Source organism: Loxodonta africana, chromosome 2, assembly GCF_030014295.1.
Source record: "Loxodonta africana isolate mLoxAfr1 chromosome 2, mLoxAfr1.hap2, whole genome shotgun sequence".
NCBI lineage: Eukaryota > Metazoa > Chordata > Mammalia > Proboscidea > Elephantidae > Loxodonta > Loxodonta africana.
The window spans coordinates 51,661,355-52,786,306 of record NC_087343.1 but is presented as its reverse complement, the minus strand read 5'-3'; the positions used below and the strand labels follow the sequence as shown (position 1 = coordinate 52,786,306).

The following is a 1,124,952-nucleotide window of genomic DNA, read 5'->3' as shown; positions in this document are numbered from 1 at the left end:
TGACAGGAGTAGCTAACCCAGTAAGCATGGTAAGCATGGGTTTACTGGTGCTTACTTACTAATCTGTAGTGAACAGTTTACCCATGTGGAACTTCACTACAGGTTAGTAGTAAGCACAAGTAAGCCCATGCTTACCTTGCTTATTGGATAATCCACCCCTGTACTTTAGAATCATGAATTATAATATGTACAAGGGGAATGATGTGGAGGGATACACACCAGACTGTTAACGCAGGTTACATACGGGTGAAGGTGTAGCGTGTTAGGGAAAACCCATTAACCTTACTCTCTACAACTCAACATTGTTTCTTTTGTTAGAGAAAGAACATATTTTATCATAATTAGAAAACATTAAATCAAAGAAAAATTGAGCTCTCCTTTCTGCAAAAGACAATGCAAAATTACAACACTATATGTATAAAGGCCTAATGGTCTTTCACTTGTACATATTTTCATCTGATTTTTAGACTAAGATTTTTTTTGTAAGTAGTCAACAAAACGATGAATCAGGTAAATAGTATAAAATTCTAAGCTACAAACAGGTGTATTTGAAAACTACATTTCCCTGAGTGCCTTGCCTACTTTCGCTCTCCAGAGACCTTGGCAATTATCAGTTGGTGCCTTCATGCAGGGGTATTTCAAATCTATGCAAGTGTTTCTGAATGCCCATCCCATTCCACACAGAGGGTGGCATTCTGTGCTCAGTGTCCCACACTTAGCTTTACTGCTATAACAATATGTCCAGTTATTCCATATAGAGGTTTTTCCTTCCAAATATAACCAAAAAACCATTGCCGTGAAGTTGGTTCTGAGTCATGGAGACCCTGTGTGTTACCAAGTAGAATCGCATTCCGTAGGGTTTTTAAGCCTGTGACCTTTGGGAAGGAGAGCACTAGACCTTTCTTCCAAGGCCCCTCTGGGTGGGTTCAAACAGCCAACCTTTTGGTTAGTAGTTGAGCACTTAACCATTTGTGCCACCTACAGACTCCTTTCCTTTTAAATAGCTAAATATTATTCCCTTCTCTAGATGTTCAACCATTTATTTTATAAGTTCCTAGTTGACTGCACTTGCATTGCTTTTAATCTTTTCCATTTACAAATGACTCAGAAATTAATATCATTATGCATTCATTTAGCGGCTCATGTAAGAGTATATGTGTGAAATGGAATGGTAGAAATAATATTTCTTCATTAAAAGATATTGACATTTCAAATTTTGATAGATATTGTCACATCTGCCTTGAAAATTATATCAGTTTACTTTCTCACCAAGAATGAAAGAGCCTGTTTCCCCACATCATTGCCAATAGATCAAATTTTTGATCTTTTTTAATCTGATAAGTGAAAAGTGGTATGCATTTACAGTTTAATTTGTATTTTTTTTCTTTATGAGCCAGGGTAAGCTTTTTTTAATACATTAAAATGTAATGTGCAGATCTTGTTGCAAACAACAAAATCCAGTTTGGCTAGTTGAACAAGAAAAATAATCTCTTAAAGGTTATTAGGTACTACTTGGCATTGTTGAAGAAACAGATTTAAGGATAAACTTCCAGGAACAAGACCAAAAATGATGTGGCACACTGGCTTGATATGGATACCACTAGTGGCTCCTCCATCAGACATGAAATGCCAGGCACCCAAAGCCTCCACATCCATCATTCCCTCCATCACTGATGCTATTTCTGCATCAGGAATTTGCCCTTGCAATTGCTGCTGCCAGTTGTATCAGCAAAATGGGAGCACTAATCTGCACAAAGCACATTTTCTCATGTTGCTTATCTCTGAATCAAAGTCTTTCCTGGTGTGTCTGTTGGAGGAAGGCTGGGTCCCATACCTGACTGCTAGCTACAAGAGAGGCTGGTGTTTGAGTTCTGGCCATGACAGCGGAAGATGGGACTCATAACATGAAAATCCCCCCAAACATAAAAAGATCTGTTTTGTGATTCCCTATCTGGGCTTGCCATAAAACCCACATGGCCTCTTTTCCTACCTTTAATAAATCAGCTAAGTTGTATGGATCAAGAAGCAGGGCAGCTTATACTACAGCTTGGATCTGTGGTAGAGACCTTTCCTGTCCTGGACTCCCCTTAAAGCTGGCAACATTTCACGTTACCAGATTTATGGGTAGGGGAAGTTTTCTCAGTTACGGAAAATGCTGCCAGAACCTGCAGAGAACTACCAGACCTCATGCTTATTTTTGGAAGATAAAAGCTGGAATAAATGTGTCCTCTATTTTGGAGTTGATATTCTGGCAGATCCTAGATCTTTGGAAACCTTATAATTAAACAGAAGTGGTGGGCCCCTGAAACTTCATAGGTTTATCTCTCACTCAGTAGAGTATAAATGTTTTGCCAAGGTCTTTAACGTATTCACCACTTCTAGCTTATCCAGTTTGATTAGTGTGATGTTATTGATATAGAGGACTAGTGTGATATTCTGAAAGATATTTAGCTAGTATCTTCAGAGTATATTATGGCTGAAGGGGGAGAACTAAAATAGTACCAGGACAAGATGGTGAGTATATACTGTTATCCATTGCAAGTGAATTTGAGCTCTTTTTTTTTTTTTTTTTTCTTAGATAGGTAGGGAGGGAAAAGGATGCATTGCCAAATCACTAGGTATATACCCTGTAAGTGAAACTATGATAATTGATTCTAGCAAAGATACCACATCCGGCACAGCAACTGTAATTGGGGCTACTTGGTTAAGTTTGCAGTAGTCTACTGCCATCCTACAGAAACCATCTTTTTTGGGGGGGAGGGTAGGGGAGCATGGACAAGCTGGTAAACTTAATGGGATGTATTGAGGATCACAACTACTGCATCTTTTAGGTCTTTTAAGACCTACATTGCCCTGGAATGTGATATTAGCTTTGATTTACTATCTTGACTGGTGTTAGGGGGAATTTCAAAGGCGTCCACTTGACCTTCTCTGTTATAAATACCTCATATTCCAGAGTCCAAGAATCTAACATTGTATTGTGCCAAAGCCAAGGAAGTATACTCCAGTTATGCATTCAGGGACTGAAGAAATGATCGTGGAATAGGTCTTCACAGCACCAAATGGGCACTCACAGTGAACCACACTTGGACGAGGGTTTCCTTATTACCTAATCCCAGGTAATAATCCCTGGACAAAGGACCTTGACTTTTATTGGGGTGACTGCCCTCAGCCTCCTGATCATCTTCGATTTCTTTTGATTGTACAGATTGAATATCCTTTTTGAAAGCCTATCTATTTTGTCTTAGGGGTACCTTGTTCTAACTATTCCCATAAATCCCTGTGGGTCAGGACCCTTGGATGCTTCTGCAAACTTGCACTTCGTTGTAGTAATTGCATCCACTCAGCTTCTTATGTTCATGTGCTTTAATCAAGCTTCTGTTATTTCAGGTAACCCTGTTACTAACAGTGAACCTAGTTCTGTAATGGCCTCTCTTATCATCAGTCCTGACTTAGTGAGGAAAGCTATCGTTGGACATTGTTCATGCTTTAATACTTTGATAAATGGTGTGCATACCTTCCAGTGGAACAGTCTGAGTCTGATGGTGGGTTTTCTGGTTTAGCATATCCAAATGTCTGAGTCTTTTATTCCATCCTTCCACCATCAGCCATGAAAATTTTATGGCTTTCTCCAAATTTCTAAGAACTATCCTATTAGAGTATTTGCACAATCTCCTTGAGTCTGTGGTGAGGCATTAAATCCTTTGTCCCAAGAGAGTGCTCCCTAACCTAAAAACTCTCCTTTACCCAACTTTATAATCTCTCATCCCCCATCTTCAGTCAAGAACCCTCAGGATCCAGCTTCATGTATACTTCTTCAGGTACATGCTAGAAATATGAATCTTTTGTTCATGTAATTTACCTGAGTCTTCAGGGCTAAAGCTTGGTCATTTTCTTTATTGTTTTACTTCCAAAGTGTATGTACTTAAATATTATAGTTTAGTTTCCTTTTTCAAAAGCATATTTTTTAAGTGTTTTATTTTCTTTTGATTTTTCCAAACATATTTTTTCTTGTTTCCTTTTCTAATTTAATGTTGAAAAAATGGGATCATTCACCTTGTAGTTTCCCCACAACTGGATTTTGTTGATAATTTCTTGGAGTGTAGTGTAACATTTTCCTCCATCCTCTGTAAATCCCGTGAAGTGGTAATCAGATCTAGCGAATTAATCAGTTTCACCTTCCCCCCCTTTTCTCTTGACAAGATTATTTTATGGGTGATGGAGTACTCTTTTTCCAGAGACACGTAATTCTCTTTTTATGATGTTGGTAGCAGTTGATACAAATTGCCTAGATCCACAGATTTGTTAGGGATTGCAGTAGTGTATTCTATCTTTATGATTTCATCTTCGTTTATTTGCTGGGATTCTTCTATAAAGAGAAACTTTTTCCCATCTACTGTTTGGATAGCCAGTGACATAGTGAGCACAGGAAAGGAAGAGAACATGCTTGATTCTTTTCCCTTATTTACCACCATTTAAAAGAAAAAGTTGTCTCTATGTATCCTCCATGAGTGGGAGATTTTATATATATATATATATATATGTGTATATGTATATTTGTATATACAATACATATATATTTTTTTATTTTTTGGTAGGGAGTTGGAACATTTCAGGATTTTGTACTGATGTCTCAAATTCAGAACTACAGAATGTTTATTTAAATAAACAAATTCTCTGTCAAGTCTATATCATCACGTAATCTCTATGGGTTCTTAAGGAGTAAGAAAACTGGGAAGGATAGAATTCATATAGCACACAAACACACACTACACACAAAGTGTTTTTATAAATATTCAGTAACCCACAATATGGTTACTGAAAACAATTATAACAGTCACCCCATTCTCTGCCCACTTGTTTTTCATTTGTTTGTTTGTTTTTACAGCTGTACTGTTTAAAACTCTCAGAGCATATGGTACACTTGCTACTCTTTCTCCTATACTCCTTTCAGCTATAGAGATTTTAAGGCGGTAAAGATCACAGTATTAGATCTTTGTGATTTTGTTAATGTTGTAACAATACCTTTCTTCAGCATGCCTATTAAAGGGAGTAAGAAAAGAACAACAGCTATGTTGGCAGAGGACCAGTTTTTCAAGCAAACGAATGTTACATTAAGAAACTGTTGATAGAGCACTATAGTTGATCATTTAAGCTGTTTTATATATTGGACTTTTCCCCAGTATGTAGCTTCCACATTTTTTTTTTCCTTTGTGGCTAATAGAACATTCCAGTGTACCAGTAGAAAAAAAAATCGCTTTAGAAAGGTCTTCTAATATAGAACTCACATGCCAATTCATAACATCTGGGGATTTGAATGCAGTAAATGTGACTTGGAAAAAACATGATGAAGTACTTGAGAATAATTGCCTCATCAACGCAGTGAGAAAGGTACTATATACCCAATACAAGTGAGTGTAAAAATTGTAACCCGTTTTTCTAGCAGAAATTAGTTTAATTCTGAATATTTTTACTGACTTGGCGTTCTTGCCTTTGCATTCACTTGAATGTTATGCTAATGGTCTGCTTTACATATTTACAGAAATGTTTTTCTGTGTTTGTAAATTTTTGATTAATGGACAAGTCTTTTCATTTTCATTAAGAAGTTTTTTGGGAATTAAGCCTAAACTAATTTGAATTATCTTTAGGTTCACGGTCATTAATAGCAACCAAATGGGAAGTTATTCTTGTTTCTTTGGAGAGAAAAAGGAACACAGGGGCACATTTCATTTCAAAGGTCAGTACTAATAAATTGCAGAATAATAACTTCATTACTATGTTCTTAGAATTCTAAATTCTCCAAATTTAAAATTATTATTACAAACATAAACATAATGCAGCTGAAAGAAAATTATATGCTTCCCATGGACTCATAAGTAGGGAATTTGAAAATGCACCTTCCCAGTGTTCTACCCAGTGGCAGAGCTGGCAGCTCCCAGTCTACTCCCACTCCCACCTCAGTCCCCATTTTAAAGTACGGGTTTTAATTCGAAAGGTTAGGTTGACAGGTTCTTTGTAAGCCATATCAGTGTCTTGAACTAATTAATTACACTATACTTCAGATATATGAGTTATTGCATCTCCCAGACTTTGAGAATATGCCTCCTAGGCTTGGGATTTTAGGGAAAGGTAAAATTTAAAAATAAGTGGAGATGCACCAAGGATAGCCTACTTGGTTTCTTTTTCTTTTTTTCCTCAAGTAAAGATTTTAAAAAATATACACAAATGCCAGAATATAATCCACAGCTCTGCCTATGAGGACGGACAAGTCAAACTGTTCTACTATTGCCATCATTAAACCAGAATCTTGGAAGGTCTCAATCCCATAATAAAGCCAGATTGTTTGAGTTGGAGAGTTATGTTAATGACAAATCCATTATTTTGTGCTAGATTAGAGAACCACTGTTCATGCTGGTATTTGGGAACTGCCATCTGTCCCCATATTAACTACTTTGGGTTTTGCATCACATTAAACCTTCCCTCCCCTCCCCTCCCCTGCTCTCCCTCCCTCCCTCTCTTCTTCTCTTCCTTTCCTTCTTCCATTAAGCTAAAAGAATATTAAACACACACATACACAAGTACAGCCCAAAATCTCAGCAACATTTTGTTGAGACTCCTTTAAATATATAAAGAAGGCCTGTAGGTCCTGAAGAAATGCTCATCAAATTTTAAGACTTAAAGTACTTCCAGGAGATTCAGCTCTAAACTTTTTTTTTTCCTTTAGAAAGCATCACTGTCTTAATTATCTAGTGCTGCTATAACAGAAATACCATAAGTGGATGGCTTTAACAAAGAGAAATTTATTCTCTCACAGTCTAGCAGGCTAGAAGCCTGAATTCAGGGTGCCAGCTCCATGGAAAGGCTTTCTCTCTCTGTCAGCCTTGCAGGAAGGTCCTTATCATCAACCTTCCCCTGGTCTAGGAGCTTCTCCACGCAGAAGCCCTGGGTCCAAAGGACGCTTTCTGCTCCCATTGCTGCCTTCTCAATGGTATGAGGTCACCCTGTTTCCTTGCTTTCTTTTCTCTTTTATATCTCAAAAGAGATTGATTTAAGACAAAACCTAATCTTGTAGATTGAGTCCTGTCTCATTAACATAACTGCAGTTAATCACACCTCGTTAACATCATAGAGACAGGATTTACAACACATAGGAAAATGACAACAGTTGACAAAATGCTGGACAATCAAACAAGACTGGGAATCATGGACAAGCGAAGTTGACACACATTTTTTGGGGAGACACAATTCAATCCATAACAACTGCTGTCTGGAAGGAGCCCTGGTAGCACAGTGGTTAAGAGCTCAGCTGTTAACCAAAAGGTCGGCACTTGGAATCCACCAGCTGCTCCTTGGAACCCTATGGGGCAATTCTACTCTGTCCATTAGGATTACTATGAATCAGAATTGACTGAATGGCAATGGGTTGGGTTTGGTTTTGGCTCTCTAGAAATGTGTACTAGTCACTCCTCCTTAAACTGTAAATATTGGACATATATTTTATCTTATTAGGTTTCTATCATGATAATTTACTTGAATTATTATTTGGAAGTGATCATTCTTGCCTTTAATGTGAAGATTAACAGACACATTTTACTTTTCAACTTACCAATAAATCTAATGTCAAATATTCTTAGGGAAGGCCTCTTGATTGCTTACCTATTTTGAGATAACTAAGCCGATGTTCTTGGAAGAAGTACAGCCAGAATGCCCCTTAGAAGAGAGGATGGCAAGACTTCGTCTCATGTTCTTTGGACATGTCTTCAGGAGGGACCAGTCCCTGGAGAAGGATATCATGCTTGGTAAAGTAGGGGATTGGTGAAAAAGAGAAAGTCCCTCAATGAGATGGATTGACACAGTGGCTACAAGAATGGGCTCAAACACTGCAACAATTCTGCAGATGGTGCAGGACCGGGCGACATTTCATTCTGTTTTACATAGGGTCACTATGAGTTGAAACCAACTCAGACACCTAACAACAACAACAGCAGATGCTGGCTGCTGTCAGGAACTCCAACTCCAGGCCTGAGTTTTAAATCAACTATTCGAGGAATGAAAGGAGTCACTGAATATTACTACTGTTTTTTTTTTTTTTTCCATTTTGATTTTCTAGCTTGCTTGAAGTAGTTCAGTTCAGTTCATTAGTTTTTAATGCCCACCTAACATTAAGGCGAAGAAGAATGGGGCATCAGTATTGGAGGAAGACTCATTCACAACCTGTGACATGCAGGTGACACAACCTTACTTGCTGAAAGTGAAGAGGACTTGAAGCACTTACTGATGAAGATCAAAGATTACAGCCTTCAGTATGGATTACATCCTCAATATAAAGAAAGCAAAAATCCCCAGAACTGAATCAATAAGCAACATCATAATAAACAGAGACAATATTAAATTTGTCAAGGATTTCATTTTACTTGGATCCACAGTCAACACTCACGGAAGCAGCAGTCAAGAAATCAAATGATGTATTGCATTGGACAAGTTTGCTGCATAAGACCTCTTCAAAGTGTTAAAAAGCAACTATGTCACTTTATGGACTAAGGTGCGCCTGACCCAAGCCATGGTATTTTCAGTCGCCTCTTATGCATCCAAAGGCTTGACAATGAATAAGGAAGACTGAAGAATTGATGCTTTTGAATTATGCTGTCGGTGAAGAATATTGAATATACTAGGGAATGCTGGGAAAATGAACAAATCTGTCTTGGAAGAAGTATAGCCACAATGTTCCTTAGAAACAAGTATAGCGAGACTTGGTCTCATGCAGTTTGGACATGTTATTAGAAGAGACCAGGCCCTGGAGAAGGACGTCATGCTTGGTAAAGTAGAGGGTCAGCAAAAAGGAGGAAGACCCTCAATGAGATTGACACAGTGGCTGCAACAATGGGCTCAAGCCTAACAACGATTGTAAAGATGGCACAGGACCAGGCAGTATTTCTTTCTGTTATACATAGGGTCGCTATGAGACTGAACCAACTCCATAGACCTCACAACAACACACATTAATGTAATTTTTAATTATGTGCTATATCCTGAATATACTTATAAAATTACATAGTAAGCTGGCCTCTTCCAGATCTTCTTTAATAATTCTCTGTAATTCGTTTGTATTGAATATTGCTTGCAGAAATAATTTCATTTGAGTCCAATTTAAAGATATCCATAACAATTCATATTGGGGTTATTAATTAGGTCTGCCAGGTATATAGAATAGTGTTTTTTTAATAAATTTACAAACATTTATTTTTATCCATATTCTCCTTTTATACACTTTCTCCACACTAGCTGCTTATGGTTTTTGCTGAGAAGAGGAACTATCTTTCCTTAGCAGCACTAGAATTGAATGTGGATGAAAAGCCTGATTTATCCTCTTTTAAACTGAGTCAAAAAGAAATTCTGCTGTCGTATACATGAGTCAAGTGTAGTGTGTGAGCCTGAGTCCTCAGAACTATTCATCAGCAAAGTCCCTGCTACTGCCTTTATGGGAGCTAGTTGATTTATTACTACAAGACTGTAGAAGGGCCTCAACATCACTGATTAGTATGAGGCAAAAAAAAAAAAAAGAACTTGCCGGATATGTGTGTTTGGCTGTTGATGCAAATACAGGAGAGATACAAAAGTGCACACTGTAAGCTTAGAACTGCTAGCAGATTACTGATTACTTTCACTCAAGAGAGATGAGTAATGGGCTAAAATTTTTCTCAGTAGTGAATCAAATAATATGAGGCCATTGCTGAAAACTTCTGCAATATTCATCAACATTAAAATCTCTTCGTAGAAAACATATTGAAATTTAATTGGTAAAGGACACGTAGTTGGACATGGAACTTTCTGGAAGTCATAGTGAGATTCGGACAGTATCAAGTGTGCTAAAACTTGTCTTGACAAGCCATCCTTCTTGACTGGGTAGTATCCAAGAACTGTGGAAAAACAGCAGAATAGGATCAGCTGGGACTTCTGCCTCAAAACCCAGTGTTGAAGTCTGGTTAGCTGTTTTTGACCATGTGGAAGAATCTTTTCCTAATTTGATAATACCTAAATATCCTTGAACCAAAAAAAAAGACATTTAGGCCTACTTGGTCTAGTTCATGAATACTCAAATATAAATCTCCAACCTTTACCACTTCAGAAGGCTTTCACTTTCACTGGGTAGATCCTGGATCTTGTCTAGATGGTAACATGAATCAGGAATTTCACCATGTTCAGACCAGATTTTTCCAACCACAAGGCCCTCGTGTGTCCTACTTTATCCAGAGTTTCAAAAAGTCAATGGGGCACATGAGAATACTATATCACTGTCCTTATGTTAATAAATATTTCCAAACATAATCAATAGCCCAAAACCAACTTCGACCCCTAGAGAAGTTGGAACAAATTGTTGTTCCCTGAACCCAGTGCTTTTTATAATTAAGACCCACATTGCTATTATCGGCCATATAGACCATAGTGGAGCAATGATTATGCAATCTTGGGGAAGGGGCCAGTGAAGAAAACAGAAGAGATGGAAAGAACATGGTATTTTGGTTTCAGCTTCTCCATGGGATCACTCAGTCAGTGTCCATTATCTGCAGTTTACAATGTGATGTCAACATTTAATTGGGATGATTTAATAGTGTAACCATGTGTTCCTCATCCAAACCTCATAGACTATCCATGATTTTCTTGAAAAACCCATTTCAGCTGCCAGTATGCCTTGCAAGCCAATGTACCTTAGAGTTTTACTGAAAAACAATGAATCCACTGCTGTGTTTTTCCCTCAAATGTTGCCTTTCTTCCACTTTTGATTTTTTAGCCTGCGGCTAAACTTCAGTAGTTTGATCATATTCCAACATGTATTCTGTCCTTCAAAGCATGACCTAATTTCCATAAAGAAGCATGCTAAGATAGAGAAATAAGATATCTGGAGAATAAACAATCTAAATTTTATAAAACAATTTATAAACATTTATTTTTATAAATGTTCTTTTCTACACTTTTGTCCACACTGTTTATGGCAATCTGGAAAAAGAACTATGTCCCTGACTAGTGTCCAACACAGCCAGTTTCAAAGTCAAAGTCTACACTTCCAGTTTCAGCCAAGCTCAAATCCACACTTGATCTTCAGGCCTTTAGTTAAACCCTTGAGACTTCTGCTAAAATAGCTACTTTATCCCTTAAAAGCTTGTGTAGTCACATATTTCAGAAAATTGTTAAAGCCACGCCAGGTGTTGGGTACAGTCATCCTTCAGTATCCATCAGGGATTGGTTCCAGGACCTCTTTTCAGATAACAAAATCCACAGATGCTTAAGTCCCTTATATGATGTACTGTTTGCATATAACCTACGCACATCCTCCCACATACTTCAGATGATCTCTAGATTACTTACAATACCTAATACAATGTAAATAATATGTAACTAGTTGTTATACTGCATTGTTTAGGAAATAACAAGAATAAAAATCCTTTTTTTTTTTTTTTAATATTTTCGCTCTGCAGTTGGTTCAATCAGCAGATGCAGAGCCCGTGAATATGGAGGGCCAATTGTATATTGGAATAAAGTGTTATTAGAAAGTGGTATTGAGCTGATAGTCTTTGGTCAGAAAATAGAGTCTTCTTGCTAGTCCAGTCACTTCACCTCACAATAAAAATCGTAGATATGGAAGTATGCACAATAAAAACGGAAACCAAAGCAGGCCTTGAACACAAACCCAGCTGTAGAAATCCCATAGGAGGCTTGACCACAGGAAGGGCTTTTTTTCCTCAGTTAGGCTCTTAACTAACCTTAAACCAAAGCATGTGTTTAACATTATCCTATTCCTTCAAACCTCAAACTCAGTTTGATACTTTTAACTCTAGAAAGGAGGACATACCCTTCTGAACCAGAAAAAGAATGCTGATCTTGGAACTAAGTTATTTATACCTCCAAATTTCCAGCCTTAGGAACAGGGTTCAGTCAATGCCCTCACATAAGTCCCATCCAGGACAATCTTTTTCTCTAGGGCTGGAAAACGAGGGCTGAATGAGAGGATAGAATTTACATAGAGGTCAACAGGGACCTCCATCCACAGCTCACTGCCCAGACTTCTATTGCGTCAGCCTCCAATATCTAATGAAGAAATTGGCTGTAATATAAAAAAAAAGATACAAAATGAAATGATCTGTGATTCAGCCTAATTTAGGTCAACATTTTGTCATTTAAACTTATTTTCTTGTTTCTCAAGAACTTAAAATATATTTAAATTGCACTGTCAAGATAGATGGCCAACCTATTCTTTTGAATGCTAAAGTTGCTTCCAGTTTTCTTATTTTCTGTGTCTACAAATGACGAAGCTGAAGGGGTAGCTGCAGACTGAGAAAAGAGAACCAAATTAACAAAAGTAGCTTGACTTACTCGGGTGGAACACTTACGTGAGAGACACCTTCTGAATTATTTGAAAACAAGGTTGTAGTATTTGGACAGAAATTACCCCCTTATTTAAAAATTTAGCTCATGATAGTTTCAAAGTGTTGTTTGCTTTATTCTGCCTTTTCTTCTTAAAACCATTATGTTATGAATGAGTCATTTCCTTTTTATCCTAAGGTTCTATAATAATATATAAAGTTATTATTCCATGTATTCTTTCTGCTCCATACACTGCGTAGGCCTGGAAGCAAGATTTTCTTTTTCGAATTTTAACCTATTTCATTTCTTTTTATTGGTAAGGAGCAATTATTTGGCACCTTGATTTAAGTCATTTAATTTATACTTACATTGTAATGTTTATACAAACATAATCTTATTCCACTGCTTTAGCTAAGCAGTTGAATGCCCAATTAAGGCGGTAGAATTGGATTTACAGTTTCACTTAAGAGTTGCTTAATACATATTATTAAAGGATGGATTGGTACAGTACGGCACCTTAAAGTTGCTGCTTCTTCGTTCTTCTCCCAGACCTTGTCGCCTGTGAATTCATCTCCTGTTATTCATCATTTTTAGTATCTTAACCTTCTTTTTCAGATGGGCTGGGTGGTCCATAAGGGACTCAGTTTAGAGCCATTTCCTCTTTCTTGGGTGTTTTTACACATTCCCCTGGTTTTGAATCCTGTTCAAATGAACTTCCAATTCCCCTTTTTATTTTAGGTCTTATTTCTTCTCTGCTCCGCATGGCTAGCTGGCCTAGAAATCATTTCTTCCCATGAAGATAATCCATCCTTTTGGGTTGGCTAATGACCACTATGTAGAAAGGCCATGACATTACAAATTGGAAGAAAGCTTAATTAAGAAAACAGTACATGATCGATCACAACGTAAGTTTGAACCTTGGAGTGTTTACTATGAACAAAGCTCCTTACACATTCTCTTCTCAGCACTGTAGGTTGGGTATGACCTATGCAAGTCCCTGAAACCAGAAAGACTGAAGCTGTAATTCTCAGATATTTCCTGGATCCAAATCGCATCTTCGTCATCACATTCTGTTGGCTCCTTCTAACGGTCATGACATTACCTTCGAAACGAACATGTATTAACCATAAGGCTTTTAATGCCCCTCAGCCTAACAGTGTTCATAGGGAGTGTAAGACACTTGTAGCCCCTCAGAGGAGTGCTTGGAGTATCTCCTGGCCAGTTCAGCTCCCTAATATTTGCTGACTGAGGGGCTACAATCAGGCATCCTTTGTTAGAAACTCCTAAAGAGATCAAGCTACTTCTATATACTCACCTTTTTTGTCTCCTCCTTCAGGGGCGCCCTAGTGGTTCCTCATTAGGTGTCCATAGAATATTAATGGAGTGATTGTAGATCCTGATTGGTAATTCATATCCTGATTAATGTAAAATTGTAGATCATTCCATTGTGTCAAAACACGATTCGTTTGTTACGAGAAATATGGGAACCACGGACTTATAGTTTGTTTTGTCATCTTGCTTGTGATAACTTGAAGCACATATGCCCTCATGGCTGACACATCCTTTTCTTATTTGCATCTCTTTATTATTAGTGGTGCCTCATTTAACACTCTGATGGTCAGCAACACTGATGGAGAAGGTGATTATGTAATTTTATTGGAGCCTACTATTTAGGACCATTCGATAAGAAAAAAAAATGGTAAGAAAAAAAGAAAATTTTCCAGCCCTCACCATTGTAATATTACTCACCTAAGGACAGGACCCATAGGGAAACCCTGTTCTCTAACCCTGTTTTTACCACTTCTGTTGTGGTGATATAAATCAAAATTTCTTTTCTGCTTATTACCAAATAGTTTTTTTTTTTCTTTGTCTTCACAATTCATACATCTAGCAAAGCCCTAGTTACTTTTATATAGTGGAAACCAAGAGCCCTTGGAAATATGTGTTTAGTCTAGAAACTTAATTTTAGTAATTAAAATTGATCCTCCCACTTGCCACTCCCTATAAAATAGAATATTTTATATTGGAAGTTTTATTTTAAGAATTTAGATATTGTAATTTCAACCATTCTCTCTCTGCTGGTAAACCAACCAAACAAACAAAACAAGTAAAGGCAAAATGCAAAACAAAAACCTGCTAAAAATAGGAAAATAAAAACAAACACAACAGTAATCTTTGATCAGTGTACATCCCCAGTCGGCTATTAAGGAGGTAGATAAGTGGATATTTTACAACATGTTCTTTGGGGTCACTAGAGACAACTGGTTCCACCATATAGGCTATTAGTTGGCTTTTTATCTCATTGTTCATGTTCTTATGTTTTAATTTTCTTTACTAACTTATTCATATGCTCAAAATTAATTTTTTTCTAAATTCAGTGCTAATTTTTATTCTGTTACTGCTTCAATCATTCTCAATTAACAAATTTATGATGATGAATATCATTGTATATATGGGGGATTCTACTATCTCGATGTGTAAATGCCAAGATTGTTTTCTTTAAATTGGATCCGGTACTGTAGTAATGGGAGTGTACAGGCAAGATTAAATGTCTTTGATTTGAAGAAACTAAATAAAAACTTTTGATTCATAAGTAATGCTATTATAACAGATTTAAAACTCTTAGGGCTATTTATGCCTCTATTATCTTGCTCTTTAATATGTATTCATAAAGAAAGGACAGTGATAAATGCAATTGTCATCTCAAATTGTAAGCATATTACATTACACAACTAAAGTTACTGTGAATGTTTTATAAAAGTAAGCTGTTACTTTGTTTTTTAAATTTAGCATTTTATTTAAATTGTTTAAAAGGAAGTCGCAATTCATTTTTATTCCACTTAATTTTTTGTGCTGAGTAGTTTTTCTTTATAAATTGTCTTTTCCTCTTTTTCATTGTTGTTGATTTCGTTTTTGCTGAGTCTTTATGTTTTTCTTGTATTTTATTTCGATGTGTAGGATTGTTAGCCCCCTTTGTGATTACCTTATTATTTACCTCTGTTTTTCTAACTTAAAGCCAAAGTTTCATCTCTCTATATCACCTTGACTTCCTCTCCATATGAGAGATCTATGTCTACATTTTTTAGTCCCTCTTTATTGATTTAATTTTGTCATCTTTTACATAATGATGTCTCTGTTTCCCAGTTTTGAGTTTTTTTTTTTTTTTAAATCTTGATTTATTTTTGTGATTTCCCTATCTGAATTGATATCTGGTTGCTCTGTCCTGTGTTCTAGTCTTGGGTTGTTATCAGATGTTATTGATTTTCTAACCAGAGGACTCCCTTTAGTATTTCTTGTAGCTTTGGTTTGGCTTTTGTAAATTCCCTAATCTTCTGTTTATCTAGAAATGTCCTAATTTCACCTTCATATTTGAGAAACAGTTTTGCTGGATATATGATTCTTGGCTGGCAATTTTTTTCCTTCAAGGCTTTATATATGTCATCCCATTGCCTTCTTGCCTGCGTGGTTTTTACTAAGTAGCTTGAGCTTAGTCTTACTGACTCTTTTTTGTAGCTGACTTTTCGTTTATGCCTAGCCACTCTTAAAATTCTCTCTTTATCTTTGGTTTTGGCAAGTTCAATTATAATATGTCTTGATAACTTTCTTTTGGCATCTACCTTTTGTGGGGTTCGATGAGCATCTTTGATAGATATCTTCTCATCTTTCACAATATCAGGGAAGTGTTCTGCCAACAGATCTTCAACAATTCTCTCTCTCTTTTTTTTTCTGTTTTCTCTCCCTGTTCTGGTACTCCAATCATTCGTAGGTTATTTCTCTTGATAAAGTCCCACATGACTTAGGATTTCTTTATTTTTTAGAATTCTTTTACCTGATTTTTCTTTGAATATATTGGTGCCGAGTATTTTATCTTCAGTCTCACTAATTCTGACTTCCATTTCCTCAATTCTGCTCCTCTGACTTTCTATTGAGTTGTCTAATTCTGAAATTTTATTGTTAATCTTCTGAATTTCTGATTGATGTCTCTCTATGGATTCTTGCAGCCTATTAAATTTTTCATTATGCTCTCGAATAACCTTCTTAATTTCCCTGACTACTTTATCTGTGTGTTCCTTTGCTTGTTCTGCTTTTTGCCTGATTTCCTTCCTGATCTCTTGAGGAGTTCTGTATATTAATCTCTTGTATCCTACCTCTTGTAATTCCAGGAATATATCTTCACCTGGAAGATTCCTTGATCCTTTGTTTTGGAGCTTGTTGAAGCAATTGTGGTTTGCTTCTTTATGTGATTTGATATTGACTGTTGTCTCTGAGCCATCTATAAGTTATTGTATTAATTTATTTTATGTCTGATTATTGTGTCCCAGCTTCTTGCTTTGTTTTCTTTTGATACACCCAAATAGACCGCTCAAGTGAGCTAGCTTGATTATTGGAGCCTTTGAAGCTCTAATGTCCTGTCACCAGATGGCTAGAGCTGTTACCAGGTATATGAGCCTAGGAGTCCATTCATTTTTCTTGTATGGATTCAGCTCAGGTGTCCCGGTAGTTGGTCACCAAATGTGTGATGCAGGCTCTCACCTATGGTTTTAGAGGTGCAGTGGTGATTGGTGTATGCACAGGTTTCTGTTTGCAGCAAGGGTCACACTCTGAGCAAGGCAGAGAGCTGACAACCTTCCCCTGAGTGTCTGCGAGGAAGGCATCTTCCTGTTCTCTACAGCACACAGGTGGTTGGTCTCTGCAGCCATACCATAGGCATCCAATGCTTTTAGCTGTAAGGACTGGGGGGCAGCACTTATGCTTGGACCCCTGTCGAGGGTAGCTAAATAATGTAGTTGGAGCCACCAGTCCTCAGGCCCCTGATGTGAGTAGGTGAGTACCCTGCTCAATAGGCAGAGTGGTGTTAAACATCAAAAATCCTCCTCTCCACCACAAAGCTAAAACAGTAAAATCAGACCTTAGTCACATATACCCTTGCATTCTGTCAACAAGGGCCTAGGTACTGAAATGGGGCCACACAGGTCCATGCAAGGGTGAAAGGCATTCAAAGTCCATGGGCTGCTTGTGCCTGAACAGGAGCTGCTTCTGCCCTAAGTTCCCAGATTAGGGGAGCTGGCAGATTATTTTTTCCCAGTTTGTTAATTTGTTCCTTCTCCAAGGCCAGGTGAATGGCTCAGGGTGTACTGCAGGACCTATCTCAGGCCCAGGGAAATAGACTGTCATGGAAGCTGGCTCAGTGCCTGAGGAAGAAGGGGGAGGGATCAGATAAATGGGAGAGAGTTCTTTTGAAAGGGGTGCTATTTGATCCGTGTGGTAAATTAGACACGAAGGCTTATCTTTTGCCGCTCTTCTTCGCTGATTCTGGAGGTATGAGTAGACTCCGTGCTGTTGGCTCTCTGTGGCCAAGGAAACTGCATCCTAAAGGCCACCACCAGCCCTGCCATGGTTGCTCCAGTGGATCGGGCCTGCACCACTCACTCACTCTCTTTTGCTTGAGGAAACCATGTCCCAAAGACTACCACCAGGCCCGCTGTGGTTGCGACAGGGGATTGGGCCTGCGCCACTCACTCACACTCTTTTGCTGAGGAAACTGCATCTAGAATGCTGCTTCCAGCCCTGCCGCTGTCGCTTCAGGGGATCATGCTTGAGGGGCACTGATTCCCTCCAAATCAGATCTGGCAACTCCTTGCTGCTTCTGAACCATCTCTCCAACCCCTGTCACTCAGTCCAATTTCTTAATTTTGCCTTTGATGTTCAGGTCTCCCAGCTTGTCACATTTATAATTGATTCGCTTGTTTTTTAAGGTCTTTGTTGTAAGAGAGACCACTGGAAGCACCTGACTACTGTGTCATCTTGATCCCGCCTTCCCACAATTCATTTTTAGTTGACCATGTTCAAAATATTCTCCTCAAAGAAATTTGATTTCTTATTCTGTGAAAGTAACCAAAAAAAAGCCAGTCTTTTCCTGTTTCTGTCTTCTAAAATATCTGTGATAAATGCAATGCAACTGCACCCTTTGAGGAAAGAATATATGTAGAAAATTTGATGACTTCAACTTAGATCTTGAGTTCTATTAGTGTCTTTTTTTTTTTTTTTTTGGCCTTCTGTAACGTCCACCACACATCTGTCAGTTTGTCATAATGTGGGGGCTTGTGTGTTGCTGTGATTCTGGAAGCCATGCCACAGATATTTCAAGTAGCAACAGGGTCACATGTTGTACACAGGTTTCAGATGAGCTTCCAGACTGAGACAAACTAGGAAGAAGGACCTGGTAGTCCTTCATTTGCTGATGTGGCATGATTAAAAATGAGAGGAAACAACTGTAAACATCCATTAATAATAGGAACTTGGAATGTACAAAGTATGAATCTAGAAAAGTTGGAAATCATCACAAATGAAATGGAATGCATAAGCTTTGACATCCTAGGCATTAGTGAGCTGAAATGGATTGGTACTCTTCATTTTGAATCAGAGGATCATAATGTCTATTGTCCTGGGAATGACAAATTGAAGAGGAATGGCATTGTATTCATCGTCAAAAAGAACATTTCAAAATCTATCCTGAAATACACTGCTGTCAGTTATAAGATAATATCCATATGTCTACAAAGATGACCAGTAATACAACTATTATTCAAAATTACCCACCAACCACTATGGCCAAAGATGAAGAAATTGAAGATCGTTACCAACTTCTGTAGTCTGAAATTGATAAAACATGCAACCAAGATGCATTGATAATTACTGATGATTGGAATTCAAAAGTTGGAAACAAAGAAGAAGGTTTGGTAGTTGGAAAATATGGCCTTGGTGATAGAAACAATGCTGGAGATCAAATGATAGAATTTTGCAAGACCAACAACTTCATCTTTGTGAATACCTTTTTCACCAACATAAATGGTGACTATAGATGTGGACCTGGCCACATAGAATACATAGGAATCGAATCAACTACATCTGTGGAAAGAGATGATGGAAAAGCTCAATATCATTAGTCAGAACAAGGCCAGGCACTGACTGCAGAGCAGAACATCAATTGCTCCTATGGAAGTTCAAGGTGAAGCTGAAGAAAATTAGAACAAGTCCAAGAGAGTCAAAGTACAACCTTGAGTATATCCCACCTGAATTTAGAGACCAGCTCAAGAATAGATTTCACACATTGAACACTAATGACCAAAGACCAGAAGAATTGTAGAATGACATCAAGGACATCATACATGAAGAAAGCAATAAGTCATTAAAAAGACAGGAAAGAAAGAAAAGATCAAAATGGATGTCAGAAAAGACTCTGAAACTTGCTCTTGAATGTCAAGTAGCTAACGCGTAAAGGAAGAAATGATGAAGTAAAGGAGTTGAACAGAAGATTTTAAAGGGCAGCTTGAGAAGACAAAGTAAAATAATGGAATGGGAGCCCTGGTGGCATAGTGGTTAAGATCTCGGTGCTAACTAAAAGGTCAACAGTTCAAATCCACCATTTGCTCCCTGGAAAACCTAGGGGGCAGTTGATGGCACCCAGCAGCGACAACAACATAATGAAATGGGCAAAGACCTGGAGTTCGGAAACCAAAAGGGAAGAACATGCTCAGCGTTTTTCAAGCTGAAAGAACTGAAGAAAAATTTCAAGCTGTCAGTTGCAATATTAAAGGATTTTACAGGGAAAATATTAAACAACCCAGGAAGCATCAAAAGAAAATGGAAGGAATACACAGAGTCACTGTACCAAAAAGAATTGGTTGACATTCAACCATTTGAGGAGGTAGCATGTGATTAGGAACCAATGGTACTGAAGGAAGAAGTTCAAGATGCACTGCAGGCATTGGTGAAAAACAAGGCTCTGGGATCTGATGGAATACCAACTGAGATGTTTCAACAAATGCATGCAGCATGCGATGTGCTTACCTGTGTATGCCAAGAAATTTGAAAGACAGCCACCTAGACAAACGACTGGAAGAGATCCATATATGTGGCCATTCCAAAGAAAGACAATCTAACAGAATGCATAAATTATCGAACAATATCATTAATATCACAGTCAAGTTCAATTTTGGTAAAGATCATTCAAAAGCAGTTGCAGCGGTGCATCAACAGGGAACTGCCAGAAATTCAAGGCAGATTCAGAAGAGTAGGTGGAACGAGGGATATCATTACTGTTGTCAGATGGATCTTGTCTGAAAGTAGAGAATACCAGAAAGATGTTTACTTGTGTTTTATTGACTACACAAAGGCATTTGACTGTGTAGATCATAACAAATTATGGATAACATTGCAAAGAATGGGAATTCCAGAATACCTAATCGTGCTCATGCAGACCCTGTACATAGACTAAGAGGAAGTCATTCAAACAGAGCAAGGGAGTACTTCATGGTTTAAATTCGGGAAAGGTTTGTGTCAGAGTTGTATCTTTTCACCAGAAGTACTCAATCTGTATGCTGCACAAATAATCCAAGAAGCTAGACTATATGAAGAAGAATGTGGCATCAGGATTGGTCGAAGACTCATTAATGTCCTGCAATATGTAGATAACACAACCTTGCTTGCTGAAAGTGAAAAGGACTTGAAGCACTTACTGATGAAGATCAAAGACCACAGCTTTCCATATAAATTACACCTCAACATAAAACAAAAATCCTCACAAATGGACCAATGAGAAACATCATGAAAAATGGAGAAAAGTTTCAAATTGTCAAGGATTTCATTTTACGTGGATCTACGATCAACGCGCATGGAAACAGCAGTCAGGAAATCAAACAATGCATTGTATTGGGCAAATCTGCTGCAAAAGGCCTCTTTAAAGTATTAAAAAGCAAAGATGTCACTTTACGGAGTAAGGCGTGCTTGACCCAAGGCATGGTGTTTTCAATCACCTCATATGCATGCGAAGGCTCTGCAATGATTAAGGAAGATCAGAGAAGAACTGGTATCTTTGAATGATGGTGCTGGAGAAGAATATTGAATATACTGTAGACTGCTAGAAGAAGGAACAAATCTGTCTGGAAGAAGTACAGCCAGAATGCTTCTTAGAAGCCGGGATGGTAAAACTGTGTCTTAGATACTTTGGACATGCTATCAGGAGGGATCAGTCCCTGGAGAAGGACATCATGCTTGGTAAAGTAGAGGGTCAGTGAAAAAGAGGAAGACCCGCAATGAGATAGACTGACACAGTGGCTGCAACAATGTGCTCAATCGTAACAATGATTATGAGGATGGCACAGGACTGGGCAGTGTTTTGTTCTGCTGTACATAAGGTTGCTATGAGTCAAAACTGACTTAAGGGCACCTAACAATGACAACAACTAGTATAACAGATTCCAAATTCCTAAGACTTTTATACTTCTACTATCTTCCTATTTAAAATGTGCCCATAAAGAAGGAACAGTGATAAATGGAGCTGTCATTTCATATTGCCAGCATATTACATTATACATCTGAAGTTACTCAGAATGTTTTGTAAGCTGTTACTTTGTTTTTAAATTTAGCAATTTATTTAAATTCTTATAGAAGGAAGTCACGATTCATTTTAGTTGATCGATTTGAAATACGCTCCTCTAAAAGATTTGTTTTCTAAATCAGTTTAAGTTACTAGGAAAAAAAAAAAGCCAGTCTTTTCCTGTTTCTGTTTTCTAAAATATCTGATAAATGCAATAAAACTGCACCATTTGAGAAAAGAATATATGTAGAAAATGTGATAACTTAAACTTAGCGCTTAAGTATCATTGACATTTTTTGGCCTTCTGGAGACCTAAGAGAAGCCAAATAATTTTAATTCTGATTTATTTAAGAAACATGACCATTCAAAGAGCTGATCTAACAAAAACATTAGTATTCAATAAATTATGTCTAGCTTTCCTCCTTCCTCCTAATGACAGGGAAATTCAGGACATTGTCCCTTAGGCAACACCCTTCTTTTACCCTGGTGTTAATAAGCATTGAAATTAAAGCCTTCTTAAAAGCAAGTTGCAGTGTAGTGGTTAAGTGCGATAGCTGCTAACGAAAAGGTCAGCAGTTCGAATCCTCCAGGCACACCTTGGAAACTCTATGGGGCAGTTCTACTCTGTCATATAGGGTCACTGTGATTTGGAATCGACTCGATGGTAACAGATAAGGATTTTTGGAAAAGCAAGTTGTAGTTCTAAAAGGAAAAGTATGGGATACAGTAGATGTTAAAAAGAGATATTAAATTCCTTCTTCAACACAATTGATGCTATGCTAGGCTGCTGGAGGATGACAGAGGAAGGACATAGAAAGCATAGTGTCTGATTCTGTGGTAACATTGGTTTAATTTTTTGAGAAGTGGCTCCAAATCACGTAGGTGTAAACTTAAACCATTAACACTTCAGCTTGTCTCTCTTATTGGTGACTAGAAAAGGCAATCATTGTTTACCTGTATTTAAATATTTCTTTTAAAAAGTAAATATGTAAAAATAAACAAATTTTGTCATTTGAGATGCACAACATATTTTATTTATGTATATGTAATATCAGATGAAATGTAGACTAAATCTAATTTATCTTCTAGTTTTAGAATACAAACTTACGTATACCTGTACTTCTCCACCAGCTATGCTAATTCCTTTTAATTTGGCCCTAAGCATGGATGACATTAACCCACCAAAACCCAGTGCTGTCATCAGGATGTGAATAAAATGCAGAGGAATAAGGTACAGAAACCCTCAATCAAGTATTTTTCAAAAAGTAGACTAATGATCTGTGTCAGAAACACCTGTGGCGCCTATACAACTGCAGGACACGTACTTGTGATTCACTAGCTCTGATTTAGGGTATATTTGTAAAAGGCATCCCAGCCAGTTTGCTTTAATATTTTGGCAAATTACAAACTCAGACAGCTCTTCATTAGATAATGTCTGAGAATACTGGTATGCAGACAAGCATTTACTGAGCAGTGCATTGGAGTAAGAAAACAGTGAAGGCATCAAGTGGCTTGAAAATAAAATTTAATTTCAATAGATTAAATAAGAAGCCCCAAGAAGTATCTTGGTATGGCTCTTGAGAGGGTGAAGAAAATTCAGAGAATCACAGCAGCCAGTCTGTTTGAGAAATCAGAAATGAAAAGACCAGAAGGTGTGCCTATTACCATTGCCATGGAGTCAATTTCGACAGAGTAGTACTGCCCCGTCGGGCTTCCAAGGCTGTAAGTCTTCATGGAAGCAGACTGTCACGTCTTTTTCCCACGGAGCGGCTGGTGGGTTCAAACTGAAACCTTCCAGTTTGTAGCTGAGTGCTTAACCACTGCTCTACCAGGTCTCTTTCAGAAGATATGCAGACCCACATGTATGCCAGGGCCAAAGGGGGCTTGTGCTATTTCTCTGCACCAGCTCCAAAGGCCTAAAGATTTCATCTTCAATTCCCATATTTGGATGTCCCATCTTCAGGGGGTGAGTGCTCTTCCTAGATAAGAAAGATCAGATTTAGTAGCTTCAGGGGTAGGTATTTTTCAGTGTATGCCTGTGATCTATGAAGGAGAAAGTGCTTTGACTGAAGAAGTAGTTGAGAACTAGAACATGAAACCCACATGGCCGGGCTTTTTCTCTATTTTTTTCCTCATAAAATATTTACCCATGATGATCTGCTCACTGCAGTTTTAAACATTCAGATCTAACACCCTAGAGAAAAGTATACTTTACATTGTTTGCTATCTCTAGGAGATCAAACTCTAAGACTTAAGCTCTGTTATATATAAGTTCTCACAAATTTTAATATGCTAGTCCATGCCTTTCCTAGTAAACAATTTTCCTAGCACCATTGTACAGCTGTAACTCAAAACCTGATCTTATAGGACATGTATCTTTTATGTAATATGATAGTTATGGATTTTAGGGTCTCCTTCTACGAGGTCCCTGATGACATTCAAATGAATAGTAAGTTCTATGTGATCATATGGTAATGTAACAAACCCAAGATAATGCAACTTTCAGAGGAAGATCGGGCATCTTACTGGTGCCATGCAGTCTTCCAATTAGGCGAGAGTAAAATTCCCATTGTCGTGCTGAGCTATTTGGTGCCCCTTAAACCATTCCTTGCAATAGTTGCTGAGGTTATTCTTTCAGTGGCTATTACTCTGCTTTGTGAAATGTATACCCCAAAGAATGTAAGAATCACCCAGGTAGGAATTCTTTTGTTTGATTCTATAAAGCTGTCACATTATGACTTAATATATTATAGTGGCTTTGAGTTTTGGGGAAAAATTCAGTTTTTCTTATTTGGAGTGGTATTTATGTTAGTAACAATGGTGACAGGGAGCTATGAACTTGTATTCATGTACTTCCTAAAAAGGTTAGTATTAAAAATACCTTTCTTGTCTTTTCTTTGGTTCTAACTAGTGCCTGAGCACCAATTAGGTGATACGAGTTTTGGTGCTGGATTATTAGAAAGTTCTGGCAAAGTTTAACATAAAAGATTGCAAAGACAAATAATTATCCTTTCACTGAGATAATTCATTTTTTATGAATGTTTCATCAAACATTCTGGAGTTCTCATACAAGAGACATTCTTATGTCAGTTTCCTATTTTTTAACTTGTGCCTGATAGATTATGAGTTGAGAAACCAAAGGTCCACTAAGAAAATTAATCTTACATTCTGTATTTTTTAAACCAAAATTTAATAAACATAATTGCAAATTCATCATTTCTTTTTGTTTTAAAATCCCCAGGCACTAAATTATGCATGGTTGAAAATGTGGGTAAGGTCTGGAGAGCCTGAGGAAGTCATGACAGAAGTGTTGCCATCTAATGTAGAACGTTCTCCTTCATTCCAAAGAGGGAAAACAGCACAGAGCGTTCTTAACTTGGGGAACAGTGAAGTGAACATAGACGTTCCATAACAATAGTAAACCAATCTCAATATTTAAATTATTCTTCTGTTACACAGATGATGAGAAAGAATTTGAACAAATTGAACAGCTGTATTATTGTTGACAGATTTTCAGTTGAATAAAATACAGATAAATATGACATTAAATAAAACAATTCCAGTTGAAAAAAAAGCTCAAGGGTATATTATATATGCCTTATTTTCTGTATCCTTCCGTGCTGTGGTGAGCGTGACGTCTGGAGTTAGCCTGCCTGTGTTGGAATCCCTCTCCACCCTTGATTACCTTTACCTCTCTGTGCTTCTGTTTTCTCTTCCTTAGAATCATTTAGTAGTAGTCCTTGGCATGTAGGGCTGTTGGATTACATGATATTGTTTATGTAAAAATGCTTAGCAAAGGCCTTGAGGCACAGGTGTTCAATAATTTGTTTAAAGGGGCAGTTCTCAGCCCTGGCTATATTTTTGATCACCTAAGGAGCTTTTTAAAAATCCACTTGCTCAGACCTTAAAGAGTCAACTGGATCAGAACTTTTGGGAATGAGGCCTGAGCATTTGTATTTCTTTAAAATGTCTACCAGTGATTTGAATTCTCTGTCATGTTGAAAACCACTGGCATAGAGTTCTATTAGTCTTTTTTTTTTTAACGAGAACGTAATTTGTGGCATTGGTTCTCTTACAGTTCTCTTTGTTTGGAGTTGAGCATGAGGGGCGCTGAGAATAAAGTTACCAGAGAGGTAACTGGGTTTGGCAAAAGCTGGAAGTTCTCAGTTCTTCCAAACCAGAGAACTGAGTATGGAGGCCACACTGGAGGTGCCCAAGACTAGCATTAAAGTCTGAGCAACAGAGCCAAGGACTAAAAGCCAGGAAAATGAGACCAGATTAAAGCAGCCAAAAGAAATCCTGGAAACGAGAGGCCTAAACAATTGTACCAACACAAGTGACACTTGATGTTCATTGTTATTGGCTACCAGAGGCTCTGCAATGTGTGTGCTGTAAAAAAAAAAAAATTTTTTTTTTTTTTTGCACTGTGGCTAGGGTTAAAAAGCAGGAGTGGGCAAACAGCTGTTATACAGATTATACAGATATTCATAGAGATTATTCAAATAGTTATTTTTTCTCAATTCATGTAGAGCAGGTTAAAATAAGTCAACCAAATATGAGCTTTTAATTTAAGGGCACATGATGATTTTTTTTTTTTTAATGATTATATCAGAAAAAATTAGATCACACAGAAGGGAAATGGAGTGTTGTCTTAGCATCGTAGACGCTCATAGTTAGAAGGGAATTGAATACCTGGCAAGGTAGCCCACTCTCTTTCTGAAGAGCTTGAATATCTGGCTAATATTTAACTCATTTATTGTTCCACTTTCTTGCACTTAGGGTCCTATAAAACACAGGACAACCATTCAGATATTTTAAGACAGTTATATCCTCGCACACATTCTTCCACTCTCCCAGTTCAACCTCCCCAGTGTCTCCAACTATTCCTTTGAGTCTGCATTTGGAAGTTGCTGTTGTCTCAGTGAATTCTGGTTTTCTTAATACTCTCTTTGAAAAGATGGTGCCAGAATACTGTAGAGTGGACTGTTGGTTCTAAATAATTTAATTTTTATTTGTGCAGCTTACCTTATTCTTCAGTATCTTTTCTGGATTATTTTATGAGCATTGTCAAGCAGATTCAATCTATAGTATAAAGAATTAACTTTCCTTTTTAAAACTGGGATATTATACATTTTTTCTCTACCCTATTCTGTTCCACAGAGATCACTGACAGTGCTTCAGTTTTCTCTTGATTGGGTTATTTTCATATCCTTAGGTTTAATTCAAGTGTCAAGGTCACTTGAACTCATTTAGCACAACCCTTTACCAATTCTTGTTTTGGAATATGTAGTGAGAAGGTGGAAACCCTGTTGGCATAGTAGTTAAGTGCTACTGCTGCTAATCATAAGGGTCGGCAGTTCAAATCCGCCAGGCGCTTCTTGGAAACTCTATGGGGCAGTTCTTCTCTGTCCTATATATAGGGTCACTATGAGTTGGAATTGACTCGATGGTAGTGGGTTTGGTTTTTTTTTTTTTAGTTAGGAGGCAGATTTTTATTGGAAGAGAATAAATGTTATCATTGTGTTTTATGTATAATGTTCGTACCAGTGATTCATAGAGTTTCTTAGTGAAAATTATTTTAAAAAATAATACTAAATGTACAGCATAAGAACAAGCTAGTCGCTTTAAATAATTCAATAAGGAGCTCATTCATTTATCTGATTCACTCCAATATTTGATCCACACAACACCTCCCTCCCCCAATTTTGACATTATTAAATGGCTGATTTTTTTTTTTTTTTAACCTGTGGTGATAATTAGTTCAAGCAAGTCCATAAGACTTAGAAAGACGTTCATTACATACCCTTGTTACCTAGTTTAGCCATTCTTCTATTGGGAATCTGAAGTCCTTATTTGCTGTCTTGTTCTGATGCACATTGGATGGGTAAAGAACCATGTTTCCCCTCTAATTCAATATAATAAACACGTTAACTCATAACACCTGTATCCCACATATTGGTTAAGCTCCCGATTGGCTTTTGCCATGCACATTTCAAAACAATGCATGAGTGGTGGCCATGTACTCAAGCCCGCATTCATGCTTCTTGTTGTTAGGTGCCATCTGGTTGATTTTGACCCATAGTGGCTCCTTATGACAGAGTAGAACTGTCCCATAGCATTTTGTAGGCTGTAAACTTTACTAGAGGAGATCACCAGGTCTTTTTCACCCAAGAAATCAAGTGAGAAGAAATTCTCCTTCTGCATAAAATGAACAGAGTCTTTGTCATCATCTGTGGCAACATTTCTTCTCCAATATAGATAAAAATAAATAAATAAAAATAAAACCAACATTAAGAGTAAAACATTTTTAGGAAGAGTGAATTCTGCTTGCATTGACTTTTTACAGTTAAATCTGATAGCCATGATATAAATTGGTATACTGAATTCATTTTATGTAATGGAAATATGTAGTGATTTTCCTTTTTTGTTTTCTATACAGGAAATCAGACAATAGCAGTAATGGTATAGAAAATAATGCCCTCTTGGCTTACACACAAAAAGAAAAATCTTTGATAGTTACAAGGGAGGGGAGAAGTGGGGATGGAAAAACTCTTAATAGACAATAGATAAGTGGTAACTTTGGTGAAGGGTAAGACAGTACACAATATGTTGGAAGCCAGCACAGCTTGTCCAAGGCAAGGTCATAGAAGCTCCATAGACACATCCAAACTCCCGGAAGGACTGAATTACTGGGCTAAGGGCTGTAGGGACAATGGTCTTGGGGAATATCTAGCTCAATTGGCATAATGTAGTTTATAAAAAAAATGTTCTACATTTTACTTTGGTGAGTAGCATCTGGGGTCTTAAAAGCTTGTGAGCTGCCATCTAAGATACTCCACTGGTCTCACTTTGTCAGGAGGAAGGGAGAATGAAGCAAACCAAAGACACAAGGAAAGATTAGTCCAAAGGACTAATGGACCACAACTACCATAGCCTCCATCAGACTGAGTCCAGCCCAACTAGAGGTACCCTGCTACCACCACTGACTGCTCTGACAGGGATCATAATAGAGGGTCCCGGACAAGCTAGAGAAAAATTTAGAACAAAATTCTAACCCACAAAAGAAGACCAGACTTACTGGTCCAACAGAGACTGGAGAAACCCCAAGAGTATGGACCCCAGACACCCTTTTAGCTTGGTAATGAAGTCACTCCTGAGGTTCACCCCTCAGCTGAAGATTGGACAGGCCCATAAAACAAAATGAGACTAAAGGGACACATCAGCCTAGGGGCAAGGACTAGAAGGTAGGAGGGGATAGAAAAGCTGAGGATTGGGAACCAAGGTTTGAGAAGGGAGGGTGTTGACATGTCGTAGCAGTAGCCTTCCTTACTCTAGTTGAACGAAAGGCCTTAGGCTACATACAACTTCGTAAAGGCCCCAATGTAGTAGGACCCTATGGCCTCCTTCAACCTGTTGCAGACGCAATAAAACTATTTACCAAAGAACCTATCTACCCACAAACCTCCTCAAAATTCCTATTTACCATTGCCCCAATCCTGGCCTTAACCTTAGCCCTAACAATGTAAAAAAAACCAATGTAAAAAATAATATGTGTACTAATTGTTTAATGAGAGGCTAGTTTGCTCTGTGAACATTCATCTAAAGCACAATAATAAAAAAAAGGAAAATAATAACTATAAGAAAATCAGAAAAGTATAGAATTTGAGCAGCCTGAATCTCAAAAAAAAAAAAAAAAAGAAGAAGAAGAAAGAAAATAATGCCCCAGGTACAGAAAAAAATCAGTTGCTTCCAAATGATACTCCAAAGAAAAGGTAAAATACAGTATACATAGGCTATATATTAATCCAGTTGCTTTTTTTAGTTTCATGACTAGGACTAGAAGACCTAATCATTCACTATGTGCTTGAATATCTTTGTATATAATTGCAATCAATTTAAAAGTAAATCTCCTTTCAATATATATGTTATTTCTTTTGTCACCACAGGCTAGCTTCTTTTACAACTTTTCATATAGCCTTATTTTTCCCCCTGAACTTTCCTTGATCCTTTTGTTAATTTATTCTGATATATTCGGTGCTGTGAACTAGTCCATATTAGTTGTTTCTTTATTGTTTAGATTCAAAATTTTCATAGTTTTATCAACTTTTTTTTGAGTGTGTAGAGTAGGCGTTCTTTGTTTTGATTGTCATTGGATACCTCTCCCAGGACTGTTTGTTTTGATAAACTGATAATATGTTGTTGTAGAAGAACCAGAACATGCTAACTGTGTTTCATTATGCTTCATTTAACTCAGGAATCTGTAAGCCAATGAATGAGAGACATCATGTCAAGAGTCATGGGAAGACTCATCTAGAGTTTGTATTTCACCTTTGTTTATGCTTCCTATTAGGAGCACCCGAGTTTTGGTTTTGAAAGGATGAAAAACTCAACATGCTCAACAGTAGCTTCATAAATAATATTGCTATTTCAGAACTAAAGATTTATTTTCATTCTGTAATTATTTTACATTAATGTAAGGTATATTGTATTAAATGTATTTTATGAGCTGTAACACAGGATAGGTAATTAATGCTGGTCCTCAAGGGACACACAGACTCCATGGAAACCGGTTAATAGTTTATAGGGCAAATGTCACTCAAGGCAGAGTTATAACCAAAGACATCATTTAAGAGAAAGCCTTTGCCATTTGTCTTAAAAAAAACTCCTTCCTCCAAAAAAAAAAAAAAATATGCCTGCTACATATCAAAGGAAACCCTGGTGGCCTAGTGGTTAAAAGTTACGACTGCTAACCAAAAGTTCGGCAGTTCAAATCCACCAGGTGCTCCTTGGAAACCCTATGGGGCAGTTCTACTCTATCCTTTAGGGTCACTATCAGTCGGAATCAACTTGATGGCAATGGGTTGGTTGTATATATCAAAGAATTTGTAGCAATTTCGATGTAAAGCTTACCTTTCTGTGATATTGAAAAGTAATATCTTAACTAGGAAGCGAATACTTTCTACCTTTGATAATGATGGTTACTTTACAATCTCCACAAGAAAAACATGCTCTTCATCCATAAAAATTGGTTTAAGGCAAGTAAATAAAACACTTGCCCCAAATCTCCATTACTACAAAAGCAAATTTTCCAGTCTTTCTTTCCATTCATCTCTACTTCTCTACTGCTTCCCCACACCAGGCAAAAGTGCTGCTTAGTCTTTCACAGTTTAGAGCTTTTTGTCTTTTTTAAAGCTATGCATTTTAGACTTCTTAGGGTATACCTGTTGTTAATGTTTTAGGGTGCAGGTCCGTATAATCATAATGCAATACTGCCACAGAGATGCTTCTCTGGTTCCTGTTAGCTTATATCTTTGATTCACTGTTCAAGGTCAAGTTTTTCCACACTGGCTTCACTTACTCCACATGCTTTCAAGCTCAGTTTTGGTCAGTTTGTGGAAAACAATTCCATGGCTAAATAAATGTAGAAACACACAAAATGCTAGATTACATGGGAGATGATGATGTAAAACCTTGATGCTGGTCGTCCAAAGTTCCCACTGCTCAGAGGACCACAGGGTTCAGGACAAGGTCAGAAGCCAAGAGGGAAGAGTGTGGGATGGGGCAAGGAATCCATGGCTCTTGGTGGCTAAGGGATTAAAAGATTGGGAAAGAGGAGTTCAATGATTTGAAAAAAATATTATAGAAATTTACATGAGGTATGGACTGTGAAAATTATAATAAAATTCTGGTTGTGAAAATTATATGACGTCTTAACCAATGTTTAAAATTTTTCAAGTATAGGTAATCCCTGATAATATAATGTAGTAACTTGCAAGCTGCTCATTATTTTATTAAGGCAGTATTTTGTTGTAAAGAATGTTATCTACATATATATGTTTTGTCAAATACATAGCATTTTGTTGAATACATCCCATGAGTAAAAGCTGACTTCATTTTATTCTTGGCCTCAGAACCATAAGCGATACATTTCATCTGGTTTCATTATCACTATTCTATTCATCTGATAAAAATTATCTTGGGTGATCTCTATCTGATGGCATACAACCAATGAGTTAGCTTAATTACTCTAAACAATTTGAATTCAGTGAAAAATTAATGAAATCTGCTACTTGATGAAGTTCATTTCAAAAGAGTATATCGGTTTGTATGTACTAAACCAAAAACAATTTGTAGCTCATTTGAAGTATGCGTCCTTCTATTTTGCCACAATTAATTATTTAGGTTAAAATAGTTCTCAAGCAAGAAAAAATGCTGCCCTGCACGAGCCCTGGGGCAGGGACTGGAAGGCAGGAGAGAACAGGAAAGCTGGTAATAGGGAATTCAGCGTCGAGAAGGGAGCGTGTTGACATGTGGTGAGGTTGTTAACCAATGTCATACAACAATGTGTGTACTAACTGTTTGATGAGAAACTAGTTTGTTCTGTAAATCTTCATGTAAAGTTCAATAAAAAGAAGAGAAAAAAAAAAGAAATGCTGCCCCAAGGTAAAATAACCTGAAATATTTATACAGTAAATTGGATTTTAAAATGGCAATGCTTGCTGTTTATTTTCCTAGGAAAAACAATTTGCTTCAGTAAATTTAAGGAGAAAAATGTTCATTAAAATTAAAGTTGAATTTTGGCTTTTCAGAGTCTCTCAGGGGGACTTCTCGAAAATTACTTCACTGTTGTTAATTAAAAATGGGATGTTTCCCTTAGTTATCCTCATGGAGATGATAAATGGATTAAATGGTAATGATGACCAATTGTAAACTGACTGCAAACACTAAGCAAGCAGAAAAGCCGAAATGGGAAAATGACTCTGAGTTTATATATTAGATACCTTGGGAAACTCTATTAATCTTTCCAGCTAACAAGGATTTTCAGCATAATAAGTAGATTTAATGATGTCATAAAATTCCCAGATGCTTTCGTATTCAGTTTATACTCAAATATAAATCTTCTCCCTTTGCAGTGTTTTCTTTTTTTTTTTTCTCCAGTGTCTAGTTACTCAGGCCAAAACCTCGAACTCATTGTAAATTTTCTTCTCCTTTATTAACTAGTAATGGTCATGAATGCCTGTTCTTTTGACCTCGTCAATAGCTCATTAATCCACTCCACAGCCTCCACACCCACCCCTCGCCAGCTGCAGCAGCTTGTTGTTGTTGTTGTTAGGTGCCCTCGAGTCGATTCTGACTCACAGCAACCTTACGCACAACAGAATGAAACACTAACGGGTCCTGCGCCATCCTTACAATCGTTGTTATGCTTCAGCTCATTTTTGCAGCCACTGTGTCAATCCACCTTGTTGAGGGTCTTCCTCTTTTCCACTGACCCTGTACTCTGCCAAGCATGATGTCCTTCTCCAGGGACTGATCCCTCCTGACAACATGTCCAAAGTATGTAAGACGCAGTCTCGCCATCCTTGCCTCTAAGGAGCATTCTGGCCGCACTTCGTCCAAGACAGATTTGTTCGTTCTTTTGGCAGTCCATGGTATATTCAATATTCTTTGCCAATGCCACAATTCAAAGGCATCAACTCTTCTTCGGTCTTCCTTATTCATTGTCCAGCTTTCAGATGCATATGATGCGATTGAAAATACCATGGCTTGGGTCAGGTGTACCTCAGTCTTCAGAGTGACATCTTTGCTCTTCAACACTTTGAAGAGGTCCTTTGCAGCAGATTTACCCAGTGCGGTGCATCTTTTGATTTCTTGACTGCTGCTTCCATGGCTGTTGATTGTGGATCCAAGTAAAATGAAATCCTTGACAACTTCAATCTTTTCTCCGTTTATCATGATGTTGTTGCTCATTGGTCCAGTTGTGAGGATTTTTGTTTTCTTTATGTTGAGATGTAACCCATACTGAAGGCTGTGGTCTTTGATCTTCATTAATAAGTGCTTCAAGTCCTCTTCACTTTCAGCAAGCAAGGCTGTGTCATCTGCATAATGCAGGTTGTTAATGAGTCTTCCTCCAATCCTGATGCCCCATTCTTCTTCATATAGCCCAGCTTCTCGTATTATTTGTTCAGCATACAGATTAGATAGGTATGGTGAAAGAATACAACCCTGATGCACACCTTTCCTGGCTTTAAACCAATCAGTATCCCCTTGTTCTGTCCGAACGACTGCCTCTTGATCTATGTAAAGGTTCCTCATGAGCACAATTAGGTGTTCTGGAATTCCCATTCTTCGCAGTGTTATCCATAGTTCGTTATGATCCACACAGCTGAATGTGTTCGCACAGTCAATAAAACACAGGTAAACATCCTTCTGGTATTCTCTGCTTTCAGCCAGGATCCATCTGACATGAGCAGGGATATCCCTGGTTCTACGTCCTCTTCTGAAACCGGCCTGAATTTCTGGTAGTTCCCTGTTGATATACTGCTGCAGCTGTTTTTGAATGATCTTCAGCAGAATTTTGCTTGTGTGTGATATTAATGATATTGTTCTATAATTTCCACATTCGGTTGGATCACATTTCTTGGGAATAGGCATAAATATGGATTTCTTCCAGTCAGTTGGCCAGGAAGCTGTCTTCCATATTTCCTGGCATAGATGAGTGAGCACCTCCAGCATTTCATCTGTTTGTTGAAACATCTCAATTGATGTTCCATCAATTCCTGGAGCCTTGTTTTTCGCCAAGGCGCCTGATCATATGCCACCTCTTGAAATGGCTGAATATCAACTAGCTCTTTTTGGTATAATGACTCTGTGTATTCCTTCCATCTTCTTTTGATGCTTCCTGCATCATTTAATATTTTCCCCATGGAATTCTTCATTATTGCAACTCGACGATTGAATTTTTTCTTCAGTTCTTTCAGCTCGAGAAACACTGAGCGTGTTCTCCCTTTTGGTTTTCCCCATCTCCAGCTCTTTGCACATGTCACTATAATACTTTAGTTTGTGTTCTCGAGAGGCCCTTTGAAATCTTCTGTTCAGTTCTTTTACCTCATGAATTCTTCCTTTTGCTTTAGCTGCTCGACGCTCAAGAGCAAGTTTCAGAGTCTCCTCTGACATCCATCTTGGTCTTTTCTTTCTTTCCTGTCTTTTCAGTGACCTCTTGCTTTCTTCATGGGTGATGTCCTTGATGTCATTCCACAACTCGTCTGGTCTGTGGTCACTCAACTAGTGTTCAATGTGTCAAATCTATTCTTCAGATGATGTCTAAATTCAGGTGGGATATACTCAAGATCATATTTTGGCTCTCATGGACTTGCTCTGATTTTCTTCAGTTTCAGCTTGAACTTGCATATGAGCAATTGGGGGTCTGTTCCACAGTCAGCCCCTGGCCTTGTTCTGACTGATGATATTGAGCGTTTCCATCATCTCTTTCCACAGATGTAGTCAATTTGATTTCTGTGTGTTCCGTCTGGCGAGGTCCATGTGTATAGTTGCCGTTTACGTTGATGAAAGAAGGTATTTGCAATGAAGAAGTCGTTGGTCTTGCAAAATTCTACCATTTGATCTCCAGCATTGTTTCTATCACCAAGGCCATATTTTCCAACTACTGATCCATCTTCTTTGTTTCCAACTTTCGGATTCCAATCACCAGTAATTATCAATGCATCTTGATTGCATGTTCGATCAATTTCAGACTGTAGCAGCTGATAAAAATCTTCTATTTCTTCATCTTTGGCCTTAGTGGTTGGTGCGTAAATTTGAATAATAGTCGTATTAACTGGTCTTCCTCATAGCCACATGGATATTATCCTATCACCGACAGCGTTGTACTTCAGGATAGATCTTGAAACGTTCTTTTTGACAATGAATGCAGCACCATTCCTCTTCGAGGTGTCATTCCCACCATAGTAGATTATATGATTGTCCGATTCAAAATGGCCCATACCAGTCCATTTCAGCTCACTAATGCGTAGGATATCGATGTTGATGCATTCCATTTCATTTTTGACAATTTCCAATTTTCCTAGATTCATACTTCGTACATTCCAGGTTGCAATTATTAATGGATGTTTGCAGCTGTTTCTTCTCATTTTGGGTCGTGCCACGTCAGCAAATGAAGGTTCCAAAAGCTTTACTCCATCCACGTCATTAAGTTTGACTCTACTTTGAGGAGGCAGTTCTTCCCCAGTTGTCTTTTGAGTGCCTTCCAACCTGAGGGCTCATCTTCCAGCACTATATCAGACAATGTTCCGCTGCTATTCATAAAGTTTTCACTGGCTAATGCTTTTCAGAAGTAGACTGCCTGGTCCTTGTTCCTAGTCTGTCTTAGTCTGGAAGCTCAGCTGAAACCTGTCCTCCACGGATGACCCTGCTGGTATCTGAATACCAATGGCATACCTTCCAGCATCACAGCAACACACAAACCCCACAGTACGACAAACTGCAGCCGAGGTCTTGATTTTCCAGCCTCGTTCTCGTCTTCTATCAGTCAGTTTTTCACCCTGCTGTCTGAGTCACCTGTCTAAAACACAGACTCACTACAGAACTTACTCTGGCAGGTTCCATGCCAAACCTTTCCAGGCTCACTTTTGCCATTTTTTAATACTGCATGTCTCCCGGTCACTACTCTCTCCAATGTCTCCACCTAGACTCATACATATTCTGCCCAGAATCCTTTCCTCCTGCGTACCTTCTGCCCCTACTTGACTAACTCAAGTTTAGCCTTTATGACTTTACTCAGATGTAATTTCCTGGACGATCCCTCACGTCCTGTGGGGTGTGTATCCTCCTAGGTGCTCCAATCACACCATATTTCTTTATAAAAATACATGATAATCTGCCTGGATTCTCTTTCTGGATTCTGTCTTTTATTCCTGTCCTCTGTACCAACCACAGTGAGTGGCACATTCGAGACATCAACAAATGTGTGTTGAATGAATGAATGTATAAATAAAAATCAGCAAATTTCATACAGTTGCACTTATTTTTAGAGGAACAATTTATACTGTGATGAATCAGAATAAAAAAAATTTCAGGGAAAAACAAGTTTTTATAACTTCGATGTTTTTTCTATTATTTAAAAACAAAACAAAACGATAATAGAATAAAAGGCCTTGTCAGAATTTTTTAAAAATATTGTATTAATGTCTATTGAGCAAAGGGAGTTCTAATTACCTAAGCTATTGTACAGATTATTTCCCTTTCAACTTATCTAAATTCCTAATTGTCCTCTATTTTTTATGGGCAGTACAAATATAAATCTTATTTTTATCCTTTGTTTTAATAAGAGAACATATTAGCTTTAAATATAAAGGATTTTAAAATTTGTATTCCTTTGAAAGGTACTGTAGAAAGTGTTGATATTTGTGCCTGTTCTAGTAACCCCCTCATTCCTTCCTCCCTCTGTGACCTTAACAATTCCTTAGAATATATTAGAATCCAGTTCAAAAAAAATTTTTTTAATTGTACTTTAGATGAAGGTTTACAGAACAAACTAGTTTCTCATTAAACAGTACACATATTGTTTTATGACATTGGTTAACAACCCTATGAAATGTCGACATTCCCCTTCTCAATCTTGGGTTTCCTATTACTGGCTTTCCTGTCCCCTTCTGCCTTCTAATCCTTGCCCCAGGGCTGGTGTGTCCCTTTAGTCTCGTTTTGTTTTATGGGCCTGTCCAATCTCTGGCTGAAGGGTAAACTTCAGGAGTGGTCTCATTACTGAGGTGAAAGGGCATCCAGGGGCCATACTCTTAGGGTTTCTCCAGTCTCTCTCAGGCCAGCAAGTCTGGTCGTTCTTTTTGAGTTAGAATTTTGTTCTTCATTTTTCTCCAGCTCTGTCCGGAACCCTCTATTGTGATCCCTGTCAGAGCAGTCATAGGTGGTAGCCAGGCACCATCTAGTTGCACTAGACTAATCTTCCCCTTGTATTTTTAGTTTTCCTCAGTCTTCCTTGCTCTGAAGGGGTGAGACCAGTGGAGTATCCCAGATGGCCACTCACAGGCTTTTAAGACCCCAGACACTACTACCAAAGTTGTATGTAGAACATTTTCTTTATAATCTAAGTTATATCAATTGAGCTAGATGTTCCCCAAGACCATGGTACCCACAGCCTTCAGCCCAGCAATTCGGTCCCTCAGGGAGTTTGTATGTGTCTATGGAGCGTCCATGACCTTTCCTTGTACAAGTTGTGCTGGCTTCCCTAGTATTGTGTACTGTCTTACCCTTCACCAAAGTTACCACTTATCTATTGTCTATTTAGTGTTTTTCCATCCCCACCCCTCCCCTCCCTCATAACCACCAAAGATTGCTTCTTTATGTGTGTAAACCTTTTCACTAGTTTTTACATTAGTCGTCTCATACAATATTTGTCCTTTTGTGATTGACTTATTGCACTTAGTATAATGCCCTCCAGATTCATCCATGTTATGAGATGCTTCACAGATTCATCATTGTTCTTTATTGTTGCATAATACTCCATTGTGTGTATGTACCACAGTTTGATTATCCGTTCATCTATTGACGGGCATATAGGTTGTTTCCATCTTTGTGCTATTGTTTAGGCAACTGCTTTGGCCCTGGTCCACTTGGATTCACCTCTCCAACACTGGCCAGGTCCCTGAGTGCCATTTGTCTGTTGCTGATGTTGTTTTTTGATGTTGTCTGTATCTTTGTTGAGCTTCTTTTTAGATGCTCTGTCCTTTACCTAGAGTGGTGTGTTGAAGTCTCCTACTATTATCGTGGAACTGTCAGTCTCTCTTTTCAGTGCTGTTAGAGTTTGTTTTACGTATTTTGGAGCCCTGTCATTGGTTGCATAGATGCTTATTATGGTTAAGTCTTCATAATGGATCACGCCTTTAATCATAATATAGTGCCCTTCTTTGTCTTTTATGATGGATTTTGTTTTAAAGTCTATTTTATCTGAGATTAATATTGCCACTGCTGCTCTTTTTTTGGTAATTATTTGCTCGATATATTTTTTTCCATCCTTTGATTTTTAATAAATTTACATCTTTGTTTCTAAGACGTGTCTCTTATAGACAACATATTGATGGATCCTGTTTTTTTTTTTTTTTTTTTTTTATCCATCCTGTCATTTTCGATTTCTTTATGGGTGCGTTTAGGCCATTTACATCCAGTGTAATTATTGATAGGTCTGAGTTTATTTGTAGTGGTTTTTTTTGTGTGTGTGTGGTCCTGACATTTTCTTTGTTCCTTTTACTCTCCTGTGCTGAGTTCCTTTTGTTTGTGAATTTCTTTTTCATTTCTTATGTTTTCGTAGATTTTGTTTTTATTGAGACTTTATGCTTTGTTTATTTTGATGAGTAGGTAGTTAACTTTCTTTGTGTTTACCTTGAAATTTAACCTTATCTTCCTAGGTTTGAACCAGCCTATTATTATTTGATGTTGCCTTGCCTTTCTCTCCATTAGAAAGTTCTATAGCTACACCGTTTATTCCCTTTTATTGTTCTGACAATGTTGTCATTTACAGAGTAAGCTCTCTGGTTCCCTTTTGCAATACTTTCTGTTTTGAATAGTCCTTGAGAGTTCATTTCCTGGGTTGGTATCTGGCTGATACAATCTTGTGTCCTAGATTCAGGCTGTGGTCTGATGGTGTTTTTTCTCAGACTGAAGGACTCCTTTTAATAATTCTTGTAAGTTTGGTTTGGTTTTTACATGTTTCCTTAATTTCTGTGTATCTGGAAATGTCCTAGTTTCACCATCATATTTGAATGAGAGTTTTGCAGGATCTATTTTTCTTGCTTGGCAATTTTTTTCTTTCAAGGTTCTATATATGTCATCCCATTGCCTTCGTGGTTTCTGCCGAATAATCAGAGCTTAGTCTTATTGTTTCTTCTCTGTATGTGACTTTCTGTTTTTCTTGAGCTGCTCTCAGGAGTTTTTCTTTGTCTTTGGTTTTAGCAAGTGTGATTATGATATGTCTTGGTGATTTTCTTTTGAGGTTCGTCCTATTTGGGGTTCATTGAGCTTCTTGAATGGCTGGCTTTTCATCTTTCATGATATTACGGAAGTTTTCTGTCAGCAATTCTTCAATGATCCTCTGTGGGTTTTCCACGTTCTCCTCCTGTTCTAGAACTCCAATCACTCGAAAATTTTTGCTTTTGATTTTTTTTTTTTTTTGCTTTTATAATTCTCAGGGTTTCTTCATTTTTCTTCTTTCTGATTTTTCCTCAAACAAAGTTGTATCTAAGTATCTGTCCTCAGTTTACCTGACCTTGTCTTCCATCATTTCAAACCTGCTCCTCTGGCCTTCTATGACACTGTCCATTTCTGATATCTTGTTGTTTATCTTTTGGAATTTTAATTGTTATTTTTGTGTGGTTTCTAGTTGTGAATTTATTTTTTGGCATTTTGTTCCTGTATTATCTTCCTGAATCCTTCCATTTTTTTGGTCTGTATTTTCCATGAATTTTTCTGCCTTTCCCATGAATTTGTCTATTTTTTCCTCATTTTTGTCTGCTTTTTGCTTCAACTCTTGGTTAACTTTGAATGTTGGAGATTTGAATTCCCTGTCAGGTAATTCTGGTGCCCTTTCTTCTACTGGAAAGTCATCTTGTGTTTTATTTTGGATGCCTACTGGTACCAGGTTTTGATATTGTCTGCTGTCTTCTGGACATTCAGTAGTTTCTTTCTTCATTTATTGATTGTATATCTATTTGTTTTGTCCTGCATTTTTGTTTTATTTGGTTATGTCTGAGCAGGCGGGCTATGCATTGTTTGTTGTTTGCTTGTCTGGGTCATGATAGTTTTCACCTCCTTGTCCAATGGGCAGGGCTAGTTGTTCAGCTATGGTGCAGCAGAGCAGGTCCAACTGAAGAGGAGGGGCTGAAATGGGCTGTTTGTGGCACATACTTGGGCTGACAGAGTGGGCCAGGAATCAGTGCTTGTGCTGTTCAGGGGAGTGATTTTCAGTGCATGGTGCAGGTAGGCAGGAAGAAGGGGGGAAGTTATGATGTGTGGAGCTAATAAAGGTATGAGAAAGAGAAGAGAGAGAAATAGGAGCCAAAAACAAACAGTGCTAAGGGTGCTTGCTGTTGGAGTGGAGAGATGAGAAACCGAGAAATGGGGAAAAATAAAAAGGAAAAAAAAGAAAAAGAAAGAAAAAAACTAGATAAAAATCTCTGGAAGGAAAAAAAAAAAGAAAGGAGGGGAGGGGAGGGGAGGGGAGGGGAGGGAAGAAGGGGAGGGGAGGGGAGGGGAGGGGAGGGGAAGGGAAGGAGGAAAGGAGGGAAGGAGGAAAGGAGGAAAGAAAGAAAGGAGGAAAGAAAGAAAAGAAAGAAAGGAGGGAGGGAGGGAGGAAGGAAGGAAGGAAGGAAGGAAGAAAGAAAGAAAGGAGGAAAGAAAGAAAAGAAAGAAGGGAGGGAGGGAGGAAGGAAGGAAGGAAGACAGACAGACAGACAGACAGACAGACAGACTCCCAGAAGTCCCACCAGTGCTGCTGCGAAGCCTGGGGAAGTGGTTCCCAGGCTGCGCAGTATAGCTTGGTTGGAGGTTACACAACACCAGGTATTCAGGCGACAGGAAAAGAAGGTAAGTATAGAGAGACAAGAACTGAGAAATGAAGGAAGACAGAAAGGAAGAAAGAGAGAGAGAGAAAGTAAAAAGAAATGCCCCCAGGGGCTGCATAGACTGGGGAAGTGGCTCGTAAGCCCTGCACTGCAGCCTGGCGAGAAGGGGCTCCCAAACTGCAAATAGAGAAAGAAAACAAACAAACAAAACAAAACCGAACAAAGCAAAACAAAACAAAAGCCCCAGAGATCCCACCAGCATGGTGTTGCGGGCTGATGGAGGGGTTCCCATGGAGCGGCCTTTCACAACCTTTCAAGAAGAAGCAAAGATGGCTCACGGAGCCAGGTGTTTGAGAGAAAGGAGGGGGAAATGGTGGGAGGCACAGAAGAAACCAAAAGAAAAGGAAAAAAGTCAGCAACAGACAAATGGCACTCAGGGAGCCCGATAGTGTTGGTGGGGTGAATCCAAGTGGCCCAGGGCCGAAGCAGTTGCCTCCCCATCAAGACACTGCAGCCAGTGGGAAGCAGAGGAGGCTGAAGGGGAAGGGAAGAAGGGTGGGGACTAGGAAAGCTTATATTGCTGGTTACCGGGTGCTCTGTCTCCTGCTGGGAACTTCATGAAGCTCATTCCTCATACTCCCTGTCCGCGGATCTCTGATGTGGGTGGGGCGAATCCAAGTGGCATGCACATTGCATTTCCCAGCCGGCTGAGCCACAGTAGCCAGCCATAAGCACGGAGGTGGAACAGTGGATAAAGGATGCGGGGGTAGAAAAGCATGTATCGCTGGTTACCAACTGCTGCCTCCTGCTGGGAGCTCCTGAAGCTGCTTTCCCGTTCTCTCTGTCAGCCGAACTCAAACAGGAGTCCATGATAGTGAATCTATTCTCCGCTAGCTGATGGGGACCTCCGCATGTATCTCTTCTCATTCTCTGTTCTCTGTCAGTTTATTATTCCATTTGGTGCTTGGCTGAGTTCTTTATCTCTTCATTTGATACTTCGGGTACCAGGAATGACATTTGTCTCTGTTTTACTTAGCTTTTTAGGTCTGCTGTGGAAGGGCGGTGTGGTCCTTCTGTCTATGGTGACATGTTGTCTGGAAGTCCAATTCAAAATTTTTATTTTAAAGAAACAAATATTTAAAAAATATTTCATTATTTAGTTTTGATCACTAAAACCTCGTCTTCAATCAAATTCATCACAAGAAAAAAAGAAGACCTTTCCACTTGCTTGTTCCCTGGGTCTTCATCTTTGTGGCACTTAAATACATTTACACAAAATGATTTACTGAATGAACATTTGCTATATTTCCTTATCAGAAAATGAATCTTCTCTAGTTGAGCAAACCTTTGCAAAAAAAAAGTAGTCTTTATCTCCACTAGTGTTAATCATCTTTGTGTGGGAGTAAGTTCAAGTATGTGTTGGCTTTGGTGGCTCAGTGGTTGAAAGTTTGGCTGCTAGCCAAAAGGTTGGCAGTTTGAATCCACCAGCTGCTCCTTGGAAACCCTATGGGGCAGTTCTCCTCTGTCCTATAGGGTCTCTATGAATCGGAATTGACTCGATGGCAACAGGTTTGGTTTTGTGTGTGTGTGTGTGTGGTAGTATTACTTAAAAGCCACTGTGATCTACTTGTAGCATGCTCTAAATAAATATTTATTGAATGAATAAATAGAGACTTAATTGTTTAGGAATCTTAAATTATACATATTTATAATTTTTTTTTTATATATATATAATGTCTGCTTTGGTTTTAATTAGTTAGTTGGGAGTTTATCCTATCCTGGGAATAGACTGCCTATGTGCACTTCTTTCATATTATATTGAGAAATGTGTTTGTACTGTGAGTTACGTGCTTTATTAATTGATTTCTTTATTGAGTGCTTAGCATGTGTCAGGTATTGTGCTAAATGCTTTGATATGAATTGCTTTGCATTATCCTATGCTAAAAAATTTTTTTTTCTATAGAAAACTATTAGTATATGTCTTTTACATATGAGGGAGCTGAAGCTTAGAGAGACTAAGTAAATTGCCTAATCACCTGGCCTGTCAGTGTTGAGAGTTGCTGTTGAAATCCAAGAAGTCTGCCTCAATAGTCTAGACTTAACATTGAATAGCTTCGACTTGCTAGTTACATGCTTGTTAGAAAGTGAGGCTATTATCTCTTTATTATCCTTTTTTTTTTTTTTAATTTCAATCTTAGATTCTCAGTTAAATCCTAAGCTCCATGATCATAATATTGACGTTTACAGGACCCAGGCTTTGGCAAACTTGTGTCCCTGCAGTGATGCTTGGGAATCAACACACTATTTGTTGGGGGAGTTTTTCATTTTTTCCTTATTTTTACTTATCAGTAGCAGGGGTGGCCATATAATTTATAATCCAAACACTGATAATGAAAGAAGATGCTGTTAGTATTTCAGAAGGACACATGCAGAAAATGGACCCTATGGTCACTCATAGCCTACAGGGAGGAACTAAATACTTACGGATGTTCCTTCCCAGGCATAGCAGTAACACCTGCAGCAGGTTTATATGAGAAACAGAAACTAACTTTAACGGAAATAGCTGTGTTTAGCATATGCCACATGAGTCTCACTATGGCCAAGTAGACAATTTAGTGAGCTTGAAGATTACTAAAGCATCTACTATTAATTAATATTTATTAGTACAGTATTCAAAGTATGATACCCAAATTATAAGAGAAACTGGAAAAGAATATCATGGTTTCGATGGCCTGTGAAATGAACTGGACAATTCTTTGAAATCTTTTGATTAATGCACCATAACAGGTATATAACTATAATATCTGTGTGATTCTCAATGAATCAGGAAGCTTGCTGTTTACGTGTGCCTTTACAATAACATTTGCTTATGAAATCAGTGAAGTCCACTCATGTATAACATTGTCAAAATTACTTTTAATCACATGATTAACCGGTGACATCTGTATTTTTAAATCTCTCATTTCCCGAATAGGAAAATGGTAGGGGAATCCACTTAGGGTATTGGTTAAAATATACATATTATTTTGGTGTGTTATCTATTATGCTTAATAACTTTTGTTCATAGAAAGTTGATTTTGTTGTTTAATTTATAATTTACTTCATAAAATAATTTAGCATAAATCTTTATTTTTCTAAGGTTTATTTGATAAACTAATAAAAATACTAGATTTTTACACATATAATTAATTACAATGCTATTTAATGCCACCAAATGGATATTTAAAAATATGATTATATTAATTGCTTTTGTACCTCTATCAAGATAGAAATTTGACCATAAATTTTACTTTTTAAAAAAATTAAGAACTATGGATTTATTGTGACATGCTTACTAATAATTATAATGTTTTCTTTTTTAGTATTATGTCTAAACTCTCATCAATGCCTTTCTGTATTGTGTAAATAGCATAGAAGATATCTGTATCAAAATGTTTTTAAATGTTTTTTCTGTTGCATAGAATACAAAGATATGTCTACTATGCAATTAAACTCACTAAAATTTATTCTGTAATTAAAAAATTTATGTGGATACTGGATAAAATATTCTGAAAAATTTTAATTACTAATAATGGTTTAAAAGTGAATTTACAAAGTCAGTAGATAATAGAAAACATCAATATTTTTTATTTGTATATATTCATAAGAAATTCACTTTTCATTAAGACCTATCATCCTTCTCAAGCTCACCTAAAAAGTGCACCTAGAACTGAAACTTCATATTTTGACACATCAAATAGGAAGTCAGAAAGGAATTTTCAAAACATAGCAGGTATGTTTAAAGGGAAACTATGACCTTGATATCAATGGGCATTTAAAATGAAATTCATGTAGTAAATTGCCTCAAATACTGCATAGAACAGAGCCGACAGAGAGAGAAAGCCTTCCCCTGGAGCTGACGCCCTGAATTTGGACTCGTAGTCTACTAGACAGTGAGAGAATAAATTTCTCTTTGTTAAAGCCATCCGCTTGTGGTATTTCTGTTATAGCAGCACTAGATGACTAAGACAGTTCTGTATCTTGGTTTAGGAGAATATATGAATCCACCGATGTGCTAAAAGACAGATCTGTATGCACACATTATACCAATGTCAATTTCCTTGTTCTGATATTATACTACTATGTAAATTGTAACTATTGGAAGGAACTGGATTAAGGACCTCTCTGTACTATCTTTGATACTTCCAGTCAATCTAAAATTTTTTCAAAATGAAATGTTAAATAAACCAATGTTTGACTTAATTGAGTAGCCTAAACATTGTATGATTAGAAAAGAAAATGATGGAGATTTTACTTAAAAAAAAAAAATTGGTTCAGGTAGAAAATCAACCTAAAAGATCAGCTAGAACCATTGGTGAAAAAGCAAAGTATAGGGTCGGTTACAATTCCATGTGCTTAGATTGTTGTTGTTAAGCGCCACGAGTTGGTTCTGACTCATAGTGACCCTTTGTACTACAAAACGAAATACTGCCTGGTCCTGCGCCATCCTCACAACTGTTGCATCCTCTAACTCTTGCACCTCCTCCCCTCAAATATGTTTTTTCTTCCTATTTAAATAAGAATACACATTTAAAAGTTCCTCCCCGTCATTGAATAATTGACAATATTTATGTACAAACTTGAGAAAGAACATCTGAGCATAAAAATCTTTATTCTGTGTTATTGTCTCTATTTAAGGGGTAGAAATTACTTATATTAAATCAAATATTTTGCTGTACTTATCAATAGCAAACATATCCACTGTGCTATATGTGATATTTTGGAAAAAAAGACATTATTAATGGTGAACCAAAATTTTGCACATTTACAAATATATATCTGAACACACAAAGTACCAGATTCATATCACTTCCCAATCATAATCATATTTACTCATATGTTTATTTTTTTGAATAGGTGTTCTGGAGCTGTGATACTAGCCACAATGTGGAGCAGCAACTAAGCGTGATCACTCAGTATGACAACGATCTGCAGAGGCAGGAGACAGCTTGTGGATAGATACAGCATTCAGCAGCACATGTTTACAAGTCAGACAGTCACCAACCTCTTCGATGACAGCCTGTTTGCACCTTTAAGAGTGAGGTAGCTAAGGAAGCACTACAATTTGATGCTTTTAAAACTACTCTTAATACTACAAAAAGCTTGTCAAATTATCCTATAATTCTGCTCTTAGTGATGATCTGAAGGTTAGCTGAGTTGGGAGAAACAAAAACTTTTAGCCTAAGTACAAAAGAAGCTTGTTTTAGAACATAAGTACATTTTAATTAAAGAAAGACTAAAGTTTATTTTTTAATTTTATTACAGTCTGGAAATTCGTGACAGAAACTATACAAATCTATTTATAGAGGAGAAACCAAAATTAGAAAAATTAATGTTCAACCATGAAAATTAAAGTTCTATTCATACGCCTAGTAAGTAGTGCCTTGCTAATCCCCATGGCATTATTTCAAGCTTATAAATTCACTGTGAGAGAACAGTTTGAGCTCATGATCCAAAATCTTGTCCATTAAAGCCAGTCATAGAAAGAAATGGTCATGTTCCCTTGTGAAATGGGAACAGACATCATCTTGTTTTTGGCTCTTAATCTGACTTTAAGCCACATGAAATTCATCTTTTTTGCTTTGCTGTTTTAATCATAGAAATTTGCCAAGTAATAATTCCTTCGTATCTCTCTCCCTGCCATTGTCCACACAGACTAAATGGACTTCAATTAATGCAATAACAAGTTTCACAAAAGCAATCAGTATCCATTGGATCAAACTTAGGCTGGAAGCTTTTCAGCCTAAATGATAGTTATTAAAAGACAGGAGCTGAAAGCCCCTGCATTGGGCTCACTTAAGAAAGAATGATGCCAAAAGTAGGACCCACACACAGCTGAACATTTGTACAATGCTGGGAGCTGTGGCAGCAAGTTTTACTTTCATGACCTTTGAATTGCTGAGATCGTATATAAGAAAATATGTTCATTTTGTATTAATATTCCTTTTACACTACACATAAGAGAACGTGGTACAGTTTACTAGGTTATATCTGCCAAAATTTTTGCTAACCAGGATATGGTGAGAGAGAAAGTCGGGTGTCAGCCAGTATTTTCCTTTGCTATAGCCTCAAAAATCCCAATCACTTTCATTTGCCGTAGGAAGCTAAGGTATCTAGAGAAATAACAACTGATAACCAGCTGGTTTTCTTGGAACTGAGTGACAGTTAGGCTAAGGAGGAAAAAAATGCTTTTATTTCTACCAGGTGGGTCTCCAGAACAAATTCTAGTTTTGCGGTGGGTTTGAAAGACACAATAGGAATTGCAAAATTGTGGGCAAGAAATTCCTGAATTTAAATTGTACAGAGCATCTTTTTCACCTCACTAAACCTCCTTTTTTATGACGATAACCAAGTATTTTTGCAAAAATGATATATTGAAACCATGTAAGCCAAAAGGAAGTCAAATTAAATATTTAAAATACTGAAAAAAAAAAAAAAACCCAAAAAACTCTCAGCCAAGAATTCTGTATCTGGCAAAGCTTTCATTAAAAAATGAAGGATAAATTATGATAAAAAAAAAATTTTTTTATATTCCCAATAAAAACAAGTAGAGGGAGTTTTTTGTTTTTTAACCAATAAACTCTCCATTCAAGAAATAATTAAAGGAGTCCTTCAGATTAAAATGAAAAGACATTAGAAAGTAATGTATGAAGAAACAAAGATCTCCAGTAAAGGTAATTTCATGGGACTTGTTATGTCCTACAAGACATAAAAGACAAAAACATAAAAATATACAGTTATATTGTTGGGCACATGATATGTAACGATATAATTTGTGACAACGACAACATAAAGAGAGTAGTTGGAACTGTAAAGGAACATAAATTTTGTATAATGTTGAAGCTAAATTGGTATCAATTCAAATGAGGTTGTTGTAAATTTAATATGATAAATGTAATCTCCTTGGTAACTGAAATGCAAGTATGTTAAAAATTACACCAAAGAAAATGAGAGAGAATCAAAATGGGTCACTACAAACAAATCAACTAAGCACAAAATAAGGCCAGATGGGAAGAAATAAAGGACAGAAAATGTGTAAGACACACAGAAAACAGTAATTACTATACACAAAAGAGGATATTATTGACCCATAAAAAGAAATGAAGTTCTGATATATGTTATGACATGAATGAATCTTAAAAAATATTGTGCTAATAAAATAAATCAGACACAAAAGGAGAAGTACTGTATGACTGCACTCATATGAAGTATCTAGAATAAGCAAATGCATAAAGACAAAAGTAGGTAAGTGGTTACCAGGGGCTGCGGTGAGGGAGGGACAGGGAATTGTTGCTTAACGAATACTGAGTTTCTGCTTCCTCTGGCGGCGAAAAGGTTTTGGCGGTAGATAGCGGTGGTGGTTGTACAACATTGTGATATGTAATTAATGACAATGAATTGTACACTTAAAAACAGAATGGTAAGTTTTGTGGTATATATATTTTACCCCAACAAAATTACAAAAAAAAAAAAAAGAAAAAATGATGAATGTCAAACCCACAGTTGCGAATTAGAAAACATCAGTTTCTTCTGACAGCATGGCTTCTTTTTAAAATTGAAATTGGCGTCCAAGCTCCTAATTATGTTTCATACAATGGTTAATCAAAATAGAAAATATTCATGCTGTGAAAAAAAATTAGTACTTTAATAATTTAAAACTTCCTATGTTTTTAAAATGACTCTTAGAATGCATATGAACTATTGTAGAAACTTGAGCTTGATAATCATAATGTTTACCAAGAAAAAGATCACCACACATTAGCAAAATGCTAAGTGTGAGCTCAATTTTAATTACTCACAGATGATTGATGTAGTTGACTGTATTCCTTCCACAGTGACTGTCTTTTGAAAGAGATAAAAATATACTCTTGCTTGTATGTTGCTTCTGCTGATCCTTCTAAGTGTTATAGGTCTCGGGGGGGCCAGTGGCTACTAACTTGATTCCTTTCTTCATAATCGTATAGTAAATATTGAACTACAACAAAGAGGAAAAGACAGAAATACAATGGACAAATAATATTTTTAACCAGTGAGTAAGTTAATCAAGGGCGCTTTTGGAGAGGAAGGAGGAGGAGGAAAGGTAGACAACTGAGAAATAAAAGGCGAAGTCCAGGGATGCTAAGAACTGTGGCACAGATTAGAAAGAAAGATAGAAATGGGGCACTGGGAATTAAATGTTGGCCAATGAGTCTGCAGAAGAAAATTGAGCTATATTGTGAAAGATCTTGACAAAACCATAAGGGATTTATATTTTCTCCTATGCATAATTAGGTGGTTATAGATGAAACACAAAATATAATTCTTTAAGTTAAATATATTGACTCTGTATAACCGAAGTAATGGTGGCCACCTAAATCCAAATTTCCCAACACATCCTTCAAAACTGTAACTATACAAATCAACAAGAACAACCAAAAGAACCCATACAAATCCCAAACCTTCAATATAAGCAGAAAACAGAGAATATTACAATTTTTAATTCCTCTAAGTAGAAAAATAAACATGACTTTTTACTAGAGCTATTACTTGAACTACCACTAAAATGTTGTAAAGAGTAGAGGCTTAAGAGTCTGAAAAAACTGTGTGGAAGATGGAAGAAGAGAATAGAACTCTTAAGACTGAATTAAAATCACCTCCAGAACAAGAATATCCACATTAAATGTTAAAATACTGAAAAAGAATCCTGATTTATCAATGCGTTGACTATAGATAAAGGACTTGAAAATATGTGGTCTTGGAATGTTACTGCTTCTAGAAAAAAATAGGGCAAAAAGGAAAAGAGAAATTGACTTTGGAAATTGTGCAGTGAAGAAAAAAAAAATCAAGTAGGCGGAAATTTAGAATACCATGTGATAAAAATAAAAATAAATCACAGGACACAAAATCCCTGTCTCCACTGTTCCCCAAATGCCATACATTAGGAAAACTATATTTTCCTACACTGACAAAGCCTAGGGGTGAGGGTGGGGGGGAGGGGTGGCGAGAGGTCACTCTTCAACTGAGAATATTCTAAACCACTCCAAACCAATAGCCCTTTATATGAAAGGCAAAGGCACAAAAAATTTTCATTTCTACAAAGATAAAAATATTTCAGCTTACAAAAATTTCCAACACACACACACACACACACACACACACACCCCAGAAGGAAGGTGTAACCAACATTTTGAAATAGATTAATATTCTCAAACATTTAGTGATATAAAAACAAAACGAATAATTTTAAATTAGAAATTTTAGAAAAACATTATTTGGGCTTGTTGCTGTATCCTCTTCTCAGGGTCTTTCGTAGAGCAAAGATTTATAATTTTATGGCATCTATATATCAATTTTGTTTCACTTTTATGGACCATGCTTTTGGGGACAAGTCTAAGAACTATTCCTCTAGGTCTGAGTTCTATAGATTTTTACAATTGTGTTTGCAAACTGTGTATCTGACAAAGAACTTGAATTTAGAATATGTAAAATAAAACTCTCAAAATTGTAAAAAAACAAAAAATTCAATTAGACAATAGGCAAAGGCATGAATAGACATTTCACTGCAGAAGATATACGGATGACCAATAAGTACATGAAAAGGTGTTCAACATCATTAGCCATTAGAGAAAGGCAAAGTAAAACCAAAACGAAATATCACTACAAGGCTATCAGAATGGCTAAATTAAAAAACAAATGATAACATCCAATGCTGATGAAGATGTAGAGAAACTGAATGACTCATACACTGCAGGTGGGAATGTAAAATGGTATGGTCACTCTGGACAGAATTATGTCAACTTTTTATACAACTGCTGTATAGCCTGCCCTTGAACCCTTGGGCATTATCCTAGAGAAATAAACTTATGCCCACACAAAAGCCTGCACATGAATGTTTATAAGCAGCTTTTTTCATAATAGTCAAATATTGGAAACAATTCAGGTGTGTTTCAACAGATGCATGGTTAAAGTGTGGCACATCCATGCCGTGGAATACTACTCAGCAATAAAAAGGAATGAGCTATTGATATTCACAACTTGGATAAAACTCAAGGTGTTATGCTGAATGAAAAAAGCCAATCACAAAAGATTATCTATTGTATGATTTCATTTATATAGAGGGATTTCCAAAATATGTACGTAAGTTAAAAAAAAAGGAAAGAGAAAAATATTAATCACAATATGCTACCTTAAAAAAAAACCTTAGTGTGAGAAAAAAGGAGAAATAAGAAAATACAGATATATTTGCTTATAATTACAAGCACAAAAAAAAAAAAAAAAAACAGGAAGAAATACCAGAAACTAGTGGGATTCTTTACCTACAGGGAATGTGTGCAACCAGGATGTAAGAATTAAGGTTGTGGGAATGGGTGAAAGGGATGAGGGAGAACAGTGATAATTCTCTGAGTACATTTTTTATGTAGTTTTGACTTTTGGAACCATGTTAATATTTTGCATTCCAAAATGAATGAATGAATGGAAGAATTCAACAGTGATTGAAGAAAAAAACATAAAATAGAATACAAACAGGCACAAGTGAATTTAATCGTATTTCAAGTGAATGCACACATACATATACATATAAACACTGAAAGGAAAACAAAACAAAATTAACACAAGTAACCTTTGAACACAGTACTTTAAGTATATACCCTGAGACTAAAAGAAATAACTAGCCTAATACTAAACTCCAGTTACTAGGTTTTCAAACCACAGTGGGTTGGGGTAGACAACTTTGAAACTAATTTTGATCTATTCTATCATTGAGCAAATAAGTGAATATTTTGATAGTAATCAGTTTCAGATATATCTGCATTGAAAAGAAGAGTCATAGTGAACATGGTACAGCTTAGGACTGAAGGAATTTCTCCTGGCTACTGCAAGTGCTGCAAACTGAGAGCCCTCAACTGTCAGCAATCCATGGGAATTGTCCTTGGCTAGCCTAATATAAAGGAGCCCTGGTAGCACACTGGTTAAGTGCTTGGCTGCTAACCAAACAGTGGGTGATTCCAACCCGCCAGTAGCTCCATGGGAGACAGATGTGGCAGTTGGCTTCTGTAAAGTTTACAGCTTTGGCAACCCTAGAGGGCAGTTCTACTCTGTCCTATAGGGTTGTTAGGAGTTGAAGTTGACTTGATGGGTTTAGCCTATTACAGAAGGAACCCTGGTGGCATAATGGGTAAGTGCTGGGCTGCTAACCAAAAGGTCAAGTGTTGGAACCTACCAACCACTCCATGGGAGAAAAGACCTGGCGATCTGTTCCCATAATGATTTTAGGCTGGGAAACCCTATGGAGCGGTTCTACTCTGTCCTATAGGGTCGCTATGAGTCAGAAATGACTCGACAGCACACAATAACAAGCCTATTATAGAGTGTGTGATCCAGCAGTACAGTATCCTGCATAATGTAACATTAGACCAAGGGACCCGATCCACGGCAAAGAAAGTGCAGCAGTGGGCACATGATCACGGGAATCAATTGTCCATCACAAACTGCACCACTCAGAAGTACTGAACAGATTGACTGGTGGAACAGGTTTTTGAAAGTGCAACTAAGTGCCAGCTTAGAGACAATGAATACTGTGACAGCTTGCCAGAACGCCGTGGTTGTGGGCTGGAATCATCTGCAGGCTTATTCACTCTTACGACACACTCAATGGATGGTTTCAGCTGGGAGTGTCGCCTGGTACACTTACTACGTGGTTACTTAATGTGCTTTGGAATTCTTAATGCATGTTACTGAATTCTGAGAAGGAGTGTCTTCAGATGGAGTGGCCAGAGAATAACCATTCCAAGAGAATAGTGGAAGTTACATTGCTTTTTATGATTTATTCCCTGAAGTCACATTTTAACACTTCCACAGTACACTATTGGTGAAGTGGGCACAGATTCATCCAAATTTAAGTGGAGAGGATATAGATTCACCTCTCAATGGGAAAAGTGCCAAAGAACTTGGAGTACTCTTTGAAAACTGTCACAGGGGCTAGAAGTAATAACAACTTGGTAGCAGTGAGCAAACCTGGAACCCAGATATTGGTTTCTAAATATCAGTCTCTATTAAAAGAGACTAGGGTTTCTTAGAGAAATGGCCCATTTCAGGGTTGAGGCAGGAAACTGTAGGATAAGCCCTGAATATCTCATTGTGCTAGAAAGCAATAGGGTGTTGAAAGAATGACAGAGATATATCAAAATGACACAGGGCAGCTCATTGGGCTCTCACTGGCCAAATATGGTACAATCTGAGCATCAGAATAAATAATAAAAATAATCGATTATGACCCATTACATAAAACAGTAATCCATAGGTACAGATTAAATGAGGACAAAAACAAACAAACAAACAAACCCCTCCCTAGGATAAAAAAAGAAGAAAAACCCATCACCTTCAAGTTGATTCCAATTCACAGTGACACTACAGGACAGAGTAGAACTGCCCCATAGGGTTTCCAAGGAGCAGCTGGTGGATTCAAACTGCCAACCTTTTGGTTAGCAGCCATAGGTCTTAACCACTGGACCACTAGGGCTCCCTTCCTACAATTCTGACTAATAAGTGTAGAAGGAATTGTCGAGTTAGAAAACCACCTGTTCAGAAACATTCTAAGAATCATCATTCGATGTTAAACTAGTTGGTGAAAGTAGACAAGAAGTAGGATATCTACATACTTTCAAAGAATCTCCCCATAAAATACCTTTTTCGTAACAAACGGAAAATAGTGATTTGACATGAAAAAACCTTGGAAGTCACCACTTTACCCAGTAATCAGAGTTAATTTTACCAATAATGCTACAAAGCACTGAGAAGGACATCACCTCACTTTTGTAGAATTCTTGCCAAAAATGTGAAGGGTTAATCTAAGGATGAAAACACATCAGACAAACTCAAATTGAGAGACCTTTTATGTAATAAGTAAACTGTAACCTTCAAAAAATATCAAGGTCTTGAAAGACATTGGAGAATTGGTCCAAGTTAAAGGTAAATAAAGAGACGTGAAACGTGATACTGAAATTGATTTTTAACCGAACATATTTTCTCCTTATAAGCAGAATACTGGGGACAATTTGCTGAAAATGAATTAAGTTTATAGATTTGATTATAGTTTTGGATCAATGTGAACTTGATAATTTTACTGTGGTTATGTAAGAGAATGTTCTTTTTTCAGAAAGTGCACACTGAAATATTTAGGAGTAAAAGAGCATCATGGCTGTGATGTACTTTAAAATAGTTAGGGAAATACACACACACAGGGGAGAATAAATGATAAAGCAAATCTGATAAACAATCGCAGTTTTGTTAGCAACTGGGAAATCTGGCGGAAGCTTTTTGTATTATTCTTGATTTTTTTTCTGTAAATTTGAGATTATTTCAAAATAAAAAGTTAGAAGAAATACAATGACTCTTTTATATGCCTAGCTCAATGCCTTATACACAGTGAGTACTCAGTACATAACGTAGTCCCAAACCTCCAAGAAAAATGGGAAAAAAATATTAAGAAGGAGTAATCTAAGTTATAGAGATATGGAGGCACACACACACACACACACACACACACACATCTATTAAAAAGATTGAAACTGTTAGTTTCTGGGAAACAAGAAAAGGTGAGGAGAGAGGAGTTAGAGAATTTTCTTTTCTCCTTTTGGCAAAAAGATTTATAGAAACCATTGATTTTTAGTTTATGCAATGTGTATTTTACCTTTGGTAAAAAATACTGTTAATCAGATATTTAGAATGTATGACCCACGGGTCAAATCCAGACTGCTGTCCGTTTGTGTATCTAAAGTTTTATTGGGACACGTATTGTTGATGGCTGCTGTCTTGCTGTATCTGCAGAGCTGAATAGTTATGACAGAGACTGCAGATCAAAAAAGCCTAAAATATTTCCTATTTGGCCTTTTCTAATAAAAAATCTGACCTCTGGTCTAAACTACAATATCATCAATTTAGGTATTACAAAATAACGCATCAAGGTAAAAGGACTGACAGAATTAAGTCAACTAAATTTTTATCATGTCTTCTGTAATAAAGAACAACAAGGACTAACCCATTCAACTGGCATTTTATTGATCGGTGAAGTCGGAATTTTCAAACGTTTTTTCCACGGAATATTAGTCTGTGGATATTTCTTAAAATGGTAATGTAGCTAAACAAGTTTGAAACACGCTAATACCATTCCCTGTCTGGAAAATCCGCATTCCTATTGCTATATTGGGGCCCTGGTGGTAAAGTAGTTAAGAGTTCAGCTGCTAGCAAAACGTCGGCGGTTCGAATCCACCAGCCGATCTTTGGAAACCCTATGGGACAGTTCTGCTCTGTCGTACAGGGTCGTTATGAGCCGAAATCGACTCCATGGCAATGCGGTTCTTTTATTTATTTTTCTTGGTTTATTGCTCTATTATTCTTTTCGGTTTATTGCTGTACTAAAGGGCCTTGGTGGCACAGTGGTTAAAGCACTCGGCTGCTAACCAAAAGGTTAGCAGTTCATACTCACCAGCCTCTCCATGGGAGAAAGATGTGGCAGTTTGTTTCTGTAAAGATTTATAGCTTTGCAAACTCTGTGGGGCAGCTCTACCCTGTCAGATAGGGTCACTATGAGTCAGAATCCACTTGACAGCGGTGAGTTTTGTTTTGTTTTAAGCAGCCAGACTTCCCATTTTCTTTGTGGGTAATGGGAATAAAAAAAAAAAAAAAGGAATATGTACTTATAATTTGGAAGAGCCCTGGCGACACAATGGTTAATTAAGTTAACCGAAATGTTGTTGGTTGGAACCCACCACCGGCTCCATGGAAAGATGTGACAGTCTGCTTCCACAAAGACTTACAGCCTTGGAAACCCTATGGGGCAGTTCTACTCTGTCCTAAAGTGTCACTATGAGTCAGGATTAACACGATGGCAACGCGTTTGGATTTATAATCTAGTTGGAAATAAAACATGTACAAGTTATGATTTGTAAAAGTTCATAATAGTACAAAAAGGGAAAACAATAATAGCCTCTAACTTCCTTGTACAAATTATTTTGGAGGAATTAAAAACAATAATGAAAAGTATACACAAATAAGAACAGAAAATTAACAGTATGGAAGGTTATATGATTAAATTGTAAAATATAAAAATCTCCTCCCTCTGCTTTCCACCATACCATTCCTCAAAAATAATCATTGTTATAAGTTTCTTCTCCATTCTTCTATTTTTTAAAAATTATTTAAAAAATAATTTTTAAAATTTAAAAAATTTTTTCTATTTCTTTAAAATTATTTTTAAAAAAGAATAAAAAAGAAAGCAGGTGTATCTACTTACATGTTGTTTTTGTTGTGGTTTTTTCACACTAGTGGAAGATCATATGATACACATCATTTTGTGCCTTGAGTTTTAAATATGTACTTTTGAGAGCTTTTAAAACTTTTTTTTTTTTAATTTTCTATGGTGGCTGTGTTTTGGTGGCTATCACAAAACTTATTTAACCAGCCCCCTGTAGATATAGAAGTTTTTTTTATTTATAGTATTTGTTATTTGTTTCTATTTTTGCAATTACAAGAATGCTGAAATAAAATCCTTATACAAATATTTGATACAATTTGTATATACATCATACAGTAAAATCCTGATACTGAGATTTCTAAGTAAGAATTTAAAAATATCGCCAACTTAGCTTCCATAAAATTTGCACTATTACATATTCAACAGTGAATGGGGTGTTCTTCCCCCACATTCCCACCAGCAAGGAGAATCCTTTTATTTACGAAGTACTTTTAAATACCTCATACTTGAAGAAATTTAGCATTTTATTATAATATTATAATATGCCTTCCTCTTATGATTTGTATTATACTCAGAAATGAACATGTAAATAGTGCTTCCTTATAAAGTATTTATAAGGTCATTTTTACATAAAAAATGTATCACTGGGTTCAAGGAACTAGAAAACTAAGTAGTAAAAAGAAATATTTCAGTTAATTGTTGACAAAGTTACCACTTTGTGAGTATTAAACTTACCAGTAGAGAACTCCTAAGAATTTCCTTTCCAAAAGTAGAGTGGATCAAATATCAGAGAAAGTATATTGGAAGCGTCCTGTAGGTGTTGTTATTTTTATAAATACTTAATTTGTTTGCTAGAGTCAAATGGCCAGGGACTTGAAACATATCCAAATGACCTCCATCTGTTTTCCTGTTTGTTAGGTAATAATCCTATTGAGTATTTTAGATTTCTCTCAGGAGTATCTTGTTTACACTAGCCACAGGTTAACAATGAGAAGTTAAAAAAAAAAAAAAAAAGTAAAGGGAAGAATCAGGTGCAGGTTGGGACTATTGTGATTTCACAGTGAAACTCCAGCAACACTTTTGGTAGCTGCAGGTCTGAGAGAAAACTAGTCTCTTCCAAAATGGAGGCTCACTGGAGCCTAAATCCAACTAAAATGCATTTATATGATATATGACGCTCAGTATATGATGTATGAGGCTCAGAATTTACATCTAAAGGAGACTGTAAAATCTTGTAGCCATTGAAAAGTTGGCTTCTTCTCTGTTTTGGAAGGTTGAAGTGTTCTCTTACCTACAGGTGAGAAGAACCAGATAATCTCTTACAGTTTGTTCCCATTCTATGATTGTATGATTTTGTAATACAGTTGGCTTGACTGGCTGTTTTTATTTTTCTAAATTGACTCTTTTCTCAATATTTCATAGACCCAGAATCAAGAATTGACTGAAAATGGACTGAAAATTCCATATTTACAACTGTCAAAAGAGTAACAGCAAAAGACATATTTAATCACAATGGAAAGGTATGAATGCTGTTTAGGCTGGTTTTCTTGCTACTTAAGGAAAATATCATGTTCATTACTAAGCTTCTTTTGGCTCTTCTCCCCTATCCCCAGCTGGAACACTTTCTTTTCTCCTGCTCTTTATTCTGAAGGTAATCATACAGATGCAGCTAAATACTCCTTATGGAATCATTCTCTAAAAACCTCAGAATTCATTGTCAGACTCTCCTCTGAGTTTCATGGTGTGTGCTTTACACTTTTGAAGACATTTTATTTCAGTTGATTGCACAATCAAATATGCGATAGGCACATTTAATAGAAACAGAAATCTGTTTATCTTATAGATGAAAATAATGAGGCTCATAGGTTAAATAACTTGTGCAAAATTGTCCAACCAGGGAAGAGTTTTGATTCTCCAGAAGTCTAGATTTCTGGATTTCATGGAAGTTGGGGTAACCCACATAGGCCATTGCCCTGATGTGTCCTTTTGAACCTTCAGCCTTGATAAAACCGGTCCCTAAAAACCACTTTTGAGACAAACAGTGGTCCAGATAAACTAGTAAGACCGTTTGCTTTTGGGCATTGTGCCTTTTTGAAGAATTCAGTCTGTTTCAGGGGAACAGATTCCAAAGGTTGGACTGAGATCTATGTTTAGGGTAAATCAGTAATTATTTTAATTGTTCTTGAAGACAATGCTTTGTAAAAATCCTTCCTGACCACAGATTTATCAGTTCTGTTTCAACCCTTTTTTCAATGGCAATGTCAGTAAGATTTGGTATAAGAATTTTGGAAGTTTTTCTCATCTTTGGAACATTGGAACATTTCTGACACTAGTAAAAATGCTACCCTGATTTTCAAATTGTGTATTCAATAAGCTTAAATCAATTTCTATTATTGTCTTAATATGATTTTTGTTTTAACATCAGTAAAAGGTAAAGCTGGGACTATAGCACAAGTGTCCATTTCCCACTCCAGTGGGTTTTTTTTTTTTTTTTTTGGTCTCACCATGCTGCCTATTTAATATAATAGGATTTATTCTACAATTGTTTATTGACACTGGGCTATGTGCTTTGCAGTCTCTCTGGTATTTAAAAGGGGTATAAAAAATGTAAGACATGCCCTGAGTTCCTCAGGTACTTATAATGTACCACAGAAACCCATGTAGTTGAGTATAAATAAACATATGCAAAACAATTGCGGAAAAATGCCAGATAAAGCCATGTTGAGAGGGAAAAGAAAACCGTGACTCAGAAAGGTCAAAAGTCTTTCAAGAATGAGATGGGAACAAGAAGATGAGCAGGGTGAATTGTTAGAGACAAGTATCTGATGTGAGAGGTACTTTTCAAAAAATATCTTATCTTGAAATTGTGTTTGGTGTTAGGAAATGAAGTACAATTGGCTGTTAAAAATGGAGAACTAGAACTTGAATGCAATGGACATGTGTTCAGTTCTCCCTAACACTCAGTTCTCCTTTCTGTTGCCCATAGTATTCAGAATTTCCCTTGGTGAGTTCACTTCTTTCCCATTCTCAGCTATGAGGTTTTGGTGTATTTAACTTTACTTAAATTGTTGAAGTGAATAAGTTTATACTATCTTCTTGTTATCAATCATTAGTAAAGTGTTGGGAAAATAAGGAAATTAGAGTCAATGAACAGTGAAAAAAATGTTTGCTGGGGCTATGGGAAATGGTTAGCATCTTTTTTGGTAAGGTTTTCAATTTTGATAGCCATTTTCCTATCTCAAGAGAAGAGTTCTCATTGATAGTCCAGAGAAAACTAGATAGAATCTGAGGATAAAGGTGACACCTCAGCAGATAGGGGGAAGAGCAAGGAAGAAGCTTGTTCTTGGTGATATAGTTTGAACTGGATCAAGACTTGCCTGAAGATATCTCTCTTCTTTTACATAAGACAATAAATTTCACTTTCGTTAAATAATTATGATTTTTTAAAAATATTTATTTCTCATCTTATTTGCTTTGTTAATAAATTTTTTATTTTGGAATAATATTTCATTTACAAAAAAAAAAAAACTGCAAAATAATTCAGAGAGTTCTCTTATACCCCTCACTCAGTTTCCCTTAATGTTAACTTCTTATATAACAATGGCACATTCGTCAAAATTAAGAAACCAACATTGGTACATTAATATTAACTGAACTCCAGACTTTATTCGGTATTACTTGTTTTTTTCCTTTAACATCTTTTTTTTTTTCAGTTTAGAAATTCAGTCTTGAATATCGCATGGCATTCACTCTCATCTTACTCGGTTTCTTATGAACATTTGATTCTGTATACTCATCTTAGTTACCTACTGCTGCTGTAACAGAAATACCAAAAATGAGTCGCTTGAAAGAACAGAAGTTAATTTTTTCACAGTTCTAGAGGGTGAAAGTCCGAATTGGGGTCTTCTCATGTTGATTCCTTTCCTAAGATCGTCACATGATGTCTGTCTTCTCGTGTGTGTGCGTATCTAACCCGCTTTTTTTCTGTAACTCAGAAGTAAGTGAATTTAGAACTCACTCTACTCAGATATGATCTAATTAACATAAGAAAGAAAACTCTATTTCCAAACAGAATTACATCCACAGGTATAGGGAACACAATTTAATCCATAACAATATCCCTCCCCTCTATAACACTTTTTTTCCTTGCCTTTCATGACTCAAATTTTCTTGGTTACCCTCCTATCACTTTGGTTATGTGTCATCAGTGTTTTTTTGTCACTCCATTTCTCCTTGCATAGCCATTAGTTATTGGCATTTCTCAAGATGGAACTTTTCACTTTAAATGCTTTCCTAGGTAATGTCAAACAGGCTCATAGCTTCTTCTATAATATTTCCTAATATGATATTTCAGCTAAGCATTATTTTCTATATACCATATTAGTATATTTAATTACTGAACATCTTTCCTATTCAAGGAAAGCCATAGGAGGTGTTAAATAAATTAGCCATAGGAGGTGTTAAATAAAACAAATGAAGTCCTAATCCTTCTTCTTTGATTCTGGTTCTCTTTCGATGCCCCTATTTCAGTGAATAACACCAAGATCTAATGACACTTCCTGTGCCTCCCAAGCTGCCATTATCTCTTGCTTTTCTGTTAAAAGAATCGATATTTAATCCAATTAGTGCACTGAGATATTGCGTTCTCGGGATCTCTATCAGCCTCAGGGGAAGAATCATTTTTCGGATAAGTCGGTAATGGTGACCGATTCTCCTTTGCCAGATAATTCCCTTTTCAACTTCATTTGGAGCTAAGAGAGGACATCTGGATAACAAAACGCAAATGGAAATTTGCTGGGGTGGGGTTTGAATTTTATCTTCAAATAAAGATACAGCCTTCTAAAGAAAAATGGTTTTACCTTGTCCTTTCCTTCTTGCGTGCTATCCTAGTATAAGGATATAATGCTTCTCCCCTACCCATCAGCTTTTTAATATTTAAACGTACGTTAGCTTTTCCAACTAGAGCAAAAACTTCTTCATGGTAGATCTCTTCAATTATATTTCTTAGCAATGAATTTAATGATGGGCTCAAACTAAATTTTCAACACATGTTTTTTGAAGATAAATTTCTGGATGCCCTGTAGAAAGGCTAAAATTTGGTTCCTTGGTTGTAAACTTGGTCAGTCATTTAATGATACTCTTTATTGTGTATCATAAGGAATTTTTATGGGCTGGCAGGAGAACAGCTCATTGCCTTTCCTATAAACACCGCAATGTAACCTTAAACCAAAAGTCAGTGTTCAGCAGTGTGACAAGATATCAGTTTTTTGGTCCAGGATGAGTCAGAATGTTATTCAATGACATCCAAAATGCATAATTTAATTCTAGGTATATTGTTCCACCTAATAACAAATGGGACTCAATATCTATCTATTAGATGAATATCACAACATCATTCCTTCTGGTTGATTTTACTACAAGAAAGTAAACTTTGTGTCTAAGTTTGCTAATGCTGCCATAAAAGAAATACCACAAGTGCATGGCTTTAAAGAAATTTATTTTCTCACAGCTCTGGTACTGAAAGTCCCAGTCAGGGTCTGGGTTATGTCGATTCCTTCCTCGTTGGTAGCCTTGGGCTTTCCTTGGTTTCTTGGTGATTCTCACATGGTATTTTTCTTCTCCAGTTTGAGATCTCCTCTGTATTTAATTTTTTCTTTCTATAATTCAGAAGTAATTAGGTTTAGGACACTAATATGTCCTCATTAACATAACAATCAAACAATTTTTAAACAGGATTACATTTACAGGTACAGGGGTTAGAATTTCAACATATATTTTACGAAGACACAATTCAATCCATAACATTTTTTTAAAATAATTTTTATTGTGCTTTGAGTGAAAGTTTACAAATCAAGTCAGTCTCTCACATATAAACTTCTGTACACCTTACTACATACTCCCACTTACTCTCCCCCCGAGTCAGCCCGCTCCCTCCTTCCAGTCTCTCCTTTCGTGACCATTTTGTCAGTTTCTAACCCCCTCTACCCTCCCATCTCCCCTCTAGACAGGAGATGCCAACATATAGTCTCAAGTGTCCACCTGAAACAAGTAGCTCACTCTTCATCAGTATCTCTCTCCAACCCATTGTCCAGTGCAATCCATGTCTGATGAGTTGTCTTCGGGAATGGCTCCTGTCCTAGGCCAATGGAAGGTTTGGGGAACATGAACGCCGGGATTCATCTAGCCTTAGTCAGACCATTAAGTCTGGTCTTTTTATGATAATTGGGAGTCTGCATCCCACTGTTCTCCTGCTCCCTCAGGGGTTCTCTGTTGTGCTCCCTGTCAGGGCAGTCATCGGTTGTGGCCGGGCACCATCTAGTTATTCTGGCCTCAGGATGATGTAAGTCTCTAGTTCATGTGGCCCTTTCTGTCTCCTGGTCTCATAATTACCTTGTAACCTTGGTGTTCTTCATTCTCCTTTGATCCAGGTGGGTTGAGACTCATTTTTGCATCTTAGATGGCCCCTTGTTAGCATTTAAGACCCCAGACACCACACTTCAAAGTGGGATGCAGAATGTGTTCTTAATAGAGTTTATTTTGCCAATTGACTTAGATGTCCCCTGAAGCCATAGTCCACAAACCCCCGCCCTTGCTCCGCTGACCTTCGAAGCATTCAGTTTATTCAGGAAACTGCTTTGCTTTGGGTCCAGTCCAGCTGAGCGGACCTTCCCTGTATTAAGTGTTGTCCTTCCCTTCACCTAAAGTAGTTCTTATCTACTATCTAATCAGTAAATAACCCTCTCCCACCCTCCCTCCCTCCCCCCTCTCGTAACCACAAAAGAATGTTTTCTTCTCAGTTTAAACTATTTCTCAAGATCTTATACCATATTTGTCCTTTTGCATCTAACTAATTTCACTCAGCATAATGCCTTCCAGGTTCCTCCATGTTATGAAATCTTTCACAGATTCATCATTGTTCTTTATCGATGCGTAGTATTCCATTGTGTGAATATACCATAATTTATTTATCCATTCATCTGTTGATGGACACCTTGGTTGCTTCCATCTTTTTGCTATTGTAAAGAGTGCTGCCATAAACATGGGTGTGCATATATCTGTTCGTGTAAAGGCTCTTATTTCTCTAGGATATATTCCGAGGAGTGGGATTTCTGGGTTGTATGGTAGTTCTATTTCTAACTTTTTAAGGAAACGCCAGATCGATTTCCAAAGTGATTGCACCATTTTACATTCCCACCAGCAGTGTATAAGAGTTCCAATCTCTCCAGAGCCTCTCCAACATTTATTATTTTGTGTTTTTTTGATTAATGCCAGCCTTGGTGGAGAGAGATGGAATCTCATGGTAGTTTTAATTTGCATTTCTCTAATGGCTAATGATCGAGAGCATTTTCTCATGTATCTGTTTTTAGCCACCTGAATATTTTCTTTAGTGAAGTGTGTGTTCATACCCTTTGCCCAGTTGGGTTGTTTGTCTTTTTGTGGTTGCATTTTAACAAAATCATATAGATTTTAGAGATCAGGCGCTGGTTGGAGATGTCATAGCTGAAAATTTTTTCCCAATCCGTAGGTGGTCTTTTTACTCTTTTAGTGAAGTCTTTAGATGAGCATAGGTGTTTAATTTTTAGGAGCTTCCACTTATCTGGTTTCTCTTCGTCATTTTTAATAATATTTTGTATTCTCTTTATGCCTTGTATTATGGCTCCTAAGGTTGTCCCTATTTTTTCTTCCACGATCTTTATCATTTTAGTCTTTATGTTTAGGTCTTTGATCCATTTGGAGTTAGTTTTTGTGCATGGTGTGAGGTATGGGTCCTGTTTCATTTTTTTGCAAATGGATATCCAGTTATGCCAGCACCATTTGTTAAAAAGACTGTCTTTTCCCCAATTAATGACACTGGGCCTTTGTCAAATATCAGCTGCTCATATGTGGATGGATTTATATCTGGGTGCTCAATTCTGTTCCATTGGTCTATGTGTCTGTTGTTGTACCAGTAACAGGTTGTTTTGACTACTGTGGCTGTATAATATGTTCTAAAATCAGGTAGAGTGAGGCCTCCCATTTTGTTCTTCTTTTTCAGTAATGCTTTACTTTTTTTTTTTACTTATCCAGGGCTTCTTTCCCTTCCATATTGAGTTGGCGGTTTGTTTCTCCATCACATTAAAAAATGTTTGAATTTGGGTCAGAAGTGCATTGTATATATAGACGGCTTTTGGCAGAATAGACATTTTTACTATGTTAAGTCTTCCTATCTATGAGCAAGGTATGTTTTTCCACTTATGTAGGTCCCTTTTAGTTTCTTGCACTAGTACTTTGTAGTTTTCTTTGTATAGGTCTTTTACATCTTTGGTAAGATTTATTTCTAAGTATTTTATCTTCTTGGGGGCTACTGTGAATGGTATTGATTTGGTGAGTTCCTCTTCGATGTTCTTTTTGTTGATGTAGAGGAATCCAAGTAATTTTTGTATGTTTATCTTGTAACCTGAAACTCTGCCGAATTCTTCTATTAGTTTCAGTAGTTTTCTGGAGGATTCCTGAGGGTTTTCTGTGTATAAGATCGTGTCATCTGCAAATAGAGATAATTTTACTTCTTCCTTGCCAATCCAGATGCCCTTTATTTCTTTGTCTAGCCTAATTGCTCTGGCTAGGACCTCCAGCACAATGTTGAATAAGAGCGGTGATAAAGGACATCCTTGTCTGGTTCCCGTTCTCAAGGGAAAATTTTTCAAGCTCTCTCCATTTAGAATGATGTTGGCTGTTGGAAATGCCCTTTATTATGTTGAGGAATTTTCCTTCGATTCCTATTTTGGTGAGAGTTTTTATCATGAATGGGTGTTGGACTTTGTCAAATGCCTTTTCTGCATCAATTGATAAGATCATGTGGTTTTTGTCTTTTTTTTAATTTATCTGGTGGATTACATTAATGGTTTTTCTAATATTGAACCAACCTTGCACCACTTGGTCATGGTAATTATTTTTTTGATATGTTGTTGAATTCTATTGGCTAGAACTTTGTTGAGGATTTTTGCATCTATGTTCATGAGGGATATAGGTCTGTAATTTTCTTTTTTTGTGGTGTCTTTACCTGGTTTTGGTATCAGGGATATGCTGGCTTCATAAAATGAATTTGGGAGTATTCTATCCTTTTCTATGCTTTGAAATACCTTTAGTAACAGTGGTGTTAACTCTTCTCTGAAAGTTTGGTAGAACTCTTCAGTGAAGCCATCCAGGCCAGGGCTATTTTTTTGTTGGGAGTCTTTTGATTACCTTTTCAATCTCTTTTTTGTTATGGGTCTATTTAGTTGTTCTACTTCTGATTGTGTTAGTTTAGGTAGGTAGTGTTTTTCTAGGACTTCGTCCATCTCTTCTGGGTTTTCAAATTTGTTAGAGTACAATTTTTTGTAATAATCTGATATGATTCTTTTAATTTCAGTTGAGTCTGTTGTGATATGGCCCATCTCATTTCTTATTCAGGTTATTTGTTTCCTTTCTTGTATTTCTTTAGTCAGTCTGGACAATGGTTTATCAATTTTGTTAATTTTTTCAAAGAACCAGCTTTTGGCTTTGTTAATGCTTTCAATAGTTTTCCTGTTCTTTAATTCATTTAATTCTGTTCTAATTTTTATTATTTGCTTTCTTCTGGTGCCTGATGGATCTTTTGTTGCTCGTTTTCTATTTGTTCAAGCTGTAGGGACAGTTCTCTGATTTTGGCTCTTTCTTCTTTATGTATGTATGCCTTTATCGATATAAATTGACCTCTGAGTACAGCTTTGGCTGTGTCCCAGAGGTTTTGATAGGATGTGTTTTCATTCTCGTTGCATTTTATGAATTTCTTTATTCCGTCTTTAAAGTCTTCTATAACCCAGTCGTTTTTCAGCAGGGTATTGTTCAGTTTCCAAGTATTTGATTTCCTTTCCCTGATTTTTCTGTTATTGATTTCTACTTTTATGGCCTTATAGTCTGAGAAGATGCTTTGTAATATTTCGATGTTTTGGATTCTGCAAAGGTTTGTTTTATGAACTAATATGTGATCTATTCTAGAGAATGTTCCATGTGCGCTAGAAAAAAAGTATACTTTGCAGCTGTTGGGTGGAGTGTTCTGTATAAGTCTATGAGGTCAAGTTGATTGATTGTAGCAATTAGATCTTCCATGTCTCTATTGAGCTTCTTAGTGGAAGTCCTATCCGTCTCTGAAAGTGATGTGTTGAAGTCTCCTACTCTAATTGTGGAGGTGTCTATCTCACTTTTCAATTCTGTTAAAGTTTGTTTTATGTATCTTGCAGCCCTGTCATCGGGTGCATAAATATTTAATATGGTTATATCTTCCTGGTCAATTGTCCCTTTAATCATTATGTAGTGTTCTTCTTTATCCTTTGTGGTGGATTTAACTTTAAAGTGTATTTTGTCAGAAATTAATATTGCCACTCCTGCTCTTTTTTGATTGTTGTTTGCTTGATATATTTTTTTCCATCCTTTGAGTTTTAGTTTATTTGTGTCTCTAAGTCTAAGGTGTGTCTCTTGTAGGCAGCATATGGACGGATCGTGTTTCTTTATCCAGTCTGAGACTCTCTGTCTCTTTATTGGTGCATTTAGTCCATTTACATCCAGCGTAATTGTAGATAAGTATGAGTTTAGTGCTGTCATTTTGATGCCTTTTTGTGTGTTTTGTTCACAATTTCACTTTTCCACTTACTTTTTTGTGCTAAGTTTTTCTTTGTAAATTGTATGCTCCTCATTTTCATAGTAGTTGAATTTATGTTTCCTGAGTCATTATGTTTTTCTTGGTTTTTATTTTGAATTATGGAAATGTTAGACCTCTTTGTGGTTACCTTAATATTTACCCTTATTTTTCTAAGTAAAAACCTAACTTGTATCATCCTATATTGCCTTGTTTTCCTCTCCATGTGGAAGATCTATGCCTCCTGTATTTAGTCCCTCTTTTTGATTATTGTTATCTTTTACATAATGACTTCAATGATTCCCTGTTTTGAGCTTTTTTTTCTTTTTAAAGTTAATCTTAATTTGTTTTTGTGATTTCCCTATTTGAGTTGATATCAAGATGTTCTGTTCTGTCACCTGGTGTTGTGTTGGTATCTGATATTATTGATTTTCTGACCAATTTCCTTTAGTAATTGTTGTAGCTTTCGTTTGGGTTTTGAAAATTCTCTAAACTTGTGTTTATCTGTAAATGTTTTAATTTCACCTTCATATTTGAGAGAGAGTTTTGCTGGATATATGATTCTTGGCTGGCAGTTTTTCTCCTTCAGTGCTGTATATATGTCATCTCATTGCCTTCTTGCCTGCATGGTTTCTGCTGAGTAGTCTAAACTTATTCTTATTGATTCTCCTTTGTAGGAGACCTTTCTTTTATCCCTGGCTGCTTTTAAAATTTTCTCGTTATGTTTGTTTTTGGCAAGTTTGATGATAATATGTCTTGGTGGTTTTCTTTTTGGATCAGTCTTATATGGGTTTTAATGAGCATCTTGGATAGATATCCTTTTGTCTTTCATGATGCCAGGGAAATTTTCTGCTAAAAGATCTTCAACTATTCTCTCTGTGTTTTCCCTCCCTGTTCTGGAACTCCAGTTGCATGCAAGTTATTCTTCTTGATAGAGTCCCACATGATTCTTAGGGTTTCTTCATTTTTTTTAATTCTTTTATCTGATTTTTCTTCAACTATATTGGTGTCAATTGCCTTATCCTCCAACTCCCCCGCTCTGCACTCCAATTCCTCAGTTCTGTTCCTCTGACTTCCTAAGGAGTTGTCTAATTCTGTAATTTTACTGTTAATGTTTTGGATTTCTGAATGCTGTCTCTCTATGGATTCTTGCAGGTTATTAATTTTTCCACTATGTTATTGAATAATCTTTTCGAATTCTTCAACTGCTTTATCAGTGTGTCCTTGGCTTTTTCTGTAGATTGCCTTATTTGATTTCTGAGGTCATTCCTGATGTCTTGAAGCATTCTGTGTATTAGTTTTTTATATTCTGCATCTGGCAATTCCAAGATTGTATCTTCATTTGGGAAAGATTTTGATTCTTTAATTTGAGGAGTTGTAGAAGCAACCATGGTCTGCTTCTTTATGTGATTTGATATTGACTGCTGTCTTCGAGCCATCTTTAAGATATTGTAATGAATTATTTTATATTTGCTCACTGAGTGTTATCTTGTTTTGTTTCAGTATACCCAGATGGGCTACTAGATTGCGCTCTCTTGATTGTTGTAGCTTTTGACTCACTTATGTCCTATTATCAGCTGGTTTGGGCTGTTACCAGATATGTAAGCCTAAGAGTCCATTCACTATTCTTGAATAGAATCAGCTTAGGTGTTCTGATTTTGGGTCACCAAGTGTGTGGTGTAGACTGTCACCTATTAACTTAGAGGAGTAGTGGTTATAGTTGTGTGCAGCAGGGGGTCACACTCCAAGGAGGGCAGGATGCTGACAGCCTTCCCCCACATGCCAGTGAGGTAGGTGTGTCTCTATTCCTAAAGCACTTTGGTGGGTGGGCTCTGCAGCTGTACCTTAGGCACCCAACGCTTGTACCTCTAAAGATTGGTAGGTGTCAGTATGCTCAGACTCCTTTGGCAGGTGGCTACGTGGTTTGGGTGGAGCTTCAGCCCTCAGTTCCCCGCAGTGGATCAGTGAGGGCTCTGTTTAATAGGTAGAGATATCAGAACTGGAAAATTTGTCTTTCCGGTGCTCTACTAAAACAATTACAGTCAGATCTCTATGAGAATTGCCTTTGCATTATAATAGCCACCTTCTTTTCCCTGTAGGGATGAAAGCCCAAGACTGTGGATCTCATATGCTTGGCTGGAGCTGGTTCTGTATTTTTATTCCAGTTTAGGGAAGTCAGGGAAGGATTTTTCATCCCCAGGTTGTTTGTTAGTAGCTGCTTCTCTCAGGCCAGGAGAATGGGTTAGGAATCCTCCCTCCCCCCCCCCCCCGCCCCAGTACTTCGCTCCCTGGCCCAGGAAATTCCAATGTTAATGAAGCCGCCTGGGGCATGGAGGGGAGGGATCAGATAGATAGGAGAGAGTAGCACCCAGCAATATAGACAGTTACTTATCTTGCTTGGTGATGACTGTCTTATCTGAGATTCCCAAAGGGCGTGTAGCCTGTGTGCGCTGCCTGGGTCGAGATTGCCCCAGAGGGTCAGGCCTGCATTCCGTGCTTGTGCCGTCTCAGGAAGCTGTGATCAGCTCCTCTGCTCCTAGTCCAAAGCCCAGTGCCAAGGTGTTCTGGCTGGGATGCTGCACTCCAGGCTCCAAAACCAGTCGCTGGTTCCCGGTGATTTATTCTCCTGTCAGCCGAGTCGTTGTGCAGCCTGCATGCACGGGCTGGGTTTCCCCCGAGTTTACTTCAGGGGGCTAGGGCTGTGTCCTGTGCTTGCGCCATCTCAGGAAGCCATGCTCAGCCCCTCTGCACTTAGTGCAAAGCTCAGTGCCAAGGTTTTCTGACTGGGAAGCTGGCTTCAAGCTCCAAAAACAGTCAGTGCTTCCCTGTGGTTGCTCGTCCTCATGTCAGCCACGTCAGTGTGCAGCCTGCTTGCGCTGGCTGAGTCTCTACCGAGGTTACCCCAGGGGGTTAGGGGTTAGGGCTGTGTCCCGTGCTTGCTCCGTCTCAGTAAGCCGCAATCAGCCCCACCACTCGGCACCAGGGAACTGCGAGAGCTCAAGGCTGTGGCACGGGACGCCGGTTCCAGAAGCAGGCACTGCTTCAGGGTGCGGCTTTTTGCTTCCCTGTTACTCAGGTCAATGCTTTAGTTCTGTGTTTGATGGTCAGGGTTCGTAGATTGTCATGTATGTGATCGATTCACTTGTTTTTCTGAGTCTTTGTTGCAAGAGGGATCCGGGGTAGCTTCTACCTAATCAGCCATCTTGGCCCCACCTCAATCCATAACATTTTGCATCATGGAACTTCATGACATGACATTGTCATTTAAAGCATTTTTATTGAGTGCCTGTTCTGTTCCCTGTCTTGAGGGATTCAGCAGTGAATAAAACAGAACTGCTGCCCTCATGGGAAGTGTTCAAGGTTTTTCCCCCCGAAGGCAAATTGTGTATTGACAACAAGTTTTGAGAAGCAGGGATAGTCGTTACTATGAAGACAAAGAAAATATGGCTCAACACATCATATGTGACAGAAGGCATGTGTTTTGATGCTAGATCAATCATTCATTCTTATATACTATGTTGCATTTATATGTAGTAGTGATATGTACATGTATACGTATGTATTTGTGTTTCAGTACCTCTGGATTTGACGAAGAAGCAAAATATTAAGTATAGCTCTATAGTAAAAATAGTAGTGGGTGAGAATTTCAGTAGTAGCCATATGTCCTTCTATGCACTGCTTTGATAACCACATCCTCATACGACCATCTTCTATCCCTCTTTCCATCTTTCATTGCATTCTTTTGAAGAATATGAAGAGGGAGAGAAGAAGATAAAGGTCATTGGAGAAAAGGAAACAGAAAACATAAAAATTGTGCACATAGTTTAAATGTTTACGGAATCTGCCCTGTTGCAGTCAGTCTTTCACATCTTTGGAGGATAAGCTCACAGAACAATACCTACATTTTCTTCCAGAGGTATTCTCTCCCCCATATTCACAGTTCTTAGATGGCCACTTTGATTTTGTCATTTTGATGATTTTGTCCTTCAAACTGTGGAAAATTCAAGTGTCATCCAAACATCATGGGTTTGAAATGATTCACACTTCCTTGGACTGTGCGGTTGGAAGGCCCAGTGAGTGTAGCCGAGTGCAGACTCCCAGACACAAATGAGTATACCGTGACTCAACTATCACTTAGTCATTTCTTGAAAAATTTGAGAATAAGAAAATCAAAGTAGTAAGCTGCTAATAAAACTACATTTTTTAAATATAAAGAATTGTCCTTGATGTCTTTCTTACATTTTGTCACAATATCTTTCGTTTTGTGAAGTGATGGTCAAAAAAGGTAATTTCTTAAAAAAAAGTCTTTACTTGGCAAAATAAAAATTTGGGAACTATAAGTCTAAGCTTGTGTGTGTGTGTGTACAGTGAAAAGTGGAAGGCTGTTACAGGGTTCACAGGATGTGGTAAGTCCTGCTGGCAAGCTGTTTTCTTCCTGTCAAGATCCTTTGTAGAACCTCCCCCAAGCAAGAGTGTAAATCAGATAGCAAACATTTGGAGACAATGAGAGAGCAGAGTCCAGCGGAGAAGAAAGTTTTTACTGAGGTAAAATGTAGTAGACATTTTAGATGATAAGCAAGTCTCCCAAATCTTATATTTTATAGGTCTCAGTGGTAGTTATAAGTCTTATGAATAACTAGAGTTCTTGAAATACTGTTGTTAGGACTGTACGTTGTGTAGTTGAAAACAAAGCCCTGAGTCTATCTAGATCTATTCTTAGAAAGTCAACATGGGACAATAGCAGAGACCACACTGTGTTACTCAATTGGAGTTTTCTCCTGCAGCCCTTCTATCAGGCCTAGTACTACGGGAAAGAGATAGCAGATATCACTAAGTAAAATAAATGATTGCTTATCTTTGAATTTCAAACAAGACATATTAAAGTTTCTAATATGGTAATAGTCTTGAAGGAGGTTGTTTTTACTTGGAAATCCAAGACTGAGTCTTTACAGATCAAGAATAATTGTTTGGAGGCTTGACCATAGAGTAGCCATGTATAGGAAGAGGAAAAGAATCTGACTTAAAATAGGGAGACAAAAAATCTGGGACAAGAAAAAAAAGGAATTGTATAGTCTCTTTGTTACAACTTGCTACTCCCCTGCCCCACTCTCCGCCTCCCATAAGGATGGATTAAGGTCTCTGCGTGGTACAAATGGTTTGTGCTTGAGTGGTAACCTAAAGGTTGGCTGTTTGAACCTACCCAGCAGAACCACAGATGAAAATCCTGGTTATCTTTTGTTAAAGATTATAGCCAAGAAAACACTATGGAACAGTTCCACTCTGTAACACATGGGGTCACCATGAATTGGAACTGACTTGACAGCAGTGGGTTTGCTATTTTATAAAGGTAGACTGGAAGCTAACAGAATGACTCAGGAGGCACTTTTAGTACCTCAGAATGCCTTGAGGTTATCATCATGAACATTTATTATCATGGTACTAATCTTGCATAACTGGAAAATAGCATCTTTTACAACATTGAGTTTGGACAGATGATTTATTACAGTTAAGTCCCAGAACATTACAACTGGAAGGAACATGGGGAATATAATATTTATTTATTTTTATTGAACTTTAGATGAAGGTTTATGGAATAAACTAGTTTCTCATCAAACACTTAATACACACATTGTTGTATGACATTGGTTAACAACCCCGCAACATGTCAACACTCTCCCTTCTCAACCCTGGGTTCCCTATTACTAGCTTTCCTGTTCCTTCCTACCTTCCAATCCCCGCCCCAGGGCTAGAGCGCCCCTTTAGTCTTGTTTTGTTCCATGGGGCTGTCTAATCTTTGGCTGAAGGGTGAACCTCAGGAATGGCCTCATTACTGAGCTGAAAGGATGTCTCAGGGCCATACTCTTAGGGTTTCTCCAGTCTCTGTCAGGCCAGCAAGTCTGCTCCTTATTTATGAGTTAGAATTTTGTTCTACATTTTTCTCCAGCTCTGTCTGGGACCCTCTATTGTGATCCCTGTCAGAGCAGTTAGTGATGGTAGCCTGGAAACATCTAGTTGTACTGGGCTCAGTCTGGTGGAGGCTGTGGTAGATGTGTCCTTTAGTCCTTTAGACTAATCTTTCCCTTGTGTCCTTAGTTTTCTTCATTCTTCCTTGCTCCCCAAGGGGTGAGACCATTGGAGTATTCTAGATGGCCACTCACAGGCTTTTAAGACCCCAGGCACTACTTATCAAAGTAGAATATGGAACATTTTCTTTATAAACTCTGTTGTGCCAGTTGAGCTAGATGTTCCCTGAGACCCTAGTCCCCGCAGCCCTCAGCCCAGCAATTCCGTCCCTCAGGGAGTTTGGATGTGTCTATGGAGCTACCATGGCCTTGTCTTGTACAGGCTGGATGGCTTCCCCAGTACTGTGCACTGTCTTACCCTTCACCAAAGTTACTGCTTATCTATTGTCTATTAAGAGTTTTTCCATCCCCTCCCTTGTAACCATCAAAGATAGTTTCTTTTTGTATGTAAGCCTTTTCATGAGTTTTTTTCAGTAGTGGTCTCATAGAATATTTGTCCTTTGGTGATTGACTTATTTCACTCAGCATAATGTCCTCCAGATGCACCCATGTTATGTGATGCTTCGCAGATTCATCGTTGTTCTTTAGCATTGTGTGACACGCCATTGTGTGTATCTATCACAGTTTGTTTATCCATTCATCTGTTGATGGGCATCTAGGTTGTTTCCATCTTTTTGCTGTTGTGAACAACGCTGCAATGAACTTGGGTGTACACATATCTATTCATGTGATGACTCATTTCTCTAGGATATAGAGAATATATGATTTATTATTCTCATTTTAAGGAAAAGAAAATTGAGAGTAAGAAGTTTAAGAAATTTTCTTATGGTCACAGGGCTAAAAACTGGGATTTGAATTCACATCTTCTGACTCTAATTTCAATATTCTTTTTAACATACTGCACTAGTTCTAATATTTATCAAAATTTACTGCTGACCTTTTGGTTAGCAGCCATAGCTCTTAACTACTACATCACCAGGGTTTCCAATTTTTAGTGTCACAATAACATTTCAATCAAAATTTTTGATGATAAGTATAAAATTGTTAAGGAGCAAGGTCAGTGTGAAACCATGATGATGTGAGAAAAAAACAAAATCACTTTATAATTTTGTCTAAGCAAAGAAAAGAAAAATCACTGGGAAAAGGACAAAACACTCCAAATCCTTTAATATGAGTGATTGCTGCTTCTTTCTCAATTATGGCTTTAGTATAGTTGTAGCATGCCCTCCTTTTAGCTAAGATTGATTACGATAGCTAATCATAGAATTGTCCCTATATCTTGACAGCACCCAATCCATAGGGAACCCTTGCTTCCTTGGATCCTCCTCCAAACCACCTGACTAAAGCCCATTTCTAAGACACTTGTAATGAATTGCCCTATATTCCCCATGGTGTCTGTTCTCTCTTGCTGCAATGAGTAATAAATGACTTCATGTGTGTTCCTGAGAGTCTTTGATTTAATTTTATGTACTAATCTTTTATCCTGCAAAGTTGCTAATGCACCAATTAATTATCCTAGTTTTAATGCAAATTCTATAGAAGTTTCTGTAGAGACTATCATGTTGTGTACAAATAAATTGTGTTACTTCTCTTTTAATAATCTGAATGCCTCTTATTTTTTTCCTTCCTTATTTCACAGGCTAGAAACTGTGAGGTTGAATAGTAGTACTGAGAGTTGAAATCCATACTTCTAGTCTTATTGTTGTTGTTGTTAGGTGCTGTTGAGTCAGTTCCAACTATTATCAACCCTATGTACAACAGAACAAAACACCGCCTGGTCGGGCATAGTCCTCACAATCATTGGTATGTTTCAGCCCATTGTTGAAGCTATTGGATCAATCTATCTAGTTGAGGGTCTTCCTCTTTTTCTCTGACCTTCTACTTTACCAAGTCTAATGTCCTTCTCCAGGGTCTGGTCTCTCCTGATCACATGTCCAAAGTACAGAAGATAAAGTCTAGCCAGCCTCGCTTCTAAGAAGTATTCTGACTGTACTTCTTCTAAGGCAGATTTATTTTTTCTTCTACCAGTCAATGGTATATTCAATATTCTTCACCAGTTGTTGTTGTTAGGTGCCGTCAAGTCGGTTCCGACTCATAGCGACCCTACGCACAATAGAATGAAACACTGCCCTGTCCTGCGCCATCCTTACAATCATTGTTATGCTTGAGCTCATTGTTGCAGCCACTGAGTCAATCCACCTCGTTGAGGATCTTCCTCTTTTCCGCTGACCCTGTACTGTGCCAAGGATGATGTCCTTCTCCCTCCTGACAACATGTCCAAAGTATGTAAGACGCAGTCTCGCCATCCTTGCCTCTAAGGAGCATTCTGGCCGTACTTCTTCCAAGACAGATTTGTTCGTTCTTTTGGCAGTCCATGGTATATTCAATATTCTTTGCCAATGCCACAATTCAAAGGCGTCAACTCTTCTTTGGTCTTCCTTATTCATTATCCAGCTTTCACATGCATATGATGCATGTGATGTGATTGAAAATACCATGGCTTGGGTCAGGCACACCTTAGTCTTCAGGGTGACATCTTTGCTCTTCAGCACTTTGAAGAGGTCCTTTACAGCAAATTTGCCCAATGCAATGTGTCTTTTGATTTCTTGACTGATGATTCCATGGCTGTTGATTGTGGATCCAAGTAAAATGAAATCCTTGACAACTTCAATCTTTTCTCCGTTTATCATGATGTTGCTCATTGGTCCAGTTGTGAGGATTTTTGTTTTCTTTATGTTGAGGTGTAGTTCATACTGAAGGCTGTGGTCTTTGATCTTCATTAGTAAGTGCTTCAAGTCCTCTTCACTTTTAGCAAGCAAGGTTGTGTCATCTGCGTAACGCAGGTTGTTAATGAGTCTTCCTCCAATCCTGTTGCCCTGTTCTTCTTCATATAGCCCAGCTTCTCGTATTATTTGTTCAGCACACAGATTAGATAGGTATGGTGAAAGAATACAACCCTGATGCACACCTTTCCTGACTTTAAACCAATCAGTATCCCCTTGTTCTGTCCGAACGACTGCCTCTTGATCTATGTAAAGATTCCTCAAGAGCACAATTAAGTGTTCTGGAATTCCCATTCTTCACACTGTTTTCCATAGTTTGTTATGATCCACACAGTCGAATACCTTTGCATAATCAATAAAACACAGGAAAACATCCTTCTGGTATTCTCTGCTTTCAGCCAGGATCCATCTGACATAAGCGTGATATCCCTGGTTCCAGGTCCTCTTCTGAAACCAGCCTGAATTTCTGGCAGTTCCCTGTCAATATACTGCTGCAGCTGTTTTTGAATGATCTTCAGCAGAATTTTGCTTGCGTGTGATATTAATGATATTGTTCTATAATTTCCACACTCGGTTGGATCACATTTCTTGGGAATAGGCATAAATATGGATCTGTTCCAATCAGTTGGCCAGGAAGCTGTCTTCCATATTTCTTGGCATAGATGAGTGAGCACCTCCAGCGTTTCATCTGTTTGTTGAAACATCTCAATTGATATTCCATCAATTCCTGGAGCCTTGTTTTTCGCCAATGCCTTCAGAGCAGCTTGGACTTCTTCCTTCAGTACCATCGGTTCCTGATCATATGCCACGTCTTGAAATGGTTGGATATCGACGAATTCTTTTTGGTGTAATGACTCTGTGTATTCCTTCCATCTTCTTTTGATGCTTCCTGCATCACTTAGTATTTTCCCCATGGAATCCTTCACTATTGCAACTCGAGCCTTGAATTTTTTCTTCAGTTCTTTCAGCTTGAGAAACGCTGATTGTTTTCTTCCCTTTTAGTTTTCTATCTCCAGCTCTTTGCACATGTCATTATAATACTTTACTTTGTCTTCTTGAGAGGCCCTTTGAAGTCTTCTGTTCAGTTCTTTTACTTCATGAATTCTTCCTTTTGCTTTAGCTGCTCGATGCTCAAGAGCAAGTTTCAGAGTCTCCTCTGACTTCCATCTTGATCTTTTCTTCCTTTCCTGTCTTTTCAGTGACCTCTTGCTTTCTTCATGGGTGATGTCCTTGATGTCATCCCACAACTTGTCTGTTCTGCAATCGCTAGTGTTCAATGTGTCAAATCTATTCTTCAGATGATTTCTAAATTCAGGTGAGATATACTCAAGGTCATATTTTGGCTCTCGTGGACTTGCTCTGATTTTCTTCAGTTTCAGCTTGAACTTGCATATGAGCAATTGATGGTCTGTTCCACAGCCGGCCCCTGGCCTTGTTCTGACTGATGATATTGAGTGTTTCCATCGTCTCTTTCCACAGATGTAGTCAATTTGATTTCTGTGTGTTCCGTCTGGTGAGGTCCATGTGTATAGTTGCTGTTTATGTTGATGAAAGAAGGTGTTTGCAATGAAGAAGTTGTTGGTTTTGCAAAATTCTATCATTTGATCTCCGACATTGTTTCTATCACCAAGGCCATATTTTCCAACTACTGATCCTTCTTCTTTGTTTCCAACTTTCGGATTCCAATCGCCAGTAATTATCAATGCATCTTGATTGCATGTTTGATCAATTTCAAACTGTAGCAGCTGATAAAAATCTTCTATTTCTTCATCTTTGGCCCTAGTGGTTGGTGTGTAAATTTGAATAATAGTCGTATTAACCGATCTTCCTTGTAGGCATATGGATATTATCCTATCACTGATAGTGTTGTACTTCAGGATAGATCTTGAAATGTTCTTTTTGACAATGAATGCAACACCATTCCTCTTCGAGTTGTCATTCCCAGCATAGTAGCCTATATGATTGTCCAATTCAAAACGGCCAATACTAGTCCATTTCAGTTCACTAATGCCTAGGATATCGATGTTTATGCATTCCATTTCATTTTTGATGATTTCCAATTTTCCTAGATTCATACTTCGTACATTCCAAGTTCCGATTATTAATGGATGTTTGCAGCTGTTTCTTCTCATTTTGAGTCGTGCCACATCAGCAAATGAAGGTTCCAAAAGTTTTACTCTATCCACATCATTAAGGTCGATTCTACTTCGAGGAGGCAGCTCTTCCCCAGTCATCTTTTGAGTGCCTTCCAACCTGGGGGGCTCATCTTCCAGCACTATATCAGACAATGTTCTGCTGCTATTCATAAGGTTTTCATTGGCTAATGCTTTTCAGAAGTAGACTGCCTGGTTCTTCTTCCTAGTCTGTCTTAGTCTGTAAGCTCAGCTGAAACCTGTCCTCCATGGGTGACCTTGCTGGTATCTGAATACTGGTGGCATAGCTTCCAGCATCACAGCAACACACAAGGCCCCAGAGTATGACAAGCTGACAGACATGTCTTCACCAATAGTGTAACTCAAAGACATCAATTCATCTTTGTTCTTTCTTACTCATCGCCTATCTTTGTCATGCATAAGAGCGATTGAAAATACTGTGGCTTGGGTCAGGTGCACTTTAGTCCTTAAAGTGACATTTTTGCTTTTGAACACTTAAAAGAGATGTTTTGCAGCAGATTTCCCCAATGCAATACATCATTTGATTTCTTGACTGCTGCTTCCATGGGCATTGGTTGTGGATCCAAGTAAAATGAAATCCTTGAGTACTTCAGTCTTTTCTCCATTTATCATAATATTGCTTACTGATGGAGTTGTGAGGATTTTTGTTTCCTTTATGTTGAGGTATAGCACAAACTGAAGGCTGTAGTCTGATCTTCCTCAGTAAGTGCTTCAAGTGCTCTTCACTTTCAGCAAGCAAGTTTGTGTCATCTGCATATGGCAGGTTGTTAATGAGTCTTCCTCCAATCCGGATGCCCTGTTCTTCATATGGTCTGGCTTCTCAAATTATTTGCTCAGAATACAGATGCAATAAGTATGGTGAAAGAATACAATTCTGAAGCACACCATTTCTGATTTTAAACCATGTGGTATCTTCTTGTTCTGTCCCAGTGACTGCCTCTTGGTCTATATACAGGTCCCACATGAGCACAATTAAGTGTTCTAGAATTCCCATTCTTCAGAATGTTATTCATAATTTGTTATGATCCACACAGTAGAATGCCTTTCCACAGTCGGTACAACACAGATAAATATTCCTCTGATATTTTCTGCTTTCAGCCAAGATCCATATGACATCAGCAGTGATGGCCCTCATTCCATGTCTCTTTTGAGTCTGGCTTGAATTTTTAGCAGTTCCCTCTTGATGTACCGCTGCAACTGCTTTTGAGTTATCGTCAGCAAAATTTTACTTGTGTGTGATAGTAATGATATTGTTCAATAATTTCTGCATCCAATTTGGTCCCTTTTCTTTGGAATGGGTTCAAATATGGATCTCTTACAGTCTGTTGGCTACTTAGCTGTCTTCCAAATTTCTTGGCATAGACAAGTGAGCCCTTCCAGCACTGAGTCCATTTGTTGAAACATCTCAGTTGGTATCCTATCAATTCCTGGAGCCTTGTTTTTCACCAATGCCTTTGGTGCAGCTTGCACTTCTTTCTTCAGTACTATTGCTTCTTATCATATGCTACCTCCTGAAATGGTTGAGTGTTGAACAACTCTTTTTGACACAGTGACTCCGTGTATTCCTTCCATTTTCTTTTGATGCTTCCTCTGTCATTCAATATTTTGCCTGCAAAATGCTTCAGTATTGCAACTCAAGGCTTGAATTTTTTTATTGGTTCTTTCAGCTTGACAAATGCCAAGTGTATTCTTCCCTTTTGCTTTTCTAACTCCAGGGGTTCACATTTCATTGTAATACTTTGTCTTCTTGAACCACCCTTTGAAATCTTCTGTTCAGCTGTTTTATGTAATCATTTCTTCCTTTTGTTTTAGTTGCTCCACGTTCAATAGCAGGTTTCAGAGTCTCTTCTGACATCTATGTTGTTCTTTCTTTCCTGTTTTTTTTAACAACCTTTGACTTTCTTCGTTTATGATGTCCTTGATGTCTTCGGTCATCAGTGTTCAATGCATCAAATCTTTTCTTTAGATGGTCTCTAAATTCAGGTGGAATGTGCTCAAGGTCATAGTTTGGCCCTTGTGGACTTGTTTTCATTTTCTTCTACTTCAACTTGTACTCGCATGTGATCGGTTAATGGTCCATTCCATAGTTGGCCCCTAGCCTTGTTCTGACTGATGATATTGAGCTTTTCCATTGTCTCTTTCCACAGATGTAGTCAATTTGATTCCTGTGTATTTCACCCAGTGAGGTCCCCGTATATAGTCTCCGTTTATGTTGTTGAAAAAAGGTATTTGCAGTGAAGAAGTCTTTGGTCTTGCAAAATTCTATCCTGAGATCTCCAGCATCATTTCTACCAATAAGACCATATTTTCCAACTACTAATCCTTCTTTGTTTCCAACTTCCGCATTGCAATCACAGTAGTTATCAATGCAACTTGATTGCTTGTTTGATCAATTTCAGACTGCAGAAATTGGTAAAAGTCTTCAATTTCTTCATCTTTGGCCTTAGTGCTTGGTCAGTAGCTTTCCTTGTAGGTGTATGGATGTTATTCTATCACAGACAGGGTTGTACTTCAGGATAGATCTTGAAATGTTCTTTTTGACCATGACTGTGAAACCATTTGTCTTAAATTTCAGGATTCATTATCAGGATAGTAGACCATATGATTATTCCATTCAAAATGGCTCATGCCTGTCCATTTTAGCTCACTAATGGCTAGGATATTGATCTTTAAGCATTCCATTTCATTTTGGCAACTTCCAGTTTTCCTAGATTCATACTTTGTACGTTCTATGTTCCTATTAATGGATGTTTGCAGCTGTTTCTTCTCATTTTGAATAGTGCTACACCAGCAAATGAAATCCTAAAAGTTTGACTCCATTCACATCATTAGGGTCTACTCTACTTTGAGGAGGCAGTTCCACCCCCTGCCCCTCAGTTGTATTTTGAGTGTCTTTTAACCTGAGGGACTAGTATCTTGGCACTATGTCAAACAATATTCTGCTGATATTCATAAAGTTTTCACTGGCCAATTTTTTTAGAAGTGGATTGTTGGTCCTTCTTCTTAGTCTGTTTTGGTCTAGAAGCTCCACTGAAACCTGTCCACTATGAGTGACCCTGCTGGTATTTGGAATACCAGTAGCATAGCTTCCAGCATCACAGCAACATGCAAGCCTTCACAGTATGACAAATCAACACACACGTGGTGGAATCCTAGTCTTAGAAGGCGAGAATCATTGTTTTTCACCGTTAAATATAATGCTAGGTTTCAGTTTTCATTGGCGGTCTTTATGAAGTTAAGGAAGTATCCTCTTACCCTTAGTTTTAGAGGATTTTTGTCAGTAATGGTTATTGGATTGTTTGAAGTGTTTTCTGCATCTATTAAGATGCTCATACACTTTTTCTTTTTACTAAGATAAATTATATTGATTGAGTTTTGAATGTTAAACCAACCTTATATTTCTGGGGTAAATTTCATGTGATAATGATGCATTGTCCTTTTAATATAATGTTGTATTTGATATGTGGAAATTTTATTAAGAGATGTAGTTTTCATTTATTGTAATATCTTCTTCCAGTTTTGTTATTAGGGTAGTATTGGTCTCATAGAATGTGTTGGAATGGAAACGATTGGAAATATAAGTCTCTCCATCATAAATAGCTTTACTTTAGAATTTGAATATATTTAATATCAACATTAAATGTCCAAAGGAACATTCATCTTTGAAGTTATTTTCAACCTCTGATGTGTAAGATCAAAAACATTTATTTTAAAAGATAAATGTTTCTATGTATAAAGATATTTTTTCAGCATACTGTATTTTTATGCAAATAATGCATGTCTTGTACCTTTATTTGCCAACAGCGCCCTTCCCCAGAGAGATATTTTCAGAAGTTCTGCTATCCCCATTTTTGTTTTTACATGTTGCTGTAAAAAAAATTAGCATAGAGAGCTTACAAAAATATCTCCCAGAGGAAGGGAGTGGTTGGTAAACAAATGTAGAAGATGCTTGCTATTTGTGTAAAAATATGGTGATTTTGAATCAAGCAAAATTAGAAATGGTGAGCACTTAACGAACAGGAGATGAATAGGTAAATCAGGATTTACCCAAAGTAATCATGAAAAATAAAGATGATATTTCCCAGCATAGTGGACCACATGATTATCTGATTCAAAATGGCCTATATCTGTCATAAAAACGTAAAAATTCTAAATAGATTATGATAAGCCCAAAGATCAAAATTCCCACATAATGTCATTTTTATTACAGTTCTGCTAAGCTGAATATTAGGTATGGAAACTGTTGTTGTTGTTAGATGCGTTTAGCTGGTTCTGACTCATAGTGACCCTAAGTACAACAGAATGAAACACTGCTGGTCCTGCGTCATCCTTACTATCATTGTTATGCTTAAGCCCATTGTTGTAGCCATTGTGCCAATCTATCTCATTGAGGGTCTTCGCCCTTTTCACTGGCCATCTACTTTCCCAAACATGATGTCCTTCTCTAGGGACTGATCCCGCCTCGCAACATGTCCAAAGTATGTGAGACAAAGTCTCAACATCTTTGCTTCTAAGGAGCATTCTGGTTGTACTTCTTCCAAGTCAGATTTGTTCTTTCTCCTGGAAGTTCATGGTATATTCAATATTCTTCACCAACACCATAACTCAAAGGTGTCAGTTCTTCGTTGGTCCTCCTTATTCATTGTGCAGCTTTTGCATGCATATGAGGCAACTGAAAATATTGCGGCTTGAGTCAATCACACCTTAGTCCATAAAGTGACATCTTTGCTTTTTAACACTTTAAAGAGAGATATAGAAACTACTGGTTTATATTTCTGAGTGAAAATATAATTTGTAATTTCATTGTCAAATAAAAAGAAATCCAGACTTTGTTGGGAGAAGCTTTAATCAGAAATAAAAGAGGGCAAGAGACAGGGGCCGTTGTAGTAGTGAGGAAGGGAACTTAGGGGAGAACACTCTGAAGTACAAGATGTGCAAGCATCTGGAAGAATTCAGGAAAAAGTGTTTTTCTTTTATAGAAAGTGAGAGTAAACAAGGATGGAAAAAGCCCAAGTGCTAGGAAATGGAGTGAACTGGTGACATCTTTGGATAGTAAATCAGAATGTTTTACACTGAGGTCAGCCTATTCTCTGGGGTGGACCTTGGTTAGGGGTAGTATGTTGGCTCAATGAGCCCTGGTAGCACAGTGGTTAAAAGCTCCGCTGCTCACCAAAAGATCAGTTATTCCAACCCACCACCCACTCTGCAGCAGAAAGATGTAACAGTCTGCTTACATAAAAATTACAACCTTGGAAACCCTATGGGGCAGCTCTACTTTGTCCTTTAGGGTAGCTATGGGTTGGAATTGACTCAACAGCTACAAGTTCTGTTCAGTTCAGATGCTGGCTTATGCTGAGGGTGGTCCGAAGTTCAGGGGCTTGGGGGAAGTAGAGAAGCTTAAACAAACTTGGGTTAGCAAGCACTTTGTTTCTGATCTATCAGTGGGAACAAGCAATTCAGTTACTCATTCATGGGAATTTGGAGGGCTTTGTTATAGCTAAGGAGCCCTGGTGGTGCAGTGGTTAAGTGCTCAGCTGCTAACCAAAAGATTAGCAGTTCGAGCCCACCAACTACCCTATAGAAGAAGGATGTGGCTGTCAGCTTCCATAAAGATCACAGTTCTACTCTGTCCTATAGGTTCACTATGAGTCAGAATTGACTTGATGGTAATATGTTGAATGAGTCATAGGTAAACAAGGGTGAATCCATGAGTCTTATTTAAATCAGATAGGAAGGGTGGTTATTTGCAGCAAGCCCTTTTCTTGAACACGAAGCGTGGGGAAATTTCTTTAACCGTTGATGTTTTCCATTGTCATAGGGTTCAGGTAAAATTCAACATTAACAGCATGGTGAGACAACATTCCTTCAAGTTTTAATGTTTCAAAAATAATTATTTTGGTAAAGTTTTTAAATTATTTTAAAAGAAAAAATTGCAAGGACATTTATATTTACACTTAGTTTAAGTTATTTTCCTATGATAGTTTTTAATAAAATTTAAGTAATATGAAGTATAATTTGTTCTTTTTTAAACTTTTATTGAAAATCTAGGCCCATCATTTCATTTTCAAAGTCAAGAAATATGAAATGATAAAAAATGTATTCTTTTAAGAAAAGTAAACAGATCAAAATGCCTGAAAAAGAGACCATGGACAATTTTTACCTCACAAAGGCACATCGAGGCTCCTCTTTTCTTATTTTGTAAATTGAAATTAAATTGGTAAATTTGTGGAACTGTTCTTTTGTGCAACTTCATGTGTAGCCAGCAGGTGTCAGTCTTATACTATCTTATACAGTATTACACATTCATACCACGCAAGTAGTTGGTATTTTATGACTTATTTTTTGACATATTAAATAAATTAAATATAAAGGGGAAAATCACCCAAACGTACAGTACCATTCTAGCTATAGGTGGACAAAAATATTTAAACTATTGTTTAAACTATTGGTGGGTTGTCGTTGTTAGGTGCCGTCCAGTTGGTTCCGACTCACAGTGACCCCGTATACAACAACGAGATACTGCCTGGTCCTGCGCCATCCTTACAATTGTTGTTAAGCTTGAGCCCATTGTTGCAGCCACTGTGTCAATCCATCTCGTTGAGGGTCTTCCTCATTTTCGCTGACTCTCTACCAAGCATGATGTCCCTCTCCAAGGATTGATGCATAACATGTCCGAAATATGTCTCGCCATGGCTTCTAGGCAGCATTCTGGTTGTACTTCTTCCAAGACAGATTTGTTCATACTTTTGGCAGTCCATGGTATATCCAGTGCTCTTCACCAACACCACAATTCAAAGGCGTCAATTCTTCTTCTGTCTGCAGAAAATGTAAACCATGCTTTAGAAAACACTATTTATTCACTGATTCTAAAATGGCAAAGTTAGAAAAGTAATTTTGTATTATTTATCAAAAAGTGAGGTAAACAAAAAAGTTCATACCGTTTGTCTACTTATACTTCTAAAAATCTGTTTTAATTGAATGAAAGTGAGACAAATAATTATGCAGAAAATATGAAAAGAATTTCTTAAAGTACTGTTCATTGGAAAAGAACAGTACGTAATTATATATGCATCATAGGTATGGCAGTTGATCCACCCATATATCTATATCACAGTTTTTTAAAGTGTATGTATTAAGGGCTATCAAATTGTTAACAGTGGTTGTTTGCGGATGGTGGTATTATGTTTAAATGTTTTACTTCTCTGTACCTTTTTATGTTTTTAAATTTCTATGATCACTACACAATGCTTATTACCAAATACAGAGAGTAAGAAGACACATTTCTCTAAATTATTTCTGCTAAATGTGAACTGCTGATTCATTCCGGTGGTGTAATCTGATACAATTATAATGACATTTTTTTTATGGGACTGAAAGCTTTTTAAAAGAAATGCAGCCTAGAGTGGTGCAGTGTTGAAATTTCACACACGCACTTCCTTACCCTGCTCTCATAAAGTTTTATGTAATATGTGTCCCATCTTTCAGCATAATGGTCATGTTTCTTCTTTTGTGATATCACCTATTTTTCTTTTTTATTTCTTGTTTCATTTACCAAGTACTTAAATAGTACAGATATTGACTTATTTAATTCATATGGCAACCTTAGGAGGTAGATGCTATTTTTAATAAATTATGAAACAGAGGCATAGATAACAGAGCTGGGATTTGAACTCAAGCAGTCAGATTCCATGTTCTTAACTCCTCTGCTAAGCTTCAAAATGGCATATGGATGGAAGGTGACCTTTTAAAGTGATGATTATTTTGAAAATTATGAAGATATAAATCTCAGTCCACAGAAGTTAGATGTAAAGGAAATATAGCTTGATGTTGGTTTTGCCTCTTGTACTACTTTGGGTCTAGTGGGTCTCTCTGCTTTGGTATGGCGTTCTTGTGGGCCTAGGAATCCCTAGGCTGCCGCCGTGTCTCACCAGGGCAGGGAACTCTCTCTGAGGAGGTGGTCTGCAGCCCTGCCTATCCATGTGCCAATAGATATCTATTCTTACCCTTGGGTCTTGTCGCTTCTCCAGAGTCTCACTCCAGAAACAAGATACACACCCCTTCTATTATCCATGGTGTTGATTCTTTCCCAGAGTTCTTTGAGTATTGGGGTACCCATCTCCTGCTTCCCAAATCCTCTGATTTCTCTTACCTGAGATCTCTTTCTCCTTAGGAAATGAGCACACAGTAGCTGAGTAGCTTGAACACAGAGAAATTAAAAGGAGGGTGTGCAAGAAAATACCAGAAAAAAAGGATTAATATTTCCAATCCATCATGAAATATTAAAAGGAGAAAATTAAATTTAAAGAATTAATTGTGTAACTATTACGCCATGCAATTTTTTTTAGAGATCTTACATTGCATTATTAACTCAGAAAAAGATGCTCATAAATTCTAAAATGTGTTAAAAAAGAAGAAGAAAAAAAGAAAAACAGTTGCCTTTGAGTCTATTCCGACTCATAGTGATCCCATAGGACAGAGTAGAGCTGCCCCATAGAGTTTCAAGGAGCGCCTGGTGGATTTGAACCGCCGACCTTTTTGCTTAGCATCCTTAGCTCTTAACCACTATGCCATCAGGGTTTCCCTAAAATGAGTGGATATCCTTTATTTGCAACTGTATGAATGATAGCCATGTGAAAACTATCATTTTTTAATTTCTCCTTATTTCTTTGTTTCATAAAGCTTGAGAGAAAGAGAAAGAAATTTACTAATGATTGCTCTAGAACAAATAAATCTTGTTCCAAATTAATCTTTTTCCAGCTGCTGCTATTTCCCAGCTTTCCACTGTTTGGAGCCATTGCTTTGTACTTCAGTAGGTCCCCTTACTGAGTTCTCTTTTAACTTCTGAATGCTTAAAAAATATATATATATATATTCATCTTCTTAGCAGTTTTTCAGGTATGCAATCCCAGGCTCCCATTAACATACGTCTTTTCAATGGAATTGGCCTTTGGCATATAGCCCCTACTCTGATTAGAAGGATGAAATCAGCTTCTGTAGATGACTCTGACTCACTGATCCTAGGTAAGTGTGTAGATCACTAATGAAACTATTAAGAGGTTGGCATCTGAGGGATGGCAGGCAGTCTTAGCCTGGGCAACATTTCTCAATTAGCTAGTGAATCACATTACTCCATTTTGCCTGGGAATCAACATATGCATATATAGTCACATTTTCTGTTTGTTTTTTGGAGCTGGCTAGATATGCACTCTGGAATAAAAGGTAAATGTGTTGTATGTTACTATAGACGTGCAAGACTATGGTGCCCACACAGTTCTTGCTAGAGTATACTTTCATATCTGTTGAGATGAAGAGATGTGGTTAAGCATGGCCCAGCATTCTTCAGGAATAGAACATATATTCCCAGCTATGGGTATGAAGGAAACCCTGGTGGCGTAGTGGTTAAGTACTACAGCTGCTAACCAAAGAGTTGGCAGTTCGAATCCGTCAAGTGCTCCTTGGAAACTCTATGGGACAGTTCTACTCTGTCCTATAGGGTCGCTATGAGTCGGAATCGACTCGACGGCACTGGGTTTGGTTTTTTTGGGTATGGGTATGAAGAGTGCTGATTTTGGAGTTAACGACACATATTATTTGTCACAGAAGAAACCAAGGATAAAAGTACAGTCCCTTCTCTATATCTTCCAGAAATGCTTGTCCAAAATAAGTCATTTATGTATTCCCTAAAATAAAAATAAAGTGCTGTTATTGCTACTATCAATGACTCAAAGGCTTTTAGAATACTTTTGCCTTATATAAGTAAAGCTCTGAAAAGAGCTGGCCATTTTTCAAAAATGTAATTGAGAAGGGTCTAAACTGTACACACATACCAAAAAAAAAAAAAAAATACAAAAAAACACACCAGCTATTCAAGCAGCTATCAGCTGTGTAGACATGGTTTTCAGTCTCCTGTGAATGCATGTAATCAGTGCATCCTTTATGTTAAAAAATCCATTAAATATTAGAAGTAGTTTTAAAGCATTTTCCATTTCTTTTAAAAAATTACTGTTTTTTCTTTTCTTTGTAAATTGTGTTGCTTCTTGTGAGACTAAATTTCTCTGGTTTCAATTTTAATCTTGGCCTGGAATTAATTTGAAGGTAAGTCTAAAGTATTCTAAATAATTTAATAACTATTTCAAGTATTTTAAGTTTTACCTGAAGTTATAACGATAGCACTCTATGAATCTTATTATGACAATGTAATTTGCCCCCATGCTCCTGATGACAAAGAGTCCTGAATGAAAAGAAAGTCTTCATAATGGTCACGAGGGAAAAACAAAATAAAAGAAATGTATATACTGGTAGCGAGAAGCCAGCCAGCAGTGAAGGAAGAAAACACATAGAAGAAAAAAGAAGGAGAGGGAACTATTTATTTTATGAAGGTTGATCATTCTTGTCAAGCCAGTGTCTGAAGACTCTGCATGGGACTGAACAGCGCAAATGGTTCCTTGAATGTATACTGCTTGCTTAGAAAGCAGCTCAAGCATGGGGTCATCTCGGGGAAAAGACAAGCATGTGTGACAACTGGATAACCTTCCTTTTTTTCTGAAAACTATGGCCAGATTCTTGGATGTTTCTACTATATCTTGATGACTGCACTCATTAGTACTACACAAGGATGCTTTTTCCTTCTAATTTTTTTTTTTTTCCTCATGGAGGTTTATGGAATGGCAATGGCAGAAAAACATCTAAGTATTATTTTGTAGGGAAAGATCTTTCCAAGGAACAACTGGCTGTAAAACATGTAAAAAACACCTCCTCCTTCTCCAGAAAATTGGTCCACCTTATTGATTCCACTTATGGTCCACTTTCACAAGTTTTTTTTTTTTTCAATTGCTATATTAACATCAAATATTTGTGTATGACACATTATCACCAGAGGCTGTCTGAATGGTCTCGAGCTCCATAAAATAAAATCATGACTTGTAGTTCTCTAACTTTGTCTAATCGTATTGTATACAATATGTTATAATATTGGAATCCCTGGGTGGCACAAATGGTTAAGAGTTGGACTACCAGCTGAAAGTTTGGCGATTCATATCCACCCAGAGGCACCTCAAAAGAAAGGCCTATTGATTTACTTCCAAAAAATCATAGCTATTGAAACTCCTGTGGAGTGTAGTTTACTCTGACACACTTCGGGTTGTCATGAGTCAGAACTGGCTCTGCAGTAACTGGAAAAAATTATATCATTATATATATAATAGATTCTATATTTTAAAAGTCCTTGTTGAATACCAAACAATTGATAGAATTCTCTTTTCTATGGCATCCAAAGGCAACTTTTAACCGGCTGCTAATAACGCAGTTTTGGGACTCTGAAATTAATGGCTTGACATTGTCATGTGAATTAAAAAGACTGTTCTTCATTGCATGTATCTAGAGTTGTCTGAAGCCTACCTCATTGTTTCTATTACTCTGTTCAAGAGCCCATTTCTGAAACGTTAAGGAGACATTTCTTTCCCACGAACAAATTTCCTTAACTACCTAAGTCCATTTCTCCAAGGTCTGTGTATCTTGATCCCAGTTTTGGCTTTTACTCTTCTTTGTGTTTCTTAACTTTCTTCACGGTAACCGGCATGTTTCAAATCATTATTATCCTCCGTTGTTGTAGACTGGACATCAGTTTAGGAAAACAATATTTGCTGAGATGAGGAGTAAGCTTTTTGTCGCATACCAACATGATTCTTCCTTAGGTTAGTTTCTAGTAATGCTAATATTTTATTTCTCTCTTCACTCTTTCTTCTATTCGTTTGATTCATCACATTTATAGATTGGTCTGATGGAATCAGGGGCACACTCAACAGAATACATTCCCTGAGTGTAAAGACTGACCCTGACTAAGCACTGATTTCTCCTTAAATTGTGGCCCTGGGCTTGGCTAGCACTGAAAAAAAAAAAAAAAGTTTTTTTTTTTTTAACTAAGCACTTAATAATTGTTTAAATGAATGACTGCATATAGTTACTGGATGAGGACCGAAGAAGCTAATTGGTTCACCAGGGAATTGAACTTGTAACCTCAGCTTCATTAATATGTCTCTATATTTGAATGTAATTGTCTGGATTCAATATGTTTTGTAAAGACACTCTTAGCAACAACAATTTGAATGTTGTGTATCCCAAATATCACTTTTTAAAAATTGTTTAGAAGATCAAAATGTAGAAACACTTAAAAAGAAAAATTGAGCTCAGGCAAGAGGGTGTAACCATGCTTGCCAGTTCGCTGAATTAAGGCTGTGCTTGTAGTGTGACAGAGTAAGTGTTCTCTTGAGCCCGAAAGTTGTTGAAGCTTGAGAATACATCCTTCCAGGGAGAAATTCAGCCACAGATAGCATCTCGCTATGCAGGGACATCCCTTGTTGCTGAGGGGAGACAACATAGTGAGCTCAATTGCTGAAAGCCTCTATTTATTTGCTCCTAATTTTTTTTTTTTTAATTTTAAGCCACAAATTATTTGAGAGTCTACTTGTCTATAGTGACTTCTATTTATGTCATACAAAGTCTCTTTTTCCATAACAGCACAGACATTAAATAAATTCCCAGCCTGAGATCTAGAAGTTTCCCAGTACTCGATCTTACCATATTATATAGAAAAATATCCCAAATGCAGTATTTCTCTTCTTACTGCAGTAAAATCTCTGGGTTCTCAGAAATACCCCACCCTCCCAGGAAAACCATAGTGCGAACTCAGAAAATGTGACATTTGGATAACAGATTCCTGTTCATTATTTATTGCACCTGGAAAGAATAATCTACCAGATCAATTTAAATTACTTTTGAATAAGTACAAAGTTCTAATGTTTTGTGATTTTAAAAACAGAATGATATTCTTTAATGGTTGAAATAATGATGGTCATCAATGTTTATTGAATATTTTCTATATGACAGACACTCCTCTAAGTAATTAACTTGCTTTATTTTATTTCATTTTCAGAAATGACTGTGAGGAAGGCATTGATTGCTATTACACCCCATTGACAGGTGGAAAAGGAGGCTAAATGATAGAAATTGTTAAAACAACACTTCTGGGCTAAGAGGGCAAATTGTAACTTCTTCATTGAAACCAAGCTGCCCCCACCCCCCCGCCAAAAGGGGAGGCACACACACAAAAAAATAGCTAAAAATATGAGTAAAAAATGTATTTTTATTTGCTAAATCTGGCAACCCCAGGGAAGTGGGATGCTTGGAATATGGCAAATAACAAAATCCCCGGGATAGAAACAAAGAAAAAAGCAAAAAAAAGGAAGAAGGAAAGAAGGGATGAACGAAAAAAGGAAGAAAGAAACACGAAGAGCAAAACAGAGCCGGTTAAGTCTAACAAAGACTAGCTAAGCTATATTAACATAGGAAACCCTGGTGGTGTAGTGGTTAAGTGCCACGGCTGCTAATCAAATGCTCAGCAGTTCAAATCCGCCAGGTGCTCCTTGGAAACTCTACGAGGCAGTTCTACTCTTTCCTTTAGGGTCCTTACGAGTCCAAATGGACTCAAAGGCAGTGTTTTTTTTTTTTTTTTTTTATGTTAACATAACAGTGTAACCAACAGAAATGTTTGAGGTGTTTGAGGGAAGGAAGATGAGAAGTGCTGTGAGAGTGCTGAACTCCTCGTCCTTTAAAGCAAGGGATCAGTAGAAATAGAAACTGTAAACATCTGTAGACCATTAATGCTTTGTTTCTCATTTCAATCTTGATGAAAGTCTTTAGGAAGTAATCTTTTTTTTTTTTTAATTTTAATGAAGAAATACTCTAAGTTCAAATTTTTTAAGTTTGATTCTTAAATCAAGTAAAAATAAATAGAATATTTTAAATTAAAGTCTCTTTAAATTGATCCCATTTTTATAAAAATATTTCTAACATTTACTATCTATCTACTTATTGATATACCTACCCGTCTATCTTGCACATGACCATTTTTCTATCTCTAAATATTCCAAAACATCTTTCTGCTATCCTCTGCTTTCAACAGGGTCCATCTGACATCAGCAATGATATCCCTGGTTCCGCATCCTCTTCTGAATCCAACTTGAATTTCTGGTAGTTCCCTGTTGATATACTGCTGCAGCTGCTTTTGAATGATCTTCAGCAAAATTTTACTTTTGTGGGATATTAGTGATTTTTGTTTTTGATAATGTCCGCATTTGGTGGAATCACCTTTTTGGGAATGGGCATAAATATAGATCTCTTCCATTTGGTTAGCCAGGAAGCTGTCTTCCAGATTTCTTGGCATAGATGAGTGAGTACTTGCAGGGCTGCATTTGTTGAAACATCTCAGGTAATATTCCCATCAGTTCCTGGAGCCCTGTTTTTCACCAATGCTTTCAAAGAAGCTTGGACTTCTTCCTTCAGTACCACTAGTTCTTGCTCACATGGTACTTCCTGAAATGGCTGAACGTCAACCAATTCTTTTTGGTATAGTGACTCTGTGTATTCCTTCAATTTTCTTTTGATGCTTCCTGAGTTGTTTAACACTTTCCCCATGGAATCCTTCAATATTGCAACTTGAGGCTTAAAATTTTTCTTCAGTTCTTTCAGCTTGAGAAATGACGAGCGTGTTCTTCCCTTTTGGTTATCTTTGCATATATCATTATAATACTTTACTTTGTCTTCTCCAGCCACCCTTTGAAATCTTCCGTTCAACTCTTTTACTTTGTTACTAATTCTTTTCACTTTAGCTACTCGACTTTCAAGAGCAAGTTTCAGAGTCTTTTCTGACATCCATTTTGGTCTTTTCTTTCTTTCCTGACTTTTTAATGACCTCTTGCTTTCTTCATGTATGATGTCCCTGATGTCATTTCACACCTTGTCTGATCTTTGGCCATCAGTGTTCAACGCATCAAATCTATTCTCAAGGTGGCCTCTCAATTCAGGTGGGATATCCTCAGGTTCATACTTTGGCTCTTGTAGACTTGTTCTAGTTTTTTGCAGTTTCAACTTGAACGTGCATAGGAGTAATTGATGGTCTGTTTTGCAGTTGGCCCCTGGCTTGTTCTGACTGATGATATTGAGCTTTTCCATTGTCTCTTCCCACAGATGTAATTGATTTGATTCCTGTGTATTCCATCTGGTGAGGTCCATGTGTATACACACCATTTATGTTGGTGAAAAAAGGTATTTGCAATGAAGAAGTGGTTGGTCTTGCAAAATTCTATCATGCGATCTCTGGCATCGTTTCTATCACCAAGGCCATATTTTTTAACTACCCCTCCTTGTTTGTTTCCAACTTTCGCATTCCAGTAGCATCCCGATTGCATTTTGGATCAATTTCAGACTGCAGAAATTGGTAAAAGTCTTCAATTTCTTCATCTTTGGCCTTAGTGGTTGATGTATAAATTTGAATAATAGTCGTATTAACTGGTCCTTCTTGCAGGTGTATGGATATTATCCTATCACTGACAGCATTGTAGTTCAGGATAGATCTTGAAATGTTCCCTTTGACAGTGAATGCAATGCCATTCCTCTTGAAGTTGTCATTTGTGGCATAGTAGACCATGTGATTGTCTGATTTAAAATGACCAGTACACAGTCTATCTCAGGTCACTAATGCCTCGGATATCAATGTTTATGCGTTCCATTTCATTTTTGACGGTTTCTAATTTGCCTAGATTCATACTTCATACATTTCATGTTCTGATTATTAATAGATTTTGCAGATTTTTTTTTTTTTTCATTTTGAGTCCTGTCACATCAGCAAAGGAGGGCTCTGAAAGCTTGATCCCACCCATGTCATGAAGGTCAACTCTAAGAAGGCAGTTCTTCCCCAGTTTGCATCTTGAGTTCCTCCAACCTGAAGGGCTCATCTTCTGTCACTGTATCAGACAATGTTCCACTGCTATTCATAAGATTTCCACTGGCTTATTCTTTTCAGAAGTAGACCACAGGTCCTTCCTTCTAGTCTGTCTTAGTTTGAAAGCTCAGCTGAAACCTGACTGCTATGGGTGACCCTGCTTGTATTTGAATACTGGTGGCATAGCTTTCAGTATCACAGCAACATGCAATCCCCCACAGTAGGACAAAATGACATGTTTATCTGTGTTTTATTTACTATGCAAAGGCATTCTGCCATGTAGTTCAAAACAAATTATAGATAACTTTGAGAACAATAGGAATTCTAGAACACTTAATTGTGGTCATGAGGAGCATAGATCGAGAGGCAATTCTTTGAACAGAAGAAGGCGTTACTGCATGTTTTAAAGCCAGGAAAGGTGTGTGTCAGGTTATATCCTTTCACCATACTTATTCAATCTGTACACTGAGCAAATGTCATGGATTTGATTGTGCCCCCCCCGCCCCAAAATATGTCAACTTGATTAGGCCATGATTCCCACTATTGAGTGGTTATCCTACATTTTGTGATTGTGATTTTTCCTATGTGTTGTAAATCCTAATCTCTGCCTGTTGTTAATGAGGCAAGATTAGATTATGTTAAAGAAGATTAGGTTGGGATTGTAACACCCTTACTAAGGTCACATCCCTGATACAATGCAAAGGGAGTTTCCCTGGGGTGTGGCCTGCACCTCCTTTTATCTTACAAAAGATGAAAGGAAAGGGAAGAGAGCAGAGAATGGGGGGCCTCATACCACCAAGAAATCAGTGCTGGGAGCAGAACCCATCCTTTGGATTCAGGGTTCCTGCATGGAGAAACTCCTAGTCCAGGGGAAGATTGATGAGGAGGAACTTCCTCCAGAGCTGACAAAGAGAAAGCCTTCCTCTCGAGCTGATGCCTTGAATTTGGACTTCTGGCCTACTAGACTGTGAGAAAATGAATTTCTCTTTGTTAAAGCCATCCAGAAATTATGGTATTTCTGTTAAAGCCATAACAGAAATTGTGGCATTTCTGGTATAGCAGCACTAGATGACTAAAACAGCAAAGTATCAGAGAAGCTGGATTATATGAGGAAGAACAAGGTATCAGGATTGGAGGAAGACTCATTAACAACCTGTGATATGCAGATGACAGTGAAGAGGACTTTAAGCACTTACTGATTAAGATCAAAGACCACAATTTTCACTATAGATTACACTTCAACATAAAGAAAACAAAAATCCTAACAAGTGGACCAATAAGCAACATCATGATAAATAAGGAAAAGATTGAAGTTGTCAAGGATTTCATTTTACTCGGATCCACAATCAACACCCATGGAAGCAGTAGTCAAGAAATCAAAAGACGTACTGAATTGGGCAAATCTGCACCTTTTTAAAGTGTTAAAAAGCAAAGATGTCACCTTGAAGACTAAGGTGCCCCTGACCCAAGCCATGGTATTTTCAGTTGCCTCATATGCATGCAAAAGCTGAACGATGAATAAGGACAGCCAAAGAAGAACTGACTCCTTTGAATTATGTTGGTGATGAATACTGAATATACCATGGACTATTAAAAGGATGGACAAATCTGTCTTGGAAGAAGTAGAGCCAGAATGCTCCTTAAAGGGGGGGATGGGAAGACTACATCTCACTTAATTAGGAGGGACCAGTCCCTGGAGAAGGACATCATGCTTGGTAAAGTAGAGGGTCAGGGAAAAAGAGGAAGAGCCTCAATGAGATGGATTGATACAGTGGGTGCAACAATGGGCTCAAGCATAACAATGATTGTGAGAATGATGGAGGACTGAGCACTGTTTCACTCTGTTGTTCATAGGGCCGCTATGAGTTGGAAGCAACTGGTGGGCACCTAACAGCAACAACAACAACAAATATATTACAGAAAGTTAGAACCATGTTCACCTAATGGTAATCATGGTAATTTTATTTCTCAGTGTTTTGGGGTGACTTTTAAGACTCTGTTTTTGTACTTTCCTGCATTGCTTGATTTTTCATAATGAGTCATAATCAGTTTGATGGAAAAAGGTTTGGTTTTTACATAATGGTCATAGAAATAAGACACTGAAAATGGGATCCAAAATTACAAGATGTAAAAAGTGGATAAATGTGGGTGATGAGTAACCGTTATTTTCTTTTAGGTCCTTTTTTTATTAAAAAAATAGAGCTAAATAGTAAGTTAGGAAAAAAAAGAAAGTAAGCTTATGAAATAAGTAAACAACTGACACAACTTAAGGGCTAGGTGCTATAGGGTTGTTATAAATCGGAATCAACTTGATGGCAACTGGTTTGGTTTTGATTTTGTTGGAGAGTGGGATTATCCCAGGATAGGATTGTTAAATTTCCATCTAATTGTCCTCCACCCATGGAATTTGTTTGCTGATTACAGAGAAGCTAGGAGAGTTAGACACTTTCCCATCCCAAATTTCCACTTTCCTTAACTTCTGTTGAATGTTCTATTCAGAGTGAGAGATGGATAGAGTTGTGCCTGGAGATTGACAGACAGATGGTTGATGATCTGGTATTTCCCAGACAGCCCCTCCTCCATTGTTAGGATATTTCTACTGACTGACTTTCCTGGACCTTGAACTAAAATCAAATAAATTATTCCGAAGCATTGGCTATGTTATCAGAGCCATCATTAATTTAAAATGTTAACTAGAATATTAAAATATCTTTAAATGGTTAAACTAGGAAGTAAACAACTGAAACAACTTAAGGGTTAGATGCCATTTTGTCATTTTTACTTCTAGAATCAGTTGTACAGTATGTTTTGGCCTGGTAGAAAAAATATTGGAGATAGGATATCTTGGGAACCTCTGCTACTTTTTACAGTACGTTGGCCAAGTGACTTAAGACATATGTACCTCAGTCTTTTAAATTGATTCAGTTTAAGATTCTCTCATATCACTTTCCCCCATGAGCTCCTGAATTCCTTTGGTGGAATTGTGGTGAACGTATTTACAACACATTTTTACTTAAAAATTTTTTTTTTTTTGCCACATGAAAGTTGTTTACATTTTTAATGTGAAATATTATATCAGATTTAAAAAAAATATACTCATTCTATAAACCAAATGATGAACCTGTGCTAGATCCAGATTGATCTAATAGACTTAGAGAATGCCTTTCTTAAACACAACAAAATCATAATTTAATCACGCAAGACTCTCTATAGAAGTGAACACCACTGCTAAGTTTTAACATATTTGTAAGACTTAGCTAGGCTCTAACTTGCTGTTATGGAGATACTCAAATGTTAGGCAAAGTTATAAGGGGGACATGGTCTTTTTCTCCTGTGGTACTTAACATCTTTCCAGAGGGTAATAAAAGGTATTTAATTGTTTCTGATCAAATTGCTTGAGAAAAAAAAAAAAAACCTTAAAATGTTAAAAGTTTTTTAACTACCAAGCTGGTATAGGAGGCATAATACGTTGACCACTAACCATCTTTAGGAAACATGGTATTTTTAATATGCAAATAGTGCCAAGTGATCTGAGGACATAGTCCTATGTGGACCACAGGTCTGTATGAAGTCTGAAAATTCATGTCTACACAAACTTATGAGATATACAGTTCTTGAATTCAGCTATAATATGTTTGATTTCCACATAATTTGGTATTAAAGGATATATCTGTAGCAGTGTCCAGAAAAAAATTACCTGGTTTCTACTCAGCTTTGAAAGTTATCTAAAAAATTAAATAACTGTAAGATTAAGTCTGACTCCATTGTCAGCTTAACTCTCAGAATTCTTAGCAAGACATTTTAGAAACAGAAGTTGTACACACTCTTGACAAATGAAGTAAAAAGAGGGTCTTTTAACAATTGAAGTGTTGGAGGAAAATAATCTTTTCTTAAAAATATCTTTAAAAAATGTAATTTAAACAAAGGTCTCTTTAATAATATTTATACACAAATAATGAATTACTGAAATCTGGAATTTCCAAACCAGTACAGGCTCATCAGGAAGTTTAGGGACAAGTATATTATTGTCTTCCAGGACAAGCCAACTGGGAGTTTATGTGTTTTCCAAATCATAGGGATAATCACTGTTTGCTCCAGATACAATTTACTCACTTAGTAATCTCTGGTGTCAACAGACTTTCAGCTTAAACAGATAACAGGATGGAGATGTCTGCTGACTTGTGTCCCAAGATCCAAACATAGGTTAGGGGATGGAAAGAGAGCAGAGTAAAGAGAGAGAGTTCTTCCAGAATATCTATTTACAGGCTTTAGGGAGTACTTTGGATAGAACAAGGGGATACTGCATGGGTTAAAATCAGGAAAAGTGTGCATCAGGGTTGTATCCTTCCTCCAGAGAAAAAAAAACCCAGAGAAGCTGGACTATATGAAGAAGAGCGCAACATCAGGATTAGAGGAAGACTCATTAACAACCTGCATTATGCAGATGATGCAACCTTCCTTGCTGAAAGTGAAGAGGACTTGAAGCACTTACTGATGAAGATCAAAGACTACAGCCGTCAACATGGAATACACCTCAACATAAAAAAAATAAAAATCCTCACAACTGGACCAATAAGCAACTTCATGATAAATGGAGAAAAGATTGAGGTTGTCAAGGATTTCATTATACTTAGATTCACAATTAACACCCATGGAAGCAGAAGTCAAGAAATCAAATGATGCATCACATTGCATTGGGCAAATCTGCTGCAAAAGACCTCTTGAAAATGTTAAAAATCAAAGATGTCACTTTGAGGACTAATGTGACCTGATCTAAGCCATGGTATTTTCAATTGCCTCATATGCATGCGAAAGCTGGACAATGAATAAGGAGGACTGAAGAAGAATTGACACCTTTGAATTATGGTGTTGCTGAAGAATATTGAATATACCATGGACTGCCAGAAGAACGTAGAAATCTGTCTTGGAAGAAGTACAGCCAGAATACTCCTCAGAAGCAAGTTTGGCGAGACTTCATTGCATTTACTATGAACATGTTATAGGAGGGACCAGTCCCTTGAGAAAGACATCATGCTTGATAAAGTGAGGGTCAGAGAAAAAGAGAAAGACCCTTAACAAGATGGATTGACAAAGTGGCTGCAACAATGGGCTCAAAAATAGCAATGATTCTGAGGATGGCACAGGACTAGGCAGTGTTTTGTTCTGATGTACATAGGGTTGCTATGAGTTGGAACCAACCTGATGACACCTAAAAGCAATAACAGGCAGAACACATTCTTTTCAACTGACTGATTTCATTGCCTAGATTACATTACAGAAAGTGATTGATTACATTATATTGCGTTAGGTTACATTATGAAATAGCAACTGGACTACTGTTTGGCCAAACCATTAGGAACCATAGCCTAACCAAGATGACACATAAAATTAACCATCACACTTATTGGGAAGCAGTAGCAAAAAAAAGAACTCTGTGGAAAAAGACAGGCTTGGATTTGAATCATGGTTAGCTATGTAACTTTAGCCAGATTACATAGCTGGATTACAGATTACATATCCTTCTTTTCCTCACCTGTTAACATGGAAATAAAACTACCTTATGGGACACATGGAAGAATTACATGAGTAATGTAATTACACATACACAAACATTTGCTTTCATAACTTTTCTAGTCTAGTGCCTGGTTGTCATTCATTTACCCTTTTGACACGCAATTATCAAGCACCTACTATATGACAGGCATTATTAAAGTGTACATAGTGCCAGAATTTAAAGGATTTATGTTCTAGAGGAAAAGATATAAAAATAAACAATAAAAGTTAGCATTTAGAGATGGCTTACTATGTGCCTGTTGCTGTTCTAAGCACCTTGTGTGTAATAGTCGATTTGATCTTTATAATAATCATGTTATTACTATACCTGCATTGAATCAGACATATTATAACTAATTTGCTCAAGGTCACACACATTGTAAGTAGTGGAGCCATGGTTTGAACTCAAGCACTGGTAAATTTGAGGGTCTGAATATGCTTTCCAAAGGAGGTATACCTTATGCTAGGTTACGAAGACTAGCAAGACTCTTGCGTCTCTTTTCTTTATCCTATAGCGTCTTGAACCAGTTTACTATCTCTCAGCACCTGATGTTGCATTTTTGACATCTAAAGTGAGGATTTTTTTTTTGTGAAAACAAAGCATTAATTCTTTTTTTAAAAATAATTTTTATTGTGCTTTAAGTGAAAGTTTACAAATCAAGTCAGTCTCTCACATAAAAACTTATATACATGTTGCTACACACTCCCAATTACTCTCCCCCTAATGAGACAGCCTACTATCTCCCTCAACTCTCTCTTTTTGTGTCCATTTCACCAGCTTCTAAATGCCTCCACCCTCTCATCTACCCTCCAGGCAGGAGACGCCAACATAGTCTCAAGTGTCCACCTGATCCAAGAAGCTCACGCCTCACCGGCATCCCTCTCCAACCCATTGTCCAGTCCAATCCATGTCTGAAGAGTTGGCTTTGGGAATGGTTCCTGTCCTGGGGCAACAGAAGGTCTGGGGGCCATGACCACCAGGATCCTTCCAGTCTCAGTCAGACCTTTAAGTCTGGTCTTATGAGAATTTGGGGCCTGCATCCCACTGCTCTCCTGCTCCCTCAAGGGTTCTCTGTTGTGTTCCCTGTCAGGGCAGTCATCAGTTGTAGCCAGGCACCATCTAGTTATTCTGGTGTCAGGATGATGTAGTCGCTGGTTCGTGTGGCCCTTTCTGTCTCTTGGGCTTGTAATCACCTTGTGTCCTTGGTGTTCTTCATTGTCCTTTGATCCAGGTGGGTTGAGACCAATTGATGCGTCTTAGATGGCTGCTTGCTATCGTTTAAGACCCCAGACGCCACTCTTCAAAGTGGGATGCAGAATGTTTTCTTAATAGATTTTCTTATGCCAATTGACTTAGATGTCCCCTGAAACCATGGTCCCCAGACCCTTGCCCCTGCTACACTGGCCTTTGAAGCATTCAGTTTATTCAGGAAACTTCTTTGCTTTTGGTCCAGTCCAGTTGAGCTGACCTTCCCTGTATTGAGTGTTGTCTTTCCCTTCACCTAAAGTTGTTCTTATCTGCTATCTAATTAGTGAATACCCCTCTCCCACCCTCCCTCCCTCCCTCCTCTTGTAACCACAAAAGAATGTTTTCTTCTCAGTTTAAACTATTTCTCAAGTTCTTATAATAGTGGTCTTATACAATATTTGTCCTTTTGCAACTAATTTCACTCAGCATAATGCCTTCCAGGTTCCTCCATGTTATGAAATCTTTCACAGATTCATCATTTTTCTTTATCGATGCGTAGTATTCCATTGTGTGAATATACCATAATTTATTTATCCATTCATCCGTTGATGGGCACCTTGGTTGCTTCCATCTTTTTGCTATTGTAAAGAGTGCTGCAATAAACATGGGTGTGCATATATCTGTTCGTGTAAAGGCTCTTATTTCTCTAGGATATATTCCAAGGAGTGGGATTGCTAGATTGTATGGTAGTTCTATTACTAAATTTTTAAGGAAGCGCCAAATCGATTTCCAAAGTAGTTGTACCATTTGACATTCCCACCAGCAGTGTATAAGTGTCCCAATCTCTCCACAGCCTCTCCAACATTTATTATTTTGTGTTTTTTGGATTAATGCCAGCCTTGTTGGAGTGAGATGAAATCTCATTGTAGTTTTGATCTGCATTTCTCTAATGGCTAGTGATCTCGAACATTTCCTCACATATCTGTTAGCTACCTGGATGTCTTCTTTAGTGAAGTGTCTATTCATATCTTTTGCCCATTTTTTAATTGGGTTATTTGTCTTTTTGCAGTTGAGTTTTTGCAGTATCATGTAGATTTTAGAGACCAGGCGCTGATCAGAAATGTCATAGCTAAAAACTTTTTCCCAGTCTGTAGGTAGTCTTTTTACTCTTTCGGTAAAGTCTTTGGATGAGCATAAGTGTTTATTTTTAGGAGCTCCCAGTTATCTAGTTTTTCTTCTACGTTCTTTATAATGTTTTCTACACGGTTTATGCCATTTATTAGGGCTCCTAACGTTGTCCCTATTTTTTCTTCCATGATCTTTATCATTTTAGATTTTATATTTAGGTCTTTGGTCCATTTTAAGTTAGTTTTTGTGCATGGAGTGAGGTATGGGTCTTGTTTCATTTTTTTGCAGGTGGATATCCAGTTACATAACATTAATTCTTAATAGCTGTGCAAGTAGAAATTATACATACTATTTTCATCTCTGGCCTCCAAAACTTTTAGCACTATCCTCCACATTCCCTCCTTCTCCTTCATGGACATATTACTAGGGAAGGAGCATAGGACTTCAAATGACTGTCAAGAGTAGAGCTGACCTGTATGGAACAGTGACATGAGTGAGATGTGTGTGTGCATGCTTAACAGCAGACAGGATTGCTTATAAAAATATTACAAAGAGAGAAAAGTCCGTTCTCTTATGATTGAAACAGAGAATGTTCACTATTCATTTCAGAAATAAGACAGTAAAGAAATTAAAAAAAAGCAATAAGTTAAAGTTAATATTTTTTGAGAAGGCAACGCTTGAGTGGTGGGACTTAGAGGAAGTGGTTTAGCAGAGAGTGAGTTTTGGAGATATAAATTATTGAATAGAATCTTAGTAGGGGCTGAGGATCATGGGGGGGGATTCTTTGCCTTGTAAAGGAACAAAGACTCTTTTTTTCCCCTTTTGACACAGAGGTCTTAAAGGTAAGGTTTGGTAAAAACAGATGTATGTAAGAATTAAAGTTAATAGATATGTGGGAGTTTATATCTGATGGATCCCCCATGTATCAGTTGGTCATACTGTGGGGCTTGTGTGTTGCTGTGATGCTGGGAGCCATGCCACCAGTATTCAAATACCAGCAGGGTCACCCATGGAGAACAGGTTTCAGCTGACCTTCCAGACTAATACAGACTAGGAAGAAGGACCCAGTGGTCTACTTCTGAAAAGATTTAGCCAGTGAAATCCTTATGAATAGCAGTGAAGCATTGTCTATTACAGTGCCAGAAGATGAGCCCCTCATGTTGGAAGGCACCCAAAAGATGACTGGGGAAGAGTTCCCTCCTCAAAGAAGAGTTAACCTTTATGATATAGATGGATTCAAGCATTTGGGGCCTTCATTTGCTGATATGGCAAGACACAAAATAAAAAGAAATAGCTGTAAACATCCATTAATAATTGGAATCGGGATTGTATGAAGTATGAATATATGGAAATTGGAAATCATCAAAAACTAATGGAATGCAAAAACAGCAATATCCTAGGTATTATTGAGCTGAAATGGACTGGTATTAGTCATTTGAATCAGGCAATCATGTGGTCTACTATGCTGGAAAAGACAACTTGAAGAAGAATGGCACATTCGTCATCAAAAAGAACATTTCAAGATCTATCCTGAAGTACAACACTGTCAGTGATAGGGTAATATCCATACACCTACAAGGAAAACCAGTTAATACAACTATTATTCAAATTTATGCACCAACTGCTAAGGCCAAAGATAAAGAAATTGAACAATTGTTACCAGCTTCTGCAGTTTGAAACTGATCCAACATGCAATCAGGATGCTTTGATAATTACTAGAGACTGGAATGTGAAAGTTGGAAACAAACAAGAAGGAGGGGTAGTTGAAAAATATGGCTTGGTGATAGAAACGATGCTGTAGATCACATGAAAATTTTGTAAGATCAACGAATTCTTCATTGCAAATACCTTTTTTCACCAACATAAATGGCGACTATACACATGGACCTCGCCAGATAGAACACACAGGAATCAAATCAGCTAAATCTGTGGTAAAAGATGATGGAAAAGCTCCATAGCATCAGTCAAAACAAGGCCAGGGGCAGACTGTGGATCAGACCCTCAATTACTCATATGCAAGTTCAAGTTGAAACTGAAGAAATTAGAACAAGTTCACAAGAGCCAAAGTATGACCTTGAGTATAAAAAAAAAGAGTATATTCCACCTAAATTTAGAGACCAACTCAAGGATATACTTGATGCATTGAACACTAATGACCAAAGGCCAGGTGAGTTGTAGAATGACATCAAGGACATCATACATGAAGAAAGCAAGAGGTCATTAAAAAGACAGAAAAGGCCAAAATGGATTTTAGAAGAGACTCTAAAACTTGCTTTTGAACATTAAGTAGCTAAAGCAAAAGGAAAAAATGATGAAGTAAAAGAGCTGAACAGAAGATTTCAAAGGGTGGTTGGAGAAGACAAAGTATTATGATGATATGTGCAAAGACTCAGAGATAGAAAACCAAAAGGGAAGAGCATGCTCAACATTTCTCAAGCTGAAGGAACTGAAGACAAAATATTCAAGCCTTGTGTTGCAATATTTAAGGATTCTACAGGGAAAGTATTAAATAACTCAGGAAGCATCAAAAGCGGATGGAAGGAATACACAGAGTCAGTATACCAAAAAGAATTTGGTCAACGTTCAACCACTTCAGGAGGTAACCTATGATCAAGAACCCATGGTACTGAAGGAAGAAGTTCAAGCTGCACTGAAGGCACTGGCGAAAAACAAGGCTCTGGGAATTGATGGAATACCAACAGATGTTTCAACAAACAGATGCAGCACTGGAAGTGTTCACTCATCTAAGCCAAGACATTTGGAAGACAACTACCTGGATAACTGACTGGAAGAGATCCATATTTATGCCTATTCCCAAGAAAGGTAATCCAACCAAATGTGGAAATTACCAAACAATATTATTAACATCACATGCAAGCAAAATTTTGCTGAAGATCATTAAAAAATGGCTACAGAAGTATATCCACAGGAAAATGCCAGAAATTCAAGCTGGATTCAGAAGGGAGCATGGAACCAAGGATATCATTGTTGATGTCAGATGGATCCTGGCTGAAAGCAGAGAATACCAGAAAGATGTTTACCTGTGTTTTATTGACTACGCTAAGGCATATGACTGTGTGGATCATAACAAATTATGGATAACATTGCATAGAATGGGAATTCCAGAACACTTAATTGTGCTCATGAAGAATTGTACATGGACCAAGAGGGAGTCATTGGAACAGAACAAGGGAATATTGTGTGGTTTAAAGCCAGGAAAGGTGTGTATAAGGGTTGTATCCTTTCACCATGCCTATTCAATCTGTATGCTGAGCAAATAATCTGAGAAGCTTGACTATATGAAGAAGAACTGGGCATCAGGATTGGAGGAAGACTCACTAACAGCTTACATTAAGTGGAAGAAACAACCTTCCTTGCTGAAAAAGAAGAGGACTTGAAGTTCTTACTGATGAAGGTCAAAGACCACAGCCTTCAGTATGGATTACACCTCAATATAAAGAAAACAAAAATCCTCACAACTGGACCAATAAGCAGCATCATGATAAGTGGAGAAAAGATTGAGATTGCCAAGGGTTTCATTTTACTTAGATCCACAGTCAACACCCATGGAAGCAGAAGTCAAGAAATCAAAAGACTCATTGCTTTGAGCTAATCAGCTGCAAGAGATCTCTTTAAAGTGTTTAAAAGCAAAGATGTCACCTTGAGGACTAAGGTGCGCCTGGCCCAAGCCATGGTGTTTTCAATCACCTCATAGGCGTGCAAAAGCTGGACAATGATTAAAGAAGACAGAAGAAGAATTTATGCCTTTGAATTGTGGTGTTGGTGAAGAATATTGACTATACCATGGACTGCCAAAAGAACGAACAAATCTGCCTGGGAAGAAGTACAACCAAAATGCTCCTTGGAAGCAAGGGTGGTGAGACTGTGTCCAATACACTTTGGACATGTTGTCAGGAGGCTCCTGTCCCTGGAGAAGGAGATCATGCTTGGTAAAGCAGAAGGTCAGCGAAAAAGAGGAAGATCCTCACTGAGATAGATTGACACAGTGGCTGCAACAATGAGCTCAAGCACAGCAAAAATTGTGAAGATGGTGCAGGACTGGGCAGCATTTTGTTCTGTTGTGCACGGGGTTGCTATGAGTTGGAACAGACTCGATGGCACCTAACAACAACAACAACACATCTGATGATACTATTTTTTTGATGAGGCAGTGTTTAAATTAATCTTCTGAGAGTGAAGGGAGCAGGGTTCATGGCATTTTACGATTGTTATAATTTAATGAATTCCACGTTCAGGCATGCATTCAGATTTATAAACCACAAAAACAGACTTCTGTAATAATTTTGCAACTTTACAGACTATATCTCTTGAAACAAGACCTAATTTATTTTATTGGATATTAGGTAGTGACATTAACTGGATAACTCTATTCACTGAACATGCTTGTGAGTACAAATGCTTTGCTTTGAATGCAAGCATTCAGGGAACCATATTCATTCTCTTACTAGCTCAGCCAAAAGCCAGAAGTTGAAATAGGAGTGTAGAAGATGGGACTTTAATTTTTTTTTTGTTCTTTAGATGATGAGTGAAATTTCACAACCATCTCTGACTTACCTTTACAGGTCGTTATACTTAAGGAAACTGTCATTTCCCTAAAAGGACTGGTGAGTCAACAGAAATTGCTCAGAGCAACTGCTTCCCCTTATTCCCTAAGGGAAAGGTAACTAGCAATGAGTCAGACACTATACCTGTCTTTGCACAGATGGTACAGTGTACAGTTTAGCAGTTCATATTTGATTTATCTGCACACTGCTCAGTAGAGCTTAGCATTAAAAAAATGTAGCATTAGGTTAGCAAAATTACTTGTAAAAGTAGACCTAAAGAAAATGTCTGAATTCCATCTGGATTTCCATTCAAGCTTGTTAAATGCTGATCCACTGGCAGGTACTACATGAACACTTGATATTGTTCCTTGACACAATCTTGGACTAAAATAAACCTTTCTTTGGGTTTTGCAAACTCTATGGGAAACTACAAAATGTGGTGCCAGACGCTAAGATCAGCAAGGCTATAAAAGGACAAACTGAGCCCAATGTACCAAATACTTCTTCTCTGGTTGGAAATTCTGCACAGAGCTTGAAAGATGAAAATGAGATCAGGGATGAGCAAGGGCAATATGGGAAAAAATACTTGCAGCATTTTAAAATAAAAGGTAAATGTGAATTCTCCTATATTGTCACATTTTTATTGCTCTACCTCCAGACCCCTTCATTCCACCAGTGCTTTGTCAACACTCAGGGCTTAAGCAAATGACCCTGGCATTCAAGCATTTTGGAAAAAAATACTCTCAAGGTAGTTGGGGAAATATTTTTCTTTCTTTCTGTCTTTTTTATTGTACTATAAGGTTTACAGATCAAATTAGTTCCTCATTAAACAATTAATATACATATTGTTTTGTGACATTGGTTGTCAATCCCACGATATGTCAATGCTCTTCCGCCTCTCAACCTTGAGTTCTCGTTACCAGCTTTCCTTTCCCCTCCTGCCTTCTCGTCCTTGCCCCTGGGCTGGTGTGCCCCTTTAGTCTTGTTTTGTTTCATGGGCCTGTCTAATCTTTGGCGAAGTGTGAACCTCAGGAGTGACTTCATTACTGAGCTATAAGGGTGTCTGGGGGCCACACTCTTGGGGTTTCTTCAGCCTCTGTCAGAACAGAATTTTTTTCTACATTTTTCTCCAGCTCTGTCTGGGTCCCTCTATTGTGATCCCTCTCAGAGCATTCGGTGGGGGTAGCCAGGCACCATCTAGTTGTGCTGGATTCAGTCTGGTGGAGGCTGTGGTACTTGTGGTCCATTCGTCCTTTGGACTAATCTTTCACTTGTGTCATTAGTTTTCTTCATTCTCCCTTGCTGTTGTGGAAATATTTTGAAGGAAATTTTTAAGAAATGATTTAACAGTATAGGATAAAAACATTTTGGCTGTTGACATTTCTATCTGAGATCTGTATGAGTTTATTTTCTACAAAGCAGTTGTTCCTTTGTGTGTAGTTTCCTGGCACTTTTTTGTCTATATATTTTTTAAGTCCTTGATGTGAAATAAATTCATGTTTATCTAAAATGCAATTTCTATGATCCAGGCTAGGTATGCTAGACTGCTTGTGATGAGGATTTGGAATGAATATATATTAAAAGGAGTCTCTACAAAATTCCATACATCACGTGGAAATAACAAGTGAGAAAAATTTTAGTTCATACTATTAGGTAGAAGAAGCAGGCAGTTTCTTGTGTGGTTTGATTGGTTTTAAGGAAGAAAGACTCTACATCAGCCCCTGGGATTAAACATGATTTATTGTGTTATTCAAGGTAACCCTTTAGTCCTTCGCTAGTGATTGGTTTAGTGGTGGGTGACTGACTCTGTTATTGCCAAAGAAATGTAAAGGCAAGTCTGCTAGAGGTGAGGGGTCTTCTGGAAAGGGTTTGCTTTCCTGGTAGCCATGACAGATATGGCTTCCTTCTTAACCCCATTCTTCCACCTGAAGCTACAGAGCTGTGTTTTGACCAGGGGGCAACAAGCAGAAGGATAAAAAGTCAACAAATTAAGGATGATGAAATGAAAATTGAAAGTGCCTGTGGCCTTGACAGCATTATTCAGCAGTTAAATGTAAATGTAACTACATATTTTGAAACTTCCTATATATGAAAAGTAAACTAGCCGTGGTCTTGTAACTCTACCCAGGTGATTGTGTGATAGGGTAATTGTGGCCTACCAAGAGGATTGGTCAGTTTTGCCTTAAAGGAGAGCCAATTCCAGAGCAGAGGGCAGAGCCCACCACCACCACCAAGGAGAGGCCTGCAGCAAAGACCAGCAGCAGAGACCTACAGGAGATGTTGCAGTGGGCTTCCCAGCCCATGGAGTGAGAAAGCTGAGTGACTTTGGGCAATGACTGAGGGCCAGGGAGAAGTCTACATCTGACCCACAAATTTGGGACTTGACAGCCTCCACAACCACGTGAGCCATTTCGTTTATATGGTTCGTGAGTTCTGTGAGATGTTGCCGGGAATTAGGGAATCCCAAAACAGGAGAGACAGTACTGAGGTGAGAGGAAGTAGTTGATGGTAGAGATGATGGCGTGGTACAGCAACTTGCAAAAGTTAGATATTTGGGACGTCTTTAACCTCTGCCTCATAGGAACCAGCTTTGTGCTGGTCCTTATAAAAGAAATTATTAACTTACCTAATTATTTAATATTTTTGGAGCTATTATATATTTTTTTTTAATTCAGTTTCCAATTGTTCATTGCTGGTATAGAGAAATAAGACTGGTGTATATTGTCCTTAATCTTGTGACCTTACTCATTAATTCTTTCTAGGAGTTTTTAAAAATATATTTATTGTGATATTCTACATAGATAATCATGTCATCTATGAATAGAGTTTTATTTCATCTTTTCCAATCTGTATGCCTTTTTATTCTATTTCTTGCTTTATTTCAGTGGCTATGACTTTAGGTATGATGTTCAGTAGGGGTGGTGAAAGTGGACAATCTTGCCTTGTTCCCGTTGTTAGGAGGAAATCATTCCGATTTTCACTTTAAGTAAGATATTAGCTGTAGATTTTTTGAAAACAATTTTTTTTTTTTTAGGTTGAAGAAGTTCCTTTCTACTCCAAATTTGCTGAGATTTTAAAATTATGAGTGGATTTTTAAATTTGTCAAATAGTTTTTCTTCATTAAGTGATATAATAGTGTTTTTATTTTGCTTTAGACTATTAGTGTTGTGGATTGCACTGATTGATTTTTAAATATTAAGCCAAGCTTATATTCTAGGTATAATTCCCAACTTGTTTGTAGGTCATTGTGCTTTTTAAATATATATTGCTAGATTTAGTTTGATTATATTTTTACCAGTTATTAATGAGAAAATTGCTAACCAGTTGTTTCTTCTTATTCTGTCTTTGGTTGTAGTGTTTGGCTGACACTGGCTTCATAAAATGTTCTTTAGTCCTACTTTTTAAAGATATAGAATTGATATTATATGTTTATTAAATGTTCCATAGAAACTGCCAATGAAACTATCCAGGCTTGTAGATTGATTTTTTTCAGAAGGTTTTTGACAATGGACACAATTTCTTTAATAGTTATAGGACAATTAAGATTATTTAATTTTGGGTTTGTTTGGATAGTTTTTGGTTTTCAAGGAATTTGCCTATTTTATCTAAATTGTTGAATTTACACACAGAGAGTTGTTTATAGTATTCTCTTATTGTAATTTTGATGTCCGCATGCTCTGTAGTGTTATCCATTCCTTCATCCCCAATATTCTTAGTTTGTGGCTTTTTTTGGTCAGTCTTGCTAGAAATTTATCAAATTTATTGATCATTTCAAAGAAAGAACCAGTTTTTGGTTTCATTGATTTTCTTTATTTTTGTTATTGTTTTCCATATCATGATATTTACTTTTATTTTTATGATTTCTTATTTTCTTTTTTTTTTCCTTTATATTGCTCTTCTTTTTCTAATTTCTAAAGGTGGAAGTTTAGGTTATTGATATGAATACTTTTTTACTATAAATATCTAATGCTATAAATTTCCTCTAAGTACCGCCTTATTGGCATCTAAGAAATTTTGATAAATTGTATTTTCATTTTTCATTCAGTTCAAATTATTTTCTAAATTCCCTTGAGGCTTATGTTTGGAACCATGGGTGACTTAAAAATGAGTTGTTTATAGTTTCCAAGTTTTTTTTCCTGATATCTTTTTGTCATTGATCTGTAGTTTAACTTCATTATGAGTAGGGAACATACTTTGCATGATTTCATTTCCTTTCAATATATTAAAAGACCTACTTTATGGTTCAGTATATGTTCTATCTTAGTGAATATTCCACGTGCATTTGAAAAGAATAAGATTGTTTCTTTGCTGGAAGGAGTGTTCTATAAAGGTCAATTATATCCTTTTGGTTGATGATATTGCTCAGCTTGTCTATAACCTTACTGGTTTTCTGTTTATTACAGAAAAACCTGTGAAAGCTGGAACCTGTGTAAGGTGGAAGCCTGTCAGAGAAGGAAAACTAAAATATTTTCCATTAAAACTAGCAATAGAAAAGTGGTAAGGCTGCACCCACTCAAGAGTAGAAAACTTGCAAAACCCAGTAAAACAAGGCTGTCTTGTTGAGTTCTGGCTCTCACAGTTTCCACTGTAGCACTGTTGATCATCGGAGAAAGTAGTGTTGAAGTCTCCAACTATATTGGTGCTTTTGCCTATTTTTTCTTTCAGTTTTGCCAGTTTTTGCCTCATGTATTTGAAGGTTTTTAATTAGATGAATAAGATTTAGGATTATTAAGTATTCTTGCTGAGGACCTTTTTAACATAGTGTAATGGTCCTCTTTATTCGTGGTAATTTTCTTTGCTCTACAGTCTACTTTGTCCGATATTAATAAAGCCACTCCTCCTTTTTTTTTTGTTTTATTAGTTTCACATGGCATATCTTTTTTTCCATACTATTACTTTTAACCTGGGACCCTGGTGGCGCAGTGGTTAAGAGCTTGGCTGCTATTCTGAGTAATTTGGGGTTGTAATCTGCACATTTTAAATATTAGGCTGTGAGACACTAAGTATTTTAGAATTCTATGGAGAATGTTGACATTTTTGTTTTAACAGGAAAAACACTTAAAGACATTCAGAGATCACAAGTTCCAACCAGCATTCTATAGGTTGTGGTTACGATATGAATTCTATTTTCGAAGACTTCTCAGCGCTGCTTAGGTTTCCTCCCCAGTGTGCCACCCAGTGGCCAATCTGAGACACAAGTACTGATCTACAAGTTAGTTCAGTTTTTAAACAAGGTCTAATGTCAAAATCACATATGCGTGGCTGAACAGTGAGCTACGAAGTTCACAAGCTAATCATAGGGCTGCTTTCCCAAGCTTGTCCATCTTTGAAATTCCCTGAATACTTTCGGTTCCCTGGAAATCCTCTGGTCATAAATAAAGGATTTTATTTACCCTGCTCTGCCACTCTCTTCCCTCACAGGTGTTCATGACTAGAATCAAGCAACAGAATAGAGAGGGGCAAAAAGCAATGAGAGTACACATCACATTTTGAGGTCTTAGCTCCTCTGATCAGAGGAGATGTTTCCACTCCCTCAGAGTTTTAGGCACCTGTGGGCCATCATGGACTAGGGCAAGATACAACAATGAAAAAAAAAAACAAAAGGGGGGCAGGAGGGGAGAGCTTTCCACCCCTCTTTCTGAGCATTATGAGACCTTTTCCTAATCCTCAAGCCAGAATTGAAGGCTTTTCTGGAGCTTCCTGTTTGTGCTGATGCCCACTTGCAGGTTTAGGACTTTGTTGGAATCAGGCTGGGAAATATTGAAGGACATAAAAATGGTAGACATGCCACCCAGTCAAAGTACTTCTAATTCTCGTCTTCTTCCCCAATCCACCTGCAACTCTTTACTTTTAGCTTCTTCAAATAGCCACTCCCTGTGTTTTGTTCAGGTTTCATAGATTCATTCAGTGGGAGAGGAAGGATGGAGGGTGCTTGCGGTCTCTTAACTGGAACATAATCTCATTATAGTAACAGAGATTTTAATAACAGCTAGGATTACTGGTGTTTACCATGTACACAGCTCTGGTTAAGTACTTTTCTTAGTTTATATCATTTTACCTTTACTTATTTACTGTATACAGTTGAATGCTGTTATCTTAGATGAAAAAATTGGAGCTTAAGAATTTAAATAATATATCCAAGATCATACAGTTAGGAAAAAATGTGCTACCAGAATTCGAACCCATGTTATCTGACTCTAGCATTTATTCTCTTGGTCATTCAGTGATAATCTACCTCTCACATAAATTATGCTAATACATGAGAAGAATCAAGCTACAGATTACTAAAATTACAGTGGAGTAAACTCTCTACTAAATTGTATAAAAAAAGTTAAGGAAAATTAAATATACGGGGTTGATAGAGAATTTTCATGTTACTGGAATAACCTCAAAATATTGGAACGCTTCCTTATAGAAATTTTTACAAAACTTGACATTATATTCTCGATATAGAATACATTAGTTAATGCTTGCTATATAACCAGGGTTTGCTATCTTTTTTTAAGCCTTCTCCAACTTACTACATTAAAATTCTCTTTTACTATATTTTTCTTAACACTTTTAATATGTCATGTGCTGTCTGTCACATCAATAAGAAAAGGTAATAAAGATGACTAGTATAACTTGGTGTGATATATAACTTGACACACCGTCTTCAAAATGATTTTGAAAATTCTAGTGAGCTGAATGGCTGCACAGTCATTCAGGTTTGTTAACCACTGATCTCTGGGGGAAAATCTAACTGGGGGGCTTTACCTTTTTCAGAGTCTACCTTCTTTAGGAAGACATTGGCTAGAAGGAAGAAAAAACTGACCTTCTGTATAGGCCCAGTCTCTCTCCCTTTCTCTCTGCACACAAACACGAACTAGCAGAATATCATTGTTACTCATACTGCAGACATTATGGTTGGACCACCTAGATTTGAATCCCTTCCTAGTCATAAACTAGCTGGTGACCTTGAGCAAGTCATTTATCTTACTGAAATGGCATGGTGGTTCCCTCATCTATAAAATGGAGATGATGTTAATATTATCTTCCTCATAATTTTGGAGATTAAATGCCATATTACATGTGTACAACACTTGGCCCCGTCCCTGAATATTGTGTAATTTTTATGACTATCATTATTTATTTATTTTGGTCGTACATATATGTCTTCTGTCCTAGAATTTTATGTTGCATTAAAGAAAACCAAAAATCCACTGTGGTGGAGTTGATTCCAACTCATAGTGACCCTATAGGACAGAGTAGAATTGCCCTCTAGGATTTCCAAGGAGCAGCCCGCCTTTTGGTTAGAACATTAACTCTTAAACACTACGTCACCAGGGCTCCTTTATGTTGTATTGTGGTTGTTATTGTTAGGTGCTGTCGAGTTGATTCCGACTCATAGCAACTCTATGCACAACAGAAAGGAAAACACTGCCTGGTCCTGCACCATCGTTGCACTGGTTGTTATACTTGAGCCCACTGTTGCAGCCACTGAGTCAATCCATCTCGTTGATGGTCTTCCTCTTTTTTGCTGACCCCCTATTTTACCAAGCAAAATGTCCTTCTCCAGGGACTGATCCCTCCTGATAACATGTCCAAAGTATGTGAGACATAGTCTCGCCACACTTGTTTCTAAGGAGCGTCCTGGTTGTACTCCTTCCAAGACAGATTCATTTGTTCTTTTGGCAGTCCATGGTATATTCAGTATTCTTGTCCAACACCACAATTCAAAGTCCTCAATTCTTCTTCCATCTTTCTTATTCATTGTCCAGCTATCCCCCGCATGTGAGGCAACTGAAAACACCATGTTACGTTATGTTGCATAGGTATACATTTTTACCGTTATGGAGTAACACATTAGTTCTATGAAGGAAAATAATTGTATTTATATCTATGAGGTATGATGGTAATTGAATGAAAAGAGAAAACTTTGTTATTCCTTGGGGATTTGTCTAAGTCTTGGGTCAAAAGTTCAAATGCCCTCAGGAATGTGCCAGGGATGTAATGGATATATGTGAGACAGGCTAGAGTAAAAAATAGGAAGTGATACCACTTGTGGCAAGCTGGTGCATTAATGACCCTCTTAAAGGCACTCAATATACAGGCACATCTGGCTGCAAGCATTCCACTTATAAACCTTGAATTTGTGACTCCTGGTAGTAGAGCAGTGGGAAATCCTTGATCTACACAATCAAGACTGACTATTGGTAGGACATTGGAAAAAACAAACAACAACAACAACAACAAAAAAAAACAGTGAAAGAAGGGAATCATAAAAATGATACATGTGGAATGTAAGCCTTTTACTTTAAAATACACAAATGTGCCTGTGTTTCCAACCTTTTGGTGTGTGGTCATGACCTCTCCTCTGAGTGTGCAAGATGTTGACTTGCCATCTTTCTGACATAAAACATACCGTCGTCTATAAGAAACTACATCTTTTAGTTTTTTGGGAGTAAAATGAAAATTGAAGGCAATTTTGAAGTAACCTGAGTCCAGAATCTTTCCAGATATTTATGACTTTCCTCCCTATATTATTGACACCTAGTTTAGGGCATTTTTGCTTTTGTGTTTGCATTTGTCAAAAATATCCAGAGATTCCAGAAGAGTTTTGATAGAAACAACACTTTTTATTCTGAAGATCACATTTATTGGTTTTAAAATAGTTAATTAAATTATATCATTTCTGTAACAAGTCAAGAGAAACAAACAGGTTAGGAAATAAATACAGTTGCCTCTTTGCACACATGTTGAGCACACATAGGCAGACATAAGAAATAGAAGAAGCAATGGCAAAATACAAAAGGGAACATTGATTAAGGTGAATTCTGTTTCAGTACTAATCAACTGATTAATTTCTAACTGATTAACTAGGTATTTTGATTTTGTGTGATGAAACCTAAAATTATAATTTTTTTGTGTTAATGCAGAGTGAGAGGGTCTCAAGTTGATAAGAAATATTAAATATTATTAATTCTGTTAGGTAATCAGTCCTCTTTTAGGCCTGTTATAGTGTCCTAAACTACTAAATGAAATTTTATCCTTTTTCAAAATGATGCTAAAATTGTCTGTGTTTCCTCATTTAACCTAGTTTAGGGACAAGGGAAGGAAACAGAAAAGCTAAGATACATAGTTCCTGAACCTTCTATCCTTGCCAAGATGCCAATAATTTGATTCATAAGCAACTCAGGGTAATTTTATTCTACCATCATTATCCCCACTGTTCTTTGGCTGGTGTTTCTATAATTAAGAAATATTAGGTCATATTTTCTCTAGAATATAATCAAAAGTGAGAAGCTGCTACTGCATCTACTTAATGACGACCACATTCTCCTCAGCACCGCAGGAAGCGTTGATTACTTTCCTTTTCTAATCACAGGTCCTATCTGGCCTTGTTAAAATATTGGATGTTCTGTTTAATGGACAGCAACAATGTACTGTAGAAACCAGCAACTATTACAAAAATAGTGTTTAGTAGTTAGAGACATGATTAGTTGACCTTGTCTTTCAATTAATGAGATGAACTTTTTGAGTTACAAAAAACCCCCCCCAAAACAAAAAAATCTTTCAAATGTCTTCATTGAAGTTAAATAAAGAAATCACTAAGGTGACAAATGAATCTACATTGCAGATCCTTAATTAACGTCAATGACGAGGACATTGTAGATCCTTAATTAGCATCAATGACGACATAGATTTCCATTCACTCAGTTTCACACTCTAAGAAAATAACATTAAAATTTCTTAGTCGCAGTTTTATTTACCCTCAAATTTCTAAAAACAATATTTATAAAAAGGCTCTTTCCTCTTAAAAACTTTTAAAATTAAAATTAATCCTATTTCTCCTAGTAAATATGTAGTCCTGTCAGGCCTTACAGAGTGCCCCATGGACTTAGAATGCTAAGCCAATACCCTAGATGGCAAAGACAGATATCAGAATGAGAATACTGGAGCACCGAGGAAGTAAAGAGTCAGGCTCAATAAGCAAATTTAAGAAGTAGTCCTTTAATACCTGAATAGAAAAAAAAAAAGGCACTACAAATTACATATATATAATATATATATTATTTATGTATATATTTATACATATTTTATACATATATAAATTTACTAGGAGTAATAAGAAAACTGGAAGACAATGTAATTTTCATTACGTATCATTTACATATAAGTGTGTATATAATTTACATATATATATTTAGTAGCAGTGGTATAGAAAAGTAGATATTTACTGTTCTTAAGAACTCTTGTCCTATAATAATGAAACATGAAGTCAATGTAAAATTCCACATATTTTAACTTGAAGCTTTGAAAGTCACAATAATTTGAATTCTCTTTTAAAGACTTTCCATTTAAATTTAGGGGGAAGTCATGGCAAATTTATTTTAAAACATTCATTTCAACAGGTTTGTTCTTTGGGTTTATAAGACTTGTCAGTCAGTCAATAAACAATATTTTATTGAGTGTCTCCTCTGCTACACACTCTGCTCTGGGCATACAAGAGTGAATAAGTTAGAACAAGCTCCTGACCTCATGGAACTCACAGGAAGAATGTTATTAAAGAAATGTTTACAAGAATTATGTATATATAAAGGAAAAATACAGAATGACTTGGTAGTCTTAAACTTGATAGTTGGAAGGGATCTGAAAGGCTGAATCCATTCCCTAAATCTCTGCCAAGTGGTCTTTCTGTGACTGACTTCCACGTGATGGAAAAACCACAGTCTATTTTGTGTCCCAGTCCATTTGCTCCTGAAGAAAATTGACAATCTGTAGCTGGCATACTTGGGGCACCCCACTCACATAATATTTTAGGACAGAGTTCAAATGAGTTCACATAATATCTTAGGACAGAGTTCTGCTTAAGCAGAACTTATGTACCATCATATACTTGTGGTCCTCAGATACCTTGGCTCTCAGGGAGATGAGTTTTCATTCCTAAAGGCAATTCTTTGTTCTTGGCTGAAAACAGAGAATACCAGAAAGATGTTAACCTGTGTTTTATTATTATTGTTAATATCATTAGTGATTAGCCATTGATGTCTAGAAAAAAAAAAAAAAGACATTTGCTTAATCTTGCAACCAATCAATATTTAGTTAGGACCCAGTGGAAGTAAGAGAGACATCCTCTTTGAATCAAGTATTCATTAGATGAAGTCGAAAGTACAAATGTTTATCAATTTAGAAAAGAATTATGTACGTACATAAACAGAGTAAGTCAGTCAATATTGGGGTGTCAAGAAAACCTTTCTGAGAGAGCAGTGGCTGAACTGAGATCCAAAGGTTAAGTAGGAGTTTAGTAACTCTTTTTTTATCTCCCCAGTACTCTTCTCTGTTGTCTTATAACAGTACCTTTCCCCATCTTAGAAGACTATTCTTCTCCACTCCATTTACAAGACTCTGGTTTAGATTTCCAACCACAGTTTCCCATACATCTGGCTATTATGGAGCCTAAAACCCCACCGTTTTATGCTGGTGGAATCATGAATTCAATTTTGGCCCTACCACTGTTGGTATAGAGAAGAGCATGAGCTGAACTGGAAGATTTTTGCATTTCTCTGAAATTTTTCTTAGTTTAACTGAAGAGTATAAGCTTGCTCTCTTTCTTCTCTGATCTCAAAACATGAGCCAGTAGTGCCTGTACCTGTTTCTCCAAGTACGGAAGAAAATCTAAAACTTCCACAGAATTCACTAATTGAGGAGCAGGCAGTCCTCTGTCTCTGGGGTCCCTCAGGCCTCAACATTCTCCTCAGCTCTGTGTTCTTCACACAGAAACCTTGAGATTGTGTCTAGGTCATGTTTCTCATGCTGGGTCATGTGCCAAGAGATATTTAGAAGTACCCTTAGGTATACACAGCTAGAAATAAGTGTGACCCGTCTTTGAGGGTATTGATTTTATCTGAAGATTTATGAAAAGGGTTAATAATTTAACTTGTAGATAGCTGAAACCATTTTTACATTAAAAGAAACATTGATATATTAAGGAGCAGAATGAAAAATTGCAAGCATTTTTAAAGGTTCTGCTGGCACTTCAAATATTTCAAATTATGGATGACACTTTTGGGCTCTGCCTGCAGGCTCCCTGAAGGATATATTACATTTTCTATGCCTTGTACTCAATGGAAAAGTTTAGGAAGATTGTCCCAAGTGCTCCATTAAAAAAAAAAAAAAAATCCAGATATTTTCATTTTCCACTCCAAATCCTGGTTTTAAGTAGTTAGAGACCTCCATGTTTCTTCTCTGGCAGCGTTGACAATTTCTGTGTTCCCCTCCAGAGGTGTGATCAGATACTGAGAGCCTGAACAGTTACTGTGGGCTACAGGCACAACTTAAGTAATTTTCCATTACTAATTGGTAGCTCGGGAATTCAAGTTGGAAAAAGTCTAGCAGATGTTCTAGTTCCTCCGGAGGATCTAGTGTAAAAGTGTTTACTAGGGACTTTACGGTTATTCACTATAAAGTTTTCTAGTTTCTTATCCTTTCTTTGAATGCTCTCCCAATAATATTTTAAGGAACTAAATTTAGGCATATTTTCTTGACTCCTAAAGTTCCCCAAAGCTTTCACCTAAGTATACCCCTTAGTCCCCAAAGTGTTATATTTCTTTGATACTCGATCATAACCATACAACTATAAGCCATCGATTCCATATTTCTGTAAGTTAGAGAAAGATTAAATAAAGAGTAACATGAAAGCTAGATAAAGGTTGAAATCTAAAAAGTGAAGCTACAAGGGTTCATGTGATTAGGAAGATAATGCTACATACACAGCATTTGTCAGAAGGTAAGGAAAGCTTAAGATATACTTTCTTACAGTAGTCAGTATATACGCTTCAGGAAGAAAAAGATTGATGTAAAAACTCAGAAAATTGAGCCTGGAGACACAACCAAACTACTCATTCACTGACTACATTTTAACAGGTAAATATCAGTCTAAATACAGTATAAAGAGGATGCCCCCTACCCCGGTGCCGTTGAGAGAGGGCCCAAAACAAAAGATCAGACAACATTGAAGGTATAGTTCCCTTAATATAACAGGTAGATTTCAAAAATGCAAACAAAGTACACACTGAGGCATCGTTTCTATTTTGCATCATCATTTCAGTGGGGTCTTGTTTTTATTTACTCTTGGTGTCTACAATCATGTGGCTCCTAACAATTTCAGAGAATTGTTTGTGCATAGGCTCCTAGTGAGTAGTCAATTATCTTTGTACAAAAATCCTCAGTGCTTGTGAGTAGAGTAGCACACAAGTAAAAATTCTGTAGAGTTAATAATCTTTTAACAATGTAAATAATCATCACTAAATTATCTTTTTCTTTGGCTTAATTTTTAACCATCTATTTGCCTGCCCAATTTTCTTAAATGATACATAGGTATCTCTATCTCTATATAAATCCTTATCATTAATCACTTTCACTGTGTATTGGCATAAATGTGGTATACTATTGGGGGCCCAGTTGCTTACACTCAACCCCCTCAATCAGAAAAATCAGCCGTGATTGTCTTTAAATCCAAGGGAAACTTTGAAGACATCTGTACATGACGGTAACCAAGAAGTTGTTTTGACCCTGGAGTTTGAATAACTGCTCATTTGGGAGTTTGTTGATCCATAAGCAGGCCATTCCCCTCCTTACAGTCCTTCCATGGGTTCACATCGCTAACATTCTCTGCTTCTTCATATCTGATTCCTGGCCTTTGCGTGGCTTTCCAGACTCATTTTTCACTCCCTTCCTATTTCCTTCTCAGTGGTGCAGCCACCCTGAGTCCGCTCTTCTCCACCTCTTTCATGCAGATTCATTCTTCTGCAATCATGCCCATTGCTTGCCTCTGCCGAGAATGCTCTCTGTTATGGATTGAATTGTGTCTCGCAAATTACAGGCTGGAATTCTACTCACTATTCCCTATACCTGTGGATGTAGCTCTGTTTGGCAATAGGGCTTTTTTTGTTAAGTCGTTACTTTGGAGTTGATTCCAACTCATAGCGACCCTATAGGACAGGGTAGAACTGCCGCATAGGGCTTTCAAGGAGGGATTGGTGGATTTGAACTGCCAACTTTTTTGGTTAGCAGCTGAAGGCTTAATCACAGAGCTCTGGTTAAGTGTTTAGCTGTTAACCAAAAGATTGGCAGTTCAAATCCGCCAGCCACTCTTTTGGAAACTCTGTGGGACAGTTCTACCCTGTCCTAAAGGGTCACTATGATTCAGGATTGACTTGATGGAAATGGGTTTCTTTTGTTAGTAAGGTCATACTAGGATAGGGTCTGTCCTAAACCTAATCACTTTTGAGTTATAAAAAGAATAGATTAGACACAGAAGCAAGTACAAACTGGGGAAAAAGTATGCTGTGTGAGGATCTTCAAGGTACCAAAAAACATCCGGGCTACCAACAAAGAGGGGGTCGGCAAGGCAGAGATCTTGATAGGAACTTTTAGCCTCCAGAACTATAACAAAATGAATTTCTGTTCTTTAAAGCCACTTACTTGTGGTATTTTTGTTACGACAACACTAGCTAACTAAGACTCATTCCCTGCTGACTTATTTTTTGAGCCTTATGCAAGTGTCAGTCCTGAGAAATGTTAGCCTGACATCTTTAGGCAGAATTGTTCTCTTCCTCTTCTCTGTCCTCAAGGATCTTGCTAAGTCCTACTAGTATTACATTCATTACAAATTACTTACATACCTTTAATTAGACTACTGAACTATGAAGTCAGGGATTTTTATTCTTATTGCAGCTTCAGTGCCACTGTCCTTGGCACATAAGATTAATATTTTCTCAGCATTTTATTATGAAAATACAAAAATGTGGAAAAGATGCAAAAATTGACATAATGAATATATGAACCTACAAGATACCTTCAATAATTTTATGCTTTATATTTGCTTTGTTTATATTGATATCACTTATATCTATCATTTCTCTCTCCGTATATCTGTATATGTATTTTTTGATTGGACCATTAAGAAGTTTCAGATATCATGAAATTTTACCTATAAATACTTCAATAAATACTTTCCTAAAATAAAGACTTTTCCCTATAAACTACAATGTTTTTATTACACCTAGAAAGTTAACATAATTTTGTAATCTCTAACACCCAGTTCATAATTAAAATTTCCCAAATAGTTCTGAAAATGACTCTATAGCTTTTTTATACCAACATATCACTAAATTTTTGATCAAATAAGTGAATCTGGAAACCCAATATTGGCACAGTTTGAATGTTTTTTTAAGGAGGGAAATAATGGAATGCATATTTGATATTTGAGATTCTGTTTCCTGAAATGTCAGATTAAAGCTGTTATGGTAATTGGCATGAAGTATGTAGGATTTAGATTATAATTGAAAGTGCTTAATTAAAGCAAAGGCAGTGTAGCTGCACTGGCCCTTATTGCAGCAATATTAAAGCCTCTGAAAGCAGCCCCATTAGGAGAGAATGGTATGAATCAATTCTACTAGTTACAAAGGCATCTGGTGCTATTGTGAGGACATGAGGCCGGTGGAAGGTCACAGCTTATACACATTAACTAGCTAAGCCATTCTTATTTAATGCTGTACCATGAAATTTCTAGGCCATATATAAATTGCAGCAGCACGTGCAATCTCTCAAGTCATTTTCTACCACTGGCTGACATAAAAATTGCTTACCGCAGTTCTATATTCTAGATCATTGCCATCTAGTGATGACTGAAGAAAAACTGTTAACAGAGCTATGTGTAAAATGCTGTGTAGCTCTTAAGGGAAACTTTAGTCTTAGTCCCAGAATTTTCCATTCCAGCCCCTCCATAGTCTTTGCTATCATCAGCAGATGCTCTTTGTGATTCTCCCTTTCTTATTTTTCCTACTGGTCTGACTCAAGGTGGAAATTGCCATCGCATGGTAACCCTGCTAGAGGAAAGTACCTCATTAGCAATATTTTCCTCAGACACCAAGATAGAATAAAGGGAAATCAAAACAATATATTACCAAGGTTTGTAGTGAAACTGCATGACATAAAAAAATATAAAAGCTGAGGTAGTAGAAGCATTTACTTTGGGACAATGCCCTTGGACAAAGCACTTCACTTCTCTACACTTCAGTTTCCTCATCTGTAAAATGAAGTTAGAGCACTTGTATTGTCCATAATAATTACAAGGAAGAAATCAGATGAGGCCTATAAAAGTGTTCTGTGAACTACAGCTTTTTACATATACACAAAAAAATGTTATCAATTTATTTCTTGGGACATAGAGTCTTCTTTTTTACTCTTCATCTGTTGTGGTCCTGAGACATGAAAGGGAAAGTCTAAATTGTCCCTTTAAAAATAGTTGTGTAAACCAAGCTTAAGGGCATCAGCAATTTAATTTTGGAAGCTCTTCAGAGGAGGTAAGCAGATGGTAACTTTTCTCCACATCTCTTCCTGAATCGTGTACTTGGGTGTTCTAAGTTATCAGAAAGAATCTATTTGTTTTATGTTTTAGCTGTCAGGAATATTGTGCTCAAAGTCAAACCCATCTGTTTCAAATCAAAGCACATACTTGAAGCTGTTGGGACAGAGCAACAGCAATGTCAGTTTTATTATTAGTCTGTTTGCTTGAATCTCGATTGAGATGATACTTTTGCCGCATGGGTATCATCCTTGGGTGCTTTCATAGAATGCATGGCTGTTTACTCATTTCTATAATGGACTGGTTACTGCATTGTTCTCAGCTAAGAACAGCATGGGTTCCAGAAGAAAAACCATCATGTAACATTCTTAACCCCAAACCTGAATAAAAATCAATCTTACTGACTTAACACATACAATGAATGGTTTTCTATACGGAGATAATTGGTTAAGTGCCTTAGGTGAATTCTAACATAAAGAAGACATAGGCCCTGCCCTCAAGAGATTTACAGTCAGGAGGGGAGGATTATATACATAAACAGGTAAGTGCAAAACATGAACTATTATGAAGAGTTATGTAAAGAGAGATTAAACTTAGTCCTTTCAAAGAAAAGTTCTCATAATTTCTACTTTCTATGCTGAAAAAATCCTCTTCAGCTAGCCCTGCTCCTCTCTTTATTTAAACCAAAACCCATACCAAACAAGTTGCCGTTGAGTCAGCTCTGACTCATGATGATCCCATGTGTGTCAGAGTGGAATTGTGCTCCATAGGGTTTTTTTTTTTTTTTTTTAGGGTTTTCAAGACCATGAGCTTTCAGCTTCATGTGTGTCAGTAGAACTGTACACCATAGGGTTTTTGAGCCCATGACCTTTTAGAAGTCGATCTCTAGGCCTTTCCTCCTAGGAGTCTCTGATGAGTGAGTTCGAACCACCAGCTTTTTGGTGAGTAGTCATGCGCTTAACCGTTTGCACCACTCAGGGACTCCTGATCCTCCTTTTACTGCATTTCTAATCCCAAACTTCCTGAAGGAATGTACTAAATAGAGGAAACCTAATTGCTTCCCCTGCACTGGACACTCCCATCATTTTGCTAACTTTTGATGTGGAACAGAAAGTAAAGGCATAAGGAAGAGTGAATTTGGAATAGGGCTTGCTCCTTGGAATAACGGTAGCTTTCAGGGCTGCGGTAATGGGTGTACACAGTAATATTTATTGAGTGTCACTTTATGTTAGACACGGAGCTGCCTCATCTGGATAGGGTAAGAAATAAATTCATGTTTACTCAGTAGTATATTTACATTTATGGAAACCCTGGTGGCATAGTGGTTAAGAGTTTGGCTGCTAACCCAAAGGTTGGCAGTTCAAATCCACCAGATGCTCCTTGGAAACCCTATGGGGCAGTTCTACTCCGTCCTACAGGGTCGCTATGAGTTGGAATTGACTCAACGGCAATGGGTTTGGTTTTTGGTTCGTGGTGCAGTGGTTAAGCACTCAATACTAACTGAAAGCTTGCAGGTTTGAACCCACCAGCTGCCCCACAGTAGAAAAGACCTGGTAATCTGCTCCAGTAAAGATGGCAGCCTAAGAAACTCAGGTTAGATTTTTTCCTAGGTATTTTATCCTTTTGAGGACTACTGTAAATGGTATTGTGTTTTAGATTTCCTTCTTGGAGTTCTTGTTAGTATAGAGGATTATAACTGATTTTTGTATATCAATCTTGCACCCTGCCACTTTGCTGAACCCTTCTGTTAGTTCCAGCAACTTTCTTGTGGAATCTCTGGTATATTTTATGTATAGGATCATGTCATCTGTGAATAGGGATAGTTTTACATCTCCCTTTCCAATTTGGATGCTCTTTATTTTCCTTTCTTGCCTTATTGCTCTGGCTGTTGAATAGGAGTGGTGATAATGGGCATCCTTGTATAGTTCCTGTTCTCAAGGGGAATGCTTTCAATCTCTCTCCATTGAGTGTAATATCGGCTGTTGGTTTTGTAGGTATGTTTTTAATTATGTTAAGGGATTTCCTTCTATTCCTATTTTGCTGAGATTTTTTATCAGGAAAGGGTGTTGGATTTTATCGAATGTCTTTTCTGTATGGATTGAGATGATCATGTGATTCTTTTCCTTGGTTTTATTTATGTAGGGAATTACACTGATTGTTTTTCTAATGTTAATCTTGCATCCCTGGTATAAATCCCATCTGATCATGATGTATTATTTTTTTGATATGCTGTTGTACTCTGTAGGCTAGAATTTTGTTGAGAATTTTTGCATCTATATTCATGAAGGATATTGGTCTATAATTTTCTCTTTTTGCGGTATATTTGCCTGGCTTTGGTATCAGGGTTATACTGACTTCATAGAATGAATTAGGAAGTATTCTTTCCTATTCTACGTCCTGGAATAGTTTGAGTAGAATTGGTGTCAGCTCTTCTTGAATGTTTAGTAGAACTCTCCACTGAAGCTATCTGGTCCTGGCCATTTTGCTGGGAGTTTTTTAAAATTTCTATTTAATGATATCTTCAATTTCTTCTTTTGTTATGGGCCTTTTCTGGTTTTCTACCTCTGCTTGTATTCATTTAGGTAGATAGCATTTTTATAGAAATTTATCCATTTCTTCTAGATTTGAATGTGCCTTATTAATACGGCTTTGCTGCCTTCCATAGCACAAACCTGCCTGCTTTTGCTTCTAATGTTCTACTGTTCTGCCATCTTTCTTAGCTTCCTGCCCCTAAGTATAGAGCTTCCTGAAAGGGCAATCTTTGCTCTCAGTTGCCCTCCTCTGAAACAATGTTCAAAAAGAACTTATGCTCAAAATGTGGACTTTTACAGTCTTTTTAACAAATGGTGCTGACATAACTGGATATCCATCTGCAAAAAAAATGAAACAAGACCCATACCTCACTCCACGCACAAAAGCGAGCTCAAAATGGATTAAAGACCAAATATAAAATCTAAAACGATAAAAATCATGGAAGAAAAAAATGGGGACAATGTTAGGAGCCCTAATACATGGCATAGACAGTATACAAAACATTATTAAGAATCCAGAAGAAAAACTAGATAACTGGGAGCTCCTAAAAATCAAACACCTATGCTCATCCAAAGACTTCACCAAAAGAGTAAAAAGACTACTACAGACTGGGGAAAATTTTTTAGCTATGACATTTCCGACCAGCACCTGATCTCTAAAATCTATGTAATACTGCAAAAACTCAACTACAAAAAGACAAATAACCCAATTAAAAAATGGGCAAAAGATATGAATAGACACTTCACTAAAGAAGACATTCAGGTAGCTAACAGATACATGAGGCAATGTTCACGATCAGTAGCCATTAGAGAAATGCAGATCAAAACTACAATGAGATTTCATCTCACTCCAACAAGGCTGGCATTAATCAAAAAAACACAAAATAATAAATGTTGGAGAGGCTGTGGAGAGATTGGAACACTTATACACTGCTGGTGGGAATGTCAAATGGTACAACCGCTTTGGAAATTGATTTGGAGCTTCCTTAAAAAGCTAGAAATAGAACTACCATATGATCCAGCAATCCCACTCCTTGGAATATATCCTAGAGAAATAAGAGCCTTTACACGAACAGATATAAGCACAGCCATGTTTATTGCAGCACTGTTTGCAATAGCAAAAAGATGGAAGCAACCAAGGTGCCCATTGACAGATGAATGGATAAATAAATTATGGTATATTCACACAATGGAATACTGCGCATCAATAAAGAACAGTGAGGAATCTGTGAAACATTTCATAACATGGAGGAACCTGGAAGGCATTATGCTGAGTGAAATTAGTTAGATGCAAAAGGACAAATATTGTATAAGACCACTATTATAAGAGCTTGAGAAGTAGATTAAACTGAAAAGAAAACATTCTTTTGTGGTTACAAGTGCAGGGAGGAAGAGAGGGTGGGAGAGGGGTATTCACTAATTAGATAGTAGATAAGAACTACTTTAGTTGAAGGGAAAGACAACACAATACAGGGGAGGTCAGCATAACCAGACTAAACCAAAAGAAGTTTCCTGAATAAACTGAATGCTTCGAAGGCCAGTGTAGCAGGGGCAGGGGTTTGGGGACCATGATTTCAGGGGACATCTAGGTTAAATGGCATAATAAAATCTATTAAGAAAACATTCTGCATCCCACTTTGAAGAGTGGCATCTGGGGTCTTAAACGATAGCAAGCAGCCATCTAAGATGGGTCAGTTGGTCTCAACCTACCTGGATCAAAGGAGAATGACGAATACCAAGGACGCAAGGTAATTATGAACCCAAGAGACAGAAAGGGCCACATAAACCAGAGACTACATCATCCTGAGACCAGAAGAACTAGATGGTGCCTGGCTGCAACCCAGTGACTGCCCTGACAGAGAACACAACAGAGAACCCCTGAGGGAGCAGGAGAGCAGTGGGATGCAGACCCCAATTCTCATAAAAACACCAGACTTAATGGTCTGACTGAGACTAGAAGGACCGCGGTGGTCATGGCCCCTGGACCTTCTGTTGGCCTAGGGCAGGAACCATTCCCGAAGCCAACTCTTCAGACATGGATTGGACTGGACAATGGGCTGGAGAGGGATTCTGGTGAGGAGTGAGCTTCTTGGATCAGGTGGACACTTGAGACTATGTTGGTATCTCCTGCCTGGAAGGGAGATGAGAGGGTAGAGGGGGTTAGAAGCTGGCGAAATGGGCACGAAAAGAGAGAGTGGAGGGAGAAAACGGGCTGTCTAATTAGGGGGAGAGTAGTTGGGAGTAGGTAGCAAGGTATATATAAGTTTTTATGTGAGAGACTGACTTGATTTGTAAACTTTCACTTAAAGCACAATAAAAATTGTATATATAAAAAAAATGTGGACTTTTACCTACTTTCGTCTCATTGCAAACCTCCAACAGTATCTCCTCCCAGATGTTTCAGTATCACCACAAGGCTGAGTTTCTCATTCGCCACCTTAAAATGTGTTTTTCTTCCCTTATAGGTTCTATTATAAAAATTATACCTGAGAGATGCTGTTTTCTTTTTTTTTTTTTGTACCTAGAAGGGTCACTTGAGTGATGTTTTTAGTTTTGCAAATATAAGGCAAATAGACACCTGGTGGAAGATTATAAGTCACCTTTTTCTTATTTATTTATTTTGTGCCTGAAGGCTTAGCACAATGGATCTCAAAGTGTAGTTCCTGGACCAGCAGCATCAGCATCACTTGGGAACTTACTAGTATTGCAAATACTCCAGACCTATTGCATCACAAACTCTGGGAGTGGAGCAGACAATCTGTCTTTACTAAATCCTCCAAGTATTTTTGATGCATACTAATGTTTGAAAACCACTGCATCCTACCCCATATACAGAACTAGTTGCTGCTTTCATTTGCGTGAGAAGCCTAGGGTGAGCCTTAGAAAAACCAAACTAATTGCCGTTGAGTCAATTCTGACTCGTAGCGACCCTATAGGACAGAGTAGAAATGCCCCACAGGGTGTCCAAGGAGCAGCTGTTGGATTCAAACTGCAGACCTCTTGGTTAGCAGCCAAGCTCTCAACTGCTATGAACGAGAGAGGAATACTGAGATTCAGAGGAGTGTCACCGAGGTGGGGATTACATGAGGCTCTCAAACTAAAATTATCAGGCAAAAAGATTGAGCTGGTGATTTGTGCTCAGCTCAAGGTTTTTTTTTTTTTTTTGTAATTTTATTATTTTAAATAATAGCTTTAATGAGATATAATTCAGATACCATGAAATTGTACCTTTTTAAAGTGTACAATACAATGGTTTTTAATATACTCTCAGAATTGTGCAACCACTATTTAAAAGGGTTCATAAAATGTGACTGATAAAAGTATGTAGTAAACTATGTGACTGATGCTTGAATTTCATACAAGCCAGAATTCCTAACCAGTTACAGGGTTTGGGAAAACAGTGGGTGCACATTTGCAAATAAACTCAGTGCACTTTAAAGACGGAGTACAAGAGGGGGCACCCACAACAGAGGCAATTAGTGTGTCCCAGAAAACTGTTCAGAAAAAATATTCAGCAGAAATCCCGTGTTGCAACAAGAAGGAGCACGGGAATTAGTTGATTATACCTGTTTGCAAAGAACATGTTCAATTTGTACATGTCATCCTAGCATAATTATTAATAACACACCCCTTCACTCCCAAATTGTACCTGTCAGTTTGTCTTACTGTGATTGCTTGCCTGTTGCTGCAATGCTGGAAACTTTGCCCATGGTATTTCAAATACCAGCAGGATCACCCATGATGGGCGAGTTTCAATGGAGCTTCTAGACTAAGACAGACTGGAAGAAAGTCCTGGTGACCTAATTCTAAAACTTAGCCAGTGAAAACTTTATGGATCACAGCAGAACATTGTCAGACTTGCTTGCTTTGGGCACATCATCAGGACGGATCAATTGCTGGAGGACAACATCATTTTTGGTGAAGTAGAGGACCAGCAAGGGTGAGAGAGATCCGCAGTAAGATAGATTGGCACAATAGCCCCAAGAATGGCCTCGAACATGACAGCGATTATGAGGATGATGCAGGACAGGACATCATTTCATTCACTTGTACACAAGGGCACCATGAGTAGGAGTCAGCTATGTATCTATCTATCTGCCATCTATCTACCAATCTTTCTATTTCTCTATTTTTTCTCACTCCCATAAGTGTTATTATCATTGTATGGTCATCTTAATTATACCTCCTATTTCTTGCTCTCTGGCAACCTGCCCAGCAAATTGCAGCCCTGTTAGGAGCCCCAAGTTCTAATTTCTGCCTCCAAAGCTCAGTATGACCATCATGCTCTGTTTGGATTATCTGTCCATATAATTCTGGGACTCACGCCATTTTTTCCCTTTTTTCATGAATCACAGTCCTTTCCTTTTTCTTGTCCAGCATCTAAAATATTATATCACACATTTTAGTTCCAACGTAGAGTTCTTTACATTGGGAGGGCTAGTCTATTACTAATTATCCCTTTAAGACATTGTCTGTGAGATTTTTTTCCACACCATTGCAAATATTAGTAGTTCATTCTTTTTCTTTGTTGTTTTGAAATTCCATTGTATGATTAATTAACAACGTAATTTGTTCACTTGCTGATGGAGCTTTTGGTTGTTCCAATTTTTGATGATTACAAATTGTACAAGTTTTTTGGGGACATATGCACTCATTTCCAATAGACATATATCCTGACAGAAATTTTGAGATATAGGCAATGTTTATCTTTTCTAGATACTGAAATATTTTTCCAAAGCCTTGTAGAGTGTTCTGTTCTACCATCAATGAGTGAGCACTTCAGTTGCTCACATCCTTACCAATAGTCGGTATTGTCAATTGTTTTAATTTTAGCCGTTTTCACGGGAGTGTTAAAACTTCACAGTTCTCAGTGCTGAACAATTTATTCTCTGTTTAGTAGAAAAGATATTTCACATTCAATAGTTTTAACTTAAAGTAAAAGTTATATCTCTAAAATGTACACCCAATATCTAAGTTAAAATCTAGATCTGTAAGACTTAAGATCTATTTCACGCCCAATCTCTTTAAATTTAAACAAAAGATTAAAAGATATATAATATCTTATTTTATTGTATGCATTATGTTAAATGCTGGAGTTAGACTACATTATTTCTAAAATATTTTCTAGTTTTAAAGTCCTTTAAACTTAAGTAACATACTCTGCATTACACTGAATTTTTACCCAGTATTTTCAGAAGTTCTTAGTCTTTTTAACATTAAATTATCATACTTCAACATACTACATCTACTAAATTCTTTAAATAAGGAGCAGAATTCACTGATTAATGTTTTTGGATTATCTGTTGTGTGTGGCGCTATGCAGAATACAACAGTGAATACAGAGATGAGTAACACATGGTGATTGTTTTTCAAAGCGTGCATTCTCAAGCCAGGCGTTAAATGAATACACCAATGGTTATAAAAAAAAACATTTCTCAACTGTTTTCCAAAGAACATCTTGCTTAAAATGATAGTTTAGGTAAAAAAAAAAAAAGAAAAGTTCTGCTATCAAATAATCTAATGAAACAATGCTATAAAATAAAGCAGAGTGTAATAAGAAATACCAACTAATATGGATTTCAGAAAACATGGAGCGCATATTTACTGCAAGGGCCCCTTGGAGATGGAAATGGTTTATAGTCATCTACTAACCGAATTTTTTTTTTACTAACCTACAGGTTGACAGTTGAAACCCACCCAGTGACACCGAAGAAGAAAGGCCTGGTGATCTGCTTCTGTAAAGATTTCAGCCAAGAAAACCATATGAAGCAGTTCTATAACACATGGAGTCGCCATGAGTCTGACTCAACTCTGTGGCACTGGGTTTAGTTTTTTGGTTTTAATGAGAAATACCAAATAATATGGATTTCAGAAAACAGAGAGAGTATATTTACTGTAAGGGATCAAACCACTATCTCTTACAAATATTGGTATGCACATAATGTGGTTTAATAAATGGAAATTTATCTATTCCTGAATCTTAGTGTATGGCTTACAAACTCATCCGTGATTGGACACCTGTGGTGGGAATAATACAGTTTAGGCTTTGGTATTTCTTGACTTTTCGTTATTTTATTTCATCCACAGTGTTTAGTAAGACTGCCTGGTTAATTTTTATTACCTTTATACATTATTGATATTGGTTTTTCTATCTGTTGGGAAATCTTTCCTTTTTGTTATTATCGTAGACTAAAATAAAATAATATTGTCAAAATTGCATGAAAATGTTCTTATTCCATTAATGTTGTATGTGGTGGTGCAATGGTTAAGTGCTTGTCTGCTAACCGAAAGGTTGATGGTTTGAGCCCATCAACAGCGCCATGGGAGAAAAGACCGGGCTATGTGTTCCCATGAAGATTACAGCCTAGGAAACCCTAAGGGGCATGTCTGCCCAGTCCTATAGGATGTCTATGAGTTGGAATTGACTTGATGGCACACAGCAACAACAACTATTCACTACATGAAGAATCTCTTCGACTTAACTAGGTCTTTTCTTGATTTCTCTCTAGATTCCAGTGGTTGATAATGACATTTATAAAGTTTCAAATAAAAAATTGTGTCTGCTGATTTTAAAAAGAGCCTCAATAAATAAAATTAATAGTTATATTGTCATAAGGTTGATATATTCTACATTTGCCTAACAAATAGAATGGCTCAATGTTCTAAGGAATCACTTTACTAAGTAAAGCTTTTATTTCGGTTCAATTTAATTTGCTCAAGCATTCCTCCTAAAGCTACTTGTCCAGTAAATAGTGGATCTTACTTTAATATTTTGAAGTTGGTTAAATACTTTTATTTATTTTGGTATTATAGTTACCACTTTATATTGACAAATATTTTTAATCTCCTAAGGTACTTTTTTACATGTCGTGTATTTCAAATAGATTTATTTTTTGAAACTCAGAACAACTCTGTGACTGATAGGACAAAAATATTTATTCCTATGTACTACAGGAGGGAGCTGAGTCATACATTGTTGGCTGATTTACAAGTTTGCATAACTAATTAGTGACAGTGAGGACTATAACAATGGTACCTAGCCCATATTTTGATTAGATATTATACCAGAAGAAATGGTCAATTTGTTGTAATGAACAATTAATAGTAGCAGTGTTTAAATGAATAGATATTTTATGCAAGAGGAAATTTAATGAGTTTTTAAAAAAGCTAAATTTGGTTGGAAGTGATTTTAGTTTAAAGGCCCATTGGGGATTAATGCATGGCCAAGCTGTTTTCTCAGGAGATACATTTCTGCAGCAAATTCAAAACCTCAGTATACTAAAAATGTGCTTATTTTCCAGTCTGCTTTTATTTAATCAGCTGTATGGTTTTAATTACTTCTAAGAAAAGAATTTTGCTTCTTACTATTAAAATCTCAGGACAGTTAGTGTTTGAAGTAAAATAAGACCAGAAAGATAAGTTTCTTACATCATGCATGAGCAATGATATTATTTAATCTCACCTTATTTGTGCTTCAGTCAGTGGTATCTGTTACTGTCGTGATGCCCTTATCTAAAATTTCAAAATGTTCGTTATTAAATGTAGAGGCTACAATCTGAAGGAAGGTATCCTTTTTTGGAGGCCTGCCTTTTTCAGGCCTCATCTGTGCTTCATTCATTTGTGAGCTCTGACTCCTTCCTTTCTCATTCTCCCTTCCCTAACATGCTCTCTCACAACAGAGAACACTTGCCTACAGGTTTCCAGGTAGGTTTATGCAGTGAGAAGTACTAGTGGCAAATGGACAGCTAATGGTGTCAGGGTATTTCTTGCTCTCTAGCTGTGCCTTGGAGGCCCTGGGTAGTGCATATCGTTAACGTGCTTGGCTGCTAACCCAAAGGTTGGAGGTTTGAATCCACGTAGAGGCATCTCAGAAGAAAGATCTGAAGATCAGCTTCCAAAAAATCAGCCACTGAAAACCCTGTGGAGCACAGTTTTACCCTAACACTCATGGGGTCGCCATGAGTCAAAATCAACTCAACGGCAACTGGTTTAAGTTTTACATTTGCATTCCTCAACCACATATTTACAAACCATGTCTTAAGGTGATTAATTTCCACCAACTACTAATTATATATACATTAGTTTCTGGTAATGTTTTTACTATTTTCACAGCTTATTTGTAAGTTTGGGATACAGCTCCCATCAAGAAGCAGTTGGTAGGTTCGAACTAATGACTTTTTGGTTAGCAGCTGTAACTCACCATAGCTTTTAACCCCTGTGCCACCAGGGCTGCACAATTTGAGTAGCAGACAGTCTTAAATAGATTGAGTTTATTACAGGAAAATTAAATATGAGTCTTTTTTAGTAAATAGGGGTACAGCAAATTTCAGAAGAGAAAACCAAAAGACATTTTCTTTATATATTCCCATAGCACTTTGAAAATTACTAAATTATATCATCTGTCACTCACCACCACCATGCATTTGTCAGTCTGTTGTACGGTAATGGCTTCGGTATTGCTGTGACACTGAAAGGTTTATCATCAATATTTCAAATACCAGAAGGGTCACCCGTGGTGGACAAGTTTCAGTGGAGCTTTCAGATTAAGATAGACTAGGAAGAAGGACCTGGCAGTCTACTCCTAAAAAAAATTGGCCAGTGAAAACATTATGAATAGCAGTGGAACTTTTGTGATATACTGCCAGAAGAGGAGCTCCTCAGGTTTGAAGGCACTGAAAATATGACTGGAGAAGAGTTGCCTCTTCAAGGTAGAGTCAACCTTAATGATGTGGATGGAGTCAAGCTTAGGGGACCTTCATTCGCTAATCTGGCATGACTCAAAATAAGAAACAGCTGCAAGCATTCAAAGAACGTGGTATGTACGAAGTATGAATCCAGGAAAATTGGAAGTCATCAAAAATGAAATAGAAGGTATAAAGATTGATATTCTAGGCACTAGTGAGCTGAAATGGACTAGTATTGGCCATTTTGGATCGGACAATCATATGGTCTACTGTGCCGGGGATGACAAATTGAAGAGGAATGGCGTGAAGTTCATAGTTGAAAAGAACACTTCAAGACCTATCCTGAAATACAAGGCTGTCACTGATAGGAAAATATCCATACAACTAAAAGGAAGACCAATTAATAGGACTATTATTCAACCAATAATGCCAAAGTTGGAAAAATTGAAGATTTTTACCAACTTCTGCAGTCTGAAATTGATCAAACATGCAATCAGGATGCATATGTAATTACTGGTGATTGGAATGCAAAAGTTGGAAACAGAAGAACAATTGGTAGTTGGAAAATATGACTTTGGTGATAGAAAGAATGCTGGAGATCACCTGATGGAGTTTTGCAAGATCAACGGCTTCATAGTAAATACCTTTCTACACCAACATAAACAGTGACTATACATGCGAACCTCACTGGATGGAAAACATAGGAATCAAATCGACTACATTTGTGGAAAGGGACAATGGAAAAGCTCAGTATCATCAGTCAGAACAAGGCCAAGGGCCAGTACGGAACAGACCACCAATTGCTCATATGCAAGTTCAAGTTGAAGCTGATGAAGATTAAAACAAATCTGCAAAAGCCAAAATACAACCTTGAATATATCCCACCTAAATTTGGAGATCACAACAAGAATAAATTTGATGCACTGAACACTAATGATTGAAGAACAAATGAGCTGTGAGAAGATATCAAGGACATCATACATGAAGAATGCAAGAGGTCATTAAAAAAAACAGGAAAGAAAGAAAAGATCAAAATGAATGTCACAAGAGACTCTGAAACTTGATCTTGAGTGTAGAATAGCTAAAGCGAATTGAAGAAATGATGACGTAAAAGTGCTGAATAGAAAATTTCAAAGACTGTCTTGAAGACAAAGTAAAGCATTATAATGAAATGTGCAAAAACCTGAAGTTTGAAATCCAAAAGGGAAGAACATGCTCAGCATTTCTCAAGCTCAAAGAACTGAAGAAAAATTTCAAGCCTCGAGTTGCAATTTTGAAGGTTTCTATGGGCAAAATATTGAATGACTCAGGAAGAATGAAAAGCAGATAGAAGGAATACAGAGAGTAATTGTACCAAAAATAATTCGTCAACTTTCATTTTATGAGGTAGCATATGATCAAGAATCAATGGTATTAAAGGAAGAAGTCCAAGTTGCACTGAAGGTATCAGTGAAAAACAAGTCTCCAGAAATTGAAAGAACTGAGATGTTTCAACAAACGAATGCAGTGCTGGAGGTGCTCACTTGTCTATGTCAAGAAATCTGGAAGACAGCTACCCAGTCAACCAAGTGGAAGAGATCCATATTTGTACCCATTCCAAAGAAAGGTGATACAACAATGCTCATGGAAGCAGCAGTCAAGAAATCAAAGGATGTATTGCACTGGGCAAATCTGCTGCAAAAAACCTCTAAAATGTTATAAAGCGAAGATGTCACTTTAAGGACTAAAGTCCACCTGACACAAGATGTGGGGCTTTCAATTGCCTCATATGCATGTGAAACCTGGACAATGAATAAAGAAGATTGAAGAAGAATTGCCGCCTTTGAATTAGGGTGTTGATGAAGAATATCGAATATACCATGGACTGCCAGAAGAAAGAACACATCTGTCTTGGAAGAACCACAGTCAGAATGCTCCTTAGAAGCAAAGATAGTGAGACTCCGTCTCACGTACTTTGGACATGTTATCAGGAGGGACCAGTCCCTGGTGAAGGACATTATGCTTGGTAAAGTAGAGGGTCAGTGAAAAAGAGGAAGACCCTTCATGAAATGGATTGACACTGTGGCTGCAACAGTGGGCTCAAACATAACTATTGTGAGGATGGCACAGTGTTTTGTTCTGTTGTGCATAGGGTCACTATGATTTGGAACTGACTCTATAGCACCTAACAAAGACAAGTTTTAGTTCTTTAGGAGGGCCACAGTGGTGAAGTACTCCCTATGTAAAAGCAAGGAAACAAGAAATAGCGTGATATACTCTGCTTTAGGAGCCCTAGTTATGCATCGTTTAAGCGCTTAGCTATTAACAAAAAGGTCTGCAGTTTGAACCCATCAGCAGCTCTACTGTAGAAAAGACCTGGTGATTTGCTCTTGTAAAGATTGCAATCTAGGAAACCCTATGGGACAGTTCCACTCTGTCCTATAGGGTTGTTATGAGTTGGAATCAACTCAACAAGACACAACAAGAACAACTCTGCTTTTGCACCATGCTTTCTTCTGGGAATCTAAAGATGAACAGAGCACAGGGAAAAGGTAAGCAGGTTGTGTAGGGGTGGAATGGGAGTAGGGGTGTGACAGTAGAAAGGGACACAGGAGTCAAATCACATCAAGAGATATTAACAAATGGTCTTATGAGATAATTAGATATGGGGTTGAAAGGTGAGAAATTAAGCAATTTAGAGTTGAAGGAAGAGAAATGATGCAAAAGGATGATTTGTTGGATTTTGGTACCATGGACTAAGTGGGAAAAACAAGCAAAGAAGTGGGCTTTTGGAGAAAAATCAAGTTTTGTTTTGAACATGGTGAGTCAAATGTATTGCCTTCAGAGGGAGTCTTATTAGTAAGCGTTTGGGCACAAAGAAATGGCACTAAAGAAAAAGGTAGGGTCCATATCCATGTGTGGGAGTTATCAGAATGTAAGTGGTAGTTGATAAAAGAAGTGCAAAACAGTGAGCCAAGTTAAATATGGTAGAATGGGGAGAAGTACAGAATGAAATTCAGACGAAAAATAAACTCTATAGGATACATTATAAAATACCTACAAAGGGAACTAAGATGAAGTGATCCGGAAATATCCAAATAGCTGTTGAGACAGCTGTATGATTAATTAAGGGGAAAAAAATCAGGAGAAATAGAGAGTGGTGGCTAGCTTGGGAATTCCCACTGCAGCTAAAATAATGGACTCTGATTTCTCTGGAAAGAAAGCAGACATAGAAATCAAAACAAGGAATTTAATGCGCATTCATGAGGAACTCCCAAAGCCTAGAATTTCTACAGAAAGAGATTTTGTAAGAGAATGCTCATGTGTTCAGACATGAAGGTATTAGATATACCAAACCGAACTAAACCCATTGCTGTTGAGTCAGTTCTGATACATAGTTACCCTATATATTAGTATACGGTTATGGTGAATTTGAGCAGGAGAAAACAGAATAAAATCTTTGAAGTTCCTTAAATTATTCCAAATGGGATTCATTCTTATGATTTGGGACCTGATTTTCTTAATTCTCTGGTTGCAGTTATACATAAGATGGTTAGAGGTTTTCATGAAATTGATACATGAATGGAAAAGAAAATTAATAAATTACTGTAGAATTTACATAATCTTGTTTGAGTTTTTCATCTATTTCAATTGTATTCGTGATAAATACATAGCTGTATACTGTTTTGTATAACAGTGCTCTAATGTTAAGTATTTGCTTAATACAAAACATAGTCTTGATTTATAGCCTGAATCTTTCTCTGTTTTAACAGGAAATAATGAAGAACAGCACAAAAAATAGTCTTGTAGCACATTTGAATGACACAGAACACTTTTCTAATGACTTGACCAATATTTCATAATAATGATTCATCATCTAGATTCAATCGAATGCCTAGCCTGAGAAACAAATCTATGGGTCTGGGTTATATTATTCTTTGTAAAATGTGCCACTGCATAATGATTAAAAACATATATTCCGAATTCAATCTGATCCCCAATTTTGGCATTACTATTAAAAAGTTGTGTAATGTGAACAGGTCATTTAACCTATCTAAGATCTGGCTTCCTCATAAGTATAATAGAGGCAATAGTAATACCTTCTTCATAGGGATACTGGGAATAATAAATGAGATTAAAAAAATATATAGTCCCTGGAACATAGGACTGGTTATCTATAATGATGATTACATGATGATGATGATCACGCAATACTTGTTCTCTGATTTATGTCTAATTTTGTTGCTTTCAAGGCTGTGCATTGGCACACATCCATATACCATTACTCTCAGTGACACAATCAAAATCAAATATTTTGGCAAACCCAGAAGGTACACTGTGTTCAATTTTCCTAACCCATACTGTGTAATGGAGTCATTTGTATATCATCATCTGAGTCATCCTAATTCAGAAGCTCCTTCACTCCTTATTTTATGTGAGCCCTTTACACACAATATATGCTAGAAATAATCTCAGTAATGCAAGTCGTCACAAAGGAAGAGTCACGTCACTGAGATGAGAAGTCCTGAGACACTTGCAGGAGTTTTCTAATGGATGTGTTTAAAAAAAGAAACCCTCAAAAAACTAAAAAAAAAGATTTAATCAGTGGGGAACTTTTTCTTTATGAGTTGCTATTTGAATAATCAGTATTCTTGGCTTATTCTCTGCTACTCTTCACTTTCAGTTTTAGTTTCTTTTTTTGCTTCATGAGATCAGAAATATTGCATTTATCGTTACAGAAATGCCATCTAGTACTTTGTGGTGGGATAATTTCTAAGTGAGGCCCAGGTTATGAAATGCTTCCTTTTCTTTTTTTCAACACAATGACTCAATGAAACAGATCACTAGAACTCTGAAAACTCTGAATAGGATGTTGTCTTCTTAGGAATATTTTCAAAGGAACTTGAAGTGAAGAGTATACTTTTCCTGTATCTCTGTTTTCTTCTATAAGATTCATTAATTCAAGGTCAGGAATCACAGCTTTTGACTGATATTAGAAACTGAGGTAAAGCAAAAGGAGAGTAAAATGGTGTTATGGCCAGAGATCCAGGGATGCCTGATTCTGTCTTGACAATCACTCTTCTCCCTGTGAGGTAGCTAAGAAAGATATAAACCAAAGGAAATGGCCAAAACTGTAGAACAATTTCTTGCTATTATATGCATGAATTTCCAATACTTCCAAAGCAATGTTCTTTGGTGACAGCTCTGTTGGAGAACTTCTCTGCACCTGAAGTCTATATGGGACTTTACCTTCTCTTGTGTCTAAATTGGATCTTAACAGTTTCTGGTAAATCACATAGTAAAAAAGACAAGTTATAAAAATTATGTAAATGTGCAAAGGAAACATTCTGTCTGATCCACAGAGACCATCAACTCAAAGAAGTAGGCTGGCTCAACTTACTCATCTAGAACAATACAAGGAGAAAGCAGAAAGGTAAAAGCAAGATAACTAGTTCTCTGAAGGCCCAGGTATGGGTCACTTTGCTATTTTGACACTGTGGAGGTAGGAAACAGAAAAGAACCACATAGTGGGTGTGTGTGATCTTTTAAATACAGTGTCCTTGCCTCCTAGTAAATACAGCCTAGTAAATTCCTCTAAACTTACTGAGCAGGTGACTTCTACCTGTTTATTTAGAGATAGGGAAATGAGGATATACTGAGAGGCAGATGGAGGGGCAGAAATTTTCTGATTCTAATACAACAACCAGAGTTGTGAGATTGTAATATAAAGTTCTGTTTTTGTTTTTTCCTGTGTTTTAGGGCAAGTAAACTTTTCTTCGTATAACGCATTCATTCAACCAGCCTTTCTTGACTCTGCTTTACATGCCAGAAACTATGTTAGGTGTCCCCCACGTGTCCGTTAGTGTGTTTTATTGACTTTGCAAAGACATTTGACTCTATGGATCATAACAAATTATGGATAACATTGTGAAAAATAGGAGTTCCAGAACACCTAATCATGCTCATTGAGGAAACTGTACATAGACCAAGAGGCAGTTGTTTGAACAGAATAAGGGGACACTGCATGGTTTAAAGTCAGGAAAGGTGTGTGTCAGGGTTATATCCTTTCATAATACCTATTCAATCTGTATGCTGAGCAAATAATCAGAGAAGTTGGACTACATCAAGAAGAATATGGCATCAGGATTGGAGGAAGACTCATTAACACCTGCATTATGCAGATGACACAACCTTGCTTGCTGAAAGTGAAGAAGACTTGACACACTTACTGATGAAGATCATAGACCACAGCCTTCAGTATGGATTACCCCTCAACATAAGGAAAACAGAAATCCTCACAACTGGACCAATGAAGCAACATCATGATAAACGGAGAAAAGATTGAAGGTGTCAAGGATTTCATTTTACTTGGTCCACAATCAACACCCATGGAAGCAGTGGTCATGAAATCAAACAACACATTGCTCTGGACAAATATGCTGCAAAAGACCTCTTTAAAGTGTTGAAAAGCAAAGGTGTCACCTTGAAGACTAAGGTGCACCTGGCCCAAGCCATGGTGTTTTCAGTCACCTCATACACATATGAAAGCTGCACAGTGAATAAGGAAGACCAAAGAAGAATTGATGCCTTTGAATTGTGAAGACTATTGACTATACCATGGACTGCCAAAAGAATGAACAAATAGGTCTTGGAAGAAGTACTGCCAGAATGCTCCTTAGAAGCCAGGATGGCAAGACTACATCTCACATAATTTGGACATGTTATCAGGAGGGATCAGTCCCTGGAGAAGGATATTGAGCTTGGTAAAGTAGAGGATCGGTGAAAAAGAGGAAGACCGTCAACAAGATGGATTGACACAGTGGCTGCAACAAGGATTTTGTGGATGGCACAAGGCCTGGCAGTGTTTTGTTCCATTGTCCATGGCATTGCTATGAGTCAGAACCGACTAACAACAACAGCAACATGATATGTATTGGAAATACAAAGTTGATCAGTTCAGCGCCTGCCCTTAGGTATCTTCAGTGCATGAAAAGCAATGTAAATAAATAATTTCACTGGTAGGTAATGTTGTTGCTGTTATGTGCCATTGAGTCGGTTCCAACTCATAGCGACACAATGCACAACAGAACGAAACGCTGCACCATCCTCACAGTTGTTATGTTTGAGCCCATTTTTGCAGCCACTGTCAATCCATCTCATGAAGGGCCTTCCTCTTTTTTGCTGACCCTCCACTTTACCAAGTGTTATGGATTAAATTATGTCCTGAAATGTGTGTTGACTTGGGTAGACCATGATTCCCAGTATTTTGTCATGCAATGTGATTTTCCCATGTGTTGTAAATCCTGTCTCTACGATGCTAATGAAGTGAGATTATTGGCAGTTACGCTAATGAGGCAGGACTCAATCTACAAGATTGCGTTGCCTCTTGAGACAATCTTTTTTGAGATATAAAAGAGAGAAGCAAGCAGAGAGACAGGGGGACCTCATACCACCAAGAAAGTAGTGCCAGGAGCAAGTGTGTCTTTGGACCAGCGGTCAATGCACTGAGAAGCTCCTAGACCAGGGGAAGGTTGATGACAAGGACCTTCCTCCAGAACTGACAGAGACAGAAAGCCTTCCACTGGAGCTGGCACCCTGAATTCTAGCCTCCTAGATTGTAAGGATACAAATTTCATGCTTTTAAAGCCATCCACTTGTGGTATTTCTGTTATAGCAGCACTAGATGACCAAGACACCAAGCAGGATGTCCTTCTCCAGGGACTGGTCCTTCCTGATAAAATGTTCAGGGTACATGAGTTGAAGTTTCACCATCCTCCCTTCTAAGAGCATTCTGGCTATACTTCTTCCAAGGCTGATTTGTTCATCCTTCTGGCTGTCCATGTTATACTTGATATTCTTCGCCAACACCACAATTCAAAGGCATCAATTCTTCTTTGGTTTCCCTTGTTTTATTTAGCTTTCATATGCATATGAGGGATTTGAAAATATCAAGGCTTTAGTCAGGTGAACCTTAGTCCTCAAAGTGACATCTTTGCTTTTTAACACTTTAAAGAGATCTTTTGCTGCAGATTTGACTAATGTAATATGTTGTTTGATTTCTTGACTGCTGCTTTCATGGGTATTGATTGTGGATCCAAGTAAAATGAAATCCTTGACACCTTCGATCTTTTCTCCATTTATCATGATGTCACTTAGTGATCCAGTTGTAAGGACTTTTGTTTTCTTTATGTTGAGGTGTAATCCATGCTGAAGGCTGTGGTCTTTGATCTTCATCAGTAAGTGTGTTAATAAGTGTTCCTCCAATCCTGATGCCACATTCTTCTTAATGTAGTCCAGTTTCTCAGATTATTTGTTCAGCATACAGATTGGATAAGTATTGTGAAAGGTTATAACCCTGACATACACCTTTCTTGCTTTTGAACCACTGAGTATCCCCTTGTTCTCTTCTAATGACTGCCTCTTGGTCTATGTACAAGTTCCTCATAAGCAGAATTAAGTGTTCTGGAATTCCCCTTCTCTACAATGTTATCCATAATGTGTTATGATCCACACATTCGAATGCCTTTGCATAGACAATAAGACACAGGTGAACATCTTTCTGGTATTCTCTGCTTTCAGCCAGGATCCACTTTACATCAGCAATGATATTCCTCGTTCTGCATCCTCTTTTGAATCTGGCTTGAATTTCTGGCAGTTCTCTGTCAATGTACTGCAACTGCTTTTGAATGATCTTCAGCTCAATTTTACTTGTGTATGATATTAATGATATTGTTTGATAATTTCTGCACTCTGTTGGATCACTTTGGAATAGGCACAAACGTGGACCTCTTCCAGTCAGTTGACCAGGTAACTGTCTTCCAAATTTCTCGGCATAGACGAGTAAACACTTCCAGTACTGCATCCATTTGTTGAAACATCTCAGTTGGTATCCTGTCAGTTCCTGGAGACTTGTCTTAAAGCTCAGTGAAATTTCTTCTGCCTGTGCAGGGCAGAATTTCACAGCTTGTTCTTTCACTAACCTGTGGATACCCTAAAGAATAACTTATCCTCTATTTGGTTATGTTACCTAGGCCAAGCAGGGAGGCAGACAAGTAGGACATACTGAATAAGGTTTGGATAAATTAATAAATGAATAAAATACAAATAAACAAATTGCTCATTCTTGTTTTCAAGAAAGGCATTTAGTGCAACTCTGATACTTAGTCTTTGTTGCATTATTCCTTTTTTTAATTAAGGCAGTTGTTTTTATGACATTTAGCCATATTTTTAATTCAAACAGGTATACTTTGACCTTGTAAATTAAGAGATTAAAACTAAGCCAAACCAAACCAGTTGCCCTTGAGTGGATTCTGACTCACGGTGACCACATGTGTTTCAGAGTAGAACTGTGCCCCGAAGGTTTTCAATGGCTTAATTCTTTCCCATGTAGATAACCAAAAGATTATATATGTATAATCATAGAAGTGTAAATTTAAGAGATTTTAATTAATCACATCTCTGTTGGTTGAATGAATAAATAGGCTCAGTTTCTGTACTTTTTATTTCCATCTCATTTGCCTGATTAAATTTTTTAAGTGAAATATATTGATATTGTATGATATTTATTTAATATATAAGTATATAGAATAAAATTTGAGAATTTCCTCTTCTGTTATCACCCAGGTCTCAATTCTTCTCTAAGGGTAATGGCTTGGTTTTTGTATTTTCTTTCTTTTTTTCTATGCATAGTATGAGCAAAGTTGTGTGTTTGTATGTCTCCCTTTCATAATTTTTAATTAATGGCACTTCTTAGAGGTTGTTCCATATCACGTAAAATTATTTTTTATATTCTTCACTTGGCAGAATATTCCAGTATATGGTTTAGATAAACTCTCTTCTATTAATGGACATTCAGATTGTCTCCAACTCTTACACACTTCAACAAACAACCTACAGTAAGCATCTTTATATACTTTTGAGGAGATTACTGGTAGTTATACATATTTAAGCCTTGATAGATATTATGATATTGCTCTCCAAAAAGCACAGATATCTCATCGCTGTTTTAATTTGTATTTCCCTGGCTTCCTTGGCACCATTTTCACACATTTTTGGCTACTTGTGTAGTTTTTGTAACTTACAAACCACAGTACATTTTTCTGTTGGGTTGTTTGGTTTTTGCTTATTGATACTTTAGAAATTCTTTACATATTCAGGATAGTAATTTTTTTTTGCTACTTATGCAGAAGAATATTTTTCTTTGTTTTTTAACTTTATTCATGGGTTCTTTACTGTACAGAAGTTTTAGATTTTAAGTAGTCAAATCCCACAACTATTTCACACTTTCTAAATTATACTTAGAGACCTCCACAGAAGGCAAGAGGGTTAAGTTCTCTAATTATAACAGTATTTATTTGGATATAACCTTGTAGTTATTGTACTTTTAATTTTAACCAATTTTTAAATTGATTCATTCTAGTGAACATCTATGTGAGATAAATAAGGAAATCATTATTATCCATATTTTATAGCTGAGGAAACTGAGGATTTCCAATATAAAATAAGACAAATAAACACCTAGAAATTTCCATATATTTTAAGTGCTCAGTAATAATTGGATATTGTCAATATAAGACAGGTTTTTATTTGTTATTCCCTTGACCAAGAGATTTTAGACTTTTTCTTGACAGGTCTTGAGAAAACTGAAATCTTGAAGATTGTAGTATAGTCCAGTAATGAAAGTAGTGGTAAACCCAGTGGGGACAACCTATAATGTATCCTGACTGTGGTAAAATGTTGCAGTCAATTAGTGAGGGTAAACTTTCAGGTCTGTTCCATACTTGTTACATACTGGAGCAAGACTCATATTGCTTTCCTCATTGATATCTGCGTATACCACAAAAAAAAAAAAAAAAAATACACCTGGGCTTAATGATTTTGAGCACATTTATCATTTTAAAAAGTTATATTTCATGAATTTCATTTTTGTATTTTTCATACAGGCAATGTGAACTGCCTTTTTAAAAGAAAATTTTAAGTGGGTTGGCAAAATTTTGCAATTATTCTCATCTTTTCATGTCCCTATAAGAAGTGGGTGAAGTAGTGGCTTTTTCTGAGGACTAAAATGTAGGTGGAATTTTCCATTTTCTGTGAGTCTGTGTTATGAAATAATAGTTTTTGTTATTAGCATTTGAATATCTACTTAAAATGCTATACAATGCTATTTCTTCTTTGGAACATGCTCTGACTCATTTTGCCAGGTTACTGATTCCAAACTCAGAGAAGAAATGAGGTATTATAATGCACGTGAAAGCATTTAGAAAAATATAAGCAATATACATTATTGTTGGCCTAATTGTTGAACATTTAGCTTTGCATATGTACCTTTGAATATAAGTTTGGTGCCTAGATTTAAAAAAAAAGTGCTAGGAGTGATAGATTTTTAAGCATATTTTTTCTTTGGCATCTGATTTAAGACAGTTGGTGTTCTCAACAGACTTCAACATCTTTAGCTAGAACTTTAGAATATTGTAATGTCAGTTGGTGCCCTATAATATACGATAAAGTTTAAAATAAGGCACTTCATTGAAATATACATGAAATTGTAATTGCTTCTTCAAAGAGGATCATGCTATTTCAACATTTGCAATTATCACCTTTGTGGTACAATTCAAGATAGAACCCGAAGCTCCAATAAAAATGCAAAATATGGCTTGACCAATTAAAAAAAACAACAAATGTCTCTTTTTTTTAAGAGACCATTTTGCCTCTACCAAATTAAAACATTTTCCTTAATCCAATAAATCTAAGTACAGACAGCTGGGGGCAGTAAATATTCATTATCTGCAATTCAAATTCAGGGAATTAATTCTTTCTATTAAAAATGTGCTATAATTACAAGAGAAAGATAATAGGGACTCCTTACCATCATTTTTTCATTTAGAGAGGAAGGCATCGATTCAGACATTTTACACAATAGCAACAGTATTCCCAGCCTTCTTTATTTCTTGTACAAATGAAGAAGTGGTTAATTTTTCCCCTTGCCTACACATCTCTTCTTGCTGCTTGTATTACCTATGTCATGGCTGTGTCATCACAGTTATGGTACATAGCTACATTGCATTGTACACACTAATGAAATATTCACAGCTTTTAATGAACTGAAATCTTGACTGATTAATATGTTACAACCCTGGAATAGTTTGTCATATTAGGAGAACTATATACATGTGTGTATTTAAAAAATCATATAACACCATCGGTTTTCTTTGTTCTTATGTCATACCTTCCTCACCGCCCCCAAAATAATTCTTATCTTGACTTAAGCAATTAAAAATGATTGAGACCAGATTGCCAAGTCCATAAAGGTACCAGGAATATGTATAATCCTCTTTTCTCACTTGACCTGATTCAACCTCATCCTAATGAACAAGAGAAATTTGGACTTAGTAAAGTGCGGTTCCTGGTTTGAACCCACCAGCCACTCTTGGAGAAAGATATGGAAGCAATTGCTTCCATAAGAAAGATTTACATCCTTGGAAACCCTATGGGGCAATTCCACTGGGTCCTATGTTGTTGTTAGGTGCCATCAAGTCAGTTCTGACACACAGCGACTTCTAGGCACAACAGGATGAAACACTGTCCAGTCCTGCATCATCCTCGCAATTGTTGCTATGCTTGAGCCCACTGTTGCGGCCACTATGTCAATCCATTTCGTTGAGGGTCTTCCTTCTTTTCATCGACCCTGTATTTTACCAAGCATGATGTGCTTCTCCAGGGCCTGATCCCTCCTGATAATATGCCCAAAGTGTGTGAGATATAGTCTCACTATCCTTGCTTGTAAGGAGCATTCTAGCTGCACTTCTTCCCAGACAGACTTGTTTGTTCTTTTGGCAATCCATGTTATATTCAATATTCTTTGCCAACATCATAAAACAAAGGCATCAATTCTTCTTTGGTCTTCCTTATTTGCTGTCCAGCTTTCACATGCATATATTGTTGTTGTTGTTAGGTGCCGTTGAGTCAGTTCCGACTCATAGCGACCCTATGCACAACAGAACAAAACACTGCCCAGTCCTGAGCCATCCTTACAATCGTTGTTATGTTTAAACTCATTGTTGCAGCCACTGTGTCAATCCACCTCGTTGAGGGTCTTCCTCTTTTCCACTGACCCTGTACTCTGCCAAGCATGACGTCCTTCTCCAGGGACTCATCCCTCCTGACAACATGTCCAAAGTATGTAAGACGCAGTCTCGCCATCCTTACTTCTAAGGAGCATTCTGATTGTACTTCTTCTAAGACAGATTTGTTTGTTCTTTGGCAGTCCATGGTATATTCAATATTCTTCGCCAACACCACAATTCAAAGGTGTCAATTCTTCTTTGGTCTTCCTTATTCATTGTTCAGCTTTCACATGCTTATGATGTGATTGAAGATACCATGGCTTGGGTCAGGCACACCTTAGTCTTCAAGGTGACATCTTTGTTTTTCAACACTTTAAAGAGGTCTTTTGCAGCAGATTTACCCAATGCACTATGTCTTTTGATTTCTTAACTGCTGCTTGCATGGCTGTTGATTGTGGATCGAAGTAAAACAAAATCCTTGACAACTTCAATCTTTTCTTTGTTTAACATGATGTTGCTTATTGGTCCATTTGTGAGGATTTTTGTTTTCTTTATGTTGAGGTGCAATCCATACTGAAGGCTGTGGTCTTTGATCATCATCTGTAACTGCGTCAAGTCCTCTTCACTTTCAGCAAGCAAGTTTGGGTCATCTCCCTTATGTAAGCTGTTAATGGAGGAATTCATATTCCTCCAGTCCTGATGCCCTGTTCTTCTTCATATAGTCCCACTTCTTGGATTATTTTCTCAGCATACAGTTTGAATAGGTATGATGAATGGATACAACCCTGATGCACACCATTCCTGACTTTAAACCATTTGGTATCCCTTTGTTCTGTTTGAATGACTTCCTCTTGACCCATGTACAGATTCCTAATGAGTACAATTGTTATGGAACTCCCATTCTCCACAACGTTATCCATAATTTGTTATGATCCACACAGTCAAATGTTTTTGCATATTCAATAAGATATAGGGAAACATCTTTCTGGTATTCCCTGCTTTCAACCAGGATCCATCTAAAATCAGCAATGATATCCTGGTTTCACGTCCTCTTCTGAATCTGGCTTGAATTTCTGACAGTTCCCTGTTGATATACTCCTGCAGCCGCTATTAAATGATCTTCAACAAAATTTTGCTTGCATGTGATATTAACAATATTGTTCAGTAATTTCTGCATTTGGTTCAATAACCTTTCCCTCTCTGTCCTATTCGGCTGTTATAAGTTGGAATAGACAACAACAGCAGTGGATTTGATTTTTTTTTTAATTCTAAGGATCAGGAAAACATGTCATGATAATCAGAAAAGGTACTTTTAAAAGGTTAATTCAAACATTTTTGTATCTTACAGCTTATTCAAAATCTTTTTCTTCCTTTTTTGGGGGTGGTAAATAAAAGGTAGTATCACCATTATTTTTCACACTTTTGGACTCTTTAATGTGTTTCCCAGACAGTATTTCTCAGAGGATAGGCTCTTGTAAACCTACAAAACAACATTGTCTTTGATATGTACGGAAAAGATAGCACTATATTCTGTAGGTCTGATTGGTTTCTATGCCTTTGGGGGTGCAGAGGACATAATGAGCATCTTGTCTTAGCATTGAAACAATGGTTTCCAAAGACTTGCTGTTGGTTTTCTTCAGTTGTGCAAAACACCTACACTATTTTGCTGTTGTCTAGAGCTTGCACCTTGGTCAGCAACATCATCTCAGTGTTGACCATGATAGATTTCAGAGGGCAAGCAACAGACTTGGAGCCTTTTTTCTACTCTCAGAGAACATGATTTATTTCCTCTTCTTGCAGAGAACACACCCTAGAGGAAAATTAGGAAGAAAGAATGATAGAGTTCTGCTTGAGGAGATGCTACTTGGATCAGATCGTAAGTCTGATCATTAGAACAGTGCTGAGCTTACTACTGTTTTCTGCATTAAGCCACTTATGATTTCACACGTTCTTGTTTTGGAAATTCTACCTCTGTGTCAGTCTAGCAGCATATAAATTTTTATAAGACCATTCAGTCTCTAGTATGGGGTTCCCCTCTCTATGTTTCTACATGTATAGAATGTACTGTCTTTAAATATACACGGTATATTCTAAATGGTGGTTAATTAATGGAGACATTTTTTTTTACCTGGACAGTTGAAGAATCTCCACATTGACCTGGACTACAATGAACAGATGGCCATTTTTAAAGTTCCTTTTATACTTTTTAAACATTTGGCTCTAGTTACCGAAGAAGGAACACATTTTTTGCCTATCTTTTTTTTTTTTTTTAGGCAGATAAGATGGACAGTTGAGGTAATTATCTGGTAAGTTAAGCAATGACCACTCTAACCTCCTTATAGTTGCAGACATGCAGGTTTTGTGACCTGATTTAACTGAGATCTAAATATCTAAGTTGATCAGATTCGGTGGATAAATGCTAAGATTTGTGCTTCACTCTGCACTTTCAGACAGGACAAGTGAGAGGACTGAAATAGAACATAAGAAGCCTCTCCCCTAAGATTTGCCAACCTACCCTGTAAGGTCTCTTATTATTTTTTTCTGAGCTCCTTTTAAAGAATTGCCTGCTTTTAAAATATTTGCTCTTTTTTTTCTTTTGAAGAGACATGTTAAAGGGCCAGTTGGATACTCAAGCATGAAAAATAGTACTTGGTGGGGCTGGTGGTCCCTATAGTTTGGATTTTCAGCTTTGTAAAACCAGAAATTCAATCCCATCATTACACACTGACTTGATCTGACTCAGAGGAACTGACTCATGCTACTGAAACTCATAAAAGACTCATGATAAGCCAGAAGGCTAGTTCATTAATTCATAATTAGAAATAGATCTGCCAAGAGGAAGGAAATACAGCTGGTCAGCACTTTCTCTCCCAGGAAGAAAATTTACATGTAAATGCAAAAACGTAGCTTGCTGGACACGTAACTAGTGTAAAGGAAAATGGATAATGTTAATGGGTAGTTTTATCCAGTTGCAATAGCTTCATATTCCTTTTTCCTTACAGGCCTCCACCAACAAAGGGACTGTGGTTCTCATTTTCACTGGCCAGAGCAGTTTCTGAGCTGAAGGGACACTGGCCTGAAATTGCTCTTTGAATCATCTTTATGTCAGTTAGGTTACAACGTAATTGAATGAATAATGTTATTTTACATTGACATGTTATAGCTATAGTGTTCTGTGAATATAACCTGATCTTATTGGTGGAGACAAATAAACTTCATTTCAGCCAGCGACAATGTATTTGCAAACTACCTCTAAACATGAGTTACTCTGTGTGTGGCTATTTTCTTATTTTAGAGTGAGTTTAACTACTTTCAATCTCAGAGGGTGTCTTCTTCTAACCTATGTCTCCATATCCCTAAAAGGACCTTTATTCCTTTTACTGATTTATGTTGACATGAATAGCCTGTATCAATAATCGGCCCCAATTAAAAATAAATGAAATATCACAGTCAATGTGCTGGAATATTTTAGGGATTTGGAAAGAAATCGCTCACTAATTTGGAGATTCTGGGCATCTTCAGAACTTTTGTGATATTCTTCTTGTAGCATGAAGAAAGACAAAAGTGACCGATGTGGAGAGTTTAGCTTCCTTATCCTGGCTGGTGATTATTCCATGTGTGTCCAATGAGCATTGACTATTAGTGAGGTAACAATGATAAGGTGGGGTTAAAAAGGAATGTCAATCTTATTACTTATAAGGAGTTGACAAATATATGGTAATGTGATTTTTTTTCTGTTTAATAAAATTACACATATTAAAATTAAGCAAAATATAATTTTCTCTCTTTGGTGACTTGGACTGCCCAGGGCCAGTGTCATTAATATCCATCATCACTTTAGGGTATGGCAATTTAATAGATATTAGACAGCATGCTATACTTAAAAATGTACTATAGAGATATCAAGCAGGAAGAGAAATGGAAAAGTAATTATATTTGTAGATAGCTTAATGGTAAGTTCTAACATTCAAAATTGTTTCATGAATGAGAAACACTAATAAATGCCAAGACGTTCAGTTCTGTCTCATAGAAATGTTATTGTGTTTAAAAAATAAAATTATTCATTTTTGGAATCTGGTATACTTAGAGAAAAAGAAATGTTTAAAATAAATTTTGACCATAATTTTGACCATGATTTCCTTAATGAAGATAAAAGGTTGGATGAATATTTTATTTAATATTTTATAAAAAAAATAGTGTCTTGGGAATAATTTGCCAGATTTTTTTTTCCTTAAAAGTGCTTTAAGCACCTCATTTGGCTATTTGCTGTTAGTTGTCATCAAGTAGATTCCAACTCGTGGTGACCTTATGTATAACAGAACAAAACTTTGTCTGGTCTTATGTCTTCTTCATGATTTTTGGTATGTTTGAGCCCATTGTTGAGGCTATTAGGTAAATCCATTTTGTTGAAGGGTTTCCTCATTTTTTCTGACCCTCTACATTACCAAACATGATCTCCTTCTCTAGAGATTGATCTTTTCTGATGACATGTCCAAAGTAAGGAAGACAAAGTCTCACCATCTTTGTTTCCAAGGAGAATTCCAGTTTTATTTTTTCTAAGACCAATTTGTTCTTCTAGGAGTCCATGGTATATTCAATATTCTTCATCAACATCACAATTCAAATGGATCAGTTCTTTGGTTTTCTTTTTCATTGTCTAGCTTTTGCATGATCTTGAAATGTTCTTTTTAATGATGAATGTGTGTCACTTGTCTTCAATTTGTCATTCTCAGCATAGTAGGTAATACGATAGATTCAAAATGGCAAAGACCAGTCCATTTTAGCTCACTAATGCCTAGGATATGAATCTTCAAGCATTCCAGTTCATTTTTGACCACTTCTAACTTTCTTTGATTCATACTTCATAATTTTGTGTTCTGATCACTAATGGATATTTACAGCTATTACTTTCATTTTGAGTTGTTACACATCAGCACATGAAGACCCTGAAGACTTTACTCCATCTGTGTTATTAAGGTCAACTATAGTCTGAGAAGGCAACTCTTCCCAAGTCATATTTTGAGTGTCTTCCAACTTGATGGGCCCATCTTCCAGTAGATCACCAGGCCTTTCTTCCTAGTCTTAGTATAGAAGCTCAACTGAAACCTGTCCACGATGGATGACTGTGCTGGTATTTGAAATAGCAATGGCATAGCTTCTAGCATTACGGCAACAGACAAACTATCACTGTACAACAAGTGGTGGATTTAGCTACTTAGGGCTAATCAGTTTTTTACCAGAGAAAATTATTGTACATGAGTCCAGCTTTTTTTTTTCCTTAATGGCACAGCCTAAAATTCTAGAAGATTTTTTTATTTCTTGAAAATTCCTCTTATCCATTCAGGTTTAAATGGTGAATCATGGATAATATTTTCTCTCTATACATCTATTCTATGAACTCTTTTATTAAATGAGAGCCCTGTGGCAGTTACAAGCAAACAAATGCTTGCAGTTACTAGCTACCTATTCACTTTGCTCCAGTGAGGAAAGAGTGGTCAAAACAGAGGGAAAGAGCAATCAAAGGCTGTACCTGAGAGAGACCACATTCCCGGTGAACCTATGTCCTATCCAGCTCCTACACCTGCATGTCACAGCCCTAACTCTGTGCTCTGTGATATCAGGTGCCAATGTTGGTTACTCTCCCATGTTAAAAGTTCTAGATGTTTTGGTAAAAGTCCCTGAGATAGCAGAAATGTCGTACTGGATATATGTTTTAAAGAAGAGTATAATGTGGCCAGTAAGTAGTTCTATTAGTCTTCTGATTCATTAAATAACTAGCAAAAATTGTGTGGGGAAACTCTAGAAAAGGTTCTTTAACGTTTACTATGGCCTGCCTCCTCTACTTTCATTCCCCAAACTCCTAAGGAAAAAAAAAAATTTTTTTGTGTGTGTATATTTTGCTCTTGTTTTTTGGATAAAATATTCTTTTCTAAATTGATGCATGAGAGGTTGTTGTTGTTAGGTAATGTTGAGTAGGTTCCTACTTATAGTGATGCTATGCACAGCAGAAGGAAACAGTGTTGAATCCTGCACCACCCTCACGATCTTTGCTATGTTTGAACCCATTGTCGTTGCAGCCACTGTGTCAATCCATCTCACTGGGGGCCTTCCTCTTTTTTTGCTGACTCTATACTTTGTCAAGTACTATGTCCTTCTCCAGAGACTGGTCCCTCCTGATAACTTGTTCGAAGTACATAAGATGAAATCTCACCGTCCTTGCTTGTGAGGAGCATTTTGACTATATTTCTTTCAAGACAGATTTGTTCATTCTTCTGGAAGTCCATGATATATTCAATATTCTTTGCCAACACCATAATTCAAAAGCACCAACACCATAATTTGGTCTTCCTTATTCATTGTCCAGGTTTCACATGCATATGATATGATTGAAAATACCGTGGCTTGGGTCAGGCACACCTTAGTCCTCAAAGTGACGTCTTTGCTTTTTAACACTTCCAAGAGGTCTTTTGCAGCAGATTTGTCCAATGCAATAATACATCATTTGATTTCTTGACTGCTGCTTCCATAGGTGTTGATTGTGGATCCAAGTAATATGAAATCCTTGACAACTTCAATATTTTCTCTGTTTATCATGCTGTTACTTATTGGTTCAGTTGTGAAGATTTCTGTTTTCTTCATGTTCAGAGGTGTAATCCATACTAAAGACTGTAGTCTTTGATCTTCGTCAGTAAGTGTTTAAAGTCCTCTACCATTTCATCAAGCAATGTTGTGTCATCTGCATATGAAAAGTTGTTACTGAGTCTTCCTCCAGTCTTGATGCCCCGATCTTCTTCGGATAGCCCAGCTTCTCAGATTATTTGCTCAGCATGCAAATTGAATAAGCATGGGAAGCACTTTGGTTTAAAAGAAGTCAGCAATAGCAACAAACACTGTGTATATGCTCTGTCATAACAACAAATAAACACTGTCACTGCTTCTGGTCTCTATGGCATCTGAATTTTGAATTGAGTTCTCACACCACCATATACATTTTTACCCAGGTCAAAGAGGCAGTGACTCCTAAAAAGAAAGTTCATCCCTTATCCTTAGTCTAGACTATAGAATTCTAACCAGATTACATGGATTAGCAAACAATGATGCTAACTTAATAATTGTTAAATCCACTTAAAGAGTGAGAGTCCAGAACTTCACATTTGAGATTGACCTAAGAAAAGATTGTTTATAAATTCATACACAGTGTAATTATTTACCCGTGGATGAAACCCACCACCCACTGCTGTCAAGTCGATTCCGACTCATAGTGGCCCTAAAGAACAGTAGAACTGCCCCATAGAGTTTCCAAGGAGCTCCTGGTGGATTCAAACTGCTGACATTTTGGTCAGAAGCTGTAGCACTTAACCTCTACACCACCAGGGTTTCCTCTGGATGAAGGGACACTGTATTTTTTTTCATTTTTACAAATATAGTTTACAAACAATTGGAGTTTTTTTCTTAATCTCATGTTTTATATTGTTTCTATTTTTGCAGAAAGATTGAGGAACTTTATTGATGAAAAAAAAAAAAAAACCAATCAGTACCCTTTCTCAAGAAAAAGGTAAAGTTCTTGGTGATAGAATGGATTTTATCTAGAAAATGGTACCTTGTTATAACAATGATATTGCAGTAAAGGCAGAGAGAGAGAAGAAAGGAACAAGGAGGGAAAACAAGATAGAATTAAAAAAAAAATGCTGAGGTGTTGAGGCTTGCTGATAGATGACTCTTGGGAGCTTAGATACTCTCAGAAGTTTGTCCCAGGCAAATAGAGTGGTAGCCCATACTGTGAGAATCCACTGTACTTTGCTTTGTATATGCACTGATGCTTAACAAACTGCCCCAAAATAAGTGGCTTAAAAAACTGGGAGGTTCTCCCTTGGGATTTCTCATGTAGTTACAATCACGGCAGCTGAGGCTGGAGTTATCTGATGGCTTGGCTGGGCTAGACATCCATGATGGCTTCTTAGTCACATGTCTGACACCTCAGTGCCTCCCTTTCCAGCAGAGATTTCTGGGACTCTTTTTGTTTGTTTATATATATTGGGTTTATATCAGTCAGAGTCCTCCAGAGGAACAGAACTAATTGTGAGGGGCTGGCAAGTCTAAAATATGTAAGGCAGGTAAGCAGGCTAGAAGCGTGGCAGGAGCTCATGCTTCAGACATGAGGCAAAATACCCGCCTCTCCAAGAAACCTCAGCAAATTTTACTCTTCAGGCCTCCAGCTGATTGGATGAGGTCCATTTACACTAATGATGGTAATCTTTTGGAACCCTGGTTGTGGTTAACCAAAAGGTCTGCAGTTTGGATCCACCAGCGGCTCTTAGGAAACCCTGTGGGGTAGATATACTCTGTCCTATAGAGTCATTATGAGTAGAAAGCAACTTGACAGCAACGGGTTCGGTTTGGGTTTTTTTAATATCCTTTTAATGTCAACTGACTTTAGATGTTAGCCTCATCTGTAAGTTATCTTTACAGCAACACCTAGATTAGTGCTTGGTTAAATATCTGGGCACTTTTTTTTATACCCTAGCCAAATTGACACATAACAATAACTGGCACAAGGTTTAATTTACTTAGCAGAAAAATCACCTGGTGCGTTACGTCACCCCTGAAACTTACCTTGATCCGGTTTTTTTTAAGGCAGAAACTTAGGTATTGCTTTGAGATTTTGTTTCATTTTTGTTTTTTGATACAGATGTTTAAAACTATACATTTCTCTACAAATACTAGTTAGCTTTATTTCATAAATTTTGTAAGATTTTTTCTGATTTTTATTCAGTACATAATTTTTTTTATTAGTTTCTCATTCAGCAATTTTACACAAATTGTTTTGTGACTTTTTTTGCAATCCCTGTGATGTGTCAACCCTCTCACCTTCCACAACCCGCTTCCCCGTTCCTATCTGTCTATTTTTCCTGTCCCTTCTTGCCTTCTCGTCATTGCTTTTGGGCAGATGTTGCTATTTTGGTCTTGTACACATGATTGACTAAGAAGCGTTCCTCCCGCGTGTTATTGTTTGTTTTACAGACCTGTCTAATCTTTGGCTGAAGGATGAACTTCAGGAGTGGCTTCAGTTCTGATTTAAAAGGGTGTCTGTAGACCATAGTCTCTGTTAGACCAGTAAGTCTGGGTTTTTTTGGGTGAATTTTAATTTTGTTCTTCATTTTTCTCCCACTCTGTCTGGAATCCTCTGCCCTGATCCCTGTCAGAGTGGTTGGTGGTGTTAGCCTGCTACCATCTAGATCTTCTGGGTTCAGGCTGATGGAGGCTATGGTACTTGTGGCTCATTAGTCCAATATTTTTTAGTTTCTAAGCAATTATTTCCTTGGCCAAAGGATTATTTAAAAGTGGTTGTATAATTTCAAAATATTTGGACTATTGCCATATTAATTCTGTTTGGATCAGAGAATCTACACTGTATTATTTGTCTTTTTAAATGTATGGATGCTTGTTTTGTGACCCGGTTTATGGTCTACATTGGAGAATATCTCATGGGTACTTGAAAAGAATGTGTATTCTATAATTGTTGGGTGCAATTTTCTATAAATGTCAGTTATATCTATTTGTTTGAATTTGCTTGATCCTGTTGTTCAAGTCATTCTCATTATTTGAGAGTGTGGTATTAAAATTTCCAACCATTACTGTTGTCTCTTTCAATTATGTCAGTCTTTACTTCATGTATTTTCAGGCTTTGTTGCCATTTGAATACACCTTTATAATTTTCAACTAGGATTCTTACATTGTTGCTCAGGGTCTAAATGACAGAAAGCAGAAATTTCCAGTCCTCTTGAAGACTAAGCCTTGCACTGGTATGGTACAAATTATATTTTTTTATTGGTTGGAGCAGTGACAGGCCAATCTAGATAACCAGGTCATGCAGGAGTACACCTTACCTTTCAACGTGGGAGGTCTTTGCACCACAGTGAGTGAAGGAATTAGTGGAGGTAAAACTTCGGAAGCAAGTGACCACATACCTTGAGGCTTTATATTTTTCATTTATCCTAAGTGTTAAGTGCTGATGGATTTCTTTGTTGTTATCCTTTGCTTTTTCATTACTCCAGCTTGAATCTGAGTGTATGCGGAAACAAAAAGAACTGTCCAGATGCAGTTAAAATTGTCTAGAACCTTGCTACTTAAAGTGTGATCCAAGACCTGCAGCATCACCATAAATTTGGAGCTTGCTATAAATGCAGAATCTTGGCCCCTACTCTAGATTTACTGAGTCAGAATCTGCATTTAAACAAGATCCACAGTAGATTCATATGCACTTTAAAGTTGAAGAAGTACTTATATAATCTTTCAACCTTTATAGGTTGGAAAAGATCATTGATTCATTATTCAGAAAGTAGACTTAACTACAATTTTTGCAGTAACATTTATAATATATATACTTAGAAACCTTGCAGTTTCTATAAAATATGAAATTCACTCATTCATTTATCACAGCAGTCTCCTGGATTATTTCTGTCCTAGGAAATGTATCTCAGTCCAAACCATACTCCAAAATGTGGAGCATAATCATTACTACTTTTTCTTTGATTTCAAAAAATATATATACAACATTTTCTGACTTAAGCATTGGCAACTTCATTGTTAAAAAAAAAACAGTTTATTGAGAAATAATGTAGGTATTGACATAATTTATCATGAGAGGTTTCATGTTTCTGGATTCATTGCTTTCATATATATGATTGTCTATTCCAGATTGTTTCATTTTGGAAAGATGGAAAATATTATGAGGTAACTTTAAAAAAGTTAAGAATTGACTTCAGCCACAGGCCGTGAAAGAAGGGGTTTCTCGGAGTGAGTCTTTAACTATAAGATAAGATTTAGAGTCAAGAAATAAGACTTCCACTTGCTTAAGCTGTGATTAATAATAAGACCAAAGAAAAATTGATGCCTTTAAATTATGGTGCTGGCGAACAGTATTGAATAGACCACAGGCTGCCAGAAGAATGAACAAATCTGTCTTGGAAGAAGTACAGCCAGAATGCTCCTTAGAAGTGAGGATGAAAAGATTTTGTCTCACTTACTTTGTACATGTTATCAGGAGGGACCAGTACCTGGAGAAAGGACATCACGCTTAGTAAAATAGAGGGTCAGCAAAAAAGAAGAAGACCCTCCATAAGATGGATTGACACAGTGTCTGCAACACTGGACTCAAACAGCAAAGATTGTGGGGATGGCTCTGGATCAGACAGTGTTTTGTTCATTGGAACCGACATGACAGCATCTAAAAACAACTCTTATAGCCACTGAGTTGCAATTGCTTTCCTTATCTTGATGTGTCATATTTAAGCCCTATTTTGGCAGTGCTACTTAAATTCTGCAGATTTAACAAATGATGATATTTTTATAAAAATCAATATGGGCAGTACGCTTACCATCTTTTTCTGTAAAAGTATCAGCAATGTCAGCACAAATCTGGCTCTTTTGACCATTGCCTTGACACAGCACTACCTCACCTGGCAGTAGAATATTTTAATGTTGGGTTCTATATCTTTGATGGAAGGAGAACTCGGAGATGCTGTATCAAAAACAATTTGTTGACATTCAACCATTTCGAGAAGTAGCACATGATCAAGAACTGATGGCACTGAAGGAAGAGGTCAAGCGGCACTGAATGCGGCATTGGCAAAAAACAAGGCTCCAGGAATTGACTGAATAACAACTGAATTGTTTCAACAAATGGATGTAGTGCTGGAGGTTCTCATCTTTTTTTTTTTTTAAGTGAATTTTTTTTTTTTATTGTACTTCAGATGAAGGTTTACAGAGCGAACTAGTTTCTCATTAAACAGTACACATATGGTTTTATGACATTGGTTAACAACTCCACAACATGTCAACACTCTCCTCAACCTTGGGTTCTGTATTAACAGCTTTCCTGTTCCCTCTTGCCTTCTAGTCCTTGCCCCAGGGCTGGTGTTTCCCTTCAGTCTTTTTTTTTTTTTAAATAATTTTTATTTTGCTTTAAGTGAAAGTTTACAAATCAAGTCAGTCTCTCACACAAAAACTTATATACACCTTGCTACCCAAATTTGCTACATACTCCCAAATACTCTCCCGCAATAAGACAGCCCGCTCCCTCCCTCCACTCTCTCTTTTTGTGTTCATTTCACCAGCTTCTAACCCCCTCTACCCTCACAAAACCCCTCCAGGCAGGAGATGCCAACATAGTCTCAAGTGTCCACCTGATCCAAGAAGCTGACTCCTCACCAGCATCCCTCTCTAACCCATCGTTCAGTCCAATCCATGTCTGAAGATTTGGCTTTGGGAATGGTTCCTGTCTTGGGCCAACAGAAAGTCTGGGGGCCATGACCACTGGGGTCCTTCCAGTCTCAGTCAGACCATTAAGTCTGGTCTTTTATGAGAATTTGCAGTTTGCATCCCACTGCTCTCCTCCTCCCTCAGGGGTTCTCTGTTGTGTTCCCTGTCAGGGCAGTCACTGGTTGTAGCCTGGCACCATCTAGTTCTTCTGGTCTAAGCTGATGTAGTCTCTGGTTTATGTGGTCCTTTCTGTCCCTTGGGCTCATAATTACCTTGTGTCCTTGGTGTTCTTCATTCTCCTTTGATTCAGGTGGGTTGAGACTCATTGATGTATTTTAGACGGCTGTTTGGTAGCGTTTAAGACCCCAGATGCCACTCTTCAAAGTGGGATGCAGAATGTTTTCTTAATAGATTTTATTATGCCAATTGACCTAGATGTCCCCTGAAACCATGGTCTGCAAACCCCTGCCCCTGCTACACTGGCTTTTGAAGCATTCAGTTTATTCAGGAAACTTCTTTTGGTTTAGTCCAGTTGTGCTGACCTCCCTTGTATTGTGTGTTGTCTTTCCCTTCACCTAAAGTAGTTCTTATCTACTATCTAATTAGTGATTACCCCTTTTCCACGCTCCCTCCCTCCCCCCTTGCCCCTCTCATAACCACAAAAGAGTGTTTTCTTCTCAGTTTAAACTATGTCTCAAGTTCTTATAATAGTGGTCTTATATAATATTTATCCTTATGCAACTAATTTCACTCAGCGTAATGCCTCCCAGCTTACTCCATGTTATGAAATGTTTCACAGATTCATCACTGTACTTTATTGATATGTAGTATTCCATTGTGTGAATATTCCATAATTTATTTATCCATTTATCTGTTGATGGGCACCTTGGTTGCTTCCATCTTTTTGCTATTGTAAAGAGTGCTGCAATAAACATGGGTGTGCGTGTATCTGTTCTTGTAAAGGCTCTTATTTCTCTAGGATATATACCAAGGAGTGGGATTGCTGGATCATATAGTAGTTCTATTTCTAGCTTTTTAAGGAAGTACCAAATAGATTTCCAAAGTGGTTGTACCATTTGACTTTCCCACCAGCAGTGTAAAAGTGTTCCAATCTCTCCACAACCTGTCCAACATGTATCATTTGGTGTTTTTTTGATTAATGCCAGCCTCGTGGGAGTGAGATGAAATCTCATTGTAGTTTTGATCTGCATTTCTCTGATGGCTAATGATCGTGAGCATTTCCTTATGTATTCATTAGCCACCCGAATGTCTTCTTTAGTGAAATGTGTATTCATATCTTTTGCCCATTTTTTAATTGGGTTACTTGTCTTTTTGTAGTTGAGTTTTGCAGTATCATGTAGATTTTAGAGAACAGGCGCTGATTGGCAATGTCATAGCTAAAAAATTTCCCCAGTCTGTAGGTACTCTTTTTACTCTTTTGGTGAAGTCTTTGGGTGAGCATAGGTGTTTGATTTTTAGGAGCTCCCAGTTATCTAGTTTTTCTTCTGCATTCTTAATAATGTTTTGTATACTGTTTTTGCCATGTATTGGGGCTCCTAACATTGTCCCTATTTTTTCTTCCATGATCTTTATTGTTTTAGATTTTATATTTAGGTCTTTGATCCATTTTGAGCTCGTTTTTGTGCATGGAGTGAGGTATGGGTCTTGTTTCATTTTTTCGCAGTTGGATATCCAGTTATGCCAGCACCATTTGTTAAGAAGACTGTCTTTTCCCCATTTAACTGTTTTGGGGCCTTTGTCAACTACCAAGTGCTCATATGTGGACGGATTTATGTCTGGATTCTCAATTCTGTTCCATTGGTCTATGTAACTGTTGTTGTACCAGTTGCAGGCCATTTTGACTACTGTGGTGGTATAATAGGTTCTAAAATCAGGTAGAGTAAGGCCTCCCACTTTGTTCTTCTTTTTCAGTATGCCTTATTTATCTGGGGCCTCTTTCCCTTTCATATGAAGTTGGTGATTTATTTCTCCATCTCATTAAAGGATATCATTGGGATTTGGATTGGAATTGCATTAAATGTATAGATCTCTTTTGGTAGAATAGACATTTTTATAATGTTAAGTCTGCCTATTCATGAGCAAGGTATGTTTTTCCACTTATGTAGGTCTCTTTTGGTTTCTTGCAGAAGTGTATTGTAGTTTTCTTTGTATAAGTCTTTTACATCTCTGGTAAGATTTATTCCTAAGTATTTTTTCTTCTTGGGGGCTACTGTAAATGGTATTGATTTGGTGATTTCCTTTTTTGATGTTCTTTTTGTTGGTATAGAGGAATCCAACTTTTGTATGTTTATCTTGTATCCCGACACTCTGCTGAACTCTTCTATTAGTTTCAGTAGTTTTCTTGAGGATTCCTTAGGGTTTTCTGTGTATAAGATCATGTCGTCTGCAGATAGAGATAATTTTACTTCTTCCTTGCCAATTTGGATGTGCTTTATTTCTTTGTCTAGCCTAGTTGCTCTGGCTAGGACTTCCAGCACAATGTTAAGAATGGTGATAAAGGATATCCTTGTCTAGTTCCCAAACTCAAGAAGAATGCTTTCAGGCTCTTTCCATTTAGGATGATGTTGGCCGTTGGCTTTGTACAAATGCCTTTTGTTTATGTTTAGGAATTTTCCTTCTATTCTTATTTTGCTGAGAGTTTTTATTTTGAATGGGTGTTGAACTTTGTCAAATGCCTTTTCTGCATCAATTGATAAAATCATGTGATTCCTCTCTTTTGTGTTTTTTATGTGATGGATTACATTAATTGTTTTTCTAATGTTGAACTATCCCTGCATACCTGGTATGAATCCCACTTGGTCATGGGGATTTATTTTTTTGATATGTTGTTGAATTCTATTGGCTACAATTTTGTTGAGGATTTTTGCATCTAAGTTCATGAGGGATATAGGTCTATAATTTTCTTTTCTTGTGGTGTCTTTACCTGGTTTAGGTATCGGGGATATGCTGGCTTCATAGAATGAGTTTGGTAGTATTCCATCCTTTTCTATGCTCAGAAATACCTTTAGTAGTAGTGGTGTTAACTCTTCTCTGAAACTTTGGTAGAACTCTGCAGTGAAGCCCTCTGGGCCAGAGCTTTTTTCTGTTGGGAGTTTTTTAATTACGTTTTCAATCTCTTCTTTTGTTATGGGTCTATTTAGTTGTTCTACCTCCGTTTGGGTTATTTAGGTAGGTAGTGTGTGTCTAGAAATTCATCTATTTCTTCTAGGTTTTCGAGTTTGTTAGAGTACAATTTTTCATAGTAATCTGATATGATTCTTTTAATTTCAGTTGAGTCCATTGTAATATCACCCATCTTGTTTCTTATTTGGGTTAGTTGCTTCTTCTCCTGTTTTTCTTTTGTCAGTTTGGCCAATGGTTTATCAATTTTGTTGATTTTTTTCAAAGAACCAGCTTTTGGTCTTGTTCATTCTTTCAATTGTTTTTCTGTTTTCTATTTCATTTAGTTCTTCTCTTATTTTTATTATTTGTTTTCTTCTGATGTCTGAGGGTTTCTTTTGTTGCTCCCTTTCTATTTGTTCAAGTTGTAGGGATAATTCTTTGATTTTGGCCCTTCTTTTTGTATGTGTGCTTTTATTGATATAAATTGACCTCTGAGCACTGCTTTTGCTGTGTCCCAAAAGTTCTGATAGGAAGTATTTTCATTCTCATTGGATTCTATGAATTTCTTTATTCCATTCTTAATGTCTTCTATAATCTAGTCTTTTTTGAGCAGCGTATTGTTCAGTTTCAAGTGTTTGATTTCTTTTACCTGCTTTTCCTGTTATTGATTTCAACTTCTATGGCCTTATGATCAGAGAAGATGCTTTGTAATATTTCAATGTTTTGGATTCTGCTAAGGCTTGCTTTATGACCTAATATGTGGCCTATTCTGGAGAATGTTCCATGTGCACTAGAAAAGAAAGTATACTTGGTTGCTTTTGGGTGGAGTGTTCTGTATATGTCTATGAGGTCAAGTTGGTTGATTGTGGCATTTAGATCTTCCATGTCTTTATTGAGCTTCTTTCTGGATGTCCTGTCCTTCACTGAAAGTAATGTGTTGAAGTCGCCTACTATTCTTGTCGAGCTGTCTATCCCATTTTTCAATGTTGATAGAGTTTGTTTTATGTATCTTGCAGCTCTGTCATTGGGTGCATCAATATTTAATATGGTTATATTTTCTTGGTATATTGTCTGTTTAATCATTATATAGTGTCCTTCCTTATCCTTTCTGATGGATTTTACTTTAAAGTCTATTTTGTCAGAAATTAATATTGCCACTCCTGCTCTTTTTTGATTGTTGTTTGCTTGATATATTTTTTTCCATCCTTTGAGTTTTAGTTTGTGTCTGTAAGTCTAATGTGTGTCTTTTGTAGGCAGCATATAGATGGATCTTGCTTTTTAATCCATTCTGCCACTCTCTTTCTCTTTATTGGTGCATTTAGTCCATTTACATTCAGGGTAATTATGGATAGGTATAAATTTAGTGCTATCATTTTGATGTCTTTTTGTGTGTGTTGTTGACAGTTTCTTTTTCCCACTTAATTTTATGTGCTGAGTAGATTATCTTTATATATTGTCCTTCCCTGATATATGTTATTGTTGAGTTTGTTTCTGCTGAGTCTTTATTTTTTTCTTGTATTTTATTCTGATGCATAGGAGAGTTTGTCTCCTTTGTGGTTATCTTATTTTTTACCCCTATTTTTCTAATTTTAAAACTGACTTTTATATATTTGTATCATTGTATCTTCCTCTCCATATGGCAGATCTATGATTACATTTCTTAGTCCCTCTTTATTGTTTTAATGTTGTCTTCTTTCATATAATAAAAGGGTAATCACTGTTACCCTGTTTTGAGCTTTTTTGTTTTTCATAATCTTGCTTTGTTTTTTTAGATTTCCCTGTCTGGGTTGACTGCTGATTGTTCTAGTCTTGGGTTGATACCTGATATTATTGGTTTTCTTACCAAAGAACTCACTTTAGTATTTCTTGTAGTTTTGGTTTGGTTTTCATGAATTCCCTAAGCTTCTGTTTCTCTGGAAATGTCTTAATTTTACCATCATATTTAAGAGACAGTTTTGATGGATATATGATTCTTGGCTGGCAATTATTTTTCCTTCAGTTTTTTAAATAAGTCATCCCATTGCCTTCTTGCCTGCATGGTTTCTGCCTAGTAGTCCAAGCTTATTCTCATTGGCTATCCTTTGGAGGTGACTTTTCGTTTATCCGTTGCTGCTCTTAAAATTCTCTCTTTATTTTTGGTTTTGGCAAGTTTTTTATAATATGTCTTGGTGACTGACTTTCTTTTTAGATCTACCTTATGTAGAGTTCGACGAGCATCTTGGATAGATATCTTCTCATCTTTCGTGATACCAGGGAAGTTTTCAGCCAACAAATCTTCAACAATCCTCTTTGTATTTTCTGTCATCCCTCCCTATTCTGGTACTCCAATCACTCGTAGGTTATTTCTTTTGGTAGAGTCCCACGTGATTCTTAAAGTTTCTTCAATTTTTTAAATTCTTTTATCTGATTTTTCTTCAATTAGTGCCAAGTGATTTATCTTCAAGTTTAGAAATTCTGGCTTCTACTTGCTTAATTCTGCTTCTTTGACCTTCTATTGAGCTGTCTAGTTCTGTAATTTTTGTGTTAATCTGAGTTTCTGATTGCTGTCTGTCTATGGATTTTTCCAGCTTATTAAACTTTTCATTATGTTCCTGAACAATCTTTGTAATTTCTTCAATTGCTTTGTCTGTGTGTTCCTTGGCTTGTTCTGTGTATTGCCTCACTTCCTTCCTGACGTCTTGAAGAGTTCTGTATATTAATCTTTTGTATTCTGGCTCTGGTAATTCCAGGAACGCACTTTCATCTAGAAGATCCCTGGATTCTTTGAGAGCTTGCTGGAGTGATCATGGTCTGTTTATGTGACTTGATATTGACTGTTGTCTCTGAGCCATGTATAAGTTATTGTATTAGTTTATGCTTGCTTACTGTGTTGTAGCTTTTTGCCTTATTTTGTTTAATATACCCCTATGGGTTGCTTGAGTGAGCTAGCTTGATTATTTTCACCTTTGGAGCCCTGAAGTCCTATCCCCAGCTGGCTAGAGCTGTTATCAGGTATATCAGTCTAGGAGTCTACTCACTTTTCTTGTATGAATTCAGCTTAGGTGACCAGGTAGCTCATCATCAAGTATGTAGTGCAGGCTCTGTCCTATAGTCTTAGAAGGACAGGGGTGATTGGTGTATGTACCGGTATCTGATTGCAGCAGGGGGCCACACTCTGAACACAGCAGGGGGCTGAGAACCAACCCCGAGTATCTCTGAGGAAAGCGCATCCCTGTTCCCTAGATCGTGCAGGTGGTTGGGTTCTGCAGATGGACCATGGGCACCCAAAGTATTTGGTTGTAAGGACGGAGAGGTACCAGTTATCCTTGCACCCCTGTCACAGGTGGCTGGGTGACCTGCGTGAAGCTACCAGTCCTTAGGTCCCTGATGTGTGTAGGTGAGGATCTTGTTTAATAGGCAAAGCAATGTCGAATATGAAACACCCACCTCTCCACCCCACAGCTGAAACTGTTGGCATTTGCCAACAATGGCCTATTCTCCCAAAATAGGCCCACACAGGTCCATGCAGAAGGGAAAAGTACTCAAAGTCCATAGACTGTTTATGCCTGGACAGGAGCTGCTTCTGTTATGAGCTCCCCCAGTGAGTGGAGCTGGCACATTATGTTTTCCCCCAACTGCAAATTTTTTCCTCTCCATGGCTGGGAGGATGGCCCTAGGCGCTCAACAGGGCCTATCTCAGGCCCAGGGATTTCAGCCGCTGGAGATGGCTTGGGGGAGGGGGCACATTATAATATTCACAACTACTTAGCTTTTGCCGAGAGTGCCATTCTTCTCAGGTTCTAGAGGTGTGAGTAGTCTGTGTGGCTGGCTGCTTCTCCCTGAGGAAACTGCAGCAGAATGCTAGTACCAGCCTGCCACCGCTGCTCCGGGAGTGGTGTCTGAAGGCTCCCCGCGATTCAGGTCCGGTAACTCCTCTCTGCTTCTGAACCGTCTCTTCCTCCCCTGCCATTTTCTAAGCTTGCCTTTGAAGTTCAGGGCTCCCAGCTTGTCACAAATACACTCATTTCACTTGTTTTTTGGGTCTTTGTTGTAAGGAGAACTCGCCAGAAGTGTCTGTTCTGCCATCTTGGCTCCGCCTCCTGGAAGTACTCACTTCTTTATGCCAAGAATTTGCAAAACAGCTACCTGGCCAACTGACTGGAAGAGATTCACTTTTGTGCCTATTTCAATAAATGATGATTCAACAGAATGTGGAAATTTTTGAACAATAACATTAATATCACATGAAAGCACAATTTTGCTGAAGACAATTCAAAAATGTTTGCAGTAGCACACCAACAGGAAGCCACCAAAATTCAAGCCAGATCCAGAAGAATATTTGGAGCCAGGGATATCATTGCTGATGTCTGATGGGTCTTGGCTGAAAGCCGAGAATACCAGAGAGATGTTTACTTGTGTTTTGTTGACTATGCAAAGGCATTTGACTGTGTGAATCGTAACTATGGATAACATTGGGAAAAATGGGAATTGCAAAACAATTGTGCTGATGCAAAACCCGCAGATAGACCAAGAGGTAGTCGTTCGAATAGAACAAAGGAATCCTCCTTGGTTTAAAATCAGGAATGGTATGTGTCAGGATTGCATCCTTTCACCATGCTTATTCAATCTTTATGCTGAGCAAATAAGCCAAGAAGCTGGACTATATGAAGAAGAATAGGGCATCAGGAGGAACTGGAGGAAGACTAACAACTTGTGATATGCAAATGACATAACCTTGCTTGCTGAAAGAGGACTTGAACCACTTACTGATGAAGATCAGAGACCATAGCCTTTAGTATGGATTACACCTCAACTTAAAGAAAACAAAAATCTTCGCAGTTGGACCATTAAGCAACATCATGATAAATGAAGAAAAGACTGACTTTGTCAAGGTTTTCATTTTACTTGAACTCACAATCAGCACCCATGGAAGAGCAGTCAAGAAGTCAAACACTGTATTGTATATGGCAAAGTCTAAGGTTTGCCTGACCTTAGCCATGGTGTTTTCAGTCACCTCATATGCGTGAGAAAACTGGACAATGAATAAGGAAGACCAAAGAAGAATTGATGCATTGGAATTATGGTGTTGGGGAAGAACATCGAATATACCATGGACTAACAGAAGAAGGAACAAGTCTATCTTGGAGGAAGTACAGCTAGAGTGCTCCTTGGAAGGAAGGATGGCAGGACTTCATTTCAAGTACTGTAGACATGTTATCAGTAGGGACTATTCCCTGGAGAAAGACACCATGCTTGGTAAAGTAGAGGATCAGTGAAAAAAAGAATGACCCACAACAAGATCGATTGGCACAGTGGCTACAACAATGGGTTCAAACATAGCAATGATTGTAAGTGTGGCACTGTTTCATTTTGTTGATCTCAGGGTGGCTATGAGGTGTAACTGGCTGGACAGCACCTAGCAACAACAACAACATATTTTTGATAAGTGAAGGTAAATATGACAGCAACAAAAGCACAGCATGTTATAACAAAACCATATTTAAACACTCTGTGGTAATACTTAGTTTGGGTATTTAGCATTTGTCACTACATTTGTCAATGTAACAGGAATACCCTATATAGAAAGCCAAAGATTTACTGAGTTACTACCGATACCGGTTGCCACGGAGTCCACTCGAACTCATGATGACCCCATGTGTGTCAGAGTAGAACTGTGATACATAAAGTTTTCAATGACTGATTTTTCAGAAGTATATTACCAGGCCTTTCTTCTGAGGTACCTCTGGGGTAGACTGGAACCCCCTTTTGTTTAGCAGGGTGTTAACAATTTGCATAACCCAGGGACACCATTGATTTACTAGCAGGCATTAAGTAGACCCATGAGACCAATGTATAGGTTTGGCTTTTTGGACACCTGTTGGCACAGTTCCTGACACATAGTGAGTGCTCCATTAAGGATTATAGAATAAATAAATAATTGAATAATGAGTAAATGAATTAGTTATTGAATGAATTATTGTTAGATATTGAAAAGAATAAACCATGAGGCTTCTTTTCTGAAGCAAAATTGGCAAACTTCCTATTCTATCTAGGAGACAGGAGGAGAATCGAGGTTATGATGTTGATCAGTGTTTAGGTGTCAGAACAGAAGATGATAAAAGCTAAACTGGGTGAAATATCAGAGTCAGAGTTGGGAAGAGAAGCCAATGGTAACAAGCAGAAGAAGCAGAGAAGCTGGCAGGAGGTGCTTAGGAAGTAGATTTGGGATCACAAAATGAACTTCTGGAAAACCACGTCTTACTCATATGTGACCTACATTAAAAGGTAGACTTTACGTCTTTCTGAAGACCTTCCCTGGATCTTCCATTGAGCAAGCAAACCTGTGAAACCAGTGCTATCCCATGCTTTTATATCGGGAAAGCTATTTGGGAAGAACTTTTCCAATGTTCTCCATGATCAGCCTACCCTAGCAAATCTATTATCTCATACTGACAATATAGTTAAAAGTCCACATTGGAAGATTCCACCTCATTCAGAGCAAACCTGCTGCAAAACCTATACAGAAGGTTCTGGTATCAACAGACATGTAGAGAGAGATGGATTTGAGGGAAGTGGCAGTTGTCTCAGCAACCTTGAAGGTGCAACAAGAAAGTAGTTTTTGTTTCCACTTGTGCATAAGTTCACTCTTTATGATTAGGAATTTATTTTAAAAATGTCAACTTTTCAAAGAAGTTTCCTGAATAAACGCAGTGCTTCGAAGGCCAGTGTAGCAGGGGAGGGGGGCTTGGGGACCCTGGTTTCAGGGGACACCTAAGTCAATTGGCATAATAAAATCTGTTAAGAAAACATTCTGCATCCCACTTTGGAGAATGATGTCTGGGGTCTTAAATGCTAGCAAGCAGCCATTTAAGATGCATTAATTGGTCTCAACCTACCTGGAGCAAAGGAGAATGAAGAACACCAAAGATACTAGGTAATTATGAGCCCGAGAGACAGAAAGGGCCACATAAACCAGAGACTACATCAGCCTGAGACCAGAAGCACTAGATGGTGCCCAGCTACAACCGATGACTGCCCTGACAGGCAGAGAACCCCTGAGGGAGCAGGAGATCAGTGGGATGCAGACCCCAAATTCTCATAAAAAGACCATACTTAATGGTCTGACTGAGACTAGAAGGACCCTGGTGGCCATGGTCCCCAGACCTTCTGTTAGCCCAAGACAGGAACCATTCCCAAAGCCAACTCTCCAGACAGGGATTGCACTGGACAATGGGGTAGAAAATGGTATTGGTGAAGAATGAGCTTCTTAGATCAAGTAGACACATGAGACTATGTTGGCATCTCCTGTCTGGAGGAGAGATGAGAGGGCAGAGGGGTCAGAAGCTGACCGAATGGACACGAAAAGAGAGAGTGGAGGTAAGGACTGTGCTGTCTCATTAGGGGGAGAGCAATTAGGAGTATATAGCAAGGTGTGTACAAATTTTTGTATGAGAGACTGACTTGATTTGTAAACTTTCACGTAAAGCATAATAATAATAATAATAAAAAGCCAGCTGTTGACATGCTAATATAGCCTACTCATTGGCTAGCTAGGAACCAAACAGAAGTGGAAAGAATTTTTGTAACAGACTGAATGACAGCATAGTCTAGTTACATGTACAATGTAGAAATATATACTCTTTGGCACTGGGATGTGAATTAAACTCAGTTTAGTTTAATTTTACACTATTTGAGTTACACTGTCTTGGTAGAACTAAGAAATATGTGTTCATACAAGATATTTTTAAATTTTTTTAGAGTCATTGAATGTACTAGAGAATATAATTTCATGTATATTAATTTATTGTATATATTGACTAATATTTGGGATTTTAGCAACAAATGTTATTTGTTTTCAATTTGTATTGCCTTTATGATTGTTACCTTAAAATATGTCTCCTTTTTTTTCAACACACTAAAATTCAAAGTGAACATATGCCTTTGTAAGTAAACATAAATCCAGTTCTCCAAAAATGTCTGTGTTAAAGCTAAATATAACCTTACTTTTCCACCATCAGATGTTTGACATCTGCACTGTTTTTTACACTAACAAACTGCATATTTCTTGGAAAATTCACACCTAAGAAAGTGCTACATTTGAAAAGACTTAAAATTTCTAGTGTTTAGGGGAAAAGGCAAGTTTATACATGATAATTTTCTATTTTTGACCACTTATTCTGTTCTTTTCATAGCTCTGTTTTTAAGGTGAATTTTTTTCTCTTAATATTATTACTCATATCCACTTTGATAATTAGATCAACTTTCATTCCAATCTCATTTTTACAATAAGTAGTACTATTGTAAATAATCAGTTTTGGAAATCCAAGAAATTAGCTACTAATCCAAGATTACGAAAGAAGTAATGAAAGTCAGTTCACTCTCTAATTTCAAATATGCTTTCTCTATTTTCCACTGGAAGCTGTTCTTAGCTAAGAAGAATATTATCAAATGAAAAAAAAAGTATGAGCGACAGTTTTATTCAGAAAAGTTCCTTTAATGCCCTTTGAGAAAAATATACTTCCTTCTGCACTTTTTTTCTCTGTTGGACTGACTGACTCTCAGTTCAACTAGTAAAGTATACCATTCTTTGTAGCTTTGAGTTTAAATCTTATTTCCTTTTTTTTTCTGGATTTTTCAGTGCTTCTCAAAGTTTGTTGTTGTTGTTAGGTGCCCTCCAGTTGTTTTCATTCACAGTGGTCCCACGTGGTAGAGTAGAGCTGCCTCATAAAGATCACCAAATCTTTCCAACAGCCAACCTTTCAGTTAGTAGCCAAGCCCTTAACTGTTGCACCACCTGGGCTCCTTCTTTCAAACGTTACTGTGAATATATTTCTGAAACCCGGGACATATATATCTTTGACATTTGAATGGTTCTAAAATCTAAAATATGCACTACAGTTGATTTTAACATTAAATTTGGTAGATTTTCTTATTCTCCTAAAGCTGGAATTCTATTATTTTATTTAATTAGCATTTGTAACTTCCTTTTGACCAGACTTTTTTCTTTTGGAACTTTTTTTCACAAGGTGACACTTTATTTGCCCTTCTAACCCTATGGGAATGCCATTTTTACTTGCCTGTCTAATCTGGCCAAAATCAGGTTAAGCATTTCATTTAAATTAGACCAGTCAAAGCTCGGTCCCAAATTTCTTTTTCAAACAGGAGCTAGACCTGGGAAGACAGTGAAAGAGAGAGTTAGAATTGGTGGCATTTGTGTTTTTTCTTCTATTTCCTCCAAGGCTTTGCTAGACCTCTGCCATTCCTATGGTTCGATTGATGAAGCTTTACTTCATTATTCAAGATACCCCGATATGCTTCTGATAAATTCCGCTTTTTACAAAGGGGAATATGTAAAGGATCCAACTTCAGAAGCTGTTATTTAATGGGTGATGTGTTTTATAATCAATGTCCTTGCTGAATTGAGGAGGAGCCCTGGCCAATAGAAAGCCTGATTATAAACATTATAGTAAAGTAGAATTATTTATCTATAGTTTATTTTTAACTGTGTTTAAAAATTTTAGTAAAAATGTATTTATTATAGGTTAGTTTACATATTATATTGTAAGATCATATCAGTAGGCCAGCTACTCACCTAAATTTTGTTTTTCCTAGGACAATTTCTCTCTTTTCTTTCTCAGTTTCACCTAGATCCATGTTCTGTGTTGTAAATACAAATCTATTAAAAAAAAATATTATCAAGATTGAATCTCTTGTTTCTTGGCTTTTTGCTATTCTAACCCGGCCCTGTATTGATAGACTAGAATATAATTTCCAAAGTGATCTGAATTCACTACAAAATGGCTGGAAAATAGACGATGAATTTAGTTTTAAAACATATAAACATCTTTCAGAGTCCATTATGCAAAATCAGAACAGCTTGTATGCTTCAGCATCTCCTTTTCTGTTAATATCATGTATGATTCACTACCCTCTACAATATTCACTCCTGACAAAAAATACACTTATTATAAAAAAAATGGCAAACATAAATTAGAATGTAGAGAGACTATGTTTTAAAAAAGAGTAGGTTTGGGGCTGAAGAAGTAGAACAATTAATCCTACTGAGTTCAGTAAGGAAACTGCAGTGTACACCTTTCAACAGGAGAATATCCTCCCATGACCTCCACAGCATCCCTCAAGCACCACTGTGGCTGCATGAGAGAATCACCTCGAGTCACCGAATAGTCTCTCCTCCTTTTTTATACCATTCTCAACGTAAAGTGAGCTCAGTATAGCATTCTGAGTCAGTGGCATATTTTCTACCCTATATCACATTTTAAGTATTAACATTTTCAATTACTGGAAAAGATAATTAAAAAAAATTATTTTATTTATTTTTGTTGAGAATATACACAGCAGAACATACTCCAAATTGAACAATTTCTATGTGTGCAATTCAGCGACATTGATTATGTTCAAGTTGTGCAACTATACCCACTGTCCTTTTCCAAATTGTTCCTCCCCCATCAGCTTAAACTCACTGCCCTTTAAGTTTCCTGTCTAATCTTTCAAGTTACTGTTGTCAGTTTGATCCCATACAGACAGTTCTTAAAAGAGCACAATGTTCAAGGCAGGCATTCTTTACCAACTAAACTAAGTTATTGTTTTCACTCTCCATATTGTTTGGTTTAAAGAAGACTTCAGGATATTTTTGGTTTATGGTTTAAATACTATCTCAGGGAAATAGTTTCAGGTGTTCATCAAGCCTTAATGGCTCCAGAAAGTCTGGATTCCAAGAGAATTTGAAATTCTGTTCTGTATTTTCCCATGTTTGGTCAGGATTCTTCTATAAAATGTTTGATCAAAATGTTAAGCAATGTTAACTGGGAACCATCCAGTTCTCCTGGTCTCATGGCAAAGGAGGCAGTTGTTGCTGGAGACAATTAGTCACACATTCCATCAATTACTGGAAAAGATAATTTTATAAACATTATGCTCAAAACAAGCTGTTAAAAAAAAAAAACACATAGTACTGTAATGGTAGGGTCTGTAATTTTTAAGGCAGCTCATACCTTGCAGAATTTGACTGACAACATGATTAAAAAAAGAGGCATATTTTGGCTTAACCACTTAATGTCTTGTTTTATTCACTTATTCTGGAATCAGTTTCTCCATATGACTATTTATACTGGCTTTTTAGCCTTAGAATTAAATTCTTCATAACTAATTGAAATAGTTCATTTTCCGGCATTTTCTAATTAACTTAGAATGTAAAAGTGGGACATGATACTAACATTTATAAGTATTTTTTCTTTGCCTTATTTGCTTGTCTAAATCTTCAAATTCTTTAATGACAAATTTTTCAAGCTTCTTGATGTAGACAAAATGTTAAGATGGTCCTCATGATCTTTGCCCCTAGTGTTACATTGCATAGCAAGAGGAATTTTGAAGATTTAATTAAGATTACAAATCAGTTGACCTTAGGATAGGGAAATTATTGGGATGAGGCTAACTTAATCATATGAGTCCTTTTAATGGGCTAACTTCTGTTTGTTTACGTTTTGTTTTTAGATTGTGGCTACTGACTTCCTACTCTAGAAAATAGAAAATAATGTATTCCTCCTACATTTTCCTCATTTTCATGACAATTTGAAAACCCATGTTCTTCAGTTCTAGTAAATTTCCTTAAATAATTTTTTTTTTCTCTCTGTTGAGATCTTATTATTTGGATGTTGGACCTCCTCAACTGACTTTCTAATTTTCTTATATTTTCTCTAAAAATTTCCATCTCTTGGAAATTTTTCCATTAAGATCTCATTACAGGAGGGGCCAAGATGGTGGAGTAGTCAGATGCTTCCTGTGGTCCCTCTTACAATAAAGACCCCCCCCAAAAAAAACACAAGTGAATTGATTATATATGACTGTCTAGGAGCCCTGAGCTTCAATGTAAAGTTGAGGAATTGGACTGAGCAGCAGCGGGAGGGAGATACAGTTCAGAAGGAGCAAGGAGTTGTCAGATCTCTCTGGGTGGGAACTGGCACCCTGCAGGCCAGATCGACTGTATGCTGTGAGTCAGTGGTGCAGGGGATGCATTTTCCACATCAGGAGAAACCCAGCTGTGGAGAGTCTACTCATGTCTCCAGAACCAGTGAAAAGTGGCGCTCAATCAGCAAAAGATAAGTACATGCATCTAACCTACCACACAGATCAAAAAACATGACTCTGGGAAAAACCTCTCTCCCATTTATCTGACCCCTCCCCACTCTGCACTGGTCCTGAGCTGACTTCAGTGATAGCTGAGTCCCCTGGGCCAGAAGTAAGACCCATGGAATGTCCTGAGCCATTCTCCCAGCTTTGGAGAGGGAACAAATTAACAAATAGGAAAAAATAATCTGCCAGCTCCCCTAAACTGGAAACTCAGGGCAGGCACAGCTCCTTTGCCTAGGCACAGGCGTAAGGGGGTCCACAGACTTTGAATGCCTCTCACCCCTGCATAGATCTGTTTGGGTCCATTTCAACAAAGTAGGCCATTGTTAGCACATTACAGCAGGGTATATACCTGAAGCCAGACCTTGATTGTAACACCTATATGGCAGAGAGGCAGATTTGTGACATTTGACACTGCCCCGCCTATTGAGCAGGGTCCTCACCTACCCACATCAGGGGCCTGAGGATTGGTGGCTCCACCCATACCACCTAGCCACCTACGACAGGGGTCCAAGAATAAGTGGTGCCTCCCTGTCCTTACAGCCAACAGCATTGGGTGTCCATAGTCTGGTTGCAAAACCCACCCACCTATGTGCTGTAGGGAGCAGGGACATGTTTTCCTTCCAGACACTCAGGGGTTCCTGTCAGCCCCCTGCCTTGCTCAGTGTGTGACCCCCTACTGAGGCCAGATACCTGTGCCTACACCAATCACCTCTGCCTGTCTAGAACACCACACACTTTGTTACCAACTATCTGGACACCTGAGATGAATCCATACAAGAAAAGTAAACAAACTCCTGGACTCGCATATCTAGTAACAGATAAAACAACTTGGGGACAGGACATTAGAACTTCAAAGTTGCAAATAATCAAACTAGTCCACATGAACAGGCTATTTGGGCATACCAAAACAAAATAAAACAAGAAGCTAGGACACAGTAAGCAAACATAAAATAAATACATATAATAACTTACTGATGGCTCGGAGACAACAGTCAGTATCAAATCACGTAAAGAGGCAGACTATGATGGCTTCAGCAAGCTCCCAAAACAAAGAATTAAGATGTCTTCCAGATGAAGAGAATTTCCTGGAATTACCAGAGGTAGAATACAAAAGATTAATATACAGAGCTCTTTGAGAGATCAAGAAGGAGATCAGGCAAAATGCAGAACAAGCCAAGCAACACACAGACAAAGCAATAAAGGAACTGAAGAAGATTATAGGAAAGCATAAAGACAAATTTAACAAGCTGCAAGAATTCATGGAGAGACAGCAAACAGGAATCCAGAAGATTGACAATAAAATTTCAGAATTAGACAACTCAATTGAAAGTCATAGGAGCAGAATTGAGGCAATGGAAGTCAAAATTAGTGAGAATGAAGATAAAGCACTTGACACGAAATTATATGAAGAAAAATCAGATAAAAGAACTAAAAAAAAAAATAAACTTTAAGAATTATGTGGAACTCTATCAAGAGGAATAACCTATGAATGATTGGAGTGCCGGAACGGGGGGATAGTAGAAAATACAGAGAAAATTGTTGAAGATTCGTTGGCAGAAAATTTCACTGATATTGTGAAAAACAAGAAGATATCTATCCAAGATGCTCATTAAACCCCACACAAGGTAGATCCCAAAAGAAAGGTACCAAGACATAGTATAGTCAAACTTGCCAAAATCAAAGATAAAGAATTTTAAGAGCGGCTAAGGACAAATAAAAAGTCAGCTATAAAGGAGAGTCAATAAGACTAAGCTTGAACTACTCACAAAAATCATGCAGGCAAGATGGCAATGGGATGACATATATAAAGCCTGAAGGAAAATAATTGACAGCCAAGAATTATATATACAGCAAAACTGTCTCTCAAATATGATGGCAATATTAGAGTATTTTCAGATAAACAGAAGTTTAGGGAATTTGAAAAAACACAAACCAAAATTATAAGAAATACTAAAGGGAGCCCCATGGTTAGAAAATCAGCAACTTCAGATAACAACTCAAGACTAGAAGACAGGACAGAGCAAGCAGATATCAACCAAAACAGAGAAGTCACAAAAATAAGTCAAAGCTAAAACACTAAAAATAGGGAAATTTTTACTTGATGTTATTATGTAAAAGATGACAACATTAAAAAAGAGGGACTAAAAAATATAGTCATAGATCTTTCATGTGGAGAGGAAGTCAAGGTGATATAAAGAAATAAAAGATTGGTTTGAACTTAGAAAAATAGGGGTGAGTATTAAGGTAATCACAAAGGAAATTAACAATCCTACACATCAAAATGAAAAACATAAAGACCTAGCAAATACAAAAGCAACAACAATGAAAAAGATGAAAAGAAAATACGTAAACAACTCAGCACAGAAAATTCAGGGGAACAAAGAAACTGTCAACAACACAGAAAAAAATACATCAAAACGACAGCACTAAACTTATACCTGTCGATAATTGTGCTGAATGTAAATGGACTAAATGCATCAATAAAGAGACAGAGTGGCAGAATGGATTAAAAAAAAAAAAAAAACAATCTCTCTATATGCTGCCTATAAAAGACATACCTTAGACTCAAAGACACAAAAAAACCAAAACCCAAGAATAGAAAAAAATATATATATCAAGCAAACAAAAATCAAAAAAGAATGGCAATATTAATCTCTGAAAAATAGACTTTAAAGTAAAATCCACCACGAAGGATAAGGAAGGACACTATATAATGATAAAAGAGTCAATACACCAGGAGGACCTAACCATATTAAATATTTACGCACCAAATGACAGGGCTCCAAAATACATAAAACAAACTCAAACAGCATTGAAAATAGAGATAGACCGCGCCACAATAATAGTAGGAGACTTTTACATACTACTTTCAGTAAAGGACAGAACATCCAGAAAGAAGCTCAATAAAGACATGGAAGATCTAAATGCCACAAGCAGCCAACTTGACCTCATAGGCATATACAGAACACTCCACCCAACAGCAGCCAAGTGTACTTTCTTTTCAAATGCACATTCTCTAGAATAGATCATGTGTTAGGCCATAAAGCAAGTCTTGACAGAATCCAAAACATTGAAATTTTACAAAGCATCTTTTCTGACCACAAAGCCATAAAAGTAGAAATCAATAACAACAAAAAAAAAGCAAGGAAAATAAAGTCAAACATATGGAAACTGAACAGCACCTTGCTCAAAACCTTTTGGATTATAGAAGTAATTAAGGATGGAATAAAGAAATTCTCAGAATCAAATGAGAATGAAAATACATCCTACCAGAACCTTTGGGACATAGCAAAAGCAGTGCTCAGAGGTCAATTTATAGCAATGAATGCACACATCCAAAAAGAAGAAATGGCCAAAATCAAAGCGTTAACCCTACAAATTGAACAAATAGGGAGCAGCAAAAGAAGCCCTTGGGCACCATAAGAAAAAAATAATAAAATTAGAGAGGAATTAAATGAAGTAGAGAAGAGAAAAACAAGTGAAAGAGTTAACAATAATAAAAGTTGATTCTTTGAAAAGATCAACAAAATCAATAAACCACTGGCCAAATTGAAAAACAGGAGAGGAAGCAAATAACATGCATAAGAAATGAGATGGGCGATATCACAACAGACCCAACTGAAATTAAAAGAATCATAACAGAATACTATGAAAAATTGTACTCTAACGAATTTGTAAACCTAGAGGAAATGGACAAATTTCTACAAAAACACTACCTACCTAAACTAACACAGAGTTAGAACAACTAAATAAACCTATAACATGAGATGAGAAGGTAATTACAGAACTCATAACACCAAAAAAATCCCAGGCCCTGAGAGCTTCACTAGAGAATTCTACCAAACTTTCAGAGAAGAGTTAACACCAGTACTACTAAAGGTATTTCAGAGCATAGAAAAGGACATAATACTCCCACACTCATTCTATGAAGCCAGCATAACCCTGACACCAAAACCAGGTAAAGACATCACAAAAAAACAAAATTACAGACCAGTATCACTCATGAACTTAGGTGCAAAAATCCTCAACAAAATTCTAGCCAATAAAATTCAACAACGTATCAGAAAAATAATTCACCATGACCAACTGGGATTCATACCAGGTATGCAGGGATGGTTCAACATAAGAAAAACAATCAATGTAATCTATCACAAATAAAACAAAAGACAAGAACCACATGATCTTACCAATTGCTGCAGAAAAGGCATTTGACAAAGTCCAACACCCATTCATGATAAAAAACTCCCAGCAAAATAGGAATAGAAGAGAAATTCCTCAACATAATAAAGGGCATCTTCCGACTCGATGGCACTAGTTTTTTTTTTTTTTTATACAAAGAGGTAGCATATGATCAGGAACTGATGGTACGAAAGGAAGAAGTCCAAGCTGCACTGAAGGCGTTGATGAAAAACAAGGCTCTTGGAATTGAAAGAATACCAACTGAGATGTTTCAACAAACTGAGGCAGCACTGGAAGTGCTCACTTGTCTATGCCAAGAAATATGGAAGACAGCTTCCTGGCTAACTGACTGGAAGAGATCCATATTTGTGCCTATTCCAAGAAAGGTGATCCAATCGAATGAGGAAATTATCGAACAATATCATTAATATCAGCAAGGATCCATCTGACATCAGTAATGATATCTCTGGTTCCACATCCTCTTCTGGATCTGGCCTGAATTTCTGAAAGTTGCCTGTGGATATACTGCTACAGGCGCTTTTGAATAATATCCTTGTCCTTCTCAATTTGCATTCTATCTTCAGAACTTTATCCTTAGTGTGGAGATTTGTCCTATATGGTAGGTTTTGCTGATTAGTTTTTAGAATTTATAAGAGCTATCACTTGACCTTTCCATGGACCCCTTTTACTCACCTGCTATTGTGTCTGAAAATCCATCTCACTTGTATCTCTTTTACTCAAATTTCCTTGTTGAGCTATCATTCAAGTGTATATGACTTTTTTAAGTTTGCATGTTTATCAAACAATGTATTACACTTTGTTTGTCTTCCTTTTTCACAGTTAGTAACCCAAATGGGTCTTGTACTTATCGAAGTTTGTTGCTGCCTCTTATGTTTTAGGGTATGTGGGAATATCTTGTCACCTAGTTTTTATTTTAGATAATGTCTGTGGGAGATTTTTATAAGAGGGGATAAAGGTAAAGAGCCACGCCAGCTGTGTCTATTCCCTTTTAAAGAACTTTCATGATAGATTCACAACGTGATTTCACTGACTAATTGGTACCCATATATTCTCATTATATTCTCATTTTTCAGATGTTCAAGTACGTATGAAATTCCTTATTTACTGAGTACACATACAGTTCTTGACAGATATATAGGTTGCGGAGCTCTTTGCTGTACATCTGTTACATCTCCAGACAAATTATGTCTAAGGAGTTAGTGATTTAGTGTCTTGAGATTATTAGTATTTTATTTTCATGAATTATTTACATATTTTCCCTGAACTGAAAAAGTGTGAGGTTTATGCACTAAAAAAAAAAAAAGGGTAGGCAGATCCTTTCCAACATCCTTCTAATATCCTAAATAAAAAAAAAAAAAGTTGATTTAATTTTTTATCATTTTTGCCTTAAAGGCTTTACCAGGCTCCATCAGAAATCTTATAAACATATTTACCTGTCAACATTGAGTCAATTCCAGCACATAGTGACCTTATAAGACAGAGTAGAACTGCCCCATAGTATTTCCAGTGTTGTAATCTTTATGGAAGCAGACTGCCACATTTTTCTCCTGTGGAGAGGCTGCTGGGTTCAAACCGCTGACCTTTCTGTTAGCAGCTGAGAACTTAAACACTGAACTACCAGGGCTCCTTGTAAACATACTTACCCATTGCTGTCGAGTCAATTCCGGCTCACAGCAACCCTATAAGACAGAGTAGAACTGCCGCATAGAGTTTCCAAGGAGTGCCTGGTGGATTTGAACTGCTGACCTTTTGGTTAGCAGCTGTAGCTCTTAACTACTACACCACCAGCGTTTCCTAGCCATACTTAAAGCCCATAAAATATTCCTGCAGGGTTTAAAAAGGCAAATTCAAGAATTAAGATGAAGGATAGACAATGACTTACATCAATAAGTTAGGTAAAGTGCTTTCCAAAATCTAGTTGTCTTTAATTTTAGGATTGATGTATGTGATATGAGTCTTAGGTAATATGGTTGGGTTTGGAAGATACATTGAGAAATCAGTGCCATTAATTTAAATTTACGCTTAATTTACCCAAGCAACAACTCAGTGTCTTAGAGTTGTTAATTATGTTACAATTTGAGGAAAATGTGTCTTTATGAAATGTACCTTCACTTCCTTAAATGTTTTTCTGCTTTCTGTTTTGTTTTTTTTTTTCCAGTGTATTAAGGAGATTCCTTAGGAGAGCTACCATAAGCTCCAATATACATGGACAGGACAGAACCTGAGAATAGGGTGAGATCAGGTGAACAATGTCATTGTTACACAAGAAAAGAGAGACAATGTCAATTAACAAAGACATTGTTATGCATATTAAATATGAATATCTGTATACCTAAATGTGAACAGTGATTAACTATGATGTATGCAATATAGAGACCTGTCAAATGAATCTGATCATAAGCAGAAGCCTAGAAAGAAATGAGCTCATTAGATTATACATGGATACATGTCTATTTAGTCCCAATATGATATCAATATAACTTCACTTCTTGATTGACAATGTTACCCATGTGTAAAGACAAGGGGTCAAGATATAACAGTACAATCATTAATAGGCCTGATGCTATAAATATTGTAGACCAGAATTTTTTATTTATAAAATTATATCTAACTGTAAATAGAAAGTTGACCAGAACTTGACCTTGTCAGAAGATAATAAGAGAGTAAAGCTTATTGAACATATTTTTCCCTGAACCAACTCACACAGAAAGACATCAGTAATATTTTCTCATGGAACATATGTGTTAATAAAGAAAGAAGGCTAAATAGTATGGACCTACATACCTTTCTTGTGTGTTTATAACACTTGCCATTTCTTTCTTTAGTTTCACAGTGCTTGTAATGTATAGTAGTCTTCCAAATGTTTTCCATTTACTGGGCATAATAGTCTTGTCATCTACTTTCAGAAAGCATGCAAAATACAGTGTATTAAAAAAAAATTGGTATTATCATTAATGGAGTCTTTCAAATGAACCTCCTCACAGAGGGTGATAGACATGCCAGAACATAAATAAGGGAAGAAGCATTTTATAACTTAAGAGTAACTACTGTGGCTTTCAATCACACTGTGCCTTTAAGATGGACAATATGTGACTTATGTACATTGTTGCCACCATCAAACCCCTATACACACTTCCTTTTTAAACCATATCAGAAAAAGTTTTGCTTTAGTAGAATTTATTGCTAAAGGAAATGGCATAACAATAGTCTAATTTTCCAGAGACTTAAGCCTGTTGCTTTTTCCATATTGAACTGTCATAGTAAAAAATTAGCTTCTTTTATTAGTTCAATCTCTTTTCCAGCTCAGTTATTAAAAATAAAATCTTGTAACAATTTTGCTGCTCCAGGATTTGCTTTTAGAAATTAACAATCTCATTAAGTAACTGTAGAAGTGAAAATATTTAATGCCATTAATATAACATGCATATTTTCACTAATTCTAAGGAAAGTTATTGTTATGGTCAGAAATATTGCATAATAATTAGATTGGTAATGCTGCTAACAGAATTGAAGAAAATTAAGGAAATTATCAGTGCAGAAAATAGATTATTGTTACATAGAAAATGCTGGAGGAAGAAAGCTTGATGATCCAAAAATTTGGCCATTTCCATATCTCAGTTGATCTCCACTGTGGGTGATTTTGCACCTCCCCCTACCTTCCCTCAGGGAAACATTTTGGTTGTCATCCTTGGGGCGGGGGTGGGGGAGTGGGGGGAGGTGTGTAACACTGGCATCTAATGAGTACAGGTGAAGAATGCTGCTAAAGAAACAAACAAAAAAAACCAGGCGAAACACCCTAAAATGCACAGTCAAGCTCCATCTTCAAACAATAATTATCCAGCCCAAAATATCAACCTTGCGAAGATAAAGAGATCCTACCTATCTATTTGCTTTTTGTATTGCAAGAATATGATCAGTAAATTACAATATTTATAATGTTGTACTACTGATGTTTTGGATAGAGGCCTTCTCTCCAAATATGACTATTAGCTTCAGAGAAATTCTTCCACAAATACATCTTTTTTTTTTTTTAATAACTTTTATTAAGCTTCAAGTGAACGTTTACAAATCCAATCAGTCTGTCACATATAAGTTTACATACACCTCACTCCCTACTCCCACTTGCTCTCCCCCTCTTGAGTCAGCCCTTTCAGTCTCTCCTTTCTTGACAATTTTGCCGGCTTCCCTCTCTCTCTATCCTCCCATCCCCCCTCCAGACAAGAGTTGCCAACACAATCTCGAGTGTCCACCTGATATCATTAGCTCACTCTTCATCAGCTTCTCTCTCCCACCCGCTAACCAGTCCCTTTCATTTCTGATGAGTTGTCTTCGGGGATGGTTCCTGTCCTGTGTCAACTGAAGGTCTGGGGAGCATGGCCGTCGGGATTCCTCCATTCTCAGTCAGACCATTAAGTTTGGTCTTTTTATGAGGATTTGGGGTCTGCATCCCACTGATCTCCTGCTCCCTCAGGGGTCCTCTGCTGTGCTCCCTGTCAGGGCAGTCATCGATTGTGGCCGGGCACCAACTAGTTCTTCTGGTCTCAGGATGATGTAGGTCTCTGGTTCATGTGGCCCTTTCTGTCTCTTGGGCTCTTAGTTGTCGTGTGGCCTTGGTGTTCTTCATTTTCCTTTGCTCCAGGTGGGTTGAGACCAATTGCTGCCTCTTAGATGGCTGCTTGTTAGCATTTAAGACCCCAGACGCCACATTTCAAAGTGGGATGCAGAATGATTTCATAATAGAATTATTTTGCCAATTGACATAGAAGTCCCCGAAAACCATGTTCCCCAGACCCCCGCACTTGCTCCGCTGACCTTTGAAGCATTCATTTTATCCCGGAAACTTCTTTGCTTTTGGTCCAGTCCAATTGAGCTGACCTTCCATGTATTGAGTGTTGTCTTTCCCTTCACCTAAAGCAGTTCTTATCTACTGATTAATCAGTAAAAAACCCTCTCCCACCCTCCCTCCCTCCCCGCCTCGTAACCACAAAAGTATGTGTTCTTCTCAGGTTTACTATTTCTCAAGATCTTATAATAGCGGTCTTATACAATATTTGTCCTTTTGCCTCTGACTAATTTCGCTCAGCATAATGCCTTCCAGGTTCCTCCATGTTATGAAATGTTTCAGAGATTCGTCACTGTTCTTTATCGATGCGTAGTATTCCATTGTGTGAATATACCACAATTTATTTACCCATTCATCCGTAGATGGACACCTTGGTTGCTTCCAACTTTTTGCTATTGTAAACTGAGCTGCAATAAACATGGGTGTGCATATATCTGTTTGTATGAAGGCTCTTGTATCTCTAGGGTATATTCCTAGGAGTGGGATTTCTGGGTTGTATGGTAGTTCTATTTCTAACTGTTTAAGATAACGCCAGATGGATTTCCAAAGTGGTTGTACCATTTTACATTCCCACCAGCAGTGTATGGGAGTTCCAATCTCTCCGCAGCCTCTCCAACATTTATTATTTTGTGTTTTTTGGATTAATGCGAGCCTTGCTGGTGTGAGATGGAATCTCATCGTAGTTTTAATTTGCATTTCTCTAATGGCTAATGATCAAGAGCATTTTCTCATGTATCTGTTGGCTGCCTGAATATCTTCTTTAGTGAAATGTGTGTTCATATCCTTTGCCCACTTCTTGATTGGGTTGTTTGTCTTTTTGTGGTTGAGTTTTGACAGAATCATATAGATTTTAGAGATCAGGCGCTGGTCGGAGACGTCATAGCTGAAAATTCTTTCCCAATCTGTAGGTGGTCTTTTTACTCTTTTGGAGAAGTCTTTAGATGAGCATAGGTGTTTGATTTTTAGGAGCTCCCAGTTATCGGGTTTCTCTTCATCATTTTTGGTAATGTTTTGTATTCTGTTTATACCTTGTATTAGGGCTCCTAGGGTTGTCCCAATTTTTTCTTCCATGATCTTTATCGTTTTAGTCTTTATGTTTAGGTCTTTGATCCACTTGGAGTTAGTTTTTGTACATGGTGTGAGGTATGGGTCCTGTTTCATTTTTTTGCAAATGGATATCCAGTTATGCCAGCACCATTTGTTAAAAAGGCTATCTTTTCCCCAGTTAATTGACACTGGTCCTTTGTCAAATATCAGCTGCTCATACGTGGATGGATCTATGTCTGGGTTCTCAATTCTGTTCCATTGGTCTATGTGTCTGTTGTTGTACCAATACCAGGCTGTTTTGACTACTGTGGCTGTATAGTAGGTTCTGAAGTCAGGTAGGGTGAGGCCTCCCACTTTCTTCTTCTTTTTCAGTAGTGCTTTGCTTATCCGGGGCTTCTTTCCCTTCCATATGAAATTGGTGATTTGTTTCTCTATCCCCTTAAAATATGACATTGGAATTTGGATCGGAAGTGCGTTAAATGTATAGATGGCTTTTGGTAGAATAGACATTTTTACTATGTTAAGTCTTCCTATCCATGAGCAGGGTATGTTTTTCCACTTAAGTATGTCCTTTTGAATTTCTTGTAGTAGAGCTTTGTAGTTTTCTTTGTATAGGTCTTTTACATCCTTGGTAAGATTTATTCCTAAGTATCTTATCTTCTTGGGGGCTACTGTGAATGGTATTGACACAAATACATCTTTTAAAAATAATGTTTATGATGGTAAAATGTATATAAACAAAATATTTGTGATTTTAGCCATTTTTAAGTGTGTAATTCAGTGACATTAATTACATCAATATGTCGTGCAAACATCATCACTATTCATTTACAAACATTTTTCATCTCCTCCAACAGATACTCCCTCAACCAGAGTGAGTTCTCAGATAGGCAACCAATATGAACTTTTTGCTTCCATACTTCAGACAGCTCCCAGGCAGGCTGTAACAGACACTCAATAATTTTCAAGTGAAGTCTGCTCTGCTCTGTCCAGAGCTGGAGACCAGGCTCTTTTGGCAATGTGGTCCACTCTTGCTTTAAAATGGCCACTCTGAGATGGGGAGGGAGTGGGGCACAGGGGAGTAGAAAACCAAAGCCTTCCTATCATTTAGATGGTACCTTTTAGTTGCTGTAACTTTTTGACTGATTTCCAGAGTTCTGATAAAGTTGGTTCTGCCAGTTTTCTTTCTTCTTCTTTTTTTTTTTTTTTGGAGTTTTTGTGGGTGTCCAGAAGTGTGAAACTGCTCATGCAGCTATCTTGCTTGGGACGCCCAACAAATGCATCTTTGATGATAGTTTTCTTACATAGGTGTGCTCAATAATTATAAGGAAAAAAAGAAAAACCAGAATTTGAGAGGTAGACGTAACCTGGATCAACTGAAACCTGTTTTTCCTTAATAGGCAAGGAAACAGTTATCTAAAGAGTTTCCTTGACTTACCCATATCACAGATTTGGTGGCAGGGCTGAGCCTCCTACTCTGTTGTTCTTCAGACTAAACTGAGAAAATTGTTTTACCCATAGTTTTAAAAATTTAAAATAATTTAAAAAGTATGTCCTAAAGAAACAGGATACCTAGTAATCAGCTGAGAACGGGAGGGTAGAAATGGTTTTAGAATGGTTAAATTATTTTCTTCATGTACATAAATTGATTTATATAAAATGTGCCCTTTGACTAACGCTTCAGTTCAGAAATATCCAATAAATATTTGTTTCCCAAAAGGATCTCAACCTGAAATGAAGAATATCACAAAAGTCGAAATGCTACTTCTATTTTAGAAAAAGCAATTACAGAAACTCATAGACAGCCTCAATCTTTGATATCGACTTGTAATTATTAAAGGGTTGGTTATCTACTGTGTGAAACGTGAAAGTCCTTATTCTCCTGATAGTCTTATTTTGTTACTCATTAGCACCTGTCCTAGGGATAGAGAAAGAGCAAGGAAAGAAGATGAAGCTCTAGGCAGTCAATGTTTTTACTTGTCAATAATAACAGAAAGGGAGAAGGGAAAAACTAGAAATAAGATTTTTATCATTCTCCATGAATTTAGACATGACTCACTGCAAAAGACAGAGGAAACAGAGCAGTGCTTCACAAGTCCTTTTCTTAGGGTATTATTCAATTGTTAAATGTCCTGTCTCTTCAGCTTATTAATCATAACTAAAAACATACATTTACTATGTTTCATAGGTTACAAGTAACTTTCACTTTTCAACATTTATATTATTGTCACAATACTTCTGGAAGGTAAGCAGGGACACATCAATATTTTATACAGGTAAAGAAGCAAGTTCAGACAAAGTGATTTTTTTTTTTTGAAGATATATGCCTGGAAAATCAATCTGAGAATGAGATTAGGGTCTTCTGACTCCTTACCCAGATGAGGAATCTTATTATTATTGTAATCAGTCCATTCAATATAGGTTGTTAAGTGGGAAATAAATTTTTTGTGGAGCATATTTTTATAAAAAAAATTATTCTAGTAACTTTAATAAAGGTACTAATGTGTGCTTAACTTTACAGTTCCTTAAAAAAAAATTCCTTAGAGACCAAAAAAAGATATTTTGGGAAAATTGCTTTTGTCGTTAGGTGCCATTGAGTCAGTTCCCACTCATAGTGATCCTATGTACAACAGAACGAAACACTGCCCAGTCTTGTGCCATCCTCATGATCGTTGTTAGGCTTGAGCCCATTATTGCAGCCACCATGTCAATCCATCTTGTTGAGGGTCTTCCTCTTTTTCACTGACCCTCTACTTTACCAAGCATGATGTCCTTCCCCAGGGACTGATTCCTTCTGATAACATGTCCAAAGTATGTGAGATGAAGACTCACCATCCTTACTTCTAAGGAGCATTCTTGCTGTACTTCTTACAAAAGAGATTTATTTGTTCTTTTGGTAGTCCATGGTGTATTCAATACTCTTTGCCGACACCATAATTCAAAGGCATCAATTCTTTGATCTTCCTTATTCATTGTCCAGCTTTCTCATGTATATGAGGTGATTGAAAACACCATGACTTGGGTCAAGCAGACCTTAGTCCTTGAAGGACATCTTTGCTTTTTAACACTTTAAAGAGGACCTTTGTAGCAGATTTATCCAATGCAATGTGCCGTTTGATTTCTTGAGTGCTGCTTCCATGGGCGTTGATTGTGAATCCAGTAAAATGAAATCCTTGACTACTCGGGAAAATTGAGAACCTTGTATTTTGGCTTGTTAGTTTGTTTTCTTTTAAAGTAAATTTGTGGTGAAGATTGTTTTATAATACCCTCCATAGATATTCTAATCACTTCCCAGCAAACAGCTTTCTCCAAATGGTAAGATCTTTGAGAACAAGGTGTCTAATGCAATGTGACATCTTCTGGAGTAGCATGGTGTCTGGCACACAAGAGACTTCAATGTGTACAAGAAGTGGATAAATTAAAGAACAAATGGGTGGACTGTGTGTGCATCTTGAAAAAGTAAAAATAGTAATATAATTTTGCTAGTATACAGGGGGACTGGAGTTCTGCAACAGAAATGTCACTCTCTGAGCTATCTTTAAAAAAAAAATAGGACTGGGTTTATTATCCTTCTGGGAGTGGACAAAAATGCAAAATTCATTCCAAGTGAATGAAATCTGTGTCTTTAAGTTAGGATCTGCCATCCCTCTTTAGGACAATTCTCAAAGTCAAAGGGACTTGATCTCTAGATAAGTAGATCAATTTAGAATTATTCCAAGCAGGTAAAGTGTTGAAAATATATATACATAAACAGCCTAGTTTAGAGCAATCACTTTTCCCTGAGCCACCTTTCCCCAAAGAAATCTAGATAAATTCAGAGGAGCAAAACATGCCAAAAAAAATTTTTTTTTAATAGAAACTTGAACTTAATTCATGAAGATTCATTCATGAATTCATCTTGTAAATTCATGGCAACTAAGAACATTATTATAATCATCCTGAGGCTAAGGAGAACTTGAGTTCATTGTAGGTCATCTAAGAGACTTTAGGATAGAAGCCTGAGGTTGAATAACTTCAAATAATAAGTCTTAGATGAAGGGTATCATGGTTGGTATTTCAGGGAGTAGAGCTGAACGGGAAACAGAGATTGTCCTTAGTGTTTAGGTCAAAGCCAGGTAAAATCCAGCAAGAGATGGCATACAGCCAGCAGCTTACGCTCCTGGGGAATATCCGTCAGCAGGTGAAAATGGGTTTGTTTTTCATAAGAATGTATGAAAGGAAGCATTTACCTTCTACAATAATTTTTCACAAAGAATAATAGCTCTAAAGAAAACTGACAGTTTTACTGATGCAAACATAATTCTTCTCCACTGAACTGCTAGAAATGCATTAACTAATCAACAAGCTGAAAGATTTGTTTGTTGTTATTTTCATTTCTGAGTTCTGATTTTTGATTAAATAGCTAAGCTAGCCTTTCACTAAGAATCAATGGCCTTAACTTTCCTCCCCTATTTTCTACTTGGATAACAGTTATTCACATTTGTAAGCCACCTGATAGTTTCACATATTCTCTCAGGGAAGAGACTGGGTCTTGTTCATCTTTGTTTTTGTCACCTCACTTCACAGAACCTTGAGTAGGGAAGATATCCAAGAGATGTTTGCCAAATAAACAAATGAGTGAAAAGGACAGAGTGCAGAAGGCAGGGCTAGGAAAATGGGTAAAGAATATCCAGGACTGTTTTTGGATAAAAGCTCGGCTGCTAACCAAAAGGTCTGCATTTCAAATCCACCAGCTGCTCCTTGGAAACCCTGTGGGGCAGTTCTACTCTGTCCTATGTGAGTCAGAATTGACTCGACAGCAACAGGTTTGGTTTTTGGCTTTGCTGTTTAGAAATGATTATTTTTGCACTTTCTGGGACTGAATAGAATCATAGAAAATTTGAGCTCAAGGAGATTCTAGAAATCACTTGATCCCACCTTAGAACCAAACCAAATCAAAACAAAACTCGTTGCCATGCAGTGGATTCCAACTCATGGTGGCCTCATGTGTTACAGAGTAGAACCAGGCCTTTCTTTTGTGGTGGTGCTGCTGGGTGTGTTTTAACTGCCAACCTTTATGTTAGTGGTCGAGCACCAACGGTTTTTGCCACCCAGGGACTGTTAAGAGAACCAGTTAGTGGGAAAATGTATTCCAGTGCCTGTCTCCTTTTCCCCAGTGTATTATTTTGTTTTCATTTAATCAAAATTTCACTGACATCTTGACATTATTTTCGGTACAGTGTCATATTTGTCTTAATATTGAAGCAGAGAATATTGATGATCTTGTACATAATGAGTAGATAGAACAGTCATTCTCAAGCTTAGGATGCACATAAAAATCACTGGGTGGGCTTGTGAAAACACATACTGCTGAGACCCACCTCCAGAGATTCTCATTTTATAAGATCTGGGGTGGAGTCCACAGATCTGCATTTCTAACAAGTTTCCAGAGGATACTGATGCAAAGGAAGGGCAGCACCTTGAAGACCACTGACCTAGAGTTTTGCTTTACGTTGGTGATGGGAGTGGTGATGGGGGTGGGGGAGAAGAGATGCTACCTTCCAGGTAGAAAAAAGAACTGTTTATGTGACATTTCTTGTCTCTTTCTATTTAACTCCATGAGCCCTTCTGGAGGTGGAGTGACTTACCTCGTAGATAAATGCTCAAAGGTCAGCTCAGGATGACTCTTCTCCTTCTTTCTGCTGTTTGGCCTTAGGGAGAATGAATTCACTTCAGCATCTCTGCCCCTTCTATGAAATGTCTTCTTCTAGGATTACATGACTGAGTAGAAAGTGTTATTCAGGAAAAAAAAAAAAAAAATTTTTTTTTTTTTTTAACAAGTCGTATTGGCCAAAAAATTAACATATCTTACTGTTCCACTTCTCAGTAATAATGGCGAAGTTTTCATCTCTATATTGACTTCGTTTTATTTCTTAACAAAATAGAGTTTAGAAGGGAAAGGAAACCTTTACTCTTTGATAAAGAGCAATTTTTAAAATTAATCAAGCATTGCAGACTATACATTCATTTACATATCCTCTAAAATTTTTAAGTAATTTGATGAGCATAGTAAAATTTGTTTCTGGGTAATTAACCATGCACCAACAATCACAGGCTTTTAATTTTGTATTTTGTTAAAGAAGAAGTCTGAGGCCATATTGTCTGAAAGGCACTTAAGCTCTCTTTCCAGAATAAATCAGTATAATCCACAGTCCAATTCTTGCTTGCCAGGTTAAAAAAAAATAGTTATGGATAGCTCATATTTTTTTGGCATGAGTCAAACCTGAAGTATGATACATTTTTCTTATATCCTGTAATGCAAATGATCTGCATAAATTTGTAATAAGATGTTTTATCCAAGTTTATACTTTTTATCAATATTTAAAAATAAATGACATAAAAATATATGAATGCATTCATACTGTGAAAAAAATGTATAGCGAAAAATAAAATATTACTCTATCTTAAACCATTCCCTTCTCCAGAGGTAAAAATTATTATAAATTTGGTGTGACTTCTAATTTTTTTTATTACGCATCTAAACACAATTTGACTTTGTATTTTCATTGAAACAATAATGATGTACTTATTGTTTTGTTCCTAGATTTTCAAATGTTTATTTAATGTAATATTTAATAAGCACAAAAATGCACATAACTGTCTTGTGAGTTATGGAGAGTATTATCTAAAGAACTAAAATATTATCAATATCACTGAAGCTAATTGTATGTATCGCTCCCATCATCCTGCTACTTTCCCCCTAGAGTTAGCTACTCTCCTGAATTTTATGTTCTTTATTTTCCTGGTTTTGAAAATTATTTTTACCACACATATGGATATCCCTAAACAATGTACTGTTTAATTTTGGTGATATTTGAAGTTTATAAACATGTTACCATAACATAAGAAGATTTCTACAAGCTTATTCTTTATGCTCAACATTGTTTTTATTATTCATCCGTATTGCTGCATGTAACTATATTTCATTCATTTTTAGTGACATATATGTGTATATATATGTATGTGTGTGTATTCTTTTGTTGAACAATATTTAGGTTGCTAATAATTTTGATTTATCATGGACTATGTCACCATGATAAATCAAAGCTGTTAGCAACCCAAGTATTGTTCAACAGAATAGTACCAAAAGAAGATGGAAGAAATACACAGAGTCACTATACCAAAAAGAATTGGTCCATGTTCTACTATTTCAGGAGGTAACATATGATCAGGAACCGACGGTACTGAAGGAAGGAGTCCAAGCTGCATTGAAGGCATTGGTGAAAGACAAGGCTCCAAGGAATTGACGGAATACCAATTGAGATGTTTCAACAAACAGATGCAGCACTGGAAGCTCTCACTTGTTTTTGCCAAGAAATTTGGAACACAGCTACCTGGCCAACGGACTGGAAGAGATCCATATTTATGCCTATTCCCAGGAAAGGTGATCCAACCAAAAGTGGAAATTATCAAACAATATCATTAATATCACATGCAAACAAAATTTTGCTGAAGATCACTCAAAAGTGGCTGCAGCCGTATATCAACAGGGAACTGCCAGAAATTCAAGCCGGATTTCGAAGAGGACATGGAACCAGGGGTATCGTTGCTAACGTCAGATGGAGCCTGCCTGAAAGCAAAGGATACCAGAAAGATGTTTACCTGTATTTTATTGACTATGCAAAAGCATTCGACTGTGTGGATCATAGCAAATTATGGATAACACGGATAGCACTGTATTGGGCAAATCTGCTGCAAAAGACTGCTTTATGGTGTTAAAAAGCAAAGATGTCACTTTAAAGACTAAGTTGTGCCTGACCCAAGCCATGGTGTTTTCAGTCACCTCATATGCGTGTGAAAGCTGGACAATGAATAAGGAAGATTGAAGAAGAATTGATGCCTTTGAATCGTGGTGTTGGTGAAGAATATTGAATATACCATGGACTGCCAAAAGAATGAACAAATTTGTCTTGGAAGAAACACAATCAGAATGCCCCTTGGAAGCAAGGATGGCGAGGCTGTGTCTCACATGCTTTGGACATGTTGTCAGGAGGGGTCGGCCCCTGGAGAAGAACATCATACTTGGTAAAGTAGAGGGCCAGCAAGAAAAAGGAAGACCCACAACAAGATGGATTGACACAGTGGCTGCAACAGTGGGCTTAAGCATAGCAACAATTGTGAGGATGGCGCAGGAATGGACAGTGTTTCGTTCTTTTGTGCAAAGTGTTGCCATGAGTTAGAACTGACTTGAGAGCACCTAACAACAAAACAACATGTCACCATGACCATTCATATATGTATATCTTGTTGACATGTGTATGAGTTTATTTAGAATACATACTTAGGAATGTAATTTCTGAGTTTTACAGCATGTACGTATTAGGCTTTACAAAATAATGGTGAATCGTTTTCCAAAGAAGGGGTACTAATTTGCAGTCCTATGAACAGGAGATAAAAGTTTCCAATGCTCCACATCCTTGTCAACATTATCTTCAATAACCGTTTTGTGGTAAATCTCTCTTCCGGACTAGCTATTCCATCACGTTGCTACTTGTTACTGTCTCTTTCCATGTTCCTTAATGACCTCTCCTAGTTGCAACAGCTTTATAGTAAATCTCTATATCTTGTATGACAGTTTCACCTACCTTATTTTTCTTCTTCTGGTGCATCTTGATTGTACTTGTGTCTTTGTTCTTTTACGTACAATTAAGATTTGTCAAGATCCTCAAATATTCTTTTTGGATTTTCCTGAAATTGTTTTGAAACTGAAAATTAATTCAAGGAGAATCACCTTTAAATACTTGAACTCTCCATCAATAAACTCGCCATACCTTTCTGTACTAGATTATATTCTTTCTACTTCCTCTTTCCCAAACTAGATTCCAGGAAGCAATGTACTAGAATTTGCATGCAGGCTAAGACCACTCCCTCACTACTTCAGTCCCCAAATTCTTTTTATCCCTTTGGTACGAATGACTAAGCAATGTATCGTTATTATACATATGATGGTCAGGTAACATCTGGATAGGTATCTTCCCTGGAATAGAAAATAGCTTGTCTTGCAAACAAGTTATTAGTTAAGAGGAGACGGCCAGCTAGGGGGAAACACACACACACACACACCTCTGAGAATTCAGAGGGAATCATGATGTTCTGCCTGTCTCCCTGATAGCCCAGAGATATCAGAGTAAGAGAGAAAACTCTCTGAAGCAATAACAAAATCTAATTTAAGAAGGAAGCAACATAGTCATGAGAAGGTGAAACCTTGCTGTCTTGAAGCGGAGTAGATCTACTTATTGTTACTTTCAATATTAAAAGTGAGAATTCAGAGAAGTCAGTATTATGCAGGTGATTAGGCTGCATCGACATTACGCCTTAAGATACCAACATATGTCTTGGCTCTCTACCAAGATACTCTTGTCCTAAAAGTACAGGTATTAGCTTCCAGATGAGCCAGTGGATAATACGTCAGTGACTATCCATGTGATTTCTCCACAACACTGATTTGGTCTAAGGTACTTAAGACATTTTATATAACTTGAATTTTTTTTTTTGTTGTTAACTTGAAAAATGCAAAAACAGAAAGTGAAATATGTCTGCCAAATTATTGCAATGCTTTCTTTTCACTTTTAAAGGGCCAGAAGCAGACGCTTTTCTATTAATATCTTCAACAAATCTCAAACAAGGATTATTGGATGTTCTCACCAGGAGTCCAATTCAGAAAGACCAATCACTTCTTCTTTACCACCCCTGGACCTTATATCCTACCATTTCCTACTTTAACTATTATTTTCTCTGTGCATAAAATCTGACTGCAAAAACCAGTATGGCACTAGATCTTCATGTGTATTGATTATACGGCTAGCACCTTATTTCTATTTGTTTCGTTACCTGATGTTTGGCGTGATGGTTTTGTTTAAGGTCAGGTATAAAAAATACCATGCCAAATTTTCTATTATTGAAATTCTAAAAAAACATAAATAGTCCATTATCTTTTACTTGAAATAGGAGTTAAAGGGCAGAGAGAATAGTGTATTTTGGCTTTAGGGACATATAATGAAAAGGCAGTGAAGTTTCTTTTTTTTTTTTCTTAAATAGGTGACACACCTACATCATAAAGCAAATGTTATCTCTCGCATGTTTTCCAGCAGCTGTAACAAATAACAACACGTATTACAGAGCAATGCTTTGTAGTAGCATTGGAAAAAGCACCAGTTTATTTTTTGCACATTCTATTTACCCATGATGAAACTTAGCAAAGAAAGACATTCTTCTTTACAACTATAGATAAAAGAGGTAAAATGTTAACCTGGAAAAAGAAAAGCCACCCAGTAAGCCCTATCATCTGCCTTCTTTTCTTAAAAATATAAATACCACGTTTGGGGATTATACAGCATATTCTATTTAGCTTGCTTTCTTTTTTTATTGTTGTAAATATGTGGATATACAACATTTACCAATTTGACATTTTTCACATGTACAATTTGGTAACATGAATCACATCATCATGTCGTGCAACCATCACCAATATCCACCTGCCAAATTTGCCATTCCCATAAACAGAAACTTGGTGCTTCCTAAACTATGATTTCCCCTTTTCCCTTCCTTCCCATCCCTGCAACCAGTATTAAACTCTGATCTCTATACATTTGCCTATTCTAGATATTTCGTATTCGTGAGATCATATAATATTTATCCTTTTGCGATTAACTTACTTCACTTTTGAAGCATCCTTTTTTAGAGAATTATATCCAATTTGGCAAGAATTCAACAGAGATATACCATTCAAATAGGACAGTGATAGCTGTTCTGGACAAATTGTGGAAGTATTGACTTTTTGATCTTCATATTACTCTCTTAATGAATAGATAAGGCAACATGGTATAAAGAGTAGGGAAATTGACCTAATACTTCTTAAATATTTGTCAAGCATTATGCTTGATAGTGTTAAAAACAATGAAAGTAGTGTAGAATTGTTTCAGATGTGATCTAAATATGGTCATTATCACAGACATGTTATCAGGAGAGACAAATCCCTGGAGAAGGACACCATGCTTGGTAAAGTAGAGGGTTAGTGAAAAAGAGGAAGACCTTTAGCAAGATGGATTGACACAGTGGCTCCAACAATGAGCTCAAACATAACAATGATTATGAGGGTGGCACAGGACAGGGCAGTGTTTTGTTCTGTTGTACATTGGGTCACTATGAGTTGGAACCCACTTGATGGCACCTAACAACAACATAATACGCTTGTTTGCCTCATCCATTGGAATACAGGGACTCAGTCTAACTTGTTAATCCCAATCACAAAGAAAATTCCAGAAATTATTTATTAAATTACTCAATTAATTGATATAATGCATGTACAACAGTTAGCAATGGAAACTATTGTTAACTTTAACCACTGAGGTTAAGGGCAAGCATGATAAATATGAATTCTTGCATTATATTTTTGTCTAAAAAGCATTTATTAGGTGAATTTCGGTTTGACCCTGAGATAATAAAATTACATTTTTGTAAATGATCATCAATATCATTCCTAAAGTATACTTTATGTGATTAATAATCACCTTGCTAGTATTTAAGGACAATAAGAAACATGGACTAACTTTTTTTAGGTTTTATATTTCTAGAATGCATATTTTTATTAAAAACTAAACAACTAAAGACTTGTACTTTCATCTGTGAAAGATAGATGAGGAAATCATATGGGAAAATGAATTCACTATTTTTGAAAGCTGTGTTTAAAAAACAAGAATCAGCAAGAGTGAATGATTTTCTCTTCTATAAGTTAAATTTAAACTTTTTCTAAGTTTACCATGAAGAAAGCTAAGGATATTGTTACCTAGCAAAAACAAATTCAATGTCATTGAAATTTTTAAAAGTTAATGAAGTAATACATTATTTGTGGAATGAGTTACTCATTTTAAATGAGTTTTCTGACTGACTAGAGCTTACGTTTACTCTGTTAACACCTATACACGCACACACACAAATACAGAAACTTAACTGAATTCCTTATCCTTCTTATAAAGAATATACTTAGCTGAATTAGGCTCAGTTATCCCTGCTCTGGGTCAAACAAGGACAACACTGCTTGTGTTGAGAGACTGGCAAAGAACTCGGCAGCAAACAAATGGGAATGACAGAGCAGAGCATAGTGTTAGAAAAAAATTCTTGGCAGAAGAAACAGAGAGAAGTCCATGAATATAGGGAGTGAGAATTAGGAAAATTAGTAGTAAACAAGAGTTAGATGAACAATCAGTTTGCAAAATTATGGAGAGTATGACAACAATAGAAACAGTCAGAAACTTAGTGTTCAAGATATACATGTCATGGGTCAGACCACAGACCCAGAGAAAATGGGGTAGGATAGAAATCTCCAGATGGGGAGGAATGAGGTAAGATAGAAATCTAGGCAAGGATAGAGGAGTAAAGAAAATATAGTCATAAGAGCCACAATTTATTAAATACATGCACAAGAAACAATCTAAGTGCTTTATAAATATTCCCTCATTTAGTCTTTGCAATAATCACAAGAGGTGGGCAATATAACATTTTTTAAGATGAGAAAATTGACACCCAAAGAGGCTCAATAATTTGCTCAAATTACAAAACTAGTGAGTAGAGGAAACAGGATTTGAACCCAGGAAATCTGACTATAAAGACCACATCCTAAATCAGTAGTCTTTACTGCCTCCCTCTGTTTAAATTAATAATGAATAAGACAAGACAAAGACAACAATAAGTATCGAGTGTTTACTGTACCCTAGGCACTAAACTAAAGAGGACACATCGGTTGAAAGGTCAGTGTTACTTATACTAGGGACAACAGTGAAATATAGCGCAGACCAACTAGCATCAATGTAAGAATGATTAAGGAGAGTAAAATTATCTATGTTGTGTTTTAAAAGGCTGAAATGTTCTGAAGAAATGGTCTAGTTTAATTATTAAATGTTTAGTTATTTAACCAAAGGCAAAAACAAAACAAACAAACAAAAAAACCCAGCTGTTTGATGTTCAGATGTGTGTGGGGCAAACTAATGTGTACTTCGTGAAAAGTAAAAGAGAACTCCTGAGTTGTCCCCAAGCGCAGACTCAACTGGAAAATGAGGCCAGAACCAGGTCTAACAGTGAAAAGTAAGCCAACATGCACTGTTTAAAGATGAAGATTCATTGGCCCCCTATAGAAACTTGTAAATAACATAAAACAACAGCAGACTATCTCCAATGAACAACGTTTGTCTTCCCAAGCATGAGGGCAATAGATTATAATTATCAGTGTGAATGTAAATGAACATATTCAGTAGTTGTTGCTGTCGAGTCAGCTGCTACTCATAGAGACCTTATGCATAACAGAAGGAGACATTGTCCAATGAGGCACCATCCTCACAATTGTTGATATGTTTTAGCCCATTGTTGTGACCGCCATGCCACATCTCATGGAGGTTTCTCTTTTTTGCTGACCCTCTGCTTTACAAAACATGATGTCTTTTTCTAGGGACTGGCCTTGTCCAATGACGTGTACAAAGTAAGCAAGACTTGCTTCCTAAGAGGCATTCTGGCTGTACTTCCTCCAAGACAGATTATATTCAGTTACTTATTAAAATGCTAGCATCTATACACTGTGTCATTTTAAGTCAATTCTCCCTTCACAGCGATGAGACAATTCCCTTTTGTGAAACAACTTCAGCTTGACCGTTATTAACAATGAATAAAAACCGTTACCGTCAATTCCGATTCATAGTTTGTCTAATTACAAAGGGAAGAGCATGAGGATCACCCTGGTCTAAAGCTCAAATATGTGGCAGAGTGGTTCAGGGTGGCTAGGGCAGAGGATACTTTGGAAGGAAGATCAGAGATGATGCTAGGAAGCTAGGAGGCTCCGGTCAAATGGTTATTGTACTCATATCCCATAATTAGAAGTTGGAACTTTAGCCTACAGACACTTAAAAGAATATGAGCAGAGAAATGAGTCATCAGATCATGTTGGTAACAGTAGGAAGGATAATTTGGAGATTGATAAAATTGAGGCAGGCAGGTCAGTTAGCAGATAATTGAAAAAATATGGCACACAAATGACCTCTTGATGAAAGCCATCACTGTACAAAATATATGAAAATATCTTTTTATTTGCTAGATAGGAATATACATGTTGGTATATACATGTGGGAGCTGATGTGCCTTTCTTTAATATGTTAAAATTTCAATGTGAGTGAAAAAGACTCTATTACTGATTTGGAGCTTTCTTGTCTTACTACCGATTTTACAAATTAGCCTTATATTTGATTCTCTTCAGTTATATCGCACAAAATTTCCATTAGGAGATAGATTAGCTGTTATATAATGTCCTCTTTAAAAGCATTAAATTCATTTTACCATTAGACTTGAATAAATTCCTGTAATTTTCTCCCATCTCCAGGCAGAGATATATAATTCTCCCCTTAAGATGACCTGCTGCTTTACAAAGGAAGGGAAGGTCACAAGCCACTTTTTCTCTTCTACACAGCAGAAAGGAACTGGCTGTAGGCATCTCCTCAGGATGCATTTCTAGAGAATAGATGGTTAATATCATTGCACTGCTTGGTCAGGACCTCATTTACAACTTTTCATTCTCCTGAAAACTTTAGAATTTGCTCAACTTTTTCCCTGCTCAATTTATAGTTCCAGGTGCTGTTATGAAAACTGTCCTTATACTGGATCATCTTGCTGGCATGATTCCCCTACGAAAGAGATAAAATTATTACCTATTTTATAGGGGAGAGAGCTGAAGCCCAGGGTGATGAAAGGCTGCATAGCAAGTGGTGGAGTGAAGATATACATCTGGATGGTCTAGCTCCTACTGTGCGGTCTTCACCTCAATACTCAACTGCCTCTGTTAGGTAGTCACTTAAATTTTTTGTGTTGGTTTTCTGGTCTGTGGAATGAGTTCTTAATCTCTCTGGTGCCTTTCAGCCTGGTCTGCCTTGTGTTTATGATATGGAGGTCATTCTAGTTTTTTGACAATGACCATTGACCTTTATATGTGACTGTATTAGCCTTCAATTTTATGGAGAGCAGAGTCCCAATTTTTGCTCTAAATAGCACCTCCCAGGACACACTTGCTGCTGGATAACTTCCATTTGCCCATTCAGATCGACTGTCTGCTTCTTTTCACCATGATCTCTATGCCAGGAGACTGACCATATGCAACCCCTGATTTCCTGATGGGTTTGGCCAATGAGAGCCACAGCTGAATATCTGAGGGAAGAAGAACAGTTAGCATATTTATTTTCCTTGATTTCTCTGAGATAGATAGTCCTGGCCTAGACTGATGATCATAGCTCATCTCAAGGCAGTCTTCTGTCCATGACCCTCTCCCTTTGGATTTTGGTTGGTAATTGCTCCCGTGTGCAGTCATTAAGCATTTGACTGATAACCAAAAGGTCAACAGTTAAGTCCACCAACTAACCCTTGGAAATCCTAATGGGGCAGTTCTACTCTGACCTATGGGGTTACTATGAGTTGGAATCGACTCAATGGCAATGGGTTTGGTTTAGTTTTTTGGTTTAGTCTTTTCTAGCCTAAGGTGATAGTAGCTCCTTTTCTGTTACTAGACCAGGTTACTGTATTCTGTTGGAACTCTGAATAACATAGACACACAAACACACACAACACTACATGCACACATACACTTGTTCAGTTTACATTCTAGTAGGGAAAAAAAAGGGCAAGAGTCATGGGCAATGAGCGACGTGTGTGCCTAATTCTGTGCTTGAAACAGAAAGTGGTAAAACTTTTTAATCTCATTATTCAGAAATGAAAGATAACTCCATATTATTATTAAATATGTAAACACACAAATGTAAGGAATAATAGGAAAGTATTATAAACATAAAATGATTAAGTGCTTTGTATCAAATTGTTAAAACAGCAGTGTGCAATATTTTGCACATAGTACACCCACTTAAAAAATACTTTAAAAAGAATGTAGGTAAAAAATTAAATGGTAAAGAAATTTACCATTGTTTCAGATTTCTACTTGGGTAATTGCATCCATTTCAAATTTGAGTTCTCTTATTGTCCGACCATCTCTTCCATTTTCTTTTGGTTACCTTGCTTGCTTGGCTCCAAGAAATCTGCTCAGCTGTCCTGTTTTCTTTCTTGATTCTTCTCATTGAGTCATGTTGGCCTGTTAATTGCTTCCACTTTTTTCACCATGTTGCTTCAAAATTTCCACATCCTGATTTCTCTATGTCTTATATCTTTTTTCATTCCATTATCCCTTTATTATTGCCTTCCTTTATGTTATTTTTAGTGTATGATTCTAATTTCCTTGTAATTTCTTATGTTCTTTTAAAAAAATTGTTTCTTAGTAGTTGACATGGGGATTAAAATTCACATCTTAATTTATAACAATCTTGTTCAAATTAACAGCAATTTAATTTCAATAGTCCACCACTTGTTTGTCAGTTCGTTGTACTATGGTGGCTTGGGTGTTGCTATAATACTGGAAGCTATGCCACTGGTATTTCCAACACCAACAGGGTCTCCCATGGTAGACAGGTTTCAGCGGAGCTTCCAGAACAAGATAAACTGGGAAGAAGGACCTAGATATGTACTTCTGAAAAAATTGACCAGTGAAAGACTTATGAGTAGCAGTGGAACAATATCTGCTATAGTGCCAGAAGATGAACCCCTCAGTTGGAAAGCATTCAAACTATGGCTGAGGAAAAGCTGCCTCCTCAAAATAGAGTCACCTTTAATGACACAGATGGAGTAAAGCTTTTGGGACCTTCATTTGCTGATGTGGCATGACTCAAAATGAGAAGAAACAGCTTCAGACATTCATTAATAATCAGAACATGGAATGTACAAAGTATGAATCTAGGAAAATTGGAAGTTGTCAAATATGAAATGGAAAGTATGAAGATAGATATCCTTGGCATTGCTGAGCTGAAATGAACTGGTATTGGTCATTTTGAGTCAGAAAATCATATGGTCTACTGTGTTGGGAATGACAAATTGAACAGGAATAACATCATGTTCATCAAAAAGAATATTTCAAGATCTATCCTGAACTACAGCACTGTCAATGATAGGATAATATCTATATTCTTATAAGGAAGATGCATTAATATGACTATTATTCAAATTTATATACCAACCACTTGGGCCAAAGATGAAGAAATTGAAGATTTTTACCAACATCTGTTGTCTGAAATTGATTAAACATGTGATCAAGATGCATTGATAATTACTGGTGATTGGAATGTGAAAGTTGGAAACAAAGAAGATGGACTGGCAGTTGGAAAATACGGCCTTGGTGATAGAAATGATGCTGGAGATTGCATGACAGAAATTTGTAAGGCCAATAACTTATCATCTTGAATACATTTTTTTAAACATAAACGGCAACTATACACTTGAACTCACCAGATAGAATACACAGGAATCAAATAGACTACACCTGTGGAAAGAGACGATGGAGAAGCTCAATATCATCAGTCAGAACAAGACCACAGGCTGACTTTGGAACAGACCATCAATTGCTCATATGCAAGCTCAAGCTGAAGCTGAAGAAAATTAAAACAAGCCCATGGGAGCCCAAAATATGAGCTTGAGTATATCCCACCTGCATATAGAGACCATCTCAAAAATAGATTTGCTGCATTGAACATTAACGACCAAAAACCAGATAAGCTGTGAGATGACATCAAGGATATCATACATGAAGAAAGCAAAAGGTCACTAAAAAGACAGGAAAGAAAGAAAAGACCTAAATGGATGTCAGAAGAGACTATGAAACTTGCTCTGGAATATACAGTAGCTAAAGTGAACAGGAGATATGATGAAGTAAAAGAGCTAAACGGAGGATTTCAAAGAGAAGCTTGAGAAAGCAAAAAGTATTGTAATGAAATGTGCAAAAACTTGGAGTTAGAAAACCTAAAGGGAAGAACATGCTTAGCATTTCTCAAACTAGAAGAACAGAAGAAAAATTCAAGCCTCGAGTTGAGATTTTGAAGGATACTATGGGCAAAACGGGGTTTTATGGACAAAATATTGGAACGACACAGGAAGGATTAAAAGAAGATGGGAGGAATATGCAGATTCACTGAACCAAGAGCAATTGGTTTACATTCAATCATTTCAGGAGGTAGCATATGATCAAGAACCTACGGTACTGAAGGAAAAAGTCCAAGCTGTGCTGAAGTCGTTGGTGAAAAACAAGGCTCCAGGAATTGACAAAATATCAGTTGAGATGTTTCAGTAAACAGAAGCAAAACTAGAGGTGCTCACTCATCTATGCCAAGAAAATTGGAAGACAGATACCTGGCCAACCAACAAGAAGAGATCCATATTTGTGCCCGTTGCAAAGAAAGGTGATCAAATAGAATACAGAAATTATTGAAAAAATCATTAATATCACATGTAAGTAAATTTTTGCTGAAGATAATTCAAAAACAGTTGCAGCAGTACATTAATAGGAAACTTCCAGATATTCAAATCAGATTCAGAAGAGGATGTGAAATGAGGGATATCATTGCTGATGTCAGATGCATCTTGGCTGAAAGCAGGAGAATACCAGAAAGATGTTTTCCTGCGTTTTATTTACTATGCATAGGCATTCAACTGTGTGGATCAAAACAAATTATAAGTAACTTTGTGAAGGATGGGAATTCCAGACACTTAATTGTGAATGAGGAACCTGTGCATAGAAGCAAGAGTCAGTTGTTTGAACAGAACAAGGGAAGCTGCAAGGTTTAAAATCAAGATATATATGTGAGTCAGGGTTGTATCCTTTCACAATACTTCTTTAATCTGTATGCTGAGCAAATAACCTGAGAAGCTGAAGAAGAACGTGGCATCAGTTTTGGAAGAAAACTTAACAGAAACCTGTGATATGCAGGCGACACAACTTTGCTTGCTGAAAGCGAAGAATATTTGAAGTACTTACTGATGAAGATCAAAGACTACTGTTTTCACTATGGATTACACCTCAGCATAAAGAAAACAAAAATCCTCACAAATAGACCAATAAGCAACATCGTGTTAAACTAAGAAAATATTGAAGTTTTTAAGGATTTCATTTTACTTGGATCCATAACCAGTGCCCGTGGAAACAGCAGTCAAAAAATCAAATGATGTATTTCCTTGGAAATCTGCTGCAAAAGGCCTTTTTAAAGTGTTAAAAAGCATAGATTTCACTTTGGGGTTGGAGGTGGCCTGACCCAAGCCATGGTATTTCAATCACCTCATATGCAGGTGAAAGCTGGACAATGAATAAGGAAGACCAAAGAAGAATTGATATCTTTGAATTTATGGTGTTGGCGAAGAATATTGAGTATACATACCATGGACTGCCAGATAAATGAACAAGTCTGTCTTAGAAGAAGTATAGCCAGAATGTTCTTTGGATATGTTTTCAGGAGGGACCAGTCCCTGGAGAAGGACATCTTGCTTGATGAATTAGAATATCCGTGAAAAAGAGGAAGACCATCAATGGCTGCAACAACAGGCTCAAGCATAGCAATGATTGTGAGGATGGTGCAGGACCAGCTAGGGTTTCGTTCTGTTATACATAGCGTGGCAATGAGTCAGAACAGACTTGATGGCACCTAAGAACAAAAACAATTTCAATAGTATACAAACCCTTACTCCTATTTCTCTTTCCCTCACCTTTCCTATGTGTTGTGATTTTTATACAAGTTACATTTTTGTGTATTGTGTGCCTGTCAACTCAGATATATAGCTACTACTTTTTCTAGTTGTCTTTAAAATCAGTTGCGAGAAAAAAAGTGTTACAAACAGAAAATGTCTTTTACATTTACTAGGTAGCTAGTACCTTTGTTGGTATACTTCATTTCTTCATTTTAACTCTTGTTACTCTCTAGTGTCATTTCTTGCTGGGCATATTAGGTAATGATAGATTTCTTTAATTTTTGTTTATCTGGAAATGCCTTAAATTCTCCTTTGTTTTTGAAGCAACTATACCCAGTTTTGCTGGATATAGAATTCATTGTTGACAGTCTTTTTCTTTCATCACTTATGCCATCCAACTGCCTTCTGGCCTCTTTGGTTTCTAATGAGAAATCAGTTGTATGTGAGGAATCACTTCTACAGTGTTAATTATAATATTCTCTGTGCCTTTCAGCAATTTGATTTTGATGTGTCAAGTATGGAAAACTTTGAGTTTATCCTACCAGGAATTTGTTGAGTTTCTTGGATGTGTAGATTAATGTTTTTCTTCAAATTTGGGAAGTTTTTCAAATGTTCTTCACCTTTTCTCTCTTCTCTCCTTTGGGAATCCCATTATGTATATATTATTATACTTGATTGTGTCCTGCAGGTCTCTGAGGCTCTGTTCTTTTTTCTTTATTACTTTTTCTTTTTGTTTCTCAGACACAGTAACTTCAATGGACCTGTTTTCAAGTTTGCTGACTCTTTTTTCTAACTGCTCAAATCTGTTGTTTAACCCCTTTAGTGAATTTTTTTTTCAGTTTTCATCTTTTTTAACTACAGGATTTTTATTTTTCATATAATTTATATTTAAAATAAAATAATTTATACCACTTTATTGGTATTCTCGACTTGATAAGACATTGTTCTCATACTTTCCTCTAGTTCTTTGGACATAGTTTCCTTTATTAAAGTTAAAATAACTTATTTAAAGCCTTTGTCTGGTAAATTCACTGACTGAGTTTTGCAGGGACACATTCTAATGACTGCTTCCACTTCCTCCATGTATGTGCTGTACTTTCTTCTTTCTTTGCTTATCTTACAATTTCTTTGTGGAAAATTGGACACTTAAAATAACATAATATAATAACTTTGAAAATAAGATCCTCCCTGCTAAGAAAACTTTGCTGCTGTCACCATTTGCTGCTGTTGTTTGTTTAATGACCTTTTTGAAGTAATTTTATAAAGTCTATTCTTTTTCATGTGTGGCCACTAATATTTCTGTTTGGTTAGCTTAGCAGTCAGGTGGTGACTATGCAAATATATTCTTATATGTCTGGACCCACTAAGTTTCCCAATTTTTGTCTAGGGGCTCTGTGTGCATATTGGGGCATGCCTTCTATACTCTTCCAGGCAATTTACAATTACTCTGCCTTAGCCTTCTAGATTGACAGAAATATGTTGGAGCTTTTGTGAAGTTCCCTATGGATATCTCATTCCCCAATTTTTCCTTTTAAGCTTTTCATTTTTAAGCCTATTATTTTTTATTTACTACCTCAGGCAGCAGCAGTAATATTCAGTAACTGCCTCTGATTGCAAGTGGGGTCTTCCAAGCAGGTTAAATAACAATGATCCTCTGGGAATAGAGATTTGAAGGAACTTGAACTCATTCTGCTTCCTCCAATGTTGCCAGGCTGTTGGTTTTTATTGTAATTGTAGGCTGTTGGACTTCAAGGCTATAGAGGAGCTGGGGAGTGGAAGGAGTGGGGACAAGGCAAGTTAAGACACCACAAAAGTTACTATTGTTTCTGAGTTTCAGGATTTTCCTTGAATTAATGCTCTGTGGGTTGCTGCAGCCTTTTAGACAATTTCCATTCTGAAAATTTTATTATTTCTATTTTTCACAGTGTTCTGATTGCTTTTATGGAGAAGAGAATTTTTAGAAGTGCCATTTTTAAAGTAGTTGGGCTCTGATATCATTTTATTGTATCAGATTTCCTGTTTTATTAATCTATCTGATAAGCCTGTTACACCTAAGTTGGGACCATATCTTTCCCCCAACTGTCCCAGGGCCCGAGGCAGTATGACATAAGAAAAAGTGAATCTAGTTTAAAGATAGAAGGCCTGAGGCTGAATTTTCACTCACATACTTGTTGTTGGGCTCAATAAAAGCATATATATATTTTTTTCACATTTAGTTTTGACACAATTTTAGCTTACCTGTACAAATATCCCTTGGCATATCATTTAGAAAACAAAATTATGAAGGCAATTCATTCACCCAAACTGGTAACTAAACATTTAATGAGCATTGAATCTGGAATTCTTTCCTCCCCCCTTTCCCAGGAGAGGTCAGTTATTATTATTATTACTATTCTTATTGACATTTCATTGAATAATCTCAAGATCTCCATCAAACATTAATTATGTATTCATGACATAAAAATATTACTCTTTTATTTAAACATTTAAATTATTTTACAAAGTATTTATTGTTTCCTTACTAAACAATAAAAATTCTAATGTATTAAATGGACATTCTATAATCAAAAGAAAATAGCATGAATGATCTAATAATATAACACAGAGACTTCCAAGTCACCTAGTCATGGGAGACCCTCCTGTATGTTAATAAATGGGTTGTATGATTTCATTCTCTCCCACAAAATGTGACTCCAATTCTGTCTACAATATTTTCACTGATTTCCAGGACAGCTTGCATCACCCTCATCATGCTTATTATATTTCTAATATACATCTTCATAGATGCTACCTACATTAAGATTCCTTTTTGGCATCACACTTTATAGCGTGAATATGTATGTCTTCTTTCTTTCTCTTTATTTGCCAATTTGCCACAATGTTGTCATGTGTAGCAGAAGTTTACTAAAGATTTGCTAAAGGTTTGAGGAAAACAGAGAGTAGTTACACCATACACACACAAAAAAAAACTTTATATTTGATGTCAGATGCCATTCTTCATAGAATTGCTTTTGTTATTTCCTTATTAAGAGAGACTCTAATGGGAGTGTTCCTCTGAAGACACCCTGCTATGAAGAGTCACCTCTCCTTTATTCACTATATCATTTTTTTCTTGGGCTCTTATAGCTGTCTTTCATGCTTGCAGTGAGCAGGTGACTTTCTAATTAAGAATATTATACTTTTATTTTTAGGCAGTAGGTGATGGAAGGGCTTTGCCTTTTATCCCAGTGCCGTTGAGTCGATTCCGACTCATAGCAACCCTATAGGACAGAGTAAGAACTGCCTTTTATAGCCAAAGAGAATTATCTAATTATTTGACTAGACTTTGATAAAAAAATTATCATTTTTTAATTTTTTAGACTTTAGTATACTAAAACTCTCCTGAATTCTATCATTCCCTTAAATGGTAATTTGTTTTTAATTAATGCTATTTTTTTTTTTAATTTTTAAAAGCTTATTTCAGGCATATCAACTATTTAAATTAGGAGGCCATGTAATTATTTGGCTCATTTTTGGCTTTGGAGATGGCTTATCTATGGGTAACATTTTTCAAAGGAATTCCATTTTGAAACTTGGTATTCCTAAAGATATGATAGGCAGTATCTTTGAAACTTTGTCAGAACAAGTAAAAAGCAGTAATTATATGTAAAAAAAATGAAATTAGCTTAAGTACCAAGTTACACAGAAAACTTTGAAGATAGTTTTTCAAATGACATTAAAATAAAGCATAGGTAAAAAACTATCTGGAAAATATTACCAACTTGTTTATTTTAAGGAAAATAAATGCATGATAAAGATGATTGTAAAATATACTAAAAATATCCTGACTGTCAAAAATTTCTCTAAGATAGACTAGTACGAGTTTATAGCACTATTCCTTGACTATTTTGATAATGAAATATATGCTTTTTTTTTTTTACTTTACATTTTAAACATTAGTTTTGTTCTATCTCATGTATATGACAAGCAAATGGCCTAAATCCATTTAAATATATTGGTATTAATTATTTAAATGAAAATTTTCTAATTTGATTATCAACAAAGACTAGTCTCCACATTTGCAAGAACAAAACATTTCTAATTCAGAGTTATAATTTCAGCTGTGCTGTTTTAATAATGTCAACATATTCATAAAAGAATCCAAAGGAAAAAATGGAATATTTCAATTATTATCTCAAATGCCTTTAATTTTTTTACACCTTCTGGAAAACTAGAGCTTTAGAGAGCAGGTAAAATGTTGGAGAAACAGTGTACTTGAGTATAGGAAAGCTTATGTTATCTAGCAATCTCATTTAAATAAGCTTACTTAGTGACTTTCAAATAGCCACAACAATGGCTCAAGCATACCAATGATCATGAAGATGGTGCAGGACCAAGAAATGTTTTGTTCTGTTATGCATAATGTCACCCTGAGTCAGAGCCAACTGGGCAACAACTAATAACAACAATTAAAAGTGACTTGGGGCAGTTGTTAAAATGGAAAATCAAAGATACATTAATAAATAAAGCAAATACTTTTTATTTAATATGTATTCTATCTACAGTTATAGTAGAGAAGACTTACTCTGATTTATTAACTTTTCAAGTGATTGTTTTTCCTTGACCTTGTGTAAGATTCACTTTTGGAAGGTTGGAAATTTCTGATAAAGTCTTTTCGCAACAAAGAATAGAGAACACATACCTACACACACATTTACAAAGATTTAAGAAAATAAAAATTTTCAAATCCTGGCTTTTAATGGCTGTTTTTAAGAAATCAGATAACTTATATGGAAAGATCATCCCTTGAAGCAATAACTTATAAAATCTTAGAAACTGCAGGGAAGGAATAAGTGTGGGTTTTTTTTTTTTTTTTTTACATGATCTCAGTGATGTAGCTTTAGAAATCTTGACTTTATGTTTTTCCCCAGACCACATAATCAGTCACAGAATTGAATATCAGTTGCTATAACTTATATAGATATAGAAGTTATATATAGATAAGTATATAGATAAGTTATATACATATATATGTATACACATACACAGACGCATACGTGTAGTCCTGGGAGGCACAAAGTTTAAGCACTTGGATGCTAACTGATAGGCTGCTGTGGTTTGAGTCCATTCAGAGGAGCCTTGGGAGAAAATACTGATGATCTACTTCCAAAAAATCAGCTACTGAAGCCCCTGTGGAGCAGAGCTCTACTCTGACACACACGGGATCACCATGAGTTATAATCAACTTGATGGCAACTTACGACAATGTAAATATATTAACAAAAACCTAAAAACAACAGCAACAACAACAACAACAACAAAAAATGACTGCCATGGAGTTGTTTACAACTCATAGTGACCCTATAGGACAGGGTAGAATTACCCCATAGGGTTTCCAAGGCTGTAAAGGAGCTGCTGGTGGGTTCAAATTGCCGATATTTCAGTTAGCAGCTGAGTGCCTAACCACTGCACCACCAGGACTCCCTCTCTCTCTCTATATATATACCCCAAATCAAACCAAACCCACTGCTGTCAAGTGGATTCCAACTCATAACCACCCTATATGACAGAATAGAACTGCCCCATAGGGTTTCCAAGGAGTGCCTGGGGTATTTGAACAGACAACATTTTGGTTAACAGTCATAACTCTTAAGCACTACACCACTAAGGTTTCCATACACACGTATATATATATATAAAAAAAAAAATTTTTTTTTTTTTATATATATACACAAACATATATATATATACACACACATATATTGTCGTTAGGTACTGTCAAGTTGGTTCCAACTCATAGGCACCCTAAGTACAACAGGATGAAACACTATCCGCTCCTGCACCATCCTCACAATCCTTGTTATGCTTGAGCCCACCTTTGCAGCCACGGTGTGAATCCATCTCATTGACAGTATTCCTCTCTTTTGCTGACCCTCTACTTAACCAAGCATGATGTCCTTCTCCAGGGATTGGTCCCTCCTGATAACACATCCAAAATACTTGAGACAAAGTCTCGCCACCCTCACTTCTAAGAATCATTTTCACTGTGCTTCTTCCAGGACAGATTTGTTCACTTTTCTGGCAGTCCATGGTATATTCAATATTTGTTGCCAACACCGTGATTCAAAGGCATCAATTCTTCAGTCTTCCTTATTCATTGTGCAACTTTTGTATGCATATGAGGTGATTGAAAAGACCACGTCTTCAGTCAGGTGGACCTTAGTCCTCAAAATAGCCTCTTTGCTTTTTTAATACTTTAAAAAGAAATGTTTTGCAGCAGATTTGCCCAGTGTAATGCATCGTTTAATTTTTTGACTGCTGCTCCCATAGGCATTGATTGAGGATCCAAGTAAAATGAAATCCTTGACAACTTCTGTATTTTCTCTGTTTATCATGATGTTGCTTATGGCCCAGTAGTGAGTACTTTTGTTTTCTTTACCTTGAGGTGCAATCCATACTGAAGGCTGTGGTTCTTGATCTTCATCAGTAAGTGCTTCAAGCCCCCCTCGCTTTTCAGCAAGCAAGGTTGTGTCATCTGCATATCGCAGGTTGTTAATGAGTACTCCTCCAATTCTGATGCCATGTTCTTCTTCACATAGTCCATCTTCTCAAGTTATTTGCTTGGCACACAGATTGAATAAGTATAGCAGAAGGGTACAACCCTGACGCACACCCTTCCTGACTTTAAACCACGCAGTATCCCCTTGTTATAGTCCAATGACTGCCTCTTGGTCTATATACAAGTTCCTCATGAGCACAATTAAGTGTTCCGGAATTTCCATTCTTTGCAATGTTATGCATAATTTGTTATGATGCACACAGTCGAATGCCTTTGTATAGTCAATAAAACACAGGTGAACATCTTTCTAGTCTTCTCTGCTTTCAGCCCTGCTTCATCTGACATCAGCAATGATATTCCTAGTTTCACATCCTTTTCTGAATTCAACCTGAACTTCTTGCAGTTCCCTGTTGATGTACTGCTGCAACCATTTTAAAATTATTTTCAGCCAAAAAAAAAAAAATATATATATATATATATACACACGATTCCACAAGTCCTTTGTTTTTATTTCATTTAGAGTTAATACATCAAAAAATAGGTCACAGCAAAACAAACCTGTTCAAACTTACAAAGCCAGTGTGCTAAAAAGGAGATTCAAGAGATTCAAACCCATAAACCTTTCATCCTGTGTTCATCCTTAGTCCATGCTGCCATGCTGTGTCTTGTACCAGTTATTTTTATTGACTTGACTGACTAAGCCAGTTTCAAGAGTTGAATTTTATTTCTCCACTCAGATATTTCCCACTTATTCCTGTGCCATGAGTTAGAGTTTAGCATATGATATCTGCTAATTAGCATCTATTTTATAAGTGAAATGGAAATTTTTATGGCCATATTTCTTAACCATGGGGGGGAATCTCTTTTAATATGAATCTCAAGACTCTGGTGAGTAATCACAGCAAACCTGTCGTCAGTATGATAACACTCTTTTGAAAGTTGTGACTTTTTCAAAAGACTATCATAAAAAGAATCAGTCTTTTTAAACTTCATGTGATGATGTCTCAGTGGCATGACTCAGCAGGTATTCTTATGACTCCCTGGGTATAAGACAGGTTTGAAATGATTGCATTAGATCTTCAAATTCAGTAAACTTCTAAAGAAATTATTTTAAAGTGATTTATTTATATTATTAAATAGATTCAAGAGGTCAAGTTCAACCTGAAATAAAATCAGAACAGGTGATGTGTGTGTTTGTTTTGCCAACTTTATTACATCTTTCTTTCATAACCTTTTCTCCAATTATCCCGTGTTTGCATACCTTGCCAAGTTTCTCCTATAACAGGAAAATGAGGAATAGATTAACACATATTAAGATGTGCATAACTATCAAAATAACATGCTCAAGAAGATCTTTCTTTTTCTAACCCAAATAATGAAAACTCTCTGATGAAAATATCAGCATGGAAAACTTGTGTAACTGCCAGGATACCTTTCCTTGCTCCTTCTCCTCGCCTCCGACCTGTGTAAATGATAATTTTTTCCACTGCGGTAGTAGAGATGTAGTGGAAAGGTTTACCTCATGATGCAGAACACTGTCTTTCTCACTCTCAGTCACTACCACTCTAAGACTGAAGTCAAAATTTTCACAGGCATCACTCTTGTCAAAACAGAAATTATGAGTTATTGTATAGTTGCTGTTTAGGAGACTTTTTTTTTTTTTACAAATCATGGTTGGTTTATTTGCATGTCTTCTCAGTGTAGGGTTATGTAAGTTGTTGTTGTTGGTCGCCTGAATCAATTCCAATGCCTGGTGATCCACATGTGTAGAACAGAGCCACTACATAGGGTTTTTAAGGCTGTGACCTTTCAGAAGCAGATCTCCAGGCCTGTCTACCAAGGCATCTCTGAGTGGGTTTGAATTACCAACCTCCTGGCTAGCAGTCGAATGCTTTACCGTTTGCGCCGCCCAGGGACTCCTATATAATTTGTTAAACTCCCCTAAATTAGTTTTTCTCTTGCCTTATTCAAAATTGTCCTGGTTCTTATTCTACATTTCTACTTTATCATTATTTAATTGCATGTGCTCTTGTTGAAAGCCATCTCGATTCTATCATGAAATTAAAAGGTAATATAGATAATTATTTTAATTTTTTTTTTTTTGGAAGTTAAATTCTATGCACTGGTGGAGATAACACTAAAACTCACACCTTTGGGCTCATATGCTATTAAAAGAAACAAGTTCAATATCTAACTAGGGCACAGGGACTTCTCCTACCAAACTGGTGCTTATTACTGTCCAATTGTGAAGATGGCTTTCCATAGATAACTTTAATCTTCTCTCTGATTCCCATATGGAAGCTGGCCCTATTCATTTCTTTCCTATGAAGCATCTTTTGTCCCAGTCTCTAGTGCATGAAGCTTCCCTCTCAGCTTCTCAACTATTATGTTCCATCTATCTCAACACCTCCCTTGATTTTAAAAATGTGTGTTGGTTTTTTATTATAAATTAGTATATGCTTATTATAGATTTCATGTCATTACACAAAAGACTAATATCCTATTATTTAGAAGTACCATAGTTTATTTAAACATTCTGTAACAAAGTCGTAGGTCATTTTCACTTTTACTTCAAAATTATAAATAACCCAAGAAAAAAATCTTTGTCCATAAATTTTTGACCATGCATCTTAAAGATTATTTAGTTCAATTAATAATAAATGATACTAATTGCTCAAAGGATAAGACCGTATTTTTTAAGGCTCTTGGTAGTAAGTCTCCTGATATATACTATATACATGTATATCTATATACACACATTTATTTAATATATCTTTTATATTTTAATATATTTTTTCACCTTATTTTGCAGAAAGCGATCACCATTAACACTCTGCCCTCCATACTGTATGGGATTTTCCTTCTTACCACATTGTACAATTTTGAAAATTCCCGCCCATTTGACAGATAAAATTAGTACAGAAGTAGAGCTGTTTTTCAAGTGGCTATTGCCTGATTCACTTTTTGGTAAGTGAATTTTCTTTCCTCAATTTTCTATTCATAATTTAAATTTTTCTTAAACTTGTAGGATATTTATATATATTAAAGTTATTAATGTATATAGCCTTAATGTATAGATTGTTGAAAACTTTTTCCATTTTTTTTTAATATTATTTATGGCTATGTAAAAGTGTTTAAAAGCAAAGTTGTTACTTTGATGACTAAGATGGGCCTGACCCAAGTCATTGTCTTTTCAATCACTTCATATGCATGGGAAAGCTAGACAATGAAAAAGGAAGATCAAAGGAGAATCGACACATTTGAATTGTGGTTTTGGTGAGGAATATTGAATATAGTGTGGACTTCCAGGAAAGCAAACAGATCAGTTTTGGTGGAAGTATAGCCAGACTACTCCTTAGAAGTGCAGATGGCAAGGATGGGGAGATTTCATCTTGGACACGTCTTCAGGAAAGACCATTTCCTAGAAAGGGACATCATATTTGGTAAAGGATCAGCAAAAACAAGGGAAACCCTCCATAAGACGTATTGACACAATAGCTGCAATAATGGGTTCAAACATACCAACGATTGTGAGGATGGCACAGGATCTGGCAATGTTTCCTCTGTTTATACAGACAGTTACCATGAGTTGGAGCTGACTCGAAGGCAAGAAACAACAACAACAGTTTATTTTATGTAACCTGATTTACAAGGTAAGTACCAATTCTCTTGATTTTTCTTTTGTGACTTTTCTATTAACAAAAGCAACTTTAAGGTAATGACTGTTTAATAAGTAATTTCAATTTTCCCATTTTGAGTATCTTTCCTGGTAAGTGAATCCTTACCAGAGAACCCTCACCAGGGTTTTATTCTTATATGCTCAGGCCATACACCAAATCACTAACACTGCAGAGAGGAAGAATGGTCTTGAAAGAAAAGATTCTTTTTTGCAAGATTTTAAAAAATAGTACAGATCACACTAAACTAAAAAAAAAAGTTCAGTCACATAGAAGTGTGCTATTTGTTTTTTCTGTCTCATAATATTTAGGAAAACATTACATTCAGTACTCAGAATGTAGAACCTGAATTGCAGTGAAAATACCAGAGACATAAAGCGTAGCATGATTTTTATTTCCTTTTAAGCCCCTACAGAATATTTTCCTTCTTGTCTTCAGATTTCTTTACTGAGAACTTATTTATTATTGTGTTAATCCCAAAGATTCCAACTCATAAAAAGGTGAAGTCACCAGTTGATTACTTTTGCATTATCTTTCTTGTTTTATCCATGAGTCACTCCTAAAAACTTCTTTGAGCCCATTATTTAGGAAAATCATTTCATTTCCTTTAACACTTACAGGAAGATCACCTTTTTTTTAAATAGGTATTTTACTGTGAAAGGTTACGCAGCACATTAGGTTCCCATAAAACAATTTCTACACAAATTATTCAGTGATATTGGTTAAATTTTTCACAACGTGTCACTATTCTCATTCATTTCATTCTGATCATACCATTTCCAGTACTCTAGTTTCCCTGTCCACTTACTTTCTCATCTTTGCTTTAGAGTAAGTTTTGACCATTTGGCCTCTTATGGATGATTTTTCTTAAAGAAGCTCATTACTCACAGGTGATAGTCTTTATCCTATTAGGCAATCTGTTAATTAGCTAAAGGTTTATTATATATGTGAATATACATGCATGCACACAAATATGTACAAATTAAGCAAACCATCTTTAAGATTGTTGTTACCAAACTGTTCTTGCTAAATTTCACTTGAATTTAGTCACTGTAATTATTGAAGTAATATTTTCAAAGCAAGAAATATTATCCAACTTGGCTGTTTTTGTAAAGATAGTTCAAAAATCTAAAAATAGCATTTACTGTCAAGTTGTATAATTACCAAATGATCTAAGCCCTTTTACTTCACCCGTCCTTTCTATATCTGAGACTCTTCTCTTAAATATCACATCTGAGTCTCAGTGATTAGGTTTAAGGAAGGTCAAAGAAATGGTAATTTAAAAAATAAGAGTAATGTTATTATGCTAAAATGTCCCCAGGTCATTAAAATCACATGAAAGTTCTATCTGTTTCAGAAAACATAGATGAAGTAAATTCCTAGAAAGTCTGAAGTTACTAAAACTCACTCAGGAAGAAATATAAAATTGGAATAGACCAATAACAAGCGGAGAAATTGAATTAAGTAGTAATCATCACACACTACTAGTTATTAATTCAGAATCATCCCACAGAAAACCCTGGAGGCGTAGTAGTTAAGAGTTTGGCTGTTAACCAAAAGTTTGGCAGTTTGAATCCACCAGGCACTCCTTGGAAACCCCATAGGGCAGTTCTACTCTGTTCTGCAGGGTCTCTAAGAATCGAAATTGACTTGACAGCAGTGAGTTTCTTTTTGTTTTTTCAATCATCTCACAAAGAAAAACCCAAGGCCAGATACCTTTTTTGGGTGAAGTCTATCTAACATTAAAAAACAAACAAACAAACAAAAAGTACTTCATAAACTCTTTCAGAAGTTAGAGGGTAGTGGATACCTCTGTACTCAATCTAGGAGGCCAATATTACCCTGATACCAAAGACAAACAAAGATATCTCAAGAAAAGAAAACACAGGCCAATATTTTTTTATGAATGTAGACGAAAAAATCTTCGAGAATATTATTAAACTGTATCCAGCAGCATTTAGAAGAATTCTATATCATGATCAAGAGTGATTTATTACAGAAATGCAAGGTTGGTTTAACCTTAACCTGTTGAAAATCGTTGCCATTGAGTTGATTCTGACTCATAGAGACCCTACAGAACTGTCCCATACAGTTTCCAAGGAGTGCCTGGTGGATTTGAACTGTTGACTTTTTGGTTAGCACATTAGAAAATCGGTTAATATATTCCATTAAAACCAAAAAGCATGATTTTCTTAGTAGAAAATCTTTTGACGAAGTTCAACACCTATTCATGATAAAAACTCCCAAGAAAATAGAAATAGAGTGAAACTCTCTCAACCTGATAAAGGGCATCTATTGAAAAGCTACACCTAACAGTTTCATAAATAATGGTGAAAAAAGAAATGTCTTTCACCTTAAGATTAGAAACAAGGCTGTGTTGAGTTATTGTATGCCATTGAGTTGATCCCAACTCCTAGTGACGCTATATAATAGAGAAGAACTTTTTTTTTCCCTATAGGGTTTTGTAGGCTACAATCTTTATAGGAGCAGATCGCCAGGTCTTTTCTCTCGCAAAGGCTGTGGTGGGTTTGAACTGCTTTCAGAACCAAAACCAAACCCACTGTCGTCGATTCCAACTCATAATGACCCTATAGGACAGAGTAGAACTGCTCCATAGAGTTTCCGAGGAGCGCCTGGCGGATTCAAACTGCTGACCTTTTGGTTAGCAGCCGTAGCACTTAACCACTACGTCACCAGGGTTTCCTTGAACTGCTTATGTGGTACATAACAGTTCAAGGACAAGTGGTAACATAGAACACTCCAAGTGTTTTTCTCAGGTAAGTATTTTTGATTCATCAATTTATTTGTTCATTCTGTACAAATATTTCTTGATACTTTCTTTTTGTCAGGCACTGTTCTAGGCTTGGTGATGCAGCAGTAAACCAAAACAGGCAAGAATCTCATAGAGTTAGGAGATTCAGAAGATGTTACTGTAATTTCTCTTTAGTTACATCTGGATGGCTCAATGTTATTGTCGTTAGTTGCTGTCGAGTCAGCTCCAACTCATGGCAACCCTATGTACAATAGAACAAAATGCTGCCTGGTCCTGTGCCATCTTCATGATCATTGACAAGTGAGAGTCCATTGTTGTGACCACTTTGTATTTTGAGTGCCTTCCAGCCTAGGGGATCATCTTCCAGCACTATATTGAGCTTGGTGTAAGGTAAGGGTATAGAGTCATCTTTTTGTATGTCAGTATTTGGTTATCCCAACAACATTTGTTGAAAAGACTATCCTCTTCATCATTAAATTGCCTTGGCTACTTTGTTGAAAATCAATTGATCAGAAAAATAAGAGTCTATTGATGGATTCTCAATTCTGTTACATTGATCTACACCTATGCTTACACTGCTAACACATTGTCTCAATTAGCTTAGCTTCATACTAAGTTTTTAAATAGGCAGTGTGAAAGTTGAAGGAACTCCTCAGCAACATGTAAAGCAACTGTGGTTTCCTGCAGCTGCAGGATGGAAAAGCTTAGAATCAAGCCTAGGATTTCATTATAAGAGTACCCAGCCCACATTAATGTGGAATGTTCAGCCTCAGCAAGTCTACTACACCAAGAACAGGTCCTGGAATGGCAACTGCAGCAACCTTGAGAGTATCTCCTTAAAATTTGTACTCTAGGCGCCTCACTTGCCTCACCCTAAACTTGCTTTCTGAGAATAGAAATCCAACTGTCTAATGATGGTGGCTCTGGGTGGGGACATGATGAAGCCACTTTTACAGGTATTGGAAGAAATTGCAACTGATGTTACAGCAAGGAATTCCTGCCATAGTAAAGAATCATTGCTTGAGTGATGATCAAAAGAAAAGAAAGCAGACAGGAACCCCATAATAGCAAACGGGAAAAGGAAATCATTTTTTCTTCTTCCAGCCTTAAAGTCTCTCTAATAAGCCATAATCATAGGTGCTAAGGGGAAGTTAGTGGATATAGCAGGAGTGTAGTGTTCAGAGTCTCAGCAGCAGCATACAAAGCTGAAACAACAAAGTTGAATATGGAAGGATGAAGCTGAGAGACAGTCACTTAATAGTTGCTTTGGTAGAATGAGTCTCTGGGTGATGTGAATGGTTGATATGCTCGGCTGCTAACCAAAAGTTAGGAGGTTCGAGTTCGCATAGAGGTGTCTTGGAGAAAAGACCTGATGGCTTACTTCTGAAACATCAGTCACTGATAACTCTATGGAGCACAGCTCTACTCTGATACATATGGGGTCCTGCCATGAGCTAGAATTGACTGGATGACAACTAGTAACTAGTTGTAGAGTGGCCTAATTGTAGTGGGTAGGACAGAGAATTGGAAGACAGGAGTTGAGGACAGTGAATATATGAAAACCTTCAACTTTTGTATGAAAAGAGACATAAAAATGGGTCATTAACAGAAAGGCATGAGAAATCAGGAAAAAATATTTTTAAAAATAGAAGAAAAAGCAGCATGTTTATTTGCTGATAGGAACAATTCAGTAGAAAAGAGAGAGAAAAGGAATGCTTAAATATAAAATTGGAAATTTGCCAGAGTAGTGCTGTTGGTTGGTAAAATAGGGCAGCGGAATATTTGGCCTTGGTAGAGGCACAGAGGATTTGTACATACCAATGAGGATGGCTGAGTAGGTTAGAACTGATGTAAGTGGTTTGTAAATATGGTAGAGGGAGCATGTGAATGTTCTGACTGGTTTCATTTTCTCATTGAAGTAGGAAGCCATGTTACCACTGAAAATGAAAACAGGCAGGGGAGTAGATTTAAAAATGTTTTTAATATTTGTTCAGAAGTAGGAGAATGAGACAACCAAATAAAAGACTCCTTTGAGTTTAGTGTTCAGGAGTTTAAAATGAGATGCGTTAGCATGGTTGTGTGTTTTATAGAGATATGGTGGAGGTTGACATTTCGATAAAGTTAAGACTGGGATTTTGAAGGGACAGAGGGACAAGGAAATGACTATAATAAAGGACCATTGAAACTAAGAAAAAGTAGTAGTAAGAATAAGAAATATGAGAAAAACAATGGAAAGATTTTATAGTGACTGGATTGTAAATTACATCAAAAGAGTGATGGAATGATAGAGCATGTCGAAAAGAAAAGTTCATTATTAATTAATTTTGACATTCTTTACAATCCATTTTGGAATGAACCATGATAAAGATACAAATTTTCACACAAGCAAGCAGGTATTGAGCAAGCAAGTGTTAAAGTGGTTTTTAAGAGAGAAATAGCTTTTCTCTTTATTGGTAAATGTTTACAATGTTAGGAAGAAAACAAAGTGTCTAGATAAGCAAGTTTATATGATTCAGACCAGTAAAGATGCCAGATATTTGTCACAGGCATATAATATTATCTCTTATGTAATAAGAATTATGGAAGCACTGGTGGCGTAGTGGTTAGGTGCTTTGGCTGCTAACCAAAAGGTTAGCAGTTCGAATCCACCAGGCACCCCTTGGAAACTCTACGGCACAGTTCGAATCTGTCCTATGGAATTGCTATGAGTTAGAATCAACTTGACGGCAGCGGGTTTTTTTTTTTTTTTAATAAGAATTATGAGAAAACTGAGCCCCTGAATAGTAGCTCTAAAAGCATTTAACTGAAAGAGTTTGGAATGTTAAACCTCTGCCCATTGAGAACTGAAACCAACATACATTCTTTTATTATTATTATTAGTTTTATTGTTGTAAAGATATATATATAATACAACATTTGTCAATTCTTTTCACATGTACAGTTTAGTGACACTAGTTACATCAGTTGCATTATGCAATCATCACCAGTATCTATTGCCAAATCTTTCACCACCACGTCTTTTTCAACATACATGCTTATGCCTGTGCTAAAGAATTCTGGGTAAAGTATACTCTTTATTTAGCCAACATGAACAACAAAGAGAAAATAGATGGGGGAAAAAAAAAGAAAAATGAACAGAGCCTCAGAGACAAAAATAAGCCAAAAATAAGTTGAGCTCCTTGCTCCAAGAAATATTTGCTCTTGGAAGATACGACTAATTAAGTGTGGTTGGGAGACTTCTAAGATGGCTCCTCTCCCACTGACCCACATCCATGTATAACCTCGTGCCCTTCAGTGTAGATGGGAATCTACTATAATTCACTTTTAAACAAAAGAAAATGGCAAGATGATGGTGTAATACTCCTGTAATTATTACTTTTTATGGCAAATTAATTATATTGCATTTATCTTTTACAGATGTTAATTTGGATCCTGAATCAGTTGACTCTGAATTAATCAAAAGAAAGTGTGCTACAGTGAATTGCTTTTACATGGCCTTTCCAGTCATGGTCTTGTAACTCTCACAAAATGATTGACTAGAATTGCACAGTTTACTATGCAAATAAGGTGAATGTAGCCTACCAAGAGGCTTGGTCAGTTTTGCCATCCTGCTAGGTTTATGAGGGCTAATCCCACAGAGGTTGAGGGGGACCTCACTATCATCAAGATGGAGAGTCTGGAGTGGAGTGCACCTTTTGGACCAAGGACCCAGGTCCCAGTGCTGAGGACCTTCTAGACCCAGAAGAAAGCAAAAATGTTAAAGACATCAAGAGACAGTGTTGGTGGGCCTGCCTGGCCTGTGGAGTGAGAGCTGAGCACCTTCAGATAGGAGGCTTGCTGGTGGAGCTAAAAGAGCTGTAACAATTGCCTGTGCAGGGCAGAGGCTTGAGCATACCTTGTGCAGGGGTTGCACACTTTCTCCCCTGGGCAGCGGGGCCCAGGAGGCATGGTGACAGGAGAGCCACTTGGGTCTGGGTAGCATGGTGGGATCCGGCAGCAGAGGCTTAGAAAGGTCCAGTGGCAGGGGCTTGGGAGATCCTGTGCAAGGGTCTTCCAACCAGCAGCAAGGCTCAGTGAGGACCAGCCTCAGAGCAGAAGCCTTGGGAACCGTGCAGGCCCATGAACAGTGTGGAGGTGGCCAGAGGCAGTGGTGACATGAACACAGCATCTGATCTGAACCATGGCATGCCTGCACAGCAACATAAGAATGGACTGAGGTAATTTTGGGAAGGGTAAGTGGTAGCCCTTTCAAGAATCTGTTGTTATTGTTTACTGTTTGCTTTCTATAAATAATTACAATGGCTTTCACTTTTCCAACACTGTGTGTCTTGTGTGTCTGCTGGATCACAGATGAAGGGAGCACCCATAGAATGGTTGATGTCAATAAGTGTGTGTGTTTACCTTCTGGAAGTCTTATAGTTGCCTGGACATTTGAAGCACAGCCTGTCTACATGAGCAATGCAGATAGAAAGACAAATACATATAGACAGATCATCTTGAATGGGCCTGATCTAGTCAGGTAAGCCCTTTAAGAGAGGGACTGGGGCCCTTTGTTATATCAGAGAGATTCTCATGCTGGCTTTGAAAAATTAAGCTGTCATATACAGAGAGGACATGCAAGATGGTCTCAAGGCAAGGGACTGTGGGAGCCTCCTAGGAGTTGAGAGTGGTCCTAGATAACAGGCAGCAAGAAAGCAGGGAACTCAAGGAACTGAAGTCATCCAGTGAGCTCAACAATGATGTGTACTTGTAAGAGGACCCCAAGCTCCTAAAAGAATGTAGCCTGTCTGACATTTGATTGCAGACTTATGAGACAGTGAACAGAGAATCCAGCAAAGCTGTGCCCAGACTTCTGACCCATAGAAACTGTGAGATAATAGCTGTTGTTTTGAGCTGTTAAGGTTGTGATAATTTGTTAAATAGCAATAGAAAATTGATACACTAAATATCAGCATCTTTATCAAGTTTAACCCTTTTCTCATTAATGTTTGTATTACAATCCATTGCTTACTCTACCCACCAACCCAAAGTTATTTTATCATAAACTCTGCCCAACCAACCAATCCCTTGCCTTGCATGACCCACCTTAAAAACACTTACACAGGCTCTAAAACTTCGTGGATATCTTATATTTACTTCCCCTTTCAGAGGCATCACTATGGCTGTCAAAATGATGTTCACCTTTACTGTAGTAGGTTTTATAAACTTAATTTTGCTTGTGTGTCAGCTTTTCTGGTGGTCTTTTTTGGACTCAACATTAGGCATGATAAATAGTTTAGCATCTAAGGTTCTAAACAATGTTGATTAACAAAATGATTAGTTGATCAGATAGAAGTATAAAAAGGAGTATAAATGCCTACTAAATTAATAAATACATATGTACATAAACATAAAGTGAACTAAACATATGCTATTTTTTTTTCTTAAACATTTTTAGAATGCTTCAAGTTCTGGCTCATTATAGGTAGAATGCTAAAGAGTTACAGTCTAGAAATATGCTGTAACTAACCTCCTCGTGTTCATTTCCATGAGGATAATTTGTTGAATAAGGATTTATTTTCCACAGGCACCAAAATAGAAAATGTTCCAAGCTGCCTATGTGTCCCAGTTGGTTTTTAAGGCAAAATAAAATTCCCAGTTGTTACAACAGAACTCGATGTTCTCAATGTACAGAAATAAATTATTTACTTTGTGCTGCTTTCCAAGGATGCAAATCTAAAGACGTAAAACAATCAGATAAGTAAAATTTATCTGAATCCAAATTATTGCTATTGTTATTCCATTAGTTCCTTTAGAGGCAAGATTTGAGACTATTTTAAAAATTGAAATACATAATCAATGAATGCTTTGATAAGTTTTCAAACAGTCCTGTATTTACCCATATAATTCTCACCAAGTAGGTAGAGATGGATAAAGATGGAAATAAATAACCCTGATCTTAATTAACTTCATTAGTCCACGGATAACATTGTGAGGAATGGGAATTCCAGAACACTTAATTGTGCCCATGTGGAATCTGTACATAGACCAAGAAGTAGTCGTTCAAAAAGATCAAGGGATACTGTGTGGTTTAAAATCAGAAAAGGGGTGCATCAGTGTTGTATCCTTTCACCACACTTTTTCAATCTGTATGCTGAGTGAATAGCCTGAGAAGCTGGAATATATGGAGAAGAATGTGCCATAAGGATTGGTGGAAGACTCATTAACAACCTGCAAGATGCAGATGATACAACTTTGCTCGCTAAAAGTGAAGAGGACTTGGAGCACTTACTGAAGAAGATCAAAGACCACAGCCTTTGGTATGGATTACTCCTCAACATGTAGAAAACAAAAACCCTCACAACTGGACAAATAAGCAACATCATGATAAATTAAAAAATATTAAAATTGTGAAAGATTTAATTTTACTTGGATCCACAATTAACAACCATGGAAGCAGTGCTCAAGAAATTAAAAATGTGTTGCATTGGGGAAATCTGCAGAAAACCTCTTTAAAGTGTTGAAAAGCAAAGATGTCGCTTTGAGGACTAAGGTGCACCTGACCCAAACCATATTTTCAATCACCTGGTATGCATTCAAAATCTAGACAATGAACAAGGAAGAACAAAGAAGAATTGATGCCTTCGAATTATGGTGCTGATGAAGAATATTGAACATACCATGGGCTTCCAGAAGAATGAAAAATCTGTCTTGGAAGAGTACAGAGTGCTCCTTGGAAGCGAGGATGGCAAGACTTCATCTCATGTACTTTGTGCATGTTATTAGGAGGGACCAGTCCCTGAAGAAGGACATCATGTTTGGTAAGGAAGAGGGTCAGCAAAAAAGAGGAAGACCCTCAACAAGATGGACTGACGCATGTTTGCAATAATGGCTCAAGCATAACGATTGTGACGATGGCACAGGACCAGGCAGTGTTTTGTTCTATTGTACATAGTCACTACGAGTTGGAACTGACTTTGTGGCATGTGTAACAACAACAGTCCAGAGTAGGGAGTATGTTTCTTTTTCTTAATGCATAGTTGAGAGCATACTTCTATTTTCTCACTAATAGACAGTAGAGAATATACTTCTTCATTAATACACAGGTTAGATGATATACTTCTATTTCCAGAAATTATGATATTAAATAAACACATTAGTGCATAATTTGATGCCACAACTAATATTTATTGTTTGCCTGTTCTGTGAAGGGGCCTCTCTTATTTATCTAGTGCTGCTGTAACAGAAATACCATAAGTGGAAGGCTTTAATAAACAGAAATTTATTCTCTCACTGTCTAGGATGCTAGAAGTCCAAATTCAGGCCATGAGCTCAAGGGGAAGGCTTTATTTCTCTGCCAGCTCTGAGGAAATGTCCTTGTCATCAACCTCTCCCTGATCTAGAAGCTTCTAAGCAGAGGGACCTCAAGTTCAATGGATGTGTTCAGCTCCTGGCTCTTCTTGCTTGGTGGTAACGAGGTTCCTCTCCTCTCTGCTTGCTTCTCTCTTTTATATCTCAAAAGAGTTTGACTCAAGATATAATCTGATCCTGTAGATTGTGTCCTTCCTCATTAACATAACTGCCTCTAATCCTGCCTTATTAACATAGAGGTTAGGATTTGCAACACATAGGATAATTACATCAGATCATAAAATGGAGGACAATCACACAATACTGGGAATCATGGCCTAGCCAAATTGACACATTTTGGGAGGACACAATTCAATCCATAACAGCACCTATATTAAATAGAATGATACAGATTAAAAAAAAAAAAAAACAGATTAGGCATTGGAAATCTGTAGCCTTTGGGGCAAATCTGGCCCACTGACTATTTTTCTGTGATCTGTGAGCTAAGAATAGTTTATACATTTTTAAATGGTTCTAAAAAATCTAAAAAGAAAAATATTACTTGACACATGAAAATTATATCAGATTCAAATTTCAGTGTCTAAAAATAGAATTTTATTGGAACAAAGCCACTCATTCATTTACATGTCACATACAACTGTTTTCATCATTAAAAAAAAAAAAAAATTGCTGTAGAGTGGATTCTGACCCCTAAGCAGTACTTAATTCAGTTGTAACTCAATGGCATTTCAAGTGCCAGGTGTGTTGCCATTGCTTGATGTTTTATCTTATTTTTTATTACGTGTACCTGTTCATTATATCAAAACAAGAAAAGAAGGGAAAAGTGATCTTTGATATGACACATTTAAGACAGAGTGGAGTGTGGACTATTCTGTTATTAAATTAAATGCAAAGCACTGTATTTATTAGGAAATGACACTATAGTTGGGTTAAAAGAACATTACAAAACTAAATACCTATCATACTATTCCCAATTTATAGGAAAACAATGGCCAAAGCAATTAGAAAATTTAGAATAGGCCATATTATCAGAGCAGGATTTTTTTTTTTTAAGAAAGAAAAATGGGGTTGCAACCAAAGTAAGCTTCTAAGATTCTCATTTGTTAGCCAAACAAGGAAAGTCATTTACCAATGGTAAACAAACAAACAAACAAACAAAAAGACAAACTCATTGCTGTCATGTCGATTCCAACTCATAGTGACCCTATAGGAGAGAGTAGAGCTGCCTCATAGTTTCCAAGAAGCACCTGGTGGATTTGAACTGCCAACCGTTAGGTTAGCAAGTGTAGCTCTTAACCACTATATGACCAGAGTTTCCTTACCAATGGTAGGTTAAAATTAAATTTGTTTGATTGCTAAAGCTGAAGAAATGTGTCTAGAGAAAATAAACATACTTAAGGATGTTAGTCTTTAGGCAAGAATACTTGTTCAAATTGGTGAGGACATTGGGAGGAACATTAAAAGGCAATTTAAAAACAAGATAGATGATTTTGAGTGGTTTCTATCAGTTCCTGATGATTGATGAATATTTCCAATACTGTTCAGTTTTTTCTTTAAAGACTCAGTGCTGAGTTTCAGTGACTGAAGCATTAGCCTCTATGAATAGTCCACAAGAATATTTTCAAAGAAGTTGAGATAATACTAATTCAGTACAAACCGAAGTTGGACCTGCTAAAATGTACTCTTACCGAAGGTGTGAAAAATACATATACAGGAGAAAACGACACAGTTGAACAAATTTAGAAAGCTTGTGAAAAATATTAGGAATGTGAAAACTGTGATTATCTATTGTATTAGCAGTTACTTTATGAAAAATATTTGAATCTATCATGTGCAATTAAACTAGTAGTGTTAATGATGAACTTCATTCTCTTATGGACTTAATCATCAACAATTACATGAACTTTTATCAGAAATACATGCCGAATATCCTGAATTGCTCTTCTAAATATCAGCTAGATGGCTTAGCAGTGGAAAATTTTATTGCCTTTTTTTTTTAGCTTAGGGCCAAGATTAAAATTTTTCTGAAGTAGAACAACTCTCAAACTCTACTATCAAATACCAAATGGGTTTGGAAACTAGCTTTTGATAAACATTTGATAATGTTTCTTAATGAATTCAACCTCAAATTATAAGGCAAAACAGTGCTTATCTGTGAAATTTATATTATAGTAAAGCTCTTTCAACAACAAATATTTTTGAATAACAAGTAATGTTGCACTGTTTTTTACATGGTCTCCCATATCTAAATTTTTGCTTATCCTTCATTACTTTAAATGTTCCCTTCTTCCAGATGTTTTCCCCAACTCCTTCAGGCAGAATAGAGAATGGAAAAAAGATTCAACATTGGAGAAAGACTAATATTGCATCATAGCAGAAAGAACACATTTCAAGAACATTGTCAGAAATTTATTGTGGAAGCTCAAAGAACCTGTAAATTTTGTGAGTTCTAAAATATAAAATCTTAAATTGAGAAATTAAACTTTCACATCATACATTCACTCTATGGCTCCAAAGAAAGGAATGGAAAACTCGATTTTTAAAAAATTTAGTTTTAATGGATGTTATGGGCTGAATTGTGTCCCTCAAAAAGATATGCTGAATTTCAGAACTTCAGAATGTAACCTCCTTTGGAAATAGGGTCATTGCAGATGTAATTAGTTAAGGTGCAGTCATTAGGGTAGGCCCTGACTTATATAAATAAGACTGATGTCTTATAAGAAGAGGAGACATAGACACAGAGGGAAGGTGGCCACGTGAAGATGGAAACTGAAATTGAAGTTATGCTGCCACAAGACGAGGACCATATAGAAAACTATGAGAAGCTTGGAGAGAAGCATGGGATAGACTCTCCCTCGAAGCCCTCCAGGACTGTGAAAGATGAATACATTCCATTAAAATCAAATGCTCATGGATTTATGTCAGTATTTGGTGGTATCTAGATCTAGTTTCTTAGAGCCATGGTTACTAATAAAATGAAGGAAACAGCTAGATTTATGAATGGAAGCAGCAGAAATTGGTGGTATTTGCCACTTTGTCATCGGTGGTATTTACCACTTTGCCACAGTGGTAGGAGACTGATATGTTGGGAAATATATGTCAAATGTGCCACGCCAATAATGTCACTGATCAAAATAATAACATTTATTTTTTTAACAAAATGTATGAGCAAGGTAAGAATGTTCCAAAAAGCATGTCTCAGGATATTATTCAGAATATTAATAAATATTTACACACACACACACAATTTCTGTAGTCAATGCTTCCCAAACTTATTTGACCATGGAAAATTTCTCCCTCCACCCCACCCGCATGGAATCTCTTGTGTGTGAACAAACAACGTTTTACAATACAAAACTTGGAATTTAAACACCAGAACTCATTCATGCTGACAACAAAATTGTTGAGGCTTTAATTCACTCTTAGATATCTGTATTACTAAAGCCTGACATATGGGCCAAAACATTTGACCCTCACTTGGCCCAATATAAAAGCTACACCTATATTAATTTACCTTTATAAATGAGAAAACTGAAGGAGAAGAAAATTTGTAATTCATGTGTCCAAGGATCAGGGGAATTAAATGGCAGATACCTCTGACTAGGACTACACTGTTGTGCTACTCCAGGCGACCACATAGATTACAATGGGCATGGTACCCTCAGGCACAAATTGAAGAAACGTTTCACATAGAGCACCATGTGAATGATGAAATCCTAAAGTGTGTCACACTGTGTCGCTGCAAAAGCTGTGTAGTTTCCATCCTCTCTTTGGACAAGGTGCCCGTCTTAGTTATCTAATGCTGCTATAACAGAAATACCACAAATGAAGTTTATTTTCTCACAGTAAAGTAGGTTAAAAGTCCAAATTCAGAGTGTTAGTTCCAGGGGAAGGCTTTCTGTCTGTCAGCCTTCTCATCAATCTTCCTCCAGACTAAGTGCTTCTCTGAGCAGGGACCTCAGGTCGAAAGGACGCACTGTGCTCCTGGCTCTGCTTTCTTGGTGGTATGAGGTCCCTCTGTCTCTCAGCTTGCTGCTTTTGTATCTCAAGAAATTGCCTCAAGACACAATCCACTCTTGTAGATTGAGTCCTGTCTCACTAGCACAACTGCCACCTATCCTCCCTCATTAACATCATACAGGCAGGATTTACAAAATACAGGAAAATCACACAATACCGGGAACCATGGCCCAGCCAAATTGATACACACATTATTAAAACACACATTATTGGGGGGGGTGCATAATTCAATCCATGACTTTGCCCTTGTTTTTCCATCCTCTCATGGCTCTCTGCCCCTGGCAGAAGTAGATTGGTGTAAGGGGATCTCAGTGGATATTTGTCTTGGTTGAGCAACAACGAGAAATTTATTCCTGCGTAATGGAACCTTTTGAAGTCTTGGCCATTTCTGGACCATCCAAGGATTCTGTTCCTTTTGCATTATCTCTGACAGACACAGGAATATGGTTCTGTGGTACAATTTTTGGTCTTTTCAAGAAGTGCTTCTCAAACTTTACTATGCATGTGTGTTACTGCTGAGGGAATGGAGGCCTCTGAACTCAATGGGCCCTTATCTTTCTCTTGTAAGAGCATATGGAGGAGAAAATTTGGGGTTCAGCTTTAATAGGTTTTATTTTACTTGTGACAAGTAAAAGGAGTCAGTGGGGCTTATGCCTCTCCAAAAGGCTGACTTGGAAAGGGGAGGCAATACTAGGGTTTATATGGGTTTGGTGGGGACAATAGAGTAATGAGTATTTAGTAGGTTTCTTTCAATGGGCAGGTACTTCTCACAATGGCAGTGCATACTAAATTAGGTTGCACATGCTTCTGGGATCCAAGATGGAACCCACTAATAATCACGTTGCAGTCCTCTGGGCAGGCCTTGGTATCACTTATTATGGGATATAGCGCAAGCACACTGATCTTCGGCAATACATTGCCGTCTTCGGTGGGCTAAGGAAGGTTAAACAGCGGTCACAGTTTGTTCTTCTGTGCATGTAGAGACTGTAAAGGGGGAAGGGACTAGAAAAACACTAAGGAAAAAAGGAGGTAGTAATTCACAGGTTGTTTGAACCTTATCTCATGTTGACAGGGTGTGGTTCCTATTTACCCAACTTCTAGATGGTAATCTTTTAACAGCTCTTCTGTTCTGCCAGCACAGTTAACCCTACCTATCTCTTATTGATTATTTGAATTGAATATAAAATTCAGGTTCTGACTCACTAGGTCTGGGGTGATATACTATTTCTAATAAGCTCTGAGATGATGCCAATACTGCTGGTCTGTACACCCCCTTTGGGTAGCAAGGCCATAGAATATATCGAAAATCTACAGGGACACCACTGCCTCAATCTGAAATTTAGAATATTTTCATACACTTTTTTTTTATTGTGGTATATATATATAGAGAGAGAGAGTACATATGTATATAAGTAATCGATACTTCTTACTATGATAAATGAGAACGAACTTTCCTCCAGACTCACAGAATCCTGAGATTGCCACAAAACTTAGTTGTCCCAGAGTTGTGAGGTCACAGAAGCTCTTAAAAACTTTGCACCAGGTTGTCATCACGACTTGGAGCTTGGTTTTATATATCGATGGCACTGGGTGGGTTTATATATATATACATATATATATATATATGATTCTCAGGTAAAAGATTAGAGGAAATTTTGATAAAATATTTGAGAAATTTATTAGATTTGTCATATTTCAAACTAAAAATAAAAACAGAACAAATAGGATTATTCAATTCATTATTATTTGATCACCTACTATTTTGGAGATAATGAATGCAAATATTAATAAGATAGCCCTGTCCTTACAGAGGGCACTATCTGGTAGGGATAAAAGATAAATGAACAACAGGTAATTATAAAGCCGTTGAATATCTATAAAACAACATTGCTAAGTATAAAACACTATGGGTATAGAGAAAGAATGTGAAACTGGTTCTATGGGGAACAGTCAGGGAAGCCTTCACAAGGGATGTAACTTTGAACTTGCCTCACAAAATGAGGAGAAAAGGTGGTAGAGACAATTCTAGACAACCAAAGGGCATAGTCGACAACATGGGAACAAAAGTACAAATGGTGAAATAGTGGTTAAAGCGATCAACTGCTAACCGAAAAGTTGATGGTTCAAAAAGTTGATGGGAGAAAGATGTGGCAGTTGGCTTCCGTAGAGATTTACAGCCTTGGAAACCCAATGAGGTCGCTATGAGTCAGAATCGGCTGGATGGCAGTGGGTTCTGTTTGGTTTTTCGTATGTATTTTTTTTTTTTATCTAAAAATCCAGCTTGGGATTATGATAGTAGAAAATTGGGTAAAGATAAATTGGAGAGGGAATATAGAACCACATGTAGAAGGACTTTGTATATGATACTAAGTAATATTAACTATCCAACTGGCAAGACAGTACCATTGGAAGTCATCAGGTATCAGTAGACACAATGAGACTTTTGTAATAGACGGGATGGATGACCCAGTAAGAAAGGTAAGCAGGGGTTTACTTGTGCGATGTGGAGAAACCCAGGTGAAATTGTTCACTACGTATTAGTAAGTAAGCACAGTAAACCTGTGCTTACCTTGCTTACTGGATCATCCACCCCTGTCAGGGACTATAAATTTGAAAAGAGACTTTGATTCTGTTGGAAGGTGCTGTGGGGTTGGGAAAGAGAGAGATGCCAGCTGTACCTAGAAGCAGGCTCTTTGGTGTTGTGAAAAATGTGAAATTATTCACTGTAGATGATCTGGTAAGCAAGGTAAGCACTGCATTTACTTTGCCTATTGGGTGATCTGCCCTTGGTAATAAAACCAAAAACCAAACCCACTGCCATCGAGTCAATTCCCACTCATAACAACCCTATAGGACAGAGGAGAACTACCCTGTAGAGCTTTCAAGGAACGCCTGGTGGATTCGAACTGCCACCCTCTTGGTTAACAGCTGTAGCACTTAACCAATATGCCACCAGGATTTCCAAACCCAGTGCTGTCGAGTCGGTTCCGACTCACAGCGACCCTATAGGAGAGAGTAGAACTGCACCATGGAGTTTCCAAGGAGCACCTGGTGGATTCAAACTGCCAACCCTTTGGTTAGTAGCCATAGCATTTAACCACTAAGCCACCAGGAAAACCCTTGGTGATAGAAGTGTGTAGTTCTGGGGGAAGAGTCCGGTGGGTAACTTTGGTGGACATGACAGAAGAGAGACTGGAGTCTGGGAGACCAGTTACAAACTATTGTGATAAGAACAATGGAGCCTAAACAACAAACAGTAGAATGGAGAGCAAGAAACAGTTTCTAATTCAGCGAATGAGGAAGAGGTCCTAACTGAGGACGTGGTGTTAAAATGAAACATTCAGCCACTTGATAAAAAAGCGTATTTTATCCTTAGAGCTTGGAGTGATTACAAAGAACTTTTGATTAGTAGGATAGAGCTCTCCGTGTAATAGCACATTTTAAAAACATGCACTGGCGTCTCAATTTTAGGTTGCACTTTTTACGACCAATGGCACAAATGCAGATTCGCTTGTCCTTTCAGCCCTCTTTGCATGGACACTGGCTGTATCCAGAGAAACTGTTTTGGGTTATAGTGACACACAGATAAGCTGTCCAAGCCATTGAGAGAAAAATGCACGCCATTTCAGGCCTTCTAGGCCAGCTTGACCTATAATCCACCTACATGAATTCCTGATTGTACCTTTCTCTGCTTGTGGTATTTCTTGACCACTCGGGAGGCAAACCTACTCTTCATGCAGACAGACTTCTGTTCACAACTGCTCTTTCTCAGCCTGTGGCATAATCCCTGGTAATCAATACCAAAGAAGTCTCTCTTTGTGTGCTTACTTCTCCAAGAAAGAAGGCAGACACAGATGAATTTCCAGATTGAGGTTTACATAAATTAAACTTTATGGTGTCTCTTTCTGGAGTCACTAAGCTAGAAGTACTGAATGATATGTCATCTATTTGATAGAGAGGCCCTTGAAACTTTAAAAGATGGCTTTTGTTTTATCACTTTTTCAATTTAATAAATGCCCTTTGTGTTTTGGAAAAAAAGGATTTTGAACCCTGACGGTACAATACAAAAAAAATAAGGTACAATACCAGGTCATATATCTGAGGAAACTGAAAAGATTATGACAAATTCTGGGAAGAATATAGTGTTTGGTTTGGAATTTTGGATATAAATGTTGTACAGTCAAACTACTTGATCCCACAAATATTTGTTGAAACAATTTTATGTATACTTCACTGAAATAGATTCTATGAGTATCCCAAAACAAACAAGACAGGGCTGCTAGCCTTGATGACTTTACCTTTGTTGTTATTGTTGTTAGGTGCCATTGAGCCAGTTCCGACTCATAGCGACCCTATGCACAACAGAACAAAACACTGCCTGGTCCTGCGCCATCCTTACAATCATTGTTATGCTTGAGCTCATTGTTGCAGCCTCTGTGTCAATCCACCTTGTTGAGGGTCTTCCTCTTTTCCGCTGACCCTATACTCTGCCAAGCATGATGTCCTTCTCCAGGGACTCATCCTTCCTGACAACATGTCCAAAGTATGTAAGACGCAGTCTCACCATCCTTGCCTCTAAGGAGCATTCTGGCTGCACTTCTTCCAAGACAGATTTGTTTGTTCTTTTGGCAGTCCATGGTATATTCAATATTCTTTGCCAACACCACAATTCAAAGGCGTCAACTCTTCTTCGGTCTTCCTTATTCATTATCCAGCTTTCACATGCATATGATGCGATTGAAAATACCATGGCTTGGGTCAGGCGCACCTTAGTCTTCAGGGTGACATCTTTGCTCTTCAACACTTTGAACAGGTTCTTTGCAGCAGATTTGCCCAATGCGGTGCGTCTTTTGATTTCTTGACTGCTGCTTCCATGGCTGTTGATTGTGGATCTGAGTAAAATGAAATCCTTGACAACTTCAATCTTTTCTCCATTTATCATGATGTTGCTCATTGGTCCAGTTGTGAGGATTTTTGTTTTCTTTATGTTGAGGTGTAATCCATGCTGAAGGCTGTGGTCTTTGATCTTCATTAGTAAGTGCTTCAAGTCCTTTTCACTTTCAGCAAGCAAGGTTGTGTCATCTGCATAACGCAGGTTGTTAATGAGTCTTCCTCCAATCCCGATGCCCCGTTCTTCTTCATATAGTCCAGCTTCTCGGATTATTTGTTCAGCATACAGATTGAATAGGTATGGTGAAAGAATACAACCCTGATGCACACCTCTCCTGACTTTAAACCAATCAGTATCCCCTTGTTCTGTCCAAACAACTGCCTCTTGATCTATGTAAAGGTTCCTCATGAGCACAATTAAGTGTTCTGGAATTCCCATTCTTCGCAGTGTTATCCATAGTTTGTTATGATCCACACAGTTGAATGCCTTTGCATAGTCAATAAAACACAGGTAAACATCCTTCTGGTATTCTCTACTTTCTGCCAGGATCCATCTGACATAAGCAATGATATCCCTGGTTCTACGTTCTCTTCTGAAACCAGCCTGAATTTCTGGCAGTTCCCTGTCGATACACTGCTGCAGCCGTTTTTGAATGATCTTCAGCAAAATTTTGCTTGCATGTGATATTAACGATATTGTTCCATAATTCCACATTCGGTTGGATCACCTTTCTTGGGAATAGGCATAAATATGGACCTCTTCCAATCAGATGCCCAGGAAGCTGTCTTCCATATTTCTTGGCATAGATGAGTGAGCACCTTTGGTGCTGCATTCTTTTGTTGAAACATCTCAATTGATATTCCATCAATTCCTGGAGCCTTGTTTTTTGCCAATGCCTTCAGAGCAGCTTGGACTTCTTCCTTCAGTACCATCGGTTCCTGATTATATGCCACCTCTTGAAATGGTTGAATATTGACTAATTCTTTTTGGTATAATGACTCTGTGTATTCCTTCCATCTTCTTTTGATGCTTCCTGCATCATTTAATATTTTCCCCGTGGAATCCTTCACTATTGCAACTTGAGGCTTGAATTTTTTTCTTCAGTTCTTTCAGCTTGAGAAACTTCGAGCGTGTTCTTCCCTTTTGGTTTTCCATCTCCAGCTCTTTGCACGTCACTGTAATACTTTACTCTGTCTTCTCGAGAGGCCCTTTGAAATCTTCTGTTCAGTTCTTTTACTTCATCAATTCTTCCTTTTGCTTTATCTGCTTGATGCTCAAGAGCAAGTTTCAGAGTCTCCTCTGAAATCCATCTTGGTCTTTTCTTTCTTTCCTGTCTTTTCAGTGACCTCTTGCTTTCTTCATGGATGACATCCTTGATGTCATTTCACAACTCTTCTGGTCTGTGGTCACTAGTGTTCAATACGTCAAATCTATTCTTGCGATGGTCTCTAAATTTGGGTGGGATATACTCAAGGTCATATTTCGGCTCTCGTGTGCTTGCTCTGATTTTCTTCAGTTTCAGCTTGAAGTTGCATATGAGCAATTGATGGTCTGTTCCACAGTCGGCCCCTGTCCTTGTTCTGACTGATGGTATTTAGCTTTTCCATTGTCTCTTTCTAAAGATGTAGTCAATTTGTTTTCTGTGTGTTCCATCTGGCGAGGTCCATGTGTATAGTCCCCATTTATGCTGTTGAAAGAAGGTATTTGCAGTGAAGAAGTCATTGGTCTTGCAAAATTCCATCATGCTATCTCCAGCATTGCTTACCTTAGGGTTAGATAAATAAATGAAGATTTGATTCAAATATTGGCACAGTATGTGAATGTCATGTGACTGTAAGCATATCCAATGAATGGTGGAACCCAGGTGAGGAAGATTCCGGAGTAGACTGGTAGAGAGCTCTCTATGGAGTAAGGAGTCTTTAATCTTCCCTCTTATTTTGTAATATTTTTGAAATCCTGGTTTATTATGCATTTTATTCATCAACCTCAGAACACTTTAAAATATATTTTAAATAACTTCTCACAAGCACATGTCTTGCATACCCTCTTCATCCACTCAGTTTCTATTTCTGCCTCTCCACTGTTTTTTGGTTGCATTTTTGAACGAATCCCTCTTAGGAAAGCCTCATTTCACATTATCTTTGCGCTTTCATCCATCAGAAAGCTTCCACTTCACCTTGGCAGCCTTGGCAGACCAAGACTGATTCCACTCCCTTTCATAAACCACAAGAGTGCAAGCTGCATGACAGTAGGGGTTGTTTGTGTTTGTCATTTGTCATCCTTGACCTCAAGGATTATTCACTGACTTCTGGTTTTTCAGTTTCTGCTTCTGGTTATTTCTTCACTCACTACAACCCAAAATGCATTTGTTCCTTAAAACATAGATATTTGTCCAATGTAAGCCATCCTTGCTTCCAAAGAGCATTGTGGCTGTACTTTCTCCAGGGCAGATTTGTTTGTTCTCCTGGCAGTCCACGGTATATTCAATATTCTTTGCCAATACCACACTTCAAATGCTTCAATTCTTTTTCGATCTTATTTTTTCATTGTCCAGCATATGAGGTGATTGCAAATACCATGGCCTTGGGTCAGGCTCACCTTAGTCATCAAAATGACATTTTTGCTTTTTAAGATTTTAAAGAGGTCTTTTGCAGCAGATTTGCCCAATGCAATACCTCAGTTAATTTCTTGACTGCTGCTTCCATCGGCATTGATTATTCACCTAAGTAGAATGAAATCCTTGACAACTGTGATTTCTTCATCATTTATTCTGATACTGTTTATTGGCCCAGTGAGGATTTCTACTTTCTTTATGTTCAGGCGTAATCCATACTGAAGGCTGTAGTCTTTCATCTTCATCAGTAAGTATTTAAAGTCATCTTCATTTTCAGCTTGCAAGGTTATGTCATCTCCATATCACAGGTTGTTACTGAGTCTTCCTTCAATTCTGATGCTATGTTCTTCTTCCTATAGTCCAGCTTCTTGAATTATTTGCTCAGTATGTAGATAGACTCCAGTTGTAGTTGAGTTGATTCTGACTCACAGTGACCCTACAGGACAGAGTAGAACTGCCCTATGGGGTTTCCAAGGAGAGGCTGGTAGATTTGATCTGCCAACCTTTTGGTTAGCAATTGAACTCTTAACTACTTCACCATCAGGGCTCCATAGATAGAAGAAACCAAAAGGAAAAAAAAAAAAAATCAAACCCATTGCCATTAAGGGTATGTCTTAAATCAATCTCTTTTGAGATAATAAAAGAGTAGATTAAGCAAGCAAGCAATCAATCAAGCAGAGATGGGGAAAGATAGATGCCAAGCCACGTGGAAATTGCCAAGGAACCAAGGAAAAGAAGCTGAAGAGAGACAGGGACATTTCTCCAGAGCCAACAGAAAGAGAAAGTCTTCCCTACAGCCAGGGGCCTGAGTTTGAACTTCTAGCCTCCTAAATAGAAAATAAATTTGTGTTTAAGGCCATCCGCTTGTGGCATTTCTGATACAGCAGCACTGGATAACTATGATATCTGTCAACTTAGCTCTCTACAGAACTTCTGAGTTCTTAGAGGGCAGGTCTTTGACTATCAGAACAGCTTTTATGCAATGCCTGGCAGAACACATCAAGAGAAGTATTCACAGATACTTTCTAAAATAAAAATGCTGAAGATGACAAAAGCTTTCTTCTAGAAAAAATGTTATGGCATTTTACAAACGAAGAAACTATGATAATTAAAATTTATTGGACTTATACAGTGAAAGTAGTAGAAGTACCTTAGTTTTATTTTATTTACTACTCCATTTCTAAATACATTTTTCAAAACATAAGCATTGCTAGGAATTTTCCACCCTAACTATTACCCTTGTTCACCTCCATAAAGATTTATCATTTTCTGTGGCATAACATGCAACATAGCATTCTTTCATTTCTCAATAATACACTTGGGCATTCTGCGTTGAGATATGTGTGTTCCTTTACCAAAAATAATGTTCTAAGGAAGTTTTTATCAAGTTTCACAAGGTCTAGAAACTTTTATTCGTCTTCCATTTGCCTTGTTAAGTGATACTTAAAAGAATCTACTTCACAGTCATGAGTTTCTTGGATTTCTCACTCTTGTGTTACCAGTGCCAAGACTTCTAGAATAACTAAACTAATCTCATGTAAATAGAAACATGCCCCACAGTGCTCTGCAGCTGCTATCAAGATGAAAATACCAATCTTTTCACCTCACTCTGCTTACACCCAACTAAGCAGCATCTGTAGCCTAACCTTTTCTGCCTCCAAAGAATTTTAATGATTCAGTCAATTTTCACAAAGTAGGCTTTCTTTCTTGTCTCTCTCTCTCTCTTTCTTTCCCATTTCCAGAGTTGTATAAAGTATTTTTTATAAAGTATTAGCAAGATCGGATATTAAAAAGTCATTTTGTTCAATCCTCAAGTAACTCTTCTAAATTTGAGCTACTGTACTATAGGGTGGCTGTGAGTCAGAATCAACTCGACGGCAATGGGTTTGGGAGCTATTGCACAATACTATCACAGCTGGCCAGTACTGGCGCCTTTGGATGCAAGGTATCAGTGGACATATTCCTAATCCAGCTCTACGGGTACACTATGGGATGTCATTCAGCTGGGATTGACTCTGGATGCTCTACTGAGTGAGAGAGAGAGAGAGGTAAAAACTCTGGGCATTGCTATGGGAACTGGGACTCCTCTCCCAACTGAGAATTGCACTTTGGTGATAACCACCAAAAATATGAAATTCCAGTGTTATTTCAGAATAGAGCTGGTATAAATTTTCAGAGAGAGAACATATTATTAGAGCTGAGAACAGAAATTGAAGGAAAATCCAGTGCAGCTAGTTACGTAAAGTTTCAAAGTCTAGAATGAGTGTACTATCTTTGGTAGAAATTTTTTTTATTATTATTATTTCATTTAAAACTATATACTTAACTTCACTTGAAGTACCTGAATGTCAACTCAAATAAATTACTTCACAGTTAAAAAGATTAATATAAAAATGAATATGACTCAGAGCTAGGAGTGGGAAGTGTGAGAGCAATAGTTTGAAGACAAGAAGTGAGTCTGTTAAAGTGTCTTACATAATGGTCATAATAAAAAAAAATGCAGGGTAATGTACATATTATTTTTATAACTATTGATGTTAATATATAGGAATAATTTGTATAATTTTAGAATAAAGATTGCATATATTTTTCTTAGTAAAATGCCACACTGGGATATGCATATTCAAGCAAGCATACCTCTTTCTCTCTTTTTTTAACCATAGGTGTCTATGTCTCTGTTATTATATCAATGTATAGTTTTGTTCTAATAGCAGAGAATTCTGGGAGTCAGTCTAGGGGAAAAATGAGCCAAAATGAAGGATTAAACCTAGCAGTTACAGAATTGGACCTTAGATTTAACTTTGAATTTCTTATAGTGGTTTTTAAAATTATTTGCAAATATCTGTTAATGAAATGAAAAGCTTTGATGTAGAATTTTCACATAAAATTACAGATCATGTGTGCTAAAAAAAAATTCAAAGTGACAAAATGTTACTTGTTTTGGAAGAAATGTTTTTAAAAATGAAATAGCATTTTAGATTTAATTTGTTGATAGTTTTCAAATTATTTTCATTTTTCTTGATTGTGACAGGGAGAATTTTAAAATGGCCCTCAAGATTTTCCATTCCTGGTGTACACACCCCACGTGGTTCCCAGTACCATGAACCTGATGGATTTTACTCCTAGGATTACATTTTGTTATATGGGATAATTAACCTCAAGATGTGGGGGTTATCCAGGTGGGCCTGACCTAATCAGAAGAGTCCTTTAAAAGCAGAGAAATTTTCTCTGGCTGGTCTTAGGGTCACCATGAGTTGGGATCAAGTTGACGGCAATGTTTTTTTTTTTTTTTTTTTCCTGGTCTTAAAAAGGGAAGTCAGAGAGACTCAAAGCATGAAAGTCACTAAATATAAAGGAGGATTTTCCTTGTGTTCTGTTGCTGATACGGAAGGGACTATTTTGGCAAAGACCTAGTAGTGACCTCTAGCAGCTACATCTACCAAGACAACAGAAACCTCAGTCCTATACCCACAAGGAAATGAATTCTGCCAATAATCGGAACGAGTTTGGAAGTGAATACTTCTCCAGAGCCTCCAGGTAGAAATGCACTCTGATTTCAGCCTGTGAGGCCTTGAGCAGTCTCACTGTGTCTGAACTCCAACTGCAAAACTGTGAGCTGATAAGTGGGTGGTGTTTAAAGTCATTAAGTCATAATTTGTTATGCAGCAACAGAAAAAAAATACGCTAAAACTTTTGTCAACATGATTGTTTTTGTGCCCAGTCAGAGTCAGAATCTCCAAACTAGACAAAAGCAAAATAAGAACAGTATGGGTCTTGAAGTAATCTCTTTTCATATTTTATAGGTTTGATGCAAGAGAATGAAATATGTATTGTTTTGCAGAATAGTTCAGAATACTGTTTCTTTTATTAATTGGAGATTCTAAATATCTGGAGCCTTGGTGGTGCAGTGGTTAAGAGCTACGGCTGCTAACTAAAAGTTTGGCAGTTAGAATCCACCAGCTGCTCCTTGGAAACACTGCGGGGCAAATCTACTCTGTCCTATAGGTCACTATGAGTTGGAATCCACTTGACAGAAACAGGTTTGGTTTTTTGTTGTTGTTTATTAATGATTATAATTTTAAAATTAATATTTTTTCAATATATAACTTTTATACTCTGAAGTTTGGGAGGAAGATAAAGGTGGAAAAAAATGACTGAGTGAAAAGGGTGAGAAGAGAGAGAGGGAGGGAGAGAGGAAAAGGGGCAGACAAGAAGAGAGACAGAGACAGAGATATCATGAAGCCAAAAGCCTCTTTGTAATAATGTAAAATGGATTATTTGCAAGGTAGCCAATGAAGCAGTGGTCTTACACATATTGTCCAATCTTGTTTATGCAGTATTTCTTCCCTTTAAACAATGTTACAAAAGTATATATATTCCTGTTTCTCTGTTAGTTTTAACTGAATATGGATTCTATAATTGTAACCCAAGAAAAATCAGATTGCAGTACAAGAGAAATTTTTGTGAGGAAGTAGAAACATTTGTTTATTATCGCTAAATTATTATTGATGATATATTAAGACAGTGCCATATCATTAATTATAGGTTGTAATTTATTAATGCTATACTTTCTTGTCCATTTTAATGATAAAATTTACTGTATACAGAAGTCCTGTAGCCATGGTAATTTTAACACATCAACAGCATTAATTTTGCAGCCAGTAGAATATGAAAATGTCTGGGAAAATAACAAGTTGCCAACTCTAAGTACAAAGCCCTTGATCATTCTTTAAAGATATTAACAGATTTGGACATTTATAACCTGTCTATAAAATTTAATATATTCTTAATGCTCAATTACCTTTACTTTTAACAATCTATCCCCATAAACATATTTCTCAAAACCAAAAACAATGCTGTCAAGTCAACTCTGGTTCATAGCAACCCTCTAGGATAGAGTAGAACTGCCCCACAGTATTTCCAAGGCTGTAATCTTTGCAGAAGCAGACTGCCACATCTTTCTCCCGGGGAGCAGCTGGTGAGTTTGAATCACCAACCTTTCAGTTAGCAGCTGAGCGCTTTAACCACTGCACCTCCAGGACATATTTCGCACATAATAAAACTACCGAAGTACCTAGAATTTATATTAATTGAGGTAGACTCGATGGCCAAAGAAACTGCTATAAACAAAATTCGCATTATATTATATTTAGTTACTATTTTAGACATGGCAAACCCAGATGGCATAGTGGTTGAGTGCTGCTGCTGCTAACCAAAGCGTCAGCAGTTGGAATCCACCAGGCACTCCTTGGAAACTCAATGGCGCTGTTCTACCCTGTCCTACAGGGTCGCTATGTGTCGGAATCAACTTGACGGCACTGGGTTTGGTTTTTTTGGTATTTAATTCAACAAACCTTTCTTGTTTTCATTCATTCATTCAAAATATGAAATGAATATGTGCTGGGTGCCAGACCCTCTTGTTGGGTTTTGCACAGAGAATGAGATAGATAATAATCCCTATGCTCATGGACTTTACATTCAAGTAAAAAAGACTGACACTAAACTCTTTAATTTCAGCTGTGTGCTTGATACTCTCCGAAATACAATGGTGAATGAAACATAATCCCTTCTGGTGGTAATTTGGGTCCTCCAAATGGTATTAGATGTACGAGACATTTATAGCGGGGAAGTCTGTGAAAGATAAAAAAGGTGGAGTTAGAGAAAGTGGGGAAAGCCTTGAGAGTATGACACAGGTCTGATACCTTTGAGTTAGAAGGGCAAGGAAAGAAGGTTGGAAAGGAACAGTCTCACACTGGAAAATTAAGAAAATTTTTATCCAGACTGGTGGGGAATTTTAAAGCCTTATTCATTTGATAAAGAAATCTAGCACTGTGCAGGAACAGGCCTCAGTTAGTATGTTCGCCATGTGAGCAGTCAACAGGGAAATGGCCTCGGCACAAACTTGAGGGTGGAACCAGAAGGGCAGCAGCTGGGCTGCTAGACAATTATGCTTTGTGGACAGGGGTGCTGAGTGGTGAATTATATTGGCCACTAGATCTACTTCTTTAAGTAGGTTTGGGGAGTAGCTTTCCTCTGCTTCTTGTGGGTCTCCCTTCCTGAGGGAGAGGTTAGTTATTGTTGAAGTTCATCTTGAGACTGCTAGTGGTACTCATCCTCTTTCTCCTCCCTACCCATTTTATATTGCTCTCACCCTTAGTTATCACCTCAGCTGGCTTACCTCACCAAAAAAACCCACTGCTGTTGAGTCTATTCTGACTCATAGCGACCCTATATGGCTTACCTCAAAGTATGACTCAAACTTTCTTCCTGAGAGGACTGATCCCTTCCAGGCCAGGTTGCTTCATGTGTCCATTCATAGTTAAGATGGAGCCAGTTAGAACCAGGAGGTGCCCAAGTCTATCCCTTCAGTTCCATATGTGTAAAGCAGCTTCTTTTCCTACTGATCACAGTCCATTACCCTTGCCACAATGATGGATCCAATGATGAATCAATGGCGCTCTTGGTAACCTGTTGTTGTTGAGTCAATTCCAACTCATCGCAACTGCCCCATAGCATTTCCAAGGCTGCAACCTTTATGGAAGCAGGCCGTCACACCTTTCTCCCATAGAGTGGCTAGTGGGTTTAAACGGCACACCTTTTGGTTAACAGCCAAGAACTTAAGAACTGCACCATCAAGACTCCTTCCTCAGTATGCAACGTGGCAAAATTATGCTTCTTTTGGTGACCAGGTTCTCCAAAACTGCAAAAATTAGAGTTGCAGGAACAGAGTTGTAGGATTAGAAGCTCAAATTCTCCAGTAGGTCATTGGGAGGGATAGCAGCTGAGGCCACTCCTGCTTTCATCTTTTGTCTCTGGATCTATGTATTCTTTCTACTGGTGAAAAAGTGCCATATAGAATTCTCTGATTTTAATACATGTACTGTATCCTGAAGGATGGCACACCATCCTTTTAAAGCATTGCCTCCATGGTGACTAATTTACTATGCCTTTAGAAGGCTGTTTCAGTGTTCAACGAGGCCAGTTTGATTCAGGATGGTGTTATATACATATGACTTGTGGATCCCATGGCTATGTGCTCACTTCAATGCCAGCTGGTCAGACACTATATTGGGTGGAGATTTCTTGTTCAGAAGATATATCATGTAGGCATCTATGTCTATGCATAAGACATTATGTCAGCCTGTGGACATTGGTGCTGGCTGAGGCTTTGTGAGGAAATCTATACCTGGAATATGTATTTATCCCTGTGGGGACAAACCTCTGATTCTTTTAAGGGAAGAGACCAGATGTAATCAACTTGCTGCTTAGCGGCAAATTGGTGTTCTTGAGGAGTAGAATAGGGTTATAATGGGGCCTTAGTGTTGGTCTCTGTTGCTGATAGGTTAGGTATTCAGAGACATCAGTAGCTAGATTGGCCACGATAAACAGAAGTCCATACTGCTGGATCCGTATGTAACCTAGATCTCTGCCACTGTCGACAATCAGTTCACTTTCCCCTCGTGCCATTTTGGGAGGAAAAATAAAGGCGAGCTGCTACCACCTGTCAGAGTCATTATGTCTACTTTGCTTTTCAGTTCTTCTTTCATTGTGGATTCTTTCTAGTGGGCATTAATGTGCAATATAAAAATCTGCATACTTTGTACTCACTTTCATATGTACATCTAAATCCTCTCTGATATTCTAGTCTCTTTCTTCCAGGCTTCTTACCAGATAGCCAAATTATTAGCAAAAACTAAGGAATCTCTATGTATTCTAACCTCAAGCCCTACTAATTTCACACTAAATGGATGACCAGGTGAGCTTCTAGATACTCTTGGCCATTAGGAAGTTTTTTTTCTCCCTCTCCACTTACTTTTCAAGCTTAATCCCCTCGTATCAATTTGGGAAATACGTGAAGGGACATTCCAAACAGAACTGTCTATAAAAGATGACCCAAAACCTTTGTTGAGCCTGCAACAGAGTTCAACATTCCTCCTTCCCCAGTCCTTCTTCCAAGTTGTTGTTTTCATGTTGATGTTAGGTGCTGTCCAGTTGGTAACAACCCTATGTGCAACAGAACAAAACACTGCCTGGTCCTGTGCCATCCTCACTATCATTGCTATGTTTGAGCCCATTGTTGCAGCCACTGTGTCAGTCTATCTCATTGAGAGTGTTCCTCTTTTATTCTGATTCTGTACTTCACCAAGCATGATTCTCTTCTTCAGGGACTGGTCTCTCCTGATAACATGTCCAAAGTATGTGAGATGAAGTCTCGCCAACTTCACTTCTAAGGGGCATTCTGGCTGTATTTCTTCTAAGACAATTTTTTTTGTTCTTCTGGCAGTCCATGTTTTCCAAGAGAGCTGCCAAACAAACCTGTGTGAAATTTCAATGCCTATGGAAGTAGTAGTGAAGAAATCAAATGACATATTGCATTGGGCAAGTCTGCTGCAAAGGACCTATCATGACAGAGTTCAAGGCTGCCAACAAAAGGCCACACACATGCTCTAACAGTGTGTGGGAAACACTTGACACACATAGAGAAGAGACAGAGAGAGATCACCTTCAGTAGCGGGCACCAGTCCCCCATGGCTAGTAGGGTCATCCTGCATACAGTTGGCATAGGGCAGATATCTACGTTCAGCCCTTTTGTTCCATAATATGAAAGACCCCATTTCCTTTCCACTGGGAACAGATATAGAAGTGGGGTTGACTAGTTGCTACATGGTGCCCATATATATATGCAAAAGACAGAGAAAGTTACTGTGTGCCCAGAATAAGGGGAAGACTTCTGTGATAAGGAGAAGGGACTGGGAGAGAGTGAGAGACTCAATTCACAGCCTCCTTATCAGAGATGTTCTGGGCCCAAGACCTTTGCTTGAGTGGCCTGGATGGAAGGTGCAGAGGTCATGACAGACCATTTCCCAACAGAATATTTAAAATATTAAATAGCAAAGACATCACATTGATGACTAAGGTGCCTGACCCAAGCCATGGTGTTTCCAATTACCTTATACGCATGTGAAAGCTGGACGATGAACAAAGAAAACCAAAGAAGAATCAACACATTTGAATTATGGTGTTGGTGATGAATATTGAATGTATCATGAACTTCCAGAAGAACAAACAAATCAATCTTGGACAAAATACAGCCAAAACGTTTCTTAGACGTGAGGATGGTAAGACTTCAGCCTGCTTATTTTGGACACATCATCAGGAAAGACCAATTACTAGAAAAGGAAATCTTGTTTTTTAGAGTGTCAGAGAAAAAGAGTGAAACCCTCAAGGAGATGGATAGACACAATAGCTGCAACAATGGGCTCAAACATACCAATGATTATGAGGATGGCACAGGACCTTATGTTATACATAAAAAAAAAAATACCAATGATTATGAGGATGGCACAGGACCTTATGTTATACATAAGGTCACTGTAAGTTAGAGCCAACTCAAAGGCAACTAATAACAAATGCAAATTTCATAGTCTCAGAGTCTTGTTCCTGAGGAATCTGATGTATTACATTACTGTAGTAATTTTTCTAATGGCTCATTTTTTTTTTTTTTCCTCTTAAACTGTGGGCACTTGGATTAGAGAATAGGAAACAATATTATTTGGATCTCTAGCATCTGGTATAGCAAACAATAGGTAATCAATATATGTTTCACGAACAAATATGTTGGAACTACTTAGCAAATTATATTCTGCAAAATGCATACATCATCCTTAATATTCTTTCTAATCTTTATAAAGACCTGAGCTACAGAACCACTTTATTTTATGTCTTCTACTCTCATTATACTGTTTCCTATGCTTGGTGTTCCTTTCCGCATATATGCTCCGTGTGACAGCATGTACCAATGGGAATTATGGAAGCAATTATCATGGCGATATTAAGGATTTTGCTACTATGCTCTGCTGGGTATACATTCTCCTCTTTATTTTTTCAGGCTTCCAAAACTTAAATAGGATAGTATTGCCTATCTATCTTGGCTATTATATAACCCGACTACCCACGTTAGGAAAAATTTCCCGTTATATTAGCACATCCTCCACATGTGGAAAGGGATGATGGAAAAACTTAAAATCATAGTCAGAACAAGGCCAGGGGCTGACTGCGGAACAGATCATCAATTGCTCATATGCAAGTTCAGGTTGAAAATTAGAACAAGTCCACAAGAGCCAAAGTACAACCTTGAGTATATTCCACCTGAATTTAGAGACCATCTCAAGAATAGATTTGAAGCATTGAACACTAATGACTGAAGACCAGACAAGTTGTGCAAGGACATCATACATGAAGAAAGCAAGAGGTCATTAAAAAGACAGGAAAGACCAAAATGGATGTTAGAAGAGGCTCTGAAACTTGCCCTTGAACATCGAGCAGCTAAAGCAAAAGGAAGAAATGATGAAGTAAAAGAACTGAACAGAAGATTTCAAAGGGTGGGTTGAGAAGACAAAGTAAAGTATTATAATGACATCTGCAAAAAGCTGGAGATAGAAAACCAGAAGGGAAGAACATGCTCTACATTTCTCAAGCTAAAAGAACTGAAGAAAAAATTCAAGCCTCAGGTTGCAATAGTGAAGGAATGATTCTATGGGGAAAATATTAAATGACATAGGAAGCATCAAAACAAGATGGAAGGAAGACACAGAGTCATTAAACCAAAAAGAACTGGTTGAAGTTCAACCATTTCAAGAGGTAGCATATGATCAGAAACTGATGGTACTGAAGGAAGAAGTCTAAGAAGTCTAAGCTGCACTGAAGCCATTGGGAAAAAAAAAAAGTCTCCAGGAATTGACGGAATATCAATTGAGATGTTTCAACAAACAGATCCAGTGCTGGAAGTGCTCGCTTGTCTATGCCACGAAATTTGGAAGACAGCTATTTGGCCAACTGACCTATTCCCAAGAAAGGTGATCCAACCAAATGCAGAAATTATCAAACAATATCATTAATATCACATGCAAGGAAAATTTTGCTGAAAATCATTCAAAAGTGGCTGCAGCAGTATATCAACAGGGAGCTACCAGAAATTCAAGCTGGATTCAGAAGAGGATGTGGAACCAGGGATATCATTGCTGCTGTCAGATGGATCCTAGCTGAAAGCAGAGGATACCAGAAGGATGTTTACCTGTGTTTTATTGACTGTGCAAAGGCATTTGACTGTGTGGATCATGACAAATTATGGATAACATTGCAAAGATGGGAATTCCAGAACACTTAATTGTGCTCATCAGGAACCTGTACATAGATCAAGAGGCAGTTATTCAGACAGAAGAAGGAGATGCTACATGGTTTAAAATCAGGAAAGGTGTGCATCAGTGTTGTATCCTTTTACCATACTTATTCAATCTCTATGCTGAAGAAATAATCCAAGAAGCTGGACTATATGAAAAAGAAAGGTGCATCAGGATTGGAAGAAGACTCATTAACAACCTGCATTATGCAGATGACACAACTTTGCTTCCTGAAAGTGAAGAAGACTTGAAGTACTTATTAATGAAGATCAAAGACCACAGCCTTCAATATGGATTTCACCTCAACATAAAGAAAACAAAAATCCTCACAACTGGACCAATGAGCAACATCATGATAAATGGAGAAAAGAGTGAATTTGTCAATTGTTTCATTCTACTTGGATCCACAATCAACAGCTATGGAAGCAGCAGTCAAGATATCAAAAGACACATTGCATTGGGCAAATCTGCTACAAAGGGCCTCTTCAAAGTGTTGAAGAGCAAAGATGTCACCTTGAAGATTAACGTATACCTGACCCAAGCCATGGTATTTTCAACTGCATCATATGCATGTGAAAGCTGGACAATGAATAAGGAAGACCAAAGAAGAATCGATGCCTTTGAATTGTGGTGTTGGCAAAGAGTGTTGAATGTACCATGGACTGTCAAAAAGAACAAACAAATCTGTTTTGAAAGAAATACAACCAGAATGCTCCTTAGAAGCAAGGATGGAGAGACTGCATCTTACATACTTCGGACATGCCAGGAGAAATCAGTCCCTGTAGAAGGACATCATGCTTGGCACAGTACAGAGTCAGAGCAAAAGAGGAAGACCCTCAATGAGACAGATTGGCACAGTGGCTGCAACAATGGGATCAAGCATAACAACTGTTGTGAGTATGGTGCAGGACTGGGCAGTGTTTCATTCTGTGGTACATAGGGTCTCTATGAGCCGAAACTATCCCAACGGTACCTGACAACAACGACAACTTTAGCATATACTTTGTAAAGTCATTCTGGACATTATCACAATTTAACTAGTCCTTTATTTATCTCCACTGACAGCCCATTGTTAGTAACTAAGCTCCTTCATTTCCGAGCCTGGGATTTGAAAATTTCTATTTCTTTCTGCTTGAAAGCTCCCTGCACATGGAGTCAAATGGTGTTCCCAAGAGTGATTGTTTTATTGTTTATTCCATTCTCTTTTTGTTCATCTGTTCTATAAATTCCTCAGTGTTTTGGCATAAAATAATTGCTCTTCATTGTTGTTATTGTTGAAGTAGATTCTGACTCATGGTGATCCCATGTAGAGTACAACTGCTCCATAAGGTTTTCAAGGTTGTGACATTTTGGAAGCAGGTCGCTTTCAAAACCTGTCTTTCGGGTACCTCTCGGTAGGTTTGAATTGCCAGCTTTTTGGCTAGCAGTTCAGCGCTTAATTATTTGCACCACCTAGGGACTCTTGAAAAAAAAAAAACCTGGCAACCCCATACGACCCCTATAGGACAGAGTAGAACTGTCCCATAGGGCTTCCAAGGAGTGGCTGGTGGATTCAAACTGCAGACCTTTTGGTTAGCAGGTGATCTCTTTACCACTGCACCACCGGAGTTCTACCCAGTTCCCTTTTTAGACTTCTACTAATACTTGTTGTTAGGTGCCATTGAGTCCATTCAGACTCATAGCGACCCTATGCACAACAGAACGAAACACTGCCCAGTCCTGAGCCATCATTACAATCGTTGTTATGCTTGAGTTCATTGTTGCAGCCACTGTCAATCCACCTTGTTGAGGGTCGTCCTCTTTCCCCTGACCCTGTACTCTGACAAGCATGATGTCCTTCTCCAGGGACTCATCCCCACTGACAACATGTCCAAAGTATGTAAGATGCAGTATCGCCATCCTAGCCTCTAAGGAGCATTCTGGCTGTACTTTTAATACAAATTTGTTCGTTCTTTTGGCAGTTCATGGTATGTTCAATATTCTTCACCAACACCACAATTCAAAGGCGTCAGTTCTTCTTTGGTCTTCCTTATTCATTGTCCAGCTTTCACATGCATATGATGCTATTGAAAATACCATGGCTTCGGTCAGGTGCACCTTAGTCTTCAAGGTGACATCTTTGATCTCCAACGCTTTAAAGAGGTCTTTTGCAGCAGATTTACCCAATGCGGTGCGTCTTTTGATTTCTTGACTGCTTCTTCCATGGCTGTTGTTGGTGGATCCAAGTAAAATGAAATCCTTGACAACTTCAATCTTTTCTCCTTTTATCATGATGTTGCTCATTGGTCCAGTTGTGAAGATTTTTGTTTTCTTTATGTTGAGCTGTAATCCATACTGAAGGCTGTGGTTTTTGATCTTCATTAGTAAGTGCTTCAAGTCCTCTTTACTTTCAGCAAGCAAGGTTGTGTCATCTGCATAACGCAGGTTGTTAATGAGTCTTCCTCCAATCCTGATGCCCTGTTCTTCTTCATATAGTCCAGCTTCTCGGATTATTTGTTCAGCATACAGATTGAATAGGTATGGTGAAAGAATACAACCCTGACGCACACCTTTCCTGATTTTAAACCAATCAGTATCCCCTTGTTCTGTCCGAACAACTGCTTCTTGATCCATGTAAAGGTTCCTGATGAGCACAATTAAGTGTTCTGGAATTCCCGTTCTTCACAGTGTTATCCATAGTTTGTTATGACCCACACAGTTGAATGTCTTTGCATAGTCAATAAAACACAGGTAACCATCCTTTTGGTATTCTCTGCTTTCAGCCAGGATGCATCTGACATAAGCAATGATATCCCTGGTTCCACGTCCTCTTCTGAAACCAGCCTGAATTTCTGGCAGTTCCCTGTTGATATACTGCTGCAGCCATTTTTGAATGATCTTCAACAAAATTTTGCTTGCATGTGATATTAATGATATCATTCTATCATTTCCACATCTGGTTGGATCACCTTTCTTGGGAACAGGCATAAATATGTATCTCTTCCAGTCAGTTGGCCAGGAAGCTGTCCTCCATATTTCTTGGCATAGATGAGTGAGCACCTCCAGCACTGCATCTGTTTGTTGAAACATCTCAACTAATATTCCATCAATTCCTGGAGCCTTGTTTTTCACCAATGCCTTCAGAGCAGCTTGGACTTCTTCCTTCAGTACCATCAGTTCCTGATCATATGACACCTCTTGAAACGGCTGAACATTGACTAATTTTTTTTTATAATGACTCTGTGTATTCCTTCCTCTTCTTTTGATACTTCCTGCATCATTTAATATTTTCCCAATAGAATCCTTCACAATTACAACTCGAGGCTTGAATTTTTTCTTCAGTTCTTTCAGCTTGGGAAACGCTGAGCATGTTCTTCCCTTTTGGTTTTCCATCTCCAGCTCTTTGCACATGTCATTATAATACTTTGTCTCCTTGAGCTGCCCTTTGAAATCTTCTGTTCGGTTCTTTTACTTCATCAGTTCTTCCTTTTGCTTTAGTTGATTGACATTCGAGAACAAGTTTCAGAGTCTCCTCTGACATCCATCTTGGTCTTTTCTTCCTTTCCTGTCTCTTCAATGACCTTTTGCTTTCTTCATGGATGATGTCCTTGATGTCATTCCACAACTCATCTGGTCTTCGGTCACTAGTGTTCAATGAGTCAAATCTATTCTCAGATGGTCTCTAAATTTGGGTGGGATATACTCAAGGTCATATTTTGGTTCTCATGGACTTGCTCTGATTTTCTTCAGTAATACTAAAGAATATATATTTATTTTATTTTTTTTGAATATTTCAGTAGTAAGCATAAAGGCTAATTTTATCTTCTTGGAACAACCACAACAAAAAATTCAGATTTAGAATACTTTATACAGCTCTCTCAAATATAATACCTGAATGATATTGGAGTCATTTTGAATACAAACTCATTAATATATTAAGTTGACATCCTTAGGATATTCAAACTTTTCTTTAAAAACATTGTACAACTCTCCAAGCATTTATATTTTCTATCACATTTCTGGAAACCCTGGTGGTGTAGTGGTTAATAGCTATAGCTGCTAACCAAAAGCTTGGCAGTTTGAATCCATGAGGCATTCCTTGGAAACCCTATAGAGCAGTTCTACCCTGTCTTATAGGGTCACTATGAGTCAGAATTGACTCGACAGCAACGGGTTTGGTTATGATTTTATCACATTTCTAAGTAATATTTTTGAGAAAGAGTTAAGTTTCGTAGGCTCTTTCTTTCCATTGTCCAAGGTAATTTCTTATTTTAAGAAGTATCCTATGAATATGGAATTAGTAGTTAAGTCAGTTATACAGATGGTTAGTTTCTTAAATCTTTTTAGTGTTACTATTGGAAAACCAAAGTGACAAGGAGAGACTTGGTGCTATTTTTAGCTGTTGAATCCAGGGGATATTGACATAATTGGAACGTACAGACACAATCTTTGACAGGGTTTAATCAATTAAATCCTCATCTTCTGCATCCCAGGGTGCTTCTCCATGGACAAAATAGAACTGAAGGTTCATGGACAAAGAACAAGAAAAATTTGGCTATAGCATACTGATGGAATATCCATGACCTAACCAGAATTCTGTTACTTTTAATTCAGGTAAATAAAAATTTAAAATAGTCTAAAAATAATGGAATGTTATTTACACTGTGGCCACTAAATTATAGTGATTATCATTTTTTATGGTTTATTGAACATCATAGTGTCTTAGACTCAGAGGAGTGGAATTGGGCCTTATGATAAGGATGATAAGCTAGACTTGTCAGAGAGGCACTAGTTGTGTAATGTGTCTTCTCACTAGAATGTACATTCCATGAATGCTCAGTTTTTTTGTCCATTAAGTTATGGATAGTATCTCCAGTGCCTTCAGAATACCTGGTATTTAGTAAACACTCAAAAAATTTGTTGAATAAAAGAGGAAGTTATCCTGATTATTGCCAACATATTGGAATATTGTCTATTTTAATCTTTTGAAATAGAAATACAAATTTATTATAGAATGGGCTTAAAGAAATATACATTTAGCTTGCAGAGAAGATATAAGATATATAATTGAAACCCCAGAATTTCATTTGTAAGTAAGTAATCAAACAGTGCTTGCCTTTTCCACTTTTTGCACCACTGCCATTTTCAACATATAAAGCATTCTTTAGAGACAGAGGCTTTGTGGGAAGAGAAGGCATAGTATTCCTAACCTATCTTGCATGTAAAGGAGTCCTGGTGAACCCAGGGATGGATTACAAAGATATGGTGAAACCCATGTGAAATTGTGCACTACAGATTCATAAGTAAGCACAATTAAGCCATGTGTACCTTACTTACTGCAACCTTGGGTTTACCCTAAAAAAAAAAAAACCCAAAGCAGAGCCAAGATGGCCTAATAGTCAGATGCGTTCAGTGGTCCGTCTTACAAAAAAGACTCTGAAAAAGCAAGCAAATTGATTATGTATGACAATCTAGGAGCCCTGAACATCAAAGACAAAGTTGAGGAGTTGGACTGAGCTGCAGGGGGAGGGAGAGGCAGTTCAGAAGGAGGGAGGATTTGCCAGACCTGACTGGCACTCTGCAGGCTGGATAAGCCAACGTGTGCAGGATGAGGCAAGCAGTAGTGCTCAGGATGTGTTTTTCACATCTGGAGAAACCGAGCAGTGGAGAGTCTGCACAAGCCTCTGGAACCAGGGGGAAGCAGCACTGGATCTGTGAAAGATAAGTGCAAGTGTCTAATTTACCACACGGGATCAAAATAAACACTCAGCCATTCCCTGCCCGCTCTGCTCTGGTTCCAGTCTGGCTTCAGTGATTGCCACATCCACTGAGTCAGAAGTAGGATCCATCACATGCTACAAGCCATTCTCCCAGCTTTGGGGAGGGAACAAATTAGCAAACAAGAAAAAATAATCTGCCAGCTCCCCTAAACCAGGAGCTCAGAGCAGGTACAGCCTCTTTGCCTAGGCACAGGCATAAGAAGTCCACAGACTCTGAACATCTTTCATCCTTGTCTGGACCTGTGTGGGCCCATTTGAACAGCGTAGGCACTCATTAACATAACACAATGGGGTGTATGCCTGAAGCCTATTTTCAACTGCAACAACTAAGGTTGAGTGGCAGATCCATGACATTTGACACTGCTCTGACCATTAAGAGGGGTCCTCACCTACCACATCAGGGCCTGCGGACTGGTGGCTACACCCACTCTACCTGGCTACCCACAACAGGAGTCCAAGAATAAGTGGTGTCACCCAGTCCTTACGCTCAACAGCATGGGGTGCCCAAAGTCTGACTGCAAAATCTGACACACTCTAGGGAACAGGTACATGCCTTTTCACCCAGGCACTCAGAGACAGCTGTCTGCCCCCTACCTTGCTCAGCATATAACCCCCTACAGCAGCCAGATACCTGTGCCCGCTCCAATTACCCCTACATAGCCCTGCCTGTCTAGGACTGTAGGTGAGGGTCTGCACCACACACTCAGTGGCCAACAACTTGGACACCTGAGCTGAATCCACAAAAGAAAAGTAAACAGACTCCTTGGCTCACATACCTAGTAGCAACTCTAGCTACCTGGTGACAGGACATGAGAGCTTCAAAGACTCCAATAATCAAATCAGCTCACACTACCAGCATACTCGGGAATATTAAAACAAAACAAGAAGCCAGGGCATAGTACTAGTACTACTAGGTACTAGTAAGCAAACATAAAATAAATACAATAACTTATTGATGGCTCAGATACAACACTTGATATCAAGTCATATAAAGAGGCAGACCTTTAGGAAGCGACTAAAGGAAGGAACCAAGAAACCTCTCAGAGAAAGAAAAATTCTTGGAATTACCACAGGTAGAATTAAAAAAAGTAATATACAGAGCTCTTCAAGAGATCAGGAAGGCAATCAGGCAAAACAATAAAGGAACTTAAGAAGGTTATACAAGAGCAAAATGACAAATTTAACAGGCTGCAAGAATCCATAGAGAGACAGCAAATAGAAATCCAAAAGATTAACAATAAAATTTCAAAATTAGACAACTCAACAGGAAGTCATAGGAGCAGAGTTGAGGAAATGGGAGTCAGAATTAGTGAGATTAAAGATAAAGCACTTGGCACCAACATATTTGACGAAAAATCAGATCAAAGAATTAAAAAAAAAAAACCCTAAGAATTATGTAGTACTCTATCAAGAGGAGTAACCTATAAGTGACTGAAGTATGCAAATGGGAGGTGGGGATGAATAACCGAAAATACAGAGAAAATTGATGAAGATTTGTTGGCAGAAACTTCCCTGGCATCATGAAAGACAAGGGGATATCTATCCAAGAAGCTTATCAAACCCTACACAGGTAGATCCCAAAAGAAAGTCACCAAGACATAGTATAATAACACTTGCTAAGACCAAAAATAAAGACAGAATTTTAAGAGCAGTTAGGGATAAACGAAAAGTCATCTATAAAGGAAAGTCAGTAAGACTAAACTCTGACTACTCAGCAGAAACCACGCAGGCAAGAAGGCAATGGGATGACATATATAAAGCCTTGAAGGAAAAAAAAAAATTGCCTGCCAAGAATTGTGAATCCAGCAAAGCTGTCTCTCAAATATGATGGCAAAATTAGGAAATTTCCAGAAAACACAAGTTAAAGAAATCTGTAAAAAACAAACCAAAGTTACAAGAAATATTAAAGGGAGTCCTACGGTTAGAGAATCAATAAAACCAGATAACAACCCAAGACTACAACACAGGACAGAACAACCAGGTATCAAACCAGATTAAAAAAAAAAAAGATATAAGTCACAAAAACAAGTCAAAGCTAAAACACTGAAAATAGGGACACAGAGACATCAAAATGTAAAAGATGACAACATCAAAACAAAAAAGAGGGACTAAGTAGTATAATCATAGTACTTTCGTATGTACAGGAAATCAAGGTGATATCAAGAAATAAAAGATTGGTTTAAAGTTAGAAAAATGGAGGTAAATTTTAAGATAACCACAAAGGAAAATAACAATCCTACACATCAAAATAAAAATGAAGAGAAACATAAAGACTCAACACATATAAAATCAACAACAATGAAAAAGATGAAAAGAAATTACGTAAAGAAAAATGACTCAGCACAGAAAATTAAGTGGAACAAAGAAACTGTCAATAACATACACAAAAAACATATCAAAACGATGGCACTAAATGCATACGTATCAATAATTACTCTGAATGTAAATGGACTAAATGCACCAATAAAGAGACAGTGACAGAATAGATTAAAAAAAAAAAAAAACACTGTCCATTTATATGCTGCCTACAAGAGACACACCTTAAACTCAAACATACAAACAAACAAAAACTCAAAGGATGGAAAAAAATATACCAACCAAACAACAATCAAAAAAGAGCAGGAGTGGTAATATTAATCTCTGACAAAATAGGCTTTAAAGCAAAATCCACCACGAAGGATAAGAAAGGATACGATATAATGATTAGAGGGTCAACACACCAGGAGGATATAACCATAATAAATATTCATTCTCCCAATGACAGGGCTCTAAAATACGCAGAACAAACTCTAACACCATTGGGAAGAGAGATACACAGCTCTGCAATAATAGTAGGAGACTTCAACACACAACTTTCGATGAAGGACAGAACATCCAGAAAGAAGCTCAATGAAAATATGGAAGATCTAAATGCCACAATCAACCAAACTGATCTCATAGACATATATAGAACACTCCACCCAACGGCAGACCAGTATAATTTTTTTCCAATGCACATGGAACATTCTCCAGAATAGACCATATATTAGGCCACAAAGCAAGCCTTAGCAGAATCCAAAACATTGAAATATTACAAAGTATCTTTTCTGACCATAAAGCCATAAAAGTAGAAATTAGTAACAGAAAAAGCAAGGAAAAATATCAAACACATGGAAACTGAACAACTTTACTCAAATCAAGGATGGAATAAAGAAATTCACAGAATCAAATGAGAATGAAAACACATCCTACCAGAACCTTTGGGAGACAGCAAAAGCAGTATTCAGAGGTCAATTTATAGCGATAAATGCACACATCTGAAAAGAAGAAAGGGCCAAAATTAAAGAATTATCCCTACAACTTGAACAAATAGAGAGCAGCAAAAGAAGCCCACGGGCACCAGAAAAAAGGAAATAATAAAAATTAGAGCAGAAATAAATGTAATAGGGAATAGAAAAACAATTGAAAGAGTTAACAATACCAAAAGCTGGTTCTTTGGAAAGATAACAAAATTGATAAAACATTGGCCAAACTGAAAAAAGAAAAACAGGAGATGAAGCAAAAAACCTGAATAAGAAATGAGATGGGTGATATCACAACAGACTCAGTTGAAATTAAAAAGAACCATAACAAAATCCTACGAAAAATTGTACTCTAACAAACTTGAAAACCTAGAGGAAATGGACAAATTTCTGAAAACACACTACATACCTAAACTAATACAAACCAAGGTAGAAAACTAAATGACAAAAGAAGAGATTGAAGAGGTAATTAAAAAACTCCCACCAACAACAAAAAATCAGGCCTGGACAACTTCACTGGAGAATTCTACCAAACTTTCAGAGAAGAGTTAACACCGTGTATTTTAGAGCATAGAAAAGGATGAAATACTCCCAAATTCACTCTGCAGCCAGCTTAACCCTGATACTAAAACCAATTAAAGACACCACAGAAAAGGGAAATTATAGGCCAATATCCCTCATGAACATAGATGCAAAATCCTCAACAAAATTGTAGCCAGGAGAATTCAACAACATACCAAAAAATAATTCACCGTGACCATGTGGGATTCATACCAGGTATGCAGGGATGGCTTGACAGTAGAAAAACAATCAATGTAATCCATAACATAAAACAAAAGATAAGAACCACATGATCTTATCAATTGACACAGAAAAGGCATTTGACAAAGTCCAATGCCCATTCATGATAAAAACTCTCAGCAATATAGGAATAGAAGGGAAATTCCTCAACATAAGAAAGGGCATTTATACAAAACCAAGAGCCAACATCATCCTAAATGAAAAGAGTCTGAAAGCACTTACCTTGAGAACAGGAACCAGACAAGGATGCCCTTTATCACCACTCTTATCTAACATTGTGTTGAAGGTCCTAGCCAGGGCAATAAGGCAAGAGAAAGAAATTAAAGGTGTCCAAATTGGTAAGGAAGAAGTAAAAGTATTCCTATCTGCAGATGATATGATCTTATACACAGAAAACTCCAAAGAATACACAAGAAAACTACTGGAACTAATGGAAGATTTCAGCACAGTGTCAGGATATAAGATAAACATAAAAAATCCGATTGGATTCCTCTACATGAACAAAGAAAACTTTGAGGAGGAAATCACCAAATTAATACCATTTACGAGAGCCCCCAAGCGGATGAAATACTTAGGAATAAATCTAACCAGAGACGTAAAAGACCTATACAAAGAAAACTATAAGATACTACTGCAAGAAACCAAAAGAGACCTACGTAAGTGGAAAAACATATCTTGCTCATGGATAGGAAGACTCAACATTGTGAAAATGACAATTCTACCCAAAGTGATCTACAGATACAATGTAATCCCAATCCAAATTCTAATGACATTTTTTTTTAACTAGATGGAGAAACAAATCACCAACTTCTTATGGAAAGGGAAGAGACCCCAGGTAAGTAAAGCATTACTGAAGAAGAAGAACAAAGTGGGAGGCTTCACACTACCTGATTTTAGAACCCATTATACTGCCATGGTAGTCAAAATAGCCTGGTACTTGTTAAACGTCAAATACATAGACCAAGGGAACAGAATTGAGAATCCAGACATAAATTCATCTATGAGCAGCTGATATTTGACAAAGGCCCAAAATCTGTTAAATGGGGAAAAGATAGTCTCTTCAACAAACGGTGCTGGCATAACTGGATATCCATCTGCAAGAAAATGAAAAAGACCCATAACTCACACCATAAACAAAAACTAACTCAAAATTAATCAAAGACCTAACTATGAAATTTAAAGCAAAAAAGATCATGAAAGAAAAAATAGGGACATCCCTATGAGCCCTAACACACAACATAAACACAATGCAAACCATAATTAACAATGCACAAACATCGGAAGAAAAACTAGAGTAAAATGACAACCTAAAAGAAAGCCTACAGACTGGGAAAAAAAATTTGGCTACAGCACATCTAATCTCTAAAATCTACAAGATACTGCAAAACATCAACAACAAAAAGACAAACCAATTAAAAAATGGGCAAAGAATATGAACAGGAACTTCACCAAGAAGGCATTCAGGTGGCTAACAGATACATGAGGAAATCTTCATGATCATTAGCCATCAGAGAAATGCAAATCAAAACTACATTGAGATACCACCTCACCCCAACAAGGCTAGCACTAATCCAAAAAACATAATAAATTTTGGAAAGGTTGTGGAGAGACTGGAACACTTATACACTACTGGTGGAAATGTAAAATGGCACAAACACTTAGCTAGAAATAGAAGTACCATATGGTTCAGGAATCCTGCTCCTTGTAATACATCCTAGAGAAATAAGAGCTGTCACACATATAGACACATGCACATCAGTATTCATCACAGCACTGTTCACAATAGCAAAAAGATGGAAACAATCTAGGTGTCCATCAACAGATGAATGGATAAATTATGGCACATACACGCAATGGAATACTATGAAAAGATAAAGCACAATGATGTATCTGTGAAACATCTCACAACATGGATGAATCTGGAAGGCATCATGCTAAGTCAAATTAGTCAGTTGCAAAAGGACAAATATTGTATAAGACCACTATTATAAGAACTCAAGAAAAGGTTTAAGCAAAGGAGAAAATATTATTTGATGGTTATGAGGGTGGGGAGAGAGGGAGAGGGGAATTCACTAACTAGATCATAGACAAGAATTATCTTAGGTGAAGGGAATAACAACACACGACACACGGAAAATCAGTACAACTGGACTAAACCAAAAGCTAAGAAGTTCTCTGAACACAACCAAACACTTCAACGGACAGAGTAGCAGGGTCTGGGGCCTGGAACCATGGTTTCAAGGGACATCTATGTCAATTGGCCTAACAAAGTTCATTAAGAAAAGGTAGAACATTTTCCACTTTGGTGAGTGGGGTCTGGGGTCTGAAAAGCTTGTGAGGGGCCATCTAAGATGCATCAATTGGTCTCAACCCACCTGGAGTAAAGGAGAATGAAGAACAGCAAAGACAAAAGGAAAATACCAGCCCAAGAGACATAAGGGCCACATAAACCAGAGACTCCATCAGCCTGAGACCAGAAGAACTGGATGGTGCCTGGCTACCACCAATGGCCTCCCTGGCAGGGAACACAACAGAGAATCCTTGATGGAGCAAGAGAAAAGTGTGGTGCAGAAGCCAAATTCTAGTAAAAAGACTAGACTTAATCTGACTGAGACAAGAGAAACCCTGAAAGACATGCCTCCCCAGACGGTTAACTCGGAACTAAAACCATTCCTGAAGCCAACTTTTCAGGCAAAGACTATAAAACAAAATAATACTGGTGAAGAGGGTGCTTCTTAGTTCAAGCAGACACAGTAGATTAAATGGGCGGTTCTGGTCTGGACACAGGATGAGAAGGCAGAAAGGGACGAGAGCTGATTGGATGGACATAGGAAACCTGGGGTGGAAAGATGGAGTGTGTTGTCACAGCACTTTAAAGGGATTGCAACTCGTATCAAATAATAATATGTGTATAATTTTGTTTTTATGAGAAATTAACTTGACCTGTAAACTTTCACCTACAGTACAATTAAAAAGCAAACAAACAAAAACAAAAAAACAACCAAGCCCTTTGCCATTAAGCTGATTCTGAGTCCCAGCGACCCTACAGGACAGAGTAGAACTGCCCCATAAGGTTTCCAAAGAGTAGCTAGTGGATTCGAAATGACAGTCTTTTGGTTAGCAGCCAAGCTCTTAACCACTGCACAATCAGGGCTCTGTGTGTACCTTGCTTACTCACTAATCTGTCCCTGCTTGTGGTGTAGTGGCTAAAGCCCTCAGCTACTAACCAAAAGTTCAGGGGTTCGAACTCACCACCCACTCCATGGGAGAAAGAGATGCCATCGACCACAGAAGGAAACACTGCCTGGTCCTGCTCTAGCCTCACAATCATTGTTATGATTGAGCTCATTGTTGCAGCCAGAGGCAATTCTCCTTGTTGAGGGTCTTCCTCTTTTCCGCTGGCCCTATACTTTGCCAAGCATGATGTCCCTCTCCAGGGACTGATCCCTCCTGACAACATGTTCAAGTATGTAAGACGTTATCTTGCCATCCTTGCTTCTAAGAGCATTCTGGTTGTACTTCTCCCAGGACAGATTTCTTCGTTCTTCTGGCAGTCCATGGTATATTCAATATTCTTTGCCAACATCACAATTCAAAGGCATCAATCCTTCTTCAGTCTTCCTTATTCATTGTCCAGGTTTCACATGCATATGATGCTATTGAAAATTCCATGGCTTGGGTCAGGTGCACCTTAGTCTTCAAGGTGACATCTTTACTTTTCAACACTTTAAAGAGGTCCTTTGCAGCAGATTTACCCAATGCAATGCATCTTTTGATTTTTTGACTGCTGCTTCCATGGCTGTTAATCGTGGATCCAAGTAAAATGAAATCCTTAACAACTTCAATCCTTTCTCCATTTATCATGATGTTGCTCATTAGTCCATTTGTGAGGATTTTTGTTTTATGTTGAGGTGCAATCCATACTGAAGGCTGTGGTTTTTGATCTTCATTAATAAGTGCTTCAAGTCCTTTTCACTTTCAGCAAGCAAGGTTGTGTCATCTGCATAATGTAGGTTGTTAATAAGTCTTCCTCCAACCTGATGCCCCATTCTTCATATAGTCCAGGATACAGATTGAATAGGTATGGTGAAAGAACACAACCCTGACACACACCTTTCCTGACTTTAAACCAATCAGTGTCGCCTTGTTCTGTCCGAACAACTGCCTCTTGACCTATGTAAAGGCTCCTCATGAGCACAATTAAGTGTTTAGAATTCCCATTCTTCACAACGTTATGCATAATTTGTTATGATCCACATAGTCGAATGCCTATGCACAGTCAATAAAACACAGGTAAACATCCTTCTGGTATTCTCTGCTTTCAGCCAGGATCCATCTGACATCAGCAATGATATCCCTGGTTCCACGCCCTCTTCTGAAACCAGCTGAATTTCTGGCAGTGCGCTGTCGATATACTGCTGCAGACATTTTTGGATGATCTTCAGCAAAATTTTGCTTGTGTGTGATATTAATGATATTGTTCTATAATTTCAGCATTCGGTTGGATCACCTTTCTTGGGAGTAGGCACAAATATGTATCTCTTCCAGTCAGTTGGCCAGGAAGCTGTCTTCCACATTTCTTGGCATAGACGAGTGAGCACCTCTGGTGCTGCATTTGTTTGTTGAAACATATCAATTGATATTCTGTCAGTTTCTGGAGCCTAGTTTTTCACCAATGCTTTCAGAGCAGCTTGGACCTCTTCCTTCAGTACCATTGGTTCCTGATCATATGCTACCTCTTGAAATGGCTGAACGTCGACTAATTCTTTTTGGTATAATGACTTTGTGTATTTCTTCCATCTTGTTTTGATGCTTCCTGCATCATTTAATATTTTCCCCATAGAATCCTTCACTATTGCAATTTGAGGCTTGAATTTTTTCTTCAGTTCTTTCAGCTTGAGAAACACCAAGCATGTTCTTCCCCTTTGATTTTCTATCTCCAGCTCTTTGCACGTCATTATAATACTTTGTCTTCTCAAGCCGCCCTTTGAAATCTTCTACTCAGTTCTTTTACTTCATCATTTCTTCCTTTTGCTTTAGCTGCTTGACGTTCGTGAGCAAGTTTCAGAGTCACCTCTGACATCCATCTTGGTCTTTTCTTTCTTTCATGTCTTTTCAATGATGCCTCCCTTTCTTCATGTATAATGTCCTTGATGTCATTCCACAACTCGTCTGGTCTTTGGTCACTAGTGTTCAACACATCAAATCTATACTTGAGATGGTCTCTAAATTCAGGTGGGATATACTCAAAGTCATTTGGCTCTCGTGGACTTGTTCTGATTTTCTTCAGTTTCAGCTTGAACTTGCATATGAGCAATTGATGATCTGTTTCACAGTCGGCCCCTGTCCTTTTTCTGACTGATGATATTGAGCTTTTCCATAGTCTTTTTTCCACGGATGTAGTCAATATGATTTCTGTGTGTTCCATCTGGTGAGGTCCACGTATAGTCGCCATTTATGTTGGTGACAGAAGGTATTTGCAATGAAGAAGTCGTTGGTCTTGCAAAATTCTATCATTCTATCTCTGGCATTGTTTCTATCACCAAGGCTGTATTTTCCAACTCTCGATTCTTCTTCATTTCCAACTTTCACATTCCAATCATCAGTAATTATCAATGCATCCTGATTACATGTTTGATCAATTTTAGACTGCAGCAGCTGATAAAAATCGTGAATTTCTTCACCTTTGGCCTTAGTGGTTGGTGCATAAATTTGAATCATAGTCATGTTGTCTGGTCTTCCTTGTAGGCGTATGGATATTTTCCTATCACAGACACTGTTTTATTTCAAGATAGATCTTTAAATATTCTTTTTGATGATGAATGCAACACCTGTCCTCTTCAAGTTGTCATTCCCAGCATAGTAGACTATATGATTGTCCAATTCAAAATGGCCAACACCAGTTCATTTCAGCTCACTAATGCCTAGGATATCGATGTTTATGCATTCCATTTCATTTCTGACTGTTTCCAATTTTCCTAGATTCATACTTCATACATTCCAGGTTCCAGTTATCCATGGATGTTTGCAGCTGTTTCTTCTCATTTTGAGTCATGCCACATCAGCAAATGAAGGTCCCGAAATCTTTACTCCATCCACATCATTAAGGCTGACTCTACTTTGAGAAGGCAGTTCTTCTCCAGTCTTCTTTTGAGTTCCTTCCAACCTGGGGGGCTCATTTTCAGGCACTATATCAGGCAGTGTTCCACTGCTATTCATAAGGTTTTCATTGGCTAATTCTTTTCAGAAGTAGACTGCCGGGTCCTTCTTCCTAGTCTGTCTTAGTCTGGAAGCTCACCTGAAACCTGTCCTCCATGGGTGGCCCCACTGGTATCTGAACACTGGTGGCATAGCTTCCACCATCATAGAAACACACAAGCCCCCATAGTACTACAAACTGACAGAGAGATGGAGGCTGTAAAGATTACAGCCTTAGAAAACCTATGGGGCAGTTCTACTCTGTCCTAGAGGGTAGCTATGTATTGGAATCACTTGATGGCGACTTTTTTTTAATATATCTTGCATATGCAAAAATATCTGCTGAAAGTCGTGATTCATCTTTGTAAAATGACATTGGTGACTAAAAATTGTTGTTTTGAAAGGTCAAATTATGGTACGATTCCCATTTTCTAATTTTCTCACCATCTCAGTTGGAATCGCCATCTTTTTTGTTGTTTTTAGATTTGCAAATGTGCATTCTTACCTCATCTTTGATTATGGACTTTAGCAGTTTATTTTAGGTTAATTTCACAAAAGAACACATTATCTTTATTGCTTTTTGAAAAATGCATTAGGAATAAGTCATAACTTGGCTTATGTCAAATGAAGCAACTCGCAGAGAGAAATAGTAATTTGAGTTACAAAACAGCACCTATAAATGTCCATGGGCATGTTCATCAATAAATGAGTAAATCTCACTTATTTAATAAACACTGCATCATTATAACTGAAGCATTATAATTCCACACAGATTGATTCTTAATTTTCAAGAGGATTCAATGAGTTGGATGCATATAAATACATTCATTCATTTATAGCTTTGTAATCCATTGCTGATTTGGTAAGTAGCATTCAGTCCCATTGGAAATCATTTGAAGAACTATGCAGAATTTATCTGAGAATTGTCACTCTAAGAGACAGGTAAACTAAGGTATTTATCCACAATTAGAATTCATCTTTGAGTTTTCCCTGAGTTATTGGATTTCTAACACTTCCAGGACGTATTATGTGCAAGCTGCGCAAACTCTATATAGCATCAGAGAAAATTCCCAGCCAGAAAAGCAAAGAGTTATGGACACTTAAGTGGGAACCTTCAGTGTGCCTATCCACCATTGGTACAGTAAATCAGTGCTGGGCACAGTATATATGGATCATGAAATCATCACTGTGTACTTCAGTCCACTCTTTACTTTCACTGCTCAAATCTGCTTGTCATTCACATTGAGACTTCTGTTATTAATAATTCAAGATGTTGACTAGCCATGGTCTCTGTTATGAATTGTGTTCCCCAAAAATGTATGTCAACTTGGCTAGGCCACAACTCCCAGTATTGTGTGGTTGTCCTCCATCCTGTGATTTGAGGTAATTTTCCTATATGGTGTAAATCCTAATCTCGGCCTGCAGTTAATGAGACAGGATTATGTCATGTTAAGAGAATTACCAAACAAAAAATCAAACCCAGTTATTACTATTTCTCTCTGCGAGTTGCTTCATTTGACATAAGCCAAGTTATGACTTATTCCTAATGCATTCCGACTCATAGCGACCCTATAGGTCAGAGCAGAACTGCCCCAAAAAGTTTCCAAGGAGCGCCTGGAGGATTCAAACTGCTGACTCTTTGGTTAGCAGCCGTAGCACTTAACCACTACACCACCATGGTGGGATATAACACCCTTACTCAGGTCACATCCCTGATCCGATGTAAAGGGAGTTTCCTTGGGGTGTGGTCTGCATCATATTTTATCTTACAAGAGATAAAAGAGAGAAGTGAGCAGAGAGATGGGAACCTCCTACCACCAAGAAAGCAGAGCGGGATCCCTGTGCTGAGAAGCTTGTAGACTAGGGGGAGGCTGATGACAAGGACCTTCCTCAGAGCCCACAGAAGAGAAAGCCTTCCCCTGGAGCCGGCAGCCTAAATTCAGACTTCTAACCTTTTAAACTGTGAGAGAATAAATTTTTCTTTGTTAAAGCCATCTACTTACGGTATTTCTGTTACAGCAGCACTAGATAACTAAGTCCCCCCAAAACAAATACTCCTCCTTGCCTTTATCATTTAGTAACTAATATCCACAGGAAAGTAGGATCAATATAGTAACTCCCTTCTGTGTCTGCTGAGCTATCAGCATGAGGAGCATGACATGACCAGACAGCAACCATCCATTTAGGTTCATTGGAAACCTGGTTATTTCTCCTTGTGGAAGCATCTTTCCTTTTCTCCCTTCCCACACTTCACACTTCCTCCCCTCCTCACCCTTGAATAAGATCTTTAATCCCTCAGAATTTCAAGTTTCAGACAGAGAAGCAAGAAGTGTCCTAACAGGTTATTGGAAGTGACATATGAGAACCCAATCTTGTTTCTACCACTTGGTTCTTGGAACGAAATATTTTAGCCATAAGAAGTTCAGAACCAAGTGATGGTCATTGCTTCAAAGTGTATCTGGAAAACAGTGCTGTAAATTATCCGTGAGTTTTACACAGACAGGCATGGGATATAATCCTCCAGTAAAGGAACAAAATGCCCACGGGATTTTAAGCATGAAGCTATACTTACGTGTAGAACTGTCCTATAAAGCTGCAAGTGAACTCAGAGGTTGGCCTTGGTTAATGAAGCAGAGTATCAATAAAAAAATAGTACCTGCTAAATCAAGTGGTAAATGCATTTTTATTGAGTGGCCAGTACTTACTTACAGGATTCTTTTCTGATCATTGAATCAATATGTGTATGTTTGTATATATATATATTTAATTTTCAAAATGCATGATTTAATTCTACTGCCAATATTCTGTTAAAAGTTGTCAATATAAAAATATGAAATATGGATATATCCTTAATTACATTTATTTCTTCTGGGTTTAAGAATCATTAATAATTAATAGCCAATTAACTATAGCAACGTTCTTAAAGAGATACATGCTAATCTTTCTAATTTATGTGGTTGAAAGACAGGGAAATATAAAGAAATGGTGATTTTTACTCAAGGTCAAGGGAAAAATGGATAAAAGCAATCATCTTCAGGGTGATATATTTAAATATTTTCTTGAATGAACTGCAAAGCCTACCTTACAAATATAAGAAAAAATATGTTATGGGAACACCGAAGAATTTTTTCATATTTTGAATATATGAATATACATTATTATACAATTATATACAACATATGTAATTTCTCGTCTGTCAGTTTGTTGTACTGTGATGGTTTGTGTGTTGCTGTGATGCTGGAAGTTATGCCACTGGTGTTTCAAATATCAGCAGGGTCACCCATAGTAGACAGGTTTCAGTGGAGCTGCCAGGCTAAGACAGACTAGGAAGAAGGACCTGGCAATCTACATCTAAAAAAATTATTATATGTAACATATAATGAACATATAATTAAGAGTTTTATGTAGTGGTTAAGTGCTATGGCTGCTAACCAAAGGGTCGGCAGTTCAAATCTGCCAGGCGCTCCTTGGAAACTCTGTGGGGCAGTTCTACTCTGTCCTGTAGGGTTGCTATGTGTCCGAATTGACTCGATGGCGCTGGGTTTTTTTTTGCTAGGTTATGTAGTATGGTCTGACTTAGTTGCATTATTTGACTCCAATGCACCATCCATCTGGGATTAGCCTGTGTGTGTGGTTTTTATCAGTATTCAGCCTGTCATGGATTGAATTATGTCCTCCAAAAAATGTGTATATCAATTTGGCTGGGCCATGAATCCCAGTATTATGTGGTTGTCCTCCATTTTGTGATTGTAATTTTATGTTAAAGAGGATTAGGGTGGAATTATAACGTCTTTACTAAGGTCACATTCCTGATCCAATGTAAAGGAACAAAATGCCCATGGGTATTTTCCTGGGGTGTGGCCTGCACCACCTTTTATCTTACAAGAGATATAAGGAAAGGGAAGCAAGCATCGAGTTTGGGACCTCATACCACCAAGAAAGAAGCATCAGGAGCAGAGTGGATCCTTTGGACCCATGGTCCCTGTGCTGAGAAGCTCCTAGTCTGGGGGAAGATTTATAAGAAGGACCTTCCTCTAGAGTTGACACAGAAAGAAAGCCTTCCCCTGGAGCCGACACCCTGAATTTGAACTTATAGCCTACTAGACTGTGAGAAAATAAATTTCTCTTTGTTAAAGCCATCCACTTGGGGTACTTTTGTAATAGCAGCACTAGCTGACTAAAACACAGCCAAATATTACTTCCACAGGCAAATATTTGATTTCTACCTTACCTGTTGCCGTCCAGTCAATTCTGACTCATAGTGACCCTATAGGACAGAGTAGAACTTCCCTGTAAGTAGCTATTCAGTTTATCTGCTTGAAATTTAGTCGCAGTCATGATGCAATGAGATACTCTTTTGCCATTTGTTCTCATCTGTTCTCAATTGTAGGAAGGCTGTTTTCTTTTTCTCCCCATGATGTAGTCTGTAAATACAGCTGTCATACACACCAATTAATACAAAACCAAAAAACCTATTGCTACTGAGAGTCAATTCCCACTTAAGGCAAACCTATGTGCTTCAGAGAACTGCACTCCACAGGGCTTTCTTGGCTGTAATCTTATGGAAGCAGATAGCCAGGCTTTTTTTCCCACAGTGCCACTGAGTAAATGTGAACTATCAACCTTTTGTTTGTAGCTGAGAGCAAACTGTTCGGATCACCCAAGGACCTTCACAAATTGATACAGAAAGCAATAAATTCTATTTCAGGTATACACTAGATAAATTCTTAAGACTTTTTTTTTTTTTCTCTTCTATGCTATGATTTTCCGTCATTCCTCTGATCTCATAGTGTCTGCTTCAGGTCTTCCTTGCTGTTATGCTGTTCCCTTTGACCTGATTTCCTTGGCTTACCTTCTCCTTTTTACCTCTGAACTCAGTTCGTGGCTTTGCTCTTCAATTTAGTTGTTACCCACCAAGTGTATGCTAACTTATGACCTGCCCTCTTATCTCCACAGGGAGCAGGATCAGGTAATTCTCATTTCTCATTATATCTATACAACTGGAAAAACACATCCAAGGAAACTAAGAAAAAACAGTACCACATCATTAAGAATAAACATTCTTTTTTCATCTTGATGAGTAAATTAATCCAGTGTTAAGTACCAAATCATTCTCTTCTAAATAGATAATCAAGCTCTGCAGCTGGTCTGGTTGCCATCTCAATGAACACAGCAGAGCAATGAGTTTGCATTTCACTCATTGCCAGAATAAGTTATTTGCATTGATATGTATTTAAATTTGTCTCATAGTATTTATGAGAAGTTCATGTATTCTCCCCAAGGCTTGAGTGAACTTATAATACAATTTGATTCCAAGCATTTTAAATAAAATAGAAACATGATTGAAGACATTCTAAGATCCAATACACTGAGTGGTTAATAATCTTCACGTAACATTTCCTAAAGTAAATTATGTTGAGATAGGATTCAATGATTAGGGCAATTTTGAATGCCGCAAAATTGATACACCACATTTCATTTGGACTAGAAAATTAAATTGTCAGTTTCTTCTCTAACGAAATCTTTATCTGTAGGCAGATGCATAGTGGAGAATACAGAGGCAGGCTTTTTTAATTACACTAAGCCATTTAAGTTATTTTGTGAGGACTAAGTTAAAATGCATTCTAAAACTTATGTCAATTGGAGTGGGAAAAATGATTTTTAGGTAGTGATTTTCTACATAGGGACAGTGAAATATGTTTTGTACAATTAAGAGAAAGATTCTTAAATTTAAAGAAAAGATAGTATTCAAGGTCTTAATTCACCAGTGTGAATACTTTAGTCAGTTACTCCTCCGCTACTTTAACATTATTTTCTAAAGATGAAATTTGGTTCTTCACTCTTGAGCCCCCCACTACCCATTCCCCCAAAAAAACAAAAACAAAAAAACACTGCCATCGAGTCAATTCCGCCTCATAGCAATCCTATAGGACAGAAAGTAGAGCTGCCCCACAGGGTTTCCAAGGAGTGGCTGGTGGATTCACACTGTAGACCTTTTGCTTATCAGCTGAGCTCTTAACCACTGTGCCAGCAGGGCTCAGGACCCTATCCTTGTGGCTGTCGTGTGGTGCCTTCCAACCTACGGGTGCCATCTTCCAGCGCTATGTCAGACAACATTCTGCTGTGGTACTAATGTTTTCATTGGCTAATTTTCAGAAGTGGATCACCAGATCTTTCTTAGTCTGTCTTAGTCTGGAAGCTCCACTGAAACCTGTCCACCACGGGTGACCCTTCTGGTATTTGAAATATTGGTGTCATAGCTTCCAGCATCATTGCAATATGCCAGCCACCACAGAGCAACAAACTAACAGATGGATAGGCAATAGTGGTTTTAGATCTCTTTATTCTGAGAATTATTTTCACAGTTCTGAGCATTTTGAATTGCGAAGTGTGAATGAAATAAAATTTATACTGGCTACTTCACTCACTAATCATAAAGCATCAAGGATGAAAGTAAGAGTCTGGGCTTACAAAAGAATCCCATACCATTCTAAGGAATAGTTTTGCACTGGGAAAAGTTCAGAGTATGATAAAACAAAATTGGTTCAAGTAGCTATTAATATGGTTAGGGTTCAGGCAGAGAATTCTGCAAAAAAATGTCCAAAGGAAGCTTTCTTTTCCTCCAGTACCAATTCCAATCCCCTCCTGAAAAAAAAAAAAAAAAAAAGATGTTTTCATGCCAAACAAACCCAAACCCATTGCCATCAAGTCAATTCTGACTCAAAGCGGCCCTACAGGACAGAATAGAACTGCCCCATAGGGTTTTCAAGGCTGTAATCTTGATGGAATCAGACTGTCATATCTTTCTCTGTGGAGTGGCTAGTGGGTTCAAACTGCCAATCTTTTGCTTAGCAGCTGGGCACTGAACCACTGTGCCACCAGGACTCCTTGTTTTCATGCCACCTAAGGAGCCCTGGTAGCACAGTGGTTAAGAGCTCAGCTGTTAATCAAAAAGGTCGCAGTTCAAATCCACCAGCCACTCCTTGAAAGACCTATGGGGCAGTCCTACTCTATCCTATAGGGTCACTGTGAGTCAGAATTGACTCTCTGGCATCTAACAACAATTTATAATAGCAAAACCTGATTTAAAAAAAAACAAAGAAAACACCAAATCAGCTGCCGTCAAATCAATTCTGACTCATGGTGACCCCATGTTTGTCAGAGTAGACCCATCTTTCATAGGGTTTCCATGGCTGTGCCCTCTCAGAAGTAGGTGGCCAGGCCTTTCTTCTGAGGGGCCTCAGGGTGGGTTTGAACTGACAGCTTTTGGGTTAGCAGCTGAGTACTTAACCATTTGCACCATCAGGGGCCCTTAAAACCTCATAAAGGCAGTGAAAAAATAAAAGCTATGGACCAATTCCCTCTTCAATATAGATGGAACATTTTAAATAAAATATTTCCAAATAAAATTGAAAAATATCACTCCCAGGGAGGGTACAAGGGCCTAATGGGTGTTATCATATTTGGAGAGGGGATCCTAGTTTTATGCTGTGGGACTTACAAGTTGTATAATCAGAGGAAGCATTAGCCCCACCCCTGGCATAATCAGGAGGCAGGGCTGGTGTCCACACTTCATTGTTACAGCTGTGTGATAAAGGATAGAACATTAGCCCTACAGCCTGTTTTGCTTCCTCAAAATTCATAGTCAGGGGAAACGCCTGAATTGATTGCTTTAAGCCCTCAGCGGTAGCCCATTTTCTTTGAGTTTTTCTAGGAGACAAGACTTTTCTTCAGAGAGCCCAGGTGACACAGTGGTTAAGCACTCGACTGCTAACCAAAAGGTCAGCAGTTGGAACCCATCAGCTGCTCTGTAGGAGAAAGATGTGGCAGTTTGCTTCCATAAAGATTTATAGCATTGGAAACCCTGTGGGGCAGTTCTACTCTGTCCTGTCCTGTGTACATCGGCAATGGATTTGATTTGGTTTTGGCTTATTCTTCTTTCAAGAGGTCCAGTCTTCCAGTGACTAGGCTTAAGCAAGTTAATACTAAGCTCTGAAAATGCAGTGGACAAAGTGCTTCAACTGTCTAAAATGCAGCGCATAATTTAAAAAAAAAAAATGAGTTCTAAGGATTAATGATTAGATTTGTCAAGGTGAGGTCATTTGTCACCTTGATGTGAGCTGTTTCAGTGGGATAATTCTGCCAAAGCTAGATTGGAGGGGGCTATAGGGGGAATGAGAGGATAGAAAATGGAGAAAAATGAGTAGAGAAAATATTTAGAAGGGTTTTATTTATAAAGTAAAAAGAGAAATTAGCGATAGTTCATGTGAAATCTAAGGAGCATTTCCTCCTTCTCTCCCTTTCTCCCTTCTTTCTTCTCTCACTTCTTCCCTTCCTCCTCCCTCGTTTCCTCCCTTCCTCCCTCCTTTCCAGCCTTCTTTCCTTCCTTCTTGCTTTTTTCAAGATAGGAGCTATTTCAGCACGTTGTTTTGATGAAAAGGATGTATTAGAGAGTGAGGAATTGATGACTCAGGAGAGAGCGCGGACAGCTACTGGAGTACTGTCTTTGAGTGGATAAAATAAGATGGAATTCAGAGCAGAAGTGGGGGAGTTGGTCTGAGATAGGAGCGCTGGTGATTTTCTAATAATAACTTGAGTTAGGACAGAGCGATGTGCACCAAGGCAGGTAACTTGATAGCGTGGTGGCATTCTGTAGAAAATCTCTTCTTATGTCTTCTATTTTCTCATCAAAATAAGGAGCAATGCTGTCAACTGAGAGTAAGCAGAAGGAGAAGAAATTGTAATGTGGAAACTTCAAGAGGCTGATAATCAAATCGGATTATATACTTACTTGGAGAAAATAATATTGTTTCTATTTTGTGCTCATTTACTGATTTTAGGACTATATAAATTTCATTCTGGTTTGAAAAGATTCCTGTTTAAGAACTGGACGTTTATTTAAGATTCAGGAAAAAAAATGTGTTTTATTTCATTTTGAATTGATTCCTCTTTTGTTCTCATTTCAGATAACAGCTACTCTGGACTTACATACACATGTCAGGTCCTTCAGTTACTATTATGTAGGGCCAAATGAACTAAGTGACACAGTTGAGGACAAAACTTGACCTGACCAGTCACCGTCAAGTTGATTCCAACTCGTAGCCAGCCTATAGGACAGAGCAGAACTGACTCATTGAGCATCCAAGGAGCACCTGGTGGATTTGAACTGCTGACCTTTTGGTTAACAGCTGTAGCTCTTAACTGTTAGGCCACCAGAGTTTCCAAAACACTCTCAGTTAAAGAAGAGAGAAAAATAGCATCTAGTTGAAGAAGATACAGAGAGATCTCTTAGAATAAATGACATTTCAACTTTGATCCATAATTAAGCATGAAATTGATAAAAAGACATCACATATGAGAGAAACAAGATAGAACCTTAAGAAACATTTATAATTAAAGAATTGGAAGAAGGAAGAAGAAATGACTGGAAAGAGAAGAAGTCAAAAAGGTAAGAGGAGAATCAAGATAGTTCAAGTCATCCAGTTATCAAAACATTGCTCTAATGACAGGCACTGGGAACATAAGCGATAATTGACTGTCTAACAAGGGAGTTGTAATTGGATGTATCCCCCATGGTTGGGTTTTTTAGGTTACAGGAGCCCTGAAAATATGTTTTTAAGAAGAAAGAGTCAGAAAACTATGGAGGAAACTATTATACGGTGAAGCATGAGCTGTTTAGTCTAAACAGATATTTATTAGCACGTAGATTAGTAAAACCTGGTTGAATTCTTTTTGTTTAAAATCTGCTTTACCAAGTACATGTAGAAATGACCTTGCATTGACTACTTTGAATACCCAGCCTTTGTTTCTACTGGCTGTATGGTCTCAGGACACAGTGGCTTCTTTAGCTCTGCTGCTGTGAAAGTTGTATACACACTTGTTGGGCTGATGGTACTGGCTAGAAGTAACCTTTGAAATTTTGCTATTCAGTGGGGCATGAAGCTATTAAAATGAAATTCTCTTAAGGCAAGCTGGGAACTATTGATGAGTTGCATAGGTCAGAATTATTACTGAACTTCATTTTCTTCTCTACCAAGGGCCTTTCCTGTTGCACAAACATGTCATCATACTTAACTTGGTAAAAAACATCACTCCGTAAGTTGGATGTTTACATTTAGTTGACTGAATAATTCAAACTAAAACTTCACTGAAAATTGAGTTTTCCTTCATAAAACATTGCAAATTATTTTCTTTCTCTGAATTATAATTAATGATGTATAGAAAAATCTTAAATCTGTTATCAAAAGAATATTACAGGCATATTAATATAAATTAGCTAAGATTTCTTGGGTAAGATTTCTATATGAGTTCTCATAATGTTTTCAGCTTCTCTAATTTTCGTTTGGCAATCCTTACAGTGGCAGAGGTTTATGCCAGTTGGGGCAAACTTCGTGTTTGGTTTTGGGAGTTTCTGTCTTTAGACATTGTTGACAGGGCTGCTGGCATCTGGGCTGTGGCGTAACTGAGCTCTGGATGTTGAAAGTTGAGCTCAAACCCAAGACTGATAATTCAGCTGGGGCTTACAGTGTATACCAGTTACTATCGAGCCAACTCCAACTCTGACTCACGGTGACCTCATGGGTGTCAGAGTAGAACTGGGCTACATAGTGTTTTTGTTGTTGTTGTTTTTTGACTGATTATTGGAAGTAGATCACCAGGCTTTTCTTGAGAAGCACCTTTGAGTGCACTCAAACTTCCAAACTTTCAGTTAGCAGCCAAGCGTATTAACTTCCCCGCCAAAGGACTCTAAAGTGTACATTGTTCTCTTACTAAAGTAACTTTGTATCCTCCTTTATCAACTGGAGGTATACGTTAAGATTGCATCTATCTTAAAAGTTAAATTAAGCAACCCTGAACTACACACCCCATCTCTTTTGAAATATCTTTCTCCCTTGTTTCATCAACACCAACCTGGTAGCCTAGTCCTATCAACTGTCTTCTTAACCCTGTGATTTGGTGACAAAGTCATAGTTGCTCATCTAGCAATTTCTTAGGATACAGAAGAGAAGGAAAAAAACCATCTCCCTTATTGTTATGCTTAGCTGTGTTCTCCCCATGCCATTTTTTTCACCACAGGCCTAGACTCCCCATGTTTCAGTTCTTTACTGAAATAGCTCTTTTCATTTGTACACACAATCAGTATCCCTACAGTGACAAGGAGGTTGGAAAAACAGGAATTGTGTTGTGTGTAAACCAGCCCTCTCTACTGACAAATTAGGTCCCAGTATTGAGTCTGAGTTTTTTGTCCAGTAAAGACAAGTGTCCATTCTCATGAAGAATTTACCTTCCATAGCCTCTAGTGCTTTTCTGCTGGTGACCTCAGATATGATCACCTCGATTTGTCAGAAATATTCCATTTTCATTTCAAGGCATAAGAAACTGGCATTTTGTTTTCTCCCAGGAGGATTCTTTGTTTCCTACATAAATATTTTTATACCTCTCAACAATCTTTTACTAATTTCTTTAATTAAAAAACAACTGTAACAAGATAAATCAACAACAGAAAAAGAAAAAAATTATATCAACACTCCATCCCAGTAGACATGCATTGAGGCATGGAAATACCATATTTAGAGTTTCCACTTCCTTGAAGGACTATAGCAAGAACATGTTGTTTTTAGGTGCCATCGAGCCGGTTCCAACGCATAGCAACCCTGTGTAAAACAGAATGAAATACTGCCTGGTCCTGTGCCATCCTCACAATTCTTCCTATGGTTGAGCCCATTGTTGCAGCCTTTGTGTCAGTCCATCTGATTGAGGGTCTTCCTCTTTTTCACTGACTCTCTACATTAGAAAACATGATGGCCTTCTTCAGGGACTGGTCCCTCCTGATAATGTGTCCAAAGTATGTGAGATAAAGTCTTGCAATCCTTGCTTCAAAAGAGCATTCTGACTGTAGTTCTTTCAAAAAGATTTGTTCATTCTTCTGGCAGTCCATGGTATATTCAATATTCTTCACCAACACCATAATTCAAATGCATCTATTCTTCTTGAGTCTTCCCTATTCATTGTCCGCTTTCACATGCATATGAGACTATTGAAAACATCCTGGTTTTGGTCAGGGGCACCTTAGTCCTTAGACTGACATCTTTAGTTTTTAACACTTTAAAGAGGTCTTCTTTAGCAGATTTGTCCAATGCAATACATTGTTTGATTTCTTGACTGCTGCTTTCATGGGTGTTGATTGTGGAGCCCAGTAAAATGAAATCCTTGACAACTTCAATCTTTTCTCCATTTATTGTGATGCTGCTTATTGGGCCAGTTGTGAGGATTTTTGTTTTCTTTATGTTGAGGTATAAACCATACTGAAGGTTGTGGTCTTTGGTCTTCATCAATAAGTGCTTCAAGTTTTCTTCACTTTCAGCAAGCAAGGTTGCACCATCTGCATATCGCAAGTTGTTTATAAGTCTTCCTCCAATCCTGATGTCACATTCTTCTTCATATAGTCCAGCTTCTCGAATTATTTGCTCAGAATACAGATTGAAAAGGTATGATGAAAGGATAGAACCCTGACGCACACCTCTCTTGACTTTAAACCATGTAGTATCACCTTGTTCTGTTGGAATGACTGCCTACTGATCTATGTATGGGTTCCTCATGAGCACAATTGAGTGTTTGGGATACTCATTCTTTGCAAAGTTATCCATAATTTGTTATAATTCACACTATTGATTGCCTTCGCATAGTCAATAAAACACAGGTAAACATCTTTCTGGTATTCTCTGCTTTCAGTCAGGATATATCTGACATCAGAAATGATATCCCTGGTTCCACGTCCTCTTCTGAATCTGGCTTAAATTTCTGGCAGTTCTCTGTCAATGTACTGCTGCAACTGCTTTTGAGTGATCTTCGGCAACATTTTACTTGTGTGTAAAATTAATGATATTGTTCAATAATTTCTGCATTCTGTTGGATCACCTTTCTTTGGAATGGGCACAAACATGGACCTCTTGCGGTCTGTTGGCCAGGTAGCTGTCTTCCATATTTCTTGGCATAGACAAGTGAGCACCTCCAGCGCTGCATCTATTTTGTGAAACATCTAAATTAGTATTCTGTCAATTCCTGGAGGCTTTTTTTTTTTTTTTAATTTTTATTGTGCTTTAAGTGAAAATTTACAGATCAAGTAAGTCTCTCATACAAAAATTTATATACACCTTGCTATTTTTTTTTTTATATACTCCTAGTTCCTCTCCACCTAATAAGACAGCACAGTCCTTCTCTCTACCCTCTATTTCCCTGTCTATTCAGGCAGCTTCTGTCCTCCTCTGCCTTCTCATCTCCACTCCAGACAGGAGCTGCCCACATAGTCTCATTTGTCTACTTGAGCCAAGAAGCTCACTCCTCACCAGTAACATTTTTTATCTTATAGTCCAGTCCAATCCCTATCCGAAGAGTTGGCTTTGGGAATGGTTCCTGTCTTGGGCTAACACAGGGTCTGGGGACCATGACCTCTGGGGTCCTTCTAGTCTCAGTCAGACCATTAAGTCTTTTTATGAGAATTTCGGACTGTATCCCACTGTTTCCCTGCTCCTTCAGGGTTGTCTGTTGTGTTCCCTGTTAGAACAGTCATTGGCTGTAGCCAGGCACCATCTACTTCTCCTGGTCTCAGGATGATGTAGTCTCTGGTTCATGTGGCCCTTTCTGTCTCTTAGGCTCAAAATTACCCTGTGTCTTTGGTGTTCATTCTCCTTTGATCCAGGCGGGTTGAGACCAATTAATGCATCTTAGATGGCCACTTGCTAGCATTTAGGACTCCAGACGCCACTCCCCAAAGTGGGATGCAGAATGTTTTCTTAATAGAGTTTATTATGCCAATTGACCTAGATGTCCCCTGAAACCATGGTCCACAAACCTGCACCCCTGCTACCCTGGCCTTCAAAGCATTCAGATTATTCAGGAAACTTCTTTGCTTTTGGTTTAGTCCAGTTGTGCTGACCTCTCCTGTATTATGTGTTGTCTTTCTCTTCACCTAAAATAGTTCTTGTCTACTATCTAATTAGTGAATACCCCTCTCCCTTCCTCCCTACTCTCATAACCATCAACGAATATTTTCTTCTCTTTTAGAACTATTTCTTGACGTATTATAGTAGTCTCATACAATATTTGTCCTTTTGCAACTGACTAATTTCACTCAGCATAATGCCTTCCAGATTCTTCCCTGTTATGAAATGTTTCACAGGTTCATCATTATTCTTTATCGATGCACAGTATTCCATTGTGTGAATATACCATAATTTATTTATCCATTCATCTGTTGATGGGCACCTTGGTTGCTTCCACCTTTTTTGCTATTGTAAACAGTGCTGTAATGAATATGGGTGCACATATATCTGTTCGTGTAAAGGCTCTTATTTCTCTAGGATATATCCCAAGGAGTGGGGTTGCTGGATTGTATGGTAGTTCTATTTCTAGTTTTTTGAGGAAGCACCAAATCAATTTGCAAAGAGGTTGTACCATTTTACATTCCCACCAGCAGTGTATAAGTGTTCTGGTCTCTCCACAACTTCTTCAGCATTTATTATATTATGTTTTTTGGAATAATGCCAGCCTTGTTGGAGTGAGATGGGACCTCATTGTGGTTTTGATTTGAATTTCTCTAATGGCTAATGATCATGAGCATTTCCTCATGTATCTGTTAGCTACCTGAACGTCTTCTTTAGTGAAGTTCCTGTTCATATCCTTTGCCCATTTTTTAATTGGGTTGTCTTTTTGTTGTTGAGTTTTTACAGTATTCTGTAGATTTGAGAGATCAGATGCTGATCAGAAATGTCATAGCTAAAAACTTTTTCCTAGTCTGTAGGTAATCTTTTTACTCTTTTGGTGAAGTCTCTGGATGACCATAGGTGTTTGATTTTTAGGAGCTCCCAGTTATCTAATTTTTCTTCTGGTGTTTGTGCATTGTTAGTAATGTTCTGCATACTGTTTATGCCATGTATTAGGGGTCCTAATGTTGTCTCTATTTTTTTTCCATGATATTTATAGTTTTAGATTTTATATTTAGATCTTTGATCCATTTTGAATTTGTTTTTGTGCATGGTGTGAGGTATGGGTCTTGTTTGATTTTTTTGCAGATGGGTACCCAGTTATGCCAGCACTATTTGTTAAAGAAACTCTTTTCCCCATTTAACTGACTTTGGGCCTTTGTCAAATATCAACTGCTCATATGTGGACAGATTTATATCTGGATTCTCAATTGTTTCGTTAGTCTATGAATCTGTTGCTGTACCAGTACCAAGCTGTCTTGACCACTGTGGCTGTATAATAGGTTCTAAAATCAGGTAGTGTGAGGCCTCCCACTTTGTTCTTTTTCAGTAATGCTTTACTTATCCAGGGCCTCTTTCACTTCTGTATAAAGTTAGTGATTTGTTTCTCCATCACATTAAAAAATGTAATTGGAATTTGGATCAGAATTGCATTGTATTTATAGATTTCTTTTGGTTGAAAAGAAATTTTTACACTGTTGAGTCTTCCTATCCATGAGTAAGGTATGTTTTTCCACTTATGTTTCTTGCTGTAGTGTCTTGTAGGTTTCTTTGTATAGGTCTTTTATGTCTCTGGCAAGATTTATTCCGAAGTATTTTATCTTCTTGGGGGCTACTGTAAATGGCATTGATTTGGTGGTTTCTTCTTTGATGTTCTTTTTGTTGGTGTAGAGGAATCCAACAGATTTTTATATATTTATCTTGTACCCTGATACTCTGCTGAACTCTTCTATTAGTTTCAGTAGTTTTCTTGAGGATTTTTTAGGGTTTTCTGTGTATAAGATCATGTCATCTGCAAATGGAGATTCTTTTACTTCTTCTTTCCCAATCTGGATGCCTGTTATTTCTTTATCTAGCCTAATTGCTCTCTGGCTAGGACCTCCAGCACAATGTTGAATAAGAGTGGTGTTAAAGGGCATCCTTGTCTGGTTCCCGATTTCAAGGGGAATGCTTTCAGACTCTCTCCATTTAGGATGATGTTAGCTGTTGGCTTTGTATAAATGCCCTTTATTATGCTAAGGAATTTTCCTTCTATTCCTATTTTGTTGAGAGTTTTTATCATGAATGGGTGTTGGACTTTGTCAAATGCATTTTCTGCATCAATTGATAAGATCATGTGGTTCTTGTCTTTTATTTATATGATAAAAAAAATATGATGGCTTACATTAATTGTGTTTTCTAATGTTGAACCATCCCTGTGTACCTGGTATGAATCCCACTTGGTCATGGAGAATTATTTTTTTGATATGTTGAATTCTATCAGCTACAGTCTTTTTGAGGATTTTTGCCTCTAAGTTTATAAGGGATATAGGTCTGTAATTTTTTTTTTTTTTGTGCGTGTGTGTGCCTTTACCTTGTTTTGGTGTCAGGGATATGCTGGCTTCATAGAATGAATTTGGGAGTATCCTACCCTTTTCTATGTTTTGAAATACCTTTAATAGTAGGGATGTTAACTGTTCTTCGAAAGTTTGGTAGAACTCTCCAGTGAAACCATCAGGGCTGGGGATTTTTTTGCTGGGAATTTTTTTTTAATTACCTTTTTCAATCTCTCCCTCTGTTTTGGGTCTGTTTAGTTGTCCTACCTTTGTGTCAGTTTAGGTAGGTAGTGTGTTTCTAGAAATTCATCCATTTCTTCTAGGTTTTCAAATTTGTTAGAGTACAATTTTTTGTAGTAATCGGATATGATTCTTTAATTTTGGTTGGGTCTGTTGTGATATCGCCCATCTCATTTCTTATATGTGTTATTTGCTTCCTCTCCTGGTTTTCTTTTTTCAATTTGGCCAATGGTTTTTCAATTTTGTTAATTTTTTCAAAGAACCAGCTTTTGGTCTTGTTAATTCTTTCAATTGTTTTTCTGTTCTCTATTTCATTTAATTCTGCTCTAATTTTTATTATTTGCTTTCTTCTGGTGACTGAGGGTTTCTTTTGTTGCTCTCTTTCTATTCGTTCAAGTTTTAGGGATAATTCTTTGTTTTGGCCCTTTCTTCTTTTTGTATTTGTGCATTTATTGATATAAATTGACCTCCAAGCACTGCTTTCGCTGTGTCCCAAAGATTCTGATAGGAAGTGTTTTCATTCTTATTGAGTTTTAAGAATTTCTTTAGTCCATCCTTGATGTCTTCTATAACCCAGTCTTTTTTGAGTAGCTTCCAAGTATTTGATTTCTTTTCCCTGCTTTTTCTGTTATTGATTTCTACTTTTATGGCCTTATGGTCAGAGAAGCAGCTTTGTAATATTTCAGTGTTTTGGATTCTGCTAAGGCTTGCTTTATGACCTAATATGTAATAGGGAATGTTCCATGTGTGCTGGAAAAGAACGTATACTTGGCTGGTGTTGGGTGGAGTGTTCTGTATATGTCTATGAGGTTGAGTTAGGTGATTGTGGCATTTAGATCTTCTGTGTCTTTATTGAGCTTCTTTCTGGATGTTCTTTCCTTCACCAAAAGTAGTGTGTTGAAGTCTCCTACTATTATTGAGGAGCTGTCTATCTCATTTTTCAATGTTGTTAGAGCTTGTTTTATATATCTTGAAGCCCTGTCATTGGGTGCATATGGAGCCTTTTTTATTACCAATGCCTTCATTGAAGCTTGGAGTCCTTTCAGTACCATTAGCTACCTCCTGAAATGGTTGAATGTCAAACAATTCTTTTTAGTACAGTGACTCTGGGTCTTCCTTCCATCTTCTTTTAAAGTCTCCTGCATCACTTAATATCTTCCCTGTAGAATCCTTCTATTTTGCAACTCAAGGTTTGAATTTTTTCTTCAGTTTTTTTGACTTGAGAAACACTGACTATGTTCTTTCCTTTTGCTTTTTTATCTCCATGTCTTTGCACATTTCATTTTAATATTTTACTTTGTCTTCTTGAGCTGCCCTTTGAAATTTTCTCTTCAGCTCTTTTACTTCATTGTTTCTTTTATTTGCTTTAGCTACTCTATGTTCAACAGCAATTTTCAGAGTCTCTTCTGACATCCATTTTGGCTTTTCTTTCTTTCCTGTCCTTTCAATGACCTCTTCTTTTCGTCATGTATGATGTACTTGACATTATTCCACAACTTGTCTGTTCTTTGTTCGTTAGTGTTCAATGCATCAAATCTATCTTGAGAAGGTCTCAGTTAGTAATAATAAAATGCCCAGTTCTTAGAATAATTTTACAATGTGTTAATAATTATAGAATAAACACATTCTCTTAAAAGGGAAGCAAATATGTGAAATCTGTTTTAAGTTTCAGAAAACTTACTGTTACTACCTGTCTTTTGTATACTTGGTATAACATAAGGAAGAGGGAAAATTTAAGGCTTGTAAGTTTTAAATATACTTTAATGATGTCATGATTTACACTTTAATTATTACAACAAAGTAAAGGGTGCTTTCAGCCTAACTAAAGTCCATATATATTTTGACCAGTGTCTATGTAAGTAAAAGGCTTCTTCCATTGGAACATTTCATTTCTTTATCTTCTCATGACAGGATACCATAACGGACAAGAGTGTAAACTACAGCCTCAGACTGCTGGATTTAAATTCTGCCTCCACTAATTACTTCCTATGAGAGCTTGGGAACGTTAAACTCAGTTTGCTGATCTATGAAATAGGAATAACAATGATAGCAAGATCATGTAAGTTAAGTAATGTATTTCATTCAAGTTGCTTAACACAATGCCTTGCATAGAGTAAATGCATTATTGTTTTTAGTTATTATTATTAAAAAAAAAAACTATAACAAGCAATAGGGGTAGGAGGAGGGATTTTGTGAGTAATTTGGGTTCTGCCTTGAAGGTTTCCTTTTCTTTCTCTGAGCTCTTGGTATTTTATAATTTACAGAATCACAGAACTCATGCACATGTCCAGGTTGACACCAAGGTCATTTAGTTTCTCTTCCCATGTCCAGCATCAAAAAGCTAGATAACATAAAAAAAAGGTGGAAAGAAAAAGGACAACATCTAAGACAAATGACGGTAGAATTTATAATTGGGTAGACTTGGTTAATAGATAAACAAATGCCAGATAGTAGATGTTTCCAATAGTTCCTAGTGCTGAAAAATATAGGGAAACATCCAAGTCTTATGACACAAGATCCTTGCTGTTTAACTAAGAACCCAAAGTGGATCCTGGCCAATTCAGATCTCAACTTTTCTAATCAGAATCAACATAGTAAATCAGATAAAATTTATAATTCTTAAGAATAATGCAATCTGCAAATGTATTTAATTACCCATAAATCACAATTTATAATAAAACTTAATGTGACACTTGCTACCAGAGAAACTTAGTCAATTTATCATTATTTAAAATTTGTTTATCCTTTGAAACAAATGGCAGAGTTCGTCTTATAAAATACTGGGCAAATAAGATGAAGTAATAGGTTTAAGAGTGTATGAAGTCAACAGTTGGAACAGAACTGAGAAATCCTGATTCATAGCCTTTCTCAATTCTCAAATAATACTTTGCATTGTATCTTTAATGACATGAAAATTCTTTGTTGCTTTTTTTTAAATACCTTCCAATGTTTGATTATCTGATTAATCTACAGACAAAACTATCAAGATAATTATGTAACTTCAAAAAGAAAAGTAATTTGATTCTAAAGATTTTCCTGGATTTACCAAATAGTTTTTATAATCATTATAATAATAGGTATAGGTCTGTGGTGGTACAAACGACTTGTATTTTACTGCTAACCTAAAGGTTGGTGGTTTGAATCTTCCTGGTGAGTACTGTGGAAGAAAACATGATCTGCTTCCTTTAAGATTATAGCCAAGAAAACCCTGGAGTAGTTATACTCTATAACACATGGCATCACCATAAGTCGGAATCTACTCACCAGCAAATAACAACAACAACATAAAAGATATGGTATTTAGCATCTGTTTGGTCAAGGTACTGTTCCCCATATCCCTTACTCTCAGAGCACTTCCAATTTTATTAAATATGTTCCTGGGTTGGGTAGATGCAATTAATTGATCCTACAACATTATAATGCAGATTCTCCAAGGGTTATCTGATAGACATAAAATAAGCACATTTAGAAGTTGCTTTACTTTTATAGCTAACGAAATTAATACTAGGATTGTTACAGCAGCCACTGTTTTTCAATCGTGTACAATGTCCTAGACACTATATTTTAGGGCAGTTTCTCACTAAGCAACCCTGAGATGAGAATCAGGTGCTGGTAATTTATTAGGCAAGTGCTCCTAGGTGAATTTACTAAGCAAATGGAACAAGGAGGACAAAAAAGATTGGGATGAGAATGTGGGTGGAAGCAAGAATGGATGCAATTTAGGCAAAGCTCTATGCCTAAGGCTCTTTCTTGCTTTTAAGTGAAGTAACTGGGCTTTCGTATTATGCCACTAGTTGATTAATGATTAGCAATCACTTTGAGGGAATTGCAAAGTCTCAGGAACTCCGGACTCCACTTAAGCAAAGCCCCCCGTAGTCCAAGGGCAGTCCTCTAAAGCTGGGGAATGCGTGCAAAGTAAGCATAAAAAGGATCCACAGAATTGTCTCTACTCTTTATATAAGCTAAAATTATTGTTCCAAATTTAGTTAAGGAAAAAGACATTGAAAAAGATTTACCAATTTGTTCAAAATCACACAATAATAAAACTCAGAGGTTAATATGAATATTTTTTTATTTCTTCCCAATGATAATTGTGTCTATGATTCACAACAATAAGTTGATTCTAAGGCAATGAAGTAACTTTGGTTTTCAAGCACCTCAAAAGGCTTCAGCATATAAGTGAGAAAGTGATAATATATGACTTAATACATATTATTCATGACAAAACATTTTCAGAGAAATTAAATCTAATTTTTCATATTTCTAAGTAAAATAGCATGAAGTAGCTACATTTAATTGTGTAGAAATTGTCCTGAGAAGAATTTCAGAGGACCTTTGGTTTTAGAATTGGTTTATGCTAGCAATCATTTTTTTTTTTTTTTAAATCAGATTTGAAAAAAATCTACTAAAAAGTACAAAACAATGGTGCCTGGATACACTACTGGAGATTCACTTTCCTGGTTTAAAGGGCAAGAGTCCCATTTAAAATAAAAATACCCCCAGGGGAACTACTAGTGCTTTAGAGTTTATGAGGACTCTTCATATCTCACTTAATATTTTCAGTAAAAACCAAAACCAAACCCAGTGCCGTTGAGCCGATTCCAACTCACAGCGACCCTATAGGACAGAGTAGAACTGCCCCGTAGAGTTTCCAAGGAGCACTGGTGGATTCGAACTGCTGGCCCTTTGGTTAGCAGCCGTAGCACTTAACCCCTACACCACCAGGGTTTCCAATATTTTCAGTATTTCATTTAATTCCTATAATAACTTTCTGCTGTAGGAATTTTTAGTATTCTTATTTTATAGATGAGATAGTTTAGGGGAAAAAAAAGGTTAAGAAAATTTCCCGAGTCATTCAGCTAATTGGAATCATGATCTGAACCTAAGTATTTTGACTCAAGAACAACCATAGTAGAATCTATTGCACATAGACTATGATACAAAATATGCATGCTACATAACTATTATATTCAACATGCCACTAGATATTTCATGCATCTTGTATGGGGGGTGATTACAGACTCATTTAAAAATTTGATGAAAGCCAATGGTTTTTCTCTTCCGAGAAAAATTCACAAATATACGTATGCGTATATATATTTGCATATAATTTCAGCTGGTGACTTCCGTGAGTCTGTAGACTGATAGTCCTGTTTTATGAGATTCTTCAAGGTTATAAACATCTTAGAGTAGAATGAAGTGGGAGATAAATGTCTAAGGAGGCTTTAATCTTATGGTCCACAGTTGTGAGAACCCAGGAGCTCTGGAAGAAGAGAAAACCAAAAACCAAATCCTTTGCCGTCAAGTTGATTCTGACTCATAGTGACCCCTAGGACAGAGTAGAATTGCCCCATAGGGTTTCCAAGGCTGTAATCTTAACAGAAGCAGACTGCCACATCTTCTATGAAGTGTCTGGTGAATTTGAACTACTGACCTTTTGGTTAGCAGCCAAGCACTTTAACCACTGTACCACCAGGGAACCTTGCAAGAAGAGAAGGAGGTATAAAAAATGCCAGAAGTTTACCAAAGCCCAATTCTCGTGTTTTGTTTGTGCACAACGGTGTTCTTGTATATTCTGTCATTGAATTTTTGCAATGAGCTGGTCTTGATCTTCTGTATTCTCAAGAGCATAATGTATTCTAATTTCTCCAATATATAGAATCTCTGTATCCTGATCACCCTACCATGTACACACTTCTCTGTCTCTCCCCTACTCATCTCCAAGGTCATGTGTATCGGTAGGCATTCCAGAAGAAAACCCATGGCAGACTATATTAGAAGCATTGCATTTATTACATGTTTACAAATATTTGGGCAGCGTATGCAGAATCTGCAAAGAATAGTGTAGTACTCTAGAATTAGTAACAGTAGGTATTATTAACCTTAGGTCTGGGGGTAAAGTGTGGAATACTTACTTGGAAGGAAAAAGTTGCGTGGAGAAGACTATGTTAACAATAGCTGTGGGATGGCGGAATAGACAGACACTTCCGTCCAGCCCTCTTTACAACAAACACCCGAAAAAAACAAATGAAATGAGTGTATTTGTGACAAGCTAGGAGCCCTGAGCATCAAAGGCAAGCTTAGACAACAAACTGAGGGGCAGGGGAAGGAAGCGACCATTCAGAAGTGGAGAGGAGTTACTGGACCTGAATCGTGGGGACTCCTCAGGCACCATTCCTGGAGTGGTTGCAGCGGCTGTCCCTAGCCTTCTGCTGCAGTTTCCTCAGGGAGAAGCAGCCGGCCACACAGCCCACTCACACCTCCGAAACCTGAGCAGAAGGGCACTCTTGGCAAAAGCTAAGTACTTGCGTATATTTCACGGCGCCTCCACCCCCCCACCGCCAAGCCGGCTTCAGCAGCTGAATCCCTAGGCCTGAGATAGACCCTGGTGAACACCTGGAGCCATCCTCCCGGCCTTGGGGAAGGAAAAAATTTCCAACTGGGGGGAAAAGATAATTTGCTAGCTCCGTTTTATTAACTGGGAGAGCTCAGGACAGAAGCGGCTCCTTTCCAGGCATAAGCCGTCCATGGACCTTGAGCACTTTTCCCTTCTGCTTGGACCTGTGTGGGCCTATTTTGGGAGAATAGGCCCTCGATGGCAAAATCCAACCATCTGAGTGGTGCAGTGGAGAGGTGGGTGTTTGACTTTTGACATTGCTTTGACTATTAAACAAGGTCCTCACCTACCCACAACAGGGACCTAAGGACTGGTGGCTCCCCTTGGGTCACCCAGACACACACAACAGGGGTCCAGGGATAACTGGTACCTCCCAGTCCTTACAACAAAAACTTTGGGTGCCCATGGTCCCTCTGCAGAGCCCACCCGCCAGCATGCTGTAGGGAACAGAGAGGCGTTTTCCTCAGAGACACTTGGGGGTCAGTTCTCAGCCCCTGCCTTGTTCAGAGCATGACTCCCTGCTACAATCAGATGTGGGTATATACTCCAATCATCCCTGCCCCTCTAAGACTGTGGGACAGAGCCTGTACCACACACTTGATATCAGTTACCTGGAAACCTGAGCTGAATTCATACAAGAAAACTGAATGGATTTCTAGACTGATATACCTGATAACAGCTCTAGCCAGCTGGGGACAGGACACCAGAGCTCCAAAGGCAAAAATAATCAAGCTAGCTCACTCAAGCAACCCATAGGGGTATACCAAAACAAAACAAAACAAAGCAAGCAGCTATGACACAGTAAGCAAGCATAAACTAATACAATAACTTATAGATGGCTCAGAGACAACCGTCAATATCAAGTCACATAAAGAAACAGGCCATGATGACCTCAACAGGCTGTCAAAACAAAGAAACCAGGGACCTTTTAGATGACAGTGCATTCCTGGAATTACCAGATGCAGAATACAAAAGTTTAATATACAGAACTCTTCAAGACATCAGGAAGGAAATGAGGCAATACACAGAACAAGCCAAGGAACACACAGATAAAGCAACTGAAGAAATCAGAAAGATTATTCAGGAACATAATGAAAAGTTTAATAAGCTGGAAAAATCCATAGATAGACAGCAATAAGAAATTCAGAAGATTAAGAATAAAATTACAGAATTAGATAACTGAATAGAAAGTCAGAGGAGCAGAATTGACCAAGTAGAAGCTAGAATTTCTTTACTCGAAGATAAATCACTTGGCACTAATATATTTGAAGAAAAATCAGATAAAAGAATTTTAATAAACGAAGAAACCTTCAGAATCCTGTGGGACTGTCAAGAGAAATAACCTATGAGTGACTGGAGTACCAGAACAGGGAGGGATAACAGGAAATACTGAGAAAATTGTTGAGGATTTGTTGGCAGAAAACTTCCCTGATATTGTGTAAGATAAGAAGATATCTATCCAAGATGCTTATCAAACTCCACATAAGGTAGATCTTAAAAGAAAGTCACCAAGACATATTATAATCAAGCTTGCCAAAACCAAAGATAAAGAGACAATTTTAAGAGCAGTGAGGGATAAATGAAAAGACACCTACAAGGGAGAGCCAATAAGAATAAGCTCGGACTACTTGGTAGAAACCATGTAGGCAAGAAGGCAATGGGATGACATATTTAAAAAATTGAAGGAAAAAAATTGCCTGCCAAGAATCATATATCCATCAAAACCGTCTCTTAAATATGAAGGTGAAATTAAGACATTTCCAGATAAACACAAGTTGAGGGATTTGCAAAAACCAAACCAAAACTACAAGAAATACTAAAGGGAGTTCTTTGGTTAGAAAATCAATAATATCAGGTATCGACCCAAGGCTAGAACACTGGGCAGAGCAACCAAAAGTCAACCCAGACAGGGAAATCCAAAAAAAAAAAAAAAATGCAGGATTAAAAAAAAAAAAGGCCCAACACAGGGTAAAGGCAATGTTATTACATAAAAGAAGACAACATTAAAATGATAAAGAGGGACTAAGAAATGTAATCATACACCTTCCATATGGAGAGGAAGATACGGCAATACAAAGAAATAAAAGTTAGTTATAAATTTAGAAAAATAGGGGTAAATAATAAGGTAACCACAAAGGAGACAAACTATCCTACTCATCAAAATAAAATACAAGGGAAAAATACAGACTCAGCAGAAACAAATCCAACAACAACAAATATGAGGAAAGGACAATATACAAAGAAAATCTACTCAGCACATAAAACCAAGTGGGAAAAAGAAGCTGTCAACACACAAAAAAAGACATCAAAATGATAGCACTAAATTCATACCTATCCATAATTACCCTGAATGTAAATGGACTAAATGCACCAGTAAAGAGACATAGTGGCAGAATGGATTATGAAACAAGATCCATCTATATGCTCCCTACAAGGGACACACCTTAGACTTAGAGACACAAACTAAAACTCAGAGGATGGAAAAAAATACATCAAGCAAACAATCAAAAAAGAGCAGGAGTAGCAATATTAATTTCTGACAAAATGGACTTTAAAGTTAAATCCATCAGAAAGGACAAGGAAGGACGCTATATAATGACTAAAGGGACAATAAAAAAAAAATTTTTTTTTTTTTATACCGAGAAGATATAACCCGATGACAGGGCTGCAAGATACATAAAACAAACTCTATCGGCATTGAAAAGTGAGATAGACAGCTCCACAATAATAGTAGGAGACTTCAACACACCACTTTCAGTGAAAGACAGGACATCCAGAAAGAGGCTCAATAAAAACACGGAAGATCTAAATGCCACAATCAACCAACTTGACCTCGTAGACATATACAGAACACGCCACCCAACAGCAACCAAGTATACTTTCTTTTCTAGTGCACATGGAACATTCTTTAGAATAGACCACATATTAGGTCATAAAGCAAGCCTTAGCAGAATCCAAAACACTGAAATATTACAAAGCATCTTCTCTGACCATAAGGCCATAAAGGTGGAAATCAATAACAGGAAAAGCAGGGAAAAGAAATCGAACACTTGGAAACTGAACAATACCCTGCTCAAAAAAGATTGGATTATAGAAGAAATTAAGGATGGAATAAAGAAATTCAGAGAATCCAATGAGAACGAAAACACTTCCTACCAGAACCTTTGGGACACAGCAAAAGCGGCACTCAGAGGCCAATTTATATCAATAAATGCACACATCCAAAAGAAGAAAGGGCCAAAATCAAAGAATTATCCCTACAACTCGAACAAATAGAAAGTGAGCAACAAAAGAAACCCACAGGCACCAGAGGAAAACAAATAATAAAAATTAGAGCTGAACTAAATGAAATATAAAACAGAAAAACAATTGAAAGAATTAACAAGACCAAAAGCTGTTTTTTTGAAAAACTGACAAAAGCAGGAGAGGAAGCAAATAACCCAAATAAGAAATGAGATGGGTGTTATTACAACAGACCCAACTGAAATTAAAAGAGTCATATCAGATTACTATGAAAAACTATACTCAAACAAATTTGAAAACCTAGAAGAAATGGATGAATTCTTAGAAACACACTACCTACTTAAACTAACCCAAACAGAGGTAGAACAACTAAATAGACCCATAACAAAAGAAGAGATTGAAAAGGTAATCAAAAAACTCCCAACAAAAAAAAAGCCCTGATCCAGATGGCTTCACTGCAGAGTTCTACCAAACTTTCAGAGAAGAGTTAACATCAGTACTACTAAAGGTATTTCAGAGCATAGAAAAGGATGGAATACTACCAAACTCATTCTATGAAGCCACCATATCCCTGATACCAAAACCAGGTAAAGACACCACAAGAAAAGAAAATTATACACGTATATCCCTCATGAATGTAGATGCCAAAATCCTCAACAAAATTCTAGCCAATAGAATTCAACAACATATCAAAAAAAATAATTCACCATGACCAAGTGGAATTCATACCAGGTATGCAGGGATGGTTCAACATTAGAAAAATAATTAATGTAATCCACCACATAAATAAAACAAAAGACAAGAATCACATGATTTTATCAATTGATGCAGAAAAGGCATTTGACAAAGTTCAACACTCATTCATAATAAAAACTCTCAGCAAAATAGGAATAGAAGGAAAATTCCTCGGCATAATAAAGGGCATTTATACAAAACTAACAGCCAACATCACCCTAAATGGAGAGAGCCTGAAAACATTCCCCTTGAGATCGGGAACCAAACAAGGATGCCCTTTATCACCACTCTTATTCAACATTGTGCTGGAAGTCCTAGCCAGAGCAATCAGGCTAGATAAAGAAATAAAGGGCATCCAGATTGGCAAGGAAGAAGTCAAAGTATCTCTATTTGCAGATGACATGATCTTACACACTGAAAACCCTAAGGAATCCTCAAGAAAACTACTGAAACTAACAGAAGAGTTCAGCAGAGTATCGGGATACAAGATAAACATACAAAATCAGTTGGATTCCTCTACACCAACAAAAAGAACATCGAAGAGGAAATCACCAAATCAATGCCATTTACAGTCGCCCCCAGGAAGATAAAATACTTAGGAATAAATCTTACCAGAGATGTAAAAGACTTATACAAAGAAAACTACTTTACACTTCTGCAAGCAACCAAAAGAGACTTACATAAGTGGAAGAACATACCTTGCTGATGGATAGGAAGACTTAACATTATAAAAATGTCTGTTCTACCAAAAGCGATCTATACATTTAATGCAATTCCGATCCAAATCCCAACGACATTCTTTAATGAGATGGAGAAACAAATCACCAATTTCATGTGGAAGGGAAAGAGGCCCCGGATCAATAAGGCATTACTGAAAAAGAAGAACAAAGTGGGAGGCCTTACTTTACCTGATTTTGAAACCTATTATACCGCCACAGTAGTCAAAACAGCCTGGTGGTGGTACGACAACAGATACATGGACAAATGGAACAGAGTTGAGAATCCAGACATAAATCCATCCACATATGAGCAGATGATATTTGACAAAGGCCCCAAATCAGTTAAATGGGGAAAAGACAGCCTTGTTAACAAATGGTGCTGACATAACTGGATATCCATCTGCAAAAAAAATGAAACAAGACCCATACCTCACTCCACGAACAAAAACTAACTCAAAATGGATCAAAGACCTAAATATAAAATCCAAAACTATAAAGATCATGGAAGAAAAAATAGGGAATATGTTAGGAGCCCTAATACATGGCACAAACAGTATAGAAAACATTATAAAGAACATAGAAGAAAAACTAGATAACTGGGAGCTCCTAAAAATCAAACACTTATGCTCATTCAAAAACTTCACCAAAAGAGTAAAAAGACTACCTACAGACTGGGAAAAAGTTTTTAGCTATGACATTTCTGATCAGTGCCTGATCTCTAAAATCTACATGATACTGTAAAAACTCAACTGCAAAGAGGCAAATAACCCAATTAAAAATGGGCAAAAGATACGAACAGACACTTCACTAAAGAAGACATTCAGGTAGCTAACAGATATATGAGGAAATGTTCACAATCACTAGCCATTAGAGAAATGCAGATCGAAAGTACAATGAGATTTCATCTCACTCCAACAAGGCTGGCATTAATCCAAAAAACATAAAATAATAAATGTTGGAGAGGCTGTGGAGAGATCGGAACACTTATACACTGCTGGTGGGAATGTCAAATGGTACAACCACTTTCAAAATCAATTTGACCCTTCCTTGAAAATCTAGAAACAGAACTACCATATGATCCAGCAATCCCAGTCCTTGGAATACATCATAGGGAAATAAGAGCCTTTACACGAACAGATATATGCACACCCATGTTTATTGCAGCACTCTTTACAATAGCAAAAACATGGAAGCAACCAAGGTGCCCATCAACGGATGAATGGATAAATAAATTATGGTATATTTACACAATGGAATACTATGCATTGATAAAGAACAGTGAGCAATCTCTGAAAGATTTCATAACATGGAGGAACCTGGAAGGCATTATGCTGAGTGGAATTAGTCGGTTGCAAAAGGATAAATATTGTATAAGACCACTATTGTAAGAACTCAAGAAATAGTTTAAACTGAGAAGAAAACATTCTTTTGTGGTTATGAGCGGGGGAGGGAGGGAGAGTGGGAGAGAGGCTTTCACTAATTAGTAGATTAGAACTCCTTTAGGTGAAGGAAAAGACAGCACACAATACAGGGAAGGTCAGCACAATTGGACTAAACCAAAAGCAAAGAAGTTTCCTGAATAAACTGAATGCTTTGAAGGCCAGCGTATCAGGGGCAGGGTCTGGAGACCATGGTTTCAGGGGACATCTAAGTTAATTGGCATAATAAAATCTATTAAGAAAACATTCTACATCCTACTTTGAAGAGTGGCGTCTGGGGTCTTAAACACTAGCATTCAGCCATCTAAGATGCATCAATGAGTCTCAACCCCCCTGGATCAAAGGAGAATGAAGAACACCAAGGGCACAAGGTGATTATGAGCCCAAGAGACAGAAAGGACCACATGAACCAGAGACTACATCATCCTGAGACCAGAAGTACTAGATGGTGCCAGGCTACAACCAATGACTGCCCAGACAGGGAACACAACAGAGAACCCTTGAGGGAGCAGGAGAGCAGTGGGATGCAGACCCCAAGTTCTCATAAGACCAGACTTAATGGTCTGACTGAGACTAGAAGGACCTCTGTGGTCGTGGCCCTTAGACCTTCTGTTGCCCCAGGACAGGAACCATTCCCGAAGCTAACTCTTCAGACATGGTTTGGACTGGACAATGGGTTGGAGACGGATGCTGGTGAGGAGTGAGCTTCTTGGATCAGGTGGACACTTGAGACAATGTTGGCGTCTCCTGCCTGGAGGGGAGATGCAAGGGTGGAGGGGGTTACAAGCTGGTGAAATGGACATAAAAAGAGAGAGTGGAGGGAGAGAGCAGGCTGTCTCATTAGGGGGAGAGTAATTGGGAGTGAGTAGCAAGGTGTATATGTGTTTTTGTGTGAGAGACTGACTTGATTTGTAAACTTTCACTTAAAGCACAATAAAAATTTATTAAAAAAAATGTAAACCAATATCAAGAATATAAGATACTTAGGAATAAATCAGACAAAATATGCACAGCATCTGTTAAATAAAAACCACAAAACATGGTTAAGAGAAATTAAAGAGCTGAGTAAATAGACAAATATATTGTATTCATGGACCAGAAGATTGAATATTTTTAAAATGCCAGTCCTCCCTCAAATTTATCTGTATATTCAAAATTATCCCAACCAAATCCCCAGCAAGATTTCTTAAAGAAAAAAAAAAAAATAGCTGGGATTTTTTGTTTAGGGACATTGTTAATCTGAGGCTATCGCTCTGCGTGGGATCCAAGGGAGTAAATATCCGATTTCACCCTTTTTTTTTTTTAGTCCTTCTCATTATCTGCATGGGCTCCCCATTGGAGAGCTAAATTTTTGTTTGTTTTTTGAGTCCTTCTCATTATCTGCATGGGCTCCCCACTGGAGAGCTAAAATCAGCCTGAATGGTGAGATAATCGTTTGCTGTAGTCCATTCAGATCATTCTTGTAAGGTAGAAATCAAGTTAAACCAAAACCAAACCCCTTGCTGTCAAGTCAATTCCAACTCGTAGATACCCTATAAGACAGTAGAACTGCCCCATAGGATTTCCAGGGAGTGGTTGGTGGACTCAAACTGCTGACCTTTTGGTTAGCAGGTGAGCTCTTAATCACTGCACCACCAGAGCTCCAGAAATCAAGCTGGAGAGGGGTAAATTCTAGATTCAAAGGGACAAACAAAATATATCTAGCAAAGAAAACACAAATGCATGTGTACACACACACCACTTGCCTCAGTCAAGCTCTCAGTCTCAGTTACTCAAGGTAGAATCACAAAGCTCCTCTTTCAGGAAGTCTCTCCTGATGCCCTCCCATGCTGAATTTAAAGCAGACCTTATTTTATTGAAAAGGCACACCACTTTGAGCTGATGCACTATTCTGGCTTTTGATCTACCCCTCCACCTTATTTAAAGAATTATTAGTCTTTGGTCTTGTGTTTTCTATTAGGTGAGAAGTTTCTTAAATGAAGTAGTGATATTTTATACAGCTTCGATTCATCCCCAGAGCTTCAATACATGTTTGAACAATAGACTGAGGGCTCTGGGAACTTAGTTTTCCCTATCTTAAAGTGAGGTATAACTTCTAATAATTTTCCTTTTAAAATATATATCTCACTTTTTTTTTTTTTTTACTTTTAAGCTTGCCAGATGAAAAACATTTTATCTGGGTTGCTTGGATACTAATGTTTTCTTCTGTACTTTATGAAAAGACTTCATAATGTCTTTCAAACAATTTGTTCAACCTTTTAATTTCTCAGGCATGGAAGACATAGCTGGATACATTCTAATTTTGATTTCGTTACTCTACCTAAATAAGATCAACCCAGTACGTTGTTACGTATTAATTTATTTATTCCCTCATTTAATACATACTTTAAAATGAGATACATACAGATAATGATAATCAAAGACAGAAATCATTAAGTAATTGTAAAGGGTACAGTATATTCCTGGAGATCAGAAAGGGAGAGGTTACTTCCCATGGGGCCTGAGGAAAGGCTTTCTGGGTAGTTATGCTGGCAGAGCGTACTGACAGAGGCTTTGTGACATCAGTAAAGATGAACGAGGTGATCCATATTGTGCCCTTGGTGATACCAAGTTTTTACTCCAATTCTCCTTTGATCATATTCCAACCTCCTTTCTGTACCCACAGATTTATACATGGTTAGTCTCAGAAAGGACCTGTTTGACTAATTGGTGATGAAAGTGCTACCCAGGGAACTGAATTGGCCCAGGGATATTTAGCCAGTTCGGATCTAGTTTGGTTTAGAAACCAGATCTTTTCCCTTCCAGACCAGTGTTCATGTTGTTCACCTGCTCTCTGTGCTGGAGATATCTGGTTGACCTTAAGAAAGCTGAGCGAGAGGCACGAAAGCTATTGATGTTGCAGAGGAATATAGGGAGTAAATACTTCAGAGAGCTGACATGAACAAATCTATAGACATACTTGGTTTCTTAGTACAAAGCATGGGCTATGTAGACTCCAAAAGTGTTTTAAGAGATTCTAACAGAGCAATAAATCATGACAAGAGGTTACTTTTTCATGCTGGAAACAAACAGGTTTCCAATCTGCTCAGAGACTGGGAACCTGGAATTTAGAGAAACTGTAAATGAAGAATAGGATTTAGGGCCGAGTGCACAATTCAAATATTGCAAGTGAGAAAAAGCATATTATGGAAATAGAGATAGAGAAGTATAAAACATGTGGCTTGACACTGCTATGAAATGGAAAATGGATGTTTCGTACATGGCAGGGCTTTGGCAAATACGGAAACATTGTCTTATTTCCTAAACTGATTGCAGGTAATTAGCAATATGATTTACACCATCAAGTCCAAGTTGTAACGTACCTGAAACCATAGGGTATTGTTTATAAAAGTGGAAAAGGCGGCTACATATAATATACAGATAAATATTTTATTACATTTTTTTCTGCATTTATACCAGAAAGCAAAATTCTCTTTTTTGTCAAATCATTGAAATGGCTTATACTAAAAACTGAAATGGCATTTACAACATCCCAGTGATTATAATATAGATCTGTAAGGTGAGGTGTCATGTTTGAGTCAGGAAGTTCTAGCCTTTTTTTTCTTCTAATGCATAATGCATACTTCATTTATATTCTCTTAGCTTTTACCTAATGTTCTTCTTGTGTTCCAGGATCCCATTGAGGACACCACATCACATTGTTTGTCATGCCTCATTGGGATCCTTTTCTTGCCTTCATTTTTGCACGGCATAAAATCTTCCTCTGTAGCTTAAATTATTTTCAAATGTTCTTAACTGGAATAAGGAGGATAAACATAGATAAAAAGTGTGAAGATCAGGATGACAAGAACAAAATTATTTATATTTTATGTTTATATTATACTGCCTCACTAATTCTGTGCCTTGGCTTTCACTTTCTCGTATTTTTAATATGCATTGAATTTACAAATTGATTTCACTTTACGGATGTGTTACCATCTTGAAACATAAAAAATCACATGTGAGGAGGCTGTATGTGTGAGCCAGGAAGTCCCAAATGAGAATCTCTATGTCATGGAAATGTATCTTAGCAATGTTCAAGGTTTTTATTGAATCTGCCAATTATGTATTAGCCTCTGGGGTCATTTAAAAGTACCACAGGAAAATAGTTCTTGCCAACATAGCTAACAAGACAGAATTAATACATGGCATATTAACGACACTTTAAAGAGCATTACAATTGTGACACGATGTTCAAAGCAATGATATGATATAAAATTCAGTGGGGGAATACTTTAATAGAGTTATTTGCTTTGGGGGAATCTAGAACTAATTGAGGATGGCTTGGAACACACACACACACATAGAATGTACACAATGTATGAATAATTTCCAAGGATCTCTGGAATAAGAGAATACAAAAATGAATTATACATGATCTTTACCTTTAAAGGAGCCTATAACATAGTGAGTAAGGGGCATTACACGTGTGCACAAATAATGAATGAGGCAGTATTGTGAAAGAGAGTGCTGAGTGTGAGCTGACTATGGAAGTGGTCACCCTCCAATGTTTTAAATGTCGTACCCTCTATGGGGAGGCCCCTCTTAAATTCTACCCCAGCCCATCACTGAATTGAAAAAGCAAAGCAGGATAGAACAACCAGGGGGCAACCTGCAAGAGGGCAACCTGCAAAGCATGCCTTTGGGTAATAAGTCCTACTTCTTTCATGAGTATCAAGCCTATAGGGATCGACTAAACATCCCCGAGGCCTGCCGAGCCTATCACCATCACAATACAAATGATAAGGGAATGGCCAATTTTGACTGTGTAGTGGGTATTGACATATTTCTTGGTCTCCTAGTAAGTAATGTTACTCATTTTTTTAAATAGTTGACTTTCTAACTTCAATCTTTTCTCCATGTATCAAGATGTTGCTTATAGATCCAGTTGTGAGGATTTTTGTTTTCTTTATGTTGAGGTGTAATCCATACTGAAGGCTGTGATCTTTGATCTTCATCAGTAAGTGCTTCAAGTCCTCTTCACTTTCAGCAAGCAAAGTTGTGTCTTCTGCATAATGTAGATTATTAGTGAGTCTTCTTCCAATCCTGATGCTGCATTCTTCTCCATATAGTCCAGCTTCTCGAATTATTTGCTCAGCATCCAGACTGAATAAGTCTGGTGAAAGGATACAAACCTGATGGACAACTTTCTTGACTTTAAACCACACAGTATTCCCTTGTTTTGTTCAAACGACTGCTTCGTGATCTATGTACAGATTCCTCATGAGCACAATTAAGTGCTCTGGAACGCCTATCCTTCTCAATGTTATCCACAATTTTTTATGATCCACACAGAATGCCTTTGTATAGTCAATAAAACACAAGTAAACATCTTTTTTTGGTATTTTCTGCTTTCAGCCACGATTCATCTGATATCAGCAATTACATACCTGGTTTCACTCTCTCTTCTGAATTCAGCTTCAGTTTCTGGCAGTTCCCTGTTGATGTACTATTGCAACTGTTTTTGAATGATCTTCAGCAAAATTTTACTTGTGTGTGATATTAATGATATTGTTTGATAATTTCCACATTCAGTTGAATCACCTTTCTTTGGAATAGGTATAAATATGGATCTCGTCTAGCTAGTTGGCCAGGTAGCTGTCTTCCAATTTTCTTGGCGTAGTCGAGAGAGCACTTCCATTGCTGCATCTGTTTGTTGAAACATCTCACATGGTATTCTGTCAATTCTGGGAGCCTTGTTTATTGCCAATGCCTTCGGTGAAGCTTATGTCTTCCTTCAGTACCATCAGTTTCTGATCACATACTACTTCCTGAAATGGTTGAACGTCGACCAGTTGTTTTGGTATAGTGACTCTGTGTATTTCTTCCATCTTCTTTTGATGCTTCCTGCATCATTCAGTATTTTGCCCATAGAATTCTTCAATATTGCAGCTTGAAGCTTGAAATTTTTCTTCAGTTCTTTCAGATTGAGAAATGCTGAGTGTGTTCTTCCCTTCTGGTTTTCTAACTCGAGGTCTTTGCACATGTCATTATAATATTTTACTTTGTCTTCTCAAACTGCCCTTTGAAATTGTGTTTCAGTTCTTTTACTTCATCGCATCCTGCATTCACTCTAGCTACTCAACATTCAAAAGCAAGTTTCAGAGTCTCTTCTGACATCCATTTTGGTCTTTTCTTTCTTTCTTGTCTTTTTAATGACTTCTTGCTTTCTTCATGTATAATGTCCTCAAAGTAGAGTTACCTTAGTGACATGGATGGAGTCAAGTTTTGGGAACCATCATTTGCTGATGTGGCATGACTCAAAATGAGAAGAAGCAGCTGCAAACATCCATTAATAATAGGAATGTGGAATATGCAAAGTATAAATCTAGGAAAATTGGAAATCATCAAAAATAAATTGGAACATATAAATATCAATATCAGAGGCATTAGTGGGCTGAAATGGACTGGTATTGGTCATTTTGAGTCAGACAATCATATGGTCTACTATGCCAGGAATGACAAAATGAAGAGAAACAGTATCGCATTCATTGTCAAAAAAAAATTGCAAGATCTATCCTGAAGTACAATGCTGTCAATGATAGGCTAATATCCATACGCCTATAAAGGAGACCAGTTAATACGACTATTGTTCAAATTTACGTACCAAAAACTATTGCCAAATATGAAGGAAATAGATTTTTACCAACTTCTGGAGTCTGAAATTGATCAAACATGTTCTCAGGAGGGATCAGTAGTTGGAAAATACAGCCTTCATGGTAGAAACAATGCTGGAGATCTCATGATAGAATTTTGCAAGATCAATGACTTCTTCATTGCAATTACCTTTTCTCAACAATGTAAGCAGTGACTATACACGTGGACCTTGCCATATGGAATACACAAGAATCAAATTGACTACATCTGTGGAAGAAGCTGATGGAAAAGCTTGATATCATCAGTCAGAACAAGGCCAGTGGGCAATTGTGGAAAATATTATCAATTGCTCATATGCAAGTTCAAGTTGAAGCTGAAGAAAATTAGAACAAGTCCACAAGAGCCAAAGTATGACCTTGAGTATATCCCACCTGAATTTAGAAACCATCTCAAGGATAGATCTGACACATTGAACACTAATGACTGAAGACCAGAGAAGTTGTGGAATGACATCAAGGACATGATACGTGAGGAAAGCGAGAGGTCATTAAAAAGACGAGAAAGAAAGAAAAGACCAAAATGGGTGTTAGAAGAGACTCTGAAACTTGCTCTTGAATGTTGAGTAGCTAGACCGAATGCAAGACACAATGAAGTAAAAGAACTGAAACACAATTTCAAAGGGCAGCTTGAGAAGACAAAGTAAAATATAATGATATGTGCAAAGACCTCAAGTTAGAAAACCAAAAGGGAAGAACACACTCAGCATTTCTCAATCTGAAAGAACTGAAGAAAAAATTCACACCTCAAGTTTGAAATATTGAAGAATTCTATGGATGAAATACTGAATGATGCAGGAAGCATCAAAAGAAGATGGAAGGAATATACAAAGTCACCATACCAAAAAAAATTGGTCAGCGTTTAATCATTTCAGGAGGTAACATATGATCAGGAACTGATGGTACTGAAGGAAGAAGTCCAAGCCTCGCTGAAGGCACTGGTGAAAAACAAGGCTCTGGGAATTGACAAAATACCAATTGAGATGTTTCAACAAATGGATGTAGTACTGGAAGTACTCACTTGTCTATGCCAAGAAATTTGGAAGACAACTACCTGGCCAGCCAAGTGGAAGAGGTCCAGATTTATGCCTATTCCAAAGAAAGTTTATTTAACCAAATGCAGAAACTGTCAAACAATATCTTTAATGTTACACACAAGTAAAATTCTATTGACAATCATTCAAAAGCAGTTGTAGCAGTACATCAACAGGAAACTGGCAGAAGTAGAAGCTGGATTCAGAAGAGGACGTGAAACCAGGGTTATAATTGCAGATGTCAGATAAATCCTGGCTGAATGCAGAGAATATCAGAAAGATGTTTACCTATGTTTTATTGACTACGCAAAGGCATTCTACTGTGTGGGTCATAACAAATTATGGATATAATTGCAAAGAATGGACATTTCAGAACACTTAATTGTGCTCATGAGAAAACTGTACTTAGACCAAGAGGCAGTCTTTCGAACAGAACGAGTGGATACTGCTCGGCTTAAAGTCAGAGAAGGTGTAAGTGAGGATTGTATACTTTCACCGTACTTATTCAATCTATATGCTGAGCAAACAATCCAAGAAGCTGGACTGTATGAAGAAGAACACAGCGTTGGAATTGGAGGAAGACTCACCAACAACCTACGTTATGTATATGACATAAACCTTGCTTGCTGAAAGTGAAGAGGACTTGAAGCACTTACTGATGAAGATCAAAGATCACAGCCTTCGGTATGGATTACACCTCAACATAAAGAAAACAAAAATCCTCATAACTAACTAATAAGCAACATCATAATTAATAGAGAAAAGACTGAAGTTGTCCAGGATTTCTTTTTACTTGGATCCATGATCAACACCCATGGAAACAGCAGCCAAGAAAGCAAATGACGTATCACATTGAACAAATCTGCTTCAAAAGACCTCTTTAAAGAGTTAAAAAGCAAAGATGTCACCTTGAAGACTAAGGTGCACCTGATCCAAGTCATGGTGTTTTCAATCACTTCATGTGCAAGTAAAACTTGGCAATGAATAAGGAAGACTGAAGAAGAATCGATGCCTTTGAATTATAGTGTTGTCAAAGAATATTGAATATACCCTGGACTCCCAAAAGAACAAACAAATGTGTTTTGGAAGAAGTATAACCAGATTGCTCCTTAGAAACGAGGATGGTGTTCGTGTCACATACTTTGGACATGTTATCAGGAGGGATGAGTTGCTGGAGAAGGATATCATGCTTGGTAAGTTAGAGGGTCATCGAAAAAGACAAAGACCATTAACGAGATGGATTGACACTGTGACTGCAACAATGGGCAAGCATAACAACAAACATGAGGATGGCACACTACTGGGTAGTGTTTCGTTCTGTTGTACGTAGGGTTGCTATGAGTGGGAACTGACTTCATGGCATCTAACAACGACAACGACATATACCAGAGCCCAGGGTGACAGTGGAACGAGTAAATGTTTAGAATTTTGTTGGAGAAGTTCACTCAGAATGCATTTCTGATAATTCTTGTTTACTTTCTTCGCAGCTCGCTGAATCTCTATAGCTAGTTGATATTGAGTGGGGATGAAAGTTGGAGCATATTGGCATATAATCTGGATTGATTATCCTTATGTAGATGTGACAGAAATTGCTCCAGCTTTATTTAAAATCATTTTCTTTTGTAAATTTAAAATAAAGTTGGATGCACCATTCTGAACTGGGCTTTTATTTTCAGGTAGGAACAGAAAACAAACAATGGATATCTGTTTTATCATTAGGTTTGCATGGCATAGACATTCTACACAATAAATACAGGACAGTCAAAGTGCTCAAATATGAATATAAGAAGAATATGTAGTTCATTCAGAAGAACCTTGAACTTTGTATATAATTAAATGCATCAAGATTAGGTTTATCATTAAATTCCTAGAACTATGCACTACGTTCTTCCTATAGCTCATTGTATCTTCCTACAAGACACACTAACATCTATGAAGTTCATGAAGTTTAATAGTGCTGCCTTTTAGATGTATACAGTGGTGTTAATGACTACTACCAGCAATGAAACTAAGCAGTGGCCATAGTTGTCACTGACGCAAGGCAGAGAAGAAAGAATAAAAAAGCAGGAAAAAAATACTGAAAAAATACTATGAAGATCACAGAGAAAAAAAATACAGTGAGGAGAGTTAACTTGCCAGATAACATCATTCAGGTACTAGTCTGTAGCACCCATGGCCAAAGAAACAAATACCTATTCATTTTAGTGTTTAAAATGAAAGTCTTATAAGACATAAGTACACATTAAAATTTCATAACGAATCCTTCCTCTAAAAATAGCACACTCTAGAATGAGCTCATGCAAAAAACAACACAAATAACCCAGAAGATAAATTGAGAAAATGACATGAATAGGCACTTGTAACGTTTACCATTTTAAACTTAATTTTTCACTCTATTGACAGATATTTAATTGAATAGCAAAGATTGGTAGGACCTGTAGGTATGGAGCTGACTATGATGTGTTTCGTCTTTTTGAGGAACTCCTAGTCATTTTGTGAGAGACAGAAGTGTAAACGGACAACTTAGATTACAAAGATACTGCCACTGAGAAAAGGCAGGGGAGGGTCTCAGGAGAACGGGTCTTATAAAAAGTTATCAAATGGTCAATAACAGGAAAGGATATTCCAGGTAAAGAGAGCAACATAATCACATACATTTGTCTTAATGAATGTGGTAGCCTTCTGACTTATTCTAATAGTAGCTGCTTTAGACTTTTGATTCCCTCCCTGTCTCCCTCTCTGTCTCTGTGGGTATCTATAAATAAGACTAGAAACCTAGCCATGAAAAGATGACGTATTACAATCTAAATCTTCATTTCCATTTATACCTAAAGTATGTAATGTAGATGTAAGAAGGATAGAATTTTAGTAAAGTGATTATTTGTGACAGTTCAAATATGATTATGGAAGACATCTGGACCATAATCGTGCCAGAAATTTCAAAACAGTATAACTACTCCAGTATGACAGTGTATAATAAAATTGCACATGGTTGGTGATATTTTCCAAAACAAAATTTGGATCTTGGATATTTTTTGGAAAAAAAATCATTTCATATCATAAAATCAAGAAATTGTTTCATACACTTTATGATTTTCAATTGTTTCCAAAAGAGGCAGTATGTCAAGTTTCATAGTACAGTATTTGTGGATATTTCTTCCAAAAAAGGAGTTTTATGAGTCCCAAAGTAGCTGGAGGCTATATATGTAATTTCACAAATAATGATTGTGTATATATGTATAGGCTATATCTTAAAAGTTAAACATCACTTTTCTTTGGGTACTTTGCCTGCTTATATATCTTCATGGTTCCTCAAAGGTATGATTAATTACTTCTACCTCCTCCTTTCCTTTCAAATATAATTGTCTGAAATAGCACTTATTCTGGTTGTTATAGCCTGAGTTGGAGGATAATTGAAATGGAAGTAGGTTGGAATTGCTGTATGAGGTTTTAGGAGACAAAAGAAAATTCTTAAATGTGATTTTGCTATAATTTGAGGTCAGAACTTTCGTTTCCTTTACCCAGGGGCATTACTTCTTCAATTGAGTAATGAAAGCAATTTAAAAAAAAACAGCTTCAGCTGTCATTTTAGTTGCACATCTCTACACCCTCAATTTTGCAAAAAGAAAACCTCTTTTCTATTACAGTTTAGAATCATATGTTGCAATTCTGATAATCTATAACCCCTCCCATATTATGGGAGTTTTTCTCACAACCCTTTCATCAAGAGCTGATGCTGAACAATGTTCTCATGCATTATGGGTCTACCGGCTACCCAATAAAGAAATTCCTCCCTTTATTTATTTTTAATGATATTAAATGATGGATACATATCATTAATTTCATTTTCTGTATATCTTGCTTGCTGATAGATGTAAGAAATTAATTTCTGAATTCCCTTAAAATCCTCCTTTCTAATTTGAAGCTGTTCTCTAAAGATTGACACAGCCCTAGGTTATTGAACCCAAACATATTCAACTCAATTAGGTTGCCTGATGCAAATTTCAGATGTTCCTGATGCAGATAGTTAAACAGCTCTGTACAGGCTGGAAGTCCTAAATGCAAGCCCTTGCCCCAGTCCTCCCATTTTGAGTTTCACTATTCATCAGAAAAAATTTCCCAACTGTCTTGCTCTTTCCTTGGGTATGTGCCTCCAATTTTCTAAATACCATGTTTATAATTATAACTTGATTTTTTTTTTTTCCAGTTTTAGATAGTATTGACCTTCTGGAGATCTGCTGGCTCTATGGTTAAGTTATACAGCTGCTGACCAAAAACTGGCAGTTTGAATCCCACAGCGGCTCCTTGGAAACCCTATGGAGCGGTTCTACTCTGTCCGATAGGGTTGATACGAGTTAAAATCAACTCAACATTAGAGGTTGGTTTTGTTTATTGATTTTACAACATGGAAGATGTGGATATAGTTCATTTGTACCACCACTCCTAAACAAATACACCAACAAAGTTCTTTGTATTTTTCCATTTTCCCAATGAATTTTAAATCACAATTGAGACTAGATCGCACTTTTGAGTTCTAGTGACTTTTTTTCTACTTCAGAATCCCATCCAGGATACTATATTACAATGGTAACAGTTTCTCAGAATTTCCAAGTTTATTTATTTTTTGCTTTTTCCTTATTTATTTATTAATTTGTCTATTTTTATTGTGCTTTAGGTGAAAGTTTACAGCTCAAGTTAATTCCTCATACAAAAAATTTATACACATATTGTTTTGTGACATTAATTGCAATTCCCACAATGTAAACAGCACACGCCCCTTTTCACCCTGGGTCCCCTGTGTCCATTCGACCGGTTTCTGTCCCTTCTTGCCTTCTCATCCTACTTTTGGACAGGGGCTGCCCATTTGGTCTCATGTATTTGATTGAACTAAGAAGCACATTCCTTGTGTGTATTTTTTGTTTTATAGTCCTAACTTTTGTCTGAAGAGTGGGCTTCGGAATGGTTTCAGTTCTGGGTTCATAGTGCGTCTGGAGGCCATAGTTTCCAGTGTTCCTCCAGTTTCTTTCAGGTCATTAAGTCTGATCTTTTTACATGATTTTGAGTTCTGTTCTACATCTTTCTCCCACTCTGCCCTGGACTTTCTGTTGTGTTCCCTGTCAGGACAATCATTGGTGGAAACCCTGGTGGCATAGTGGTTAAGTGCTATGGCTGCTAACCAAGAGACCAGGAGTTCAGATCCGCTGGGCACTCCTTGGAAACTCTATGGGAAAGTTCTACTCAGTCCTACAGGGTTGCTATTCGTCGGAATTGACTCGACAGTGGTGGGTTTGGTTTGGTTTTGGGCACTGTCTAGTTCTTCTGGTCTCAGGCTGGTGGAGTCTCTGGTTCATGTTGTCCTCTATACCTTTGGGCTAATATTTTCCTTGTGTATTTGATTTTCTTCATTCTCCTTTGCTCCAAGTGGGAGGGAACCAATTGATGTATCTTAGATGGCCGTTCACAAACTTTTAAGACTCCAGACACCACTCACCAAAGTGGAATGTAGAACATTTTCTTAATAAACTTTGTTATGTCAATTGACCTAGATGTCCTCTGAAACTATGGTTCCCAGGCCCCAGCTCCAGCTACTCTGTCCCTCGGAGTGTTTGAGTGTGTCTAGGAAACTTCTTAGCTTTTGCTTTGGTCCAGTTGTGCTGAATTCCCCTGTATTGTGTGTTGTCCTTCCCTTCACTGAAGTTGACCCTTGTCTACTATCTAGTTTGTGATTTCCCCTCCTCGTCCCTCTCACCCTCATAACCATCAAAGAATGCTTTTTTTTCTGTGTTTAAACCTTTTCTTAAGCTCTTATAGTAGTGGTCTCATATAATATTTGTCCTTTTGTGACTGACTAATTTCACTCAGCACAATGCCCTCAGATTCATCCATGTTGTGAGATGTTTCACATATTCATCCTTGTACTTTATCACTGCATAATATTCCATGGCGTGTATGTACCATAATTTGCTTATCCATTCGTCAGTTGATGGGCATTTAGAGTGTTTCCATCTTTTTGCTATTGTGAATAGTGCCACAATGAACGTGGGCATGCATATGTCTATTCGTGTGACGGCCCTTATTTTTCTCCGGTATATTCCTAGGGGTGGGATTACTAGATCACATGGTATTTCTATTTCTACCTTTTTAAGGAAGGACCAAATTGTTTTCCAAAGTGGTTGTTCCATTTTACATTCCCACCGGCAGTGCCTAAGAGTTCCAATCTCTCCACAACCTCTCTGACATTTGTTATTTTGTGTTTTTTTGGATTAGTGCCAGCTTTGTTGGGGTGAGATGGTGCCTCCTTGTAGTTTTGATTTGCATTTCTCTAATGGCTAGTGGTCATGAACATTTCCTCATGTGTGTTAGCTGCCTGAATGTTATCTTTGGTGAAGTGTCTATTCATATTCTTTGCCTATTTTTTTAATGGTATTTTTTTGTCTTTTTGTTGTTCAGGTGTTGCAATATCTTATAGATTTTAGAGATTAGACCCTTACTGGTTATGTCATAGCCAAGAATTTTTTCCCAGTCTATAGGTTCTCTTATTACTCTTTTGGTGAAGACTTGCGATGAGCATGTTTAATTTTTAAGAGCTTTCAGTTATCTAGTTTCTCTTCTGGTGTTTGTGCATTGTTAGTTATGGTTTGTATACTACTTATGCCATGTACTAGGACTCCTAGAGTTGTCCCTATTAGTTTGTCTTCCATGATCTTTATCATTTTAGATTTTATATTTAGGTCTTTGATCCATTTTTGAGTTGGTTTTTGTGTATGGTGTGAGGTATGGGTTCTGTTTCATTTTTTTTTTGCAGATGGATGTACAGTTATGCCAACACCATTTGTTAAAAAGACTGTCATTTCCCCATTTAATAGACTCTGGGCCTTTGTCAAATATCAGCCGCTCATAGGTGGATGAATTTACATCTGGGTTCTCGATTCTGTTCCATTGGTCTATTTGTCTGTTGTTGCACCTGTACCAGGCTGTTTTGACTACCCTGATGGTATAATCGGTTCTAAAATCAGGTCATGTGAGGCCTCCCACTTTCTTTTTCTTCTTCAGTAATCCTTTACTTCTCCAGAGCCTCTTCACTTTCCATATGAAATTGGTGATTTGTTTCTGCATCTTGTTAAAACATCTCATTGGAATTGAATCAGGATTACATTGTATCTGTAGATCGCTTTGGGTAGAATTGACATTTTCACAACGTTGAGTATTCATATCCATGTGCATGGTATTTTTTTCCACATACGTAGGTCTGTTTTGGTTTCTTGCAGTAATGTTTTCTAGTTTTCTTTGCATAAGTCTTCAATGTCCCTGGTTAGATTTGTTCCTAAGTACTTTATCTTCTTGGGGGCTAATGCAAGTGGTATTGATTTAATGATTTCCTTTTCAAAGTTCTTTTTGTTGATGTAGCAGAATCCAACTGAGTTTCATATGTTTATCTTGTATCCCAACACTTCGTGGAAATCTATTAGTTACAGTAATTTTCTTGAGGATTCTTTGGAGTTTTCTGTATATAAGATCATGTTATCTGTGAATAGGAATACTTTTACTTCTTCCTTACCAATTTGGATACCCTTTATTTCTTTCTTGCCTTATTGCTCTGGCTAGGACCTCCAGCACAATGTTGAACGACAGTGGTGATAAAGGGCATCCTTGTCTGGTTCCTGTTCTCAAGGTGAATGCTTTCAGTGTCTCTCCATTTAGAATGATGTTGGCTGTTTGCTTTGTATGAATGTCCTTTATTATGTAGCGGAATTTCCTTTCTATTCCTATTTTGCTGAGAGTTTTTTAATCAGGAATTGGTATTGGACTTTGTCAAATGCCTTTTCTGTGTCAATTGATAAGATCGTGTGGTTCTTATCTTTTGTTTTATTTATGTGATAGATTACATTGATTGCTTTTCTAATGTTGAATCATCCTTGCATACCTGGTATGAATCCTACTTGGTCATGATGAATTATTCTTTTAATATGCTGTAGAATTCTATTGGCTAGAATTTTGTTTCATGTGCATAGGGAAAGAATGTATACTTGGTTGCTGTTGGGTGGAGTGTTCTGTATATGTGTATGAGGTCAAGTTGATTGATTGTGACACTTATATCCTCCATATCTTTATTGAGTTTCTTTCTAGATGTTCTTTCACCGAAAGTGGTGAGTTGAAGTCTCCTACTATTATTGTGGAGCCGTCTATTTCTCTTTTCAATGCCATTAGAGTTTAATTTATGTATTTTGAGCCCTGTCATTGAGTGTGTATATATTTATTATGGTTATGTCCTCCTGGTGTCTTGATCCTTTAATCATTATATAGCATCATTTCTTATCTTTTATGGTGGCTTTTGCTTTAAAATCTGTTTTGTCAGAGATTAATATTGCCACTCCTGCTGATTTTTGGTTGTTGTTTGATGTATTTTTTTCCATCCTTTGAGTTTTAGTTTGTTTGTGTCTTTGAGTCTAAAGAGTGTCTCTTGTAGGAGGCATACAGAAGGATTGTGTTTTTTTGCCCATTCTGCCACTTTCTGTCTCTTTATTGGTACATTTAGCCCATTTACCTTCAGTGTAATTATTGATAGGTGTGAGTTTAGTGCTGTGATTTTGATTCTTTTTTTTTGTAGTGTTGACAGTTATTTTGTTCCACTTGATTTTCTGTGCTGAGTCATTTGTCTATACATATACATATTTTTTTTCATCTTTTTCATTACTGTTGATTTTGTGCTTCCTGAATCTTTATGTTTTTCTTCTTTTTTATTTTGGTGGGTAGATTTGCTAGCTTTTTTTGTGGTTACATTAAAGTATACCTTTTTTTCCCCTAAGTTTAAACCAATCTTTTCTTTCTTTATGTCACCTTAACTTCCTCTTCTTTTGGAAGCTCTGTGACTACACTGTTTATTACATCGTTTCTTGTTTTGATATTATCATCCCTTTTATGTTAATATCTCTGATTCCCTATGTTCAGTCTTTTAGCTTTGACTTGTTTTTCAACTTCCCTATCAGAGTTGATAACTTGGTGATCTGTCCTGTGTTCTAGTCTTGGGTTATTGCCTGATATTGTTTGTTCTCTAACCATGGACTTCCTTTAATATTTCTTATAATTTTGGTTTCCTTTGTACAAATTCTCTTAATTTCTGTTTATCTAGAAGTTACCTAATTTCGCCATCATATTTGAGAGACAGTATTGCTGGATATGTAATTCTTGGCTGGCAATTTTTATACTTCAAGGCTTTATATATGTCATCCCATTGGCTTCTTGCCTGCATGGTTTCTGGTGAATAGTCAGTTGTTGTTGTTGTTGTTAGGTGCTGTCGAGTTGATTCTGACTCATAGCGACCCTATGCACAACAGAACGAAACACTGCCCGGTCCTGAGCCATCCTTACAAACATTGTTATGCTTGAGTTCATTGTTGCAGCCACTGTGTCAATCCACCTTGTTGAGGGTCTTCCTCTTTTCCGCTGACCCTGTACTCTGCCAAGCATGATGTCCGTCTCCAGGGACTGATCCCTCCTGATAACATGTCCAAAGTATGTAAGATACAGTCTTGCCGTCCTTGCCTCTGAGGAGCATTCTGGCTGCACTTCTTCCAAGATAGATTTGTTCATTCTTTTGGCAGTCCATGGTATATTTAATATTCGTCACCAACACCACAATTCAAAGGTGTCAATTCTTCTTCAGTCTTCCTTATTCATTGTCTAGTGTTCACATGCATATGATGCAATTGAAAATACCATGGCTTGGGTCACACGCACCTTAGTCTTCAGGGTGACGTCTTTGCTCTTCAACACTTTAAACAGGTCCTTTACAGCAGATTTACCCAATGCAATGCATCTTTTGATTTCTTGACTGCTGCCTCCATGGCTGTTGATTGTGGATCGAAGTAAAATGAAATCCTTGACAACTTGAATCTTTTCTCCATTTGTCATCATGTTGCTCATTGGTCCAGTTGTGAGGATTTTTGTTTTTGCAATCCATACTGAAGTCTGTGGTCTTTCTTAGTCTTATTGGTTCTCCTTTGTAGGTGACTTTTCATTTGTCCCTAGCCACTCTTAAAATTCTTGCTTGATCTTTGGTTTTGGCAAGTTTGATTATGATATGTCTTGGTGATTTTCTTTTGGGATCCACCCTGTACGGGGTTCATTGAGCTTCATGGATAGATATCTTCTCATCTTTTATGATACCGAGAAGCTTTCTGCCATCAAATCTTCAACAATTCTCTCTGTGTTTTCTGTTATACCTCCTGTTCTGGTATTCCAGCTACTCATAGGTTTTTCATCTTGATAGTGTCCCACGTAATTTTTAGGCTTTCTTCATTTTTTAATTTCTTTTCTTCTGATTTTTCCTCAAATAAATTGGTATCAAGGGATTTACCTTGAATCTTACTAATTCTGACTTCCATTGCCTCAATTCTGCTCCTGTAACCTTATATTGATTTCTCTAATTCTGAAATTTTATTGTTAATCTTTTGGATTTTTAGTTGCATGTCTCTGTGTGATTTCTATCAGCCTGTTAATTTCATTGTTTTGTTCTTGTATTGTTTTCCTGAATTCCTGTATTGCTTTGTCTGTGTGTTCTTTGGCTTGGTCTGGGTTTTGCCTGATCTTGTTCCTGATCTCTTGGAGAGCTCTATATATTAGTGTTTTGAATTCTTACTCAGGTGGTTCCATTACCTTATCTTCCTCAGGCAAGTTTTCTGCTTCTTTATTTTGGTCACTTGCTGAAGTGACCTGCTTTACCTGCTTCTTTATATGTTTTGATATTGACTGTTGTCTGCAGCATCAATACATTATTATATTTATTTATTTATTTATTTTATGTTTATTTACCGGTCCTAAATTTTTGTTTTGTTTTGATATACGCAAGTAGGCTGGGCATGTGCGCTACTTTGATTATAGGTATCTTTGAAGTTCTCATGTCCTGTCTACTGGTGGTTAAAGCAGCTACTAGGCATGAAAGCCCAGGAGTCTGTTCACTTTTTTTATGTGGGTGTGGCCCAGGTGTTCAAGTCATTGGTCACTAAGTTTGTGGTGCAGGCTCTCACCTACAGTCCTAGACAGGCAGGGCTGCATAGGAATGTCTGAAGCAGACACAAGTAACTGGCTACAGTAGGGGGCTATTTGTGGAGCAGAGCAGGGGGCTGACAACTGTCGCTGGATGCCTGGATGGAGGGTGTGTCCGTGAGCATGTAGTGGGGGTATATTGCACCAGTCCTTGGGCACCCAGTGCTGTTGGCTGGAGGGACTGGGAGACACCACTTATTCTCAGACCCCTGTCGTGGGTGGCTAGATGCAGTGGGTGGTACTATCACCCTCAGGCCCTGGTGTGAGTAGGTGAGGCCCCTGCTTAAAGGGCAGGGTGGTGTCAAATGTCATGAATCTGCAGCTTTCCCTTGGTTGCTGCAGTTGAAAATGGGCTTCAGGTGTATACCCTCCTGTTTTATGCTAACAAGGGCATATGGTGTTTAATCGGACTACACAGGTCTAGGCAGGGGTGAAGGGTGATGCAAGTCTGTGGACCCCTTATGCTGGTGGCTGAGCAAAGGGGCAAGGCCTCGCAACCTGCCCTGAATTCCTGGCTTATGGGTTGTGGCATATTTTAAAGCTGCGAGACTGATGTGGCCATGGAAAGCCCTGAGTTTCAGGCTTAGGTAATGTGGCAGTTGTTGAATACTGCTGGACTGGTGTCAGAGTGGAGCGGGGTGTGGAGGTGGGTGAAACTCTGAGGGGGAGTGGTTATTTCGCTCCCATGTGGTAGGTTAGATCCTGGCACTTAACTTTTGCCTGTGCAGTGCAGCTTCCATCCTGCTCCGGAGGTGTGTGCAGACTTGCTGCCGCCTGGCCTCACCCGATGTGGTGAGAAGTGTCCCAAATGCTAGTGTTCACCTCAGCCCACATGAGCCAGCTGACCCAGGCAGCAGGGCACTGGCAACTTTGGGACTGGCACTTCACCACAGCTTTTGAATTGCCTGTCCTTCCCCCTGCCGTTCAGTCCTACTCTTCAGTTTTGCCTTTGCTGATCAGGGCTCCTAAATTGTCATATATAAAGGATTCATTTGTTTTTCCAAGTCTTTGTTGTAAGATGGACGACAGGAGCACCTGACTATTCTGCTGTCTTGATCCCAACCTCAGAATTTCCATGTTTTTTATCACAGTTTTGAGGGTATTGGTTACATACTGTATAGTATAAATTCTCACTTGGGATTTGTCTAATGTTTTTCTCATATAAAACAGGGATGATGTGTGTACACCAGTATCGCACTGCCTTGATTAAAGCTGTATAGTAAGTATTGAAATCAGGTTGTGTGAGTCCTCCAACTTTGTTCTTCTTCTTTCATATTGTCTTGGCTATTCTAGGTCTTCTGCCTTTCCATATAACTTTTAAAGAATTTCATCAATATTTACAAAATATTTTTTAATTGGAATTTTGTGGAATAAATTTAGGAAGAATTAACATTATAACATACACTATCTCTCCATTTATTTAGATCTTCTTTGATTTTTTTCATTTGATTTTTGCAATTTTCTGCATATAGATCCTGTGCATACATTGTTAGCTTTATACCTAAGTATTTCAATTTTTTTTTTCTTTTTGGTATTATAGTAAATGGTATTGTTTGTGTGAGTGTGTATTTTAATTTCAAAATCCAGCTGTTCATTGCTGGGTATGGGAAAGTGATTAATTTTTGTATATTAACCTTCTGAAAGAGTGGTAGGTGGTCCAACAGAAAGAGGAAATTATCAAACAATATTATTAATATCACACGCAATTAAAATTTTGCTGAAGCTCATTCAAAAGCAGTTGCAGTAATATATTAGCAGGGAATTGCCAGAAATTCAACCCAGATTCAGAAGAGGACATGGAATGAGGAATATCATTGCTGATGTCAGATGGATCTTGGCTGAAAGCAGAGAATACCAGAAAGATGTTTACCTGTGTTTTATTGACTATGTAAATGCATTTGACTGTGAGGGTCATAACAAGTTATGGATAATATTGCAAAGGACGAGAATTCCAGAAAACTTAACTGTGCTTATGTGGAATCTGTTCATAGAACAAGAGGCAGTTGTTCCAAAAGAATAAAGGGATGCTTTGTGCTTTAAAGTCAGGAAAGCTGTGAGTCAAGGTTGTATCCTTTTACCATATTTATTCAACCTGTATGCTTAGCAAACAATCTGAAAAGATAGACTATATAAAGGAAAACACACATCAGGATTGGAGAACGCCTTATTAACAACCTGCGTTATACAGATGACACAAACTTGCTTGCTGAGAGGGAAGAGGACTTGAAGCACTTAACTGATGAAAGTCAAAGACTAGAGTCTTCACTATGGATTACATCTCAACATAAAGAAAACAAAAATCCTCACAACTGGACCAATAAGCAACATCATGATAAATGGAGAAAAGATTGAAGTTGTCAAGTATTTTATTTTACTTGGATTCATAATCAATGCCCATGGAAGAAGCAGTCAAAAAAAAAATCATTATGCTGAGTGAAATAAGTCAACTACACACACACACACACACACACACACACAAAACCAAATCTGTCGCCATCCAGTTGATTTCCACCGATAGTGATCCTATAGGACAGAATAGATTTGCCCGATAGGGTTTTCAAGGAGCAGCTGGTGGATTTGGACAGCTGATCTTTTGGTTAGCAGCCATAGCTCTTAACCACTACACCATCAGGGTACTATGTCAATCACAAAGGACAAATATTGTATGAGACCACTATTATAAAAACTCAAGGAAAGTTTTACACACAGAAAAAAACCTTTGATGGTTACGAGAGAAGTCAGAGGTGGAGAGGAGAAATCACTTACTAGACAGTAAATAGGAGTTAACTTTGGTAAAGCACAGTGAATTAACTACTTTTGTATGTGGCCTTTCTAGCCATGGTCTTGTAATTTGCATCAAGGTGATTATGTGATAGGGTAATTGTGGCCTACCAGGGGAATTGGTCAGTTTTGTCTTTAAAAAGATCCATTTCCAGAGCAAAGAGTAAAGCCCACCACCACCAAATAAAAAGAGACCTGCAGCAGAGACTGGCAGCAGAAATCTACAGGAGACAGCATGGTGGGCTTCCTGGCCCACAGACCAAGAAAGCTGAGTGCCTTTGGACAGAGCCTGAGGACAAGGGAGAAGTCTACACCTGACCCATGAATTTGGCCCTTGCCAGCCTTTGCAACCACTTGGGCCATTTCCTTTATGTGGTTCATGAGCTCTGTGAGACATTGCAAGGAAGTAGGGAACCCAAAGACAGGAGGGAGAGTACTGAGGCAAGAAAGAGCAGTTGATGTTAAAGATGATGGAGTGGTACAGCAGCTTGAAAAATTTAGACATTTGGGACACCTTTAACCTTCAACTTACAGGAACCAACTTTGTGCTGATCCTTATAAAAGAAATTATTCATTTATGAAGAGAAAGACAGCACACAATGTAAGGGAAGTTAGCACCACTTGACCAAGTTAAAGTCATAGACATTTACTAGACACATCCAAACACCTTGGGGAACCAAGTTACTGGGGACCTTAGTCTCAGGGAACATCTAGGTCAAATGTCATAACATAGTTCATAAAGAAAATATTCTATGTCCTACTTTGGTGAGTGGTACCTGGGGTCTTAAAAGCAGCCATCTAAGATACATTTATTGGTTCTATCCCTTCCAGATCAAAGGAGAATGAAAAAAACAGAAGACACAAAGAAAATATTACTTCAAAGGATTAATGGATCACATGAACACAGCCTCCAACAGCCTTAGCCCAGAATAATTGGATGGTGCCCAGCTACCATCACCAACCACGTTGACAGGGACTGCAGTAGAGGGTCCTGGACAGAGCAGGAACAATATGTAGAACCATATTTACATTAAAAACAAACAAAAAGACAAGACTTACTGATCTGACAGAGACTGGTGGAACTCATGTGTCTATGGACATTGGACAGCCTGCTGACTCAGAAATGAAGCCCCTTCAAAAGTCCACCTTTCAGCCAAAGATTAGAGAGGCCTATAAAACAAGTGTATGGGCTATATGAAGAAAAATATGGCATCAGGATTTGTGGAAGGCTTATTAACAACCTGCAATATGCAGGTGACACAATCTTGCTTGCTGAAAGGGACGAAGACTGGAAGTACTTAGTGATGAAGAACTAAGATAACTGCCTTCAGTATGTATTATACTTCAATATAAAAAAAATAAAAATCATCACTACTGAACCAACAAGCAACATCATGATAAACAGAGAAAATATTGAAGTTGTCAAGGATTTTGTTTCACTTGGATCCATAATCAAAGTCCATGGAAGCAGCAGTCAAGAAACCAAACGACATATTGCATTGGGGAAATCTGCTGCAAAAGACCTTTTTAAAGTGTTGAAAAGCAAATACGTCACTTTAAGGTCTAAGAAGTGCCTGACCCAAGCTATGATGTTTTCATTCATCTCATACGCACATGAAAGCTGAATGATGAATCAGGAAGACTGAAGAAGAATGAATGCCTTAGCACTGTGGTGTTGGCAAAAAATATTGAATATACCATTGTGTGCCAACTTGGTTGTGTGTCAACTTGGCTGCACTGTGTTTCTCGTTGATTTAACAGAAGCCCCACAGTACATTCCTGACAAGTGGAGTAAGGGCTATTATGGTAGGAAAAGCCAAGTGGAAACCATTAGAATTGCCTATACCTAGGAAAATAGTAAACCAAAGAAATACCGTATTCTTGGAGGGGTTTGCAGAGATCATGGCCACCATCAAGGACCTGAAGGATGCAGAGGTGGTGATTCACACCATATCCCCATTCAACTTGCCTATTTGGCTTGTGGAAAAAACGTACGGATCTTGGAGAATGACAGTGGATTATCTTAAACTTAACCAGTTGGTGACTCCAATTGCAGCTGTTGTTCTAGACGTGATTTTATTGCTTGAGAAAATTATATTTTACATTTCCTGTTGTGTGGTATACCGCTATTGATATGGCCAATGCCTTTTCCTTGATCTAGTTTTGAAGGAATATCAGAAGTAGTTTCCTTCAGCTGGCAAGGCCCATAATACACCTTCATGTCCTACCTCAGCAGTATATCAATTCTCCAGCCCTATGTCATAATATAAGTCCACAGGGCTCTTGATCACCTTTCCCTTCCACAGGACATCACATTGGTCCACTACATTGATGACATGAAGATTGGACCTAGTAATGAAGAAGTGTCAGTGACTCTGGACTTATTGATAAGACATTTGCATGCTAAACCAAAAAACAAAAAACCCACTGCTATCGAGTCTACTCTGACTCATAGTGACCCTATAGGACAGAGTAGAACTGCCCCACAGAGTTTCTAAAGAGTGTCTGGTGGATTCAAACTGCTGACCTTTTTGTTAGTGGCTGTAGTACTTAACCACTATGCCACCAGGGTTTCCATTTGCATGCTAGAGGGTGGAAAATTAACCTGACAAAAATCCAGACACCTTCCACCTCAATGAAATTTCTAGGTGTCCAGTGATATTGGGCACGCCAAGATATTCCTTAAAAAGTAAAGGATAAACTATAATATCTGACCCCTCATAAAAAGGGAGGCACAATGCCTGGGGGCCTCTTTGGATTTTGGAGGCAATATACATCAATTTTGGGTGTGTTACTTTGGCCTATTTATCAAGCGACTTGAAAAGCTGCTAGTTTTGAGTGGGGCCCAAAACAAGAGAAGGCTCTATAACAGGTTCAGGCTGCCTTGCAAGCCACTCTGCAACTTGGGCCATAAGATATGTCTGATCCAATGGTGCTTGGAGTGTCAGTGGCAGATATAGTAGCGTGGTTTCCCCTTGCCACTTTCAGTAAAATATGCCACTTGTAGTAAAATACAAAAGACAAGAGATGGTCTTAAAAATGAACTGTGCAATATGAAAACAAAACTTAAGGATTTGGATAATTCTGTTGTACAAACTAAGGACACATGTCCCAGAACCAAGCACATGGCTACGTAATTTTTTGTTAAAAAGATTAAGCATGTTATTGATGGATCTAATCAACTGCAACAGCATAAAACCCGTTAGTTTAGACTGAAGGTACAGAGACAAAATGGATGGCAGGAAAGTTGTCTGCCTCTTGGAATTCTTTAGGTTTGAATCAAGCCAAAGGAGCTACAACTGTTGTCCTCCAAGGAAAGAAAAGGACCATCACTAGAGCAGTTTGGAGATCAAAAGAACTGTTGGAAGGAGCATGGGAAGCAAGACTGCCTTGGTTTCAAAGAGTTGAGCCATGGTCTCCTGGATCTCAAAGGGTAGAGCCCACAGTCTCTTAGACTTCAAAGAGTTAGATCTACATCAACTCGGTTCTGGAATGTGGGGCTACTATTTGTGGACAAAGAGGATCGGTCACTGCCTTACAGCTGAGGAGGCAGAGCTGCCATGTCCAAGGGACAGGAGAACAGAGTCTGCCAGGACCAGATTGGTGTGTGGCGGGGGGGGGGGGTCACCACTCAGGTGGACTAGGAGAGTGAGGCCTCCACCAAGAATCCAGACAGCATGGCCAGTACCCAGTGTCTATTGGGTAGGCTCATTTCCCAGATGGCCCTGGAAAACAGAGGATTATTTTCAAGCATCGAGAGTTAATGTAAGGCTGGGTTTTGGACTTGCTTGGTGCCCATTATCCCTTCTTTCCCTCCAATTTCTCTCATTTGTAATGGAAATGTCTACCTTGTGTCTGGTCCACCATTGAGCTGTGGAAACAGATAACTTGTGAATTTCACAGGTTCACAGAGTAAGAGCGTTTTTATCCCAGGTTGGAATATGCCTAATGTTTCACCCATATTTTATTTAAATGATTCAGAAGTTGAGATCATGAACTTGGAGTTGATTTAAGACTTTTGGGATGATGTGATGTGGTGAATGTGTTTTGCATGTGAGAAGGACATGAATTTTGGGAGACCAAATTGTGGAATACTATGGATTCAATTGTGTCTCTCCAAAATATGTGTTGTAAATCCTAACCCCTATAGTGGTTACTATCCCATTTGGGAATGGGTTTTATTTGTTATATTAATGAAGTAGTGTTAGCATAGGGAGGAGCCCTGGTGGCGCAGTGGTTAAGAGTTTGGCTGCTAACCAAAATGTTGGCAGCTCTGCTTTGTCCTATAGGTCCCTATGAGTCAAAATTCACTCCACAGCAACAGGTTTCATTAGTGTAGGGTGTGTCTTAAATCAGTCTCTTTTGAGCTATAAATGAGTAGATTAAGCAAGCAAACAGAGACGGGGGAAGATAGATGCCATACCACATGAAGATCACCAAGGAAACAAAGACTAGGAGCTGAAGAGAAACGGACCTTCCCAGTCGACAGAGAGAGAAAGCCTTCCCCTAGAGTCGGTGGCCTGAATTTGGACTTCTAGCCTCCTAAACTGTGAGAAAATAAATTTCTATTTGTTAAAGCCACCCACTTGTGGTATTTCTGTTATAGCAGCACTTGGTAACTAAGATACTATCTCTCTGTGATTCATTCTCTTTTTTTTTTTTTTTTTGTGGCTCTCTTCTTACTCAGTTGTTGCACCTATTGAAGTTTCTTGTATTTTTTATTTTCCTTCTTAAAAAAAATTTTACCATTGTACAGAAACCTCTTAAACTAAAATTTTTGGTCAATTTTTGAGAGTTGAAAAGTATATTTTGAGCACCTTCTTTGAGCTGTACGTATCCTGGGCTCCTTACATGACCTATTAATATTTACGTATACAACTGAGGTATATCAGATTGAATTTACAGTTTTAAACCCACCTAGATTTTAGATGGAAGCCCTGGCCACACAGTGGTTAAGAGCTACGGCTGCTAACCAAAAGGTTAGCAGTTTGAATAGGACGTGTGATCTCAGCTACCTTTTTATTCTAATTCATTTGGAATATCAAATGTTTCTCTAGTAAAATGAAGGCAGTAATGAAAACAGACCTAAATTCCTGGGAGAGATTTTTTTTCTATGAAATAAAAGCAGAGTTTCTGTGTGTGTCTACACAACCCCTTTGGTGCTAGAGTTCAGTCTGTCCTTTTAGCCATTAGGCATACCTCCTCAAATCAGAGACCCTTAGTGGATACTTTTAATTTAATGTGAAATGATTTAAAATCTAATGTATTTTAGGTTTAAGAATTTATCCATTTTTAGAGACTTTGCCTTTGATCTTTCATGAATAGTCACATTTAACAATGTGCTTTGAATTTAGAGAAATAATATAGGAAGGATTGTGATTCAAATTTGAACAGTAATTTGGACACTTAGGAGCTAAGTGTTTGAAATTTGTAACAGGATTTGTGCCCTTGAAAATTGCACTAGAGCCTATCTGGGCTTCAATTTTATTGCATAGAGTAAAATGGCCTATTTTGGGAAGGTTCTAAATTTTCCCCAATCTATAAAACTCAGATCTCAGCTAATCTATTATGCAATTTTTTTTGGCACTTAATATGATGCTGGGTATATGACAATAGCTTTTCCTTTTTTTCTTCTTAGTTTTAGTAAGGAAGTAAGGGAAGATCCTTGTTAAACTGATGTAGGTTTCCTCTCCTCTAAGGCTGCTCTGGGGTAGCTGCCTCTAGCAGGTTTGACAGTGGAATTAGTGGCTTTACCTTCAGAATCTATATACTCTTTAGCTTCCTTAACTCCACTAAGCCATCTCTCTGTCTCTCCCCATTCTCTTTTATGTGTGATCTGCTCTTACTTCCTTTCATTTCTTGTAACTTTATTTCATCTACTTTAAATCCAATCTTGTTAATGTTACTGCGTATGGACAAGCATAGAATTTTCTACTTCTGTATTTCAGAGCTGTTCCCAATTCTCAAGTTGCCTGTGGACATCAACATGAAAGTAATTCAAGAGAGACAGGACACAAAAATCGGCACAGTGAGCTCACTAAATAGGATCAATTGCTCATAATCCACAGTTTATAAAATGCAATTTAGATCCTTTGTAAATATGACATTTATATAAATCATATTGAGTGCTTTTAGGTAATACAGAAAGTTTTCTTTTTAAGGGGGAAAAAATTAAAAATAAAGCCAGTGTCTATTAGGGGAATCAAAAGTTTAAACTTAGAATATTGAGTAAACAAACATGCATTCTGAATAATTGCTTCTATTATTTTCAATTTAGCCGTTAAGTGGCTAGTACAATGCTTGCCCACTCAGTTTTTTTTTTTTTTACTTTCATATCTTCCGAGTGGGATAGCAATATTAATTTCCTTTGTAGGTATTAAAATTTCCTAAAATATCTTGCCTGAGCCAGCAGTTCTGAGGGAGTTTATTGTAATATACAAGCAAAAAGGGAGCCTGGCACGATGGAAATTAAATAAGAATTAGAATACCTGCATTTATTATTCAATTTCACTATCCTCTTGCTAGATGAATTAGGGAAAAGCATTTTATTTTCCTTACCATTTCAATTTTCTTTTGTAAAATGGGAAGGCTATTAGTGTTTTTTGATGATGCCTCTTATACATCAATTTTTATGAGCACAGAGTGAAAAAAGCATAGCATAAATTCACTGTATTTAGACATGTTTTTCTAATGCTGACCTACGGCCAATTATGCTAGGTCCTTTTGAAAACTGATTTCAGCCTAGCAAATTTATGTATTTCTGTTGAGTAGGAAGTAACTGAGCAATTTGTTGGGTAGCATTAAAATGAATTCTATTTTGTAATAAGGAATGTAACTAGTCTCCTATATAGCTAAAAAATATTTAATAAAAGTGATTCATATCTTTTAGGAACTGCAACCACTACTTTTAGATTCTCTTTAAACAATATTACAAAAACAGAACAACAAACAAAAAAGAAAGAAACAAGATTGCTGGATTGTTTTAAACAAGTGCATTATTGCAGATCAATTCCTTATCCAGGAAGCTAGAATAGTCTCATCACTTGATAGCGTTATAAAGTGGCACCATACTGAATCTCAACTTGCAAATATATTTACAATAATGTACCAGAAAATTATTAAAAAAAATACATAAATCTGCAACAGAAAAATTACAGAGACATGAAATTCCAAATTTCCTACTGACCCAGTGTCCATCTGCAAGGAAAATTTCCTGCTTTCAATCCCTTGATGAGTTTTTCTATTGTGATGTTCTCTGTGAACCCCTTTGGATCTGTTGCAGTAACCCATGGGCATTGCCCTACAGTTGAGCTATACCTTTCCTCCTTTCTGTTGGTGTGATTACTTTGGTAATGGTCTACCATGCTGCCTCATATGGACTGTCCTTTGCTGGTCCTCTTTAGGCTCTCTCCTGATGGGATAGTTTGATGTGTTCTCATCTCTCATCTACAAAAAAAAAAAAAAAAAATACTGTGGAGTTTTGGTTTCCTCTTCCACTAAAGTTCAAAATTCCAGCATTGGTGTTGGATGAAAGAGTCCTTCAGAGTAGAATTGGATGACCCCATTTTAGTTTATTTTTCTCTGCTCTCTCAGAAGTTCACTCACGAAAAAGATCATTGTGTATATCACAGAGCAATAACCTTTCTATGGACTTCATCTTCTTTTCTGATCTTCGTAGAATGCGGGTAAACCGGTATTTATTTTTGATCAACGTGAATGAAATTTATCCCAATTCTAGTATCATTCCTACCTCCAACAAAAGGATGTAAGGGTCTGCTCCTTTCTTCTACAGAGATATGGCTACCGTTTATCAAGCATTTATGAAGTGTTATTCAATATGCAAAGAGTTTATATACATATTCCTACTTATCTATCATAATCACACTATTTGGGGCTATTTTTATCCAGGAATTGAGTAATGTTAAGTAATTTTGAGTCACATTAAATACTTTGGTCAAGGTTTAAGAGTTAGTATATGGTGGACGCTTGATTTGACTCCAAGTCTCTCTTTTTGTTTAAAACACCACCTGCAAGGTAAGGTGCTAACTCTACAAATTCCTTTTCACAGAGACTTATCTGTAACTTTGGAATGACAAAATATGGTCTTTTCAGTGGTAAAAGATGATTGCCACTTTATAGCGCTTTGAATCTGTATCTCAGAGGCTTGCAGCCCATTTCTAGAAGGAGGAGGTAGGTCAGGGCTATGATTTTTCTAGTTATAAAGGTCCCTCTTTAGTATGGTACAGAGACCTTGAAGCTATCTACCCGTAGAGACAATCAAGATAATCTATTTGAGAATACCAAATGGGGAGGTACAAACAAGAATATATTTTGGGAAAGCTAATTGGAGAAAATTTCAACAAGTGTTTGAATATAGCCCTTTGTAAATTTATCAAGGAAAATATTATGGATGTAAGAGAAAGGAAAAGGCAAAGTGGAGAATAAAAGTCTCTAATTATTGAGCTAATAGGGTACTTTGAATATAATTTCAAATAATTTGTAATGAATCAGGTTATTGGACATACTAAAAACAAAGCAATAACATGACTTTTATTTCCATTTTTAATATATGCTTTTAGCACTTCCTGGATACAATTTGAGCAATATAGTAACGAAATATACTACAAATCAAGAAATTATTTGATTTGGTTTAATGAATCACAAAATCAAATGCTAAATATTAATATAAATGAAGTTCAGCAAAATAGCTTAAATTTGGCATTAAAACAATATTTCCAGCTTGATTTTTATTGATGCTGTTATGTACATCTAAACTGAAAATAAAAGTTTCTCTCTTTTGGTTATATTGTTTTGTTATTTTGCCCCACAAGACTTGAATATACTTTCTGAGAGGCAGTTTAATGGTACACAGAAGCTACCACTAACAAAGGAAGAAATATGAATCATTAAAGTGGAAATTTCCAAAAAAAAAAAAAAAAATGAAATCTTCATTTTGCTGTATATAATAAGGTGTGTGTGTGTGTGTGCGCGCGTGGCTGTTTAGTAGAGGGTGTTAGTTTGATTTTTGTTTGTTTTTTTATCCACATATGGTTTATGGCAATCAAGTTAAAGTATTACACTCTGTGTTGTGTAGTATGGATACATTTGCAAAAAAAAAAAAAGTATATGCATATTATATTACAAACATTTCTAAACTAACACATCAGATTGATATAAATAGTAATCAATTTGAAATATATGTGTGGCAGATTTCGGTAATGACCCCAAATCATTTCTCTTCTCTGAATCACTTTGAATTAGACCACATGATTTGCTTTGGAAAAAAAAAAAAAAATGCGGAGGGGGAGTATAAAAGTGACAGTGTACAGGTTTCAACCCTAGGCCTTAAGAGATATGTTTCTTCTGGTTCTCCTGGGTTGCTTCTATTGTTTTGTGGAGAGTATAGCTACCTACGTTATTTGTATAAGAGATAAATAAAAGCTATGCAGAATGGAGCTGCCCAAGATGAGCTTAGCCTATGAAAACAATACTCAAGTCCTCCTGCAGATGCATGGGAAATAGATGAAAATTCCCAAATCTGATAAAAAGGGTATCTTGAGTAAACCCAGAGACAACATACTATCAAATGATAGAATACTGAACAATTTTCCTTGCAATAGGGAATGAGACAAGAATGCTTGTTTTTTTGCCATTTCAAATCAATATTATCATGGAGGCCTGAAACAATGCGTAAGGGAAGGAAAATAAATAAAAGTAATGAGGTAGAAAAGGAAGGAAAAAAATAAAACAACTTTCATTAGAAAACTCTTAACCTTACCTGGGTGAATCAAAAAGTCCTTAGAGAAGAAACATTTGAAGTGGATCTTAAAAGTTGAGTAGGACAAATGCAGAAAGAAAATTGCAGGAACAACATTTCAGTTAGGAGGACAAGCATACGGAAACATATGGAGTCATGAAATGGCCTTTCATACTCAAAGATTAGTATTAAATGAATTACAGTTGAGGAGCAAATAAGGATATATATTATAAAGCCTATCAGTGGTTTTTTTAATTATATATATATATATATATTTTAATTATATATCTTACTAGAAAGTATGAACTTTGTCATAAATGGTAATACTGATTATCTGGTAACTTGTAAGTCAGCCTAGGTGGCGTAGTGGTCAAGGGCTTGACTGCTTACCAAAAGGTCAGCAGTTCGAATCCACCAGGTGCTGCTTGGATACCCTATGGGGGCAAACTACTCTGTCCTTTTATGGTCGCTGTGAGTCAGAATCGACTTGACAGCAGGGATTTGGTTTGGTTAGCAAGAACACAATGTATAAGCTGTTTTTTTTTTTTTAATTAAGATATTACTCTGCAGAGTTACAACTCCAGGATAATTATAAATATGATTTTTAACATTTGACTGTGAAGTATTTGTCTACAGACTACTTACATAGAAAAGTTCAGTTATATCTATTTATTATCTCTCTATCTCCTGATTCCACCTTCACTTCATCAACACACACACGCATCAGCATAAAATTTAGCTAAAGTGATTAGTGGAATTACCCAAAGGAAGTAGATAGTGTAAAAATAATCCTGAACAACAACAATGATTAAGGGGGCACGATAAGATGGAGAAAACAACAGAAGAGTTTGAAAACATAAAAACAAAGTCTCTAGAGAGTGTCATGAAGTAGAGTAGAGTAAAGTAGAGTAGGGAGTATTCAAGAGTATCAAATTATGCAGAGAATAGGGTTAGCATAACAGTAAAAAATAGGTAATAGAATTTGTAAGACTAGTATGGCTGGAATAGTATAAGTGTAGTAATAGGTTTCAGAGAGAGATTCGAGGGTGTGTAAAGAGTTGGCGTAGATTATATCCTGAAGATGTTTAGTAGTGAATGGGAAGACATAATTCAGCCTTTTGAAAGTAAGATAGCATCAAAGCAAGAGAATGCTTAGGCTAATGGATTGGGCCAATTTGTAGGCTAAGGAGGAGAGCAATGACAAGGAAAGACTTAAGGGAAAGACTATTCTAGAAGTAAAAAAAATACTCTAGAAAAGGATAATTAGCAAAGTATGATCCAAAGAGGGAAAAGTTCAGAAAGTAAGAGAGTTAAATTTGGAAAGCAAGAAAAGCACCTCTGAAAAAGGCACTATGAAGGAAGTAAGGAGCTGCTTAAGTTAAATATAAACGTAGGGAAACAGGAGACTGAGAGTGTAATATCTAACATTGCTGTTAAGAATGGTCTGAAATACCATTTAATAAAAAGTATAATAGTAAGCTTCATATAATTATACTCCATGTAGCACTCATTCTCTCCATTCTTCTTGGTCTATCCCCTCCCGCCCCCAAAAAGCCAAACCCGTTGCTGTCAAGTCAAATCTGACTCATAGTGACCCTATAGGACAGTGTAGAACTGTCCCATAGAGTTTCCAAGGAGCACCTGGTGGATTCGAACTGTCACCCTTTTGGTTAGCAGCCATACCACTTAATCACTATGTCTCCAAGGTTTTCTCTTGGTCTGCAGTGGTAGCTTATTCTTTCTCAGTTATAATTTAACGTGCTGTCTTTATTCTACAAAGTTTACTTATTCTTGCAGTGATCCCTTCATTGTCAGGGTAAAACCAAAAAAAAAAAAAACAAAAAACACCAAACCCATTGCCATTGAGTCAATTCTGACCCATAGTGACCCTGTAGGACAGAATAGAACTGCCCCATAGGGTTTCCAAGGAGCATCTGGTAGATTTGAACTCCCAACCTTTTGATCAGCAGAGGTTGCTCTTAACCACTGAGCCATCAAGGCCACGTCAGGGTAATAGAAGGATCTAAAGCCTTCCTTCTTACCATGCTTTAGTTTTCTTGATTTCCTTATTTCCAACCTTATCAACATGAAGAACCAGTTATGCAATTCTCAGCATAGTAGTTTGACTACCCAGGAACTGGTTGAATGTACTAGGAAACTATATAACACAAATGATTATGTGTACATAGACCAAGAGGGATGATGTGTGGTTTCAAATCAAGAAAGGTGTGTGTCAGGGTTGTATCCTTTCACAATACTTATTCAATCTGTATGCTGAGCAAATAACTCCAGAAGCTGGACGATATGAAGAAGAATGTGGCATCAGGATTCAAGGAACACTTATTAACAACCTGAAATATGCAAATGACACAACCTTGCTTGTTAAAAGTAAAGAGGACTTGAAGCACTTGCTGTTGAAGATAAAAGAGTACAGCCTTCAGTATAGATTATACCTCAACATAAAGAAAACAAAAATGCTCACAACTGGACCGAAAAGCAGCATCTTGATAAATGGAGAAAAGATTGAAGTTGTCAAGGATTTCATTTTACTTGGATCCACAATCAATGACTGTAGAACCAGCAGTCAAGAAATCAAACAACATATTGCATTCGGCAAATCTGCAAAACACCTCTTTAAAATGTTAAAAAGCAAAGAAGTCACTTTGAGGACTATGGTGCACCTGGCCCAAGCAGTGATATTTTCAGTTTCTTTATATGCATGCAAAAGCTAGACAAAGAACAAGGAGGACCGAGGAAGAATTGATGTCTTTGAATTATGGTGTTGGTGAACAACATTGAATATGTTATGGATTTCCAGAAGAATAAACAAGTCTGTTTTGGAAGAAGTACAGCCAGAGTACTCCTTGAAAGTGAAGATGGCTAGACATTGTCTCATATACTTTGGACATGCTATCAGAAGGGATCAGACCCTAGAGAAGGAAGTCATGCTTGGTAAGGAAGATGGTCAGCAAAAAAGAGGAGACAGATTGACACAGTAGCTGCAACAGCAGTTGTGAGGGTGGTGCAGGACTGAGCAGTGTTTCGTTCTGTTGTAGAGAGGGTTGCTATGAGGAAAAATCAACTTGATGGCATCTAACAACAACTTGTATATGTATTAATATATTTTATGTACTAAAACTGTGAAATTTCTTTATGTACGAATTATTTAAAATGCCATATTGAGCTAGAGATGTCCTATAACTTTAATGCAGTACATTTTCTAGTGCAATGCCAATCGTACATGTAATACTTTAGAACAGCATGTTAATCCATGAATGGAAATTCTATTATCTCTAATAAGTAATTTTAATAGTAGACATCCTAGAATGCTATTTAATTTATATGCATAGAACATACTGAACCGTTATTCTAGTTCATATTTATCAATTATCTATTTGTTTTAGAACATTTAATTGAGCTATTCTTCTAAATTATATGTCCTTCAAAATCATTGTTGTTTTTATTTAAATGATGTGGCATTTAAAAACTAGGAGCAATGTATAAAATTTACTTATGAAAGATCAGGGTGTTCCAGACTCTTTTTTAAAATATGAATTGATAAATAACTGTAGTTAACATATAAATTCAAGGTTATTTAAATATGAAAATATACTATTGATGTATACAAAAAAAACACCTTATACAGCAGTTCTACTCAGTCTTACAGGGTTGCTATAAGTTGGAATTGACTCAACGGCAATTTTTTTTTTTTTGCAAATACTTTTTTTCAACAACATAAACAGTGACTATACACATGGACCTCACCAGATGGAATACACAGGAATCAAATCAACTACATAATAGAAAGAGATGATGGAAAAGTTCAATATCATCAGTCACAAAAAGGCCAGGGACCGACTGCAGAACAGAATGAAGAAAATTAGAACAAGCCCGTGAAAGCCAAAGTATGACCTTGAGTATATCCCACCTGAATTTAAAGACCGCCTCAAGAATAGATTTCTCTCACTGAACGATAATGACCAAAGGCCAGAAGATTTGTGGGATGACATCAAGAACATCATACAGGAAGAAAGCAAGAGGTCATTAAAAAGACAAGACAGAAAAGACCAAAACTGATGTCACAAGAGACTCTGAAACTCATTCTTGAACACTGAGTAGCTAAAGGAAAAGGAAGAAATGATGAAGTAAAGAAGCTGAACAGAAGATTTCAAAGGGTGGTTCAAGAAGACAAAGTAAAGTATTATACTGATATGTGCAAAGTCCTGGAGTTAGAAAACCAAAAGATAAGAACATCCTCAGCATTTCTCAAGCTGAAGGAACTGAAGAAAAAAGTCAAGCCTCGACTTGCAATACTGAAGGATTCTACAGAGAAACTATTAAATGACACAGGAAGCATCAAAAGAAGATGGAAGAAATCCACAGAGTCACTATACCAAAAAGAATTGGTTGACATTTAACCATTTCGGGAGGTAGCGTATGATCAGGAAATGATGGTACTGAAGGAAGAGGTCCAAGCTGCACTGAATGCAATGGCAAAAAACAAGGCTCCAGGAATTAACGGAATACCAATTGAGATCTTTCAACAGGCGGGTACAGCACTGGGAGTGCTTACTTGTCTACATCAAGAAGTTTGGAAGACAGTTACCTGGCCAACAGATTAGAAGAGATCCATATTTGTGCCCATTCCAAAGAAAGGCGATCCCACTAAACATGGAAATTATTGAACAATACCATTAATATCATGCACAAGTAAAATTTTGATGAAGATCAGTCAAAAGCTATTACAGCAATACATAGACAGGAAACAGCCAGAAATTCAAGCTGGACTCAGGAGAGGATATGGAACCAAGGGTATCATTGCTGATGTCGTATGGATCCTGGCTGAAAGAGATTAAAAGCAGAGAATACCAGAAGGTGTTTACCTGCATTTTATTGACTATGCAAAGGTGTTCAACTATGTGGATTATAACAAATTATGGATAGCTTTGCCAAGAATGACTATTCCAGAACACTCAATTGTGCTCATGAGGAACCTGTACATGGATCAAGAGGCAGTTGTTCGAACAGAATGAGGGGATACTGTGTGGTTTAAAGTTAGGAAAGGTGTGTGTCAGTGTTGTGTTCTTTCAATGTACTTATACAATCTGTATGCTGAACAAATAATCTGAGAAACTGGACTATATGAAGAAAAATGGGGCATCAAAATTGGAGGAAGACTCACTAACAACCTGTGTTATACAGATGACACAAACTTGCTTGCTGAGAGGGAAGAGGACTTGAAGCACTTACTGACGAAGACCAAAGACTACAGCCTTTGGTATGGGTTACACCTCAACATTAAGAAAACAAAAATTCTCACAACTGGACCAATAAACAACATCATTATAAATGCAGATAAGATGGAAGTTGTCAAGGATTTCATTTTACTTGGATCCACAATCATAGACCGGGAGCAGCAATCGAGAAATCAAATAGCATATTTCATTGGGAAAATCTGCTGTTAAAGACCTCTTTAAAGTGTTAAAAAGCAAAGAGATCCTTGAAGGCTAAGGCGTGCCTGAGCCAAGCCTTTGTATTTTTAGTCACCTCATATGCTTCCAAAAGCTGGGCAATGAATAAGGAAGATGGAAGAATTGAAGCCTTTGAATTATGGTATTGGTGAAGAATACTGAATACACAGTGGACTACCAAAAGAATGAACAAATCTGTCTTGAAAGAAATACACCCAGGATGCTCCTTCAAAGCAAAGATGGCGAGACTACGTCTCACATACTTTTGGACGTGTTATAAGGAGGGATCAGTCCCTGGAGAAGGACATCATGCTTGGTAAAACAGAGGGTACGCAAGAAAGAGGAAGACCCCCAATGATATGAGTTGACACAGTGGCTGCAGTAATGGGCTCCAATATAATAACAATTGTGAGGATGATGCAGGACCAGGCAGTGTTTCATTCTGTTATACATGGGGTAGTTATGAGCCAGAACTGACTCAATGACATGTAACAATAACAACAGTAATCTTTATTGTAGCTGACTTCCACATTTTTCTCCCATAGAGAAGCTGTTAAGTTTGAACTGCCAACCTTTCAGTTAGGAGCTGAACACTTAATCATTATGCCACCAGGGTTCCTCATTGATGTATAGTTTATAAACAATATCACTTGGTCTTTAGATAAAATACACACCCAGCCCAATACCTGTGTAAATTTAACAGTATAACACATAACTGGCAGGTTTTTTTTAAAAAAGAAAAATAATGTTTAATAATAAGTAAATGCATACTTTAAATGCAGTATGCACAGTGATGCTTCAATCCATTGAACTGATAAATTAGTAAACAAGCATAAAACATTCAGAATTATGTGTCATCTCTATGACCAAACTTTGAGTCTAAAATCTCCGTTTTTCTTTTTGCTGAAAATCTCTAATTCGACTTAAACAGGGAAACCTTTTCTCCATCCCTATGGACCTCAGCTAGCCTGTGTAAAAGAGGTAATAAGTAGTAGCAGCAATCATTAACAATCAACAAAACCTTCACAGAAAGGTGGGTTTGCAGCTCAGTTTTGAAAAGGAGGGACACAATTACTGTGTGTGTGTGAAGCGAAGCGGAGTGGGGGAATTAGTGCATTTTCCAGATGTGGAAGACATAGAAAAAAGCAATTCACTCATTTATTTACTTAGATTTTTTTATTATTCCAGTTGAAAAGAAATTGTCGCTGAGAAAGAGACTTGCATGAATAAATTACATTGTGATTTTTAATTTCCATAGTGAAGAATACCATTATGGCTGTGGCTAAGATGGGGTTGGGGTCAATGTACAGTTGATGGAAGGCTCTGAAAGACAGGAAGGGATATTTGAATTTGATGTGACAGTCTTCTACAGGTTTGGGGAGGTTGGAAGCAATAAAAATAAGGTGGGAAACAATTACTTAATTTAACTTTTTAAATAGATTTAACAAAACATGAAAATATTAATTTTTATACAAAAGTGGTGGCTTTGGGAAATACTGATAATCAATTATAGATAAACCCTTATGTAACAGTTTGGGTCCACTCAAGAAAACAAAAACCATACTAGGTATTGTGACAAAGAACATTTAATATAGAGATTTGGTTAAGCAGATGTAAGAAGACTAAGAAAAAAAGTAACACTGAGTTAACACAGAGGAAATAACTGTGAGAATCGGCTATTACTCCTAGAGCTAGGAAACAAAGTGGTTGAGAAGAAAAGAACTAGAAGAATATGAGATGGGCCCCATGGTGCTAGAGTGGGTCTCTGAGCAGGGAACAAGGTACAACCTCCACAGGTCCTTCTGAGGTGATGTCAAGAGACTGTTTCCAAAAAGAAGGTGGGATATGGATTCAACTAGCACTGCCAAGGTATGATGACACTGACAAGAGCTGTTGGGAAATAAGAAGCTTTTTTCTTTATCTTCCTTCCGCCATAAGGCCTCCTATTGACAAAATTTAAAAGGAAGCCAACGGGCAAAGGAGAAATGTAGTTTGAAGAGTCGCGGGCCAGCATCACAAAAGAGGGATGTAAAAGAGTGGTTTGGAGCTGAGAGACAATGGCTTAATAATCGCATAATGTATCAGTAACATAACTGAGAAACTATTTAAAATGATAGCACAAGGGCTATAAATTGGATATGCTAGAATAAATTTTTAAAGAGTAAAATTTACACATTGAAATGGGTCTGTGGAGACTGTGAAAAGGAGCCCTGATGGCGCAATGGTTAAACACTCAGCTGCTAACCAAGAGGTTGGCAATTCAGACCCACCCAGCTGCTCCGTAGGAGAAAGACCTGGTGATCTGCTCCCTTAAAAATTACAGACTAGAAAACCCTATGAGGCAGTTCTGTTCTGTCATACAGAGTTGCAATGAGTTGAATTCTACTTGACAACACCTAACAACAACAATAACATGCTTAATAAAAAAGATATTCAGCTGGGAGCCAACATGGTGCTATAGACAGAAGCATCATGTTGTCCCTCTGCAGCAAAGAACCAAATAACTAAGTAAAACAGATGCAAACATTGATCCTGGAACCTGAACCATCAAGTGAAGGGATAAGGAACTAGATCAAGCACCAAATGGAAGATGAAACTGATAGAGAACAGAGAATGAGGACGGCTATGGAGTAAAGGCCCCTGACAGCTAACATGACACAGCTTCGTCATCTTGGAGCTCAGCCAGCAATGACCACGGACAGGGAGTACATGAAGGCGGTTTCACACAGTTCCCAATAGGAAACAGAACCCTGGTAACCAGAGATACATGCTTTCTTACCCCTTACTCTTCTGCCCTGTACACTGCCTCTGCTGCTTTCCAATGTGCCACAGTCACTGGAGAGACACCAGCTCACTGTTGCCCTAGGTCCACCCCGCCCCCACCAGCTTCCTTTCTTTCCCTTCCTTCCTTCCTTTCTTTTCTCCCACCCACCTAGCCCCATACGCTGCCTCTGCCCCTTCCTGACAGGTTGTGCTTTAGTGCTAAGCTAAAGAACCTCTGGCACACAGCCTCCCCTGGTCTGCCCTGCCAGTTCCTGCCATGCTACCATTTTTTTTTTTTTTGCTTTTGTTTCCTTTCATCCCTCTTTTCTTTCTCCTCCCCCACCTAACTCTGCATATTATATCCTCTCCCTTCCCTCCTGCCTCTCTGTACCAACTGCTGAGTGTAGCACCCACAAGTGGCACCAGCACAGACTCTTGGACCACTGGACCTCAGTGCAGGACCAGTGCAGACCTCTGGATTCCTGTCCCTGCCACATTGCACCACCCCCAGACCCTGTTTCATGTTGAAGACAAACAACCCGTTACCACTCCCCCACCCCCCAACTGGACATACCATGCTGCACCATAGCTGAGCAACCATCTCTGCCCATCTGGACAAGGTGACAAGAGCTGTCATGTCCACAGATGAGCAAGGAACAAACACACCCAGACAGCCTGCCCAGAAATGACCAAATAAAACAGGAGGACAAAATAAATAAACCTACAATCAAAAAATGAAGAAAGTAATTCCTGAATGTCTTGGAGACAGCAGACAATGTTGAAACAAATTAAAACAAACAAACAAAACAGGACAGGATGGCTTCAGGAAGCAACAAAAATAAGATACCAGATGACTATGTGGTAGAAGAAAAGGTACTGGAACTACCTGACAGGAAATTCAAAAGTCTAATATTGGGAGCTCTCTAAGAGATTATAGATCAAAGAAAAGAGGCAAAAGTAAGGAAAAAATAGACAAAAATAGTGGAAAAAACAGACAAAATCAGGGAAAACACAGAAAAAGCAATGGAAGAATTCAGGAAACCAATATGAGAACAAAATTTCAAAATAAATAAATAATTAGAAATCATACAAAAACAGAAATTAGGAATCCAAAAGGTAAACAACAACATTTCAGAAGCGGACAATGCAACACAAGGTTTTAGGAGCAAATTTTAAACAATGGAAGGCAGGGTTAGTGAAATTAAAGATAAATCCATGAATTCTACTTTGAGGAAAATACAGGAAAAAGAATGAAGAAAAATGAAGAAATACTAAAATGTATGTGGAATGAAAAACAAAAATTTGTGTGTGATCAGAGTTTCAGAACAGGGGGAGTAAATAGAAAACACAAAGAGGATCATTGAAGATATTGTGACAGATAACTTCCCTAATATCATAAAAGATGAAAAACTGACCATCTCTTATGGATTGAATTGCATCCCCCCAAAATATGTGTCAACTTGGTTAGGCAGTGATTCCCAGTATTATGTGGTTGTCCTCCATTTTGTGATTGATATAATTTTCCTATACATTGTAAATCCTAATCTCTGCCTGTGGTTAATGAGGCAAGATTGAATTATATTGAAGAGGACTAGGATGAGGTGTATCATCCTTGCTTAGGTCACATCCCTGATTCAGTGTAAAGGGAGTTTCCATGGGGTGTGGCCTGCACCACCTTTTATCTTACGAAAGATGAAAGGGAAGCAAGCAGAGAGCAGGTGACAACATACCACCGAAAAAACAGTGCCGGGAGCAGAGTGCCTCCTTTGGACCCAGGATTCCTGCATGGAGAAGCTCCTAGTCCACAGGAAGATTAATGACAAGGACCTTCCTCAAGAGCTGACAAAGAAAGCCTTCCCCTGGAGGTGATGCCCTGAACTTGGACTTCTAGGCTACGAGAAAATAAACTTCTGTTTGTTAAAGCTATCTACTTGTGGTATTTCTGTTATAGCAGCACTAGATGACTAAGACAGAATTTGGTATGAGAGAGTGGGGTGCTGCTCTAACATTCCTAAAATGTGGAAGCAGTTTTGAAACTCTGAATGGATAGAGGACGTACAAGGAAGTGAGGAGAACTGTTAATACTGGAGAAGGTGCAGATGGTGAGAAGCAGCAGCAGAGGACTGGCAGCAGCAGAACATGAAGACCAGTGCAAGGAGCCAACCCATGGCACAAGAGAACTGAGTGCTTTTGTGCAGGAGGCTTCCTGGCAGAGTGGGGTGCCTCCAGGCACTTACCAGTGGACCTACAGAGCTTTGGACCACTTGCCCTAGCATGGCAGATGCATATGAGGCCTGAAGGGCTGAAAGATGAAGGAACCAGGAAGCAGAAGCTAAAGAGACAAGGAACACAGGAAGTCAAGCTGCCTCAGTCTCGAAAGGTATGACCGCGGCCTCAAAGGTATGACCACGGTTTCAAAGGGTGGAGCTATGACCTCTGGTGTTTTTAAGGGTGAAGTTGCCACTCAGATGGACTAGAAGAATGGTGTTCTTAAAGCCAAGGGAGCAGAGTTGCTGTCCCAGTGGGCCTGGAAGGCAGAACTGAAGCCCAGAGCTAAGGGGCCTTCACTCAGAATCTGGAAAGTGTGGCCAGTACCTAGGCTCTGGAGGGCAGGGCTGTTGTGTAAATTGTCTCAGAGAATAAAGGATTATTTTCAAAGCCTTGAGGGCTAATGTAATGTGTTCTGCTGACTTGTTTGGCACCTGTTATGCCTTCTTTCCTTTCAGTTTCTCCCATTTGTAATGGAAATATCTAGCTCGTGCCTGCCTGTCGAATCATTGTACCTTTGGAAACAGATAACTCGTATTCTAGATTTCACAGATGAAGAGGAATTTTTGGATTTTGGACTTGGAGCTGATTTAAGACTTTTGCTATGATATGATGGGGTGAATGTGTTTTACATGTGGCAAGGACATGAATTTTTGGTGGTTAAAGGATGGAATGTTATGGATTGAATTGTGTCCCCCAAAAATATGTGTCAGTCTGGTTAGGCCATGATTCCCAGTATCACGTGATTGCCTTCCATTTTGTGATTGATATAATTTTCCTATGTTTTGTAAATCCTAATCTCTGCCTGTGGTTACTGAGGCAAGATTGGATTATGTTGAAGAAGATTAGGGTGGGATGTAATACCTTGTTCAGGTCACATCCCTGATCTAATGTAAAAGGAATTTCCTTCTGGTGTGGCCTGCACCACCCTTTCTTTTACAAGAGGTAAAAGGAAAGGAAAGTGAGCAGAGAACAGGAGAACATGTACCGCCAAGAAAGCAGTGCCAGCAGCAGAGTGCATCCTTTGGACCCAGGGTTCTGTGTGTAGAACCTCCTAGTCCAGGAGACAATTGATGATAAGGGTCTTCCTTCAGAGTGAACAGAGAAAGCCTTCCCCTGGAGCTGATGCCCTAAATTTGAACTTCTAGCCTACTAGACTGTGAGAGAATGAACTGTTTGTTAAAGCCATCCATTTGTGGTATTTCTGTTATAGCAGCACTAGATGACTAAGACACCACTCAAGAATCTCCATAAAACCCATATAAAATAAACCCCCAAAAATGTCACCAAGATATAATCACACTCATCAAAACTAGAGGCAAAGAAAGAATCCTGAGAGTATCTCAAGAAAAAAAAAACAAAAACTCGGGTACAAAGGGAAAACAATAAGACTAAGCTCTGTTTACTTCGCAGAAATCGTGCAGACAAGAAGGCAATGGGATGACATATATAAAACATTGAAAAACCAACCAAGAATTAAAGGTCCTGCAAAACTCTTAATCACATATGATGGTGAAATTAGGACATTTCCAGATAAATAGAAATAAAGGGAATATGTAACAAACTAAACTTACACGAATTATTAAATGGAGTCGTTTAGTTAGAGGAAAATCAACATCAGAAAACAACCTGAATCTAGGACACAGGACAGTATCACCAAATACCATCCTAAGTAATGAACTCTCAAGGATAAAACAAAACTAAAATATTTACAATGGGGAACCAGAGACATCAATCTGTAAATGACAAAAATATCAGAATAATAAAAGGGGGAATAAATGGTGTAGGTATAGAACTTTTGAATGGAGAGGAAGTTAAGGTGATATCAAGAAATAAAAGTCTATTTCAAACAGGAATATAGAGGTAAATATTAAGGAAACCACAAAGAAAATTAACAAACTTACTTCTTGTAAAGAAAAATAACATGAAGTCTCAGTAAACATAAAATCTACGAAAAAGAAAGAAATGAAAAGAAATTCCACAAACAAAAGGAACTCAGCACAGGAGAGTAAGAGGAACAAAGAAAACATCAGCAACACACACACAAAAAGGAGTACATAATGACAGCAATAAACTCACACCAAATAATAACCACATTGAATGTGAATGGCTTAAATGAACCTGTAAAGAGAGAGTGATAGAATGAATAAAAAAAATGACACATCAATAAGCTGTCTACAGAAGACATACTTTAGAAACAAAGACATAAATATATTAAAAATCAAAGGATGGAAAAAAGTATATCAAGCAAACAGCAACCAAAAAAGAGCAGGAGTGGCAATGCTAATCTCAGATGAAATAGAATTTAAGGGAAAATCCACCATAAAAGATAAGGAAGGGCATCATGTAATGATTAAAGGAAAAATACACCATGATAACTGTTATGGATTGAGTTATGTCCCTCCAAAATATATGTCAACTTGACTAGGCCATGATTCCCAATACTATGTGGTTGGCCACCATTTTATCATCTGATGTGATTATCCTATTGTAGTAAATAATAACTTCTATGATGTTAATAAGGCAGGATTAGAGGCAGTTATGTTAATGAAGCAGGAGTCAATCTATAGGATTAGGTTGTATCTTGAGGTAATCTCTTTGGAGATATAAAAGAGAGAGGCAAGCAGAGAGACAGAGGGACCTCCTACCAAGGACATCCTACCACTAAGAAATCAGAGCCAGGAAAGGAATGCATCCTTTGAACTGAAAGTCCCTGCAGTTCTACACCCCTAGACCAGGGGAAAATTGATGACAAGGACTTTCCTCCAGAACAGACAGAGAAAGAAAGCATTTCCTGGGAGCAGGTGCCCTGATTTCAGACCTCTAACGTCCTAGACTGCGTGAGAATAAATTTCTGTTTGTTAAAGCCATCTACTTGTGGTATTTCTGTTATAGCAACACTAGTTGACTAACACAATGACATAACCATAATAAATATCTATGCACTCAACAACAGGCCTCCAAAATGCATAAAACAAACTTAAACATCACTGAGAAGAGAAATTGACAGTTCCCCAATAATAGTAGGAGACTTCAAGACTCCACTCTCGGTAAAGGACAGAACATCTAGAAAGACACTCAACAAAGATACAGAAGATCAAAAAGCCACAATCAACCAACTTAACCTCATAGATATATACAGAACACTCCACCCAACAGAAGCGAAGTATACATTCTTTTCCAATGCACAGGAAACATTCTCCAGAATAGGCTGCATCTTAGGCCACAAAGCAACCCTTAACAAAATCCAAAATACTGAGATAATACAAAGCATATTCTCTGATCATGAGGCCATAAAAGTAGAAATTAATAAAAGGAAGCACAAGAAAAATAAAAACAAGGAAACTGAATAGCGCTTGCTTAAAAACCACTGGGTAACAGAAGAAATCAAAGATGGAATCAAAAAACTCCTAGAATCAAATGAGAATGAAAACACATCATGCCAAAATCTTTGGGATACAGCAAAGGCAATGCTCAGAAGTCAATTTATAACAATAGATGCACATATGAAAAAGAAGAAAGGGATAAAGTCAAAACATTAGCTTTACAACTCGAACAAATAGAAAGAGAACAGCAAAAGAAGCCCACAGCCACCAGAAGAAAGGACATAATAAAGATCAGAGCAGAAGTAAATAAAATAGAGTATTAAAAAAAAAAAATAGAATCGACAAAACCAAAAGTTGGTTCTTTGAAAGGATCAGCAAAATTGACCAACCACTGGCCAAACTGACAAAAGAAAAATAGGAGAGGATGCAAATAACCCAAATAAGAAATGAAATGAGGGACATTACAACAGACCCAACTGAAATAGGATCATAACAGAGTACTATGAAAAACTGTGCTCCAACAAGTTTGAAAATCTGGAGAAAATAGATAAATTCCTAGAAACACACTACCTGTGTAAACTAACAGAAACTGAGGTAGAAAATCTGAATAGACCTATAACAAGAGAAGAGATTGAAAAGATAATTAAAAAACAGATAATTAAGAAAAAAGCTCTGGCCCAGATGGCTTCGCTGGAGGATACTAGCAAACATTCAGAGAAGAGCACACACCAGCATGACTCAAATTATTTCAGAACATAAAAAAGGAAGGAATACTTCCAAATTAATTTTATGAAGCCAGAATAATGCTGATTCCAAAACCAGGCAAAGACACCACAAAAAAAAAAAAAAAAGGAATTTTTTTTTTTTTATCTCTTATGAATATAGATGTAAAAATTCTCAACAAAATTCTAGCCAATGGAATTCAACATCGTTATGAAATCAATTTTTTTGGCATAGACAAATGAGCACTTCCAGCATCACAGCTGTTAGTTGAAGCACCTCAACTGGCATTCTGTCAATTCCTGGAACCTTGTTTTTCACCATTCCCTTTAGTGCAGCTTGGACTTCTTTCAGTACCATTGGTTCTTGGTCACATGCTACCTCCTAAAATTCTTTTTGGTACAGTGACTGTGTATTCCTTCCATCTTCTTATGATGCTTCCTGTGTTGTTTGATATGTTCCCCGTAAAATCCTTCAATATTGCCAGTCAAGGGTTGAATTTTTTCTTTAGTTCTTTCAGCTTAAGAAATGTTGAGCGTGTTCTTCCACTTTGGTTTTCTAACTCCAGGTCTTTTCATATTTCATTACGATACTTTATTCTGTCTTCTCAATTCTCACTTTGAAATCTGGCTAGCTCTTTTGCTTTATCATTTCTTCCTTTCGCTTTAGCTACTCGATGTTGAAGATCAAGTTTCAGAGTATTCTGACATCCATTTTTGCCTTTTCTTTCTTCCTGTCTTTTAAATACCCCTTGTTTTCTTTTTGTATGATATCCTTGAAGTCATTCCACATCTTGTCTGGTCTTTGGCCTTTAGTGTTTGATCCTTGAGGTGGTTTCTAAATTCAGGTGGGATATACTCAAGAATGCTTTGGCTTTTGTTGACTTGTTCTAATTTTCTTCGGATTCAGCTTGAACTTGCATATGAGCAATTGATGGTCCATTCCGCAGCTGGCCTCTAGCTTCGTTCTGACTGATGATATTGAGCTCTTCCATTGTCTCTTTCCACAAATATAGTTGATTTGATTCCTGTGTATTCCATCTGGTCAGTTCCGTGTGCATAGTTGCCATTTATGTGGGTGAAAAAATGTATTTGCCATGAAGAAGTCATTGGTCTTGCAAAATTGTACAATGGGATCTCTGGCATTGTTTCTATCACCAAGGCCATATTTTCCAACTACTGTTCCTTCTTGTTTCCAACTTTTGCATTTCAAGCACCAGTAATTATCAATGCATCTGATTGCATATTTGATCAATTTCAGACTGCAGAAGCTGGTAAAAATCTTCAATGTCTTCATTTTTGGCCTTAGTCGTTGGCGCATAAATTTGAATAATAGTCATATTAACTGGTCTTTCTTATAGGCTTATGGATATTATCCTATCACTGGCAGCACTGTACCTCAGGATAGATCTTGAAATGTTCTTTTCAACAATGAATGCAACACCATTCCTCTTCAATTTTTCATTTCTGGCATAGTAGACCATATGATTGTCTGATTCAAAATGGCCAATTCAGCTCACTAATGCCTGGGATATCGATCTTTATTTGATCCATTTCATTTTTGGCAATTTTCAATTTTCCTAGATTCATACTTTGTACAATCTATGTTCCAATTATTAATGGATATTTGCACCTGTTTCTTCTCTTTTTGAGCTGTACCACATCAGCAATGAAGGTCTTTAAAGCTTATGACTCCAACCACATCATTAAGGTTGACTCTACTTTTAAGTAGCAGCTCTTTTGCAGTAGTGTTTTGAGTGCCTTCCAATCTGAGGGGCTCAACTTCTGGAAATAAATCACACAGTGTTCTGCTGGTATTTATATGGTTTCCACTGACTAATTTTTCATAAGTAGACCTCCAAGTCCTTCTTCCTAGTAGTCTTATTCTTAAAGCTCTATCCATTACATGAGATACCATCTCACCCCAACATTACTGGCACTAATCCAAAAAAAAAAAAAACAAAAAATAACAAATGTTATAGAGGCTATAGACAGCTTGGAACTCTTATGGCCTGGTTGTGGGAATGCAAAATGGTACAACCATTTTGGAAAACTATATGACACTTCCTGAAAAAAACTTGAAATAGAAATACCATACTATCCAACAATCCCACTTCTAAGAATATATCCTAGAGAAGTAAGAGCTGTCACATGAGTAAATATATCTACACTCATGTTCATTGCAGCATTATTCACAATATCAGAAAGATGGAAACAAGCCAAATGCCCATCAATAGAGGAATGGATAAACAAACTATGGTTATTGTTATTAGGTGCCATCCAGTTGGTTCCAACTCATAGTGACCCTAGAGGACAGAGTAGAACTGTCCCACAGGGTTTGCAAGGAGTGGGTGGTAGGTTTAAACTGCTGACCTTTTGATTAGCAGCTGAGTTCTTACCTCCTATACCACCAGAGCTCCCAAACAATGGTACATAAACACAAGCGAATACTATACAATGATAAAGAACAATGATGGATCTGTGAAACATCTTACAACATGGATGAATCTGGAAGGCATTATGCTGAGGGAATTAAATCAATCACAAAAGGACAAATACCATGTGAGATCACTATTATAAAAACTCATGAAAAGGTTTATACACAGAAAGAAACAGTTTTTGATGGTTATAGGGGAGGGGTGAAGTGGGGAGGGAAAAACACAAACTAGACAATAAATAAGTGCTAACTCTGGTGAAGGGTAAGACAGTACACAGTACTGGGGAAGCCAGCTCAACTTGACCAAGGGAAAGTCTTAGAAGCTTCATAAACACATCCAAACTCCCAGAAGGAGTGAGTTACTAGGCCAAAGGCTGGGTACCATGGTCGTGGGGGACACATAGCTCCTTTGGCATAGCAAAATTTATAGAGTAAATGTTCTATATCCTACTTTGGTGAGTAGCTTCCGGAGTCTTAAAAGCTTGTGAGTGGCCATCTAAGATACATCTACTGGTCCCACCCTGTTTGGAGCAAAGGAGAACGAAGAAAACCAAAAACGCAAGCGAAAGATTAGTTCAAAGGACTAACGAACCACAACCATCACAGCCTCCGCCAGACTGAGTCCAGCACAAATAGATGGTGCCCAGCTACCACCACTGGCTGCTCTAACAGAGATCACAATAGATGGTCCCACACAGAGTGAGACAAAAAAATGTAGAACAAAATTCAAACTCACTGTCTTAGTTATCTAGTGCTACTAGAACAGACACAATCCAATCGTGTAGGTTGAGTCCTGCCTCACTAACACAACTTTTGCCCATCCTCCCTCATTAACATCATAGAGGCAGGATTTACAACACATAGGAAAATCAGACAATACCAGGAATCATGGCCCAGCCAAACAGATACACACATTTTTGGGGGGAACAGAATTCAATCCATGACATTCCGCTCTTTGGCCCCCCCCCAAATCACATTCTTGCAACATGTAAAACATATTCACCTCGTCATATTATAGAAAAAGTCTTAACTCTAAGTCCAAAATCCAAAAATTCCTCTTCATCTGTGAAATCTAGAATACAAGTTATCTGCTTCCAAGGATACAATGGCAAACAGGCACAAGCTAGACATTTCCATTACAAATGGGAGAAACTGGAGGAAAAGAAGGCATAACAAGTACAAAGCAAGACAGCAGAATATGTTACATTAGCCCTCAAAGCTTTGAAAATAATTCTCTGTTCTCTGAGACAGTTTACACAATGACCCTGCCCTCCATACTCTAGGTATTGGCCACATTCTCTGGATTCTGAGTGTAGGCCCCTTGGCCCTTGTCTTCAGTTCCACTTTCCTGGCTCACTGGGACTGCAACTCTGCTCCCTCGGCTTTAAGTGTACCATTCTCTTCTTCCACCCTTAGAAACACCAGAGGCCATGCTCCCCCTTTTGAAACCCCTGAGATCATAGCCACACCTTTTGAGACTGGCGCAGCTTGGCTTGTGTTCTTTGTCTCTTCAGCATCTACTTCCTCGTTTGTTGCCCTCTTGGCTCCTAGGGCCTCAGGCCCACATCTGTCCTGCTGGAGCTAGTGTTCCAAAGCTCAGTAGCTCCACTGATAAGTGCCCAGAGGCACCCCACTCCACCAGGAAACTTCCTGTGCATAGGTACTCAGCTCTCCTGCTCCGTGGGTGGGCAAGCCTGGCTCCACCGATAAGTGCCCTGAGGTACTCCGCTCCATCAGGAAGCCTCCAGGGCACAAGCACTCAGCTCTCTCACTCCGTGGGTAGACTCTGGCATCATCTCCCACTAGTCTCTTGGTTCTGCTGCTGTTGGTTCTCTGCTGCTGCTGCTTCTCTTCTGCTGCAGGTTCTCTGCTGCTGCTGGTTGTCTATCCATTCACAGTCTGAAAACCACTTCCACATTTTGGATGTCCATTAGGGCAGCACCCCACTCTCTCGGTACCAAATTCTGTCCTAGTTATCTACTGCTGCTATAACAGAAATACCACAAGTGGATGGCTTTAAAAAAGAGAGGTTTATTTTCTCTAAGTGAAGTAGGCTAAAAGTCCAAAATCAGGGTGTCAGCTCCAGGGGAAAGCTTTCTCTCTCTGTCAGCCTTCTTATCAATCTTTCCCTGAACTAGGAGATTCTCAAGGCAGGGACTCTAGGTCTAAAGGAAGCATTCTACTCCCCACACTACTTTCTTGGTGGTATGAGGCCCCCCTGTATCTCTGCTCCTTTCTTTCTTTTATATCTCAAGAGATTGCCTCAAGACACAATCATATCTTGTAGGTTGAGTCCTGCCTCACTAATAGAACTTCCACTCATCCTCCCTCACTGACATCATAGAGACAAGATTTACAACATACACGAAAATCACACAATACCGGGAATCATGGCCCAGCCAAATTGAAAAAACACTTTTTGGAGGGACTTAATTCAATCCATGACAATTACCAAAAAAAAAAAAAAAAAAATAGACAGTAAATAAGAGATCGGCTGCTAACCAAAAAGTCAACAGTTTGAATTGACCAGAAGTTCCTTGAAAACCACATGGGGCAGTTTTTTTCTATCCTATAGCATCGCCATGACTCAGAATCGACTTGATGACAACAGGGTTGGTTTTGGTTTGGTTAGTGATCTGAAAAAGACTGGAGATACACCAAAAGTGTGGCCCCTGGACACCCCCTTTTTTTTATATATAATTTTTTTTGTGCTTTAAGTGGAAGATTACAAATCAAGTCAGCCTTTCACACAAAAACCCATATACACCTTGCTACATACTCCCAATTACTCTTCCCCTAATCAGACAGCTGGCTCCCTCCCTCCACTCTCTCTTTTTGTGTCCATTTCAGCAGCTTCTAACGCCCTCCACCCTCTCATCTCCCCTCCAGGCAGGAGATGCCAACATAGTCTCAAGTGTCCACCTGATCCAAGAAGCTCACTCCTCACCAGCATCTGTCTCCAACCCATTGTCCAGTCCTATCCATGTCTGAAGAGTTGGCTTCAGGAATGGTTCCTGTCCTTGGCCAACAGAAGGTCTGGGAGCCATGACCACTGGGGTCCTTCTAGTCTCAGTCAGACCATTAAGTCTGGTCTTTTATGAGAATTTGGGGTCTGCATCCCACTGTTCTCCTGCTCCCTCAGGGATTCTCTGTTGTGTTCCCTGGCAGGGCAGTCATCAGTTGTAGCCAGGCACCATCTAGTTCTTCTGGTCTCAGGATAATGTAGTCTCTGGTTCATGTGGCCCCTTCTGTCTCTTGGGCTCATAATTGCCTTGTGTCCTTGGTGTTCTTCATTCTCTTTTGAACAAGGTGGGTTGAGACCCACTGATGCATCTTAGATGGCTGCTTGCTAGCGTTTAAGACCCCAGACGCCACTCTTCAAAGTGGGATACAGGATATTTTCTTAATAGATTTTTTTATGCCAATTGACTTAGATGTCCTCTGAAACCATGGTCCCCAGACCCCTGCCCCTGCTGTGCTGGCCTTCAAAGCATTCAGTTTATTCAGGAAACTTCTTTGCTTTTGGTTTAGTCCAATTATGGTGACCTCCCCTGTATTGTGTGCTGTCTTTCCCTTCACCTAAAGTAGTTCTTATCTACTATCTAATTAGTGAATACTTCTCTTCCACCCTCCCTCCCTCCCCCCTCTCATAACCACAAAAGAATGTTTTCTTCTCAGTTTAAACCATTTCTCAAGTTCTTATAATGGTGGTCTTATACAATATTTGTCTTTTTGCATCTAACTAATTTCACTCAGCATAATGCCTTCCAGGTTCCTCCATGTTATGAAATGTTTCACAGATTCCTCACTGTTCTTTATTGATGCGTAGTATTCCATTGTGTGAATATACCATAATTTATTTATCCATTCTTCCGTTGATAGGTACCTTGGTTGCTTCCATCTTCTTGCTATTGTAATCAGTGTTGCAATGAACATGGGTGTGCATATATCTGTTCGTGTAAAGGCTCTTATTTCTCTAGGATATATTCCAAGGAGTGGGGTTGCTGGATCATATGGTAGTTCTATTTCCTTTTTAAGGAAGCTCCAAATCGATTTCCAAAGTGGTTGTACCATTTGACATTCCCACCAGCAGTGTATAAGTGTTCCAATCTGTCCACAGCCTCTCCAACATTTATTATTTTGTGTTTTTTGGATTAATGCCAACCTTGTTAGAGTGAGTTGAAATCTCATTGTAGTTTTGATCTGCATTTCTCTAATGACTAATGATCATGAACATTTCCTCATATATCTGTTACCTACTTGAATGTCTTCTTTAGTGAAGTGTCTATTCATATCCTTTGCCCATTTTTTAATAGGGTTATTTGTCTTTTTGTAGTTGGGTTTTTGCAGTATCATGTAGATTTTAGAGATCAGGCGCTGATCAGAAATATCATAGCTAAAAACTTTTTCCCAGTCTGTAGGTAGGCTTTTTACTCTTCTGGTGAAGTCTTTGGATGAGCATAGGTGTTTGATTTTTAGGAGCTCCCAGTTATCTAGTTTTTCTTCTACATTCTCTATAATGTTTTGTATACTGTTTATGCCATTTATTAGGGCTCCTAATGTTGTCCCTATTTTTTCTTCCATGATCTTTATCATTTTAAATTTTATATTTAGGTATTTGATCCATTTTCAGTGCGTTTTTGTGCATGGAGTGAGGTATGGGTCTTGTTTCATTTTTTTTGCACATGGATATCCAGTTATGCCAGCACCATTTGTTAAACAGCCTGTCTTTTCTCCATTTAACTCTTTTGGGGCCTATGTCAAATATCAACTGCTCATCGGTGGATGGATATATGTCTGGATTATCACTTCTGTTCCATTGGTCTGTGTATCTCTTGCAGTACCAGTACCAGGCTGTTTTGACTGCTGTGGCAGTATAATAGGTTTCAAAATCAGGTAAAATAAGGCCTCCCACTTTGTTCTTCTTTTTCAGTAATGCCTTATTTATCCGGGACCTCTTTCCCTTCCACATGAAATTGGTGATTTGTTTCTCCATCTCATTAAAGAATGTTGTTGGGATTTGGATCAGAATTGCATTAAACGTATAGATCACTTTTGGTAGAATAGACATTTTTATAATGTTAAGTCTTCCTATCCACGAGCAAGGTATGTTCTTCCACTTATGTAAGTCTCTTTTGGTTTCTTGCAGAAGTGTACTGTAGTTTTCTTTGTATAAGTCTTTTACATCTCTGGCAAGATTTATTCTTAAGTATTTTATCTTCTTGGGGGCGACTGTAAATGGCATTGATTTGGTGATTTCCTCTTCTATGTTCTTTTTGTTGGTGTAGAGGAATCCAACTGATTTTTGTATGTTTACCTTGTATCCCAATACTCTGCTGAACTCTTCTATTAGTTTCAGTAGTTTTCTTGAGGATTCCTTAGGGTTTTCAGTGTATAAGATCATGTCATCTGCAAATAGAGATACTTTGACTTCTTCCTTGCCAATCTGGACGCCCTTTATTTCTTTATCTAGCCTAATTGCTCTGGCTAGGACTTCCAGCACAATGTTGAATAAGAGTGGTGGTAAAGGGCATCCTTGTTTGGTTCCCGATCTCAAGGGGAATGCTTTCAGGCTCTCTCCATCTAGGGTGATGCTGGCTGTTGGCTTTGTATAAATGCCTTTTGTTTATATTGAGGAATTTTCCTTCTCTTCCTATTTTGTTGAGAATTTTTGTCATGAATGAGTGTTGAACTTTGCTAAATGCCTTTTCTGCATCAATTGATAAAATCATGTGATTCTTGTCTTTTGTTTTATTTATGTGGTAGATTACATTCATTGGTTTTCTAATGTTGAACCATCCCTGGGTACCTGATGTGAATTCCACTTGGCCATGGTGAATTATTTTTTTGATATGTTTTTGAATTCTATTGGCTAGAATTTTGTTGAGGATTTTGCATCTACATTCATGAGGCATATAGGTGTATAATTTTCTTTTCTTGTGGTGTCTTTACCTGGTTTTGGTATCAGGGATATGGTGGCTTTATACAATGAGTTTGGTAGTATTCCATCCTTTTCTATGCTCTGAAATACCTTTAGTAGTAGTGGTGTTAACTCTTCTCTGAAAGTTTGGTAGAACTCTGCAGTGAAGCCGTCCGGACTAGGGCTTTTTTTTTGTTGTTGTTGGGAGTTTTTTTTTTTAATTATGTTTTCAATCTCTTCTTTTGTTATGGGTCTATTTAGTTGTTCTACCTCTGTTTGGGTTAGTTTAGGTAGGTAGTGTGTTTCTAGGAATTCATCCATTTCTTCTAGGTTTTCAAATTTGTTTGAGTATAATTTTTCATAGTAATCTGATACGATTCTTTTAATTTCAGTTGGGTCAGTTGCAATATCGCCCATTTCATTTCTTATTCGGGTTATTTGCTTCCTTTCCTGTTTTTCTTTTGTCAGTTTGGCCAGTAGTTTATCAACCTTTTTTGAGTTTTTTAAAAAAAACAGCTTTTGGTCTTGTTAATTCTTTTGACTGTTTTTCTGTTTTCTATTTCATTTAGTTCAGCTCTGATTTTTATTATTTGTTTTCTCCTGGTGCCTGTGGGTTTCTTTTGTTGTTCTCTTTCCATTTGTTCAAGTTGTAGGGATAATTCTTTGATTTTGGCCCTTTCTTCTTTTGGATGTGTGTATTCATTGATATAAGTTGGCTTTTGCTGTGTCCCAAAGGTTCTGATAGGAAGTGTTTTCATTTTCATTGGATTCTTTGAATTTCCTTCTTGCATCCTTAATGTCTTCTACTGTCCAGTCTTTTTTGAACAGGGTATTGTTCAGTTTCCAAGTGTTTGATTTCTTTTCCCTGCTTTTCCTGTTATTGATTTCCACTTTTAAGGCCTTATGGTCAGAGAAGATGCTTTGTAATATTTCAGTGTTTTGGATTCTGCTAAGGCTTGCTTTATGACCTAATATGTGATCTATTCTAGAGAATGTTCCATGTGCACTAGAAAAGAAAGTATACTTGGTTGCTGTTGGGTGGCGTGTTCTGTATATGTCTACGAGGTCAAGTTGGTTGATTGTGGCATTTAGATCTTCCATGTCTTTATTGAGCTTCTTTCAGAATGTTCTGTCCTTTACCGAAAGTGGTGTGTTGACATCTCCTACTATTATTGTGGAGCTGTCTATCTTACTTTTCAATGCTGATAGAGTTTGTTTTAGGTTATCTTACAGCCCTCCTGGACACCCTTTTAACTTAGTGCTGAAGTCGCTCCTCATGTTCACCCTTCATGCGAAGATTAGACAGGCCTATAAAAGAAACAAAAATACAGGTAGCTCAACCATGTATAGGAGACTAAATGGGCACACCAGCCTAAAATCAAAGATAAGAAAACAGGAAGGGACAAGAACTGAACAAATGGAAATGGGGAGCCAGAGGTCAAGAAGGGGACAATGTTGACGCACCTCGGGGTTGGCAATCAATTTCACATTACAATTTGTGTATTCGTTGTTTATGAGTTACTAATTTGCTCTGTAAATGTACAGCTAAAGCCCAATAAAAATCAATCAATAAATAAAAAGATATTCATGCATAATCCTTCTGGGGAGATTTTTAAAAGCAGAAATAATCTGAATTTGCTGGGTTATTTACAACTGTCCTATCTGATGGCATAGTGGTTAAGAGCTATGCCTGCTAACCAAAAGGCCAGCAGTTTTAATGCACCAGGCTATCCTTAGAAACACTATGGGGCAGTTCTGCCTTGTCCTATAGGGTCACTATGGGTCGGAATCTGCTTGATGGCCATAGGTTTGGTTTTTGTTTTTTATCTGAAAATAGGGAAACTTATAATTTTTCATAATTAGGATTCTAAATCTTTAACACATGAGTTTGTTAACTAATAGAAATTTGCCTTTATTGATACAATAATCTATTGATTTAATTAATACATATCCTCCTAATATAAGCAAGAGAATGTAATAGATGTAAATATCCTACATAAACTATGACTTCAAGATATTTAGCCTATCATATGAAGTCATGTGTATCCACAAGTAAATAAAATACAATATATTATATTCGCCAATTAGTTTCTTTCTGGTACAAGTAATAGAGCATCTGAGAAAGTTGTTTATTTAATAGAAAAAAAAAAGTCTTGGCTCAAATCACTGAGAAGTCCAGGGTCTGCTGATTTCAGGAATCCAAACCTGCCGGGAGAACACAACGTTGCTTTATCTCTCAGCTCCTCTTTGTGCAATGTTTGCTTCATCTCAGAGATTCTAAAATGGTAAGAAGGCAGTCAGAAACTTCAGTCCCATATCACACCAATAGATTTAATAAAACTAGCATCAAGTCTCAGTCTCATTGTTTCTGATTGGGTAATGTAGCCAACTATGAACTACACACTATAAAAAAGGAAAAAAGAAGAAGAAGAAGATAAAGCAAAAGAATGTTACACTTTAATTGGCCAAGTCATTTTCACATACTCACCTTTGGAATCAGATATTAAGTTAGATCCACATGAAGAAAATGGAATGATATTGGGGGAATCATGGTTTCACAAAAGAAAATTGGGGTTTTATTACCAGAAGAAAGATAAAGGAATGTTTGCCAGTGAGACAACAGATATCTGGCATATGTTATGTCATAATAAAAAGACATAAAAATCTATAAGTTTCAAAGTAAGAAGTTACTTCTAATTTAAGTCATCAGGAAGATGGTATATGAGATGAGCTCTGAAAGATAGAAACTTTGAAATACAGTGATGTGGAAAAGTGCATTCTCAGAAAATTAGTGGGAACAGATACAAATAAAATAAAGTGATATATGCATGAGAAACATTGCAGAATGAACAGGGAATAAGTCATTTGAAGGAAAATACTACAGGCTAAGGAAAATAGTGCACATGAACATAAAGAAAATGAAAATTCTTACAACTGGTCCAGTAAATAACATCAGGGTAAGTGGTGAACAAAAATTGAAATTGTCAAGGATTTCATTCTACTTGGATTGATAATAAATGTCCATGAAAGCAGCAGTCAAGAATGAAGTGACACAATTTACACTGGGCAAATCTGGTGAAAAAGACTTCTTTAAAAATCTTAAAAAGCAAGATGTCACACTAAGGTGTGCCTGATCCAAGCCATGGTGTTTTCAATCAATCACTGCATATGCATGAAAAAGCTGGAATGAAAAAGGAAGGTTGAAGAAGAATTGACATGTTTGTGTGGTTGGTGAAAAATATTGTAATACTATGGATTGCCAGAAGAGCAAACAAACCAGTTTTGGAGGAAGCACAGCCAGAATACTACTTAGAAAAGAGGATGGAAAGACTTCACCTTGGTTACTTTGGAAAAGTCCTCAGAAAAGACCAATTGATGAAAAAGACTTCGTGCTTGGTAAAGTAGAGGGTCAGTGAAAACACGAGAATTCTTCCATAAGATGAATTAACACAATAATTGCAGCTATGGACTTAATGGCATGGGATGGGTAATGTTTCCTTCTCTTGTATATAAAGTCGCCATGAGTCAGAACTGACTCAACAGCAAACAATGACAATAACAAGAAAAAATAAATTGGCAACAGTTTATGGGGCACTCTGATTAAGTCTAAATAATTCAGAGTTTATTTAGTGAACAATGGGTGGCCACTGCTTTTTTTTTTTTTTTTTTCAGAGGAGTGATGTAATAAAATTCTGGACTACGGGAAATCAATCTGATAATGGCAATATTTAGAATTAATGCAATTGGAGGAAAACAGACAGAAAGACCAGTTAAAAAGCTGTTAACCATAATCACAGCAGGAAATGGTGAGACTTGAACTAATAAATACAGTAAATTTCGATTAAAAAAAGAAAAAATGGATTCAGAGACGTTGAGGATTATAGGAAGCAGTAGGATTGAACTTGGATGGCAAAGGAAAAGGAAGAAATAAAGATAATCAGTGGTTGTGTATCTGAATAAAAATCTTTAGTAGAACAGCAGAACACATAAAGCACAGCAGACTTCGCAGAAAGATAATGCATTTTATTAAATTGACTTTTCAATTAATGTGCCTGTTAATTCATATCAAAGACAGAAAAGGTAATAAAAGTATGATATTATGCTATATGTGTGTGTATATATATATACATATATAAACCAAAAACCAAACCCATTGCCTTCCAGCTGATTCCAACTCATAGCGACCCTATAGGACAGAGTAGAACTGCCCACACAGAGTTTCCAAGAAGCACCTAGTAGATTCAGACTGCTGACTTTTTGGTTAGCAGCCGAAGCACTTAACCACTACCCTCCCCCCAGGGTTTCCATACATATATATATATGCCATTGAGTTGGTTCCAACTCATAGTGACTCTAAGCACAACAGAATAAAACACTGCCCAGTCCTGCACTGCCATTCTCACAATTGTTATGCTCGAGCCCATTGTTGCAGCCACTGCGTTAATCCATCTCATTGAGGGTCTTCTCTTTTTCACTGACCCTCTACTCTACTAAGCATGATGTCCTTCTCCAGGGTGCTGGTTCCTTCTGATAACATGTCAAAAGTATGTGAGACAAAGTCTTGCCATCCTTGCTTGTAAGGAGCACTCTATCTGTACTTCTTCTAAGACAGATTTGTTCATTCTTCTGGCAGTCCATGGTATATCCAACATTCTTCACAAACACCACAATTCAAAGGCATCAATTCTTTGGTCTTCCTTATTCATTGCTCAGCCTTCACCTGCAAATGAGGCAATTGAAAACACCATAGCTTGGGTCAGGTGCACCTTGGTTCTTACAGTGATACCTTTGCTTTCTAACACTTTAAAATGATCTTTTGAAACAAATTTGCCCGGTGCAATGCGTCATTTGATTTTTTTTTTGACTACCACTTCCATGGGCGTTGATTGTGGATCCAGGAAACATGAAATTCTTGACAACTTCAGTATTTTCTTTGTTTATAATGATGTTGCTTATATGTACATATATGTTTGTTTCTATCGTTACTGTAACAAGTTACCACAAACTTAGTGGCTTAAAACAATACAAATTTATTATCTTATAGATTTGGAGATCAGAAACCCAAAATGTGTTTCACTGGACTAAAATCAAGGTACTGGGAGGGTTGCATTCCTTTTGGAGGCTCTAGGCGAATTTTTTTTTCCTTGCCTTTTCCCAGCTTCTATAGGTTGCCAGCATTCCTTGGCTCGTAGTCCCTTCCTCCATCTTCAAAACTGGCAGAATAACATCGTCAAGTCAGTCTCTCACTCTGGCGATGTCTCCTTCATTCACTCATAAGGACTCTTGTGATTACATTTTGCTCACTGGAATAATCCTGCTTATAATCCCCCATTCTTCTGAAGATTCTTAGCTTACTTACATCTACAAATTCTCTTTTGCCATGTAAGGTGGCATATTTATATATTCTGGGAATTAGAGAGTGGACATCTTTTGTTGGGGGAATTATTCTGCCCATCACAATATATAATGTGGTTTGTTGTTAGGTGCCATCAAGTCAGTTCTGAATCATAGCAATCCTATGTACAACAGAAAGAAACACTGCCCAGTCCTGCATCATGTTCACAATCCTTGCTATGCTTGAGCCCCTTGTTGTAGCCACTGTGTCAATCCTGTTAAATTTGTTGTTATGCTCTTCTATAATCTTCTTAAGTTCCTCTGTTGCTTTGTCTGTGTGTCTCTTGGCTTGTTCTGCTATTTGCCTGATTTCTTTCCTGATCTCTTGAGGAATTCTATATATTAATCTTTTGTATTCTACCTCCAAGAATTGCAGGAAGTTATCTTCCTCTGAAAGATTTCTTGCATTTTTGTTTTGGGAGCTTGCTGAAGTCATTATTGTCTGCCTCTTTATGTGATTTGATATTGACTATTGTCTCTGAGCCATCACTAAGTTATTTTACATGTATATGTATATATATGCCATCGAGTTGGTTCTGACTCATAGTGACCCTATGTACAACAGAATGAAACACTGCCCAGTCCTGCATTGCCATTCTCACAACTGCTATGCTTGAGCCCTTGTTGCAGCTACTGTGTCAGTCCATCTCACTGAGGTGCTTGCTCTTTTTCACTGACCCTCTACTTTACCAAGCATGATGTCCTTCTTCAGAGACTGATCCCTCCTGACAACATGTCCAAAGAGTGTGAGACTAAATCTTGCCATCTTAGCTCCCAAGGAGCATTCTGGTTGTACTTTTTTAAAGACAGATCCATTCATTCTTTTGGCAGTCCATAGTATATTTAATATTCTTCTTGAACACCATAATTCAAAGGCATCTATTCCTTTTCAGTCTTTCTTATTCCTTATCCAGCTTTCGCATACGTATAAAGCAATTGAAAACACCATGGATTGGCTCAGGCACACCTTGCTGATGTCAGATGGATCTTGGCTGAAAGCAGAGAATACCAGAAAGATGTTTACCTGTGTTTCATTGACTATGCAAAGGCATTTGATTTTGTGGATCATAACCAATTATGGACAACATTGGGAAGAATAGGAATTCCAGAATATTAAATTTGCTTATGAGGATCCCGTACATCGACCTAGAGGTAGTTGTTCAAACAGAACGAAGTAATACTGGGTGGTTTAAAATCAGGGAGGGTGTGCCTTAGGACTGTGTCTTTTCACCATACTTATTCAATCTGTATGCTGAGTAAATAATCTGAGAAACTGGTCTATATGAAGAGCAGAGTGTCATCAGGATTGGAGGAAGACTTGTTAGCAACCTCCAAAAGGCAGATGATACAACCTTGCTTGCTGAAAGAGGATATTACTTGAAGCACTTATCGTTGAAGATGAAAGACTAGAGTGCTTGGTATGGACTACACCTCAACATAAAGAAAACAAAAATAACAACTGGACCTATTAGCAACATCATGATTAATGGAGAAAAGATTGAGTTGTCAAGGATTTTATTTTACATGGATCCACAAAGACCATGAAAGCAGCAGTCAAGAAATCAACATATTTCATTGGACAAATCTGCCATTAAAGACCTCTTTAAAGTTAAAAAGCAAAAAAGTTACTTTGAGGACTAAGGTGAGCCTGACCCAAGCCGTGACATTTTTAATCACCTCATGTGCATGTGAAAGCTAGACAATGAATAAGGAAGACCAGAGAAGAATTGATGTCTTTGAATTATGGTGTTGGCAAAGAATACTGAACATACCATGGACTTCCAGAAGAATGAAGTCTGTCTTGGAAGAAATACAGCTGGAATGCTCTTTGGAAGCGAGGATGGAGAGAATTACTCTCACATACTTTGTACATTCTATCAGGAGGGATCAGCCCCTGGAGAGGACATCATGCTTGCTAATATAGGGGGTCAGTGAAAAAGAGGAAGACCCTCAACCAGAAGGATTGACACAGTGACTGTAACATGGGCTCAAGTGTAATAAAGATCTTGAGGATGGCGCAGGACCAGGCAGTGTTTTGTTCTGTTGTACATCGGGCTGCTATGGGTCAGAAGCGTCTTGATGGCACTTATGAGAAACGAAAGTGAGAACAAACGAATCTGTCTTGAAAAAAATATAGCTAGAATGCTCGTTACAAGGGAGGATGGAGAGACTTTTTGTCTCATATATTTTGGACGTGTTATCAGGAGGGACCTGTCCCTGGAGGAGTACATCATGCTTAATAAATTAGAGGGTCAGTGAAAGAGGAACACCGTCAGCAAGATGGACTGAAACATTGGCTGCAATGACAGGCTGAAGGATAGCAAGGATTGTGAGGATGGTGCAGGACTGGGCAGTGTTTTGTTCTGTTGTACACAGGGTGACTATGAGTCAGAACTGACTCTATGGCACAACATATTTTTATGGAAATTTTATTCAAAGAAGTAAAAACACTTAAATGTCATATGTCATAGTCATTCATCATTATATCACTTCTGTGAGGCTACTCAGAGACTGGCTTTTTTTCACATATAATGTTACCTATACCCTGGAATAATTAGTTAAAGTAAAAAGAATATCCCTGAATGAGATTATCTAAATATTTTATACAATGTGTATTTGTGTTTTGTTCTAATGCATATACACATGCGTAATATTTATACACATATGTACACATATTTACTCACAAAAATATTTTAAGTGACTCTAACAAATTAAATCACAGCTTGAAAGGCAATAAGGCAAAGTAAAATACAACGAATACACTGTGAAGAGTGCAAATAGACCCAATAATAATTTGTCCTCATTATTGCACCAGCTTCTTTACTATATCTTTTCTTCCAATTTCTACCTTTGTATTTATTGTTTACATTTCTTCTAGAGTAAGTTATCTAATTTGCAAATATGATCGCTTTATTGTTGTTAGTTGCCATTGAGTTCGCTCTGGCTCATGGCGACCTTGTATGTAAGAGAATGAAGCATTGCTTGGCTCTGCTCCATCTTCCCTATCGTTGGTATGTTTGAGTCTGTTGTCACAGCTATTGTGTAGTCCCTTCCAGCCTAAGGGGCTCATCTTTCAGCTTTATATCAGTCAGTATTCTATTGTGATCCATAAGGATTTCACTGACTAACTTTTGGAAGTAAATCTTCAGGCCTTTCTTCCCAGTCTGTCTTAGTCTGGAAGCTTTGTGAAAATCTGCCTACTATGGGAAACCCTGCTGATACTTGAATTGCCAGTGGCACAACTGTCAGCATCATAGCAAAACTAAGCCACCACTGTATGATAAAATGGCAGGCGAGAGGTGGATGATCACTTTACTACCCTACTTAAACCACTGAATGAGGCTTTCATTTTCTATTAACTTCGAGGTATTTTAAAACTTATGGAGAGATTCTATGCCTCCAACAAAATAGCTCCTGCCTAATTCTCCTATCTCATCTTCCACTGTCCCTTGTATCAACTATAAACTCTGGATAAACAAAACTACTAATTATTTCCACATTCATTCCAATGTTTCAAATCTCTATGGTTTTGCATACACTATTTTCTCACCATCAAATACTTATTTTCTTCAATTTGTAAATCTTCCAAAATTCAGATTAAGCATTTTTTTTTCTCATGGAAATCTATTCTGATCTACCTAAGCAGGGCTAATCACTCTTTTTTCCCCCACCAATTTATTAATTATTCAGTTAATAAGATGGGGTGAAGAATATTATTGAACACACTTTTTATAGAGTTATTTGTCTCCTCCAATGGATCATGAGTGCCCTGGAAATAGAAATTTATTCATCTTTGTACTTAAAGCATCTAACAGAGTCACTGGCATATAGGAGGCCCTCAATAGAAACTAATTAAAACTATTTTTTAATTCAAATTAAAGTCACAATCAAGATATATACAAATACATTCTTTTTTTATTTTTATTAACATTTATTGAGCTTCAAGTGAATGTTTACAAATCAAGTCAGTCTGTCACATATAAGTTAATATACATCTTACACCTTACTCTCACTTGCTCTCCCCCAATGAGTCAGCCCTTCCAGTCTCTCCGTTCGTGAAAACTTTGCCAGCCTCCAACTCTCTCTATCCTCCCTTCCCCCCTCCAGACAGGAGATGCCAACACAGTCTCAAGTGTCCACCTGATATAATTAGCTCACTCTTCATCAGCATCTCTCTCCCACCCACTGTCCAGTCCCTTTCATGTCTGATGAATTGTCTTCGGGGATGGTTCCTGTCCTGTGCCAACAGAAGGTTTGGGGACCACGACCGCCAGGATTCCTCTAGTCACAGTCAGACCATTAAGTCTGGTCTTTTTATGAGAATTTGGGGTCTGCATCCCACTGATCTCCTGCTCCCTCAGGGGTTCTCTATTGTGCTCCCTGTGAGGGCAGTCATCGATTGTGGCCGGGCACCAATTAGTTCTTCTGGTCTCAGGATAATGTAGGTCTCTGGTTCATGTGGCCCTTTCTGTCTCTTGGGCTTTTAGTTGTCGTGTGACCTTGGTGTTCTTCATTCTCCTTTGCTCCAGGTGGGTTGAGACCAATTGATGCATCTTAGATGGCTGCTTGTTAGCATTTAAGACCCCAGACACCACATTTCAAAGTGGGATGCAGAATGTTTTCATAATACAAATACATTCTTAAAACATTAGGATGAACAAATGTATTACAAAACTAACTTTGTTTTCCTTGATCTTAAAGTTAAGAGGAAAACATAATGAGTCTCTTTGCCTAAAAGAAGGATGCATACTAATGTTTCACAAGAAATAACTTTTCAAGTTTACCAATACAGTTATTGAGAGAAATACTGCACAGTCTTGAGTTTTCCTACTAGTATAACAAGGATATACATTACAGCTACTAAATAGCTTCATCCTTTATTCTTTTATAATTCTAAATAAAGCACCTTAAACTCCATGTATAAAAACTTTTAGTAGCAAAACTTGCATTGAACCAAACACAAAGGAAGTGTAAGTAATAAATTTTGTGATTTTATAGTCTTGAAAAATCACCATCTTTTCCTGAATTATTCTAATAAATTCGGTTAAGACAGTATTTTTAATCTTTATTATTAAATTAATCAGCTTTTAGTTACAACTGTACTCCATAGGGTTTTCAACAGCTGGTTTTTTAACCGGGAACCTAAGAACTATTTGCAACTTCTGTTTGCTTAATTTCTTACGAAGTAAACTTCCTAAGAATTCTGTTATGAGTACTCACCTCACATCTCATTTCTTCAGTCATAAGACAGATCAGAAAGAGTTGTAGTTTGGAGATCATGAGAAACTAACCACAGGTATTAACTTCAAACTAATTTTCTTTACAGTTGCATTTGGGCATATGAGACCACATGTAATTTGTTTGAGGCAATTGATGCTGCTTAGTTATTTCATGTACCTATTTATGCTAAATAGTATTCAAATTTGAAGTTCAATACTCAGTACAGTGGTACAAGTCTTTGAGGTAACTGCCTATAAAACTCAACCATTCACATTAGTCTCTCTTCTTGTTAGAATCACCTCCATGCATTTGATCTTCCTCTTTTAGTGAATCTCTGAATCTTTACTACTTTAACGCTATCTTGATGTCCATTAAAATTAAGAGTTTGCCCCAGTTAACAGATAGTAGAATTTCAGGACATTGGTTTTTACTATTTTATTCTCAGTTCCACAAATTCAAACGACCTACTCCAGACACACCACAAATGAAGACAAATTAAAATATTCTCCTTGTCATATTTGAGTATGTAGGAAGTTTTCATTCTTCCAAAAATCAATATCACAGAGCAAGATACTCCTAAATGAGTAACTTGATGGTAAACAAGTGTAGTAGCATTTCATGCTGGCTGGTCTCCCAGTCACTCTAAAAGATAGAATCTAATAAAGGAGCCCTGGTGGCACAATGGTTAATCAGTTGGAGGCAAACCAAAATGTTGGCAGTTCGAACCCACCCAGCCACTCCGCAGGAGAAAAACCTGGCGATCCACTCCCATAAAGATCACAGCCTAGAAAGTCCTGTGGGACACTTCTGCTGTCACATTGGGTCTCTATGAGTTGAATATAGACCCAATGACACCTAACAACAACAGCAACAGTAATGGATACATTTCAAAATAAATGGTATCTGAACTACCTAGATTGTAGGAAACTCTAGGAGTACAATGTTCCCATGCAAAGCACACACACACACACACACACACAAAATCCAAATATCTTCAAAACCACAACTTTCTTAAGTCCCTCAGACAGTTGCCTACTCAAGGCAACCAGGGGAACTAAAGGCTGAAATCTGACTTGGAAGAATGAAAGAACATGTGAACTAGCAGAGCAAAGGAGGAAGAAGAGGCTGCCATGTAAGTAAGACAAAGACAACATAAGTTTTAACATATTCTTAGAAGATGAGTATATGAAACCCAATTTATTATTCTTGGGAACCCTACAAGGCTCTTTTCAACAGACCTCTACCATGCGTACTCATATGAAAGATTGGGGGCAGGGTAGGGAATCTGAGAGAGCGCCACTACCACCACATACACAAACACTCAGCAGCACACAAATAAAATTCCCTGTCCATTTCTTGGACTCTTGTCTCATACAAAGCAAAACCATTAAGGCAATGTAGGAGGGGAAGAAAAGCCTCCTATCTACATGGTCTTGGCAAAATTCCACTGTTTCTGGGGAAGAGTAGAGACAACCAGCTACCTGCCATCAAGGTAGGAGTAAAATGCTGCCCAGCATCCAGTCTTGGGCAAAGATAAACTTCTGTTAATGGCAGGGTAGAAGCAAATGTTTGCCCAAGAGTGAGGGGCAGGAAACCCTCTGCTACCACCACAGACTTGCACCATGTAACAAGTAGCAAAATTCCACTGCTGATAAAGAGGCAAGAAATCCCCCTGCCCAAAGCTCCAGGTAAAGGTATACTGCCACTGAAGTAGGAATGGAAGCAAAGCCACTTGCCCTTGAGAGAAAAATGGGGAAATTGCTTGGACCCAGGATCCTGCATTGACACAAATTAGAAGTCTTCTATCACTGAGGGAGGGACAGCAAACAGCTTTATTGACAAAGATTCCCGTAGACATAAGGCATTGTTTGACAAATTTCCAACTATGCTGATCAAGGAAACCCCAGTGGTGTAGTGGTTAAGAGCTATAGCTGCTAACCAAAAGGTCGACACTTTGAATCCACCAGGCTATCCTTGGAAGCCCTATGGGGCAGTTCTACTCTGTCCTATAGGGTCACTATGAGTCAGAATTGACTCGATGGCAATGGATTTGGTTTTGGTTTGATGCTGATCAAAAAAAAAAATTACAAATATAAGGAATAAAGTAAAAATATAAGAATATTATGAGTTATTTTGTGCCAATAAATTCAACCAATTAGGTGAAATGGACAAATTTATGAAAACACATAAACTAACAAAATTCGTTCAAGAGTAAATGGATTATCTAAATAGCCCAATACATATTATAGAAGTTGAGATTGTAGTTCAAAGCCTTCCCAGGGAAAACAGTACGCCCTAATGGATTCATTGGTTAATTGCAGTAGACATTAAAGAAATATATATTGTCAATTCTTTTCACTTCCCAAAAACAGAAAGGAAGGAACCATTTCCAAACTCATTTTATGAGGCCAGCATTGCTCTGATACCAAAACGAGGCAACCATAGCAAAAAGACTACATACCAATACTCTTCATGAAAACATATGCAAAAAACCTCAGAAATTATGAGCAAATCAAATTCAATACACCATGGAGTTAAAACTAGGAATCTGAGGTAAGCATTAAAAAAATCCACCATTTAATTCATCAAATAAAAAATTTAAAAAACACTGATTTTTTTCAATAGAGGCAGAAAACAAATGACAAAATTCAAGATCCATTTATAAAAAATATTCTCAGCAATGTAGAAAGAAAAATTTTAAACCTGATAAAAGACATCTCTATAAAACCTATAGCTAACATTATACGTAATGGTGAAATACTGAATGGTTTCCCCTTAAGACTTGGAACAAGACAAGGATGTTCACTTTGAGAAGTTTTATCCAACCATTGTATTGAGAATTCTAGTTAGTGGAATAAGATAAATAAACAAAAGATCAAAAGATTAGAAAGTGAAGAATAAAACTGTCTTTTTTCACAAATGACATGGTCACCTACATAGAAATTTTTCAAAGAGTCTACCAAAAAAGATACTAGCTCTAATAAATAAGTTTAGCAAGGTCACAGGCTACAAAGTTGATATAAAAAATTGAATTGTATTTCCATACAAAAATAAGAAGTAATTGGAAATTGAATTAAAACATCAATAGCATCAATATACATAAAATACTTGGGGATAAATATAACAAGACATGCGCAAGGTTTGTACTTTTAAAAACTAAAAGTATTTCAGATAAGCATTAATGGAAACCTAAGCAAATATAGACAGATGGTAATTTTATGGAACAGAAGACTCAATATTGTCAAGACATCAATTTTCCTCAAAATTATCCATTCAATTAACACAGTCCCAAACAAAACCACCCGAATTTAGAAACCATCTGAAGAACAAATTTGATGCACTGAACACTAGTGACTAAAGACTGGACGAGTTGTGGAATGACATCATCCATGAAGAAAGCAAGAGGTCATTGAAAAGGCAGGAAAGAAAGAAAAGACCAAGACAGATGTCAGAGGAGACTCTGAAACTTGCTCTTGAATGTTGAGCAGCTAAAGTAAAAGAAAGATTTGATGAAGTAAAAGAACTGAACAGAAGATTTCAAAGGCCATCTCTAGAAGACAAAGTAAAGTATCATAATGACATGTGCAAAGAGCTGGAGATGGAAAACCAAAAAGGAAAAACATGCTCGGTGTTTCTCAAGCTAAAAGAATTGAAGAAAAAATTCAAGCTCCGAGTTGCAATAGTGAAGGATTCCATGGGGGAAAATATTGAACGATGCGGGAAGCATCAAAAGAAGATGGAAGGAATACACAGAGTCATTATACCAAAAAGAATTAGTCGATGTTCAATCATTTCAAGAGGTGGCATATGATCAGGAACCGATGGTACTGAAGGAAGAAGTCCAAGTTGCTCTGAAGGCATTGGCAAAAAACAAGGCTCCAGGAATTGATGGAATATCAATTGAGATGTTTCAACAAACAGATGTAGCTCTGGAGGCGCTCGCTCGTCTATGCCAAGAAATATGGAAGACAGCTTCCTGGCCAACTGACTGGAAGAGATCCATATTTATGCCTATTCCCAAGAAAGGTGAGCCAACTGAATGTGGAAATTATAGAACAATATCATTACTATCGCACTCAAGCAAAATTTTGCTGAAGATCATTCAAAAACGGCTGCAGCAGTATATCGACGGGGAACTGCCAGAAATTCAGGCTGGTTTCAGAAGAGGACATGGAACCAGGGAAATCATTGCTGATGTCAGATGGATCCTGGCTGAAAGCAGAGAATACCAGAAGGATGTTTACCTGTTTTTTATTGACTATGCAAAGGCATTCGACTGTGTGGATCATACCAAATTATAGATAACGTTGCCAAGAATGGGGATTCCAGAGCACTTAATTGTACTCATGATGAGCCTTTACATAGATCAAGAGGCAGTTGTTCGGACAGAGCAAGGGGATACTGATTGGTTTAAAGTCAGGAAAGGTGTGCGTCAGGGTTGTATTCTTTCACCATACCTATTCAATCTGTATGCTGAACAAATAATATGAAAAGCTGGACTATATGAAGAACGGGGCATCAGGATTGGAGGAAGACTCATTAACAACCTGCGTTATCCAGATGACACAACCTTGCTTGCTGAAAGTGAAGAAGATTTGAAGCACTTACTAAAGAAGATCAAAAACTGTAGGCTTCAGTTTGGATTGCACCTCAAGATAAGGAAAACAAAAATCCTCACAACTGGACCAATGAGCAACATCATGATAAATGGAGAAAAGATTGAAGTTGTCAAGGATTTCATTTTACTTGGATCCACAATCAACAGCCATGGAAGCAGCAGTCAAGAAATCAAAAGACGCATTCCATTGGGTAAATCTGCTGCAAAGGACCTCTTTAAAGTTTTGAAAAGCAAAGATGTCATTTTGAAGATTAAGGTGCGCCTGACCCAAGCCATGGTATTTTCAATTGCAGCGTATGCATGTGAAAGCTGGACAATGAATAAAGAAGACTGAAGAAGAATTGACACCTTTGAATTGTGGTGTTGGCGAAGAATATTGAATATACCATGGACTGCCAAAAGAACAAACAAATCTGTCTTAGAAGTACAACCAGAATGCTCCCTAGAAGCAAGGATGGCAAGGCTGCATCTTACATTCTTTGGACATGTTGTCAGGAGGGATCAGTCCCTGGAGAAGGACATCATGCTTGGCAGAGTACAGGGTCAGCGGAAAAGAGGAAGACCCTCAGCGAGGTGAATTGACACAGTGGCTGCAACAACGAGCTCAAGCATAGCAACAATTGTAAAGATGGCTCAGGACTGGGCAGTGTTTCATTCTGTTGTGCATAGGGTCGCTATGAGTTGGAACCGACTAAACGGGCATCTAACAACAATGACAACAACACATCTGCTAAGCCACCCTTCCAAGTAAAACCATTAGCCTCTTCACCACCATCTGATTAGATTAACTCAACAGTGTCCGAATAGACTTGGTCTGAGTCATTTTCTAGTGCATCTCCTGAAGCAGATGCCTTACAAGATAATGCTGAATGTTTTCAAATCACCTCTATCACCTATTTTGGCTTCTAGACCTATAACTAGACTTACGTTTCAGTGAATCCCTAAAGGTAAAGTACAAAATGTGACCCAGGAGGAATTATGCTACACTTGAAAAGAACTGCTTGACTTTTCTAATATGTACTAACAGAAACCTGGGGAATATGAGTAGGAATGGCTTTTAAGGGTATGGGATAATAGTGCAAGGAACATAAAAATTGATCAGTCTGGGTTTATTGATATGGGCCTCTTAAGCACAGTTTCTTCATTCAGTATTTTAGCTCAAGATGTTAGGAAAGGATCTAGCAGTTTCTGAAGCATGGATTAGTGTATGGCCTACACTAAATCAAGTTGAAGTACCAGACCTGCCTTGGTATACTGTAAAAGTAGGTATCAAACCCACCAAAAAACCCACTGCCTAAGCCTTTTGATACCTACTATGAGTAGGTACTATGAGTAGGTATCAAAAGGCTTAGGGAAATTGGCATGCTAGAGTGGATTTATCAGGTTATACCCAAAGACCCACACATAGAGTGCCCAGAAGACACACCTTTTACCACAACAGTGAGGAATAAATTTATGGAGGGAGCCCCAGCGTCTTCGAAGTTTCTTGTGATTGATATTTTACGTAAGTCAGATTTGACAGTGCGAATTGCCCTAACTAAATTAAGACACCAAACTACAATGGAGTTGATTGGACCCCACGGTGGTAGGGGCCAAGTGTCGGCACTCAATCAATAAAGACAAGGTCGGCGTGGATACCACAATGGGCAGAGAAATCAAAGCAGTGATCAGAATAGTCTGAGTTGTATGGGTTTATGGCTTTGTCTACTTAGTCATCGTGTCCCTAGGAGTGAGATAGACAGGAAATCTACTAAGTATTAACTTGATCTGTACAGGCAGAAGAATTCTAGGTCAAGTGAACAGCAGTCTGACACAAAATACCAGAATAGCGAGTCACAGTCTCTCAGTCAATTCCCAGACTTTAGAGAGCTTAAAGACCAACAACACCTTGAATAAAGGGGAGGCCGAGTCCCCTTGAGGAAGAACCCTACTACACTGCCAAAAATCTATACTGTTAATCTTCCCCCACCCTTCCCTAAAGGGATCTACAGCCTTTTATGAGAGTGACTGTTCTTTGGGGAAAAGGAAATAATCAGCCTTTTCAGGGATTACTGGATGCTGGCTCTGAACTGACACTAATTCCAGGAGACCCAAAATGTCACTGTGACCCAGCAGCAGAATGGGGGCATATGGAGGTCAGATTATTAACGGAGTCTTAGCTCATGTGTGTCTCACAGTAGGTCCTGTGGGTCCCTGAACCCATTCTGTAGTCATTTCCCCAGTTCCAGAATGCATAATTGGAATAAATATACTCAGCAATTGGTAGAAGCCCCACACTGGATCTCTGACAACTATAGTAAGGGTTATTATGGTAGAAAAAGCCAAGCAGAAGCCATTAGAAAGGTCCCTACCTAAGTCCCTACCTAAGAAAATAGCAAACAAAAGTAATATAACATTCCTGGAGGGATTGCAGAGATTACTGTTGCCATCAAAGTCTTGAAGGATGCAGGGGTGATGATTCCCATCATGTCCCCATTCAACTTGCCTATTTGGTCTGTGCAAAAGACATTTGGACCTGGGAGAATAACAGTGGATTATCAAAAATTTAACTGAGTTGTGACTCCAATTGCAGCTGCTCTTCCAGATGTAGATTCATTGCTTGGGCAAATTAATAACATCTCCTGGTAAATGGTATGCAGCTATTGATCTGACTAATGCCTTTTTCTCCATACCTGTTTCGAAGGACCGCCAGAAGCAGTTTGCCTTCAGCTGGAAAGGCCAGCAATACACTTTCACTGTCCTACCTCCAGATATATCAACTTTCCAGCCCTATGTCATAATTTAGTCCTCAGGGACCTAGATCACCTTTCTCTTTCACAAGACATCACACTGGTCCATTACATTGATGACATTATGCTGATTGGACCAAGTAAGAAAGAAGTGTCAATGGCTCTGGACTTACTGGTAAAACATTTGCATGCTAGAGAGTGGGAAATTAATCCCACAAAAATTCAGGTACCTTCCACCTCAGTGAAACTTATAGGGATACAGTGGTGTGGGTCATGTCAAATATTCCTTTGAAAGCGAAGAATAAGGCATTGCGTCTGGCCGCTCCCATAACTAAAAAGGAGGGACAATGCTTAGTGGGCCTCTTTGTATTTTGGAGGCAACATATCTCTCATTTGTGTATGCTACTCTGGCCTATTTATCAAGTGACTCGAAAAGCTGCTAATTTTGAGTGCGGCTTAAAATAAGAGAAGGCTCTGTAACATGTTCAGACTTCTGTGCAAGTGGCTCTGTCACTTGGGCCATTTGATCTGGCTGATCCATGGTGCTTAGAATGTCAGTGGCAGATAGGGATGTTGTTTGGAGTCTTTGGTAGGTCCCTTTTTGTGAATCATAGGACAGACCATTAGAATTTTGGAGGAAAGCCCTGGCACCCTCTGCAGATTACTACTTTCCTTTTGAGAAGCAGCTTTTGGCTTGTTACTGGGCCTCACAGACTGAATGCTTAACCATGGGCCACCAAGTCACCATGCAGCCTGAGCTGCCTATCATGAACTGGCTATCGTCTGATCCACCGAGCCATAAAGTTGGACCACACAGTAGTACTCCATTATTAAATTAAAGTAGTATATACAAGTTTGGGCCTGAGCAGGGCCTGAAGGCACAAGTAAGTCACATTTAAAGTGGTCCAAATGCACATGGTCTCCATTCTTGTCGTATCACCATCCATCTCCCAGCCTGCACCTATGGCTTCATGGGGGAATTCCTTATGATCAGCTGGCTGAGGAAGAGAAAACTGGAGTCTGGTTTACAGACAGTTGTGTGCAATATACAGGCACCACTCGAAAGCAGACAAGAGGCAGCACTACAGTCCCTTTCTGGGACCTCCCTGAAGGATGGTGGTGAAGGTAAATTCTCCTAATGGGCAGAATTTTGAGCAGTGCACCTGGTGGCTCACTTTGCTTGCAAGGAGAAATGACCAGATGTGTGACTGTACACTGAATCACTGGCTGTGGCCACTGGTTTGGCTGGATGGTCAGGGATTTTGAAGGAACGTAATTGGAACACTGGAGACAAGGAGATACGGGGAAAAGGTATGTGGATAACCCTCTCTGAATGGGTCAAAAAAATGAATATATTTGTGTCTCAAGTGAATGCTTAACAAAAGGTCACCTCAGCAGTGGACTATTTTAATAATAAAGTGGATAGGATGATGCGATCTGTGGAAACCAGCCATCCTCTTTCCCCAGCACTCCTGTCATTGCCCAGTGGGCTCACAAACACAGTGGCCATGATGTCAGGGATGGAGGATTCATATATGGGCTCAGCAACATGGACTTTCACTCACCAAGCCCAACTTGGCTACAGACACTGCTGAGTGCCCAGTCTATCAGCAACAGAGACCAATGCTGTGCCCAGTACAGCACGATTCCTCAAGGTGATCAGCCAGCAACCTGGTGGCAGATTGATTACATTGGACCACTTCCATAGTGGAAAGGGAAGTGTTTTCTTCTTACTTGAATAAACACTTACTCTGGATACAGATTTGCCTTCCCTGCACACAATGCTTCTGCAAAAGCTACCATCTGTGAACGTACAGAATGCCTTAACCACCGTCAAGGTATCACACACATCACCTCAGATCAAGGGACTCATTTCACAGCAAATGAAGTGCGGCAATGTGTCCATGCTCATGGAATTCACCAGTCTTACCATGTTCCCTATCATCCTGAAGCAGCTGGCTTAATACCAAAAAAACCAAATCCATTGCTATCGAGCCGATTCTGACTCATAGAGATCCTATAGGACAGAGTAGAACTTCCCCATAGGGTTTCCAAGGAGCAGTTGGTGAATTCAAACTGCCAGCCTTTTGACTAGAAGCCAAATGCTTAACCATTACACCACCAGGGCCCTGTTGACTTAATAGAATGATGGAATGACCTTCTTAAGACACAGTTATGGCACTAGGTAGGTGGCAGTACCTTGCAGGGTTGGGGCTGTGTTCTCCAGAAGGCTGTACATGCTCTAAACCAGTGCTATCCAATATATGGTGTTATTTCTCCCATAGCCAGAATTCATGGGTCCAAGAATCAAGGGGTGGATATGGGAGTGGCACTACTCTCTATTACTCCTAGTGACTCACTTGTGAAACTTTAGCTTCATTTCCCTGCGACCCTGTGCTCTGTGGGTCTAGAGGTCAAAGGAATGCTTGCACCTGGAGACACATCATCAATTCCAAAGAACTGGAAGTTAAGAATGCCACCTGGTCACATTGGGCTCCTCATGGCTCTGTATCAGCAAGCAGAGAGTTACCATATTGGCTTGTGGGATTCATCCTGATTACCAAAAGGAAATCAGAGTGATAATACATAATGGAGGTAAAGAAGAATGTTCCTGGAATGTGGGAGATTCCTTTAGGCTTCTCGTGGTACTACCATGCCCTGTGATTAAAGTCAATGGAAAACTACAGCAACCTAATTCTGACATGACTACTTATGGCCTAGACACTTCAAGAATGAAGGTTTGGGTCACCCCAGCAGGCTAAGAACTGCAACCAGCTGAGAGTTGGGTAAACACACCAGGCAAAGAATCACAACAAGCTGAAGTGCTTGCTGAAGGCAAAGGGAATACGGAATTGGTGGTGGAAGTACGGAGTTCTAAATGCCGGTTATGACCACACTGCAGAAACAAGGGCTGTAATTGTTATGAGTATTTCTTCTTTGTATGGGCGTATCAAATATTTTTGTTTTCTTCACCTATATAATATGAGATGTAAGCAATGCTAGTGTGTTTTGGTCATACACGTGTTAGTTGTATCATGTTAGGCACAAGTACAACTTTATAAAAGCCTTTATGCAGAGATTATGTATGCTTTAAGGAGAAGAGTACAGGTGACAAGTTCACGAGAGGTGGACTTTAATCATTAAGGTTGTGTGTCAACATGGCTGGGCCATGATTCTCAGTGGTTTGGTAGTTACGATGTAGTTGGTGGTCATATAATGATGCAATCGCTTCCATGATGAGATCTGAAATAATGTGATCACCTCCATGATGGGATCTGCTGTGAGTATCCAATCAGTTGAAAGGGAGTTTCCTTGGATTTGTGGACTGCATCTAGTATAGCTGGACTTTCTGGCAAAGCTTACAAACTTTTGCTTACTCTGGATACTTCACATAGCTCCTGTTTGTCTGACCTCCGGTTCTTGGGACTTGAGCTAGCAGTTCTCCTGCCTATCTTTGGATCTGACAGCCTCCACAGGTCTGGATCTTGGGTTCCTCAGCCCCTGATGTTATGTGAGTAGGGTGTAACCTCCAGCCTGACCAAGAGACTTAGGACTTTCCAGCCTCCACAACCACATCAGCTATTTCCTTGATATAAGTCTCTCTCTCTCTGTATATATATATATATATATATATGTATATATGAATATATATATATATATTTTGTTGTTAGATGCCATAGAGTTGGTTCTGGCTCATAGTAACCCTATGTACACCACAACGAAACACCGCCCGGTCCTGCGCCGTCCTCACAATCGTTGTTATGCTTAAGCTCATTGTTGCAACCAGTGTCAATTCATCTTGTTGAGGGTTTTTCTCTTTTATGCTGACCCTCTACTTTACCAAACAATGATGCCCTTCTCCAGGAACCGATTTCTCCTGATAACATGTTTAAAGTATGTGAGACATAGTCTTGCCATTTTTGCTTCTAAGGAGCATTCTGGTCATACTTTTTCTAGGACAGATTTGTTCATTCTTTTGGCAGTTCATGGTATATTTAATGTTCCTCTTCAACATCACAATTCAAAGATGTCAATATATACATACATATATACATATGTACATATATATACTTGGAGCCCTGGTGGCATTGTGGTTAAGAGCTTGGCTGCTAACCAAAAGGTCAGCAGTTCAAATCCACCAGTCACTCCTTGAAAACTCTATGGGGTTATTCTACTCTGTCCTGTAGGGTCACTATAGTCAGAATAAACTCGACAGCAATGATATTTTTTTTTTTGATATATATTTTTTTCATATATATATATATACATAAAACCAAGAAAATCAAACCTGTTGCCGTCGAGTCAATTCTGACTCATAGTGACCCTATAGGATAGAGTAGAATAGCCCTATAAGGTTTCCAAAGAGCAATTGGTGGATTCAAACTGCTGGCCTTTTGCCGTAGCTCTTAACTCTTAACCACTACACCACCAGGGTTTCCACACACACACTTCACTGGTTTTGCTTCTCTAGAGAATCCAGCCTAAAGCAGAAGTAATGGTAGCCTGGCGCCATCCAGTTGTTCTGGTCTCATGGCAAAGGAGGCAGTTGTTCATGGTGGACAACTGATGTTTGATGAAAGAGCTGAGATTATTCAATTGGGAAAGCACAATCTTTTCAATAAATGGTGATCGGACAATTAGATATCCATATGCAAAACAATTAACATTAACCCTTACTCTAAGCCATATACAAAAAATTACTCAAAATGGATCGTATCCATAAGTTTAAGTTCTAAAGCCATAAAACGTCTGTAAGAAATCATATGACAAAATCTTTATTACATTAGGTTAGACAAAGCTGTCTGAGACAGAATATAAAAAGTCTAAAAAATAAAACAAAGTTGGTAAATGGATTTCCTCAAAGTTAAAAACTTCTGATCTTTGAAAGAGACTGTTAAGGAAATTAAAAAAAAAAGGAAGGGAAAAAAAGAAAAGACAAGCCACAGAAGGGGATAAAATATTCAGAAAATGCTTACGTGACAAAGGACTTGTATCCAGTATATATGAAGACGCCTTTCAACTCAATAATAAGAAGACAAACAACCCAATAAAAATGTGCAAATGAAAGAAAACTTTACCAAGTAAGATGTATGTATGGCAAATAAGCACAAGGCAATAAATCAAGTTCATCAGTCCTTAGGAAAATGAGATACTGCTACATACCTCCTAGAATGGTGAAGTTAAAAAGCCTGGCAATATCAAGTACTTGCAAAGATGCAGAGCAGCTTGAGCTCTCATGTGGTGCTGATAAAAATACAAAAAGTTAAAGTTGCTTTTGAAAATAGCTTGGCTGTTGTTGGAAGATATAATAGCCATAGACTGTGAGGTTCCAGACACATTCCAGCGAGGATGCTAAGAATGCAAGTTTCTTAACATTTCTTAACCTTTTCATCGGGTTGTGGTTGCAGTGAGCAACCTGAAGGCTCAGATAATGTCTCCTTCTGGAATAAAGGGTAGGCATGCTTACTGCTTGCTACAACAGAGGTGGATTGCCCAAGCGCAGTGTTTGTCTCCTGTAACTCAATCTGCTTCATGTGGAGGCCTCCATCTGGGTCATCCGCATCTCTCCCCAGGGACTTGGGAGATCAGGAGAGCTGATGCAAACAGCTGCTGCTCATGCCACTTGCTGTAGTGTGAATAATAAAGTCCTTTGTGTCTGATCCAGGAGTCTTGTGTATTCTACAAACTTCCACGAAATAGTTTAACAGACTGATTTGTTATGCTGCAAGAAGGTTAAAATTAGTTCCCAATCTGATAACAGTTTTTTGAAATGTTCAACATACTCTTACCATATTATACAGCACTCTCACTCCTAGGGGCTTTTCCAAGAGGAATGAAAACATATGCTCATACAAAGACCTTACCAAGCTTTTATAGTGGATTTGTGTATAATCACCCAAAGTTGGCAAAGACCCGCTGTCCTACTCAATTTTAATGGATTAAGAAACTCTGGTGCATCCATAGATTAGAATGTTTTTGTTGTTGTTCCTTGCCCTTGAGTCAGTTCCAACTCATAGTAACCCTATGTATAACAGAAGGAAACATCGCCTGGTCCTGCACCATCCTCACAATCTTTGTTATGCTTGAGCCCATTGTTGCAGCCACTGTGTCAGTTCACCTCCTTGAAGGCCTTCCTCATTTCTACAGACTCTATACTTCACCAGTGGAGGCTTAGGGGTGCGGTTGTTAAGCATTCAACTGCTAAACAAAAGGTTGGCAATTTGAATCCACTGGCTGTTCCTTGGAAACCATGTGGGGCAGCTCTACTCTGTCCTATAGGGTCACTATGAGTCTAAATGGATTCAATGGCAACGGGTATATACTTTACCAACCACAATGTCTTTCTCCGGGGACTGGTCCCTCCTGATAACATGTCCAAAGTATGTGAGACAAAGTTTTGCCATCCTTTCTTCCAAGGAACATACTGGTTGTACTTCTTCCAAGACAGATTTGTTCATTCTTCTGGCAGTTCATGGTATATTCAATAAACTTCACCAACACCTTAATTCAAAGGTGTCAATTCTTCTTCAGTCTTCCTTATTTGTTGTCCAGCTTTGGCATATGAAGCAAGTGAAAATACCGTGGCTTGGGTCAGGTGCACCTTAGTCCTCAAAGTAACATGTTTTTTTTTTAACACTTCAAAGAGGCCTTTTGCAGCAGATTTGCCCAATGCAATGCATCTCTTGATTTCTTGAAAACTTTCTGTGAGCTTTGATTGTGGATTTAAGTAAAATGAAATTCTTGATAACTTCAATATTGTCTCCATTTATCATGTTGTTATTTATCGGTCCATTTGTTAGGGTTTTTGTTTTCTTTATGATGAGATGTAATCCATACTGAAGGCTATAGTCTTCGATCTTCAGCAGTAAGTGCTTCAAGTCTTCTTCATTTTCAGCAAGCAATGTTTTGTCATCTGCATATCGCAGGTTGTTACTGAGTCTTCCTCCAATCCTGCTGCCTGTTCTTCTTCATATAGTCCAGCTATTTGCTCAACATATAGACTGAATAAGTATGGTGAAAGGATACAACCCTGACACATACCTTTCCTGATCTGAAACCACGCAGTATCCCATTATTCTGTACAAACAATTGCCTGTTGGTCTATGTACAGTTTCCTCATGAGCACAATGCTATCCATAACTTGTTATGATTCACACAGTCGAAAGCCTTTGCATAGTCAATAAAATAGAGGTCAATCTTTCTGGTATTCTCTACTTTTAGCCAAGATTCACATGACATCAGCAATGATATCCCTCATTCCACTTCCTCTTCTGAATTAGGCTTGAATTTCTGGCAGTTCCTTGTTGATATACTGCTGCAGCCACTTTTGAATGATCAGTAAAATTTTACTTGAGTGTGATCTTTTTTTTTTTTTGCAGAGCGTATGAAAATTTTTACTTCACTTGACATCACCAAGGAATGTATTTAGTATGTGTTAAGTTTTTTTTTTTTATTAACTTTTATTGAGCTTCAAGTGAATGTTTACAAATCAAGTCAGTCTGTCACATATAAGTTTATATGCATCTTACTCCTTACTCCCACTTGCTCTCCCCCTAATGAGTCAACCCTTCCAGTCTCTCCTTTTGTGACAATTTTGCCAGCTTCCAACTCTCTCTATCCTCCCATCCCCCCTCCAGACAGGAGATGCCAACACAGTCTCAAGTGTCCACCTGATATAATTAGCTCACTCTTCTTCAGCATCTCTCTCCTACCCACTGTCCAGTCCTTTTCATGTCTGATGAGTTGTCTTCGGGAATGGTTCCTGTCCTGTGCCAACAGAAGGTTTGGGGACCATGCCCGCCGGGATTCCTCCAGTCACAGTCAGACCATTAAGTCTGGTCTTTTTATGAGAATTTGGGGTCTGCATCCCACTGATCTCCTGCTCCCTCAGGGGTTCTCTGTTGTGCTCCCTGTGAGGGCAGTCATCGATTGTGGCCGGGCACCAATTAGTTCTTCTGGTCTCAGGATAATGTAGGTCTCTGGTTCATGTGGCCCTTTCTGTCTCTTGGGCTCTTAGTTGTCGTGTGACCTTGGTGTTCTTCATTCTCCTTTGCTCCAGGTGGGTTGAGACCAATTGATGCATCTTAGAGGGCCGCTTGTTAGCATTTAAGACCCCAGACGCCACATTTCAAAGTGGAATGCAGAATGTTTTCATAACAGAATTATTTTGCCAGTTTACTTAGAAGTCCCCTTAGAGCATGGTTCCCAAACCCCCACCCTTGCTCCGCTGACCTTTGAAGGGTTCATTTTATCCCGGAAACTTCTTTACTTTTGGTCCAGTCCAATTGGGCTGACCTTCCACGTATTGAGTGTTGTCCTTCCCTTCACCTAAAGTAGTTCTTATCTACTAACGAATCAGTAAATAACACTCTCCCCCCTCCCTCCCTCCCCCCCTCGTAACCACAAAAGTATGTGTTCTTCTCAGTTTATACTATTTCTCAAGATCTTATAATAGTGGTCTTATACAATATTTGTCCTTTTGCCTCTGACTGATTTCGCTCAGCATAATGCCTTGCAGGTTCCTCCATGTTATGAAATGTTTCACAAATTCGTCACTGTTCTTTATCGATGTGTAGTATTCCATTGTGTGAATATACCACAATTTATTTACCCATTCATCCATTGATGGACACCTTGGTTACTTCCAGCTTTTTGCTATTGTAAACAGTGCTGCAATAAACATGGGTGTGCATATATCTGTTTGTGTGAAGGCTCTTGTTTCTCTAGGGTATATTCCGAGGAGTGGGATTTCTGGGTTGTATGGTAGTTCTATTTCTAACTGTTTAAGATAACGGCAGATAGATTTCCAAAGTGGTTGTACCATTTTACATTCCCACCAGCAGTGTATAAGAGTTCCAATCTCTCCGCAGCCTCTCCAACATTTATTATTTTGTGTTTTTTGGATTAATGCCAGCCTTGTTGGAGTGAAATGGAATCTCATCGTAGTTTTAATTTGCATTTCTCTAATGGCTAATGATCGAGAACATTTTCTCATGTGTCTTTTAGCCGCCTGAATATCTTCTTTAGTGAAGTGTGTGTTCATTTCCTTTGCCCACTTCTGGATTGGGTTGTTTGTCTTTTTGTGGTTGAGTTTTGACAGAATCATGTAGATTTTAGAGATCAGGCGCTGGTCTGAGATGTCATAGCTGAATATTCTTTCCCAGTCTGTAGGTGGTCTTTTTACTCTTTTGGTGAAGTCTTTAGATGAGCATAGGTGTTTGATTTTTAGGAGCTCCCAATTATCTGGTTTCTCTTCGTCATTTCTGGTAATGTTTTGTATTCTGTTTATGCCTTGTATTAGGGCTCCTAGAGTTGTCCCTATTTTTTCTTCTATGATCTTTATCGTTTTAGTCTTTATGTTTAGGTCTTTGATCCACTTGGAGTTAGTTTTTGTGCTTGGTGTGAGGTATGGGTCCTGTTTCATTTTTTTGCAAATGGATATCCAATTATGCCAGCACCATTTGTGAAAAAGACTCTCTTTTCCCCAATTAACTGACACTGGGCCTTTGTCAAATATCAGGTGCTCATATGTGGTTGGATTTATATCTGGGTTCTCAATTCTGTTCCACTGGTCTATGTGCCTGTTGTACCAATACCAGGCTGTTTTGACTACTGTGGCTGTATAATAGGTTCTGAAATCAGGTAAGGTGAGGCCTCCCACTTTCTTCTTCTTTTTCAGTAATGCTTTGCTTATCCCAGGCTTCTTTCCCTTCCATATGAAGTTGGTGATTTGGTTCTCTATCACTTTAAAAAATGACATTGGAATTTGGATTGGAAGTGCATTGTATGTAGAAATGGCTTTTGGTAGAATAGACATTTTTACTATGTTAAGTCTTCCTATCCATGAGCAAGGTATGTTTTTCCACTTAAGTATGTCCTTTTGAATTTCTTGTAGTAGAGCTTTGTAGTTTTCTTTGTATAGGTCTTTTACATCCTTGGTAAGATTTATTCCTAAGTATTTTATCTTCTTGGGGGCTACTGTGAATGGTATTGATTTGGTTATTTCCTCTTCAATGTTCTTTTTGTTGATGTAGAGGAATCCAAGTGATTTTTGTATGTTTATCTTATAACCTGAGACTCTGCCAAACTCTTCTATTAGTTTCAGTAGTTTTCTGGAGGATTCTTTAGGGTTTTCTGTGTATAAGATCATGTCATCTGCAAATAGAGATAATTTTACTTCCTCCTTGCCAGTTTGGATGCCCTTTATTTCTTTGTCTAGCCTAATTGCCCTGGCTAGGACTTCTAGCACAATGTTGAGTAAGAGCGGTGATAAAGGGCATCCTTGTCTGGTTCCCGTTCTCAAGGGAAATGCTTTCAGACTCTCTCCATTTAGAATGATGTTGGCTGTTGGCTTTGCATAGATGCCCTTTATTATGTTGAGGAATTTTCCTTCAATTCCTATTTTGGTGAGAGTTTTTATCATAAATGGGTGTTGGACTTTGTCAAATGCCTTTTCTGCATCAATTGATAAGATCATGTGGTTTTTGTCTTTTGTTTTATTTATATGGTGGATTACATTAATGGTTTTTCTAATATTAAACCAGCCTTGCATACCTGGTATAAATCCCACTTGGTCGTGGTGAATTATTTTTTTGATATGTTGTTGAATTCTATTGGCTAGAATTTTGTTGAGGATTTTTGCATCTATGTTCATGAGGGATATAGGTCTGTAATTTTCTTTTTTTGTAATGTCTTTACCTGGTTTTGGTATCAGGGAGATGGTGGCTTCATAGAACGAGTTGGGTAGTATTCTGCCATTTTCTATGCTTTGAAATACCTTTAGTAGTAGTGGTGTTAACTCTTCTCTGAAAGTTTGGTAGAACTCTGCAGTGAAGCCATCCGGGCCAGGGCTTTTTTTTGTTGGGAGTTTTTTGATTACCGTTTCAATCTCTTTTTTTGTTATGGGTCTATTTAGTTGTTCTACTTCCGAATGTGTTAGTTTAGGTAGGTAGTGTTTTTCCAGAAATTCATCCATTTCTTCTAGGTTTTCAAATTTGTTAGAGTACAATTTTTTGTAATAATCTGATATGATTCTTTTAATTTCAGTTGGGTCTGTTGTGATGTGGCCCTTCTGGTTTCTTATTCAGGTTATTTGTTTCCTTTCCTGTATTTCTTTAGTCAGTCTAGCCAATGGTTTATCAATTTTGTTAATTTTTTCAAAGAACCAGCTTTTGCCTTTGTTAATTCTTTCAATTGTTTTTCTGTTCTCTAATTCATTTAGTTCAGCTCTAATTTTTATTATTTGTTTTCTTCTGGTGCCCGATGGATTCTTTTGTTGCTCACTTTCTATTTGTTCAAGTTGTAGGGACAGTTCTCTGATTTTGGCTCTTTCTTCTTTTTGTATGTGTGCATTTATCGATATAAATTGACCTCTGAGCACTGCTTTTGCTGTGTCCCAGAGGTTTTGATAGGAAGTATTTTCATTCTCGTTGCATTCTATGAATTTCCTTATTCCCTCCTTGATGTCTTCTATAACCCAGTCTTTTTTCAGGAGGGTATTGTTCAGTTTCCAAGTATTTGATTTCTTTTCCCTAGTTTTTCTGTTATTGATTTCTACTTTTATGGCCTTGTGGTCTGAGAAGATGCTTTGTAATATTTCGATGTTTTGGATTCTGCAAAGGTTTGTTTTATGACCTAATATGTGGTCTATTCTAGAGAATGTTCCATGTGTGCTAGAAAAAAAAGTATACTTTGCAGCAGTTGGGTGGAGTGTTCTGTATAAGTCAATGAGGTCAAGTTGGTTGATTGTAGCAATTAGGTCTTCCGTGTCTCTATTGAGCTTCTTACTGGATGTCCTGTCCTTCTCCGAAAGTGGTGTGTTGAAGTCTCCTACTCTAATTGTGGAGGTGTCTATATCACTTTTCAGTTCTGTTAAAATTTGATTTATGTATCTTGCAGCCCTGTCATTGGGTGCATAAATATTTAATATGGTTATGTCTTCCTGATCAATTGTCCCTTTTATCATCATGTAGTGTCCTTCTTTATCCTTTGTGGCGGATTTAAGTCTAAAGTCTATTTTGTCAGAAATTACTGTTGCTAGTCCTCTTCTTTTTTGCTTATTGTTTGCTTGATATATTTTTTTCCATCCTTTGAGTTTTAGTTTGTTTGTGTCTCTAAGTCTAAGGTGTGTCTCTTGTAGGCAGCATATAGACGGATCGTGTTTCTTTATCCAGTCCGAGACTCTCTGTCTCTTTATTGGTGCATTTAGTCCATTTACATTCAGCCTAATTATAGATAAATAAGTGTTTAGTGTTGTCGTTTTGATGCCTTTTTATGTGTGTTGTTGACAATTTCATTTTTCCACTTACTTTTTTGTGCTGAGACGTTTTTCTTAGTAAATTGTGAGATCCTCATTTTCTTAGTGTTTGACTTTATGTTTGTTGAGTCGTTACGTTTTTCTTGGTTTTTATCTTGAGTTATGGAGTTGTTATACCTCTTTGTGGTTATCTTAATATTTACCCCTATTTTTCTAAGTAAAAACCTAACTTGTATTGTTCTATGTCGCCTTGTATCCCTCTCCATATGGCATTTCTATGCCACCTGTATTTACTCCCTCTTTTTGATTATTGTGATCTTTTACATAATGACTTCAATGATTCCCTGTTATGAGCATTTTTTTTTAATTAATCTCAATTTGTTTTTGTGATTTCCCTATTTGAGTTGATATCAGGATGTTCTGTTTTGTGACCTTGTGTTGTGCTGGTGTCTGATGTTATTGGTTTTCTGACCAAACAATATCCTTTAGTATTTCTTGTAGCTTTGGTTTGGTTTTTGCAAATTCTCTAAACTTGTGTTTATCTGTGAATATCTTAATTTCGCCTTCATATTTCAGAGAGAGTTTTGCTGGATATATGATTCTTGGCTGGCAGTTTTTCTCCTTCAGTGCTCTGTATATGTCGTCCCATTCCCTTCTTGCCTGCATGGTTTCTGCTGAGTAGTCTGAACTTATTCTTATTGATTCTCCTTTGAAGGTGACCTTTCTTTTCTCCCTGGCTTCTTTTAAAATTTTCTCTTTATCTTTGGTTTTGGCAAGTTTGATGATAATATGTCTTGGTGTTTTTCTTTTTGGATCAATCTTAAATGGGGTTCGACGAGCATCTTGGATAGATATCCTTTTGTCTTTCATGATGTCAGGGAAGTTTTCTGTCAGGAGATCTTTAACTATTTTCTCTGTGTTTTCTGTCCTCTCTCCCTGTTCTGGGACTCCAATCACACGCAAGTTATCCTTCTTGATAGAGTCACACATGATTCTTAGGGTTTCTTCATTTTTTTTTAATTCTTTTATCTGTTTTTTTTTTCATCTATGTTGGTGTTAATTCCTTGGTCCTCCAGATTTCCCAGTCTGCATTCTAATTGCTCGAGTCTGCTCCTCTGACTTCCTGTTGCGTTGTCTGATTCTGTAATTTTATTGTTAATCTTTTGGATTTCTACATGCTGTCTCTCTATGGATTCTTGCAACTTATTAATTTTCCACTATGTTCTTGAATAATCTTTTTGAGTTCAACAGTTTTATCAGTGTGTTCCTTGGCTTTTTCTGCAGTTTGCCTTATTTCTTTTCTGATGTCTTGAAGCATTCTGTAAATTAGTTTTCTATATTCTGTATCTGATAATTCCAGGCTTGTATCTTCTTTTGGGAAAGATTTTGATTCTTTTGTTTGGGGGGTTGTAGAAGCTGTCATGGTCTGCTTCTTTATGTGGTTTGATATGGACTGCTGTCTCCAAGCCATCACTGGGAAACTTGTTTTTCCAGAAACTCCGCTAAAAAAAAAAATGCAGTCAGATCCCTATCAGAACTGCCTTTGGATTATAACTGCCACCTTGTTCCCTGTAAGGTTGAAAGTCCGAGATTTGGGTCATATATGCTTGGCTGCAGCTGGTTCTGTGTTTTTAGTCCAATTAGGGGTGGATTTTTGGTCCCTGGGTTTTTTGTGGTTCCTTCTCTCAGGCCAGAAGAGTGGGTTAGGAAAAGACCAAAAAAAAAAAAAAAAAAAGGAAAAAAAGGGGGAAAAGCAATGCCGCCTCGGAGCAGGAGCTGTTCTCCCTCTGGCTCAGGAAATTCCAGTGTTAATGAAGCCGACTGGGGAGGGTGGGGGAGGGATCAGAGAGATAGGAGAGTAGCATCTCGGAATATAGCCAGAGTTGCTTGTCTTGCTTGGAATGACTATTATATCTGAGATTCCCGAGGAGCGTGTGGCCTATGTGTGTTGGCTGTGTGGAGATTGCCCCCGGGGGTCTGGCCCGCTGAAGCCGCGGTCAGATCCTCCGCTGCCAGTCCAAAGCCTAGCGTCAAGGTTCCCCTGCTGGGACGCTGTACTCCTGGCTCCAAAATCAGTCGCTGCCTCCAGGGGATTTCTCGTCCCGCCAGCCGCGTCTTCGTGCCACCCCCGCAGTCTGGCTGGGCCCCCTCCCGGGGTTAGTTCAGGGGAGTAGGGCTGTGCCCCATGCTTGCGCCGTGACAGTGCCCAGTCAAATGCTTGGCGCCAGGGTTCCCCTGCTGGGATGCAGCACTCCCGGCTCCAAAACCAGTCACTGCCTCCCAGGGAGTTCTCCCACCAGCCGCATCGCCACGCCGCTGGCGCAGACTGGCTGGGCCCCCTCCCAGGTTCAGTTCAGGGGGGTAGGGCTGCACCCCTTGTTTGCACCCTCACAAGATTTATGAGTTCAGCTCCCCTGGGCCCAGATGCCCGGTGCCAAGGTTACCTAACTGGGACGCTGGCTCCAGGCTCCAAAAACAGTTGCTGCTTCCCTGTATTTGTTCATTTTCCGTCTCTAAATCTGTGTTTGTTGTTCTGGGTTCGTAGATTGTTACGTATGTGATCGATTCACTTGTTTTTCTGAGTCTTTGTTGCAAGAGGGATCCGGGGTAGCGTCTACCTAGTCCGCCATCTTGGCCCCGCCTCTTGTGTGTGATCTTAATGATATTGTACAATAATTTCTGCATTCTGTTGGTTCACCTTTCTTTGGAATGAGCATAAATATGGATCTCTTCCACTTGATTGGCCAGGGAGCTGTCTTCCAAATTTCTTGGCATAGATGAGTGAGCACCTGCAGCACTGCATCTGTTTTTCAGAACATCTCAAGTGGTATTCTGTCAGTTCCTGGAGACTTGTATTTCTGCAATGCCTTCAGTGAAGCTTGGACTTCTTCCTTCAGCACCATCATTTCTTGATTGTATGCTATCTCCTGAAACATTTGAATGTTGACCAATTCTTTTTGGTACGGTAATTGTGTATTCCTTCCATCTTTTGATGCTTCCTGCATCATTTAATATTTTCTTCATAAAATCCTTCAGTATTGTAACTCGAGGCTTGAATTTTTTCTTCAGTTCTTTCAGTTTGAGGAACACTGTGTGTGTTCTTCCTTTTGGCTTTCTAACTCCAGGTCTTTGCACATTTCATTGTAATACTTTACTTTGTCTTCTTGATACTTTCTTTGACATCTCCTGTTCAGCTGTTTTACCTCACCAGTTCTTCCATTTGCTTTAGCTACTCTACATTCAAGAGCAACTTTCAGTCTCTTCTGACACCCATTTAGGTCTTTTCTTTCTTTCCTGTCTTTTTAATGATCTCTTGATTTGTACATGTATGGTGCCCTTCATGTCACTCCACAACTCGTCTGGTCTTTGGTCATTAGTGTTCAATGTGTCATATCTATTCTTGAGTGGTTTCTAAATTCAGGTGGGATATGCTCAAGGTTGTATTTTGGTTCTCATGGACTTGTTCTAATTTTCTTCAGCTTCAACTTGAACTTGCACATGAGCAGTTGATGGTCTGTTCCACAGTCAGCCCCTGACCTTGTTTTGATTGGTGATATTGAGCTTTTCTGTTGTCTCTTTCAAAAGATGTAGTTGATTTGATTCCTGTGTATTCCATTTGGTGAAGTCTATGTAAGAATTTTCTTTTTTTTATGTGTATAGTCACTGTTTATGCTGGTGAAAAAGGTATTTGCAATGAAAAACTCATTGGTCTTGCAAAATTCTGTCATGTGATCTCTGGCTTCATTTCTATCATCAATGCCATATTTTCCAATTACTGATTCTTCTTTGTTTTCCACTTTCACGTTCCAATCACCAGGAATTATCAACGCATCTTGATTACATGTTTGATCAATTTCAGATTGCAGAAGTTGTTAAAAGTCTTCAATTCTTCATCTTTCTCCTTAGTGGTTGGTGTGTAAATTTGAATAATAGTCATATTAATGGGTCTTCTTTGTACCAAAAAACCCGTTGCTGTCCAGTCGATTCTGACTTATAGTGACCCTATAGGACAGAGTAGAACTACACCATAGAGTTTCCAAGGAGTACCTGGTGAATTCAAACTGCCAAACTTTTGGTTAGCAGCTGTAGATCTTAAACCACTATGCCACCAGTATTTCCTGGCCTCCCTTATAGGCCAATGGATATTATTCTACCGCTGACAGCATTGTACTTAAGGAGAGATATTGAAATGTTCTTTTTGAGGATGAATGTGACATCATTCTTCTCCAATATGTCATTCTCAGCATAGTAGACCCTATGACTGTCCAATTCAAAATGGCCAATACCAGACTATTTCAGCTTACTAATGCCTAGGATATTGATCTTTATGTTGTTCATTTCATTTTTGACAACTTCCAATTTTCTTAGATTCATACTTTGTGTGTTCCACAATCTGATTATTAATGGATGTTTGTAGCTGTTTCATCTCGTTATGAGTTATTGCCACATCAACAATGAAGGTCCCAAAATCTTGACTCTATGCACATTATTAAAGTCTACTCTACTTTGTGGAGGCAGCTCTTTTCCAGTTGTCTTTTGAGTGCCTTCCAACCTGAGAGTCTTATATTCTGGCACTATATCAGACAGTGTTCCGATGCTATTCATAAACTTTTCACTGGCCAATTTTTTTTCAGAAGTAGACTGCCAGGCCCTTCTTCCTAGTCTGAAAGCTCTGCTGAAACCTGTCCACCATAGGTGACCCTTCTGGTATTTGAAATACTGGTGGCATAGCTTCCAGCATCACAGCAACACACAAGACACCACAGTACAACAAACTGACAGACAAGTCGTGGTAGATTAGAATACTACTTAGCAATAAAGAGAAATAAGCTATAGACCCAGGCAACAAACTTGATGAATCTCAAATGTTTTATGCTAGATGAAAGAAGCCATATGCAAAAGGCTCCATACTGTATGATTCCATTTATAAGACGTTCTGGAAAGTGATTGCCGGGTTCTGGGGGGATAGATGAGGGAATTGAGTGCAAAGGAACATAAGGTAACATTGTGGGGTGATGAAATGTTCTTAACTCGGTTGTGGTGGTGATTATACAACTAACTACATTTGTCAAAACTCATCATACTTTACACTTGAAAAGGATGAATTTTGCTGTATGTTATTTATACTTCTAGAAAAGGAAGCATTGGCTGAAATTTCAATTAAAAGTTTTTGTTTTTAAATTTAAGTCCATATCCTTGTTAGAACCTTAAATATTTGACATGCAAGGAGAAATGATAATGTAAGGTTATTACCAGTCAATAGGCAATTTGCTATAGGGGAGAATGAACATAATAATATCTATATTCAAATCCTGGCTTTTCTATTAAGCATGAACCATGAGACTCCTAGAATCTGAGTTACTTGAGAACTAAAAATCATAGGCTACAGATTGTTTCTGAGGTGACTTTCAACATTAAATCATTCCTGTTAGATTTGGAACCACTCATACAAACCTTGTCTACCCAACAGTTCTTGTCTACAAAATTCTTTAATATTCACTGCAATACAGAAAACTATATCTGATAGAGTTTAATGGGCTAATTGAGAGATTTACGTAATTGTTTTAAGTAAATGTTTTGGCTTACCTTAGGCATTATAAAATTTAATTAATGGTCAAGAGCTAAGGCCCTTTCTGATAATTATTCAGACTTTACCAGTGGATGTCCTGATACTTTCCTTTCTTGATTATAATTGCTAAGTTTGGCTCTATGCCTAGACACATTTTGTTCACTTTCTCAGCAGGGAACCTGAGCACTTCCCTCAGATGCGGTGGAATACAAATTCGGTGAACTGTCCAGCTCTCTTTTCTCTTGTGTAAAATGAGACTCTTCATCAGGATTCACAGCTGCCTACTAATGCAGCTGGGCACAAGACTTAAAGGGACTCAGAACATGTTTGTAGCTGAAATTAAATTTAGTTGCGTACTCTAAAGAACAAAGGTTTTACTCTCTGAGATCTTTTCTAGTGGAGATGCATTCACTGAACTACTGATGTATTCAAATTGAAGTTACCACTCATGTTAATTTTATTCTATATAATCTCTGCACTGCCTAAGTGCTATATTTAAACAAAATAGTGTTAGAATCTTTTATGATATTTTATACTTCATTTGTAGGTTAGTAACTTCTACAAATGGTCTACTAATTCTACCTCTTCTACGTATCCTGTAAGAGCAAGGGTATCAAATTTAAGTTTTTATAAAAATCACACGGAAGATTTATTTAACTAAAGATATTTGAACCTCATCCTCAGAGAGTCTTATTAAGTATTTCTGAGATAGGATCCGAGAATCCTTTTAAGCAAGCCTCTGGTGAAATTGGTGGAGATAGTCTTTTGAACACACTGAGACTCTGCCTCTCAATATATTCACTTTAAAAGGACTTCTGGTACTAGCAGGGGCTTCTGCATCTCCTTTGACCCCACATCCAATCAGCTATCAAGTTCCATGGATGCCTACTCTTCAATGATGCTCATTCCCATTAATCTTTGCATTTCTTGATGACATAATGGTAGCACAAATATTTGACTGTCCTCATTGTAACCATTACAATAGAATCATCTTTTTTCTTTTTTTATTGCAGTAAATATATACATAACAAAACATTTGCAATTTCAACATTTTTCATGTGTACAGTTCAGTGACATTAACTTGTTTCATCATGTTGTTCAACCATCACTCTTATCTGTTCCCACATTTTTCTATCACCCTTTATAGAATCTTATTGTCCCTAGGCATTGAGTACTTTCTCAATCCCCACTGCCTACCCCTGGCAACTGTTAATAAACTCTGGTCTCTATACACTTGACTATTATTTAATATAAATGGGATCAGACAATATTTGTCCTTTAGTGACTAACTTATTTCACTCAGTGTAATAGTCTTGTCTTTTCAAACCATCCCAAGTATGATTACTTGTTTCATGACACACCTCATTTAAAAACCTTTCAAATCCCCGATTCCTACTTAGTAAAGTTCAAATCATCATTTAAGGCCCTTTATGATCTAAACTTGTTCTGAATATCCAGTGTTATGCTATATTTCCTTTGCCTGGAAAGTTGTCTTTGCAATCTCTACCTAATAAATTCCTACTTATTCCTCTAATCTTTAATTCAAATACTTTGTCCTCCCAATCCCACAAAGCGTAAACCTAAACTTTCAAACCATTTTATACATGTCTATTGTGTATTGTACATAATGTAGCTGTTGTTTGCCGTCTTGTCAATTCTGATTGATAGTGACACCATGTGACAGAGTAGAGCTGCCGCATAAAGTTTTCTTGGCTGTAATCTTCACAAGAATGCAGATTTCCAGGTCTTTCTCCCACAAAGTTGTCAGATGAGTTTGAACCACCAATCTTTTGATTACCAGCTGAGTGCTTAACCCTTGTGCCACCAGGACACCCGAACATAATAGATACTCAATACTCAATAATAACCACTTCACCAATCAAAAATATTTATGTGATTAACTCCAATTGCTATGACTTTGTCTCTCCTCATATCCAATTAATCATTCAGTCATGTTGATTTTTTGACGTAACACTTCTTAAAGTATAACATAGATACAGAAAAGTGTAACCGTATAAATTTTCATAAAATGAGCTTAGAACTCAGGTTAAGAAACAGCACATGACCAGCATCCCAGAAGCAGCCTCATGGCTCCTTCTAGCCCCTATCCTGACTGAGGATAACCAGCATCATGACTTGTAACACCATAAATTAAATTGCCTGTTTGTGAACTTACTATAAATGAAATCATATAGTATATACTGTTTTGTATCTGGCTTTTTGGTTGTATTTTAGAAATGGTTTCTTTATACTCATTGCGATGTTGCAATCCATTATATGAATATACCACAATTTATCTACTCAGCTGTGGATGGCCATTTGAATTATTCTTGGGTTTTCACTCTTATAGATAGTATATTATAAATATTTTGTACATGTCTTTTGATTGTGTGTACAGTACATAACTTGCTGAGCACACAATTAAGGGGGAACTTGCTATTCAAGCACCATTGATTTTAATTATTAAGTATTCCCTCAATCCATCTTCTTCAACCTCACTTCTAATTCCTGAATAATTTCTTATCTGGATTAGTAAAGTGATTTTTCCATCTCTAACCACCACCATCATCCATTTCCCCAATTTTAGCAGAGTTCTACCTTGTGTGATATGGTTGCTTTGTGTCACAATCAACCCATTGGCAATGGGTTTGGTTTTTGGTTTTGGAATCTGTATAAAACATAGTTTTCATCATGTCTTCAACTGCTTGAAAACTTTTTCAAATTCCTTGTTACTTAGAGAGTAAAACTGGAGATTTATAACTGACATATTATTTCCTTCATGATCTTGTCAGTGCTATTTTTTTCTTTAGCCTCATAACCTCTATATCTTATTATCATATTTAGTATTTCATTTCAGTAATCTAAAATTTCATTACAACCACTCTTCATTTATTTAGTTAACAGAGACTTTGACGTGTGCATGAAAGTGTTTTATTTCGGTTGATTCCTAGTGAAATTCTTCTTGGCCCAGGAGTTGCTCCCATTGAGTTCTGGCCTCCAATTGCTATGTAGGCATTGGATGACTCTGGGCTCAAAAAAGACAACTGTGATATTCTTTGAACTATTTAACAGTTACTGTTGGAGACCTTAGTCCTTCAGTTTTAATCACTGAAGGTTCAGAATGCTGTGTTCAACCTTTAGTGGTGGAACAATATTGACCTAGGAATCCTGGTAGGCTGAATCCCCAGGTGGGATTAAGTAGTTCAGATTGTAGAACTACATAAAATTCCATGAAAGAGGTCTGCTAAATAATTATTAGAAATGCCAGGTAAGAGAACATGACTGGGCTTAGGGGTTACAGGAAGCAACAAAAGCCTTTATCTTGAGTTTCCAGAAATTTTTTCCCATCTAAAAGACATTTTCCTCAAGCAATAGTGACTGGAAGGTAAAATTCATGATTATTTATGATAGAAAGACTGTTCGATGACAAACTAGAACTTTGGAAGTTAACTGAACTGGAAAAGCTGATATAAACCAAGACTTGGAATTCATCTATGAAGTGGGGAAATAGAAATTATAATAGAATAAGTGGACCACTCCAACGAGGTCAATGAAGCCTGGGGGGAATAAGGTAGCATATGTTCTGGGAGGCAGTTGTTCAAGGTTATGATACTGGGAAAAACAAAAAAGAAAATCAGGTTAAATGATAGAAGAATAAAAGGTCATGGACCTAGTTTAGAAAAAAAAAGAAAAGAAAAAAATTGGACAGCAAGAATTCAGAATATAGCTAATGTGAATAAGTCAATATGATTTCTCACAGAGCTACAGTCTATTTGAACAAAAATGTTCTTAATAAGATACTCTTCTGCATGGAGACAAAGCCAATCTTCTCAAAATATGGGAGTTCTGAATCTGTAGAAAACAAACATAAAGAGCTAACTAACTGAAATGTTACATGGTGGGACTCAGAAGCGTTGAGACACATAGAACTCCTTCGAGTCAAAGACACTTGATTTTATAGGATTTGATCCAATTATCTGCCTCTATATTATCATCCCCAGTTTGTTTGTTTTTGTCTTGGAGTGGGGAGGGAGAATAAGCTTAATATTACATTATTTTAGCAAGTGTTACTGGGTTATTAGTCTTCTAGAATACGGTATGGTCTAGGTAGGCCATTCATGAACAAATATTTACCAAACTATGATTCAAGAATCACCTTGAACACTTGTTGAAATGCAGATTTGGAGGCCTTTCCTCAGATCTGATTGACTTGGAAATCTTCAGAAGGTGGAAGCGTAGAGAACAATCAAGAAACTAGATTACACTCATTATAAAATAAGCAGCCTAGGAATCATGGGCATATTTTCAAATTGGAACTTAGGTTGAAAAAGAACTTGCACTCTTCTGTGACACTTTTGCACCTGTGGGACTGAGGAATCCTCCCAATTCCTTCAAGAGCTTGTGACATTCTCTTCTTAGGGATGACCAAGTCTGAAGCCTGGTAAGAATAGCTACATTCCTGACGGTGACTATTCATTTGGTGATGAACTTGGTCCTTTGCTTCATAGCATGGTTCACTGTGTGCATCTATGTGTGTGTATATATTTCTAACCCTCCTCTTTCTTGATTAAAGAAGCCCTGGTGGTACAGTGGTTAAGTACTTGGCTGCTAACCAAAAGGTCTGCAGTTTGAACCCACCAGCCTTGGAAAACCTATGGGGTAGTTCTACTCTGTCCTATGGAGTCGCTATGAGTTGATATTGACTCGGCAGCAATGTATTTGGGTTTTTTTCTTCTTCTTCTTCCTTGCCTATACCTTTGAATTTTTTCTGGGTTGAAGCTTTGACAATGATGATGTTAGATGTTTAACATAGTAGTTATTATATTTATAATGCTAAAAGAACCCTTTTTCCTAATAATTTATTGTATATTATATAAAAGCAGATTTAAAGATCTTAAAGAAAAAAGGATTTTTTTTTCTTTGAATAAAAATCAGGGAAATTTTTGCAGTATGTTTCCTTTATCTCCATTTCCTCAAAATCTCTTGGCTTTTTCCTTTTGTCTTTTCCATTTTCTGCTTCCTGACATAAGCTACTTGTGAAACATTTGTGTTCATTTGACACCAGGAACAACTATTTCATCATTAATAATTATTAAAATATTAAAGTTTTTTTTATTATAACACATTTAGAAAATTAGTCTGTTGTCTGGGGATATAAATCTCATTTACTTCAATAATTATTTCTGATGCCATTTTAATCACCCTAAAAATAGTTTATCAACTGCATCTCACCATAGGATTTTCCAAAATGTTTATTTTTTAATATCTATCTTCTAGTTTTTTTTTTTTTTTTTATCTTCTAGAGTATTAAAAAACAACTTTACCAGATTAAGCTTCTATTTTGTAATTAATAGAGCAGTTCCTATCATTAACCACTGGGAGGTAGCACATGTATTGTGTTTTTATTATTTTACGGGAAAAGTTGTGAACTAAGAGTCCATCTTACCTGAAGTTAATGATACTACTTATATTATTTGCCTTAAATTAGTGTTAACAGAGATGACTAATGACTATGATCAAATCTTCGAAGAGAAAAAGCTAAACAACATAAGAAAACAAACGCTATTTAAGCTGTGTTAGGGTACGAGTGTTGCTATTGAGGAAAAATACATACATAAAATACAGAAAATCTTAATATTTTGCCATCTTTATGACTTCCATAAAACTAAGTAACAGGAAGTGTTAGATTTATTTATCTTCAATTGAAAATATTTGAGAAACAAAAAATAGTAATTATTACATGCCTGAGTTAGAAAATAGCATTCACTACAGGAATCTAATTTACAGGTCTGCATACACAACGTCCCAGTGTAAACAGTGAAATCTTTGCTTTTCATGGATTTTCTTTTAATACCCATTAAACTGTTACTGTTACTAAAGTGTATTCCTGGGGATTTGGACAGTATAGATCTATTGGAGACTGACTGCAGTGAGTAAATTTCCTGCTCATAACATGGTATTTCAAGTTTTATTAATGAAGAAATTAACTATAAAGCATTTTTTTTTTCCTGTAGAGGTTGTTTTTAAAAGTGTCCAATTTTTTTTTCCTAATTTTAAGTATGTCAAAAGTTTTATTTTCTAAAAACATTTGGGGTTAAAATTTGACTAATATTGAATAAAATCCAATTATTTCTAAGTATTAGGTTATAATTCAGTAATATATATAATAGAGATTTTAATTGAAAAACCAAATTTTATCAGAAATAAGTCATGTTTCATTGGAAAAACCACAAAACTGTTAATCAAATATAACTAATTCATTGTGAGCTAAGTCACTAGATATAGCCTTTAACTGAAATAAAACCTTAATTGAAATAGACTGCCGTTATTTTACACCTTAACCAGAACAAACCAGAACAAAAAAAGAAAGAAAAGAAATGAGAAAAAAAATAATCCATTTGGTTGCTTGAGTAGCAAACTCCTGTACACTAGCCCATGGTTAGGAAATTTTAGTGTGCCTTAAAATGATATTTAGAGGCTCTTTTTCCTTGCTGTTGCCTTGGCGTTCTAGAAAATTTGAAAAGTAATATTTATTAAATATAATTTTATAATATTAAATTTTATAATACCATAGCTACTATATTTCCACTGTGAATATATATTTTGTACTTGTTTATCCAAGTTTATAAAATCCTTGACTATTACAATAAATCAATCTTTCAGAAAAGAAGTCCGAGAAGTTGGTTTTGTTATATGACAGAGAATAGCATCATTTTGTATTTTAATCGGATTATTTTTCCTCTCATTCTACAAAGCTGCCTACAAAAATACTGGAGCAGCCCCTTCTAGCTCTTCAGATTACCCCAGAACTGAATTCGAACAATTCAAGATCAAATATATGATAACCAGAATTAAAGCAGCAGCTCTCTTAACCAATCATCACCTAACTTATTCACTACTTCATTTAGTCTCTTCATTCCTTTGAAAACAAACTGACCAATCTTTCTGACACAATGAACATTCACAACAAATTGTTCACCCACCTAATAAACCTGAAGACTTCTACACTTATCTGTTGTTCATTGGTTTTTCTATTGTGTCTGCCAGGGTCACTGTTGTGGTTAGGTGCCTTCAAGTCGGTTCCGACTCATAGCGACCCTATGTACAATAGAATGAAACACTGTCCAGTCCTGCGCTGTCGTCACAGTCATTGCTGTTTGAGCCCACTGTTGCAGCCACTGTGTAAATCCACCATGTTGAGAGTCTTCCTCTTTATCACTGACTCTACTTTACCAAGCATGATGTCCTTCTCCAGGGACTGCTCCCTCCTGATAAGATGTCCAAAGTATATGAGATGAAATCCCACCATCCTTACTTTTAATGAGCATTCTGGCTGTACATCTTCCAAGGAGTTCATTCTTCTGGCCGTGCATGATATATTCAATAGTCTTCACCAACCCCATAATTCAAAGGCATCAATTTTTCTTCACTCTTCCTTATTCATTGTCCAGCTTTCACCTGCGTACGAGACAATTGAAAACACCATGGCTTATGTCAGGTGCACCTTAGTCTCCAAGGTGACATCTTTGCTCTTTAACACTTTCAAGAGATCTTTTGCAGCAGATTTGCCCAATGTGATGTGTCCTTTGATTTCTTGACTGCTGCTTCCATGGACCTTGATTGTGGATCCAAGTAAAATGACTTGGTGGGCCAGGGTAGTCAGTTTCCTTGAATAGAGCCTCTACTGGTGTGCTTTAACAGAAAATTTATTTATTCAAAAGATTTTATAGCTAACAGGACATCCAGAAAGGCCAGAATCACAGGCTTTGAGGCAGGACTGCTTCTAACATCTGCAGCAGTGGGGCGATGGACAACAAGGAGGACTCTGGTGAAGCCCATGATTCAGGTGTGCCCTTTCCTTTGGTTCTAGGGATGCCTCATTGCACAGGGAACGGTATGGCCAAAACAATGCACTAGAAGCCAGGGTATAAAGGTGGCATTGTTTGGAGGCTGTGCAGTCAGAAACACTGGAGCTATTGGCAGTCAATGTTAATAGTTGGCAACCCAATGTCAGAACCTCTGCTACTGTTCTTCAATGCCGGAAATTTTCATCACCACTCCCATTAAAAAAATCAATTTTTGTTGCCACTGCTTCTCAACAGAGAGAAAATATAGGTCATTTAACTCCGTCCTAATTTACCTGCATCTTAACTGCAAGGTATGCTGACCAAGAAGATTTCTAGCTTCTATTTCAGGGAAGCATAACTCATTAATGTGAGAAATTCCCTAAACCTAGGAATAATGTTCAATATTTTTGCACGGCCCCAAAGACATTCAACATTCGCTACCGTTAGAATTAACTGTGTTTTTCCTAAAGCTGTTTATGCCAACTGACTTAGTTTGCAATTACATAATTTAAAGAAACGTTATGCAAGCCGTTGAAGATAAAATGCATAAAAAAGAAAACTGTGTCTTTTAAAACTTTGTTGAATACTTTGGGAAAACTTGATGAAGGTGAGTTGCTTTTAAAATGCTATTGAATTAGGTGCCAGTGGAAAAAAATCATTATACTCTAAAAAAGACTACAGTTAAATTGCTTCTCAGGTGATTTTACATCTAGATTCTACTTTGAAGAAAGCAAAACTGGAAATCAATTGGCTATGGCTCATTATGGGTGTGGATAGTGAAAGATAACTTCAGTCAGCAGATTCATGTTGAAATAAAAGATGTTGACCCTACATAAAATGACTGTTAGCACAGCATTTATCAGCTAATTTGAAAATTGGAATAGAGAAAAAATTATGACATTGAACCTTACCGGAAAGTTATCTATTTATCAACATGGTACTTAAAATCTTACTGAAGCATTGAAGCCACTTATTGATTGAGAATAATGCCACAGTATAAGTAACCTTATTTTAAGAGTTCTTGATTCAGCTGACTTTTTTAATTAACAAACTGATTAGTCTTGATCCCATTCAATAAGATGGTTTCTTCAATGTATCCAATGATTAAAGTCACTGCCGTAACTTGAATATTTGTGTTAGGTTACTGTATGTTTGGTATACATTAGTTTACTGTGGATTCAGTTATACCATATTTAAGAAAATAGGTGAAACAGTAGCCTCCACATTTGTACAGATAAAGTGAAATAAAATGGAAATTGTTACATTTAATTAATTAATTAAAACCACTAAAATGAAGATGAATTGACAACTTTTAAACAATGCATATTATATATCTACATTGGTTTAAGTTACTACTCATACAAAAGGCAACTGAAGCAATTACGCAGCTTATTATCACTTTTCTTTTATCGTGTTCTACACTATTGGGATCTGTGTCCCAAGATTTGTTTGCTCTTAGTTACCTATATACCATCTCATTCAGCTGTTATCCAAAATTAATGAAATGTATGGGTGCATTCTGCTTTTAAAATGAGGCTTTCATGGCATGGCTGTCTTACGTTGTTTCCTTTTGTACATTTAGTACTGGTCTTAATTGTCATTTCCAGTTCCTAATATTTACTTGGCCTCAGCCTTCTCACTTTTCTTTTTTTCCTAGGCCTTTTCCAAGTCATTCACCCTGTTAATGTCATTAATCTGGTTTAACAATCTGTGCTAAAAAACCAGTGATGCTCTTAAGGTCAGCTTTTATATGCAGAACCCCCTTTCCGCCTTGATGATCAGATTCTGGGTCGTAGCCCAGCACAATTCATGACCATGGCCACCACCTACCTACTCTTCTGTATCCTATTTTGTTGTAACTTTTCCAATTCTAATTCCTTGCCTTTCATTAATCATCTGCTGAAGCTAAATACCTAGTATTTTCAAAGGACTTAACTATCCTAGTTAAATATAACTATTAATCCTCTTTGGTTCTTGGTATCGTTTGTCTTTCCCTTAAATGCTCTTCTATACATCTGTGGTCTTAGAACCCCTGAGGGAGAAGGGGAAGAGTGAGATGCAGACCCCAAATTCTCATAAGACCAGACTTAATGGTCTGACTGAGACTAGAAGAACCCCGGTAGTCGTGGCCCCCAGAACTTCTGTTGCTCCAGGACAGGAACCATTCCCAAAGCCAACTCTTCAGACATGGATTGGACTGGACAATGGGTTGGAAAGGGATGCTGGTGAGGAGTGAGCTTCTTGGATCAGGTGGACGCTTGAGGCTATGTTGGCATCTCCTGCCTGGAGGGGAGATGAGAGGGTGAAGGGGGTTAGAAGCTGGTAAAATGGACACGAAAAGAGAGAGTGGGCTATCTCATTAGGGGGAGGGTAATTGGGAGGGTGTAGCAAGGTGTATATGGGTTTTTGTGTGAGAGACTGACTTGATTTGTAAACTTTCACTTAAAGCACAATAAAAATTATTTTTAAAAAGCCTGCGAGTGGCCATCTAGAATACTCCACTTGTCTCACCCCTTCAGGAGCAAGGAAGAATGAAGAAAATTAAAGACACAAGAGGAAGATTTGTCCAAAGGACTAGTGAACCACATCTGCCATGGCCTTCACTGGACTGAGTCTAGTACAACTAGATGGTTCCCGGTTACCACCACTGACTGCTCTGAGAGGGGAGTACAATAGAGGGTCCAGGACAGAGCTGGAGAAAAATGTAGAACAAAATTCTAACTCAAAAAGAAAGACCAGACTTGCTGGCCTGACAGAGACTGGAGAAACCCTAAGAGTATGGCCCCGTACACCCTTTCAGCTCTGTAAAGAAGTCACTCCTGAGGTTCACCCTTCAGCGAAAGATTGGACAGGCCCATAAAACAAAAGACACTAAAGGGGCACACCAGCCCAGAGGCAAGGGCTGGAAGGCAGGAGTGGACAGGAGAGCTAGTAACAGGGAACCCAAGGTTGAGAAGGGAGAGTTGTGGGGTTGTTATCCAATGTCATAGAACAATATGTGTACTAACTGCTTAATGAGAAACTAGTTTGTTCTGTAAACCTTCATAAGTACAATAAAAAAGATTAAAAATTAAAAAAGACGCTCTGCTATATTAATTTTCCCAATTTGTTTTTATCAACCTATATTTCTGAGACCAACTGATTTTACTTCATCATTTCGTAGCTGAATTCCATCCATCGTACCTTAACATTTTTATCAGTCAAGATTGCATTCAGATACATAGAAAACCCGATTCACAGTAGCTTGAATAATTAGTCATTTTTCAGTTATTCTTCCTCTACTACAAAAATCCTGGCATTAAGAGGTCCGGAGTTCAGTGTATTAGCCTGGATACTATCAACAGGGACCCAGATACATATCTCTTCAGCTACCTCAAATAAATTGGCCTGTTACTTTTGTTTTCTTGGTGTTATGATGGCTACTTTTGTTTTTAACAATTTTCCAGCCTCCTTTTCTCTTCACAAAGCACAAGTTTTGTGCCTTTGGACTTTTTCAACAAGTTTATTGACATACAATACACTGCACATACTTAAGTATGCAATTTGATCAATTTTGACCTATATATTTAGTCGTAAAAGCCATCACCACAATGAAAATAATTAACATGCCCAATAGCCCCAAAGTCCCTATATGTACTTTGTATTCTCTTCTTCCTGCCTTACTCCAAGCCAAAGCAACCCCTGATGTGCTTTCTGCCACAAAAAATTAGTTTCCATTTTCTAGAATTTTATGAAAATATGAAGTATGTAATCTTTTTTCTAGCTTCGCTCACTCAGCATAATTATTTTGAGATTCATCCATGAGGTTGTGTGTATCAGTAATAAATTCCTTTTTATTGCTGAGCAATATTCCATTGAACGGATATACCAAAATTGGTTTATCCATTCACCTGCTGATAAACATTGGGATTGCTTTCGATTTTTGCTTTATTACAAACGATGCTGCTATGACCATTGGCATGGGTATGTGATTTCATTTGTCTTTAAATGACTGGATCATGTGGTAGTTATATGTTCAATATTTTAAGAAACTTTCTACTTGTTTTCCAAAGTGATCGTACCATATTAAATTTCTACCAGAAATACATGGAAGTTTCAGCTCCTCTATGTTCTCATCAACACAGCATGGTCAATCTTTTTAATTTTAACTGTTGTAGGAAATTTATAGTGGTATATATTTGTGTTTTTGGCTTGTATTTACCTAATAACTAATAATTTTGGACATCTTTCCATGTGCTTATTTGCCATCCTTATATCTTCTTTGGTAAAGTGTCTGTTAAAATCTTTCATTGATTTTTTTTTTAATTGGGTTATTTCTTTTCTTAATAATGAGTTTTGAAAGCTCTTAAATACCCTGGATACAAGCCTTTTATCAGATACATAATTTCCATTATTTTTTCCCAGTCTATGGCTTGTCTTTTTGTTCTCCTAACATTGTCTTTTGCATAGCAGAAATTTTTAGTTTTTATGAAGTCTAACTTGCTAATTTTTCTCTTATATATAGTGCCTTTGATCTCATACCAAAGAATTCTTTGACTAATCAAATATCACACAGATTTGTCTTCTGTTTTTTTTTTTTTTTTTATAGTTTTAGATCTTACATTTAAGTCTATGATCATCCATTGTGAGTTTTTTTTTTTTTATGTGATGAGTGATATGGGTTGAAGTTTATTATTTTTTTAAAACTTGGATTTCCAATTGTCCCAGGATCATTTGTTAAAAAGACTGTTCTACCTTCGGTGAATTGTTTTTGCACCTTTGTTGAAAATCAGTTGGCAATACATGTGTGAGTCTATATCGGTAATTTATTTTTTTCCATTGACCTGATTATGCCAATACTACACTGTTTTGATTGCTGTGGTTTAAAATAGTGTTAGTTTTTCAACTTTGTTCTTTTTCAAAGTTGTTTTGAGTATTTTAGGCTTTGCATTTTCATATGGGTTTTAGAATCTGTTTGGCAACTTCTACAAAAAATATGTCAGGATTTTGATTGAGATTACATTAAATCTATAGATCATTTTGGAGAGCATTGACATCTTAAAAATAGTCTTTTACTTCATGAACATGGCATATCTCTCCACGTATTTAGATCGCTTTAAATTTATCTCCTTAATGTTGTATAATATACATGTTTTGTACAGTAAGATGGTCAGTTCTCTCCAAGCACTGGAGAGCAGATGAATAATACTAATATATACCAGTTGCTAAGGAGCCCTGGTGGCACCGTGGTTAAGCACTTGGCTGCTAAATGAAAGATCGGTGGATAGAGCCCACTAACCACCCCATGGGAGAAAGAGGTAGCAGTCTGCTTCCATAAAGATTACAGCCTTGGAAACACTATGGGGCAGTTCTACCCTGTCTTATAGGGTTGCTGTGAGTTGGAATCAACTCGATGGCAATGGGTTTTGGTTTGATACCAGTTGCTGTTGAGTTGATTCTGACTCACGGTGACCCCATGTGTTTCAGAGCAGAATTGCACACCATAGGGTTTTCAATGGTTGTGAGCTTTTGGAAGTAGATTGCCAAGACTTTCTCCCAAGGCACCTCTAGGTACATTCAAACCTCCAAACTTTTTGTTAGTAGCCAACTGCTTAACCATTTGCACCCACCAGAGACTCCAGATGAAGAGAGGGAGCACTAAAATTCTATTCATAAACTTTTTAAATGAAGAATCTGAAACTACATCTCATTGGCCAAAATTATTCATATACCAGACAGTAGTTGCAAGGAACTCTGAAAGGATGAGTACTTCTGGTAGTTATAATGGAAGGTAAAGACAGTGTGGATGGGATGATGTTTGTCTTAGTTTCCTAGGGCTTCCATAAAAAATACCATAAAGTAGGTGGCTTTAAAAACAGTCATTTTCTCATAGTTCTGGAGGCTAGAAGTACAAATTCAGGGCGTTGGCAGGTCTATGCTTTCCCTTTATTGGCTCTAGGGAAAGATCCTCCTTTGTCTCTTTCGTTTTCTGGTAGCTCTGGGCATTTCTTGGTATTCTTTGGCTTGCAAACAGATCTCAACATGCCGTCTTCCTCCTGTGTGTGTGTTTTTGTGTCCATGTCTGTTCTCCCTTTTTACGAGACATCACTCAGATGATATCAAGACTAGGACCTACACTACTGCAATATAACTTTAATAATATCTTTAAAGAAAGACTTTCAACTTGCAAAGAAAACTAAGCAGAACTTAGGTGCTCAATGTTCCCAGCTTCATCAGTATATTCTCACATCCGCATTTCAGTTTTAAGGATCCCATTTCTTCCCAATATATGCCCTCACTTGAACATCAGATGCCTTGTGAGGCAGGGAATTCAATTTGCTTTGTAATTCAACCACTCATAGAACCAAATTCTTGAGTTTAGTTTTCAACAATCTCAGTTTTGTGGCTACTAGATATAACGTTCCTTTCAGGACACACATCACAACTTTCAGGCGATCTATGCAGTGTTTGAATCAAGCTTATTATTTTCTTTCTCCACCTTTCCGAGCAAAATTAGGAGTAACCAGCCCATGTCAATATAATTGCCAGTTTGACAAAAATGTTCTAAGATATCAGGGTTCTCTAGAGAAGCAGAACCAATTATAGATACACTGATAAATAGATATTTTGAGAATTGGCTCATGGAATTGTGGGGGGTGCCAAGTCCAAAATGAATGCCAGGCAACAGGGTGGAAATTCCAGTGGGCTTATGTCCCTAATTGGCAGGTGAAGTGATGGTGTGGGAGAGAGAAATTCTTGTAGATGTCTATTCATAGTCATAGTGCAGAATCCTCCCTTGGGAAACCACTGGTATATTCTTAAGACTTTCAACTTACTGGATGAGGCCCACTCACATTATGGAGGGTAATCTGCTTTACTTAAGGCCAACTGATTTAAACGCTAATCACATGTAAGTACTTCATAGCAACATTGAGGCTAGTGTTTGACCAAGCACCATAGCCTAGCAAAGTTGATACATAAAATTAACCACCACAGTGCTTGAGTAGCTGATCCACAGGGTTTTTCAAAACTTCCTAGCCATTTTATTTCATGTTTTGGAGTAACAAGAATTTCCTCATCATCAAGATACTAGGTAGGTTTCCCTTTACATTGGATAAGTATTTTAGGTTCTTAAAGAATATTGGACCTGAAGTTGTAACTTCTTTAAGATTAAACAGTGTTATAGCTATTTAGCCAGAATTTCTTTATCTATTAAATGCAGTTACCTAACTATACGTTTTATTGGTTTATTTTTTGTAGACTATTTTATGCCTATTTTATCATAGGAAGGATCCAAGTAATTTTATTAGTTCTGGTTTGGTGAATGGGGCACAATTATCAAAATTTCTAGTAATACCAGAATATTGGATTAGATATCATAGGATACCAACTACTCATAGAAAGAAGATGAGAGAATTGTTTCCAAATAAAGGGTAGTAAATTTGTTCAGGCAACTGACTGTTATTTAAACTGATATATTTCCAGTCCTTTGTCACACAATACGAGTGATATTGGAGATCGAAAATGGAAAAAAATGTAAAATTTGCACTGTGGGATTCTTGTGACCACATAAGTAAGGGATTGTGACTCTTTAGCTTTATAGAGAAATAAAACATTCCAAATTATTGCAAAGCACATTGGTCTTTGTCTTTCTTAAACTATCTTAGACTTGAAATAGGCAATAACTACATATAAATGCCTACAACTATATATTTCATAGTATACTGATTAAAATAATATTTTTTATTCCAAAGTTCTTCCTTGGTGTACACTAATATAACCTAAGATAACCCAGAAGCAAAGTGCAGCAAGAAAAACATGATCTTGCCACTGAAGTGAGGAAAAATGATTCTTTTTCAGGAGTTATTTTCTTATGCTACTAGAAATGTACTATTGTACAGTGAAGAGAATATAGGATGTTATGGAATTCTAACACTAATTCTGACATTTATCAGCAGTATGAACTTAAGCAAGCAGTATTATCACACTTGTTTTCCTAATATGTAAAATAGAAATATTTTATAGTATTGTTATAAAAATATTGATAACATTTGTAGAATCTTATGTGTAGTAAAAATTATTAAATGGGAAATGAATGTAAATATGAATTAATTAATTTAATTATAGGCATAGTCCATACCCCCCATTGTCATCAAGCTGATTCCACTCTAGTGACCCTATAGGTTTCCAAAGAGTGCCTGGTAGATTTGAACTGCTGACATTTTGGTTAGCAACTGTAGCTCTTAACCACTACGCCATCAGGGTTTCCATAGGCATATAAATTTCAATTGCTTTACTTATTTCTTTAAAGCAAAATAAATGTTGAACACTCTGTTGTTGTTGTTAGGTGTCTTCGAGCTGATTCCAACTCAGAGTGACCCTATGTACAACAAAACGAAACACTGCCTGGTCTTGCACCATCCTCACAATCGTTGTTATGCTTAAGCCCATTGTTGCAGCCACTGTGTCAGTCCATATCATTGAGAGTCTTCCTCTTTTTCGCTGAGCCTCTACTTTACCAAGCATGATGTCCTCCTGAAGGGACCAGCCCCTCCTCATAACATGTCCAATGTATGTGAGATGTAGCCTTGCCAACCTTGCTTCTAAGGAGTATTCTTGCTGTACATCATACGAGACAGATTCGTTCATTCTTTTGGCATTCCATGGAGTACTCGATATTCTTTGCCAACATCACAGTTCAAGGTGTCAATTCTTTGGTCTTCCTTATTCATTGCCCAGCTTTCACATGCATATGAGGTGATTGAAAACACCATGCCTTGGGTCATGCAAACCTTAGTCTTTAAGGTGACATATTTGTTTTTCAACACTTTAAGGAACCCTCTATTTCCTTGTATTTAAGAGAAGATAGAAATTTACATCACCTGTTTTTCCGCCTCTTTAACCTATCCTCTCCCCTAAGCATTAATGCTTCAGGTGCAATTTCTTAATAATAAGGATAAAAGTAAAGCATGGAACAGAAAATGGATGCTGAACTGCATGAGCTCTCTGTGGTTGAGCTTTAGTAAAAAATCATCATTCCTTTGGATGTAAGGCCAGAGACCTTAGGAAAAATTGTGAATTTAACTAATCAACAAATTTAGTGTATCTTCTCAAACAAATAGAAACCCATAAAAATACTTTCTGGAGCTACAAAATGACTTTGACTTAGATATGAAGGCATTGCTACTTCATGAATTTTGTACAGTTGAAATCTGTGTATCTAAATATTCCTTGACTTGACATTTTCAGCCACTGGGGCTGCCAATGCCCCATTGTTCTGATGGAAAATGTATTTCAAAATTTAAATTTAGTATGATAAGTGTTATTGGAGATTTGTAATAAAATACTTGAAGGGAAAGTAAAGAAAGCTCTGTGACCACTAACATAAATAACGTAAGTACACTGTTGAGAAAAATGGCATTCTATATGTCCTGACTCATTACTAGGACCAATACTCATTATGTGGTATAAATCAAATCTTGTAACATTTAACGTTAGTCACTACCGCTTGGCCAATTAACTAAAATTTCTTATTCCTTGACTGTGAGAGAGTATATATAACCTGGTGCCTCTAGTGTCAATCTTGAGTTATTGTTACAATTAGTCTTAGTGGACCCAGACAATTCAGACATGACGTGTGCTCCTTTTGTTTGATATACATACAAAAGCTCTGTATCAAGACTGCTCATTCCTTAAACATTGTTATTCTTCTCACAAATGTACATGACACATAATAAAAACTAGTGACTGGAGAAGGTGGGACCAAGATGGTGGAGTAGTCAGATGCTTCCAGCGATCACTCTTACAACAAAAACCCCCCAAAACAAGTAAAACAATTATATTTATGACAAGCTAGGAGCTGTGAAAATCAATGGCAAAACTAGAAAACTGACTGAGTGGCGGGGGAGGGAGAGATGGTTCAGAAGCGGAGTGAGTTTCTGGACCTGAATCACCAGGAACTCTCAGGCACCATCCTTGGGAATGACTGTGGAGGGCTGGTGGTAGTGTTCGGCTACAATTTCCTCAAGGAGAAACACCCAGCTGCACAGCCTACTCACACCTCCGGAACCAGAGAAGAACAACGCTCTCAGCAAAAGCTAAGTACTTGCGTATATTTTACCGTGGCTCTTTCTCTAGCCCCAGAGCTGGCTTCAGTGGCTGTTGATTTCCCTGGGCCTGAGATAGGGTCTGCTGAGCATCCTGAGCCATTCTTGGGGCCTTGGAGAAGGAATAAATTCACAAATGTGGGAAAAGATAATCTGCCAGCACCACTAATCTGGGGAGCTCAGGGCAGAAGCTGCTCTGTCCAGGCATAAACAGTCTGTGGACTTGGAAAATGTTTCTCCCCTGCATGGACTTGAATGGGCCAATTTCAGGAGAATAGGCCCTTGTTGGGAGACTGCAACTGTTTCAGCTGTGATGTACAGAGGTGGGTGTTTGATGTTTGACATTGCTTTGCCTATTAAACAGGGTCCTCACCTACCCATATTAGGGACATAAGGGCCAGTGGCTCCACTCAAATCACCCAGCCACTCACAACAGGGGTCCAAAGATAACTGGTACCTTCCAGTCCTTACAACCAAAAGCATTGAATGCCCATGGTCCGGCTGCAGAACCCATCCACCTGCGTGCTCTATGGAACAGAAATGCGCTTTCCTCACAGAACTCAGGACGGTTGTCAGCCCCCTGCCTTGTGTGCAGCATGACCCCCTGCTGCAACCAGGTACCAGTACCTACACCAATTACCCCTGCCCCTCTAAGACTATAGGACAGAGTCTGAACCACACACTTTATGACCAACTACCTAGACCTGAGCTGAACCCATACAAGAAAAGTGAAGGGACTCCTAGGCTCATATACCTGATAACAGCTCTAGCCATCTGGGGACAGGGTGTCAGAGTGTCAAAGGTAAAAATAATCAAGCTAGCTCACTCGAGCAACCTATTTGGGCATATCAAAACAAAAGCAAATATAAAATAAACTAATACAATAACTTATAGATGGCTTGGAGAAAACAGTCAATATCAAATCACATAAAGAAGCAGATCATGATCACTTCAACAAGCTCTCAAAAGAAAGAATCAAGGGATTTTCTGGATGAAGGTGCCTTCCTGGAATTACCAGATGCAGATTACAAAACATTAATATACAGAACCCTTCAAGACATCAGAAATAAGATTAGGAAGGAGAACAGGTAATACACAGAACAAGCTAAGGAACACACAGGTAAAGCAGTTGAAGAAATTAAAAAGATTATTCAAGAATACAATGACAAATTTAATAAGCTGCAAGAATCCATAGAGAGACAGCAATCAGAAATTCAGAAGCTCAGCAATAAAATTACAGAATTAGACAACTCAATAGAAACTCAGAGGAGCAGAATTGTGGAAGTGGAAGGCAGAATTAGTGAGACTGAAGATAAAACACTTGGCACCAATATATTTGAAGAAAAGTCAGATTAAAGAATTTAAAAAAATGAAGAAACTCTAAGAATCATGTGGCACTCTATCAAGAGAAATAACCTATGAATGACTGGAGTACCAGAACAGGGAGGGATAACACAAAATACAGAGTGAATTGTTGAAGATTTGTTGGCGGAAAACTTCCCAGATATTGTGAAAGATGAGAAAATATCTATCCAAGATCCTGATTGAACTCCATATAAGGTAGATCTTAAAGTCACCAAGACATATTATAATCAAACTTGCCAAAACCAAAGATAAAGAGAGAAATTTAAAAGCAGCTAGGGGTAAACAAAAGTCACTTACAAAGAAGAGTCAATAAGAATAAGCTCAGACTACTCATCAGAAACCATGCAGGAAAGAAGCAAGGGAAATGACTTATATAAAGCATCGAAGGAAAAAAAAAAAAAAAAAACTTCAAGCCAAGAATTAAATATCCAGCAAAACTGTCTGTCAAATATGAAGGTGAAATTAGGATATTTCCAGATAAACAGAAGTTTGGGGAATTTGTGAAGACCAAACCAAAGCTACAAGAAATACTAAAGGGTGTTCTCTAGTTAGAAAAGTAATAATATCAGATATCAAGCCAAGACCAGAACATAGGACAGAACAACAAGATGTCAACCCAGATAGGGAAATTACAAAAAGAAATCAAGATAAAAAAAATGCTCAAAACAGGGAAACGGCGATGTCATTATGTAAAAGAAACAACTTTAAAAAAAATAAAGAGGGACTAAGAAATGTAGTCATAGATCTTTCAGATGGAGAGGAAGACAAGGCAATATAAAGAAATAAAAGTTAGGTTTAAACTTAGAAAAATAGGGGTAAATATTAAGGTAACCACAAAGGAGATTAACAATCCTACTCACCAAATAAAATACAAGAAAAAGACAGAGACTCAGCAGAAACAAAATCAACAACAATGAATAAGAGGAAAAGAATATATAAAGATAAACTTCTCAGCACAAAAAATTAAGTGGGAAAAAGAAAATGTCAACAACACACAAAAAAAGACATCAAAATGACAGCACTAAATTCATACCTATCCATAATTACACTGAATTTAAATGGACTAAATGCAGCAATAAACAGACAAAGAGTGGCAGAATGGGAAAAAAAACCCACAATCCATCTGTATGCTGCTACAACAGACACACCTTAGACTTAGAGACACAAATAAAATAAAACTCAAAGGATGGAAAAAAATATATCAAGCAAACAACAATCAAAAAAGGGCAGGAATGGCAATATTAATTTCTGACAAAATAGGCTTTAAAGTTAAATCCACCACAAAGGATAAGGAAGGACACTATATAATGATTAAAGGGACAGTATACCAGGAGGTTATAAACATATTAAATATTTATGAACCCAGTGACAGGGCTGCAAGATATATAAAATGAACTCTAATAGCATTGAAAAGTGAGACAGACAGCTCCACAATTATAGTAGGAGACTTCAACAAACAGCTTTCGGTGAAGGACAGAACATCCAGAAAGGAGCTCAATAAAGACATGGAAGATCTAAATGCCACAGTCAAACAACTTGACCTCACAGACACATATAGAATACTCCACCCAACAGCAGCCAAGTATACTTTCTTTTCCAGTGCACATGGGACATTCTCTAGAATAGACCACATATTAGGTCATAAAGCAAGCCTTAGCAGAATCCAAAACATCAAAATATTACAAAGCATTTTCTCTAACCATAAAGCCATAAAAGTAGAAATCAATAAAAGAAGAAGCAGGGAAAAGAAATCAAACACTTGGAAACTGAACAATACCCTGCTCAAAAAAGATTGGGTTGTAGAAGACATTAAGGATGGAATAAAGAAATTCATAGAATCCAATGAGAATGAAAACACTTCCTATCAGAACCTTTGGGACACAACAAAAGCAGTGCTCAGAGGTCAATCTACATCAGTAAATGCACATATAGGAAAAAAGGGCCAAAATCAGAGTATTATCCCTACAACTTGAACAAATAGAAAGAGAGCAACAAAAGAAACCCTCAGGCACCAGAAGAAAGCAAATAATAAAAATTAGAGCAGAATTAAATGAAACAGAGAACAGAAAAACAAAAGAAAGATTTAACAAGACCAAAAGCTAGTTCTTTGAAAAAATTAACAGAATTGATAAACCATTGGCCAAACTAACAAAAGAAAAACAGGATAGGAAGCAAATAACCTGAATAAGCAATGAAAAAAAAAAAAGCAATGAGATGGGCAATATTACAACAGAGCCAAGTGAAAATGAAAAGAATCAAAAAAAATCATTTCAGGTTATTATGAAAAACTGTACTCTAACAAATTTGAAAACCTAGAAGAAATGGATGAATTTCTAGAATCACACTACTTACCTAAACTAACACAGAGGTAGAACAAGTAAATAAACCCATAACAAAAGAAGAGATTGAAAAGGTAATTTAGAAACTCCCGCCCCCCCCCCCAAAAAAAAGCCGTGGCCCAGACAGCTTCATTGCAGAGTTCTACCAAACTTTCAGAGAAGAGTTAACACCACTACTACTAAAGGTATGTCAGAGCGTAGAAATCGACGGAATACTCCTAAACTCATTCTATGAAGCCAGAATATCCCTGATACAAAAACCAGGTAAAAACACCACAAAAAAAGAAAATTACAGACCTATATCCCTCATGAACTTAGACACAAAAATCCTCATTAAAATTCTAGCCAATAGAATTCAACAACATATCAAAAAAATAATTTACCATGACCAAGTGGGATTTATACCAGGGAGGTTCAACATTAGAAAAACAATCTAAAATGTAATCCATCATATAATAAAACAAAAGACAAGAACCACATGATCTCATCAATTGATGCAGAAAAGGCATTTGACAAAGTCTAACACCCATTCATAACAAAAACTCTCAGCAAAATAGGAATAGAAGGAAAATTCCTCAACATAGTAAAGGGCATTTATAAAAAGCCAACAGCTAACATCATCCTAAATGGAGAGAATCTGAAAACATTCCCCCTGAGACTGGGAACCAGACAAGGATACCCTTTATCACTGCTCTTATTAAACATTGTGCTGGACGTCCTAGCCAGAGCAATTAGGCTTGATAACGAAATAAAGGGGATCCAGATTGGTAAGGAAGAAGTAAAAGTATCTCTATTTGCAGATGACATGATCTTATACACAGAAAACCCTATGGAATCCTCAAGAAAACTACTAAAACTAATAGAAGAGTTCAGCAGCGTATCAGTATACAAGATAAATGCGCAAAAATCAGTTGGATTCCTCTACACCAACGAAAAGAACATCGAAGAGGAAATCAACAAATCGATACCATTTACAGTAGCCCCCGAGAAGTTAAAATACTTAGGAATAAATCTAACCAGTGACGTAAAAAACCTATATAATGAAAACTACAAGACACTACTTCAAGAAACCAAAAGAAGCCTACATAAGTGGAAAAACATACCTTGCTCATGGATGGGAAGATTTAACATTGTAAAAGTGTCTGTTCTACCAAAAGCCATCTATAGATACAATGCAATTCCGATCCAAATTCCAATGACATTTTTTAATAAGATGGAGAAACAAATCACCAACTTCATGCGGAAGGGAAAGAGGCCCTGGATAAGTAAAGCATTACTGAAAAAGAAGAACAAAGTGGGAGGCTTCACTCTACCTGATTTTAGAACCTATTTTACCGCCACAGTAGTCAAAACAGCCTGGTACTGGTACAACAACAGATACATAGACCAATGGAACAGAATTGAGAATCCAGACATAAATCCATCTACATATGAGCAGCTGATATTTGACAAAGGCCCAATGTCAGTTAACTGGGGAAAAGATAGCCTCTTTAACAAATGATGCTGGCATAATTGGATACCCATCTGCAAAAAAATGAAACAGGACCCATACCTCACATCATGCAGAAAATCTAACTCAAAATGGGTAAAAGACTTAAATATAAAATCTAAAACGGTAAAGATCATTGAAGAAAAAATAGGGACAATGCTAGGAGCCCTAATACATGACACAACAGTATACAAAACATTACTAACAATGTACAAACACCAGAAGAGAAACTAGATAACTGGGAGCTCCTAAAAATTGAACATGTATGCTCATCCAAAGACTTCACCAGAAGAGTAAAAAAATTACTTATAGACTGGGAAAAAGTTTTTAGCTATGACATTTCCAATCAGCGCCTGATCTCTAAAATCTACATGATACTGCAAAAACTGAACTAGAAAATGACAACCCAATTAAAAAATGGGCAAAGGATATGACTAGGCACTTCACTAAAGAAGACATTCAGGTAGCTAACAGATACATGAGGAAATGCTCATGATCATTAACCATTAGAGAAATGCAAATCAAAACTACAATGAGATTTCAACTCACTCCAACAAGGCTGGCATTAATCCAAAATACACAAAATAATAAATGTTGGAGAGGTTGTGGAGAGACTGGAATACGTATACACTGCTGGTGGGAATGTAAAATGGCACAACCACTTTGGAAATCAATTTAACCCTTCCTTGAAAAGCTCGAAATAGAACTACCATATGATCTAGCAATCTCACTCCTTGGAATATATCCTAGAGAAATAAGAGTCTTTTCACTAACAGATATATGCACATGCACGCTCATTGCAGCACTGTTTACAGTAGCAAAAAGATGGAAGTGACCAAGGTGCCCATCAACAGATGAATGGATAAATTATAGCATATTTACACAGTGGAATACTACGCATCGATAAAGAACAATGATGAATCCGTGAAACATTTCATAACATGGTGGAATCTGGAAGGCATTATGCTGAGTGAAATTAGTCAGTTGAAAAGGACTAATATTGTATGAGACCAGTATTATAAGAACTCAAAAAATAGTTTAAACAGAGAAGAAAATATTCTTTGATGGTTGCGAGAGTGGGGGGGGAGGGAGGAAGAGGGGTATCACTAATTAGATAGTAGACACAAACTATTTTAGGTGAAGGGAAAGACAACACACAGTACTGGTGAGATCAGCACAACCGGACTAAACCAAAAGCAAAGAAGTTTCCTGAATAAACTGAATGCTTTGAAGGCCAGTGTAGCAGGGGTGGAGGTTTATGGTCCGTGGTTTCAGGGGACATCTAGGTCAATTGTCATAATAAAATCTATTAAGAAAACATTCTGCATCCCACTTAGGAGAGTGGTGTCTGGGGCCATAAATGCTTGTAAGCGGCCATCTAAGATGCATCAATTGGTTTCAACCCACCTGGAGTAAAGGAGAATGAAGAACACCAAGGATACAAGGTAGTTATAAGCTCAAGAGACAGAAAGGGTCACATGAACCAGAGACTACATCAGCCTGAAACCAGAAAAACTAGGTGGTGCCTGGCTACAACCGATGATGGCCCTGACAGGGAACACAACAGAGAACCCCTGAGGGAGCAGGAGAGCAGTGGGATGAAGACCTCAAATTCTCATAAAAAGATCAGACTTAATGGTCAGACTGAGACTAGAAGGACCCAGTAAGTCATGTTCCCCAGACTTTCTGTTAGCCCAGGACAGGAACCATTCCCAAAGCCAACTCATCAGACAGAGATTGGGCTGGACTATGGGATAGAAAATGATACTGGTGAGGAGTGAGCTTCTTGGATCAAGTAGGCACATGAGACTATGTGGGCAGCTCCAGTCTGGAGGGGAGGAGATGGCAGAGGGGTTCAGAAGCTGGCCAAATGGTCATGAAAACAGAGTGAAGAGAAGGAAAGTGCTGTCTCATTAGGGGAAGAGCAACTAGGAGTATATATCAAGGTGTATATAAATGTTCGTATGAGAGACTGGCTTGATTTGTAAACTTTCACTTAAAGCACAATAAAAAGTAAAAAAAAAAAAAAAAAAAACTGGCTACTGAGGTACCAAAAACAGGAGGCATACAATAGTAGGAAAGGCAAGGTCTGTGGAATAAGTCCCATCTAGATTCAACTGTCAGCTCCACCATGGATTTCTTACCCCAACATTAGATTTAATGTTTGGATCATGGTCAAGATCAAGTAACCTCCTAAACTTCAGTTTCCTTGTCTGTAAAACTGAGTAATAGTACTTATCTCACAGAGCAGTTGGGGGTAAAAATGAAATGCCTGACAGATCACTGTGAAAAAAAATTGAAGCTATTATAAGTGGTTTTACTTTGTACTATAGCTTGGTCTTACTTAGAAAGGGTTGAATAATTTGAAATAACTGATATTTTCTTTTCCAATTTACATATATTTGGCTGGCTATGAAATTATGCATAATATAATGTGCCTTTCTATCACACTTTAAGCGGTTTCCGTTATGGAAGCCAAGGTACTAGGAGGTATAGAGAGTTGTTAAAAAAGTTTGGTGCTGTAAAATAACTCCGCCCCCCCGCCCCCAATGAATGGAGGGATCTACATTGTGGAATAGAAAAGATGGACAGTTAGAAGATGAGTTAAAGAGAGAAAATATGAGCATTTACTGTAACTCCCATTTATTTCTTTGACTCTACTGTAAATGTTGTATCATTGGAAGTATACCAAAAAAAGTCAATATGTGTGCATATGAGTGTATGTGCAGGTGTGAATATTTGGGTGAGTGTGTGAAAGTATGTTCATAAAAATTAGAAAAAAAAAGATATTTATTTCTTTACCTTTTAAGATTTTTTTACCTTTCCTCTTTTATCTCTCCAAAAAAGTATCCCCAAGAATATAACCATTTATGTATGAATGGACACAAAGGTTCAGCCCATGTTTAAAATAACAACACCAGCAATATCATATTAGGGACATTTTAAACTCAAGAGGGCTATTTGCTCTAGTTGAAACTGCTCTGACCATTCGCTGGCTAGATGAATCTCTAGGGTGCTATCTTTGACTTTAGCTCCCAGGGATTGTGCAAAATATTGTTTTAAGCCCAAGGAAGAAAACATCTTTAACATAATAGCTATATTCATCTAAACCCCAAAAAAGCAAAAAATTGCTAATTCAGCTAAAAAATGTTTTCATCTGCATAAAATGCAGTTTTTGAGTTTGTTCTTCGTTTCTGAAATAGAGAGCACGGATATACACATTACAGAACAATAAACCACATTTAATTTAAACTAACAGATTTTATTTAATCCCTTCATTTTCTCAAAACCATCTTGTACTGTAAGGGATGAAAGCATCAGTGCATGAAATTCAAATATTCTCAAATGATTTCACACATTTAGCAGAGATTCTGGCTTCGAAATTGTACAAAATAGTTGAGCTTGAGGCCATAGCATTTATAAGCTTTTGGCAAATATTTTGATAGCATTAGGCCATGAACAAATTTGAGAACTCTTTTCACCCTTTCAATTCAGGCAATTCAAATGCTGTATTTGCCTGTGAATATCATTTTAGAAATCGTTAGAACTAGAGAAGTCATATTTTCAAACAATAGAAATATTCACTGCAAAGGACTATTTTTAGATATATGGAGACATGTTTTATTATAGTATGTTCCAAAATACTCATCCATTTCATTTTACGGCCGATGATTATAACAAACTTTGCTAAGTAGCTGGAGTGATCACTTCTCTATCCCAAAACCAATCTTCCCTCTTCTTTCTGAATTGACTGAAGCCGCAATAAAACATCTAATTCTTTTTTGAAATGTAATGCATATGTTCATCAAGCTAATGAATTAGTCATAAAAGCTTACCTATAACCTTTTAAGAGTATCATCGCATTTAATAAAACCTTAGAAAGCTAAGCTGTATATGAGACATGGTTTTATCTTTATATGAGTTATATGAACATCTGCTTTTGCATTTCTGATTTTTAATAGTAAAAATTGTTGTTGTTGTTAGGTGCTGTCGAGTTGGTTCCTACTCAGAGGTACCCTATGTACAACAGAACGAAACATTGCCCAGTTCTGTACCACCTTCACAATCATAGCTATGTTTGAGTCCATTGTTGCGGCCACTGTGTCAATCCATCTCATTGAGGGTCTTCTTTTTCACTGGCCTTTCTACTTTATCAAGCATGATGTCCTTCTCCAGAAACTGCTCCCTTCTAATAACATGTCCAAAGTATGTGAGACCAGGTTTCGCCATTCTTGTTTCTAAGGAACATTGTAGCAATACTTCTAAGATGTGTTCATTTTTCTGGCCTTCCATAGTATATTCAATATTCTTCACCGACACCATAGTTCAAAGGCATCAATTGTTTGGTCTTCCTTATTCACTGACCAGTTTTCACACGCATATGAGGCGATTGAAAACACAGTGGTATAGGTCAGGCACACCTTAGTCCTTAAAGTGACCTCTGCTTTTTAACACTTTAAAGAGATCTTTTGCAGTAGATTTGCCCAGTGTAATGTGTCTTTTGATTTCTTGACTGCTGCTTCCATGGGTGTTGATTGTGGATCCAAGTGAAATGAAATCCTTGACAATTTCAATCTTTTCTCTGTTTCCATGATGTTGCTTATTGGTCCAATTGTGAGGATTTTCATTTTCTTCATGTTGAGGTGTAATCCAGACTGAAGGCTGTGGTCTTTGTTCTTCATCAGTAAGTACTGTAAGTCCTCTTCACTTTCAGCAAGCAAGGATGTGTTATCTGCATATGGCAGGTTGCTAATGAGTCTTCCTCCAAAACCAATGACATGTTCTTCTTCACATAGTCCAGCTTCTTGGATTATTTGCTCAGCATACAGATTGAATAAGTATGGTGAAAAGATACAACCCTGTCACACACCTTTCCTGGCTTTAAACCACATAGTATCCCCTTGTTCTGTTCAAAGGCCTGCCTTTTGGTCTAAGTTCAGTTTCCTCATGAGCACAATTAAGTGTTCTGGAATTCCCATTCTTTGTAATGTTGCCCATAATTTGTTATGGATAAAAAGTTCTCATTCCACACAGTCAAATGCCTTTGCATAGTTAAAAAAACACAGGTAAACATTTTTTCTGGTATTCTCTGCTTTCAGTTAGATCCATCTGACATCGGCAATGATATACCTGGTTCCAAGTCCTCTTCTGAATCTGGCTTGAATTTCTGGCAGTTCTCTGTCGATGTACTGCTGCCATGTTTTTGAATGATCTTCAGCAAAATTTACTTGTGTGTGATTTAATGATGTTGTTTGATAATTTTTGCATTCTGTTGGATCTTCTTTCTTTGGAATGGGTACAAATAGGGATCTCTTCCAGTCGGTTGGCCAAATTACTTGGCATAGAAGAGTGAACACTTCCAGAGCTGCATTCATTTGTTGAAACATCTCAGTTGGTATTTCATCAATTCCTGGAGCCTTGTTTTTCGATGGTGCCTTCAGTACAGCTTGGAACTCTTCCTTTGGTACCATAGGTTCTTGATCATATGCTATCTCCTGAAATGATTGAATGTCAACCAATTCTTTTTGGAATAGTGACTCTGTGTATTCCTTTCATCTTATTTTGATGCTGTCTGCTTTGTTTAATATTTTTTCTGTAGAATCCTTCACTATTGCAACTTGAGGCTTGAATTTTTTCTTCAGTTCTTTCAGCTTGAGAAACACTGAGCATGTTCTTCCCTTTTGGTTTTCTACCTCCAGGTATTTGCACATGTCATTATAACATTACTTTGTCTTCTTGAGCTGCCCTTTGAAATCTTCTATTCAGCTCTTTTACTTCAACATTTCTTCTTTTTGCTTTAGCTACTCTATGTTCCAGAGCAAGTTTCAGAGTATCTCTTCTGATATCCATTTAGGTCGTTTCTTTCTTTCCCGTCTTTTTAGTGACCTCCTGCTTTTTTCATGTATGATGTCCTTGATGTCATCTCACAACTCATCTGGTGTCCAGGCACTATTGTTCAGTACTTTGGCTTTTGTGGATTTCTTCTAATCTTCTTTAGCTTCCACTTGCATATAAGCAATTGATGGTCTGTTTCACAGTCTGCCCCTGCCCTTGTTCTGACTGCTGATACTGAGTTTTTCCATCCTCTATTTCCACAGATGTAGTCAATTCAATCCCTGTCAATTCCATCTGGCAAGGTCCACGTTTATAATCACCACTTATGTTGGTGAAAAAGGTATTTGTAGTGGAGAAGTCATTGGTCTTGCAAAATTTAATCATGTGATCTCTGGCATCATTTCTATCACCAAGGCCATGTTTTCCAACTACCAATCCTTCTTCTTTTTTTCCAACTTTCCCATTCCAATCACCAGTAATTATTGGTGCATCCTGAATGCATGTTTGATCAATTTCAGGCTGCAGAAGTTGGTAAAAATCTTCAATTTCTTCATCTTTGTCCTTAGAAGTTGGTGTGTACATTTGAATAATATTTGTATTAATTGTTCTTCCTTGTAGGTGTATGGATATTATACTATCACTGACAGCATTATACTTCAGGATAGATCTTGAAATGTTCTTTTTGACAACAAATGCAATGTCATTCCTCTTCAAGTTGTCATTCCTGGCATAGTATACTATATGATTGTCCAATTTAAAATGACCAATACCAGTCCATTTCAGCTCACTAGTACTGAAGATATTGATCTTTATGCATTCCATTTCATTTTTGATGATTTCCAGTTTTCCTAAATTAATAGATCGTACATTCCAGGTTCTGATTGTTAATAGATATTTGCTGCTGTTTCTTCTCATTTTAAGTTGTGTCACATCAGCAAATGAAGGTCCTGAAAGCTTGATTCCACCCACATCATCAAGGTCAACTCTACTTTGAGGAGGCAGCTCTTCCCCAGTGGCATTATGAGTGCCTTCCAACCTGAAGGGCTCATCTTCCAGCACTGTATCAGACAGTGTTCTGCTGCTGTTCATAAGGTTTTCACTGACTAATTCTTTTCAGAAGTAGAACACTGGGTCCTTGTTCTTAGTCTGTCTTAGTCTGGAAGCTCATCTGAAACCTGTCCGCATGGGTGACCCTGCTAGTATTTGAATACTGGTGGCATAGCTTCCAGCATCACAGCAACACCCAAGCCCCACAGTAGGACAAACTGACAGACATCTGGGGTGGAGACATCTTTAGGAAAGATCGATCTCTAGAAAAAAACATGGTCAGTAAAGTAGGGAGTCAGAGAAAATGAAGGAATCCCTCAATGAGATAGATTACCATCATAGTCAAAACAATGAACTCAAACATTTGAACGCCCATGAAGATGATTCAGGACAGGACCAGGCAATGTTTCGTTCTGCTTCATACAAGGTCACCATGAGTTGGAGCTGACTCAACAGCAACTAACAACAAAAACAATTATGTAGTGCATTTACATTTAATTGACTGAAATATCATAATGTCTCAGGCATCTTCTTTAGAAGAAAATTTGGCGTTTATTTCATTGTCTAGAACCTAGGACGCTTTTGTATGTCATCAATTCTTTTAAGCCACAGTACAGTGCCATTTCTATATGTGGATATATTAGATTTTAATGGAGAAATGACCATGATATAATAAGGTACTGTGAGAATTCTTTTTTGATAGAAGTATAGCAAAGTAAAATAAATTTTGTCTGATAACAAAGCTAGAGATTACTGTCTTAGGTAAAAAGTGACCAGTTCAATTTTTTTCTTTGAGTTCATGATGCAACAAACAGCATATGCTTACTTAAGTGTTGAAAGGAGAGAATGCTTTGTTTACTTCTGCCTGTTTTCACTGAAATCATTCTGTCCGTATCAATTTGTTTCTGGAAAGCCAATGGAAAATTGATGGAGTTCCTTTATATTTTCCACACTAGAAACGAGATACAGAAAATGAAAAAGGATAAATAATTGAAGCACAATTCATATTGGGCATTTTGATGTCTTTTAATCGTACATCTGAATGCGGATTTCTTCGTTTTTTGAGAATTCAAATAAAAATTCTTGAAATGCTACTGCCAAATTTTGAAACTGCGGATTTGAAAGAGTAAGAACATTATCTTTTGTTTCCAGTCTGCCACACTATTCATAATTCTTTCTTTATCATATGTGCATGCTCCCTGCTGGTAATGTATGGTATCTCCTCTCAGACTGATCCAAAGCAATAGTCTATGCTGAAGTGCTTTTTAAACAATAGGGTATCTCTGGGTCTTGTTGTCTTAGACTGATGTGGCAATTAACTCTTCATATCCAAATGACTCAACTGTTTGGCTCTTAGACTGAATATAAAAGGATTCAACAAAAAATGTATCACCTGCTTTGATAACTTATGCAACACTGGAAAACCTATAGCCTTCCTGTGGATAATTTCTTAGACCATGAGAATAATCTCTAGATTGCAATGGACAACTCAAAATTCTATGATTAAAGAGCTTGATACTGCATAATTCCTAGCTCTGCATTCCTTTCCTCATTTTGGACTCAACAGGAAAACTAACATCTCAACTCCAAGAATGAGATGGCACCTCAGTCTAGTCTTGAATCCTCTGCTAAATGCTTAGGAAAGCACTTGTCTCCTTTCATGCATAAAGCTGTATATGACAATGTGGCTTTGTGCTAGTGTTTATCCAACAAGCATTTATTGAATACTTGCTAGGCATAGCGTGGCACCAGAATCAAGTGTAATTTTTAAAAATGTGTACAGAAGGAAGAGAAAACTTCACGTGGGGGATTCTCAGGGAAGAGAGGAAAACTTTACACGGGGGATTCTGGGAGGGTCTCACAGAATAGGTGGCACTGAAAATTGATCTTCAGTGCTTAATAGAAATAAAAATAAATGCATTGAATAAAATCTAGAAAAACAAAAATTAGGGCTTCCAAATTAAATAGTGTTTCAAATAGGTACAATTTTATATTATTAAAGAGTACGAACAGAAGATAGTCCACTAGATTTCACATTTCAAAAGCCCCTGTATAAGTACAAAAGTCTCACCATCCTCACTTCTAAGGAGTGCTCTGGCCATACTTCTTCCAAGACAGATCTGTTCATTCTTTTGGCGGTCCACGGTATGTTTAGTATTCTTAGCTAACACCCTAATTCAAAGGCATCAATTCTTCTTCAGTCTTTCTTATTCATTGTCCAGCTTTTGCATGCATGTGAGGTGATTGAGAATGCCATGGCTTGTGTCATGTGTTGAATTGTGCCCCCCGAAAATATGTGTCAACTTGTTTAGGCTATGATTTCTAGTATTGTGTGGCTGTCCTCCATTTTGTGATTGTAATTTTATGTTAAAGAGGATTAGGCTGGGATTGTAACATCCTTATGCAGGTCACATTCCTGATCGAATGTAAGAGAGTTTCCCTGGGGTGTGGCCTGCTCCACATTTTCTCTCTCAAGAGATAAAAAGGAAACAGAAGCCAGCAGAGAGGGGGGCCTCATACCACCAAGAAAGCAGTGCTGGGAGAAGAGCTTGTCTTTGGACCTGAGGTTCCTGCACTGAGATGGTCCTAGATCAAGGGAAGACGGATGACAAGCACCTTCCTCCAGAGCCAACAGAGAAAGAAAGCCTTCCCTTGGAGCCGGTGCCCTGAATTCAGACTTTTAGCCTACTGGACTGTGAGAGAATAAATTTCTCTTTGTTAAAGCCACCTCTTGTGGTATTTCTGTTATAGCAACACTAGATGACTGAGACAGAATTTGGTACTGAGAGCAGGTGCTGCTCTAAAAGGTACCTAAAATACAGAAGAGGTTTTGCAACTGTGAATGGATAGAGGAGCAGCAGCAGCAGAGGACCAGCAGCAACAGAGAACCTACAGTGGCAGAGAACCAGCAGCAGCAGAACCAGAAGACCAGTGCCAGACAGAGCTAGAGCCAACCCATGGAGTGAGAGAGCTGAGTGCCTGTGTGCAGGAGGCTTCTTGGTGGAGTAGGGTGCCTCTGGGCACTAAATGGTGGAGCTAGGCTTGCCAATCCATGGAGCAATAGATCTGAGTGGCTGTGTGCAAAAGGCTTCCTGGTGGAGTGGGGTGGCTCCAGGCACTTATCGGTAGAGCTACAGAGCTTTGGAACACGTGTGCCGGCAGAGCAGATGCAGGCATAAGGCCTGAGGAGCTGAGAGGCCAGCAAACCAGGATGCAGAAGCTGAAGAGACAAGGAACACAGGAAGCCAAGCTGCCTCAGTCTCAAAAGGCATGGCGATGACCTCAGGGGTTTCAAAGAGTGGAGCCACAGCCTCTGGCATTTCTAAAAGTGGAGTCACCGCTCAGGTGGACTAGGAAAATGGTGCACCTAAAGCCGAGGGAGCAGAGTTGTTGTCCCAGTGGGCCTGGAAGACCCAGAGCTGAGGGGCCTTCACTGAGAATCCGGGGCGTGTGCCCAATACCTAGATTCTAGAGAGCAGGGCCATTGTGTAAATGGCCTCCGAGAACAGAGGAATATTTTCAAGCCTTGAGGGCTAATGTAATATATTCTGCTCACTTGCTTGGTGCTTCTTATGCCTTTTTTCCTCCAATTTCCCCCATTTGTAATGGAAAGGTCTAGCTTGTACCTGCCTTTGGACCATTGTACTTTTGGAAGCAGGTAACTTGTATTCTAGATTTCACAGATGAAGAGGAATTTTTAGATTTTGGACTTGGAGCTGATTTAAGACTTTTGCTATGATATGATGGGTGATGTGTTTTACATTTGGCCATTTTGGCGGCCAAAGTATGGAATGTCATGGATTGAATTGTGTCCCCCCAAAAATCTGTCAACTTAGCTGGGACACGATTCTCAGTACTGTGTGATTGTCCACCATTTTATATGATTTTCCTATATGTTGTAAATCCTATCACTCTGATGTAATAGGAGCCCTGGTGGCATAGTGTTTAAGAACTCAGCTGCTAACCAAAAGGTCGGCAGTTCAAATCCACCCGCTGCTCCTTGGAAGCCTTACAGGGGCAGTTCTACTCTATCCTATAGGGTCACTATGAGTCAAAACTGACTCGGTGGCACCTAACAACAACAAAAGCATGATGTAATAAAATGGATTAGTGGCAATTATATTGATGAGGTCTACAAGATTAGGTAGTGTCTTAAACCAATCTCTTTTGAAATATAAAAAGTGAGAAGCAAGCAGAGAAACATGTGGACCTCATAACACCAAGAAAGAAGCACGGGAGCAGAGCGTATCCTTTGGACCTGGGGCTCCTGTGCAGAGAAACTCCTAATACAGGGGAAGACTGACAAGAAGGACCTTCCCCCAGAACCAACAGAGAGATAAAGTCTTCCCCTGGAACTGATGCCCTGAATTTGGACTTCAGGCCTACTAGGCTGTGAGAAAATAAATTTCTCTTTGTTAAAGCCATCCACTGGTAGTATTTCTGTTATAGTAGCCCTAGATAACTAAGACAGCTTGGGTCAGGTGTACCTTAGTCTTCAAAGTGACATCTTTGCTTTTTAACACTTTAAAGAGGTATTTTGCAGCAGATTTGTTCAATGCAATTGATTTCTTGACTGCTACTTCCATGGACATCGATTGCAGATCAAGTAAAAGGAAATCCTTGACTTCAATATTTTTTCCATTTATCATGTCCCTAATTAGGTTAATTCCTTAATATTTTATCAATTGGTATTATCAAATGGATAATCTTTGTTAGTGTAAAGAAACCCAACTGATTTTCATGTGTTGATTTTGTATCCTGCAACATTGCAGAATTCTTGCATTAGTTTGGCAGTTTTCTTGGAATCTTTAAAGTCTTCTATGTATATGATTATGTCATCTGTGAACAGAGATAGTACTATTTTTTCCTTTCAGTTTGGATACCTTTTATTTCTGTTCTTGCCTTGTTACTCTGGCTAGTACTTCCAGTAAAATATGGAATAAAAATGATGATAAAGAGCACCCTTGTTTCATTTCTGTTGTCAAAGGAGAGGCTCTCAGTCTTTCTCCAACTCTTCTCTGACCGTTCAGCAGGAATCTCCAATGTAGTCATCTGGGCTTTCGCCTTTTTTATTGTAGTCAGGTTTTTTTTTTTTTTTTTTAAATGATATCTTCCATCTCTTCTTTCGTAATGGGTCTGTTTAGATTTTCTACCTTTTTTGTGTTAGTTTAAGTAGGTAGTGTGTTTCTAGGAATTTGTCCATTTCATCTAGGTTTTCAAATTTGTTGCAGTACAATTTTTCATAGTAATGTGTAGTATGATCCTTTTAATCTTAGCTGGATCTATTGTAATATATCCGGTTTCATTTTTTATTTTGGTTGTCTCTTCTTGTTTCACTCTTTTGTCAGTCTAGCCAGTGGTTTTGTCTATTTTATTGACCCTTTCAAAGAAACAACTTGTGATTTTGTTGATTCTTTGTACTGCTTTTTTATTCCATTTATTTCTGCCTTGATCTTTATTATTCCCTTTTTTCTTATAGCTTTAGTCTTCTTTTGCTCTTCATTTTCTATTTGTTCAAGTTGTCGATTTAAGTTATTGGTTTGGGATCTTCCATCTTTGTTGATGTAGGCATTTCTATGAATTTCCCTTTGAATACTGCTTTTGCTGTGTCCCAAAGGTTTTGATATGTTGTGTTTTCATCTTTCTTTTCTAAAAAATTCTTAATTTCACTTTTCATTTCTTATATGGCCCAATAGTCTTTTAGTAATCATTTATTTTCCAAGTATTTTTTCCCTTACTTTTTTCCTATTGTTGATTTCCAGCCCCAAACCATTATGGTCAGAGCAGATGTTTTGTATACTTTCAATCTTTTTTAATTTATTGAGTCTTGTTTTGTGTCCTAGCATATGGCGTATCCTGGAAAATGATCCATGTGTACTGGAGAAAATTGTGTATTGTTCTGATGATGGGTCAAGAGTTCTATATATATTAAAACCAATCCACTCAAGTCTAATTGCTTTATAGTTTTATTTAAGGTCTCAGTGTCTTTATGGATCTTCTTCTTTTTTTTTTTTTTTGTTCTGCCTAGAATTAAGGGTATTGTGTTGAAGTCCCCAACCCTTATTGTGGAGTTGCCTATTTTCTTTTCATATAATTCAGTATTTTTTCATGTATTTTGGAGCATTGACATTAGGTGTGCATATATTTATAATTGTTATGTCTTGTTTGTGGTGCTGGTGAAGATTATTAAATATACCATGGATTACCACTGCCAAAAGAAGGAACAAACATGTCTTGGAAGAAGTATGACCGGAATGATCCTTAGAAGCAAGGATGGTGAGATTGCATCTTACATACTTTGGACATGTCAGGAGGGATCATTCCCTGGAGAAAGACATCATGCTTGGTAAAGTACAGGGTCAGAGGAAAAGAGGAAGACCCTCAATGACATGGATTGACACAGTGGCTGCTACAATGGGCTCAAGAGTAACAATGATTGTAAGGATGGCACAGGACTGGACAGTGTTTTGTTCTGTGGTACATACGGTTGCTATGAGTTGGAATTGACTCCACAGCATCTAACAACAACAACAAGATTGTCTTCTTGTTTGATTGGCACTTTTATTATTATGTAAGCACCTTCTTTTATCTCCTGTGATATATTTCGATTTAAATTTTATTGTATTTGATAGCAGTGTGGCCACCCCTGGTCTTTTTTATTTACTGTTTGTATGGGCAATATTTGCCATCCTTTAAAAAAGTTTTTTTATTTTCAGTGTGTTTTTGTCCTTATGTCTTAGGTATGTGTCTTGTAGACAGAAAAAGGATGGATCTTTTTTTTTTAATTCATTCTGCCAGACTCTGCCTTTTGCATAAAGAGTTTAGACCATTTATGTTCAATGTTACTGTTGAAAATGCATTGTCCATCTCATTAATTTTGCCATTTGTTTTTTGAATGTTTCATATCTTCTTTGCCTTTTTATTATCATTTTTCTGTTATTATTTATGTTTGGCTGCTTTCTAGTGATGAGCTTTTTTGCTTCTTCCATGCATTTTTTTCTAGGTGATTTTCTTAATTGTTACTACACATATTACATTACACAACTTGAAATTGTGACCACGTTTAACATATGAACAACAGGTAACATACATTAACGTATTAAGTCTATTCCTGATTTACTTCTTAATCCACCATTTCTGTTAGTGAGTCTCCATTAACATCATTAAATATCTAATATCTCACAGGTATACTTTGTACTTATTTCTTGCCAATTTGATGCTGTGTTGCCTGCAGAATTAAATTATTGAGCTCATTGCCTGAAAATATTATACACTTGGTCCTTATAATTGCCCATGTTGCTGCTTTTTTTTTTGAGATCTTTCCCTCTTTCTCTCCCTTTTTTTTCCTGTCTATACATTTGTGGTAGAACAACCTTTTATACATTTGAGTATTTATTTAATGCTCTTGTCTTTCCATTTGTAGGATTCCCTTGAGTGATACTTGCAGAGCTACTCTGGTAGTGGTAAACTTCCAGAGCTTATGTGTATTTGGAAATGTCTTGATTTCCTTCATGTTTTTGAATGACAATTTTGCAGGATAAAGAATTCTTGGTTGACAATTTCTTTTGATCAACATTTTATATATGTCACTACATTTTCTTCTGGTCTCTAGAGTTTAAGGGGAGATGCCCACACTGATTCTTATGAAGGATCCTTAGTACATTATATTGTGTTTTTCTCTTGCTGCTTTCAGAATTCTCTTATTGTCTTTGGTTTTCATGAATTTTAGTAGCCCATGGCATGGGATTGATCTTTTTGTATTTCTTCTAATTAGAATTCACAAAGCTTCCAACATTTGCAATTTTGGTTCTCTGTGAAGGTCTGTGAAATTCTCTATGATTATCTCTTGAAAAACTATTTCTATACCTTAATTATTGGCGTAGTAGAGGGTCAGCCTTTTATTATTTGCATGGTAGAGGGTCAGCGAAAAAAAGGAAGATCCTCAACAAGATGGACTGACACTGTGGCTGCAACAATGGACTCAAGCATAACAATTGTGAGGACAGCACAGGACTGGGCAGTGTTTTGTTCTGTTGTACATAGGGTTGCTATGAGTCAGAACCGACTTGACAGCAGCTGGCAACAATGTTATTGGCATTGTGCTTTGAAATTCCAATAAGTCTAATGGTAGATTTCTTAATTAGTCCCAAGTTTTCATTTGACTTTGCTCACTTTTCTTTCTTCTTTTCTCTTTTTTCTCTTGTGACTTGATAAATTCAGTTTACCCTGTCTTCTAGTTCACATAGTCTATCTTTCTGTTAGACTCTATCGTTAAATGTTTCTCTTGCGTATTCAAATTCAGTTGCTTTATACTTTGGTTCTAGTAATTCTCTTTGGGTTTTTTTGATGTTTTCAATTTCTTTATTAAGTTTCTCATTTTGTTCCTCAATTTGTTTCCTGATCTTTGTAAGTCTATTGTCTATGTGTTTTTTGCTTTCTTTAGATATATTTAGCACATATGTTTGGAAGTTTTCTTTTCTTTTTTTTTCCACTAACCTGTTCTTCATAAGAGAAATTTCTTTTTCATGTTTTGCTTTTGATTGATCATTTTATGATTGTGTGTCTTTCCATTTTTTGTTGAACTTGGAAAATTTTTATATTCTTTTTTTAATATTTTAAAATCTAATTTTTTGATTTCAAGGGAATTATAGATACAAAGGTGGCTTGAGCAGACAAAATAAATTATAATGAAATATACAAATATTTGAAGTTAGAAAACTGAAAGGGAAAAACACACTGGGCGTATCTCAAGCAGAAAGAAGGGAAGAAAAAAATCCAAGCCTCAAGTTGCAATTTGGAAGGATTCTATAAGCAAAGTATTGAATGATGCAGGAAGCATCAAAAGAAGATGGAAGGAATATACAGAACCACCGTACCAAAAATAATTTGTTGATATTCAACCATTTCAGGAGGTAACTTGATCAAGAACTGATGGTACTGAAGGAAGAAGTCCAAGCTGTACTGAAACATTGATAAAAAACAAGGCTCCAAGAATTGATGGAATACCAATTGAGATGTTTCAACAAACAGATGCAGTGCTGGAGGTGCTCACTGGTCTATGCCAAGAAATTCGGAAGATAGTTGCCTGGCCAACCAACTGGTAAAGATCCATATTTATACCCATTTCAAAGACAGGTGATCCAACTGAATGTGGTAATTATCCAACAATATTATTAACATCTCATGCAAGAAAAATTTGCTGAAGATCATTCAAAAATGGTTACAGCAGTACATTGACAGGGAACTGCCAAAAATTCAAACAGGGTTCAGAAGAGGATATGCTGATGACATATGGATCCTGGCTGAATGCAGAGAATACCAGATAGATGCATTTTATTCACTATTCAAAGCATTAAACTGTGTGGATTATAACAAATTATGGATAACATTGTGAAGAATGGGAATTCTAGAACTCTTAGTTGTGCTCCTGAAGAACCTGTACATGGACCAAGAGGCAGTTGTTCAAACAGAAAAAGGGGATGATGCTTGGTTTAAACTCAGGAAAGGTGTGTGTCAGAGTTGTATCTTTCACCATACTTTTTCAGTCTGTATACTGAGCAATAATACAAGAAGCAGGACTATATAAAGGATTGGTGGAAGACTCATTAACAACCTTTGATATGTAGATGACAGAATCTTGATTTTTGAAACCAAAGAGGACTTGAAGCACTTACTGTTGGAGATCAAAGACTACAGCCTTCAGTATGTATCACATCTCAACATAAAGAAAATAGAAATCCTCACAAATGGACCAATAAACAACATCATGATAAATAGAGAAAATATTGAAGTTGTCAAGTATATCATTTTTACTTGGATCTGCAATCAACACCCATTGAAGCAGCAGTCAAGAAATCAAACAACATACTGCACTGGCAAATCTGCTGCAAAAAAAGAAAAAAAAGTGTTGAAAAGCAATTATGTTACTTTGAGGACTAAGGTGTCCACCTGACTCAAGCCACAATATTTTCGATTGCCTCATATGCATGTGAAAGCTGGACATTGAATAAGGAAGGGTGAAGAAAAAGTCATGTCTTTGAATTACGGTGTTGGTGAAGAATATTGAATATACCATGGACTGGTAGAATAACTAACAAGTCTGTCTTGGCAGAAATATAGCTAGATTACTCCTTAGAAGTGAGGATTGTAAGACTTTGTCTCGTGTATTTTGGGCATGTTATCAAGAGGGATCAGTCCCTTGAGAAGGACATCATGCTTGGTAGAGTAGAGGGTCAGCAAAAAGGCGGAAGACCCTCAATGAATGGATTGACACTGTGGCTGCAACAATGGACTCAAACACAGAAATGATACTAAGCTTGGTGCAGGACCAGGCCATGTTTCGTTCTGTTGTGCATAGGTTGCTATAAGTAGAAACTAACTCTATGGTACCTAACAACAACTATCTTCTCATAAGGACCACTAGATGGGACTCTTGTCCTTAGATTTTTTCAGCATTGAGTCAGGAGTTCTGTGTGAGGTTTTATCTTTGGATGCTCCAACCAAAGTCAGGTGGCTAACTTTGCTGGTTTGTTAGTTCCCTTTTTCTTCTGAGGTTTTGGCTGTGGCCCTGAGTGTTCTCCTGGGGTTGGTTTCCTTTACCTCAGTACACAGATTTTGGGAAGGCTTAGCCTCAGCTGTTCAAAGTGCATGCACAGGGGCTTTTCGCTGGCCACGATATGGACACACGTGGTGGGGGTTGGCTTTCCTGTGGCAAAGGTGGGGAGAGATTTATGTCTTTCCCTCATGTAGAAAAAAGGCATTAGCCAAGTCAACAGCTACATACCATTTACTAGGAGTTGTATTAATTTGCTCAAGCAATAAAACCACATCTGGAACAACAGCTGCAATTGGAGTCACCACCTGGTTAAATTTTTGATAATTCACTGTCATTCTTCAAGATCCATCTGTTTTTTGCACAGGCCAAATAGGTAAGTCGAATGGGGATGTGGTGGGAATCACCACCCCTGCATCCTTCAAGACTCTGATGGTGGCGATAATCTCTGCAATCCCACCAGGATTCAGTATTACTTTTGGTTTATTATTTTCCTAGTTAGGAGCAGTTCTCATGGCTACTGTTTGGCTTTTCCTACCGTAGTAGCCCTTACTCCATTTGTCAGGTAACCAACGTGGGGGTTTTGCTGGTTGTTGAGTATATCTATTCTGATTATGCATCCTGGAACTGGGAAAATCACCTCAGGATGGATTTGAGGACTCAATGAACCTACTATGAGATGGACATGAGCTAAGACTCCGTTATTAACCCGACCTCCATATGCCCTCACTCTGACTGGTGGGCTGCAGTGACATTTTGGGTTTCCTAGGATTAATGTCAATTCAGAACCAGCATCCAGTAATCCCCAAAAAGATTGATTATTTCCTTTTCTCCAGTGAACTGTCGCTCTCGTAAAAGGCCGTTGATTCCTTTGGGGGCAGTCTGGGAGAAAGATTAACAGTATAAATTTTTGGCAACGTAGTGAAGTCCTCCCTCAAGGGGACCTGGACTTCTCTTCATTCAAGTGGTTGTAGATCTCTAAACTTGTTCAAATCTGGGAATTGATTGAGGTGTCATTACTCTCTATTCTGGTGATTCAAATTAGAATGCTGTTCACTTGACCTAGAATTCTGCTTGTGTAGATCAAGTAAATATTTAGTAGATTTCCTATCTATTTCACTGCTAGGGACACCATGACTAAGTAGGCAACACCATAATTCCATACGACTCAGACTATTCTGATTAATGCTTTGATTCCGCTACCCTTATGGTAAACACACTCACCTTGTCTTTGTCTATTAAGTGCCACCACTTGGCCCCTACCACCACAGGGTCCAATCAACCTCATTGTAGGTAGGTGTCTTAATTCAGTTAGGGCAGTTTCCACTGTCAAATCTGACTTACATAAAATAACAATCACGGCAGTCTTCAAGGATGCTGGGGCTCCCTTCACAAATTTCTCACCATTGTAGAAAAAGCAGTGTCCTCTGGCCACTCCATCTGTAGGTCAGTGGATCTAACCTGATAAATCTACTCTAACATGCCAATTTCCCTAAGCCTTTGGGTAACTTCTTCTACAGTATACTAAGGCAGGTCTGGTAATTCAACTTGATTTAGAGTAGGCCATCACAAAATCCATGCTTCGGTGACCCAGTCAAAGAAACTATTAGATTCTTTCCTAACCTCTTGGACTGAAACATTGAATGAAGAATCTGTGCTTAGTGGGCCCATATCAGTAAACTCAGACTGATCCATCTTTATGTTCCTTTCACCATTATCACACTCTTAATAGTCATTCCCACACATATTCCCTAAGTGTCTGTTTGTACATGTTAGAAAAGTCAAGCAATTCTTTTGGAGTGTAGCATACCTCCTCCTGGGTCACTTTGTCCTTCACCTTTTGGAGCTTGCTGGGACTTAAGTCTAGTTATAGGCCTAGAAGCCAAAATTGGTGGTGGGTGAGTGTGTTTTTAGAACATTCAACATTGTCTTGTAAGGCATCTACCTTCAGCAATGCCCCACGTAATAACTCAGACAAAGGTTCTTCAGACACAGATGGGTTAATATCATCATATCGGCATGGAGGGGCTAATGTTTTTACTGGAGAGGGTGGCTTAGCAGACGAAGATGGGAATAATCTCTTCAGATGGGAGTGAGAGAGCTGGTTCTGTTGGCAAGAGTGATTAAACAGAGTTTAGGGGCTCAGTGTCCCCAGCTGCCTGATTATCTGCCCATATATTCCCGTCGCAAGTTCCAGGATCCCCTTTCTTTCTAATCAATGCTCTCACTTTAACTTCAGACGCCACTCGAGTTTGGGAATTGAGTTGGCATTGTAATTCAGCCACTCTTATGCTAAGACTCTGGGTTTAGTTTTCAGCAATATCAGCTCTGTTAGTACAAGAAATAAGACTTTCTTTCAAGGCAAAGTGGAGCATTCAAGGTCATTTATGTGGCACTTGAGCTTTAACTCTGAAGCCCTGAGTGCATCTCTTTCTCCACTTTGTCTAGCAAAAGTAGAACTGACCAACCAGCTTCCTTTTACTTCTCATTTTGACAAAATTGTAGAAAGGTATCAAACATGAAATCACCTAAAGCCTTGCCTCTCATCAACATGTGATCTATTGGTGGTGATATTTTGCATGTTTGTATTGCTACCTCACATTGTAAACTAGTAGTGCCCTCCTTACTACTAGAAACAGAGTTGTCAACATCTTTAACCAGATTTGAGAACCAATTTAGAAATCTTATAATGACAATTTTGTTTCTCTAAAACCACTCTGGCTACCAAATGTTTTAGGGTGGGTTATCTAGAGGTACAAAACCAGTAAAGCCTGTAAGTATATATATATATATAAAAGATAGATTTATATCAAGGAAATGGCTCACACAGAGGCTTCTCCTGATTCATATAGCTGCAAGGGCTGGCAAACCCAAGACTGGCAGATCAGACTGCAGAGTTCTTGCTCACAGCCTGCAAAGATCGACAAATCCCAAGATCAGTAGGCAAGACTGCAGGTAAGGTGCTGGTTCAAGTCCCAAGAACCAGAGGTCAGATGAACAGGAGTAAGCTGCAGGATCCAGAGTGAATAAAAGCCCATGAGCCTTGCCAAAAATTCCACTTACATTGGATGCAGGCCACACCTCCAAAGAAACTCCCTTTCAACTGATTGGCTACTCGGCAGATCCCATTATGGAGGTGATCACATTATACCAAATCTCATGGAAGTGATCACATCATTATATGATTACCAAGCTACATTATAACTGCCAAGCCAATGAGAATCATGGCACAGGCAAATTGACACATCACCTTAATAGTCACCACTTCATCAGCTGATGTGGCACTACTCAAAATGAGAATAGCTAGAAACATCCATTAATAATTGGGACATGAAATGTAGAAAGTATGAATCCAGAAAAATTGGAAGCTGTCAAAAATGAAATGGAACGCTTGAGGATCAATGTGTTAGATATTAGTGAGCTAAAATGCACTGGTATTGGCCATTTTGAATCAGACAATTATATGATCTACTATGCTGGGAATGACAAATTGAAGAAGAATGGTGTCACATTCATCATCAAAAAGAACATTTCAAGCTATATCCTGAAGTACAATGCAGTCAGTGACGGGATATCACTACAATGAAGACCAGGAATATACGCCTACAAGGAAGACCAGTGAACATGGCTACATAGGCTGTACAGAATATACTCAATATGCATGTGCTTCAAAGCTGAATAATTTATTTGGTTTGTGTAGTAGATGGGGGTGGTCAATTATCCTTTGATAAACTATAAGGAGTTATTCATTTATAAAAATGTCTATGTGAGAATATAAGCCATGTCTATTTTCATGCTTCACATTACCCGTGTTTCTCAGTCCCTGAGAGGAACCTAAGAACACATTCGTTCTCAGATAATTTGCATTTCTCCAGACAGTCACCTACATGGTAGGGAGGCTAGTCTACAAGCTCTTTCTCCTGGCCTGTGGAGTAAATCAGGCAGACATTTTGCCACCAGAATCAGGTGTGACCTTTGGAAAATAAAAATACCCTATTGAAGTAAAGTCTCAAACAAAAGAAAAAGGATAAGGAGAAAGAGGAGGAAGAGAAGGAAAAGAGGAAAAACGTAACTATAGATATAGATGGATATGTTGTTGATTTTGTTAGGTGCCATCAAGTCAGTTCCTAATCATAATGACCTTATGTGCAGCAGGACAAAATGCTGTCTGGTCCTGTGCCATCCTCATAATTGTTGCTATGTTTGAGCCTATTATTGCAACCACTGTGTCAGTGCATCTTGTTGAAGGTCTTCCTCTTTTTCACTGACCTTCTACTTTGCCAGGCATGATGTCCTTCTCCAGGGACTGGTCCCTCCTCACAACCTGTCCAAAGTACATGAGATGAAGCCTTGCCATCCCTGTTTCTAAGGAGCATTCTGACTACTTCCTCCAAGACAGATGTGTTCATTCTTCTGGTAGTCCATGGCATATTCAATATTCTTTACTAACACATAATTCAAATGCGTCAATTCTCCTTTCATCTTCCTTATTCATTGTCCAACTTTCACATGCATATGAGGTGACTGAAAATATCATGGCTTTGGAACATCATTCCAAACTACTGGGACATAAATATCACTTTCACAGGTCAAGGATGACTGTATAATCATGTATTTTCAGGGGTTAGAAGCTGAATTACTCTGTTTTCGGGCAGCAGGACGTCTAGTAACTTCTCAAAAGTAAGCAGAAAACCTAATCAGGAGTGTCCTTTTGCCTTCTTCCTTCTGAGAGCTGGCAAAAAAGAACACAGAGCTCTCAACCTCCATTCCAAATTAAGGGGCAGCTGAGAGCTGACAAAGTCCAACCTATTGCATGATGGAGAGGCATGGATTTTTCACCACATCACAGCTGGCTTCTTGAGTTGTCTCATCAGTGTCACCTATGGAGCATTCCTTGACTAAGATAATTTGGCAGAATCTCCCACCCCAGGACAGCGGAATGCAGCCAATTTCTCAGCTTGGAAGTTAGCTTGCAAAAAGCCCATACGGCTGCTGGATTAGATCTGCTTGAAGCAGGAAGGTTCTAAGCAATTTGGATTGTAAAACCTCCTACAGATATGATAAGTAATCACTCAAGATGTTGGAAGCAATTCATACTGTCAGAAAGTAAAAATCACTACAGATAATCTGATTTTGCTTGTGTATTATATTTTTTGAAGGATAGTTGCTTTAATGACATTCATTCAATAAAAAGTTTTGCACGGGGGGAGGGAAGGAGGGTGGGAGAGGGTTTTTTACTGATTAATTAGGAGATGAGAACTGCTTTAGGTGAAGGGAAGGACAACACTCAATACATGGAAGGTCAGCTCAACTGGACTGGACCAAAAGCAAAGTAGTTTCCGGGATAAAATGAACGCTTCAAAGGTCAGCGGAGGAAGGGCGGGGGTTTGGGAACCATGGTTTAAGGGGACTTCTAAGTCAATTGGCAAAATAATTCTATTATGAAAACATTCTGCATCCCACTTTGAAATGTGGTGTCTGGGGTCTTAAATGCTAACAAGCAGCCATCTAAGATGCAGCAATTGGTCTCAACCCACCTGGAGCAAAGGAAAATGAAGAACACCAAGGTCACACAACAACTAAGAGCCCAAGAGACTGAAAGGACCACATGAACCAGAGACCTACATCATCCTGAGACCAGAAGAACTAGTTGGTGCCCGGCCACAACTGATGACTGCCCTGACAGGGAGCACAACAGAGAACCCCTGAGGGAGCAGGAGATCAGTGGGATGCAGACCCCAAATTCTCACAAAAAGACCATACTTAATGGTCTGACTGAGACTAGAGGAATCCCGGCGGTCATGGTCCCCAAACCTTCTGTTGGCCCAGGACAGGAACCATTCCCGAAGACAACTCATCAGACATGAAAGGGACTGGACAGGGGGTAGGTGAGAGATGCTGATGAAGAGTGAGCTAATTATATCAAGTGGTCACTTGAGACTGTGTTGGCATCTCCTGTCTGGAGGGGGGAAGGGAGGATAGAGAGAGTTGAAAGCTGGCAAAATTGTCACAAAAGGAGAGACTGGAAGGGCTGACTCATTAGGGGGAGAGCAAGTGGGAGTACGGAGTAAGGTGTATATAAGCTTATATGTGACAGTCTGACTTGATTTGTAAACGTTCACTTGAAGCTCAATAAAAGTTAATAATAAAAAAAAGTTTTGCTTATTTCATTACATTTTACGTTGTCTTCTCAAGTCGCCCTTTGAAATCTTCTGTTCAGCTCTTTTACTTATTCATTTCTTCTGTTTGGTTTAGCTACTCTGCACTTAAGAGCAAGTTTCAGAGTCTCTTCTGACATCCGTTTTGTTCTTTTCCTTCTTTCCTGTCTTTTTTTTTATATATAATTTTTACTGTGCTTTCAGTGAAAGTTTACAAATCAAGTCAGTCTCTCACACAAAAATCCACATACACCTTGCTACGCACTCCCAATTACTCTCCCCCTAATGAGACAGCCCGCTGTCTCCCTCCATTCTCTCTTTTTGTGTCCATTTCACCAGCTTCTAACCCCCTCCACCCTCTCATCTCCCCTCCAGGCAGAAGATGCCAGCATAGTCTCAAGTGTCCACCTGATCCAAGAAGCTCATTCCTCACCAGCATCCCTCTCCAACCCATTGTCCAGTCCAATCCATGTCTGAAGAGTTGGCTTTGGGAATGGTTCCTGTCCTGGGGCAACAGAAGGTTTGGGGCCCATGACCACTGGGGTCCCTCTAGTCCCAGTCGGACCATTAAGTCTGATCTTATGAGAATTTGGGGTCTGCATCCCACTGCTCTCCTGCTCCCTCAGGGGTTCTCTGTTGGATTCCCTGTCAGGGTAGTCATCTGTTGTAGCCAGGCACCATCTAGTTCTTCTGGTCTCAGGATGATGTAAGTCTCTGGTTCATGTGGCCTTTTCTGTCTCTTAGGCTCATAATCGCCTTGTGTCCTTGGTGTTCTTCACACTCCTTTGATCCAGGTGGGCTGAGGCCAATTGATGCATCTTAGAAGGCTGCTTGCTAGCATTTAAGACCTCAGATGCCACTCTTCAAAGTGGGGTGCAGAATGTTTTCTTAATAGATTTTCTTATGCCAATTGACATAGATGTCCCCTGAAACCATGGTCCCCAGACCCCTGCCCCTGCTACTCTGGCCTTCAAAGCATTCAGTTTATTCAGGAAACTTCTTTGCTTTTGGTTTAGTCCAATTTTGCTGGCCACCCCTGTATTGTGTCCTGTCTTTCTCTTCACCTAAAGTAGTTCCTACCTACTATCGAATCAGTGAATGCCCCTCTCCCATACTCCTCCCTCTCCCCTCTCGTAACCACAAAAGAATGTTTTCTTCTCAGTTTAAACTATTTCTTAAGTTCTTACAATAGTTGTCTTATACAATATTTGTCCTTTTGCAACTGACTAATTTCACTCAGCATAATGCCTTCCAGGTTCCTCCATGTTATGAAATCTTTCACAGATTTCTCTCTGTTCTTTATTGATGCGTAGTATTCCATTGTGTGAATATGCCATAATTTATTTGTCCGTTTATCCATTGATGGGCACCTTGGTTGCTTCCACCTTTTTGCTATTGTAAACAGTGCTGCAATAAACATGGGTGTGCATATATCTGTTCGTGTAAAGGCTCTTATTTCTCTAGAATATACTCCAAAGAGTAGGATTGCTGGATCGTATGGTAGTTCTATTTCTAACTTTTTAAGGAAGCTCTAAATCGATTTCCAAAGTGGTTGTACCATTTGACATTCCCACCAGCTGTGTAGAAGTGTTCCAATCTGTCCACAGCCTCTCCAACATTTATTATTTTGTGTTTTTTGGATTAATGCCAGCCTTGTTGGAGTGAGATGAAATCTCATTATAGTTTTGATCTGCATTTCTCTAATGGCTAAATATAGTGAACATTTCCTCATGTATCTGTTAGCTACCTGAATGTCTTCTTTAGTGAAGTGTCTATATCTTTTGCCCATTTTTGAATTGGGTTATTTGTCTTTTTGCAGTATCATGTAGATTTTAGAGATCAGGTGCTGATTGGAAATGTCATAACTAAAAACTTTTTCCCCAGTCTGTAGGTAGTCTTTTTACTCTCTTGTTGAAGTTTTTGGATGAGCAAAAGTGTTTGATTTTTAGGAGCTCCCAGTTATCTAGTTTTTCTTCTGCATAATGTTTTTTATACTGTTTATGCCATGTATTAGGGCTCTTTACGTTGTCCCTATTTTTTCTTCCATGATCTTTATCCTCTTAGATTTTATATTTAGGTTTTTGATCCATTTTGAGTTAGTTTTTGTGCATGGAGTGAGGTATGGGTCTTGTTTCATTTTTTTGCAGATGGATATCCAGTTATGCCAGCACCATTTGTTAAAAAAAATGTCTTTTCCCCATTTAACTGTTTTGGAGCTTTTGTCAAATATCAACTGCTCTTATGTGGATGGATTTATGTCTGGATTCTCAATTCTGTTCCACTGGTCCATGTATCTGTTGTTTTACCAGTACCAAGCTGTTTTGACTACTGTGGCAGTATAATAGGTTCTAAAATTGGGTAAAGTAAGGCCTTCCACTTTGTTCTTCTTTTTCAGTAATGCCTTATTGATCTGGGGCCTCTTTCCCTTCCATGTGAAGTTGGTGATTTGTTTCTGCATCTCATTAAAGAATGTCTTTGGAATTTGGATCGGAATTGCAATAAATGTATAGATCTCTCTTGGTAGAATAGACATTTTTATAACGTTAAGTCTTCCTATCCACGAGCAAGGTATGTTCTTCCACTTATGTAAGTCTCTTTTGGTTTCTTGCAGAAGTGTACTGTAATTTTCTTTGTATAAGTCTTTTACATCTCTGGTAAGATTTATTCCTAAGTATTTTATCTTCTTGAGGGTTACTGTAAATGGTATTGATTTGGAAATTTCCTCTTCAATGTTCTTTTTGTTGGTGTAGAGGAATCCACCTGATTTTTGTATGTTTATCTTGTAACCCGATACTCTGCTGAACTCTTCTATTAGTTTCAGTAGTTTTCTGGAGGATTCCTTAGGGTTTTCTGTGTCATCTGCATTTCATGTTATCTGCAAATAGAGATACTTTGACTTCTTCCTTGCCAATCTGGATGCCCTTTATTTCTTTATCTAGCCTAATTGCTCTGGCTAGGACTTCCAGCACAATGTTGAATAACAGTGATGATAAAGGGCATCCTTGTCTGGTTCCTGATCTCAGTGGGAATGTTTTAAGGCTCTCTCCATTTAGGGCGATGTTGGCTGTTGGCTTTGTATAACTGTCCTTTATTATGTTGAGGAATTTTCCTTCTATTCCTATTTTGCTGAGAGTTTTTATCATGAATGAGTGTTGAACTTTGTCAAATGACTTTTCTGCATCAATTGATAAAATCATGTGACTCTTGTCTTTTGTTTTATTTATGTGGTGGATTACATTAATTGTTTTTCTAATATTGAACCATCCCTGCATACCTGGTATGAATCCCACTTGGTCCTGGTGAATTATTTTTTTGATATGTTGTTGAATTCTATTGGCTAGAATTTTATTGAGGATTTTTGCATCTACGTTCATGAGGGGTATAGGTGTATAATTTTCTTTTCTTATGGTGTCTTTACCTGGTTTTGGTATCAGGGATAAGGTGGCTTCATACAATGAGTTAGGTAGTATTCCGTCCTTTTCTACGCTCTGACATACCTTTAGTCGTAGTGGTGTTAACTCTTCTCTGAAAGTTTGGTAGAACTCTGCAGTGAAGCCGTCCGGACCAGGGCTTTTTTTTTGTTGGGAGTTTTTTTATTACGTTTTCAATCTCTTCTTTTGTTATGGGTTTATTTAGTTGTTCTACCTCTGTTTGTGTTAGTGTAGGTAGGTAGTGTGTTTCTAGTAATTCACCCATTTCTTCTAGGTTTTCAAATTTTTTCGAGTATAGTTTTTCATAGTAATCTGATATGATTCTTTTAATTTCAGTTGGGTCTGTTGTAATATCTCCCATCTCATTTCTTCTTCAGGTTATTTGCTTCCTCTCCTGTTCTTCTTTTGTCAGTTTGGCCAGTGGTTTATCAACTTTGTTGAGTTTTTCAAAAAAAACAGCTTTTGGTCTTGTTAATTCTTTCAATTGTTTTTCTGTTTTCTATTTCATTTAGTTCAGCTCTAATTTTTATTATTTGTTTTCTTCTGGTGCCTGTGGGTTTCTTTTGTTGCTCTCTTTCCATTTGTTCAAGTTGTAGGGATAATTCTTTGATTTTGACCCTTTCTTCTTTTGGATGTATGTATTCATTGATATAAGTTGGCTTTTGCTGTGTCCCAAAGGTTCTGATAGGAAGTGTTTTCATTTTCATTGGATTCTTTGAATTTCCTTCTTGCATCCTTAATGTCTTCTACTATCCAGTCTTTTTTGAACAGGGTATTGTTCAGTTTCCAAGTGTTTGATTTCTTTTCCCTGCTTTTCCTGTTATTGATTTCCACTTTTAAGGCCTTATGGTCAGAGAAGATGCTTTGTAATATTTCAGTGTTTTGGATTCTGCTAAGGCTTGCTTTATGACCTAATATGTGGTCTATTCTAGAGAATGTTCCATGTGCACTAGAAAAGAAAGTATACTTGGTTGCTGTTGGGTGGAGTGTTCTGTGTATGTCTACCAGGTCAGCTTGGCTGATTGTGGCATTTAGATCTTCCGTGTCTTTATTGAGCTTCTTTCTGGATGTCCTGTCCTTCACCGAAAGTGGTGTTTTAAAGTCTATTATTATTGTGGAGCTGTCTATCTCACTTTTCAATGCTGATAGAGTGTTTTATGTATCTTGCAGCCCTCTCATTGGGTACATAAATATTTAATATGGTTCTATCTTCTTGGTGCATTGTCCCTTTAACCATTGTACAGTGTCCTTCCTTATCCTTTCTGATGGATTTAACTTTAAAGTCTATTTAGTCAAAAATTAGTATTGCCACTCCTGCTCTTTTTTGATTGTCGTTTGCTTAATATATTTTTTCCATCCTTTGAGTTTTAGTTTGTTCGTGTCTCTAAGCCTAAGGTGGGTCTCTTGTAGGCAGCATATAGGCAGATTTTGTTTTTTAATCCAATCTGCCACTCTCTCTTTATTGGTGCATTTAGTCCATTTACATTCAGGGTAATTATGGATAGGTATGAATTTAGTGCTATCATTTTGATGTCTTTTTTTGTGTGTTGTTGACAGTTTCTTTTTCCCACTTGATTTTATGTGCTGAGTATGTTTTCTTTATATATTGTCCTTTCCTCGTATTTGTTGTTGTTGATTTTGTTTCTGCTGAGTCTGTATTTTTCCCTTGTATTTTATTTTAATGAGTAGAATAGTTTGTCTCCTTTGTGGTTACCTTATTATTTACCCCTATTTTTCTAAATTTAAAACTAACTTATATTTCTTTGTATAGCCGTATCTTCCTCTCCATATGGAAGATGTATGATTACATTTCTTAGTCCCCCTTCATTATTTTAATGTTGTCTTCTTTTATGTAACAACATCGCTGTTACCCTGTGTTGGGCTTTTTTTTTTTTTTAATAATCTTTCTTTGTTTTTTTGGATTTCCCTGTCAGAGCTGACTTCTGGTTGCTCTGCCCAGTGTTCTAGTCTTGGGTTGATACCTGATATTATTGGTTTTCTTACCAAAGAACTCCCTTTAATATTTCTTGTAGTTTTGGTTTGTTTTTTATAAATCCCTCAACTTGTGTTTATCTGGAAATGTCTTAATTTCACCTTCATACTTAAGAGATAGTTTTGATGGGTATATGATTCTTGGCAGTTAATTTTTTTCCTTCAATTTTTTAAATATGTCATCCCATTGCCTTCTTGCCTGCATGGTTTCTGCCGAGGAGTACGAGCTCATTCTTATTGGCTCTCCTTTGTAGGCAACTTTTCTTTTATCCCTAGCTGCTCTTATAATTCTCTCTTTATCTTTGGTTTTGGCAAGCTTGATTATAATATGTCTTGGTGACTTTCTTTTAAGATTTACCTTATGTGGAGTTCGATGAGCGTCTTGGATAGATATCTTCTCATCTTTCAGAATATCAGGGAAGTTTTCTGCCAACAAATTCTCAACATCTTTCTCTGTATTTTCTGTTATCCCTCCCTGTTCTGGTACTCCAATCACTCATAGGTTATCTCTCTCGATAGAGTCCCACATGATTCTTAAGGTTTCTTCATTTTTTTTAATTCTTTTATCTGATTTTTCTTCAAATATATTAGTGCCAGATGATTTATCTTTGAGTTCAGAAATTCTAGCTTCTACTTGCTCAATTCTGCTCCTCTGACTTTCTATTCAGTTATCTAATTCTGTAATTTTATTGTTAATCTTCTGAATTTCTGATTGCTATCTGTCTATGGATTTTTCCAGCTTATTAAACTTTTCATTATGATCCTGAATAATCTTTCTAATTTCTTCAGTTGCTTTATCTGTGTGTTCCTTGGCTTGTTCTACTTATTGCCTCATTTCCTCCCTGATGTCTTGAAGGGTTCTGTATATTAAACTTTTGTATTCTGCATCTGGTAATTCCAGGAATGCACTTTCATCTAGAAGATCCCTGGATTCTTTGTTTTGGGAGCCTGTTGAGGTGATCATGGTCTGTTTCTTTGTGTGACTTGATATTGACTGTTGTCTCTGAGCCATCTATAAGTTATTGTATTAGTTTATGCTTGCTTACTGTGTCGTAGCTGCTTGCTTCGTTTTGTTTTGGTAAACCTCTATGGGTTGCTTGAGTGAGCTAGCTTGATTTTTTTGGCTCTGGAGCTCTGGTGTTCTGTCCCCAGCTGGCTAGAGCTGTTATCAGGTATATCAGTCTAGGAGTCCATTCAGTTTTCTTGTATGAATTCAGCTCAGGTTTCCAGGTAGCTGATATCAAGTGTATGGTATAGGCTCTGTCTTACAGTCTTAGAGGGGTAGGGGTGATTGGCTTATATACTGGTATTTGATTGCAACAGGGGGTCACGATCTGAACAAGGCAGGGGCTGAGAACTGACCCCCAAGTGTCTCTGAGGAAAACATGTCCCTGTTCCCTCGAGTGTGCTGGTGGGTGGGTTCTGCAGAGGGACCACAGGCACCCACAGTTTTTGGTTGTAAGGACGGGAGGTACCAGTTATCCTTGGACCCCTGTCACAGGTGGCCGGATGACCTGAGTAGAGCTACCAGTCCTTATGTCCCTGATGTGGGTAGGTGATTGCTTGTTTATTTTATTTTGCCTTTTCTTAAAAATTTTATTTTATTGATATATAACTCCTTGAAATAAGGGAACTCCTATCAGCAAAAGAGTCTGGCAGAACATAAACCTGAGTGTCCCAAACAACTCTGAGTCTGAAAATAGGGGTACCCTATTCACAAATTACAGTACTCTTCCATCTTGGCCCAACAGCTAGCTAGTTGGGCAGTATTTTGGTATTTAATTAAGGATAGTATCTGGGAATCACTAGCCAGCCTACTGATATCACCCTCAATGCACCTTTATGTTTACAGAGAAAATGGTGTCATGATACAGACTTTATCTTTCCCAAGGTTAAATAAAGAGAGCTGTTTCTGAAGAAATTTACTAATATTCTTAGGCAAACTGAGGCTTCATGTGTGAACCTTGGAATCACAGAATAAAGCTCTGCTTGTTGTGGAATTGGGGATGACCTAAATTGAAGCCAGCCAATGAAACATCCTTCCCATATGTACAGAGAAACAGTCAATATTACAATTCAAATGAAAGGTATGTTAGCAGAGAAAGTCCACAAGTGCAGACTTTCACATCAGCTATCGTATTAGTAGACCATGTCCTTTGTCACCAGACAACAACATAAGAGAGAAAAGCCTAGAAGAACAAACAGGACAAGTAATATTAAAAGAAAACGGAAATTACTTTGAGACTCAAAGTAAACAAAAAAATTAAAATTTCTAAACTCAGATTGGTTTGAATAAAGGGTTCATCCATTAAATACAATGGACTGCTGTCAAAAAGAACTATGAGAAAACAAGAAAAAAATCATTTCCAAAAAACAGTGGTTACAAAAAAAAAATCACAATTAATAGCAGAATTTAAAGACATAGAGGAGGAAATCTAAAACGCAAATGCAACAATATCGAGATAGAAAACAGAAAAATTTAAGAAATGTGGAAAATTAAACCATGAGACCCAGCATCTTTCTAATAATAAATCTAGAGAAAAGAAAAAACTGAGAAACGATGAAGAGAAAAAGGTAAAGAAATAATAGAAATTATCTTAGAGAAGTAAGAGAGGAAAATATGAGCTGTAGCATATTTATCAGTCCAAAAGGAAAAAAAAAAAAAAGGTGCAGAATGACATTTATAATGTGTTACCATTTTTAAAAGTTCTGTAATATGCAACATTACAGTATTGCAAGATTATGACAAATAATATTACAGTATTGTAAAATCATAGCAACCCTATAGGACAGAGCAGAAGTGCCTCATAGTGTTTCCAAGGCTGTAAATATTTACTGAGGCACACTGCTGTCTTTCTGCTGCAAAGCAGCTGGTGGGTTCAAATTGCTGACCATTCGGTTAGCAGTTGAGTACTTTAACCACTGCACCATCATAGATCCTCTTGTATAATTATAGTATGTATATATTATTTGTGGATATTTTTTAGATATAGAGTAAAATTATAAAAATGTACAAGGGGATATTTTTGTTGTTGGATGCCATTGAGTCAACTTTGATTCATAGTGACCCCATGTGACAGGGTAGAATTGCCCCATATGGTTTTCTAGGCTGTACTCTTTACAGGAGCAGATCACCAGGACTTTCTTTGGCTAAGCCACTTGGTGGGCTCAAACTGGCAACTTTCAGTTAACAATCAAGTACTTAAACGTTTTGACATCAGGGTTCCTTACAAGAGAATGATAAGAATCAAGGGAATAATAAGCATCAAATTCATGGTGGTAATTACCTCTGAGGATGAAGGGAGGAGAATGGTTTTGGGGAGGGGCTTATGAGGGTCTCAAATAAATCTGCAATGTGGGGGCGGAGCCAAGATGGAGGACTAGGCAGACGCTACCTCGGATCCCTCTTACAACAAAGACACAGAAAAACAAGTGAATCGATCACATACATAACAATCTACGAACCCTGAACAACAAACACAGATTTAGAGGCAGAGAACGAACTAACACGGGGAAGCAGCGATTGTTTCCAGAGCCTGGAGCCAGCGTACCAGTCAGGTACGGCACAAGCACAGAGACCTGCTCCACCCTCCTGAACTAACCCTGGGAGGGGGACCAGCCGGTTCCACGGGCGGCGTGGGACGCAGCCGGTAGGAGAAGTCCCCGGGAGGCAGCGACTGGTATTGGAGCGGGGAGAACAGCGTCCCAGCCGGGACACTCGGTCACGGCACAAGCACGGGGACCTGCTCCACCCATCTGAACTAACCCCGGGAGAAGGCTCAACTGGTTCTTGGGGCGGCACGGCCACGCAGCTGGAGGGACGAGAAGTCCCCAGGAGGCAGCGACTAATTTTGGAGTCGAGAGTGCACCGTCCCAGTAGGGGAGCCTTGACGCTGGGCGTGGGGCTGGAAGCGGAGGATCTGACTGTGACTCCAGCGGGCCAGACCCCCCGGGGGCAATCTCCACACAGCCAGCACACATAGGTGACGCGCCCACGGGAATCTCAGATATAATAGTCATTCCAAGCAAGACAAGCAACTCTGGCTATATTCTGAGGTGCTACTCTCCTATCTCTCTGTTCCCTCCCCCACCCTCCCCAGGCAGCTTCATTAACATCTGAATAGCCTGAGCCAGAGGGAGAACTCTGATAGGGATCTGACTGCATTTTTTTTTTAGCGGATTTTCTGGAAAAACTAGTTTCCCAGTGATGGCTCGGAGACAACAATCCATATCAAACCACTTAAAGAAGCAGACTGTGACAGCTTCTCCAACCCCCCAAACAAAAGAATCAAAACCTTTCCCAAATGAAGATACAATCTTGGAATTATCAGATACAGAATATAAAAAACTAATTTACAGAATGCTTAATGATATCACCAATGAAATTAGGATAAATGCAGAAAAAGCCAAGGAACACACTGATAAAACTGTTGAAGAACTCAAAAAGATTATTCAAGAACATACTGGAAAAATTAATAAGTTGCAAGAATCCATAGAGAGACAACATGTAGAAATCCAAAAGATTAACAATAAAATAACAGAATTAGACAACGCACTAGGAAGTCAGAGGAGCAGACTCGAGCAATTAGAATGCAGACTGGGACATCTGGAGGACCAGGGAATCAACACCAACATAGCTGAAAAAAAATCCGATAAAAGAATTAAAAAAAATGAAGAAACCCTAAGAATTATGTGGGACTCTATCAAGAAGGATAACCTGCGGATGATTGGAGTCCCAGAACAGGGAGGGGGGACAGAAAACACAGAGAAAATAGTTGAAGAACTCCTGACAGAAAACTTCCCTGACATCATGAAAGACGAAAGGATAGCTATCCAAGACGCTCATCAAACCCCATTTAAGATTGATCCAAAAAGAAAAACACCAAGACATATTATCATCAAACTCACCAAAACCAAAGATAAACAGAAAATTTTAAAAGCAGCCAGGGAGAAAAGAAAGGTTTCCTTCAAGGGAGAATCAATAAGAATATGTTCTGACTACTCAGCAGAAACCATGCAGGCAAGAAGGGAATGGGACGACATATACAGAACACTGAAGGAGAAAAACTGCCAGCCAAGGATCATATATCCAGCAAAACTCTCTCTGAAATATGAAGGCGAAATTAAGATATTTACAGACAAACACAAGTTTAGAGAATTTGCAAAAACCAAACCAAAGCTACAAGAAATACTAAAGGATATTGTTTGGTCAGAGAACCAATAATATCAGATATCAGCACAACACAAGGTCACAAAACAGAACATCCTGATTTCAACTCAAATAGGGAAATCACAAAAACAAACAAATTAAGATTAATTAAAAAAAATAAATAAAAATACACATAACAGGGAATCATGGAAGTCAAGAGGTAAAAGACCACAATAATCAAAAAGAGGGACTAAATACAGGAGACATTGAACTGCCATATGGAGAGTGATACAAGGCGATATAGAACAATACAAGTTAGGTTTTTACTTAGAAAAATAGGGGTAAATATTAAGGTAACCACAAAAAGGTATAACAACTCCATAACTCAAGATAAAAACCAAGAAAAACGTAACGACTCAACTAACATAAAGTCAAGCACTATGAAAATGAGGATCTCACAATTTACTAAGAAAAACGCCTCAGCACAAAAAAGTATGTGGAAAAATGAAATTGTCAACAACACACATAAAAAGGCACCAAAATGACAGCACTAAAAACTTATTTATCTATAATTACCCTGAATGTAAATGGACTAAATGCACCAATAAAGAGACAGAGAGTCACAGACTGGATAAAGAAACACGATCCTTCGATATGCTGCCTACAAGAGACACACCTTAGACTTAGAGACACAAACAAACTAAAACTCAAAGGATGGAAAAAAGTATATCAAGCAAACAATAAGCAAAAAAGAAGAGTAGCAATATTAATTTCTGACAAAATAGACTTTAGACTTAAATCCACCACAAAGGATAAAGAAGGACACTATATAATGATAAAAGGGACAATTGATCAGGAAGACATAACCATATTAAATATTTATGCACCCAATGACAGGGCTGCAAGATACATAAATCAAATTTTAACAGAATTGAAAAGCGAGATAGATACCTCCACAATTATAGTAGGAGACTTCAACACACCACTTTCGGAGAAGGACAGGACATCCAGCAAGAAGCTCAACAGAGACACGGAAGATCTAATTACAACAATCAACCAACTTGACCTCATTGACTTATACAGAACTCTCCACCCAACTGCTGCAAAATATACTTTTTTTTCTAGCGCACATGGAACATTCTCTAGAATAGACCACATATTAGGTCATAAAACAAACCTTTGCAGAGTCCAAAACATCGAAATATTACAAAGCATCTTCTCAGACCACAAGGCAATAAAACTAGAGATCAATAACAGAAAAACTAGGGAAAAGAAATCAAATACTTGGAAAATGAACAATACCCTCCTGAAAAAAGACTGGGTTATAGAAGACATCAAGGAGGGAATAAGGAAATTCATAGAAACCAACGAGAATGAAAATACTTCCTATCAAAACCTCTGGGACACAGCAAAAGCAGTGCTCAGAGGCCAATTTATATCAATAAATGCACACATACAAAAAGAAGAAAGAGCCAAAATCAGAGAACTGTCCCTACAACTTGAACAAATAAAAAGTGAGCAACAAAAGAATCCATCAGGCACCAGAAGAAAACAAATAATAAAAATTAGAGCTGAACTAAATGAATTAGAGAACAGAAAAACAATTGAAAGAATTAACAAAGCCAAAAGCTGGTTCTTTGAAAAAATTAACAAAATTGATAAACCATTGGCTAGACTGACTAAAGAAATACAGGAAAGGAAACAAATAACCCAAATAAGAAATGAGAAGGATCACATCACAACAGAACCAAATGAAATTAAAAGAATCATTTCAGATTATTATGAAAAATTGTACTCTAACAAATTTGAAAACCTAGAAGAAATGGATGAATTCCTGGAAAAACACTACCTACCTAAACTAACACATTCGGAAGTAGAACAACTAAATAGACCCATAACAAAAAAAGAGATTGAAACGGTAATCAAAAAACTCCCAACAAAAAAAAGCCCTGGCCCGGACGGCTTCACTGCAGAGTTCTACCAAACTTTCAGAGAAGAGTTAACACCACTACTACTAAAGGTATTCCAAAGCATAGAAAATGACGGAATACTACCCAACTCATTCTATGAAGCCACCATCTCCCTGATACCAAAACCAGGTAAAGACATTACAAAAAAAGAAAATTATAGACCTATATCCCTCATGAACATTGATGCAAAAATCCTCAACAAAATTCTAGCCAATAGAATCCAACAACACATCAAAAAAATAATTCACCCTGATCAAGTGGGATTTATACCAGGTATGCAAGGCTGGTTTAATATCAGAAAAACCATTAATGTAATCCATGACATAAATAAAACAAAAGACAAAAACCACATGATCTTATCAATTGATGCAGAAAAGGCGTTTGACAAAGTCCAACACCCATTCATGATAAAAACTCTTACTAAAATAGGAATTGAAGGAAAATTCCTCAACATAATAAAGGGCATCTATGCAAAGCCAACGGCCAATATCACTCTAAATGGAGAGAACCTGAAAGCATTTCCCTTGAGAACGGGAACCAGACAAGGATGCCCTTTATCACCGCTCTTATTCAACATCGTGTTGGAAGTCTTAGCCAGGGCAATTAGGCTAGACAAAGAAATAAAAGGTATCCGGATTGGCAAGGAAGAAGTAAAGTTATCACTATTTGCAGATGACATGATTATATACACAGAAAACCCTAAGGAATCCTCCAGAAAACTACTGAAACTAATAGAAGAGTTTGGCAGAGTCTCAGGTTATAAAATAAACATACAAAAATCACTTGGATTCCTCTACATCAACAAAAAGAACACCGAAGAGGAAATAACCAAATCAATACCATTCACAGTAGCCCCCAAGAAGATAAGATACTTAGGAATAAATCTTACCAAAAATGTAAAAGACCTATACAAAGAAAACTACAAAGCTCTACTACAAGAAATTCAAAAGGACATACTTAAGTGGAAAAACATACCCTGCTCATGGATAGGAAGACTTAACATAGTAAAAATGTCTATTCTACCAAAAGCCATCTATACATTTAACGCACTTCCGATCCAAATTCCAATGTCATATTTTAAGGGGATAGAGAAACAAATCACCAATTTCATATGGAAGGGAAAGAAGCCCCGGATAAGCAAAGCACTACTGAAAAAGAAGAAGAAAGTGGGAGGCCTCACCTTACCTGACTTCAGAACCTATTATACAGCCACAGTAGTCAAAACAGCCTGGTATTGGTACAACAACAGACACATAGACCAATGGAACAGAATTGAGATCCCAGACATAGATCCATCCACGTATGAGCAGCTGATATTTGACAAAAGACCAGTGTCAATTAACTGGGGAAAAGATAGCCTTTTTAACAAATGGTGCTGGCATAACTGGATATCCATTTGCAAAAAAATGAAACAGGACCCATACCTCACACCATGCACAAAAACTAATTCCAAGTGGATCAAAGACCTAAACATAAAGACTAAAACGATAAAGATCATGGAAGAAAAAATTGGGACAACTCTAGGAGCCCTAATACAAGGTATAAACAGAATACAAAACATTACCAAAAATGATGAAGAGAAACCCGATAACTGGGAGCTCCTAAAAATCAAACACCTATGCTCATCTGAAGACTTCTCCAAAAGAGTAAAAAGACCACCTACAGATTGGGAAAGAATTTTCAGCTATGACATCTCCGACCAGCGCCTGATCTCTAAAATCTACATGATTCTGTCAAAACTCAACCACAAAAAGAAGTGGGCAAAGGATATGAACACACATTTCACTAAAGAAGATATTCAGGCAGCCAACAGATACGTGAGAAAATGCTCTCGATCATTAGCCATTAGAGAAATGCAAATTAAAACTACGATGAGATTCCATCTCACACCAACTAGACTGGCATTAATCCAAAAAACACAAAATAATAAATGTTGGAGAGGCTGCGGAGAGATTGGAACTCTCATACACTGCTGGTGGGAATGTAAAATTGTACAACCACTTTGGAAATCTATCTGGCGTTATCTTAAACAGTTAGAAATAGAACTACCATACAACCCAGAAATCCCACTCCTAGGAATATACCCTAGAGATACAAGAGCCTTCATACAAACAGATATATGCACACCCATGTTTATTGCAGCACTGTTTACAATAGCAAAAAGTTGGAAGCAACCAAGGTGTCCATCAACGGATGAATGGGTAAATAAATTGTGGTATATTCACACAATGGAATACTTTGCATCGATAAAGAACAGTGACGAATCTCTGAAACATTTCATAACATGGAGGAACCTGGAAGCCATTATGCTGAGCGAAATGAGTCAGAGGCAAAAGGACAAATATTGTATAAGACCACTATTATAAGATCTTGAGAAATAGTAAACCTGAGAAGAACACATACTTTTGTGGTTACGAGGAGGGGAGGGAGGGAGGGTGGGAGAGGGCTTTTTATTGATTAATCAGTAGATAAGAACTGCTTTAGGTGAAGGGAAAGACAACACTCAATACATGGAAGGTCAGCTCAATTGGACTGGACCAAAAGCAAAGAAGTTTCCGGGATAAAATGAATGCTTCAAAGGTCAGCAGAGCAAGCGCGGGGGTCTGGGGAACATGGTTTGTGGGGACTTCTAAGTCAATTGGCAAAATAATTCTATTACGAAATCATTCTGCATCCCACTTTGAAATGTGGTGTCTGGGGTCTTAAATGCTAACAAGCGGCCATCTAAGATGCAGCAATTGGTCTCAACCCACCTGCAGCAAAGGAAAATGAAGAACACCAAGGCCACACGACAACTAAGAGCCCAAGAGACAGAAAGGGCCACATGAACCAGAGACCTACATCATCCTGAGACCAGAAGAACTAGATGGTGCCCGGCCACAATCGATGACTGCCCTGACAGGGAGCACAGCAGAGGATCCCTGAGGGAGCAGGAGATCAGTGGGACGCAGACCCCAAATTCTCATAAAAAGACCAAACTTAATGGTCTGACTGAGACTAGAGGAATCCTGGCGGCCATGCTCCCCAGACCTTCTGTTGACACAGGACAGGAACCATCCCCGAAGACAACTCATCAGACATGAAAGGGACTGGTCAGCGGGTGGGAGAGAGATGCTGATGAAGAGTGAGCTAATTATATCAGGTGGACACTTGAGATTGTGTTGGCAACTCTTGTCTGGAGGGGGGATGGGAGGATAGAGAGAGAGGGAAGGAGGCAAAATTGTCAAGAAAGGAGAGACTGAAAGGGCTGACTCAAGAGGGGGAGAGTAAGTGGGAGTAGGGAGTGAGATGTATGTAAACTTATATGTGACAGACTGATTGTATTTGTAAACTTTCACTTGAAGTTTAATAAAAGTTATAAAAAAAAAAAAGGTTGCGATTGGCCATCCAAAGCACAACAATTGGTCTCTATTTGCCTGGAGCAACACAGGAAGAAGGAGAGTCAGGAATAAGAGGAGGGTATGGATTGTGTAGCTAATTGCCTCCATGAACAACTGCCTCCTTTGCCACGAGACCAGAAGAACTGGATGGTGCCTGGCTACTGTTACTGAATGTTTTTCTTTTAAAATAAATAAATAAATAAATAAATAAATCTGCAATGCTTAACTTTATTTAAAAAAATAAGCAAATAAGGCATTATTTTAAGACGTGATAAAGCTGAATGATGCCTCCAGGAGTATTCGTTACATGCTATATTTTTATGAACTTTGACATAATTCACATAATTTTGAAAATAAAATCTTAACTACAGATATAGTTATGAACTTCCTGAGAAAATGCCTTTCAAAAACATATCTTATGTAAGTAATGTGTCTTCTTCTCTCTTTATTGCACACTGATGTGATAAATTAGAAACGACAAAGATTATCTTGAGGGGAAAAATGAGAACAAAATGGAATTGAGGAAATTGTCACATTTATAAGAAGTGGCAAGTATTTTTTAAATTTATTAGGCTTTAGTGTGGAATTTTGCCTACATAGAGTGGGAAATCTTTGGAGTGTGTTATGGATTGAATTGTGCCCCCCAAAATATGCATCAACTAGGCTAAGCCATGATTCGCAGTACTATGTGATTGTCCACCATTTTGTCATCTGGTCTGATTTTTCCTATGTGTTGTAAATCCTAATCTCTATGATGTTAATGAGGCAGGATTAGAGGCAGATATGTTAATGAAGCAGGATACAATCTACAGGGTTTTGTTGTATCTTAAGTCAATCTTTTGAAATATAAAAGAGAGAAGTGAGCAGAGCATGGGGGGACTTCTTACCACGAAAAATGAAGAACCAGAAGAGGGCCACGTCCTTTAGAGTCAGAGTTCCTGTGCTAAGAAACTCCTAGACCAGGGGAAGATTGATGACAGTGACCTTCCCCTAGAGCCAACAGAAAGAGAAAGCCTTCCCCTGGAGCCATCACCCTGAATTTGGACTTTTAGCCTTCTAGGCTCTCAGAGAATAAATTTCTCTTTGTTAAGCCATCCACTTGTGGTAATTCTGTCATAGATAGCAGAGCTAGATAACAGATACAATTTAGTACTGAGAGTGGGGTGCAGCTGTAACAGATACGTAAACTGTCGAAGCAGTTTTCATACTGTAAGTGGGTAGAGGATGGAAAAGTTTTAAGATGCCTAATAATAAAAGTCTATATTGCCTTGAAGAGACTGTTGGTGGAACTATGGACATCAAAGACAATTCTGGTGAGGACTCAGAAGGAAGTGAGGAAAGGTGTAACACTGGAGATGGTGCAGATGACTAGAAGTAGTAGCAGAACCAGGATGATGGGTGACCCAAGGAGCAAGAGAGCTGAGTGCTTTTGCACAGGAGGCTTCCTGGTGGAGTGGAGTGCTTCCAGGTACTTATTGGTGGAGCTAGGCTTGCCAACCCATTGAGCAAGGGAACTGAGTGCCCTCTGGCCTAGGTTTACTGGTAGAGTGGGGTGCCTTCTGGCACTTATTTGTAGAGCTAAAGGGTTTTGAAGCACTTGCCTGAGAAGGACTGATGCCAGCTGGCCCAAGGACCCAAGGTGCTGAGGGGCCAATGAACCAGGAAGCAGCAGCTGAAGAGACAAGGAACACAGAAAGCAGAAGCTGAAGAGACAAGGAACACAGAAACCAGAGTTGCGGCAGTCTCAAAGGGTAGGCCCATGACCTTTGGAGTCTCAAAGGGTAAAGCCATGGCATCTGGAGTTTCAAAGGGTGGAGCCACAGGCTCCTAGGTTTCAAAAGAGTTAGATTTTTACCACCTTGGTTCCAGAATGTGGAGTTGCCTTTCACGAGCACTAGTAGAATGGGGCTGGAGCTGCTGTTTAAAGCTAAGGGGGCAGGGCCATCATGCCCAAGGGGCAGAAGAACAGGGCCTACTGGGGCTAAAGGAGTACAGTCATTATTCAGATGGACTAGGAGAGTGAGACCACCTAAATGCAATGGAGCACACTTGCTGTTCCAATGGACCTGAAAGGCGAAACTGAAGCCCAGGACCAAGGAGCCTCCACCCAGAATCCAGGTAATATGGCCAATACCAAGAGTCTGGAGGGCAAGACCTTTGCCTAAATGGTATCAGAGAACAAGATTACTTTCAAGGCTTGAGAACTAATGTAATGGGTTCTACTGACTTGCTTGGTGCCTGTTATCCCCTTTTTCTCTACAATTTCTCCTTTTTGTAATGGAAATGTCTAGGTTTTGTAATGGAAATGCCTGTTCCACCATTGTACTTTGGAAGGAGATAACTTGTATTCTAGATTTCACAGATGAAGACGAATTTTTGGAATTTGGACTTGGGGTTGATGTAAAACTTCTGCTATGATATAATGGGGTAAATTGTTTTGCATGTGGAAAGGACATGAAATTTTGGGGGCCAAAGGATGGGATGTTATGAATTGAATTGCATCTCCAAAAAACGTGTCAACTTGGCTAGGTCATGATTCCCAGTAACCCACATTGTGATGTGATGTGATTTTCCCATGTGTTCCAAATCCTATCTCTGTGATGTTAATGAGGCAGGCTTAAAGGCTGTTATGTTAATTAGGCAGCAGTCATTCTAATACATTAGGTTGTATCTTGAGTCAATCTCTTTTGAAATATGAAAGAGAACAGAGCAGAGAGACAGAGAGACCTCCTACCACCAAGAACAAAGAACCAGGAGGGGAGCGTGTCCGTTGGACCTGGAGTCTCTACACTGAGAATCTTCTAGACCAGGGGAAGATTGATGACAATGACCTTCCACCAGAGCCAACAGAGAGAGAAAGCCTTCCCCAAGAGCTGGCATCCTGAATTTGGACTTTTACCTTCCAAGACTGTGAGACAATAAATTATTCTTCATTAAACCCATTCATTTGTATTTCTGTTACAGCAGCAGTAGGTAACGAAGACAAGGAGTAAAGTCAATCTGTGTTGATGAAGTTTATCTGTTCAGAAGTGAACTATCTAATGAATTAGAAATGAAGAGACTACATTGACTTGCTCTAAAGAAATGCACACTTTCATCATGATTTACCCAGAACGTTATAGGTCTTCAGAATTGCAGTTAGTCTATGCATGTAATAATGGAAAATTTTAATAATTTTTCTAATTTCAAATAGAACATCCATTACATTCATTATATATCTCTATTCGTTTTCAATAACAGAAAATGAAAGCTGAAGGAAGAGGACCTGTCAATACAAGTAAATGATCTGTATTGAGCAATTTAATGGACTTTCCTCCTGCCCTCAGGAAGCCATATGTAGAATGTTCTGTATAAATCTTGATATATCGTTATGCCATGTGAAGTGGGCCAACCAATAAAGATTCCACAAGCATACAGATAATGATAGATAAGATAGGTGATAGAGAGATAGATAGATAGATGATAGATGTGTGTGTGACACATGTATCTATTCTTTCATATTTCTAATATTGACTATATATGAGTGTCATGGATTGAATTGTGTTCCCCCCAAAATATGTGCCAACTTGGTTAGGCCATAATTCCCAGTATTTGTGATTGTAATTTTATGAGGATTAGGGTGGGATTGTAACACCATCCTTACCCAGGTCATATCCCTGATTCAGTGTAAAGGGAATTTCCCTGGGGTGTGACCTGCACCACCTTTTATCTCTCAAGAGATAAAAGGAAAGGGAAGGGAGGAGAGAATGGGGACCTCATACCACCAAGAAAGCAGCACTGGGAGCAGAGCAAGTCCTTTGGACCTGGGGTCCCTGCACCTGAGAAGCTCCTCGACCAGAGGAAGGCTAATGACAAGGAATCTTCCTCCAGAGCCAACAGAGAGATAAAGCCATCCCCTGAGCTGACACCCTGAACTTGGACTTGTAACCTACTAGACTGTGAGAGAATAAATTTCTCTTTGTTAAAGACATCCATTTGTGATGTTTCTGTTCCAGCAGCACTAGACAACCAAGACAATGAGTTATTTTAAGGAATATTTTGAAAAACCCTCATGAACTTAATCAAGTTACACCAATTCAGTCAATGAAGTGGCATGTTTAATGACATGGTAGTGGGGAAATTAAAGGGTAGTTTTTGGAATTTCTATCTTCTCTGACTAAATCAAAACTCTGGGTATTTGAGGTTTGACTTTATGGTTGGTTGTTTGGTTTTGTTGTTGTTGTTGTTTTTAATTATCTCCCTTCATCACCCATCTCTGTCCTCTTTATCCTCTATATTTTCAGTTTCCTTGTGCTGCTGCTGAATACTCCTCCCTAGATTATTGCATGTTTGTTCTCATCCAATGAATTGTTTTTAATTTATATACCCATTTATTTATTCATGAATTAATTAATTCAAGGATACATATTAATTACCTATAGCAAGTTCATTAGGCCTTGGGCATATTGTGGTGAGAAGTGTAGACATGGTTCTACACTGTGTGTGATGATTAATTTTTTTGTGTCAACTTGGCTTGGCTGTGGTGCTCAGTTATTTGGCCAAACACTAGTCTTAATGTTGCTATGACGGTATTTATATATGATTAACATTTAAATTAGTAGACCTTAAGTAAAGCAGATTACCCTCCATAATGTGAGTGGGGCTCCCTCATCCAGTCAGTTGAAAGATTTAAGAACAAAAACTGAGGTTTCCTGAGGGAGAAGGATTCTGTCTCAAAACTGTAAATAGATAACCTGCCAGAATTTCCAGCCCAATACTTGGTCTACTGATTTCAGACACAAGACTTTTGGACTTTCCAGTCTATTTCCTGACCTATGAATTTTGGACTTGCCAGCCCCCACAATCAAAAGATTGAATTTTTTTAGAACAAATCTCTTTCTCTCTCTCTGTCTCTCACTCCCTCTCTCTTTCTTTTTTTTAGTAGTTATACAAAAAAAGTAAATAGCTATAATCTCTATTTAATAGATATTATTTTTTTTATGGTTTATTCCAGTAAAATAAAAAAAAAGATTTTTTTTCTGATGAAAATTATAGTTATGTGGTAATCTAATAAGTAGACTCTTCAATATCATACTCACTGTATTAGTTTCCTATTGCTGCTGTAACAAATTACCATGCACTTAGTGGCATAAAATAACACGAATTTATTATTTTACAGCTCTGCAGTTCAGAATTCCTGGTTACAATCACTTTCTAGAGAGAAGAGAAGAGAGGAGGGGAGGGGAGGGGAGGGGAGGGGAGGGGAGGGGAGGGGAGGGGAGGGGAGGGGAGGGGAGGGGAGAAAACCTGATTAGAGTACTACATTTTTGTTATAATTGTGCTTCCCACGTGGTTGCTATCAGAAGCAGCATGATGTTTTAGTGGATAACTTGCTGCATAAGTAATAAACTTTTATCAGTATAGTAGGTGCTCTTTATAACCAGTTCCTAATTAACCAGCCTGTCAGAATAATTGAAAGTCTTCATTCCTTCTCTAAATCATGCCCACAGTATTGGATTTTCATGGCTAGGAATGCATTCTCTAGTAAACTCATACACCTTTGCTACGTTCCATTGAGTTTATATTTACCAAGAGTTATTTTTATATTCTCTGAAACATGTTTATGATAGTTTTAACTGGTATATTTAGATCATTTAAATATTTTAATAAACTAATAAAATTTGGGAATTAGGAAAAAAAAACAATGGCCATCGAGTTGATTTCGACTCGTAGTGACCATAATAGGGTTTCTAAGGAGTGGCTGGTGGATTCAAACTGCTGACTTTTTCATTAGCAGCCAAGCTTTTAACCACCACACTGCTTGGAGATGTTGTTGTTGCTGTTAGGTGCTGTCAAGTCACTTCTGATTCATAGCGGCCCTATGTACAACAGAACAAAACGGTGCCCAGTCCTGTGCCATCCTCATGACTGTTGTTATGCTTTAGCCCATTGTTGTAGCCACCGTGTCAATCCATCTCATTGAGGATCTTCCTCTTTTTCACTGGCCCTCCACTTTACCAAGCATGATGTCCTTCTCCGGGGACTGGTCCCTCCTAATAATGTGTGGAAAGTATGTGAGATGATGTCTCGCCATCCTTGCTTCTGAGAAGCATTCTGGCTGTACTTCTTCCTAGACAGATTTGTTCCTTATTTTGGCAGTCCATGGTATATTCAAAATTCTTTGCCAGCATCATAATTCAACGAGATAATTCTTCTTTGGTCTTCTTTATTCATTGCCCAGCTTTCACATGCATATTAGGCGATCGAAAACACCATGGCTTGGATCAGGCACACTTTAGTCCTTGATGTGACATTTTACTTTTTAACACTTTAAAGAAGTCTTTTGCAATAGATTTGCCCAATGCAATACCTCATTTGATGTCTTGACTGCTGCTTTCTTGGGTGTTGATTGTGATCCAAGTAAAATGAAATCCTTTACAACTTCAATATTTTCTTCATTTATTGCAATGTTGCTTTTGGTCCAGTTGTTAGAATTTTTGTATTCTCTATGTTTAGGTGTAATCCATAGCGAAGGCTGTAGTCTTTAGTCTTCATTAGTATGTGTTTCAAGTCCTCTTCACTTTCAGCAAGCAAGGTTGTGTCATCCACATAATGCAGGTGGTTAATGAGTCTTCCTCCAATCATGATACCATTTTTCTTCATATAGTCTAGCTTCTCAGGTTATTTGCTCAGTATACCGATTGAATAAGAATTGTGAAAGTATACAACCCTGACTCACACCTTTCCTAAGTTTAAACCATTCAGTATCCCTTTGTGCTGTTTGAGCAACTGCCTCTTGGTCTATCTACAGGTTCCTCATAAGCACAATTAAGTGTTGTGGAATTCCCATTCATTTCAATGTTATTCATAATTTGTTATGATCCACACAGTTGAATGCCTTTGTATAGTCAATGAAATGCAGGTAAACATCTTTCATATTCCCTGCTTTCAGCCAGGATCCATCTGATATCAGCAATGATATCCCTCATTCCACATTCTTTTCTGAATCTGGCTTAAATTTCTGGTAATTCCCTGTCAATGTATAGCTGCGGTCACTTTTGAACGATCTTTAGCAAAATTTTACTTGGGTGTGATATTAATGATGTTGTTCAATAATTTCCACATTTGGTGGGATCACCTTTCTTTGGAATAGCCAAAAATATGAATTTCGTCCAGTCAGTTGGCCACGTAGCTATCCTCCAAACTTCTTAACATAGAAAAGTGAGCACTTCCAGCACTGCATCCATTTGTTGAAACATCTTAATTGGTATTCCATTAATTACTGGAAATTTATTTTTCGCCAATATCTTCAATGCAGCTTGTACTTCTTCCTTCAGTCCCATGAGTTCTTGATCATATGATGCCTCTTGAAATGGTTGAACGTTGATCAGTTCTTTTTGGTGCAGTGACTCTGTGTATTCCTTCCTTCCTCTTTTGATGCTTCCTGTGTCATTTAATATTTTCCCCATTGAATCCTTTAGTAGTGCAACTCAAGGCTTGAATTTTTTCTTCAGCTCTTTCAGCTTGAGAAATGCTGAGCATGTTCTTCCCCTTTGGTTTTCTAACTCCAGGTCTTTGCACGTGTCATTATAATACTTTACTGTGTCTTCTCGAGATGCCCTTTAAAATCTTCTGTTCAGCTCTTTTACTTCATCATTTCTTCCATTTGCTTTAGCTACTCGACAACCACGAGCGAGTTAATTTCTCTGAAAACCGAAGATACTGCTTTGTAAATACCTGTAAAGGTGAATTGGCAAAAAATAGTTTGTTGAAAGTTACATATGGGTAAGATAATTAAGAGACTTGAATAAATTTTTAAAAATCTAGAAATATTCTACAATATGATTGCTCTTCAAGTTCCACTTATTTTTCCCATAAATGAAAACTAGAAATCATAGATAATTTATAATGGATGATATATATATATCAAGCCATACAGCAAAAAAACTTCAGCTAACAGACTATCTTAAAGAAAGTGTCTTAGGCTGTTATAACACAATGAACATTTGTAAATTAATAAATCTTGAGTTAAAGTAAAATATTTATATTCTAACTAGCAATGTATAAGCATTCATATATATCTCTACATCCTGGCCAACACTTGTTATTTTCCCATTTTTTAAATTAATGTTATCCTAGTAGGTGTAACCACCGCCTGTCTATCAGTTTGTTGTGATGTAGTGGCTTGTGTGGAAGCTATGCCACTAGTATTTCAAATACTAGCAGAGTCACGCATGGTTGACAGGTTTCAGTGAAACTTCTAGAGTAAGACAGATTAAGAAGAAAGGCCTGGTGATTTATTTCTGAAAATAAAAGAGTTAAAACCTTTTGGATCACAACAGAACGTTGTTTAACTCACTTGTTTTGAACAAGTCATCAAGAAGAATCAATCTGGAGAAAGACATCATGTTTTGTAAAGTACAGGGCCAGCAAAGGAGAGGGTGACCCTCAGTGAGAGGGATTAGGACAATGACTATAGCAATGAACTTGAACATACTGGTGATGGTGAGGATGAAGTAGGACTGAGCAATGTTTCATTCTGTTGTACATAAGGTAGGTCTTTATGAGTTGGCCTTGACTCCACAGCTGCTATCTATCTACCTAGCTCTAGCTCATTGGTGGTGCAAAGTGATGTCTCATTGGGATCTGCCTTCTTCATAAATCAGTGTACATGTCGTTCTCCTGGCCTTATTCTTCCATTCAGCCCATCTCACTCAGAGTAAGATTGAAGGCACTTACCATGTCCACGAAGCCCTACATGATCTGGCTCTGGTTACCTCTAGGATCCCATTCCTTACTGCTTTTTCACTCTTGCTCACTGTCTCAGCATGAAACATATTCTCTTTTGCCTCAGAGAGCTGCATTTTCTGTTCCCTCTGTGTGGAATATTCTTCCCCCATATTTCTCATGACTCTTTCTTGTGTTTATTCATGTATCCATTCAAATACCATCACCTTTTAAAATGACCAGTGTAACTGAACAAATATCCTCATGTTATTTTACATCCCCTTATTCTGCGTTAATACTCCTTTTAGCACTTATCAGCTGACACACTCTACATGTATTGAATAAATGAATGAATAGAGGAAATTCATTGCTTCCTGTGGACTTCAACTTTCTCATCTAAAAATAAAAAAAAAAAATAGGAGAGTTAAATCCATTTATAGGATCTTGTCATTAGCCATGTAAGTTTATAGTGAAAGGACATTTTGTACATTAGTTTAGCAGCATTAGTTTTAGCTTACTAAACAATCACATTTTTCTAAACTTCCTTGGTGAATTAGTATTCTCACCCCAAGGTTTAATGATACTAATGTGTTCTTTTTGAGATAAACATGCCATTTGAGAAACCCTTTTGTTTCATATTGATAGGAAAGGGATATATGAGATGATAAGATAAGCTACAGGCCCTCTCCCATTTCCAGAGCAAAAGGCAAGAGGCCTACAAATATATTTCTAAGCATACAAAAGTTGTAAATGGAACTATTCTCATGGCCCAACGAATTCTCTCTCAGTTTCTCTGTCCCAATTCACCTTTCAGGCTGTTCCCTCAGGGTCTGGAGTCTAAAGGGGCAGCAGTTTCCCCAACCAACTTTGCTGTCTAGAAGCCTAAGTGGTAGTAGGGGCCTGGTGTGGCAGAAGCACAGCCTGGATAGGATAGGACATGCCTGAACCTGAGACAGGGACTGATCTAGCCAAACTCCACAAAAAACCAGAAAGAGCAGATTTCCTCCTCCACACATCGGTTTTCTGACTCAGAATTTCCAAGCAGTTCTAAGCTATGCCGCCCACTTCATAGATTTTGGGCCACCAAACTTGAACAAAAGCAGTCATTCTTTGTCAGTTTTCTCCAAAGATTATAATTTTCTCATCCCACCACCATTCAACACCATAAGCATACGTGCACACACACACACACACAGAAATACACATGTATCTCTTGGTCTAGGCTGCCCAGTTCAGCTCAAGTGTCCCTCTCCTGATTTTTCTAAAATGTGACCAAAATTTCCAAAACTTTTCTTACAAGATTGAAAATAAAACATAATTATCTTTGTGCATTAATATTTATGACACACAGGGCCCTTTCAGGCTTGGGGTCCAGAGCAAAGGCCATCTTGCCCAGGTCTGAGCCCAGGACTGGTAAGCTATGCCATACCAATTAATGGGAGAATTGGTCCTCAGAGTCCCACTGACTCACTCTGGCTTTTGGACATACCACTTAAACTCTCATTAATGCCATTTCCCTTCTGTATAATATTTTAAAACTATTATTTTATGACCAGGACTTCTGAAATGAAGAAAATGCATTGGTCCCCACCTTGGAAGGTCACAGTCTAGTGTGGAGACTTGACTTAAGGAAATAAAAGGCAGAGTTATTATTACTTCTCCCACTATTACAAGGACACATAAAATGTCAGTTTTCATGCTTAGAGATAGCTTCCTGGGAAACCCAAAATAATTGAGAAACAGTGGATATAAAAAATAATGTTCCTCTACCTACTATATAGAAACAATTTGTGTCTAAAAATTTTTATTGAATAATGTGCAATTTGTATTTAACTTCATATAGAAAAGAAACTTTCTTTAAGTGAATACAAATTCAATCAAAAATACATAATAAATAGAAAATAGATAAGTAAACAAATAAGAAATAAATTAGTTGGTAAAATATATCATTCAAGTCATAGGCCAGTTGTCATTGAATAAATTCTCATTTAGAATAATCAGACTTTCTTTCTTACAAGAGCACAGATTGGACTATTGCATGTCCCAAAGCTGAAAGAGTATGAATGGAGTTGAGTAAGACAACTACGTTGACAAATAATATTTGTTATAATAATGAATAATAATAATAATAATATAAAACCAGAAATTTATAAACACATTCCTTACAAGTTAAAGGTGTTAGATACAACAAATTTTCATAGAAATATGGCATGTTAACACATTTATTAACTTTTGTTGTATTGAAAAATTGAACCTAAACAATAAAAATATCAACATATTTACCAAGAACCAATTTAGATTAAAGCATAGTGCTAGGTGGGTAAGACAGTTCTTGATCCTAAGTAGAGTATACTAAGACAAGTGTATAAGTTAGTATACTATAACTCAAAATATGATTAAATAATATGGGTTTTTAGAAACAAATTATTCCCAGCTAAGATTTTTTTTTTAAGAGATCAGCAAGTGTTTTGCAATGACAGTGCTATTATTTTGGATGGCCCAACAGTATCCAGCAGAATATGATTTCTATTAAAAATAAAGAAATCTAAATAATATTTGCGTTTATACATATATTTAAATATCTTTGTGTGTGCGTGTGTGTGCATGCACATGTGTGTGTAAAATTTCCAATTTTTTTTTACATGCATTATCATAAACTTCCTAAAAACTGCATAAACTTCTCATACTATTAACAATAGTATGGATAAGATCATGACTTGACCGCTGTCATGAGTTAGTAAATGAGAGGATTGACATTGGATCTGTTAAGTCTTTGAATTCCAAATTGGGTGCTCTTTCAATCACATGATATTTTCTTTTCTGAATGAAACATTTCATTCCAGCTAACCCTCTATTTTCAACTGATGACAGCTGATGTTACCAGAGAAATCAAGTTTATTTTAATATAAATCTAAACAGCATTTTTTAAAAATAATTTTTACTGTGCTTTAAGTGAAAGTTTACAAATCAAGTCAGTCTCTCACACAAAAATCCATATACACCTTGCTACACACTCCCAATTACTCTCCCCCTAATGAGACAGCCCGCTTTCTCCCTCCACTCTCTCTTTTTGTGTCCATTTCGCCAGTTTCTAACCCCCTGCACCCTCTCATCTCCCCTCCAGGCAGGAGATGTCAGCATAGTCTCAAGTGTCCACCTGATCCAAGTAGCTCACTCCTCATCAGCACCCGTCTCCAACCCATTGTCCAGTCCAATCCATGTCTGAAGAGTTGGCTTTGGGAATGGTTCCTGTCCTGGGGCAACAGAAGGTTTGGGGCCCATGACCACTGGGGTCGCTCTAGTCCCAATCAGACCATTAAGTCTGGTCTTATGAGAATTTGGGGTCTGCATCCCACTGCTCTCCTGCTCCCTCAGGGGTTCTCTGTTGTGTTCGCTGTCAGGGCAGTCATTGGTTGTAGCCTGGCACCATCTAGTTCTTCTGGTATCAGGAGGATGTAGTCACTGGTTCATGTGGTCCTTTCTGTCTCTTGGGTTCGTAATCGCCTTGTGTCCTTGGTGTTCTTCATTCTCCTTTGATCCAGGTGGGTTGAGACCAATTGATGCATCTTAGATGGCTGCTTGCTAGCGTTTAAGTCCCCAGACGCCACTCTTCAAAGTGGGATGCAGAATGTTTTCCTAATAGATTTTCTTATGCCAATTGACATAGATGTCCCCTGAAACCATGGTCCCCAGACCCCTGCCCCTGCTACGCTGGCCTTCGAAGCATTCAGTTTATTCAGGAAACTTCTTTGCTTTTGGTTTAGTGCAATTGTGCTGACCTCCCCTGTATTGTGTGTTGTCTTTCCCTTCACCTAAAGTAGTTCCTATCTACATCAAATTCGTGAATGCCCCTCTCCCATACTCCTCCCTCCCCTCTCTTGTAACCACAAAAGAATGTTTTCTTCTCAGTTTAAAACTATTTAAACTTAAGTTCTTATAATAGTGGTCTTATACAATGTTTGTCCTTTTGCAACTAATTTCACTCAGCATAATGCCTTCCAGGTTCCTCCATGTTATGAAATGTTTCACAGATTCCTCACTGTTCTTTATTGATGTGTAGTATTCCATTGCATGAATATACCATAATTTATTTATCCATTCATCCATCGATGGGCACCTTGGTTGCTTCCAACTTTTTGTTATTGTAAACAGTGCTAAACAGCATTTTTTTTTAATTTTATTGTTTTAGGTGAAACTTTACAGTGCAAATTAGTTTTTCATTCAAAAATTTTATACACAAATTGCTTTGTGACATTGGTTACAATCCCTGCTTTTAAACACTATTGTCTTAAGTCAATTATGAATACCATGAGCAGGATTAAAATCAGGTTATTCATGCTCCTTTCTAAATGGGAGTTGACTCATCTCAGGGTCTTTCTCAGGCATTACTGAGGGTGCATGAAGTTTCATTTGTTCAGTGGGTCTATGTTTTATAAGGCAATTAATATAGGGCTTGCACTTTGCAAGTGCTCAGTAAATATTAGCTGTTATTATTTGTAGGCTCTTTTTGAGTTCTTCAGAGAGCCAAGTCAATTTTCAGTTCAAACAGAAGCTCTAGGTAGCAGACTCCATGTTTCCTGCTCATTAGGGGTTGGGGTCAGACATGTCACAAAGCCCAGAGCTAGGATGCTGCTGGTGAGAGGCTGGTTGCAGCAATTGGCTTTCATCAGAAGTCACTGATAGTTAAAGGGAGAAAGACAAAAGAAGAAAAAGGAGGAACCCTTGACATACTGTGCTAACAACTGCCTGTTTCTACCTAGTATCACTTCTGACTCAGGTGAGGGAAGTTTAAAAATTGGCACTAAATTAAAAAGAAATGTATCTCCACCTCAGGAACCAAGCAGCTTTGGCCAACAGAGACAGAAATCAAGCACAGGGAATCTCAGTATTGCTAGTTTACAAATACATTGTTTGCAGAGGAAAAAAAAAATTGAGAGAGCATTGTTCTGTTATGCAATACAAACACTATAACAAACACCAGGAAAGAATCCATTGAAAGTTGAAAAGAAGGCATTATAAGTATGAATTTCAATTTGCAGATTCTACAAAGATTGGAAGAAGATTATAAGCACAGATAAAACAATTACATTTTGTGTGTTAATAAATATGCCTCAAAACTGAGAATCAAAACGTTTCCTAGTGGCTGTGGTATTCTTTGTAAGATACAATTTTACTTGCTTGTTTTGAAACCACCAAACGCTTCACGTGACATGGGGGAGTTTATTTCTGGTCCATCATTTTCTAGCTGCTGGAAGAATATAATACATCAGAATGTGAGGTTTTGTGTAAATTGTAGTTGCAGGACAGATGTCTAAAAATTGAAGTTTGTTTTCAGAATCATGCACATATTGACCTCATTCTGAACCTATGCGACTTAAATGTTTATCCTCTGTTCACACTGGAGTGGTGGAAGTCAATGTATTCCTCTCCCAGAGAACAATTCAGTCTGTTATACTTTAACCAGTGTCTATCTCTTCTTAACTGTCAATCGGTGTTAAATAAAACATTAGTTTTAATAAATAGATGATTTGAGTAATATTAAAACAACCTAACTTGTTTCTTCATTGGAAAGGATTTATTTTAACATTGTTTTCACAATGAAATTTTTGTCACTGTAAATCAAATAATCTGTTCAGGTATACCAGAATCCTCCGAATTTTTTTAAAGGTAGGACATTAGGTGGTCAGTTCTTCCTCTCCTCCAGTTTTTTTTTTTTCTTTTATGCCCTCTTTCTTTACCACCCTCGACTTGTAGAAAACTACACAGTATTTTCTATATGGAAAATATTTACTAAATATTCATCGAATTAATCAAGAAATGAATCCTAACAGAAAAAATTTATTTGCCCACGGCTTTTTCTTTTGATATCTGTTGATAATATCTATTTAAATATCTATTGATATTTAAATTGGCAATTTGATATCACTCTGTCCTTTATTATGAGGGCCATTTACTCTGTCATCATCCCAGGAACTGGAACTATATCAAGGTTTTCCTAGGCTACCACACCTATTTCAACTAAGTGTCCACATGCAGATTATCTGGGATACTGGTCTTCATCCATTCTGATCTAGCTCATTAGAGTCTTGCATGAGCTATGCTAGAATTGCTGGATCAGGACACCCTGGAAGAAAATCAAAACCCTTAGGAGAAGAGCTGGGAAAAGTAGTGCATGCCAGAAACAGGTGGTTCTAAATTCTCAATATTCATTGAAATGTCCCTATGGTTACAAGATAAGTTGAGAAGCAAAAATAGTCACAAGGCAAAATAATTCATGAGTGAATTGATCACTTGTAAAATTAGTCCATATTCAAATTTTCTTCCTCCCTACTGTTTATGTAGGCATTTCACAAAACGTTGAATGCTTGCAACGATATAATGCAGTGCAAAGTGAATTGATTGCAAAGTGAAATTGGTAATGTCCAGATTTCTCGAAGCCAATCAAATTTCAGCGGAACAATTGCGGAAATCTCACGCCAAACCATTACTCAGTAAAGGTCTAATGGAGTTAGAACAGACACACTCCCTTCTTTCTCCCCCCCCCCCAGAATCACTAATTCTTAGTGCAAACAAACAAAATGAAAGAAGTGTGTGTGTGTGTGAATAAAGTATATTTTTGGACAAAATTGTATGAAAGCACAGAAGGTGCTTCAAAGGAGAACATTTTGACCATTAAAGAATTTGAATACCTGATGAACATATATTATCCAAAAAATGTAATTTTTTGAGGGGTAATTTAGCCATGAAGCTCAAATGTAACATGAAAGCTGTAAACCTGTAACATTATAAAATTTTGTCAGAAAATCATTTCTCAATAATCAAAGAAAAACAAATATTTATTCTTCCTTAAAATAATAAACTCATGATTGTAATTATCTTATCTTGGTAAATATGAAATAACCACCACTAAAAAAAAACTTATAAAACTACGTTTTATTTTAAAATCCAAATCAAATTATTTTTTAAATTACCTGTATGAGTACCCAATTTAAACGCTCATTTTTCAGTATTATTTACCCTCAAACCATTTTTATATTTCTAAGCTGAAGGTTTCTAAAGTACGGGCAACTATAAGATAGACATTTTTAACTCCCACCCTCAACCCAAGAGATGTTTTCTCAACTGAATACACACAGACTTTGACACCAGTACAACCTCAAAGTGTGCAGAAGTAAGACAGAAGTCAGACATAGTCCAAAGCCCAAGGTATTATTAGCGTATAAAAATTAGTTGGACAGCAATTTGTCCAGTACCATGACGCAGGAGTCACACCTATTTCAATTTACAGAAGTGTTTCTCAAAGTGTTGTCAAACCACAACCACCACCAGAAATCATGGAACCCAAAATCTCTGAGTTTTATGCCATGGAATCTGCATTATTCTACAAAGTCTAATAGATTCTTATACATACAAATGTTGAGGACTCACCTTACTTATAAATATTGTCCATATTTGTCTTAATGTAAATTACTTTGTCTTACCCCAAATTATTATTCTTTGGAGATGAACAAAATGCTTTCATATTCTTTTTTCCCAAGTATCTTTGATTCAATTCTGAACATGCCAGTCATAAGCAGACTCTTGGGACCTGAGTTAAATTTTTGTCCATAGAAACAAAGGAGAGGTTCCACCTTATCACGTTTTTGTAATTAGTGCTATCATTGTTATTATGGCATCATTTGGCATTTTACACCACTTAACATAAAGTTAGCAATTTTCTGTCATCTCAGGAGTACTAACAGCCTCTATCTGATTCTGTGTGCCATCTGTTCTTTTGTTTTATTGCAGGTATGATATCCATTTGTGTTTTTATGGTATCTTTATAAGACAAATTTCATGATGCTCCCCAATAAAGGGTACCCACTTGTCAGTCTAACACACATCATTTGGATTTAAAATTACCAATAGAATGATATCTCCCACTTTCTACTCTTTTTTAAATCTTTTATCTCCTTACAATTATTTTCCTATAGCTTATAATCATGCTATGTCCCTCTTGCTGTAAAAACAAAAAACCTTTGTTGTTAATGGAATTATCAAAATTTTAAAGAATTTTTTTTTTATTGTGCTTTATGTGAAAATTTACAACTTAAGGTAATTTCTCAAACACAAATCTATACACATACTGTTACATGACATACTAGTTGCAATCCCTGTAATGTGACAGCACACTTCCCCTTTCCACCCTGGGTTTCCTGTGTCCATTCAACCAGCTCCGGTCCCTTCCTGTCTTCTCACCCTGCCTCCTGACAGGAGCCGTCCATTTGGTCTCATGTATCTACTTGAACTAAGAAACACTCTTCACGAGTATTATTTTATTTTTAAACTCCAGTCTAATCTTTGAAGAGTGGTCTTCTGGAATGGTTTCAGATCTAGGTTAACAGACAGCCTGGGGGGCATGTCTTCAGGGACTCCTCCGGGCTCAGTCAGACTGTTAATTCTGGTCTTTATACGTGAATTTGAGTTCTGCTCCACAACTCTTCTGCTCTGCCAGGAACTCTCTGTTGTATTCCCTGTCAGGGCAGTCATTGGTGGTAGCCAGGCACCATCTAGTTCTTGGGGTCTCAGGCTGGTGGAGTCTCTGGTTTATGTGGCCCTTTTGTCTCTTGGGGTAATATTTTCCCTGTGTCTCTGGTGTTCTTTATTCTCCTTTGCTCCAGGTGGGTTGGGACTAATTGATGCATCTTAGATGGCCGCTTGCTAGCTTTTAAGACCCCAGATGCCACTCTCCAAAGTGGGATGCAGAACATTTTCTTAATAAACTTTGTTATGCCAATTGACCTTGATGTTCCCTGAAACCCATGGTTCCCAGTCCCCACCCCCAGCTACTCTGTCCCTCAAAGTGTTTGGTTGTTTTCAGGAAACTTCTTAGCTTTTTATTTAGTCCAGTTGTGCTGACTTCCCCTGTACTGTGTGTTGTCTTTCCCTTCACCCAAGATGATTCTTGTCTACTATCCAGTTACTGACTGCCTCTCTCCCTCCCCACCCTCATAACTATCAAAGAATGTTTTCTTCTGTGTTTAAACCTTTTCTTCAGTTCTTACAATAGTGGGCTCATCAATATGTGTCCTTTTGCAACTGACTAATTTCACTCAGCATAATACCTTCCAGATTGATCCATGTTGTCAGATGTTTCTGGGATTCATCGTTATTCTTTATTGTTGTGTAGTATTCCATTGTGTGTATGTGCCATAACTTGTTTATCTGTTGGTCTGTTGATGAGCACCTAGGTGGCTTCCATCCTTTTGCTATTGTGAACAGTGCTGCAATGAACAAGGGTGTGCATAAATCTACTCATGTGACAGCTCTTATTTCTCCAGGATATATTCCAAGGAGTTGGATTGCTGGATTGTATGGAACTCCTGTTCAAGGAAATGCCAAATCAATTTCCAAAGTGGTTGTATCATTTTACATTCCAACCAGCAGTGTGTAAGTGTTCCAGTCTCTCCATAACCTCTCCAACATTTATTATTTTGTATTTTTTGGATTAGTGCTAGCCTTGTTGAGGTGAGATAGTATCTCATTGTAGTATTGATTTGCATTTCTCTTCTTTTTAATGGCTGATGATCATGAGCATTTCATCATGTATCTGTTAGCTGCCTGAATATCTTCCTTGGTGAAGTGCCTTCTCATATCCATTGCCCTTTTTTTTTTTTTAGTTTCTTGGAGTTCATGGTTTAATTTCAACTGTAAAAAAGAATCTGAGTGTTAAAAGAGCTTTCCTATTCAGAAAGAAAAAAGGAAATCTTGAATCAAGAGTGTTCTCTGCACATGAACTAGAAGTTTCACTAGTGTCTCAAGGTAAGCTAACGATTATGATACAAACTATTCAAAACCAAAAGAACAAACCCATTGCCTTTGAGTCATTTCTACTTTTCAAGGGTGGGTAAAATCCCAACTACATCAAGTAAAGTCCTGACAATGGGCAGAAAAAAATTAATCATATTCCAAGAAGTTTATTGAATGGGTACAGAACAGAAACACCATTCTCCAATAAATGTAAACATTCCCTAGAAGTTCTAGTCATTTTGTTCTAAATTGAAGGCATTTGCTTTCTGGTTAGATGTTGGAAGTTTTTTTTTTTTAATAATTTTTATTATGCTTCAAGTGAAAGTTTACAAATTAAGTCAGTCTCTCACACAAAAACTTATGTACACCTTACTACATACTTCCAATTACTCTCCCCCTAATGAGACAGCCCGCTCTCTCCTTTCACTCTCTCTTTTCATGACCATTTTGCCAGCTTCTACCCCCTTCTACCCCCCCATCTCCCCTCCAGGCAGGAGATGCCAACATAGTCTCAAGTGTCCACCTGATCCAAATAGCTCACTCCTCATCAGCATCCCTCTCCAACCCATTGTCCAGTCCAATCTATATCTGACGAGTTGGCTTCGGGAATGGTTCCTGTCCTGGGCCAACAGAAGGTTTGGGGGCCATGACCACAGGGGTCTTTCCAGTCTCAGTCAGACCATTAAGTGTGGTCTTTTTATGAGAATTTAGGGTCTGTATCCCACTGTTCTCCTGCTCTCTCAGGGGTTCTCTGTTGTGTTTCCTGTCAGGGCAGTCATCAGTTGTGGCTGGGCAAGGTCTAGTTCTTCTGGTCTCAGGATGATGTAGTCTCTGGTTCTTGTAGCCCTTTCTGTCTCTTGGGCTCGTAATTACCTTGTGTCCTTGGTGTTCTTCATTCTCCTTTGATCCAGGTGGGTTGAGGCTCATTGATGCATCTTAGATGGCTGCTTGCTAGCGTTTAAGACCCCAGACACCACCCTTCAAAGCGGGATGGGTTTGCCCATTTTTTAATTGCATTATTTGTCTTTTTGTTGTTGAGGTTTTGCAGTATCTTGTAGGTTTTAGGGATTAGACCCTGACTGGATATGTTGTAGCCGAGAATTTTTTCCCAGTCTGTAGGTTCTCTTTTTACTCTTCTGGGAAATCTTTTGATGAGGATAAATGATTTTTAGGAGCTCCCAGTTATCTAGTCCTTTTCTGGTGTTTGTGCATTGTTATGTTTGTATTCTGTTTATGTCATGTATTAGGGCTCCTAAAGCTCCTAGTGTTGTTCTTATTTTTTTTTTTCCATATTTTATTTTAGATTTTATATTTAGGTCTTTGATCTGTTTTAAGTTTTTGTACACGGTGTGAGGTAAGGGTCTTCTTTCATTTTTTTTTGCAGGTGGATAACCAGTTATGCCAGCACCATTTTTTAAGGAGACTATCTTTTCCCCCTTTAATGGACTTTGGGCATTTGTCAAATATCAGCTGCTGAAAGATGGATGAATTTATACCTGGGCTCTCAATTCTGTTCCACTGGTCTGTGTGTCTGTTGTTGTACTAATACCACACTGTTTTGACTACTTTGGTGGTATAATAGTTTCTAAAATCAGATAGCGTGAGGCCTCCCACTTTGTTTTTCTTCTTCAGTAATGCTTTCCTTATCCAGAGTCTCTTCACTTTCCTTATGAAGTTGGTGATTTGTTTCTCCATCTTGTTTAAAAATGTCATTGAAATGTGGATCAAGACTGCACTGTATCTATATATATCACTTTGGGTAAAATTGACATTTTCACAATGCTGAGTCTTCCTATCCATTAGCATGGTATGTTTTTCCACTTATGTAGGTCTTTTTTGGTTTCTTGCAGTAGTGTCTTGTAGTTTTCTTTGTATACATCTTTTATATCTCTGGTTAGGTTTATTCCTAAGTATTTTATCTTCTTGGGGGCTATGGTAAATGATATCGTTTTGGTGATTTCCTTTTTGAAGTTCTCTTTGTTGGTGTAGAGGAATCCAACTGATTTTATATCCCTACACTTTGCTGAAATCTATTAGGTCCAGTAGATTTTTTGTGGATTCTTTAGAGTTTTCTGTGTATAAGATCATATCATCTGTGAATAGGGATACTTTTACTTGTTCCTTACCAGTTCGGATGCCCTTTATTTCTTTTTCTTGCCTTACTGCTCTGGCTGTACCTCCAGCACAATGTTGAATATGAGTGATGATAAAAGGCATCCTTGTCTGGTTCCCATTCTTGAGGGGAATGCTTTCAGGCTCTCTCCATTTAGGATGATGTTGGCTGTTAGTTTTGTATAAACGCCCTTTATTATGTTGAGGAATTTCCCTTCTATTCCTAGTTTGCTGAGGTTTTTTCTCATGAATGTATTTTGGACTTTGTTAAATGCCTTTTTTGCAGCAATTGATAAGATCATGTGATTCTTGTGTTTTGTTTTATTTATGTGATGGGTTTCATTGATTGTTTTTCTGATGTTGAACCATACCTGCGTACCTGATATGAATCCCACTTGGTCACGAAGAATTTTTTTTTTGATATTTTATTGAATTCTATTGGGTAGATTTTTGTTGAGAATTTTTGCATCTATGTTTATGAGGGTTAAAAAAAAAACTGTAATTTTCTTTTTTTGTGGTGTCTTTTTTTTTTTTTTACCTGGTTTTGGTATCAGGGTTTTCCTGGCTTAATAGGAGTTCAGGAGTATTCCACCCTTCTGTATGCTCTGAAATATTTTAGTAGCACTGCTGTTAACTCTTCTCTGAACATTTGGTAGAATTCTCCAGTGAAGTCATCAGGGCCAGGCCTTTTTTTTAGGGGCGGAGTTTTTTTTTTTTTTTTTTAACCTCTTCAATCTCTTCTTTTGTTACAGGTTTATTTAGTTTTTCTACCTTGATTTGTGTTAGTGTAAGTAGGCAGTGTGTTTCTAGAAATTTGTCCATATCTTCTAGGTTTTCAAATTTGTTGGAGTACAATTTTTCATAGTATCCTGTTACGATCTTTTTAATTTCAGCTGAGTCTGTTGTCATATCGCCCGTCTCATTTCTTATTCAGGTTATTTGGTTCCTCTCTTGTTTTTCGTTTATCAGTTTGGCCAATTGTTTATGGATTTTGCTGATCTTTTCAAAGAACCAGCTTTTGTTTTTGTTGACTCTTTCAATTGTTTTTCTGTTCTCTATTTCATTTATTTGTGCTATAATTTTTATTATTTCCGTTCTTCTGGTGTCTGAGGGCTACTTTTGTTGCTGTCTTTCTATCTCTTCAAGATGTAGTGTTACTGTTTTGATTTTGGCCCTTCCTTCTTTTCAGATATGTGCATTTATTGCTATAAATTGACCTCTGAGCACTGCTTTTGCTGTGTTCCCAAGGTTCTGGTAAGATGTATTGCCATTCTCATTTGATTCAATGATTTTCTTTATACCATCCTTGATTTCTTCTATAACCCAGTAGTTTTTGAGCAAAGTGTTGTTCAGTTTCCATGTATTTGATTTTTTTCTTTGCTTTTTCTGTTATTGATTTCTACTTTTATGGCTTTATGGTCAGAAAAGATGCCTTGTAATATTTTGATGTTTTGGACTCTGTTAAGGCTTGCTTTGTGGCTAATATGTGGTCTATTCTGGATAATGCTCCATGTGCACTGGACAAGAAATATACTTGGCTGGAGTGGGTGGAGTTGGGTGGAGTGTTCTGTATATATCTATGAGATCAAGTTGGTTGATTGTGGCATTTAGATCTTCCGTGTCTTTATTGAGCTTTCTGGATGTTCTGCCCTTCCCCAAAAGTGGTGGGTTGAAGTCTCCTACTACTATTGTGGGGCTGTCTATTTCACTTTTCAATGCTGTCAGAGTTTTGTTTTATGTATTTTGGAGCCTTATTGTTAGGTGTGTATATATTTATTATGGTTACGTCCTTCTGATATATTGACTCTTTAATCATTATACAGTGTCCTTCCTTATCCCTTGCGGTGGATTTTGCTTTAAAGTCTATTTTGTCAGAGATTAATATTGCCACACCTGCTCTTTTTTTGATTGTTTTTTGCTTGATATATTTTTTCCATCTGTTGAGTTTTAGTTCGTTTGAGTCTTTGAGTCTAAGGTGTGTCCCTTATAGGCAGCATATAGACAGATTGTGCTTTTTTAATACATTCTGCCACTCTCTGTCTCTTTATTGGTGCATTTAGTCCATTTACATTCAGTGTAATTACTGATAATATATGAGTTTATTGTTGTCAAGTCAAAGAATTTTTTTTTTGTGGCGTTGGCAGTTTCTTTGTTCCACTTAATTTTCTGTGCTAAATTGTTTCATGTATTTTCTTTTCTTCCTTTTCATTATTGTTGATTTTATATTTGCAGAGTTTCTTTTTTTTTTCTTTTTTTATTTTGTCATGTAGATATGTTAGTTTCCTTTGTGGTTACCTTAAAATTTATCTCCATTTTTCTAAGTTTAAACCAATATTTTATTCCTTGATATCTACTTAACTTCCTCTTGTTAAGAAAGTTACATGACTACACTGTTTATTTCCCCTTTTTGGTTTTAATGTCATCTTTTACATGTTGATGTCTCTGTTTCCCTATTTTCAGTGTTTTAGCATTGACTTATTTTTGTGACTTCCCTGTCTGGGTTGATATCTGGTTGTTCTGTCCTATGTTTTAGTCTTGGGTTGTTATCTGATATCATTGGTTCTCTGGCCAGAGGACTCCCTTTAGTATTTCTTGTAATTCTGGTTTGGTTTTTGCAAGTTCCCTTAACTTCTGTTTATCTGGAAATGCCCTAATTTTGTCTTCATATTTGATAGACAATTTTTCTGGATATATAGTTCTTGTTTGGCAATATTTTTTTCTTCAAGGCTTTTTATATGTCATCCTGTTGCCTTCTTTCCTGTCTGTTTTCTGCTGAGTAGTCATAGCTTAATTTTCTTATTGACTCTCCTTTGTAGGTGACTTTTCATTTATTCCTCGCCACTCTTAAAACTCTTTATCTTTGGTTCTGGCAAGTCTGATTATAATATGTCTTTTTGACTTTCTTTTGGGATCTACCCTATGTGGGGTTCGATGAGTTCTTGGATAGATATCTTCTTGTCTTTCTGGATATCAGGGAAATTTTCTGCCAGCAAATTTTCAACAATTCTCTCTGTATTTTCTGTTATCCTCCCCATTCTTGTACTCCAATCACTCATAGGTTATTCCTCTTGATAGAGTTCCACATAATTCTTAGAGTTTCACCATTTTTTAAAAAATCTTTTTTCTGATATTTCCTCATATAAGTTGGTGTCAAGGACTTTATCTTCACTCTCACTAATACTGACTTCCATTGTCTCAGTTCTGCTCCTCTGACTTTCTATCAAGTGGGCTAATTCTGAAATTTTATTGTTAATCTTTTGGATTTCTATTTGCTCTCTCCGTATAGGTTTTTGCTGTTGTTTTTAGGTGCCATTGACTCTGTTCTGACTCATAGCAACCCTATGCACAACAGAACAAAACACTGCCCAGTCTTCTGCCATGCTTACAATCATTGTTATCCTTGAGCTCATTGTTGCAGCCACTGTGTCAATCCACCTCCTTGAGGGTCTTCTTCTTTTCCACTGACACTGTACTTTGCCAAGCATGATGTCTTTCTCCAGGGACTGATCCCTCCTGACAACATGACCAAAGTATGTAAGAAGCAGTCTCGCCATCCTTACTTCTAAGGAGCATTCTGGTTGTACTTTTTCTAAGACAGATTTGTTTATTCTTTTGGCAGTCCATGGTATATTCAATATTCTTTGCCAACACCACAATACAAAGGCGTCAATTCTTCAGTCTTCCTTATTCATTGTCCGGCGTTCACATACATATGATGTGATTGAAAATACCATGGCTTGGGTCAGGCACATCTTAGTCTTCAAGGTGACATCTTTGCTCTTCAACACTTTAAAGAGGTCCTTTGCAGCAGATTTACCCAATGCAATATGTCTTTTGATTTCTTGATTGCTGCTTCCATGGCTGTTGATTGTGGATCCAAGTAAAATGAAATCCTTGACAACTTCAATCTTTTCTCCGTTTATCATGATGTTGCTCATTGGTCCAGTTGTGAGGATTTTTTTTTTTTTTTATGTTGAGGTGCAATCCATACTGAAGGCTGTGATCTTTGATCTTCATTAGTAAATGCTTCAAGTCCTCTTCACTTTCAGCAAGGAAGGTTGTGTCATCTGCATAATGCAGGTTGCTAATGAGTCTTCCTCCAATTCTGATACCCTGTTCTTCTTCATATAGTTCAGCTTCTTGGCTAATTTGCTCAGCATACAGATTGAATAGGCATGGTGAAAGAATACAACCCTGAAGCACACCTTTCATGACTTTAAACCGATCAGTATCTCCTTATTCTGTCCAAACAACTGCCTCTTGATCTATGTAAAGGTTCTTCGTGAGCACAATTAAGTGTTCTGGAATTCCCATTCTTCACAATGTTATCCATAATTTGTTATGATCCACACAGTTGAATGCCTTTGCATAGTCAATAAAACACAGATAAACATCCTTCTGGTATTCTCTACTTTCAGCTAGGATCCATCTGACATCAGCAATTATATCCCTGGTTCCACGTCCTCTTCTGAAACCAGCCTGAATTTCTGGCAGTTCCCTGTCGATATACTGCTGCAGCCATTTTTAACGATCTTCAGCAAAATTTTGCTTGTATGTGATACTAATGGTATTGTTCTATAATTTCCACTTTTGGTTGGATCACCTTTCTTGGGAATAGGCATTAGTATGGATCTCTTCCAGTCAGTTGGCTGGATTTTAGTAGCCTATTAAATTTGTCATCCTGATTTTTTGTAGCTTTCCTGAATTCCTCTCTATTGCTTTGTCTGTGTGTTTTTTGGCCTGATTTCCATTTTGCCAGTCTCCTTCCTCATGTCTTGAAGAGCTGTGTATATTAATCTTTTGAATTCTACCTCTGGTCATTCTAAGACCTTCTCATCCTCCAGAAGTTTTTCTGATTTCTTTGTTTTGGTTATTTGCTGGAGCCATCACGGTTTGCCTTTTTATGTAATTTGATGTTGACTGTTGTCTCCGAGCCGTCAATAAGTTATTATATTTATTTATTGTATGTTTGCTTATTGTGTCCTAACTTGTTGTTTTGTTTTGTTTTGATATGCCCAAATAGGCTGGTCATGTGAGCTACTTTGGTTATTGGCGTCTTTGAATCTCTCACATCTTGTCACTAGGTGGTTAGAGCTGCTACTAGGTATATGAGCTCAGGAGTCCATTTAATTTTCTTTTGTGGATTCAGATCAGGTGCCCAGGTTGTTGGTCACTGAGTGCATGGTACTGTCTCTCATCTACAGTCTTAGATGGGCAGGGCTATGTGGGGGTGATTGGAGCCATCATTTGTTAGGCCTCTGATGTGTGTGGATGAGGACCTGCTTAATGGACAGGGTAGTGTCAAATGTCATGAATCTTCCACCCACCCTTAGCTGTTGCAGTTGAAAACAGGCTTCAGGTATAAACTCTGTTGTACTATACTAATGAGGGCCTATGCTGTTCAATGGGCCCAAACAGGTTTAGGCAGGGGTGAAACGCATTCAATGTCTCTGGATCACTTATGCCTAGGCAAAGGGGTAGTGCCGGCCGTGATTTACCAGCTTAGGGGGTGTGGTGATTTTTTAAAGCCACAAGACTGGTTTAGACATGGTTTGTCCTGAGTTCCCAGCTTAGGGGAGCTGGGAGTTTCTTCTGTTTGTTTGTTTGTTCTCTCCGCAAAGCTGGGAGACTTGCTTGAGCATGACAGGTCCCACTTCCAGCCTAGGGGGTGCAGCAACCACTGAACACTGCCAGACTGGCACTGGACCATAGTGGAGAGGGGGCAGGTGAGGGGAAGAGTGGCACTTCTCCATTGCAGCAGTCCCAGAGGGGAAAGAGTTGTTTTGATCTTGTGTGGTAGGTTAGATGCTTGAACTTAACTTTCATAGATCCAGTGCCACTTCCCCCTGGCTCCAAGGGATTGTGCAGACTCTGCTGCTTGGTTTCTCCTGACATGGTGAAACACGTCCAGAGCACTACTGCTTGCCTCAGCCTGCGTGTGCCGAATGATCCAGCCTCCAGGGTGCCAGCTTTGTCAGGTCTGACACTTCTTCCCTGCTTCTAAAGTGTCACTCCCTCCCGCTGCCACTCAGTCCAGGTCTTCAACTTTGTATTTGATGTCCAGGGCTCCTAGACTGTCATATATAATCAATTTACTTATTTTGTCAGGCCTCTGTTGTAAGCCAGATCACAGGAAGTATCTGTCTATTCTGCCATCTTGGCCTCGCCTCCAAAATTTTAAAGAACTTTGCATGGTATCTAAAAAAAACCCTTAAAATTAACAATTTTTTTATTGTATTATTAAATTAATATTGACCTTGATAATTTGAGTAAATTACCAAAGAGCAATTTATATGTGTTTGTGTATATAAAAAATAAATAAATAAATAAATAAAAATATATATAACTTTTATATATGTGTGTATGTGTGTGTGTGTAATATGTGTGTGGAAACTCTGGTGGTATAGTGGTTAAGAGCTACAGCTGTTAACAAAAAGGTCAACAGTTCGCATCTACCAGGTGCTCCTTGGAAACCCTACGGGGCAGTTCTACTTGGTCCTAGAGGGTCGCTATGAGTCAGAATTGACCCAATAGCAACAGATTTTTAATGTGCGTTTGTGTATGTGTAGATATGTATGCACACACACGTGATCATAATTTAAATAGTTAATTCATTGATTAAAATAAAAATTAAAAAATACAAAATAAATATAATAATTAAATTAATATTTCAAACTTATAGAAAAGTTGTAAGAACAAGAATGGCACAAAGAATCCCTGTACTCTTTATGCAGATTAACCTTTTGTTAACCACGTTATCTCTTTCTCTCATATCTATCTGTCTATATGTATATCTGTAAACATATCTACCCACTTGTCACTTATTTACATGGTTAGGTTCCAAAGACTAGGTCATTACATAAAATTTGGTGTTATACAAAAATGGAGGATGACCACATCAGATCACAAGATGGAAGATGACTACATTGTTACAGAACTTCCAAATTACATCATTCCAGAACTGCCAAACCACTGAGAATCATGTCCCAGCCAAGATGACCTTAATAATCACAGCCAGTATTATTCTTCCTCCCAAACCAGCATTCTTTACTGCTGGATGTATGTCATTAACATGCAAAATAGCCAGATAGTAGATCTTTTGCTATTGTCATAAACGTGAAATGTTGAATATCAAGATAGTCAATAAGTGAGTAGTAGGTATATAGACATATAGATATAAGTACATGTGTGTGCACATATATTTTTAAAATTTTGTTCCATTTGATAGTATACATGGTTGTTTCAACCTAAATACTTCAGTGTATATTTAATAAGGATATGGATAGTCTTTGGCAGTTATCAATTTCAGTAAATTTAATATCAATAGAATAGTTATTATTTAATCCACCAAAAGTATTCCAGTTTTGTCAATTGACTCTATCATTAATTTTCATAACAGCATTGTTTTTCCTCCTGTACAAAATCTATCCTGGAATAAATTTCTTTATTTAGTTTCTATGTATTAGTCTCCTTTAATCTGCAACATTTCCACAGTCTGTCTTTCATGACATGGGCATTTTTGAAGAATAAATTCTCTTTTTTTTCTTTCAACGATTGTTCATCTTTTGGGGTTTTTTGTGTGTATCTCCTCGTGATTAGACTCAAATTATGCAATCCTGACTAGAAAGACACCTACATGATCAAGTGTCCGGTGCAGGGAATTAATTCTGGAGGTATATTGTGTCCATTTGTCCATCATTGGTGTTGATAATTTTGATCACTAGGTTAAAGAGTTAACTGATTTCTCCACTCTATCGTTACTATCTTTTCCTCACAACTACAGTAAAATCTGCAAAAGCCAGGATCTGTGTAAGAAGGAAACTTGCCAGAGAAGGAAAACTAAAATATTTTCCACTAAAACAAGTGATAGAAAAGTAGTAAGACCGCACCCTGCCAAAGGTGGAAAATTTACAGGACTTGGAAAAACAAGGTGGTCTTGTCAAGTTCATGTTTTCACAGATTTTGTTTTAATAAGTACTCTGTAAGGAGTTTTTTAAAAATTATTATTATTTTCTTTTTATCAACCTTTAGGTGAAAGTTTACAGCTTGTTAATTTCTCATTCAAAAATTTATACACATATCATTTTGTGACATAGGTTGCAATCCCCACAATGTGACTGCAAGCTTCCCCTTTCCACTCTGGGTTCCCTTTGTCCGTTTGTCCAGTTCCTGACCCTTCCCCCCTTCTCTTCTTGCTTTTGGACAAAAGCTGCCCTTTTAGTCTTGTGGGTTTGATTGAACTAAGAAGTATGTTCCTCACATGTGTTATTTTTTGTTTTATACGCCTGTCTAATCTTTGTCTGAAAAGTGGGCTTCAGAAATGGTTTCAGTTCTGGGTTATCAGAGTGTCCAGGAGCCACAGTTTTGGGAGTTCCTCCAGTCTCTGTCAGATCAGTAAGTCTGATCTTTTTACTTGAATTTGAATTCTGTTCTACATTTTTCTCCTGCTCTGACTAGGACTCTTCTGTTGTGATCCAGGTCAAGGAGGTTATTTGTGGTAGCTGGGCACCATCTAGTTCTTCTGGTCTCAGTGTGGGGGATATTTTAGGATCATGCAAGTATCCTTCTTGTCATCAAAACTTCCCCCCCAACCCATATTTGGCATTAATTGGTGATTCTTACCCATACCATTATTTAGTAAGATGATTACAAAACAATGGTTTAGTAGTTCACATTTAAGACCCGTGGGTGATGCATATGGTTTGTGCTCAGCTATTAACCTAAAAGTTGGTGGTTCAAATCCAGCCACTAGTACCATAAAAGAAAGCCCTGGTAATCTTCTTCCATAAAGAAAGCTCAGATGATCTGCTTCCATAAAGATTACAGACAAGAAAACCCTGTGGGGCAGTTCTACTGTGTAGCATGTAGGGATGGCAACAGGTTTGTTTGTTTTTGTTTTCTAGTTCAGATTTGGTATTTTATCTTAAACAAAGGTCTTCCTCTCTCCCACTCATGTGTCTATCTATCTGTTTGGTTTTTTTTGCAAATAAATTTATAATTTTGTTTACTTATTTTTATACTCAAAGTGACCTAGATATGGGCAACAATAGCGTCTTCAAGCTGACTACTGTGTCCTTGTAACAGGCCATGTAATTTTTTGAGAACCTTTTGCCTCAATTTCTGGTATAATAAGATATTTCAGGCTTTTCTTCTAGCTTTATTGCTCCAGCTCTCCATGTTCTTTCAGCACTTGTGACTATCTTTCCAGTCAGTTGTGAAGAAGTACAGAAAATTGTAGTGCTAAGAGTAATGACTTCCCAGTCAAATTAAGTTCTGAGGCCCAAACTCACCACTTGCTAGATAAGTAACTTCTCTCAGAAGCCATGCATACTTATCTAGTAGAAACATTTATTCTGTAAATTAAATAAATAATTCATGTAAACATACTTAGCCTTGGGCCTGGCACATTAGAAGAGTTTAATGACCATTAGTTTGTATGAGTGCTCTGTAAGTTGTGTACCTGCATACACAATTTAATCCACTTAGAGTCCTAGAGGAGCCCTGGTGGCCCAGTGGTTAAGAGCTTCAGCTCCTAACCAAAAGGTCGGCAGTTCAAATCTATCAGGCGCTCCTTGGAAACCCTATGGGGCAGTTCTACTCTGTCAGATAGGGTCACTATGAGTTGGTATCAACTCGATGGCAACGGGTTTGTTTTTTTGGTATTTAGTCCTAGTGCCTCATTCAAAATTATGGCATTATAATTCCCCATTTTAACTGTATTTCATAATTGTAACCCACTTAGTAAATTGATCTTTCAGTCTCACAGCCTTTAATAAATAAGCAAATCAGTTTCTAATTTCTTCTATAATTAATTTATCATCAAGTAACTCCATCATTTGCATTTTCTGAAAGTCATAATGTTGCCTAGTTTCTAACTAGCAGATATATACATCATTCTTAAAGTATATCCAATAAAGAACTGATCTTAAAAACAAAAAGGTTGTAAAGTCTAAAATAAGAAGGGCATATGAAAGCTATAGGTGAGAGGAAGTTGGTCCATAAAATGCTGACCTTTCATCAAGTACTGATTTTCCTGCTTTCCTCTGGGAGCATTAAGGAGGGAGTGATCTCATAGATTTTCACTAATGCCATGACCTATAGCTGTAGCTGGAGATTTCTGCCAATTATTGAGACTTTCCTATGGTCTTGGTGATGTGCTTACCCGTTTTCTTATGCTAGGCTGACAGCTTGTTCGGTTCTCCTGGCCTTGATCTTGGCTTTGACATCCACAGGAGGTAGGCAGGCAGGCTGTCAATACTAACATCAGATTAGTGCAAAGACAATCTGGCAACTAGAATCTGGGACAACTTTGGCAGCTCCTGCAGATTTGTATTTTCCATGTGATTATTCAGCTTTCTCCCCCCACTCTAAGACGTTAGAAGGCATCCCAATGCTAGAGGTCTAATATATGTAATTAGAAAGGCGTGGTTTTTGCTATTCCCATCCCATCTGCAACAGCCTGAGTACCACTGCATTACTCATTAGGAGTCATAAGCCCCGACCTACTGGATACCCAAAGGGCTCAAAGGCTAGGGGTGGACAGCTTGGAAGAGAGCCAACACTGCTTTTGACCTTGGGTGGTCAAATTAGCCCAAACAAAATTTATATTCTGCATTTTACATTTTTAAAAATATCCTAAAAGTTTCCTTTTTTATGTGTTTCCATGAGACTCTATTTTTAGCTATTTAATTTTTTACATGTTTTAAATTCAGAGAGCAGTATAAGTGTGTGACATACTCTGGCAAATTAATGGTTTCCAAAAAAGGTTCAAAAAGTCAAAAAATATGAAAATGCATATTGGAAAAATAACTTTTAGTCATCATTTTCACACTAATAATAGAATACGCTAATGCTTATTGTTAATAATTAGGACTAAAACACAAGTAAAAGAGACTCAGAAAAATTAAATTTGCGGCACTTTTGTTTCTTTCTGGCCAAGTATTTGGGAATAGCTCTCATGTAACTGACTTTATACTTTGGGGAACTTGGTACTCTGAACAAATCAGGTGGCGTGCATGAAAACAGAAGTAGAAAGACCCTTGCTTTGAAATTCTTACTGCTGTTGTTATTGTGTGCCTTTCAACTGATTCTGCTGCATAGCGACCCTACAGGACAGCATAGAAGTGTCCTGTAGGGTTTAGGGTTTCCTAAACTGTAATCTTTACCCATGATATTGTCCAGCCTTTTGTGCTGTAGTCTGGTGGGTTTAAACCAGTGACCTAAACATTGCCCACCAGGATTCCTTGAAATTCTCACTATTACAAAAACAAACAAACAAAAAGAAAACTGAATGACAAATGAAATCTTCCCGACAATGTCTATTTTCACCATAATCCTGATATTGAGGGGAGTCTCACAGGATATTTTTCCAACAGTAATACGATTGAAAGTTCCCCTCATCCTCTATACTCTAAAATCATGACCACAGCGATATCTAAAAAAGGACAAATTTCCAGGAGAAAAGTTGAGTCTGTGGGGTATTAATTGATTGGACACTGGAGTGCATCCCTCCTTAAGCCAGAATGGATGATGGCAAATTCCTTCTTGTGATATGCTATGGACCAACAGTGATTTTGAGATTTCTCTAAATTCTTTCTTGAGCTGGGATGCAAGGGAAGAAACACTGAAAGTACAGAACTATGAAGAAACTTGACCTCACACCAGTATATATATATATACATATATATACATATATATACATATATATACATATATATATATACACACATACACACTGACCACACACACACCCAGTGCTGTTGAGTGGATTCCGACTCATAGTGACCCTATAGGACAGAATAGAACTGCCCCACAGAGATATGGAAACCCTGGTGGCATAGTGGTTAAGTGCTATGGCTGCCAACCAAAGGGTCGGCAGTTCAAATCCACCAGGAGCTCCTTGGAAACGCTATGGGGCGGTTATATTCTGTCCTATAGGGTCGTTATGAGTCGGAATCGACTCGACAGCACTGGGTGTGTGTGTATATGGAAAACCTGGTGGCGTAGTGGTTAAGTGCTACAGGAGCTAATCAGAAGGTCAGCAGTGTGAATCCACCAGGCATTCCTTGGAAACTCTATGGGGCAATTCTATAAAGAAAAGGCAGAGAGGAAGGAAGGAAAAAAGAGAGGACAAAGTAAATGCTTAAGAATGGAATAGAGAAAGAGTACAATGAAGTAGTTTTGTTTATTTACTTGGTACTTATTAAAGTTTTTCTAAAGAAGCATGAAGTCAAGTCACACAGAATTGGGAAGAAAATTACCTGCTCTTCTCCCAAAAATAAAACCTTGCTCTTCTTGGAATTTCTTATCTCGGTATATGCCAACTCATCCTTCCAATGGCACCATTCAGAGACCTTGGAATCATTATTGGCTTCCCTCTTTTCTTATATTCCACATCTAATCCACCTGCAAATCCTATTGGCTTTACATTGAAAAATATATATTAAAATTATATATTAAAAATTATACATAATATATATACACATATATAACAAACAAAAAAAAACTAAACTTGTTGCCATTGAGTAGATTCCAACTCACAGCAACTCTAAAGGACAGAGTAGAACTGCCCCATAGAGTTTCCAAGGAGCAGCTGATGAATTTGAACTGCCAACCTTTTGGTTAGCAGCCAAGTTCTTAACCACGCTAGGAGTGGGAAGCGACTCGATGGCAAGTTTTTTTTTTGTTTTTTTTAAGTATCATTCTGGTATAAACTACTACCATTTTGGATTTTTGCTTTAGCCTCCTAACTGGTTTCATGTGTCCACCTTTGCCATTTGCTAGTCAAAGTCTCAGTAGACTAGTTAGGAACATTCTTTTAAAAATATGTCATATCATGCCAGTTCTTTGCTCAAAAAAAAAAAAAAGAAAGAAAAAATCTCTCATGGTTTCCCATTTCAGAGTAAAAACCATGGATTTTGCTGTGGCTTACAAGGTTTTACCTATTCAATTTCCCTATCTCAACCAACTGCAAGTACACCATAATTATCTTTATGGACTCAACTGCTACTACTATTCCCTCTTTCTACCTTGTTTACTCTGTTTAGCCATTCCTTGATTGTACCATATATGTTCTTGTGTCAGGAACTTTGTACTTTATGTGACCTATACCCTTTCTCAGAAAAAAAAAACAAAAAAAAACCTTGGTTTGATAACTTTATATCAGTGAGGCTTCCTCTGATCATTCTTTTATTAACATTTTTTTTTTTTTAAGATACTATACATTTTACTCAATAGCTTTTTAATTATCTGCCTCACTTTTTTTTTCACCACTAGAGAATGAAAACTCCTGGAGAGCAGAATCTGCTGGTTTATTTGTTTATTTACACTCAATTCCCAGAGCTTAGCAGTGGTTGGATTCAGGATATAATCAGCATATAGTAGGCAATCAGTAATTACTTGTTGAATGAATTAATGAATGAATTAGGCTGAAATAGTAATTTGCATTATTACAGAAAAAAATGGACATAGACAAAATTGTAAAGGACGCCTAGCTCATTTTGCTCTTCGTTTATCTCCTTTCATTCTTTTACTGGGAGGCTGGTGGCAGTGTGATAGAAAGACATGGAATTTAGGATCAGAAGAAAAAGTTGGTTTTTCTCTTCCGTAAAATGGGAGTGATAACCTTGCCTTGTACAACTGTTACAAATTTTAAATTATATTAAGCATAAGGATAGCCCACTACAATTTTTTGGTACATTGTAGGCATTCAGTTGATGTCTTTTTCTCTCTTTCAGCATCTCTCCTTCTTTTTGTGCTTAATGCCACCTGAGAGTCCACTGGGAACACATATCGTGCTTCAGGGTTTGGCAGGTCCAGAGCTCTCTAGAGCTAATGAAGTCTTATAGCACCTGTTTAATTTATTTTATATTTTAATTTATTGTGGGAAAATATATATAACAAAAAGTTTGCTGTTTTAATTATTTTTAAGAGTATAATCCAGTGACATTAATTACATTCACTCTGTTGTGCTACCATTACCACTACCCATTTCTAAAAGTTTTTCTTCATTGTAAATAGAAACTGAGTACCTCTTCTGCAATAACTCTCATTCCCCTTTCCCCCTTAGTAATCCCTAATAAACTTTTTTCTTTATGTATTTGCCTATTCTGGATATTTCATACAAGTGGGATCATACAGTATCTGTCCATTTGCATCTGATTTATTTTACTCCACATAATGTTTTCAAGATTCCCCCGTGTTGCAGCATGCATTAGAACTTCATTTCTCTTTATGTCTTATAATATTCTATTTTTGCATATATTACTTTTTATTTATTCATCCACTGATGGACACTTGGGTCGTTTGCAACCTTTGGTTACTGTGAATAATGCTGCAGTGAACATTGGTGTGCAAGTATCTGTTTAAGTCTCTTGGGTATACATGTAGGAGTGGAATTGCTGGGCCATGTGGTAATTCTATGTTTAATATTTGAGGAACTGCCAAGCTGTTTTCCATAGTAGCAAAAAACTAGTGATTTTGTTCTTATATTTAAGTTATTGATATATTTTGAGTTAATTTTTGTGTATGGTGTGAGGTATGGGTCCAACTTCGTTCTTTTGAATACATAGATCCAACTATCCCAGCACCATTTATTGAAGAGACTATTCTTTCCCCCACTTAACAGACTGGGCAATATGGATTGAATGGTGGCCCCCCATTCAATTTTTTCTTTTCTGGGTTTTTATACCAGTGCTTATAATCCCATTTGGGAATAGGTTTTCTTTATTATGCTAATGAGGCAGTGTTAGTGTAGGATGTGTTTAAGTCAATCTTTTGAGACACAAAAGAGCACACTAAGCAAGCAAACAAGCACAAATGGAAGGGAAGATACACACCACTTGACCACCAAGGAATCTAGAAATAGAAGCTGGAAAGAGATATGAACCTTTCCCTAGAGCAAACAGAGAGAGAGAGACTTCCCCTATAGCTGGTTCCGTGAATTTGGACTTCTAGCCTCCTGAATTGTGAGAAAATAAATTTCTGGTTGTTAAAGTCACACATCTGGGATAATTCTGTTATAGCCCAGCCCAGCAGCTCTAGATAATTAAGACACACCCTTTTGGAAAATAAATTGGCCAGAGATATATGGGTTTATTTCTGAACTCTCAGTTCAGTTCCATTGGTCTTTACGTCTATCTTTATACCAATACCATGCTCTTTTGATTATTGTAGTTTTATAGTGTGTTTTGAAATCAAGCAGCTGCTTATTATTATTTTTTTAATTGCTTCAAACTGAGATACTAAAGATGTGTAACCCACTCTATGGTGGGCACTCTCAGGGATCTGCCCAGATTTCCTCAGAGGACTTCTACTACTTCTGTGCATCCCTTCCCAGGTTTCTGTGTGCTTCTGGCCAGTGTCTACTACACTCTTGGAAGGATTGTTCTTGTGCTACCAAAGCTGATATGGACTTAAAGAGCAGAAATACCTAGAGGTTTATATACTTCCACCCCACCTCATGGTTCTTAGCCATTGACTGATCTAGACACAAATGACAAAAAAAAAAAAAAAGTTCTGTTTCCTTGCCTTTGTTGTTGTTAGGTGGCATCCAGTCAATCCTGACTCATAGCAACCCTACGTACAACAGAATGAAACACGGCCTGGCCTTGTGCCATCCTCACATTCGCTGTTATGCATGAGCCCATTGTTGCAGTCACTGTGTCAGTCCATCTTGTTGAGGGTCTTCCTCATTTTCGCTGGCCCTCTGGTTTACCAAACATGATGTCCCTCTCCAGGGACTGATCCCTTCTGATAACATATCCAAAGTATGTGAGACAAAGTCTCACCATCATTGTTTCTAAGGAGCATTCTGTGTGTACTTCTTCTAAAACAGATTTTTGGTTATTCTGGCAGTCAGTGGTATATTATTCTTCACCAACACCATAATTCAAAAGCTTCAATTCTTCTTTATTCATCATCCAGCTTTCATATGCATATGACGCAATTGAAAACACCATGGCTTGGGTCAGGCACACCTTAGTCTTCAAGGTGGCTTTGCTTTTTAACACTATAAAGGGGTCTTTTCCAGTAGATTTGCCCAATGCAATGCATCTTTTGATTTCTTGACTGCTGCTTCCATGGATGTTGATTGTGGATCCAAGTAAAATTAAATCCTTGACATCTTCAATCTTTTCTCTGTTTATCATGATATTGCTTATTGGTCCAGTTGTGAGGATTTTTCTTTACTTTATGTTGTGGTGTAATCCATACTGAAGGCTGTGGTCTATGATCTTCATCAGTAAGTACTTCAAGTCCTCTTCACTTTCAGCAAGCAAGGTTGTGCCATCTGCATAACACAGGTTGTTAATGAGTCTTCCTCCAATCCTGATGACCCCTTTTTCTTCAAACAGTGCAGCTTCTCGGATTATTTGCTTAGCATACAGATTGAATAGGTAAGGTGAAAGGATACAACCCTGACACACATCTTTCCTGACTGTAAACCATGCAGTATTCCCTTGTTCTGTTTGAACAACTGCCTCTTGATCTATGTACAGATTTCTCATGAGCACAATTAAGTGTTCTGGAATTCCCATTCTTCTCAATGTTATCCATAATTTATTATGATCCACACAGCCGAATGCCTTTGCATAGTCGATAAAACACAGGTAAGCATTTTTCTGGTATTCTCTGCTTTCAGCCAGGGTCCATCTGACATCAACAATGATGTCCCTGGCTCCACATCCTCTTCTGAATCCAGCCTGAATTTCTGCAGCTGCTTTTGAATGATCTTCAGCAAAACTTTACTTGTGTGTGATATTAATGATATTGTTCAATAATTTTCACATTTGGTTGGATCATCTTTCTTGGGAACAGGCATAAATTTGGATCTCTTCCACTCAGTTGGCCAGGCAGCTGTCTTCTAAATTTTGTGGCATAGATGAGTGAGCACTTCCAGGTCTGAATCTGTTTGCTGAAACATCTCAATTGGTATTCCGTCAATTCCAGGAGCCTTTTTTTTTTTTTTTTTTTTTGCCAATGCCTTCAGTGCAGCCTGGACTTCTTCCTTCAGTGCCATTTGTTCCTGATCATATGCTATGCCCTGAAATGGTTGAATGTTGGCCAATACTTTTTGGTATACTCCGTGTATACCTTCCATCTTCTTTTAATGCTTCCTGTGTTGTTTAATATTTTCCCCATAGAACCCTTCACTATTGCAACTCGAGGCTTGAAGTTTTTCCTCAGTTCTTTCAGCTTGAGAAATGCTGAGCATGTTCTTCTTTTTTGGTTTTCTACCTCCAAGTCTTTGCACATCTCATTATAATACTTTACTTTGTCTTCTTGAGACATCCTTTGAAATTTCCTATTCAGCTCTTTTACTTCATCATTTCTTACATTTGCTTTAGCTTCTCGATGTTGAAGAGCAAGTTTCAGAGTCTTCTGATATCAGTTTTGGTCTTTTCTTTCTTTCCTGTCTTTTTAATGACCTCTTGTTTTCTTTAAGTATGATATCCTTGATGTTAGTCCACAACTCATCTGGTCTTCAGTCATTAGTGTTCAATCCATCAACACTATTCTTGAGATGGTCTCTAAATTCAGATGGGATATGCTCAAGGTCGTACTTTGGCTCTCGTGGACCTGTTCTAATTTTCTTCAGTTTCAACTTGAACTTACGTATGAGCAATTGATGGTCTGTTCCACAGTCGGTTCCTGGCCTTGTTCTGACTTATGATATTGAACGTTTCCATCGTCTTTTTCTGTAGATGTAGTCGATTCTATTCCTGCGTATTCCATCTGGTAAGGTCCACATGTATAGTCACCATTTATGTTGGTGAAAAAAGGTATTTGTAAGGAAAAATTCTCTGGTCTTGCAAAATTCTACCATGAGATCTCTGGCATCATTTCTACCGCCAAGGCTATATATTCCAACTACAATTCTTCTTCGTCTCCAACTTTTGCATTTCAATCACCAGTAGTTATCAACACACCCTGATTAGATGTTCGACCAATTTCAGACTGTAGAAGTTGGTAAAAATCTTCAATTTCATCATCTTTGGCCTTAATGGTTGGTAAATTTGACTAATAGTTATATTATCTGGTCTTCCTTGTAGACATATGGCTGTTATCCTATCACTGACAGCATTGTATTTCAGAATAGATCTTGATATGTTCTTGACGATGGAATGCCATTCATCTTCAGTTTGTCATGCCTTGCATAGTAGGCCATATTATTGTCTGATTCAAAAATGGTCAATGCCAGTCCATTTCAGCCCACTAATGCCTAGGATATAGATGTTTATGTGTTCTATTTCGTTGGTTTTCCTAGGTTCACACTTCATGTGTTCTATGTTCTGATTGTTAATTAATTAATTCTGATTATTAATACCCCTAAAAAAAAAAAAAAAGATACCTCTAGTTTGGATAAATTCTGAGATGCCCTGAAGACTAGGATAAATCTTCCCTCCATGGTGTTTTACCTGAAATTGAAAATTTCCCTGCTTTTTTTCCCACCCCATCCTGCTTTCACCATTCCCTTGTTAGTTTTCCGTGAGAGCATTTCCTCAGTAAATCGCTTGGACACAAACCCTCATCCCAGCAGCTGCTTCTGGAATCTAGATCTAAGACACTCCTTTAAGTAAATGTTAGAACAATGCACAGATCAGTTAGAGCCTTGGGTTACTTTCTAGTTGTTTTTAATCTGAATAGTACTTTTCTAATCCTTAATCATTCCACTAAGTAATTTATATTATCTGATGAATTTTGAGGAGCCCTGATGTTGCAGTAGTTAAGCGTTTGGCTGCTAACCAAAAGGTTGTCAGTTCAAACCCACCAGCCACTCCTTGGAAACCCTATAGGGCAGTTCTGCTCTGTCTTATAGGGTTGCTATAGGTTGGAATTGACTCGACGGCAACTGGTTTGGCTTTTTGATTTTAATAAATATTGAACGTTCATATAAGAAAAGAGTATACACTTACCAAAGGGACTTGAATTTTTAAAGTAAAACCACTTTTCTTTATTCCCCATTGTTTTGACGATGTTGAGGTAGAAATAATGTTCTGGAGTTATACTACGTGTTCGCTTGGTTTGACTTTTTTTTTTATTCCAGTGTAATTTTAAACACAATCCTCTAATACTCAGTGGGTTTCTTATTGTTCTTCCTCTTACCAAAAAGGTCATCTGTACTTACATAAATTAAATTGTTTCCTAGTATACAGTTCATAGATACGTGAATTTGGCTATACCCGTTGCCACTGAGTTGATTTTGACTCCTAGCAACCCCATAGGATAGAGTAGAATTGCACCATAGAATTTCCAAAGCCATAAATCTTTACGGAAGCAGACTGCCACATCTCTGTCCTGCAGAGCAGCTGTTAGGTTCAAGCAGCCAACGTTTCGATTAGCAGCCCAGTGTTTAACCACTGTGCAACCAGGGCTCCTTAAATGGGTTATAGTTTTGGTAAATCATGGGCTTAAAATGAAAATATCCATATCTATGATATTTTAGGGTTAATTTTTTTTTTATATATAGTTATAGACTTTCACCACACTACTGATATAAAGGATATCTGCGTGTGTAAAATAGTGGATATAATGATTTTCAGGTCTTATAAATATTAGATTTTTCCACCACTGAATCCACACATTCTGCTAAACCATAGAATTCTTCCCCATGCCCTGAGGAAATTTATCCAGTGACAGTTCTTATTAAGGTAAGCATAGTCTATCCTCAGAAAAGCTATTTAGGGGCAAGAAAGAGCTTCATTCACCAGGGTGTCCAGGAAAAATTGGTTCCAGTAATTTTATGTGGGACAAGCATTTGGTGTCTATGTCACATTAAACTTTATTTTAAACACTCAGAGTGGCTGGTGGGAAATTTTGACGTTTCAGTGTACACTTAGATAAGATGAACATTACAAGGACAAACTTTAATAATACTATCTATTTGTGAGTATAATAGTTGGAAACTTCTTTAAAATCATTCTAAAATAAATCCTGTCTTTACATTTTCTATTCTAAGTAAATAAACTACCTCACAAAATGTTCTTATTTTTTTAATTTTATTGTGCTTTAGGTGAAAGTTTATAGCTGAAGTTAATTTCTCATTCAAAAATTTATACACATATTGTTTTGTGACATTGGTTGGAATCCCCACAATGCGACAGCACACACTCCCCCTTTCTACTCTGGTTTCCCTGTGTCCATTCATCCAGTTCTTGTCCCTTCCTGCCTTCTCATCCTGCTTTTGGACAGGAGTTGCCCATTAGGTCTTGTATATTTGACTGAACTAAGAAGCACATTCCTCACATGTGTTATTTTTTGTTTTGTATACCTGCCTAATCTTTGTCTGAAAAGTTAGTTTTGGGGAATGATTTCAGTTCTTGGTTAGCAGAGTGTCTGGGGGCCATAGTTTCAGGGGTTCTTCCAGTCTGTCAAACCAGTAAGTCTAGTCTTTTTTTTTGTGAATTTGAATCCTGTTCTACATATTTCTCCTGTTCTTTCCAGGACTCTGTTGTGATCCCTGTCAGGGAGGTCATTGGTAGTAGCCAGGCACCATCTAGCTCTTCTGGTCTCAGACTGAGGGAGTCTCTGGTTCATGTGGTCCTTTAGTCCTCTGGGCTAATATTTTCCTTGTGTCTTTGGTTTTCTTCATTCTCCTTTGCTCCAGACAGGACAGGATCAATAGATGTATGTTAGATGGCTGCTCATAAGCTTTTAAGACTCCAGACACTATTCACAAAACTGGAATATAGAACATTTTTTTTATGAACTGTGTTATGCCAATTGACTTTGATATCCCCCGAGACTATGGTCCCTGGCCCCTAGCCTCAGCTATTGGGTCCCTCGAAGTGTTTGAATGCGTCTAAATCAAAACCAAACCCATTGCTGTCGAGTTGATTTTGACTCATAGAGACCGTAGGATAGGGTTTCCATGGAGCGCTCATGGATTTGAACTGCCACCATTTTGGTTAGCAGACATAGATAGCTTTTAAACACTATGCCACCAGGGTCTCCTGAATGTGTCTAGGAAACTTAAAAATATGGAATGCTTCATGAATTTGGGTGTCATCCTTGTGTGCCCTGCTAATCTTCTCTGTTTTGTTCCAATTTTTGTATATGCGCTGCTGAAGCAAGCGCACAATTTTTTTCCCATAAAACTGCCTAATAGAAAAAAAAAAAATTTTTTTTTTTTTTTTGCTGTATAGAATTTGTGGCAGCATGTAAAAGAAAGAGAGAAAACATTGAAAAACTGTCAGAAAGAGTGACATGTTAATTATGTGAGAAAAATGGTATTATAAGATTCAATTTTCTAAAAATCTGAGTCTTTTGTTTAAAAACCTCCTCCCGTTGATCTGTGATTTATGAGGGATAAAAGTGTCACACAGAGGAAAGGAAAGAGGATCGGTTTTGACTTAAGTAGTTTCCTTAATACAAAGGGTATTAATGTTTATTACATGGTGTCATGAATTGTGTCCCCCAAAAATATGTGTCAACTTGGTTAGGCCATGATTCCCAGTATTGTGTGGTTGTCCTCCATTTTGATTGATATAATTTTCCTATGTATTGTGAACCCTAATCTCTGCCTGTGGTTAATGAGGCAAGATTAGATTATGCTAAAGAGGATTAGGATGGGATATAACACCCTTGCTCAGGTCAGGTCCCTGATTCAATATAAAGGGTGTTTCCCTTGGGTGTGGCCTACACTACTTTTTATCTTACAAGAAATAAAAGGAAAGGGAAGTGAGCAGAGAGTGGACATCTCACCTACTAAGAAGGCAATGCCAGCAGCAGAGCTTGTCCTTTGGACCTGAGGTTTCTTCGCAGAGAAGCTCCTACTCCGGGAGAAGATTGATGACAAGTACCTTTCTCCAGGGACCGCACAGAAAGCCTTCCCCTGAAGCTGACACCTTGAATCTGGATTTCTAGCCTACTAGACTGTGGGAGAATAAACTTTTGTTTGTTGGTATTTTTGTTATAGCAGCACTAGATGACTAAGACACATGATTTGAAATACAGTGTCCCAAGTGTTAGTCTGGGTTCATACAAGAGAGTGAAAGTGATCTAGTTGGCACACAAAAAGTCAATTGTCAGCTCTTTTTTGTAGACAGCACATAGCATGAATCCCTGTAAATATCATAAATTTATTTGCATTTAATGTGCTACCATCATTTGGCTGATAAATTATTTTTTAATAGTGATATAATATATAGCTTTAGTACCTCATTAAATGGGCAATTTTTTTTTCACTTGTGGGGAAGCTGCAAAAGAGGTATTAATATGTTGTATAATATTCTCACATTTATTAGTTGACTGTGACTTCTCAAAAATCCCTCAAGAGAAGGACAAGGCATGTTTATTTTTAAGTTAGATGAGATGCTATTGTATATATAAGTAAGGATGGTCTTACAGCTGGGCTAGGAGTCAGAAAATCTAGGATGTAGCCCTAGCTGTCACTAATCCAAAGCTCTCTTACTCTAGGAAAAGTCACTACAACTTTTCAAAATCCAGTCTCCTCATCTATAAAATACAAAAGTTTCTTCATCTAGTAATATTCCAATAATGCTCTATGAAGCCCTGAATTTCTTGGAGGCACACCAGGTTTGCCCCAAGAGGCCAGGACTTTGGGGTCTTCCTCTTTTACCTAGATTCTGCCTGGTTATAAATCAGAACTCTCTATGATATTTACTTCGGAAAAAATAGGTTCTGTTCTTTAAAAAACAAAGTTAGGAAAACACAGAGGGAGATAGTGGTAAGTTAAAAAAAGAAAACCCTTAATCAGAACAAAGAGTCTAGATTTCTACTGTACATTTAGAACATAAAATCTTAGGGTTTTTTTTTTTTTAAGTGACAGGAAAGCTTGAGTGATTCATTTTAAAAATGAGAAGATTTAAGGTCACACAACTTACATGTCTTGCTCTTACTTTTAATTTGAGCCAAAAGCCAAGTGTGCACCAAAGTCTCCCACAGGAAGCCACTTTCTTTTAAAAGAAGCTTTAATTAAAACAAAATAGGATTCAGTGAGATTTTAAGTAAAGGTAAATCAAAATTTACAGAAGACTTATCAAGTGTATCTCTTTAGATGAGCAGCAGGCCTACTCTGTGACCTTGGCTTCTAAATACAATTATTTCTAAAAGGGATCAGAGTGTCTGAGATAAGCCACTGATTACAGAAATGGGGCAGGGGATGTACAAGATATGCCTGAAACATCTTGTCACATCAAGGAAGAAAGCAAGTTCTCAAAGATTGTTGAGAACATGTAGATAAGACTCAGGAGCCAATGTGAAGAGACACTTGTTGGGCAATAATGGAACCAGTTGAACAATAGTAACAACGAGGTTTAAAAAAAAATTTTTATGGATTGAGACATACCAAATATGTATAAATCTACAAACTCATAACAATAACCCTCCACCACAAGAAAAAGAATCTCTTCCTCAGTTTTGGAGGATGCTAGTGAACCAACTTACTATTTTGATGACTAGTATATAAAAGGAAATAATTATTTATTCCACATGTGTTGTTGAGGGACAGTTGCTCTGTTTTAAAATACTCCATCCAGCTAAAAAAAAAGAAGGAATTATAAGAATATCATCATTTTTCCACATCTAATAAAATAAGAGATCTAGGCATTGGTCATAAATGGCTGCTAACATCATAAAAAAGAGTAATAGCCAGCTATGTGCTCCTAATGAATATACACAACAAAATCTGTGAATTAGCTTTGCTAGAAAGGTAAACATGAATCTGGACAAGCCCCTGGATCTAACTACTACTTTACAAGGTATACAGGAGACAGGGGAACATGAAAAATGACATGTAGTTTGCAAGTGGAACTAAGACATCCCTTATTGAGTGGGGGGATTGAAGCCCTGCTAAGACATCCTTGTTATTTTACCTGTTGGTCTCTTTTTCTGAGGTGGGAAGGTCTCTGGAAGGCTGCAAGTGGAACTAAGACATCCCCATTAGGGGGAGTGAAGCACTACTAACACATCCTCATTACTTTTCCCACCACTCACTCTAGCAGACAGCAGAAAATGGGCAACTTAGTTTCTAGCTGACCTTGGTTAACTTCAGGTTCTGGTTCTGGCTCTGGCTCTGAGTGAGTGTGTGTGAATGAAATGTGGGAAACCAACCTAATGTTACCTTATTTTCTTTTGTAACACTGCCTGGTCCCAGTACCTGTTGGAGTCCATCTTACTGTTAAATCCGTTTTGTAAAAGAGGGAAAATGGGATTAAATCCCCTATGTATGTCTCTCTGGCAAGATAAAAACCTACAAAAATAGTATAAACTAACGGTGCTGGGGGAAAAGGAAGGAGAGAAAAGCCCCACCTGGAGAGGCCTGGGGCTGAAGCCAGGCCAGAGAAGCAGGATGGTTGATAGGGGGCCAGGGTCTTCTGGTTCCACCCAGCCAGAGGCCCAAAGTCATATGTATATGAATGGGAAGGTGGTTAAGGTGCAAAGAAGACAAAATTGAATGCCTTAAAAAGGGTATTTGTTTAGGATTATATGTTTATCTGAATGTATTATGGACATTGAATGTTTCAGACCTAAATGCATGCTAAAAATTAATGCTGGGTATTATATATTTTTTTTTTTGAGATTACAGAAATGCTGGCGGCATAGTGGTTAGGAGCTACGTCTGCTAATCAAAGGTTGGTCGTTCCAATCCACCAGGCACTCCTTTGAAACTCTATGGGGCAGTTCTATTCTGTCCTATAGGGTCACTATAAGTCAGAATCGACTCCACTGCAATGAGTTTGGTTGGTTTGAAATTACAGTTACAGAGAGCGTGTAACTCTGCCTTAATTGGATATGCTAAAAGGGGAACTGGAATTTGCCCAGGAGTAACACAAGCTTTTAGTTTCAAGCCAGTAGCCCTGCATATAGAGTGGTGGTTAGCCTATACCTGGAGGTATAGGTTCCTGGTCCAGCGGCCCTTGTGCCCACTGCAACAGTGGCGACCGCTATCCCTTTGGTGGAATCCTCTGACAAGTTGCTCACCAGCCCCTAATGAATCAGAAACTCCTGGTTTTGTCCCAGGAATAGTACCCCCAGCACATGTCCATAGTGCAGTGCAATTTGCCCAGGGATTCACCCAAGTCTCCTCAGGGCAATTTCTACTGAGACAATTTCTTGCTGGACTGGATCATAGCTGACAGCTTAGAGGGTTTATCTGGGTCCATATACCTTTCTCCACCTCTGACCTGTATAATTGGAGTATGCTTTTAACTCCAGAGGAAAGGAAGATGGTCTTAGAAAAGGCACTCCAAGAGGCTGACAGATTGCATAACCTCAACCCTCAAAATGGTATTAGACTCCTGGCAGCCCAAGCTGCACCTGCCATAGATCAACACTGGGACCCAAATGATCGGCTGGGGGCAGGACAGCTAGAACGCTATAAAAACTGTGTGGTAGTTGGTTTTCAGCAAGGAGCCCCAAAACAGAAGAGCCTTAGAAAAGTTTAGAATGTACAACAAGGTCCCAAGAAAAATCCCCCTGGCTTCCTAGAATGGGTATACGAAGCATGTCAGCAGTTTACTGATATAAAACCTGAAGACCCAGAGAAAGCTAAGTTAATAAATATTGCTTTCATCAGCCAGAGTGTCCCTGACATCAGACGGAAACTTCAAAAGTTAGAAGGAGGCCTAGGAACGAGTACAACTTGTTGAGATTGCCTTTAAGTTCTTCAACAACCGGAGTTAAGTACCCATAACATAGCTCCCACAGCTGTCGGCAGATGACTCAGACTAACAGAGCCCAGGGACTCCCCTGCAGCCCCGTACACCCTGAAAGTGCCTGATTTTGTCTGATCTTGGAAGCTAAGCAAGGCCATGCTTTGTTAGTACTTGGATGGGTGACTGTTCTGTCTCCCACAAGGAGCCCTGAGTTACAATGACTGTGGGCAGACAACTTCAAGTGTATTCCAGCAGGCCTGATCTGTCTGGCCAGCCCCTCACTAACCCCGACTTACATCTGTTCACAGACGGAAACAGCTTTATACAACAAGGAGTCAAAAAAAATTGGCTATATGGTCTACTAGAGATACTTTTTCTAATAATGTACTATAGTCAATAGCTATACACTGCCCCAGACACCAGAAGGGAGAGTCTCAAATAATTAAAGGATCAAGTGGCCAAACAAGTGGCTAGAACAAAAGCCCCTGCCACTCGCCTAGCTTCATAAACAGAGCTTGTGATTGGGGCTTTGACCTTAATAACAGAGTAGAAGACGGTTGGTTGTACAATTCCCAAGGACAGGTGTTAATAACAGAACACCTGATTCACCTGATAATAAAGGCAGTTCATAAGAACAAACGTTACAGTTGGGGTGCTATGTTTCACTGGCTAGCCAAACTGATTAAAGGTCCTAGTCAATAATGTGTCACCTGTGCGAAAAACAATCCAAAAACAGGATCACCACCTCCTAGGCCTGGGGTGCAAGCCCCAGGGGCCAAATCTGGAGAGGACTGGCAAGCAGACATCACTGTTATACCAACAGCTACAGGAGAGCCAAATATCTTTTAGTGTTTGTAGACACTTTTACCAGGTGCAGAAGACTTCCCTGGCTGAATGGAAAAGACATCCTCCAAGGTAAGCAAAACTCTCCTTAGTGAAATTATTTCTAGATTTGGCCTACCCATCCTATAGGGTCATTATGAGTTGGAATCAGTTCAACAACAATGGGGTTTGGTTTTTTTTTGGTTTAGTCAATTTAAAGTGATAATAGAGGAGCTTTTGTATCGAATGTTACCCAAAAAATCTCAGGACATTTAGGAATTTGTGGAAATTACATGCTTTCTGGAGGCCATAGTCAACTGGAAAAACAGAGATGAACTCTGCCTTAAAGACCAACCTGCCCTGGATCCAATTGCTACACATTTCCCTGCTGAGAGTCCAGATGGTCCCTAGAAGCAGCCGCCATTTGAGACCCTATGAAATGTTGTATGGGAGACCTTTCCTTAAGGTAGCCTGGGGATATAGTGCTTCAGGTGATCCTCAAGCAGTCCAGAAACTTAGTGTTTCCAGGTATCTTAGGTCATTATATGTAACTCTGAAAGCTATTACCAGTCATATGTTCTTTCTCTCAGATAGCTCTCTGCATCTCTTCACCCCAGGAAACCTGGTCCTGGTAAAGTGATACAACCATCATCTTGAAGCCAGTTTCAAGGCAAGTAGACTAGTCCTTATGAAGTTCTCCTAGTTACCTACTCCTTGGTGAAGGTAGCTAGAGTCAAGCCTTGGATGCACTACACCAGGGTGAAGTAAGCACTCACTTCTCCAGATGAGCCCTTAAAGACTTCACCCACCTGCATTGGCCATCAAAGTGCAGACTATTCATGGGACCACAAAGACAGCCAAATCCTGAAACCCTTAAACAGAAGTGGGAGTGCAAGCCTCTAGATGACTTAAGACTCAACTTACAGATAAATGACCCACGTGTACCTCTTTCTGCTAGTAGCCTCTTCCACCTTTTAAAATTTGACCTAAGTTCCTAAAACTCTGCCTCATATCAGTAGGAAGTAGCCAGATAAGTTGCTGGCCCTTATGCCTTAAGATTAAGGAATTGTTACAACTCAAGAGGGTATTGTAACCTGCATTACTCAGAAAATACTGCCTTAAGCTGGCCCAAGCCAGCTTTGGCCCACCCCACATGCACAGAAGTGCGAGCTATAGCCATTAATTGACCTCAAGAGCAGACACAGCAACAGGTGGAATGAATCAGAAGGAAAACCATCACCCAGACCCCATTCAGAAGCAAGAAAGCTCACAAGAATCACGTCACCTCCTGACTCCTGGCTGCCATAATTCCTGCAACACCTTCCTTCCAGAATTTTCACTCCCCAGCACACCTGCATGGCTGCCATCTTGTTGCCCAAATCATATATAAGCCCTGCTTCCACATAGCTCAAGGTAGGGCCTGAGGAGCTTCCTCCCGGCTCCTTGTTCTGCACATTGCAGTAAAGTTACTTTCTCTTTCTCAAAGACAGGTGTCCAGATTATCGGCAGGTCTGAGTGCACTGGACAAAGACCCACCTTTCCAGGTTTGGCAGCAATAGTATTATAGTTATGTTTAGTATTTTTCTTTTAAAGATACATAATAAACATTTGTTAATGATATTATTTGATATTTTGGTTTTTATTCAAATAATTTGGGGGGGTGGTGAATAGGAGTATGAATGGAACAAGATTGCCCATAAATTGACAATTTTAGAAGCTGGGGGAGGCCAGGGGTATATTTTATCATTCTCTAAACCTTAGTATTTGTTTGAAATTCTCTGTAATAAAATTTAGGAAATATAATTCGAAGTAAGGATTTGTTCTGAACTTTAACAACCTTATGCTGAGTCATGGCCACTCTTATTGTCTGTTTAAGCCTCCATATGTAGGTGATTTTTAGAAGAAACTTCAGGCCATTCCCAAATTCAGAGCTAAGCTGCTAAAACAATACATAATAGAAACATATATTCAGTCTAGCATTCGACTTTTCGTGTTGCAAGTGCTATTCCGCATGTCAAACTCTCTTTCCTTTTATTTATAAAACAGCTTGTGAGTGCCTGGGAGGATCTTTTGGTGGTGAGATGCATGAAGTGGTTCACACAAGTCAAGGCTTTACAAGTCAAGGCTTTCACACAATCTTAAGAGTAGACAGTCATCTTACTTCTGGACCATACAAAGATTGATTAATATGAAGGTATCCGTGACTCCACAGTCAAGAGATAACATGGTCTCTCAGCCTAGACTTGCTTTGTCTCTCCCTCCTATGCTAAGGCTGGTCTGTAGCACTGTCTCTCTTCCTCTCTTGTGATGAGTCCTTAACTGCTTAGCAGTCTTCAGAGGCTGATCCAGATTTTCTACACCTAGTTATCTCATGTCAGGACCCTGTTCTTCAATTCATTCCTCTAAGATAAGCACAATCCCCAATCTGTGCCCGCAGCCGAGGTCGATGGTCCTTTAGATGATGGAAGGAAGGGGCATTATTCTCCTTTAATCTCCTTTTCTATTTTATCATTACAGTCCCAACCTTATGCCTGACTTCTTGAGCATTTTGCATGATCCTTCAATGCCTGGTTTGACAGTGAAAAAACTAAACATGAATTCTTCCTTGCTTTTCACCCCCAACCCGATTCCCTTGTGACAATCCTAATACTCTTTGAACCAATATAGATGACTCTTATGGACTAAAGGAGAAGCAGAGAAAAGAAAATAATAAAGTTTTGTATTTCAAAATAATGCCTCACCATATCAGAGGCAACCTAAAGAGAATGCGTTCAAGATCAGAAAGTAGGATTACCAAATAGTGTTTCACTGTAGCCTATTGACATTTTTTGCTGTTGTTGTTTGTTTAAAAAACAGACTCCTTGCTATGCTCTAGGAGTGCAATAGGAATGATACATGATCCTTGTCCTTGTAGATCTAATAGTCCAAGATACTTCAGAGTACCATGCAAAAGGTGTGCCCAGAGTGAAATGGTAATTCTGAGAAAGAACTCTATAACTCAGCTTTATGAGAGGTGTACTGGAGGCAAGGATGCTGAAGCTGTGCCTTGAAAGATGAGAAATATTGAGCCAGATTTAGGAAGGGGCATCTCTCATTGAGGGAGTTCAAGAATAAACAAGTAGGAGTGAAGTAGGGGGCTCTGGGGCAATAACTGTAAGCAGAAGCGTTGTGTTATTTGAACATCAAGTAGAAGCCAGAAACTATAAGAGATAAAGCTGAAGATGGTACAGGTTGTACACTAATGAGTTTTGGCTATGAACAGTTTTGAGAAGGAGAGTAACAGGGCCCAACTTATTTTTTAGATAGATTTCTCTGTGTGATAAATGAACTCCAGGAACAAAACAGGGGTCCTGTCACAACCTCTTGCAGGCCTGAACCAGAGCGTAACTAGGGAGAGACGAAGAGAAGGGGATACCTTCAAGGAAGAAGCTTCTTGGCAGGTGTTCAGAAAGAGCCTGGGAATTGTGCGTACTCTTCATAAGATTCTCTTCCTGGCCTCTGCATCACTAATGACAAGAATGAATAAGAGACCTCAAACTTTCTCTTGCTCTTGGCTAGAAATCCTTACTCTTTCCCCCATACCCAATATTCTCAACTTCACTAACATTATCTGTGTTGAAACCAGCAGTAAAAATCACCTTATGCCCTAGAGGCAGTTATGTTAATGAGGCAGGACATAATACACAGGATTAAGTTATATCTTGAGTCAATCTCTTTTGAGATATAGAAGAGAATCAAGCAGAAAGGATATGGACTTCATAGTACCAAGAAAGTAGTGCCTGGAGCGAGGCATGTCCTCTGGACCCAGGGTCCCTTCACTGAGAAGCTCCTAGACCAGTGGAAGATTGACAACAAGGACTTTGCTCCAGAACCAACAGAGAGAGAAAGCCTTCACCTGGAGCTGGCACCCTGAATTTGGACTTCTAGCCCACTAGACTGTGATAGAAAAAATTTCTATTTGTTAAAGCCATTCACTTGTGGTATTTCTATTATAAAAGTAGTACTAGATAACTAAAACAGCCCTTTGTCCCCATTTATATCAATCATTACAAATTTGGGAACTAGAAGGTCATTCTTCATCCCTAGATTCTAAATCCCCATCTTACTCTTTTGAGTAGTGAGGCTCTCTGCTTCCTTCTGACACTTTTTGTACCCATTTCCTATTTTATTTTTCCTCAAAGCACTTATCACATTCTGACATACTACATAATTTACTTGCTTATTTGATTGTCTACACTCACCACATAAACACACATCGGAATATAATATCCATGATGACATTAATTTTTGTCTATTTCTTCATGGATATTTCCCCAGTGCTTAGAATAGTATCTGGTACAAGAAATGTTTGAGGGAGTAAATCCAGGAAGTAGTAAGAAGGCTTGGTTATCAACTGCATTTGAAGTAAGACAAAGAGAGCAATTGAGACTGAAGACTGAAACTGACGTCTTCACAGAGATTTAAGCATGACTATTTTCAGTACAATGCAGTACAACAGAAACAATTTTCTAATCCCATTTTTTTTCTCCAGAATATGGAAAACCATTAATTGAATGTTAAATGTTAGGGGATTTCAGGCTGTTTGTGGTGTTGTTGTTGTTGGGTGCCATCAAGTCGGTTCTGACACCCCTATGCACAACAGAATGAAACACTGCCTGATCCTGCACCATTCTCACAAGCATTACTATATGTGAGCGCATTTTTGCAGCCACTGTGTCAATCTATCTCAATCTATCTTTTTTGCTGACCCTCTACCAACCATGATGTCCTTCTTTAGGGAACTGATGCATTCGAATTATGGTGTAAATATACCATGGACTGACAGAAGAATGAACAAATTTATATCGGAAGAAGCACAGCCAGAATGCTCCTTAGAAGCAGGGACAGCAAGACTTCACCTCATATGCTTTGGATAGGCTATATGTAAGTTAGGTTTTTTACTTAGATAATTTGATAGCATACTTTTAAATATTCACAAAATCAGAGGTGGTTTCCCTCTAAATGTACTAATTTTGGTTCTTTTCTTTTTTGTACTTTAGATGAAGGTTTACAGAACAAACTTGCTTCGCATTAAACAATTAGTCCACATATTGTTTTATGACATTGGTTAACAACTACATGACACATCAACACTCTCATTTCTCTACCTTGGGTTGCCTATTGTCAGCTTTCCTCTTCCCGCCTGCCTTCTAGTCCTTGCCCCTGGGCTGGTGTGCCCCTTTAGTCTTGTTTTGTTTTACGGGGCTGTTTAATCTTCGGAGGAATGGTGAACAACAGGAGTGACTTCATTACTGAGCTAAAAGAGTATTCAGGGGCCATACTCTTGGGTTTTCTCCAGTCTCTATCAGGCCAGTGAGTCTGGTCTTTTTTGTGAGTTAGAATTTTGTTTTACATTTTTCTCCAGCTGTGCCTGGTACCCTCTATTTTGATCCCTGTCAGAACACTCAGTGGTGGTAGCCAGGCACCATCTAATTGTACTGGACTCAGTCTGGTAGAGGCTATGGTAGTTGTGGTCCATAAGTCCTTTGGAATAATCTTTCCCTTGTGCCTTTAGTTTTCTTCACTCTCCGTTGATCCTGAAGAGGTGAGGCCAGTTGAGTATCTTAGATGGCTACTCACAGGCTTTTAAGACCCCACATGCTACTCTCTGAAGAAGAATGTAGAACACTTTTTTTTATAATAATTTTGATTGCTTTAATTTTGGTCAGAGAACATTCCCATGAAACACTGAAAATATGCCATGGTTTATTTGTTACGACAGATGAAATTTATCTTTTGGGAAAACTTTACAGAAATTTGAGCATGACTAATTTCAGTACAATACAGTACAGCAGAAACAATTTACTAATCTCATTTGTTTTCACAAAGAGTGGAAAACCATTTAATTGTATGTTAAATATTAGGGGACTTCAGGCTATAAGCATAAATTTGTTCAAGTGGTGTATTGATATAGTGGTACCACGAAACAAGAGAAAAAACAAAGGAGAAGGAGGAGGAGGCTTGGAGTTCAGAGGAGGAAGATGAAGAGAGGTTTTTTGTTTGTTTGTTTTGACATTTCTTAAGTAAGAGAACATTGCAAAGAGCAGTAGAAAGATACAGAAACCCAAAAAAATTGAGGTAAAAAATTGACACATGGCATCAAGCCCTGCTCAGATAAGATTATCTAATTTTGGTGCACATTTGAAGCTATTATTTTATTATTCCCTAAGAAATTATTCAATTCCTGACTTTTCAAGAAAAAGCAACCTCTAATGCCCATTGCCCCATATATACATTGTATTTGCCAATATATATATGGCCCAAAAATACATACACCAAATCTTCTCTGAAAGATTTTACATTTGGTCTTCTGACTTACTTTAGTTACAGAAGAATCATTACAGGTACTTAAATATAAATGGGTAGGAAATTGTTGTTGTTAGGTGCCTTCCAGTCAGTTACAACTCATAGCGACCCTATGTACAACAGAAAGAAAAACTTGCCAGCCCTGCACCATGCTTACAACCATGCTATATTTGCACCCATTGTTGCAGCCACTGTGTCAATCCATCTCTTAGAGGGTCTTCATCTTTTTCACTGACCCTCTACTTTACCAAGCATGATGTCCTTCTCCAGAGACTGGTCCCTACTGATAACATGTCTGAAGTGCATGAGACGAACTCATTCTCACTTCTGAGGAGCATTCTGTCTGTACTTCTTCTAAGACAGATTTGTTCATTCTTCTGGCAGTCAATACTATTGGCCAATACCATGATTCAAAGGCATCAATTTTTCAGCCTTCCTTTTTTATTCACTGTCCAGCTTTCTCATGCATATGAGGCAATTGAAAACACCATGGCTTGGGTCAGGCACACTTAATCCTCAAATTAACATCGTTGCTTTTTAACACTTTAAAGAGGTCTTTTGCAGCAGATTTTCCCAATGCAATATCTCATTTGATTTTTTTGTCTACTGCTTCCATGGGCATTGGTTGGGGATCTAAGTAAAACAAAGTCCTTGACAGTGTCAATATTTTCTGTTTGTCATGATGCTACTTATTGGCCCAGTTGTGAGGATTTTTTTTTTCTTTTTCATTTTGTTGAGGTGTAATCCATACTGGTCTGTGGTCTTAGATCTTCATCAGTAAGTGCTTCAATTCCATTTCTCTTTCAGAAAGCAAGGTTTAGTCTTCTGCACATTGCAGGTGGTTAATGAGTCTTCCTCCAATCCTGGTGCCCCATTCTTCTTTATATAGTATAGATTCTTGGATTTTTTGCTCAGTGTATGGATTGGATAAGTATGGTGAAAGGATACAACCCTAACATACATTCCTTCTGATTTTAAACCATGACGTGTCCCCTTGTTCTGTTCGAAGGGCTGTCTTTTGTTCTATGTACAGGTTCCACATGAGCACAATTAAGTGTCCTGGAATTCCCATTCTTTGCAATGTTATCCATAATTTGTTATGATCCACACAGTCAAATGCTTTGCATAGACAATAAAACACAAGTAAACATCTTTCTGATATTTTCTGCTTTCAGCCAAGATCCATCTGATACCAGCAATGATATCACTCTTTGCATGTCCTCTTCTGAATCCAGCTTGAATTTCTGGCAGTTCCCTGTCAATGTGCTGATGCAACTGTTTTTGAATTATCTTCACAAAAATTTTACTTGTGTGTAATATTGATAATATTGTTCAATAATTTCAGCATTCGGTTGGATCACCTATCTTTGGGATGGGCACAAATATGGATCTTGTTATGGAACCCAGGAAGGTGGGTCCTTGTCAGGCATGCTCAGATTTGCCAATTATCTGGACACCAATCTTTGAGAAAGTGAAAGTAACTTTATTACAGTGTGCAGAACAAGGAGCTGGAAGTTCCTCAGATCCGGCTCCTTGAGCTATGGGGAGGCAGGTCTTATATGTGATTTAGGCAGCAAAATGGTGGCTGTACAGACGTACTGGGGAGGGAAAATTCTAGAAGGTGGCCTGGAAACAGGAGGTGACTTGGTTGTGGTCGGATCTCTCATTTCAGAATAGGGTACAACTGATGATTTTCCTCCTGATTCATTCCACCTGTTGCTGTATCCTCTGTTGAAGTCAATTAGTGGTCACATTTGGACCTTCTATGCATGCAGGGCAGACCAAATCTGTTTTGGACTAGTTTAAGGACTAGTGGAAATTTATTGGCATTCGTAGGATCAGGTTACAATCTCTTCCAAGAGGTTGGCCAAGTAACTGTCTTCCAAATTTCTTGGCATGGACAAGTGAGGACTTCCAGTGTTGCATCCATTTGTTGAAACATGTCAATTGGTATTCTGTCAATTCCTGGAGCCTTGTTTTTCACCAATGCTTTCAGTGCAGCTTGAACTTCTTACTTTAGTACCATCGGTTCTTGATCATATGCTACCTCCTGAAATGGTTGAATGTCAATGATTTTTGGTACAATGATTCTGTGTATTCCTTCTATCTTCTTTTGATGCTTCCTGCATCGTTCAATACATTGCCCATAGAATCGTTCAATATTACAGGCTCGAATTTTTTCTTCCTTTCTTTCACATTGAGAAATCCAGAGTGTGTTCTTCCCTTTTGGTTTTCTAACTCCAAGTCTTTGTACATTTCACTATAATACTTTACTTTGTCGTTTTGAGGACCTTCTGAAATCTTCTGTTCAGCTCTTTTACTTTATCAGTTCTTCCTTTTGCTTTAGCTACTCTTTGTTCAGGCACAGTTTTCAGAGTCTATTTTGATGTCCATTTTGGTCTTTTCTTGCTTTCCTGTCTTTTTAATGACCTCTTGCTTTCTTCATGTATGACGTCCTTGATGTCATGCCACAACTCGCCTGGTGTTTGGTCATTAGCATTCAGTGCCTGGAATCTATTCTTGAGATGGTCTCTAACTTCAGGTGAGATATGCTCAAGGTGGTCCTTTGACTCTTGTGAACTTGTTCTAATTTTCTGAGCTTCAGCATGGACTTTCACAGTAGCAATTGATGGTCTACGTAGCAGTCGGCCTCTGATCTTGTTCTGACTGACGATATTGAGCTTCTCCATAATGTCTTTCCACATATGTAGTAGATTTGATTCCTATGTATTTCATCTGGAGAGGTCTATGTGTATAGTTGCCATTTATGTTGGAGAAAAAAGGCATTCGCAATGAAGAAGCCATTTGTCTTGCAAAATTCTATCATGCTGTTGCTGGGTGGAAACCACAGATTCTGCTTGTCATAGCTTATGTTGTTGTCATTCGCTGCTGTCGAGTCGGTTCTGACTCATAGCGACCCTATGCACAACAGAACGAAACACTGCCCGGTCCTGCGCCATCCTTACAATCGTTGTTATGCTTGAGCTCATTGTTGCAGCCACTGTGTCAGTCCACCTTGTAGAGGGTCTTCCTCTTTTCCGCTGACCCTGTACTCTGCCGAGCATGATGTCCTTCTCCAGGGACTGATCCCTCTTGACAACACCTCCAAAGTATGTAAGACACAGTCTCGCCATCCTTGCCTCTAAGGAGCATTCTGGCCGCACTTCGTCCAAGACAAATTTGTTCGTTCTTTTGGCAGTCCATGGTATATTCAATATTCTTTGCCAACACCACAATTCAAAGGCGTCAACTCTTCTTCGGTCTTCCTTATTCATTGTCCAGCTTTCACATGCATATGATGTGATTGAAAATACCACGGCTTGGGTCACGCGCACCTTAGTCTTCCGGGTGACATCTCTGCTCTTCAACACTTGAAAGAGGTCCTTTGCAGCAGATTTACCCAATGCAATGCGTCTTTTGATTTCTTGACTGCTGCTTCCATGGCTGTTGATTGTGGATCCAAGTAAAATGAAATCCTTGAAAACTTCAGTCTTTTCTCCATTTATCATGATGTTGGTCATTGGGCCAGTTGTGAGGATTTTTGTTTTCTTTATGTTGAGGTGTAATCCATACTGAAGGCTGTGGTCTTTGATCTTCATTAGTAAGTGCTTCAAGTCCTCTTCACTTTCAGCAAGCAAGGTTGTGTCATCTGCATAACGCAGGTTGCTAATGAGTCTTCCTCCAATACTGATGCCCTGTTCTTCTTCATATAGTCCAGCTTCTTCTATTATTTATTCAGCATACAGATTAAACAGGTATGGTGAAAGAATACAACCCTGCCACACACCTTTCCTGACTTTAAACCAACCAGTATCCCCTTGTTCTGTCCGAACAACTGCCTCTTGATCTATGTAAAGGTTCCTCATGAGCACAATTAATTGTTCTGGAATTCCTATTCTTTGCAGTGTTATTCATAATTTGTTATGATCCGCCTTTGCATAGTCAATAAAACACAGGTAAGCATCCTTATGGTATTCCCTGCTTTCAGCCAGGATCCATCTGACATCAGCAATGATATCCCTGGTTCCACGTCCTCTTCTGAAACCAGCCCGAATTTCTGGCAGTTCCCTGTCGATACACTGCTGCAGATGTTTTTGAATGATCTTCAGCAAAATTTTGCTTGCATGTGATATTAATGATATTGTTCTATAATTTCCACATTCGGCTGGATCACCTTTCTTGGGAATAGGCATAAATATGGATCTCTTTGGAAGCTGCCTTCCATATTTCTTGGCATAGACAAGCGAGCACCACCAGCGCTGCATCTGTTTGTTGAAACATCTCAATTGATATTTCATCAATTCCTGGAGCCTTGTTTTTCGCCAATGCCTTCAGAGCAGCTTGGACTTCTTCCTTCAGTACCATCGGTTCCTGATCATATCCCACCTCTTGAAATGGTTGAACATCGACTAATTCTTTTTAGTATAATGACTCTGTGTATTCCTTCCATCTTCTTTTGATGCTTCCTGAGTCATTTAATATTTTCCCTATGGAATCCTTCACTATTGCAACTCGAGGCTTGAATTTTTTCTTCAGTTCTTTCAGTTTGAGAAACGCCGAGCGTGTTCTTCGCTTCTGGTTTTCCACCTCCAGCTCTTTGCACATGTCAGTATAATACTTTACTTCGTCTTCTCGAGAGGCCTTTTGAAATCTTCTGTTCAGTTCTTTTACTTCATCAATTCTTCCTTTTCCTTTAGCTGCTCGATGCTGAAGAGCAAGTTTCAGAGTCTCTTCTGACATCCATCTTGGTCTTTTCTTTCTTTCCTGTCTTTTCAGTGACTCTTGCTTTCTTCATGGATGATGTCCTTGATGTCATTACACAACTCGTCTGGTCTTCGGTCACTAGTGTTCAATGCGTCAAATCTATTCTTGAGATGGTCTCTAAATTCAGGTGGGATATACTCAAGGTCATATTTTGGCTCTCGTGGACTTGCTCTGATTTTCTTCAGTTTCAGCTTAAACTTGCATGTGAGCAATTGATGGTCTGTTCCACAGTCAGCCCCTGGCCTTGTTCTGACTGATGATATTGAGCTTTTCCATCGTCTCTTTCCACAGATGTAGTCAATTTGATTTCTGTGTGTTCCATCTGGCGAGGCCCATGTATATAGTCACTGGTTATGTTGGTGAAAGAAGGTATTTGCAATGAAGAAGTCATTGGTCTTGCAAAATTCCATCATTCGATCTCTGGCATTGTTTCTATCACCAAGGCCATATTTTCCAATTACTGATCCTTCTTCTTTGTTCCCAACTTTCACATTCCAATCACCAGTAATTATCAATGCATCTTGATTGCATGTTCGATCAATTTCAGACCGTAGCAGCTGACAAAAATCTTCTATTCCTTCATCTCTGGCCCTAGTGGTTGGTGCATAAATTTGAATAATAGTCATATTAATTGGTCTTCCTTGTAGGCGTGTGAATATTATCCTATCACTGACAGCGTTGTACTTCAGGATAGATCTTGAAATGTTTTTTTTGAAGATGAATGCAACACCATTCCTCTTCAAGTTGTCATTCCCAGCATAGTAGACTGTATGAGTTTCCAATTCAGAATGGCCAATATCTGTCCATTTTAGCTCACTAATGCTTAGGACATCGATGTTTATGGGTTCCATTTCATTTCTGATGATTTCCAATTTTCCTAGATTCATACTTCGCACATTCCAGGTTCCGATTATTAATGGATGTTTGCAGCTGTCTCTTCTCATTTTGAGTGGTGCCACGTCAGCAAATGAAGGTCCCAAAAGCTTGAGTCCATCCATGTCATTAAGGCCGACTCTACTTTGAGGAGGCAGCTCTTCCCCAGTCATCTTTTGATTGCCTTCTAACCTGGGGGGCTCATCTTCCGGCACTATATCAGACAGTGTTCCACTGCTATTCATAAGGTTTTCATTGGCTAATGCTTTTCAGAAGTAGACTGCCGGGTCCTTCTTCCTGGTCTGTCTTAGTCTGGAAGCTCAGCTGAAACCTGTCCTCCATGGGTGACCCTGCTGGTATCTGAATACCGGTGGCATAGCTTCCAGCATCACAGCAACACACAACCACCCACAGTACAACAAACTGACAGACATGTGGGGGTCATGATTTATATCAGCCAATAAATGAGAGATCCAGATGGGAAAGCAGAAAGATGCCTGTATTTCCTTGTGCAAGGAAAGGAGGCAGGTGGGGCTGCTGCCGCGAAGACTGCTCCTCGTGTGTGAGGGAAAGAGTTCATTTTAAGGGCTTTACAAGTAGAAAATTCATACAAGTTACTTCAGCAACATTGTTAATAATACTACACAGGTGTAATTCGGGTTACATATAATTTCATGCTTTGCCAAGATTTTAATGTAAAGCTACAGGAGAGACCAAGCAAATGAACTAGAATTCTAATGCAAAGTTATGGGGCAGGCTGAACAAAGGAACCAGGATTCCAATGCAAAGTTACAGGGCAGGCCAAGCAAGCCACTTGAAAAGAAAAAGAAAACAAACAAACCCACTGCCCTTGTGTTCATAGCAACCCTATAGGACAGAGTAGAGCTGCCCCATAGAGTTTCTAAGGAGCATCTAGTGGATTAAAACTGCTGACCTTTTGGTTAGTAGCTGTAGCACTTAACCACTGCACCACCAGGGTTGGTATTTTCTGCAGCCTGGGAGCTCTGTCTTAATGCAATGTCCGACATCATTTCTGTCATCAAGGCCATATTTTCCAACTACCGATCCTTCTCCTTTGTTTGCAATTTTTACATTCCTATCATCAGGAATTATCAGTGTATTTGATTACATCTTTGATCAATTTCAGATTGCAGAAGTTGGTACAAATCTTCAATTTCTTCATCTTTGTCATTAGTGGTTGGTGCATAAATTTTAATAATAGTCATATTAACTGGTCTTTCTTGTAGGCATATACATGTTATCCTATCCCCGACCACATTGTACTTCAGGATAGATCTTCAAGTGTTCCTTTTAATGATGAATGTGACACCATTCCTCTTTAATTTGTCATTCCTGGCATAGTAGATCATATGATTGTCCTATTCAAAATGGCCAATACCAGTCCATTTCAGCTCACAAGTGCCTAGGATATTGATCTTTATGCATTCTATTTCATTTTTGATGACTTCCAATTTTCCTAGATTCATAGTTCTTATATTCCATGTCCAATTATCAGTGGATGTTTGCAGCTGTTTCTTCTCATTTTGAGTTGTGCCACATCAGCAAATGAAAGTCCTGAAAGCTTTACTTCATTCACGTCATAAAGGTTGACTCCACTTTAAGGAGGCAGCTCTTCCTCAGTTGTATTTTGAGGGGCTTCCAACCTAAGGGGCGCATCCTCTGGCACTATATCAGATAATGTTCTACTGCTATTCATAAGGTTTTCACTGGTCAGTTTTTTTTTTTTTTTTGTAAGTAGATTGACAGGTCCTTTTTCCTGGTCTATCTTAGTCTGGTTGCTCTGCTGAACCCTTTCCACCTTGGGTGACCCTGCTGGCATTTGAAATTCTGATGGCATAGCTTTCAGCATCACAGCAATGTTCAAGCCACCACAATATTACAAACTGACAGATGAGTGGTGAGGGCAGGAAGAGAGAATGATTTAAATAGTATATAGTCAATCATCATGTAAGTATATAACTACAAGCAGAATGCTCCTTGGAAGCAAGGATGGCAAGACTACATCTCACACACTTCGACATGTTACCAAAAGATATTAGTCCCTGGAGAAGGACATCAGGCTTGGTAAAGTAGAGCGCCAGTGAAAAAGAGGAAGATCCTCAAGGAGATGGATTGACACAGTGGCTACAACAACGGGCTCAAGCATAATAATGATTGCGAGGATGGCCCAGGACCAGGCAGTGTTTCATTTTGTTATACACATTGTGGCTATGACTCGATGGAACCTAACAACAACATAGTCAGGAAAAAAAGTCAAGTAGAGTAGGATAGTGGGCAATAGAGCGCTCAATCATTGAGTGACTTATTTTGTCACATTCAATACGTATACGCTTTAAACATATTCTCATTTAATCATTACCACAATCCTAGAAAATATATATTATTTTCCTTGTTTTACAGGTGAGAATAAAAGCCATTAGCTGCAAGCTCAAGGAATGGAAATCTAATCCATGTACTCTGACATTAAATTGACTATTCTTTATTATATATTTCATACAACATCTTAAAAAATAATTTATGCGTATGAGGTTCTAAAGGCCTAGTTGTGCAAAGTGAAGATCATGGTCATCATGTTTTAATTGCCAGCACTCCCATGCTTTGTGGTCATTTATAAAATTCTACTAAATTCGGCTTAGAAGCAACACAGACACTACAAGGGAGCAGTTGTTTTGTGAATGTTTGGGGAGGGAGGAGGGAAAGCAAGAATTCACTGTGGGAGTGTAGACAAAGGGCAGTGTTCTTAATGTGCAGCGGTGATGGGGAAGATTTCCAGTTTTAGAAAAAGAGTGGGGATGATAAAGGAATAAACAAGATTTATCTCCATTATGCTAAAATTTCCACCATATTTATCATGTTCAAATACAGGGAAAATTCATATTAGTGTGTATATATCTTATTCACTAACATCAATCTATTTATTCACTGTCTGAAATTAATACAGGAAAAAAATCAAAAAGCACTTTTCCATTTAAGAGGAAGAGCTGATAAATCATGCTGATATACATTTAGGAGAATGGAATGATGCCATTGAGCTGTCCAGTAAAAATGTTACCAATATTATTCTTCCATTATATTGTAAATTAATAACTGACCTAGATGATATTTATTTTTGGCATGGTGTTCATGGCCTTATTTTATTTTCTAAGTTATAGACTACCAGCTTGACAAATTAACTTCAGAGATATAAAAATTTCTAAATGTGAGTTTGTCTACAGTATAAGCTATTTTTTATGACAGTTGAAAAAAATGTATATAATACATATAAAACACAACATTTGCCTTGCACTACTTACATCAATCATGCTGTGCAATCATCATCAAAATCCATTGTGATAAGCTCTTATTGGAGTCAGTACACACCTATATATAGCAGGGGACCCAGTTATCACACTGTTTCAAACCAACTCCTTTCTTGGAGCAGTAGAAAGGGTTTTAATGTGTCTCTGCTACTTCAGGGATTTAGGGAAATTACATAGACTCTGAGCCTCATCTCTAACATAGGATGGTTGAGAGAATTAAATAAGAAAACATACAACACACCTAGCTCAGTCTCTGGGATCTCAAAGTCATTCAATAATGCTAATTATTCTTCTTGTCTCTTAGCTATTCCCTGGGAAGTAAGAGATGAATGAAAAGAAGTGAATAGTAAGAGGAAGCAAGAGTGCAAGATTGGGGGATAAGATAGGCATGCAAAGTGTTCTTATAATGCTTCAGTGAAGAGACCATTCGATTTCATAAAAGATGCCCATACAATTCAAATCGTTAAATGAGTGACCTTTTTATTTTCCATGGGAACGCAAACAAATGCTAGATGAAATGTGTCAACTAAGTGCCATTACTTTCCAGAGATGAGTAAGTCTACAACTTTTCAATGTTGATCAAACATCCCAGGTGGAAATAACTCCGCATTTTTAATATTCTGTGGGGAAAAGAAAATATATTATAATTAGAGTGTTGGTATAAATTAACCAATAAATACTGTTAATATCTTAATTAAAGGACTTTTGAAAGTAAAAAACAGTTGTTTTTGACTGTATTATGCTATCAGATTTTAAATCAATACCATTGTATAGTCTTTAGGAAGACATTTCTGCAGAATTTCAACTATCTGAATATCTATAAGTAATAAAGAAAAATGTGCCTTGATTTATGGATCAAATAGTCCCCCAAAATTAACAAATAAATTCATTTTCCTTTTAAGAATTGTTTATTGAAAGAGTAAAACTATACATTAAGCACCAGGCTTTCAGAATAAGCTTAGTAATACCAGGTCTTTTTAATATGATAAAACCATAATAATTTTAAAATTATGGATTTTTTATACCAGAAACAAAATTCCCAGACATGAGTATATATCTACTGTAAAGCCTTCCAGCTAGATGGAAAATTTCCCCCATAGAATCTTAATTTGGCACAGAAGACCCTACAGTAGAAATATTAGAAATGTAAGAAATAATTTAATATTTCTAAATTTTATTCCTTTGGGAAGTGGCTATCAGGCTTCTAGCAGATTTAATCACAGTATTTTCTGATGGCCTGTCGTTTATGAAAACATGTTCCTCAGTCAATACAAAACTGAAAACATTACCGCTCTTTAATAATTCAGGCAGGTTTGTACCCATAATATGTTAATTAACTTTTTTTTTTTTTTTAAAACATTTTGCATAAGATTTCTATTCTCCTGGGAGGAGAAGACTAGACTGGTGTTGTCCTTCCTCATTTCTCTCCAGCATTTTCAGTCTCTGAAACCTCTAGTTGCCCCAAGTATGAAACTTATTAAATAAAAAGATAGTGAATAAAAGAGAGCAGTTTTAGAGATTTCAACCCTTTAAGGAAAGCCAGAAACAACAGATATCCTGCAGAATTCTGCAGTAGAAGGAAGTTCTGGAAAAATTTTATAAATAAATATGAGATGAGCTATTTCCTTTGTGGTAGTTGGAAAATGCTTAAAGCATAAAAGACATTTTTTCTTTTTAAATGAATGGGAGGTGAGAAATGGAAAGGGCTAGTTTCCTGCAATGTAGGAGCTAGTGTACTGTGAGAAAGTGGGAGTGTTAACCATAAACTAGCTTGATTTCTAAAAAAAAAAAAAAAAAACTTAGCTAAATATAAGCTAAATATTAAAAGACTGTTCAAATGAGCTTTGTCAAAAATCCTCTTTCCTTTTCATATGTGTTTCAGTAATATTCCTCTAGAGAGTAATGACAAACTTATTGTGGATGGTGGCAGGGGGACAAGAGTGCAGGTAAAAGGAGATACTATGCATTCAATATTTCATCTAGAAGAGAAAGGGCAAATATGTTTTATATTGTTTCATACCTATGACCAGTTGGTAGTCTTCCCAGAGTGCTGTTAAAAAAAAAAAAAAAAAAAGGTATTTGAGGCCTCACCTGGATTCAGCAAAGCAGAATGCCATGATCCATTAGTAATGTCTGAAGACATCGGTGAAAGGAGTTACTGTGCATTTGCTAAGTGTTTGCCACTCCTGACCTAGAACATTGCTGGTATTTAATGAACGTTGAAAATTTCATGGGACAATCAGGATTTGTTATTAATGGCATTCAACTTTTTCTAAACACTGGGTTTGGAAAAATCCAATTTTGAGGGTTTCTTGTTATATTATTAGCTATTAATTCTTATGTTGTCTAATGATTATGATTTTGATGATGCTTTAGAATGATGAAATGAAAAACTGAATGCCTCTCCATAGAGAAAAAAATAAAGCAAAAAAATCTGTCCTACTTTTCCTCCTGAACTTCTCTCCTTTTGCTCTCTTAAGCCTACCATCTCCTCTGACCTCGCTTCCTTTTTAAACAATATTATTTTGAAATGTCCTTATCTTGGAAGCAGCTAAATTTGAAATGATGCATGCAGTATATCAGTTCCAAGTTTATCAGCAAATACTCAGTAGGGAACTACCCCTCCGAAGTGCCAGTAACTTCCTGTTACTGGCAGCCACTATGCTTTGGAAGCCTTCCTTCTTTTTTTTTCCCCCCTTGGTTAAAAGATGCCACCTGAAAAGATGAATGCCACTATAATTTCTGTTGAGTTGGAACACTAGCCTTCAGCTAGCACACTATGATTTCATGAAAGCCTAAATCAGACCCACGAGATAATATCTGAGTCAGCTGCTCCTTGTTTTGTATTGAATCCAATCAAATGCATGAAACAAATGCTTTCATACATTTTCTCATAAATAAATAAATAAATACTAAGTCAGAGAACTGGAAGATAAGGCAGTTGGAATGACAAATAGATACTTTTATCCAGGAGGGCCTTGATCAGCTATCTAATATCCAGAAACCCAATTTAACTAAAAGTAGCATCAAATATGCTCAACATGTTCAATATTGAAGGATTTGAATTAGTACTATGAGAAGACACTAGGGTGAGAATTTACCATATAAATCATACATGTATCTAATGTTATAGGTATGCTTTGATAATCTCTCTCTGATCAGTGTTTTTCATAGTTCATGATACATGGTAATATTTAAAATGCTTCTGTGTAATGAAGGCTATGTCAGAACACTGAGCAATATGTGACTTACATAATAGTAAATGCTGATGATACTTGCAAGTGTTGTGGCTACTAAAGCTAAGAGGTGCTGTTAGGACAGTTGTGGTTTCTTTGACTTCTTGACAGTGCCACAGCTGAGAATGCAAATCCCTGAGGTTGTCATTTTCTTTCTGTAAATTTTCCGGTGCAGTCAGAAACAACTAACCCAAATATTTCCACCCACACTCAGAGTACCATATTAAATTAATAGTTTACAAAGTTAAAAAAAAAAAAGGAACTCATCAATGTTAATCTCTGTTTGTGATTTGTGCTTTATAATTCCTACGATTTATAATTTATTATTTTCTGACTATTTTACCAAATTTTTGATGCTAAAACATTAGGACACCTCTCAATTTACTTTCATTTGTATTCAATATCAACTTCATAAAATGTTTGTATGTGATTACTCCCATTTTACCAAGAGCAGCTTGGTGATTTTATGGATCTTGCAGGTTTCAGCATGGCCATGGCACAGAGACCAGCATATCAAGTGGCTAATAGTGGCTGCATCATTGCCTGTGTCTTCCACCTCCACTGGAGGCTTGAAGGAGTAAGGTGTCCCTAGCCTTTCATGTCTAAGCATGCTTGTTTTTTATCAGTGGTTGCCTTCATGCTGTCCTTGAAACTAGGAGTTGGATGCATCATCTCTGGAAAATGCTGGTGAAAGAGTAATTTCTCTTTGTTGAAGCCATCCACTTGTGTTTACCAGCACTTCTTTTGGGTAGATAACTGAGACAGAATTTGGTAACAGGCATGGGGTGCTGCTCTAACAGATACCTAAAATGTGGAAGCAGTTTTGAAACTGTAAATGGATAGAGGCTGGAAGAGTTTTAAAGTGCTTTATAGTAAAAGCCTAGGTTGCCTTGAAGAGACTGTTGGTGGCATTATGGACATCAAAGGCAAGTCTGGTAAGGACTCAGAAGGAAGTGAGGAAAACCATTACAGTGGAGAAGGCGCAGACGGCAAGAAGCAGCAGCAGATCCAGGACACCAGTGCAAGATAGTGCTAGTGCTGACCCACAAATTGAGAAAGCTGATTGCCTTTGCGCAGGAGACTTCCTGGTGGAATAGAGTATCTCCAGGAAACTTATCGGTGGAGCTAGACTTGCTGACTCATTAAGCAAGAGAGTTGAGTGCCTTCTGGCCAAAGTTTACTGGCAGAGTTGGGTGGAGCAACAGGGCTTTGGAAGGCTTGTGCCATCAGGGCAGATGAGGGTAGTGAGGCCTAAGAGCCTGAGATGCCAAGGAACCAAGAAGCAGAAGCTAAAGAGATAAGGAACACAGGAAGGAGTGCTGCCTCAGCCTCAAAAGGTGGAGTAGCTACTCATATGGAGTAGGAGAATGTGGCCACTCAAAGCCAAGGGGGTAGAGTTTCCATTCCAGTGAGCCTAGAAGGTGGTGCTAAAGCCCAGGGCCAAGAGCCTTCACTCAAAATCTGGAGAGTGTAGCCATACCTAGAGTCTGGAGAGCAGGGCCATTGTATAAATGGTCTGAGAGAACAGAGGATTATTTTTAAGCCTTGAGGTCTAATGTAATGCGTTCTGCTGACTTGCTTGTGCCTGTTAGCCCTTCTTTCCCTCCAATTTCTCCCATTCGTAATGGAAATGTCTAGCTTATGCCTGTTCTACTACTGAACTTTGGAAGCAGATAACTTGTATTCTAGATTTCACAGGTGAAAAGGAATTTTTGGATTTTGGACTTGGAGTTGAATTAAGACTTTTGCTATGATATGATGGGGTGAAAGTGTTTTACATGTGGCAAGGACATGAATTTTTGGGGGACCAAAGGGTGAAGTGTCATGGATTAAATTGTGTCCACCAAAAAATATGTGTATCAATTTGGCTAGGCCATGATTCCCAGTATTGTGTGATTGTCCAACATTTTGTCATCTGATGAGATTTTCCTTTGTGTTGTAAATCCTATTCCTATGATGTTAATGAGATGGGATTAGTGGCAGTTTTGTTAATGAGTCAGGATTCAATATACAAGATTAGATTGGGTCTTAAGCCAATCTCTTCTGAGATATAAAAGAGAGAAGCGAACAGAAAGAAATGGGAACCTCATACCATCAAGAAAGTAGTACCAGGAGAAGAACTAGTGTTTTGGACCCAGGGTTACTGTGCTAAGAAGCTTCTAGTCCAGGGGAAGATTGATGACAAGCACCTTCCTCCAGAGCAGATAGAAAGAGAAAGGCTTCCCCTCGAGTTGATGCCCTGAATATGGACTTCTAGCCTCTTAGACTGTGAGAGAACAAATTTTTCTTTGTTAAAGTTATCCACTTGTGGCATTTCTGTTATAGCAGTAATAGATAACTAAGACAAAGAGATACAGGTTATTTCTGGTTATCTGGCAGATTTAACCATGTGTTAAAATAAGAACTCAATTTATTGCACAGGTACTTCACGTACTACTAGGGAAGCCCATGGCAGATCTATCAAACCCTTCCTGACTTACTGCCATGCAAATATTGATGACATACTTTTTCCTTTATTAAAAAATTAAAAATTCAGGACAAATACTGAATCTAAAAGTACATTGGGGCAATAAATATAAACCACTGTCTTGGGCTAACAGGGACTTCTGGCAACAAATAGGAATTGGGTAAATAATTAAGTTCATGGTTTACTGATATATGGACTTGTTTTAAAACTGTTTCTCATCTCTTCAAAGGCTGATTCTAGTTTTATGGGGCCTCAAGGTTATGCAATTTGAAGAGCTATCTTTAAGAAAAAGAAGATAAAATTATTTTGTTTTCAAATTTTGCAAAAATAGTGACAGCGTGCTAGTGTCCTCCCAAGGATGAGCAGGTGAAGGGCCCTGATGTTTGAACCTCTTGGTGATTATGGTGAATCTACTTGTGATTACCTCGCTACCATCAACCCCATGCTGATCAATTGACACTTAGGTTGTCAAATCTCCAGGAGTTGGGTTTGTTTGGAAATGACTGTCAGGGGACAAAGTAGAGCAGAAAGAAGAGAACCATTGTGTAGGTGAAGACATAAGCAAGCTAGCTGACATATTCAGAAGATCAGACACCATCTGTCTAATAAGATCCAAAATTTAGTTCTGCATCACTGGGTGAAGCAGTTAACTCACTCAGCTGCTAACCAATAGGTTGGTGGTTTGAGTCCACCCAAAGGCCTGGAGATCTACTTCAGTAAAGGCAGCCATTGAAAACCCTATGTAGCACAGTTCTACTCTGATACACATGGGGTTGCCATGAGTTGGAATTGACTAGACAGCAAGTAGCTATTTTTTTGTTTGTTTGTTTAAGTGTTTGCAGTCTCCCCTTCACTCAAGTAGCTTGTGGTCTGTGAGTTGGCTCATGTCTGGGAATTGCAGACCTGTGGATTTGTTGTTGTAACTGAGATTCCTGCACATCGGGATCTTGCAAAACTACAACTGAATTTCCCTCCTTTTCTCTCTACCTCCTTCAATGTTGGAACTTCTGAGGAAGGGGTCCTCCTCAACTGGTATCTCTGAGAAGTGATGATGGAGATATTATGGGGTAGATAATCTGCAAACTAGAACAAACTGCTGCTACTGGAAACACTGCCATTGCCAGGGTGAAGAACCATTCCTGTAGTTATGGTGACAGGAATAGGAAACAAATAGAAGAAAAGTATTTCTTTTCCCTATTCCAACTTTCTAGTACCTTCTAGTACCACCCATTGGAACAACCAGCTGGCAAAAGAGAAATGTGGTTGGCAGACTTCCAGACCCAAACATAGAAGGGTAAGTTTGAAGCTGATAGTCAATGGCCTCAAAATCAGCACACCATCAGTGCAGACATACTACTGTGCTGTTCTAGAATTCTTTTATTCACTGCACATATATTTTTTTAACACCTACCATATACCAGGAACTTTATATTTTTTTAACACCTACCATATACCACAAACTTTAGAGAAGTTAGAGTAGTGAGAAAATTGGGCTACCTCTCTGCCCCTCATGAAGTTTGTAGTCTTGTGGGAAAGGCTAATAACAGCCATCTTAAGTAAAAAGAACATTTCAGATAATGATAAATCCTGTGATGACAATAAAACAGAGACTACTTATGTTTATATTGTTTCATAGCAATAGTTACCTAGTTCTCTAGAGTCTTTCTCTCAGTGAACAATTGCTTCTAAGTGACCACAGGCAAGCACTTAATTAGCTATTTTGCCACTTGACCTGGTACTGAGTTTCTAGGTTCCATTACAAGGATAAGAATGCAAGTTTCACTGCTTTATATCTATCTCAGAAATATAAGCAATTTTAATTACCCCATGTTTCCCCCATGGTCTATATTTAAACCCAACTTCTGGTACCACTTTCTGTGTCAGAGTATTTGGTTGCAAGCCACAGAAACTTAAGCAAAAAAAAAAAGATACTTAAAAAAAAAAAAAAGGAAAACTTCAGCAAAAAGATACCTCACAAGATTGAAGAAAAAGCCAAAGAACACAGCTCACAAAGCTCAGGAACCAAGTATCTCTGGGTTATATTGAGGCAGGTAGAGCTTAATAGTCTTATACATGTGCCATTGTTGGAATAAATAAGCAAAGTCATCTATTTCTTTCTTTCCTTATGGTTCTCTGATTGGGATTCATAAACTCTGGAGAGAAAGGGATCAGGTCATGTGTTCATTCCTGGGCTCTCTTTGAGTGTGTGGGAAGAGTGATCTGTTTAATAAGAGCCTCTGCCTCATTTCAGATTTCATAGGGGAGGAGAGTGAAGCTTAATGCAGTGTACCAGTAAGACAGCTCATAATCAGAAAGGTCTCTACCCAAAATTAAATAGAAAGGTGTTAGGTATGAGAGTGGACACTGCTTGTGCATACTGTACCTGTTGCCGTTGAGTTGATTCTGACTCATAGAGACCCTATAGGGCAGATTAGAACTGCCCCATAGGGTTTCTAAGGAGCAGGTGGTGAATTCGAACTGCTGACCTTTTAGTTATTAGCAGCCTGAGCTCTTAACCACTGTGCCACCAGGGCTCCAAAAGTCAAAAATCATGAAAGTCAACCTCATCGTGTAACTTCTGTCTCCTAATAGTCCAAATAAATTAGGATGGACTGGTTGTTATTTGCTGGGTTTTAAATTCATACACACACATTTGTAGGAGAGATATTACTCTCTTACTAATTAAGTGAAATAATTGAACGGCAGAATTTCTATGCCATTCTGTTGATCCAGATTTTTTATACTTATACTTACGCACATTTGAGTGAAGATACATGTGTTCAATAACCTTAATGATACTGCAAATCTTTGCAGTCTTCATGTGCTGTTGTTTTTATTTGAGGTAAGGGATTGGGCCATGTGTATATCTGAGAGAAAAACTTTTAAGGTAGAGGGAACAGAGCCTGCCAAGGCCCTCAGGTGAAAGTGTGCATGGTTGGTTTGAAGAAGAGCAAGAGCATTTATGTTGCTGGAGCAGATTTTGGGGGATGGGTAAGTAGGGGATAAAATCAATGGGTTAGGAGGCCACTGCGAGGACTGTGGCTTTTACTGAAAGAGTTATCCCATGAGAGGATTGGGATTAAAGGAATGATCTGGTCTGGCTCCTATTGTAAAAGATTCATTCTGCTTTTTAGTTAAAAGTAGGCAAGGTAATGAGAAATGGTCAGACAGGATGTGGAGAAAATAGGAGTTGCTCACAGGTTGCATGTATGGTAGAAGTCTTGAAGAGAAATCAAAGATAATATCAATTTTTTTTACCCAAATGAATAGATTGTATATTAGATATATAGTTGATATTTCACAAACATTATTGAAAAAATAAGTGAGTTAAGAATTTTTCTTTCTAAAAACTAGTTCCACTGGATAATATTCTTAGAGAGCATATACGGAAGTGTCTGTGTGTATATATATATACATATGTGCCCACATACACATGTATATTTAATATGTTCACATATATACATAATGAAAAATAATTTTGATGAATATATTTAGTTGGGTAGATAGGTGGATGAATGGATGGAGGGATGGAGAGAGGGAGGGAGGGAGGGAGGAAGGGAGGGATGGAGGGATGGATGGATGGATAGCTGGGTGGATGGGTGGATGGGTGGATGGATGGATGGATAGATAGATCAATTTATCTGTGGGTCCTTTGGTATAGAAAACAGGTGCCAACTCAGACAAAAGAATTTATTAGAAGTATATTGAGAAATTTTCCAAGTCAAGGTCCTGACAAGGACAAGATGGCACACTCAACTCTTAGTGACTAATTGAAGATATTTTAATGAAGAGACTATTGACAGAGATAAAGGGCAAAGTTAAGGAATCTGACAAGGATGTGAGGCACCCAGGAGAGAATCACAGCAGAAAGCCATTGCCATTTCTAGGTTTAAAGTGGAAAGGAAGATGGAGTTGTTAATAAACCTGGTAAAAGTTGCAGCCATGGAGAAGGCAATAGAAGCTGTGACCATAGAAGCAAGTAGTCGGAGCACATAACCGTGGTGAGAAAGGGGGGACATGGGACAAGAGGAATAAAAACCCTCTTCTATTTCTCTTCCTACTCTTCCATCTTCTACTTGTGCCTCTTACTGGACTACAGAAGTCAGGGTATAGGGGAGCTCTGGTAATACCGTCCATGGAAGTCAACCTCGGGGACACAGAAATGGAAGAGCGGGAGAGAGAGAGAATCTGAAGGGACAAATGAAAAATACACAGCACAGAATTTCAAATAATGTAAGAAACATTTAAACACCAAGACACAACTGATGGGATCCAAGTAGGAAACACTAAGTTTGTGCTTCTAGGATTTTCTTACGGGAAACTCAGCTCCAATATCTCTCTTTCTCACTTAGCCTGGGCTGAGACAATAATCTTGGTCTGGCTTCTGCTACATGCCCATACTTGTGATGGGAAGGGAAGGCAGGGTTCTGTGATTTGAGCCCAATTCCAGCCATGTGGAGTTTAGAAGAGGAAGTATCTAAAGGAAGGGATTATAGATAAATAAAATCAACAAAGAGCTCCTGCAATATTAAAATATTTATACCAGATATTTACGAAAAAAGAGAGGTATATTTCTCTAAATGGATACCAATATATCAGTTCTTGATTCCAATAAGGTCAAAGCCCTGCTTTTTTATGGAGTTATTTACCCTCTTTTTTTCATTCAAAACTTTATCCCAAATTCCAGATCATTTATTTTGAAATGGAAACTTTTGTTTACAAAAGTTTCAAGAAGAAAGGGTGTGAATAAATCAGTGTAAATAATTGCCACTGTTGGGGGGAAACAAAACAAATAAAACCTCAAACTGCAGAGTTTTATCAGTGTTAGGAACAAAAACAATCACAAAAATTAAATTCCTTTAACCCAATTTATGCATCCTAATTGACTCAGAGGAAAAAACAATAATTGTCTCAAAGGAAAAAACAATAATTGTCTCAGAGGAAAAAACAATAATTGTCTCAGAGGAAAAAACAATAATTGTCTCATTTACTACAGCATGTGACTTTATTTCCAGACTTTCTCAGAAATTTCTTGCTAAGAGGTGGAAAAGGTCAGCTCTGAGACCCAAAATTGATCAATGGCCTCTTTGTTGGGTACAGTATTCATGGCCTCCTCTCTCAGATATGTGTCATGAGGTTCGGCTTTGGCAGTGAAAGGTTAAAGGGGAACATGACTTTGAGAAGGAAATTAAAATTCATCAGTTGTATTGGCAAACCATTAACCCTATTACATCTTGTTCATTCATTCATTCATCTGGTCATGAGACGTTTACAAATTTTCAACGCCAAGAAGTGAGTTTAAAAAGATGTATACTTTGCACTAAAATAGAAAGTATATAATTTTAGTTAGGAGCTCAGGTGGCTTTGGAGCCAGAGGTGAAGAGGGAGCTCTGCCACATAAAAGCAACGTAAATTTTTTTTATGTTAATAAGCTCTCCAGCCTAGTGTATAAAACGGAGATGATATTTGCCTTACAAAATTATGGTGAGGTTTAAGTGAGATATCGGTGGAGCACATAGCACAATGCCCAGCAGAGACTGAAGTGATATTATTGCTAGAAATTATGGAATTAATATCACTCACGCTGTAGTGTATTGTATGCAGATCAGTAATGAATGCACTGTGATAACCCCAATGGTAGTAATATACATGGTGTTATGTGCATAGGGTGCTCTGGGAGAACAAAGAAGGAGATTCTAAATCAAGTGTGATGATTCTACCTTCTTGGAGAAGGTTTGTTGACTCATTCGTTCTGCCAACAACAGGACCGCTCCTTTGTATCGGGCAGCATTCTTTACCTACAGTGGTGAACAAGATAGGGAAGGTTGTTGCTCTTGAGCTTTCTGCTGAATTAGAAAAAAGCTAACAGAGTAAATGTGCAAGTTTAATTCAGAAAGAATAAGCATTATTTAGGAAATAAAACAGAAAAAATGTAATGGCAAGGAGGGAGGGTGATACTTTAAATGGAAGAGTATGTCAAATGCATTAGTCTCTCTGGATCCACTGTCCATCCTCTACTCTTCTTTCTGCTCCAGAAACTATTTTGAATATATGAACAGATTTCTGAGCTCTGAGGCTTCCAGCTGTGCTAGTCTAGAGAGGAACCCCAGAAAGAAGTTGAAGGGAGAAGGAGAGTAAGGAGAGGGTTCCATTTTGAGATTAGGATCTGTGCCTAAGCATATTAAACTAGATCGAGGTTTATGAAGGAATTTTTTTACTCTAGAAGACAGCAACAATGTCATTAAAATGTCATAGATGTCAAAAAGAATTCAAGATTTAAAATACATTTGGTTAAAATATACACACGCACACACGTTTTAGAATGTTTTCTTTCAAATGTGACCTATCTTTCTTTCTGTTTATCTATTTTGAACAAATAGCATAATATTTAATGTTAAGACACTGAAGTATCCCAAGAATAATCTTTACCAGACTAATTTAATATTTTTACATAAATACTGACCAATAAAATTAAGAAGATGACAAAATAAAGATAGAAAAATAATGGCAAAAAAGACAAAATGCCCGTCATTTGCAGGTGACATAATTGCACACCAAGACAATGAAATACACTAAAAATATAATGTCCTGGAATACAGAATTTTTTTTTGTTTTTTCTGTTCACTCCCTAATCTGTGGGCCTTAAAGAGTGTTTCGTATATGGTAGGTGTCCAATGAGCCTTTGTTGAATGAATGTATAAGCAATTCAGTAAGATAGCTGGTTATAAAATTAAAACATAAAAAGAAACACCAAATTTCCATTTTATGAAATAAAACAAACAAATGAAAAAGTTAGAATTTATACTGGAAGAAAATCTATTCATATTAACAACCAACATACAGAGTACTTTGAAGAAAACATAGCACTACTAGAAAATAATTGTTACATGAAGAAGGCCATGAAATTCTTCCAAGAAACATAAACCAGAGGCTGATTAAATAGGAAGTCATGGCAGCGAGTGGCTCAAGAGGGCAAACAGAACATTCACCTACCCCCTCTTTGGATTAAAATTCCTTAAAATTATAGAAATTATATTTTTAAATAAATGGAACAAATATTCTGGGAAAAACAATAAAGATTTCTGTCAGCACACTAGAAATTTCAGGATCTGCTAGGAATATGGAAAGCAGATGTTATCAGATTTACGGAAGAGAAAATTTTACAAATAGACAAATAAAAGGCAAAATAACTAAAAACAGGAGAAGTATCACAAGGAAAAGGCACAGCAAAGGTAAATCTTTTCCAGAGATACTTCACACTCACAATATACAGAAATCAGTTGCAGGAGCAAGCTCTGGGCAATTTTCAAAACACTTATTTGAAAACTGAGTTCAGAAGAGGTGGACCTCTTGAACCCCTCAGAAATTAATGAAACTTGAAGCAGAAAAAATACTTGACTTGGTCAACAAGATTAAAAGTTAATTACTTTTTAAAAAGTCAAATGAAACAGATGAGCCTATTGCATTCTCTTTAAGACCAAGAAAATGGCATTTGGAATGAGATAAATAACAAAATTACAGACACAGAGGACAGTTTTATTGTTAAAGAGAATACAGTATAAAAATTCATATCACACATCTCAAGCTTGGATGAATTGGAAAATTTTATAATAATAATATATATTATTAAAGTAAATTCAATGAGAGAAACATCAAATAACCCAATAGTTATAGAAGAAACCAAAAAACAAAAATAGTCTTAAATGAACATGCAAGTTCTATGTAAACTTTGAAGAATATATCACTTCCATGGAATATAAATTGCTACAGAGCAGAAGAAAAAAAAAAGCTTCCAGACACTCAGTTCATGAACAACTATCATAGTCAAAGCTGGCCAAGGACAGCAAATAATAAAAATGATTATCATCATCATTATTATCAGCCAAAGATGTATTAAATGAATAGCCTAGTACAACTAAGCAAAATTTATTGTCAATAAAGAATTGTTAAGTACATTTAGTAATATAATTTATTACATTAGAAATTAAATGAGAAAAAACCAATCATCTTGACAAATGGTAAAAAATAATAAAATTTATCAAGTTATCATTTCCTCATTAAAAAATTCTTAGTAAACAAAAGGAAAACTGCCTTGATATGATAGTTATCCACTGGGTATTTGTAGCAAACACCATATGATTAGAAACATTAATATTAAATGTCAATATGGCAACAGTGCCAGCTACAACTATAACTGCTACTTAAAAAAACTACTACTAAAAAAAAAAAAAAATTTTTTTTACTAGTCAACACTTAATTGGCAGTCCTTGCCAATGCAATATGTCAAGCAAAAAAAAGTGTTATAAAATTGGGAAGAAAGAGACAAATACATAGTTAGTAAATAGTATGATTACCTACTTAGACTATAAACAATAACAAAAGATTATTTTTTCTGTAAGCAAAAATAACCAACTAAAAAGCACAATGATTAAAAGATTTTTTTCAAAAAGATCAGAATACTTACAAACTATGTAGCAACAAAGTTTTTACCAATTCAAAATTCAAATTTTCTGTTTTTTTAACTTTTATTACTTTGATTTCATATGTTATTGGTTATCATTATGTATTTATTAGATACTTGGATTTCTTCTCTGTTGAATCACTGATTCAGGTTTTTGTTTTTTCTCCTACTGGAAAAAACCCATTGCTATCGAGTAGATTCTGAATCATAGTGACATTATAGGATCAGTTGGATTCTTCACTATAGGACAGAGTAGTACTGTCCTATAGGGTTTCCAAGACTATAATCTTTATAGCAGCAGACTGCCACATCTTTCTCCCAGGGAACAGCTGGTGAGTTTGAACTGCCAACCTTTCAGTTAGCAGCAGAGCTCTTAACCACTAGGCCATCAGCGCTCCTTAGTTGTCTTATACATAACTGTTTACATATGAAGGATATCAATTCTTCTTGTGATACATATTTTGCCAACATTTCCTAGTTTGCTCTTTGTCTTTAAAAATACCTATTCTTTTTTGAAACACAAGTTTTATATGTAATCAGATAAATCAATATTTTCCTTTGTGGTTTCTTTGCTATCATAATTTGAAGGTCTTTCCAAAGGTATGGTTTTATAAGCATTTACCTGCATTTTTACCTATCATGCATTTAGTATTTAGTATTTACATTACAATATTGAATCATCTTAAAGTCATTTTAGTAAATAACATAAGATTAGATTCTACCTTTCTTTATCCTTGAATCATTAAGTAACCACCTAGCACCATTTACTGTACAATATACCCTTTGTTCATTGACTAGAAATGACACCTTTGAGATATAATCAATGCTAGAGTTTATTTCTGCTTTTTTATTGCACTACATTGACTTTTCTGTCTCTGTCATGGCTTGAACTGTGCCCCCCGAAAATACCTGTCAACTTGACTAGGCCATGATTCCCAATATTGTGTGATTGTCCACCATTTTGTCATCTGATGTGATTTTCCTGTGTGTTGTAAATCCAATTTCTATGTTAATGAGGTGGGATTAGCTGCAGCTATGTTAATGTATGTTAATGGGGCAAGACTCAATTTATAAGATTAGGTTGTGTTTTAAGCCAATCTCTTTTGAGATATAAAAGAGAGAAGCAAGGAGAGAGACATGGGGACCTTATACTAAGGGGGAAAAAGAGCCAGGAGAAGAGCATGTCTTTTGGACCTGGGTCCCTGCCCTGAGAAGCTCCTAGACCAGGGGAAGATTGATGATAAGGATCTTCCTCCAGCTCCTGGAGTTGATGCCCTGAATTCGGACTTCTAGCCTAGCAGACTGTGAGAGAATAAATTTCTTTTTGCTAAAGCCATCCACTTGTAGTATTTCTGTTACAGCAGCACTAGATAACCAAGGCAGTCTCTTTTTTTTTTTTCTTTTTTGTTTTTGTTTTTCCATTCCCACTTTTCCCCTCCCTTGTAACCATCAAAGATTGTTTCTTTTTGTGTGTAAACCTTTTTATGAGTTTTTATAGTAGTGGTCTCATACAATATTTGTTCCTTTGTGATTGACTTATTTCACTCAGCATAATGCCCTCCAGATTCATCTATGTTGTAAAATTCGTCACAGATTCATCATTGTTCTTTAACATTGTATAGTACTCCATTGTGTGTATGTATCACAGTTTGTTTATCCATTGATCTGTTGATAGGCATCTAGATTGTTTCCATCTTTTTTGCTACTGTGAACAGTGATGCAACGAACATGGGTACGCATATGTCTATTTGTGTGATGGCTCTTATATCTCTAGGATATATTCCTAGGAGTAGGACTGCTGGATCATATAGTATTTCTATTTCTAGCTTTCTAAGGAAGTGCCATATGATTTTCCAAAATGGTTGTACCATTTTGCATTCCCACCTGCAGTGCATAAGAGTTCCAATCTCCCCGCAGCCTCTCCAACATTTGTTATTTTCTGTTTTTTTTTTTATTTATAACAGTAACACCAGAGTGAGATGGTATTTCATTGTGGTTTTGATTTGCATTTCTTGAATGGCTAGTGATCGTGAGCATTTCCTCATGTGTCTGTTAGCCACTTGAATATCTTCTTTGGTGAAGTATCTGTTCATTTCTTTTGCCCATTTTTTAATTGGATTGTCTCTTTGTTGTAGAGGTGTTGAATTTTCCTGTAGATTTTAGAGATTAGACCTTTGTAGGATTTGTGATAAGCAAAAATTTTTCCCAGTCTGTAGGTTCTCTTTTTACTCTTTTGGTGAAGTCTTTTGATGAACATAAGTGTTTAATTTTTAGAAGATCCCAGTTATCTAGCTAACCTTCTGAAGTTCGTGTGTTGTTAGTTATGGTTTTTATCCTGTTAATGACATGTATTAAGAACTTTAGTGTTGATCCTATTTTTAATTCTATGATCTTTATAGTTTTTGGTTTTATATTTAGGTCCTTGATCCATCTTGAATTAGTGAATTAATTTTTGTGTATGGTGTGAGGTATAGGTCCTGTTTCATTTTTTGAGGATGAACATCCAGTTTTGCCAGTACCATTTGTTAAAAGGGCTGACTTTTCCCTATTTGATGGACTTTGGGCCCTTGTTGAAGATCAGGTGACTGTAGGTGGATGGATTTACATCTGGGTTCTCAATTCTGTTGCATTGGTCAAAATATCTGTCATTGTACCAGTACCAGGCTTCTTTGACTACCACGGCAGTACAGTATGTTCTGAAGTCAGGTAGTGCAAGTTCTCCTACTTTATTCTTCTTCATCAGTAGTGCTTTACTTATTCAGGGAGACTTTCCTTTCCATATGAAGTTAATGATTAGCTTTTCCATCTCTTTAAAGAATGTTGTTGGTATTTGGATCGGGATTGCATTGTATTTGTAGAGTGCTTTGGGTAGAATTCTCATTTTCACAATGTTGAGCCTACCTATCCATGAGCATGGTATGTTTTTCTATCTATGCACATTTCTTGGTTTCTTGCAGTAGTGTTTTGTGGTTTTCTTTGTATAAGTCTTTTATGTCCCTGGTTAGATATTCCTAAGTATTTTATTTTTTTATTTTCTTAGGGGCTATTATAAATGCTATTGTTTTCCTGATTTCTTTTTCATAATTCTCTTTATTGGTGTATAGGAATCCAACTGATTTTTGTTTGTTTATCTTGTATCTTGCTACTCTGCTAAGTCTAATAGTTTCAGTAGTTTTCTCATGGAACCTTTTGGGTTTTCTATGTATAGTATCATATCATCCACAAATTTAGGGACAGTTTTACTTATTCATTACCAGTTTGGATTCCCTGTATTTGTTTTTCTTACCTTATCACTCTAGCAAGGACTTCTAGCACAATGTTAAATAGGAGTGGTGATAAAGGGCATCCTTGTCTTGTTCTCAAGGGGAATATTTTCAGCCTCTCTCCATTAAGTATGATGTTGGCTGTAGATTTTGTATAGATGCCCTTCATTATGTGGAAGGATTTCCCTTCTATACCTATTTTTTTTGAGAGTTTTTATCAGGAATGGGTGTTGGACTTTAAGACAATCTCTTTCTGTGCTAAGTGCTACATTAAAGAGCTCTAATACTTTGGGAACTCCCTCATTACTGTCATTTTTTAAGCCCTGGGATATTGACTATTTTGAAAACAATTTATGAATCCAAATAAACTTTAAAAATATTTTATCATGTTCTCCCCACACTGAGAAAATCCTAACACAAATCACACAAATTTGTCTGAAATTTAAAAATCCATTTGGGAAGAATCATTATCTTTATAACATTAAATCTTTACAGATAATAGGTTAATGTTGCAATTTTAAAAAGACTTTTTTTTAATATATATTTCTTAATGGTTATTGGTAATCCTTAGCAAAATATTGATTTTTTCATATTGACTTTACTCCAGTTTTCTAAATTATTTTATTAATTATAATGGCTATCCAATTGATTCTTTTGTTTTTTTAGAGAGACAATATTATTAACGGAAAAATACCACAAATTGCAGAAATGCTGAGTATGAGCGTCTCGTTCTTGACTTTCAAGTTCTAGTATTTCACATTAAGCATGATGTTGACAGTTGCTTTTCAGGTAGATAATCAAATTTGCTTGTATATAAGACACAGAGAGACTATGAATTGCCTTTGGTGACCATTTCCTTTCAGTGTTCATTACCATTGCCTTCTTCAATACAGATAGTTTTTATTATTTTATTTCCTTACATGTAAAAGTGTTTAACATGTTCTGTCCTACTCAGAGGACCAAATTGTTTCATCCCCTAAACCTTTAAGTTTCAGTGAGAATTTTCCAATGAGCTGTTAAACTTTAAGTCTTCCATCTATCTTTTTTGTTTCATTTCACATGTGCTTGCGTCTGCTGCATGGAGCTTTTATTTTAGATTCATATTAATCTTCTGCCACTGTTGGCAATTTGATTTTAAGCAGAGTATTAAAGGAGACAGGGAACATTTTAAAAGACACACGATTCTTGTATACACTGAATGGCACTCATTACAACTACTGATAGGACATTCTCATGAAATGAATTTATAATTTATATTCTCTGATGAGTCCACAGAAGTCTAATTCCTCCAAAATACAAGGCACTTTGATATCATGGGCATGTAATGATGTGGTATGAAACATAATGGTAATCCTATTTCTTATACGACTTTGAAGACAACATGAATCTAATTTAGCCTAGTGGATTTCAGCCTGAGATAGTTTGTCAATGGACACACAGTGGAACATGTTAAGAAGAGATTATCCTCAAGGCTCAGGCCTGTTCTGGGACATGGTGCATATGTGTTTGGAGGGGCCAGGAAGAGGAAAGGAAAGAAGGTATAAGATGCTGAAGAAAAGGAAGTGACAATAGGAAAGTAAAATTTAGGTCTGGGGCTGGAGAGTGGTAAGATAAAGAAAACAGGAGCCCACCTTGTTCTTATCTCCCCCAACCACACTCTGAGCAAATATCTGGTCCTTGATTTCTATCCAAAGTTCCTGGGTGGTGTAAACAGTTAACGTGCTCAACTGCTAACCAGAAGGCTGGAGGTTCAAGTCTACCCAGGGGTACCTTGGGAGAAAGGCCTGGCAGTCTACTTCTCAAAAATCAACCATTGAACGCCCTGTGGCACACACTTCTACTCTGACACACATGAGTTCACCATGAGTAGGAGTTGACTCCAGGACAACTGGTGGTGGTGAAAAAATCTAACTCATGTAATAAATTCGGAAATGCCACAGAACAATTGAAACAATGAAGGAAATATTGTCTCTCCTTGCCACAGAAAATGAGTTTCATGATTTGGCCAACTTTTATAAATACATTTTCTCACGTTCTCATTTTCCCCACAATTTCTTGCTCTTTCAGTTATCTCTCTCTCTCTCTCATTGCTTTTATCTTTTCATTGTTTTCTCCCTGATCTTATTGCAACTTTTGTCTTCTTCTTAAGAAAGCCTTTTATTTAAGTCCATAGTCTAAACAGCTTTATATCGACACTCTGAGTGTAAAGATGAAGAAATCTAACTTCATAATGCTGATAATTTTAAGTCATTACAGTGACATAATAAATATATCTTCAATTTAAAAAATTTTTATATAATTTATTTTATTTTTGTTGTTGCTGTTGAGAATATACACAGCAGAACATACACCAATTCAATGATTTCTACATGTACAATTTGGTGTTACCAACTACATTCTTCAAGTTGTGCAACCATTCTCACCATCCTTTTCTGAGTTGTTCCTTCCCCATTAACATAAACTTACTGCCCCTAATGTATTTTTGAGAGTTAGAATGAATGAAATATGGTCTAAAAGCTGTCCCTGGAGAAACCAATGACTTGTGACCTTATTTAGACATTCCTTAGTTCTATTCTGAGATCTTATTTTTCAGTAATTATGTCATATTGGTTTTGAAAAGACACTAAAACTAAACAAAAACAAAAATAAAAAAAAATGCTTACTAAAATAACTTCCTGATCACTGTTAAGAAAAAGTTAAAATGGAACAAATAGAAGGACTGGCTAGAAGATAAGAGAAACTGACTAATATAACTATTTTGTTACCATAACATTTTAGATGGTATATTTTTACATTATTAAAAAATTAAAAATTCATGTTAAAATAGACATTGCCACATTGATGACTGAAAATAGAATGATTGGGGAAGTTTACAAAATGGAAGAAAAGTAAGGACACATCTTGAGTCTAATAAAGAAAAGATGCCTGAGTAACTGGGCCTTTCTTAGGTGTTTTACGCATTTTTTGTTTTTATCCATCCTTGGCACCTGGTATCCTCATCTGACCCCTTGAATTTAGGAGTCCTGGTGGTGTAGTGGTTAAGCCTTCAGCTGGGAACCAAAAGGTTGGCAGTTTGAAACCCTGTGGGGCAGTTCTACGTTGTCCTATAGGGTTGCTATGAGTCAGAATTGACTCCACAGCAATGGGTTTGGGTTTTTTTGTTTGTTTGTTTTTCGGTACTTTGATAAATCAGAGATCTCTGATGTTCATATTTTCCCTACGTTTCACCATCAAAAATTTGGCCATCTATACTATTTCTTAGGGTTCTCGTTTTTGAATACTTGAAAACAGATGGCGTCTGAGTCAGGATGTAGCTTACTGAAAAAGGAGGTTTAACATAAGGCAACGGATGGTAAGTAGAATGGCAAGGGGAATCTACGGAAATGTAATACAGTTAGGCCAAATGGCTTTTTCTTTCTACTTCTTTCTGCTCTTTTCTGTTTCCTTTCTCAAACTCTTTTAACTCCTTGCCTATTCCTTTGACTTTATTTTTGCGACTCTCATTGTTAGTTGATCACTGTTAAATTTCTCAGAATAGCACCTTGATGGTTCATCTTTTCATGTGAGGCCATTGGTTGCCAGCCTGGAACAGATTCCCTCCCTTGGGTGCCTATCCCTTTCCCTATAAAATGTGGCTGTTAGCTGGCAGGGGCCCATGGGATTAGGGACTCCTCAGGACAAGGAAGGCAACGCTTGTATCTGGAACAGATGTTTCAGGACGTTCAGGAGCCTTGAAGCTCTTCAGACTCCGGAGCTGCCCTGCTGAGTGAGTGGCGAGTTTGGCAGCACATCTTGCTTCCTTTAGCCAATCGGGTGGGTTTGGGAGACAGAGAGGGAATAAGAGAAATCTGAGAGAGTTTTCCTCAGCATCAGTAGCACACTGTAAGTTTCAGAATATATTGTAAGTTGAGAACACTTTCCCTCCATTTTGGTTATTGCATTTTGCCTAGTTCCCAGACATCTCGCTTCCTAGCCTCGTGAAGGTGAACACTGACCAGAAGATCTGTCTTTTAGTGTATTTAATTGCTTACATAACTTATCTGAAAAGATAGGGCAGTTTAGGCGGGGCCTCCATAATGCATTTGTCAGCACTGGTGGCTGGATGACCTGCCCGCCAGTGTTTTGATGCAAGTGCCCTTGGTAAGAAAGAAATCCTATCCCCTGCTTAAGGAGCTCTGTGAAAATAAACAAGGATAAGGGTAAAGAGGTCAGTTGTCCTTCCCTAGGTGCAGAGCCTTCATGTGAAAAGTCCCAAGCAACTGATTACTCAGGGACACCCAGACCTAGTCTCTTTCACTGCTGCTTCACTCAGTCCATCTCTCTTTCCTCTCTCTCTCACGCATAGAACTTTCCTCCCACTCATGAAATTTATCTTCCATTGTCAAACCTTATGTTCTTATGTACACGTTAGCTTTATACTCGAATTTCCGGCATTCGAAGTCAGCCTTTCTTCTTTCCCCATCTGGCGTTCAGACAATGCCTCTATGAGTTTTAGGATTTTTTTTTTTTTTTTTTGGACAACATACCTGCGAGCTCAGTCTCCCTCTCTCTCTGTCTCGCAAACATACACGGAGGCTTTCGCAATGTACCGATACACGCCTCCAAAGGCTCCTGAGTTCCATGTCACGCTGGGCAGAAGTGGAGCAGGAGTGGAGGGTGCGTGACGAGCCGCGGGGAGAGACCCTTTTCGGCCAGCAGAGGGCAGCCGCGAGGAGGCGCTGGCGCGCGAGGGCCGAGCCTCGCCTCGTGTGGCTCGGGCAGCCTCAGCCTCACAGCACCAGCCGCCGCGGAGCCGGGAGCGCAGCCACTGAGGGCAGCGGCGGCGGCGGGAGCGAGGCGCTCAGAGAGCAGCGGCGAGGGCGGGAAGCAACAGCCGCCGCCGCCGCCGCCGCCGCCGCCGCGACGGGCAGCCGGGCTCGCCGGCAGCCGGCTCGGCCCCCTGCCCGCTCGGCCCCGTGCCCCGGCGCCGGGCGGCCGGCGACTGTGGAGTCCGCGCCGTCGCCGGCCGCGTCCTCCGGGCATGGAAGGCGGCGGCAAGCCCAACTCCTCGTCGAACAGCCGGGACGATGGCAACAGCGTCTTCGCCGCCAAGGCGCCCGCGACGGGCGCGGGGCCGGCCGCGGCCGAGAAGCGCCTGGGCACCCCGCCGGGGGGCGGCGGGGCCGGCGCCAAGGAGCACGGCAACTCCGTGTGCTTTAAGGTGGACGGCGGCGGCGGCGGCGGCGAGGAGCCCGCGGGGGGCTTGGAGGACGCCGAGGGGCCCCGGCGGCAGTACGGCTTCATGCAGAGGCAGTTCACCTCCATGCTGCAGCCCGGAGTCAACAAATTCTCCCTCCGCATGTTCGGGAGCCAGAAGGCGGTGGAAAAGGAGCAGGAAAGGGTTAAAACTGCAGGCTTCTGGATTATCCACCCTTACAGTGATTTCAGGTGAGGGCCCCCATCTCCGCCCCACCCTCCTGTCCAGGCGCGCCCTCCAAGCCGCTTCCCGGTTCTGGGAGGGGGGCGCCCCGGGGACCCGTAGGGAGGGGTGCCGGGCGGCGGGGGTGGAGCTGCCGGGGCTTCTACTCGGGCTCCTGGGCTCGACTCTTCAACTAGTTTCTGCTAAGGAGGAGATTGAAGGGCGAGTTCCTGTTGCCCGGGAACCTCCTGTCCCTTGTGGACTTTGGGGACACATCGGGAAGAAAAAGGCCACTGTGACCCCTCGCATGCGAGGATGCGAAGTTGCACCAGGAAAACTTTTACTTCGGTGATGGGAGTGTAAGGAAGCGGGCAGAGGCGCCTTGGGAGTGACATCGTTGCTCGCGCTGTCTCTCCTAGAAGTGTTCCCTCCCAAAGGGGAAAAAGACGCTCTTGGGGTTCAGGAGAGGATGGGACAACAGGAGACAGTGACTCACGGGTCTTAGCTGCTCCAGCCGCTCTCGCCCCTGGGGAGTGTTAATCTGTTTTTCATCTGCTTATAGGCACTGGGTATCCTCAAAAGAATTTCTCCAGAATAGTTTTTTTAGTTCTGGAGTGACAAGCAGGCTGAGGAAGGGTAATTTGCGCTTCGGTAGTCCCTGAGTTGGCATTTCAGTGGACTGGGGCTGCCTGGCTGAGCAGGAGTGACAGGAAACCTCGAGTTGCCGAAACGGAGATGGGGTGTTCCCAGAGCCCCCTTCCTGAAACAGTGACACCCTTTCTTGACCTTGACTGAAAGTCTATTTCAGAATTCTCTTTCCCTTTACCCAGCTCGGGAACAAGGGGCAGGAAAGCTGTCGGCCGGGAACTCTGCCTCAGAAATTAAAATCAAGGCGTTTCCTGATCTTACTTGTCACCCAAGTATTCATTCGGTTTATGAGCACGTTTAAAAAAAAAAAAAGAGAGATTGTCAAATGAAGGTCGTGAAGTAGATCCTCTTATTAGCTTGCGCACACCCTGCCGCCACGTTGTATTAGCTGCTGAACAAGGCTGAGCGTTCTATTTAAAACTGAAAACGAGTAACTCAGGGTGGCCTTTATTTATTTATTTAATTTTACAGAGCTCGTGGCGAGAAAGAAAAAAGAATAAACCAAGGGAGTATGTGTGCATGCTAAGCGGTTTTAACTGGCTTTTATTAAACAACAAGCTAATACAGCAATAAAAAACGGCAGTACTTTAAGTTGTGCTTGGGAACTCATTTTTCTTTTAACTCCATGCTTTAATTTAATGGGAGCTGTCCACAGTTCTGAATGGCAGTCACTGTGGAAAATCTATACTTCTGCCACGCAGAGCCTTGGAGTGACTTCTTTGAGATATATTTTGCCTGACAGTAGTAACCTCTGTTATTTATGCATACAGTGAATGAATTTTAGGACATGTATAACTTGAAAGCTCTTGTTTTCAAAAGTACATAGCAGAATCCAGATGAAGAATTTTTTAAAACCTAATGACATTTATGGAGCCCTGATGGCACAGTGCATAGGAGCTAAGCTGCTAACCAAAAGGTTGGCAGTTCAGATCCACCAGCCGCTCCTTGGAAACCCTATGAGGCACTTCTACTCTGTCCTATAGGGTCATTATGAGTTGTAATCGACTTCATGGCAACGAGTTTGGTTTTTGGCTTTTTAATGACATTTATAGTTCATACATCATTAAGAGTTTGAAAGGATGTTCATATTAAAAAAAAAAACCTGCTAAATAATCATGTTTGTTTCTTCCACTGGGAAGATACTTATGGTGGCAAACTTATAAGTGACCTTATTCTAAGGTATGTAAGGTTGTCATGTTCTTTAGAATTTTAAAGGTTGAAATCAAGTGTAGAATATGATCTGTTCCTCAGTCCCCAATGGAAATATGTTGTAACTCGTATCACAGTTTTTACATGAAAACATCTTTCAGTCTTAATAACGAAAGTAAACACTGTCTTTCCAGAAATATACAAGGTTCAACATTCACATGGAAATAAAATTCTGAACTTTGTTTAGAATTTTGGTTTCAATTAAATGATTACACGTGATATGCATATTTCTTCAACAATCTTAAAAGAGACCACACTTTTCAAAATGATGACACATATCAAATAATTAAACCTTTTTTCCCACTTGCTGGATAAAAACATGTTGTTGTGGTTAGGTGCTGTTGCTATGAGTCGCTTCAGATTCATAATGACCCTGTGTACAACAGAATGAAACAATGCCTGGTCCTGCACCATCCTCACAGTTGTTGCTGTGTTTGTGCTCATTCAGCCACTGTTGAGGATCTTCCTCTTTTTCACTGACCCTCTACTAAACATGCTGCCCATCTCCAGGGACTGATGCCTCTTGATAACATGTCCAAAGTGAGTGAGACAAAGCCTCACGTAGGGCCCCATTTTAGGGATTAGAAGAGTGTGCCAGAATCTTCTGAATGAATGAAATTCATGAAATTCAGATTCTCGGTATTTTCCAAGGAAAGTCTTGCAAAACAAAGTATCTCTTTAAAAACAATTGCCACTGAACAAAGGAAGAAAGTAGGTAAAGGCTTCATTTTAGCATGCATTTTAAAGAAATGGGAGATGATTAAGAAGTGGGCTCGTACTCTAAATAAACTCCAGCATGGTATAGTTTGAAATATTTAGTTTTCCTTTGTGTAGATGAAAAGTAAAATGGCAGGCATCAATTAAACAGTTATTTAGATTCATAACTGGCACATATCTGGGAAAAGTAGATTTCCAAATTTATAATTATACACTGTTTTTCTTAAAAAAAATCCTAATTAAAGAAGTAATCATATAAATACTTATTTTCATGCAAAAGTCATTTATGTCTTATTGCTTTAATGATTTTTATATACTCTCAATACCACTATAATATTTTGCAAAACCCATTATGTGTCAGGATAATGCATTGAGAAAAAGCAAAAATAAGTCAGACAAAATTCTGACAGCATTTTTTTTTTTTTTTTCCTAAAGGAAAAGCTATGTGTGAGTAATCTCTCACAGATCCTGGCAATATTCGTAGTCATGGTCTGTTCATCTCAGGCCCTTTCCTGAAGGAGACTTGAGGGGAGGTGCTTTACTGTGATTCCTAAAATTTGAACTTAGGTTCGTTGATAATTTAGTGACTGAGATAATGACACTTAAAACTAAATTTGCACAGGGTAGGAGTGGGAAGTATTGGGAAATGAAGATACCAAAAGGAGTTTTCCTGGATATTTTGATAAGCCTTATCATGGCTGAGGAAGTATACTCAGTTTGCTCTTGGTCAACTCCACAACACTGCTTAGTGTGTCGTAAGCACTTGCTTGACTCCAGGGCACGTCTTGGGTTTAGCACTATGGCTAATGATGTAGCATCTCATTTCAGGATGATTTCTTAGGCTGTTTCCTTTCTACTCCTCTCAAGGGACAGGGTTGTGCTCCACTGAGGCTCCCAGATAGCTGGCTAGGTGCGTCTTTCACCTGCCAGAGCCCAAGAGCTCTATTGCTTTGTCTGGCAAGTGCTTTTCTCCTACCTCCCCGTGTAAGTAGGGCAGAAGTACTGTGTTCCCCTTCTTTCTCAGGAGAGGATGATGTTAGAAACCTTTAGGGACTAGATATAAGAGTCAGGTCTTATCAATACTGTTAGAAATAATTGGGTGCAAGCTGAAAAATTTAGTCAAAATATCTCAGGTTTTTGTTTTTACCATGGTAACAAGGGAATATATGGATAATTGCTTAAAAAATTGCATTGATCTTTATATAGTAAGGACATGGTCTTAGTCTTAATGAATTTTGCTCATGTGAACAACTTACACATGTACGCATATACACATACATATGAATATTTTGAGATCACTAACAGATTGTGTATTTATCAGCTAAAATTATATTTTTCATCTATTTAATAAAAAGGTAATAGTGCCAAGCATCGTGCTTTCACAAATAGTGGGTACTTTTGTGAATTGATTTTATTATGTGAGTAATTTACAATGGAAAAGTTGGTTACCAGACCATTTGCCAATTTCTGCAATTCTAGCATTATTTTATTGAATCACTCTTACACAGGGGCTCTTTTAAAAATAATGTCCTTATTCTGTGTATTCATAGTGACAAAGTTAAGATGTCCCTTTGAGGACTAAGGTGTGCCTGACCCAAGTGGTGATATTTTCAGTCGTCTCATGCGTATACAAAAGCTGATAAATAATTAAGGAAGACTGAAGAAGAATTACTGAATTTGAATTATGGTATTGGTAAAGAATATTGAACATACTACGGACTGCCAAAAGAACGAATAAATCTGTCTTGGAAGAAGTACAGCCAGAATGCTCCTTAGAAACGAGCATAGTGAGACTTCATCTTGTTTATTTTGGCCATGTTATCAGGAGGGACCAGTCCCTGGAGAAGGCCATCATGCTTGGTAAAGTAGAGGGTTAGTGAAAAAGTGAAAGACACTCAACGAGATGGATTGACACAGTGGTTGCAACAATAGGCTCAAACATAGGAACAATTACAAGGATGACACAGGCCTGGGCATTGTTGCATTCTGTTATACATAGGGTTGCTCTGAGTCAGAACCGACTCTAGGGTACCTAACAGCAACAACAACAATAACATTCTATGTATATTGCCAGCCAATGTCTTGCATTCTGATAAAGGAGATTTTGTATCGTGACTTCCTGTTTTTTCCACTGATTTTCATCAATTAGTGTGAATGACTGTTAAGCTTATTGTTTGTTAAGTACATAGGACTCTAGAGATGAGAGTCACTTCCTGATGATATTGCATTTTCTGGCATTCCTACCTGCCTTGTATGTATGCACAACTGTGCTAATGTCAGAGGTCACTGATGTGTTCATTCAAGAAGGGAGATTTCACCACTACCGTTCAGCCGTAGTGAGATCGTTTGTTTCCAGGAGCTCCGCACTAGAAAACAATCCAACCTTCTGGGGTTTGAGGACTAATTAGCCTACTGTTGTGTTAGCTTTGTGCTGAATGCACTTTGTATTCTCTGGGCAGTGCCTTTTATATTTGCTTTCTATATCCCCACAGCCAAAATTAACCATAAAATTCATTGTTTTTTTTATGTGAGGTGAACCTTTTTATATCTGAAAATTCAGTTAACTTTTTATCGGTGGCTCTATCAATTCTTAAATTGAATTAAAATTAATGAAATTATTTGAAAGATTTGGAGATATGAATTTATTATTTTTCTTAGTTTACATCCAAGTTATAAAACTTGAAGTTTTAGCAAATGTTTTAGTATCTCGTTGCATTTAATAGACACTGCAGTGATATACCATTAAAACACAAAGTATATATTTTTTTTTCTTTCTGTGCAGCTTTTCCTTTAAACCTACTTTTGGGGACTTGCTATAAATTGATAATCATTGGGTAGATGCATTTTTACAAATTTATGTTTAATTATGTGAGCTTATATTTATGAACTTCCATATTAAACAATATCAAGCATTTTAAATATATTGGGGAAATATTTTACTTATTATTTTTATCATATGCTCATTTAACAAAGTCTAATTCATCTATATCTGGTCAAAAGCCACAAACCAAAATGTAATTTAAATAATATTTGTGATTCTGCATCATTGCACTCAATGAGCCTATGTCCCAAAGTGAACATGAGACAAACAAAATGCATCTGCTATGATTTTCCTGTGAGCATGTTGCTATTCTGAGTGTAATTCTTGTGATGAGCAGATTCACTTCTTTCTTAGAGATGAAAAATGGGGTTAGCATGAGGACTTTCAAATAGTCTCTTGAGGTACAATTCAAACTATGGCAAAGCACTAAGACTACTTGAAGGGTACTAAACATTTTCAGAGTCTGTGGCAATTTTCATTTTATCATTTTTTGTAAAGAAGTACCAAACTATGAATTAGACTGACACCATATATTTTAGCAGCAGAGGTAGTGGTAATGAAGAAAGAAATCTGCATGCACAAAGAAAAAGTGTTTTTACTTACGCTAAGTACTTTTCTTCTAAAAATAATTTTCTCTGTGATAGTCATCTTGATGTACAACTTACCATTCACTTTCTAGAAAATAACCAGGAGAAAATGTTGATGCTCCCTGGTGCATCCTGGAATTATCTGCATTATTGCAAAATGAACCTTGACGGCTCTGTTAAGTTGACTGTGTGTGCATGTGTGTGTGTGCATGCACAAGTGTGAAGGAAACTATTCAAGGGACACCTGTATATAGTTATGTGCACATCAGGAGATATATCAAAGTTATTTGTTTTTGAGCTGAACATTTATCTGATGTATTTCACTCAAGTTTGAGTGCCCAAAAATAGATTTCTTGACGCTTTTCAAATTTATTAGTTAATTTTCTCATAGCATTTTTCAACTAGTTCACTTAATAACTGACCACTCAGTTGGGACAGAGTAGCAAAATTATACATGCCTGAGATTTACTACTTGACAGTCTTGTTTACAGAAACCTGATTTTATTTTCAAGATATTAGCTATAATTCTAAAGAAATGAGGCTAATTCCACATACACACAGAGTTAGCAACCATTTACAAATTATAGACATTCAGGTTTGTTTCCAGTTTTTCAGTATTAAACCCACTGCCGTCAAGTCGATTCCGACTCATACAAAGTGCTAAAATGAATATCTTTGTGCATTTCTCTTCTTTATATCCCTAAAGTTTAGGATTAGAATTACTGGATCAAAAGCTATGAACATTTTAGGGATTTTATACATACTGATTTTTACTAATTAATATTGTCAATAGCTGAGACACTTCTTAAAATGACAAAATATAGTTGATATTCCTGTTTAGATATGCACAGGCAGTTTTAGGGAAAGAAAGTCTAAAATGTCCTCTATTTCATTCATAGAATGGTAAGAGTGATCTTAAAAAGGTAATCTAATAATGTATTAAACACTGCTTACCACCAGTCAGTGACTACCACTACTCTTAGAATACATTTGACATATCTTCCCTGAGCTATAAGACCCTGCCTAATTTCAGCTTATCTCTTCAAGTTTGTAACCCGACACTCCTTCCTTCACTGTGTTCCAGCCGCCCAGGAAAATTTTTTACTCCTAACATAAGCCGAGCTCTCTCCTTCCCCAGAGCTTATGTGACATGTAATCCAACTGCCTAAAATATGCTTTTCCTTACTCTGCATAGCCAGCATCTACTCAGCATTTAGATCTCCGTTTAATCATGGTGATCACTCTTAATACTCCGCTTCCATTTTATTATCTTATTTAGTCACGTGTTTCATCAGAATTTATAATTATATTTATGTGTATTCCTCCACTAGAACATAAGCTCTGTGACCTCATCTTACTGACTTTATATTCTTAGGGCTCTAAAAATGCACATTAAAGACTTTTTCTGCCAACCTTTATTAGATGCTTTTATAAAAACAGCCTTATTGAGATATAATTCATTTGACATACAGTTCACTCATTTGAAGTGTAGAATTCAGTGTTTTTCTGTATGTTCACAGAGTTGTGCAACCATCGCCACAATTTTAGAACATTTCATTTCTTTAAGAAACCCCATATCCATTAATAGTCACTTCCGCTCCTCCACCCACAAACACAGCCCTTCTGCTGCTGTTGTGAGTTGCTGTTGAGTTGGCTTCAATTTATAGTGACCTTACGTGTAATAGAAATGTTACTCAGTCCTGCTCCATCTTCATGACATTGGTATGTTTGAGTCCATTGTTCTGGCTATTGTGTCAGTCCATTTCATTGAAGGTTTCCTTATTTTTGTTGACCCTCTCCTTTAACTGCCATGATGCCTTTTTCTAGCTATTGGTCTTCCCAGACCGTGTGTCCAAAGTAATCACTAAAGATTTATTCTATTCTGTCTCTGTAGATTTGTTTATTCTAAACATTTCAAATAAATGGAATCATAAAATGTGTGGCCTTTGGTTATTGGCTTTCACTTAATGTTTCAAGGTTCATCCATCCTGTGGCATGTAACGGTAGTATTCCTTTTTTGTTGTTGTTGAGTAATATTCCATTGTGTCGTTATTCCACATTTTATTTACATGTTAATCAGTTGATGGACATCTGGGTAGTTCCTACTTTTTGACTATTATGAAAAGTCCTGCTATGAACTTTCATGTACAGGTTTTTATGTGGAGATATATTTTCTCTTTTGGGAGTGAAATTGCATGATCAGTATAATAGACTTTTAATAAATGTTTATTGAATATTTAATCTTGGAGTTAATAAATCCAGATGAAGGCAGCGAAAGCTCTTTCTTTCCTTACAGCAATACCTGACATCCTTTCTTCTCTGGCACTTAGTAATACCTACCTCAACTATTACATTTTTCTGTCCAACATGCAGGCACATAAATGAAACTCTAGATAAGTGAAATAGCATTAACACAGTGACATAGATAGATAGTAAGAACTGGGCCAGGAATTCAGTTTTTTGAATCTTAATTCTGTTACTTACTCTACCTCTCTTATCTGATAAGAAGTGAGGCTGCTGATATCAGTAATTCTCTCAACTTGCAAGGAAACATGATGGATTAATTGTAATCATTTATGCTTACGCCTTCCAAAATAATATGAAAAAACACAGAAATATGGAGAAATGGAAGAGGTGTCAGTAGAGAACAAGGACTCTCAAAAAACATTTTGGAAAATAAAAAAAAAAAGCTAATTGAGAAATTATTTTACTTTCCCAGCCTTTTACTTATTGAACCCCAGAAAAGTTCAAGAGTTGGAGGTACAAGTTAAGAAATAGTTTCTAGGAAAGCCTGGCTGAAAAACAGGATTAAATAAGGGTCTCCTTAGTGAATATAGAACCCTCAACCATGACATTATAGATTGCTTGGAGCCACATCAGTTCTCCTGAGGCCAAAATTGGACTATAACATCTCCAGTGAGAGACATTGTAGAGTCTTGCAATGAAAAATCTTGCTAATTACCTAATCACCCTGGAAAAGACCTGAAACATGTACATTGAGATTGTGCATTTTTGATATTACATTATTTAATATCATCTGAAAGCTAAAGATCACCAAGCTTCTGAGAAAAGTCTCCATTGTGAAAGAGACAGACTAAATCAAACAACAAAACAAAGTCCAGAGGGCAGAAAGATATTTGGGATAGACGAAATGACAAAATTACAATTACAGGGAGACACTTTGTATATACAGTAAAAATAGTATGCTATGAAAAGAACAAGAGCATAAAAAAGCTCTTGGATGGAGTAAGTTGGCAGATATATTCTAGGAAATCTTTCAGAATTAGGATAAAAAAAGGATGAAAATATAAGCAAAATAAAGGGTTAATTCATAAGGTCAAAATATGACCAAAAGGAGTTCCAGAAAGAAAAGTGAGATAGAGATATGGAATTAATAGAGCTATTTTAAACAAAATTTCCAGATAGGAAGGACTCTAATGTGTGTTCTGAGAGCCTCGCAGAGGTGTCCAGCACTATAAATGAAAAAGACCCCAACAAGGATTATCATACAGAAATTTCAGAATATTAATGAAACAAAAAAATACTAAAACTTTCCAAAGAGAAAATTACATTTTAAGAAGTGGGAACAATATAAATTAAATGACAATATAAGAAAGTCTACAAAATGCAGAACATGATTTCTAAAAGAATTCTATACCCTACCCTAACATGAAAGGAGCCCTGGTGGCACAACATTTAAGTGCTCGGCTGCTAACTGAAAGGTTGGCAGTTCGAACACTCCCAGCAGCAATCTGGTGATCCTCCCATAAAGATTGCATTCTAGAAAGCCCTGTGGGGCAGTTCTGCTCTGTCACATGGGGTTGGCCTTGACGACACTCAACAACACAACCACCGTAATATGAAGATAAAATACTTTCAAAATTCAAGAACTCTAGTGTTAACCATCCATGTACCCTTTCTTAGAAGCTTACTGGATAATGGGCTCCAGCAAAACAAGGAGTTACACCAAATAAAGTGAAGACAGGAGATGCAAACGTGATCTAACACCGAAGAACCTTGAAAGAATATCGCAGGAGTACTTCCAAGGAACTGACCTTGAAGGAAACCAATCCACACAGGAGAAGAAAAGAAGAGGGCTCTGGAGGAAAACCTTGAGGGGAGAGATCAAAAAAACAAACGAAATCCACTGCCATGGAGTCGATTCTAACTCATACCGACCCTATAGAACAGAGCAGAATTGCCCCAGGTTTCCAAGGCTGTAAGTTTTTAAGGAAGCAGACTGTCACTTCTTTCTTCTGCAGAGTGGCTCGTGGGTTGGAATCTCTGAACCTTTTGGTTAGCAGCTGAGCGCTTTAAAGTGTTTTTAAGTGGTTAAACACTGTGCTACCAGGGCTTCTTGGGGAAGGGAAGGAAGGAAGGAAGGAAGGGTAACTATCAGCATTTGAAAAATAATATTAAAAGGTATTCCATAGATCCTTTGGAAAAAGTATTTGTGACTTCATATAAGTATTTATAGGTTACATCAAATACAAGCAAATAAAAGACAGTTATTAACCCCAGGGTGATCTAAAGGTATATAAAAAAGGAAAAAAAATTGACTCAGCAGTGAATGATACACATCTGGTCATAATAATGTAAACAAGGTAGACAGATTTAAGCAAAGATTATGGTCCGGTTGCTCTAGGAGGGCAAGAGGAAGGTAGGTGAGAGTTGGCTGGTACAAGAAAGCTAAATCCTTATCTGCCGTAATTAGAAGCCAACAGATAGTGTCTAAAGTTGATAAATCAGTTTCTTTTAGAAATATGGATTAAATACCAAGAGAAACGATTAGTATGGTTGAATTGGAGGAGTTGGTGAGATCAGTGGGGCTGGGTTTATATGCTATTATAATTAACACTAATTTCCAGTGAAAAAGATGAAGACCCTCAATGAGATGAATTGACACAGTGGCTGCAACAATGGGCTCAAGCGTAACCATTGTGAGCATGGTACAGGACCAGGCAGTGTTTCGTTCTATAGTACATAGGGTTGCTATGAGCCGGAACCGACTCGATGGCACCTAACAATGACAACAACAATTTCCATACAAAAGCAAGACTATGGGAGTATTATTCTGAAGTAACATATAATTTTGTTAAGAACACAGACTGTGAAGCCATGCTGTTTGGGTAGAATCTTGGCTCCATGACCTTATTATCTGAACCTCAGTTTCCTCAATAATAACATGAGGAAAATAATATACTTATCTCATGGGATTTTTGGGGAGATTATGTGCTTACATACCTATAAAGTGTTTAGAATTATGTCCATGGCCTAATGCTATAAGGAGCCCTGGTGGTGCAATGGTTAAGCACTCAGCAGCTAACTGAAAGGTTGGGGGTTTGAACCCATGCAGTGACTCCAGGGAGAAAGATCTGGCAGTCACCTTCCATAAGGATTAAAGCCAAGAAAACCCTATGGGGCAGTTCTACTCTGTCACATAGGGTCACTATGAGTCAGAATCTACTGGAGGGCACCTAACTGCAGCAAAACAACCTAATGCTATGTAAGTGTTAGCTATTATTATGAAAGTAAAATTAAAATACAATGAAGGCATGCAAACTATTTGATAAAAGAAAATACTTCCTAAGTATATTGACAGTCTTCAGAATTCCTTTATGCGAAGACAGGACCATATAACCTGTTTTCTTTTTACCTTGAGCAAGTCTGGGCAGCAGAATTCCTGATGTGCAATGGCATTTGTTGTGTGTGCTATGTGAAATAAGCTCACTCATGAGGCAGTCAGCGTTGGAAAACTTCTATTGCCCCCTTTTTCTGCAGAATTTTCCAATTATAACAGTATTATCTTCTAGTTGAGTTGGAATGCTATAGTTTTGAACATTTGGAAATATATTTTAGAAAAAAAATTGTAATGGCATTGAATTGCATATAATACTTCCTGTTAATATTTGTGTTCATCAGAAGATGGGATAGTTAAACCATTTGGGATGTCATTTCAAATCAGTTGAATGTTATATATGAGCCAAATAAGATGATTTATAACTTGCTAGATTCTTTTATTTTCTTTGTTAATGTCTAATTTAATAGTCTTTGAAAAATGATTATTTAGAAATATAATTTAAGTATGCAAGAAATCTGCAAATTTGACAGAATGGTTTGTTTTAATTTTTCTTATATCACTTTTGAAGCAGATGCCACTTATTGCCCTTGAAGAATGTTTTAGCCTTGTTATATATTTTTACAAATGAGAATATATCTTATTAAAAGTTATAGAACCCGAGTGGTTTGAGAGACATGAGTAGAAACTGATACAATGAATGTAGAAAATTATATGATGAGAACTTATAGGGAAAATGAGTATGTTTTTCTTTTTTCTGTAGAAGAGTCACTCATTATTTAAATAATTATTTAAGAAAAGATTTTTTCTCCTGAGCAATTAATTTGGTATTTGCCTTGAACAATCATGTAAGTGAATTGTAGGTGAAGACTGGAAACAGATGTATTGTCTGGGATTTAGGTGTAATTATTTTATAGCAGCTAAAAAAAAAAAAAAAATTTTTTTTTTTCTTTAGAAGCACCTAGTTATGGCTGTATATGTATTGAGCAACATAAACATCCATGGAAACCATGGTGCTGTACTGGTTAAGTGCTATGGCTGCTAACCAAAAGGTCAGCAGTTCAAATCCACCAGGCGCTCCTTGGAAACTCTACAGGGCAGTTCTACTCTGTCATATAGGGTTGCTATGAGTAAGAATTGACTCCACGGCAGTGGGTTATAATTATTGATTATACTAATCATTCATAGTTGCACATTTGTATTCATGAATCTTTGGCTTCCAGGCTCATAGAATACTTCAAGAATCAAATTATATTCACAGTTTCCAACAGCCAGATTGTGTTTTCACTGTGACCCCTAAAAATAACTGAATATTTTAATTTAGTATGGACAGCTTAATCTTTTTAGCCTTTCACAGAAACATGTGTTTGGAAATAGTACGATTTAAAGTCATTTAAAATGACATACATAAATACTTATATTAAATGAATTTATTATAATGCTTGTTTTTATGTGCTTAAAAAATATATATATATATGAATCAGGATCGACTAGATGGCAACTAATATCTGTCGTCTGTCTGTGTATCTAGTTATTGGAGCCCTGGTGGCAGAGTTGTTATATGCTCAGCTGTTAGCCAAAAGGTCGGTGGTTCAAACCCACCAACTGCTCCCTGGGAGAAAGATGTGACAGTCTGCTTCCGTAAAGATTACAGACCTCGTAACCCTATGGGGCAGTTTACTCACTCTGTCCTATTGGCTATGAGTAAGAATTGACTCGACAGCAATGGGTTTTATATGTAATATATATACCTTTTTTTTTTTCTTATACCATATGTATATATATATATATATATATATTCACACACACACCTACTTCCGACTTATCAGCTGTCTCTTTATCTGATATTTTTACGTTTACAACAATAATAAAAAATCTACTGACTATTTTGCACATTAATGATGTATGTCTGGCAGTAACAAATGCTGAAGTGTGATGCAACTGTAATGCTGGCTGTGATGGGACAAATAAGACCCACTTATGTTTTTGACTTCTCAAGTTTCTTGGGCTGCTTTTGCCCCACTTACAGTATGTGCTGCTGTCTGATCCCTGGGAAACACAGACCCCACTTATATTTTGCATAATGCCAATTTTCACATAACGACCTTGTCTTTGGAACCTAATCATGTCAATAATGTGAGGAGTGGGTTTATACATAAACACACACAAACACATGTGCATGCATACATATACATATATGTGTATATATGTATATGTACACATATACATACATACATGTTGCTGTTATATATATATATACTTTATATATACATATGTTGCTGTTAGGTTCCACTGAGTCGGTTCCAACTCATAGTAACCTTATGTACAGCAGAATGAAACACTGCCTGGTCCTGAACCATCCTCAGGATCTGTTATGCTTGAGCCCATTGTTGCAGCCACTGTGTCAATAAATCTTGTTGAGGGTTTTCCTCTTTTTCCCTGACCCTCTACTTTACTAAACATGATGTCCTTCTCCAGGGACATATCCCTCCTGATAACACGTTCAAAGTATATAAGACGTGTTCTCGCCATCTTTGCTTCTAAGGAGCATTCTGGTTGTACTTCTTCCAAAACAGATTTGTTCATTTTTTTGGCAGTCCATGATATATTCAGTATTCTTCACCAATACCACAATTGAAAGGCATCAATTCTTCTTCTGTCTTCCTTATTCCTAGTCCAGCTTTCACATGCATACGAGGAGATTGAAAATGCTGTTGCTTGGGTTAGGCACTCCTTAGTCTTCAAGGTGACATCTTTGCTTTTCAACACTTTAAAGAGGTCTTTTGCAGCAGATTTGCCCAATGCAATGCATCTTTTGATTTCTGGACTGCTGCTTTCATGGGTGTTGATTGTGGATCCAAGTAAAATGAAATCCTTGACAACCTCAATTTGTTCTGTTTATCACGATGTTGCTTATTGGTCAGTTGTGAGGATTTTTGTTTTTATTGTGTTGAGGTGTAATCCATACTGAAGGCTGTGGTCTTTGATGTACATCAGTAAGTGCTTCAAGTCCTCTTCACTTTGAGCAAGGAAGGTTGTGTCATCTGCATAACGCAGGTTGTTAATGAGTCTTTCCCCAATCCTGATGCCCCGTTCTTCTTCGTAATGTCCAGCTTCTCAGATTATTTGCTCAGCATACAGATTGAATAGGTATGATGAAAGGATACAACCCTGACACGCACCTTTCATGACTTTAAACCACACAGTACCCCCTTGTTCTGTTCAAATGACTGCCTTTTGATCTATGTACAGGTTCCTCATGGGCACAATTAAGTGCTCTGGAACTCCCATTCTTCAAAACATTATCCATAATTTGTTATGATCCACACAGTTGAATGCCTTCGTATAGTTGATAAAACACAGGTAAACATCTTTCTGGTATTCTCTGCTCTCAGCCAGGATCCATCCGACATCAGTGAAGATATCGCTTGTTCCATTGTATATATATAGATATAAGCACATATATATGTATATGTAAATAAATATATGTACATAAAAAATATGTATATACATATATAAATAATGTGGCTGAATCTTTCAAAGCCTTTTTTTTAAAAAAAAACTAAATGTCATTGCTTTTGGAATTAGTTTTGTCATCATCAAAATACAGTTAAAGTGTGACTATTTCTTTGGGCAGTGACATTTGGAAAGAATGACTTTTTTTTGGTATGTATTTTCTATTTTTTTACTTTTGCTGAATTGCACTACTTGACATAACAGTGACTTTTTAAGCCACTATTGTACAGGGATGGGAAATTAGCAGTATGTCTTCATAGGTATAAGTAATGAAATAACAAGAGTCAATACTTTGAAGGAGCATTAGTTTTGAATTTTATTTTTACTCTTTGTTAACCAAATTGTTTTTTTGTGTTCACCAAACTCAAAGAAAAATTATCCGTGGCCAAATTGAAAAATGTTTAATTTTTACAAAAGTATTATTAAAGTACAGGAAACCCTGGTGGTGTAGTGGTTAAGTGCTACGGCTGCTAACCAAAGGATCAGCAGTTCGAATCTGCCAGGCGCCCCTTAGAAACTCTATGGGGCAGTTCTAATCTGTCCTATAGGGTCACTATGAGTTGGAATCAACTCGACGGCACTGGGTTTGGTTTTTTGTTTTATTATTAGAGTAGTTCTTTTGTAAAGTTAGCAGAAGGGAAATCATAGATCTTAATGTAAAAAAATTGAAGTTGACATAATTTTCAAAAAGCAAGAAAACTTGGTTCTAAAAAAGATAATGTTAGTAGTGGCAGCTTGGTTTTTGCACATGCAATACAGAGAAAATAGTAAAACCAAAAAACCCGTGGACAACATTTATAGCAAAACTATCCCTGTGGATTGAAAATATAAGTGGGTTGCGACAAACCCTTCATAGTTGCAAGAACTCTGTTTTGTGAAGCTCTTTGTAGGAGGAAACAATGAGAAACAAGGAGCACCTGACACACCTGAGAACAGGTGAACCTCCTACATAGCCAACAGGTATTTCTGGAACAGCAGCTGAAATTGAAATGAGATTCACACCATCCAATAGTGAGAGGTCTACATTAATGTAAAGAGGGAAAGTGGCTGATTCTAAATCTGGGGCAGAAAATATATGTTAAGAGCCTGGAACAACTTGACATATTAGGTAGTAAAGGAAATTATCAAAGACTACTGTGGTGATGGAAACCCTGGTGGCGGGCGTAGTGGTCAAGTGCTATGGCTGCTAACCAAAAGGTTGGTGGTTTGAATCCACCAGGTGCTCCTTGGAAACCCTATGGGGCAGTTCTACCCTGTCCTATAGGGTCACTATGAGTTGGAATCAACTCCACGGCAATGAGTTCGTTTTTTTTTAGACTATGGTGATAGAAAAAAAAAAAAAAGCACCAAGGATGGATTCAAAAAGGATAAGAATGTCAATAAATTAGAACCCATTACATATTTAAATCCATGAGTTTAAAATGATATTAAATGGTTACGTAGTGAGGCTCTTCGGGACCCAGCTCATAAAGGGAAGTCTTAAGCATTTACCCTGCCTTTTCTGTGAGGTCTAAACCAGTGTGTAGCCAAATATTACATCAGGAAAAGGATCTCTTTATAAAATGATTTCAGATGATATAGAGAGGGAAATGATATAATTAGAAAACCACAATTTTACCACCTCCGTTAAATTAATGGATGAAACATTGAGCATCAATGGCCTCTGATAACAACAACAAAAAAAGCAAAACCCAGTCCGATCAGGCCTCTGGATCCAGCTGCCAATCTGCAGGAAATGCAGAGAATGGAGGAACACACTGAATTGCACCAGGAGTTTGTAATTACCAAAATTCAGTCTGGGAGAACTAAGAGGCTTGCCACTAAGGTTCTTCCACAGATTAGTAAGGAAAAGAATGGCATGGAGGGAAACTTGCAGGTTAAGAGACACTTAAAAGAAATTAAAAAAAAAAAAAAAAAATGGGTGAAGCAGCCGGTACTATGTAGGACTGACAATTGTGATAAAACTATAGAGAAATTCATGGAAGCAACTATTATAAATGTCAGCAGGATTATTTTGGAGGGTGGGAGGGGGCTGTGATTGGGACACACACATGGATACCTGAGTGGTGATTTCAAGGGTGTTTGACTTATAAAAAAAATCAATGATTTTTGTGGTTTTCTGTATCTGTTTTACTTTACAATAAAAAGGAGGGGAAAAAAAGGGAAAGGTCTTAATTTTCCAACAGAAAGACCAGGCTGTCATGAAAGAAGAGTACAATATTACTATTTATCTTTGTTGTACTCACAGATCTGATTTGTATTTGCTACAAAACTTTGATAATGGTTAAGGCAAACCGACTTAGTGCAACTTTTTGCTGGGAAAATGACCCAGATATAGTATGAGAAAAGTTAGAATGTTGACTGTTTTAACATGAATTAAGTAGATTTCCTCTCCCTCGTGAAATATGAAAATGTCTGTGCTTACCAATTTATTGGGATGTTAATCTTTTCATTGTTTCGTTAATAAGTTTATATAAAAAGGGTATATTATGTAGTAGTAGAATTAAAGAAGCCTACAAAATTCCGATACCGGGGTATTTTTTTTCCTCTTCACTTGGCATTTAACCTAGATGGTCAACTTTTTCAAAGCTCATCTGTAAAATCTGAGAAAATAGCATCTAACCCCTTAAGGTTGTTGTGATAATAAAATAATACGTGAATGTGCTTGACACATAGCCACTTTTTAATGAATACTAAATTCTCTTTTCGCTTTCTTTTTGAAATCTTGTCAATGGAAAACAAATAAAAATAAAGGAATAACCACGGTCTACCTAAAAGGCGTGGGATCAGACACCTGAGTTTATTTAATATTTACTGAGTGTATTTTGTCGAGGACTGTATCAGGTGCTTTAGGTAAAAAAAAAAAAAAAAAAAGAATGGACCAAAGTTACAGTCTTTTCTGGACCTTTTAGTCTAGTAAGGGAGACAGGCACATAAAAATGCACGTTTAACAGAGAGAAAGAAACGCTAATAGTGAAATTACACAAAATGATATACAACTAGGGAAAACGTTGATGTATTCGTTCTAAATACATAATCATCAGCTAATATTTAGACTTTTTTACTATTTATTTCTATAGGTTTCTTAGTAAACCATCACAAATAATACTTTTGCATTTTTTTTATCACTGGGAATGAAATTATTTTCTTAAAAGGTTATCTAGAATTTTGATGCTTAAATATATGTTAGTCCATTGACACATTATTGTAATTCCAGATATCATAAAGCATTTTCTATTCAGGCTTGTTTTAAAAGTCAAACAGAAGGAGGAATGGAATATAATTTCAGATTTGTGTGCTAAAAGGAAGAAAAATCCATTGGAAAGCAGCAAAGCAATATACTTATTGACTGACATTTGGACTGCTTCTGTTTCTCTTTCCTGTATAAAATATAACTGATATATATTCCTTCTATATCAACAAATCGTATTGGAAAGAGAGAGAAAAGCTCTTAACCTACTTTCCTATCTTCAGTTTTTAACTTTATCATGCTTGTTAATTGCCTGAGTGTCCTTTAACCATCTATTTCCACCATTCTTTCCCAGAGGCTTGGTTTAATTTTAAAAGTGCAGTGTTTTCAGCCCTAATTATGCGAGAGCACACTGCAGACAAACAGTAAGATATAGTAATGACCAAAAGGTGTTCCTAAATCAGTGTCACGGATACCACAAGCTTGTTGCTGTAAACATCCCATGGCTGGAAAATACAGCCATATAAGGTAATATTTAGAAGCTAGGAACATTTGAAAATAGAATTCCTTCTGAGAAACATAATTTTACTAAATGTGATTTTAAAAATATATTTCTCTTATCAAATATTTAGTATCCACGCAGACTTAAATTCTTTTCCTAATCAATAACTACGCATGAGGTGGTTCTATTACTTCATCTGAGCTGGAACAAAGCTTACAAAATATGCTATCTGTGTGTCTAGAAATACTGACCATCATTTTAATTGAAAAACATGCTACTGTATTTGTTCAGGGGCAGTGGTGGTTTGGTGATAGAATTCTCACCTTCCATGTGGGGTACCTGGGTTCGATTCCTGGCCAACACACTTCATGTGCAGCACACCACCTGTCTGTCAGTAAAGGCATGACAGACAGGTGCTACTTTGATGTTGAACAGGTTTCAGTGAAGCTGATAGAGTAGGAAGAAAGACCTGGTGATCTGTTTCTAAAAATGAGCCAGTCAAAATGCTATAGATCACAACAGTTTAATCTGCATCCAATCATGGGGATGGCACAGGACTGGGCAGTGTTTTGTTCCACTGTGCATGGGAGCTCCATGAGTTAGGGCCAGCTCTATGGCTGCTAACAACGTGTTTGCTTAAATGTTCAAAATAAATAGAGACATTAAGCTCCATCATATTTGTATGGATTTAGCGGAGAGAGAACTGGTGAAATCTTGATGCGAGAAAATCTACTCAATCAGTGGGGTGTTCTACAAATGGTGGCCAAAAAACAGCATTACCTGCTAACAGTTACTAAGTTCTATGTGCCAGACACTTTTCCAAATATCTTTATTTATATTATCTTCCTGCATCCTTTGAGCAATGCCATAACAGGTACTGTTTGTGTCATATGACAGCTTAGGAAGCCAGAGTATAGAGAGGTTGAGTGGCCAGACAGCTTTTAAGTGGAAAAGCTGGGATTTGATCTCAGGGACCTGGCTCTGAGCCCAAACCACTGTGCTTTGTCACAGAGATGTGCAATCATATCCTGATTTACTGACTCAGTCATTTTATCTGGTTTTGTAAAATGATGCACTTTTAGAAATTATTTATTGCTGTCCTGGCTATAATCATCCTAGTTGTTTAACTGATAGTCTCAAGTGGGAAATGGTGCCCTATTAGTCAAATACTGGCTACATTTTTTGAGAGCTTCATTTCTAGTTCATCGTGTTGGATTGGATCCTATGCGTCAAAGCCTAATTATTTCAAACTCTCATTTTTTATTCCAGAAAAGCTAAATATTTGACATTAAATAAAACCAAACCAAGCCTGTTGCCGTCAAGTTGATTCTAACTCATAGCAACCCTATAGGACAGAGTAGAACTGCCCCATAGGGTTTCCAAGGAGCTACTGGTGGATTTGAACTGCTGACGTTTTGATTAGCAACCAAACTCTTAACCGCTATGCCACCAGAGTTCCTGACATTAAATAGGGTATATCTCGAAAGTTGAAATGTTCTTATATAGCCAGACAGATAGGGTGAAAATAAACTATAAAGCCTTCTTTTGACTCTACTATAATTTTAATACTCCAGAAAATATAAGAACTGATTAACATAATTCTACTCCCTAAAAAATACTTTCTTTTCATTATGTTTTCTGTATTTTTTGAACGGTAGCGCTTTCGTATTAAAATGAGCAGACTATTCAAATGAAAATAGCAGTGAAGAGCTGTCCTCCTAATGAAGTCACTGGGAGATGTATGGAAGCAGAAAAAAGCTGCAAAAATTTAGCCATAGATATTATTGAAGTTAAAGGAGACATAGTTATTTCACAAAAAGATTAATGTTTGCTATTAGGTTACAATCTACCGCCATGTAAATTTGTAAATGAGCTAGCTTATAAAGTGGAGCTCACTATAATAATAATAGATTACAATTGCTTGGGAAAATTTAGGCGGGTTATTATTAGACTTTGAGCCTTCTATAAAAAAGGCAGCTGAGAAAGGCAAGAAACAATATATGAGATTCTGCATAACAGATGCCTAAGAAGTCTCTCTGTAAGTACATACTATTGTACCACTAAGACTGTTCCCTCTAGTTTCTTGAGGTCTGATAGCAAGAGATTCCACATAATGGAATCACTGCATCCATAAACAATTCTGCCATATGTGATCTTTACCTGTCAGAGCTGTGGAGCTGTAGAAATCACCTGAGGAACTTGAATTTCAAACAGAATTAAAAGGAAAACATCAGAGAAAATTCTTGCTGGGACTTATCTGTTGAAAGTTATTTTTATATTCTTGGGAAAGCAAGATAAGTGACATTATCACCAATATTAAAAATCAAAATTTCCTGTAATTTTGGATAATTTTAAATTTTATTTCATTTATCCTCCCTTCCTTGGGTAAATTTAAATTCTTTCTCCACAAGAGGCATGCTCAAAACACTTTAATTAAAAAACAAAAAACCTCTTTGCTTTCAGTTATTTCTGCTACTTTCATAGTTTATTTTTTACCCTGACAAACTTTTGAAAAGAGTCTACAGTAACTCTTCCATCCTTGCTTGTCATTACTCCTTAACCTTGTGTTACCTGGCTTTTGATTGAAGCACTGCCATGATAATAGAATAACAACCCAAAAAAACAAACAATAACTTTTTTAATAAATGTCAATTTTAACCTCCTTGATTCTAAATCTAGTTGACACTTTCCAGGCTTGATCTAACGTGGCCCTTTAGTGGCGCTTGATATTCTTTCTTTGACTTCTCTGATCCTTGTCTCCTCTGATTATATTCCTACATCTCTGACTATTGGTTTCTCAAACTCCACCTCAGGCTCTCTTTTACCCTTAGTTTAAATGTTGGTAGCCCCCTAAGTTCTATCTTCAAGACCCCTTCTCTTCCCACTTTACATATTTTCTTGAGAAATGCCATCCATTACCACATTTTGAACTACCACCATCATGCTAACAGATTCCCTGATCTCTTTCAGCCCAGGCATGACCCTGTTTAATTTATTGCGTCACCTTTAACCTGATGACCCAATATGCCCTCCAGCTTATGTTTCTTAAGGAATGGGTGGCTAACAATGGCAATTAGCCATAAATCTGCTATTCTACACACGTGTATGTGAACACATGTACACAGAGTTACCGTACCTTACTTATTCTACCCCTAAATATCTCCTGAATCTGTCTTTCTCTCCGTCACCACTACCATGGACCATCTTTTACTGTTAAGCCGACTGCTTTCTACTCTGGCCCTACTCTGTTTTCCAAATCACCGCCAGGTTGTTTCCACTACATTTTTTGCTTGTTTCTCTATATACATGCAGTAGGCTATCATGTGTCTCTATTTGAAGTATTTAATGTTTCTAAGAGTAAAACAAAAAAAAAAAAACAAAATAGACTACCCTACCTAATTATATATTCTTAGAGGTTGTTGTTAGGTGCCCTCAAGTCAGTTCCGGCTCATAGCGACCCTGTGGACAACAGAACGAAACACTGCCAAGTCCTGCACCATCCTCACAACTGTTGCTGTACTTGAGCCCATCGTTGCCGCCACCGTGTTAGTCTTAGACATTAGGCAGAAAAATAGTACTGGGTTTCAGGATTGAACTATACTTACTAAACCAGAGCCCTACAGTTTGCAGTGGTATTCAGGAGGCAGGGTTCTGAGAAATTATCTGAAGTGTCAGAGCTGTGCAATTCAATTCAATACAGATTTACTAATCACCTAGCATATGCCAGGCACTGAGCTATACTACTGAGGATATAGTAGTGAAGAAGACAGACCTCACCCTTGCTTTTTCTAAGTTTACAATCTTATGTGAAAGACATGCAGCAAACAAGTAATGAGAAATGTTCACTGTTAACAAAGGAAAATTACGGGTAGTATATAGCTAGTGGTTTAATTTATTCTAGGAGGCTAGGAAAAGCCTCAATGAAAATGTGACAATTGAACTTAGAATTCAAAGACAAATGCAGGTGTGGATGAGGCTAGAACTAAACACTTGACAATTGACCTGATATGTCAGGTCAAAATCTAATAACATTTTGAGTCATCTTCCACAAGTGTTATTTATATAGATAGATTGATGGTGGATGGATAGATAGCTAAATAGATGGATAGACAGGTCGACAGACAGACATATAGGCAGATAAATAGATAGCTCTTAGGATAGGTATGATCCCAGGAATCACACTCCTTTTATATTTCCTCTGTAATGTGTAGTAACTGCTTTTTTCCCAGTTTTTCCTCTGTCATGATTGTGTTTGAATATATTCCCATTCAAGTCTCAAATACCTCACAAATATTTCAACATACAAATGATATTCCTTTACTTTGAATTCTCTTAGAACTCATCTATAATTTATATTCCATTATCTTGAAACTGCATGAAGCTGCATATACTGTGGTTATTTCAGCCATTCTATTCTTTCTTCTTTTTTTCAATTGTCTTCCAGAGTATTTATGCCTTTTACCTTCTTTTGTTTTTATTACCATCCACCGCCAATTATCTGAGTGATCTGAGTGTCTTGCTTCTGAGTACTCTAAACATGTTGTTTTTTTTCTGACATCCTTGTAGATAAATACAAATCCAAAAACATTTAACAGTGCATTTTTATGGGCTTATACTATTATATTTATTACTAGCTCTAATGTATCTGATTGATCAATACAACTTTGTAAGTGTATATAGTATGCGTGTATGTGTATGTGTGCACATGTACATGTATTTTTCTACATGTCATACCTGTATTGCTATATTTTCTAAGTCATATCCATATTGCTCTCATGTAATGATAATAATAAAAATCTGCTTTTTTTGAAGATCTCATAGACAGTATGACTAATGCTTATGATAACAAAACAGATCATACTGGAATAGCTAAGTGACACAGTATGTATGAAAATTTGAAATACAGTGATACCTCAATAAACAAATTACCTGGGACTAAAGCTTGTCTCACATACTTTAGACGTGTTATCAGGAGGGATCAGTCTTTGGAGAAGGACACCATGCTTGGTAAAGTAGAGGGCCAGCAAAGAAGAGGAAGACCCTCAATGAGATGGATTGACACAGTGGCTGCAACAACCGGCTCAAGCATAACAACGATCATGACGATGACATAGGACCAGGCAGTGTTTCATTTTGTTGTATGTAAGAGTCACAATGAATCAGAACCTACTCAGTGGCACCTAACAGCAACAACAATGCTTATTTATGTAATGTCCAGCTATATTAAAGTAGTCACATGTTCACAGGCATGCACATGCAAACTATACAAACTGTATGAAGCAGGGATGCATGTACAAAGTGGCAGCGCAGGGCTCTTTATTTATCATGTTCCAGTCAATGACCAACAGGTCTGAGATTAGACAAATTCCAAAGTATGGATAATCTGTTGTCTGCTCTCCAGACTTGTCCTATGGAATTTTCTCTCTTCACTTTTGAGTCTCTCCCTTTTAAAACAAAAAATAACCTGACAGCCATTTATTAAAGGTATTCAGACTACTGCATTTTCACCCTAAATTTACTTCATCGTGTTTTTATTTTTTAAGTTTTTGTATCTAATTTTGGTAGAATTTATGTCTAATTTTTACCTAATTATGGTAGAAAAAAAATTTTTTTTATGGTAGAGTAATTTATATCTAATTATGTAAGCAATTACAAATTAAGATTTTTTAATATCATATAAGCTGAATGTGTTATTAATATAGAGTACAATGAAAAATATTTGTGGAGTTTAATGAGAAAGTGCAAAGTGAGTTCATTCTCAGTAAGATTCTGACTCACAGCAACCTTATAGGACAGAATAGAACTGCCCCATAGGGTTTCTAAGGAGCATCTGGTGGATTCAAACTGCTCTGCCAGCTTACAGTGGGAAGAAGTGAATAGACTGATCGTATGCAGGTGGGTGATGGAAAGCTGTGCAGAGATGACCGTTAAATCACATTAGGCTTACTTGGCTCTTCCTGAAGGTAAAGCTGATTTAATACTTTGGGATGATCCACGGAAAGGTCAAAAGATACAGTCAAGTATGACAAACAGGGCTGAGGTTAAAGAACATAAATTTGTTGTGCCATCCTTGGCACGATTGTGTAATTTTTCTTCAACAGTTCAGCATAACTGTGTATACAGGGAGAATGCAAATTGTGGCCTCTATCCCCATTTCAGGTTTGGCTGATGAGTACATTGGAATGAAAAGATCCCCAATAACTCAGTAGAGCCAGAAAATGAGTACTTTAGGTGATTCACCTTGGGATCTAGTGGGTTTGGGAAAGGAACAGCCAAAAAAGATTAGATGGGTTGTTGCTATTAGTTGCTATAGAGTTGATTCCAACCCCACATGTAAATTAGACAAAAAATTACTAGCAGATAGAGTGAGAGAGAATATGGCTGACCTAAGATATCTTAAGGGATAAAAGTTGACTTCATGCCACATCTGAATCAAGAGCCAAGTTCGTATCAGACTTGATATTAGAGGGGTGTGTGGATTATCTGGAAGTATGTGAAAGTATGTCTCTCCTAAGATATAGCCGGCCAAATTCAGAGCAGCAGTGAGAGCGCTGGTTCTAGCAAGGTTATCAAGTTTTATTTTCCAGAGAGTATATTGTTGCTTATTTATATTTTCCAAGTAGCAATAATTGAGAATTCTGAAGTTATGTGCAACCTACCTACAACCTGTATATCAGTGCTTTTATATCTGCACATCTTTTACTGAGAATGAACTCATTTTGCACTTCTTCATTTTAAACACAAATATTTTTCATTATATTCTAAATATATTAATAGGGGCCCTGGTGATGCAGTGGTTAAGCTTTTGGCTGCTAGCCAAAATGTCGGCAGTTTGAGTCTACTAGCTGTTCCTTCAAAACCCTGTGGGGCAGTTCTGTTCTGTCCTGTAAGGTTGCTGTGAGTCAGAATCTTACTGAGAATGCACTCACTTGGCACTTTTTCATTTTAAACTCTACATTTTTCAAACATTTTTCATTGTATTCTAGGATATATTAATAAAGCACTCAGCTTTTATGATATTGAAAAATCTGATTAATTTGTAATATAATTCTTGATTTATATGTAATGGCTAAAATAAAATAATATTAAATTAACCTTAAGAGGTGCAAGAGGAAACAAAAGCTGTTAAATTATATCTAATAAAAATGCACTATTGGGTTATTAATCCTCATGTAAGTCAAAGAATATTCTCTATTGCATCTTTGTAAAACTTTGTTAGAATTTACACTGTAAGCTAACCACAAAATTTATGAACTAATGTGATAAATTATGTAAATAGAAGATACTCAGTGTAGAAATATATTATTTGGCGAATATGGTTCACTTTTTTAATCCATTATTCTTTTATTGAGCAGTTTTAATAGTTACCTTTTCAGAAAGTTCTGTGTCACTTTGAAAATACAGACTTCTAAGGTCCCCTTGTAAAAGTTTTAAACTGTAAGTTCTAAACATAGATATTCTTTTAAAAATTGAATATTTATCCCAAAGAGCTAATTTAGATAATACATTACAGACAGCTAAATTAAAGGTAAAAAATATATATATTTTTTTATTTTTGTGTACAGTCATGCATTGTTTAATGGCCACGATACATTCTATGAAATAAGACGTTATGTGATTTGGACATTGTTCGAACACCGTGCCAAATCAGGCTCCTGGAGGCCACTGTCCTACTGCTCAGGGTGGTCTTGAGAGTGGGGCCCATGAAACATCTGGGCATGGAAACCCCCAGGGCCCATGGGAGCCTGGTGTGGTGAGCACAGTTTATCCATAGCCAAACCCTCTGGGTTTCCAAAATTGCCAGGAAACTTTCCTTTTGTGTTGTGCTTGGTCCTGTTCTCTGATACACATCCAGTTCTCAATCAGGAATTCTGAACTTCATTATAACCTTATGGGTCCACAGACCTGTATGTGGTAGACCATTGCCCAAATGAACGTAATGCAGCATATGGCTGTACCTTTTGACTAAAGGTCAGTGAAAATTAGCATTTTAATATTAAAATTTAAAGCATAATTTGGCTGTGGAAAGATTAGCCCACACTTAAAGGGTTTTCACATACTATTTAAATGTCTTAGTATGTTATCTTGCCAAAGAGGTGAAAAATATTCTGCTTTAAAAGAAAAATCACTTAAAATATGATATTAACAAACAATGGGAAATAATTTGGGGACATATGTATGATCAGACTTTCATCATGTAATCACAAGTATTGAAATAAAAGCACTAGAATGATTCTGCTCTGCTTTTCTTGTGACAGAGAGCATAAGATCAAGTTTATGACAGTTGCTTGAAGGTCTATTTTAGAATGTCTTATCAGTTGATTGTAGCTATAGAAAACTTTATTTGAAGACAAACACGTCTGTCACCTCTAACCCCTACTTGTGATGCTGATATAAATGAAGAATTGTGCTACATGAAAAAGCCATTAATGACTGGGAGTGCTTAGGTTAAATTTGAAAAGATAATGTAAAGAGTTTCTAATGACCAAAACTGGAATACATTGAGCAACAAAATAAATTAATAGTATTTATATTCCAAAGTATAAAAAATTATCATGAGTCCATGTGGATTTAAGCAATAATTGAATCAATAAAAAAAATTAAGGAGACAAATCTCTGTGTAGAATTCCAAAAATTTGTGGAGATACTCCACCATCAAGGAGTTAAAGCATAACTCCCCAGTTTAATTGTGGGCTGTACCTAGTGACTTCCTTTCAAAGAAAGGATGATAAAATGAATAAATTTACAGTGGAGAGACCTGACCAACACTACCATAGCCAGGTAATCAGAGTTAAGATTTACAGCGATTAAGTCATGTTTATAATATGTGCACTTTATACAATGTGTTGAGAATGGAACTTTACCTTTGTGATCTTCCTCCCCCAAACCCATAGTTCCAATCTAATCATGAGAAAAATGTAAGACAGATCCTAGTTGTAGAACATCCTACAAAACTTCTGTCCAGGACTCTTCAAAACTATCAAGGCAATTAAAAAAAAAAGTTAAGTCTGAGAAACGGTAAAAGCCAAGGGGTGCTTAAGGAGACATGACAATTAATGTGAAGGGATCCTGGAGCAAGAAAAGTACATTAGGTAAAAAATAAGAAAATCTGAATAAAATGTGGGCCTTAATAATAATGCATCAACATTGGTTCATTAACTGTGAAAAATGTTCACATAAATATAAGGTGTATTTTTTTATAATAAGAGAAACTGGGTATATGTAAATGGGAACATTCTGTACTACTTTCGTAATTTTATTTTTAATCTAAAATTACTCTAAAATAAAAAAAATAAAAACAAGAAAATCCAAACAATCATTTAGTCTCTTATTACAGATAAATTGTATTTTATTGCATTGTAAAATTATGTGAGTACATATGTTGCTCATGTCCTTTGAAAAACATGCATTGAAAGGAGGTTTTAATCATTTCTTGACAAACATATGAGACTTTCCCAGTAGATAAATCCTGAGGTAATAGAGCTTATTGTTTGATATAGATCAGACATTAGGGAAATTTATGTTTTCAAGTTACAGCAGAGTAAATGGAGGCTTCATTGGATCTAAGTAGTGTAGGAGATTGACAATTAAAGAAATTATTCCTATTAAAATGCATGGCCCAGAATATACCATAATGGCTAATTGAGGATGATTTCCTGTTAACAGTCTCCTGCTGAAGACTAATGTGTACATTCCTTAAGGAAAATGCACTGCTGTTTTATAAGCTCCTTCGGGAACAATAGTTCAAAGAAGCCCAGGGCTTTACCTGGAATTGAAATTTCTCCTAGATTCTGTTAATTCTAAAATATATGGAATGTGTTGGATTTAGAATGTGACAATTAAGTCTTTTCCTTTATTGAGGAGGGGAACAAAAAAGTTCCAATAGGCACCATCTGGAAATTCAAATTTTTTCTATGTTCCTAAATTTGCCTTTCCTCTTTTTTACTTGAATCTGTGAGGGAGATACATCTCATTTATGAACAACAACAGATTTCTCTACTTTGATTTCTGTTTTTTTTTCTTTAAATTAATTTTTTAAAATTAATTGTTTCCTTCTATCAGCTTTCAAATATCATCAGGTTTCTTTTAGTCTTAAAAAGTATAAAACACATACATGACACAGAGGGATAACCATAAAGTTACCTAAACAAATAAAACGGAGCCCTGGCGGCACAGTGGCTAAGAGCGTGGCTGCTAACCAAAAGGATGGCAGTTCAAATCCATCAGCCGCTCCTTGGAAACCCTATGAGGTGGTTCCACTCTGTCCTGTAGGGTTGTTTCGAGTTGGAATTGACTCGATGGCAACAAGTTTTTTTTTTGGTTTAATTTAAAAACGCTTTGTACAACCTTTCATTTTTTTGACTTTCCTTTACCTGTCCATTAACATAAAGTCTATAGTATTGTTTCCTTCTGCACAAACTGTTGTTCATTCTTTGTATTTTGTTCTTCACACAACCATGCTATCACTATTTTTGTAGTGGCAATCTACCTTTGCATGATGAGTCTAAAACTATATTCTGTATCTTTGTAATTCTCAAATTCTGAGCATCTTTTTTTATACCTATTGACTGTTTTTTTTACTTGTGCTTCTCTGAGCTTTCTGTTCTCCATCTTTAACCTCTATTCTTTTTTCCAGCTATACTTACTGCTCATATCATCTCTACTCATATGCTTCCTAAAGCAGCACCTCCATTCCTGACCCCCACTCCTCCCATTCTTCAGACCCATTTTTTCAACTGTGACAGAACGCTTTCATCTGGCTGTTCTTCTAGTCTCCTCAAAACGAACATGTCCAAAAATGAATCACATCTTACCATGTAGCCAGACCTTCCCCATTACCTCATTCCTGTATTCTCAGGTTGGAAATCTTAGAATCATCTTCCATGCTTTTCCTTCCATTCTTATACTAGGGATTGTCACGAAGTAAAACTTTTCTTTTTGTCCTTAATCCCTGCTGTCTCCAACCTAGTCAGACCCTTACCACCTTCACCTCCTCATACTATCATGAACTCCTTCTAAATGATTTCACTTCCTATTCCAATTTATCATTCACATTGTGTCTTAGTCATCTAGTGCTGCTGTAATAGAAATATCACAAGTGGGTGGCTTTAATGAGGAGGAGTTTATTCTCTCACAGTCCAGTAAGCTGAAAGTCAGAATTCAGGGCGCTGGCTCCAGGGGAAGGCTTTCTCTCTCTGCTGGCTCTGGAGGAAGGTCCTTGTCATCAGTCTTTCCTTGGTCTATGAGCATCTCAGTGCAGGAATGTCAGGTCCACAGGACGTGCTCTGCTCCCAGCACTGCTTTCTTGGTGGCATGAGGCCCCCAACTCTCTGCTTCCTTCCCTTTCCTTTTATCTCTTGAGAGATGAATGGTGGTGCAGGCCACACCCCAGGGAAAATCCTTTTACATTAGATCAGGGATGTGGCCTGAGCAAGGTTGCTACATCCCACCCTAATCCTTTTTAACCACAGGTGGAGATTATGATTTATAACACATAGGAAAATCACAAAATGGAGGACAACCACACATGGCCTAACCAAGTTGACACATATTTTGGGGGGACACAATTCAGTGCATTACACATTGCTTCCAGAGCAATTAAAAAAATCTTATTTTTTATTTCATTCAGCTATTCAAGAATTTCCAAACCTCCCTGCTTTATTCCATTCTGACCGCAAATTCTTTTGTCTGATTTTGAATTCCTTTGTAATGAAACTCCATTATACCTAATCCACCCTATTTCCAACTTCTCTCCAGAATTCGGAAACCTGGTGGTGTAGTGGTTAAGAGTTCGGCTGCTAACCAAAATGTCAGCAGTTGAATCCACCAGGTGCCCCTTGGAAACCCTATGGGGCAGTTTTCCTGTGTCGTATAGGGTCACTATGAGTCGGAATGGACTGAATGGCAACAGGTAATGGGTCTCCAGAATTCACTTTTTGCTCTGCAAGTTTGATTTTGCCCAGCCTCTCCAATACTTTGTACTTCTGCATATACCGGCATGTATTATTCTTCTTGTGCCCTCTATTTTGCCTGTCCAAATTCTACCAGTCAGATCTAGCTTCACCTACCTCGTCTTACTCCCTTCCAGGCAGATGTGTTTAACTTTTTGTCTTCAACCAGATTTTCAGGAATTTATCACAAATCTTGGTAGTAATTATTGGCTGTATCTAGGATAATTACCCAGCTGTTAAGTAACCATCTAGTTATCTGCACTCATACTCACTGCTTAATTCCTTCTATGCTTCTTATTCCTAAACTGACATCCCTGCTCCTGCCCCCTTGATGGGTGAAGAACTAATCTGTGCATATAAAGATGAATGTAGTTGCTATATACATTTTATGAAAAATCAACACTAAATATTTGGAGCAAATTTACATCTTTTGAGATAATCAATATGCACGTTTTCATGTGAGGAATTATCATTATATTTATATTTTCAGACATGATATTCTCATCCACGAGTTTTAATAATTCAATTAATTTTTTTAAGCCTGACTTCTTCAGTTTGAGCACAAGTTTCTCAGTGAAGACAGTGACTGTCAAAAACTCTTGGGGGTGGGCAGAGAAAAATAGCATCATGAATAACCAGAACTGCCTCTATTCCCCTTCATGCAATCTATATACCAACTGAATCCTATGATTTTCCAAGGTTTGCATGCTAATTTATTTATTTAATCATTGATTAATACAACAAATATATCTGGAACACCCTCTATCTGCTAAGAACTAAGTCAGATGCTAAAGATACAGCCTCTGTACCTAATCCCTCTGGATCTTTCCTAACTTATTTTTCTTCCATCTGAAATACTATTTCCAGCCCCACCATCATCATCATCTATCAAAATCCTACTACCTCCCTGGATCAACTAAATGTCACTTATTTACAGCTTCCTATGGTCTCTGAACTAACCAAAGTAGTTTCTCTCTTTCCTGAATTTCTGTAGCACTTTTTGTTCTCTTTATTATCATCTGAATTGATCATGTTTTGCCTTGTATTTTAGTTGTTTCCAACCATCTTATATTCATCATGATGTCTTGAAAAGTGCAAAGGATCAAAAATTTTACTGAATTAAAGTTTTGTTGAATCGAAGTGCAGTGTATATATATACCACCAACAGCACTATATTTAGGTGAACTATTCCGATACCCAATACCAGTTTGTCAGTTTGTCATTGTGTTGGCTGATGTGTTGCTCTGATGCTGGAAGTTATGCCAGTGGTATTTCATGTAACCAGCAGAGTTACCTATGGTGGATAGGTTTCAGCAGAGCTTTCAGACTAAGACAAACTAGGAAGAAAAGTCTAGCAATCTTCTTCTGAAAATTACTTCCAAAAATTAGCCAATGAAAACCTTATGAATCACTACAGAATATTGTCTGACTCACTTGATTTGGACTCATGGTTAAGAGGGATCAATCATTGGAGGAAGACATCATGTTTGGTGATGTAGAGGGCTAGCGAAGGCAAAGGAGACCTTAGATGAATTGGTATAATAGCAGCAATGATGAACTCATCCGCACCGGCGATCATGAGGATGATGCTGGAACGGGCGAGGCTACGTTCTGTTGTACATAAGGTCGCCATGAGTCAGAGTTGACTGGAAGGCAGCTGTCTTAGTTACCTAGTGCTGCTATAACAGAAATACAAGTGGATGACTTTAACAAAAGGAAATTTATTCTCTCACAGTCTAGGAGGCTAGAAGTCCGAATTCAGGGTACCAGCTCCAGGTGAAGGCTTTCTGTCTCTTTTGGCTCTGGGGGAAGCTGCTTGCCATCAATATTCCCCAGTCAAGGAGCTTCTTAGCACAAGGACCCTGGGTCCAAAGGGCACGCTTTTCTCCTGGCTCTTGCTTCTTGGTGGTGTGAGGTCCCCCTCTCTTTCTGCTCACTTCTCTCTTTTATATCTCAAGAGATTGATTTAAGACACAACCTAATCTTGTAGATTGAGTCCCACTTTATTAACATAACCTCCTCTAATCCTGCCTCATTAACATTATAGAGGTGGGATTTACAACACATAGAAAAATCACTTCAGATGACCAAATGGTGGACAATCACACAATACAGGGAATCATGGCCTAGCCAAGTTGACACATATTTTTAGAGGACACAATTCAATCCATAACAGCAGCTATCTGTATATCTATTCAAAGATAGTATTTCACACTGATTGATGATTTAATCATGTGAAAACTTTGGTTATTGAAATCTAGACTGATGACAGACTTACGCAAATACAGGCAGTACCCTGTGAACTTCCAACTTACGGACAGCTCATACTTAGGAATGGATTACTGTAAAGCCTATTAACATTTTCAGTTAAATACAATGGTTTGTAATAACGAATGTATGCACTACTTTGTCATACTCATGAAAACATTGCACAGTTTGGAAGTGTTTCTGAAGTGTTTTATATGCATAGAAAAACAAACAGACCCGTTGCTGTCAACTCGTAGCCACCCCATAGGACAGAGTAGACCTGCTCCTTACGGTTTCCAAGGAGTGGCTGGTGGATTTGAACTGCCAACTTTTTGGTTAGCAGCTGAGCTCTTAACCACTGTGCCACCAGGGCTTCTTTATATGCATGAAAATGTAAAATATATACTATCTGCTAAGACAAACATTTGACTAACTGATGCTGAATAACCGTATGTATTTGTTCTGACTTTCCTACAAATGCGACTTAAAGACAGACTTAGGAATGGGTCTTGTTTGTAACCCAGGGACTGCGTGTATGCCTGCCTAAAAGTGAGTCTTATTAAATATTTAATACTCATTTTATAAAACCTTACTATCAGAATGATGCACACAAATAGCAGAAAAATATTAATTATTAAGGTATGTAAAGAGAGACAAGAATTAAATTTACATGACTAACTTGGATCGATCTCTCCAACATTCTTGGAAAGATCTCTCTGTGCTCTCTATGCCAAACCACTATCTCCTTTTTTTCAGAGATTTTCATTTCAGCTTCATTTACTGGTTCATTGTCTTGCTGCCTAAAAGTAGACCTGGCTTATGACCATCACTTTGGCTCTTTTCCCCCTTCTGTCTGTAATTTCTTCTTCGAAGTACTCATGTTCTCTTGTAGTTTCAGTTTTCAAAACTGTACAAAAACTCCTAAAGCGAAGCTGGTTTCCTAGCCCTGGCATCCCTCCTGAGTTCTAGAATATTACAGTTTCAATTGCCTTCTGCCATTTGGATGAGAAACATATTGAACTCATTATCTCCAAAATTGAACGTATTATAATCTTCCCCACATCCACTCTAGAAAATTTTGCATTATTATTTTTGAGTTTCTCTGGCGTAACAGTAAGGAGTTATATTTGACTTCTTCAACTTCCTTTTCCTGAAGTCCAGACAATCCCACTCTTCCTATTTTTCCCTCACAAGGATTTTTAAAGCCACCTCCTTTTCTTTGCCTGTCTTAAATTAGTTTTCATATTAAATTTCTTAAAAGTTTTAAAGCTTTAACTCTTTCAGTTTCTTTATCTAAAATGCACATAACTCCTACAAAACAGAACTCTTAGATTTGACCAGATTGTTGGGGTCTTTCTAGGTTTTTTTTCTATAAGGGAGGAGATGGAGACCTAGAGAAATGGAATTTTTTAAGGTCTAGTTAATGCTAAATTTCAGAAGTTTAGCACTTCTCCATTCAATCTAGTCTTTCCACTATGCTGTCCTACTTATTCTTAAGTAGGTCCCTACCCTCCACCCCCTCTGACACCAGAGAATTTGTTTTGGTCTATAATAAACACAAACATAAATGACAAGATATCATTCAACCACTATTTGAGCTTAAATGAAGAACTAATTAATATTTTATAAGGGAAAATGACTCTTTTAAGGGAAAGAACAATTACGTTGGAAAATATTAAAGCAAAATGCGACATTATGCTTATTATATTAGACTCTTAATACCCAGTGTAATACTTGCTTGTCTGCTAATGTCCATAGAGGTCAAAATTTAAGAAATGGATGTTATCTGAGTCCGAATTATGAACCCACCATCTAGGATGCTTATGCATTTTCAGTAGTACATATTTGCAGTGGGGCCAGAGAAAAATGCATACTTTTGTATTTGCAACTACTTATTCTGATAATTTTGGTAAAGTAGGTCAGTGACAACGAGGAATTCAACGAGATGGATTGACACATGGCTGCAAGTACAATGGGCTTAAACATAGCAATGATTATGAAGGTGGCAAAGGACTGGGCAGTTTTTCATTCTGTTGTACATAGGTAGCTGTGAGTCAAAACAGACTTGACAGCACCTGACAACAACAACAACATTCTGATCATTAATGCTGATTGTTTTCCATTAAGCCACATTTAGGAATATAAAGAAAATTGGGCTATGGCTGTGGCATTAAAAAAGTGTTTTTTTGTGTGTGTAAAACTACTAACTCAAAATATACCTACTCTGCCCTTATCAACTATCTCATTACCCAACATTTCACTTTTAAACAATGATAGTAAAAAATCTACTATCTGACTGTTTCTCACATTGATGACTTTTATCTGGCAATAATGAAGGTTAAGGTGTGAGGCAAGAGTAACGCTGGCTGTGCTGGTTATGGTTATGTGTCAGCTTGTCTGTGTCGTGATTCTCAGTGGTTTGGCAGTTATGTAATAATGTAATTTGGCAGTTATATAATGATGTAGTCATCCTCCATTTTGTGGTTTGATGTGGTTATCCTCCATTTTCCCATAACACCGATTTCCATTAATGACCTGGTCTTTGGAACCTAACCATGTTGATAAGTGAGAGAAGTGGTTGTAGTTTTCCCTTGGGTGCTTGTTTTGCAGCCAAGTAACAGTGATAATTGCCAGCCTCCACCTACCAGAAGCAGTGTGGGCCCCTGTCTCGGTTACCTAGTGCTGCTGTAACAGAAATACCACAAATGGATGGCTTTAACAAACAGAAGTTTATTCTTTCACAGTTTAGGAGGCTAGAAGTCTGAATTCAGGGCACCAGTTCCAGGGGAAGGCTTTCTCTCTCTGTTGGCTCTGGGGGAAGGTCACCGTCATTAATCTTCCCCTGGGGTAGGAGCAGGGACCCAGGGTCCAAAGGACACACTGTGCTCCTGGTACTACTTTCTTGGTTGTTTGAGGTCTCCCTGTCTCTCTGCTTGCTGCTCTCTTTTATATCTCAAAAGAGATTGATTTAAGACACAATGTAATCTTGTAGACTGAGTCCTGCCTCATTAACATAACTGCCTCTAACCCTGCCTTATTAACATCATAGAGGTAGTAGGGTTTACAACACATGGGAAAATCACATCAGATGACAAAATGGTGGACAATCATGCAATACTGGGAATCATAGCTTAGCCAATTTGACGCACTTTTTGGGGGACACAATTCAACCCACAGTGGACCCTTTGAAGAGGTTGTAGGCCGGAGAACCATAGAGGGCTCTGATCACAAAACCACTAGGTAACTTCAGGGGCCCTTAAGCATTCTTATTGTGACCCTCTGCAGCTCATTTCAGAGAACTGAATGGGGCTGTAGGACAAACCAGCGTTGGCTCTATGGTCCTCCTCACTCCTCTATGCATAATGGTCAAACTAAGGCCCTGCTTTCTTTACTTTCAAGTTTGTGTGGAATCTTTTTGCATTTCTTTATAGTTTTCCTCTAGCCAAGTTTTGCGCATTTAGCTTCTTTAACCTTTCTTCAGGCTTCCATTTGCTTAATCGTCTTTTTCCCCTTTTAATTTTCTGGATTTCTTCCAGTTTGTCTGCATTTTCATGAGATGGCTAAAACAGAATAAAATATTTCTGGCTCAGATACTTATAGACTAAGATTATGATAAAGGACCTTTATTTATTAAAACCCTCTGTATTTACTTATTAATTCATTTATTCCTTATATATTTAGTGAGTTCATCTTAGTTGCAGGCACTTTTTTAGAGGATAGCAATATAATAGGAAGTGGAAATAGACATGATCCTTTCCCATGTTACTTTCACTGTAGTTGGAGGAATACACATACACTCTCGTTGCATCGAGTTGATTCCCACTCATGGTGACCCCCTGTGTTACAGAGTAAAACAGCTCTGTAGAGTTTTTTTGGCTATAATCTTTATGGAATCATATCGCCATACCTTTTTCCACAGTGTCTCTGGGTGAGTCCCCATTGAGAACCTTTAGGTTAGTAAACAAGCACAAACCATTTGCTGCACCCACTGCCAAGTACAAATAAAAATACAAAGTACTGTGTGTACCTGAAGGAAAAGACAAGGTGTTTAATTGTAGCACTTAACCAAGTCTGGAGGTCATTTCTTCATTCGGTCACTGAAGGACTGTTTGGGACTTACCATGTCCTAAACACATGTAGTGCTGTTGCAGGCTTTCTTTAAAGCAAAAGAATAAACATGGCCGTTTCTCTCTATAAAACACCAAGGAGTGGCTTGTGAGAGCTTCTGCTCACCAAATCATTCCAAATTTAAAAATAAATTAGTTAACATGGATATTAATTTTTTTTTGCAATGTTATATGAGTGTGAATAAATGTCATTAGGACATGCTGCTCTTTTTATTGATCAGTAATTAAAATTCTAAACAGAGGCAGTTTGCTGGCTAAGGAAAGAGTTTTACTACAAATCCTCTAGGGGATCCTCCTAAACCCCTTTTTCACATAACCCATTTTTTATCCCTAAGCCTCCCCTAAAAAGATATTCTGGCGGTGCCACTACTTGCCCTTGGATTAGGCTTAAAATATTCTAAGGCCGCTGCAATACACAGATTCATAGAAAGGAGAGGTGTGACTGTGTTTTAGAGACTTTGGGATTCTTCTGGGCAAGTTGGATGCCCATTTGAGGATGGAAATGATAGAAAAGAAGAGAGATGAGGTGGAGAGTATGCTAAGCATCTGCAGGGAGCAATTGTGCAGAAGAAATTAAAAAAGGGAGGTGTGAGTACAAGTAATTAGATTAGCCTGTCTAAAGCTCTGTGCTCAGGTTGAGGATTAGTGAGAGAAAAGGTCAGAGGGATTGAGTAAGAATATAAATTAAGACATTTGCCTCAATTTTTAAATTGCGAACAGTTTTGGCATGATATAACCAAACTGATATTCTCATAAACTCATTCTATAAGCTGATATTTCTCTTTAAATAGAAATAATTGAAATTGTAATAAGAGAAATGATATTTCTCTTTTATTTATTTTTCTGTTATATAACACCATTTGGGTTTTGAAATAATGACTTTTGAATTAGTAATTTCAAAACACAATAAAACTATTACTTCAGGAATCGCTATTTTTGATGCACAAACAAGATCAGTTCTTGAGTTCTCACTTTTTAAATTTTTTCTTCAGTTCCTTCTCTGGTACCAAGGAAAATCTGAGATTCTGTTTCTTCATATTTTTTGTTTTTGTTTTTGCTGTGTGATTTCTTAGCTGTTGCATAAACCAAACACACGGTCTTTCACTTAAAGATTACTTGAAGCCATATCTTTTATAAATGAACTAAAAAGTAGAAGTCACAAAAACCTCTTGTAGAATTTGTTAAATTTATAATTAATTTAAAATTTTCCTCAAACTGACTGGGCTACATAGAAAAGCAGGTGGAACTCCCACCAGCTAATGGGATTTGGCTTACCTGAGCAACATCCTTATTGTAAATATATTTTCTATTGAAGCAAAATATGTTTAATAAGTGTCACTGAATGATGAAAGAAGGAATGAAAGGGGAAAGAAAACATATAAGAATTAATGGCGTAATATGATATGCCTGATTTATCCTAAAATTTTTAAGTTTTTAAATTTCTAGATACATCTACACAAAAAATATATGAGGTCATTGTGGGGACTGGCATGCATATTCATCTGATTCATTTTGTAGGTGACTGAAAATCTCTCATTGAGCTGGCAGCTCTTAACATACACACTAGTGTCATATGAATTGACCAGATAAAGAAGGAAACTTGGTCCCCAATCCTTAAATATTTCATAGCAAATGTGACTGTGCCTACATACCCTCAGTACTTGTTATAGACCTGGGAACATATGCTTCTGACAGAACCATTTTCTTCCTTGACACATCACCCAATTGGCTTCTCAGATTTTTTTTTTTTTTTTTTTGCTAGTAGATAAAAACTTCAATGCAATTCAAGTATGAAATTTCATCTTAAATAATTACTATTTTAGGAGTAAAAACAAAATACATAGAAATGAAATGTCTATTTATCCATGTAATCCATGAAAATGAATAATTTTCAACTTCAAAAGTCTGCAGTTAAATAAGTAACCTGTTGCTGCCAAGTGGATTCCAACTGATAGCGACCCTATCGGACAGAGTAGAACTACCCCATAGAGCTTCTAAGGAGAGCCTGGTGGATTTGAACTGCCAACCTTTTGGTTAGCTGCTGAACTCTTAACCACTACACCACCAGGGTGTCTGTTAAATAAGTAGATGCTGATTATTTTAAAAAACATTTTCAAGAAGAAAAATGTAAAATTTATAACTATAAGCAGAACTTACCACTTTTTGAGATTCTATTTGATCAAATTTTTGGCTGTTTTTCATTATGATCCTGCATCTTAGTTGGGAAAAAGTATATGAAGTTGGAGGCTTTAAAGTGTATGAAAACACTTGTATGGCCTTTGATTTGTTTTGTATTATCAAGGCTAAAGCACTAACTGAAAAAATAAATACACCACCAGACCATATAACTTTTCATGGCATTTAATCTCTTTATCTCTACCTTGTGTCTGATCTTCTTGGTATTCTGGGTGGCAAGCACAGGGACTAGTACTGGCTTAGTGCTCAATAAGTGTTTGTGTAGTGAAGAAGGTAAAGTATCAATTCACCACCTCTATGAAGTCTGCCTAACTCTCCTGCCCTTCTCCACAGGAGACTTAACCTCTCTTTTTTGTAAGCCCTAGGGCTACCTTTTGCTTAATTTTATCATAGAGGTTATAGTATTTTTAGGGCTACCCTTTGCTTAATTTTATCATAGAGGTTATAGTATTTTATAAGACATTATTGAATTGTCTGTCTGTTCTAGACCTTGTCTTCTTGTGGACTGGGACTACGTCTAATTCTCTTTGTATTCCTAGTGCCAAGCGCAGAAAGCAGCACATTCATTGATAGGTAAATATTTGTGCTGTGAATAAAATATTCAGACCCAGGGACTCATCAGCAAATGCTGTTTTTGCATTTCTTGGATAATAGTACTTTCCTTAAACAGATAATGACCAGTCGTTTCTCTCTTATGAAAACCCAAGGCACCTATTGTGTACTGTAGTTATTTATGAACATATTTTAAGTTCTTTCCTGGTCTTATTTATGTAAGTCTTTGTTCTCCTATTAGTCTTGAAGGTCCTTGAAGAAAGAATTTGTACATAATTCATGTTTGCATTTTTCACAGTGCTTAGAACAATACCTGCTATGTAGGTGATAAAAAAAAAAAAAGAAAACCTAGCTGCCATCCAGTTAATTTCAACTCATAGCAGTCCTTGTATTTCAGAGTAGACCTGCACTCCATAGGGTTTTCAATGGTTATGATATTTCAGAAGTAGATCACTAGGTCTTCCTTTTGAGGCAAGCACATTAAGTGGATTTAAACCACCAACCACTAGTTAGTAGCTTTCTGCTTAACCTTTTCAGCCTACCAGTGACTCCTATGTATAAGATAGTCAATACATATTTGTTGGAATTATTCTAATTTAGCTATTTAGAGATGGTATTTTATATTACATTTAGCTTTTCTCTTCTATTATAGATTGAATTGTATCTCTCCAAAAGATATTTGATGTCCTAACCATAGTACCTGTGTTGTTGTCATTCTTAGGTGCCATCAAGTTGGTTCCAACTCATACTGATTCTATCTATGTATAATAGAATGAAACGCTGTCCAGTCCTGCCCCATCCTCACGGTTGTTATGCTTGAGTCCATTGTTGCAGCCACTGTGTCGGTCCATCTCATTGATGGTCTTCTTCTTTTTCGCTGACCCTCTACCTTACCAAGCATGATATCCTCCAGGGACTGGTCCCTCCTAATAACATGTCCAAAGTATGTGAGATGAAGTCTTGCTGTCATTGCTTCTATGGAGCATTCTGATTGTAATTCTTCCAACACAGATTTGTTGGTCTTCTAGCAGTCCATGGGATATTCAATGTTCTTTGCCAACACCATAATTCAAAGGCATCAATTCTTCTTTTGTCTTCCTTATCCATTGTCCAGCTTTTATATGCATATGAGGCGATTGAAAACACCATGGCTTGTGTCAAGCACACCTTAGTCTTCAAGGTGACATCTTTGCTTTTTAACACTTTAAAGAGATCTCTTGCAGCAGATTTGCCCAGTGCAACGCATCTTTTGATTTCTTGACTGCTGCTTCCATGGGCATTGATTGTGGGTCCAAGTAAAATGGAATCTTTGACAACTTCAATCTTTTCTGTCTTTATCATGGTGTTGCTTATTGGTCCACTTGTGGGGATTTTATTTTCTTTATGTTAAGGTGTAATCCGTATTGAAGGCTGTAGTCTTTAATCTTCACCAATAAGTGCTATAAGTCCTCTTCACTTTCAGCAAGCAAGGTTGTGTTATCTGCATGTCACAGATTGTTAATTAATCTCCCTCCAATCCTGATGCCATGTTCTTTTTCATATAGTCCAGCTTCTCTGATAATTTTCTCAGCATACAGATTGAGTAAGTATGGTGAAAGGATACAACCCTGACACATACCTTCCCTGATTTTAAACTATGCAGTATCTCCTTGTGAGCATACCCTTATTTGGAGATAGGCTCCCTAAAGATGTTACTTGTTAACATGAGGTCATAGCAGAGTAGAATGGGTACTAATCAAATCTGAGTGGTGTCTTATAAAAGAGGAGAGGAGATGTAGAGACAGACAGAAGGGAAACTGTCCTTGTCACTGTGGGGTTGGGTTATAGCTGCAAGCTAAGGAACACCTCAGGCTACAGGAAGCTGAAAGAAACAAGAAAGGATCTTCCTCTAGAAACTTTGGAGAGACCTGTACCTCCGGAGAGACTGTTAGTCTTCAGAACTATGAGACAATAAATTTCTGCTTTTATAATGGAGCCCTATTTGTGGTGGTTTGTTATGGCAGCCCTGGGAATCTTCTTTATGGAAGCAGATCACTAACCCTTTCTGCATATTCTAAGTGCTTTTTGGCTTGAAACACCTGAAATGACTTTGGTCTGTACATTAGTAAGATATCCTTGCTGCTAAGACCAGAGGAATTCAGAAATCCCCCTTGAAATAGTCAATCCCATACCTCCTTTATTTAAAAGACATGTGCTACTTATGAAATACCATACTGATTTTCTGAGAGTGTTAGCAAACTCTCAGTGGCTTGCATTACAGCCTACTATATTGAAATGAACAGAGACCAAAGGCCAGCCACTGAGCCTCATTACAGCACTGTAGTCTACTTTCCTTCGAGTTTTAGACCTTCCCTTGTAAAAACTATTATGACAACAATTTTATCAGATCTGTGGCTAATAAGGACCTGGATTTTATGAGATCTGCAGAGTAATAAGAAACACAGGGGAAGTGACCTATATTATCAGCGGGAAAAAAATAAATAAACTGGATGATTTGAAAACACACAATGTGGTGGGAGGATTATGGTAGCAATAAAGGAAGAATTCTTCTGAAATTAAAACTTCCAAACTCAAATAAACCTTAACTTAGCCACATATTTAGACATATTTCACAGTAGTTGGATGAAAATATATCACCAAACATAAAACCGTATGCAACTGATAGTAATTCAGTTGTGCTTCAAAATAAAGTTGCCCTCAATATCTGTGCCATGAGTTTATTTTGTCAGCAAGGTAAAAAAAAGAAAAAAAAAACCTTGCCATGGAGTTGATCTGACTCGTGGTGACCCGATGTGTTTCAGAGTAAAACTGATCCATAGGGTTTTCTTAGCCGTAATCTTTATGGAAGCAGATCACCAACCCTTTCTGCTGCCATGCCCCTGGGTGAGTTTGGACTGCCAACATGTACGTTGGTGAAGCCAAGGCTTTTGCCATCAAGTTGATAGTTGAGCTGAAATCATTTGTGCCACGCAGGAACCTTATCAACAAGATTACTAATGTGAACTTTCTTTTAGTCCTTCTTTGGAAACAGTTAAAGCATGGACCACAACTTATTGAATTTTACACTAGAATGAATGGTGTTAGAACATACTGTGGTTGAGGATGACATGACCATTAACAGTTTTTCTCCTTTCCTTAGAAGAACAAAGTGCAGAGAGTCACAAGTAAAGAATAAAATAAAAAATCACTCAGTGGTCCATAAACTAAGAGTGCTGAGAAGCCAAGGAGTAGTTTGGCTTCTCAGCACTCTTAGTTTATGGACCACTGAGTGATTTTAAGATCGGACTTAAAAAAAAAGAAACCTAAATTTAAACATTTTACATATTACATCTACTCACCCTTTATAAGTTAAGCATTTGTGTTTCTTTGGAAAATCTACATATCATCATAAATACAGAATATTGCAGCATAGATGTACTTATTCCACGGGAAATTCTGCTCCATTATGTATCCTTTAATTAAAGCTATAGACTTATAGAAGCATATTTCATGTCGGGCAACTAGACGTTTGCATTCAGTAGAATAAATACTGTGATCTTCGTTTGAGGTAAATTTAAATGACATAATAAAAATACCATTGAATGACATTTTTCTTCCTGTTGTCTAAAGCAAGAAAATTAGAACAGTTTTTAAAATATGCATCATAATTATACTACTCAAAGAGAAATAAAAAAGACTTGTACCTAATTAATTTCTAAACAACCACAAAGAACAAATGATCATATATATTTTAAACTCTTAGAAGGAGGCATTAAACCTTTATGTACATAAATATGATTGATTTAGCAGTACACATATTATTTGCTAGGCAATTTAAGTATAAAGAAGATTGGCATCTAGTTTGGTGAGGAATAAGAGCTAAAGTTGTATTTTCAGAGTTTATTAAGTGGTTTTTATTTATCCAATTATTATGGACACTCTATTATGGTAAGGGATGTACTCTTTGCTAATAGATGCCATGAAATGCTAGAAATCACAGAGACAAGATAAGAGTTTGGGGCAGGGAGGAGATACGCTCCAACTTGCTGGGGTGGGATGAAAGGAGGTGCTGTGAAGGAACCGGCAGTAAGCTAGCTCTTGAAGTAATATGAGGATATGTCAAAGCTGAGTTTGGGTTTTAGGGGAGGAAATCCTAGACATTTTTTAGACAATGGCAAAGACAAGGAGTCTTAAAAATTAATGAGTCTTTTTAAATTTAGCTGGGACTGTGTATGTTTAAAAATATATAATAAGCTTAAAGACATAGAATTAGGACATATGTGAGAGGATTTTGAATGGTTTCATTTCATTTCACAAGCAACAGAAAAGTCTAGTAGATATAAATAGGATGTAATTTCCTGGGGCAGGTTGAAACGGGAAAATTAGTAAGCAGAACAATGATATAATAAGCACTTCATCCAGGATGATGGCAAATGAGAAAAACAAAAAGCTGAATATGAAAAATATTGTGTTAGAAGTAATATAAAAACCAAACCCACTACCGTCAAATCGATTCTGACTCATAGAGGACAGAGTAGAAATGCCCCATAAGGTTTCCAAGGAGTGGCTGGTAGATGCGTACTGCTGACCAGTTCGAATCCACCTTGGAAACCCTATGGGGCAGTTTCTACTCCGTCCGGTAGGGTCCCTATGAGTCGGAATCAGCTTGATGGCAAAGGGTTTTGTTATGCTTTTTATTGGTCCATATACTGTCGTTTGTGGCATTTTACAACTTTTGACTGGGCACTCTTCCTGTTTGAAACTCTCTTAAATCATTGGTTTTTATTGATTCTGCATTATGATCGTTCCCTACTCATATTTCTATATAAACAAAAACATATTTTTCTAACTCTTACCTGACCCTTTTTCCCCCAATAATGTAAGTGTTCTACATGAATATGTCCCATCCAGCTTTCCATCACCTTATTCACTCTCCCCTGTGGCCTAATCAGTTCCCACAGGTTTAACTAATAATGTTAATATAAATGATTCTCAAACCAATCACTGGCCTCAACTTCTAAGCTGAGTTATGCATTTCAAACTGCATCCAGCAGAGTTCATGGCCTCCAAAAGTTCCAGTGGAACAGCCATCTCAACAAGTGGAAATCCAAACTAATTAAACTCACCGAGCACCCAACGCCGTGCCGTCGAGTCGAAAACTTAGGGCCCCGAAATAATTCTCTTGATTTTTTAAATTTATTTATTATAGCATAGCTTTTTTTCCTTCCAGCAAGCCACGAGACCAAAAAAAAAAAAAGCATCAAAATTACCCTGACTCCTCTCTCTGCCCAACTTCTGACATTTGATCATTTGCCCAGACTTGTATTATTTCTTGGAGCACCACCAGGTCCTTCCTTCTAGTCTGTCTTAGCCTGGAAGCTCCACTGAAACCTGTCCACCAAGGGTGACCCTGCTGGTGTTTGAAATACTGCTGGCATAGCTTCCAGCATCACAGGAACACGCAAGCCACAACAGTCTGATAAACTGACAGATGGTGGGTAGAGAATACATGAGGGATATGTATTATGACTTTGTGCATAATCGTGCTGCGTGACATGAGTGTGAGATATGCACACGGATGGGTTTAATAGGCTTCAGATTATGAGGGTCTGGAGGCTTAGAAGACAGGAACGGACTGGAGATAAAGCTTTTGAAGTCATCAGTTATGGATTAATCAGTGGTGAATGAAGGCATGGGTGAGGGTATATATTGCCTAAAGAGCAAGTGTGGAATAGAAGATAAAGGGGTTATGAATGACACCCTGGTGGACAGCAGGCTTTAAGGGGGAGAGAAAGGAGCCCACAGAGGAGACTGATGGGAGTGTCCATAAAAGTGAGAATCCTCAGAGTATACTCGATATCATTTTAGAGTTCAATAATGTCACTTCTATGTAAAATAGCTATTACAGTATTGCATTGCCTCTACAACTCTCCTCTGTCCTTAGTGCTGCATTTTGCATTTCCACCAGGAAAGTAGAAAAAAAGAAAAGAGGCTTCATTTAAATTGCCAATGCATGATGTATAATTGACATAGGTGTTTTTACCTAGTCCATAAACATACAGCTAAGTTTTGACAGAAAGACTGGTAAAATCTTCAAAGTGCCAAACAATTTTCTTTTTGAGATGGTACTGAGAGGTAAAGACAAGGAGAGAGAAGGTCTATTATAGTCCTTTATCGTGCTACTGCTTTAATACCAGCAGTCACGCATAATTAGGGATGATAGTAATTCTAAAGGTGTCTGTAAATATACTCACTGAAAAACCTGTGACCCTCTAGTTGATTACGACTCATAGCAACCCTGTAGGACAGAGTTGCTCTGTCCCATAGGGCTTCAAAGGCTATAATCTTTACGGAAGCAGACTGCCACATCTTTCTCCCGTGGAGAGGCTGGTGGATTCGAACCACTGACCTTTAGATTAGCAGCTGAGCATTTAATGTTGCTCCACCAGTTTTTTTTTTTTTCACGAGGGCTCTTTTATGCAAATGTATACCTTACCAAAATGTAGCCCAATAGTCTGAGAATGCTTAAAAAAAAAAAAATCAGTTAACAGAAATTTCCTTCAAATGAGTTTATATCATGTATGCAACGGAACTTCCAGAAGAGAATACCTGTGACTAGAATGGAGCAACTCATGTTTCTAGACATTATTTCTTGATTATACAGTCGTATTAGTTGGTGTGTTTTTTGTTTTCATAAGTATATACTGTAACTACTATAAATTGTCTATTACCCAATCTATTAACTACACTGTTGGTGGACTCTGAAAGAGCCCTCTTGAAAATAACATTATAGTCATCCCTGATGAATTTCGTTAAGTGATATAAAGGTGAAGTAGAGCCACTGTTTTCTCCCAATTTTAACATAAAAAGTGAAAACTTTTTTTTTTATGTTATGTTGAGAAAATAATGTTATAAAAGGCAGTTAGTAATCATAGCCATATTCAAAATTAAATCTGATATTTTAAAGAAAGAATTGTTTGGGAAAATAGTGGCAGTATATTTAAAGTAGTTGTTTAATGAAGTCGTGATAAAAAGTATAAAATTATGTATATTCTCATTTCAAATATATACTGGAATTTTTTCAATTCTTTTCAGCCTCAGACCAAAATGAGCTTCCTTGTTCCAAACTAAAGACATTAAACATAAAGATTTTGAGTCTTCTTAAGCTACCATCTGTTCTAGAATTCATGGCTGACCTTACTGATATTCTTAGAGATAATTTGCAGTACCAAATTTATTAGAGTACCATATTTAATTATGGAAACTTTGGTGGCATAGTGGTTCAGAGTTCGACTGCTAACCAAAACATTAGCAGTTCAAATCCACCAGGCGCTCCTTGGAAACCCTGTGGGGCAGTTCTGCTCTATCCTGTAGGGTCATTATGAATTGGAATCGACTCGAAGGCAACGGGTTAGGTTTTTGGTTGGTATATTTAATTACCGTTAATTCTAAACTGTGATTAGTAATTTAACATATAAAGTATTACAAAGTACCTCCAAAGAGTCTTTACAAGGCAGTCTTTAAAGGTATATCTTCAGACCTTGTACTTCTCTGTTGTTTCCATTTATAGTTTCTGTGTTGCATTTAGCTTTTTTACTAGATAAATGAACATATGGGCATTCTTGAATTTTATTTGTATAATGCTTCATATCAAATACTTTTCATCAGAATCCTATCATCATAATGACTTTGTTTAGGAATGTATTAGTTTTAGTTAGTGTTAAATTTAAATCCATTAAAGAATTACACTTTTTACAAAACCATTTCTTTGTTCTTTTACTAATATATCTGATCAAAAGTCAGTTTATATATATATATACGGAAACCCTGGTGGTGTAGTGGTTAAGCGCTATGACTGCTAACCTAAAAGTCGGCAGTTCAGATATGCTAGGTGCTCCTTGGAAACTCTGTGGGGCAGTTCTACTCTGTCCTGTAGGGTCGCTATGAGTCGGAATCGACTGGACGGCAACGGGTTTGGTTTTTTGATATATACACGCCAAACCAGAAAACCAAATGCATTGCCGTCGAGTCGATTCCGACTCATAGCGACCCTATAGGACAGAGTAGAATTGCCCCATAGAGTTTCCACACACACACACATATATATGTATATATAATATCCCACATATATATATACACATACATATACTGTATTTTTATGAAAATAACACATGCCTTCTACATTTGTTTACCAACCGTACCCTCCCCCTGTGAGGTATTCTCATAAGAACCTCTATGAGGGCACTTGGCAAACAACTGTAGATGGCACATGTTATTTGTGTAAAAATACAGTATATATACGTATATATTTATTTATAGTGGGGGGAATAATGGGCTGATTATTGTTTGTGTCTTAAAATATTTTTTTTGTTTGTTTTAGGTTTTACTGGGATTTAATAATGCTCATAATGATGGTTGGAAATCTGGTCATTATACCAGTTGGAATCACGTTCTTCACAGAGCAAACAACGACACCGTGGATTATTTTCAATGTGGCATCAGATACTGTTTTCCTGTTGGACCTGATCATGAATTTTAGGACTGGGACTGTCAATGAAGACAGTTCTGAAATCATCCTGGACCCTAAAGTGATCAAGATGAATTATTTAAAAAGCTGGTTTGTGGTTGACTTCATCTCATCAATCCCAGTGGATTATATCTTTCTTATAGTAGAAAAAGGAATGGATTCAGAAGTTTACAAGACAGCCAGAGCACTTCGCATTGTGAGGTTTACAAAAATTCTGAGTCTCTTGCGTTTATTACGACTTTCAAGGTTAATTAGATATATACATCAGTGGGAAGAGGTAAGACACATCTTTTACCTTTTTTAAAGACAGTGTATAATGAGATTTTTAAGTATGACTGTTGCAAAATAAACAACTGTGCTAAGTGTAATGAATTTTATGAAATTCAGGTAGAATGTTTTATCAATCTTTTTGGTAAATAAGGGATATATTAGAAACTTCAAATTATACAGTCAAATACAGAGTTGAATCAGCTGAAAAAATTGTTATTATAAAACAATCGTTTTATGTCAATTTAGTCTTCCTTTTTATAACAAATCCACCTTAAGCAACACATTTTTACCTTAATCTATGCACCCTCCAAATTGGGAGACCATTTTGCTCTAATGTGAATACATCAGGTACCACCTGTGACAATGATGTGTGGGGGTCTGATTGCTAATCCAGTTTGTGTCATTAGCTCTATGACATAATGTGGTATATGTGTTTCCCCTGATAGTGAAATGTTAGAGAATTTAAGTTTGAGTAATACAGATTGTGTTTTTTTGAGGAGTGTTTCAAGTTGTATAGGTAAAATATTTGACTTATATATAATATTTTTGCTCATTGTTACACTTTGCTGATAATTATTTATTACGGTTTCTCCCTATTATTTAATTTCATAATGCTGAAAAACATAATATGCAGGATGGAAATTATTATATAGAACACTCAAATAATATAGTGAATAGACAAGTGAAAACGGCCAGTAAGGCCCATATTTTGCTGAATATGTCATCTGTTATTCTTAGGCAGTAGGTGGAGTCTAAAACGGTTTAGCCAATGTGAGTTTCCAAAGATTAGAGTTATTCTGTCAGTTACATGTACCAAGTAAAGGAGTTTATGTCCCTAATTCCACAGTCTGCATATAAACCTTTGAAACTTCCTTTTCCTTTAAGTCTACATTTTTGTAATATTTATAACCTGAATTTTATTGTCTGAGTAAAAATGAAGGTCAAAAAAGTTTCCAGAGTGCCTATCTAGCAAAAGCTGTATACTAGCTGTGGAACAATTATTGCTTTACTCACTAGGGAAATGCTTCTATCTTTTTAGTTTTTTAGGTGAATTATGCTTTTGGATTTAGGTTTAAACAAGTCGTAAAATGGAACTTCTGTGAACATTAGCTCTTTGCTTTCTGGGAGGCTGTAGCAGTGTTTTGTGTGTGCTTGTTAATGACAATTTGGTTCACAGGATTTCAGGAAATGACATGCAATAATAAAACTGCATAATACACTGCTGAAAAGACATAAAAATGGATGATTCTTAAAATATGGGTATGGAATATATTTAAAATTAAATCAGTACATTTGAGAAATTGACATTATCTTGTAATTTGTCTCTATACTGCACATTCCATCTAAAATGTAAAAAATGTTCTAGTCTCAAAACTTTATTTTAGCAATTTGAGATTAATGCCAAACCAAGAATAAAAAAAAAATAATAATTATTGATAATTTTTAACTTTATTTTAGCAATTTGAGATTAATGCCAAACCAAGAATAAAAAAAAATAATAATTATTGATAATTTTTAACTTTATTTTAGCAATTTGAGATTAATGCCAAACCAAGAATAAAAAAAAATAATAATTATTGATAATTATAGCTAATATTTATTGAGGGTTTATTATACATCAAGTTTAATTTTTTTGCATGGATTAACTCATTGAATCTTCATAACAACTCAATGATGTAGGCACAATTATTATCTATTATCATGTTACAGAGGAGGGCAATGATGCCAGAGCCAGTGCTCTTAACCATGAAACTGTATAGCCTCTCACTGTAATACATATGTTTTAAATTAGAAATAGCTTAACATTCCACTATTTTATAGCTCAGAGTTGAAATCGTATAAATGTTGGTCTATATAAGATAACAGAATCAAATATTTCCCTGTTAAAACATGGTCAGACAAAATATTTTAATGAATAGCCTGGGAGAAGAAAAGTCACTGCTACAAATACCCAGTCAATTAATAATACAGTAGGCAATGTGACTGTTTTCCATGTTTTGTATTTTTAACCCAGTTACCCTAGAGAATGACAGCAGGTTGAACAGATGGTGTCCTATCAGATAAAATGGCAGGCCAGGCGGTCATAGAAGAGGACACTGCTTAAAACCAATGTCATCTGGTTCCTGGCAGTGGTCAGAGGTATCTAGACTCTAGATCTGTGTAACATGATGGTGTTTCAAAGATGCCATGGTATAATTCACTGTCATCATTATTGCGAAATGCAATTTAATATGCACTTACAGATATGTGGTAACCAAACACATTCAGGCCAGAGTTGTGAGTTGGCAAGGTCGTTCTTATAAATAAATGACCTTGATAGTAAATGAATCGTAAGCTCAGTTAGGTGAAGAATATGTCATTGATTATATGATACCCCCATATAGTATTATATAGATCATGGATATTTAATGTCTGTCAGTAATACCGTTAAACAGGCAAGAATCAGAGTAATAACTAATTCAGAATCTAATACCAATTCATTATTTGAAGCCACCTACATGATTCAGACCATAATCACAAAGAAACTTGAATGGTTCCAAACTGGCAAATACCTACCTGATTTTTATAAATGCCACCAGGATGTGTTTACAAGTAGAAAATACAACAAAGAAATCAGAAGAAGTAGCTCTGTGAGCATTTGGAATAAGACTGCAGAGGAAGATGTGAGTTCACCCACATGTCTTCGAGTTCTGAGTGTTTTAGTACCAAGCTGGCTAATGCTAAATTCAGCAAATTTGGGGAAGTAATGTGTGAAGCCTGGAAGCTGCCATCCTTAGAAATGAATCATGCCCAAGGAAAGCACTACTTTCTATAGGAAACTGTGCTTTCATCTTCAACGGTACATTTTGTTTGCTTTTTTTTTTTGTTCTGAATTAGTTCAACTGAAAAACAACAAGAAGCCCCAAAGCCAGAAAAATTAGAGAAATATTATGAGTGAAACACAGAAATGTTAAATTTAGTCTTTATATTATTATCATTACTAAAGTTGAATGTAATGGCTAAGGCAGTGGGGAGACAGCTGATCTGGGTAACTCATTTATGAAATTTATGGTGTTAAAAAGTCAGAAGTGAAGTTGTTTTCACTAGGCAATTTTAAAATCAGTGGTTTAGAATGCAAAAATGGTATTCTCTGATACTATACTGAAGCTTTATATGTCTATATATATGTATATATGCACACATACGTATTTCCAGTGAAGTGAAAATCTGAGGCATTTTATAGATAATTCAGGCTAGAAAATAACTTTTTCTCTAATCTCTAGATAAATTAGGTGAATCTTTCTCACTCTTGTCTTTGATTTAAAAAAAAAAAATCATTCCTTTAATTCAGCATTCTGGTGGTGGTTTTTCAAATAAAGACAGTCATCCAAAACAGATTGCTGTTTTGTAACCCATCATAAGGGGAGTCAATTTTGTATGAAGAGACATATGGTGAGGAAATCTCCGGAAATTAAATGGGCTAGATTAACAATTTAAAACAATCACTAGCATCTGAAAAGATGAAGAGTAGATTAAGAGCTTAGTCGATGGGAGATTATTCAGTTTGCGAAGGTAGACTTCTAGGAAATCCTTATGGTCCAGCTGCTGATACTAATGATTTATCATAGGCAGATAACCCTTGGTGAATTTTGTAGAGATTAAGCAAACAGTAACTGAAAAGAAAAATACTACCCTGTAATGGCTATCATTTACCTATTTGTAGGATTCAATGTCATAAAGTGTAGATTCTTATGACCAATTAAAAAAAAAAAAAACACTCTAGGAAATGCACGGTGGTATCACAAATATGGCTTTGGAATACCTAACCATGATATATTATTTTTCTTCATTTTCTAGCCCCTCACTCTCCCTTGTATAGATTTTGAACATATCCCAATTACCTAAATACATTATGAATCAGAAAAGAGGACTTAGGTTTCTGAGCTTACACGCCTATAGCTACTTCACATGAATAATGAGCCTTGAACATTGCAATACTCTGCTAGCAATCTATATTAGATTTTTATTTTGGCTTAGAGAGAGATTTATATACAAATTATGTCTACCAGCAGAGCACTAATAAGGAAAGCTATCCACAGAGAGCAAACACAGACTGTAATTTCTCTCTTTTTAATTTTGTCATTCTAACAGGTTTAGATAAGAGGCTAACTCTTGCTATAAATTGTCTGTCTATAGCATACAATACATATTATAACTACTTTAATGTTTTAAAAAAGGCATGGAATTCTAAGACTTACCATAAGCAAACACCAGTGTTTCCCTAAACTTGCTCTGTACTAGAACTTAGAGAGGCTCTGTGCTGCTTATCACATCAAATCTGTCCTTCTTTGCTATGCCTTCAAGGCTCTCCAGCAAACTGTTTCCCAATCTCACCATTGTCACTTCATATTTGTGCCCAACAACTCTTTCTGTTGTTCCTTAGTTTTACAGTATTTCTTGCAGAGAATATTTATTTCTGCTTCTGTAATTTTGAATGTGTCAAACCTCAGAATCGGAAACTCCTTTCTTTTTCTATCACTCCCTTAAAAATCAACCACAAACTTATCTCCAGAAAGTGGTCTACGTTGTCTTACTCTGCTGTAATAGTCAGTACCTTTACATTTTAAAGTTCTACTTGCTCTGCATGCATTTGTTCATGTCAGTAGTTTGGCCACTCATGCTTAATTACATGTATTTTGTTTTTCTCTTGTTGGACATAAATGTTTACAGGGAAGAGTCTATGTCAACTTTTGCCTTTGACTCTCCTTGTACACTAATACAGAGCTCTGTATAATCAGGGCATCCCTGTCCACTAAATGCATGGAAATCCTGCATGTTCTAAATCGGTTACATAATTACAAGGCAATACCCATTCTTTACTCACAGGTGTTTTACTGAGTAGCCTCTATGTGCACATGCTGCACATGAGAACACAAAGCAGATTCCTGTTGTGTAGCAAAAGCAGACATGTAAGCAGACATTCACAGATGGTGTGGTAAGCGGTGGCATGAAAGAGGGAGTGGACAATGCAGCTTTTGCACGAGAAGAGGGTTTTAACTGTGTTTTGAAGTTGGAGTCTCGATTACCAAGTTGAACAAAATGGACCTGGTAGAAGGGTGCATTCCAGTAAGATGTGGAGGTACAAAGCAGCCTTAGCAGAATAGCTCTGTGTCTCTAGAGCACAGTCGTGAAGTGAGTGAATTTGGGGGTATAGACAGGAATTTGTTATTATAATAGACTCACAAAATATAGTGTTTTGGGGGCATTTTAGGCAGGAGATTTAGATGTTAAGAGTGTTTCAGAGTTAAAGAGATTGGAGGGCACTGAGAATATAGAGATAATAATAACTGTTAGGAGATAAGTTTATCTCTTACTGGGATGTATATACAACTAGTGGCAAGCAGGATTTTTTTGAAGATATCTAAAAGATTTATCTTTGCTAGGTACTCTTGCCCTTAAAATGTTTGTATCAGTTTATAAAATATGATAAAACTTTCTATGAAGGCTCTTTTGTAATGTTTTACAATTAAATATCAATTTTATTGAAGGTGTTTAGATCTTTCTGGTGGTGTGAAATGGATCCTAAACTAGGAATTGCTATATATGTTATTTATTCCAACTCTGCCTTTTATTTTCTACATCATCTAGGGAGAAACATTTAAAGTGACTTATTGCTATGAGTCGGAATTGACTCGATGGCACTGGTTTTTTTTTTTTTTTTGTATTTGTATCTACATACTTACTTAATAGGTTAGTTGTGAAGCTCAAATGAAATAAGGCATACGAAATTTATTTGAAATATATAATTTGCTGTACACCCATAATATTTATAAATATGCTATTCATGATGATACCTTTCTCAGATTAGTATGCTTATTGACACCAACATCATTACATGTTTGTGTGTTGCCTAATATTTCCTGCAGGCAAATATTGATTCTGCTCAAGACCACTAGGTGTCCTCTATTGGTTATGTTACTTCAGGAATACTATATTCTAAAATGCCAATACAGTCTTTTATTTATTTACACCCTCTTAGAATTACCTAATTGGTTGGCTATCTATTTCTACATAAAGTACAGGATTGTGGATCTTCATATATGTAAAAGTTATTTCTCTTTCCTTATAATTCCTTCTCAGGTTAAACTAAGAGTTTGTTATGTTCTTTCTCTAAATAATTATTTTTGTTCTGAGTGTGTATTGTTTTAAGTATCATACTATGTATTTGTGAAGCTGATATTATAACAGATGTCCTGAAGTTCTAAGATACAATGTGACAAGTCCTGTTTGGATATGAGATGTTGTTAAGCCACGACAGTTAAGATGCATGTGTGTTATGGTAAGAGTTATAATTTTATGAATGCTGTGTGATAAGTGCATTGCACTAGATCAGTATGAATGTGAAGCTTTTGATAAGGAAATACTGCAAGATAAGATCCAATTTGAAATATTCTGGTCTCATACCTTAGAACAAAAATATTAAGCATTCTTAATGCCCTGTCTTTGTTAATCCATGACCTTTCCTTGCATATTTTTATACTTTCACAGCTATGTTGATAATAGACTCATCTACAGTTTAAAATGTATGTACCCCATGTCTTAATGTATACATGATTGTATGACATCTCTACAAAGATAACTCATGGGCTCTTCAAGCTCATATGTCTATCTTCCCTTCAAGTCTCCTCCTTCCTTGTGTTTCCTGTTGCTCAAGTCAGAAGTCTGAGAGATACATTGTCTCCTTTTCTTTCAGTTTCCACAACTGAGAACAACCAAGTCCCACTGAGTCTACTTTTTGCATATGGTTTGAAGCCTGTATCACTCCTTAACTCCATCCTCTCTATTATTATCCTAGTCCAAGCCGATGTCAGTCATCTCTCATATGGATGAATTTCTACAATAAACTTATAATTAAACCGAGAAAACCAAACTGGTTGCTGTTGAGTTGATTCTACCTTGCTTGTCTCCCCATCCAAAGTGACATTTCTGAAGAGTAAATATTACCATGCCACCCACCCTCTTAACATATTTCTATTAGCAGCATATTGTCATTACCATTGGAATAAAATCTAAAATTCAAGTCCCTTTGAAATCTGCTCCTGGCCAAATTGTCTCACCTCAGCCGGGCAAACTTCTCTTGTTATTTTTAAGCGCAGAGCTTCTTTCTGTTTCTCTAATATACTGTTTAGAGGCACGAGTTGCTCATTTCTCCTAGAACTTTCTTCCTTTCACCAACCCCAGCTTATCCATCACTTCCTCAGGGTGGAATTAACTAGCTATCAAAGTTTTTTTTTAGTTAGTTCCATCTGTGATATGCTGGCATAGAATCATGTGCTTTTGTTTTGTAACATTCATTGTTTTTGTAATTTTTCTTAAACTATGCATTTCCAACAATATTATATGCATTTCCAACAATATATTAAATTCCAGAAGGGCAGAGACTGTATAGCTTTTCAGTATCTTCATCTTCAAGCATTAAAAAAAAAAAAATCTGAACTAATTGTGGTTGAGTCAAGTAGGACTGTGCCATTGGATTTCCAAGGAGCTACTGATGGATTTGAACTGTCGACCTTTTGGTAAGCAGCTGAACACTTAATCACTGTGCCACCAGAGCGCTAGCTCCTAACATAGTGTCTAGAAAACAATGAGGCACAAGGATTCTTGCTGAATGAATTAAATAATACCCTCAAGGGATTTTCAATTCAACAGGAAAACAGCAACAAAAAATGTTTTCGAGTCTGAGTAGAACTGTGCTCCATAGGGTCTTCTGGGGCTGATTTTTCAGGAGTAGATCACCAAGTCTTTCTTTCAAGGTACCTCTAGGTGGACTGCAACCTCCAGTCTTTAAATTAGCAGCTGAGAGTGTTAGCCTGTCAGCTGTTTGCAGCAGCGAGGACTTCTCAGTAAGAAAAGCAGTCAAATAGAAAAACAAAACAACAGAGTGTCTTGAATCCAGGATTAGAAATATTTATGGTATGTACAATAAAGAGACATTGTGTTATGAGTTTGTGGTAGAGAGTAGAAGAGAAGTTTTAGGGAAGGCATCCTAAATGTGGCAATTTTTAAAATTAAACTTGAGTGTATATGTCCTTCCAAGTTGATAACCCTTGGAAATTTTCCAAGGGAATTTAGAAATCATGGACAAAACCAATGAAACTCTTCATTGATAGAATGTGGATAATGATAATTTTCTGTCCAATTTAATAGAATTGTTTAAAGGCTCAAAGGAGATGGTATTGTGAATGCATTTTGTATGTTCCATAAATTATGAAGTACATAGAATGTAAATTATTATTATTATAAAAGTTTCTGCTAGTTTAAAATGCAGAAATCTCAAAAAAAGAGCTCAACTCTTGGCCTTTTATTGTGTTCACTGTCCTTTTAAATATTGCTTTTATACATTTCTTGTTCCCAAAGTACACAAAGTGGAGAATTAAAGAACAAAGGAATAAGGCTAACTTAGAACAAAATGCTTTCAAATCTTACATTTATCCAAAGTTTCTGGATAAATGCTTCCATTTTTTATTTCATTGTGCACGCAGTTATAGTATACATTTTAAAAAAAAAAACTAGTGCCATCAAGTTTTTTTCTTTTTTTTTATAATTATGGCTGCTGGAAATTTGGAGTCATCTATGTGCTATTAGAGTGCCAAATGAGAATGTCATTGGTGCGTGAATATTTGAGATATAACTTGTTATTTGATTCTGGTTTAAATAGAAGTCTAGTTCAACTTGCAGAGTGTTCTGTAATAAATATATGTTGCTTTAATTATCCGAGTAATTATCTCAATCTAATGGGTGACTTTGGTTGGTCTGTGCACCATGCACCTGTCTAAAAACAAGAAGGGTGTAATGATACATGATATAGATCAGAAAATAGTACAGGGGCCCCCAAGAAAGTCTTGTTGTTACAAATAATGTAATAATGTTGTTACAAAATAATCAATTTTTTTCTTATAATGAGATGCCGTTCAACTCATCTCCAAAGGAACTACTGGATGTACTTATCTAATAATAAAGGAAAAATGTGTGCTCTTTTATTTTCAGTTTCTAGTAAATTGATCCTTCACTTTAATCTGATACTACATCAAAGTTGTTTTGCTAATTTGAAATATTTTAGAAAACAAAATATCGAATGTACTTTATCAATAGTAATAGTTGATTCAGATTTAATTGGGCAAAGCATAATAGTTGAAATATATCAGAAATTATTACAGAAAGTGATTTTTATAACTGTGTTATGAAAGCTCAAGAATAAATAAAATTAGAACGCTTCGATTGCCCTGGATGGTGGCTGAGAAAACCCTACTTTGACTTCTCTGTTTTGCTGATGTAGGCACTTTAGGTTTCGTGTTAGAGGAGTCATGTTTTAGCGTGAAAAGGAAATACATTTGGTTGGTTATATAATTCTGGTGGCTATTTTGAGTTGTCTGCCATTTAGGCCCTTTTTTTTCCCCCCGCTGGGAGCCGAAATCTTTTTCTTATTACATTTTAAAGTGAAAGTAGACAATGAGTATGGATTCTGGATACTTGTCATAGGACTCCAGATGATTTAAATCAGATGTGAAGTCAGAGAATGGTGCTTCTTAAGAGATAATCTTGTCCAAATTAACCCATTGCTGTCTAGTTGAATTCCAACTCATAAGGACCCTATAGGACAGAGTATAACTGCCCCACAGGGTTTCCAAGGCTGTAATCTTTATGGGAGCAGACTGCCACATCCATCTCCCACAGAGTGGCTGGTGTACCCAAACTGCTGACCTTTCGGTTTGCAGCAGAGGGCTTAACCACTGCACCACCAGGGCTCCTTTATCCGAGTTAGGAGTAGTGGAATCAGAAGGAGTTTCCAGATGAGGTTGCTCCTGGGTGGGAATATGTGCAGTAATATAAATTTCTCAATATACTACTTTTGTTTTTGTGCTTTTGTTGTTACTGCTGCTGCTGTTGTGGAGATGTGACTTGGGTGAACATCAAAAATAAAGGAAATTCAGAAAAACTGAAATCAAAGTTGGAAGTACTTTCAGCAAGTTATTTCCAGATACTTTCGGGTTTTACTTGGCTTATATGGTTGTCTTAATAATCGTGAGGGAAAATACCTATGAAAATGCTTTGTGAACTCTAAAGAACATATTAATGTAAGATATAATAAGCCAGTCAAATTATTTAACTGATTCTTTCACAGAACCTCTAAGAGAATAAAATTCCCTCCTTTCTCAAACCAGGGCTTTGAACCAGTTCAGTCATGGCCAAGAGAAACAAGGGCAGTTTACGTGTTGCATACCAACCAAATCTGTTGCGCATCAGCTCTTGACCTGAGTAGGAAACAGGCAGCAGCGCCCTACTCAGAGATGGCAGCCAACAGCACAGCTCTGAATGTGTCACGCCCCATAGTCCTGCGAATAATCCAGTCTCCTGCATTAAACCAAATAAAACCTAACCATTTGCCGTGGAGTCGATTCCGACTCATAGCAACCCTACAAGACCGTGTAGAACTGCCCCACAGAGTTTCCAAGGAGCACCTGGTGAACTCGAACTGCTGACCTTTTGGTTAGCAGGTGTAGCACTTAACCATTATACCACCAGGATTTCCTCTCCTGGAAATCTCCTGATGTGGGAGATTAAATTATTGGTAAGACTGTAGAGAGCAGCACACATTCAAAGCTGTGTAGTCGGGTGCCATCTTTGAGGGGGGCACCACTGCTTGTTTCCTCCTCAGGTCAAAAGCCCAGGCACAAGAGATTTGGTTGCTAAGCAATTTGTAAGCTGCCCTTGTTGCCTCAGACATGACTGAACCTCTTCGAATAGGTTCGAAGCCCTGCCTCAAACATATTCTAGATAATACTTAGGAGTAGAGAGTATTTTTTTTTCTTCACTTTTTACAAAAGAATTTTGATCGTGGCGGTACATGCTTTGAAATTTACAATCTAGGAGCCATAACTTCCTAACAGTGCTTATTAGTAATGTTTGGGAACTCAAATAACTTTTTTGGGATGACAGTGCTTAGTTTGGCAAGCAGTTTTCCATTGTGTAAAAACATTCATCTCCGTGTTACTGGGGAGAAGAATCGATGTCCAGAATGTTGTTGCTATTAGTGCTGTTGAGTTGGTTCTGACTCATAGTGATCCTGTGTACAACAGAAGGAAACACTGCCTGTTCCTAAAGCAACCTCACAATTGTTGCTATGCTTGAACCCTTTGTTGCAGCCACGGTGTCAATCTATCTCGTTGAGGGTCTTCCTATTTGTCACTGACCCTCTACTTTACCAAGCATGATGTCCTTCTCCAGGGACTGATCCCTCCTGATAACATGTCCAAAGTATGTGAGACATAGTCTCAACATCCTTGCTTCTAAGAAGCATTCTGGTTGTACTTCTGACAAGACAGATTTGTTCGTTCTTTTGGCAGTCCATGGTATATTCATATTCTTCTCCAACACCACAATTCAAAGGCGTCAATTCTTCTTTGGTCTTCCTTATCTTCTGTCTAGCTTTCACATGCATATGAGGTAATTGAAAACACCGTGGCTTGGTGGCTTGGGTCAGGCGTACCATAGTCCTCAAGGTGACATCCTTGCTTTTCAACACTTTAAGGAGGTCTTTTGCAATGCATCGTTTTGATTTCTTGGCTACTGCTTCCGTGGGTTTGATTGTGGATCCAAGTAAAATAAAATCTTTGACAACTTCAGTATTTTCTCCATTTATCATGATGTTGCTAGTTGATCACTTGTGAAGACAAAAAATATCCAGTCGTGAGGACAAAAGATGTCCGAATAATTTCTTTCGGTTGATTGACAATGACTCACATTTGAGTTCACGGAATTCAGTAGCATTGTACAGCTACAAGATGCTTCTTCATTTTGATCTAATCTGAAATTCATAGAGGTGGTGTTTAGATAGTCCTTAATTTATGGAGGATTACTCCATCCCGCAACCCCAGCATATGTTCTTTGTAAAAGCAAAACAACTTTGTAATGAAAATAATTACAAAAAATGTTAGTAAAATTTGTTTGGAAAATGTTATTGAACTTGTTGGTTTATATTTAAGTTCAGATTAAAATTGATTTTAGAATACTATGAGAACAAATGTATTTTCCAGAACTAATCACTTTTCTGACTTGCAAAGCTAGATTATGAGTAGCGAATGCTAGATGTTCTGACTGGTGTACTGCTCTTGGTCAATTCTTGTAATGTCTGTTTTATTGACTAAAATTTCACCATTGAGCAATGATTCCTTTATGTGCAAGGCTTTTTCATCTTTAAGAGGATCCTATTAAACTTCAAACATACCTGAAACCATTACCAAATAACATCTTAGCCGGGTATTGGTTGACTGGTCGCTGAGAGTTAATTGTTTATACAAAAATGATAGGTGTATGAATATGAGTGTCATGACTTTAGTGAGTGAGAGAGTATACATTTGTGTGAGAAAGGAGATATATCTGTATGTAGGAAGTTTCTGTGGGATGGCAGAATAGACAGAAGGTCACCAGCATACAAAAAAAAAAAAATATTTCACTGTTTTGTTAAGCCATTCTCTGCTGCCAAATTACTAGTATTACCAGTATTTGTCTAATGTAGAAGATAGATGTTTTACTGTCTCTGTTATTGCTGGGAATTTTACCAACTGAATCATTTAGTTGAATCATTACTTCAGATGTTCCAAAAGTCTCCAATGTCTCGAAATTGGAAGATGACTCTGTGGCTTCAGGTGAAAAACTTTCCAGTTAACACACCCACCCAATGTGGTAGCAAAATGCTGCTTTTTGGAAATAATTCAGTTTAATAGCACATTTCTTAAATGTATGATTTTATGCATCCAGCCAAACATTGTGAATATATTATATGCTAGCTGTATTAAAAAAAAAAATAAGAGATTAGGTGTGCAAATGCTTTTCTGACTCCTTGTGCAAATTTCTCATCTTTATGCTATTATTGGATATAATATGAGTCAGAGGCTGACTCAACCGCAGCTAACAACGACAACATTTAATCAATTATTTAATATATATTTATTGGCTTTCTACTAGAAACTGAGAACTGTGCTATGCTATGGGAATACAAACATGAATAATTAGCAGCCACTGCTCAAAGGAAATTTATAATCTAGTGGAAGAGTTAGAAAAGGAAATCAATAATTATTACAGGTATGAGTGCAAATTCCTATCTGCTGGACGTTGTTGACGGGAAGATTTCAAGAATGATTCTAAGGCAACATCTCATTACCATTGTAATGAGTCCCACAGTAAATTTATAAAGTCCACTAAGGCAGCGAGAGTGGAGAGTGGTGGTGTCAGGGCCAGGGAATTACCATCTCTTTATTAGTCAGTTGTGACAAAAAGTTGTTAAATACCATGCTTTAATAAGACTTGAGATTTGTTTAGTTTTACAAACAGAAAAGACAATTTAATATTAATACTGTCTTTAGATTGCAAAATAACTTCCTTATACGAGGATAAGAAACATTTTCATTTGCATTCAAATCATACAAATTTATGCAAAATCTTTGTGTTGAATTTTTTTTGAAGAAAGTACAATGTGTTTTAGTTTTACAGTCTTAGAAACCCTGTATTTAGTCAGATAATTTAGCTAAAAAGAACTTAGTTTCTCTCCTTCTCCTCTCTCTTCCTGTATTATAAATGTTCTTACACAAGACTTCTAACTAGAAATTATGTTATCACAGTTACTAGAGAAATGATTAGAAATGTCTAACAGATATCCAGAAACTGATGGGCCTTCAGACCTGTGTGACCAAAACCAAACTTATGTTGTTATGTAGATATGAAAACACCAGCCCCATCAAAAATTCTTCATTATTCACAATAACGTATTATTAATTTTCCGTGTGCCTCCAACCTTCCATTTCTGCATGGGGTCACTTGTGACATCTTTTGCTATTTATTGCTGCAGCTACAGCCAAAAGAATCCATATATTCATAGATGCTACCTGCAAAAACAATTCAATCTTCTCACAAAAAACTGTTCTCAAATATTCTTTCAAAAGTAAGACTGTTTATTGATGTTTTTATTGTTGATGTTATTGTTGTTAAAAGAAGCAGCAGGCAGTATCTCAGGCTAGATAAGAGGTCAAAGGTTTCTGGCTATAATTTTAGCTCTCAGGAAATCATCTCATCTCTCTGTGTCCTGAGAAAATCAATTCTATGAATTTCATTCATCACCTTTGCTTTTATGGAAGCAGTGTTTTCCTTTGTTCCCCATCAGTTAGATTTCACTTCAGAAGACTTGATAACAGTGTCTCAAAATGTCTATTAGTCATTTTTTTACAACTGTGAGAAAAACAAAGATGTTCTGTTATCAGATCACGCATATACACACACATACCCCACACACCCTATTGAGCCTTAGTGTAGGGCCAAGGAAATTTCAGGGACTCAGGATTCTAAATATTCCATTGTTCCTTGAACTAGGGGATGGAGTACTGGGGTGAAAACCAGTGTGATCTACTCCTTAATTGGAGAACCACTGATTTTGCCTATTCACTAGTTGCTAAATCATTTCATTCTAGCCTTTGTATGTGTGTGTACATATATATATGTGTGTGTGTGTATATATATGTATAAAACAATTGTATGAAAAAGTAATTAATGGAATGTTTAAATTCAAGATAGAACACTTCTAAATTGGAAAAATATTCAATTTGTAAGACCAATATATCACATTAATTATTTTTTTCTTGCATCTTATAAAAGCCTCTGGATGATAATTTATTTTATTCAACTGTCTTGTATGACAAGGCAGTAAATGCTTCAAGCAAAAGAAAATGTTAAATGTGATATAATTTTATTATAGTTATTTTATAAACATTTTTCCAGATTATGCTATTAAAATTTTCCTAAAGAAAAATTTTAAATATTTTTTCCAAAGATAACAATTAAGATAGTTTCCTCATAGCTCTGTCATACATAGCCTGTTATCATTACAGAACTGGGGCTGCAAAGCAAAATCAAGATGTCATAGAATTTGGGAGCGGGTTTAAGCATTTCTCTCTTGCTTTAATCATTTTTAGAAATTATGTTCAACATTTCCCAGTGTGTGGTCTGTGAGTTCTTAATGGTTTTATGGAAACAAAATTTTAACTTGTTTTCTTTTTTTCAAGGTTGAGAATGTTATCACTCAGGTAAGATATTTTAGTGGTGCCTCATAGCAAAGGTCTATACATTGCCCATGCTATGTATCCATCACAGGTGAGCTAACAGTCCTATTTCTCGTCTCCTTACACCCAAACCAAGGCTGACTATGCAGATTCCATTATGAACATTGCCAGTCACTTTGGCAGGGAGATAGAAATCTCTGCAGGATCCTAACTAGCAATTAAGTCATTTGGCCTAGAAATGATTCATGTCACTTCTTATAATTCATTGGCCAAAATATGACACATGGCCTCACCCAGTTACAAGGTCAAGAAGTGAAACCCTACCATGTGCCTGGGTGGCAGATACCTGGAGATACTTGCTTAATAGCATACTTCAGCAGTTGGAAGACTTGAAAGATAAAGATGGGAATGAGTTCAGAATGGATCACTAAGTCTATCTGGCATGAACTTCCACTAATATTGGATGCATACAAAATAAAATCACTGACCTGGTTGATATGGTTGTTTTTCTCCCATGGAGGTTTTTGGCCCCAGACAACCTTTTAGCTTGCTAATGGAGTGATGACGGAGGAAATGTGCTGTTCTTTCTATTAAATAATCATTGGCCCTAAGTGTCATTCATTCACTTATTCATCATTTCTTGTTTTTATTGGATAGTGCACTCATACTATACACTATGCATCTATTACAACAATCAACAAAAACAGTTTATATTTTCAGATAACTTAACAGTCTAGTCATATGAGGAAAACAACAGGTAAAGTACAGTGTTCTGTGATCGGGAATTTCAGAGTTCTCAGTGAGGACGTGTCACCATTTTGAAGGTTAGGGAAGGTTTCCTGCAGGAAGTGATATCTGAACTGAGTTTTACAAGATGAATGGAACTTAGGAAAAAAGCAAAAGAAAAATGTCACAGCCAAGGGGATTTTTTTTTTTTTTTAATGCTAAAAGTCATATAAGAGTTTTCAAGAAACAATAGTCTATGTGGGTTGGGTAGACAGACATGAGATTAGAAAGATAAGCTAGCATCTGTAAAGTCAAATTAAAGTATATAGGCTTTACCCTAAGTACAATAAGAAGCCTTTGGAAGGTTTTAGGGAACAAGGAAATATATTTATTTGACAAGCACATAGTGCTTACTCTGGGGCCAAATGCTGTTAAACACTTAAAATGTTAATTCATTGAATCCCCATAAGGATGCTGTGATAGAGGTAGTATTGTTATTCCCCTAGACAGATGAAGAAAGTGAGGCATAGAGAAATGAATAATTTGCCAAGCTAGTAAATGACAGTGGTAGGATTCAAAGTAGGATTCAAATTCACTCATAAAGGTCGGTCCAAAATCATAGCAACTAGGTTTTGCTCTCACTCCCTGCTGTGCTGTGAAGATGTAAGCATTACTCTGAGAAAAAACATACAAATGGGTTGGAAAAGAGGCAGGGTAGATTTGAGGCATGACTCCTGCTCAGTGGCATAAGCTGTCATATAGATAAGAGATGAGATGGTAGGGTATTAATAGTGGTGCTACCATCTAGCATCCTTCCTTAGCTTAGAGAGTATTTAAGAGGCTACTGAACATGTCTTTGAGCATCAAGGGGTACTGGCACTTACCTTGGGTGACTCAGAGCTGGCTCTTGGCTATATCAATTATAAAGCAGTCTTTATTTTACTTAATTTTTATAAGTGAAGTCAACCTTGATAGGAATTTAAATCACTCCATTAATAGAAGTACCAATTTCCAAGCTTAAAAACATCAGATTTAGTGTGAGTTTAATAATTTATTAAATGTGGATGAATATTTCCATAATTTAATTTCCTAACCTCTGCACTAAAAAGAATTACAATGCTTAGTTTTGAGATCTTTGACCACTCAAATAGAGAAAAATAAGTGTTAGGAATGTGTGATATAATCAGAGCAACTGTTTTACAGGAAAAAATTCATCGTACTCGAAATACTGAGAACATTTGAAACGTAAGCATTAAACAACCAGATTTTAAGTGTAGCTCACAATATATACATTCCTTAAAAAAAAAAAACCAAACCCACTGCCATCAAGTCAATTCCGACTCAGCAACCCTATAGGCCAGAGTAGAACTGCCCCATAGGGTTTCCAAGGAGCACCTGGTGGATTTGAACTGCAGACCTCTTGGTTAGTACCAGTAGTACTTAACTACTATGCCACCATGGTTTCCTTAGAACATATTATTTTTGTTTGGGCTTCATTTTTCAAAAAATTCTGACTTGAAGAGTACTTAAAAATCAAATGTTTTCAATTCTTAGACTATTAATAAATATTACTCTCACTATCATATCTTTAATAACCTCTAAACTCCATGCCTTCAATTTTTTGAGACTAGTTTTATGACCCAGGGTATAGTCTATGTTGGTGAAAGTATATGCTCAAAAAGAATGTGGTTTCTGTTGTTGTAGAGTATTCTGTGATTGTCAGTTAGGTCACATTAGGTCAGTTGATAGTGTCGTTTGGATCTACTTTATCCCTATGGATTTTCTGACCACTTATTCTGTCAGTTCTTGAGAGAAGGATATTAAAATATGCAACTATAATTTTGGATTTATCCATCCTTCCTCAGTTTTGTTAGTTTTTACTACATTTACTTTAAAACTCTATTATTAGTTTCATACATAGTTAGGATCCTTATATCTTCTTTCTCCCTTTGTCATTGACAATGATCCGCTTTAATGGTTTGTACTCAACGGCTAACCTAAAGGCTGGCTGTTCCAACCCACCTAGCCGTACTGGGGAAGAAAGGTTTAACAATCTGCTTCCGTGAAGATTACAGCCAAGAAAACTTTATGGAGCAGTTCTACTTTGTAACACATGGGATTGCCTTGCGCTGGAATGTACTGGATGGCAACAGGCTTTTTTATATTAATCCCTGATAGTATTTCTTACTCTGAAGTCTACTTTAATATTAATATAACCACTACCCCTTGCTTGGTGAAACAGGACTTGAAGCACTTACTGATGAAGATCAAAGTCTTCAGCTTTCAGTATGGATTATACCTCAATGTTAAGGGAACAGAAATCCTCACAACTGGACCAATAAGCAGCATCATGATAAATGGAGAAAAGATTGAAGTTGTCAAGGATTTCATTTTACTTAGATCCACAATCAACCAATGTCAAAAGAGCAGTCAGGAAATAAAATGAAATATTGCATAGGGCAAATCTGCTGTGAAAGACCTCTTTTAAGTATTATAAGGCAAAGATGTCACTTTGAGGACTAAGGTGCACCTGACCCAAGCTGTGGTATTTTCAATTGCCTCATATGCATTCGAAAACTAGACAATAAGGAAGACCGAAGAAAAATTGATGCCTTTGAATTATGATGTTGGCAAAGAATATTGAATATACCACGGACTGCTAGAAGAATGAACAAATATGTCTTGAAAGAAGTACAGCCAGAATGCTGCTTAGAAAGGAGGATGGTGAGACTTTGTCTCATGTACTTTGGACATGTTATTAGGAGGGACCAGTCCCTGGAGAAGGACATCATGCTTGGTAAAGCAGAGGGTCAGTGAAAAAGAGGAAGACTCTCAACGAGATGGATTGACACAGTGGCTGCAACAGTAGACTCAAACATAGCAACAAATGTGAGGATGGCGCAGGGGTGGGCAATGTTTTGTTCTTTTGTACATAGTGTCCCTATAGGTTGGAACCAACTTGATGGCACATAACAACAACTACATCTTTATTTTAATTAGTGTTTGAGTGGTATATCTTTTCCCCATCTTTTGCTTTTAACCTGTGATTTTATTTTAAAGTGAGTTTTTTGTAATATGGTATATAGTTGGCCTTGCTTTATTTTTGTATCAATTTTAAAATCCCTGCCTTTTGAGTACTTAAACCATTACAGTCAATGTTTTTATTGGTTTAATTAGGCTAAGTCTGTTGCCTTGAGGAAACCCCTCTGCAGATCTGTGAGCTCCCTCTTTGTTCAGCTCTCTCAGCTCTGATGTTTTGTCTTACAAATTCCAGTCATCTTGACCACTTCTAGGAGCCCTGATGGTACAGTAGTTAGGCACTGGGCTGCTAACTGAAAGGTCTGTGCTTCAGACCCACTAGTCACTCCACAGGAGAAAGAGGAGACAGTCTGCTTCTGTAAATATTAAAAACAAAACAAAACAAAAAAACATTACCATTGAGTTGATTTCAACTCACAGTGACTCTAGAGGATAGAGTAGAACTGCCCCATAGGATTTCTAGGGAGCACCTGGTGGAGTTGAACTGCCAGCCTTTTGGTTAGCAGCTGAACTCTTAGCCACTATGCCACCAGGGTTTGAAAATTCTATGGGGACAGTTCCAGTTTGTCCTATAGGGTCACTGTGAGTTGGAATACACTTGACAGTAACAGGTTTGGTTTTTTTGGCTTTATATCTCTAAACTCAATCTCAACGAGAGTGCTAAGATCAGTTTTAGTTCTCCTTCATTGCACAGTGTCCTGGAAAGTCTCTCTAGACAGTAAGTAGGCGGAAATGGTGAGTTCTGTTTGTTTGCTACCCTTCTCCAGGAATCATTCTTTGGTGCTGCCTGTTAATACAATATCTGAAAACCATTGTTTCATATATTTTCTCAGGCTTTCTAGTTGTTTAAGGCAGGAAGGTAAGCCTGGCCCTTGTTATTCCATTATAGCTGGAGGTAGAATGGTGTGCCTTGTTTCAAAATAAAAGATCATAGTTGATAGAAATATTCCATTGCATAGATGGTTATGACCTAATTTGAAACATACTAAGGTCATCATAATTTTTGAAATAATATGGTGTAAGATAGCTTATAATAAGTTATGAGTACAGCACAGTTGTGATACACTGCATAATTTGTGTTATGCACTCATGCCTGTATAGGAGCATCAAGCACACAAAATAAATGTGTGTATCATAGAAAGCTTTGCAAGTGAAAAAACAAAGATCATTAATGTGACCTTACATGCTTAATATCATGCTTAACTAGCCATGATTAAGGCTTAAATTATAGCCATTAAAAATTAAACAACTGTAGTTTGTCACATTCTAGCTTCTCCTGGGATTTCCAGTGCTTTAGGTTAGGTTCATTTAGTCAGCTTATTCAATATGGGCAAGTCTTATCCCAAATATAAGGTCATATCCTTTTTGTGGATAAAGAATTCCCCAAATAATTCTTGGCCACAATACAAAGCAATCCCTAGGTTCAGTATGTCATCTTGGATACCCTGGAATGAGGCATATGAGAAGCCAAAACTATTTCTCCCCAGAATACAAACCATATCTTCAAGTAACTTAAGGCCTCTTTTAATAATTCAGATATATGTGTGTGTGTGTGTGTATATATATATATATATATAAAATAGAATAACAGTGTGCATCTTAGTTACTTCTCACCTAGACAGCACTTTTACTGAGGGGGAAGCAATATAAGGTAGTCAGATAGACTCATTGGCTAAAAAACCATTCCATTTTTTAACTGATTTTTTTAAAGCAAATATTTTTTTTTACTATGTTTTTAGATCTACTATCAAAATCACTTTTTTTTTTTTTTACCAAAGTCACTTTCCTAAATAAGTATGGCTCTAAGCTAATTCTTAAAACCCATTCCCCTGATATGCAGGGGAAGTGGTTCTCTTCCCAGTCCAAAAGATCTGCCAGTAGAGGAACATTTTATGATTGAATGTGTATTTTAAAGTCATATTATGAACAAAATAAATTACAATCAAGAAAATCTATTTATGGGTCTAGATTCAGATAAAGGAGCCCTGGTGGTTAAGTGGTTAAGAGCTCCGCTGCTAACCGAAAGGTTGGCGGTTCGAACTCACCAGCTGCTCGGCTGAGGAAGATGTGGCAGTCTGCTTCTGTAAAGATTACAGCCTTGGAAACCCTATGGGGCAGTTCTACTCTGTCCTGTGGGGTCGCTATGAGTTAGAATCGACTTGACAGCAGTGGGTTTAGGTTTTTTTTTTTGGTTCTAGGTTGAAGTATACATCCAATTTTTGGCCCTTTGTAGAAAAATAAATGATGACTGTCTAAAGGTTTAAAAAATACTAGCTTTCATTTCTGCAATCTCAATTGACTTATCTATTAACAAGTGGCTTATTTACCTCCTTCTCAAATAGCAGATTTTTAAAAATATTGAGTTTTTTCCAGTAAAGTATTAAAAAAAATCTTCAAACATTAAAAAAAGTTGAAATAATTTTGTCATGAGCACTCATATTTTTAGTATCTAGAGTCTATAATTAACATTTTATTGAATTTTCTCCATCACACATTTACCTCTCTATTCATCTATCAGATTTTTTCTTTGATGCATTTTAAGGGAAGTTGCAGACCTCAGTCCTCTTCCCTCCAATTGCTTCAGCACGCATCAGATGCTTAATTTTTAAGTTCTTAATATTGTGTGTCTCCTATAAGGTATAAAGCACTTTCTTTGAAATACTATAGTTTCATGGAGCACTGGTGGTGTAGTGGTTAAGAGCTCAGCTGATAATCAAAAGATCAGCAGTTCAAATCCCCTAGCAGCTCCTTGGAAACTCTGTGGGACAGTTCTGCTCTGTCCTATAGGGTTACTATGAGTCAGAACCAACTTGACGGCACTTAACAACAATAGTTTCATAGTATAATGAGAATAAAAACTATCAGGAAATAGGAATAATATTGTACGTATTAAGTGGTCTTGTAAACTTAGAAAGCATATGCAAATAGCAATGGTTTCTATCATAATTATGTTTATTTATACCATTATATTTTCCTTTCCTCCCTTGCTCTTCTTTATTCTTTGGTCATTTTTATGATCAAATTGATGAAACAATATTTGCATTGAGGATTTCTGCTTTTGAAAATCCTCACTAGACCAACGAGCAACATCATGATAAATGGAGAAAAGATTGAAGTTGTCAAGGATTTCATTTTACTTGGATCCACGATCAACACCCATGGAAGCAGCAGTCAAGAAATCAAACGACACATTGCATTGGGCAAATCTGCTGCAAAGGACGTCTTTAAAGTGTTGAAAAGTAAAGATGTCACCTTGAAGGCTAAAGTGTGCCTGACCCAAGCCATGGTATTTTCAATCGCATCATATGCATGTAAAAGCTGGACACTGAATAAGGAAGACTGAAGAAGAATTGATGCCTTCGAACTGTGGTGTTGGTGAAGAATATTGAATATACCATGGATTGGCAAAAGAATGAACAAATCTGTCTTGGAAGAAGTACAACCAGAATGCTCCTTAGAAGCAAGGATGGCGAGACTGCGTTTTACATACTTTGGACATGTTGTCAGGAAGGATCGGTCCCTGGAGAAGGACATCATGCTTGGCAGAGTACAGGGTCAATGGGAAAGAGGAAGACCCTCAACGAGGTGGGTTGACACAGTGGCTGCAACAATGAGCTCAAGCAGAACAATGATTGTAAGGATGGTGCAGGACCGGGCAGTGTTTCATTCTGTTGTGCATAGGGTCACTATGAGTCGGAACCAACTCGACAGCACCTAACAACAACAACATACTTGCATTAAAAATATTAAACTAATTTTATAAGTTAATTCTTCTGGCATTAGTTCCTTCACTCTGAAGAGAATGTTGAATGACGTCTAGTAGCATTTCCAGGTTTGGTATTCCCTGATTCTCATTCTTCTCTTCCCGACTCGTCATGCACATGCCCTGCCTTGTAACTAATTTGGAACTCTTTCAAACTACGCTTCTTTACGTATGTATTCAAAATGCATTCATTGAAGACAGTGAGTATTGACTTTCTATTAATAAACATTTTATGCAGAATTACTTATTAATTCACTTCTGTTAATCAGACATTATCTACAAAAATTCAAAAAAGCTTTCTTCATTTTTCTGTAGCTTTTGTTCTTTTTCTTCTGTAATTTTTTTTTCAAAGAAGGTGATTTCTTCATCGTATAAAAGGGTTTACAATTTAGATGATAAAAAAATAACTTGTTTTCTGTATAAGCGGCACCATGACTTGCTGATATACGTGTAGGCTTTTGGTTATCTGTGAACACAGGTGTGCTGTGCAAAGTAACTGCGGCGAAGCTAGAGGAGTCCCTGGGTGGCGCAGACAGTTAAGCACTTGGCTGCTAACTGAAAGTTTGGTGATTTCAGTCACAGCCATTGAAAACCCTATGAGGCACAGTTCTACTCTGAAACACGTAGGGTGCCAATGAGTTGGAATGGATTTGATGACAACTAGTATTTTTAAGTTAGGGAGGGACACTTGTTTAGTTTTTTTAGGTTTTGTTTCAGGTACTCTTTATGTTGACATAGCAGGGTCAATTTTTATTTTACCAAGAGAAGTAAAGAACCATGCTTGAAAACAGAAGTCATCTGACATGTTATTTTACATTTATCCCAGCAATTTTTTAGGTGAACAGGAGACTACTTCTTAAGTAAATATATTCAGCAGTTTTACTATCAGAGAAAACCTCCATAGGACCTGTATTCCTGCCTCCACCTGACAATTGTTTAATGAAGTCATGGGAATTGGGCTTTATCTAGACTCTGATTTGCTCTCATTATTCATTATCTACCTAATTAGTGAGTAATTAGCTGTTCCGTATAGAAAGAGTAAAGTAAAATATAGTGCTTATATTTTTAGTGAGGTGTGAGAGAATGCATTCTGCTTGGTTTCTTTAGAGTTAACGTTTAATAAAAGCATCAGATATTTCAGAAGGGGATCCTTGAGTTTATTGGACTATGCAAAAATAATCTAACATTAACATGTCACAATAAACTTCTTTTTTCTCTTTTCTACTGAGGGAAGGAAGTTCCTTGGATGGTACAAAATGTGAAGCACTTGGCTGTTAACTGAAAGCTTGGTGGTTTGATCCAATCCAGAGGCACCTCAGAAAAAAGCCCTGGTGCTCTACTTCTGAAAAAGTTTCTATTGAAAATCCTAAGGAACACACTTCTACTCTGACATACGTGGGGTTGCCACAAGTTGTAATTGACTCGATGGTAACCGGTTGCAGTCAGAAATGTTCAAGAAGCACCTGGTTTGCCGGTTCTTTACCCTGGGGTGGCAATTCATATATTATTCGTTTTGTTTCTATAGTTTGATAGTTTACATAAACAAGGTTTGGTATATTTAAATAAAGGTATCTAAAATTTCACAACTAAGACAAAATATTACAGATTCTTTGGTTGTAAATGGTTTATGAAACCATGAGTTGATTATTCTCTAAAGAGATACCATATTTGGGATTATGTTACAACATTACTCTTGTACACAAACACATGAATACAGTTAATCAGTAAACTATAACACACTCCCTGCCACTCAATTAATTTACATTTATTTTCCTTCATATCCATTTTTTAAGGAGCCCTGGTGGCACGGTGGTTAAAGCAATTGACTGTTAACTGAAAGGTCGGTGGTTTGAAACCAGCAGTAGCTATGCGGCAGAAAGATGTGGCAGCCTGCTTTTGTAGAGATTTATAGCCTTAGAAACCCTGTGGGGTCACTATGAACCAAAATGTACTGGATGGCAGTGGATTTGGTTTTTTTTTTTTGGTTCACGTCCAGCTAAACTGAACCATTATATTCATAGAAAAAAGTACATATGATAGCCTGTATTTGCTTTGACTCTGTACTCAAAATTAGTGGTTCTTAGATTTTATTTCATGGACTAAGAAATTGTCTTCTTCTCAAAGCATTTCTGTGATGCAAAATAGATATGTTAGCTTTTTATTTTTGCCATTAAGGGAATTAAAAACAAAACCTCTACCATCTACTATAACTAGAATTTTACATTATACTAGAAATATAGGTGGTTATAATCAACAGTCAATGAAAAACTCTCTGCTCCTCAGATCAGTGAAAAAAACTCACTCTGGCTAGGCCTGATCCACAGACAAGCTTTGGGGTGATGGCTCAGTCTAAAGCAAATCATTAATTAAGAGGACAAAAAAGAGCACTAGTTATCCTTGTCACGTGACACAAACAGATCATATACAATTATATCCAGATTATTCTGTGGAAAAATGAGACATGTATGACTTAGTGTGGGGCAACATTCATGCTATTTATAATGAAACCTTCTTGTGACTTGGAATGATACATGGCTGATGTTGCCGGTTCTACATTTCAATGTCAGTTACCAAAAAGAAACCTGTCATCTGGAAACGAAGAGCAAGATGAAATCAGAATGACCAGAATTATAGAATTGTATTCCTGCCTGCCTGAAGGCACAGAGGCATCGTCATCTTATTCAGCGTCAGTCCTTTAGTGCTTGACATTGAGAAATATATTTGGAGTAGGATAGGCAAATGAATGAACCCTATTTAATAGATAGACAGAAGGAAGATAGATCAGCTATGCCTTCCTTGTGTGAGCTATTTTATTTCTTTGTTTCCTCTCTCCCCCAAAACTGGATTTTATAATTCCTCCATTTAAAACCTTCTAATGACTTAGAATGAAGTCTAAACTCCTTAACGTGACCACCAAGATCCTGCATGATCTAGCCACTGCTTTACTCTCCAAACACCTTGTATCGCTCTCTCCCCTTTTGCAGACCAATCTTAGCTCTGATAGAACTTTTTCTGCCCCTTGAAGCATGGTCCTTCTTTAGGGATTTTGCATTTGTTATTCTCTTTGCCTCCCAATTTCAGCTCACACATTACCTTCTCAGAGAGAGATTTCCTGAACGCCCTTAGCGAAAGTTACTGTTCCTCTACATTCACTTCACTTCATCATGAATCTTTGCTTCTTGACACTTAGACTGTGTTTGTTTCTCTGCTTAGTGGTTTACTATCATGTCTCCCTTAGGATGTTAGCTGATTGGTAGTAAAAACATTTTACTTTCTCCATTAGCAGTGGATTCTCATTGCCTAGACTGGCTGGCACGTGATGAGCAGTCAGTAGTAATTGAAGGATGTTTCCTGGGAGCGGCCACTATTGATTGTGGCATTTCAGTGATTTCCCCATCAATATTCACAATTGCTGGTCTAGATAGTCACATAATTATTTTTAACAAAGAAGCATTATTAGATGTTTATTTGCAATTGATACCAATATCCTATTTAAAAAATTATCCTAACATTGATAAGTGACAGCAGTATGGTGTGGTGGACATACACTGCATGGATTAAAATTTTATATTTGCTTCTGTGAACCCTGTAATCTTGCTAAGCCTCTATTTCTTTATCTGTACAGTAGCAATAATAATAGATATCTCATGGGAATGTTGTAAGGAATGAATGGGCTAGTATATCTATTAAGGGTCCAACATGGGGACTGGACACACTGCCTGGAGCACAGGAGAAATTTTATTAATTTTGGCAATTATATATATGAACACAAAATTTTGCCTGTATCATGATGATACATTTTCTTCCTTTAATTGAAAATATGGCTTTTATGTAAACAAGAACAGTGAGGTAATAGTACAGATGAACCAAAATAGTGGCCATATACTGAATTGAAATAGCTGTTTATCCTGTTTAAAGCTTCCAAAAATACAAATATACACATATGTGTATATATATATATGTATATGTGTATATATATATCCATTGACCCTGTTGCCGTTGAGTCGATTCTGACTCACAGTGACCCTACAGGACAGAGTAAGCTGTTCCAAATGGTTTCCAAGGGGCACCTGGTGGATTCGAACTGCTGACCTTTTGGTTGGCAGCTGTAGCTCTTAACCACTACACCACCAGAGTTTCAGTATCTATCGATCTATGTATTTATTTTAAATTTTCCACTTCCCAGCTGAGGGTGTTTTTCAATAGATGATTTTAGAGGTAATAATTTTAATGAGAACTCTTCATATTTTTCCCATTTCTTATCTAATCAAGAACAGTAGCATTATTAATTAAATAGATACTGTCCTATAATATGTGTAGGCACTAAGCTTGCAGAGGGTAGTTGTGTGAAGTATTAGGAAGACAGAGGCAATAAGGCAAGCCTGGAGGATTGTTGAAGTGGCAAATATTTTGTTACTTATATATTTACCACAATAAAAAAAATAAGAATAAATTAAAAAAAAAAATAAGACAAGCCTGAGGAAGTTGGGGTGGCTTGCCTTGTCTTTGCACTTGCTGTAGAAGATACATACACACTAACGGTACATGATAAGTGCTTATCCAATAGTAACATGTAATCTACTATCTCAAATAGGCATACTCGATTAGATCAAGCACTTCACTGAAGAAAAGCAAGGGTAAAATCTGTCCTGGAACTTGAAGCCAGAGGAGGAAGCATGAGCATTTTGAGCACCTCAGAGTGCCACAGGTTCCTGGCAAGAAGTAGCCCCCCTTCCCCTGGAGCTGACTCACAGCCTCCTAACCACAATCTGCCTAAAGCGTCATCAGGACTAATCCCAATATGCCCTACATTCCTGCTTGGCTCCGTAAACACGAGAAGCCAGAGACTACCATGTGCTTCTCACCCCCATATGGCTTTATCTTGTGCCCCTCTCTAGTCCCCATAACCCACACTTTCCACCGAGACCTGTGGAGCTTGAAGTCTGTATCAGAAAAATCCTTCCTTTCTCCAGTTCTTTAAATGCTCCATTTGCCTTATTTTTTTAAATTGAAATCCAGTTCTCATTTGAAAACACTTTTTCCCCTGCAGCTCTTATAAGTGGTGACTTTTCTCTTTTCCTCTGATCACCCTCAGGGACAGCAAGTGAGATCCCAGTGTAGTCCTTGATCTTCATTGTCAGCTATAGTCCCTTTCCCTGCCTCTTTCCTGTTGCTAGGAGTTGCTGGGTGGCGAAGTAGGTTAAACACTTGGCTACTAGCCGAAAGGCTATTGGTTCGAATCTACCCAGAGGAGCCTTGGAAGAAAGCCTCGGCAATCTACTTTCAAAAGACCGTAGCCACTGAAAACCCTGTGGAGCACAGTTCTACCCTGAAACACATGTGGTCATCATGAGTCAGAGTTGACTCAACAGCAACTGTTTTTATTTGATTTTTTCCTTTCGTTGCTTACTTGACTCCTCTCTTTCCTAGTCTCCGTATGAATTCATTGGCTCCATTTTTGAAATATGTCTGGATTCTGACCAATTCTATCTAGCTCCACCTTTACCATTTTAAGTTACCGTTATCTCTCACCAGGGTTACTCTTACCTCCTAAGTTGTTACTTTGCTTCTGCCCTCGCCCTATGGGACTTATTTTCGTATGGCAGCTGGAATGTTCCTTTGAAAACCTAAGTTAAGTCACGTCACTGCACTGCTCAAAACCGTCCAGTGGCTTCCAATCCCATGCAAAGGCCCACAAGCACCACATCTTCTTACTTTGCTCTAGCCACACTGTCCGCACTATCTCCTGCTTGACTCAGGGCTTTTACACCAGTTGTTTCCTTTATCTGGAATGTGCTTCCATGAGATATTCTCTCAGCTTTCATTTCCTTCAATCTCAACTCAAATGTCAAGTTATCAGTGAAAGCTTTCTTAACTATATCATATATAATTGCAGTCCTCCAACCATACTGCTGTTTTTTTTTTTTTCTTCATAACACTTACTACTTCTCATATATATTTATTTGCCCTTCTTCCTCCACCTCACGCTAGCTGTATGAGAGCTGGGACTTTGTTTTACTTATTGTTGTAGGTCTTCACCTAATTTCTGAGAATTAGTAGATTTAAATTAACTATTTGTTGAATGAATGACTATATTACATCATTAACCAGGATGGATTTGTTAGTAGTAGACTAGAATGGGTTCTTCACTTCAAGGACTAGGAGATGTTTCCCCTTCTGCAAAGAATAATTGCCTTTATACCAAGTCCAAATGAAATAATAGAGAATGGAAAGAAAATGAGTAGGGGATAATAATATTATTGTAGGTGAGATTAAGGTTTCTTGAGAATTTCATGTCTAAATCAATAAGAAGGTAGTAGATAAACTATTTCTAAAAGCAGACTCTTTTAGAGATGGAACTGACCTTAGGGGAAACTGAGACACAAAGTGACAAAGTGAATGTGTCCTGTCAAAATGGCATGAAGGCAGTGTCAGACCTCCTCTAACATCACCATGGGGAAGGAGAATCAAGATCAACAACTCAAGGCTGATTTCTATGACGCAGAGGTCAGTCATGTCTCCTCTCTCTGCCATCTTTACCAGTTGTGACACCATCTGTCCTCCCACGGCATTCTTTACTTTTCTGCTGGGCTTGATAATTCATTGCATTGGCCACAAAGAACTCACAAACTATACTCACATTTATGGGGTTTATTAGGGAAGTAACAGATTACAATTCAGGCTCAGGAACCCTCAAGGATACAGTTCTTCCATCAGGATAGCCTCTTCCCAGCAGTGCTTGTGGGCATGCATCTCCCTGGCCCTTAGTCTCTGCCTAAAGGCACTCAGTTTTCTAGCTCTGTGCCATCTCCTATGGGTGTTTCCTGCTGGTCCCTCCTTCCTTGGTGGTGGTGGGCTTCTCTTCTCCACCTCTGGGGTGGCTCATTTCAAGCCCAGTGGAATGGCAAAACTAACCAGTTCCTTTGGTGGGCCACAATTACCATATCTGCACAGTCCCACCCAGTCACTTGAGTGGGAGTTACAAGACCCTGGCTAGGAAGGCCACACAAAATTGATCCATGGCGCCATGGTCCAAAATAATGGAACTAACCAGTGGTGGTCAGGATGCATCTCACTCTCATTGTTCTCCATTCAGGATTCATTTACTCAACAAAGAATATTTACTGAGTGTCCACAGACAGACATAGGATCTCTTCTAATGGATCTTACTGCTTAGAATATAAGATACATGTTAAACATATTAAAATCAAACATGTTCTTGGGCTACATGCCCTGAGAAGGGGACAGCATTTGCAAGTTTTATATTTATGACAGAGACTGACCGAATCTGAAAGATAAGTAAATCTCCGGGTAAGTGTAATCATGAAGCTGGCAGAGTTTTGAGTTATGAGAAGTTAGCAAGAGGAAACGGGTGTGGAGGAGATATGTTCCTGGCCAAAGAACAAGACACACGTCTCTGAGGCAGGAAGGAGTAGAGCTCTATCACCCCATTGAAGAAAGGCTGAGGTAGCCTTTGATAATGTCAGATTCGGCTTTGATATCTTTCTTGTTATATTGACTAGTCATTAAACATAATAAAAAAAAATAGGTACTGATAATTGTATGATCTTATATCCAATTTGGGAGCTCTGGTGGCGCAGTGCTTAGGAGCTTAGCTGCTAACCAAAAGGTCAGCAGTTCAAAACCACTAGCTATCCCTTGGAAACTCTATGGGGCAGTTCTACTCTGTCCTATAGGGTCACTATGAGTCAGAATCGACTTGAGGGCAATGGATTAATATGCAAGTTGATTATAAATAAAACATTATATTGCCTGTTATTTTAATTTCCAGAATGAATTTTCCATTGGCTGGAAAGTTCAGCCTCAAAGTCTGCTTGTTCATGATGATGGGCTCATTTTCATTTCTTTAGGTTTTCTTTTAAAGAGCTCCCTCCCTGCCAATCTGGTTCTTTGTAACGCATCCTTTCTCATCCAGCTAGCTTCCTATTTTTATTGCTGAGTCATCCAATCAGGCTTAATTGTCTCTCTCTCCAGCTGGCTCTGTCCTCTTGGAGAAAAAATTCTGCCACAGGTGCATTTTTTAAAATTAGGAAAATATGAGTAGCCAAATAAGGACACAGCTAGATTTTACTGATGAACTTTGAAAATTTAAAAGATAATTAGCACCTTTCACTTTTCATCATGGTGACCAAGTTTTTTGAACCATCCCATCACAGAATGACCCATAGCATCCACTGAAAAGTCTTTTTTTGTTGTTTTAAATTCCTTTCACATGGTATTCTTTTGTTTAATTATTTCCTTTTTTTCTCTTTAGAAAGTTTAGATCCATTCAAAATTGAGTCACACAATATGCTTGCAAAGGAAATGTGGTTTGAGATAAAAACATGAACTAAAAGATAGAATGTTTTGGAATTAATGATAACTCATTTGAATTTCTCTCTATTATCCATGAAAAACGAGGTTCCAAATAAATTAGTTGTTTAAAAGTTTAAAAATGTTTAATTACCTAAGAAAATAGCTTATAAGTGCTACTAAATGGGAGTCTTTCTGATGAATGTTAAGTAAAAATAGAATTAACAAGTATGTAAAGGTTCTAAAGGACTTTGTTTCATACAATTGAAAGTAAGAAACAGAATTTATTTTAAAATACTCTATTGGTCGTCTACAATTCATCCAAATTAGGAAAATTTCACCAAATGGTTAAGATTTTTTCCTGCTCAGGTTATTCAAATATTAATATTCAAATACTTATATTAGGTTAACTTGTTCATAAAAAATTCACTTATATGTATTTTAACTCTTGTAGTCCAAAGCAAAGATCATTTGATATGTTATGTTTTATGGATCTGGGATCTGTACTTTATGTGATCTTAAAACAGTTCCCAGAAAACTAATTTATCAAACATTTTAGTTTCCTCTGTATTTGTATATACCTAACTGTACAAATAATTACTGTTCTATTATATCATATTCTAAATTTGATTTATGAGGCTAAAAATGGAGGAGGAAATAGAAGGAAAATTTAGTTAAGCATGTACAGATGTTATGCTAGCACTTTACATGCATTATATCAAATAATCCACATAGTAACTATAAAGATAGGTATTATTTATCCCTTTTACAAATGAGGAAACTCAGGCTTAGAGAACCTGAAAAGCTAGACCATCGTAGGAACTCAGCGGAAATGACCTCTAAAGGAAATATGTGTGATGAAATACACATGTTGTGGATTTCTGAAGTATGTAATAATGCTGCGTTGGAGTCTTCCTCTCCCATGCTTTACAATGATTCAGAACACACTTCCCTGATAGTGAGAGTACTAGAGAAAAATAGAATTTAATTCAGTGCAATAACATGAGGTGAAATAAGGCTAACATGAGGAACGAGGAGACTTCTATTTTCAGCTTTGACACTATCTCATTAAATGAGCTCAGAAAAGCATTTAACCTTTCAAAGACTGGCTTTCCACTTCTTTGGGGGGGGCATGTAAAACAATTATGCAATTTCTCTAACAAGGATTTTCTGAAGATTAAACAGTGTGAGTTTCAAGTTCCTGAAATAGAGGTTGCTAGAAGCAAGAGCTTTTTAATAAACCATTATCATGAGCTCAAATCACTTTTTGAGACTGGAGAAATGTTTCCTAGTTACAAAGGAAACAAACACTTTTTACACCTCTCTGTGTCTCTCTTCAGCCCAGGTTCATTGTTTAGACCGAGAAGAAATTTGCTGATGAAGGGACTGGTTTCTAGTTTGATTCTGTTATTAATTTACCGTGTGATCTCAGTTAAGATGCTTAAACTGTGAGACCTCGGTTTCCTCATCCTAGTGATTAGGGGATTGCGTTAGGTAGTCTCTGCTGTCTGACTTTAACTAACCTTGATGTATGCCAACATCCTATCTGACACATATGTATGCTCAATAAACAATAGGTTGAGTGAATGAATGGTTCATTCCACTGTCTGGCTTCATTAAATATGATGCTGCAGACTCTGGTGGTGTAGTGGTTAAGTGCTACAGCTGCTAACCAAAAGGTTGGCAGTTCAAATCCACCAGGTGCTCCTTGGAAACTCTATGGGGGCAGTTCTACTCTGTCCTATAGGGTCGCTATGACTTGGACTCAACTCGACGGCAACGGGGGCAATGGGGCTTCAGACTTGTCAGACAGAGAAATAACAAGGATACCTATGGAAAAGCAATTCTGTGGGGAGAATGTTTGGATGAGCTAATGATTTTCTCTTACTGTACTCAAATGTGAGGGTAGCCTTCTAGAAATTTGCTGAAATTTGGTTGGTAGTCTCTTGTGTGTATTCATGTTGGTGTGCTACCCTTCTGATCCTCACCCTCTGTGTTTTATTGTGGCAAAATTCACATGGCATAAAATTCCCTGTTTTAATATTTTAAAGTGTACAATTCAGTGACATTTAGTACATTCATGATTGTTGTTGTTGTTAGGTGCTGTCGAGTCGGTTCTGACTCATAGCGACCTTATGTACAACAGAACGAAACACTGCCCAGTCCTGAGCCATCCTAACAATTGTTGTTACGCTTCAGCTCATTGTTGCAGCCACTGTGTCAATCCACCTCACTGAGGGTCTTCCTCTTTTCTGCTGACTCTGTACTCTGCCAAACTTAATGTCCTTCTCCAGGAACTGATCCCTCCTGACAACATGTCCAAAGTATGTAAGACACAGTCTCTCCATCCTTGCTTTTAAGAAGCATTCTGGTTGTACTTCTTCTAAGACAGATTTGTTTGTTCTTTTGGCAGTCCGTGGTATATTCAATATTCTTCACCAACACCACAATTCAAAGGTGTCAGTTCTTCTTCGGTCTTCCTTATTCATTGTCCAGCTTTCACGTGCATATGATGCGATTGAAAATACCATGGCTTGGGTCAGGCGCACCTTAGTCCTCAAGGTAACATCTTTGCTCTTCAACACTTCAAAGAGGTCCTTTGCAGTAGATTTACCCAATGCAATGCATCTTTTGATTTCTTGACTGCTGCTTCCATGGCTGTTGATTGTGGATCCAAGTAAAATGAAATCCTTGACAACTTCAATCTTTTCTCCATTTATCATGATATTGCTCATTGGTCCAGTTGTGAGGATTTTTGTTTTCTTTATGTTGAGGTGCAATCCATACTAAAGGCCTTTGATCTTCATTAGTAAGTGCTTCACTCCTCTTCACTTTCAGCAAGCAAGGTTGTGTCATCTGCATAACACAGGTTGTTAATGAGCCTTCCTCCAATCCTGATGCCCTGTTCTTCTTCATATAGTCCAGCCTCTCGGATTAGTTGCTCAGCATACAGATTGAATAGCTATGATGAAAGAATACAGCCTTGACACACACCTTTCCTGACTTTAAACCAATCAGTATCCCCTTGCTCTGTCCGAACAACTGCCTCTTGATCTATATAATGGTTCCCCATGAGCACAATTAAGTGTTCTGGAATTCCCATTCATGATATCGTACAATTATTATCACCATCTAATTCCAGAACAGCTTTATCACCCCAAAAGGAAGCCCTGTATCCGTTAAGCAGACACCCCCCATTCCTTCCTCTTCCCAACCTCTAGCAAACACTAGTCAGTTTTCTGTCTATGAATTTGCCTCTTAGGGGTATTTTATGTAAATGGAATCATACATTAAATGACCTTTTGTATTTGGCATCTTTCACTTAGCTTAATGTTTTTAAGGTTAATCCATGTATCAATACTTCATTCCTTTTTAATGGCTGAATAATATCTCATTATATGGATCTACCATTTTTGCTATCCATTCATCAATTGATGAACATTTGTGTTGGTGACTGTAAAACTGCAATTTATGTAGCAAAGACTTAGCCTTGATATAATAATCCTACAGCTATATTTTGCTTGATTTTCTCACATAGCTAACCCCTTAAAAAAAAAAAAAGTTGTCTTTAAGTCAATTCTGCCCCATGGTGACCCCACATGTGTCAACAGAATACTGTGCTTCAAAGAATTTTCAATGCCTAGCTGATTTTCCAGAAGTAGACCACCAGGCCTTTCTGAGGAGGTACTTCTAGAGGGACTCAAACTTCCAGCCTTCCAGTTAGCTGCTGAGTGTGTTAAACATTTGCACCTTCCGGGTTCTCTTTAAAGCTCTCCATATTTGCCTTCTGTTACCAGTGGGAGGGCTTTTTTTTTTTTCCTATAGTCTAGTATTTTTCCATCCCCACTCCTCCCCATGGGAGGATTTTTTTTTTAACTTTTTATTTTAAAATAATTTTAGATTTGCAGAAATGTTTGAAAGTTAGTTTGTAGAGTTGTGTTTACTTCACTCATTTTCACCTGATGTTAGCATCTTACATAACTATGGTACTATTTACTAAAACTAAGACATTTATTTTGGTACATTGTACATTAGCACAACTTCTACAGGGTCAGCAAAAAAGAGGAAAACCCTCAACAAGATGGATTGATACAGTGGCTACAACAATGGATTCAAATATAGCAACAATTGTGAGGATGGTGAAAGACTGGACAGTGTTTCGTTCTGTTGTACGTAGAGCTGCTAAGTGTTGGAATCCACTCGACGGGACCTAACACCAACAACAACACATTGGCACCCCACCACTACCTAAACTACAAACTTTATTTAGATTTTACTAGTTTTTCCACTTCTGTTCTCTTTTAGTTCCAGGATCCAGTCTAGAATACCATATCACACTTAGTCATCATGTCTCCTTAACCTCCTTCAATATATGATGTTTCTCAGGCTTTCCTTGCTTTTCATAACCTTGACATTTTGAAGAGTAGTAGGTATTTTGTAGTATTTGTTTTGTCTTTTGTTTTCTTATGATTAGACTTGGGTCAAACATCTGTAGGAGGAATAGCCAGGTGAGATGCTTTTCTTACTACATCTTAACCGGGGCACATGATATTAATATGACTTACTGCTGGTAATGTTAAACTCGATCACTTGCTTAAGGTGGTATATTGCCTATTTATCCATACATTATTCATTAGAAGCAAGTCTCTATATACAGCACACACTCAAGGGGAGAGAAATTAATCTCTACCACCTGGAGGAGGGGTATTAAAGAGTTTGTGGATGTGAATTCAAACCATCACACTAATTCACAAATCTTTTTAGGGGAGTTACTTTTTGGTTGGAAACCCTGGTGCTAGTGGTTAAGAGCTATGGCTGCTAACCAAAAGCTTGGCAGTTCAAATCCTTCAGGTGCTCCTTGGAAACTCTACGCTGTCCTATAGGGTCACTGTGAGTTGGAGTTGACTTGATGGCAGTGGGTTTAGTTTTTGGTTTTGGTACTTTTAGGTTGTGAAAATATTCTGTTTTTCCTTAGAGTTTGGTCTATGAATTTTAGCATTCTTCATTGGAACTTGCCTGCAGCAGATATTACTGTGGTATTCTAACGGTGATTTTTCTATTTCACTCATTCCTTTTACATTTATTATTCGGAATTCTTCTATAAGGAAAATGCTTCCCTTCACCTTTATTCATTCATTCAGTATTTTGTTTATATCAAAATGGGCTCATGAAATATGTTTTTGGATTTTAAACCAGTACAATTGTTATTTAATTTGTTGCTCAAATTATTCCAGCATTGGCCAATTCTTTCAGGTTGGCTTCTGTGTCCTTTTGACATGTGCCTAAGTTTTTTTTTTTTTAAATACACTTCCTTACTTTCCAGCACTAGTTGATGTTCCAGGCTCATTTTGCATTTTTCCACCCACAGCCCTTTATTCTTCCATTTCTCCAGGGAATCCTAGTTATTTTTATTGGAAAATGGTATGTAGAAATTAAGATCTGGGCACCAGGTTGTGCTCATTGGTGCTGGGGTGTCACTGCTTCTAGGCCATGTCTGTGGACAGATAGTGGGAACAGTTTTAATCCAGGTTAGTGTCTCTATATGAAAACACTTTTTAAAAGGGTTGGTTTCTACTCCTTTTCACTATTTCAATATCGTGGAGGCTTTGACATGACTGATTGTGGATTTCTCACTTCCTTTGTTACTTTTTCTGCCAGTTAGGTTTTAAAAGTGTTTTTAAGCAAATATCATGAGAGAATAAGATTTCATTGCTACCGGTATTACAATGGCTACAAAAACGGTAATTCCAAACCAGATCACTTTTCTGAGCTTCAGACTTTTATATACAACTTCCTGCTGACTGTTCCTACCTGAAAGCCTCCCTGGTACTCAATATGTTAAAAAGGTAAATTCTTCATACCCAAAAAACCCCACTGCCGTTGAGAAATTCTTCGTATCATCCATAAATTCATCCCTTGCCTTTTAATCTAAATTAGCAGCAACGCTATCCACCCAGTCTTCTGTCCATCAACTCACCTATCCAAATCATTTTCTAAATCCTGCTTTTACCTCTTAAATATAATTTACATTTCCTCCTTTGCTTCGAATCTTATTCTAGCTCAGAACCTCGTTGTCTTATACTAGGTGACCTGCACCTGTTCCCTAAGTAGTCTTTGTTTACGTAATTTTATTTCTTTCAAATCCATCCTTCTCACTGCTCTAGCAAAAATCATGCCTTTATTTTTTTCTGCTTAAATCCCTTCCGATGGTTTGCTGTTATTTCCAGAAGTTAATACAGCTCCTTAACATATAAAAGTACTGCCTCCTAAGCCTCTAATGTTCCCACAGACACTGAATGTTTGAAAGCTTGTCTTTCAGGTATTGTCTACTTCCGTTTCTTCCTTGCCTTTGTGCTTTGCTTATCACATCCCGTATCCTCTTAGTGGGAGGAATGCCTCTTTGTGTCGTTCTTCAAAACCTATCACTACCCCTCGCCACAACACACACACATACACACACACACATCTTCTAGCATTTCTTTCCTGATTTTATCTAATTGTCTGGCTTAGTAGATTTTCAGTGCAACCATGGTTTTCTGAACTTTAAGTCACTATTGTTATTATTGATAACTTATAAACATGCCAAGCCTTCTAAGCTCGTTGCCCACTTTATCTTTTTCATCTTCCTTAAATTATTATATCATGGGTTTTTTTTTAATCTGTATTTTTTCCTTCTCTAGTAGGATGAGCTTCTAAGGAGATGTTCCACTTTATTGTATCACCAATGATTAGCACACTTTCTGGTGGATAGTCCAAAAATGAAACTAAACCCATTGCCACTGAGTCGATTCTGACTCATGTGACCCTATAGGGCAGAGTAGAACTTCCCCACAGGGTTTCCAAGGCTGTAAATCTTTATGGAAACAGCAGTGGCAGGTGGGTTAGAATGCCAGCCTTTCCGTCAGCAGCCGAGCACTTAACTACTGTGCCACCAGCAATCCCTCATGGATAATAGATCCATAATATATTTTGTAGTGTGAATAGTTGAGTAGACTGTGTAACAGGCTGTAGTGGAAGGAGGACAATTATAGTCTTCATAAATGTCCCTTTTTGAATTTAATTTCTATCCTTAGAAATTCATCACACTTACTGCTAAATTGATGTGGATAAGAACTGCTACAACAATTAACACTGGTTACTCTATGAAAGGAGACCTGGTTGTATAGTGGTTAAGTGCTTGGCTGCTAACGGAAGGGTGGGCAGTTTGAACCTACCAACCGCTCCACAGGAGAAAGATGTGGCAGTCTGCTTTTGTAAAGATTAAAAAAAAAAAAAACAGCCTTGGAAACCCTGTGGAGCAGTTCTGTTTATGGAATGATATTTACCATGTGAAAATATTTCTGCTAAATTTGTGTTATAGGTTAAATTGTGTCCCCCTCCCCGCCCCCCAAAAAATCTAACCTCTATGCCGGTGGTTATAATCCCATTTGGGAATGGATTGTCTTTGTTATGTTAATGAGACAGGGTTAGTGTAAGGTATGTTTTGAGTCAATCTCTTTTGAGATATAAAAAAAGATTAAACAAGCAAGCTGAGAAGCAGAGATGGAGGAAGAGAGATGCCAAGCCACGTGAAGATTGCCCAGGGGCAGAAGCTCAGAAGAGATAAAGACCTTCCCTCAGAGCCAGCAGAAGGTGAAAGCCTTTCCCTAGAGCTGGCACCCTGAATTTGTACCTCCAGTCTCCTAAAGTGTGAGAATATAAATTTCTGTTTGTTAAATCTATCCACTTGTCGTATTTCTGTTATAGCAGCACTAGATAACTAAGACAGTTTGTTACGTGCACCTTCTCAACTAACCTTCACGAAAATACTGTGAGGATTTCTTTCCAATTTATAATTAAATTAGCAAAATAAGGCTGTGGCAGAGATTGTTAGATATACACCAGATCTGTTTCTGCTTCTTCCTGGCTTCCAGTACCATTTTGTTCAGTTTTCCTGAAGAGTGGGAAATGAAGTGTCAGGACTGACTTCTGCCCAATGGAATGTGATTTATAGTAATGTACTTCCTTTACAGGCCTGGCCCATAAAACCTTCCAATACTCTCTCTTCCATTCCTTTTTCCTTTTTCTGGCTTGAGCCATGGTCATCACTTGTTGAAGATAGAGGAACTACAGATGTAGGGAGCCAAGTCTCTGAATTTCCACTTGGAGCGGAGATGCTTGTTCATGAGGAGCACCCATTTAAAATTTTAATGAGTAAGAAATTAACTTTTTTTTTTTTTTTGCTGAAAACCTGAGATTTTAGAATTTAGCTGTTACAACTGCTGGCATCACCCCAACTAATGCAGAAGTGAGTAGAAGTTATTCAACTTATCCAAGTTAACAAATAAAAAAAAAATGTGCTAGTAATTAAAATCTGGTTTGATCTAACTTCAAAGCTTGTGTTCTCAATTTATGTGAGGCTACTGGCACCTCTTATTAAGTGTGAATGTGCACTTTTCTGTTATTTTAATTAGGATTTAAACTTTGACAAGTAGTTCCTTCCTCACAGCCCTCACACTTAGGTCGTATTAAAAGTTTTCATTGTAAATGGTGTCAGTGGTGTCTTCCTCAGAGTTATCTTCAAGATGAGAATAAACACTGAGGCATGTAGAGCATACTTGAGACTGATTAGAGGCAGTGGCATATCTAGGCTTCTGACTCTATACTGTAAGTATGACTGTTTTATATTGATGTGGATATAGTTACTTTATTTTTGTAAAAAGCTGCGAGAAAATGGAACTAGCTGATATATTTCAACCAACCAAATTTTTATTTGCCGGGGGAACCAAATAATGTCTTTTCATTAACTTCTCCCTCTTATTTTCCTGAAGCTTCTCAATTAAATGCTGCATTTGATACCTATTCTGGCACATCTATGAAGTTTCAGTGTATTTACAATAAGCCTTTCTTTACTTAAGGCGTGCAATATATTCCAGTGTTGTTTCTGGCTTTGGTTTATACTTGGAAGAAGATATCAAATGCCAAGAGTAAAACTTATAACCATGTACATAAAAAGAATGTTTAAATTCAGCTTCTCTGAGGCCAATTTTTTTCTTTTTCTGGAAGATCATGATTCACTGTAATAAGACACCTAGAATTGTCAGAGAGATTATAAGACCAGGATTTATGTTAAAATATTTAGTGCCAATGTGATTTTCTTTGTAAGTGCATAGATATTTTTCTCCTTATTACTGATTTTATTGTCCTGCTTAGGGTGAGTGAAGTAAAATGTGGTTACAAGAAGTGATCGTTTTTAGCTCAGAACTCTTCAATTTAGTTTATAGAGAAGTCAGTATTGGAGAATTATAACCAAATTAATCAGAGTGACTTTGTTTTTATTTATCCCTCTATTATTTTGAATAATGTTCTTCTTTCCATCAGTGATGGTTTCCAAAAGCCAATGGATGGATTTCCAAATTTCTGAAACTGGCGTTAAGCACATATACACATTTCTTATGGAAATAGTGTTATCCTTGGTTATTAGATTCAAGCCATAGTTAACAAAACTTCACTTAATTTACAGTACGTGTGACAAATCAAAAAGAACATCACCAGCATGTATTTTTAAATGTAGTTAGGGATGTATATATATATATATATATTTACAAAAAGTTCATTTACATCACGCAGTGCACTGGGGGTTTAATGTCCCATGAGCCAAGCTTGTGGGGGCATACGTGATAGGAACTCTGCTGTCTTAGAGGTAGGCCAGTAATGATGGTGAATAAAAGCTATACAATTACAGAAATATAAGGGAGGATATACACACACACACACACACACAAATATATATACACATAGATACAGTCACTGTACCGAAAAAAATTGGTCGACATTCAACCATTTCAGAAGGTAGCATATGATCAAAAACCGATGGTACTGAAGGAAGAGGTCCAAGATGCACTGAAGGCATTAGTGGAAAACAAGCCTCCAGGAATTGACAGAATACCAACTGAGATTTTTCAACAAATGGATGCAGCACTGGAAATGCCCACTCATCTATGCCAGGAAATTTGGAAGACAGCTACCTTACCAACCCAATGGAAGAGATGCATATTTTTACCCATTCCAAAGAAAGGTGATCCAGCAGAATGCGGAAGTTATCAAAAAATATCATTAATATCACACCTAAGTAAAATTTGGCTGAAGATCATTCGAAAGCAGTTGCAGCAGTACATCAACAGGAAAATGCCAGAAATTCAAGCCATATTCAGAAGAGGACATGGAACCAGGGATATCATTGCTGATGTCAGGTTGATCTAGGCTGAAAACAGAGAATATGAGAAATATGTTTACATGTGTTTTATTGACTATGCAAATGCATTAGACTGTGTGGATCATAACAAATTATGGGTAACATTGTGAAGAATGGGAATTCCAGAACACTTAATTGCATCCATGGTGAACCTGTACTTAGACCAAAAGGCAGTTGTTCAAAAGAACAAGGGGTAACTGCATGGTTTAAAGTCAGGAAAGGTGTGCATCAGGGTTGTATCCTTTCACCATACCTATTCATCTTTATGATGAGCAAATAATCTGAGAAGGTGGGCTATATGTAGAAGAATGGGGTATCAGTATTGGAGTAAAACTCATTAACAACTGGCAATATGCAGAAGACACACCCTTGCTTGCTGAAGAGGATTTGAATCACTTACTGATGAAGATCAAAGACCACACCATTCAGTATGGATTACACATCAGCATAAAGAAAACAAAAGTCCTCATAACTGGACCAATAAACAACATTATGATAAATGGAGAAAAGACTAAGGTTGTCAAGGATTTCATTTTACTTGGATCCACAATCAATACCCATGGAAGCAGCAGTCAAGAAATCAAATGACACATTGCGTTGGGCAGGTCTGCTGGGAAAGATCTCTTTAAAGTGTTAAAAAGCAAAGATGTCACTTTGAGGAATAAGGCGTGCCTGACTCAGACGGTGGTATTTTCAGTTGCCTCATATTCATGTGAAATCTGGGCAATGAATAAGGAAGACTGAAGAAGAATTAATGCCTTTGAATTATGATGTTGGCAAAGAATATTGAATACACTGTGGACTTCCAGAGGAATGGATAAATCTGTCTTGGAAGAAGTAGAGCCAGAATGCTCCTTAGAAGGGAAGATGGTGAGACTTCATCTCACATACTTTGGCGTGTTATCAGGAGGGACCAGTCCCTGGAGAAGGACATCATGCTTGGTAAAGTAGAGGTCAGCAAAAAAGAGGAAGCCCCTCAAAGTGATCAATCGACACAGTGGCTGCCACAATGGACTCAAGTATAATAATGATTGTGAGGATGGTCAGGACTGGGTAGTGTTTTCTTCCGTTGTACATAGAGTTGCTAAGAGTTAGAACTGACTCGACGGCACCTAATAACAACAATATATGTATATCCCAGCCAGAATACCGTGAATTGAGAAGATTTTTATGAAGGCAAGGTGAGATAACGTATGTGAAAATCCTTTGAAAACATAACTTCCCTGAAATGTTACTTGCAGTTATATTTCTGTACACTGAGGTTTATGTTTGCCTATATTTAGTACACATGCCCCACGTGTTGTAACATTTCTAGTTTACAGGGATTATTTTTGCATAGGAAAGGTTAACTTCCATTTTAGAAGATACTTTCGATTTATTTTAGAATAACCAAAAAACCAAACCTACCTCTGTCGAGCCGATTCCGACTCATAGCGACCGTGTAGGACAGAGTAGAACTGCCCCATAGAGTGAGTTTCCAAGGGTAGCATTGATAAATAGTACTTCCAATAAAAGTGGTAAATATATTCTATGTAAATTGTTATGGATAAAAAGACTGAAAGAGAAAATGTAAATACCTTAATATTAATGGGAAATTTTGTATACTCATTGCCAAAAATAATTACTGGGAGTTATAAGTTGCATGGGATAACAGGAAATATGTGATCCGGAAATGCAATAACAGAAAACTGAAAATCCAAAAGTGTTTGGACACAATTTCCATTCCTATCCAGTACTGCTTAAGTGGAGCAGGTATATTTTACTGCTTTAGTTTTGGCTTATTTTTTGTTTTCATCCAGCTTATTTGGTATTCAGAAGACCCATGTTTAACAAGATGGCCAAAGATGAAAAATCAGAGGAGAAAGAGGAGAAAACAAACAGTAGGGTTCACAGATTTGATAATCAGTCCCTAAATAATTGAGAGATGAGAAGATCTGAGAGGTGTATCAATAGCAAAAGACACTTCAGTAACCTTAAACCGCCGCCCATTGTTAATGAGGAGGAGTGATCTACTTCAAATTCCCCGTCTCTTTTGTATGCCTGTGGCAGCTCTTATGAATGAACGTAATGGCATACATCCTGGATTAGAAATACAGTGATGCTTGTTTGTCTTAAGACGTGCATAATACAAATGTATGTCTCTTTCTTTTAGAAAAATTTATCACTGATTTTATCGAAATGATAGATTTATATTCCTCTTTTTTTTTTAGGAAACAAGGAGATAGACGGATTAATAGTTATATATAACATAAATAAATGAAGGAAATGCATCAACTTCTAGGGTAGAAATAAAATACAGAGTTTGTTCAGTTCTAAAAGGTAAGGTATTGATACAAGGACATTTGAAAGATGACAGTTTGGGTGACTAGGAGGATTTCTGATGATCAGTGGTGCATATCACATGAACAACAGATATCCTAGCTATGGGAAAGGAACAAGATCTGGGGTGCTATTGGTACATCATTTTTGTACCTGCTATAGTGGTTTTTTTTTTTTAGAGTTATAGCTGCAAATCAAAAAGTTAGCAGTTCGAATCTACCAGCTGCTCCTTGGAAACCCTATGAGGCAATTCTACTCTACTCTATAGGGTTGCTATGAGTTGGAATCAACTTAATAGCAATAAGTTTGGTTTGGTTTTTAAAATAAAAGTAAATTTTATTCATTTTTTGTTTATTCAGAATATAGCCAATTCATAAAGCTAAGTATCCCTGTGCCTTCCAAGATCATCTTCAGTTTGCCTTTTGAAAACTGGGTGGGACAAAAGAGATGTGATCAAGAGCTATCACAACTATATTGTCAGTATTAACTGGTGCCCACAGGTTTGAGACATGCACTCTCTGCTTTCAGGGTGCATCAGCGTAGCTGGAAAGTTAAGCAAGAAAACGCAAAACAAAACAAGCAGAACAAAACAAAAGAACATGATCTAAGAAAAACCGATAAGTTGCAAATCATACATTCTTAGTTCACAGGAAGTAAGTAAACAAAAAGGAGTTATCTGTGACACTTCATAGAATTTTATATTACATAAATTTATTTTTCAAAATAGTAAAATTGATCAAATATTAAGCAATTAATATCAGTAATAAATATGTGTTGACTCCCATTATGAATGTACCAATTTTTATGCCAGGTACTAGGGACAGAAGGTGTTATAATGGACACAGGTTGCCTTCTAGAAGCTTAAAGTCCTTTGAGTCAGATATCTTAGTTGGACCAATATTATCATTTAAAAAAAAAAAAAATATTTATTTATTTATTTTTTATTTTTAAAGGGCTAAAATTTATAGGAATGGTACAGATAATTATTGCCATTAAAGTTTGTAGGCCGACATTCAAACATGGTTCCTGGAGAAGTTAGGACTTAATCTAGCACTTGAAAATAGAAGCACTACTTAGATAAGATGGAGGGAACTATTTATTATATTATTAAGAACATAATGGATAAGATTTAAATTTCAGTGAAAAAAATAGGCAAAACTCAGTTCTTAATAATCTTTTACAAGTTACATTTTTATTATTAAACAAAACCTAAATAAAGCTTTTTTTTTAAAGAACAGACATTCTTCTTTTTTAGGTTGTTCCAGATAAAAATAATCTTAAGGGACATTCCATTTATTCTTAATTTTATAATAATTGTTTTGTAGACACATCTATTTAATCTATTCAGAAGTAATTTGATTATTATAGATGAAGTATCTATGCAATTTATAACCCAGTGCCGTCGAGTCGATTCCGACTCATAGCAACCCTATAGGACAGAGTAGAAGTGCCCCATAGAGTTTCCAAGGAGCACCTGGTGGATTCGAACTGCTGACTCTTTGATTAGCAGCCGTAGCATTTAACCGCTATGCCAGCAGGGTTTCCTTTGCAATTTACAGGATATTTTAATTTGTTCCCTATTCATCTAGTATCTTTTTCATTCTCCCTTAAGCTGTTAAGGTAATTATGGAATACAAAAGTACTGGTTAATACCTTAATTAATGAAAATTATATCGTTAAATCTAATAACACAAAAGTCTTAAAATGTTTCATCATAAGAAGTTTGGAATTAGAACATATACAAGCCATCAATACATATTTTAAAATATATTTTCTTAAAATAGAGTGGGATAAAACTTGAAAATGGTTTTCCAGTCTTCATTTTCGATTTATAAAATCAAAATTTATTTGAATACCAAGCTTCATTTTTAAGCCTTGACTCCATATTTTCTGCATTCATGGTGGTCACACTGTTACGCAGATATGTGATTCTGATTCTGTATTTCACAGATGGTTCCATAGGGACCCAGTTACTTCAGTGTCTCTTGCCGTATTGTTTCTCTGAACTATTTGCTACCAGAATATATAACCTATAAGAAAAACAGTTCAAGTTAAAGGACTAAATACCGGAGAGGGCATTTATATTTGAGCATCACAACTCCTTTTAACGTATATACCACTGTGCTTGACATGGAAACCCTGGTGGTGTAGAGGTTAAATGCTATGGCTGCTAACCAAGAGGTCGGCAGTTCAAATCCGCCAGGGGCTCCTTGGAAACTCCATGGGGCAGTTCGACTCTGTCCTATAGGGTTGCTATGAGTCAGAATCGACTAGATGGCAGTTGGTTTGGTTTTTGGGTTTGGTGGTTGACACACTTGGCTGCTAACTGAAAAGCTGAAGGTTCAAGTCTACCCAGAGACACCTCAGAAGAAAGGCCTGGCAATATACTTCTAAAAAATAGGCCATTGAACACCCTGTGGAGCACAGTTCTACTCTGACATATGGGATTGCCATGAGTCAGAATCAACTCAACACTAACGAGTATATACTGCTGTTGTTAGGTGCTGTCAAGTCGGTTTGACTTATAGCAATCTTATACGATGGAACAAAACTCTGCCTGGCCCTGCATCATCCTCACAATCACTGCTATGCTTGAGCCCATTGTTGCAGTCACTCTGTCCATCCATCTTGTTGAAGGTCTTCCTCTTTTTTGCTGACCCTCTACCGAGCATAATTTCCTTCTCCAGGGACTGATCCCCCCTGATAATGTGTCCAAAGTGCATGAGATAATGTCTTGCCATCCTCCCTTCTAAGGAGCATTCTGGCTGTACTTCTCCCAGGACAGATTTGTTTGTTCTTCTGGCGGTTCATAGTATATCCAATATTCTTCGCCAACACCGTAATTCAAAGGCATCGATTCTTTGGTCTTCCTTATTCATTGTCCAGCTTTTGCATGAATATGAGGCAATTAAAAATACCATGGCTCGGATCAGGTATACTTTAGTCCTTAAAGTGACATCTTTGTTTTTTAGTGCTCTAAAGAAGTCTTTAAACTGGTGTTTCCCACTGACAAATCCTTCTAAAACATAAATCTTAGTCTACCATTTCCTTATTTAAACTCTTTTCATGCCTCCTTGGCTTCTGGAGAATGAAGGCCTGATCCCTTAGCATCATATAAAAGACCCTTCTAGATCTGACCTCAGTTTACTCTGGCAGTGACATCTCTTGTCACTTCATGCCAAGGTCTTTTTACTCCAGTTTCACACAGTTTCTCTCCAGTCCTCAAATGAACCATGCCATTTCACCGGGTTGTTCCTATCTCTTGTGATGTTTTCACTCACTCTCTCAGAGTTTGTTCTTGTTAGTTTCCCTTGTGTTGGCTCTGACTCATGGTAACCTTATATAACAGAATAAAACGTTGCTCAGTCCTGCACCATCTTCATGATCCCTGGTAGGTTTGAGTCCATTGTTGTGGCTCTTGTGTCAATCCATCTCAGAGTTACTTGGCTCTTTTTCTCTGTTCCTCTTGCATATTATAAGATGGTTACAGAGTACTTGCACTTTGGTTTACAGTCATTTTTACCATTAGACTGAAGGATCTTGGAGGGCCATGGTTACCTTATTAACCTGTGCATCCCCTGGAACTAGTGTATAGTGTGGCATAGATAGAGATTCTATCAAAGTTTACTAAATGTATTCACCCCAGATAGAAATAATACTGTAGTTGTAATAGCTGGGCTCATTTTTACCCTAAATAGACATAATTACTATAGAAATTAAAGGACAGTGTTGTTATTCCTGTTTATTTATATAACTGTGAAATAGCTAACAGGCCTTAGGTATTCTGCGCATTAACATTCCCCATAACCCACCATTTCAAAGGAGAAAAATCAGTGGCGTCAGTAGGGTTGGTATGACCTAGTGCCGCAGTAACTCATGGTGTCAGCCCCCGCATGGACCTCCTTCCATACCAGACCATACAGAATCCTTAGTAATGTTTGTTATCAATTTTAATCATAGAATAATATGTGATAAACATAGTTGTAAATTGCTTAAGTGTAATATTCCTTAGCTTATGTGAATACTAACAACAAATTTTTTTTGTAAAATCTTTCTGCATTGAATTACATTATTAGTAACTGAATGGAAGCCTTTTTGGATTTTCCTCCTTTTCCTTTAATTACTACTTCATTCTCAAAAAAGTTATTGATATGGGTTCACAAATACTAATTACCACAATGTTGTAGCTAAAACACCAGAAAATTTAACTAAATGAGTGACAATGGAAACACTGGCAGCAACAAAGATAGTGGGTACTTGAAGTACATGCAGACAAAACCATGTGATTTGAAGTGTCATTGTAATTGAATAATAATGACAGCTGACAAGAGCACACTAAAAAAAAAAATTGTTGCCATCGATTCGGTTCAACTCATAGCAACCCTATAGGGCAGAGTAGAACCACCCCTTAAGGTTTCAAAATGTCATTTCTAAGTATTTGTTGTTAGTACATGGAAATGTAATTGATTTTGTAGAATTGGTTTTAAATCAAGTAACCTTTCTAAATCCCTCTATTAATTCCAGTAATGTGGTTGTATATGCTTCTGGGTTTCCTATATAGATAATAATATAATCTGTGATTAAAGGGTCGCCATGAGTCGGAACTGACTCAACAGCACATGACAACAACAACAGTAAGAGTTTCGTTTCTTGCTGGCCATCATTATTTCTTTAGATTGTTTGATTTCTCTCTTGTCCTACTCCTCTTTCAGATTCCTTCTGTACTTTCAGTTGAGTAATTTTCTTTTTAATTTTTAAACAATACTACAAGAGTAATGCATTTATTCTATAAAAAAGTTCCCAACCACAAATATGCTAATAAGTGAAAAATTGAAGTTCTATCTTATTCCATCATTTTTAGTTACCAGATAACCACTCATAATTTGTTAATTATATGCTTCCAGATTTTTTTTGCTTATACACACATTTACAACATATAAAAACTTCACAAATGTGTACAGATTTTAAAAATTTGATGATGCTACCTACTTTATTCTGAAACTAGTTTTCTTCAGTTAATTATGGAGGGAGACTGGTTGGCACAGTGGTTAAGAGCTTGGCTGCTAACCTAAAGATTGACATTTCGAATCCCCTGGGCACTCCTTGGAAAATCTATGGGGCAGTTCTACTCAGTCCTATAGGGTCACTATGAATCAGAATCGACTAGAAGGCAACAGGTTTTTTTTTTTTGGTTCCATGTTAGCCGTAGAACTTCTACATTCTCTTAAATAGTGACACAGAATTATATTGTGCATTTCTACACAATACAATTATTTCTCAATTTATGGACCTTTAAATCTATTACAAGTAATTGGTATTAGAAACAATGCTACATAAAATACTCTTGTACATGCCTCACTGATCAGTTTTATTATTATTCCTGTAGGATAAGCTCTAGAAGGGGAATTACTGAGTTAAAGGCATGTGTATTTTCAGCTTTGAAGAGACACCATTAAAATGAGATAGTAAGGTTATTAAATGTTTGGTTATACTCATAATAAATAGAGGGAACCATTACTTTCAAAAATCAAAACACATCAAAAACCAATCTCAAATATATGCTAAGTGGCATACCAAATGTACCTTGCTTTTATTGTCCATTTGATTTAGATTATTTGCTTACATAGTAAGACAGCATGCTCTTTTCATTTTCAATAGCTTTTAACAAGCTTTGAATTTAAAATTTGATATGCTAATTTTACTTTGTATTTCCTGTGAAAACACATAAGTCCAGAAAATATAGCAAAGGAAAACCAAGATTTGCTGAGGCATGGCTAAATTCCTGATTTGTCTGCTCAACAGCCCCCCCATTAAAGCAGTACTATTTGATCAATTGTAATTAAAATAAATTACAGCTTTAGATGCAGACTTAGGGTAATTTGCTAATTATAAAGCCATATTCCTGTTTGCCCATATTTGTGAATTAGGTATTAAAATCATTGTCTGGTATATTGAAGTTATGTCTTTAGTATTTTTGTTATTGTTCCATCAGTAATTTTTGTAAATTTCCTATCTGAGAAGGTTGTACATTTACATTTTGCTGCTAATTATTAACATCAAAGCATCATTTTTAAAAAGTTTGACATATTTAGCTTCTTCGAGCATATGCCATGCAATTTCTCACCTGTTATTATTAATACACTTTGACAAATTATCAGCAGACCATAGAACAGTAGTTAATAGACATTTTGTCACCTATGTGTCTGGCTCCCTTGATTCCATAGAAGAGCACTATTTATCGGTAGGACTTTTTTAGTGTGTCAAAAGCATACATTTTCTTTAATTTTCTAAAGTTGCATAATGACATTACTAACAGAGTGGTTAAGAGTGTGTAATCTCCAGCCAGACTGCCTATCAATCTTGACTCTGCCGTTTAGCTCTACTACTTTAGACATGGGTAACTTGCTTATCTGATCTGGAGAACAATGCCTGTAAAATGGGAACAAGGGTAGTGTCTAAGCCATAGGGTTATGATGAAGATGAAGTAAAGAAGGTGGGTCAAAATGCTTAGAAGAATATTGGCAGTTGGTTTGTTATTTGTAATGTTCTACTTCTAGCTCTCTTTGTTCTGTATATAAATTATATTGAAAAATCACTTCCATTTGACTTTTGATTCCATTTCAGTGATTTTGTAAAATAGATTGATTATTTTAGGACTCATTTTTTGTAAAGTTTTGAGTAGATAAAGGGCTGCTATTGAAAATTAAAGTTTTGCTTGTATTACCTACTTATGAGTAAGAACTGTTGATATATTAAATCAATTTAAAAAGCAAAAATTCCTTAATTATTATATGTACTTGCTTTGCTTTTTCCTTTCAATTAAAGTGTTGAGTATTGACTCATATATATTCTGAAAGATGAAATAATTAGTTGTCATCATCTTGAACATCATTATTGGAGAAGCAGAAACAACAAAGAGACAAAAGGATAGAATAATTCAGATTCAAAGTATTATATTTATGTCGTAAGGGAAATGAATGCTTTTACAAAAGTAATATATCTGGGGCTCAATTACTTTTTATGTAATTTCTGTGCTTTGTCTCTGCACATCTATAAAAGTTGCCTCAGATTCAAGTATTTTTTAGACTGTTTAAGCCTTAGTTGTCTAGTGCTGCTATAACAGAAATACCACGAGTGGGTGGCTTTAACAAACAGAGATTTATTATCTTATAGTCTAATAGGCTAGAAGTCCAAATTCAGGATGCCAGCTCCAGACGAAGACTTATTCCCTCTGTTAGCTCTGGGGGGAGGTCCTCGTCATCAGTCTTCCTCTGGTCTAGGAGGTTAGCAGCACAGGGACTTCGAACTCAGAGAATGTGCCCCCCTTCTAGTTCTTCACTCTTGGTAGCATGAGGTTCCCCAGTCTCTGCTTCTGTCTTTTATATCTCAAAAGAGATTGACTCAAAATACAACCTAATCTTGTGAATTGAGTCCTGCCTCATTAACATAACTGCCTCTAATCCTGCCTCATTAATATCACAGAGGTAGGATTTACAACACATAGGAAAATCACATTAGATGACAGAATGGTGGACAGTCACACAATACAGGGAATCATGGCCTAACCAGGTTAACACACATTTTTGGGGGCATACGTTTCAATCTATAACAGTGTAAGTAGGTATTGTTTGGTTTTCCAGTATGAGATGCTTTTGAAACTTGTTACAATAGAAATTTTAATCTTAGGAAAATAGCAAAGAGGACGGAGATAGCTCTGTATAATTTGCTGAGTGAGTCCGTAAAATAAACTTCTTATAAAAATTAAGGAACAGCAACAACAACAACAAAAATTATACCTTAAATCCTGTTTGGGCAAGGAACATATTTTTATATTATCAGTGTTTAGTACTGACATGTGCCTGGAACATGTGAGATAAGGTAAGGTACCTAGAATGTATGTATGGGGGGTGGTGGAGGAAAGCCCAGACTGGCCTTCATCATCATATTGTTGGCTGTTGAATACATGTTGTTCGTGCAAAATATGAGTACAAAAAGAGCTGAAATCAAAGAAACACCCACTATAATACTGAAAGCAAAGTAGGGTTATTTCATTGGAAATCAATAGATGGACAAAAACCCAGACTCTTCTCCTTCAAGAAAAATTGATTATATCACATTTTCTTCCTCAATTTTCTTCTTAAACTGTTGATGGCTAGAATCCTAATGTTTCATCCCATTCACCCCTGTGTGCAAACTAAGACTGTATAGGCAGAACTAGGAAGAAGGGAAGAGATGACGTTGCTCATTATGACCATGCACTCCCTGAATGCTGGAATTATCCAAAAATGGTTAAGTAAGAGTGTTTTGTTTTCATTATCAGAATAGCAGCCTTAATGATCCACTTCCCTTTGAATGTGTAGAAATAGCCTAAAAGTGATTTTGGAAAATGAAGAAAAAATATTCAATAACTAACATTTTATTGCAATGATCAAAAAGAAACCCAAAAGCCATTTCTTTTCCTTAAAAATGCTTAGTAGTGTAGCTTAATGCAGTAACTAATATGGAAAGTTTGTCATACAACTAGTCGTATTTTAAACTCCATATTGGGGAGTGTTTTCAGCAATTGGCCAAGTTTTCTTTTGCTTTATGCTATTCCTTTAGGCATGGCACTTCACAATTGCTTACTACTTTAATGGTTTTTCTGGCAGTATAGGTTTTGTGGGCAAGGCTTTCAGCTATAAATTGCGTACAGGAAGCCATATATTTGTTTACCCCCTAAAAGAAATCAAATAATTTTATGCTGTCTTTAGAGTCCACTTTGAACGTTCTATGGAGAGAGCATGTAATAAATATTAGGATATACCTTTATCTACTTTTCATTCAGTATTCATCTGTAAAAGCTGCAAGCTGATTACATCATCTTTAACAACTTTTGCAAACCAAATTATCTTGATTCTGCATAGAATTTTATTATTATTATTATTTTACATACTTTATTCAGAAAAGTGCTGGAAATACATTGACAACTTTTCTAGCCGTTGGAATATCTATCATCCACATCAACCTTGAAAAGATGCTTGAGAAAGGGAATTCAGTTGGAAAACTTACCTTTGGTAATACTAAAATAGGAAATGGATTCTGGGTGTGTCAGATATTATGACAATTTACATTTGGGATCTTTTTTTTATGATAGAAGAGGTTATGATTCGCTGTGTTTCCCTGTCTTGCTAAACTTCTAAAAGAATGAAGGATAGGGAATGCTAATCGATTCTTATTTACCTTTGACAAATGATTAGTTGAAAAATATCCAACCACATTTTAAAAAATCACACACTTTTCCATCACACTTTGACTGCCTTCCCTCATTGAACCTGACGGATGTTTCATTGGATAAACCAGTTTGACTGCGTTGATAGTATGTGTGCACAGATTGACTTTAAACAGTAGAAAAAGAAATCTTAAAGGCATCTATATATTTTAGTTGATTATAAACAAAAATAGAAATGAAATTTGATCACAATAACCCAAGCTTTCTGTGCCATGGTGCTAGAGCTGCGTGCTTGTGTTATTTACTACTGATTTAATGAACACTCATACAGGGTGTGTCTTGGGCACTTGAACCTGAAAAGAAGATTACAAAATTATAAATACACATTCTGTCTTAATTACAAGAGGAACAAGGAGAAACTCTGTTGCATTTTTCCCAATCAGCAATCACGAAAGTATTCAATAAGAAGAAGCCAAATTCTCAACTATTTTAGGTAAATGGAGAGTGAGGAAGATACACTTTCCATTCTTTCTCAGTTAACGTTTGGAAAATATAGAAGCCTTTCCAGAACACATGTAAAGAGTTTCTTTAGCCATTTTAAACAAACAAAAATTTTGCATAGTAGTTATAATTCCTAGATATTATAAGTAATCATATGTAACTGAAACCTAACTGCTATTTTTAAAAGAATTTTGAGCAGCATTCAAACTAGATATCATGAAGTCCACGTGCAAAAGATCAGGTTCAGGATCACATCTTAGGCACTTACTAAGGTCTGATTTATTTTAAATTTATACATATTTGTAACAGAAATAATGATCTGATTCCCTACAACTATAGAACTAGAAAGGGATTAGGATTAGAAAGGGCTTGCTTTTAGCTGTCATTGCCCAGCTTCAGAGTTTATAGGTAGAAAACACAGACCCAAACAGCCAGTAGTGGAATTCATGGTAAAATCTTCTTTCCTGGATCAATATCCAGCTGTCTCAGATGAGCTTCTTGTCTGACTGGGATCTGAGCCACTGTCGAATCTATTCCTTATCGAGAAATGTTGCTAAGATTATCAGCCCACCAAAAAACAAAAACAAACCTGTTGCCATAGAGTGGATTCCGACTCATAATGACCCTATAGGACAGAGTAGAACTGCCTCATAGGGTTTCCAGGGTGCAGCTGGTGGATTTGAACTCCTGACCTTTTGGTTAGCAGCCCAGCTCTTAACCACTGAGCAACTAAGGCCCCATACTATCAACTCACAGTGGGCAAAAACTACATTAGATTTTTTTGTTCTAAACTGTGTCTACTCATTCAGACATATCAAGAAGACACAGAGATACACAACAAAGGCAAGATATGCCTCCGCCACCATCCCAAGTGGATTAACCAGTGTGAATCCTCCCATACTCACTAGTTTTCAGAAGCAGTTTCCACTGTTAACTTTTTCTGATAACTGGCTAGAGGCTGGGGAAAACAAACAAACAAACAAACAAACTTCTGTTCAACTCTGTGTCTATCTCCCACAAAAAGAAACAGACAAAAATAAGTCAATCACAGAAGGACAAATACTATATGAGGCCACTATTATAAAGACTCATGAAAAGGTTTCCACACAGAAATAATCTTTGATGCTTATGAGGGAAATGATGGGTGGGGAGGGAAAAACACTAACTGCATAGTAGATAAGTGGTAACTTGGGTGAAGGGTAAGACAGCAAACAATACTGGGGTAGTCAGCACAACCTGATCAAGGCAAAGTCATAGAAGCTTCGCAGAGATATCCAAATGCCCTGAGAGACTGAGCTACTGGGCTGAGGGCTAGGGACCATGGTTTCGGGGTCCATCTAACTCAATTGGCATAACATAGCCTATAAAGAAAATGTTCTGACTGTGGTGAGTAGTGACTAGAGACTGAAAAGCGTGCAGGTGGCCAAATAAGATATAACTACTGGTCCCATCCCGGCTGGAGCAAAGAAGAATGAAGACCAAAGACACAAGGGAAAGATTAGTCCAAAGAGCTAATGGACCACAACCACTACAACCTCCACCAGACTGAGACCAGAACAGCTAGGTGGTGCCCAGTTACCACCACCCACTGCTCTGGCAAGGATCACAATAAACAATCCCGGATAGAACAGGAGAAAAATTAGAACACAATGCAAATTCAAAAAAAAAAAAAAAAAAGATCAGGCTTGCTGGTCTGACAGATACTGGAGAAACCCAGAAAGTATGGCCCCTGGACACCATTTTAACTCAGTACTGAAGTCACTCCTGAGTTTCACGCTTCAACCAAAGAATTAGACAGGTCTACAGGGCCAACAATAACACACATGGGGGATGTGCTTTATAGTTCAATCATGTATACTAGACTACGGGGCACACCAGCCCAAAGCAAAGACCAGAAGGTAGGAAGGGACAGGAAACCTGTACCAATGGAAACAGGGAACTTGGAGTGGAGAAGGGGAGAGTGTTGACACATTACAGGGTTGGCAACCAGTGTCACAAAACAATTTGTGTATTAACTGTTTAATGAGAAACTAATTTGCTCTGTAAGCTTTTATCTAAATCACAATTGAAAAAACAACAACAGTGGCTATTAAGTAGATTCCAACTCATGATGACCCCATATGTGTCAGAGTACAACTGTGCTCCACAGGGTTTTCAGTGGCTGATTTTTGGAAAGTAGTGCCAGCCCTTTCTTTTAAGGTACCCATGGTGGACTTCAACCTGCAGCCTTTCAGTTAGCAGCCAATCACATTAACCATGTGCACCATCCAGGGATTTCAGTGTAACTTATCTAGCAATTGGGAGGAAATTGGAGCACTCTCGCTTTTTAATTTTTCTCATGCCCTTTTCTTACTGTTTTTTCTGCTCAGGCAAAAATGGGCATTTAAAATTTAACCTTTGTTCAAAACCGTGTTTAAATATCATCTTTCCAGGAAGTGTTCCCTAACTTCTCTAACCCTCAGACTCTTTCTTTTCTGGAGATCCTAATACCATGCACTGGCTGGAATCCTCATTTGGCACTCATCTGGTGTAAGCCTTTTTCCTTTAAGGAGATTGCAAACCTCCTGGCAGCAGGGGGTGAGTTCAGTAGCTTTATGAATTTGCTGGTTCTCAGGTCAAGAACTGTCAAAGAAGTGCATTACTGTCTCCTTAAACTGTTTCCAGTCTGGTAGCTTCAAACTGAGATGCTGTTAAGACTTCTCATTCCAGGTGAGCTGGCCTGTGGATTTCTGGAGCGATCGCCTAACAGGCAGCATCATTCTCAGTATAATTTTACATAGAAAAGAACATTTTCACAGGCCCTGAAGTTCTTGTAGCTACTAAATCATTTCATCACAAATGAGCATTCAAGTACCCTGGATTAGCTATTAAATACTGGAAACAGATCAGGATTTTAAGAATGTGAGAAATTTAGCATATTTTGATCCAAGATACATGGAATTTATGGAAAAGGAGGAGATGAAAGAGTAGGGAATTTTTTTTTTTAATTTAATTTATCAAAAGTATTTGTTCAGGATTCTCCTTTGTCTTGTAGTCCTAATAAGGTTATTGAGAGAGACACACACAGAGAGAGAAAATGAACACACTGGGAAATTGTGCTTAAACTTAAAACCAATTTTATAGAGCAAGTCAAGATATTTACTTAATCTGTCGTCCTTATAAAGCAACATGACCACATATCTAAACACGTTGCATTAATTGTCCTTGCTAGCTGGATGGAGCTTCTAGTCTTTAGCCTCCTAAACCAAATAGGTGCTGACTTATGAGCAGGTATTGAAAAATAGTGATGATTTAGTTATCATTTCTTATAAGCACATTGTATGTGCATACGATGAGAGAGAAGAAAATTCCAAGTTAAGATCTGCAGTGAATCCAACCTCACATTTGTTTCAGTGAAACAGCACAGAAAATATAAAAAATCAAGGGGAAAAAAAATTCTAAAAAAAAAACAAAACAGAAACGAATACTGTGCAACCTGCCTGCAGAGACTACTTAACCAATGACATAGCCGTTTATCCCCTGGCAACCATCACCAGAGTCTAAAATGTCAAAAATCGTTTTTGTTATTTTTTCCCCCAACAGTGTTAAAAAGCAACTCACTGCCTATGATTTTATGACTAAAACCTAGCAGATATTGTTGGAACTTCAAACTGTTCTAAACCCCAAACAAATAGTGGTTGTCTTTTTTTTTTTTTTTATGGTATCCTCAGCAGTTTTTATTTGAACTCTCTAAAAAGTAACTTCTCTTTTAAGATAAACAAACAAGAGCCAAACAGATAACATACTGCTTCCATTGAGGGAAACAAACATCTATTCTTTTTCTAGCTCTTCCTTATCTGACCTTAACATATTCTTTTAATTTTAGTTCAGATGATACAAAAGTTCTGGAGCTATTCTAATTCAGTTTATCCAATCAGCAACTTTTCCTCCAGTATGTAATTCTGTTGTAAATTATAGGCTGTCCTTCAGGAAAAAAGGTACATAGTGTACCATAGAATTTTGCACACAATTTCAGAGAACGAGTGGAACCTTACCTAGGAATCCTAGGTTAAAAATTATTCCTATATGGCAATTCGACAGGGTGAAATCACAGCTTCACCCCAGCCAGGCCATGTCCTAATTCTGTCCTTAAAAGGCAGCATTTGAAGTTTAGTGTTTGCCATTTCCATATTCCATGCCTGTCTCCTTGCATGCTGATGAACCATGCATGATTGTATACATAAACTATTTATTCCTTGACACTCCAATTTGATCAGCTGAATTTCTCTTGAAATGGGAGTCAGATAAAATCAATTATTTATAGTTTGCAGTCTTTGTGCAAGGCCTTGTCACAATATATTGTTACTATGATATGGCTATTTCGAATAGCAAGTATTTCTGAACACCTACTATGTGCAAGGTCCTATTCATATACCACCTTAAATAATTTAGTAATCTCAATGAGCCAAAGACCATTACTATCCACAAGACACTGAGACACAGGATGACATTTGTTTGTTTGGTTATTTTTTGTCTTGTATATAGTCAGAAAAGATCTGTGACGTTATAAATTTAATTAAGAACTAGAGCCAGAATCAGATGCCAGACTAGAGGATTTTAAAGTCTGTGTTCATTTCCCTAAGCTATACCTTAAATATATCTTCAGAATTATACAATGATTTATTGATATTAAGATACAGAATAACCAGGAGTTAAACCATATTTTATCAAAATTTGAAAATACAATGAAAGTCCCACAGGATATTTGAGCATCTAATTTTTATTCACATACCAATTTGATTATCTTTAGTTTCTAGCTTAGTCAGAACTCAGAGAGAACTAACCAGGCTGGCAAAGCAGTCTCAAGGGTTGAATTTCTCCTTGTGCATGACTAGTCCTGGCAGCTTAGACATTAGAAGGCTTCGGGCCTTTTTAGCTTTTAGAAGTTTGAATGCATCTGCATTTCAGGGCCTATTAGTCCTCATTACTTGAAAAATCACTACATTTTTTCTCAATTACATGTTTTATTATCTGTATGCCTCTCTCCTGGATACTCTCATTCCATATCCATAAGTTCGCATGACAGAGTCTTCCACACGTATATTTGTCCCCCAGTTTTCCCATGAGCAACAATTCTAGATTATTCCAGGTCCAAATTTTCAGGTAACTTTCCTCCTCATGGCTAATTAATCCTCTTCTATACACCCCCACACTGACACCTAACTTCTGCACTTTTGTCATAATCCAAATAAGAGAAGGTGGCAGGCAGAGGGTATTTGAAAGTGAGGAAGATGATGAATTTGGTTCACATAAGATGTGAGATAATTAAGGAAACATTTCATATATAGAATTTGAGTGACGATCTAGAAGTTGTGCTGGGTTGTGGATTTAGAGAGAAAGGGAATCTATGTGTGGAACATTTATTTGTTATTAATTAACTAATTAACTAATACCTATAAGACTGCCTTGTGGCATTGCTAAAGATGAAGTTTAAAAACTTAAAAATCAGGTAATGCTACAGCTAGAAATTAACAATAACTAGTTCGGTCTAATGACACAGGAAGCATTAAAAGAAGATGGAAGGAATACACAGTCATTATATCAAAGAGAATGGGTCAACGTTCAACCATTTCAAGAGGAAGCATATGATCAGGAACCAAAGGTACTGAAAAAAGAAATCCAAGCTGCACTGAAGGCATTGGCGAAAAACAAGAGTCCAGGAATTGACAGAGTATCAACTGAGATGTTTCAACAGACACGTGCAGCACTGGAAGCTCTCACTTGTCTGTGGCAACAAATATGAAAGACAGCTACCTGGCCAACTGACTGGAAAAGATCCGTATTTATGCCTATTCCCAAGAAAGGTGATCCAACCGAATGCGGAAATTATCAAACAACATCAATATCACATGCTAGTAAAATTGTGCTAAAGATCATTCAAAAACGGCTGCAACAGTTGGACTATGGAAAAGCTGGACAATATGAAGAAGAACGGGACATCAGGATTAGAGGAAGACTCATCAATAACCTGGGATATGCAGATGACACAACCGTGCTTGCTGAAAGTAAAGATGACTTGAAGCATTTACTGATGGAAATCGAAGACCACAGCCTTCAGTATGGGTTACACTTCAGCATAAAGAAAACAAAAAACCTCACAACTGGACCAATAAGCAACATTATGATAAAAGGAAAAAAGATTGAAGTTGCCAAGGATTTCATTTTACTTGGATCTACAATCAACACCCATGGAAGCAGCAGTCAAGAAATCAAAAGATGCATTGCATCGGGCAAATTGGCTGCAAAAGACCTCTTTAAAATGGCAATTTGAAGAGGCATGATAACACTTTCATTCTGGTAAGGAAAACCATTTAAGAAATACTCTTAAGAGTCCCCTAAGAGATCTGAGGAGCCCTGGTGGCACAGTGGTTAAATGATACGGGTGCTAACCAAAAGGTCCGCAGTTTGAATCCACCAGCTGCTCCTTGGAAACCCTATGGGGCAGTTTTACTATGTCCTGTAGTGTTGGTATGAGTGGGAATTCACTCAGCAGCAACAGGAAGAGATATGCAAGTGTTAATGTACCAAGGCTCAGGAAAGAACAGCAATACCCTAAATTTAGGGAAAACTGGAAGAATGATCATAACAAAAATAACTAACTTGTTGAATCCATTTAGAAAGCCCAGAGAACATTTCTTTTCTTCCTCTCCATCTTTGTTTTGACAGTAGTGAGGTTAAATGAGGTTCTTGTCTGTCTGTGAAACATGTGGGTATTCCTGTTGGAACTCTGCCTAGGTGTTACAGAGATTTACCAGGTTTACTGTCTTGCTAAATATGGCTCACCATCAGGGATAAGTGAGCTTGCAATGAGAAAATTGAACCTCGTAGTTCCCTAATATGAACACAACACAGTGTGTGTCTTGTGTGTGGTGTCTGTGTCTTGTGTGTGGTGTGTGTGTGTGTGTGCGTGTGACTTTGTCTTTCTGGCTGGCTGTTAGTATATTTGTGTGTGTGTGTGTGTGCCTGTGCAAGTGTGTGAATGTGTGCGTGTATATAAAAAAAACACTCGCGTGTGTATAACAACTAGTAATATCATTTTCTGAGGAAAAGTAATGTATAGAATATATGAAAAACATTTGTTCGGTGATGCAAGGGATTCAAAGGAATTCTTTCTGAAAATGAAGTACTTAGTGATTTTATTAAACAATTAGTGATTTATGTTTGAAAAAAGCATTGACATAAATTTATGAAAAGGAATATTTTATTTTCATGACATTTCCAAATGGAAATAATTTCATCATTCTTTAAAGAAGCAACCAGAATTTTCTGACATTTTCTTTAGTGAAGATATCTAGACAGACAAAAAAACAACTTCCTCTTACTTCTAAACCTTCAAGGTTTCGTCTTTTGCACTTGGATTGAAGTAGACATCATATAGAATGGTTCATAAGGTCTTACAGGATCTGGTCCCTGTCTATTTCCCTATCATCATTTAGTCTCGGTTTGTTTATTACTCAGTATATATGGGCACTTGTGGTCTTGGAACGCTTGAGGTTATTTTGCTTGGCTAAATCTTTATCTTCAGTTCTCAGCTTCAAAGTTCCTTCTTTAGAGATACTTCCACTAATCCTTCAGTATAAATAAAGACCCTTCTTTATAATCTCTTCCTTCATATATTTTGCTTTCATGGAGTTTCTCATAATTTTTAGTTATGCATTTGTAAATTTTTTTTTAGTGTTTCCTCCTTTAACTCTAAGATACAAGAGGGCAGTAGCCATATCGATTGTGTTTATTGGTGTTAGTGTTGCCTGTTCAATTCTAAAAGTTAGTTTTATATTTTATTCTGTGACTGTTTATGCAAATACAAATCTCAAATAATTATTCAAATGAAGTATTCAAATAATTAATTGTTTGAATACATATAGTTGTATTAAAAAATATTTAACTTTATTTCTTTAAACAAGTTAATATGCACTAAGTCCAGTTCAAGGAAATTAAAAAAAAAAAAAAATCCAAGAAACAAGTTCATTTCAGGAGAAGAAAATTTACTAAACAAAACTAATGTTTTTTAATTAGAGTATACAATGATAACCAAAAAAAAAAAAAACAAGCCCACTGCCGTTGAGATGATTGGAATGAAGTTTATTAAAGGGCATTGAAATATATAAATATATAAATAGAATCATGCATGTATTAATTGAAATCAACAAATGGAACTCTCTGTTATTAAGTTTCTTTCTCTAAGATATTTATACCTTCTGGGAAAAATGAAAGATTATGCCACTATCCAAAGCCAGTCTTATCCAAAGCCAGTCATGTAATGAAGTCCCATTGGTGTTCCATGGTCAGTCTCATTGTGCCAAATATCTTTAATCACTTATATCTACAAATAAGGATTCCTTCATTCTCAATTTATTTTCATTGTAAATCCTAAAGGTTTTAAGATTTAAAAAGATTTGGGAATATGCTTTCGATATAATAGTCTACTTAATAAGGCAAGAGATTTGGCTAATGTATTTCATAGGGTGAACTTGTAAACAAAGAAGCGATAAGGGATTAGAAATTAACTATCAAACAATTCAATTACCCAAGCCATGGTATTTTCAGTTTCCTCATATTCATGCGAAAGCTGGACAATGAGTAAGGAAGACTGAGGAAGAATTGATGCCTTCGAATTATGGTGTTGGATAAGAATATTGAATATACCATGGACTTGCAGAAGTACAAACATCTTGTCTTGGAAGAAGTACAGCCAGAATGCTCCTTGGAAGCAAGGATGGAGACTTTGTCTCATGTACTTCGGACATGTTATCATGATAACATGTTATCGTGTTATCAGTCCCTGGAGAAGTAGATCATGCTTTGTAAAGCAGAAGGTCAGCGAAAAAGAAGATACTTGAGGAGATGGATTGACACAGTGGCAGCAACAATGAGCTCAAACGTAATTATGATTGTGAGGATGGCACAGGATTGGGCAGTGTTTCATTCTGTTGTACATTGGGTCACTATCAGTTGGAACTGACTTCATGGACCTTAACAACAAACAATTCAATTAATCAGAATCTACTGAAAATATAGAAAATACTCTGAGGTTTAGAATCTGAAGGTGTGAAAAAATACATATGTACAATAAATTATCTAAACTAGAAAATCAATTGAGAAAAAATGCTATAATTGGAATAATTGCCACACTAATTCGATTAGTGTCTTCTCTGATGGTTGACTGGCATTATTTCAAAAGATAAGATTATATAATGGTTTTCTTTGAACTTAAAACAAGCGTTGTTCAGTCCTACAGAAAATCATATTACTCTTAGTATGTGGGTGGCTAATGCAACATTTCTGTCTCAAGTATGCAGTTGTATTCATGCTGAAGCCTATAACTACTTCACTGAGCCTTCTAATATAGCCTTGTCTGGGCATAGATGGACATTATTTTATTATTGTTACTTTCCTGTTATTTGTCCTATATATTACCTTAAGAGGGTTATATATTTTTTCAATTGATGTTTATAGGTAGGTTATGTATTCTATGCCTTTCACTTTTAATTGATAACAATGGTGTTAATATTACTTACAGATAAAGAAAATGATTTCATAGGTTTAAGAGCCACTGAGCTGTATGGTCGTGAAAATATAATGGAATGATTATAGTTAACCTTGGCTAGAGATGGCCAGTAGAATTAAGATGTACTTTTTTTTTTTTTTTTTTAATTCTGGAATTGATTTTTAAAACATAAGAATACTCCACAGGGTATATTAAGATTCTGTTGCATGTAGCTAAACCATATAACCTTAGGAGATCAGAAATATTTATTAATTTATTTTCTGGTAACTGTATTAGGTCTGAATGTTAGTTTTATGTTGCTGTGTGCCTACATTTTCTCATCCGTAAAATGGGGATATTAATATTACCTTCTTTATAGAGCGTTGTGAGGCTTAAATGGGTTAGTATTTGTAAAGCACTTAGAACAATGCTGGGATAAAGTAAATGCTTAGGATAGATGAGCTATTATGTTTCAGGAGTAATGCTGAGTCCAAAAATGGTTTAGAAATAGTGAGGTATTGTAGGATGTTTGCCTCACCACCTCCCACTTTTATCTAATGCTCCCTGGAAGTGCTGGAATAAAGTTGTGAACACACTGAAGACAAGTTGACTTGGTGCATCTTTTTTTTCGTCCTCCACGGCAATAGTGAAGGAACAATATGTGCTGTATGTTAGGTCAAAAGGCTTCAGATATTTTACTGTCAAGCCTGAATCTAATGTCAATTTATGTTCACTGCCAAGAAGAGACCACCTAATCACAACCTGGAATGTGCTCCGAGCCTGGTGTTGACGTCTCTAGCACACTCGTCTGAGACCCATAGGACAGGATGTCTAGCTTACTAATTTGGTCTTCCATTAGATCCTGTTTATCCCACTTTGGCTTCTCAGGACACAATGGTGGGTCATCCAGACGGAGAGATGGGGGAAACAGTAACAGTGGCAACAATACAACCTCTTCTTATCACACCTGTGAGAGAAGCATCCTTCCTAGCAGGATGTAAGTCTGCTTAACTCTACTGTGACCAATCATAATGCACAATGTTTGTAAGTTTTGTCATTTCAGTGAGTTATGACCATATATTCAAATAACTCTAGTACTTTAACATGAGTTAGAGATGGGCTATGGAAGAGCAGCTGTACTACTATCAGAACCCTAATCCTTGGTTAATGTGACTTTGAAAATTCCTAATATTTAATATCAATACATACATTAGTATTATTACATAATTTTAATTTTTAGCTTTATTTTTTCATATTCAGTTTAGAAGACAGATACATTACTTCAGATTTCTAAGAACATTTAAGGAAAGTAAATCTCAGGCATAGAAAAAAAACTATGAAATTAAGTTTGTAATATTAAGTTCTTATACAGGAAATTTTATAATTTGCATATGAGTTTTCAGCGTTGATGTTAATGTAACCAAAGAGCTTTTTAATTAAAAAAATTATTTTTCTGTATATAAGGATTTGTTACATAAGGGAGAAAGACAAAATGTTTTGTAAACAGGGAATTATTTATTGTATAACTAATCAGTAGAATGTACCTGTACCAGGCCTATAATATTATATTTCTCATATACATATGTGAATATCAAAGAAATAATATAAAACAAACCATTTCTAAATTATTAGGTGCTTTTTTTGGAAATTTAATACATGATAATCTGTGCACTGGTTTTATGTACGTTTAACCAAATGCAGTATGACATAGCACAGCCAGTTCCCCATCTTAACATATTAAAATGACACTCAAACACCAAGCTAAATGCAGATGTTACCGTCTCTAATAGGCTTTATGGATTGTTCCAGCCAGGAGAATTTTCAGCTTTTTCCTATCATCAGCAGTTCTTGCAGATAATATTCACATTGCTTTTATTTTCATGGGTGTTTTTTATACCTATTAGATTGTAATAAAAATGAAAGGCAGAATAATTTTATTCATTTTGTTTATCTTCCACAGCACATTTGTTGTATTAAGAAGTTGGTAATAGTTGTCTATTAAATGTCTTTGTAGCTAGAGCAACTGCCAGTGAAACAGTTTGTGAGTATTCCAGCCCTGCCAAAAAGAGGTGTAGATTCGAGGAGAGAATAGTCTTGTGGCAGTGGATGTTGGTTATTAATTTGTTACAAAAGATATGCAAAAACATGATTCATAACATTAACAGTACTTTAAGTTTAAATAACATACTTAAGGAGCATATTTTCTTGGGGGTGTTGGAGGTGAAAGATTAGGTCAAGGATGATTCAAAAACCTGGAGGGTGGGCTAATTGGGGTGGTGGGAAGAGTATATGTAAGTTGTTCCAGGTGCACAAATATCTATGTATCCTCATGGCATCATAAATGGCAAAAATATTTTTTATCATTCAAAGTCATTTCCACACTGGAATATTACATTCAACGATCAACCCTAAGCTGGTTTCATTGTACATGTACTATAGAGCATCTATTTATTTTAAATTTAAGTAAAAATGTTATTATATAAGAGCAAATTCTAAAAATATTTATAATGGTATAAATCCTTTGTAGTTTTTTTTCAGTGACCTCATTAAATGGTCTTTAAGACACAAATCCTAACAACATTTGTCATAATCTAAATACCTTTTCTTAGAAACCTCACTTAATACTTTTTTAAAAACACTACTCAGAATGTAATTTCCCAAGGCTAAATGTTAGCAGTCAGCAATAAATAATACCAAACCAAAAAACCCATTGCCTTCAAGTCAATCCTGACTCATAGCGACCCTATAGGACAGAGTAAAACTGCACCATAGAGTTTCCAAGGAGCTCCTGGTGGATTTAAACTACCAACCTTTTGGTTAGGAGACATAGCTCTTAACTACTTTACCACCTGGGTTTCCTCAGCAATAATAGATATCTTAAATCTACCATCTAACATTTTAAATCCACATAGTTTTGTTTTGTTTTGTTTTTTTCTGAAAGATAATATGGTGAATGGGATGGCACTATGGGAGCAATTTGCAAGTCTGTTTCTGAAAGGCACTATCCCTGTCAACAGCACACAAAACCATTTTCCCCCTCTTACTGGCTTTAGTTCTCTAACAAAACAATTATATTTTATAAACATGTAAAAAAATAAATAAAGGGAGTTCAGCTAGTTGCATTTGGACTAGTACACTATTAGCAATGAGATTTGAGGACTAGAAAATACAGCTCTCTTGATGAGATGGTACTTTAGTCTGCATGGAAGGTGAGCTAGAAGACTTTCGTAATGATAACCAAATTTCTGAGCTACAATGCATAAGTGATGGTGTTCCTTACTAAAGTGGAAGAAGAGAGACTACAGAAAGCATAATAGATTTGGGAGATAATGATGAATTTAATTTTAAAATATTTTGAAGCTGAGGTTCTTTTCAGTAGTATGAATAGAGAGTTGTACGTACAAAGAGACAATAATGTACATAGAAGTTCCTTGGAGGTAATAACCTCCATCATCAGTCTTCCAAGCATGAATTTCTGTCCACCAAAAATATTTTGTACAGCATGGCAAATGTTGAATGTTAAATGTCAAATGTTTTCAAAGGCTGATTTTTGAAATTAAATCTTTAGGCCTTTCTTCCAAAGCGCCTCGGGGTGGACGCCAACCTCTAACCTTTTGGGCCGCAGCTGAGTGCGTTAACCATTTGTAGTACCCAGGGACTCCTGCGTCAATTATTAGTCCCTGAAATTCAGTATCAACAATTTCTTTTGTATCATGAAACTATTTCAACATTTGTTGTTTTTATTAGCTGCCATTGAGTTGGCCCCCAACTCATGGGCAACCCCATGCACAATGAAACAATGCTCAGTCCTGTGCCCGTGATCAATTGTGGATTGGACCATTATGATCCATAGAGTTTTCATTGGCTGGTTTTCAAAAGTAAATCACCAGGCCTTTCTTCCTGGTTTGTTTCACCACTAGAAGAGAATAAAACATATTTCTAAAATTTCAAAAAAAAAAAAAAAAGCAATATGATTAAATCACTCTTAGTCTTGGCGACAAACAGACTGAAATGCAAAACTATATCCACACATGTTGTTGCTGTTGTTATGTGCCGTCAAGTTAGTCCCCAATCATAGCAACCTTATGCACAACAGAATGAAACAATGCCCTGTCCTGAGCCATCCTTACCATTGTTGTTGTGCTTGAGCTCATTGTTGCAGCCACTGTGTCAATCCACACATACAAACCCAAAACCATACATCTACACATGGAAAAACACAACCATTCTTTCTTATGAGAAATACTGACAGATTTTTTTCCACATAAATTAATCCTCATCTTAACATTATTAGCCCTGAATACACTACAGGACAGTCCTGACAGAATGAAGGTTTATAGCCAAGGAATGCACTAAGTGTGTAGATACCATAGGGAGAAAATTAAAAGACAATGAGAACTTCTTCCAGCAAGTCTTTTTTAATGCCTGTAATTCTGACTGGATGTTCGCATTTCTTCAGGTTAAGGTCTAATTTAAAGCCCTTTATTAAAATGCAAGTGCCACTTGAAGGGTGTGCATTTGTTACTTATCCTTTAATTAGTTAACAAAGCAGTTCCTACAGTGACAACTATCTAAGTGGAAGATAACAAGGGATATAATATCTACAAGTGAATGGGGGGAGAGTGGAGGATAAGTCACTGGCTGCTTAGGAACCAACTGCTTCTCATTTCTGACTGAATGAAATGCCACAGGGCCTAGGAAGGACACCGCATGCTATCAAATGCATTCAGAAACAGTGCAAGTAGCCCTAATTCTTACTGACTTTAAAATAAGGATCTTCCTTATAATTCTTAATAGGAATCCTGAGGTTAAGCGGCTCTGAGGTTGATTAATTCAATGACTCGATATTTTAATAAAGGGTCCAGGCTGTTCTTCCATCATCTTTCAGGCCTGCCATCCTCAGGGTACCTGTCTGGCTTCCAGGCTAACTCATCTAGGCCACAATATGGCTGCAGCAACTCTAGGTATTTTCTCCAGATAACATAATATCCACAAGAATAAGAGACAAACACCTTCTTCCCTTGGCCTCTTTTTAAGAGCCAGGAAACTTTTCCAAGAAGCTCCCATGAATCCCTTCTCCCCCACCCCTTCCATTTTAAACCATTCCCAGGCACCTTGAAAGGGATTACCAGGTTTGTTTACTAATCTTGATTTAATTTGAGTCATATGGGGATGGGTGCACATACCAACTGAGTTAGCATCTCTATGACATTAAGAAAGAACTGAAGTGACTAATTAGTGGACAAGCAAGTGTGCCTACTATGTTGTCGTTGTTAGGTGCCGTCGAGTCAGTTCCGACTCATCGTGACCCTATGCACAACAGAACGAAACACTGCCTGGTCTTGAGGCATCCTTACAATCGTTGTGATGCTTGAGCTCATTGTTGCAGCCACTATGTCAATCTACCTCATTGAGGGTCTTCCTCTTTTCCGCTGACCCTGTACTCTGCCAAGCATGATGTCCTTCTCCAGGGACTGATCCCTCCTGACAACATGTCCAAAGTATGTAAGACGCAGTCTCACCATCCTTGCCTCTAAGGAGAGTTCTGGCTGTACTTCTAAGACAGATTTGTTCGTTCTTTTCGGAGTCCCTGGTATATTCAATATTCTTCGCCAACACCACAATTCAAAGGCGTCAACTCTTCTTCGGTCTTCCTTATTTATTGCCCAGCTTTCACATGCATATGAAGCGATTGAAAATACCGTGGCTTGGGCCAGGTCCACCTTAGTCCTCAAGGTGACATCTTTGCTCTTCAGCACTTTAAAGAGGTCCTTTGCAGCAGATTTGCCCAATGGAATGCGTCTTTTGATTTCTTGACTGCTGCTTCCATGGCTGTTGATTGTGGATCCAAGTAAAATGAAATCCTTGACAACTTCAGTCTTTTCCCCATTTATCATGATGTTGGCTCAGTGGTCCAGTTTTGAGGATTTTTGTTTTGTTTATGTTGAGGTGTAATCCATACTGAAGGCTGTGGTCTTTGATCTTCATTATTTTAAGTGCTTCAAGTCCTCTTCACTTTCAGCAAGCAAGGTTGTGTCATCTACATAATGCAGGTTAATGAGTCTTCCTCCAATCCTGATGCCCGGTTTTTCCTCATATAGTCCAGCTTCTCTGATTATTTGCTCAGCATACAGATTGAATAGGTATGGCGAAAGAATACAACCCTGATGCACACCTTTCCTGATTTTAAACCAATCGGTGTCCCCTTGTTCTGTCTGAACAGTTGCCTTTTGATCTATGTAAAGGTTCCTCATGAGCACAATCAAGTGGTCTGGAATTCCCATGCTTCACAGCTCACAGGCTGCAAAGACCGACAAATCCTGAGACTGGCAGGCAAGATGGCAGGAAGCTGCTAGTCAAAATCCCCAAAACCAGAGGTCAGACAAACAGCACTCAGCTGCAGGATCCAGAGTGAGCAAAAACCCAGGAGCCTTGCCAGAAAGTTCACCTATATTGGATGCAGGCCACACTCTCAAGGAAATACTCTTTCAACTGACTGGCTGCTCACAGCAGAGCTCATCGTGGAGGTGATCACGTTATATCAGATCTCATCATGGAGGTGATCACATCATTATATGACTGCCAAACTACATTATAACTGCCAAACCACTGAGAATCATGGTCCAGCCAAGTCGACACACAACGTTAACCATCATACCAAATATATAAAATGTGAGCTTGATAAAAAACAAACAAAAAAACAGTATCTGCTGTAAGAATGAATGCTCGCACACGAAATTTGTATTCCTCCTAACAGTTTTTCACACTTAACATTTCTTTGTATATTTGTGCTATTCAAATACTTCTAGAATATGATAAAAAATTAATGAATTAGCTTCCAATATATTTGTCTTTTAATCTCTCAGTATTTATTACTGAGAGTTTTATTCTTTTTAAAAGTAAAGCCATAACAAAGTTAAGATTTCGTTTTGTTTGTTTTTAGCAAGACTAGTTCAATAATCCAGTTTAAAGTTTAGGGTGGGCAGGATGTAGGTATATTCATTTACTAAATGATCTAAGCTAGGCTTTGGACATCTAGTATTAAACATATTTGGCCTGCTGAAATCTATATCCTCTCTGTAAGCCATGGTAGCAACAACAATAGCTTGCTTTATCTCTGTTTTAATTATCTGCTTCACTAAAATTTCCTTCCCAACTGGTAAACTGGTGAAAAGACTGTTGCTAAAAAAGTCTTTTAATAATTGATCGGCCTACCTGCGAAACCTAGTGATGATAAGGCAGAAAATATATGTGCCAGTGGATACCATGCTCCAGATGATATGGAGTCTGAAAAATGTGTAATGAAAGAAACATAAGCAGAGGTACTCAGAGGAGTCATAAGTCAGCTTTTAACCATGCAATAAAAATACTCCCCGGTGAAAAACTGTAAGATGAGCGAGAGAGAGAGAGAGACTGAAAGACAAAATGAATCAGATTGAGGTAAATGTGGTTAAAGGATGTACACTCAAATAATTACAAATAAAATAGTGATAGGACTTCAGTTTGTTCTGATATTTTATGAAACAATTAAGATAATTCATTTGGCAAGTAGCTACAAGTCCATTACTTTAATCAGTGGGCAGCCAGTAGTCAAATCTCTGGAAGGTTTAGTGGTTAAGCTTAGTTTTTGCATCCAGTGACATAAAATGGTCATCCTTTGTATGTTAAAATACACTAGTTGTCTCTGAGTCAACTCTGAGTCAACTCTGCTCCTGGTGGCTCCATGTGTGTTAGAGTAGAACTGTGCTCCATGAGATTTTCAGTGGTTGATTTTTTGGAGGCAGATCATCTGGGCTTTGTTTTGATGTACCTTTGGGTGTATTTGAACATCCAGCTTTTTGGTTAGTAGCCTAGCATGTTAACCGTCTGCACCACTTAGAGACTCCACTAGCAAAAGAAGTTATGTTAAATTCTTTTTCTCTCTTTTTTTTTAAATTGTGCTTTAAGTGAAAGTTTACAGCTCAAGTTAGTTTCTTATATAAAAATTTATACACATATTGTTTTGTGACCCTCGTTGCTCTCCCTATAATGCGACAGCACACTCTTCCTTTCCACCCCAGATTTCCCATGTCCATTCAACCAGCTCCTGTCCCTTTCTGCCTTCTCAAAATTATTGACTCCAAAGTAAACATTTTTTTTTAAGGCTCACTTAATGCACTTGTAAAAAATACAGATGAATTAGGTCTGAAGTAAAGTAGATTGCTCAGGCAATTAACAACATCTCAATATATGTAGCTACTTTCAGTTATTGAAATTTTTACTATAAATTATGACGTGGTCCTCTACTTCCAAATATTATTGATTGAACTTAAATATCTGAAGTTGTACTTGCTAATATTAAGCTTACTTTAGCAATATTCAGGCCATAAATATGACGTTATATCCTGAGCATTAAAAAATAAATATTTATGTTTTAAAAGGACAGGCAAAGAACTGTGAACATTAGATCACTTTTAGATTAAAATTGAAGAATTTTATAATTAGTATTTTTTATTTATGTTGGAAAATATCAATGACCAGAACAAAAATGTGAGATTTAATAAAATGAATAAATTAAATGTAATGCTAAACATAGTGAAATGTAATGCCGTAAGAGTCCAAAGAGTGAACTTACATAAGTTTTATGATTTTTACATATCAAACAGACTTTCAGCCGTATGTAACTGTCTTATCAACATCTCTGAATTTCCAAAATGAATTTCTAAAAGATAAATCTTTCCTTCCTGCATGGGTAAAATCTTCAGAATTACATAATTAAATATAAAACTATTTTTATATAATGAACTTGAGGTTTTGAATAAGAACATATTTTGTTGTCATGGATGCTTCTAAGACTTTAGAGCACATTTTAAATTTCAGTGGACATTTCTTTTAAACTTCTTTTTTTACTCACCAATTTAATAGATAAATTGGTGAGTAAAAGACAGGAGAACACTAAATGTAATTGATTAAGAAACCAATCAGTAATAATAATTACTAACATTTAATGAATGCTTACTCTGTGCCTGTAAGTTTTATAAAGTATATAAAAAAAGTATACATACGTATTAAGTAATTTAATCATCACAGTATTTAGGGGTTAGACACTTTTAATGTGTCCATTTAACAGATGAAGGAACTAAGGCATAGAAGGTCATTTTGGGACCAATGCTACTTCAGTCCAATTTAACATACCTTTTCAACTTTAGTTCTTTATAATCTCAAAATAATAATGTGATAAGAAAATGAAAACCCAAAGCACTAAAAATTTTCTCTCATCCAAGGAAAATTAGATTGTGTTTATTATACAATACTTGCTTATCAAGGTAGGAAAACCAATTATTTATATTTTTCAGAATTATGGTTTATCTTAATTTGGTGCTCATAAAAATTGCTCAAGAAAGAGAAAAGGCTGTAAAATATGATTTTCTCAAAGTGCAATTACAATTACCATAATGACAAAAATAGTGGAGAGAGCAAATACAAAAACAACAACGACAACAAACAAAAAGTCGTGGTGAAAAGAAAGATCTATCATATGTGAATAAATATTGGTTTTGAATTTTACTGAAAGTATAATTTTGGGCAACTGTCTTAGTGAAAACTCTAGGTAACATCCAAAAAACTGTTGCCGTCGAGTGGATTCCAACTCATAGCGACCCTATAGGACAGAGTAGAACTGCCCATAGGGTTTCCAGAAAGGGACTGGTGGATTTGAACTGCAGATCTTTTGGTTAGCAGCCTAACTCTTAACCACTGGCTACAAGGGTCACTTTAAGTAACGTAGTCGTTATTGTTTTTGTGTTATGAAAGCAGGATAGAAACAGTACATGTTCAAGCAGTTACATTAAAATGCTAGCAAGTGCAACAGTCCTGTAAGAACTGTGTCAAGCAGAATGAATTCAGAATCCGGGTTCATTTTAAAAACATGACAAGGTCAATAAAAATGGCTGTTTATGTGGGGTTCGAGTCAGAACTCAAAGTTACCTTCATTTGTTTGACAAGCATTCTGCTAAGTAAGGACCCTTGTTTAGTTGATATTTCTTGAAAGACACTTTCTTTAATTCAATCTTTTTGAGAAGCTCTGTTCATTTGTGCCACCATGTTTTTGCATGTGCTGCTTTTTTGTTTAATGTATCCTCTTTTCCTCTACCCTTTACACCTAGATAAAACCTGTTACTGCCTTCAGTTGACTTGGCTTATAACGACTTCATGTGTGTCACAGTAGAACTGTGCTCCGTAGGGTTTTCAGTGGCTGAATTTTCCAAAGTAGATCTGCGGGTCTTTCTCCTGTGGCACATTTATGTGGACTCCAACCTCCAACTTTTTGGTTAGCAGATGAGAGTGTTTGCACCATATATGAATGTCCTATGCCCAGATAACCTCTGTTAATCCTTATGATTTAGCGCTGGATGTCAGTGCTTACCTATGAAGAGAACTCAGAGATGTCTAGACTTGCTAGTTAAGGGTTTGCCCCTGCTATCTGTTCCCACAGTAACTTCCTTTATATGGATATTCATCACTGCACTTTCACATGGCAAGGCAAATGTTTGTTTTATTGCTCATCTCCAATCATTTATATGGAAAATGGCAAAGGAAAACTCATTTGTATTCCCAGAGCCAAGAACCGTTTCTGTTCGTAGTAGGTGTTGATAACCTTTGGAGAAGGAAAGGAAGTAGGAATGAAGAGAGCAAGATGAAAAGAGATGACAGAAATCCTGTCAGGTAGGTAGACAAGTAGATTTCAAGTCAGATGATATCCCTGAACAATTCCATTTGGAAGCAGTTACCTCATCCGAATTGTCTTAGGGAAATAGTAAGAGGAACGGCCTGAAACTTTTACTGATGTGTATGATTCACCCTCTTATTGATTTGTCCTTGTTCCAGTGTTTTCTGTTTTTGTAAAGTACATATTAGTTTTACAAGAAACCACATGATAGTTCATGTTTTGGCATTTTTCCTCATAGGGAGTATCACATCGCAGAGGGCAGAAAGTCTAACCTTAAAGAAAGCTATTATGATGAGACAGTTTCACTCAGTCATAGGACCCTGTAGTGAGGAAAGTCTTTAGTTTGCTATTGTATTCCTCTCTGCCTTAGTAAAAATCAAAATGAGGCCAATTTCCAAAAGGCAACAATAACTCATATCCCCACCTTCCCACTTTTTCATTATCCTGACACCAGCCACCCACATGTCACTTCCTCCTTCTGACTCTAACAACCCAAAGTTCAGTCTCCATAAACTAGGACTCTGTCCTTCCAGCCTCTGCCAAATAGGTAAACGCTAACCTCTCTGCTGGTGGAGTAGTGGTTAAGTGCTATGGCTGCTAACCAGAATGTCGGCAGTTCTAATCCTCCAGGTACTTCTTGGAAACTCTATGGGGCAGTTCTACTCTGTCCTATAGGGTCGCTATGAGTTGGAATTGACTTGACGGCAGTGGGTTTTGTTTTTGGGTTAACCTCTCTGCTTGTTCTCACTGCCTCCAGTGGGTTCAGTAATTCACTAGAATGATTCACAAAACTCACAGAGACTGCCTATACTTAAAAGGTTCCCATTTATTATAACCAGAAAGGATACATGCGAAGAGAAGAATCAAGCAAGTTCCGGGATAGGTCCTGGCATGAGGTTTCTGCTGTCCCTAGGGAAGCACCACCCTCTCCCTCTCAATCCAGAAAGCCCCCTATAACTTTCATGTTCAGGGCTTTTAGTGACTCATTTATAGTCAGTGATTGGGGCCTCATTGTGTAGTCGATGATTAACTGAATCACTGAATATGTGCCCCTATTCATTTGCACATGTTCAACTCCAAGCATCTAGTGACAACAGTAAGTGTTGCCTCACCATTTTAGAAAACAAAAGATACCTTGATTGCTGGTAAAAATGGTTATTTTAGGAACCAGAGACAAAAGGCCAAATCAAGTTCTTTGTCCCACACCCTCCTTTTATTTTTGTATTCTTTCCTCTTTCTTCTCTGTCTGGGGCGGGGGCGGAGGGGGGGAAGGGATATATACATCTGTCCCTTGTGACCACTGATGTCTATATTGCCAGTTTATAAAGGCATTTCATGTTCTATATTTTGATTTATAAAGCTGTAGCTGCCTTTGGTATGCGGTTATTAAACAAGAGTACAAAATACAACTTCTAATTTTATAAATGTATATGTTGAGAGAGATAAAGAATAATATAATCATGACTTCATATAATCTAAATGGGAAAATATTGTATTATTAATGTTTAAGTACTCAGTAGCAGAAAGTGTTGAGTAATGAAAAGTGAATGAGTATTAACTTTTAGACTGTGCGAATGGGTGAGAATAGCAGCGAATAAGTGAGTGTTATTTAAAATGAAATTACCTTCACCAGACTAAGCTTTATGGACCTGTTTAATTACTAGAAAGGAGACAACCAGTTACCGAGCTCAACGAAAGGAAGTGAAACATGTAGCATAGTCAAGTTGGTCATTGCTAATAGAATCTCAGATTAGGAGGGATGAGAGAAATTTAGTGATTTCATTGTCAGAATGATAGAATAAATGCTTGCCTCAGTTGGAGAGAGAAAAACATTGACCTTGTTATGAAAAAGCTATTCAGTTTAATAGAACCACTATGGAACATCAGCACCCAGCACTCATTACCCCAACATACCAAGTTACACTGATAGTGCAATTCAGTTTTATTTTGTTGCCAAAATGAGGATATTCTTCAAAGTAATTTTCTCTCCAGGCTTTAAATCATGTCCGATTAAGATAACCCCTGAGCCAAGACAGTGATTTTAGTGAGTAGAATGCTTATTTATTATTTTTACAACCTCACAGTAAATTGATTTCTGTGTGTGTAAGACATTGCTACTCAAAGAAACAATCTTCTCCATTAAAACATTGTTCAGTGACGGTAGAGCAGGCATCATTAAACACACAAATATAATCTATGGAGATAACCATTTGTCTTATTGCATGGGTTAGAGTTTTTTTTTTGAGGCCACACAAGGCTAAGTAGAGCCTGCTGGGTGTGCGCTGAGAAAGAGATGTTTCAGCTTAATGATGACACTTCCTCCATCCACTGCTTCCATTGATTTCTGCAGAGAAAAAATCTGTAAGAAATTTGAAATTGTTCCCCTGATAGTACATTATAGAATGCAACAAAGGATTAGAGGGATCAAAGGAGAAAATTGCCTACTCTTTGTATCATAAGTCATGAGTTTATTTGTGCGTTTCATTGGGGGACCCTTACATTCACAGTGCAGTTTTCTCTTTTTCGGTGCCTTTTCTCTGAAATCTTCCCAGGATGAATTTTAATCTAACTTAATTTGAGTACAACACACAGAAGATTCTTATGAGAAAGTAATTACTGTGGGCTATTTTATAAAGCACTATTTTTTTTTATTTATTTTATAAAGGCATTTTAGTTTACAGGGCAGAGAAAGAAAGCAGGCTCTCAAATACAAATGTGTAGATTCAGCGAACCTCACAAATCCCTTTATGCTTGTTTCCTGCTGTCTCTTCTTTCCTTCTCCTCTGATACAGCTTAATAACAGATGTAACTCAGGCGGCCACCTGTCCCTTGTTTATTTGAGATCATTCCTTTTTATCGTCTCATGTTCCTTACTACTGATAATTATGGAAAGCTTATTTTAAAGTCAGATTGTGAAATATGATCCTTTCTAAAGAACGAAGCTAATGATGCACATATTTACTCTTATGAGATCAGCACAAAGGAATGTATAATCAGAACATAAACTGTTATTGTAAGAATCCGTCCTTAAAACAGCCAAGGAAACATACATTGACTTTGCTATGTGAACATGACAGTCTTAGTAGGACAGGTGTTTGGAGTTGGAGGTATGGGCTCCCAGTGGATTACTTATACTGTGTGGGAGATGTGTTTGTGATGTACCAGAATATGGAATTAGTCATTTAAATAGTCTTTGTGGGCCAGAATGTAGTTAAATAGCCCAATATTTAAGTTTTGATTAATCAACCAATTACTTTATGTCAGATAAGAGGAATTTTGCCATATATATATATTTATATAACAAAACTCATGGTCATCGAATTGATTCTGACTCATAGCAACCCTATAGGACAGAGTAAAGCTGCCCCGTAGGGTTTCCAGGGAGCACCTGGTGGATTCAAACTACTAGCCTTTTGAATATATATATGATTATATATGTATGTATGTGTGTATATATATATATATATATATGTGAGACTCAGTCTGAGGTTATAAATAGTCAATGATGAGAACAATTGTTTTGCCTGAGTGCCATGTATCTTTGTAAATTCACAAGTAAAGAGTTACTCTAGCGCATGGATATAGTTGGAAAAATACTTAGTACCAAATCTAAATTAGACTAAGTTAGATAGAAATTGGAATAAAACTCATAGGAAACAAGAAGAGGAGCTATATAATTAACTTAAAGGGTCCGGTCTTTGAAGGCAGAGGGATCTGGGTTAAAATTCTCTCTGAGCTACTTCAGAGCTATGCATTCTTTGTTATGTTGCCCCTTTCTCAGGGACTCATCGTTTCCATCTATAAAATGGAGATCAAAATGCCTACTTTGCAAGATTGGAGGGAAGATTAGAGATAATATTTTTAAGACAACTTTAAAAAAAAGTATCTGACATATGATGGGTATTCATTAAATATTCATTATATGTTCAGTAAAGAGTGATTGAATACATTTAACATTTCCAAAATTTTGCTTTTGAGTTGATGTGAAATATTGAAATTGTTGCAGGAATAATTTTCATTCCCTTAATTTTCTGATTTGGGAATGCTTAAGTCTGGCTCAGAGAGTGGGAAAATAATACCCCTAAATGTGGAAATTCCGATGTAAATCTTATATTTGGAAACTTCGTTCAAACTAAATCAAATTATTTTCAACATATTGTTCAACTGATAAGTGAAGTGATATAGGGAATTGAGCTTTGAAAGTCACTGTATACTATAAATTTACTATTTAAAAGTGAAAGTAACTCTACATATATTAAATATCAAACTGTTTACCCTAGTTGATTAGAGAATTGTTAAAGGAAAAGCAATCAAAATTTTAAAAATTATGAATATGAATTTATCTTTATGAGTGAAAGGATGTTACAATACAATATTCCCCTCTTCAGTATTATGGCCAATAGAGTTTTCCTTTCTTTGAGTTCTGGTTGTTAATGTTCCACACATACCCTATACAGTTTAAATTGAATTAGTGTTGTTTTTATTATTTATTCACTCAGAAAATAAATTGTCAAGCTTTGTGTTAGGAAATCATTGGATTTACATAAAGTGTGATCTGTACAAGAGTGCTTTTGGTATATTTATTTAGCTTTTTTTATTCTGAGATAACCTGTATGAAGGGAATGAGGCAGTTCTTCTTTTGGTCTTTTATCACCTTCACTTTTGACAATTCTCACTTTCTTAATGTTCTAAATCATGGGGTACATCTTAAGGAGTTACCTTTGTGGCAGTTATTTTTATCTAGGTGTCCATTCATAACTCCTGATAATGTTGTGTATCTGCATGTGTGAGGTGTGCTGTGTGTAAAATTCACCTCAATTTTAAGTTCACAGACTTTTTCAAGATACTATGATATCTTTTTGCTGATGAATATTGCAAGAAAGAGGACAGGGAAAACACGTTGTTGGCAAATTAAGAGGATATGACATTTATTTACCCAAAGAGAATAAGGAAACCCCCAAAATTTGTTTATAAATCCAATATTATATACAAAGTTATACATATATTTCTTCCTAAGAGTATGCACTCTCTTTTTTGCTACCCACTGGCAGTCTGATTTCCAAAATATCTCATCCTTTGAAGAATGACTTTAGAAATCAACCTAAGTACACCATTATGGTCTTGAATTTTTGGTAATAAAAATCCTTTAAAAATCTTGTGTTTTGTTTAAAATTAGTTGGAAATTTTAATCAAATCATTGAATAAATGATGTACCAAAAATTACATTTAAGTGAGTTGAAATTATTTAAAATAAAGTTTGAAAACAGGAAGACATTAAAATTTCCAATATAATCAAGGACCAAACAAATTAAATTATCATATATTAAACTTTTGGAATGTCTTCATTTGTGTAAATAACTTTGGATGTCACTCCTCCATTTAGTTAGATAAGCTTATTTTTTTGCACCAGAATGGAAAGAAATTGAGAAAGTCTGTAATTTTGTAGCATATACGTTTGGTCAAACATTCAAAAGAATAGAGAACTGACTTCATATTTGTCAAGGAAAGGCAGTCTGGGTAGAGGCAGAAAGATAGAGCCTATCAAAATATTGGGGCTGAAAGAGTTTACACGTTTTAAGTTGAAAAACTAAGAAGATCTTGAATTTATCAGAATTTAATCTGAGCTTAGCAGATATATTAGTATCTATAAAGAAATTTTTTCTCAATGAAAAAAGTAGTCTAGAGAGAAAAGTCAATAAAAGATGCTAATAGTATTGCACTTATTACACATAAAAATGAATGAAGAAAACAGAAAAATATTAAAAATAGTGACTATTAAAAAAAGTCTTCAGAGTAATACTGAAAAAAAAAAAAAATTGTCAAGTCGACTCCGACTCATAGTAATACTAGATACAGAGTATTAGGCTCGGATGCAGAAACTGGTAAAGTATGTTGACATATACCAAAAATTCTTATTTTACTTAGTTTTTTTAATATTAGATGAGCTTTCAATTTTTTTGCTTCAATATATATTTGTTATTTTTAATTGTTTGAAATAATTTTACGTTTCAAAATAATTTTGGATAGAACTGTCTTTAGTACCATCAATATAATAAAACCAATTTGTATATAAATATCTAAAACTAATATGTATATATAAATATTTCAAAATTATGTTATTTTCATTAGTTTTAGGGTTCCCTTTTATATTCCCAGCGTCCCAGCTGGAAAAAAGATTTTATCGCTACCTTACTTGCGAATCATATTTATGATTACCTCCATAATGTTTGGAGACAATGGTGGTTCAGTGGTAGAATTTTCACCTTGCCTGAGGGAGACCCTGATTTGATTCCCAGCCAACGCACCTCCTGCGCAGCCACTACCCATCCTAAGTGGAGGCTTGCGTGTTGCAATGATGCAGAATAGGTCTCAGTGGAGCTTCCACACTAAGAGACAAGACAGAAATGCCTGGCAATCTACTGCTGCAAATCAGCCAGTGAAAATCCTGTGGATCACAATATTCCAGTCTACAGCTGATCGTGAGGATGGCACAGGGCCCGGCGGCATTTCCTTCTGATGTACACAGGGTTGCCAGGAGCCAGGGCCAACTCAACAGCAGCTAATAGCGACAACAACATGTTTAGCTATGAAATAAGACCAGTTAGAGATCGTAGGTATTCGTGCCTCAATAAATTGCCTAATAAATCAATATATAGTGTTTTCTGATGCATGATTATCACACAGATGTTTGCTGAAATGCTTGAAGTCACTTAGCTTATTTCTCATTTTTCAAGCAGAATAAGTAGCTTTAACAGCTACTAACCTATTGTAGAACGTTTGAAGGAAGAACATATTCTGAAAGAGAATGCCTTTTATCTACATAGTGCTATCACTTTGGTCTTTCAAACATTTTTACATTTATTACTTGGTCTTTCATTTAATCAGTCATTGAAACAGCATAGTTTTGGAAATGACTCCTGGTAGATATTTGATGCTTCATTTCTAAAAAAAAAAAAAATTATAAAAATATCAGGGAAGAATGATCACTGCTATAATGTTGACATATCTTGCCTGTTTTTCTAGGAAGTAAAGCTTGAATAAAGCATCTTTAGACATGCTTATTTAAAGATGAATAAATCAATTGCCTTCATTAGAAAAAAAATGAAGGCCACTGGAAAGAGAGCCTACAAATTTTTCTCAATTGGGTTAGGCTCTCAATAGACATAGCCTGGCTGAGGTTCCATGGGCACTTTTGGTAGGGTCTGCAGTGATCAGTACTGGGCCTAGCTCCAAATTCAGAACAAACATTCCTAAGCTCTTACAGCAAGAGGATGTGCCATGCTCAACTCTAAATAGTTATCTTCAAAATAAGTATTAGTGAGGGGCCCCACTTCCTAAAATTGAATACAAGCACAATGGCATATTCCATGTTTTAGTTAGTTTGAGAGCATGTACTATGTGGATACAGAATTGAACAAGTGGAGATATAAAAACTGGAATAAGAGCATGTAACACTTGCTAAGTGCTTTATGTATATCAACTCAATTAACCTCATAACAATTGTATAAGATAACCCATTGCCATTGAGTCAATTCTGACTGATAGCAACCCTATAGAACAGAGTAGAACTTCCCATAGGGTTTCCAAGGATCACCTCCTAGATTCTAATTACTGACCTTTTGCTACCAGCGTTTCCTATATAAGATAGGCATTGCTACTATTTTCATTTTAATAAGAAGGAAGCTGGGGACACGAAGGTTAAGTAACTCACTTAAGGTCACATAGCTAGTAATTGATGGAGCTGGGATTTGAAACCTAGGCAATCTGACTCAAGTCTGTGTTCTTAATGACTACATGATATTGCAAAGAATTAGTTCATAATGTTTCCAAGTACTATACTTAATTTGGAAACCCCGGTGGCATAGTGGTTAAGTGCTACGGCTGCTAACCAAAAGGTCAGCAGTTCGAATCCACCAGGCGCTCCTTGGAAACTCTATGGGGCAGTTCTACCGTGTCCTATAGGGTCGCTATGAGTTGGAATCGACTCGACAGCAGTGGGTTTATACTTAATTAAAAATTATAACTGATAGCATTTATTTTGGCCAATAGTATTCTATATGGTAGTTTTTAATAAATGATATCATGGTGGTTTTCTTCTTTCTCCGTGACTTACCTCCAATACCACGTACATATAAATAAAATCATAAACATCAAATTTCAGTATACCATTGAGGAATTAGCATATTAACAGATAACAAGGATACATGGAAATCATTTATTCCAGTCTCAGTAATGATGATAGAGCATTTCAAGCAGTTAGGAAGAAGGATACAACACACAAAACCTTCTTATCCTGAGATAACTGATGAGAAATGTAGAACAAAATGAGAGAGTCAGCCTCCGTTTAATTAAAAAAAAAAAAAAAAATTACAGGCAAGGTATAAAAGCTGCAATTCTTTCTCATTGTAGAATTTTGAGCTTCCAGATCAATGTGCATTGTATTGAAGAAAAGAGAATAAGAAGGAAAATGCAAAATAAGAACATAAACAACGTAAAGTTTCCAAGTCTTAGAAGTGAACAGTAGACAATTTTGAAGAATTCAGGGAGATTTGATATTTCTACTGCATTAAAAAAAAATTGTAGTTAAAACAAAAAAGGTCCTAAAACTCTAAGCCATATTGGAGATGGTGGTAAATCTTTGTGTAGAGAAGCATTAGAGCAGTGGCAGAGGCCACGGAACTGACACAGATGGGAAGAGGTGGGAAAAAGAAGTTAAAAGGAAGACTCAAGTCAGGAGCAGGTGAACATAAAGCTAGAGAGCAGCGAAGGGAAATTAAGGTGAAAACGGCCTCTAAAAAAAAAAAAAAGGGAAGCTGAATTTAGGGGCAAATCTGAAGGTACTGCATTTTAAAGAGATTTAGATTTTTAGTTATATTTTGATAGAATGGTTGGGTTGAAAACTGAGAAAGAAGAATTCCATATTAGCTATCATATTTGTATTCCTATCTATTCATATTTATAATGTTATGGAATTCTGAGACTAATCCAAATTAATTAGGGTATATGTATTAGAGCATGATATAGGTTATTGATCTGATGATAACATAACCCTTGTTTATTCCAAAGCAGAGAGTTTTGATGTGAGTGTTTTGCCTTAGGCACACTTTGAAGAAGTCGCATCAAAACAGCTATAAAAATGTAATTTTTTTTTTTAAATAGGAAGAATTTTTTTAATTTTATATTGCATACCTGAGCTCCTCCCCCACCCCTGCTTCTCCATGAGAGTTAGAGAAAGGATAAGTATCAAGGATGGTGTGAGATGCTCAGGATATATTATTAAGAAACAATACCTAGAGCAACAGAGGAAAAATGAGAGTCAGGAATAGGAAGATAAAATGGAATGTGTGGCTAATTGTCTCCATGAACAATTGCCTCTTTTGCCTTGAGACCAGAAGAACTGAGTGGTGTACGGCTACCATTACAGAATATTTTCTTAAAGATTCTATAGAAAAATCCTGATCAAAAGGAGGGAAATGCAGAATTTCAAATGTTCATGTAATCCATATTTTTCTAGAGCCATGAATGAACCCCCATGACTATTGTGCTAAGATAATCTTTAAACCTTAAACCAAAAATATCCCCTGAAGTCTTCTTAAAACCAAATAGTTAAGCTTAATAAAGAATTTCAGCCTTGAGCATTATGCTATTTTAAGAGCTAACTATATGGGATAGAATTGACCAAAGCAATTCAAAAGATTAGATAGGAACCTTAGGGGGGCAGTGACCTTATGTTAATAGGGGAGGAAGAACACAAAAAATGAAGGTGAGAATGGTTGTACCATGCAAACAATGTAATCAATGTCTCTGAATTGTATATGTAGAAACTTAAATTGGTGTATTTTTTGCTCTGTGTATTCTTAACAACAACAGCAAAAAAAAAAAGAAAAAATAATTTTTTTTTTTTTTTTAAAAAGGCAAGAAACAATACAGATGAAAGTGAAATAGTTTGTCAGACCAGAGTACCACGTCTTAAGGTCAAATTGACCTTAGCAAATGTTTCATAGGCTGATTGTTCATGAACAACTAATCAGCTTCTTGCCCAATATTACTGGTCTATGTTGTTTCCTGCTGGTTGCTTGAAGAATTGCTCAGAATCTCCACAGGGTAGATTAGGCTTTATTGTGTCCCGCTAAGTAGTGTGGAATAGCATTTGTATATTGTGTTAATCAGGCTTTAAGATCTACTGGACGCTGTCTGTATAGGAAAGAGAGCAATTTGGTAACCCTAGGGCTGAGCCCTGCTTCTCAGATCAAGCTTGAATCTGTATGGGCTTGTAAGAGCGGTTCCATTAAATTCAAAGACTGTGAGCAAGACAGTATTACATTGGTTAATAATAGTCTTATATATTTAAGTTTATCAGATTCAAGAAAAATAGAATATTAGAATTGGAAATGGAACTTAGCAGTCTTCCAGTTTGGCTTCCTCCCTCACCTGGGAACCTCCTTTATAATATCTTTGACTTCTAATTACTTGCTTTGTACACTTATGACCTGGGAGTCACAACTTCACGAGAATGCCTATTCTATATTTCAGTGAGCCTGGCTGTTAATGATGATAATAAACAGCAACAACTGCTTGTTTTGTCCTTTGAAATCATATATATATATGTATATATATATATATGTTCCCCGCCCCCGACTTTGGTCCTATCTGGGCTTTGTTCAGCACAGTTGCTATGAGCTATCAGTCAAAATGGAAAGGAAGAGTTGAGATCAGAGATAAACCAGTAGTCTGGGGCTGCAGCTGAGGCAAGGCCAGGCATTTTATATCTAGCTTGGATATTGAGGTCCTGCAAGAAGTTGATGTAAATGGAAAAGATAAAAAATACAGTCAGTGAATATGAGTGACAGAATAATTCCTTCTTGCCATTCTAAGAGTTGGGGTGGGTGCAGAGTATTTCCAGGAATATTTTTTGATTGGGACTAAGTTCATCGTTCTCATATTATCTGACCTTACTTTAAGATCTTACGTTGCTATCCCCATATGTGTGTCTCCATCTGCTACGAAGAAGCTCTGTATTCCCAATGTCTTCTATTTTTTCATATACATTATGTCACATAGAATATTTTTAGCCTTGCTTTGAACCAAAATTCATCTCTCTTTAACTTCCACTCATGGGTACTAATTCTTATGATAGGCCTACAGAAATTTACAATAAATCATCATCATCCTTCTGATATTTCTCTTCTATAAAATAAATGTTATTTTTGAATGGGTGAGGAAAATAAAGCACGTTTCTAGACTTTTCAAATCTTCCTTTAGTGTCTTGTTAAACTCTTATCTTTAATTCCCTCTTTAAAGCAAAGAGTTGATAAATAAGAAGTGTTTCAGATATTACATTTCCAATACAAAATAAACTGCAATGATGATATCTTTGTCATAGAAGTCTATTCTGTTTATTCAAGGAACAGATTTCAAGGCTTTTATGTGATTATACTATGTACAGAAATAATAAGCAATATAAAATAATATCACAGGCATCTTATTTTTTTTTTTTAGTCTCGCAGTTGTGAATCATTGTTACATTGCAAATGAGCACTTCAACTGCAGACCAAAATTAAATGCTGTTAGATCTGTTGACTACTATATTATTTGAGTTCATTGCTGCCTTTTTTTTTTTTAGCTAAAATGTGTCGACAACAACTTCATTACACACTCACAATTTGAGAGAGGGGAATACTGCTCAGACATTAAAGAGGGAATATACTGCTGCTGAAGGTAAATGGAGGAGTCAGACTTAATGAAGACTTGCAGTCTTTTGGAGAGAAATGTTATAGATTTCACTAAAGATCTTATTTACAGATCAGCTGAAGCTCAGATGTAAAATTTGGTGATGGATCTGCTTCTTTTAACAATTATCTGACTCACGGATTTCTTATGAAGAATATAGAATAATCTTGGTGTGTAATTAAAATTCTGGCAATAACGTGTACGAGAAGGATAACAGCTGTCACTGTATATATTTTAAACTTATTATGGAATTTGTATCTATCCTACTTTAAAACTAATGGCTTTATGCATCTTTATTTGTTAACCTCTTTTTTTTTTAGCTACTTACAAATTATAAATAAAACTACTTTTTAAAAATAGTCAGTTTTTGAATCTTATACTAATCGAGAAACAGTCTTTCATTGGAAACGTTTTCCAATAAGCTCAAAATTATTGTTTATTATTATACATTCTTGTAGGAATTACTCAGAGTCATTGTCCATAGTTACATAAATTATACAGGCAAACCAAATAAAGAAAATCTCCAAAAGATAATAGGAAGAAATAGATATTACTGCTGAGAATAATATAATATGAAAATGAATGTTCTTTAGCAATGAAATTTCATATCTTGCTGTTGCCTGTAGTCTGAATCAACAATGTTCTTTTGTGAGGTGGTATCAAAATACTACGTTCACTTACACATTTTATTTTAAGGCATTTTTGCTAAGTAGACTGTCAGATATTTTTAAAAGAACACATTTAAAGGAAAATGATATGAAAATGAGCATTTTTAACAGGTGTTAGTGAGAATGTGGAGAAATTGGAACCCTCATACATTACTAGTGGGAATGTAAAATGGCTCTGTATCTGTGAAAAACAGTTTAGCTGTTCCTCAAAAAATTAAACATAGAGTTAGTTACCACATGACCCACATTTCCACTCCTAAACACGTAACCAAAATAATCTAAAACAAGTACTCAAGCAAATACATGTTCACTCATATTCATAGCAGCGCTGCTGACAATAGCTAGAAGGTGAAAAAGCTCAAATGTCAAATAGATTGATGGATAAACAAATTGTAGTGTATGCGTACAATGGGCTATTATTCAGCCATAAAAGCAATGAGGTACTGATACATGCTACAACGTGGATGAACGTCTGTAAGATTGTGAGGAGTGAAAGAAGCCAGACACAAAAGGTTACATATTGTATCCTACCATTTATATGAAATTTCCGAAATAGATAAATCTATAGAGACAGAAGAGATTGGGTTGCTAGGGACTGGAGGCGAAGAAAGGGGAAATGGAGAGAAACTGCTTAATGGGTAAGGGGTTTTACTTCAAAGTGATGGAAATATTTTGTAAATAGATAGAGATGGTGGTTGTACAACATTGTGAATGTACTAAATGCCACTGAATTGTTTACTTTAAAATAGTTCATTTTAAGTTACTCGAATTTCACTTCAATAAATTATAAACCCAACAAAACGAAAAAGGAGCGAGCGGTGGAAAAAAAAAAATTAACTAGGGCAGATATATGTGCTCTTTATGTAATTCAGGCAGGAGTAGGTAAAAAAAAAAAAATAGGTATTCGTTTTTCTACAGGATTTAGCTAGGTGAGTGAGATTAAAGGAAAGATGGTCATAGAGGTTTAGGGTGTATGCAAAGGAGTGATATCCTGGAATACAATGGAATCTAAACTAGGTGAGAAGAGAAGGGAACACCTGAATAGTTTGAGGGCCAATGGGTTGTATGTACTAATGTGTTTGAAGAATTAATTTAGAAAAACAGACTATTTTAAGCTCTCCAATTTGGGAAGTAGTGTGTCCAAATTTCCATCCTTTATTCCTTAGTCTCTAGTTAGAAGTATAGCCTTGAAGAAGTGATATAGCCCCTCTACCTATAGTTCTTTATCTGTGAAACATTTTTTTCTCTTTTTTAGGTTTTTCTTTTTCTGTACAATGTACGATTCCTTTTAAATAAATAAAAAATGGCTTATATACATGAATGAGGCCTTGTTATAACACCTTGTCACCAAATATCATAAACTAATGAAGGTCTTGTTGGAGGGGAAGGGAGCCCAGGACTGGTATGGGGTAGAGGGTGTGAAGAGAAGGGTTATGCCTTCTAGAGGAGTGGGGGAGGGGGAAACAAAAGTAAAATATCAAAAAACATCCTTACAAAACAGTTCTATAGCTAATTCCTTTTAAAGGGGAAAAGAGAGATAACCAAACCAAGAGTACATTTATCTACGTGTCATTATAAAAAAAAAGGAAATTGTCTACCATACATACATCAAAAATTTTGGAAAAAATGCTTAATCCGGGATGGAGGGAGTGCGGATGCTGTGGTCAAATGTGTCATGGATTGAATTATGTCCCCCCAAAAATGTGTGTATCAACTTGGTTAGGCCATGGTTCCCAGTATTGTGTGGTTGTCCTCCATTTTGTGATTGTAGTTTTATCTTAGAGAGGGTTAGGGTGGGATTGTAACACCCTTACCAGGTCACATCCCTAATCCAATATAAAGGGAGTTCCCTGGGGTTTGGCCTCCACCACCTTTTATCTCTTAAGAGATAAAAAGAAAGGGAAGCAAGCAGAGAATTGGGAACTTTATACCACCAAGAAAGCAGCGCTGGGAGTAGAGTGCATCCTTTGGACCTGAAGTTCCTGTGCTGAGATGCTCCTGGACCAAAGGAAGACTGATGACAAGGACCTTCCTCCAGAGCCGACAGAGAGACAAAGCCTTTCCCTGCAGCTGGCACCCTGAATTCGGACTTCTAGCCTACTGGAATGTGAGAGAATAAACTTCTCTTAGTTAAAGCCGTCCACTTGTGGTATTTCTATTGTAGCAGTACTAGAAGACTAAGACAAATGATAATATAAACTGACAAATAAGGACTTGCATCCCCCAGCTTCACCCAAGCTTTACTACTAATCCACCTATTTCAGATTCTAGGGAGTAAGACACTGCGCGTAAACTACTGCTTTTGGTGTCTCTGGGGCTGGAGAAGTCCAGGCAGAACTAGTGGGATCTTTACCCTATTATTACCTTGAGCATCAGAGCTCTAGAGGTAAGGGATGACTCTGGGAACAGAGGGCCTTGCCGCCTATCTTTAGGGCATTTGGTTTAGTATCTACAGGTCCAGTGGAACAGAGCATTAATTGCTCATATGCAAGTTCAAGTTAAACCCGAAAATTAAAACAAGTCCACAAGAGCCAAACTACAACTTTGAGTGTATCCCACCTGAATTTAGAGACCAACTCAAGAATAGATTTGACACATTGAACACTAATGACCAAAGACCTGACTAATTGTGGGATGACATCAGGAAATGATACATGAAGAAAGCAAAAGTTCATTAATAAATAGGCAAGAAAAGACCAAAATGGATGTCAGAAAAGACGCTGAAACTTGTTCTTGAATGTAGAGTAGCTAAAGCAAATAGAAGAGATGATGAAGTAGAAGAGCTGAACAGAAGATTTCAAAGAGTGGCTTGAGAAGACAAAGTATTATAATGAAATGTGCAAAGACCTGGAGTTAGAAAACCAAAAGGGAAAAAAACACTTGGCATTTCTCAAGCTGAAATAACTGAAGAAAAAGTTTAAGCCTCAAGTTGCAATATTGAAGGATTCTATAGCAAAATATTGAACGATGCAAGAAGCATCAAAAGAAGATGGAAGAAATACACAGGGTCACTGTATTAAAAAGAACTGGTCAACACTCTACCATTTCAGGAAGTAGCATAAACCCATGAAGGAAGAAGTCCAAGCTACACTGAAGGCATTGGTGAAAAGCAAGTCTTCAGAAACTGACAGAATACCAAGTGAGATTTTCAACAAATGGATGCAACCCTGTAATCGCTTAAATTTGGAAGATAGCAGCTTGGCTAACCGACTGGAAGAGATCCATGCACATGCCCATTCCAAAGAAAGGTGATCCAACAGAATGCAGAAATTATTGAACAATATCATTACTATCACATGCAAATAAAATTTTGCTGAAGATAATTCAAAAACGGCCGCAGCAGGACACTGATAGGGAATTGCCAGAAATTCAAGCTGGATTCAGAAGAGCACGTGGAGCAAGAGATATCATTGCTGAAGTCAGCTGGATCTTGGCTGGATGTTAAGAATACCAGAAAGATGTTTACCAGTGTTTTATTGAGGATGCAAAGGCATTTGACTGTGTGGATCATAACAAATTACAGGTAACATTGTGAAGAATAGGAATTCCAAAACACAGACCAAGAGGCAGTCATTTAAACAGAACAAGAAAATACTGCATGGTTTAAAATCAAGAATGGTGTGTGTCAGGGTTGTATCCTTCCACCATACTTATTCAGTCTGTGTGCTGAACACATAATTTGAAGAGCTGTACTATATGAAGAAGAACGTGGAATCAAGATTGGAAGAAGACTCATTAACAACCTACAATATGCAGATGACACAGACTTGCTTGCTGAAAGCAGAAACTCAAAACCAAAAATCCATTGCCATCGAGTCAATTCCCACTCTAGGACCCTACAGGACAGAGTAGAACTGCCTCATAGAGTTTCCAAACCTGTAATCTTTAAGGAAGTAGACTGCCACATCTTTCTCAGGCAGAATGGCTGGTGGGTTTGAACTGCTTACCTTTCAGTTAACAGCCGAGCATTTAACCACTGCACCACTAGGACTCCTTGCTGAAAGTGAAGAGGACTTGAAGCACTTGCTAATGAAGGTCAAAGATTGCACCTCAACATAAATAAAAATCCTCACAACTGGACCAATAAGCAAAAACAGAGAAAAGTTTGAAGTTGTCAAGAATTGCGTTTTACTTGGATCCACAATCAACACCCATGGAAACAAGGGTCAACAAATCAAAAGATGTATCGCGCTGGGCAAATCTGCTGCAAAAGATCTCTTTAGAGTGTTAAAAAGCAAAGATGTCACTTTGAGGCCTAAGGTGCGCCTGATCCAAGCCACGGTATTTTCAATCACCCTCAAATGCATGAGAAAGCTGGACAATGAATAAGGAAGTTTGAAGAAGAATGGACACCTTTGAATTATGATGTTGGTGAAGAATATTGAATATTCTGCCAGAAGAAAGAACAAACCTGTCTCTAGCGAAGGACATCATGTTTGGTAGAGGGTCGACAAAAAAGAGGAAGACCCTCAACAAGATGAGTTTGTACAGTGCCTGCCACAATGAGCTCAAACACAGCAACAACTGTGAGGATGGCGCAAGACCAGGCACTGTTTTGTCCTGTGGTATGTGGGGTCACTAAGAGTTGGAACTGACTCTACAGCACCTAGAAACAACAACAATGTTCAAAACCTGTGGTTTTATTTAAAGGATAAATAAGATTAAATATATAAATACTGTAATTTTTTTCAAGTGTCATTTTTATGGTATGTAATTGTCATTCTATTATTTTTTTCTTAGCATAAAATAAAATGCTTATCTAGGTGATGAAATGTTCAGTATTAATTCAACTTAAATAAAAACTACCTGAGAAATATCCATAGTTTGAAAAAGTCTTATGATAACAGAGGGTCTAAAATAATGGAAAAATGATCAACAGAGCCAAAAACTAAATATAACGACTTCTACCCTATTTTTATCATAACCCAAACAAGTGCCATTGAGTCGATTCTGACTCATAGCGACCCTATAGGACAGAGTAGAACTGCCCCATAGAGTTATCATAGAGGAACAGAATTTTAAAGATGGGATAGAATTTAAAGATAATCATGTAATTTAATTCATTAAAATATTCCTAACCAGTAATCATTCATATTCAACTTGTTTATAGTATGCTCATTGCCTCTCAAGGCAGCTCATTCCTCTTCTGCACAAATTTAATTGTTAGCAATATCTAATAAAGCATCAAAAATTATCTTCCTATTACTCCTATTCACCAAACCCTTCCAAAGCTATTGAGAAGGTACTATTTTTTTTCTTCAGTTAATCATTTAGATAGTTTAAACAACTCTTCTGCACCCATTCATTCTCTTCATCATAAACATTGCCACTACTTTCGAATGACATAGACCTTTCAAAAATGAGCAAATTATTAGAGATGTATCTGATTCATGCAGCATATGTTTGGAGCCTAAATTGTTTTGATGACAAGGCTTTGCTTTTCTTCATGTAATCTTTTTATTTCTTTGTTTTCCATAATACTTTGGGCTCTTAAGCAACGTTTTGTAAATTTGATTAAATATTAGTTAATTTTAAATGAAAAAAAAAGTACTTAGATAATGCAAGAATATGTCCACCGACTTCAGTTTAAGAAACACAAGCATAAGGAAAAAAAAAATAAGTATCTAAAATAATTTATCTGAATTTCAAATTAATGGATTTGAATAGACTTGATCCTCCTTTGGTGGCACTGGGAGTCAGGGAATGTAATCAGGGTAGTGACTGATTCACATGGGCTCTCAAAATCCCCAGGGAATGTGCATTGCTTCTCATGGAGTCTTCTCCGTAGTATGATGACATTAGATAGAACAGGTGAAGCAACAAACAGTTGCAAAAGTGCTTACTGTCCAGACCAGTGACAGATAAGACAGGGTAGTGTACCCAGGAAGTTTTCCCATTTGCTGGCTCAGTATAATTCCTTTATATATAATGCAGTATAATCTTCCTGAGACCTTATAGTTCTGCTGTTCACATACCTTTCACAAACTTCTCCCGAGACTCTTTTACTAAACATTTTTCATCACTTGTAAAGATTGATGATACAGGTTTCATGATTATATCCTGCATGCTCTTTGAGCCTTAAATATTGTCTCTATGTGACTTTCTTGGTAAAATGTCATTTATACAGTGTCCCTTTGCCTTGAAGTTGATTCTGACTCATGGTGACTCCATGCGTTACAGAGTAGAACTGCTTCATAGGATTTTCTTGGCTATGATCTTTATGAAAGCAGCTTTCCAGGCCTTTCTTCCATGACACCATTGAGTTGGTTCCAACAGTTAACTTTTAGGTGAATTGAGTGCAAACTCTTGTGCTGCCGAAGGAATGTAGTACGATGAAAGGACTCGTATAGTTGGGCTACCAGGAGTAATGCCTGCATAGTTTAGACTCTCTGTTCCTTTTGGTTGATTTACATATTTGTTCTTGGCCATCCTCCCTATTGTGGTTTTAGAGATGTAAAAACTGCTATCTTATTTCATTGTCAGTTTCTCTCAATAGTTCACCTGAGTTCACTCAACCAACATTTCCTATTTAGTTTAGTCAAACCTAATACATTTGCCTTCACATTCACATTAGATTTCCTTTCTGACAAATATACTTGGAAACCCAAGATTGCAACTTCACACCCTATAGTTTGAGAAACACTGTGCTAAATATTTAGCATAACAATTTCTATGTTTCCACAACTCTGAATTTCTGCCATTGGTCAATTAATTTTTCCTCAAAACCTGACTCTATTTCATCTTTATGGTTTTGGTTTCTCTTAGTAAGATCTTTTTTTTCAATTTTAAATATACCGTCTAGTATGTTAATAGCTGTGTCTCCTAATTTTTGTAATCTAAAACTTGATATGCTTTCACTGAAATTTTTGAATTATTAATATTAGATTAAGATTAAATGCAAAGTATTAGAGACCAGTTTCCAGCCTCACATTGTTTAGTTAGTGGTTGGTACAATTATTCATCCAAAGAAATACATCTACCGTGTTACTACCCAGGTTGTTTTCTTCATTGTAAACTCAAGGATAGAACGGTTGATGTTACACAATGCTTTGCTGCCATAAGGATCATCTGTCAGCAGGATCCCCTTGCTTTAGTAGCCCTAACCAAAAAGAAAATCAGTGGAGTTTAGACAAACTTGCTTCTTGATGAAGGCAGGAGAGCTGCTTCTGTTGGCTGTGTAGTTGTTATCTGTGTTCTCAAATTAATAGTTTAAATGCCCACCAAACTGGTTTACCTCCTTTTTCAAAATAAGTTTTACCCATCTTTAACATTCTAACACTTCTATCTCTCCATGATTGTTCAAAAATATCATTTCTATGGTGCCATTTGAGAGTTTTATAAATATGTTAGGGTATCATTTATTTTTGTCTAGAGGCTTGGGTTTTTGGATATATTCCTTTATAGAACCCAAAAAATGTTGGCATATTTTACTAAAATCCTGCTGTGGTTTCATTTGTTTGTGTGCTTAATAGTAAATTACATGTACACTATATAAAAGCATGATATGTTTTTCAGTCTTTGGTCATTGAGTAGTGTGTCCAATGTTGTTTACTGATCAATTCTTCATTGCAATACCCAACCAGGAAATGTGGTAGAAAATTATGGCAGTCAGGCATGCATATTACAAATATAAAGTGACTTTCCAAAATTTAGGCCAGTGAAGTAGAAAGATATAATAGACTATTATAGAATGCTAGTATGTATCAGAGTTTTACCTAAGAATAGGGATAATGAGTTGCCATTCTGTGAATTATTAAGATCTGTTAAGATGATGTAATTTAGTTTACTTTGCATGACTTTTGAAAATAGTACAATCCCTTTTCTCTTTTTCTAACAAACGCAAAATCCATAGAAATGGAAATTAGCTGCAGCTGTGATTTTGTGAATGGTTTCCTAGAAACCACGCTGAAGGAAACTTCAGTCCACAAATGAGTTATATACTGCTCCTCTCTGCACGTGCAGATGGGAGATTTGTGAATTTTCATTGTATTAAGTGTATTAAATATGCTTTTTCAAATGATGGTCAGTTTTTTTTTTAGTTTAAGATAGCATTTAAATAAGTAGCATTTTTATGAAATGGCCAAATATACATGCTTTTGCAATGAAAGCTTGAAAAATCATCTGTTAAAATGAGAAACTCACCTATTACATTTTTTCCTGTTTTTAAAAATAAATCCCGTTTATTGACTTTTTTGTTTTTAGCACAAATTTAGAACTCCCATATTATCTGTTATCATAGAATGATTATCATTGTTTCCTTTTGTCAATTCTAGGCATATAAAATTTGTTCACATGGGGTATATTATTTGAGTTTTCACTACATGCAGGCATTGATACTTAGTAGTTTTGCTGAAAAAATTAAAATAGTCCAGAAAATGTGTCTTTTTGAGTTTATAAAATTATTGGGGAGATAAAAAATGCATATCAGTAGATTGATAATAAAGCCTAGGCAATTCTGTAGCCAGTTGTTAAAAACATGATTCTGAACATCTCAAGAAAAGGAGTGATATAAGATGTTGTGATATTGTATTACTTGATTATATCCTATTCAAATAACCTATTCAAATGACCCTGTTTTTTCTTTGACAGAATTTCTATTCTGAAAGAGCAAAGAAATACAGAAGATGTATTATATCTGGAATACAATTAGGCATTTGACAAAGCTTTTTGTGACTAGATTGTGAGATATAGGTAGATGGTTGCTGATATTTACTTTTACCAGTAGTTTTTTTTTTTTTTTAATTGACGTGACATAACAACCAAGTCTCTGATTAAAAGCATTACAATAAGCTTGAAGGGCAATTTCTAATGGAAGGACTCTTTCTCTGACCTATCCATCACAATTTATATATTATTTAGATGGACATATTGAAAGTTTGTTTACCAAATATGTGAATGAAACAATTCCTTGACAGATTACAAAATGTCTTGAAACACAGAATCAGGACCTAAAAATATTGCAGCACGAAAGAGTGATCCATCAAATCAAAGGAGATGGATTTTAATATTTATGTATGTTCAAGCACTTGGGTTCAAAACACAAACACAGTGTTAGAGTATAGATAAGTAGTAACTCACATGGAGACTCAGTAGACAGTAAGTTCTACATAAATATTCAGCCTAACAGAAGTAGAAGTAACTGCTAATTTGATCTCACAAAGCTGCTTTAATGAATGCATACCATCTCTCCTAGTTTATTCTGTGTATTCAACAGTCATTTCTGAATGCCATAATATAGATTTTCGGCTATTAGCCTATGGAAAGATAATATAGGTACTGAAATTGATTAGAAAGCTCTTACAAGATGAGGATCATTTAAACTTGATTATTTGAAGCAGAAATAAAAAAAAAAAGTGACACTTCTGAAAGAAATTTTGAAAAGGGTATTGAGAAGTGTTCCTTCATTTTGTGCCAGTACAAGGCCAATTGGAGTCCAGTATATTATGTGGGAAACATTAAGAGAACATAGAGAAGAAAGAAAACGGAATGGGCTTGGATGTGATGAAATATAATTCACTTATTTGTAGACTCATTAAGTTTTGAGAAAACAATGAAAATCTTGTAGGGAAAATGTCAATTAGACTGCTATAATGTGGTATTTGAGCTCATCAAAGAAGTCACAGCTGGAGGTATAGATTTATGAGTCATTTACATTGTTTGTTGTTGTTGTTAGGTGCCATTAAGTTAGTTCTGACTCATAGTGACTCTATGTACAACAGAATGAAACACTGCTAGATTCTGCGCCATCCTCACAATCGTTGCTATGTTTGAAACCATGTTGCAGCCACTTTGTCACTCCATCTCATTGAGGGTCTTCCGCTTTTTCGTTGACCCTGTCTACTTTACCAAGCATGATATTCTTCTTCAGGGACTGATCTCTCCTGATAACATGTCTAAAATAAGTGAGATAAAATCTCGTTATCCTCACTTCTAAGGAGCATTCTGGCTGTACTTCTTCCAAAATAGATTTTGTTTTTTCTTCTGGCAGCCCATGGTATATTCAATATTCTTCACCAACACCATAATTCAAAGGCATCAAGTGAGGGTTGAATTAGGTAAAGAAACTATCACTGAAGGAGAGCATGTGCAGTGTACGTAATGAAGAATACTGAGATGGTAAGAAATACACACACGTTTGTATAATGGGTATGAAGGTAAAATATTTCAGAAGTATCAGAGAAAATGTTAGAATGGGAAATGCAATATCTCACTACAGGAGAGGTAGGGGAAAGTGTCTCATGTAGAAGGTGATAGTCAACAATGTCACATACTGAGGAGAGTTAATGAGAATTCAGAAGATGCCATTTGCCTTGTCAAGTCGGAGGTCTTTGGTAATTATATAAAAAGCAGAACTCATCTTTACATAGAAAAATATATATGTTGATTTATTAAAATTCTAGAAATTTCTCTAAATTTTCTTTTTTTTAAGGATACTTGGAATTCACTCTGCACTTCATACTATTTCCTATTTGTAGAAACATATATACATATATACATATTCTTAGAGCAAGGCATTTTGTCTATGCTATTTTTTTTATGTAGATAGCTTCAACATATTTTATTTCTTGAAATGTTAAGTACGCTAGAATCTTAGACAAATATTCAAAGCCGTTTCTGTAAACTATTTCAAAAACATGGAATGAAGGATATTGAATTTCTAAGAGTCATAAAATATAGTAACTTTGTGTCCCTTTCTTCTGTTTACTCTTTTCTACCTCCTTCATATATTGGTCATATAGAATTAAATGGAAATGATGTCCTGAAATTATTTAGCCAAGGATGTTGCCATGAGTTAGAATTGACTCAATAGCAACTGGGTTTTTATTTGCTAATAAGCAGCATCTCTAAATATGTTATAGAAAAATAAGTAAATAAACCCTAGTAAGGAAACAAGGCACATGAGCATATAAGTAATTCTGTTGTTGTGTTTTTTTTTAGATATGAGCCTTTCCCAGGTAACACCAGTGTTTCTACCATCTCAGTGACCAAATACACATTTATATGGAAGCTGTACTGGGTGGCTTATAAGAACAGAAATTTATTGTCTCACAGTTCTGGAGACTAGAAATCTGAGTTCAGAGTGTTGGTAAGGCCATACTTTCTCCAAAGGCTTTTGGAGAAGATCTTTACTTGTCTCTCCTAGCTTCCGGTAACCCCAGGCATTCCTTGGCTTGCAGCTACATCAGTCTCTATTCCTGTCATCACATGTCATTCTTCCCTCTGTGTCTCTGTTTCTGTGCCTCTTCTCTTTTTATAAGACACCATTCATACTGAATTAGCACAAATCCTTTTCCAGTATGAACTCACATTAAGTGATAAGATCTTGATAGACCCTATTTCCAAAAAAGGTCACAATCACAGGTACTGGGGTTAGAACTTCAACATATTTTTTTTTGGTGGCGGGGGGGGGGACACAATTCAGTCTATAACAGGAAGATAACACAATTCCATACAGCTTTTTTTTCACCCCAATTGAGGTTACCATTTTTTTGTTTCTAATATCTCCCTTTGTATTATAGAGTCACACTAATAAATATTTTTATTTATTTTTATAATTTTTATTGTGCTTTAAGTGAAAGTTTACAAATCCAGTCAGCCTCTCACACAAAATCTTATAGACACCTTACTATGTACTCTCCCCCTAATGAGACAGTAGGCTCTCTCCCTCTACTCTCTCTTCTCGTGTCCATTTTGCCAGCTTCTAACCCCCTCTACCCTCTCATCTCCCCTCTAGGCAGGAAATGCCAACATAGTATCAAGTGTCCACCTGATCCAAGAAGCTCACTCTTCACCAGCATCCCTCTCCAGCCCATTGTCCAGCCCAATCCATGTCTGAAGAGTTGGCTTTGGGAATGGTTCCTGTCCTGGGCCAACGGAAGGTCTAGGGGCCATGACCACTGGGGTCCTTGTAGTCTCAGTCAGACCATTAAGTCTGGTCTTTTATGAGAATTGGGGTCTGCATCCCACTGCTCTCCTGCTCCCTCGGGGGTTCTCTGTTGTGGTCCCTGTCAGGGCAGTCATTGGTTGTAGCCTGGCACCATCTAGTTCTTCTGGTCTCAGGATGATATAGTCTCTGGTTCATGTGGCCCTTTCTGTCTCTTGGGCTCATAATTACCTTGTGTCCTTGGTGTTCTTCATTCTCCTTTGATCCAGGTGGGTTGAGACCAATTGATGCATCTTAGATGGCTGCTTGCTAGCAGTTAAGACCCCAGATGCCACTCTCCAAAGTGGGATACAAAATGTTTTGTGAATAGATTTTATTATGCCAGTTGTCTTAGATGTCCCCTGAAACCATGGTCCCCAAACCCCTGCCCCTGCTACACTGGCCTTTGAAGCAATTCAGTTTATTTAGGAAACTTCTTTGCTTTTGGTTTAGTCCAGTTGTGCTGACCTCCCCTGTATTGTGTGCTGTCCTTCCCTTCACCTAAAGCAGTTCTTATCTACTATCTAGTTAGTGAATACCCCTCTCCCACCCTCCCTCCCTCCCTCCTCTTGTAACCACAAAAGAATGTTTTCTTCTCAGTTTAAACTATTTCTAAAGTTCTTATAATAGTGGTCTTATACAATATTTGTCCTTTTGCAACTGACTAATTTCACTCATCATACTGCCTTCCAGGTTCCTCCATGTTATGAAATGTTTCACAGATTCCTCACTGTTCTTTATTGATGCGCAGTATTCCATTGTGTGAATATACCATAATTTATTTATCCATTCATCCGTTGATGGACACCTTGGTTGCTTCCATCTTTTTGCTATTGTAAACAGTGCTGCAGTACACATGGGTATACATATATCTGTTCGTGTAAAGGCTCTTATTTCTCTAGGATATATTCCAAGGAGTGGGATTGCTGGATCATATGGTAGTTCTATTTCTAGCTTTTTTAGGAAGCTCCAAATCGATTTCCAAAGTGGTTGTACCATTTTACATTCCCACCAGCAGTATATAAGTGTTCCAATTTCTCCACAGCCTCTCCAACATTTATTATTTTTTGTTTTTCGGATTAATGCCAGACTTGTTGGAGTGAGATGAAATCTCATTGTAGTTTTGATCCGCATTTCTCTAATGGCTAATGATCGTGAACATTTCCTCATGTATCTGTTAGCTACCTGAATGTCTTCTTTAGTGAATTGTCTATTCATATCTTTTGAAATATTTTGATTTTTAAAGTAAACCTTTTGCTTTGGGAATACGTCAGTTTTTTTTCACTGATTTGATTATGAAATGGTTCTTAACTGAATGTGAACAGCAGTCATTCTGAATGTACATCTAAATGCAAAATGTTCTTTATGGGAGTAAGAAGAACCTAAAATTGGAAGCATGATATCACACTTTTTAGAGAGAGGAAGAAAAACATGTTGGTAAGCAACTTTGGGAACTATCTTCTATTCAAAATGTAATCATCCATGACTTTGTTTGAAAACTTTGAGATACTTTATAGTAAAGTTAGTTTATGTTACAGAAACAGTTCAACTGGAGTTATTTTACTCTGACAAAGTTTGAGGTAAAAAATGTTATCATGCAAAGATATAAGGATAAGTGCATTTGTGTCTTTCTTTTGGACTTATTTGTATTCAATCAAGCATACTCTAAAAACAGCTCAAATACCTTCTATATCGAGTAAGCCTTTAACTTCCTGAACATACACTGTACTTTAAATGCCTAGAACATTTTCTTCAAATTTCATCAAGATCTAATTTCAGCTAAGCTCTGTTAGAAACACAAACTTAACAAAAATCCTGTCACTGAAAAATATACAGGACATGTCAGACCTCTTGGGTGGCTTCCACCTGCCTATTACATGTTATTGTTCTTAGTTTGTTAGAGGGTACTCAGTTCTCTAACAGAACTACTGATGTTCTGTTCATTATCACCTCTTGTACTATTAATCAAAATAACACTTCAGAAAGCATAGCAATGTTCTCAAAAAACTGCTAATCTGAAAGAAAGTAGTCTTTTTTTCTTTTTTAGAAACTTCTGGTTTTTTTGGCTAAAAAAGCAAACAAACAAAACAAAAAACATTATAACCATGTTAAAAGATAAGGAGAAAAGATAATCAGTAGGAAAAAGTTCTGACATAGAATATAGTCAGATACCGGGATGTGATAGGATATATATACCCTCACCCATAATACAAAGAAAAAATATCATTTACTGAGAAATTAATTAGCAAAATGAGTATGGGACATTATGAATACAGAAGAACAAAACTATATTATATTAGGTAGTAAGTGGTTATCTTGACATAGCTTGTGAATTGTTCCAGTCTTCATGTGAGTAGTTAAGGAGAAAAAAACAAAGCAGTATCTTTTAATTAAAATAATTTGTACTTAACTGCCAATGTAAAGGTTGGCAGTTAGACCCCACCCTGCCATACCACCAAAGAAAAGGCCTGGCTATCTGCTTCAGTTAAAATTACAGTTAAGAAAATCCTGTGGAGCAGGTCTACTCTATAACACATGGAGACACCATGAGTCAGAATTGACTTAACTGCAAGAAACAACAATTTTATTTTTCCAACTAGGACTATGTATCTCCCTACTAAGGTAAGAGAAAAGATGTAACTGTGTACTAAACAAAAAATATTTGATTAATGTTTTCTTACTGTTCTGGATATTTATGTGCAGGATAATGGGTGGTAATATTCAGAGATAATTATTTTTCTAACTTATCTGGATGTTAACAGAAAATCATCATTTCAAACCTCTTTGGAAATCTATTTTAAAAAGTGGTATTTTTATTTATTTATTATCCTGAAACTTGTAACATCTCTATCATTTATGTATGTATATATGTATTTATCTACCTGTCTATAAAATTGATAGATACATACATATATACATAAAATTGACAGTATACCATGTATATACTATTTAAAGAATACTGATAAAACAAACATCTGTGTGCACACCATTGAGCTTAAGAAATAAACAATATCAACATCTTTGAAGTCCCTCTGCAAATTTATTACTTGTCACCTTTTGTTTTCCCAGAGGTAGCCATTATCTTGAATTTGCTGTTATTTTTTCTTTATAGGTCCTCTCTCTGTCTCACACACACATACACTATATTCCACTTCAGAATTTCAGTAAATATGTTTTTATTGTTTTTAGGTGCCATCCAGTCAGTTCCAACTCATAGGAGCCCTATGTACAACAGAACGAAACGCTACCCGGTCTTGCACCATCCTCACAATCACTGTTATGCTTGATCCCACTGTTGCAGCCACTGTGTCAATCCATCTCATTGAGGGTCTTCCTCTTTTTTGCTGATCCTCTGCCAAGCAAGATGGCCTTCTTCAGGAACTGATCCCTCCTGATAACATGTCCAAAATATGTGAGACATAGTCTTGCCATCCTTGCTTCAAGGGCGCATTCTGGTTATACTTCTTCCAAGATAGATTTGTTCATTCTTTTGGCAGTCCATGGTATATTCAATATTCTTCGCCAACACCACAGTTCAGAGGCCTCAATACTTCTTCAGTCTTTCTTTTTCATTGTCCAGCTTTAACATGTACATGTGATGATTGAAAGCACCATGGCTTGGGTTAGGTGCACCTTTGTCTTCAAGGTGACATCTTTGCTTTTCAACACGTTGAAGAGGTCTTTTTCAGCAGATTTGCCCAATGCAGTGCATTGTTTTGATTTCTTGACTGCTGCTCCCATGTTGATTGTGGATCCAAGTAAAATGAAATCCTTGACAACTTCAGTCAGTAAATATACCCACTCAGTGCTGTCGAGCTGATTCCGACTCATAGCGACCCTATAGGAGAGGGTAGAACTGCCCCATAGAGTTTCCAGGGAGTACCTGGCGGATTCGAACTGCCGACCCTTTGGTTAGCAGCTGTAGCACTTAACCACTACACCACCAGGGTTTCCCTGTCAGTAAATACAGTGATGTTTAATGAACATAATGTAATCCTTCATTGGTGATTAAATGCGGATAGCCAAATCAGAACCATTGGTTTGAATATCAGTTAAAGTTTTATAGTATTGACAATGTAGAATGTGTGAAAGAATTTTCACAGAATGTGATGTGAGCCAGGTGACATGATTTTTTTCAATGCTGTTTGATTAAAAATCTAATTTGTTCCTTTTATTGTCATCTACCTCTTCCACTTGAATTACACAAAAATATATAAATTAATTCAGGGGCATTATTGTTAATCAACATTTAACCTACAATACTGAGTATTTTGTATTTTTCTGTCCATAAATGTACATCTAATCTGAAATTAGATATAGGCCTAATGATACAAATGACAATGTACTTCCCACTAAACACACTGGAACCTAGAAGACAATGGAATGATTTTTTTAACATTCCAAAAGGGAGGAAAATTTCTAAAAAACAAAACAGAACATAATCTGTCAATCCTGATTTCTATATCTAGATAAGCAGTCCTTCAAAAATAAATGTGAATAAAATAATTTTTAGGTAAGCAATAAATGAGAGATTTCATCATTAAGAGACCTGTACCTAAAGATAGTCGATAGGAAGTTATTCAATCTGAACAGAAATGGTAACAGATGGTGGACACACAGCTCTATGAGAAGGGATAAGATTACCAGAAAAGTAAAAAAAATTAAACAGACACACACACAAGGAGCCCTGGTGGCACAATGGTTAAGTGCTACACTGGTAACCAAAATGTCAGTGGCTCGAACCACCAGCCACTCCTAAGGAGAAAAGACCTGGAGATCAGCTCCAGTAAAGTTTACAGCCTAGGTAACCCTATGGGGCAGTTCTACTTTGTCATATAGGGTCACTATGAGTTGAAATCGAACAACAACAACATATATACACATACAGGAGCCCTGGTGGCACAATGGTTAAGTGCTTGGCTGCTAACTGAAAGGTTGGCGCTGAAACTCACCAGTGGCTTCTCGGGAGAAAAGACCTGGTGATCTTCTCCAGTGAAGACTGCAGCCTAGAAAACCCTATAGAGGAGCTCTACTCTGTTATATAGGGTCGCTGTGAATGGAAATTGACTCCACAGCACCTAACAACAACAACATGCGCACACACACATACATACACACACACGTGTGTGTTTGCATGTGAATGTATGTTTGTATTCATATTACAGACTTAATTTGTTCAACATTAACACTGAATGTACAAAGATGGAAAATCCCTTGATAATTAAAAATAATTACTTAATGCAAAACAATGAGACTGAATTACACATAACTTCTTTCAATGATGAATTTTGCCTCTCTTATCTTTGTCAACTGGGAGGATATCATTAAGGAATATTTTAAGACATTCTCATCAATTGTATAGATCGAGGCAAAAGATGTGTCCCAAGTGTGTTATAAAACAGTCTCCAATTTTTTATTTCTATATAAGAGATTCTAAATATTGATATTATTCATCTTTTTATTTTTTTATAGATCATTTAATCACATTGTTTTATGATTTGAGTTCTTTTAAAATAAAAGCATGATGCTATTTTTTTCCATTTTATTGTGCATAATTTAATTTCATAGCATGTAAACTGTTGCATTGAGTGAGATGCTGACATTCTGTTTGAAAAGATAACATTGCTAGGTGTTACTTGAATGACTTTCAAATCAGGCATATAATTAATGTATGTGCATGTGAAAAATATGTTGCTGTGGTTAAAATGTTTTTTTACGTTTTGAATTTTATATTTTGTAAGGAATGTTTTACTTGAACCAATATATTTTCATTTTCCTGCTCTCAAAAGAAACTGTGTGATCGTAATAAATTAAAATGCATTGTTCAGTTGGTGCATTCAAAATTCAAAGTTAGCTCTTTTATTTCCAAAATAATTTCTCCTAACTAATTTTGCTGAACCAATTGATGCATGTTGAGCCTTATTCTTACCTTTTTTTTTTTTTTTAAGGGTCGCTCTACTTATACTCTGTGTTAAAGGAGCCCTGGTGGCACAACGGTTAAGCCCTTGGCTGCTAACCAAAAGGTTAGCAGTTCCAACCCACCAGCCACTCCTTGGAAACCCTATGGGGCAGTTCTACTCTATAGGGTCACTATGAGTTGGAATCCACTCAAAGGCAACAAATTTGGTTTTTTGGTTTTACAGTGTGCTTGGTGTGTGGTGGTTAAGCTCTCGGCTGCTAACCAAAAGGTTGGAGATTCAAACCCACGCTGTCACTTCACAGGAGAAAGACCTGGCAATCTGCTTCCTTAAAGATTACAGCCTAGAAAATGTGATGGAGCAGCTTTACTCTTATCACATGCGGTCACTATGAGTTGGAAATGACTTGACGATACCCAACAACATAAAACCAAAACAAACAAACCATTGCCATCCATCTGATTCTGACTCATAGCAACTCTATAGGACAGAGTAGAATTGCCCCACAGGGTTTCCAAGGAGTGGTTGGTGGATTTGAGTAGAATTGCCCCATAGGACAGACATTTTGGTTAGCAGCCAAGCTCTTAACCACTGTCCCATCATGGCTCCAACAACAACATAGTCTGTGTTGTTAGGCCCACATCTCCACCTTCCTGCACAACTTCTATCAGGCCTTTACTTAACAAATGGTCTCTTAGATATTGTGTACATTAAGTATGTCATTTTCCCATGCAGTAGCATCTCAGGATTGGCCTAACATTTATGAAAGGCAAAAGTGGCCTTAGAGCTAACCCTGGAAACCAAATCAGCCTGCATCCATGGCCTTTATCTAATAATCAACATCTTTGCGTTTAGAACGTGGAAATTAGGTAGTTATTCATAGGTGGTTGAGAACAGAAATTTGTGCCCAGTAGACCTGGCTTTTCTTGTAAATCCTAAATACTTTTAGCTAATGCATCTTTAAGCCAGGTGCCAGAATTATGCCATTCCTTGTTATCTCATTTCCCCTCCACTTGCTACTTAGCAGATGGCTTGGAGCCCACAGAACTGCCCTGCCACACTCAGATAAAGGCCCTATAGTCAGCACTCTTCATCTTCAGGGACAATGCCACCACTTAGGATTGTGTAGTGTGTGGTCAACACAAAGGCCCCTCGCTGACTGCGGAAGAAGTGTTGAATTCCAGTCCTGGCTCTGCTCCCCAAATTTTATCCATTTAGCAAGCTAGCTAGAAGGGATACTTTATTTGATACATTCAGCAGCCCAGAGGGGGAAACTTTCTCTTAATTCTTGCCAAGTCCTAGTGTAGTTTAGCTGGCATACTACCAGGGGTATACACGAAGCTTTTGTACAATAAAATTACCTCCCATTTCTTAAAAATGTTGGAGTACATTAATGAGGATATGAACCAAGGGGCTATCACGCACAGTGGGAAGATGATACAAACCAGTTGCCATCAAGTCAATTCCAACTCATAGTGATCCCGTGTGTGTCAGAGTAGAACTGTGCTTCGTAGGGTTTTCATGGCTATGAGCTTTTGGAAGCAGATCACCAGGCTTTTCTTTTGATTCACCCCTGGGTGGATTTGAACCACCAACCTTTCAGTTAGTAGCCCAGTGCTTAATTGTTTGCTCCACCCAGTGACCTGTGCAAAGGAAAATCAGTGCTTACAGGACTGTCTTTCCAGACCTTCTCACTGAAGTGAACACTGAGCTTTATCTCATCACCATGCTTAGATGATAAACTTGAAATAACATTTTAATAAGGCAGTTCCCTGGAATAAATCTAAATTCAGGTAATGTAGGAAGGAATTGACTTGGGTTTGTGTGTTGGTGGTGCAGTGGTTCAAGCACTTGGCTGCTAACCAAAAGGTCTTGTCAAACCCAGCAGCCATTGTGCAAGAGGAAGATGTGGCAGTCTGATTCCGTACAGATTACAGCCTCGGAAACAATATGGGGCAGTTCCACTTGGTTCTGTAGGGTCGTTACGAGTCAGAATCAACTCTATGGGAGTGGGTTTTGGTGTGGGTTTATTGACTGATTGTGCTTTTGTGTTACAGTGAAGAGAAAAAATAAAGTTTTTTTTTCTAATCATTTAACAAATGTGCAATGTTTGATAAAAAAGAAAAAAAGGCTTTACATTAAAAAAAAAAACAAAACACCAGTTGCACTGATTCTCCAAAGCTTTTTCTGAACCTGACATAGTTCAGAATTGTGTCCTTAGTGCAGGAACTCTTTTCTTAGAGCTCAAAATCTTAGCTGTCAAACCTCCCCTAAACTCATTAAGACTCATTTGTCTCCGTCAGTGACATGTTCTCAAGAGTTAGTTCATGTCCTGCTGCTTTGTCTCATAGCCACTTTGAATAAGGTCAGTTTACAAGAGAAAGAGAGCCCAAGGTTGGGAATGTATTACAGCTCAGGGAATTACATACACTTTTCTTTATAAATTTCCATTTGCAAGCATTTTGTTTTAAGCATTTCCATGTAGGTTAAGCAATGTCCAAATAAATTAAATGGTACATAATAAAAATATTCCTTCCACAAAAATAAAAACAACTCAGAATACAGCCCACTGGTCCAAATGAACATAGCGGAGGACTTTGATCACCTTGTCTGAAGGACATCAAATACTGTAGGATAATCTCTTAATACTCAGTTTAAAAGTGCCTTAGTACCATATGTTGTGATAAAAATAAAGTATATAGAACACTCTGATGATTTGTCTTAATTCAAGGGTATATTTTGTCTCATTCCAAGGGTAGAGAATGGATGAGGTGAATATACTTAGAGAAATGCTTCATAAATTCAATTTAGCTTTAAAAAAAAATGAATGGAAGTAATTACAAGGTTATTGTCAAATGGCTGTATTTCAAAGTATCAAATTTTAATAGATAGTCAAGTATTAAAAGTTGGAAATCGCATTCTTTTATATAAATTAGGTAATCTAATAATCTAATAAAAAAAAAACACCTGAAAAGAAGGTTGATAGAATGATCAATATTCTTCTCAGAAATGATTTTATTAAGCCTGCTCTAATATAAAAGCAAATAAACCATTCAAGCTTCAAATCTCTATAGTTTAGAGAATGACCACAAATGTTTTAGCATCTAATGTTTTGTTTAGATGATAAAGTCTATAGTCTCTAACTTTGCGGGTCCAACAGCCTAGCAAAGATGATATTTAGTGAATAATTAAAGTCAGATGAGGGCTAAAAACCATATGAACGAAGCATTACAGAAATATAAAGGAGGGAAAGATTGGCTGTGGCTGGGAAAATCATCTCTGAAATATCACATTGGAACAGAATTTGAATAAAGTGTAGGAGTTTACCAGATAAAGTGCAAGAGAAAGATATCTAGCCCTCAAAAAAAAAAAAAAAAAAAACAGAAGGGAATGAAAAATATACATTTGAGGTACTTTCAAGCGTGGTTGAGAAAAGGTCTGTAGGAGGAAGAAGAGGGGTCCAGACAATTAGTCAGGGAGTATAAGTAGGGGCTTTACAGACTGCAATTATAGTTTTTCGGTGCCGTCAAGTGGCTTTTCCAACTCATAAAGACCCCATGTGAGGGAAGAGAACTGCCCCATAGGGTTTTCTAGGATGTAATCTTAGGAGAGTAGATTGCCAGGTCTTCTCCCACTGAGCCGCTGAGTGGATTCTAACCCCCAACCATTTGGTTAGCAGTGGAGTGCTCAACCATTCGTGCCACCAGGGTTTCTTCAGCCTGAACTAAGGAGATTGAATTTTATTCTGTAGACAATAAGGATTTGCCTTTGAAGTAATGAGAGCACAAGAGTGCCAGGATCAGATTTATTACTGTAAAGACAACCTTGTATCCAACGTGGAGAGTGAACAATGGCGAGGGAGATTGAAATCAGGGAGACTTACCTCAGTGGGAAGTCTCTTTCAAAGCCGAGAACAAGGAAATTAAAATAGAAATGGTAGAGGAGAGAACAAAGCAAAGTTAAGAAACATTTAAATGGTAGAATTAACAGTGCCAGTACTGTCAACAAGAAGAAGGATTTATCAATGATTTTTCAATTTCACTGTCCTGTAGATAATTTGGAAACCCTGGTGGCGTAGTGGTTAAGCGCTATGGCTGCTAACCAAAAGGTCAGCAGTTCAAATCCACTAGGCACTCCTTGGAAACTCTATCGGGTAGTTCTACTCTGTCCTATAGGGTCTCTATGAGTAGAGATCGACTCTATGCCAGTGGATTTGCCTTTTTTTTTTTTTTTAAAGATAATTTATATGAAACAACCACATTTGGGACAGAGATACTGGTTAAATTCTAAGCATGATTACTATATTATTTTTCCATATAATCATTTATGTGTGGTTGAGCATTCCTTTAATTTTAGACCTGTGGATTATACTCAATATTTTTAATATAATATTTCAAATCCAAAATTCTGGTTTTTTTTTTTTGTTTGTTTTTTTAAGACCTGCCCACCACCATCACTTGTCTCTATGCCCTCCCTTGGCCCTCTCCCTCTTTGGATCCAGTCTGTCTAGATAACTCCTGTGTCTACATTTTATTAGCTTTGGGACATTGGGAAAGTTATGGAAACGTCTCTGTGCCTTCAGTTGCCTTGCTTGTAAAATGGGAATTACAGAACCTAACTTATAGAGTCAAGGCAAGGTTTCAAGAAGTTAATGTACATAAATGCTTAGCTTACTCTTTTTGAAAATTGTGAAAAATGGTTAGTTAAAATATATTATTTTGTCAGGTCCTTTGGGAGTGGGCATGAGATGAGCTCTGAAGATCACAGTTGTTTTGAAAGCCAAGAGCCTACGAAGTGCATTGGCTATAATTTCTTCACTCTAAACATGCTTGTTCACAGATTTCACGTTTGGGTTCCATGGCTATGCAACTTAATGGAATGCTAACATATAATCAAAAAAAAAAAAAAAAAAAACAGATGCCATTGAGTCGATGCTGACTTACGGCGGCCCTGTGTGTGCAGAGTAGAGCTATACTCAGGAGGGTTTTCAAAGCTGTAGGGTCACTATGAGTTGAAATCAATTTCATGGTAACAGGTTTTTTTGGTTTTAACCATTCAGAAGTAGATCACCAGGCCTTTCTTCTGAGGCATCTCTGGGTAGATTCAAGCCACCAACCTTTTGCTTAGTAGTTGATCGTTTAACCATTTGCACCACTGAGGGACTTCACGTAACATAGAGCCCTTATTAATTGAATGACTGCAAACCGTTTTTGCCACTCCAAGGAATACCATTTTTTTTTTTTTTAACTAAGTTGGTATTTTGTCACTAATTGAGGAAGAATTGGGTGAAATTATGGTTGCCGATTTCTTCGGTTGGGGAATCATCTCTTCTCTACACAGAAGTATTTACTTGATCTTTCAAATACAGCTAAATTTTTTTTTTCCATTTAAGTGGTTTTAAAATGCTCCAAAGCACTAAGAACATTAAATATAGAAACTGGCCATTTTCTGAAAGCCACAAAATACCGTATTTAAAAATGTAACTTTATATTATAAGCTTGCTGGTAGTTGTTTTTTTAGTAGCATAATGTGACTTGGAGCAGGCATCAATTTTGTTTCTTCTTTAAGTGTATTTATGCCCTGCTGTATGATTTACAAAGTACTTTCAGACATGAGTTAAGTCAGTGGTTTAGGATCAGGCCCTGATTAACCTTTCTGACGGGGTTCAGAACAGGGAACTGAGGGACGAATGACTTGACCTGAGCTTCATATTCATTAAACATTGTAGTCAAATCTCAACTCCCTCTGGCTTCTAGGTCAGCATTGCTTTGTCTCCAGGCACCTTCTCTGAATTCATCTCCATTATTATATCTGTTTATATAATCGATACAGCAATACAGATAATAAAAGTGTAAGTGCATAAAGAGACAAGAAAATTCAGAAACTTAATGGCATTCTGCGTATCTGTGTTTATTTGAAGAATCTAGGGTAGCCAGAAAAATACAGTAGAAGCAGTCCCATTTATATATTTTCACCTTGACTTGGGAAAATTAGCAAATTCCTAGAAAGCTTTAATGATTAACTGAAAGTTGTATAATTGTTCATTTGTTTGTTGTTGTTGTTAAGTGCCTTTGAGTAGATTCCGACTCGTGACCTTATGTACAACAGAATGAAACAATGCCCTGTTCTGTGCCATGCACACAATCATTATTATGCTTGAGCCCATTGTTGCAGCCACTGTGTCAGTCCATCTTGTTGAGGGTCTTCCTCTTTTTCGATGACCTTGTACTTTACAAAGCATGATGTCCTTCTCCAAGGACTGATCTCTCCTGACAACATGTCCAAAGTATGTTTAGTTTAGTTGCAATTAATAAAGCTGAAAAATTTGTGAACAAAATTGTGTATAAGGGTACTGAACTTTGCCCAGTAAGAGGTCTGGTCCTTGCTCCTTTCTCCAAGAAGTTATCCTCTAAATACTGGAATTGCCTGAGATATAGGAGTGTCTTTGTTTTTCAAGGTGTGGCCCTGGGACCACGCCTGATATTTTAGCCTAATGAGTTGACTCAAGGTGGGCCCCTCAGACCATGTGGTGTATCAGTCAATCAATTATGCCTATGTAATAAAGCTCCAATAAAAAATTCAGACACTGAATCTCAGTTGAGCTTTCCAGGTTGGTAATTCTCTGTGAATATTATCACACATCAATACCAGACGGTAGCTCATTCTGAAGACAATGGAAATTTTGGGTTTAGAGCCCTCCTAGACTCCTTCCTATGTGTCTCTTCCTTTGGTTGATTTTAATGGGCATCGTTTCCCTGTAATAAATCATATCTGTGAATATACCAGCTTTCAGTGAGTACTGTGAGTCTTTCTAGTGAATTATTGAACTTGAGGGTTGTAGAAAATCTGTGACCTTGAAGTTGATGTCAGAAGTTAGGATGGTCTCATGTGGACCCTTTTCCTCTAACTTTGTAGTTGGGACTCTAACTCCTTGCAATTAGGTAGGAAGTCTTGTGTAGACTTGGCTGCTGGAGGACTGTGCCCTTAACCTCACAGTTTATGTAACTTGGGTGAAAGCTATTCATAATAAAACATAAAAAGCGATTTGGCTACTGTGGAGAAAACTAAATTTCCTTAAGAGCTTACCCCATGAGAAAAATGTTTATCTTCAGCTGTTTTTAAATTCAAGTGGGTGCTTTTGTTCTTGCCTATTTTAATTTGGTGTTTTGCCCAAGACACCATTTGGATCTGATCAAAATGACTTGGTTTTAATACTCTCCTCATTTAGGAATTTTTCCACAGTCATCACTAGTTACTTACCCTCCCCCAAGATACCCAGTGTTTCCTTCATTACCTTGACACATTTTAGGTGGATAGGAGACTATTTCTCAAATAAGATACATTGGACAACCTCACTATTAGACAAAACTGGCTCAGAGACCTGTATCTCTGCCTCCACCTTTCAATTGTTTAATGAAGCCACTGAAATTGGATTTATCTGGGCTGTCATTTGCCCTCATTATTCATTATCTACCTAATTAGTGACTACTAATCTGTTGCACATTGAAAGAATAAAGTGAAATATAATGTTTGTCTTTTTAGTGGGGCAAGAGAGTGCATGCTGCTTTCTTTAGAATTAGTGCATAGTAAAAGAAGGAAATATTTAGGAAAGGGGTTCTTGAGTTCATTGGACTAGGAAAAAACAATCTTATATTAACATGCCACAATGATCTTCATTTTCTCCTTTATAGTGTGGGAAAAGGGATGTTATGAACTTTAATTCTTAAGAAGCATTGATCCAATTGGAGCAAAAGAGGGAGTAGATGACCTATTAATTTCTTTGTTTTAAACTTAGAAGTACACACCAATCTTTCCTCTGCTTGAATTCTTTGAAAGAGTAGAATATTTCCTTCCTCATGTGTCACTTTTAAACTCTTAGATTCCATAAAGCTTATGGAAACTTCACTACATTTTACTTGTTTTTACTTTAATAACCATGTCTGTGATCTTTGATTATCATACCAGTTAGATGTTCCTTTATAACCTATGCTTTCAATTTAAATGATGTAATCTATACTTTTCTTATCATTGAGACTGAAAGGCCCAAGTAGAGAAATTTCAGAATTATCTTGTCATATTTTATAAATTTTGAAGACAGTGTTGACCTTAAGACAAAATTTTGAAAGAGACATTTTCTTTGGTGTATTTCCACTTTCTGCTTTCTGGGGATGTTTGCTTATTTCTATATATTTTTAATATTTGTCAGGCAGCATGAGCTTTCAGAAGCTTACTTAACCTCCCTGAGATCTAGATTCCATATTAATAAAATAGGAATAGGAATGCCTGCTTTTCCCTAATCTTAAAATTGTTCAGTGAAAAAATCAAAATGAAAAATTCTGTGTTAGAAGAGAGATATTAATCAAAATGTTTAACAACCAGTAAAACCTAGTAATGAAAGCCAGCTGATCCATGGTACTTTTACATACAGGTTAAAAGTTTTTGTTGTTATTATTGTTAGTTACCTTCAAGTTGGCTCCAGTTCAAAATGTTGCTAGATCCTGCGCCATCTTTGTGAATGTTGATATGTTTGAATTTATTGTTGTGGCCATTGTGTCAATCCATCTCACTGAGGGTTTCCCTTGTCTTCAGTGGCCTTCCACTTTACCAAACACGATATCCTTCTCCAGTCATTGGTTCCCTTCTGATAATTTGTCCAAAGTGAGCAAGTTGAAGTCTTGGACAGTATTCCGTGTTCCACAGGGTTTTCACTGTCTAATTTTTTCGAAGTAGGTCACTAACCTTTTCTTCTTAGCCTGTCTTAGTCTGGAAGCTCCACTGAAACTTGTCCCTTCTAGTATTTGAAATACCAGTGACATAGCTTCCAGCATCACAGCAAACACACAAGCCACTATAGTATGATAAACTGACATTTTATCATATATGTGTGATAAATCTGGTGGCTAAAAGTTAGTTCTGGATGAAAACACTTGCTATAACTCTAAAATACGGTAATATGAAAGACAAACTATTAGCATTATTACAGGAATAATAACAGATTACTATCAGAGCAGAGAATCTTAATTTACAAGTACAAATAAAAAATGATGGGATTTAGGAAAGGTAGATCAGACATATATTTGGAAGAAGAGTGTCCTTCTAGAATGTGTCATCGCAGACTACATAAATAATGGATCTTTTTTTCTATCTATGTCTCTCAATGAACTGGCATATAAGTGAAGATTTTAATTATTTAATCTAAATTTATCTATAGGGTTAAAACACCAAAACAGTCCACTTACATATTGGTAAATAAATAAAAACTCCATTGCCATCTAGTCAGTTCCAACTCATAGGGACCCTACAGGAAAGAGTAGAACTGACCCATAGGGTTTCCAAGGCTGTAAAATCTTTACAGATGCAGACTGCCACATCTTTCTCTCATGGAGTGGGCTGGTGGATTCAAACCACCAAGTGAAACTAAACAAATTTATTGAATTTATTTTCAACTGAAAGTGTATTCTTTTTCTAAGACAATGGAGTAAACTTGAGTTAAAAAAAAAAAATCAGATCTAATTTTGAAATTAGATCTAGTTGGGTTTAGATCCCATCTCCACCATTACTGGTCACGTTATCTTCAGCAATTTAAGTCACAACCATTTGTGGAATGTGTACTATGTGCCATGCAGCGGAAATATAAAAATCAATATGACATGGCCTCTGCGCTTGCTGTTGTCACTGTCTATTCTGAGAAATAGTCAAGCAAAGAAAAAATTGTAATGGGAAGGAAGTTTCTGGAGCCCAAAGGGAGAATATCTCAGTCTGTTCAGAGTCGGGTAAACAATGGCAAACTATTGCCACAGAGTTGTTTTTGACTCATAACAACCTATAGGACAGAGAACTGCCTCCATAGTGTTTCCAAGGAGTGGCTGGTGGATTTCAACTGCAGACCTTTTGGTTAGCGTCTGAGCACTTAACCACTGTGCCACCAGAGCTCCAAACAGTGGCAACTTACTGCTCTGTCCCTGGGATTTTAGGCAAAGGTCCTTTATTTTTCCTCTTTAAGGTCAGGACTACTCTAAAATGGAGGTGAGGCCAAGTTTGAAGAAGGACCTCAAAATGACCCCAGAAGTGGGAAGAATGGCTGGCAATAACTGAGAATTAGAACTTCATATTTTATAGTTAAAATCTTCAACTCATTGACGGTTAACCTACAAGAAGACCTGGGTTAATATTATAGAGAGAATCTAGGGAAGAGTGTACAGCAGTGGACTCTAAACTGGAATTTGTGCAGATGACTAGTTCTGTAGCCTTGGGCAAGTCACTTACTCTCTCTTACCCACTTTACTCATTTGCAAAATGGGAAGTACTATTAATCTCGAACTTGGTTTGGGGGAATTAATAATGATTTTTAACATATTTAATTCACTTTACATTTAATCGTTAATATTACCCTGACTTTATTTCCAATAGGATTTAAGCAAGCAATTGAGTTTGCCTAGTACTTAATACATTGACTACTATATAAAATAATACTTTAATCCTTATCCTCGTCATTATCATTACAATTACTGGAGGCAGATGTTAAACTATCTCTAACTTAAAAGCAACATAAAATGTTACCTGGTTTTTAATTGTTTATTCATTACCGAAGAGGCTAATTTTCCTTTACAGTTGTACTTAATATAAAAAACTGTTATACTTTGTGTTTTCTTTTTAAATTAGAAAAAATAAACTTTGATCAGGGTTAGGCAAGTAAGTGCTTATGTTTTAAATGCTTTTTTTAATTTGCTGATGAAAAGAGGTTCACATTTTAAGAATTTCTCATAGGTCAAAATATGCTCTGAATAAAACTACTGGCAATGTAAACAAAATTATCAACTCAAATTTCATTTCCTTTTAAATGTATGGTAGGAGTACATTGTTGAATGCCACCGAGTCGATTCCGATTCATCGCCACCCCTTGTGATAGAGTAGAACTTCCCCATAGGGTTTTCTTGCCTGTAATCTTTATGGAAGCAGATCACTAGATCTTTCTTCCACTGAGCCTGGGCTGGGTGGGTTCCAACTGCCAACCTTTCAGTTAGCATCTGAGCACTTAATGGTTGTGCCACCTAGGCTCTTTGTAGGAATATAATACTGATTAATGCTTATTCTTTGAGATAGATGCTGAGGGCCACACTATGGCTTCATTGTGCACAGGTTTAATTTTTATGACAGCAGATATTCCAACCAAAGATTTTAAAGCGCATTTCTATAACTTGTCAAAATTGTCATGGACATTTAATTATTTACTCAGTAAAGTTAAATATATGGCTTAAAATGAAGCTGAAGGTAATAATTCTTGATAGATGACTTTTGTAATCATTTAGCATAATCAAATTTCAAAGACTGTTAAGAAAGTAAATTTCTATATTTTAAAGTAATGGAAGAACATCAAGGATTTTAGCTGTATGACTACTAGGCAAAACAAAGAAGCTGGGAGGGACAAGAAACAATCTAGCCTAGATCCTTCATGGGCTTGCCTAAACCCTGAATTTAGAGGACTAGCCTCCAGAACTATGAGACAATGCATTTCTGTCCTTGTAAGCTACCCACTCTGTGGTACTTTGTTATGGCAGCCCTAGGAAACTAATATAGAGGTCTTTAGAAGAATGGTGATCTTATCCACATATGGCATCTTTGTGTGAATGTTACACCTATTTATAATTATACCTATCAAAAACCAAACCTACTGCCGCCAAATCGATTTAGACTCACACCAACCCTATAGAGCAGAGTACAACTGCCTCGTACTGTTTCCAAGGCTGTAAATCTTTACAGAAGTGGAATGTCACATCTTTCTCCTGCGAAGTGGCTGGTGGGTTTGAACCCCCACCTTTTAGTTAGCAGCGGAATACTTTTTACCATTGAGCCACCAGGGCTCCTTATTTATACATTAACCAATCCTGATTATTATAGTTATTTGGCATTCCTGGTATGTGATTCCAAAAACAGCCCTGAAAACAAAGAAGGTACCTTTTTAGTTAAGATAGCTCTTTGTATAGAGTAGATGTTTACTACATTTTTAATTTCACTGAATGGTGTTTATTGTTATGCAGTTTTGTTAACGTTTCTCGAAGACATCAACATACATTCGGTGGATATTTGTTGAATGAACACATGACTGACTACAGCAGTTTCAATAGTGACTTTACTAATGGTTTTGGGCAAATGTGTTAATTTCTTAAAATTCCTGAGTTTGACACCATCCAGCTAAGGAGAATTCACTAAGGATAATAAAAACTTCATTGGGCAGGTGCCTTAATTCTCTCTACAGAAACAAAAACAAAACCAAAACAAAAACTAATACAGAATGATGGACTTTACAGAATGCGGAGAAGCAGCAGTTGTCGTGTGTTTTGGCATCAGCTATGATATTCCTTCTGTCCTCCATATGCTACAATGAAAACTGTGCACAGATGGTCCATATACCATAATAAGGTTTTGTGGGCATATATCAAATTGTGTAGTACTTATCTTTAAAATATAATTGGAGGAACAGAAAATAAATAGGAAACCATAATACCAAGTTTCTAAGGATAATTTTTATTCCTTTGAAACAAATATCTTTAATGTGGGATGGAGTCATTTTGATTCCACAATTTCATCAGGTGGGAAATGTAGATTTAAAAAAATAGATAAGTAAATTTCTTTCTTACCTATTCCCTCCTTTCCTTTCTTCCTTTCTTTTTAACATTGAAATGTCCTTCCGGTGAGCTCTCGTTCCGGACTTCTTGTGATTTGTTTACGTTATAATTTAACTTTTCTGTTTTATCATAAGCAGTACCTTTTTCTAAAGCCGAAGAACTAGGTGATATCATTAGTTCTTAACTCCTTTTATAAATTTGAAACTCCAGTCACTTTCTCGATGAGGCCTTGTTCACTGGTAATGCTAAGATCAAGGGCATTTGCTTTTAATAGTGTCACTCTGCTGTATGTTTTCATAATGCTCTGTGTACATCTCTCAAATGTAATCCTCATTATATTATATGGTCATAATATGTTTTAGTGTCCCTCTATGTCACCAAAGCAGTAAATTCTTAAAAGATGAAACTGTGTCTCCTTCATATTTTAAGTCCATTGCGCCATGAGTTGGAACTTAGTGAGCATTCATAAATGAGGAAATGTTTTCCTTGTAATAAGTATTACTTCATTCTATCCAAAATCTTACATTCCCGTCAAATATACTTATTGACACCCTAATGCAACTTGGCATAATTGTGTAGTTTTGTCCACCTCTTTTGCTAAATCCTCTTTTGATTTTCTCTGTGAGAGTTAGAGTATGTTTTTATAGACTCTTTTCTATGAATATGACAATGGCTACTGTGGAATTCAGTGACACACCTCCACCTAAACATTGGTCCTCTAGAGTAAAATTTTTAATATTTTTTAAAGAAAGCCAATTCAATAAAAATAATAATGTTCATGGCACATGAGTTTTTTTTAAACTTTTGAGTCTTACAGAAAAAATTAAATTGTGTAGGTCTAGATTTTACCTAAATTATTAGATTCTTCTGACATATTGCATACATGACTCAGGATTGAGATGACCTTCATTTCATATTGTCTGCATGAAAATTTCCTAATTCTTTGTTAAGACTCAGCTGAAGCATTATTTCTTTAGGGAGTCTACCCTGACTTCTCCAGGCAGTCTTAGTCAATCAATACTTCATCTATGCTCCTGGAAAAGCAAACCAAACCCATTGCCGTCGAGTTGATTTTGACTCATCGCAACCCTATAGGACAGAGTAGAATTGTCCCATAGGGTTTCCTAGGTTGAAATCTTTAGAGGAGCAAATCATCAGGTCTTTTCTCTCTCAAAGGGGCTGGTGGGTTTGAACTGACTTTTCTGTTAGCAGCCGAGCACTGACTACCAGCGCTCCTTTGAGCATAATCCACAAACAATGTTCTCTATCTTACACATCTGCATCTTTATGTAACCCAGATAGTTCTGTGCACCTAAATATATCTCACTCCCTAAGCAATCAAATCTCTTCAGCTACTTGTACCTCTGAGTTATTATGTTCATTGTGGGGTAATCTCACTGTTTTTCTTTGAGTGGAGGTATCTTCATTGTTACAAATGAACAATCTCAATTCAGCAGAAAATGACACTAAGCTGAGGACATGCTAAATATTCATATTAATAGGAATCATTTATTAAGCTCAAAGAAGAAAGAATGTTGTGTGTTAATCATGTTTAAAGACCTTGAAAAAAGAAGAAAAATATCATTTTTATCCTTGTTTCTAGCTCTGTCCTTTGGACAGCATAGGTAATTAATAAACATATGCAGAATTGACAAAATATTGAAGTTTTTTTAGAACAGTTTGGATATTCAGATAAATAAAGTTATGGCAAATGAGAATGATGATAAAAACCCTTTGTTCACCAGCCTTAGAGGTTTTTAACTTGAAATGGCTTCTATCTGAAAGCCAAACCCATGGCCTTGTGGACAGGATTTGTTGTTGTACCTATTAGCTTCTCAAACTAGATATTGCAGTACCGTCCACTCACATCCTCTGAATGCCCTAAATATACCCACTATCCATGAAAACCAACATTTCTCTTATTTGTAAAATTTCTATTACTAGTTGATATAAAATCGTAGATGTTTGCTATAGGAAAGTTTGACCTTGAATAAGAAATGTTTAAAAATGTCAGTCTTTTCACCAAGGCTGCCCTGTGTTTTGAAGTGATTGTTAGTAGAACTCACTATTGTTCTTTTTCTCCAATTTTTCCAAGAAAAGATAATGCACGATGCTTTATTATGGGAACAGAAATGGTATTGAATATTTGAGGAAATCTTAGCAATCTTCTGTTATATAAATTTAAAAGAAAAAAGCGAAAATTAAGAGCATGGAGAATACTCTGGACTGCAAGACAGGTGACGCAATCCGAATCTGTCTGGCTTTCAAAAGGAGGACATAATGGCCAACGTCCAAGATTGTTCTGTAGCCCCACTCGGAGGTAGAAGGACAAGATGACTTTTTAAGAAAGATTTCCATTTCATTAATCATCGCATTAACTATAAGAGTTAAAAATATTCCTGCTTGCCAAAAGCTTTCATGGTAGTCTCTTTTAAAGCAAATATTAAGATTCATTGATCTTTATTGTAAAACATGCTAATGTCTATGTTCTATTAAAAAAAAAAAAACATGACATAGCCTCCTATATAAGCTCTTACACATGACTTGCTATGGAACCCTCCCTCTACAAAGTAATTTTTTTTTTTTTATCCTATCTCTTTAGCCTCAATGCTTTGATTTATTTTTTTTACAATTTTTAAAATAATTTTTATTGTGCTTTAAGTGAAAGTTTACAAATCAAGTTAGTCTCTCACACAAAAACCCATATACACCTTGCTACACACTCCCAATTACTCTCCCTTTAATGAGACAGCTCGCTGTCTCCCTCCACTCTCTCTTTTTGTGTCCATTTTGCCAGCTTCTAACCCCCTCCACCCTCTCATCTCCCCTCCAGGCAGGAGATGTCAGCATAGTCTCAAGTGTCCACCTGATCCAAGAAGCTCACTCCTCACCAGAATCCCTCTCCAGCCCATTGTCCAGTCCAATTCATGTCTGAAGAGTTGGCTTCAGGAATGGTTCCTGTCCTGGGGCAACAGAAGGTCTGAGGGCCATGACCACCGGGGTCCTTCCAGTCTCAGTGAGACCATTAAGTCTGGTCTCATGAGAATTTGGGGTCTGCATCCCACTGCTCTCCTGCTCCCTCAGGGGTTCTGTTTTGTGTTCCCTGTTAGGGCAGTCATTGGTTGTAGCCAGGCACCATCTAGTTCTTCTGGTCTCAGGATGATGTAGTTACTGGTTCATGTGGCTCTTTCTGTCTCTTGAGCTCATAATCGCCTTGTATCCTTGGTGTTCTTCATTCTGCTTTGATCCAGGTGGGTTGAGACCAATTGAAACATCTTAGATGGCTGCTTGCTAGCGTTTAAGACCCCAGACTCCACTCTTCAAAGTGGGATGCAGAACATTTTCTTAATAGATTTTATTATGCCAAATGACTTAGAAGTCCCCTGAAACCATGGTCCCCAGACCCCTGCCCCAGCTACGCTGGCCTTTGAAGCAATTCAGTTTATTCAGGAAATTTCTTTGCTTTTGGTTTAGTCCAATTGTGCTGACTGCCCTCCCCCCCATATTGTGTGTTGTCTTTCCATTCACCTGAAGTAGTTCTTATCTACTATCTAATTAGTGAATGCCCCTCTCCCACCCTCCCTCCCTCCCCCCTCTCATAACCACAAGAGAATGTTTTGTTCTCAGTTTAAACTATTTCTCAAGTTCTAATAATAGCGGTTTTATACAATACTTGTCCTTTTGCAACTGACTAATTTCACTCAGCATAATGCCTTCCAGGTTCCTCCATGTTATGAAATGTTTCACAGATTCCTCACTGTTCTTTATTGATGCGCAGTATTCCATTGTGTGAATATACCATAATTTATTTATCCATTCATCCGTTGATGGACACCTTGGTTGCTTCCATGTTTTTGCTATTGTAAACAATGCTGCAATACACATGGGTGTGCATATATCTGTTTGTGTAAAGGCTCTTATTTCTCTAGGATATATTCCAAGGAGTGGGATTGCTGGATCATATGGTAGTTCTTTTTCTAGCTCTTAAGGAAATGCCAAATCAATTTCCAAAGCAGTTGTACCATTTTACATTCCCACCAGCAGTGTATAAGTGTTCCAATCTCTCCACAGCCTCTTCAACATTTATTATTTTTGTTTTTCGGATTAATGCCAGCCTTGTTGGAGTGAGATGAAATCTCATTGTACTTTCGATCTGCATTTCTCTAATGGCTAATATTCGTGAACATTTCCTCATGTGTCTATTAGCTACCTGAATGTCTTCTTTAGTGAAGCGTCTATTCATATCTTTTGTCCATTTTTTAATTGGGTTATTTGTCTTTTTACAGTTGAGTTTTTGCAGTATCATGTAGATTTTAGAGATCAGATGCTGATCAGAAATGCCATAGCTAAAAACTTTTTCCCAGTCTGTAGGTAGTCTTTTTACTCTTTTGGTGAAGCCTTTGGATGAGCATAGGTGTTTGATTTTTAGGAGCTCCCAGTTATCTAGCTTTCCTTCTGCATTCTTAATAATGTTTTGTATACTGTTTATGCCATGTATTAGGGCTCCTAACATTGTCCCTATTTTTTCTTCCATGATCTTTATCATTTTAGATTTTATAGTTATGTCTTTGATCCATTTTGAGTTAGTTTTTGTGCGTTGAGTGAGGTATGGGTCTTGTTTCATTTTTTTGCAGATGGATATCCAGTTATGCCAGCACCATTTCTTAAAAGACTGTCTTTTCCCCATTTAACTGTTTTGGGGTCTTTGTCAAATATCAACTGCTCATATATGGATGGATTTATGTCTGGTTTCTCAATTCTGTTCCATTGGTCCATGTATCTGTTGTTGTACCAGTACCAGGCTGTTTTGACTACTGCGGCGATATAATAGGTTCTAAAATCAGGTAGAGTAAGGCCTCCCACTTTGTTCTTCTTTTTCAGTAATGCCTTATTTATCTGGGACCTCTTTCCCTTCCATATGAAGTTAGTGATTTGTTTCTCCATCTCATTAAAGAATGTCTTTGGGATTTGGATCGGAATTGCATTAAATGTATAGATCTCCCTTGATAGAACAGACATTTTTATAATGTTAAGTCTTCCTATCCACGAGCAAGGTATGTTCTTCCACTTATATAAGTCTCTTTTGGTTTCTTGCAGAAGTTTATTGTAGTTTTCTTTGTATGAGTCTTTTACATCTCTGGTAAGATTTATTCCTAAGTATTGTATCTTCTTGGGGGTTACTGTAAATGGCATTGATTTGGTGATTTCCTCTTCGATGTTCTTTTTGTTGGTGTAGAGGAATCCAACTGATTTTTGTATGTTTATTTTGTATCGCAATACTCTGCTGAACTATTAGTTTCAGTAGTTTTCCTGAGGATTCCTTAGGGTTTTCTGTGTATAAGATCATGTCATCTGCAAATAGAGATACTTTGACTTCTTCCTTGCCAATCCGGATGCCCTCTGTTTCTTTATCTAGCCTAATTGCTCTGGCTAGGACTTCCAGCACAATGTTGAATAAGAGTGGTGATAAAGGGCATCCTTGTCTGGTTCTCAATCTCAATGGGAATGTTTCCAGGCTCTCTCCATTTAGGGTGGTGTTGGCTGTTGGCTTTGTATAACTGCCCTTTATCATGTTGAGCAATTTTCCTTGTATTCCTATTTTGTGAGTTTTTATCCTGAATGAGCTTTGAACTTTGTCAAATGCGTTTTTCTGCATCAAATGATAAAATCATATGATTCTTGTCTTTGTTATATTTATGTGGTGGATTACATTAATTGTTTTTCTAATGTTGAACCATCCCTGCATACCTGGTATGAATCCCACTTGGTCATGGTGAATTATTTTTTTGATATGTTGTTGAATTCTATTGGCTAGAATTTTGTTGAAGATTTTTGCATCTACATTCATGAGGGATATAGGTCTATAATTTTCTTTTCTTGTGGTGTCTTTACCTGGTTTTGGTATCAGGGATATGGTGGCTTCATAGAATGAGTTTGATAGTATTCTGTCCTTTTCTATGCTCTGAAATACCTTTAATAGTAGTGGTGTTAACTCTTCTCTGAAAGCTTGGTAGAACTCTGCAGGGAAGCCATCCGGACCAGGGCTTTTTTTTTTTTGTTGGGAGTTTTTTGATTACCTTTTCAATCTCTTCTTCTGTTATGGGTCCATTTAGTTGTTCTGCCTCTGTTTGTGTTAGTGTAGGTAGGTAGTGTGTCTCTAGGAATTCATCCATGTCTTCTAGGTTTTCAAATTTGTTTGAGTATAATTTTTCATAGTAATCTGATTGGATTCTTTTTAGTTTCAGTTGGTTCTATTGTAATATTGTCCATCTCATTTCTTATTTGGGCTATTTGCTTCCTCTCCTATTTTTCTTTTGTGAGTTTGGCCAGTGGTTTATCAATTTTGTTGATTTTTTCAAAAAACCAGCTTTTGATCTTGTTAATTCTTTCAATTGTTTTTCTGTTTTCTATTTCATTTAGTTCAGCTCTAATTTTTATTATTTGTTTTCCTCTGGTGCCTGTGGGTTTCTTTTGTTGCTCTCTTTCTATTTGTTCAAGTTGTATGGATAATTCTTTGATTTTGGCCCTTTCTTCTTTTTGGATGTGTGCATTTATTGATATAAATTGGCCTCTGAGCACTGCTTTTGCTATGTCCCAAAGGTTCTGATAGAAAGTGTTTTCATTTTCATTGGATTCTCTGAATTTCTTTATTCCATCCTTAATGTCTTCTATAATCCAGTCTTTTTTGAGCAGGGTATTGTTAAGCCTCCCAGTGTTTGATTTCTTTTCCCTGCTTTTTCTGTTATTTATTTCCACTTTTATGGCCTTATGGTCAGAGAAGATGCTTTGTAATATTTCAATGTTTTGGATTCTGTTTAAGGCTTGCTTTATGACCTAATATGTGGGCTATTCTAGAGAATGTCCCATGTGTACTAGAAAAGAAAGTATACTTGGTTGCTGTTGGGTGGAGTGTTCTGTATATGTCTATGAGGTCAAGTTGGTTGATTGTGGTATTTAAATCTTCCGTGTCTTTATTGAGCTTGTTTCTGGATGTCCTGTCCTTCACCGAAAGTGGTGTGTTGAAGTCTCCTACTATAACCGTGGAGCTGACTATCTCACTTTTCAGTGCTGATAGAGTTTGTTTTATGTATCTTGCAGCCCTGTCATTGGGTGCATAAATATTTAATGTGGTTATATCTTCTTGCCTTATTGTCCCTTTAATCATTATATAGTGCCCTTCCTTATCCTTTCTGATGAATTTAAGCTTAAAGTCTGTTTTGTCAGAAATTAATATTGTCACTCTTGCTCTTTTTGATTGTTGTTTGCTTGATATATATATTTTTTCCATCCTTTGAGTTTTAGTTTGTGTCTCTAAGTCTAAGGCGTGTTCTTATAGGCAGCATATAGAAAGATCTTATTTTTTAATCCATTCTGCCGCTGTCTCTTTACTGGTGCATTTAGTCCATTTACATTCAGGGTAATTATGGATAAATATGAATTTAGTGCTATCATTTTGATGTCTTTTTTTGCGTGTTGACTGTTTTTCCCACTTATGTGCTGAGTAGATTTTCTTTATATATTGTCCTTTCCTCATATTTGTTGTTGTTGATTTTGTTTCTGCTGAGTCTGTATTTTTCCCTTGTATTTTATTTTGATGAGTAGCATAGTTTGTCTCCTTTGTGGTTACCTGATTATTTACACCTATTTTTCTAAATTTAAAACTGTTATTTCTTTGTATCACCATATCTTCCTCTCCATATGGAAGGTATATGATTACATTTCTTAGCCCCTCTTTATTATTTTAATGTTGTCATTTTTGTATAATAACATCGCTGTTACCCTGTGTTGGGCTTTTTTTTCTTTTTTAATAATCTTGCTTTGTGTTTTTGGGTTTCTCTGTCTGGGTTGACTTCTGGTTGCTCTGCCCAGTGTTCTAGTCTTGGGTTGATACCTGGTATTATTGATTTTCTAACCAAAGAACTCCCTTTACTATTTCCTGTAGTTTTGGTTTTTACAAATTCCCTAAACTTGTGTTTATCTGGAAATGTCTTAATTTCACCTTCATATTTAAGACACAGTTTTGATGGATGTATGATTCTTGGCAGGCAATTTTTTTTCCTTCAGTTTTTAAAACATGTCATCCCTTTGCCTTCTTGCCTTCATGGTTTCTGCCAAGTAGTCCAAACTTATTTTTATTGGCTCTCCATTGTAGGTGACTTTTCGTTTATCTCTCGCTGCTCTTATATTTCTCTCTTTATCTTTGGTTTTGGCAAGTTTGATTATAATACGCCTTGGTGACTTTCTTTTAACACCTACCTTATGTGGAGTTCGATGAGCATCTTGGATAGATATCTTCTCATCTCTCACAATATCAGGGACGTTTTCTGCCAACAAATCTTCAACAATTTTCTCTGTATTTTCTGTTATCCCTCCCTGTTCTGGTACTCCAATCACTCGTAGGTTATTTCTCTTAATAGAGACCCACATGATTCTTAAGGTTTCTTCATTTTTTTTAATTCTTTTATCTGATTTTTCTTCAAATATATTAGTGCCGAGTGATTTATCTTCTAGTTCAGAAATTCTAGTTTCTACTTGCTCAGTTCTGCTCCTCTGACTTTCTATTGAGTTGTCTGATTCTGTAATTCTATTGTTAGTCTCCTGAATTTCTGATTGCTGTCTGTCTATGGATTTTTCCAGCTTATTAAACTTTTCATTATGTTCCTGAATAATCATTCTAATTTCTTCAGTTGCTTTATCTGTGTTCCTTGGCTTTTTCTGCATTTTGTCTCATTTCCTTCCTGATGTCTTGAAGGGTTCTGTATATTAAACTTTTGTATTCTACATCTGGTAATTCCAGGAATGCACTTTCATCTAAAAGATCCCTGGATTCTTTGTTTTGAGAGCCTGTTGAGGTGATCATGGTCCGTTTCTTTATGTGAGTCAATATTGACTGTTGTCTCTGAGCCATCTATAAGTTATTGTATTAGTTTATGCTTGCTTACTGTGTTGTAACTGCGTGCTTTGTTTTGTTTTATTATACCCCTATGTGTTGCTTGAGTGAGCTACCTTGCTTATTTTCTTCTTTGGAGCTCTGGTGTCCTGTCCCTAGCTAGCTAGATCTATTATCAGGTATACCAGTCTAGGAGTCCCTTCAGTTTTCTTGCATGAATTCAGCTCAGGTTTCCAGGTAGCTGATTTCAAGTGTGCGGTACAGGTTCTGTCCTACAGTCTTAGAGCGGTAGGGGTGATTGGCGTATATACTGGTGTCTGATTGCAGCAGGGGGTCACACTCTGAACAAAGCAGGGGGCTGAGAACCGACCCCCAAGTGTCTCTGAGGAAAACGAGTCTCTGTTCCTTAGAGCGTGCTGGTTTGTGGGCTCTGTAGAGGGACCATGGGCACTCAAAGTTTTTGGTTGTAAGGACTGGGAGGTACCAGTTGTCTTTGGACCCCTGTTGCGGGTGGCTGGGTGACCTGAGTGGAGCTACCAGTCCTTAGGTCTCTGTTGTGGGTAGGTGAGGACCTTGTTTAATAGGCAAAGCAATGTCAAACGTCAAACACCCACCTTTCCACCACAAAGCTGAAATGGTTGGGCTTTGCCAAAAGGGCTTATTCTCCCGAAATAGGCCCACACAGGTCCATGCAGAAGGGAAAGGTGCTCAAGGTCCACGGGCAGTTTATGCCTGGACAGGAGCCGCTTCTGTCCTGAGCTCCCCCAGTTAATGGAGCTAGCAAATTATCTTTTCCCCCCAGTTGCAAATATTTTCCTTCCCCAAGGCCAGGAGGATGGCTCTAGGTGCTCACCAAGGTCTATCTCAGCCCCAGAGATTCAGCCGCTGAAGCCGGCTTGGGGGTGTGGGGAGGCGCCATGAAATATATGCAAGTACTTAGCTTTTGCTGAGAACACCATTCTCTTCAGATTCCAGAGGTGTGAGTAGGCTGTGTGTCTGGCTGCTTCTCCCTGAGGAAACTGCGGCAGAATGCTAATACCAGCTCGCTACTGCCGCTGCCACCATTCCAGGACTGGTGCCTGAGGGCTCCCCCCGATTCGGTCTGGTAACTCCTCTCCACTTCTGAATGGCCTCTTCTTCCCCCTGCTCCTCAGTTCGTTGTCTAAGCTTGCCTTTGACGCTCAGAGCTCCCAGCTTGTCACAAATATACTTGTTTCACTTGTTTTTTCGGGTGTTTGTTGTAAAGAGGGCTCGCCGGAAGCCTCTATCTATTCTGCCATCTTGGCTCCGCGCCTCAACGCTTTGATTTAATGGTGCTTTTATGCACAGAATGTTTGTGAATAAAAAAAGAGTAATAGTTGAACTTCTGATAGGATATACTATTCAGAAAACATGTAGGTATGTACTCTTTTAAAATAAGAATTATATACTGGTAATGATTTTTTTAACATGAAATTATATAATTCATTAGCTAGAAAATGTTTGCCTTTATACTCATTCAATTATTGATGTCTCTGTTTGAGGAAGCAGTCCATGATTTTGAGTTAAGAGGGATTTTAAAACACTGATACAACATTTCTGCTACAGTGCGTCTATCTACTGTTCCATTAATAAAGGACTGAAAGCCCCTGCTTCATCATTTCACCACTTGAGAAACATGTAATCTATAGGTCACCTTCTGTCCATGCAATCATGCTCCTTAATTGTCAGTTTTCAGGTATGAAATATTTCACTAATACCTATGTATTTCCTCTTGGGAAAGGTGTTTCTCTGCCTGGGTGTCTTTTGTGAACCTGATTTTGCCAGTAAATTTTCAGTGGGACATTGGAGCCATTTCAGAATCTCACTGAGGAGCATGGAATGAAGTGTGCTTTCCTTCTTTTCCATCCTCTTGTAGCTCTCTTAGCTGCTGCTATGGTAACAGACTGGCAATACTTGTGGAGGAAACTATGCTCAGACTAAGGCCAGATGGAGGGGGTCGGTGCCAGTGGCAGCATCGCAGGGAAACTGTATGTAGCAGTGATGAAGTATAACTTGGCTGTGTTCCTCTCCAATAGATAAGGCAAGACAGGAAGAGAGGAAAAGGGGCAGAAACTATGGAGCACTGTATAAGCTATGCAATTGTTCACTTGAGTGTGTCAATGTTAAAGTGAAATTTAGATTTTCTACTTTGTTTTCTTTTAAATTACTAAAATATGATAATGTCTATGTTCTATTAAAAAAAAAAAAAGTAATGACATAACCTCTGTTATAATTGACTCACTATGGAACATTCCCTCTACAAATTAATGTTTTACCTGTGTCCCTAGCCTCACGACTAATGATCTCCTGAATTCTTATTATTGACAGTATATCTCTTTACTGTTGATGGTGATGGTGGGAATATTTATTTTCATTAAGAATTGTCACCATTAGTTTGCAGTTTTGAAGTTACTAAATGTGTAACACTTTTTCTGTGATATTCTTAAAGATGTTTCTTTAGAATTAAAAAGAATTTTCAATTTTCAATGAGCTTTTGTTATATAATAATCAATGTTAAATGAATGGAAAAGAAGAATAATTATTTAGTAATAAAGCACAGATTTCCATAAACAGCTATACTTTTAAACAAACAACTTATTCGCAGGAAGAGGTTTTAAAGCCTTTCCAACTCATGGTGACCCTGTGTGTGTCAGAGTAGAACTGTGCTGCGTAGGGTTTTCAGTGGCTGAATCTTCAAAAGCAGATCACCAGACCTTTCTTCTGGGGCACCTCTGGGTGGACTCAACCAAGCAAACTTGTGGTTAGCAGTGAGGGTGTTAACCATTTGCACCCCACTAGGGGCTCCATTTATACATATAAACACACCTCTTGTTGTCCAGTGGATTTCAACTCATAGTGACTTTATAGAAGAGAGTGGAACTGCCCCGTAGAGTTTCCAAGGAGCTGCTGGTGGATTCAAACTGCCGACCTTTTGGTTAGCAGCCATAGCTCTCAACCACTTCACCAGCTGGGCTCCTAATATCTATAAATGAAAAATGCACTGAATAATATAATAAATTTCCACATGTGAACTTTTCTAGTTGGTTTTTTATTTTTATTATTTTTACTATGTACATGTACATCCATTTTTTAACTTCTTATTAGGAAATTTCAAATGTGTTCAAAAGTCAGGAGAACGGTATAATTTACCCTCCCTCAGCTTCAACGATTATCAACACTTGACTAGTCTCGCTTCATCTATATTCTATACGCAAACCCCCTCCCATACAATTATGAAGAGAATTCCAGAGAGAATATCATTTAATTACTAAACATTTGAATGTCTACCTGTAAAAAAGCAGGATTCTTAAAAATGTAAAATATTATCATGCCTAAAATAATTAACCCTATTTATTTTCATCAAATATTCAGCATCTAAATTTTTCAAATTGTCATTCTTTTTTTGAATTTAAATCCTTTTTTTCCTAGTCAGAATCCAAATAAAAATGTCTTTTAAATATTTAATCTAACTCTAGATCTAAAATCAACCTCTCTCTCTCTTTCCTTTTCCCTGTCTCCCTCCTTTCCTTTCTCCCTCCTTGCTTCCCTCTCTCCTTTTTTTCTGCCTTTGCTGTTTATCTGTTGGAGAAACCTACCCATTTGTCTTTGGAGTTTTCCAAGGACTGACGTTTACTAGTTTCAAAATGTTCCTGTTTCCCCTTTATTTCCTATAAATTGTAGTGAAATCGAAGTTAGTTTTTTTGGCAAGAGTTCTTCATAGGTGGTGGTGGATACTTCCATCAGAAGGAGCATAACGCCTCTCTGTGATGTTAGCAGCCATTACCTGAATCCGTTATTTCATTAAATGTTGCAGAATGGTGGTATTCCAGTTCACTAATTCCTTCATTTATTTGTTGAGTACCTAATATTTCATCAAAGATTTTGTGAAGCTGAGGTGAAGTTCACATAAGAAAGTCAAGATAAGTGCTTGATTCTTTTCATTACTTGTTTATTCACTTAAACTATTGCATTGTATTCCATCCCATGTACATACCAATGTTTAATCTCATACAGATAAAAATTTGTGGTTTGCATTTTTTTGTAGATTTAAACAATTCTGCAGTGAAAATTCGCATACATATTTTGACGATTTCACCTTTAATACCCTCAAATTTCTCCCACATGCGAGAGTTAAAATTTCTCTTTCCTAAAAATCTTCTTATGTATATTTTTTAGCATTTATTATACTTACATTTTTATTGTTGTAATTGCTAATCTCATGGATGTGGAATGATTTATCATTATTATTGGCTAATATTTATTGATTGATTGTAATATGTCCTTTTGTAAATATTTTGTGGACATAATTTTATTTAATATACAAAGCAATTTTATGAGGTAAATAATATTATTTTTCTGAGTTTGCAAGTTATTAAATAACTTGTACATAGTTGCTTGTTCATAATTTGAACCAAAGCAGTCTTTATCATTAACAATAGTGGCCCCAATTACTGTTTGAATCATTTTTCTTGATTATTGTGGATATTGAGCTTCTTACATTTATTGGCTATTCTGTGTCCCTGCCCCCTCCTTTGGAATATTGTTTGTTCATATTCTTTACTTATTTTCCTTCTTAGATTGTCTTTCTTATTTGTATGTCAGCTTCAGTCCAGCATTAATTTAAATCTTAATGTTTTTACTTTTTGAGGATAAATATTAAATGAAAGTCAAGATAGAGGAGAATCATTTAGATGTATTTGGGATTTAATTGATGAGTCCATATCCTTCTGAATTTTGGAAAAGATTATTCATACAATGTCCTGAAACTGAGTGGTAAACACTAAGTGGTAACTTATCCTTTGCCAGTAGCCTCGAAATTGATATTATCTTTAATATAATGCAAAATGTGTATTGCAATTTTAAGCTCCTATTGTATCCTAGGAAACCGTGGTGGCGTAGTGGTTAAGAGCTACAGCTGCTAAACAAAAGGTTGGCAGTTTGAATCCACTAGGTGCTCCTTGGAAACCCTATGGGACAGTTGTACTCTGTCCTGTAGGGTCGCTATGGGTCAGAATCCACTCCAGGGGAACAGATTTTTTTTTTTTTAATTGTATCCAGACAGCCTGCATGTTTCCTCCTGTGTCAATGAATGTGGGAAAGAGCAAATTCTAGTAAAACATTACCTCTTCCCTGAAATGTATAACCTGGCTGAGGAGGCAATTTTAATACAAATTAAATTATTAGGGAATGATTCAATGTAGCATATAATCAAAGTCTAAGTAATGTGGGGCACACCGTAAGTTTATGCTAAAAAAAAAAAAAGCAAGTGACGAATTTGTGTTTCAGAAATGTTTTCACATATTTTTATCTCTTCTTCTCAGGAAAATAGATATAATATAAATCTAACAGTAAGTTAATTAAAAATATTTAAAATAAAGCTATTTCAAAAATATTGTTTTAACTTTCACTCGGTCCTAAACACTGGAGTTATTAAGAAAAAAAAAAAGTTACTGTTGAGTCGATTCTGACACAAAATGATAAAAAAGATGTGACCTTTTCACTCAAGGAGTTCATTGGCCAGGAAAGCAAAGTAGATGGAAATGAACTGAGTTTTATAAATTATATCATACTATAAAATTCTGTAAGTTGTAATTTAGAATGTTTTCAGTGAGTATATTTTTAAAGTTGGGAACATATGTATGCTTAATTTTTTTACTTTCTTTTTGATTGTATTTATGTTTTCAAAATGCCTTTTATGATCTCCTGTATTACTTTAAATTTAAAAAAAAATGACCATCTATGGGGTACTGGTTAAATTAATTTTAAGACTTCCATACATTAAAATACTATTAAAGCATTAAAAAAAAAAAAAAAGCAGTTCTGCATGTGTTAGTATAGAAATTTTCTAAGATGGAATAATTGAGAAAAGCAAGGTAAACAATAGGGTGTGTAAGTGTTCTTGTTTGTGTGTTTTTTTTTAAGGGATGTGTATGTGCATGCATATACATATGTGCGAATATAGCTACTTAGACATTTTCCAGAAACAGAAGAAACTGTTGCTAGTAGTTACCTCTGGGCAGTGGGCTTGGAGTTCTCTCTTTAACAAAGGCAAACTTCTGAACTGTTTACACATTTTTAAATATGCTAGTAGCTATTTCTATTATAAAATGATATAAAATTATTTAGTCTCCAGAAATTCAAGACATTTTAAAAGTTTATTTTATGGAAAATAAGCTATGAGCGTAGAGACAGATAGAGACAGATATGTTTGGAACTAAAATACTTTAAATTTGTAAGGAATAATTAAAAAAAAACATGAATTAATGGAAATGTCTTAATTTTTTGCTGCTGTTGAAACAGAAATACCGTAAATGGGTGGCTTTACGAACAGAAATTTATTTTTCACAGTGTAGGAGGCTAGAATTCAGAAATCAAGGTACCATCTCTAGGGGAAGGCTGTCTCCACTCTGGTGGAAGATTCTTTCTTCTCAGTGTTCCTTGGAGATCTCCAGGTGGCATCTATCTTTTCCCCGTTCCTGCTTACTTGCTTCTGTGCCTAACCTGCTCCTTTTATATATCTGAAGTTATTGGTGTAAAGTGTACCTTATACCGATTGCCTCATTAACATGACAAAGAAAACCTTATTTCCAGATGGGATTAATAGGAGTTAGGGTTTACAACACTTCTTTTGGGCGGAACATGATTAAATTCATAACAGGGAATGTACATATATTTCTTAAACTGTAAAAAATAAAAATCTCAAAGTCCTCCAGTGCCCTTTCAGTTTGCCACCTTCCAATTTAATCCCTGGAAATTTCACTAATCGACATTCATGTAATTATTAAAAATCTCAAAGAAAGTAGCACAAGTTTTGTTTGGTAGTTGGTAATATTCTTAGGAAAATAAATGATGAATTATTTTTAAAGAAGGATCTTGTAAAAGAAGAATCAGAGGTAATATTTCAAAGCATGTGACTAAGTAGAACAGTTTTAATTACTGGGAAGATAGCTACCAGAGCTCAAAAAATATATTGCTAGTTTTTAATAATAATATAAATTTGGAAAGTTTTCTAAGGACCCCTAGGTGGCACTAGATGCTTCAGTGTTTAAGAAGAATAATCTCTAAAACACTGGAGAAAATTAAAACATAGTGCTGTTCTTGATATTTCAACTGTATTGAAAGTATGTCCATTTCTCTTAAATATGTTGCAGGATTTTTTGGTGTTATTTGTGATCAGTGTTATTTAGGAGATGAGAAAAACTGAAATGATAAGCTGTCCTTGGAAGTAATTTTAATGACATTAATAACTACTTAGTTTTTCTACTATATATTCACTTTCATTGTACATTTCTATACATTTTTTAAGCACAAAAATGATATTTTTTAGATGAATTTGTATTTTTCAGTCATTATTCATGCCCAATCAAAAATCAATTATTAGGATGTTTGTAAATTATAAAATTCATGTCAACAACATGAGATTTTTAAAATTTCCTGTTCATGGGCAATATGTTGTGTTGACGTTAGTTGCCGTCGAGTATGCTCCAACACTTTGGGACCTTATCTATAACAGAGGGGATATTCAAGAAAATCCTGTTGATTGATTTAAACTAGATTGTAAGATTTTGAAATTGGACTACATGGCCTTTCCCAGCTTCATGATCGTTGGTATGTTTGAATCCATTGTCATGGCTGTTTGTCAGTCCATCTCCTTCAGGGTTTCTCTTGTTTCACTGACCCTCTTCTTTACGGATCATGATGTCCTTTTCTAGTGACTGTCTTTTCCTGATAGAGTGCCCAAAGTAACCAAGACAAAGTCTCGCCATCCTCGCTTCCAAGGAGCTTTCTGGTTGTATTTCTTTTATGACTGATTTTGTTCATTCTCCTGATATACCTATTGCCGTTGAATTGATTCCAACTCCTAACAACCCTATAGAATAGAGTAGAACCGCCTCATAGGATTTCCAAGGAGTGGCTGGTGGATTTGAACTGCTGACCTTTTGGTTAGCAGCCAAGCTCTTAACCATTGTGCCACCAGGGCTCCATTGTTCTGATAGTCCATAATACATTCAATGTTCTATGCCAATACCACAAGGCAAATATATCAATTCTTCTTCTGTATTCCTTTCTTCATTGTCCAGCATTTGCATACATATAAGGCAATTGAAAAGACTATGGCTTGGATAAGTTGCACCTTAGTTATCAAAGTTACATCTTTGCTTTTTAGGAATTTAAAGAGGTATTTTGCAACAGATTTTCCCAGTGCAGTGCATCTTTTGATTTCTTAACTGCTGCTTCCATGAATGTTGATTGTTGATTCAAGTAGAATGAAATTATTGCCAGCTTCCATTTTTTCCTCCAGTTATCATGATATTGCTTATTGGTCCAGTTATGAAGATTTTCGTTTTCCTTACAGACCATAAATAGAATGCGTGGTCCTTGGGCACGTGGTCTCTGTCTATTGTGTCAAAGATAATTCCGATGCCTAGAAGAGTGTCTGATACAGTGTTGATGCTTAAAAATATTGCTGGATTATTGACACACAGATTACAGCCTTAAGACTTATAAAATTTGATATTATTCTTGGAATCATAGAGGTCCTAAGGCAGAAGTCAGCTCAGCAGGTTGAAGAAAGAGCAAGGAAGGCGGTGTGGCCACAGCCCAGTGAGAGATGGGGCAGGCAGTAGTACATGAGTTCAGAGAAGTAACTGGGGCCAGACCCTCTACTACCATGCTGTCCAATGGAAAAATAACATGAGCCACAAATGTAAGCCACATATATGTTTCATTATTTTAGTAGCCACAATAAAAAAGTAAAAAGAAACAAAATTAATTTTATAACATATTTTATTTATCCAAGTATATGCAAAATATTATTTCAAAGGTATCAATATATAAAAAATTGGTAGAGTATTTTGCATTCTTTTTTCTTATAAGTGTTTTTGAAATTCAATCTGTGCTTCACACTGAAATCACATCTGAACTCCGACTAGCTACGTCTCAAGGGCTCAATAGGCAATGTGGCATGTGACTACTGTATTGGACAGTACAGCTCTAGTACCTAGCGGAGCATTGTAAAAACTGGCTTATAACTCAAGTTGGAAAGTCATTTCAGGGTTATGAGCAGAGAAATGGTGTGGCATGACTTACGTTTTGACAGCATGATTTTTCTACAGTGTTAATAATGTAAAGGAGGGTAGGTGCTTGGATTATTGTAATAATGCAAGGGAGAGATAAGGATGGTTTGGACCAGGATACTGGTGGAAGAGGTGGTGAGAGAGGCTGGGCTCTGGATATATTGTAAAGCTAGAGTCTCCAGACAGATTGGATATGAAACAGGTGAACAAGAGAGGAATCAAAGAAGACTTCAGGAATTTTTGCCTAAGTGAATTTAAATCTAGCAGACATTTAGATCTTTTATCTAGATTTGTGATCTTCAAATTGAGTCACATGCATTCCAAGGCATATGCCAGACAATTCAGTGGGCACAGAAAGAATAAGTGAGCTTTTAAATTATTAGAAAATATTAGAACTTCTCCATGTAAGATCATGGCTTGCCTTCACAACTGTAGAGTTCAGAGCCCAGAGCTGGCCTTTGCTCTATAGAGAAATGCAGTCCAGTGTATTTCAAACATTTACCATCTTATCAAAAACACAAATCACTGTTCTTTCCATGTAGAGGAGCTAGGAAGAGAAGGTAGCAATTTCTAAAACAACAGTAAAAACACTTTTGGAAGAGATTATATTTTAGGAAAATATGACAGAAAAAAAGAGGAAGCTATTACACTTTTATCTTCCCGATCACCAACACACACACATACACACACACACCTAAGAGACTCTGGTTTCACGCTACTAAAGAAATTAGTTACAAGTATAATATGGCAGAATTAGGATTGTTTAGCATCTTTGCTCTCTGAAAGTAGATATTGCCCTTGAGAAGCCCATAATCAACCATCATTTTGCTTCTGCTACCCACTCAGTCATCATTTGGAACTGCTGCCTCTCTAAGTTTGAGCCTGCCTATCAGAACTTGTATAATGTTACTAGCCATTAATCTATGTCATGTTACTCTCTCTGGTGGCTTTTGATTTTATTGTATAGAAACTATTAAGATAAAGTGAGATAAGTAGGAGAAAAGAGGAATGGCCCATTTATTGATGTGTATTTTGTTAACTTCTAGAAAAAGTGTTACTAGGAATTTAAATAAAATGGGGAGAAAATCATGCCATCCCTTGCTGAGCATTACTAACAAAAATGTAAGTTAACTCAGGACTTTGTTAACAGAATTCTTTTTCCTCAGTGAAGTGACTTACAGCCTCTAACAGATTAAACTAAGGGCAATATGTTCAAACTATTAATTTTGGGATTTATTTATGATTAATTTATACCTTGTAACCTATGTCATCACACCAACTGATAATCCTTTGGTTATATACTAAGATCAGATAAATTATTGCACAAGCGCAACTCAAGTTTAAGCTGGAATTATGAGTTGTTAAAGCTACATAACAAAATAACAAAGTTAATAATTTACTAATTAGTTCTACTAGGTTCGATATTCGTTCACCTAATTCAAATGTCGGTCACCTGTATGTCTGTGTACTATATATTACCCATTACTTTTAGATAAAATGATTATTGTTTGTTTACATGAAAAGTAAATGAAAACCCTTCCTAAGTGTTTATCTTTAATAAACACATTTCTATAATTTCAACTTGGTTTACAAAGTCTTAGAAAATTACTCCAAGTGAAATAATCATAATTTTTTTTTAAAAAAAGTCCTTATCTGAGCTATTTTGCATGATTCTTTGCACTGTTAAAATCTACCAGATAATCACATAAGCTTTTGCTTGTCTGCTTGTCTGAAACTTTGCACTCTGACCAAAGATGGATTAAGGCAAAATGTCTTAGCTAAAATGTTAATTTTAATTTTAAAGTAAGAAAAATTAATGTTTTTCAAACGTCCCCAAACTATTCAGATTTAACCAGAAATGAAGTTGCTATCTGTATGTTTGTCCCTGGAAACACCCATAGTATAACTTTCTCAAGAGGGATAAAACTGTTTCAAGAAAAGATGTGTATTAACTATAATATTCTTTATAGTATATATTGAAGAATTATAATAAAAATCCTTAATATGTTTCAAAATTATAAATGAGCACTGCAGTGTGTAGTTATGTATTTATGCCTGTTGCTATGTTAGCATTTGTGTGTGTGTAGATCTGAGTAAAAAAAAAAAATCAACAAAGTAGGTCATGATGTGAAAGATGCTAAAAGGGAAAAAAAATATTGGATCTGGAATTAAACTATCTTGATTTGTCAAACATATTGCTCTGTTTACATAATATGGTATATGGGGTTATATTTCTAATGTACATAATTGTCCATACCATATCTTCACTTTGAAAGTGAAATTATTTTGATTCAATCACTGATTTATTCCTAACTGTAAACATTTATTGGGCACTTTCTCTACTTCAGGCACTGTGCTAGGGATGTACTGACTGAGAATGTACTGACAATCTACTGAGAATATGTAGTCTCTGACTTTGTGGAGGTTATACTCTAGTACAAGAGAGAATCAGAAAGATAGTAAACAGGGACACAAACAAAAACAATTTTGAGCTTTATAAATTTTCAGAAAGCATTTATTATAATACATGAACATTCCTTTACATAAAAGGAATGTAAAAAATACTGCATGTAGAGTAGAAAAACCATAGCTGTGAATGCATTAGAATAGCATTTTTAAAGTAATGTAGATTTATTTTTTATTAGAGTACAAAATAGACTAGATTAAAAAAAATAGTCTTAGATTGGCTGTGATATTTTACCAATTTTGTTTTAAGTTTTCAAATGATCGTGATGCTTCATTATTCCTTTTTCTTAGTGACTTAAAATATATAATATGACATAACATAATGTAATAAAAGATAGCACTCATGTATAAATATATATATGTGTGAATATGACAATCTATCATTAGAACTTGTGAGTGTATTTGAGTGTGAAGGCATGGGGTTTCTGAAGCTCATCAATCCTCTATGGCCCTTGTGATTCACAGATATATAAAATATCAAATTTCTTATTATCAGAAAAAAACAGCATTTTCTGGAATTGATACCACATACAATTTTATCTTCTGGTTAAACACTTACAGAGATCCCCACTATTGCTTCCACAATAAAATTTAAATCTTATCCCATGAGCTTCCTGGCTCTTTACCTCTAGCTGTCTTTTCATCCACAATTCGTATTTTTCTCCTATATGCCCTGGGTTATCATCACACTACACTATTACTTCTCCCCCAAAATGCCATGAACCTTCATGTCTCAACTTTATGTTATGTCCCTGACTTCTTCTCTGCCTTCGAAATCCTACTCTTCTTTCAACTCATTGCCATTAAGTCGATTTGACTTCATAGCGACCCTTTAAGACAGTGTAGAACTGCTCCATAGGGTTTCCAGGGAGCAGCTGGTGGATTGGAACTGCTGACCTTTTGGTTAGCAGTCATAGCACTTAACCACTGTGCCACCAGGAATCCCATTTCTTTTAAAGTGTAACTCAAATCAAACATCTTATCTTTGGTGAATTCATGCCCACTGTCCCTCTTTCTTCTGAAAGCAAGGTTAACTATTTAGGCTTACACAGCAATTTCTTGAGGTCTTATCTGCTTTGGAGTCAATTAGGTCCATATCAGGCTTCCCATATAGATCACGGCATATTTGGCATCAGTGATGTGGTATGATTTGTTTTTGTGGTAGGCATTGGGTAAGTGTTTTTCCCAGTGAATTCCATAATGAAGGGTTTAGGGCCAGAACCTCTAATAACAAAAACCTTGGTGCCTGTGAGCTGAGCTTTGAAGGCTTGTGGCACCTTGGTTTAATGACAGAATTGTGATCCCAACACCCAGTTTTAAATCATAGACTAAAGATACCTAAACATGAAGCATAGGCATGGATGGCAGAATAGCAGTGACAGTGATATTATTTATCATATAGCTACGTGGTTTTCTGTGCTTTCTCTAACGTTCTCTGGCTTACAGCATCCCTTTCATGTACGATAAGATTACATCTTTTGGAATTCCTAAGTTGCTTCCATTTTTCCAGTATAAAGAGTGTTACAGCGGGTTTAAAAGGTTGTTTTTCATGCACTGTAGTAGCCCTGAAGGCATTTCAATATAGTATGACTGTGTGGAAATATCATATGTTTTAAAGCAATATTTAAGTGCTACGGCTGCTGAATTCAATGGAAGCATGACAGAAGTATTATATTATGGCAAAATGTAAACAGTGCCTACATTTAAAAAATATTGATTGACATGAAATGTTGTAACATGATAAAATTAAATACTTTTGCCCATTTTTCCTCTGTGCAAAATATTTTTAGTCATTCAAAAATATTTATTTACCAGTCCCTGGAGAAGGACATCGGGCTTGGTAAACTAGAGGGTTAGCAAAAAAGAGAAAGACCCTCAACGAGATAGATTGACATGGTGGCTACAGTGGGCTCAAGCATAACAGCGATTGTGAGGATGGCACAGGACCTGGCAGTATTTCGTTCTGTTGTACATAGGGTTGCTATGAGCCAGAACCAACTCGATGGCACGTAACAACTGTTAATTGCCTTTCAGAATTTAAATGCTTGATATCCACCAGTGGAAAAAAATACAAAAAAGGTCTTCATTCTTATGAAGTTTATGTTTTAGCAGAGAGAAATACAGAGATAAATTTTAATAAAAGTGAATTACATAGTCATTTCATAGTTATAAGATTGTAAACTCTATGCAAAAAAATTAAAAGCAGACTAAGGGGCTCAGCAGTGTGGGAGAGTTGGGAGAGGGCAGTCTGAAGTAATGAGTGGTGAGGGCAGAATTCACTGAGAGGTGTAATTTGAGTGAAGACTTGAACAAGGAAAATGAGAGACATTGGTTACAAGTCCGATATGGATTCATGCAAATTTAGATGGTGAGTACTCTCCAGTTGAGGTTACTACAGTCACAGTACAGACCACCTTCTCAGAAGTATGAAAATCAGTTATTTTGTGTCATTTAAAAATAGTAAAAGTCAAATCAATATTTCCTGTTCAAGACTCCTGTGTTTCTTCTCTATCACTCAGCAGATGTGATCTAGTTATGAGTTTCTTTAATCTAGGCTTCTATGATTAATTTATATCTTTGGAGCCCTGTCAATATTGCATCTTCCAAGAACATGCCCTGATTATATTCATTTGACTTCATTTATCCCTTTAGATATACTCACTCATCTGGAAGAAGTAATTTGACTAAGTTTTTACTTACTGTGCTTTAAACTTTGATGTGTATAACATACTACTACATAACAATATTCTTGCATTATTTGGAAAAAAAAAGCTTTGAAATTTCAAGTCCTAGAAGTTGTAACAAGAACCCCCATTGTTTTGTCTAATTTCTCGGGAGGAATAAAAAATAAAAAATTCCCCCCAAAAAGGCACATATGTCTTTGAAAAGTCACTGTGGCAATGGATTTCTTGTTTGTGAAGCCTACACTAGGGCAAAGCGCTGATAGAGTATGGCTTTTAACTCTGAAGTGACCTAGAAATATCAAAATAGTGATTGGGCCACCATACATTGCTCTAACCAAAAGAATATAGAGAGCTGATTCTGCACAAGTCCCATCATCTTACTGACCTTTTAAATGCACAATCCTGTTCTCAAAAATGTATTTGATATTGAACAAAAAGTATTTTTAAGAAAGCCTGACTCTGAGTCACCATGGAAAACTTTTAGTCTTTTTGTATGAATTCACCAAATATAAAACAGCAAAAATACATGCTCACCATTTTCAAATTCTTAAATATCTATCTGTTGTTATGTACTAAATGTTTAATTTCATTAATCAGAGAACAGTTTTTCGATAACTAAAATTATTGGTGAATGTGATATGGACAAATATCTAAAGTTGTTAATGTGTGGCTATTTCTACTCCTTGTTTTGGTATTAGAGAAGAGTTCAAAGTGTTAATATATCTTTTACAATCATACAACTTAGGAAGATAAAAAACAATAATTACTAATGGAATGAAAAATGTCTGATAAATTGCAGACAACACTAATGGAAAAGTAGAAGAGACACTCATTAAATTTAGGCAGGAGAAACAGAATTCTGGACAACATGGGTAACTGGCAATATCTGCTTTACCAACTAAAAAAGAAATTCTCACTGATTAATATTATTGACTTCATATTTGAAGATTTATATACATTTTCTCCTAAATTTAAAAGCTCGTAAACTTTATTGTACTGTAGATGAAGGTTTACAGAACAAACTAGCTTCTCATTAAACAGTTAGTACACATATTGCTCTATGTCATTGGTTAACAACCCCACGACACGTCGACACTCTCCCTTCTCGACCATAAATTCCCTATTACCAGCTTTTCTGTCCCTTCCTGCCTTCTAATCCTTGCCCCTTTAGTCTCGTTTTGTTTTATGGGCCTGTCTAACCTTTGGATGAAAGGTGAACAACAGGAGTGACTTCATTACTAAGCTAAAAGGGTGTCTGGAAGCCATACTCTGGGGGTTTCTCCAGTCTATGTCAGGCCACAAAGTCTGATCTTTTTTTGTGAGTTAGAATTTTGTTCTACGTTTTTCTCCAGATCTGCCTGAGACCCTCTGTTGTGATCCCTGTCAGAGCAGTCAGTGGTGGTAGCCGGGCACCATCTAGTTGTACTGGGCTCAGTCTGGTAGAGGCCATGGTAGTTGTGGTCCATTAATCCTTTAGACTAATTTTTCCCTTGTGTCTTTAATTTTCTTCATTCTCCCTTGCTCCCAAAAGGATGAGACCAGTGGAGTATCTTAGATGGCCACTCACAAGCTTTTAAGACACTAGATGCTACTCACCAAAGTAGAATGTAGAACATTTTCTTTATAAACTATGTTACGCCATTTGAGCTAGATGTTCCCCGAGACCATGGTCCCCATAGCCCTCAGCCCAGTAACCTGGTCCCTCAGGGAGTTTGGATGTGTCTGTGGAGTGTCCTTGACCTTCCCTTGTACAAGTTGTGCTGGCTTCCCCAATATTGTGTACTGCCTTACCCTTCACCAAAGTTATTGTGTTTAGTGTTTTTTATCCCCTCCCCTCCCTCCCTCCTAACTATCAAAGATTGTTTCTTTTTGTGTGTAAACCTTTTCATGAGTTTTTATAGTAGTGGTCTCATACAATACTTGTCCTTTTGTGATTGACTTATTTCACTCAGCATAATGCCCTCCAGATTCATCCGTGTTGTGAGATACTTTGCAGATTCATCACTGTTCTTTATCCTTGTGTAGTACTCCATTGTGTGTATGTACCACAGTTTGTTTATCCCTTCATTTCTTGATGGCCATCTAGGTTGTTCCCATCTTTTTGCTATTGTGAACAATACTGCAATGAACATGGGTGTGCATATGTCTATTCGTGTGATGGCTCTTACTTCTCTAGGATATATTCCTAGGAGTGGGATTGCTGGATCATATGGCGTTTCTATTTCTAGCTTTCTAAGAAAGTGCCATATAAAATGGTTGTAGCATTTTGCAATCCCACCAGGAGTGTATAATAGTTCCAATCTCCCTGCAACCTCTCCAACATTTGTTATTTTCTGTTTTTTTGATTGCACCAGTAATGCCAGGGTGAGATGGTATCTCATTGTGGTTTTGATTTGATTTGCATTTCTTTAAAGGTTAGTGATCGTGAGCATTTCCTCATGTGTCTGTTAGCCGTAAAAGCTCATAAAATTTTAATTGTAAAGCAATAAAATTTCTTTACAATACTTCAATACTTCTAAAATATTTCACTGAAATTATACATAAAAGATTTTGATTAGAAACTTTGTAAGTTTTTTTTGTATGGCTTAGAAGTTTATTTAAAATTTCTTTATGTACTGTCACTAATAGAGTATGGGTGATCCTCATGCATACTTGGATAAAGCTATTTCTTCCTCAGAGCACGCAAGATAGTAATTGATTTGGTGGTGTGCAGTAGCCTATCTCAAATGAAGAAAACATGAAAGTAGACTAATTTAGAGTCGTAAATTTACTTTGAATTGTTCATTTTTTATTGTTGGTAGTGGTGGGTATGGAAGACAAGGACCTTAACATTTATTGATACACTCTGATGTGCCGAACGCTGGATTGGGCATTTGGCAAACCTATTGTTATTTTCATAACAACACAGAGGCACAGGGGTAGACATTGTTAGACCCATTTTCACATCAGATTCAGAGACTTTAAGTAGCTTACTCAAGATCTCATACACAGAACATGGCAGATCAAACTAAGGCCAGTGTTGATATATATGCTTCACTTTTGAATTGCTGTTTATCAGGGGCAGTATTCACCCAGGATGCACCAGTGTTACCGGAATGGTTAATTTTAATCAGACTTCATTCACAATGATCAGAGTTTTGAGAGTTTATTTACTTATTTTATTTTTCTTTAAAAAAAAAAACTCCTGTCACCTGCCAGACACTGTGCTATGTGGTGAAGCTATGGCGGTGCAGAAGGTAGATATGGTCTATACCCTCGGGGACAGTTGCATGGGTCCTTCACACCAGTTGACATTACTCATTTAATTTCTCAGAGATTCCCTATTTATTTCCTCACTTGTACTCACTTGCCTTTTCTAAATGGAGAAAAAGGATGAAAATATGGCTAATGCAACAAGATTTGATGGTGTATAATTCTGAACACACCCATGAGGGTGTTTCTTTTATTTAATATTGTATGCTATTTTATCTTTTGTATGTATCTTAGCTGAAGAATGGTTCTTTGTTCTTGGTTTGTATTTGAAATCTGGCCCCACTTCTAGCTTGGTAATGACCCTTTATTTCCTCATCTGTGAAATGGACATACTTGGATAATATCACTTTTGAGGCTTTTGTGAGAATTAAATATGTAAACAGTTACCAATTAATCAATATATAATAATTCATAGTATATATGAATCCTCCTATTATAGTTTACAACGTTTTGTATAGGTAACCAGTCAAATATTCTGAATAATGTTAACACTTTCTTCCTAGTCTCAGCGTAGCTTTGGACAGGAAGAAGATCTTGTATTCTGGATACATAAAATAATTTGTGATTGTTTAGACCATGATTTCTAGAGTCAGACTGCCTGTGTTTGAACCTTATGCACACTGCTTACTAAGCTTGAGATATTTACTCAAATTCTTTACGCCTCATTTTCTTACTTGGAAAACCACATAATAGTATATAACTCAAATTATTATTATGAGGATTAAATGACGTACTGTGTTGGGACCAGAGTAAGCACTCAAAAATTGTAGCTACTCTTATAGTTATTACTTAACTTGGCTTAACTAACAGGTGGCCAGGTAGTCTTCATATAGATCTCCATATAGAGCCTACATTTTAACACAGGGAGTTATCACTGCTGACAGTAGCTTCATTCCTGAGAAGATTAATCTGGTGGCACAGTGGTTAAGAGTTTAGCTGCTTACTAGAAGGTCAGCAGTTCAAATCCACCAGCTGCTCCTTGGAAACCCTATGGGGCAGTTCTGCTCTTTCCTATAAGGTCACTATGAGTCAGATTGACTCAACAGCAATAGGTTTTATCTCTCTATATAGAGAGATCTATAGCTATATAATATATGTGTGTGTGTGTATATGTATATATGTTATACGTGAATTTTTTTTGGCTTATCTGTCAATGCTCCTCTATTACGGACCTTCATCCTCTTGCACCCACATGAGAATATAGCTTCATGTCTTAGTAATACTTTCTCTTGACCTCTTGGATCTTTCCTAGTATGCAAAGCTGAGAACTACAGCACTATCACCTTTGACCAACTTCTTTTTAACCCTGAATTTCCTTTATTTCCAAGTATGTGAGTAAAAACCTTTATGATTTTGTTTTTGGAGAATAAGAGGAAATCACTGTTATAAAAAAGATAAGATTCAAATTAATCCCTAGGCCAGAACAGTGTGGAATGGATGGCTTAGATAAAATATGAGTACCTCTTTGTTACACTAGTTGTTGGAAATTGATAAAATAGAAATTATTTATAATAATTGAAATAATTTGAAAAATACTTTTATAATTTAATGATAATTTCTAATAAGACTAAAATTTCACAATCGTCTTATATACTGGACTTTGTTCATTTTTGTAGTGATATTCCCAACATTTAAATTGTTTCCCTGACAAAATCAAAGAGGAAACAAATGAGAAAATCTGGGCGAGAGAAAGGGATTGGAAAGGAATCTTATTTTTATTAAAGACTTTAGCAGTGTTTGTTGCATTCTGGAGCCCCAGTGGCACAGTGGTTAAGAGCTCAGCTGCTAACCAAAAGATTGGCAGTTCAAATCCAAATCCACTCCTTGGAAACCCTGTGGGGCTGTTCTACTCTGTCCTATAGGGTCGCTATGAGTCAGAATCGACTTGATGGCAACGGGTTTGGTTTTCGGTTTGGAGGCTTTATACCTTAGAAAGAGCTGAAATAACGTGTGCATGGGAGATATTTATATAACACTAGATCACTTATTTGAAGTGTACTAATCCTTTAGAGCCACCATCGAAGTGCAGACCAATTAATTGCTTTGGGATACTATCCTAGAAGAGTTTTTGTTGTTTCTCTTTTAGCAAATAGAATAAACAATGACATAAGGAAACTAAACAGAAAACTCCCATATCTAACTGAAATCTATCAGGAAATTAGGGCATATGAATGGGTAATGAGTTTACCCAATTTAAATTTTGGCCATGACTCAAAAGGCCAAGATCGTAGTTGCCAAAGTGCCACCTGTGCCCTATATACTACAGATGTTCAGACCTTCAGAGCTGCCTTTCTTCCAGTTTCTGGGCCAGTAGAGCTCCCACAGTTCCCAACTTGAGCACATAACACTGAATTGATACTAACTAAACATTGACCTTCACCTTGACTTTGAAAGCTTTCTCACCTCTCTGTGTTTTTATATCTCTTTTTTTGTTTTTCCCCAAAGTAACAGCATAGTGAAAGAATAAGCTCTGTATCAGTAAGAATCAGTTTCAGCTGTTATAATTAGACACCCTAAATATGAGCTAGAATTCAGGGGTTACATAACAGCTCCATGATCCTCAGGGACCCAGGTCAATTCATTCTCATTTTCCCACAATTCTTAGCCTGTGGCACTTTACTCACATTTTAATTGCTGTAGCTCTCACCATCCACATCTTCATTTTAAAAGGAAGACGGTAGAAGGGCAAAAAGAACCCCTTTTATGTCAAAACTCTCCCTTTCCACTTACAGGGCTTTTCTGAGAGCCCCAAGGAAGTACTTCTGCCTATATCTCATTGCCTCCCCCCGTCTGTAGGTATATTATGGTTGTATCTTTTCATCATACTTATTCAATCTGCATGCTGAGCAAATACTCCAAGAAACTAGGCTATATGAAGAAGAACAGGGCATCATCACTGGAGGAAGACTCTTTAAAAACCTGTGATATGCAGATGACACAGCCTTGCTTGCTGAAAGTGAAGAGGACTTGAAGAACTTTTTTTTTAATCTTTTTTTAAGATTGTGTTTTAAGTGAAAGTTTACAATTCAAGTCAGTTTATCATTCAAAAACTTATACACACATTGTTATGTGACATTAGTAGATCTCCCTATAATGTGACAGCATACTCGTTTTATCCACCCTGTATTTCCCACATCCATTCAGCCACCTTCTGTCCCCCTCTGCCTTCTCATCTCTCCCCGAACAAGAGCTGCCCACTTAGTCTCACATGTCTACTTGAACTAAGAAGCACACTTCTCACCAATATCATTTTATGTCTTATACTCCAGTCTAATCTTCGTATGAAGAGTTGGCTTCAGGAATGGTTTTACTTTTGGGTTAACAGAGTCTGGGGGCCGTGTCCTCTGGGGTCCCTCTCCTCTGGGGTCCCACTAGTGTCAGTAATACCATTAAGTCTGATCTTTTTACTAGAATTTGAATTCTGTACCCCACTTTTCTCCTGCTCCAACAGGGACTCTGTGTTCCCTGTTAAGGAAGTCACTGGTAATACCTGGGAACCATCTAGTTCTTCCAGTCACAGGCTGATGGAGTCTCTGGTTTACATGGCCCTTTTTGTCTCTTGGGCTCATGTTTTCCTTGTGTCTTTGGTGTTCTTCATTCTCCTTTGCTTCAGGTGGGACCAACTGATGCATATTAGATGGCTGCTTGCTAGCTTTTAAGACCCCAGACACCACTCCTCAAAGTGGGATGCAAAACATTTTCTTAATAAACTTTGTTATGCCAGTTGACCTAGATGTCCCCTGAAACCATGGTCCCCAGACCCCCAACACTGCGACTCTGTCCCTAAAAGTGTTTGGTTCTGTTCAGGAAACTTCTTAGCTTTTGGATTAGTCTAATTGTGTTGACTTCCCCTGTACTGTGTGTTGTACTTCCCTTCACCTAAAATAATTCTTTTATCTAGTTAGTGAATACCCCTCTCCCTCCCTCCCAACCCTTGTAACCACCAAAAAATGTTTTCTTCTCTTTGTTTAAACCTGTCTTGAGTTCTTAAAATAGTGGTCTCATACAATATTTGACCTTTTTCAACTGACTAATTTCATTCAGCATAATGCCTTCCACACTCATCCATGTTATGAGATATTTCATGGATTCATCCTTGTTCTTTATTGTTGTGTAGTATTCCATTGTGTGAATATAACATAATTTGTTTATCCATTCATCCATTGATGGGCACCCAGGTTGTTTCCATCTTTTTGCTATTATAAACAGTGCTGCAAGGAATGTGGGTGTGCATATATCTATTCCTGTGACAGCTCTTATTTCTCTAGGATATATTCCAAGGAGTGGGATTGCTGGATCGTAGGGTAGTTCTATTTCTAGCTATTTAAGGAAGTGCAAAATCAATTTCCAAGGTGGTTGTACCATTTTAGATTCCCACCAGCAGTGTATAAATGTTCCAGTCTTTTAACAACCTCTCCAACATTTATTATTTTGTATTTTTTGGATTAATGCTAGCCTTGTGGTGAGATGCCATCTCACTGTAGTTTTGATTTGCATTTCTCTAATGGCTAATGATCAAGAGCATTTCCTCATGTATTTTTTAGCTGTATGAATGTCTTCTTTGGTGAAGTGTCTATTCATATCCTTTGCCCATTTTTAATTGGGTTATTTGTCTTTTTTGTTGTTGAGGTTCTGCAGTATCTTGTAGATTTTAGAGAGTAGATACTGATCAGATTTGTCGTAGCCAAACATTTGTTCCCACTCTGTAGGTTGTTTTTTTACTCTTTTGGTGAAGTCTTTTGATGAGCATAAATGTTTGATTTTTAGGAGCTCCCAGTTGTCTAGTTTCTCTTCTGGTGTTTGTACAATGTTAGTAATGTTTTGTGTATTATTTATGCCATGTATTAGGGCTCCTAGCATTGTCCCTATTGTTGTTCCATGATCTTCATCATTTTAGATTTTGTATTTAGGTCTTTGATTTTGCTTTTCGCCACAGTGTGAGGTATGGGTCTTATTTCATTTTTTTACAGGTGGATATCCAGTTATGCTAGCACCATTTATTTGTTAAGGAGACTGTCTTTTCCCCAATTGACAGACTTTGGGCCTTTGTCTAATATCAGCTGCTCATAAGTGGATGAATTTTTGCCTGGGTTCCCAATTCTGTTCCATTGGTCTATGTATCAGTTATTTACCAGTACCAGGTTGTTTTGACCACACTGGTGGTATAATAAGTTCTAAAATCAGGTAGTGTAAGGCCTGCCACTTTGCTCCTCTTCTTCAGCAATGATTTAGTTATCCTGGGCCTCTTCCCTTTCCATATGAAGTTGGTGATTTGTTTCTCCATCTCAGTAAACAATGCTGTTGGTATTTGGATCAGGATTGCATTGTATCTATAGATCACTTTGGATAGAATAGACATTTTTACAATGTTGATTCTTCCTATCAATGAGCAAGGTTTTTTTTTTCCACTCATGTAGATCTCTTTTGTTTTCTTATAGCAGTGGCTTTTAATTTTCTTTCTATAGGTCTTTTAAGTCTCTGCTTAGATTTATTCCTCAGTATTTTATCTTCTTGGGGGTTATTGTAAATGGCATTGATTTGGCGATTTCCTCTTCGACATTGTTTTTGTTGGCGTAGAGGAATCCAACTGATTTTTGTATGTTTATCTTGTATTCTGATACTTTGCTGAAATTTGCTATTAGTTTTAGTAGTTTTCTTGTGGATTCTTTAGGATTTTTTGTGTATAATATCATTTTTTTTTTTATATCATATCTTCTGCAAATAGAGATACTTTTACTTCTTCCTTACCAGTTTGGATGCACTTTATTTCTTTTTCTAGACTAATTGCTCTGGCTAGGACCTCCAGCACAATGTTGAAGAAGAGTGGTAATAAAAGGCATCCTTGTCTGGTTCCCGACCTCAAGGGGAATGTTTTCAGACTCTCTTCTTTATGATGACGTTGGCTATTGGCTTTGTGTAAATGCCCTTTATTATGTTGAGGAATTTCCCTTCTATTCCTATTTTGCTGAGAGTTTTTATCAGGAATGGGTGTTGGACCTTGTCAAATTCCTTTTCTGCATCAATTGATAAGATCATGTGGTTCTTGTCTTTTGTTTTATTTATATTATGGATTACATTGATTGTTTCTGTAATGTTGAACTGTCCCTGCATACCTGGTATGCATCCCACTTGGTCATGGTGAGTTCTTTTTTTTGATATGTTGTTAGATTCTATTGGCTAGAATTTTATTGAGGATTTTTGCATCTAAATTCATGAGGGATATTGGTCTTTAATTTTCTTTTTTTTGTGGTGTCTTTACCTGGTTTTGGTATCAGGGTTTTCCTGGCTTCATAGAATGAGCTTGGGAATATTCTTTCCTTTTCTATGCTCTGAAATACCTTTAGTAGTAGTGGTGTTAACTCTTCTCTGAAAGTTTAGTGGAATTCTCCAGTGAAGCTGTCAGGGCCAGGGCTTTTTTTGTTGTTGTTCTTGGGAGTTTTATAATTACCTTTTCAATCTGTTCTTTTGCCGTAGGTTTATTTAGTTGTTCTACCTCTGTTAGTGTTTGTTTAGGTAGGTAGTGTGTTTCTAGAAATTTGTCCATTTCCTCTAGGTTTTCAAATTTGTTAGAGTAAAACTTTTGATTGTATTCTGTTAGGATTCTTTCAATTTCAGTTGGGTCTGCTGTGATATAGCCCATCTCATTTCTTATTCGGGTTATTTGCTTCCTTATTTCTTTTGTCAGTTTGGCGAAGGGTTTATTGATTTTGTTCATCTTTTCTGAGAACCAGCATTTGGTCTTGTTAACTCCTTCGGTTGTTTTTCTTTTCTCTGTTTCACTTAGTTCTGCTTTAATTTTTATTATTTGGTTTCTTCTGGTGCCTGAGAGCTCCTTTTGCTGCTTGCTCTCTTTGTATTTGTTCGAACTGTAGAGTTAACGCTTTGATTTTTACCCTTTATTCTTTTTGGATGTGTGCATTTCTTGCTATAAATTGACTTCTGAACACTACTTTTGATGTGTTTTCATTCTCATTTGATTCTATGAATTTCTTTATTCTGTCCTTAATTTCTTCTATAACCCGGTTATTTTTGAGCAAGATGTTGTTCAGTTTGCATATGTTTGTTTTTTTCCTTGCTTTTTCTGTTATTGATTTCTACTTTTCAGGCTTTATGGTCAGAGAAGATGTTTTGTAATATTTCAGTGTTTTAGATTCTGTTAAGGCTTTTTTTATGGCCTAATATGTGGCCTTTTCTGGAGAATGTTCCATGTGTGTTGAAAAGAAAGTATACTTGGCTACTGTTGGGTGGAGTGTTCTATATATGCCTATGAGGTCAAGTTGGTTGACTGTGGCATTTAGATCCTCTGTGTCTTTATCGGGCTTCTTTCTGGATGTTTTTTCCTTCACCAAAAGCAGTGTGTTGAAATATCCTGCTATTATTCTGAAGCTCTCTATCTCTCTTTTCAGTGCTTTAGAGTTTGTTTTATGTATTTTGGAGCCCTGTCATTGGTTGTATAAATGTTTATTATGGTTATGTCATCCTGGTGTATTGACTCTTTAATCATTATATAGTGTCCTTCCTTATCCTTTGTGGTAGATTTTACTTTAAAGTCTAATTTGTCAGAAATACGGCCACTCCTGCTCCTTTCTGATTGTTGTTTGCTTGATATATTTTTTTCTGTCCTTTGAGTTTTAGTTTGTGCCTTTAAGTCTAGATGTGTTTCTTGTAGTTAGCATATAGATGGATTGTGTTTTTGTAATTCATTCTGCTGCTCTCTGTCTCTTTATTGGTGCATTTAGTCCATTTACATTCAGGTATAAATTTAGTACTGTCATTTTGATGCCTTTTTTTGTGTGTTGTTGACAGTTTCTTTTTTCCACTTAATCTTCTGTCCTGAGTCATTTTTCTTTATATGTTGTCTTTTCCTCTTGTTCATTGTTGTTGATTTTGTATTTGATGAGTCTTTATGTTTTTCTTATTTTGATGTGTAGGATGGTTAGTTTCCTTTGTGGTTACCTTAATATTTACCTCTATTTTTCTAAGCTTAAACCAAATCTTTTATTTCTTTATATCCCCTCGACTTCCTCTCCATATGAAAGATCTATGACTTCATTTTTTAGTCCCTCTTTTTTGTTTTAATGTTGTCATCTTTAAATAATGATGTCACTGTTTCCCTGTTTTGAACGTTTTAGCTTTAATTTATTTTTGTTTTCCCTATCTGGGTTGATATCTAGTTGCTCTGTCCTATGTTCTAGGTTTGGGTTGTTATATGATGTTATTGATTTTCCAGCTGGAGGACTGTCTTTAGTATTTCTTGTAATTTTGGCTTGATTTTTGTAAATTCCCTTAACTTCTGTTTATCTGGAAATGCCCGAATTTTGCCATCATATTTGAGAGACAGTTTTGTTGGATATAGAAGTTCTTGGCTGGCAATTTTTTTTCCTTCAAGGCTTTATATATGTCATCCCACTGCCTTCTTACCTGCATAATTTCTGTTGAGTAGTCTGAGCTTATTCTTATTGACTCTCCTTTGTAGATGACTTTTCCTTTATCCCTAGCCACTCTTAAAATTCTGCTCTATCTTTGGTTTTGGCAAGTTTGATTATAATATGTCTTGGTGACTTTCTTTGGGATCTACCTTGTGTGGGGTTCGATGAGCTTCTTGGATAGACATCTTCTCATTTTTCATGATATCAAGAAAATTTTCTGCCAACAAATCTTTGGCAATTCTCTCTGTATTTCTGTTTTTCCCCCCATTCTGGTACTCCAGTCACTCGTAGATTATCCCTCTTGATAGATTCCCACATGATTCTTAGGGTTTCTTCATTTTTTTTAATTCTTTTACCTGATTTTTCCTCACATATGTTGGTGCCAAGAGCTTTATCTTCAATCTCACTAATTCTGGCTTCCATTGCCTCAATTCTTCTCCTGTGACTTTCTACTGAGTTGTCTAATTCTGAAATTTTACTGCTAATCTTCTGGATTTGTGTTTACTGTCTCTTTATGGATTCTTGCAGCCTATTAAATTTGTCGTTATACTCTTCTCTAATTTCTTAGGTTCCTCTATTGCTTTGTCTTTGTGCTCCTTGGCTTGTTTTGCATTTTGCCTGACCACCTTCCTGATCTCTTAAAGAGTTCTGTATATTAATCTTTTGTATTCTACCTCCAATAATTCCACGAAGTTATCTTCATCTGGAAGATTTCTTGATTCTTTGTTTTGGGAGCTTGCTGAAGCCATCATGGTCTGCCTCTTTATGTGATTTGATATTGACTTTTGTCTCTGAGCCATCAATAAGTTATTGTATTTATTTATTTTATGTTTGCTTACTGTGTCCTGGCTTTTTGTTTTGTTTTGATACGCCCAAATAGGTTGCCCGAGTGAGCTAGTTTGGAAATTGGTGACTTTGAAGCTCTAATGTCCTGTCACCAGGTGGTTAGAGCTGTTACTAGGTATGTGAGCTCAAGAGTCTCTTTACTTTTCTTGTATGGATTCAGCTTAGGTGTCCAGGTAGTCAGTCACCAAGTATATGGTACAGGCTCTCACCTACAGTCCTAGATGAGCAGTGGTAATTTGTGTAGGCACATGTATCTTGCTACAGTAGGGGTTCATGTGCTGAGCAAGGCAGGGGGCTAAAAACTGCCCCGAGTGTCTCCGAGGAATGTGTGTCCCTGTTCCCTAGAACATGTAGGTGGGTGGGTTTTGCAGCCGGATTATGGGCACCCAACCCGTTGGCTGTAAGGACTGGGAGGCACCATTTATTTTCGGACCCTTGTTGTGGGTGGCTAGGTGGCATGGGTGGAGCTACCAGTCCTCAGGCCCCTGATGTGGGTAGGTAAGCACCCTGCCTAATAGGCAGAGCAGTGTCAAATGTCACAGACCTGCCTCTCTGCCATATAGCTGAAACAGTTGAAGGTAGATTTCAGGTTTATACCCTGTTATACTGTGCTAGTGAGGGCCTATTCTGTTGAAATGGGCCCACACAGATCTATGCAGGGTGAAGGGCATTCAAATTCCGTGGACCCCTTAGGCCTGTGCCTAGGCAAAGGAGATGTTCCTGCCTCGAGTTCCCGGCTTAGGGGAGCTGGCAGATTATTTTTTCCCTACTTATTAATTTGTCCCCTCTCCAAGGATAGGAGAATGGCACAGGATGTGTGACAGGTCCTACTTCTGGCCCAGGGGATGTAGCAGTCTCTGAAGCCAGCTCAGACCCAGTGCAGAACAGGAAGGGGGCAGATAAGTGGGAGAGACATTTTTCCCAAAGGGGTGTTTTTTGATCTGTGTGGTAGGTTAGACACATGTACTTTTCTTGATTGAGCTCCACTTTTCACTGATTCTGGAGGGTGAGTAGATTCCCCACCCTTGGTCTCTCCCGATGTGGAAAATGTTTCCTGAATGCCACTGCTTGCATCGCCACTGGCTCCAGCTGACCCTGGCCTGCCTGGGTGCCAGTTCCTGCCAGGTCAGGTCTGGCAACTCTTTGCAGCTTCTGAACTGTCTCTCCCTCCCCCTGCCACTCAGTCTGATTCCTCAGCTTTGCCTTAGATATTCAGAGCTCCGAGATTGTCATATTTAATTGATTCACTTGTTTTTTCTGGTCTTTGTTGTAAGAAGAACAACAGGAAGCGTCTGACTATTCGCCATCTTGGCCCCACCTCCCATGAACATATCTCGAAGTGATCTTATTTCACGGTCCCTCACTTCTCTCATGTTCTCTTCCATTCTTCTTTAACTGATGTTCCATAATCCATCATTATCATCACTCATTTTCCAATTATTTTACCCTCTGTTCCTTTTTTTCCTTCATTAAATCCAGCTGGCAAAAATATCCCAAATTAAGTCCAATTCTCTTCCAATTCAGCCACTCTACCGGAGCATCACTTTGAGGACCATGGACAGGAGCAGGCAGGCTCAGCTTGGTCTGAGCCTTGAAGCACTTACTGATGAAGACCAAAGACCACAGCCATTAGTCTGGATTACACCTCAGGGTGAAGAAAACAAAAAGCAGCAGTCAAGGAATCAACAACATATTACATTGGGCAGATCTACTCCAACAGACCTCTTTAAAGTGTTAAAAAGCAAAGATGTCGTTTTGAGTACTAAGGTGTGCCTGACCCAAGCCATGATATTTTCAATCATCTCATACACATGCAAAACCTGGACAATGAATAAGGAAGACCAAGGAATTGATACCTTTGAATCATGGTGTTGGTGAACAATATTGAATATAACATAGAATGGCCAGAAGAACAAACAAATCTGTCTTGGAAGAAGTACAGCCAGAATGTTTCTTAGAAGCAAAGATAGTGAGTCTTCATCTAGTTTACTTTGGACATGTTATCAAGAAGGACAAATCCCTGGAGAAGGGTATCACACTTGCTAAAGTAGAGGGTCAGCGAAAAAAAAAGGAAGACCCTCAATGAGATGGATTGACAAGGTGGCTGCAACAGCAGACTCAAACATATCAATGATTGTGAGGATGGCACAGGACTAGACAATGTTTAGTTCTGTTATACATAGGATCTCTGAGAGTGGGAATCGAGTCAAGGCACAAACGACAACACCTGTGAGTGAGCCTGGGAAATGTGATTTATAACTAGAAATATTTCTGATAGTATCAAAATAAAATTTGCATGCAAACATAATTTTTTTTTTAAATTTAGTTTCTAGAAATTCTGATTCCACAGTCTGGGTGAGCCTCAGAATCTCTTCAGAGACCCCTGAACCATATTACAATTATTGATGGCTCCCAACTATATTGTTGTAGGCTGTTTTTCTGTCTTCTCCTTTTGTTACTTCTCAGCAATGCCAGCTCCAGAATTTCTACAGTAGCTTAAGGATGATATTCTTGAGGGGGAGGTGGTTTGTGGCATGCTGGAATCTGCAGAAGCAAGTACTCCACATAACATTTATAAAATGTCTGTAGTTCATATCAAATAATTGGGCAGATGCAGATTTTTGACTGAGGGCATAAAGTCCCTTTCCCTGCCATTGGTGTTACCACTGGTTGTGAACCCAATTGCCTTCTAGTTCCTGACATTGCAGCAGACCCTACTTCCTCATGGAACATGAGCAAATCTCTGAAATTCTTCAGACTCATGACCAACCTTTGTCTTCTTTTCTGTCATTCCCAGGTTTTTTGTAATAGTGGAGTCAGAGTTTAATTTATCAAATCAGTGATAGCAAGACAGGAAAGAACAAATGGGTCAACTAAAGGGAAAATGGAAATAATAATCTTAACCAAATTCATTTACTGAGTGTTTATGAAATCCCAGAAACTCGACATTTTGTTGAGGATTTCATTTAATCCTCAATACAAATCTCTGATATATATTTTATCATCCCCATTTTATAAGCAAGGAAACAGGAACTCTGAGAGTAAGTCAACTTCTCAAAACTACAGTTGGTAAAGTACAAAGGTAGATTCATGCTTGGGTCTAACCTCAAAGCCATGTTCTTTCCACTCTGCCATTCTGACTCTTCTATGAGTGAAGGAAAGAGAGAGACACTCCAGAAACCAAACTGTGTCCTCTTCCTAATACATTGGCATATTGCTAAAGAAGGAAATTACAAAAGGAAAATGTAACAGGTGGATATGGCAGGGAGGCACCTGTCACAGACACCTCTCCACAAGAGAGTTTTCATCAATTTCTTCACTCTATATTCTCCTTCAGCCTGCCTATTTCCTCTTAGCTTCAGCTGTTGCTCCTTTTGAGTTCCTGTACCTTCACATTCATCAGTTCTTCAGACACTTGTTCAGCAAAAACTTTCAGTCACAGCTAAAATCAATCCTCATTCCTCTTCAAATTCTATCGACCTCTCATAATTCCTTTCAGGCTTCTCCTTATAGTGTCCATTCAATCTACATCTAGTGTCTTCCAAGTTTCTACATGACTAAATCATAGTTAAATATAAATAAACCATATGTAACCGTATTGCTAATATCTAGCTTTAAAGCTTTAATAGAAGAATCACTGACATCCAAGGTCTTTAAATCCCTTCTTTACCTGACAGGAAAAAAAGGCTGTATATGTGTTCTTGTTGGTGATCATGATAGATGTCAGCAGCCATTTCTCTTCTGCCACTGGTTGGCCTGCATTGCTCTTCTGATGGTCTCCTAAGGGGTTGAGTCAGTATCAGAATGTATGTTGCTGCTCTATTGGCATAATTATCTTACTTTCTCCTTTTTAACCTACACTTTCATGGCTCTGGCTGCAAAGCTTGACCATTTGACTCAAGTAAGGCAATAGAGCACAGTGATTCAGCTCTCTTCTCTGCCATTAACCAACTGCATAAATTTGTGCAGATTTACTTAAACTCTAAACATGACCTTGAAACAGTTGAATATTAAAACTACCAGTTTGGAGTTTTCTGAAAATGTTGAAAGATAATTCTCAAAACATACCTGGCACAGTGTTCAAAAAATGTTAGCTTGATTAGAGGAACTGTGCCCACACCAACTTTGTAATTTAATTAAACACATCATCTTTCTAAGCACTTGGCTACTTTCCAAGGAGCCCTGGTAGCACAGTGGTTAAGAGATTGGTTGCAAACCAAAAGGTCTGCAGTTCGAATCTACCAGCTGCTCTTTGGAAACCCTATGGGGCAGCTCTACCCTGTCCATAGGGTTGCTATGAGTCAGAATGGACTCAACGGCAATGGGTTTGATTTGGCTGCTATCTAAAAGGTTAGTGATTCGAATTCACCAGCCACTCTGTGGGACAGAGATGTTGTTACAGGGTGAAAACCCCAGGTTCTTCCTTGGCATAACTCATCTCGTCCAATAAATGAGGGATCAAGGTGAGAGAACAGGAAAGGCATCTTTATTTCCTTGTACAAGGAAAAGGAGTCAGTTGGGCCTACTCTTGCCAAGTCTTCTTCCCAAGGGCAAAGATACAAGTTACCTTTAACGGATGTACAAGTAGAGAATTCAAACGAGTTACGTCAGCAACATTCTTAATCATATTGCACAGATGCAATGGAGCTTACATATAATTTCTAAGCAAAAGCAAGATTCAAATGCAAAGTTGGGGGAGAGGAAGCCCAGCAAAGGAAACAGGATTTTTAATGCAACGCTGTGGGGTGAGGGAGCCAAGCAAAGAAAACAGGACTTTAATGCAACACTGTAGGGGAGACTATCTCAATGTGGCAGTCTGCTTCCATAAAGATATCAGCCTTGGAAACCCTATGGGGCAGTGCTACTCTATTCTATGGTTGCTATAATTGGAATCTACCCATCTATAATGGGTCATTTAATTAGGATCCTGTTAAATACGATATCTAATCCAGTGTTCCTCATATTGTAAATTTCTCTTAATTGCCTTATTTTCTAAATTTCTTATAGTCTATTATCTGTGTGTATGTGGGGGGCGCCTTGTGAAGGACTCGTTCTCTCAAGTCCCAGGGGGGAACGTGTTGTGAATCACACTCAAGTCTAAAATCCTAGTCTACTTTATTCCTGGACTTTTTTTCTTAACCTTCCCAGAGAGTTATGTCTATTACAGATATTATCCAGAAGTTAAGGGGTGATTTTTTGTCCTTCTCACTTGAGAGTCTCAGTCTCAGAACAAACCACTAGTTCTAACATGCACAATCTTTCTCTCTCTGAAGGCTGACAAGTTTTGATGTAAATGTTGTGTCTCCCATCTGGCTCTCACATGCTGGAACTTGTCTGAGCTCTGAGTAAATTTGCAGCTCTGTCCACTTCTGCAGTTTATAATTTGATAAATATGTGTTAAAGTATAGCTGTATGCCAAGTGATTAAAATTTAGAAAAAGTTATGATTTTTTTTTTTTTTTAAACTGCAGTATAAGCCAGCATATGACTACTACAGAATGGAAGTTCAGAGTGTCAAAGGAGAGACAACTGATGACTTTGTGCATTAGAATTGTCTTCATGGAACAGGTTGTTAGACCTAAAAGAATGAGCAGGCTTTTAATAAATGAGGTTCAGCGATGTTAGCTTTCACTTAGGGGGAAAAAAAAAAACACATGTGGGAAGGTATAAACATGTTGGAAGGTGTAAGATTTTTGTGGAGATACAAATAACTCAATTAGTCATAAGCAAAGAATACATCTAGAGTTCATTTAGGCACTGTGGGCCTAAAACATGAGATTGAGACGTGAGATTTACTTAATCCATGATAGAGTGGTAAATCATTGGAAGTTTTTGCAAGGGGCATGGTTTGAGCAGAGGTGTATTTTAGGAAGTTTAATTTGTCATTGATTTCCAGAATCTACTGGAATAGGAGGAAACCCTGGTGGCGTAGTGGTTAAGAGCAACGGCTGCTAACCAAAAAGGTTGCAGTTCAAATGCACCAGGCGCTCCTTGGAAACCCCATGGGGCAGTTCTACTCTGTCCTACAGAATCGCTGTGAGTCAGAATTGTCTCGACAGCAATTGGTATTGGGATAGGAGAGACTGTATGCTGACTGGTTAAAAATGTAAGACAACTGTAAAGGAGGAAGCAAACTTTCTCTTTTAATTCTAAATGGTTCTGTGTTCTTTAAACTTTTATAAGGAGAATGTGTTCATGTATCGGAGATCCCTGGTGGCACAAAAGGTTAAGCGCTCAGTTGCTATCCAAAAACTTGGTGGATTGAATCCATTCAGAGGCACCTCAGAAGAAAGACCTGACGATCTACTTCTGAAAGATCATAGCTGTTGAAAACCTTATGGAACACAGTTCTACTCTGAAACACATGGGTCTCTATGAGTCAGAATCTACTCAATGGCAACTGTCTGGGCTTTTTGTTGTTGTTCTTGTATTATTTGTACAATTCCAAAATTTAGCACAGGCTACAGGAAAACAAAACAAGAAGTATTTCACAATGACCTCAATTATTTTCAACCCATCATTAAAGAGATGTCATAGAATCTCTTAAAGTTACAAATAAAAACTGGATTTCAATAACTTTCATTTTAAAAAGTAGATAATATATTCATGAATAGAAATTGGAAAAAGAGGTGGTTTATGGACCTGGCCTAGCAAATCAAAGGTAGCCATCAAAACTCACATATTACATAATTAACTTTTTAAAAATTTATTTGATAGATTTTATATTCTCCTTTCTCATTTACCTTCTTTGGTTCAGTTGTTAAAAATGTGTACCCATATATTTGATTATCCGCTATCAAAGTTAACTTACCTCATTGGAATGCTGTATTTTACAAACCGCCCTCATCCTTTTTCTTATTTTTCCTACTCTTCTTTCTACTTACACTAAGCTCCTTAAGTAGTTCATTTAAAAAAAGTACCTTGTGTTGTAAAATAAGTAGTTCATTTAAAAAAAGTACCTTGTGTTGTAAAATACATATATACATATATATTCATAAGTACTTTCATTCTAATGAATACATATATATTTCATATGTATATTCATATATATATGCATATATAGATATTTTCAAGCTTTAGTTTCGAAGAAAGATGCTTACTAAAAATGCAGATGCCAGGATAGATTCTCAAAGATTCCGATAAAGTGTCCCTGTATGAGGCACAGCAATGCTTACTTTGACGAGAACATAGGTGATGCTAATATAAGTGGACTGCCAATCATACTTTTAAAAAACCTAATTAAAAGTCTCTTTCCTTTAACAAGCATAGGGGCTGCTTTAATTGTGTAAGCCCACAAATCAAGGACATTCTTTATGCTTAGCAAAATTTTCACATATTCAATTGCATGCCAAACTTAGAATCTTAGTTGGACATTGCCTTTTGCAACTTTCTCATAGGCTGAGATCATTGATAATTATAACTATTAGAAAAGGCATGTTATTTCTTGAACAAGGAACTACCATTTATAGCATATCCTAGAGACAAGAAAGACCAGTTAACATGACTATTACTCAAATTTACACACCAACCACTAAGACCAAAGATGAAGAAATTGAAGATTTTTACAACTTCTGCAGTCTAAATTTGATCAAACATGCAAAAAAAGATGCGTTGATAATTACTGGTGATTGGAATGTGAAAGTTGGAAGCAAAGAAGGATTAGTAGTTGGAAAATATGGCCTTGGTGATAGAAGCAACACCAGAGACCACATGACTGAATTTTACAAGATCAACAACCTCTTCATTCCAAATACCTTTTTTCAACAACATAAACAGCAACTTTATACGTGGATCTTAACAGATGGAATACACAAGAATCAAGGCGACTACATCTGTGGAAAGAGATAGTGGAGAAGCTTCTACATCATCAGTCAGAACAAGACCAGAAGCTGACTGTGGTACAGACCATCAATTGCTCACATGCAAGTTTAAGTGGGAGATGAAGAAAATTAGAGCAAGTCCACAAGAACCAAAATATGACCTTGAGTATATCCCACCTGAATTTTGCAGACCATTTCAAAAACTGCTTTGATGCAATAAACACTAATTACCAAAGACTAGACGAGTTGTGCAATGACATTAAGGACATCATACATGAAGAAAGCAAAAGGTCTTTAAAAAGACAAGAAGGAAAGAAAGAAAAGACCGAAATGGATGTCAGAAGAGGCTCTGAAATTTACCCTTGAACATAAACTAGCTAAAATGAATGGAAAAAATGATGAAGTAAAAGAACTGGACAGAGCATTTCAAAAGGCGGCTCAAGAAGACAAAAAAGTTATAATGAAATGTGCAAAGCCCTAGTCAGAAAACCAAAAGGGAAGAACACACTTGGCATTTCTCAAGCTGAAAACACTGAAGAAAAAAATTCAAGCCTCAAGTTGCAATGTTGAAGGATTCTATGGGCAAAATATTGAACAATGCAGGAGGCAACAAAAGAAGATGGAAGGAATACACAGAGTCACTATACCAAAAAGAATTGATCGATGTTCAACCATTCCAGGAGGTAGCATATGATCAAGAACCGATGGTACTGAAGGAAGGAGTCCAAGCTTCACTGAAGGCTTTGATGGAAAACAAGGCTCCAGGAACTGATGGAATACAGATTGAGATGTTTCAATAAAGGGATGCAGCACTGGCAGTGCTTACTCATCTATGCCAAGAAATAGCAACCTGGCCAACTGACTAGAAGAGACCCACGTTTGTCCCCATTCCAAAGAAAGGTTTTCAAGAGAATGTGGAAATTATTGAACTATGTCATTAATATTACAGGCAAATAAAATTTTGCTGAAGATCATTCAAAAGTAGTTGTAACAGTACTTCCACATGGAACTGCCAGAAATTCAAGCCAGATTCAGAAGAGGACATGTAGCAAAGAATATCATTGCTGATATCAAGTGGATCTTGCCTGAAAGCAGAGAATACCAAACAGATATTTACCTGTTTTTTATTGACTATGCAAAGGCATCGACTATGTGGATTATAACAAATTACGGGTAACATTGCAAAGAATGGAATTTCAAAACAATTAATTGCTCTCATGCAGAACCTGTACATAGACCAAAAGGCAGTTGTTCAAACAGAACAATAGGATATTGCATGGTTTAAAGTCAGGAAAGTTGTGTGTCAGAGTTGTATCCTTCCACCATACTTATTCAATCTGTATGCTGAACAAATAATTCTAAAAACTAGACTATATGAAAAAGAATATGGCATCGGATTGTAGGAAGACTTGTTGACAAGTTGCCATATGCAGATAACACAATGTTGCTTGCTGAATGCCAAGGGGACAAGAAGGGCTTAGTGATGCAGGTCAAAGGCTACAGCCTTCAGTATGGATTATACCTCAATGTAAGGAAAACAAAAATCCCCACAACTGGACCAATAAGCAACATCATGATAGAAGGAAAAAAGATTGGAGCTGTCAAGGATTTCATTTTACTTGGCTTCACAATCTACACCCATGGAAGCAACAGTGGAGAAGTCAAAGGATGGATTATATTGGGCAAATCTGCTGCAAAAGACCTCTTTAAAGTATTGAAAAGCGAAGATGTCACTCTGAGGACTAACGTGTGCTTAACCCAAACCATGATATTTTCAGTCGCCTCATATTCATGGGGAATCTGGACGATGAATAAGGTAGATCAAGGAAGAATAGATGCTTTTGAATTATGATGTTCTCAAAGAATATTGAATGTACCATAGACTACCAGAAGAATGAACAAATCTGTCTTGGGGAGGTACAGCCAGAATGCTCCTTAGAAGCGAGGATGGTGAGACTTTGTCTCATATTCTTTGGATGTGTTTTCAGGAGGAACCAGTCCACGGGGAGGACATCATGCTTGGTAAAGTAGAAGGTCAGCAAAAAGGAGGAAAACCCTCAACGAGATGGATTGACTCAGTGGCTGCGATATCCTTGGGCCTGAGCATAACAATGATTGTGAGGATGGCGCAGGACAGCAGCATTTAGTTCTGTTATGCATAGGGTCACCCTGAGTTGGAACAGACTTGATGGCACCGTGTACAAACAACAGACGCTTTTAGGTTCTTATACGTCAGCTGCTATCAGGTGAAGGGTCTGTGGGTTCTGAATAATGTGACGAAGTGTGAAGTAGTGTATGAAGCAAAGAGTGAGTGAATGGGAAGAAATCCAAAAACCTTGTTCAGAGAGAAGTAGAGAGGCTGGACTAAACTAAGGAGAGAGCATGGCCTTTACAAAGACTTCTGATTTGGTGACCAATAAGGAGGCAGGGGGTGAATGAAAGGAAAGACTATAGCAAAACAACTAAAATAAACATATTAAACTTATTATCTTTTGTCATTATTTAAACTATTCATGTTTATGCCACTATATTTTAATCAAGTACCTCATGTTAATTTATGCCATTCACTGTGCTAGACAATGTGGATCAAAGAACAATTAAACTGTAATACAAAAAAAGAAAGAGAGTTTTATAAAATTAAGTATGAATTGTATGCAACGGAGGCCCAAGGGCTGCAAGGGTAAAAAATATTTGTGATCATTATGAGAAATAGAGGAAGCAAAGTTTAATCTCTAGTGGTGAGACTGAAAAAAAAACCCAGTGCCATCGAGTCCATTCTGACTCATAGCTACCCTATAGGACAGAGTAGAACTGCCCCATAGAGTTTCCAAGGAGCACCTGGCAGATTTGAACTGCCGACCCTTTGGTTAGCAGCCGTAGCACTTAACCACTACGCCACCAGGGTTTCCAAAATTGAAGTAAAAATTCCACTACTGACTTGCTCATCATGGCCATGTACTTTTTATTTTACTTTACTAAAGTTCTTACTTTAAAGACTCTTTCTCTAATAATATGAGACATGAAATTGTCAACTAAAGCAGCTAGTAAATGATGTAAAATGATTCTCTTAATCACTTGCTGTAGACTGAGTGCTTCGAAACTCCAATTTTTCTGGAAGAACGACTTCATATGTATTTAGTTATTGTGGAAAACTGAGTGAGTGATATCAAATCTATAAAAAAGTCTTAGGAGCTTGTGAATATCCTGGTATTCCCAGCATTTAATGAGTGTTCATGGTTTATATTTTTTTATTAAGATACTTTGTTACGAATTGCTTAAGAAAAGGTTTAAGTGTGTAGAACTCCATATGTACGTATACAGTGTATTTTTACACAACAAATGCACCCCTTCTACATTTGTTGGACAACCGTGCCCTCCTCCCTGGAGATATTTTAGTAAGTGCACTATGCTAATTTTTTTTTTTACAGCACATACACATACTGAAGCTAGCTGGAAAAGTTTTTTTTTTTTTAAGCAATTAAAACATTTAAGGAGTTAGACAAGGATTTTAAAAATTAGGTACTAGAACATACTACACAAACATGCCTGTGAGAATGAAAAAAAAAGATGGTTGATTAAATCATAATGAGTGTCTAGAAAATATGAAATGAGCATAGAATTGTTTAATATTTGTTGGAAACTAGCCTAACTAGAATAATTTTAGAATTAAAAATAAAAATAATAGCCACCAGTAATTTAAGTCTGATAATATAGTGTGGCAAATTTCTTTCAGGATATTAAAAATATGTAATCAAATAACAATAAGAACTACCACTCGGTTGAATGCATGCTGCATGCAAAGATGTTATTGCATTTTTTAATTACTGTAATTTTATGAAATAGGAGATTTCTTCCTCATTTTACAAGAATGGTGACTGAAGCTTTGAGAAGTTAAGCAGCTTATCACCCAGCCTTTTGGAAGTGAGAGAGTCTAGATTCAAACTATGATTCTCAGACTACAAAACCTATGTGAAATATGTGTTTTGTGTTGCCTGTGAAATGTACTACCATAAGCCATAACACTAAAACTCTAATTAGATGAAAGCTCCCAATTGCCATCCAGTGAATTCTGACTCATTGCTATCTGGTAGGACAGGGTGGCGCTGCCCTGTAGAGCTTCCAAGGCTGTAATCTCTACAGAAGTTGACTGCCACATCTTTCTCCTGCAGAGAGGCCCCTGGATTCAAACCACCAACCTTTCTGTTGGCAGGAGAGGTCTTAATCACTGCACCACCGGGCTCTTTTAGATTCATACTAGTTAGGATAAATTCATGAATGGTGCATCAATGGGCCGATAAAGGAAAATGCGAATGTAGTATAGTGATATCACAGAGGAAAACACTCTTTCCCACAGTAGACACCCTTTGTACTATTTCTTTCTATATGACGGAGAGAAAGTTGCCCACAGAAGCCATTGCTAAAACTCCTATTATGAATAAAGACTTAGTTTATATATTTCAAAATACATTTCTGTAAGTCCCATCAAACACTGAGCTCTTTAAATTTTGGGGATTTTTGGAAAACATTCTAAAGATAAATATTTTCATGAAAGGTGGACTAATTCCACTTTGATAGTGGATTTTGTCATTACTAGCAGGAAATTCCCTTTGGCAGTTTCACTTAGCAAAAATTTTTTTAAGAGGGGGTTCATTCACATGGTCAGGACAACTTTTCTTTCTGTTGTCATAGGAAAATGGTGGTGAAAACAGCAAAATGCATGACCATTTCCCGTGATAACACTTTAATTTAGCTTTTAAGTGGTAGGAGAATGTTAGCATGCCTTGCAAATTACTCTTCACAATGAATGTAACAATTGTCTACTTTTATCATTTAAATTATACATTTATATTTTTAGAAGATATTTGAGTAAAATCTAGAAGGTCAGAATTAAATCTTTTTTTTTTTTTTCCTGTTCTGCAAGTAGAATATGAAGAAGCTTAAAATAATTATTACTGTGCTGCTGCAGCTTGCTTTTGTTCTTTGTCCTTGGAGATTCATGTTACACATTCCAGCGTATCTGAAATATTTTTTAAAATATTGTATAAAATAGAATTCATAATTTAAATGACCACAGAACTATAGCTATACTACTATATTAATTAAGGAAAAAAATGTAAGTTACATTTATTCTTTTCTAATTTTGACTCTCTGATCCCAAATTCAGTACCTGAGCAGCATAATAAGCCAATGAGTTTTAGTGTATAAACCCATTTATACGCTCTACTGCATTTTTTACTGCATTAATGCTACTTCAATTCTAAACTTTTGCCTGAAAGGATAGAAGTAGAAATTAAAATAAACAATAACAACAACAACAACAAATTATTGGTGAGAAATGATATCTCATGTCAAGAATTATATTCAGAAATTGAATATTATTTATATTTTATCTGCTAATTTTATTACTTTTGTGAAACATTTATAAATTTTGAATATTTTTCTATTGGGATGTTAGTGTTGTTCTTATTTATGAGTAATAAATTTTTGCACATAAAATATATTGCCCTTTGACTTAAAATTATTTTAGCAAATTTTCATTGCCATTTTCTAATAATTTTTCTTTTGTCTCCTTTTGTTTATTGTCTGTGCTACCTTGTGAAACACTTGGTATCGAGAGTGTAGACCTCCTTGCCAACACTAACAGCTAATTTTTTTTTTCTCCTTCACCTTTATCCCCCTTGTCCTTTTGTACAAAACCTACCTTTGACTTTTAAAGGCTTTTCCCTATTATTTCTCGAAGCACATTTTAAGTATTTCTTTTTGTCACATTTCTGCTTTGAAGCAACCCTACATCACCATTCTGAACAATTGCATTGTTTTCATCAATAGTCATTCCCTGAAAGATGTGCCTATTTCTATAATCTTGAGCAATATCGTAAGATGATGTGTGTCACCTCTACCTTTCACTTTTCCCAGATCTTCTCAAACAAAGGATAAAACACAGAGGATTTTTTGTTTCTGGAAAGAATGTTTTAGTTAGTTTTAAGAAATTATGGTATGATGTAAAATGTTGTCATGGACACAGTACTGATTACCAAAAAAACAAACCAAACCCTTTGCCGTTGTGTCGATTCTGAAACATAGTGACCCTATAGGACAGAGTAGAACTGCCCCATGGGGATTCCAAGGTCGTAATCTTTACAGACGGGAGCCCTGGTTGAGCAGTGATTAGGCTTTCAGCTGCTAACTAAAATGTCAATAGTTCAAACCCACTAGCAGCTCCGTAGGAGAAAGATGTGGCATTCTGCTTCTGGAAAGATTTACAGCCTTGGAAACTTTACAGGATAGTTCTACTTTTTCCTATAGGGTCACTATGAGTTGGAATGCACTTGATGGCAATGAGTTTGGTTTTTTGTGTGATTAATCTTTATGGAAGCGGATTGCCACATCTTTCTTCTGCAGAGCAGTTAGTGGGTTTGAACCACTGACCTTTCAGTTAGCAGCTGATCCCTTTAACCACTGTGCTACCAGGGCTTCATACTGACCATAGAGCAAGTAATCAAGAAAAGCCTGTTGACTAATTTAAACTTGCTGGTAGGATTTTGAAATTGGATTACATGTGCTGATGTATTTAAAATGGCTCATTTAGGTATGCCTTAAAAAAAAACCAAACCCAGTGCTGTCGAGTCAATTCCGACTCATAGCTACCCTATAGGACAGGGTAGAACTGCCCCATAGAGTTTCCAAGGAGCGCCTGGTGGATTCGAACTGCCGGCCCTTTGGTTAGTATGCCTTAGGATGCTTTAAATATCTTTTGGCAAGAGTATGGGGCTAAATAGGCTAGATCTATAATCTTGAAAATTTATTTAAAGTCTTATTTATTTATTGTTAAACAAATAGCAAGTCTTATGCAAAGCAACAAATACTGTGCAAAGGAATATAATGGAAATACAAAATACAGTTCTTATATACAAGGAGCATATATGGTCTTTGAAACGGGCAGACAAATAAACAGGCAATTATGCCGCCTCAGCGTAAGTGCTAAAATAAAGCAGAAGAGTACTGTATAAGGAAGGATTTCCTTATACAACCAATCCCATGGGGCACAAGAAGGATTTTCTGGAGGAAGTAAAGGCTATGCTGAAACTTTTTGTGAAGGAGTTAGATGAAATTGTAGAGAACGTTAAAAAAAAAAAAAAAAGGTCAAGAAATCCAAGGACACTCATGGGCACTTTAATTACTTCATAGCTTTTTTTAACGATAAAATAATTTGAGCTATTTAAAAATAGTTTTAAAAAAGTGGTGTTAAAATATGAGTCATTATGATAACTAATTATTTATTTTAAGCTTGTTCTAGATATATAGATATGTTATTTGAAAATTACATTTCTGTTTTTGAATATTACAGCTTTGCTCTTCTTTTCACATTTTTAAGAAAGAAGTCTATTAGAAAGAATAAAACTTTGTCATGAAACAGTAAAAAGCTACTGTGTTCATTTTTTCAGCTTAGATCCTTTACACAGTATAAAGTACTTTTGTCTTGAATAAAGACAAAATGTTTTGATGAAAAATATAATTAAAGTTTTTGTACATTCTAATTTATAAAGTTGTCTTCTGCTTTGTATATGTATGTGTATATGTACATGTATATGTAGCCTCTAAAATGGAATACAAGTGATGCCTCACAACCTATTATTGTATCCATCTTAGCTTCAGTAAGATGGTAGATTTAAGGACAAGTCTGCTTAGCAAATGTAACTATAAATTACGTCAAAATTATTAATAAAGGACAGGAAATTAGTTTTAATGAAAAATTGTTATTTTTATCTGGAAGAGTGTTGATTGCGCTTAGAATTAAATAGATGCATACCTTTAAGCAAATTCTGGTGTATATATTGCACCTGATCATTACAATTATGTCTCAGTGGAAGATACGATTTTTTTTTTTTAATCTTTCAGGGTGACATATAGAAGGTTAGTTTCCTATTGGTTGGAAAGACATCCATTTGAATTGCAAAGTAGATAAGCCTTTTTAGATTAGCTGAAATTCTTTTTTTTATACTTTTATAAATTTAAACGAGTAATTGACAATTATTAGAGTTTTTGAATTTTAAATTGTATGCTTCCAAAAATGAATTAACTCTTTCAAAAACTAGGTTTTAATTCAAAGAAGCCAAAATACATTCATGTGCCTTTTTCCCTAGTGTACTTTATTGTCCTGACCTCTGGGTAAAAACTATGCATGCAAATGTAAAGGCATTGTGAGAGATTTAGCTGGTAGATTGTATGCTAATATAAATTTGTTTCAACAAAATGTAAGTAAAAAACATTTTTACTTACTAAATATGATGAGCGATGTAAAGTTCAAAATAAATTTTTTACAGATATAAAAAAAGAACACACACACACATCACAGCATTCTGAAGGCAAAAGTCAGCTCCAGAATCAGACAAATTCAGCATGGTGAGCAGAAACGGCGTGCAAGACAATGAAGAATACCTGTCTTTGGTTTTTATAATTGTGGTCAAGGCACAACTTCTCTTTGGCTCCATTCTTTCCATCCGTTTAAAAAAAAAAAAGTTGGATGACGCATTATCTGATGACTGTCGCAGTTAGGAAATTGTATGCTTTTTTAAGACCTTGTTTAGTCAGCATTTTGCGTCCGGCTGTATTGATTATGAATGATGAGAGCTAGGTTTCAGTGAGCACCTGGCACATACCATCTCACTGAAGTTTCATAATCCTTTGAAAGAGGAGTAAGCTGTCAGGTCCTGAACTTGGTCTTTGTCACTGAGAAATGCCAGGAACAGAGTGTACCTACTTGAGTTGCAGGCATTTTTAGCTGTATCAGAATCATAACCCCCCACTCCTGGGGCAGCCAGTGCTCTTAAGAGCACCCACAGCAGCCTGTTTAATTCCTAAAGAAGAGCCTTGGGGTTCTCAAATAGTTTAAAGGTCTCTTCTAATTTGCCATTTCTTTTGGAAAGTTCTATACTTTGATTTTTGCAGAAGGTGCATATGATTTTGAGAGATACTTTATCCACACTTAAGAGAAAGCTAGAATGCCATACCACAAATAACTTTGCTCTAAAACTTGTATAAATATAAGTAAAACGTTTAAGACCTTCATGTAATACTAAACCTCTTTAATATGGATATGGTTAAATATTGCGATACTTCATTAAATATTACAATACTAGACCTGGTATACAGGAGTTGTACATATAGACCATTTTCTCCAAGGTAACTCTAGAGGTGATGTTTCCTTTTGCCTCTGCTCACATACCTCCTCCGTGTTTTTCTGCTTCTTATTGATTCTGTGAACTACTGCACGCCCAGTTTACTGCTGCATCCTGGATCCTGCTACACCCTAGACACTGGGGCACATCACTGGATAGTGCCCCATTCTCCACATCTGCTCCGCAGCCCTTCGTTTTCCCTTCACTTCATTTTTTTTTTCAATATTTACTTTTTGGCAGATGGAATATAATGTATCCTTATCTCTAGGAATATTTGCATTTTAATATTCCCTTGCTTGTTGTTAGGAGCCGTCGAGTCAACTTTGGCTCATAGTGACTCCATGTGACAGAGTAGAACTTCCCCACAGGGTTTTCTAGGCTGTATTCTTTATAGGAGCAGATCTTTCATCCATGCAGTGGCTGGATGGTTTCAAGCCACCACCCTTTCAGTTAGCAGCCAAGTGCTTAACTGTTGCTCCACTGAGACTCTTTTTTCCTTTGCTTAAATCTAAATTAATATAGCAGAATGGCTGCATATCAAGCATACATGCAAATGTTCCAGGGATTGTTTTCTCCCTGATCAGATGTGATTCATTGCAGTGTCTGGCCTATAGGAGGCACACATGGATGAATCAGTGACCCTCATATCTCTTCATTTAAGCAAACACAGATCCATTAATATTTTAGTATATCCCTGTTTATGACTCAAGCCATCTTATAATGTGATTTTTTTATGAAGTAAGCCAACTTTATCAGTTTCTTCACGTGTTTTAATTCTAGAGTGATAAGAGATAAAACAGGAGAAAGTTTAGATAATTCAGTCATATATGCAATACTGAAAGCATTTTTTCTTTTTTTGTTTGTCTTTTTTTGCAGGTGAGGTTCAATAACAAGATTTTAAGCGGTATAGCTCACTAAATGTTGAGGTACAATGAATTGGTTGCATAAACTTTAGCCCATTATTACAGTAAATTAAAAGGTAGATATTGTGGATGTATTAGCAATTAGAGCCTGGCATATAATATTCTAATACAGAAATTTTAAATGCTACCCATCTGCCTGGATCAAGAACTAATACAAATAACTATAAATGATACAATTATTTCATGGAAAGAAAACTTCATTACATATTATTGAATGAAATACTGGCTATAAAAATTTAAGTATTGACAGCTCCTCTTTAAAACTATATAATTATATGTGTATAAAAAATTTCATTTTTATAGAAAGTATATTAAGAGAAAAATACCTAGTAAGAACTATACTAAAATATTAACTGCAGATAAGTCAGTGGCAGAATTAAATACCATTATCATTTCCTTTTTTTGTTTATAATTTTTCTGAGTTTTCATCCATGGGTACATTCCCTGAGTAATTGTAAAAGGTCACTTTGGTAGCAGTGTTTAAGACTGAAGAAATCTGGGAAATAAAAGCTTTATGAATCCATTAAAATAGTCCAGCTTAAAAAATGATGAGAATATGAACTAGGAGCAGTCAGTTAAGATAGGAATGGGAAAGAAGCACAAGTATCTAGGAGATTAAAATTAATAGGAGTGGAAACTGAAAGAGAGAGAGAGAGAATAGTTAAAAGTAAAGAATACCAAAGCTCTTGGCTGATTGAATAGATGGTGCTGCCACCAACTAAAATTACCAAAATAGAGAATGTTCTGTGGGGAAAAAAAGAAAAAAAAAAATTAGAGTTTAGTTTGGGGAACATTGAAGGCTGATAGTAAAAAATAAATAACATTTTTAAAAAAGAAAAGATGTGTCCTGTAGAAAGGGCCTTTGCAGGAGCAGCAGAGGAGTTAGCTAGAGATAGGACCCTGGGGTTAGTGAGTTTTCAGTAAAGGACAGCAGCAAAAACAAATCTGTGAACACGGCTAAAAGGAAATAGTCTGATAGCCTGAATGTCTTCAAAACTGAAGAAATAGTTTCAGAAAGACAGTGGTCAAAAATGTGAAAAGCAATAGAGAAATTTGAAAATATATAAACTGTAAAACATAAATTGGATATGACAGAGGGTATTAATGTGGACTTTAACAAGAAGAGGCAGTGGGTACAAAAACTGTCCTAGTGGGCTAAAAGAGTGAAAAGAAAATGAAAAACTACAGATAGCCAATCTGAGTGCCTCTTTTCATAGGTTTATCTTAAGAGAAGCAATGGAATGGTATTTAGATGGGGACTTAAATGAGGAAAGTTTTTGCCAATTTTTATTTTTTAAATGATGATTGAAATATTAATATGTTTACAGCATAAGATGTAAAAATTACTGAAATTAAGAAAAAAGTAGGATGCTATTTGGTCTTTTGGATGGCAGATTTGACAAATTTTTTCCTTTCAGTTTTTCTTCTAAATGGTGCTTAGTTTGAGCAGCATAATACTTGAACTCTTGGCACACAACACCTGACTGAAGATGAGACATGACGGTGGTGTGAGGTAAATTGTAAGAAAAAGAGAGTTTAAGATCGGAAGCTTCACACAGTGCTGTCAAGAAGGATTAATTGGAGAAAAAGCAAGCCTAAAGTCAGGGGAAACCTTTAGAAGGCAGTTACCCCAACCCACTCAAGAATTTATATAGATCCAGAATATAACTGATGAAGGAATGAAAAAGGGAAAAAAATCAAATTAAAAAAACAGTTACAGACTAACTGAATGACAATAAATCTCTAAGGATCTCCAGGGCTGACAGCTTGTACCAAAAGCAGTGAATCTTCTTGAGTCTAGAAAGTTGGTCACTGATCCCATTGCAGCTGGAAGAATCTGGCTGGCCCTTGGACTCTCCTTTGATGCAATAGCCTCTTCTCTGTGAATTTTTGGTATTGATTCTACTTCCAAACTCATCTTGCCACCACCACATCAATTGCCGTCAAGTAGATTCTGACTCATAGAGACCCCATGTGTGCATAGTAGAAGTACGCTCCATAGGTTTTTCAAGGTTGTGACCTTTCCAAAGTAGGTTGCCAGGCCTTCTTGTGGCACCTCTGGGTGAGTTGGAACAGCCTACCTTTCAGTTAATAGTTGAGTGCTTACCCATTTGCGCCATCCAGTGACTCCAAACTTATCTAGTACTCATATGTTACATCTTCTGTTTCTCTGTACCCATTGACCTAGCAATGACAGTTTTTCTTTGTGTTAACTTCTGATCTTGCAGTTCCAGTTGCCTTGGTTGTGGGCTTCTATACTCCAGATTTGGGGCTTGAATTTGCTGATCTTGTTTTGCACGTGACCTTAGGAGAAAAGACCATTTGACTGTAAAATTCAGATAATTTCATATATACTTAGAAATACAAATATCCCACTTATGCACACAGCTTCTTTATAATGGTATTATTGTAAATTCTTGTTGACATCATAATAGCTGAATACTGAAAGCAATATGATTATTTGCCATGTATTGAGCTAAACTATTTAAAATTTGTCAATTAAATATGTCTCTTCTGATTTGCAAACAGTAAAATTGATTCCCCCCTCCGCTTATAAAGGATGGTTATCTATACATTTGCTTGATGTGTGATAAAGTTTCTGTAATCCTTAGGAGAACTTTGCGGAATTGACTACATCTAAAGGAAACTTGAGAATCATTTTGTCTTGCGTTCAGGGAAAAAATGTTGTGCAGTAACACCTCTCAACAGCTGCTTTTTAAAAATGCTTTATGAATATTTTCATTTAAAATTTAACCCTAAAAGTTTCAGAAGTTCTCTCATTCTCTATATCCAACCCAAAACTTGTACCCTTGAATATGCTTGTTTTCTTAAAAAAAAAAAAAAATCCAGATTATTTCTGAAGAGTGTTTAAAAAATGGAGTTTAGAGAAAAATTCTACACAGAAAATGTAACCACAGAAGTAAAAGTTTGAAAACTGTAACTTGACAGTATAACATTAAACCTTTTCTGCCTTTGTAGTCCTAAGATAAAAATGGAGGTTTTCTTATAAAAAAAATTACTAAGCATAATACAAAAATATCCCCTTCAATTATCTCCTATAGTACATAAATATACCATAGCAAAGTAATAACGTGGAGGCCTGAATTGATGCTGAATTTACCAAGAAAATGTGACAATGATTTGTGATCTCGCATGCTGGCAGAGATCCCAGATTATAATGATAGTATCCTTTTGGACTCCTTCATTTAGAACTCGTCAGAAATACTCAGTTCTTTTGAGTTTAAAGCATGCCAACTCAATAGGAATAAGTCCAAACCTTCAGTTTTTTGGAGTGGATTTTGGCTCAGCCTAGGTGTCTTTACAGGATTAGCTTATTAGCTTAAATTGATGATGGATCTGGAACTCTTTAACACAGCAGAGTTTATGTTGTCAGGTCCAATATCAGGGGAGCCTAATATTTTTTAATTAATTCAAAATAATTCTCCAAAGCTCAAATAGTGTATGCAATCATGGAAAGAAGATAGCTAAGCCAGCAATATTTTGCAAACATTGCAAACATAGTATGCATTCAGAACACAGAAACCAAGTTCCTCTCTTTAGTAATCATTTCATGATTGTAGAAAACATGACAATGACCATAAAAATAATTAAAACTATTTGATACACCCATTATGTGTAATCAAAAGTTAATTAATCACTATATTATTGTACACATTCATTCTGCAAGCCACTATTTACATTTTTGATTCTTGAACCACAAAGAAACAGATTTCAACTAATTTCTATGAGAAGTGACAGGAAAATAAACATCTTCCTGAAATCATTTGAATGTTTTTAATTATATAAGTTATTTTTGAGCAATAAAAAACAACCCCAGTAGACACCTTGATTCTGATCTCTGCATGCTATTTATATAAAAATGAGTTTGAGTTAATGTTAACAGGCAGTAGATTTCTTTCATTCTCACTTTCATTCAGTATATTTATATTCTTATTAACCATATGCCAAGGTTCTTGCAATACTAAGACACTAAGGTATGATCTTCCCCATCAAGGTGTTTATAGTTTAATGGAGACGGTGATTTTATAACCCAGACTTGTGGGAAATAGGAATCTCAAATGAGGTGACTAGAAAAAATTGAATATGGAGGCTAAGAGAAAGGGAAGTAGATGAGGCTGGAGAAGGAAACAGGAGCCAGGTCACAAAGGAACTTATATGTTACACTAAGGAGCTTGGTCTTTATCCCGTATTTTATGGAGTATTGCTGACAATTTTTAACCATGAAAATAGCATTATGATTTTTGTGTCTTATGAACTCTAGTTGCAGCATGGAGGAAGGCAAATAATTTGGGAAATTAATTTAGAATAAAATAACTTAGGAAGATTAAATAACTGAGGTGAGAGATGATGATTGTCTAAATTAAGGAATTTGTAATTCAAGAATATTACAGAGGGGTGTTTATAATACTTAGTTGGCAATATTTTAATGTGGAGGGTAAGAACCCTGAGAAAGTCTTGCATAGCCCTCATGCTAGACTAGCTACTTTTGAGGCTCAAAATGCATTATTTATGTAGAGAATGCAGCAGGAGTGTTGAATACAGGAGAGATTAATATAGTTTTGGACATCTTCAGATTGGCTTGACTGTGGGTTTGGGGATTAAGAGAGTTGTCTTCAGTGAAGTTCAAAATTATGGAGTTATCTGACTATAAATAGTATTTCTAGTTACTTAAGTGGAAGGATTCCCTCAAGGAGAGTGTGTAGAATGAAAACTGGGTAATTTCAACTCTTAGAATAGAGACTGAGTAGGTTGAAAAGAACACTGAATGTGATTGATAAAAGAAATGAGATTAAATAATGAGCAAGAAAGAGAATGGCATCTCAGAAACCGAGAATACAGTGTCAAGAAAGAGTAAATTCACAGCCTGGTAAATGTGAAGGGAGATCAACCAAATTTGGTTTGCAAATTACTCATCGGATTCAGCAATAAAAATATCATATGCAAATTTCAGCATGGTGTTTTCAATTGATAGGAGACACCAGATTATAAGAGGTTTAAGAGTTGAATACAGGATAGAGAAGTGGAGTCTGCGTAAACAGTTTTTAAGTGTGTTTAACTGAGAAGTAGACATTAGTAGAGAAGTAAAAAAAGCCAAAACTGCTGTCGAGTTGATTCTGACTCATGGTGACCCTATAGGACAGAGTAGAACTGCCCCATAGGGTTTCCAAGGAGCACCTGGGGATTCAAACTGCTGACTTTTTGGTAAGCAGCCCTAGCTCTTAACCACTACACCACCAGGGTTTCCAAGTAGATAAGTAAATATTAGTATAGTGCATAAAGATAAATATAGGCTGAATGTACCATCTTTTTTTTTTTTTTAATATAGGACAGATTTAAACATGTTCAAATGCTAGTGAGGAAAAACATAGAGGAAAGTCTGAAGAAGAGGAGAGAGGATAACGAAGTAAGGTCATTGAGGATATGGAAGGAAAAATAAGAGATAAACAGAGGAGGCGTCACAGAGAAAAAGAGACATATCACACTCTAAAGTAAGAGAAGGGACAAGTATGAATGTACAAATGCTTATAAATGACAATAGTTTCTTAGTAAAATACGATTTTCTTGTGATTGAGTTGAGCACACGTAATATGTGGACTTTGCCTTGGAAGATTAGACACATGCTGTCTAGTTATATGCCAAGGTAAAAATATACAGTGTTGACAACCTAGTTAATGCTGAAACCATGAGCTAGTTGTACATTTGTGGGATTTCCTTTAGCAATATGTAGAAGCCCATTAGAGAAGTAAAAATGACAGAAGTCAGCTTAATCTTGGAATAGTATATTGCCATGAGACTACAACACAGTTGACGATTTTGATACAGCATTCGTTGAAATAATGGATCTTTGTGTCAGACTGGATAGGGAAGGCAATGATGACGAACAGGGCTAAGGGAGTGAGAGAAAATGCAAACTTTCCAAAAACTGGCTATCTAAAACAATAAAAAAAAAAAATAGTTTAGTGAGAGTTTGACAATGAAACATAAAAACTAGAAGAAAAAAATGTGATCAAAGAATCAAAATTTGGTGATTAAGAGCTTAAATTAGGGCAGGTGACAGTGAAGGTAACATCTGTATGGATATTGGTTTCTCTATATGTGACAAAAAAATAACATGCCTTCTGGGATTAGTGTCAAAGTTACCAACAGAAATTGGTATATAAATTCACTGTGTTTCAGGTACCTCGAAAAGGATTCTCTTAAAATCAGAAACCCACACTGTTATCGCAAAGAGTATTTGGGAAAAATACAATAATCTCCAAAGTTCCCATTTAGAAAAATTGCCACATGTTTATGAACTGGAGCTAATGGCCTGCCTGCTTGCCTACCTACCTTCCTTCCTTCCTCCCTCCCTTCCTTCCTTCTTCTTCTTTCCTACTTTTCCTTTCTTCGCTTTCATTTTGTAAACATGTGTTAAGTATCTGCTTTTGTGAATACAGTTGTTGTATTCACAAAACTTGGTGAGGGCTCACAGTCTAGTGAGGACACACACAAAAACACGTAATTATAACAATGTGTTAAACATTTTAAGCAGCCCTGGTGGCACAGTGGTTAAGTGCTCTGCTGCTAACGTAAAGGTCGGTGGTTTGAATCCACTAGCTGCTCTGCAGGAGAAAGATGTGACAGTCTGCTTCCATTAAGATTACAGCCTAGAAGACCCTATGGGGCAATTCTATTCTGTACTCTAGGATCATCGTGAGTTGGAATCAAATTGAGGGCAATGGATTTTTTTTTTTTTTTTGGTTAAACGTTTTTACAGAGTTATTGACAAGGCCCTATGGGAGGAGGCACTTAATTCCCTCCCTAGAGAGACTGAAGAAGTCTTTACTGAGGAAACGACATTTGAGCCAAGTCTTAAAGTATGAATAAGAAAGCCATCAGTCAGAAAAAAGGATAGAAAGGAAGGCATTATACCAATACAGGATAGCGTACGGTGAACTGTAAGGAGTTTAGTCTGCCTCAGGCATGGAGTACCTTTACGGGAGGGGTGGGAGATGAGGGTAAAATAGTAGTCAGAGAGCAGGTCACAAAAGACCGTTTATGCCAGACTTAGGTGCTTGGATATCATGAATGTTTTCTGGGTGTCTAGCAAAAGTTCAAGTGGGAAACTGACACGATCAAGTTTGAATAATAGAATGGCAATTATGGATCTTGAGAAGAGGATTTTTTAAGAAAATGAAAATAGAGGTTGGAGAGATAGGATAAGTAATTTTGTATAAAAAATAACGATAGAAACAAAATAATTTTTGAATTAAACTAGTTACAATAAAGCCCAATATAAAGTTGTGAATAGGAGAAGGACTTGACAAAGTGGTTTTAAATTTATTTTGAAAAACAAGTGTGTGAAGCACAAACTATAAGATAATTACTGTTGTATTGCTGTAATCAACTCCATCGAATTGATTCTGACTCATATGACAGAGTGGAACTGTCCTCTAATGTTCCCTAAACTATGATCTTTACAGGAGCAGATCCTCAGGTCTTTCCTTCCATGAAGTGGCTAGTAGGTTCAAACCACAGACCTTTCAGTTAGCACCTGAGCGCTTAACTATTGCACCACTAGGGCTCCTCAAGTTAATTATTAAAAAAAAAAAAAAGCCTGGTTAGTATGTTGCATATGTAAAATAATTTAAGCAATGATTTACTAGCACATGAACAGATTAACCGCTCATTGGCAAAAAAAAATAATAATAATAATAATAATAATACAGGAAGAACATGCATGTAAGAATCTGAACAGTATTAAGTTCTTGTGTTATAGGTTTGGCAATTTAGATAATTGGAGATAACATAGCAAAACAAAGATTTCTACTTCAAGAAGATAGATAAGACCTATATGTGGGTCTACTGTCCCTTTTAAAATTCCAGCACAATTATGGAATTTCAGTGCATGGAGAATGCTCACCTATAATATAGAAGAGAACAAAATCAGGGGCCTCTTAGCGAGACATGAAAATGCTCAAAATTTCTGAAAGATTAAAAACCCACGCTGTAATATTCTACAAGGTGTCTGCAGAAGTGGAAGCCAGTCTGTCCAGTGAAGTTATTGAGGCATTTGGAGTTAGAGTTAAAAGTTATAATGAACAGCAGGGGTGAACATAGGGAGCATAATTTAAGGTCGGTAGCAGGCAACATTTTGTTCTGTTATACGTAATGCCCGTATGACTCGGAGCCGACTCAATGGCACCTAAAAACAACAGCAGCACCAGTCAGCACCCATAGCCACTTCCCACCCTCTGGCCACACACATAGAATTTGAGCAGGTTTCATTTACCCCCATGCAAAATGCCCCATCCTTTCACTAAAGAAATTAAAAACGTATTGGGGGAAAGATACAGCTTCACAAGATGCTAAAAAGAATGGGGCCCATTCCTTTAATGATCTCTCAGAAAATGTGTTTTTTCAGTCTAGAATTCCATATCTAGACAAGTGATCATTAAAGGGGTAAGATAGATATTCTCAGACATACACCTACAACATCCCCACCACCCCCTCAATAAAGGAAATATACTGAGGCAAAATGTGGCTACTATACAGTGTGTTTGAAAAAAAAAAAAAAATTAACATAGCTGTGCAGCAGATTTAGAGAAACATGAGCCCTGATTAAAACAGGTGGGAACTCGATGGAGAAGAGAGAGCGTGTGTGGTGAATGATTCCCCAACTACTGACGAACCCAGCACCTAGCATTGTATTCTACACATAAAAAAAAAAAATAGAACCTATTTAATAGATGGTTTTTGGTGACAAAAAATATCAAGCCTATATTTATAGGGCTTATTACCTTTCATGGTCCTTCCACATATATTAATTTATGTATTTCTTATAATAATTCTGATAGTTACATGTTTTCAACACTTCAGGTAGCCTGGCAAATATCTAGATGCACGATTATCTGAATTGGTGAAGCATCATAATGCACTCTTAGTTCCAGAAGGTATCCAAAAAGTGAATCTGAAATCATGCCATTTTCTAATAGACCAAGTTTTACTTAAATGTTTCTTGAGTTGCTAGCAACTTTGCCAATGCTTATTTATTTCTTAAGTTTTAGTTTCCTTTTGGGGGGTGTCACGATAATAATATGTTTTTCTTCATTAACTAGGCTTCATCAAATTGCAGAATGTGGGGTTTGTTCACTAAGATTTGTAGTTCTATTTTTCTGGCTTTTTACCCAAAATCATATCCTTAGTGATCTCTTTGGGAAGGCATGTGCCAAGACAGTGAACCAACACTAGTTTTTCTCTCAGAGCATCTCTGACACAAATCCACTCAAATAAATTATTGTTCTGAACTTGACTGGGTCATTTGCCCAGAGTAGCAAGATTGCACGCCAATGCCAATGGCCACTACATAAAGCATTATGAAGTAGCATTGTATTCAACTTAATGGCTTTTTAGGAGCCAGCTTTCCTTTTTCTTGTTTTCCCTATTGATCTGGGGAAACGGTGCAATGTACTGGTTTACACAAGGCCTTGGTAGACTGTAGATGTGAGGAGGATGGGGATATTGAGAAAGATACTGTGCAGTTTATCCAAATATAATGACTTCTACCACTTTTTTTTTTTTTTAGATGTGAAAAATACTGGGTAAGACCTTTGTCAATAAAAGTTTAAGGGCGAATTGCTTATAGTTTTATGCCTGGTTTATCCTCCACTATATATATATATATTTTTTATATATATATTTTTTTATATTTTATCTTAAAATTATTCTTTTTTAATTTTTAAAATAAAGGGTTTCATAGAATTTTACATGTGGAATGTACTTCATAGGTCGTTTCCCATGTATCCTTTCCTTTAGTGAAAAAAACTAAGGCAAAATTTAGAAAGCTAATTAACAGTCAGGACTAGAACTCTGGTCTTCTGGTTTGAAGTCAAGTGTTTTTCTCAATGAACAGATTTTTCAGTCTTTATTTGGAGGGCACTTTTATTCAGGATGTATCTTTTTATTTCATGGTAATTTTGTTACATTAGTATTAACACAATAATAAAGATAATATTAACAAAAAACTGTTCAAAATTTGATGCAAAATATTATATACCTTTCAGTTTTATGGTCCATGTAAATATATATGATTAAAATTGACCATACTAAAAACTCTATTTTTTCCTCTTTTTATTTTAATTTTATTACTGTAATAAAATATACATAACATAATATTGACCATTTTAACTATTTTAAGTATACCATCCAGTAATGGTAAATACATTCATAATGTTGAATAATCACTACCACTATCTTTTTCCAATTTTTTTTTTTTAGGTCAAAAAATTGATTTCCATGCCAAACATTTATCATCACTTGGGAATATGAGAGTTCACAAATATGAGTCAAAAAATACTGAAGTAGACTATTATAAAATTTACAAAAAACACATAACAGTATATAATCTTGTTTTGTAATATTATTTTGGGGTGTATTTAAAAAATCAGTTACCAAGAGTACCCTGAATTATACTTTTTAAATGTGTGTTAAGGACAGTTTAATAAATTTGATTATCTGAGGATTCGTACAAAATGTCTTTCTAGATAGTATCAGAATGGAATGAAAAAATATTTCAAATTCATTCTTGGTGACTTCATATTGATTCAATAGCTATTTATTGGCCATCTAATATCTGCAAGGTGCTCTCTATGGTAAAACAATTCAATACCCTCTCTGTTTGAATTGATAGCTCAGTCACCAGAGATTGTACACTGAAGCACTTCTCTGTTTTAAGAGTGTTTATTATTTAGATAAATTTTAACATACAAGTTAATAAGATAAAGACTCCAAAGTAAAATATCTGTTTTTAACAAGAATGGGTACATTAGTCTATTTCTTTGTATGGTGTATATTTGCCCTTCAAGAACCATAAATCCATGTGATTGTTTTCGTATGCTAAGGAAATGGTAGTAACAAAAAAACGAATAATTTTACTATTTGGAGTTTAAAAGGCAGAGATAACAAAATCTGTACTTATTTGAACATGTAACAAATTTATAGATTCTAAGTGATAGGCAAGATCCTTAAAGATGGTTGAGAAACATGACAGATTATTTTACAACTAAAATGTCTAAAATTTCTTTTGTTTCTATTTTAGATAAATATATATTTTATATATATTTTTTTGTTAAAGTAATGTGTGAAAATGATCAAAATAACACACACAATTAGCTATACTTAATTTCTTAATAGCCTTGATTGATAACTGGTACATTTTATTCTATAACTGTTCTATGAGCATTTAGTTATTATAATTATGGAAATACAGTTTAGTGCATAGTCATGTGATAACTAACACAGCACTTCTCTCTGGTTCCAGTGATATGATATCAGTGCCACTTTAAAAACAATGCTCAAATAGATATAAAGTTTTTCTTAAGTTTCTATCTTCCTTACTGGGAAATGAAGTCAGGCTGAAATATCTTCACGTTCCTTGTGTATGACAATGGGGGAGAAGAACAGGGTATATGACATAGAGAAGCTGTGACATATACATACTTCAAACAATCAAATTTTATCCCTGGTGGTAATCTGCCCATACAACTGGGAAAGGAAAACCACTTTACCTGCCAAGACAGGCCATCTGTCCCCTGTGTTAAAGATCTAGTGAGGAGAGTTTCATTTGAGAAGCTAAACCATGAGGACCATAAAGGAAAAAAAAGAATTAGGAAAGTATCTATAAAGTGAAGATTCTTTTCAATTTAAAATATCGTTGGAGAGATTTGATTACATTTCTAAATGTTTCGGGTAAAACTTCTGGAGATGAAGTTAGCAATTCCAAAAATAAGTGATCAAGTAATTATAACCATTTGGCATTGCTGCCACATCTAAGCACATAAACCATAGGCTTGCATTATGTATGCCTTAAGTTTTTATATCAATTGTATATTAATTCATTTGTTCTGTATTTTCTAAAAGTATCTGTCTACAACTGGTGGAGAGAGAACTGGTTTTCACTATAGACAGACTGAGGAGCTCTGAACTAATTGATTGGGCTCCTGTAGAAGAAACAAGATCAGATTAAGATCCAAAGGTTGGTAGGGATTACCTGTGAATAAAAGACACATCGTCTTTTGAGAGTAGAAAAGAACAAGTAAGAAAAGTTGCAGATGTATGTCTGTTTGAAGGTATAAGGGTCAGAGGTGGAGGAAATTCAAACACAAGAGTGTCATTTGCCTCTCTAAGACATAAAACTTTAAACTGAGCTAGGTCAGGACAGTTATGACCTCTTGGAAAGTGAGGAGAGAGGTAAAAATATAGAAAGGAATGGGGAAATGAACAGACCATAGATGAGGGCTTTAGTTAAGATTGTTATCCTTTTAAAACTTTTACATGCCACAATCTAGTTTCCTCTCTAATAATTCTCAGAAGCTCAGGTGTAGAAGGTGGTTGTTTTGATTAATCAGAAGATGACATTTTACAGAGCAAATGTAATGGTCAAAGAGAGGCTCCTTAATAAATAGGGAGATTGGGCGGGTGTTAGATGCCAGAAATAAAGGAAAGCCATAGGTGACATAGCCAAATAAAATGAACACTAAGAAAAGAAATTTTTTGCACAGCTGGATAAATAATTGTCTAAAAGTGACAAAGGGGATCTGGGAAAACGAGGGCCCTTCCATCAGAACCCAAGGCTTTATAGAGGTATGAACAAATTGAGCCAACTCTATTTGAAAAAGCTACAGGGAAGCTGAGTCTTTAGGGAGAAGACCTAAGTCTCTGAAAAATGAAAGAAAAGGAAGCATTTTAATGAGAGATTGAAGATATAAGATAGTTAATTGACAATTTTTTTTTTTTAAGACTTTTGGAAGGGTTTGTGGAAGGAAAACCAAAAAAGAACCCAGGAAAAAAAGGACCCGACGGCATGAGGATGGGAAAACATAGGCGGAAGGTTAAGGAGGCAGATAGTTGGAATTTGATTTTTGACAGAGGTTGATAGGGATGAGAGACCTAGATTGTTGTCTTTTCTGAAGGATATGGGCTAGCCATTCAGAATGAGATCCTAGGTAGAGTGGGGGACTGATAAAATTATTCTAATAACTGTAGACTTTTGTCAGAATTCAAAGAGAATGTTGTGAAGAGTGCTCTCTCAAATACTAAGTAAAACTTTCTGTCCTTTGTACCTAAAGTGTGGGATGATAATGTGAATATATTCAGGATAGGAGTTAAAGGAGGTATAATGTAACTCTTAAAATTATAGATTTTTCTATTTTGGTAGCTATAAAATAGACTCTAAATGTATATATTCCATGTAAATAATATATCAAGTTGTACAGCTACAGATGCATAAGGAGGAAAAAAAATGAACTCAAAATTGTTTTATACCTTAGTAAATAAAAATTGCCTTTGTCAAGAGAGCCATTTCTGACCCATTTGATTCTCTTTTTCTTGATTAGGCAATACTTCTGAAGGTATATTAGAAGACTTGAATCAATATTGAGATAAAAAAATCAACCTAATCTTTAAGTGATTCTTGTATGTGAAGTCAAAGGCTAAGGACAGATCAATATAGGCTATGAAAGCCTTAAAATGATCTTGACATTTTCTTTCTTTGTTTTTTCTTGGCTAGTTGGGGCATAGTTGTTAGGTGCCGTTGAATTGGTTCCAAGTGAAACACTGCCCGGTCTTGCACCATCCTCACAATTGTTGCTACTTTTGAGTCCATTGTGGCAGCCACTGAGTCAGTCCACCTCCTCCAGGGTCTTCCTCTTTTTCTGTGACCCTCTGCTTTACCAAGCATGATGTCCTTCTGTGTTCCCTCATGTCCAGTGTGTGTGAGACACAGTCTTGCCATCTTCGCTTTTAAGGAATATTCTGGCAGTACTTCATCCAAGACAGATTTGTTGGTTCTTCTTGCAGTCCATGGTATATTCAATATTCTTCACCAACACCATAATTCAAAGGCATCAATTCCTTTTCTTTCTTCCTCATTCATTGTCCAGTATTCGCATGCATGTGAGGCAATTGAAAAATTTGTGACGGAAGTCAGGCACACTTTAGTCCTTAAAGGGATATCTTTGCTTTTTAGTACTTTAAAGAGGTCTCTTCCTGTAGATTTGCCGAATGCAATACATCATTTCATTTCCTGATTGCTGCTTCTATGGGTGTTGATTGTGTATCCAGGTAAAATGAAATCATTGACAACTTTAATCTTCGTTTATCATGATGCTGCTTATTGGTCCAGTTGTGAGGATTTTTGTTTTATGTTGAGGTGTAATCCATACTGAAGACTGTAGTCTTTGAACTTCATCAGTAAATGCTTCAAGTCCTTTTTGCTTTTGGCAGACAAGATTGTGTCATCTGCACATCACAGGTTGTTAATGAGTCTTCTTTCAATTCTGATGCAGTGTTCTTCTTTATATTGTCCAGCTTCTCTGAGTATTCACTCAGCATACAGATTGAATAAGTATGATGAAAGGAAACAACCCAGACACACACATTTTGTGATTTTAAGCCACACAGTTCTGTATCCCTTTCTTTAAGTATCCCCGTTATGTTCTATAATTCTCATCCTTTGCAATGTTATCCATAATTTGTTATGATACACCCAGCCAAATGCCTTCGTATAGTCAATAAAACACAGATAAACACTTTCTGGTATTCTCTGCATACAGCCAAGATCCATCTGACATCAGCAATGATATCCCTCATTTCATGTTCTCTTCTGAATCGGGCTTGCATTTCTGGCAGTTCCCCTGTCGATGTACTGCTGTAGCCTTTTTTAAATTATCTTTAACAAAATTTTACTTGCATGTGATATTAATGATATTGTTTGAGGTGAGACATAGTGGGGCAAAGAATAGGTTAACCAATTGCCATTGAGTCAATTCTGACTTAATGCGACTCTATAGGACAGAGTAGAACTGTCCCATACATACTTCTAAGACTGTGAATCTTACAGAGTGGCTGGTGGATTTGAACAACTGACCTTTCAGTTACCAGCCTAATGCTTAACCACTTGCCACCATGACTCCTCCAAGGATAAGTTGCCCAAAAAACCCAAACCCATTGCTGTGAAGTCGATTCTAACTCATAGCAACCCTATATGACAGAGTAGAACTGCCCCATATTGTTTGCAAGGAGCAGCCGATGGGTTCAAACCACCGATCTTTTGGTTAGCAGCCGAACTCTTAACCACTGTGCTACCTGAGCTTCTAGTATTAAGGTAGTTGATTTAAAGGGGAGTTTATCATTTTTTTTTTTTTAATCACTTAAGGATGTCCACCTCACCGATGGAGAAAAACTGAAAGGATTAATTAATTAATGATCAATATCACCTGATCAATAAGATAAAGTGCCAATGATAAGTTGTAGCTATACATAAATTAGATCAGGTATTTTATTCTTTGGTTAATATAATTACCTACAAATGTTGTACTCTGTTAGAAAGTAGTCTTCTCATTCAAAATTTTCCATGATCCAGATTTTAACAGGGACATTAATAATCTCAACATTCAGTTCCCATGTAATGATTACACTCACTCAAGGGATGGCCACATTGAACCCAGAAATTACACATATCTGTAAGTGCAACAAAAAGAATGCTACATACATTATGACACATACGATCTTTTTTATCAGTTGAATAAATCAGAATGAAGACAATTACATTCTCAATACATGGCTTTGGCCACTTGGAATTATCCTTTTTGATATTAATCAGTGTCAAAATAGCCAGCTTGTTTGTGCCTCTTCCAAAGCTATATGTTAGGATGACCAAATAGGAAAAAACTATTCAAATGAAAGGATCCTTTTCCAAAAAGTATCATCACTGTTGACTCCATAATGTTCAAGGTCATAAGAGAAATGCTTTATGAGTTTAAATTTATGAAGTATTAATATACTAGCGTTAGTATACAAATATATCACTAGCCTTCTAAACTAACGTCTTGGGGTTAGAGAATAGAAATGGGGTAGAGAATAAGGCTTAACTCTAGGAATTATACTGTTACAATAGGAGCTCAGCACTTACATGTAAGCAAAATAACAACAAAAAAGTGTTTCTAATATGTTATGAGAGGTCTTATATCCCCATAAACTTCCTTTTTTGAAAATAGTGCTTGTGTGTCTTTCTCTGGAGAATATGATAGTAAGGTTTTCTTAATGGAATTGGTGAATAATTGATAGCCTACCATACACAACTGCTGTCAAGTCGATTTCAATTCATAGCAACCCTTCAGAACAGAGTAGAACTGCCCCATAAGGTTTCCGATGAGTACAGGCAGATTTGAACTGCTGACCTTTTGTTTACTCGCTGAACTTGTAACCACTGCACCACCAGTGTTCAAATGATAGTCTAGTTAATTTTAATTCAGTAATAATTTCTTAAGATCCTGAAAAAAAAAAAAATCTAGTTCCGTAGAAAGAAACTAGGAACATCTATTAAAAGTCAGCTCCACTGTTGCTTGCTGTAGAGTAGATTCAGACTCATAATGACCCAATAGGACAGGGTAACACTGCCCCATAAGGTTTTCTAGTCTGTAATCTTTACAGGGAGGTCATTAAAAAGACCAACCCAAACCAAACCCACTACCGTCGAGTTGATTCCAACTCATAGCAACCCTATAGAACAGAGTAGAACTTCCCAATAGAGTTTCCAAGAAGCACCTGGCTGATTCGAACTGCCAACCTCTTGGTTAGCAGTTGTAGCACTTAACCACTATGCCACCAGGGTTTCCATTAAAAAGACAGCAAAGAAATAAAAGACCAAAAATGGATGTCAGAGAAGACTCTGAAACTTGCTCTTGAATGTAGAGTAGCTAAAGTGAAATTAAGAAATGATGACGTAAAAGAGCTGAACAGAAGATTTCAAAGGTTGACTGGAGAAGTAAAGTATTATAATGAAATATGCAAATTCCTGGAATTAGAAAATGAAAAGGGGAGAACATGCTTGGAATTTCTCAGGCTGACAGAACTGAAGAAAAGAATTCAAGGCTCCAGTTGCAATAGTGAAGGATTCTACTGAGGAAATACTAAAGATGCAGGAAGCATCAAAATAAGATGGAAGGATCCAGAGCAATTAGGGTAGAAAAAGAAATGAAGGGCGTCCAAATTTGTAAGGAAGAAGTAAAGTATTTCTATTTGCAGATGATATGATCTTATACATAGAAAACCAGAAACAACCCACAAGAAAACTACTGGAACTAACAGAAGAGTTCAGCAGTGTACCAGGATACAAGATAAACATACAAAAATCAGTTGGATTCCTCTAAACCAACAAAGAGAATGTTGAAAAGGAAATCACCAAATCAATACCATGTAGAATAGCCCCCAAGAGGATAAAATACTTAGTACTAAATCTAATCAGAGATGTAAAAGACCTATACAAAGAAAACTACACGACACTACTGTCAGAAATCAAGAGACCTACATAAGTGGAAAAACATACCTTGCTCATGGATAGGAAGACTCAACATTGTGAAAATGTCTATTCTGTCCAAAGTGATGTACAGATACAAGGGAATCCTGATCCAAATTCCAGTGGCATTTTTTAATGAGATGGAGAAACAAATCACCAACTTCATATGGAAAGGGAAAAGGCCCCAGATAAGTAAAGCATCACTAAAGAAGAAGAAAGCAGGCCTCACACTACCTGATTTTAGAACCTATTACTACCACAGTAGTCAAAATAGTGAACAACAGATACATAGGCCAATGGAGCAGAATTGAGAATCCAGATGTAAATTCATCCACCTCTGAGCAACTGACATTTGCCAAAGTCCCAAAGTCTGTTAATTGGGGAAAAGACAGTCTAACAAATTGTGCTGGCATAACTGGATATCCATTTGCAAAAAAATGCAACAAGACCCATACCTCCCACCATGCACAAAAACTAACTCGATAGAATTTCATCAAATATAAAATCTAAAACAATGAGGATCATGGAAGAAAAAACAGGCACATTAGGAGCCCTAATCCATGGCATAAACAGTATAGAAAACATTACTAACAATGCAGAAAAGAAACTAGATAACTGGGAGCTTCTAAAAATCAAACACCTATGCTCATCCAAAGACTTCACCAAAACAGTAAAAAGATTACCTACAGATTGGGAAAAAATTTTAAGCTATGACATTTCAGATCAGTGCCTGATCTCTAAACTCTACATGATACTGCAAAAACTTAACTACAAAAAGACAACCCAATTAAAAAATGGGCAAAGGATATGAACAGACTTCACTAAAGGAAACATTCAGGTAGCTAACAGATACATGAGGAAATGCTCACGATCATTAGCCATTAGAGAAATGCAAATCAAAACTACAATGAGATTCTTACTCACTCCAACAAGTCTGTTATTAATCCATAAAACGCAAAATAATAAATTTTGGAAAGGTTCTGGAGAGATTGGAACACTTATACACTGCTGATGGGAATGTAAAATGGTACAACCACTTTGGAAATGGATTTGGCACTTCCTTAGAAAGCTAGAAATAGAAATACCATCTGATCCAGCAATCTCACTCCTTGGAATGTTTCCTAGAGATATAGGAGCCATCACATGAGTAGATATTTGCACACCCATGTTTATTGCAGCACTGTTCACAATAGCAAAAAGATGGAAACAACCTAGGTGCCCATCAGTAGGAGAACAGATACACAAATTAAGGTATATTCACGTATGCAACAATTAAGAACAACGGTGAGTCTGAGAAACATCTCATAACGTGGATGAATCTGGTAGGCATTATGCTGAGTGAAATTAGTCACAAAAGAAAAATATTGTATGACCACTATCATAAGAGCTCAAGAAAAGGTTTAACACCAAAGAAAACATTCTTTGATGGTTGTGAGGGTGGTGCGGGTGGGTGAGGGGTATTCACTAACTAGATAATAGCAAGAATTATCTTAGATGAAGGGAAGGACAACACACAATACAAAGGAAGCCAGCACAACTGGACTAAACCAAAAACTAAAAAGTTTCGTGAATACAACCAAGCACTTCCTGGGGTAGAATAGCAAGGGTGGGGTTCTAGGGACTGTGGTTTCAGGAGACTTCTAGGTCAACTGGCATAACAAAGTTTATTAAGAAAATGTTCTGCAACTCACCTTAGTGAGTGGTGTCTGGGGTCTGAAAAGCTAGCAAGCAGCCATCTAAGATACATCAGTTGGTCCCAACCCACGTGGAGCAAAGGATATTGAAGAACACCAAAGACACAAGGAAAATATTCTCCCAGGAAACAGAAAGAGCCACATAAACCAGAGACTCCATCGCCCTGAAACCAGAAGAACTAGATGGTGCCCAGCTACCACAAATGACCACCCTGACAGGGAACACAACAGAGAGTCCCTGATGAAGCAGGAGAAAAGTGGGGTGCAGAGCTCAAATTTTAGTAAAAAGACCAGACTTAATGGCCTGACTGAGACTGAAGGGACCCTGGAAAACATGGCTCCTGGAGTTTCTGTAGCCCAGAACTGAAACCATTCTCCAAGCCAACTCTTCAGACAAAGATTAGACTGGAGTATAAGACATAAAATGATACTCATGAAGAGAGTGCTTCTTAGCTCAAGTAGTTATATGAGACTAAATGCTCAGCTCCTGTTTGGAGGCAAGATGAGAAGGCAAAAAGGTACAGAAGCTGGCTGAAGGGACAGGGGAAATCTGCGGTGGAGAGGAAGATTGTCCTGTCATGTTATAGGGAGAGCAACTAGGGTCACATAACAATGTGTGTATAAATTTTTGTGTGAGAAACTAACTTGAACTGTAAACTTTCACATAAAGCACAATTAAAAAAAAAAAAAGAGAAGATAGAAGGAATACACAGTCACTGTATCAAGAAGATGTTCAAGCTGCGCTGAAAGCATTGGCAAAAAACAAGGCTCCAAGAATTGACAGAATACCAAATGAGATGTTTCAACAAAGAGATGCTGGCCTAGAAGTGCTCACTTGTTTATACGAAGAAATTTGGAACACAGCTACCTGGCCAACTGACTGAAAGAGATCCATATTTGTACTCATTCAATAGAAAAATGATCCAACAGAATGTGGAAATTATCAAACAATATCAGTAATATCATACACAAGTAAAATTTTCCCAAAGATCATTCAAAAGCAGCTGCAGCAGTACCTCGACAGGGAAATGCCAGAAATTTAAGCTGAATTCAGAAGAGGACATGGAACCAAGGATATCATTGCTGATGTCGGCTGGATCTTAGCTGAAAGCAGAGAATACCAGAAAGATATTTACTTGTGTTTCATTGACTATACAAAGGTATTCAACTGTGTGGATCATAACAAATTATGGATAACAATTCAAAGAATGGGAATTCCAGAACACTTAATTGTACTCATGAGGAACCTGTACTTAGACCAAGAGGCAGTTGCTCAAACAGAACAAAGGCATACTGCATGGTTTATTCTCAGGAAAAGTGTGCATCAGGGTTGTGTCCTTTCATCATGCTTATTCAATCTGTATGCTGAGTGAATAATCCGAGAAGCTGGACTATATGAAGAAGAACAAGTCATCAGGATTGGAGGAAGACTCATTAACGAACTGTGATATGCAAATGACACAACCTTGCTTGCTGAAAGTGAAGAGAACTTGAAGCACTTACTAATAAAGATCAAAGACCACAGCCTTCAGTATGGATTGCATCTCAACATAAAGAAAACAAAAATCCTCACAACTGGACCAATAAACAACAGCACCGCACACAGAGAAAAGATCGAAGTTGTCAAGAATTTCATCTTACCTGAATGCAAGATCAATGCCCATGGAAGTAGCAGTGAAGAAATCAAGTGACACATTGCATTGGGCAAACCTGCTGCAAAAGACCTGTTCAAAGTGTTCAAAAGCAAAGATATCACTCTAAGGACTAAAGTGCACCTGATCCAAGCCATGGTTTTTTCAATTGCCTCATATGCATGTGAAAGCTGAACAATGAATAAGGAAGACAGAAGAAGAAGCCTCTGAATTATGGAGTTGGCAAGGAATATTGGATATATCCTGGCCTTCCAGAAGAACCAACAAATCTGTCTTGGAAGAAGTACAGCCAGAATCTCACTAGAAAAGAGGTTGCCAAGACTATGTCTCACATACTTTTGGCATGTTATCAGTAGGGACCAGTCCCTGGAGAAGGACATCATGCTTTGTAGAGTAGAGGGTCAGCAAAAAAGAGGAAGGCCCTCAACAAGGTGGATTGACACCCTGGCTGCAACAATGGGCTCAAGCATAGCAGTGATTGTGAGGATGGCACAGGACTGTGCAATGTTTCCTTCTGTTGTGTATAGGGTCACTGTGAGTAAGAATTAACTCAAAGGCACCTAATAAGAACAACAGTCTTTATAGGAGCATATCTCTAGGCCTTTTCTCTGACAGAGTGGCCACCAGAACTCCAGATGGATCCCAGTTACCCACAACATCACACTCCATTCTAAAGCCTGATAATTGAATGATGGTTCCTGCCACTATGCTTATAATTTGTAGACTTTACTCTGGCAGACCACTTCAGATATTTATTGTTCACGTCAAGTGACTGGATTGCACAGTGATGAGCCTCTTGTTTGATCCAGGAGTTTATATTATGCAACTTTTACCCTATTTCCAGCAATGTAGCACTTACACCAAAGTGCTTCACGAAACATTTTGTCAAGCAATGCTTAGATATAAATATGGAATTCTGTCACTAAAATAATATTTCTAAGTCCATTTAGATTTTCTTTTACTACTTTAATAGCATTATTATGTTTTCTTTTATAAATTTTAATGAGAAATTTTTAATGAAAATATTGGCATAGTTTTTATTTACAATATCAGTGGCCAAGATAAGCCAGAGGGAAGAACATCAAAGACATTTCTGTGTATTTTCTCAAACACAGATTATATTAAAAGATAGCTTAAAGGAAAATAGAATTCTTAATGCTGTAAAATAAATTGATGTATGCATAGCTGTCATGGTATCTAGATATGTTATCTGTTGCCTTTAAAATCTGGGACCCCAATCTTACTTTTAAAAGGAATTCAGAACATAGTGTTCGTTCTCAATAAATGATACATAAATTCTGGCTTACTGTAATTACTGTATGAAAAAGAAACAATGTTTAAAAAAGAATTAATGACTAATAAAAATGTAACAAAAGGTCCCTATGAGGAATGACACAACGGCATTGAGTTTTTGGTTTGAAGGACATATTTGGTAGTTTTATAAAGAAAAATCCTGGAATGTCTTGCCATTTAATCTCTACATTCTTCAATATACATCTCTGAAAAATTATAGGTTTCTTACACGTAATTTTCAAATCAGAATATAATTTTTTTCTTTTTCTCGATAATTTCTCCATACATGCCATTCTCATTACTTCAAAAATGTAATTCTTTAGTTGAATTGTACAAAATTTGATTGTAGATATTGAAAGATGTCTATGTGTGTTTTTGAGTATTTAGTAGTTTTATTTATTAACTCATTAGTTCTTCAACAATTAAAAACTTTATTCTATAATGTAGATCTGTTTCCCATTGCTTTTGTTATTCTGGACTAGGTGAAATATAAGCAGAAACCATATTACAATTGGGAGGGTGATATAATGTATGAGCTTCTAAAGAAAGAAATCAAGTCCAAATTCTGTTTGTTGTAATAAGCAGTTAAAGATATTAAGCTGAATATATATTTCCACTTTTAAAATATTAATGGAGGAATTTTTGTACTTTCTTAAGTAAGCTCTTCTATCAAAGTGGATTTCATGAAAATATGTTAGATGAGAAATCTTCACAGGAAGGTGTGTTCCATAAAAATAATAGAAATGGAAATAACAATTTTAGTTTTTTTTAATGTTACACAATTGTTTTTTAACCAAATCCAGAGAATTTATATGTCAAATGTTACTGTTCATGTTCAATATATATAATTAAAGAAGTGCCTTCACTTACATAGCTATTAACTGCAATTTATTCTCAATCTTACTTTATATTTTGAAAATAAACTTCTGTTTCTCATGTCCTTAATTTAGCTTCTTGGTCCTTTAGCAAATCTCTTAACAAGGAATGAGCAACAGCAAAGAAGTTACTCATCATTTAACAATTCTGCGCCTTTGTTTTAAAGCAGTTCCCCTAAAATGTCCAGAAGGAAAGTAAATGGAAACTATTGGCAAACTAACGTTCTTTAAAGCGTGACCCAAACATTGAGTGTATTCATGCTGTGTCCGTTCCCTGTGGAGAACCCACAGTGGGCTAATACTTACGAAGCAGTGTCAAGCCTCAGCATAAGAAATGTAGATTCTCTGTTTCTCTTTGTAAATGTTTCTCCTGTATTTTCATTAAATCAGTACTTACCCTACACAATGTCAATGCCTACTGACATTGGTAGTATTCTTGATTTTTTAAAATATTGACTGTAAAAATGGATTTTATGTTTTGGCCAACAGATTTTCCACATGACATATGATCTTGCCAGTGCGGTGGTAAGAATTTTTAACCTTATCGGCATGATGCTGCTCCTGTGCCACTGGGATGGCTGTCTTCAGTTCTTAGTACCCCTGCTGCAGGATTTCCCACCCGATTGCTGGGTGTCTCTAAATGAAATGGTCGTAAGTAATTCATATTATTTTACGCTTCTGCATTTTCAACATTCTGACAAAAACTTCTAAGTGTTTGTAAGAATGATCTGATATCTCTGCCATAAATGTTTAGAAACAACTCATTTTTGCTTCCATGGATTCAAAAGCAGATTTTATTTTTTTTTCATAACTAGATTTCATTTAAATAAAATACATCTGAGGATGTATATGTTACAGCATCTGTATTTGGGTGTCTTACTCTGTGTGTAAAACCAAAAACAAACAAACAAGAAATCATACCTGTTGCCGTGGAGCTGATTCCAACTCAAAACAAGCCATACTGAGACATTTTATTGCAAGGAAATATACACAAACACACACATACATACTATCATGGTAGAGCATTCTTTAAAAATGCCTATTGCTTTAAATCATTCCTTGTTTCAACTTTTACTGTTAGCATTTGCTATGTTCAAGACGTACAATTGTAGGCATTGTTAGATATACAAAGATAGCTATGTCAGCACAGAAGTAAATGAAATATGTATAAAGTGATATTTCAGTTAGTATTTCTTGCTAGGGAAACAAAAAAAACTTCATGCAAAATGTAGCCTTTAAACTTAACCCTGAAGGATATGTAAAACTAAACAATCTTTGGAAATACAAGTTTTGTTTGCATTCTGAAGAATATTCATATTTAAGTTGAAGAGAGTTTTTGTTGTTGTTTTATTGCACTGTCTAGGGCCTCCAGTATAATGTTGAATAGAAACGGTGAGAGCAGATATCCTTCTGTTATTCTTTTTTAAATTTCTATTGTGCTTTAAGTGAAAGTTTACAAAACAAGCCAGTCTCTCATACAAAAATTTATATACACCTTGCTATATACTCCTAATTGCTCTCTCCCTAATGAGACAGCACACTCCTTCCCTGCACTCTCTCTTTTCATGTCCATTCGGCCAGCTTGTAACGCCCTCTGCCCTCTCATTTCCCCTCCAGACAAGAGATGCCAACATAGTCTCACGTTCTACTTGATCCAAGAAGCTCGTTCTTCACCAGTATCATTTTCTACCTCATTGTCCAGTCTAGTCCCTATCTGGAGAGTTGGCTTGGGGAATGGTTCCTGCCTTGGGCTAACAGAAGGTCTGAAGATGATGACCACCAGGGTCCTTTTAGTCTCAGACCATTAAGTCTGGTCTTTTTATGAGAATTTGGCGTCTGCATCCCACTGCTCTCCTGCTCCCTCAGGGGTTCTCTGTTGTGTTTCCTGTCAGGGCAGTCATCGGTTGTAGCCAGGCACCATCTAGTTCTGCTGGTCTCAGGCTGATGTAGTCTCTTGTTTATGTGACCCTTTCTGTCTCTTGGGCTCATAATTACCTTGTGTCTTTGATGTTCTTCATTCTCCTTTGCTCCAAGTGGGTTGAGACCCATTGATGCATTTTAGATGGCCGCTTGCTAGCATTTAAGACCCCAGGAGCCACTCTCCAAAGTGGGATGCAGAATGATTTCTTAATAGATTTTACTCTGACAATTGACTTAGATGTCCCCCGAAACCACGGTACCCAAATCCCTGCCCCGCCATGCTGGCCTTCAAAGTGTTCAGTTTATTCAGGAACTTCTTTGCTTTTGGTTTAGTCCAGTTGTGCTGACCTCTCCTGTATTGTATGTTATTTTTCCCTTCACCTAAAATAGTTCTTATTTACTATCTAATTGGTGAAAACCCCTCTCCCTCTCTCCCTCCCTCCCCCATCCTGTAACCATAAAAGAATATTTTCTTCTCTGTTTAAATTGTCTCTCAAGTTCTTACAATAGTGGTCTTATACAATATTTGCCTTTTTGCACCTAATTTCACTCAGCACAATGCCTTCCAGATTCCTCCATGTTATGAGATGATTCACGGTTTCATCATCGCTCTTTATCAATGTGTAATATTCTGTTGTGTGAATATACCATAATTTATTTATCCATTCATCTGTTGATAGGTACCTTGGTTGCGTCCATCTTTTTGCTATTGTAAACAGTGTGGCAATGAACATGGGTATGCATATACCTGTTTGTGTAAAGGTTATTTCTCTAGGATATATTCAAGGAGTGGGATTGCTGGATCATATGGTAATTGTATTTCTAGCTTATTAAGGAAGCGCCAAATCGATTTCCAAAATGGTTGTACCATTTTACATTCTCACCAGCAGTGTATAAGTGTTCCAATCTCTCCACGGCCTCTCCAACGTTTATTATTTTGTGTTTTTTGGATTAATGCCAGCCTTGTTGGAGTGAGATGGAATCTCATTGTAGTTTTGATTTGCATTTCTCAAATGGTTAATGATCATGAGCATTTTCTCATGTATCTGTTAGCTACCTGAATGTCTTCTTTAGTTAAGTGCCTATTCGTATCTTTAGCCCATTTTTTAATTGGGTTGTTTGTCTTTTTGTAGTTGAGTTTTTGCAGTAACATGTAGATTTTAGAGATCAGGTACTGATCAGAAATGCCATAGCTAAAAACTCTTTTCCAGTCTGTAGGTAATCTTTTTACTTTTTTGGTGAAGTCTTGGATGAGCATAGGTGTTTGATTTTTAGGAGCTCCCAGTTATCAAGTTTCTCTTCTGCATTCTTGATAATTTTTTTTTTTATACTGTTTATGCCATGTATTTGGAAACCCTGGTGACACCGTGGTTAAGAGCTACAGCTGCTAACCAAATGGTCGGCAGTTCGAATCCAGCAGGTGCTCCTTGGAAACCCTATGGGGCAGTTCTAATCTGTCCTATAGGGTCGCTATGAGTCGGAATCGACTCGACGGCACTGGGTTTGGGTTTTTGTTTTGTTTTGTTTTATGCCATGTATTAGGGTTCCTAATGTTGTCCCTATTCTTTCTTCCATGATCTTTATCGTTTTAGATTTTATAGTTAACGTCTTTGATCCATTTTGAGCTCGTTTTTATGCATGGTGTGAGGTATGGGTCTTGTTTCATTTTTTTGCAGATGGATATCCAGTTATGCCAGCAACATTTGTTAAAGAGACTGTCTTTTCCCCATTTTACTGCTTTGGGGCCTTTGTCAAATATCAACTGCTCATATGTGGGCAGATTTATGTCTGGATTCTCAATTCTGTTCCATTGGTCTATGTATCTGTTGTACTAGTACCAAGCTGTTTTCACTACTGTGGCGGTATAATAGTTTCTAAAATCAAGTAGAGTGAGGCCTCCTCCTTTGTTCTTATTCAGTACTGCTTTTCTTATCTGGAGACTCTTTCTCTTCCATATGAAGTTGGTGATTTGTTTCTCCATCTCACTAAAAAATGTCCCTGGGATTTGGATCGGAATTGCATTGTAGGTATAGATCACTTTTGGTAGAATAGACATTTTTACAATGTTATGTCTTCCTATCCATAAGCAAGATGCGTTTTTCCACTTATGTAGGCCTCTTTAGGTTTCTTGCAGTATTGTCTCGTAGTTTTCTTTGTATAAGTCTTTTACATCTCTGGTAAGATTTGTTCCTAAGTATTTTATCTTTTTGGGGGCTACTGTAAATGGTATTGCTTTGGTGATTTCCTTTTTATTGTTTTTTTTTTTTTTATCTTCTTGGGGGCTACTGTAAATGGTATTGCTTTGGTGATTTCCTTTTTAATGTCCTTTTTGTTGGTTTAGAGGAATTCAACTGATTTTTATATGCTTATCTTGAATCCTGATACTCTGCTGAACTCTTCTATTAGCTTCAGTAGGTTTTTTGAGGATTCTTTAGGGTTTTCTGTGTATAAGATCATGTCATCTGCAAACAGAGGTACTTTTACTTCTTCCCTGCCAATCCAGATGCCCTTTATTTCTTTATCTAGCCTAATTGCTCTGGCTAGGACCTCCAGCACAATGTTGAATAAGAGCAGTGATAAAAGGCATCCTTGTCTGGTTCCTGATCTCAAGGGGAATGTTTTCAGACTCTCTCCATTTAGGATGATGCTAGATATTGGCTTTGTATAAAACCAAAAACCAAGCCCACTGCCGTCGAGTCGATTCCGACTCATAGCGACCCTATAGGACAGAGCAGAACTGCCCCATAGAGTTTCCAAGGAGCGCCTGGCAGATTTGAACTGCTGACCCTTTGTTTAGCAGCCGTAGCACTTAACCACTACACCACCAGGCTTTGTATAAATGCCCTTTATTATGTTGAGGTATTTTCCTTCTATTTCTATTTTGCTGAGAGTTTTTATCATGAATGGGTGTTGAACTTTGTCAAATGCCTTTTCTGCATCAATTGATAAAATCATGTGATTCTTGTCTTTTGTTTTATTTATATGATGGATTACATTAATTGATTTTCTAATGTTGAACCATCCCTGCATACCTGGTATGAATTCCGCTTGGTCATGGTGAATTTTTTTTTTTTTTCATATGTTGTTGAATTCTATTGTCTAGAGTTTTGTTGAGGATTTTTGCATCTAAGTTCACGAGGGATATAGGTCTGTAATTTTCTTTTTTTTCTGGTGTCTTTACCTGGTTTTGGTATCAGGGATATGCTGGCTTCATAGAATGAGTTTGCTCTGAAATACCTTTAGTAGTACTGGTGTTAATTATTCCCTGAAAGTTTGGTAGAACTCTGCAGTGCAGCCATCTGGGCAAAGGCTTTTTTTTTGTTGGGAATTTTTTTATTACCTTTTCAATCTCTTCTTATGCATCTATTTAGTTGTTCTACCTCTACTTGTGTTAGTTTAGATAGGCAGTGTGTTTCTAGAAATTCGTCCATTTCTTCTAGGTTTTCAAATTTGTTCGAGTACAATTTTCATAGTAATCAGATATGATTTTTTTAGTATCAGTTGGGTCTGTTGTGATATCACCCATTTCATTTCTTATTTGGGTTATGTGCTTCCTCTCCTGTTTTTCTTTTGTCAGTGTGGCCAATGGTTTGTCAATTTTTTAAATATTTTCAAAGAATCAACTTTTGGTCTTGTTAATTCTTTCAACTGATTTTTTGTTTCCTATTTCATTTAATTCTGCTGTAATTCTTATTATTTGTTTTCTTCTAGTGCCTGGGGATTTCTTTTGTTGCTCTTTTTCTATTTGTTCAAGTTGTAAGGATAATTCTTTTGATTTTGGCCCTTTCTTCATTTATTGATATAAATTGACTTCTGAGCACTGTTTTCACTGTGTCCCAAAGGCTCTGATAGGAAGGGTTTTCATTCTCATTGGATTCTATGAATTTCTTTATTCCATCCTTAATGTCTTCTATAACCCAGTCTTTTTTGAGCAGGGTATTGTTCAGTTTCCAAGTGTTTGATTTCTTTTCCCTGCTTTTTCTGTTATTGGTTTCTACTTTTATGGCCTTATGGTCCGAGAAGATGCTTTGTAGTATTATGATGTTTTGGATTCTGATAAGGCTTGCTTTATGACCTAATATGTGGTCTATTCTAGAGAGTGTTCCATGTGCACTAGCAAAGAAGGTATACTTGGCTGCTGTTGAGTGGAGTGCTCTGTGTATGTCTTTAAGGTCAAGTTGTTTGATTGTGGCATTTAGATCTTCCGAGTCTTTATTGAGCTTTTTCTGGATGTTCTGTCCTCCACCAAAAATGGTGTGTTGATATCTCCTACTATAATTTTGGAGCTGTCTATCTTACTTTTCAGTACTGTTAGAGTTTGTTTTGTGTATCTTGCAGCCCTGTCATTGGGTGCATAAATATTTAATACGGTTATATCCTCTTGATATTTGTCCCTTTACTCATTATATGGTGTCCTTCCTTATACTTTATGATGGATTTAACTTTAAAGTCTATTTTGTCAGAAATTAATATTGCCATTCCTGCTCTTTTTTGATTTTTGTTTACGTGATATATTTTTTCCCATCGTTTGAGGTTTAGTTTGTTGGCGCCTCTAAGTTTAATGTGTGTCACTTGTAGGCAACACTTAGACGGATCATGTTTTTTTAATCCATCTGCCACTCTCTGTTTCTTTATTGGTGCATTTAGTCCTTTTACATTCAGCGTAGTTATACATAGGTATGAATTTAGTGCTGTCATTTTGATGTCTTTTTTTGTGTGTTGTTGATGGTTTCTTTTTCCCACATAATTTTTTATGCTGAGTAGTTTATCTTTATATATTGTCTTTACCTCTTATTTGTTGTTGTTGATTTTGTTTCTGCTGAGTCTCTTTTTTTTTCCTTGTATTTTATTTTGATGTGTAGGAAAGTTAGTCTCCTTTGTGGTTATGTTAATATTTACCCCTATTTTTCTAAGTTTAAACCTAACTTTTATTTCTTTATATCGCCTTGTCTTCCTCTCAATATGAAAGATCTATAACTACATTTCTTAGTCCCTCTTTATTGTTTTAATGTTTTCTTCTTTTACATAATAACATCGCTGTTTCCCTGTTTTAAGTGTTTTTTTAGTCTTGATTTTAATTTTTGATTTCCCTGTCCGGGTTGACCTCTAAGATTGTTCTGTCCAGTGTTCTAGTCTTGGGTTGATACCTGATATTATTGATTTTCTAACCAAAGAACTCCCTTTAATATTTCTTGTGGTTTTTGTTTGATTTTTATGAATTCCCTAAACTTCTGTTTAACTAGAAGTGTCCTAATTTCACCTTCAAATTTGAGAGACAGTTTTGCTGGGTATATGATTCTTGGCTGGCAATTTTTTTCCTTCAATGCTTTATATAAGTCACCCCATTGCCTTCTTGCCTGCGTGGTTTCTGCCGAGTAGTCCGAGTTTATTCTTATTGACTCTCCTTTGTAGGTGACTTTTCGTTTATCCCTAGCTGCTCTTAAAATTCTATCTTTTGTTTGGCAGATTTAATTATATGTCTTGTTGACTTTCTTTTAAGATCTATCTTATGTGGAGTTCAGTGCACATCTTGGATAGATAATGTCTCATTTTTCATGATATCAGGGAGGTTTTCTGCCAACAAATCTGCAACAATTCTCTCTGTATTTTGTGTTATCCCTCCCTGTTCTGGTATTCCAATCACTTGTAGATTATTTCTCTTGACAGAGTCCCACATGATTCTTAGAGTTTCTTCATTTTTTTTTAAATTTTTTATTGGATTTTTCTTCAAATATATTGGTGCCAAGTGCTTTACCTTTTTCAGTCTCAGCAATTCTGCCTTCTACTTGCTCAGTTCTACTTCTCTGACTTTCTATTGCGTTGTCTACTTCTGTAATCTTATTGTTAATCTTCTGAATTTCTCATTGCTGTCTCTTTATGGATTCTTGCAGCTTATTATATTTTTCTTTATGTGCTTGAAGAATCCTTTTAATTTCTTCAACTACTTTATCTGTGTGTTCCTTGGCTTGTTCTGTGTATTTCCTGATCTTCTTGATGTCTTGAATGGGTTCTGTGTATTAATCTTTTGTATTCTGCATCTGGTAGTTCCAGGAAAGCACTTTCATCTAGAAGATCCCTTGATTCTTTCTTTTGAGAGCTTGTTGAAGTGATTATGGTTTGTTTCTCTATGTGATTTGATATCGACTGTTGTCTCCGATCCATCTGTAAGTTATTATATTAATTTATTTTATGTTTGCTTGCTGTATCTTATCTTCTTTCTTTATTTTGTTTTGATATGCCCAAATGCTTTGTTTGAGTGAGCTAGCTTGATTTTTTTCACCTTTGGAACTCTGACGTCCTGTCACCAGATGGCTATAGCTGTTATCAGGTATATCAGTCTAGGAGTCCATTTACTTTTCTTGTATGGATTCAGCTCAGGTTTCCAGGTAGCTGGTCATCAAGTGTGTGGTAGAGGCTCTGTCCTATAGTCTTAGAGGGGCAGGGGTGATTGGTGTAGATACCAGTATCTAGTTGCAGCAGGGGTCACACTCTGAACAAGGCAGGGGACTCAGAATCCTCCCCCAAATGTCTCTGAGGAAACAGCATCCCTGTTCCCTTGAGCGTACAGGTGGGTGGGTTCTGCAGACAGACCACGAGCCCCCAGTGCTTTTGGTTGTAAGGACTGGGAGGTACCAGTTATCCTCAGGCCCCTGTCACAGGTGGCTGGGTGACCTGAGTGGAGCCACCAGTCCTTAGGCCCCTGATGTGGTTAGGTGAGGACCCTGTTTGATAGGCAAAGCGATGTCAAACATCAAACACCCACCTCTCCACTGCACAGCTGAAACAGTTGCAGTCTGCCAACAAGGGGTGTATTCTCCCAAAATAGGCCCACACAGGTCCATGCTGGGGGGAGGGAAAGGTGTTCAAATCCATAGACCATTTATGCCTGGACTGGAGCCGCTTCTGTCTGGAGCTCCCCAGGTTAGTGGAGCTGGCAAATTATCTTTTCCGCCAGTTGTGATTTTATTCCTTTTCTGAGGCTGGGAGAATGGCTCCTGGTGCTCAACATGGCATATCTCAGGCTCAGGGAAATCAACAGCCTCTGGAGCTGGCTTGGAGCTTGGCAACGTGCTACAATACACGTGAGTACTTAGCTTTTGCGTAGAGCACCATTCTTCTCTGGTTCCAGAGGTGTGAGTAGGCTTTACGGCTGGCTGCTTCTCCCTGAGGAAACGACAGCCGAATGCTACTTCCAGTCTGCTGCAGCTGCTCCCGGGATGGTGCCTGAGGGACTCAGGCAATTCAGGCCTTGCAGTTTCTCTCCCTTTCTGAACCATCTCTCCCTTCCCCTGCCTCTCAGTCCATGTTTTAACTTTGCCTTTGATGTTCAGGGCTCCTAGCTTGTCATAAATATAATCGTTTCTCTTGTTTTTTTGGGTCTTTGTTGTAAGGGGGATCACTGGAAGCATCTGGCTATTGCGCCATCTTAGCCCTACCTCTGCAAAACATTTTTTTGTTCTACATAGTGCAGCCCTCAAAAAAATGTGAACAGCAGTGAATATTTTTAGTATTATTTATATACATATGTTCATAAATACTGTCCTCCTTGTATGTAGGTTTTCATATTTTCTTCTTGCATTACATTTTATTAAATATTGTTTTAGGTTAACTATAAATTTGGATAGCCTTCTCTTATTTTATGGGAGATATTTTTTTGTGAGACTTTCACAAAATTTTAACTTTAGGATAAATGAAACACTACTCTCCTTTCTCAAACACTTCTGTTATGGATTTCTACCTTATTATTGTACAAATAACCTGAACATCTAAAGAATACAGATTTTTTTTTTTTCTGCTAAAACCTGTAGCTCAGGCATTTGTGTTTGAACTAAAGAGGGGTTTACACTATAAGTTAAAGAATATGGTCCTTTTTCCCCCTTTCTTCCTTGTTTTCCTCTCTCCCCCCCTTCCATCCCTCTTTCCTTCTGTTTCTTTTCTCCTCCTTCCTTTCATTCCATTCGTTGAGACCTGGTATTCATGCGGTTCTCTCGTTTTATTCATATCTGCCTAATGTCCCTCTTCCCAGACATCGCCCTGATCACTCTAATAGATCACACAGCTGGTTTATATTTTACCTTAAAAGCACTGACAACACAGACACACACACACATACACACACATACACACACACACGTTGATTGTTTACTTTTTTCTCAGTCCCCTACATCAGAACATAGAATGTAAGGTCCATTAAATCAAAGCTAAAGAGTTCTAGAAAATGCTTCCACACAGCAAAACAAAGCAAAGTTTATTTACACACAAAGAGAGCTATAAACGAAAGGTGAAAATCTAATATAAGAAAAAAGCACCCTATATTTGTAGCATTACTCCTATGTACAAGCCACTGTGCTTTGAAAATATGCTACCTTATTTGTTTCTCACAACTGCAGGATGAATTTCAAACATTTTATGGTTCAAAAACCAAACTTTTGCAGGTTAAACAAATTTCACTATGTGAACACAGGTAGGTAGTAATATGTAGAGCCGAAATGAGAAAGCATATCTGTCTGATGCCGAAATTTATGACTGAAACCACTACATAAAAATGTCTTATCTTACACAGATTGTAGACAACAATTTTAAAAGGTACTCATAAAAAACAAAACATGTAGTCACAGCACTCCAGATGCAATAGAAAACCACTCTAAAATCAGCGTATTAGCTGCACTTTGACACTAAAAGTGGCGTTACTGGTGTGAGATGTTTATATAGAAAAAGAAAATCAAATTGAGAAGGCAAAAATTGGGAAACCACACGAATGGATTCAGTACACAATACTTGTCATTCTTGGATGCAGGCTTAGCAATTATAATATGACATTTTTAATTTATGCTAAATATGATAAAGAGTAGAGTGGTTGATGGATTCCTTATGACTTTCTTCTTTCCTATTTCACAGATGCATCATGGGCACTAGGCAACACATGACTGTATTATGAGATATTCACTTTTAAGAAAATAACTAAGAAAATTCAAATTATGCTACCTTTGAACTTGCATATTAATTTTGAGTTGAATCTAAAAAGATCTGGCATAAATTGGGAAAGACTTTACTGAGTAAATAAAGGATTTGCAGCTTAGTAGTAATTTCCTAGAGCAATATTTCCCTAACTGAAATCTGCAGGCTTACTCTCAAGAGGTCCATAAATTTTCTCTACTAGCATTACTGTAAATCTGTGTTTACATGTTCTAGTTCCAAAGGTTTTAGCTTCAGCATATTCTGTATCTAGGAACATCTGAGTGCCCTGGATTTTGGACCTAATTTGATTTTGTAGTCTGAGTATGTTGTGCCATATGTTATTACTTCAAATAATTCTAGCTAATGGACTTAATAAGTAAGTGATTCCTTGTAACATGTAAAGGTTAAATGAAATAATGTGAAATGCTGTACAAAAAGTCTATCATAGTCCAATTGGAGAAAAAAGATCAGAGCACTGAGTCACTTATTACATATCACATATCTACATTGTATGTAACTACTAGGTTTCAGCAAAACAACATCATCCATTGCACTAGATTCACATCATCAAGATATGTGTGTTGATTTATTATTTTTTTGGTATTTGATTTCTAAATTTATTTTTATGTCATAATTTTACATGAACTATAAGGATAAGAAGTTTTTTGTAATTTTATATTTGTATGTATTTTAGTAACATTAAAGTCAAAATAATTTAAGTCGGCTAAAGGGCCTTTCATTCCAATGCTTTATTTTGTTTTGATTTCAAGTAGTCTACACATTATTTTGGAGCCCTGGTGGTGCAGAAGTTAAGAGAGAGCTATGCCTGCTAACCAAAAAGTCGGCAGTTTGAATCTACCAGCTACTCCTTGGGGCAGTTTTACTCTGTCCTCTGGGCTGCTATGAGCCTGAGTTGACTTGATGGCAACAGGTTTTGGTGTATAGATTATTTTAAGGAGCCTTGGTGGCCCAGTGGTTAAGTGCTCCGCTATTTACTGAAAGGTCTTTGAATCAAACCCACCAACCACTTTATGGGAGAAAGATGTGGGTGTCTGCTTCTGTAAAATTTGGGAGTGTTCTACTGTGTTGGATTGGGTCACTATGAGTCAGAATTGACTTGATGACGAGTTTCTGTTTTTATACGTTATTTTATATTGAGATATGCCATTCTAGAGAAAAGACAATGTGCCTTACTTGTATCCCCATACACAACAGATCCTCCACCAACCTTGTACATGTCTCTAAGTAAATATTGTTTATAACCTAATGGGTTCAACAGTATTTGAAATATGTATAAAGGGGTTATTCTTTTATGCATTTTCAATGTTCCTCTTTGGATTTTTTTTTTTTTTGGAACATTTTATTGTGCTTAAGGTAAAGGTTTACAGAGCAAATTAGTTTCCCATTCACTAATTTATAGACAAATTGTTCCATGACATTGATTGCAATCCCTGCAAAGTGTCAACAGTCTCCCCATTACCACCCTGAGTTCCCGTTTCCATTCCTCAGGATTTTCCACTCCTTCCTGCCTTGTCATGTTTACTTTTGAGCAGATGTGCTCCATAAGGTTTTCAATGGCTGATTTTTCAGAAGCAGATTGACAGAGCGTTCCTCCAAGGCACCTGTGGGTGGACTCAAACTGCCAAATTTTGTCTGGCAGATGAGTGCATTAACCATTTGTACCACTGAGGAACTTTGGTCATACATAAAATCATCTTTTTTTTTTTTCCCCCCTAAATTAGTCACGTAAATTTGAATAATAGTCTTATTAACTGGTCTTCCTTGTAGGCGTATGGGTATTATCCTATCACTGACAGGTGTGGGGACAGCGTTACACTTCAGGATACATCTTGAAACGTTCTTTTTGATGATGAATGCAACACCATTCCTCTTCAAGTTGTCATTCCCAGCATAGTAGACTATATGATTGTCCGATTCAAAATGGCCAATACCAGTCCATTTCAGCTCACTAATGCCTAGGATATCGATGTTTATGCACTCCATTTCATTTTTTGGCAATTTCCAATTTTCCTAGTTTCATACTTCGTACATACCAGGTTCCAATTATTAATGGATGTTTACAGCTGTTTCTTCTCATTTTGAGTCATGCCACATCAGCAGACGAAGGTCCTGAAAGCTTTACTCCATCCACGTCATTAAGATGGACTCGACTTTGAAGAGGCAGCTCTTCCCCAGTCATCTTTTGAGTGCCTTCCAACCTGGGGGGCTCATCTTCCAGCACTGTACCAGACAATGTTCTGCTGCTATTCCTAAGGTTTTCACTGGCTAATGCTTTTCAAAAGTAGACTGCTGGGTCCTTCTTCCTAGTCTGTCTTAATCTGGATATGATTATTATTCGAATTTACACACGAACCACTAGAGCCAAAGATGAATAAAAAGAAGATTTTTATCAGCTGCTACAGTCTGAAATTGATCGAACATGCAAGCGAGATACATTGATAATTACTGGCGATTGGAATGCGAAAGTTGGAAACAAAGAAGAAGGATAAGTAGTTGGAAAATATGGCCTTGGTGATAGAAACAATGCCGGGGATCGAATGATAGAATTTTGCAAGACGAACAACTTCTTCATCGCAAATACCTTCTTTCACCAACATGAATGGTGACTATACACATGGGCCTCGCTAGATGGGACACACAGAAATCAAATTGACTACATCTGTGGAAAGAGACAATGGAAAAGCTCAATATCATCAGTCAGAACAAGGCCAGGGGCCGACTGTGGAACAGACCATCAATTGCTCATATGCAAGTTCAAGCTGAAACTGAAGAAAATCAGAGCAAATACACGAGAGCCAAAATATGACCTTGAGTATATCCCACCTGAATTTAGAGCATCTGAAGAACAGATCTGATGCATTGAACACTAGTGACCGAAGACCAGACAAGTTGTGGAATGACATCAAAGACATCATACATGAAGAAAGCAGGAGGTCATTGAAAAGACAGGAAAGAAAGAAAAGACCAAGAGGGATGTCAGAGGAGACTCTGAAACTTGTTCTCGAACATCAAACAGCTAAAGCAAAAGGAAGAATTGATGAAGTAAAAGAACTGAACAGAAGATTTCAAAGGGCCTCTCCAGAAGACAAAGTAAAGTATTACAATGACATGTGCAAAGAGCTGGAGATGGAAAACCAAAAGGGAAGAACACACTCAGTGTTTCTTAAGCTGAAAGAACTGAAGAAAAAATTCAAGCCCCGAGTTGCAATAGTGAAGGATTCCATGGGGAAAATATTAAATGACTCAGGAAGCATCAAAAAAAGATGGAAGGAATACACAGAGTCATTATACCAAAAAGAATTAGTCAATGTTCAACCATTTCCAGAGATGGCATATGATCAGGAACCGATGGTACTGAAAGAAGTCCAAGCTGCTCTGAAGACATTGGCAAAAAACAAGGCTCCAGGAATCGATGGAATATCAATTGAGATGTTTCAACAAACAGATGCAGCGCTGGAGGTGCTCACTCATCTATGCCAAGAAATATGGAAGACAGCTTCCTGGCCAACTGACTGGAAGAGATCCATATTTATCCCTATTCCCAAGAAAGTTGATCCAATCAAATGTGAAAATTATAGAACAATATCATTAATATCACATGCAAGCAAAATTTTGCTGAAGATCATTCAAAAGCAGCTGCAGCGGTATATCAACAGGGAACTGCCAGAAATTCAGGCCAGCTTCAGAAGAAGACGTGGAACCAGGGATATCATTGCTGATGTCAGATGGATCCTGGCTAAAAGCAGAGAATACCAGAAGGATGTTTGCCTGTGTTTTATTGACTATGCAAAGGCATTCAACTGTGTAGATCATAACAAACTATGCATAACATTGCGAAGAATGGGAATTCCAGAACACTTAATTGTGCTCGTGAGGAACCTTTACATAGATCAAGAGGCAGTCGTTCAGACAGAACAAGGGGATACTCATTGGTTTAAAGCCAGGAAAGGTGTGCATCAGGGTTGTATTCTTTTACCATACCTATTCAATCTGTATGCTGAGCAAATGATCCGAGAAGCTGGACTATATGAAGAAGAACAGGGCATCACGATTGGAGGAAGACTCATTAACAACCTGCGTTATGCAGATGACACAACTTTGCTTGCTGAAAGTGAGGAGGATTTGAAACACTTACTAATGAAGATCAAAGACCACAACCTTCAGTTTGGATTGCACCTCAACATAAGGAAAACAAAAATCCTCACAACTGGACCAATGAGCAACATCATGATAAATGGAGAAAAGATTGAAGTTGTCAAGGATTTCATTTTACTTGGATCCACAATCAACAGCCATGGAAGCAGCAGTCAAGAAATCAAAAGACACATTGCATTGGGTAAATCTGCTGCAAAGGACTTCTTTAAAATTTTGAAAAGCAAAAATGTCACCTTGAAGACTAAGGTGCGCCTGACCCAAGCCATGGCATTTTCAATCGCATCATATGCATGTGAAAGCTGGACAATGAATAAGGAAGACCGAAGAAGAATTGACGCCTTTGAATCGTGGCGTTGGCGAAGAATATTGAATATACCACGGACTGCCAAAAGAATGAACAAATCTGTCTTGGAATAAGTGCGGCCAGAATGCTCCTTAGAAGCAAGGATGGCGAGACTGCGTCTTACATACTTTGGACATGTTGTCAGGAGGGATCAGTCCCTGGAGAAGGACATCATGCTTGGCAGAGTACAGGGTCAGCGGAAAAGAGGAAGACCCTCAACGAGGTGAATTGATACAGTGGCTGCAACAATGAGCTCAAGCATAGCAAGGATTTTAAGGATGCCTTTTTCAGGACTGGGCAGTGCTGTTGTGCATAGGGTCACTATGAGTCGAAACCGACTTGACAGCACCTAACAACAACAACAACAAATTAGTCACCCAGAAAGTATTGCTTTTTCCTAACTCATTTCATGGTATACTAGATGGCCCTGTTTGGGTTAAGATAATGCCTACAAGAAATATAAACTAAAGGTTTTGGAGGCACAAAATAGGGATATATTTATTTTACCTGGTATCAGCTGAGGAATCTTCAGCCAAGAGTGGGATTTGAGACACTTCAGACACTTCAGATGAAAGATGGTAATAGTGACATTAACTTGCTGGGAAGTTAGCACAGAAAGAATTGTTTGTTGATATTCCTTATTTTAAGTAAATGATTCGAGAAATACAATACTTATTTACATATGAATGCCATACCTAATTAGAACTTTGAAACCTAGGAAGATTATTGTATTATCTTTTGATATGCTAGCAAATGTGTAAATGCAAAATTAATATTGATTTGTGTTTTACTTTACAAAGCCCAATTGACTACTTAGATGATTAGTTGGAACAATATAACTAAGGCAATATAACTAAGAAATAAAACTAAAAATCTGTTAATTAAAAGTTTATCTCTCAGCTCTTGAGGTCTAGTTACGTAGTTTAGATTTGAATTTCTATAAGAAATTGTATTATTATAATATTATTGATTTTTATTTTTCTAACTAGAATATATTGCCTTAACAGAGTTAAAAAATAAAAAATCCTAACAAAAAGTCTAGGTAAGTAATCTGCTGACAAGTCAACTGTATAGTTTTACTGGAAAACAAAGTTTTCCCTATAAGTTATGATAACAAAGTAGGGCAGCAGCCTCCTGAATGTTGTGATTCTCTTTTCCCATTCCGCTTCTGCCTATTAGGACAGCTTGGCTGGCGACAGCACTGTTGTGGATGGAAACATAACCTCACCGCGAGCATGAAAAAACTCTCATATTGAGTTCTTTCTTCTCAGATGTGCATTCTTTTTTATTATTATTTTTTAAAATTTTTTCTTATTTTTTCTTATTTTTTATCGTGCTTTAAGTGAAAGTTTACAAATCAAATCAGTCTGTCACATGTAAGCTCATATATACCTTACTACATAGTCCCATTTACTCTCCCCTTAATGAGTCAGCCTGCTCCCTTCTTCCAGTCTCTCCTTTCGTGACCCTTTTACCAGTTTCTAACCCTCTCTACCCTCCCATCTCCCCTCCAGACAGGAGATGCCAGTACAGTCTCAAGTGTCCACCTGATACAAGTAGCTCACTCTTCATCAGCATCTCTCTCCAGCCCATTGTCCAGTCCCTTCCATGTCTGATGAGTAGTCTTCAGGAATGGTTCCTGTCCTGGGCCAACAGAAGGTTTGGGGACCATGACCGCCGGGATTCTTCTAGTCTCAGTCAGACCATTAAGTCTGTTCTTTTTATGAGAATTTGGGGTCTGCATCCCACTGTTCTCCTGCTCCCTCAGGAGTTCTCTGTTGTGTTCCCTGTCAGGGCAGTCATCAGTTGTGGCCGGGCACCATCTAATTCTTCTGGTCTCAGGATGATGTAAGTCTGTAGTTCATGTGGCACTTTCTGTCTCAGGCTCATAGTTATCATGTGACCTTGGTGTTCTTCATTCTCCTTTGATCCAGACGGGTTGAGACCAATTGATGCATCTTAGATGGCCGCTTGTTAGTGTTTAAGACCCCAGACGCCACACTTTTAAGTGGGATGCAGAATGTTATCATAACAGAGTTTATTATGCCAATTGCCTTAGAAGTCCCCTGAAGCCATAGTCCCCAAACCCTCGCCCTTGGTCTGCTGACCTTCGAAGCATTCAGTTTATCCCAGAAACTTCTTTGCTTTTGGTCCAGTCCAGTTAAGCTGACCTTCTCTGTATTGAGTATTGTCCTTCCCTTCACCTGAAGTAGTTCTTGTCTACTAACTAATCAGTAAATAACCCTCTCCCACCCTCCCTCCCTCCCCCCTCTCATAACCACAAAAGAATGTGTTCTTCTCAGTTTATACTGTTTCTCAAGAACTTATAATAGTGGTCTTATACAGTATTTGTCCTTTTGCATCTGACTAATTTCACTCAGCCTAATGCCCTCCAGATTCCTCCATGTTATGAAATGTTTCACAGATTCATCACTGTTCTTTTTCGATGCATAGTATTCCATTGTGTGAATGTACCATAATTTATTTAACCATTCATCTATTGATGGACACCTTGGTTGCCTCCAGCTTTTTGCTATTGTAAACAGTGCTGCAGTAAACATGGGTGCGCATATATCTGCTTGTGTAAAGGCTCTTATTTCTCTAGGGTATATTCTGAGGAGTGGGATTTCTGGGTTGTATGGTAGTTCTATTTCTAACTTTTTAAGAAAACGCCAGATAGATTTCCAAAGTGGTTGTACCATTTTACATTCCCACCAGCAGTGTATAAGAGTTCCAGTCTCTCTGCAGCCCCTCCAACATTTATTATTTTGTGTTTTTTGGATTAATGCCAGCCTTGTTGGTGTGAGATGGAATCTCATCGTAGTTTTAATTTGCATTTCTCTAATGGCTAATGATCGAGAGCATTTTCTCATGTGTCTGTTAGCCACCTGAATATCTTCTTTAGTGAAGTGCGTGTTCATATCCTTTACCCACTTCTTGATTGGGTTGTTTGTCTTTTTGTGGTTGAGTTTTAACAGAATCATATAGATTTTAGAGATCAGGCGCTGGTCAGAGATGTCATAGCTGAAAATTTTTTCCCAATCTGTAGGTGGTCTTTTTACTCTTTTGGTGAAGTCTTTAGATGAGCACAGGTGTTTGGTTTTTAAGAGCTCCCAGTTATCTGGTTTCTCTTCATCATTTTTAGTAATGTTTTGTATTCTGTTTATGCCTTGTATTATGGCTCCTAATGTTGTCCCTATTTTTTCTTCCATGATCTTTATTGTTTTAGTCTTTATGTTTAGGTCTTTGATCCACTTGGAGTTAGTTTTTGTGCATGGTGTGAGATATGGGTCCTGTTTCATTTTTTTGCAAATGGATATCCAGTTATGCCAGCACCATTTGTTAAAAAGACTATCTTCTCCCCAATTAACTGACACTGGAGATGTGCATTCTTTTATGGGAACAAACATACGGAAATAAGCTCTTATCTGATATTTTGTTTTCAAATGGAATGTACATTTAAGAAAACCAGTAACATGAATTATAGTTCCATAATAGAGAGGGATAGAGGATATTGCTTGAATTTATATATTGACTATGACTACATTAAGTTGGTCTAGTAATAGCAAGACCAACCATTAAGTACTAAAGCATGCTTTTTTTTTTCTTACGTAGATTAGCTTTTAAATTCTAGAGGAAGCACCATTTATGAAATTACCTCATTTAACAAGTGACACCTGGTAAAATTGGGGAAGAAAACATAAAATACCTTGCAGTCTGATATTTCCTTCAAAACAAATTCTCTAGCCTTAGTTCTCCATACACTTATGTGTATGTGTATATATATATATATATATATATATATATCCATTTATCTATGTTTTTGGTTTTTTTGAGACTTTCATAAATAGAATATGAAGGTATATGTAACACACTATCTGACCTATCCTGGGGTATCTAAGTAAAATAAGTAAAAAAATATTCATTCCCGTTTTATAGATGAATAGTCTAACTTGGAGACTACACAGTTTGCATAAAGCCAGAAGCACACAGTATGGTAACTGGTTCTAAAACCATGTTTCCCTTGGGCTAATACTGAACCCACCACACCATTCTACTTCATGGGTCCCAGAGAGCTTCTTAAATTATGAGCCATTGTTAATTCATGTTTACAGAAATAACTATAAATTGCCTACAATATGGGAAGAAGTAGGAATATATGTGGAAAATATGTGAAAAGGTCATTTTGTTTTATATGTGTGTGTTGATTTTTAAGGTTACTCCTCTTAATACTATCATAAATCCAAAAGAATCTGGCAAATAAAAGCAATTTTAATATCACATTTATGCTAAACTTATATACTTGGGTTTTACACAAGAAATATTATATTGGATTGAGGTATGTTAAGATAAAATGAGAATACGCTTTTCAATTTAGGAATCAATGATATTGCAGATTAACAGTTTCTAACAGGCAATTTACCAATTCATCTGAACTTGGCTTTTTTCAAAATAATCCTAGCTTATATCTTTCTCTTTCAAGGAAAAAAACTTATATGGACATAAATTATATATGCAAAGTGGCCTATTCCCAGATAATTTCAGCGTTATATAGTTACTTCATAAAGTGGAAGGTTCTCTACAGTTTTCTTTTTCTTCTCACTTTTTAAATCCTCTTTCACTACCACTGACCTAAGTACACTATGCTAGAAATGTATGTCTGAATCAGAGGTCACATGAAGAACCCATATGACAAGTGAGGGACATAAGAATGAATAGCAGGAAGGCTTTTGCATCTTAATATGAAGAACATTTTCTTAGCTTCATTATATACCCTATGATCTTTTGACAAGTATTTTGTTGTTTTTGGAGATGTAGCATATTCTGGAAATGAGTAATTCTTATGACAAATTGGATTTGGCTGAAGTCCCTTTCGTTTACTTCAGTTGTTTTCCATATATCTTCACAAGATATCACTGACTGCAGGCAATTTATCAAATAAGATCTTAAGACTATATAGTAAAATCCTTTTCCAGTTTTCTGTATGCTTTTTTTTTATGAGGATATAGAGATCAGTGTGACCAACATTTAAATTCTCATCTAGTATTTACCAACCAGGTGCTTTAGAAAAACTGCTTCACCTAAGCAAGGGATAATTAATACATGGTTCTGTTCTACAACCTACTATCTTATACTCATGCATAGAGTAACAAGGACATCCATCTGGGAACTATAACCATTTTTTCTAATTCCATGAGCATGGCAGTATTTAAAAATTATGTAATAAAGGTTGGAATTCATGACCATATCTTTGTAATTCGTAAAAAAGCTATATAACAATTAAGCAAACATAATCTGTATATTCCAATAGCATTATATTGAGCTTATAACAAAGTCAACAAAATATTTCTTTAAATATATTCTGAAGATAGAAGTAAATATTAAGTATAATGTCTACTAGTGATGTCCATAAAAGGAATTGATATATATCTACAGAACACCTTGTGCTAGTCTTTGCCACTGTGATCAATGAAGTAATCTAAGATTCTGATTCCTGCAAATGAGAGAAGAGCTTCCAGGAAATGATGTTAAATTTCGTTGTATTAAAATGAGGGCATAATTCAGTTTGACCGTCTCAATTTGCCATAAAATATGCTTTTCATCCTTTAAGTGATTTGTGTGTGTGTGTGCGTGTATTTTTTTCTAAGATCAGGTACCTTTTCATTTAAAAAAAAAAAAACTATTAATTAAAAGAAATTATAACACGGTATGGAAACATACCATTTCAAGCATATCTGTCACTCTCTCTCCACTGCTCCCTAACTACAACTAAAGCATTAATGCTTCACTTAATGATGCTTACATTTTGCCTGGCATTTTTGTAATTTTTCACCTCAACTAGGTTATCAGTTCTTAAGAGGGGGAAAAAAAAGTCCCACATAAGTCCATATTCAGTAAATAGTTGTTGTTTGCTGCCGTCGAGTCAGTTCCGACTCAGTGACCTTATGTACAAAGAACGAAACACTGCCCAGTCCTGTGCCATCTTCACAATCATTTCTATGCTTGAGCCCATTGTTGCAGCTGCTGTGTCGACCCATCTCCTTGACGGTCTTCCTCTTTTTTGCTGACCCTCTAGTTTACCAAGCATGATGTCCTTCTCCAGGGACTGGTCCCTCCTGATAACATGTCCAAAGTACACAAGATGAAGTCACACCATCCTAGCTTCTAAGGAGCGTTCTTGCTGGGCTTCTTCCAAGACAGATTTGTTTGTTTTTCTGGAAGTCCATGGTAAATATTAGGCAAATCACATTACTTTTTTTATTAATGTACATTTTAGAAGTTGTTCTTTTGAGGGCAACAGTCTATTTCATTTTTCAATGTTATTATTTATTTACAATATTCTTATTATTGTGTACCTGGAGATCAGATTTTTTTTTAAATAGATCTTTTGGAAAGTACTCATGGGAATTCAAATGTATACAGGTTTCTATATAATTAAGCATGCCAACATGGAAACTTCAAAAACAGCAGATCTGGATGCAGTTTATATATGAATATTTTATGATGATGACATGTTCTAAAGGCTTCTAATGTATTGCTTGCTCTGTCATTTAATTCATACCTTTCTGTATTGTATGAACAGAAGAACTTTCATAGTAGTTTCTTGTTCTACATAAATTAAATGGCCTCAAAATTTGAAAGAGAAACAAAAAGGAGGATACTTTATCTTACAGAAGAATGAAAAAAGGGATAGAAGTGAGAGATAGAAGCCAAATAGCTAATGAAATGAAGGCAGATTGCTTTTCTCTTCCAGGCTGTGTTTCTATGATTGAGGCCATTCACCATTGTCACTAGGCATCATTGAAGACAGCTCTGTTTCTCCAAAGAAAATAATACATACCCTTTATCATAATCTGTTATTTAAGCCCTCAATACAGTTTCTTCTGTTGAGCTATATTCTTATTAGGATCTTTTTACACCTTGTCTCAGAAGTAAATAACATGAGTTGGTGGGTTCATTTCTACTAGCTTTTTGTTGTAGCCAATTGCCTTAATTCTTCTAACAGTTATAACTCCTATGAGGTATCTAATAATTAGCCTATGCTACCGACTCCTGGTGGCAAAGTGGTTAAGAGCTCAGGCTGCTAACCAAAAGGTCAGCATTTTGATTCCACCAGCTGCTTCTTGGAAACCCTACGGGGTGATTCTACTCTGCTATAGGGTCGCTATGAGTCGGAATCGACTCAACAGCACGCAACAACAACACAGCATTGAGTATTATTATTGTTTCTTTATGCATGTGGCAGTTTTGTGACATCTACCCACAACAATACTCAGCAGTTTCTCTATACTAAGTGAAGAATAAAAACTTCATTAATTTTAGTGTGATATTTTACAATGCTTCTTTACTTTTTTATGAGTACTTTTATATATAATAATCGATGTTATGAGTATATTATGAACTAGGAAGAAGGACTTAAAAAATCTGTTAAAGGTCAAGCAGAAAGTTAGCGACAGAACTACGTCTAGGACGGTAGTTCCCTGGCTTGTACTCTCCTCCTTTCACCATTAATGCGGGCATGAATAAGTCACAAGCTGATACATTAGGGACAGGTGATTAAGTAAAATAGATATTCCCTTCCATTTCATTGTTTTTCATTTTAAAAGGCAGGTTATCCTAACCTAGTTATAAATTAGCTACTGAGAGAAACAGAAATAATAATAATATACTGATGTTAGTTACTGTGCAAGCAGCTCCTGACTCATGGCAACCCCATGTGTTACAGAGTGGAACTTCTCCATAGGGTTTTCTTGGCTATAAACTTTATGGAAGCAGTCCACCAGGCTTTTCTTCCACAGAGCTGTTGGGCAGGTTCAAATCACCAGCCTTGGTTAGCAGCCAATTGCAAACCGTTTGTACCACCCAAACTACTCAGAGGTAATATTAAAAAAAAAAAAAAAAACTGTTGCCATTGAGCCGATTCGAGCTAAAATAAAATAGCACTTACTAAATCAATTTCTTCACTAAATACTTTGAAAGACAGCCAAAAGTAAAAGCTATAGCCTTGGATTTTCAGTATACTTGGATTCTGTGTAATGCATAGATATCGGCATAAAGTCACATAACCTAATGTAAATCATAAAGCTTGGTGATTTAAGATTAATGGTTGAAACATAGTTTTTCAAAAGAAACTGACCTATTTGGAGGAGACCATATGTGAAGTGTCATAGTTATATTTGTACAGGATCCCTGGGGGTGCAATGGTTAAGAGCTCTGCTGCTAACCAAAAGGTCTGCAGTTCGAATCCACTAGCTGCTTCTTGGAAACCCTGTGAGGCAGTTTTACTCTGTCCTATAGGGTTTCTCCTTGGTGGCATAGTGGTTAAGTGCTACGGCTGCTAATCAAAGGGTCGGCTCCTTGGAAACTCTACGGGGCAGTTCTACTCTGTCCTATAGGGTCGCTATGCGTCAGAATCGACTTGACGGCACTGGGTTTGGTTTTTTTTATAGGGTTTCTACGAGTCAGAATCGACTCAGTGCCAATGGGTATATGTCAAGTAGGCGTATATTTGTGAGGAAATCTAGCATGCTGGAGAAGATTGAAGTAAAGCAGAATGAAAAGAACATTAATAAAGAGGTGTTATTAAGAACATGCCAGAAGCAATCAAACTAGTAAAAAATGAGGAGCTTTTTTTGTGACACATCATGAAATTGGGAAATGGTGTCAGTGGTAGAGATTGGACACTTACTCTCCTTAAAGCAGAACACTGATTGCTTACCTGTTGACAGTATTACCTGCCAAAGTGTAGCAGAAATGATGAAATTCTACTTCAGACCAAAATGGAAGAACTGGTTGGTTAGAGTTAAGTGATGAAAATCTGTAAGGAAGCATGCAAGTCATCTTAAACCAAATATGAGCGATGGCATAGTGAAAGTGATTAAGCATGGCCCAGATCTGGAATTAGTTTGCTTAGATTCATCTCCTGGGGTTATTAGCTGTCTGACACTGGACGATTGATTTAACTTATTTATGTTTCAGTTTCTTCATCTGTAATGCAGAGATAATAATCATACCTACATCACTGAGTTAGGGTGTAAATAAAAGACCTTATACACGTCAAGTATATAAAATAGTTCTTAATACATTTCTCATGTCAATGCACTTATCATTAATAGTTGTAGTTATATGTGTGCTGCAGTTAATTTGTCTTGTTTATAAGTTGGTGCATAACTCTCATTTCTAAAAAATAATAATTTGAGGTAGCTTAAAGTAGAAGCTTATACACTACATACTTAGATATATTAAGAGAACAAATGCATAGAAAGAAAATCTAAAATGGGTTAAGCCTGGCTAAAGAAAGCAAAAGACTCTGAATGGAAAACTTTGCTTTTTATTTTTCTACTACCTGCAAACACTAAGAAAAATAGTCTGGACTGATAAGAGTAGTTGCAAAGAACCTTTAGAATATGAGAAATGTTAACGACATTTAGTAATAGTCGGACCAAGGACCAGAAAGTAGGTAGATCCTCCACTTGAGATCCAGGGAATAATAACAAATGACAGAATGTACATAAATAATTTCAATCTTGTTTTGTAATATTTCTGTCAAATTGAAAGTTTTGAACCTAAATAGACTGGAATAAATGCTAGAGAAAAGAAATGGAAATCCAAGATAAGTGGATGTTTAGCTGTGCCAAATAAGTTTGCTCTCCTGGCCCATGTGGATTGCACTTTAGAATGGTGATATCTTGGAGAAGAAATGGTGGACTGATTGCATAAGATCTTTCATAAACCACGAAAATGGGGGAAGAACTGGATATTCATGGAATATGAAAATGATGTATGAATTTGCAAAGTTTGAAAGAAGAAATATACTTCAGATTACTACCTGCTGTGTTTGATGTCAATTTCAAGCAAGACTCTGAACTACAGAAGAAATTTCTTTGTGAGGATTTAGGAAAGATAGTGTTTTACGGTCAGAGTGAGCTCTGATTTAATGAAATCAATTCCTAACAGATTAGCTTTTTTTTTTTCCTTTTAAATATATCACACACAAAAAAAATACTGAAAACATTGGCAAATGCATATACCAGTCCGCTATTCCCTTTTTGACATGAATATTAGACTGGTATATGCACTTCTACAAGGCTTCCTATAAGGTCCTTTTATGATATAATGGATTAGACTAACAAACAATAGAGTTAGGGGGGTTAATCACTAGTTAAATGAGTATTTTCTGTCCCATCCACACCCAAAGCAAAGGTTGATATATTGATATCAGATAAAAGATGGTTAATGAACATCCATAGGATTCTGTTTCCAGATCCAAGCAATTTTTCAACAATAATTACAACCTCCTTAAAGTCACCAAAGATGCAGCTAAATACAAAGAAAAAAAAAGTTAATATGCTGGGTTATAGATTCATATTCAAGAAGATCTTGTTATATACAAGGATTGAGTATAATAAAAGGGATTTTTATGTGATGAAAAGACCTGTAAAAAGATCTGAAAAGAGAACGAAAAGTACAAGGATCAGATATGACTCAGTCAAAATGCAAAAAATACTTAGGGTTTTGGTAACTGGAACCTTGATATAGCTCAGTAATTGGGCTATCAGCCATATTAACTAAATAGAAAGTTCTAACCAACAATGATTTTATAAGAAAAAAATTTTAATTTAATTTTGGCGCCAAATCCTGAGAGAGGTATAAGAAATTATTTCCTGCCTGATGATACCTAATTATCTCTTTGAAATGTACTCACTGCTTATCTACTTTGATTTCTGAAATGAAGCTTATAAAACTAATTTAGATTCATTCTTATTTAAGATAAATTAATGACATTGTGACACATCAAATATTTGCTTTTCAGTAGTCGCTTCTCAAAGAACTCGATTATTTAACAGAGAGTTTAGGTAATAAGAAAGCATTAAAATGCACGTGCATATTGTCAAAATCTACCAAGAGCTTATCAAGAGCAAGGGAGTTATGCCAAATTGAACAAAAGGAGAATTCGTTATTTTTATGCTTAATCTTTTCAATTATTTAAACAGCAAACAGAGGCTCTTGTATTGCAATGTGTCAGTCTTTGTAGTAGCACACCCCTTTACTGGATAGCTGAATTCAGTCCATAATTTATGTCACTCACAATGACAGATCACCAAGATGAACTCCTTGACTGAGAAACTTACAAGTATGTGGCTCTCCTTCCAACCAGCCATTAACATCTTGTCTTGTAAATATTTGTTGTATTTTGTTTTTTCATTTGTAAGAAGAAAATCTTTAAAATTACAACAAAAATATCCTTCTAGATTAAATTAATCATTTTACTAGTTTCCATTCAGAACACAGAAAAAGATGGACTTATTGTTTGACTTGTAGAATGAAAGTCAGAAGTCCCAGATTTCACAACGGATTCCATCAAAATTAACGCCATCCCTGATATAACTGGGTTGTATCTTATTGCTTATTTTAATGCTTTTTTTTTTTTCCGTGCAACTAAGTTATTGAAAATTGAACCTACAGCTTTCTAAAAATACTCACCTCTTTATTTAGAAATAAAAGAGATAATAGATCATAAGTCAGCTTATCCCCTCAATATGAATCTTTTATTTGTCAAGTTACCTTTCTTTTGGAGGACCCAGAGCAAACCTTGAGAAAGCAATGGGTTAAATTCATATAATATAATAATAAAAAACAACAAAATATTTGTAACTCACTTTGTTAATGTCAGTAAAACATAACTAATCAAATGATTCTAATAACTCATTTTTTTCACTCTCTTCCCTATAATTTATTTCAGAAGAGATCGGTGGTGAGAGAAAAGTATGGCAAGAGAAAAGGATTTATTCTATAAAATCAATAAAGGTTTAACCTAAACTCCAATCTTCCATACTATGCTTCTTTGTAGCTTATTACAGTTAAAAATGTAGTGGTGATCCAAAAAATCTTTATCAAATAGCAACTTAATGCTATTTATAATATTCTATTTAACATGACAGGAAAGTCTTGTCATCAAGTTTTGCAACCAAAAATTTCCTTGATGCTTCTAGGTTAATTAACGCAACAAGGATGATCAGAGTACCCCATTCTCTAAAAATATTATTTAATATATAAATTCTAATACACATGGAAAATGTTTTAATAGGAACATGAGAAACTGAGGTTGTCAAGGTAAATTAGCTGTTGAAAAAGAAAACAAAGAGACGATTCGATCAAAAGTTATAACCCAAAAGTTGCCTGGCCTCACTAACCTATGACTTTAAAGTGGACAGCAAACTTAAATGCCTAAGGGGCCTGGTCAAGTGACATAATGTGTGAATTACACCAAGTGTGAGACTAAAAGCTGACTCTTGACTGTAGTGAATCGAGTAAATCATACCTTGCCGAAGGGCATCAGCGGCCATGTGAAAATGTATGTCCAGTGATTTTTATAGGAAATGTCATGATCTTTAAGATATGGCAGCTAATTAGCACATGTGCACACACACATACATGTATATGTAAAGTTTATATATTGTCTTATATAATTATATCTGTATATATATACAGATATGTATTTTATCATGCTTTAGGTGAAAGTTAACAGAGCAAATTAGTTCCTCATTAAACAGTTAATATACAAATTGTTTTGTGACATTGGTTGGTGACCCCACGGTGTGTCAACACTCCCCCCTTCTCTACCCTGGGTTCCCAGTTTCCATTCCTCCAGTTTTCTTGTTCCTTCCTGCTTTTTCCTCTTTGCTTTTGGACTGGTGTGTTCATTAGTCTCCTATGCATGACTTGAACTAAGAAGCACATTCTTCATGTGTGTTATTGTTGGCTCTATAGACTGTCTAATCTTTGCTGAAGGGCTAATATGAAGAGTGACTTCAGTACTGAGTTAAAAAGGTGTCTGGGGGCCATACTCTCAGGGTTTCTCCAGTCTCTGTCAGACCAGCAAGCAAGCCTGTTTGTTTTGTGTGTGTGAATTTGAATTTTGTTCTACATTTTTTTCCAGCTGTGTCTGGGACCCTCTGTTGTGATTCCTGCCATAACAGTTGGTGGTAGTAACCAAGCACTGTCTAGTTGTTCTGAACTCAGTCTGGTAGAAGTTATGGTATGGTCCATTAGTCCTTTGGACTAATCTTTCCCTTGTGTCTTTGATCTTCTTCATTCTCCTTTGTTCCATCCTGGATAGGACCAGTAAATGTATCTTAGGTGGCTGCTGACAGGCTTTTAAGACCCCAGACACTACTCACTACAGTTGAATGTAGAACAATTTCTTTATAGACTATGCTATGCCAATTGGTTTAAAGTCAGGGAAGGTATGTGTCAAGGTTGTATCTTTTCAACATACCTGTTCAATCTGTATGCTGAGCAAATAATCTGAGAAAATGGGCTATATGAAGAAAAACAGGGCATCAGGTTTGGAGGAAGACTCATTAACAACCTGCGTTTTGCAGATGACACACCTTGCTTGCTTAAACTGAAAAGGATTTGAAGCACTTACTAATGAAGATCAGAGACCACAGCCTTCAGTATGGATTGCACCTCAACATAAAGAAAACAAAAATCCTCACAACTGGACCAATGAGCAACATCATGATAAACGGAGAAAAGATTGAAGTTGTCAAGGATTTCATTTTACTTGGTCCACAATCAACAGCCGTGGAAGCAGCAGTCAAGAAATCAAAGGACGTATTGCATTGGATAAATGTGCTGCAAAGGACCTCTTTAAAGTGTTAAAAAGCACAGATGTCACCTTGAAGACTAAGGTGCGTCTGACCCAAGCCATGGTATTTTCAATCGCATCACATACATATGAAAGCTGGACAATGAATAGGGAAGACCGAAGAAGAATTGATGCCTTTGAATTATGGTGTTGCTGAAGAATATTGAATATACCATGGACTGCCAAAAGAACGAACAAATCTGTCTTAGAGGAAGTACAGCCAGAATGCTCTTTAGAAGCAAGGATGGCGAGACTGCATCTTACATACTTTGGACATGTCGTCAGGAGGGATCAGTCCCTGGAGAAAGACATCATGCTTGGCAAAGTACAGGGTCAGCAGAAAAGAGGAAGACCCTCAACGAGGTGGATTGACACAGTGGCTGCAACAATGAGCTTAAACATAACGATTGTAAGGATGGCATAGGACTGGGCAGTGTTTTGTTCTGTTGTGCACAGGGTGCATAGAACCAACTTAATGGCACCTAACAATAACAGCAACAACATGCTGATTGAGCTAGATGTCCCCTGAGACCATAGTTCTCAGCCCTCATCCCAGTACCTTGGTCTCTCAGGGCATTTGGGTTTGTCTGTGAGGCTTCTATGACTTTGCCCTGGTCAAATGATGCTGACATCCCCAGTATTGTGTACTGTCTTACCCGTTACCAAAGTTACCACTTATCTTTATGTCTAGTTAGTGTTTTCCTCTCCCCATCCTATTCCTCCCTGGTAAACATTTAAGATTGTTTTTTTCTGTGTGAAAACCTTTTCATGAGTTTTTATAATAGCAGTCTCATACAATATTTGTGCTTTTGTGATTTCATTGTTTCACTCAGCAGAATGCCCTCCAGATTCATCCATGTTGTGAGATGCTTCACAGAGTCATCATTGTTCTTTATCTTTGTGAAGTATTTAATTGTGTGTATGTACTATAGTTTGTTTATCCATTCATCTGTTGACGGTCACTTAGGTTGTTTCTATCTTCTTGCTAGTGTGAAGTGTACGTATGTCTATTCCTGTGGCAACTCTTATTTCTCTAGGATATATTCCTAGGAGTAGGATTGCTGGATCATATGGTTTTTCCAACTATTTCAGGAAGTGCCATATTGTTTTCCAAAATGGTTGGGTCATTTTGCATTCCCACCAGCAGTGCATAAAATTTCCAATATTCCGGAAACCTCTCTAATATTTGTTATTTTTATTTTATTTTTTTTGATCCATGCCAGTATTGTTGGGTGAGGTGGTATCACATTGTGGTTTCAATTTGAAGTTCGCTAATGGCACTGGGTTTAATGGCTAGTGATCAGGAGCATTTCCTCATGTGTCTTTTAGCCCCATGTATGTCTTCTTTGGTGTCTGTTCATATCCTTTGCCCATTTTTTAATTGAATTATTTGCCTTTTTATTGCAAAGGTATAGGATTTTCCTATTGATTTTAGAGACTAGACCTTTGTCGGATATGTCATAACCAAAATTTTTTTCCTAGTCTGTAGGTTCTCTTTTTACTCTTTTGTTGAAGTCTTTCGATGAGCATAAGTGTTTAGTCTTTAGAAGATCCCATTTATCTAGCAGATGTTCCGGTGTCTGTGTATTGTTAATTATGCTTTGTATGCTGTTTATACCGTATATTAGGGCCCCTAGTATTGACCCTGTTTTTTCTTCTATGTTTTTTTTTAGTATTGACCCTGTTTTTTCTTCTATGATATTTATAGTTCGTGGTGTTATATTTAAATCTTTCATCCATTTTGAATTAGTTTTTGTGTATGGTGTGAGATATGGGTCCTGTTTAATTTTTTTACAAATGGACATTCAGTTTTGCCAGCACCATTTGTTAAAAAGACTGTCTTTTCCCCCTTTAGTGGACTTTGGGCCTTTGTCAATGATTAGGTGGTCATTGGTAGATGGATTTACATCTAGATTCTCGATTCTGTTCCATTGGTCAATGTCTGTTATTGTGCCAGTACCAGGCTGTTTTGACTACCATAGCTGTATAGTAGGTTCTGAGGTCAGTTAGTGCAAGGCCTCCAACGGTTCTTCTCTTCAATCATACTTTACTTATCTGGGGCCTTAATTATAAATTCTTATGTATTTTATATATTATTATTATTTATTTAAAAAGAATGTATTTCAAAGAAAAAAAAAACCTCTAGCTAGCCTGATTTGACCCAACAGATACCAGTCTGCAATTACTAAAATTAATCAAACATAGTTTATAGAGTTAAAACCAAGAATATATGATTTGTCACCACATCCATTGGTCTCTTCCTTCAGACTCAAGCCTTAACAGGATTGCTCCTTTCTCTTCCACCTACAAACAGATAAAAATATTAATGGATGTAAAAAAAATCAGAGGAAAATGGTAGAATTGAAATTTGTCCACATTAGATTCTGAGCCAGAATTGATCAGCCAAGTTGCATTAATTTGAATTTTTTACATGAATTTAATCAGTTTGGTAATTTCCTGTCATTAATAATATAAATTGTCAAACAGCTATGCCTGAATTAATCTAGAGAAAGTACATAAATAAAATTAAAAAAAGAAAAACAAGGCAGATATGGTAATTCAACATGGATAAACACGCTCATTCAACACCTTCCAGGTAAACATTAAGCAGACCTCATGTTATTTCGGAAGCCCTGGTGATGTAGTAGTTAAGAGCTATCGCTGTTAACCAAAAGGTCAGCAGTTCCGATCCACTAGGTGCTCCTTGGAAACCCTGCAGGGCAGTTCTACTCTGTCCTATAGGGCCGCTAATGAATCGGAATTGACTCATCAGTAGTGGGTCATGTTATTCCAAGGAGACATAATTTAGGTAAATTCATTCTTTCATTATATCCATCAGTCGGCAAATATTTATTGAATATCTGCTCTGTGTCAGGCATCGCTGAAAGTACTACAGTTCTACTCTGCGCGTTCAAACTAACTTAATACTCTATAAGGAATAATTGAGGGTAGGCTTGATTTCCTGAAGTACAATGATCAGTGAAGAGGAGCCTAAACAAATGTTCAGTTTCTGGAAATCTTGGACATTTAGTGATGCTTGAGTTCTTTGATTTCTATTTCTGTCTTTATTATTTGAAATATTCTCAAAATTTATTCCAAATTGAGCTGATACACTGTCAATGTACAGAATGATGTAAAAAATTACCGTTTTATTTTTCCTTTTTACCTCCCTTTTAATTTCCTTTAATATCACCTCTTCAGGAAGTTCTTAAAATTTGCACCACTGGTTTTAAACTTCCAGTAAATTCTTAATTTACTAAAGAAGAATAATTAATATGCTGAGATAATCAATCTTAAGGATGTCTTTTAAGTCATTATAAAAAAAATAAATTTTTTTTTTTATTTACTCTGTACTTGAATTTATACAAATGAAATAATTAGGACTCCATTGCAAATGCTGCCACAACTGTAAAAGAGAATGTTCTGTTCAGTATGCATCTTCTTTTAACCCTGGAATCTTCCATGTTTCTATGTGTCGTTTGCTATATCTAACTTTACTTGTATAATGAGAAGACACCTGTAATAATTCCATGAAATAAAACAGAGCTCTGTTTAAATAAAGAGGGAAATTTGAATTGGACTTATTTTCCTCTAAAAAGACAAAAGATAAGATTAATTTACAATATTTTCCACTTTGACTTATTGTATTAGAAATATTTTCTTAAGCTTCATGATTTGGTTTAAGGCTTTCTTTTTATTTTTCTTTCCTCACCTCATTGCCTACCACTTCTGTAAGAGAGAACAAACTGCCCTTAAGCTTATAAGGAAACTATTTCTTAGTGATCTTGTGGTGAGATTTTAATGGGCTACTGGTAATTAAAAACATAAAAGAGCCAGCTTATTAAATTGATGTAGTGCTTTATTAAAAATGTAATCATAAGGAGAGAATGCACATAGATTGTCCATTAAAATATCTGTTCCGGCTCTGCAGACGAGTTCCAGATTTTCTTTTCACAAAAGAATATGTTCAAGGTGCCTAAGGAGTATTCAGAACATTATACGATTCTTTTATGTGCTTACTGTCGTCTTAGGCGTTTGATAGGTGTGCATAATTATTTTCACAGAGGTTGCTATGAAGATAGACATAATTTAAATGAATATTCTTCCTGTGGCTAGTGCTGGAGGAGACATATTAGTCACTACTGTAGACCAAATGAAAGGGAGCACTACTCTTTCTACTTGGTCCTTTAATTATATATGTTAGGACCCCTGATATGCACATCATCTCATATCATCTTCACAGACTCCAAAGTATGCCTTTCTAATCGCAGTTTTATAGACAATGAAACTGGAGCTCTGAGTACTTAATGCCACTCACCACAAATGGTAGATGTGAAATTTAACTTGGGTGTGTCTAGTTGCAATTCTGAGAAACTCTTGGTGGCTTAACTGTACTGTCACAACATCTGGGACTTCATTATCTATCCTGTTTTAACTCTTCTTTCCAGTTTGACCACAGCCTGGCACATCTTTCAGGTGATCAAAGCTTGACAGCATGTTAATTCTTCAGCTACTGTGGGAGCCAGCCCCCAGTGATTACCACCTCCTGGTATTCACGCCCTTGGGTCATCCCCTCCACATTGTATCAGTGTTGGTCTTTGTGACCAATAAAATATGGCAGAAGTACTCATGCATCACTTTGGATATTATTATAAAAAAAAAAAAAAACAGAACTGCAGCTTCTATGTTGGGTTCTTACTCTCCCTTGGGTCCCTTGGTCTGGGAGGAGCCAGCTGTCATGTATGAGCTGACCTGTGCAGAGGCACTGAAGCCTCCTGCCAACACCCATGTAGTGAGCTGAAAGTTCTTCCAGCCTATCAGGTGACTGCAGCCTTGGTTCACATCTTGACTGACCCTTTCATGAGAGACCCTGGGCCAGAACTACACAGCTCAACTGCTTTCAGATCCCTGATCTGCATAAACTGTATGAGATAATAAATATTTATTGTTTTAATCCGCTAAATTCAATGCCATCTTGCATTGTATCTTTCTTTTTTTGTCAACATAGCCAAAAAGTCTTTAAGGAATTTCTCTTCTTCACTGAGAGCATATGTCAAATATCTCCCTCTTAATTAAGATTTTTCTTCACTGTGGTACTTCCAGGAAACCCTGGTGGTGTAATGGTTAAGTGCTACGGCTGCTAACCAAAGGGTCGGCAGTTCAAATCTGCCAGGCACTCCTTGGAAACTCTATGGGGCAGTTCTACTCTGTCCTATAGGGTCTCTATGAGTCAGAATCGACTCAACGGCACTGGGTTTGGTTTTTTTGGTTTGTGGTACTTTCAGAGTTTAATGTTGTGTCTTGAGTTAAAAGCAAAATGTATCAAATATATCATGTACATACCGTAAATGCGAATGGGGAGATTAAGAAAATAGATTCTTGTAAATAATAAAATGTCTTCATTCAAACACTATAACTTTAGAATTTGTGGTTGAAAATTACATTTTCAATATCTATAAATTTTTTTTTTTATGAAACAAGTATTACTAAGCAAATCTCAAATGCATTTAGGTTTGTAAAGAAGAAATTTTAACAGACTAGATGAAAACATTTTTAGAATTTGTGTTTTATATCATATTGATAAGAAATGTACATTTATTCATATCAATGACTACTACTGATTTTTTTAAGTGACTTGAACATATCCCATTCATGTATTTCTGAAATGTTGACTTCTATTAAATAATTACCCTGATGTGTATTCTTAAGTTTACCTTTGTTGGTATAATTCCAATCGATACTTTGTCAAAAAAAAAGCTGCATTTCTTTTTAAAATAGTCTGATTTGACCTGCTACCAATTCGGATTGGCCACTCCTGCAGGAATCTATAGCCGGGGTACTTAATCACTGAGGCATCAGCATTATGCAGAGCAGAGAGCATGAGATTGAGAATTAGGAGAACTGAGTTCTGCTCCATGTTCTGCCAATACTGAAGTATTTAATGTTATAAATAGGACTTCTTTTCTGTGGCATTCTTTACACATCTGTAAAATAAGAGGGTTGGACTCCTGATAGTTAGATTTAGACTCTAAATAAAAGCTGAAGACCAATATGTAAAATAAATATGGAAAAAAACCTATCCATATATACCAGAAATGACAACTTGAAGAGGAATGACGTTGCATTCATCATCAAAAAGAACATTTCAAGATCTACGCTGAAGTGCAATGCTGTCGGTGATAGGATAATATCCATATGCCTACAAGGAAGACCAGTTAATACGCCTACTATTCAAATTTACACACCAACCACTAAGGCCAAAGATGAAGAAATTGAAGATGTTTACCAGTATCTGCAGTCCAAAATGACTGAACCTGCAATTAGGATGCATTGATAATTACTGGTGATTGGAATGCAAAAAGTTGGAAACAAAGAAAAAGGATTGGTAGTTGGAAAATATGGCCTTGATTATAGAAACGATGCCAGAGATTGCATGATAGAATTTTGCAAGACCAACGACTTCTTCATTGCAAAATTAAATGCATTTGTAATTTTCTTAGTAATACTTTTTTCATAGATATTGAAAATGCAGTTTCATTCTGGTCCCTGTCAAATAACCACAAATTCTAAAGTTATAGTGTTTGTATGAAGACATTTTATTATTTACAAGAATCTGTTTTCTTAATCTCCCCCATTCACGTTTATGGTATATACATTTTAATCTTGCTTTTAATCCAAGACAAAACTTTAAATTGTGAAAGTACCAGTGTGACGTTTGACATATGCTCTTAGTGAATAAGAGAAATGGATTAAAACCATTTTTGGCTATGTTGACAGAAAAAAAAAAGGATACAATGCAAGATGACATTAATTTAGCAGATTAAAACAATAAATATTTATTCAAAGGGATCAAGTCTTCTTTAATCATTATCTAGCTTTCACATGCGTATGAGGTGATGTGAAAATACCATGGCTTAGGTCAGGCACACCTTACACCTCAGAACGGCATCTTTAATTTTCAACACTTTGAAAAGGTCTTTTGCAGCAGATTTGCCCAAGGCAATAAGTCCTTTGATTTCTTGACTACTGCTTCCATGGACATTGATTGTGGATCAAAGTAAAACGAAATCCTTAACAACTTCAGTCTTTTCTCTGTTTATCATGATGCTGCTTATTGGTCCAGCTGTGAGGATTTTTGTTTTCTTTATGTTAAGGTGTAATCCATGCTGACAGATATAATTTTTGACCTTCATCAGTAAGTGCTTCAAGTCCACCCCACTTTCAGCTAACAAGGTTGTGTCATCTGCATATTTCAGGTTGTTAATGAGTCTTCCTCCAAACCTGATGCCCCATTTTTCATTTAGCCCAGTTTCTCAGTTTATTTGCTCAGCATACAGATTGAATAAGCATGGTGAAAGGATACAATCCTGACACACAACTTTCCTGACTTTAAACCACACAGTATCGCTTTGTTCTATCCGAACAACTGCCTCTTGGTCTATATACAGGTTCCTCATAAGCACGATTAGGTGTTTTGGAATTCCCATTCTTCTCAATGTTTTCCATACAATAAAATGCGTTTGCATAATCAATAAAACACAGGTAAACATCTTTCTGGTATTCTTTGCTTTCAGCCAAGATCCATCTGATATCAGCAATGATATACCTCATTCCACATCCTCTTCTGAATCTGTCTTGAATTTCTGGGTGTTCCTTGTTTTGCTGGAACTGCTTTTGAATGATCTCCAGCAAAATTTTACTTGTGTGTGATATTAATGATATCGTTTGATAGTTCTCACATTCTGTTGCATCACCTTTATTTGGAATGGGCAGAAATGTGGATCTCTTTCAGTTGGTTGACCAGATAGCTGTCTTCCAAATTTCTTAGCATAGATGAGTGAGTACTTCTAGTTTTGCATCTGTTATTGAAATATCTCAATTGGTATTCCATCAATTCCTGGAGTCTTGTTTTTCACCAACACCCTCAGTGCAGCTTGGACTTCTTCCTTCTATACCTGTGATTCTTGATCATATGCTATCTCCTGAAATGGTTGAATGTCAACCAATTATTTTTGATACAGTGACTGCGTATCCCTTTCTATCCCTTCTTTAGATGCTTCATCCATCATTCAATTTTTTTTTTCCATAGAATCCTTCAATATTGCAACTTAAGGCTTAATTTTCTTCCTCAGTACTTTCAGCTTGAGAAATGCTGAGTGTTTTTTTCCCTTTGGTTTTCTAACTCCAGGTCTTTGCACGTTTCATTATGATCCTTTACTTTGTCTTCTCGAGCCGCTTGTGAAAATTTTTGTTCAGCTATTTTTTTCATTATTTCTTCCTTTAGCTTTAGCTACTGTACATTCGAGAGCAAGTTTCGGTATCTCTTCCGATGTCCATTTTGGTCTTTTTTTTTTCCTCTCTCTCTTTTTAATGGCCTTTTGCTTTCCCATCTGTGATGTTCTTGATATCATCCCACAACTCATCTGGTCTTCAGTCATTAGTGTTCAGTGCATCAGATCTATTATTAAGATGATTTTTGATTGCCTAAATCCAGGTGGGATATACTCAAGGTCACACTTTGGCTCTCGCGGACTTGTTTTAATTTTCTTCAGCTTCAACTTGGACTTGCTTATTGTCTTTTTGCCAGGCAGCCACTTTCTGACTGATGATACTGAGCTTCTCCATCCTGTCTTTCCACCAAACCAAATGAAACCAATTGCCATTGAGTTGATTCTGACTCATAGCAACCCTATAGGACAGAGTATAACTGCCCCATAGAGTTTCCAAGGAGTACCTGCCAGATTCAAACTGCCAACCCTTTGGTTAGCAGCCATAACACTTAACCACTACGCCACCAGGATTTCCAAAGATGTGGTCAATTTTATTCCTGTGTATTCATTCCAGTGAAGTCCTCATGTATAATCACTGTTTATGTGTTGAAAAAAAAAAGTATTTCCAGTGAATGAGTCGTTAGTCTTGCAAAATTCTATTATGCGACCTTCAACATCATTTCTATCACCAAGGCCATATTTTCCAACTAATAAACCTGCTTCCTTGTTCCCAGCTTTCACAATCCAATCACCAGCATTTATCAATGCATCTTGATGGCATGTTTGATCAATTTCAGACTGCGGAAGTTGGTAAAAATCTCCAGTTTCTTTATCTTGGGCATTGGTGCTTGATACGTAAATTTGAATAATATTAGTATTAACTGGTTCTCCTTGTAGGCTTATGGTTGTTATCTTATCACTAGCAACGTTGTTTCAGGTAGATCTTGAAATGTTGTTTTTTGCAATGAATGTGGCATCATTCCTCTTCAATTTGTCTTTCCCAACATAGTAGACCATATGATTGTGCTCCTCAAAATGGCCAATACCAGTCCATTTTAGCTCAGTAAGGCCTAGGATATTGATCTTCAAGTGTTCCATTTCATTTTTGACAACTTCCAATTTCCCTTGATTCATACTTCATACTGCCCATGTTCTGACTATTAATGCATGTTTGCAAATGTATCTTCTCATTTTGAGTTGTGCCACATCAGCAAATGAAGGTCCTGAAAACTTAACTCCATCTATGTCATTAAGGTCGACTCTACTTTGAGGAGGCAGCTCTTCCCCAATCATATTTTGAATGCCTTCCAACCTGAAGGGTTCCTCCTCCAACACTATATCAAAAAATGTTCCGCTGCAATCCCTGGGGTTTCAATGACCAATTTTTTCAGAAGTAGATCACCAGGTCCTCCCTCAGTCTGTCTTAGCCTGGAAGCTCTGCTGAAACTTATATACCATGGGTGAACCTGCAGGTATTTGAAATAGGGGTGGCATAGTTCCCAGTAACACAGCAACATGTAAGTCATCACAGTACAGCAAACTGACAGACAAGCGGTGGTCTCTGTACAGATACTTATATAAAAATTCCGCTGGTTTAACCAGAAACAGATTTGCCCTTGATATGAAGTAAGTAAATATAGCAAGTAACACAGGTATAGTGAAGTGCAGAACTTCCTCTCTGCTTTAAGCAACATATTTGAGCTAAGGGGAACATACGAAATACATCATATAGTCTTTTCCCTTAGATAATGAATTCATCATTGGCTATTGTGTGCAGGGCTTAGCTAAATCCAATTGGACAAACCCTAAAACTGTGAGTAATTTGCTGCCAACATGAAGTCAAATCTGTGGGAATGAGCAGATCTGTGCCATAAGGAGCCTTCCCTATTGACATTCACAGAAGCCACACAGCATATTGCAAAAAGTGCTGTTTGTACATCCTTATAGTTGTATATTTACATGTATGTATGTTAAATATTTGTAAATATAGAGAAAACTGAAGCCACAAGCCTTTTTTTTTCTTTTTGCAAGTACGTGTGAAATAATTCCTGAAGTCCAGATAAAATGTTCAGATGATGGAGTCCTCAATGAAATTGAATTTTCTAGTTAGCAATTTTGATTTCTAAAAAATCTTTGAAGTGCACACTTCTTGAGCACACGTTGATAAGTGGCTGACTTTTTTTCCTGAAATGTGCTATAGAAGAAAACAATAACTCTGTCATAGATATTAATTTTGTGGTTTTGGGTGAGTTTATCCCTAGTATCAGTTTTTTTTTTTTTTTTTATTTGTGAGTTCTTTAAAGAATGCTAGAAGAAAATGTCACTGAGAATTTTATTAGTAGATACCAGTTTATGAAGATCTTCTGTAATACCTTTTATTATGAATTTTCAATGCACACCCAATTTCCTGCCCTCCCTACAAAACTGTCCTGAATGGGTAGCTTACCCCTGGTGGCACAGTGGTGAAGAGCTCAGCTGCTAACCAAAAGGTCAGCAATTCGTATCCACCTGCTGCCTCTTGGAAACCCTACAGGGAAGTTCTACTCTACCCTATAGAGCTGTGATGAGTTGGAATTGACTCCACAGCAGTGAGTTTGGTTTGGACTGTAGGACAGATCCTTGGATTTGTTTTTAATAAATTTGGTCCTTATCATTAATCAAATCTAGTTGTCTGAGTCTTTTCTAGAATAAAAAATATGGTATTCTCTTGTTTATTGATATTTCTAGCTATTTTGTTGGAACAAATTTATCGAAAGGCAAAATTTATCTCATCTTTGTAATACATAATTTTGCTCAAAAAATTAATTACATATTAGGATGACTAACTTTTCTGAGGAATCAATAATCAGCTTTAAAGAGCTCTTTATAGTGAAATACATTTTATTTACTAATTCTGTTTTTCAAAGGCATATAAGAAGAGTAAAATCACTTGATACAGTTTAAGCTCCAGGCATCACCTTCATGTCAGTAAATTAAGAAACTGATTTTTCTGCACTAATAAAATTTATTTTTTAATAATTCAGTGATTTGATTATTGATTTTAAAATTTATAATGTAAATTATATCTCAAGTTAGGTATTTCCTTACACTGTCAAAAATCTAATTGGTGATATTTTTATACTAATATATTGGACATTTTCAATTAGCACTGACTTAAATTCCTCTTGTATTACTCTTAACATAACAACAATATACCAAGTGTCATCTTAAAAGAAATAAGGACATTCTATGATTACAATAAAAAAAAAAAATTTGGGGGGGATTACAGTGGATCGCTGGTAGCACAGTAGTTAAGAGTTCAGCTGCTAACTGAAAGTTCAGCAGTTTGAATTCACCAGCTGCTCCTTGGAAACCCTGTGGGGGCAGCTCTACTCTGTCCTATAGGGTTGCTATGATTCTGAAACGACTCGATGGCAATGGGTTTGGTTTTGGTTTTATGATTACAATATTCTTTAATGATCTATTGGCTATTTGTGATGATAAGGAGCATAATTCTTTTAGAACCTAGGCATATTATGAAAATAGGACTTTATTTTCATTTTTCTTTATTTTCCTTTTTCAAGTTTTAAAAGACCCAGTCATTCCCACACTATTGGGTTGTTTTAAGATTTGTAAACACTGAGAAATGCTTAGCTATCTGGTATATTGTCAGCCCTCAGAAATATTAATCGTTAGTCACATAATCTTCTATGTGCCAAAATTTATCACAGCTGGTTATTTTCACATCGTCCATACTCATCACCTTTATTCAAGCTTTGGGCAAGTATTCTCTCAGCCTACAACTTTGGATAATGATAAGTGTAACTCCTGTTTAATTTATCCTCCAGAAAATGTCAAACCTCCATGCTTGTCTCTACTTTAATTTCTTTCCTTTTTTTTTTTTTAAGAATTCTTCAGTTCCACTTTCCATCTGGATTCCTATTGAATAAGCTTTGTCCATGTACATGAAAAATAGTTTTTGTTTTCAAAAAAAGTCTGCCTGAGGATGTTCAGTCCATCACTGTGTAAGCCTTTTGGGTTGATATATTGCTGGGGCAGATGTCTTATAGGGCAGACCCCAAGTTTCTCTCCTGGAATGTTACCAATATTTAAGAACCCATAATCTATACAATTAAAAAAAATGATTAATATTACCACTTTCCCCATAAACCTGCCTGGTGTCACAGACTCAGATGAATTCCTTAGAACCCTTATATGCAACTTAAAACTCATTTCTTCTTGTTCTCTCCAGAGGAGAAGTTAAAAGCACTCCCTGGGCTGTAACCAAGCACCTGCCATTAAATCACCTCTGTAGGATACTCTTTATAGGGAGTGAAGAATTCACCTTCATGTTTCTCTGATACATAAACATCAGTCCAATTTACCTACCTAATGCACCATGCATGGATTATTCCTTCACCTCAAATCACACTAGGTTTGACTAGTGACAGTTATTTTTTTTTTCAAATTTCTCCCTATGATATTTTATGAGTTTGAATCTAGTCATTCAACAAATATTCATATGCTACACCTTCTAGACACAACAAAGATAGGAAAAGCATTTTTCCTTTTTTAGCTTCACTTCAGGGGAGGATACTGTCTCATTTGAAAAAGATGTGTTTCCTAAGTATTTTAACCTACAGCAAAGCACATATAAACTGCACATATTGCCAGGTTAGCCACAGAAGAGGACAAAGGAAGAGAAAGAAGCATAAGGGGCTGTGTTTTAGTTCTTGGAACCAAACATCAGCTAAAACAAGGTCTTACTACTTACAGAAAGCAGATAAGCTCACTGATATGGCAGCTAAGTGATGGCTAAATGATGCCATTGTTGCTGTCATTTTTATGTATGCTTTTCATAATGTGTGCTTTTTTAAGATTTGCCCACCTATAAAAGAGAAATGTTGAGGGATGTTGGAATTTTATTCTTCTGTACTCATCGGAATCGACTCAACAGCAGTGGTGGTTTGTACTCATTTAATTATCCAGAGATTTACAAGAAACAAAACATACTTAGTAGTAAAAATATACTCTTTGAACATATAATGGGCAAGTTCTTATTTACATTGCTGCTTATGAACCATTCCCTTGCCCTTCTCCTAAAAACATCCATTTTCGGTGTCATTACTATACCATTAACTACTACTATTTTTTGCAGTCCACCCATACTGCCCCAACCCCTGAAAATTCCTTTCCTATATGCCTTGAAAGTGTCAGCTCTAAGCTTATTGTCACTGTGTGCAGTGCTACTCCTACTATCATTTTCCTTGCGGATTTCTATATCCAAATAGATGACTCTTCAGAACCTGGAACTCCTCTCTTCCAATGATCTTATCTTTCATCCTACCCCAGTCACTCACTCCTATGATCTCCTCCCAGATGTTATCTTTACCAAAGCTACCAAAAAAAAAAAAAATTGCCAACAAGTTGATTCTGGCTCATGGTGACCCCATGTGTTGCAGAGTAGAACTATGCTCCATAGGATTTTCAAGGCCATGACCTTTTGGAAGCAGATGCCAGGCCTTGGATTAGGTTTGAACCCCTAACTTTTCAGTTAATAACCAACCACTTAACTGTTTGCACCACTCAGAGACTCCAGTCAAATCTGTACCATCTCAAAAATCTCAATTTCAAACATTTCACTCTCTAACCACTACCTTCTAGCTTTCCAGCTCATTCCCCCTATTTCTCCAATTCCAAAAATTGTTACAGCTCACTAGGACCATCAGTCAATTGACTATATCTTCTTCATCTTGTCTCTTACCAACATATGCCCTCACATTCCTCCTGGAAAGGAGATAAGCTTTCCCTTATAAACCATCAACTCCAGCTGAGATTTCTATAGAACAGGCAGAGCCAACATGTCAGCCACGTGTGTGAGGCATCTTGGAAATTGACTAGTTAGCACCAGTTGTGCCACCCCATCTAAAGCTGCAGAGAGCAGAGATGAATCATCGTTGTTGAGCCCGAGCCCAAATTAAGATTCCTGAACAAAGGAAATTATTTTTGTTATTTTAAGTCAACAAATTATGGAATGGCTTGATATGCAACAATACATAATTAGAACACATGGCTATAGAGACAAAGTTCTCAGATTATAATTGGCATCATACCTGCTGAACTCTGTGATCTTTATAGTGCTAATTAACTTCTCTGAGCATCAGTTTTATCATCCGTAAAAAAATAATAGTTATTATAATTCCTACCTCTTAAAGTTATTGTTGTTGTTAGGCACTGTTGAGCCAGTTCTACTGTAACAACCCTAAACACTAAGAAATACTGCCAGGTCCTGGAACATCCTCAAAACCCTTGCTATGACTGAGCCCATTGTTGCAGCCACAGTGTCAATCCATCTCATCAAGGGTGTTCCTGTTTTAAACTAATTTGGTATGATCCACATAATCAAATGACTTTGCATAGTCAATAAAACACAGGTAAACATCTTTCTGGTACTCTCTGCTTTCAGCCAGGATCCACCTGACATCAGCAGTGATATCCCTGAATCCAGCTTGAATTTCTGGCAGTTCCTTGCCAACATAGTACTGCAGCCATTTTTGCATGATCTTCAGCAAGATTTTACTTGTGTGTGATATTAATGATATTGTTTAATAATTTCCACATTCTGCTGGATCACCGTTATTTGGAATGGGCACAGATATGAATCTCTTCTAGTTGATTGACCGGGTACCTGTCCTCCAAATTTCTTGGCATAGACGAGTGAACAATTCCAGCATTGCATCCATTTGTTGGAACACTTCAACTGGTATTCCATCAATTCCTGGAGCCTTGTTTTTCACCAATGTTTTCAGGGCAGCTTGGACTTCTTCCTTATATACAGTTGGTTCTTGATCATATGCAACCTCCTGAAATGATTGAACGTCAACGAATTCTTTTTGATGCAATGACTCTGTGTATTCCTTCGATTTTCCTTTGATGCTTCCTGTGCCATAGAACCAACCCTTTAATATTACAAGTTGAGACTTGAAATTTTTCTTTAGTTCTTTTAGCTGGTGAAATATTGAGCAAGTTCTTCTCTTCTGGTGTTCTAACTCCAGGTCTTTGCACATTTCATTGTAATACTTTGTCTTCTTGAGCTATCCTTTGAAATCTTCTGTTCAGCTGTTTTTCTTCATCATTTCTTCCATTCCCTTCAGCTACTCAGCAATTAAGAGGAAGTTTCAGAGTCACTTCTGACATCCTTTTTTTCTTTCTTTCTTTCTTTTTAATGACCTCTTGCTTTCTTCACATATGATGTCCTTGATATCATCCCACAACTCGTCTGATCTTCGGTCATTAGCATTCAGTACATCAAATCTATTCCTGAAATAGTCTCCAAATTGAGGAGATAGATACTCAGGGTTGTACTTTTGCTCTTTTGGACCTCTTCTAATTTTCTTCACCTTCAACGGGAACTTGCATATGAGCATTTAATTTTCTGTTCCCCAGTCGGCCCATGTCCCTGTTCTGAATGATGATATTGAGCTTCCGTCATCTCTTTCCACAGATGTAATTGATTTGATTCCTTTGTATTCCATCCAGCATGATCCACGTGTGTATTCACGATTTATGTTGTTGAATAAAGGCATTTGCAACAAATAAGTTGTTAGTCCTGAAAAATTCTATTATGTGATCTCCAGCATTGTTTCTATCAGCAACGCCGTATTTTTCAACTAGTGGTCCTTCTTTGTTCCCATCTTTCACATTCCAATCACCAGTAATTATCAATGCATCTTGATTGAATGTTTGATCAATTTCAGACTGCAGAAATTGGTAAAAATCTTCTATTTCTTCATCTTTGGACTTATTGGTTGGTGTGTTAAATTTAAATAATAGACGTATTAACTGGTCTTCCTTGTAGGTGTACAGATATTATTCTATCCCTGACAGGATTGCACTTCAAGACAGATCTTGAAGTGTTCTTTTTGATGATAAATGTCACACCATTCCTCTTCAATTTGTCATTCCTGGCAAAGTAGACCATATGATTCAAAATGGTTAATGCCAATCCATTTCAGCTCACTAATGCCTAGGATATCAATCTTTATGCATTCCATTTCATTTTTTGATGACTTATATATATAATTTTTCTAGATTCATACTTCATAAGTTCCGTGTTCTGATTATTAATGGATGTTTGCAGCTGTTTCTTCCCATTTTGAGTTGTGCCACATCAGCAAATGAAGGCCCAGAAAGCTTTACTCCATCTGCATCATAAATGTCAACTCTTCTTTGAGGAGGCAATTCTTCCCCAGTCATATGCTGAGTGCTTTCCAGTCTGAGAGGCTTATCTTCCGGCACTATATCAAACAATATTCCTCGGAAGTGGACCACCAGCTCCTTCTTCTAACTCTCTCTTAGTCTAGAAGCTCTGCTGAAACCTGTCCACCATGGGTGACCGTGCTGGTATTTGAAATATCAGTGGCATAGCATCCTGCCTCACAGCAACTTGCAAGCTACCACAGTACAACAAACTGACAGACGAGTGGTGGCTTAAAGTTATCCTGACTATTAAATGAGATAATGAATTTTAAGCTCTTAGAATACTCACTTAGCCATATTAATCGTTCACTAATTTCTCACTTCCTTTTACTTGGATCCACAATCAATGTCAATGCAAGCAGCAGCCAAGAAATCATATGACGTACTGCATTGGGCAAATCTGCTGCAAAAGACCTCTTTAGGTTATAAAAAGCAAAGATATCATTTTGAGGACTAAGGTGTAACTGACCCAACCCATGGTATTTTCAATCATTTCATATGCATGCAAAAGCTGGACAATGAATAAGGAAGACTGAAGAAGAATTGATACCTTTGATTTATGATGTTGGCAAAGAATACTGAATATACCATGAACTGCCAAAAGAACAAACACACCTGTCATGGAAGAAGTACAGCCATAATGCTCCTTAGAAGCAGAGGTGGTGAGGCAAGACTTCATCGTAAGTACTTTGCACAAGTTATAAGGCTGGACCAGCCCCCGGAGAAGTATATGCTTGGTGAAGTGGAAGGTCAGTGAAAAAGAGGAAGACCCTCAATAAGATGAATTGACACAGGGCCTGCAGCAACGGGCTCAAGCATAGCAAAGTTTGTGAGGATGGCACAGGACTGGGCAGTGTTTCATTCCGTTATATATAAGGTTGCTCTGAGTTAGAAACAATTGGCACTATGAGTTAGAAACAATTGGATGGCACCCAAGAACAACAACAACTTCTGACCATATTATTATTATTTTACATGCTAAGTATTTTTCTGTGGGCTCTTTTTCTTTTTTAATCTTTCCTCTGCTTTTGTTTCTAGTTGATATTTTGATCTTTTTCACTCACATTTTGGTTGACTGTTTCACTCAATCCTGTCTTTCTGTATTTCTCCTGTATCTTCACAAGACCAAATTTGATTTTTAAATGCTCCAGAGTAGTAATAATATATGAAATTGTTAAAAATCCTGCTAAATAATTCATATAAAAATGTGCAGTTGATTTTATTGCTGGTAAATCAAAGTTAATAATTGTGTATACAAATTGGCTGTTAAGCACTTAAATGTAATATTTATTAATATAAGTCATTTTCACAAATTTGTAAGAAGTTCATGGTAAATTAGAGTACTTTAATACTTTTTTGAAAATGAATGCTTTTTCATTGCTTCAAGTTGGCACAAGGACATAGATGGTTCTTGAAATGGATAATCAAAATTTAAAAAGCAAAGTTCATTTGCACTAACAGCTGACTTGAATCCATAGCAGAAAATTTGAAAGTGACTAAAATCATCTCTTAAAACCAAATTATACGAAGTCACTTAATTTTTACATAATGAGAACGTGTAGTATACTTAAAGAAAAATTTAACAGTTATATTTCTTCCATGTGCCACGGGGTTTGCATTTATTATCTCATTGAATCTTTGCAATGGTTCTTCAAGCTTTGTCCACTTTTCTGTAGAGGGAAATACAGGCACTGAAAGGTTAAGTGACCTTCCCAAAGCAAAAAAACTAGTCAAAGGGTAACCAAGAATTTTACTTAAGAACCATCTCATTCCAAAATGTTCCCTGTTTGTACCATAATACAGGTTTTACAGGCCAGAGACATAATGTTCTGTTTCAAATAATGTGCCAAGATTGTGAAAATGGAAAGTAATCAAAGTACCTCCATATAATCTTAGTAAAGCAGGATTTGTTCCCAGAGCCAAGGATTAGTTGAGCAAGGACATTAATACTAATAGGTACTTTATATGAAATAGAGACAGTGTAATTAGATCTTATACCATAATTTCAATCAGGTAGCTTCATCAATGTTTACTAATCAGAATTTTTATGGATTAATACTTAAATTGAAAGAAGTGTTTTCCCAACTTATATGCCAAACTTTTTTGTTGTTCTTGTTGTTGTTAGCTGTCCTTGAGTTTACTAACTCATGGCAACTTTGTGTGCAACAGAACGTAACATCGCCTGGCCCTGCATCATCCTCACAATTGCCAGCATGTTCAAGTCTATCCTTGAGGCTATTGTGCCAGTCAATCCCAATGAGGGTCTCCTTCATGCTCATCAACTCTTTACTTCAACAAACATGGTGTTTTCCTTTAGTGATTGATTCCTCCTGATGATATGTCCAAAGCAAGCCAGTCAAATAATGTTCTGCTTTGATTCATAAGGTTTTTATTGGCTAATTTTTGGAAGTAGAGGGCCAGGCCTTTGTTCCTGTTCTGTCTCAGTCTGGAAGCTCTGCTGAAACGTGTCCACTGTAGGCGCCCCTGCTGGTGTTTGAAACATCAGGAGCATAGTCTCCAGCATCACAGCAAGAGAAAAACAAACTGACAGATGGGTGGCAGCAGGCTCTAGGATGACCTATATTCTTTACAAACATTTCGTACTTTTTTATATTATAGATATTTTATCAGTAGCTTGTAATCAGTAAGAACAAGTAAAACTAAAAACAATTTAATGGAGTCATACATTTAATATATGGATTCATACCTTAGAAATATCACATTTTCCAACATTAATTTTTGAGTCAATGCAATAATAACTTTTCTTCACAAATGAGGTCATCAAAATCTAAACCTTGGCTGGATCTAACAAACACCTGGCTGTTTTACTACCTAACTGCAGAATAAACTAAGAATATTTTAGAAGGTAAGATTGAAAAGATATGGAGAAAACATGAATTTTTAGATCTTTTGGAAACAAAATGATTTCTCTCAGCAGAGTAATTATAATCCTAAATACAGATGATTATGGAAGTGTTTTGTTATTCTTTTCTTTTTTTTTTTTAACATACTAAAAACTGGGTTTAAAAGCACTAGTCACAAAAAAATAAAATAAAAAGATATGCCAGTGGGTTACCTTCTGGGAACAGCCACTAGTTTTTTTGACATTTAAGGATAGAAAATTGCAATGTATTCAGCTTTTGTTATCTTAGAAACAGGTAGCAGTAAAAAGCACCTTAAGAAGAAAATATTTTAAGAAAAATAGAGCTGAACGGTGTCAGCATGCTGTGTAGGAGTTGGCTCAGAGAAAAGGCTGGTGTGTAAAAGGGAATCTAACCGTAACTCATTTGAAGCACAGCTAGACTACTTGAATATGACCTGCCTTCCATATCATAGGCAGACATGCCGCCAAGATTTTATTGATTGTGAATTCAGATTATACATTCCGTTTATCTATAAGTAGTTTAAATTTTTCCTTTTCCTTTAGTTTGTCAGCCGATTGGGGGAAATATATATACATAAATACATGAAAGTGTCTCAGATTCCATATGACAAACAGGTAAGAGTGCTTCTATACTCTCTTTGGAGGATGTGACCTGCTTAAATTCTTGCTCACATGAAGAAAAGAGAGAGCTTTCTATGCCAGACCATTTACATTAGCTGCATAGTTCATTTATTTTTAGTTTTAAAGTATTTTTTTTTAAGGAGATAGACTGAAAAAGCAGGCAGTACACATATAAGCATTGCAGTGTTAGAATCAGAACCACATCTATTAGATGCATCACACTTTAAACAGGGTCTAACTATTCAAACAGCTGAACAGAATTAACTTCAGGGAGAGATGAAGCCATGGTTTAGATGAGGAGAAAGGGTAGTCTTTCTCCATCTAAATTCAGAAAGATAAATATGTATTATCTGTTTTCTCCTTCCCACAGACTTAGAACACAATGTATCACTCATTTTTGCTTCCACATCATCAAGTTCTAAAGCTTAGTTTGTCATATGCTTTTTGTGTGTTCCTTCTGCTACTTCCAAGCATCTCTCTGGTCCAGATCCTCGTTATTTCATCTTCAGATTACAAATACGGTCTTCTAGTTAATCTGCCAGGCTCCCTTTTCTCTTGACATGATTCCATATCACATCTTTCTGTCAGTAGAATCCCCTAATCAATTATCAATCAATCAATAAAAATCAATCACACTACTTTTCTAGTCTAGAATCTCCAATGATTTCTTTTTAGTTCTCTAAATTGTTTGAGAACCCTGGTGGTACAGTGGTTGAGAGCTATGGCTGCTAAATGAAAGGTCAGCAGTTTGAATCTACCAGCTGCTCCTTGGAAACCCTGTGGGGCAGTTCTCCTTTGCCCTATAGGATTGCTATACGTCAGAATGGACTTGACAGCAATGGATTTGATCATTTATTTGAAACTCTACAACATATAATTCTAAACTCTTCCCCAAATATCATCTCACCCTGCTTCATCACATGGCCCTTTATATGGTAGTCATTTCTTTGCTCTCACTTACATGGAGTTAGATTAGCCTCTCCTCTAAATCTTCTGTCATTCTCCCCACCCACCATTTCTGTCACTTCCATTCTCACATGAAATATCCTCTGCCCTCTTCTTAACTAAAATTAGTAAATCCCTCTGTAGTACTTGTAATATTATTTGACACCTTTATGTGCTTACTTGTATGTTGCCAGGAATTCTTCTACAGTTGTTTGATGCAGTTGTATCTTTTATCTCCAAGGATTTAATGAGTAACTTTTGAAATCTATCAATGATTCAATAGTTGCATTTCATAGCATTAAATAAATTGCCACACAGATGGAGATAATTAGCATGGTATGCAAATAAACTAAGTAAGTATTTTGCTGTGTGATACGCAGGATACAAGCTGTTGATTGTGGGCTTACACCACAGCAATTGAATTTATGCTAATGATCTCATATTATCCCTAGCAATCAGGGGCAAGTTTAAAAGTTGGCAAGAATATCACAAACCATCACTCATCTGTTGTTTATTGTGTAATAAAATGTGAATATCATTTTTTTCATATACTAAACACACAAACTATGGACTACTAGTAAAAATTTTAAGAAATGACCCCTGGATTGAAAACATCTCTTATCATTAGTGATCATTTCCCAGGAATAACACATAAGTCACCTCTGCATGTATGTGTGTGTGTGTGTGTGTGTGTGTGTGTACCTGAATAGACAGTAAGGGTAGAAATTACTGTATTTTCTACAGATTTTCATTTGTTTGTTTAATCTAAATAAATGTACTTATTAATGGAGACAGAAAATATTGGTACTATGCCCCTGTAATTCTGTGTAAATTTTCAACATTGCCATGAATAAGCAAAGTGAAGATATGTACACTGGAAAAGTGTTAAAGTTTCTGAGAAAAAAAAAAAAATTCTGAACTGCAGTATGGGAAATAATTTAATATTTGTAATTTTATGGTGAAATTCCATGTCATCTGATTAGTGATATTAACATTTTTCTCAAAACTTTGGAACATTTTGACAAATTTGTAATAAAGAGGATTAATTTTTTTTTTTCCTTCTAAATTTTGATTCTGAGCCTGAAGTGAAGCTGCTAAGGAGGTATATATATATATCAATTTCCTAATTCTTTCCAAAGTCACTGGAACTTAGTTCCCTGGTATGTTTTTGAAAGTGAGGTAATTAATGTATTGATATAATTCTTAATCAGAAACTTTATTTTTTTTTTTATTCCTTTAAATCGGCGATTTTTTTCTGGAGCATTTTGTGTTAGCAGTGTAATCAAGATCAGGGAAAGGAAGTCTGTATTAGACATAGTTCTTCCCCTCAGTGAAGTTTAACTGAGAAAATGAGAGAGAAACAAAAATATGCAATTTAAAGAAAATCTTGAGAGAGCAATTAAAGACATTTCAGAGCTCAGACATTCAGAAACTGTATCACATGCCAAACACTGTGATAAGTCCTGGTAATAGTGGTGAACAAGTGTGACAGGAGCAGGAAATGTCAGATGGACACTCTAGCAAATGAAGTTTTTACAAATGAAAATCATTATAGCACTTCTAAGGAAATATTATCAAGGAAGAGGTAAAAATGGAGATGAATTTGGAAGTTGCAATTTAAGTTTACAGAGAGGTGGAAAGCTATCCAAACATCTAGAATGTAATGAACAGAAGTATTCTTTGAGAGGAGCACATTCTCTGATGCAGGAAAATCTAAGGCTTGTTTGGAGTAAGGAGTGCTTTAGCGGCAGTGGAGGGTTTGTGGAGGGGGATTGAGAAAAAGTTAGAAAAGTAGACTGGGGTCTGATTGTGTGGGGCCTGGGATCCTGCTGACTTTATGGAAGTGGATTCTAGCAAATGAGGATTTTTGTATTTCTGACTCTTAAAACCAGGGTCCGTAGGTCGTGCAAATGCTTAACATCCAAAAGGCTGGAGGTTCAGGTCCACCCAGAAGTACCTCAGGAGAAAAGCCTGGCAATCAGCTACCAAAAAATCATCCGTTGAAAACCCTATGGAGTACAGTTCTACCCTGACACACGTGGCTTTACTGACAATGTACTTTACTGACAATGAGTTGCCAGTCAAACACAGCAGTCCGTTTTTTTTTTTTTTTTCCACTCATTGAGCTTGATGTTTCTTCCCTTAACACCTCAGTAATGCAAAGGAGGCCAGAAGGTAAGTGAATGAGTTTGTGAGTGGCAGGGGCATAAAGGGGTGGGATAACTGGTGTGTAGTTATGGAAAATTTGATGACCCTGACAGTTTTCTGGGAAGTCTTGGTTACTTTAGAAAAGTGAATCTAAAAAATACTTATCAGATAAGTACTAGATATCTGTTCTTGTTGTTGTTGTGTGCTGTTTAGTTAATTCCAAGTCCTGCCAACCTTATATGACAAAGTAGAACTGCCCCATAGGGTTTTCTAGGCTGTAATCTTTATGGAAGCAGACTGCCACGTCTTTCTCCCATGAAGCAGCTGGTGAGTTGGAACAGCTGACCTTTCTGTTAACAGTCAAGCGCTTAACTGCTGTGCCAAACCTGCTGCAAAAGACCTCTTTAAAGTGTTAAAAAGCAAAGGTGTCACTTTGAAGACTCAAGTGTACCTGACCTAAGCCATGGTACTTTCATTTGCCTCATATATATGCGAAAGATGGACAATGAATAAGGAAGACTGAAGAAGAATTGATGCATTTGAATTATGCTGTTGGCCAAGAATATTGAGTATACCAGGGACTGCCAGAAGAACAGTAGCCCTGGTGGCCTAGTGATTAAGATCTACAGCTTCTAGCCAAAAGGTCAGCAGTTCAAATCTACCAGCCGCTCCTTGGAAACCCTATGGAGCAGTTCTACTCTATCCTATACGGTCGTTATGAGTCAAAATCTACTTGAAGGCAATGGATTATGGGCCAGAAGAACAAACCAATCTGTCTTGGAAGAAGTACAACCAGAATGCTCCTGAGAAGTGAGGTTGGTGAGGCTTTGTCTCATGTACTTTGGGCATGTTATCAGGAGGGACTAGTCCCTGGAGAAGGACAAAATGCTTGGTAAAGAGAGGGTGAGTAAGAATGAGGAAGACCCTTTACAAAATGAATTGGCACAGTGGCTACAACAATGGGCTCAAACATAGCAAGATTGTGAGGATGGTACAGTACTCGGCACTATTTCATTCTGTTGCTCATAGGATGGCTATGAGTCAGAACTGACTTGACAACACCCAACAACAGTGTGCATATACGTTTCCTAGTGTTTTGCTGTTAAAAAACACACTGCTGTGAACATTCTTCACATATGTACCTGTGGAGGAGTTCTTTTAGATTTCTAACTCTATGTGGAATTGAGGAGTTGTCAGTTAAGTAGGCATTAATTAAACAAGTTAGCTGGTACCTTTACAATTAGAAATTAGAGGACTCTTATTTTAGCACAGTGCTGGTAAATTTGAGGAGATGGATTAAAGGAAAGATAAAGGAACAGGAATCAGATCTTAGTGGGGCATTTTAATGTAGAATCCTGACCCTTAGAGGCCAACGTTGGGTCTTTTGAGGAAAAGGTGGCATGATGTGTGTGTGTGTGTGTGTTATAACTTAATGATGATGCTCTGCTGTGAGTTATTATTGCTACTGGCTGCCATTGAGTCATCCCTGACTCATGGTGACCCTGTATACAATGGAAAAGAACACTGCCCAGTCCTATGCCATCCCCAGGATTGATGAAGTAGATGGCCAGCCCTTTCTTCTCAGCCTATCTTAGTCTGGAAGCTACGCTGAAACCTTTTCAGCATCATACCAAAAAAGAAAAAAAAAAAGCAAACCCGTTGCCGTAGAGTCAATTCTGACTAACAGCAACCCTACGGGACAGAGTAGAACTGTCCCATGGGATTTCCAAGGAGTGCCGACCTTCTGGTTAACAGACATAGCTCTTAGCCACTAGGCCGCCAGGGTTTCCTTCAGCATCATAGGAACACACAAGCCTTTACTGATAGATGGGTGGTAGCTGCACTAAGGGGCATTGACTGGGAATCAAACCCTGGTCTCCCACCTGGAAGGTGAGAATTCTTCCGTTGAACCACCACTGCCCCCTTCTATGATGAGTTAGAGAAACATAAAAGAGTGAATCAACCAAGCTGTCTCAGGTGATAACTTGGGAGACAAACCATCCAAGGCTGACGTGCCAGTTCCACAATGTCATCAGCACCCCACCTCCATCTGCCTTAGGCTGTGACTGCCACTTTCACTTTCAGCAAGACTTCCCCAGCCTAGCCATCATGTCCATACTTCAGGCAAGTAGAAGGGGAAGGACAAAGGGCAGAAAAGAGCAAAGAGCAGCAAAAAGCACACGTCAACGGAGTTAGCATCTTACGAGCATTTCCAGAAGCTCCATTCGATGACTTTAACTTTCGCCTCATTAACCCACTGCCTTCGTGTTGATTCTGACTCAGCGACGCGACGCTATAGGGCAAAGAGCTTCCAAGGCTGTAAATCGTTACAGAAGCAGGCAGCCACATCTTTCTCTAGCTGGTACTTAGTCACTTGGCTGTCCCCATAGGAGTCCCTGAGTAGTGCAAATGATTGAGCACTCGGCTACTAATGGAAAGGTTTGTAGGTTGAAGCCATTTAACGGAGCCTTGAAAAACCAACCTCGCATTCTACTTCGGAAAGGTCATAGCCATTGGAAACCCCATGCAGTGCAGTTCCACTCTGCAGCCTATGGAGTCGCCATGTGTCAGAGTTGATTCGATGTCACCCGGTATGTACGTGTGTCTCCTTCTTCTAGGAAAGATAAAGAATGGATTTCTTAAATCTAGGCATATTGCAGTGGTTAAGAGCTTGGCTGCTAATCCAGAAGGTTGGCAGCTCGAATCTACCAGCAGCTCCCTGGACACCCTATGAGTCAGTTCTACTCTATTCCGTAGGGTCGCTATGAGGAAAAAAAGGGTAATGGACATTGAGAAAGCAGTTAACGGTAGGCTATGAGATACAAGAAGGGTGCAAAAACATTTTTCAGTTATATTATGATCTAACAAATTGTTTTTATGTTTTGAGCAATAGAAATATAGAATTTTGAAGATAAAAATAAACCTTAGATTCCACTAGCCCAATTTTTTTTTTTTTTTTTTTTTTTACATATGGGATGAATACTTAAGAGGATAATGACTTACTTGAATTCATACAATTATTAGTTACTGATCTCTTGAGCTAACATTACTTGACTCCCAGTCTGGCTTTATTTCTGTTCTTCCATGTGGATATTTCCCTTTATACCTGAATCATCTTAACAGCCAGGGAGTCAATAGAAAACTGACCAAGCCCACCTGTTGCCATCAAGTATATTCTGACCCATAGTGACCCTATAGGATAGAGTAGAACTAACCTATAGGGTTTCCAAGGAGCTGCTGGTGGATACAAACTGTCAGCCTTCTGGATTAGCAGCCAAGCTCTTAACCACTGCACCACTAGGGCTCCAGAAAACAGACACTACTATCAAATTACAAAGTTGAGGGAAAATTTAAATAGGGACTATTTACAAGGTTGTGAGTGAAATGTGGGGACCACAAGGGGTAGCACAGTGCCCAGGGCTAGTAACAGCATTACTATTATCAACACTAAAACTCAGAAAAGGGTCATGTATATAGCAATGAACTGAGAGTAGTGAACTTTGACAGAAAAGGGGAATCCCAGGGAGTAAATAAAGACCACATTCCCCTTCCTCCCTCTGATCCCGCATTAGGGCTCTCTGCTGACTGACTCCATCTTGAAGTCAGAGAAAAAAGGACCCTGTTGCTCCCATTTATATGGGTCAGTATCCTGGTGGCACAGTGGTTAAGAGATTGGCTGCTAACCAAAAGGTTAGCAGTGCAAATTTACCAGCCACTCCTTAGAAACACTATGGGGCAGTTCTACTCTGTCCTCTAGGGTCGCTATGAATTGGAATCGACTCAACAGCAACGGGTTTTTTTTTTTGTTTTTCTTTTATCCCTGGCAAGAGCAAGGCAGTGAAAAGTGAAAGGTTTATCTGAAGGGGCAAATAGAAGACACCTAGCACAATGCCTCAGTCATAGGTCTCCTAATAGAAATATCCGCCTCCCAACTCAGATACTTCAGGGGGCTTCTCACTCTGGATTGCTCTGTCGTTCTGGATATCAGTACCCCTGTGGGCATCTGGTTAGCAAGCTACTGTTTGTTTTTCATCTCACACCCTTAAGGTGTCCGTTTCTGGCATCTGAAGCACCTATCATTAGCTACTTCCAAAAACTGGGTAAACTGCCACTTGGTAAACTGTTCCAGTGTTTCCATGAGCCTCTCCCATCCCAATAGTTATGACATAGGTTTTTTAGGCTATGAAACAATAGCTTACAGCCTTTTAGGTGTATTTAACAAATGAAGCTTGTGTAGTGCCATAGTGTTCCACACTCTGAGCATCCCCAAAGAGGGCACAAGACATCCGATCCTTTCTTCGGCTTAGGAAAAGTCTTTGGTTAAATGAGAGGAAAGCCCAGAGTACTGCAATATTATACTCATCCCAAGTTCCTGAAAGTGCCCAGGAAGATACCTGGTACAAGTACTAAGTTCTGCATTATTGGTAAGGGACACATATGCAAAAGGAGCCCAAGAATACTTCTATATACCTCATACTATTATAGAGATAAGTCATCCAATGTAAATCTGTAATTTATACTCTAGTAATACTTTTGGGTTGTATTATGTCAACAGTATGTATAAGTTACATTTAAATCTTCAAATTAAATTAGAATTCTTTTATGGAGAGGCATCAGAAGTTTCCACAGGCAAACCCGCCTTAAAAAGCAATTCCCAGATGGCTGATATCCTTAAGCAAAGTGTTTGCTTCCATTTCCACAATTGTGTATGCTTTCTCTTCCCTCATCTGTGTTAATCTTAGGACCCAGCTGTTGACAGTTATATTGATTTATCCGTATCAGATTCCAACAGGAAGCATACTATTATTTTCCTCATGGGCTTGCCAGCCTAAACAAATGGCGTTTTCCTTACCATAATGCCATTTAGAAAAGATCAGATTGCCTGGTTTTAAAAGCTGAATTTAAAACAATGTTATATAGATTAGAAGTCCATTAATGCCATCAGCTTTTTTTTTTTGCTCATATGAGCTCTGTGATGAGTGTTTACCCTCATTTATGTATGAATGTGTATATTCACATACAAACATCCAATGATATTAATAAACCAGACAGAAGCATGTGGAATGCAAAAAACATGTAAACTTTATGTTTGTATATATTATTCAGAAAGTATAGTTTAATGAGTATGTATTTACCCTTTCATTGCTTGCATTTGGATGATTATAATAATTTTTTCTCCTATTATTACAAATATAGAAAGACAGGATTGGAAATAAATAGAAAAATGTATTTTTATCCATTTATAAAATCAATATACTGACCTTTGTCAGCTTTTCTTTCTAAGAAGTAATTCCTCTGATACTGCCATTTTAGTGTTTTGAGGTACCCATTTTTCCATATGCAGACATGTGTGGTGATAATTCTATTATGCCATTCTAGCAAGAGACATTCTGTGCCCAGCTCCGAGCTTGTCAACCTTACTCTGTAAAAATATATACTTTAATGTATTAAGATCTTCTACTTTTTTCTGTCTTAGTATTTGCTCAATGGTCTAGATGAAATTTTTAAATCTGTCTGACAGTTGTTTTTCCTCTTGCTTTTGGTTTTCTTTTCTGGGAGGTGTTTGGAGGATTGAAATTTTCCACCATGAAGTCATGTACCTTGAATATGACCTTGATTTATTTATTTATTTTCTATCTGCACTAATGAGACCCTGGGTAGCTCTCATTTAAGGAAGCTGCTTTTGTCTGCTTGGCCAAATTAAATTGATCGTAGCTGACTGCGAGTAACCTATGGTTTAATTTATTCATATATATTTTTTTTAGTACATTCAAAAAGCCTTGAGAAACATTCTTAGTTTTTAATTGGGTGTCACGATTAAGTAAATTCCACCATGTTGTTTTTTTTGAGTCACCTGCTTGAAGCAATGACCTTGTATTTATTTTAGTAGTGAAACTGGATATAACATGATCACTTTCTCTGCAATAGCTATGGCATGACAAAACAGTAGCTTAAAGGTCAAATGGTACAAGACCAAATAATACAAACTATAGATTTTGCCCTTAACTCTGACTTTGACCTAACTTAGTATCAAATACTTATTAAAAAATAGCCTCCCTGATAATACTGCTGTTTTTTTCAAATAAGATATTACAGAAACATTACATTAACATAGTAGATGGAAAATTAAAATTATTAGTGGCAAAAAATTGAGATAGGTGTATAACCAATTAATATCCCAGGCTATCCATCAGAAATAGTTAATCCATTAATATTTAGCTATGTACCTGACAGTGTACTAAGAGAAAACCACACCTGAATGTTCTTGTCGCTTACAGAATTTTGACCCCTATACAAGGTGAAACTAGTTCAAGGTCATTGGCAAGCCAAATTCAAAGTTTAATGTACTTAAATATGTTCTTTGCTATTTATACCACATATACAGAATAATTCTGAGTAACCCAGGTAATTCTAAGTTTAGACATCAGAGAATGAGATAAACACAGAAAAGTTCTGAAATTTTTACACTGCCTTCATCTTTTTTTTTTTTTTTAAATCTGTTGAGAGTAGTGGGAAATAGTAAAGGAATGAGTAAGATAAAGGGGGAACCCTGGCGGTGTAGTGGTTAAGTGCTACAGCTCCTAACCAAAGGGTCGGCAGTTCGAATCCACCAGGCGGGTGCTCCTTGGAAACTCTATGGGGCAGTTCTACTGTGTCCTGTAGGGTTACTATGAATTGGAGTCAACTCGACAGCAAAAGGTTTGGTTTTTGGTATTCACCAAAGGAAACCCTGGTGGCATGGCGGTTAAGAGCTACAGCTGCTAACTAAAAGGTTAGCAGTACGGATCCACCAGGTGCTCCTTGGAAACTCTATGGGACAGTTCTACTCTGTCCTATATGGTAGCTATAAGTCAAAGTCGACTTGATGGCAGTGGGTTTTATTCACCAAAAATTCGTGGCTCTTTTTTATGTGGAGAACCCTCTGCTATGTTTATTCTCTTGGAGCATATTGAGAACAATCTTATCTGATAAATGGTGTTTTAGAAAGCACAAAAGTAGGGTTTTTGTTTGTTTTTAATAAGCACAAGAATTATGTGAAGCTACACAACAATACTGTGTAAACAATACTGCGCATTTCTGTCAGTTCCACTCATCCTTTTCTCACCAGATCTATAAGCACTATTATCAGCAGGCTGGCCATATTTCCACATTTGAGCAACAGACCATACTTTTTACCTCCTATGTAACTGCTGGATTTTTTCTCTTCATCTAAGGGAACCACAAACAACTTATCTTAGAATGTTTGGCAGCTTATATGTATTAGATGTGCATTTCATCTTTGTCTCCAGAAAAAAAAAATATGTAGAGGATAATATTTGCATTATTACAAGAGCGTTTTCAAATTTAATTCTTGACACTTTGGATCCAGAAAAACATAAATCATTGTGAAAACACATTTGCCTTCCTCCTGGGAGCAAAACACGTGTGGAGAGAAGGACATGAAAGTATGTCTGAAAATTAGCCAGTGATGCTGCCCAGATAAGCTGTTCATGAGGGGAAGAACAACTAATACATTTGAAATATTTTGCATTATTTCCGTTTTATATCATATTTGAATGTATGCTGAGTTGGTGATGCCATCTGCTATACAGATATCAATTTGGAGAAAAGTTCATCAGATTTCTAAGGGAATCTATTTAACACCGTTAAATTTAAAATTCACATTTCAATCAAAATTTCAATTTCTTGAATCACAATTCAAGAAATACCATGAATCTCAATGAAAGATTCTGGTTTTCTTTGTGGTTCGGTGAAGTCATCTGGTTATCTCACTCCCAATTCGGTTCATGATAGCAATGGCAGCATTGGAGCCCTGGTGGCACAGTGGTTAAGACTATGGTATGCATCCCTAGGTAGCACAAACAGTTAAGCACTTGACTACTTGCTGAAAGGTTGGTGGTTCAAACCCACCGAGAGGTGCCTCAGAAGACAGACCTGGTGATCTGCTTCTGAAAGGTCACAACCTGGACAACTCTATGGACCAGTTCTACTCTGCACACATGGAATCTCCATTGTAGGAACTGACTCAATGGCAACTGACAGCAGCAACAATGTGGCAGCATTATAAAAGTGGATTATACTCATATACTCTTATTAATTCAGTTAAATACTTTTTCTTCTAGCTTCTACTAATATCAACCACTCTTCTAGATTTTAATGACATGAAATTGGTTAACATATGGTTCCTACTGGACTTTTGGTTATGTGGGTGAAGGCAAACAAACAATTCAATTGCATAGTAAATGGAAGCATAAGTTCTAGGGTGGGGGTCATACAGTCAAACTGGACCAGACTGGGAGACTTGAGAGGATGAATGTAGATATTTGAGAAAGTAACAAAAATAAGCCACATTTTGAAAGGCTAATAGAAGTGACCAGATAGAGGAAGGAGATAAGGAAGCATATGCAGGTAGAGAAAACTACCTACACAAAGGTATGGAAAAGAGTCAGTTGGCTTGAGAACTGCAAGTAGTTCAGAATAGCGAGAGCACCATCTGACATTTAGATATATGTGTTTAGAAATTTAAAGAGTGTTGCTGAAGATTAAGGCAGGGGCTACGTCAAGATGGGCTCTTTGGGGTCTTAGTAGTTTTGACTTATTCTTCAAGGCTATGAGAAAATATTTAAGCTTGGGTATGTGTGATTTGACTTGTCGCTGAATGCTCTGAAGAGTGGACTGGAAGGTTATTAAACTGGAGGTAGTAAATTCTGATAATTTGTGTTGTAATATGTAGTAATCCGGGCAAGAATAATATAAAAAACTAAAGCATTTTCACTGGAATGAAGAAGAAAAACTCTATTTTTTCTATACAAGATGAAGTAAAATAATAAAAAGGAGGCCCTATATAGCTTTAGAACTAAAAGTGCAAAACCAAAGTCCAACAACAATGAACAGATGAGTCAGTTTAATAACAACTGCTGTTTGTAAGATATAACAAGGTGACATTATCTAGTTATGACTATTGTTGATTATGGAAGAGTAATTTGGTTTACAAAACTTTGGAGGGGAAACAACTGACCTCAGAATTATTAAAGGTCACAATGAAGGAAGATGTACACAGAAGACAAGCATGTTTATTAAAGATGGCAAATAATTTTCTATCTTATAAATACATGATAACAGAACTAACTGGAAGTAGGGTCTAATATGGCCTCAGATCAAGTAACACTGTAAGACTGCTTTGAGCAAAGTGCTGGGCAGGTAATGAGAACCTGGTATAACAAAGAGAGGAGACAAAAAAAAAAGTTTGTTGTTTGGTTTGATGGTCTGTAGTAAATATATATTCAAAGCTGCTAGCCTAAAAAAATATTTGGGTACTAAAGTGGAACCAGATACTTCTTATGTTGGTTTTTTGCCTAGAAGCTTTGGTCCACTCAATAAAGAGAGGGGAAGTACAGCAAGGACTCAAACAGGTGATAATACACTGAGATGGGGGTTATAGGGGAATGAATTTTAGTGATGGCAGGCTCAGGTTAGATGAGTTTATTTGTACACTGGGAGTTTGGGACATCTGTCTAAAGCCATATTAGAAAATATCCAAGTAGATAAATATTTAGAGGTCAGAAGAGGGTCGGCTTATTTTGTTGAATAATACTCAACTCTATATATATATATATATATTTTTTATTTATCTAAATAATTCAGAGTAAGCCAGATTTGGTTAGGTTTGTTGCTTGATTTGTGGAAAGGGGCAGCATGGGGAAAGGAGGCATGATTACCAAAAAATTAAATTCCTGATGAAAATGAAACCTGAAGAATAGTGAAGAAGAAAAGATAAAATCTCTTGCTTAATATAACGAATGGTACATCAGAGTCATTGTAATGCCTTCAGGCATATTTTGATAGGATATGGTGGCCAATTGGCTGTGAAGATTTGTTTTCTAGAACTTGAGTATACTATAGAACTCAGAGATTTAATTGGTTTTTATAAATTTTGAGGCCAACTTGTGTTTTTAGGTATGTGAATCCTGCTTTTATTTTTGCTTTAATTGCATATACTGTATAGTAATATGTTCATATAGATATGTTTGATCATTTATCTACCTGAAAGAGATATTTTACCCATATAGATATGTTTGATCATTTATCTACCTGAAAGAGATATTTTACCCTGAATCCGTATTGTTGTTGTTGTTAGTTGCTGATGAGTTGATCTAACTCATGGCAATCCCATGAGTCCATATTAGGAAGATTTAATTCAAGTAGTAATTTATTGTTTTTAAAGATGTCTTAGTTCATTTTTAATATTGTCTTTAAAAATAACAGTATATTCTGAATTAAAATCAAGTTGAAAAAAATGTGCAAAACTAATGATTTTTTTTTTAGGGGGGTTATTACCAGATTTTTTTGTCCGTTCTTGTGATTGTCTTGGCATTTTTTTAATTGTACTTTATATGAAGGTTTACAGAACAAACTAGCTTCTCATTAAACACCTAGTACACATATGGGTTTATGACATTAGTTAACAGCCTCACGACATGTCAACCCTCTCCCTTCTTGACTTTGAGTCCCCTATTACCAGCTTTCCTGTCCCCTCCTGCCTTCTAGTCCTTGCCCTTGGGCTGCTATGCCCCTTTAGTCCCGTTTTGTTTTATAGGCCTGTCTATTCTCTGGATAAAGGGTGAACTTCAGGAGTGACTTCATTACTAAGCTAAAAGAGTGTTCAGGGACCATACTCTCAGAGTGTCTTAGCATTTGAAATTCTAATAATCTTCTCTTTCTCTCTATTTTAACTCTGAATGTCCTCTTTCTAAACTTTGTCTATAACTCATTCTACTTAGGCAATTTTTCCTACTTGGTATAGGTAACCATGTATAGAGAAAATATGTAACCAAGATCAGCTCTGAATATCTTCAAGTTAGCTAGTATCATTGGGATCCTCCATTGACCACATCATTTTTAATGTGTGGTTTTAACTAATAATAACAATAATACTATCATTTATACTTACGTGACACCTCCTGGTTTACAAAAATCATCAATACATTTTACCTTTTCTAATAAAACTTCCCTATCTCTCAACAGTGTTGATATCAGGTAAATTTATAGAAATAATTAAAATTAAAAGAGAAAAGTTTTTCTCCCTGACAACTTAGGATAATCTCCTCTCTCTCTCCCCATCCTTGATCTGACCCTACTTCATTATAATAATCAACACTCCGGGGTTTATTCTCTCATGTTCTATTAATTTTCTACTCTAAATTTCCGTAAGCTTTCCTAATTCCAAAATGGAAATTTATCTATCTGATTTTTTAATCCTTAGATAGCCTTCTAGGGTGACTCTGTACTAACCTGGTATGCCACCTCACCAACACAGAATAAAAAGTAAAAACAGCCCTTTGAACTGTTCCCCATTTTAACAACATGCAATATTTGCAATGTAGGATAAAGGCAATCCAAGGATATCCTAAGACAACATAAATTTGCCTGTATCCCATGTTTTATTCCCGAAACACATTGACTCTATCCCTGTCTTCTTTCAATTTAAAGTCTTGTCTCTCACATTTGCTTTCAACTTTATGGAATTCAAACCTTGTTTTTTTGTAAAATATTTTTCTTGGTATATTGTTCAGGCTGTCCCTCCTCAGTGTTAGCCTGTGCTCACCTAGTTCCAGGAGTCAACCCTGAGCCCTGTTTGGGCCAGCCCTACCATGCCAGGAGGATATTTGAATAGTAACTTATAGCACACTAGTGGTATATAAGGAAGACCACTATCCTACACCTCTTGTATGCAAGCCTCGGGTAAACATGCATGTGTACTCAGTACACACAGATGAGTTTGTTAACCTGTGTCACTAGTACCTAAAGTGGGGATGAAAGATTATTACTCATTGGAGCGGAGAAATCATTTTAGAACTAGCTTGGGAAAATCTGGCATGAGTCATAGAAGTGATGCACTAGAGAAATCATTAAGCTTTGAGTGTTTACTTCTTTTCCTGAATAGTCCCTGTTGACTGAGAAATGCATGTTGTTAATTATTAATGCATTCTCCAGTTTTGCCCGTTAGCTATAGTGTTGTTTCCATCCACACTGGAAGAAGTTAAGACAGGACACATCTATGACCTGCCTGGATGTGTTCCTTATCATTAGTCTTCCAGCTTTTGGCAAAATTGAAGCTCTCTAATGATTAAGATTTGGTAAAGCAGCCTTCCACAGAAAACACTGATTATTATACCTTATACCCACGGAAGCAGCAGGCAAGAAATCAAACGACTCATTGCATTGGGTAAATCTGCTGCAAAAGACCTCTTTAAAGTGTTAAAAAGCAAAGATGTCACCTTGAAGACTAAGGTGCGCCTGACCCAAGCCATGGTATTTTCAATCGCATCATATGCATGTGAAAGCTGGACAGTGAATAAGGAAGACTGAAGAATTGATCCCTTTGAATTGTGGTGTTGGTGAAGAATGTTGAATATATTATGGACTGCCAAAAGAACAAACAAATCTGTCTTGAAAGAACTGCAACCAGAATGCTCCTTAGAAACAAAGATGGTGAGACTGAGTCTTACATACTTTGGACATGTTGTCAGGAGGGATCAGTCCCTGGAGAAGGACTTCATGCTTGACACAGTACAGGGCCAGTGGAAAAGAGGAAGACCCTCGGCGAGATGAGAGGGTGGAGGGGGTTAGAAGCTGGTGAAATGGACACGAAGAGAGTGTGGAGGGAGAGAGAGGGCTCTCTCATTAGGGGGGAGAGTAATTGGGAGTGTGTAGCAAGGTGTATATGGGTTTTTGTGTGAGACTGACTTGATTTGTAAACTTTCACTTAAAGCACAATAAAAATTATTAAAAAAAAAAAAAGGGGAAGACCCTCTATGAGGTGGATTGACACAGTGGCTGCAACAATGAGTTCAAGCATAACAACAATTGTAAGGATAGCTCAGGACCGGGCAGTGTTTCATTCTGTTGTGCATAGGGTCACTATGAGTAAGAACCGATTGGACGGCACCTAACAACAGCAACACCAACAACATCTGGAGTAGTCAAAATGGTAGGAGGTGTAGGCATTTAGCATTTAGGTAGTGTTAGAATTGCAAACAAACATGAATTCTGCTCAATAGCATGGAGATGCTCTATTTCTAGGTAGATTTTATTATCTTTTTCCTATTTCTTCTCCTTTTTTTTTTTTTTTTTACTCAGAATTAATACCTCTTAAATGGCTTATAAAAATATTACGTGGTAATATTTGCCTATCACAATATTTTTAACACACAGAAATGGAGTAAAATAACTTTAGTTTTCTTCTCTATGTCATAAAAAAAAAATAGCTAGAATGTCCTCATTAGCGTGATTTCAGATGGAATTTGCTGAAGTTCAAAAGGAACCTGCTTCAGATTAATATTTTCTTTGGGTAGAAATATTTTGTTTGAAAATGGAACAATTGTCCACATATTTTTGTTCTGATTTTACAAAATTAAAAGGACCTCATCATAAATGAAAATTAAGTTTGAATCACATTTTCTGTAGTCTTCTTGTAAAGATGGTAGAAGCAAAAGCTGTGGAGGGGGAGAGAGAAAATAAAACAGATTGTTTCAAAAGCCCTTTTTCTTTTTGCGTTATAGTTTGTTCACTCAGATTTCCAAATCAAATCTGTATCTAGATTCAGAGATATGGGTGAGAGAAGATAATCTGAGCCTTCAGAAGAAGTCACATGCATGCATACACACACACAAAACAGACACACTCAAGCACACATACACACACTCAAACATGACTTGAGTGAAGAATTGATTTCTCAAAGACAGCTGAGTCTCTAGGGATTTTATCTTTCTAAGCACTAGTACAAAGTGTATTTGGTTTGAGTCTATTGATCTAAGAAGTTGTGTTTTGCGTCTCTTAAGTACTATTTGGTGTTTGAATTTTTCTGTGAAGTGATGCTTGAGATCACGGAAGTGCACACATAATAAAACTTTCATTTGTATAAGGCTTATGTGGATTAAGAAATCAAAGCAGTACCTCCTTTCAGAGCAGAGAATCTTCCTCACAGAAGCCTTACATGCTAAGAATACACGAAGATACAGCATAGGATGAAAGCTTTAAGTTGGGGTTTAGGCTTCTAAAAATAATTTCAAGTGCTCAGTGTTTTCTGTTTTTTACACAGCAGAGGATTTCCTAGGCTTATCTTGTTATATTGCATAATCAATACACCAAGTTCTAGCATTACTTGTAATTGAAGGCTTATATTTGTTTGTCTACCATTTAAGGTCATGCCTTTGGAATTTACATGTATAGTTGCTGATTAGTATGATTGTTACTTAGCTGCAAGTAAGAAGACACAATTTAAAAATTATTTCTTTAAAGTAATACAGTTGGATGGTACCATCCATTCTTTAAAATGTGAGATCAAGATAACTTTAGCATACAGAGATTGTTTTTCTATATAATTTAATTAGCAACTGACCTAATAAAAGCATATTTGCCAGAACTAGATAACTCTATGGCAAACCTGGGTAATACAGATTATAGTGGGTATTCACATCATTTTATTCAGGCATATTGCGATAATGTTTAAACTTTTGCTGTAGTTTCAGAATAGTGAGGGTTTAACCAGGCTGTGTTCTACTTTTCCTCTTAAACTCCCATATGTGAGTAGAGTACAGGACAGCAATTATTAAGGTGCAGCCTAAAATGCACCGTAACTGCAATTGGCTGACGCTGGGTCCAGGGGAGGGCTGCTATTACTCGCCCTGAGGCCATAGGCAAGCCAGTAAAACTCTCGAACTTCATCCTTCTCAGCAAAGTGAAGACAATGAAGTCTGATCCAGTTAGACCACAGGGTTGTTGTGAAAATTCTTACCAAAAGAGATCTAGATAAACAATACTTATTCTTTTTTGTTGTTGGTTTTGTTATGATCATTATGATTATATGAATATACTAGAAAAACTTGACAGCATATAGACCTGTGATTTTTTTGTTTTGTTTTGTTTATCAGCAATTCTTAGATCAACCAGATGAAACCTGGGCAAGTAACTTTATATTTTCCATGACTTTAAGATGTATTGTTTCTTCTTGTATATTAGATTAAAAATAAAGTTGGGTAGCATGAATGTGTGTGTGTATGTGTAGGTAGGTGTTTTCATTATATAATCATGGAGATTCTGAAACGCAGTTTGCTCACAGAAAAGATGAACTAATTTTTTTTTCCAAGATTTTTTACAGTTCTGGCTTTCTTTGAATCTATGGACCAAATTTACTCCACCATGTGGGAAAAAAGATTAACAGGTTGAAACTTTTCTTTCAGTTCACTGTCCCTTTTCAAACTCTGTCAGTGGGAGCTCTAGTCTAGTAGCAAATCCAAGCAGAAAAAAGAAAAGCAGAGAAGTTTGCCTACAACACCATCAAAACTACATGGATAAGTTAAATGTTTAGGGCCAACTCTACTATTTCTAAGATGGCATTGCAGATGCTGTAATAGGTGAGAGCCTGACATTTGAGATAATTGGAAAGCTTTTTTTTTTAACCTTCAGCATAAATAATCGATTTTTGCCCTGGAAATAATGAGTTCCCTAGATGGCTCAAACCATTAAAGCAGTCAGCTACTAATTAAAAGGTCAGAATTGACTCAGTGGCAACTGGTTTACCTTGAAAGTAAGTTCTTATCAGCTTACACGTTTCTTTTCTACATGGTTGAAAATTTTATGTATTTCAGTTGTGCCTGACTCTGGACATTAGATTTAATAAAATTCTTCATGGTTTATATATTTTCAAGAAGCTTAGAAATATACTTATAATCAGAAAGCACTATAAAGGGGTTTGTTAAATTCACACGTACACAGGCACACACACACACAGTCCTAATAAACTTAGCCCCATATTTACAGAACTAAGTGAGGGGGAAAACAGAAAGGATATTATGTTCGGCCCTTTCTCATTAAAAAACTCTGAATACTTTCCACATTATACCCCCTACTATACAAATTGAAATATATGCAGTTTAGCTAAAAAGAAAATATAATGCCCTGCTCTTTTATACGGAACCCTAGTGGTGCAGTGGTTAAGAACTGTGGCTGCTAACCAAAAAATTGGCAGTTCGAATCCACCAGCAGCTCCTTGGAAACCCTGTGGAGCAATTCTACTCTGTCCTATAGAGTCTCTATGAGTTGGAATCACTTGACAGCAATGTGTTTACTCTTTTATATGCTAAATCAACTCCTTGTACAAACACAGAAATTCATATTTAATAAGTTTTGTGATAATCAACATTAATAACCTAATGACTACACCCATGCTAAAAAGATGTTCTTAACTCTTTTGTTTCATTTATGTATCACATGGGTACTTTCTTTATTAAGAGCAGAGATTCAGCCTGGCAAAAGGATTATTATTCCTTGTTTTCACTTTAGTTTTATTTTAATTTAGTTCTAGTAGTTTTTAACACTATCGATATGCTAAAACCTCTTATTAGCAGAGTTAAACAATTTGAAAGTAAAGTGCCATCAAAAAGATGACCCATTAATTTGAAGGTCATCATTGTAGAGATGCTTTGCTAAAACCCATAAAATCTGTTTAGAAGTGTATGTAAATTAAATACAAGCACTTAGAAAATATTACATCATTGCTTATTTTACTTTGTCCAGATGTTGAGTGAAAGCAGTCAGCATCTATTAGTGTTTCAGATTAAACCTGACTCTCTGTATCACCTGCACATTTCATACTCTGGAGGAAGCCTCAGTCAAGGATATCCTTGCGGAGGACTGTTACTATTACGGAACAGAACAGGGTGAAAGATCCTAGGCTGTAGGGATAGGAGGCATGGAGGACCCATTGAAAGTTCTTGACCGATAGAAACGTATAAAAGTGAAGTGTGATGTTATAAGCAAACCATGTTTATTGATCTCAGAATCTCCAGAGTATTCTCCCTCAGAGATTTTCTCTGATGGACTAAGCCCCAAAACCCACTACCGTCGAGTCTATTTTGACTCATAGCAACTCTACAGGACAGAGTAGAACTGCCCTATAAATTCATCCTCTAAATTCCTTAAGGTGTAGTGGAGGCTCTCTTTTGCTTGTTGAGATAAAATCATATTCTTTAAAGGTTTTCTCTGCTATGGTTATACTCTTAAAATGCTTGAATATACTACATCGTAATTATAAGGGATTATACTCAGATAATGGGGCCCTGGTAGCACAGTGGTTAAGTGCTCAGCTGCTAACCTAAAGGTTGGTCGTTCAAATCCACCAGCCTCTCCTTGGAAACCCTATGGGGCAGTTCTACTCTGTCCTTTAGGGTCGCTATGAGCTGAAGTTGATTGGATGGCAATGAGTTTGGTTCTGGGTATACTCAAATAAATGGTGATTAAATAAATCATTACAGTCTTTGAAATGGAGAGAGCTTAAGTTCAGACAGACCTGTGATTGAATCCCAGTTTTGGGGCATACAAATATGGGACCAGAGCAAGTTTCTTAATTTTTCTGAGCTTTGTGTCCCCTATCCTTAATGAAGATGACAAGTTTCAAGACTGTTATGAGGAGCATTGCAAGCAGTAAGTGCTCCTTGTATGCTAATTCCTTCTATGTATCTTTATATTTGTGTGTGTGTGTGAGTGTAAAACATAGCAAAGATCATGAATGATGACACAGGACCGGGCGGTGTTTCCTTCTCTTGTACATAGAGTGGCTATGAGTCAGAACTGACTCTATGACACGTAACAGCAACAACAATGAAATACACACACACATAGATATATATAAATATAACTGAAAACCAGACCCACTGCCATTGAGTGATTCTGACTCATAGCAATTCCATAGGACAGAATAGAACTGCCTCATAGGATTCCCAAGACCACAACTTTCTTTAAATACTGTGCAACCAGGGCTCCTATATTTATATAAATATTTACTTTCATTTATATATATAAAATGTATTTCATTATTTTACTTGTACTAAAAAGCAAAGAAATGTCCCATGAAAATATGTCAATTTGCTGAGAAGCTAATTATAATAAAAAAAATCACATTTAAAATATTGAAATATCTACTTTGGGGCCTGTTTTCAGTGAGCAGCATTAATGATCTTTTATTATAAAAAAATTGAGTTAATGGACAAGTAAATTAAAAAAATAGTTTATCGTTTCATTTTTTATTTCAAATAATGTACCAACATTACAGAAAATATTGAGAAAAATATCCAGCCATGTACATTGTTAAATTTTAGTTTATAAATCTGCTTATTACAAATTTCATATTTCATCATAGTTATTGGAGCAGGAAAATGTACAATGGGAACCTAAGATAAACTGACCAGGGGAGAAGTGTAGACTGAGCTCTCAAAACGACCAAACATTCTAATGTTTAGTTTTAGAGTGAGTCTACTTTATAATTTACTGTTAAAAACTGTTTGAATCCTTCTGTAAGGATGGTGTCAGAGGTACAAATGTTTGCATATCATTTTTCCTTCCAGAAGCATTTTGAATATATAATTTCTTACTCATGTTATTGTTCATATACATAAAATATAAGAGAGTAATTTTTGAAAGATGAAAAAAGACAAGCCATGTAATAAAAGAAATAACTGGTATAGAAACAGGAAACATTCCTGGATTTTCTTAAAACCTTTTTAGGTTCTCTGGGGCCCCTCTTTCCGTTTTGTTAATTTAAACCAGTAAATAAATAAATAACAATTGCTGTGGAGTCAATTCTGACCCCTGGCAACCCCATGTGTGTCAGAGCAGAACAGTTCTCCACAGAGTTTTCAATCACTGATCTTTCAGAAGTAAATTGCCAGGTCTTTCTTTAACGTTGCCTGTGTTGACTTGAACCTCCAACATTTTGGTTAGCAGCTGAGCATGTTAATAATTGACACCACTCAGGAACTTCTATTTTAATCGACTACTATTAAATAAGAGTTTGGATGTAAGATTCAAGCTAATCAGTTAGTCTCTCAGCCTCAAATTATAAATATAGTAGCTTTATAAAACAACAGCAGTACAGTGTACTGGAAAGTAGCATCATTTCTAACAGCCAGAGTGCTTGTTGTTAGGTGCCATCAAGTCAGTTCTGACTCATATCAACCCTATGCACAACAGAACGAAACACTGCCTGGTCCTGTGGCATCCTCACAATCGCTGTTATGCTTCAGCTCACTGCTTCAGCCACCGTGTCGATCCAACTCATTGAGGGTCTTCCTCTTTTCCGCTGATGCCATACTTTGCCAAGCATGATGTCCTTCTCAGACTGATTCCTCCTGACAACATGTCCAAAGTATGTAAAATGCAGTTTCGCCATCCTTGCTTCTAAGGAGCATTCTGGTTGTACTTCTTCCAAAACAGATTTGTTCATTCTTTTAGCAGCCCATGGTGTATACGATATTCTTCGCCAACACCACGATTCAAAGGCATCAATTCTTCTTTGGTCTTCCTTATTCACTGTCCAGCTTTCACATTCATATGATGCGACTGAAAATACCATGGCTTGGGTCAGGTGCACTTTAGTCTTCAAGGTGACATCTTTGCTTTTCAACACTTAAAAGAGGTCCTTTGCAGCAGATTTACCCAGTGCAATGCTTTGTTTTATTTCTTGACTTCTGCTTCCATGGCTGTTGATTGTGGATCCAAGCAAAATGAAATCCTTGACAACTTCAATCTTTTCTCCGTTTATCATGATGTTGTTCATTGATCCAGTTGTGAGGACTTTTGTTTTCTTTATGTTGAGGTGTAATCCAAACTGAAGGCTGTGGTCTTTGATCTTCGTTAGTAAAGTGCTTCAAGTCCTTTTCAGTTTCAGCAAGCAAGGTTGTGTCATTTGCATAACACAGGTTGTTAATGAGTCTTCCTCCAATCCTGATGCCCCGTTCTTCTTCATATAGTCCAGCTTCTCGGATTATTTGCTCAACTGTCTTAGTTTGGAAGCTTAACTGAAATCTGTCCTCTGTGGGTGACCCTGCTGGTGTCTGAATACTGGTAGCATAGCTTCTGGCATCACAGCAACACACAAGCCCCCACAGTAGGAAAACTGACAGATGTGGGGGGCTGGAGTGCTTCGGTTCTACAAACTTGTGACCTCTTGGCAGGTCACTCATGTTCTCTGTCTCACTGTCATCATTTGTCAAATGATGGTAAGAATGATCCTTATGGTTAAACTAATTTAATAATTGGTGCATTAGACCGTTTAGAGTCATGTATGTTATTTATTATCATCACAATGTTTTCAAGTATAACACCGATGTGAGTTTTATCACAGTCAAATTTTCCTGCTTAAGCCCGTTGTTGGCGGGATGGAGTTGTGGGTGGGGGTGGATGGTAGGAATGGTGGGGGCTAAGCAGGAATAAAAGAGGATGTGGTTGTTGTTGTTAGGTGCTGACAAGTCCGTTCTGACTCATAGCAACCCTATGCACAACAGAACAAAACACTGCCTGGTCCTGCGCCATCCTCGCAAGTGTTGCTATGCTCGAGCCCATTGTTGCAGCCACTGTATCAGTCCATCTCATTGAGTGTCTTCCTCTTTTTTGCTGACCCTGTACTTTATCAAGCATGATGTCCTTCTCCAGGGACTGATTCCACCTGATACATGGCCAAAGTATGTGAGACGTAGTCTCACCATCCTTGCTTCTAAGGATGGAGTAGTGGTATAAAATATTGTTTCTCTGCTTGGGACTTCTTTCAGCAGCAGCCTTAGAATTGTGTAGCTGCCACCTAAATAAAAATCCAATATGCTAAATTTTATAGGTCTTATTTCCTCAAAACTATTAGTCTTTATAGTGTATGTATGTATGTATGTTTAAATCCTTGCTTCTATACTACTTCAGTTACTTCAGCTCCTTTAAACTTGTAATAGCTTTTAAATTGACTTATTGTTATATCTATCTTTTTACACCACGGTTTCATAACCTCACTACTGTTGACATCTTGGGCCCAATAATTAAGCCTTTATGTTCAAGGCTGTCCTGTGAATTGTAGGACATTTAGCAGGATTCCTGGCCTCTTTTTTATTCACTAGATGCTAGTGACAACCAAAAATGTCTCCAGATGTTACTTTATGTCCCCTGGTGGACAAAATCAGTCTTGGTTGAGAACCTCTCTACAATTCTGCTTGATCATTCTTCCTAAAGCATAGTTCATATCATTGCCTGCTCAAAAAGTTTCCATGGCTTCCTGTTTTATGCTGAAAATATTCTGACTCCTCAGACTCTGGCCATCACCTATGCTTCCTACCATGTTCCCTGTCCTCTTACACACCTCTGTAGACTGGCTGATCTATGAAAATCTCTTCCAGTACACTTGGATTTTCTAGGTGTTTCGCTGTTCTCAACCACACTCTCCTCCTGAATACTGTCCTTGTTCCACATTCAATAATATACATCTAGATTTTAACTTGCATAATCTGTGGAATTTCTCAAATTTCTTGACATACTAATTCAGTTTAAACTTCTTTTGGAATTGAGAGAGGCCCTTGCCTTCCATACACATTAAAAAAGATTATACAGCCACTGTGATAAAAACATAGACATTTGCACAGAAATAGACAAGTAGATAAGTAAAAAGAAAATAGCAAGCCAGGGAAGAGATCCTAATGTATATGAAAACAATATACAACAAAGGAAGAATTTTATGTTACTGGTGAAATGATGTTTTATTGAAAGTCATAAATTAGCACAAGAAACAATTTGAGATAAAATGAAATGTGAGCTTCACCTTGTTCTAGATTTTTTTAAAAAGATCACATAGTACAAGGTGTAATGTAAAACATAAGATAATAGAATCTCACAAGAATATTTAGGACATGTGACTAATGTAAAATTTAGGGAGCTCTTTTTCACCAATGCAGGGAATCTAGCAGATCACAAAGAAGTGATATGTTTTTTTTTATATATAAAAATAATCAAAATGTTTGTGTGGAAAATTGTATCCTTTAAACAGTCAATAGACAAATGAAATATTATTAATAAATATTTGTATCACGTATCAGTTAAAGTGTTGATATCCAATCTTCAAAGAGCTGTTATTAGTCAGGAAAGAGAAAGAATTGTTTTCACAGAAGAGAAAATCCAATTGGTCAATATATCTGAAAACCTTCTTGAATCCCCTAGTCAGGGAAATGCAAATAAAAGGATCAGTGTATCACTGTTTCCGTGTAGAGAAGACGGTAAAATGATAATAATGTGGGGAAAAGTGTACTTTACTACATTGCTTTTGGAAAATCGATAGCCTTTTTAATCAGTCTGGCCGTATATTTTTAAATCAAATTAAAAACTTCATTCTTTTATCTGACAAATCTATTCCTTGAAATCTGTTTAATAGAAATGAAGGAGGCTGTGTATTAGAAATGTACAAGGCTGTGTATTAGAGAATAGTTGGTACTGGCAAATACTGTGTATTAGAGAATAGTTGGTACTGGCAAAGACTGGAAAACATAGAGAAATGGGTGAATTAACTGTGACATGATCAAAAGTAGACTATTATGTAGCTATAGGAACACTAGATTTTTTGGAGAGATGTTTCTGCAATGAAAGCAACCTGTATAAAAATGTACATAACATTATCTCTTTTGTAGGGAAAAAAAAAAGCCAAAATCCATGTGTGTATATATATGTGTGTGTGTGTAAATATGTGATCATGGAAGAGGTACAAAGGAATCCACACTTGGTTTTTTAGAAGTGTAAGTAGATGGAAAAAGAAGGGAAATAGGGAAAAAAACAAAAATATAAAAGTTGTCCCTGAGTTAAAAAAAAATAAAGTATGTATGATACAAGTAGCTCCTGACTTACCATGGGTTCCATTCAGGTGACTCCATTGTAAATTGGTTCTGATGTAAGTCAAATACCTCATTTTTTCATTATTATTGACTTTTAGTATCAGTATCTTTATAAATCTGGCAGTGTTTTGAACATTATAAAATTCAACGTCTTCAAGTGAACACCTGAGAATAATAACATCAGCAAATTATGCACTGCAAAATATTACTAATGATAGATTAGGGAAAAAAAAAAAAAAACTATTGCTGTCAAGTCAATTCTGACCCATAGCAGAATAGAACTGCCCGATAGGGTTTCCAAGGAGCTGCTGGCGATTCAAACTGCCAGCCTTTTGGTCAATAACTGTATCACTTAACCACTGTGCCACCAGGGCTCTTAACAATAGATAAAAATAATCAACCCGTTGCCATCCAGTCGATTTCGACTCATAGCGACCCTATAGGACAGAGTAGAACTGCCCCATAGAGTTTCCAAGTAGTGCCTGGTGGATTTGAACTGCCCGCCTTTTTACCTTTCGGTTAGCAGCCATAGCTCTTAACCACTACACCACCAGGGTTTCCAATGATAGATAAGATGTACCAAAAAAAAAAAGGATAGTCAGAAGTACAATTCATCATAATTTGAATATGTCATAAATTGGGGACTACCTATATACATTTATCTCAACTCATTTACATGTATGTGTGCCTAAGAGATAAATGAAAATAAAAACAGACACAAGTTTTTACATTCATACAAAACAGTTTAGCCCCTCTCTAGTTGTATAATTTGGGGAAATTGATTTAAAGCCTTCTCCCCAGCTTCACTCTTCTCTCCCTCAAAAACACAGTAACAAACACACACAATGCAAGTGCAGTCTCTACTGGACCCTTGGTTGGACTTTTTCTTTGTTCCTCTTATACTGAGTTTATAAATATATCTGAGCAACGTGCTTTCACTGTGCCCGTGTGTAGAGGTAGGAGTACTCCTTGCATGAGATTTAACATCACAGTTAAAGTGTATTTATTCATCCTTTCAATCAACAATAATAATGCTGGGTGCCTCCACTGAATCATGTAGTTTACACTCCAGATCAAGAGCACTGAGACATGGTCCCTGCCCTAGTCTATGGGGAGATGTAGGCATGTGAGAAGACTGTAATATACAGGGTGGAAGTTGCCATGGCAGGTGAATACCTGGGCACCGCAAGAGCAGGAAAGGGGTTTAAAGCCTGCAAGAAAAGAATCAAGTGGAATTTCTACTTGAATAAAACAAAAAACTCATTGCTTTTGAGTGTATTCTGACACACAGCAACCCTATAGGACAGGGTAGAACTGACCTATAGGGTTTCTGAGGAGTAGCTGGTAGATTCAAACTTCCAGCCTATTGAATAGCAGCTGAGCTCTTAACCACTGTGCTACCAGGACTGCTCTATTTGAATGAATCATAAAAATATAGGCTTTGTTTATTTTTTAGTATTATTTGTAATTAATTCACTTCTAGCATATCAGTAGGTTACTAAATTTCAGTAAGTTAAATGTGTCATTTTAAGTAACATGTGCAGTCAAGAATTTTTCAGAGCACATTCCTTTGTTCATTGACTCCCCCATTTTCTGTTCATGGAGCATCTTGAATTTTGGGCACCTTAAATTCATTCTTGAGAGTAATTATATATTTATGAATATAAAGAATATAAGAAACGAGATCTGATTTCTCCAAAATGGAAACTTGGTCATGAGTTCATTATATTACCTATATAATTTTATAATATAGCATAATATAAAAATAATATTGTTGCATTAAAGTAAATTTTATTTTGACACTCATATGTATATATTTTAATGGTTGATTTAATACAACATCATGACCTCATTTTATAAGCAAATAGCAATGAATTTCACTTTAAGAACCTTAACCCTTTCAACTCAATAAAAAAAAAAAAACCAAACCCAGTGCCATCGATTCGATTCCGACTCACAGCGACCCTATAGGACAGAGTAGAACTACCCCACAGAGTTTCCAAGGAGCTCAATAGAGGTAGTTATTTTCCATTTGGTTAGCAGCTGCATGGAGTTCCAAAGTTTATGCTGTGGGACTTTTAAACTTTATCATTTTCTATTTTTTAAATATAGAAAGCTGATTTTGGTAAACTCCACTAAAAACAATGAACACAAATATACATATCTATTCTATAAATTTTTTAAAAAGTGACTTTAAAATGTCTGATAATTTGAACACCAAAGACACAAGGAATAGCCTAAGAGAAAGAAAGGACCGCATAAACCAGAGACTCCATCATCCTGAGACCAGAAGAACTAGATGGTGCCCGTCTAACACCAATGACTGCCCTGACAGAGAACACAACAGAGAGTCCCTGATGGTGTAGGAGAAAAGCGGGATGCAGACCTCAAATTCTAGTAAAAAGCCCATATTTAATGGTCTGACTGAGACTGGAGGGACCCCAGAGGTCATGGCCCCTGGACTCTCTGTTAGCCCAAGATTAAAACCATTCCCAATGGCAACTCTTTAGAAAAAGATTAGACTAGACTATAAGACATAAAACGATGCTGGTGAGGAGTGTGCTTCTTAGCTCAAGTAGACACATGAAGCTACGTGGGCAGCTCCTGTCTGGAGGCGAGATGAGAAGGCAGAGGGGGACAGGAGCTGGTTGAATGGACACGAGAAATACAGGGTAGAGAGGAGGAGTGTGCTGTTGCATTGCAGGTAGAGCAACTAGGGTCACATAACATTGTGTGTAAGAGTTTTTATATGAGAAAATGACTTGAATTATAAACTTTCACTTAAAGCACACACACACAAAAAAGTGTCCAATAATTAAAAGATTAATTTGACAAAGGCAGAGCCTGCTTTATTGGTATGCAACCCAAGTGGTCACACAGGACCCAATCTCAGAAGGGTCCTATGTTCATTTAATGTCCTGATGTCACCATCTTTAAATTCATTTTTTTTAATCTTATTTATTCTTAATAATTTTATCTTTGAACTTATGTTTTGTAAGGTAAGTCTGCTGGGACAGTGGAGCATGAATGTGAGTGACAGAGCTACTGGGTGCAGCAGTGCACACACAGGTTCGGACCTGCAGGCACAGCAGGCAATATAGTCACCAAGCACTGGGCCTGGCAGCAAGGTGCACATATGCATGCCTCAGTGCAGTCTGGGATGCCATATGCCCCCAATGTGGCCACACCGGAGCTGGGCCCAGGATGGTAGCAGCAACTGCAGCAGCAGAAACAGCAGCAATGTTAGTGGTGACCCTGGGAAACAGGAGGAGCCCTGCTTACTGTAGCACCAGGACCCGTAGTGGGAAGGCCAGCTTGCTCATCAATCCCAGGAGTCCATTCCTACAGTATCTAGACAAATATTAAAACTGCTGCTTAAGTGTCAAGACAGGAACTGCCTGCACTGAGGCAGTACACTTTGTCAGTAAATTATTGCAAAATAAAAATATACACATGGTCATTGCAGTAAGACATATCAGGGAATTGTTGGAATTCTTTTGTTTACAATCTCCAGTTTTGAGAACTGCTTCAACACTGAAAAACAAGTATCTACAAGCTTAGAAGTAGAAATTAATTTAAAGATCTTAATAATAAATAATAATAATAAGTCATCAGCAATTTATCCTTATATGGTCAGAGCCTAAAATATTCTTACCAGCTCTGATAACAGTTGTATCAACAGAAAGATCTTTCTCAAAATTAAAAAAAATAAAAAATTATTTGTGATCTTATATTTGCCAAGAGTAACTGATGTCCCTGTTCTTATATCATTGAACATGAAGTTACTAAACATAAAAATTTTGATGACCTAAGATATGAGTTTGCAGAAAAGCTATCCAGAAAGCTCTTAAGATCAATCAAGGTATTGCATTAATACAGTATCATAACTTACTGTATTATATAGAACTGTGACTCCAAAATATTGTGCTTTGTAATTTATAAGTTTAATTTATTACTTATGTATCAGTCACCCCACCATTACTTTTATAAGTAATAAAATACTTTTAAAAGGAGAGTCTTTATTTTTTTATTACCTTTAACAGCATTTTTTTTCCCCCCCTAGTGTTTGAATTAAGTGAACTACTTTTTCATTCTGCAGTGAGCTTCATAAATTATGTAGTTGGCCCTGGTCTGCAAAGTTTGATGCAAATGATTAAAAAAAAAAAAAACTTTTGAATTTTATCAAAGTGTATAGGTACGACATATTCAACTGCTTATTTTTGTAAAATTTAGCCTGAAATAAACTTTTGATATGACATCAGAAATTACATCTAATAACTAATCTCAAAAGTCAGCCTTTGCTCTTTTTCCCAAAGTGTTTACCCCATTGATATTTTGCCTATTTCATTTTATTCTATTATTTTGTAAAAAGCCAACAAGATTCACCTTTCATCAAACCCTGATATTTGAATTCCAATCTACTTTACTCTGATAGAGGGCTTCATAAAGGATTTTCAATTATGAGACCTGTATTTTCAAAATAAAGTTCTCTGGGTGGCTCAAACGGTTTGTGCTCAAGTACTAGCCTAAACGTTGGCGGTTCTAAACACTCAGCAGTGTGATATATGAATGAAAGGATTATAGCCAAGAAATCACTGTAGAGCTGTTCTATTTAAAACATGGAATTGCCATGAGTCAGATTCAACTCCAAAGCAAGAGGTTTATTTTCAAAACGTGTTTGTTTACTTTTTGTTTTAGAAAGACAATAGGATTAAGAACTATACAAATATGTCCATTTAGATTTTTTAGTCTAAATATCATAGTTTTGTCAAAAAATCCTATCCTTATGACCATATCCTTCACAGCCACCTGTTGCATTTCTCTTCCATTTTTTTATTTTTATGTGATACTCACACCATCTTTCCAAAAGTAATTTTAATTTTAAATTCAGAAAACCTAAAATTGAGTAGAAGAACAATGCACGGATTAACAATTAATTATTTCTATTTCATGATGGTATGCAAGCTCTGAAAAAAACATGAAGTCACTTGGTTAGCAATTTGATTAGCAATCCATTACAAGGATGTTTCTCCACACTCACTATTCTATCATGCTTTCGTCTACAGGTCATACTCTTTTTTCATTCTGTTAACCTAGTGCCTCTGTCTCTTTTCTTTTTCTCTTCTGTTCCAGAACGATTCTTGGGGAAAGCAATATTCATATGCACTCTTCAAAGCTATGAGTCACATGCTGTGCATCGGGTATGGAGCCCAAGCCCCAGTCAGCATGTCTGACCTCTGGATTACCATGCTCAGCATGATTGTAGGGGCCACCTGCTACGCGATGTTTGTCGGCCATGCCACGGCTTTAATCCAGTCTTTGGATTCTTCCAGGCGCCAATATCAAGAAAAGGTAATTTGTTTTATTAAAACAAGAATCATACTAAGCCAATAATGTAAATCGATTTGAATTTTATTTAATATATAATTTGCAAATTAGGCAACACATCTGACTAGAGAATCAAAGTGTTCCAAAGATGAGAAAACCTCCAAAGATGCTCATACCCCACCTTGGGGACATTACCCTGGAAACAGAGCCAGAACAGGGGTTTTGTAACAATTTACCCTAAAAGGCAGCTTGTAATCTGAACTTGAAGTTTCTATTTCCGGGAACTGACTGCAAATAGATAATTTTTCAAAAGAGAATAATGCCTAAAGCAAACATTTTTTACAAATTAAGCTAGGCTATTGTTTGACTCAAAAGTGACTTTCAGGAAACCAGTTTCGTTAAGGCTCAAGGTTCAAATGATCTTTTCAGGGCAATGGCTTGGATGGGTCACTCCAATCTCCCTGGAATCCAGAAATCTGGATTCAGAAGAATTAAAAACTCTGTTTCTGAGCTTTATCTGTAATATCTTCAACCAGCTAGTTTGTGAATTCAATTAATTGTGTTCCGGCTAACTAACTCTGTCAAAAATATAATGAGATAAGATGTTTAGGAAAGTTATAATCTGTGTTCATATTTTGAGATCTCTTCAAGAGGATCCTCATAGTTTCTATTTGTTTTCAGTTTTCTCTCTTGAATAATAAATTAAAAAGAAATAAATCTGACTTTACCTCTACAGAAAAAAATTAGTTCCATGTCACAAAATGTGTGTAGCTGATTTCATGTATCATGCTCTATCATATTTCAACAGTTAAAATGATGTAAACTGTTCTCTAGTATATGTTAGAACAATATGTTAGCTGATTAAGTGGCGAGAGGCAGCCATTGGCACATGTCCCTTATGCCTCTCCACATGCTGTATGCATGATTTATATGACAATCCATATGCTTAGTTGAACATATGTTGCCCTTATATCTAGATAAGTCACCACAGCCTCCAGTCTTAAAAATGCATATTAACAGCTGCTGTCGTGCATTCTCATCCACAATGTGCTAATTAAAGTGATCATTACTCTAAACTTCTCTCAAAAGAGGAAAAAAATAAATATATGCAATGATTTATTCATTGGCTCTTTTTTCATATGCTAAATTACTTTGCTGGGCTAACCCTTAGGTAATAGGACAGAATTTACATTCATGACTAAACATCAGTAACTTTGTGACCAATAAAAAAAAAGAATATTCCTTAACTAAAGGGAGAATTTACCATTCAGGGACTCTGTTGAAAATGCCCAAGTATAGCATGCACCTTGTTGAAGGTGGTTTTTTAAAGTAATGGTTAAAATGGTTCTGGAATACTTCTGGTGAGTGATAACAACTTAGACTCATAATTATTTTCCAAAGAATAAGAGGTCATTTTGGTTCTTGCTTTATTTACAGAAGTTTTCAACACTATAATCACGCAATAGGAGACAGGAAACCTAAATACTTTATTTCCCACGAATGTAATTATACTGTCACCAACTATTACAGTGAACAAGTTGGTATTATATTACTGAAGTAACGAAAAGATGAACTGCCAAAATTGCTTTGAGGTTCATTTTAAAATAAAACCTCCAGTTAAATTGGAAAGAACAAAGAGCATAGGAAGGAAGCAGAGACTTTATACAAAGATGACATTGACTGAAAATTATACACTCAAAGGTATTTGGGCTGATTTTACAGGGATTTAAGACTACACCAAGGTATATGTGAAGCTTCTGTTAACTATTTCTTTTTCCCCTTGAGTTAATATTGTTTTTAATTAAAAAAAAAAGTTTCTTTCCCTCCCTTGCTGTTTTGTCTGCATGGTCACTACGTATTTTTCTTAGTAACAAAACAAAACAAGTCTTTAATTCCCAGGATTGCATTGATTAGCATTGTATTAATAATAAATGAATTCACCATTTTTATGTTTTTAAACTTGCTATATAAGCCAAGTTTAACTTGGGACTCCAACTTTTTCAAGTATGTTATCATAGACATTTATATGCAAAAATATTACGATGTTTGCCTTAATTCCAGTCATCAAGTTCTTTATCTTAAAAGTGGTAAATAATAGAGAATAAGAACACTGGAGTAACCTTTTGTTATTCTCTGACATTTGGAGCAGCTGATTAAAAGAATATAAATAAATTTTTGTCTCCAAACCAAGATTTGTCAAGAAGCTTGGTTCTAAAACACTACTATTTCTAGTCAGGCAGCAGTATAATTCAAGACATGTCTTAAAGACATTTTGTTACTTTATTACTTTTTTCTTTTAGGAACAATATATGTCTAATCTTCATTTCAACATTCTGGGATAGCTTCACATAGTGTCCAACTGATTTGCAGTTTCTTTTGTGATTGGCAATGTATTTTTAAATTATTCTCTAGGCAATATTTGTTTAGGTGTATTGGAACTATCTGCCACAAATACCTGCAAAATTAATATTGGTGTTATTTTCATTACCATGTACCTACTAATAACATGCTTTTTTATGTAAAAGAAGCAAACTCCAACTAATAACTTCTATAGTCAGCACTCAGTTGCTAGTGGGATTCAACTGATCTACTCTAGAGTTCACTCCCAGACATAACATTCAACCACCTTTCCATCATTCATGATACAGTTTGGCTCAAATGGACATACTGATCAAGTGCAGTCGGCTACAAGTCATCCTGCCCACTGCTTAAGTTTGGAATCTCAGAGTTATTTAATTCTTCCTTCCTAGGGAATAGCTCTTCATTCTGCATCTCCTAACCTGAAGTGGATCTGTAATTTCAAGCAGTAGCATAGGGTTCACTGACGATGAGATCCTTTTTAATGCAATATGGAAATACTAATAATCTGGTAGGACTATAGGTTTTATCTCCATGAGAGTATGTAAAGAGTTATTATTGTCATCACCATCATCATCATCATTATTTTCTCCTTTGACAACAAAATGCATGATGATCTTGATACTGTTATGTTGCAGATTAAACTTTGGTTTGACTAAATTTGTACTGCTGATTTCATGGGCTATCATGTTTTGTATTTGCTAGATTTTCCCATTCTTTAGGATGTATAGATTTTATGGTGTGGGAGAGGGAGTATTTAAAATGTGCCTCCCTCAATGTGCTTCTCCAGGTTAGCAGTAAACTGCATGGTTTCTTTAACTGGTATATTGAACAAGCACAATTTGAGATATAACCAAAAACAATTGTATTTTTGTCTCCAGCTGCCATTTTAACTATATGTATGTAGTGATGCTAATCCTTTTTTCTATTTTTAGATGGAGACTCTGGCAAATCTCTTTTTTTTTTTTTGCTCAGCCTTGGTTGAATTGTTCAGTTCTTTCCATTTTAAGTCCCATAGACATACTCACTACGGTAATTAGGTTGCTCACTCTTGTGCAAAAAGGAATAGTCTGGATTTGGCTTAACGTTAAATGCTTCCCCACACTTCACCCAGAGCTTTTTCAGGATGGAAGCCAGGAGTGGAGAGGGTGGACTTACTCCTTAGGCTTTCATCTCTCTTTTCTCTCAATCCTCCCAGGAGCTGCTGTTTGTCTTCTCTTCAGGATGCAAGAGAGAAGGAGGGAGGAAAGAGAAAGCAAGCAGCAGTTCTTAAGGGCCATGCTAGGTGTGTTAAGCTAGTGTCCCTGGGTGGTCCTGGTAGATGAGTAAAGCTGACACTTCCCTTGAGACCACCTTGGGCTTTTTAGGGGAACCCTGATGAGCCCTTCTCCTGCAGGCCCCTAGATGAAGCCCTAAGAATCTGGCAATACATCTCTGGCCTCTTTCTGCTGTGAGTTTCGAACTCTACCAAGAAACACTCTTGACCGGACCCAAGATGCTAATGCTGGTCCTCCTGCAGGGCCCAGATCCAGCCCACAGAGAAGCATTCATACATCCTTCTCACAGATCATCCCTTAGCATTCTCCTACCTCCTTCCACCAAAGTAGCAGGAAGCCTGTATCTAACCTTCTCTAATTCCTTAGGAGGAGACAGATCCCAGTCCAAAAACTATTTATGTGTTTTCATATGCGGTTTGGAAATCCTGGTGGTGTAGTGGTTAAGTGCTACAGCTGCTAACCAAGAAGTCAGCAGTTCAAATCCACCAAGTGCTCCTTGGAAACGCTATGCGGCAGTTCTACTCTGTTCTATAGGGTCGCTTTGAGTCGGAATCAACTCGACGGCAGTGGGTTTGGTTTTCTGTTTTCACATGTGATTTAGGCCCCAGACCCATGTCTCCTAACTATGTGAACCTACTTCAAAGATACCCAAGTGATTATCTTGAAGCACTCTCTCCCAGAGACCTGGTGTTAGAAGGGAGCCTTCCCATACCTCACTGCAAAGAGGGAGGGAGGAATTCACAGCAGATCAACCACCCTCTCCAAAGAAATCTACTCCCTCATCCTATCAGCAAAATTCTCACTCTGCTCTCTGATCTGTCTGTGCAACTTTGATGAGGCTGAGGCCTCTAAGAGTCTTGATCCTTCGACAGCCTTTTAAAATTGTACACATGCATGTGAGTGAGCACTTATACAACCAGTATTTTGATATTTTTCATAATAGCACCTCTGAATATAAAGCAGAAAATGTCATTCCTACTCTAACATCCTTCTAAACTTTATGGTACCTCTCTTCTCAAAGCCTTTTACACAAGTAATGTCAAAAATTATCATATTAAAAGTAAAAATAGTTCCTTAGTCAAATAAGTTTGAAATTGTTAATTGAAACAATGTTATCGAAATTCTTTTGGTGTATAAACTTTGACCCCAAACATTTGTCCTGTTGTCCCTGCCCTCCACTCCAATGCCGCAGCATTTTAAGCCATTAATGCTCAAAGGAATAAACTTTGACAAATACCTCCCACAGTGACTATTCCTTTCTTTTTTAACTGATGTTGGATGGCTACCCTCTTTTCTGGATATACCTACAGTTCATCTAGCCTTCATGAAATGAAAATGCTTTTTGTCTATTTTGTTTCCTTATTCTACTCCCTCTTAGTTCAGACATTTGGGTACCCCGGGGAAATCAGCTATTGTTTTCAAGTCTTGTAACTCTCTTTCCTGTCAAATAATTATATAGTGATAGCAGCTTTTACATGTGCAATTTTCCCTCTGTAATGAGCAAGAATTTTAACACAATACACATCATGAACTTAGAGTAAGAGATTTTCAACTCACCTTGGTATACCTGATATACAGTAAGGCTTGTTAATGTGAAATTTGAATCCAACTAGAGAATTGCTTTAATTATGTAAGGAAATTGTCAAATCTAAATACCTTTCTACACTGAATAGCTTCCTGAATCCAGGAAGCAGAGTGTATAAATCCAAGGCAGGTGCAGGAATGGTTGTTTAAATAGACTATGTTTTCTAACGTTAGAGTGCAAGGCACTGAATCAATGTCACTCCTGACTTCAAATATCGATTATGTCATATAAAATCCAAAATATCATGGAGACTCAGTTTATTGATGATATAAAAATGCTAAACTCACCCTAGAGGACAAAGTGACCAACTTTTGTTCGTCTCTGAAAGAATATATATGACTTCCATTAAAGGCACTTTGATTTAAAAAGTTACAATTTCACATAAGTAGTATCTGAATCATACAGTGAGTTATATGTAATTCCATTTGAGACCATATTGAATCATATGGTTCTATGTAATCATACCAAAAATATAGTGTCCTAAACCTAGTAATTCACAAAAATATTTTTTGTTAGTTTGTTTTTTTGTTTTGGAGATTTTAATCAGCCAAAGAGCCTTCTGCTATCTTTGTAAATGAAAGGACTATAATCAGGACTGTCACGTTATAGGTATACACACTTTTTTTAAATCAGCCTAATCTTTCAAATTTGTATAAACTAATAGCACCCCAAAGACATACAAAAATCTAGGCACCAAGGCCCACTCTCTTTGCATGCTATTCAAATTCCATTCAGAGTAGAGCAGATTTCAATTCTTCTAAAATTAAATACTTAAGGTTATTAAATTCTCTTGGTAGTATGGCCATCAAGAGCAATTTGATGGAGGAAGAGTGGCACCAGATCTGCTTTTAGACTTCTACAGATCTCTCAACCAAATCTCTTTTCCAGCCAGCTAACCATCGTTCTCAAAAAAACAAGTGATTCTCACCTGCCACGCTTCACATTACCCTCTGTTCCTTGCCTTACATACCTTTACCTCCTCTGCTGCTTACATAGATTCTGCCCATCCACTTGGAATACAGGCCAAAAGGCTACAGAGTCTTCCCTGATCATCCCAATCTATAGTGGTCTGTTTACTATGTATATTCTATCTGTCCAGGTGGAGTAAAAGCACCATGATGGGAAGGTCTGAGTCTTCTGCTTTTGTGTATATGTCAGCCCCACACAGAGAAACCTCAGTAATATGATGCTCATGATACAACAGTGCTCAGATTTGAAAGTGAGGATTAAAGATGTTTATGAATATCTGACCTTTTTTCCAAGATGCAAATAGCAATGTTGTTGTTATGTGCCGTTGAGTCCATTCCGAATCATGGAGACCCAATGTGTACAGAGACTCTACTCTGGGTTTTCAAGGCTGTGACTTTTCAGAAACAGACTGCCAGGCCTTATTTCTGAGGTGCCTCTGGGTGGGTTTGAACTGACAACTTTTCAGTTAGTAGTCCAGCATTTAATCATTGTGCCATCAGTAGGAGTTAACAATTTGAACTTTTTTTAATGTTCTGTCAATTAAGTATACGTGGAAACTTCTTATACTACTTTCTCTTCCTTTTCCACCTCTTTCTCTTTCTCTTCTGTTTATTTCCATGTATGTAAACATATTGCCTCAGGTGTTTTAGCAAGGGCTTGTTTTTTTTGTTTGTTTCTTTGGTTATTTTGCTTTAACACAGATCGTCATTTTTTGAAAACTAAGTTTTCGTTATGTTTCGCTTCTGGAGTTGTGAGATTGCTTTCCTTGTATCTCAAAGAAGTATCCTATCAAATCGCCTCTAATCAGGGTTGAAAGCCACTTCTTAGTTGCTAGGTTGATCAGGGGTGTGTTCTACCTCAGGACATCCAAACCGATAGAGTCTCTTGTCTCAGAAAGATGAATGAGAGTTTGTCACTGCTGTCATGTAATTCTCAGTCCTCAACTTAAAAAAAACGTAGACTGTATGACCAGAGTAAAGTCTGAGCAAGGAGGAACAATTTGTAGTAATGGCCATGATAGCTTATAAATAATACTATTATTCAGTTAAAAACAAAACAAACGAACAAAAGTTACAACTTGTTTTGCAACCTGTTTTCATTATATCAAGAAAAGGATTCAGGTGAGTTGCTAATTTGGTTTACTGTGTTTTAGAGAATTACAGTAGTATTTGTCTTCTGAAGAACAGAGAAGCCTTAAAGTTACAATTTATCTTAACCTAGGAAAATAATACTGATTCAGAGGACTTAAAGGAAAAATGACTTGAGATCCTAATTTTAACTGGGATCATACTTAGCGGAAGAGAGAGCTCTAAAACCCAGGTGCGTTCAGCAAAAATGTTTCACTTGTTTTCTTCAAAATTCATAAATTGTTTCTTCCTTCCGTTAGAAGTGAGAATGCCATGAGCAGAACTCCCACATAGTTCCTTAATGAGTCAGAAAGGTTTCCATTAGGCTGCACTATATACTTTTGCTTCGTGGGAGGTGAATTTAGTACTGCCAAATGTTCCCAGGCCAGGGAGATACTAGGGCTGTATCTTAGTCATCTAGTGCTGCTGTAACAGAAATACCACAAGTGGATAGCTTTTACAAAGAGACATTTATTCTCTCACAGTCTAGTAGGTTAGAAGTCCAAATTTAGGGCATCAGCTCCAGGGGATGGCTTTCTCTCTCTGTTGGCTATGGAGGAGGATTCTTTGTCATTAATGGTCAAGGAGCTTCTGAGGCGCAGGGACCCTGGGTCCAAAGGATGTGCTCTGCTCCCCATGCTGTGTTCTTGGTAGTATGAGGTCCCCCTCTGCTTGCTTCCCCTTCCCTTTTATCTCTTGAGAGATAAAAGGTGGTACAGGCCACACCCCAGGGAAACTCCCTTTACCTTGGATCCCGGAGGTGACCTGAGTAAGGGTGGTATTCAATCCCACCCTAGTCCTCTCAACATAAAATTACAATCACAAAATGGATTCCCACACAATACTGGGAATCATGGCCTAACCGAGTGGATACACACATTTTTAGGGGACATAATTCAATCCATGACAGGCTGGGACTATCTGAGGTTCTCTTCCAGGAAACAGACAGCAGTCCACTAGCCCTCTGATTAGATTAATACAGCCACTTGAGATGCTAACAAATCAGGTTCTTTGCAGAACAATGATACTTCACATTCTCGGCTAGAAAAAGTAATTGTTCCATGAAATAGGTATTATTATAAAAGTTGGAGCAAAGGAATTGAGAGAAATGAAAGCTCTTAGTTTAATTAAATAAAAAATAGAATATTGCCATATATAAATCTTTTATACCACCCTTTTCAATCTTTATAATCTGCTATACTAGCTAAGGAGTGTGGTATCCACTTTCTTTCAGCTGTAATTCCTGTACCAATACTCTAGGCTATATGATGGCATTTCCCACATGTATACGACGGCAGTGGGTTTTTTTGGTAATGCAAGTATTCATCATTTCAGGACTCTGCAAAGCACTAAAGATTGTCCTCAACCTTCATTTAGTTCTGTGCAGTTTATGTTACATCATTTATACTGTGTGACATATTATTGTTATGACTCTAAAGTAGAGTTGCATTGTTCAAGATTTTCTTTTAATGACTGATCTATGGATTTAATTTTTTAGTAATGTTTAGATTTTCATTTAACTTTATCTCTGAAGTTCTCCTTCAAGTGTTTTGCTTTTGTCGTATTTAAGTTTCTTATATATCATAATATATCAGTGTACTATTAACCACTTTCAGAGGAGCCTTGGTTGCACATGGTTAAGCACTTGCTGCTAACCAAAAAGCAGCAAACCCACTGGCTGCTCTGTGGGAGAAAAGACCTGGTGGTCTGCTCCCATAAAGATTACAGCCTGGGAAACCTTATGGAGCAGGTCCATTGTGTTACATGGGGCCTCTATGAGTCAAAATTGACTTGTCAGCACACAACAGCAACAGGCAGTTTCCAAGTGCAGAAGCTGGTGACCAGAGAGCAATTAGATACAAGAATCCACAATAGACAAGAATCACTCTGCATGTAACTTGCATTTTGTTAGCCTGATCACTGGGATCCATTTGAAATGGGCCTTGAAGAAATAAGAATTTAGAGAGCAGGGATAGACTCACCATGGGAGAATGTCTCAGAAAAGAGCCCTAATTTGAAAAAATTACTGGCAGACAGAACAAAATGTGCCAAGGCCCAGAGGTGGAGATTGTGGAGAATACTGAATAGTTTCCATGAAGCAAAAGCTACCTTGCAGGGAAGAGTGTTAAATAAGATGGGTTATGACCTATTTAAGAATGGGGACCAATACACCTCATGTGAAGCCACCACCTGTCTGTCAGTGGAGGCTTGCATGTTGCTCTGATGCTGAATAGGATTCAACAGAGCTTCCAGGCCTGGCCATCTCCTTCTGAAAATCAGCCAATGAAAACCCAGTGCCAAAATGGTGCAGGCAGCATTTTGTCCCATTGTGCATGAGGTCACTAAGTGTCGGAGGCTGACTCGAGAGCAGCTAAAAATAAAAATGACAACAACACCAAGAATAGTCTTGAATACTGGAGTAATGAGATTGTGCACCAGAATAAAAGATATCCCTTGCAAAATTTTAGCAATGGGTTGTTGCATAAGAAGCATCTTTAAAATAAATGAATCACAGAGGCTAATCCTAACCTAGGATTTAACCATGTTCAAATAGATCACTTTCATAAATGTTTACTGATAGAATTATCAACACAAAAATATTAAGCAGTAACTTCAGCCTTTTCAATAGAGTGACACTTTGATTAATAAAACTACTGGAAGCTACATTTCTTTATAAGAACATAGCATCCAAAATACTTTTCAGAGATAAGAAATCATGCAAGTTGAGTTTAAATGATCAATTTTGTTTCTAATCAATCAATATTTAGCAAATGTTTATTATATGTTAGGCCCGCTGCTAGATGCTGGACATACAAAGTGAGCAAATAGACGTTATGAAGACTGAAGATGTCAAGGATTTCATTATACTTAGATTCATGATCAACGCCCGTGGAAGCAGCAGTCAAGAAATCAAATGATGCATTGCATTGGGCAAATCTACTGCAAAAAATTTCTTTAAAATGTTAAAAAGCAAAGATGTCACTTTAAGAATTAAGATGTCCCTGACCCAAGCCATGGTAGTTTCAATCACCTCATATGCATGCAGAAGCTGGACAATGAATAAGGAAGATGTAAGAATTGATGCCTTTGAATTGTGGTATTTGTGAAGAATACTGAATATACCATGGACTGCCAGAAGAATGAACAAATCTATCTTGGAAGAAGTACAGCCAGAATGCTCCTCAGAAGCAAGGATGCCAAAGCTGTGTCTTACATACTTTGGACATGTTTTCAGGAGGGACCAGTCCCTGGAGAAGGACATCATAATTGGTAAAGTAGAGGGTCAGCAAAAAAGAGGAAGACCTTTGATGAGATGGATTGACACAGTGGCTGCAACAGAGGGCTCAAACACAGCAGTGATTGTGAGGATGGCGCAGGACTGGACGGTGTTTTCATTCTGCTGTACATAGGGTCACTGTTATTCGTAATCAACTGGAGGGCAACAGGAGTAAAGTCATTTCCATTTTGTTTGTTAAGCAATGGAGAGCCTTTGAAACTTTAAATTGTATGGTTTGACTCTATAAGAAGGTAGAAAATGCAGAATGAGGAGATATATGAAGAAAGAAATGGCAGAGAACAAAATAAAGGGGAAAACTTACATCTACTATTAAGCCATTTGATGAGTAAGCTCTATTGTTAAACTTGGAATGGATTATCTAGTACACTTCTTATGTACTGTGCCTTGTCTGCCAGGGGTAATGAAGTTTCTTTAAGTAAATCACCAATGGAATGTGTTATCTGTATTAACAGAAATGTTTTTAGCTGCCATACGGTAGATTTGGACTCATGGTGGCCCCATGTATTACAGAGTAGAGCTGTGCTATAGGATTTTATTAGCTGTAATCTTAACAGATTTTCTTTTGCAGCAGATTAGCCCAATGCAATGCGGGCAAATCTGCTGCAAAAGAGCTCTTTAAGGTGTTAAAAAGCAAAGATGTCACCTTGAAGACTAAGGTGCACCTGACCCAAGCCAAGGTACTTTCAGTTGCATAATATGCATGTGAAAGCTGGACAATGAATTAAGGAAGACGGAAGAAGAATTGATGCCTTTGAACTGCGGTGTTGGCGAAGAATATTGAACATGCCATGGACTGCCAAAATAACGAACAAATCTGTCTTGGAAGAAGTGCAACCAGAATGCTCCTTAGAAGCAAGGATGGTGAAACTGCGTCTTGCATACTTTGGACATGTTGTCCGGAGGGATCAGTCCCTGGAGAAGGACATCATGCTTGGCAAAGTACAGGGTCAGCGGAAAAGAGGAAGATCCTCAATGAGGTGGAATGACACAGTGGCTGCAACAATGAGCTCGAGCCTAATGACGATGTAAGGATGGCACAGAACAGGGCAGTGCTTCCTTGTGTCATACATAGGATCACTATGAGTCAAAACCAACTTGATGGCACCTGTAATGGATAGAATTGTTTCCCCAAAAAATATATCTCAACTTGGTTAGGCCATGATTCCCAATATTGTGTGGTTGTCCTCCATTTTGTGATTTTCCTATGTGTTGTAAATCATAATCTCTGCCTGTGGTTGAAGAGGATTAGGGTAGGATGTAACACCCTTGCTCAGGTCACATCCCTGATCCAATATAAAGGGAGCTTCCCTGGGGTGTGGCCTGAACCACCATTTATCTTATCAGAGATAAAAAAAAAAAAAAAGCAAACAGAGAGTTGGGGACATCCTACCACCAAGAAAGGAGTGCTGTCCTTTGTACCCAGGGTTCCTGCACAGACAAGCTCCTATGCCAGGGGAGACTGATGTCAAGGCCCTTCCTCCAGAGACAGCAAAGAGAAAAAGCCTTCCCCTGGAGCTGATGCCCTGAATTTGGACTTCTAGCCTACTGGACTGTGAGAAAATAAATTTCTCTTTGTTAAAGCCATCCACTTGTGGTATTTCTGTTATAACAGCACTAGATGACTAAGACCCAAAAAAGACAGCACCTAATAATAACAACAACAATTTTAACAGAAGCAGATCACCAGGCCTTTTCTTTTGTGATACCACTGGGTGAGTTTGAATCATCAACCTTGAAGTTAGCAGTTGAGCACAAGCTGTTTGCACCACGTAGGGACCTTATCAAGAATATATCTTGTATAAAAAAAAATCCACTGTATAAAAAATTTGTATGTAAATACTTTAATTTCCTCTGGCTTTTAAATTATGATCTGATCATTCTGAATCGTTAACTGAGATTTCCCATCATTTTCAATATGTATCAGAAATTATGTTAAGTCAGAATATTTTTTCTCTGAAGAATATATGAAATAAGAATTCATGAGTTTTGCACTGAGTGTATCGATAGTGTGAATTTATGTATAAATTAAGAGCTTTTCATATACAAATGAAGCAAGTATAATCCTCTTCAACACAAAAAAAAAATTAACCTTTTTTTCTGAGTATACCAATAGTTTACTTGAAAGGCACCAACATATACCCAGGTGATAATATAAGATACATGATCACATTCCACATTCACTGCTTTAGCTTTGCCAGGTCAAATTATCTTTGAATATTATACTCATTTTAAAAAAAATGATGTCTTGCTGCCCTCCTGGTTCACTATTAAAATTAATGAACCAAAAATTTGAAAGTTATTTAAGTAATTGGGAAAAATGGTTGTTAAAATACTTAGCATTAGCATATTTGAGGAAAAATGATCTTAGATTTCAGTATTATGGTTTACAAAGTGATATTTAGGGAGAATCCAAGATGTCTATTAATTGATACAAATAGACTACTTCCGCTTTTTTCTCTAATGAGAACATAATGTGTTATGATTTGTTTTTTCAAATGAACAGTTTATAATTAGAGTAGTGAATTATTTTTTAGTTGTTTACAGAAAGATCTTCCTTTTTTGGAGCTCAGGTTGCTAGTAATAATGGCTCTTTGAACGTAGTGGAAAAGAAGCAGATGCATAGCTGCTAAAGGTAGGTGTGTAGAGAGGAACCAGGAAAAAATGAAAGAATATAGGAGCAAGCCAAGAACAGGAAAATGATAAAAATGATATTCAGCAATAAAAAGGCCAGCATCATGGCACAATGCAGTGGAGGATCACGCCTCCATATGCTCCAAAAACAAAACAAAACCCATTGTTGTCAAGTTGATTCCAACACATAGTGAACCTATAGAACAGAATAGAACTGTCCCATAGGGTTTCCAAAGAGCAGCTTGTGGATTTCCACTGCTGACCTTCTGATTATCAGCCGGGGTTCCCATACGCACCAGTAGCTTTCAACTGGGCTAAATGAGGCTCTGGATGAAGGGCTCACATCCCTCGTTGGTGCACTGCCAAATTTTGATCAATTCTTAAAATGTACTTTTACTACATTGAGAGTTCCTTCTGATTTGGTCACATCCAGCAGGCAGGTTATAGAGTTGGGAAGAGGCACAGAATCACGTGCTTGACTGTAATGCACAATGCATGCTTCCTGGAGTAGCAGTGGATGTTCTCAAACAGCCACAGAGGGCTCTAGTAGAATGTGGTAATTGTAAAACTTTGTTTTCCATTTCCCTAAAACTTCCTTTTTATTGTCAATTGCATCCACCATTTAATTCCTCCAGATTTTTCACCAAATATTTTTAGTATTTAAAAATGTACTGTGGCTACAGGAATTTTGGAAACCGCCGAGGCATACTTTGAAAAAGGTGGCAAACACTGCTTAAAATATAAGGAAAATTTATAACTGATTTGAGGAATGATTATACTCAAATATGCTAAAATGTTTTTAAAGAGTGAAAGTCTTGATTCCCTGCAAGTTTCACTTATTGGAATACTTTGTTCCCTGATTGAATGACTCATTTTTCCAGCATACTTGGCAATAATACTATAGCCTACTCGTCATGCAAGCCATGGGAAGTTATATGTTGGAGAGATCACAAATTTAAGAAATTAAATTTCCAAATCAGTTCTACTCTCTTCTTATAAATGTTTCAGATGACTAGCTTCTAAACTTCAAAAAATTAACAAAGTATTCCTTATGCAGTTCCAATGATAATCCATTCTATTAACAATGTGAAAATCCAGAATAAGAGAATACTATATCACTATATTTATGAAAATATTACAGTATATTGTCCCATTTTTCATCCTAGTTTTAGACATTAATAACTAGAAGTTATACACAACACTAAAGAACCATAACAGAAATTGTCAGTGTTCTGAGTATGAGTATGGAAGTTGATAACCAGTATTTGTACATTCTTGCATTTTCAATTGCTTCATTATCATCCAGATAATTGGTGCTTATAGACAACCTTAAGACAAGTATTGTCTTTTATCTTAAAAACTGTCATGTTAAATTTTTGATGTCTTCAGTACTTGAAAGAAGGAAGATTCTTCTGTTTAAGTATCATTTTTATGATTTATTCTCAATTAATGTTTTAGAGATAACAAATTGGGAGTGCAGAGAGCTTAGATTATATTCCCCATTCACACATCTAACAAAGTGGCAAAGATACAACAGGAACAGAGTTCTTAGTTTCCAACCCAGTGTGCTTTGGAGAAATGTGTAGGTGATTGTCATTGTTGTTGTTTTATTAGGTGCCCTCAGGTTGATTCTGACTCATATGGACTACATGTGACAGAGTTAAACTACCCCATAGGGTTTTCTTGGCAGTAATCTTTACAAAAGCAGATCGCCAGGTCTTTCACCCAAGGGTTGGCTGGATCGGTTTGAACTGCTAACCTTTCAGTTAGCAGGTGAATGTTTAACTGTTTGTGCCACAAAGGCTCCTTTCGTAGGTAATTAAAGAGTATCAAACTTTCAGAAGTATTTTGCATATCAGCCTTTGCATTGTCTTTCAACATCCAGAAATCTATCATAACATTTGTTACAGATTGAATTGTGTCCCTCAGAAATGTGTATTAACTTGGCTAGGCCATGATTCCCGGTATTGTGTGATTGTCCACTATTTTGTGACCTGATGCGATTATCCTATGTGTTATAAATCCTAACCTCTATGGTGTTAATGAGGCAGGATTAGAGGCAGTTATGTTAAAGAGGCAGGACTCAATCTACAGGATTAGGTTGTATTTTGAGTCAATCTGTTTTGAGATATAAAAGAGAGAAGCAGAGAGGAGAGGGACCTCATTACCACCAAGCAAGAAGAGCCAGGAGCAGAGTATGTCCTTTGAACCTAGGGTTCCTGCTCTGAGAAACTGCAGGTCCAGGGGAAGATTGATACCAAGGACCTTCCCTCAGAGCCAACAGAGAGAGAAAGGCTTCTCCTGGAGCTGGTATACTGAATTTGGACTTTTAGCGTACTAGACTGTGAGAGAATAAATATCTCTTTGTTAAAGCCATCCACTTGTGGTATTTCTGTTACAGCAGCACTAGATAACTGAGACAACACCCAAAGAATACCCCATTGTGAGCTAGAATTATTATTTTAAGATCGTGCCATTTGGATAAACACAATTTCATTTGAAAAAAAGGTAGTGATGCCAAGGTTAAACATTTGATGAGCAAATTAATTATATTCCTCCCTGGCTTTAGTGAACTGTATTTAGTGAACTAGAGTGGAAATGGACATTGAATTCAAATATACATAACTTTTTCCTTAAAAAAATATGTTTAAACAGTGTTGTTTAGGCAATTTCAATTGTGTAAACAGTGAGTCTACACTTTAGAAAATCAATTTTCATGATTTTTATTGATATGGTAAAATAGTACCCAAAGGACATGAAAATATGAATACAAGAAAATATTGTTCCAAAGTTTGTTTGTTTGTTTTTTTTTAATTACGTTTTATGTAATATAGGTATCATTCAGATGAATGTGGGGGCTGTTAATATCCTATCACATTTATCCATCAGATTTGTGCACAAACCTTTCATTATCTGAAAGGAAATGTACTTGGCATTGGAAACAGTTTTACAAAACACCTAGTTCTGCATACAGATCTAAAGAGACATGTGAGCATTACATAGCTATTAATCATTTACCATTAGAATCTTGCAAAAACCCTTAGATGAGATTTTTTTTTTTCTTATTTTGCATATGGATAAATTGTGATATAAATGCATCATAAAACTTTTCCCAGAACATGGAGCATGTCACTATTTTTAGAAAATAAATAAATACAGTAACTTCCATAGGTTTCCTAGCAGCTGTTTATTTGTCTCTCAAATGTTGTACAAGTTTACTGTTTTCTTGTTGTTTCTCTGTAGTAGAAGAGTATGGAAATATAGCTTGGTTTACAAAAGAAACAAGAGAATCTTTTATAATTTTAATATTAAAATATTGCTGAAAACTATTAAGGACTTTTTGACATTACCTGGAAATCACCCAAGCTATATATTTTTTTATGTTTAATATATGAAAGCTAGATAGTTTTTTTTTTTTTTTTCCTCTCTCATGGGATTTAAACCTAGTTATAGATTTTGAAATTATGGACTAATGTTTTAAAAATATAATTGTTTATATTTTAAGAAGAATTAGCACAAAATATTACAAAATTAAAAAAAAAAGGGTGGTGGCAATAAAACCTCCTAAAAATATCTATACAAATTACCAGAATACATGATTCAAATTTTGTTGCGTTTTTAAAATAACATTAACATAATTGTTCAATAAAGCCTCAGCAAATACAAAATCAACAGCAATGAAAAAGAGGAAAAGAAAATACATAAAGAAAAACAACTCAGCACAGAAAACTCAGTGGAACAAAGAAACGGTCAACAACACACACACATGCAAACAGACATCAAAATGACAGCACTAAACTCATACCTATCAATAATTACACTGAATGTAAATGGACTAAATGTACCAATAAAGAGACAGAGAATGGCAAAATGGATTAAAAAAAGATCCATCTATATGCTGCCTATAAGAGACACACTTTAGACTTAGAGACTCAAACAAACTTAAACTCAAAGGATAGAAAAAAATGTATCAAGCACACAACAATCAAAAAAGACCAGGAGTGGCAATATTAATTTCTGACAAAATAGACTTTAAAGTGAAATCTACCACAAAGGATAAGGACGGACGCTATATAATGATTAAAGGGTCAATACACCAGGAGGACATAACCATAATAAATATTTACGCAACCCATGACAGGGCTCCAAAATACACAAAACAAACACTAACAGAGTTAGACAGTTCCACAATAATAGTAGGAGAGTTCAACACACCACTTTCAGTGAAGAACAGAACATCCAGAAAGAAGCTCTAAAAAGACACGGAATGGCTAAATACCACAATCAACCGACTTGACCTCATAGACATATACAGAACACTCCACCCAACAGCAGCCAAGTATACTTTCTTTTGCAATGACCATAGAACATTATCCAGAATAGACCACATATTAGGCCATAAAGCAAGCCTTAACAGAATCCAAAACATTGAGATATTACAAAGCACCTTTTCTGACCATAAAGACATAAAAGTAGAAACCAATACCAGAAAAAGCAAAGAAAAAAAAAAAATCAAACACATGGAAACTGAACAACACTTTGCTCAAAAACTACTGGGTTATAAAAGAAATTACATATAGAATAAAGAAATTCGTAGAATCAAATGTGTATAAAAACACATCCTTTCAGAACCTTAGGGACACAGCAAAAGCAATGCTTAAAGAGGTCAAATTATAGCAATAAGTGCACATCCAGAAGGAAGAAAGCATCAAAATCAAAATATTAACCCTACAACTTGAACAAATAAAAAGAGTGCAGCAAAAGAAGCCCTCGGGCACCAGAAGAAAGCAAATGATAAAAATTAGAGCAGAATTAAATGAAGTAGAGAATAGAAGAACATTTGAAACAAGTTAATAAGACCAAAAGCTGTTCTTTGAGAAGACCAATAAAATCGATAAACCATTGGCCCAACTGACAAAAGAAAAACAGGAGAAGAAGCAATTAACTGAATAAGAAACAAGATGGGCAATATCACAACAGACCCAACTGAAATTGAAAGAATCATAACAGAATACTATGAAAAATTGTGCTCTAACAAATTTGAAAACCTAGAGGAAGTGGAAGAATTTCTAAAAACACGCTATGTACCTAAACTAACACAAACAGAGGTAGAACAACAAATAAACCTATGCAAAAGAAGAGATCAAAAAGGTAATTAAAATCTCCCAACAACAACAACAAAAAGTCCTGGCCCTGACAGCTTCATTGGAGGATTCTACTAGCTTTCAGAGAAGAGTGAACACCACTACTACTAAAGGTATTTCAGAGCATAGAAAAGGATAGAATCCTCCCAAACTCATTCTATGAAGCCAGCATATCCGTGATATCAAAACCAGGTAAAGACACCACAAAAAATTATAGACCTATATCCCTCATGAACTTAGATGCAAAAATCCTCAACAAAATTCTAGCCAATAGAATTCAACAACATATCAAGGAAATAATTCACCATGACCCAGTGGGATTCATACCAGGCATGCAGGGATGGTTCAGCATTAGAAAAGCAATCAGTATAATCCATCACATATATGAAACAAAAGACGAGAACCACATAATCTTAGGGATTGACACAGAAAAGGCATTTGACAAAGTCTGACACCCATTCATGATAAAAACTCTCAGCAAAATAGGAATAGAAGGGAAATTCCTCAACATAATAAAGGGCCTTTATACAAAGCCTTTTTTTTTTTTTTATACAAAGCCAGCAGTCAACATCACCCTACGTAGAGAGAGTCTGAAAGCATTCCCCTTGAGATCGGGAACCAGACAAGGATGCCCTTTATCACCACTCTTATTCAACATTGTGCTGGAGGTCCTAGCTAGAGCAATTAGGCTAGAAAGAGAAATAAAGAGCATCCAAATTGGTAAGGAAGAAGTAAAAGTATCACTATTTGCAGATGACGTAATGTTATACACAGAAAAACCTGAAGAATCCACAAGAAAACTACTGGAACTAATGGAAGATTTCAGCAAAGCATCAGGATACAAGATAAACATACAAAAATCACTTGGATTCCTCTACACCAACAAAGAGAACTTCAAAGAGGAAATCACCAAATCAATATCATTTACAATACTCCTCAAGAAGACAGAATACTTAGGAATAAATCTAACCAGAGACATAAAAGACCTATATAAAGAACACTACAAGACACTACTGCAAGAAACCAAAAGAGACCTACATAAGTGGAAAAATATACCTTGCTCATGGATAGGAAGACTTAACATTGTAAAAATGTCTATTCTACCAAAAGCAATTTATAGATACAATGCAATTCCTATCCAAATTCCAATGGCATTTTTTATGAGATGGAGAAACAAATCACCAACTTGATATAGAAAGGGAAGAAGCCCCAGATAAGAAAAGGATTACTGAAAAAGAACAAAATGAGAGGCCTCACACTACCTGATTTTAGAACCTATTATACTGCCACAGTAGTCAAAACAGCCTGGTACTGGTACAACAACAGATACATAGACCAATGGAACAGAATTGAGAATCCAGACGTAAATTCATCCACTTATGAGCAGCTGATATTTGGCAAAGACCTAAAGTCTGTTAAATGGGGAAAAGGCAATCTCTAAAAAATGGTGCTGGCATAACTGGATATCCATCTGCAAAGAAATGAAACAAGACCCATACCTCATTCCATGCACAAAAACTAACTCAAAATAGATCAAAGACCTAAATATAAACTCTAAAACAATAAAGATCATGGAAGAAGGAATAGGTACAATGCTAGAAGCCCTAAACACATACCATAAACATTATACAAAATATTACTAACAATGCGCAAACACCAGAGGAGAAACTAGATAATTGGGAGCTCCTGAAAAGCAAACATCATGCCTATCTGAAGACAACCTACAAAGTGGAAAGAAAATTTTGGCGATGACAAATCTGATCGGTGTCTAATCTCTAAAATCTAAAAGACACTGCAAAACCTCTGCAACAAAAACACAAGTAACCCAATTAAAAAATGGGCAAAGGATATGAACTGACACTTCACCAAAAAGACGTTCAGGCGGCTAACAGATACATGAGTAAATGCTCATGATCATTAGCCATTAGAGAATTGCAAATCAAAACTACAATGAGATACCATCTCACTCCAACAAGGCTAACATTAATCCAAAAAACACAAAATACTAAATGTTAGAGAGGTTGTGGAGAGACTGGATCACTTATACACTGCTGGTGGGAATGTAAAATGGTACAACCACCTTGGAAATCAATTTGGCCCTTCCTTAAAAAACTGGAAATAGAGGTACCATCCAATCCAGATATCCCACTCCTTGGAATATATCCTGGAGAAATAAGAGCCATCACACAGATAGATATATGCACAACCATGTTCATTGCAACACTGTTCACAATAGCAAAAAGACGGTAACAACATAGTGCCCATTGGTGGATAAATGGATAAACAAATTATGGTATATCCTCACCATGGAATACTAAGCAACCATAAAGAACAGCAGTGAATCCGTGGATCATCTCATAACATGGAGGAATCTGGAAGGCATTATGCTGAGTGAAATTAGTCAGTCGTAAAAGGAGAAATATTGTATGAGACCACTATTATAAGAACTCAAGAAAAGGTTTAAACACAGAAGAAAACATTCTTTGATGGTTACAAGGGTGGGGAGGGCAGTGGAGGAGTATTCACTAACTAGATAGTAGACAAGAATTATTTTAGGTGAAGGGAATGACAACACACAATACAAGGGAAGTCAGCACAACTGGACTAAACCAAAAGCTAATAAGTTTCCTGAATGCAACCAAACACTTCAAGGGAGCAGCAGAAGTGAGGATCTGAGGACCGTGGTTTCAGGGGACACACAGGTCAATTGTCATAGCAAAGTTTATTAAGAAAATGTCCTGCATCCTGCTTTGGGGAGCAGTGTCTGGAATCTTAAAAGCTAGCAAGAAGTGCCCATCTAAGGCGCATCAACCCACTTGGAGCAAAGGAGAATGAAGAACACCGAAGACACAAGGAAAACATGAGCCCAAGAGACAGAAAGAGCCACGTAAACCAGAGACTCCATCAGCCTGAGACTGGAAGAACTAGATGGTGTCGGGCTACCACCAATGACTGCCCTGACAGGGAACACAACAGAGCATCCCTCTTGGAGCAGGAGAAAAGTGAGATGCAGAACTCAAATTCTAGTAGAAAGACTAGACTTAATGGTCTGACTAAGACTGGAGGGTCCCCAGAGGACATGGCCCCCAGACTCTCTGTTAGCCCAAAACTAAAACCATTCCCAAAGCCATCTCTTCAGAAAAAGATTAGACTGGACTATAGGACATAAAATGATACTGGTGAGGAATGTGCTTCTTAGCTCAAGTAGACACATGAGACTAAGTGGACACCTCCTGTCTGGAGGCGAGATGAGACGGCAGGGAGGGACAAGAGCTGGTTGAATGGATATGGGAAATACAGGGGGGGAGGAGTGTGCTGTCTCATTATAGGGAGATTAACTAGGGTCACATAACAATGTGTGTATAAGTTTTTGTATGAGAAGCTGGCTTGAATTGTAAATTTTCACTTAAAGTAGGGTAATATATATACATATATATGAAATTGTTCAGCTGAATCAGTTGTTCGAAAGTGCACAGTCTTGAGCATCAAGTTGCAAGAGATTTGAATCCCAGTTCTACTTCTTTCTAACTGTATGACCACCCCAAGTCATGTAATCTCACTGAAATTCTCTTTCTTCATCTCTAAAAATGGAGTTAATTATTTTTATCTGATAAGTCTTTACAGCCTAATTGAGATGATAAGTAAAATTCTTACATAAAGAGAATCCTCAATAAGTTGTAGTTATATTTTTTCTCAGATTTTTTCCTCATAACTGAGAAAAGATTCTCTAGTTTGTCCTAACAGTTGCTTTTAAGTGAGTCAGTATAGCATTGGATATATTTATCGTTCTCAAATATTACGGAAGGGAATTGATTATTCATCTTCATCTGTACTTGATAAAATAGTCACAAGTGCAGGAATTTGTTTCTTATCAAATGTGTAGGTATTGTCTTCAAGAAGTATCAGATAACAAAGAATAAACTTCAGAAAGAGCGACACACTTTCTAAGGCACACCACTAATTTTACTTGTTTGAATAGTTTATTAGACTTATTAATTCACCAAGTATTATTGAGTGCCTACAATGTGCCAGATATTGAACTATGTCTTAAAGATAAAATGAGAATAATATGGATATAACCCCTCATGTAAAGAGGGAGACATGTCCTATCCTCCTGTAATGGAGGAGACAGACCAAAAAACTTCATTTGGTAAAGCAACCAGAATATTAAAAAAGAAAGCAAGAAATGAAACACATTTGAATTTATTATATGTATATGTATAGCCTAATTAAATATTATGGTATTAGGAAGAAAACTAATGAGGAACTTAGATAGGAATTTATCCAGTTATTAATTCATATGTTAATTTATTTGCTCAGCAAATGTTTTGAGTGCCTCTTCCAGGCAATCTTCTAGGTACTTAGGGTACAAGGATGAACATTAAAAATCTTCCACCTGATATATCTTACAATGTAGACAGGTAATAAACATGAAAAAACATAAATAATATAACGTCAGAGGGTGGTAAGTACTCTAAAGAAAATAAAATAATAGGATAAAGAACCATTTGGTAAGGGCAGGCACAGGAAAGGGAGTTACTTTACCAGGAGGACTGGGAAAGGTATACACAGCCTCTGGAGAAGAACTTTTCCTGTCAGAGAAAAGGGAAAGTACAAAGTTTCTGAGAAGGGAAGGCCTAACTAGTTGTACTGAGTTCAAGAAAGTTAGCATGGTAGGAACAGAGCGAGAGAGGAGGACAATGATTACACAGTAGGACTTAAGCCATCTAAGGAAAAGTCTTATTGTCCATGATAAGGAATTTTTATTTTCATTTGGAAGCTATTGGAAAGATTGAAGCAGGCGAATGATACGATTTGTCATCAGTCATAAAAAGATCACTTTGACTGTGGTGTGGCGAGTAGACAGACCCCAGTGAGGCTAGGGATCGAAGCAGGGAAATTAAGTGTCTTAGTCATATAGTGCTGCTGTAACAGAAATACCACAAGTAGATGGCTTTAACAAAGAGAAATTTATTTTCTTACAGTCTGGTAAGCTAGAAGTCCAAATTCAGGGCATCTGCTCCAGAGGAAGGCTTTCTCTCTGTGTCAGCTTTGGAGGAAAGTCCTTGTCATCCATTTTCTCTTGGTCTGGGAGCATCTCAGCGCAGGAACCTCAGGTCCAAAGGACATGCTCTGCTCCTGGTGCTCCTTTCTTGGTGGTTTGAGGTGCCCAACTCTCTGCTTGCTTCCCTTTCCTTGTTTCTCTTGATAAAAGGTGCTGCAGGCCACACCCCAGGGAAACTGCATTTACATTGGATCAGGACAGTGACCTGAGTAAGGGTGGTGTTAAAGTCCCACCCTAATCCTCTCAACATAAAATTACAACCACAAAATGGAGGACAACCACACAATACTGGGAATCATGGCCTAACCAAGTTCATATGCACATTTCTGGGGGGACATAATTCAATCCATGACACCAGGTAAGAGGGAACAGAAAGAGATGGTAGTGGTTTGATCTAGAGAGGTTTCGTGGGAATATTGAGAAACAAGATTTGGGATGTGTTTTGAAAGGAGAAGTGACAAGACTTGCTTATGGAATGAATGTGAGAGAATTAGAGATAGACGAAGAAGCTGGAGAAGTCCCCTTTAGCTAGGTGAAATTAAAGTCCTGAAGGATGAGATGGAGCTGGCCACATGGGGAGTTGTAACGTGGAAGGGAGCATCCCAAGTCAAGAGGACAGCTTTAGGTGAATGAGACCTTTAAAAAAGTGAACATTAATCCTGCTTCAAATTTCTGATGACCATCTCTTTGTAATATAAAATTCATTTTTATACAGACAATGCAGTAGAAAGTAGAAAATTCACTTGGTCCAGATGTTTCCACAAAGAGGCACATCCTAAGAGCTATTGTTTTATGTAGAAATTTTATCTGTAATTATTTTTCTGTCTCACAGAATAGATTCTGCTAGTTTCGAGGATTTCTCAGAGATTTTTCAAGGAAATGTTAAATTCAAAGGTTTCAGGTTTTATGGGAAATATACTTTATTTAAAGACTATGATCTTGATTGCTACACCTGCTAATGCTATATTATTATTGTGATTCTACATAAATTAATTTTGAGAAATTATATAAGGAATCTAACTTTGTTCCCTGAAAGAAGCTTTGAAATATCGTAACAATTCTCTTCTAATGGAACACACGGTATGATTCAGTGCAGCTGAAGATTAAAAAAAAAAAAATTTTTTTTTTTTTAGCTGCTAATAATTACTGTGCTCAGAGCACACTTATCTTGGCTGTGACATTTTCTGTGGAAAGGAAATAACATTTAATATTTTTTAGTTTTACATAGAGTAAGGGAATTAATCTCACTCTGAACAAGCAAGAGAATGTCTTCATCTCTCGGTCCCTTAAGTTTCCTGTATTATAAGCCATAAAAAGATTTCCTTACAATCCTCTGACACCAAAATATACTGCTGAATCTGTGGTATGGGCAGAGAGGGGTGAATCTTACAAAAGCAAAAAGGATACAAAGAATTAATAGGTGTTACCAGGTGTTAGGGCCATAAAACCTACCATCTTTATTTTTCCTGTTGATCTTTATTTTTAAGTTTTAGATGCAATTATATTTCTGCTATTAAGTAGTAGTTGAGTAAATAAGCAAACATTTCAATAAAAAAATGGAATTTAAGATTGTTTCCAATAGTGCCTCTAACTTGTGCTTTCCATGGAAATATTTTCTAGTCTATCTTTCTTCACCCCCACATGTCTGTCAGTTTGTTGTACTGGGGGGGCTTGCATGTTGCTGTGAAGCTGGAAGCTATGCCACTGGTACTCAGATACCAGCAGGGTCACCCAGGGAGGACAGGTTTCAGGTGAGCTTCCAGACTAAGACAGACTAGGAACAAGGACCCGGCAGTCTACTTCTGAAAAGCATTAGCCAGTGAAAACCTTATGAACAGCAGCAGAAGATTGTCCGATACAGTGCTGGAAGATGAGCCCCCCGGGTTGGAAGGCACTCAAAAGATGACTAGGGAAGAGCTGCCTCCTCAAATTTGAGTCCACCTTAATGACGTGGATGGAGTAAAGCTTTCGGGACCTTCATCCATTGATGCGGCACTACTCAAAATGAGAAGAAACAGCTGCAACCATCCATTAATAATCGGAACATGGGAAGCACAAACTATGAATCAAGGAAAATTGGAAATCATCAAATATGAAATGGAACACATAAACATCGATATCCTAGGCATTAGTAAGCTGAAATGGACTGGTATTGTACCGGAAGAAATTAGTCGATGTTCAACCATTTCAAGAGGTGGCATATGATCAGGAACCGATGGTACTGAAGGAAGAAGTCCAAGCTGCCCTAAAGCCATTGGTGAAAAACTAGGCTCCAGGAATTGATGGAATATCAATTGAGATGTTTCAATAAACAGATGCAGTGCTGGAGGTGCTCATTCATCTATGCCAAGAAATATGGAATACAACTTCCTGGCCAACTGACTGCAAAACATGCATATTTATGCCTATTCCCAAGAAAGGTGATCCAATCGAATGTGGAAATTATAGGACGATATCACATGCAAACAAAATTTTGCTGAAGATCATTCAAAAACGGCTGCAGCAGTATATTGACAGGGAACTGCCAGAAATTCAGGCTGGTTTCAGAAGAGGACATGGAACCAGGGATATCATTGCTGATGTCAGATGGATCCTGGCTGAAAGCAGAGAATACCAGAAGGATGTTTACCTGTGTTTTATTGACTATGCAAAGGCATTCAACTGCGTGGATCATAACAAATTATGGATAACATTGTGAAGAATGGGAATTCCAGAGCACCTGGTTGTGCTCATGAGGAACCTTTACATAGATCAAGAGGCAGTTGTTCGGACAGAACAAGGGGATACTGATTGGTTAAAAGTCAGGAAAGGTGCGTGTCAGGGTTGTATTCTTTCACCATACCTATTCAATCTGTATTCTGAGCAAATAATGCAAGAAGCTGGATTATATGAAAAAGAACGGGGCATCAGGATTGGAGGAAGACTCATTAACAACCTGCGTTATGCAGATGACACAACCTTGCTTGCTGAAAATGAAGAGGACTTGAAGCACTTACTAATGAAGATCAAAGACCACAGCCTTCAGTATGAATTGCACCTCAACATAAAGAAAACAAAAATCCTCACAACTGGACCAATGACCAACATCATGATAAATGGAGAAAAGATTGAAGTTGTCAAGGTTTTCATTTTACTTGGACCCACCATCAACAGCCATGGAAGCAGCAGTCAAGAAATCAAAAGACGCATTGCATTGGGTAAATCTGCTGCAAAGGACCTCTTTGAAGTGTTGAAGAGCAAAGATGTCACCTTGAAGACTAAGGTGCACCTGACCCAAGCCATGGTATTTTTAATCACATCATATGCATGTGAAAGCTGGACAATGAATAAGGAAGACCATTGAAGAACTGATGCCTTTGAATTGTGGTGTTGGCGAAGAATATTGAATATACCATGGACTGCCAAAAGAACGAACAAATCTGTCTTGGAAGAAGTGCGGCCAGAATGCTCCTTAGAAGCAAGGATGGCGAAACTGCATCTTACATATTTTGGACATGTTGTCAGGAGGGATAAGTCCCTGGAGAAGGACTTCATGCTTGGCAGAGTATAGGGTCAGCGGAAAAGAGGAAGACCCTCAACAAGGTGGATTGACAGAGTGGCTGGAACAATGAGCTCAAGCATAACAATGATTTTAAGGATGGCTCAGGACCCGGCAGTGTTTCATTCTGTTGTGCATAGGGTCGCTATGAGTCGGAACCGACCCGACGGCACCTACTAACAACAACAACATCTTTCTTCATAAATCTCATATAGATTTATGGAAATCATGATTTTTATTCATATTATCTCTTGAAAATGCAAATAAAATATAAAAAAACAAGAAATTTTAAAAGACACTCATGAGAAGAAATATTTCTTCCCTTCAGATTAAAAAAAAATACAACTTTGTCAGTTTGCTTATATTATTTCTCAAACGCTTGAGTAAAAATGTAGAGGTTTTCGCAAAACATTTCAGACTTTTACCCAAGCAATTTGATTTTGTTTCCAAACCAAAATATTATGCTTTTTTTGATTACTCCATGTTTGACCATTGTCCCATAGGTTGGGTGAAATTAACTATGTGTGTGAAATAAAATCTTATTTTTATGTACATTGGGCAATTATTTGGTGACTTTTAAAAAAAAACTTTTTGTGCTTTAAGTGAAAGTTTACAAATCAAGTCAGTCTCTCATACAAAAATTTATATACACCTTACTATATACCCCTAATTGCTCTCCCCCTAATGAAACAGCCCACTCCTTCCCACCAGTCTCTCTTTTCGTGACCATTCCGCCAGCTTCTGACCCCCTCTGCCCTCTCATCGCCCCTCCAGATAGGAAATGCCAACATAGTCTCTAGTGTCTACTTGATCCAAGAAGCTCATTCTTCACCAGCATCTTTTTGTATCCCACTGTCCAGTCCAATCCCTGTCTGAAGAGTTGGCTTTGGGAATGGTCCCTGTCCTGGGTCAAAAGAAGGTCTGGGGGCCATGACAACCAGGATCCTTCTAGTCTCAGTCAGACCATTAAGTCCAGTCTTTTTACAAGAATTTGGGGTCTGCATCCCACTGCTCTACTGCTCCATCAGGGGTTCTCTGTTGTGTTCCCTGTCAGGGCAGTCATCGGTTATAGCCAGGCACCATCTAGTTCTGCTGGTCTCAGGCTTACGTAGTCTCTGGTTTATATGGCCCATTCTCTCTTTTGGGCTCATAATTACCTTGTGTCCTTGGTGTTCTTCATTCTCCCTTGCTCTAGGTGGGTTGAGACCAATTGATGCATCTTAGATGGCAGCTTGCTAGCGTTTAAGACCCCAGAGGCCGCTCCCCAAAATGGGATGCAGAATGTTTTATTAATAGATTTATTATGACAATTGACTTAGATGTACCCTGAAACCATGGTCCCCAAGCTCCCGCCACTGCTACACTGGACCTAGAAGCATTCAGTTTATTCAGGAAACTTCTTTGCTTTTGGTTTAGTCCAGTTGAGCTGATCTCTCCTGTATTGTGAGTTGTCTTTCCCTTCACCTAAAATAGTTCTTATCTACTATCTAATTAGTGAATACCCTTCTCCCTCCCTCTCTCCCTCCCTCCCCCTCATGTAACCATCAAAGAATATTTTCTTCTCAGTTTAAACTATTTCTCAAGTTCTTATAAAAGTGGTCTTATACAAAATTTCCTTTTGCAACTGACTAATTTCACTCAGCATAATGTCTTCCAGGTTCTTCCATGTTATGAAATGTTTCACAGATTCATCACTGTACTTTATTGATGCATAGTATTCCCTTATGTGACTATACCATAATTTATTTATCCATTCATCCATTGATGGGCACCTTGGTTGCTTCCATCTTTTTGCCATTGTAAACAGTGCTGCAGTGAACCTGGGTGTGCATATATCTGTTTGTGTTAAGGCTGTTATTTCTCTAGGATATATTCCAAGGAGCAGGATTGCTGGATCCTATGGTAGTTCTGTTTCTAGCTTTTTAAGGAAGCGCCAAAGCAATTTCCAAAATTTGTACCATTTTACATTCCCACTAGCTGTGTATAAGTGTTCCAGTCTCTCCACAGCCTCTCCAACATTTATTATTTCATGTTTTTTGGATTTAATGCCAGTCTTGTTGGAGTGAGATGGAATCTCATTGTAGTTTTGATTTGCATTTCTCTAATGACTAATGCATCGTGAGCATTTCCTCAGGTATCTGTCAGCTACCTGAATGTCTTCTTTAGTGAAGCATCTGTTCATATCTTTTGCCTATTTTTTAACTGGGTTATTTGTCTTTTTGCGGTTGAGATTTTACAGTATCATGTAGATTTTGCAGATCAGGCACTGATCGGAAATGTCATAGCTAAAAACTTTTTCCCAGGCTGTAGGTAATCGTTTTACTCTTTTGGTGAAGTCTTTGGATGAGCATAGATGTTTGATTTTTAGGAGCTCTCAGTTGTCTACTTTTTCTTTTCCTTTGTTAGTAATGTTTTCTATACTGTTTATGCCATGTATAAGGGGTCCTAACTTTGTACCTATTTTTTCTTCCATGATCTTTATCATTTTCGATTTTATATTTAGGTCTTTGATCCATTTTGAGTTTGTTTTTGTGCATGGTGTGAGGTATGGGCCCCGTTTCATTTTTTTGCAGATGGATATCCAGGTATGCCAGCACCATTTGTGAAAAAGACTGTCTTTTCCCCCATTTAACTGATTGTCAAATATCAACTGATCATATGTGGATGGATTTATGTCTGGATTCTCAATTCTGTTCCATTGGTCTATATATCTGTTGTTGTACCAGTACCAGGCTGTTTTGACCACCGTGGCAGTATAATAGGTTCTAAAATCAAGTAAAGTGAGGCCTCCCACTTTCTTTTTCTTTTCAGTAATGCTTTACTTATCCGGGGCCTCTTTCCCTTCCATATGAAGTGGGTGATTTGCTTCTCCATCTCATTAAAAAGTATCATTGGAATTTGGATCAGAATTCCATTGTATCTATAGATTGCTTTTGGGACTATAGACATTTCTACAATATTGAGTCTTCCTATCCATGAGCAAGGTGTGTTTTTCCACTTATGTTTCTTGCTGTAGTGTCTTGTAGTTTTCTTTATACAGGTCTTTCCCGTCTCTGGTTAGATTTATTCCTAAGTATTTTATCTTCTTGGGGGCTGCTGTAAATGGTATTGATTTGATGATTTCCTCTTTGATGTTCTTTTTGTTGGTGTAGAGAAATCCAACTGATTTTTGTATGTTTGTCTTGTATGCTGATACTCTGCTGAACTCTTCTATCAGTTTCAGTAGTTTTCTTGAGGAATCCTTAGGGTTTTCTGTGTATAAGATCATGTCATCTGCAAATAGAAATACTTTTACTTCTTCCTTGCCAATCTGGATGCCCTTAATTTCTTTATCTAGACTAATTGCTCTGGCTAGGACTTCAAGCACAATATTGAATATGAGTGCTGATAAAGGGCATCCTTGTCTGGTTCCCGATCTCACAGGGAATGCTTTCAGACTCTCTCCATTTAGGATGATGTTGGCAATTGGCTTTGTATAAATACCCTTTATTATGTTGAGGAATTTTCCTTCTATTCCTGTTTTGCTGAGAGTTTTTATCATGAATACGTTTTGAACTTTATGAAATGCCTTTTCTGCATCAACTGATAAAATCATGTTTCTTTTCTTTTGTTTTATTTATATGATGGATTGCATTAATTGTTTTTCTAATGTTGAACCATCCCTGCATACCTGGTATAAATCCCACTTGGTCATGGTGGATTATTTTTTTAATTAGTTGTTGAATTCTATTGGCTAGAATTTTGTTGAGGATTTTTCATCTCAGTTCATGAGGTATACAGGTCTGTAATTTTCTTTTTTTTTTTTTTTTTTGTGGTATCTTTACCTGGTTTTGGTATCAGGGATACGCTAGCTTAATAGAATGAGTTTGGGAGTATTCCATCCTTTTCTATTCTCTGAAATACCTTTAGTCTTTTTCTGTTGGGAGTTTTTTGATTACCTTTTCAATCTCTTCTTTTGTTATGGGTCTTTTTAGTTGTTCTACCTCTGTTTGTGTTAGGTAGGTAATGTGTTTCTAGATATTTATCCATTTCTTCTAGGTTTTCAAATTTGTTATAGTTTTTATAGTAATCTGATATGATTCTTTAATTTCAGTTGGGTCTGTTGTAATATCATCCATCTCATTTCTTACTCAGATTATTTGTCCCTCTCCTGTTTTTCTTTTGTCAGTTTGGCCAATGGTTTATCAATTATTTTAATTTTTTTCAAAGAACCAGCTTTTGGTCTTGTTAATTCTTACAATTGTTTTTCTGTTTTCTATTTCATTTAATTCTGCTCTAATCTTTATTATTTGCTTTCTTCTGGTGCCTAAGGGTTACTTTTGTTGCTCTCTTTCTATTTGTTCAAGTTGAAGGGATAATTCTTTGATTTTGGCCCTGTCTCCTTTTTGGATGTGTGCATTTATTGACATAGATTGACCTCTGAGCACTGCTTTCACTGTGTCCCAAAGGTTCCGATAGGAAGTGTTTTCATTCTCATTGATTTCTAAGAATTTCTTTATTCCATCCTTAAAGTCTTCTATAATCCAATCTTTTTTGAGCAGGGTATTGTTCAGTTTCCAAGTGTTTGATTTCTTTTCCCTGCTTTTCCTGTTATTGATTTCCACTTTTATGGCCTTATGGTCAGAGAAGATGATTTGTAATATTTCAGTGATTTGCATTCTGCTAAGGCTTGCTTTATGACCTAATATGTGGTCTATTCTAGAGACTGTTCCATGTGCACTAGCAAAGAAAGTATACTTGTCTACTGTTAGGTGGAGTGTTCTATGTATGTCTATGAGGTCAAGTTGGTTGATTGTGGTATTTAGATCTTCTGTGTCTTTATTGAGCTTCTTACTGGATGTCCTGTCCTTCACCAAAAGTGGTCTGTTGAAGTCTCCTACTATTATTGTGGAGCTGTCTATTTCACTTTTCAATGCTGATAGAGTTTGTTTTATGTATCTTGCAGCCCTGTCATTGGGTGCATAAATATTTAATATGGTTATGTCTTCTTGGTGTATTGTCCCTTTAATCATTATTTAGTGTCCTTCCTTATCCTTTCTGATGGATTTAACTTTAAAGTCTATTTTGTCAGAAATTAATATTGCCACTCCTGCTCTTTTTTTGCTTGTTGTTTGCTTGATATATTTTTTTCTATCCTTTGAGTTTTAGTTTGTTTGTGTCTCTTAGTCTGAGTTGTGTCTCTTGTAGGCAGCATACAGATGGATCATGTTTTTTAATCCATTCTGCCACTCTCTGTCTCTTTATTGGTGAATTTATTCCATTTACATTCAGCTTAATTATGAATAGGTATGTATTTAGTGCTATCATTTTGATGTCTTTTTTTGTGTATTGTTGACACTTTCTTTTTCCCATTTAATTTTTTGTGCTGAATAGATTGTCTTTGTATGTTGTCTTTTGCTCATATTCATCGTTGTTGATTTTGTTTCTGCTGAGTCTCTATTTGTTTCTTGTATTTTATTTTGATGTATAGGGTAGTTTATCTCCTTTGTGGTTACCTTAATATTTACCCCTATTTTTCTAAATTTAAACCTAACTTTTATTTTTTAGTATCCCCTTGTCTTTCTCTCCATATGAAAGGTCTATGACTACATTTCTTAGTCCCTCTTTATTGTTTTAATGTTGTCTTTTACATAATGACATCACTGTTTCCCTGTTTTGAACGTTTTTTTATCTTGACTTATATATGTGATTCCCCTGTCGAGGTTGACATAATTGCTTTGTCCAATGTTCTAGTCTTGGTTTGATACCTGATATTATTACTTTCTAACCAAAGAACTCCCTTTAGTATTTCTTGTAGTTTTGGTGACAATTTTTGATGATTTTTTATGTTAAAGAGTGAGTTCATCTGAGATGTGGAAGCCAGAATGAAGAAACATTTTGTCTAAATTTAATTTGATTTCAAATAATTAATCAAAATTGTACATTAAATATTGGTGATTCAAACTTAACTAGAGTTACTCTTTCTTACTGTCAGCCAATTCATGCATTGGTAATTTTTTTTTTTTTTATATTGAAAGTTCCTTTCAGGCCAGAAAGGATGATTTAATTGTACTGTTAATCCTAGGGAAGAACCTGGTGGTGTAGTGGTTAAGAGCTATGGCTGCTAACCAAAAGGAGCACCAAATAACATAGCATTTGTAGATAGTTGGCACTTAGCATGGTTCTTAAATGAAATGAATAAAAATCTGACATCTACATAATTTGTCATTGGCCCACTGAAATTCTAAAGTTATAGTTCCTTTATTATCTTTAGTCTAGATTGGTTTAACCTTTTTCAGGTAAGATTGAGAAACTGAAACCAATTATTACCTATTTTTCTTATTATTCAAATCATTTTTCCTCTTATTTTATATATATGGTATATTATAGACTTTATTTTTTTTTTTTTTTACTTATTTCTTCCGTATATTTTAATGTACATTTTACTTGCATTTTTCAAAAATAATTTTCAAAGAAAACATACATTTCACTGACAGGATGCAGATTTTCTTGAAAAAAATCATTTTAGACTATTAACCTAGAATCCATTGCCTAGTAACTTCTTAACTGGTTAAGTAAGTTTAACTAATGATTGGGGGAAAAAACTCAAATTATAAAATAGAAATATTTCTGTGTGGTTTCTAACATACGTAAAATAAAATCACTAAATGTAAGTTTTACCTTCAGACTAGAGAATACTTCTCAGATGCACACAATTTCAGAGACCATGTAAAGTGTAAATTTAGAGAAGCAACATATCATGGAAAAGTGCACATGAGAGAAAACACAGAGGCTCAGACCAAGCTATATATCATCAGTGGATGGATGGATGGATGGATGGATGGATGGATGGATGGATGGATGGATGGATGGATGGATGGATGGATGGATGGATGGATGGGCACGTGGGTGGGCGCGTGGGCAGGCGCGTGGGTGGGTGCGTGGGTGGGCACATGGGTGGGTGATGCATGGATGGATGCATGGATGGATGCATGGATGGATGGACAGATGAAAAAGAATTACTTATGGAGCTTTATCTGGATTCTGGGGTGCTTAAGCTCTCTATTAGGGCTGGAGAATGTGTTCTCATGTTGTCTGGCTCGACCCTCATCTTCAAGCTCAAGATGTAGCACATGCTCTTGCTCCAAAAGGGAATAGTTCTCCCTTTCCAGGCCCATTTTCTTAAATACCCATGTTATCTGGAGTAGTTTAAAAAAAATAGTGTTCCAGTATATTAATTATTATAGTTAACAGGGAATTAAGAATTTGACCCAGGAATTAGTCTTTTTCGAAGAATTGGAGAATAATAAAACATGCTGAATAGTAGGGTGGCTGTACGAATAATGAAAGAAACTTCACAAGAGGAATTCAGAGACCTAGTTTTATTCCTAATATTTACTAACTAGTGACGAAACTTGTGTAAATAAATTTGCCACTCTAGGCCTCTTTACCTCATCTGTGAAATGAGAGAATGGGAAACAATTATCTCTGTGGTGCCCTCCAGCTCTGAGCGTCTGTTTGTGTACTAAATATATGTTAATCTTTCTTGGACTATCCTAAAGGCACTTTAAATGTCTTTCGGGTCATCTTTATAAATATAATTCATTAATGTACAGTACTTATTGGGAATTTAGGATAAGAAGGTCCCTTTTCTTAAATTTATCTGACTCCTTTATTCTATATAAATTCCTTGCAAGACTAACAATTATTTCTAAGATTAAATACAGTCTTCTAGACAGTCCCTTTGGGATATTCTCCTCTACTAGCTTTGGGTTTATAACCACAGCCTAGTTTGTAACGGCATTACATATTTATAGTAACACCCAATCACACAGCTACCTGACTTCCAACAATCTCAAGTAGGTCAGTCACAAAGCCAAAAATAATTAAGCTACAGTACCCCTGAATTTTAGGGAAATGGGTATCAGCAAGCCTTAGGTATTTCATCTCTTGCTTTCTCAAATTACATAAATGTCTTTAACTGGTTTTACCAGAAGTCATTAACTTTAGTCTAGGTTCATTGGAGTGGACAGTTTGACAACTAAGGTTGTAAAGATTAGGTTGCAGGCAGGTGTGTACAAAACACACTCCCAAATGGAAAGTTATAGCAAAAAAATAGGGCAAGTCACAAATAAAGGGGATAGAGAAATACCAGTAGCAAAAAGCAAGGAAAATTTAGTGGAGAAGCCAAAAGCCCTATACTTCTTAAGCAACTCTTAGAAAGAAGCTAAAGTTAAACAGAAGCGCTTGGAAAAACCAGTGCTGAAATATGGAAAAATTCAAACAGTCACTACGATATTATGTACAGTGTTGTTCATAATTGTTACCCAGAATCATCAAGAACAATTTAAATTATGTTCCATGTGCTCTATTTACTCTAGAAAATCACAGAATTTTAAAGCTACTAGAAATATTTGAGTTATGGAGTGCAGAGATCTCCAACTTTGAGATCCCAGGGGAAACACATTTTTTTTACATCCTTTTTTATTTAAAAATGTAATAATGTTTATATAAATATTTTAATTTCATTTCCTTTCATATTTGAACTTCCTTGAACATATTTTACAAGTGCCCTTGTTTGTGCCATTGCAGTAAATTGTTACTAATTAAGGTGGCCATGATTTAGGAGACTTAACATTTGTTTCACAATGCTCTGTGTCACATTGGAAACCCTGGTGGCGTAGTGGTTAAGTGCTACGGCTGCTAACCAAAAGGTCAGCAGTTTGAATCCACCAGACACTCCTTGGAAACTCTATGGGGCATTTCTACTCTGTCCTATAGGGTCACTATGAGTCGGAATCAACTCGATGGCAACGGGCCTTTTTTTTTTTTTTTTCCTGTGTCACATTAAATTGAAAATGCAGTCCCTGTAATTCCTGTTATCCCATTTTATTACATGTAGAAACAGAAGATGAGAATCAAGTTACTATTTCAAGGCCATGTGTCTCAAAAGCAAAAGGGTTAAAATTTGAATTTAAGTCTATCTCCAAAGGGCAGGTTCTTTCCAAAACATGCCGCTGCATCTCCTAAAAACATTAAAGAAGGACATGGATTATCTTCAGTCCAAGGAAGCATATTTTTTCCTCAAAATTTACAAGGCTAAAAAATATTCAGAAGTCATTTTAAAAATAAATACCTTTGTTTTTATTATTATAATTAGCAAATGCACAAAAATGCAACTAATCATGAACAGAAGAATGAAAACTAGGTTCAAGACCAATGAGAAAGTAGTCAACTATCGTGAAATCTTAGAGTCTTAGAATGATCTCTTAATATCTCTTTCCATTCATTCATTTCTGGCTTCCACCATTTTTCTTGTTCTGTAGATGTTCATTTTTGCTTGAACACTCTTTTCCAAGGTACTTACAATTTTATAAGGCACACAATTATTTTGGATATTTTAATTATGTAAACATCAAACCTTCTACTATTTTGGCATTTTTTCTCTATAACTACTAGCCATCGTCCCTAATTCTGCCCAGTAAAGACACTAAGTCAAACCCTTTCTTTTAATTATTTTCTTGCCCGTAATAGCATTCTTAGTTTTCTCAACAGGTCCTCATATGGCATGTTTTCATCACACGACAAACTAACTTCTGGTTACTTCCTTCTTATTCTGGAGCAGTGGTGCTCAAACTGAGATGAACATTCAAATTACTTGGAAGCATTTAAAACATAATGTCAGGAAGCCTCAACACCTTTCCGCTGAGTTTATTACAAATGATTGGCACACAATGAACATAAATGATGGGGAAACATTCTGTGTGAAGGATGTGGTTCAGAGACCTAATTCCACAGTGTACTTGCTGGATGGCCTTAAGCATGTTATATACATACTGTGAGTCTCAGTATCTTCATGAAGATACAGGCTTAATATAATGTAAATATTAATAGGCAAACTTAAGACAAACCTATTTGTAGTTATATAAAAATTAAAATATCAAGAGAAATCTTTGTGAGTTCTACTGTATAAACATTTGGTTTATGTTTCCATTTTTTTCAACCTTCTAGTTATCTTTTCTGTCTCCTTCAAAAAGTTGGTACTAAAGTTCGGAAGGACTGTGAAACAAGTTATATGTCAACCATTTGTCTAATGTGACCTATAATAGTGTGCTGGCTGTGTACTCAATGTATTTTGTAGCACTAAAAAGAGGAAAAAAAATCTCCTGGAATACTACTTTTAAGGCATGAAAATTAGGAGTACCAAACATGAGGAGTGAAGTTTTTCAGTTAACACCTTTATTTTATACTAGCTTGCTGATCTCAAGTAATAAGCATTCTAAATATCATATTCAAGGATTTGATTACTATCTAATTTTTTTATATGATAATACTAGAGAAGCATATTTGTTGTTAATGAAATGCCAAAAAACTTGGTTGTTCCACGTAAAGTTATCCCCATTGAAGAACAAAAAATCGTCTTGTGTTTTTTACATTGTAGTATTTTAATATGCTTCATTAGCAGTGAAGTAAAGCCCTGGTGCTATATTTTTAAATGAAATATGAATTTCATACTATTTTTTACTTTTCCCAAGCAAAACTTAGCTGTGATTCTGTTTGAATTCAACCCAATGGAAGTAAAATCGTAGTCAGATATTACATTGAGGGAGGTCCTCTAGCTCAGCATATTTTGTTGCTGTCATTAGTTGGTTGCTGTTGTTACGAACTTGAAAATTTGATTTAAGAAAGTACAGAGGTAATATTATTCATTCCTGCAGGTTCTTCTACATAACTCTTAGCTCTGCTTGAACTATGATTTTCATTACAGTCATGATCCAGCATGATCAACTGAGTCGGTGATTTTTACACTTCTTTACTAAGTACAGCTAAAATGCAGAGAAACTTAAACACATATATTGGTATGCCTGGGAATATAGACTAAAATCACTGGTTTCAACCTGTAAATGTATTTCAAAATTCAATTTTCACATTATATTTTTAATTTGTCCTATTTTAATATTACAACACTTTAACTTTCTCATTACTTAGGAAAACTGATGAAGTGAAAAGGTATATCTATTCCTTGTCGTCTCCTATATTCTTATAATGCCCTGTACTTCCAGGCTTAAGAGTACCAATCAACTTGGAGTTATGTAAGAGAATTTTAATAGGAGAAAAAATGGAAGGCTAGGTCACATATGGCCTTGTAGGTCCATGGAAGGTCTCAGCTTTTACTCTAAGACTGGAAACTTGGAAGGTATTAAACAAAGGCATGAAGTGGTCAGACTTACATTTTAGAAGCATAATACTTGTTACTGGGTTGAGAATAAATTGTGGGCAATCAAAAAAGCATAGAGTCCAATTAGGAGACTATTGCAATAATTCACATAAGAAATGATGATGACTACAACCAAGTGTGTAAGCGGAAATTTTTTTAAATCAGTAAACTCTTTTAAAAGCAAATCCAGGAATACTACTCAGAAATTAAAAATAATCTCTTGACATATGCAACAATATGAATGAATCTCAGAAGTATCATGCTAAGTGGAAAAAAATCCAGACACAACAGGCTATAGCTTTTGTTACTTTATTATTTATGCAAAATTCTAGAAAAAGCAAAACAAGAGAGACAAGAAACAGATCAGAGAAACCACAAAGGAGAATAAGGGAGTAATGAATGTTCTGAAACTTGGCCATGGTAGGATTTGCTCAATGAAATTTACACTTAAAACATTTGAATTTTGTAAATTACATGTGTAAATTGCATGTCAATAAGCTATAAAAAATTAAATACATCCAGTAAGATTTACTTACAGGAGTGGAGTATGAGGGAAAGAAATATGTTCAAGAACAACTCCAAAGTTTTGGGCCTCATCTCCTGGTAGAAAGTTATCATTATCTGATATGCAGAAGAACAAGGTTGGATGAGGTTTTGGTGGAGGATTTCAGTTTTGGATGGATCAAGCATGAGATGCTTATTACACAGTCAAATACAGACGCCAGTTAGGCAATTGGACACATGAATCTGGATTGAAAAGACAATCAGTCAGCAGCTATACTTAGGACTTTTTGGTGTATACATAGTACGTAAAGCCAGAAAACTGCAAGAGGGCAGCATTCTATATCAATGAATGTTGATACAGGAGAAAAGGAAGCACAAGAATAATTTCCAAATTTCTCTATCATTTATCAGTTCTATTTAAATGTCTGTAACCTACCCTAAGTCCCCCAATTTAACGGTAGGAAAAAGCATTGTTTTTAAATTTATAATTTTCTCAATGCCTGACCAAACACTTGGCTAAAATGGTGCCTATTAACATTGATTATTGATTGAATCCATGTCCTTAAGATCATTAAGCACTGAGGAGAAAACAAAAACAAAAATTAGACTAGTGTCATCATTTTGAGGGGGATTGTCTACCATAGATACAGCCGAAACAAGAAATGGGAGAGCTTGCACAGGTAGAGGGTGTTGCTTGGAGCTTCAATAATCTCTGCTACTAGTGTTTGATGTTGTTCTGATACCAAATAAAAATAATAAAATCTTTGTCATGTAACTAATTAAGTACTGGAGTAACCATTGGGAAGTCATGAAAATGTAAGATTTCAGTGGAATAGAAGAATTGTAAGCTATAATTAAAGATTTGAAGCTTTAATGAGAGGTAGTAAGTGTTTTTTTTAGTAAGTGTAGGCAACTTTTTAAGAAGTTTGAGAAAGGGAAAGAGAAAATTAGAATGATAAATGAAAGGTTACTTGTGATCAATTGAGAATCATTTCTTGTATACAACAGTTCCGTATACTGAGTAAGAGTATGAACTATGAAACCAGATTCCAAAACCCGTTGCTGTCAAGCCGATTCTGACTTACAGCGACCCTATAGGACAGAGTAGAACTGCCCCATAGGGTTTCCAAGAAGCAGATGGTGGATTTGAACTGTCAGCATTTTGGTTAGCAGCCAAGCTTTTAACCACTGGGACACCAAATCCTGGCTTCCATACTAATTAGTTGTGTGACTTTAGACAAGTTACTTAAGTTCTCTGTCCCTCAATTGCATCATCTGTAAAGTGAAGATAGTGGTCACAATCTCATAAGGCTTTTGTGAAGATTAAATGAGTAAATGTGTGCTTTGACAAGTTGCTGGAAAATAGAGAGCCAATATACATAAAGTTGAAGCTGCAAGGCAGAAACTGTAGCAGATAGGATAGTGTTTGTAAGAAGCCACGAGGAAAGGGTATTCAAACCACAGTTGAAAGATTAGCTTCAGATAGGAAAAGGGATATTTCTTCCATTGTTACAAGAGCAAGAAAGAGAGGAGAAAACAATTAAGTGTCTTTCTAAATGAGTTAGTGTTTTATGTTAAGAAATTGTTGGAGTTCTTGTCTGAAAGCTTCTATTGCCTTTTTGAAATGTTAGGTAAATTCAGCATCTGTGGGAGGAATTGTTGGGGGAGGGAAATAAGAATGTTAAGACAGTATAGAGTGTTTTAAGTGGTCCTATTGAAAAATGAAAGAAGAATTAGGTTACCATGGAAAACTTGTTACGTCAACCTATATTCTTGTTCAATTAAGGACCAAAATCATCCCATTATACACATAACATGACACACACACACAGAGCAACAAAAACTGTAGTAATAAAGACCAAAACTATTTAGAGTAGGAAAACACTGGATTTTTAAAATATATAATCAAACATTTTAACTATTATAATAATAATACCGTTTCAGTCTCCAGGAACCATTTATCCCCTTGACTTTTATTCTGTAATTACCAATAAATTGTCATTGTAAAGATGTTTTATATGGACAATTTATTTACTTACCAATTAAGCAATTTCTTCTAACTGCTAAATGCACTAATCTCTCTCTTTTTTTTTTAATTACACGGTTGTTTAAGTCTTAGTTTTAAAATGACTTTTTGAAAACAATGCCGAACCCGTCCACTTCTAAAACAAATAATAATAAACAATATAGTATAGACAATTTCTAAGTTTTTTTAACCTCGATTTTATTTTTAAATATATAAAAGTATAATTGGCTACGAAATATCTGAATGGAGAGTGCCAAATTGCATAAACTAGAGAGCAAGTGATTTTACATTGGAAGAGATCAACTTGGATAAAAGTAAAATGATTTTGTCCTTATTATTTTCTGCAAGGATTTTGAGATTGTCTGCTGGGCTATAATCTTGATAGTTTCTCAGGCCAACCAGATATTAGTGCTTATCACGTTAAGCTTTATCATTTATTGAGATTTTAAGCATTCGCTCTCCTAAAGAGAACCTCATGTTTCATTACTCAAGTTTCCCAACATGAGAAAGAATAAAGATAAAATGGAAGTATTTCTGACCCAAATTCCTGCTAAAAAAGTAACTTTTCAACTACCTGCTTTACTTAATTTGTGAAAAATGGATCCTATAGATATTTATTGGTTTTTCTTTAATTTTTTTCCATTTTTTATATTGGAGGTCAAATTTAGTTAAATCGGAATATATTTATTAATATATTACTTATCCTGTAATGACTATGCTGCTTAAAATTTTTCACAATGATGACAAAATAATCAAAGATTCCTTTTGGGTATTTTATCCTGAGTAGAGATCAATTTAAGTGTTGGCTTTATTTATATCACGGTTTTTTAAAAAGATTCAGCTCTGCCACAGATATTTTAGAAACAATTTTTTATAAACTAATATCCATATCACATAGTTTTTTATATATATTAAAAATGGATTACATTGTTTATTTTTAAATGTAATATCAAAATAGAAATCATGGCTTCAGATACCATGTAAATGACAATATTTAAAAAATCCTTTCTGGAGGTCTTCTTTCAGCCAAATAATAGATTGGCCTATAAAATAAACAGTAACACCCATAAGAAATGTGCTTCTTAGAACAATCAGCTATATGAGATCAAAGGTACAACATTTGCTCAAAAGCAAAAATGAGAAGGCAAGGAGGGCCAAGGAAACTGGAGAGATGGAAACGGGGAAGGAAGGGTGAAAATGGGAAGAAGGCTGATACATTGTCGTGATAGCAAACAATGTCAGGGAACAATTCGTGTATGAATCCTGAATGGGAACCTAATTTGCTGTGTAAGCTTTCGTGTAAAACACAGTAAATGTTCAAAAAAAACTCTGATAAAAATAAAAGAGATTAGTCATAAATAAAATAATAATTGGCCTAAACATAATAAAACAAAGAAAAATGTAATTGATGATTGATTATTGTTCTTTAAAGAAGCAATTTTAAATATTTTAATTCCATTTATTTTTATTATTATGTTTAAAAGCTACATTATGTAATAATCTCAATATGAAATTTACATCAAATTTATATCCTATAAAAAAGTATCATTTCAGATGTCATTTTAGAAAATGTTGAATTTTTACTAAGCTTGTAACATAACATTTTAATTCAATTGAATTTTTGAACCATGTGCTATTTAATAATTTTCACAAGTTACCATTTATTAAATGCCTACTGTTTGCCAGATACATTACAAATATTATCTCTAATACTCACAGCAACTCAGAGTGTTCTATATTATCATTGTGCATACACAGAGAATGAAACTGAGACACTGGGAAATGAAAAAAAAAAAAGTATTCAAAGTCAAAAGTCAAGAATATAGTAGAAGTTACACCCAGGAATTACAGATTCCAAAACTCAGGATGTTTTATTATGCCTATGGATCTTAACCTGGTCATTTCGTACTCAGAGATTGGTAAACACCATTAAAATCATGAACAAGTGTTGCATGTATGTTCGTTTTTGGTGGGAGAAGGTCCATTCCTATATCTGACTCTCTAAGTTGTCCATGACCCAAAAATTTTTAGAGTATACTATTCCAGTAAGTGTTGACCACTCACAAATAGCTACTTTACCTAGTATATTTGATTTGACCATGGGAAATAGTTCCATTTCTGGCCAAAAGAAGTCCTTTCACCAAAAAAAAAAAGTTTTATTCTTATTTTACGACAAAAAACAAAACAAACATTATCTACTGCTCATAAAAAGCAATATGAACCAACTGTATTTTCAGTACATTGGATCTTTTAAATATCTGATATGTAACCTATAAAATTATTGGAAAACATTATTCCTATTCTTTTAATAAAGGTCAAAAATAAAAATATCAAGGCAGTGTGTTACATCTAAATGTGATTTTAAGTTAATCACTTCTGAAAAGTTTCCTTTAACATGTGTTTTACTATAATACATGTGATCTGAGTCTCAATGTATTTTATATACATAATTATTTGATTGTGATTGAGTAGAATAAGGCTTTAATAGTATGACTAAGTTATTCAATGGTTTATACCCAGTGTGTAATTCAATATCTTTTTGTTCATGGCTGTCTACTTACTGAATTCCATTCACAAAGATGTTTTATTCTTGTACTCAAAAAAAAAAAAACCTATTCAAAAAAATAAAGACAATAAAAAACATGTTTATAGAAATAAGTATTAGGGTCATGCCACTATGAAAATCATAATAAATATTGTTTTTTAAATGGGATCTTATGATAATAACATCTAGCACTTATAGCAAACTTGTGTTAATGTAGGGAAATGTGAGGTGCTAAAAAGCCCACAAATAATCACAAGCTTCAGGAGGCAACACAAAAGGTGTTTAGTACACCTTTTTTTTTCTCTTTCTGTTTTTCAGTTTAAAACATTTTTCATTTTTTCTGTATGCTGAAATGCATAATACAAAGTTTATGTAATATATTGTAAGGAAGACAGATAACTGATTTTGGATAGATGTCATAGTTTCCTGAAACTCATTATTACATGTACATAAACATGAGTACGTGTGTGCACTTTATATACATCAGAGAAATATCCTTAATAAAAACATTATTTGAAGTACTGCAATTTGCCCAGTATTTCATTAAAGTAAATCTAACTTTATTGTATAATAAGATTCCACATAAACAACTTAAGGAATTCAGTGTTTGTATATGCTAATATTGAGAGAGGTATATTTTTACTCCTCTGTCCTCAAACTGGTAATTAGAGTTCTATGGTGTACTGTGTGGTTTTTTTTTTTTTTTTTTAATTAGTGCACATGCAACACATTTATCTTGAAAATAAGTTGTAGGAATTAAAATTCTGTGTCTTATATTATCCTGGGTCATATTGTTTATCTTCTCCAAAGACTGTGATGCACTCCCACACGGAGACCAAATTTTGGTGCCAGTGATCTCACCATTAATAGTTGTTTCTGGAATCATATGGAGCCTTCCCACATAAAAACTCTGAAGAGTGCTAAAATGCTAGTTACCACTACAGCCTCGGTCATAAGAGATGATGTCTTAGTCACCCTAATTTTCCACATAGACAACCCACACATTACGAGTCTAAAGTGTGTGTGGGCTACACTGTAAAAATGCACTGAGATATCATAAAACGGATTTGAACAGCAATTCTATTCTTCCTGAGAGACAGACTTCAGAAAAGAGGTTAGCTTCTTTAGACTCATGAGCTTAGAGTTTCATCTGATTTGATGTGTAATTGTGATTAACTAAATTACATTGTTATGAGCTTTGCATTTATAATAAAAATGAGAAGTATAACTTCTGATCCCTATCATCCAGGAATACTCAGTGCATAAAATCATGCCTGAAACCTAAAGAATATCTTTTTTTTTTAGTTGTACACAAGGTTCTTACTTGGTGCAGAAGACACCTTTTATTTAAGAATGGAATACGCATTAGATAGAAAGGTGTTTTAGCAACTTGCTCCTTTTCCTAAATAACCATTGCATGTTTTAATTAATTAGCTAATCATTCAGTTTCTTAAGGCAGTTAGTATATGCTGTATATTCTTTAATACTCTCCACATGTCTGCCAGTTTGTGGTACTGTGAGGGCATGTGTGTGCTGTGATGCTGGAAGCTAAGCCACCAGTATTCAAGTATCAGCAGAGTTACCGATGTGGACAAGTTTCAGCTGAGCTTCCAGATGAAGTCTAGGAAGAAGGGCCTAGATTTCCACCTCCGAAAAAAAATTAGGCAATGAAAACCTTATGAATAACAACAGAACACTGTCTGACATACTGTCGGAAGATGAGCTCCTTAGGTTGGAAAGCACTCAAAGTAGAGTGAACCTCAATGATGTTGATGGAGCCAAGCTTTCAGGACCTTCATTTGCTGATGTGGCATGACTCAAAATGAGAAGAAACAGCTACAAACATCCATTAATAATCAGAAAGTGGAATGTATGAATTGTGAATCTGAGAAAATTGAAAATCATCACAAATAAAATGGAATGCATAAACATTGGTATCCTAGGCATTAGTGACCTGAAATGGACTGGTATTGGCCATATTGAATCAGACAATGATGCGACCTACTATGCTGGCAGTAAAAAAATTGAAGAGAAATGAGATTGCATTCATCTTCAGAAAGAACATTTTAAGATTTATAAAAAAAAAAAAAAAAAAAAAAATTTTTTTTTTTTTTTACAATGCTGTCAGTGGTAGGATAATATCCATAAGCCCACAAGGAAGACCAGTTAATTTGACTGTTATTCATATTTGTGTACCAACCGCTAAGGAAAAAGATGAAGAAATTGAAGATGTTTACCAACTTCTGCAGTCTGAAATTGATCGAACATACAATCAGGATGCATTGATAATTACTGGTGATTGGAATGTGAAAGTTGGAAACAAAGAAGAAGGATGGGTAGTTGGAAAATATGGCCTTGGTGATAGAAATGATGCCAGAGATCACATCATAGAATTTTGCAAGACCAACTACTTATTCATTGGAAATACCTTTTTTTAATAACATAAATGGGAACTAAACATGTGGACCTCACCAGGTGGAATAAACAGGAATCAAATTGACTACGTCTGTGGAAGGAGACTATGGAAAAGCTCTATATCATCAGTCAGAACAAGGCCATGGGCTGACTGTGGAACGGACCATTAATTGCTGATATGCAAGTTCATGTTGAAGTTGAGGAAAATTAGAACAAGTCCACAAGAGCAAAAGTACAAACTTAGGTATATCCCACCTGAATTTACAGACTATCTCAAGAATAGATTTGACACATTGAACACTAATGGCCAAAGACCAGACAAGTTGTGGAATGACATCAAGGACATCAATACATGAAGAAGGCAAAAAGTCACTTAAAAGACAGGGAAGAAAGAAAAGACCAAAATGAATGTTAGAAGAGACCCTGAAACTTGCTCTTGAACACAGAGTAGCTAAAGCAAACCAAAGAAATGATGAAGTAAAAGCTGAATAGAAGATTTGAAAAGGTGGCTGGAGAAGACAAAGTAAAGTATTATGATGAAACGTGCGAAGACCTGGAGTTAGAAAGCCAAAAGAGAAGAACACACTTGGCATTTCTCAAGCTGAAAGAACTGTAGAAAAATTCAAGCCATGAGTTGCAGTAGTGAAATGTTCTATGGGGAAAATATTTACTCAGCATACAGATTGAATACATATGGTGAAAGGATACAACCCTGTATGCTGAGCAAATAACCCAAGAAGCTGGACTATATAAAGAAGAACATGTCATGCAGATGACACAACCTTGCTTGCCGAAAGTGAAGACGACTTGAAGCACTTACTGATGAAAATCAAAGACCACAGCATTCAGTATGGATTACACCTCATCATGAAGAAAACAAAAATCTTCACAGCTGGACTGATAAGTAACATCATGATAAACAGAGAAAAGATTGAAATTATCTAGGATTTCATTTTACTTGGATCCACAATCAACACCCATGGAAGCAACACTCAAGAGATCAAATGACTCATTGCATTGGGCAAATCTGCTACAAAAGACCTCTTTAAAGTGTTAAAAAGGAAACATGTTACCTTGCAGGCTAGGATGCACCTTACCCAAAGCCATGGCTTTTCCAGTAGCCTCGTATGCGTGCAAGAGCTGAGCAATGAATAGGGAAGACCAAAGAAGAATTGACGCCTATTAATTATGGTGTGGGTGAAGGACATTGAATATACCACAGAGTGCAAGAAAAATGAATGAATCTGTCTAGGAAGAAGTAACAGCCAGAGCACTCCTTACAAGCAAGAATGGCAAGACTTCATTTCACATACTTTGGACATGTTATCAAGAGGGATCAGTCCCTGGAGAAGGACATCATGCTTGGTAAAGTAGAAGGTTGGCGAAAAGGAGGAAGACCCTCAGTGAGATGGATTGACACAGTGGCTGCAACAATGGTCTCAAGCATAACAACAATTGTGAGGATAGCACAGGACCAGGCAGTATTTCGTTCTATTGTACATATGGTTGCTGTGAGTGGAAACAAACTCAAAGGCACCTAACAACAACAACAGTTCTAAAAAATGCCCTACCCTATTGAATTAAATCAAGCTTAAAGAAATTGACAAAATTTCAAAATCTTGATGGAAATATTTGATGTCTTAAGGCATAGGAGATACTGGCAATTAAATAAATATTTCATTATTTAATATCAAAATTCATAGTCTTTGTACATGTTTTGATTATCTTCTCTTCTTCCTAATTGTTATAAACGTTGTTAAAATTGTAATAACATAGTTTCTATTTTCTAATCCATGCTTTCCTCCTATTTTGGCCTGGGTTTGATGTCAAGGCAGAAACACAGATTCAGGCAGATATTGCAAATTCTTTAAAGATCAGATTGCTGTCGTTATTGCTGTTGTTAGTTGCAGTCAAGTCAGCTCTGACTCATGGCAACCCCATGTACAGCAAAACGAAATGTTGCCTGGTCCTATGCCGTCTCCAAGATTGTTGGTATTCTTGAGTCCATTGTTATGATCACTGTGTATTTTGAGTGCCTTCCAACCTAGGAGGCTCATCTTCCAGAACTATATCAGACAAGATTCTATTATGGTCTATAGGGTTTTCATTGGTTAATTTTCAGAAGTAGATCTCTAGGTCTTTATTCCTAGTCTGTCTTAGTCTGGAAGCTCTATTTAAACCTAATGTACCATGGATGACCCTGCTGATATTTCAGATACTGGAAGCATAGCTTCCAGGATCATAGCAACATGAAAGCCACCTCAGTATGTCAAACTGACGTAAGTGGTAGAAAGATCAGATTAATTCAGTTAATTGCAATAGGATAAATAGTTCAGAATCTCTTGTATTTAGTAAATGTTCTCTTAATGATAAACAATTATAATAAAATTATGCACTGTAAGAGTATTCCAGATAGAGGAAACATTATGGTCCAAGTCTCAGCATTCAGAGACCAGGGTGTGGTTAAGAATATGAAAGAAATACACCAGAGTATAGTGAAAAAGAAAGGAAGAATGTAAAAGATAAAGCATGAGAAGACCATGTAGTCTTCAAGCCAAGGAAGTTAGGCTTTATGCTGAAGGAAAGGGGAAGCTGCTAAAAGACTTTAAACAAGAGAGTGACAATAAGGTTCAGTTTTTAAAAGAACTGTGTCTGGGTTTTGGAAAATGAATTGGAGTTGGATGAAGGTATATACAAATACATAAAGGGAATGTAGTTAGGAAGCTGGACAGTGAGTTCAGGAGAGATAAATGTAGTTTTTACTTGAACGTAATAATGGGAATGCAAGGAAGTGGAAAAAAAAACTGCCAGGTAGAATTTACATCACTTGGTGATATATTGAGAATTAGAATGAAGGAATGGGGTAAAAATAAGGGTGATTCAATCTCTAGTAAGGATATCATGAATATAAAAGCAACAAAAATGTGATAAAATGTTTTCTTTAGAGTTGTTGGAATTGCTTACATTTGCCGTATTTCTTGATTCCTCCAATTATTAGTCTAGCTCTCCCTTCATAGCCAGAATATGTCAGAGAGATGGTTTCACTTATTATTTCCACTTATGACTCCCATTCACTCTCAAAATATTGTAATATTTTTAATTACTCACTCCCCACGCGCACATACCTTCCAATGAATTGTTTGTGACAAGGACACCAAAAAATTTACTGAAGCTAAATCCAACGAACATTTCTTAATCCAGGTATCTCATGGAATAAAAAAGTACTTTAAAATCATTCTAAAAAAATCTCATATAAGTTTTGAACTAAGAATATTATAACTATGCAAATAAAAGGTTGAAAGAAAGGAAGAGATTTGAAATAAAAAATATTTCTTAGAAGTTTAGGGGAAAAATCTAGATTACAGGCAAAACTGCAGAAAAGATATTTGAAATAAATGATAAATAAAATGTAGATCAATGTCTAGCAAAGGGGATTGAATCCAAAAGACTCAACATCCAACTTGAGAGGTTCAACCTAGAATTCCGTATGTGCTCCAGTTATTAGTCTAGTTTTAGGGTTTAATAGAGACATTTTCAGACATAAAACATTTCCAGACAGAGATTCAGAAAATTTGTATCTCAAATAATCTTTCTTAGTTGCTTATTGAAATTGTTTCAAAAATAGCCAAAAGAGAAGCATGAAATACAGGAACAATGAACCCAACCAGGAATGGTATAAAGGAAAATCCCAGGAAGTCATCTGTGCAACAGGCCTCGAGAGAAGCTAGTATAGATTTGAAAGGAGGATTCAGGATCCTACAGAAAGTATCTGAAGAAAACTCAATAGATATCTATGAGATGGGGAGTGGGGGGAATGAAACTTAAAAACAAATTGTACAAGAAATGAATGTGATTAAAATTTCCAGATAACAAAAGGAAATGGCATGAAATGGCCTGCGTGACATTGTGGCGGTAATGCTATTCACACAGTCACAGTAATGTGAACCTTTTATAGGATTTTAGCTTTAGATTCAACATTAACAAGGTTTGGAAGGCTCAATTGCAGGCACAAGATTATAACATTGTAAAAGTATAGACGACAAAAGTTAGAAAGTAGAAGTGAGGGAGAGAAATTGTTACTTCATCTGGGACACTGTCTAGAATTCTGTGAACATGAAATAAACTTGTAAATACCTGGCATACAATTTCAAAGGAGATCAAAAAAAGAAATAACACTAGTGACACAAATACGAGAAAAATAGTGAGAAGATTTGGGGACATAAGTGAGGGTACAAAGGCAAAAAGATGAGTAGTTCCTGTTTTGAAAAAGTGTCCTGTCCTTACAAAGTTTGCAACCTAATTTCCAAATTCATTGGCCACTGCCCACTACCTCTTTTCTTAGAATATAATTATTTTGGCCACAAGCCCCTTGAGACTTTGGATTCCACTAATAATATTTGTCTGGTTCTGCTTTCACTTCTTGATGGTTAACGCCAGTACTCTTAACTTAACCAACTTCCATGATCTAGCTGCCTTTTAAATATGGGTTTCACTCCTGCCTGCTCTTGTTTGACACATCCTCCCTTACAGATCTCTTAGTCGATGATGAGGAACACAGTTTCTCCACTGAGTGCCTGACCTATGTATAAGCACTAGGATGTGCCACAGGCATCTTAACTTGTCAAAAACGGAATTTTTTTCTTTCTCTCACTCTCATCCAAACTTTATTTTTTGTGTCCTAAGATAAAACAGTATATGGCAAATAGCAGTGGTTCTGAAACTTTAGTGTGTGGCGGCCTATTAAAACACAGACTTTTGGGTCCCACATGGAGAGTCTCTGAATCAGTAGATCTAGGGTGAAGACTGCGAATGTGCATTTGTAGATGTTCCCATGTGTTACTGGTGGTTTGATACACTTCAGCCTGCTCAGTTCTTTACAGGAAGTAGTCACCTAACTACTATGTCTAGATAAAATCTAGAGTTCAATATGCTGGTTAGGGTTAAAGATTATCACCACTCCAATCAGTGTTTGGGGCAAGCAGTATGTTGAAAAAGGTAAGCAAAGACAACCTGATACCTACTGGTTCTCAAGAAAGTTGGATTCTTTATTTGACCAGAATTGATCTATCAATGCATGCCAATGACTGTCAACATGTGCAGTCCTATTGACTGAAGCTGTTGTATCATTTTCCCAAGTTTGGATATTTGACAGGAATCACCAGATTCCTCAAAGTATACTCACCTGAGACTTTTATTTAAAGGCAAAGGATACGGCGCAGCAAGAGAAAGAAAATGCAGACATTCCACAGCATGAGATCCCCATGGGCCCAATATGTGAGCACTTAGACCATGCAGAATCTCTGGATTAAACTATCAAGATCTATGCAAAGAATCTTGGCTTTAGCAGAGTTATTGAAAAAGCTCTCAATGTCTCTTTAAATAGTCAAGCCAGGTTTGCCAAGTCAAGTAGGCCAGTTGCAAATCATCAGTGCAGAAGCTAGCCTTGGGGGTGATCAAGGGAATTTCAGACCCGAAACAGTACATCAAAAATCTTACTGCCCTTTTCTTGACCAAGAGTAAAAGCCAGATGTGTAAGTGTCTCCAGGGACAAAGACAGAGCTTTTCCAGGCCAGCTCTAAATCCAACTGTACACGGTAGTCTTGTAGAGAAAGCAACTGAAGCTTCAATCTTATGGGCCAGCTGCATGAGGAGCCAGGTAACCTAATCTTCAGTCTCTAGGAGAGGGCTGCCAAAGCAAATCGATGTTAGGCAGGCATTCAGCTTCTGATCTCTCCAGAAAAAATGAACTCAGTCCTTCTCAAGTACATATTAGAAGCCACTTACACACAATAGAAGTCATAGCATTGGTGCCTAAATTAAAAATGTCGTATCACAGTCAAGTTGATTCAGAGAGATATATATAGGTATACAGGCTTTAAATGTTTTAGGGCATAGTCTGGTGAACAAATAAAGCAAGTCTTATTCCAAAGTGGTATTTTTTTAGTGTCTCCAAAAGAGATTGTCCACAATATTTTAATTTTATGTGTGAGGAAAACATATAACTGAATACAACACAGTATTTCCTGTCGCTTGTTAGATATAGCTCTTATCAGTTACCAACTACAATTCCAGTACTTATGGATAAGGAGTCAAGAGTCTTGGATCTTCTAGTCAGATCTCTGTTATCAGGAAAAGATTTCAGAAAATTTTTCTAGATAACATCAATGAAAAAACTGAACCCACTGCTGTTGAGTCCATTTGGACTCATAGCGACCCTATAGGACAGAGTAGAAATTGCTCCATAGGGTTACCAAGGCTGTAAATCTTCAGGGAAGCAGACTGCCACATCTTTCTCCCACAGAGTAGCTGGTGGGTTCAAACCAAAACCTTCCGGTAAGCAGCCAAGAACTTAGCCACTGTGCCATCAGGGATAATAATAATAAAACCCAAACCAGTTGCCATCGAGTCAATTCTGACTCATAGCGACCCTACAGGACAGAGTAGAACTGACCCATAGAGTTTCCAAGGAGTGCCTGGTGGATTCAAACTGTCGATCTTTTGATTAGCAGCCATAGTTCTTAACCACTACGCTACCAAGGTTTCCTTCTATATAATAGTATATCAAAAAAAAAAACACATTGTCCTTGAGTTCATTCTGACTCATAGGGACCCTATAGGACAGAGTAGGGTTTCCAAGGAGCAGCTGGTGGATTCGAACTGCTGACTTTTGGCTAGCAGCCATAGTTCTTAACCACGGAGCCACTAGGGCCCAATAGTGTATTGAATATGTTCGATTTTAAGGGAAGGATCTTATTCCAGTATCTTTATCCAATTTTATTACCTACTTTTTTAGTTGTACTCAGTTACATCTATTTTTTTTTTTTTAAGTGTGGCCTCATTATCACCAGCATTAGGAACACCTAGGCAATGCTTCTCAAACTTTAATTCGCAAATGAGCCACTTGGGGAACGTTTAAGATGCAGAATATGATTCTGCAGGTCTGGTCTGAGGCCTGAGATTCTAACCTTTCTCTCCCAGGTAATCTCCTTGCTCCTGTTTGATTACAAAGATATTATTTAATTTAAAAAGTGCGTGTGTGTATGTGTGCATGCGAGTGAGTGTGTGACTATAACAAGACAGAAACATGAAAGTAATCAATCTCTGTGGTTGGAACTGAAAAATCTGCATTCCCAACAAGCAACCATCACCCCAGGTGATTTTATAAACATTCCAGTTTAAAAACTACTTGAATTTAATGAACCTCTATGTCTACATTACTTTCAGCTGTAAAATTACATGGAGGCCTGATATATTCTCTTACTTCTACAGGAAATCTCTGTTGTTTTCATGAGTGTAACTTGCACATGACTGCCAAGCCTTCCGCCTCTAGATTCAAATGTAATTAGGCTCTGATATTTTGCTCCAAAGTTTTAGATCAAAACCCCTTTTTATAACTACCCAAAATTACTCTCACCCTACTTGTGCCTCTTCTCAGGAACATCTTCAATCTTTACAGGAAATGTTTACCTAAATAAAATGTCTTATACAACACAGTACATGACAAAGTAATGCAGAATAGGATTTCTTTGCTTTTGTGTTACAGATACAAACATTATTAATTATTACACCACAAAGTAATGGTGATTTCTCAGATCGGCTAACCATGTTTTCTAATTTCTATTTTCCTTTCCTTACAGTATAAGCAAGTGGAACAATACATGTCATTCCATAAGTTACCAGCTGATATGCGTCAGAAGATCCATGATTACTATGAACACAGATACCAAGGCAAAATCTTTGATGAGGAAAATATTCTCAATGAACTCAATGATCCTCTGAGAGAGGTAAGATTTATAGTCCTCAGTCTCCATGTTACTCAATCATTGTTTGCTTTTTCTTTCCATGCTAAATCCTCGAATCTGTATTGTGGAATCCATATTCCATGACACTACTACTCAGAAGAAAAGTCAGAAATAAGTATGAAGACGTATTTTTCCCCCTCTAATTTTTCTCCCATAGTCAGACATTTAATTATTTTTTAAAACTTTTGAAATTTGTTCTTCTAGATATAATTATTGAAACTATTCTAGTTTCTATGTCCCTGGCTCACAATTCATTATGTAGCCTCCTTTTCCATTTTTGATCTTGTACTCCTTCATGCTTACTGAGGGAGTTTCTTAATATTCTCTTTGATTCCTATCCTCCCACCCATCTTTATTGTCCCTGACCATCTCCTGGACCCCCACCACAGACTGATCCCCACCACAGACTGGTCCCCACCACAGACTAGTCCCCGTGGCCAGCCACTTAACACTCTTCCTGTACCGTGGGATTCCGCGCTTCCCCGTGCTCTGCAGCTTCTACACCCAATACTGGCTTTTTCTTCCTTCACTCTAGTTCTGACCAATATTATCAAGTCAAGCTTTGAAACCCTGTTCATGATGAACTCAACAAATTCAAAGTCCCAATTCTTAGCGTACCTACAGACTCCTAGCACTTCTGTCATTGTTCTAAGGATTCTGTGCCATTCTCCATGACAACTGTCCTAACCATTGACTGAGATCCTGAATTAGTCTCTAGAATATAATCCTAACAACTATTTTGCTAAGTTTGGAGCAACATGAGCTTCTTCAACTTTTTTCCTCTCTACTTCAAGAATTTTCAGTATATTTACTACCTTTTCATCCTTTAGACTGACTGAGAGCAAGTCCATTCATTTTTTATTATCTCAGTAAAACACATTGCAACAACAATAATCACTTCTTTGCCTTGCATCTTCTTTCCATCCCACCCTAGCAGTTTTCTCTATACCCAGTAGATGCTTAGATCACCTGTAACCAAAGGACCATTTTCTTGACTCCTCATGTTCTTTACACTGCTCTGCTAGCACTGCTTTCTTTTATTAACAATCTTCTCAAAATAGTACTGTGTAATCATTATCTACCTTTGCAATGTGTTTTGACCTCCACTTCCTGATTAAAATTAATTCATTGTTTAAGGTTTCAATGACATTTTAATCATCAAATCTTTGGTCTTTGATATGTTGGCGGTACTTTTTATACACCTGATAAAATACACGTTTTTAATTTCTTCTTCAGGTTCATTAACACAGAACCATGATTGAGCTGCCTCTCCCTGAGTTCACTCTTTTTTATATTTCATCTCAGACTTCTATAAATTTAATTTCTAAGTTCCTGCCATCAGCCCTGTTTACTTATAAATCACATGCTAGTCCCTGGTAGCCTATATCTTGTCATGATTTTATTGTCCTGAACTCTGACCTCCTCTCTAAATTCTGATGTAGTATATGCACATAGTTGCTTCTGTGAAGACTACACCGGGGCCTTTTGGTGGCCTCATCTATATTGTAAGTTATGTAACAAAAGCAGTATTTTCTATCACTAATTCAATTATTTTTTGAAGTCTATTTTTCTTTCAATTTTTCAGTCATTCTCTGAACTTATCAGGAATACAAAAATTTAGTGTTTGCTGTATATATTCAATCAATCACCAAATGCTATCACTTCACTTTGGCAATATCTCTCAAACACACGCTCTGGTTTCCATTCCTACTCCCATCACCCTAACCATATTCCTCTCACATGGAATAGTTGCACTACCTCCTTGGTTTGCCTTTTAGCCTATGATCACTTTCTTAAAAAAAAAAATTTTAAACACTTTTACCAAGATAATCTTCTTTTATGTACATGAGCTGGTCATTTCTCTGCTCAAAAACATTCAGTCTTTTCATACAAATTAAATTAAACATAGACTACTTAGGCTCATATTCCAGCCCTTTGTGCTCTAATCCAACCTACATATCTAGCTTTCCTTTCATTGTGGCCTACAGCCAAAATGTGCAACCTGCTGTTTTGCAAAAATCAGTTCTAATTTTTCACCCTTGCATCATTACTAGCATACATGTGTTTTCCAGAAAAGTCTCTTACAGGTTGACAAATATTACCTTTTTAATTTTACCTTCTTTAATCTGCTGGTGTGCAACTGATTTCTCTTTTCTCAAACTCCCATTTAAGGTAGTTTTTAACTCTGGTAGGCTACGTATCTTATTCTGCCTTATGTGATGTTTGTTTTCCCCTCTTTTTTTCTTGAAAGCTCCTTAAGAACAAGGGCCATTTTGTCTGTATTTTGAAATTTTCAGGAAGTTCCTAGTACATTTAGTGTATGTTGGTTAAACAACTCAATATTTTTTATTTCAGCTAAAATCTTTACCATTTATACCTGCTGCTGTTAAGTCGATTCCAACTCATAACAACCCTATAGGACAGAGTAGAACTGCCCATCGGGTTTCCAAGGCTGTAAGCTTTACTGAAGCAGACTGCCACATCTCTCAGAGGAGCGGCTGGTGGGTTCCACCACTAACCTTTCGGTTAGTAACTGCACGTTTAACCATTGCACCACCAAGGCTTCTTTTACCATTTATAACAGTTCCTAAATTTCTGCATTCACTATCACTTACACTGTTTTTTTGTTTGTTTTGTTTTGTTTGAAAAGCCATAATATAACAGTTAAGGATTTGGGCAATAAAAGTAGCTAAGTGCTATCTATCAGCTTATTTTTCCTACAGACTCTTCAATTAAATGAGAATGTATAAACCATTTTGCTTTATGAAACATAATTCAACATATTTCTAGTATTAAGGAAAGAAAGCAATATGTCCTTTGTTTAAAAAAAAAATCTATTAATTGTGCTTTTCCTTATCTATTTGCTGGATCACAAAATTTGTTTGAAATCCAAACCTTCTTCCCTGAAAGACAGAAGCTCAAGATCCCTGACCTAGGTTGGGTTCTCAAAGGCCTAGAGGGCAGGGTTTGAAGGCAGGGAAAGAGAGGCCATAGCCTGGAGACACAGCTGTCTAAGAGACAGTATCATGGATAATGATGAAGTCAAAAGACAGTAAAATAAAACTAATGATCCATTCTAGAATTAGTATTCCAGCATAAAATGTCAGCAAGGAACTGTAAAAAACTGACAGAACAAGAGTATAAGCATAAACCCTAAGACACTGCATTTTTAAGTGGGAAGTATTCTTCTGTGCTGAATATTCTCCATGTAATGAAAAATCAGGAATAACAAGAAAATTTTTATTTATCATGTGCATTTTTCTTGAGCTACTCCTTCTCTTGCTACACTGTAATTTATACTGATATCCAATGGAAAAGAAATTAGGTCTAACAAACATCCACAGACATACCTTTCATTTTGGCTCTTACAACCATATTCACGAAATTGTTAGCTGTTGTTAGGTGCTCTTGAGTTGGTTGCAACTCATAGCAACCCTATGTACAACAGAGCAGAACACTGCCTGGTCCTGTGCCATCCTCAGAGTTGTTGCTATGTTTCAGCCCATTGTTGAAGCCACTGTGTCAGTCCCTCTGGTTGAGGGTCTTCCTCTTTTTCGATGACCATGTACTTTACCAAGCATGATGTCCTTCTCCAGGGTCTGATCCCTCATGATAACATAGCCAAAGTATGTGAGAAATAGTCTTGCCATCTTTGCTTCTAAGGAGCATTCTGGTTGTACTTCCTCCAAGACAGATTTGTTCATTCTTTTGGAAGTCCCTGGTATATTCAATATGCTTTGCCAACACCAGAATTCAAAGGCATCAATTCCTCTTCAGTTTTCCTTATTCATTGTCCAACTTTCACGTGATACGAGGCAACTGAAAACACCATGGTTTGAGTCAAGTATACCTTTGTCCTGGAAGTGACACCACTTTTTAACACTTTATAGAGGTCTTTTGCAGCAGATGTGCCCAATGCAATATGTCATTTGATTTCTTGACTGCTACTCCCATGGGTGTTGATTGTGGCTTTAAGTAAAATGAAATCCTTGACAACTTCAATATTTTCTTTCTTTATCACGATGTTTCTTATCGGTCCAGTTGTGAGGATTTTGGTTTTCTTTATGTTAATGTGTAATCCATGATGAAGTCTGTAGTCTTTGATCTTCATCAGTAAGTGCTGCAAGTCCTTTTCATTTATACTAGTTAAACAACTTAAAGTCTTTTCCAAGCAAGGTTGTGTCATATGCATATTGCAGGTTGTTAATAAGTCTTCCTTCGATACTGATTCTGTGGGCTTCTTCATGTAGTACAGCTTCTCAGATTATTTATTCAGCATACAGATCAAATGCTTTTGTTGTTAGGTGCCATTGAGTCAATTCCAACTCATAGTGACCCCATGTACCATAGAACAAAACACTGCCCAGTCCTGCACCACACCGAATAAGTACAGTGAAAAAAATACAAGCTTGATGTACACTTTTCCTGATTTTAAACCAAGGAGTATCCCCTTGTTCTCTTAGAGTGACAGCCTCTTGTTCTATGTACAGGTTCTGCATAAACACAATTAAGTGTTTTATAATTCTTTTTCTTTGCAATGTTATACATAATTTGTTATGATCCATGCAATCAGACACCTTTGCATAGTCAATAAAACACAGGTAAACATCTTTCTGGTATTCTGTTTTCAGACAAGATCCATCTGACATCAGTGATGATATCCCTGGTTCCATGTCCTCTTCTGTATCCAGCCTGAATTTCTGTCAGTTCCCTGTCAATATACTGCTGCAACCGCTTTTCAATTAGAATTATCTTTAGCAAAATTTTATTTGCATGTGATATTAAAGTTTTTCCATAACTTCTGCATTCCATTGAATCATCTTTCTTTGGAATGTGCACATATACGAATATCTTCCACTCCATTGGCCGGGTAGCTGTCTTCTATATTTCTCGCATAGACGAGTGAGCGCTTCCAGCTTTACATCCATTTGTTGAAAATCTCAATTGCTATTCCATCAATTCCTGGAGCCTTGTTTCTCATCAATGCCCTCAGTGCGGGTTGGACTTCTTCCTTCAGTATGGTCGGTTCTTGACCACATGCTACTTTCTGAAATGGTTGAATGTTGAACAATTTTTTTTGGTATAATGACTCTGTGTTTTCCTTCCATCTTCTTTTGATGCTTCCTGTGCTGTTCAGTGTTTTGCACAAAGAATTCTTCAATATTGCAGCTTGACACTTGAATTTTTTCCTCAGTTTTTTTCAGCTTGAGAAGTGCTGACCATATTCTTCCCTTTTGGTTTTCTAACTCCAGGCCTTTGCGCATTTCATTGTAATACTTTACTTTTGTCTTCTTAAGACACCCTTTGAAATCTTCTATTCACCCCTTTTACTTCAACATTTCTTCCTTTCGCTTTAGCTGCTCTGCGTTCCAGAGCAAGATATACAAACTCTTCTGAAATTGATTTTTGGTCTTTTCTTTCTTTTCTGTCTTTTTAATGAACTCTTGCTTTCTTCATGTATGATGTCTTTGATGTCATCCCACAACTCCCCTGGTTTTCAGTCATTAGTGTTCAATGTATCAAATCTATTCTTAAAATTGTCGCTAAATTCAGATGGGATATACTCAAGGCTCTCATGGACTTGATTTAATCTTTTTCAGCTTAAACTTCAACTTGCATATAAGCAATTGATAGTCTGTTCAACAGTCAGCTCCTGGCCCTGTTCTGATTGATGATATTGAGGTTCTCCATTGTCTCTTTCCACAGATGTAGTTGATTTGAATCCCCTGTATTCTTCTGGCAAAGTCCATGTGTATTGTCCCCTTTTTTGTTGTTGAAAAAAGGTATATCCAATGAATAAGTCATTGGTCTTGCACAATTCTATCATGTGATATCCTAAGTCATATCTATCACCAAAGCCATATTTTCCAACTACTGATTCTTTTTCTTTATTTCCAACTTTCACATTCCAATCATCAGTAATTATCAATGCATCCTGATTTCATGTTTGATCAATTTCTGGCTGCAGAAGTTGGTAAAAATTTTCAGTTTCTACATCTTTGGCATTATTGACATTAGCCAAAAAAAAAAAAAAAAAAAACCATTGTATTTGAGTCAATTCCAACACATAGGAATCCTATGAGACAGAGTACAACCCATAGGGTTTCCAAGGAGTGCCTGCATTTGAACTGCCAACCTTTTGGTTAGTAGCCTGAGCTCTTAACCACTGTGCCACTAGGGCCCCATTAGTGGCATTAACGCACAAAATTATGACCCATTTTTTTTTTTTGCTATAATTTCAAATGCCTTAGTTCAAGCTCTTGGCAGTTTTAGCCTGAAGTTTTGACGTGCACTCAGAACTTTTCTCCCTGCCTCCAATTTTAAATGGCACAAATTCATCCCATCACATGGCTTTCGTACTGATTTATATAAAACAAAAATTTAACCATGTCACTCTCTTCTTTTTTTTTTTTTTTTTTACTCTCTTCTTAGCACCTGACCGTGATCTCCCATTCCCTGGGGTAGGAATAACCCTAAGCTCTTTGACATGGCACATAAAACCCTGTACAGACTGTCTCCATCTTCACTTTTTACACATGCATACATACTTCGTCAACAAGGAATTGTTCATAATTTCCTGCCAAGGGGGCAAGACATGCTGTAGCTTGTCTCTTTGCTTACCTTCATGCTATCTCCTCTATTTTTTTATTCTCTCTAATCAGCTTACCTTCTTCATTAAACACTCGTTTAAGGCATTACTTTTCATCATAAATTTTCCTGACCACTCTATCTCTATCAGTGACCCTTTGTCTACCTGTCTCTTTCAAGACTATGAGCTTCTTGAGTACTGAGACTATGTCTTATTTATCTTTGTATCATTAGCAACCTGCATACAGTAGGAACTCCTGAAGTATTTACTGAGTGCATGGTCTTCTTTAACAGAATCATGAATTTAAAAAGATGTCTGAATCAGGGCTACTTAATAAAATTAGAGATCCTAGAAGTGGAAACATAAAAAGCTTGGACACTTGGCACTTTAAAAAGGTGAAAGTAATGTTTCTCCATATGCTGTTACTTCCCCTGGCTCTTCAGCTTTTGCTACTCTGGCGTGAGAATCACACTAAAGTATAAACGTAATGTTGTGCTGATTAAGGTTGTATTAGAAGGTTAAAAGTATCAGTAGAATGAAAAAGTCAAGTAACACATGGCAGAGAGATAACAAAGTCATTTTGAATATAAAAATAAGTCTAAAAAACCAGACATATTTTATGAATAAATGTCCAGTAAGAACTACGGGAAGTATATCTTGCTGTCGATCAAATCACCTCATATGCATGTGAAAGCTAGACAATGAAAAAGAAAAACAGAAGAATTGATATATTCAAACTGTGGTGTTGGCAAGGAATGTTAAATATACCATGGACTTCCAGGACAAACAAATCAGTAACAGAAGAAACAAAAACAATGCATTTTAGAAGCATGGACAGCGAGACTTCATCTTGCTTGCTTTGGACACATCATCAGGGAAAGACCATCACTAGAAAAAGACATCATATTTGGCAAAGTAGAGGGTCAGGGAAAATGTGGGAAGCCCTTGATAAGATGGGTAACTCAATAGCCACAACAATGGACTCAAACATGCTAATCATAAAAATTTTACAGGATCCAGCAACTTTTTGTTCTGTTGTACATAGACTTGTAATGAGTTAGCTGTGACTCCTTGGCAACTAACAACAACAACATCAAATGGGAGTGTTATGTATCTGGTTCTTAAGGCTCTTATTTGTTGTTATAGTGGTAGATAATAAATTTTTTTTTTTTTTTAAAGTAACACATCATTTCACCTTTCAAAGACTTGCATTCCCCCTGGAAGAGGAAACGTAAACTAATACAAAGGTCTATTTTGTTCATTGTTGTGCTTCCAGCATCTAGAAAAAGGCTGCATATAGAGCACAGTGAATGACTGACACAGCAAATGTCAAAGGAAACTGAGGTATTCAGGAAGGAAAAACTGGATTATTTGGTATTATTTTGTTACAGAAAGTAAAGCTATAACATGTGCTTGTATATACACACACACTACATAAAATTACTAATCATATGTTCAGTGGAAGAAATAAACAGTCACAATACCAGAAAGAATTGGTTGATGTTCAACCATTTCAGGAGGTAACATATGATCAACAGCTGATGGTACTTAAGGAAGAAATCCAAGCTGTACTGAAGGCATCGGTGAGAAACAAGGCTTTGGGTATTGACAGAATACCAGTTGGGATGTTTCAACAAAAGGATGCAGTTCTGGAAGTGCTCACTCATCTATGCCAAGAAATCCGGAAGACAGCAACCTGGCTGACAGATCCATATTTATGCCTATTCCCAAGAAAGGTGATCCAACTGAATATGGAAATTATCAAACAATATCGGTAATACCACATGCAAGGAAAATTTTCCTGAAGATCATTCAAAAATGGCCGCAGCAGTATATTAACAGGAAACTGCCAGAAATTCAAGCCAAATTTAGAAAAAATTTAGAAGGGCACATGAAACCAGGGATATCATTGCTTATGTCAGACGGATCCTAGCTGAAAGCAGAGAATACCGGAAAGATGTTTACCTGTGTTTTATTGGCTATGCTAAGGCATTCGACTGTGTGGATGATAACAAATTGTGGAGAACAGGAATTCTGAAACAATTGTGCTCATGAGGAATCTGCACATAGACCAAGAGGCAGTTGTTCAAACAGAACAAGGGGATACTGTATGGTTTAAATTCAGAAAAGTGTGTGTCAGGGTTGTATCCTTTCACCATACCCATTCAATCTGTATGCTGAACAAATATCCAAGAAGCTGGACTTTATGAAGAAGAACAGGGCAACAGGACTGGAGGAGGACTAATTAACAACCTGTGTTACGCAGATGACACAACCTTGCTTGCTGAAAGTGAAGAGGACTTGAAGCACTTAGTGATGAAGATCAAAGACCACAGCCTTCAGTGTGGATTACGCCTCAACATAAAGAAAACAAAAATCCTCAAAACCAGACCAATAAGCAACATTACGATAAATGGAGAAAAGACTGAGGTTGTCAAGGATTTCATTTTACTTGGCTCCACAATCAACACCCATGGAACCAGCAGTCAAGAAATCAAGACGCATTGTATTAGGCAAATCAGCTGCAAAAGACCTCTTTACAGTGTGGAAAAACAAAGATGTTACCTTAAGGACTAAGGTGCGCCTGACCCAAGCCATGGTGTTTTCAATCGCCTCATATGCATGTGAAAGCTGGACAATGAATAAGGAAGGCAGATGAAGATTTGACACCTTTGAATTGTGATGTTGGCAAAGAATATTGAATATACCATGGACTGCCAAAAGAATGAACAAATCTGTACTGGAAGAAGTACAATTGGAATGCTCCTTAGAAGCCAGGATGGCAAGACTACATCTAACATACTTTGGGCATGTTATCAGGAGGGATCAGTCTCTGGAGTCAGACGTCATGCTTGGTAAAGTAGAGGGTCAATGAAAAAGAGGAAAACGCTCAGCGAGATGGATTGAAACAGGGGCTGCCACAATGGGCTCAAGCATAACAGCTATTGTGAGGATGGCTCAGGATGGGGCAGTGTTTTGTTCTGTTGCACGTAGGGTTGCTAGAAGTAAGAACTGACTGGAGGGCACCTAAAAACAACATGCTCAATTTTGAGACAACAACCATCCTACATTAAGTTCACATCGTAATACCACAGTTATTCAAATCTACACTACAACCACTAAAGTCAAAAATGAAGAAAATATAGATTTTGCCAACTGCTACAGTCTAAAATTGATCAAACATACAGTCGAGATGTAGTGATAATTACCATTGATTAGAATTCGAGACTTGGAAACAAAGAAAAAGGATCAGTAATTGGGAAATATGGCCCTGACGGTAGAAAAGATGCCTGAGATCACAAGATTGAATTTTGCAAGACCAACCACTTCTTCACTGCAAATACCTTTTTTTCAACAACATAAATGGCAACTATACAGGTGGACTTTACCAGATGGAATACACAGGAATCAAATCAGCTACATCTCTGGAAATTGATGGCAGAGAAGCTCAGTATCATGGGTTAAAACAAGGCTAGCAGCCACCTGCTGAAAAGACCATTAGTTGCTCATACATAACTTGAAGCTGAAGAAAATTAAGTCCACAAGAGCCAAACTATGACCTTGAGTAAATCCTCCTGAATTTAGAGACCATCTCAAGAACAGATTTGATGCATCGAACACTAATAACCAAAGCCCAGACAAGTTGTGGTATGACATCAAGGACATCATACAGGAAGAAAAAAAAAGATCATTAAAAAGACAGGAGGAAAAAGAAAAGACTAAAATGGATATCAGAAGAGACTCCGAAACGTACTCTTGAAGACAGAGCAGCTAAAGTGAAAGGCAGGAATGATCACATAAAAGAGCTGTACAGAAGATTTCAAGGGCTGCTCAAGAAGACAAAGTAAAGAGTTATAATGAAATACGCAAAGACCTGGAGTTAGAAAACCAAAAGGGAAGAACATGCTTGGCATTTCTCAAGCTGAAAGAACTGAAGAAAAAATACAAGCCTCAATTCGTAATGTTGAAGGATTCTATGGACAAAATATTGAACGACACAAGAATCATCAAAAGAAAAAGATGGAAGAAATACAGAGTCACTGTATCAAAAAGAATCAGTCAATGTTTAACCGTTTCAGGAGGTAGCGTATGATCAAGAATCGATGGTATTGCCGTAAGAAGTCCAAGCCTCCCTGAGGGCATTGATGAAAAACAAGGCCCCAGGAATTGACAGAATACCAATTGAGATATTTAAAGAAATGGATACAAGTTTGGAAGCACTCACTATGCCAGAAAGTTTGGAAGAGAGCTACCTGGTCAACTGAGTGGAAGAGATCCCTACACATGCCCATTCCAACGAAAAGTGATCCAATAGAGTGTGGAAATTATCAAAAAAAAATTCCATTAATGTCACAGGCAAGTAAAATTTTGCTGAAGATAATTCAACAGTGATTGCAGCAGTACCCACCCCCCACCCCCCTGCCAAAAAAAAAAAACCATCAACTGGGAAATGCTGGAAATCTAAACTGGATTCAGAAGAGGATATAGATGAAGTCAGATGGATCTAGGCAGAAAAAAGAGAACAGCAGAAAGATGTTTATCTGTGTTTTATTGACTATGCAAAGGCATTCGACTGTGTGGATCGTAACAAGTTATAAATAGTGTTTCCAAGAATGAGCTTTCCAGAACAGTTGATTGCGCACATGCAGAAACTGTACATAGACCAAGAGGCAGCCATTTGAACAGAACGAGGAGATACTGCGTGATTTAAAAATCAGGTAAGGTGTGTGTCACGGTTGTATCCTTTCACTATATTTATTCAATCTGTATGCTGAGGAAATCACCTGAGAAGCTGGGCTATATGAGGAGGAAAGCTGCATTAGATTTAGAGGAAGACTCATTAACAACCTGTGATATGCAGATGACAAGACCTTGCTTGCTGAAATCGAAGAGGACTTGAAACACTTACTGATTAAAATCAAAGACTACGGCCTTCAGCATGGATGACACCTCAACATAAAGGAAACAAAAATCCTCACAGCTGGGCCAATAAGCAACATCATGATAAAGGGAGAAAAGATTGAGGTTGTCAAGGACTTCATTTTACTTGGATCCAAAATCAGTGCCCATGGAAGCAGCAGTCAATAATCGGATGACATATTGCATTAGGCAAATCTGACGCTCTTTAAAGTGTTCAAAAGCAAAGACGTTACTTTGAGTACTAGATGTGCCTGACTCAATCATCTCATATGCATATGAAAGCTGGACAATGAATAAGGAAGACTGAAGAAGAACTGATACCTTTGAATTATGGAATTGGCAAAGAACATTGAATATACCATGGTCTGCCAGAAGAATGATTAAATGTGTCTTGGAAGAGTTACAGCCAGAATGCTCCTTAGGAGCAAGATGGCAAGACTGTATCTCACTTACTTTGGACATGTTATCAGAAGGTACCAGTCCCTGAAGAAGGACTTCATGCTTGGTAAAGTAGAGGGTCAGCAAAAAAGAGGGAGACCTCAACAGGTGGTTTGATACAGTAGCTGCAAAATGAGCTCAAACATAGCAGCAAGTGTGAGCATAGTGCAAGGCTCGGCAGTTTTCATTCTCTTGTACGTGGAGTCGCTATGAGTCAGAACCTTAAAACAACATGTTCAATTTCGAGTCAGCAACCATCTTATATTAACATCAGTTTTAACTTAAAAAGATGCTTCATTGTATCGTATTTCCATAAGGCCCATTTTTATAAATGTGTTTTGCACTATGAAATGATACTATATATTTAAAACCAGTGATTTCTGCTAACTTAAGTCTCAAAACACAGGGACTTACATAAATGAAGGGTAAGTCAAACATTCAGACTCGCAAAAGTTTACACAAATATTTATTGCTTAAAAATAGAAAAAAAAATAAAAGGAAATGGTAAGGGATGTGAAAATTAATCTATATTAATACTCTATTCAGCAATAGTATGATTTATCAATTTCACACCCCGGCCTTTCTTTTCTATGTGTTAGAATATTTTTAAATAAGAGGAATCCCTAAGACATAAAATGGCAGTATTAATTTAATTTGTGTGACCTTTGAAAGCCCTTACAAAATTTCTCATGCTGCACACAAGCAAATTAATTCACTTAGTAAATATTTCAAAACAACTACCTTATTGGAAGCTTTTTCTTATTTTCATTTCTGTGGAGAAATTAGGTGATTTATCTTTTTCTTGTTTAAGACAAATTCCTGAGATACCTTTAACAAATTGCTGGCTTATTCCTATCATTCACATTTTACAAGACATACGTTGAATAGGCCTTCTCTAAGAATTTCACCTAAATTGGTTCTCTCACAGTCATTCCCCATCACATCATCCTTTTTTACTATCCGTGTGTTGTTTTTGTTAGGTGCCTTACAGTCTGTTCTGACTCATAGCGACCCTATGTGCCGCAGAATGAAACACTGCACAGTCCTATGCCATCCTCATAGTAGTTTCTATGTGTCTTAGTTATCTAGTTCTGCTGTAACAGAAATACCACAAGTGGATGGCTTTAACAAAGAAAAATTTATTCTCTCACAGTCTAGTAGGTTACAAATCCAAATTCAGGGTGTCAGCTCCAGGTGAAATCCTCTCTTTGTCAGCTCTGGAGGAAGGTCCTTGTCCTTAATCTTCCCCTGATTGAGGAGCTTCTCAGGCACAGGAACCCAGGGTCCAAAGGATGTGCTCTGCTCCTGGTGCTGCTTTCTTGGTGGTATGAGGTTCCCAACTCTGCTTACTTCCCTTTCCTTTTATCTCTAGAGAGATAAAAGGTGGTGCAGGCCACACCCCAGGGAAACTCCCTTTACCTTGGATCAGGGAGGTGACCTGAGTAAGGGTGGTGGTAAAATCCCACCCTAATCATCTCAACATAAAATTACAATTACAGAATAGAGGACAACTACACAATACTGGGAGTCATGGCCTAACCAAGTTGGTAACACACATTTTTGGGGAGACATAAATCAATCCATGACACTATGTTTGAGCCCATTGTTGTAGCCACTGTGCCTATCCATCTCATTGAAGGTCTTGCTCTTTTTTGCTGACCCTCTTCTTTAGCAAGCATGATATCCTTCTCCAGGAACCAGGGACCGGTCCCTCCTGATAATAACTATCTGCATATAAAGCTATTACTTTGTTTTTCTTTAATGTTTATTTGTTCATTGTATGTTTTGCTATAAAAACTTAGGTGCTAAGAAGCAAGGACATTTCTTTCTTGACTTCCACCATAACTTTAGCCCTTCAATAGTAGGTACATATTTAATAATTACTCTTTAGATAAATAAATAAATGTACACTAAATAAGGCTCTTGTACTTGGCAAATTATCTCAGAGAAAAATGGATTGCTAGAGCTAGATACAATATTTTGTCAATTAAATAGTTGTGTTTTATGCGTTAGAAGACTGATGCTCAGAAAGATAAAGTGTTCTGTCCACAGAACTTTTTTTTTATACCATTGCAGATCATACTGGGGTTAATGTTCTTTCTGATATAATTACAAAATGATGCAGGTATCTTTAGGATCCTCTGTGATTTAGACTATGTACATTTATTATAAGCCAGAAAACCCTAGTCTTCAAATTGTTGTTTTGATTTTCTCTTTTAACTTTTTCCAAGTTTAGGCATTAGTGATTTAATCCAGAATTAGCCCAGGGGGAATATAATTTCAATATAGTAGCATTATAGAAAGCATAGGAATATTCTATCCAATTACTATAAGGCAATTATAGCCACGGAATAGATACAAAATACTTTTTTCTTACATTGCTATGCCGGAACTGCCTAGAATATTGTGAGTGTCTCATAAAACAAGTATTGATGATTCCTTTCAAAATCTAAGTAGTGAGCTACCTCAGGGTGGAAGATTCACAGTGGCAGATAGGTTATATGTTCATCTAAGGGCAAGGTGATATGACCCATACAATGCGTTTCACTAGAATTGCCAGCATTCTGGGAAACGACTGCAAAGTCTTCTTCTTAAAAGATTGTTATCCTCATTTCACTGTGAGCTAAAGTACTCAGGGCCAGAATGTTAAGGAACAACTCCATTTTTCTAAGAAAAAAATCCATATGGTGGTACCCAGAGTCTCGACATTTTAAATGATAGCTATTATTTTGTAATGTATTCATTATCTACAATCTACATTCTCTAGTTGCTCTCTGGCTGCCTCTAGTCAAAACTGTGACTCTGCCAAGTTGGACTTCAGTGATTTCTAGTAACCTCCCCTCCCTCCAAGTTGCTGCCTGACCTGCTTTTCACCTTACATTCTTTGAGTTATATATAAAATAATAAAGGGATATGCAAAATAATGGTTGAGAGCATGACCCTGGTTACACCAGCCTCATTTCAATCCAGTGCCACTACTTCCTAGGTGGACTTTGGGCTATTTTAATATGGTGGATGGTGGGTGATACTAATAACTACCTCATAGAGGTGTTGTAAAGATTAAATAAGTGAACTATGTAAAATATTAGAAAAGTGCTTGGCACATGGTAAATACACAGTAAACTTTAATTCCAGGTATGATTCAGTGAAAAAGAGGCACTTACTATTTAGTGTGAGATGGGTATTTAAATAAACAATTATTACTCCTTGTGTTCAGTGCTGCATGAGAGAGTTAGGCCAGTAGACACAAGGGACACCAAGCCCAGCCTTATCTTATGCCTTATTTCTTTTGTAATTTATTTGACCAATCTGCTAATTAACTCTTTTTTCATTTTAACAGCCAGCTTTCTAGAGACAATGCCTTAACATCAAAACTTGGCAATGAAATTTTAGAATCATGAGAGTGATGTATGCTTTAGTAAGTGCAGCCAGTATATTTTTTTTTAAAAAATCAATTAGAAAAAAATAAGTGAACTACACCCGTCTGCTTACCAGAGCCAATTAGAATGTGTACAAAGTAAGATGGTCTATTTTCGCCATGATCAGACTTACACTGATTCGATTAGAGCAAAATGGCAAACTTAACTGCTGAGAAAGAGGTTAATGCCCTTCTGAGCCTGTCTCCAAAGTTCAGAACTGATCTATTTTTAAACAATGGAGTGTGAAGAGCCCTGGGCTGAAAATAGGTACAGATCATGTGTCCCAGTAGAATATAGAACGTCAGTATATTTCATTTTCACAGAACATGGATTTGGCTGAGAGTATATTCCTGTTCCTTCTTGACCTTTAATTTGCCAAATAGGCTATTATGCAAGAAAGCATAATTTGCATGCATATTTATTTAGCGTGGTTCTGAATAATTTTATTTTTTTAACTTATATTTTCATTGGTTTTCAAATGCCTTCTAAAATTGTGTTTAGTTGTGATTAACCAAAACAGGCTGGAATCATAGTATTGTCAAGCTATAATGTGTTCTTATAAATTATTGGATATTCATGTAAGAGGTATAGTAACAAAAACGAGAGAAATTACTTATGTGACTGGGCTATGGTTGCATTATCAGGAAAAGATATCAGGTCTTCTCTGTTTTAGCCTGTAACTTTTTCCATGTATTCCTACATTCTAAACAACAACAAACAAAAAACATTTATCTATTTCTTACTGTGCTCCAGGCATTCATACAGGTGTGATAACAAACAAACCAACCCACTGCCATCTAGTGGATTCTGACTCATAGCGACCCTATAGGACAGAGTAGAACTGCCCCATAGAGTTTCCAAGGAGCGCCTGGTGGACTTGACCTGCCGACCTTTTGGTTAGCAGCCATAGCACTTAACCACTAAGCCACCAGGGTTTCCACAGTGTGATAGGGGAGATAACAGGTGTGATAGGGGAGATAAAGTTTAAAATGTAGTACCCAATCTCAAATGCTTACTATATGCTTATAACATCAAGACATACACACATGTAAAAAATATTCGAGAAAAAGTAATATTCCATTACCAAAAATACAAGAAATGCAGGCAGTCAAATATGGTTAATTGCTAGACATATGTAGGCCACAAATGCTAAAATTATTGAGAACAAAGTGTTTGGCACAGCCTGGAGAGGACGGGGTAGGCCTCAGAGAGAAAAGCTTGCAGTGAATCTTGAAACACATGTAGAATTTGTATAGACCAAGAAGAGGCAAACTTGTGTTGCAGAGAAGGAAAACAAGCAAAAGCAGACACCTGTATTTTCAAAATGCAGTCCCTAGCTCAGCTTCTCTTCTGAGGAAGAGAGAAGAGAAGGAAGAGAGAAAGACTGGAGAGTAAAAAACTTTTCTTTGCCATTCATTTAAGTTACAGTTTTAAATGTGTACAACCACAACTAAAATATAAGCTTGATTGTTTCAATAATTATTAATCTCTTTTTTTGAGAAAACTGTGTATTTTTTCCATAGTTATAATAACCTAGAAGATTATTATAACCAATCATGGGGAAGACAACTAAATGGTAGACTTAAAACTAATAATTAAGATAACTGGAAACCAAACTCAAGAGTAACCCTGATTATTGCTAACAAGGTATTCATTACCTTAATTAAGATTAAGATGATATACCTCACTTTTTAAAACTTACATTTTCCATCCAGACTATACACTGAAGTTACTGTAAATTTAAAATTGATAACACTGTCTTTCAGAGATTTTAATTAGAACTACTGAAGGAAAGTGTAAGTAATAAACATTTGTCCAGCTTAGTCAAACCAGTTTTTCTATTGTTTAAAAAATATTCCCAAAATTGATTCATCCAGCTGGAGCTTCATAATGTTGAATTATACAAAACAGTTCATGTACCTAATTTTGTTTTTTGATTTTGAAGTTTGCATCAGTAAAATAAAGAGTAAGATAATGTATGTTGCCTAGAAGCTGTGATAAAGACAATGATGATGCAGGTGGTAGTAATGATGATGACAATGACAGTGAGGATGGTGCTTGTGGTAATGAGGATGATGGCGATGACACTGGTCATGGTGATGATGATGATGATGGTGATTACTAAGTAATGACTTTATGTGCAATGGCATTTTAGGAGTTGGAGTATGCTGGTTTAGTTATCACTTCAGCCAGCTAAACAACTTACTGGCATTATGTTCGAGTGTACTGACATAGACAAGCATATAATCAGGAGGGCTCAAAAGTGACAGGAAACTACTAACATTAGAAAGAGATCTGAGCCCCTGAGTTATACACAGAGTAGTGATTTAATATATAAATATTGATCATTTGAAAGTCAAATATTAATAAGTAAAAAAAGAAATGATATTATATAAAGCCTCTGAAATCCTCAAAATTACCTTAAACTTAAAAATTAGAAAGAAATATTTCCTTTGTCACAGGCACATACTAGATTTCTACACCTATTAAATTTATTTGTGATTGTAAAATAGGAAAGATAAATCTATATAGAGGTGTCTAGCTTAGTGTCTGTTTCCTAACTGTATATGTTTTTATGTATGTTTACTTCTCATGCTTCACTAGAGATATAGTACTTACAAAGAATCCAGTGTTGAGTAAATTTCAATATTTTTAATAATGATTACTGTCCTAGGAATTCTTAATATATTTGAACTTTGTGGCTTCCTAATGTGAACCCTATACTTTAATAAATGTGAGCCAGTGATACTTTGTTCAGTCTCAGTGTCATGAGTATGAAGATCTAGAAAAGGATAATAAGGATATCTTAAACATTAATGAAGAAGGGTATAAATATTTTTACATTTAACTTAAATTTGAAGTCTGTAATGTAAATCATACCATTGAAAGAAAACAAGAGAATGGTCTTATAAAGTAGCATGACAAAAGGGCATATAAAATAAAATTTAAAATCACTATGAGAATCAATAGTAAATAAAATTAATATGAGAAATTAATAGTAAATAAAAATTTGTGGTAAAATTTTACACATTAGAAATTACCACATTATAAAGCAACACATCCTTTTGAGAAAGATAAAATTTCCCAGTATATAAACCACTCTAAGTTGAGAGAGAAAACATATTTAATAGTATTTTGAAATGAATGAACACACGTTAGCAGAGCAGGGAATACCATTATCAAATAGACCTAGTTAATTTTTCCATTATAATTTATAAGACATTATACCAGTAAAAAGAGATTCTACCAGTTTTCTTCTAATAACATATTTCAGTGAATCTAAAACAATGCAAATAGCATTTTATCTACTATTCATCTGTTACAAATTCTTGGTGAGTTTGTAACAGAATTCTAAGTTTCCATTTGATCCTATACTGAATTTTTATTCTTTCTAGTAATGTGAGGATGAGTTTTACATATATAAAGTAAGCAGACCTTTATGTTTGCTTGGTTAGGTCTTAGTTTTCATACAAAAATAAGCTTTAATTTTCAACCAACTGTGTTTATTTATCTATAATTTCCTTCCTTATGTTTGAGCAAATTCAATTTATTGAAGTAATAAACCCCAGTGATTAATCGCTATCCTCAAAAAGCACTCTTCTCAAAAATCACACTCTTAAATGCTGTATGGTACTGTGGATTGGCTCCTGGAACAGAAAAAGAATACCAGTGGAAAACTAATCAAATTGAAATAAAGTCTAGAGTTTAGTTAATAATAATGTAGCAATGTTGGTCTCCTAGTTTGACAAATGTACCATGGTAATATAAGATGTTAATTTTTAAGGAAATTGGGTAAGGAGCATACTGCTATCTATAAAAAAAAAAAAAAAATCTATCTATAGCTGAGGGGAAAAAAAGGACCGGGCAGTGTGTCATTCTGTTGTACATAGGGTTATGAGTCAGAGCCACCTCGACAGTACCTAACAAACACAACCACATACTATTTTTGTAACTTTTCTGTAAATATAAAATTGTTTGCAAATAAGAACTTTATCATATATAGAGAGATATGTATAGATAAATCTCTATGTATGTATACCAAACACATTGCATCAAGTCAATCCTGACTCATAGCCACCCTAGAGGACAGAGTAGAACTGCCCCATAGGGAACCTAGGATGAAATTTTTACAGAAGCAGACTGTCACATCTTTCTTCCATGGAGTGGCTGAATGAAGCTTTTGGTTAGCAACCAAGCACTTTACCAGTGCACCACCAGGTCTCCATATATATATATATACACACATATATATATATATATATACATACACACACACACATATACATATATATGTATGTATGTACATATATACCTGTATATATATACATGTACATATATGTATACATATATGTGTATATATATATGGAAACACTATGGGGCAGTTCTACTCTGTCCTATAGAGTCGCCATAAGTCGGAATCAACTCTACAGAACAGGTTCTATCTATCTATATGATATATACATATTTATATATATGTTGCTGTTAGGTGCCATATACACTGTTCCAACTCGTGGTGACACTGTGTACAACAGAAGGAAACGCTACCCTGTCCTGTACCATCCTCACACTCATTTTTATGCTGGAGCCTGTTGTTTCAGCCACTGTCTCAATCCATCTTGTTGAGGGCGTCCCTCTTTTTCACTGTCCCTCCACTTTACCAAGAATGATTTCTTTTTCCAGGGACTGGTCCCTTCTGATTACATGTCAAAAATACGGAGATGAGGTCTTGCCATCCTTGCTTCTAAGTAACATTCTGGTTGTACTTCTTCCAAGACAGATTTATTCTATCTTCTGGCAGTCCATGGTCTATTCAATATTCTTTGCAATACCATATTTCAGAGACATTAATTCTTCTTCAATCTTCTTTATTCATTGTCGGGCTTTTGCATGCATAAGAGGTGATTGAAAACAACATGGCTTGGGTCAGGCACACCTTAGCCCTCGAAATTACATTTTTGCTCTTTAACACTTTAAGGATGGCTTTTGCAGCAGATTTGCCCAGTGCATTGCATCTTTTGATTTGACTGCTCTTCCTTGGGTGTTGATTGTGGATCCAAGTAAAATTAAATCCTTGACAAGTTCAGTACTTTCTCCGTTTATCATAACACTGCTTATTGACCAGCTGTGAGGGTTTTTGTCTTCTTTATGTTGAGGTGTAAACCATACCAAGGGCTATAGTCTTTGACCTTCATCAGTAAGTTCTTCATCACCTACTTGGCATTCAGCAAGCAAGTTTGTATCATCTGCATATCACAGGTTGTTCTTGAGTGTTCCTCCAATCTTGTTCTTTGTCATAAAATGCAGCTTCTTGGATTATTTGCTCAGCATACAGATTGAATACATATGGTGAAAGGATACAATCCTGATGAACACTTTCCCTGATTTTAAACCATGCAGTATCTCTTTATTCTGTATGAACCTCTTGGTCTATATAGAGGCTCCTCATGAGCGCAATTAAGCATTATGTAATTCCCATTCTTTGTAATGTTATCCATAATTTGTTATGAAATGCACAGTCAAATGTCTTTGCATAGTCTATAAAACACAGGTAAACATCCTTCTGGTATTTTCTGCTCTCAGCCGTGATCCATCTGACATCAGCAATGATATCATTTGTTCCACATCGTCTTCTGAATCCACCTTGAATTTCTGGCAGTTCCCTGTCAATATACTGCTGCAATCACTTTTGAATGATCTTCAGCAAAATTTTACTTGAGTGTGATATTAATGACATTGTTCAATAATTTCCATATTCTGTTGGATCACTTTTGTTTGGAATGGGCACAAATATAGGTCTCTACCTGCTGGTTGGCTAGGTGTCTTCTAAATTTCTTGGCATAGATGAGTAAAGTGTTTTCAACAACGCCTTAATTGCAGTTCGGACTTATTTCAGTACCATTGGTTCTTGATAATATGCCACCTCCTGAAATGTTTGAACATCAACCTATTCTTTTTGGTACAGTGGCTCTGTATTCCTTCCTGCTTGGTTCAATATTTTCCCCATAGGATCCTTCAGTATTGCAACTCGAGGTTTGAATTTTTTCTTCAGCTCTTTCAGCTTGAGAAATGCTGACCATGCTCTTTACTTTTGTTTTTCCAACTCCAGGTCTTTGCGCATTTCATTATAATACTTTACTTTAGCTTTTGTGGACTTGCTTTAATTATCATCAGCTTCAGCTTGAACTTGCATATCAACAATTGATGGTCTGTTCTGCCATCCACCCCTGGCCTTCTTCTGACTGATGACGTTGACCTTTTCCATTGTTTCTTTCAACTGATATAGTCAGCTTGAACTCTTCTTTTTCCTTCTGTGAGGTCCAGGTTCATAGTTGCCATTTATGTTGTTGAAAAAAGGTATTTGCAATGAAGAAGTTGTTGGTCTTGCAAAATTCTATCATGCAATCTTTGGTGTCATTTCTGTCACCAAGGCCATATTTTCTAGCTACTGATCCTTCTTCTTTGTTTCCAACTTTTGCATTTTAATCACCAGTAATTATCGATTCATTTTGATTGCATGTTTAATTAATTTCAGACTTCCAAAGTTGGTAAAATTTGAATAATTACTGGTCTTCCTTCTAGATGTGTGAATATTATCCTATCACTGAACAGTTTTGTACTTCAGGATAGATCTTGAAATATTCTTTTTGACAATTAATGCGACACTATTCCTCTTCAATTTGTCCATCCTGTCATAGTATACCCTATGATTGTCTGATTCAAAATGGCCGGTACCACTTCATTTCAGCTCACTAATGCCTAGGATTTTGATCTTTATGTGTTCCATTTATTTTTAACAACTTCCAATGTTCCTAGGTTCATATTTCGTACATTCCATGTTCTGATTATTAATGGATGCTTGCACCTGTTTCTTCTCATTTTGAGTCATGCAACCTCAGCAAATTAAGGTCCCAAAAGCTTGTCTCAATCTCGTCATTAAGGTGGACTCTGCTTTGAGGAGGCAGCTTTCTCCCAGCCATATTTGGAGTGCCTTCCAACCTTAGGGGCTCATCTTCAGGCACTATATCCACAATGTTCCACTGCTCTTCATAAGGTTTTTAGTGACCAATTTTTTCAGACGTAGACTGCCAAGTCCTCTTCCTAGTCTGTCTTAGTCTAGAAGCTCCTCTAAAACCTTTCCACCCTGGGTGACCTTGATGGCATTTGAAATGCTGGTAGCATATCTTCCAGCATCACAGCAACAGGCAAACCACCATAGTTTGACAAACTGACAGATGAGTGGTGGCGGTTTCATATAATGGCCTCTAATTCTCCATCTCTACTCTTGATATCGAGACCCATTTCCAAGTGCCTCCTCATCTTGTCACACAAGTGCCCAAGATACTTCACATTCAATATATTATATAGCTAAATATCCTTTGTTCAATAACCATATATTTCTTCTGCATTTATTTTTTCGTGTAATGGCCTCCCAACATTCTAGTCATTTTTTCTTAAAATCTCGGTCTTTCTTCTTTCCTTCCTACCTGGGCCTGTTCTTCTGTTTCTTCGTTTTTATTTCATAGCTATTTGATGTCTGAAATCCAACATTACCTTTCAATTTTTACTGTCAAGAAGATCTCCTTTCCTCTGTCACAGAACATTGCCTGTGGAGTCTCCCTGCTTCCCTGGATCATACAGGCTGGTTGTGTTTTGTAATAATCAGTAAGTTCTGGTTGGATTTCTTCTTCTTCTTCTTCTTCTTCAGTGCTGTAACCTGGGAACTGGTTTAAGCAACAGAAAGTTTAGTGTATGAAAGTTTGTTATTTTGGGAAAGTGGCATACATATTGTGCATGTGAAATTCTTAAAGTAAATGCCTGATTTACAACAAAAGTGGTAAAATTAGCAAAACAAGCTATTTACTATGACTTAGTTAAGACTTGTCGTTTCTTTTCTTATATGTTCCAGAGTCAATGCCTATTTGTTAAAGGAAATATTTGATAAGTTTCATTTTCTGTATCTCATAAGAATCAGCTCTCCTGATCTTTCTGGAACATCCTTATAAAAGTTTTGAATGAATGAGTAATCTAATCATGCTCCTGCTCATTTGTGAGTGAGAACTGATGTTTGGTCAAGAGCAGTAACAGAATCTCTTTTGCCATCTCCCCTCCCCAGCAGAACAGGCATTAAAAACTGACTCCAACATACAATTTTAAAGCTGTCTGCTCTTCATTTGGAATTCAGTCAATTTGTATTAGCATCTCTGCCACACCCTTCTACCATCCTCAGGGAGTTCATAATATCATGAATTCTCATTATTCCGTTTTCTGCCACTCTCTGTAGCACCGAGCTGAGAAAACTCCAGCATTTGGGTGTGAGGAGCCCTGAGATATACCTCCCTTTTTATGAGAAAACTCAACTGCCTTTTGGAAACAGAGCAGCAGGGGAAAGTGAGGTCATTACTCCTCTTCCCAGAGTGAAGAACTTCAAAGGCCTGGAAGTGTGTGGACCGTGTCCCACATCTACTCAGAGTGACCCTAACTAGAGCATTCACGCACTTCCATTGCCCCTGCCACTTCTTCACATTCAGAGCAGTGGTACTGCTGTATTTTGGCAGATCCTCAGAAGAGGACAACTCCATTCTTTTGTCACTATTTACCAACTTAACTTGTCAAAACATGCAATGATCCATAAAAATCTAACTAGAGTGACAGAGAAAGAAGTGTGTAATTTATCTGAGGACCCCTGCTTAGTTTTGAAAGCCTGGCCTAATTTCTTTATGTCCTTAGACACATGTACACATACTGTTATGCATAGATTATTTCTATTGCTTGGTTGCTAATGATGAAAGTGAATTTATGTGGCTTCTATTGTGAAATTTCAAATATAGGTTTTTAGCAAAATTCTCCAAATCATCTTCTCTCAGAATTAGATATTCTAATTCACTCTGCAACCCTGTTTTAATATTTTTTAGTTCAGTACACTTCTGGCCATCCATTTGCCACAGTTGCTACATATGACATTTTAAATCATTCTCTTTTTACTGTGCCAAGTTGGCCTAAATCCTGTTCTGCAAATCATTCTTATACCTTGCTATAGGTAAGCAGAGCTACATTGTGCTGTAGCTTATACAAATGAAATTACAGTGCCTCATACCATAGTGTGGCTGAAACCCAAAGTCCCTACTGAACACTCTCCTTGTCAAGATACAATTCCTTGACTTATGAGTTTTGTTTTTTTTTGGTGGGGGGTCTGTTTCTGCCTTTTTTTCCTTATGATCAAATCTCAGTAAAAGATTAAGAGGATTTTATGTCATCTGCTGTCACCCTGCGTGGTTCCTAATGAAGCAATATGTTCCTATGTTCTAAGAAGGCAAAGCAGTGGGGATATACTAAGACTAAATTAATTTCAAATGTCGTTTGTATTCATATTATAAAGATTAACTGTGATTAGATACTTTGCAATGAAATTAGGTGCATATCAAAACTTACCGAAAGAAAACCTTAAATTTTTTTTAATTTATACATTTCAAAATCCAGCTTGCTCTGATCTATCCAGGCGGATTTCATTCAAGTCACTTAATCATAATTTGTCATTTGTAAATGCAAAGATTTTAAGCTAATTACCTTTTAACTCATAATTTGAAGAGACTGGGTTTCAAAACACGTAACGGTGAAAAATGTTAAAGCTTGCTGATTTTTAAAAGGCCAATACAGTCTATTTCTCTCTCTCCCCATTGGGTTTTTTCTTAAAACTGCGATTAACATATAATGGAGTATTGTGGGCTCACTAAAAAGAATGGCAAGGAGAACAGTGTTGCACACTGGTAATATTTTATGTTATAAAAGTGGAAAAAATTATTGAATGTACAAAATATCTGTGACTGTGTTAAGAAGATTACCAGAAGGGACCTATTATTTATAATAGTCAATAAAAAAATACTAATAATAATAACAGAGAAAGAGATACAGAGGGACAGGAGTCTAGCCGAGGTTTACTTTATTCTTTATAATTATATTAAATACATACATATATATCTTCCTCCTTCAACTAGATTTAGGCTGCCAGATACTTGCTTATGTTAGGGATTACAGTTTCCACACTTGACTGCTTATGATATGTGTTTTATTAAAAGTAGAGACTTCAGGTCATCTCCCCTGGAGATTCAGATTCAAATTCTCTATATCGCATTGGCATCTGGCAAACTGTGTTTTAGGAAAATGCCATAAGTAAGCCCACAGGGCTTTGAGCTCTTAGAGGAAATGAGTTCATGTTGACTGGGATGCTTGTTTGCCATAGTCATTCTGAATCATTTAGTTATGATTCAAGACCTCACTTGTTTTCTTACATATTTACCTTTTACACTAATGTTCTGGTGAGGCATACAGGAAATGCTTCTTATTTCCATAACATGTAAATCAGTGTTGAAAATTTAAAGACAATAAAGCTAAATTAGTCATGTATATGAAAGAAACACTATTTGTCTTAGCTAAATTTTTTGACTAATTATTATTAAAGCAGCAATACTATATAGTAAACTTCGAATCACATATAACAAAACACATACTGGCTTCTTCTTGTGTATGCTTTTTTAACCAGAACCATGTACTTTAAAGGATTCTACACTAGTAAATAGAGTGCTGCTAAGTAATCTACATTGTAAATACGTATACTGTAGAAAATGTGGCATTTGAGCTTGTTAGAAATGTAAGTCATATCAGAAATACATTTAAACAAAGAAATAAATATTAGTCTCAAATGGGTAATGTTTTAGATGACAGAAGTTATAACATACCAAAAGTGACTTTATTATTATTTTTTTTAATTCTAAAGCATAAACAATTGAAAAACACAAGCATGTGCACTAATTATAGGGGCTAAGATTTTATGACACTGATCAAGGTATTAGGGAGGCAGCATGGTGGAGTTGAATGAGCAGTTGTTTTGAGGACAAATAAAAGGGTTAGTTGCTCTGGACATATTTTAGCTCTGTGGCTTTGGGTAATGTGTTTCATCTCTCGTATGTGTAGGCAAATAACAGCCCATTCAATTCTGTTCTTAGGTTGTGTTCACCCAGGGATAAATGAGATATAATATGTGAAGAACCTCACTCCAAACAGGTGTTTAATAAATCTTACAAATATTATTCTTTTTCTCTTTACCTCCACATTCCATCCTTAACTTGTGCTCTCATTAAATGAAAACATTATTTTTTGTGGTTATTAAAGGGAGAACCAGAGATATTGAAAAAGAAACAAATGGTCAGAATTATTTCTTTAAGAGGGAGAAGCAAAAGGCAGAGGCTGACAAATCGTAAGGAAGACTTACAGTTTATTTACACTTTCCTCTCAGACTCCAGGCATGATCTTCCATTACTTGACCCCCCAAAGAAAAACAACAAAAATCCTGTTTCCCTCTCTTTCTTGAAGTCCGTTTCTTTAACTCCAAAGACCTCAAATTCTATTGATTTAAGCAGCCAGTCAGATAGCCTAGTTGTATGAAGCACAGTGGTTAAGAGCTTGGCTGCTAACCTAAAGTTCAGCAGTTCAAATCCACTAGCCACTCTTTAGAAACCCTATCGCACATTTCTCTGTCCTACAGGGTCACTATAAGGTGGAATTGACTCAACGGCAACGGGTTTGGTTTTATTTTTTTAATCGAGGTGTTAAAAAGAGAGAGAGAGTAGGTAAAAACTGTGGCAAACTGGAGCATGCTTGCCACATACAAAGGCATTCAGGTTAAGATTTCTTATATTGCCTTGAAGGAAATAAAACAGCCAAGTGTGTAGCTTGCCATCTCCCATTAGTTTGCCACCCCAAAATCAACAAACGTCCACTTCAGGCTCTAAAATTGTGTAAAATTCAAAAGAACAAATTTATGGTTAGCATGGAAAATTTCAGGGCTTGTGTTGATTTGGCGGCTTCTCAGAATGCATCAAACCCTAATTTCTAGAGACAGGCTGCCTGACAAACCATAGTTCTACCACTTACAAGTGTATGATCTTGGGCAGATTATAAAACTGGGGTAACAATAATACCTAAGTCTTAGGATCTTTGTGAGAATAAAATAAATTACTACTGGAAAAATATTTAGAGCAATACCAGGAACCTAGCAAGAACTCCATAAATGTAGACTCTTAATTTTATTATGTCCATTTTTAAAGTCATCTCTCCCATCAAGAAACTTCTAAATACATCCAAATTCACTGTTTTGAATGTAACTAGTCCAACTACTGAACTGAAGTAGTAATAATAATAATGTGCCAACATCAACAACACTCTTTTATGGGCCAGCTTAGGTGATGAAGCTCACTTGACATAGATTTTAAATATAGGTACTTGTTATGTTTCTAAAGGCAATACAGAAAATTCCTGGTCTGTATGCCATTTGAATGTTTGTCTGGTAGAAGTTCTTAGAAGGAAGCTCTGTGTGTCCTTCATAGTCTCAAAATATGGGATGTGTTGGGTGTACAAAGTTAGCAATGTGACAGCAACTCTGTTTTGTTAAAATCACTCTATGATTCATTTGTGTAATGATGGTAATTATATTTATAGCTACCATGCTTAAAACTTTTTAGAATATACTCTTTAGAATAATAATACTGTTGTAGAATGGAGTAGAATTAATGTTTCACAAAATGGCACCTTACACAATTATGAAGTTATCAACATAGAACTATAGCGCTGCAAGGAACCTTAAAATCTTGCCATTCTTCTTTGTAATAACCAAATAAGATATTGCTTACATTTTCCCGGGGTCTCAGAGTATGTATGGCCCCGAAGTACAGATTTATGATTAATGTAAATTCTTTTTGAAGCAACATGAATACATTGTTTCCCATCTTTCTGGTTCTGATAATTTAAGCAAGCAAACTAAGAAACAAAATACCAACAAAACAGCAATAAAAGATAACTATTGAGAATGAAAAGATGAGCCACAGATGGGGAGAAGATATTTGCAATTAATATCCTGACAAAGAACCCATGTCAAGACTTCATAAGAATTCCTACCATAGAAAACTGAGCAAAAACTTGACCAAGAACTTCGCAATAGGGATATCCATTTGGCTAATAAACATATGAAACTGTGCACAGAATGACTAATTATGGAAATGCAAATTAAAATAACCATGAAAAATATTAAGCCACAATGAGATACCTCTAAATACCTACTAGAGACTAAAATTTAAAATTCTGATAACCCCATATTTTGGCAAAGACTTGAAACAATGGAGTTTTAAATATTTCTGGTATGAATGAAAAACGGTACATTCGTTTTAGAAAACTTCTGGCAGGACCTACTAAAGTTTGTTATATGCTTACCCTATTACCTAGCAATTCCTGTATAAAGTATAAACTCAAGAGAAATCAGTGCATAACACACTTCAAAAAAGTTCATGGCAGCTTTATTTTATTAGGATAAAACTGGAAACAATCCAATGTCACCAATAGTAGAATGGATAAATAAAAAGAATGAACTGCCACCATACAACAACACGGATGAATTACATAGACATAAAGATAAGCAAAACACAAAAGACTAATAGGGTATCGTTTCATTTACATAAGTGTCAAGAGCAAGAGAACTACTCCATGGTACTAGAAGTCACAATAGCCCACGAGTTGACTGGAAAGGAACAGGAAGGAACTTTCTGAGAAATGTTCTATATCTAGATCTGGGTTGTTACATAGGTGCAAATATTTGGAAAAATTCATGAAGTATATGCTTAAGATTTGTGCACTCGACCATATCTATATTATACCTGAACAACAAAAAAAAAAGACTCCCTACACTGTAATCAAACAATGAACATGAATAATCCTGCTATTTTACCAAAACAAATGGGAAGGACTGCTGAAAGCAAAGACTTCCACGTCTGAAATAAACTCACATTAATTCAAAGTAAGATCCGTTATTTGGATCCTCTATTAGATCCATTTAAGGTCCTTAAAAAACCCGGCTGCCTTACCATGGATTCGTAGAGATTCATAGCAACCCTATAGGACAGAGTAGAACTGCCCCATAGGATTACTACCATGGCTGTAATTGCTTTGGAAGCAGACTATCACATCTTTCTCCTGAGGAATGGTTGGTGGGTTCCAATTGCCAACTTTTTGGTTAGCAGCCAGGCCCTTTAACCACTGTACCACCAGGGCTCCTTTTAATGTCCTGAGGGGCCCTGGTGGCAGTTGTTAAGCATTTGGCTGTTAACCAAAAGTTCCATTTGGAATCCACCAGCTGCTCCTTGGAAACCCTGTGGGGCAGTTCTACTCTGTCCTATACGGTCGCTATGAGTCAGAATTGACTCAATGGCAGTGAATTTGGTTTTTTGTTTGTTTGGTTTACTAAACTAAAGTTTGGTAGTTTGAATCCACCTAGTGGCACCATGGAAGACACTCCTGAAGTCTTGCTTCTGTAAAGAATTATAGGAGAAAGTGCCAAACCCACTGAGCTTAAATTCTCTCTAAAGAACATTTAAAAACTTGTCAAGGAAGGTGGGGCCAAGACTGCTAACTAGTCAGAAGCTTCTGCTGAACCCTCTTGCAATAAAGACTGGAAAAAACAAATGAACCAATTTCATATATGACAATCTATGATCCCTCAGCATCAAAAGCAGAACTAAGGAATCGATCTGAGTGATGGAGCAGTGAGAGATGGTGCAGAAGCAGTGATTAGTTGCTAAGCCTGTGCAGAGCCCCAGTTCCAGTTCCTTGGCACTGTTCTTTGGCGCGGCAGCAGCGACAGGGCTGATGGTAGTTTCCTGAGACACAGCAGCTTCAGCAAAAGAAGGCAAGCAAAGTGGTGCACCCCTGACCCTGTGGCTTGTCTACAGCAGGGCTGCTGCAGTGTTTAGGAAGCAGCTGCTTCAGTGAAAGAAGGCAAATGAGGTGCCAGTATCCCCACCCCCTGGTGTGACGCCGGGGGGGAGGGTGGGAATGGAGGTGTTCTTTAGGACAAAGCTGCTTCAGCAAAAGAAAACAAGCCTGGGAAGCAGCCCTAACCCCCTTGGGCAATCTCAGCAGAGACCCAGCCAGTGAACATAGGCTATACATGCCTCAGGAATCTGTGATAAAACAGCAGCTCTTGACACAAGATAAGTGTTTTTGTCTAATTTACTCCAGGGATCTAATAGCTCCTTCTTCTAAAAGTACTCTCTCCTATCTGTCTGATCCCTCTGCCTTCTGCCCCAGCCGGCTTCATGAACATTTGAATTCCCTGGTGCCGCACTCTCTTTGACCCATTCTCCTGGCCTGGGAGAAGAAGCAAATTAACAAATGGGGGAAAATACTTTCCTGACTCCCCTAACCTGGAAGCTCAGAGCAGAAGCAGCTCCAGGCATAAGTCCAGGCATAAGTGATCCACAGACTTTGGGTTTCACCCCTACATGGATCCAGGTGGCTATTATAATGCAAGGGCAAATCTGTTAGAGGCCTGACTAATTGTTTCAGCTGTACAGTGGAGAGGCTGGTATCAGAGGTCTGGTACCACTCTGCCTATTGAACAGAGCCCTCACCTACACACAGCAGGGACCTGAGGGCTGGAGGCTCCATCTGCACCACCTAGCCACCCACAAAAGGGGTCTGAGGATAGTGGTGCCTAACAGTTTTTACATGTATAAGCACTGGGTACCTAAGGTACACCTGCAAAGCCCACCCACCAGAGTGCTCTAGAGAACAGATGCTCCTGCCTCACTGACATTTGGGGGAAGTCTGTCAGCACCCTGCCCTCCTCAGAGTGTGATCCCTTGCCACTACCAGAAACCAGTGCATACGACCACTACCACTACTCCTCTAAGAGTGTAGGTAAGAGCCTACACCACACACTAGGTGATCAACTATGAGGACACCTGAGCTGAATCTATACAAGAATAGTGAATGGACTCATAGGCTCATATACCTGGTAACAGCTCTAGCCATTTGGTAACAGGATATTAGTACTTCAAAAGAAAAAAAAAAGGCTCCAATAATTCAAGTTGGCTCACTTTAGTAGCCTATTGGGTATATTGAAACAAAACAAAGCAAGAAGCTAGAACACAATGAGCAAACATAAAATAAATTATTACAATAACTTATAGATGGCCCAGAGACAGCAGTCAATATCAAATCACGTAAAGAAGCAGACCATAAATGCTTCAACAAACTCCCAAAACAGATAATCAAGATCTCTCCCACATGAAGATATATTCCTGGAATTGCCATATGTACAATACAAAAGATTAATATACAGAATGCTTCAGGACATCAGGAATGAGATCAGGCAATATGCAGAAAAGGTCAAGGAACACACAGATAAAGCAGTTGAAGAATTTAAAAAGATTATTTAAGAACATAATGAAAAATGTAATAAGCTGAAAGAATCCATAGAGAAACACCATTCTGAAATTTGAAAGATTAACAATAAAATTACAGAATTAGACAACTCAGTAGGAAGTCAGAGGAGCAGAATTAAGGAACTGGAATGCAGAATTGGGGAGATGGAGGATAAGGCACTTGGCACCAATATATTTGAAGAAAAATCAGATAAAAGAATTTTAAAAAAAAGAAGAAACCCTAAGAATCATGTGGGACTCTATCAAGAAGAATAACTTGTGAGTGATTGGAATACCAGAACAGGGAGGGATAATAGAAAATATAGAGAAAACTGTTGAAGATTTGTTGGCAGAAAACTTCCCCGACATCATGAAAGATGAAAGGATAGCTATCCAAGATGCTTATCGAACCCCATACAAGGTAGATCCCAAAAGAAAGTCACCAAGATATATTATCATCAAACTGGCCAAAACCAAAGATAAATAGAAAATTTTAAAAGCACCCAGGGATAAACAAAAAGTCACCTACAAAGGAGAATCAATAAGAATAAGTTCCAACTACTCAGCAGAAACCATGCAGGTCAGAAGGCAATAGGATGATATATATAGAGCATTGAAGGAGAAAAATTGCCAGTCAAGAATCATATATCCAGCAAAACTGTCTCTCAAATATGATGGTGGAATTAAGACATTTACAGATAAACACAAGCTTAGGGAGTTTGCAAAAACCAAACCAAAACTACAAGAAATACTAAACGAAATTCTCTGGTTAGAAAATCAATAATATCAGATATCAGCACAACACTAGAACACAGAACAGAGCATCCAGATATCAACTCAATGAGGAAACCACAAAAATAAAATAAGATTAAAAGAAAAAAAATGCTTAAAACAGAACATCAGGGATATCATTATATAAAAGATGACAATAATAAAGAGGGACTAAATAAAGTAGACATAGATCTTCCATATGGAGAGGAAATCAAGGTGATATACGGGCATACAAGTTAGGTTTATACCGAGAAAAATAGGGGTAAATATTAAGATAACCACAAGGAAGACTAACAATCCCACACTTCAAAATAAAAACCAAGATAAACATACTCAGCAAAGACAAATTCAACTACAATGAAAAAGAGAAACATACAACTGACAAAGAAAAACTTGTCAGCACAAAAAATTTAGTGCAAAAATGAAACTGTCAGCAACACACACACACAAAGGGCAACAAAATGACAACATTAAACTCATACCTATCTATAATCATGCTGAGTGTAAAATGGACTAAATGCATGAATAAAGAGATAGTTGCAGAATGGATAAAAACAAACATGACCCAGCTATATGCTGCCTACAAGAGACACAACTCAGACTTAGAGACACAAACGAACTGAAACTCAAAGAATGGAAAAAATATATCAAGCAAACAACAAGCCAAAAAGAGCAGGAGTGGCATATTAATTTCTGACAAAATAGACTTTGAAGTTAAATCTACCACAAAGGATAAGGAAGGACACTATATAATGATTAAAGGGACAATATACCAAGAGGATATAACCGTATTAAATATTAATGCATCCAATGGCAGGGCTACAAGATGCATAAAACAAATTCTAACAATATTGAAAAGTGAGATAGACAGCTCCACAATTAGTAGGAGACTTCAACAAACCACTTACAGTGTAGGACAGAACATCCAGAAAGAAACTTAATAAAGACATGGAAGATCTAAATACCACAGTCAGCCAACTTGACCTTGGAGACTTATACAGAACACTCCACCCAACAGCTACAAAGTATACTTTCTTTTCTCGTGTACATGGAATATTCTGTAGAATAGACCACATATTAGGTCATAAATCAAGCCTTTGTGGAATCCAAAACATTGAAATATTAAAAAACGACCTTCTCTGACCATAAGGCCATAAAATTAGAAATCAATAACAGAAAAAGCAGAGAAAAGAAATCAAATACTTGGAAACTGAACAATACCCTGCTCAAAAAAGACTGGGTTATAGAAGACATTAAGGATGGCATAAAGAAATTTATACAATCTGATGAGAATGAAAACACTTCCTATCAGAACCTTTGGGACACAGCAAAAGCGGTGCTAAAAGGTCAATTTATGTCAATAAATGCACACATAAAAAAAGAAGAAAGGGCCAAAATCAAAGAATTATCCCTGCAACTTGAATAGAAAGAGAGCAACAAAAGAAACCCTCAGGCACCAGGAGAAAGCAAATAATAAAAATTAGAGCAGAATTAAATGAGTCAGAGAAGAGAAAAACAACTGAAAGAACTAACAAGACCAAAAGCTGGTTCTTTGAAAAAATTCACAAAATTGATAAACCATTGGCCAAATTGACAAAAGAAAAAGAGGATAGGAAGCAAATAACCCGAATGAAAAATGAGATGGGTGATATCACAACAGACCCAACTAAATTAAAAGAATCATCTCAGATTACTATGAAAAATTGTACTCTAACAAATTTGCAAACCTAGAAGAAATGGATGAATTCCTAGAAACACACTACCTAATTAAACTAACACAAACAGAGGTAGAACAACTAAATAGACCCATAACAAAAGAAGAGATTGAAAATGTAATCAAAAAACTCCCAACCAAAAAAAGCGTTGGCCCGGACAGCTTCACTGCAGACTTCTACCAAACTTTCAGAGAAGAGTTAACACCACTACTACTCAAGGTATTTCAGAGCATAGAAGAGGATGGAATTCTCTCAAATTCATTCTATGAAGCCACCATATCCCTGATACCAAAACCAGGTAAAGACATCACAAAAAAAGAAAATTGTAGACCTATATCCCTCATGAACTTAGATGTAAAACTCCTCAACAAAATTCTAGCCAATAGAATTCAACAACATATCAAAAAAATAATTCACCATGACCAAGTGGGATTCATACCAGGTATGCAGGGATGGTTCAACATTCAAAAAACAATCTAAAATGTAATCCATCATGTAAGTAGAACAAAAGACAAGAACCACATGATTTCATCAATTGATGCAGGAAAGGCATTTGACAAAGTTCAACACCCATTCATGATAAAAACTCTCAGCAAAATAGGAATAGAAGGAAAATTCCTCAGCATAATAAAGGGCACTTATACAAAGCCAACAGCCAACATCATCCTAAATGGAGGGATTCTGAAAGCATTCCCTTTGAGAACTGGAACCAGACAAGGATGCCCTTAATCAACACTCTTATTCAACATTGTGCTGGAAGTCCTAGCCAGAGCAATTAGGCTAGATAAAGAAATAAAGGGCATCAAGATTGAGAAATAAGTAGTAAAAGTATCTCCATTTGCAGATGACATGATCTTATACACAGAAAACCCTAAAGAATCCTCAAGAAAGCTACGGAAACTATTAGAAGAGTTCAGCAGAGTATCAGGATACAAGATAAACATACAAAAATTTGTTGGATTCCTCTACACCAACAAAAAGAACATCAAGGAGGAAATCACCAAATCAACACCATTTACAGTAGCCCCCAAGAAGATAAAATACTTAGGAATAAATTTTACCATAGATGTAAAAGATGTATACAAAGAAAACTACAAGACACTACTGCAAGAAAACGAAAGAGACCTTCATAAGTGGAAAAACATACCTTGCTCATGGATAGGAAGACTTAACATTGTAAAAATGTCTATTCTATCAAAAGTGATCTATAGATACAATGCAATTCTGATCCAAATTGCAACAACATTTCATAATGAGATGGAGAAACAAATCACCAACTTCATATGGAAGGGAAAGAGGCCCCGGATAAGTAAAGCATTACTGAAAAAGAAGAACAAAGTGGGAGGCCTCACTCAACCTGATTTTAGAACCTGTTATACCTCTACAGTAGTCAAAACAGCCTGGTACTGGTACAACAACAGACACATAGACCAATGGAACAGAATTGAGAATCCAGACATAAATCCATCCACATATGAGCAGCTGATATTTGACAAAGGCCCAAAGTCAGTTAACTAGGGAAAAGATAGTCTTTTTGACAAATGGTGTGGGCATATCTGGATATCCATCTGCAAAAAAAATGAAATAAGACCCATACCTCACACCATGCACAAAAACAAACTCAAAATGGATCAAAGACCTAAATATAAAATAAAAAATGATAAAGAACATGGAAGAAAAAATAGGGACAATGTTAAAAAATAGGAGCCCTAATATATGGCATAAACAGTATACAAAACATTACTAACAATGCAGAAGAGAAACCAGATAACTGGGAGCTCCTAAAAATCAAACACCTATGGTCATCCAAAGACTTTACCAAAAGAATAAAATGACTACCTACAGACTGGGAAAAAGTTTTTAGCTATGACATTTCTGATCAGCACCTGATTTCTAAAATCTACATGATACTGCAAAAACTTAAGTACAAAAAGACAAATAACCTGTTTAAAAAATGGGCCAAAGATATGAACAGGCACTTCACGAACGAAGACATTCCGGTACCTAACAGATACATGAGGAATTGCTCATGATCATTAGCTATTAGAGAAACGCCAATCAAAACTACAATGAGATTCCATCTCACTCCAACAAGGCTGGCTTATATCCAAAAAACACAAAATAATCAATGTTAGAGAGGTTGTGGAGAGACTGGAACACTTATACACTGCTGGTGGGAATGTCAAATGGTATAACCACTTTGGAAATCAATTTGGTGCATCATTAAAAAGCTAGAAATAGAACTACCGTAAGATCTAGCAATCCCACTTCTCAGAATATATCCTAGAGAAATAAGAGCCTTTACACGAACAGACATATGCACACCCACGTTCATTGCAGCACTGTTTACAATAGCAAAAAGATGGAAGCAACCAAGGTACCCTTTAAAAGATGAGTAGATAAATAAATTATGGTATATTTACAAAGTGGAATATTATGCATCAATAAAGAACAATGATGAATCCATGAAACATTTCATAACATGGAGGAATCTGGAAGACATTATGCAAGTGAAATTAGTCAGTTGCAAAAGAACAAATATTGTATAAGACTAAAAAAAAAAAAATTTTTTTTTTTTTTTTTACTATTATAAGAACTGGAAAAATAGTTTAAACAGAGAAGAAAATATTTTTTGATGGTTAGGAAAGGGGGGAGGGAGGGAAGGAGGAATGTAGAGGGGTTTTCGCTAATTAGATAGTAGGTAAGTTTTATTTTCAGTGAAGGGAAAGACAACACACAATACAGGAGAGGTCAACACAACTGTACTAAACCAAAAGCAAAAATATTTCCTGGATAAACTGAATGCTTCGAAGACCAGCGTAGCAGGGGCAGGGGTTGGAGGACCATGGTTTCAAGGGACATCTAAGTCAATTGGCATTAAAACATCTATTGAGAAAACATTCTGCATCCCACTTTGGAGAGTGGCATCTGGGGTCTTAAACACTAGCAAGCAGCCATCTAAGATGCATAAATTGATCTCAATCCACCAGGAGCAAGGAAGAATGAATACCAAAGACACAAGGTAATTATAAGCCCAAAAGACAGAAAGGACCACATAAACCAGAGACTACATCAGCCTGAGACCAGAACTAAATGGTGCCTGGCCACAACTGATGATTGCCCTGACAGGGAGCACAACAGAGAACCCCTGAGGGAGCAGGAGAGCAGTGGGATGCAGACCCCAAATTCTCATAAAAAGACCAGACTTAACGGTCAGACTGAGACTAGAAGGACCCCAGAGGTCATGGTCCCCAGACCTGCTGTTAGCTGAAGACAGGAACCAGTTCCAAAGCCAACTCTTCAGACAGTAATTGGACTGGACTATGGGATGGAAAATGATAATGGTGAATAATGAGCTTCTTGGATCAAGTAGACACATGAGACTATGTTGGCATCTCCTGTCTGGAGGGGAGATGAGAGGGCAGAGGGGGCCAGAAGGTGGCCAAATGGACAGGAAGAGAGAGAGTGAAGGGAAGGAGTGTGCTGTCTCATTAGGTGGAGAGCAATTAGGAGTGTTAGCTAGGTGGATATAAAATTTTGTATGAGTGACTGACATGACTTAAAGCACAAATAAAAATTAATTAAAAAAAAATTATAGCCAAGAAAACCCTATGGAGCCGTTCTGCTCTGTAACACATTGGGTCTTCATGAGTTGGAATCTACTCGATGTCAACAGGTTTATATTTTTTATTTTATTGGGTCCTTTTTATTATTGTAAGTTTATTCTATTATGGTACCTTCTTGATAAATAAAAATTGATTTAAAGTCTTAGCAGTATTCTTAGATGCAGAGTTATTTTTTCCAAGTAAAAACCATCCTAAAGATGATATTGAATAAGAAAAATTATGCATGTGTGTGAATATTTGGTCAGATATGGCTTTAAAAATGAAACTACATTTGATTTAGAATGCTAAATCAAATTACCATTTAGTTTGGGTGAATGGCAGGACCTAAAAAAATCTGACATTAACATTTCTATCTCATGCCGTCTGTAAAACACTTTCTCAGCTATTACAAATAAATTTATATATTGGATTCTAGCTTAAGATCTTATAGCAAAGATTTATCCTACTTCTAAATTTCAGACTGAATAGTTTGCAGCATTCCTCAAGGCATCTGAGCTTATTTACATGGCTTTCCAAAATTTTCTTCTCAGCTAGATATTTGAGAAAGCTGTTGGTGATCTCTGAGAAAGAAAATGCCCTCCAGGAGGCAAGGAAGCTTCCTGAGCGGTGACTTCTCTGTCTGAGCAGGCCTCATGCACTGCCCTATGGGAGACCTTATGCAAGGAATATTACAGAAATCACATTCTGGACATTTATTCTATTAATACTTTTATATCAAATTGTTTTATGTGTCAGACATCTATGGATTATGACAGTCTGTGTCATAATTATCATCCGTGAAGCAGCAACAAGTTTACCTTAGAGAAGTAGATATTGTACATACTTCAAAATCACGTTATTGTTTCATGGCTATTTTCCTCATATCATGTATTTATTATGATTTTATTTTAACAAAAAAATATCAATTCCTTTGTCAGTTAGATGTTTAATTTTCTAAAAAAGAAATTATTTTCAAATGTCACGAGAAAATAAATCAGTGTATTTTAAACAGTAATAAATGAAGTCCACCTCTTTGCTAATTGGCAACTTAAAATGGACTGAAATAAAAACTCATTGATGCTATATAATATTTATAATAATATTCCTTTGAGAAATTTATTTAGGGCAACACTTTTATTTCATTTTTGGTGCCCTCAATGACATAAAACATATTTCAAAATCTGAGATAATCACTGCCCTAGATTCAGCCAACAACAGAGTCAGCCACAAAATCTGGGCTTAGGTGATACAGTATAGCATACATATGTAATATCCTTCTCTTGCTTTTGCTGCTGTATTCATTTTCTAGTTATTTTATACTACATTTCCACCTTCATGAAGCTCCACTATTATTTACATTTCTCTGCTCCACTGAACCCCCCAGATATTGTTGAGGATGAAACACCTCCTTTTCTATTCTGGACCCCAAATTTTGTGCGTTCTATATCAGCTAGATCATTTGGCCCAACTCTGGACTAATATCAGGCGTTTTTGTGAAGCAAAATTAGAGGACACCTTCTTTCCCAGTCTTGCAATCCAGGAGTTTGCATACCGCATTTCCCCTAGGCAAAGAACTCAGTCCTCAGACTGTGTTAATTCTTCATTTCTTTCTGCCCTCTGCCCACCTCTTAGTGGAGGTGACTTCAGTTTCTGGGTGTCTCAAGCCAGATCACAGTTCAGGCCCAATCCTTTGTTTTTAGAACTCAGAGGAGAAGTAATTTCTGAGGAATTGCATTGTGGTAGGATTTAGATTCCCATCCTGTACTTGTTGCTATAAATCTGACTTGAGATAACAAAACACAGTAGGCTTCGTTTTGCTCTAGAGAGATACCAATATGTCTAATCTGGACCAGAATCTGCAGCATGAAATGAAACACACAGATCTTCCAGAACTAACTTACAATCAGCCTGACCCCCCAAAAACCCATTGCCGTGGAATCAATTCCAACTCCAGGGCGGGGGAAAAAGCCTGGGAAAGGAAAATACCGCCTCTCTCCAGTCTAAATTGCCAGTGGAAATCCAAGCAGTTTTGTGAAGGATAATATTCTCGTCTTGCCCAGATTTTTCATTTGAAACTATGTATTTGCGTCTCACTTGTGTAACCTTTCCCTAAATTCTCCACTGTCCCTTCTCTAATATTAATGATTTTAACAAAAAAACACCAAAATGTTTGTGTCTGGCATCTGGGCCCTTGTTTCAGAATCCCTGTCAGTGGGTGAAAGTTAGAATGTTCCACACAATGGAGCAAAAGCTGGTAGGAAATAATGTGGGTTCATTCTTCATGAAAAAAAGGTAAAAGAGAGTCTAAAATTAGTCCACATTTTAGATGTTCTAATTTCATGACATAATAAAAGAATAAGTTATAAAATTTGCTGAGATTTTATTATATTTAACAAACATTTATTTAATGTTTAATGTACACTAAATGCTAGAAACAAAATATCGACACAAAAATAAAACATGATCCTTGATGAAATATATGGATTATTAAAATTTATATTTTTTCTGAATTAAAATTATGAGATATATGTATGTGCATACATATATATTTCAGCAGGTTTTCATTTTGATATAATTAATACCCCTCTTAATATTTGTTTATTCTCGCTATCTTTAGGAGATAGTCAACTTCAATTGTCGGAAACTGGTGGCTACTATGCCTCTATTCGCTAACGCGGATCCTAATTTTGTGACTGCGATGCTGAGCAAGTTAAGATTTGAAGTGTTTCAACCAGGAGATTACATCATACGAGAAGGAGCCGTGGGTAAAAAAATGTACTTCATTCAACATGGTGTTGCTGGTGTCATCACAAAATCCAGTAAAGAAATGAAGCTGACAGATGGCTCTTACTTTGGAGGTTAGTAAACATGAAATGCCACTGAGGTAACATCTAAGTTGTTTGGGATATGCATCTCTATCAGAATTTTAGGGATGCCAGATTGCTGGTTTTAAATAGGGATTTATATATGACTTCCTATAAAAGCATTTTTAATAGTATGTTTTCACATTTCAATGTCGTATGTTCAGGGCTTATGAATTTACGAGTGCATTAGTTTGGCACTGTTTCATCTCTCTTTAATGGAAACCAAGTAACAGTAGCTTAAACCGGATGGAAGGTATATTTTTCTCTCACACAAAAGTCTCAGGAGGGCCCGTTAGATGCCTCTCTTCAGGAGAGTTTTCAGGGACCTAGGTTCCTTTTATTTTGCTAGTCTGCCCTCAAACCATAATTGGTTTTGTTATCTACATGAGAGGAGCTGGTCCCTCTCCACCAGATTTTGATAGGGTCCCCTGAAGTGGGGATACAGAGGAAGTGAAAAACAAGCACGCTGTCTTTAGGTATCTACTCCTGAATTGCCAGCATTACTACTGCTTAAAGCTCATTGGTGAGAATTGGTTACAGGATCACATCTAGCTATATGGAAGACTGGGAGATGTGGCTTCTAGCTGGGTGGCAATTTACCTTGCTAAAATTTCAGAAAATTTGGATTGTTGCCTATATTTTATATATATATGTCTGCGCACATGTAAAAAAATTACCAAGTAGTAAAATTGCTGGGGAAAAAAGCTATGCATATTATTAAATTCAGATAAATCACAAGAAATTGCTTCTTTGATGAGACTGCCTGTTTCTACATTGCTTTGCCCAAATGATTTTTAGTTTTGCTGTCTTAATATGTCAAAATGCATCCACTATTGCTTAGCTTGGATATTTGTTATTACTAGTGAGGTTGAGTCTTGTCTTTCTTATCATTTATATGTATTTTTCTGTTTCTATTTTTTTCATGTTTTCTCACTGTGTTGCTTGTCTTTTAAAAACTGATTTATACAAAAGTGTCCAAATTTTTGTATATGTATGCTATAACTGACTTCTCCAAGACTGTTTTTTTTCCCCTGTGTTCATGGTGTCTTTTATCATTCTGATTTTTTGTTTTTTTTTTTTAATTCAAATCTTTCTGTTCTTTAAGTCAGTAGATAATTTGTGTTTCTTCAGTGGGTTTTGAATACTACAAAATTGTAGAAACGATTTTCATATTTTTTCTATTGTGTTAGTTTTATTACATTTTATTTTTTCTTTTATTATTATTATTTACTATGATTAAAGCGCTTGGCTGCTAACTGAAAGGTCGGCAGTTCCAAACTACCAGCTGCTCCATGGGAGAAAGATGTGGCAGTCTGCTTCCAGAAAGATTTACAGCCTTGGAAGTCCTATGAGGCAGTTCTACTCTGTCCTGTAGGGTTGCTATTAGTCAGAATTGACTAGAAGGCCATAGGTTGTGTATGTAACAAAACGTTTGCCATTTCAACATTCTTCATATGTATAGTTCAGTGATATTTTTTGTGTAACTGTTACCATTGTTTCTTTTTTTTCTTTCTTCCACTTCCTTTAGTTTGTAGTCTTTGCTTTTTTCCCTTTAGCATCTTCAGTTAAAACATTAGTGTATTTATTTTTAATTTCTTTTCACTTTTGGTGGCTACAGTTATGGGTATACATAAATCTGAATATACTAAAAAAAATACCTGGGCCAAATTCCACTGGTTTTTTTTTTTATATAGTGATTTTATTATTGCTTATGTAAAAAAAAAAAAAAAAATTTATGTAAATGGAAACATTTGGAGAGGGAATAGTGGGAAGAAAAGAAGCACAAATAATATTTGATAGATGAATTATAGAATGTCATGTTAAAAGGTAAATTTCATTAAAAATGAGTAAGAAAGATAATAAGATTAAAAGAGATTCATTTAAAAACAGAAATGAAATGTTCTATATAATTACTAAGCAGTTAAGAAATCAAAATTTACTTCTATATAGAATATAGTTTTTCTCCTTCCTCCTTCCAAAGTTTTAGGACATAAATTATCAATTCTAAATTTAGCCATATAATGTTACCCATAAATTCAACAACATAACAAGTATCTCCCCAATAATTCTTTATCTCTATAAAAGCCACCTTATTTATTCATTTGACCCAACTCACTTCAACACCAAATCCTATAAAATATTTCGCTTGAGTTCAGTGCTTTCGCTTTTGTTCATATTTTCGCTATGGTGAAGTGAGATGGCTGTTATTGAACCCCAGGGTACTAGAAGCACAAGTCTTAGACAGTTTATGGGAAAAAACAAAAAAAGTAGGTATTTCTTATTTTCATTTATTTTATACATGTAGTTGATATTTGTTTGATTTAAACACCAATGAAGATAATGTAGAGCATTAGAATCTAATAAAGATAAAATGTACTTATTTAGCACTTTAGGGTTCACAAACCATACCTCCTTCATTATCTAATATGAAGTTTTGAAATTAATAGGACAGACCTTTGTATTAGCTAATTTTATAGTTGTGTAAACTGAGCATGACAAGGTCATAAGCTGATGGGACTGTTATGCAGAAGAGCCAGGGACCAACTTAGCATTTCTGATCCAAACTAGAATGCTCTTTCTACTTTTCTAAAGAGCCTGTATTAAAAAACTTAATCTGTGCACAGAACACACCCCAACTCAATGGGTGAACAAAAGAGAGAAGGAAACAATCAAAGAAAGATCAAACTCAAAGTTTTGTGTCTAACTTGATTTATTTCTGTAATAACTTAGGAGTATGTTTCTAGGTCTGTATAATCTTTTTAAACCCAGATGGTTAGTTTTCTTTTTTAGGTGGTAGTGGTGGTGGTAGTGTTTAGATCAGTTTTGATGCACCATCTCACTCAGTATTCTACCCACAGAGGCGCCAAGTATTGTTCTACAAAAGGGAGTAAAAGAAAATGAACATGTTTTTTAAATGTTGGGCATTTTCATAGACCCTGGGGATTGATACAACGCTAAGCAAAATAGACAAAATTTCTAAAAGTGGGCATATTTTAGAAAGAAGAATCTAATAGCAAAACCTAGGAATTACTGAAAATATTAAGCCACATTATCAGATGGTGATAAATGCTTCAGGGAAAATTAAAACTGGGAAGAGGGATGAGGAGTACATTTCTGCCCACACTGCCACGTGGGAATTAGAGTTCCAGGCTCCCTGTGGAGAGTGATGTGAACTGGGATAAAGGCCTAATGAGATTTGTCCTCTTGACCTCAGAACAGATGGATGGTAAGGCATAGGGGGGAGCATTAGGGTGCTGAAAGAGCGAGGGTCTTGCTTTTAGCAAAATGAGCCCCTGGATTCTTTCTTGATTATTCTTATGAGGTAGGGTTGTAATACTCACTTTACATATGAAAAAAATGAGGCTCAGAGCAGTTAAACAATATGGTCAAGGGCATGCACCTGAAAAAGGACAAAGCCAGCTTTCAAGCACTGGTATTAGTCTGAACCTAAAGCCTGTCTTCTACCTACCATGTTTTATACCTCCTGAGAGAGGGCATGATTATCCTCTAGGATGAATACTTCAAACATTAGCTAAGTTTCTCTTCAGAGCTTTCCATGGCCCTTTTATGCATGCATTTGCTAAATCCATTTGTAATCTATACATGTATTTTATTGCACATCCTCTTACAGTAATCATATTGTTAACCTATTATTCACTCAATAAGGTACAATTCCATTAATATATTTAACTTAAATTTTAAATAATGTGTCTTTGTATCAGTAGTTCACGAGTTTAAAAATAATGCCTGCATTATTGTTAATATTTCTATCCACTCCCCTCTTAGCTGTTGTTTGTCTTTCCACACCAACGTGTTCTAATCGATTCTGTTTGTTAATTTTCCTTCTTTCAAAATCATCTGTCCCGTAAGTTCTTCTTATGGAATGGAAATGTAAAGGGAGGTATTTCCTATGGCAGGTGCTGCTTGAAATCACCTAGTTTTAAATCTTGCTTAATAACATCTGGAGCTCTGGTGGTGCAGTGGTTAAGAGCTGTGGCTGCTAACCAAAAGACCAGCAGTTGGAATCTACCAGCCTGTCTTTGGAAACCCTATGGGAGAGTTTTACTGTGTCCTACAGGGTCACTATTAGTGAGAATGGACTCAATGGCAACTGGTTTTGTTTGGTCTGGTTTGGTTTTAATAACGTCTAACATTTTACTGGCCTTGAGGGGAATGCTACGTATTTCATGTAGGTAATATGCATATTTTGGATTTTTATGCCCAAAATGCATATAAATTTAGAACCACAGATTGAAACATCATAGGCAACCTCTGCCATGTTGAATGTTGTAAGAAAACTAGAGCTTGTGTTAGTTTTATAAATTTGTAGTTTACTCCACCTCTAGTGTGTTATACATTTTTAAAAGCTGATACTGATGTTCTAGAAGGTGTGAGGAATCTGTTGACAGTAAATTCACAACTTGATTAGTTCAATTCTCCCATTACACTTATGTAGAGAAGGAGGAGGCAGCAACAGAGCGGAAAAAAGAGTCTTGTTATAGATTTTTCTTTTTTCTTTTGCTTCCTCATTTGTTATCCATTTAGACCAGACTAAGTGAAATAATTGTTTCAACACTGATAACTCTGCCAAATCTTTTGGCAGGTCTTGCCCAACCTAGAAATCCAGACGATATACAACCACAGGGTGAAACTTCGCCGAGTCATTGGTGAGAGATGTTAATCCCCATCTCTAGCCTCACCTCGTAGTTCCATGGTTCTACAAAGTCATATATAAAAGAACCAATGCATAATGAAGGATTAGATCCAAATCTCTGAGACACCTACCAGAATCAGGATGAACATTAAGAAGACATTTTATTTTGAAGTCATAATGTCTTTCCTTAATAGAAAAGAAAAGAAGGAGAAGGATAAGGAGAAACCGAAAAAATCCAAGTTGCAATTCTGGGTCCTTTTGTGTTCCTGTGGTGATTCATAAAGGAATACCTTTGAAGCTTTTTATAATTACAAAGGCAAGTCTACATCTTGAACCTACTCAAATAAAATCTTCATAATAACAAGTATAAGTTTCTACATTTCATATGTAATTCTAGTCCATGCACTTGATTTTAAAAATTGTGCCTCTACCTAGTTTCTGGGAGTCCTTGAGTATCACAAATGCTTAACACATTTGGCTGCTAATCGAAAGTTTGGCAGTTTGAATCCACCCAGAGACACCTTAGAAGAAAGGGCTGGCAATCTACTTCTGAAAAATTTCAGCCGCTGAAAACTCTATTGAGCACAGTTCTCGTCTGGCACATGTGGGGTCTCCGTGAGTCAGAATTTACTTGAAGGCAACTGATTTTACCTAGTTCCTAAGTTTCAATAAAAAGCCACCCCCAAAATTTGGAAAAAATGCTTTCAGTGAAAAGTGTGGGGTTCTGTTGCAAGCTGAAACAAATTTAGCAGGTTACAATTTACTTTAGAATATAAAATTATTTTGAATATTTTTAAATGCCCTTTCTCCATCTTTTTATAAAATAAAAATGCCAAAACTTGATTATCAATACTCTTCAGCATTCACATTTTACTTGTGTTAGTTCAATGCTAACTTTTTAAAAGATAAGTTCTGAGTTCTATTAAAGGAATTTTTGGTAATAGAGAACAGATGGAAGTTTTTTTTTTTTTTGTACGTGTAACTCAGGGAGTGGAAAAAAGTAGGACTTTCTATCAAGCATAACTGGGAAAAGAACTATTTAAGTAGAATATGCATCAGCAATAAGGATAGTCTAAGCATAAACTACCCCTGAAAGGATGTTTGCTTTAGTGCTTTTCCTTAGAGTAAATCTGCCTTAGTGATTTGAGACTGAGTAACCAAAGAACCCCTTATCCTGAACCCTAGATTTTCCCATGTGATGCATGTGTCCCATGATTCCCAAAAGGGGAGGCCCCTGCATCCATGCGCATTATCCTTTCATCCCTTTTGCAGCCTTTCTTCTTTGCAGGAGGTGCATCTTCATCATGCCCCCGTCCTCTATCTGAAGAAGAAGAATATCTAAATCCCTTGACTAAGTCTTCAAAATGCTATACAATCTAGCCCAACCTATTTTCTAGTCTCAAATCCTGTATTTTTCTTTAGGCACTCTTAACCAACCCCCCAAGAATGCTAGTTCTTACTTAAACAAGCAAAGTTGTCTTCGCAAAGGTTTATCCCATGGATTAAAAAAAAAAAAAATTCTCTACCTTTTCATTCTGACACGCTGATTCTCGTCTTAAGACACCATTCTAATATTATCCTTATTATTTCTCCTAAGCAGGGAATGGATTTATTTTGATTTCATAATACTTTGACCTTAATTTATTATTGAGCTGCATTTTAATTATTAGTTTATGCGTCAGTCTTCCCTATTAGATTATGAATTTTCTGAGTTTACAAACTATGATTTCTTCTGATTTGAACATGCAGCATCAATGTGCAGTGCCTGAAATATCATACCAAAAAAAAAAAAAAAAAAACCCGTTGCTGTCGATTCCGACTCATAGCGACCCTATAGGATAGAGTAGAACTACCCCACAGAGTTTCCAGGGAGCACCTGGTGAATTCAAAATGTAGACCTTTCGGTTAGCAGTCATAGCTCTTAACCACTACGCTACCAGGGTTTCCAGAAATATCATACGTACTTATTACAGACTTATATAATAAATAAATAGATCAACAGATGGATGGACGATTAGATGGGGAGGCATAAATGAATTGACACTATTGAGGAGGCATAAAATAAGCAAAAAAAAAAATGAATGCATGAAAATAATTTCAGAAAGTAGTAAATGACATGAAAAACTATAAAGCAGGGTAATGAGAGAACAGATGGACAGAGATCTTAATGATGAGAGAGGGAGCTAGCCGTGTAAAACTCTGAGGAAAGAGCGTTGTAGACATGGAAAACAGAAAGTTTAAAGTTCCAGAAGTGTGAACAGAGTTGGAGGATTCCAGGAATAGAAAGATGCCAGTATAGCTAGAGAAAAGAGAGGTATTGAAAGAGTGATGAGGGATAAGCTCAAAGAGGTATACATGAAGTAGAACTGGTAGACACACATACGGCATGATGTATTGATAAGGTAGCCATATTAATAAATCACGAACATAATTTAATTCGTGTGAAAAGGTTGTGAACAGTGAAAAATATATGGAGTCCATGAACTAGAGGTCTTTATGGGGTAGAGAATTTGTTGGAGATTGAGTAATAAAGTGAGCTGGAAATACAAGAAGTGGTGATCTGAATGGACATTTTGGAGCTCTTTTATTGGTGATAACAGAGTCTAAATTATGAGCATTGAAATGGAGGATACATAGAAATTTTAAAATGTTACTTTGTGGAGAGTATCAAAGTCAAGGAATACTAAAGCTAGTATTGATGAAACATCTCCAAGGATGCTGTCTTAAATATTATGATAAGGCTTATCTATATTTCAGTAAGGGCCTACTTAAGCCAAACTGAATATGTATTTTTTCCTTTTATGCATTATTTATAGCTTCCCCTATTTTCTCTTCATCTGTATTTTTTCTTTGTAATTTATTTACATTGATACAAAAGATGTACAGAAAGCATAAGACTGTAAGATTCCTCTTATACTGTGAACTTATCAAAGATTATTTTAAGTTTTTTTTCTAAATAATTACCTTTATCACAGTGCCTGATATATCCTTTGTTCTAAATAATATTTTTGTTTTGAATCTAATTTTGGAGCTGCCTTTTATTAAATAATATTTTATATAATTAGGTCAATTACCAAACTTTTCTTCTAATAAATAATCTCTCTCTGTATTTGTTTTTTTAATTTCATACATAGTGTCTACTTTGTCTTTTCCTCCAGTTCTTAACACAGGACTTAAATATGAACCAAATAATTTGACCTAGTATTTTGGTCATACCTTACTTAGTGCTTAGTAGAATAGCGAGGTTCCTTTTTGGTTACTTCTGTTGCTACTCCTTTTTCTTTCTGTTTTCTGCTCCAGCCTCCCATTTGGCTTTCAGAGCCTTGGTACAACGGTGCTGACTAAGATCTTCTCGCCCTGTTTTGGCAGATCTGTGCATCCGTTGGTTGTGGGCTTGTGATTAATGAGCTAACTTTAGTAGAGTGGTTTGAGTTCTTTGCATAAAAGTTGTGCGAAGTATTATTCTGTTGTGAGACTTTAAGGATCATCATTACACTTCATTATGTTGTGGAGTCTAGGAGAGAAAATGGGGGAGAAGTGTGACTCAGGAAAGGCACAATTTCAAAAAAATTGTGCAAGTACAGCAACTGCCTAGGAATTCCAAGTTTCACTTTTTAATATATTCTATTTCTTCTCTCACTTTTTCTGTTATGTGTTATCACCCAGGAGTGAGGTAGGGGGAAGCACAGATCATCTTTCAGTGGGAACAATAAGTGTTAACTTTGGAGGCATTAAATATACATTTGGAAATGATTTTTTTTAACTTCTTCAAAGTCACATTTGTATCCTGTAATATTTATTATAATATATATGTGTATGTGTGTGTGTGTATATATATATATAAAACCTGTTGCCATCGAGTCGATTCCGACGCTTAGCAACCCTATAGAACAGAGTAGAACTGCCCCATAGAGTTTCCAAGGAGTGTCTGGAGGATTCAAACTGCCGACCTTTTGGTTAGCAGCCATAGCACTTAACCACTACGCCACCAGGGGTTCCTATATATATATATATATATATATATATACCAAAAAAAAAAAAAAAATGCCATGAGTCGATTCCGACTCATAGAGACCCTAGTGGACAGAGTAGAACTGCCCCATAGAGTGGCTGGTATATTTGAACTACCGATCTTTTGGTTAGCAGCACTATATCTATGTATCTATCTATCTATCATCTATCAATCTATCTAGATATCTAGATATATCTATATCTATCTATATCTATGTGTGTATATTGGAAACCCTGGTGGCGTAGTGGTTAAGTGCTATGGTTGCTAACCAAAATGTCAGCAGTTCAAATCCACCAGGTACTCCTTGGAAACTCTACGGGGCAGCTCTACTCTGTCCTATAGGGTCGCTATGAGTCGGAATTGACTCGACGGCAATGGGTTTGTTTTTCTATGTGTGTATATGTATATATATAAAACCAAAACCCATTGCCATTGAGTCAATTCTGATTCTATGCAACCCTATATGACAGAGTAGAACTGCCCCACATGGTTTCCAAGGAGCACCTGGTGGATTCAAACTGCCAACCTTTTGGTTAGCAGCCATAGCTCTTAGCCACTACACCACCAGGGTTTCCATATAGATATAGATAGATAGATAATAGATAGATAGGTAGAGAGGTAGATAGATAGGTAGATAGATGGATGATTGATGGATGATAGATGGATAGATGATGGATGGATAGATGGGTGGATAGATAGGTGGATAGATGGATAGAGCTAGATGGATAGAGCTAGATGGATAGAGATAGACGGATAGATGGATGATAGATGGATGATAGATAGATGATAGATAGATAGATAGATAGATAGATAGATAGATAGATAGATAGATAGATAGATGATAGATAGATAGATGATAGATAGATAGATAGATGATAGATTAGATAGATAGATGATAGATGATAGATAGATGATAGATAGATAGATAGATAGATGATAGATAGATAGATAGATAGATAGATAGATAGATAGATAGATAGATAGATAGATAGATAGATAGATAGATAGATAGATGATAGATAGATGATAGATAGATAGATAGATAGATAGATAGATAGATAGATAGATAGATAGATAGATAGATGATAGATAGATAGATAGATAGATAGATAGATAGATAGATAGATAGATAGATAGATAGATAGATAGATAGATAGATAGATAGATAGATGGGGCCCTTGTGGGCTATTGAGTGAAAAACAATTGTTAAAGTCTTATTTTTTTCTTCCTACATACACTGTTTATAAGTGAATCACCAATCTTAGGAATCTGCTACTTGAACATGTTCATTTGTAAGGCAGTGGTACCCTGTGGTTACTTTATGTGCATCATTGCTGGTGGACAGATGGCTAGTTTCTCACTGTGTCCTCATTTCAACTCTGTCTCTAGGTTGCCCTTTCCCATGTGGCTTTCCACCTGTGCTAATAATCCAGGTTTTTATTCTGTGCCCAGGTTCTACTTACTCTTAAATTTAGATTCTCCTCCAAGTCAGAAGATTCGATTTACTAAAGCTATACATTTTTTTTACACAACTGTATCAGTGGTCTCAGCTATTGAACTGTGCATTGCCTACAATTTAAATTCTTATGCCTGAGGAACTTAGGCACATTTTATTGCTTGATTGTTTCCCTCTCATAATACTGCAAATTAAATTATGGAATTCTATCTTTAGAATCAAAGTTATAAAAAGATTAGAAGGCAGCATGCTGTAGCAGTGTGCTCAGCATGCACAGAGCCAAGTCCTAGTGCCATCTCTGTCTGTAGGACCTAGCTGCTTGTCCCCAGGCAACTTGTTTAACCTCTAAGGGCTTGTGATTTTCATCTATGAAATGAGCTTATTAACAAAGACACTCTCTTCACCCCTTACCAGCTCTCTGTTCTGTTACAGTGGGGCATCTAGGAGTGTCTCCTTTTTGCCAGCTTGTTTGTTTCATCTTAATAGCTTACTGAACATCTAAAATGTCTTCCTACCTATTCTAGAATTCATAGTATTCTTGAATAAAAGCTGCATTTTGTTTGTAGTAGTATTGCTGAGAATGTTCTCTAGGACTAGTTAGTATTTTAAAAAGAAATGGAGGCAGATGCTTTTGGGGGGGGTTATGATTCTTGTTCTGGTGGATTAAAATAAACTAACTCTTTTTCAAGGACAATGAAAAAATAGAATGTGTCAGGGGCTGGGTTGTAAAGCTCTCTAAAATGTGCTGAGAGACAGGAGGATAGTAGAAGGAGTACAGGTTTTAGAGTCAGCCTTCAGATACTACTGGGCTTTGGGTTTTGAACAAGTCACTGCTCTTTTCCAAGTCCCTGTTTCCTTATATGTAAAAGTGGGGTTGTTTAGAGGATTAAATGATTTAACAAACCCAAAGTGCTTAGAACAGTACCTACCATATAATCTTTGCTATGATGTTAGATATTGACATAACCAAAGGACTTGTGTGTTATAGTGCAGAACATACATGTATAAGACTCTACAAAGGTATTAAAGACTCATTTCTTATGTGGAGTGAGTCTGCTTTTCAATTTGTATATTTTCCTAACTTCTCATTAGTCTTAATTTAACAATGATTAAAATCACCTTAAATTAATGTGTGGGTGGCAGGGGGGCGGGAGTATGAAATAAATAATCTTGAAAGCTTTTTCAAACTGAAGATAACTTCAATCTCAAAATCCCTAATTTCATCACACCACATAAACACACACACACACGAGAAATAATACTCTTAAGATTTCACAGTGGTTAGTTAAGCACTCAGCTGCTAACCAAAAGATCAGTAGTTCAAACCCACCAGCTGCTCTGCAGGACAAAGATGTGGCAGGCTGCTTCCATAAAGATTACAGTCTTGGAAGCCCTATGGGGTAGTTTTACTCTGTCCTATAGATTCTGTATGAGTCAGAATCAACTTGATGACAATGGGTTTGGTTTGCTTTTTGGTTTAGTGCTTAATGTGCCAGCATTGTGTTAAATAATTTCACATATGCTTTTCACACTATCTAATATAACCCATTATTAGACTGAAATACCTGCAAAAATATATCATCTCCACTGTTTCTCAGTATGAATTTCCCAATGCTTTAGGAAGGAATTGACTCGACGGCACTGGGTTTTGGGTTTAGGAAGGAAATGGAAGAACAGATATATAATTTTAAAAACTAGATTATTCAGAACATTTTCATAAAATTTAGAATTAGAAGTGACCTGAGGGATTTAGCCATTATCTGATTTCCCTTTTAAAAGTGAGGAGGCTGGGAGATGTGTGGATTATAGAGCTCAGTGGTGACAGGGCTGGTTCTGCCGCCCTTGTGCCAGTGCTCCTCTTGCAGTCACAGGTATGTTTTCTGCAAGTTGTTATCAATGATGTCACTTCATAGCATTTCAGAAAGCAAAGAACCTTCCTCTTAGACTGATTTATGGAACACATTACATACACACATACACAAATTCTTTCTGGCCTATTGCTAAATAATCTGAATTTACTAATTCCAGGCATGCTCCAATTAAGTGTGACCATTTTGACCTATCTGTTTATCCACGGAAACATATCTCCATGGTTGAATTTACTTAGGAGGGGAGAGTGAAATCACCAGCCAGAAGAGTTCAACCAAAGATAATGAAGTGGAAAAAGTTCTGTCCTTCTAAATTGCGTTTCATCACCTGTTTTGTTGGATATAATAAATTTATTGAAATGTTTGAATACCATTAGCAAATCTAAAATGCCAAAAGTATTTTAAAAAGTTTATTTTACCTCATACTACATACCATGAGAGAAGCACGTCAACAGCACATTTAGTGCTTTAACAGCATACGATGAGTAGCTGGTTTGTTGGTAAATGAATACCTTCTTTTATAAGGATCAGCACAAAGCTGGTTCCTCTGAGACAGAGGTTAAAGATGTCCCAAACGTCTAACTTTTCCAAGCTGCTGTACCACTCCATCATCTCTAACATCAACTACTCCCTCTTGTCTCAGTACTCTCCCTCTTGTCTTTGAGTTCTCTATTCACTGCAACGTCTCACAGAACTAATGAAGCATATAGAGGAAATGGCTCATGCAGTTACGGAGGCTGACAAGTCCCAAATTCATGGGTCAGGTGTAGGCCTCTACCTGGCCCTCGGTCTCTGCCCAAAGGGACTCAGCTTTCTCTCTCTGTGGTTCAGGAAGCCCACTGCACCGTCTCCTGTGGGTCTCTCCTGTGGGTCTCTGCTGCAGGTCTCTCTTTGGTAATGGTGGGCTCTCCTGTCTGCTCAGGAACTGGCTCTTTTCTTAAGGTAAAACTGACCAGTCCCTTCGGTGGACCACAATTATCTTACTTGCACAGCCCCACCCAATCACCTGAGTGGCAATCACAAGACCGTGACTAGTAAGGCCACACATAAAAGTAATTAATCACACTGCAGTTGGGTTACGTGTATATGTGCAAAAGAATTTAGAGGATTCAAAAGATGTGTCTAATTATTTTTTGGTGCTATCAAGTCATTTTTTTTTCACATATATACAGTCATACTGGACATGGATTAAAAAAATAGTTGAAGAATAAAATAGATCAAACTTTTAAAAGAAGTAGCATTTGAAATCATCATTGAATTTATTTTACAACATGATGGTTCACTCTTTAATTCAGTACATATTTATTAAGTTCCTCTTATTGTAAGGACATAAAATGACCACACTAAAATTATTGCTTTCTGGGATTTTATTAGATGCTAGTAACTACAGAACAACCACTTACGCTTCTGTCTCAACAAGAGATTGGAAATTTTGGTACAATTCTTTATAAATACTAAAATCATTTTTAATCTGCATAACACGCATGCTTATGCATGTACTTTTTATAAGTTGGAAGAGAAAGAAGACACAATATAAATGACTGGACTCATAATTTTTAATAGGGTATATATGTAATGAAACTATAGAAGTATCATTATTATTGTTATCTATTTGCCAGTAAGAAAAACACAAACCGAACCAATCCATTCAATTTCAACTTATGGAGACTCCATGTGCTACAGAGTAGAACTGCTCCATAGGGTTTTCTTGGCTGTAGTCCTTATGGAAGCAGGTCACCAGGCCTTTCTTACCCAGCACTAATGGATGGGTTCAAACTGCCAACATTTAGGTTAGCCGCAGATGGCAAACGACCTGCACCACCTAGTAACAAAGGACACCAAACAATACTTCCACATCTTGTCTCCTATATAGCGCCCCTTTCTCCTGTTTAACTATACAGGGAATGATCTAAAGAAAAGTTGATTCCTAGTATTTGAGAATCTTGGAGCTGGTGTAGCTTGATTTTGTTTGTTTGTTTTTGTCTTTAGTGCCTTTAGTACCAGGGCATTCGGGTTATAACTGTGTCATTCAGAATAAAGAAGAGATTTGAATTAAGCCATTTGATCACTCTAGAGTCTGAATTTTCTGATGTGATATATTCTTGGGTTAAATTAAATACATAGTTGACTGATCACTTCTTTGTGTTGTGTGAAAACAGCCTTACCAAGATATTGTGTTATATGCGAAGATTAATTTTCTTACTGAACTTGATTTTTTGAGCTGTAATAAGATCAGACATGGAAGGACAAGAAGGTGTTACAGCAAAGAATGGCATGTATTGTAGAATTTCAAAATGCTTTTACTCCAGGCAGATAGCCTTACATGGAAAAGCTCAGGCAAGCTAAATGAGGAGAATCAACTCCACATGAGTAAGCACACCCTGAGACCATCATTTTGCATCCTGGATGTTTATTACAGGATAGATTCCTGTTTGAGATATTAAGAAATGAGTTATAAAATTTAATCCTAACTTCATTCCAAAAAAACCTGAAATTCATCCAATAAACATTTGCAGTTGTCCAAAATCTTAGTTGTTATATTGCTCCTTAACTTTTAATTGCTTAAAAACTTAAATCTGCCTTTTGTATATCTCCCTAAAGCAATAAAGAAAGAAAGTTGGAAAGAGAAGATAGGTAAATGATGGTGTCTGATACCTTACGTATAAAAGAACAGCAGAGCTGTGTTGAACAAATGCTAGGTCATTTCTGGATTATTGAACAACCTTGAATCACTCATTTGTCAATAATCGCCATTTTTTTTTAGTGGATGCATACTTCTACCTTGCAACTTTGCTGGATGGTATGAATTGTTTTCGAAAACAAAACAAAAATCAACATCCGTGCCATTATTAGTTGGAACATCTTTGAGCCAAGCCCTCTGCCACTCAAGCTTTGATGGGAAGAGAAACTAGAGAGAATTAATCTTGGCACATTTTCCAGTTAACAACCTTGAGATTTTTCTCAGGGACCACAGAAATGAATAAGAGGCCAAAATGTAGATACCTTTAATAACTGAAAGCTGAAAACTACCAGGAAAAATGTTGACATGAAATACACTTTGAAACAAAATTTATTATTTTTAAACTTTCATAGTCCACACGGCTTCGAGAATAGCTAAGAATAAATCTAATTCCCATCAGCTTCTGAGAGAGAAATCTATAATGATAGTAGAAGAGCGAAAATGAGAAAAACAAATGGCTGTGAAATTTCGTTTTCAGCTCAGAGGATAACATTTTAGAAAGAAATATTGGACTTAATGTTTAATCCTTCACATTAGCTATGTGCAGTGGCCCACGTATGCCTGAACCAAATGCTCGAGGCTCTGAGAGGTGCTGAGGAGAGGGGAAAGGTGCAGCTCCACTGGAAAGAGAGAAGAATTACTTTGTGAAAGGTGACCTTAGGGGTTTGACTGTAACTACAGCTCTGAAGGGGTTGATATGCCATCTTGGGAAAGAGCCTCACCAGTAACTCTAATGCCATGAACAATCTCAGGGCTTTGCACTAGAATTTTTCCACAGCAGCAATGGGAAGAGATGACAAGACTGTGAACGTGTCAGAGAGAAACTTCAAATGGAGAGCAGGGCTTTAGAAACTTGTACAGGATTTGATCTGCATAGAAGAAAATCCTAGAAGAAAAATGTGAACATTTAAAAAAAAAAAAAAAACTGACCGCCGTCAAGCCTATTCCAACTCATAGCGACCCTACACTAGAGTAGAACTGCCCCATCGGGTTTCCGAGGCTGTAATCTTTTCAGAAGCGTACTGTCATATCTTTATCTCACAGAGCAGCTGGTGGATTTGAACCGACTTTTTGGTTAGCAGCTAATCACTTTAACCACTGTGCAACCAGGGCTCCTCTTAGAACAAACAAACAAAAAATAAAGTGGTGGTCAGAAGTTCTCAAGGCATCAAAGAATCCTTTGATGACTGTATTCTAGATGTGTGCTGTCACTCTATCATATTCTCTTATTTTTATTTTTCCATAGCACTTATCATTATTCAAGCCACATTCTTTTTTTTTAAGGCTTTTCCTTTCCTCTAGAATGTGAGTTTTATGAGAGTAAGGACTTTGTTTTTATGTCTGCAACACTTTTAATGATTTTTGTCATACATTAGACTGTGATATAAATTTCTTGGAGGAACGAATGACATAACTTCTGAACTGAGTTGTAAAAAAATGAACAGAAGTGTGCCAAGTAAAAGTTGGGATGGTGGTGCAAAATGGAGAAAAGAGAGTGGTTTATCCTATAGAAAAATCATATTGAGCAAGTTCTACTCTTTCACCTCAAGAAATCCATTTCTGTTGGTATGAAATCTACACAGCTCATTCCAAAGTAAAACATGACCCTAAATGTGGACTTGGCAAATTGATTTTAAAGTGGTATTTTACCTCCACTTTATGAAGTAGAAAATTCCAAAAGTGCCACTCAGAGTTTAATAGATTGAGGGTGAACTAGATTGCTGTTTTCAATTTTAAATGGACCCATCCCTTTTAGGGGCCATAGTAAAGAGGGAAGAACACTGAGGAGAGGTCAAGAAATCTCTCATACATATCTCCAAATTAATGCCTGCAACATAAATGGTTCTTGGACTTTTAACATTTGATTTGAAGGTCTCTCCTCTGTAATGGTAAAGAGGAACTGCAATACGGCCTACATTGTGGCCTTTCCATTTACACAACAATTTAATATGCCTGATTCATGATGAAATACCAGCCCCCGGCTGGGAAATTAAAGCAGTGTTCAGCTCCTCTCGGCAAGAAGGTTGCAGTTTGATATATTCTGTAAACTGCATACTGCATTAGCCAAGGGAAAGGATTGGCATAGTTAGGAAACACAGTTGGACTTGTTAAAACAAGCGTTTCAGTGCACAGATGCTAAGTCTCTTTGGAGCTATGCTTTGGATCACTTTGCTCCTACTTAGCTATCAACTAAATATATTTTTTCTCTTAGTTCCTTTTTGCCTCTACAATTCATATTAATACAGTTCTCTACCTCTAAGACATTTCAAAGATTTTTTTTTTTCCAGAAAGGGTGTGTAGTGCATTATAATATTCTCTTTTATTTTTGAGTATCATTTTAATAGGCCCAATACAATATCTGTTTAGGTGGAATGGTGGAATAAGAATGACTTCACATAGACTGAGAATCAAATACTGGCCCTATTACTAACTAGTTATTTAGCCTTAAGTAGGTTAATTGAATTCTTTTGGTCTCAGTACATTAATCAAAAAAAATAAATAAATAAAAATATTACCTAGTTTTTAGGGTAAGAAGTAAATAAGCATGTGTGTACGTACATGGATATGCACTCACATGTATGTAGACATACATATTTGTGTGTGTGTGTGTATGATTTTTATGTATCCCTTCTCATTTTACCAAATCAAGATCGGTTGCCACCAAGTCAATTTGATTTCATCATGACCCCATGTGTTAAAGAGTAGAAGCACCCTTTATAGGGTTTTCAAGGCTGTGGCCTTTCTGAAGCAGATCACCAGGTTTTATTCTGAGGCACCTCTGAATGGGTTCAAGCCATAAACCTTTCAGTGAGTAGTTGAGCACTTAACTGCTTGTGCCACCCAGGGAATATATAAATAGATAAATATTTAAATAAATATCCTGGTGGTGCAGTGGTTAAAGCAATCAACTGCTAACCTAAAGATCAGTGGTTCGAAATCACCAGCAGCTCCACAGGAGAAAGATATAAAACCAAATTTGGTTTGGTAAAATGAGCAGGGATATATAAAAATCACAAGCAGACACAAAAACAAAGGTCGATCGTATACTAGTTGTCTTAGTTATCTAGTGCTGCTATAACAGAAATACAAGTGGATGGCTTTAACAAAGAGAAATTTATTTCTTCATAGTAAAGTAGGCTAAAAGTCCAAATTCAGGGCATCAGCTCCAGGGAAAGGCTTTCTCTCTCTGTACGCCTTCTCATCAATCTTCCCCAAAATTGGGTCCGGGGTCCTCTGTGCAAGGACCCTGAGTCCAAAGGACACGCTCTGCTCCCGGCACTGCTTTCTTGGTGGTGTGAGGTTCCCCTGTCCCTCTGCTCACTTCTGTCTTTTATATCTCAAGAGATTGACTCAAGACACAATCCATTCTTGTAGATTGACTCCTGCCTTACTAACACAACTGCCACCCATCCTCCCTCATTAACATCACAGAGGCAGGATTTACAACATATAGGAAAATCACACAATACCAGGAATCATGGCCCAGCCAAATGGATACACACATTTTTGGGCGTACATAATTCAATCCATGACACTAGTCCATACCTTTATAAGCATGTCTATATGTGTCTATGCATCCATTCCATAAGTACTTGCCACAGGGCAGTGCACTTGTATTGGCTGACCTATCTGCCCATGTCTTTTCATTCTCTCTGGGTCTTGGATGACTCTAAACAATATCACTTTCCCCTGAAATTCTTTAGTCAGATTTTATTGTCAAAGTTGATTGGTAGTAACATTGAAAGTCATGTATGACAATTTTCACTCCTTTCCTTCACTTGTGTACTTTGAATTTATTCTTCAAACTTACTCCCCCAGTAAAGCTTGCTCTGAAGCCCCAGGGTGGGCCATGAATCCATCCTCTCTTCTCTCATAACACTCTCAGTTTATATATTTTTTTATCTTTTTACTGATTGTATTATTATTAAATTATATTTGTTTACCTACTGGGATAAATCTTAACCTCTTTTGTAACACTGGCTCCTAGCCCAAGGTTTAGTAGGTCTTCAATGACAGGTGTTGAAATATATCCTTAACACAGACACATACATGCACATACAGAAAGACTTTATTTCTAATTGATTAATTGCTCCCTCATTCCGTATTAGAGCCATGAGGATGCAGTGGTTAAGAGCTTGGCTGCTAACCAAAAGTTTGGCAGTCGTGTCAGTGTCTTTCTATTGATCTACTGGCATAAAATTATTTTCAATGAGTTACTAGTTATTAAAATTAAGTATTGATTTTATTCTAATTAATGTGCTGATCAACTATATATTAACAACATGTGTTTTGACTGATATTCATTTACTCAACAAGCTTTATTGAGACCTTACCCAATATGCTATTCATTATCCTTGTAATCATTATGCCTTCAAGAAAGAAAACTTGTAGGAAGTCAAAAAGATACCCAGATCATCACAACTCAGTGCATTCACAGCATAAGATAAAATCACAACTTAGAATTTATATCAATAAATTCAGACCTACAAAAAGAAGAAAGGGCCAAAATCAAAGAATTATCCCTACAACTGGAGCAAATAGAAAGAGAGCAACAAATGAACCCTCAGGTACCAGAAGAAAGCAAACAATAAAAATTAGAGCTGAATTAAATGAAATAGAAAACAGAAAAACAATTGAAAGAACTAACAAGACCAAAAGCTAGCTCTTTGAAAAAAATAATAAAATTGATAAACCATTGGCCAAACTGAGAAAAGAAACACAGGAGAAGAAACAAATAACCCAAATAAGAAATGAAATGGGCGATATTACAACAGACCCAACTGAAATTAAAAGAATCATTTCAGATTACTATGAAAAATTGTGCTCTAACAAATTTGAAAACCTGGAAGAAATGCATGAATTCCTAGAGACACACTACCTACCTGAACTAACACAAACAGATGTAGGACAACTAAATATACCCATAACAAGAGAAGGGATTGAAAAGGTAATCAGAAATCTCCCACCGCCCCCCCAAAAAAGCCCTGGCCTAGACGGCTTCACTGCAGAGTTCCGCCAAACTTTCAGAGAAGACTTAACACCACTACTACTAAAGGTATTTCAAACAGTTAACACGACTACTACTAAAGGTATTTCAAAGGACAGAATACTCCCAAACTCATTCTATGAAGGCAGCATATCCCTGATACCTAAACTAGGTAAAGACACTACAAAAAAAAAAAGAAAATTACAGACTATATCCCTCATGGACTTAGAAGCAAAAATCCTCAACAAAATTCTAGCCAATAGAATTCAACAACATATCAAAAAAATAATTCACTGTGACCAAGTGGGATTCATACCAGGTATGCAGAGATGGTTCAACATTAGAAAAACAATTAATGTAATTCATCATATAAATAAAACAACAGACAAGAATCACATGATTTTACCAATTGATGCAGAAAAGGCCTTTGACAAAGTTCAACACCCATTCACGATAAAAAGTCTTAGCAAAATAGGAATAGAAGGGAAATTCCTCAACATAATAAAGGGCATTTATACAAAGCCAACAGCCAACATCATCCTAAATGGAGAGATTCTAAGAGCATTCCCCTTAAGATCCAGAACCAGATAAGGATGCTCTTTATCACCGCTCTTATTCAACATCGTGCTGGAAGTCCTAGCCAGAGCAATTAGGCTAGATAAAGAAATAAAGGGCATCCAGATTGGTAAGGAAGAAGTAAAAGTATCTCTATTTGCAGATGACATGATCTCATACACAGAAACCCCTAAAGAATCCTCAAGAAAACTGCTGAAACTAACAGAAGAATTCAGCAGAGTATCAGAATTCAAGATAAACATACAAAAATCAGTTGAACTCCTCTACACCAACAAAAAGAACATTGAAGAGGAAATCACCAAATCAATACTATTTACAGTATCACCCAAGAGATAAAACACTTAGGAATAAGTCTTACCAGAGATGTAAAAGACCTGTACAAATAAAACTACAAGACACTGCCACAAGAAATCAAAAGAGACCTACATAAGTGGAAAAACATACCTTGCTCATGATAGGAAGATTCAACATTGTAAAAATGTCTATTCTACCAAAAGCCATCCATAGATACAATGCAATTCCAATGCAAATTCCAATGACATTCTTTAATGAGATGGAGAAACAAATCACCAACTTCATGTGGAAGGGAAAGAGGCAGTGGATAAGTAAAGCATTACTGAAAAAGAAGAACAAAGTGGAAGGCCTCACACAACCTGATTTTAGAACCTATTATACCTCCACAGTAGTCAAAACAGCCTGGTACTGGTACAACAGATACATAGAATAATGGAACAGAATTGAGAATCCAAACATAAGTCCATCCACATATGAGCAGTTGATATTTGACAAAGGCCTCAAAACAGTTAAATGGGGAAAAGACAGTCTTTTTAAGAAATGGTGCTGGCATAACTGGATATCTATCTGCAAAAAAATGAAACAAGACCCATACCTCATACAATGCACAAAAAGTAACTCAAAATAGATCAAAGACCTAAATATAAAATACAAAATCATAAAGATCATGGAAGAAAAAATAGAGACAATGCTAGGAGCCCTAATACATGCCATAAACAGTATACAAAACATTGCTAACAATGCAGAAGAGAAACCAGATGACTGGGAGCTCCTAAAAATCAAACACTGATGCTCATCCAAAGACTTCACCAAAGGAGTAAAAAGATTACCTACAGCCTGGGAAACAGTTTTTGGCTATGACACTTCTGATCAATGCCTGATCTCTAAAATCTACATGATGCTGCAAAAACTCAACTACAAAAAGACAAATAACCCAATTAAAAAATAGGCAAAATATATGAATAGGCACTTCACTAAAGAAAACATTCAGGTGGCGAACAGACACATGAGGAAATGCTCACGATCATTAGCCATTAGAGAAATGCAAATCAAAGCTACAATGAGATTCCATTTCAGTCCAACAAGGCTGGCATTAATCCAAAAAACACAAAATAATAAATGCTGAAGAGGTTGTGGAGAGACTAGAACACTTATACACTGCTGGTAGGAAAGTAAAATGGTACAACCACTTTGGAAATCAACTTAGTGCTTCCTTAAAAATCTAGAAATAGAACTACCACAGGATCCAGCAATCCCACTCCTTGGAATATGTTCTAAAGAAATAAGAGTCTTTACACGAAGAGATACATGCACACCCATGTTCATTGCAGCACTGTTTACATTAACAAAAAGATGGAAGCAACCAAGATGCCCATCAACAGATGAATGGATAAAGAAATTATGGTATATTCACACAATGGAATACTACGCATCGATGAAGAACAATGATGAATCCATGAAACATTTCATAACATGGAGGAATCTGGAAGGCATTATGCTGAGTGAAATTAGCCAGTTGCGAAAGGATGAATATTATATAAGACCACTATTATAAGATCTGGAGAAATAGTTTAAACAGAGAAGAAAATATTCTTTGATGGTTATGAGGTGGGGAGCAAGGGAGGTAAGGAGGGGGCTTTCACTAATTAGAGAGTAGATAAGAACTACTATAGGTAAAGGGAAAGACAACATACAATACAAAAGAGGTCAGCACAACTGGACTAAACCAAAAACAAAGAAGTCTCCTGAATAAACTGAATGCTTCGAAGGCCAGCATAGCAGGGGTGGGGGTTTGGGGACCATGGTTTCAGGGGACACCTAAGTTAATTGGCATAATAAATCTATTAAGATAGCATTCTGCATCCTGCTTTGGAGAGTGGCGTCTGGGGTCTTAAACGCTAGCAAGCGGCCATCTAAAATGCATCATTTGGTCTCCACCCACCTGGAGCAAGGGAGAAATAAAGAACACCAAGGACACAACGTAATCATGAGCCCAAGAGACAGAAAGGACCACATAAACGAGAGACTACATCAGCCTGAGACCAGAAAAACTAGATGGTGCCCAGCTACAACCGATGACTGCCCTGGCAGGGAACACAACAGAGAACCCCTGAGGGAGCGGGAGAGCAGTAGGATGCAGACCTCAAATTCTAGTAAAAAGACCAGACTTAATGGTCTGAATGAGACTAGAAGGACCCCGGTGGTCATGGTCTCCAGACCTTCTGGAGACCAAGACAGGAACCATTCCCAAAGCCAACTCTTCAGACAGGGATTGGACTAGACAATGGGATAGAAAATGATACTAGTGAAGAGTGAGCTTCTTGTATCTAGTAGACACATGAGACTATGTTGGCATCTCCTGTCTGGAGGGAAGATGGGAGGGCGGAGGTGGTCAGAAGCTGGCCAAGTGGACACGAAAAGAGAGTGGAGGGAAGGTTGTGCTGTCTCATTAGGGAGAGAGTAATTAGAATTATATAGCAAGGTGTGTATAAATTTTTGTATGAGAGACTGACTTGATTTGTAAACTTTCAACTTAAAGCACAATAAAAAAATTTTTAAAAACTCCAAAAATCTGTACATTTCAGACTCAAAATAAATAAATAAATTGAGCATATCTTTCAGCAAAAAAAAAAAAAAAATCACAACTTAGGATGGAGGAATCTCAAAAATTATTCTCAGAAGCAGAATCACAAAGGCCCTATAGGTAATGGGTAAGAATTGAAGGCCTTTAACGTGAGGAATGGAAGGATCAAAGTTGTGTTAAGAAATAATTATTCTGAGAGGGGGAGGCACCCTTGCAAGCAAGTAGACAGTTAGGAGGGCCCTACAAAAATCCAGGCAAGTAGGTACAAGACCCATTGCTGTTGAGTCAATTCTGACTCATAACGACCCTATAGGGCAGAGTAGAACTGTTTCACAGGGTTTCCAAGGAGTGGCTGGTGGATTCAAAGTGCTGACCTTTTGATTAGCACCCATAGCATGCCATACCTGTTAACCACTGCGCCACCAGGGCCTCAAGTAAGTATGAGGATTTAAAATAAATTATTAGGAAAGGATTAAAAAATATACTAATGAAAAAGAATCAGTGGCACTTACAGTTCAGCTGTTTATGGAGAGAAAGAGAAAGGAAGTATTCACAAAAATGACACCATGTTTTAGTGTGGATAACTGGGCAGATGGTGATGCCATTTAACACAATATATGAGCATATTTGCAAGGAAATAAACGGAGATAAAAAAATGAGTTTTGTGCTGGACTTGTTAGACTACAAATTCCAAGAATACAAGGGCTATATGTATCATATTTACAAGTATGTCACTAACATTTGCCATATTTGTAGCTAATACATATTGTTGTTCAGTACATATTTGTTGAACTGATGAATGAATGAGTGAATCGGATGCTTGTGGGACAGGCAGCTTGCAAATGCCCAGGAAGATCAATTGTCTGTGTATAGTAACAGAGACCTGAAGTAATGTAATGAAGATTAACATGACTCTGGTTCACAACAAACTAGAAAAACTAATTTCCTTCTGAAACCTGCCACTAACATGAGAGCAGAAAATGTGATATACTAGGCTGAAAAACATGAGGAGCTCTCACAAGATTGTAAGGAAGCACCTCTATTCTTATTATATTTTTACTAATCCCCTCCCAATTTAGTCTACCCTCTCTCCAGCCCTTCTGAACACGTTCCTGGAGAGAATTAAGCCTGATTATCCTAAAGCACATATTACAAGTAATGAATTAGCTTATCCCCTAAGTGTCTAGAATAATAGTACTTATAAAGCATCCTTGTGAGAATTCAGAAAATAGTCACTCTGATGATTTTCTGTGTTCTTTAGTTCAAATGAGGAATCCTAGTTGAGAAAGGTGCACCTCCCCATTACAATAGAAACCAGCTTCCATGAAAAGTTATTTTTATCAAGTATTATCTGAGCTCTTATCATGGAAAGCAGAAGAAACCTTTACTCTTTTTCTCCTTAGGGGTCCTCTTCAATTTTCCAATCTACCTTTTATAAGTTTCTGTCATTTCGACAGTTACAGCACTACTATTTTGCCTGTAACTATTTGACATATGACAAGATGTTTCTGTTCTTAGAAAAGCTGTTATACCTGAACTTCTACAACATCCAGAATGCTTATATCAAATTCTGCAGTTGCATAAATCTTACATAGGAAATAGGACACAGAGCTCTGTATCCCCTTATGCTGTCTAATATCATAATTGTCAATTATCCATTGCCGTCAATTTTGACTCATAGTGATCTTATAGGACAGAGTAGAACTGCCCCATAGGGTTTCCAAGGATATTATCTTTATTGAAGCAGACTGCCACATCTTTCTTCTGTGGAGCAGTCGTAGGTTTGAACCCCCAACCTTTTGGTTAGCAGCTGATCACTTAACCACTGCACCAACAGAGCTCCTTGACAATTGTCAATAAGGATACAAAAGTAAAGACTTTTGATAGAATACCTCCAAGTGTTCATGCTGAGATGATGAAAATTTGTCCAGGATGGTAGAAAGATACAGCCCATCATTAAACAAAGCTGAGAAGATTTATTTGACCTTAGAATCAGTAATCCAGCAAGGACTCTGGCTGTAAGAACAAGGAGCACAAAGACAACCCTCCACTCCTCAAACTGATTATCTAGCACTGTTTACCAAATATGTAGTAGAATATTTTAATATCAGGCTAATCCAGTAGTCTGAGGCTCAGGAGGAATCTATAAGTCCAAGATAAAAACAGTAATTATTATTAGTTTCTTCATGCCATGTCCGTGTATATTTATGGAAAGCATCTTTTTGGTAGCTGTATCCTTAAACTCCAGTCGGCAAACTAGTGCAGGTCTGTGTTGGATTTTTCACTTATCTATGATGCAAGTGAATGGAAGAAATGATGAAGTAAAAGAGCTGAACAGAAGATTCCAAAGGGTGGCTCGAGAAGACAAAGTAAAGGATTATAATGAAATGTGCTAAGACCTGGAGTTAGACAGTCGATAGGGAAGAATATGCTCAGCATTTCTCAGACTGAAAGAAGCGAAGAAAAAATTCAAGCCTTGAGTTGCAATATTGAAGGATTCTATGGGGGAAATATTGAACGACACAGGAAGCATCAAAATAAGAAGGAAGGAATACATAGAGACACTGTAGACAAAAGAATTGGTTGACGTTCAACCATTTCATGAAGTAGCACATGATCAAGAACCGATGGTACTGAAGAAAGGAGTCCAAGCTGTGCTGAAGGGAATGATGAAATACAAGGCTCCCAGAATTGATGGAATACCAATTGAGATGTTTCAACAAACAGATGCAGCACTGGATGTGCTCACTTGTCTATGTCAAAAAATTTGGAAGACAGCTACCTACCTGGCCAAACAACTGGAAGAGATCTATACTTGTGCTCATTGCAAAGAAAGGTGATCCAACTGAATGCAAAAATTATCAAACAATATCATTAATATCACATACAAGTAAAATTTTGCTGAAAATCATTCAAAAGTCATTGCAGCTGCACATCGACAGGAAACTGCCAGAAGTTCAAGCTGGATTCAGAAGAGGAAGTGGAACAAGGGATATCATTGCTGATGTCAGATGGATCTTGGTTGGGAGCAGAGGATACCAGAAAGATGTTTACGTGTGTTTTATTTGACTGTGTGGGTCATAACAAATTATGGATAACATTTTGAAGAATGGGAATTCCAGAACACTTAATTGTACTCATGAGAAACCTATATTTAGACCGAGAGGCAATCATTCGAACAGAACAATGGGACACCATATGGTTTAAATTCAGGAAAGGTGGGTGGAAGAGTTGTCTCCTTTCACCGTATTTATTTAATCTGTATACTGAGTAAATAATCTGAGAAGCTGGACTATATGAAGAAGAACAGGGAATCAAGATTGAAGGAAGACTCATTAACAACCTTCTGTATGCAGATGACACAACCTTGCTTGCTGAAAGAAAGGAGGACTTGAAGCACTTATTGATGAAGATCAAAGACCACAGCCTTCAGTATGTATTATACCTCAACATAAAGAAAACAAAAATCCTCACAGCTGGACCAGTAAGCAACATCATGATAAATGGAGAAAAGCTTGAAGTTGTCAAGGAATTCATTTTATTTGGATCCACAGTCAATGCCCATGGATGCAGCAGTCAAGAAATCAGATGACATATTGCATTGGGCAAATCTGCTGCAAGAGACGAGACTTCTTTAAAGTTTTAAAAAGCAAAGATGTCACTTTAAGGACTGATGTGCACCTACCCCAAGCCATGGTATTTTTAATTGCCTGATATGCATGCAAAAGCTGGACAATGAAGAAGAATTGACCTTTGAATTGTGGCGTTGGTGAGGAAATCTGTCTTGGAAAAAGTACAGCCAGAATGATCCCTAGAAAAGGATGGCGAGACTTCATCTCACGTACTTTGACATGTTATCGGGAGGGAGCAGTCCTTAGATAAGGACATCATGCTTGTTAAAGTAGAATGTTAGCAAAAAGAGAAATAATTGCAAGGAGATGGATTGACAAAGTGGCTGCAACAATGGACTCAAACATAGCAACAACTGTGAGGATGACACAGGACTGGGCAGTGTTTTGTTCTGTTGTGCATAGGGTCACTATGAGTCAGAACCGACTCAGTGGCACCTAAAAACATATCTGGGAAAGAAATGTGCCAGCCCTTTAATGGTCTGAATTTAAAGAAGTTTTTTGAATATATTACTATTTCATAAAACCTAAATATCTCATTACTGTTTTATTAATGCATTTATTAGTTTATTCTTCAGCAAATATGCATTAAATAACTACAAAGGGGAAGTTACACTTGTAGGCGCTACAATACAGCAGTGAAGAAGAGGACAAACACCCTGCCCACAGGCAGCTTACATTGGAGCAGAGAGAGACAGATAATAAACAAGAAAATAAATCAATAAATAATTCCAGATGGTTGTAAAGCATTGGAAACAATAAAACCATTTCTGCATAAGGGTTTTCCATGAGTAGATATTGCACCAGCAGTGCATGTATTTTAATGGGCTAGTATTTTTATTTTAGTATGGTGTACCCAGCCATCTACTCCATGGAATTAATCATCGTGATAACAGTAAGCATGTTCTAGAAGCTGTTGCTCATTATAGTATAAAGTACCCTATTATGAGGACCCTTGAGAGAAATTTCTATTTAATGTATGCATAGGGAGTAATAGAGATTCTCCTGAGAAGTTGTTTCTTTTTATTGTATGGAAGCAGAAAATGGGTAACTGTTACACCTCTTCATGGTGTCTGAGAGTAATGTTAGAAACACATGTGTTGCCTATTCTACATTCAATCCCCTCCTCTCCTCATTTCTCCTAAGATGTTTCCTAGCAGTATATCACCTATCCTTACCACAATTTGCAGAAACAAATCTCTCTTCAGCTTGTTTCTCATTTCTTCTATGCTATTTTGTTTTGTTATATTGTTTTGTCATAAGATCATCTGGCCAAGGTAAATCTGTGGTTACCATTAATTTCTGTTTATTTCATATCTTTAATCAAGTGTAAATATATTACTACACGTAGATATGTGGGGTATAATTTGCATTGGAAATTGTGTTATAATGTCCACTGAGATTCTGCTACTGTGTTCTTTAGGTTTTACTACTTCTTATTGTGAAACAGAACTTTGTTTTACCACATGTGGCTACCAAAGTTGGTAGGTTTTTTTGTGTAATTATGGATACAAAACCTGAACAGAATTTTCCATACTTTAAGAATCTCTGAGCAGTTCTTGATGAGAGAGCATATTTGAAACTGTTTGGAGAGCGTTTACACTCATGGTGAATGAACAACTTTGGGATCAAAATTTTACCAGAAGTAAAACCTAGCATTGTCATTTCTAGCCTGGCAAACATTTTCAGTGCATAGTCTTCTATTTTTCCCCCTGAAAATTTTGCTTCAACTTACATTCATCTGGGTGTGTTTACTTTCCCGACAGACTAATTATAGGCAGGGGTTGATGTCACAGAGCATTACTACAAATACAAAATCTCTCCATCAGCTACTCAATTGACTCAAAAAGCTAGCATCTAATATTTATACATTCCTATGTAACATGGCTGTAAAAAATGTGCCATGATTATTGAGTTGATCATGCAAGGCAAATAGCTGACAGTGGGTCAGGTATGGCAATTTGGGAAAAACAATACTCTAAAATAACAGAGGATACTAAGAAAATAATTTACAGGAATATCATACTTGAGACTTTCCAGAAGGTGTTTACTTCTGTCCTTCTCAGGAGAGTCATTTAGTAAAGACTCAGGACATTCAAGAGAGAAAAGGAGTATACCATGTTTTCTATCTGAATCTCAACATCACTTTCTTAAATGGATTGCATTTGAACCCTAATCAAAATTAATCAAGTTTGATTCAGCAAACATAAATTGAACCATATTATGAGCCAAGCACTGGTGTATTTATATTATTCCCTTTCACCATTCCTACCTATGCCTTCTAAGTATATTTTCAATTCCATTCTGTGGCAATGTTGTTCATAAGGCCACATCTTTTGGAGCAATATGGGGGCTTTCCTAGACCCAGTTCAGATAGGAAGGGCACAGTACAAATTTAGGCTTATCTCTATATAGCTTAAATTAATCTGTATTACTGATAGTTTAAAGGATTATAGCTTAAGGGGGAGTCATACAAAAACTATATATACATATAGCAACTTTGCTAGTGTTTAACTTAAATCAATAAATGCATATTATTTATAGAACTGAATTTAGAATACATTTTCCAACTCTTTAATTACTCCTCAGTAACCTTGGAAATGTTTGGAAAATGTTACTTAAGTTGGACTCCAAAATCTTAAAGTGGAATACAAATTTGTTAGTCCTTTACTGATATTCCTTAAGACCTTATTCAAACCTTTGCTGATCCGCTTCTTCTAAATCACTCTGTAGTGGAAAATACACTACAAGTTGTTTTCCAGTGATATATGTATATAATCGTGCTACATGAGACATACCAAAAAACCAAACCCGTTGCCGTCCAGTCCATTCCAACTCATGTGACACATATTAATCATATTTTCTTTATTTACCTCTCCAAAAAAAACCACCAAAATCTGTCTGCTTTTATATCAGAGAAAATGCTATGCAATATAACCACACATCTGAAATCTCAAGATATACCTTCACATGTGGCTAAAAAAAAAAAAAAAAGAAATTTTTTCTTTTTTTTTTTAATCATGTTATGTTGCTAACTAAAGAGAAGAGCTTCTCTATTTTCTTTGTTTGCATGACCCCAAATGCTTTTTAGTCTGTACGCACAAGCAAAAACGTCCCAACTCAATCAAACTGTCATAAATAATTTGCACATTGGTTACTATTTGGCAACTCTAATATAAATTTCATTTTCCTTGTCTCATTTGTTTTTTTTATATGTGTCTCAATACCATGAACTCTTAGGACAGACCTTACAAACCTTTCTTATGCTGTCTAATTAAACAGGTAGACCAAGTGGAGTTAACCTGATACTTGAATGGGAAAGAAAAATAGATGGAGCTTTTCGAAAAGCATTTCTAATGTGTTTAAATAGCTTCCTCTCATTAACAAAGTGATTAGCATTCATTTTACAATGTTCCAAGAAGATTATCCAAAAAAGAATGCATAATTAAAGCAAGTGTCCCCAAAAAATTAATTATAGATGCTCTGATATCTAAAACATAATGTTAAGCTTCTGTTGTAAAGACGATGCAAAAGCTGTACAAAGACATGAGGCAATAGCTTGTTTGCTACCTTGGATCTTTACAGCAGGGTTTGTGGAAATAGGAGACTAAATGTGTGTCCTCAGCAGCACAACTGTCAGTTCATGAGTAAGGTGCCTCTGATGCAAGGAGTTTGCTACTGGCACAGAATAGCTAGAGGCCAGGGATGCTGGTAACGTTCTACAACGCACAGGGCAGTGCCTACAGCAAAGGGTTATCCAACCCCGAATGTTAGCAGTGTCAAAGTTGAAAAACCCTGATCTAGAGAGTCTTATTTTATATATCGAAACACAAATCCAGTAATTAATGCAAGTCACATAAAACAAAGAATCATCTTTTGTTTTGTTTTGTTTTACTCCTAGGACCATTTCACCTCTTCTTTCATTCTTACTTGACTTCTGAAGTTCCCATCTTTCCATTTAGGTATTTCTGCTAATTATGAGGCAAAATAATAATTAAAGATTGTTGTCGTCGTTTGCCGTCTAATTGCTTCCGACTCATGGTGACCTCATGTGTGCAGAGTAGCACTGTCCCATATGGTTTTCAGGGCTGTGACCTTTCAGAAGCAGACCATCAGACCTATCTTCTGAGGTGCCGCTGGGTATAATCAAACCACCAACCTTTCAACTAGTAGTGGCATGCCTAGCCGTTTGCACCACACAGGGACACCTAATAAGGATAGGCCTTGAGAAAAAAATATTCTAGGACTGGGGCATTCTAGTCATATAATATTGATTTTCAAAGAAAAAAAAGTTGTTTTTTTTTTGTTTGTTTGTTTGTTTTAATTGATACTCTTTAAATTGCTAGTATCTTTTTAAAAAATGTTTGAGCACACTTTTCTTGTCCTGGTTCAGTATTACAATTAATTACATGTCTTTCATTTTGCTAAACTTATTTTCAATTATTTTAAAAGTTATAAGTTTTATGGGACATTTCTGTTTAGGCTCCTCTGGAATGGGAAAGGAGTTGGAGCATGACCTGGAAATTGGTTTTGTACAAAATTTGTTCCTCTTTAGAAATGTGAACACTGGTTGGATATTTGATAATATTAAGAAATTACTAAATTTTTAAGTGTGATGGATATATTTGGTGATGTTTTAAGAACACTTTCAGATGTATATTGAATATGTACAGTTAAAATGTCTATGATTTACTTCAAAATAATAGACAGGATATGTATGAGGTATTAATGAAGCAAGTTTAGCTATGAGTTGGTAATTATTGTAGCTGAGCCATGAACATTATGGGGGTTTATCATACTATTATACTATTCTATTACTTTATTCAACTGTGATGTTATACTAATCTATTAATATTTTAATGGTATACTATTATACTATTCACTCTTTTTTACGTATTTAAAAATTCCTACAATAAAAGCATTATCGATGGCAAAAAAAGGAAAGACAGAGGATAGAGCTTTTTGTTGTTGCTGTTAATTTTTAATTTTTTTAATGTGCCCTCCACCACGTCATTCACGAACCTGGGGAGAAAAATACTGGTTGACTGAAAATCTTGTTAAGTGAGACTTCTTAGTTTGAAAAGGATATAATTACATCTCAGTTAAGCTTTTAAACTGAGTAAGCTGAGTGGGGGAGCATCTCTTCTCCAGGTTCAGGGCAGGATCGTCTCTGGTGGAAAGGTTTCCCAGTGTTTATTTACCATACTGACCAAGTAGATCAGGGAAATTTTTTTCTTTAATGTAAACTCTTGGGATGGTTGACCTATACTTCACTTCCCTTTGCTTAAAATCTCATCCTTAGTCCATGGATTTCTATTTTTTTTTTTTTCATGTTATTTGGCTAATTCATGATAAAATAAAGACCACTTCTTTGGAAGGAAAAATCCAACTCAGGCATCAACAAACTTTTTCTATGAAAGAGCAGATGTAAATATGTTAGGCTTTGTAGGCTACACATGGTCTGTGTTCCATATTTATTTTTTGTTTTAACAAGCTTTTAAAAATGTGAGCTCATTCTTAATACAAAAAACAGATCAAAGGTTGGATTTGGCTATAGGACTCCTGATTCAACATCTCATTCCAAAATTAACCTTTTCTCCAAATTTACTTTAAACCTATCCTGAATAAGATAATATAAGCAAAGCACTCTATGTAATGTATTTTACCTGTCATTATTATCCCTTTCATTCATATTCATTTTACCCCTGTCAACTAATACATACTGCTAACTAAATTAACTAATTACTGATAGGCAGTATTTTCTATCACTAATACATTCTTAAGCTTATACACAATTTTTTTTTTTATTTAGAACTTCAGTGTCATTTTTATGATTGTTATGTCCTTGAAATATCTCATTAGTTGTCATACAGATGGACAGCTTTGCAGGTGAGATCCACAGATGTTTACTTTTCTTAGGGTTAATTTGTGAGTGCGTGTGTTTTCTGGGGGACAGAGGGCAGTGGAATTGCTTTGCTTGCATAATAGATTTTTGCATCTGTGTACCACGAAAAGAGATTTTCAGCTAGCCTCTCTACTGATACCTTGGATTACAGAAAAATAGAAAACAAAAACTCCATAGGTAGGATATTAGTCTTTTACTCATGTCAAGGCCTTTTTGTGGCTACTCATATACCGAATTTGAAGAATTCATTGCAGTCTCTCAAGAGAAGGAAAGAACAGAAGAAACAGGTATAGGCTTTTAACAAAATGGACCAGTATTGACATCTAAAGCTGAAAAAGATCATGGACGGATGAGTTAGGGACTTTCAGGTCGAACAACACAGAGCTAAGATCACGTTAATTGAGGTAATGGAGTCTACTGTAAGGGAGCCTGGGAAGAAAGGAAGAACGGGAACTATTTCAGAAGTGTTAGAGGTAGACCTTATGGCAAGCTAGAATACCCTTCAGGAAATGACACCAATTCCAGTGGACCAAGAGACACTTTAGGCATCCACCATTCCCACAACTCATGTACTCTCCTCCATTTCTAGCTGTTCATTCCTTCCTTTCAATATCCCTATGACAGGGTATGATTAGGCCTTTTAGTTACCATCCAATATAAAGCATCTTTTTTGGGAAGAGTTTTCCATCTGGGCCATTGTATGGACTGCTGGACAGTTAATAGATGACTGTCTTTGTCGTAGGCGTCAATATTGGTTGAATCAGTTTTCATAGCTTGTCTTAGCCATCTAGTACTGCTATAACAGAAATACCACCAGTGGATGGCTTTAACAAAGAGAAGTTTATTCTCTCACAGTCCAGTAGGCTAGAAGTCCAAATTCAGGGCACCAGTTCCAGGGGAAGGCTTTCTCCCTCTGTCAGTTTTGGAGGAGAGTCCTTGTCATCAGTCCTCCCTTGGTCTGGGAGCATTTCAGCGCAGGAATCTGAAGTCCAAAGGACGTGCTCTGCTCCCAGCACTGCTTTCTTGGTGGTATGAGGTCCCTGCTGTCTCTCTGCTTGCTTCTTTCTGTTATATTTCAAGAGATACTGCCTCAAGACACAATCCAATCTCCTAGGTTCAGTCCTACCTCACTAACACAAGAGCTGTCCATCCTCCATCATTAACATCATAGTGGAGGATTTACAATATATAGGAAAATCATACAACACCAGGAATCATGGCCCAGCCCAATTGATACACACATTTTTGGGGGGTCATAATTCAATCTATAACATAGGTGTTTAAAGTCACATGATTAAATCTTATCAACTTGGGCACAAACACACAAACAAAAAAATAAAACCGATTCTGACCACTTTTTTAGGATGACAGATTAGCCTAATGTCAGGAAGAGTTTCATGACATTTTTCTGGATGCCAAAATTTTGCTTTTTTTTCTTTTTCCAAAAAAACCTTTTATCTTATCTTCACTCACAGAACACCCTCTAGTGGTTTTCTTTTATGCCTAAGTTCACAATCATGAATGCCTCATTGCCTTTAAAGTTCTGTTGAAGCTCTATTTTTAGGATTCTTGGAAGAGATTACTCAAGTCCCAGTGCTACAGCTTTAGTTCAGGCAAATCCCCATTACGTCAAACCCAAAATTATTGTCAAAGCTGCTTTAGAAATCTTTATTTTAATCTCTAAGAACCTCCTATCCAGTTCATTTTTACAAACCAATTATAGATTAATGTTCTTGTGTCATGAAACAAAACATTTGAAAGACAGCACATTAGTGTTTTAGAGAAAGCGGCTGAGTGACTTTTCCGTACGTGGCAGGATATCTAGAGAGTTAGAGCTCCCTGCTCTGATCTATGTCTCCATTTCTAAAACAATATTTTTTTTTCACATGAATTCCTTGCTTAAGGGTCCGCCAATGACATGGCAGATCCATCCCAAACTTATTGTCTGCATAGGAATATTCTCTATGTCTAACCAAACTCCTGTGATCTTGTAAAGCAGTTCTTCATACAATCCCGTGAAAATCTCCTTCCCAAACTCTCCTTTGAACCTGTGCTCATGATACTATTTCACCTTAAAGTCGTCCTCTCCCCGCCCCTTTCTTTTTACCTATCCTCTCCAACCTCATAGACTCAGTGATGCAATTCCCACACTTCTTTCATATCCTAACCAAGGCCCTTTATATCATCTGTGATATGAATGTACAGCACTATCCTGTGATAAATGATATACTTCTGGACTTGCATAGACTTTAAAGTCACTAGCAAAAAATTTAAGCTATGAAATTATGCTCTAACCTTTTTCAATGTCATACTTAATTTTCTAATTAATTGTAAACTCTTTGCAGCAGAATCAGTGTCTTTCATTTATTTTATATTCCATGTAATGTACTTCAAGGTGCTGGTTAAAGGAAAATTGTTGACTTAAATTCATGCTCTTCCTTAATCTCCATTCCTTTTTGTCTACTTGTTCCGATTTCTCCTAAATAAAGGAACCCTGTTTTAGATATAAATTTGGAAGCTACAAGAATTTATTTCCACAAAATACCATCATTGGCATCACCTAGGAATTTGTTAGAAGTACAGATTCTCAGGTCCCACTCCAGATTTACTAAGAATCTGCATTTTAAGAAGGCATGCAGGTGATTCCTTTATATACTAAAGTATAAAAAATGTATTGAAGAATCCAGTCTGAATCAGTTATCATTAATTTTTGTACTAAAGTCATGAAGCTAGGTAATTTTTGGAGACAAAGAACATTTATTTATCTATTCATTTATTTATTTAATTGTGCTTTAAGTGGAAGTTTACAGATCAAGTCCAGGTGGGTTGAGACCAATTGATGCATCTTAGATGGCTGCTTGCTAGCGTTTAAGACCCCAGACACTACTCAACGAAGTGGGATGCAGAACAAAAGAACATTTATTTTTGTTTATTTATTTTTGCTGTAATAAACTTGCCTCCTGAATTTCTAGTGAATATATTTTATATTTAGATTATTATTTCTGCTATGCTTTTTTTTTTTTTTTTACATTTTCTATAAGCATGTCGTACCACATAGGAAAACACAGCTATCAAAATATCACTTCAATAGAACACATTTGAGGTATCTGTCAAAATTATCTGATGACTATTTTGAAAGCTCATTGCTTTTTAAAGGCATTTATAATTCAAGGTGTTTGGTTAAGTTTTAAAGATTCGAATGTTAGTAGATTTAAAATAAAAAGAAAAGATTTGGAACAGTCTAGTATATTTTCAATGCTGGGTAGAAGCTGGAAAACTGTGGTCTTATTTTTCTTAGCTTTAATTATTTTTATGTGATTACTGTTTTAGTCACATAACAGATCCCTGTTAATCTTCTGTATATCATAAGGGCTAATGTGGGCTAGCAGTGATTGTTTCCTACCTACACAACATATATTCTGAGGGTTGCAGAGATAGAAACCAAGTATCCCATGATTTAAACCTTAACTTAATTTCTGAGATAGAGGACACTGGGGCATATAGATATAAAGCAAAAAACCTAGAGAGGAGGGGTAGTGTGAGCCCTCCACAAAATAGAAAAGACAGACAGTTTGTTAGGAAGAGGAAAATAAAATGAGCAGATCAGCAGTATCACTACTAAAACTACTGCACAATTATTATTATTTTTTTCTCGTTTGTGTTCTTAAAATCTTGACTTTGGTGAAGAACTAGGCAGTCATAACAGAGAAACTGGGTAGATGATCTGAGAACTAGGAAAACAACCCACAGAGGATTTTTCCCAAACTATGAACATTAAGATACACACTCAGAAGAGATTCTAAGTGACAAAAATTAAATGAATAGTTATAGTCACATCAGAAGATAAAACCAAAGACGGAAGAAGTAGCTAAAGCTAGCAATTACAGATTAAAAAAAAAAACAGATTAGTAGAAATAAATAAAATAATTTGTTTGTATATCTTTCATTTTACCCTGTAAATATCCTTTTTAATTATACTTTTATTCCTATTTATGCTATATTTTATTTATATTATTTTAATTTTTTTTTGCTTAATAATACTATATATATATATATATATATAAAGTGTATGAAAAACCATGTTGCATTCTTTAAATTCTTTTGTCAGTCATTTCTCCCTCAGAGTATTTAGGATTTGAGAAAAATTGTATAGAATATTTTCTATTGCTACCACTACAAGCAAAGATGCACAACTGTAGGTGCTTAACCCAAATCAGGTGTAAAGACCCAGTAGAGGTCAGCCCAATATCATGTATATGTAGATAGAGGTATAGTCTCACCTTGCAGATGTCATGGTATATAGAGAGAACATGGGTAGCTTCCGGGCTTATTTTGTGAATGTGTGACTCGGGCTTATATTAGTATTTGTTTACTTAACAGTGCCATACTTTTTTGTTTGTCTATTTATTTTATTTTCTTTGAAGGCCAATAAGTGAATGTACTTCTCTCCTTTGCTCTACTAGGTCAACACTCAGAGCCTTGAATGATCATTCTAAGTAATGTTTGGAGAGAGATGAAATGATCAAACTTATGGGGAGATCTAACATTAGTTTGACATGGCAATAACTTCAGATGATTCAAATGACCCTAAATAACAATTGACATGAGCAGTAGTGGAGAGGGCTAATAACTGTGCAAGTAGGATTGTACATATGGGAATTGACATAATCAGTTGTATCTTTAGATAAAAGTGAAATTGGGTATTTTGGTTATCAGGATTTTTATTATGATGTATAATCTATATACATGCATAGTCATTCCTTTATAATATCTGTACTTGGAAGTTCGTTATATTCAATCTGTTTACTGTCTAAAATGTAAAATAGATCCAAATACATGTAATACTACTAAATTTGCATCTATTTGATGTTCCATCCTAGTCTAAATTTCTTCAGATCCCTATTTAAATTCATTTGACACCCAAAGTGCTTCTACAAGCCAAGCTTGGTATGCAAATTGATTTAATTCAGATGTTACCATATCCTATGGCAAATCAGAGGTGATGTTTTACTAGTTCACTCAAATATATAAAGACTCAAAATATAAATATAGAAAGGAAACCATGAAACTCTGGTATTTTCTTCTGCATATTATTGGGAGACACTGGATAAGAAACAAGTAATTTATAGGAAAATTAGTATTTTGATGAACAATAAATAATGGCTTTTATTTCATGGTATCAGGAACAAAGGAGGAAGTAGCTTTCGCTTAGGTTACTATGACCAGCTGTGTATAATTTTTTTCCATAAATTCTATGAAGTCAGGTTAAACATATTACTTTAGAAATTTCTGTCACAAGTTCCTGTTATAACTGTGTTACTTCAATGTCAAGTTCTGTTTTAGAGGTCAGAGAAATATTTCTAAGTTACAAAATGCTTCAAGTCATTTACCCTACCTTATAAAATGACTGTCATATAGGTGACAGTAATGTCAGGTAGACTGAAATGTTTATAATCAGGGTTCACTAATGTCAGCAAAAATAGAGTTAGGCAGTTGATCTCATACCTTCAGGAATATGTATATATTATATATAGCTAGTCCACGTGAAATCTCCTAGGCCATACTCTCTGTTGTTGATACTGAATGCAGAATTTTCTGATATGCCTATGATAGGATACGTTACAGACACTTTACATCTTAGCTACATGAAGTAACTTCTTAGCCATTTCATAAGAGTCCTGTAAAGAAAATTAGGAAGTTCCTACAGAATTAAAATTAATAGGTTGACGATTTCAGAACATAAATACAGCCACAGTAGTCAAAACAGCCTGGTACTGGTACAACAACAGGCACATAGACCAATGGAACAGAATTGAGAACCCAGATATAAATCCATCCACATTTGAGCACCTGATATTTGACAAAGGCCCAGCGTCAGTTAATTGGGGAAAAGAGAGTCTTTTTCACAAATGGTGCTGGCATATCTGGATATCCATTTGCAAAAAAATGAAACAGGACCCATACCTCATACCATGCACAAAAACTAACTCCAAGTGGATCAAAGACCTAAACGTAAAGACTAAAACGATAAAGATCATGGAAGAAAAAATAGGGACAACGTTAGAAGCCCTAATACAAGGCATAAACAGAATACAAAACATTACCAAAAATGACGAAGAGAAACCCAGCTAACTGGGAGCTCCTAAAAATCAAACACCTATGCTCATCTAAAGTCTTCACCAAAAGAGTAAAAAGACCACCTACAGATTGGGAAAAAATTTTCAGCTATGACATCTCCGACCAGTGCCTGATCTCTAAAATCTATATGATTCTGTTAAAACTCAACCACAAAAAGACAAACAACCCAATCAAGAAGTAGGCAAAGGATATGAACACAGACTTCACTGAAGAAGATATTCAGGCAGCTAACAGATACATGAGAAAATGCTCTCGACCATTAGCCATTAGAGAAATGCAAATTAAAACTACGATGAGATTCCATCTCACTCCAACAAAAGGCTGGCATTAATCCAAAAAACACAAAATAATAAATGTTGGAGAGGCTGCGGAGAGATTGGAACTCTTATACACTGCTGGTGGGAATGTAAAATGGTACAACCACTTTGGAAATCTATCTGGTGTTTTCTTAAAAAGTTAGAAATAGAACTACCATACAACCCAGAAATCCCACTCCTCGGAATATACCCTAGAGAAGTAAGAGCCTTTACACGAACAGATATATGCACACCCATGTTTATTGCAGCTCTGTTTACAATAGCAAAAAGCTGGAAGCAACCAAGGTGTCCATCAATAGATGAATGGTTAAATAAATTGTAGTATATTCACACAATGGAATACTATGCATCGATAAAGAACAGTGATGAATGTGTGAAATATTTCATAACATGGAGGAACCTGGAAGGCATTATGCTGAGTGAAATTGGTCAGAGGCAAAAGGACAAATATTGTATAAGACCACTATTATAAGATCTTGAGAAATAGTATAAACTGAGAAGAACACATACTTTTGTGGTTATGAGGGGAGGAGGGAGGGAGGGTGGGAGAGGGTTATTTACTGATTAGTTAGTAAATAAGAACTACTTTAGGTGAAGGGAAGGACAATACTCAATACACGGAAGGTCAGCTCAACTGGACTGGACCAAAAGCAAAGAAGTTTCCAGGATAAACTCAATGCTTCAAAGGTCAGCGGAGCAAGGGCGGGGGTTTGGGGACTATGGCTTAAAAGGGGACTTCTAAGTCAATTGGCAAAATAATTCTATTATGAAAACATTCTGCATCCCACTTTGAAATGTGGCGTCTGGGGTCTTAAATGCTAACAAGCGGCTATCTAAGATGCATCAATTGGTCTCAACCCACCTGGATCAAAGGAGAATGAAGAATACCAAGGTCACACGATAACTAAGAGCCCAAGAGACAGAAAGGGCCACATGAACCAGAGACTTACATCATCCCAAGACCAGAAGAACTAGATGGTGCCCGGCCACAACTGATGACTGCCCTGACAGGGAGCACAACAGAGAACCCTTGAGGGAGCAGGAGATCAGTGGGATGCAGACCCCAAATACTCATAAAAAGACCAGACTTAATGGCCTGACTGAGACTAGAAGAATCCCGGCGGTCATGGTCCCCAAACCTTCTGTTGGCCCAGGACAGGAACCATTCCTGAAGACAACTCATCAGACATGGAAGGGACTGGACAATGGGTTGGAGAGAGATGCTGACAAAGAGTGAGCTACTTGTATCAGGTGGACACTTGAGACTGTGTTGGCATCTCCTGTCTGGAGGGGAGATAGGAGGGTAGAGAGGGTTAGAAACTGGCAAAATTGTCATGAAAGGAGAGACTGGAAGGAGGGAGCGGGCTGACTCATTAGGGGAAGAGTAAGCGGGAGTATGGAGTAAGGTGTATATAAGCTTGTATGTGACAGACTGACTTGATTTGTAAACGTTCACTTAAAGCTCAATAAAAATGATTTAAAAAAAAATTAATAGGTTGAGAGAGTGGAGTGAGATGGTGAAATGAGTGGATGTTCCCATTTACTCCCCTAGCAGCTAATCCACTAAACAAAGAATAAAAACAAGCACAGATTGAGATCTCAGAACCCCAGACAGCAGATAAGGTGTTAGGGATTCAGGGTGAGCCCAGAAGCAGGGTAGAGAAGGAGCGGGGATGGCACAGAAGCTGGGAGAACCTATCTGGAACACTTGCTCATCGCAGCTATTTTGTGATGGGGTTGAGCAACACCCCAAACAGGGAACACAGAGAGGGAGTAAATCTGAGGAAGCCTTAGCCAGGTTTTTTAAGGTGGCACAGATTGGCCACGGGAATTCGTGGGCTGTGCAATTGCTAGGGGGAAAAGGTAGACCATGGAGCTGTGAGAGAGTGCTGTTATATCTAAGGACCAAGGCAAATGGGCATTAGGACTGGGAGGAACCACAAGGGTAGCAGGGTGAGGAGAATACTTCAGGCAGACAGGCAAAACAGTAGGAAACAGCTAGCTCCCTGACCACAGTGGGACAGGGTAGGAGAGCCTGTACAAGGACACCGATGAGGGAAAGACATAGAGAGCCCCCCATCTTCACCACAGGAAAGTCAAGCCCCACTGCTTACATGAGCTACTGTGACCAGCTAACCCCCCCTTCCCACTGTGCATGCATCTTGAATTCCAGAGATCAAGCATCCAGAATGCTTAAATCAGCACTGAAAAAAACCTAAGAATAAGGGTGCCCTCTAGTAGTATTCAGGAGAAAATAACAGGCCCACTGCCACAGGGTTGATCTGACTCAAATCAATCCTGTGGTGCTGCCCTGTAGGGTAACCAGGGCTGTGAGTCTTTGTGGAGACAGGCTGCTGTGTCTTTCTCCCACAGAGAGGCTGGTGGGCACAGGCCTCAGCCTTTCAGTTGGCATTTGGGCACTCATCCACTGCACCACCAGGATGTTTTCCCAGGAAAACCAGAATACAAAATTTAAAATTAAAGTAAAAAGAAAATAGCCCAAGTTTAACAAAAATTCATAAAACACACAAAATCACAAAAGAAGAAGGACCAATCAAAAGCAACACATGAAGAAGAGTAAATTTTTCTTATGGGGGACAGACGAATAGAAAGAACTGATAATATTCAGACTGTGGTGCTAAATATGTTTAAAGGAAGCAAAAAGCACATAGAAAATGAACTAGCAGAGATCAGGAAACAAATGGAGGAACAAAATGAGAGACTAAACAAGGAAACTAAAAACATCAAAAATAAATAAACAAAAAGAACTACTGGAGCTGAAGAATAAAGCAACTGAATTAGAAAAAGCAAGAGAAACACTCAGGAATAGATTTGAAAAGATAGAATAAATGAACTAGAAGACAAGAGAAAAAGAAAAGAACAAAGAATAGTGAACAAAACCAAATGGAAATATGTGATTCAATTAAGAAATCTAACATTGTAATTATTGGAATCTCAAAGCACCATGACAACAATAAAGACATAAAAACAATTTGGCAAGAGACGATCAGAGAATGCCCCAGACCTGAACAGAGAACCAAGCCTGCAAATACATGAGCTCCAGTTAGAAGAAACACAAAAAGATCAACTCCTGCCATATCCTAATAAAATATTTCAAAACGAAAGACAAGGAGAAAATTCTGAAAGCAGCAAGAGAAAAACAAAATATAACATACCACGGGTGTTTCATAACAATCAGTGAGGATTTCTCCCCAGAAACTCTACAGGCCAGAAGACAATGGAGCAACATATATAAAACAATGAATGAAAACAATTGCCAACCAAGAATTCTTTACCAGCAAAGTTGTCATTCAAAAATTAGAGAGAAATCAAGATATTGCAGAACAAACAGAAGCTCTGGGAATTTGCCACCACTAGACCAGCTTTGAAAATATTACTCAAGAGAGTACTCCAAATGGAAAGCCAAGGAACACACAAAGAAAAGAATAGCGGAACTTAAGAAGGTTATAGAAGGACATATGACAAAGTTAACAAACTGCAAAAATCCACAGAGAGACAGCAAACAGAAATACAAAAGATTAACAATAAAATTTCAGATATAAATGACTCAATAGAAAGTCATAAGAGCAGAATTGAGCCAATCGAGGTGAGAATTAGTGAGACTGAAGATGAAGCACTTGGCACCAAATTATTTGAGGAAAAATCAAATAAAAGAATTAAAAAAAATGAAGAAACCCTAAGAATTATGCAGGACTCTACCAAGAGAAATAACCTACAAGTGATTGGAGTCCCAGGACGGGGGGTAACAGAAAATATGGAGAGAATTGTTGGAGATTTGTTGGCAGAAAATTTCCCTGATATAGTGATGAGTCGGAATTGACTCGACGGGACTGGGTTTCTGGGTGTAGTGAAAGATGAGAAGATACCTATACAAGAAGCTCATTGAACACTACACAGGGTATATTCCAATAAAAGTCACCAAGAAATATTATAATCAAACTTGCCAAAACCAAAGATAAAGAGAGAATTTTAAGAGCTAAGGATAAACAAAAAGTCAGCTACAAAGGAGAACCAATAAGCCTAAGCTCAGCTGAAACTATGCAGGCAAGAAGGCAATGGGATGACCTATATAAAGCCTTTAAGGAAAAAAATTGCCAACTGAAATGTATATATCCAGCAAATCTGTCTCTCAAATATGATGGTGAAATTTGAGCATTTCCAGATAAACAGAAGTTTAGGGAATTTTTAAAAACCAAACCAAAATTACAAGAAATACTAAGGGGAGTCCTTCAGTTAGAAAGTCAATAACACCAGATAGCAACCCAAGGCTAGAACACAGAACAGGACAACCAGATATCAACCCAGATAGGGAAGTCACAAAAATAAATCAAAGCTGAAACACTGAAAATAGAGAAACAGAGACATCTGTATGTAAAAGATTACAACATTAAAACAAAAAAGAGGGACTAAATAATGTAATCATTAAACTTTCATATGGAGAGGAAGTTAAGATGATATCAAGAAATATAAGATTGGTTTGATCTTAGAAAAGCAGAGGTAAATATTAAGGTAACCACAAAGGAAACTAACAATCCTACATATCAAAATAAAAAATAAGAAAAACATAAAGATTCAGCAAATACAAAATCAACAACAATGAAAGAGATGAAAAGAAAATACATGAAGAAAAATGACTCAGCACAGAATATTAAGTGGAACAAAGAAACTGTCAACAACACACACACACACAAAATCAAAATGACAGCACTAAATTCTTACCTATCAATAATTAAGCTGAATGTAAGTGGACTAAATGCACCAGTAAAGAGACACAGAGTGGCAGAATAGATGAAAAAACACAATCTGTCTATATGCTGCCTACAGGAGACACACCTTCAACTCAGAGACACAAACAAACTAAAGCTCAAAGGATGGAAAAAATACATCAAACAAACAACAATCAAAAAAAGAGCAGGAGTGGCAGTATTAATCTCTGACAAAATAGACTTTAAAGTAAAATCCACCACAAAGGATAAGGAAGGACCCTATGTAATGATTAAAGGGTCAATATACCAGAAGAACATAACCATAATAAATATTTACACTCCCAATGACAGGGCCCCAAAATACATAAAACAAACTCTAGCAACAATGAAAAGAAAAATAGACAGCTCCACAATAATAGTAGGAGACTTCAACACACCCCTTTCGGAGAAGGGCAGAACATCCAGAAAGCAGATCAATAAAGACAAGGAAGATCTAAGTGCCACATTCAACCAACTTGATCTCATAGACATATACAGAACACTCCACTCAACAGCAGCCAAGTATACTCTCTTTTCCAACACACGTGAAACATTATCCAGAATAGACCACATATTAGGCCACAAATCAAGCCTTAACAGAATCCAAAACATTGAAATATTACAAAACACATTTTCCGACCACAAAACCACAGAACTAGAAATCAATAACTGAAAAAGCAAGAAAAAAAATCAAATACATGGAAACTGAACAACACTTTTCTCAAAACTACTGGGTTATAGAAAAAATTAAGGACAGAATAAAGAAATTCACAAAATCAAATGAGAATAAAAACACATTCTACCAGAACCTTTGGAACACAGCAAAAGCAGTGCTCAGAGGTCAATTTATAACAATAAACGCACACATCCAAAAAGAAGAAAGGGCCAAAATCAAGAATTATCCCTACAACTCGAACAAATAAAGAGTGCTAAAAGAAGACCTCAGGCACCATAAGGGAGGAAATAATAAAAATTAGGGCAGAATTAAATGAAATAGAAGAACAATTAAAAGAGTTAACAAGACCAAAAGCTGGTTCTTTGAAAAGATCAAAAAAAATCGATAAACCACTGACCAAACTGACAAAAGAAAAACAGAAGAGGAAGCAAAATAACCAAATAAGAAATGAGATGGGCAATATGACAACAGACCCAACTGAAATTAAAAGAATCATAACGGAATACTATGAAAAATGGTGCTCCAACAAATTTGAAATCTAGAGGAAATGGACAAATTTCTAGAAACACACTACCTACCTAAACTAACACAAATAGAGGCAGAACAACTAAATAAACCTATAACAAATGAAGAGGTAATTTAAAAATTCCCATCAAAAAAATAAGCCCTGGGTCTGATGAATTTACTGGAGAATTCCACCAAACTTTCAGAGGAGAGTTAACACCACCACTACTTAAGGCATTTCAGAGCATAGAAAAGGATGGAATGCTCCCGCACTCATCCTATGAAGCCAGCACAACCCTGGTACCAAGACAGGTAAAGACGCCTCAAGAAAGGAAATTACAAACCAATATCCCTCATGAACATAGATGCAAAAATTCTCAACAAAATTCTAGCCAATAGAATTCAACAACATATTAAAAAATAATTCACCATGATCAAGTGGGATTCATACCAGGTATGCAGGGATGGTTCAACATTAGAAAAACAATCAATTACATAAATGAAACAAAAGGCAGGAACCAAATGATCTTATCAATTGATGCAGAAAAGGCATTTGACAAAGTCCAACACCAATTCCTGATTAAAACTCTCAGCAAAATAGGAATAGGAGGAAAATCTCTCAGCATAATAAATGGCATTTATACAAAGCCAACAGCCACATCATCATAAATGAAGAGAGTCTGAAATTATTCCCCTTGAGAACGGGAACCAGACAAGGATGTCCTTTATCACCACTCTTATTTAACATTGTGCTGAAGGTCCTAGCCAGAACAATTAAGCAAGAAAAAGAAATGAAGAGCATCCAGATTGGTAAGGGAGAAGTAAAAGTATCCCTATTCATAGATGATATGATCTTATACAGAGAAAACCCCAAAGAATCCACAAAAAAACTACTGGAACTAATAGAATATTTCAGCAAAGTATCGGGATACAAGATAAACATGCAAAAATCAGTTGAATTCCTCTACACCAACAAAGAGAACTTCGAAGAGGAAATCGTCAAATCAATACCATTTACAATAGCCCCCAAGAAGATAAAATACTTAGGAATAAATTTAACCAGAGATGTAAAAGACCTATACAAAGAACACTAGAAGACCCTACCGCAAGAAACCAAAAGAGACCTACATAAGTGGAAAAACATACCTTGCTCATGGATAGGAAGACTGAACATTGTGAAAATGTCACTTCTACCCAAAGCGATTTACAGATACAATACAAATTCCAAATATATTTTTTAAGGAAATGGAGAAACAAACCACCAACTTCTTATGGTAAGGAAAGAAGCCCCAGTTAAGTAAAGATTACTGAAAAAGAAGAACAAAATGGGAGGCCTCATACTACACTATAATAGAACCTATTATACCACCACAGTAGTCAAAGCAGCCTGGTACTGGTACAACAGATACATAGATCGATGGAACAGGGTTGAGTATTCAGACATAAATCTATCCACATATGAGCAGCTGATATTTGACAAAGGCCCAAAGTTAGTTAAATGGAGTAAAGACAGTTTCTTTAACAAATGGTGCTGGCATAACTGGATATCCATCTGCAAAAACAAAATGAAACAAGACCCATACCTTACACCATGCACAAAAACTAACTCAAAATGGATCAAAGACCTAAATATAAAATCTAAAACAATACAGGTCATGGAAGAAATAGTAGGGACAATGCTAAGAGCCCTAATACATGGCATAAACAGAACACAAAACATAATTAACGATGCACAAACACCAGAAGAGAAACTAGATATCTGGGAGCTCCTAAAAATCAAACACCTATGCTCACCCAAAGACTTCACCAAAACAGTAAAAAGATAGCCTAATGACTGGGGAAAAAAAATTTGGCCACTACATATCTGATCCATGTCTAATCTCTAAAATCAACAAGACACTGCAAATATTCAACAACAAAAAGATAAATAACCCAATAAAAAAATGGGCAAAGGATATGAACAAGCACTTCACCAAAGAAGACATTCAGGCGACTAACAGATTCAAGAGGAAATACTCACAATGCCTTTAGAGGAATGCAAATCAAAACTACAGTGAGATACCATCTCACCACAACAAGGCTAACATTAATTAAAAAACACAAAATAATAAATGTTGGAGAGGTTGTGGAGAGACTGAAATACTTATACACCGCTGGGGGGAATGTAAAATGGTACAACCACTTTGGAAATTGATTTGGCGCTTCCTTAAAAAGCTAGAAATAGAAGTACCATATGATCCAATAATCCCACTCCTTGGAGTATATTCTAGAAAAATAAGAGCCCTCACATGAGTAGATATATGCACACCCATGTTCATTGCAGAACTGTTTGAAATAACAAAAAGATGGAAAGAATCTAGATGCCCATCAATGAATGGATAAACAAATTATGGTATATTCACACAATGGAATACTATGCAACAATAAAGAACAATGAGGAATCAGAGAAACACAATATGAATGAATCTGGAAGGCATTATGCTGCGTGAAATTAATCAGTCACAAAAGGAAAAATATTGCATGAGAACACTATTATAAGAACCTAAGAAAAGGTTTAAACACAGAAGAAAACATTCTTTGATAGTTATGAGGATGGAGAGGGAGGGTGAGGGGAATTCACTAACTAGACTGTAGACAAGAATTATCTTGGTGAAGGGAAGGACAGCACACAATACAGAGGAAGTCAGTACAACTGGTCTAAACCAAAAGCGAAGAAGCTTCCTGAATACAACCAAACACTTCAAAGGACAGAGTAGCAGGGGCAGAGGTCTAGGGACCATGGCTTTGGGGGACATCTAGGTCAATTGTCATAATAAAGTTTATTAAGAAAATGTTCTGCATCCCACTTTGGTGAGTGGCATCTGGGGTCTTAAAAGCTAGGGAGCGGCCATCTAAGATGCATCAATTGTTCCCAACCCACCTGGAGCAAAGGAGAATAAAGAACACCAAAGACACCAGAAAAATATTAACTCAAGAGACAGAATGGTCCACATAATCCAGAGACTCCTTCAGCCTGAGACCAGAAGAACTAGATGGTGCTCGGCTACCACCAATGACCACCCCAAAAGGGAACACAACAGACAGGACCTGATGGAGCAGAAGAAAAGTGGGGTGCAGAACTCAAATTCCCTTAAAAAGTGTGACTGAGACTAGAGGAACCCCAGAAGACATGGCCCCCGGGCTCTCTGTTAACTCGGAATTAAACCATTCCTGAAGCCAACTCTTCAAAGATTAGACTGGACTATAAAACATAAAGTAATATTCGTGAAGAATGTGCTTCTTAGTTAAGTAGAGACACAAAACTAAATGGGCAGGTCCTGTCTGGAGGTGGATGAGAAGGACTAACGGGATAGGAGCTGGTTGAATGGGCACTGAAAAGCTAGGGTGGTAAGGAGGAGTATGCAACTAGGATCATATAACAATGTGTGTATAAATTTTTGTATGAGAAACTAACTTCAGTTTTAAACTTTCACCTAAAGCACAATAAAAAAGAAAACAAAATGTACTCCAAAAAATTTGAAAACCTAGGTAAAATGGACCAATTTTTAAAAAGCACACTACCTACCCAAACTAACAGAGAGGTAGAAAATTTAAACAGACTCATTACAAAAGGCGAGATTGAAGATAGCTTCAAAAAATCGCCAAAAAAAAAAACAGGACCAGGTGGCTGCATTGGAAGATCCTAGCATAAAAGAAGAGCTGGCAACGGTCCTACTCAATCTCTTCAAAAATGTAGAAGAGGAAGAAACACTACCAGACTCTTCCTATGAAACCAGTATAACCCTGATACCTAAATCAGGGAAAGGCATCACACACAAAAAAATTACAGACAATGAACTTAGGTGCAAAAATCTTCAACAGATTTCTAGCCAACAGACTTCTGCAACATATCAAAAAAATCATACACGATGATCAAATGGGATTCATACCAGGATTACAACGGCAGTTTAACATTAAAAAAATCAGTTAGTGTAATCCACCACATAAATAAAACAAAAGAGAAAAGCAATATAATTATATCAATTGATGCAGAAAAGACATTTGGTATAATTCAACACAATCTCCTGATAAAAACTCTCAGCAAAATTGGAAAAGAAGAGAAATTCCTCAAACTAATTAAGGTCATATGTGCAAAACCAACAGCCAACATTATACTCAATGGAGAAAGGCTGAACGCTTTCCCTTTGAGGATGGGAAAAAGGCAAGGATGCCCACTAGCCAGAGAATAAGTCAAGAGAAATAAAAGGTATCTAAATCAGAAAGGAAGAAGTAAAACTATCTCTGTTTGCAGATGACATGATCCTATGCATAGAAGACCATAAAGATTCCACATAAAAAACTTCTGGAATAATTGAATAATTTAGCAACATTACAGGTTACAAGATCAACACACAAAGATCAGCGGAGTTACTCTACACTAACAGAGGCTACTCTAAAAAATAAATCAAGAAAATAAAATTAATAGGTTGAGACCTCATTACTTGTACACTTGACCAGAACAATGAAATTTGCCTCCACATGAAGGGATCATTACCAAATGAACTTGTACTGAGGTTCTTAGAGCAGTGATTGCATCACTAAGAAATTCCTAGTGGAGTTCACAGAGAGTAAGCAAACAAAAAGTAATGCAGAAAGACTGGAACGACCTACAGGATCTAGAAAATATCTCAGAAAACTTCTTTAAAAGCGTACATCTGCAAGCTACACACAACTCATTCTTAAGGTGTTCACATTCATTATATTATATTTTGTTTTCTTTTACTTGCTTATGAAGTCCAACTGAGACCCTCTAAAAAAAGAAAGAAAAAGCCATTGCCTTCGAGTCAAATCCAACTCATAGCTATCCTATAGGACAGAGTAGAACTACCCCGTAGGGTTTCCAAGAAGCAGCTGGTGGATTCTAACTGTCGAACTTTTGGTTAGCAGCTGAGATCTTAACCACTGCACTCCAAGAACCCCAAAGCAAGTTAATTATCCAACTGGGTGAGTAAGGATATCTCTACATTTATAGAGGTGTCTGGAAGATACCAAATCTTCTAGATACTTTCTTCATTATAGACATAACACAAAAAATTCACAGATATGTTTCATTGCTTAAAAAAGGAATATAAAGCATTTGATATGTCCTAGATACCTGGCAGGGGAATCAATATTCTATTATCTAAAATGTAAGAAAAGAACTTAGTGTAAGCCTTGGGTTTACCTTCTATCATTGACATGTTCATAAGCATTTTTAAGCATTTCCACTAGACTCAAAACTTAATGTAGCAGGCACTGTGAGGGATACAAACACTAAAGTCTGGTTGATATCTTCCAAGTAATCTTAAACCAGCTAGAGGAATAAGGTCAATATTTAGGAAACAATTGGAAAATCCAGTACAAGAAAATAGAAACTAACATATACATACTTTCTAAGGAATCTACAGGATAGCCTAAGACACAGATCACTGTTGTTTTTAGGTGCCATTGAGTCGATTCTGACTCATAGTGACACTATGCACAACAGAACAACACACTGCCCGGTCCTGCGCCAACCTCACAATTGTTGCTATATTTGTGCCCATTGTTGCAGTCACTGTGTCAGTCCATCTTGTTGAGGGTCTTCCTCTTTTTTGGTTTTGGTTTTTTCTACTTTACCAAGCATGATGCCCTTCTCTAAGGACTGATAACTCCTGATAACATGTCCAAAGTATGTGAAACATAGTCTTGCCATTCTTGCTTCTAAGGAGCATTCTGGTTGTACTTCTTTTGACACAAATTTGTTCGTTCTTTTGGCAGTCCATGGTGTATTCACTATTCTTTGCCAATGCCACAATTCAAAGGTGTCAATTCTTCTTCAGTATTCCTTATTCATTATCCAGCTTTTGCATGCATACAAAGCAATTAGAAACGCCACAGCTTGGGTCAGGCAACACCGTAGTCCTCAAGGTGACATCTTTGCTTTTAAACACTTTTAAATAGGTCTTTTGCAAACGATTTGCCAAATGTAATACATCTTTTGATTTCTTGACTGCTGCTTCCATGGGTGTTGATTGTGGAGCCAAGTAAAGTGAAACCCTTGACAACCTCAAGCTTTTCTCCATTTATCAGGATGTTGCTTATTGGTCCAGTTGTGAGGACTTTTATTTTCTTTATGTTGAGGTGTAATTGATACTGAAGGCTGTGGTCTTTGATCTTCATCAGTAAGTGCTTCAAGTTCTCTTCACTTTCAGAAAGCAAGGTTGTGTCATCTGCATAACTCAGGTTCTTCCTCCAATCCTGATGCCCCTTTCTTCTTCGTACAGTCCAGCTTCTCAGATTATTTGCTCAGCATATAATTGAGTAGATATGGTGAAAGTATACAACCCTGACACACACCTTTCCTGACTTTAAACTGTTTCTACAAATGACTGCCTCTTGATCCATGTACAGATTCCGCATGAATAAAATTTTCTGAAATTCCCATTCTCCACAATGTAATCCACAATTTGTTATGGTACACACAGTGGAATGCCTGTGCATACTCGATAAAACAGGTAAACATCTTTCTGATATTCTCTGCTTTCCGCCAGGATCCATCTGACATCAGCAATGGTATCCCTGGTTCCATGTCTTCTTCTAAATCTGGCTTGAATTTCTGGCAGTTCCCTGTCGATATAATGATCTTCAGTAATGATCTTTAGCAAAATTCTGCTTACATGTGATATTAATGATACGGTTCCATAACTTCCATATTCAGTTGGATCACCTATCTTGGGAATGGGCACAAATATGGATCTGTTCCAGTCGATTGGCCAGGTAGCTGTCTTCCAAATTTCTTGGCATACACAAGTAAGCACTTCCAGCACTGCATCCGATTGTTGAAGCATCTCAGTTGGTATTCTGTCAATTCCTGGAGCCTTGTTTTTCGCCAGTGCCTTCAGTCCAGCTTGAAGTTCTTTCTTCAGTACCATTGGTTCCTAATCATACCATCGGTTCCTGAAATGGTTGAACGTCGACCAATTCTTTTTGGTATGTTTTTTTGGTATAGTGACTCTGTATTCCTCCCGTCTTCTTTTGATGCTTCCTATGTCATTCAGTGTTTTTCCTGTATAATCCTTCAGTATTGCAGCTCGAGGAGTGAATTTTTTTCTTCAGTTCCTTTAGCTTGAGAAATGCTGAATGTGTTCTCCCCTTTTGATTTGCTATCTTCTTTCTTTGCATATATCATCATTATACTTCGTCTTTTGGAGCCGCATTTTGAAATCTTCTGTTCAGCTCTTTTACTTAATCATTTTTTCCTTTTACTTTTGCTACTTGACATTCAAGAGCAAGTTTGAGAGTTTTTCTGACATCCATTTAGGTCTTTTCTTTCTCTCCTGTCTTTTTAATGACCTCTTGCTTTCTTCATGTATGATGTCATTCCACAGCTTTCTGGTCTTTAGTCATTAGTGTTCAACGCATCAAATCTATTCTTCAGATGGTCTCTAAATTCAGTTGAGATATACTGAAGGCTGTACTTTGGCTCTCATGAACTTGTTCAAATTTTCTTCAGTTTCAATGTGAACTTGCATATGAATAACTGATGGTCTGATCTTCAGTCAGCCCCGGCCTTGTTCTGACTGATAATATTGAGCTTTTCCACAGTCTCTTTCCACAGATGTAGTCAATTTGATTCCTGTGTATTCCATCTGGTGAGGTCCATGTGTATATTCACTGTTTATGTTGGTGAAAAAAGGTATTTGCAATGAAGACGTGATTGGTGTTGCAAAATTCTATCATGAGATCTCCTGCATTGTTTCTGTCACCAAGGCCATATTTTCCAACTATTGATTCTTCTTGTTTCCAGCTTTCACATTCCAATCACCAGTAATTATCAGTGCATCCTGACTGCATATTCGGTCAATTTCAGGCTGCAGAAGTTGGTAAAAATCTTCAGTTTCTTCATCTTTGGCCTTAGTAGTTAGTGCATAAATTTGAATAATAGTTTTATTAACTGGTCTTCCTTGTAGGTGTATGGATATTATCGTATCACTGATAGTGTTGTACTCAGTATAGATCTTGAAATGTTCTTTTTGATAATGAATGCAACACCATTCCTCTTCAAGTTGTTGTTCCCGGCATAGTAGACCATATGGCTGTCTGATTCAAAAAGACTAATACCAGTCCATTTCACCCCCTTAATGCCTTTTTTTTTTTTTTTTAATGCCTAGGATATTGATCTTTATGTGTTCCATTTCATTTTTGATGATTTCCAGTTTTCCTAGATTCATACTTCATGTATTTCAGGTTCCAATTATTAATGGATGTTTGTAGCTGTTTCTTCTCATTTTGAGTTGTGCCACATTAGCAAATGAAGGTCCTGATAGCTTGACTCCATCCACATCATTAAGGCCGACTCTACTTTGAGGAGGCTGATCTTCCTCAGTTGCATTTTGAGTGCCTTCCAACCTGAGGAGCTCATCTTCCAGCACTATATTAGACAGTGTTTCACAGCTATTCATAAGTTTTTCACTGGCTAATGCTTTTCAGAAGTAGACCACTGGGTCCTTCTTCCTAGTCTGCTTTAGTTTGGAAGATTAGCTGAAACCTGTGCGCCATGGGTGACCCTGCTGGTATTTGAATACTGGTGGCATAGCTTCCACCGTCACAGCAACACACAAGCCCCACAGTATGACAAACTGACAGACACATATGGGAGACAAACTGACAGATCACTAGATTGGTTTTATTTTTTCATTCTTTATCCATCTCACACACACGCACACACACACACAGAGAGTAAATACATAAAAACCCTGTAACACCTAACACAGGAGGCTGGGTTCACTCAATAATTGGATTTCCAAAAGAAGTTAATATCAAAATAAAATTAATTCACAGGGAAGCACCTGCTCCATATTGAATCTGAAAATTCAATCCATGAAATCTAAGACTCATTTATAATCAGAAGGTTTACATTTTTTTCATTGCTAAATGTGACATTTATTTTTTCTGTTATTCATGGCAAAAGCAAAGAACATGGAGTTTTTAAAAGGAGAAACTATTTTAAGCGTTTTTGTACTGGCCAATGACTGTTTTCTTCATTCCTTCTGTCTCACCACAAAACTTCTGGGAGATACAGAGAGATAATGGCTGGAGAGTTTAAAATTGGTAATGAACTAAGACAGATGTAAAGCACTTCATACAGCTTCTGAAAGAATTTTGTTCGTGTAAGCCTATACTAGCCCTGAGATTTTCCATAAGAAAAAAAGTCACATTAAATACAAATTGATTTTATTTATGTAAGTGATAGAAGAGCTCATTTTGTAGAGCATGTCTCTATTTGGTTCAATGATTCAGTGCAGTGAATATTAGGCACCTATTATATGATATTATATGCCATGTGGAGCCCTAGTGGCACAGTGGTTAAGAGCACGGGTGCTAACCAAAATGCTGGCAGTTTGAATCCACCAGCTGCGCCTTGGAAACCCTATGGAGCCCTTCTACTCTGTCCTGTAGGGTCGCTATATGCCTTGTAGGTACTGGAACTGTGAAAATTAACAAGACTTTAGAAATAGAAAATGAATAAAGTCTAAGTTATAGATTTAATTTTAATAAACTATAGGGTTGCTTTGAGTCAGAATTGACTCGACGGCACTGGGTTTGGTTTTTTTTTTTTTTTTTTCGGTTGGAGATGTAATTGAGTTTTACACTTAACAGAAGAGTAAATGGAGGCCCAAAGAATATAAGTATTTGTCCAAATCCAGAGTCAAGAGTAATCAGCTTGCAAATATAGCACAAGATTCCAAACCCCAAACTAATGCTCTTTGTACACAAAATTGCCATCAAGTGGTTTCTGACTCATTGTGACACTATGTATGTCAGAAGAGAGCTTTTGATGGCTATTTTTTCAGAAGTAGATCACTGGGCCTTTCCTCCTTGTTGTTGTTGTTGTTAGGTGCCATTGAGTCGGTTCTGACTCGTAGCGACCCTATGCACAACAGAACGAAACACTGCCCGGTCCTGTGCCATCCTTACAATTGTTGTTATGCTTGAGCTCATTGTTGCAGCCACTGTGTCAATCCACCTCATTGAAGGTCTTCTTCTTTTCTGCTGATCCCATACTCTGCCAACCATGATGTCCTTCTCCAGGGACTGATCCCTCCTAACAACATGTCCAAAGTATGTAAGACGCAGTTTCGCCATTCTTGCCTCTAAGGAGCATTCTGGCCGCACTTCTTCCGAGACAGATTTGTTCGTTCTTTTGGCAGTCCATAGTATATTCAATATTCTTCGCCAGCACCACAATTCTAAGGTGTCAGCTCTACTTCGGTCTTCCTTATTCATTACCCAGCTTTCATGTGAATATGATGTGATTGAAAATACCATGGCTTGGGTCAGGCGCACCTTAGTCTTCAGGGTGACATCTTTGCTCTTCAACACTTTGAACAGGTCCTTTGCAGCAGATTTGCCTAATGCAATGAGTCTTTTGATTTCTTGGCTGCTGCTTCCATGGGTGTTGATTGAGGAGCCAAGTAAAAAGAAATCCTTGACAACTTCAATCTTTTCTCCGTTTATCATGATGTTGCTTATTGGTCCAGTTGTGAGGATTTTTGTTTTCATTATGTTGAGGGGTAATCCATACTGAAGGGTGTGGTCTTTGATCTTCATTAGTAAGTGCTTCAAGTCCTCTTCACTTTCAGCAAGCAAGATTGTGTCATCTGCATAACACAGGTTTTTAATGAGTCTTCCTCCAATCCTGATGCCCGTTCTTCTTCATATAGTCCAGCTTCTTGTATTCTTTGTTCAGCATACAGATTAAATAGGTATGGTGAAAGAATACAACCCTGACTCACACTTTTCCTGACTTTAAACCAATCAGTATCCTCTTGTTCTGTCCAAACAACTGCCTCTTGATCTATGTAAAGGTTCCTCATGAGCACAATTAAGTGTTCTGGAACTCCCATTCTTTGCAGTGTTATCCATAGTTTGTTATGATCCACACAGTCGAATGCCTTTGCATAGTCAATAAAACACACGTAAACATCCTTCTGGTATTCTCTGCTTTCAGCCAGGATCCATCTGACATCAGCAATGATATCCCTGGTTCCACATCCTCTTCTGAAACCGGCCTGAATTTCTGTTGATATACTGCTGCTGCCATTTTTTAATGATCTTCAGCAGAATTTTGCTTCTGTGTGATATTAATGACATTGTTCTATAATTTCCACTTTCGGTTGGATCACCTTTCTTGGGAATAGGCATAAATATGGATCTCTTCTAGTCAGTTGGCCAGGAAGTTATCTTCCATATTTCTTGGCATAGACAAATGAACACCTCCAGCACTGCATCTGTTTGTTGAAACATCTCAATTGATATTCCATCAATTCCTGGAGCCTTGTTTTTCGCCAATGCCTTCGGAACAGCTTGGACTTCTTCTTTCAGTACTATCGGTCCCTGATCATATGCCACCTCTTGAAATGATTGAATATCGACTAATTCTTTTTTGTATAATGACTCTGTGTATTCCTTCCATCTTCTTTTCATGCTTCCTGCATCATTTAATATTTTCCCCATGGAATCCTTCACTGTTGCAACTCGAAGCTTGAATTTTTTCTTCAGTTCTTTCAGCTTGAAAAATGCTGAGTGTGTTCTTCCCTTTTGGTTTTCCACCTCCAGCTCTTTGCACATGTCATTATAATACTTAATTTTGTCTTCTCAAGACGCCGTTTGAAATCTTCTGTTCAGTTCTTTTACTTCATCAATTCTTCCTTTTGCTTTAGCTGCTCGATGCTCAAGAACAAGTTTCAGAGTCTCCTCTGACATCCACCTTGGTCTTTTCTTTCTTTCCTGTCTTTTCAGTGCTCTCTTGCTTTCTTCATGGATGATGTCTTTGATGTCATTCCACAACTCTTCCGGTCTTAGGTCACTAATGTTCAGTGTGTCAAATCTGTTCTTCAAATGGTCTCTAAATTCAGGTGGGATATAGTCAAGGTTGTATTTTGGCTCTCGTGGACTTGCTCTGATTTTCTTCAGTTTCAGCTTGAACTTTCACATGAGCAATTGATGGTCTGTTCCACAGTCAGCCCCTGGCCTTGTTCTGACTGATGATATTGAGCTTTTCTATCGTCTCTTTCCACAGATGTAGTCAATTTGATTTCTGTGTGTTCCATCTGGCGAGGTCCATGTGTTATGTTGGTGAAAGAAGGTATTTGCAATGAAGAAGTCATTGGTCTTGCAAAATTCTATCATTCGATCTCTGACATAGTTTCTATCACCAAGGCCATATTTTCCAACTACTGATCCTTCTTCTTTGTTTCCAACTTTTGCATTCCAATCGCCAGTAATTATCAATACATCTTGATTGCATGTTTGATCAATTTCAGACTGCAGGAGCTGATAAAAATCTTCTGTTTCTTCATCTTTGGCCGTAGTGGTTGGTGCATAAATTTGAATAGTAGTTGTATTAACAGGTTTTCCTTGTAGGCGTATGGATATTATCCTGTCACTGACAGCGTTGTAGTTCAGGATAGATCTTGAAATGTTCTTTTTGACAATGAATGCAACACCATTCCTCTTCGAGTTGTCATTCCCAGCATAGTAGACTATATGATTGTCCGATTCGAAATGGCCAATACCTGTCCATTTCAGCTCACTAATGCCTAGGATATTGATGTTTATGTGTTCCATTTCATTTTTGATGATTTCCAAATTTCCTAGATTCATACTTTGTACATTCCAGGTTCCAATTATTAATGGATGTTTACAGCTGTTTCTTCTCATTTTGAGTTGTGCCACATCAGCAAATGAAGGTCCAGAAAGCTTTACTCCATCCATGTCATTAAGGTCGACTCTACTTTGAGGAGGCAGCTCTCCCCCAGTCATCTTTTGAGTGCCTTCCAACCTGGGGGGTTCATCTTTCAGCACTATATCAGACAATGTTCCACTGCTATTCATAAGGTTTTCATTGGCTAATGCTTTTCAGAAGTAGACTGCCGGGTCCTTCTTCCTGGTCTTAGTCTGGAAGCTCAGCTGAAACCTGTCCTCCATGGGTGACCCTGCTGGTATCTGAATACCAGTGGCATAGCTTCCAGCATCACAGCAACACAGAAGCCCCCACAGTACGACAAACTGACAGACACGTGGGGGCCTTTCCTCCTAGGAACCTCAAAGTGACTTGAACCTCTATTCTTTTGGTTAGTGGCTGAGCACTTTAAATATTTGCACCACCCAATACTCTTTATACTGCACTACAAAAGAAGCTCTAAAATAGCACTTTTAGTTATTGGGTATATGAGCCAAATCAGTGGAAAACCAACCATCACTGCTGCAGAAAAATAGTACTCTACTTCATTAGTTGGCAAGCAAGACCAAATTCTAACATCAGTTTTGATTTCAAAGAATTATAAAAGGTAATGAACCACATGAGTACACCATCTTGTTTTATTAAAATTTAATGGAATAAGACTCAGGCAATAATATTAATTTCCACGGTAAATTTAACAGTAATGGCAATACAGGGAAAATTTGGGCTAAGACTTCATTTTAATTACATATGTATATATTTTTTCAGGTATGCCTGAAATATTAATTTTTAAAAAGCATCCTCTTTGAAGAATTTCTTTTCTTACCAATAGTATCATTTAATTAATTCACTAAGCCAGCATTACTTAGTAATGGTGACCTAGATCATGTTATATGAACATCCGAGGAATAAAATCAGATGTGCATATGTTACGTGGTATGTTCCGTTTAACTACATACATTGTATGTCCATTTATGGGGACTCCAGAAGATAGAAGTCATACAATCATTTGCAGAGAATGCTTTAGGATAATATGAATAAATATAAATCTACACTGAAATAAAGCTATTCTTCCACTGTATCTCTAAAATGACTAACTATTGAGAGTAACTATATTTTTCTTTCTAATTTCTGAACTTTTTAAAGTACAAAATTAATATATAAATACATGCTTGAAAAATATTCCAGATAATTTGTAATTATTTAAAAACATAAATAGAAGTCCATTTTTTATTTAAGATGATTCTCAACACATGTCTTTATCTCCTCCTTGTCCTTGTCCCTAAAAAAAAAAAAAAATTTTTTTTTTTTAGGCCCCATTAAACTTTGTAAAAGAGAACAACATAAATCCAAAGACACAGAGACCTTGTGTGTGAAGGTGTATTTTGGAACAATTAGGTGATGAGAGATTACAGCACATTTCTGGAAGGCAGAAGACAGTTATAAGAATTATAGTGTCACACAATATTGATTTCCTAGCCAGCAGTCATTAACATTTCTTCCTTGCTAATAGAATTCATAACTGGTATGGCCAGCAACATATACAATTCCAGGGGTGAAACCATGACTTACCTATTTCAATCACTAATAGTAGTTATCTTATTCCTGTTTACCAACTACTCAGTTTTACATCCCCTCTTTTTCTTAAAGCTATGGGCTGCCATGTGACACAGTTCTGATCCATGAAATGTTAGAGGAAGTAAGTTAGGAACCTTTAGCATAAGATATGCTTTCATAGTAAAAAGCAAGAAACCTGGGAAAGAATTCCTACCCTCTCTTCTTCCTTTGAATGTTGTTATATATGGATATGGATGCTTGTAGTTGTTGCAATAAAGTTGTGATTATGAGAGGGAGGCCAAGAAAAAGAAAGGTGTGTTAGCACAGTGCTTTTGTATCATTGGGGTCATCACACCTGCTCGGTACACCAAGGATATTGTTTTGTAATGTAATTAAACTATTTTATTGGATAATCCAATTTATTCCAATATTCTGTACTGTGCAATTTAAAGTTCCCTGTTGGTTACTGATGAAATGGGGTAGAAGTAACTTGAAAATATATGTATAGAGGATTGTGATCAAGGGTGGAACAGATCTCCTAGCAGAATCCTACAGAGGCGCTTAGCTAAAAGACAGCAGGACCACAGAGACCAGAAAGTAAATTGAGGGTGAAATCAGTGTGATTTACTAAAGGTCTTGATATGAAACAATTGACTCCATCCCTCCTTCCGTAGTGCAGAATGGGCATTTACTCTCATGAAGAAAAAAAACGTCAGCAGTCCTTTCTTAAAGCAACTGAAGAATGGGGAAAACTGGGACAGTTAAGGGAGATGTCATTGCCACTAGGTAAGGCTCCTCCTCTTTATGAGAAACAACAGGACAAGCTCCCCACCTATTCACAGTAAAGCAAAACACAAAATCAGAAATAAAATCATTTGTCTGATTTTTCAACAAGGATGCCAAGACCATTCAATACGGAAAGAAGTCTCCTGAACAAATAGTGCTAGGAAAACTAGATAGCCATGTGAAAAAGAATGAATCTGGGACTATAACTCATGCCACATACAAAAACTAACTCATAATGGATCAAAGATTTAAAGGTAAATGCTGAAGCTGTAAAACTCTTAGAAGATATAGAAGCAAGTCTTGGATATTGCAAGGACCTTTAGATATGACACAGAAAGCATAAGCAACAAAGAAAAAAAATAATTTGGATTTCATCAAAATTAAAATATTTTGTGCATTGAAGGACACCATCAAGAAACTGAAAAGACAACACAGAATGGGAGAAAATATTTGCAAATCATTTATCTGATAAAGGGCTTCTATCGAGAGTACAGAAAGAACACTTACAACTCAATAATAAAAAGAAAAATAACAATTAAAAAGTGAACGAAGGATCCAAATAGGCATTTCTCCAAGGAGATGTACAAATACAAATGGTCAGTAAGAACTTGAAATTATGCTTAACACCATTAGTTATCAAGAAAATGCAAATCAAGACCACAACGAGATATCGCTTCACATTTACTTAGATGGCTAGAGCAAAAAAAGGTAATGAGTGTTGGTGAGGATGAAGAGAAATTGAAACCCCCATACACTGCTGCTGTGAATGTAATATGATGAAGGCCACTTTGGAAAAGAATCTGGCAGTTCCTCAAATGGTTAAACATGAGTTACCATATTGTCGTTTTGTGGGGCTGTGGAGTTGGTCTTCATTCACAGCAACCCCATGCATAACAGAACAAAAGGTTGTCAGGTCCTGTGCCGCCCTCACGATTGTTGCAGCCACTGTGTTTATCCATCTCGTTGAGGGTCTTCCTCTTTTTTGATGACCCTCACTTTACCAAGCATGATGTCCTTCCCAGGGACCAGTCCCCAAAGTTAAGTGAAACAAAGTCTTGCCATTGTCGCTTCTAAGGAACATTCTGGCTGTACTTCTTCCAAGACAGATTTGTTCATTCCTTTGGTAGTCCATGATGTGTTCAATATTCTTTGCCAACACCATAATTCAAATGTGTCAATTCTTCTTTGGTCTTCTTTATTATTGTCCAGCTTTTGTATACATATGAGACAATTGAAAATACCATGTGACCTAGCAATTCCATTCCTAGGTATATACCCAAGAGAAATGAAAAGATAAGTCTGCATAAAAACTTACATGAATGTTTATAGCAGCATTATTCACAATACCTGAAAGGTGGGAACAACCCAAATTTCCATCACCTTACTATTGGATAAACAAAATGTAGTTTACTATTGGATAAACAAAATGTAGTATATGTACGTAATGGAATCTTATTTGGCCACAAAAAAGAATTATTTTTGTATACTACAATATGGATGAGCATTGAAAAGATTATGCTAAGTGAAAGAAGCTAGTCACAAAAGGCCACATATTATGTGATTCTACTGATGTGAAATATCTAGAATAGGGAGATCTGTAGAGACAGATAGTAGATTGGGGGAAAGGGAAAGTAAGGAAGTAATGGTTAAAGGGTATAGGGTTTCTGTTTTTTTTTTTTTTTTCCCAAATAATATTTTATTGTGTTTTTGGTGAAAGTTTACACAGTAAATTAGATTCCCATTTGACAATTTCTGTAGACATTGTTCAGTGACATTAGTTACATTATGAAGTTTCTTTTTGAGGTGAAGAAAATGTTTTGAAATTGGCTGTAGTGATAGTTGATTTCTGTAACTATGGTAAAAACTATTGAATTATGCACTTCAAATAGGTGAATTGTATGGTATGTGAATTGTAGCTCAATTAAAGATATTTAAAAAAAAACCCTCCAAATCAGTGAATCCTGCCACATAGTTCATCTTGTGGCCAAATAATTGATTATGAATCTTGCCTTACTAAACATTTAGGGCATTCCAATATTTTCACATGTATAAATAAATGCACAATATATACTACTGTGCAAAAAAAAAAATTATTCTAATAAGAGCCTATTTCTTAGGTTAAATTGTCAAGTGAAATTCCTGGGATGAAGAGTATGGATACTTAAGACTTTTGTTACATATCATTTTTTTCCATAAAATTTATACCATTTACATAATAACTTGTTAATGTAAAATGCATAGATTTGAAAGCAAGACTTATCAGGAAAACATTTCTTATCAGCTTGGTTATATAATGCGGCGATTAGTAATTTAGTAACAGGAGTTTTTCTTGGCTTAGTATTGAAAATGCTTCATTTTATTACATTGCTTAGATTTAAGTAGCAGGAAAATTTCATGGTATGATAATTTGCTTAAAATTTGACATACAGATCCATCTTCCTACACAAACATCAAATGAATACAGACACACACATACACACATGTGAACAAACATGAATATTGTGCAATATTATTTATTTAATATTTATTACTTTAATTAATTTTATTAATTTATTTGTTATTTATTAATTTAGTGAACATGAACAACAACAACAACAAAATTGGTAGGCTTAAATGGCATTTCCTGAAATCTTCCTCTGTCTTCTGAGGTTGGCTTAGTCGCCCTTCTTTAGTACTCCCAAAGCCTCCGCGTACTTACACATTTTTCTTATCAGATTGCATTTAAATGAACTCTATTACAATGGCTGGAAACCCTGGTGGCATAGTGGTTAAGAGCTAGGGCTGCTAACCAAAAGATCAGTAGTCGAATTCACCAGGCATTCCTTGGAAACCCAATGGGGCAGTTCTACTCTGTCTTATAGGGTCTCTATGAGTCAGAATCGACTCAGCAGCAATGGGTTTTGGTTTTGGTCTATTAAAATGAACTTTTTTTTTTTATAACCACCACCATATAAGCAATACAAATGTAGATGTTATGTTTTATTCACGTTCCCAGCCCCTCACATCAAGAACATAGTGCCTACCACACACTTTACTCACAATTTTTATCAGCATGAATTAAACTTCTTTAAATAAGTTCAGAGGAGTGTGAAGTTAGACACCTTTCGATAATTCTATTGCTGTATTTCCTTTTGTTAGGGAGGGGACTATGCATTTTAGAAATGCTTCTACCAAATTGGCTTCTCAAATTGGCTGTTTTGAAGCTAATTTTTTAAATTATTAGCAAGTTCTCTAATTGGCTATTTTAAAGCTGATTTTTAAAATTATTAGCAAGTTTTAAAATGTCAAACTCTAAGGGAGTTTATTTTAATCCACAAATTTTGGAAAATGAAATGGAAAATTATCACTTGTATATCTAGTTGGAAACCCTGGTGGTGTAGTGCTTAAGTGCTACAGCTGCTAACCAAAGGGTCGGCAGTTCAAATCCGCCAGTCGCTCCTTGGAAACTCTATGGGGCAGTTCTACTCTGTCCTATCGGGTTGCTATGAGTCAGAATCGACTCGACGGCACTGGGTTTTTTTGGTTTATATCCAGTTAGCTAGCAAATAAGGAAATCCAAATTTGCAAGTGTTTTTCTACCATATATTGGGAATCTAAATTTTAATAAAGAATATTCTTTGGAAGTGATTTAAATAGAAAGCCCCTGTATGCATTTGGAATGCACATTTCTTTATACTGATCATATTGGAAATATGTAAACTACATTCAGGTATGCCAGTAATGTATTCATCTGAACCTGTGGTCTACTTTTGTTTGATTATAGGAATTTCTAAGCCAGTGTTTGCTATATTTCTAGCATTTGTTATAGGAGAGAAATAGAATTGTTAGAATTTCAGAGAAGTTTCAGAAATAATATCTGAAAGCAGACACTGTATTCATGTGTTCATTCATTTATTCAACAAATACTTATGAGCATCGGCTATTCTAAGGGACATTTCTAGACAATACGACTACACCACCAAACAATATAAAATGCCTTCTCTTGTGTAGTTTATATTACAGCAGAGGGGTGGGATAAGATTGTTGACATTGTCGTTGCGGTAGAGTCAATTCTGACTCATGGTGACCTCGTGTGTGCAGAGTAGAACTGCTCCATTGAGTTTTCAAGGTTGTGACTTTTCAAAAGCAGATCACCAGGCCTGTCCTCTGAGGTACTTCTGGGTGGGTTCAAATGCCAACCTAGTAGTCAAGAGCTTAGCTGTTTGTACTACCCAGGGACTCCTGGGGCAGGATTAGAGGAGATAATAAATTAGCAAGTGCATATCTAATAATTCAGCCAGCGATAAATACTCTGGAACAAGGATGTAGTATAAGAGAATGGGAAGTGACCGAGCAATAATTCAGGTAGAATGTCAAGGACACCTCTCTGAGAAGGTAATATTTGTTCAGACACCTGGATGTAGTGAGTTAGACCGCCATGCAATTGTTTCAGAAAAAGAGAGTCAGGCTGATGGAATATCAAGCACAAAATTTCGGAGGGAAACTACTCAAGGTTTTAAAAATCAATAATATTTTATGGAAGTAATTGAAAAGCCTATCCTGTGAGTCATGCCTTGCAACAAAACTTAAAAGATAAATGATAATAACTATAGACTCTCACCCCTACTACCTCCTAGCATCTGTTCACCTGTACTCTGCCTTTCTGTTAAAAAAAATCTGTTATTTACTATAAATAAGCTGTTCTCAAACTTTTTGGTATTAGTACTACTTTAAAAAAAAAAAAACCAAACCCATTGCCGTCGAGTTGATTCTGACTCACAGCAACCCTATAGGACAGAGTAGATCTGTCCCATAGGGTTTCCAAGGAGCACCTGGTGGATTAGAACTGCTGACCTTTTTGGTTAGGAGTTGAACTCTTAAACCACTACACCACTAGGGTTACACTCTTAAAATTATCAAAGACATGAAGAATTTTGTTTATGTTGGTTATATCTATCAATATTTACCATATTCAAAATTAAAATAGAAATATATTTAAAATATTTATTTATCTATTTAAAAATATCAGTGCAAACCCTGGCGGTGTAGTTTTTAAGTGCTACGGCTGCTAACCAAAAGGTAAGCAGTTCGAATCCACCAGGTGCTACTTGGAAACTCTATGGGGCAGTTCTACTCTGTCCTATAGGGTTGCTAAGAGTCAGACTTGACTTGACTGCAGTAGGGTTTTTTTGGTTTTTAAAAAATAACAATAAAAATTACATGTTAACATTAAATATTTTTATGAAAATTAACTATATTTCCCAAATATATTAGTGAGAATGGTCATTGTTTTATTTATTTATTTTTTTTGCAAATATCTTTAATGTCTGCCTTCATAGAAGACAGATGAATTTTCATATGTGCTCTTATATTCAGTCTGTTTGGATGTTGTTCTGGCTGAAGCATATGAAGAAAATTTGGCCTCACATAGATACATATCTGGAAAAGGGAGAAGTATTATAATAGCCTTTTCAGATAATTTTGGATGGTCTTCTTTTTATAATACCATACCAAAACTTGTCAAGTGGTATTTTCTTAAAGGTCAGTTGCATGTGGAATCTGACATTTATCAATTAACTTTTTGCACTATTTACTAAAATTCATTGATCTTCCTTTTCTTGAACTTTAAATAGAAATTTTATCCATGCAGGATTTTGTAACATCATGTATTCATTGGTCTTTGAGAAAATACTGGCTCACTAAGCTATGGTGATCTTCCAAATGTTGAAACATCCCATTGTACAATATAAAAGATAAAATCATAGAAAAATGTTCTAAGTATTGCAAAGCTGTCAAGCTTACTTTAATGCAAACAATTTTTCCAATATTGTTTTTTTCCTTGAATGCTTGATTTTTATCACTAGTTTAAATCTTGCCGGTTGTTATTCTTGAAGCGTTTTTCTTGATGTTTGCCAAATGCCCAAGTATGAATAATCGTAGTCTATCAGTGCTTTCAAGTGTAAATGGTGTTTCATGAAAAAAGTAGCTAGATTAGTTTGGAACTCAGGCTTTTCTTTGAGACAGCCATTGTACTTCTGTTTTCAGCAGAGATGTTTTATGTATACTTCTCAGTTATCACACAGAATGTTAAAAAGACTTTACTTTTGTCCCTTAAGTTATAGAAGTACTAGTACAATTTGATGTCATTACCTTTACTGTGCTGAGAAATAAGCAGTTTTTACCACCGTCAATTTTGCAACATCACTACAAACATCAACACAGTGAAATAGGCAAACAGTATTGTTATGAAAAGCGTTTTGAACTCAATTCCTCCATCCGAGTACTAGATATTATTCCCCCTTGCTTAAGCAAAGTATGCACTATAGTAGTTCTCTTTTCATCAGTGTTGCGAGACAATGTTGTTTCTGTCAGCGTAATAAAATATTTTTTTATAACTCTTATTAAAAAAAAAAAAAAGCCATTTTCTTTGCCCTACTTCCCCTCCAGCTACTACCCCATTTTAGAACAATAGTTAAGAACTACAGCTGCTAACCGAAAGGTCATCAGTTCGAATTCATCACCCACTCCTTGGAAAGCCTATGGGGAGGTCCTCCTCTTTCCTATAGGGTCGCTATGAGTCGGAATTAACTCAAGAGCAAGGGGTTTAGTTCTTTTTATTAGAAACAAAAGTCCTTATAAAGGGCTTTTATACTTGTTGTTTCAATTCACTACTCTTTTTTTTTTTTTTCCTATACCCTATGGTGCCATTCCTTGGAAACCCTGTGGGGCAGTTCTGTTCTGTCCCATAGGGTTGCTATAAGTCGGAATCGACTCGATGACAACGGGTTACGGATTATGATACATTTGCTGTCATCTTTATATGAAAGTGGTCTTTTTGACGTCAGCTTGACCTCTGTTTAGCTAAATTCAGTGGTAAATTTTCATTCCTCATCTTACTAATCAGCAACGTTTGACATAGTTGCTTGTGATCAAAGTCTAAGTCTATCAGGACATCGTACTCTATGGGTTTTCCTCCAGTCTCTTTCTTAGCTCCTTCTAAGTCTCTTCCTCCTTTCGCTGACCTTATTGATCCCTTAAATTAGGAGTGTACTTGAGCTCAGAGTGTGGCCCTCTTCTCCTCTTTGCCTATTCTCAGCCACTCTAACACTAATTGCTATTTGAAAGTATCTGTTTATTTACTTCTGTATTACTGTCATTTCCTCCCATTAGAGCAAAACTTTTAAAGTCAGAAACCTTGTTGCCTTATTGCTTTCCTCCTTGTTCTAAAATTTATCACCAACACCTAGAGTAGCAGAATGAATATGGAGCCATTTTATATTAATTTTTTCCAGGACATTTGTGTAGAATTAGTTTGTCAAAGCCTTTGCATTTCTGAAAACATCTTTCTTTTGTATTCTCACTTGCTTGATGGTTGGCCAGGATATAAAATTCTAGATTCTAAACATTTCCCCTTGGAACTTTGAAGGCATTGCTCCAACACATTCCACAATGTAATATCGTTAATAACATGTTTGATGTCAATCTGATTCTTCTTCCCTGACAGGTATAATTAGGGTTTTCCCTATTATAATTACTTAAATTTAATCTCTCATTTTCTTTCTGTTTTTTTTTGGGGGGGGGAATTCTATTAGTTAAATGCTGGAAATGTTGCATTGATCCCACTTAATTTTGTTGTTTTCCATCTTTCAGGCTTTTTGGATTGTTTTCAGAGATATTTTCTTCAATTTATATTTTAATCATTATATTGAATATTTTATTTTGTCAACAACATTAATTAATATATCCCTCTTCTCCTGTTTATTTTCTCAAAGCAGACATACCTTGCTAGATAGATGCAATATTTTTCTTGACTTTCTCCAAAGTTTCTAGCTATAACTTTTAAAAATCTCGCCTGTTTCCTGAGTTATACCTGGAACCGATTGTTTTTGTGAATAAGAAAGCCAGTTACCACCTATCTCTATGCTCAAGATCAAAATAAGGGCACTTTATTTTGAGAAGCAGTAACCACACTAGGATCCCTAGCACTCTCTCTAAAGAATACCATTCAATTTGTTTAGAGAGAGTTGTCTTATTTTAGCATCAGGGAAAACACCTGATGTCAAGAGCTTTGCATATGCAAGCTGAGGGGAGAAACTAGGTGTCCTACCATACTACAATAGGAGTCCTGATGGCGCAGTGGTTATGGCACTCAACTGCTAACTGAAAGGTTGATGGTTAAAAACCACCAGTGGCTACGTGGGAGAAAGATGTGGCAGTCTGCTTCCAGAAAGATTTAAAGCCTTAGAAACCCTACAGGGTTGCTATGAGTCAGAATCTACTTGACAGCAGTGGGTTTGGTTTTGGGTATTGACCATACAACAAGGGGCCCTGGTGGTGCAGTGATTAAGCACTCAGCTGCTAACTGAAAAGTCAGCAGTTTGAACCCACCAGCCACTCCACGGGACAAAGATGTGAAAGACTGCTTCTGTAAAGATTACAGCCTTGGAAACCCTATGAAGCAGTTCTACTCTGTCCTTTAGGGTCACTATGAGTCAGAATCTACTTGATGACAGTGCATTGTACCATACTACATCCCACCCCAGCTCCCAGACCTGCCGGCCCTGACAGTGGTTCCACTTTGCCCCGGGAACTTCTGATTTTTCGATGCATTTTCTGGATTAAGGCTCACTTTGTTTATGTCAATATGATACTATCTACTTGCTGCCTTTCAGAATTCATAAAAACCTGTGTCTGATTATAGCCCCTCTCTGTTTTCAACTCCAGTGTGGATTTATTATTCCCTTTTCTGCATCTTTTTGTTATTTCAGCAGACCTGGAGTGAGATTTGGTGATAGCTAATCTTTTCAGCCTTCCATTTTGAACCAAAATCATTTTTTAAAAAAGAATATTATTTTAAGATTGAGTATTGGCAATTGGGTACTTTTAATTCTCAGAAAGAATTCCCTGAAAATATAGAAAAGTGTTGCTAACCATTGTTTCTCACACCATGGTTTGTTTGTTTGTTTTAATTGTGGGAAGTCTTGATGGGCTTTAAAAGAAAATTACCAAAAAGGTCTTTCTTACTCTTTTTTTTAATAGAGATTTGCCTCCTGACCAAGGGACGCCGTACAGCCAGTGTTCGAGCTGATACATATTGTCGTCTTTATTCACTCTCAGTGGACAATTTCAACGAGGTCCTGGAGGAATATCCAATGATGAGGAGAGCTTTTGAGACAGTTGCCATTGACCGACTAGATCGAATAGGTACTCTTTAGTTTTAATACCTTCACGCACAATTCACTTTTAATCTAGTGGACTAAGGTAAGTTTTTTATCAGACATCCCAAATGCTACTTCATAACTTGCTTTTAATTAGTGTAGCAATAGCATGCAGTTTTAGCCATGTTTCTAGAAATACCTGAGGCCTTATCTAACTTTATCTTGTAAATATTTGGGGTTTATTTACTTATTTCTATTTTTGTTAGCTACACAGTCTGATTTCCCCAGTGATGCCAAAACAATTTGAATCATCAGGTAAAAAGCAATGATAAAAATTCTAGATAGAATTAAAATAGAATTAAAAATATAATAGTATGAGTCTATGTTGCAAACCAAATTTTATCACAAGGTTGTTTATTTTTTTAAGGGTAAGCTTTACATTTTATCCTTATATTAAGAGTTGAAAATGTGTGTATTTTAGAATGGTAGAAACTTATTAAAATGTTTGTAATACAGACTCAAACAGAAACAGCATTGATAGAAGTGCCCTACATAGACACATAGATGCTTTATCTTATAAACATGAACATATATATGTATCACATATATATATGAACTTACTTATTAGTTACACTAGTTCGAAGATTTGAATAATTGCCTTAGTAAAGTTAGATGAGATTGGTTTGTTGCTAACTTCTCAATATATCCTGGACATTCTGATATGTTAGAATGTAGTGTACATTCACTTTTCCACACTCAAACCACCTTCCCCACCCTCCCCACTGTACCCCGTTTCTCTGCGTAACTCTACTTAACTTTCTAAACTTACTAAACCTTTGGTTTAGACATCGCTCCCCTGTGGAAACCTTCTGTGACCTCCCACTCCCATTAGGTTGGGTACTCTGGATATGTTCTCCCATGACCCTCTGAAGCCTCCCATCATGGCACTGCTTTTACTACTGTAATTGCTCTAGAGCCACTAAGCTCTTTGAACGTAGAGATCCTGTCTCTCTAGTCACCTTTACATTCACAGTAACTCGTATACAAATGATTATTTGTTAAAGAGAGGGGGTAAATAAATGAACACAAAGGGTTCATCTCACTTGGAAGGAAACAAAGAGGTACCTCCACTGCTTCATTCTTACTAAAGGTAAAGATTTTTTGATCAACCTTTTGTTATGTCAGTTTTTTTCTGCAGTTCATTTTTTTTTTTTCTTTCCCTCTGTGTTACTAGGAAGACTACATAGAAATGAAATTAAATTAGGAGAAGTAAAGTTAGTATTGGGCATTACTGTTTACCAAGACATAATGAACATACTAAAAATGCATATTGCCATCTTAGAGATGGCATAGTCATCAGATAGCACAGTTAACAGAACACAGTCATGCAGAGAGACAAAGGAAGCGGATATGCCTAAAACATCCTTACCTAATTGGAAAATAACTTCACTCTTCATGGTATGTGGGTGTTCATGTTAGATACAAAGAGTAACTTCTGAGCAGCTGAGTTTTTTCCGAAGCCATCTAGACAGCTTTAGAAAAATCCTTTTAACTAAGATACTTAAGTAGAGAGATTCTGTTAGTCTGATACAGCTGCTCTTCCATCTAACTTATTACTGTTAATTTTTTATAAGAAATTTTGCACGAAATGCCTTGAAATTAATAATACAGGCACTCTAATTGTTAGTAAGCACTTGAGAATTTCCATTTTTGACCCTTGTATTATTGTAACAGTGCATTAAATGTTATATTATTTTTCCCAAGATCATAGATGCCCAGATGATGAAATGTTGACTATTCACCTGATCACAAGGAAACATTCTTTTTCAGTTTTGCAGTCATTGCTTATAAATGTCTCTGGTACTCTAGTTAGTTGAGGGAATATGCTAAATAAGCATTTGTATTTATAACTAGTGTGGACGCCTTGTTCTTTGAGAAATTAGGGCAGCACTGGCAGTCATTTAAAATGCTTACTTTTCTCAGCAGTAAAGTCAATTAAAACATGTTTTCATTTCAAAAATACACTTTTACTTTAGATATAATACTTTATTTAGCAATATAGCAAATCAGTTCACTTTTCATTTACCATAATCACTTGAGTATTATTGTATCAATGATATTATAGAAAAGTAACATGTTTTCCCATCTTTCATCCATCTGATATTGATTCTAATAGTTATTCTGTCAGAGAACGTCTGCGTATTGCAAACCACACCAAAGATGATGGCAGGAAGGAGAGCTAAGGCCTCCAGAGGACCTGGAGTGGGCTGAGAGCCTGCCATACACTATGCCCCTTGATCTTCACAACAACCATCAGAAGAAGAAAGACCGTCAAAAAGTGGCTCTCAACCTGGCTGCACATTAGAATCTCCTAGGGGAAAAAGTTGCTTATAAATTACCAAAATATGGTCTGATAATTCTGACCAAATTGATGGGGTACAGGCAAACATCAGTATTTTTTTTTAAAGCTCCAGAGATGACAATATGCAATCAGGGTTGAAAATCAGTGATGTAGGACACTGGTCAAAAGCAAAAGGCGCTGACACCATGCTTCTCAAATCTGTGTGTAGGAATCACCTGAGAAATCTTAGTCAAATGGAGCATCTGATTCAGCAAGTAAGGTGAGGCCCAAAAGGCTGCGTTTCTAGCAAGCACCCAGTGATATGGATGTGGCTGGATCATGGTCCATTGCAAGGATCTATAATCAGTTGCAGTATTTTCCTTTCCCATCCCTTTTATTTACTAAAGATATGTTCTTGGGCACAGTTTTTAACCTTCCTGTGTCCTGGTCTCTTTTCTGGTACAATGGGATTATAAATAGATATGCCTTACAGTGTTGAGGATTAAATAATCTATCTAAGCCTTTTATATAGTTCCTATCACACAGTTAAGTGCTCAAATGTTAGGTATTATTTACTCATTGTCCTTTCTTGACAAAGTAGCTTTAAACTCAAATCTTGATTCTAGGCCTATTCTGATATAAAATCCTTTTCTTACCCCACTCTTCAAGGTAGCCCTCATGTTAAACATCTCCATTTTTCATGAAAGGTAGCCTTTTGCCACATATCAGGCTTTCCAGGCATTTTACTTGACTTGACTAGAAGGTAAGGGTTGCCAGAGAGATACAGGAAGCGTGAAAGGCAGGAGCCACATTTCTACTTGGTGTCTAAAGGTGAGTATGTGGATATGAAGCCTCTTTTATGAAGCAGAGACATGTTTCTGTTTTCAGGTGCCACTCTCACTTGGAATTTTTATCAGTGATTTGTAGACTTTCCAATTGTCTATCTTTCTTTTACTGACAGGAAAGAAAAACTCAATTCTTCTACAAAAGTTCCAGAAGGACCTGAACACTGGTGTTTTCAACAATCAGGAGAACGAGATCCTGAAGCAGATTGTGAAACACGATAGGGAGATGGTGCAGGCAATTGCCCCAATCAATTATCCTCAAATGCCAGCCCTGAATTCCACATCCTCAACCACAACCCCCACTTCTAGGATGAGGACACAGTCTCCTCCGGTGTACACAGCAACCAGTCTGTCTCATAGCAACCTGCATTCCCCCAGTCCCAGCACACAGACCCCCCAGCCCTCAGCCATCCTCTCACCCTGTTCCTACACCACAGTGGTCTGCAGCCCACCTGTACAGAGCCCGCTGGCGACTCGAACTTTCCACTACTCCTCCCCCACAGCGTCCCAGTTGTCACTTATGCAACAGCAACAGTTACAGCAACCCCAGCCTCCGCAGACTCAGCATCAACAGCAGCCCCAACAACCACAAACGCCCAGCAGCTCCACGCCGAAAAATGAAGTGCACAAGAGCACTCAGGCGCTTCACAACACCAACCTGACACGAGAAGTCAGGCCCCTCTCCGCTTCGCAGCCCTCACTGCCCCATGAGGTTGCCACTCTGATTTCCAGACCTCATCCCACTGTGGGCGAATCCCTGGCCTCCATCCCTCAGCCCATGGCAGGCGTGCACGGCCCTGGCCTTCAAGCAGGAGGCAGGGGCACTGTCCCTCAGCGAGTTACCCTCTTCCGACAGATGTCATCAGGAGCCATTCCCCCAACCCGAGGAGTCCCTCCCACACTCCCTCCACCAGCAGCTCTTCAGAGAGAGTCTTCCTCAGTCTTAAACACAGACCCAGATGCAGAAAAGCCACGATTTGCTTCAAATTTATGATCCCTGCTGATTGTCAAAGCAGAAAGAGATACTGTAATAAACTGAGAACGTTCTCAGACCTTACTTTATTCTATCTCCTGATAGATCCCTATAGCCTACTATGAAGAGATATTTTAGACAGCTCTGGCATACATGCAAAATGTAAAAATATATATATATATACATATACTATTAAATATATATTTAAATCCCCAAGAGAAGTTCAGAAGACCTGTATAACATGCAGTGTTATATGTCTTCCTTTCTTTAATTCATTAAAGGATTTAAAATGTTGTTGAAAGATTATTTATTTTTAACCTACTTTGACTTAATTCCTTTGATATATGTATTTCTCTATTTTATGAAGAGTTCTTGGGTTCATTGGAAACAAAAGTGATTTTAAAAAGGCAACTCAAGCAATCTACTGAATAGCACCAATCAATACTTTGTTTCATTAGCTTTGTCTCTGCATCCAAATCAATAATCATTAATTAAAAAAAAAATTACAGAGGGTTAATTGCAAATCCCATTTTATAGATCCAAATTGTACTTTGGTGCTTTCGATTTTGAATTAGGCTGAAGAACACACGGTATGCTTGGTTACAGTAGGAAGACTGGCATTGCCGCTGTTATGAATATCTCTAACCTCAAACATGTTTATTGAACTTTCTGAAAACTGAGAGAATATCTGTCTTCGTGTGTTATGGGACTCTTACCAAGACTCAATCAATGTTAGTTGTAAATAATTTTCAACCCATACAAAAATAGCTACTCTGTGTTGTATGAAGGTAAAAGTCATTGTTTAAGAGTTTAGTTTTATTGCTTCACTTCAAAACTTAGAGTTTTAAATTTTACAAAACCTGATTGTTACAATTATTCAACTGTAATGCAGTGGCTTGAAACCTACAATATTATTTTAACCTGCAATGTTTTATGCATAATTGTATGCTCAATTCTACAAATTGCTTGTATTACACCAAAAATCATTACTTTTCTTCCTTCTTGCCATAATCAAGCAACTGAAAATAGTCCCTGCATGCTTTTTGGAAAAAAGAAAAAGAAAACAGGTTTGAATCAATCATTGTAGGGGAAGGCTTATAGTGTTTGTTTCTAGAAAAGTATAAACATTCATCAATTGCCTCTCTTAAAATTCCTGTAAGCCTGACTGGGACCTCTGACTTAAGTCTAGAAGTGAGGTTTTCACTTTTATTTAATATTAGTACTATTATTATTATTTGAACAATTATTTGTAAACTATTTGAAAGTGTGTTCTGTGTCTTCACTGTACTTAGTAGTTTACTGTGATGTTAATTGGACAAAATAAACACAATATAGCATCATGTCTGTTTGCGAACACGCACTTTGCTATTAATTGGTTAGTAAATTAAGGCATTGGTGACTAACAGCCCTTAGACAGGAGGCTTGTTATTTTAAATGTGCTGAAAGTAGTATGGACACGGTGAAAGAAAGCAGGGGTAAAGCTGAATGCCTGTGAGCATTGTTTGTTTGCTTGTTCATTTGTTTCCTTAGCTCTTTACATGATCTGTGAGCATCCACTTTTTTCAAAGGAGTCCCTTAGTAATCATTTGTGCCTAATGCATCCCACAAACATGGTGGATGACCAGAAGACAATTGGAAGATTCCTTAATAACCAACTTCTGTAAATAGCCCAAGTTAAGGGAGTCACCTAAGATGAAGATCTTCTGTGTCTTTGACACCGAACCAAGAAGAACTTACAAAGATCACATATTACATGTAGCAGGGCCTCCAGATAGACTTGAGGACAGAAAACAAAAACTCTAAAGTGGACTCATGCTACCTGTTATGCCTTTTATTGATATAGTACCAAAATAAGTCATTATTTTTAATTCCTAACAAATCCCAACTTGTGTGGAAGTAATCAACAATGCTGGTCAATGTAATGTTATCATTAACATGCTGGTGACATATGATAGTGTGTCAGGAATGGTGGAAGAAAGGAATTGTTCAGTCTACCTAGGACCTATGGGAAAGCTGCAAGACCATTTACATATCAGTACAAAACTCCTTTATTTAAGGTATTAAGAATTGAATTCAATTAAGATCACATATTGATCCTTTAAATTATTAAAGGTTTACATTTGATAGGACTAATGGGTTTGGTAGTGGAATATTTTTATATATATATATACATATATAAATTTTTTGTTTTTTATTTTGAGCACTATTGAGAAACATAAGCAAAACTGAACTGCATGGTCTTTCAGTGTAACCATAAAGTTCTTATTCACTTTGTAATAGAATGGACAAAAACAAAAATACGGTTTATATGTTAAAAATAAAATGGTACAGGGTAAATTATATACATATATATGTATGAATGTATATATACTTAGGTTAAGAAAACGATTCACATTCCTGTAATATAAAGGTTTATTGCTAGTTAAAAAATGACCTCTTTTCTCTGTACATAGTTAAGCTCACGAATATGAAATTTTAATCTGTACAGGAAGAAATGTATTATTGAAAAGATTGGTCTTTCTGTTGCTGGGAAGATAGTAGAATAGCTGATTCTTATAAAAACTATATGATCAGGGATGAGTTAGCTTATTTCTTTTGTCTTTGCTCAAAGCCATAAATATATAAATATATATAAAGATTATTAATAAATTCAACAGAAAATAAACTAAAATCATGAATATTTTATTTCATCAATATATTCTAATCAAACTTTTTTGTTGTATTAGTGAGTACAGACTCACCTCTGTCTTTCCATCTTTACATTGTAAGATTTCCAGGACGGTTTATATTTGATACTCATTAAAAAATTAATTATAGATATTCTCCAACTGTAGAAAAAGAAGACTTTTAATAGAACATGAATTTTCAACCATTCTTGTGTCTGACCTCTGCCATACAGTATAAGCTAGAGTTTGTTTTATTCTTTGCTCTTCTTAGCATATAGTTGTCCAATTTTGAAACACAACCATTATTTGTGCTCTTGTTCAAAATAGGGATGAGAAATAATCACTCCATAATTTACTTATACAAACCTGTCTTGTTATAGCCATGGGCCCTGCAATTGGATTTTGAATTAGACCTAAAAGCCTGAGATAGAGTTGACTACATTGAGAATAAATAGCCATACGTTCTTGAGAATAGTGAGGATAGATGGCAGGAGTGGCAATGAGTTCTATTCATCAAATGAATACCCTGCCTCCAGGTCTCAGTGACCACTCCGTAAATAAATAACTCCCTGATGGATGCTGCTCCACTTAAAAAAAAAAAAAGATTATTTGGCAACTTATAAGCTTAAATGAGCATAATATCCACAGGACACTATAGAGTTCGGAGTCAAGTTATTAGAATAATTCCTGAAGAACTTGAATGATTTAAACAATATGACACACATTTAAATTTTTTAATGTATTAGCTCCATACCTGAATTATTTATACTTCAAAGTATAAGTGATCTCTATGATTTTCAGAATTACTTTTTAAATCTCCATATTTTCTTTTTCAGCACAGATTTTTATATTTGTTAATTTTACCATGTTACCTTGCTTCTATGGACCTAACTCTAATCATTTATAAAATTAAGCTGTTTGAAGGTTCTCTCCATTTTGCCTTTGTCCTTTATGTGTCATAAAACCCCTGTGTGGTAGTTTTACTCATATATGCTCCACCAAGAAAGTTTTACTGCAATCTTTGCATATTTTGAAAATTACTGATGCAAAAGAAACGTGGTCCTTACAGAATAATTGGATGATGAGCATTAATAGCTATTTGGGTTCTGAAAGGAATGGTCACGGATTTAAGGCAAGTGTAATTGGCTGCATGCACTGAATTGTTAGGTGCTGTTGAGCTGGTTCCAACTCATAGTGACCCTGGGTACAATAGAACGAAACACTACCCGGTCCTGTGCCATCCTCACAATCATTAGGTTTGAGCCCATTGTTGCAGCCACTGTGTCTGTCCGTCTAGTTGAGGGTCTTCCTCTATTTCTCTGACTCTATACCAAGCATGATGTCCTTCTCCAGGGACTGGTCCCTCCTGATAACATGTCCAAAGTACATAAGATGAAGTCTTGCCATCCTTGCTTCTAATGAGCATTTTGACTGTACTTCCAAGACAGATTTGTTCGTTCTTCTGGCAGTCCATGATATACTCAAAATTTTTTGCCAACACCATATTTCAAAAGCCTCAATTCTTCTTCAGTATTCCTCATTCACTATCCATCTTTCACATGCATATGAGGCTACTGAAGACACCATGGCTTGGGTCAGGCCCACCTTAGTCCTCAAAGTGAGGTCATTGCTTTTTAACACTTTTAAAGAGGTTTTTTGCAGCGTATTTGCCCAATGCAATAAGTCATTTGACTTCTTGTCTGTGGAATTGTTAGGCCAGGTCTATAACTTCATTTAATATGTCCCTTTTCAAGGAAAAATAGTATGGAACAAAGATTTTCTGTTGCATTTAGAGTTCATTATACATACTATTGGAACTTGAAAGCAATGACTTTCTTAAGCAATTTTTATTATTTTCTTCTTAAAGAAAGTACCTTTTTTTTTTTTTTAGATAGGCCAACAATAAAAATCATGAAAAGAACTCCTGCTTTTAAAAGAGAACAAAGAAAGTGCAGATTACCAAAAAATAAAATAAAATAAACCTATTGCCATCAAGTTGATTCCAACTCATAGCAACCCTGTAGGACACAGTGGAACTGCCCCATGTGGTTTCCAAGGAGCAGTTGATGGATTTGAACTGCTGACATTTTGGTTAGCAGCCAAGCTTAACCACTGTGCTGCCTAAATTGATGAAAAATTTAAGAGCAAATCTGGTCAATAGACCCATATTTCTTTACTTCACATTTTGGAGCTTTTGATCAAAGGCCACATTACTTCTTCCCCCAGGGCAATGAATATTTCCATTAACGTTTGCCATTATTCTTCATCCTCATTTCCTCCATAGCTTTAGATTATAAAAAGCATGAACTTCTCTAAATAGAAAAAAATTATGGTATAATCACAATTCTGTTTCCAGAAAAAGATCTTCATTTTATTATAATTGTCTAGGAGAAAATATGAGTGATTTTGTGATATTTTATTGCTTTTCAGTTTTGGCTACTCTCTCAATGAAGTCATTGTTCCCTTTTTCGTCATGTTAAAATGTGTTCTCTGCTCTTAAAGAAAAGGGAGATTGCCTAACTTGCACTGGAGGGACAAGAATCATGTGATTGAGGCATTCATTTCATGCACAAAATTTAAGAAGGTACCATACAATTCAGTAATCAAGATAAATAATACCTTAAGGCAATACTTAAAAAAAAATAAAATAAAAATTAACATAAAAACAAACTATTGACCATATATCAAAATTTTAAATAAAAGCAGGGTCTGACTCCCCGCACTTGGGCAACACGCTTCACTGGCCCCACACTAATCCCAGCCCTGTTCCCTAGTCAAGTTTTAACAAGAGCAAACAGGGATTTGAAGGCTTCTGTGATCTAAGAACTCTGGCCAGGACTTGCCCCCCGGCATCTTGAGAATTGTTTAAATATGTTATTAAGAGGACCAATACATAGGGTTCTGAATTTGTTTCTAGGTTTTCTAATATAAACAGAATAATGTATCAAATTCTGGAGAAAGAATTAACATTTACTAACACATGGAACATGCTTTTCAAAAATGGATGTTCAACAGAACACAGCAGATTGGGAGCATCGGCAGTTCAGAGCGGCTGCTAAGTATCAGAGGCTTAAGAACAGAAATTGGTATAGAAATTATGGGTTTTATTATAAGACCAAGGATTTGTGCTTTATCTTCTTAATGTCGTGGAACCAAGATTATTAATAAGGAGGCTACAGGTTGAAATGTGCGTTTTGCTAATATGATTGGAAATAGAATAATTCATGACCCAGTGAAACTGGGGACTATTTACTGTTCCACCCTGCATGTGAGGATTCTTGGCTCAAAGGAAGGCCCTAGGTTTGCTAACAAGGGTAATAGGAGTGGGAAGCTGGGAATTTAGTTGCTATGCATAATAATAGAAATATAGGGGCAAGAGAAGGATTTGAGACAGTAAGGGCTAGAACTTGAAAGAAAGGAAACCAGTTACCCTAATAGTTGAGTGGATTCTGACTTATAGCGATCCTATAGGACAGAGTAGAACTGCTTCATAAGATTTCCAAGGAGCAGCTTGTGATTTGAAACGCCGACCTTTCAGTTAGCAGCTGAACTCTTAACCACTGCTCCACCATAATGGTAAATCCAGTTTTAGAAGTCAGCCAAAACTCATTGAAGCCATATATTGTTAATAAGTGATCTATTTTAGCGCCACTATTTGTGATCAGGAAGCCCTGGTGGCATAGTGGTTAAGTGTTAGGGCTGATAACCAAAACGTGGGCAGTTTGAATCCACCAGGTGCTCCTTGGAAACTCTACGGGGCAGTTCTACTCTGTCCTATAGGGCCTCTATGAGTCAGAATCAACTCTACCACAACGGGTTTGGTTTGGTTTCGGAATTTGTGATCAAAACCAAAATATGATTATTATTGATTGTGCCTCATAAACTGGCTCTGAAGACCTAGAAATGTTCCTAAAACTTTTATATATGTATAGATTCCCCGGTGCAATACTCTCAATACATAAAGATTTGTGATATTTACCTGTAAAGGTCTGATGACTTTATAGCTTTGTATCTAACCTGTGTTGTGTTCACTCACATAGAAGAGTGGTGATCAAATCCATTGATTTAGACTTGTTTTGCATCGTTCTATTTTAAGGAATGACTATTTACACATAGCATTCTATCAGTCTATGAATGAATGTTATTGACTTTTAATTCCTCCACATTTGTGATGTTAACTCTAATTAATAACTTCTGAAATTGGTACCTGTAATGAATATTTAATCTTTCTCAGATTCACTTATCAGTCTCCACAGGAGCTTAATAAGTACAAATTGATTACATGATTTTGTTAATTGCCCCCTCAGCTATAAATGTTGGCAAATTTTAAGACTTTAGCTAGCTTGTTAAAACAATTTCTCAGATATATTGAATCTAAAAAACATATCAAAGTTCTATTTCAAACATGATCCAGGATTTTTTAGTAAGCCAATTCAAATATTCAAAATAGACATAATTTGTAAGAAAAAATGTCTTGACAATCTTTTTTTTCCCATAAATAACTGGTTAAAGCATATTAATATTCTTAATATCTTGATTTCTTGAAAGTATATCCTAAAATTGCTCAAATATTTTATAGACAGACAACAAGGAATGTTAAATACCTTCCAGCAGAGCAGTAAAGTATGTCTCAGAAAAAGTTCTGGCCCTGACTAAGTTTAGGATTTTAGGGTTTTTTTTTTTTTAGGCATAACATAGTGTGAGATAAATAATTACTTTATATAAGGTAATTTGAACTGAAATAACCCTTGGGATTTCCTGAATATTTATTTTATAAAACCTCCTGGTAACACCTGTGGGTTTTTGCATATAAGTGGAGGGAGATTGGCCAGGCCTCAAAGACTGCTTCAGGGAGGGCCATGCATGATTCCATAAATCATGTCTTTGCAATGAAGAGTCAATCATGACTACCTAATGAAGCTGATAAAGACTCCATGAAAGCCACATAGGCTTCCTGGTTGGTGAAAGACATCCATACATGTAGTGTACCCTTTGGGACATGGAAACTCCATGTTAGGAACCCTCCCAGAACTCACCCTATATATCACTTGTATCCTTTTTTGCTATAATAAAGCTGTGATTGTAAGTTTAGCACTTTTGCTGAGTTCTGTGAATCATTCCATTGAATTATTGAACCTGAGAAAGTAGTGGGAGCCAGCAGGTCAGGAGAGGAGCTGGGAAGTCCTGAGTTTACAGCTGATATTCTGAGGGCCTTGGAGGGAACCCCCAAATTTGTAGCCAACAGGCCAGAAGTAAGGGGGCTGAGGACCCCTAAGATTATGGCTGTTATTCTGAGTTGGTAGAGGGAACCCGCAAATGTGTAGCCAGCATGTCAGAAGTGAGAGACCTCAGAGGAGGCTCCCAAGTTTGTTGCTGGCAACCTGAAGGCATAGTGGGAAAACTCTGAATTTGTAGCCAGCAGGTCAGAAGTGAGGGTATTATGTAGATTCCCAAACATGTGGCTGGTATCTGAAGTCCTGGGCCTACATGGAAGTCTGGAGGACTGTGTTCTCTAAATTGTAAGATCTGACCTAATTCTGGGTGGCTAAGGTCAGAGGAAAAAGTGGTGCTTGAGCATCTGGTGTCAAATGTGAAAAGTGGGGTTTGTTATGTCCTCATAGTTGGTACCTGAAAAACAAAGATTTGATACTTGATTTATGTACTCACATAAATTGTGTGAGAGTAAAGTGAAATTTCCCTGCACACATTTTCATATGACTTTAATAGTTATATCCACCTCAAAAATTCATGTACACATGCAAAATCTTAAGTATCTGTGATAGCCCATCTAAAGTAATCCCTGGCTAATTGGCCCAGCACAGCATATTTCTTAAAACACATGTGATTTTAATAGAAAAAAAGCAGCAGAGTTCCTTGCAAAATAGAAGTTGTAACATTCTTAATGGTTCTATATTCCTGAAAATTATGAAACATTTGGCAGTCCCAAAGCCTTATGCTGTATAAAGGAGACCACAGCTTCAGAAATTGTGCAAAATTGCTTTTTTCATTTATTTTTTGTCTGTAAGTAGGAATAAATTACGGGGATCGACCACCAACCAGAAAAAAACAGGAACACAGAACACCTCAGTATTTAGACCACCCTAAAAAAAAAAAAAAAAATTTTTTTTTAATATTTTATGCATAAACCCAATATTGGTCTTCAGCTGTGCATAAACCCAATATCAGTGTTCAAGTACACTTTACCAGGAATCTTTTTAGTATTCACAGGGCTGGCGGCTCCTTGACTCCCAAATAAACAAAGTTCAAAATGCCTATGATATACACTTGAAAAACAATTTATATACACACTTGAAAAGTGGGGAAATGACACTGAAGAAGATCAAATACATATCTGAAAAGAGATTTAATATTCATGTTGCTAGTCTGGAGAAGCCACAGTTCTGAAGAGCAAAAGGTAAGATGACACGGAAGGGTTTGTGAAGATTTACTTTTAGAAAAGGTAATGTAGAATTTGGCTTATTATGGAGCAGATGATTTTTCTCATCAATCAGTAACATATTTCCCCTTCTCTCTTTAGTGTATTTTCATAGATTTAACTTTTTAAAGATGTTTCATATAGGTCTTCCTTAATGTATTAATCTCATTGTTTGCTATGACAAATCTCCTCAAACAAGCATGTGTTTTCATTTACAATGGAGCTAAAAATATGTGATTTAAACAAAGATATGCATTCCACAGGAAGTCACAAAATCTTTATCAATAAATTTAAAATGAAGCAGAACCAGTTAGCTTATAATGGCTCACAATTTCAACATATTAAAAATACAGCATACATTAGGAAGGAGGAAGCTATTTTTGGAAAACATCAAGAGAAATTTTTGGTGGAGCCAAGAGGGCTGACTAGGTAGAAGCTACCTCGGATCCCTCTTGCAACAAAGACTTGGAAAAACAAGTGAATCGATCACATACATGACGATCTACAAACCCTGACCATCAAACACAGATCTAAAGAGTTGACCTGAGTGACGGGAGTGAAAAGCTGCACCCTGAAGCAGCAACCGCCTCTGGAACTGGCATCTGGTGCCACAGCCTTGAGCCCTCGCGGTTCCCGGGTGCCGAGTGGCGGGGCTGATTGTGGCTTCCTGAGGTGGGGCAGGCATGGGACACAGCCCAAACCCCTAGCCCCCTGGGGTAACCTTGGTAGAGACTCAGCTAGCACAAGAAGGCTGTGCACTGACACGGCTGATAAGAGAACGAGCAACCACGAGGAAGGAGCGACAGTTTTCGGAGCCCAGAGCCAGCATCCCAGTCAGAAAACGTTGGAGCCGGGCTTTGGACTGGGCACAGGGGAGCTGAGCATGGCTTCCTTAGACGGCACAAACACGGGACGCAGCCCTAGCCCCCTGAAGTGACCTCGGGGGAAGCCCAACCAGCGCATGCAGGCAGCACAGCCACGCTGCTGACAGGAGGAGAAGTCACCAGGAGGCGATGACTGGTTTTGGAACCTGGAGTGTGGCATCCCAGCCAGGGAACCTTGGTGCTGGGCTTTGGATTGGGAGCGGAGGAGCTGACCAACGCTTCTGAGACAGCACAAGCACTGGACGCAGGCCTGACCCTCGGGCCCAGAAACCTCACACAGGCTAAATGCCCATCAGGAATCTCAGATAAAACAGTCATCACCAAGCAAGATAAGTAACTTTGTCTATATTGCTGGGTGCTACTCTCTCCTACCTATCTGATCCCTCTCCTCCCTGCCCCAGGTGGCTTGGTAACATTGGAATTTCCTGGGCCAAGCAGGGAAGTGCTCTTCGAGTTTTGTTTTGTTTTTTTTTTTTCTTTTCTTTTCCTAACCATTTCTCCTGGCCTGAGAGAAGCAGCTACTAAAAACCCAGGGACCAAAAATCCTTCCCTGACTTCCCTAAATTGGAATAAAAATACAGAACCAGCTCCAGCCAAGCATATGGGATCCACAGTCTTTGGCTTTCATCCCTACAGGGAACAAGGTGGCTATTATAATGCAAAGGCAATTCTGATAGAGATCTGACTGTAATTGTTTTAGGGGATCACTGGAAAGACAAGTTTTCCAGGTCTGATATCTCTACCTATTAAACAGAGCCATCACTGATCCACAACGGGGAACTGAGGGCTGAAGTTCCACCCAAACCACCTAGCCACCTGCCAAAGGGGTCTGAGGATACTGACACCTACCAACCTTTAGAGGTACATGCATTGGGTGCTTAAGGTACAGCTGCAGAACCCACCCACCGAAGTGCTTTAGGAATAGAGACACACCTACCTCACTGGCACATGGATGAAAGCTGTCAGCATCCTGCCCCCCCTGGAGTGTGAACCCCTGCTGCTACTAGAATCTGGTGCAGACAACTATCACCACTACTCCTCTAACTTAATACATGACAGTTTACACCACACACTTGATGACCCAAATTCAGAACACCTAAGCTGATTCTATTCAAGAATAGTGAATGGACTCTTAGGCTTATATATCTGGTAACAGCCCAAACCAGCTGGTAATAGGACATAAGCGATTCAAAGGCTACAACAATCAAGACAGCGCAATCTAGTAGCCCATCTGTGTGTACTGAAAGAAAACAAAACAAGACTCAGTAAGCAAATATAAAATAAATCTTTACAATATTTTATAGATGGCTCAGAGACAGCAGTCAATATCAAACCACATAAAGAAGCAGACCATGATTGCCTCTACAACTCCCCAAATTAAAGAATCAAAATCTTTCCCAAATGAAGATACAATCCTGGAATTGTGAGATGCACAATATAAAAAAATAATATACAGAATGCTTCAAGACATCAGGGATGAACTCAGAAATGAAATAAGGCAATCTACAGAAAAAGCCAAGGAACACACTGATAAAGCAGTTGAAAAAATCAAAAAGATTATTCAAGAACATGGTGGAAAAATTAATAAGCTACAAGATCCATAGAGAGACAGCATTCAGAAATCCAAAAGATTAACAGTAAAATTACAGAATTAGACAACTCAATACGAAGTCAGAGGAGTAGAATCGAGCAGTTGGAATGCAGAGTGGGGGAGTTGGAGGATAAGGCAATTGACACCAACATAGTTGAAGAAAAATCAGGTAAAAGAATTTTAAAAAATGAACAAACCCTAAGAATCATGTGGGACTCTATCAAGAAGAATAACTTGCTTGCGATTGGGGTTCCAGAACAGGGAAGGATAACAGAAAATACAGTGAGAATAGTTGAAGATCTGCTGGCAGAAAACTTCCCTGGCATCATAAAAGACGAAAGGATAACTATCCAAGATGCTCATCAAACCCCATATAAGATTGATCCAAAAGGAAAATCACCAAGGCCTATTATCATCAAACTTGCCAAAACCAAAGATAAAGAGAAAATTTTAGAAACAGCCAGGGATAAAAGAAAAGTCAACTACAAAGGAGAATCAATAAGTTCAGACTACTCAGCAGAAACCATGCAGTCAGGAAGGCAATGGGATGACATATATAGAGCACTGAAGGAGAAAAACTGCCATCCAAGGATCATATACCCAGCAAAACTCTCAAATATGAAGGTGAAATTAAAACATTTACAGATGAACACAAGCTTAGAGAATTTGCAAAAACCAAACCAAATCTACAAGAAATACTAAAGGAAATTCTTTGGTCAGAAAATCAATAATATCAGATACCAGCACAACACAAGGTCACAGAACAGAACATCCTGATATCAACTCAAATAGGGAAATCACAAAAACAAATTAAGATTAATTTTAAAAAGAAAAAAATGCTCAAAACAGGGAATCATTGAAGTCAATATGCAAAAGATCACAATAATCAAAAAGAGGGACTAAATACAGGAGGCATAGAACTGCCATATGGAGAGGAAAACAAGGCGATATAGGACAATACAAGTTAGGTTTTTACTTAGAAAAAATAGGGGTAAATATTAAGGTAACCACAAAGAGGTATAACAATTCCATAACTCAAAATAAAAACCAAGAAAAACATAACGACTCAGCAAACATAAATTCAACTACTATGAAAATGAGGAGCACACAATTTACAAAGAAAAATGTCTCAGCACAAAAAAGTAAGTGGAAAAATGAAATTAACAACACACACAAAAAGGCATCAAAATGACAGCACTAAACTCATACTTATCTATAATTACGCTGAACGTAAATGGACTAAATGCACCAATAAAGAGACAGAGAGTCTCAGACTGGATAAAGAAACGCAATCCGTCTATATGCTGCCTACAAGAGACACACCTTAGACTTAGAGACACAAACAAACTAAAACTCAAAGGATGGAAAAAAACATATCAAGCAAACAACAATCAAAAAAGAGCAGGAGTGGCAATATTAATTTCTAACAAAATAGACTTTAAAGTTAAATCCATCAGAAAAGATAAAGAAGAACACTACATAATGATTAAAGGGACAATTTATCAGGAAGATATAACCATATTAAATATTTATGCACCCAATGACAGGGCTGCAAGATACATAAAACAAACTTTAATAGAACTGAAAGTGAGATAGACACCTCCACAAATATAGTAAAAGACTTCAACACACCACTTTCGGAGAAGGCTAGGACTTCCAGTAAGAAGCTCAATAGAGACACAGAAGACCTAATTACTACAATCAACCAACTTGACCTCATAGACTTATACAGAACACTCCACCCAACAGTGGCAAAGTATACTTTTTTTTCTAGTGCACATGGAACATTCTCTAGAATGGATCACATATTAGGCCATAAAGCAAACCTTTGCAGAATCCAAAACATCGAAATATTACAAAGCATCTTCTCAGACCATAAGGCCATAAAAGTAGAAATCAATAACAGAAAAATCAGGGAAAAGAAAACAAATACTTGGAAACTGAACAATACCCTGCTCAAAAAAGACTGGGTTATAGAAGACATTAAGGAGGGAATAAAGAAATTCATAGAAAGCAACGAGAATGAAAATATTTCCTATCAAAACCTCTGGGACACAGCAAAAGCAGTTCTCAGAGGTCAATTTATATTGATAAATGCACACATACATAAAGAAGAAAGAGCCAAAATCAGAGAACTGTTTCTACAACTTGAACAAATAGAAAGCGAGCAACAAAAGAATCCATCAGGTACCAGAAGAAAACAAATAATAAAAATTAGAGCTGAACAAAATGAATTAGAGAACAGAAAAAAAAATTGAAAGAATTAACAAAGCCAAAAGCTAGTTCTTTGAAAAAATTAACAAAATTGATAAACCATTGGCCAGACTGACTAAAGGAATACAAGAAAGGAAACAAATAACCCGAATAAGAAATGAGATGGGCCATATCACAACAGACCCAACTGAAATTAAAAGAATCATATCAGATAATTATGAAAAATTGTACTCTAACAAATTTGCAAACCTAGAAGAAATGGATGAATTCCTAGAAAAACACTACTTACCTAAACTAACACAATCAGAAGTAGAACAACTAAATAGACCCATAACGAAAAAGGAGATTGAAAAGGGAATCAAAAAACTCCCAATAAAAAAAAAAAACCCTGGCCCGGATGGCTTCACTGCAGAGTTCTACCAAACTTTCAGAGAAGAGTTAACGCCACTACTACTAAATGTATTTCAAAGCATAGAAAAGACATCACACAAGAAAATTACAGACCTATATTCCTCATGAACATAGATGCAAAAATCCTCAACAAAATTCTAGCCAAGAGAATTCAACAACATATCAAAAAAATTATCCACCACTACCAAGTGGGATTTATACCAGGTATGCAAGGTTGGTTCAATATTAGACAAACCATTGATGTAATCAACCATATAAATAAAACAAAAGACAAAAACCACATGATCTTATCAACTGATGCAGAAAAGGCATTTGGCAAAGTCCAACACCCATTTATGATAAAAACTCTCAGCAAAATAGGAATTGAAGGAAAATTCCTCAATATAATAAAGGGCATCTTTTTTTTATACAAAGACAACGACCAACATCATTCTAAATGGAGAGAGCCTGAAAGCATTTCCCTTGAGAACGGGAACCAGACAAGGATGCCCTTTATCACCGCTCTTATTCAACATTGTGCTAGAGGTCCTAGCCAGAGCAATTAGGCTAGCAAAGAATAAAGGGCATCCGGATTGGCAAGGAAGAAGTCAAATTATCTCTAATTGTAGATGACATGATCTTATACACAGAAAACCCTAAGGAATCCTCCAGAAAACTACTGAAACTAATAGAAGAGTTCGGCAGAGTTTCAGGTTACAAGATAAACATACAAAAATCACTTGGATTCCTCTACATCAACAAAAAAAACATCCAAGAGGAAATAACCAAATCAATACCATTACAGTAGCCCCCAAGAAGATAAAATACTTGGGAATAAATCTTACCAAAGATGTAAAAGACCTATACAAAGAAAACTACAACGTACTAGTGCAAGAAACTAAAAGGGACCTACATAAGTGGAAAAACATACCTTGCTCATGGATAGGAAGACTTAACATAGTAAAAATGTCTATTCTACCAAAAGCCATCTATATATACAGTGCACTTCCAATCCAAATTCCAATGACATTTTTTAATGTGATGGAGAAACAAATCACGAACTTCATAGGGAAGGGAAAGGAGCCCCGGATAAGTAAAGTATTACTGGAAAAGAAGAAGAAAGTGGGAGGCCTCACTCTACCCGATTTTAGAACATATCATACAGCCACAGAAGTCAAAACATCCTGGTACTGGTACAACAGGCACATAGACCAAGGGAACAGAATTGAGAACCCAGATATATAAATCCATCCACATATGAGCAGCTGATATTTGATAAAGGCCCAGTGTCAATTAATTGGGGAAAAGATAGTCTTTTTAACAAATGCGTAACTGGATATCCATTTGCAAAAAAATGAAACAGGACCCATACCTCACACCATGCACAAAAACTAACTCCAAGTGGATCAAAGACCTAAACATAAAGACTAAAACTATAAAGGTCATGGACGAAATACAAGGCATAAACAGAATACAAAACATTACTAAAAAGGATGAAGAGAAACCAGATAACTGGGAGCTCCCAAAAATCAAACACCTATGCTCATCTATAGACTTCACCAAAAGAGTAAAAAGACCACCTACAGACTGGGAAAGAATTTTCAGGTATGGCATCTGCGACCAGCGCCTGATCTCTAAAATCTATATGATTCTGTTAAAACTCAACCACAAAAAGACAAACAACCCAATCAAGAAGTGGGTAAAGGATATGAACATGCACTTTACTAAAGAAGATATTCATGCAGCTAACAGATACATGAGAAAATGCTCTCGATCATTAGCCATTAGAGAAATGCAAATTAAAACTACGATGAGATTCCATCTCACTCCAACAAGGCTGGCATTAATCCAAAAAACACAAAATAATAAATGTTGGAGAGGCTGCGGAGAGATTGGAACTCTTATACACTGCTGGTGGGAATGTAAAATGGTTCAACCACTTTGGAAATCTATCTGGAGTTTCCTTAAAAAGTTAGAAATAGAACTACGATATAACCCAGAAATCCCACTCCTCAGAATATATCCTAGAGAAATATAGCCTTTACACGAACAGATATATGCACACCCATGTTTATTGCAGGTCTGTTTACAATAACAAAAAGGTGGAAGCAACCAAGGTGTCCATCAACAGATGAATGGATAAATTATGGTATATTCACACAATGGAATACTATACATCGATAAAGAACAGTGAGGAATCTGTGAAACATTTCATAACATGGAGGAACCTGGAAGGCATTATGCTGAGTGAAATTAGATGTGGAAGGACAAATATTGTATAAGACCACTATTATAAGAACTTGAGAAATAGTTTAAACTGAGAAGAACACAATCTTTTGTGGTTACAAGAGAGGGGAGGAGGGGAGAGTAGGAGAGAGTTATTTACTGATTAGATAGTAGATAAGAACTACTTTAGGTGAAGGGAAGGACAATACTCAATACAGGGAAGGTCAGCTCAACTGGACTGGACCAAAAGCAGTTTCCTGGATAAACTGAATGCTTCGAAGGTCAGCGGAGCAAGGGCGGGGGTTTGTGGACTATGGCTTCAGGGGACATCTAAGTCGATTGGCAAAATAAATTCTATTAAGAAAACATTCTGCATCCCACTCTGAAGTGTGGCGTCTGGGGTCTTAAATGCTAACAAACGGCCATCTAAGATGCATCAATTGGTCTCAACCCACCTGGATTAAAAGAGAATGAAGAACACCAAGGTCACAAGATAATAATGAGTCCAAGAGACAGAAAGGGCCACATGAACTAGAGACTTACATCATCCTGAGACCAGAAGAACTAGATCGTGCCCGGCCACAACCAATGAATGCCCTGACAGGGAGCACAACAGAGATCCCCTGAGGGAGCAGGAGAACAGTGGGATGCAGACCCCAAATTCTCATAAAAAGACCAGACTTAATGGTCTGACTGAGACTAGAAGAATCCCGGTGGTCATGGTCCCCAATCCTTCTGTTGATCCAGGATAGGAACCATCCCCAAAGGCAACTCATCAGACATGGAACGGACTGGACAATGGGTTGGAGAGAGATGCTGATGAAGAGTGAGCTACTTGTATCAGGTGGACACTTGAGACTGTGTTGGCATCTCCTGTCTGGAGGGGAGATGGGAGGGTAGAGAGTGTTAGAAACTGGCAAAACGGTCACAAAAGGAGAGACTGGAAGGAGGGAGTGGGCTGACTCATTAGGGGAAGGGTAAATGGGAGTATGTAGTAAGGTGTATATAAGTTTATATGTGAGAGACTGACTTGATTTGTAAACTTTCACTTAAAGCACAATAAAAATTATTTAAAAATAAATAAATAAAAGAGAGAAATTTTATCCTGACCTTTTCAGAACTAATCTTACTCCTGAGCCACAAGATGTTAACAATGGCATCAATATAAATTCTGGGCATTTTACTTCAGAAAGAATGTGTGACTATTTTGGAGAAGGTGTGGACTGAAATGAGAAAGGCCTAAAAAAAAAAAAAAGAGTGATCTATTCAGGAATAAAAAAACAACCAAAAAGACCAAACAGCAGCTTTTCAAACCAGAGAGAGGGAAGCTTACTAGTGGACAAAGAATGGCTCAGCAGGAGGAGACATGGTAGTAGTGCAAGTGAGGAGACAGCTTCTGCTCATACTAGAGAAGACTCCAGAATGAAAGGTTGTCCAAGTCTTTTGGAACTTAAACATAAGAAATAACTAATACCATGTACACTCATCCAAAACTGCATATTCTCAAAATTATATATCATCTCATGTACTTATAATTGTTGTTGTTGTTAGGTGTCATCCAGTCAGTTCTGACTCATAGCAACCCTGTGTACAACAATGAAACACTGCCAGGTCCTGTGCAATCCTCACAATCCTTGCTACGTTTGAGTCCATTGTTGCAGCCACTGCGTCAATCCTTCTCACCGACGGTCTTCCTCTTTTTTGGTAACTCTCTACTTTACCAAGCATGACGTCCTTCTCTAGCAATGAGTCCCTCCTGATAACATGTCCAAAGTACAGAAGATGAAGTCTTGCCATCCTTGTTTTTAAGGAGCATTCTGGCTGTAATTCTTCCAAGAAAGATTTATTTATTCTTCTGGCAGTCCCTGGCATATTCAATATTCTTTGCCAACACCATAATTCAAATGCATTAACTCTTCTTTAATCTTCCTTATTCATTGTCTAGCTTTCGCATTGCTTATTAGGCAATTGAAAATACCATGGCTTGGGTAAGGGGCACTTTTGCTTTCTAATACTTTAAGAAGGCTCTTTGTAACAGATTTGCCCAATGCAGTACATCAGTACTCATAATTGCAAGCTTTTTTTTTCTACACTGCAAACTCCTAACAAGAGATAAAGCTAAAAAGTGATTTATCTTAAAAAAATAAATATGATTGGCAGCATTCTTTATGTAGAGTTCCAATCCGGGGTATACCATGTCCAAGGGAATGTGGTTGTGTATGCAAAAATTAGGTGTTTTCAGGTGTTTTTGTTTTTTTCTGATATAATTGTGTGCTAGTATTTACAATTAACTTTTCATTACTCTACTGTAAGTACCTTTTATGAACTCTCATTCATATTAATTCTAGGGCCTTATGTCTATGTCTTATCAATGACTATCACTGATATCAGGAGAGTAATGGGACCATAATAAAATATAAATTATGAAAAGGGGTCATTGACAGAGTTTAGAACCACTGTCCTAAGTATTGATGTATACTGGGATTTGTGTTGCACTGTTTCTATAATGGAAGATAAAATATTAATTTTAGTATGATGGCGCATTTTATAATTAACCTCATTGCCGTTGAGTTGATTTCAACTCATAGCAACCCTATAGGACAGAGTAGAACTGCCCTATAGTGTTTCCAAGGAGCTCCTGGTAGATTCGAACTGCTGGTCTTCTGATAAGCAGCTGTAACATTTAAACACTACGCCACCAGGGTTTCCATTTTATAATTAGGAGCAAGTAATTGGAGTTAGAAAGAATAAAAGTGAGAAAGAAGCAGTAACAAGCAAAAAGAAAAAAATCAAATTAATTTAAAAATAGCATATTGGACTCTTTTTATGGTTTCCTATCACTAGGTTCACAACATTTGAAATGCAGAATACAGTTATTAAAAATAACCTAAAAGTAGAAGGATCATGGACCTTATCTTACAAAAATTAATCATTAATTAAACTTGCCGACCACTGCTGTAACTGATTCTGTGAGCAGTCAGAGTGGTTACCTGAATGGTAACATCTGAAGGATGTTTAATGGTCCCTTTATCAATCATATTCTCCCCATGATGTTTGGAATTCCTGCTGTTCAATCACTCCACTTGGTTTCATTTGTGTTAATTTTCTTGCTATATATGTACTTTATAGGTTTAATCAAACTAAGCTAATTAAAACTTAAGTTTAGTTTTAAAATTAATTTGCCAAATTAATTCATCAAGTACCTACTATATGCCAAGAAATCTTCTAGATACTGGGGATATGGCTGTGAACAAGATGGATACACATTTCTGCCATCATGAAGCTTACATCCTTCTTGAAAAAAATAGACAATAAATTAAAAAAAAAATTCAGATCATGGTAAGTGTTTTGGAGAAAAACAGTGAAGCAGAGAGGTAAAAGAGTGTGAAGAACAGGAATTGGGGAGGATATGCTATTTTAAGTAACATGATCAGGGAGGGCCTCAATGAGAAGGTGATCATTAAACAATGGACAAAAAGAATCTATAAAAATAACTAGGTATCCTGCAATATTCCTCTCTACTGAATGTGTAGTCCATGGACCAGCAGCATCTGGGAGTTTCTATGAAATGCAGAATCCTGGATCTTACCCTATAGCTATTGACAGGAGTCTAATTTTTAACATTATTCCCATTGTACCTTCTTGTTTGAGAAGCACGGGGCTAATCACATCCTGTTATTGATAGCTGCAGTTGAGTCACTTCTGACTTATGGCAACCTCATGAACAACCAATCAGAGTGGTTGTGATCCCCAGGCCTTTCTTCCTAGCCTGTCTTAGTCTGGAAGCACCACTGAAACTTGTTTGGCATCATAGCAATAAGCAAGCCTCCACTCATGGATGGGTGGTCGCTGCACTGAGCTGCACTGGCAAGAATTTGAACCCAGGTCTCCTTCATGGAAGGAGAGAATTCCAGCCCTGAACCATCACTGCCCCTATTCAAGTCCTAAAACACCAAAAACCAAACCCATTGCCATTGAACGGACTCCAACTCATAGTAACACTATAGGACAGAGTAGAACTGCCCCATTTCCAAGGAGCGCCTGGTGGATTCAAACTGCCGACCTTTTAGTTAGCAGCCATAGCTCTTAACTACCATACCACCAGGGTTTCCAGTCAAATCTTAGGAGAAGTAAACTTTAAGGGGGGCTTTTCTAGGGGATTTCTAAGTGTGAAGGTGTTTCCGGGATGACAAGTCAACCCCGTCTATTCAGTAATTTTACCTTGGGCCATCCCTGAATTTACTCTTGATCATGCTGCCTTTCCTAGCATGCCTCCTGGAATTTCTTAATTAGAAGCCCAAACCCGTTGCCATCAGGTCAATTCTGACTCACAGCAACTCTATATGACAAAATAGAACTGCCCCAATGGCTTCCAAGGCTATAATCTTTATGGAAGCAGACTGCCACATTTTTCTCCCTCGTAGAGGCTAGTGGGTTCACCCACCTATCAGTTAGAGTCTAGCTGTTTAACCACTGAGGCACCAGGGATCATTTAATTAGAAACTGGAAGGAGTAAATTAATAAGTGTTAGGCATTTTTAACTCCTCATGTGGAATGGATTTAGACTCCATAAGCCAGGAATGTTCCTTAATCTCATATCAATCTAACGTCTCTATTCCCTTTTGAAACATTATCTCAAAGCTAACAACACTTAGACATTGTAAAAATAAATAAAAGTGGTCAATATTTTGTAAAAGAGCTTCTATATACTCATATGCCATAATTATAGACCTGCTATGCTTAAACGGCCAGGATACAAAAACTGGCTCTACAGCTTACCACTTGTGTGACCACAGAGGAGTTTTATAATCTTGTTATATTTCAGCTTCCATAACTAGAAAATGGAGATTGGAATAGTATCTACTTCATAGGGTGACTGTGAGGATTAAATGGGATAAACCAGCAAAAAGTTTATCCCTATACCTGGCCCGCATCAAATATTCTGGATGCAATGAGCAGAATTTCTTAAGTCACACTGGGCTGCCTGGACAATAAATTGACCTCTCACCCCTAGCCTTCTCAGTAGAAGGAGCTATACATGCAATCTCCACTTCCCAAAGAACTAAGACAACATTTTCCCCAATGTAACATTCCTCAAGGCTCAGGCCTCTATGTGTTTGGCAATTCATATTTCCAGATGACGTCTGTAAACATCTGATTGGACATATTAAGTCTTCTTGGTGACGATCTGTGTTTTCCCTCACTGATGAGGCTGCTTTTTCCTGTCTGTCTTGTAGAACAGTAAAATAGCAGGGGGCAATGTCTGTCCAGTGGCACAGTAAGCCTCTCCATGAGATGGGAGGATGGGAGGATGAGGAGATGGGAGGATGAGCCTACTTCTTAACTTATACCATGTGACAGTAGAAATCTCCTGAAGCCTGGTACATGAGAGCTCCAGAGAAGATGCCATGTATGACACACTTGATGATAAACATAATTTAGCCTCTTAAAAGAAGAATATACAATACGGTTCATACTGTAGACATCATGTTGTTTATAAAGTTGATGATGATTAAAACATGCACACCCACACACACTAGAGACAGTCAAGTGCTGTATTACCTCTTTCTGTGACATTCAGGTAAACAAACCAACACTATTTAATATCTAGAAAGAAGGTGCATGTGTGCTTATTGTCTTTTATATGCCTTGTTCAGAAATAGGAAGGTTTCTGAAAGGCGTTACACTTCACGTACTTTCCTCTTTGTTTGGTGTGCCATACCAAAAAAACAAACCAGTTGCTGTCTAGTCAATTCATAGCAACTGTATAGGACAGAGTAGAACTGCCTCAGGGGATTTCCAAGGGGCAGCTGGTGGATTCAAACTGCCAATCTTTTGTTCAGCAGCCATGCTCTGAACCTCTATACCACCATGGCTCCTGTTTGGAGTACAAACCTAAAAAAGCTGAGTGCCATCAAGTCGATTCCGACTCATAGCAACCCTATTAAAGAGTCTACTGCCTATTTTGATGAACTAAGAGAGAAGAGAGTGGTGTAACTGAAACACTGTAGGCGTCTAAGTGTAGTTCAGCTTTCCTGGCATACAGCAAGCACTCTGCCACTAAGAACTTAACCTTTCTGCCCTGCCCATTAAATTCAGGCTCACTGCTGGACAGCAAGATCATGCGGAGGAGATGTGAGACCATTTATTGGAACATATACTTTAAACTCTCCTACTACAATTAGAAACCCTGGTGGTGTAGTGGTTACTACAATTACAAAACCATAGCACCTTTTGGGCTGGAAGGCGCTATAGGAGATCTCTCAACTCAGTTCTTTGAGCTTTGTTCCTAGCAGGAGCTGAGATTTAGACTTCTTGCTATTATTTCATGATTTATAATAATAAAGAAAAAAAAAAGGAAGAAAGAAAACACCCACCTCACATCAGACTACTTCAGTGTTACTGCGGTGAACATTGTTGTTAGAGATCTGTAGACAGGTGATAGAAGTACAGGACTAAAATAATCAAAGACCTGTGAAGCTTTAAAATGGAAGTTTCCAGGAGTTTCAAACCACCTTCACTCTTTAAGCAGATTCTTGGCCCATCAACAGAAGCCTAGAGCTGTTCATTTCATGTACTGTTTATTGCAAAAATAGATATTAAAGTCAAACACATTTTGTAAAAACTGGGTGTCTGCTAGGTCAGAGAGTGAAATTTACTTTTATTTTCAAAGATTAAATTTAACTCACTCATTGACTGGTGATATAACTAGGAAAGGGAAATGTTATTTTAAGGGAGATCACTCTCGAAATGCCAATCAAAACAGTTTGTGACCTCCTTTACCTAGATTTGTTTTAAAAGAGGTTCATGTACGATTAGAAGTTTAGCTTACCTTAAATGAATTATCCTAGGCATGAATTTTTAACCATGAGTATGGCTTGAGAGGCTAAATAGTTCTAATGCTCTTAACATAGGTGATTCTGCAAGAGTCTGGTCAATTGTTAATACTTGACTCTTTTTTTCAGCGTACTTCTCACTGCAGAGGTGGCATCCTCCCAGTCCTATACAGGCAAAATCCACAATTTATATGTTCATATAGATACAATAAAAGTATGTTCACCTTTCAACCCTCTAACTGCCCTTGCATGTATTACTCAATCTTTTTTGCTCTTGGTTCTTTTACCAGGGAAAAAAAAAAAAAAAAAAAAAGATCTAGTATCACTAAAAACTTAGCAAGTTAATTAGCTACTTAATTCTCTCTGGAACTCTGGTGGTGCAGTGGTTAAGAGCTTGATTGGTAACCAAAAGTTTGGCAGTTCAAACCCACCAGCCATTCCTTGGAAACCCTAAAGGGCAGTTCTATTCTGTCCTATAGGGCCACAACGAGTCAGAGTCCACTCAACAGCAAATTTTTTTTTTTTTTATTCTCTACAGTATATTTGCATTTTAAAAGAAAATCCCCCAAGAGGGGAAAAAAAAAAAAGAAGGAAACAAAAGAAATAAAAATAAATAAATTGGCCAGTAACTCTTGGACACTGTTTAGAGTCCTCATCTGAAAGAAGTAAAACTTTCACTAAATAGTCTGATTGCTTCTAGCACTAAGATTCTGTACGGATGCTTGCACCTTAATGGGGGGGGGGGTATATGACAGAGCTTTATGTTTGCTCAGCTGTACCTCCACCATCTACAGAGCCTGTAAGATAGCAAACCAACAAATATTTGCTGAGCAGTTAGGTACGTGTAGAATCAGTTAAAGAAATCTAAACACTTGAAATATGTAGTAGCAAAATATAACTGGAACAGTTCAAGGCAGAATCAAAAGAGATGCCACAAGACAGTAATGATTCCAATTAAATTATACAGATGGGAATTGCCATAGCAATGATCATTTGGACAATATAGGTGAAGAGTTTGAAGAATCATGGAATAATAGAATGTTTGAGCTAGGAAGGTCTTTAGAAATGATCTTGTTCAACTCCCTTATTTTATAGAAGTGAAAATAGACATGGAGTCCCAAGGTCACAAAGAGAGCTCAAGAACATTCAAGACTAACTCACCTGACTTCTATTCTAGATATTCACTGTATTTTGAGGCTATGATAATATAGGTAATTTTATCAAATCAATACTGTTTGAAGGCTTCTAATAACCATTAGCAGCAAATTTCAACTTTTTATCATGGCACATAAGACCTTTCATTTTCTGGCCCTTGACGTCTTTTATAGCTTCAACTCTAGAGAACTCTATTCAGTTATGTATCTTAAATAGCTCCATCTAGTACTGCTGTTCCTACTCCTTAACGCCTGTAAAATTTAAGCTCTGCACTATACGTTTACATACTTTTGGGTAAACTGGGTATATTGTTCATAGATGAATTTATTTGTGTAAATACCTCCCCAGCTAGTTAAAAAATCCTCAAGAATGTCAAGTTACATAATTACACTGTATTCCTGCAGTGACTAGCACAGTGTTGAACACAGAGTGAACACTCAGAATATAAGGCAGTGATGGTTGAACAGAAAGTCATTGAGTTAGATGTATTTGATGTTTTTGTTCTCTTAATGATATCTCAGATCCACCCTTTTTCTCACTCATCAAAATCCCTGAATTAACTACCTCATCTACTCACTTTATGGAAGCAATACAGAGTAGTGGTTAAGAGTTTGGGCCCTGAAGCCAGAGTGTCCTGATTACATTACTGGCTCTGTTAATCCCTAGCTAGTAAATTTTAGAAAGTTACTTAACCAAAAACAAACCTATTGCCATCTAGTCAGTTCCAACTCAGAGCAACCCTATACAGGTCAGAGTAGAACTGCCCCATAGGGTTCCCAAGGAGGGCCTGGGGTATTCAAACTGCCAACCTTTTGGCAGCCGTAGCTCATCACAGCTCTTAACCACCATGCCATGAGGCCTCTGAAGTTTGATATGGTTGCCAATAACGTTAACAATGGAATAATTAATAAAGTTCTATGTCCAGAATAAGGCGAGTGTTAATGTATGTATGGAGCCCTGGTGGCACAAACGGTTAAGTGCTCATCTGTGAATTGAAAGGTTAGTAGTTAGAACCTACCCAGCAGCTCTGCAGGAGAAAGACCTGGCAATCTGCTTCTATAAAGATTATAGTCAAGAAAACCCCATGGAGCAGCTCTACTCTGTCACATGAGGTCACTGTGAGTCAAAATTGACTCTATGGCACCTAATAACAGCAAATTTAATGTATTGTTTCCTGATCAGACTGTAAGGGTAGAGCAAACAAGGAATGGTCTGTCTTCCACTAAATGTACACTCCACTAGATCAAAAAGATTTTCTTTTTTATCCACCACGGTTTCCTCAGTGCCTAGAATGTAGGCATTCAAAAAATATTTCTTGACCAACTGTAAACCATGTTGTATGAAAAATGCTTGTCAGAACTGGCATTGTTTCAGTTGGAGATTTGGACAAGAATGGTGGAGATGAGATTTCTGACTTTAAGATCTGAAAAGGCCTACTTCATTCAGCCCAAGAAGGCCGACTTACACAATTAAATACTTAGGCATCTGTAAACTGTAACTTTTTTATAGTCCTTCTGCACCCAGTGTGTCTAGTAATGTTCTTTGTCTCATCAGGGGTCTGAATCTTTACATTAAGCTTGTGTAAGTACATCCTAAAAAGTCCTGGTGGTACAAAGGTTAAGCACTCCGCTGCTAACCCACCAGTTCAAACCCACCAGTGCTCCAAGGGAGAAAAGACCTGGCACTCTGCTCCTGTGAAGATTAAAACCTGCTGCCGTTGAGTCGATTCTGATTCACAGCGGCCCTATAGGACAAAGTAGAAATGCCCTATAGGGTTTCCAAGGAGCGGCTGGTGGATTCAAACTGCCTACCGTTTGGTTAGCAGCCTCAGCTCCTGTGAAGATTACAGCCTAGGAAATCCTATAGGGGCAGTTCTACTCTGTCCTGTAGGGTTGCTATGAGTCGTAATTGGCTTGATGGCACACAACAACTGCATCCTAACTTAGTCCTCTACCCTGTGCAATGAAGTGTCATCTTGAAATATAACTAATGAGAAAAACAAGCTGGTTCTCCCCCACAGAATCTTGCTGTAATTGACCAGCTCTTTTCTATACCTCTTTTCCTTCGATAGTAGGGGTTGGAAGTTTTAACCTTAATTATTTTCACTCTGCCTGTGTGAACTCAACATGGATATTCAGTCAAGCTAATTACCTGGTGCACACCTGCTAGTGCAATTAGGGCTAGAATATGATGTTTTGCTATCTGACCCAACTAAAAATAGATTAAACCAAGTGTAACATCAGTGGTTCAACAGCCAGCCAGAGGCCTTTTGGATACCTTGAAAATCATGCTGTATTAAATCAAGCATTACTACCTTAGTTTTGGAATCTTTTATTTTCTTAAGTTTTAGGTCAGTGACCCTGTGGGTCCTAGGTAGAGGCTAGAAGTCTATCTTTTTAACAAGCTCTCAGGGTGCAGTATGTAGGTAATAGACAGCAGTCTGAGAAATAATGCCTTAAGGAGAAAAGAAAATGAAGTTGGTTTCTGGATACTGATTGACTAGAATTGAAATTTTTCATTTGAGTTAAAAGCTTATAGGGTTTCTTATGCTCTATAGAAGAGTTAGTAAAAAGTTCTAATTGCATTTCCAGGTTAATTCTTTAATGTTATAATAACTAGAAATTCCGTATTATTTAAGGCCTATCTCTGTGCAAATACACAAATTATTTTAAGCTTGTCTACCATTCAACAGTTTATGTAGATATAGGTTCACTCTCTCTCCATCCTCAACCAGGGGACCACTATTCCATACCTGGAGGAAAATTTCCCTGTTGGAAAGCATCCACAGTCTTAAATGTTTAGGGTTCTTTATACAGGCATTCAATCAAGGAAGCAAAGGACATGCAAAAACATTTATTTAACTTTCCACACCTCCAAAGTTTCTCTCTCTCTCTCTTTTTTTTTTACTTCCAAGCCTTAATCTCCTCTCTAATGGTGATTGCCCTTGAACTGTCTAAGCCATCTTCTCTCTGCCATGCTCTTTATGTTTCCTTCCTCATGTTCTCTTTCCCTACCTTCCCTCACTTCATGAGCCCCCATTTTATATTTTTAAAGAGCACAGTTGAAGGGATTTTAGCCTTTTTTTAAAAAAATTGTATTTATTTTGTTGTTGGTTTGAGAATATACATGCAAAACATACACAAATTCAACAGTTTCTACAAGTGTCATTTTAAAAAAACAAATCCCATGGCCATCGAGTTGATTCCGACTCATAGTGACGCTATAGGTCAGAGTAGAACTGCCCCAAAGATTTTCCAAGGAGCGCCTGGCGGATTTGAACTGCCAACCTTTTGGTTAGCAGCTGTAGCACTTAACCACTACGGCACCAGGGTTTCCATGTATCATTTAGTGACATTGGTTACACTCTTAGAGTTGTGCATCCATTTTCATCTTCCTTTTCTGCACTGTTCCTCCTCCATTAACATAAATTCATTGCCCACTAAGGTTTCTATCTAATCTTTCAAGTTGCTGTTGTCAATTTGGTAACATATGGATAGTTCTTAAAAGAGCATAATGCTCAAGGCAGACACTTTTTACTAGTTAAACTATTAAACTATTGTTTTAAGAAGACTTTGGGGGATATTTTTGGTTTAAGTTTTAAAGATTGTCTTGGGGCAATAATTTCAGGAGTTCATCCAACCTTTATAGCTCCAGAAAGTCTGGAGTCTATGAGAATTTGAAATTCTGTTTTGCATTTTCCCCTTTTGATCCCGATTCTTCTATAGACTATTTGATCAAAATGTTTAGTAATGATAGCTGGAAACTGGCCTCAAGACAGAGAAGGCAATTGTTCATGGAACCAATTAGCTACACATTCCATATCATCCTTCTATTCCTGGTGCTCCTTCCTCTGTAGCTCCTGGTGAATAGAGACCAATTGTCATGACTTGAAAGTCTGCTTTCAAGCTTTTAAGACCTCAAGCACTGCACGATAAACTAGGAGGTAGAACAGAGGCACTAAACATGTTATTAGGCCAATTAACTGGGATGTCCCAGGAAACCATGATACTAAACCTCCAAACCAAGAAACCAAATCCTGTGAGGATTTTGTTTGTACATAAGCAGCCTCAGCAGCTACTCTTTTCCTTTTTTTTTTGGTGATTGTAAATATGGTAGGGTTGCACAGCTAACTGCTGTAATTGCTGTCAGTAAGTTGTACACCTGTAAAAAGTTGAATTGGCAAAAGTTGTGTGATAGACTTTTTTTTTAGTAGAAGAGCTTCACGTGGTCTCTCACTAATCACCTTAAACTGCTAAAATTTATGCTTAGCAATGAATGTATGTTTCATTCAGAAGAACTGAAAAGTGCTATTTCATGAATCCACGATGGTGCAAAAGTCAGAAGCTGAATCCAGGTGCAAGTGAAACAACTAGGGTGACTTTGAGAGACGAAATGAGTCAGCAAAGAGGTAAAACCCCTGAGCTGAGTTAATTAAGATGAAGGTGAGTTAGAAGACAGAAGGCAATGAACCAATGGAGCAACTAGAAAATAGATGGAGAGCTAACCCCAGCCACCCCCAAAGAAACCAGAAGTGTACAATGAGCTCTGAACTCTGAGAGTTAGGGATTAATATAGTCTCATTTTAGTGACTCAAACCCCAAAAAAAACCAAACCTGTTGCCATTGAGTTGATTCCAACTCATAGTGACCCTACAAGACAGAGTAGAACTGCCCCATAGGGTTTCCAAGGAGTACCTGGTGGATTCAAACTGTCGACCTTTTGGTTGGCAGCCAAACTCTTATCCACTATATCACCAGGAGATAGGACAACAAAGAATTGTTTCTCAGTTTCTTAAGGACCAGGGAAAGATGGAAAGAAAAAGAAACATTTGTAAAATGATCATGTTTATTGTTATTGTTGTTTTATCTATAGCTACCATCGGCATTTAAGAAAATGATCTTCTTTAGCCCTTCCAACCACCCTTTAAAGTAATTACTGTGGTCTCTCTACATGAGGAAACTGAGACTCAGGAAGGTTAAATAATTCATACGTTGTCACATGACTATTACCTGGGAATTCAAGATTTAAACCCAAAATTAATGTTTATGTCTTTCCATCGAGAGAACTAAAATGAGAATTACTGATCTCGTAGTAATTGGAAAAAGAAACTTCAGCTTTAGACACATACAAGCCAGACTTATTCATTCATTTGAAATTCCCTGAGCAGTGTTAAACACCCCTGCAGGTACTGCAGATTGTGAGGAAATAGCAGTGGACAAGACAGGTACTAGATACACAGTAAACATACTGTGTGCCTCTGAATTTGCTTTTCCTGTTTCTGGTCCCACTTTGATTTGCTTATACTCCAGTTAAGTAGCTGGAGTAAAACATAATATGCCTGAAGAAGAGTATAGGTGAGAATACTGTACCATACCCATTGCCATGGAGTAGATTCTGACTCATGGTGACCCTATAGGACAGAGTAGAACTGCCCCACACAGCTATAGAAGAGAACAGAAATAAAAATAATAAAGATTTGAAAATGTAGCCCGAAGCCGGAGTTATCCTTTACTTGAGTTGGTAGCAAGAAAAGTAATTGGTGACAAAGAGAGACTTGAGATATCAGGGAAGGGATTTTTGCTTCACAGCTCCCAAACCTGGTGGTACAGTAGTTAAGCACTGGGCTGCTAACCAAAAAGTCAGTAGTTGGAATCCACCAGCCAATTCTTGGAAACCCTATGGGGCAGTTCTAGTCTGGTCTATAGAAGGTTGCTGTGAATCGGAATCAACTTTATGTCAGTGGGTTTGGTTTTTGTTTTGTTTTGCTTTTTTGGCTCCATTACAGCAGGATCAAGAAAGGATTTTTAAAAACAATACAGAGTAAACATTGTAGTAGGCCTACCCACTCTGAATTCTTTATACTGCTGGGCAAAAAGAATTTTAAAAAAATGTTCAGAAATCTCCAAAGAGCTAAAATTTCTATGAAAATGTATTGTAACAAGAAAATGGAAATGAGAATAATCTCATATAGTAGTTTTACAAATTGTTCCCTTTCCTCTCTTTTTTCTACTTTCCTTAAATTAATCGTCTTTTTTTTTTTTTTAAACTATATTTTGTCTCATTTGTTGACTTAATAGCAACAACTCTTATCTTTTCAAGTGGTTGCTTTAGGGTTTATATTTCATATATTTATCTTATCACTTTCAACCTTCAAATTATACTATTTCACATATCGTATAAGAACCTCATAATTGCATATTTCTCATTTCTCCTCTCCAGCTTTTTGTGTTATTGTTATTTTAATGTTATTTTTTATTTTACTGTTATTGTTATTTTACTTCTACATATGTTATAAATGCCCCCAAACTTTGTTGCTATTTTTAGTTGATAATCTTCTTAGGAGATTAAAATAATATGAAAAGGTCTTTATATTTAACCATGTATTTATCATAGGACTTACCCCATTCGGGTTGCGTAAATCCAAGTTTCCAACTGTAACCAATTTTTCCTGCCCTACGGGAGCTTCCAATAGTATTCCCATTAATCCTCTCAGCTGTGTCCTTCACTAGCCTCTAATAGTTTTCTCACCTGCAAGTGCTGATCAGTACTCAACTGAATACTTGAGGGGGACACTCTGCAGTTCTCTCTCATCTCCAAAACTTGGACCTGCAAACTCTAGCCACCTTCACTTCCCAGATTCACAACTCTGTCTCCTCAACTCAGGAAGTCATTTTAGCTCTGCCTACAATGCCTTCCCTGTGGCACAGTCTGGAAACTTTCTTCAGGTGGTAAACTATAGGACGTGTCTACTTTTTGTTTTCATTTCTCAGGGATCACTGTCTTTCATTTCCTGATGTTCAGGGACTTGAATGTAGGTTGTTTTGTTCTTTTGCTTTTTTGTTTTCATATACTTTGCCCAATGGTTTAGTTGTTTCAGGTAAGAGAGTATATTTCGTTTCAATTACTCCATCTTGACCTGTAGCAGAAGTCCCAAGCTTTATTTTTTACTGAAGAGCTCTCATATGGTGTTTATTATGTGTCAATCACTGTTGTGTTTTAAAAATATTTGTTTCCATGTTCCTCATAACATCCATACGAGGTAGCTACTATTGCTACCTCATTTTATAGACAAGCAGACTGAGGCACAGAGAGGTTAAGGAACTTGTCTAAGGCCACAGAGATAAATGAGGCAGTCCATTTTAACTACCAAGGAGCTCTGCTTTACAGAGAACAGCCACTAAAACGTATTTGAAAAATGCTGGCATTCCTAATCTGACCAAGGTACATCTACTGAAGAGAACATGTTTTGTACGTTCTCAGGGGGCATGATCAGGAGGGGAAGAGAATGGTAATTAATGTATAATAACTCTACTGCAGCATTACTTTTGGCCCACATTTTTGAATTCCTATTTCTAAATATATGAAAAAACTTCTGGTATTTCAAATTCATTTATAGTAAGTCAGTACTAAGTCCAGGTTTCTCCCAATCAATCAAGCTGGCAATTCAAAATCTTGTTAAGTTGCTTAACCTAGAACTGAATCTAGAATCTTTGGTACTATTTCAATAAATTAAACCCACTCTGAAATCATACTCTTCCCTACCAAATTTAAGAGTCAAAATAAATTTTTACATTATTCTCCTGATTTTTGCATTAATTATTTATCACTGTCTTTCGTGTGTGTGTGTGTGTGTGTGTGTGTGAATGCTTTTCTATCTGATGTGGACTTTGCTCACCTTAACTCACACACACACACACCCCAAAGACTGACAGTAATTATAGCTCTGGGGATAGTGATAAATGATGGAATGGAAGGTATATAAGAAAATAACATCCCTTTGCAAAGCAGCCACCTTAGTCAAGGTCATTGTAAGTACTTAAAGTAAGAAAGGGCTTTAGTTGACAAAATAGTGTAGTATCTGGGGTAGCCGGAGCTGTTTTCACTCTTCGCATATATTTCCATTTAGATTTTTAAGGACTCTTTATTTCTTGAGGAAACCCTGGTGGCATAGTGGTTAAGTGCTACAGCTGCTAACTAAGAGTTGGGCAGTTCGAATCCACCAGGCGCTCCTTGGAAACTCTGTGGGGCAGTTCTTCTCCTTCCTATAGGGTCGTTATGAGCCGCAATCGACTTGACAGCAGTGGATTTGGTTTGGTTTTATTTCTTGATTATTTCCTTAAATTCAAAACCAACCCAGGGAAACAGTAAACTCAATTCATGTTGTGACCAGGCGAAGTTAGCAATCAAACGTTGGACTTAGATTTTAGCACCTCATCCTAATAGTTTCAAAGGCTTAAGAAATTTCTATAGCACATGTATAAAATGCTGTTAGGTTCTTATATACATCGAGTCAAAATTAAGGAAACTCTCATGGTTATTCTGTCTCATTATGCTCTCCATGGCGATTAAAAGCAATCAGTCTACTCCAGAGATCTTGATTTTTTGTGTATTCTTTTTTTTTTTTTTTTAAAGCATGAATTTTTTGGTCACCTAAAGCCTTGTGTTCAAAGAGCACTTTATTCCAGATAACTATGGGTGATAGTGTAATTAACTTTATCCCTAAAGAGTAGGGGCTTCCAGAGCCCCTCCCATTGTACTATCTTCAGCCCTAACTGAATCAAGAAACAAGACTCAAAACACCACTGTAGTAAGCAGAATGGCACTAAAGATATTCACACCCTAATCCCTGGGTTCAGTGACTATAAATATGTCACATGACAAAAGGGACTTTGCTTATGTAATAAGATTCCAACCAAAACAATCAAACCTATTGCATAGCAACTGTAAAGGACAGAGTAGGACTGCCCCACAGGGTTTCCAAGGCTGTAAATCTCTACGGAAGCACACTGCCACATCTTTCTCCTGTGTAATAAGGTTAAAAAAAAAAAACCCAGTGCCGTTGAGTCAATTCTGACTCATAGCAATCTTCTAAAACAGAGTAGAACTGCCCCATAGAGCTTCCAAGGAGCGTGTGGTGGATTTAAACTGCCGACCTCTTGGTTAACAGTTGTAGCACTTAACCACTATGCCACCAAGGTTTCCTGGAAAAGGTTAAAAAAAAAAAAAAATGAATAGAGTGGTTAGCCTAGGTTATCCAGGTGGGCCCAATCTAATCACATGATCTCTTAAAATCAGAGAACTTTTTTTCTAGCTAGAGTCAGAGAGAACTGGCAGAAGTTGGAGAGGTTTGAAGCATGAGAGGGGCTTGACCCAGTGTTGCTAGAGGGGAGGGGACACATGGAAAGCAAGAGAAGGAATGTAGGCAGCTCCTAGGAAGAAAGACTAGTCATTTCTGACAGCCAGCAAAGAAATGTGGACTTCAGTCCTGCAACCTCAAGGAACTGAATCCAGTCAATAACCTGATTGAGTTCCGAAATAGATTTATCCCCAGAGCTGCCAGAAAGGAATACAGCCCTGACAAAACCTTGATCTCTGGCTTGTGACACTGTAAGCAGAGGACCCAGTTAAGTCAGTTAAATAGGATTTGCGATAATTTGTTACGGCAGCAGTAGAAAACTAATAGACCCATCATTTTCCGAAAGATTTATGTCTACAACTATTATTCCAATTCCTCTATTGAATGCAGTTCTTAATATAATCAAAGGAAACTTGCTTAGGCTGATTTAAGTATATTACAAATATGGGTTTATTAAAAGGATATTAAGTAGCACTCAATATTACAAGAAAGAAGAAACAGTCTCAGAAAATAAGACAGGAGCGACGGGGGGGTGAGTGGGGGGAAGAAGTTAGTTAAATATCAATTCCTGGCCAAACCAGAGACATGCCTGAGAACTAGTCTGATAAAGTCACTAACCAACCACCAACCCTCTCAGCCTGAGCAACTACTAGCAAATGCCACCATCACTAGAAATTATTCACCACAGTCACTCTTTTATGTTATTATTGGTGTCTAAATCAAAATCTGGAGTGGATGCATTTCACTGACTCTACCTAAGTCATGTGCCCAGACCTGAGCTGCAAGGGAAGCTGGGAAGTAGTGAGTATTTGTTACTTTCAGATAATATTATAAGAGGTGATCTCCCTCAACTACCATGTAGCTGGGAGTACTCCAATTGTAGGAAGAAAGTGTTTCCAAAGGATGGACAGAGGTAGTGTGCAATATACTCCAGTTATGTCATTGAGCTCATTTGCCTGAAAGTTTTGAAAGTCTTATCCTAGATTTATTTGGGTGTCTGCTACACGTTTCAGAGTAACTCTTTCTTCTACTTGTAAAATCATCCCAGGGCACAGGTATCATAGGACACATGCCAAGAATTTTTGGTTAAAATCCAAATGTTTCCTTTTCCCAGAGATGATAAAAGCACACTAGTGGAACAAATATAAAATACACTCTTTTAATCTCAAGTGAGGGAGGGTAAGAGGCCTGCTAATTCACACAGCTAGTCAGTGGCAGAAACACAGTTTAATTCAGGTTTTCTGACTCCCAATCAGGCAACCTTTCTTTACTAGTCTATGCTATTTCATTACATTTGGATAACTAATTCTAGTCTTGAACAATATGAAGGAATTACAGCTTGATGTACACATGTATAATTGCTTAGGATATAATGTGATATCTGGCATATAGTCAGCAATTTCTTCCATTCTTATCAAGATTCACCACTTAGGATTCTAGTGGATTTTGAAATCTGATCTCATCATCCTTAGGTTACTGAGTATTTTTAACATATCCTTATTCTAAATCTTATCTTTATAATTTATTTGTCCAAATTTCCCTTTGTATGTATGTGTGTTTGTATGTTGTATATCGGGTGGTGTGGGGAAAAGGTGGTAGATAAGGGGAGGCACAGTAGTGCCTCCTTCCTACATAACTCAAGAGGGTAGACTTAGCTCTCCTATTTCCTCAACAATTTGATATTCTGATATTCAAAAACTTTGGGGTGGAGGTGTTTCGGAAATCAGAATATTTCAGATCTTATAAAAGTGTATTACCTGAAAGGTTAGTGGTTTGAATATACCAAGAGGTACCTCAGAAGAAAGGTCTGGAGATCTACTTCTGAAAGATCACAGCCGTTAAAAACTCTGACACACATATGAGGTCTCCATGAGTTGAAACTGACTCGACAGCAACTTTTCTTTCTTCTCTGTCTCTTTTTTTGTTTGTTTGTTTATTATATATATATGTCCTAAGTTATGTTATACCCCAGAAGTGGCATGGAGCAGCTTTCATAAACAAATGCATTAATACTTATGATGTGAAATATATAAACATTCATAATAAACGGAATAAATAGGGACTACCTTTTTTTTTAATTTTTTTTTTTATCATTAGCCTCACATCAACTCAAGCCAGGTCAATTTTTCTCTTACACGAATAGCAAAAAACAAATAATTTTTTTCAGAGTTTATGAATTTCAGAATTACAAATGAGAGAGCATGGGTTTAAACTTACATTACAGATATCTTGAAGCTCTGATGCTCAGGAAAGAGAGGGGTACCTCACAAATATGCTGCATTCTCTTAAAAACTGATGAGTTCACCATTTATACTGAGGCAAGAATGAGAGGAGAGAGATATAGACTGTAGAATTTAGATTAATAGGATGTTACTTTTTCTAGACTAGGGATTCCATAGTGTCAGGCTTGGCCCATGGCTCATGGGGAAAAAAATGACATGAGGAATTTATATAAAAGGAATATTGCATGTAAAAATAACTTTGTAAAATGTAAAGAGCTACATAAATATCATTGCTATTTCATTAATAAATAAAATTATTGGCAACTATTTTTTTTTGGGAATAGTTTCTGGGTGGAGGGTTCAATTATATGTTTGATAGAGGTCCTTTTATATATATTTAAAGAGTTGGCAAACTTTTTGTTTAAAGAAATAAATAGTAAATATTTTCTAATTTGTGGGCCCAAGGTTCTGTGTTGCAACTTACTCAACTCTGCTCTTTTAGTACAAAAGCAGCCATAGAAAATAAATGAATGAGCATTGCTATGTTACACTAACTTTGTGTATTTGTGACTTTGTGTATTCCTTTCATCTTTTTGATGCTTTCTTCATCAGATAATATTCATATTCTGTGATGGTTAAGATTGTGTGTCAACTTGGCTGGGCCATGACTCTCAGTGTTTTGCAGTCATATAATGTTGTGATCATTTCCCTGTTGAGATTCAATATATGATCACCCCCATGATGGGATCTGCTGTGAGTTGCCAATCAGTTGAAAGGGAGTTTCTTAGGCACGCAGCTTGCATTGAATATAAATGGACTTTCTGGCAATGTTTGGAGGCTTTTTGCTCATGCTACATCCTACAGCTGGCTCCTGTTCATCTGACCTCTGGTTCTTAGGACTTGAGCTAGCAGCTTACCTGTGGTCTTGCCTGCCCATCTTGGGATTCATTGATCTTCACAGCCTGTGAGCAGGAGCCGTGCTTTCTGACCTACCAATCTTGTGTTCACCAGCCCCTGCAGCTACATGAATTAAGAGAAGCCTCTATCCTGAACCATGGATTTGGGACATTCCAGCCTCTACAACCACATGAGTCATTCCCTTGATATAAATCTCTCTGTATATATTTATATGCTTTACTGGTTTTGCTTCTCTGGAGAACCCAGCCTGTGACATTTGGTATTGAGAGCAGTTCTAGGGGAACAAAACTGTAAGGATGAGTTTTCTAAAGTGGTTCTCAGGTCTGGTTAGTCTTAAAAATGCTGATGAATCTGCTTCCAGTTGTAAAGAGGGCCACGCTAATCCATGGTGTGAGGTGGCAATACAAATATGCAAAATATTACCACCAATAGATCAGGTATTGGTTAAAGGCGAGGCCCTGGGTGATCACATGTATGATACCTTTCTACAATTTTGTCATAATGAGAAATGTAAGAATGCTGGTTGGTTGGTCCTACTTTTGCTAGACAAACTGGTGAAAGAAAGAGATGTGCTCAGGGCTTCAGAGTTGAAGCTCAAATGCTGCATAAATGGCCTCAAAATTCCCACTTGTGTTTCGAAAGACTTATTTTTTTATAGTAACAGAGCTGATATTGCTGAAAAACAAACCCAGAGTCTTACTGTAAGACTGGCTGATTTACAACCCCAACTCAACTGCCAAACTCCAGAGGTATCTGAAGTTAAAGTAAGGATATTGATTGGGAAGAAATGGAATCCCAAAACTTGGGATGGAGACATATAGGCAGATAATCAGGAAGCTGGAGATATTGAGCCCCTAAATTCCACTGGCTCACTCCTACCAACATAACCCATCTGAAGAGATTACTCCATGTTTGTCTGCTAAACCACCCTGTCTGGTAAAACCATTAACCTGTCCACCACCATCTAGTGAGATTAGCCCAGATGCTTCTAAAGAGCATCTAAGTCATTGCCTAGGGCACCACCTGAGGTAGATGTTTTACAAGACAATGCTAAATGTTCTCAAAACACAACCCCACTACCAATTTTGACTTCTAGACCTATAACTACACTTAAGTCTCAGCAAGACCCAAAAGGTGAAGAACAAAGCATGAGCCAGGAAGATGTATGCTACACTTTAAAAGAACTGCTTGAATTTTCTAATATGTGCAAACAGAAACCTGGGGAATATGTGTGGGAATGGCTATTAAGGATGTGGGATAATGGTGCAAGGAGCATAAAGTTTATTGATATGGGTCCACTAAGCACAGATTCTTTATTCAAGGTTTCAGCTTAAGAAATTAGGAAAGGATCTATTTGGTTGGGTTGCTGAAGCATAGATTGCATGGTATAGATTGCATGGTAGTCTACACTAAATCAAGTTGAAGTATCAGACCTGCCTTGGTATACTGTAGAAGAAAGTATTCAAAGGCTTAGGGAAATTGGCATGCTAGAGTGGATGTATCATGTTAGACCCACAGACCCAGACATGGAGTGCCCAGAGGACATAACTCTGAGGAACAAATTTGTGAAAAGAGCCCCAGCATCCTTGACTGCTGTGATTGTTATTTTATGTAAATCAGATTTGACAGTGGGAACTGCCCTAACTGAATTAAGACACCTATCTACAGTGGGGCTGATTGGACCCCAAGGTAGTAGGGGCCAAGTGGCTGTGCTCAATTCACAAAGACAAGGTGGACATGGTTACAGTAAGGGACAGCAGAGTCAAAGCTGTAATCAGAATAGTCTGACTCATAAGGACTTATGGAGTTGGCTACTTAGTCATGGTGTCCCTTGGAGTGAAAAAAAAATAAGAAATCTACTAAATATTTACTTGATCTGTACAAATGGATGAATTCTAGGTCAGGTGAAGAGCAGTCTAACTTGAATTGCCAGAATAGAAAGTCACGGTCCCTCAATAAATTCCTAGACTTAAGCAAGTATATAGATCCTCAACCCCTTGAAAGAACAGGAGGCCAGTTAACCTTGAGGAAGGACTCCAAAACACTGTCAAAATTTATACTGGTAATCTCTCTCCCAACCTTCCCCAAAGTGATCTATGGCCTTTTATGAGAGTGACTGATCATTGGGCAAAAGGGAGATAACCAGACTTTTTGGGGATTAGTACATATTGGCTTTTAATTGACTCTAATTCCAGGAGACCCAAAATGCCACTGTGGGCCATCAGTCAGAGGTAAGGGCATATGAAGGTCAGGTTATTAACAGAGTTTTGGTTCATGTCCATCTCACAGTAGGTTCAGTGGGTCCCCAAACCCATCCTGTAGTGATTTCCTCAGTTCCAGAAGGTATAATGGAATAGATACACTCAGCAGCTAGCAAAACCACCACATTGGACCTCTGACAAATGGAGTACAGGCTATTATGGTAGGAAAAGCCAAGTGGAAACCATTAGAACTGCCCCTAACTAGGAAAATTATAAACCAAAAGCAATATTGCATTTCTGGAGGGATTGCGGAGATTACTGCCACCGTCAAGGACTTGAAGGATGCAGGGTTGGTGATTCCCACTACAACCCCATTCTACTTACCTATTTGGCCTGTGCAGAAAAACAGATGAATCTTGGAGAGTGACAGTAGATTATCAAAAACTTAGCCAGGTGGTGACTCCAGTTGCAGCTGTTGCAGATACAGTGTCTTTGCTTCAGTAGATTAATACATCTCCTGGTAACTGGTATGCAGGTTTTAATCTGGCTAATGCCTTTATCTCCATACCTGTTTTGAAGGATCATCAGAAGCAGCTTGCCTTCAGTTGTCAAGGCCAACAATACACCTTCAGTTGCCTACCTCAGAGCTACATCAACTCTCCAGCCCTATGTCATAATTTAGTCCTCAGGGACCTTGATTACCTTTCCCTTCCACAAGACATCATCACACTGGTCCATTACATTGATGACATTATGCTGATTGAACCTAGTAAGGAAGAAGTGTCAATGACTCTGGACTTATTGGTAAAACATTTGTATGCTTGAGGATGGAAAATTTATCCCACAAAAATTCAGGCACCTTCCACCTCAGTGAAATTTCTAGGGGTCCAGTTGTGTGGAGCATGTCAACATATTCCCTCTAAAGTGAAGGAAAAATTATTGCATCTGGCTCCTTCCACAACTAAAAAGGAGGCACAACACCTAATGGGCCTCTTTGGATTTGGTAGGCAGCATATTTCTCACTTGGGTGTGCTACTCTGGCCTATTTATTAAGTGACTCAAAAAGCTGCTAGTTTTGAGTGGGGCCCAGAACAAGAGAAGGTTCTGCAACAGGTTCAGGCTGCTGTGCAAGCTACTTTGCCACTTGGGCCATATGATCTGGCTGATCCAATGGTCCTTGAAGTGTAAGTGGCAGACAGAGATGCTGTTTGGAGTCTTTGACAGCCTCCTCTTGGTGAATCACGGTGCAGACCCTTAGGATTTTGGAGCAAAGCCCTGCCATCCTCTTCAGGTAACAACTCTTCTTTTGAGAAACAGCATTTGGCTTGTTACTGGGCCTTAGTAGAAACTGAATGCTTAGCCATGGGACATCGTCACCATGTAGCCTGAGATGCCTATCATGAACTGGCTGTTGTCTGACCCACAGAGTCATAAAGTTGGACATGCATAACAGCATCCCTTCATTAGTTCCAAAAGAAAGAATGCTCCCACCTGGAGACACATCACTGATTCTGTTTAACTGGAAGCTAAAAATGCCACCTGGTCTCTTTGGGCTCCTTATGCCTCTGAATCAACACGCAAAGAAGGGAGTTACCATACTGGCTGGTGTGATTGATCCTGATTACCAAGAGAAAATCAGACTGATATTACATAATAAGGGAACAGTATGTTTGGAATGTGGGAGATCCCTTAGGGCATCTCTTAGTACTACCATGTCTTATAATTAAAGTCAATGGAAAACTACAGCAATCCAATTCTGACATGACTACTAATGGCCCTGACCCTTCAGGAATATAGGTTTGGGTCACCCCACCTGGCAAAGAACCACAAAGGAAATACATAATGGGCGATGGAAGAAGGTAGTTCTAAATACTAGCTATAGCCATGTGATCAGTTGCATAAAGGAGAACTGTAATTGTTATGAATATTTCTGCTTTGTATGTGTGCATCAAATATTTTTATTTTCTTCACTTATAAAATATAAGATGTAAACAGGGCTAGTGCAATTTCAGTTGTACATGTGTTAGTTGTATCATATTAGGTGCAAGTAAGACTTTATCTTTGTCTTTATTCATATTATGTATGGTTTAAGGATATGTGTACAGGCGCCAAGTTGTCAAGGTGTGGACTGTAATGGTTAAGATGATGTGCCAACTTGGCTGGGCCATGATTCTCAGTATTTTGGCAGCCATAAAATGTTGTGACCACTACCCTGTTGAGATTTGTGTCATCACCCCCATGATGAGATCTGCTGTGAGTAGCCAATCAGTGGAAAGGGAGTTTCCTTGATCCTGTGGCCTGCATTGAATATAAGTGGATATTCTGGTAAAGTTTGGGGGCTTTTTGCTCATGCTAGATCCTACAGCTACCTCCTGTTCGTCTGACCTCTGGTTCTTAGGACTTGAGCTAGCAGCTTACCTGTGGTCTTGCCTGCAGCTCTTGGGATTCATCGGTCTTTGCAGCCTGTGAGAAAGAGCTCTGCTCTCTGACCTGCTGATCTTGGGCTCCCCAGCCCCTGCATCTACATGAATCAGGAGAAGCCTCTATCCTAACCCAAGGACTTGGGACATTCCAGCCTTCCAATTGAGTGAGCCATTTCCTTGATATAAATCTCTCTCTATATATATATTTATATGCTTTGCTAGTTTTGCTTCTCTAGAGAACCCAGCCTAAGATGTATGCTTACAAGTAAGACCAGTTAATACGACTGTTATTCAAATTTACGCACCAACCACTAATACAAAAAATGAAGAAATAGAAGTTTTTTTTACCAACTTTTGCAGTCAGAAATGGATCAAACACACGATCCAGATGCACTAAAAATTACTGGTAATTGGAGTGAGAAAGTTGTAATCAAAAAAAGAAGTGTCAGTAGTTGAAAAATATGACCTTGTCGATAGAAATGTTGTGGGAGGCTTCATTACAAAATTTTGCAAGACCAACAACTTCTTCACTGAAAATACATTTTTTCAACAACATAAATGGTGACTTTATATGTGGACCTCACCAGATGGACTACTCAGGAATCAAATCAACTAAATCTGTGAAAGAGACAATGAGAAGGTCAATATCATCAGTTAGAACAAGGTCAATGGCCAACTGCAGAGCAGATCATCAATTGCTTATATATAAGTACAAGTTGAAGCTGAAGAAAATTAAAACAAGATCACAAGACCCAAAATACGACCTTGAGTATATCTCACCTAAATTTAGAGACCATCTCAAGGGTAGATTTGACACATTGAACACTAATGACTGAAGACCAGATGAGTTGTGGGGTGACATTGAGGATATCTCATGTGAAGAAAGCAAAGGTCATTAAATAGACAAGAAAGAAAAGACCCAAATGGATCTCAGAAGAGACTCTTAAACTTACTCTTGAATGTAGAGTATCTAAAGTAAATGGAAGAAATGGTCACTAAACAGAAGATTTCAAAGGGCAGCTGAGAAGACAAAGTAAAGTATTATACTGAAATGTAAAAAGACCTGGAGTTAGAAAACCAAAAGAGAAGAAAACACTCAGCATTTCTCGAGCTCATAGAACTGAAGAAAATACCCAGGCCTCGAGTTGCAATACTGAAGGATTCTACTGAATGACTCAGGAAGCATCAAAAGAAGACAGAAGGAATAGACACAGTCACCGTACCAAAAAGTATTTCAGGAGGTAGCATATGATCAAGAGCCAATGGTATTGAAGGAAGAAGTCTAAGTGGCTCTGAAAACAAGACTCCAGGAATTGATAGAATAACAATTGTGGCAGTTAAGGCCTTGTGTCAACCTGGCTGAGCCATGATTCTCAGTGGTTTGGCAGTTATGATGTTGTTTGGCAGTCGTATGATGATGTGATCATTTCTGTGATAAGGTTTGATATGTGATCACCTCCATGATGGAATCCGCTGTGAGTAATCAATCAGCTGAAAAGGAGTTATCTTGGGCATGTGGCCTGCATTGAATATAAGCGGACTTTCTGGCAAGGTTTGGGGCTTTTTCTCACTCTGGATCCTGCAGTTAGCTCCTGTTCCTCTGACCTCCAGTTCTTGAGACTTGAACTAGCAGCTTACCTGCCATATTGCTTGTCGATCTTGGAATTCATCAGTCTTCATATCCTGTGAGCAAGAGCCCTGTTGTCTGACCTGGCAATCTTCAGTTTGCTAGCCCCTGTGGCTATGTGAACCAGGAGAAACCTCTATCCTGATCCACAGACTTGGAACCTTCCAGCCTCTACAATTATGTGAGCCATTTCCTTTATATAAGTCTCTCTCTATATATATTTTTACACACTTTATTGGTTGTGCTTCTCTAGAGAACCCAGACTAAGACACCAATTGAGATGTTTCAGCAACAAAATGAAATGCTCATTTAAGTCAAGAAATTTAGAAGACAGCTACCTGGCCAACAGACTGGAAGATATCCATATTTGTGCCCGTTCCTAGTTAAGGTGACCCAACAGAATACAGAAATTATCAAGCAGTATCATTAATATCACATACAAGTAAAATTTTGCTGAAGATAATTCAAAAGAGATGCAGCAATACATTGAGAGGGAACTGCCAGAAATTCAAGCAGAATTCAGAAGAGGATATGGAACCAGGGGATGTCACTGCTGATGTCAGGTGGATCTTGTCTGAAAGCAGAGAATATCAGAAATATGCTTATGTTTGTTTTATTGACTATGTAAAGGCATTAGACTATGTGGATCATAACAAATTATGGATAACATTGTGAAGAATGAGAATTCCAGAACATTTAATCGTGCTCATGCAGAACCTGTACATGGGCCAAGAGATAGTTATTCAGATAGAACAAGGGGATATTGTGTGGTTTAAAGTCAGGAAAGGTGTGCATCAGGGTTGTATACTTTCACCACACATATTCAATCTGTATGCTGAGCAAATAATCTGAGAAGCTGGACTATATGCAGATCAGACTACAGCCTGCAGTACGGATTACACCTCAACATAAAGAAAACAAAAATCCTCACAAATGGGCCACTAAGCAATATTATGATAAATGGAGAAAATATTGAAGTTGCCAAGCATTTCATTTTACTTGGATCCGCAATAAACGGCCATGGAATCAGCAGTCGAGAAATCAAAAGACATATTGCATTGGGCAAACCTGTAAAAGACCTCTTTAAAGTGTTAAGAAGCAAAGATATCACTTTGAGGACTAATGTGCACCTCAACCAAGCTTTTTATTTTCAATCAACTCACATACAGGTGAAAGCTGGACAGTGAATAAGGAAGACCAAAGAAGAATTGATGCCTTTGAATTATGGTGTTGCTGAAGAATATTGAATACCATGGTCTTCCAGAAGAACATCAAATCTGTTTTGGAAGACATATAGCCAGAATGATCCTTAGAAGCAAAGATGGTGAGACTTTGTCTCACGTACTTTGGACATGTTATAAGGAGTGACCAGTCCCTGGAGAAGGACATCATGCTTGGTAATATAGAGGGTTAGCAAAAAGAGGAAGACCCTCAGCTGGATGGATTGACACAACTCCTGCAACAATGGGCTCAAACGCAGCAAAGATTGTGAGGATGACACAAGACTGGGCAGTGTTTTGTTCTGTGGTAAATACATTATGAGTCAATACTGACTCAATGGCACCTAACAACAACAGCAAATAGGAATACTGACTATCATAATAGCATTTTATGCTGGATCTAGTGGAGAAGCTGAACATTATCAGATGAATTAAATTTTAGTATTATGAAAGTCTGTTCCTCATTCCAAGGAACACAAAGCACATTTAGTTAATGGATAGGAAAATATAGGGAAGTAACCACATAGGTTTTCCAAGGCTGTAATCTTTAAGGAAGCAGACTGCCACATGCTTCTCCCATGCAGTGGCTGGTGGGTTCGAACTGCTGACCTTTTGGTTAACAGCTGAACACTTTAACCACTGTGCCAAAGACATCATGATCCTGGAATCATATTCAGTCTTCACAGGGAATGAAAAGTCATATGTCAGGATACTGTATGCCTCACCAGGTCTTTGCTCTAATGCTCTTCATCCATTAAGACTCAGTTACTCTTGTCTCTATCTTTTGTTTATATTTCTCCTGCCACCTCTAAATAATTTTTCTTAATTTCTCTCAGCTTTACATATCTCTACTCATTCATTTCTCCCCAAACTTCATGATTTTTTTTGTATCTCTTTTCTAGAAAACTCTCCTGTTAGTCTCACTGTTTTTAATCACATAAAAATCCAAGAGGTAAATATCTTATTTGGTTCATTATTACCTATCAGTAGTGAGAATTCTCAATTAACAAATGTCTTATAAGAAGTCTCTGGCAAGCCTATGCTTAGATAAGGGAGCATTGTCCAACAACATCAATTATGACTGTGGTAGTAGGACCACATGGTAAAAGGCAAAGCAAAACAAGCCACTTCTGGTACCTCTGATCAACCTGCAAAGCATAGTTCATTCTTTAGAGTACACTCTAAATGGGATTTATGGTGTGAGACCATTGCACTTTCTATCTCCATTGCACAAATGTATTCAATTATATTTGTAATCGTTGATGCCTGACTACTGATTAACACTCCTCATCAGCTTGGCATCCTATTAGCACATATCGATCAATTCAGAGCCAAAATCTGGTCAATAACTCTTTGGATACCTCCTTAAAAGCACCATATTGGCTTTTCAAGAGCTCTAATCAAGGTAAAAAAAACAACACCCAAAACACCAATAACAACACAATTACATTCCAAATGGTTAAAAAAATAACAAAACTTCTAGAAATTGGGAAAGCAAAGTTGACGTGGCCTCTGCCCCAATTGTGGGCCAAGCACATTACATACAGAGTAAGGAAAAATGTGTCTTATTTCCTGGGATAAAGTAATAGCAAACAAAGCAAGAAACAAAAACAAAAAACAGGGTCACCCTCGCTAGAATAGAACAAACCCTTGCATTTATGAAACCTCAAGCCTTTTTTCTGTAAGGTACTAACTCCTTCACGAAATCAGCTCTGCTCCTAACTTCTGTAATACGACGTCTGAAGATACATGCGAATGTTTGTACATCTATAATCTATAATCTCTAATGTAAAGAGACTGCTGTTTGTCTATTTCTTCCATTATGAACAGACTAACTGCATCCTGGTAACTTTATAGTTAAAATCCTTTTAATGATTGTTGCCTTTGTGTGTGTGTGTGTGTGTGGTGAGGAGGGGTTATGTGGTGATTACTTCTTTTGAAAACTGGACTTTATTTATTTATTTATTTTTGTCTCTGGGCTTCCCTTTCATAAAATTAAGTCTAAAGGTAGAATGCCAACAGCTGGGAGGCCAGGGCAGGGTTTATAAGATTTGCAGGACATTTAAAGGATTGGTTGGAATGAAATTAGCAGCTGGGAGCAGAGTAAGCCATGCATGGTGGGAATAAGACAAAACAAACAAATAAAAAACCTGTTGCCTTTGAATAGATTTTGACTCTTAGCAACCCTATAGAAGAGAGTAGAACTGCCCCATAGGATTTCCAAGGAGTGGCTGGTGCATTCGAACTGCTGACCTTTTGGTTAGCAGCCAAGCTTTTAAACCAGTGCTCCACCAGGGCTCCTATGGAAGGAATAGTACAAACCAAATCATAGAGTATGGTATGCTCCCAAGAGTGGCATGCATCAGGGAAGCCAGTCTAGATGGGCCACGGATTTTGTATCATAGCAGAAAGACAAATAATATAGAAAAGGTAATTTTGGAACTGAACAAGGCATTATTGCCTCAGAAATCATGCTACCATTAGTGTTTTTTTTGTTTTTAACCAAATTGAGCATTACTATATACTATTTCTGATATTCAGCTGCATACACTTGTATTATGTAGATAACCTTAACTGCCTTTTATAATAAATATTTTTCATGTTGAAATCTTCCTTAGGGAAGAGTGTAAGACTCCCAGGTAGATTCATTACACAATATTCAATCATAGGTTGCATAAGTGGTTCACCCTAGACTACTAACTTAAAGGTTGGTGGTTTGAATCCACCCAAGGGAACTCCAGAAGAAAGGCCTGGAGATATGCTTCTGTAAAGATTATAGCCAAGAAAACCTTATGGAGCAGTTCTACTTCTCTGTAACACATGGGGTTGCCATGAGTCAAAAATGACTCAGTGGCAATGGGTTTTTGTTTGTTTGTTTGCTTTAATTTTTATTGTGCTTTAAGTGAAAACTTACAAATCAAGTCAGTCTCTCATACAAAAATTTATATACACCTTGCTATATACTCCTAAATGCTCTCCCCCTAATGAGACACCCCGCTCCTTACCTCCACTCTCTCTTTTCGTGTCCATTCCACCAGCTTCTGACCGCTCTGTCCTCTCATCTCCCCTCCAGATAGGGGATGCCAACATAGTCTCAAGTGTCTACTTGATCCAAGAAGCTCATTTGTCACCAGCATCTTTTTCTAACCCATTGTCCAATCCAATCCCTGTCAGAAGAGTTCGTTTTGGGAATGGTTCTTGTCGTGGGCTAACAGAAGGTCTGGGGACCATGACCACCAGGGTCCTTCTAGTCTCAATCAGACCATTAAGTTTGGTCTTTTTACAAGAATTTGGAGTCTGCATCCCACGGCTCTCCTGCTCCCTCAGGGGTTCTCTGTTTTGTTCCCTGTCAGGCAGTCATCGGTTGTGGCCAGGCACCATCTAGTACTCTGGTCTCAGGCTGATGTAGTCTCTGATTTACGTGGCCCGTTATCTTTTTTTAATACCATAGGAAAAGGAATTCTTATTTCAGTTTTTTTTTTTCCAGAAAACATATGACTTCGATAGATATGTGAGGATTAAAGATGATTTGAACTCAGTCTTTCTATGTTTATTGTTGTTTCCACAATGTTACTTCTACTTTAGAGGCCATTTGGAGAGGAATAACCTAAATAACCTAAACAAATAAATAATTTTGTAACCTCAATAAGTTACAAAATAAAAATATAAAGTAAATACATTTTTCTGTGCCATATATAGTGGTTAAATACAAACACTAGTTATCACAACCATAGGAGATAATGAAAGTACATCTGTAATCATGTACAGAAGTTACTTACCCACTATCCACTTCACCAGGAAAATGGCATTTGTTTCCTTTAGAGCTAAATTAAACTTGATTGTGTTTCCTGATGTGAATAAGTATCCATCTGTAGCCCTGATTACCACCATTATTATGTGTTATTAACCAATGTGAAAATTATCAAGTTACGTAATGATAGCAGCCAGTTAACAACACTTGCCTTCACATCCTTACTTGAGAGTGTTTTCCACAAATGACAAGAGTTTAAAATTGAATTTTTTTGTAAAGCAAAGTAGATATAGGTTTTTTGTGTGTGTGTTTAAAAAGTATTATCGCTAGCTATTTTCTTTCTCCAAAGCCTCTATCATGTGCGAATGCCAATCATCAATATACTGTGGGGTTAAGTACAATTGTCTAGGATAATAATGACTGTAGAAACCAGATTTGGCTAGCCTTGGGGGTAATTAAACAAATGATCTTTTAAGAATTTCACTTTCAGGCTTCCTCACTGAGTAAATTATAAAGATGCGCCCCAGGGAACTTTAAGGAAATAATGAGGCTTTCATTTCCATATGTCAGATTAGTTTTCTTTTTTTTTTTTCCTAGTGTACTCATTAGGCCATGAGCTAATTTCCTGGCTAATTCAGAGAAGACCCTGAACATTTTCCAATAAAGGGCACAAGCACAGAGTCAGTGCCAATGGGGCTTTGTCACTGGAACATCTTTCATGTTTGCCATGATCCTATAGGACCATCTGAATGCATTTGTGCAAGTGGAAAATAGACATGTGCAGAAGAAAATCCATCTTCAAAAGTGATATGACATTGCCTATCCACGCTACATATAAATAACAATGTCATGGATTAAATTATGTCCCCCCAAAAATATGTGTATCAACTTGGTTAGGCCATGATTCCCAGTATTCTGTGGTTTTCCTCCATTTTGTGATTGTAATTTTATGTTAGAGAGGGTTAGGGTGGGATTGTAACACCCTTACCAGGTCGCAACCCTGATCCAGTGTAAAGGGAGTTTCCCTGGGTTGTGGTCTGTACCACCTTTTCTCTCTCAAGAGATAAAAGGAAAGGGAATCAAGCAGAGAGTCAAGGGCCTCTGAGAAAGCAGCACTGGGAGCAGAGCACGTCCTTTAGACCTGAGGTTCCTGCTCAGAAAAGCTCCTAGTCCAGGGGAAGATTGACAAGAAAGACCTTCCTCCAGAGCTGACAGAGAAAGCCTTTCCCTGGTGCTGAGACCCTGAATTTGAACTTCTAGCCTACTAGACTGTGAGAAGATAATTGTCTCTTTGTTAAAGCCATCCACTTGTGGTATTTCTGTTATAGCAGCACCAGATGACTAAGACAATTGCCAATGTCAAGGCCATTTGATAAATCATGTAAAGATAAAGATTTGGAAAACACTTTGAGTTTCTTTCATGATGTCTTAGCCAAACTGCTTATTTAAATTGAAATTCACTGGTCTGTCTAGCAGGATGTCTTCACAAATTGTTATTTTAGAACAAGATTCTAAAATAAGAAGATCTTATTTTGAAGTACTTTCTAACTGGTCTGCACACGTTACACAGCCAGATGGTGTAGCTGATCCCCAGTAGAGACATCTTATAGATCAGAATAGTCTCAAAGATCTGAGCTACATCACGCTCACCACTTCATGTTTCTTTTTGTAGGTATGTACTACCAATCACATGCTCTTGGCACCTTCTAGGATTCCATTCACCCTAATACTGGTGATGTTTTAGAAAATAATCCATATCTTCATTCTAGCACCTGGCAGAGTATTTTTTTACATAGACTGGGTTTTTGTTTCTTAAAGAAACAACTTTTGCTAAAGGACCATCCATACATGACCAGGAGCCCCTGTCATGTTTCATATAAGGAACAAAGTGTGGTTAATAGACCTCTTGGAGGCACCAGGTCAGAGAGGTGATATCAATATCTCTGAATACATCTGCAAAGTCTTCACAAGCTAGTGAGAATTGACCCATACAAAATTTACTACGTGAAAAGATAGCTATAGGGTCTCTATGAGAACTAAAAGAGAGTTTTCTATGAAAACCTTGAGACACCATTCTAGTGAACAAAATAAAACTACAAACAAATATCAACAATAAAATGAACTCAGTAAAATAAAACTCTCCCCCTACATCCTGTTTTGGCTATTTTGTGTATATATACAATATACATATATGTACACAGAAGTTACTTACCCACCTCCCACTTCTCTGGGGGAATGGGTTCCCCTGGCATTTATTCTCTATAGAGTTAAACTAGATTGTTTAATTTACTAAAATGTATATTACTATATATGTATAAAAACACAACATATACCCCTATTATGTCATATAATGGAGGTATATACATATAAATAAATTTGAAAGACAGCTACTTGGCCAACTGACTGGAAGAGATGCATATGTATGCCCATTCCAAAGAAGGTGATCCAACCAATACAGAAATTATCAAACAGCATCATTAATATCACATGCAAGTAAAATTTTGCTGAAGATTATTCAAAAGCAGCTCCAGCAGTACAGCTACAGGCAATTGCCAGAAAATCAAGCCGGATTCAGAAGAGTACTTGGAACCAGGGATATGGTTGCTAATGTCAGATGGATCTTGCCTGAAAGTAGAGAATACCAGGAAGATGTTTACCTGTGTTCTATTGACTATGTAAAAGAATTCAATTGTGTGGATCATAAAAAATTATGGATAACATTGTGAAGGATGGGGATTCCAGAACACTTAATTGTTTTTGTGAGGAACCTGAACATAGACCAAGAGGCAGATATTGGAATAGAACAAAGGAACACTGCACGGTTTAAAGTCAAGAAAGCTGTGTGTCAGGGTTGTATCATTTCACCACACATATTCAATCTGTATGCTGAGCAAATAATCTGAGAAGTTGGACTATACAAAGAAGAATGGGGCATCAGAGTTGGAGAAAGACTCATTAACAACCTCCATTATGCAGATGACTCAACCTTCCCTGCTGAAAGTGAAGAGTACTTGAAGCAATTATTGGTGAAAATCAAAGACTACAGCTTTCAACATGGATTACACTTCAATACAAAGAAAACAAAAATCCTCACAACTGGACCAACATGCAACATCATGATAAATGGAGAAAAGATTGACGTTGTCAAGGGTTTCGTTTACCTTAGATCCACAATCAATACCCACGGAAGGGGCAGTGAAGAAATCAAAAGATGCATTGCATTGGGCAAATCGGCTGCAAAAGGGCCCTTTAAAGTGTTAAAAAGCAAAAATGTCACCTGGAAGACTAAGATATGCCTGACCCAAGCCGTGGTGTTCTCAATCACCTCATGTAAATGCGAAAGTTGTACAATGAATAAGGAAGACTGAAGAAGAAAGGGTGCCTTTGAATTACGGTGTTGGCGAAGCATAGTGAATATATCACAGACTGCCAAAAGAATGAACAAATCTGTCTTGGAAGAAGTACAGCCAGAATGCTCCTTAGAAGCAAGGATGGTGAGACTATATCTCACATACTTCGAACATATTATCAGGAGGGACCAGTCCCTGGAGAAAGACATCATGCCGGGTAAAGTAGAGGGTCAGCAAAAAAGGAATACCCTCAATGAGATGGATTGACACACTGGCTACAATAATGAGTTCAAGCATAATAATGACTGTGAGGATGGCACAGGACCAGGCAGTGTTCGTTCTGTTTTATATAGTGTCACTATGAGTTGGAACCGACCGGACGGCGCCTAACAACAACGATAATATGTAAATGTATGTACATATATTTATATATACATATATATGATATAATGGAGGTATGCATAATATTCTATGGCATCAGAGTATAATGACACCTAAGTCTGCAAGAGACATCAGAGAAGGCTTGAAACCATAATTAATATATAGAGTTGAGTCTGAGAAGGTCAGCAGAGAAGACAAATTTGACAAGTAGACGAGGAAGAAAAGGCATTTGGGGGAGTAACAGTATATTAAAAGTTACATGCCATGTAAGGGAGTTAAACTATGTTAAGGAAGGTAGTAGCATGATAATATTAGTGCTTTAGAATAAGAGTTCAGCAATGATGTTGAGCTTGAATTCCAGTGCCTTAGAAAGAAAGCAGAAATACTAGAAAATTGTAGATAAAAAAGATTGAGCCGTTCCTCTATGGCAGTTAGATGAGAGGAAGCAAGATGGCCAGAAAAGTCATTTAGGAAATTCAAATCAGAGTTTGGCCATACAAGATCACAGACAAAAAACCGAGTATTTTTGGAAAGTGTTTGTTTTAATATGGAGACAAACATTTCATTCAAATAGACTGAAGAATACAAGCTTTTGTTGTTGTTGTTGGTTGTTTCTTTGTTTTATTTTGTTTTTGTTTTTTTTTCTTGCTACAGTCGCTTGCAGGAGCTTTGGTGTAAAAGATCCCATGAAAACACTCAAAGAATTTAGATTCTGAGCATCATTTAAAAAGTTTAGATATTAACTGTAGGCCATATTAATCGGTAATGGAGAAGGAACACTAGTTAGGGAAACTGAAATCATCTCCTCATTCTTTTACTAATATGTTTACAAAAGTAAATTACCATCTCTGGACCTCAATTTAAGTGAATATGTAATGGAGAGATTGAGGAATATAATATTTCAGTTCTCTTTCAACTCTTAATCACAGAATTGTTTTGGATACTTTTCTTTTAAAAACAGCATGATACAGTTGTAGTGGTATGCAAGGGGTGGCGATTATTCTTATCTTGATCACTAAATCAGTAACCGGCCGTTGCCATCAAGTTGATTTCGACTCATAATGACCCTATAGGACAGAGTAGAACTGCCCCGTAGAGTTTCCAAGGAGTACCTGGTGGATTCAAACTGCTTACCTTTTGGTTAGCAGCTATAGCACTTAACCACTACGCCACCAAGGTTTCCAACTAAATTGGTAATAACAATAAATACCTGAGTATCTGAGTCCACACACTCATATGTGCACACACATGCACACATACTGGTAAAGATCCCCTTTAGTAATTCACATTCTAAGAAAGACAAAACAAAGCAATCGTCTGATTGTTTCAGAGTGTTGTTATGATCATATGAGTTAATGTATGTGGAAGTGCTTTGAAAATAACATGTAAATGGAAGGCAATATCTTTTTAGGTATGCTGTTAATTGCCACTGAGTCACTTCCAACTCATGGCAACCCCACGTGTGCAGAGTAGTACTGCTTCACAGGATATTCAAGGCTGTGACTTTTCAAAAGCAGATCTCCAGGTCTGTCTTCTTTGTTACCTCTGGGTAGGTTTGAACCACCAATCTTTCAACTAGTGGTTGAGTGCTTAACTGTTTGCACCACCCAGGGACTTCTTTCTAGGTATAACCGTGTGTAAGAGATATCCATGGTGCCAAAGATGGAGTGTGTTTGACACTTGTTAAATAACATTAATTGAATATCTACTATTTGTCAGGCACTATTCTAGGCACTATTGACTCGACGGCACTGGGTATTCTAGGCACTGACACACGTCTTTCAACAAAACATATCAGGTTCTTACTTTCTGTTTTTAATTGTAGTTGTGATAGGCAGACAATAATCAAACAGACCAGAAAATATCAGCTCATGATAAGTTCTGTAATTGAAATATGATAGCATTTCGTGATAATGACTGAGCAATGGCTAGACATGAAATAGCCAAAAATGTCTCTGAGGTTTGAGCCAAATCTTGAAGGACAAGAGGAGTGTAATAGGATGGGAAATAAGAAGAAACCATATAATAAAAGGCCAGACCATGTTAGGTGCGAAGATTTCATTCAAAGGCAGATGGAATATATTGGAGTGGTTAGGCAGAAGAACAATTAAGTTTAATATTAAGCAATTTTACTTCTGTTTCTTTATGGAGAATGTAGATAGCTAATATTGGAAGCAGCATAAAGGCTTAAACTGCAGATGTGAAATGATGGTGATTGGGGCTGCAGTGGTAGAAGTTAGAACAGAGAGAACGGAATAGATTTGGGATGAGTTTTGGAAGAAATTAAAATTTAGTATTAGCAGGACTAGCAAGTATTCCCAGTCCCTGATACCTTGTCGCTTCTCGGTAAATAACTGTTGAATGAATGAATGCATGAATGCTACAAATGGGTGTTGGGAAATGTCATGGAATTTTTCAGGGTGAAAAGAAAGAAAGGAAATTTCAAAGTAGTATGTGCTGAGGTTGGCTGCCTTCTCTTGACAGCTGCTAGTTGCTTAATTCTCTTTCCAGCTGAAGGTTCAGCTTGGAGTTGGATTATTATTGTATCTTCTCACAGGGAAAAAGAACATACTCATACTTAGCTGCTGAATGGGTTAATGAGCAAGCCAAGGTTATTGGCTCCATTTTCACTTAAACCTTCAGGTCGCTTTGACTTTCAGCTTTGATATCATCTAAGCTCTTACAGAGAACGACTTTTAGTAAATTGTAAAGGTAGCTTGTTGTAACTTGTACATTGGGCCCGTATTGTAAAGCTTCTCAAATCTGCTTGGGAACATGGGAGACAGAGATCCAAATCAATATGTTTTCTAAGTGAAACCAAATAGTTTCAGTTTTTCTTAATGAAATTTACTTTCATGTAAATGGTAAACTTTTCCATTAAATATAACGGTATGAAAGCATTGGAATGCTTTTCCACCAAAAGAGATGTGGCTGATCAAATTTATGAAACAAAGGTTTAAAGTGTCCTTCTTTTAGAAATGAGGGAGAGTGGGAGATTTTGGGAACTGAAATTCATGAATTGATCTGATGTTCTAACTTTAGGAATTGGCTAGTAATTTCACAATCTTATAATTTCCTGAAATTTTAGAATGGAAATCTGAGATGTAAGTGTTTGTAAAGGACATTTACATATACCCTTCAAGATTTATCAGACTTTTTTAGGAAGAAAAAAGAATGTGATTAACACCTCTTAATTTCAGAGTGGAATCATAGAGTTCTAGTATATCGGAGCTAGAAAGACTTTGAGATTCTATAAACCAGTGGTGTTTGAAGGAACCGTAATGTAAGTCACATATGTAATTTTAGTGGAGCCTTGAGGTGCAGTGGTTAAGAGCTATGGCTGTTAACCGAAAGTTCAGCAGTTCAAATTCATCAGCCCCTCCTTGGAAACCCTATGGGGCAGCTCTACTCTGTCCTATAGGTCACTGTGAGTCAGAATTGACTCGATGGCACCGGGGTGTGGATGTAATTTTAAATTTTCTGATAGCTATACTAATATAAAGAAGCCCTGATGGCTCGGTGCCTAAGCACTTGAACGCTAATGGAAAAGCTGGGTGGTTTGAACCCACCAGCTGCTCTGCAGGAGAAAGATGTTGTGGGCTGCTTCTGTAAAAATTACAGCCTTGGAAAACTTACGGGCCCATTTTATTCAGTCTGATAAGGTTGCTTTGAGGAGGAATTGACTCCACAGCAATGTTTTTATTATTTTTTTTAATTAATACAAGTAAAATGGAATAAGTGAAATTAAATTTAATACCTAATACACAAAATACCTAATATCTTACTTAATATAGCCAACATATTATCATTTCGGAAACCCTGGCGGCGTAGTGGTTAAGTGCTACGGCTGCTAACCAAAGGTTGGCAGTTTGAATCTGCCAGGTGCTCCTTGGAAACTCTATGGGGCAGTTCTAATCTACTCTGTCCTATAGGGTCGCTGTGAGTCAGAATCGGCTTGATGGCACTGGGTTTGGTTTTGGTTTTGGTATTATCATTTCAACATACTGGTATAAAAATTATTAATGAGATATTTTACATTATATTTTTAGTACTAAGTCTTCAAAATCTGGTACATATTTTACACTTACAGCACATCTCAATTAGGCCTACCCACATCTCATGTGGTCAGTAGCCACATATGTCTAGTGACTTTTGTATTTGACAGCATAACTCTAAGCCACATTTCAGAGATAAAGAAAATAACATCCTGGATAGATTAATCAGTTGCCCAAAGTCACAAAGCAAGTACTTTACAACCTGACTTACATACCTCACTCTTATGACATCAAGCTTAATATACTAATGATAATCATTGATGTTTTCTGGGCCACGCAAGCACTATTGTAAACCTCCTACATTAATTAATTCATTTAATCCTGAAAACAATGAAGACAAGTTGCAATCTAGTCAATTCCAACTCATGGCAACACCATGTGTGTCAGAGTAGAACTGTGTTCCACAGGGTTTTCAATGACTGATTTTTCAGAAGTACATTGCCAGGTCTTTCTTCTGAAGTACCTCTGGGTGGACTCAAACTGCCAATATTTCTTTTAGCAACTGAGTGCTTAAACGCTTGCACAAGCCAGGGCAGGATGCTTATAACAATGAAGAAAATGGTATGTTTCTTATTATACTGACAGGAAATCAAGTGTTATGGGTTGAATTGTGTTCCCTCAAAATATGTGTCCACTTGGCTAAACCATGATTCCTAGTATTGTGTGATTGTCCACCATTCTGTCATATGATGTGATTTTCCTATGTGTTGTGGATCCTATCTTTATGATGCTAATGAGGCAGGATGAGAGGTTGTTATGTTAATGAAGCAGGACTCAGTCTACAAGATTAGGTTGTATCTTGAGTCAATCTCTTTTGAGATATAAAAGACAGAAGCAAGCAGAGAGACAGGTGGACCGCATACCACCAAGAAAGCAATGCCAAAAGCAGACTGGATCCTTTGGACCTGGGGTCCCTGGGCAGAGAAATTCCTAGACCAAGGGAAAATTGATGACAAGGGCCTTCCCCCAGAACCATCATAGAGAAAAAGTCTTCCCTGAGAGTTGGCACCCTGAATTTGGACTTCTAGCCTCCTAAACTGTGAGAGAATAAATTTCTCTTTGTTAAAGGCATCCACTTGTGGTATTCCTGTTATAGCAGCACTAGATAACTAAGACACCAAGGCATTGAAAAGTTAAGTCTTGGCCAAAGGTATCAGCTTCTTAGTGGCAAAGGAAGGATTTGAACCCAAAGAGTCTGCTTCCAGTGTATGTTCTTAACCACGACAGTTTTCTGGCAAAGGGTAAAACAAATGAATTTACATTTTATAGTGAAAGAAAAGTATAAAACAATACTGTCAGTATGTGCCTAGTGTTTTCATCAATAATGATTTTGTTGAACTCAAGCGAACTCTTAAAATAATGTCATTCTAAAGAGCTGGAAGCATCCTTTTCAACAAATTCACTGCATTTCTGGCACAAGATGTTATGGATGTTACCGGGCTGAATGTCTGGCACCCTTTCCAGAGCAGCTTGAGCGTTTTCATTTTCTCTTTCTGGTCTTTCCATTTGGTAGATCGCTTTTTACCTAATTGTATTTTGTTTTGCTATTATTGTGGGAAAACCATGAAGTCTTGTATTTTTCTGAAGTACAGTAATTTTTAATCATTGCAGTTAATAAAATTTCTCTGTGTACTACTTCCACTATCTTATTCATGTTACTGGCTGCTGATTCACATGGAGGTAATTTTGTTATACAAAGAAATAATCAATTGATTAAGTAACCAAATTAGTGATATTATTGATACCTTTGAGACAACAGTCGATATCAAATCACATAAAGAAGTAGGTCAAGCTGGCTCCAACAAGCAACTAAAATAAAGAACAAGGAAACTTTCTGGGGGAAGATAAAGTAATGGAACTACCTGAGACAGAATTCAAAAGACTAATATACAGAGCTCTCCAAGAGATCAGGTAAAACTCAGATCAAGCCAATGAACACCTAGACAAAGCGATAGAGGAATTCAGGAAAACAGTACAAAATTAATAGGCTGATAGAATCCATGCAGAGGCAACAACTAGAAATCTAAAAGATTAACAATAAAATTTCAGAATTAGACAACTCAATAGAAGGTCATAGGAGCAGAATTGAGGCAATGGAAGTCAGAATTAGTGAGATTGAAAATAAAGCACTTGACACCAATTTATCTGAGGAAAAATCAGAAAGAAGAATTTTAAAAAATGAAGACAGCCTAAGAATTATGTGGGACATTATCAAGAGGAAAAACCTACAAGTAATCGGAATCCCAGAACACGGGGGTATAACATAAAACACAGAAAGAATTGTTGAAGATTTGCTTGCAGAAACTTCCCTGATATCATGAAAGATGAGAAGATATCTACCCAAGAAGCTCAATCAACCCCATGCAGGGAAGATACCCCCCAAATCAAAAAGACATATCATAATCAAACTTGTCAAAACCAAAGATAGAATCTTGAGAGTGGCAAGTGATAGATGAAAAGTCACCTCCAAAGACAACCAATGAGTCTAAACTTTGACTACTCAGCAGAAACTATACAGGCAAGAAGGCAAGGGGATGATGCATGTAAAGCTTTGAAGGAAAAAAAATTGCCAACCAAGAATTATATATCCAGCAAAACTCTCTCTCAAATCCAATGGAGAAATTAGGCCATTTCCAGATAAAGAGAAGCTAAAGGAATTTGTAAAAAGCAAACCAAAATTAAGAGAAATAGTAAAAGGAGTCCTTCAGTTAGAGAGCCAACAATGTCAGACAACAATCCAAGACTAGAACACTGGACAGATCGACCCATTACCAACCCACATTAGGAAGTTGCAAAAACAAGTCAGAGCTAAAAGACTGAAAAAATATGGAACCAGGAATGTCAATATGTAAACAATGACAACATCAAAATAAAAAAGAGGGAATAAACAGTGCAGTCATAGAACTTCCATATTTGAGAGGAAGTTAAAGTGATATCAAGAAATAAAAGATTGGTTTAAACTTAGAAAAATTAAGGTAAATTTTAAGGTAACCACAAAGGAAGCTAACAAACATACCCATCAAAGTAAAAAAAAAAAAAAAGAAGAAAAACACAGTCTCAGCAAACACAAAATCAACAATAATGAAAAAGAAGAGATGAAAATACATAAAGAAAAACAATTCAGCACAGAAAATTAAGTGGAATGAAAACTGTCAACACCACAGCAACGATAACAACAACAACAAAAATACTTCAGAATGACAGCACTAACTCATACCTATCAATAATTACATTGAATATAAATGGACTAAATCCACCAATAAAGAGACAGAGAGTGGCAGAATGGATTAAAAAAACATGATCCATCTATATGCTGCCTACAAGAGACACACCTCAGATTCAAAGATACAAACAAACTAAAACTCAAAGGATGGAAAAAATATATATATCACTCAAACAATAACCACAAAAGGAGTTGCAATATTAATCTCTGACAAAAGAGACTTTAAAGCAAAATCCACCACAAAGGATAAAGAAGGACACTGTATAATGATTAAAGAAAGGGTCAATACACCAGGAGGACATAATCGTAATGAATGTATATTAGCCCAGCGGCAGAGTTCCAAAATACATAAAACAAACTCTAACAGCATTGAAAAGAGAAATAGACAGCTCCACAATAATAGTAGGAGAAGGACAGAACATCCAGAAAAAGGTTCAATAAAGATACCGAAGATCTAAGTGCCACAATCAATCAACTTAACAGAATCCAAAATTTCTAACATTACAAAGCATCTTTTCTGACCATAATGCCATAAAAATAGAAATCAATAACAGAAACACTGGAAAAAAATCAAATACATGGAAACTGAACAATATCATGCTTAAAAACTAGTGGGTTATAGAAGAAAGCAAGGACCAAATAAAGAAATTCATAGGATCTAACGAGAATTAAAGCACACCTTACAAGAACTTTTGGGACACAGCAAAACAGTGCTTAGGGGTCATTTTATAGCAATAAATGCACACATCCAAAAAGAAGAAAGGGCCACAATCAAAACATTAACCCTATAACTTGAACAAATAGAAAGAGAACAGCAAAAGAAACCCTCTGGCACCAGAAGAAAGGAAATAATAAAGATTAGAGCAGAAATAAATGAAACAGAGAAGAGAAAACAATTGGAAGAGTCAACAAGACCAAAACTTGGTTCTTTGAAAAGATCAACAAAATCTACAAACCACTGGCCAAACTAAAAAAAAAGAAAAACAGGAGAGGAAGAAAATAACCAGAGCAAGGAATGAGATGGGTGATAACACAACAGACCCAACTGAAATTAAAAGGACCATAACAGAATATTATGAAAAATCATACTCCAACAAATTTGAAAACCTAGAGGAAATGGACAAATTTCTAGAAACACACTACCTATGTAAACTAGCACACACCGAGGTAGAAAAACTAAAGAACTTATAACAAAAGAAGAGATTGAAGAGGTAATAAAAAAAATTCCCAACAAAAACAAGCCTTGGCCTGGATGGCTTCACTGGAGGATTCTACCAGACTTTCAGAGAAGAGTTAATACCAGTACTACTAAAGGTATTTCAGAGCATAGAAAATGAAGGAATACTTTCAAAATCATTCTATGAAGCCAGCATAAACCTGCTACCAAAGCCAGGTAAAGACACTACAAAAAAAGAAAATTACACACCAATATGCCTCATGTACATAGACACAAAAATCCTCAAAATTCTAGCCAATGGAATTCAACAGCATATCAAAAAAAAAAAATAATCCATCACGACCAAGTGGGAGTCATACCAGGAATGCAGGGATGGTTTAACATTAGAAAATCAATCAATGTAACCCATCACATAAATAAAAGATAAGAACCACATGATCTTATCAATTGATGCAGTTACGGCATTTGACAAAGTTGAACACCCATTCCTGATAAAAACTCTCACCAAAACAGGAATAGAAGTAACATTCCTTGACATGATAAAAGGCATTCATACAAAGCCAACAGCCAACATCATTCTAAACAAAGTGAGACTGAAGTCATTTCCCCTGAGAACAGGAACCAGACAAGGAAGCTCTTTACCACAGTTCTTATTCAACATTGTGCTGGAAGTCCTAGACAGGGCAATAAGGCAAGAAAAAGAAATAAAGGTCATCCAAACTGGTAAGGAAGACGTAAAAGTATCCCTATTCAGAGATTATATGATCTTACACACAGAAAATCCCAAAGACTCCACAGGAGAACTACTGGAACAAATAGAAGATTTTGGCAAAATATCAGGATAAAAGGTAAACGTACAAAAATCCACTGGATTCCTCTGTACCAACAAAGAGAACTTCAGAAAGGAAATTACCAAATCAATACCATTTACAATAGCCCCCCAAAAGGTAAAGTACCTAGGAAAAAATCTAATTAGAGATGTAGAAGACCTATACAAAGAAAACTAAAAAACACTACTGCAAGAAACCAAAAGAGACCTACATAAGTGAAAAAGACATACCATGCTCAAGAAGAGGAAGACTCAGCATAGTGAAAATGCTAATTCTACCCAAAGTGATCTACAGATACAAGGCAATCTCAATCCAAATTCCAATGGCATTTTTTAACAAGATAGAGAAACAAATCACCAACTTCATGTGGGAAGGGAAGAGGCCCTGGATAAGTAAAGCATTTCTGAAAAAGAAAAAAAGTGGGAAGCCTCACTCTACCTGATTTTAGAACCTTTTATACCATCATGGTAGTCAAAATAGCTTGGTGCTGGTACAACAACAGACACATAGACCAATGGAACAGAATTGAGAACCCCGACATAAATCCAGCCACCTATGAGCATCTGATATTTCACAAAGGCCCAAAGTCCATTCGATAGGGAAAAGATCATCTCTTTAACAAATGGTACTGGCATAACTGGATATCCATCTGCAAAAAAATGAAACAGGACCCATGCCTTGCATCATACACAAAAACTAACTCAGAATAGATCAAATACCTAAATATAAAATCTAAAATGATAAGATCATGGAAGAAAAAATAGGGACAACGCTAGGAGCCCTAATACATGGCATAAATATGTACACCCATGTTCACTGCAGCACTATTCACAATAGCAAAAAGATGGAAACAAACAAAATGCCCATTGACAGAAGAATGGATAAGCCAATTATGGTACATACACACAAAGGAATACTATGCAATGATAAGCAACAATGATGACTCTGAGAAACATCTCACAACATGAATATATCTGGAAAGCATTATGCTGAGTCAAATTAGTCAGTCATGAAAGGAGAAATATTGTATGAGACCACTATTATAAGAACACAAGAAAAGGTTTAAACACAGAAAAAACGTTCTTTGATGGTTACAAGATTGGGGAGGGAGGAGGAGGAGAATTCACTAACTAGACAGTAGACAAGGGTCAACTTCAGTGAAGGGGAGGACAACACACAATACAGGGGAAGTCAGCACAACTGGATCAAAGCAAAAGCTAAGAAGTTTCCTGGACACATCCAAACACTTTGAGGGACAGAGTAGCTGGGGCTAGGGCCTGAGGACCATAGTTTCAGGGGATATTTAGGTCAACTGGCACAACAAAGTTTATTAAGAAAAGGTTCTACATCCCACTTTGGTGGGTGGTGTCTGGTGTCTTAAAAGCTTGACAGCGACCATCTGAAAAAAAAAAGACCATCTAGGATACACTAATTGGTCCCATCCCACTTGGAGCAAAGGAGAATGAAGAAAACCAAAGACACAAGGAAAATGTTAGCCCAAAGGACTAAGGGACTACGTGAACCAGAGACAACACCGGCCTGAGACCAGAGGAACTAAATAGCCCCCGGCTACCACCAATGACCGCCCTGACAAGGAACACAACTGAGAGTCCTGGACAGAGCAGGAGAAAAATGTAAAACAGAACTCAAATTGACATAAAAGAAGGTCTTAATGGTCTGACACAGACTGGAGGAACCCCTGAAACTGTGGCCCCTGGACACACTGTTATCCCAGAACTGAAACCATTCCTGAAAACCCACTCTTCAAAATTTAGACAGGAGTATAAAACAAAAAATAATACACTTGAGGAATGTGCTTCTTAGTTCAATCAAATACATGAGATCAAATGGGCAGCCCCTGTTCAAAAGTAGGATTAGAAGGCAGGATGTGACAGGAACTGGTGGAATGGACACAGGGAACCCAGATTGTGGAGATTGCAACTAATGTCACAAAACAGTGTATAAATTTTTGTATGAGAAATTAACTGAAGCTGTAAACTTTCACATAAAGCATAATAATAAAAAAAATAGTGATGGTAAACTATTTTTATTGCATTGAAATATTTGATATCTCATATATACCTTAGTGAAGTGTCAGAGAAAGAGGTGACAGTTTGCTTCTGTAAAGATTACAGCCTTGGAAACTGTACGAGCAGTCCTACTCTGTCCTATAGGGTCACTATGGGTCAGAATTGACGCGATGGCAACAGTTTTTGGTTTTGGGTATTCGTTTCTAGGAATGTTGTAACACATTTTCTTGGAATGATGTAACATATGGCTTAAAAGGAGTCCCTGGGTGGTGCAAAAAGTTAATGTTCTTGTCTGCTAACTGAAAGGCTGGATGGAGTCTGAGTCCACTCAGAGGTGCCTCAGAAGAAAAATCTGGTGATCTAGGTCTTAAAAATCATATATTTAAAATCCTAAGGAACAGTTCTAACTCTGACACACATGGGGTGGCCATGAGTCGAAATATGACAGTGGTGATGTGACTAAACAACAGAACTTTATTGTGTCAGTTCTGGAGGCTAAAAGCCAGAGTTCAGGGTACGGACAGAGCTCCGTTCTCTCTGCAGGCTGCAGGGGAGCTCTTTTCTTGTCTATCCCAGCTTCTGAGAGCCCCAGGCGCTCCTCGGCTTGTAGCAGTATAATTCTAACCTGCACCTCTGCCAGCCGTCAGCTGTCACACGGTGTTCTTCCCTTTGTGTGTCTCTTGTCTTCTTTTAAGAGAAAACCAGTCACATTGGAATAGGGTCTGTCCTACTCCAATATGACCTCAGGTTAATCGATTTCATCTGCAAAGACACTATTCCAAAATAAGAATTAATTTTATCTGCAAAGACAGTATTCCAAAATAAGATCACATTTGCAGGTTCCAGGGGTTAGACTTGCACATAATTTGGGGGGCGGGGGGATGACATTATTCAACCTATAGCACATACCTAACCAATTTCTTTATAAGAAAGATTGATTTTGACTTTTTAACAAAATTAAAATTGATATATCGTGAGCAATCTATCCATGTGGGAAACAGCCAAGGTCAAAGGATCTGCCAAATACAGGGTGTGCTTTTACATGCATTCCATCTGCTTAAATCAGAAGCTGATTTTAAGATTCTCTCTTTCTCCCTCTCTCTCTTTAAAAACAGGCAAGATACATCCAAGTTTAAAAGCTCAAGTATTTTTGTGCTACATCACACAGAGACCATTGCATTTATTCTGCCCATTTTCTTTTCCTTATTTAGATGAAAGGCAATAGAGTTTTAACAAGCCACGGTTATCTAGGTTTTGCTTGTCTCTGTGGCTTCGGGTGTGGAAATGGATCCCTGAGCTGCTCACTACTGACAGTTAGACCAAGCTTTTCCCTTACCTCCTGAGTAATGGTTTTAACTCCAATCTTCTTACCATACATCCTTCCATTACTTCCACCCATTCAAGGAAACCGAAGACATTTGCTAAAGGGACAACAGCTATTGCTGACCATGTTCACTGTCATGCAGTGGATTCAATCCTGGTTATTTAGAACAAGCAAAAAAATTAATATAATTCCACTATTCTAGTGAAAGCCTAGAACTATCCTCTTTCTTGACTACACTGCTACAAATACATCCTCAGAATGCCATGATTAACTAAAGGTATTTTCCTCTAGTTTTACCTTGAAAGTCAAATGGTAATAATTTTCTGCCTTGATTTTTCTACCCAAGATTTCCTTTTAAAACTTAAGCAAAAACTGATTTTTTTAAGTGGTTGTGCAGATAAACGTAACTGCCCAGATTATTTCACAGCACGTCAGGGTGCTTTGGACGCACAAGCCCTACCCTTGTGTCAACAGATTCATAACGTATGTCTGGGGTTATGTTTCTGGAGGAAGCCTCATGGCCACACCGCCACGTGTGGATTTCATTTCCCTGTTATTGCTTTTGTAACGTCTGTTCTTGCAAGGTTGTATTTTACAAGAACGAAGATGGCTTCTATTTGGAAAAAAATTGGGTGCGTGCTCATTATAAATGCTGAAAGGCTGATCAAATCATCATTACGGAATAATACTACCATGACCTTTCTTCGACCTCAAAGTGTTTCATATTTACCTCCTCCTTCTCTTTTTAATACAGGACTCCTATTCTTTGCCTTGAACGTCTTGAGTCCTTGTTATCAGAAAAATAAATCCTGATCTAAAATTGTGTGAAATGTCAGCTTATTTAGGGGGGGTAATGTATAAAACAGCCTATAGGATAGTTTTGATTATCCTGGAAGCACATTTCTCAATAGGCGCCTGTGGGCTTGGATGTTAGAGTTTGTATTCAAAAACTTTAATTCTCTAATATTTCCAAAAGGTTACATTTGGGAGACTGTAATGAAAGTTCTTAAATATTTAATCGTGATGATTTCTTAAGTGTCTTTGTTATAATCAGATAAAATACAGAAAGGAAGATACTTATTGCTACTATTATTATCTTAATAAAATATTAATGCTACAAATGTCAAGTTTTGCTCATATCACTTCTCTGGTCAGAAACATTCAGTCACTCCCCATCGACTATAGAATAAAATATGAGCCCTCTTGGGCTGCATTGAAGGTCCTTGTAATGTGACTCAATCTATGCTGCCCGTCTTAGCTCTCTGTTTCACTCCCTATACACTAGTTAATCTTAATCTAAAAAATATTCAGGTATTAACAATAAAGAGCCTTCCTTGATAAGCTGTGTCCATGTTAAACATTCTTATCTTATTTTAATTTCTATCTGCTGGCTAACCAGATGGAGCCCTGGTGGTGTAGTAGTTAGACTTCAGCTGCTAGCCAAAAGGTGGGTTGTTTGAACCCTCCAGCCACTCCTTGGAAACCCTGTGGGCCAGTTCTACTCTGTCCTATAGGGTCGCTATGAGTCAGAATCGACTTGATGGCAACGGGTTTTATTTAATCAGATAGCTAAAAATGTTCTAAGTAAATATTCTGCTTTTCATTCAAGACAGGACAGGCTGTCTTAGGAATAGACTATGTCAATATACTTAATATGCTAGAATTACAAATAAACTAAGGCAGTATTGCTTTCCAGAGAGTATCCTCCCCAAAATACTGATTCCTTCCTAATGGACTCAGTCATGAAGGTATTTCCACTTCCAAGGTAGTAACCTCATGCTTTTTCCTTCTACGCTTCAGCCTCCAACAGCATTACACTTTGCAAGGTTCACTTATATTACCTTTTGTGTCATATGAAGCCCATCTTGATTGGGATATTAGGCTGACTGAGTAGTTTTAGTGGTTATATTTTTAGAATAATAGGTTAAGTGCTCTAAAAATAGCATTCTGAAAGTGTGTGCTATAAAACAACTAAAACCAGCAGTATTGATTCTTTGACTGAAATGAGTCCCTTTAAGAGTGACAGGTAATTGCCTTCTTTCAGGCCTATTAAGTTACATTATATCAGTCTGGTCTTAGAATGCACTTATTGGCCTCATAATTACTGATTGCCACATAACTCCCTGACCAGAAAATCTGCAACCTTTCTCCATAACCAGAGATTATGTTAAGATACATTCTGATTGTACTGGTTGTACAACCAGAATGCTCCTTAGAAGCAAGAATGGTGAGACTAGGTCTTACATACTTTGGACATGTTGTCAGGAGAGATTAGTCCCTAGAGAAGATCATCATGCTTGGTAAAGTACAGGTCAACAAAAAACAGGAAGACCCTCAAGAGATGGATTGACACAGTGGCTGCAACAATGGACTCAAGCATAACAAATGACTGTGGGCATGGCAAAGGACTGGGCAGTGTTTTGTTCTGTTGTATAAAGGGTCTCTATGACACCTAACAACAACAACAACGTTAAGACACACCTTTAGCAAACTTAGCTTCATAAATTTCTTTCAGAATGAAAAGATCTTGTTTATAACTGATTTGAAACTATGCCTCACGGAATCCTAAGAAGTGATATTAGGACCCTACACCTAACTTTTCTAAACCTGTAAAGATAGGTGTGGTAATGAGTGACTCATTACCTCTCAGAACATGAGCAATCTCTAGTGTTAGCATTTCCTATGAGGTCTTTGTGAACACCACCACCACTACCACCACAGGCATAAATAATCATTTGCTTCTCCGAGTTCCCATAGAATCGTGCTGATGTCATAGCATTAATTATTTATTTAAATGTTTATCTTACATTAATCTAAGCATTTCTAGAGATAAGGTACTTTGTCTTATTCATTTTTTACTTCCCAGAACTAGCCTCACAAATAGTAGGTGCTCAATAATGATATGCTAATGAATGAGTGTAACTTTTCTATTCTCTTTGATTTTCTTATTCTCTGAACAAGTGTAGCACTTTCTGTCTGTGTTTTGATAATTGATCAAGTGCTGCCTTTAGTTGTTGCTTAGTCATTTCATGTGGGTAGCTCCTTAAGGTCAAGGAACTTGTCATATTTCTTTTTGTATCTACCTACGTTTTAAATCAGGGGAAAATAGTAGGCACAAAATGTGTTGAATGCCTAAATGCTTTAATATTTATTTAACAAATATATATTGAACAAACGCTATGGCAAGGACTGTGGCTAGAGACTGAGAATACCATGTTGAATAAAGCTAACAGAGTTTTGATCCTCAGGTCAGAAGTATTTCTTAAAAAGATAATTTCAAGCATTATTCTAAACCCACTGAGTCAGAAGTCCTAGGAAAGACCTGAGAAATCTGTATTTTGAAACCTTAGAGGTGATACTGATAATCAGGTAGATTTGAAGATTCTTGAACTGGAGTTTACCAAGAAAAAATAAGTAGATAAATAAACAAGGCATGAGTTTGAGGCTAAAGAAGATACAGAATTTCCCATCTCAGCTTCCTGCCACTCTTCACTGCTTTAATGGTGAGCCTGGCTAGACAAAGGCCCCACCAATAATGCCAAAAATCAGAATCTAACGACCATTACTAGAAACATCTTAGGTCTTCCCTTATTCATTGTCCAGTTTTTGCATGCAAATGAGTTGTTGTTGTTAGGTGCCATCTAGTTTTTCAGACTCAGAACGACCCTATGCACAACAGAATGAAACACTGCCGGATCCTGCGCCATCTTTACAATCGTTTTTACGCTTTGAGCTCATTGTTGCAGCCACTGTGTCAATCCACTTAGTTGAGGGTCTTCGTCTATTCCGCTGACCCTGTATTTTGCCAAGCATGATGTCCTTCTCCAGGGACTGATCCCCCCTGACAACATGTCCAAATTATGTAAGATGCAGTCTTGCCATCCTTGCTTCTAAGGAGTATTCTGGTTGTAGTTCTTCCAAGACAGATTTGTTTGTTCTTTAGGCAGTCCTTGGTATATTCAATACTCTTCGCCAATACCACACTTCAAAGATGTCAATTCTTCTTCAGTCTTCCTTATTCGTTGCCCAGCTTTCACATGCATGTGATGCAACTGGAAATACCACGGCCTGGGTCAGGCACACCTTAGTCTTCAAGGCGACATCCCTGCTTTTCAACACTTCAAAGAGGTCCTTTTTAAAGAGGACTTCTCAATGCATATGAAACAACTGAAAATGTCATGGCTTGGGTCAGGCTCACCTTAGTCCTCAAGGTCACATCTTTATTTTTTTATCACTTAAAAAAAAACTTCTGCATGTGAATTATGGTGTTGGCAAAGAATATTGAATATACAGTGGACAACCAGAAGACAGAGTAAATCTTCTTAGAAGTACAAACAGAATGCTCCTTAGAAGTGAAAATGGTGAGACTTTGCCTCACTTCCTTTGGACATGTTATCAGGAGGGACCAATCTCTGGAGAAGGACATTATGCTTGGTAGAGGATCAGTGGAAAAAACTAAGACCCTCAATGACAGATTGACAGAATAGCTACAGCAATGGACTCAAACATAAGAAGGATTTTGAGGATGGCACAGGACCAGGCAATATTTCATTCTGTTGTACATAGGGTCTCCATGAGTCAGAACCTGCTCTACAGCACCTAGCAACAACAATAACAGCAGAACCATCTTTAAAAATAACAAAACAAGTTACCCATAACAGCACATACTGTATAGGCACATATGGAATGGAATCTATGGAATGGTTTCCTGTGACTGAGACTGAGGAATTCTTAATATGCTCAGAAGAAGAACTAAATATTCATGCCAATACATAAGCAAATGTAAAGAAACGGGAAAAAAGAGAAAGACTTGAGTGATAGAATGGAAGAATGACAGAAATTCCTTTTAATTGGAACAATGGAGTAGGAGATTGGAGTATACAATGTGATTATCTGTGTAGTCCAACATTTCACAGGCTCATTCCTAACCAAACTGAACCTATCACCATTGATTTGATTCCAACTCATAGTGATCCTATAGGGCAGGGTAGATCTTCCCCATAGAGTTTCCAAGGAGTGCCTGGTGGATTCGAACTGCTGACCTGCTGCAGCATTTAACCACGACACCACCAGGGTTTCCTCATAGGCTCATAATAAAATCAAATCTATTTTAGGTTCTCATTCTTGGATACCCAGAAAATTTGCTGTTTATAAAGATTAGGAAGTGCGTTTGCCTAATCTTACAACTTTCGTAAGTCTAGTGAGATAATAGAAGTGTAAAGCTAGGAGAAACTTGCTCTAAACAGGCAAAATGATTTAGATAAGTATCATCAATCTTTTATGAAGTGACATATAATTTCACACCTATGTAGGCAGCTTGGACAAAAAAAAAAAGTCCCATGGGAAAATCAAATCAGTGTGAAGTTATGCACACAGAACTGATGAAAGCCTATACTAGAACACAAGCAACTCTTGAATAATAAAAGACAGATGAGAAATTTTTAATGGTTGCTTGCTCTCATTTTCCAGATAAAAATGTATTTATCATCCGTGGACCCAAATTCCTGCTATTTTTAGCCTAAAGCAGGTCCTACAATTTTACAGTAATTATTAATGTGTTAGGGCCTAAAAATAGTGTTTTTAAGGAATATTTATCCTTGCATCTTCATCAAAGGGTGGCTGAGTGTTCATAAGATGTTCTGAGCAACTAATTTAATTGATCTGTAAATGAATGGCATTAATTAGGTCTGGTCACAGGCCTAACAGCCAGTTTGAGAGGACTTAGATGAGCATCTTCAGGTTGCCAGTTGTGTAATTGCTGATATCCTAAACCCAGTAATGTGTCTTTTCCTTTAGTGAGCTAAAGGGAAAATTTTAAATTAGTGGTTTTTCATTTCATTATTTTCTACTCTAAAAATTAAAGCATACTTAAAACTGGTGGGTATAATACATAAGTAAAACCATGGGAGACATTTCACAACACAAAGAGATGACAAGCAAACTTGATTTACTTCTCACTACCATGATTTTTTCCCCCCTTTCTACCGTTATGACCACCACCCATCTGTCAGTTTGTTGTACTGTGGTGGCTTGCATGTTGCTATGATGCTGGAAGTTCTGTCACCGGTATTTCAAATACCATTAGGGTCATCCATGGTGGACAGGTTTCAGCAAAGCTTTCAGAGTAAGACAGAGTAGGAAGAAAGCCTGGTGATCTACTTCTGAAAATAAACTGATAAAAATTCTACAGATCACAAGAGAATAGTGTTCAATGTCGTGTTGGAAGATGAGGTCCCCTAGATTGGAAGGCATACAAAATACACAGTTGCCTCAACAATGAACTTGAGCATACAATGATTGTGAAGATGGCACAGGACTATTCATGTTTCCTTCTGTTGTACAGGGGGTCACCATGACTCAACTACAAACTCTTAAAGTTTTGAAGGTCTAGAGCTTACAAAGAAACCCACTGCATTCTATTTTCTTCTGTAAAGAATTCCAAGTGTTATGGCTGACAACACCTCTCTGACTGTGCACTTGAGCTTCTTATTTGATAAAGGCCAGGCAGTCCTTACACGGACGTGAGATGAAAAAAACAGAGCATATTATATCTATTACTCTGCTAAATCCAATAGCCCTTCATTATCTTTTAATCTATCAACTAAATGGATATATTTAATTGCCCACACCATGAAAGCATAGTGGACAATATATACTGTTCTCAATGAATTGGAATACTACTGGAAAAATGAGACATTTAACCATGAATTAATTAGGTAACTCCACAATAAAAAAAAAAAAAGAATACAAACCTATTCCTGTTGAGTTGATTCTGACTCATAGTGACCCTATAGAGCCGAGTTAGAACTGCCCCATAGAGTTTTTGAGGAGCGGCTGGTGATTTGAACTGCCGACCTTTTGGTTAGCAGCCAAGCTCTTAACCACTGAGCCACCAGGGCTCTACTCCACAATACTGTATAGGTTTAATTGTTATACTGTATCATTCTGAGCCTAATTTGACATTAGGATTTTAGGTAAGTGGAAGAGAAGAAAAGTGAAAGAGGGTGAGGTGGTAGAATGATAAAAACATGACTGAAACAGGGAAGGGTGGATATGCAAAAGAGTATCACACTTTACATGAATTATTTAATTTCCTCTATTTTGTTCCATACCTATGCACAGTTTTGCTTAAATAAGCTCCATTTTGAAGAGATTTTATAGCAAGTGGGAGAAAAAATGAGAAAGAAGACATGGAAAGGAATAACAAGGCCAGTTTGTACTTATACTTTCACTTCCCACTCTATCATCCCAGCATCTGAGTTCTGCAAGCAAAAATAACTAGACCCAGAAATCAGGTGTTCCAGGAGAATTCCAAGAGAGATGGTTGCCTAATCTGGGTTCTTCCGTTTTGAAAAAACAAACACAATTTCTACATTAACCTTTTGACACCAACAAAGGCAAGGAATGAGATTTGTTGGAGATGACTAGAAAGAGAAAAAGTTATAAGGTTGATTACTCATTTGCAAGAAGTGAGTTATATATCTTCAAGCTAGTTTGTATGACTTTTTTTATTCATTTCCATACATTTATATGTCACTTTCAGAATGTACTGAATCTAGCTCTATCAAATCAAATGCAATAATTAGTCCACGATGTACAACTACTGTTAATTTACTGCTTTTTAAATTGGAGTTTATTCCCACAGATATCAGAGAAGTTGACAAAGTAGCTCTGAGCTCACAATGGATTATAATTCAAAAGAATGCATTTATGTTCCCAAGATCCTGATCATTTCTAGGAGACTTTTTTGCTAAGCTCCTTGCAATTAATATTGTAAAGCTTCCAATTAGTCAATCTTATTTCAGAGTAAGTAGTAAATTTTCTTCTCATTAGTGTACCTAACTGTAAGACAGGAAGGACTTGAGAATAACCAGGAAGCTGGGTAAATAAAGGTCAATGCTTGCAGCTTTTCAAGAAGTGTTATATCTTTTGCTATGAGGTTCTTAAAGCAATATTTATTAATATAATCTAAAGTCACAAGCATAACTGTATCCTAGCAGTAGGGGCCAATGGGCTGAAGTAGAGGAGAGAAAGGGGAATTAGGCCTGTGACAGGGTTTCTAAACTTGGCTCAACATCCATTATCTCAAGGGTGACTGTGTCAGAATGACAGATTGCAAAGGGGGAGTACAAATGACCTGGCAGGGTGGGGGGAGGTTTTTAAATACAGGCACAGAATGCTCATTAGTTACATTAATCTTGACCTAATGGAAGTCTTGGCTTAGGAAGGTGGCACTTACATGAATGAGACTAATGTTCCAAAGGCAGGATGGTGGCAGAACAGAAAGTAAGATATAATAAGGTCATGGGTCATAATTTCAATATTTTGTTTGTGGTTTCTGAGAAATGAGTGATGAACCATATTTGGTAATGAGAACTGAGTTAAGATGCCATAACACACATACACACGCACATACACACACACACTTGAGCAGAGTCACTATGTCTCTATGATAAAAGTAAGTTATATTACATTTTAGGTGAGTAGTAAATTCACCTGCTGGACCACCTTGGAGGTGTGATTATCCATTTAATCAAACATACTCTCCTTGTTTCCTATGTATAAGAGTCTTAATACATGAGAACTCTGGAAAGAGGCCCACATTACAAAATTAAAAGTAAAATGCATGTGCTGACAGACTCCTATCAGTTAACTATATTTCGATTCCAAAGTTTTTAAAAACGCCTAATGGTTGAACTCCAAGAATGTATGAGTTTATAGTTTATCATTTACCATGTCCTTCACTTATAAAGTCAATTATTAAAATTTTTGTAGGATTTTTTTTTTCCCTTTGATTTTTGAAAATAATTTTTTGAGGACTGGAATTAAGGAAGATCTGTGATACCAACCTCTTGCTTTTGTCTCAACCAGCAGGGAATAAGTAGATTATTGCCAGATACAGTTTGAAAGACTTTTGTTAATTGAAGAAACACTGAAACCAGCTCAATTATTGTCTTAGTTACCTAGAGTTGCTACAACAGAAATATCACAAGTGGGTGACTTTAGGAAACAAAAATTTATTTTCTCACAATTTTGGAGGCTAGAAGTCTTAATTCAGGGTATTGACACAAGAGGAAGATTTTCTGTCTCTGTTGGCTCTGGAGGAAGGTCCTTGCCTCCTTGAACTTCTACTTCTGGGCAATCTGCATGTGGCTTGACATCTCTCTTTCCCTATCTCTGCTTACTCACTTGCTTGTTCCTCTTTTATATCTCAAAAGAGATTGACTAAAGATACACCCTATACTAATCTTGTCTTATTAACATAACAAAGTCAACTCATATCAAATGGGATTATAACCACAGGCATAGAGGTTAGGTTTACAACACATACTTTGGGGGGAGACCATTCAATCTATAACAGTCCACTCTTTGGCCCCCAAAATTCATGTCATTCCCACATGCAAAACACATTCACCCTATCCCATCATCCCAAAAGTCTTAAATCTACTCCAAGTCCAAAATCTCATCTTATGAATCATCTAAATAAAACATGAATGATACTTTGGGCGTATTTCATCCTGGGGCAAAATTCCTCTTCATCTGTGAACCTATGAAATCTAAAATACAAGTCATCTACTTCTAAGGTACAATGGTAGAACAGACACAAGGCAGATATTTCCATTATGAATCAGAGGAATTGAAGGCAAAGAAGGGATAACAGGCACCAAGCAAGTCCAAAACCCAGCAGAACAAATTATATTAGCTCTCAAGGCTTGAAAATTATCCTCCATTCTCTGAGAACATCTGGGCAATGGCCCCACACTCTAGACTCTGGGTATTGAACATGTGCATCCTGGGTGGAGGCCCCTCAGCAATAAGCTTCAGATCTGCCTCCCAGGCCCATCGGGATGGAAATTCTGCTCCCTTGGCTTTGGGTGGTCCCATTCTCCTAGTTCACCTGAGTAGTGACCCTGACCCCTGGATTGCAGCAGGCCGTGTTCTGCAGCCCCTTGGATATGGCAGCTTTGCACCCTCAGCTTTGGGCAGCAGCCCCATCCTTCTGGCATGCCTTAATGCCAGCCCCACACTCTGAAACCAAGTTGGTGAAGATCCAACTCTTTAAAACCCAGGAGGCTGTGACCCCACCCTTTGAGATCCAGGAGGCCATTGCTCCACCCTGTGAAACTGAGAAGGCTCAGTTTCCCATGCTCTTCCCAACACTTCTCCTATCTCCAAGCTTCTCCTGGGATGGTCCTTTTTTTCTCTTGGAGGACAACAGATGTAGCACCTTTGGCCTTTTTCCTACCTGTAGAATTCCAAGTGGCAGGCAATGTACTTTCCTTTTTCTCTGTCTCCTTCAGTCTAACCTGATGGGTTTTCTGCTGTGGTAGTTAGTAAGACCCATCAGTAACAGGCTTAAACTCTGTAACAAAAGATTATGCAGCCACATGTCCTTGGTGAACATCCTAAGACATGTGCCCTTAGCTTGTACAACAGAACTTTCCAAATTTTAAAGTTTTGTTTTCATTTTGCACAGTTTATTTATAAGTCCATCTCTTACCTTGGATTTTACTATAAGTGGCCAGTTATCCAAATTCATCACTTACAAGTTCTACCTTGCACCAAACATTTGAACATAATTCAGACAAATTCATTGCCACTGCAAAAAAAAAAAAACATTGCCCTTCCTCCACTGTCAAATCACATATTCATCATTTTCTTTTAAAGTCTTACCAGAAGCATATTTAACATCCAGATCTCCAGCAAAATTCTGTTACTGGCACCATAAGTATTCCCCAAGAAAATACAGAGTTTCTCTATAGCTCTCCTAGCTTCCTTCTGAGTCCTCACCAGAACTGATGTCTGTAATTCCACCAAAAGTCTCTTCAAGGCAGTCTAGGCTTTATTATTAGGCACCTAAAAAATCCTCCAGAGGTAGGGCCAAGATGGTGGAATAGACAGACATTTCCAGCCAGCCCTCTTACAACAAACACCAAAAAAACACAAGTGAAATGAGTATATTTATGACAAGTTAGGAGCCCAGAACATCAAAAGCGAAGTTAGAAAATGAACTGAGCAGCAGGGGGAAGAGATGGTTCAGAAGCAGAGAGGAGTTACCGGACTGTAATTGCCGGGAACCCTCAGGCAACATTCCTGGGAGCAGCTGTGGTAGGCTGATACTAGCATTCAGCCACAGCTCCCACAGGGAGAAGCAGCCAGCCACACACCTCCGGAATCAGAGAAGAATGGTGCTCTTGGAAAAAGCTAAGTACTTGCGTATGTTTTACTGTGTCCCCCACCCGCAAGCCGGCTTCAGTGTTTTGAAATTTCCCTGAGCCTGAAATAGGCCCTGTTGAGCACCTAGAGCCATCCTCCCAGCCTTGAAGAAGAAATAAATTCAAAATTGAAGGAAAAGATAATTTGCCAGCTCCACTAACCAGGGGATCTCAGGACAGAAGTGGCTCCTGTCCAGGCACAAAGGATCCGTGGACTTTGCATACATTTCTCCTCTGCATGGACCTGTGTGGGCCTACTCCAGGAGAATAGGCCCTTGTTGGCAGACTACAACTGTTTCAGCTGTGCAATGGAGAGGTGGGTGTTTGATGTTTGCCTCCACTTTGCCTTTTTTTTTTTCACCTACACACATCAAAGGCCTAAGGACTGGTGGCTCTGCTCAGGTCACCCAGCCACCCATGACAGAGTTCCAAAGATAACTGGTACCCGCCCCAGTCCTTACAACCAAAAACATAGGGTTCCCATGGTCCATCTGCAGAAACCATGTACATGTACACTTGAGGGAATGGGTACACACTTTCCTCACAGACACTTGGGGGATGATTCTCAGCCCCCTGCCTTGTTCCAAGTGTGATCCCCTGCTACAACCAGATACTGGTACCTACACCAATCACACCTGCCCCTCTAAGACTGTAGGAAAGAGCCTGACCACACACTTGATGATCACCTACCTGGACACCTGAACTGAATTCATACAAGAAAAGTGAATGGACTCCTAGAATGAAATACCTGATAAGAGCTCTAGCTATCTGGGGACAGGATGTCAGAGCTCCAAAGGTGAAAATAAGCTACCTCACTCAAGCAACCCATTTGGGCATATCAAAAAAAAAAAAAAAAGCAAGAAGCTAGGATACAGTAAGCAAACATAAAATAAACTAATACAATAACTTACAGATGGCTCAGAGACAACAGTCAATATCAAGTCACATAAAGAAACAGACTATGATCACCCCAAAAAGCTCTCAAAACAAAGAATCAAGGGATCTTCTAGATGAAAGTGCCTTCCTGGAATTACCAGAAGCAGAATACAAAGATTAATATACAGAACTCTTTAAGACAACATGAAGGAAATCAGGCAATATACAGAACAAGCCAAAGAACACACAGATAAAGCAGGTGAAGAAATTAAAAAGGTTTTTCAGGAACGTAAAGAAAAATTTAAGAAGCTGGAAAAACCCATTGATAGACACCAATCAGAATTTCAGAAGATTAACAATAAAATTACAGAATTAGACAACTCAATAGAAAGTTAGAGCAGCAGAATTGAGCAAGTGAAGGCAGAATTTGTGAACTTGAAGGAAAAGCACTCGGCACCAATATATTTGATGAAAAATCAGATAAAAGAATTTTAAAAAATGAAGAAAACTTAAGGATCATGTGGGACTATATCAAGAGAAATAACCTATGAGTGACTGGAGTACCAGAACAGGGAGGGATAACAGAAAACACAGAGAGAATTGTTGAAGATTTGTTGGCAGAAAACTTCCCTGATATCGTGAAAGATGAGAAGATATCTATCCAAGATTCTCATCGAGCTCCACATAAGGTAGATTTTAAAAGAAAGTCACCAAGACATATTATAACCAAGCTTGCCAAAACCAATGATAAAGAGAGAATTTAAGAGCAGCTAGGGATAAACAAATCTATTCTTCAGATGATCTCTAAATTCAGGTGGGATGTACTCAAGGTCATATTTTGGCTCTCATGGACTTGCTCTGATTTTCTTAGTTTCACCTTGAACTTGCATATGAGCAACTCATGATCTGTTCCACAGTCAGCCCCTGGCCTTGTTCTCACAGATGATATTGAGCTTTTCCATTGACTCTTTCCACAGATGTAGTCAATTTGATTTCTGTGTGTTCCATCTGGTGAGGTCCATATGTATAGTAGCCGTTTATGCTGGTGAAAGAAGGTATTTGCAATGAAGAAGTCATTGGTCTTGCAAAATTCTGTCATTTGATCTCCGGCATTGTTTCTATCACCAAGGCCATATTTTTCAACTACTGATCCTTCTTCTTTGTTTCCAGCTTTTGCATTCCAATCACCAGTAATTATCAATGCATCTTGATTGCATGTTCGATCAATTTCAGACTGCAACAGCTGATAAAAATCTTCTATTTCTTCATCTTTGGCCCTAGTGATTGGTGCGTAAATTTAAATAATAGTCGTATTAACTGTTGTTCCTTGTAGGCATATGGATATTCTCCTATCACTGACAGCATTGTACTTCAGGATAGATCTTGAAACGTTCTTTTTGATGATGAATGAAACACCATTCCTCTTCACCCAAGGAAGGTGATCCAGCCAAATGTGGAAATTATGGAACAGTATCATTAGTATCACAGGCAATCAAAATTTTGCTGAAGGTCATTCAAAAACAGCTGCAACAGGATGTTGACAGGGAACTGCCAGAAATTCAGGCCGGTTTCAGAAGAGGACGTGGAACCAGGAATATCATTGCTGATGTTAGATGGATCCTGGCTGAAAGCAGAGAATACCAGAAGGATGTTTACTTGTGTTTTATTGACTATACAAAGGCATTCGACTGTGTGGATCATAACAAAAAATGGATAACATTGTGAAGAATGGGAATTCCAGAACACTTAAGCGTGCTCACGAGGAAACTTTACATAGATCAAGATGCTGTTGTTCGGACAGAACAAGGGGGTACTGATTGGTTTAAAGTCAGGAAAGATGTGCTTCAGGGTTGTATTCTTTTTACCATATCTATTCAATCTGTATGCTGAGCAAATAATACGAGAAGCTGGACTATATGAAGAAGAACGGGGCATCAGGATTGGAGGAAGACTCATTAACAACCTGCGTTACGCAGATGACACAACCTTGCTGAAAGTGAAGAGGACATGAAGCTCTTACTAATGAAGATCAAAGACCACAGCCTTCAGTATGGATTGCACCTCATCATAAAGAAAACAAAAATCCTCACAACTGGACCAATGAGCAACATCGTGATAAATGGAGATAAGTTGAAGTTGTCGTGAATTTCATTTTACGTGGATCCACAATCAACAGCCATGGAAGCAGGAGTCAAGAAATCAAAAGACATATTGCGTTGGGTAAATCTGCTGCAAAGGACCTATTTAAAGTGCTGAAGCGCAAAGACGTCACCTTGAAGATTAAAGTGTGCCTCTACCAAGCCATGGTATTTTCAACTGCATCATATGCATGTGAAAGCTGGACAGTGAATAAGGAAGACCAAAGAAGAATTGATGCCTTTGAATTGCGGTGTTGGCGAAAAATATTGAATATAGCATGGACTGCCAAAAGAATGAACAAATCTGTCTTGGAAAAAGTACAACCAGAATGCTCCTTAGAAGCAAGGACAATGGGACAGCGTCTTACATACTCGGGACATGTTGTCAAGAGAGATCAGTCCCTGGAGAAGGACATCATGCTGGGCAGAGTACAGTGTCAGCAGAAAAGAGGAATACCCTCAATGAGGTGGATTGACATAGTGGCTACAACAATGAGTTGAAGCATAACAATGATTGTAAGGATGGCTCAAGATCAGGCAGTGTTTTGTTCTGTTGTACATAGGGTCATTATGAGCTGGAACGGACTTGACAGCACCTAACAAGAACAACAGGGATTAACAAAAAGTCACCTACAAAGGAAAGTCCATAAAAATAAGCTCGGACTACTCGGCAGAAACCATGCAGGCGAGAAGGCAATAGGATGGCTTATATAAAGCACTGATGAAAAAAAAATTGCCAGCCAAGAATCATATATCCAGCAAAACTGTCTCTCAGATATGAAGGTGAAATTAGGACATTTCCAGATAAACCGAAGTTTAGGGAATTCATAATAACCAATCAAAAACTACAAGAAATACTAAAGGAAATTCTTTGGTTAGAAAATCAGTAATATCAGCTATAAAACCAAGACTAGAACACTGGACAGAGCAATCAGAAATCAACCCAGACACGGAAATCACAAAAATAAATCAAGATAAAAAAGCTCTCAAAACAGGGAAACAGTGATGTTATTATGTAAAAGAAGACAACATTAAAACAATAAAGACAGACTAAGAAATGTAGTCATAGGTCTTTCATATGGAGATGAAGGGAAGGCGATACAAAGAAATAAAAGTTAGGTTTAAATTTAGGAAAATACAGGTAAATATTAAGATAACCACAGAGTAGACAAACTATCCTACACATCAAAATAAAATTCAAGAAAAAATTAGAATCAACAACAAAGAATACAAGGGAAAGAATACATAAAGATAAACTACTCAGCACAAAAAATTAAGTGGAAAAAAGAAACTGTCAACAACACACACACACACACACACACACAAAAATCAAAATGATACCACTAGATTCATACCTAACCATAATTACACTGAATGTAATGGAATAAATGCACCAATAAAGAGACAGAGAGTGGCAGAATGGATTAAAAAACATGATCCGACTACATGCTGCCTACAAGAGACACACTTTAGACTTAGAGACACAAACAAACTAAAACTCAAAGAACGGGAAAAATATATCGAGCAAACAACAATCAAAAAAGAGCAGGAGTGACAATATTAATATCTGAAAAAATAGACTTTAAAGTTAAATCCATCATAAAGGATTAGGAAGGACACTATATAATGATTAAAAGGACAATATACCAGGAGGATATAACCATATTAAATATTTATGCACCCAATGACAGGGCTGGAAGATACATAAACCAAACTCTATCAGCATTGAAAAGTGAAATAGAAAGCTCCACAATAATAGTAGGAGACCTGAACACACCACTTTCAGTGAAGGACAGAATATCCAGAAAGAAGCTCAATAAACACACAAAAAATCTAAATGCCACAATCAACCAACTTGACATCCTAGACATATACAGAATACTCCACCCAACAGCAGCCAAGTATACTTTCTTTTCTAGTGCACATGGAACATTCTCCAGAAGAGACCACGTATTAGGTAGCCTCAGCAGAATCCAAAACATTGAAATGATATAAAGCATCTTCTCTGACCATAAGGCCATAAAAGTAGAGACCAATAACAGAAAAAGCAGGGAAAAGAAATCAAACACTTGGAAACTAAACAATACCCTGCTCAAAAAAGACTGGATTATACAAGACATTAAGGATGGATTAAAGAAATTCATAGAATCCAATGAGAATGAAAACACTTCCTATCAGAACCTTTGGGACACAGCAAAAGCAGTGCTCAGAGGTCAATTTATACCAATAAATGCACACATCCAAAAAGAAGAAAGGGCCAAAATCAAAGAATTATCCTTACAACCTGAACAAACAGAAAGAAAACAACAAAAGAAACCCTCAGGCACCAGAAGAAAAAAAAATAATAAAAATTAGAGCAGAATTAAATGAAATAGAAAACAGAAAAACAATTGAAAGAATTAACAAGACCAAAAGCTGGTTCTTTGAAAAACTCAACAAAATTGATAAGCCATTGGCCAAACTGACAAAAGAAAAACAAGAGAGGAAGCAAATAACTCGAATAAGAAATGAGATGGACAATGTTACAACAGACCCAAATGAAAATTAAAAAATCGTATCGGATTACTATAAAAAAATTGTACTCAAAGAAATTTGAAAACCTAGAAGAAATTGATGAATTCCTAGAAACATGCTACCTACCTAAACTAACACAAACAGAAGTAGAACAACTAAATGGAACCATAACGAAAGAAGAGATTGAAAATGTAATTTAAAAAAAAAAAAAAACTCCCAACAAAAAAAAAGCCCTGGCCTGGATGGCTGCACTGCAGAGTTCTACCAAATTTTCAGAGAAGAGTTAACACCACTACTACTCAAGGTATTTTAGAGCATAAAAAAGGGTGGAATACTCCCAAACTTATTGTACGAAGCCACTATATCCCTGATACCAAAACCAGGTAAAGACATCACAAAAAAAGAAAATTACAGACCTATATTCCTCATGAACTTAGATGCAAAAATCCTCAACAAAATTCTAGCGAATAAAATTCAACGATGTATCAAAAAAATAATTCACTATGACCAAGTGGGATTTATACCAGGTATGCAGGGATGGTTCAACAGTAGAAAAACAATTAATGTAATCCACCATATAAATAAAAGAAAAAAATCACATGATTTTATCAATTGATGCAGAAAAGGCATTTGACTAAGTTCAACACCCATTCATGACAAAAATTCTCAGCAAAATAGGAATAGAAGGAAAATTCCTCAACATAATAAAGGGCATTTATCCAAAGCCAATAGCCAACATCATCCTAAATAGAGAGAGCCTGAAAGCTTTCCCCTTAAGATCAGGAACCAGACAAGGATGCCCCTTATCACCACTGCTAGAAGTCCTTGCCAGAGCAATTAGGCTAGATAAAGAAATAAAGGGCATCCAGATTGGGAAGGAAAAAGTAAAATAATCTCTACTTGTAGATGACATGATCTTATACACAGAAAACCCTAAGGAATCCTCAAGAAAAATACTGAAACTGACAGAAGAGTTCAGCAGAGTATCGGGATACAAGATAAACACACAAATGTCAGTCAGATTCCTCTACACCAACAAAAAAAACATCAAAGAGGAAATCACCAAGTTAGTACCATTTACAGCAGCCCCCAAGAAGATAAAATACTTAGGAATAAATCTTACCTGAGATGTAAAAGACTTATACAAAGAAAACTACAAAACACTTCTGCAAGAAACCAAAATAGACCTATAGAAGTGGAAAAACATACCTTGTTCATGGTTAGGAAGACTTAACATTGTAAAAATGTCTATTCTACCAAAAGCGATCTATAGATTTAATGCAATTCTGATCCAAATTCCAACAACATTCTTTAATGAGATGGAGAAACAAATCACCAACTTCATATGGAAGGGAAAGAGGCCCCCGGAGAAGTAAAGCATTGCTGAAAAAGAAGAACAAAGCGGGAGGCCTCACTCTACCTGATTTTGAAACCTATTATACCGCCACAGTAGTGAAAACAGCCTGGTACTGGTACTATAAGAGATACATAGACCAACGGAACAGAAGTGACAGTCCAGACATATATCCATCCACATATGAGCAGTTGATACTTGACAAAGGCCCCAAATCGGTTAAATGGGGAAAAGACAGTCTTTTTAACAAATGGTGCTGGCATAACTGGATATCCATCTGCAAAAAAATGAAACAAGACCCATACCTCACTCCATGCACAAAAATGCACTCAAAATGGATTAAAGACCTAAATATAAAATCTAAAGCAATAAAGATGATGGAAGTAAAAACAGGGACAACGTTTGGATCCTTAATACATGGCATAAGCAGTATACAAAACATTACTAACAATGCAGAAGAGAAACTAGATAACAGGGAGCTCCTAAAAATCGAACACCTATGATCCTCCAAAGATTTCACCAAAGGAATAAAATGATTTGCTACAGACTGGGAAAAAGTTTTTAGCTATGACATTTCTGCTCAGTGCCTGATCTCTAAAATCTACTTGATACTGCAAAAACTCAACTACAAAAAGACAAATACCCCAATTAAAAAATGGGCAAAAAATATGAACAGACACTTCACTAAAGAAGACATTCAGGTAGCTAACAGATACATGAGGAAATGCTCACAGTCATTAGCCATTAGAGAAATGCAAATCAAAACTACAATGAGATTCCATTTCACTCCAATGAGGCTGGCATAAATCCAAAAAACACAAAATAATCAATGTTGGAGAGGTTGTGGAGAGATTGGAACACTTATAAACTGCTGTTGGGGATGTAAAACGGTACGATCACTTTGGAAATCGATTTGGTGCTTAATTAAAAATCTAGAAATAGAACTACCATATGATCCTTCAATCCCACTCCTTGGAATATATCCTAGAGATATAAGAGCCTTTACAAGAACAGATATATGCACACCCATGTTCATTGCAGCACTGTTTACAACAGCAAAAAGATGGAAGCAACCAAGGTGCCCATCAATAGATGAATGGATAATTTATGGTATATTCACATAATGGAATACTACACATCGATAAAGAACAGTGATGAATCTGAGAAACATTTCATAATATGGAGGAATCTGGAAGGCATTATGCTGAGGGAAATTGTTGTTGTTAGGTGTCGTCGAGTCAGTTCCTACACATAGAGACCCTATGCCCAACAGAAAAAACACTGCCCAGTCCTGAGCCATCCTTACAATTGTTGCTATCCTTGAGCTCCCTGTTATAGCCACTGTGTCAATCCACCTCGTTGAGGGTCTTCCTCTTTTCAGAGGACCCTGTACTCTGCCAAGCATGATGTCCTTCTCCAGAGACTGATCCCTCCTGACAACATGTCCAAAGTATGTAAGACTCACTCTCACCATCCTTGCCTCTAAGGAGCATTCTGGCTGTCCTTCTTCTAAGACAGATTTCTTCGTTCTTTTGGCAGTCAGTGGTATATTCAATATTCTTCTCCAACACCACAATTCAAAGGTGTCAATTCTTCGGTCTTCCTTATTCATTGTCCAGCTTTCCCATGCATATGATGCAATGGAAAATACCATGGTTGGATCAGGCACCTTAGCCTTCGGGGTGACATCTTTGCTCTTCATCACTTTGAAGAGGTCCTTTACAGCAGATTTACCCAGTGCAATGTGTCTTTTGTTGTCTTGACTGCTGCTTCCATGGCTGTTGATTGCGGGTCCAGTTAAAATGAAATCCTTGACATCTTCAATCTTTTTTCCATTTATCATGATGTTGCTCATTGGTCCAGTTGTGAGGATTTCTCTTTTCTTTATGATGAGGTGCAATCCATACTGAAGGCTGTGTTCTTTGATCTTCATTAGTAAGAGCTTCATGTCCTCTTCACTTTCAGCAAGCAAGGTTGTGTCATCTGCATAATGCAGGTTGTTAATGAGTCTTCCTCCAATCCTGATGCCCCGTTCTTCTTCATATAGTCCAGCTTCTCGTATTATTTGCTCAGCATACAGATTAAATAGGTATGGTGAAAGAATACAACCCTGATGCACACCTTTCCTGACTTTAAACCAATCAGTACCCCCTTGTTCTGTCCGAACAACAGCGTCTTGATCTATGTAAAGTTTCCTCGTGAGCACGCTTAAGTGTTCTGGAATTCCCATTCTTCACAATGTTATCCATTTTTTGTTATGATCCACACAGTCGAATGCCTTTGTATAGTCAATAAAACACAAGTAAACATCCTTCTGGTATTCTCTGCTTTCAGCCAGGATCCATCTAACATCAGCAATGATATTCCTGGTTCCACGTCCTCTTCTGAAACCGGCCTGAATTTCTGGCAGTTCCCTGTCAACATCCTGTTGCAGCTGTTTTTGAATGACCTTCAGCAAAATTTTGCTTGTGTGTGATATTAATGATATTGTTCTATAATTTCTACATTCGGTTGGATCACCTTTCTTGGGAATAGGCAAATTAGTCAGTTGCAAAAGGACAAATATTGTATAAGACCAGTATTATAAGAACTAGAGAAATAGTTGAAACAGAAGAAAATATTCTTTGGTGGTTACGCAAGGGTGGAGGGAGAGAGGGATTGGGTATTCACTTAATTAGATAGTAGATAAGAACTACTTTAGGTGAAGGGAAAGAGAACACACAATAAAGGAGAGGTCAGCACAACTGGGCTAAACTAAAAGCAAAGACGTTTTCTAAATAAACTGAATGCTTCGAAGGCCAGCGTAGCAGGGGCAGGGGTTTGAGGACCATAGTTTCAGAGGACACCTAAGTCAATTGGCATAATAAAATGTGTTAAGAAAACATTCTCTATCCCACTTTGGAGAGTGACGTCTGGGGTCTTAAAAGCTAGTAAGTGGCCGTCTAAGATGATCAATTGGTCTCAACCCACCTGGAGCAAAGGAGAATGAAGAACACCAAGGACACAAGGTAATTATGAGCCCAAGAGACAGAAAGGACCACATAAAACAGAGAGTACATCAGCCTGAGACCAGAAGAACTAGATGGTGCCTGGCCACAACCGGTGACTGCCCTGACAGGGAACACAACAGAGAACCCCTGAGGGAATAGGAGAGCAGTAGGGTGCAGGCCCCAAATTCTCATAATAAGACCAGGCTTAATGGTCAGGCTGAGAGTAGAAGGACCCCTTAGGTCATGTTCCCCAGCCCTTCTTTTCAGACAGGGATTGGATTGGACAATGGGATAGAAAAAGATGATGATGAAGAATGATCTTCTTGGATCAAGTAGACACTTGAGACTATGTTGGCATCCTCTATCTGGAGGGGACATGAGAGGGTAGAGGGGGTCAAAACCTGGAAGAATAAACACAAAAAGAGAGAGTGGAGGGAAGGAGTGGGCTGCCTCATTAGGGGAAGATCAATTGGAAGTATATAGCAAGGCGTATATAAATTTTTGTTTGAGAGTGTGACTGTGTGACTTGATTTGTAAACTTTCACATAAAGCACAATAAAAAAAAAAAAAAAAAAAAAAAAACTCTTCCAGCCTCCACCCGTTACCAAATCCAAAATTCTTCTACATTGTAGGTATTTGTTAGAGCAAGATCCCCACTCTGGGTGCAAAATTCTGTCTTGGCTATCTAATGCTTCTATAACAGAAATGTCATAAATGGGTGGCTTTAACAAACAGAAATTTATTTTCTCACAATTTAGGAGGCTAGAAGTCTGAATTCATGGTTCTGGCTCTAGAGGAATGTTTTCTCTCTGTGTTGGTTCTGGAGGAACGTACTCGTCTCTTTCAGTTTCTCCTCCTGGGTGATCTTCATGTGGCTTGACATATCTTTTCCCCCATCTCTGCTTGTTCACTGGTTTATTTAATCTCTTTTATTTCTCAAGATACATCCTACTCCAATCCTGTCTCATTAATACAACAAAAACAACACATACCTAATTTGGATTATAACTACAGGCATAGGGGTTAGGAATTACTGCACATATTTTGGGGGGACACAATTCAATCCATAACACTTACCATACTGTCATGGTCTCCTGAGAAATCTTATGCATGAACTGTATCACTCTTCCGAAATAGGTCTGTTTCTGTAACTCCTACAAGATTTATTTCACGTAATACTTAAGAAGATTGAAGAAGAATTAATGCATTTAAATTATGGTGTTGGTGAAGAATATTGACTATACCATGGGCTGCCAAAAGAATGAACAAATCCGTCTTGGAAGATGCATAGCCAGAATGCTCTTTAGAAGTAATGGTCGCAAGGCTTTGTCTCATGTATTTTGGACATGTTATCAGAAAGGACCAATCCTTGGAGAAGGACATCATGGTTGGTAAAGTAGCGGTCAGTGAAAATGAGGAAGATCCTCAACAAGGTGGACTGACACAGTGATTGCAACAATGGGTTTAAACATAGCAACAATTTTAAGAATAGCACAGGACTGGGCTATGTTTTCTTCTGTTGCACATGTAGTGGCTATGAGTCAGAACCAACTCCATGGCACCTAACAACAACAATACTTAATAATACATATTTCTTGGGAGCTTAAAGTGCCACAGAAGGGTAAGAGATGAAGGAGAAAGGATAGGATAGGTGAAATTAATATTTTATAATTAACTAGAAGGTTATCTCCTAGGTTGAATATGTGATGGTACAAAAGCCCTTCTAAGTTATTGTAGAAAGATATAGAGACTAGGGAAAAAAAAAATAAATCCCTTTGCTAAAGGCATATGCTCTTATTTCAAACTTTGTATCTGAAGGCAAGGAAAGCCAAATTCAAGAAAAGGTAAGCTCAAGGAAAGCACAGCAAAACAAAGAATTTCTTCTCCTTTACAGGGTAGAAATTTCTACATATTTAAGTTTCCCTAATAAGGCATTGATGATTCAGTGGTAGAATTATTGCCTTCCATAAGGGAGGTGTAGGTTCTATTCCTGATCAGTGAACCTCATATGAAGCCACCATATGAGGTGTCGGTAGAGGTTTGCATGTTCCTGTGATCCTCAGCAAGTTTCAGCAGAGCTTCCAGACTAAGGCTAGGAAGAAAGGCCTGGCAGTTTACTTTTGAAAATCAGTCAATGAAAAGTCCATGTATCAGAATGGCCCAGTATGCAACCAGTCAGGCAATGGCTCAACACTGGGCAATGTTTCATTCCATTGTTCATGGGGTCCACTTGAGTAGGGGGCCAACTTGACAAGCAGCTGTCAACAACAACAAAGTTTTTCAAAGTTTTAAGTTTCTCAGGTTGGAGGTAGAGCCAACTCTGTTTTTACTATATCACTATGTGATAGGTGATCCCAAGAATCTCAACAAACAAATTGTGATATATATCATTCTGTAACTATTTTGTTCCAATAGTTATCTTTGAAACCAAACCATGATTAATTATTCAATGAACTGTTTATACGCACTTGGAACTCAACACTGAATGAAACAATCTTCTTCCTGAAGCTTATATTCTGTTAGGGAAAGGCAAACAATTTAAAAATTAATTTATCTCTTAACAAAAACAAACCACTTATTATGTGTCAGGTACTATTCTAAATGGTTTACAAATGCATTTAATTCTTACTACAACACTGAATTAGGTAAGTGAAAGGGTACAATGTCACTTGAAAGTAACTGCAATAAGTTAAAGATGTATGCTATAAACTCTGAAGTAACCACTAGGAGATGAGTCTTTTGAATCACCTCATATGCATTGAAAGCTGGACAGTGAAAAGGAAGACAGAAGAACTAATGCATTTGAATTGTGGTGCTGGTTAAGAATATTGAATATAACAATAACTTTCAGAAAAACAAACAAATCAGTGTTAGTAGAAGCACAACAAAAATGTTCCTTAGAAGTGAGGATGGCAAGACCTTGTCTAGCTTTTTCTGGACACATTATCAGGAAAGACCAATCGCTAAAAAAGGTTGTTATGTTTGGTAAGGTAGAGTGTTAGTAAAAGCAAGGGAAACCCTAAATGAGATGGACTGACAGAGGCCACAACATTGGGCTCAAGCATACTAGCAATCATGAAGATGCACAGGACCAGGCAACATTTTGTTTTGTTACACAAAAAGTCACCATGAGTTGGAACTGAATCAAGGGCAACTAACCTCACAACCATATGAGGTCAGTTTTACTATGAAACCAAAACTAGACGAGAACATAAAAGAAGAGAAACCTTCAGGCCAATATCCTTCATGAACATAGATAAAAAGTTTCTCATAAAATTGTAACAAATCCAATTTAACAATATATAAAAAATGATAGTACATCATGCAAAGTGAGGTTTATTGCAAGAAGGCAAGGTTGGTCCCCCTTCTCTTTACCTCTCTCCAACTCCAGTTTTAGGGAGTCCTGGTGGTGCAGTAGTTAAGCACTTGGCTGCTAACCAAAATGTTGGTGATACAAACCCATCACCTCCTCCATGGGAGAAAATGTGGCAGTCTGCATCCTTAAAGATTACAGCCTTGGAAACGCTATGGAGCAGTTCTACTCTGTCTTATAGGGTTGCTATGAGTTGGAATCAACTCCACAAAGATGGGTTTGGTTTGGTGTAACTCTAGTTTTATTTGCTAAAAGCTATTTGGTATTCCATCCCCCTTCTCTACTCTTTTCCAGCTTCTAGGACATCTCTATGCTATAGAAAGTATTATAACCTTCTGTAGTAACTGGAAACCCTGGTGGCATTGTGGTTAAGAGCTACGGCTGCTAACCAAAAGTTTGGCAGTTCGAATCCACCATGCGCTCTTTGGAAACTCTATGGGGCAGTTCTACCCTGTCCTATAGGGTTGCTATGAGTTGGAATCGACTCCGTGGCAACAGATTTGGGTTTTTTTTTGTTTTATAGTAACTGTTTCCATTAGACTGGGGCCTTGAGCTATGTCTTATTTATTTCTGAATTATCAAAGCCTGTCATACTTTTAAGGAGCCCTTGTGGCACAGTGGTTAAAGCGATTGACTGCTAACCAAAAGGTTGGCTGTTCGAAACGACAGCGGCTCTGTGGGAGAAAGGTTTGGAGTCTGCTTCCTTAGACATTTACAGCCTTGGAAATACTACGAGGTTGCTATGATTTGGAACCGACTCAAAGGCAGTGGATGGGTAGTAGTTTTGTTGCTCAGTATCAGTCGAATTGAACATAACTAGAAACCCAGACGGGCCCTGACTTCAAAATTGTTTCTATTTGGTTCTCGCTGACAGTCTAAAATTCCATTAAAGTCTCAGTCCTTGGGATTAATAACCTGTCCTTTATTAGTATGCAACTATGTCTGATTATTTAACACATTTCAGGCTTTCTCAGTCATTTACACCCTAGTGCTAATTGATTTATCAGAGCCTTTCTGTTATAGTGTGCTGACAACAGACTTTAATAAGGAAAATATGTGTAAGGTGTGTGTGTGTGTGTGTAGCCAGTTTCTTTGGATGCACATTAAAGGTTTAAATTGTAGATGATTTTAAAAATCACTCTTATAAGCAGATATATGCCAGGTAGGCTATTTGTAAAAGTCATTTGTTTGCAACTCTCCATAAGAGTCCCGGAACCACACAGTGCCATTGAATCTGCCCTCTAGAATCTTGATTAAAGCACAGGTACTCTGAAGCTAAAAATCTTACTTCTGGACTCAGTTTTGAACAATGGATTCATAAACGTGATACCAAAAACACTAGTGACAAAAGACAAAACAAATAAATCGCACTTCATTAAAAAAAAAAAAAAATGTGTTCAATAAAGGACTTTGACAAAATGAATAGACAAGCTACAGACTATGAGAAAATTTCTGGAAACCATATACTGGATAGTTTAATAATCAGAATATATAAAAAATTCTTACAACTTAACAACAGAAAGACAACCCAATCAAAAATAGGCAAGGATTTAAATGTACATTTCACCTAAGAAGAAATACAAATGGTTAACAAATACATGAAAAAATACCAAACATCATTATCAAGCAAGGAAATACAAATCGAAACTACAATGAGATACCACTTCATCCCCAGTAGATGACTAAGATAAAACACAAAAACAAACAAACCAAAAACAACAAATATTGGTGAGGATATGGAGAAATTAGAATGTTTATCCATTTCTGCTAGAAACGCAAAATGACACAGCTGATTGGGAAACAGTTCGACAGTTTTCCAAAAAGTTAAATGTGACCTGTAAATTTCAGTCCCAGGTTATATACCCAAGAGATATACACAAGAGACATGAAACAGAGACACAAAAAGGCACATTTACACCAATGTTCATTGCAGCACTATTCACAATTGCCAAAAAGTAGAAATAACCTAAAAGTCCATCAATGGATAAATGAGAAAACAAAATGTGGTACATACATACAATGGAATATTACTCAGCCATAAAGAGAAATGAAGTCCTAATACATGCTACAATATGGAAGAACACTGAAAATATTATGCTGAATGAAGTAAGTCAATCACAAAAGGAAAAATATTGTTCTCTCATGCATGTGAAATAGCTCGTATAAGCAAATGCTTAAGAAGCACTGAGTTTCTGTTTATGGTGACGGAGACTGGGAACAGATATTGGTGATGATTGCATAACCTTATTAATGTGATTGGTGTCACTACATTGTACATGTTAAAAATGTATTTTTTAAAACAATGAAAAAGAAAAATATCATATGATTATTTCAATACATGCAAAAAGCATTCGATAAATTCCAACATCCATTTACGCAAAAAGCCCTCAAAAACTAGAAATAGAAGGAACATTTGTTAACCTAATAAAGGAAATATAAGAAAATGTTACCGCATATCATCTTGATACTGAGTAGGTTGAACGTTCACCCATAATATGTAAAACAAAGCAAGGATTTCCTTTCTGACCATTCTTATTCAACATTCTACCGGAAATCCTAGTTAGTATTAAAAAAAAAAAAAAGAAAAATACTTAAAGGTATGCAGATTGAAAAGGAAATAATAACTGCCTTCATTTGCAAATGGCATGGTTCTGTATATAGAAACCCCCAAATAATTTACAAAAAAACAATCCCTAGAATTAATAACAGAATATACCAAAAGTGCAGGATAAAGTTCAATATACAAAACTTAATTGCTTCCCTATATATACCTGTAATAAACAATGGGAATTTAATTTTTTTAATTACAAAAAATATGTCACTTAAGTACATATCGAAAAAATATGTACAGAATCTGTATGTGAAAAACCGTAAAGCGCTAATGAAAGACTGTAAAGAAGATTTAAATAAGTAGAGATATAATTCAGGTTCCTAGATGAGAGACTCAAATATTGTTAGGACATCAGTTCTTACCAATTGGATCTAAAGAGTCAATGAAATCACAACCAAAATCCCAGCAAGCTATTTCGTAGATATTGACAAACTGATTCTAAAGTGTATGTGGAGTGGTAAAAACGAACAAATAAAAAACCATGGTCTCAGGGAACAGCTCAATTGGCATAGCATAGTTTATAAAGAAAACGTACTGCATTCTACTTTGATGAGTAACCTCTGGAGTCTTAAAAGCCTGTGAGAGGCCATCTAAGATACTCCACTGGTCTCACCCCTTCGTGAGCAAGGAAGAGTGAAGAAAACTAAAGATACAAGGGAAAGATTAGTCCAAAGGACTAATGGACCACTTTTACCACTGCCTCCACCAGACTGAGTCCATCCAATACAGCTAGCTAGATAGTGCCCAGCTACCAGCACTGACTGTTCTGACAGGGATCACAATAGAGGGTTCTGGACACAGCTGGAGAAAAATGCAGAACAAAATTCTAATTCACAAAAAAAGACCAGACTTACTGGCCTGACAGAGACTGGAGAAACCCCGAGAGTATGGTCTCCAAACACCCTTTTAACTCTGTAATGAAGCCACTGCCGAAGCTCACCCTTCAGCCAAAGATTAGACAAGACTGTAAAACAAAAGGAGACTAAAGGGGCACACCAGCCCAGGGGCAAGGACTAGAAGGCAGGAGGGGACAGGAAAGCTGGCAATAGGGAACTCAAGGTCAAGAAGGGAGAGTGTTGACGTGTTGTGGGGTTGTTCACCAATGTCATAAAACAATATGTATACTGTTTAATGAGAAACTAGTTTGTTCTGTAAACCTTCATTTAAAGTACAGTTAAAAAAAAAAAAAAAAACCTAGAATAAACAACACAATACTGAAGAAGAACAAAGTTAGAAAGCTCATATTACCTGACTTCTAGACCTACTATAAACCTATAGTAATGAAAGTGTCATGGTATTGGTGAAAGAATAAACATATGGATAAATGGAACAGAATAAATAGCCCAGAAATAAACCCACACAAATATTATTTCAACTGATTTTTGACAAATGTGCCAAGGCAATTTAATGGAGAAAGAATTGTCTTTTCAATAAAATCTGAATGTTGCTGTGTTGTTAGGTCCCATCGAGTCAGTTCTGATTCATAGAGGCCCTACGTACAACAGAATGAAACACTGTTCTGTCCTGTGCCATCCTCACAATTGTTGTTATGTTTAAGCTCATTTTTGCAGCCACTGTGTCAATCCATCTCATTGAAGGTCTTCCTGTTTTTCACTGGCCCTCTGTCTTACCAAGCATGATATCCTTCTCTGGGGACTGGTCCATTGTGATAACATGTCTAAAGTACGTGAGATGCAGTCTCACCATCCTCGCTTCTACGGAGCATTCTGGCTGTACTTCTTCCAAGATAGATTTGTTCATTCTTCTGGCAGTCCATAGTATATCCAAGATTCTTCACCAGTACCATAAATGAAGAATTACCTTAGGACCTAACAATTCCACTCTTAGATATATACCCCAAAGAATTGAAAACAGAGACTTATACTCCGATGGCCACAGCAATATTATTGAAAAGAGCCCAAAAGTGGAAATGACCCAACTGTTTGTCACTTGTGTGTGCGTGCATTTAGTTTTCTGAACCTGACACTTTCTTTGGATGCACATTGAAGGATTTAAGTTGTAGATGATTTTATAAACATTATTCAGCCATAAAAAAGAATAAAGTTCTGATACATGCTGCTACATGGGTAAAATTTCAAAACATTATGCTAACTGAAATAAGCTAGACATAAAGGTACAAACACTTTATGATTCTACTTGCATGAAGTAGCTCGACTAGGCAGAGTTATAGAGACAAAAAAGTAGAAGAGAAGTTAGCAGGCCCTGGGAGGAAGGGAGAATTAAGAAGCTGTAGTTTAACAGTACAGTTTCTGTTTGGGATGAAGAATAAGTTTTGGAAATAGTGGTGAGAGTCACACAACATCGAGAATGTATTTGACACCTCTGAAGTGTACATTCAAAAGTTGTCAAATTGGTGAAATTTTTGTTAGGTATCTTTTAGCATAACAAAAAAAAAAGGTAGGTAAATAGAATCCAGCAATATATAAAAAGAATTATGCACCATGACAAAATGGTATTTTTTACAGAGATACCAGGCTAGTACAGTATTTTGAAATCAATCTTTGTGATCTACGACATTAACAAAAAAAAAGAAAAAAAAAACATTGCCCTTGGGTCAATTCTGACTCACAGCGACCCCACAGGACAGAGTAGAACCTCCCCATCGGGTCTCCAAGGAGCGGCTGGTGGATTTGAACTGCCGACCTTTTTTGGTTAGCAGCATAGTTCACCGTAGCTCTTAACAACTGCACCACCAGGGCTTCACCATATTAATAGGCTAGGAAAAAATTCCATGAGTGTATCAGTTGATGGTGGGGAAAACTGTGGTACATCAAGACCATGGAATGCCACTCAGCAATATAAAGGAACATAAAATGATATGTCCAAACACTTGTTATTGTTAGGTGCCGTCAAGTCGGTTCTGACTCATAGCGACCCCATGCAGAACAGGACAAAACACTGCCCGGTCCTGAGCCATCCTCACAATCACTGCTATGCTTGAGCTTATTGTTGCAGCCACTGTGTCAATCCACCTTGTTGAGGGTCTTCCTCTTTTCGGCTGACCCTGTACTCTGCCAAGCATGATGTCCTTCTACCTCCTGACAACATGTCCAAAGCATGTAAGATGCAGTCTCGCCATCCTTGCCTCTAAGGGGCATTCTGGCTGTACTTCTTCCAAGACAAATTTGTTCGTTCTTTTGGCAGTCTGTGGTATATTCAATATTCTTCTCCAACACCACAACTCAAAGGCATCAATTCTTCTTCGGTCTTCCTTATTCATTGTCCAGCTTTCACGTGGATATGATGCGATTGAAAATACCATGGCTTGGATCAGGCTCACCTTAGTCTTCAAGGTGACACCTTTGTTCTTCAACACTTTAAAGAGGTCCTTTGCAGCAGATTTACCCAATGCAATGTGTCTTTTGATTTCTTGACTGCTGCTTTCATGGCTGTTGATTATGGATCCAAGTAAAATGAAATCCTTGACAACTTCAGTCTTTTCTCCATTTATCATGATGTTGCTCAGTGGTCCACACTTAGATGGATCTCAAAGATATTATTCCGAGTGAAAAAAAAGACAATCTTAAAAGGCCACATACTGCATGATAATCCTTTGCCACTGAGTCAATTCCAACTCACAGCGACTCTATGCTGTATGATACTATTTATTTAACATTCTTGAAATGTCAGAGATAAAGAACAGATTGTTTGTTATCTGATTTTACAGATGGTGGGGGAATAGGGGTGGATGTGAGTATAAATAGAAACATGAGCTAGAGCTTTATAGTGAGAATAACTCTGTATCTTAATTACTATGGTGGTTGCATCGATCTACACATGTGATAAAATAATACACAGAAATTTTATTCCAATGTCAATTTCCCATTTTAATATTTTAACTATCATTGTGTAAGAAGAAACCAATGGAGAAAACTGTCTGAAGGGTACGTGGGTTCTTTCTGTACTATCTTTTCAACTTCCTTTGAATCTACATTTCAAAATAAAAAGTTTTAAAAAATTAACCTAGAGTGAGTTAAGCAATTACCTTCCATTTTTCTGGTTGGCTTTTTCCCACGTTTATAGATCTATGTCTTTGAACCCATATCCTTGGTTTATTGATGGCCACCAAAAACTATAACTATCTTTATCTGTGTTTCACATGAAAACAGTATATAACAAGATACCAAACTCCAGGAGAAATGATATAAATAATATGTTATTCACTTTAATTTTTGAAATTCAGATGTTAATATAGAATGACTGCTCCATAGCATTCCCCAGCACATATACAACTTGCAGGAGATCCTGCTGCTTTATCAAATGAGAATTATTGTAACACAAATAATAAGATGTTAAAATGGAACTTTTTCTGTCTCAGTTTTAGCTAAGGTGCCAGAAAGCCAAGAAGAACAGAAAAATAGGTGAAAGATATTCTTACATTTCAAAATAAGACAAAAAATAAGGCAGCAGACATCATATGCAGTATTTATAAAAGGCAAGGCAGAAGACTGATTATAAGAGCACAACCAAGCACTTAACATCTAAAATAGTGCTGAAAGTCTAAGAGAGGCAATTTATTTGGAAAAAATGTGTTGGAGTTCCTTGGTGTTTTATCTCTCCATCATGTTGAAAAAAGTCCAAGTAAGAGCGAGCTTAACCTGTATGTCCAGAACTTGAGCCCATACCTGGTAATGACTGAACTGAGAAGTGGGCTCATGAGATGTTCTGTATGAGGACAGGTGGGTGTGTTGGGGGAAGTTATAGATTCCCAGATAACATCAGTACCAAGGATACGTTTGTATTTCCCATGAACCAAATCTGAGTCTCGCAGAAGAATTCAGAGGCAATTTAAGCCTTGCCCTAGAGTACTGCTAGGAAGTGAGATGTGACACCAGTATACAGATTGAAGTAGTGAATTCCCAGGAACTGAAGGAAGATAATTAGTCAGCTTTGTAAAAATGCCTAGCCCCTATATTGGGAAATGCAGTCAAGTGGTCACAGTGGAAGGCTTCAAATGGAGCGATAAAACCCCCTGTTCTCTTGTAACCACATAACCTAGAAAGCACCAATGGAAATTACACGGGTGCCAGTTAAGCAAGACTTTATTTATACTTTACCTCTTTCCCACTCCTGCTTAATCTCTAGAGGAATCAGAGGCAATTTCTAAAGTGGAGATGTAAAAAAAGAACTAGGAAAAGAAATGAAGAAGTGGACCAATTCCTGTTTCTTCAACCTGAGGAAGACCTTTTAATTCCTAAATATTTCAGTGTGCATTTCCTAAAAACAAGGGTATTCTTTTACATCATAGTACAATGATCAAAATCAGAGAATTACAGCGATACAGCACTATTCTCTAATCCACAGACCTTATTCAAAAATTTCACAAATTATCTCACTCATGTTCTTCATAGAAAAAGAAATATATAGATAGGCATATATCTCTCCACTGGTCCAGGATTCACTCCAGAATGACACATTATATTTATTTATTGTGTAATATTTTGATGCCTTTAATCCAGAAAAGTTTAGCCAGTCTTTCATGATTTTTAATAACCTTGACCTATTTGATGAGTTCAGGCCAGTCCATATGTAGACTATCTCTTAATTGTTTTTTGTTTTTTTGATTGGTTTGGTTTGAAGTTTCCTTACGATTGGATTCAGGTTCTGCATTTTTATCAATGCTGTCACAAAAGGAAGATCGTGTCTTTCTCAGTGCTTAATATAAGGAGGCATATGATACAAAGTTGTCTCTTTGTTGATTATGTTAACTCTGACCACTTGATTAAAGTAGTGTCTACTGTATTTCTCCACTGTAAAGTTGCTCTTGTTAATTAGGTGTCATTGCATTGTTTCCGACTCACAGAGACCGTATGTACAATAGAGTGAAACACTGCCCAGTCTTACACCATCTTCACAATCATTGTTATGCTTGAGCTCATTGTTGGAGTCACTGTGTTAGTCCATCTCATTGAGGGTCTTCCTCTTTTTCACTGACCCCTCTACTTTACCAAGCAAAATGTCCTTCTCCAGGGATTGATACCTCCTGATGACATGTCCAAAGCACAGAAGACAAATTCTCACCATTCTCACTTACAAAGTAGCATTCTGGCTGTATTTCTTCCAAGACAGTTTTGTTGATTCTTTTGGCAATATTCTTCACCAACACCATAATTCAAGGCATCTATTCTTCTTTGGACTTCCTTATTCGTTGTCCAGCTTTCACATACATATGAGGCAACTGAAAACACTATGGCTTGGGTCAGGCCCACCTTAGTCCTTAAAATGACATCTTTGTTTTTTTAACACTTTAAAGAAATCTTTTGCAACAGATTTGCCCAATGCAAATGCTTTGCTTGATTTCTTGACTTCTGCTTCCATAGGTGTTGACTGTGGACCCAAGCAAAATGAAATCCCTGACAATTTCAATATTTTCTCTTTTTATCATGATGTTGCCTATTGTTCCAGTAGAGAGGATTTTTGTTTTCTTTATGTAGGGGTGCAATCCATACTGAAGGCTATAGTCTTTGATCTTTATCAGTAAGTTTTCAAGTTGTCTTCACTTTCAGCAAGCAAGGATGTGTCATCTGCATATTGCAGTTTGTTAATGAGTCTCCAATCTTGATGCTGCATTTTTCTTCATATATTCCAGCTTCTGGGATTATCTGCTCAGCATACAGATTCAAGAAGTATGGTGAAAAGATACCATCCTGACCCGCACCTTTCTTGATTTTAAGCCATGCAGTATCCTCGGGTGCTGTTTGAATGACTGCTTGCTTCTTGATCCACGTAGAGGTTCCTCATGAGCACAATTAAGTGTTTTGGGATTCCCATTCTTTGAAATTTTATCCATAATTTGTTATTATTCACACTGTCCATTCCTTGTGCATGGTTAATACAATGTAGGTAAACATCTTTCTCATATCCTCTGCTTTCAGCCAGGATCCCTCTGACATCAGGAATGATATCCATGGTTACATGTTCGCTTCTGAATCTGGCTTGAATTTCTGGCAGTTCCCTGTCGATATATTGCTGCAGCCTCTTTTGAAGTATCATCAGCAAAATTTTACTTATGCATGATATTAATGATGTTGTTTGATAATTTCTGCATTCAGTTGGATCACCTTTTTTGGGAATAGGCATAAAAGTGGATATCTTCCAGTCAATTGGCTGGTAGCTATCTTCCAAATTTCTTGGTATAGACGAGTGAGCACTTCCAGTGCTGCCTCTGTTTGTTGAAACATCTTGATTGGTATTCCATCAATTCCTGGAGTCTTATTTTTCGCCAATTCCTCAGCATTGCTTGGACTTCTTTCTTCAGCACTTCGGTTCTTGATCATAGGCTATCTCCTGAAATGGTTGTCAACCAATTCATTTTGGTACAGTGACTATGTATTCCTTCCATCTTTTTTTGATGTTTCCTGAGTTGTTTAGTATTTTTCCCCATAGAATTCTTCAATATTGCAACCTGAGGCTTGAATTTTTTCTTCAGTTCTTTCAGCTTGAGAAATGCTGAGCATGTTCTTCTCTTTTGGTTTTCTATTTCCAGGTCTTTGCACATTTCATTATAATACTTTACTTTGTCTTGTAGAGCCACCCTTTGAAATCTGTTGAACTATTCTGGTCTTTGGTTATTCATGTTCAATGTGTCAAATCTATCCTTGAGATGGTCTCTGAATTCAGGTGGGATATACTCAAGGTCGTACTTTAGCTGCGGTGAACTTGTTCTAATTTTCTTCAACTTCATCTTGAACTTGCATATGAGCAATTGATGGTCTGTTCCACTGTCAGCCCCTGGTCTTGTTCTGACTGATAATATTGAGTTCTTCCACAGCCTCTTTCCACAGATGTAGTTGATTTGATTGCTGTGTATTCTATCTGGCAAGGTCCATATGTATAGTTGCCTTTTATGTTGTTGAGAAAATGTATTTGCAGTGAAGAAGTCTTTGGTCTTGCAAAATTCTATCATGTGCTCTCCAGCGTCATTTCTACCACCAAGGCCATATTTTCCATATACCAATCCTTCTTTGTTTCCAACTTTTGCATTCCAATCACCAGTAATTATCAATGCATCTTGGTTGTGTGTTTGATCAATTTCAAGCTGCAGAAGGCGATAAAAGTCTTCCATTTCTTCATCTTTGTTGTTCCTGGCATAGTAGACCATATGATTGTCTGTTTCAAAATGGCCAATACTGGTTCATTTTAGCTCACTAATTCCTAGGATATCGATGTTTATGTGTTCCATTTCATATTTTACTATTTCCAATTTTCCCAGATTCATAATTTGTACATTTCATGTTCCAATACTAATGGTTGTTTTCAGCTGTTTCTTCTCATTTTGAGTTTTCCCACATCAGCAGATGAAGGTCCTGATAGCTTGACTCCATGCATGCCATTAAGACCAACCCTAATTTGTTAAGGCAGGTCTTCCCCAGTCGTATTTTGAGTGCCTTCCAGGCTGAGGGACTTATCTTCCAGCACTATATCAGACAACTTTCTAGAGTTGTTCATAAGGTTTTCACTGGCTGATTTTTTTCAGTAGTAGGCAGCCAAGTCTTTCTTCCTACTTTGTCTTACTCAGCTCGGCTAAAACCTGTCCACCATGGGGGCCCTGCTGCTATTTGGTGGCAAAGCTTCCAGCATCACAGCACATGCAAGCCCCCACTGACAGATGCATGGGGGTAAAGTTGGTCTAGTTCTGTAATTAGTATTATGTGGTAAAACTCTTTATGGCTCAGTAAATATCCTGCTTCTCACCATACTTTCATCCATTGTAGTTTACCCACATGATTCATGCTGAAACAAAATTATGATGATGTTGTCTATTAAACGATGATTTTCTAATTACATCATATCTTATATATTTATTAGTTGAAACTCTTCTGTAAGTATGAGCTTTCCCTTCTCTCTTTTTATTGATTTTATTCATTTATAACAGTTTGGACTCTTGGATCTTATATTAATCTGCTAATATAATTATTTATTTCAATATTTAAATTATCTCATATTTGGCCAGTTGCAGCCCCTTCTAGGTGGCTTCTATGTTGTTTCAGCATATCTCCACCATAGTTGGAGAATTACCTTTTCTTTCTGGATTTAATACGATCTTTGTACATTCTTTGCACCAACTCCAAAATCAGGTGTTTATCTGAGAGCTTGGTTGCTTTTATTGGAGCATGGTGTTTAGAAACCAAGATCTGAGTAATTTTTACTGCAATGTCTTTGCTTTTAAACCTACACACGCAGAAAACTATGAAATGCACACACACACACGTATCTATTTCTGTATCTACATATCTATGTATATTTGAAAACACAAATTCAAAACGTTGCCTTCAACTCCAGTTCAACACTACAGGCTTCATTCTAGCCTTCACCCTTTCCACTTTTTAAATTTTGTTTTCTAAAGTAATAAATATGGTTCTAGTTTGTTGCTGTTGTTAGGTGCCGTCTATTCAGTTCTGACTCATAGTGACCTTATGCACAAAAGAACAAAACACTGCCTGGTCCTGTGTCATCCTCACAATTGTTGCTATGCCTACCCCTTGTTGCGGCCACTGTGTCAGCCCATCTTGTTGAGGGTCTTCCTCTTTCTTGTTGACCCTCTATTCACCAAGTATGATGTCCTTCTCCAGAGACTGATCCATTCTGATAACATGTCCAAACTATGTGAGATGTAGTCTCGCCATCCTTGCTTCTAAGGAGCATTCTGGTTGTACTTCTTCCAAGACAGATTTTCCTTCTTTTGGCATTCCATGGCACATTCAATATTTTTCACCCACACCACAATGCAAAGGTGCCCATTCTTCATCTATCTTCCAGCTTTCTCATGCATATGAGGTAATTGAAAACAACATGGCTTGGGTCAGACGCACCTTAGTCCTTAAGGTGACATGTTTGTTTTCCACACTGTAAAGAGGTTTTTTGCAGCTGATTTGCCCAATACAATGCATCTTTTGTTTCCTTGACTGCTGCTTCCATGGGTGTTGACTGTAGATCCAAGTGAAATGAAATCCTTGACAATCTCAGTATTTTCTCTGATAATCACGATGTTGCTTATTTGCCCAGTTGTGAGGATTTTTATTTTCTTTATGTTGAGGTTTAATCTGTACTGACGGCTGTGGTCTTTGATCTTCATCAGTAAGTGCTTCAAGTCCTCTTCACTTTCAGCAAGTAAGGTTGTTTCAACCGCATAACTCATGTTGTTAATGGGTCTTCCTCCAATTCTGATGTCCCGTTCTTCTTCAGAGTACAGCTTCTCAGATTATTTGCTCAGCATACAGGTTGAATAGGTATGGTTTAAGGATACAACCCTGATGCACATCTTTCCTGACTTTACACCATGCAGAATCCCCTTGTTCTGTTCCAATGACTGTCATGTACACATTCCTAATGACCACAATTAAGTGTTTCAGAATTCCCATTCTCCTCAATATTATCTTTATTTTGTTATGATCCACACAGTCGAATGCCTCAGTGTAGTCAATAAAATGCAGGTAAACATCTTTCCGGTATTCTGTGCTTTCAGCCAGGATCCATCTGATATCAGCAATGATATTCCTGGTTCCACTTCCTCTTCAAAATCCAGCTTGAATTTCTGGCAGTTCCCTGAAGATACACTGCTGCAGCTGTTTTTGAATGATCTTCAGGAAGTTTTGCTTGCATGTGATATTAATGGTGTTGTTCGATAATTTCTGCATTCAGTTGGGTCACCTTTCTTGGGAATAGGCATAAATATGGATCTCTTCCAGTTAGATGGCCAGGTAGCTGTCTTCCAAATTTCTTGACATGAGTGAGCACTTCCAGTGCTGCATCCATTTGTTGAAACATCTCAATTGGTATTCCATCAATTCCTGGAGCCTTGTTTTTTGCTAATGCCTTCAGTGCAACTTGGACTTCTTCCTTCAGTACCGTTGGTTCCTGATCGAACTTTACCTCCTGAAATTGTTGAACATCAACCCATTCTTTTTGGTATAGTGGCTGTGTGTATTCCTTCCACCTTATTTTGATGCTTCCTCTGTCATTTAATATTTTTCCTGTAGAATCCTTCAGTATTCCAACTCGAGGCTTCAATTTTTTCTTCAGCTCTTTTAGCTTGAGAAATGCTGAGCGTGCGTGTTCTTCCCTTTTGGTTTTCTATCTCCAGGTCTTTGCACATTACTTTACCTTCTGGAACCACTCTTTGAAATCTTCTGTTCAGCTCTTTTACTTCATCATTTTTTCATTTTGCTTTAGCTACTCAGCTTTCAAGAACAAGTTTCAGAGTCTCTTCAGATGTACATTTAGGCTTTTCTTTCTCTCTTGGCTTTGTAGTGACCTCTTGTTTTTTTCATGTATGATGTTCTTGATGTCATTCCACAACTCGTCTGGTCTTTGGTCATTAGTTTTCAACTCCTCAAATCTATTCTTGAGGTGTTCTCTAAATTCAGGTGGGGTATACTCAAGGATATACTTTGGCTCTTGTGGACTTGTTCTTATTTCCTTCAGTTTCCGTTTGAACTCACTTGTGAGTAACTGATGGTCTGATCTGAAGTTGGCCCCGGTCTTGTTCTGAAGGCGATATTGAGCTTTTCTATCGTCTCTCTCCACAGATGTAGTAGATTTGATTTCTGTGTATTCCATCTGGTGAGGACCATGCCTATAGTCGCCATTTAACTTGGTGAAAAAAGGTATTTGCAATGAAGAAGTCGTTGGTCTTGCAAAATCCAATCATGTGATCTCCACCATCAATTCCATCACCAAGGCCATATTTTCCAACTACCAATCCTTCCTCTTTGTTTCTGACTTTCACATTCCAATCACCAGTAATTATCAGTGCATCCTGATTGCCTGTTCCATCAAATTCAGACCACAGAAGTTGGTAAAAATCTTCAAGTTTTTCATCTTTGGCCTTAGTGGTTGGTACGTAAATTTGAATAATAGTCGTATTAACTGGTCTTTCTTGTAGGTGTGTGGATATTATCCTGTCACTGACAGCGTTGTACTTCAGGATAGATTTTGAAATGTTCTTTTTGACGATGAATGCAATGCCATTCCTCTTTAAGTTGTCGTTTCCATCATAGTAGACCACATGATTGTCTGATTCAAAATGGCCACTACCAGTCCATTTCAGCCCACTAATGCCTAGGATATCTATCTTTTTTGTGCTCAATTTCATTTTTGACAATTTCTATTTTTCCTAGATTCATACTTTGTACATTCCAGGTTCTGATTATTAATGAATATTTGCTGCTGTTTCTTCTCATTTTGAGTCATGCCACATTGCAAATGAAGGTCCCAAAGTGTAACTCCATCCACATCATTAAGGTCGATTCCACTTTGAGGAGGCAGGTCTTCCCCAGTCCTATTTTGAGTGCCTTCCAACTTGAGGGGCTCATCTTCCAGCACTATCCTATATCAGACAGTGTCCCACTGCTATTCATAAGGTTTGCACTGGCTAATTCTCTTCAGAAGTAGACCGCTGAGTCTTTCTCCCTAGTCTGTCTTAGTCTGGAAGCTTAGCTGAAACCTGTTCGCCATGTGTGACCCTGCTGGTATTTGAATACTGTTGACATAGCTTCCAGCATCACAGCAACACACAAGACCACACAGTAGGACAAACAGGCGCGTGGAGGATTGCTTCAGTTAGAAGCACTATATTTGCTCAATTCCATGTAAAATAATTTTGGAATCTTCAATATGCACCAGTTTAAAAAAATTACAGTGTAGACTTCAATATTAGTTTATAAAATCTTGGCCTTTAGCCTTAGGGTATAGAGTCAAAATACAGTTTTCAAATATTACTTGGATTAATCCACCCCCCCAATATAATTTTGCTTTTTAAATACAGTTTAGTTCATTTGTTACAGTTTGTAATTTTGGGATTTCCCCCCACCCTGGCTAATTGCTTTTTGTTTGTTTGTTTTGAGGTTGTTAAAAAAAACACGATTCTAAAAGTTAAAACTATACAAACTGGTATACACAAAAAAGCATCTGTCTTAACATCCTTTCTATCTTATGCCCATTCTCTCATCCTTTCCACATCATTCCTTCTCACTCCCTATTGATAACGTATCTCTGTGTCTTCTGGTTTATCCTTCTGTGTTTTTGTCCAAAGGGAAAAAGACGTGCATGTTTTTTATTCTCCCCATTTTTTCTTACACAAAACAGAACTTTATGAACACTCTTTTTGCAGTTACATTTTTTACTTAGAATTATGTCCTAGAAATCATTCCCTATTCATTTATAGAAATCTTTCATTTTTTTTTTTTTTACAGCTTCACAGTATTTCACTGTGTGGATGTGTAATAGTTTATTCAACCATACTCCTATGTACAGAAATTTGAGTTTGTTTCCAGTATTTTTTAGAAGCTTTAATTTTAACAAGATTCAGAATATTGATTATTATACTGGAGGGATAAAAAAAATTATTGAAATAATTGAATTTATTCTTGTGACAGAGAGTAACTGGAGGATTTCTTTTGATGGTGGAAATTAAGTGTACAAAAAATGGAGATTATTCAAAAATGAATTCAGGAGCTGGGAGAAAGGAGAAAATATAATGGATTTGGATGGTTGTGGGAAGAAAGTAAAATGTCACTTTTGTCATTTTACAATTGCACTTAATTCTGCATTTTATCAATATTGTAGGTAGGTCCAAATTATCTGAATACTCTTGATGTATATTCTGTTTTTATATGTATATTCCTAATTAAGTGTTAATCATCTAATAAGAAGTAAGAGAAAATGATAATATGGAAAATAAAATTTTTTTAAGCACAAAAGTAAAATAACTTGTGTCCAAATAAAATTAGAGATATAGATGTAGGTATAGTTATATTCCATGCATATATTTGTATATATACATAAATACACATGCACATAAAGAAAATATGTAGCTCATATATTATATACTACATATTTATATAACATATAGTGTATTATATATTATATTGTGTATTATATGTTATATATGTATTTTGGAAAACCTGGTGGCACAGCTGCTAACCAAAAAGTGGGCAGTTGGAATCCATGCAGCGCTCCTTGGAAACTATATAGGGCAGTTCTAATCTGTCCTATAGGGTTACTATGAGTCAGAGACAACTCAGCGGCAATGGATTTGGTTTTGGTTTTTTGGTTATATGTATTTTACATACAATATATTGTAATATATAAACATCTCTCTAAGATACTAAAATAGAGATAGAAGAGCATATTAGATAAAGCCATTAATTAAAGTTATAAAGCTGAAGTCACGTGTGGAAAAAGTTTTAATAGATAAAAACTCTCCATCAATACAGAGGTGTCTAAAAAGATATTTGTTGGGTAAGGTGACCCACAGACAGATGAAGAAAGGATAAAACCTGCACTCTGGGATAGTGTGCTTCAGTTTGGATGAAATCTATGTTCAGTGCATCAGCAAGTAACAGAACACAAAATAAAAATCAGATTAAACAACAAAAGAAACTTATTGACTCAAACGACTAGTCAGAAGCTTCCATTTTGGGCAAAGACTTGATCCAGTAGAGTACCTTTGCCATCAAAAATGAGATTTATTTCTCTCTTCTCTTCATTAACATCAGTAGCATCAATTT

The 1,124,952-nt window shown here is 37.1% G+C and overlaps 1 protein-coding gene, 1 long non-coding RNA gene and 1 other non-coding gene across 3 annotated transcripts; 2 read left to right on the top strand and 1 right to left on the bottom strand.

Moving 5' to 3' along the window:
- Positions 1 to 45,080: 45,080 nt before the first annotated feature.
- LOC135228130 (uncharacterized) lies at positions 45,081 to 131,760 on the top strand. Its single transcript, XR_010318462.1, has 3 exons — positions 45,081 to 46,191; positions 57,803 to 57,900; positions 130,767 to 131,760. It is a non-coding gene; the product is annotated as an uncharacterized LOC135228130 (long non-coding RNA).
- A 354,648-nt stretch (positions 131,761 to 486,408) lies between these two features.
- LOC111750016 (U6 spliceosomal RNA) lies at positions 486,409 to 486,511 on the bottom strand. The gene has a single exon (XR_002785165.1). It is a non-coding gene; the product is annotated as a U6 spliceosomal RNA (small nuclear RNA).
- A 43,112-nt stretch (positions 486,512 to 529,623) lies between these two features.
- Positions 529,624 to 1,019,144, top strand: HCN1 (hyperpolarization activated cyclic nucleotide gated potassium channel 1). The gene is made up of 8 exons (XM_064271833.1): positions 529,624 to 530,030; positions 578,202 to 578,625; positions 771,855 to 772,016; positions 851,350 to 851,568; positions 904,861 to 905,007; positions 945,347 to 945,587; positions 1,014,806 to 1,014,970; positions 1,018,227 to 1,019,144. Exons 1-8 carry the CDS (start codon positions 529,624 to 529,626, stop codon positions 1,019,102 to 1,019,104), a joined length of 2,643 nt encoding a protein of 880 aa, XP_064127903.1. The 3' UTR covers positions 1,019,105 to 1,019,144.
- Positions 1,019,145 to 1,124,952: the final 105,808 nt, after the last annotated feature.

Excerpts from the sequence above, each read along its gene's own strand:
- HCN1 (XM_064271833.1), top strand. The coding sequence starts at position 529,624 with ATGGAAGGCGGCGGCAAGCCCAACTCCTCGTCGAACAGCCGGGACGAT. Across the intron at positions 772,017-851,349 it reads TGTCTCTAAATGAAATGGTC|AACGATTCTTGGGGAAAGCA; the intron begins GTAAGTAATTCA and ends CTTCTGTTCCAG. Across the intron at positions 1,014,971-1,018,226 it reads TGACCGACTAGATCGAATAG|GAAAGAAAAACTCAATTCTT; the intron begins GTACTCTTTAGT and ends TTTTACTGACAG.